A 1,153,433-nucleotide genomic window follows, 5' to 3' on the forward strand; every position below is an offset into this window, starting at 1 on the left:
TCCTCCCACACACAGGCTGAGATCAGCTGGCAGCTTGCTTCATTTCTCTCCCAAGGAAGCGGATCCTACTTAATTAATTTACTTAATGTTTAAAATTCCGATTAAATGCAAAGGGTAATGTATAGTTTATGTTGCACCCTCCCCCCCCCAGAAGAGGGGCCAGGCCATGCACTTTGCAGGGTGAATCGTGCATCTGCCTTGGGACAACCCCCCCCCCTCCAGCTCCATGCCTTTCCTTGCTCCCTGGTTTCCTCTCTCTGCGTTCCTCCTGACGTTCAATGCAGCTCCGCGGGAGCTTGCACATTCACCGACAAAGCCAGCCCTCGCAGACCGAGGAAGGCTCCCAGCGAGCCGGGACTGTGTGCGCAGGAGAGGGCTGCTTCCCTGGTGCCGGGCTGAACGCAGCCCCGTCCCCTGCTGCCGTGAGAGAGAGCCTGGGAGTGGGGTGGGAGCCCCATCTCAAAGCCCGGCGTTGGAACTATGTAGCTCTCTTCGGGGGTCTCCCGCTGTGGCACGGAAGGGAGCGAAAAGTACTTGGGAGCCCAGCCGATGGAGACGCCTCTCCCAGCAAGGATTGGAGCGAGCCAGCGCCTGCATCTTTGTGCGGTGGCAAAGTTTCCTGGCTTCTTCCTTGGAGCGAGAGGGCTGCGTCTAGCCTGAGAGCAAGGAGACCCTCCGCCTCTTTAAATAGTGTGGGGGGGAGGGGGGACAGCCTGCCTTATCTGTACACCCCCTCTCCACCTCCCCAAGCAAAGGCACAGCCTCAACCCGCCCGCTGAGCTTTGCGAGGAGGCGACTGGTCATCGCGGGCTGTCCGTTGTCGTCTCCCATCGCCTGGCTTTGCCTCCCCACCCCTCCGACTCCGGCCTCTCTGGGTTGCTGCTCGTGGGGGTGCTGAAGGGACAATCAGCTGAGACAGGGAGGCGAAGTTGAAGGGAAGGGGCAGTTCTGGGCTGGCGCGTTTCACTCCAGGCTCTGGTCAGTGTCAGTCCCAGAGGCGAGCTGGGCAGTGGCAGGGCTGGAGGAAGCTGCCGCTGCTGCTCCCTTGTTGATTCTGCTGCTGCTGCTGCTGCTTTCCACCGCCGGGCATATCAGAGTGCAGCTCCTTCTCTCCACCCTCCCCCAGAAGGCACAGAGAGACACGCAGACATCCCCAGTTTGCAGGAATTTCCATCAGCAAACTGGGCGAGCCAAGGGGGGAAAGGCACGAGTCGTGAGCGCCCCACATTCCCCGCTGTCTAAAGGATCCCGCCGGATTGTGTCTACTCAGATCACGCTGTGGATATTCGTCTAATTTCCTCCCCATTTCCACCTCCTCTCGGTTAAACCTTTCGCCCCCGAAAGATGCTTGGGAGGAATAGAACCAGAATTGTTCGTCACTGGAAGAGCTAAAGAGAGAGAGAGGCTAGCTGGCTGGCTGCAGAGCTGGGGTGTATATTTTGGGGGGTGAGGGCTGAAAGAAACCATTTTTTTAAAGTTCATCAGAGAAATCTCAGGATTTCTTTTTGCCTGGATTTGGGAGAGAGATATAAATATATTTACACGTGGGGAACTATTGGATTTACTAACATGATTTTAGCAAACGTTTTCTGCATCCTCCTCTTTTTAGGTGAGTAATCCTGTTTAGGATGCAAATCATTACTCTCTGGTTTGTTTGGTGGTTGTGAGTCCTTTGTCAAACCCCAGAAGCTCTGGTGCTTGGACAGCGTTTAAGAGCGGACATGTTTTATGTTAAAAGACAAACCCCAAACACAACGACAAAGCTTGGCACAGACCCTCACTTTAAAGTGGGCTACAGTCCGGAATGAAATACAAGGATTGAGAGACGCTTATAGGTTTCAGTTCAACCAAATGTCTCAGCAACGATTCCTACTGGGAAGGAATTGGGGTCCAGGGAAGGGGAGGGAGATGAGCAGAAATCAGGCTCTTATCTAGGGGGCAACTTTTTAAACTATCAAACTTACGATGACCGCCCCCCAAAAGCCTCTCCTTCCCGCACAGCCTTACCTCTCCAAGTTGTGGAGGTATTGAGTCAGATATCCTGAACGAACCCTCTCCTTCCATCTGAACAGGAGTAGCGCTGCCGAATTGGTACGCAGCATGTTGCAGATAGCTGCCGGGCTGCGTGTTAGTTCCCCTCAATACCAGCCCTTATGGTAGAGGCTTTTTAGGATTGTTATTTTTAAAAGAACCCCCCCCCCCGATTCAATCACTTTTCAAGACCCTTTGATTCCAGGCTGGTGTGAGGCAAGTCTCAGGGGTTTTTGCTGGCTGGTTTTAAAGTGTGCATGGAGGACTGATTTAGAAAGTTAATTGTGTGTCGTTGTGTGTTGGGGGGGAAGGAATTGCCATCTCTGTTGCAATCCAAGTGTCTGTTGTTTTAGATTATGTGTGATTTATTTAGCAGGCTATTTTGCCAAGAGGAAAGCATTTATTTCTGAAGCAGCCTCATCCAGAGGTGGGGAAGGTGCAGCCCTGGCAAGGGAGGAGTTGCAATGTATTTGAGGTGAAATAAAAGCAAAAATCTCCCTTTCCCCCAAAGCACGTTATCACCTTGGCAAATTATCCTCTCGGTTCTTCCCAGTATTCTCATCTGGCAGGTAATGTCCCTTGTGCTACAATTCCAGTCGCACATGGAGACACAGTTACAGACAGTACCTGCAGCTCTGTCTCTGGGTCTCACATACAACACTGCAGCACAGAACTCCTGGGGAACTCTGCTGAAATCCCCTTGGCTTTATGAATTTAACCCTGCATGGAGTGAATTAGGGTTGGAGGACGAGAGAGACAAGGGGCAGAAGGATGTTTAGAGTCATGGGGGCAAAGGGGGTGAGGGAGACTTGAAGGCTGGCCATGGCATGAGTGAGAATTCACTGCTTCAGGATTCTTCCCCTGGACTTTTGTTTTGGGAGGGGGGCACAGCATGGGAAGCCCTCAGCAAGAGATCTATATGTAGGTTTAATATTTCCACATTAGGTCCCTGTGTCCTTGGCTAGTAGGAGAATAAATGGCCCACTCTTGGTCTCTATTGCTGCTGGGCACAATTTTGCAAACACTTCAGTGACAAGAGCATGGCTTTTGGAAGGCTATTTTCGTTGATGGCCAGGGAAGGGTGTGGGGGAAGGATGTCATTTCGGACCGAGGGGGATGGAAGGATATTTTCTCCTCTGCCTTAGCAGGGTCTGAATGGTTGCCTTGGGCAGTGGGTGACGGTCTCCTTTGCAATCAATGTGTTACACATCAGTGTGTCTCTGTAGCAGGGTCTGTCGGATAAGCCTGGGTATGAGGTGAGATAGCTTGCTGCCTGGTTCTCTTTTGACAGCAAGTGAGAGTGCCTGACTCCATAGAGGGGGTGTATGTGGGAATGACATGGCTCTGGGCTGGGGATGATGGAAGATGGAGTAGCCACTTGTAGGGCATGTTGTCATTCCCAGTAGCTTGGGGGCTTTGCGGGCAGCAAGAATGGGAGAGTGGGAGGTAGGAAGGGGTCAGAAAGTGAATGCACAGATCCACCTGCCGCACTGGCTCCATGCTGAAAGCAGCGGGTGCGGTGGGGACTCAGGCTCTGCTCACAGAAGAGGTTGGGGTGGGGCAAACATCAACCACCAAATTATTGTAGCTGCTAGGAGTTAACCCCCGGTTTATTTGCATGCACATTTGGCTGGTTGGGATGCCCCCTATGAGCTAAACACGAGAGTCTGGGGATGGAGGGAACAGTCATAGAATCCTCCTCCCAGTCCTGCCAACCCAGGACACTCCAGCTAAGCAGCAGGCTGGGATACTGAGCAGCCACAAACCCACTTCATTTCACCCCCATGAGGAGGCTGTTTAGAAACAGGACCTTCCTCCTTTGGGTCCTTGTTTCTTTGTGATGGTCCCAATCTTCTGCGGCTCAGACTGGGCCAGGAGAATGGTGTGGAGAGGAGTCAGGGAGAGGTGCAAATTGAAGGATTAAGAAGCTCATCGCAGGCAACGCTTACGCATGGGTTCTAGACAGTGGGGCCCAGAATTGCCAGGCTGCACACATGTTGGGTGCTGAGCAGAGCCTTAGTTAGCTTCATAAATGGGAGCTGATCTTTTCTGAAAGCCTGGCCCCAGCAGTAGGTGCTGAGCCCTTGAAAATCTGTCCCCTTGTTCCAATGAGCAGAGAAAGCTATTGCTGTTGGGGCTAAACAAATGCCACCACAACGATGGCACAGAGGGGTTGCATGTGCAGCAAGAGGAGAGTGCAATACTACTGAGTTAAGCTAGGGCAGTGAATATTTGCTTATAAAGTACCCCATGTCCAATGGGCTCTGCCAAGACCATAGACCCATATTGCAGATGATGTAACCGAGTAACGATCCAGGGAAGCTGTGGGGAGAGAGGGGTATTCTGACAAAGGAATGTTTGCTGGCTCTGTGACTGAGGTTTGTGCATCCAGCTACAAATCCTCATCATGCTCTGATGCCCTAGAGACTGCTGGGGATTAGATGTAAATTCTCTGCAGATGTTTTATTAATATGAGTTCATTGTGTGCGTATGCGCCGGGCGTAGGAAAACACTCACCCTGCCCCTCCATGCAAACTCCCTCCTGGAGGCTCTGAGGATGCTATATATGTGAGAGGTGAGCAAGGTACATAGATAACTTTAGGCTTCCTATACAACAGCTGGATCTGGGCTGGGGATGGTGGATGTCAGGTCCCAATGTATAACTGGAGTCAATGGAGTGAACTTGGCCTCGTGTGTTTGGTCTGTGATTGTCCCAGACCTCCTCCTCTCTGGTAGGATGGGCTGAGCAGGGAGGGTTTATTCTTTGCTGGGGGCATAGAGCAGAGAAACAGGCACCATTGATGCTTGTGATGCAGATTCAGGTTGGCACTGGGATTACAAGGGGGACGTTTTAAAGAAGGAGCTCATAATCTGGGGTGGAAGCAAGGAGGGCATGCAGGGATACCCAACTTCCAGTCATCTTTGAAAGCAGAGGGGGGCTCCTCCTCGTCTAGCTGGCTTGGGGAACAGTGCACCCCCATAACACCCCCTTCTGTTTCCAACCCCTGCTTGTAATGAGCTAAATGCACAAGCTCCGTGGGATTTAAGAAGCAGGAGTTGGGGCATTATCTGTGTAGGGGCCGTTTCAGAGGTGCATGCAATGGGAACCTAGGGTGCTTGCTGCTTTGCTGGATTGGGCCCCAATGTGGTGCCCCACTGGCTACCAGACCAGGATAGTCCCAGCGAATATGCCAGCCAAGAAGCCATGCTGGGCTGGTGTCTGGTTTGGGATGACTGTGCCAGAGAGAAAAATTCTGGTCCTAGCACTAGAGAATGGGCAGGCCAGGTAGCAGAGATAGGGCCACTGGAACATGTCCATATCGCGCTCTCCATGTCACAGCTGGTAGATTTGCTGTTGCATTTCTCATCATTGCCACTGGTGGGCGTCTCTGCCCATGCAAGGGTCAGTGCAGGAGCAATGCCTTTCCATATGCACACTGGACCTCCCTCCCCATGGACTCTTTGTACAACCCCAAGCTCTTTTCATTACATCAGAACAAGGCCTTTTGTCTTTCTCATCTGCCTTGGCAGCATTTTCTGGGGCAGCATGGCTCTAGACCTGGCTCCCTCTTTGCCACGCCTGCCTGTCAGCCCCCAATGTAAACCAATCTCATGCATTCACGCTTCTGTGTGCAGCTTGGGAGTCATGCGTAGTCAGGCTGGAGGCTGGGCTGTGCTCTGCAGGGGGATCTGGGTTGTGAGGAGCATGGCTGGAGGGAATCCAATGAGGATGGCAGGATGGAGAAGGCACTTCAGATCTAACTGTGAAACCTTGTTGGGAAGGACTGGAGCATGGATTTCCCTTTGTCTCCTGAGACCTGGGTCTGGATCTAGGCCTACTGGGGCTTAACTCAGCAGCGAGTCCTTGAAAAACTGAGGGTCAATGTCATCCCTGATGTAAATCTGAGTGTGTGCAGAGATGGAGGGCTGGGAGAAAGAGTCAGCTTTGGGATGATGGGCAGATTTGGTGGATCTAAGTCCCCGGGGGCAAGCACCTTTGCCAGTTCTGGTGGGTTCTCTTGGATGGGGTGCAGTTGTCCTGCTCTGGACCTCACACCTCTCCAGTGCAAATCTTCATTCTTCTTGCAATGATGAGCCCCTGTTTGGTCCCTAGAAGGATGGGAATCTGGAGATGCTGGCTCCTATTCCTCCCTCCACCAGCCCTTTCTGGAGTTCTTGGTTGCCTAGGCAAAGCATTATGGGAGGGGCTGGCTCAGAGTGGCTGAGGTTGTGGAATGGGTAGAACAAGCCCGCTCAGCGCAGAAATCGTGCATGGAACCGGAGGTCTGACAGCAATATTCCAGTGCCGTTCTGCCTGATGGATCCCTCTTCCAGCCCACGTGAAGTATAGTATTGGAAGGACGTGAAGAACTTCCAGCACGGCAAGGGTACATTTGCTCCCCATCTCTTGGCTGGATGAGGTTTTAAGCTATGGTTTCTTGCACCGACAGTGCCAGTTACTGGGACACCTTTCATGTCTGTCCAAATGGAACAAGATTCAGTGATGACCCAAAAGGTCAGATATCTGCTGAAATCAGAAGTAAATATACTCTCTGCTCTTTGGCCTGAGGGCAAGTGGTGGACACATTTCCAGTAAACAGCTCTGGAAAGGCATCTCGATCCAGACCTGTAATGCCTCCTGCTATTTCAGTCCCAGGCTCCCTCCCCCAGCTTTGCCAATGCCCCTCAGTCCTGACCTCCAACACCCCCTGCCATTCCAGTCCTCTCCCCACGCACAGCTCTGCCAAGGCACCTCGCTTCTGACCTGCAGCACCCCCTGCTATTCTAGTTCTGGCCACCACCTCACCCTCTAGCTCTGCCAATGCCCCTCAGACTTGACCTGCAATCCCTCCTGCTATTTCAGCCCTGGACTGTACAACTCGCCTTCAGTGCTGGTTATCCAGTCCTTAGCTTTTCTTTTTCTCTGCCAGTGCACTGAATGGTGTACTAATATTCTCAAAGGACTCGCAGGATAAATCACTAACTTGCAACGTAAGTGAAGGTTTGATCTCAGGTCCACGTATGAAAAGCTTGTGTTTGGTGCCTAACCTAAGGCACCACTCAGCTCCCAGGGCGGCATGTGTCTTTATACTGGCAGAGAAGAAGAGCAAACAATGGACATAATAGCGAATGAAAAGCTCATTCTCAACTGCTGTGCGGGGTGGTAGGAAAGCAGTGAGCACTGTTATGTGCTCAGTCTGAACGAGGACATCAGATCCAAGAGGTGAAGTGAGGAGGTAAGAGGTTGCTGTGAACATGATGTAAAGAAACTCAAAACAAAGCCAAGTGACCCTTGCTTTCCTTGCCCTGCTGCTTGTTGCGGGTGGAATCTGCTCTCAGAATGAAGCTAGCATGGGCCTCTCAGCTGCCTCTAGGTGTCACTGTCTCACTTCCATACCTGGCCAGAGTGACTCGCGGCTGGGGATAAGGTGGAATTGGTACACTGAGGCTAGAGCCAGCCTGACATTTTCTGTTTATATCTTGTGTTTTTCATTACCGGAGAACACAGCGGGAAATAATCACTTCCGTGGCACAGAAGGCAGGGCTGTAAAATCATCAGTTTGCCTTTGAAGGCTGGGTGGGAGCAGGCCCATGGGCATTAGGAAGGACTGAAGTGGGGGATACAATCCGTTACACCCCAGACACAGAGCGAGAAGAAGGGAGCCTTCCTGGCTAGGCATTTAAAGAGGCATTTTTCTTCCACTCTGACCTGCATGTTAGACTTTAGCGCCCTGTTGACAGGGCTGCTCAGGTTTCATTTCCAACCTATTGGTGAAAGGCCTGGTTTTAAATTCAATGGAATGTTGTTTAATATAAAGAAACACCCCCTAGAATAAATCTAATGAGGCCCCTTCTTAGAAATGGAGACTATTATGTCTGATCCAATTATACTGTTTGGAGAAGGAGGAAAAGTGAGAGAGAGAGATGTGGGAGGCAGGGAGTCCGGGCATGACTCTGCTCAGGGGCAGGAGCTAAGTGGAAGGGAAAGATACACCGTTTTTATTAGCTCTCCTGCCAGCTCATGTGATGGTCAGCAATAGCTGTGTGTAAACTGAGTAGCTAGTATACCCTGCATGGCTGTATCCAATGTACAGCATCACCCACTCCCAAGTGTTCAAGAATCCTGAGTCCGATGTCCTGAGAACTCATGAGGTTAAAAAAACCCATCCCATTTGGGGTTTGTTTCTTTGCCTTTGGTTTTTGAGCCTTTCCAGGTCACATCTTGAAGCTTTTTCTCCCAATCAGCAGGGCTAGAACCACGCTCTCTTTTTTTTTCATTGGAACTGAAATTCTCCTGTTTTCACCTGACTCCAGGAACTGGGGCTTTAAGAAAATAAAGCAATTATTGTAAAATCACAGGAGTTGGCCACATTGGCTAGGGATTACATTCCCTTCCCCATAAATTTGTTTTCTCACTTCAATAACATTTTCCAGGGGAGGCCTATGGAAAGCCAATAAAGCCTCAGGGCTGCTCTAACATATGTTCTCCTTCCCATGAAAGCAGAGAATATCTGCAGTGCAATATGCAAGCCATGCCCCTCCCCTGCCCCGTCCACACCTTCCTGGGGAGCTGAGCTAGTGTAAAGATTTTATGCAGCTCTGCAGCACTACACCAACCAGGGGCTCCTTTAGGGGGCTGTGTCCTGGCCCTTTATGTGGCTTCAACAGCGTAACTAAGAATCAGGCCTTATACTTCCTTTGATGGCTCAACATAGACCTCCAGCATACTCCACTGATCAGCCTTGAGCCCTCAACACAGCTCTGCTGTGGCTTACAACACCCCTGATATTCCAACACTGCTGGTGCCCATCACTGCCAACCCATAGCCTCCCTCCTTGCTGCTGTTCCAGCTCTAGGCTTTCTGACCGACAGCTGTGCTGATGCCCCTCATTCCTGGCCTGCAGTCCTCTCTGCTGTTCCAGAACTGGCAGCTGACATTTCCAGTGGCGTGTTTATGGCACAAGGTGGACAAATTTTCACTGGGGCTAAGAATGAAACCTGCCAGACTCAATGCATTGGGGACATGAACTAGAACTGGCCCCTAACTCTGCAGGGGTGAAAAGCTGGTGCTCTGCAGCTGCTGAATTTCTGGAATGACTCAATGGAAGATGTACTATTTCCCATCTTTGGATCTGTGCTTAGAAAGACTGCAGAGATGCTGATCCAAGGAGTTATGTCCCTGTGCACCAGAGGGAAGGATCCACGTTCTGTGCCATCTTCCCTAACAGAGCAAAGCCTGCAGCCAAACTGGCCAGCATGACCTTGCCGTACAGTTAGCAACAGATGCAATACAGCTGTCAGACCCATTTAAAAACCTGCCGGAGAAGTGAGGTATTTAATGCCTGCACAGTCTGAAAGGAGGACTGGTCAGGGATGAAGGATTTGTGTGAATGTTTCAGTGGGGTCTGCTGGAATTGCACAGGGGAGAACCACTTTGGGAGAGAGCTGTGGCCCGATATTGTGGTGGGGAACACCAGATGGTTCAGCTGGCTGATGGCCAGTCTTGGATCCACTTTGCACAACAAACCAGAGCTTGGGCTGCTGGGGAATATATTTGGGAGCTGGCTAGCTGAAGGGGAGGTTGGGGCAAGGAAAGGAGGTAGCACTGAGCCCTGGGCAGTGTTAAATCATGGGGAAAGGGATGGAGGAATTGTCCCTAGTTATTCCCTTTTGTGCAAATATTTCCTTTGGTTTCCATTCATGCTGTCTGCTTGAGTTTTGCAAAGTCTTTACTGGTTTTTATTACAGCCCCAAATAAGTTGCATCAGACCAGTAGTCTTATTGGATAATTACATATCTCCTTACCTTCCAAGTTCCTGCGAATGTAATCACTGTATAAAAGCAGCTGGGTGCTTCAGGATTGCTCGTTGAAACAGGCGAGTTTTATTCACTTTTTTTTTGGAAACCAGAGGGGAATTTCATGTGATTTTGATGTGAAACAGTTGCACATTCACTTGGCTATGTCTACACTGCAGCTGAGAGGTGTAATTCCCAGGTTAAGTAGACATATTTATGCTAGCTACAGCTAGTCCACAAAAATAGTGGTGTGAATGTGGCAGCCCAGGCGACAGCTTGGGTAAGTTGCCTGCTTATAACCCCATCTGAAATCCTAGGTGCATCCTCTGACAACTAGCTCGAGCCACTGCCTGAGCTGCCATGGTCCTACTGTTATTTTTAGCATGCTAGCTCAAGCATAGGTGAAGTAGGTGAAACTCACTAGCTGGCAGCAGGAGAAGACTCTTATCCTCTATGTGCACCAGCATCTAGAGGGTGACTGGACACACGCTTAGCCAGTGGGTTACCCAACCCTTTGCCTAGCTCTGGTTTAAGCAGAGTCAGGGCTGAGCTTCAGGATTTGGAAGCAGAGCCAGGTTCCAAACCCCTTGAAAGTAAGAGGGTGTTGAATGCTTTCACCCACTAGTGACGTGCGACTGAGAAAGCTCAGGGCATTACTCAGCCAGGCAAGAAGAGAAGCCAGGACTGATGTCCATCAGAGCCTCTTGGGTGGCCTGCATTTAAAGCAGGCCAAAGTGACTAGAGGTCAAAGGGGTTTGAGGGAGGGATAGCTCAGTGGTTTGAGTATTGGCCTGCTAAAACCAGGGTTGTGAGCTCAATCCTTGAGGGGGCCATTTAGGGATCTGGGGAAAAAATCTGTCTGAAGATTGGTTCTGCTTTGAGCAGGGGTTGGACTAGATGACCTCCTGGGGTCCCTTCCAACCCTGATATTCGATGATTCTATGTGAGATATGCTGTGCTCAGTGCTCCAGAAGGTGAGAAGAGCCCCTCTGTGTTCTGGGCATGAGGAGAAGAGCTGCTCCTTACTCCCAGATCAACTCATCAGTTACAACCAGTGAGCTTGAGCAAGAATGGTTCTATATTCAGTTCCATTGATAATCTGAGCTGCCCACCACAGCTGATTCCTACTGGGAAATCCAGCAGCTCCTGATTCCCTCGGGGGTGAATGGGAGGAGAACCAGGACCTGCATATTAACTGTCCATCTTGCCCCAGCACCCTGGGGAAGGTGGAATCTGCCCAGCAGCTCCTGTGGCAGAGAGCTCCAGACATCAGCCACCCTCTAGAAACAGAGTTTGGGTTTGCAGGAAGGAAAATGGTGGGCGCTGCCTTCTGGCCTGTGGTCCAGTTCTTAGCAGTGGGGGACTGCTCAGCATCCCTCTGCTGTTTGCACAAAAACTGCCAGGTCAGGACCTCCCATGAGCACAGAATCCTCCAGCTTTACTTATTTCTTTTGGAATTTGCTGCTTTTTGATGCATTTCTTTTGGTGAGCTGGACTCTCCCCTCTTCCACCTGCCCCTGTCTGGTGCAACCAGGCCACCGACTGCTCAAGGATACAGTACTGCAAATCCAGAGTCACTTCAGCAGACTCATTCCAGATTCACAGGACAGGGTGTTGGGCTCTCCCTGTGCTAGAGCTGGTTTACAAACAGCCAGTCAGGGCCCCCTGTTGACTTTGGAATTAAACAGTAAGATACAGGAAGTCCTGAGCCACTATGCTGCATTGAAGTCACTGGGGACTGCAGCAAGGAAGGAATACAGGATCAGAGCTTATGGGGAAAAGAGTGTGATCTAGTTGGTTGAACTCAGAATGGGAGTCAGGAATCCTGGGTTCTGTCTGACATTGACTCACTGTAGGGGTTGGAACGTGTCATTTCACTTTGCTGAACCTCAGTTTCCTCTTCTGTCATGGTGGGCCTATCCCATGTGCCTGTCTATCTCCTGGACAAGTTCACGAGCTATGTAAAGGCCAAGGATGGGCTTGGGGAGTTATTGTACCTCTAGAGATCTGACCACGAGAAAGAACAGCCTGGTGGTTTCAACCTAGAAGATTAGAAGTAAACTCCCATTGTATTTGTGGGGTTTGTTTATCTTGCCTTCTCAGTATGCCTGAACTCAGCCTTAGTTGCAGGCTGTTCCACACTGGGGGATGTAGTAATAAGCAGCAACAGGATCAATTATTTATTACTATTATTTGCATTATAGCAGCACCTAGAAGTCTCAGTCAAGATTTGGACCTCATTGTGCTAGGTGCTGTATATACAAACAGTAAGAGACAGTCCCTGCCCCTAACAGCTTGCAATTTAAATAGAGAAGACAGACAAAAAGCAGGAGGGGACACCGAGGCATGGGGCAGTGATGTACCTTGCCCATGGTCCCACAGCAGCACACTGGTAGAGCTGGGAACAGAGCAAAGCTTTCCTGAGTTCCAGTCTGGCACACTATCCACTAGTCCATAACCCGACGCTGGTGGGAAAGGGAGGTCATCCCAATAAAGTGATTGCAGTCACCAGTGGGGGACTAAACCCCAACAAACCTATTGAGTTGGGGACCAGCCGATGCATGATGGACACTGCGCTCTGTTGAAAATCTGGCCCTTAATGTGAATAGAGGTTACACATAAACAGGTGACAACATGGGCCTTCCTTGACATATCAGTGCAGCCTGTGACAGGAGGGGCAGAGAGACCTTGAAGTGGAGTGTAACCAGATTTACAAAGATCTCTGTCCCGCCCTTATTTCAATGGGTGGCTGCAAGCTGAGAAAAAGACCCTTTTAGGTGGAACATCCTGGGTTCTGTGAGCATGACGTTGGGACGCACCTGGAGTAACACTATGGAGTCAGTGGGCTTTGTTTTATCCTATGGATTGACAGCTCATGATCCACTGAGACGGCCTTCATTTTTTGAGCTGTGTTGCGATTGGTTGCGTTGGTCACATGATATTTTTCTGTCTCTAAGTGGATGAGTAAAGCTCTTATAACCAGGAGAAGAGAGTTGAAGAGTCCAATAGGAAGTTGATTCTTGGCAGTCCTGCTCTAGTGTCTGCTGAGAGATGATTTGTGAGCTGGTCTTTTCTTTCAGCAGAAGGGACTAGGCCTGCTCCAACTTCTCTGCAAGCTCTAATAAGGCTAGTCAGTGACAAACATTGCAGCCCTGGAAACAAGCTCTCTGTAGCTGATCAGTGATCCTGAGGACCTGCTAATGTTTCCCAACGTCCCATGCTAGCACAATGTATCTTACATTCTCCTGTAGTGGCTGCTCCCCTAGAGGATAACAGTTTACTATTGCTGCTAGCTACTGGACTTACTTATCTAGCTCAAATGGCAGAGGCTGGTGTTGAAGGCAGGGAGTTCAAACCCTGCTGATGGCTTCTGTAGTTTTTCACCCCAGATGGGACTTGAACCCACAGTCTCTGGCTTAGGAAGCCAATGCCTTATCCATTAGGCCACTGGGGCCCTAAAGTGTGTGCTTGAGGGAGACCTGCAGCTGGGCAGTGGCAAAAGCCTACAGCAGCCAGTATTCCCATCCAAGTACTAACCTGACCTGATCCTGTTTAACTTCCAAGATCAGATGAGAGTGGGTGTGTTCAGGAAGTCTGTTGCCTAGCTCTTCAGAGAGTGGAAACATTAACCCTCCTGTGAATGTCACCATAAGAGCTAAGCCAGATTTATTGCATGGTACATTTCATTACCTCTCATATTTTTAATATGCAGGATTTTCATTATATTGTAAGGATACTTCAGACTGAAGTGATGAAACTCATTTTGTTGTGATCATTGACTACAAATATACTGCTTTATATGTGCAGAGCAATGTTATCGAGTGACTAGAGCAGCTGACTGGGAGCAAGGATTTCAGGCTTCTATTCCCCTCTCTGCTCCTAATTTGCTATGTGACGTTGCTTGAGTTGCTTCATGATATGGTGACTCAGTTTCCCCACCTGGCTAACGGAGGGTTGTAAGGACCAATCTACTAGCGCTATGAGAGGTAGTGAACTCTGGGAACCTGGCCACAGGAGAAATGAGGCTGTGACACCAACTTAGTCTCTTGTGAGCTAGGCATGACAGACAGTTTCTGCTCAAGAGAATCCCAGGCCTGAAATAGCAGGTGAGCTGCCCAGCTGAACTGGGGTCATAGACTCATAGAAGATTAGGGTTGGAAGGGACCTCAGGAGGTCATCTAGTCCAATCCCCTGCTCAAAGCAGGACCAATCCCCAACTAAATCATCCCAGCCAGGGCTTTGTCAAGCCAGGCCTTAAAAGCCTCTAAGGATGGAGATTCTACCACCTCCCTAGGTAGCCCATTCCAGTGCTTCACCACCCTGCTAGTGAAATAGTGTTTCCTAACATCCAACCGAGACCTCTCCTACTGCAGCTTGAGACCATTGCTCCTTGTTCTGTCTTCTGCCACCACTGAGAACAGCCGAGCTCCATCCTCTTTGGAACTCCCCTTCAGGTAGTTGAAGGCTGCTATCAAATCCCCCCTCACTCTTCTCTTCTGAAGACTAAATAACTCCAGTTCCCTCAGCCTCTCCTCTTAAGTCATGTGCCCCAACCCCCTAATCATTTTTGTTGCCCTCCACTGGACTTTCTCTTATTTGTCCACATCCATTCTGTAGCGGGGGGCCCAAAACTGGATGCAATACTCCAGATGTGGCCTCACCAGTGCTGAATAGAGAGGAATAATCACTTCCCTCAATCTGCTGGCAGTGCTCCTACTAATACAGCCCAATATGCTGCTAGCCTTCTTGGCAACCAGGGCACACTGCTGACTCATATCCAGCTTCTCATCCTTTGTAATCCCCAGGTCCTTTTCTGCAGAACTGCTGCTTAGCTAGTCGGTCCCCAGCCTGTAGTAGTGCATGGAATTCTTCCATCCTAAGTGCAGGATTCTGCACTTGTCCTTGTTGAACCTCATCAGATTTCTTTTGGCCCAGTTCTCCAATTTGTCTAGGTCACCCTCGACCCTATCCCTACCCTCCAGTGTCTCTACCTCTCCCTCTAGCTAAGTGTCATCCGCAAACTTGCTGAGGGTGCAATCCATCCAATCATCCATTAATGAAGATGTTGAACAAAACGGGCCCCAGGGACCGTCCCCAGTGGCACTCTGCTTGATACCGGCTGCCAACTAGACATTGAGCAGTTGATCACTACCCATTGAGCCCGACGATATAGTCAGCTTTCTATCCACCTTATAGTCCATTCATCCAATCCATACTTTTTTAACTTGCTGGGAAGAATACTGTGGGAGACCATATCAAAAGCTTTGCTAAAGTCAAGAAATAACACGTCCACTGCTTTCCCCATATCCACAGAGCCAGTTATCTCAGCATAGAAGGCAATCAGGTTGGTCAGGCATAATTTCCCCTTGGTGAATCCATGTTGACTGTTCCTGATCACCTTCCTTTCCTCCAAATGCTTCAACATGGATTCCTTGGCCCAGTACTGGTACAGCTGAGGGTGTAGGAGAGTAGCACTGAGGGAAGTGGGGAACCCAGGGCTGATGTATGAGGAGTTGGGGAGGGATTGCAGGTTAGGATCCCACTGAATTGCCAGAGCTGTGTGGGTTGTTTGTGCGGACGTGGCTGGTGGAGTAGTAGGAACTATGGGTCAGGATCATGTTGCATCATCAGGACTGGGAGAAGGGACCTAGGTGTAGCAGGATACTGGCTGGGTGGAGGGCTATTTGTCAGTATCAGGGGCTGTCAAAGGGTAGTGCATTGCTTCTCATCCCTGCCACATGGCTATCATCACTCACCACGCTCTGGCCTTTCTTTCCTTCCCCTCCCCTTCCCCTTGTCTAGACAAGATCCTCCATTCCCTGGCATCCGGCCAAGATCCTCATGGTTGGCGTACCCCAGTGGACTGTGTCCGGGCCAATGAGCTGTGTGCTGCCGAGTCGAGCTGCAGCTCCCGTTACCGCACGCTGCGCCAGTGCCTGGCTGGCCGGGACAGGAATACCATGCTGGCCAACAAGGAGTGCCAGGCGGCTCTCGAGGTGCTGCAGGAGAGCCCGCTTTACGACTGCCGCTGCAAGCGAGGAATGAAGAAGGAGCTGCAGTGCCTTCAGATCTATTGGAGTATACACCTCGGGCTGACGGAGGGTAAGTGTCCTGCGTGTGGCGGATTTGGTCCGTCAGGAGGGGGGTGCCCCATATGCAGCTGTTCTGATGTATTAGCCCCGTCGGGGCAGTGTGAGGGTGGGTCTGATCCCATGGGCAAGTGGTAAAGGGGCCCTTCTGCACCATTATGTGATGTTCCAGTCTGTTTGGTCAGGAGTAGCTGGGGGCTGTTCTGGTTCCTTGGGAGAAGTGGTTCTGATCCACTCGGTATGGCTGGAGGGGTGGTTCCAGCCCATTGGATTGTTGGTAGGTGGGTGGGTTCTGATTTGCTAGCTCAGCAGTAGTGTGTGTGGCTGGGTGTGGGTGGAGAGGGAACAGTTCTGATCCTCTAGCTGCTCGGATCCACTCTGGTTGGGCCAGGAACCCCATGTGGCTAGTCCTGGGAGCTGGTGAAGCAGGTGTGAGTTAGGAGATGTGTTCGGAGCCTGACTCTCTCTCGTTGCCATTTACACCTGTGCAAAGTGGAAGTAAAACATTCCCGCTGGTGTCTTAATTTGGAGCAATTCACACCTGTTCTGCACATGTGGGATAATGACTGACACAAGAGCCAGGCAGCGAAGAATCAGATTTTTCATTAGTGTAGCTGGGAGGAGGGTTTACTACGGGAATGGCAGAGGGGACTAGCTTGTCTTGAGTGAAGAGCGTTAATGGAGCAGTGTGTGTGTGGGGAGTCCAGGACTGGAACAGCGGAGGGTGTTGCAGGAAAGGACTGACGGGCACTTGCAGAGCTGGGGCGGGGTCCAGGACTGGAATAGCAGAGGGTGTTCCGCAGGAAAGGACTGAGGGGCATTAGTGGAATTATGTGGGGAACGTTCAAGTTCATTCTGTGCCTTATTCTGTAGCACGGGCTGGTGTGAGCCTGGGTAGAGCTGGAGGGCTATCAGCAGGGCTGTCTTGGACTGACATGTCTCAGCTTTTAACTCCCAAGGTTTCAGTGTTTAGATCCCAGGTAGATTTCTCCCCTCGTTCATTATCAAACAGAAGCCAAATTGATGGGTGGGGATGGGGAAGAAAGAACCAAACTCTCCCCTTCCCCTCCAGACTCTTCCTCCTTTTCTCCACTGTCCTCCTCTAGATTCTTTCTCACCATCCCCCTTTCCCAGACTCTCTTCCTCTAGACTCAGGCACATCCCACCCCTGCCTTGGGAATTTGCCAGACTTGGAGAGCCCATGAGGCTTCCTAGTCCCTGCAGACTCCCCCACCACCATCGCCAATGACAGGGGCTGAGAGCTCAGAGAGCTGCACCAATGCAGTGGGCAGTCCTGAGCCTTGCAGCTCTCTTAGCTCTGTCACTGCTTCCCTCTCCATGTTAAACAGCTGATTAGTATTCTGGAAGGAGCATCCTCACAAGAACCAGACTGGGCTGGAACAGGGGTTGATGGGGGTGAGATGAATGTGGGGTTGGGCTCTTCTCTAGTGCGGCTGTATTTTCATAGCCAAGCTGCGAATGCCTGGCTGATCCCAGGCAGCCTCACCCCGGAAGGGGCTGCGTACACTGGAGCAGATTGGGCTGTAATGAGAAGACACGTCGGGGCATCGAGACAGGTCACAAAGAGGGGAGCCCATCGCGCAGGCAGCGGGGAGTTAATTTCCAGTTTGCGTTAGTGGGGTCAGAGGGCCAGGTCTCCAGCTGGTGCCTGTGCGTGGGCTGTTTGCCTGCTCCCCTCTCAGAGCAGGCTCCGGGCTGTCAATCTAGTCTTGGTGTATCTATATGAGTGTCCCCCAGACCTTGCTTGCAGAGCATTTCCCTCCCCTGCACTGTATTGGCTCCTGCCTGTCTGTGTCCAGTGGATGCCTGGCTTGCCAGGTGGGAACGGCACCTCATCCCCTTCTCGCTGTCTCTGGGAATTCGCATCTTCCAGGCAGGGTGAGCTCGTGGCTGGCGAAGCAGACTCCCTGTTGTCTTCTGCTCTGTTCTAGCCTGGATTATGGCAACTGCACTGGAGTTAGTGGAGTTGCTTCATACTTACGTTGGCATCAGTGAAGGCAAACTGTGGCCCTGGCTCCTGTTCTTGGCTCTGCCACTGATTCACTCAGTGACCTTGGGCAAGTTCCTTCCCCTTCTCTATAAAGTGTCTTGAGATCCTCGGGTGCAAGAGGCTATATAAGTGCAGAAAGGATTGTTCTAACAGTGATATGTGCCACTGCTGCTGGGTGGTGTTGGACCTGCCCAGCTGTGTGCCACAGATTCTCCTTTAGCTCAAGCAGCTGGGGCCTGTGCTCAGGGAGCAAGACAGCTGGGGTTGGATCCCTGTTCTAGACAAGAAGCTTTCAGTGGTCCTGTATCTGTTACAATATGATTCCAGCCTCAGCCCCTGTGAGTGCAGAACCCCTGCTAGAGTTCAGGATGGGACTGATTGTCTGCTCTCCATGCCTCAGTTTCCCCAAAAAGAAGAGTGAGGAAGAGGACTAGAACTCAGGAGTTCCTGGTGCCCAAGCTATTTCTTTGGCCATTAGGCTTAGCTGACTCTTTACGGACCTTTGATGCTGTGTGCATGCCATAGAGGGGCATGTGCCAAGAACAGACTGTAGGCTGTACTAAAGCCCCACATGCAGTGTCTCAGCTGCCCTAAGTCCAGGAGAAAACCAGACACCTCCTTAATACAGCTCATTCTCTGGCATGGGTGGGGGTTCAGTGAGAGCAGTGGGAAGGACATGAGGGGATCTCGGAGCTGGCTGTTTTCATAAATGAACTGCCTCAAGATACACCAGAGGCAGCTGTGATTGCAGGCCAGTGAGGGTGTAAATCAGACAGGGGAGCAATGCAGGTAATTGAAATTAGATTTTGCCAGCGCTGGGCTGGTTTGTTTATTGGAGTGAGGATTATCTACTCTCTCCTCCTCATCAAAGGGAAGGAGGAGGAAGCTGCCTCTTCCCATCCCTCCTCTCTCCACATCAGCAAGTCGGGGCCCTCCCCTCACCTTGCTATCACATCGCAATCAGTGGCTCAGCTGACTGGCTGTGCTAGGATGTGGAATTGGGAACCCTCCCGTACCTGAGGGGCTGGGAGAGCTGGCTGGAATTTGGTGTATGGTGGGCAGGTGCTGACAAGCTTTCTTGACGCAGCTTTGCCCATGCCCCTCAATCCTGAGTCTGTAGCCACCCTGGTCATTTCCGTCCTGAGTCTGCATACAGCAGGGGCTGCCAGTCATTTCTGAGTATCCCTCAGTTGGTTGCTCTGTGATATGTGAAAAAGTGTCACTGGTGACTAGAATGAGCCTGAGTCTGCCTCAATCTCAGCTGCCACGAGGCTGCTCTTTGTAGCAAGCAAATTTCCTCCCTTTCATTTCCCTTGCACCTGGGCTGCCTCCTGGATGATCTTTTCCAGACAGAGGTACATCATCCATCCTTGCTGTCCAGCAACAACGAGCCAGCCAAGACATGTCCAGCCCTATCTGTAGCGAGCTCTGTAGCTTTTCCTTAATATGTTTGCCCATGATACTGATCCCATTTTAAAGATGGGTGGGGAAATGGAATCAGAGAACATTAAGTGACTTCCCCAGGGTTACACAGCAAGTCAGTGGCACAGCTAGGACTATCCCACAGGTCTCTTGACTCCTAGTCAGATGCATCAGCCACTGGACCAGGCTGCCTCATTAAAGATTCAGAGCCAGATTTTTCAAAAAGCTCTGTACCCGAAGGCTCCTGCTTGGGCACCTGAAAGGAGTGACCAGCAGATTCAACATACAGAAGGTCCCATAAAAAACCCAGCCCTTATTTAGGTACCTTAGTGGGAACTGAGCTCAGCTGAAAGCCTGGGCCTGATTGTGGAGTGGAAGGAGGAAAAATTGGGGGAAGCAAGGGTAAAGCAGAGAGAGCTGAACAGGAGAGAGAGGATGAAAGGAGGTCAGGGGGGAGAGAGGGTCATAGGAGTGCATCCTGCAAGTGAAAAAAATTAATTTCTTTTCCTCATGTAATTAAGAGCCAAGGGAGTGTGGCAGGGAGTGAAAGGGGAATAGTTCCTCTTTCTAACCATGCAGCGCAACCAAAAGCATAACGTTCCTCTTCCTTACACGGGTATATCCTCCTGAGGTGGCTCCCTGGCGGCTCCAGGCTGGAGGTAGAATAGAATGCGGCCTACCCACAAAGTGGCATCTGTTCAACTATCACTGCGATTTTTAAACTAGTTTAGTTCAATCAGTGAAACTCTGTGTGTGGACACTCTTCAATTAGGTTAAACTGGGCTTGTGTTGTTTTAGTGTGTTGGTAAAGGTACAGGGGTAAGCTCAACCAATAGAACCAGCTTTTAAACTGGAATAAGTGTGTCCACCCAGAGGTTTGCAGTTATTTAAAGTGTTGTAAGTCTGTGACATTGGGACCAGATTTCCAAAAGCACTCAGCATCCAAACATGCTGAAAATCTGGCCCTGATTATGGGTGCTGAGCACGTCTGAAAACTTTGGCCCCTGGTGACTCCCTTAGACCTTCACCCATGCTTGGTTAAAACACACTTTTTTCTGATGTTAAATTGCAAGTGAAGATGAGGCAAGTTGTAGTTTTAACATGTGTCAGTTGGTGGAGGTAAACCCTAGCCTCTAGGTCAGCTCTGCTGCTGGATGGCAAAAAAGCCAGGCTGGAAGCGGGAATCTCTGCTTAATGGTGATTTGCCCCACAGCACTGTGCATTCAGCAATTTCAAAGGGCTTTGCACTCATGAATGAATTTAGCCTACCACCACCTTCAGGAGGGAGGGAAGAATATTAGACCCATTTCACAGAGCAGAAAACTGAGGCACCAAAAGAAACTAAGGCACAGAAGGGGTGTGTTCTTACCATTTGTTGGAAGGCAGGCTGTAGCTTTCACATAGGTTAGCAGGGTGAGATGGTGACTCTGGCCAGGATGCTAGGTTTACCTCAACCTGTTAACTCATGTGAGAACTGCATGACTTTGCCTTCACTCAGATTTTACCTTCTGTTACCACATATTAGCTAAAGGGGTAAGAACACACCTTTTCCTCTTGTGATGACAAGGCCAAAGGGCCCAAATTCATGCACAGAGTCAGTGGGAAAGCCAGGAATAGAACCCAGAATGACTCCTGACTCCACTTCTGTGGTCTAACCAGTAGGTAACAGACCATCTGTACAAGGTTGTGCTGTTGCCCAGCATGGAGGGGTATTGGCAGAGCTGTGTGGGGAACCCAGGACCAGAATAGCAGGGAGCTGCTGCAGGACCATCCAAAGCCATCATACAAAATCCCATCTTGTTTCAGAGACCTCACTTTGCAGGTAGACTCACTGTAGTGCAGCAGACCTCTGGGCAACATGGTCCAGTATCCCATCTCCTTCCATAACTAGATCTCTCAATGAAGTAATCCCCCACCTGTCACACTGGATCAGAGTGGTCTATCTAGCCAGTATCCTGTCTCTGGCACTGCCAATATGTGATGCTTTAGAGAGGTTCGATTCTCTCACAATGCATCTCGCCAATAGACTGCTCTCCGCTCACCTTTCCAAGTGAGCAAGTTTTGCATTGTCCTGGTGCATGGCAGCTTAGTCCCCAGCATTAAGGCTGGTTGGTTTCACCCCAGTGCCTTTCCCAGAGGTTAATTGCTTCTCAGCCAGCTTAGGGGAAGTTTGATGCCCTTTTAATACTGGGTAATTTTCCTAGCGAGCAGCAAGGTTCAGCCAGTGTTTAATTATTTATTACATTGGCAGAGCAATATAGAGAGAGGTTAGTGTTTCCTAAACACACTTTAATAAAGGTGCCATTTGTCATCAGAACATTAGCAAACCCAGCACGGTGAACGTGTTGGCACGATTTAAACGAGGGACTCTTACAGGATAAGTGTAAGTGTTTCCTTTTCTTTTAAAGGCCTTTCAGTTTCACCAGCCTGTGGTAACAGGCCAAAATAACACATGAGGAGGGTGAGGTTGTTGTTGTTGTTCTCAATATTCATTTGTAGCACTGTAGCAGAGGCATCAACCAAGATAGTCAGAGACAGCCTCTGCTCTAAAACTCTCACAGTCTAGCTAGGGCTAGGGTGACCAGATGTCCCGATTTTATAGGGACAGTCCCGATTTTTGGGTCTTTTTCTTATATAGTCTCATATTACCCCCCATCCCCTATCCTGATTTTTGACATTTGCTGTCTGGTCACGCTAGCTAGGGCAGACATGGGAAGAGAAGGCACAGAGAGAAGCAGCTCCCCCATGGACACAAAGCAGGGTCTGGGGCAGAGCCAGGAATAGCATTTAGGTCTCCTGAGTCCCCAGTCCAGTGCTCTATGCACTAGACGACGTTGCCGCCTTGTAGCTTGCCTTTTCTCTGTGTTCTTCCTGCTCTTCTTCTTTCCAGCCTGGAGGCTGGAATTCCGTTCTCTCACATCACTGAGGCTCCTCTCAGTGTGCTTTGGTCACCTCCAGGAGGTCAGTCCGTGGTCTCTAATTCCAGCAGGCGCCTTCTGGTTTCTCTTGTGGGCCTGCAGCGCTGCTGCCCCCTCCCAAAAGGCAATTGGTACCTTCTTCCTGCTGCTAGATACCCAATCATGGGACTCCTCACAAGGCACATTTAGTGGACAGGGCAGGTGTCCATTGCCGAAAGGAGCTGGTCACCATGGGAACAGCTTGGAACTGGGGCCGGCGGGTCTGTGCTGTGTAATGTGTACTCCAGGTGGCTTCAGCCAGGTTGGTCCCTGGGCAGTGGAGATGAGGTAGGTGGACAGAGAGTGAGGCCATGGGACAGCTTGTGGAAGACTGACTGTACCATATCTGAGCTGAGGTGACTTAGGCTCAGTTGAGATGGGAGGTCTGGAGTGGCCAGTGCGACCATAACACAATCTGTGGGCTTATGTTTCAGCTCACAGCGCAATAGCTGTGCTGTTGTTGCTCGTGCTGTCTCAGCACGAGTTACTTCTCTAGCCCCTTCATGCCATGAAGACACCTGGCCGGGGGAAGTGGACTGAGACCCACCAATTCATTTCTCAGAGGCCACCAAATGGCAGTGAAAGCTATTGGAGCCTATCTCTCTCTTCTTGCTGATCTCCCCCAGGGCCAGTGCAAGGATATTTTGCGCCCTAGGCGAAACTTCCATCTTGCGCCCCCACCCCCCAAAAAAATCACATACATTATACACAATACACGGTCACGAAATTGTGCCCCAGTCCTTTTTTTTTTAATTTGCCATGAGGCTGCATCAACTGTAAATGAAAAAAAATGAAATTTTATTCCTATCAGTCCTTTTTCTTGTTCACTACTAAAAGTAAAGGATAGAGAATGCATGTCACTTACTATAATTAACTATTTGAATTTCATCAACTGTTTGACGTAAATATCGATTAAGAGATCAAGATGACTTTCAAGCTTAAGCCTGAGTATTCAAGCCTTGTTAGGTTTATGTTGCAACCATTACACTAAACAAAAGCACAGATGTAGGCAGATCTTATCCTACTGGTGTAACAGCAACTGCTCTGGATAGGAGCAAAAAGTTGTTCCATATTAGGGGTTGTCAAGTTTCTCAGAGGCATTGCGGTCCAGGCTTGTTTTAAAGAAATAGACCCCTATCCTGCAATCACTTATGCAGGAGGTATCTGTTAAGATGTTTTGCCTTGTTCTACTTTACCTCACTTGAGATAGGTGCAATTCAAGCATCTGACAAAATAATAGGAGAGCAACCTTCCAAGTTAGTAAGGAAAACATCTGGCTAATACAACCTAGGATCCCACTATTGTGCTGCTCTGCTAGAAAGAATGATAAAAGATTAAAGTTCACAGAAGGTACAACTCCAAGGTGCTCCGAGCTGTCCAGCTAATCCTTGAATGTTACATTGTAAGAATTCACATGCGAATCCCATTTGCTTGATTCGAAAGAGGAGGCTATCAATGGGAGAGACCTGGGAGCTCTAGAGATATTAATAGTTCATGTCTGTTCCAGTATTTAGTATCAAATCAGGGCTTTACCTGTCAGCAAACAACCACCACACCTACTTATTTCTCAGCATCGTGCATGTTGTGGCTAGATGGTGATCCTGAGTCACTTGTTACCTTACACAAGAGAAACCTACATTTTAAAGAATTATTTCAAATGGGACAATAAAACAGGAGTAACAAACTTTCTGCTTTTCTGAGGTAATAGCCCCAGAAGTTCTTTATTATTTAACAGAGAGCCTGAGCTGATTGCTGGAACAGGAGGCAATATGATGTTGAAGGGCTTCTGTGAAGGAAGAGGAAGAAGTGGCTCTTGGAGCCTCTGGGCCTGATCTAAAACCCATTGAAATCAGTGGGAATTTTTCCACTGACTTCAAGGTCTGGGGATTGGTCCTGCTTTGAGTGGGAGTTGGACTAGATGACTTCCTGAGGTCCCTTCCAACCCTGATATTCTGTGATTCTATGAAGGTGGATCAAGGCCTCTGGTAACAAGAGTAACTTTTGTAAACTTCTCATTTCTGGGCAATGAAAATACTTACTTACTGAAATAAGGACATGATTGCTGGGGATGGAAGAGATGTGGAGATATCAGAGAATGAGAGGCTTACAGTCACCTGGGTTGGGGATCTGGGCTAAGGGTGGTTGGTGGTGAAGTAAGATAGGAAATATGTGTAAACGAGCTCTTAAGCTAAGAAGTGGGGGCTTAGTAGGTTTTAACACATGCAATAGTTATGGTTTGTTTGTAAGGGGTCTGTTTAGTAATGAAACAGAAAATCACTTCAAGTTTAGAAAATGCGGGAACAGTTTAGATACAAACAGGAAAGGGAATATAAAAAGCTGTACAGATTTTGCAGAACATGATGTGAACCTAACAACTATGTCACCTGATTTTTGTATCCTCCTCTTCCCATTTCCTTATTTTGCTCCCATTGTTTGTCACTATCACTTGGTGTCATTTTTAATTTAGATCACAGGCTCTTTGGGCTAGTGAGTCTCTTTTATATGTCTGCAGAGATCCTAGAACATTTTTGGACACAGAATACATAAGTAATAATATTCATAACAATAATTGCCAAGTGATATACAAACTTAAATGGGATAGAGCCCAGGGGATCCCCTGGGTCAGCGCGCCACCGCGGCAGCCGGCAGCCCAGGGGATCCCCTGGCCCAGGGAAACCCTGGGCTGCCGTCTGCCGCGGCGGCGCCCTGACCCAGGGGACACCCTGGGCTGCCGGCTGCCGCCGGCAGCTCAGACACCCTCTCGATCCCAGCAGCAGCGGCCGGTCAAAAAATTTGGGGGCGCTTTTTGGCACCCCCAAATCTCGGTGCCCTAGGCAACCGCCTAGTTTGCCTAAATGGTTGCACCGGCCCTGATCTCCCCACTATCTGGGTCCCATCCCAGTCTTGCTTCTGCTCTGCAGCAGGAAAGGAGAGTGGCTCAGTCCCAGCTTCCTGACAACCAATTTTGCCTCACGATCCTTTTGAAGGATTTCCTGTAGTGAAATGCATTTATAACGGTCCATAAAGGAGCTGCTGGAAGGGGAGCCGGCCCTGCCTGATTGCTTCCTCCCCATTAATCGGCCTCTTTTCCAGCAGAAGGTTTTGAGTGGCTTCTTAGTTATGGGGGACAAAAACAGCCTGCTCAGGCTAATAATATCCTGAATGATCCAGAAGAGCCTAGAAAAGTGGGCATTGGCCACAGTCTGTTAGGAGGCTTGTACATCTTTTTAAAAACAGAAGCCTCCTGTCTCCTCCTGCTCTGGCTGAGCATCCTCCCTGTCAAGCGAACTAATTGATGGGTCACTGTGTGAGATCTCTGTTCATCCACAGAACAGGTGCATCACCTATGGGCTAGAGCAAGCTCCCACCATGTTCCCCTTCACTTGAGAGAGAGAAAGAGAGACTTCTCTACCCCCAGGAGTGAGAGGGCAACCGAGTCTAATATAGGACAATTAGCATGATGAGTGTTCTTGTGGAGGTAAGGCCTGGCTGTTGGAGAGATGGTCTCATGGTTAAGGCTCTGGACTAGGACTCTGGAAGTTTGGGTTCTGTTTCTGGTTCTGTCGCCGACTCCCTGTGTGACTTGGGCAAGTCACTTTGTTTCCCTGTGTCTTATCCCCACCCTACAGATGGGAACAGATTCTGTTTTGTCTTACCTAGTGACACTGTAAGCTCTCTGGGGCAGGAGGTATCTTTTACTTTCTATTTGTACAGCACCCGGGGCAATGGAGCCCTGAGATTGATGTGAAATTGTAAATACTATCATACCAATAATTTAAAACACTAGGACTGAAATTGAATCCCACTCAAGTTACATAAATCTCATGGGAGAAATTGTTTTTGATCACTATAGACCTTGGCTGGATTTGAATCCATGACCTGGTGGTAAAGGTCTGTAACCCAGCACTTGTCTTATGAGGAGAAGGCCCCCTTTTTTGTGCATGTAGCCTTACTCCAGATCAGCCTTGCAAATTTGAATTTGAAGAGAGAGAGAAAGAAAAAGAAAAAGCAGATCCGAGAGTGTGGATGTTGGTGTGTGTTGATGTTGGGGAGCAAGCAGGGAACCCCATATTGGGACTCCTGTGTTCTGATTTTGGCTCTGCCTTTGAAAACAGTGGGCAAATCACTTGAACTATCTGGGCAAAATCAGCTCTGGCACAAGAGGATGGAACTTCCATTGATTTCAAAGAGTTGCAGCTGCTCAGATCAGGGCTGATTTGAATCCTCCATGCCTTACTTCACCATCTGTATGGTCTACCAAAACTGACAGATTGTGAGGTTTGTTTTGTTAAAAAAAAAATGTGAAAAATCTCTATGTTTGTGTTTTGCTTTGAAGTGACTGTTTCAAAATTCTTTATTTTAGTATCAAAGCAGTTTAAGGATGGTAAAGGCAAAACTCAAATGTTTCAAAATTAATCTGTGTTTTGATTTGCTCAAAGTTTTGGTTCAGCTCAAAACAAACATTTTGGAATCCCTAGTGAACTGAAAAGAGTCAGTTCTTTTCACATCTGTACACCTGAAACCAGGCAGAAGGTGGAATTTGGAGGTCCCCTGTCACTCCTGACACCCACTTGTCATCCCAACCCCATGGCTTGGTTTGCTGTAAAGTCACCCATCCATACCCATCCCTTCATGCTTCACTTCCCCCTCTGTATGCTCTGCCAAATCATGTTGTGTTCTCATGCCAGTGGCTGGCCCACCTCGAGGATAAGAGCCTGTTATTGCTGCTAGTTAATAGTGACTCCTTTAGCTCAAGTGGTTGAGGCTTGTGCTTTGCCACTGGAGGTGGTGGAGTCAGTCCCTGTTGACTGCATGTGGTGTGGGTAATGTAGAATAGAGATGAATAATACATACTTTCCTGGTGAGGAGTGGGGAGGATGAATTCAGCAGTGATCGCCAAGCGCTTGGAGAGCCTCATGATTATTTCTTGGGTCTGTTGTGATGGGTGCAAGCCGATGACCACAGTGAAAAGTAGCTAGCTGTAATTTGTGTTACAGCAGTGCCCACAGGACCCAGCTGAGATCAGGGCCGCATTGTGGGAGGGGCTGCGCATACATAGGGTGACCAGATGTCCCATTTTCATAGGGACAGTCCTGTTTTTTGGGACTTTTTCTTATATAGGTGGCTGTTACCCCCTATCCCCTGTCCTGTTTTTTTCACAGTTGCTCTCTGGTCACCCTACACAACACATGCACATAGCAAGAGACAGTCCCCGCCTCAGGAGCTTACAGTCCAAACAGTCCAAGGAAAGATGATCATCCCTGCTTTGTCGACATGGAGAGATTAAGGCCCATATTCTTAAAGGTATTTAGGCACCTAACTCTCCTTGATTGCAATGGGAGTTAGGCAGCTAAACACATTTTAAGAATCAGATCTTCAGTGTCTTGCTCCAGGTCACACAAGGAGTCTGTGGCCAAGCCAGGGATTGAACCCAGCTCCCCAGAGTTCTGGTACTGTGCCTTATCTGCAAGGCACCCTCCCAGTTTAGCACCACAGCTCCTAGTACCGGTTTGGGCAGACAGGACCAGATTCTCCTCTCAGCTACGCCGGTGTCACTGCCCCCCAAAGACAATGGTCTATACTGATGTAACCCAGAGCAGGCTCTGGGCCTGCCTGCTGGGTTTGGAAATAGGCTGCTCTGTTTAATCATCTGTCCCTTTCCTGGAGAATCCCCTTTGCTGATCAGCAGAGAGCTAGCTTGGAAGGGAGCCATCCCCAGCCCAGCCTCCATCTTCAGGGAGCCAGTGCGGGCAGTGTGGTTAGACCCAGTGTCCTCCTTGGTTTACGGGACCATGTGTGGCGTGGCAGTTCATCTGCTCCTAATCCCTCCACTGCAACCTCAGCTCACTTATCAGGAGGGTGGGCACTTCAGCATCTGCCAGCCCTTCCTTCAGGCAGGAAATGTCTTCAGAAAGGCCCTCTCCAAGAGGCCTGACTCTCTCCCAATCCACAGAGATGTGCCGGGAGCTCACTGAAAGCATGGCTAAGTACAATGGAAACCAATGCACGAGGCTGTTGGTCAGTCTTCTGCTGGGAGCTCGGAGTGGCCTTCCATTGATTTTTTTTCTCTCTCTCTAGCAAGAGCCCCGGCACAATGGGAGTGTTCAGGGTCCAGGACTGATATTAACGGTCCTTTCATGAATCTCTCCTTAAGAAGGACAAATGCTTTCATGACCCATACGGCTTGTTGTCCTATTCTTGACTTTGCTGATGGCTGCTCTTTGGGGGTGCAGTTTGGTTTAGGAATTTGTGTGCACAGGTGTGTGTGCGTGCAAGAGAGGTCGTCACCTGGAGCTAATTTTTGTATCTCTCCTGGAGATGCTTGAAGACAACTTAGTAATGGGCTCATTGCCCTGGAGAGCAATTCTCCAAAATCTTACCCTGTTAAAGTCAATGGGAGTGCTCCCAAGCTTTGGCCCCTAGTGTGGTGTTTTATGTATACTGGTCATACTGGCAGCTTCACTCAGTTCCATGGAGATGTGAAGCCACCCTGGAGAAAAGCCACAAGCTCTTGAGCTCGCTGCATACCAGTGCTCCAAGGGTTAATATGCCATGGTCTTTGGCAGAGTTATGGTCCCTGGGTGGGGTTGTTAGCAAGGGGCTGTTGCATTCTGCTGAGCCTGTTTGGGGTCTGTAGATTTGGGTTATTAAACCCCAATGAAGGTCTTGGAAGCAAAACATTTGAAATTGTAATGAAAATATTCACCCAAATTCTTCCCCCTTCCCTGCAAATATACACCTTTCTGCCACATGGGAAAGTGTTTGTGAGAAGATGGACTTGGAGTCAAGAGACTTGGGTTCTGTTCTGAGCTCTGCTACAAGATGACTTTGCTGCGTTCACACACACACACAGAGACACCCTCTTGGTGCCTCAATTTCCCCATCTGTACAATGAGGATGACAACAGATTTATAGCGGGGCTCTGTAGGTAAATTCATTAATGTTTGGGAGGAGCTGTGATATGACGGTGCTGAACACTGTATTATTATCTAGATAGGGATCCAATGATACTAAGAACTGTAGGAAACTGCTTATCAATACGATTCAAGGTTGGAAATGCCTTTTCTTTCCCCCTCAAAATCAGCCATAATTCTAACAAAGGCTAAGCCCTGAACTAGAGCTGTTCAGCGGTGAGGGGAGAATTTTGACATGTTGAAATAACTTTCTGTTCTGAATCAGAAGATACTGTCAAAATACTGACAGTTTTTGCAAAGCAGGGGTAAAAAATCCCCCAAAGTTTTGAATCTGGGAAAAGTCAACATTTTTGATCGACATGCCAAAATGAGATGTTTTGAACTGAAAAAAAAATTCATTTAGTTTTGAAGTGTCCATTTGCAACCAACGTTTGTTTCAATTCTCCTGGAACAGGAAATCAAAAAGCTTTGGTGAAATTGACATTTTCCTGTGGGGAAAGTGTCAATTTTGACAATTACATTTTCCTATGGGCAAATTTTTATGGTCACATTTTTTTGACCAGCTCTGCAGAAATGAATGGTCAGAACATTCCAGGATGAATAGGATTTGTAGGGGAGTCAAAGGAATTTCCGTGGCTGGATCCAGCTGAAATTCAGTGAGATTTAGTACCTAATCCCCTTAGTGCCTTATGACCGGCTTCCCCCACCGTGGCTTGCGGGGGCAGCTCAGTAATAGCACGGATGGTTGTTGGGTTTATTCAGTGCGGGGTTTCAATCTCTTTTATTTTATTTTTTTCCCCTACTCCAGGAGAAGAATTTTATGAAGCTTCCCCTTACGAGCCGGTCACCTCTCGTCTCTCTGATATATTCAGACTCGCTTCAATTTTCTCAGGTAATAAAAGCAAAACAAAACATGCTTTCACTGTTTTATATTCTCTTCCTCTCGCCTGTGAATAGACCTTCTGCCAGCCTCCAGGGGAATGATAAAACATTAGCTCCCTTTCCCATTCCTCAATCCCTTTCTCTCCAGCCTATCTCCCACCCCATAATATCTCATATTGCGCCCCCCTTCCCCGGGTGCCTTGCAATCATAATTCTGTGACTAAGATGTTGCAGGCTGGAGTTATGAATAACGGTGACATCTCTAGCGATGCTACTGAGAATGGTCTGGGCCTGATTCTCAATTGCCCTGCACCTCATGCTATTATTTCCCCCCGTGCAAAGTGGGCATGAAACACTACAGGGCAGATGCTCTTCACATAAAGCAGCAAGCGAGTAAAAGTGCAAATCGAGAGTAGCTCCAGTCAGGGAGATTTGGATTGCGCTGGTGTGACTGAGAGCAGAATTGAGACTTATTGTTCTCATTCGTTAGCGGTTCACACACACCGTGCGCTGATGATGCTACGAAATACAGGGCAACAGAAGCAGATTCTTGGGGTTCACATGTATAGATCTATAATTAATGTGTTGCACCAGAGTCTAATCTCAGTGACTTGGTGCCAATCTGGTGGCACTGCACTGATTTCTGTGGAGTTACTTGGAATTTAAAGCAGTGTAACTGAGAGCAGAGTGCTGGACCAACATGAATGAACTAATAACGCTCTGCCGCAGAGTCCAGTGGGAGGCAAATGTAGAGAGAAGTGCAGAGGTGACCCTACATTGGTCCCTGGTGGGGACAGACCAGACTGAATCTCCTGGGTCTTCCCCCTGCTAATTTTTCTGAGCTGGGAGGAGTCCGCTTTGCAACCACACAGTGACCTTGGTAACCAACCATTGTGGTAAGTGGGATTAGAAAAGGCGAATGGCTTTGTGCAGTTGTTGGAGCCGGTTACATAGAGCCACCACCTGAGATCCCAGGGCTGGGTCAGACCTTGAGACTCTGTAACTGGATCTTCTGGGGAGTGCTCTACTCCTGGGAGACCTTGCAGAGATGGAGTCTGGGAGCAGCATGGGACCTCTGGGCGCTATTATCTGCCTTTGGGTATTCAGGGTAGTTCTAATTCTGCAGCCCAACATTGCCTTCTTTCCTTCCCTCAAGGGCTCCCTCTATCTCTGTGTCTCCTTCTATTCTACGTCTCCTTTCTTCTTCCCTCTCTCTGCTCCTCTGTATTGTCTCCAGGCCTGTGGGACCCTTTCCCAAGCCAGATGACCCATGTGCACATGTGCGTTCTATGCGGCACTGGTTCTTCCTCTCTATTTGAAATGAATTCTTTGATTTATGCACCTCCAAGGGTCTCCCTGCTGCAGCTGTGTAACTGTTGAAGCATCGCTTGCAGGTCCTCCCCTTTCTTATCTACCTCGATTCCATTCAGACATTCAAGATTCCCATTGGTGTCAGTGGGAGCAGGGGTATAGCTGTGTCTGGTGCCTCCCATTTCCTGACATTGGAATCCATCTGCCAGATGCGTCCAGCAAAGCAACATATTCCTGCTCCCACTAAAGTCAATGGATGAGTAATGGATACTGCAGAACCCTGGGGTCATGCCCCTGGGAGAGGACAGCTTGGGAAAATAGCCAGAAAGGTGCAATGAATCCAGGGCCAAATTCCCTGCTGGTGAAAATCGGCAGGGCTCCATTAACTTCAGTGCAAATGTGCCAGTTTACAGCAGCACAGAATTTTCCTGGTCTGTCTCTGTTAGTTACTACCTAGGGTCTTGTCTACGCTATGGGTGCTGGGAACACAGGTACTGTGCTGCTGCTGTGCCTCTGTAGCGTGGATTCTACTTACACCAATGGAAGGGGTTTGTCCACTGATGGAGGTAATCCATCTCCCTGAGTGGTGGTAGCCACATCGGCACTGGCGGTTAGGTCAGCTTAACTATGGCACTAGGGTGTGAAAAATTTTACACCCCTGAGTGATGTAACTAGGTCAATCTAAAGCATAGTAGGGCTCGGAGGGGCATTTGGGGGTGCAGATGAGGAGAAATTGGCAAGACAGAACTAAGCTGGAACGTGCTACTTTCTCATCTTCCGTGGCATGACCGTCAGCGCGAAGAGTACAGGCTCTTCCTTGGAGTGGATTTCTTTTTTTCACAGAGGTGTTGTGGTTTGGTGTTTTACTTTTTTTTTTCCTTTGGACCCAGCTGCCTCCAAGCATTGGATAATAAGGAATTGATAAAGTGGGCTGGAGAGCTCGTAATTTGCTCATTTGTCTCGTAGACACACAAAACGTGTTCTCTCGCCCAGCAGAGTGTCAAGTCCATTAAACAAAGATTTTCACAGATGGAGACACTTAGACACAGCTCCCCTCTCCCTCTGAGGGGCTGAGACCCTGCTGCCATTCCCATGCTTTGGGCAGGGGAGTCAGTGGTGAGGAGAACAGGAATGGGAATAAGTGACTGGGTAATGGGGCATCTGTGCTGGAGTTCCAGGAGGCTGTTTGACCAGGTGCCAGCCCTGGGTGGAGAGGGCAGATGGCCATTTCTGTCAATCTGGACATGCTGTGATTTATGAGAAAGTCCAGTGGTGGGGGCAGGTCTGGCTGGCAGGTTCAAAGCAAGAGCTCTGGAGAAAAAGCAGAGTTGATTTTTGGTTGGTTTGGGTTTTTATCTTTTTTTTTTAATTTTACCTGAGGGATCTTGATTTCCAGATGCCCAAAATGGACATGAAAGGACCTTGTAGTGATAGGGTTTGAAGAAGGGTACCAGTATGAAGAAGCAGAAAGGCTTAAATGTTCTACTGGGAGAAAGGACTTTTCTCAGGACCAGCTTGTGCAGCCTTGTGTCCCATTGGTGAGCACTTGCCTATGGAAGGCCATAAGACTCCTTGTGGAGTTAGTGCTCACCTGACTAAGGATTGTACAATTGCAGAGTAAGAATGAGGAACATCCAGCCACATGTTAGTCCCATGGCAAAATAATGAAAGAACAGGTTAAAGAACACTGGGGGGGATGAATCTAGTGGGGTCCCACAGGGGTCAGCCCTAGGTTCGGTACTAGCCAATATTTTCATGAATGATGTGGATCATGGAGTGGAGAATATGTGTATAAAATCTGCAGATGACACCAATCTGGGAGGGTCTGCAAGCACTTTGGAGCACACAATTAAAATTCAACAATGCCTTGACAAACTGGAGAATTGGTCTGAAATCACCAAGATGAAATTCAGTAAAGACAAGTGCAAAGTACTTCACTTAGGAAGGCAAAATCAAATGCACAACTACAAAATGAGAAATAATTGGCTAGCTGGTAGTCCTGCTGAACAGGGTGTAGAGGTTATAGTGGATCACAGATTGCATATGAGTCAACAATGTGTTGCAGTTATGGAAAAGGCTAATATCATTCTGGGACAGGACTAGGCAACCTATGGCACGGGTGCCAAAGGCGGCACGCGAGCTGATTTTCAGTGGCACTAACACTGCCTGGGTCCTGGCCACTGGTCTGGGGGGCTCTGCATTTTAATTTAATTTTAAATGAAGCTTCTTAAACATATTAAAAACTTTATTTACTTTACATACAACAATAGTTTAGTTATATATTATAGACTTATAAAAAGAGACCTTCTACAAATGTTACAATGTATTACTGGCACGTGAAACTTTACAGTAGAGTGAATAAATGAAGACTTGGACACCACTGCTGAAAGGTTGCTGACCCCTGTTCTGGGGTATATTAACAGAAATGTTATATGTGAGACAGGGGAGGTAATTGTCCCTCTCTAGTCTGCACTGGTGAGGCCCTAGCTGGAGTCCAGTGTCCAGTTCTGGGTGCCACACTTTAAGAAAGATGTGGATAAACTGGAGAGAGAGTCCGGAGGAGAGCAACAAAAATGATGAAAGGTCTAGAAAACCTGACCAGTAAGGAAAGGTTAGAAAAACTGGGCATATTTAGTCTTGAGAAAAGAAGGCTGAGGGGGGGACCTGATAACAATTTTAGATATGTTAAAGGCTGTTATAAAGAGGACTGTGATCAATTGTTCTCCATGTCACTGAAGGTAGGACAAGAAGTAATGGGCTTAATCTGCAGCAAGGGAGATTTAGGTTAGATATTAGGAAAAACTTTGTAACTGTAATGGTAGTTAAACTCTGGAATAGACTTTGAAGGGAGACTGTGTAATCACCATCACGGGAGGATTTTGAGAACAGATTGATACGTACCTGCCAGGTCCTGGTTTACTTGGTCCTGCCACAGCACAGGGAGCTGGACTTGATGACTTCTCGAGGTCCCTTTCAAGCCCAACATTTCTCTGGTTCTATGAAAAAAATATGAATGATGGAGCTGGTTGGGAATCTTCTGTTGAATGATTTTCCCAATGGAAAATGAAGTTTCTGCAAAATCAAAATTTTCTGCTGGAAATATTTCTTTTCAGTTTCCCATTGGGGAAAATTGAAATGAAGTATTTGTTGTGGGTTAGTTTGACCCAGATCTGAATACTTTATTGAATTGACCCAAAATGTTTCATTTCGAATCAATTAAAAAATAACATAAAGCTGCATTTTTCTAGCTCATTGCCTTATGGGTGTTGTCATTTGGATACCTGTTGTCTCCTATGAGCAGCATTCCCTGGAGGACTATATCTCACACAATGCAATGTGGCTCCCTCAGGAATGTCAAAATGTCTTTCAAAAATGTCTAAATGAAAAGTTTCTACATTTTTTTTTTTGGAATTTCCATTCCATAATTATTATTTTTTAAAATTTCAGCTTTTCATCCTGTTCCAGAATGAAAGCAAATGTTGATATGTCAGAAATTCCAACTTTTGATCAGCTCCAATCAATGGGTTTAAAAGCAAGGCAGATCAGCTGTACACTCAGGATATAAACAACTGTATACACCTGGGTCTACCTTACTGCTTAGCAAGAGCTCTCTGCCCTGACAGTGAGGGGAAAATGGACCAGATGGACCAGGCACACAATTTTGTCTTGATTCCCACGAGAAGAACCCATGCTGTATTTGGATCAGACTCTGCGTACAGCTGCTAAAAAGAGGGAAGAACCTTACTGGGGTCAAGTCTGTCAGGACTCCTGGGTCTAGGTGTGCCAAAGAGACCAGTTGTAACTAGAGCTGTGTCAGTAACTAATTTTTCAGTCTGTGGCTGTCCTGTAAAATCGGGGTGGAAAATAATTCTGGTCAACCTGAAACAAAATTTTAGAAAATGTTGTTGTTTTTTTAACCAAAAAGTTGAAGAAAGAATGTATTTTTGGTTGAATAAAATGCTTCATTTTTGAGCTTTTTTAATGCATTTTAAATATAAGATTGAAATAAATTTTGAAATGAAAAATTGTTCCAAATCAAAGCATTTCAATTTTGGGGATGTCTTTTTTTCAGGGTTTCAGTTTTTTAACTGAAACAAGTCAGTGAATTTGACATGAATTTGTGAAGCATTTTGGTGTCTCCTAATCTGCATTTTTTTCTTAGTGAAAAAAGTTTTGGATGGAAAATTTCTCCCAGCTCTAGTTGTAATTCATGCTAACACCATGGGCCTCTCTGTCAGTCACTGTGGGCCTGGAGTTAAGGTTGTCTGGGTGCTCTAACTCTGCATTTCCAATCCTTAATAACCTTAACACTGAATTTCCTGAATATTTAATAGTTGGGTTTGGGATCACAACATCTTGTTGCGTCTGATGAAGTGAGTATTCACCCATGAAAGCTTATGCTCCAATACGTCTGTTAGTCTATAAGGTACCACAGGACTCTTTGTCGCTTTTTACAGATCCAGACTAACACAGCTACCCCTCTGATACTTAACGTCCTGGTAAGGATTTTTACTCTTAAGCTACTGGTAGGAACTGTCATCTTACATCCATTGTAATGTAGGTTTCTGTCTTGAAAAATAGGTTTGAATTTGCTACTTGTTTCTGGCTTAGAGGTTTGATCCTCTGGGTCAGGCAAGAGCAGCTCATGGTTTTAGATACAGAGTTCCCAGGTTCAATGTCTACCGATAATCCAAACAAGGCTGTTACATCTTTATTTTTGTTGGGGTTTCCAGCTTAAGACAATTTAAAGGGGTCTGACTTTTCTGACAAGGTTGAGTGCCCTCCCTTGGAAAATCTTTAAACCCTTTGCAGGAGTCTCAAGTTGGGACCAAGAAGTCACTCATTAGCCCTGGCAACTGAAATCAAGTAAGAGCAGACTGGCTGGACAGAATTCAGTGGTCTGTCTGTCAAGGAGGAATCTGAGAACCTCAGATTTCTCTCTGCGTCTTTCCTTCAGTGCCACCCACTGAGCATCCTTTGGAATGTCATCCCAGTCCATTTGTAACTTTTGGCCATCAGTTTCCATGACCACCCCTTGCTGCTACCTTTCCATTGGCTTCTCCCTCTTCTCCAGTCCCCCACATCTCCAGCCAGCTAAAATCAGGACTTGCAATGCCTTGACTTCTTTTCACCCATTCTCCTTTTAACCCTGGAGATGAAAGCCAAGCCCTTACCATTTGCCTTGTGCATGACACGAACCCTGCTCTCCATCAGCCGTGTCACTATGGCTACAGAGTTCGGTTGTGGTAATATACGAGGCAGGAGAGGAGTGGAAGGGCTGGAATATTATTACTCTTCAGAGGTACATTACATGGCTCATTGCACCGTCTGGAAGGTTAGGGCTTCTTTAAGTGCACGTTCCTGGAATGGGGTAGGCTAATAGAAAAATGTCCCTTCAGACGCTTCAAAATAAAACCAGTTAAGGGCACAAACGGCTGCTTTTGTCAGCAGTGAAGTGACATATGGCTCTGCTCCGGTGAGAGGTTAATGCTCTTAACTGCAGTGAGGTAGCTCATGTGCCTATAATGGTGACACACTGTGCTGGCCAGCTGAATGCTCCTGTCTTAGAGGGCTCACGTTCCACAGCCAGGGCCGCAGCTCAGGGCACGGGTGAAGGAGAGGGGAGGCGTGAGCACAGCCTGCCACCATTGGACTTTTGACCCTGCTGAATGGTGGGCAGATACTAACAAGTGACTGGTTACTCTGGGGCGTTGGTAATGGACTACAGAGCCTTATGCTTAGGGTCCTTCCAAATTCACGGCCATGAAAAATGCGTCATGGACTGTGAAATCTTGTCTTTTGTCTGCTTTTACCCCATACTATACAGATTTCACAGGGGAGACCAGCGTTTCTCAAATTGGGGGCCCTGACCCAAAAGGGAGTTGTAGGGGATTGACAGGTTATTTTAGGAGCGTCACAATATTGCCACCCTTACTTCTGCGCTGCTGCCTTCACAGCTGGGTGGCCAGAGAGTGGCGGCTGCTGACTGAGGGCCAAGCTCTGCAGGCAGCCGCACAGAAGTAATGGTGGCAATACCATACCATGCCATCCTTACTTCCGGGCTGCTGCTGGCAGCTCTGTATTCAGAGCTGGGCTCCCAGCCAGCAGCCGCCGCTCTCCAGCTGCCCATCTCTGTAGGTAGCGTCGCTGTCAGCAGCAGGGCAGAAGTAAGAGTAGTGGTACTGCACCCCCCCTACAATAACTTTTTGACTCTCACCCTCCACAACTCCTTTTCGAGTCAGGACCCTTACAATTACAACACCTTGAAATTTTAGATTTAAATAGCTGAAATCATGAAATTTATGATTTTTAAAATCCTATGACTGTGAATTTGGAAGGGTCCTATTTATGCTCCTTGGTCACAGGCTCAGAGAAATAAAGCTGTTATTGTCTGTCAGCTCAGTGGCCTGCGTGAAATGAGTTTACTGGTTCTCAGTTTTGTCCACTTCACAAAACATCTAGCATCACAATGGGGCGGGGGGAAGAGCTCAGCAGACAGGTCACAGATGGAGATGATCATAGATCTCCTATCAGTGCCCTTCTCTGTTCAGCACTAAAAGGGTTAATTGAAGGCAGCGGCTAGATTGTTTTCCCTGATTAATGCCCAGGCAGGATCAGGACCCCCTATTGTGCTAGGTGCTGTACAAATGCCTTGCCTGACCTAATTGCTGCCCTGAAGACTTCTCAATCTAGTTGAGAGGTGGCTCAAAGGGAGGATTTAAAAATGGACAGTAAAATCATATTGTTGCTGAGTCGAACTCCTGGTTTTAACTTCTGAGGCAAAGGTGCTCCAGGGAGCTCAGCCTTTGGGTTCCAGACAGCACGGCCATTTCTCCCCCCGCATTTTGGATTAAATTATCATCAAGGAAACATTTAGCTGGTGGAAAAATATGAAAAGTGAAGTGTCTGGCGTCAGAGATTATTAATTTGTGGGCTGATCTATTCCAAAAATCAACCCGTGATTAACAGGAAATGTTTCTGGCAATTGGGGCGGGGGGAGGAGGGGGCAGAACTGCCAGCCAGAGTGGGAGGCTGGGATATGGGATAGAGAAATGCTCAGCAAAGGAGAGTGTTGCTTTCACGGCTGCATGGGGCATAACGTGATTATCCTCAGGTTGTCTCCTAGGCCAAATGCGGAAAACATGTTATTTAAATTTCAGAAAGATCCGATTCCTCTCCAAATGGCTGTCAGAGCTGCTAAGTGTCACCGCAAAGCAGGTTAGAGCTGCTGCTCAGGCGTCTCTCCAAACTCCTGGAGGAATCACCACTAGCTCCAGGGGACGTGAGCAGGAGGTGCCGGTTTGGGAACACGGGGAGTGGATAGACATTTCTATGCTGATCTGTTGCACCTCTCTTGTGCATAGTGTGGGATTCAGCCCCGGACGGAGGAGCCCACGCTAGGCCTGCATCCCACTTTAGCCCTCTCTTGATGGATTAAGTGGTGCATATGTGACTGCCACCATCTTGGCCAACCCAGTGGGGACTGAAGCAGGGACTGAAAAGCCTGAATCTCTAAAGCCTGAATGTCCTACACCCATCTGCCTGCACACATGGGTGCACTGCCTCTTGCCTGCAGTTTCCCTTTCCCACCCCTTGTTCAGCTCTATCCCTTGCTCTCCTGCTGCTCTTCTCTTGTTATTGCAGAGGATCCAACCACTCCTGCCCTGACTAGACCCCACCTTCCTGTCCTGCCTCAGATGCCACTCCATCCCCATTCCTGCCCTCGTCCACCACCCTGTGTGCCCATTTGCTGAGGGCTTTTCTCCTGTCCTGGCCTCCTGCTAAGGATGTTTCCTCTATCCTGCGCTCCTACAAGTTTCTTCTCCAATGTCTTTTAAGAGCAGCCGAGGATGTGGCTTAGTGCAGCTGCCTCTCCCAGCCCCTCCCTTCATTCCTTCTGCCCTCCACCCTTGGTGCTGTGTCCATGCATGGTAGTAATGAGGCTGCGAAGGGAGCGGGAGCTTTCCCCCTGACCTGAAGCCGAAGCAACTGAAGTAAACGAGCTGTTACTGTTGTTTTCCGATAACATGGCTGGGCCAGCCTGGCATTAATTGCCTGTGGGGATAGCCGTGGGATTACCGTAACTTTTCAAAAAGGGGCTGGGGAAGCGAAGAGGGAGATATTGCATACGCCAGGCTTGCTGGCTGCAAAGCAGCTGACTTGATTGGGAACACCTGAAATGCCATCACCAATGGCTTTGGTGGTGGGTCTCCCCCTAACCCCTTGTGTGTGTTTGTTTCCTGCATCAATAGACCCAATGCCCAAGTTGGCACAATTAGCAGTCTGTGCTCTGGAGAGGCAGGGGGGCTGTAGGGCAGGACTCATATGCATCAGTAGAGCTGTTTGTGGAGAGCCAAGGCATGGAAAAGCAGGTTGCTTGCAGAGCAGTGAGAGGGCGTTGGCACAGCTATGTGGGGGAATCTGCTAAATGCATTTCCATCATAGGGCCAATTTCAGCTCTGTTCTCCTCCATTTGTGCACACAGCTTCCCTTCTGGAGACCAGCTGCCTCCAGAGCTTTCTGTGCCTCTGTCTCTGGTATCCTTACTGTAATGCCTAATGGTCCCAACTTGGCTCAGAAGCCGCTTGCACTAAGCCCTGTATGCACACATAGTGAGAGATGGTTCCTGTCCTGAAGTGCTCACAATCTGAACAGATGAGGCAGACACAGGTTGGGACAAGGGAGGATTATTCTCCCAATTTTACAGATTGGGGTGTGGGAACTGAGACCCAGAAAGATGAACTGACTTGCCTGAGGTCACACAGGGGATTCTGTGGCAGAGCCAGGAATTGCACCCAAATCTTTTGAGTGCCCAACCAGTTCTTTAAGCACAAGACCAGCTTTCCTCTGCCTCTATCTCTATCCCAGATTCCTTCTCTCCTCCCCTTTCATTAAAAGCTTGCCATACTTTGCCTGAAGATCTTCCTTGCAGTAGACACCATTACATTTTATTGTTACCCCTTTTGGCCTGAGCAGCTGGTTAAAATTTGGGACCCTGGCAGTTTTTCTAGTTGGGAGGAGAAATTGTTTCCCCAAACACAGGAGGAACAAAACAAACAAACCCACACACAGTTCCTTCGTTGGTTGTCCCAAGTCTGCCTTCCAGACTGCAGTCTGTATCCAAAGAGCTTTGTCTCTTAGCTTTATCTCAGGACCACATTATTGTGCTTCCAGGTTATGTTTATTGGCTTTTTCTCTCTGCTTCTGTCTTTTGTCTCCTTGTCTTATGCCTCTTGTGCGCACCCACAGACTAGAGAAACTGTTCCCCCAGTCAAAGCCCCGTCCATACACCTGAAACCCTTTGAGCCACATAATTGAGCTTCTGGTTGGCTTTTCCATGTGCCTATGTTTTAGGTGCTGCTGCTGTTGCTTCAGTCACGTGATCACAATGGATTCTTTACATTTATTCTGAATGAAAGCAGTGGCCATGTATGACCCATAACAAGGTTTAGCTCAAGCCAGAACAGTGTTCTACAGCCTGGTACTGTCTCTGCCCAATGTTTACAGTAAGGGGAACCCACGCCGGACAAGGGAGTGCGCTGAGCTCAGGCTGCAAGTTGGTGGCGAATGTTCATTCATTTCCTGTGCTAGCAGCGCCTGGCTGTTGGCAAAAGGGTGAATAATGACACATCTGTCCCAAGAGCCAAAGGCAGCCCTAGCGAGAGCAGACGTGGCTTCTGACAGCATTAGCGGATGTTAGCAGCAACTCATGTGAGACTCAGACTTTATATCCATTATTTTGCCTCAAAATTCTTCTGGACCCACCCGTATTGGAGATTCTGTGAAGCCTCTTTGTACGGGGACTAATGGGGAGGGAGATGGATCTGGGGTGCTGATAAGCACCTAACTTCTGTGCTGGAGACCTTGATGCAGTCTCGAGCTCTTGTATGCTTGATCTGTACACAGTAGGCAGCATACACAGGGTTGCAGGTAACCTTCCCTTTCCTGCCCTGGAAGTCTCTGCACCATCTCCTGCCCCTGGAGGGCCCTGGGCCTTGTCCTGCCTATTGTGAGGGTTGGGATAAGCTCAGGAGCTAAGGGGAATGAAGTAGCCACTCTCCCAGAGCTCCCTCAGAAGCCCCAGCTTCATAGACCCCGTTGCCTTTCTGCCTCATGAAATGTTAATACTTGTGCCTTATTAATGAGCTCCCCAGAAACTGCGCTTTTCCAAGTGCAGGCTCTATTAAAATGCATCCAGGTCCCTGCAGGTCTCAGGCAGGACAGACGCAGATGCTCACAAGGATTATACAATAAGCCAGCACTGTGCATTGATCGCACAGGTATGCCAGTGCTTCAGAATGCCGTGCGCTCCGCTCTATTAAGTGTTCTGAGGGCTTTGAGGACGATTGGCCAGAGTGAGCATGATCCAGCTGCACCAGTGCCTGATTCCTTCTGGTCTAAACCAGATCCCAGAACAAATGCTTAATGAGTGTGGGACAAGGTGAAAAAAGGCCCTGGGAGCTGGAGAGAGACAACTGCCATGTGTCTACCACCATATGTGCTGCCCCCAGGCATGTGTGCCTGCTTATCATCTGCCTATTGCTCCTCACTGTGGTATCTAGGGAAGGGGAAGTTGCAGGGTAGAACATACGTATCTTGGGAAGACAGGAATCTGGACAAACTCTGCGTTCTGTATTGTATTTTGCAGGGTAGGTTTTTAACATATATGCTGTGTTAGTACTTAGCGCTTGTCTAGAAGTTGGCAAGCAACTGTCCCAACAGAGAACACTCCCCAAGCCACTGCTGGGGAAGGATGTGGGATAAATAGCTGGCTGTGTATGTGTCGGGGGTGGGGGGATTGTAGCTACTTCCGTCCCTGCCTTTTGAAGTAGAGTGTGCGACATGGCACATCAGAGCCAGCTGCGGGTGTGAGCACGGCTCCAGCAGTTCTAGCCTCTCCCAGCAGGAGGCGCTGTAGGGAATGGTGCAGGTGCACTGGCTGTAGGGCCATTCCAATTTTGGCTTCTCCCAGCAGGGAATGCTGCAGGGAGAGGTGCTGAAAAGCTGAATTCCAAACGAGGCTTGAAATGTCTCAGTTGCAGAGATGGCTTTAGAAGCTGTCTGATTCTCTTAACAGCTGCTTCGGTAGGCAACAGCTTAGGAGGGCTGGCTGTGGGGGAGCTGTTGGTGGGGCCTGTGAGCACTGATGGAACAAAGCAGGGAGTGGAAAAAACAAAGCCAAGGTTTCCCACCTGGGTAGCTGCTTGCCATTTGCTAATTACCAAGGCTCTGCAAATATTTCTGTTAGGAAACCCACCTTGATGCTGCCATCTGTCTCTGCCAGTGGAAACTGGGGAACAGCGGACGAGTCCAGGATCCTGGTTGGTTTATGGGGAAGGGGAAATTAGGGAAGAAATTACTGATGAAGTCAGGTGACTTCAAAATAGCATCTGGCTCTCCTTAGGCAATTCATCATTTTGACAAAAATTTCAGCCCTTGTTCCTTCTCCGGAGTGTGTGTGTGTTTGTAAATATGCGTGTGTGTGTTTGGTTTTTGTTTTTGCTGATTGCTGGGATTCCGGGAACAGATGCTGCAAATCCAGCTGTGCGCTTGGCAGGCCAGCATTTCCGTTTCTCCAGCAGCTCTCTTCACTTAACTGCTCCCCTTCTCCCTGGTCCTGCCTGGCTGCAAGCGGTCCTGTTGGGTCTCTAGCTCAGTGCTCTTGGCTTGCCTAGACTGTATGTGAGGGGCAGGTGGTTTGCTACGGTGCTTGACCAATAAAATGGACCATGCTCTAGTCTTCCCAAAGCTCTATTTGTTCAACTGGGCCACATGCCGGTGGAGGAAAGGTAAAATCTGTGTCTCTTGAAGAAGTGGGTTCCAACCATCTATTCACCCTTGGAAATCAATTCTCTGTGCGAGACACCCTGAGCCCGATGCTTTGCTGAGCTTGCCTTTGCACTCTTATTGACACTGCTTTGGCAGTACAAAGGAGCCTGAGGCCATTAGTGTAAATAGGAACCAGGCTCCTCTTGTGATCAGTCACCAGTGTACTGTCTGTGCAAAATGCTACCAGTGTGGTAGCGCTTTACACCCACACTTTACTGGTGGGAATGACTGCGCCCAGTTCAGAGTGGCAGGTTGTCATCCCCTGTCCTTTGTATGAACAGCACAGTTCACACCTAGACAGATAACACATGTGAGACCCTTGCAGCTCACTTCTGGCTGAAGGGGAGAATTTCATCCTGTTACTTGAGGTGACCCCCTACTAGTAGCAGTTGGCCCAGCCCCTCTGTGTCAGGTTGCAGTGGCTTACACAGAGACCGTAAAGCAACACCAACTGTGCCACACGTCATTCACCACATGCCTCTAGCTATGCAGCGATGCCAGCGTCACACATGCCCCCCTGGGGTTTATTTACCCAGTAGCCATACAGTTAACCATTGCCGCTGCTGCATTTTCACATGGTGCATTGTAGGAGTTGTACCAATTGTTGCCTATGCTCATATGTCCATATACAGACACTTCTTTTTAAAAGCAAATATCTTCTGTGTTCGGGCTCTGATTGGGAATGAGCCAAGCTGTAATTACAGCCGCATTAGTGAAAAAATATGCCAGGAGAGGGGGGAGCAAAGCACCCAGGAAACCTAAAAGTGGCATTAAATGCCTAGTTGGACCCTTGTTTTCCCCAGCCCTCCTTCACCTTGCTCCATGTGGCACCCCAGCAGCTGCCCTCTTTTTGTCCTTGCCACAGGGACCTGCAGTGTAGAGGTGTCTCTTCAAGGCACAGATTTTCAATGGAATAAAGTGTTGCCAAATAACCAGTTCAGTGCCTCCCCCCGTGTGGTTGCCATGCTGCTGTGCGGCATCCAAGCTGGCAGGAACGTGGCTGATGACTGCTGCGTTGAATGAGTGGCTCGCCTGGGTTCTGGTAATGCCTATCCCAGTCGTAGCATAATAGGCATAGTGCAGTATGTGCCTGGACACTGCAGCTATGTCTCGGTGCCAGGGCATGCCAGAATGCTGTAGCCACCTGTGGTGGTGTTGCCCTGTTCTGGCTCCCCTAGTCACATACATCCTCTCTTCTTCCCTAGTTTCGGGGCATGCCAGCAGCATCAGCCACTCTGCCATCAGCTCTGAGTAACGCCCATCCCCTCTCCCTCTCTTTGCTTGGACAGGAATGGATCCTGCCACCAACTCCAAAAGTAACCACTGCCTAGATGCAGCCAAAGCCTGCAACCTGAATGACAACTGCAAGAGGCTGCGCTCAATCTACATCTCTACCTGCAGCAAAGAGATCTCGGCCACCGAGCACTGCAACCGCCGCAAGTGCCACAAGACCCTGCGCCAGTTCTTTGACCGAGTGCCCAGCGAATACACCTACCGGCTGCTTTTCTGCTCCTGCAAGGACCAGGCCTGCGCTGAGCGCCGCCGGCAGACCATAGTCCCCAGCTGTTCCTATGAGGACAAGGAGAAGCCCAACTGCCTGGATCTGCGGAACATGTGCCGGACGGACCATCTCTGCCGGTAAGAACTGTCCTCTCTCTCTCCTGGGCCATGCAGAAGTGCACGATTTGGCCTTGGCTCTCCACCTGCATGGCATGATGTGGAGACTAGAATAGGGATGTCCCACAGGCCCTCATGGGGAATTCACTGCAAATCTGGTGGGGTCCGAAGGCCTGATGGCAAATCCTTTTCCATCTGTCTGGTCTCTCAACAAGCCTCGATCCTTCCCAATCCCTCCAAGCAGTCAGGACATTGGAGGTGGGAGAAAAGAAGCCTCCTCTTCCATTCCCAACTCTTCTCACCCTGCACCTGCCTGAGCCAGGCTGAGGAGTGGGCAGATGGGATGTTGTGCTGGAGCGGAGGGAGGCACAGAACAGTCACAGCACCACATCAATACAATGATGCAGTGATTGTGTGGCCTCCTTTGGCTCCCTGGCAGTGCTGGGGTGTGCGGCTGGTCTGTATACATGTTTGTAGTGGTCTCTTCTGCACTATGCTCTGGCCGAGCTGGTTAGCCACTGGCGACTGTGCTTTTCCTGGTACTGGTTGTTAGGCTGGTCTCTGGCCCATGGTTCCAGGGACTCAGTGACTCCAGGGACCTGGTGTACCCATAGACCAGGGCAGTGCAACTCCAGGATGTCAATGGAGCTGCACCGCTTCCTACCTGCAGAGGATGGGCCAGTTTTCTCTGACATGCTTGTCGTGACATGGTGCTTCCATGTTCCACAGTAGGCACCTTGCTATGTAATCCATCTGCTGTGCTCCCTTTTCTGGTTTTAACTCACTCAGGAGGAGCCTGTGATTTAAGAGATTAACTCAGATCCTTCTCGGTCACCCCCTTGTTACTGGATGAGTGTATGATGTTGTAAACAATCCCCAATGGCTGCAGCATTTCCACTGATTGGTGTCTGGGGGATCCTGTACCGAGGCATAGCCACTTGGGTAAGCTGGCTGCCTGCCCATACGGCCTGCAGACCGAGGGTTCCGTTATTCCCTGGTGGGATACCAGAAGAACTCAGGCTGGATTGTGTAGTCCAGGCTCCGTCTGCTTCTGGGGAGGAGCTTTATTCTTTATGCATAGACTTGGATGTCTAGCGGTGTCCCCTCTGCTGGTTCAAGCATTGCCTTGGCAGTGATGTTCTGTCGCAGCTGTTCAGATTCCTTCATCTGTCTGTTGGCATATGTAATCCATCTGTCTGCCTAGTCTATCCCAGCCTAACCTTTCTAGGTATTTACACCGCTCTCATCATCACGTCATCCAACCTTCCGTGGGGAAGGGCTACAGCTGTACTTAGGAATTTGTCTTAAGTCTTTGTCTAGTGTCATTGGCTTGCTGGAAGCGCCGGGGAATTTAGCACCCAGATCTAACAAGGGTTTTACTGAATCTGCTCTATGGGAGGAGCTGGTTGGAGTATTTGTGTGTGTGACAGCCTTCCTCGTTACATTTTGAATTTTGAATAACAAGGGAGAGATAGTTTTCCCTCTTGCTTTTTATTTCACCAGCACTGGTAACAAGCCCAGTCTTAAGGGGAAGTACAATCTAGACTCTAGCTGTTAAGGCCAAGGAGTGGGAGTCCAAAGACCTGGGTTCTATTCACCAGCTCAGCTACTGACCTGCTGTGAGACCTTGGACCAATCACTTCCCCATTCTGGACCTCCTGTTCCCCTCACACCCTTTCTCTGTCTTGTCTATATACACTCTGAGCATTTTGGGCCTGGGGCTGTCTCTGACTGTGTGTTTGTAAAGTGCTTAGCGTGCTGGGGTCCAGATCTCTGTTCAGGCTCCTAGTTACTGCAGTAATAGAAACAGTAAGTAAGTAAGAAGGAGTCCTCATTCGATGTGTTGTGTCTGGAGGATTGGGGTGTAGGGGAGCTGCCTTTCAGTGGCAGGTGGGTGTAGGGAGAAGGAAGACGGCCCGATGGTTAGGGTGTTAGCTTGGGACCCTGGGGTCCTGTGGTCAGTTCTCTGCCCTGCCACAGACTGACCATAGACTTAGCCTCCTGGGTGTGTCTACGCTGCATTTTAAAACCAGCGGCAGTGAGTCTTAGAGCCCAGGACTACAGACTTGGGCTCATGCTACGACGCTAAATACAGCTGTGTAGCTTGGGCTCTGAAGTCCACCCCAGGCTTCAATTTTAGTGTTGTAACGTGAGCCAAAGTCTGTAAACCCAGGCTGAGACGCTCTGTGGCGGGTTTTAAAACTCAGTGTAGACGTATCCCCACGGCCTCAGTCTCCCAATAGTACAATGGGGATAAAGCACTGCGTTATCATACAGGGGTGCTGTGACGATAAGTCCATGGAAGATTGTGAGGTGCTCACTGCTCAAATACTACAGCAATGGGTGCCATTTCAATACTACTCAGAGACAGGCTCTTGCTTTAAAAACCCATGCCTGTATCTCCACTCTTAGTGAAGTCTGTTGGTTTTCCTGTGTACAAACTAAGTCGAGAGTGCTCCGGACTTTTCTCTGAGCATTATTATTCCTACAGCAAAAACTCCTCTTACTTTCCCCAGTGGCAGATTGGCTGCATAAAGGATTTGTTTAATATCAGAGGAGAGTCCATTTCCTGTCAAATGGCTGCAGGGTGTCAGGGGTTAGTGCCAAAATAGAATCAATCATAGGACTGGAAGGGACCTTCAGAGGTCATCTAGTCCAGTCCCCTGCACTCATAAAGCTGTATCTATTTTTCCTCTCCTTGGAAATGAGTATGTCTGAAACTTCTGAATGTGACTTTTCAGTAATACAATAATCAATACAATACAATTACAATCAGTAATACAATAAACCAGTGTCTATGAATAAATGATATGGGGCAGGCTCTGTGCAGCGTCAAATTAATGGCAGTTCTTTGTCAGCAGGTCTGCAAGCCCGACGCTTGCTCAGAAGTTAAATGCTGTGGATGTGTCCGACTTGCAGAGGGAAATAACCTGCATTAGGAAAGAGTTGAGAGTGCCTGAGAGAATGTAGCTCTGCAGAGCACAAATTATAGACCCCTTCCAACATGAAACGAAGTTTAGACTGAAAGGGGAGGGAGAGCAGCAGGAGTGCGGGAAAGTGTGCGACATTTGCCTTGTGTATTTTCACTTTGAAATATGTTCCTGGCAAAGAAGAGAATTTACAATGGTGTGTCAGAGGCTAGGGCTGGGGAAGCAGGACTTCTGGGTTCTATTCTTAGCTCATGGAGGGCAGCACAGGTCCAGTGCTTAGAGCAGAAGATGGGGAGTCAGGGCTGCAGGACGCTATTTCTGCCTCAGATAGTGCAGTGGGGGCTAGTGGTTAGAGTAAGGGGGTGTGGAAACCAGGAGCCTGAGGTTCTATTCCTGGCTCTGCCATGGGCTAAGTGGGTGGCTCTTAAGGCCAAACATGGGCACTTAAATTTTTATTTAGGTACCTATCTTTTGCCACTGAATATGAAAAGTTTGGGCTTATCCTCTCTGCCTGTTTGTTCTCTTGGCAAAATGTAGATTGTGATAGTGGTCTATCCACCCGATAGCTGTGATGAATTAAACAAACACTTAGAGAACATTTCATGAACATGCTAAGAAAGTACAGAGTAGATGTTGAAGTCAGCCTATGTAGAACCCGGGAATTCTGGTTTCTAGTGCCCCTGTGCTACCTGCTAGACCTACACCGCCTTCCAGATCCCAGCATAGCACCTGGAGTTGTAACTCCAAGTCCCTTGCTCTCTCCCTGAGGACATGTCATGCTTGTCTGCTTAGGCTCCTTATTGTCTGGTGGCTTTAGGAAGGGATAAAGCTGGTCTTGCACAGCAGTGTCTTGCCTTGTAAAGAGTTAATCTATCCAAGGCATCCCGAGCTACCAGTGTGGAGTAGGTGGGAGCCCTGTTCACATGCGATGGGATTCTGACATGCTTGGGCAGCTCACTTGACCTGCTTTTGTTTGCAGCTGTAAAGCTGTTTAGAAGAAGAGACCTGTCTGCGGACAAGTGCGGCCCAACACCTGAGCTGGTTTCCCTGAGGGATGCAGGTGGAAAAAAACAAAGAAGAATTTTCTTTTTAACTGTCTGGCTAAGAGCTAGAGAGGAGATCTGGTTCCTGACGTTTGAAATGGAAATGGCTCTAGCAGATCCTCTGGCTGAGTTTTAGCTGGGGTGCGTGCGTGGGTGGGTGTTTGTGTGCACCACTCTGTAACCATGACGTAACCTTTAATTAAAAATGAATCTCTAATTTCTGGAGACTCCAGGACCATTCTGGAGGGTTGGCAGCCCTAGAAAAGAACTTTGTTTTGTGAGAAAAGTTGAGGTTTTGGCATTTGGTTTGATTCCACATTGGGACAAAACTGAGACCTTTAGAAAAACCAGAGAGAGAGAGAAACACGTCTACACAGACAAAAAGTACCCACAGCAGCAAATTTCAGAGCCTGGGTCAACTGACTTGGACTCATGGGGTCTATGCACAGGGCTTAAGCTAGCAATGTCAGCATTCCCACTTGGACTGAAGCCTGGGCTCCAGGGACCTCCTCTCTTGCCAGGTTTCCAGCCCAAACCTGAATGTCTGCACTGCTATTTTGATCCCAGCAGTGCAAGTCTGAGTCAGATGAACAGGACTCTGAGGCTTTCAGGTGTGTAGACATAGCCAGAATGCCACCCCAGAAAAGCCAGGTGGCCAGACACTCACTTGGGATGTGAGAGATCCAGGTTCAAGTCCCTGTTTTCCCTTTTTTGGTGCCCTTACCACTGGGCTGAAGAGTCAGTCTTTCTGGCCCTGGCTCAGTGCAATGTACAACAGCTCCAGCAGGAGTGACCCCAACCACAGAATACCCTGGGGGTTCAGGGTAGTCACTTGAGATGGTGGAGACCCAGGATTATGTCCCTGCTCCAAATCAGGAAGACCAAGGTCCTGAACCTGGGTTCCCACATCCTTACTGCGTGCCCTGATCACTGGAGTTCTCTCATTTTGGCCAGGAATTCTATCCTGGGCCCAAGAAACCTTCTGGGGAAAAGTTTTGTTGAACCTGCACCATTTCAGTGAACAGTTTCGGTTTCGACAAATTGGCCTCTTCTAATGACAATAAGTGTTATTGAAAAATTCCTGATCCGCTTGACTGCCCAGGTGCCTTAATCCCCTTTGGCAGCACCCCCAGTTATTCTGGGACCCTCCACAGCTCTGCCAGTGACCTTCAATCTGGCCCTGCTCCTCCCCCATCCCCGCCCAACCTCATACCTTGCTCTCCTATCCCTGGAACAAGGCTGGCGTTTGTGCCAAGCTGTGGATTTGGTGATACTTGCTCTGGGGGCCTTTCTCGGCCCAGTCTGGGCCTGAGCACTAATGGTGCTGAGAGACTTTCTGTGGGTTCTGTGATGCCAGCCATCATTGTGGGATCTGAGCACGTTCCACTTAAAATCAATAGCAATAGTGAAGTCCCTGGTGGGTTTCCTGGAGTCTCTGGCACTTCTTCCCTTTTGGGGTAAAATCCTAACAACCTCTGCCTGGGGTTAGGGTGGTTGTTTCAAACCATTATTAATGTACTGGGGGGAGCATAGGTTGATTAGTTTCAGTGTTGTTTGTTTTGGGGGTGTTTTGGGGCTTGGTGCTAGAAGCGAGCGTCAGTGTTGTGAGAAAATTGAAGTGAGATGAAGGCGGCAGCCCAGCCAGTCCCACTGGGGACAAACAGCAGAGTGGAGCTGTTGGCAGTGTAATAAAAATCTGCTGATGGAGGCAAAGAGGCTTCTGGGTGTCAGACGACATGAGTGCACAGGGCCAACTGTGACGTGGGCATCAGGCTACCAAAAAGAGGGCAAACCCTGCATTTCCTATCTCTTCAAGGGGTGTGTGTGTTGGGGTGCATGTGTCTTAAGATAAATCTAGGTGTGTATGTGTGGGTTGGGTGGTCTGTATTGGAGATATCTGGATGCTGGGGGGCCTTTGTGCATTTGGGGTGATTTGTGGGGGTCAGAGGATTTGGCAGGAATGTCATAAGGGGCACTTTGGGGTGAGCAATTCGGGGGTTGGGCCAATGTGAGGGTTGTGTGCCAGAGGCAGTTTGGGGAGGGGGTGTTTGGGGATGTGACCATTGGAGTTGGCACTTGGGGAGCTGAGTTGCTTTGGTCTGTGCTCTCTTGCTGTGTTGGGGGTGGGTGGAGAGTGTCATCTGAGATCAGAGAGAGGAAAATCTTGACTGATGTTACAAGAATGCACGGAAAAGCCGGCCAAGGAAAAACATCATTAGCGATAGTCTTGTCTCAGTGTATCTGAGTCTCCCGCTGCCCCTGTCTATATGACTTTGTCTGTTTGTCTATCTAGCTGCTAAGACTCTGTCTTTGGCATCTAACTACAGCACTGTCCCTGCAGAAGGGTTGGGAACCTGCTGTTCCCATTGGAACCTGCACCCAGCCCTCTGTCTCCCTCACAGCTGTTGGGAAGGCTGAAGTGAGCACTTGCCTGCAGATCTGTTGCCATAACTATTAGCCTTTTGGCTGTGGTGGGCATTGGCTTATCCATTGCCGGCTAAGTCTTGAGCATCCCGGAATCTACTCGAGCTGTTCAGATGAGGTTTTTGCTCACCTAGGGATGTCATGTGCATTTCCCACGATGGAGCTGGGGAAAGCAGATTTTGGCATTCCTGGGGACACCACTTTTACTTCCCTATGCAATGCATTGAAGCTGGACAGAATCAATCTCTGCTCCTAAAGAGCACGTCTACACTGCAATTAAACACCTGCAGCTGGCCCGTGTCAGCTGCCTTGAGCTGCAGGGCCTTGTAAAATTGCAGTGTTGACATCTGGGCTTTGGGATTCTCCCTCCTTGCGGGGTCCCCCAGAGGCTGGTCTGCAGTCCAAGCCCAAGTCAGCTGATATGGGCTAGCCATGGATGTCTTATTGCAGTGTAGACATACCCATAAACTGGAGCTGGGGGAGTCCAAACTTCTTCAGGGACAGTCAGTTGTGCAGATATTTAGTCCACATTTCCCTGGGTTTGCATTGAATTAAGAAGGTCCTGTGTGAGGGTTATGAACAGACTATATGATGGCTTTGAGTGTGCAGCTCTGGTGTAGCTTTGGCTGCCATAGATTCCTACGCACACAAGACGTAGCCAGCAATGGATGAGTCAATGCCCACCACAGTTGTACCTCGCTAGCCTAGCTTTGCCAGCCTGTGAGGTATCACTAACCACTGTGAAACTGTTCTGAGCCCTCACTGTAGGTGAAGCCCTTTGGTAAACATCAGCACGAACTTGTAAGGTCAGTTCAGGCTTCCCTGACCATTTCAGCAAGGCCATGTCCAATCTTTACAATAGTAACGAGTTGGCATCCAACCCAAATAAGGCTCTTGTTAGCGATGGGCGGATGGGGTTCAGACACAAAATCCGTCCCGACCCTTTGCCCTAGAAAGTTGGACCCGCCCTGATTTTGAGATCTGAGAACATCTGCTTCATGTGGCTCCTACTAGTGTGAGATGGACTTGGCAGTGGGAACACAGAGAGAGAGAAACTGCTTTTCCAGTGCGTGCTGGAGCCTGGGTATCTCACAAGGGAACCTAATGGGGTTGGCTAAGCAGCCATGCTCTTATCTGAACGGAATCTACCCAGTCACTAGCAGCCATTGCCCAGCAACCCCTGGATGATTAGAGCCTTATCAAGCTCTGGTGGATTTGGTAGGGTAGTGAGGTGCCATGCATGATGACCTTCCCCCGGTATCAGATACATCCTCTTTGGGTCCAGGCAAGATGTGCTGGCAAACGGGCTCCATGCTCACTCAGGAACACCAGAAAGAGCCTGATGTTTGTTTGTAGTTTTGTCTATTGCTGGAAAGGTGTCTCCACTCCCTTGTTTGTCTCCAAGGCGCTGTACATTTATAAATAACAAGGCATTGGCCGTGAGCCAGTGCCAAGGCTGTAATTCAACCTTAGCATGCTGAGAATGTGTATAAATAGAGCATGCCGGCTTTGCCCTCGCTCACTTTGCATCTGTCTCAATTGGGCTGCAGCCTCAGGCAGCCTTTATCTGCTCCTGCGTTACCCTTCCAAGCGCAGTTATGGTGGTGTAGAATAGTCCTGGCTCCAGAACCTCTGCCACAATAACAAAATCTGCTGACTTCCTTTGGAGGATGTCAACCTCATCGTTCCTCAGGACCAGCTGACGTGGCTTCCTCTTAGATCCTCTGTGGATAGCACAGAGGTGTCACTGTGGTGGCCAGATATTTGTGCTAGTTCTGGATACTCTAACAAACTGGGAGCCACCTGAGACTTGACACAGATTCTCCTGCTTTGGAGGAAGCACAGAGCCCACCCATCTGAGCTCTGAAAGAATCTCCACCAGCTGTTAGCAGTACAGGGCTTGGGACACACAGTTGAGCAATTCAGATTCCATCCAATAGCGGGCAGTCGTGCACTTACACACTAGCCAGGACAGTATAAAGTAGCACAAGTTAGTTTAGTGGAGCGTCTTCTCTATGGGCTATCTATTCCAAAACATACTTTAAAGAGGTAATGAGATTGGAGGATGTGGGAAGAGGTTAAGAGGCACATACATGGGACCAGAGTGAAGAAAGGTAGAGAGTAGTCAGAGAGGGTTCAGGGAGATGGATGGCAGGAAGGGTCTCAAACCCATAGCCAGGAGGTGTCAGGGAAGTAGTCTTGGCCTAGTGATGTCTGGGTAAGTGCCTCTGTCCCTCCCGCCAGCCCCCTCTTGGAGGCAGTGCAAGCTTTGGGTTATACCAAATAAAGTTACACTGTCTTTTGGGACCAGAGCTCAGGGTCAGATTTCCAAGTGCTTAGCACCCACAACTGAGGCCAGATTTTCACAAGACCTCAGCATGTTGGGTGCTGGGTTTGGTAGAAAATCTGGCCATGAATGTGACAATGGTAGCTGCTGGGTGCTGGACCCTTTGGAGAACGTGACCTTTATTTAGATGCCCAACTGGCACTACTGAGCTCTCACCCCGTGTGAAAATTCCATGATGACCCAGCTAGGGTAGTGTGCACCGCTACCTTCTGTATAGGATGGAGTTAGAATCACGCAACTGCCACTGAAAGTGGAGGGTAACTGGGCCACATACAGGTGTAAGTTCGTTGACTGGACCACCAAGAGCCTGATATGTGCCTGTACTTATCAGTCCTGAGTCGTTGCATGATGCTCACCTTGTTAACCTTAACATGGGACCAAGAGTGTTGATTGCACTCTGAAGCAAATCAACAAGCAGCAGTGCTACCTAATAGTGACACAAGGAAGAGATAAAGCTTCTCTGCCAGGATGGGAGGTAATTAAGCCTCCAACTTCCACTGCTAATGCAAGGCAACATGGACTGTAATCAGAGAACCTTTAAGCAGAGATTTCTGCTGTTCTCTCACAGCAGTTGGTATAAGAGGAAAAAGCCCAACAAACCAAAAAAAGCAGAGACATGCTTTTCATGGAAGACTTTGGTGAATATCATGCTGGGGAAGCCCCTCACCTTCTTGGAGACAGATGACGTCCCAAAGTGAGCAGGGGTTTTGGACACCTTGGCTCTGTTTTTTAAGATGACCCCCTGGTTTTTTCAGCTCATGCTGAGCACCAGCCCTTGGAAAACCAGGCCCCTTTAAGCTGATTCCAATTAGGCTCCCCAAATCAGATTTGAAAATCTTGGCCAGGAGGTCTGATCTAAAGCCTGCTAGAAGTCAGGGGAAAATCTCCCACTGGCTTCAATGGGCTTTAGATCAGGCTCCAATGTCACATTTTTACAGATCAAATCTAACATGGACAACAGCAGGTCAAGATTCATCCTGGGCTTGGAGAAACTTTCTTTTAGGGTAAGAGCCAAGTGGGGAGGTCTCGTTCCAAGATCCATTCAGTCTCTGGCCTCTGCTGAGACTGCCCACAAAGGCATCCATTAAAATTTTTGGTTTTGTGATTTGTCCAATTGGAACTGGCCTGAATGAGACCCCCCAACTCATCGCACAGGCAATTCAACTGCTGTGAAGCAGTAATTACATCTGGCCTGGGCTAAATTCCAGCTGGCAGCTCAGTTTCGAAGGTCAGTCAGAATTTACAGCTCTGAGGCGTTAGAATCAGAGTTTGGAGATAAGAGATTCAAAATGGCAAGTGAGAGAGTCCCAAGTTCAGGCTGGCCCAGTTCAAAACATCCTCAAGCCAGGAGAGTGGGATGTGCAGTTAAACACCCTCAGAGCCGCCGAGAGCGGGTTCCAACCCTGGTGAAAAATTTTTTTCAGGCCCCCAGCAAGGGGGGACCGGGCCGACGAAGCCAGGGAAGCCGGGTCCAGGGCCCCCTTCTGGACCGCCAGACCCTTGTAATTTGTACTGGCTTCCCCCCACTCTTGTCAGCCCTGAACACTCTCCGGTGTTTGGAGCACTGATGCAACAGTTGGTGAAAGCACTGCAGCTCAGCTGATGAGAGAGGATTAGTGGGCATTTGAAGAAATAGGCACACACGAGTTGAACAGCTGGGAACCGAGTGCCATTATTCGGTGCCTCCTGGGAAGCACTGGTGCTTCTCTATTCAGAATTCTAGTTTCATCTTCCGCTGCCACTCAGGTCTCTGCAGACAGCAGATCTCTGTTCCCATCTTGTCCCATCTTGCACCACAGGTCAGGTTGCCAAAAGTCAGCTCTGAGGTTTGCCACAGGGATTCAGATACTCCCTCCCATGAAAATGAATGGAAGTTATGCATGTGAATTCCTTAGTCAGCTTTGAAAATCTCACTGTGGTCCCCAGTCACTTGGGGACAGGCTGGGTTTTAGTGCAGTGCGTGGCCTCAGTCCCTGAAAGGAGGGGCATTTACAGACTGAACGGGGTTGTGATGGCAAAAGGCAGATGGGGCTGTTTGCTGTGGTGCTGGATGCCGTAGCCTGTGTTAAGTGATGAAGCATGTGTAAATTCTGTGCTAGTAGAAGGAGCGTACAAGATTAGATTACAGACACAAGCTGTGACAGCGAGCTGACTGTGGACACCGCTGTAGCTACAAAAAGGTTTCTGCGTATTCTCGGAGGGTTTGGTGCAGAGCCACCAGCAAGAAAGCAGCTGCATGGAATCGCAGTGGAAGCTGTTCAAAGCCAATTGCTACAAAATAGCGAAGTCATGCCTGCAGCCTGGGTGGCCAGGAGTTCCTCATCCCAGAAATACCAAGCAGTCTGGCATGAGAGGCTGCCTCTGCTCAGGAAGGACCCAGGACTGTGGTTGCTGGGCAAGCTGGAAGGACATTGGCAGAATTGTGTGCAGACCCCAGGAAGAACTGTACTTCAGAATTGTGGGCAGAGTTTGGAAGAGTCACATTGGGATGATGGAGGGTTCTGAGGGTCAGGACTGAGATCTCTAGATGTGATAAGTCTAGTGCACTGACTGGCTTCTCCCAGCAGAAACTTGTCTTCCTTTATCACATACTGGGTTACCCTAGAACTTCTTCATTGTACCCTGATCACAGACTAGAGCCTCCAAGACAAGCAGAACCCAGAGATTGTGGGGGAGAAAACAGGGCCAAGCTCTGACAAGAAAACCTTACAAAACAACCAGAAGCAGAAGCAAATTCAAAACAAGGATTGGAGACTTCACTGGGTAATGAGAACATCCCCAGCTACATCAGAGAGGATAGAAAGCTAGAAGACATTTAAACCCTCTTACTTCAGGGCAGGAGCCAACCAATAACTGATGGGGTCAGTAAGAAACTTCCCTGATGGGCAGATTATCCCATAATTGCCCACTTCAGGGTCCTTGCAACTTCCTCTGAAGTCTTGGCCACCATTGGAGACAAGATGCTCAAAACCATCATGATTTTTAAGCCAATCTCATGATTTGTTGAGGTCTGACCCATGATGTTTGAATGCTTGGGGCTGGTGCTATCACCAGCCCCAAGCATTCAAACATCATGGGTCAGGCCTCAACAAATGATGAGATTGGCTTAAAAATCATGATGGTTTTATTTCCTTAAAGATACATTTTAGCTAAAGCTGTTTGGAGAAACTCCAACGGAGCCATATTTGGTCAGAATACGCAATTCAGTTGACATCTAAATACTTCCCAAAGCTGGGTCAATTTTGCTGGAATTTTCTTTTGGGGGGAAGAAGGGGGGAGAGGGAGCATTCCAGCAATGTTGAAATGGCCTTTTTCCACATTTTCAGGAAAAAAATGTTTCATTTTTTCATTTTGAAATGTCTCTTTAATTTGCTGAGTTCCTTAAATTTTGTGTTACATACTATTTGTGTCTAGCAATTATATATTGTAATTCAAATTAGAAAATGTCAAAATCAAAACATTTTGATTGACCAGAAACAAAAAGTTGTTTTGGAATTTTCTTTCCTTTGAAATTTTTGCTCCAATTTGGAATGTAGCTAAACGTCAAAATCTCACAACCCTCTAGAAAAATGAACTTCAGTCCTATGCACAGCAATGATTTTGGATTCATTTTCTTTGCCTTCTGATTTCTTACCCCATAGGGTTACACTCAGATCACATTTTCCAGATTTTCTTCCCAACTGCTAGGGCTTGATACTTGGTTTTTTAACCATAAAGTGAGATTTTCATTTAATGACATGAATCCAGGAGCTGGAGCTTTAAGAAAAAACATCAAACGCTGCAAGACTCATCATAAAACTGCAAGAGAAATCAACTCTGAAGACTGGGTGAGCCACTGGTCTGATTCAGTACAGCAATTCCAATGTTCTTAAATTCCTGTCCTCCCCATATGAAGCTTGGGCAGGCAAGATGTCTAACACCACGGGACTGAGACTGACCTTGGAGAAGTAACGCTTGCAGAAGTCAATACTGGAATATTTTTTTTCTGATTCCCCTCCCCTGCCCCCAGATGGAAAGTTTTTCTTTTCTTTCTCTTTTTAGTTCCTTTGTTTACTGGATGTTGGTGGCGTATTCTCAGCCAGACAATCATTCTGGAGATTTCACTGCTTTTCGCTGCTGGTCTCTGACTGCACAGGGCTGGCTTTTAAATGGTCGTCAGACACTGGCCTTTGTACCATCAATAGTCATAAAGTTGGGGAGATAAAAGCTATCAGTTTTCCATTATGGCTGAAAGCAATACTGTAGACAGCTATTTTCTGAATGCTGGAGATAGAGGTATTTTAACTAGCAGACAGTATACCAGCCTGGAGGGCTGCAGCTCATATAAACAGCCTTGCGGTGAGAGGAGGCGGTGAAGTGAACAACGCGCTGCTTGCGCTTTACCTCCAGTCTCTGCTAACGTGGCTCCATTGTGGGCTGGATTGCTGTTTCCCAGAGACACCCACTGTGTTCTGCAGATGCCCCAGGCTGCCCCGAATGGGCCAGGATAAGATTAGAAAATCCAAACTGTAGCGGGGCAAACACTGTGGCCAAGAGGGCAGGGACCCTAAACCAGTAACGGCTTCTCCCCTGCACTGGTGAAGCCCAATGTTGCCAGAGCAATAGGGATGCTGCTCACTCCCACCATGGCATGATCAGCTATCCCCCTACCTAAGACCATCAGAGTCCGTGCCAGCTGACGCAAACCTTGCTCAGGCAGTTGGCTCCCCCTTCATGGCTTTGCCTTTCACAGCTGCACTTCGCCCCAGAGAGCTGCGGTAAGCTGCGCTCTCTACCCCTCTGCTAGCCAGCCGGCTGGATGTAAGTCTGTGCTGGCAGTGAGCTTGCATACGCTGCCATTGGTGTCTTTCCACAGTCACACACTCTACGAGAGCCACACACTCCTACACTGTCACCCTTGGATTTACTTGTGACCGACACAAATGAAACATTGCAGCCCTCAGGCTGAGCATGCATTTCCTACAGGTAGAAAGGATTCATGCACCTGGAATAAAGAGAATAGAAACATGGACTGGATTTCTGTGCCCGTCTGGGATTGGCTCTGGGTACAGTTCCCTGGTGAGAGGAGAAGATTTGGAACTGGACTTAGTTTGCTGGCTGGAATGGGTCTGGAAATGCAGCAGCCTCATTTTATAGTTGTGCTGCCCAGGGAGGTTGAAGTGGTGCATGGTCTTTTTGCTGGGGTGAATCGCAACCTTGTGGCCTGATCTTAAAAGGTGCTGAGCTGCATCTGCAGCCCCCACTGATGTCACTGAGCACTGCCTGGGGCTTAATGCTTCTGAAAGTTAGGTCCTGCTGAATGTCCTACTTGTGACGGGTTTAGAAAGGGCACCGAGGCTGCAGAGCCTGACCTGGCTTTCCAAGCCCACTCCATTCTGGAAAGTTCTGATACGGGACTTGGCTTTAGATATAGGGCATGCTGGGCCGTGTGCTTTAGCACCCCAGAGAACAGCTCACCTGGAAAATGAGTTTGGATTGAGCTAAAGCTCCCTGGGGCTGTATCTAAGAAAGAAGCTGCTCTGGGCCTGACTCTGCTCCCACACACGTGCCACCTGCACCCTGATGTGACTCTGTGGATTTTGGTGGCGTTTACACTGGGGTGACCAACAAGGAGAATTGGTCTCTCTCCTGCTACCGCTGGACACTGAACATCTGTAGACTGACCTGAATGCAGCAATCCTGCACCATGCCCCAAGGTACCAACACTGTTTCTGCATGTACAGCATGATTTTTGGAGGTGCTAAGTGCCTCAAACTCCCATTGACTTTACTGGGAGCTGCAGGTCCTGAGCCCTTTAAAAAAAATCCAGCCCCTTCATGTTCAGTCCAAAGGCCACAGAACTTTGGGGTTGGATTAGATGCCCTCCCGAAGTCCCTTCCAACCCTGATATTCAGGGCTGTCCTTAGCCATAGGCAGAATAGGCAGCCGCCTAGGGCACCAAAAGGTCTGGGGGCACCTCTCTGCAGGGAGCCTAGACAGAGGGGAAGCAGTGGAGAATGTAAGAGCAGGGCTGCTGGGTCCTAGAGGGAGCCGAATGCAGCACAGTCTGAGGGAGGAGATTGGCTGCTGGGAAGTCTCTGGGAAGGGGTAGGGGAAGGAACTCACCTGCAGGGGTGGCAGCTTATAGGGGCTCAAGGTGCTCAAGCACCAGGAATATTCAAGGCTGGGGGCTGTGCTCCACCAATATTTGGAGCTGGGTTTCTCCTCTGCCCCCACCTCGGAACTTCCCTGGCTGAAAGAAAACAGCCAGTGCCTCTCTCCTTTGTTTGGGCTGCTTTTGCCTAAGGCTATAGAGATCATTGGGAGGCAGCCTCTTGGAGCACTGGGGGAGGGGAAGAGGAAGAGAGGAGGGGGAAGGAGGCACACACATGCTTGGGAGCTCTCTCCCCCGCCCCCCCGGCACTCAGTGGCAGCAGCAGGGATGGGGAGGCCACACATGATGGCAACCCCCCCGCCCTGGTACCCATCACAGGGGAGGCGAGTGGGCTTTCTGGACCTGAGAGAGTCACTAGGAGCATGTGCAGTGACTGTGGTGCAGAGTGAGTGTGCTGCGGGTGGGGGGCAGGAGAGAGAGGAGGGGTCCCTTCCCTGGAGCTTGCTTCTGCCAGTAAGGAGGGGGGAGAGTCCTCTCTGGCCCCAGCCCTGGGCAGCCTGTCTGCATCCCAAGTTCCTTATCCCGAGCCCTGCCCCACCCTAGAGCCTGCGCCCTCAGCACCCCAACCCTGAGCACTCTGCTGCAGTGTGAACCCCTCATCCCTAGCCCCATCCCAGAGCCCTCACTTGAGGGGAAAAACATGCAACTTAAATTTGGTGGTCAGTTTGGAGTATCATTGTGTTTAGCACAATACTTGATTATTTTACACCCTTTAAAGTATACAGGTGTTACAAAGTGGGAATGTTCTTAATGTTTTCTCTGAATACTGTGTGGGTGCCTCAGTTTCCCCTATGCATTTCTCAAGGATCTAGATGGTGGGATAAGGATGTGTGATTGTTGTAGAGCCCTAGAGTGCCAGTGTGATGCTGTTTGCACAGAGAATGGCTGAAACCCTGTCTCCGGGGAACTGATAGCCTGTGTCGCTCTCCTGCAAGGTGCCAGCTGAAGGTGTTGGAGAACAAAGAGATCAGGTGGCCTCCTAATGCCTGGAAAAGAGACAAAGGCCAGAGGAGAGAGTGTCAGTGCCTGTTTGGACTTCCGGGAAGTGCATGGTGTGGAAGAGGATGCTGGGATGCTTTGGAACTACTCCATACAAAGCCAGTCAGGACTCTGGGGAAGCCTCCTCTCTCTGAGCATACTGTCTCCAGAGCAAGACGCTTACACCTTCCTGGGTCTGACCTCAGAGCATTCAGCATGCCCTTCCACACTGTGCGCTTTCCGCAGCAAGTCCAGGCAGGTCCTGGGGCAACCAGAGGTCCCTGCATCCCAACTCTGCAGTCAGACGTGACTGTCAGCCAGCCAGTAAAACAGAAGGTTTATTAGATGACAGGATCACAATCTAAAACAAAGCTTGTAGGTACAGAAAACAGGACCCCTCAGTCAGGTCCATCTTGGAGGGTGGGGAGCCTAGACCCAAGTTCTGGGCCTCTCCCCATTTCCCCAGCCAGCTCCAAACTGACACTCCCTCCTCTAGCCTTTGTGTCTCTTCTGGATCTCTTCTGATCTCTTTGTCCCCAGCACCTTCAATTGGCATCTTGCAGGGGAAGCTGAGGCACCCATACAGTATTCAGAGAAAACATTTAGAACATTCCCACTTTTTCACAAGTGCAACAAAATATAATACTGTATATTGAAGCAGGCAAGTGCTGTTTCTGAGTTTACACTTTTAATTGACCCTTGTAATCTTGTGGTGCCAACGCATTGTAGCTTCATTTTATATCGGCTTACAGGGCGACAGCGGGGGGGAGAGGGGCGGGCACCACCATTTTGGGCACCACCAAAAATTATACAAACTTGCTGCCTATGCTCACCTGTGAGTGTGACTCTTTCCCCTGGCGTGAGGGCTGTCAGGGCTGTGTTGGGTGAGGTGCTGGGGGGGAGGTGAGGCTGGCTGCCTACCTGCTGAGGAATGACAGTGAAAGTAACTCACTTCCTCGCAGGCAGCCAGGATTGGAATGGTCACACACGGCTGGGCTGGGGATAGCCAGATAGCATGTGCGAAAAATCAGGACAGGGGGTTGCGGTAGGGTGAGCAGTTGTCCCACTTTTATAGAGACAGTCCCATATGTTGGGTCTTTTTCTTATATAGGCTCCTATTGCACCCCACCTCCCATCCTGATTTTTCATACTTGCGGTCTGGTCACCCTAGGTGGGGGTAATTGGTGCCTATATAAGACAAAGCCCCAAATATCGAGACTGGCCCTATAAAATCAGGACATCTGGATCTGGTCACCCTAGCTGGGGAGTGCATCTCTCCCCCGGACTGGCAGTGATCCATCTCATCCGGGGAGAGCTGCACAGGGCAGGATGAGCTGCTGTGGCTCCATGGGTGCCCCGTCCCTGAGATCAGATGCTGTGCTAACTTCACCATGGTCCGTTGAGCTGGCGGTGGTGCCCATTGGTGTGTGATCAGACCTGAGGATTTGCTGCTGCTGTTGCCGCTCTGCACCCCAAGATGTGGATTTTGGGGTCCTGCAGTTTTCCACCTCTCCTCTTCTACTGCAGCTGTTGAACCAGCAGGCTGGGGGGGTGAGCCAAGCATGAAAGTAGTACTGTGTTGCCATTTTGATTGTCATTGAGCAAATTTGTTTGCTAAAAATGCTTGCTAAGAATCCTGAATTCAATTTCAATATATATTTTTTTTAAAAAATCAATATCTTAGCCAAAAACAGACAATTAAGTTGTTGACAATTATTTGTGACAATTTTGGAATGGGGAAGAGAGTGGGCCAGTTTTCATCAGAGAAACAAAAAATGTTGACTGACTTTCCTATAGCCCTGTTACTGCTAAATAGAGCCCTCCAACAACTGTAATATGCCCATCTCCTTACTAGTGTGTAGAGCAGGGGTCGGCAACCTACGGCACATGTGCCAAAGGTGGCACGTGAGCTGATTTTTGATGACACGCAGTGGTGGGCTGAATGGCTCAGCGCACCACTGCTCTGGGATTCCGGCTGCTGCCCCATTGCCACTCAGGGTCCCAGCTGCCAGCCCCACTCAGCACCCGCTGCTGGCCTGGAGACCTCCAAGGAACCCCAGGCTGGCAGCAGGCTGAGCAGGCCGGCGGCTGAGACCCTAGCTGAGCCACTCAACCCACTGTCGGCCTGGGGTTCTATTCACTCAGCTGGCAATGGGCTGAGTGGGACTAAATTCAACGAAATAGGAAAACAAGAGCAACTAATGACAAAGTGCAAGAACCTAGAGCAGTGGTCACCAATCTTTTTCGTCTGGCGTGCGCCAGACGAAGGACCGTGGTGGTGGACGAGCATCCGCCAAAATGCTGCCTAAATTCAACAGCAAGCAGTGTCATCCAGAGGCATTGGCGCCAAAATGCCACCGAATTTCGGCGACATTTCTGCAGATGCTCGTCCTCCGGCCAGTGTGTGGGTGCACTGAGAAGCCCCAGTGGGTGCCATGGCACCCACAGGCACCACATTGTGGATCCCTGACCTAGAGAGCCTCCTGAAGCATGGTGATCATTTTGATTTAAATGGACTTGAACTGTACGAAGAACTGAGTTGTTGCCACATGCAAAATCAGTGATGGACATTGTACAGTTTATTCATACCAGCAAACTTGCCACTCATATTCTACTGACAATTCCTGTAACAGTAGCATCAGGAGAATAGAGTTTCTCAAAACTAAAGCTCATTAAAAACTATCTGCACTCTACAATGAGTCAGGAACCTTGACTGGTCTTGCTATTCTTACAGTCGAACAAGACATCACTTTGTCTTTGTCATACGATGACATTATTACTGATTTTGCAGCCAAAAAAGCCAGAAAGACTGCTTTTAATTAAAAACTAATCCTTGTTTCAATACCTCTTCATATAAATTTCCAATAAAATGTTGACAAATTTAAAAAAATATATTATTTGCATCATTCTGTCAAATCAGAATTTTTTCTATAGTGCGACTTTTTAGCGTTAGTTCATCAGTATTACAGTGTGCTTAATTAAGTTAAACTGGTTTTAGTAACATGCCTGTGGCAAGTTTTCCAATACTGTAAGCTTATGTTTGTGTTGCTAAGAGCAAGACAGGCACAGGGGCACCAGTTTAATAATCCCGCCTAGGGCACCATAAATCCTAAGGACGGCCCTGCTGATATTCTGTGATTCAATGGAAAGGTTTCCAGGGACTCCACTGGGCTTTGGTGGGGGCCAGACCTCTCCACCAACTCAGGTACTTGGGCTTCTAGCTGTGTATCAACCCATTGCGTGAATGTGGACAGGGAAGTTTGCAGAAAGCTCCCAAGGCCCCTGGATACAAGCCTAGGCTTTGGAACTGGCTGAAGCATGTTTATTTGCTTGCACTGTAACACTAGCAATACAAATAGGTCAGCTGTCCTGTGGTGGCTGGGTGGGTACTACTTCTCCTGGAGTGCAATGTCTGTGCCCTTGCCATCAGCATTTCTGGTTAGACTCTGTTCCAGGCAGGTTTGTGTGCCTCTGTGCTACTTTTTTAAAGTTTACAGGCTGCATCTGTCTATTGAAATGCAAAATGCCCTCGGCATCATTATTAGCATTAATCCTGCTTATTACGGTAGTGCCTAAGGACCAGCCAAGAATGGGGCTCTACTGTGCCAGGAGCTGCATGACACAGAGGAGCAGACAGTCCCTGCTCTGAAGAGCTTGCAAACTAACTATGCAGGGCAGACTCAGGGTGGGGGATGGGCTGTAACACACAAGCAGAGGCAGCAATGGGATGCCATGATTTCTGGGCACTCCCTTGGTTCTGACGCAAGGACTTGGTGCCAACATCTCTCGGATTGGTTATTCCTGAGGGTTGTGAATGGTTTGGGCAAGGGACTCTCCTGCCTGCTGTAGGGTAAAAGAAATCCTAAAGTCCCAGGATCTTTTTGGGAGAAGGAGGCAAACATGCCTCCCTAAGCCAGGTGCTAGAACTGTTTCAACCTGCAGCTTCCAATGAAAGACCCTGAACAGCAGTGACCAATCCTAGCCAAACCCTATAGGAGCAGGACTTTCTGCTAGCTGGGTCTCCGAGTTTCTGTAATTCACACACCACCTCTTCTTTAGTATGGAGCTCACAAACATAAAGGACTGGAGGAAGGGCCAATGTGGATAAGTGCTGAGCAAGCTTCCTGCCCAAGTCCTCCACCGATCACCCTTCGCTCTGGACTTGTAGCACCATCCTAGGTCTGGGCTCCTCACTCCTCATCCAGCTCTGCCAGAGCCTTGATTTGCAGCCTTGTCCTGCTATTCCAGTCCTGGGCTGTTGCACACGTTGCTCTGCTGACGCCGCACAATCCTGACCTGCCTCCAATGTGCTATTTGAGGCCCAACTGTGACGAACTGGGAAAGTTCTTAATGTTTTCTCTGAATACTGTGTTGGTGCCTCAGTGTCCCCATGGCAGTTCTTAAGTATCTGGCAGAGCAAAGGGCCAGTGCACCTAAATGCCTGGCACTCTGTCTCCTAGCAACTGATGGCCTGGGCCCCTCCTCTGCAAAGGTGCCAGCTGAAGGTGTTGGAGACAAAGGGATCAGGTGACCTCCTGGCCCGGGAAAGGGGCTGAGCAGAGAAGAGGGGCTGGGAGGGGTTGTTAGTCTGGAGCTGGCTGGGGTCAAGGGTGGAGGGCAGACCTGGGGGTCTGGCACACTGCCCCCCAGAATGGACCCAGCCGAGGGGTCCGGTTCGCTGTATCTACAAGCTCTGTTTTAGACCCTGTTCCTGTCATCGAATAAACCTCTGTTTTACTGGCTGGCTGAGAGTCACGTCTGACTGCAAAGTGGGGATGCAGAACCCGGTGGCTTCCCCAGGACCCCGCTGGGGTGGACTCTCTGTGGGAAGCGCACGGAGGGGCAGAGGATGCTAAATGCTCCAAGGAGAGACCCAGGAGGTGAAGCTGTGTGAGCTTCTTGCCCTGAACAAGTCTGCTCCAAGGGAGAGGAGGCTCCCCAAAGTCCTGACTGGCTTGGTGGGGAGCAGTTCCAGAGTATCGCCCGGTGACTCCGTGACAACTGGTGGCAGCGGCGGGACGTACTGCACCCCGTGAATGGCGCTGCTTGCAGTAAGTGACTGGGGAGCAGTAAAACAAAGGAGGGATAATGAGGACCAGGCATGCTGAAGGCTCAGAGTGGGACGGTTTCAGGGGGCGGTTAACCTCTGGGAGTGTGTGACCAATGAGAAGGACTGTTGGAGTAACAGGGTCCCCCTGAGGACTGCAGCCAGCAGTCTCAGGGGCGGAAGAGCTTGCCGCTCGACCCTGGGAGAGAGAAGGATTTTTGCAGTAGCAGGGTTCCCCGGGGGATTGCAGGAGCAGTCCCAGGGGCGGAGGAGTCTGCAGCTCGACCCTGGCAAAGAGGTGGTGATCACGAGAAGGGCTGGCACACCAGGGGTTCTTCCTGGAAACCATGGGGGAGCCAAGAGCACACAGGCCTGTGAGTCCAGAGCCACTTGGGAATGGTGAAGTGATGGCCTATCACCATCTCCTTGAGAAGGACATTGTGATCCTGTGCACAAAGAGAGGGTTACACATGGGGAAATTCACCAAGGCACAGTTAATCGTGCAGTTGGAGGAGAAGGACCGCTCTGAGGAGCAGATTCCTGGCCCAGATGGGGCTACAAGAGGATCTGAGAGCAGCTGGAGCATCAGCCAGGCATCCCCGGGAGTCTGGTCCCCAATCAGACGAGGGTCTTCACGATTGGGTTCCCCATCAGGAGATTGGAGACGGATGGGATGGGAGCAGAGCCCGAGAGAGCGAGAGGACCGTGAGAGAGAGCAAGAGCCCGAGGAAAAGCTGCAGGAGAAGCAGCAGCAGCGTGGACTGGTGATGGTGGATCAGAGAGACATAGGGGGCTGCCCAGGGGTTAGTGGGGAAACACGCCTGCGGGGGCGAGACCCTGGGACAGAGAGAACTGTGGTGGTGCAGCCCCAGATGCTGAGGGACTGTGGGACCTGGGTGAAGTTCCCTGGGGTGAAGCCCCTCGCCCTGCCTATGGCCCAGATCCCTGTGCAGACACAGGAGGGGTTGGGCTGGCTGGTCGTTGGGGTTCTCCAGGATATCGGCTGGGAGGCCCTGTTGGGGGGTGACTGTCTCCCCATGGGACAGGATCCAGGCCCCGCTCCTGTAACGGCTGAGGGTTTGAATTCAAATCCAGGGAACCAATTGGCTAGGATGGAAATGATCAGTGAAAATGCAAATGACCTGGCTGGCAGGGGGGAGGGGCTGCAGGGCTCAGGATACCTGCCTACCTGTAACCAGCCCCCTGGGGCTGAGTGGGAGGGAGAGAGGCTCCCCGCCCCCCTGCACATTGGAGAGGGGGCTCACGCTGGCTCTGATGCTGTGACCAGAGCAGAGAGCTCGCAGCCTGCCCCCACTGGGACAGCAAGGGCAGCGCTGAGCACGGGGGGAGCTGAGATCCCAGCTGAATGGGGGGACACCCGGGCAGGGCAGGTCAGCTGCCAAACAGGTTTGCCTGGTCCAGACCTGCTACTGGGAAGTGATTACACAGCAGGGAGGGAGCTACCAGGGACAGGGCTCAGGGCGGCTGTGACCCCAGGCCCAGCCAGCGAGAGGGAGCAGGTCCCACTCCCTGCCCCAGCAGCTGGATCCCAGACGGAGCTGCAGAAGGATCCCTCCTTGGAGAAGCTGAGAGAACTTGCTGGCCACAGCACTGCAAACCCCCTTGCGGAAGTCCTGCTGGAGAAGGGATTCCTGTACCGGAAATGGGCTCCCCAAGGGGAAGTAGAACTGGGGGTAATCGGGAGGCAGCTGGTGGTGCCCCAGGAATCCACAGGGTTCTTCCCTTTCGAGCTGCTGGATGGGAGGAGAGTGAGGGGACCCCTGAACCTGAAGAGGGAGGATTGGATGAAGAAGGGGGAAGACCCCCGGGGGGATCTCTTCCCTGAGGTGGGAGCAAATCTCCCCATGAGGTGTTCCCCATTCAAAGTCACTGGGAAAGCAGCCCAGAACCTGGAGAGAGAGGTCAGGGACATGCTGGCTTTAGATGGGATCCAGCCATTTTACAGCCCATGGGCCTCACCTGTGGGGCTGATCCCCAAGCGAGACAGGATGATCTGGTTTTATGGGGGCTATCAGAAGCTTAAAGCCATCACAGTGTCCGATGCCGACCCCATGCCTAGGCCTGGGGAGATTCTAGACAAGCTGAGGGCGATGGAGAACTTGGCCTTGGCAGACACTGATAACATGTGCATCTTTAGCCAGACCTGGGAGGAACAGGTGTCCCAGGTGAAGAGGGGGCTGGGCTGCCTCAAGGAGGTGGGACTGACGGTAAAAGCTGCAAAGTGCAAGGGGGGATGGCAGAGGTGTTGTGTCTGGGCCACAAAGTGGGAAGCGGCTGCCCAAGCCCAGAGCTGGCCAAGGCCAAGATGGGGGCTCTTAACCAAGGGAGTCCGAATCACAGACCAGAGTGCTGGGAAAAGACCCAATCCCAGCTTGAAGCCCAGGGGTACTGGGGTGGCAAAGGGTGTGGGCTGCATAAACCTTCCCACATGCGGCCTGCAAGTGCCATCAAGCACACCCGACCTAAGGGAGGGCGTGAGACTGGACTGTCCTGGTGTAACTCACACCAAGGGATGGGAGAGATGCTGGGGCATCCATGGGAACCTTGGTGGGTTCGAACTTCCCCAGGTCACTGGCTGAAGTGACCTCGCTCAGCTCGGTCTCGAAGGGGGGAGAGATGTGACGAACTGGGAAAGTTCTTAATGTTTTCTCTGAATACTGTGTTGGTGCCTCAGTGTCCCCATGGCAGTTCTTAAGTATCTGGCAGAGCAAAGGGCCAGTGCACCTAAATGCCTGGCACTCTGTCTCCTAGCAACTGATGGCCTGGGCCCCTCCTCTGCAAAGGTGCCAGCTGAAGGTGTTGGAGACAAAGGGATCAGGTGACCTCCTGGCCCGGGAAAGGGGCTGAGCAGAGAAGAGGGGCTGGGAGGGGTTGTTAGTCTGGAGCTGGCTGGGGTCAAGGGTGGAGGGCAGACCTGGGGGTCTGGCACACTGCCCCCCAGAATGGACCCAGCCGAGGGGTCCGGTTCGCTGTATCTACAAGCTCTGTTTTAGACCCTGTTCCTGTCATCGAATAAACCTCTGTTTTACTGGCTGGCTGAGAGTCACGTCTGACTGCAAAGTGGGGATGCAGAACCCGGTGGCTTCCCCAGGACCCCGCTGGGGTGGACTCTCTGTGGGAAGCGCACGGAGGGGCAGAGGATGCTAAATGCTCCAAGGAGAGACCCAGGAGGTGAAGCTGTGTGAGCTTCTTGCCCTGAACAAGTCTGCTCCAAGGGAGAGGAGGCTCCCCAAAGTCCTGACTGGCTTGGTGGGGAGCAGTTCCAGAGTATCGCCCGGTGACTCCGTGACACCAACACTCTCAAATTCCTGTTCTGAGCAAACAAGCTATTGCACCGATTCTCAGCTGCCACACCCCCTGGTACTCTAGTCCTGGGCTCTTCCACAGCTCTGCTAACGTACTTTAACTCTGATCTGCAGCCATGCTGATATTCCAGATCTGAGACTGCCACCTCTACCTGTCCAACTTTTCCAATGCACTGTAATTGTGATCTGCAGCCCCCTTGGCTGTTCCACCCCTGGTGCAACTAACCCCATCTCGCAATGTGCCTTACTCTCGTTTTCTAACATCTATTGATTTCTCCAGCCCTGAACCAGTAGCTCAGCCAATGCACCTCTTTCAACCTGAGGTACCCCCCTGCTCCTCCAGCGTTGACCTTCTCTCTCACTTCTAATGAGGCAGGTCAGTCCTAGACTGCAGTATTCCTTACTAGTCTAGTCCTGGTTCTCTCACTGCAGCGGAGCTTCCAGTTCCAGCAGTGCAAAGCTAGAATGCCTGGGCATTCACAAGGGTTAATACACTAAATGTTGCTACGAGACACTTGGCTTGCAATGCTGGCCAGGATACAGGTGAAGTGAGCTGCACAGTCTCAGCCTATTCTGTAAACAGACTCTGTTCAATGAAGCGTGCCATTGCCTCTTCATTGCTCAGTCTTATTGAAACTCTGTTCTTCATCACCAGATGGTTGGATTCTGAGAGATCTGGGATGTGGAGAGGGGAGGTTGGAGAGGTCAGATCTCTAGGTGCCTTATCATGAAATCCTACTTCTCCTCCTCATTTATATTATGGTGCCTTTTGAAAGGCCCATGAGAAACCCTCCAGTTCCCAAGCCCTGGCTCTCTCTTGTTCTCTGAGTGCTGAAGAGTGAGAGGAGGGAGCGTTGTGATTTGCGAGGCTTTTTGTGCCAAGAAGCCTTCCCCTCTGCCACTGAGAATTCTGACAAACTCCCTGTGCTGTGTGTCTGATTGCAATGGACAGGTTTTTATCTCCCAGAATATAAAAGCCTTTTGCAAAACACTAACCTCAGCTAAGGGGAAAGGAAAGGGGGGGAAAAAAGCTGATTTCAGCAGCTGCAGTTTGCTATATTTTTCATCTTGCATCAGCAAGTCAAGACCACAAATAATCTGGTCTTATATGCTTCACTGATGCTGGTGCTTAAGAATTTCCCATCCTCTAAAGGCTGAATTTCCACAGCATCCAAAGGCAGGGCAGCTTTTAATTCTTCTTTGGTTTCTTTCCCCTTTCCCAATCCTCTCCTCTAAAACAATTGACTTATGGGATGGGGAGAGGGTGATTATTCGATTTTGTCACTATATATATATATATATATATATATATATATATATATATAATGTATGTATATGTATATATTTAACTTGTGTCCCCAGCTTCATATCCTTTGCTAGTACAAGCAAAATGTCATTTATAATGAATGTTTCCTTGATAAACAGCATCAGAGCAGCTCAACTTTTTCATTACAACATGTAATGAGAGTGACTCAGTGCTACTGTTTAGCTGTCAAGATATTCCTCCAGAAAGAAGAAGAAGGGGAAAAATATGTACATGAACTTACCGACTGTTTTGAAAACCAAATAAAGAAATGAATAGAATAGATAGATTTATATAGTGAGATGGGAAGCAGGCATTCCTGCTGGCCGCCTGTTGGGGACTTTCTGGGCTATGACATTGTTTAACGTTATCATCTCGACTAGATCTTATTAGGTCGCTTTCCCCACTATGTAGGCTTGCATTTGGCGGAGTGTCTTTGGATGCCCTTATCCGCATGGTGAAGCAGGAGGGAACTCCCCATTGCTCATTGTCAGGCCACCAGGTCAGCACTCAGTTGTAGCTAGTTGCCCTGTTGATTCTAGTTGCCAAATGTTAACCATTTCCTGTTGGCAACTAGAGTTCAGAATACTTGGGTCAGACTACTGGTCCCTCGGCTTACTGCGCCATCAATAGAGACTAGTAGAAACCAGTGGAGACCAGCTGAAAGCAAGCCCACTTGAATTGTCACTACTGATGTGATCTTCTGGTTGGATGAGCCTTTCGATCAAGGTCTCAAAGGGTGACTGTGAAGAGGAATCCAAAGGGATTCAGGCTGTTATCCAACCTGCCCTGTTTTATGCCTGCCCTGATTTAGATGAAGGATGCTCCAACTGTCGTGTAAAATTTGTGTGTGATAAAGGAATCCTCCCTTTCCCGTTAAAGCCCCAGACTGAGGTTTAGATACCCCTGGGGATGAGGTGGGGCCTAGACGGTGGCTTCCTTCAGCGTCGCTCCCTGATTAGTCAGCCTGGTTTGGTACCAAGGGATGCTTGCTATTCTTGAAAACTCCAGCCTTCCTTTGGGCCTCACTCAATCCATCTGCAAGAATTGTCCCTTCCCTGCTACAGATGGGTATATGGAAAACATGGAGGGCCAGATTCTCCGTTGCCTTCCTTCTTGCCTTGCTGTTCACGCTGTGCCAAAGTAATTGGTCCCAACTGGGACAGTGTGACCTTATTGATATAATCTGGGACCATATAGAACGTGGTTGCAACCAAAGTCCTGTAGTGGCACCAAATCTTGTATGAAGGGGGTCAGATGAGGTGTCTAAGACCAGGTTATAGGTTGATGGTTATGATTTTGCTGTCTGTATGCATGGATCATTTTGTAGTTGAAGTATGAATAGTGGCTCTGTACTGTCTGTACTTCAAACTTATGCTATGCTTCTGGATGACATCCCAGACAAGTTGGCGTTAGCTCTGCCTTGCCTGCTTGATGGCCCATTAAGGACCATCAGCTACACAACTGACCCATTGAGAGAAGACAGATACGCCTAATAACTCAGCAAAGTATGCAGGAACTTGCCCATGTGACTCCAGACTCCATTTTGCTATAATTTTCCACAGTAAGAACAAAGAGGTGTTCTTACACCTGGAAAAGTCTATAAAAGGCTGATGCCTCATCTCCATCCTGTCTTCAGTCCTGCTTCTTACCTCTGGAGGGACTTTGCTACAAACTGAAGCTTTGAACAAAGGACTGAATGACCCATCCCAGTGGGGGATGTACTCCAGAGACTTGATTTAAACCTGCAGTTTATTTCATCACTGCTAGAAGCCTAAACCAAGAACTTTGCCATTACTGTATGTAATTGATTCCATTTAACCAATTCTAGCTCTCATCTATATCTTTTTCCTTTTATGAATAAACCTTTAGATTTTAGATTTTAAAGGATTGGCAACAGCGTGATTTGTGGGTAAGATCTGATTTGTATATTGACCTGGGTCCGGGGCTTGGTTCTTTGGGATCGAGAGGACCTGTTTTTTTTTTATTGGGTTTTTTCATAACCATTCATTCCCATGGCGAGTGACACTGGTGGTGATACTGGGAAACTGGAGTGTCTAAGGGAATTGCTTGTGTGACTTGTGGTTAGCTAGTGGGGTGAGACCAAAGTCCTCTTTGTCTGGCTGGTTCGGTTTGCCTTATAGGTGGAAAAACCCCAGCCTTGGGCTGTAACTGCCCTGTTTTAAGCAATTTGTCTTGAATTGGTACTCTGATTTGGGTCCTGCCAGAACCGCATCGTTACAGACAGGCTGGGGGTTATTTATCCAGTCACCAGTTAAAATTATGCTAAATTTATATTTTCAGTTTACAGTCTTGTAGGATGAATCTGGCACTGGTTTGACAGCTCTTGAGAGGGGAAAAAAAAACATTGCTCATCCACACAACAGATGTAGTGTGATATGTTTCCTCCATGCTATGCCCCTACAAATGACTTCAATCTCATTGGAGGATTCTCTTCCATGGGGGCACAGAGGGTTTGCCTGCCAAGGTGCACTGAGTCCTTGGTGTGTCGGCAGAGATTTCTAATGATTGCAGAGATTTTTGCAATGCAAATGCCTGTCTGTTGGGAGCAGGGCAGCATCCTGCTACATGAACACTTCTGTACAACTGTCAGATGGCAGCAGTGTTGCACCAGTAATGACCTAGGATGGATTTGAATTCATGAGGTAGACGTGAATGGTTCTACGCTCCCCATAGCCAGCCAGTCACACCTAAATGCAAATCTCTGATAGGAACCTAGGAACCTCCAGAGCAGAGCAGAGCAGGGCTCCATCTAGCCCAATATCCTGTCTCTGATGGTGGTCAGCTCCAGCTGCTTCAGAGGAAGGTGCAAGGAAACCTGCCGTGATGGAATGACCTGCCCCCATGGAAAATTCTCCTCCAAACTCCCAATAACTGATAATTTATCTAAATGTGCTTTAGAAAAATGCAAAGTCCCTTCTTCACTTGACTTCTGCATAGAGGTTGTTGGATCTATCCTCCTGTGCAATGCTGTAGGGGAATAAAGAAAACCAAAGGAAGAGGCGAAAGAGAGGAATAACAGAAACCTCTGTATTCCCCTCCCTCCTAATTCATTTCTTTGCACAAGAGAGGTGGCTGCACTACTCAGAAAGATAATGATAAAAGACCTCAAATCTTCAGCAGAAACCAGATCAACATTCAAAGAAAGTTTAAAGAAATCTTTCAGCTCAGTGGCTACCTTGCTCAAGGCTAACCACACTCTTAACACAATAATAAGTCAATTCTCACTGAATAATTAAATAGGGAACCTTCATAAGTATTGACTTAATGTGACAGCCAGTCTATACTGACTCAGGGTTTGCTTATGTAAACACAATCTCTTGTTCAGCTTAGTTAGCAGTTCAATGAAATAGAACATTCCTTCAATTAAAATCAAATGATGTGTGCATTTAATTCTTTCCTTCTCTTACTGGGTAATAATAGGTTTTGAACATAGGCGAGTGGATAAAAAAATCTTTCAAGTGCCCTTATCCGTGATGAATCTAAATGTAATGTTCTAAAAAATATGGGTGACTTTATTTCCTAATTCAAAGACAAAGTGGACTTATCTTTGCAGCCGACCTATTGTTTATCTGACCTAATTTATTTCCCCCCTCCTCTCTCTCTCTCATCTAAATAATAACTTACCTTAAGTTTATTATAAAAGACACAGCTATTCACTGCCCCTAGGTTTTTACTGGGTTTAGTTTTTTTGGTCTCCTTTTCTTTCCCCTCCCCTCATTTCCTTTTATTCATCATCAACTTCCATTATGACAGGAAGGTTTTTATGAAGTGGCAGGTGTGTTTACATTTGTAACAAGATATTCCCTGGCACAGATTCCAGAGCTAAGGTTCAGTTGAGATTTGCGCTCAAAGCATGACTAAGATTCCTCTGTGTCACACTGTAAAGATTGACTTTAGTCTCCAAATCTGGCCAATAGCTCTTCACGGGCCAAGTGAAATTTCCATATTTTACTTTTTTCAGTGACATATTGATGAGGAAACGTATAAATGCTCCTCTTGTGGATTTTTCCCCTGCTTCCTTCTCTTTTCCTTTGGACTCCTTTAGCTAACCAACCACAGTCCTCACAAATGTCAAACTCTGTGTTGCACACATGTTTTCCTGAGCATGCATTCTTAACAACATCTCAGACATAAACCACTTCTGAACTTGAACAATTAAATGCATAAAGAGTCATTCTCCTTATTGGTCATACGTTTTGCCAGGGTTATCTGATGGAACTACATCATCCATCTAGTGGCTTCTGTTTTCAATGGAAAACACATTTTTTGCCCTACAAATTCCATTTTTGTGTAAGTTATCTACCCAGCTCTGTTCCTATCTATCTAGGGACTTATACTCACCCAGTTACAGTGATATCTGAGGACCTCACACTCTTTATCCTCAACACACCTCTGTGAGGCAGGGCAGTGCTGTTCTCCCTGTTTTACAGAGGGGGAACTGAGGCATAGAGGGGCTAGGTGACTCATCCATGGTTACACCGGCAGGCTGTGGCAGAGCAGGGAACTGAAGCCAGTCTTCTAAGTCCCAGGCTTTGGCCCTACCCAATCTGTTGTCCTTCCTTTCACTCCCTACTTGTGCTCTGCGCACACACCCTGGTGATCCCAGGGTGCAAAATGAGCATCGTAGGCACATGTCCTGGAGGACCTTGGCGAGGGTGAGCAGGGTTGATCGAGGAGTGGCAGAGTGAACATAAGGGAACAGGGGTTGAGTGCTGATTTGGGCAGGCTACGCTGAAGGAACAGGTTAGCATAGGTGGCAGGTTATATATGTTTGCTCGTGCTCCAGGAATATTCAGGGCTGTGGACCCTGCTCCAGCAATATTTGGAGCTGGGTCTCTCCTCCAGCCCTGCCTGGAACAGGCCCCGGCCCCCGCGGGGCTCCCCGAACCGCCCCGCCCCGCCGCATCCCTGCCTGGAGCGGGTCCCAGCCTCCGCCTTCCACCCCTCCCCCTGCATCTCCCCTCCGCCGCGTCCCTGCCTGCTCTTGCTGCCAGAGAACGGCTCCCGTCAGAACTGCTGTCTGCTGCCCCAGGGTCCTAGCCACAGGCGGCAGGTTATATGGGCTCGAGGTGCCCGAGCACCAGGAATATTCAGGGCTGGGGGCCCTGCTCCAGCAATATTTGGAGCTGGGTCTCTCCCCCGGCCCTGCCTGGATCGAGCCCCGGCCCCCACGGGTCTCCCCTGCTCCAATTCCCTGCCTGAAAGAAAGCGGTGCGTGGCTCTCCCATACCTGCTTGTGCTGCCAGTGTAGCATATTCCTATGTGGAGCGGCTTCCGGCAGAACTGGGGTCCTAGCCCCCCCCCATCGCCTAATGGCAAGGCAGGCTGCCCTTACCCTGCCCTTCCGCCCTAGCCTCTCCAATGCCCCAAACCCCTCAGCCCCAGTCAGAGCCCTCATCCCCCTGCACCCTAATCCTCTGCTCCAGCCTGGAGCCCCCTCCTGCATCAGGAACCCCTCATCCTCAGCCCCAACCCTCATCCCCCCCACCCCCTAATCCTCTGCCCCAGCCCTGAGCTCCCCCTACATCATGAACCCCTCATCCCCCCGCACTCTAATCCTCTGCTCCTGAGCCCCCTCCTGCATCATGAATCCCTCATCCTCAGCCCCACAGCCCTCACCTCTGCACTCCCTCCTATCCCACACTCTCCCAGAGCATGCACCCCCTCCCCCTTCCCACACACCCCTTCCCACCCCCAACCTCCCTCCCAGAGCTTGCACCTCTCACCCCCTCCGACGCCCCCACCCCCAGCCCAGAGCCTGCACCCAAACTCCGTCCCAAAGCCTGCATTCTTCACCCCCTCCTGCACACCCACCTCCTACCCCAGCCTGGAGCCAAACTCCATCTCAAAGCCTGCACCCCTCCTGCACCCTAATCCCCAGCCCAGGACCTGCACCCCAGACCTCCCCCCCAACCTCCCTCCCAGAGCCTTAGGCAGGTGGGGGCGGAGTTTGGGGGGGGCAGGTTCTGGGCACCACCAAAATTTCTATGAACTTGCCACCCATGGTCCTAGCGCCTGCCATCCGCTAATGGCAAGGCAGGCTGCCCTTACCCTGCCCTTCTGCCCTAGCCCTGAGCCTCTCCAATGCCCCAAACCCCTCATCCCCAGCCAGAGCCCTCATTCCCCTGCACCCTAATCCTCATCCCCAGCCAGAGCCCTCATCCCCCTGCACCCTAATCCTCTGCCCCAGCCCTGAACGCCCCGGAGCATGAACCCCTCATCCTCAGCCCCAACCCTCATTCCCTTGCAGCCTGATCCTCTGCCCCAGCGTGCACCACCTCCCCCTTCCTACACCCCCACCCCCAGCCGAGCCTGCACCCAAACTCCGTCGCAAAGCCTGCACTCCTCACCCCCTCCTGCACACCCACCTCCTGCCTCAGCCCAGAGCCTGCACCCAGCACCCAAACTCCTTCCCAAAGCCTGCACCCCTCCTGCACCCTAATCCCCAGCCCAGGACCTGCACCCCAGATCTCCCCTCTGAAACCCCGCCCAGAGCCTGAGGCAGGTGGAGGCAGAGTTTGAGGGGGTGGAGTTGGGGAGGCGAGTTCTGGGCACCACTAAAATTTCTACAGTCTTGCCTCCCATGCAGGTTAGTGAATGAGAGGGGCCACTGCTGAGCAGAGGAAGGCAACTGTCTGCATAGATACTTCCTGTGAAGTTTTCCCCTGGCATGGCTTATTGGGCCCCAGAGCTCAGAGAGGGCAGAGTCTGAGGAGCCCACTAAGTGCTGCTGCAGAAGCACAGGGCTCCCTACCCTCTCGGCCTCCCGTGCAGTCCTGCTCCTCTCTCTACAGATCCTTCCTGAAATCTCAGCCCGGCCTACCAGCTGCAAGTTTAGTGTGTGCCCTGTTGGGGTTGTAGAGCTCTTGGTGAGCAGGGGCTTGTCTGTGTGAGGTGCACACTCCTGGGATGCTCTGACACAGACAACCCTCCCCATAACCAAACAAAGGCAAGGGGATGCAGCGCCGGAGGCTGAGCCAAGCGCAGAAGCTCTCAGGCAGCAGTGGGGGTATTGCTCTTTCTAGCGCTTTGGTCCTGCCTACCCAGTGGGTGGCTGAAAATCTTCTGCCTCTGGTTGCGCCCATGAGAGTTCCATGGCACATCGCAGTGACTCAGACAGGCGCTGAACTGCTGAGGGAGGGCACGTCAGAGTGGGTGTGCAGACGCCTCTGTCCATTAAAGCCATTTTGCCTCGGTTCTTGTAAAGGGCCCTTGAAAACGCATCTTGAGTAATTTCCACATTGTGGATGTTTTCTGTGTGAAATACTCAAATGCATGATACGGTTCCTGGGGCAGCGAATTCCTCAAACTGCTCCTGGTGCTGTGCCGAGACCCTGCCAGGTGCTCAGGAAGGAGCACAATTAGGGCCACTTAGGCACCTTGGCGTCAGTTCTCATGGAATCATGGCGTTTAAGGCCCGAAGGGACAACCAGCTTATCCGATCTGACCACCTGTCTATCATAGACCACCCACCGCACCTCCACGCTAAACCCAACCACAGAAATGAGACCAAAGTGTTACAGCCCTCAGGAGTCCTTGCTGGCTAAAAAATGCTCTGGAAGAGACTTTTAATGCTGGAATGTGGGTGTCTTGGTGGCACTGACAAATGGCATACAAAATGCTTACATGATATTAGGGAGCATTGTACAATGGTAACTAGGCAATCATATGCATTAGCAGTATGACCCAATAGTTATGGTCATTGCCTAGTGTTCAAGAGATGTGGGTTCTATTTCTGGCTATACCATTGACTGGCTGTGTGACTTCTGGCAAGCTGATTCCCTTCCCTATGCCTCTGTTTCCCCTCCTACCATTTGTCTATCTTGTCTGTTTAGCTCTTTAGAGCAAGGACTGTCTCTCACTCTGGGTCTGTACAGCAATGTGCACAATGGGGCTGTGATCTAAGTTGTGGCGAAGAATGTTGATTCATATAAAAACCAGAATTGCCTCCAAACTTGACCTGGTGGCGGGTGGGGGCATTGTGTGACTTAGGGCAAGTCTCTGAGGCCCAGATTCTCATAAGTATGTAAGTGGAATCAATGGGATTTAGGTGCCTAAATACTGTTGAAGCTCTGGGCTTAATCTCTTGGGTCTCAGTTCCCCATCTGTACAATGGGGATAATAGCACTGCCCTGCTTCATGGGGTGCTGTGAGGATAAATATGTTACAAGATTGTGAAGGGCCTTAGTTTTTAATAGGAGTAATTAGGAGCTTGGAGGTGTGGCAGGGTGGCCAATGGGAACAAGGATATGAAGTAGAAATTACATATCCAAGGTGGAAGCCAAATTCAAACAATGTAATGGGACCAAACGGGGCAGGGAGATAATCTTCATCCAAGAATGTTAAAGGAACTGTCTCATGTAATTGCAAGCCCAAGAGCAAGGATTTTTAATGAATCTGTAAACTCAGGGGTCGTACCCTACGACTTGAGAATTGCAAACAAAGTACCTATATTTAAGAAAGGGAATAAGAGTGAAAACTACAGACCTGTTAATTTGACCTCAACTGTATGCAAGGCCTTAGAACAAATTTGAAGAAGAATAATTATAGACCTAGAGATGAATGGTAATTGGGATAAAGTACAACATGGTTTTGCTAAAGGTAGTCATGCCAGACCAACCTGATCTCTTTTTTTGAGAAGGTAATTGATTTTCTAGACAAAGGAAATGCAGTAGATAGAATCTACCTGGATTTCAGTCAAGTATTTGATACAGTTCCACATTATGGTCAGCGATGAATTACCAAAACATGAGGGTTAGAAACCTTCCCCTAATTTCAAGCCTAAACTTGTTGATGCCAGATTATATCCATTGTTCTTGTGCCAGAATTGGCCCTTAACTTAAATAACTCTGCCTCCTCCCTGATGTTTATCCCTCTGATGTATTTATGGAGAACAATCATATCTCACCGAAGCCTTTGTTTCATTAGGTTGAACAAGCCAAGCTCCTTAAGTCTCTTCTCCTAAGGTAGGTTCCCCATTCCTTGGATCATCCTGGTAGATACCTCAGGTGTCTGGCTGATGGGTCTTGCTCATATGCTCAGGTTCTAATTGATCACCATATTTGCGGTTGGGAGGGAATGTTTTCCCAGGTCAGATTGGCAGTGGTTTGCTGTTACCACCTTGTCTCTGATATCAGTGACTGCAGCACAAGTTTTCCAAAGTTGCCAATGATTTTGGGTGCCCGGTTCAGATGTCTTAAAGGGACCCAAGTGCTCCATACTTTTGGACAGTCAAGCCCCTTCAAGCTGTCCCACATTGGGCATAGAAAAATGGAGGCACTCCAAATGACTAGTTACTTGGAAAATCCTGGCACTGCACCCTTCCCACCTCTCATGACTGGAACAGCTGCAGGTGACTTGAGCTAACTTAATGTGGTCAAATTCAACAGCAGTCTGCCTGTTTTCCTTTAAAGGGTACAAGGAAACCTTAGCCAGGGAATCCCAGCCAAATTGAATTGTCCTGGCCTTTTTGTCCTGAAGGAAAACACATTTCTGAGATGAATTCATCAAAGAGGAAACAAGCCGGAGAATTTTAACTTTGAAATTCAGCATTCGAGTTGGGCTCATTTGTTCTTTTCTTTTAATCCTTTTTTTGTTCCTTTTTTCTTGGATGGATTTCAGGAAAATAACTTAACAGCCAAGATTTTTGGTGCGCGCGTTCTCTCTCTCTCTTCTTCTCCTCCCTCTTTCATGGGATTTGACCTCAGCTGCCAGGGAAGCTGACTCCAAAGCAGGTCTCAGATTTCTAGGCAAAGACTGGCCGGGCCCACCTGCTGCCTGGAGTTGTGAGCAGCAATTTGGCATGAGTTCCCCTCATTGCTGCTAAAACGGACTTGGCTCTGTCTCTCTTCACCGAGGCACTTAAAGGCAGAAATCTGAGAAGCCATGGGACTGTTCCAATAAAGTTTATTCCTGGCAGTTAGAATCTCATCCAATGACTGTGAACTCATTGTATATAACGGAAAGAGTGACATCTGGCTTGGATATTATGGAAAGATTACCAGCTGGCTTGTCATGTATTATGAAAAGAATAACATTTGCCTTAGAGGATGCTACAAGCCAGGAGCACGGCCCCGGGGAGTAGGCTGACAAATTTCCATCACACTCGGTGATGAACTTGCCACAGTTCTTTAAGGGAATTGACATAACTTTGTCTCTAATTCTGGGAGAGGGAGATGCTGTCATGAACTTTATTTATCTCCTGAGGAGGGGTGGGGGAAGGAAAGAAGGAAGGAGCTCAAGTACCTTCTTAGCACAAGTATGTTTAAAAAGCATCAGAGTTTTTCTGCAGTGGGGCAGGTCCCCCCTTGCCTGCAGATTGGCAAGAGGTTATGGGGGCTTTTAAGGCCAGATCTAACCTCACTGGTATCAGTGGAAAGGGTCCCATTAACTTCAGTGGGAGCTGGATCAAGTCCTTGGCCCAGGGCTCCAGACTCCTTAGGGTAGACTGGTCTCTACATTCTTAGCCTCCCTCCTTTCTCTCTGCCTTGTGCACAGGGAGGCATTGCTTCAGCCCCTAGAGACATACAACCTGCAGGGGTTATGAATGCCCTAGCGGGAGCACGCTCAAAAGTGGCCTCCTGTCCGTGGGAACCGCATGCTTTCCAAGACATAACTAAGCTGTGCCAGCTGCTATGAAAAAGTAGTGGGGGGGACCCACTTTGGAGTGTCTCACATCCCTGGCGGTACTAACGCTCTCCCTGCTGCTTGCACTCATGTAGCCTGATTCTAAGCTTGCTTGCACTGGGTCCACACCAATGCAGCACCACTTCAGCAGAGTCACTCCTGACTTACACCAGAAACATCTGCAGGAGGATCAGGCCTCCAGGGAGCTCAGGTACAGGGACTATTCCCTGCAGAGATGTACAATGGGGTTAGAGCTTCATATACCACCCCTTTGCCCATCCACTAGAGTCAGCACTCTGCAGCCTTCTGTCCCCTGCAGTCTAGCTGCAGCTTTGGATATCTCCTGCAGGGTGGTTTATTCCTTTGCAGTAGGGCAGGAGTGTTTAAGATGGGCACTGAGGACAGGAGTCAGGCACAAGTAGAAGAGGCACAGGCTGGACATCCATGGAGGTCAGTCTGGAAGTGGAAATAGCAACACCAAGGGCAATGGGTGCTGGAAGAGAGGTAGCAGATGTGGGAGCCGGGTCTCCCCTGTTCTGGATTCAGCTGGTCTGCATCTCATGTTGCATCATCAAAGATAGGCTCAGGTTGCCTGGATGCTGAATGGCCCAGAGCTGGGTGGCAATTGGGATTCAGGGATTTGGTCTGGCGCATTATGAAGATAGGGGCCATTTGGGAAATCCAGATCTGGGTGCAGATTTTGTACAACCCCATCTCTAATAATAATTCTTTGCCCTTCTCTAGTCCCTGTCCTCCCTGGATCTCCAGGCACCTTGCACTTTGCATTGATGCCCATCACCATAGTATCCAAGCTCCACATTAATGAATTAACCCTCACAAATGCCTCCCGTCCCACCCCAGGAGGCAGTAGTATCCCCATTTTGCAAATGGGCAGATTGGGGTGCAGAGAGGTGAAATGAGTCACCCATGGTCACCCAGCAGATCAGTGGCATAGGGCAGGGAATAGAGCACAAGTCCTCTGAATCACAGTCCCCCCAATTAGCATCCCCTTGAGCAGAGCACACACTCCAGCTGTGAAATGTAAGTCCCAGATGTAAGCAGTGAGTGGCACCCAGCCTCTCAGGTGTCAGCAGCAGTGGCTTCCCAAGCAGCAATGTATTCTTTTCTCACCCTTGCTGATGCTCTTTCTCCTGGGAAGGCAGGCAGGGCTTTTCACACCCTGAGCTGACAAAGCTCACAGCTGGTTGCATTCAATGTCTTCAACTCGGGGTGCGGGGTGTGTTGACCAGATGCTCAGTAAGGTGGCTCAGCCTGGTGTTCTGATTTCCTCCTGGGGTGCTGTATCCACAGTTTTCCATTCCATTGGTACTGGTAACCATTCCATTGGTACTGGTAACTTTCCCTTCCACATCTATCCTGGTATCCCTTCTCCTTTCAGCTGCCACTGCTCAGCAGGACCTGTTTCTGTTTGCAAGCTGCCTGCTGTTGTATATCCGGTTGTACCACTAGCAAGAACAAACCTTTCCTCTTTTCTCCACAGATGCTGCCTTTTGAGATTGATTTGTACCAAAATATGTATTCAGTTTGGGATAGAAACCTCCATGCTTCATGGCATTCACCAACCTCTAATTAATGGGGGTCAGGAAGAAACTTCTTGTTGGGGAAGACTATCCCATAATTACCTACTGCAAGTCTTCTTGCCCTTGCCTCAAAAGCAGCTGGTCTTGGCCACTGAGAGAAATGGGGTACTGGGCTAGATGCACTCCAATTTTGATCCAGTCTGGCAATCCCTGTGATCTTTCTTGTGAGTTTCCCTCTTATTTTTTGTGTGTATTTGTGAACAGACCCTCGTTCAAATGTATTTGCAGGACAATTATTGGTCTATGGGTTCTTAATGAGCAGATCTTCATGACCATTCACTATTCAAACTCTGAGGGTATGTCCACCCTGCAGCTGTAACTTCCACCTGGGGTAGATGTATACATGGTAGCTTTGATCAAGCTCGCATGCTAAAAATAGCAGTGTGGCTGGAGTGGTGCAGGCAACAGAAGCAGCAGCTGGCCGCTTGAGTACAATCCTATCCTAGACCCTAGGTGTGTATCTGGGAGGTTAGTCCATGCCTCTGTCCACACCATTAGTAGACGTGTATCTACCCAACCTGGAAATTACACCTGCAGCCGCAGTGTAGACATAGCCTGAGATAGTGTCGTGCGCCCCTAGGTCTCATGGTGTTGACTCCATTCCCTGACGGGAAGAATGTAACTCTTACAATCAGATTTCCAGCATGAATGGCTGTGTTTGCAAATTCAGTTTGCTTTATCCTCATCTGGGATGAACTGGGATAATCCATGGAGCTACACTGGTTTACATCAGGGGAGGATCTGGCCCTCCAAATTTGCTTCCTATGAATATTCTCCTAAATTTGGCTGTTTCCTTGAAAGTACCTTTCTGCTAGAAAATTTGCAGAAAGGGTGAAATCTTTGTAGAAGGGTGGCACAACTTTCCTTCTCCTTTTAGGTTGTGTCTTCACTGCAGAGTTAGTCCAGTTGATCTGCATGACCATCTGAACACATGTGTTAGCCTCATTCGGGTGTGAGCACCCACGCTGCAAAGCCATATCCGAGTTACTGTGACCTCCCTGTTTCTGCACCCACCAATGGTTCTTTGAGCAGAGATACTCTGATTCTTTCCCAGCCAGTTGTCAATTATGGGAGAACTTGTCTGTCTTACCAGGAGAATTATGAGAAGACATTACAGGGCTATCAGCATTTGAGTGATTTAGCCTGTGTCCTCCTTGCAAAGCAGATGGGTTCTAGCCCAAGTGAAAGTGTAGCCTGGGTTCTACCCTGCACCCCCAGCTGGGCCAGGTAGCCCAGGCTTGAAGCACCTCCAGACCTGAGTAAATGGTTTTTGGGTGTGGACTGTAGGGAGAGTTAGTGTAAAACACTGGTAAGAGCCCGGATTAACTCCTCAGTGAAGACGCACCCTGGCAGGGCTCAATCCTGCAAGGTTCTGAGCACTCCAAAGCCAACCCAGTAAAGCACTTAAACACATGCCTGACTTTAAACACAGGAGTTGACTTCATTGAGACTCTACATGTGCGTAGGTGCTTTCCTAGGTATGGGATGGAATGCTCAGAGCCTTGTAGGCTGGAGCCCAGGGCACCTGTCACTGCGTTGATTCTGCCACAGGTTGTGGAAAAGTGCCTTTCCCTTTGGGAGAATAATATCACAGACCAGGGAAATAAACAAGCAGGTTTACTGAAGCCTAATCTGCTGCACTGTGAGGAGGAGTGGAGTGCTATCAGGTTAGCTTTGCGTTGGATTTACGAGTGGCACTAAAACAAAAGAGCTGAGCATGACAGAAAGGAGAGGTTTGTTTCCAGCAAGGAGAGGGAGCTGGCTCTGAACTGCGGATGAGGAGAGGGTGGGCTGATGTATGCATAGACATCCTTCCCTCCTGAGGGCTGACAACGTGTACAGTTCGCTCAGAGGAAGGTGGGGGAATTGGATCAGGGGCCAGGCCGTTCTGATTTGCTTTTGTTCTCACATTTTCCACAAGAGAAGAGGGAATTAAAACCCACATCGGTGGCTTCTGAATGGAACACTCCTGACAGGCAAGCAGCACGCTCTCCTCTCTCTCAGGGTCTGTCCACACTGCAATATGAAGTGTGATTGCGCTAGCTTTACGCACGCTATCATGACTTAAAACAGCAAGGTAGGTGCAGGCTGCAGCATGGGCTGCACAAGCCCACCTGGAACGCTGGGTACTTATTCACATTGGAAAACCCATGCTGCCACATCTCCACTGCTAATTTTAGTTATGCTACTGTGGGTATGTCCACCCCATCCGCAATCCCACCTCCAGCTGCAGTGTAGACGTACTCTCGGTTGGTGTGTCTGCTTACAGCATGTTGGGAGGTGTTAGCCAGGAGATGAAAGCCAGGGAATTGGTGGCTAAGGTGCAATAAGAACAGGAGTACTTGTGGCACCTTAGAGGCTGACAAATTTATTTGAGCATAAGCTTTCGTGGGCTACAGCCCACTTCTTCAGATGCATAGAAAGGAACATGTAGTAAGGAGATATATATATATATATACATACAGAACATGAAAAGGTGGAAGTTGCCATACCAACTGTAAGAGGCTAATTAATTAAGATGAGCTATAATCAGCAGGAGGAAAAAAAAACTTTTGTAGTGATAATCAAGATGGGCCATTGCAGACAAGAGGTGTGAGGATACTTAAGATGGGGAAATAGATTAAATTCCTTTAGCTGTTTCTCTTTCTCCCCTGCTGTCCTCTGTCATGCCCTTTCCCACTTGGTCATGAAAGACAAGTTTGTTATGCTGCTGGTTAGCCAGAATGCTTCTCTTGGGCATTCCTTTTAAACTGGAGAGAGGCACTCAGGTCCTATGGTGGCAAAGGCCATATAGACACCTAGCTAGACAGAGAGCCTAGAACAATTAAGTCTCATAATAAGGCAAAGGCTGAAATTTTGCATCCTGCGCTCTTTACCATGCTTGTTGGCCCCCATTAGGCCATGGGAAGCAGAGAACAGCTGTAATACACTGCTGTTTGGGGACACCTCCCTACCCAAGTGGGCTGGAAGCAGGCTCCACATATGGACCTCATACCAGCTATTCATCAGCCGGGGAAGACACTCTGCACAGAGGTTATTCTCATGGGACCAGTTATTCCCATGCTAAGTCCTCTTTCCACTCCCGAGCAGCATAGAACGGGCCTTAGCGTCACTGAGAATCAGGCCTGATGCATTTTTAAGTTCCTGCCTGAGCACTTGTATCCGTTAGCATCGCCTCGCCAGCTTAAGAGAATTGAAAACGCCAGGGGTCGTGAGATATGCAGGAGGAGGTGATATCTGAGCTCATTAATTCTGGCGAGCTGTATCATACCTCGCTGTTTGTTTCTGGGCTAGTAATGAATCGAGGCAAACGATTGTTTTTACACTGCCTAACTCCAGGGAGAGAATGTTGTATCCAGAGGAAGAGAAAGATCTCTTCATTGTCCTTTACCAGGGCTGCTCTGCAAATCCAGGAATCCCCTGGGACCTTTTAGCTTTAGCAGCTCCATAATTCATGATCCAGCTGAATAGCAGTGCATATCATTAACCCTAATGCTGAAGTCAGGGCTTCTCTACTCTCAGTACAGAATGTCTGTGCCAGGCATATTGGAAGCCAAGAGAGTAGGGGTTCAGGATGCCCCATCTTGTAGTCTTATGTGTTCTGCAGGTAGAGATGTTCATGAGTTTATGGGAGATCTGGCAGATTGGGTCCACATTCCATAATTACAGTAGCAAGCCCAGAGTTAGGCACTGTACAGATACAATGAGAGACAATCCCTGCCCTGGAGATCTGACAGTCTAAATAGATGAGCAGTGGGAAGGAGGAAGATGAGTATCCCCATGTAACAATGGGAAACAGAGGCACAGAGAGATTAAGAGTACATCTACCCTGCAGCTGGCAGCGTGCCTCCCAGCCCGGCTAGCCAGAACTGTGGCACACTCCCAGTTGCAGCAGAGACATTCCCTAAGTGACTTACCCAGGGTCACACAGGGAGTCTGTGGCAGAGCCAGCAGTTGAACCCCCTACTCTCAAGTCCCAGTGTCTTAACCACAAGACCAGCTTTCCTCTCTGTCTAACGTAGATGCAGCTCCACTGGAGATCTCTGGACCAGATTTATCAGTGGACTAAATGGTGGTTCATTTGCATTATTATTACTATTGCTATTATTTTATTATTTATTACTGTTAATTATTTATATTACCCTAGTGTCTAAAGGCCCCAATCCCATTAAGATTGGCACATCCCATTAATATAGCCCTGGAAAATGTAGTCTGTAGATAGGGAGTAAGTAGGGCAGCAAACTGGTGTAAGTGCTAATTCAGAGCAAAAATGAGAGTAACTTACACGCTAAGGGCTTAATAAGCAGCAGGAGAAGGTATAAGATACAACACATGGGATGACTGTTTATCTTCCAGTTTCCTGGTGGCTGTTGCATGTTTCACTTCTAATCCTTTGGCATGTACAGCAGAGCCAACCACACTCAGTTTTGAACACACAGAATGCCAGACTGGTACAAGTTGCACCACTTTCCCTCTTACCCTCATTTTCCAACCGCTTGCATCCTGTCCTCAATTGTTATTGCTGAGTGCTAGTAAGCAACTGCTGAGTTCCACCCCATGGGTGGTTGCATTTCAGCAGGATCTGTCACTCATTCTGTAGAGCACTTTGATATCCGTTGTGACAGAAAGCAATGTATAAATGGAGGATATTACTGCAGATCCTTCCACTTCATTCAATCAGGGCTTCGTTTGTTCCTCCATTTAATGTGATCAAAAACTTCTGGATCCAAATAATTCGTGTTTAAACCCCCCCCCACACACAATTTCCGCTCTTTATATTGATCAATTTGAATGGCTCTAGGCAGGTAGTATTGGATAATTCAATCACTGGTTGTAGAGAACTGACATTTAATTAACAAGGAAGCAAAAAGAAAAAAATTGGAAAGAGGCAAGAAAAAATTGCTCAGGGGAGACTCCCCTGTGAAAGCCAAGGTCTTTTCTACATTGAGCAATATGATGGCAGGGGACCTGGCTACATTGACCCAGTTTGGCTGAGTCACAATTCAGTCCTCAATATGTTGCAAACCCTGATGAGGGAGATTCTGTTATTGTTACTGAGTTCCACAATGTGGTGTTTTTTACAGTGCATGTGGGGCACCAGGTATTATGATAAGGCAGTATAATCTAGGTATTAGGGCACTGGACTGGGCGTCAGGAGATTTAGGTTCTATTCCATGTTGTGACTGTGTGTCACGTAGACTACTTCCTTCGCTGGTCTTGTCTATTCAGACTGTAATCTCTTTGGGGCAGGAGCTGTCCCTCACTAGGTATATGCACAGTGGCGTATGCAGGTCTACTGCAACATTAATAATAATAAGGCACCACGTGTTAGATGACTGGAACTGAATTGAGAAGAGTATTTGTTTAGAGATCCACAGAGTTCAGCTCTGGCTTTGCCAAAGCTGTTCTAGGTTTGGAGCTGGTTTTCTTTTTCTGTTGACTCATCTCTTGTTCAATTATTACTTTTGTTCCTGGGAGGAAACCCCATTTTTTTTCTTGGCCAGCTTTCCCAACTGTAGAAAGTTCCCTACTCAGCGCTGCCAGTTCCATTTTAGATTTGCAAGGCAGCTTTGATGTAACTGAGAAGAAAATCCCTATATGGCAGTAAGCCATACAGCTGTAAGGCTGTAATGTAAGCAAACTCCTTAACTCTATATGGAACTCCTTGTTATTGGCCTTGCTGGAAATCTATCTATCCATCTATCTAGCTATCTATTCTCCATGTTTCTCTGACCTCCCTCTCTTCAGAGTCCCCTCTTCCTTTTTTTTTCTCCCTGTTTAGCCAACCCCAAGAAAACCCCATCCTCCAAAGGAATTAAAACAAAACACATGAAGGAAGACACCAATCAAAATGGTGGCACTAACATAGTGTTTGCAGACCATCACTGTGTTCACTCTGCTTGTATGTGCCATCCTTTCCCCTAGCCCTTGGTTCTGTCTTTGTAAGTTCTACAGGGCAGGGACTGTCTCATTTTGTGTTTTTACAGCACCTCATGCAATGATCTCAGCTGGGGTCTCTAGGTGCTACCATAACACACATAATAATAATGGCCATGCTCCCATATGGCCCTCATCACCTTGGTATCCGAGAGCCTCCCATTAAGCAACAAATATTATGGTTGTTGTCTCTCTCTCCCCTGCCACCAAGAAGCAAGAGAAGACAACAAGGGGTATGAAGGAAAACAGAGGCAAAGTGACTTATCCAGCAGTCTGAGGTAGAGCCAGGAATAGAACTGAAGTTGCCTGGCTTTCAGTCTGCTGAGGCCTTGGCTACACTCACACTTTACAGCGCTGCAACTGGGGTGTGAAAAAACACCCCCCTGAGCGCTGCAAGATACAGCGCTGTAAAGCGTCAGTGTAATCAGGGCAGCAGCGCTGGGAGCGCGGCTCCCAGCGCTGCACGCTACACCCGTAAGGGATGTGGTTTACATGCAGCGCTGGGAGAGCTCTCTCCCAGCGCTGCCGCTCTGATTACACTCACGCTTTAAAGCGCTGCCGCGGCAGCACTCCCGCAGCGCTGCTGGGGCGGCGCTTTGAAATTCCAAATGTAGCTATACCCTCAGCCGCTAGCCTAAACAAAGATGGGCTTGGAAGAAAGGGAAGAGGCTTTATTTGCATCTTTATGTGATGCTCAGAAGCAGGATGTTCTGGTCTGTTCCCCCACCGCCCCTAATCCCTGACACCACTGTCATCCTTTCCCTTTCTTCTGGCCTGTTTGTCACCTTCATTCTGCCCACTCTGTAGCTTAGAGCTACTGCCAGTGGTGCACTGGGGTGAGCATGAGAGCCTAGAGGGGAGCTAGTATGGGCAAGCAGAGTCTCTGGTTTCTTATTCCCTTTGTAAACTTGCGACTTTGTATTTCAGTGTCACTGGCAAATCACAAAAACAACCCAACCCCGGGTGCTTCAACCACACGCCAGCCTCTAACATTCCAGGGGGCCGATAAGATCCAGCAGTGATATTATACAATCCTGGAACGATGCTGGCAGCAGTGTGGCCAAACAAGGATATGAAATTTACAGAGCACTCGGAATGTAGACAGTACTTAAAGAGCGAGCAATGTCCCAGCATACCAGCCACTGCTGGTAACTAGCTAAGCATATTAGGGCAGTGTCTTGTATGCCATCCTTATAGTATTTACAGGGTAACTAGGAATCTGTGTGCAGTACTTGGATACTAACATAAGTGATGGCCCCAGCTCACCGCTCCTTCCTCAGTGGAAGAGCCCTGAGTAAGCAAGGACCAATGAGTATAGGGTTACTCACAGTACATGCAAGGTAAATAATAGTGCAACATGCATGGATACCCATGTAACTGTATAATGGTGTAGCTACGGCTTTGCTACTCCTAGTATTTCCAGTCTAGTTACTATGGCCCAGGGTAACATGCACAGCTAGCTATGTAACTGACTGACTGTAGCAGTGCTGTGTAAACCAGCAAGGGGTTTCATTTAATCCAAAGTCTCAGACACAAGAAAGGGTAGCCTTGTGATTTGGGCATTGGCCTGGGATGCAGGAGAGATGAGTTCAGTGCTTGGAGCATCTGAAAACTTCCTTGGTTGGCCCTTAGTCTCTCTACAGCATTGTGAAACAGGGGGACAGTACTGCCTTCATTTGTGTAATCTGCTTCAGTTTGTAAGCTTTCTATGGCAGGGGTCAGCAACCTTTCAGAAGTGGTGTGCTGAGTCTTCATTTATTCACTCTAATTTAAGGTTTCTCGTTCCAGTAATACATTTTAACATTTTTAGAAGGTCTCTTTCTATGTCTATAATATATAACTAAACTATTGTTGTATGTAAAGTAAATAAGGTTTTTAAAATATTTAAGAAGCTTCATTTAAAATTAAATTAAAATGCAGAGCCTCCCAGACTGGTGGCCAGAACCCAGGCAGTGTGAGTACCATTGAAAATCAGCTTGTGTGCTGCCTTTGGCACACATGCCATAGGTTGCCTACCCCTGCTCTACGGTGTCACAGCACCTGGCATGATGGGCACCCTGTTTTGGCTGCAGCTACTAGATGCGAGTGCTGGGGTGGGAGTGTTCCTAGAAGGAGCTATTGCTTTGGCCTATCTGTAATGCTAACACCTTGCAACCTGTACGTGGACCCAGACACTAATGACATGAACTTGTGGCAATGTGACAGCACAGTGATTGCTCTTGCAACAGGGAGAGTCGGCCCCATGCCCTGCAACAGAGCCACTCTCACGTCCCCCCGGCTCTCTGCACACCATCCCCTGAGTGCGTCAGAGAGGAGCTTGCAGGTCAGGCTGTTGAGAGAGGTTTGAAGCGAAGATAGGGAGTTTTTCCTGCTGTTTTTGCTGGTGAGGCTCTAAAGGCTTCTGTTTCTGTCACCCTGAGGGCTGAGAGATGGCAGGACCCAGCCACTCGGAACGAGTTGGACAGGCACGTCAGCTTCGGCTGTGCTCAGAAGCCACATCTGTCTAAAGTCAAGCAATATGAGCCACTCAGGCGGGGAGTGTTTGCGCTGAGAGGATTGGGAGGGGGCTCTGAAGTGCCTTTCACCCAACCCCCTCAATGGTTGTCCAGCCCGTCAGGCTTTGAAAGCATTAAGGCTTGATCCTGCAAAGTGCTGGGCACTCTCTGCTCCCACTGGAGCTGGGGGCTGGGATGTGCTGACTGAACTCAGCACCTCTCAGAATTAGGTGCTTAGTGTCTGTTCCCATCCTGGCTTAGGAACAAACTGTAAACAACTCAGAAATCCTTACCCCGTCAACTGCCGGGAAAAGCGTGCCAGGCTCTCGCTGACTTCAGTGGGTCTTAGGGTGGTATGTCATCCATCCCTAGCAGCAGCAGGGAAGGGAGACCCCAAGGACAGCTGCCAAATGGGCTGCAGAAAAAGTAGGCCGTGAAGGAGAGCTTTGATCTGTCTCTCTCTTTGTGAGCACGGCTGCAAGAGGCCTGATGTGAATTCTCCTGGTTTTTGCTGTGTGAGCAGTGCATAGTGCAGTGGCTGGATGCCAGGCAGGAAAGAATGGGTCACTGATGCTTCATAGAATCTTTTCTCCAGACCTTCCTGCTCCAAACCAGCATTTCTTACTGCCAGGGGTAGTGGTGGCCTTCGTGCCTGGGTCTCCCTGTGTTTGTGAGAACCTGTTTAAAACAACGATGGAGAAACGAGGTGAAATATTTCCCCTTTTGTTTCCCAATGTGTGTATTTATAAAAGGAAGGGCTTTATCTCACTCTGCCCCCAGTGAGCTGCTGAATAGCTGAGGAATATAAATCCTCCTGCTTCAGGGCACAAACCAGCCACTAACTAATGAGGGTCAGGAAGAATCTTCTCCTGCGAGCAGGTTATTCCTTAATTGTCCACTGGGGTTTCTCCCCTCTTCCTCTGAAACAGCTGGTGCTGGCCACTGTCAGAGCCAGGTCTGATCTGTTATGGCAATTGTTATGTTCCCATGAGAAGCCATATGACATTTGCATGGGTCTGCTTGGGTTAGGCACTCTGATATTCTCTCTATATGCGTATAGCCATATCATTTCCTCGCTGTAAATCCAGCCTTACAAAAGCCCCGTGAATGTACTAGCCCAGGCTTTGAATCTACTCACCCAACCTTTGGCATGTTCCTGAAAAACAAGACCCCCATCCCCCAAACAACCCAACCCCTATAAATAGCTCATTCGCCCATCAGGAAATCTTCCTCCCGATGAGGAGTGAAATTTTGCAAGGTTGTGGTGATCAGCATGGTCGTAATCAGCAAAGAGATCCGGGAACCCACTTATTCTTGAGGGGCTAGCCTGATACCTCAGCCCACCCTGTCCCTTTCATGCTTTCTCTGCATTCTGATTCTTGCTTCTGAGGGTTTGTGTTTTTAGTGCAAAGTTAACTCGAGTTCTACTCAAGTGTTGCCCCTAACCAGAGTCCCATCCATGCACAGAAACCTATCACTTGAGTCTGCTGGTCCTTTTCACTCTAGCTGGCCAGACTAATGGGGGAGGGCAATTGATCATCAGAGCATCCTCATGTTTTGACTGTGAGCTATGTTCAAAACCTACCCGGATCTACGCTACAAAGAGGTTGATGTAAGTCACCGTTTGTCAACTTTTTGTGCGTGTGTTTGCACTCCAATCTGTCTCCCAATAACATAAATGCCCTGTTACGGTGATGCAGTAACGCCATCTCCCTGAACGGTGTCGAGCCATGGTTGACATACAGTGGTAGACGCTGCATGAGTGTGATCGATGACAGAATGAGATCATATACATTAAAATATTGCTGCAAATCCTAGCTGTTATTCTCCTTTATCTCTCCTCTCTAATATGTTCTCTTATCTTCTTTTTCTCTCTGCTTTAAAACCACTGAATTTACTAGTTCTTAGGGAGGAAAAAGCAGACAAACCAACCAAACTCTGTTCTCTCTCTTGTGTTTTGTAACCAGGTCAAGACTGGCAGATTTTCACACAAATTGTCAAGTCTCTTTCCAGTCACTTACCAGCTGCCCCGGGGATAATTACCAGGCGTGTCTGGGCTCCTACGCAGGGATAATAGGTGAGTCTATCTTGTTCATCATACAGACCACAGCAGGGTTGCTTTTCTCAATCAGTGTCTGGGTTTGGGGGGGACTGGTTTATGGATTGTGGCTTGGGGGACTTGACACTTTAGAGACAGAATAACTTAGTGCTGGGGCGTATTGGAAGAGTGGTAGTGGATGCAGATGTTGGAAGTTTAGCAAAGCTGCTGCAGCCAGCAAGAACAACCACTTGTATCTGCAGGAACCTTTCTCTTAGCTCACAAGAGCAAAAGCACCAAACCTCCTTTGTGCATCTGCTGCAGGGTGGGGTTATAAGGAGATGCTGTGGCCCAGTGGATAGGGGGAGCTGGGTTGTATTCCTACCTTTACCTGCTGTGTAACTTTGGATAAGTCTCAGGTTTCCCTCTGTTAAAGGGGCATAGAGATGCTGGCCTTGCTATGTACAGCACGCTCTGTTGCTAAAGGAGGATGTATTATTACTGGAGACAACTCTGGTTCTAGAGGTGCACCTGGGAGAAAACAACTGAAGGTGGCAGAGGTGTCTGGCAAGCTCAGCCGATGCCGATTGGCCTTTCCCCAGAGGGGTGCTCCCGAGGTCTTCGGCAGTAGGTTAGATCCTAGGGTGCAGGTTGCAGGGGAGAGAGCTGTGAGTTTCAGAGATAGAAAATCCAGCCGCTTTGTCACTCCGACTCAGTTTCACTCTTCAGTCCAGAGTTTTGCTTCTCTAGCTTTGCTCAGACCCAGAGCTCCTTCTCCCCTGCCCCCCCAATTACTGCACAGCATTGCAGGGGCCACAGTGGGCAACCGGGGAATGTTGTTATGATCCTGACACCAGGACTCAAAGGCATCCTGAAACCAGGAACGCAGAGGGGATGATGGGTGGGCCAGGGCCCCATGTGAAGCTGTCAGGGCAGCTCTGCTCATCACATCTGAAGAGAGACGCAGGGGCAGGTTCAGCAGGACAGCAGCATGTCTGAGTCAGACAAGATTCCCACAGAGAGAAGGAAGGAGCAGGGGACCAGGCCAGCTAAGAGGGACCAAGAGCCATGTGTCTGCTTAGACAGGACAATACCAGGGGCTAGTTATGGGACATGGAGCCTTTCGCCCACCACCAAATTGTTACCCTCCCTCCATCTCCCACTGAGTTACCTGCTTCCCCTTCTGTGCTGTGGATCCCACCCTGAGCTGGTTCCTGAGTGAGCAGCTGGAGGGAGAGTCCCTGATAGCGGGAGTCTCTCAGAGCCACTTGGGTTGGGGAGTGGGGGCTGGAACGAGCCATCTGCAGTTCCCTTTAGCTCTGCCTGGATCATGGGGAATCCACTGGGCATGGAAGACGAGAGCCAAGCTAGTGCACAGCCCACCCTGCTGTGCGGGGAGGCTGTCGGGGCAGAAGGGAGCACAGAACTGTTTCTCTCCGTCAGACTTTGCTCTTCTGGCCCCTGATTCCCTTTCCTTCCTCCTGAGCAGGGTTTGATATGACACCCAACTACATTGACTCGAGCCTCGCCAGCATCACGGTGTCTCCTTGGTGCTCCTGCAGAGGAAGCGGCAACATGGAGGAGGAGTGTGAGAAGTTCCTGAGAGACTTCACAGAAAATCCATGTCTCCGTAAGGCACCTCTCTTCACTCGTTGTCTGTCTGAAGGGGCTTTGGCCTGTCCCAGGGAGCAGGGCAGGAGCTCTGGCTGTGCGGGAGCTCCCTCCTATTCTAGTCACATTCTCTCCCATCAAGGAGTGCTGTAGGGAGCCAGGCAGGAGGGCTGGCTATGGGGGAGCTCCCAGATATTCCAGTCCCAGCCTCTCCCAGCAGAAGCTATGGGAAGCAGTCTGATGCAAGGGACTCCATGGAGTGCTATATGCTGTGCTGCAGGAGCACTTTGTGTCAGTGGGAGCTCACAACTGCTGCATTGCAAGCTTCTCTCAGCAGTGGTGCTGCAGGTGTCTGTAACCTCCTAGATATTCTGGCATCTCCACAAGACCCTGTCAGAGCTCCTGCTCCAGGTGTCTGGACAGGAAGGAGATCTAGGAAATTCCTCCTGGCTTGGGCTTGCTTTCTGTGGAGTTTTGGGAAACCGTACAACCTTGCAGATAGCTATTGACAAGGTTGCTTTGATGAAGGAGGCTCTGGGGTGCTGAGCTCCGGGAGTTTCATTCTCTCCATTACGTATTATAATTGTATTTATTTAATTAGTTGTTATTCAATTTAATCATCCGAAAATGTTACTGTCAAGCTCTCAACCTAGTGCTAACAATGTCCCCATCCCTGCCTCATCGTCAAGCTAATTTAATCTGTTTTGGGGATAACAACTGAGTGCAAGCAGTCCTAGATTATTCTGCCATTGCAATTTAGTCCTGCCTTGCAGGATTAGCCTAGCGCACTCATGAAACAGAAGGCATTGTCGATTTCACATCAGGAGGCATTGTAGAGAAGGAAGTAGGAGCCCTGTCTCACTTGATACTATGTAAATAGTAAATAAAGAAATAATACAATAATTATTATTAATAATGCACCTCAATCCTGACCAGCAGCACCCCTGTTTTTCCAGTTCTAGATTCCCCATATGCCGGTCTGCCAATTCCCCTGACTCCTGACCTGTAGCACCGCCCGCTATTCCAGTCATGGCCCTCATTCCCTACCCCACCCTAATGTTTCCAGTGCGCTCCGCCCACTATTCCTGCCTGCTCACCCTCTACAGCTGTACCAGTGCGCTTCAGTTCAGACTTGCACAGCTGCCAAATTCTGTACAGCACCATGTAGGACATACTATGCAAATAAGCTATTTTGCATATTTGCAGATAGTTTGCATTTACTCTTAAACTTCCCCTTAAAAGTATCATGAGGATTTCATGCTGGTGAAAGGCATTGGGCAGAGCTAAGATTACCTATACAGCCCCCTTATGTGTGTTCATTAGGACACACTGTTTGATTATACCACTACATACTGCTTTTCCCCAACATGAGTTATCAGTGTTTGAACTTAGGGCCTTTTGTGCCACAGCATACACCTCAGCCATCTGAGCTATAGTACAAGAAGAGCTGTTGCTCTAAGCAGGCTGTTATCCTCTATGTGGACTAGTCCATAGAGTGGGGAACACATCACCAGTGGGTTATACTACTTTTTGTGAGGCAGCACCGGACTGCTGGGTGTCAGGATTCCTAACTCTGGGAGGAGAGTATGACCTAGTGGTCGGTGACAGCACAGCCAAGCACGGTTCAGCCCACAAAGTGGATGACACTTGCTATGTCATGTTGGAGAGTGGCACGGCATTTTACAACTTACAGAGGCAGGCACAACAGAGCTGCCAAATGCATGAATGTTGTGTGAGATGCGTGATATGGGACTTTTGGACCAGCTTCATCCTCCACTATTCGAGACTGAGCTTCTCCAGAGAGCTTATCAGTCCCATCAAAAGCATGTGCCCATTTTGTTGTACGGCTCAATGGCTTCCAGGGTTTAGACTGAGATCTGCCCGAACTCATCTCACTTGTGAGTGCTAGAGATGTTGGAGTCCAGAGTTAGGTTACAAATGTGTTATTGCCTTGTCTCACCAACACCTGTTCCCCACCTCATTATGTAGCTCAGTTATGCCACTGCAGTTGCAACATGCCATTGGTACGCTAGACAGACTCAGGTCTATTTCCACCTACATACAATCATAGAAGATTAGGTTTGGAAGAGACCTCAGGAGGTCATCTAGTCCAACCCCCTGCTCAAAGCAGGACCAACCCCAACTAAATCATCCCAGCCAGGGATTTGTCAAGCCGGGCCTTGAAAACCTCTAAGGATGGAGATTCCACCATCTCCCTAGGGAACCCATTCCAGTGCTTCACCACCCTCCTAATGAAATCGTGTTTCCTAATATCCAACCTAAACCTCCCCCACTGCAACTTGACACCAGAGAAGGGCTGCTAGGATGATCCGAGGAATAGAAAACCTGTCTTATGAAAGGAGACTCAAAGAGCTTGGCTTGTTTAGCCTAACCAAAAGAAGGCTGAGGGGAGATATGATTGCCCTCTATAAATATATCAGAGGAATACATACCAGAGAGGGAGAGGAATTATTTATACTCAGTACCAATGTGGACACAAGAACAAATGGATATAAACTGACCATCAGGAAATTTAGACTTGAAATTAGATGAAGATTTCTAACCATCAGACTAGTGAAGTTCCAAGGGGAGTAGTGGTTGCAAAAGACATATCTGGCTTCAAGACTAAGCTTGAAACGTTTATGGAGGGGATGGTATAATGTGATAGCCTAATTTTGGCAATTAATTGGTCTTTAGTGGTAAATATGCCCAATGGCTGGTGATGGGATGTTAGATGGGTTGGGATCTGAGTTATTATAGAGAATTCTTTCCTGGGTGTCTGGCTGGTGAGTCTTGCCCACATGGTCAGGGTTTAGCTGATCGCCATATTTAGGGTCAGGAAGGAATATTCCTCCAGGGCAGATTGGCAGAGGCCCTGGGTTTTGTTTTCCCTTCATCTGCAGTGTGGGGCATGGGTCGTTTGCTGGAAGATTCTCTGCATCTTGAAGTCTTTAAACCATGATTTGAGTACTTCAATGGCTCAGACACAGGTTTTATACAGGAGTGGGTGGGTGAGATTCTGCAGCCTGCATTGTGCAGGAGGTCAGACTAGATGATCATAATGGTCCCTTCTGACCTTAAAATCTATGATTCTGTGATTGACTCTTGTTCTGTCATCTGCCACTACTGAGAACGGCTGAGCTCCATCCTCTTTGGAACCCCGCTTCAGGTAGCTGAAGGCTGGTATCAAATCTTCCCTCATGCTTCTCTTCTGCAGACTAAATAAGACCACTTCCCTCAGCCTTTTCTCATAAGTCATGTGCTCCAGCCCCCTGATCATTTTAGTTGTCCTCCACTGGACTCGTTCCAATTTGTCCACATCCTTTCTACAGTGAGGGGCCCAAAGCTAGATGCAATACTCCAGATGTGGCATCACTAGTGTCAAATAGAGGAGAATAATCACTTCCCTCGATCTGCTGGCAATGCTCCTACTAATACAGTCCAATATGCCGTGAGCCTTTCTTGGCTACAAGGGCACGTTGCTGACTCATATCCAGCTTCCCATCCACTGTAATCCCCAGGTCCTTTTCTGCAGAACTGCTGCTTAGCTAGTCAGTCCTCCGCCTGTAGCAGTGCATGGGATTCTACCATCCTCAGTTCAGGACTCTTCACTTGTCCTTGTTGAGCCTCATCAGATTTCTTTTGGCCCAATCCTCCAATTTATCTAGGTCATTCTGGATCCCATCCCTACCCTCCAGCGTCTCTGCCTCTCCCCGCGAACTTGCTGAGGATGCAATCCAACCCATCATCCAGATCATTAATGAAGATGTTGAACAAAATGGACCCCAGGACTGCCCCCTAGGGCACTCCACTTGATACCGGCTGCCAGCTAAACATCAAGCCATTGAACATTACCCACTGAGCCCGATGATCTAGACAGCTTTCGATCCACCTTATAGTCGATTCATCCAATGCACACTTCTTTAACTTGCTAGCCTTCCTGTACCCTGTGTCCTTATGCCACAACCCCTGTCTCCACTCCAAGTATAATTCTTTCCAGGTCTGTGAACTCCGAGTACCACAGCTCTCCTCAGTTTCTTCTATTACCAATAGTGCCAACCCCAACCCCCGAGTCTAGGCTTCAAAAATCATGAAATAAGCTTAATACTCATGAGATTAACCCCCAGACTCACACAATTTAGGGGCTTTTTTTCTTTGCCTTCTAGTTTCTGAGCCTTTAAGGAACACTTGGGTCACGTTTTCAGGCTTTTCTCTGTAACCAGATGTGACAGATGCTATAGATACATAGACTATTCAAAGATTACTACACTGACTTTATAAATGTTATATGTATCCTGATTGGCTGACTAGTGATTGTCACACCAGGAGGGCTGGAATCATGGCTTTTGTTTCCAAAGAACTGAGATTCTCATGCACTTACTTACATTAGATACTGGGTTCTAAGTAAAACACCGAATATCATGAAACTCACAATCAAACCCTACATGCTGGCAATGCTATCTAACTCTTCTACCCTCCTGCTCATTTGTCATTTCTTTTTCCTTTGCAATGAGCAATAGGGGTGTCATAGTGGGGAAGGTGGTGAGAGGAAAGATTAAGGTGTGTCGGAGGGAAGGGCAGCACCTTGAACTCAGTGGCTTTGAACCATGTGGCTAGCAGCTAATCTCTTCCAAGTTTCTGGCTCCTGTGCATTGTCCCTGTCTGGGGGAGCTGGAAACCTCTGCCTCTGGTGTGCTTTGCCCATGGTGCATCTAGGGCTGATGAGAATGCCTATGGGCCGGAAGAGATGCCCAGTGAAGGGAGCGGGGATGCTGAATTTGGGGGATGAGGGTGGGTGTAGCAAGGGGAAGGGAGAGATGAAGGATGAGAAGGAGGTAAAGGAGGATGGGAGGTGATGGGGAAGGAAAATAGGGAGAGGATGGAGGTGAGAAGGTGAGGAAGTGGAGGTGGAAGATCCTCTACCAGATGGTATTTTTAGTTCTGCTTTCCAGTAATTCCCATCCCATCACTCTCTTCTTTTCTCTGCCTTCCCTAAACACTGCCGCCACACCCCTGAGATACCTCTCCTGCACGCAGAGCTGGAGAGGAATCCAGGGTTCAGTGGAGATGGTGTAATTTGTGCTGTTTCCATCAGCAACTGCCATATTCTCTATGATGGCACCGCAGTGGGGAGTGGGGCTGGAGACAATGCACCCGGGCATCTATCTCTGTGCTGGGCACAGAGCCCATGCAGCCAGAGCAGCGGGTCAGCACACGATGCCTAGTTTCCCCTTCCCCCCACCCTCTTTGGAAACTTTTCTTGTGCCATTGTGTAGAATTGCCGCTGGCTGCCACCTTGAAACAGACTAGGGCCTCGTGTGCATATGTGTGTGTGAGACAGAGAGATGGGGAAGGAGGAGTTACTATTGGAGCAGCAGAACTGCTGCCAGCCCCAATCTTCTGCATGGGAAAGCCATTGACAACCTCTGCAGAGCAATGGGCTGGAGTGAGGAGGACTCCAGGACCGTCCCAGAGGATCCATGAGACACAGAGTCCTCTCCATCAGGGGTGGGGGTGCTCATGATGGAAACCATGCATGTGGTGTTTGTTATTAATACTTCAAGCCAAGGGGTGTGGCTCACCCCTAGTTCCAGCACTGCTGCCCTCAGTCCCCTTCCCTGGGTTCAGGGAGGAGGTGGGGTCCCCACTAGAGATGAGAGTTCATAATATGTATCCCCTCTGTGGTGGGATTTTGTGATATTTGAGAAACGGGCTTGGGGCAGGGGGAGGGAGGGTTAAGGAGAGGAAAACACTTTGATCTGCAGGGGCTGTGTCAGAGTTAATGAAGCAGAACCTCAGCGCGGCAGGCTGGGTCCCAAAGCAATGAGGTCTGGGCAGGAAGGAGGGCTGGAATGAGGAGCAGGGAATGGGAAGGAGGATAGGTGGGTAGAGAGTGTGTGAGAGAGAGAAGATGTGAGGCCAGGAAGGAAGAAGAGTATGAATGAGAGATGACAGCCTGACAGGAAGAGAAATAACTTGCCCACATTGTTTGATGCCTGCTCACTCCCACCCCTGGCCTCAGTACCCCACTGACAGCTAGTAACTCCTGGCTCTCTCTGCCATGGCATGAGTCTCAAAGTGGGACATGTGCAAATAAAGCTTGAGGGCTTTTGCTTCGGCAGCTGCTTGGAAGCAAGCAGACTCCCTCCCAAGGAGGAGGCTGTCTGGCTGGCCCAACAGAGCCCCAGCAACTATCTCCTCTCATGGGCTGCTGGTGTGAGAGTCTGGGTGTGGGATGGCAGTGACTGTCTCTCAGTCGTTATCTAAGTCAGCCCCTAGCCACGATCCCTGATGACCATGAAGCTTGATACAACCAGCTGGGAGCCACCCTAAAACACAGCAAGCAACATTTCTAGTGGTTAGAGGAGGGAATGGGCTGTCAGGGATCCTGGGTTCTACTCCTTTCCCTGGGAAGGGATTGTGCTCTAGTGATTAGCACAGTGGTCCAGGAGTCAGGACTCCTGGGTTCCATTCCCAGTCTAAGGAAGTAATGTTGTGTAATGGTTGGAGCAAGGGTGTCATGTCTGCCATGGCCTTTGATCTGGCGTCTACTGCCAACTTGCTGTGCGGCCTTGGGCAAGTTGCATCCTGGTTGTGTGCCTCAGTTTCCCCATCTATAAAATGGGGATTATGCTGACCTGTCTCATGAGGAGGGCAAGTTCGTGAGCTTTAATCCATTCCTAATATTTGTAAAGTGTTTTCAGATCCATGGGGAAGCACAGCATGTTTAGTATTTATTTTTGTATGCCCTGTGAGTTGTGTGCATAGAAGTTGATAGTGAAACCACATCCCCAAAGCCCTGTCTCTCTTTCCATTCACAGGAAACGCCATTCAGGCCTTCGGCAATGGTACGGATGTCAATCTGTCCCCCAAAAACCCCTCGCAGCCTGTCACCCTGCCCCCTAAAACAGAAAAGAGCCCCGCTTTTCCAGATGACATCAATGACAGCAACACCATCTACGACACCAGTGTGATCACAACTTGCACCTCTGTTCAGGTAGGACCTCGGCTCCGGCTCCTGCTCCCTCTTCACAGAAGACACGTGTTAATTGGATGCATGGACCTAGCTTGGCCAAAGCTTCCCACATATTGATGTGCCTGCCGGGACTTAGCCTAAGGTCTTGGAAAGTGAGGGTTGTCTATTGAAGGCTGCTGTTTGCAAGTGTACCTCTTGAGTTATTACAGCGCCAAATTCTCTGTTACCCCAAATCCCCTTGGCCCATGCCCAGCACTGTATTCTCTGTTACTCAGAATCTTCCTGGGCTCTGCCTAGCCCCTGCTACATCTCCATTACCCAGAATCCTCCAGGGCTCCTGAACAGCCCCAGCCCCAGTGTGTTCAGTGTTATGTGTATTAGATGGTTTGATTTCTTTTCGCCTTCTCTTATTTGGGATGGATCTCTCCCAGGCTCATGCTTTCCCATGCAGTGAACCACGGGCTACCAGTTTTTGCCCAGGTTGGCTAGCCTTCCTGCTTTGGGCGAGCACTGGAAGCTGAAAGTGCCCATCAGTGTCCAGACACAGCCTGTGGATTTATGGCCCGCACGTATGCCCCTATGCACGCACACCGCTGTGTAATTCTGCTGGCGATGGGCTGGGGAGGAGGTGGTGGGATCTGGATCAAGATTAAGATTATGTCTGAGGCTGAATCGGGGGCCCATACTCAGGTTCCAGGGCAATGAAACCTTGGCAAGTGATTCTGTTAAGACAATGACCCCAAATAGATAATCTCTTAGGACTATAGTTGCTTTTGTGGGATTTTCCCCACCTTGGATTGCAATCTTCTGAGCTGCCCTCCTGAGATTTTAACCATAACTAAACAGGAACCAGAACTGGAAAATAAGGTCCCTTCTGCTTTTGAATTGAATCCAGAAACAAAAACAAACCCACATGGGCTGGCAAGGTGTGACGGAGCAGGGAGCAGGGCGGATTAGACCTGGGAATGTTGCCGGGGAGTTACATTGGGGATGAGAAGGAAGCTACCTGAGCTGTAACCTGAGCCAGGAGGGGGATGGGAAGAAGTGACACCTTCTGCCCCGGAGACTGAACAAAGGAGAGGAGGAGCAGAGGGGAAGGGGAAGAGAGCTGCTGAAGGGATTTTTAGAGTCAGTTTGGGCTGGGTGGTGCAACGCAGGGAACCCCAAGCTGAGTCTAAGCTCCCTGAACTCCCCAGAAGGACTTGATTGAGGGGTTCTGGTTGTACCTACAAGCTCTGCTTGGGACTGTGTTCCTGTTGTCTAATAAACTTTCTGTTTTACTGCGGGCTGAGAGTCACAGTGAGTCTCAGGAAGAGGGATGCAGGGCCCTGATTCCCCCACACTCCGTGACTCAAAGATCTTAGAATTTAACCCTTAAACCACAATTCACAGCTCCATCCTTGGCCTCCTCAAATTCCTCTGGCCCTGCAGACTTCCAGTTGCTTGAGAGTTATTCTCATTCTGCAGCAAGAGCTGGCCATGCCCGTTTGGCATTCTCCTTCACAGCTTTGCCTAGAAGAGTGATATGTCTATGCGGTGGTCACAGGGTGTGATTGCAGGTTGTGGAGACATACCTGGGCTAGCTGTAATCTAGCTGGATGGGGTACTGATAGCAGTGAAGTTGTGGCAGCATGTGCTTCAGCAGGGGCTACCCATCCAAGTAATTACTCAGGATTCCAGGTGGGCTTGTCCAACTTGTGCGCTACTCTGGTTATCGAGCTCGCTAGACTAAAGCCAGCTCAGGTACATCTACTCTCCCAATGATTACAGTATTGCTCTGCCCTAGGACTGAAAGATGTGTTGTTAGCTAGTTCGATCCATTGCTTTCTAAAACTCTAGTGAAGACAAGGCAAGCTGCACTATAGCAAGGCTTTAACTCAACCCGTTTAGCACATGCTGTAGTACAATTTACCTCGTCTGGTCTAGAGTTTTAGAAGGTGTTGGGACTGAGATAGGTAACCTCATCCAATAACCTTCAGTCTTAGTCTAGATGAAGCCTCAGACCCACCCAGAAATTATTACTCATCCCATCACTGCACCTGAAGCCGCGTTGCTGAAGGCAGGAGAAGCATCAAGTTACCACACTGATCGGAGTGGTGTACAGACAGCTATTGGAATCACTCAGCTGGCCCCCATCTTTTAATGTTTATCAGATGGTAATGCCCAGAGGCCCTGATCTTCTCTAGGGACTGTACAAACGCACAGAAAGACACGGTCCCTACCCCAAAGAGCTAGATAGATAGATGGGCATCTCCTACTCACAATCTCAACCGGAGGATGATTCTCTGTCCACCTCTGCAGAAACAAAGTAAGTCTCTTCTTCTCCTTCAGGCTGGCGAGCACACGTGAAGGCAGCAATGTCACCCTTGGGCAGCCTCTAATTAGATCCGGCATACTTGAGTAATTACATCTTATGTTTTCTAGTTACCACTCCGTGAGACAATCAGCAGCTCAATTTCATGCTAGAATTGCGACACATCAGGGCCCCGCCGTCGCCTTGGTGGGCACTTGGCTCACTGTTCATTGTGAGACACGCTTGGCAGAATTGTTCTTCTAAGTGGGAAGAAAGGGAAAAACAATGGTGTTATCAGCGTTACTGCATCTTCTGCTCCATTTGCCACCTGATGATGGAAGTGCTGGTGGTGGTGGTGGTGTGGCGGTATATTGCTGGAGTCAATTACTAGTGGACTAGTTTTGCTCGTAGTAAACCCAGTGAACTCCACTAGATCAGACCCTGAGCTCAGTTGCTACTCAGGGAGAACTGAGTGGGAAGAGAGCTGTGTAAAATGTTTTTGCTGTAACTCTTGTTCAGTGAAGAATGCAGATTTGGTTGGGAATTGGAGTTGGCGCCAACCAAGTTTTGGTTGAAAAACACCTTAAAAAAATTGGAAAAAATCAAAACGTTTCATTTTGACATTTTATGAAACAAAATATTTCGATTTTTTTTTTTTTTGGTTCAGAACAACCTATGTGCTTCAAAATGTCCTTCTAATTTTACTGGAAAAATCCTCCAGATATTTAAAAATGGTCCAGAACCCAAAACATTGTGATTTTGTCAAAACAAAACATTTCATTCAACCTGACATTTCTTTCTTTCTTTTTTTGTTTTGGACTTGTCGACATTTTTTGAAAAATTCGTTTTCGGTTTGCCCTGGAACAATTTTTTCTTGATTTTTTTTTCAGAATTGCCAGAGAACCAAAATACCCATTATTAGCACAACTCTAATAGGAGTGATACCTGAGTGAAAACTGAGTTACACACAGGGCCCTATTCTGATCCTCTATACTGTGAGGAGGGTCATGTTCTCTGCTTGTAAAAACAGGCACAGCTCCATTGGCTTCGGTCAAGCTGCCCCAAATATACCGACAGATGGCTTGGCCTGTGTTACTCCACTGACTTCAGGGATGTGACAATGGATTTACTCCAAAATCAGGCTCAGTCGCTCCTTTATAAATCAGGAATAGCTCCATGAAGTCAGTGGAGTAGTTCCTGATATATACCTGTGTAAGATCAGAATCTGACCCCGAGTGAGCCAGGCTGGATTTGACCCACTGGGTAAATCAAGGGTATCTCCATTAAAGTCATTAGGCCTAATTCTCCTATCATGTACACTGGTGTGACTCTATTGACTTCACCAGAGTCACTCCAGATTTACACTAATGCAAGTGAGAGTAGAATTAAACCCAGTGCAGTTACACCAACATTGACCTTAGTGGGGTTACTCACATTTACACCAGTGTAGCTGAGAAGAGAACTATGCACTTAGATTTTCAGTTCATACCACTTTGTCAAGAATTAAGGTGTGCTTTGTCGGTGAGAGCCAGGGGACTAGAAAGCACTCCTGGGATTCACGTCTAGATCTGCAACTGACTCGCTATCTGACATCGGGCAAGAAAATGAGAAGAAAAAGTTAGCTTGTAATTTTTGAACTTCCGTAAAAGTTTTTCTTGGAAGAGCAGTGCCATGTGTGTGTCCTCGTGTGTATTTGTGGGTGTGCGTGTGCTTTACCGTTTTGCAGTGGTAGCCTCCCCGGGAGCACTGTGGGCTCTGAAATATGAATGAAAATCCCATCCCCCAGCAACTCACTCAGATAGTACAAATCTCACTTTCCGGAGTCTGTCCACTTTTCCTTTAACTCTGAACCGCAAAAGGATGAAAGGAAGAGATGAGTCTAATGGCCTCCATCTCACTTCACATTGAGAGATTTCAGTGCTTTTATGGCCATCTCCGGCACTAAACGGCCTATTGTAGTGAGATTGGGAGAGCTTCTTGTTAGTGCTTTTGTTCTTGAACTGTACCTGCTCCTTTCAGAGGCTTATTCCCTAGCCTCACCTTACCCTTCTCAGCTCTCTCTTGCAAGAGTGTCATGGGAGAGCCTGTCTTATGTATGATTGGCCGGTCTGCAGGCTTAGAACCAGTGGCTGGAACTGGACAAAACCCACAGCCCCTTTCAGACTGACACAAAATGGAAGAATAATTGTCTCGTGTACACTCTGGAGTAGCCCTGATGGTCTGCAGTCAGAGCAGCTGCACTGCTACCAAACCCAGGTGCAGCACAAGCAGCGGCAGTGGGCTCTAGGTATTTATGCTCCAGTTTTTAGCTGAGCCCTCCGAAGCCATGGAAACTTGTAACTGGAATCACCACCAGTTAGCTCCATTCGTGCAAACCCCAGCCTGTCCTTGTCTGTGCTTGTGCTGGCCCATAATGGCTGAGTCGGGGCTGTTACTGGTGGGAGTCCAGGCATAAAATAGTCTGTAGGGGCAACCCACCTGATACAGAATCTGAACTCTTCTCAGGGCTATTTCCCCATCCCCACAGCCCCTCCCCTGCAGCATGCAACAAGCACCATTCGCTCCTAAGCTACATTGAACTGCTTCTGCTCCCTGGCTGAATTCCGGTGTGGGGCTTGTCTTCACTAGAAAGGTAGGTGATGTTAGAACACAGCCATCAGGAGTCACAGAATCACAGAATCATACATCTTGCAGTCAGGGTCCACAAGGGCCTCCGAGTTTAATACCATGCCAGGGATTGAGCCTATATATAATTCCAAGAGGGTTCACCCACAACACAATGCTGAATGCAACAGTCCCAGCAAAGTCATGTTTGACAGCATGTCAGTTAACATGACTCGTCAAGGATGTGTTCTAACACAACCTGTAAAAGCAGCAAAGAGTCCTGTGGCACCTTATAGACTCACAGATGTATTGAGGCATGAGCTTTTGTGGGTGAATACCCACTTTGTCGGATGCTTGACGGAAACTTAACACCACCTGGCATTCCAGAGAAGACAAGGTCTCCTCTCCAGGTTTGTCTTCACTGCAGGGTTAACTTGCTCTATCGACACCTGAGTTAATGCCTCTCGAGTGCGAGTGGCCACACAGCAAAAAACGCTTGAGTTGCACTAGCTCCAGCATCTGCAGTGCTCGAACTCCATCCCCCATCCAACAAGCCAGCTAGCCTCAGTTGAAAGCAACACTTATCTTAAGCTAGAGATGCGTGTGTGTGGATGGAAATTGGCTCAGGGGCAACACTTGAGTTATACCTCAATATAACACTGCTGGGAAGACAGGCCCTTAGATAACTAGCCCATCTGATGCAGATTCAGAATTTCCTCTCAAAGGGTATGTCTACACTGCAATTAGACACTGCTGGCCTATGCCAAGTGACTCGGGTTTGCAGGGCTCGGTCTGTGGGTCTGTTTATTTGAGGTGTAGATGATTCGGCATGGGCTGCAGCTGAGCTCTGTGACTCTCCCACCTTGCGGGGTCCTAGAGCCTGGGCTCCAGTCCGAACCTGAACATCTACACTACAATTAAACGGGCCTGCAGCCCGAGCCCTGCAAACCTGTCAGCCGGCATAGGCCAGCTGCGGGTTCTTAATTGCAGTGTGGACGTACCCTGTGTGGGAAATTTTACATCGTTAGTGTTTGTGCCATGAGTTCCTCAGAGCAGGGACTGTCTCTTGCTAGATGTTTGTATGTCACCTAACATAGTGGGGCCCCCAACCCAGGTGGGGCCTGGTAGCTGTATTGCCATACAAAAAATAATAATGATATCTGGATTCATCTGCTTGAAGATTTTCAGGCAAGGAACACGTATTCAATCGAGTTTGCAGAAGTTGAATGAATATTTGCAGATTTATTTTGTTTGCACTATCTGCCCAGCTCTAGGCAGGAGTCCAGCAGAGAGGCTAAGCAGCCCAGGGAGCGAGGGATGAGAATTTTCTTTCTTCTCTCCTTCTCAAAGCTTTTCTGGCAGCCCCAGCATATGCAGAGCACACAGAGAGACTTAATGTTTCAACACCAGACACACACTCTGAACTGCCTTCAAATGCCCCATGCAAATGTGGAAGCCTGGTAATTGTAGGCCTGTGATCAGAATAAAAACAATTCGGGATGCCCTTGTAGGCCAGCTCTGCAAGGACAGTGGAAAACGACAAAAGTTCAGCTCCATTGAAATTGGGCTTAGTGTGCTCCGGAGGGACAGCTTGTTTGAGTGGGGCTGGTGGAATGAGTCAGGCCTTTAGAACTGAGGGTACGGAACAGGCCAGCACATTCTTTTCTTACCAGCTAAAGGGAATGATTTGTCTCATCCACAATGTAACATCAGAGGTAGATCTTACTGCTTTTTTTGGAGATTAAAGAGAAATGACAGGAAGGAGTAAGCTTGCTCTGGAATTGCCTGACAAAGATGCTTCCTCACACCCCCTTTATTCTGTCACAGACTGTGAGGAGTGACCAGTGATGTTCCGTGGCAGTTACAGGTGTTAGTCTCTGATCAAGCACAGTCTGTCCATGATGCAGCATGGATGGCCTATTATTTAAAGCACATGCCTGGGAGTCAGGACTCCTGGGTTCTATTTCCAGTTCTGTGAAGGAATGTAATATAGTGGCTCCTGTGCTCTGTTCCACTCTGCCACAAACTTAATGTGTCATCCTGGGTAAGTCACGTTAGCTCTTTCGCCTCTGTTTCCCCATCTATAAAATGGGAGTAATGATAGTTGGCTACCAGGTCTGATTTCAGGTTGCTTGAAACCCTAAGACCTTTGGCAAGACCTCCTGGCTTGTTCTCTCTCCTCCACAGGAACATGGACCGAAGCTAAACAAATCCAAAGAGCACAGTCTCTGCTTCTCGGAGGTATGTATCATGGCATCTCCTGGGAAGAGAGAAAAGGGCAGGCTGGAGAGCATGGAAGTGTGAGCATGGGGATGCTTTGTGCCATGCCTACATGCCAATAGAGGCAAGAGATGGAGTCAGATTCTGTTACAAATGAGGCTCAGCATATCTATTGGGACTATAAGGTTTCTCTAAGCTGAGCTGGTTTTCAAGGACTATATCTACAGGGCGACACTTTAAGAAATTAAAGAAAACAGCCAAGCTTTTGAAACCCTATGAGCCTGTTCCTACTCTGTTTCCACATCTTAGTGGCACTGTATGTGTGTATCCCTACTCACCCCTGTTGTGTTTTGCTGGTTCTAGAATATGTGCTAACTCTTAATTACAGCCCAATTCTGCAGTGTTCTGTATGTTCAATCTTAGGTGTTCCTATAGGGCTCCAGCCTGAGCCTGAGCGTCTACGCTGCAATTTTACAGCCCAAGTCAGCTGACCTGGGTCAGCTGCTGGTGTTTAATTGCTGTGCAGACCTGCCCATAGCCCCTGTCACCTTGGAATCTAAGTATTGTCCAGGCAATGAAGCAATGGGAAGTTGAAGGGGCCAAGCATCTTGCCAGAGAGTGCTTAGTATCTTAGGCCTTATCTATACTAGAGAACTGAACCATTTCTATTCAGCTGGATTAAGCACAAATGGTTTAGCGTGTCCACATTAGCCAGGCTGAATCGGTTTAAGGACCCTTTGCAGGTTTGCTTCTCATCCACACTAAAGCAAAAAGTTGCAATGCCCTCTGGGTACCTCTTCCACAGCTCAGCTTCTATATGCAGTGCATTCTGGGAGATTTCACAAGGCCAGTGGTGCGCCGTAGGATAGCAGTGGGAGGCATAGCATTACTGTTCAGCTAGACCGCGTCCATACTGGCATCATAACGATTGAGCTCAAAATGTGTTCTGTTTAGATCCGCTGAAGAAGAGTTAGCTCGGAACAGCTGTGACCCAGCAGATTTGTGAAGAGCTGGTTGACATGATTTTTTTTTCTTCAGATCTTGAAATGTTGATGACATTTTTAAATACCAAAAAAGAGGAAATTTTGGATGAAATTTTCACAAAAAAATTTACCTGTTTTTTCCCAACAAATTATAGAGCAGGGTTGATATTTTCAAAAATTTTGGGGGGAAACCCCTAAAAAATTTGGGGAAAAAACCAACATTTTGAAATGAAAAATTCAATTTTGAAGAAATAAAAAATATGAGGAAAAAATCCAATTTTAGAGACAAAATGAAAGCTCTTTGATTTCTTTGAACCCCCTCCCAAATTCAGAAGAAAATTAAAAGCTATTTCCCAAAAATCCCCACCCAGCCCCTGTAGCCAACCAGATCTGGCTACAGTTGGTAGCATGATTTTCCAGCGATGAGGGGAAAAGTCATTGGAACAAGCTACCAAGGGAAGTGGTAGATTATCCATCTCTTGATATCTTCAAGACAATATTGGATCCCTTACTGGAAGATATGCTGTAGACAGACACAAATTATTGGGCTCCATACAGAGATAACTGGCTGTTATTCTCTGGCCTGAGTTATGCAGGAGTCAAACTAGAAGATGTATTGGTCCCTCCTGGTCTTAAAATCTATGAGCAGTTAGAAACAGTGTTTATTACAGCAGATACATTATTCCAAGATAAGATCAGATGCTTGTCCCTTATGCAAACACAGAGCTCTGCCACTGAACTAAACTTCTGTTTTCCATTTCTGTGCCCACAGACACAGCTGACCACAGACATTATGCCAGACCAGAAGACTTTTGTGGACCAGAAGTCATCTGGCAGCCGACATTCAGCCAGGGGTATCCTCTCTGCTCTCCCATTCCTTCTCATGAAACTGGCATTATAAAGGAGAGAGGAGCAGCATTGTGAAGGAAATGCCAACAAAACCCACACTCGCGTGTGCGCACACCTAAAAACTCTTGCAAGAATTCTCTCTCTCAAGTTGTTTTCTCCCAGGGTTTCTGCTTTTGAGAAATTAAATAAAAGAGAATCCTTGTGTCAGACACTTAATGTGCAAGAATAGAGTTAATGCTGGCCCTGGAATCACTGACCTCTGGGTGGACATGCATCCCAGTGGATGAACTTTGATCATTTTCTTTTATAGGTACTTATGGTTTTTTCCTTTCTGAAGCAAGAACCTGAGACTCACAACAAACAGACTCACCCACACACGTATACACGCGTGCACACACAAACAATGGATCCAAAGCTGTGAACAGAACTATGGAGGAACAGGCGGTGACCTACTGAAGCTTTGGTGAAGGCCAAGGGACAGAGAATGACCTGCCACTTCCTGGATGGACTCTGACAGTGTCAGGATCACTATAGCTGTTTGCAGGAGGATGGAGCAAAGGATAGAGACCTTTTTTCCCTCCCCATGTTCAGTTTCTCTTTGCGGCTTGAGAATTCTATATGTTTAATTCCCACCCCAGATGAAGTCTGGTATTCTGTATCCTGGGAGGTCCCCATGCTAGTGTTTTACATCCTCCACTCAAACCACGGTGAGGCAGGTGTGTCTGTGGGGGGACAATTAATGTTTCACATGCGGACCCCAATCTCCCTTTTGAGGCTGCATCCCTGACTGGATGGGCAAACACTGGATCAGAATGCAGGCAACTCGGAACCCAGGGGATCTTTTGCCAGTTCCAAGGGGAGAGGAGTGTCTCTTTAAATCTTTTCCTTTCCTGGGGTTGGTGACAATTTTAAAATCAAACACAAAAACCTCCACCGTTAAAAGGTTGTCATGACATTTCCAAATTGCTCTTTCAATGGGGATCTTTTCCTTTATCCTGTTGGGTTTGGGTTGGATGGGAGAGGCCATCCATGAATGGGGGCCTCTGTATGTTACTCTTTTTTTGTTTTCTTTTGTTTTATATATACATATATAGTTATGTATATAGAGACCACCTATATCTACATATATGTATGTATATACATAACCATATACATATACTGTGTGGCTTTTTTTTGTAATTCTTTCTTTCCTTTTTTTAAAATGATCAAACAACAAAAATGTATTGTAAAATTTATTTTTTTTAATAATGTCTATAATGGAAAAAAAATAAACCAAGAACAAAAACGAAACCTTAATTCTCCCAGCCTCCAATGGGGCTTCGGGAACAGGAGAGCAACCAATAAGTTTAACCAATGGCTAAATAAACATCATAGGAAGCAAATGGTGTCCTGTTTAGTTCAAAGTGCCTGGCTCCTGCTGCTCTGTGGATGTCCTTGTGCTGGCTGCCGCCAGTGCCCCCACCAAGTGCAGCAGCAGTCAAGGAGGGTGGCTTCTAAACGGCCATTTATGGCACAGTTCATGGAAATTGGAAGCATAGGGCTGACTGGGCTGGCAGAAAGAAGGCATTTGTCCAGACTTGGTAGTCGGGTATCTTATGTTCCATGTGAGATCAGGTAATCTCTCTATTTTAGGTACTTATATGGCCCCATTACCACAGTGTCTGTTCACCTCATAGTCTCTCTGCATTTATTTTCACCACACCCCTATAAAGCTGGGCACTGCTGTTATCCCCAGAAACTGAGGCCCAGAGAGGCTAAAGGGAAGATTTTCAAAAGCATCTCAGTGACTTAGGAGCTTATGTCTCATTTTCAAACCTGACTGAGGTACTGAGAGCCTCATTTCTATTGGCTTTCAAAGGCTCCAAAGTGCCCGAGTCCCTTCTGCAAGTGAGACATAGGCTCCTAAGTCTGCTAGGCACTTAGGGCCAGTTTTTTAAAGCTATCTAGGCCCTGAAAGAAGCAGCTAGGCTTCTCACAGGATTTTAAAAAGTGCCCAGCTCCCACTGACTAGGTGCTAGCTGCATCCTTGGGCACCTAAACACCTTTAAAAAATCTGACCTCTAGTGACTTACTCAGGGAGACTGTGACAGAGCAGGGAAGTGAATCCAGCTCTCCTGAGTCCTGTCACCTAAATGCTGCCCCATCCTTTCCCATAACCCCACCTTTAGCTGTACTGGCCCATCCACCCTGGAATCCCACCCCCACCACTCCAGGTTCCCCATCAGGATTCATTGCTTGGAGGGGTCTGGGTTTTCCCTGTGGCCCTCCTCTGTAGAACGATTCCTGCACAGTTGGTTCATATATCCATCCAGCTCCTCTCCCCACATCTCTCGTTTACTCTTTAGAGATGCTTCTCAACGCCTGTGTGAGTGGCTTCAGGTGTTTCCCACTGTCAATGACTGGGGATGAAGAGCTACTCGCGCACCTGCCTACTTCTATGCTGTATGTGAAGGATCCCTAGCACACTCTGGAAACAATACCTGTTACTGATGGCATTAACATTACCCTCAGCAGTGCCCATCTTAGGAAGAGAGCTCGGTGCCTGCTCTCTTCAGCTCCTGGGCTTGATGAGTGGAGCTGTGTGATACAGATTCGGCAGGACGAAGCATGGTTTAGGGCTTGCACAACACAGCTGATCAGATATGAGGGTTTTTTTTGCAAAGCCTGGTCTGTATCCTGGTTATTGGATTCCCTTGCAGGGCAAGACGAGACTGAACCTCATTCTGCTTTGGGCCTTCCCCTGCTACCTTATGGCTGTGAGAGGGACGGCTCACTGCAAAACGAGAGAGTTGCATTATAGGCAGAAGAGCCACTGCTATGGCCATGTGTGTTCTTTATTCTGCAGAAATGGGCCCCCTTCACTGGAGGGGAAACAGCTTCTTCCTTATGAAACACAGAACTGTGTGATTCAATGGAGTGGGGCAGAAAATCACAGAAATCCTTCCCAAATCCTCCCACACACATACAAGCCCCCATCCTCAGCATGAACACATTCGACAAAGGCCTCCAAAGAGGAGAATCATGTTGTCCCAAAGGCTACTTGAAATTTGCTAGGGGAGGGGTTTTGTGAAGAGTAGTGAGATAAGCCCTCTCAGAGCCTGCACTGAACACCAGATGCCCTGTTGTTTAGCCACAAGTCCCCAGCCTCCTGCAGGAATGGAATCCTGCACAATCACAATTCCATGGTCTTTTTTTTATCACCATGTGGTGCATCCCCTGAGAACAATTTGGGCTGCACTCCTGCTTTTCATAACTTCTTATGGACCTAGGGGGGCTCAACTGATCAAGCTTTTTCATAAGCAAAGTTCCTGTTAAGACAGGGTATCTCTTGTACATATAGATGGGCCTGGACACTGGATGGATGGGGTGGACTGGTGCTCTGAGGTGGTACTGAGATTCTCTTTCTCAGGTGCTTTGCTGGCTGATTCTAGCTCACAGGCTCAGAGTCTAACTGATCATCAGATTCAGGGTCAGGAAGGAATTTTCCCCCAGGTCAGTTTGTTGATGTCCTTGGAGTTTTTCTCCTTGCTCTGCAGCGTGGGCTGTAGTTTGCCTGCTGGGATCATCTGGATATAGCTCACCATTACAGAGGTGTCAGACATTGGTGCACCTTGGTCCCTCCAGTTCTCTGTCGGTGGCACATAACAGTTTATTCTCTTGAGGTCTGTAATACTTTGTCTAATTCTCGCTGTTGAGCTTGATGTAGCGATGTTGTTGCGTGGCCTGACAGAAGGTCAGAGTAGGTGATCTGGTGGTCCACACTGCCTTTCACTATTTGAGCCATATGTGTCACATATGCTTCATTTACTGACCAAACTAGTAGCTACCATTCTCATCCCAGCAGAGCAAGCAGGATTCAATTGCATTAACCCAGTTACCTGCTAAATTCTGATTCTCTTCCTCCCACCCTTACCTTCATGGTCAGGGATGATGCAGAGAGCAGAGCAAGAAGAGCACAGCTCAGTTTTCCAGGAGTGAGTTGGAGCCAGAAAATTTAGTGGGGAGAAATAAATGTCCTCTTTGAAATTTGTAAAACTAAACAAATTTGATGTGGAGGTTGCCAAGGGGAAGATAAATATGTCACGTCTCTTGCAGAAGTCACTTTGCAAACCCAAACTGCTCCTTAATATATTCACCCCTATAACAGCTAAGGGAATGACAGGCAGTGTAAACAGAAAGCCAGATGTGCTAAGCAGTTTGGTGCTGAAAAATATCAGCAGCTATCCAGGACTCCAGGGGACGGGGGAGAGGGAGTAATTGAATGCCTGGCATGTGGGGTGTTTAGGGCCAAAGTTTGTGTGCCTTTTGCTGGCTAAATGCCAATTAAATCAGCAGGACTTGGGCCTCAGAAAGAACTGAAGGATTTTGCCCTGAAAGCTGATTTTCAAAAGGAAAAACAACTTGGATTGGATCTTTTTTTGTGGAAATCTGAATTTTTTTCCCTGCTTGTTTTTTTTTTAACCCTAGAAATATCAGGAATGTCAAGCCTTGTTCAAAATAATATCCAAGTTTTGGAAGGGAATATTAATCCTGCTGCTTCCAGGCATGAATTTGTTAGTCTGTAAGGTGCCACAAGAATTCCTTGTTGTTTTTGCTGATACAGGCTAACTCAGCTACCACCCTGAAACCTGTCATCCCTAACAGAGGGGGGTAAGAAAGAAAGTTCTTTTAGAGGCAGGTTATTCCATATCTGCCTACTGCAGAGCTGCTTGCACCTTCTTAGGCTGAGCCTGTATAGTAATCTCGATATGTGGTGGGGTGTATTCCCTAAACAAGCGATGAAAGGGTTAAAGTGAGTCGGAGAGGCCAACTAACACACAGATGCTTAATTGAAGATGAAGCCGGGTTGGGAAGGGGCTGAGAAAGGACTATACACAGGGAAAGAGCAGCACAGAAATGGGGCTAGAGGGAAAGTGAGAGGAACCTTGCAAGGACTGTTGGGGATAAGAGTGGGTCAAGGAGAAAGTCTGGGGGACAGACAAACAGATGGAGAGCTAGCTAGTCATGGGATCCTTGCCGGAGTAGAGAAGGCTGATAAGCAGCCAGGGTGTAGTGGTGTCATTTACTATGGAACAAGAGGGGCAATTGCCCCACCCAGACTTTTCATAGGCCTATCTATTCCATTATGTCCATATTTTGGGTGCCCCCGCAGCTGAGCTTGCAGGATGTAATATAATCGCATATAATATTCTCTATGGTAATACAACTTTGAGCTGTGCCCTGCCCCTCTGCCCGCCTCTCCCCCCGCCAAATTTTTCTGAAATGATCTAGGGTGGAGCAGACTCTGGTGATTTGCCCTGAAAAGAGAGCAGAGGCTGAACTAGGGAGAAACCTGGGAGGCGTTTAACTGGGGAATAGAGGAGGGGAAGCTGGAGAGGGATGCAAGGTTAAGCCCAGGGAAGGTAGCAGTAGATTTAAATACACTTGTTGGTTTGTGATTTTATTGGGAGATTCCAGGGGAGGGCTCTGTGAGTCCCAACACTGACAGTTGGGCGAACCTAGAGTGGTTGTAGGGGAGAGAAAGGCCCAGTAGGAAGAAGTCTGGTGGCATGAACCTTGGGTGCCTGTCCTGGAGTCCTTGATTGGAGCCCAGTGGAAGGGGTTAGTGGGCTGGTTTCCCCTGTTAGCTGGTTGTGTGGGGCCTTGAGAGGGGGACAAAGATAATGGAGAGCCCTGAGAGAAGGGTGTGATGACCATGGGGCCCAGAATCTGGGCTGAAACCCCTTTTAAAAAGAACATTTGGACTTTTAGTTGTGAGACTAGGGGTAGGACTGAATCATGGCTCTTCCAGAGGGCTGAGTTATGGGAAGAGAGACCATTGCAAGGCAAGAGCAGCTGTCAGCAGAGGGAGCCAGATGGAGAAATGTCTACTACTCTCTTGTGCTATCTTTTGCAGGAGGTCTTGGCTGGAAATATAGACTGAGAGCTCTCTCAATCACTAAGCGCATCTTTAACAAGGATATCTTTCCCTTAAGAGTCTCTCAGGCATTAGCGTTAAAGAGATAATCACTAGGAAACATAAGAATCACTCCCTCTCTTGGTTAAGTGAATTTCACATGCTTGGCTTCTCTGATGTCATAACCCTATCAAATTTGGCCCTCCATAGAGTCTTGTTTTCTAATAGAAAAAATTCAAACCCATCCCTGACTTTTTCTGGCCTTCTCCATCCAACATGAAGAAGCACAAAAGGCACAAACCATGACTTCTCCAGACCCCACTCCCTCTGCTCAGCTGTCACGTTCCAACCACCCCAGAACCTCTCGCCTCTGTTCCATCTGGTTCTTCCAGGGCCCAGTGATGATTGAGCCTAGTCCTAATTTAAACAAAAAAAAGCTCCCAACTGTGCTTCATGCTGATTCAACAGCTAGTCTAGGCTTCAGAGAGACAATCCTGGAATCTTCTTGCATAGGCTCCCCAGTCATGAACCAGGTGCTGTACAACCTCAGAGCAAAGGGGTGGTCCCTGCCCCAAGAGATTGCAATCACTTGGGCTGAGCAGCATTCTTGGGAACTTTGACCTCCCACTTCCAATAGGCGATGAACGCCCTTGATTTTCAGTGAGTTCAATGGACACTGCAGTACTCGGCCCTTCTCTTTTCTCATGCGCCCAGGGATAAAGTGATCTTGGGTTTGTTTGCTCCTGAGATAGCATTGCTGCAGAGAGAGGCTTGTTCCTGCAGGGCTGTATTACTCAATTCAAAGCAGTTCAGGAGGTTGCAAACTCACGGAGTTTTTTTTTTTTCCTAAACAGAGAGCACGGCCTTGGGTTGCTGAACAAAGATATCAAGCCAGGGTGCTAATTGTCTGTGTGCTGCTCTCCCTGTGTTAGAGCTCGGCTCAGCATGCAGCCCCTGAGATCTGGCAAACACATCTCCCATATTTGGCAGGTTCCTCCTCAGCATAGTGACTCCCATAGCCCCCGTTAGCAACTCTCTGAGCTGTGCTATTTCAATTACTCTGGCAGCATGGCAGTGGCTTCCCAGTGGGGGCTGGTAGGTGCCGTGCTGGAACGTGCTTGTAACTCAATGGCACAACGTGATGGGGGTTTTGTGTAGCACATCAAAGGCAGCTTGCAGCTAGTGTGCAAAGGAAGCCGGGGAAGTGAACTGATGTTGACGTTATGGACCATCCATCCAGCTGTTCAAAGCAAGCTCCTCTCACAAGAGGAGGCCTGACTGAACCATGATGAGGCTTTCCCCTTCCCTTTCATCCTGCCAGATGATGTCATTGGTTTTATGCAGCTTTCCCAACAAAAAGGAAGTGCCTCCTTCAGATATCCCTGCAACTCCCATAACATGAGATACCACCCCGTCCTTTCAAAGTGCCGGCAAGATACTGACATCTTCATCGTTCCAAAAGGAAGCCTAGGCCAAGGAAGCCAATGTCCCTGGGTTTTTAGTCTTGACTGACTTGCTGCTGAGAAACATTCCATGTGCCCAAGTGCAGGTGAAATATGAAATTAAAGAACTGGTTGGCTTAAATTTGGTGCTATGTGTTGTAAATAAAGACCCTGATTAGCAAGTGAAAGAAAGCCTTGAAAATAATGAATGATCAAGCCAGAAGGGATGGAGTAGGGAGGATGTCTGGCTCACATAATTGAGATAAGGAGAAGTTTTGAAAAAGAGTCTCTGTGATGACTTCAGGCCTTTTAAAATAAGACCTTCCCATCCCACCTACCAATGTTCTCTTAAAAGTAAAGCCTATGTGACTCCAGACACAATGAAAAAACTGTTGGACAGCAACAAGGAGGGGAGGAAAGGCCTTGGGAAAGAAGGAGGCTGTGATTTTTATCTGGATTAAGATGGAAACTAGGGGTGAATTGTCTCAAATTGGTTTGTAGCTGAAGTCAGTAATTAGCAATGACATCGTTTTTTAGTTAAAGGCTCTAAAAAGAGTTATGATTTTGAGGGTGCTTAGTCAAACCCTATCTGATCATACTGGCGCACACCAGGATAACAGGGTTTTCTCCAGGTCTGGCCTATTTTTAAGTGTACTAATCACGTGCTTATGAATACTTTATTACTGTATTGGATGTAATGGTTGCTTATTTTTAAGTTGTTAGGCATGTTTAGAGCTATTGTATGGTGTGCCATTTGGCCTTTGGACTGAAAGGAATTTATTGTTAAATTAGTGTCTAGCCTCCCATATTAATAATATCTAATATTAATAGTTCCAACATCAAGTGGCTTATACCCACTGTGCTGTCTGAATGCTCCAGTTGGGAGACACCTCTGTGAAGTCAAACCTTCTAGGTAAGTGCTTCTCAAAGTTGGGCCTCCGCTTGTTCAGGGAAAGCCCCTGGCGGGTCCGAACCTGTTTGTTTACCTGCCACATCCACAGGTTCAGCTGATCACGGTTCCCACTGGCCTCTGTTCACCGCTCCAGGCCAATGGGGGCTGCGGGAAGCGGCACAGGCTGAGGGATATGCTGGCTGCCCTTCCCACAGCCCCCATTGGCCTGGAGTGGCGAACTGCGGCCAGTAGGAGTCGTAATTAGCCAACCCTGTGGATGCAGCGGGTAAACAAACCGTCCCAGGCCTGTCAGGGACTCTCCCTGAACAAGTGGCAGACTGGCTTTGAGAAGCACTGTTCTAGGGTATCTAAGTCATGCACCCCCTCTGTGCTGCTGGCTATTCTGGGTACCACTAGGTACTACCCACCAGCAGTTCTGCCAAGCATTCCCCATTCAGCCAGGTGGAATGTATCTGTTGTGCAGCTGAATGCCCCCAATGTATGTAGGTGTAATTATACCTTCTCTGACACAGTTCCAGCCACACAGGTTGTACCGGCGCTGCTAAATATTTATATCCAAGATAAGACTATATCTGCTGTACTGATGAATGTGCCAGTTCCACTCAGGTAGCTCATACCTACTGTGCTGCTGAATGCATTGTAGCTTCTAGGCGGAACAAATTTGTTGTGGGGCTGACGGCAGCAGGTTTAGGATGAAAAATTCTGGCCATATCCCCCAAAGCCTTGCTAAACCTCTTTTCTTAAACAAACTGCTTTTTGTCAAAGCAGGGAGTCGGCATGAGGAACAAAGTGCTGACTGCCTGATGCAGCTGTGTCATAACATTTTTTCCCAGATCTGGATCTTAGTGTCCAAAATATGGGTGTTAGCATGAAAACCTCCAAGCTTAGTTACCAGCTTGGACCTGGTAAAGCTGCCACCAGCCAGGAATTATACAGTGCCTAGCTCACTGTGGTCTCCCCAAAACCTTCCCTGGGGGACCCCCAGACTCAGATTCCTTGAGTCTCACAACAAAGGGAAAAAACCCCTCCCCTTGTTTCCTTGTTACTTCCTCCCAGTCTCCCCTCCCTGGACGACCCTAGGAAATTCCCTGCTTCCAGGCCTGGAAACTCAAGTACTGAGAGAGCTAATCTCTCTTTCCCCCCCTCACCCAGAGGGTATGCAAAGTCAGGCTTAGTAAATCTAACACAAAGAGATTTTCCCCTTGACTTCTTCCTCCCACCAATTCCCTGGTGAGCTGCAGACTCAATTCCCTGGAGTCCCCACTAAAGAAAAACTCCAACAGGTCTTAAAAAGAAAGCTTTATATAAAAAAAGAAAGAAAAAGACATTAAAAATAGTCTCTGTAATAAGATGACAATATACAGGGTCAATTGCTTAAAGGAAAAAAATGAATAAACAGCCTTATCCAAAAAGAATACAGTTTAACACATTCCAGCAACTACACACATGTAAATACAAAAGAAAACAATATAAACCTATTGTCTTACTATCCTTGTACTTACAGCTTGGAAACAGAAGATTAGAAAGGCAGGAGATAGAAGAATCACTCTAAGAGCCGAGAGGGCACAGACACAAGACAAAGAACAAAGAACTCACACCCAAAACTTCCCTCCACTCTGATTTGAAAAAGTCTTGTTTCCTGATTGATCCTCTGGTTAGGTGTTTCAGATTACTTCTTTCCAGGTGTAAGAGACATTAACCCTTAGCTATCTGTTTATGACACACACCCCTAATTGCAGACAGTGGGGAACCTCACTGGTGGCGATTTCCTCCTAGAACTTTAAAATAAACAGATTAATACAGCACATGCACCTTTACATATACCACTAAGTATATAACTAACAGACTTTTACATTTTAAGAACACTTTTTAACTACTGGATTCTGGGAAACTCTCACGGGAGAGAGCATCAGCTACTTTGTTAGAAGCTCCTGAAATGTGCTGAATTTCAAAATCAAAATCTTGGAGAGCTGAACTCCAACGAAGAAGTTTCTTGTTGTTCCCCTTGGCAGTATGAAGCCACTTTAGCGCAGCATGGTCAGTTTGTAGCTGGAACCGCGGTCCCCAAACATATGGGCGTAGCTTTTCCAGGGCGTACACAATGGCATAGCATTCCTTTTCACTGACTGACCAGTGACTTTCCCTCTCAGACAGTTTCTTGCTGAGAGACACGACAGGATGGAAGTTGTGATCCGTTGCTTCCTGCATGAGAACTGCTCCTATACCACGCTCAGATGCATCCGTGGTTACAAGGAATGGCTTGTCAAAGTCCGGGACCCTGAGCACAGGGTCAGACATGAGCGTCGCCGTAAGTTGGGTAAAGGCCTTTTGACACTCATCAGTCCACTTAACTGCATTTGGCTGGGTCTTTTTGGTCAGGTCGGTCAGTGGGGCAGCGATTTGGCTGTAGTGTGGTACAAATCGCCTGTAGTACCCGGCCAAGCCTAAGAAGGATTGAACCTGTTTCTTTGACTTTGGGACAGGCCACTTTTGGATAGCATCCACCTTGGCCTGTAGGGGGTTTATGGTTCCTCGACCCACCTGGTGTCCCAGGTAAGTTACCCTGTTTTGGCCTATTTGACACTTTTTGGCCCTAACAGTTAGTCCGGCCTGCCTGATGTGTTCAAAGACCTTTTCCAGGTGTAGTAGGTGTTCGGGCCAGGAGTCTGAAAAAATGGCCACATCATCGAGGTAGGCAACTGCATAATCTCCCAGTCCTGCTAGTAGACCATCTACCAGCCTCTGGAAGGTGGCGGGTGCATTTCGAAGCCCGAAAGGAAGGACATTAAATTCATACACCCCCGCATGGGTGACGAATGCTGACCTTTCCTTGGCAGGTTCATCTAGCGGTACTTGCCAGTACCCGTTGGTTAAGTCTATTGTAGAGATGAACTGGGCACGTCCCAACTTCTCCAATAGCTCATCGGTGCATGGCATTGGATAGTTGTCCGGACGAGTTACCGCATTTAGCTTACGGTAGTCCACGCAAAAGCGTATTTCCCCATCTGGTTTGGGTACCAGAACCACTGGAGATGCCCATGCACTGGTAGATGAGCGGATTATACCCATCTGTAGCATGTTCTGGATCTCCCGTTCTATAGCAGCTTGGCCGTGAGGAGACACCCGGTAGGGTGGGGTTCTAATGGGGTGAGCATTACCTGTGTCAATGGAGTGGTATGCCCATTCAGTCCGTCCTGGGGTGGCTGAGAACAATGGGGCGAAGCTAGTGCACAGCTCTTTGATTTGTCGCCGCTGCAGACGTTCCAGGGTGGTTGAGAGGTTCACCTCTTCCACGCCACCGTCTTTTTTCCCATCGTAGTAGACACCTTCAGGCCACTCAGCATCATCTTCCTGGACTGTAAACTGACAAACCTGTAAGTCTCTGGAATAGAAAGGCTTGAGAGAATTAACATGGTACACTCTGGGCTTTAGTGAGGAATTGGGAAATGCTATGAGGTAGTTAACAGCTCCCACGCGCTCTTGGACCATGAATGGCCCTTCCCATGATGCTTCCATCTTATGGGCCTGTTGCGCCTTCAAGACCATAACCTGGTCTCCTACCTTGAAGAAACGTTCTCTGGTATGTTTGTCATACCAGGCCTTTTGCTCTTCCTGAGCATCGTTTAGGTTTTCTTTAGCAAGGGCTAAAGAGTGTCGGAGGGTGCTTTGTAGGTTGCTTACAAAGTCCAGAATGTTAGTTCCTGGAGAAGGTGTAAACCCCTCCCATTGCTGCTTCACCAACTGTAATGGCCCCTTAACCTCGTGGCCATACACAAGTTCAAATGCTGAAAACCCTAAACTGGGATGTGATACAGCCCTGTAGGCAAAAAGCAACTGCTGCCACACTAGGTCCCAATTATTGGAGTGTTCGTTGACGAATTTACGTATCATAGCTCCCAAAGTTCCATTAAACCTTTCCACCAGGCCATTGGTTTAATGGTGGTACAGGGTGGCAACCAAGTGGTTCACCCCATGAGTTTCCCACAGTTTTTGCATGGTCCCTGCCAGGAAATTAGATCCTGAATCTGTAAGGAAGTCGGAGAGCCAACCTACCCTGGCAAAAATGTCTGTTAGGGCCTGACACACAGCGTTAGCCCTGGTGTTGCCTAGAGCTACTGCTTCTGGCCATCGGGTAGCAAAGTCCAAGGAAGTCAATACGTACTGCTTTCCTCTGGGCGTCTTTTTTGGGAAAGGACCCAGAATATCCACAGCTACTCGCTGAAATGGGTCCTCAATTATGGGGAGTGGCTGGAGAGGGGCCTTTTCCCACTCTTTGGCATACCTCACAAGACTGGACATACTTGGCAACGTCCTTGCCCATCCCCTCTCAGTGGAAGGACTTCCCCAATCTGTCTTTGGTTCTGTTCACCCCATCATGGCCACTGGGATGATCATGGGCTAAGCGTAAGAGCTTCCCCTGGTACTTAGTTGGAACCACCAACTGTTTTTGCGGCTGCCATTCTTCCCGGTGTCCATCAAAAAGAATCTCCTTGTATAAAAGTCCTTGGTCTGTAACAAACCGGGATCGGTGAGAAGACCTGAGAGGCGGTGGGGTGCTCCATGCCGCTGCCCAAGCCTTCTGAAGGCTGTCATCTGCTTCCTGCTCAGTCTGGAACTGTTCCCTTGAGGCTGGGGACATCAGTTCTTCCTCAGACTGGAGACTTGGACTTGGTCCCTCTGGAAGCGATGTAGGTGATGGGGTTGTTTCCGTTGCTGGTGAACCGCTCTCCACTGGTGCACCTGAGGGTATTTCAGGCTCTGGCTGAGCCTTTTGGGTATGGCTGTCTGTTGCTTCTGCCAGTTCTGGCTCACTGGCGCCCTCTGGCATTGAGTTTGAAGTTGTGGTTGCAATTGCTGGTGCTGGTTGCCGTTCCAGTTCCGGGCCTGGGACTGGAGGTGCTGTGGCTGTTTCAGTGGTTGGCATGGAATCCGGGTCCACTACCCCTGTCTGGGTCTCTGGTAACACAGACGGGGCGTCTGTGGACAGCTCAGGAACAGGAATGGGTCTGGTAGCTTGCCTGGTTTGGCTGCGTGTAACCATTCCCACTCTCTTGGCCCGCTTCACCTGGTTGGCCAAGTCTTCCCCCAGTAGCATGGGGATGGAATAATTGTCATAGACTGCAAAAGTCCACATTCCTGACCAGCCTTTGTACTGGACAGGCAGTTTAGCTGTAGGCAAGTCTACAGCTTGTGACATGAAGGGGTAAATTGTCACTTGGGCCTTTGGGTTGATGAATTTGGGGTCGACGAAGGATTGGTGGATAGCTGACACTTGTGCCCCCGTGTCTCTCCACGCAGTAACCTTCTTTCCGCCCACTCTCAAATTTTCCCTTCGCTCCAAGGGTATTTGAGAGGCATCTGAGCCTGGGGATCTTTGGTGTGATGGTGGTGTAACGACTTGCACTCGGTTTGGGTTCTTTGGGCAGTTGGCCTTTATATGTCCCAGTTCATTACACTTAAAGCATCTTCCAGCTGACTGGTCACTGGGTCGAGGTGAGTTACTGGTGACTGGTGAGGTGGAAGAATAGGGTGTCTGTGGCTTTCCTTGGGTTGTAGGTGGGGTCTTTGGCTGACCTCGGTTGTAGGGTTTATTGACAGTGTGCCCTCTGGGGTATTCATTCACCTTGACAGTAGCTTTCTTGCTTTCTGCCACTTCCATCCATCTGGCTCCAATCTCCCCCGCCTCGGTGAGATTTTTGGGTTTTCCATCTTGTATGTACCGTGTTATGTCCTCAGGAACACCATCCAAGAACTGCTCCATTTGTATGAGGAGGTGCAGTTCTTCCAAGGATTTAACATTGTTTCCTGATATCCAGGCCTCATAATTTTTTCCAACGTAGTAGGCGTGTCTGGGAAATGACACATCTGGTTTCCACTTTTGGGTTCTGAAACGCCGACGGGCATGATCCGGGGTTATCCCCATTCTTAATCTGGCCTTGTTTTGAAACAGTTTATAATCGTTCATTCGGTCCTTTGGCATTTCAGCCGCCACCTCTGCTAAAGGTCCACTGAGCTGTGGCCTTAATTCTGCCATGTACTGGTCTTCAGGGATGCTGTACGCAAGACAGGCTCTTTCAAAATTTTTTAAGAAGGCCTCGGTGTCATCACCTGCCTTGTAGGTGGGAAATTTCCTGTGCTGTGGAACAATCATTGGCGCAGGGTTGTTAGGATTGGCTGTGTTTTGTTGCTTAGCCTTTTCTAATTCCATGGCCTGTCGGTGGGTCTCCCTCTGGAGTTCTATCTGTCTTTTGTAGGCTGCCTCTTCTTCTTGTTTCCTTCTGTGGGCCACCTCTTCTTCTTCTAGTTTTCTTTTGTGTGCTGCCTCGTTGGCTACTTGTTCTCTTTTGTAGGCTGCCAGTTTGATGTTTTCTTCCTTTTCTTTCAGCTCCACCTCTTTTTGTCTTTTTTCCAGTTGTCGCCTGTGTTCACCTTCTTTGATTTGTTCTTCTGCCTCACTTTTTTCCTTGGAAGTCATGGTTCCTGTTTTCTTGTGTTGGGGTGCCCTTTGGTGTTTATTGTCTGAACTGCAGGCTCTCTGTTGCCTCCTGGGGTCTGCCTAGCAACAGTGCCTTTTTCCCTTTCTTCCTCTAGCTAATCTTTTAAATGTAAAGTAAACCAGAAAAACCACTTTATTTGCATGTGTATTGTGCTGGGTACTTGACTCTCAATCGGAGTGCTATTGTCTCACAAAAGACCCTTAATGTTCCTTAATGGTTCCTTGCTTAATATGCAAGCTACTGCCAGGAGAGAACAGAAAAAAAATTTCTCTCTGGTTCATTTTAAAACCAAACCCTCTCTGCTTAAAAGCCCCTAGCAGAGAAAAGAAAAATATAATATTCCTACTGGCTTCTGGATTCTATCTATCCCACAACGCTGCACACCTTGTCATAACATTTTTTCCCAGATCTGGACCTTAGCGTCCAAAATATGGGTGTTAGCATGAAAACCTCCAAGCTTAGTTACCAGCTTGGACCTGGTAAAGCTGCCACCAGCCAGGAATTATACAGTGCCTAGCTCACTGTGGTCTCCCCAAAACCTTCCCTGGGGGACCCCCAGACTCAGATTCCTTGAGTCTCACAACAAAGGGAAATAACCCCCTCCCCTTGTTTCCTTGTTACTTCCTCCCAGGCTCCCCTCCCTGGATGACCCTAGGAGATTCCCTGCTTCCAGTCCTGGAAACACAAGTACTGAGAGAGCTAATCTCTCTCCCCCCCTCACCCAGAGGGTATGCAAAGTCAGGCTTAGTAAATCTAACACAAAGAGATTTTCCCCCTGACTTCTTCCTCCCACCAATTCCCTTGTGAGCTGCAGACTCAATTCCCTGGAGTCCCCACTAAAGAAAAACTCCAACAGGTCTTAAAAAGAAAGCTTTATATAGAGATAGAAAAATCACTCTCAGAGCCGAGAGGGCACAGACACAAGACAAAGAACAAAGAACTCACACCCAAAACTTCCCTCCACCCAGATTTGAAAAAGTCTTGTTTCCTGATTGATCCTCTGGTCAGGTGTTTCAGGTTACTCCTTTCCAGGTGAAAGAGACATTAACCCTTAGCTATCTGTTTATGACAAGCTGAGATAAACTGAAGGGAGTGCCCCTCTGATGTCACAAAGAGCAGTGTTGGAAGGCACCCATTCTAGCTGCTAGGGAAGCATTGGAACATAGGGTATGACCCCCTGGCCATCTAGTCCAGTGTCCTGTCTCTGACAGTGGCCACATACAAGAAACAAAGCAGATGTGGGGTAATCTGGCCTCCACAGATGTCTCATGGTGATCTCTCAGCGTTAAAAGTTGGCTTCAGCCCTAAACATGAGTTTTAAGATCCCTGCTGATATTTTTGTTATCAGTCATGAAAACCATGGATATTCTTTTCCATAGAAATGTCCAATTCCTCTTTGACTCTTAAGTTCTTGGCTTCTGTGACTTCCTGTGGCAATGAGTTCCACAGTTTAATGTGCTGTGTGGAAAAAGTGTTTGTTTTTATTTGTTTTGGGTGTGCCACCTTTTAATTTCATTCAATGACCCTGTCGCTGGGTCATCACCCTGCTCTGGCCCAGAAGGGATTAAAAACAGCTCTGGGAAAGGGCTGTCCCAGGAAGCCAATAGGAAAAGGCTGGGATGCAGCTAATCAGGGCCAGGATGGGCCCTATAAAAGAGCTGCAGGGCCAGAGGGCAGGGGAGTCTTACTCTAGTCCTTGAGTGGGAAGGGCTAGCTGCCTGGGAGCAAGGTACCCGAAGTGGAGCAGTGCTGGGGAAGGGCAAAGGGAGCTGGGGAGCTCTAGCCTGGTAAACAGACATTAGATCATATACAGGCAGTAAAGTGGAGTTTGGGCAAGGGATGTATGCTTATCAGTCTCTTTAGAAGAACACTTTAGTGGCTGTATTTCAGCCATTCATGGAACTCTGTGAAGCCATCCTGGCAAAGATGGTGAGTCTTAAACCAAACTCTTGCAATAAATTCCTGATGTATATTTTGGTGATTGGCAGGTGCAACCACAGCCTCTTCCTTTGGTGATGTGAGGGTTAAAAGGTTTTATAGAGCATGGATCTTATCACAGTTAGGTTATTTTCTTTTAATTGACAGCATTGATTTCATTAGACTGATTGGACAAAGAGCATGTGAGGGGAAGGGATGTCTGCTCCCATGTCACAGGAAAGGCAATAATATCAGACAGCATATCAAAAAGAAGGGAAGTGACGTTACAAGAAAGAATGAGGCTGGACTGTATGTCACATGAAGGGACGGGAAGTTGACGTGTCACAGGAAGGAAAAAGGAGGTGGGAAATTTTTCTGAATAACTGACACTGCTGTAAATCACAGGGACTCCAGCTACACTGAAGGCACATTATCTGATAGAGAAAAGGATTTTATTTGCATAAAATTTTCTGGAACAGTCGTTTCTGAGGAGAGGCATGAATGGAAGGAACTCAAGCTGTGTGGAGCAGCTCTCCCTTCCACTGAAGCCCTGGCCAAGTCTCATCTCCTAGGGAGCTGGAAGAAGGCTAAAAGGGGGTGAGACTAGATAACCCTTGGTGGGTTCCTTCTGACCCTATGATTCTATGATAAGACTCCCACATCTTGGGCTAATGTTTAGGCAGCTTTTCAAATCTCTTCCTCTGGTGATGGAAGCTTTTATAGTGTGTGGTCCACTGAGAATCTCCCTCGTAATTTCTCTCTCTCTCTGTCACGGAGTTTGGGGAAGAGAAAGCCCTGCACCCCCGGTTTCCTGCGATTCACCATGACTCTCAGCCAGCCAGTAAAACAGAAGGTTTATTAAGATGACAGGAACACAGTCCAAGATGGGTCTTGCAGGTACAGACAACAGGACCCCCTCAGTTAGGTCCATCTAAGGGGGGGCCCAGAGAGGCGAGAGCCCTGTCTGGGCTCCCCTCCATTTCCCAGCCAGCTCCAAACTGAAACTCCCTCCAGCTGTCTCATCCAGCCTGCCCCCGGCTCCTCCCCCAGCCTTTGTCCATTTCCCAGCAAAGGTGTCACTGGCTTCAACCCCCCTCCTGGTTCTCATGTTACATGCTCAGGTATCTGGCCTCAAGGAAAGTCTCCCATCCCCAGTGCAGCTAGTCTCAGGAAAACTCCTCTGCAACCTTCCCAGGTCAATACTCCTCTCTCCCTGCTGCATCACAGGCACCCACACAGAATTCAAAGAAAACTTTAAGAACATTCCCAGTTTGTCACACACTCTCATTCAAATTTTCATGGCTTGAGCCAGGCCCTGCAGTTCAGAGAAATCCTCCGAAGGAAGGGAAAATGCTCTGGCTTTTTTCACCCAGTTTCGGTTTCAGCTCGGCTAGAAGAACAGAAACCTTCCTTCGCCATTCTTGTTTGGACACAGCTCTTAAAAGGCAGGGAAATGAGAGAGAGAGAACAGAAGTCTTCTCTTCCAGTCTTCTTTATGAGCACAGCATGCATTTCCACTCCAATGCTTATTGTTATGCATTTGTATTCCAGTAGCACCTATAGACCACAACTGAGATCCGGGGCCCATTGTGCTGGGTGCTGCACAGACACATTAGAAGACATAGTCCCTCCTCTGAACAGTTTACAATTGAAATAGACAAGACAAAGGGTGGGAAGAAGCATTATTAGCCCCATTTCACAGCTGGAGAACTGAGGACACAGGGAGAGATCACATCTCATTTTTGCACATGAAAAGGGTGGCCAGCCCTTCCAGAAGGTTTGATATGTGTACCCATCAGGTGCTGGGCTTTATAGAAAATCTGGCCATAAAAGTCACCCTGGGAGCTGCCAGGTGCTGAATGTTTCTAAAAATCTGGCCCTTATTTAGGTACCTAAATGGGAACTGTGCTCCTCTGAAAACACAGCTCCAAATGTGGGTTCTGAGCCTTTGAAATTTGGATTCTGAGTTCTTCAAAATCTGATGTATGTGACTTGCCTGGGCCCAGGTTTCTTGAGTGCCCATGAAAAGCCTGACACACAGAACAGCCTCTCTCTTTTGGTGGCCATATCACACCCATCACTGTAGTACCAATGGCCAACACTCCTTCTTTTCTATAGTCTCTGCTATCCCTTTGTTATGGCTGCCCTGGATGCAGCTGCTCTTGCAGGTAAGAAGGAGGAATATCAATTCCTTTTCCTGCAAACGAAGGCAGCTCCTTCAATCAAATAAACAAAATTCAACCAGTGATTATTTCATCTGCCACGGAGAGCACTTAGCCTTGGCCTGACTCAAATAGTGAGGGCAACGCCGATGACAGCCGACGACCTTTGCAACATGCAGAGGTACTTAAAATAGATGGAATGGCACCTTTGCCCCCTTCTAATTAACTTGATGTTATCATTTAGACTTTAATAAGCACCCCAGAGCCAGCATGCTGAGGCAGGTGCCCTCTTTCCCCCCTGTTCTTAATTCTCTATTAAATAAGTTATCACCTTGGGACTCTCTTGACACTTCTAGCTTTCCTGTGAGCAGATACTTTTGCCTCATTAACAATTCCAAGCTGCTTCACTTCACAGGAACTGTTTTCCATTGTGCTGTGTTTAATTTTAAAGACACAATAATAGCCTTTTGCATGGGCATGGTGTTTTTCCAGCCCCAGGCCTCAAACTGCTTTGCAAAAAGATAAATACCACTAACGTTCTGGAAGGGGAGAAATTGAGGCCTAGAGAAGGGGAAGTAACTGGCCCAGAGCTGTACAGCAAGCCAATAACAGAGCTGAGGTCTAACCCATGAATCCTAACTCACAGGTCTCAGCAGGGTGGCACTGGCTAGTGGCATGTACAGCAGCAATGAGGGCTTGATTCTGCAAAGTGCTGGATAGACTCCCAGGAATAAGAACACCCCCTAAGAGCCTGACTTCCAGTCGTTCAGCACACTGGGAGCTGAGCAAAGCTGGTCAGGAGAAGGGTTTTTTCCCCACAGAAAATTTCAAGTTCTCAACAGCAGTTTCTAACATTTCATCACCCATTTCCCCCCACCAAAATAAATAAATCCAATAGTTTTTGACTGAAAACACCACCCCGCACATTCTTGTCCTGTTTTGGTTTTTACAGTGAATAATCAAAAACTTTCAGGCAAACAGGCACTTTCCATGGAACTGGTCATTCTGTCAACAACAACAAAAAAATCCATTGAAGAATTTTTGAGGGAGGTGTTTCCACCAGCCCTACAGCTGAGCTCTTTAGGGGGGAAAAAAACATGGCTCCATTTGACCTGACCACAGTAGTTCAGCTTGCAGCTTACTTTATGATCCCTGTGTAAGTCCAGCAGCAGCAGGGTTAAAGAGAGCAAATGGAAGAAGTAGATTATTTTGTTTAAGAGTGGAAAAAAAAAATCAGCGCTCACTTCTTTAGGTAGGTAATTGCAAAAGCCTTCACAGGCCAGGCTGTGGTGCTTGTTAGAAATCACCATGCCCATTACGCGTGAGCTCAACAGCTGCCTCTCCAAATGAGGAAGGAAATAGATCCAATCTCGGGAGGACGATGAAACTGAAAGATTCTAATGTGCGCAGAGAACAAACAGAACTTCATAAAATAGCTTATTGTGTCAAACTGCTTCCCTTATGGTAATTGTCTCTCAGCCTCCACCATCTGTGGGCAGGAGGGGAACCTGTGGGAAAGGAAGGGAGAGACTGCAAACCTTGAAGAGATTTAAAGAAAAAGCAAGACTCATGGCCACTTGTAAACAGCAGCTCCACACAGATGCCATGATGATGGGTATGGCATATAGAATAAGCAGAACTTGCGTAGGGCAAATTCTGTCATTCTTACTTGTGCTGTATTTGTTACAGTAGCATCCAGAGACCTCAGCCAGCAACAGGGTCCCATTGTGTTTGGTGCTGTATGGACACACAGTAAAAGGCAGGGCCTGCCCCAAAGATCTTTATAATTTAAATAGATGAGACAAAGGCTGAGAGAAGGGAAGTATTGTTACCCTCATTTTACAGAGGGGGGAGAGGGAGAGATTAAATGACTTGCCCAAGGTGTTTCAGGGAAGTTGTGGCAGAGCTGGGACCTGGACTCAGATCTCCTGAGTTCCAGCTGTGTACCTTAACTCCCAGGCCAACCTCTTGCCAGTATAGCCCACATTTCAGTGATCTGCAGGGCTTCCCTGAGATCTTTCAGTTACAAGGTGGAAGAGCAGCTCCATCTCCTGGGGCTGATATGGGCAATATTTCACATCCCAGCTGCACTTGGACAACTGATGTACATAGCAAGCCCATTCCCTTTTCTCCTGGATCTCTCGCACACATGTCTCCAGCTGTGGCTAGCTCAGATATTAACTAATAACTTCTTCTCCAGGATCCTCCAGCATTTGGTAGCCAGCCCTGCTTGGCACTGGCCAACTTGTGTTCCCACAAAGAGACAGCTGTGCTGCAGCTGCTAAGTTCCCAATAGCCTTGTTTTGGTTTGTACTCCTTGGGCCTGTGCCAACCAACGTCACACCCCATAGGGAGGTTATACAGGCTGTGCCCTCCTGGCATGGGAACACACCTTCCCCAATGAGGCAGTGAAAGGTGTGAAGGCACTGTGCAGAGATACCAGCTGGGCTCCAAGCACCCCTTCCGTGATCGGCTGCAGCACATTGGTTGGGGGCAGAATTGGGGTCAGCGAACTCCCAGGGATGTGTGGAGTTAGTGCCACCTGCGGGACTTGGTTGACTGTGTGGTATGGAATGTCTGGGTATTCACGCCACAGGGGGAACAGCCGCAGTGTGGACTACTGCTTAGTACAGACCAGCTCTAATGGAGAACCTGGACCCTATTCACCACTGATCTGTGGCTCCTGGGTGCTGTGCCAGCAGCCTGCAAGTTGGTGGAACAGTCACTAAGGAATGACCCCAGCACGGAGAGGGCTCCTTTGAATCATAGCACCTATGCGGTGTTCCTCACAGTCCCCGATGTAAGAGGCACGGCTGGAAGACAGACACAGGGCAGCAGCTCCTTTGTGCTCTGGTTATCTTTTTCTGCCGGAAATCCTGGAATGGTGCCTTAGCACTGTGGTCAGTTGAATGTAAATTACAGCTGCTGTGAGGATGCTCTAACTTAAGTCAGGCGGTGAGACACTGCCCTCCCCCAGCCACTTCCAGGATGTGGGAAAGCACAAACATGTCACTTTTGTGTGCCCCATTTCCTGTACTGGAATGGAGCTTGGCTAGGACTGAGAATTAGCCCCTGGGTGGCATGGGCTGCATGAGTCAGGCTGGGAGCTGGAAAGCCAGGTGGAACCATATGGTGCATCTGTATCCAATAGTATCCTTTCTCTAGTCATCACAGAGTCCTGCCTCTTCTCTACATGTTTGATTTTTATTTTTTTTTTTCAGGCCCTGGGGGAGCAAAGTAACCCAGCCAAGATTTCACCAGGACAAAGTCTGTCTGTAGATGTATGAGGCAGGAGCCACTGAATGGGATGAGAGGCTAATGCGAAAGTAAAACTCTGGGAGAGGAGTCTTATTATGGGAAAGGCCCCCTCCTCCTGTCCCTCAATGGCTTTGTACCCATAAGCCAGCTGTAATCAGAGGAAAGAATAGGACACATACAGCTCCATGGACATACTGGCCACTGCTTAATGTAATTGAGGGGAGCTGGGTGGATTTAGTCAGTGCCACAAAGGTAACAGGGCCTTTATGCAGCAAACAGGTCACGAAAGGCAAGAGCAGCAGCTTATAGCTCAGAGCCGGGCCTGTGGATTTAAGCATGATGGCACATAGCAGGCACTTTATTAGGGGGAAGGAATCTCTCTAATGCCAGGTTAACTGGAGTCTATTCTGGATAATCCCAGGGGATAATGCCTGGGTGAAGCCATCATTTGTTTGATGAGGTCCTGGGGGAGGCGGAATCGATTTCTTTGCTTATCTTTAATATTATGAATGGAGCTCAGAGGACTAGTACAGGTCCTAAGGACTCCGGAGGCCCAGGGATTTAAAGGATTTGGGGAGAGCTGAGTGTGCAGTTCTGGTGTTATTAGCTGGAGTTTTGAAAGATAGGTAGAATTAGTTTTTTATTGGGATGGTAGCACAGGCTGGAGCAAAGCGCAGGGTTAGGTGAACCATCCCTGCCGCAGCTCTGGCAGTGAATAAGCCATATATGCAAGACGCTAGCAAAGGACTTGTCCTCACCATGCCCAGCTTCAGGCAGTGTTGTTAGCTCGCCCACTTTAGCAGGTGCACCTGAGAGTAAGGGTGGCCCAATGGATGATGCACTGGGCTTGGAATTGGAACAAGTGGGGCCTATTCCTGGGCTCCAGTGTGTGACCTTGGTCAAGCCACTTCTCTCCCTGTGTTTGTTTCCCTTCCTACCCTTTGTGTATTTAGACTCTAAGCTCACGGGGCAGGACCTGTCTCTCTGTGGATATGTGCACCCTGGAATCGTGGTGTGTGACTGCCGGAGGTGCAGACTTCCCAGAACTAGCTTTAATCGAGCTAGTGCGAGAACCAATAGCGGTGAAGCCACGGCAGCACAGGCTGTGTAAGCCTGAGTAATTACTGAGGGGCTTAGCCCATGATGCTGAAGTCCATGCTAGTGTAGCATCAGTGCACAAGCTAGCTAGATTAACGCTAACTCAGGTATTTCTAAATGTGCTGCATTTATACCCCCTGCTTGTAGCATGGACACACCCCATATGAGGCTCGTAGCGCACTTGTATTCAGGCTCTTAGATTCCCTAGCACAATGAGACCCTCATCTCAGCTGACACCGTGGTAATACAAGTCACAGATATTACCCAACCAAGTATATAAAGCCTAGTATAGGAGCCATCCTATCTGCACCCTCAGGCCCAGCTGGACATAATACTTAGTCCTGCCTTGAGTGCAGGGGACGGGACTAGATAACCTCTCGAGGTCCCTTCCAGTTCTGTGATTCTAACTGTGCCCTTTGGTGCAATAATCATTGTGTCTTCAGTACGGCCGACCTTAAATGTTCGAAAACCATGAGTCAGCCTTCCTTCCACCTCCCCCCATCCCCAAATAATGAGACTTACAAATATACATTTCAATGTGACTTCTTGTTTGTAAGCCTTTAGGGGTCACTTTTCCAGTTTTTCTATGCTACTCTGGCTACAAACCAGAGCTGGCTGGACATCAGAATTTCAGTTTCCTAGGAAATTGACTAGCTGCTGTTATTTTTTTTGCTCTGAATTGGAACAAGCCGAATTTTTCATATTCTTCCGCAAAACAAAAATTCCAAACATTTTGGTTCAGGACCACATCAAGATGCTTTGTTTTGATAACGTAGAATAGTTTTATTTGACGATGTCAAAACATTTCATTTCTAAAAGTCAAAATGTTTCGACTAGCATTTCAATTAGTTTCACTTTGACTTATCATATTTCATATATATTAAAATATAAATGGCAATATGACCTCATTTTGCTTATTGACTCCTTTTCTCATTTAGATGGGGTCAGAGGTGCCATAGCGTGTGTTTGTACATTTTGGAGCTCCACACCTTTGCTCTTCACGCTTCTCATGACAGTCTTCCCATCGCATCGCTATATTAAAGGTGTACATTTCTATCTGAAATGTAATATAAGTATTTTAGTATAAAAGTCAAAATGACATATTTTGAAACAATCAAGTCAAAATGAAACATCTTTATCTTCTTGACACAAAATGTTTTAACATTCTCAGCATGAAAGAAGAAAAGTGAAATGATTTTTTTCAGCTTTTTCCCCTTGAAAACTTCATGGAAATCAATGTTCCCCTGAACCACTTTAAATTCTGATGGAACTACAGTATTTAATGGCAGACTGTTGTCAAATTTTCTTTGCCCAGCTCTATGAGAAACATTCTTGGTGTTTCAAAGAGACCTGAGATTGTCCTGTAATGACATGACTGCAGGAACTGGGGAATTAAAAGAAACTCCAGAAATTGAGATTGGGCAACGCTGCACCTTTGTAATTGTGACTATTTGCCTAATCTTAACTAACCCCCAAATCCAGGATTTACTCAGTGAATCCAAACTGTACCCCTAAATCTCTGCATCCAGTTGGGGAAGTACCTAATGACTTCTGGGCTGGAGCTGGCACAGAGCAGGTTGTTGTGTAGGTAATTGCAGAAACTTTCCTCAGTTCAGTCTTTTCCGCAGAAGGCCCCTCTTTCTCCTCTGGTCTGTAGAAGCTGCTGCATTTCTCTCAATTAACTCCTTGGCTGGCGTTGTTCCAGTAACAGCTAGTGGCATTCACAGGGCTCCCGTGTCCTGCGTTACAGCTTCCTAATATAATTACCACAGCCAATTAACAATGAATTAAATCAAGGGGAAGGGGGATGGGGGAGATAAAATTGTGTACAACCACAAAAGGTCAGGACCATGAGTGTCTGATGGGAGGTTTTTTTTTCACAGCTGGTTCAGGGCTCCTATCCTTCCTGTTCAAATATGGGAAAGGGACGATCCCAAGGGGTAAGGCTGTGAAATTAATTTGGAATAAGAGACTGAGGGGAAAGGCCAAAATGCGTTGTGAGACAACCCAAGAATCTTGGCAGAGTTCCTATGGGGCGACATTATGAATTTAGCGCTGGCATGGCAGTCTGCTCACTGCAAGAGAAGATAAGGCGGTAAAGGATCAGAACTGGGCTCTGGTGCTCACCGAAGCAGCCTGAGTGCATGGAAAGGAGAACTAGAACTGTATTTCTGTGTCCGATGCCCCTGGGTACGAGTCCTGGGAAGGGGAGAACCTAGAAAAGATGGTCTAATATAATTTGGTAGTCCTAAATAGAGCCCTGTGCAAACCTGTTTTTAATCCTGCTTCCACAGCTCTCCAGCTAGTATGGGGGTAGCATGACCCATGGGATCCCAGTCCCGCTGCAGGGCTCTACACTAGTCCCATGCAGGGGTCTGTTCCTAAGTTCTCCTAATGAACAGATACCATTGTGATGGGGGGCACACAGCCACCCAGATTGGTAGAGAATATTCTACCATTGTGGTTTGAAAAATCTTTATGCTGTCAAGAAACACAGGAGGACCCTATGGTGCCAGAGAACACTTTAAAGTGCTGTAGCTGCCTGTATGTCCAATCGTGTGTACACACACCCAGTATATCACACAGTGCATTAAAGCTTTCCAGTGCTTATTACTGCACATAATTAAATCCATATGGGGGGGGGGATTTTGTATATGCACAGTCTGCCCTTTATGGCATCACTGGCTTTATGTATTATGGTAATTTTTAGAAAGCTAAGTTTTAGCTTTCGAGGAGAAAAGCCATATGCTTTTTTTAAGGTTATACACTGAGTGTAATGCAGGGCTTGGTATTGAACGCAGCTCTTCTGAGCCCCAGTTTTTCTTACCATTTACTCTTCTTCATAGGCTATTCCTGCCTTGGGGCTCACACAATGCTTTCCTTTTCTGCCGCAATGGACTGCCTTTTGCCTTGATTCCCTCATGCCACCAGCAGAGAAAAAACTCCCCTTTCTCATCAGCTCAGAGCCCGGTTTTAATCATCATGCCCAAACCTCACAATGGGAAGGGGATTCATGAGATCTGACTGTAAGACCCAAGTTGTTGTGCTTTTCACACTGACAAGTTTTTGGAGGACCCTTCAAAATAATAAAATCACTTTGAATTCTAAGAGGCATGCAAATGCCTCTCCTCCTTGGCATTTATTAGCAACCTTGCTTGTTTGACTCTTGCTCCTAATTTGAGCAGAGGCTCTTCAGTTTTTGAGGCCCTGAAAGCCCAGCAAATAGGAAGACAGATGTTCTTTTTTTCCCCACTGAGGTGTCCCCAGAGTATCAGGGGGGAGGACTGGGCTGGTACAGAGGGTGCCAGTTTTAAGGTTGGGATTTCAAAGGAGATGAAGGGAGTTAGGTGCCTAACTCCCGCTGAATTTAAATAGATGTTGGATGCCTAAGGCCTGGCCTATGCACAAGTTTTGCACCTATTTAACTAAAGCAGTTTATTGAAATGGGACCTTGTGTAGACAGGTATAAATCAGTTTCTGAGAGATTTATCTTGATTTAGCTTGTGCACTTCCAGGCACAAGCTAAACTGCTATAACAAGTTAAACTGCAGTGTCTATAATGAGGGGTGGCATCCATTTTACTAAACTGGTCTCTAAACTGGTTTAATTAAATTGGTGCAATTTTTGGGTGTTGATAAGGCCCAGCCCATTTAAGTGCTGCTGAAAATCCCAGCTTATCTGGGTGTCAGGAGCTAATAGGTGATGGGGAAAACCTCAGGAGTTTTGGACCTGAAACTTCAGACACCTCCCAGAATCTTTCTAAGACATCCTTAGGCTGTAGATCCCATGAGAAGAGACTCTTCTACTCTAACTGGGTTAGAAATACACTCAGCACAACATTCTTGGCAATTATTTAACACTTCTGCATTCAGAGGCTGTGGGTGAGCATAGGTATGTATCCACATGCTGTCTGTCTGAGGTGCTCATGAGGCACCCACCACCATGGTATCTAGGCTGCGGTGGGAATGAGTGTGACTACACGTCTATCAGAAGGTGTGTATGTGACAGCCTGCAAGTACTGTATGAGACTGTTGGTGCTCAGAGGTCGTGACAACTGGGGCATGCAGGCCTGATCCAAAGTCCACTGAACTTCATTGGCTGTCTCTCCATTCAGTTCAGTGAAGTCAGACCTAAGGGCGTGTATCCTTGCTAAGAAGAGTGGAATTGCAACTGCTCACACTGGGTCTGATTCCGGTTCTTTGTGTACTTGTGTGTGTGTGCGTGCACATAACCCCGGTGTCTGTCTTTTGGGATCCTGTGGGGTGTATCTGGTGAGGTGTGCGCACATGTGAACTAACTGTAGAATATTTTATATTTTCCTCTAGCTTTGTAGGCAAATTTAATGAGGGGGAAGGGACTTGCCTGCCCTGAATTTCATGCATATCTTAGTGTAAGGGGAATTATTTGTCAGATATACAGTGTCTGGGAGAAGGCCTCTCTTGAGTCAGTGTTCAAATATGTGAGTCAACTCAATAAACAGAGAGGTTTGCAATGAATTAAAGAAAGAAAGCAAGGGTCTTGGCACAGCTTGCACTCAGCCGCAGGTTTCTATTAGCAGCATTAACTTCCCACCCCCACCCCAAAGTAGTGTGTAATTCCCTGGGAATGGCTCTGTAGTTAACTCAGAAGGGGAAGGTAATTGGATTGCAGTTGTTAAGTAGTTAGATGTATACAGTGGGGTCAATAACAGGGCACGTGCAGACAGTACAGGGTCCAGGGCTCCCAGCTGAGAGGCAATGTTGCACTGCTGGTGCCCTTTGTGTCAAGCAGGGGGTACGGCCCCTGGTAGCAGGAGTAGGGGATACAATGCACGGCTCACGCTGTGAATAGAGCAAGGCTTTGGCTTCAGCTTACTCAATCAGCTTTTCTAATATACCAGCAAATTTAGCAACAGGTAATTACTGTGAGGGGAAAGCAGCAAAGAATCCTGTGGCACCTTATAGACTAACAGACATTTTGGAACATGAGCTTTCATGGGTGAATACACACTTTGTCAGATGCTTTTACATATCCAGATCTTCTTTTCAGATCCAGACTAACACGGCTACCCCTCTGATTCTGTGAGGGGAGAGTGGCTTCTTATTACATGCATTACAGTAGCACGCACACTGTGCTAGGACGACACAGGCACTCGGTTCTCTGTCTCAGGTGCTTGCTCTCGTGCATAGGGTAAGTATGATGATAAGCCTCCTTGTGTTCTGAGGCCTTCTGGGGTCCTGCCTGGCCCCCCATGTAAAGGTAGAGCAGTCTCAAGGCTGCTCTGCTTCCCAGGATCCCCTATGGACCCTGGAAAGTAGAGAAAAGCCATGTGCAGTGCACTCTGGCCATGCCCCTAATCTGCATCCTACCCTGGGGGCTTAGAGCACAATCAGTGGCAAGATCCAGCTGTGTCCCAGGGGAAATGAATTTTGGGGATGCATCAGGATTGTCAGACTACTGAGCTGCAGGCAAAGGGCCACAAAGTGTAGTAGAGTAGGTCTAGCCTGAACTACTCACAAACTGCTCTGTGTTTCAAAGAGAGATCGGCACTGGGCACCATATAATTCTTGACCAAGCATGCAGTGTCCTCCACTGCCATCCCAGTCTATCTTGGGCCAGTCTGTGCCTGTCCTATCTGAATAGTATTCAGTGGAGGGATTCTTCTTGTCATCCCCTTCTGTATGTTGTCTCAGGCCACCCAATGGTATGCCTGCTATGGCAGATACTCTGGTTTCATTCTCAACATCCCTTCCAGGTATTTCCATCATCTCTTCTGGATCACTTTGGAGACAAGGAGTCGTTCGATTTGAACTTGGATTTGAACGGCATGAAGAAAGGAAAAGGGGGACTTGGGGCAAGGGGAATACAAAAGGCAAACATACAAAGTTTTATTCGGAAGTTTTTATCAGGGCCGGCTTTAGGAAGTGCGAGGCCCAATTCAAACATTTTTGGCGGGGCCCCGTCAGGGATGACTTCAAAAAAAAAATTAAGTGAAAAAAAAAAGCCTTTCATTTCTTAGCAACTGGTTCCCTATAAAAAGTTTGATTTAAGGGATCTGCCACAGTATGTATTTTTTGTACCAGTAGGGTTACCATACATCCATATTTTCCCAGGAGGAATTTTTAAAATTTTAAAAATCCCAGATGGCGATTTAAGAACCAAAAAGCCTGACATGTCCGGGAAAATACAGATGTATGTTAACCCTACCTAAAGTTCTTTTTAAAAAAAAATGGGCCCGAACTAGAAATGGACTCGGTTTCACATGTGTGGGTCCCCTCCACTCCCTGAGGGTGTGTGCACACTTGTAGGTCTCAGCTGCTCCCTGCCCCCCTCATTGAAGCAAGTGTGGAGGGTTACTGCCCTGGGAACTGCAGGGTACCAGTGGACATGGGGCTAGCTGGAGGTAGGATCTGGCTGCAGGCAGTGCAAGGGGTACGGAGCTGACTGGAGACAGGGATGTGTGGGATGGGCTGGCTGGCTTCAGGCAGGGCTTCAAGGGTGTGTGGCAGGGGTTGGCAGGGCTGGAAACAGGAGTGCGGGACTGGCTGGCTTCAGGCAGGGGGTGCAGCAGGGGTTGGCTGGAGACAGGGCAGGGGATGCGGGGCTGGTGCGGGCAGGGCAGGGGGTGTGGCAGGGTCTGGCAGGCTGCGGGCAGGGGGTGTGGGGCTGGCTGGAGACAGGGCAGGGGGTGGCTGCAGGCAGGGCACGGGGTGCAGGGCTGGTGCAGGCAGAGGGTGCAGCAGGGGCTGGCTGTGGGCAGGGGGTGCAGATACAGCCCACCCTGTATGGTAAGTGCCCCCTCCTCCTCCCTCTCCCACTGGGGTAGCAGCAGCAGCAGCAGCAGCAGCCCAGGGCTCGGGAGTTATTTAAAGGGCCCAGGGCTCCCCTGCTTCCATCGCCCCAGCCCTGTAAATAGCTGCAGGAGCCCTGGGGAAGCGGTGAGGCTCCTGCAGCTATTTAAAGGACCGGGGTGGCAGAGGCAGCTGGAGTCCTGGCCCTTTAAATAGCCCCCAGAGTCTCCTGCTACCACAGAAATAGCCCCTGCTGGTAGCCCCAGGCCCTTTAAATTGCTCCCTGGGGAAGACAGGCCACCCTGGTACAGCACACCAGCTCTTGACGGTACGCCGTACTGGGGCTTGGGAGCAGGACCCTCTTAGGGGTGGGGCCCAATTCAGGGGAATTGGTTGAATTGGCCTAACGCCGCCCCTCGTTCTAATCATTCCATGGTGTTGCAACTATCCAGGGTAATGCCCTTTAGATAAAAAGAAACTAATAGGATTCCAACAGAGTGCTTCAGGGGTGATATCAAGCGGAAATCTCCAGCTAATGCCGACAAAAAATAAAGGAGAACAACTTCATTGTTCCCAGCAGTTTATTTCTTTCTTATCTTTAATTTGAGAATTTTGTTTGTGTGTGTGAGCCCCTAACTCTGAGGGATGCTGCTTCTTTTCCAAAGCAATTTGACATTCAGAGCTAGCACCACGCATCTCTGCGCCCCTATCAGCTACCATCTTGCTGCTCCTCGGACTATAGTTCTGCTGTCCCTACCAAACGGTTTTGTGGATTGTGTGTCAAAGTCACGGTAAATTGTCTAATTATAACAGATTAATCCATTAGGATTTACATTCTTCTGTTTACTGGATGGAACTATCCATTTCACAGCTGTGCCTCTCAGCCCTCGTCCAGACTAACCCGCGGCATCGGCGGGTTAAAATCGATTGCTCGGGGATCGATATATCGCGTCTAGTCTGGACGCGGTGTATCGATCCCCGAGCGCGCTTACATCGATTCCGGAACTCCATCAATCCGAACGGAGTTCCGGAATCGACACGGAGAGCCGCGGACATCGATGCCGCGCCGTCCAGACTGGTGAGTACCTCGATTTTAGAAATTCGACTTCAGCTACGTTATTCACGTAGCTGAAGTTGCGTATCTAAAATCGATTTTAATTCCTAGTCTGGACGTGGCCTCAGATCTAACCAGCTAGAAGGCAATTTAAATATAGAAAGCAATTTAACCTAGTTGGAGACCAAGGTATCTCACTTAATGTTGTGCATAAATTTCCAAGCTCTTTGCTCCCAGCCATCAAGGGAGCGGCCAACAGTTTGATGCCCTAAGAAGAAACCTGAAAAGCAAGGAGGCAGCATTGGAATGGGATAGGAAGAGGGTATGGCTACACTTGAAATTTCAAAGCGATGCCGCGACAGCGCTTTGAAGTGTGATTGTGGTCGGAGCGCCAGAGCTGGGAGAGAGCTCTCCCAGCGCTGCATGTAAACCACATCCTATACAGATGTAGCTTGCAGCGCTGGGAGCCGCACTCCCAGCGCTGCGGCACTGATTACACTGAGGCTTTACAGCGCTGTATCTTGCAGCGCTCAGGGGGGTGTTTTTTCACACTCCTGAGCGCGAAAGTTGCAGCCCTGTGAAGTGCCAGTGTAGCCATGGCCAGAGGTAGGAAAGGAGCTTGTTCTTATGAGCAAAGATTTTCAAAGTCAAACAATCATTTATTCTTTTTCTATTCCCTTGTGAGGAGAAATGTTGTGCTGTTTTTAGGGCAATCAAGTTAAGATTAGTTGTACTCAGCGCCAACACTGAGAAGAGGCCTATTTATTTGGGACTGTTTACTCCAGCAAGATTATTAGACCTGGTTGAAAAATGCCACTTATTATCCATGGGAAATGTTAAGTATGTTTTTTTTAATTTCATAGAAACTTATACAATTTTTATAAGTATATTTTTGAGGAACCTTTTTTTAAAAAAAATTTGGTTTTCAGAAAACATTTTTAGAAATAAAAACTGGTTTTCAAAAATGGTCATTTTTACTTGCTTTTTGCTCAAAAAAAGCTGTCTTTTTGGTTTAAAAAATCCAGGAAATGCAATTGAAATGAAGATTTTCAAAGAAAGAAATTAGTTTTTGACCAAGATATTTTTCATCAAAATTACTTTTCAGGATTTTTTTTGGACTAGCTCTACAGATGATTGTTAATTATTTTCTGATAGAACAATTCAAACTTTTAATTTGTTTTGGATAAAAGAAGGGGGCAATATTTTTATACAAATGTTCACAAACTATTTTCCTGTGTTTTAGATCAGCTCTAATGATCTCTATTACAGCAGCATCCTAGACACTTTAATCAGGTCAGAGCTCTATTGTGCTAAATGCTGTACAAACACAAAGACATGGTCCTTGACTCAAAGAGTAAGTAGGTAAGACAGACAAAGGGTGTGAGGGCAAACAGAGGGGAAGTGACTTGCCCAAGGTCTCCCACCAGGCCTGTGGCAAAACTGGGAATAGAACCTAGGTTCTGACTTCCAGTCCCAGAATTATGAGATCAAGAAGCTATTCAATGAAAATGACAAGCTGACAGTTTAAACACGAGGAAAGGAAATAATTTTCTCATTCACCTATAGTTAGCCAGTGGAACTCATTGCCACAAGATATTATTAAGTGCAAGTGAGGAGTAGGATCCATAAAAGGATTGCATGTTTCTACGGATAACAAGAACATCCTGTTACAATAGCAAAGATTTAAAAAAACAAGCCAAGAATTATGTCTGGGATATAAACCCTCATGCTTCAGGACATAAGCCAAACCCTAACTAATGTGGTTTAGGAGGAAAGTTTCCCTAGGGGCAGATGATCTCGCAATGCCTACTGCAAGGTTTCTTCCACTTTCTTCTCAAGCAGCTGGTGCTGGCTACTAGCAGGGAATGACTGGACTTTATGAGTCATGGGGTTTCAAGATATTCTTCTTGCTCATGTAACCCATATAGGATATAAAGTATCCCAGCTCACTGCAGGCAGAAGCATCACCAGCTCTTATCTCTTCTCAGCTGTACTGTTAGGCAAAGACCTCCTGTCCATCCAGCCATTCCCAGCGGGCTGAAGATGTGTATATCTTTCCGGTGCTGTTCCTACTCATCCATGCATTCTGTCTACGGCCATGGACCAGTTAACAGGGATGTCGTCTTATCTCTGACCTCTGTCATTCTGTTGAAGAGGTGGCATGTGAAAGCTCCATGCAAAATAAATGCCTATGTGTCTGATCGGCCCAGGGACTATAAAGAAACACAGCAATGCACCTACCTTCTTATTAACAGCTATCTGTGAGTTCTCCAGCTGTGGCCGAAGAGACACTAGCCAAACCTTCAGCCTTGGCAAATAGCAAGGGACAGAGAATGACATTTCCGACAGGTAAGTGGTGCATGAGGTGAGCCATTGGTACTCAGCTTGGCCTGACTCTTAATTTATGCCTACCAAGATGTGATGAGAGGGCAGTCTAATGCCAGCAGTGATATTAGCTGGATGCAGTAAACCAAAAGACACATAGCAGGCCTTCTAGGTGCAAGGGAAGTCGGAGGCCCGTGGCACTGCCTAATAGCCATTTACGTGGGTAACCACAATCCACTCATTCCATTAATGCCACCGTTCAGCCTCGCAGGATAGTCGCTCAGTAAGCTGCATTGCTGCATTTGAGGAGGTGGTGGAGGGATTATTGAGTTCAGTTCTGGGCATCTCTGTGCCAGGAGGAAATGGAAACAAACTGGGAGGAATTGAGAGAAGGGCAACTAAAAGGGGGAATGGCCTGGAGAGGATCAACGTATGAAGGAAAATTTAGAAACCCGAGCCATCAATAGCTTGGCTAAATGGCGAGTAATAGGCAGCCAGCAAGCAGTCTACAAATCATGTGGGCACGGCTTTGAAGCATGCCCAAAGCAAGGAAGAAGAATGTTGTGTAATACAGTGGAGTATTACTGGGAGTAGGGGGCTAGATATGGAATAGATTTCAGTGGAAACCTGAACCATTTAAACCAAGGCTAGAGAATAGACTTCAGGAAGGAAAGGAGGCCTGGTGGGTATGGCATTGCGCTGGGATTCAGGAGATGAGAGGGATGATAGTCGTGTGATTAAAAACCAGGGTTCAAGAACTCTGGGTTCAGTTCCCAGCTCCACTACAGGCTCCCTGTGTGGCCTCAATATGTCCCTTCATCTCTCTGTTCCTTAGACGCCTAACCGGTAAAATGGGGGAAACATCCCCTCTTTGTCTGCCTTATCAATTTAGATTGTAATCTCTTCAGGGCAAGGTCTGTCTCTCCCTGGGCTAGCACAAGAAGGCTGCCATCTCAGTAGGAGCTGCATGTGCTACCAGAACACAAGTAATAATGGTAAAATAGGGATCAATTCTACACTGGCCCCAAGGGGAGAGGGACCAGCTGGGAAATAAAAGATCTTTTCCAGATGCTGATAGGAACATAAGGAATGATGCAGGCAGCAGGCTGCTCATCTACCTCTGAGATCTTCCAGTGTGTTCTAGTCAGCAATGGTACCCTGCACGTCCTCTTTCTCCCCAAGTACTTGCCTGCCTCCTTTATGTTTAAGCTATTTGCATTACTTGCTCCTTCCTCTTACCCCCCGCCTTCTATTTCATAAAGTGACTTCTGTCATAAAGATATTGCTTTAAAATTCCTGCAAGGACTTCCCTTTCCAGAGCTGGAGTTCATGCCCCCACTTGCTCAAGAATTCTTATATAAGCTCTGCTAGCCAGTCCCCGCAGGGTTCTGTCTGCTTCAACTAGGTCACCTCAAACCTGGCTCATCTCTAGAGCTAAGCTCCCAGGCTCCTCCTAGCTGCTTCTCCTCTCACCGTCTCTACAACAGGCCTTTTTAGTCTTTTAAAGAAAGTGACCAGCTCTCAGCAGAATTTATTGTATGTGAAGTTTAAGTGTTTCAGCTTAATTTCATTCTGTGCAGTTCTTGTTCATTCCTTCTCCCCACGCTATCTTGTATTCAAAGGCTCTCAAGGTAACTTGGGGCCTGACCAAAGTTATGAAAAGTGGCAATTGTGTTTCATGGAATTTTAAAAACAATTGTTTAATTCAAAGTGTGTGTGTGGGGGGAAGGAGTGTTACAGGGCAGAGGATGTTAGAAAAAAAATCATTTTTTTTGAAAAACTGAACATTTTCAACAGAAAACATTGAAGAAGTGAGTGAAACAAAAATATGTGTTTCGGATGAAAAGCCATTTTGTATAGGAAATTACACCAGCATTGGACCCATCCCTTACAAGGTGCTGGTAATGCTTAACTCTCACCAGTTGACCAGCCAACACCAGCAGGTGCTGTTCAGCTCCTCTCTGGATTGAAACCTTAGGGTGTGTCCACACTGCACACTAAACCTGGCTCTGTGGGACCTGATGTGAGTGTTTCCAAGCCCGCACTTGAGCGTCCACATTGCATTGTAAATGCGTCCATGTGACACTATGCAGGCATTCTGTGGTTTGAGCTGTGTCCACACTGCACAATGACAGGGAGTGGACCTGTGTCACAGCAGGACTCGGACTGTGACCCACTCCCCTAGTTGGGTCCTAGGACTTTGCTGACCTGTCAGACTGATTTCTGTGTGGATGGAAGCAGGGTTCGACTCTAGCCTGAGTCAAAGCCCAGGCTTGCATGCAGTGTAGATATCGCCATAGTGTACACCTAGCAAGCTAATCAGTGGAGGACGTCATGACTGCAGGGGTTCAGAAAGCACTTTGAACCAGTCTCCTTCCCATACCAAAAAGCCTCTGTAAGATGTGGTAGGTAATACTCAAAGACCTTTAGGCCTAACCCTGCCCTTTCCTATTTTAAGTGCTTATAGAGTGTCCATCACCATAATCTTGGAGCATATCAGAGACTTCAGTGTAACTGTATTTATTCTCTCTACAGCCTTACGAGCCGGGGCAGTGTTATTACACTGTTGTTCAGATGGGGAAGTGAGGCACAGCGAAAGTAAGTGACTTGCCCAAGATCACACAGGAAGCTCTTGATGGAGAAGGGAAGCGACCCCAGTCTCTCCAATCCCAGAGTAGCACTCTAAGCATGGCGCCATGTTTCCAGGCCTCTAGCTTAAGCCCACTGCTATGGAAGATGAATTTATGAATGCTGGGAGGATAAAGCCGATTTGAAAGAGGAGGGGGAGCTCCCCGAGGCACCAGCTCAGGAGGAACAGCAGCTGTGAGTGAGCCCTGCTCCCCCACACCAGTGAGAAGAGAGTGAAACGAGTTCCCCCTCACATTAACCAGAGGAAGCTCACCTCACCCGCCAGCTGTGGAACTCAGCTCTGTGCAGGGCTCTCCCTGCACATCCCTGAACAGCAGGTAAAGAGGGACAGAGGGCAGATCCCCATGGCATCCTCCCCTGCTGAATCCTTTGGAGTGTGTCTAATAATTAATTAATGTGACCAGCCCTCCTCTTGCCTTCACCTGTTGACAATGCTAATGTGGGTCTGGCCTTCGTCCCACTTTTGTTGTTCTCCCTCCTGATTGCCACAGACTATAGGGCTGTCAGTGCCCATCACATCGCCCCTCGCGTAGGGGTGAAGCTGAGGTCTTTGTCGCTGGAATTTGGGCTTGTAGGACAGATGAGGTCTTTTCTAAGATGAGCCTCCCAATTCCTTCCTGAGATGTGGCTAGGGCTGCTCCTCACAAGCAGCCACAAGCAAGCTGGAACACGAATGCTTCCTGGGTGTCTCTGAAGGGACACTGCTTGGCACGAGGAGAGAATCCATCTTTCATGGGCCTGTTAGTTTGGGTTCCTTTCACTTTCCTGTTAGATGAGAAGTGATAAATCACACCAATTAGTCAAACTCTATTGCAGTCTATATTTTGTTCCTTGAGAGGTTAAAATTGACTGCATCCAAAAATGACTGGCTGGCCCACTGGGGAGCTCCCATCATTAGTCTACAGCTGCAAGAGCTCCCATTCCAGAGAGCTCTGAATGCCACTTTGCAACGGACATGTTGGAGTCAGCCCTATGTTTCTACATTTCATGCTCTGTGCCCATTACTCCATTAAAGCCAGATGGAAACTGGAGAGCTACGTGGAGTGCAGGGAGCAGACACATCCCTGTTGGTCAGATGGTTTGATGTTGTTACAGCAGGGCCTGCCCAATAGAGATGAAAGCTCTATTGTGCTAAGTGCTGCACATACACATTGTACGAGACATCCCCTGTCAAGAGAGTTTGCAATCAAAGTAGATGAAACAGAAAGAAAAGATGACCCTCGTTGTACAGATGAGGAACTGAGGCACAGTCAGTAAGAGACTTGCTCAAGGTCACACAAGAAGTCTGCGGCAGAGCAGAGACACAATTTACAGTCCCAGTGCAGCGTCTTAACCACAAGACCATCCCTTCATGTCATGAGGGAGTGGGTTTCTGGACTCCCACACTGGTCCTGATCCCATTCCCATTGTTATCAGTGGAAAGAACATTGATGTCAATGGGTGCAGGAACAGGTCCTATGGGCCAAGCTCCCATTCACTTCACTTCAGGATCAGGCTGAGCTTGGAAATGGGGGCAAAGGGATGGGATGGTTTGCAGCCTATGTGTAGGAGAGTTAAAATGGGTATATGTCCAGCTGGTCCCGTGAGAGGACAAGCAATCCAGGTTGAGGACCTGGCAAACACTCCTTCATGAAGTGCATAAGTCCTCAAGGGGTTACAGACCTGATTTCCAGAAGTTCCAAGAAACTGGCAAGTCAAGGGGAGCTGGATGTCAGGAACATCTCTGCAAACACTGCACATGCTAAGTAGGTGGGTGAGACACTAGCCGTAATGTTCAACTACAGTGAGAGACAGAGATCCATCCAGTTAATCAAGCTTAATACCCAGAGTTCCTTAGATTTTCACTTCATTTACAGGTAACACAGATTTAAAATGTCATTAGTTTGTAATAGGTGGGATAAGTGGCAAGAGCCTGCCACTCGCAGGAGACAGATAATTCCGAGGTGGCCACAGGAGCCAGGGGAAGGTTTTGCTCCTGCTCAAAATACTCGCTAGCAGTGCTAACATGTGAGGAGTGGGATTTAATCCTTCCTGGTGCCCAGGAGGAAGCCACAGCTGTTCTCTCGCAGGTTACACTAGACAGATTTCCTCAAGGGGCAGTGCATACTGTCCCTTTAGAGAAGCCGTAAGGGACAGTGGACAGAGAGGTGGCACCTGGTCCTAAATCAAGACCAGTACATTGTCAGCTCCTTTATGGCATTGCACACCCCTGCTGTGTTTATTCCATGAGAGCTTTTCTGTTGTATCAATTTACATGGAACATGTGGGCTAAGCATGTTAACATAACTCACTCACTGCCAAGCAGTAACCAGTATTAAAGAAGATTCAGGGTTAGGCAAACAGAAACCTCAGCCTGCTTCATACCTTGGCAAACCCATCATTCAAAATCCTTGTAGCCTTTTATTTTTTTTTTTAAAAAGGGCTGGGTGAAGTTAGTGTTAGAAATGTGAAGTCTTAGGGCTTTCATTTTAACAAGTCCCTTTGTTCCCTCTCCTTGTAGAGGAGATGGTTTTTAGAAGGAAAAAATGTGTCTGAAGGTGTCAAAGAGGGCAATAACTCTGCTTGGGGAAAAAAGAAGTTAGTTGAGATGGGCTGAAGCCGCTGTGGCTGTTTGTTAAAGTCTGATCCTGTTTCACCGCAGGTGCTATTTGGGATTCACCTGGAGCCAGTAGAGGTGGCGATCTCCTCTGCGTATCTCTTCCTGCCCTGGCCAGGTCAGAACATCACTAAGAATCAGGATGAGGAAGGATCAAGATCCCAGGAGAGGGGGGTGGCAGCCAGGATGATGAATCTCACGCCAGTAGCCAATTTTTCCAGTCAAAGTCTCTTTCTGTAAGGACCACAAAAGGCCGTAATGGGCAGAATAACCTGTGCCCTCATTATTTTGTCCATCAGTTTAAGCTTATTTTCCAGTTTTGGTTCACTGATTTCTGATTCCACCATTCTGTCTATTACCGGACATGATCTACACACAGTTCTTGAGTTGTATCAGTAGGTCTTTTGGTTTGGACTAATTCAGCGTTTGTCTCTCTTTGGCGCCTTTTCCCATCAGCATTTGTTGTTCTAGCTCATTTGGGACATCTTAGGAACTTACTCCCTTTTTACAGTTGAAGTTACAATTCAGGTAAATGTGTTATCACACCACTTCCTGAGTGAGCTATTCCATGGGATCCCCCAACCACCGGCTTCTCAACACACAGAGGAAAGGGGAGCGGCATAGAGAGACTGCCAAACAACTGATCCCTAATAGCTGTTATGAGAGATAAGATTGGATCACCAGCCTTCTCCCAATAACTGATGTCCCTCTGATCTCTGCAGAGCATTAACCTATCCTCCACCAATTGCAGCAAATGACGTGCTGACCTTCCACCATTGCTGCAAAGGGCTCACAGCTAGACTTGCAATTGCTGCCAAATGCCATATCAGCATTGTAAGTACCTTCCAGCCCCCCCCCCCCCCCCCAGAAAAAGAAGCAATGGTATCTTTTTCTGCAGTAGCATTAGGTGCAGATGAGAGCAGCAGCAGATGTGGCATTGAGCAGAATCTCAGTGGAGTAAAGGTGGAGCGTTTGGGCTGAGGTCCAGTTTGCTGCTCTGGGAAATTCCAGGGTCTGTTCCAGATTACAGAGCAGGAGCCAGATTAGTCTGTATCAGCAAAAACAACAAGAAGCTCTTGTGGCACCTTAGAGACTAATACATTTATTTGGGAATAAACTTTCGTGGGCTAAAACCCACTTCATCAGCCCATGAAAGCTTATGCCCAAATAAATGTGTTAGTCTCTAAGGTACCACAAGGGCTCCTTGTTTTTGTTCCAGATTACAGATTCTGGCTCTTTAGTTCAAGCAGGAGAGACTCATTGTTAGCTCTGGAGGTCCCTGGTTTGTCACCCAATAGTGTACCCCTGCTACCAGTGAAGAATTTTGAGTTTGTTGCATTTAATATTCAATTTCCACAGTCGTAAAGGTATAAAGCAGCATTTGTTTATATTTACATGGTCCCACATCAGCACAGTATCTGAGCGCCTCATAATCGTTAATGTATTTTTCCTCGCAACTGCCCTGGGAGGCAGGGACGTGCCATTATTCCCATTGTACACATGGGAACTGAGGCACAGGCATTAAATGACTTGCCCCAAACACAGGGCTCCTGTGCGAGAGACAGGAATTGAACCCAAATCTCAGGTGAGGGTCCTGGCCTATGGAGGAGCAGCCTTCCTCAGGAAAGTGTCAAGTCCCAGTCGAGTCTGAGCTCTGCACCACACAGATTCCTTGCCCACAGCTCTTCTGCATATGCTGCTCCTTGCCCAGACTATCTCCTGTCAATGAGAGGAGAGTGTAGCCCTCCAGGTTTCCTTTCAGATGGCAGATGCTCTGTGCTCCACAGTAACAAGGGTTGCTTTATGCTCTGCTAGGCAGCTTAGCCCTTGGTCATTCCTCAGAGTTTTCTGGCCTGCTTTCATTAAGGTCCCGAGTGCTGGAAAGTTGCTTTGTGCAGACGCAATCCAGGCCTCCTCTCAGGATTTTCTGAAATTCTCCCACTGTTGGTCCAGCACTGGGGCAGCATTGTCTGTGCTTGCAAGGGTGGGAGAGCTAGTGTAGAGCAACTGCTCGTATTTTGGCTTGTGTGTCATCTTAACACACTCAGACCAGCTTTTGCTGACCCAGTAGTAAAACTGGTCTATGCCAGCACTCCTCCTCTTGCTAGCTCAAACAAGCAGCCCTGGGGCTAGGCCCAGTGTGGGTGAATTTCAGAAAGCTTTCAATGTAGGAAAGTCCTTAAAGTCTAAAGAAGGCAGACAGTCACTCAAAGTGGAACCACCCAGAAAGACACTGTCTGTCTCAGACCCAAATCCTCTGATGGGCATTTCAACTCCTCCCACCCCCAGTCCCATCAGAAATCAGCTGTGCCATACAATGCCACCTGAGGCGCTGGCTCTCTAATCTGCCCCAGCCAGCACGGCATTTGGGGCTCCAATTCCCTGTAGGTATCTTGCTGTAATCCAGTCCTGACTCATGCTCTGGCCCCAATAATCCAATCTCCTCTCCAGCAGACCAGTTCCTATAGGTTGCACCAGGAGTTTTAAGGGGACTCTGTATTTAAAGGGACAGGCGTGCCTGCTATATCTCCATCATTCAGTTCATCACTTGGTGTCTTTAAGCCTGGATGGGTTTCAAAAAAATACACTCCAATTCAGCTACAGGTTATTGGGCTTGATAGCATTCTCCTAGTCTGCAAGAATAACTCCATCCCTGGCTGGAATTCTCCAGCATGTGCTATATCAGAGGTCAGAATAGATGGCTACAATGGTCTTGTCTGGTCTTAAAAAGCTTGGAATGGAGAACAGCTGTGAATATTAATCTATTGCACTATTTGGTGATTGTATTGGAAATGTATAAATCTGATCCCAAGCGCCAGTGCCAGAGAGTTGCTTGTCAAACAGGTAGGGGTGTGTGTGTGTGTGTGTGTGTGTGTGTGTGTGTGTGTGTGTGTGTGTGTGTGTGTGTGTGTGTGTGTGTGTGTGTGTGTGTGTGTGTGTGTGTGAGAGAGAGAGAGAGAGAGAATGAATATTTGCATTTCATACCATAACAACAACCTGTAACTTTTCCACCTCTCTGTTTAATCCTCCTTGACGTCCTAGTTGCTGCTGCTTCTGTAATGAATACGCAGACAGGGAATTAAAAGAGTCTTCACTCTGTTTTATTTTACCCACTGAGTCTAATTAAAGTATGCAAAATGTGGCACTTGCGCAGGCACTGAAGAATAATTCACAAGGACACAGCCACTTGTTCAGCTGGCTCATACAGCTGTGAGTATTGGGAAAGGGGGATGGGGCATGAAGCTTATCTGTGCAGCCCAGGCTAGGCAGCTTCTCTTCAGCTCTTGAGGTGGCCGTCGCTCACCGCAAGGTTACATTGGTGATGTCAATGCTTCCTTTTTTATCTTTGGGGCAAGATGAAGGTTCCCATGTTCCCCTCTCCCAACCTCTCCAGTGCTCGGAGCTGCTGCTGTGTGCAAGTCATGCTGGCAGCTCGAGAATCTGCACTGCAATTCTGTGTGATTAACTAGGGCTGGTGCTGAATGCCGGGAATTGGCCTGGGGCTGTTGTTCTTGAGTTTGCTGCTAGTGGGTGCTAGAGTGGGAGAGGATGCTGCCAATGTGGGGTCAGATTCAGCACTATCATCTCTTGCAGCAACCCCTGGACTTTAAAAAGTTGCACGGTGGTGTAAATCAGTGCTGGTCTGGCCAGCGAATATGGAGATGAAGAACTATTATGTTCTCACCAATCCCTCTCTCTTGGCTTTTACCATTATTTATATTACTGTAGCACCTAGAGGCCCTAACCAAAACCAGGGCCTTTTTGTGCTAGGTACTGTACAGCTTAAGGATTTGTCCATGGCCCTGCAGTGTGGTGTGAGTGGCAGTGTGCACTAGCATGCTGTGCTGTATCTGCCTCATGTGGACACTGCTGACAGGAACTAACAGGGATGTGCTTTGTGTGAACATAGTCCTCTTCAGACAGGAGTTTGTGAATGCCAGCTAGGTATCTAGTCAGAGCTAGTCCCTGCGCCAGAGAGATTATGATTTAATGAGACAAGGCAGACAAAGGGTGGGAGGAGAAACCATAGCACGGAGAACAGAGGAAGTGACTTGGCCAAGGCTGTACAGTAGGCCAGTGGCAGAGACAAGAATAGAGCCCAGGACTCCTCCATCAGTCTTCTCTGCTAAAAAAAAAAATGGGGGCATGGTGCACGTGGCATTGAAAATTTTATTATAATTGAAAGCAAAGAACATCCTACTCCCCACATGCTCTTACCCTTCAAAAGCTCAGTGAACTTCTTGAAAAGTGCATGCAATGCCAACAGACCCACGGTTATTGACAGGCGGGATTGAACTGGGGACCTCTGGAGCTTAGTGCATGACCTACAAGCCAATGGGCTGTTAGCTAAGGCTGTAGAGCAAAATCATTTTTTTTCTCTCTCTCTAAGTGGTCTTGATGCCACTAGATGGGACAGAACACCGCACCCAGGAGGTGTGTGGGTTACACAAACAAAACTAGCTGGCTCCACAGCTCTGTGAGGTCAGCCCTGGGTTGTCAGCAGAAGGGCTTGACCCTGTGGCCTCTGGCTTTTAGTGCATGAGCTGCTACTGCCTGAATTAAAGACACAGCTCTTCTAGTGATGGCTGTACAGGGCTCATCAATCTTTCTGTGACCACCACCAGTAGGTGCTAGAGCATCAAGCTAAGTGCAGACGTTAAGTCTTAGGCTACCCAGTGGTAGGTACGTGTCATCCTTCCCATTCTGCTGCTGGGGAAAACTGTGACACAGAGCGGGGAGTGCTTTGCCCCATTCACATCAGTGTAACGGACAGAGCAACACATTCCAGATGCATCCAGCCAATCCCTCTGGCCAACATTATTAGACATGGTGCAGTTCTTGCTACTGTACTAGGAAGGCTTTCCTGCCACTCCCTGGGTTTGGTGTGGCTGGTGCCATGCAAACTTCTGTGCAGCCATAAAGGGGTTAAAGTTTCCATGGATGGTCTCCACTCCAGCCCTTGTTTTGCTTGGCGTATGGTGGGATGGGATTCCTATGGCCCAGGACAGCTTAGTTCCCAGGGCTCCTCTTATAAAGAGGGCATTTTGCAAGGAAGCTGACCCCAGCCTGTTCCACAACACAATAGGGCCAATTCTTCCCTCCCTCCCTGGAGAGGCCAGGGCCCTCTTTTTACAGTGTTGGGAAGGAACAAGGGGCTTAATGTTCCATTTCTGTCTCATGGCCTTGGGCTTATTTCCCTGACCTTGCACAATCATCTTTTGATGACACAAAGCTAATGTATATGAGAATAAAGCAGGCAAAGGGAAAAGGCTGGGAGCCATCCCTGGCTCCACAGTCCATCCTTCCGCAGTGCATGCCAAATGGCGGAGACTGTGCCAGTGGCCTCTTTGAGCACTGACAGGAGGAGGTTCCTGATGCATCTCCTGCCATCCTTCCCAGGGACCACACACATGGTGTGCCTGTCCTCTGCCTCTCACAAATACACACAGGATGCAAATTCACGGTCACCCTGGCTGCTTCCTGGCCCTGTATCCAGACCCCATTCCACGTGGGCACAAAAACCCAGTTCTAGATCTTCTCCTCCAAGGTGGCTCCATTCAGAGCCCATTCTAGATCAGCACAGGAATCCATTCCTGGTTCTCTTCCTCCCAGAGTCTGCATGCAGAACTCCCAGACCGTCCCACAGACAAGCAGTCCAAGTTATTTACTTCCCTCTGCCTTCCAAGGGCTGCACCCAGACTCCCTTCCAGGTGAACATAGAAATCCAGTTGCAGGTCTTCTTGTCCTAAATTGACGTGTGTCCAATATGCTGTCAGTCATGATTTTCCATTCCTTGCAGACCAGGGCTGTGACACTGGTGCTACGTTCCCATTCTGTGGTCAGGCAACACTGCTCCATCTGTGAGCCCCTGCATTGGGGCAGATAAGCCCCACACTGGCAATGAGAGGGTTAATGAGAGACTGTGGACCTAATTGGCAATGCCCTGCTATAGCTGCAGGAGAGATCAGGTGTGGAATGGGAAGTTACAAGGAGACCTAGCCCAGTCCAGGGCTGCCTAGGTAGGGGAGCAGAGCTCTGTGTCTCCTCATGTGACAAAAATCTGGTTGCCACTCAGCAGCAGGCTCAGCCCCTTGCTGAAAAGGGACAACCACAGCTTGGTGGACTGGCTGATGCATGGACTGTTTGAAGAAGAGCCTTGAATAGAAGGCTGAGGTCCAAGTGAAGATTCCTTGGATGGCTCTCTGTGAGTTGTAGGAGTTTGGTTCCTGATTTCTTCTGGATCTGAACATCCTAGCAGGTGTAGGACTGCTGTGTGTCTTGGGCCAGAGAGCTAAAACACTGCTACTTTGGACTTCACAGAAGAAAGCAGCCTACCAGCAGAGACCTTCAGCTGGGTGAGTAGTGCCTGACTGGCTGCATGGGGGTGCTTCAGAGTGTAGCCTGGTTCTTTAAAAAGTATTGTGTGTGTGGGGGAGGGGTTGTTTTGGTAGGGCTTTTTGTTATAAATGTCCATGTGGCTCGGTGTTATTTTACAGAAGCTCAGGTCAGGAAAGGGTGTGCCATCCACCTGGAGCAGAAGGTGGTGAGGTCTGTGATAGCTGGGAATTGTTTGTGCATGTACAAGCAATGATTTGTCTGGAGTAACCTTTGGATGTGGCAAAGAAACACTTGGTAACAAATGGCCATTAATTCATGTTGGGTTCCAGTGGTGCTCCTGTGGAATGATGGGAACCAAACAATTCCCTTGTGGTTAATGTTCTAAAGAGACTCGCGGTGGATATGTCAGATCCTGTCATGGGCTGGGAATGCCTGCGAGGTGGCAGAGCGACGGGGGCATGTTCTTTCTGAGATGTGGTACTTGTTTTCATAAAAGGAGAGTAGCTGAAGTTGACTGGGGGAAGGTAGCTGTTTATCAGCCCAATGGGAAGCCTGAAATATGTTTCAAAGATCTCACCGGGTCTGTCTGTGGGAATGGGAATGCAGTTGGCACATGTCTCTTATCTCGTGTAGTTAGTGATGATTTGCAGTATTTTGCCATGACAGGCAATGCTAAGCAAGGGGTGGGACTCGGGACTCCTCGGTTTTGTTCCCAGGTGGATCCTGGTCTATGGGTAGGGTGCCTGGGTATTACAGTCATACAAACAAGAAGGAATAAAGAGCAGGGCACAGGGACTCAGGATTCCTGGCTTCACATGGTGAGCGTGGCTTACTGGCTTGAGCAAAGGCCTAAGAGTCAGCACTCCTGGGTTCAACTCCCAACTGCTCCATATATGTGATGGATCCAGTACCGGAGTGAAATGCTTTGGGATATTATGGTGAAAGGTGTTAGAAATGAACAAAGAATTGGGTAACAGTCTGCTAGGCTCACTCTGCTCTATGCCCCAAGGAAGCGTGGGGAGTGGTTAAGTGAATGGTAGCTGGATCCTTCTCAATAGGGTGACTGAATCTTTTTTTGGTTTGGTTAGAACTGGGCAGGATATTCTGGGTTCGAGGATTTCTCCTTCCCTGTCCTGCATCTCCACCCAGTGCCTTGGTAATTCCCAAAGGGTAGGAAGCTAGATCATTTAAAACCAATGCGGGCAGAGCCCTGAATGTTCTTCCTCCACTTTCCTCCTTTCTGTTCTGATTTTTGCTCTTCTTGGCACCTAAAACCAGCAAAGCAGCCTGTTCCCATCAGTTTCCCAGGCTTGTTTCCTAGACGCAATGTCTGGAGAAGCATCTGTTCTGTTTGGGGCACTTCATCAGAATGGAATTGAGCCTCGATTCTCGCATTGCTGAGAATTACTTCCAAAAGGTAAAAGCAGGTGATCTGACATCATCTTTTCATGGGAGAGCCAGGACCCATTTCAGGTGTGCACAGAAATCCAGCTCAAATTCTGCACCCTATGGTCTGTCCCAAGCAGGCATTGGACCATTCCTGTCCAACCTTGAATTGATTATTTGGTATGCCTACAATAGATGCTCCTATCTCAAATCCCCATGCCTTCCAGAATAACCATCCTCATTCATATTTTCCTGGCCTCCATCTGATATAGCCGTATCATTTACACACACTGTAGGTTTTTCCAGCTAGGGTTGTGAGCTCCAGTTTATGGAGCTCACATTTTATTGCTTTATGCCTAGTTCCTTTCACATGTCCCCATTGCCCTCTGCAGCATGCACCTAAACCATCTCTCTTTAATTTAAAGAGAAGGGAACAATCAAAGAAACTTGGCTTACTGCATTCTTTTCAGCTTAACCTTTAAACATACATATATATATGAATTTATTTCCCTGGAGAAAAGTTAGCTCCAATGTAGCTAGCATTTTGTTTTGTGTGTGGTGTTGTGTAGTTTATTTCCCCAGGGAAGTGTGGCTAACATGCCTCATCCAATTTCCATTGAAATTCCTTGCTTTAGTTTTGTTTACCTGGTTGCATTCACAGAGGCACCAGAAGGTTGGGTAACTTGCCTGTGGTGAGGCAGTGAGTCAAGGGTGGAGTTGGGCATAGCAAATCTAAACGCTATCCACGATAGATGCAGTCCCTTGAACAAACTTCATGCTCCTGGGGAGCTGGGACTAGAACTGCCTGCTGCCACCTTCCAATACCGACCTCTGCCATGGGCACGGAAGGAAACCCCCCATTTGCTGACTGTACAGCTCCTTGCACAATGGAACCCTCATTGGGGATCCTAGATGCTGGCGTAATGCAACAAGTATATATCAGCAATAATTTGAATAGCATTTATTTGGATTTAAATACACACGCCAGCCTACACATCCCAGGTTGTGTTATAAAAATAATAATCCCTATTTATTGTACCAAGAGCTCTGAGCTGAGATCAGGGCCCCATTGCGCTAGGTGCGGTATGGGCGCAGAGTGAGAAATAGTCCCTGCGCCAAAGAGCTTGCAGTCCAGGTAGATGGCAGATAAAGGGTGAAGGAAAGGCATCCTGATTCTTCATCTTCTTCTTTGTCTGTCTTTGGGCCAAGCTTTGCCAAGGAGTGTAGCGATTTTGGCTGCCCAACTTGACATCTGAAAGGGGAAGGGAGTGGGTTTTCACAAAGGGCTGAGCACCTACCTTCTGAAAACTAGGTTCCTTTCAAGAGACACTGATTATTTTTGGGTGCTTTAAAATCCCGGCTGCTATTGTTCCCCAGCACCTCTGAAAACCCGGCCTTTAGGCAGAAGAACTGCCCTCCACCCCACTAGTACAAACATAATAGTAAGAACTAATTAGACTAGAGGAAACCCAGTTCTCTCCCTTTTTACTTTTCATGGGACTGGGGAACAGAATTTGCACCTTAATCACCCCGCTCCCGCAAGAGCAGATCAGTGGAGGAGTCCTGCCCAAACCCGAGCTATCCTGCTGAAGAGACAAGCACTAGCTGGAGGACTACATGGATTTGCAAGGCAATATTTAATTAGCTGCTGAACAAGGCGAGTGCTTTAATTCTGTATGTTCAGGAGACATGCATTGCTGCCCACACACACCAGTTGCCATAACAACTTTAATTTGTTTTGTAGCCTGCGCTGATGGATTTGTGGATTTTTTTTTGTTAATCTCGCTCCTCCTTTTCTCCCTCTCTTCCATTCCCCAGTCCACTTGCCTTCCCTCTCCCCTACCTCACTTCTGCAATGTTTAGCAACCTTGTAACATCTGCACCCAGAAGGCCTGCCCTCTCCCAGTCTCCGAGATCCCTTCCCCATGGGGAATAAGCCGCTTGCAGCCATGCCATCCCCTGCCCAGCTCCCTGATTTACTACCCAGCCAAGGATCTGAAAGTGAATCTTCCCCCAACAGACCTTTAAGCTTAATTGAACTGCTGAAAACACCCTGATCCTGGGTGCTGAGCACCAGCGTCCAGGCACCTTGGAGAAGGGCATCTGAGGCCATTCAGGCTGGACTGTAGACGGGGTATTGTTCCCTTAAAGTCACAGGTAGTCGAATGCAAATAGACCTGTATCTTTGTCTCTAGTCACTGCAGACCCAAGGGGTGCTGGAAACTCTTGGGAGTCCACAGCAATGACAAATTCAGTACCATGGATGCTGTGTCTGGGAGCCCATTAGCACTGTGTGTGTTGGGGGGGGGGTGAGGGGGTGGGGAGGCACCATAGACACTGGCAGCTCTGCTGCTGCATGATGGGACAGGTGTGCCAGGTAAAACGCACCCCCAGCCCAGCCTGCACCACCATGTCCCACTTGAATTTCAGTGGAGTAACAGGGCAGCAGCAGCCTTTACCTATAGGGGGGATGGAGAGGCAATAGAAGAGCGGAGTGCCAGGGACTAAAGCTGCGCTGCTGCCAGAAAGGATTAGGGTTCACTGGCATTTGTGGAGAGGGCAAGACATTAATAAGAGGCTGCCAATGGGGACTGAAGGGCACTAGCAGAGCTGTGTGTGGGGAGCAAGCCCCTGTTCACATTGGTTCTCATTTGTTCACTGCACTTAACACCAGTATGGCAACTTCACCAGAACTGGCAATGCGGTACTGACCCCTTCCTGATGGCAGCACAGGGTCTCTGGTGCGTGAGAATCTCAGACAGGTGCCCTGCAGCGAGCTGACCTATCATACCTGCTTCTCTGTCTAATGTACCAAAGCCAGGGGCAGCGGCACTCCTCCATGCTGCCTTTTGTACACTAACGAGCAGGCGCAGTGGCAGAATGATTTAGGCCAGGCAATTTGTATGCAGTGGTCCTCGTTGCCAAAGGCAAAGTCATTGTCTTTCAGAATTACTATCTTGCTAATTCTGCTGACAAAATATTGAAAAATGTTAAAAATGTCTCTCCCCACCACTTTCCCCCCTGACCTTACCCCATCCCTGTAATTACTGGGACTGAAAATTGTGAATTTCAACAGCAAGACCATTACAGACTGTGAGATCAGGGCCAAAATGCAAATCCTGTCATCAAAACTACAGCTCTTAAAGGCAAAGGAACCTGCTCTCATCTGCAAATGAATGATGGGCAAAGTTATCTCCTAACTCCCTCGCTGCAAAGAACCCTGCAGTAGGGCTAGGCACTGTTGGAGAGGGGCACTGGGCTAGATGGATCCCTGATCTGATTCAATCTGGCAGTTTCTATGAAAATCCACTTTCCGTATAAGAAGACTCGGTGCAAACACCTGTTACAGGTGCCAGCCTCTTGAAAGGAAAGAGAATGGTGTCAGGGACCCCGAGGTGGTGTTTGGTTTGTTTGAAAGAGGTTCGCCATCTGCTGAATTATTAAATAAATAAATATTAATGCACCAGAGGAAGAGGCGTGTGTGTGCATAAGCAGGGAAAGGTCACACAATCATTCCGAAGCTGCATTGTCTTCCACTAGCATCCCTCAGGGATGGGGGCAGGGAGACAGAAAACTTGCTTGAGCGAGAAGCAGAATGGCTGTCTGGTTGCAGAGCAGTGCTTGTTGCTGCATGATCTATCCCTGAGTTCCTTCTCTGCACCGCAAAGACTGAAGCTGCGTAGGAAGGCTGAAACTGAGGTGCCTAGTAGAACTGTGGATTGGAATAGCAGGAGGAATGGTTGGTCAAAGATTTGGAGTGCATTAGTAACATGGTATGGGAGCACTCTGGACTGGGTTAGCAGTGGGTGTTGCAACAAAATCCTCTGCTGTTCAAGTCTGGGGCTTACTCGTGGTTGCATGTGACTATCCTAGTTCTGGAATAGCTGGGGATGAGGTAGGTCAAGACCAACATGCATCACCAGAGCTGCTGGTGGGGACACCCGCGCTAGCATAGGGACACAGCAGAGCTGTGGGGGGGGCGAAGGGGCGGCGAGCCCAGCACTGCAATAGCAGGAAGTGCATTCAGTCAGGATTGGGGTGCATTGGTGGGGAGCCCAGTGCTGGAATAGTAAGAGTGTGTGAGGTGAGGACTGAGGCACATTGGCGGAGGTATTGGTGGGAAGCCCCGCACTGGAATACCAGGGGTTCTGCAGAGCAGGGCTGGAGTGAAATTAGCAGAGCTCTGCAGAATAATCTTTCAAAGCAGCAGCCCATACACTGCACAGCTCCAGCCAACACCGTGTCCTTTTTTTCTTTCCATGACCCCTAAGAGTTCCTTGCATTTAGCTTATAGTCACGGGGTGGTAAAATTACTCCTGACTAGGTAGGCAGGGCCGGCTCCCCTCTCCAAAGCAATACAGCGTGAAGCACTGTGAAATAATATAAAAATCAATCGTCTTGTTTAACTTCATTGTTCATTCATTGTTTGGCTGCACCAAGGAAAAGTTAAGTTATTGGAGGCCCTCTGGTGTGCTTCTAATATTCTGTGCATGTTCAAAGCTCCAGCATAATAAGGGGCAGGCAGCTGATGGGGAAAGCATGGATCTGCTATTGATCCCCCAGCTAGTCTGCTGGACACAGCTGGGCAAATGACTGTTGTAGTGCAGGCTTTGGCTGAAGCCAGAGAGTGAATGAATATGAAAGGTAGAGTGACCAGATGAGAGGAAGAAAATATCGGGACACATTGTGGGGGGAGAGCAAAAAAAACAAAACAAAACCAAACACACCTAAATATTGGGACGGTCCCAATTTTGTTGGGATGTCTGGATACCCTAATGAAAGGGCCAAGTACAAGTAGGAACGTGGGATGCACTATATTGGGCCAAGGCTCTTGCTCCTGCTTGCCGAGGCCTCAGTCCTGGAATGAGATACATGTAGATGGACCCCTGTGCCCACAGAGATCCTACTGCAGGATCAGGGCCATTGTCTGTGATTGCAGCAGAAACAGGCTCTCTTGCAAATGGAAGTAACTGGATGCTCTTTCTCAGTTCAGGCTTGCCTTGGCAGTAATGTCTAGTGGTTAGAGCAGGGTACCTGGTGTTGCTGATTCTGTTCCCTACTCTCCCACTGCCTTGTTGTCTGTGGTTTTAAATGAATCACTCCTTGCCCTGTGGCTCAGTTTCCCCACCTGTAAAATAGTGAGGATGATGCTTCCTCAACCCCTTTCCCCCCCGGGGGAGGCTGTGAAGACTTGATCCTGTAGCCTTCACTCACGTGAGCAGGCCCATTCCAGTCCAGGGGGAAGAGTGATTGATTTATTCATAGATTCCAAGGCCAGAAGGGACCAATGTGATCATCTCGTCTGACCTCCTGTAGCACACAGGCCATAGAACTTCCCTGAAATAATTCCCAGATCAGACCTTCTAGAAAAAACATTCAATCTAGATTTAAAAACTCAGTGATGGAGAATCCACCATGACACTCATTAATTTGCTTCAATGGTTAATTACCCTCACTGTCAAAAACATGGCCTTATTTCTAGTCTGAATTTGTGTAGTGTCAACTTCCAGCTAGTTCATCGTGCTAGACCTTTCTATGCTAGATCGAAGAGCCCATTATTAAATATTTGTTCCCCATGTAGTTACTTACTAATCAAATCACCCCTTGACCTTCTCTTTGTTAAGCAACCCCTCACATCCTGAAGGATCTCAAAGCACTTTAGAAATTCCAGCACAGTGATTGGGCTCATACTAACTAGATGGAATTCTCTGGCTGCAGGAGATCAGACTAGGTGATCTAATAGATTGATAGATTTAATCATTTTTAAGGCCAGAAGGGTCCTAATCTAGCATCCTGTGGCCAGAGAATTTCATCTTGTTACTCCTGTAATGTGAACCCAATAAGCTGTATTTGAATTTCTACAGTGCTTTGAGATCCTTCAGGATGGGGTAGCTATAGGAGGGCCACACTTTATTATTATGCATTGGAACAAAACAATGGAAAGAATAAGATTGGCCAAGAATGTGCCCCATCATGCAGCGAGACAGAGGCTGGACTCTGGGATAGGGGCATGCACCACAGTGTAGGGACTTCGAGTTTTCCACCCACAAACAGAAAAATAAATGCATCTCTATTGACTTCAACTGATGCTAAAACAGAATGGAAATGGGAAGGGTTGTGTTGGCTCTGTAGAGACTAGAGGGGGAGGGGAAGAAGAGAGGCAGTGAGAAAGGAGCAGGAAATGGAGGAAAGACGGGAGAACGGTAGCACAGAATGTTGTGGAAAATAGTACCAGATCCTCAGCTGTTGTGAATCAGCACAGGTCCACTGACTCCAGGGCAGCCACACTGGTTTACACCAGATCTAGCCTGTGGTGTTTTAAGCGCTCACCCCATCTGTTGCTTTCCCAGACAAGGGACCTCATTCCCCATCGCCTTGCAGCCCGTGCAATCATTTGCACCAGGGCAAAAGGCTGCTGATTTGCACTGGCAGCCCTTGGAATAGTGCTCTGCTCAGGTGCAAATGATTGCACTAATGTGCTGGGGCATCAAGAGAATCAGGCCCATGAAATCTCTCTTAGACATGTCCAAACAACTTCCATTGCTCTGGCGGCCTGTCACTCTCCCAGTCCAGGATTCTTCTCCAGTTCTCTGACTGGATACCTACACGCTCAGCCATTCTGTAGGTATTGCAGTGCCACAAAGAGCGTGAGCTGAGAATGAAAGGCAGCTCTGATTGCGAATACTGGGCCTTTTGCATATGTGTGTCTCACACTCAGACGTCCACAGCATGGGCGGCTTCCTCTCCCCAAAGGATTAATTTGCACAGGAATAGCTTTCCAGCGGAACTGACATTAATAACAGGCTGAATTAGAGCCTGGTGAAGGAGCTGGGTGTTAATGATTCTGTGCAAGGATGGAAGGGGATTGTTACTGAAAGTGATCTGTGGGCTGTTGACTTTGCTGAACCCTGGAATCATAGTGAACTATCTAAGAGGTGGGTGCCTTCCACCCAAGATCCCAAGCTTTGGGTGGGTGGAGGCGGTTCCAGAACTTGAATATGGATCTGGCTCTAAATGTTGAGCCTGGAAAGTTATCTGACTTGAATCAAAGCCCTGGGATTAAATACCTCTGGAAAGGTCCAAGAGCTGGATTCAGATCCAAATCCTGGAGCTAAGGACTTTCTCTAGATCTCTGGCTGTATTGTATTCCTCCCTAAAAGCCCCAATTCCATATCCTGCTTGGTTAGTCTTGTCCCAGGAGTCACCTGGCCTTTCTACAAAGTTGCTGTTTTTGGCAAATCAGAACCCAGGAGTCCTGATTCCTCATTCACCTGCTCTAACCATCAGGCCTGCTCATGCCTTACAGATTCATAGACTCTAGGACTGGAAGGGACCTCGAGAGGTCATCGAGTCCAGTCCCCTGCCCTCATGGCAGGACCAAATACTGTCTAGACCATCCCTGACAGACATTTATCTAACCTACTCTTAAATATCTCCAGAGATGGAGATTCCACAACCTCCCTAGGCAATTTATTCCAGTGTTTAACTACCCTGACAGTTAGGAACTTTTTCCTAATGTCCAACCTAAATCTCCCTTGCTGCAGTTTAAGCCCATTGCTTCTTGTTCTATCATTGGAGGCTAAGGTGAACAAGTTTTCTCTCTCCTCCTGATGACACCCTTTTAGATACCTGAAAACTGCTATCATGTCCCCTCTCAGTCTTCTCTTTTCCAAACTAAATAAACCCAATTCTTTCAGCCTTCCTTCATAGGTCATGTTCTCAAGACCTTTAATCATTCTTGTTGCTCTTCTCTGGACCCTCTCCAATTTCTCCACATCTTTCTTGAAATGCGGTGCCCAGAACTGGACACAATACTCTAGTTGAGGCCTAACCAGTGCAGAGTAGAGTGGAAGAATGACTTCTCGTTTCTTGTTTACAACACACCTGTTAATGCATCCCAGAATCACGTTTGCTTTTTTTGCAACAGTATCACACTGTTGACTCATATTTAGCTTGTGGTCCACTATGACCCCTAGATCTCTTTCTGCCATACTCCTTCCTAGACAGTCTCTTCCCATTCTGTATGTGTGAAACCGATTGTTCCTTCCTAAGTGGAGCACTTTGCATTTGTCTTTATTGAACTTTATCCGGTTTACCTCAGACCATTTCTCCAATTTGTCCAGATCGTTTTGAATTTTGACCCTGTCCTCCAAAGCAGTTGCAATCCTTCCCAGTTTGGTATCGTCTGCCTTAAGCGTACTTTCAATGCCAACATCTAAGTCATTGATGAAGATATTGAACAGAGCCGGTCCCAAAAAAGACCTCTGCGGAACCCCACTTGTTATACCTTTCCAGCAGGATTGGGAGCCATTAATAACTACTCTCTGAGTATAGTTATCCAGCCAGTTATGCACCCACCTTATAGTAGCCCCATATAAATTGTATTTGCCTAGTTTATCGATAAGGATATCATGCAAGACCGTATCAAATGCCTTACTAAAGTCTAGGTATACCACATCCACTGCTTCTTCCTTATCCACAAGGCTCATTATCCTATCAAAGAAAGCTATCAGATTGGTTTGACACGATTTGTTCTTTACAAATCCATGCTGGCTATTCCCTGTCACCTTACCACCTTCCAAGTGTTTGCAGATGATTTCTTTAATTACTTGCTCCATTATCTTCCCTGGCACAGAAGTTAAACTAACTGGTCTGTAGTTTCCTGGGTTGTTTTTATTTCCCTTTTTATAGATGGGCACTATATTTGCCCTTTTCCAGTCTTCTGGAATCTCTCCCGTCTCCCATGACTTTCCAAAGATAATAGCTAGAGGCTCAGATACCTCCTCTATTAACTCCTTGAGTATTCTAGGATGCATTTCATCAGGCCCTGGTGACTTGCAGGCATCTAACTTTTCTAAGTGATTTTTAACTTGCTTTTTTTTTATTTTATCTTCTAAACCTACCCCCTTCCCATAAGCATTCACTATGTTAGACATTCCTTCAGACTTCTCAGTGAAGACCGAAACAAAGAAGTCATTAAGCATCTCTACCATTTCCAAGTTTCCTGTTACTGTTTCTCCCTCCTCACTGAGCAGTGGTCCTACCCAGTCCTTGGTCTTACTCTTGCTTCTAATGTACTGATAAAAAGTCGTCTTGTTTCCCTTTATTCCCATAGCTAGTTTGAGCTCATTTTGTGCCTTTGCCTTTCTAACCTTGCCCCTGCATTCCTGTGTTATTTGCCTATATTCATCCTTTGTAATCTGACCTACATCTGTCTTGTTCTTAGGACACCCCTGGATGGAGTGGATAGGGACTGAACTTAACTCTAAACACATGAGCCCTTTCTCCTTTCTTCTAAAGCCTGTGGTCAATTCATAAACCTCTTGCCTGCTCCAGTCACTTGGGGAGGAGAGGGGGGCTTTTTCAAAGATGTGCTTGGCCATTGTATTTTACACACACGTGCACACACACACCTCTACCTTGTTCTGAGTGTCAGAAATCCACATCAGTCCACATTCTCTCATGGGGCCGCTGTTTGTGACAACAGCCCTAGCTGTCCATGGGGACTGAACCCTGGATCTCAAAGCAGGAGCATGTACTGAGCTAACGTACTAGGCTCGTTAACTTGCAGGGTGGTAGAAACTTATAAACCTTCAAGTAGCCCATTCACTAGAGCTGAGTAAAGACTAACTCTAGGGGGGTTCTACATATTGTGGGCCTTATCTCTAGGTTTGCTGAAGTTCCCACCCGGAGGCAATAGGCCTTAGCTTCTAGTCTGTCCTGGAAATTAGGGTTGCCAACCCTCCAAGACTGTCCTGAAGTCTCCAGTAATTAAAAATAAATCTTTAATTAAAGATCATGTCATGTGATGAAAATTCTAGGAATTCATCCAATCAAAGTTGGCAGCCCTACTGGCAATGAATCCTGCCAGCAGTGGTCTCCCAGCCATGGTCCTGCTGCTCTGTGAGGCCATCTTCCAGCTGTCTCGACTTGCCCCATTATTCCACTGCCTTGAAGCAAGCTCTCGGGACGTGGGTGCCTCTGTTTTCTTGTCTGCCATTGTCTAAACAAAGTCATAATTAGACTGACATGTTTATAGTTGGGTTTCCTTTAATCATGCCAGACACACACAAAAGGAACCAGGATGATGAAGCCAACTGGGGACAGCCTGTTCCCAACCTGTCAGGCACTGATCTCAAACAGCCATGATCTGCAGCCAGGCCGTTCAGTTCAACCCCCCGCCCCTCCTCCTGAGCTCTGAGGTGTCCCAGAGCTTCATAAAGCCACCATACATCATGCTATTCTGCTGTTTCCTCTGCGTCACATGTCAGCCTCTCAACAGCAGCAGCAGCACCGGGCGCCTAGTTGCCACAGTTTTATGGTTTCCCATAAACAGTCCTTTCCATCACCCTCTCTTTTTTAATTACCTAGAAGATAACCTCCATTCGATTTACAGCTCATTTGAAACTGTGAGCCAGGGGCAATAAATATTGAATGCTTGTGGAAGTTGCACCAACTGTCCAGGTTTGTTCATTTTCTAGGAGTTGCCTTCATTTTCCCCTACTCATTCTCCCAGATCCAAACCTGCCTCTCCTCCTCCAGTTTGTACGGAGATAAAGGGAATGTGACCAAGGCAGAGTGGTGCAAAGAACACTTACTGGGCCTCATCCTTAGGGCTTAATTCTTCTCTCACTACTATGATTATATTCCAGCATAACTCAATTGACTTCTGTGGAACTGCTCCAGACTTTCACAAGTGTAATTAAACCAGAATCAGGGCCTTAAACTCTATTTTATAATGCTTATGTAGATATATATTTTTCCTATGGGAGGAGCAGGGGATTTGGAGTAAGGACTCCTGGGTTTTAATCACAGCTCTTGGTTTAATAGGTAGCAGGTTTAAAACAAGTAAAAGGAAGTATTTCTTCACACAACACACAGTCAACCTGTGGAACTCTTTGCCAGAGGATGTTGTGAAAAACAAGACTATAACAGGTTTCAAAAAGAACTAGATAACTTCATGGAGGATCGGTCCATCAATGGCTATTAGCTGGGATGGGAAGGGATGGTGGCCCTAGCCTCTGTTTGCCAGAAGCTGGTAATGGGTGAAAGGGGATGGATCACTTGATGATGACCTGTTCTGTTCATTCCCTTTGGGGCATCTGGCATTAGCCACTGTCAGAGGACAGGATACTGGGCTTTTCGTCTGGCCTAGTATGGCCGTTCTCATGTTGGTAATCATATGAGCTAGTGGTTAAAACAAGATTAAATTTGAAAATCTGACTAGCACTACCTGTCAGGTTAAGAAACTCCCCTAGAACAGGGGTTCTAAGACTTCTGTACTGGGCACCCCTTTCACACAGCAAACCTCTGAGTGCGACCCTCCCCTTATACATTAAAAACACTTTTTTATATATTAAACACCATTATAAATGCTGGAGGCAAAGCGGGGTTTGGGGTGGAGCCTGACTGCTCGCAACCCCCTCATGTAATAACCTTGCAACCACTTGAGGGGTCCCAATCCTCAGTTTGAGAACCCTTGCTCTAGATTGGTTAAAATAAGAGCATTTCTCTTTTGTTTGTTTAATCATTAAGACTTATCCTAAGGTATTAAAACTAATCCAGATGCAGTAACAATAGTCCATTGCAAACAAACTTTTATTCAGGGTTAACGTACTAGAAGTACAAAGTATATCATATTCTGTGGATGTACAGCTCCTAGCACTGTCCAGTGTGGGGCCCTTGGTGCTATTGTAATACAAATAGCTAAATAGATATATTTAATATACACTAGGATTTTTAAATACATAAATATAAATGTTTCCCAGCCACCTCTTAGCTGAGACTTCAGCCATTGGTTGGTTTTTTGGAGGCATCACAGCAGAAATGGCATTTGAAGAAGGAAGTGTTTTAAGGGGTGAGATTCAAGGAAATTGTTCCAAGCATAAAGGCAACACAGAAGGGAGTACAAACAGGCAGTTGAGACCACTTTGCAGAGCAAATAGAGAGGTGGTGTGATGAGAAACAGAGTGAGTAATGGAGCTGGCTGAAAGTTTTTCATCATTTTTTAAAAAAAGTGTCTCTCACATTTTTTTAAATGTTTCCATTTTGGTTTGGGTTTTTTGACAAAAATCAAAACGTTTCATGTTCATTTTTTTCTCTCCTGTTTTCACTGGCATAAATGGAGGGAAAATCAAAAACCTCTTTTTTTATTTTTATTTTTTTCCTTCCCCCCCCCAAATAAAAATGTCTCCATTTTTTTTCCAACCAGCTGTTGTAGATAGGGAAGGAAAGGCAGTAGTGAAGAGCCTTGCAGGTTAGGAGAATGAGCTTCAACTTGATAGGGTGGACAGGAAGGAGCCATTCAAAGAGCGGGGTAATATGTTCAGAACAATGTGCCAGGAAGACGACCTTATTTGTTGTATTTTATATGGATCAGAAGGGGTGAAGTGTATGCTATTAATTTTGCATTGATTGCACTCAGAACAGTATTGCATAGGGAGAACCCACATGCCTTCAGAATAGCCAAGTTCACCATGGCTGCCTTTGAAGTAGGATTTTGCTTTTATTTCCAGCATGCTCCATGCTCAGTGTAAAACCATTTAAAATACCTGTAAAAATACCATCCTTTTCAAGAAAGAAGTTGTCCAAAATCTTGCCAACTGCATTGCTTTCTGGGAATTATGCAAATCAACTTGTGCTCCTCGATTTTGTGTGAATGTACCCGGAACATATTTTGGTTGCATGTATTAATTACTACAACACATATTTTATTGTAACATAATAGATATATTTACTGTGCAAGGAATGGCTGTTAATTATACACAAGTGGGCCTAGAAAATGGATTTGTTTACTTTGATGTCTAATGCAGCAGACTTTTGTCAGCTTGTTAAACTTAATCAAAAACAATCAAAATATGCTTCCATAAATTATGGTAAATTAATTTTAAACAAAGAGGAAAATAGTAGGTAGCACAAATAGAAACAATAATAAAAAAACAAACGGGAACATTTTGAGCTGGATTTGAATATTGCATTCAGTTTGTGTCTGAAGAGAGAGCTCAGATCAGAAATAGTCAAAGTTCAGAGAAGGGCACCCAAACTTCTTAGAGGCATTGAGGGTTTCCATTTCCACATGAGGAGACTAGCTTGGATAGGAGACAGAAACCCAGCAGATATGTTAGAATGATAATTAGAAGACTCAAAGCCACAGCTGTACAACTGTATTGCATTTTAGTGCTGGTGAAAGTTAGCAGCCCTGGAGACAAGTTGTTAACAAAACAGGTACAGCATAGGTAGGGGCAGTGCTGGCCTAGCAACATGCTGCCCCAACAGCAAGCCTCATGCAGGAGTAACAGAGATGCCTTTTTGGGGGGAGCCAGTATTGTCCCGTGGGTATGGCACTTAGGCTGTAAGCTTTTTGTTGTGGGTCTGTGCAGCACAATGGAGCCCTGGTCCACATCTGGGGCTCCTTAGTGCTATCACACTACAAATGATAAATAATATGGCACTGCACTGGGACTCTGTGTTCTAGTTGTGTGACCTCAGAAATGTCATTTCACCTTGGCTCCTTTCCCTGCTCCTTGCAATCTAAATAGACCAGTTCTATGGGGTCGGGACTGTCTCTCTGTGTATTTGCTCAATATATTCCAACCTTAGTTCAGGCTTCTAGGACTTCTTATAATGTTATCACCCACCCTGCCTGAGACAGTCTATGGTATTCTTGTGGCCTCCATCACCGTAGTATCAGAGCACCTCACAATGTTATTAACATACATAGCCCCACAGCACCCCTTTGTGGTAGCGCAGTGCTGCTAGCCCCATTTTACAGATGGGGATCTGAGGCACAGAAAGGCTGGGTGACTTTGTCACCCAGGAAAACTAGAAATTGAACCTGTATCTTTTGAGTCCCAGGCTAGAGTCAGAGCTGCTGCTAGAAGAAGTATGCCAGTTGCTATAACTGTCTTTGTGAAGTGCACATAAGTTCACCATGGCTGAGACTCACCCCTGTGCAGAGGACTTTTGAATTAGGAAAGAAAGTTGACATTAGTCTGTATTGACTTGACTGCAGCCTACAGTGCTACGTGGCACGTTTGGTTGGCCGCCAAGCTGTTGGAAGTTATTCCTCGTAGGCTGATGGTGCAGTTCATCTAAGAAAATGGTTGATAACCAAAGCTTCATCCTGAAAGTTTGGGGAGGAAATCAATCACCTTTAACATCTCTGCAATGGTTTTCCAGCAGGGTTCAGTTTGGTTCGGCTCGGCTCGGCTCCCCTTTTGTTCAATATATTCACATCAGACCTTCCTGAAACGCAAGCTGAAAAGTATGCATGTGCTGATGGCATCTCTATTGCTGGCACTAGACATGGTTTCTATAGGAATGAAGGGAATTTCAGTCAAGACATGGATACTTTGACCACTTACTTCCAGCATTGGAGACTAATTCTTAGTGAAACAAGACAATGGCAATTACTTTCCATCTAAACTATTGTCTTTGCCAATTGACCCATCTCAATCTATGTACTAAGATGGTCACTACCATTCCATCCTGCCAGATACTTGGGAGTAAAACTCAACTGTAGCCTGACATACTGGCCTCAGCACCTGAAAACAAAGGGCTCTTCCCATACTGCTCTGGAACAAAAACTGTTGGGAACCTCCTGGGGATCAGACCCTTGGGTCCTCGGTACATCCGTACTGCCCCTGATATTTGCTCCTGCTGAATACTGTTCTGCTTTTAGGGGGTACAGTCACCACATTCAGCTTTTGGACATGTGGCTCTTATTAGTGGCCGCCTGAATTATACAAGAGCCTCCAGTTTGTATGTGCTAGTGTAACCCACACACCTCCTGGGTGTGGTGTTCTGCCCCATCTAGTGGTACTGAGACCACTTAGGGAGCAATTGAGTTTGCTTCAGGGCCGCCCAGAGGATTCAGGGGGCCTAGGGTCTCCGGTGGCAGGGGGCCCCCGCTTTGGCGATAATTTGGCCATGGAGGGCCCCCGCTGCGAGTCTTTGGGGCACTTCGGCGGTGGGTCCTGGAGTGGAAGGACCCCCCGCCGCCGAAGTGTCCCAAAGACCAACGGCGGGGGCCCCCCGCTGCCGAATTACCACCGAAGCAGGACCTGGTATTTTGGCAGAGGGTCCCGCTTCGGCAGTAATTCGGCAGCGGGGAGGCCTTCTGCCCTGGGGCGGAAGAACCCCCTGCCGCCGAAGACCCAGAGCGGAAGAAGCTCCGGGGGCCGGGGCCCTGCGAGAGTTTTCCAGGGCCCCCGGAGCGAGTGAAGGACTCCACTCCAGGGGCCTTGAAAAACTCTCGTGGGGGGCCTATGCGTTGCCTGGGGCAAATTGCCCCACTTGGCCCCGCCTCTGGGTGGCCCTGGTCTGCTCTGTAGCCTTTGCTAGCAGTCAGTTGGCCTTTAGCTCGCACAGTAGATGCTCATGCACTAAGCTTCAGAGGTCCTAGGTTCGATCTCGCCTGCTGACAGTCACTGGAGTTAGACTAGCTCACGGAGCTCAGTCAGCCATTACTGTTAAATCGGCCTGGTTTCATCTATCACAGCTCTACAGTCTATTACATATCCGGTGAACTGATGCTCCATTTTTAGACAGGAAACAACAGTGCCAACCAAAAGGTCTGCTCCTATTCGGAGAGGCACTATAGCTGATCTCTCAACACACCTTTGCTAACAGCAGCTCAGGCTCTCCTGGACAAGAATGCTACCAGCCCTTCAACAGGCACAGATGATCAGCACCACCAGGGAGCTGACAACTGCGCTTTTATAGAGTGGATGAGTGGGAAAGGCCGTGTAGCAGTCAGTCATTTCAGGAAACCCTTGTGGCACCTGTCTCCTGGTCCACTTGATTGTGGCTACTAACTGGCTCATCCAGAGTTGCCACAACTGTGCAACTGGATTAGCCTGGTTTCCTCTCCATTGTGTGACTGTGCAGCAGAGTTGCACGCAGTAATTCATATGGTGGAAGAGGGTCCAAACTGAGACCTGGAGGGTGGTTAACAATGCCTAGCCTCCCTTGATACAGAAGCTATCCTCTGGTTATGGAATCTGGACATTGAGCTGTGATGGCTACATATGAGAAGAAGATGCAGAGAATGTATGCACCACCCAACCCTTATTTTGAGACCATTACCTATGCACAAGCTCTAGGTTTGCTTTCTGCACATGGGTGCATTTCTCTTCTATTTGCACAGCTCTGATGCACCCCTGGGACCCATTGCAACCATCAAATCTCTGAGCACATGCTCCATGAGTTCCCTTGTTTACTCTCTGCCCAGCTGCTACAAACAGAATAATTCCTGTCTCCCTTTTTTTTTTGGTCTGTAGAATGCTTTGAATGTTTAATAAATTGTTAATTAAAAGCCAAGCATCTAATCTATTTGTCAGATGGCTCTGGGTGTTAAGAGTAGGTGCCCCCACATGGGGAACTTGAAATCAATACTCATACGTGTTTCAAGTGTGAGCATGTGCGTGCACACAGCATTAGTATGCTGTGCTGTATTTACATAATTCTATTGACATTTTGAGGCTAAAATTATGTATGCTGCTTTAATTCACTGTTAAATTAAATTATGAATGTTCAGAATGTAGTAATTTCTTTTGTTCTATGAACAGATTGTTTTATATATCTGCTTATATTACTAAGTTATTAATGTAATGATTTCATAATAGCAGCTCATTCCTTTGGGTAATATACAGAGAAAAGTGTGTTCCACACACTGCTCAGGCTGGCTTGCTGTCCCTACATGGATTATGGGTTTTAGGAATAAAGATATTATTTTTGGCAGCGCATTTAAGCAGTTAGACAGAAAGTGGGATAATATGCTACACTGTTTTCTGTTTCCTCTTATGTGTATTATGGTAGCACCTGAAGGCCTCCTTGTACAGCACATACATATAGCAAGCGACAGTCCCTGCCCTAAAGAGGATGCAATCTAAAAAGGTAAGACAGACGTAAGGGGGAGAAGTTAAGTATTATCCCCATATGTTTGCCCTGAAACCATCATTCCTTTTTCTCCAGAAAAACAAAACTAAAGAAATCAAGTTTTTAGGTGGATTTCAGCTTGAATGCCTTGCCAATTCTTTCCAAAATGTCCCATTACTCTCTTGTTGTTTGGAAATGACTCTTAACGTCAATGCTTTCTTCCTATTTTCCTTCTAAAAGATGTCCAGAGAGCATGATTGCTGTCTGGCTCCAGACATGTGCCAGTACTAGTACTGCATACAGAGGACAGGCCAATAATGGACTCCAAGGACAAAAGGCTAGGTCATAGCTGCTTCTCTCCAAATGCTTGCATGTCTCATTGAATCCAAGATGAATATGTAAGAGACTCCACTGTGAACCCAGAAGAAACAGGAGATGAATGATTGAAGGCAGTTTTGCTAATTGGTTAACATTAATGGGACCCATGAGCTACAATCAGCGCTGAATGGATGTCCTACACCAACCTCCCTAGCCTAGTATAGCTTTGCTTGTATTCCAAAGGCTGTGTTTGTACTAGCAGATGGTTGGTCTTTCAGCTTCAGCTGTTTGGTGTAGCGGCTAGTACTTAAAACGAGGGCTTCAGCAACACATGCTTCCCTTGTTTTAGTGCACCAGAGCAGTGAGGAGGAAAAGGAAAAGGAGAGAGAATGGAAAAGTGAAAGACTTTACCTTGAAAGGTCATCAAAATGCAAGGCAGAATCAGGTAGTGAAAGCCAAAGACTGACTTCAGGCTGCTTTTGGACCAGTCCTCTATCATTCACAGCAGTCTTGCTCCAGAACTGTCTCCTGTGCTCAGGCAATGCATTAACCAATGTGCCACACTTCTTCATTGCTCTGTTAGTAACGAATCCCAGCCCATCCAATACCCTTTCATCCCATCCTATCCAATAACACAGATCAGTCCCTCCTTATACTGTATTCTACACTTGCATCCTGTCCCATCCAATCTCAGGTCTACCAATGCATCCCGGCTATGCCGTTACATCTTACTCCATGCCACTGAATCCATCGTTATCCAACACCTCATATCGCCATCTCCAATACCTGTCAGTACCAGCTCACCCAATACCATCCAATGGACCTCTCAAGCCAATGAGTGGAGCTGATCAGGAAACTACATTTCCTCCTCCCCCACAGCAGGAACAGAATTAGGCACAAAAATGCTTTTCAATCAAAAATTCAGGTTTTCATATGAAATCCCCCCAAACCTGTTTTCATTCAAAAACTCAGCTTTTGTTGACAATTTTCAGTGGCAAATTTGCAAACCCCACAGTCAACTCCCACCCCCTTCCTAAAAATCAGTACAAATGGTCAGTGTCTTCAAAAATTTGTTTTGTCAAAAAAGATTTTGGTCTCAACAACAAAAACCTTGTGGCAGAGAGTTTGGCCGGCTTTACCGATCAGTATCTGACGTAACAGTTCTCATCGCATGGCGGGACTCACTGGTCAGTTTAGAAGGTGCGTTGTCATAGCTGGTTGAGAGGAGGACACTTTATGTTCTCACATAAGCCACAACGTAATTGTTCAGTGAGACTTGGGTAACTGCTGCAATTCCTTAAAAGTTAAGGGCCACTTACCTGAGAATAGAATTGGGCCTTTAAAAGAAATAAGATGTTCGCATATCTTGTGCCTTCTTAATGACTTTCTGTGGCATCTTAGGAAATAACTAAAGTCTGCAGAATAAATTTATAGATTGTCAGTGATGGAGCTTGCAAGTGCTTTAGTAAAAGGGCAATAATCATTGCACACTTACATCAACTCTTGGCTTAATAGCTCAGATATGAGTAACCTGCTTGTATAACAAAGATGACCCCCCATAATGTTTTCAGAAGGATCCTGGGGCAGGTCTTGGAAAAATGCTCAGCACCCAGCACTTCCAATGTGATGCCAAACAGCTTAGCATCCAATGGGCTCCCACTCTGTCACCACTACTCAGAAAAATCTCAAGTTCTCCTTGGCTTTTCCTTTTTGTCCCTCCAGCTGCAATCATTGAGCTTTGGCCCATAGTGACCAAGAAAGCACAGGTTCCAGCTAACATGCAGCATAACCGAGTTCCTGTGCAACATTAATCAGCATAGCTTCTCTTACTTCATGAAAGCAAGAGAGCTCACTAATCAGCTCCAAAGAGCTGTCAGACCCCTGGGAATAAGAATGTGTGACATCTAGGAGACTAGATAATCCAGGGATGTTCCTTTCCCAGGGAGATCCCAGAAACAGACTTACTTGGAGGAGCATATACATTAACCATTTCACTGCTGGCTTCCATACTGCCTATGCTGACAGATACTGTCAGATGTTGTCTGTTCCATTTTTAAAATCAATGGAATACGTGAGGAGATCCCTGGGACCTCCAGCCTCACTCAAGTGGTTAACGTCTGGCAAGTATTCCCTGGGGGAACTGCATGGGTTTGTTTCCTGTCTCAAGGCAATGCAGTGGCTGTTTCAGTTAATCATAAACATCCCTGTGAGTATAACCAATTTAAAGCCCAGTGAGCACTTACATGAATCACAACTCCATATTCTCTCTTGATATCACAGGACCTTATGTTCTGTTTAATAGGTGCCTCAAAAAGTTAAGGCCAGGTAAGAAAAGGGGCTCTCACTGCGTTTGAGCATACCTGTTTTCTGAGTTCAGCTGCACTGTTGAGATCACTGACTGTCATTCTGAAACTTGAATGACTCTGATTAGCAACAAAGGTTTCACAGGAACTGGTTGGGTTAAAAACTTCTAGTCAGCTTTGAACATCTCAATCCATGTTCCTCGTTTCCTGTGGAAATGAAAGCTGAGTCCTGTAAGGGCCATGTTGCCAGTTCTTGCAATTTTACTGGGAGGCTCTCAATATTAGGTGTCTTTTTTTCTCCTCCTGCCCCCCCGCCCCCGTAAAGCCTCAGCTCTGGGGTCATGTGATTGTGAAAGAGACTGAAACATCAGGGTTGAAGAGAAAAGCTAGAAAATGTGATCTCTAAAAGTTCACTAACTAGAAAGCCAATAACAAGAACCCCAGATTTATTATTTTTAATGTCCCATGATTTTTTAAACCAATCTCATGAAATTGTGTGTTGTCCCTTTTAAGGAGAGTCCTCAGTCCAGCTCTGACTTAGGCAGGGAAGCATGCTAGGACAGGGCACCTACATCCCATTATAAGTCAACATTCCAAAATCTGGATCTCCGTCTAGATACAGATGCAAATTTCCCAAAATTGAGGAGTGCTCAAATCTGGGATTTTGGTTCAGGACCATCATTAATGGAGTTAGTCCTTCTGAATAAGCAGATCCTAGGTCTTCACTCCTATTGAATGTGTGTGCATGCTGGTGATGTCCAGGGGACATTTCCCTATGAGGATATCAAGGTTGGATTCCTGTATAGAAGCTGGTACTTGGCTGACTATCTAGGAGACGCATGGAACATGTTCTCCACTGGGCATAGAACATACAATCCCTTTCTTATTTGGGCCTCACCTTCAGTCATCGTTATTATTTTCCCACCCTCTGACTTCTGATTACTCTCTTTAACACGTTTTATTTTATTTCTCATACTGATGAGGTTTTCCCCTCTGGGTGCCAAATTTCCTGCTAGACCCTACCCAGCTGAGCCAAAATGCCACTTTCCCCTAGAATATCTTGGGATTTCCTTCACTACTCTCAACAACAACCTCAGCACTCACAGCAGTACTTTTTTCTTTTTTAGCTCAGCATGGTGTATATATGGCAAAAAAGCAAGTAAATCAATGACCCAGTGATAAACCCAAGTGAATCGCTGAGCTTTGAACAATCTCTGACCGACTTGATGATGATTCCAAATAATTTCCATTCTAAACTATGTTGCTTGGCTTCTAAGAAGGTAATAGCTCCTTTGGTGGCATGGTGTCCTTTAGATGAACACTTTATAGCTTCGCTTCAGCTTTCTGCTCTCCTGGAAAGTGTGGGAGGGAAAAAAGCCCTTGAGTTACTGCTCAACAATTGTTTTTTTGTGTGTCAAGGAGCAACAGGCAGTAAGGCCCAGGGCATGGAGTCTGGTCCCTAGGAGCCAAATCCAGCTTTTATTCTGTCCCTGCTAGCTGCTTACTCGGGTAAATCTCTTAGAAGTCAATGGGACCAAGTCCTGAAATCCTTGCTTTTGGGGTGTATTTTTGGCTTTGTTGCATGCAAAATAAAGTTCTGCTTTTTCAGAAAGAGAAAACGGAGGCCACTCAATTTAGAGAGGGATTGCCGGCTAACAGGAGCTGGGGGTCAGAACTTCTGAGTTCTTGTCCTGCTTCTGGAAAGGAGGACTGAAATGATGCATAGGCCTGGTTCTGTCACTTCACACAACTGAATTCATTTTTCCCCCCCCATAAAGGGCCCAATCCACAGCTCATTAAAGTCCATTTCTGTTAGTGTTAATGCATATTAGATCAGGTTTAAGCATTAGAGCCAGTTGGAAACTTTTCCAACAAAACATTTTTTCCATCAGAAAATGTTTGGTCACAATCATAATTTGCTGCAGGGACATGTCAATTTCAACAATTTAAAAAAAATGAAAAGCTGTTTTTATAAGGTCAAAAGAGATTTTCAAATTTTATGTAACTTTTATTTTGAAATATATTTTATTTTTGATTACAGTATAAAAAACTTAAAGTAAAAATCTGAATAGAACATTTTGATTGACTTGAAGCTATATTAAAATTAATAAATAGTACTTTATTATTTGAAAAAAAAATCTTTCTGTGGGAAACATTGAGGGTTTTTTCCTCTTTGATTCAGAACAGAAACATATTTTGAAATGTCAAGTTTCTCGTGGAATAGAAGTTCTGACTTTCACCCAGCTGTGCTAACAATGAATGATTTTTCTGGGAAAGTTTGTTGACACTGGAAACAAAAATAAAGCAGGGGGAAAAACAAACAGGCCCCCCCAACCCCAGTTACTTTGCGGGGAAATGTTATTGTGTCAGACTCAGTCACATCCAACTGACTGTGTTGTCTATGAAGGCCCATTACAAATATTACAGCAGTGAGTGGAGTGAGATGAACGTATTAAGCTTTTATACATGGATTTATGCACTATATCAGCTAGACTATGACTCTGTATTACTTATATTTGCAAGAAATAAATTAACATTCATGATATGACTGCATGTGGTTGGGCAAATTGCTATGCATTTCTGTGTTTTTCTCCATACACACAGCAGCACGGCCTCTCTCATGCCTGGGGTCCACTTGCCGCTTAGTTCATTTGGCAGATCTGCACAAATGCACCTGTTGTATGTGGCCGGACTGAGAATTAGAAGATCTGACTTCTAGTTCTGACTTTGCCACTGACCTGCTTTTTGACTTTGAACAATCCACTTGATTTCTCTGTTTCCTCTCCCACCCTGTGTCTGTTTAGATTTAGCTCTTTGGGCCGGGGGTTGTCTCTTACATGGGTATGGTACAGTGAGGTCCTCCAGGATGTACTGTAATACAGCTGATGACAGGGAGATGCACGAGGAGTTTTTCCAAAGCCTCGACGATACGGGCTGGGTTTCAGGAGCCCACAATAGCAGCGAAAGTCAATGAGAGCTAAAGGAGCTCAGCACCTCTGAAAATCAGACCCTGGAAGTTTTCAGTACCTGTCTCCCACAGGGAAGGTGAGCTCTCTCCTGCACCCTTATAGACTCATAGACTCTAGGACTGGAAGGGACCTCGAGAGGTCATCGAGTCCAGTCCCCTGCCCTCATGGCAGGACTAAATACTGTCTAGACCATCCCTAATAGACATTTATCTAACCTACTCTTAAATATCTCCAGAGATGGAGATTCCACAACTTCCCTAGGCAATCTATTCCAGTGTTTAACTACCCTGACAGTTAGGAAATTTTTCCTAATGTCCTTACTCGTATGAGCTATCAACGAAGCTACACGTCTTGAGTTATAAGACCAGGGTCCCAATGCAAGGTCCCCACTGCACACACCTACCTCAAGTTGCAAATAAACCCTGCCATGCAGTGCAACAGAACCCTCTGCTGCTCCAGGAATCGATCACCCACCCAGCAGGAATTGCTCTCCAAACCAATCAGTCTTGGAAAATACCAAGCTGTGTATGCATGAGTGTCAGGACAGAGTTCGGAGCTGAATGCTGGAATTGGGCCCTCAAAGGGAGCGGGGCTGCTTGCCAGTGATGTGCTGCTTTCACTGAAAACTTTGTCATCAGGTCTACTCCATTGTCTCTTCATTTCTTCCTGTTGTCCATATCATATGATACCAATGAGACAAGAGGAACAGTGCTTGTCTGCAGGGTTTTTGCACTTCTTGGAGGCCTTAAAGTCACTTGGCTACAGCTCTTCTAAGTTGTGACATCCTGCTGCAGAGCTGCTCTGCCTTGAGCATCTTTAGACTTAATTATTGATGATTAATATAAATCTGAGATGTGCTGAAAGCGCAGTCCCAAGGAGAGTGAGTTTGATTGCTGCCATAAACAGGTAGGTAAGAGTTAATAGAACAGAAGTACTTCATATCTCTTTTGCCTGTAAAGGGTTAACAAAATCAGTGAGCCTGGCTGTCACCTGACCAGAGGACCAATCAGGGGACAGGATACTTTCAAATCTTGAGGGAGGGAAGTTTTTGTGTGTGCTGTTAGATTTTGATGGTTGTTCACTCTGGGGGCTCAAAGGGACCAGACTTGCAACCAGGTTTCTCTCCAATCTCTTTTATACAGTCTCTTATATGTCCAGAATAGTGAGTACTAGGTAGATGAGGTGAGTTAGGCTTATGTTTGTTTTCTTTATTTGCAAATGTGTATTTGGCTGGAAGAAGTTCAAATTTGTATTTTGCTGAAAGGATTTTAATTTGTACTTGTATACTTAGGCTGGGAGGGTATTCCCAGTGTCTATAGCTGAAAGACCCTGTAACATATTCCATCTTAAATTTACAAAGAAAATTTTTACTGTTTTTCTTTTTTTAATTAAAAGCTTTTCTTGTTTAAAAGCCTGATTGTTTCTTTATTCTGGTAAGACCCCAGGGGGCTGGGTCTGGATCCACCAAGGAATTGGTGGGGAGAAAGGAGGGAAGGGGGAGAGAGAGGCTAAATTCTCTCTGTGTCAGGATTACTTTCTCTCTCAGGAAGAGTCTGGGAGGGGGAGAGAGAAGGAGGGGAGGAAGGTGCATTTTCCTCTCTGTTTTAAGATTCAAGGAGTTTGAATCACAGTGATCTTCCAGGGTAACCCAGGGAGGGGAAGCCTGGGAGAGGCAACGGTGGGGGAAAGGATTTACTTTCCTTGTGTAAAGATCCAGAGGGACTGGGTCTTGGGGGTCCCCAGGCAAGGTTTTGAGGGGACCAGAGTGTACCAGGCACTGAAATTCCTGGTTGGTGGCAGCGCTACATGTACTAAGCTGGTAATTGAGCTTAGAGGAATTCATGCTGGTACCCCATCTTTTGGATGCTAAGGTTCAGAGTGGGGAATTATACCATGACAATTGCCTTGTCTCGATTCCTGATACTAGAAAGACAAGGTGAATGATTTTGCACAGAGCTCAAAACCTTCTCTTTCATCAACAGAACTTGATCCAACAAAAGATGTTGCCTCATCTACCTTGTCTCTCTAATAACTTTGGGACCAATATTGTTATGACAACACTGCAAACATCTATTCCTGATGGACAGTTTCACCTATCACTAAACAGTCAATCAGTCTTTATTTGCCCATTGATGTATATAGTGGAAGGAAGAGCTGGTCAGGATTGAGATGCATCAGCAGAGATGTGTAGGAAACACAGGACTGGAACAGCATGGGGTTGGCGCAGGTCAGAATTAAGGTTCATCAAGAGAACTATTCAGGATTGAAATAGCAGGAGATCATGAAAGTTAGGAGTTAGGGTTTTTCCTGCAGTATTTTCAGCCATGTGAAAGTCTGAAATACCAAGAATTTCTCTCAAAAACCCCTTTTCATGAAATCTCCATCCCAGATTTGCTGACCTGATTGATTTAGACCAGCGACATCAAACCTATTGGGCACATCTCCAAATTGAACTGCCATTTGGAAGTTCGACCTCAGTATTGATAAGGGGTGGTTGTTGTCATTATTACATTATATTATAGTAATACCCAGGGCCCAATCAGAATGAGAGCCTTTTCATGTTGTACACATGAATGGCAAGGAAAAGTCCCTGCCCCAAACAGCTTACTCACTGATATTTTTTACTGCTGCTCACACTCAGCCAAGTACTGTAGAGACACAGATAAACTAAGGCAGTTCGACCATTAGAATATTTGCAAAGTTGGTGCTGTCAAACCAACAGACACTCAAAATAATCTGTTTAGACACTGGGTGAATTCATTCCAACCAAAAGGCCGTCACTGGTGTCAAAGGCAGTTAGTGTCTTGCAGCCGGAGTATCTCTTTCTCGTTAGTTTCCCAATGCTGAACAGTAAACACATTTCACTATTTTGCCATTTTAAGAAAAAAAAATTTTGACAGCTTGGTTAACCTTTCTCTACCTCCTTCTCACTTTTAAGTTCTGGAGATCTCAGCCCAGGGCCGCTGCGAACAGCAGCATGGGAGGAAGAAAGAACATTTCCATCAGATACTTTCTGTGTCTAAAAACACTGTTGGTTCCAAGCATTCTGTTGTCTCTCCTGTAATTAAAGAAGCTTCTCTCGTCCTATTGTAAAGGGTAATCCTGATTAGAACATGCAGGAGGAATGGATGGCTCTGAGAACTAGAGCTCACATTCAGTACTAAGCTGGTCAAAAATCTTCAGTTTTCTCAGTGCAAAAATGACTTGTTGATTTAAAAAAAAATCAACATTCACAGAAAAAAACTGATTTTTACTCATTTTTTTTGGCTTTTAACAAAACCCTGAAAATTTAAGAAGAATTTTCCACACTTTTGTTGGAAAAAATCCAAGCTCTTTTTTCAAAGACTTTAGGAAACAGAAGTGATTTGAAGAAATTATTGGTTTTGTTAGGGGAAAAGAATAATTCCCTAATGGCTCTGTTTAGCACTTTTCACCACTCAGTTGGTGGCCTGGGGCTTACCTGGACTGATGGTGGGTGAGGTCTTGTGTTCAATACATTCACAACAGACCATTAGGCGACTGAGTTACAACACTGCCACAGGGATCAGACCTGCATTATGATCCCAGTCTTTGGAATTTCCATAGCGCTGCACAGTCTGTGAATAAAGTTAAGGTCCTGCAAGGAACAGGGCTGCAACCAGTTCAGGAGAAGATGATGATGTTGACCTGAATTGTACACTCTTTGCGGCAGGTACCGTCTTTTTGTTCTGTGTTTATACAAGGACTTAGCCTAATGGGGGAAAGGGGCTGGTCTATGATTGGAGCTTCAATCAAGGTGCTACTGAGATACAAATAATATATTGGCACCTAAAGGCCTCAACTGAGATCAGGGTGCTGTCCAGACACTTAGGGCTCTGCTGCACGCAGGTTTTGTATGATTTAACAACCAGGGTAACCCCCAGTGGGAATGCAGTCAGATAGACAGTAACACCTTTGGAGCAGTATAGCTTGTTTTGCTGAATTTCATTTCTGCGCTAGGACGGTTACTGATTTAGCTATATTGGTTATTAAACTAGTGTCATTAAATAGGTACAAAAACTGTGGGGACTAAGTGAGAGACAGTTCCTATCCTGAAGAGTTTGCAAACTAATAGATGAGAAAGAAGGGGTAGAAGGAAAGAATCACTTTTTTTTCCTCTGTATTTTACAGCTGGGGAAGATGAGATGAGGTGATGTGACTTGCCTGAGGTCATACAGTGAATCTGTAGGGGAGATGGGAATTGAACCCAGATCTGTATACTCTTCCAGTTCCTTAACCACTAGGCCATCTTTCCCCACCTGACACAGTTATAACTGCAGTGCAGTCATAACCTGAAAGTTGTTTTGGTTGAGAAGCCAGTGTGAAATCCACCCCCGTCGGCACTGGTGCTAGCAAGCTCCATATGTGGCAATCTCAGCAGTGAGGCCAAGTAAACTGACTTCCTCACACCTTGCCTAGAGCAGGATTAAGGCTATACTGGCAGGTGCTGTGTGTGTGTGTGTGAGGAGCTTGCTCTGCCACTGCCCTACTTGTACAGCTTCCGTCAGTCTTTGCCTGATCATGGATCACTGATGTTCACCTGTGTGGTCAGTTGTTGGCTGCATATGTGTTCTCTCTGTGTACTGCATTGGCTCTGGCCAGGTAGCCAATACAGACCTCAGTCAAACTGCCCAAGAAAACAATTGACTCAGTTTGGTGGCGAGGGTGCTTGGCAGGTTTATTGTTAATGAAGCACGGTCTTCATGCCTGGTAGGCTCTGTGGGGGACACGCACACATGTAGGCCCATTACAATGGAGTTGGCTCAGTGAGGGGCAGGACCTTCCACTCCCCCCTAGACTGGATAAAGGCATGCCTTCTGTGACCCCTCTTTTTTATAAACTGATACAAACAAGTTATGTAGATCTCTTCCGACACGCTAAGTGACCACCTTGTACCCGCTGATTCAATTGAAACTTCTCCATTCATCATCCTGACCATATTTCTACAAGGGATCAGTGTGTCCCTGTACCATCTTCGGGGAGTGCGTTTATATCATAACTTGTATCGGGGTGATCTGATACTGCCCCTCTGGAATGTGTTTACATGAATGCCTAGTGCCTGCTGCTTCCTGGGAACGTCTGTATTTTAGCAATGCCAGACAAATTCTTGCCAAGTTCATGTATCAGATAGTGAACTGTCAGCAAGCATTTGCTTTGTACCAGGGCCTGACTCTTGCTGATCTTAGTTCAGGCCTCACTTCTTGTTTCAGGCCCATGCTTCAGGCTGTTTTTCTACTAAAACTTACAACACAAAACTCCCTCCAACTACATGGCACAGTTCCCACCTTCCCTGCCTGTAAGGAGCCTTGTTGACATCCGATGGCAGAGGTCAGACCCTTAGTCAGTAGGACAAGTCCTTTCTTTCTGTTGATGTGGGGTGAGTTAATGTGTGTGTTTGCGCCTTTCATTCCTGCCAGGGATGGAGCAGTCATGACGCAATTACTTCATTATGTGGCATTAGCAAGAAAAGAAGGAAAAAAACCTAGAGGTTTATCAGCTAATTGTAATTTTAAAGAAAATAATTGAGTCAAAATGATTTACTAAATTAAGTCATTCTGCGGGACTGGGCTTCTTTACAAGATTTCAATTATGCCTTTTTACTTGTGCTACATGCAAAAAAAGAAGGCAGCATTGTGTAATAAGTAGGGATATAGGGTTCCCGGAATGGGCACTTCTAGAGGCAGTTGGGGGTGTATTTCCAGCGGGTCTTAGCACCCAGCAGCTCCCATGGGCAGATGCCAAGGCTTTGGTAAGATATGGAACCATAATGTAACAGAGGAGTGGAGTCCCAACAAGGAGTTCTAAGGGCACAGGAGCACCCGGGAACCCAGTTTCCACAGGGAGTTTGGAGCATAGATAATGAATGAACCACCAGCTCACAGAGGCTAGCCCCCAGCAGGTTCCATCCCTCCTGCCCACTTCTCCTGCCAGAGCCCAGAGCATCACCCTTCCCATGGCCACCAGGTAGGGTGACCAGATGTCCTGATTTTATAGGGACAGTCCCAAAATTTGGAGCTTTTTCTTATATATGTGCTTATTACCCCCCATCCCCTGTCTCGATTTTTCACACTTGCTATCTGGTTACTCTGCCTCCAGCCCCGGAGCACCCAGTGGGCAGCACCCCCCGCCCCCAATCTGCAGGCGGGTGGCTCCCAGCCTCAGCGTGCTCTCCCCAAGCATAGGGCAGGCATCAGCGCCAGCACCTCCAGCACCTCCCCCCTCCACCCCGCAGTGCTGGGCAGCCCCAGCCTCCCCAAGTCAGGGGCTGCCCTAGCCCCAGCATGCTTCCCTGAAGACGAGCAGCCTGCCTGGGCTGGGGCCAAGAGGGAAGGGCAAGCAGGAAGGGGCCTCTTTGGAAGGAGTGTGGGCAGGGCACGCCGGACTATTTGGGGAGGCACAGCCTATTGTAGCCTACCATCTGTGCCGCCCATGGTTTGGAGGGAGGCAGGCAAGAGCTTCCCAGGCTCAGAGGGGAAAGGAGCTATGAAGAACTGGTCTCAGCATGGGAGGGAGTAGTGCAGAGGACAAGAGTGGAGGAGTCCTTTCATGGTGCTACAGGAGGGCAGTCCTGTGGGTCTCTGAGGTAAGAGGTGCTGCTGGGAACCGAATGGCTGTATGGAAGCATGCCCATGTTCTTGGCATCTAATCCACAGAGGGAGCCTGATGAGAAAAACACACGCACACAGGATTATGGCTGCCCTGAGGCAGCGAGTTTTGTAGATACTAAATTGACAAAACACATAAACCTTGGGTGTGCTTCATTGCACGCTAATGGCAATCGTAAGCTTCCTGTTCACTCACTCTTATCACGTAATAAATGTTACCAAGATCTATGCCAGTCCTTCAGTCCCACAGAGAGTTTAGGTAAGCAGAATCCTGTGGAGCTCAAGCAAAGAACGGGGCTCCCGGATACCAAGCCCACTAGCTTTCTGCAGGGCCGTGCATGGTCTTCCAAGAAGCAGGCAAGCAGGAGTTCAGTGCTAAGGGCATCAGTGAAGCAGAGGAGTGGTCTTAGGGGTAGCTCAGATAGTGGTATACCCACCTGGAGCCCACTGATAGGCAGAAAGTCACAGGTTATTAGTACTTCAACAGCACCTAGGCCCTGATCCAAAGCCCACTGCAGTCAATGTGAGTCTATGAACCCCTGGCATCCCCCAGGGGTGGGAAGTGGGAATGTGAGAAAAGTCACGCGATAAAGTTCATGATGAAGGAGCTGTGAAGAGCCCATTCAAAGGGCTCTTGTCTGGAGGGATTTGAACACTGCTGGCCTCTGACTGAGACTGTCACCAAGCAGAAAAGCAGCTTTCGTGGCGGTTAGATAAGCCCAGAGGCCAGCAACTAAAGGGTTCATAGGTTAAAGCAATGGAAAGGCGGAAGGGGTCACGGAGCTCCATTAATTGATATTAATGGCTGGAAAATGCCAGGCTTAATGGCATCCGCTGCTGACTCAAAAGGCCATTTCAAATGTGCCTTCTAAATAGACCGACTGTACTTGGGACAGGCTGAGGGAGAGGGAGCCAGCCGGGAAAATGAGGGAGGAGAGAAAAGGAGTGTCACATATTGCCAGCAAGGGGGGCAATTAGGAGGAATCAAAGAAATACTGGAAGGGCTGTCATCAGGCTGGAATTTTGTCCAGAGGTTGTAGGACTCATTCTCATGAAGGATCCTTTCCTTGCCCCATTCAGAGAATCCCTCGGGCCACTTGGCAAGTTGTGGGCCGCCTAGCTAACGGCATGGCAGTTTTGAGGCACTTCCTTGTTAGGCAGGAATTGCTGGACTGGATCAAACCAGTGAACCACCTACCCCAGTATATTTTCTTTCTTTTTGCGGGGGGAGGGTCAGAAAATGCAGATTTGTGAAAAGAGAAACTGTTCCTGGGAAAGGATCCGTTTTCATGATTTTGGAAAAAAAAAATTGTAGGAAGGGGAGAAGTTTAGAAAATTGTCAAAATGTCCTGTTTTGCCATTTCCTATATGAACAATTTCCATTTTGGGGGTCAAATGACTTTCATTTAGAAAATAAAGCAAATTTATAGTAGGGAGGGAATTAAGAAGGAATAAAAATGGTTGAAACTGAAACAAAACATGTTGAAATTAGCTAAATAAAAGGTTTGAATTGACCCCATCCAAGAAACCTTTACAGTTCATAAAAAGTTTTGAGATTTTGACTTTTTGTGCTGATTTTTTGGGACAGGAGAAATTTTAGAAATCTTGAAAATTCTTGTGAGACGACAAAACCATTTTTCCTACCCAATTCTCTCATGAAATAGGGAGTTATGGAATAACCTGACCACAAAGGAAGTTTACTCTTAACCTCTATTAGAACATCAGAAAGACACCTCATAGCTGTAGAGGGTGAATGGGGCAGGAAAGACAGACAAACTAAAAGCTCTTTCTCTTCCCTTGCTTGGAAGACTATAGCCTCTGACTTCACTGTACTTTTAAAATATTCTCTCAGAGACCGTTTTAAGGACCTAACTAGAGATTGATCTGGGTGGTGTGCGATTTCCAAGGAGGCTACAGCCCTTTGGGATTTGCCATGATAATGAAACAAAACCCTTACCAGTGACATTTTGGAGACCTCAGACCACTAACTGGGTTTGGCATCCATTAGCTCTTCAAATGGGTCAGAACCATGGCAGGATTCTGCTGGCAGCTCCCAGGATCTGGAATCAGATGGGCAAATTTGTTGTGGAGTAGCATTTTTTAATGGTGCTGGACTGCTTTGGCTGCAATTGCTCAGCTGGGCCTTAAAACTCATTTTCTTTGGGGTCACCAGGCAAAGAACTCCTCACATTTATTCAGATGCAGGGCTTGCTCATGGAACCATCTCCATTCCACTCCAGCTTGCCTGAAAGGTTCAAACGTGGGGCCTCGGAATTACACGCATTATTCTATGCCCGTGAAAGTCAATTAAAAGACTCTTTCATTGACTTTGAAGAGGTTTGGATCAGGCCCAGAAAGCATAAGCCACTACTACCTGAGCTAAAGTTATAACTCCTCTGAGCTAGCAGCAGTAGCAGGTTGTTATCTAGAATGGCTTGAAATTTTTCCATCAAAACTTTTTTTTGACAAAAAAAATTTGGGTTTTTGACACAATGATTTTTTTGGTCAGAAAAATGAAAACTGAAAAATTTCAGCAAAAAAACGGGAAAAAATCTGGTTTTGAGAGAGACACAACTTTCAGCTGAAAATTTCAGCAAAAACTCTCCCTTCCCCTCATTTTGTTTAAAATTTTCAGTAGAATCCCTTCTCACCTGATTTTCCAGCCAGCTCTCCTGCTAACCTCCATGGCACATAACATGTTTAGCCAGCATGTTCCATTTACTAAAAAGGAATGGAGCAAAAATTTGGCTTGGGTAACAGTAGCTAGGCCCATCCAGACCCACCCAGGGAAATTCCTTTATCCCAGCTGCTAAGAAATTTGTGCACCTGCCCCTTCCAAAGCCTGCCTGTAGCCCTGCCCTCGTGGGAGCTCAGGGACGGACCACAACTTCTAGAAGCTAAAAATGTCTGAATAAGAGACTCATTAAAGTTACTTTGAAGAGGGCTGTTGCATGTGGAATAGATTAAAATCCACACCAATTAATAAATACAAGGTCACAGAGGATTTAGAAAACAAAGACTCTTGCAGATACTTAGCCACAAACCTGCAGCTGTGTGATACTTATGGAGTCTCTCAAAGAGACATTTTTTGGAAAAGCAATCCACTGATATTTTACTTAGTGTATCAAAACAGCTTCGCTGAGTCGACGCGTCATTCAGTACGCAGTTGGGAAGAGGGAGCTGGAGATTGAGATGTATGAGTCAGTGGTGTGTGAATTAAAAGCAGCAGCTCCCAATCAAAGACCATTACGTGGGTCTTTAGAAATGAAGAGAAGCCGAGAAGCAGTCACCAGGCTGGTGAAATACAGGAGCTGAGGGAGAAAGGCATTGCCCTAGGTGGGGCTAAGGCACCCTTCTATTCCCAAACCCTTACCAATGCCTCCCCCACAGAAACTTACTCAAACTGGAATGGTGGTGACCCTGAAAAAGGAGATGTGTCAGAGATTCCAGGAAGAACAGTAGGGACTTTGCTATTGATTTTATGTAGCAGGGGCTAGGACACCAAAGTAATGGGCAGCAGTATAAATCCCTAAAATAGAGAGCAAACCGAGTGAGATTAGAAGGCTTCCTATCACAGATATGGGGTGGATTTTTTCTGCGTGGCTTTGCTTCATGTCCCCTGTGGTTTGGGTTCATACAAAGGCAGACGCTCAGAGTGAAAGTGCATTGGAGCCAGAGGAAACTTAATTTCACAGGACTGACTCCAAAGAGCTGAGCCCGAGGGGCAGAAGCTCCTGGGAACACAGACCCAGGGAGCTCACAGGAGTAGGAGCTCCCAGAGGGAGCAGAGTCCCAGCACACAGTTCACAGGGGGAAGATGCTCCCAGGAAACAAGTCCCAGCGTGGGGCTCACAGGGAGGAAGAGATCCGAGCAGCTAAGCTCCAGCCCAGCACTCAGTAAGCAGGACCTCATGGGAGCCAAATCCTCGTACAAGACTCAGAAAAAGGCAAGAGAGTGCTGTAGGAGTATCAGGGCATGTCTACGCTACGTAGGGCCCATGTCAGCTGACTCAGGCTTGGGCTGCAGGACTATAAAATTGAAGTGTAGATGTCCAGGTTTGAGCTGGAGCCTGGGCTCTGGGACCCTGCGAGAAGGTAAGAAACCAGAACCGAGGCTCCAGCCAGAACATCTTCACTGCAGTTTTATAGTACACAGCCTGAGCACCACGAACGTGAGTCAGCTGACCCGGGCCATGTGTGGATGTTCAATTGCTGTGTAGACATATTCTTATAGTGCAGTGGGTTGGACGCTGGCCTAGCTGCCAGGATATTGGGTTCTATTCTTCACTCTGCCACTGTTCTTCTGAGTGATCTTGGGCAAGTCACTTCCCCTCTTTCTCCTCCTTGCCTGAATTAATGCTGGACCTGGCCCATGTTCAGTCAGGAAGGGACCCAGGTGTGCAGACTCCTTCAGTGAAACTGGCTGAGTCTGGAGTTTGTAACCAACCAGAGAGCTCTGCACTGAGTTTGCAAATGCCTCATAGAGCTCTGGGGATGAGCAGCTGTGCCCTGGCTCCCATGCAAATGTGCCTATTAAGAGATAGGGAGAGGATGGTGATAGGGGAAATGCTCGAAATGGAGGCAGCAATATTTCAAAATAAAATGCCTGAAAGGTCCCATGCAGAGTTGTAGGGCTCTTGAAGGAGGGATGGGGGTGGCTCTGTGTATGTCTGAATCATATGCTCCTGGAAGCACGATCTGGTAATGCTACTGTCATTCCTTGTGCTATTATGTGCAAGCAGAGAGTGGGACCAATGCTGCAGGATCCCCCCCTCCACCTCTATCCCCCTCCCATGCCTGTCAGCCTTGGAAAACTTGCAGAGAGTTTTCCCATCAGGGAGCACAGAGCCAGGCAGGTGCACACACCAGCATGCCCTGCATGCATGATTTCTCTCTCTGCTGACATGGAGCTGGCCTGCTGGGATTTGGAGCTGACGTCTATACCCACTTTGATGAAGAAGCTGCCTGTTGCAATTGGCAGCCTCTCAGGGAGTTATGCAAATACTCTTCAGATGGAAGCCGCTTGCTTTCCGGGTTGATGCTTGGGTGTGAATAAACCACCTCCCTGAGCGATGTAAATGACACCAACATAAGCGCTCGTGGGCACAGCGCTATGTTAGTGGGAGAGCTTTTCCCGCCGACGTAGCTTCTGCCGCTCAGAGGGGTGGTTTTATAATGTCGATGGGAGAGCTCTCTGCTGTTCGCATTGAGTGTCTTCACCGCACACACTGCAGTGGCAAAGTTGTAACAGGACAGCAGTTTATTCTCTAACATTGTGCTCTGCTCACTTCGCTTGGGGGTAATGAGCCAACCATCTAACACATCTCACCATTAGGAAACAGTGCCTGCCCCTCAGCAGACATGTCCGTGGTCTCAGTTTCATCCCATCACGCCTATTGTCTGTCACCTCACTCCTCCCTGGTTCTTTCCCCCCTTCAGAAAGTCAGAGGAAGTTGTTCTGTGCACCCTTCTGGATATATTCCGTCCATTCTATAGGTCTCATCTTCACTGCAAAGTTCACTCCAGTTATAACTTGAGCATTGCCCCTAATTCAAGTCCCATTTGCACTGAACAAACCTTAACGTGGGAACGGCGGTGCTTTTAATTTGAGTTGGCTGGCCTGTCTGGAGGTGCAGGCTGAAGTCCAAGTTAGCACAGCTTGTCAGTTGCTAATATGGCCACTCTGTTGTGTGGAAAAAGGATAGCCCAACTCAAGTGTTATGAGTCTGCTAATGTCTTCCCTCCATGTGCCCGGAAACAAAAGCCAAATTCTCCTGCAATTCACTTTGAAAAAACATTTAGAGTTGCTTAGATTGGTGAAGCACTAAGAACCAGGGGCGGCTCTAGGTATTTTGCCGCCCCAAGCACAGCAGGCAGGCTGCCTTCGGTGGCTTACCTGCAGGAGGTCCCCGGTCCTGCGGATTCAGCGGCAGGCCTGTGGGAGGTCCCCCTAAGCCAGGGGACCCGAGACCTTCTGCAGGCATGCTGCCCAAGGCAAGCTGCCTGCTGCCATCATGGCGAACGGCAAAGTGTCCCCCATGGCTTGCCGCCACAGGCACGCGCTTGGTGTGCTGGTGCCTGGAGCCTTCCCTGCTAAGAATGCTGGGATGTGCCCTGGTAGTGATAGTGCTACACCAGAGTCAGGGCAGCATCAGTGTGGACACAGCTCCTCGAATGTGTTTTCACACTGTGGCTGCTCTCACTCGAGCTGGGCTAACTCAACAGGAGTAACTGGAGCTAACTCTGCAGTGAGGACGTACCCAGAGACATTCACATCTTTGCTGGTGGACCAGTCTTCTTCAGTTCCCAGAACTCTGGAGAGCAATTCAAGGTGATGACCTTGGATCTGTTCAGCTCACTACCTTTCTCCTCAGGCGCTATTGAGGTCAGCTGGGCACTTTATCGAACAGTCCCTCTATTTTGGATATTAAAGAGAGCTGGAAAATAAGCATCCTCGGTGGCGGGAGCCTGAGTTTGCTTTAGGACACAGTGCAAGGCTTAGTTCTTTTCTCAGGCATTTAAACAGAAGTGTGTCTACACAGCAGGTGGCGGGGTGATGGCTGCATGCATAGGCATAGCCGAGCTAGCTTGGATCTAACTGGCGTGGGAATCAATAGCAGTGAAGCCGTGGCAGCACAGGGTAGCAGCCCAAGGGAGCATGGATATGTACTTAAGTGACCAGCCCATGCTACTGTGGCATCACGGCTTTGGGTGCTCGAGCTAGTTACATCAAAGCTTGGCTGAATAATGGCCTTATGCCCGGGCCGTACATTCCTGTACAAGTTACAGTCTTCCACTCCCTAGGCCAGGTGTACTTGATGTTTTGCTCGGCAAAGCATGGCATAGTTGGTAGTTTTAATTATGCATATCAGTAAAAAAAAATCGGAGGATATTTACGGGAGTGAAGCTTTGGTTTCAGGAGGAAGGCAGTTAATTGCCCAGGACAACTCCTTGATTAGACTCCAGGAGCGGTGCAGGTTCTGGTATCTCCACTTTGCTGCCACAGCAACCAGTGTGTCTATGTGTTAATTAAAAGCAATGAAATGACTGTTCGATGGGTTTTGAGCACTGGAATTGGAGAGTGGAAGCGCTGCGAAAGTTTCACAGGGAGAGCATGGGGCTGCAGGGTTGTTGTGTGCTACACAGATCTCCACCCCTGTGGGCTTGGTGCTTGGAAATAAAACCTCTTTTCCTCAGATTAAATAGCCTTTCTCCCTCTGCCAGGCAAGCGAAGCAATGGTGATGCAATTAATTGTATTATCCAAAAAGTGGGCACTGATGATGCGGGACCCTTAGCTATGGGGGGAGCTGCCAGTCTCTTCCCAGCAGGGGGCACTGCAGGAGCTCTGGCTATGAGGGTGTGAAACATGATTGAGATGGGAAACATGTCCAAAGTTATTGGGATTTCATCTGTAAGTGATGGAAAGGGTGGTACTTCCTCTGAGAGGGGTTGATGTTTGGAATTCACTTGTCTGGGGTGCACGGATAGGATGCAAAAGAGCGATCTTGATGATGACCTGTTCCGTTCATTCCCTCTGGGGCCCCTGGCATTGACCACTGTCGGAAGACAGGATACTGGGCTAGACGGACCTTTGGTCTGACCCAGTATGGCTGCTCTTATGTTTTTATAGTCTGCAAAGCTGTAGGCATTTAGTTAGAGAGGGAGGTGCACCAACCACATGCTGAAGGCTGGACCATCATAGCTAGTCCTGGCCCAGTCTCTCCCCACAGGAAATGCTCAAAGAATGATGCTGCAACACAGCCTATTGGAAACTCCTAACCCGGAGCCCCAGGTTTTTTGTAAATGTGAAATAACATGAAATAAAGCAAAGCGCAGCCTATAAAACAAAAAACTTACCTCACCGCAGCAACTCCTGTCTTGCAGGGCAGAGTCTGGTGCTCTACTCTGGATACTGTGACTGGTGCACAGGGATGCAGAATCACTCACTCGGATATGGTTGCCACTGACAGCCAGGCCAAACCTGAGCGATTCTGCTACCCCATGGGCCAGCAGCTCATAATGCCCGGAGCAGGGCCCAGCCCCCAGAGGACAGAAGCCGCTGCTAGAAGGCAAGTGGAGGATAGGCTCACTTTGCAAACCCCCATCCCCCAGGGTCTCCCGCCCTTCTGGAGGCAGGATCTGATCCCCTCCACCCACACCCCAGGTCCTCCCAGTAAAATAAAATTCCTCCCCAAAAACCCAATACAATTCTAAAAAAATATAAAGGAATTTCCTGGGGCTCTCTTCATAACTACTGTACTTCTCTCCCAGCAGGCAGTGCCTCAGAGAATGGTGTGGAGGAGCTCACAGCTACTCCAGTTCTAGTCCTTCTCAGAAGAAGGTGCTGCACCTAATGGTGTGAGAGCAAGGGCTATGGAGGAGCTCTCAACTACTACAGTTCAAATCTCTACCCTAAATCCCTACAATGAGTCGAGGCAGCCCTGCCCAGCAATGGGGCACAAACAGTGATAGCCCTGCCTTGCAGGTCCCTATTGTCCCTCCCTCCTTTCTTGATGCAGAAACAACTGGAAAATGTTGTTCTGTGTTTTTATTTCACTGAAGAAGGGCTGATTCCAGGCACCTCTCTCCTCTCCTCCCTTTCCAGCTCAGACCTCTAATGTCTTAGGCTTGCTCTGTGCATTATGTACAACAATCCCTCCAGCAAAGCTTTGCAAAATGGTTGGGATTAAGGCTTTGTGTGTGTGTGTGTGTGTTTTCTCTATGTCTGGTAGAAAACAACTGCAGAACACAGAAGTCCCTCAGAAAGCCCCATCTGTGGACACTGCAGGAACTGAGGAAGTGGCTTATGAATCAGCCAGCTAGAGACTCCAGATGGGTATGACCCAGGACATTTGCATACCGATTCATATTTCAAACAGCCATGCGTTTGTCTCTGGTTTTTTGGCATAGGCCCTCTCTCCAAGGGTTGGAGGAGCTGCTTAGGAATAAAGCTTCTTGGAAAACAGCAATTATTTTTCCATGGGGATTTTAAAAAAATGGTTTTCAACTAGCATGTCCCCCCCATTTCTGTTTGCAAAAACATGTTTTTGGTTTAAAAAACGTTTTTTTTCAATTTTGGATGGAACAATTCATGTCGTACGGGGTAAAATGCCTCAGGACAAAGGGCCAGCACAATGCCCCCCAAGCCTTTTCCATGAACCATTGCAGAGGGAATGCACTGCTGAGAGTGGGTGTTAGAGGCCACCTCTGTGCTGCTCTGCAGAGGCTGTTTCTCTAAAGCCCCTACCTGGGGAGCTTTCTAGCTCTGAAGCTCCCTGGTTCAATCCCAGGAGCATCAGACAAGATAGCCGGTGTGTCTTTCACACAGTTACCATAGAATGTAAAGTATCAGAGGGGTAGCCGTGTTAGTCTGGATCTGTAAAAGCAGCAAAGAGTCCTGTGGCACCTTGTAGACTAACAGACATTTTGGAGCCTAAGGCCTGGTCTACACTACTCTGTTAAACCGATTTTAACAGCGTTAAATCGATTTAACGCTGCACCCGTCCACACTACACTGCTCTTTATATCGATTTAAAGGGCTCTTTAAATCGATTTCTGTACTCCTACAAAACGAGGAGTAATGCTAAAATCGATATTACTATATCGGATTAGGGTTAGTGTGGACGCAAATCAAAGTTATTGGCCTCATTATTTTACAGTAGCTACCCACAGTGCACCGCTCCAGAAATCGACGCTAGCCTCGGACCATGGACGTACACCACCGAATTAATGTGCCTAGTGTGGACACGCACAATCGACTTTATAATATCTGTTTTATAAAATTGGTTTAAGCTAATTCGAATTTATCCTATAGACATAGCCTGAGCTTTCGTTGGTGAATACCCACTTCGTTGGATGCATAGAAAGTAAGTGGTGCAGGGGTGAGTCAGCAAAGGGGTGATTTCTACCTGTAAGTAGAGTCAGGATGAGTTCTACCCTGACATCTGGTGGTGAATTATGGGAAGTGTGGAAAGAATTTCAGAAAGTGTGGGATCTCTGGTATTTGCATGGGCATGCCCAGCATAGCCCAAGGCAGCCTGGGATGGTTATTTTGACAGCTCTGGGATCCCCAATTTCTTTGTTATTGGGGCAGGATAAATAAAGTGTTGCCACCCGATTATGTGAATGAGGAACTATGAGACTGCTTTATGACAGAGATGTCTCAATATAAATTAAGTGACACTTGCTAGACAAGGGACATGGGTTCCAAAACCCAGTGAAGGGAGAGAGGTTGGGGACTGGTGTGTGTACCTGATGGTATGGGCCCCTTTTGAAGGCCTAGAACACCAATTGCACATCCTCCTTTCTCCACTGTTAAAGAGTAGAGCTAATTTTGATTCCATTAGGAGTCCATCTAAAGACTGCTGAGCTGAATTCAAGTTGGACCAATGGTGCACCAGCACCAGGGCTCCCCTACTATAAACTGAAATCACTAAAGAGCTGGAATTACTGAGCTGAGAGCACTAAGTGCTGTGCTAACTAGTACGGGAGCCTGAAGATCTATCGCTAAGCGGCTGGCAGAGCGGAGCAGTTTGCAGCGTGTTGAAGCAGCCCATGGAACAGTGAGCAGAGTGGAGTGGTTTGCGGGGACAGCTGGAGTGGCTCACGGGTCGCTGGAGGAGCGGCACAGTTGGTGAGGTGGAGCTGGTCGTGGTGAAGGCTGCAGCAGAACTCCACAGAGAGGCCGATCAGTTGGCCTTGGCCCATGTAAGGTGCCCCTTACCACTCTATGTGGGCCCTACCACCCATTTCCACCCAGGCTGAGGGGGGGGGTAAAACTGTGCAGATAAACTTTTGAACTCTGGGGTGGCACTGACCAGAGACTTTTGGGTTGTTGGACTTTGGGGTGATTGGACTTAAGACCCTAAGGGGGAAAGGACATTGCCAAATGTACTTGGAGGTGGGTTTTTGCTTATGGTTTGTGGTGTTTCTCCAATGTGATGCCACATTGTTTCCCTCCTTTATTAAAAGGATTTTGCTACACTCAGACTCCGTGCTTGTGAGAGGGGAAGTATTGCCTCCTAGAGGTGCCCGTGGGGGGTGGTGGTGGTATGTAAGTGTCCCAGGTCACTGGGTGGGGGCTCAAGCTGGTTATGCATTGTGTTATTGAAACGAAACCCCTGGATACTGAACCTGGCCCTTGTTGCTGCCAACTCAGAGGGGCAGAAGGGTTACATACTTAAGGAATATGCTTGCTGGGGTGGGTCAGGCCTGCAGGGGAACCCAATAGGTACTAAAGTCGGGGCGACCTGAGGGCGACAGTTCTGCTGCCTGGCAACTTTTGAATGTTTCATTCCCCGTGGGAACAAAACTCAAACCTTTTGAATGCTTCTATGAAAGAGAAGCTATGTGGATTCAGACGGGTGTGGGCTAGGGTCTTTCAAGCAGAGTTTTCATCCCCGATCAATCAGATTCAAGCAGAGCAGACACTTGAAGCTGGATTTCTCCCATCTCAGGCTACTGCTGTAACCCTGAAGCTATAGAGTTTCTGTCGCTCAACCATGTCATAAATATTCCAATCGGCTCTATTGATAAGGTTGAGTAACAGGACAGTTAGCCCTTTCCCTGCTGCCTCTCCAGAGCATGGAGTGAGGTCTCTGGGCAGACTCGCAAGAGCTGCACCGTTGGGGAAAGAGCACTGCAGTATTTAATACCAGCTTTAGGAGGCTTTGATTGCCCGGCAGTATATGAAAGCCATATTTCTAGTGAGTTACTGAGGTTACAGCTTACACTATTAAAGCCCCTTGCCTGTGCCCTCTTGCCCCCCATACTCCTTTCCAACTCTTTGGTTTATCTCCTCTCATTTGTCATCTTTATTAGTTCTTAGTCTCCCATCGGCATGACACGGTGAAGTTAAGAGTGAGATTACGGGGAAATTTAATTGGATGGTACTCTGTGGCCCTCGCACCATCAGATTCAATAAAAGTTTATGAAAAGATAAAAATCGCAAAGGGTTTTATAGCTCTGGACTGAACAAAGGGACCGGTGAGGAGAACAAGGTAACTCTTTTTCAACCTCATATAATCCGTGTTTTGACTTGATTAAACAGGAAGCGGGGATTTGTGTGTGCGCGTGGTAACATTATCCCTTTGCCTTATGTAGGCAATAAGCAGCCTTCTGCTTCTCTGTCATTCTCCCTGACAGGAAGATGAATTGGGCTTAGGCCTGTGAGAAAATAACATTTATTTCACACTGAAAATATGCTGAATTGCTATAGAAGTTGACCCGGGAGGTCAGAGCTTGGGGAGTAGGAACACAGAGGGACTAGGGGGGGATGGGACTAGCTGCATTAGATTCCCTCCCCTTGTTCACTTCCCACTGGGTACCCAGCCCTCTTCCTCCCCCTTTTTAAAAATTGAATTTGATAGTGGTGAAAGCTGCTGCTCTGTTTGATCAGTGTCAGTGCAGGACAGTGCTAGCCATTCTGAAGAGAGGCAAAGGGAAGCTGTGTGAATGGACAAGGGCACAGTGAAAGAGAGACGTGCTGGCCTGATCGCCCCGCAGACCACTATTGATCCGCTCTAGAGGCACAGTGTGGACAGTGTCAGATAACTTATCCCCTCCCACATACACACACTGCCCTGCTCCTAACTGGAATGACACTCGCCCCCTCTCCCCTTCTAGGAGTGACAGTGGCGATCAGTGTCTATGCCCTGACAATAGGTGAATGACTCTGTCCAGTTTCCATTGGGCAGGTATCTACAGTGGTGTGTTAATTCACTCCCTTGTTGGCAGTCTCAGTGGAGATGCTGGACACTGAATGGGCGGAGAAGGCTGAACTGCATCCCTCCTCCCGAGCTAGCACTCAGCCACCTGCATCATCTATCTTAGCACCATCTGTCTTACTTTGCAAGACCCTGATCATTGTAATGAACTGGCTGGCGTGAGTGTACTCCTAGCCCCTACTGGACAGAATCAAGATTCAGGCCAGATCAGGGTCCTGTGGAGTTGTGTGTCACATCAGCCTTCCACTTCCCCTGGCTGCAGAGGGCAACAGCCCCCAAATTGGTACCGCTGACTGCAGGAGTTCTTTGGAAGATATTAAACTATTTCATCCCGCCCTTGGGTTAAAACAGAGCTGCTCCCAGCCTCCTCGTATGAATCTCCACAGAGGCAGGCACAGGGATTGACACCATTCTTTAAGCAGAAGCTTTTTCATCCTGAAGATAAAAGAAATGATTAGAGGCTTTTGGAGGAACAACAGCGCATGGCAGGAAGGATGAATGGGGGGCTGATTGAAACTCTGTTAATTCCCAATGAGGTGTGTATATGTGTATATCCCATCTCCCAATGCTTTGCATTTGCCTGTCTCCTGAGACAGAAATCTCTTTCAATCTCAGAGACTCTTGGCTGGTTAAATTTAGTGTTCCAGCCAAAGCAAATCCATGCTATTTATTCTGGGACTATGCATCTAAATGTCACCCTTGCTGCACAATTACTTACAAATCTCGCTGACTGGAGTTGTTCAAATGCTGCGTTGGGAGGAAAAGAAAGTGGGGGGGGGGGAGGGGAGGAAACAGGAGCTTCAAATAAATGTGGGGAGGGCAAAGAAAAAGAAATAAAAGAACAAGGCTGGAGGGAACTCTGGTGATGAATAGGTTTCACATTGAGGGGAAAAAACCTAACAACCTCAGTTGCAAATTGTGAGCAGCACAGTAGAACCAGAAGGAATTTGGTATCCTTCTGGTGTCTTGATAACTCATACAAGGAAGTAGGAGAAAAGTCTGGAGGTCATAGGGAAAGTTGAAGTCAGCAAAGTTTATACATCACTGGCTGAAAAATATTTTACCAATTTTTTTTGGAAATATCATTTAAAGTTTTCACCTTTTTTTTTTTTTAATGTTCTGGTTTTTTTTTTGAACAAACAGCTTTTTTTTTTTTTTTGGTTACCCCCTGTTTGCAGTAACAAAATGGAAACACAAAAAAAGGTGAAAGAGAGAGAAAGAAAATAGGAAGGGGGAGTGCTGGGGGTTTGGATTTTTGCATGGAAAATATTTGGGGAAAACAACAAATTTAATTTCTCCAAAAAGAGCCGTTTTTCCTTTTACTTTTGAGTGAAATAAAACTCGTATTGTTAACAGTTGAATAATTAGCTAGGGATGTTAGAAGTTTGCCATCACTTGGAGTCTTCAAATCAAGACTGGATGCCTTTCTAAAAGAGATGCTACAGTTTAACAAGTTGTGCTAAATGCAAGATTACTGGCTATGTTGACACTGCAGTATAAGCCTAGGATTTAAATTGAGGATTAAACCTAAGAACCCTTCTGTCCATACACAAATCGAGCTAATCCAGGGGTCAGATACAGGGTCCCAGGACCCTATAGAGGTGGATGATCTGAGCCTGATTCAAGCTGGGAGCCACCCCTATTGCTTTGCTGTATAGATACAGCCCCACTGGACTCATGTTCTGGGAGCCCACCAGAAGTATCCCACAATGACTTTTTGTCCATTGGAGGTCAAGTTTGGTTGACAGTCAAGTTTTCCCACCCTGCACCGTGAACAATGGGTTAGAGTGGCCACATTTTGGCAGGACCCTGGGAAGTCTGGGATATGGGGCTCAGGCCTGTTTAATGCAATAGAGACACTGGAGATCCAGGCTTCTACAATTCCTAACCTGGGGTTTACAAATGAATGTAAATGGTTAAGCCCTAGGTTAACAAACCCAGGGTTCTGCTACGTAGACATGCCCATGGGGTGTGATTCTCTGGCTTGTTCTACAGGAGGTCAGACTAGATGATCATAATGGTCCTTTCAGGCCCTAAAAATCCTGGCCCTGTGAAGTGAATGGCAAAAATCCCTTTGACTTCAATAGGTCCCAGAGCTGATGCAATGAATAGAAGGCTAGGTTCCCACCAGGTATCTCAGAAGAATAAGGAGGCTCCCTCTGGATCTGAATTGTAACCAGTGATGGCAAATGCCCCACAGGTCCCAAGTGGAGCTGGCTATAAGCAGTGACAATTTGATTTTTTCCTCATGACATATTTTCAACATTTTGAAAAATGGTTTCTGACCAGCTGTGGTTACAACGTTCATGTCAGATAGCCCTATTCAGCATATACAGACTTTCATATTCCCCTGCCTTGAATTTTCTGTGCCATTCACACCCATGCAGATAGGTTTAAAATGCTACTAAAACCGCTCTTCGCACATGAGGAAATGACCATCTGTGATGCTACTGAGGCACCAGGGACTGAACTGAGGACCTGCAGAGCCAAAAGCATAAACTGGTCCAGCTTAAGTTAAAGCCAAACCTCGGTAGCTGGGGTCTGTTATGGACTCATAGCCTCTGCAGATTGAGCACAGAGGGGGACCTGTAACACACACACTGACCAGCGGTTTACAATGCCACAGAAGTCCATAATCCACACAGCATCCCAACAGGGTGGATCATTTCACAAGTGTGGGAAACTGAGGCACAGGGATCTTTCAGTTTGCCCGAGGCTTTTGTGGCAGGGGTGGGATTAGAACTCAGCAATTCCTGGCTCCCACCCATGTGCACAGAGCACAACATGGATTTCTTTACAGGAAAAATACTTGATAAAGTATTTTAAAAGCCACCAAAGACTCAAGACCAGATCCTGTGCTGGTGTAAATTGGCCTCACTCCAAAGTCAATGGTGCAATGTTTTGTGCCAGCTGAGGATCTTGCCTTCAAATGTTTCTGGCTTTGAAACAAAGCAGTAGTAAGCCTCATTCCGCTTGCTCCATGGGGATTCTTTCCTAACCTGCTTCTCAGCCTCTGTACTTCCTGCTAAGCCTCCCTTTGCCAGCCTTACATCATGGCACTGTTAAATATGGAACACAAGCTCTGAAAGCAATAATCGGCAAACTGAAGACAATTACAGAGAGAGAGAGAAAAATCCCTTCGCTGAATCAAAGCCGACATATATTCAGTACTAAATTCACTGGGGGAAAGTACAGTGAGTAAAGACATTATCAAGTTGTTTTAGGCCCAAAATTTGGCTTTGGTAAGAAGAGTTTTACAAAACCTAATGGGACAGTTATTACACCACATACTTCTCACATAGGCAGAATTCCTCGTGGCATGGAACAGGGGCTATCCCTGAGTGAGGGCTGCAGAACGGGGCCTGGCGAGAGGATGAATCTTTAAATGAGTCAGGCTTTTAAAATGTACATTTAAATCTTCTCTGCAGGTAGAAAGGATGGTCTTGTGATTAGGGCAGTGAGCCGTGAACCCGTGTTTAATTCCCAGATCTGCCACGGGCTTCCTCTTGGACACTGGGCAAATTGCTCTGTAATAAGCCGTATCCCCCTCTGTAATGAGGGGATAATTGGCCTTCCTCTCTCACCACCCTTTGTGTGTTTAGATTGTAAACTGTTTGGGATGGAAGTCTCTCTTAATAGGTATATGTACTCCACCAAGCACAATGGGGCACCTTTTTCAGTTGAGCCTCTGGGTGCTACTCTAATATAAATAGGAACTGTAAATTCTGAAAGTTGAAGTTAGACATTTAAATGGGAAATAAGGTATATATTTTTAATGGTGAGTTTTAATTAACCATTGGAACAGTTTACCAAGGGTTGTGGTAGATTCTCCATCACTAATCATTTTAAATTCATGATTGGATGGTTTGTTTGTTTTTGTTTTTTCCTAAAATGGTCTGCTCTAGGAATTATTTGTGGGGAGGAGTTCTATGGCTGGTGTAATATAGGAGGTCAGACTAGATGATCGCAGTGGTCCTTCCTGGCCTTGGAATCTATGAAGAAAATCCTAGCTACAACCGTGCTAGGGTTAGTGCACAAGAAGGAGGACATGAAAATGATTGGAAAACGAAGCAGAGCAGTCTAATCCTATAATCCAATTGGATGAAGTGCAAAAAAGTAAACAAGTTGCATTGATGGTGAGAACAGAATCAGATCTTTCTCCCTAAAGATATTTGCCTTGCTAAGAATGGTTCCAGCTGCTTGTTACAAACTTTGCATCCATACACAAAAGTGCTCCACATAGTTTACATAGGCCCTACCAGCTGGACTATAAAGCTGATTCTCCGCTGCATGCATGGGGCCTTGAAGGGAGTGGAAGCAGGTTCCTGGGGCAAACACGACCTACATAGAGAGGAACCCTCGCTTACTGATGGCTGCTCTAGCAGTCTAACACTGGCCAAACTCCCCGCAAAGGGGGGCAAGGAATGGGGCCAGAGTGTGTTCATTGCATTCTGGGTATTTTCCCACTTCCCCTGCTGCCCCATGCTGTGGATCATTTGTGCATAGCCTGGTTCTATAACAGCCAGTTCAGTAGTGCAGAGAAGGCTTCAGACTCGCACAAAAGTTGTTTGACTTCAGTGGAAGTTGAGGATGTGCATCACTTCTCAGGATTGGGCCCTTCATAAGACAAGGTGTAGCTAACAATACAGGCAAGAGTGAAATCCTGACTCCATTGCAATCAACGGCAGAACTCCCATTACCTTCAACAGGGCTGGGATTTTCACCTCACAAGTTCCTCCCTTTGTATATATGTAAGTCTTATCCCCCGTTGCAGCCACTTCCATCACTTTATCTGCCCGCCAGATGGAAGTGGGCAGCTTTCCTGCACAATGTCTGCAGGAGCTTATTAAACTCACTTTAAGGCAGAGTCTTTCTTAGATTAAGAGTCCAGTTTAAAAGAAAGGGGAGGGGTCTGGGAAAATGAGGAGATGTTTATCAGCTTTTTGTGCAGCTGTAGCCTCTGCTCTCAGAGCTCGGCTGCTCAGTAATGGCCTATTTCTAAATAGAATGAAATAGTTTCCCCTTCTCTGACCCTGAAAACTCCTCGTGAGCCATCTTAGTAGTAACTCAAAAGGAAAATTCCAACTTCTTATTTTTCATAGTCTTTCGCACAGCTATCACAGGCATTGTCAGACTGGATCTGACTGTGGCCCTTCTAGTCCAGTGTCCTGTCTCTCACAGTAGCTAGAGCCTGCTGCTCTAGAGGAAGATGCAAGAAACCAGAAAGAGATCCTCTGAAGACACTAGAACAGGTGAAGATTTTTTTTTTGACTGAACAATTTTCTGTCAGAAAATGCAGTTTTGTTGAGATCTAAATGTTCCATGGGAACAGGTTGATTTCCATAACACTTTCTATGTGAAAAAGGCATTTTAACTTTGTTTCATTGTGAAAAGGTAAATTCAGTTTATTTAGACTATCATTTTGTTCTGACTTTTAAATTCTATTTAATTTTAATACAATCATACTATATACTTTGTTATACTGTTTTCACATTGAGACAAAACGCTGTTGTTGCTGAATCTAAAAAAACAAACAAGCAAAAAAAATAACCCAGAATTCTTGTTTTGTGGAAAATTTTTCAAATTTTCATTTCAATTCTAATTGACTTCCCCCTCACCTCCTGAAATGTCAGCATTCCCCATGGGATAGAAATCCCACTTTCCAAGGTACTCTAGTAGAGACAGTTTATTTCAGTGGATTGAGCAGTAGACTGGAGCCTTGGCTACAGTGGCGCTTTACAGCACAGCAAATTTCTCGCTCAGTGGTGTGAAAAAACACCCCCCTGAGCACAGCAAGTTACAGCGCTGTAAAGCGCCAGTGTAAACAGTGCCCCAGCGCCGGGAGCGCGGCTCCCAGCGCTGTAAGCTAATCCCCTCGGGGAGGTGGAGTCAGGACCGGCCCCAGGGTTTCTCGCACCCTAGGTGCACGACCATTTCGCACCCTAGGCGCCGGTGGAGCTGCCGCAGGCATTCCTGCAGAGGGTCCGTTGGTCCGTGGCTCTGGTAGAGCTGCCGCAGGCATGCCTGTGGGGGGTCCACCGGAGCCGCTGGAGCAGGTGACCATCCGCAGGCATGACTGCAGCAGCTCCACCGGAGCCGCAGACCAACAGACCCTCCGCAGGCATGCCTGCGGCAGGTCAACTGGAGCCGCCTGCAACCCCCCCCCCCGGCAAAATGCCGCCCCCTCAATAATCTTGGCACCCTAGGCAATTGCCTAGGCTGCCTAAATGGTAGCGCCGGCCCTGGGTGGAGTACATGCAGCGCTGGGAGAGCTCTCCCAACTCTCTCCCAGCGGTGGCCCCGCGACCACACTCGCACTTCAAAGCACTGCTGCGGGAGTGTAACCATGACACTCAGGAATCCTGCAGTTCTACTCCCAGCCTTGACCTGCTGCGTGGCCTTGGTGAAGCCTTTTCACCTGTTTGTGTCTCCTTTCTCTGTTAAGATCAGAAGCTTCACTTAAGTGGAGTGGTCTCTTACTGCTTGTGTACACAGTAGCTCTTTGTGAGTAGGCCCCAATCTTAGCTGGGTCCTCTAGACACTACCGTAATAATAAACTTCCCATAAGGGGTATCTTCTTTCTGTGGCCACTGCCATCTGGTGCCCAGACACTAATGTGGACTAAACCAGATAGTGGAAACATCTTTCTTCCAGTTCCTGAATCAATGAGTGCAAATGTTTTGTGCTTTAATGCAGACTTTCCAGGGAACCTGTGCTGAGCCACTCCCATCTCCGCACTATCTTTTGCAGATCTTTCAGGGATATGGGGATATTTTAAAAGATGGCAGTGATTCTGGGGAATTGATGGTGCCTTTGCGATAGCCTATTGGTCACCTGAGACTTTTAAGGGAGATTTTGTAAGTGAGGATTGTTATGTGCCCCCCTGCAGCTGTGCTCATGTAAGGGCTCACAAGGTACGCAGAGCTGGGTCTGGTTAATACAGTACTTAAATTGGAGACCTCCAAGGGGCACAGTGGTGTGCGCTGTGATTCTGCAGCTGTGCTGCTTTGTGTCTTGTTCATTTAGACAAGAGAAGAACAGACGTGGCATCACCTACTAATCGAAACAGCTCTGCCTTTTTCTGAGCTGCTTTTACATGCATCCGAGGTTTTTTTTGCATGGAAGATCCTGAGTCTCTGCAGAAGGAGGTGGAGCCACAGCCAGCAATATCTAATCTGCCACCTCTCTGCATACCACCAGTGGTCCAAGCAGAGTTGAGAACCTCTGTGCAGAGGTTACCGATTCTCCTCCTAAATGTCTGTGAATCAGGATTAACTCCAGTCAAGTCAGTGGGGCTACACATGCATAACATTAGCATGACTGAGATCAGACAATCAGGTTCCCTGTGTACAAAAGTGACTGGACGTTGCCATGAGATCAATTAATTGCAGGTGAATCACTAATGAAGTGACGCAAGTCAGCAGCGCTGCTGATAGGCAGTTTGATCTCCGGGAGACTGGCAGGGAGCTGTTTGAAATCCCTTCAATGGGTTTGTTTTGAAGTTGTTTCAGTCACTGCCACCTCAGGCTGATAGGGAGGGGAAGCTCTTGCAAATTAAGCTCCTATAGGAGACCAGGGCTTTTGGGCTGCTTGGTGGGTTCTGAAAGCTGTGGCAGTGAAAGGGGCTGCTTCCCCCTCCCCGCCATATTCCAGATGATGTATTTGCTTTCAGGGACTATCAAAGTGCTTTAGAAAATGATACCTGGAGTTCCATGCTCTGCCCAGCATCACTGCAGTAATGGGGGACCAAGAAATAGAACACTCGTACAAGCGATGAGATGGAAAGAGGATGGATTATGTGATATAGCTTGAGTCTGTTTATCTAGGGGGCCAGATTACAAAGGTATTAGGTGTCTAAAGATGTAGATGGGTGCCTAGTGGGATTTACAAATGGGCCTAAGGAGGTTAAGCTCCTAAATCCCTTTGTAAATCTCACTCTAGGTGACTTAGGAGCCTAAGTCTCATTTCAAGTGACAAGCACTAAAGACCAGATTCAAGACTCAGATTCTCAAAGGTATTTAGGTCTCTAACTCCCACTGATTTCAATTGGAGTTTGGTGCCCAAATACCTTTGAGAATCTGGGCCTAAGGAGCCTAATTCCCATGTATTCCTCAGTGCCTAAGTCACTTAGGTGCTTTTTAAAATCCCACGTTATGTGCTTATCTGGCCTGCTTTGTGGAAGTAACTGAGCATGAAGTGACCAGGGTATTCTGCTGCTGCTATTATCATTATCTTTGTTGGTTGCATTGTGGTAGCACCTAGGAATCAGACCCATCACTGCACTAGACACCGAACGAGGAGTTATGAAGGATGTCCGCTTACCAAAATCTTGGCTCCAAATTTAGGGCAAGATCTGGATTTGAACTTTGCAGCTTGGGTGAGTCTGTTACCCAGGATTTGGTGTAACACCCCTCCCCACCTCTTGGAATATCTAGTATAATCCTTCATTTCCCAGGAAGTTTGAACCTCTGATGTCATCTCTCCTTCCCAGGGGAGATGGGTATCTGGCCAGCCAGAGCCCTACTTTTCCTTGAAGGCTAAAAAAAATAATGATCAAGCTCCGTACTTACATAGCACTTGACAAATTGTACTGAATCCCCGCAGCCCTTGTCTTCCTGTGAGGTAGGTCCCTCAAAAGCGAAAATAGAACCCAGGCATCCTGGTTGCCAGTTCCCCTACTATAATCAGTAGACAGCATTCCTCTCCCAAAGCTGGGAACAAACCCCTTCAATCCTGGCTCCCTCTTCCCTGCTCTAACCAACAGACCACACTGCACTTCACACCAGATTCTGTCAAATCTCACCTAATCAACCCATCTGTTCCATCTACTGTATCATACCCCCGGAAGAGAGATTCAGAATCCTACCCCATATGGGAGGCCCAGCTCTCCCTGCAGCTTTAGCTCAATTGCTGGAGGCCAGTGTTATCTCCAGAACCTCACCATGCTAATGGAACAACCTGTAGGATGGAGGATTAAGTGTGTTGGAGCTCCAGGGTTAGAAAGCTGCATCTAGAAGGAGGGGCAGTTTCCCAGATTGCCCTGCCCAGAGCCACCTTCCTCTGTGATCATTTGGACATGAGACTCAAACTGTTGCCCTTTTAAAAATGCCTTCAAATCACCAGCTCCCATTATAGCTAGAGAGAGAGAGGTGAAAATGGAGAAACACCCCCCACCCACCAGAAAGAGGATAGAAAGAAGGTACTTTTCATCTGTGTAATAGCCTGTTTCTGACAAGGAGCCTCTGTTCTCTTCCGCTGGAAAGCTTTTAAGAGCCCTGGAAAGGACAAGCAATTACAAGAAGGTTAGGCGCACCTGATTGGATGTTGTTTCAAATCACTCATTGTCATACCAGGCATTTGGGAAAGAGGCCATCCACAGCTGATTGCCATTTAGGATAAGTGATTTTTGTTTAGACTGGATAAGCAGATGCAGATTTGGGGGGAAGATCAGAGCCCTGGCCCTACAGAGGCTGCTGAGCTGTTTGTTTTTAAATCAGCAAGGCTTGGGTGGCAGATGGGTGCTGCCTCCTGGCCGGCTTTCCCTTCTGCCTAATCCCACCCTCTGGCGAGCAAAGCACGTGGACGGCACACGCCCATCCGGGAACTAATGGCGCATTAGACGCTCTTGAAGAGGTTTTAGAGGGAAGGCTCTGCAGTTAACAGTGTGACAGCAAGATCAATAGTCAGATATATTCCCAGCATTGTTGGAGGTGAAGTTTATGCAAAAATCTTTGAGAGTTCTACAGGGAAAGCCCAGGAGAGAAGGGAATGCAGTAATGAATCTGGTTTTAGTTAAAAGAGCAATCACCTGCCAGCTTCTGAGCTTCCCAGTAATGGCCTAAGGTGTAGGCTAAGTGCAGGTGCCTGCCTAGGGCACTACTGAGAAGGAAGGGATGCCATAAGAGTGCTAGGTCCAGAGTGGTTTCTCATCAGCAGGCCAATCCCGCAGGGCTCCACTCCACTTGCTATGTTTCTGCCCATGTGGTCCACTTTCTTTGGCTCTCAGGCTAAGCGCCCTCCAAAATCTGATAGGCTGTCACGTCAACACCCTCAAAACACCACAGCACCTGGTGCAATGGATTCTGGGTCAACTTTGGGAGCAAGCATTGCTGGCTACAGCCCGCCAAAGGATGTCAGTTCAGCAGATGAGCACTATGGTAATAGGGCCCTATGGCCCAAGCTCCAAAACCCAGAGCTCCAAATGTTACCTAACAGTTTCCTGGTGAGTCAGGATGAGAAAGAAAGGGGCACACAGAAGGAAACCAGAGAGAATGTAGTAATACTTATAAAAGGGTGTGTCCGTATTTCGTCTATTATGTACATCCAGAGTCTTCGGTCTCATTTCCGCATAAGTTCTCTTACCTCTCAGACAAGTCCAAAGTTTCCTAGGGAGGCAGCTCCCACTGCCCCATGCCCAAATCACCACAAATTCTGTACTTTTTCCCACAAGACAATTGCCTCTCCCCTTTATGGGACTGTTTTTGCCGCAGCACTCCTTCAGCATTGCAGTCTTCTTTGATGTTACCTCTCTGCGCAACGCACTGGGTCTGGTTTATGTACATCTCCTGGACCCCTTCCACTCTCAGCAGCTCTGAGAGGAATGATTAAGTTCATTCAACTGCTTGGATTGTCCCCTTTTCCCATGGACTGTTTACAAAGTCTGTCTGCTTTTGCAAGTCCACCATGGGCTGGCCCTGAATCTTCCCCATATTCATCGGACTTGGGAGTGGGGAGTTGGAGAAAGCAGCTCTTGACGTTTACAAGGGACCAGAATGTTGGAGGCTGATAAAGCTACTAACAGCCTGACAGCCACAAAACAAACACATTTAGAAAACATCTTAATGTCGAATAAATTGGAGGGTTAGATTAAACAGAAAAGTTAAAGCAATTTGCTGTGCACTTGCTCAAAAGAGGAAACAACCACATTAATTTTCAATTAAACTCATTTTGATGGCAACAATTGCTATCAATTTCTAGTAATAGCTGGTTGCAAGAAAAGTTAAAGCAAGCTCTAGGGTGAGGAGGAAAGGGTAGGTTTCTGTCTGCTTTCCTTGATTAGGGCTGGGTGGGAAACCATTTTCCCATCCTGCAAAAATTTTCCAGATTTCAACCTTTTCCTCTCCTCCCGAAGCAGGATGAAAAGCCAAAATCTTGAAAATTTTGTGAACCAAAAATTCCCCTAAAAATGTCGACTTAGGCTAATCAAAATATTTTCTTTCAATAATTTCTAAACATTTTGTTTGAGATTTGACCTTTTAACTTTTTTTTACTAATCTTAGCTTATATTTTGAAACAAAAAGTTGTTTTGAGCTGCAAAACCAGAATTTTTCATTTTGACAATTTCAGACCATTTCTCCCCACAATTTTTTCAAGTCACAAAGCATGTGGAAACCCAACCCTTGCCCATGAAAACATTCAGTTTTGACAAATTGATATTTTCTGATGAAAATCTGCTTTGTCGGGAAATTCTTGACCAGCTGTACCCAGGACTTTACCAAGGCTGCATTTTCCTCTGGGCTGGGTGATGCTCTGGTTCCGCGTTGGTCTCTATGGTCTTGCATAAGCTCTCTAGAGCCTGGTTCTTTATCCTAATGCCATACATAAGATTCAGTGAATGTAGCAGGAGTGATTGAATGAAATACTCACGGGGGGTCTTGAACGTTTCAGAGGATGGACCTCCTCTTAATACAGAGATTGTGGCATGGATAAACCTCCTCTTCCGTTCACATCACCCAACCCCACATAACTTCCCCTTTTCCATTCACTGAACCCCACACCTCTTCCCCCATCCTGTTTCATTATCAATCACCCCGTCCCACTCACTTCCTATTGGCTGTTGCTCAAGCCCTGCCTCACCTCCACTTCCATTCACAGTCCCACGATATCAATGATAGCGATAGCCAGAAATCAGGAGTAAAATCCAGCCCCTCTCTCTGTCTCTCTCTCTCCCTCCCCACCCCCCGCCAGAACACTAAAGAACCTTACAAAAGTGTTCCTTCAAGTTTAATTCAACCAACGGGTGACTTTGCAGGTGAAGATGTATATATTTTCTAGCATTAGTCTTTGTGCTACAGTAGCATCTAGAAGTGTGAATGAGGGATCCTGTCCTTGCTGTACAAGGAGCTGCACTGACCTATAGTGAAAAACATTGGATGCAGTGGTATTGTAGCCATGTTGGTCCCAGGATATGCAATTAGAGAGACGAGAGAGGTGAGGTTAATATTTTTTATTGTACCAAATTCTGTTGGCGACAAAGACAAGCTTTCGAGCTAAAACACAGCTCTTCTGCAGGTCTGGACCTGAGCTCAAGCATGTCTCTCTCTCTCTCAGCACTAGAAGCTTGTCCAATAAAAGATGTTATCTCACTCACCTCTCTAAACTAGTGAATAAGACAGTCCTTCCCCCACAAACAGCTGACAAGCATTTGGGTTCCGATCCTCCCAGCACTAAATCACATGCTTAACTTCTGTAAAGTGAAGCATGTGCTTGTAGAATCAGGGCTTTGGTGGTGGACAAAGCCCAACAGTTGGATGAACCAAACTAGCAGCTAAGGAAGAAGAGGTAGCACTAATACAAGCCTGATGTTGCATAGACCATCCCACAATTAATTGCAATGGAAATTGTTTGTTATTAGTTTGGGGGTTAGGATGCTGACAGGGGGATTGGTTCTTTAAATTCAACTTCATGGTTAATGAAACCGACAGGCTAAACAATGACATGCCTCAAAGTATTCCTCTGAGAGGGGAACTGGAGGTGGAATGGACCCTGTCTCTCTGATATGGTTATTTTCCACTCATCTTAATGTGCTTTGAAAGCCCTAGCAATATTGCAGAAAGTCTCAGCCATAGGATAACTTAATTAAACTTTACTTATGAGAGTTAAATATTCATTATTTGGCTTCAATTACTGCCTTTGCTGTTTTCCCCACTTCTTTTCACTGGGGCTAATTTATCTAATGGCTGGTACTTCCAATGACCTGGCTTCTGTTTAAAAAAAAATATGCAGCACTTTATTATTTGTGGGGATCGGACCTGCATCATTCTAGGCAATGTACAAATTATTAGCAGTCAAAAAGGCCCAGGGTGGGAAAGGAAATGGGTACAGAGTGATATGCCCCATGTCTTACAGCAGGTCACATGATGCACGTTATGCCCATAGGTGTACAGCAGCAAACTGTGGCAGACTTGGGAATAGATTTCTGGTCTCTAACACCTAGGGCACTGTCCTAACCACCAGAAAATGCTGCATCTAGATGCTGCTGTAGCACACACAAGAATAATCATCTAAAATTCATTGTTTTGTTCCCCTTAAACTCCTTCGTGTGTGGCAGCTCTGCTCCAGAGCCATCTGAATTCCAGCTTTTCTTTCAGACTCTCTCTCTCTCTCTCAAGATCCAAGCACACTTGTACCGTGTCGGAGAATTAATGGTGTGTATTTGAAAACCGTTTGGCAGCCAAATTGCAACAAATAAAGGGAAGAAATAACTGTGCAGCTCCCAGCAATGACACAACATAACAGTTCTAGCTTAACTGGCAGCATGAGGCTTTTTGACAGACTCTTTGAGAAGTGTCTGCAGGAGGCTCTTTGAGAGAGGCACTCAGCTACCATGGGATAAACACTTTAGAAGAAAAACAAATGCCCTGGAAGGCTCATTTAAATGTTCTGCATTTCCTTCCTTCTCTTGAAGTCCCAGCTGCCATTTTGAATTGTTCTGGTGAGGACAAGAGCCTAGATATCTTGAGATTCAGGACTGCCATTTTCCAAGGAGCCTAAGGGGGCTAGGTGCTTAAATTCAACAGGAAGTAGAAGCCTAACTCCTTTGACAATCCAGCCCTAGTCACACAGTTTAGAGTAGTGGTATTGTCCAGGGCATGGATCATCAAGTAGGCTGGAGAAGAGGCAGGATGGTATAGTAGTTAGCATGCTAGCCTAGGATTTGGGAGATGTGGGTTTAAATCCTTGTTCTGCTATAGACTTTCTGTGTGACATTGGCCAACTCACTTGGGTTCAGATCCTTAAAGTATGCAGATGCCTAAATTAATGGGAATTAAGAGCTAAAATACTTTAGAGAATCTGGGCCTATCTCACAGGTGTGGTGTAATGTTGCCAACCATACTGGAATCTCCAGGAATTAAAGATGGTCATGTGATGAAACCTCCAGGAATATATCCAACAAAAATTGGCAACCCTAATGTGGTGTGAAGATAAATACATGAATGTCTGTGAGATCCTCAGATACTATGGTAACTGGAGCCATAAAAGTACCTTAACTAAAGTAAGGACCCTTGCAATTTCTTCCCTCCTGTACCACTAGCTTGCTGTGCAACCTTGAAGAAAGCTAATGTTTGTACCAATATTTAAAAAGGGTAAATGAGATGACCCAAGTAATTATAGGTCTGTCAGTCTGACATCGATCCCCGACAAGATAATGGAGCTGTTAATACAGGACTCAATCAATAAAGAATTAATGAAGGGTAATATAATTAATGCCAATCAATGTGAGTTTTATGGCAAATCGTCAAATTATCTTGATTTTTTTTATGAGATTACAAATTTGGTTTGATGTAGTGTTGATGTAAGGCATTTGACTTGGTACCACATGACATTTTGATTAAAAAACCAGAATGATATAACATTAATATGGCACACACTAAGTGGATTAAAAGCTGGCTAATCAGTGTGTCTCAAAATGTAATTGTAATCAAGGAATCATCATCAAATGGGCATGTTTCTAGCAGGGTCCTTGTCATAAACACATAGCTAAGGGTTAATGTCTCTTACACCTGGAAAGAAGTAACCTGAAACACCTGACCAGAAGACCAATCAGGAAACAAGACTTTTTCAAATCTGGGTGGAGGGAAGTTTGTGTGTGAGTCCTTTGTTCTTGGTCTTGTGCCTATCTCTCTCTCTGCTATGAGAGGATCTCTGTTTCCTGCCTTTCTAATCTCCTGTTTCCCAGTTGTAAGTACAAAAGATCAGATAGGGATTTATATGTTTTTTTGTATTTACATGTGTGTAGTTGCTGGAGTGTTTTGAATTGTATTCTTTTTGAATAAGGCTGTTTATTCATATTTCTTTTAAGCAATTGACCCTGTATTGGTCACCTTAATACAGAGAGACCATTTTTATGTATTTTTCTTTCTTTTTATATAAAGCTTTCTTTTAAGACCTGTTGGAGTTTTTCTTTGGGGGGGGGGAACTCCAGGGAATTGAGTCTGTACTCACCAGGGAATTGGTGGGAGGAAGGAGTCAGGGGGGAAAATCTCTGTGTGTTAGATTTACTAGCCTGACTTTGCATACCCTCTGGGTGAAGAGGGAAGTACTTCTTTTTCCAGGACTGGAAATAGAGAGGGTGGAATCCCTCTGTTTAGATTCACGGAGCTTGCTTCTGTGTATCTCTCCAGGAACACCTGGAGGGGGGAAGGGAAAAGGTTTATTTCCCTTTGTTGTGAGACTCAAGGGATTTGGGTCTTGGGGTCCCCAGGGAAGGTTTTTGGGGGGACCAGAGTGCCCCAAAACACTCTAATTTTTTGGGTGGTGGCAGCTTTACCAGGTCCAAGCTGGTAACTAAGCTTGGAGGTTTTCATGCTAACCCCCATATTTTGGATGCTAAGGTCCAAATCTGGGACTAGGTTATGACAGTCCTGCAGGGGGTTCTGCAGGGATTGGTCCTTGGACATGTGCTGTTTAGCTTTTTTTGTTAATGACCTGGAAGAAAACTTAAAGTCATCACAGATAAAGTTTGCAGATGATAAAAAAAAAAATTGGATGAGTGGTGAACAGTGAAGAGGCAGGTTATTGATAGAGTAATCTGGATGGTTTGGTAAACTAGGTGCAGGCAAACAATATGCATTTAATATGGTTTACTGCAAGTGTATACAGAGCTAGTCAAAAAAATTTGCAAAACTTTGTGGGGGGTGAGAAAAGGCTTTGGACCAAATGAATTTTGGGGTGGTGAAGATTCAATTTTTCTTTTAAATATTCAGGCTTTTGTTGGGAATAAACCCAAATCTAATTTTTGGACAAATTTGAAAATATTTGCTCTATGTCAAAATGTTGTTTTTTTGAGGCAAGGTGGGAGGGAAATATTTTCCTGACCTGCTCTAACGTGGGGTTACTACTAGATATCTCCCTGCCAGGGTTGCTGTGAAATGTTGGTACAGCAATTTAAGATGTAGAGAAGAGCAAGGTATCATTTAATCATCAACATCCATTGAAACCTAAAATCCCAGGTAAAGAACCTCAGATTCTGACTGAGAGATGGAGATTCATTTCTCCTCCTCCCCACTTCCTATGTCAGTCCTTCTCTTTATATCTGTTCCTTCCCCTTAGATGTGTGAATCTTTAGCTTCCTTACTTTTCCTTCTTTGCTTGTGCCAATGAGCCAGAGGGAATCAGAGGAAGAGCCAGGTCAGTGGTTTTCAACCTTTTTTTCATTTGTGGACATAGGTTCTGGAACTGGGGATGCTGCCACACCCCCTGGCTTGAAGTAGTAATAACCCAAATACATGGTTTTGGCCGTCAGCACCCCCACTAGAAAAATTGTTCCAGCACCACTGTTTGCAGACCCCTAAAAATTTTCAAATGGAGGTGCGGACCCCTTTGGAAATCTTAGTCTGTGGATCCTTAGAGGGTTGATCACAGGTTGAAAATCGCTGTTCAATGGTAACGACAACCTTTCACGAACACATTAGATGTATTCTCCAGACCTCAGGTTGAAAACCTCTGATTTAACTTGCTCCCCATCTCCAATGTCCCCTTCTTAGTCCTCCAGCACCTATGTCCTCCAAACACAACAAACTGTCTGGGTGCTTTAAAAAGGAACTCAATAAATCTGCACCAGGGGCAGAATGATGAATTGCAGCCTATGGGAAGTCCTCTTATCATTGCAGCGCACATGTGCCTCGGCCATGGAGGAGTGTAAGCATGTGTTTGTGCACTGCATGCTGGAGATGGGGCGTCAGCAAGCCACTTTCTTTTCCTTCCATTTCTCTCACGTTTCCCCCAACGCAGTTTTGGGTGCTGCACTGCACCTCTTTGCAACGCAGAGGGAGGCAATTGAAAAAGTTGGGTTGCTGTCATGTAATACGTTACAAGCAGGTCTGGTATCAATGCCTGTTGTTAAGCTTGCCCGACGCTTCCTGTTATAACCTGTATTCAGTTGCTTATAATTTGGCCAAAATTTGTGCGTGTGGGCTGAAAGTTTCCATGCTGACTGTCTGCCCCAGGCTGTACAAATGTTTAGAGTGAAATTCTGAAGTCAATGGGGCTTCAGTAGGGCCAGGATTTTACTCATATCTGTGCTGCTGCAGTGTCTGGTGGTGAAAGGCCAAAGTTTTAGCCCACTGCTGCCAAGCAGCTTCTTCTAGGCTCAGAGCTCAGGCAAAAAACCTGCCTGAGCTACTGAACCAGCTTCCTAGCTGGGTGCACCACAGCTCTGGGAGCAAAGCTGGTAAATATGGCTCACCAACTAATGAAGAGGGACATGGTAAAGAGCAGGAGTGCCCAGGCAGACAGGGAGTGAAGCAGTCCTGGTAGTTTGCCAGCCACCTGGGGACGACCCCTGGGAACTCCTGACACCCCTCTAATGAACTGCTTTTCTCCACTTGTTCTCGCTTGACTTGAACTGAACAGGCAGCCCAGAGGATTTGTATCAATAAGAAGCAAACAGGGCCAGCCATAATGCTACCAATCAATATATAATTATATCTGGGTCGGTCTATTACCGCAGGCCTCTTCTCACTGATTGCCGTGGAGGTACTTTGATTTGAACAATTGTTTTCTCGGGCGGCTGGGATCCAGGATAAAACATCCACTATATTGCAACAGGCGGGGCCTGCACTGTAATAGGCATCTGATGCATCTGGGATCCATGTAGAGGAGGTTAGGGGATGAGATGTGTGTGTGTGTGTGTGTGTGTGTGTGTGTGTGCACACGCACACATGCAGGGAAGAGACCTTACCTTTGCATGGGGATGCTAGGCAGGTTTTAGTAAATGCTACACCGTGTTTGCCTGTAGAGTGATCAGAGACTGGTTGTATCTCCAGGTCCCTATACATCTCCCTGGTGTCATGGAGAGGCCAGAATTGTGGTAAAAGGGGCTAGGGGCAGAATTCCCCTGCTGCAGGCACAGCAGAGGGATGTCCCATCACAGGGGACATGCCAGGTGTGGGTCCGGGATGGTGTGTTGGAAGCTGAAGGTGGAGTCTCTGTAGTGCTCACTGCTAGGCTGTTTCAGACTGCAGAGCAGCCCTTGATCCTAAGCCATCTTTGGCCCACCTCCTCCTGGGTTGCATCTCCTGGAGGTCAGGATAAGGTGTGAGATAGTAAAATGGAATGGAGACAAAATGGGAATGTGTTCCTCTCTCTTGGGGTCTCCTAAGTGTGTGCCTCAAAAATCCCAGCTGGGATCCTTGATGTGGGGCTCAAGGGTCCAAGCCACTCTACCATAAAGCCAGTAGAAAGACTCCCATTAAGCTCAGTGGGAGTTGGATCAGGCTGAAAGTTATGACTTTGGACAGAACTCCCTCAAAGCCTGAACTTGTTCAGACTCAGCATTGTGGTTCAGCTCACTGGGGCTGTCAGCACCGAATTGGGGTCTGAGCCTAAATGTCTCAAAACTGAGGGTAGAGTTTTAGTCCTCGTGCTCCCGACTGGTTTGGTTCTCCCCTCACTGGTGCAAATCAGGAGGGACCCCAGTGAAGCCAATGCAGTGACAGGCCCTTAGTGAGGGGAGAATCAGGCTGTGCAGCTCTAATGAGACTGGTGTCGGTCTAGGGCCAAGGTTGTTAAGCAGCCTAGCTCTGCAATGTATTACCCTGCTCTGCGATAGCTTTCATAATAAATTGGCACCTACCACCGAATAGCTGCCTTGTCAAATCTAGATGAGAGAGGCATTCAGGAAGCTGCACCAGGAGCATCCCCAGATAGCAGCTGTGTCTGGAGATACCATCCGTGGCCCTGGGCTCATGGGAGGAAGTGGTGATTGGAGAAAATATCACTGGATATTCATCCACCCATCAAGGCTGGGATCATTCCATCTTGCTTTCCTATAAATATTCCATCAGGGAGTGAACAAGGGGGAGAGGTGAAAATGGCATCCCACTACACAAGCGACTGGAGAAAATCAGCAGCCCCTCCAAAACCTGTTTTAATAGGTGCAATATATTCTGGAACCAGATTCTTCGAGAAGGGCAGGGGATTCAGGAGAAGCAGAGGGAAATACAGTGCTGAGGATGTGTGGTTTCCAGATGTTCTGCTAAAGCTGCAGTTAAAGCACAGTCATGTGTTCTCTGGACAGCCATTTGGTGGCCTGTATTGATGGCCCTGGACTCCTTTCTGCATTTGTCTTAGCAGAGAGGCCATGAAGGCTGCAGACCTCTCTCACTCATGGATGTGAATGTCACAATAGGATGCACAGGTGCTATGCTTGCATTGCAGCTGTACTCGCTCTGTGGATGCACAGAGAACTCCGGTCTTCCCTCGTGGAAAAGAGGCGTAATGCGATGGACAACAGGAGAGCATGTGGGGCAGTGTGGGGAGCAACTTGTATTATAAAATAAACCAATAATGAAGGGAGAAAAAATCTCTTTGCTTTCATGGTTTGTGATAACTCCAGAGGCCCTGGAGACAATAATAGCCCCATGTTCAGAGGCTTTACTCTGATCTCCCTCTGACATCAATGTCAATCACAAGTCAATGGAGTGACACTGAGGGGAAAAAAGAAGCCCATTGAATTTATACATGGGGAAAGACCGATCAAGTACAGAAGCCCATGTTGTAGATCCCTCCATCTGTTACTCTGTTCTGCTTCAGTCTGTGCAGCGACATGTGGCACAGAGAGGCTGAGTTAAGAGAGTGTGGGGTTCAGGTGTGCACTGCTTGTTTAGAATGCAGAGACCCATGACAATCCAGCGGTGAGATGTTTTCCTCCCACAAGTGGGTCAGAGGAGCTCTGCAGAATGGGGATCTGAGCATCAATGTGAATTGCCCAGCATGCACTGAAGTGTGCAGTCTATTTCAGCAGCTTCGAGCTGCAGCTCTGATTTATGTAAGGTTTCTAAGCTCACTGCCGCTACTCCAGATCTTCCCAAAGAGCAAAGCAGACATGACTGCAGTTTGGTTACATCAGATACTGTACCTACCAAGGAAGGAAATTCCAACAAGTGGCTGAAATGAAATCAAGTTCCTAGCAGTCCCAGAAGCGCTGTGCAACTGCCCCCATCACCTTCAGGAAGACAAACTCTTCATTAAGAAAGCCTGTCTGATTGTGGACTTTATCCCGTTCCCATCACTGTAGTGTTTGGCTTGGCATTCAGCCCTCCAGATCCCCTCATATAAGGTGCTTAGAAACCCTAGACCAGCTTCTCACATCTCCCTATAGCCCTTTTAAGTCACTCTAACTGAGTAAAGGGGCCACAACATGGATATGAATGGCCCCTGAAAATACCCCCTGGCCAGTGGAAAGGTTTTGTGTCAGTCAGGATCTCAGCCCCTTGAATGGAGGGTGGATCAGTGGCATGGCTGCATTGCTCTGTACTATGCTATGGCTATTCTCAGCTTCTCTGGCCACGCAGAAGGCCCTGGGAAGCTGAGTGTACTCTAGAGAAGCAGTTGGGGCTGGACAGTCCTCTGCACAGGCCCAAAATATAGGAACCTCCAAGGGGGTTTAGAGCATCTTAACCCCTTTCAACCCTGTCCTAAGTACAAGGACAGTGTAACCGAATCTCTAATGTCGAAATGTCCAGATCTAAAATGTTCTTTGCTTTATGGTTGGACCTGAACTACAATCCTAGATCTGAACAACCCCAGACTTTGGAGACGTTCAGACGCAGCTTCGGAGCTGAGTTTTCCTGATGATTGGGGTCCAGGACTACCCTGGATAAACATCCTGAACTGGGAACATCTGAGCTTCTAGGAGGCGAGATCCATGCAACCCCTGATGAGCTGATAGGGCAAGATCCTGCTGGATCCAGGTCTAGTTGAAATGTTTTGACCAAAAAAAAAGTTCCTGATGAAATATGGGGTTTGTTGGTCAGAATCATCAATTTTTTGCATTACATTTTCAGACTTATCCAATGGGAAAATTTGCTTTGTTTTGAATCGACTTTTTGAAATGTGGAAAATGTTGGCATTTTCAAGTGGAAGGCTTCTGTTTGAACCCTGAAACTTTTTGTTCCAACTCTTCCAAATTGAAATCTTTCATAACTTTTCATTTGTAAAAATGTTCGGTATTCTGACTTTTCAGCTTGTTTCAGCACGAAAACACATGTCAAAATATCAGAATTCCCCGCGGAATAGAAATTTCCATTCTCCGTATACCCCTAGGTCTGGTATGGAGTCAGTTCACCACTGCCTCTGGACCCTTTTACAGTGTGCATCACTTGTTGGCACCATCACTTATTCCCACACCAACCATCCAAAGGAAAGTATCAGCAGGGGGCACTCTCTTCCCAGCTGCCAGTGGCTATGTGATTTAAACCTGACTCTTCCCAACCCCCAGCCAACTGGGTGTAGGCATCCTAGCTCTGCTAGAAAACATGATTACTTACCAAGTCAGCTGTGTTCATCAGCCTGCCAGGGACCATAAAAACCTTGATGTATGAAATTAGCTTGATTCTGTAAAATAGTTACATCAGGACGGTTGTCAGGAAATCAATAGCGCGCTGTAATTATGCCCATAAACATGCTGAAAAAGCAGGATGGGTCAAAGGGAAATGAGGCGGGGGGCAGAGGAGGGCGAGGGAGTGCGGCAGGCGCTGGGCCCCAGCGAAGATGACTCATTTTGTTCTATAATACAGCACACTGCAAGAAAAGAGAAGAAAAATCCATACAGCCACACCACAGCACTGGGGGAAGGAGTCAGATCTTTGTCCTGGTGGTGAAGGGTCCTGGTTTGAGTGTGATGATTTTTTTTTTTTACCTAAATTATTTCCATGATCCCAAGAGGACACTCCCTATAAAGGGGAAACAGGACCTGTAGCACCCCATCCACAGCTCACAAGAGTGAGATGTAAGATGTGAACTGGGGACCTTTAGCATGCTAGCATTGACTTCTTCTGTTAAGAGCTCCACAGAGGAGTCTGTTTGGAGCCCACAACAAGCTTTATTAGTCATATGAACCCCACATTCTTAAGCACCATCTACAGGCACCTCCTCTGTTAAATACCTATATACCTATCGACGGCTATAGAGCACTTTCGTATCATCAGCCCAGAACAATGGAACAACTCGAGCCCAGTGGAAGAGTCATGTCTATGAATCCCCTAGGGACTAAAGAATAAGAATAATGCACCATTGCTGACTCAGGGGAATCTCACTCTGATGGAGCCCTGTCCCGCTCTGATATTGCTGTGGATGCCAGTAGTGTGTGCTGCTCCCTAGGACAGTCACAGGGGCATCTGACACCTGAGTGTTACTATCTTGAAATTGATCCTGAGAACTGGCTCAGAAAACCACCCCCGAGCCCCAGCAGAGCATGCGGTGCTGCAGCCAAACTGCGGGATGTGCATTTGACAGCAGAAGGAGCCAGGCCAGTGAAGTGAAGAAGGTTGATCTGAATCACTCAAGCTCTGTTGACCAAATAAAATCCCCCGGTCTTCAGAGACCCAGTACAAGCTTTCTCAGCTTTCCATATGGAAACCATTTGTATGAATGCACCAATGGTTTTGTATGTGCATCTTCCACTGCCTTCATCACATCCCATGAAATCATGCAAAGCAAGCTGGCCGCTTTCCCTATGGAGGAAGAGAGAGAGGAATTTGGGTGGATCTTGGCCGGGCTTTGCAGTTGGAGTTAATGAAAGCGTATCTATTAAGATGATCTTGGCAATTAGATCAGTGATGCTGAAATCCTTTGGTGTGTAATAACCAGGGATGGGAATCTCTATTTTATCATGGGGCCATTAGCTCACACCCAAATGCCCCAGTGCAGAAATCCAGATCCAGAGCTGCCTTACTCTATTCCTGACCCGTCACCCCATTCCCTATTTTCCCTTGGGACTCAGAAGAGTGGTGAGATGAGGCAGGGGGAGTGAGTGCGGAAAACATCTGCATGGGAGGAGGTGCTGCAGCTCAGTGGTAGTAAATCTAACTGGTGGCTGAGCTCACCGCAGGCCAGAGGGATGGCGCGACGTGGGGCTGATGCTGTTGCAGCAGCATCCCAACTGGTGGGTATGAAAGTTCTCTCTCTCCTTTGCATGCCTCTCAGCACAGAAGACTGGTGGGCTCTAAAGGGTCATTGGATGGAAAGGGTGGGTGGAGGAATCCCCTAGGCTGTGAAATATGAGGCATGAGCCAAGTGGGGAGATGCACGTAATGTTATTGGGGCAGGCATCAGAGCACCACTTGCTGCCCCACAGGGCAGTCCAGGGAAGAGTATTATGGAACATCTTAAAGGAACCCCAGCTGGCTTGGCATTCTCTGTCACACCCCAGCAGGAGACAACTGTATCCTCATGGGGCTTCATCTGTTTCCTTTGTCAATGCCATGTGGAGGGAGAGGGTGTCAGAGAGTGAAGGAAAGCAGTGAACAGCTGCTCATCTTTGTCATGGCAGGTGGGCCGTGACCATTATACCTACTAGTGCCTGAGACCTTTCAAAGGTGTGAAACGCCTGCCAAACCCAAGGGATTTACTCAAAGAAGAGAAATCAGAGAAAGGTGCCATGTAGACAACCAGCTTAATTCTGATCTATGAGCATCCCATCAAGGCTGTATGAAGCCCAGTGGCTTGACCTGTATCTGCCTGTTGGGTCTACGTGCTGAGATCACTTGGGCTGATTGCTTCTTGGAATAACTGGGATCATTTTCAAGTGGACACAGAAATCCAGTTGAGATCTCTGGCTGCAGCCAGAGCCCATTGCAGGGGGCACAGAATCCCCTTCCTGGTTCTTGTTTTCCATTATTCCAGGTGAATAGAGCCAAAGGAGGCCTCTGTTGACATTAAAGCTTGTTCTTTGCTAACCAATGTTCTTTACCTTGCACATTCCTGAGCCGGATGCTTTCTCCTTTATCCACCTAACGTGGCTCATGCTTCTCATTGCGTCTTTTGCCCTTCACAAAAATAATATGAAGACCACACAGGGGGCACAACGGAGTTCCAGATAATCATGTTTACTAGTGCACAGCAGCAGGGTCTGCACAGGCAGTTAGTGCAAGGCACAATAGTGCTTTGGAGTGTCACACTCCAGCTTGTTGCGCACTAGTTCTTCTTATAAACATGGCCTTGATAAGCACAAACATGCCAGGCCTTGGTATATATGCTCTGCTCCAAACATAGAACACAGTGAGCACCACTGAAAGGCTCACAAACTACTTAAAGGGCCACTACTCCATTCCATTCATTTTCTTTCCCCATTCAGTTAAAATGACATTACAAAAAAAATTACAAATGCATTACTAGCAAAACTACTATCACTAAATATACAACATGCTACAAATTAAGTCTGTGAGGTGGTTTATTACTTCATTGTTGCCAACTCTTGTGATTTTCTTACAAGTCTTGTGATATTTGGTGTTTTCCATCAAATCTCAGCACTAGGAGTCCTGTGATTTCATGAATACCTCAGTTTAAAATTGTAAGTTCCTAGACCTCACAGTGGCAGAGAGAGGCTTAAAAACATGAGCAGAGTATGCCCTACAGCAGTGATTTTCAAACTTTTGTATTGGTGACCCCTTTCACACAGTGAGCCTCTGAGTGTGACTCCCCCTTTAAAAATTAAAAAGGAGGAGGGTTAATTTAATTTAATGGAGACTCCTATGTAACTGCCTTGCAACCCCCAGTTTGAGAAGCCCTGCCCTACAGGTACAAAAGCCAGAAAGCAAATAAACAGAACTCAACATTAAAAAATAGATCATGATTTAAGCCAGTCACATTACGTTTTTGCCACTGGCCTGTGATTTTTGGACACTTGATGAGTGGTGCAACCTGTCTGGATAACATCTCGTTAGTATTGTTAACACCTCTGGTCAGTGCTTTAGGAGCAGCTGGTTCGAAGGATGAGAAGCTGGAGAGAGTTCTAAAGATGGAAGAAGGTTTTAAAAGGTGAGAGGTAGAAACGGTGCGTGCGCTGATCCGGGAAGTGGCTCAGCATTCTCTACTTATCTATCATGTTAAGTAGAAACAATTCTATTCTGCACAGAAATCGCCCGCCTGTCATTGCCCACTAGGAGAGTTTATAAGATGCCTGGAAATATTGAGTCTGATGTTTGTTGGCATTAATATCGCCATTAATATTAATATCTCCTGTAACACCAGAGTCATGTTAATAATATTTCCTGCAGGCTCCACCGTCTGCTTCCCAACTGCATGTTTCCAGACCTTCCTCCATAAGCTTGTTTTTTAAGGATTTCTTTTTTTTAGCAGTTGATTGATCATGCAGTAAAAAGAGGCCTGGTGTGAGCTCCAGTCATTATTCACCCAATATACAGTACCGCCACAAGCATTGTTAACCCCATGAAGTTCAGATCATTTTTCTTTCACTCTTACTTTGAGATGTATTCAGATGATATGGTGACAACAAGCCCTAATATTTACTATTATTATTTATTAGTTGTACTGCAATAGTGGCTAAGAGGTGCAGTCCTAGACCAGGACCCCATTGTGTTAAGAGCTGTACGACCACAGCACAGAAAGACTGCTCCTTCCCCAAAGAGCTGGCAGCCTGGAATCTAAGAATCTTGATGAGTTGATAGATGGTTTCTTATACCCATAAGGACAAATTCTACCTTTGTTTACACCATTACAGCGTTATGAAGGCTGAGGTTAGTTTATGGCATGGCTGTGGGGAGCTCATGGCTGGGCTAGCAGTAGGGATCGTAGGTCTGGACTGAGATGCCTTGGCAGAGCGGTGTGTGGGAAGGTGAGGACTGGATTAGCAGGGAGGCTGTGGGTCACAGTGGCAGAGCTGCGTGGGGAGCCCCAGGCTGCAGCTCAGGATGGAGATTGCACCACTGCAACTGAAAGGAGAACTTAGTTCATAGTTGACAAATACATGTCATGGTGTGTTTCTGTTGAAGCTCAGCCTTAATTAAGATCCCATTAACAAGCATGGCCATCTGAAAACCTTGCCCAGCTCCACAGCCTTTCCAGCACACATGCATATGGTTTGCTTTCTCATGGAGACTCCAGAGCTATCATTCTTAGATGTATCCAAGTGTTTGTGATTATTGTTTATTAAATAATTATCACTTCAGTTGTGCTTTTCATCTTCAAAGCACTTTATAATGCTAGCTAATCCTTGGATTAGTGTGTTCGCACTCTTGGAAATGAGAGACTGGGAACTTTGAAGATACCCAGGCCTAATATTAAAAGATGCTGAGCAATTGTACCTTCCCATCAGCTCTGCAGAAGCGCCTTGATCCTGACAGGTAGCACCCCCCTGCTATTTAAATTCTGGGCTTTTCTACACAGTTCTGCTAAAGCACTTTGATCTGTGTTCTCAGTATCCTTGGCTGTACCTGTCCTGGGCTTCCCACACACAGCTGTCCAGGAGCCCCTGAATCCTGACTTGGAGTTCCCCTTCTCCCTGCTATTCCAGTCCTTCCTATATCACTCTGGCATCTGAGCACACAATACTGGTACTGCCTTGTGCCAGGGCTTGCCAACTGCTCAGAAAAGGACGTTTGAGCGGGAGGCCAGATACTTTCTTGGAGCCCTCTCTCTTTCTCCAGTTCTGTAACTTTTCCAGCTAGTATACAAATGTGCTTTGCTCTCCCCAGGTCTTGTTGACCTGACCTCTTTGCCAGGGATTGTGCTTTTCTGTTGATGCAATCAATGGAAACGGCCAAGCGGTGATTATGAGTTTGATTTGCTGCTGTCTGTGATTGAAGCAGCCCTTTCTAAGGGCTGTGTTATCACCATTCGAGCTGAGACACATCTCCCACACTCTATGGGGACTCTTACAGTTTCGACGGGGCCCCGGCAGGGAGGACAAAAAAGAAAAAACAAGTGGGGCTTGTACTCACTGAGCAGTGCTCCGAGTCTTCAGGGGCACTTTGGCAGCGAGTCCTTCACTAGCTCAAGACCTTCGGCAGCACTGAAGGAACAGCCGCCGAAGTGCCGCCGAAGACCCAGAACAAGCAAAGGACCCACCGCCGAAGTGCTGCCAAAAACCCGGAGCACCACCAGATGAGTAAAAATTAAAAAGGCGCCCCTAGATAGGGAAGAGATTCTCACTGGGCACGGGGACATCTTAGGCGCGGGGCCTGATTTGGGGGAATTGGTGGAATTGGCGTAAAGCTGGCCCTGCTTAGGAACACTAACCCTAGGGCGGGGTACCCTACCCATAGGAACCCTAACCCTAGCTCCATGTGCTCTACCCTTACAAACCTTAACCCTAGAGCAGGAAGCCCTACCTATAGGAACCCTAACACTAGGGCGGGGCACCCTCTCCATAGGAACCCTAACCTTACCTCGAAGCACCCTACCCATAGGAACCCTAACCCTAGGTCCAAGTGCCCTACCCTTAGGAACCCTAACCCTAGGTCCAAGTGCCCTAACATTAGGAACCCTAACCCTAGGGAGGGAAGCTCTACCCATCGGAACCCTAACCCTAGGTCAAAGTGCCCTACCCATAGGAACCCTAACTCTAAGAGGGGAAACCCTACCCATCGGAACCCTAACCCTAGGTCCAAGTGCCTTACACATAGGAACCCTAACCCTAGCTCCAAGTGCCCTTCCCTTAGGAACCCTAACCGAGAGATTGGTGCCCTGTCCATAGGAACCCTAACCCTAGCTCCAAGTGCTCTACCCTTACAAACCTTAACCCTAGAGTGGGAAGCCCTACCTATAGGCACCCTTACCCTGGCTGCAAGCCCCTACCCATAGGAACCCTAACACTAGGGCGGGGCACCCTCTCCATAGGAACCCTAACCTTACCTCGAAGCTCCCTACCTATAGGAACCCTAACCTTAGGGAGGAAAACCCTACCCATAGGAACCCTAACCCTAGGTCCAAGTGCCCTACCCTTAGGAACCCTAACCCTAGGTCCAAGTGCCCTACCCTTTTGAACCCTCACCATAGGGTGGGAAGCCCTAACCATAGCAACCCTAACACTAGATCCAAGTTCCCTACCCATAGGAACCGTAACCCTAAGGCAGGAAGTCCAACCCATAGGAACCCTAAACCTAGGTTGGGAAACCCTATCCATAGGAATCCTAACCCTATCTCCAAGTGCCTAACCATAGGAAACCTAACCCTAGCACCAAGTGCCCTACCCTTAGGAAACCTAAACCTAGGGCGAGTATTCCTACCCATAGGAACCCTAACCCTAGTTCCAAGTGCCCTACCCTTAGGAACTCTAACCCTAGGGTCAGACGCCCTACCCATAGGAACCCTAACTCTAATGCTGGAAGCCCTACTCATAGGAACCCTTACCCTAGCTCCATATGTCCTACCCATAGGAAACCTAACCCTAGGTTCGGAGGCTCTACCTATAGGAACTCTAACCCTATTTCCAAGTGCCTTACACCTAGGAACCTTACACATAGCTCCAAGTCCCCTACCCTTAGGAACCTTAACTCTAGGACTGGAAGCCCTACCCATAGGAACTCTAACCCTAGCTACAAGTGCCATAATCTTAGGAGCCCTAACTCTAGTGTGGGATGCCCTACCTATAGGAATCTTAACACTAGTTACAAGTTCCCTACCCATAGAAACCCTAATCCTAGCTCCAATTGCCCTGCCCATAGGAACACTAACCCTAGGGTGGGAAGCCCTACCCATAGGAACCCTAACCCTATCTCCAAATGCTCTACCCATAGGAACCCTAACCCTAACGTGGGGTGCCCTACCCATAGGAACCCTAACCCCAGATCCAAGTGCCCTACTCTTAGGGACCTTAACCCTAGGGCGGTAAGCCCTACCTATAGGAACCTTGACCCTAGATCCAAGTGCCCTACCCATAGGACCACTAATCCTAGGGCGGGGCACACTACCCACAGGAACCCTAATCCTAGCTCCAAGTCCCCTACCCATAGGAACAATAACCCTAGCTCTAAGTGCCTTAACTTTGAGAACCCTAACCCTAGGGAGGAAAGCCATATCTAAAGGAACCCTCACCTTAGGGTGGGGTGCCCTACCCATTGGAACCCCAACCCTAGCTCCAAGCGGCCTACCCTTAGGAACACTTACCCTGGGATGAGAAGCCCTACCCATAGGAACCCTAACTCTATCCACAAGTGCTCTACCCGATAGGAACCTTTAACCCTAGCTCCAAGTGCCCTACCCTTAGGAATCTTAACTCTATGACCAGAAATCCTACCTATAGGAACCCTAACCCTAGCTCCAAATGCCCTACCCTTAGGAACTCTAACCTTAGCTCCAAGTGCCCTGCCCATAGGAATGCTAACTCTAGGGAGGGAAGCCCTACCTATAGGAACCCTAACCCTAGCTACAAATACTCTACCCATAGGAACCCTAACTGTAGGGTGGGGCGCCCTACCCATAGAAACCCTAACCCCAGATCCAGGTGTCCTGCCCTTAGAAACCCTAACCCTAGGGCGGGAAGTCCTACACATGAACCCTAACCCTAGCTCCAAGTGCCCTATGCTTAGAAACCCTAACCCTAGGACGGGGAGCCCTACACATATGTACCCTAACCCTAGCTCCATGTGCCCAACCCATAGGAACCCTAACTCTATGGCGGGGTGCCCTACCAATAGGAACCCTAACCCTTACTCCAATTGCCCTGCCCATAAAAACCCTAACCCCAGCTCCAAATGCCCTAACCTTAGGAACCCTAACCCTAGGGCTGGAATCAATACCCATAGGAACCCTAACCCTAGCTCCAAGTGCCCTATCAATAGGAAACCTAACCTAAGCTTCAAGTGCTCTACCATCAGGAACCCAACCCTAGCTCCAAGTGCCCTTCCCATAGGAACCCTAACCCTAGCTCCAAGTGCCCTAACCTTAGGAACCCAACCCTAGGTCCAAGTGCCCCACCTTTAGGAACTTTAACCGTACGGCGGGGTTTCCTACCCTTAGGAACCCTAAACGTACGGCGGGATGCCATACCCATAGCAACCCTAACCCTAGCTCCATGTGTCCTACCCTTAGGAACCCTAACCGTAGGTTGGGAAGCCCTACCCCTAGGAACCCTAACCCTATCTCCAAGTGCCCTATCTATAGTAATCCATACCCTAACTGCAAGTCCCCTAACCTTAGGAACACTCACCCAGGGCAGAAAGCCATACCCATAGGAACCCTAACCCTAGCTACAAGTGCCGTACCAATAGGAACCCGAACCCGAGCTCCAAGTGTCCTACCCTTAGGAACCCTAACCCTACTGTGTGGTGTCCTACCCATAAGAACCCTAAGCCTAGCTCCAAGTTCCCTTCCCATAGGAAACCTAACCTTAGGTTGGGAAGCCCTACCCATAGGAACCTTAACCCTATCTCCAAATGTCCTATCAATAGGAACCCTAACCTGAGCTCCAAGAGCCCTACCCTTAGGAACCCTGACCCTACCGCGTGGTGTCCTACCCATAGGAACTGTAACCCTAGCTCCAAGTCTCTACCCTTAGGAACCCTAACCCTGACTGGAAGTCCCCTACACTTAGGAACCCTAAGCCTAGGGTGGGAAGCCCTACAAATAGGAACCCTAACCCTAGCTCCAAATGGCCAACCAATAGGATCCCTAACCTTAGCTCAAAGTGCTGTGCCCATATGAACTCTAATCCTAGGGCAGGAAGCCCTACCCATAGAAAACCTTAACCTAGCTCCAAGTACCCTACCCTTAGGAACCTGAACCCTAGAGCGGGGTGTCCTACCCATAGGAACCCTAAGCCTAGCTCCAAGTGCCCTACCCATAAGAACCCCAACCCTAGCTCCAAGTGCCCTACCCTCAGGAACCCTAACCCTAAGGCAGGAAGCCCTACCCATAGGAACCCCAACCCTTGTTTCAAGTGCCCTACCCTTAGGAACCCTAACCCTGAGGTGGGGTGTCCTACTCATAGGAACCCTAACCCTCTCTCCAAGTGCCCAACCGATAGAAACTCTAACCCTAGGGCGTGGCGTCCTACCCATAGGAATCCTAACCCTAGCTCCAAGTGTTCTACCCTTAGGAACCCTAACACGAGGGCGGGAACCCCTCCCAATAGGAACCGTAACCCTAGCTCCTAGTACCCTACCCTTAGTCTGCAGCTACCACGCCTCCTGCTTCCATCCCACAATGGCTTCCCAGCAGTCCCTAGTCCCGGCATCAGTGCTGGGCATGATGGGCTTGGTGCTTCGAAAGTCCTCAGCAGGGGATGAAGAGATGGTGATTTTCATCCGAAGATCTCAAAGCAGTTTACAAAGTCAGATAAATATCACAGTCCCCATTTTACAGATGGAGTAAACTCCTAGGAAGTGACTTTGCCCAAGGTCATAGAATGTCAGTGACAGGCTGACATTGGAACACGGGGCCAATATGATTGTAAAAGTTGATAGTATGTATGCACCAAAACAGTGTTGCACTGCAAAACGGTCAACCATTTCACACAGTTGCCATCTTTTCAATGGTTTTCTTCTTGTTCATGCTCCTACAACTGGCAATAGTTCAGGAGTACAGACTCGCTTGCCTCACGTTTTCATTTGAATTCTAGGCCATATATATCGCCTTTGGTGCCAGTCTAGCGTTACACGCTCATGATTAAACTGTGGAACCCCTTGCCACAGGAAGTTACTGGGCCAAGAACTTAAGAAAATTAGAATGGATTGGATAATTCTTTGACTGCCAAGAATATCCACAGCTGTTAATAATTAATGATGACAGAACATTTTGAAAGGGATATTAAATCTTGTGCTTCATGGCTTAAGCCAGTCTGTAAATATTAGAGACCAGGATGAGACCTGTGGTGGGGCCTGTTATCTCACGTCTGCTAGTGCAGGGTTCTTACATCATTCTCTGACTCATCTGGCGCTGACTATTGTCAGAGACAGGATACTGGGCTAGATGGACCCCGGGTCTGATCCAGATCTGACTGCAAACTATCGCAATTCTTATGCTTCTATGCAGCACTTGTTGGTTTATTCCCTTGCTTTAGGATTTCCCTGTACCAGGCTAAAGAAGAAATCTTTAGTATTTGGTTTTGGAATGAAATAGTAGATGGGAGCAGCTGGTAAATAAAATGACACATCTCACAGCAGAGTGGTGCTGTCAGGGGCGGCTCTAGACATTTCGCTTCCCCAAGCATGGCGACATGCCACGGGGGGCGCTCTGCTGGTCCACCGAAGCCACAGGACCAGCAGCCTCTCCGCGGGCACGCCTGCGGGAGGTCCACCAGAGCCGCCTGCTGCCCTCCCAGTGACCGGCAGAGTGCCCCCCGTGGCATGCCGCCCCAAGCATGCGCTTGGTGTGCTGGGGCCTGGAACTGCCCCTGGGTGCTAGAGACCTTGGGTATCAGGAACAGAGGAGCAACCCCAACCCTGCTCCTCCTGAAAAAGAGGAGGAGCAATCGTATATTTATTTTTAATAGCATGTTCAATTAGTTCTGAGTTTAAAACTTGACTCATGACACCAGTAAATGAAATTTGCTGCAACCTGCAGTGGGTTGCCAATGAGAAAATGTTCCCTCAACTGGCTCTCTGGGAGGGAAGGAAAGAAATAATCACAGCAGCTGGGACTTTTAGCAGCTGCTTTCAGCTGCTGGTGAAAGGCTGGCCATGTGTTACCTCCCTGTTTCAGCACACATGAATGGTGCTCCTTACTGGCTACTGGAAGGATAAGGTAGCTTGGTGATGGTGCCTCATAGTGACTTCTCCTGTGTGGCGCAGCCATGCACTATCCTCTCTGACTCTCAGCTTTTATAGAATCGCTTAGTTTCTCTCGGCTTTCTTCAACTGTCATGGCATCCAGTGCAAAGATAGAGAGGGTGAGAAAAAAGATGTTACGTTCAAACTGTAATGTTCAGAAGAAAAACAAATTCAGAGTTGCAGGGGGAGTGTCAGCCTAGAACACTCAAGTGAGATTTACTATTCTACTATTCTTGCAGTTTTACAAAGACGTTCAGCAGACAATGCACTAGTGAGATGCATGCTCTAGCGTGCTGTGTAAGATGGCTGGGGGGACTGGACGGCTTTGGGGTGGGCGGTGAGGTAGTAGGGGATGGCCTACAAAGCCTGTTAGCCCAAGGGGTCAGATTTAAAAAGAGCCCAGTATGCAATTGTAACCCCCATACCTCCTGAGTGTGGTGCTCTGTCCCATCTAGTGGCACCGAAACCACTTAGAGAGAGAGTAATGAGTATCTGCTACAGCCTTGGCTAAGAGACATGTGGCTTTTAGTTTATGCAGTAGAGGCTCATGCATTAGCTCCAGAGGTCCCAGGTTGAATGCCGTCCGCTGACGACTGAGGTCTATCAGTGTTATACAATGTGCATGCCGCCTGAAAGTGGGCTCTTCTGAAAATGCAGCCTCTTATTCAGGCACATAAATGGGAGCTGAGCTCTTGGGAAAAATCCACCCTTAAGAGCTACAGAGAGTTGCTGGGTGCTGAACAGTTCTGAGAATCAGGTTCTTATTTAGGTGGCTAAATGGGTTTCTGGTTTGTATGTAGCTCAGTTCAATAGAGGCTAAATAAATGTTGCTTCTATTACATTCTCTACAGCTCCTTACACTGTTCTGATTCCCATAGTGTCTGAGTGCCTTCCAGTCATGCATTAAGTGGGGATTGGTCCTGCTTTGAGCCAGGGGGTTGGACTAGAAGACCTTCTGAGGTCCCTTCCAACCCTAATCTTCTATGATTCTATGATTCTATAAGTGACGGACTAACATCTGTCAGGTGTGGTTTGTTCTCTTGCTCATCCTTTCCCCAGGAGAATTGTGTGTGCAGAGGAGGAGTTGATCAGCAAAAATTTCATTTTGGTTAACATTTTCCATTTTTGTAATTTAAACTAAAAACACACCAAAAACTGAAACATTTGCTTTTGGTTTAAAAAAAAAAAAAAAGGTAAAGGCTTTCTTTTTTTTTTTTTTTTTTTTTCATTTTTGGAAACCAATCATTTTTATTGAAAACAGCTTTCAAAAATCCCAATTTTTTTCAGTTTTTGATTCTTCATTTTAAACAATTTGCAGGAAATTTCAAGGTAAAAACGATTTGCTTTCAATATGTCTCACAAAAATATAATTATAATTTCCCAACGAGCTCTAGCAATATTTGGATCTAGGCTTGGTAACCTGGATAGTCTGGTTCTGGGGTTTTGAGTCAGTTCAGTCAAGGGCCAGCTGTCAGTTCCAATCCAAACACCTTCCCACGTCCGCGGTGTGTAAGTCTGGGGTTTTGGCCCTTTAGCTGGGACAGGTATCCACTGTCTCCTCATTGCTGCCTTGCTGGCAGGCTCAGCTGAAAGGCCAAGGACTGATTGCCCATGAAGCCAGAATTCCTCTCCCCTATAGAAGTGGAGTCCTTCCAGGTCAGTTGATGATCAGTAAAGAGAGATCTCCCTGTCCTGCTCGCCCTGCTCTGTAGACAGACAGAGGTCTCACCTCACTGGAGCTGTCAATCTGGGCACCTTTCTCTAGCACAAAATTCACTGTGGACAAAACCATGGACATACCTATTTATTCCCAGCAAGTTAAAGCCTTGTTCCATCTGGCTTCTGGCCTTTCTTCCAGCAGGTTGTCATTCCCATCCGAGCTGGCAGCTGTGGTATACTAACTACAGGGTGTTGGAATCACTATCACAAGGAATAGATCTGTTAATTCCTGTTAAGGAATAGACTTGCGCTGGGCAGCTCAATAGGTCAAACCTGGGGGGCACGCTCAGTGTGACGTAGGCTGACTGACTAGTAGCAGCTGACCTGACAGCCCCTAAATGACAGTAGTGGTGGTGGTGTAGCCGTGCCAGTCCCAGGATATTAGAAAAACAAGGTGGGCAAGGTCATAACTTTGATTGGACCAGCTTCAGCTGGTGAAAGAGTCAAGCTTACACAGACAACTTGAGGAAGATCTCTGGGTAAACAGGAAAACTTTTCTCCCTCACCAACAGATGGTGGCCCAATAACAAATATTACCTCACTCACCTTGTATCTCTCTAGTCCAGGGTTCGGCAACCTTTCAGAAGTGGCATGTGGAGTCTTCATTTATTCACTGTAATTTAAGATTTCATGTGCCAGTCATACATTTTAACGTTTTTAGAAGGTCTCTTTCCATAAGTCAATAATATATAACTCAGCTATTGTTGTATGTAAAATAAATAAGGTTTTTAAAATGTTTAAGAAGCTTCATTCAAAATGCAGAGCCCCCCGGACCGGTGGCCAGGACCCAGGCAGCGTGAGTGCCACTGAAAATCAGCTCCTGTGCCGCCTTTGGCACGCATGCCATAGGTTGCCTACCCTTGCTCTAGTCCAATGTAGTGATACTTGAAAATTGCCCTCTTGCCAAGCAATTTTATTACTTAAAGATCTGTGTTAATGGGGCCACTTGTCTCTGACCTTACAGGGGGAGAAATACATGATATGACATCCAAAGCTGCTATCACAACAAACTCCTCTTCCCCCATGTACATTTCTTTCTGTCCCAAGTGAGCCAACTCCTTGCACTTGACCATTGCACAAGAGGTGTGTCTTCTTATAGTGGGGTACAGCTCCTGAAGTGGGAGGTGCCACAGAGTAGATGCAGTGTGTAAATCGGGGGGTTTGGCCCTCTAGCTGGGACAGGTATCCACTCTCTCCTCATTGCTGCCTTTGCTGCAGGCTCACCTGAAAGGCTAAGGGCTGATTGCCCATGGAGCTAGAGGTGGAGTCCTTCCAGGTCAATGTGTGATGTCTATGGATGTTTGTGTGTGTGTGAATGCACATGTACAGGAAGTGACTATGTGAGGTTGTGGGTGTGAGAACATATATGTGGCTGCATGTATGTGTTTGTGGGAAAGCATGAGACTCTGTGTGTGTGTGTGCGCGCACACAGATGTGCAACTATGTCTGATTGTGTGTGCATCTGTCATTGTGAGTGGGAGCGTGTGTGTGTGTGAGAGGAGAGAGAGAGAGAGAGAGAGAGAGAGAGAGAGAACTTGTGTTTCAAGCAGTCTCTCCCTTGTGTGCTAAGGGTGTACCACCATCTTTAGTAGCCTCCTTTGCCTGATGCTCCCTTAACAGAGCTGGATCTGTTTCATTTTCCTCCCTCTCTCCAGAAGTTATTCCCCTTTGTCGGAGAGCACAGCGGGAGCCAGTGATAAATTGCTGACTCCACCACATGAATATTGTTCAATTATTCACAGATGTGTTTTGGCCCTGCTTGACAAAAGCCTATGCTTCAGCACATTTTGTCTGCTTACCAAAGGCAGTCATGCTAATATGGAATCAGCCATCATTAGCAGACTTTTAGCAGCTTTCAACCACTCCATACTTTTTCTTTTATCCACTCCATCATTTTCTCTTACGATTTCATCAACGCAAGCCAAGCATATCCTCCACTTGTACTTCTCCGGGAAGTCTAACAAGTCCAGTTAAGACACCTGCTGAATTTCCTGGGCTGGGCCTTGCCTTCAGTTATTCATCCCTGCAGTTCTGCACCCTAAATCTCTTTCCCCTGACGTCTCAGGGAGACTGTCCCTTTCGATGCAGAACTGAGCATTACGAAGCTATCTGAATATCCTGGAAGTTGGTGTGGGTACCCAACTCCTTAAACCCCAAGGCTGCTGTTAATAGATCTGTCAGGTTGGGATCTTCTATTCAGTATAAACTCGTGCTAAGCAGCCTGCTAGCAGCATTTGTTGTCACTGGCATCAGTGTGTTTCACAGCCAGTGCACCACCCCCACCTATTTGTCCACTACCAGGAAGGAGCAATAAATAAATGGGATTATTATGGTAGCCCCAAAGGCATGAGTTAGGATCAGGGCCCTGTGGTGCTGGGTGCTGTCCATAGATAACAGGCAGTCCTTGCCCTGGAGGTTTACAAGCTAACAGACTCAAAACTGATGAAGGCTAAGGGACTGGGGGATAACATATATGCAGAAAAGGAGGAAGAAGCAACCCCTTGGACCAGCACCCAGATCACTGAGAGTCAGGGGCAGAGAGCGGGGGTGACCTCCTCCCTGAGCTTCTCCTGCTGCAGAGATGCTCATTCCCATGCATCCCCCTCCTTGCTCTTGCAATCCTCCTGTATCGTCCCCACCTCCCGAAATGAGCCTCCTGGCATTGCCACACATCCGTCTGAAGATCTGTAATCCTGGCACTAATCCGTGGTAATCAAGTGACAACGAGAAGGAGCTGCTCTCCCTGTATCAAATGGCCCCAAGAGGAAAGCGTGTCCCGGTTATGCAGCTTGATGTTTCCTAGAGTCGAAGATAGCGGAGTGGAGAGCCCTTCACACCGCACAACATGGAGCTGACACTCTTCTTGTTTACACTGCACTGGGTTTGCTGGAGTCACTCTTGAGTTCATCATCATCCCTGAGGCACATCCTGAACAGACATAGCCGCCAGGCAGAGCAAGTGCCACCCAGCTCAATCTCTAGCGAGGTCCTTAAGGTGGTCTGATTGGATAGTCCATTAAACTCAGCATGGGCGATCTGATTGCGCTCCTGAAGCTTTTGGTGACCACATGATTGCCAGCTGTGTCGCAGCATTCCTTGTCGAACCTGCTTTGTAATTTGCTGTTCTTCCATCCTAATATGTCCCTAATATGTACCAACACAGTTGCCGAAACCAAACCAGCACTGACAGAGGTGGTTCTGGGCTCAGCTACCGCTATCCTCATTGATTTTTGTCCTGCCTCTCCTGAATTGCACCAGTATAACTGAGAGCAAATCAGGCCCTGACAGACAGTGAACCCAGCATAACCCCTGTGAAGTTATTAGAGGGATTCACAAGCACAAGAGGACTGATTTTTCAGCAGAGCTCGGCATTGGGTGCTTATCTCTGTTGAAGATCCAGTACCAAATGTTGCAGTGGGAGCTGCAGGGTACTGAGCACATTGGAAAAATCTGTCTATTATTTAAATGCCTAAATTAGGCGGTGGGCCCTGGAAAATCTGTCCCGGAGCTCTGTTCAAAATCTGGCCTACACTGATAGATGTGCACAACCCACACTCTTCATTAGTGCATGGTTCTGTATTGCATGAACAAAGAAAATTAAAGTGAGACCAGATTCTTGTCTCATTGACACCAGTGTAAATCTGGAGTAACACCACTGAGCTACTGGAGTTATTCCCTATTTACACCAGCAACCCTGATATCAGACTGTAGACCCCAGGCCCTGAATCACAGCAATGCAACTCTGTTCATCTCAGTGGAGTCCTGTCTGATTTAGACTGGAGTCAGTCTGACTAGCTGATGTCCCTCTCTTCCTCTCAGGGTGTCCATTTGATCAAATCAACCAGGGACCCTCCATGTTTTAAACCTGGCAGCAGCCCCCCTCCACCCCCCTCCTGTATACACACTGGGAATCAGCAATAGATCTCCAAGCTTTATTGAGACGTGTCCAGCCAGCAGAAAGCAATTTTAAAAGCTAATGTGATCTTTGAGATTTACAGCTCTACTTCGTGAAAAATATAAAAGTGGTTCCTTTTCACCCACCCCCCTTCCCGTATCCCCCTGGTGCTCTGTACTGATTTAGGGGCACCAGGTTTGTGGGCACATTAATCAGAGGGCGAATGAGAAAGCTGAGAGCTTTCACTGCATGCAAAAGCTCTGTGTTGCAATGGCGGTTGTGATAGCCCAGTTCCATTTTCTTTAGGGGTATGGGGTGGAGCTTCTTGAATCCTATTCATCCAGCTGATCTGTTTGATTAATTTAATTATGTTTTCTAACCACTCTGTGGAGGTGTTTATGTAACCCACTTGCTTCCTGGGTGTGGTGTTCTGTCCTCTCTAGTGAGACCACTTAGAGATTGAGTCTGCTACAGCCTTAGCTAAGGGGCATGTGGCTTTTAGCTCATGCAGTAGCGATTCATGCATTTAGCTCTAGAGGTTCCCAGGTTCGATCCTGCCTGCTGACAGACCAGGGTCTGTCGCAGGGCAAGCTCTGGCGTTTTTTTGCCGCCCCCAGGGGGGACGGCCAGAGCAACAAAGCGGGGATGGAGGGGACCAAACAAAAACACAGCAAGGCAGGAGCGGCAAAGCGGGGGTGTGGGGTGGGGGGAGACAACAGCGCAGCTGGCAAAGCAGAGGAAAAAAACAAAACAAAAAATGCTTCAGGGTGGCTGGAGCCAGGGTTCGGGGGGACTCCCTGTGCTGCAGAGTGCCTGGTCTAGTAGAGGTGAGTGGGGAGGGAGCGGGGGGGGGAAGAAAGAAGGGGGGCAGCCAGGGCTTCAGCGGGGCACTCACTTTGCCGCCCCGACCGCCGCGCCGCCTGCCAGGAGGTCTCCGTGCCGCTCCGGTCAGCTGGGAGGGAAGGACACGGGCTGCCCTGAGTTTGCTGCAGGGCGCTCCTCTCCTCTGCTCAGCCATCCCCTACAGGGTGGCCGGAGCAGCGAACAAAAAAAAAAAAAAGGCCGTGCCACCCTAGGGTTGGGCAGAATGCCGCCCTGTAGAATCTGCTGCCCCAAGCACGAGCTTGCTCAGCTGGTGTATGGAGCTGGCCCTGGTCTGTCGGTGTTACGTTTAGTCAAGTTGATTGAGAATTTTTTTGACTACATACTTTTTTTTCCCTCCAAAAGTGCTCATTTGTCAAAACGGAAATTTTTTGAGGAAACACATTAGGGCTGACACAACTTTCACCAGGAAGTTTTCTTAGGTCCAGGATGGATTTCCAGTCAGAGTGAGAGAGAGAAAGGTTCCAGAATATTTACCAGGGGTTAGGACATTTGTCTCCGGGGTGGGAGATCCAGCATCCAGTTCCTGCTCTAAATAAGGCAGTGCGGGCACCTGACCCCAGTCTCCCAAGTCCCAGGTGACTGGCTTAGCCAGAGTATTCTTGGATACGTTTCTCTCGCTCTTACATTATTATTATTATTATTTATTTTACAAAAAATTTAAGGTCTCTGTTTCATTCTATTGGGAAACAAAACCAAATGTAACCTCAACATTTTTCTTAAAATGGAATTCTTGTTTTCTGGCCAGCCTTAGTTTTTATACAGAGTTACTCACTCAGATGTGATTGTTACAGCTGATCAGGAAAAGACTTGTCGTCCCTCCCGCCCCCCCCCCATGAAAAGTTTTGTTGATAATGCAACAACAACAAATATCTGTTGAAAATGTTCACCTCCCCTCAAGATTTCATCATCATGATAATGAAAAAACAAACAAACCAGCCACCTAGGGTTGCCAGTTTTGGTTGTGAGGTTTCCTCGCGTGACATAATCTTTAATCTTAAATGCCTGGAGATTCCAGGACAATCCTGGAGGGTTGGAAACCCTATAACCACCCCAAGTATGCAAATACTTCATTTTGGGTTGCATTTCTTTTTCTATGGAAACCCACCCATTTTAATGGAAAATGAAATGCCTTTCATGGAAATAAAAACAACCTTTTCATTGAAAAATAAATGGGGATCGCATCTGTTCAGGTTCTGGGCATTATGGGTTAAATGTCATCAGACAGCCTGGTGTGCCTGGGCCTCATTTGAAGAAGGGGTTTTCAGGGGAACTGGTAATGGACCTTGTGTCTCTAGATCACTAGCTCAGAGCTGGCCCTAGGTCAGTAATGGCTGCAAGTTGGGGCTTATTCCCATCTAACAACTGTCCAGTGGCCTTCATTAAATGCAGGGTCTGAGCAGGGCCACCCGGGTGAGGGGGGCAAGAGGGGCAATTTGCCCCAGGCCCCGGGCTCTGCAGAGCCCCCACGAGAGTTTTTTGGGGCCCCTGGAGCGGGGTCCTTCACTTGCTCCAGGGGCTCTGGAAAACTCTCATGGGTCCGGGGCCCCAGGAGCTTCTTCTGCTCCGGGTCTTCTGCGGTAATTCGGTGGCAGGGGGGCCCCGCCGCGGTCCTTTGGGGCACTTTGGCTGCTGGTCCCAGAGCGGAAGGAACCCCCACTGCCGAATTACCACCGAAGCGGGGGCCCCCACCGCCAAAGATCCCAGGCCCCCTGAATCCTCTGGGCAGCCCTGGATCTGAGTCCATTTCCCAGTGCACAGGTGAGCACTTTGCTGAACTCACCACCAAAGCTGGCCCTTACTGACCCTCCCAGTGATGGAGGACTGAACAGGCCCATAGAGACTGTCTCCTCTTCCTCCTAGAAGAAGGGGCAGGGTCAAATTATGCCAGCAGGGCCACGTAGGAATGCGTTGCACTGCTGTTGTCTGCACTGCGCCGGTTCTGGGGATAACCAGCAGCGGCCTTTCCATTTATAGAGGCCTTTCATTCCAGTCAATTCATGCCATGCAGGACTCATTTGCCCCACAACTGAAATGCATCTGCCTCTGGGCAGCTGTAATGGTTCACAACAACACTGCCTAAGAGTTTAGGATGGGAAGTGAAGAAAAACACGGTGTGCAATTGAAACTACAGGGGAAATCTAATTGGGTACAGCACTTACTCCAGAGTGCCCCTTATTAAATCATTAACATCACTTCCTGAAACACCTTCAGCTTACCCTGGAAGTCTCCTATCCAAGCATGGACCAGATTCAACACGTCTTAGCTGGTGACAGCAATGAAACTGGTACCTAAGGTGATATGGCTCTGGATGTCTAAATAGTTCCAGCAACAGGATGGAGTGTGATGGTGTTTTCATACCTGCAGTAGATAGACAGCATCAATGGACATTCCAGATAGGAGGCTGGGCAGCTTTGAGTGTGTGTGTGTGTGTGTGTGTGTGTGTTTGTGCGTGTGTGCATTTGGGTGTGCATGTGAGCACATCTCTGCATATGGATGTATGTGGATGCATCTGTGTGTGTGTGTGTGTGCGTGCACGCGCATAGGTGATTGTAGGTGTGTTCGTGTGTGTGTGTGTGTACATAGGTGTCTGTAGATGAGCATTTGTGTGTGCTCATACCTGTACCAGTGGATACAGGTGCTAAGTTACGCTGTGTCCATTTGTTTTGTAGAAAGCCAAACCATTTTTCAACATGGCATCAGAGCTGAAAAGACAATCAAAGCCTCTCTCCTCTGCCCTCTCCTCCCCCTCCCCGCTTCATGGTCTTTCCCTCACACCCTCTCCTGTTGCTCCCACAAGACTCTAAGAGGCTCTGCACCATGTGCTTTGACTCCCAGCCATTTTCATCACCAGGCTGGGGCTGACAGCCTGACGGATGACACCCTAACAGTGCTAGATTGGAGAAATACTAGATTTATCCAGCCCTGCCATGCCCAGCAGAGCTGCTTCGATAGATTTGCCACAGTTACGAAGCAACAGCATCGCAGGCATCTGTGTTAAGCGGCGACACAGTGTAGCTGCAGCCTCCCAATTGGTTACAGGCGATGGTTGGTCTTCAGAAACTTTTAACTTGTCAGAACAGTTTAAAGGATAGAGACGAAAAAGGAACTAATATGACACTGCGAACGTGCTCCCCTGCTGCACAGGCATGCTCTGCTGTCCTACAAGCAGCTGCCGGATCACTGTTCCTTGAATCTCCTTGTGAAGGCTTCTGTCTCTGCTGCAGCCAAAGCTTCAGTGTGTGGTGGATGGCAGCTGCCTGGGAAAGCAGTGCCTTGGTGTGCACAGCCACTGCAACACTCCCCCTCCTCCAGCAGGCTTCCTTGTCCTGCTACCCCCAGGGTTGGATTCTAAGGGCAGTTAGTGATTCCCTTAGGGTTCCCACCCTGACCTTTCATGTAATCCATTCTGCTCCTGCTGGAGGAGTGCAATCCCTTCTCTGCCTGGAATACAGCACATAGGGCCTATTGCGTGGGGGGGGGGGGCAGGAGGGTTGGTTGATCCTAGATCAGCAGTTCTCAAACTGTTGGTCAGGACCCAATGTGGCTGGCATTAGACTTGCTGGGACCCAGGGCCAAAGTCCTAGGGCTTCGGACCTGGACAGCGAGGTTCAGGTTACAGGCCTTCTGCCCGGACATGTAGTGCTTTTGTTGTTCGAAGGGGTCGCGGCTCAATGAGGTTTGAGAAATGCTGCCCTCGATCCTTCAGCACTGGCTTACACTGCCTGCATTAACCAGCTGAGTCCAGCACCTATTCCCCTTGGCTCAGCCACAGATGGAGGGAAGGCATGCGCTGAACGGTGGGTTATGGCAGGACTAAATATTTTTGCCCCTATATTTCCCACCATGGCCACTACAGCTGCAGCTCCACTCCTGGGAGGCCTAGTGAAGACAAGGTGCCAGCACCTCACTTCATTTTAAGCAGCATATTGTGCAGACTTGCTGAGCAGGGTTAGACGACATAGGGGCTAGGGTGTTGGTGGGTGCGTAGAACCCTGTAGGTATTAGGGCTCCCATCTTTGCTACCGTTGATGGGGTTGTATCACTCCTAGGGTTACCTGGGGTTCTTTCAACCCAAAGCTCTTAGTGACTTTTACTCTGTGCAAGGAGGTGTCAGGAAATAAATCAAGGGAGACACAGCCGTCCAACCAATAGATGGCTGGCACAAACAGGACAAGACAAGAGTGCTTTCACTTAAAGCTAACCTTTACTTAGTCTCAAGCACTTACACACGTCCGCACAGGTTAGTAAAACACCTCCAACCCTCGATAACTACCGAAGCTGAGTGTGGCTCTCGAGTGGCACAGCGGCAGCCCGTCTGCCGGTGGGGAACACAAGATGCATCCAGAGGGAAGAGATCAGTCCTGAAGAGTCCCCCAAAGGAGTCCCACCTATCTCAAGCTTTTCCCCCTTATTTATACATTAGTAATACAATGACATGTCCCTTAAAGAAAACTTGTCAAGTAAGCAGTTTCAAGCAAGAGGCTCCTTCTGATTATTGATTAACCAGGTGTGGGTTTTTCCAGAACTTGCAGACTTGAGACCTCAATAGACATTCCTGAGGGTACATCCTGCTCTTTTCAAATGCATGTATCAGCAACTTTAACACAATTTTTATCAGGAAGGATGCAGGGTCAAACTGCCCTTTCTGTGGCACTCAAAACCCCCCTTTCCTGCTGCCTTGGTCAAGCTGCATGGCCACTTTACAGCCTGCTGACTAGGTTGCTTTTTAACAATAAGCCATAGTGGTTTTAGGCACTTTACTGGTTTGCCAAAGTCTCCCTGTACACTAGGAATGGTGGGAGAGACCCTCTCTCTCTCTGTCAGGGCTCCTATAAGATGCCCATCACTGTGTCATCACATCATCTCCCTCCTGCTTCCTCTCTCTTTCGAGAGTGCTCCTTTAGCCCTTTAAAACTCCCCACAGATTAAAAGTAGAAAGAAAACCAACCTGCCTTGGGCTTTGAAAAGCCACTTAAGTCTTTCCAAAGTGTTTCAGATTCAGTGCTTTGAGTGCACACTCCCAAGCTCTAGGGCTTTTTTGCAGTGGTCAGAAGAAGGTAATTGATCACTGACTTCTCCAGGGCTGGAGCACATACATCAGCATGTGGGTTGGGTTATGGATGGCTGCAAACCGTGTGAGTAGACGCTTTTAATTAAATTTCAGCTGAATAGCCTGTTACTACTGAAGAGGGATACAAAGAGGGGAAGGAAGGGAGATGTAGGGAGAGGTTTTTTGCAATGCTCAACTTTCCAAGTGTAGGCTGAGAAAGTGCTGACTAGCCACACAGAAATCTTCCACCTCGAGTCTCAGTATTCAGGCAGGGCGCCAGGCAGAGTGAAAGCTGCATCCTGCTCTTTGGGAGCTGAAAGGAAGTTGGAAGGTGCGGAGTTGGTGGCAGGTGGGAGTTATGGTTTTGTAATTGCCCATCCTCATCACAAAACCACTGTGTTATCTAGCACGATAGATGGTCAGTGATCTGGAGGGTAAGGCAATTGGAGTAACGGGAGGCCTATGGTTGAGCAACGAGGGGCATGATTGTCCTGTGGCTTGGGCATAAGCCTAGGACTTGGGAGACCAGCGTTCAAGGTCCTGCTCTGCCACAGACTTCTTATGTGACCTTGGGTGAGCTCTGTGCCTTCATTCCCCATCAGTACAATGGGGCTAAGAGCAATTCCCTGTCTCTCAGTGGGGTGGGGAGGATACCTACATTACAGATTGTGTTGTGCTCTGACACCACAGCGATGGGTAAGTTCCGCAAGCAGATAGTGATGTGTTCCTGGGAAGGGGTGTGGTAAGAAGAACTTAAACAGCAAAGGGGAGTGCTGCTGCTGTGGACCGAGAGGCAGCGGCAAAGCTGTGTCTGCAGGAGCCCAGGGTAGGAATAGCAGGGGATGCGGCAGGTCAGGATTGAGGGTGGTGGCTGGAATAAAGGGGATGTGTGGCAGGGTTGGCAGAGCCGTATGGGGAACTCAGGGCTGGAGCATCCCTCTAAATATACAGTGGGCTCAGGAACTCAGAGTATGTGTTGGGATTAAGGTAGAGGGGAATGGACAGACTGTGGGAGCTTCTCATTCTCGGGTACCTCAGGGAAACCTACAGCCTTTTCCTCCAACTGGTCAGTGGGTCCCAACCTCTCCAGTGATTGTTCTCTGGACTCCTCTCAAGCAAGAACTTTGAGGAGGTCAGATAGGGACGCAGACTTGGCTGTGTCCTGGCATTGGTCTTGACTCTTGAAATGAAGAGACATAATCACAAAAGGGACCAAACTGAGTCTTAGGAGCTCAGCAGATAAAACTGAATTAAACGGCCAGTTGGTTTGTACTAAACAAAACAAAGTAAGGGACCAGCATAAATAGCTCCATTACATCGATCTGCCACTGTATTTCTAGGATTCAGAGCTGTATGCTCCTTCACACCATCTCAGATCACTTCTTTCATCCTTACCTCTCCTACACAGGTGAGTTCAGGACAGTCAGTCACCCCATGTTCTTCAGTAGCACAGTGTGTTGTCATATGGGGTTCAGGGCTTGAATTCCAGAGGGCCAGGGAAGCGTTGTACTCAGTCATGGTATCAGAGGAGTAGGTGGTATCACTCTGCAGTGCCCTCTACAATAATAGGCAAGTGACAGAGTAAAAAAAAAAAAAAAAAAAAAAAAAAAAAAAAATCTCAGGTAGCTGGCTCCAATTAATCAATCCTCTCTGAAGCTGCTGGAAGTGAGAGGGGTCTGGAGTCTTTACAAGCCAAACACCTGCTCATTCCACAAAGAGAAAGGAGAGGCAACACCCAAGAAGCCTGTGTACTGAAGGACTAGTGTGAAGGAGGAGACAGTTTCAGGAGGGGGCAGGAGGAGAGAGAATCACCTTGGGGAAAAGGTACTGATGAGTTTGGGGAGAGGTGGGCATGGGCTGGGGGCTGCCTTTCTAGGCAACTTTGGACTTGCCTGAGAGGTAACTTATGGGGAAATGGGACTAAGGACTTTGGGTGTAGATGATGATAAACTGAATACTGAACCACTTTCTTTTTTTGAACCATGATAGCTAGATAGAGCTAGAGTGGGTATGCTTACTCAAGCTGCAACTGTGCCTCTAATTGCCATGTAGACATAATCCTGTTGGTGTAAATCTAGCTTTTGTATACTTCCATAGCCTCGTTACTGCAGTATGTGAGCACATTGCAGTCTGTAATGTATTTATCCCTCACAACACTCCTGGCTGGCAGGGCAGTGCTTTTATCCACCTTTCACAAGAGAGGACTGCTGCATGCAGACTTAGGCCCAGACTTGTAAAGGTATTTAGGGGCTGCTGTGCTCAGCATTGCCCTGCCTAACTGATTTAGGTGCCTAAATGCAATCAACAATCAATGGGTCTGGGTATAGGTGACTTGCCCAAGGTCACACGGGAGCCAGTGGCAGAGTAGGGAAGTGAACCCAGATCTACTGAGCCCCCATACAGTGCCTTAGCCACATGATCATCTGTTCTTTCCATGATATGCTGCTATTCTTATCTATGTAGCAACACTGTTGACCCCAAACTGATTACAACAGAGCCTCAGACTGGGTAATTGGAGCATAAGCAGAGCCTACAGTTGTATCCTATTGTGCTGTGTATTGCGCTGCCACTTTGCCAATAGACTGTCCTCTGTTGTCTTCATTTCTTGCTGGTCAAGTGTTCTCAACATTCTCATCGCAGCAGCTGAGCTGGTTTTAGGGCCTTGAGAATTAAGCTTTGCATCACTGAGGTTATTTCCAAGTCTTTGCATTATCTGCAAATCACCATCTTCCCCCTCCTCCGATTACCTCTCTAACAATCCTACCTTTAATTAAACTGTCTGGACTTGCTCCTCCATCAGTTCCTTTTGTTGATAACTTTGCGGGCACACTAGGACTGACACTGTCATCTGAACTTCTGTGGTTCATGTGAGAAAAAACACCTTTCCCCTGGCTGGCCATTCTGTTTTCCTGCAGCAAAGGCAAGGTGAGGGGTTGCAGCATTGTGGTACCAATCTAATCACCCATTGCCGCCTCTTCTGGTTAGAGAAGGAACAGGGATGTGATATTGGGTGTGTTTCTCAAAACCCCAGCTCCTGGAATCCTGTAAATCTGGGATAATCTCAGCTTCCATTTTTGAAGAGCAGAGTATGTTTCTAGTCCTTATGGTTGCAGGGAGAAGCTTGAAAAAGTGACCTCACGGGTTTAAAAGCCAAAAGATAAAACATTCTGGATTCTTTTTATTTGTTTTGCTTTTTTAAAGGCAGCCCTGCAAGCCTGATGTCGCTGTTCCTACCTGCACATGATGTTCACTCTGGGCCAAATCAATCCCTGGCATAGCTAGATTGACTTCAGTAGTTACGCGAGGAGTGAGTCATGCCCTCTGACAAAGGCTTTTTTTCCCCCTCCTTTCAGTTCCTGAGCTATGGTGCTAGCACAAAACACATTCTCTGAGCAGCTGCAGTTCCAAACACCCCATATTGGTCCAACTGAGATCTCGTCAAGAGACTTATGTTCAAGAATAAATAGCTCAGCGTAGGAGCCTTAGGCAGTGAAGGGGTCTTGAAAGGAAATAGGGCTGAACTAAAGGGAAAACTCAACAGAGTTTGTTTATAACTTGTAACCGGGGGCGGGGGGGAATCTTTGTGCAGAATAGACTGGAGGAAGCAAAGAGCTGGAAATAAAGCATTTTCCCTACCCCTTTATCCTTAAATAAAAAGCTTCAGAACAAAGCCTCTGTACAGACCAGAATTAGCCCTTTTGCAGTTAAACAGAAAGCAACCAGCTAGTGCTGGCCTCATGCCAATGGCCCTCTGGCGCTGTGCTTTCAAAGCATCCAAACGCAGTGTATGAGTGACCACCTTACCAAAGCATCAGTTCACCATTGGAGGGCAGAAGGGTGCCTTTCCTAGCTATCTGTGGTACTTACATGGGCCCTATTATGGTAAACTGAAGTCCCAGTCTAGTGGTCTAACCCCAGATCTTTACTTTCCTTTTTCTTTTCCACAATGCTTAGTGGCTGGAGAGTTGGATACCTTCTTAACGTGGGGTGAGGGTGGAGAAGTCTGGCAAATTTTATACCGAGGGTATTTTAAAAAACAAATAGGCTATTGATAAAGAGGAGAGAAGGGCTGGGATTGTTGCCAACTCTCTCAATTTTTATTGAGTCTTGCAATAGTTGAGTTTTTTCCCTTAAATCCCCAGTTCCTGGAGTCACGTGACTGTGAGAATTGTAGCTTTCCCTTAAAAAAGAAAAGCAAGGGGCAGATCCTTGGTGTAAATCCTATGACAATTTATACCAGCTGAGGATTTTCTCCCAAGTGTCTACTCTTCCTGGCTTTGAAGAAAAGTGTGAAAATGTAAACTCTCAAGGCTTTTTAAAAAACAAACAAACAAAACCAAAAAAGCCATACTCCAAAATACTAGTTTTAAAATCTCATGATTTGGGGGCATAACACACAATGTTTGATTGCTTGGGATTGGTGGTGCTTGGAATTGTTATCTCTCTTCTAAAGTGCATGGGAATTATGTGACTACAGCACAGATTTCCCCCGCCCCTTGGGTAGCCTGTCCTGTAGCTTGTCCTGGATTCACAAGTATTGGCCTTGGTTCTCAGCTCCTTTGTTTCTTTAGCTCTCATACTTGGATGCCAAGTGAGCACATGCACCAACTGAGTGTAGGGGTCTTCTCTGTCACACCAATAACCAATTATCATGGACAGGAATAGGTTTAAGATTTTAACTCCTTTTCAGGAGTCAGTTAAGTACACAGGTGCCTGGGCCTGGGCCTTACTTCTGAACAATCTGAATTCTTTCTCCTAAACCCTTCACATCCAAAATAAAGCAATAACTAACTGCAGCTCAACTTCTGTGCTGGCAAGAAGAAACTGAAATTCCTTTTGTACCCAAGGGCAGTCCAGCTGCTTGCCGTTCCCTGTATTTATGGAACTTTATATCATTTTCTCATAGCTGTCAGTTTCAAGGGATTTTTAAGTTTTATCAGTGATTGGCTCTTAGGGTATGTCTACACTGCAATAAAACACCTGCAGCTGGTCCATGTCAGCTGACTGGGGCTTGGGCTGCAGACTATAAAACTGTAGTGTAGATGTGCAGGCTCAAGCCTGGGTTCTGGGACCCCATGAGTGGCTCCCTGCCTGAACTTGCCTACTCCAGGAAGGCAGGTGTGGGTCAGTACCCAGAACTGGGAATCAGGACACCTGGATTCTATTTCTCTTACACAGTCAGTAGATGAAGGGTGGGGTAGGGCTAGATGGTTCGCATTGGACTTGGATTAAATTCCTTGCTCTCACATCCAGTTGTGTGACCTTACACATGTCACTTAGCCTCTCAGAGCCTTGGCTCCTTAGCTGTAAAATGGGGATAATAGTGCTTTCCTGTCTCCCAGGGGTACAGCTTGTGAGGCTCAGATACCATGCTAACAGGGGGCCAGAGAAGCTCCTTGGGCCAGTCAGTGGGCTGCTCTGAGGATCAGTTTCCCCATCTCTAAAATAAGGATGAAAATAATACCCATTTTTCAAAGTGTTTGGAAATCTGCAATCATTATATAAGTACCAAGCATTTAATTCTTTCTAGGGGTGGATCTCAGCACTGCAGCCAGGAATGGCTCTAGTTTTTTTGCTGCCCCAAGCACAGCAGGCAGGCTGCCTTTGGTGGCGCACCTGTGGGAGGTCCGCCCGTCCTACGGCTTCAACGTACCTGCAGCCAAATCTGTGGGACCGATGGACCTCCCGCAGGCAAGCCGCCGAAGGCTGCCTGACTGCCACCCTCACAGGGACCAGCAGGGCGCCCCCCGCAGCTTGCCTCCCCAGGCACATGCTTGAAGTGCTGGTGCCTGGAGCCGCCACCGACTTCAGCCACTGAGATTGTGGCCCCATTATGCTAGATGTTGTGTGTCCACAGAGTAGGACAGTCCCTGCCCTGAGGAGTTTGCAATTTAGTAGTCAAGACTGATGAAGGCAATGCTGTATTATGACCCCCGCATTACAAAGCGGAAACTGAGGCAGAAAGGAAGCAACTTGGCTGATGTCACATGAAGTCTGTTGCTGAGCTGGGACTTGCACCAAGATCACCTGTTTACTAGACAAGTGCATTAAATACAAGCCCATCCCTCTTCTTGAAGCCAGAAGCTTCTACAAGCTGATCAGACTTTTGGAAACTTATTTAGTTCCCTTGACTACAGTTCTATAAAATCCTTGAGGTTATCAGGAGCATTTGAACAAGGTGTCTTTTAAGAAGGCCAGGGTGGACTAAATAGATGCTAATTTAGTTACACTTATGAATAACTAACTCCCAGCTCCTATAAGCCAGGATACCTTGTGGGTCCCGAGTTAACCCTGAAAAACAGAAGAAGAACTTTAATTGAAAAAGAGAGCACAGCTGCTAGCAGAACAGAGGATTTGTTTCTTTTATGGTTCTATTAAGATAATGCTAGAAATGGTGCCTTAGCTGTTATAACAGATTCTTATTTAAATCTCTCCCTCCTTTAAATAAAGGGACTATGACTCTCCTTTGCAATGCTTTTCAATGAGCATAGGAATGTTTTGTGTATTGTAATTGATTTATTCTGTAATGCAATATTGTCTAACATTCACAGACTCATTTGGCTAAATTATTCATCAGCATTTTTTTAAAAAATAATGCAGCAATGTTCTCTTGCAAATTCCACTTTCATTTCTTGCTGCTTGGGCTGGGGATGGAAAATACCATCTGTCCTGGTGAGTTATCCCAATCCCCTGGGATAAAACAAGGGAAACCAACAAAAAAAAAATCAATCAGGTTCTCTAAAAAGAAATCTTTTAATAAAAGAAAGGAAAAAGTAAAGAATTATCTCTGTAACTTCAAGATGTAACTATTACAGGGTCCTATAGCTTACAGACACCAGAAAGAGACCTTCCCCCTAGTACCAATACAAATCAATATATTCCCAGCAACTAAACATATAAAAGTTAACCAGCCAGATCCACAAATGCAAATAGAGTAAAACAATTAAAAAACCTAAACCGCCTGTTTTACTTACTATATGAAAAGGAACTTAGAGAGCCTGTAGTAGTGTCTGGTCTCTCTCAGACCCTCAGAGAAGAACGAAGAGCTCACACCCAAACTTCCCTCCACCCGAATTTAAAAGTATCTTGTCTTCTGATTGGTCTTCTGGTCAGGTGTCCAGTTTCCTGCTTGTAACCCTTTACAGGTATAAGAGACATTAACCCTTAACACTTTGTTTTTGACAGTTCCACTGAAAGGTATTCCCTCACCCACCGTGTCTTGCTCCAAGTTCAGAATGACTTACTGGCTGTGGGATTTAAGATTAGTTAATTTGGCAATTACTAGGATCCATATTTAGGGTCTGGTCCAATACCCATTGAAGTCAATGGCACCACTCCCGCTATCCTTGCTGTGTGGTGGAGTGTTTGGGGGGCTCCTTTTCCCAACAAACTCAGGGCAAATCCTGGCCCCTTTGAGGTTAGTGGCAAATCTTCCACTGACTTCAGTGGAGCAGGATTTGGCCCCATGGAGTTTGTGTTCTCTTGCTTATGCCATTATGACTCCACTGGCTTCAGCAGAGTTACTCCTCTGGCTGAGAGCCTTGAAAGCAGCAGGAGAATCTGGCGACGGGAGCCTTTTGTCTGAAGAGAAATGTAAAACCACAGCCCTGCTATTGCTGACCGCTGGAAGAGCTGAGACTGCATGAGGTAGGCAAGAGTGAGGAAACTAAAATCCAGGCAATGACTTTCCACCCCTACCTATTGTTAATACTGGCTGAGATTTTCAAAGGTGCCTATGGGAGTTATGTGCCTGATTCTTTGAAAGTCGATGGGATTTTAGAGTGGAAGGGTCAAAAGCACCTATGTGACCATTGGGGATTAGGAACTTTTGAAAATCCTCCCCACTGGGTGTCTAACTCTCTTGGGATCATCTGAAATTCTGTCCTGTTAATTCTAAGACTCAGCTAGCGATCAGGGTTCTGAAACACTGCAGCTGAAGCTTCAGCTACTTCTTGCAAAACTCTAGCGAAAATGATTGGATTCTATTCATTCCCTCTGGGGCACCTGGCATTGGCTGCTGTCAGAAGACAGGATACTGGAGTGGATGGATCTTTGGTCTGACCCAGTGTGGCCGCTCGTATTCTAGGCAGGTACTTTTCCTGCCCTTATCACATCATACGTGAGCATCTCCCAGTTGTGCATTAAGCAATCTGACTAACATCTGTCGTGTTTTTCATTCCATCTCCTCCTTTCATAGGGGGAGAAGTGTGTGTGCAGTTAAGTGTTTTATTTTTGTGGACTTTTTTTTAGTGTGCACACTACTCTGTGTGTTCATTAGAGAAGGCCAAGTCAGAACTATGCCATGCATTTGGAGCTGAAGGTAGTGAGTGAGATCTGTAATGATCCTTAGTTCCTGAGGGAGTTTGTTCCATGGTATTGAAGCAGCACTAGACAAAGCTGTCTCCTGCACAATTCTCCCTGTTCTGTGGAGCCCCTTCAATAAACAGTGGGAGGAGAGTTTGAGAAGAGGCATAGAGATGGATTTTTCAAGGCAGAGTTATGAGAAATCCTTTCTTTCTGGCTCTTTTTTGAACTTGCATAGTGTTAGAAATCCCAGTGGCAAATTAAAGGAAGGGAACAAGGTATTTTGCCTTTGATTCAAAGAACTACGTTTGTTTTTATTCAATTTTATTTGAAGTAAATAGAGAGCAAAATTTGATTCTGAATTTTAGTTTAAAGGAGGGTGAAAATCTTGCTCCGACTGAAAGATGGGACATTGTATCTTCCGCTTTCCAGTTAGGGACTGCATGTGACTTGAGCATCTAATGTTAAAGGGAGGGATGGACAGGGCCTCATGCGCTTAGAAAATGGGCAAAACACACTAGTCTTTTATTAAAGATGTGTTCTTTCTCTCTGCATGCGCTACAAAGAAAGCGTGAAGAGCTCTCACTTAATTTGCATTCCTGTGTAGCAGTTACTGTTTTCAAGTCCCAGGATGTGATGCTGATGAAAGACAGTTAATTCAATTTTTACAGAGAAATTGATTAATGGACTGGATTAAAATAAATCCCTGGTGTCCTAGGTCCCTGCAAAGCATACCAATTCCACTTTATCTCCCAGGTCCCTCCTTCTCGCCTAACACTTTGACAATGTGTTTGGGAGAAAGAAAAGAAAAGGGATCGAAAGGAAGTTTTTAAAGAAGAGGAAGAGAGATGAACACTGGCAGATTAATTATAAAATACATCTCCTCTATATTTAGTTAGCTTGATTTAATATTTTTAAAAGAATTTCCTGTTGCCTATATACTAATCTTGGATTTGTTCTAGCTACTTCCAATGGATTTTCAGAAAGGGTATTTAATATGCATTTGCAAGAGACCGAACTCAGGGACTTGGGAACAGAGGACAGAGACTCTTTGCTGCCACTCTGGGTACATCTCCGCTGCATGGCTAGTAATAGTAACATACATGTGGCAGTATGGACTTCAGCATGAGCTATACAAGCATGCCACAGACTCTGCATAACTACTCTCATTGCTAAAGGTAGTGGCACCATAGCCACACTGCTAATTTGAGATGTGCTACTACACTCAAAGCTAGCCTGGGCACATCTATGCAAGTTGCAGTCACACCTTGGATTTCGGTCTAGAGATACTCGACATGTGCGGTTTAAATCCAGCTCCAGTTGGCTAATAGTGACAGACCATCCCTTCTGGAGGTCCATATAATTGATGGTTTCAATCCAATACCTTGAACAGCTGTCCACATCACACAAGCTCCTCCCCCCGCCCCCCGTAACAATTATCTATCTTTGTGGGAAGTTTCTGCAGGGATGCCAAGAAATGAATGGGCCAGTGAAAATGACCCGCTTGGTGGCAGTATGTTGGCATAGCAACACATGGCAGAAACTTGCCCTACTGCTACTATTTCAGCTAAGCCACATGCTTAGGTCTTAGCACTCCTAAACAGGACAACCCACCTGCGTGGATACAGCTATACCAGTATGAAGGTTCTTAGATGGGAATCAATTTAGACCAGTATAAGGAGGGGAATAAGTGATACAACTATACTGGTATAGCTGCATCCACTTTAGTGTTTGTACTGGTATAACTACTGCCATTTAAAAAACCAAGCCCCTAAATAGAATAGCAAAGGGTGTAATAGGGCAGAAAGGCTGGTCCAGTGGCTAAGATGCTAGCCTGGAATATGAGATACCTGCCTTTAACTCTCTTCTGTCACTGACTGTTCTGTGTGCCCTTAGTCAAGTCATTTAGTCTCTCTCTGCCTCAGTTCCCCATCTGTACAATAGGGATAATAGCACCCCCATGCCTCACAGAGGTCTTGTGAGGACGCATTTGTAGGCATAGTTTGATGTCTATATTTGGGGGGTGGGGCAACTCCAGTCAGGCCAGCTGGCTGTCTGTGTATGTAAGGGGGTAAATTCCATGCCTGCCTGATGCTTGCAGTTTTGGGGGCAATGCCCCTCCCTGCCTCTTCTCCTCCCCCGCCCCCAACTACACCAATGGATATATATGATGGTAGATATAATAGGGCCATACCTAGCTAAATATGTATCAGTAGATCTGGGGGAAGGTGGCGGGCTGGACTAGCGGGGCAGGGGGGAGGGCTGCAGGACCCTAGCGAGGTGCCCCAGTAGAACTGGCTGGGGCTTCTGCCAACTGGGATTGTAGTACATTGGCAGAGATGAGTGGGGAGTTTGGCATCAGAATGGCAAGTAGGGTTTGATTGCTGAGACGGAGGTGCCTGACATCACCTCTCTCCACCCTACTTTGACAAGCCTTAAAATTCACCCGTGACTTCTAAGTACTGGAATCTAAGAGGTGAGCCAGGATGGGAGCAATGACAAGCTGACCTGGCTGAGTTTCTCCAGACCTTGTTGGGATCTGTCCCTTTACCAGCATAGCATCATGGTGGTCAGGTCAGCTCTCCCCAAAATTTGAAGAAGTCATCAAGAAAAGCCCTCAACCAGTATCCTGAAGATGTAAAAGTACTAGGGACTTCACCTCTTCCAGAGACCAAAAGGGTTAAATCATTCAGGCTGAGGGGTGGGGTGAATTGCTTTCAATTAAATGCTTCTTATACACTTTTCAGCTACACAAGCCAAAGTGCTACAGGTTCTTTTTAACCTGTCTCTTGGACGGATCTGCTCTCTTTGCTCCTCTTAGCTTTTGGGCCATGCAACCCTAAAGGAAAGGCCTCTGCTCCCGATCTCTTCCTTGCTTCCTGCATGAGCACATCCTTGTGGGCTTGCTCTGATTTGCTCACAGCGCCACTTTGCAAACAGAAAATCACTGGGCATGAGCAATTTGTCAGCTGAAAGGGGCTTGAAATAGAACATATGTGGTACATCATGCATTCAAATTCAGCAGGCTTCTTGCATAGTCCATTGTGCCTTCTCTAACAAATGCCACAGAGTTGTTTGTGCGTGACCTAGATTTTCAATCACCTCTTTGATTCCTTAGCAGAAGAATTGTGTGTTTGCTGTGTTTCATCTACAGCAGGGTACCAGGTACCCAGGTGTGCTGCTGCTTTCTTCTAATGCACGGCACTTCGAGGCAGCTATTATACACTCGAACAGATGGCAAGGGCTTTTACTGCTAAACCGGTACTGCAATTTTAGCCTTTTAGGGTGCTCTCCAAACCACAGAATTGTAGCCAATGAGGAAGATGCCAAGGATCTGGTTTCAGTAATGTTCTGCTGTTGAGGCTGCAGGGCATCATTCTTTGAATCTGTCTTGAAGAAAAAATTCACCATTTATGGGCGACTATTTGATAATAAACTCTTACTTTCCAAGTGCTAGCATAGTAGTGGCTTCTCACATGATCGCTGTTGAAGATACCTGTGCCTCATCAAGATTTTGTAGTGACCAAAGAAGAGAGACATACCTCTGAGCATCCATCCCAGGTGTCCCAGTGAGCCCAGGTTATGCTGGGACAGGACTTTGGGGTCTTGCTCAAGGGCTGGGTGGAAATCCATGCAGCGCAGGTATAAGCCGCACACCTCTTGAGTGTGGGGTTCTGTCCACTTGTAACACCGACAGACCCCACTTGTTAGAGGGTAGGATTGAACCTGGGACCTCGGGAGCTAAATGTGTGAATCTCTACTGCATGAGCTAAAAGCTGTATGACTGTTAGCTAAGGCTGTAGAGCAGACTTGTTAAACTCTCCTTAGGTGGTCTCTGTGCCCAGGAAGTGTGAGGGTTACATAGGCATGATCAATAAGCAGTTTGATAAGGCTGGATGGAAACAAAGTGTTCTTTTTTGGGGGGGAGGAGGAAGGGGCTGAGGTTTTGAATGTCATTGTTCTACATTGGAACATACACAGGTGAGTGCTCTAATCACCAGGCTATTTGCTGGACTTTGGTTTTGACCAGAAATTGCACTCTGGACCTGAGAAACCTTCACAACAAACCAGCATTTGTGGGTTGGGGCAAGGGAATGTAGGGGTGGGTGGAAGTAAACAGAACTTCCGACTAGCTCTAGAGTTTGCACGTGTGCCTGGTTTGTCCCATCACCTCAGGGGGTGTTAGACTGGAGTAAGAGCCAACCGCAGGGAGCTCAGGGTTTGGCCTGGTGAGGTGAACTCAATGGGAGTTTTGTTGAGTAATGAGAGAATGGACGGCAGGGTTTCTGGCTGTTGTTATAACTTGACTGAAATGGGATTCTGAAGCTTCTGCTGGGCCAAAACCTAGACATCCTCTCTGCAGTCCTTAACTGGGCAAATTGCCAAAGAATTGAGTGAGTAAGGCTGTGTAAGATTTGGCATAAAACATTAAATAAGGACCTGAAATACCACAGTGAGTGGAATGGGGTAAGAACCTAGGTGAGGGTTAGCCCACTGAGGATTCTTTATGCGTAAGGACTCCAAATGACATGAAATATAAATGAATCCCATGATAGTGGTTTATTGAGTTTTGGATGGCAGTCATGCATGCAATACTGCCCTGAGAGTCCCAGGGCCACTTTGTGCTGTCATTCCTATCCATACCAAGTGGATATGAATTGTCACCATTCTAGCTTGGTAGCATGTTACATCTGCTTTGCATTTCCATTGCACTGGCAAATGACTGCATACTGTGCAGGAAAGTCAGGCCCACTGAGTACTGCTGGGTGCCTAGTGTGGTGATCTGTGATCACTCAGCGCTTATGGTGCTTGCAAGAGCTCTGCTTTATCGGTGTCCAGCTCTAGCTAGCGGAGTATAGCAAGATCTTCCCAGTGTACTGTCTGGACTTGGTCAACCCTTTAAAGGTTCAGTCCCCAATCCAGCATTCAGGATGCGTCTACGCTGCAATCTGCGGTGTGACTGCAACTTCGAGAGACCTTTGCTAAAAATAACCGTGTAGGTGCAGTGGCACAAGCTGCATTGCAGGTTGTACAGACCCTCTGGGGACTCTACTCTAGGTACGTACTTGCATTGTTTGCCTGTGCCACGGTGTCTTCAGTGCTGTCTTTATCTGTGCTATGCTAGCAGGAGTGTGTCTGCCTAACAATCCCCCCCACCCCCAAGGTGCTGTGTAGACAGACCTTCCAATGTCTTGAGCCAGGTCTTGATATTTGCACTCCAAAGGATGAAGCAGCTTATTTTGGCAACATGAAGCTCCTACGGATGCACTATGAGCTGACCTGTCTCTGCAGCTCCTCGCTGGCTTTCTCTCACGGCAGTGTTAGATTGCTCTCTGCATTCAGCCCACCTCACCATAGTGAAGTTCTCAACAGGGATGGACTTTTACTGGAAAATTTGAGGCAATTTTTTTTCCTCTCTGACTGCATGTTTTACCCTCACTAAATGCACTTGAGGGACAAAGTGGTGCCAGAGCCCCTGTTTAGGGTCAAACATTCCACACAAAAGCTGAGGGGAAGGGACAGCTCAGGGGTTTGAGCATTGGCCTACTAAACCCAGGGTTGTGAGTTCAATCCCTGAGGGGGCCATTAAGGGAACTGGGTTAAAAATCTGGGGATTGGTCCTGCTTGGAGCAGGGGGTTGGACTAGATGACCTCCTGAGGTCCCTTCCAACCCTAATAGTCTATGATTCTATGGCCTTTCAGGGTCCCTTCCAGTTCTAGGAGATAGGTATATCTCCCTTATTTCAAAGAAAAAAAAAAAAGCTGTCAGCTTCTGAAAAATATATACCCCCCTCTTTTTTCCCTCCCCCCCCTATTTCTGGTTGAACTAAACAATCTATTCAAAATATCTAGTCTTGACCTAAACTGCAGGTGGTGGAGTGGCTGGCTTCCCAGTGAGTGAGAGTGTCTGTCGCACAGATGAGAGGAGCGGATCCTTCAGTTCTTTCTAGCTAAATGGTTCCACTTGCCTTGGTCACCAATCCCTGTTCCATGTCTCCCTCTCACATTCTAAAGAGAGCTTCCTCCTTTCCCCTATTTTTAAATGCTCAGCATTATTTTAACATGTGAAACAGGCGACTGGCAGCCCCCAGGCATGAGGCAAAATGACGTCCACTGTCCTGATGCTGTTAAGGAATAATTCTGAAACAAGTGGGAGTTGGCTTTCAAAAGCAGAAAGCTCCTAACAGTAGCTCTTGTTTCCTGGAAGCTAATTGAATTTAAAGGCACTGTGGAAAGCGGGGAGGAAAATGAGCATGAGGGAGAGTGAACAGAAGCAATTTTCCCTTAGAGTGAGGGGTTGCAAGCTGATCCAAAGGAACCCATTACGGAAGGCTTGCTTTTGTGAGCTATACCCAGGTGATCCTAGCCAGTGGCCCTCCGAGGAAGGCAACCCCCCTTATTTATCCCCCTCCCCCCAAAAAAAACCCACAAGGGTCCTTACCTTCCCACCTGGGGGAAATTCCCTTCTGATCTTGAATCTTTCTATTACAGTAGCACCCAGAGGCTTTGTGCTAGGCGGCATTGTGCTGGGTAACGTTCACACACCTAGCAAGAGACAGTCCCTGGCCCGGAGAGCTTGCTATCAAAATAAAGACCAAGAAAGGTTGGTAAATATTGTCATCTCCATTTTACAGTTAAGAAGCTGAACCCCACATTAAATATTTGCCCAAGGTTTCACACTGTTTGTGCAGAGCTGGGAAACGAATCCAGACTGTTCCACACCTGTGCCTTAATCCTGAAGCCAATGCTATAGCCAGCCATCAAAGGCTGTGATTCATGTGCTCATGTACACATACTTGTGCTAGCATGAGTAGAAATCATGTAACTACAGTAGCACGGCAGAGCCACACAGAGTAAAACACTTACTGTTTTCAGCTAGGTACTGTCACAGCTACGCTGCTATATTAGGCTCACTCTAGGTCTCATGCTGGTATGCGTACACAGATGGGAATTGCACCCCTCACTCATACTGCAGGCATAGGTCATAATATCTGTCTTTATGCCATGCCTGGACCATTGCTACCAATGCTGGACTGCTAACAGTCTGATTGTTTTTCAGCCACTTTATTCCTTTCAAACCATTTAGCACCCTTTTGTCCTTGGATTCCAAAACAAAGGTACCACCCAGCACGGCCATGTGTCTGACAGGCTGTCAGAGCCAGCCAGGCCTTCATTTTGATCTGAGGGTTGTCTTTATCTATTTTTTTATGTTTGACTGGAAATTAGATTGAAATGATTTCAACTAAAGTGGCTTTTATTGAAGCTTTCAGGAAACATAAATGTCATCAGCCCTGTCAAAAAGAGACGCAGGAGAAAATAACAGGGCTAAACACAACCAGAGACTTGCACAGGGGCTGCACGAACTTGGTAATAGCTTTGCTTTTATGGGTGCTTTACATGGGTTTGTGTACATGTGAAGCCTGGGTTCTCTTCAGCTCTGCCAGAGACTTGCTGTGTGAACCTTGGTCAAGTGACTTGGGCTTTTAAAAGATATTAGACACTCATTGCCTCCCATGGTTCTCACTGAAAGTGGCTGCATGAGCATCTGATGCTTCATCTCTCTGCCACAGCTGACCCTCTGTAAACTGGGGATGATACTGTGTTTCTTCTCAGCGTTTGTCTCGTAGACTCTTCAGGACTGGGCCTCTTACTCTGGGTTTGTATAGCACCTAGCACAACGGGGCTGTTCTCAGTGGGGCACGTAGGTGTTACTGTAATACAAATAATGACATAGTGACAGATAACAGGCCAGATCCAGGGAGCTACAGAGATGCACGCTAGTGGATGATCTGTACCACAGACGAGACAGCAGATGTGAAATTCAAGGGTAGAATTTTTTTTCACTTTTCTTCATCCCACCTGTGACCCAACAACTCAAATTTCCTTCCAGGTGACTTTGGTCGTGGAGGTCAAAAGCAACCAAGCCTGGTCAGCTGCTTTGCTTTCAATTCTGTCCACTGGAAACATACACAAGCAAAGACATGACATTCAGAGAACACAATTATTATTTTTTTTAAAAACATCATGAGGATGTTTGTCCACTCAGCTGCACCTGAGCAGCTTAAATTTCTACATGGATTCATGGATGGATTTGTTTTAAAGGAATTGTAAAGTGCACAGAATTATTGTACAAACCAGGTCTAATAAGCATGTAATTAACTTCCTGGAGTTAAATGTAATTGCTCTCTAAACATGTCACCATTTTTACACATCTCTGTAGGTCATCTGGAAACTAGATTTGAAGCTGTCAATTGGTTTAAAGATTAGTCACCATGTAAGTTGAGGTTTCTAACTTTCCCATAAGGCTCCAATTTAGGAGACAGAAATAGCACAAGAATTGCCCTCTGATTTACCCTGAGCAACAGACTAAAGGTACAATGTAATTACAAAGTTAGACTTTCAAACAAATGAAATGCCAGATCTGCATTGGCATGGAATGTTTGGTTTACCTTTTTTAGTACATTTCTTTCTCTTCCTTTCTGAAATAAATGGTACTTAAGTGCCTAGTGGAATTCTCAAAAGTACCTATCTGAATCTCTAAGTGCCTCTGAAAATCTGTCCCTATGTGCCCAAGTCATTTGTGAGAATGGGATTTAGGCTCTTAATGCACTCTTGGGATTTTTACCCCATGACTTCTTGCTTATATTGGCAAGTACCCATCACAATCTTGAAACAGAAATAAGACTGCCATTGTGAATCAATATGGGTCTGTGATGACCACATGGTACCTGTCTGGTGGCCTATGTGTAAAGAGCATGATAGAGTCTGTTCTTTAGGGGACAGGTGACCATATCTCAAACCCATCCATTATCATTGGTGCTGTTGAGGAGTCTGGCCATGTTCATGAAGTTCTTCCCTACCCACTACGTGTGGCCTTCCTGGAGCAGAGTTTAGCTCCCAAATTGCAGAGCTTGCTGTACCATTGCTGTGGTTAAACTTGCTCTCTGCAGAGGACTAGTCTCCAGAGCATGCAGTGCGGCCCATCTCACCAGCATGACATGCACAAAGGAGAAAGAAAGTTTCCTTACAACTCAAAGTGGCAAACAAGTGAGATTGCCAGTCGATGCTGAGAGGAAACCCCTGGTAGGGACACTTTTTACCCCTGCGTACGCTTTCTCCTCTATGCTGTACATATGTCTTCTTAGCCATCTTTATTGCAGGTTAGCAGCATTTCACAAATGGCATCAGATGGGCACAGGCTGATGTTTCCTTTGCCCCCATACACTCTGGCTCTCCATGGACTTTGGGGAGCTCTTGCATTCAATCTCTCCATGCACATTTTTGCCTACGTGCTAGTAGCCAGAATCAATGTCCAAGCAGTTCTTCCTGCTGTGGCAGCAAGCCAAGGATTGGGAAGCTCGGGAGTTCCCCTCTGAATTCTGTCCCATTAGCTAAGTCTCCAGCCTAGTTTCTGGAACTGCCTTGTGGTGGTGTGTTGTTGTTTCAGCAATGCTGCAATTTGATGGCAGAGAGACACATCCAGCAAGTAACACTTATATCTTTATTATAAGAGGGATACTGTCTAACAAACTCATCCCTTTTTAATGTCAGTGGGGATTTCAACCAGGAACGAGTGGGGCTCATGTTAAAGCTGAGGAAGAACCCATAATGGGCAGCTTTCTTTGTCTTGGCTACGACTCTATTGCTCAGACTTGGTGGCAATTCTGTTCTGTTAATGTAGCATGCTGTTTAATGCAGATTAACTGAAGCTACTTACATATAATTGGGCAACACCTCTAAATACCTTACTAGGACTTCAGAATAACCCCAGAAAAGACTGGCCTGGAGAGTCTATTCCAGGTTTTACACAGAGCCCAGTGCTTGCTGGGACAGGACTTTGGGAGTTTAGGGTGAAATTCTCCCACGATTGAACGAATCCTCAAGTTTGCATGAATGCCAGTGCATGCAATGGACACATGATTAATCAAGCTCATACTTATTATATAAACCATTACTGAGTCTTGGTGTGTCAATTTTAAGGAGGTTCCTGAAACCCAGCACATAGCACCTGTTATCTGCAATAGAGGGGTGATGAAGGGGTATGTGTGGAGGGGGTTAAAGAGGTGGGCACTTCTAACACTGTATCCTAGGGTGACCAGATGTCCCGATTTTATAGGGACAGTCCAGATATTTGGGGCTCTTTTTTATATGGGCTTCTATTACCCCCCCCCCCACTCCCTGTCCTGATTTTTTACACTTGCTATCTGGTCACCCTACTTCATCCATTGTAGCAGGTTAATTCAATCCAGGGAGCAAGGTGGCAAGGGATCCTTAATTGATAAAAGGAACAGTACTCACTGCCCCTGGAAAAAGAAAGTCCTGGGGCTGTCATAGGAGTGAGGCCAGGCTGGAATGTGAATTCACTGGGCGGGGCACCATTGCCAAGCAGGGAGGTTTTACCCCTTGCCTTTACTTAAAAGGGTTTGCCAGTATAGCTGTACCAGAACACCACTTTCCCCTCCTTCCAGTGGAGAGGTGACTTACACCAGCAAATCAGGCCTATACCAGTTCGCAGAATAAGCTATGCCTGTCATAAACAGATAGTTAAGGGTTAATGTCTCTTTTACCTGTAAAGGGTTAACAAACAGTGACCTGCAACACCTGACCAGAGGACCAATCAGGAAACAAGATACTTTCAAATCTCTGTGGAGGGAAGCCTTTGTTTGGTTTTTTTTGGGTTTTGCTTTGTTCTCTCTGGGCTCTGAGAGTGACCACACATACCTACAGGCTCTCTAATCTTCTATTCCAATGTTGTAAGTATAAAGGTAGAAAGGCGGTATAGTCTTATTTGTTTTCCTTTATTTGCAAATGTATATTTGGCTGGAAGTATTTTAAATTGTATTTCTATTGGAGGAGGCTGTTTCTCCAATTTCTTAAGCTGATAGACCCTGTAACTTTTTACCATCTAAATTGCAGAGATAGACCTTTTACTTTTTTCTTTCTTTTTATTAAAAGTTTTGCTTTTAAGACCTGTCTGATTTTTTTCCCCCTTGTTGAGGCTCAAGGGAATTGAGTCTGTACTTAACAGGGAAGGAGAAGGGAGGGGAAGGGTGGAATCCTTTTGTTTTAGATTCACGAGCGTGAATCTTTCTTTCTCTCCAGGAGACCTAATTTCTCTGTGTTGTGATTCAAGGGGTTTGAATCACAGTAATCTTCCAGGGTAACCCAGGGAGGGGAAGGCTGACAAACGCAACGGTGAGGAAAGGGGTTTACTTTCCTTGTGTTAAGATCCAGGGGGCCTGGGTCTTGGGGGTCCCCAGGGAAGGTTTTGGAGGGACCAGAGTGTATCAGGCACTCGAATTCCTGATTGGTGGCAGCTTATCAGATCTAAGCAGGTAATTAAGCTTAGGGGAATTCATGCTAGTACCCCAACTTCTGGACTCTAAGGTTCAGATTGGGGAAAGATACTATGACAATGCCAGTAAAAGGTCTTTGCTGGCATAGCTGAGTTAGGCCTGTGTTCTGTGTTCTCTCCCCGCCCTCCTAACAGACACAGCTAAGCTGCTAAGCTTTTTAGTGCAGACCAGGGCTTGTTTAGTGTATTTGCTACAGAGAGTCTTGTGTGGATTTTCTAGTATGCGCACATGTGGTCGTGCCAATGAGAGAGTGTTCAGATGTGTGAGCCGTGCGCATCTGAGTGCAAATGGATAAGGGCAAGTGTGAGACTCCCAGTGCAGACCAGTCTGATGATGTGGGTATTGCACGTGTGTGCACACACACTGCCCAATGGTGTCTGTTTCTTTCACCACTTTGTTCTTGCTGTAGCTGGGATTGATCTGTTATTTCCTCAGCAGTCGTGTGAGCAGTTATGTTGAAGCTTAGGGAGGATTACTACAAACTGAGGAGAAATATTGATGTGGTCTCAGATGCAGCAGTCAGCTAATTTGTGGCTAAAAGTGCTGATGCGGTGGATACCAGGACTCAGCGTGGCTGTTTGAAGGGAGGGGGGATGGCTTTTGGAAGAATACGCAGCCCTGATCTTTCACTGCTAATGGAACAGGTCAGAGAGTGCAGAGTGTGAGTTCCCTTCTAACATATGGGATGTTGTCCTTTAAATCCTGACAGCCACAGACTCCTGAGTATTTAGAACGAAGGATAGAACTGGAGAGCCTGACAAATAAGGTCCAGTTACAGCAGTAGTCCTCTCATGGTCTCATCTGGAGCTCATTGAAGTAATGGAAGACTTTCTTTCTTTTTTTTTTTTTTTAAAGACAGGCTTTGGATCAGGCCCTTAATGGATAAATGCCAATGCCTGCACACAATGGAGGTGGATGGAGACTGAGGGTTGGTGGCTGTAGGGTGGGATGAGTTTGGGCCATCTCTCCTTACTGGGAACACTAGCCAGGGCCTGTAAAATCTTAGATAAGTCCCCTTCCCCTTCTTGACAAGACCTCTGGAACCACCTAAGAGACAATCTCCCCTGAGAGAATCCATGCAGGGTTTCACACGGTCACTACAGTGTTGGGCTCTACAGAGGCACAATAAAGATGGTCCCTGTGTGGAACCGCTTCCAATCTAAGCAAAAGTGTTTGTGTATTAAGGATGAGACTGTTATCTCCTTCCAGCCTCAAACAAACCTTTCTGTGATAGTGGCTAATGTGAGAGGCAGGTATTATTATTATTATTTTATTATTCAGGTTCTTATTCTGCCTTCATTATCATAGCCCTAGCTGGGATGATCCAGCTCGTGTTGGTTCTGCTTTGAGCAGGGGTTGGACTAGATGACCACCTGAGGTCTCTTCCAACCCTAATCTTCTATGATCACATCTGAGCATCTTCCAGCATTGCGTTAAGCACTGTGACTAACATCTAGCTCAGTTTCCTTTGCTCACCTGGATCATACACAGGCATAGCAGAGGTTGAAGTTCAACTACAATATATTTTTTTGGGGGTGGTGCGCAACCTGGGGGTGGAGGAGGCTGAACTGGGTTTCAGTCCTGATGTGCAGTGGACCTGGTGTGCTGCTATTGTAAATCACAGCCACAGAAACGCTTGGGCTCCTTACACTAGTGGCTTACATACACTGCAGCTATACCATTGCTGAACTATGGGTACTGATTTTGCTAGAGTTGTTGCACTCTAGGAGAAGAGACCAGAGCCTTTGTGCCCCTAGTCTCAAGCCAGAGATCTTGTCTTTTACATGTGAAACCATCTGTACATCCATGGCACTCTGGCTATGATAACAATAATAATAATAATAATAATAATGGGCTTTGGGTACGTCCCCCTGGAAAGCAGGCACTTGTACAATCATAGGTAATTCATGTGGAGTGCAGTCCCTGATGTCAATAGATACAATTTCACATTTGCCGAGAAGTATTTATTACAGGAAAGAGTTGAGGTACATGAGGAGCTTATGAGCACTTCAGCTGCATTCTGCCTCCTCTTTTGCCACTCACTCCTTTCCCAGAATGAAATTAAATCTATTTGATTAGTCCATTTTTGTACACAACTCTTTGCACAATTAGTGAATAATGTTTTGAGAGTACAAGCTAATTGCCTGCTCCATCCTTGTCCTGTAAAGCTTTTTGCTTTCATTTGTTTCACTAATTTGTATTACAACCCCAGGGGGAAAAACAATCCTGTGAAGACTGAACACATGCTGCTATCTTCCTTAGCGCAGGAAATTTCATCCTTGGTCATTTTCTTATCTCCTCATATGTGGTTGGGTTCATGGCATCAAACCTTTAACTGTTGGGGTCTGGTCAACTTACAGGCAGTGGAATGGATTCAGAAAGTCAGCAGGGAATTAGCCTGATGGCCTGATCCTGCAAGGTGCTGGATTCCTCCAGGGATGAAATCACTCTCATCTCCTATTAAATTCACTGGGGTTCTGATTTTCCACTGCCTTGCTCTTCGTCGTCATTCACAAATGTGTAAAATAGATGTAAAATTATTATTTGTATTGATGTATCCTTTATAGGCCCTAACTGGCATCCAGAACCTATGGTGGCAGGGATTGTACAAACTCGTTAGAGACAGTTCCTGCTCCAAATACCAAAGAAAAATAAAAGAGGAAACAGTCACAAAGCAGGTTAAGAGTAGGACCCTGTTCTCCAAAGATCAAGGTTTCATGCTCTGTCTCTGGATCCAGTGTGTCTCAGGAAAGCATGACAACGGCACATTACACCCCCTCTGAACTCCTTTTGCATTGATGTAAATGTTCACATGAGGTTCAGACCAGACAATGGAGAACTAGATCCTGGAACAGTAGTACATACAAATAGATGTCGCTCTCTGTTTCTGCTTTGTAGTGACCTGAGTGACATGTTGCTGTCAGAGAATGCCAATGATTCTGCCCTATCTATTGGAATGTATACACTGCCTTGCATTGCCGGAAATCCAAGTACAAGAACATTGCTTGAGTGCCTGAGAACCAGACAGTGAAAGGGGCTAGAAACATGGCAATGAAGCTGGGCAGGCCGAGTTCTGTTGTTTGCAGTCCAATGACATGCAAAAAAGCAGGCAGGCCACACACAGGGCGAGAAGTAAAACAGTTTTATTAGCCAGAGGTTAGTTGGCTCAGGGATGTTTAAACAAAAATGATCCAGGCGGAGAAGTCCAAAGGGCAGTTAGGCACCCAATTTCCATTGAAAGTAAAGGGAACTGGGCACCCAACTGGCACTGACTTTCAGTGGCAGCTCTACACTTAACTCCCCTTTGTGTCATTGAAATTCTCCCTGCCACAAACCCCTGGCTTTTATCTTGAGAATGTCCCTGTAAAAGTCACTCTGCACAGAGCAGCCTGACTAAATCGTATCCCTGGCAGTGCCATTTGTCCGAGACGTCACTGGGACTAGGGCACAGCTAGTGTGTCAGATGACATTTCAGCTCACTCTGTCCATGACAGCAACTTCCCTGTCCCTTGTGCTGCTGGCATTTGCAGTGTTAGCCTGACCTTCAGGGACCCAGTTTCCACATGAGCCTGGCAAAAGCAATTTGTCCCCCTGGCCTAACTCCCTTCTGTGACCAGTGGTTCAGCCTCAAAAGAAGAGTTTCTCAGAACAGCATTCCTTTTGCACAGCAAGGCCCATAAGCCACTCTGCCCTGTCCCAGCATTTCCTCTGGTTATATTTACAGCAAAGCTATTTGCTTATTAAACATAGCACAAGTCAGTTATTCCAGCAAGGGGTTCAAAGCAATCAATACTGTCTGTTTTCCCTGTGATAGATTCCTGCAACACTGGGGTCCTGATCAATGGGAGGTGACATATATCATGCTAATTAAACGATCTTTAAAATATATTCTCCAAGTGTCCATGCCAGCAGTGGTGCGTGACTGCCCCCCTTGGTAATCCTGCTGCTTGACTACAGCCTCCCCGAGAGCTCTCCTTGCAGAGTTTAGGATAATTGATTTCATGGCACTTTTTCTTGGTGGATGTCAGAGCTGCACATAGCCCTTGAGAACAGCCTTGGCAAGGTTAGCAGCAGCAGCGGGAACAGCTGCCCCATCCTGAACATGCTACACTCAGTGCTTTCTGGGTGGCTTTCACTGTTCTCTCTCACCTTGCATTTCCCCTGCTACCCATAAAGGGCAGATGTTTGTGTAGAACTAAGGGTCCTGGGTTCTCTGCCTGACTATTGCTGCCCACCTCAGCTGAGTCGCACTTCCTGAATTTTGTTTGCACCAGTGTGAACCTGGATCTGCTCCCCTGAAGCCAGCAGAGTTGCTCTGGGCTTACAAGGCAACCGGCCTCTTAATTCCTTCTAATAGGATCCAGAAGGCCAGACAGCCAGTCACAATAGTAACCGCAACACCCTGCCCACTGGAGCTGCTGCAGGAATGGGTCTGAGTTGTATTTGGCAGGTCATAGAGCAGAGTAGTCTCTCCCTTCCTATTCACTCAGTACATCTTTGCATCCTCTATGGATGAACCTCAACTGATATTGCTTTGTTGGGTCTTTGCCTCTCTGCACCTCAACCTCTGGGAGTAACAAGGCTAATAAGGAGATCAGGCAGCACTAAGGGGAAGATGGGGAACAAAAACACAATGACTGTACAATACTATTTCCTCACAATCCTTGGGAGGAGACAGCTCTTTGGTTCCTGCTAAGGCTGCAATCAGAGATGTGCCTCTGGCTTCCCTTTGGAAGTAGTAACATTGCTGGGTCCCCAGCTCCTGAATATTCATATGGCCACCGCTATGCTATGCCCCATGCTATGCGATTATCATTTTAAAGGCTCACAAATGCTTAGCAGAGTGTAGCATGATTTAAAGCAGCATTGAGCTGGATGCCTGCGGGGACGTTGGCTGATCGTGGGGGCGGGGGGGGGGCGCATCTCTGTGCAGGGAAGAGTTGGTGGGCAGGCTTTCCTCCTACTCATAAATGCTCTTTCCTGGGATGTGATATCAGCAGGGAGTGGAGGGGAGTGGGAACCTTCAGTTGCTCCTCTGGATAACGGGAGGTAATCTTGCTCATGTCACCAACCAACACACTGCCAGCATTCACTACTTCACATGTGCAAAGTGTTGTGAAATCCTTAAACAAAGGTTTGGGACAAGGACCAGGCTAGCCAGGCTGCCCACTTGGAACTTTAGGGCAGGGGTCGATCTCAGGTTTGCCTCCTTCAAACCCAAATACTCCTCTCAGTTGAGCTAAACTATACTATAATGAGATTCAAAAGGGAACTGGATAGATTTATGGAGGATCGGTCCATCAATGGCTATTAGCCAGGATGGGCAAGGATCGTGTCCCTAGCCTCTGTTTGCCAGAAGCTGGGATTGGGTGACAGGGGATGGATCACTTGATGATAACCTGTTCTGTTCATTCCCTCTGGGGCACCTGCCATTGGCCACTGTCAGAGGACAGGATACTGGGCTTGATGGACCTTTGGTCTGACCCAGTATGGCTGTTCTTATGTTCTTAAAGGAGAATCTTTGCTAGTACTACTGTATAGGGCTTGTGACCCACAGATGGGCAGTTGTGATTCCATCCATGAGAAGGCGGCTGTCATGCATGCACACTAGTCTGTCCACTGTGGCATTCTCATGTTATGATCAGTATGTCATGCTGGTCTGTGCATTGGGGAGTGGCAGATAAGCCCCTTTGGGTGCAACACATGTACATTTTATTAAAGAATATGGTGACAACACACAGGCAAGAGTGCCTGTAAATGACAAAACTGTCAGACACCGAGTATACTAGGGGCTATCATAAAATAAATGATCTCCATGAAACGTCTAAGTGCACTATACAATCTGAATGCAGAAAACACTAGGCTAAATCTGGGAACTAGTGCAGTGGGGTCCTGGTTGCTGATTGAGATACCTAGCGACTACTGCAATATAAATAACAATGAAGCAGGGTTTATTTAATTGTTGTATAGCTCCCATGTGTACACTACATATCTGTTATCCAACTACTCAAAAATAGCTTTGACCATTTATACTTGTAAGTTCTTTGTGACAGAGACTGTCTTTGTGTTAGGTACTGTACAAACACCAAACAAAATGGGATCCTGGTCTGTGACTAAAGCTCCTAGTTATGGTCATCCGAATAACAGTTCTCACACATGTGCTGCATCCCACCTTGAGCCAGGCTGGTTGGTTGGTTTTTGTAAGTGCTGAGCACGTATCACTAAAGCCTGTAAAGAAATGGCAAGTGATTTTAAAAACAATATTGACACTTCAAAATTGTTTCTATTTCACAGAGGTTGAAATGGTCTGTTTTTGGAATTGTTGGGGAACTTTTTTTCTCCATGAAAAACTTAAATGATTTTTTTTTCATTTTTTGCATACAATATTTCCCCCAGAATAATGAGTGGCTTTCATTGAAAAGCCGAAAGCCTGGAAAAAATTTTTTTGTCTTATAGTTGCCAAAAAATGCAATTATTTTGGGGTTTTTCCCCCGGAACTGAAATCTGAACATTTTCAGCTGACCAGAAAAAAAAATGGGTCAAAACCTTCAATTAAAACCGAATCAGCTGAATTTTTTTCAGTAGTAAAAACAAACAAAAAAAATTGAACATTTTTTAGTTTTGCTAACTCAATTTTGTTTTCAATTTTCAGTGAAAATGAACATTTCCCATGGAAATAATCACTGTGACAAATGAGCCATTTTCCACTTAAAAAAATATTTTTAATGGAAAATTTTTCAACCAGCCTTACCACATTTATTTATTTAATTTATTTGGCATGACATTGTCCACTATTTTTATCAGCATTTTTACTGGGTGTGTTAAAAATCTTTCATTGACCAAAAACCAGGCTATGGTCAAGAAACAAATTTTTCAGTAAGTGAAAACATGTCTAAAGTGGCAATGACTCACACTTACTTTAACAGAAATATTTGCGTGTGTGTGTGTGTGTGTATATACATACATTTTTTTCACAAACTAATTTTTTATTTATATAATTTGGGGGGGGGAGGCCATTTTTTCTATTTCTTATGCAAAAAAGTCACAATTTCAAATGACACTAATGGGATTGGCAGCTACTTCTAAAAATCAGGTCCTACTCAATACTGCCTGATCTCAGATCCCAAGATCTGGGGCCCTAAGCCTGCCCAGTAATTAACATGGCCACATCTATGGGTGGGATTTCTGCTATAAATTGCCTGCCAGTTTTTATTCCCTTCCCAGGAGTTTCCTGTAAAACAGCCCCAACACCCTGGGTTATCTCCAGTTAGGGTGACCACATGTCCCAATTTTATAGGGACTGTCCCGATTTTTTTGGCTCTCTTATATAGGCTCCTATTACTCCCCACCCAGATTTTTCACACTTGCTGTCTGGTCACCCTATCTCCAGTCATAGAATATCAGGTTGGAAGGGACCTCAGGAGGTCATCTAGTCTAACCCCCTCCTCAAAGCAGGACCAATCCCCAACTAAATCATTCCAGCCAGGACTTTGTCAAGCCTGATCTTAAAAACCTCTAAGGAAGGAGATTCCACCACCTCCCTAGGTAACCCATTCCAGTGCTTCACCATCCTCCTAGTGAAAAAGTTTTTCCCTAATATCCAACCTAAACCTTCCCCACTGCAACTTGAGACCATTACTCCTTGTTCTGTCTTCTGCTACCTCTGAGATCAGTCTTCTCTTCTGCAGACATAACTCGAGAGGGGTAGTTTCTGCCAAAAGCTTTGTATGTTACAAGCATCCTTTGGATGTGCGACTGGAGCCGGCTCCCTCCTCTGTCAACTGGCTTGGGATCTTGCTGATGATTAAGCTCAATGTCTCAAACTGTTTCACTAAATTGCTGCATTAATAAGGGGCCCTGTGTTCTTGGAGGATCATTAATTATAGATACATTTTTATTTCCCCTGCAAACTAGCCTGTGTTCCCGCTCAGCGATTATGCAATCATGTAAGGCGCTGAACAATGGGAAAGGGAAGGGAAACCTTCTGGTCCACAAGCCTCCTCGGATGAGTGGAGCATGCCAGCCTGAAACAAGGGAACAAGGGCTTTGTATGCAAGAGCTTAAATATTTGAAGGCTGTTATTTGTGCAACAGGAATGATGAGAGGGTAAAGAGGAAGGAAAAGAGCTGGCTTTCTCCTTTTGGCATTTCTAACATGGACATTTAATGGGTGCAGTAGGTGCCAGCTGTTTCACTGACCTCCACCAATTCCTTATGCCACAACTATATGATGCCGTCAGTCGTGAGCTTGATGCAAGGCACTGCGTTGAGTGGCTTGAGTTAAAGGGGCAGTAATCAGGACTCCTGGGTTCTATTTCCAGACCCTGTAAGCAAGTGGCGGGCATGCTATTGAGCAAGCCAGATCTCATGGGTGCTGCAGAGCACCTGCGGCTTGACTAAATAACATTGGAAATGGGGGCGCTAAAGCCCTCCATCCCCCAGCTTGCTGAGTACCCAACATGGAATAGCTAAGCACCACAGAGACAGAGCAGCGCCATTCTCAAGGTGCTTACACTCATTTGTATAATTGTGTGCAAATCATTTCATCGCTCTGGGCCTCAGTTTCCTCATGTCTCCTTATAAAACACAGGTAAGACCTTGCCTTTCTCTATCATGGTTCATCCGTTATAAACATCAGTCACTACCATTCACTGCACCCCTTGATCCCCCAAGCGAGATCCTAGCTGTTTTAGAGAGAGGCAACTTGAGGAAGAAAAAGGTGAAATGTGTTGTCACCTGGTGAGTCTGTTCCAGAGCCAGCAGTAGAAGCCATGAGACCTGACTCTGAAGTCATCCTGCCTGTGCCTCAGAGTGGGGTGGGGCTTGGGGGTTGAGAACCTTCCTTAGCTAAAGTTTGCAGAGCTCTTTGCACTTCAAAGCACCCTTGGGTCTCAGCATGTCAGAGCAGCATTGTTAGGTGTCTATAATCAGATTACTCTGATAGCAAAACTGCCCTGTGCAATTGTTATCACTATTGATTTGTTATTAACAATCATTTAGGTAGAGCTGGAGGTTTACATGGTTCTCTACATGTTTGGGATCCAATCCAAAGACAACGAGAGTCATTCCATTGACTTTGGTGAGTTATGGGTCAGGCTCAACGGAGGAGACACACATTCCCCTGCTCCAAAAAACGTGTTAATAAACCCAGGACAGCAGGTCAGAGGAGGATTTGCAGATTATTCCTGCTGAGGAGTGATGTTTAGGAAAGCCTGGTAGGATTGCAATGGCGTGTATAGGAAAGCTATATCAAACTAGGGCTAGTGAACTATCTAATCCTGTATCCAGCCCCCACTGTACACCTGCAGGTGGAGATTGTCATGGGTGCTTTAAGACACCCGCAGTTAGATCAGTGCCTGTCACTCAACAGCAACTCTTCTGACCTCAGGAACACAAAGACCACACTTGCCCAATCTGACTGGCTTTGCCATTGCACTGTCACAAATGGAGCACAAAAGATGAAAGCCATCAGGGATAGAGGGCTGCGTGCAGGCCAAGCGTCCCCAGTGCTTCCTCTCTGCTGCCGGTATCAGCCCATCCAGGAGCAGGTTCTGCCCTCAGATACCATGATAATGAGCTTGTAAAGACCAACAGACCCCCCCATCCTGCTCTCCACGGGCTCTGGTATCACACTGCTCGCTTCAACAAGAATGTATTCCGGGTGACCCTATACAGGAATCTGGAGTAAGCTCTCTTTGCTAGCCTTGTTCAGGCATGGGGTGAAATGACTCTTCTAGGCAGCTCCCCAGGTGGAGTGGCCAGCTCTCAGGGATAAGGACGGGGAGGATGAAATGGAGCTGGAGTGAGGGATTTATGCTTGGCCTCCCAGGCTTTTCAGGAGCCAATGGGGAAGTGGCACATTTACAGAGAGAAGATATATTCCTTTTGGCAGATTTATTAGAAGAACTTGAAGGGGCGTAAAACTGGATCATAGATTTTTTTTTCTGTTAAAGTCTTTAAATTTTTATGTCACGCCATAATGGTAAATGAAGTCCGCCTTGCAGTTTAAATAGTCCTTGATTAAATAATCTCCCCCCCCACCCTCGCTGCCTGCTGAGAGCGGATAAGAATGTCCTTCCTTCAGTATGTGCAGTTGGATGGTAGGAGCACAGCTGAACACACAGCCCTAGGAGCAGTGGCTCCAGGGGGCCTGCCTGCAGACCTGGATTTGAATCCTGGCCTTAGGTCACCAGTGGAATGAGTGGGTTGAGTCTCATTTGGGTGGATCCTGGTGGGGGTTCCAGTTGCATCAAACAAAATAATAGTCAACATTCCCGTACAATTAGCAGCCTGGGGCCTGGACTGAGACAGCAGTTGGGGGGGCTGCAAGTCAGCATAAAGGTATGTTGGCAAAGCTGTCGGGTTGGGTGCCTGGAATGAAAGAATAGGACAGGGGGTGCTTCATGTAGGCATAAAGGTACAGCAGCAGAGCTATGTGTGGGGAGCCCAGGTCTGGAAGCACAGGGTGCGGAAGGCCATTGACTGAGCTGTGTGGGATCCCAGGACTGCAGCAGTGGGAAGAGCTGCAGGTCAGGAATGAGGTGCATTGGGTCAGCTGGATGTGGATCCAGGACTGACATAATGGATGGGTTTCAGATTCTGATTGAGGTGCACAATGTAGTGCCTGGGAATTATGGGGAATGCCCGTGTAGTATTGCATGTGAGGAAAACTTTGCTTCATTTCCCAGGATTGCAGGAGGTGAGCAGTGGGGGTTGAAAGGAACACCATGTGCCCATGTGTATTTTCCAGACTATTACTGCAAGCTGTCTTGCATTGATTGCTCAGTCTCTCTCCAAGACTGAATATCTTCACACTGACATCAGTTTCACACCACATCACTTACATCAGCTGAATGGAATTACTCCTGATTTACAATGGTGTGTGTGAAAGCAGAATCCGTCTCTAGAGGGGATATCTGAAAGCTTTGTGTTTGAAGGATTTGTGTTTCCCAATCCCACAGGAGCTCTTGAAAATTTCCCCCTGTATGGGGAAATCATGCATGCATTTTCTTCCAGCAGAAACCCAGCAGCTATCCAACCATTTTCTGCTGCACGAATGCACGTGTGCACCCATACATACAAACACACACTTACTCTCTCCCCACTTCTCATCAAAGATTTAACAGGGGAGAGACACTGATGTTTGCAGCAATGTCTTTGAGACTTCATCATCTTCGTGGAATATACTACAGTACATTTACTAGTACATTAGGAAGCATTATAAATATTTAAAGCTAAACTACCACTGCCAAAATAAATGAGCAGAGTACATTTTGGGATGCATTAGCCTGGCTCTTTATTTGTTCAGTCCTCATTCGCAAAATCGCTCAGCAGCCCCGTCAGTGAGAATCAATGAAGCTTCACTGTATGGCTCCTTTTATGGCTGCTCTTGGCACAGGGGCTGTGCCGTACAGTGATCATCTCTCCCTCTGGGCTTGATGCAAAGCCAGCGGAAAGACTCCCACTATACAGCCCATTGAAAGACTTTCAATGGGCTGTATAGTAGGCTGCGGTGTGTGTACTCTCATTGCTTTCTGTGGATTGCCCCTCCTGTGCTCCTTTCTGTGGTTAGGTGTCTGGGAGGGGACTCAGTCACTCAGGATCCTGTCAGTGCAGGGGTTGCCACCCCACCAGAATAGGCAGCAGCACCCACCTCCTCAAACATCATGGTTTCCCAAGGATCTGCATGCTACCTGGCAGTTCAGTGGGAGATATGCAGAGGCCCTAGCTCCTATGGCCCTGGCCATTCTCCAGCAGCATGGCTTGATTGGATCTACTTTCCCTGGGTTGCCAGTGGTGGCTGCTGCCTCAGGGAACCCTGTGCTGAGAGGACTCAGTGGAGCAGGTAATAAAGCTCTTTTGCTGGGTCGAGAGGGAAGCGCCTGACCAGCCATCCCTCCAGACAGCTCACTCCTCTCCCTTGTTGATCTGCTGACCTGCAGACAGCCTGTCATGGCACCTGGAGAGAGGGATGGTGGTGTCATATATCCCCCTTTGTTTGCAGGAAGGGGGAGCTCAGTTTGCAGAGTGTCTGTCTGTAGATCTGGAGAGCGTGCCACACCACACCCTACAAAGTGAATAACTTTAAGGAGGCAATGTGATCTAGTGGGCATAGCGGAGGGAGCCAGCAACCCTGGGTTCTGCTCCTGGATCTGAATGGGGTCTAGCGCCTAGAGAAGTGAGGGATGAGAGCCAGGACTCCTGGGCTCTGTACCTAGCTCTGGACAGCAGTGTTTTCTAAGGGTTAGAACCAGGAACTGGCAGTCAGGACTCCTCCTAGGTTCTATTCCTACCTCTAGTAGGCAGTGTGGTCTAGTAGGTTAAAGCAGGGGGATTAGGAGTAAGGGGATTCGTGGGTCATATTTTTCCCAACTCTTCCATTGACCTGTTCTGTGGCCCTGGGAAGTCATTTGACTTCCCCTTCATTCCATTTCCCCTTTGAAAATACCCACCCTTAGAAAGTGCTAACCAATATTAAATAAAATCCAATGTTATAGGTGTTAAAGGTAATACTTTTTCCAGTGTGATCATGTTTAAATGACTCCAGTTACCCCTGGCTGATTGACTGCAGAAATTTTGCTTTCACATACAGCCAACAAGAACTTCCATCATATACTTATGGGCATTTGAGAGGACTAAAATGCTTTTTGTTTCTTAAAAAATGATTTTCTGTTCTGAGGTGGAGCCAAATATCTATATGGGGAAAATCGATAGATCTTGATAGATTGTCCAGGCATAATAAACTTCATGCACGACTCAGCTATATATCAGAAGGAAAATAAATATATTGATAGGTCTCCTTAGAAGAGCATCTATAGATTACAGTTGCTTGATGTTCCTAATAAGGTTACGGGTGATGTAATCGGCACATTAAAAGCTTCGCTCCAGAGATTGTGACTTTCACAAGCCTAGAGGAATTGACAATAGAATCCAAGAGGAAATGTCTAGTCATTAAGACAAGGGATTGGGGAGTCAGAACTCCTGGGTTCTATTCTGAACTCTGAGTGTGCGTTTGGCCTAATGGTAGGAGCAGGGGAAAGAGGGTGCATTCATAACGAAGTCTGATCAGCTTTATGACTTAGATGCACACAGGATACCAACATCACACAGCTGATAGTTTCATTTGTCGTGTACACATTCTGTGCAATGTCAGAAACCCCCTTACGCTTGTCCTTGGAAAGTCTGATTAAAGTGGAACTCACACTAAACAGCCATCCAACAATGGATGGTACAAGGCATGTGGGCAGGGTGCAGAGAAGTGTTTGGCTGAGATTTTCAGTTTTAAAATGAATGGGAGCCATGTGACTAAGTCCCCTAATCAGCTTTGAATATTTCAGCCTGTCTCTTTTGGAGATCAGTAGGTCAAAGAAGCCACTTGGAACCTTCTCTAGCGTCCTAGACAGGCTCATAACATGCATCACTGCCGGAAGCCTGGCAGATGGATCTACAGAGCAGCAGGAACCCCTCCACAGAACGCAAGCTGAGACTATCTCTGATATATTGCAACCAGCTGGTGATTTTCAGCTGCCCTTCTTTGTTTCCACAGGACCATTTGTGTCCCTGTGAGCTAAAAGGCAAGTCCTCACCCACATAACCCTGCATGGTGCTGAGCCTCCATCTAGGCACTTGGTCCCAGATCCTCAAAGGTATGTAGGAGTCTAATTTCCCTTGGGAATTAGGTGCCTAAACACCTTTCAGGATCTCAGCATCAGATACTATGGTGATGGAGAGAGGGCTGGAGGGCTTTGGAGTGGGAATCAGGAGACCTAGGTTCCATTCTTGGCTCTGCCAGTCACCTACTATGTGTCCTTGGGCAAGTCTCTTCCCTCTTTGTGCTTCAGTTTCCCCTCTCACTCTTTGTCTGCCTCACCTATTTAGATGGTAGGCTCCTTGGGCAGGGACTGTCTCTTACTCTGTATATGTACAGCACCTAGCACAGTGCGGCGCTGATCTTGGTTGGGGGTTTCAAGGTACTTCTGGAAGATAAATAATATAACCGGAGTAATCAATGGGCTGATTTATTGGGGGAGACATGGAGCTGGATTAATGGAGTCTCTCCAGCACCCCAAGCCAAAGGAGAGAATATGGGGATGGGAGAGAACTTTTCCCTCTTCCCTTTAAGAAAGAGCTTATATAATGGATTTTTATTCTTCTTAGCTGGCTTTTTTGTGCTGTTTGGAACAACACCTCAACTCTGTGAATCTCTTCCTGGTTATCAGGACAGTCTGAGTCCATTCACGATACACAGTGGAGCGTGATTAGTATCAACAGATTCAGTGGAAAATCCTGCTTACTGGAAACTTTACTTTCTATGCTCCAAGAGCCCTATTCAGATTCCATTCAAGCCAATGGAGTGATTTCCATTAGTTTCAATGGTCTTTGGATCAGGCACCAAGCCATTTAGGACTGATATGTTACTGTTGTGCCTGTTTAACATCAAGTGATTTCCTGCTCCAAATAACACTTAATGTCAATTATTGCATGCAGCGCAGGCACTTTTTCAATTAACTGCCCTATATAATTTTATGTTTCCAGTCTAGTTGCATGTAGTTTGTGTATAAACTTTGTGAAATGATGGCTCAGGTAGACAGGAGCCATGAATTCACTTGTAAGAGGACATGGCTGAGAGCCACAAAATCTGGTTCTTGTTTCTTGCCATCCCGCTCTTCAGTGCTTGGGATCTGGGATTCTGGGTGAGACCATGGTGCCAGCTCAGACTGGATCCTGAGTCTCTCCACCCAGGGACGGATCCTGCTCCTCTCTATGTCCATGCACATGGTGGATGGGGAACCTCCAGGACTAAGAATTTCTGCTTCTGTGAGGAAGAAAAGACTCAACTTCATCCATGACTCTAGAGCTTAGAGAGGCCTCTCTGTGACTTGTGTAGTCTGTGATGGGGGACTGTTTGGAAACTAGTTATGGATGGGATAGGGATGGGACTAGTGTGTGATGGCAGTGGCAATGCACATAGTCTCTTCTTTAGCCTTGCAGGAATTAGTGTGTGTGTGGGGAAACTAACACAGACCCTGGAAGCAATGTCTCCCTTTGGTATTGCATAATTGAGTGGAAACCTCTGCAACCTCCAGCACAGGCTGCTCTTGGGAACAGAATATCAGACAAGATGGACCAGTTCAGGTATAGCGCTTACTCTTTGGCCCAGTTATTTAACTAGATGCTGTGATGCTGGATGGCCGGACGCACAGACAGACTTACTAGGATCTGCAGGGTGAGGTGGGAGAATGTCCTGGAACCATGAAGCATTGTTAACCATTTAACTGCATCCATGACATCTCAATGATCGGTTCAAAGCCAACTACTCTGAGTCAGTCTATTCAACTGGTTGCCAGAGTTGCCTTTAATTTGGATAAAGAACAGCACTGACTCTCTATATATTTGCTCTAATAAAAAGTTCACATTTTTCTTAAAAAATCCCCTGTGAAGGAGGAAATAAGTTCCATGCTCTGCCTGTCGAATTGATGAATGTGCTGTGGTCCGAGCCAGACCACTTAGTCTCTCCTTGTGCTTAAACTAATCCCTGTGTCCATCAATCATCAGGGGGCAAAGCCTGGACCCTCATTTATTATTGCTCTGATAAATATGCAAAGACAACTTTTCCTTAAGCGGATGGGGGTGGAAGGAAAACCTTTCTCTTTTCCCTGGTTCTGTTTGTTTTAATCACTTTCTCCCTCCTAGTTTAGCTCTTCCTCATTACTCTGGTAACAAACCAGGCCAGGGGATATTACAAAGCGCCTGCCATTGTGAAAGAGAACAGGAGGAGGAGGAGGGAAGGATGGGCTTCTCCAGGTGATGGGCTAGGTACCAGTCAATCAGCTAATCAGCCACTGAGTGGCACTGTTGCTTTGCACCTTTGGAGATGAATTTGTATCTCTCTGCCAGAAGAACCCACAGCTGCTAAATCAAATGGAGCCATTAGGGACCTGATCCAGAGCAACAGAAGTCAGTGGAATGACTCCCATTGATTTCAATGGACTTTGGATTATAGCCTTGGAAAGAATCATTCCAGAGTGATAGCGGGACACTGCAGCACATACTTGGCTGCAGAAGGATGTAAGCTCTTTGGAGCAAGAATTGTCTCTTTGATCTGTGTTTGTACAGTACCTAGCACGATAGGGTCCTAGCTCATGACTGGGGCTCTGACCACAATTCTCTTTTGCACTATGTGCTCCGCTATGGAAAGAAATGTAGGGTGTGCATCAGGGAGTGCTTTAACTCCATAATTTGTATGCCTCAGAACGCATACAAACATATTGCCTGAGGTCCCCTCCTTCCCCCACCATAGGCACTAATTCCATAACTGCCCCCAGAAATGACCAAAGTGCCTCTGTAATTAACAGTTAGGATTTGTTTTATGCAAATCATCATTTGAGAAGTTTGTTCAGATTCAGCGAGGCAATTATTATATGCTAAGTAAATAACTGATTACTGAGAAACACATGTACAATACAAAGGTGTGTGTCTGCGACCTACTGTAGTTAAGGCTCAGTAAATACACTTTTAATAATCAACTGGTATTTATTTAACGTACAATAACTCTGATACTAAGCTCCAGTGAAAGGCACAGTTAATTAAAACCATGTTTTGAAATCAGTCCTCTGGGGAAAATCTTTTGCATTAGCTGACGTTCTCCTCTTTTCCTCATGTGTCCCTGCTGTTAATTTCATGTGTTACATTTTTCTTCCATCTTTTGGGGTTATCAGTTCCATACCGATCCTCATAATAATGCAGCTTGGCAGAGGATGCTTTTGTTCTAGCAGGCACAGGAGGTGAGGTTTGCCATTGATTTCAAGGGGGCCAGGGTTTCACCCCAGGATGTTTTTATAAGTAATTTAATTGAGAGGAGTATTGTTTTATTCATATTGCAGTAGAGGCTCTACAAGCTACAGCCAAGATGACGGCCCTATTGAAGTTGGCACTGATAAAACACAGAGTGAAAGAATACATGCCCCCAAGAGCTTACAGTCAGACAGGGCAGACAGTGGCTTGGATGGAAAATGACATGTTCTCAGTCACACAGCAGAAAACGGAATAGACACCAGAACTCTTAGTTTGGGGGCACAGAACCCTAACCAATTTAGGAGCCTAAGTCGCATTTTCAAAAGGGATTTTTGACTCCTAAGTACCTAAATCCCTTTTAAAAATGAGTTGGAGGCTCCTAAATCTATTAGGTGTTGCAATGCTGAGTGCAGCAATGCCTAAATACCTTAAAACACCTAAGCCCTAGACACTAGCCCACACTGCCTCCCAATTACAGAGCTCACCCAGTTAATTGCTCTTTCTTCTAGATGTAGCACAGAGATATGTAAATACAATATTTGCGCCTGGGTGTGATTTGTGCTGCTGCTAAATATAGCATTTGTATGAGAAAATTAGGTCCTGTATATGTGCCTATATCAGTGCAAGGAATTTTCTCTAGTGGTTAGTGCTGAGGCCTGGGCACCAGGATTCTTGGTTTCTGGTTCTGATACTGCCCCTGGCTTACTTTGTGATCACTGATATTATTATTATTCCTCTCTGCCTTACTTGCCCTTTCTATGACATGGGGATAATAAATACCTGCCTACAGGGGATCCTGAAGTCTAGCTAATATATGTAAAGCATGGAACGCATGATAGAAATTCAGAATATGCACAAGAAACTCCAATTCGCCCCCTGTTCAGAGGGACAGCCCAAGGGGTATACATCATTTCAATCCCATTTAAACCCTAGGGTTTAATTTGGATTTAGGTGATGTGTGGACTTCACCCTGCCCCTCTGCCCAGGGATGAATTTCAGCAACCAGTGCATGTAATGAGAAGTGCAGAATATGAAACTGGACACAGGAGAACAGCCCCCTCCATCACCAGTGTGTGGGTTTCTTGAAAGCTGGGCGAAAAGGTTTCTTGCTACATAGTGTCCCAGAGCTGGTCTGGTTCCAGTGACTCATTCTTCAGTGGTCTTTGTCTCAATTGCTGTATAAACATGTAATATGGTATTGGTCCCAAATAGCATACAGTGGTGATGCTAAAATGTCAAAGGCTGTTACTGTAGCATGATATAGCATTTCACTGCTGCTATTATTATTCTTAAGAATGGGGCAGGTCATTCAAGGTGAGTCCTTCCACATTCTACCTGTGGATGGAGTGTCTGATAACACTGCTCTACAGCCAAAATGCTTCTGAAATAAATGTAGTCCAACTTTACTAATTCTGGGTCACTGAGAATGAAAATGATGCTTAAAATTGTTGATTGGCTCTAGTTTTCAAGATATGCTATTGGGTCAGTATATACGACCCTTGACTTGGGAATGGCGGAGGATAAGTGAGTTATAAAGGGAAGAGATCTCAAATTAAACCAGAAATGACTAAAATACATCTTTGACTGGATCTATGAATAAATCTATGACTGGGTTTGGACAGTACTTGCTTTTTAGGCAAAACAATGAATGATGCAATCTGAAGCTGGTATTGCGTCATACATGATATGAATTGCATCATGTTTTTCCTAGAAGTCATGGATGATGCAATCATAACGAAGCTTACATCATTCTGCTGAACATATTGCCCTATATCAGCTCTAGAAATCATACAGTGTCGTGCTCTCTTATTTGTCAGTGTTTGATTTTGCAAAGGGACACATTTCTGTTTAGCCAAAGTGAGCAGAGATGCCTCGTACTTGTGTGAACAGTGCAGATAACTTCTGCTATGTTTGTGGTGAAGTGACTTTTGCATCACAAAAGCGCAGTATAACCACTATGGTTAAGAAAGCCTATCACCTTTATTTTGGGTGCAAAATTGGAGATCAGGACAAGAGGTGGGCCCCACACATATGCTGCAACACTTGTGCAACAAATCTTCACCAGTGGTTGAACAGGAAAAGGAAATCTATGCCTTTTGCAGTGCCAATGATTTGGAGAGAGCCAACAGATCATACCAGCAATTGTTACTTCTGCATGGTGCCTCCAGTTGGGAAAGGTGTGTCAAAGAAGAAAAAGTGGACTGTGCATTATCCAAACATTCCATCAGCTATACGCCAGGTACCCCACAGAGAAGGACTGCCAGTTCCTGATGCACCAGAATCATTCTGACTTGAGTCAGACGAGGAAGAGGATGAAACTTCTGGTCCTGAACCATCAATGTCACAGGACCCACATTTTCTCCCATCCTCCTCCTCTGAACCACACCTCATAGCACAAGGTGAACTGAATGACCTTGTCAGGGGTTTGGAACTACCCAAGAGGAAGGCAGAGCTGTTGGGCTCCAGACTACAGCAGTGGAATCTCCTGGCAGGCTATCAGGGCAAATGGAGCCCATCAATGCTTGCAGACTATTGCTGGACAGTGGCAAGAGATGCTCCATTTAATGAATACAAGAGACAAGCCAAGAAGCGCCAAGTAGAAACTGAACAGGACTAAACTATGTACATAATAGTTTTTTGCCTTTTGTTTCATAATAAATTTTATTGATATAACCCTTTTGCTGATTTTTAAAGTGTTACATAAACAGGACAGGTGAAATATTATCATGTAAAGCAACCATAAACACATGAAAAGACCTAGGTTTACAATTTATGATTAAAACTCTACTATCTACACAATATACATAGACATAAAATGTAAAAACTTAAATATCTTAGAAACAGTAGCCAATCAGTTGTTTTAACTGTCATATTTGAATTCAGCACATCAAAATACATAATAAATATCACATTTTATCTCTGAAGCAGACGACTTCTCAAAAATTGTAGACTAGTGTAATGCCTGTGGCAGGTACCTGTTACAGATTGTCATGGAGAAAGTTCTTCTCCTTGCTCTCTACTGGCAGTGGGTGGGATCTGAACAGCCTGGAGGAAAAAAAGATAAACATATGGGGGAAATCTATCTATCTATCTATCTAGCTATCTATCCATGATCACCATGTACTCACTTTGTTGAACCTAGGCGCTAATGCTGGATGCTCTGGAAAATGAAAGCGTAACCCTGCCCAGCCTCCAAGAGTGAAAAGAATCCAAAGCCTATTAACGTGCAGGAGAAGCAAAAAGCTGACAGATTTATGGTACTTGGACAAGGCCCCAGTTTCCCAGGAGCCTTGGTAGTCCTTCCCCAGAACAAAGGCGAGGTGATTAAAAGTTAATATCAGATCACGGCTGGAAGCAGTAAGCCGGCTGTAATTACTCGGATGTGGGGATATTAAGGGCCAGTGTAATTATAATTCTGAGGTAATTGAGAGAATGCGCTTGGCCAGGTTTTTTGCTAATGTTGTGTTTTACATATCACATTGTGGCATTAATCAGAATGCTCCTCACCGCCTTGTCTCCATTTCCCTTCCTACACCACTTGGAGGGCATTTATTTTCTCTCTAACAAATGAAGAGCAGAATTGTTAGTGTGTCTGCAGCCTTTACCAAGGTAGTGGGGCTACACCAAGACATCTGCTGCCTCTACTGGGGTACAGGGGACAAGTTAAGATGTATGTGACTTGTATTAAAAGAGAGGTGATAGGCCAAGATGTTTTATACCTGTACTGGGATAGAGGGACCACGCTAAGAAACAACTGACTCTAGTGCATTTTCAGCCTCTGTCGAGGAAGCCAGAGTTGGAGAAGAGTGCTACCCATTCCAGAGGGGACAGCCCCAGACTTCACAGCAACAGCCAGGATAAGCTTGCAAATAAAAACCTCCTGATTTTTTTTATATATATATATAATATAAAATAAAATAAAAATATCAAACTAATTGAAGAAGAGTGCTACTAAGTGAGACATATTTGTGGCTAGTGTCTCATCTCCGCAGTGTGGGTTTGTGTAAATAAGCTTCTTATAGGATGACTTGAGCTGCACAGTGACTGGGGTTGGATTAAGCTTCCTGGGGTCTACGTCTCTGTAATGACATTGATCATTGCTGCTCTTCTTGGCAAGGCCAGGGATCCCACTCATAAGGAGAGAGAGAGAGGCAACTGCCCGGTGGCAGAGAAAACATGCCATTGCTAATTGTCTTGTGGTGTTTTCTCTTAAAGTTCTTGGTCTGGGAGTCATGTGATCACATGAGAACATCAACTCTAATGTTTTTGTTTTCTTTAAAGAAAACAAAGTGCAAGTCCCCACTTGGTAAGGCAACTCCCATCTTTTCATGTGCTGTGTATTTATACCTCCCTAGTGTATTTTCCCTTTCATGCATCTGATGAAGTGGATTTTAGCCCACGAAGTCTTATGCCAAAATAAATGTTAGTCTCTAAGGTGCCACAAGGGCTCCTCGTTGTTTTTGCTGATGCAGACTAACTCGGCTATCTCTCTGAAACCTGTTTAGTCTTTGTGACTGCAGAGAAAAGATGGAAAATGTGAGCCATAAAGGATCAGATAAAAGAAGGCAAATTTAAAGAAAAAAATCCCAAATGTATTATGTTTTCAAAATCTCATGCTTTAACATAGTCTCATGATTTTTGTGGATGGACTCATGATTCTGGGTTGCTTGTCAATAGCAATGCAGATAGCCTGCATTCCTTTGTAGGGAGTAAAGCAGAGTGAATTTCCCTCCTTGGATTGTTCTTTTGTCAGCTTGTACAAGGTAAACTGCTGGGGCAGGTTGGTCAGCAGACCACCTGGAAAAATCCAGATGCTGTAGGAAGTGACTCAAGGTGTAAGCCTCCTTCCCGTGGCTCTGAGTCAGCATAGAACCCAATGACCTTATGTGGCATCAGGGTGTGCTGAACTAAGGAGATGCTGCTCTTCAGAGGAGACGTAAAGCCAAAGTGGTTGGGAAGATCTTGTGGCAGTGCAGCTGATCCTGGCTAAATCTCCCACTCCCCACCCATTATAATTCTCCCTCTGTGATTTCAAAGAGAGATTTATACCGTCCCCCGTAGCAGAGAAAAATCATGATTCAGCTCTTGTGAAGGCAAAGGGAGTCTTGATTCAGGTTGCAGGACACAGGTTAACCCTGTAGTTTGCTCTAGCTCTGTAGCTGGCTAAGAAACATAGATTATGCTGGACAACTTCAGTGCAGAGCTTCTGTCCACATCCTGACCTAGATGATGCAGTGGTGGAATAGACTACTGAATACACTGCAGGATTCTAACTGGGCTTCTCTCCTGAACTACAATGCAGTGTTTTTGTGTACTGTTGAACAGTGGTTACATTCCACCCCAGAGGCTGCTGCATTTCACTGATGACTGAAAAGCTCTCTCTAGGACAGCTTATATGTTGCTTTGGGATGATTTGTGAACTGTGTGGTGATACGATTTTTTTCCTCTTCGGTGGGAGGAAATGCGGGGGACGTTTGCCCTGCTGTGGCCCATGCGGTGCCTGCTCTGTGGATATACAGAGGATTTCCGTCTCCACAGGTCTCTGGCCAACACCTTTCAGCAGCACTTCGCCCACTTTAAAAATAACCCCAATAATTGCTTTATGTGAGAGCTGGACCTGAGAGGAAGGGGAGAAATTGCTAAATCAGGCATGTGCCATGTCGTTGGCTACCTTGCAGCTAATTTTGCCCCCTTTGTTACTCAAGTGACTTAGAAATAACACCTATTAAATGTCATGATGTGGTCAAAATGTCACCAACCCAATGGCATGAACCCACTGGCTCATTGGGATAGCAGTGCCACTTGGCACTTCAACACTGTGAATCCTGGGCAGATATGAGGGGATCAGACATCTCCCAAGCCCTTTGATTGTTCAATGGGTGCACCATGGATGCAGTCTGGGATTTACCATTCAGCAAGTGCTGCGGGGATTGGGCAGAAAGGGAAGTCGTCTATGCCTTAAAGGAAAAGGGAGGCAAATCAGGACTGGATTTCTCACCCCTGGAATGGACTCCCCAGGCATCAAAGCATTCCAGCTCAGCTACTCTGCCCTGAAGTTGTCAATCAGTTCCCCACTGCCCCAGCTACTTGCCACAGGCTCCCTGTGGCTTTCAGCCTCCTCTCCTCAGTGTGAATTCAAAGGCTTTGATGGGGGTGTAGGAAGGAGGCCTGAGAATGAAATCTGCTGCTTCCATCCTTCCAGCACGACTCGTTTCAGGGACCCTATATGAGATGAGATTAGAGGCACCACACGCTTCACAGCCAAAGCAGCTAGCCTGAGTCTGAAGATAAGGAAGGAGGGGAAGAGAAAATCTCTCTTGGCTGCCAGAAATGCACAAGACGGGCCAAGCCATTGCCCAGAAACCCTTAGTAGTGCTTTGCTGTTTCTTTTTTCCTAATGATTTGTTTTGCATGTGTTTGTTCCTTTCCGTGTCACAGCTGTAAGAGCGATAGATCCTGCAGGGCAGGGAGAGGGAGAGATGATTATAAGCCATTTTAAGAGTAATTAGGTTTGATCCAGGAGCCTTCTGGAATCCTGTCTGCTCGGTTTGCTCCCAGGGCATTTTGTTTCTATTTTCAAATGTTGCACAGCCCTGTTAGCAAAACTCTGATGTTAGTATCTGTATCTGGGGTGGAGCAGCCAGGGCTGATGAGCAGCAGGTGCTGTAGGCTAGGACTGAGGGGCGCTGGCAGAGCTGAGTGTGGGGCAGGGCGCGAATGGAATAGCAGGGCTGCTGCAGACCAAGACTGAGGTGCATTGCCAGAGTGGCATGGGGCCCAGGACTGGAATGGTAGGGCTGGTGTAAGTCTGGACTGATGTGCACTAGCAGGACTGTGAAGAGGCAAAGCAGGAACTTTGATACCTTGGAGTGTGAGTCCACACACAGCACTTGCAAACACAACATACCATCTCCACCCCACCCTCCAACCTGGCTGTTTTCCACTGCACACATAGCAGAAGGATCGGTGTGCGTGGTCATGAGCCCTGTTATGTCAATATTAACAGAAGTGCCCCATCCCCTCTTCTGCCCAACAGTTTTTGAGGGGCATTGCCATGGGCTCTTGTCACTTCCTTGACTTGATGTCATGGGGTGCAAAAGGGCTTGGGAGAAAATGCAGAGGTCTGATTAAATCCAGAGAACCTCCACTGAAGCTACTCCAGATTTACACTGGTACAAATGAGAGCTTAGCTTGGTCCAAGGTGTTTTATTTCAGCCCTCTGGCTTCATTTCTAAAAACATGTTCCAATGTCATACAGCCCACCAGTTCTGTCTGACTGGATTGGCATTTTCTAGCCCACTCCACTAAATTCCTCTCTGAGGAAACTGGTGATTAGGGAAAGCTGGTCCTTGCACCTGTGGTCTAAGATGGACACTTGATTGGAACCCACTATATATATTAATGGGGGCTAAGCAGAATATGCTTCTTGGTCATATTGCTCCCATCCTTTCTAGGAGAGTCTCTTTCACTCATCTCTCTGACAAACTCCTATGGAAGATAAACAGCACAGTCATCACTAGGCCTTGTAGTAACGTTTAGCTTAGCACAGTTAAACACAGCCTGGTTGGAAGGTACTCATTGACCACCCTGGTGAAAGAAGCCTCCTATTTATCCCCAGCAGCAGGGCCAACTTCCCTCCCCACTATCCTGTTGCCCCTTTTGGCCTGAGCGGCTAGCCAATCTTTAGAGCCTGGAGGGTTGTTTCCATTAGAAGAAGAAATTGATGATAGAGCCAGGCATTTCCAGGGTGCTGTCCCGGTTATGTACAGAGAATGTATACAACGTCCTCTGTCCCTGAATACAGCAGGAGGTTCAGTAATCCAGACTTGCTTCCAACCAGCACTCTGCCACAAAGACACTCTATCTCTTGGCTTCCTCAAGGGCCATATTATCAGTGTTTATCTGGCTTTTTCTAGTCATGTCTGCTTCTGACACACACAAACGCACAGCCCTTGCATTTGCAATCAGTCTCCAGAGAAACATCTCTGCTCACATAGCCCTTGCAAAAACAACAAGGAGTTCGGTGGCACCTTAAAGACTAACAGAGTTATTTGGGCATAAGCGTTTGTGGGTAAAAAACCTGATGCATCTGAAGAAGTGAGGTTTTTTACCCATGAAAGCTTATCCCCAAATAACTGTTAGTCTTTAAGGTGCCACTGGACTCCTTGTTGTTTTTGTGGATACAGACTAACATGGCTACTCCCTGATATAGCCCTTGCTTGTGACCTAGTCCTTTGGGCAGTGTTTTCTATTGTTTCCACTTATCTTACTCCATAAAGGAGCTTAATTTCTTATGTTTATCCTGAATGATTTATGTTATGTTCATCAAAATGAAAAATTTTAATTAAATGTTTCCATTATCTCAAAATGTTTTGGATAATTTCCCATAAAAAAAATTGTCAGAAAATTTTCAAGTTGCTCTAATATTTATATCGTCCTCCATACAAAAGTGCTTTCCACACTACATATGCAGCAATACTAAGATGAAGGCTGGCAACTAGCCCACTGTGCTGCAGTGGCAGATGTCATTATGATGTATGGAATAAGTCTTTCTTAAGAAGGAGGCTTTTAGTAAAGAAAACAAGTGCAGCTTCAGGTAAACAGGTTTCCTCCGAGCATGAGTTCCACGTTCGTTTCTCTTGTTTACCAGGGACTATTTTAGAACTCCATACCATGTGGAAACATCTAGTGGCTGAATAATATTCTGAAAGTACATATATTATGATAGGGTAAAAGGATGTTTTGGTTGGCAAAACTTGGGCTGAACCACTTGCTCTTTTGAAAAGTGCCACAGGATATGAAGGGGATGGTATTGTTCGCTCTGACATGAAAGGCAATAACGAGCAAAGTGCTGAACGTACCTACCACAGGGCTGAACCTGCTGAGAAGTGAACTTTTTCCCTCCAGGGAAACTAGGTACTGCATTTCAAAATCATGTCTCAGATCACTAAGCCATCCCCTCAGGCAGCTAACTCAGGTATGCTTAGTTCAGTCTCTTCTTCTTGCGCTGAGCAGAATTCTTCATGATAGCCTGCAACATCTTGTATGCTGGTTGGGTTTTGTTTTGTTTTTCCTTTTTATTTCTCTATCTCCTCTTGTTTATATCAGGCATCATCTGTTGCATCTGCGTGTTTCTCCCCCAGGTGTTTCAATTATGTATGAATGCTGTGTATTTGATAGGTGCTTCAGGTTTCCATTTGCCATCTGAGCTTTGTACATAAACACAGTCACCTCAGTCTAAACTCGAGATGTGCTTGAATAGAGCTGTCGTAGCGCTGTTTGTTGCTTCTGCCTTTTGGTGGCTGCGCTTCCAGAAACTAGTTGTGTTTTATGGCTTGTTAAAGCTAACCCCACTGCTTTCCTGATCTGTTTCTACCTGGGCCTCTTCTGTTAAGTAGACCTTTGGAGCTTCTGATGGATGCAGAAGATAGAGCTAATGGCTCCTCCTCTGCTTGAGCATTAGCTTGTGCTTCTGCTAGAGGTTTTCAGGCATTGTAAGTAGTTGACACCTAGTGTCACATCAGCACAGCTCCCTAATGCTGAACTAGGAACATCAAATTGTTACTTGACAGGTTGTGACACGTGGTAATATTTTTTTGAGATTTCCCCCCTCCCCCAGCTGTCAGCTCGGAAAGAGCTACTTTAAACTTCTTTATGGCACCTGCCTGCTGCTCCACCCTCTTGTATGATAGAAGCCATTGCCAGATGCTAAGGCCTGGACTATGCTCAAAGTTAGGTTGACCCAGTTACATCACTTAAGGGTGTGAAAAATCCACACCCTTGAGTGTCATAGTCAAACTGGCCTAACTCCTGGCATAGACAGTGCTAAGTTGACAGAATAATTCTTCCGTTCACCTACCTACTGTATCTCAGGGAGGTGGATTAACTACACCAACAGGAAAACACAGCCGTCACTGTAGGGAGGTAAGTGTGGTTTCCCATATATAGTTGTCTGTAGGGCTCTGTTGTTGAAGCAAATGGTAGTGTCCAGGAAGTTGATGCTGGTGTGAAGCCTTTTTGAGAGAGAGTTAGATGGATAGGTTGAAGTTGTGGTGGAAATTTTGTGAGGGGGTTTAGGTCGTCTGTCCAGAGGATGAAAATATCTTCAATGTATCTCAGGTATATCTTTGGTTTTGTGGATGTGTCATAAACAAATAGTTAAAGGTTAATGTCTCTCTTACCTGTAAAGGGTTAACAAGCTCAGTGAACCTGGCTGACACCTGACCAGAGGACCAGTCGGGAGACAAGATACTTTCAAATCTTGGTGGAGGGAAGTCTTTGTTTTGTCCTGTTTGTTCTGTTCTTTGTTCTTTGTTCTCTCTTGGGATTAAGAGAAGCCAGACATGCAACCAGATTTCTCCAATCTTACTGAAACAGTCTCTCAGGTTCAAGATAGTAAGTAATATATAGAAAGCAGATTAGATTTGTTTGTTTCCTTTATTTTCAAATGTGTATTTTGCTGGAAGGATATTTCACCTCTGTTTGCTGTAACTTATACTTAGGCTGGGAGAGGGAGTCCCTCTGGTCTAGGTAAAGCTGAGACTCTGTAAACATTTTTCCATTTTGATTTTACAGAGATAATTTTTACTTTTTTCTTTCCTTAATTAAAAGCTTTTCTTTTTAAGAACCTGATTGATTTTGTCCTTGTGTAAGACCCAAGGGGACTGGGTCTGAACTCACCAGGGATTGGTGGGGGGAAAGGAGTGGGGGGGGGAAGGTGAATTTCCTCTCTGTTTTAAGATTCAAGGAGTCTGAATCGCAGTATCTCTCCGGGTAACCCAGGGAGGGGAAAATCTTGGAGGGAAAAGGAAAGGGGAAGGGGGATGGTTTATTTACCCTTGTTTTAAGACCCAGGGGGTTTGGGTCTTGGTCTCCCCAGGGCAGGTTTTAGGGGGACAAGGAGTGTACCAAACACTATATTTTGGTTGGTGGCAGCACTACAAGGTCTAAGCTAGGAATTAAGCTTAGAAGGGATATGCAGGTCCCCACTTTCTGGACCCTAAAGTTCAAAGTGGGAAAGGGACCCTGACAGGGTGAAATTCTCACTTGGGCAGAAGGCCCCCACATGGACTGCACCTCACTTAATTCTATTCCATTCAGGTTCTCATACCGAGTCCATGACTGTGATACCTCAATGCCTTCCAATAGTGCTTTAAGTGGTGATCAATGACCCATGATATCAGTTTGAACCTGAGCATGTGAGTTAAGCATAGAAAGAATTCTCTGTACCACATCAGAGCACCAGTCTACCCCATCCAGGGGCCCTCTTTGTTTCATGATTTATGCTGTGTGACTGGACTCCTAAGTCTCATGTTATTGCTTCATGCTCCTTGATTGCATGACAGAAATTTTTAGAACAGGAAAACAGAAAATAGCAACTGGAGAAGGATGAGCAGTGAATGATGTGTGCTCCAGGGTGAATTTTCAGACCAGTAATCCTTTGTCTTTGAATTTGTGAATACTTCAGCATTTGTGACTCTGTTCCATAATCAGCTGGCATGCATCTGAGTCCTCAGTCATGAATAATGTAGCCCCAACTCACAGCAGCAGAGCTTAAGTTGGCCTCTTTATTTGCAAACATATTTGTGGGGCTGTCTAGTCATTACAAGTCCAGCCCTGTTCTCTAATTAGGTACTTGTATGTCCCCTCTTATTGATTACTCCTAATCTTTAAAGTATTTATCCTCACAGCAGTCCTGTGAGGTAGGGCAGTGCTACTATCCCCATTGTACAGATGGGAAAACGAGGCACAGACTCGATTACTTGCCCAAGGTCACACAGGGAGCAAGGAATTGAACAAAGGTGCCCTGAGTCCCCCAAGCTAACACCCTAACAGCGAGACATTCCTTCCTACTAGCAGCACACAGATTTGTAAATCAATTATATTTATCTTACTATTGTCTGTTTAATTCTAACGCTCTCCATCTTAATGTTTTCATCCTGCGCGCTACCAGCATTGACATCCCCAGTGGGAGCGGCTGAGTTGGTCTTAACTGGCACCTGCCACATTTGACTAGGACTTCCAACAGCTGATTAGCTGATGTTTCATCCTTAATTAGGAAAGCACTCAAAGTGTCACCCAGAGAGGCATGTCCCAAAGCTCTGGCTGCTTGCTAATGGAGAGCTCACCCAGGCTGAGAGAGAGAGAGACAGGGAGACTTGTTCTGAAATTCTGTTTGTTTGCTCTGTCTTGTCCCCCCTGTCTGTGTCGACACCACATGTGTGAGGCAAGTCTCCATTGTTCTCCCAGTTAATCAGATTTATGGTCACGACTGCGTGCCTCCAAGTGCTGGGGCAGTGGTCTACAACCGAGCAGCAAAGCTGGGGATTTTGAGGTCTGCTTAGTGCCTGCCACCCTATGAGACAATGCTGTATTGGTCCAAGGAGTGGTACTGAGTCAGAGGACGGATGGCCTTGTGGTTAAGATGTGAGTCTGGGACTTCAAAGATCTGGTATCAGTTCCTGCCTCTGCTTAAGGTTACCTGACTTGTGTAACCTTAAACAAATCACTTCTCTTAGTGCCTCAGTTTGGGATAATAACCCTTTCCTACCTCCCAGGCTGTTGTGAGGGCCAATAAAACACAGTGTCGTAATTATTAATAAAGTATTTTTAATAGAAAAGAGAGGAGCAAGGGGGCCCATTTCCGTTCCCATATGCCTGAGAATGAGAAGCAAAAAGAGGGGCAAGGAAGAAAGACACATAGAAATCCTCGTTTAAGAAACAACTACCACCCAACCATCCAGAAATCCAGTACATAGGAAGTTTGGCTCAAGCCCCAGCATGAAGCTGCAATTTAGCATACTCAATTAGGAAATGATTCCTTAGGGTATTTGTTTGCCTCCTGGGCTAAAGACACCTTAGGAAAATTTCTGAATCTGTTTTATTTCTCCTTCCCTGCATTTAAGGGGGTGCAGGGAGGAGCAAAACTATTCATGCTTTCTTTCATTCGTTTGTTCATTCTATTTTTTAATCTGTCCTTCCACACCAAACACTTTCAAAGTTAATTTAAAAAAGCTGGGAACACTGATAGTTTTTAATTAATCCGATGCCTAGGGAAATACGATTTGTGTAGCCAAAGACAATCTCTTGCCTTCTTCTGGATAGCTATCTTGCGCGGGTTAATTTTGATGTTTCCAACTTGGCAGTGATTGTAGCTGTGACTCTTGTAGCTTTATTTTATTTGATCATAAAGGTAACATATGTCAAGTATTTTTTGTTTCTTCTCGCTGCACTGACCAGCTGGGGTCTCACTTTGATATAACTACAACTGATTTTCCATAATAAACCTCTTCTCTCTGAGGATTTGTAAAACATGAGTCTTGGCTGAAATTTGAGGCGTGAAGTCAGTTTCAAACGAACACAGAGCGATTGGTAGCCAGGGTTAGAGCAGTGGAATATACAACGAGTCAAAAGTCTATCCCCAGATCACCTACTAATCTATTGTATGACCTTGGGCAAATCACTTTGACTCTCTGTCTCCTCCAGCCATTTCTCTATTAAGATCATTGTGGTAGGCTTTTTCTCTCGCTATGTGCCTGTTGTGCATTGCTTAGCACAATGGAGTCCTGACCTCACCCGAGGTTTTTAGATGCTACTATAACATCAATTAATGAATCGAAGGCCTTGATTCTCCAGTCCTTTACACTCTGGTAACCCTGTTGACTTCAATAGTTTATTCCTGATTTACACCAGTGTAATGATCTGATCCAGATGCCGTTGAAGACTGTGTGAAGCACCCGTTGATTTTAATGGGTTTTGGGTCAGGCTCTAAGGGAGAAAAGAACCAGGCAAGGTTCTGGGGTTCTGTTCCCAACCTCTGACAAATTCACAGTACACTCTGGGGAAGTCAGTCAGAGCCCCATGCAGTCAATGGAGGCCCTTTCACTGCACTTTGAATCAGACTCTCAGTTTGCTGATCTGTAAATAATAACTTGTATGTATACAGCAACTTTCATTCAAGAATCTCAAAGCCATTTATAAAGATTAAACAGCTGAGCCTTGTGACACCCCACCCACACGCATGCATGGCCCTCTGGGGCAGGCCAATGCTGGGAAGGATCAAAAAATTTGTTCTATCCTTGATTTGAATTTTGAGACTAATTTAAAATAAACAATCTGATTTTTATTTCAGATTATTTGTCCAGCTATAGAGCTGAGCTCATAATTTAACAAGTATAGTCCGGAGCATGTACTGGAGAAATTTTGGTGATATTTTTAGACTATTTGATTTGATTTAAAATTAATTAAAAAAACCCAAAAACTAGGGGACCACTGTGATCATCTAATGTGACCCCCTGCATCAGACAGTCCAGAGGATTCCATCCGGTGAGTTTTGCATCAGGCCCATCACTTCTAGTCAAGCATATTTTTGAAGGACTCCTCAGCCAATCAAGTCCGTCACTGCCTTAGACTAGTGGAAATGATTTTTGTATCCAGGCTGAGATCCAAAATATTCTCAAGTTCAACTCCAGCAGGCAGAGTCCTAAGGGCCAGAACCCTCTGTGCCACCAAAGATTGCTGTAGCAGTAGCGATAAGTGTCAGCATTGCAAACCCTATCTATTATTACAGAGCTGAAGTGGCTTGGAAAGGGCCCATCTGCCTTGTGACTTTGCCGTGAACTCTGGCCCTCCTTATCCACACTTGATCTCCCATACGGAACCTCATTAGCATATTGATTGAATGGTTGCTAATGTGCCATATGTGAGTGCAAATGAAACAAAACAAATCACATGCACACTTCTGTCGGGCGCAGACGTAGTTCTCTGAGTGGAAAGTAGACCCCTGGGAGAAGTATTTGAGAGTGCTCTGGTTAGAGGTTAGCCTACGAAAGCTTATGCCCAAATAAATGTGTTAGTCTCTAAGGTGCCACAAGGGCTCCTCTTTGTTTTTGCTGGTTAGAGGAGACATAAGCCATCAAGACAATTGATCTGTATTGCTGTAATAACCTCCCTCCCCCAGCTTCCTAGCTGTCTACTGGCACAAGACCCTTTGCCCTTCTGCAGCGTCCTGTGTCCTTCCTTTCACTCCCCATAGGAAGGTGAGTGGTTCAGGCCTCATCTCTCCCAATAATCTAGCGTAAACGCTGTGCTTTGTAGCCAGTTAGCTAAGGCTGGCATTTTGAAATGACATTTAAAGGTCACTGCCAATCTTCTCGCTTGGAGAATATGGAAAGAAGGCGGCAGTGGAGGATTTGGGGACCCGTGTAGTCATCTAATGAGCATTTGTGTGAGGCTATTAGCTGTACATGGCTGGGGGTAAGGAGGGGGAGTGAGGCGAAGATGAGGTGCAGCATTCAGAATGAGAATGAGATAATAGGGAAGAGTTGAGGGAGATCCTTGCAACCCACTGCCTGAGCCACAGAGAATATTAGCAGTTACAGCTCTAGCTAGGAAGATGCATCTCTTGCTCAAGCTCTATCAGCTCATACTTTTATCTCAGCAGTTCAGTCTCTGGTGTGTTGGCCAAGCCAGCGGCCATTACATGAGCAGGGTTTGCTGAAAACAAGGTCATCAAACACTGATTCTTGATGGTGAGCTTCCTGAGCCCTAGCAAATCAAGGGATGTCTGTGTAAAGTGTGAGATTCTCCCCAGCGCGGAGAGCCAACATGAGGTTTATGCACCACTCTCAAGGCCTCAAAAGAAGATTAGGTCTTGTTCTGGCCTCTCAGAGCAGCGGAGAATTTCAGAAACACAGCTGCAGATGAGAACCAGTTAGTTCAGGGGAATCATTTGGGTATGGCCACCGATGTTGAGCCAGTACTCTAGCCAATATGCCTGCTTAGAGCAGAAGAAAGGCCATGTGGTAAAAGCCCTGGACTTCGACGCGGGACACGTGCACTTAATCTCCAGCTCTGCCCCAGAGTCCCTGTCAGACCCTGGACAAGTCACTTTGGGCCAGATTTCTAAAGGTTGGTTTTTGAAATTGGTGGGAATTAAGCTCCCATATACCTTTTTATTAAAATTTGGCTCTAAGTCTCTCTGGGCCTCAATTCCCCATCTGTAAAAGAAGGATAATAAACCTCCCTTAGTCGATCTTGTTGCTTTAGATTGTAATCCCTTTGAGGGCAGGGACAGTCTTCCAATGTGTACAAGGGGCCCTGATCTTGGTTGGGGCCTCACGTTGCGACTGTAACACAAATAGTGAGAAAATACGACAATCTCTCTCAGCCTCTCTGTGGCACTGCAGCAGCAAAGCTGAAGGCTGGCTTTTATAAATCTGAAACCTCTCACTCTGGATCCCAGTGTAGGAGGTAAGGAGCTTCGGGCTTTGTCAAGGATCTTCTGTATGGGCCATAGATAACCCAGAGTGTTAACCCGTGCATCACCATTTACACCCATGATCCAAATTAAACATATCTCCCCCCAACAGAAAATGAGTTTTGTATTCCCTTTGCATTTAGGCTGTGCACACAGCTGGGGCAGGCATTGATTAATGGATACGGCAGTGTGGTGCTGTCTGTGATTCTAGCACCCACCCACTGGAGTTTTATGGTCTGAGGCAGCAGAGATGGCACGATTTCATCCTCTCTCTCATGCACGCACGCTTTTTGCAATCACCTCTCATGTGCATGTGCCAGGCTGTCATGCCCTAGGGAGATGAGATGTCTCAGCCCATGTCAGGATGAAGCAATGTCTGGGAAATTTTTCTTAAGATCCGTGGAGTGATGTAGCTTCTGCTCATGCACAGATCTCCGTATGCTTGAGCCCTCGCTCGGGAGTGCAGAGCAACCAAATCATAGACAGGCCTGTTTGCCTTTCCTCCTTGCTATGGGAATGCTGGTAGCATAGTCATTTCTAACTGGTCTGCAAATGGGGCTCCCTCCCAGAAGGCAGGAATTATTGTAATCATAGTGTAAGAAATCAGTGGTCACAGAGGTACTTCTCTGACCTCTCTGTTCCTGGACCGCTAACACCTTTCTCACAATTATTCACAGGCTGATTTCATTGGTATTTCCTGTCTCATTTCCCCACCTCCCTTATTCCTGCCCAAATCCTCTGTCCAGCCACAGCAAGCCAACCTGTGAGCAGAGCAGAGTAGTGGAATAAAGCCTGTGAACTACAGACTCGGATTGGAGAACTGGGAACTTCATCCTGTGAGTCCTTAAAAGCCCTGCCGCTTGCCTGCTCCAGAGGCCAGAGTGGGTTAGAAGGAAATGCCCAGGCCTTTCGCTTCGGGTGGGCAAAAGCTCTGTAAGATCCTCAGCCTAGAGAAGAACACCCCCACTCCCCTGCAGCAGCACAAACAACCGTCCCCCTGACAATTCAGCTCAAGCATGGGAAAGGAATTGTTCCTAAGCCCAACCTCTCCTCCTCTTTCCCTCTCCCTCCTTCTTTTTGTTGTCTTCCCTCTGTCTCATCTTCCTTTTCTCACATTTGTTCTTTTTTTTTTTCCTCTGCCCTCATATTTTCCTCTTCTCTTTCTCACATTTCCTTTTCCTCCCTCTCTCCCTTCCCCCTCCATTCGGAGAGCCCTAACTGGTTCATTCATTTCAGTTGTATTGCTTATCTGCGAAAGGATAAATTCTCCTGCCCTTTGCTGGGATGGGACTGACTAGACAAGGTTGGCCCTGGGGGAAGGAGGTGTGGTTGGTATGTTCCACAGGAAGTAGGTAAAGCAGATAGCAAAGAAGCAGTGGGGTCACTATGCAGCAGGCACTGCAGCCCCCAGGGTGGTGGTGTGCTTCCCATTCTATGGAGCAGGGCAGTTGCTGGTAGATCCACACACACTGGCAGGTCCACCCCGATCCACCTGCAGACCTCTCTGCTCTGGGACATGGTGTGGCTGGAGGGGCACACCCTGTATTGGCTCCTGCCCACCCAAGCTGCCTTGGTCCTGCTACGGGCAGGGTCCTCCGCAGCCATGATAGCTCTTGTCATACGGCTCTTGTTAAAGACGCTAGCAGATTCTAGCCCCCACAACCAAATATACATGAGGGTCCAATATGGCCTCTGGATTGCTTGTTGTGAGTCTGTGGCTGCAGTTTAGCTCCAGCTTCAATGGAGACTAGAAACGTTTGAAAGTTTTCCATGGAAATGTTCTCCCATCCCCACCTAGAAAATAGCATTTTGGATAAGATGGAAATGTTTGTTAAAAATGTCCCTTTTGCTGAATTATTTTGCATTTTCATACCCCCATCAATAGACCCCCACAAATACTTGAAAGAAAATTGTTGATGAAGATTGGGGGTAGGGGTGATTTTTCTTTTCATTAAATTTTTTTACAAGGGGAAAGAAAACTTGCCTCTAATGGATCTCAACATCACCTGTCATGTACCAGAGAAGCATTTAACCCTTCCTCTCCTGGTCCGCTAAACAGAATAATCGACCACTAATTCCTTTCCACCCATTTCCAAAGCCTGCTTTGTAGGAAGTTTCTCCTTAAGCACTTCCCAGGCAGTTCTTATGTTCAGTTAATTTAATTCTTTTTCTTTAAATGTTGCACACAGGTGAAGGTCTGATGTGGTCAGTCTAACTTCATGTCTGAATGCTTCCAGATGCCAGCAATCACTCAAGGTCAGCAAGAGGATTCATAAGACCGATGCTGTAGCTACTCAGCCTACCGGAGAATGAAGGAGATGCCAGTTCTGAGATTATGAGAATCAGGAGGAAGGTGAGACACCCATCACTGAACACTTGCTTGAAGCTTGGAAGTAGAACTAAAATATTAACCATGCAATAATACCCCTACAATAATACCACTAATCAAAGATATGAAAGAAGAAATAGGGTAATTCATGGATGCTAATCATAGAATATCAGGGTTGGAAGAGACCTCAGGAGATCATCTAGTCCAACCCCCTGCTCAAAGCAGGACCAATCCCCAACTAAATCATCCCAGCCAGGGCTTTGACAAGCCTGACCTTAAAAACCTCTAAGGAAGAAGATTCCACCACCTCCCTAGGTAACCCATTCCAGTACTTCACCACCCTCCTAGTGAAAAAGTTTTTCCTAACATCCAACCTAAACCTCCCCCACTGCAACTTGAGACCATTACTCCTTGTTTTGTCATCTGCTACCACTGAGAACAGTCTAGATCCATCCTCTTTGGAACCACCTTTCAGGTAGTTGAAAGCAGCAATCAAATCCCCCCTCACTCTTCTCTTCTGCAGACTAAACAATCCCAGTTCCTTCAGCCTCTCCTCATAAATCATGTGCTCCGGCCCCCTAATCATTTTTGTTGCCCTCCGCTGGACCCTTTCCAATTTTTCCACATCGTTCTTGTAGTGTGGGGCCCAAAACTGGACACAGTACTCCAGATGAGGCCTCATTAATGCCAAATAGAGGGGAATGATCACATCCCTTGATCTCCTGGCAATGCTCCTACTTATACAGCCCAAAATGCTGTTAGCCTTCTTAGCAACAAGGGCACACTGTTAACTCATATCCAGCTTCTGGTCCACTGTAACCCCTAGGTCTTTTTCTGCAGAACTGCTGCCTAGTTACTCGTCCTTAGTCTATAGCAGTGCATGAGATTCTTCTGTCTTAAGTACAGGACTCTGCACTTGTCGGGGGCAATCAGCTGACACATAAGGAGATTAGAGAGCTTTAATTTGCATTAAATAATAATAAATGTATTTATTATTAGTGATATAAGGTGCTGGGTGGGTGTGTTCATGCACAGGTGCAATATTGCCACCTATTGGATAGAATTAGAACTGTTTGATTCTATGACATAAGCCCTATATTTGAAGCAGCTAATGGCGATTCTCCTGTAGCTCAAGTGCTTTTTGAAACAACAGAGTCTGACCTGTATCCTTACAGTTGCTATGAAGTCCCTAGCAGTCATGGTGTACTGCACAATGACAGCCGTGACATTATTATTTATTTATTTATTTAATTATTATTTACTTCTATTGCTGCCTTCTGTGCAGCGCATTTTGTCTGGTCTAACCTACTTCACAGCATCCCTGTAAGTGGGGGTGTAAATACAGATTTCAAAGCATTAAAAATTACACTATGTATTTCCAGCCAAATAATAATAAAGCAATGCAAATTAAAATGTCAAAAAAGAGACTATTTCCATTCTCTAAACCAGGTTGAAGGGCAATTATTTTCATATCTCCTACATAAAATTAATAAGTATTCTGCTTCAACATTCCATAGAACATGGGTTTGCATAGCATCTTTAAGGCAAAAGAGGCACAGAATGCTTAATTAGTTTCCTACAGCCTCTCCTGCTATAGTATGTGGATGGTATTGCACGTAGGTAGCTAAACATCCACAAATATGGGCTGGGCTCTTGTAGTGGGAGACAGAGATGCATATCATAGAGTTTCAGAGAAGCTGAAGGTAACAAGGAATGAGGCTTGATTGCTTAATTAATGAGGAAGGGTCAGAAGATCAGAAAGGAGAGCGAAGAAATTGGGCTGGAGACAGCATTAGAAGAGTAATCGATGCTAAGTCATTGATTCAGTATTAGTGACTCTGAAAGGAAAGTGCTCCATTATTGAAAGGCATTAGGGTAAGCTGTATACCTACAAGCTGTGTGTGTACATACACATAATGGAAGTAACATATGATTATGGATATGGATCAACTCTGTTAAGTAGCTTCACACACATCTAATGACAATAGACTAGAAAGGGGGAGGAGATGAAATATATGCAAATGAAAATAAATCCCTGAGGTTACAATCTATACAGTTCAGTTGACATTACACCATAGGGGAGATGAGTGTTTAAAACAAAGGTGGTTTAAGTAGCAGTTGACTGGGAGCTGAGCATCATAAGCATTTATATCGACAACTTGCTTTGGATAAGTACTGGACTGTCAGAAGGTTATTTTACAGAGCAGTTTAGTTAAAAGCAGTTTGCCAGCAGCTAACTCTGAACTTGTCCAGTGCTTTTATGGAGGATCGGTCCATCAATGGCTATTAGCTGGGACAGGAAGGGATGGTGTTCCTAGCCTCTGTTTGCCAGAAGCCGGGAATGGATGACAAGGGATGGATCACTTGATGATGACCTGTTCTGTTCATTCCATCTGGGGCACCTGGCATTGGCCACTGTCGGAAGACAGGACACTTAGATGGACCTTTGGTCTGACCCAGTATGGCCATTCTTATGTTTTTATGTTCTGTAGTGATCATTTATAACACATGGGAATGAAATCAGTTGGTCCATTTTCATTGTAGACCACGTAGGATTTACTTTTTTATGATTAATGTTATCTATTGGGTTTACAGGCAGACCCAGAAGCCCCATCATTCTGAGCACTGTCCAGACAGGCAGTAATGGATGGATGCACAAAGTGAGTTGGGTGTCAAAGTCCATGATTTAGGTGCCATGGTTTGAGGACCACTGTGATGTACAAAACTGCCGTCAAGTGACTGTTCCTATGTGGATAAATAATGAAATGGTCCTTGGGCCAAAGAAGGAGAGTGTGACAGAATCACTCTGTAGTTCAGTGGATAGGGCACCCCCTCTGGGAGGAGGGAGACTCCAAGTTCCCTTGCCCCCTACCCCAATTATTTTAATTCCAGGAGAAGGCTCACAGCTGAAAGCCCCAAGCAGCAATAGGTGCCTCCTGTGGCTTTGACTTAGGTGCCATCTCAATGAAAGGGGTGAGGAATAGGACACGCTTCTCTTTGCATCTCCCATCGGCTAGCTTAGGAGGCAGCTCCTTGCCTAGCATGCAGGCTTTTGCGGGTCACAGCCTGAGGTGCCTCTCTCTCCCCATTTGTTGTGCAGGGAGCCTAGGCTCAGACTTTGTAGATTGCAATGATTTTCTAGGGGCCTAAGAGTTAGCTGCTGTGACACTCAACACCACAGTGCCTCACTCCGTCTGTGCATCCCGCCCTACGAGACACCCTTAAAATTTAAATAGAAGAATTGTCCACCCCATTTTACCAACTGACAGATCCACAGCACAGACAGATCCATGTGACTTGCCCAAGGTCACACCATGAGCCTGTGGCAGAGAGAAGAATGGAATCCGTGTCTTCAAATGCCAGGCAAGTATCTGAACCGCCATCCCCTCTTGTGATATAGGATATACTGGTATATAGAGAGCTTCATCTTGCAGTTTGTTGAGTGTCAAAAGTCCCCTTGACTTAACTGGGAGTTTTGCCTGAGTAAGGACTGAGTGCTTTGGTTCAGGCTTAGTGATCCATAAACTACTAAGAGAGACAAAAGGGTCTTGCAGCCCCGAGAGCAAATCATTTGTGTTTAACAACGTGGACTGTGAATGGCCTTGATGCTGCAAAGGCATTAAAAGGACAGAAGTATTGCTGTATTTGGTGGTGGGGGTCGGGGGAATCTAGTAATGCTCTGGGAAACAGAGCAACTCGCAAGTGATGGGTGGGATACTCAGCATAGAATAATGGCCTGAAGAAAAGGAAGGCGTTACCATAAAAGCTCTGTCTGACAGCTCAGAGAAAGTTAAAATTCCTCTGTCTTGAAGGAGAAAAAGTGTATTTTATTCAGGAATTCAATGGAATTCACCTTGTAGGGCAGGACACTTTCTGTAGGGTGGACAGGTGGAAATGTATGACTCTCTATCCAATACCCATTCAAGTTAATGCCGATGCTTCCAGTGATTTAGTGCACATTGGTTCAAGCCCTGTCTCTCAAATTGAGAGCTCAGTCAGTGATCTTTTCACTTTCTTCCTAGGGCACGGTGAACACCTCACCACAGAGTCCCTTGGTGAAAGGCAGATCACACTGAAGGCTCCAAATTTAACAAGCTAAGGTACTTGCATGGCCCCCACTTATCAGACCATCAGAGCACCTCACTGTCTTTAGTGTATTTCTTTACAGTACTTCTAGGAGGAGATGCTATTTTCCTCCTTTTACAGGAGGACGACTGAGGTATAGAGGGATTAAGTCACAGAACTTGTCTCTGGCAAAGCAGGGAATTAGATCTAGTTCTCCCAAGTCCCAGGCGAGTGCCCTGGCCACTGGACTATTCATCCTCTGTTCCCTTTTCCCTAGAGACATGCTTTTCTCTTCTCCCCTCCACCCTGCAGCCCCGTCCTCCCTATTAGCTTGTTCAGACTTTTTCCTATCAAGAGGCATCTTTCAACAGCCCACTCTCCCTACCTTCTTGCCTGCTACACTCCCTCTTCCATAAACGCCAGCACTCAGATTGCATGGAGATGTGTGTCATGGAAATCTGAGATTGATGGATGGATGGATGTGTACATGGGGAGGGAGATTCAAGAAAGAACACTCTCCCTGTCTCAAATCCAATTAAGAAATCTCTCACATATGAATCTGAGTGATGACAAACTCTTCATTCCATCCAAATCTCAATTGTACAGAGTGCACTTCCCTCCTCAGCATCATCAATAAAACATAGTTAGCAAAAGGACATTACTATTATGCTAATAAAATCATAGACCATAAACAAATAATGAAAGATGCCACTGATAGTAAGGTGGGCAGGGGATCATATCCATTGTTAACCTCTTACTATTGTATATAGAGACACCTCCTGGGATGGCTTTATATGGTGGGCCAGATCCTTAGCTGGTGTAAATCAACATAGCTTCTTTGACATCCCTGGAACTATGGCAGTTTACACCAGTTAAATATCTAGAGTCACTCTCTTAGCCTTGGTAAATCAGCACAGGTCTTTGGAAGTCAATATATAGGTGTGTGTGTATTTATAGTTAGATGTATTTATAGACACGTATCCATATGATATTTCCTTCCTAACATATTAAAATAAATTACATTTTTTTTCAAAATACAGACATTAATTCTGTTTCCAGGAGATTTGTCAAATCAGTGGCCTGTGTTTGCATAACAAGCTCTTTGGTTATGCGGCACAGAATATAAATTACCACGCTGTCAGGCTCCAGATCAGAATCACTGGGTTTTAAGCAGAATCTCTCATATTGATGAAGATGTGCTTTGTGTTGTGTGCATCTGTAATATCTGGCTGTGGGGAAATATGCCTGAAAATGGCTTTTTATCAAATGAAACGGCATGGACGAATGGCTCGGGGTGGGCAAATGGGTTGTGGAAAAAAATAAGAAGCCTCTAGAACCTTTAAGAGATCCCAAAATATTTGTTTACTTACTTGCTCTTCTCAGCCCCTCCCCCAACCTCCAACTTCTGGTTTGCAGAGAGGAGTCAACATGCAGAAAGTCCTTAGGGAAGGTTATTCCAGCAGTATTTCTGGCCCACCTCATATTGGATACAAGGGAAATCTCATGAGAGCCAGCACTTAGATCTGTATGGTGATTAACCTAGCCAGCCAGCCAGCCAGCCAGCCAGCCACTATGATGCCCATCACTGTGTCTAAAGATAGATGGGGTTTGCAGAGCAGTATGTAGGGGGATAAACAGACAGATGAGTGACTCCTGAAAACTTACATTTTGCCCCTGTCTCAGGGGTTAACCAGGACATTTCATTCCTGTAGAAACAGGCCCTCCTCTCTATAATAGAATAGGTGAATATGTAAGACTCCAGAATGATATATGGGGTAGGTTGGAAGGATGAAGTTATAATACAAAAAAGGTTAGCAGAAAAGCATCTATCTTCTCTGTCCTGTCTGACATATAGATCGTAAGCTATCAATGGCACAGACTGCTGTCTTTGTTACCTGGCTGTAAACAGTGCCCTATGCTGGGTGGGGCATAACTGCCTCGGACAGATACATGAGGGGCCTGGCTTTTTCTTTGGCAACACTTCTGTAGTTCGTCATGCCAGTAAAGCCTCTGTGAATGTAATTGGATTGGATGGTACCTACCACCCATGGGGCTCTGATCCTTGATCTGAGTTCCTGGGCAGTAGGAGCGTTTCCAGGTGGTGTGCTCAAGCAGACAGGGCCCAAGCAGGAAAGTCAGGACACCTAGATTCAACTCCCAGCTCTACCATGAATCTGCTGTGTGATCTCAGGTAAGTCATTTCCCCTCCCACCAGTTCTGTTGTCTATTTGGATAGTGAGCTCTTTGGAGCAGAGACCCTTTTCATTTTGTTTGAGCAGTGCCTAGCATCATGGGACCTTGATCGCAGCTGAGGAGCTGCATACGAATAATAATTATAATAATGACAGATAGATAACCTCCATCCCAGCACTGCAGACCTCAGAGGGTTGGACAGTTCAGAGTAACTTGGCATGGGAGCCTGTCTGCTCAATTAAGGTGCCTTGGCATGACAGCATAGAGCCTTGTGGGTAATGGTACAGGCACCCTTTAAATACCAATTTGCTCTGCTGTGATGCTGCAGAGTTTTTTGAAGGAATGAGAGAAAAATGGTGGCCATATGCCCTCCTGTGCCTCATTGACACAAACTTTCTGATCCCACCGGTAGCTCAGACACCCTTAAAATCATAAAACCATAGTGTTAGAAGGGACCACAAGGATGCCAAGATGCAGGATTTGTTGTTTCTAAGCCATCCAAGACACACGGCTATCCAGCCTCCTTTTGAAAACCTCCAGTGAAGGAGCTTCCACAACCTCCCTAGGTAGAACATTTTTCCTGAGATTTAATCTAAATCTGCTGTGCTGTGGTTTGAACCCATTGCCCCTTGTCCTGCCCTCTGGGGCAAGAGAGAACAACTTTTCTCCATCTTTTTTATGGCAACTTTTCAAGTATCTGAAGACCACCATCATATCCTCCTCTTTCCCAAACTAAACAGACCCAGTTCCTTCAGCCTTTTCTCAGATAGCTTGCATTCCATCCCTTTGATCATCTCTGTCACTTGCCTCTGGATCCTTTCCAGTTTCTCTACATCCTTTCTATACATTAGTGACCAAAATTGGACACCATACTCCACATTAGTGACCAAAATTGGACACCATACTCCAGCTGAGGTCTAAGTGTCGAGTAGAACGGTACTATCAACTCCCATGACTTGCACGCTATGCCTCTGTTAATGCAATCTAAAATAGCATATGCCCTTTTTTTTTTTTTTTTTTTGCAGCATCATCATAGTGCTGACTCCTGTTGAGGTTGTGGTTCACCACAACTCCCAGATGTGCTGCTGCCAAGTCAGTTTCCCCCATTCTGTATTTGTGCATTTGGTTTTTCTTCCCTAAGTGGTAGCATCTTACATTTGTCTTTGTTGAATTATATTTTGTCGGCTATAGCCCAGTCCTCCAACTTATCAAGATCTTGCTGAATTTTAGCTCTATCCTACAAAGTATTGGCAACTCCCCTAACTTTCTGTCATCTGCATGAGAGAAGATCATGTTCCCACCGCCTTCAGGAAAATGCTGGGCAGGAGCAAAATCCCCACATGACCCTGAGTAACCAGCACAAGCTATGCCCAAACCCCTCCCCTACCCCAACTAGACCCCTCTGCCTTGTAGCTTCTGAGAGCCCAGGCTTGTTACAATCAGGGTTGTGGGCAGAGTGTGAGTTCCCTCTTTTCAACTACTCAGAGACTGCAGTTGAATGCAGAGTTTGGTTTGGTCTGGTCTCCGAATCAATTTTTCAGTGAGATGTGTTATCGCACGCACACCAAAAAAAGTCCATTAAATGTATAAACCCCAGACTGTATCTCTTTCTCTTAAAGGCTAAACTTATCTGTTGAGGCAGTAAACAGCTTGGGGTTTATAAAGTGTAATCATGAATTGCAGTTCCCCTGTCGACGGAGGCAACAGGCATCTGTTCATTTGTTTTAATGAGATAAACCCTCTCCAGAAGTCAGGGATATGTTCTCCAAAGCTCTTTGCCTTCCTCTAACTTTCTCATTCCTGTTTGCCCGTGTAGCTAGGGACGGTGGAGGCCGCCTGCTCTAACTGCACTTTGATTTATTTGGTGACTGCCGAGGGAGCCCTGGCAAGCCAAGATGTATGACTCTCTTCCCCTTTCTCTGCTGCATGTGCATAGATATAATATACCAGAAGGTCTCTCCGAGGACATTGCTCTTTCTCCCTTTTGCTCGTGGATGTCACTTTCAAAAGTTTCTGACAAAGAAAAATAAGAATCGAGGCCAGTGATTAAAGAAAAGTTTAGAGAGGGCCACGCAGGGACTCTCAAATGAAATCAAGAGAAAACTAGGCCCTTAGTCTTGTGGTTACAGCCAGCACCTGGGAGTCGGGACTCTTGGGTTCCCACCCTGGCTCTTCAGTTGTCCTGCTGCGTGATTTTGATTGATCCGCCATGCCTCAGTTTCCCCCTCTGTTAAACAGGGATAATGATGCTTGCACAGGTTGTGATGCTTCTTCTCTTTGTACTTCTCTTTTCTTGCATCTTTCACTCCTAGAGGAAATCAAACAAAGTATTATTACTCCTGCTTTTGCAAGTGTGCATGATCCTGCTCTTCAATCACTTTCCTTTTACCTGGAAGTGAATATACAACAGCTTTTTTACAAAGTTAGGGAAAAGCAGCTGCTGAATTCATTCCTAATGCGCCACCTTGCAGAGAACCTAAGAATGAAATGATTCTTTTGGCAGTTCCCTTTGCTTAGTTCTAGAGGGCTGCAGCCTGATCTCACTTACATCTCTAAGTTTTTTGACGTCCATGGGGTTGCTCCTGATTTACACCAGCGTGCAGACTTTGTCAATTGCTTGGGGGTGAGGATTGTCCTTTGCTTCCTATTTGTACATCCCTTTGTACAATGGAGCTTGGTTGTATGTGGTGATAACAGCCACCATATTGTCTTGTGGTCAGTCAGAAACCGTTGATACTAACCACTGACGTCAGGCTGTGGTGCCTTCCCTTCTCCCCTCCCCTTTCTTGATAACATCTCTTTTCATTGCTGGCATTCTGGCCTTGCAGTTCTGATTCTTTACTGGACACTGTTGAATTGGTGGTTGGAATGAAAGAAACTGTCAATCTTTATGTCACATGGTGACCTCCTAGAGGGGTTCTTAAGCAGGGATCAGACACAAGGCCTCTGGGTCTTGTACCATGGACCTCTACAGCTTGAACTCAAGGACCAGCCTCAGCAGTGGGCTCACAAACATCTTTATATGGTACAGCCACTAGAGGGGGACAAAGACATAATTGGCCCGCAAGTTACAGTAGAAAGTGAGATTTTGCTTAATCAGCAATAAAACCATGTGGACAACCAATTCTTGACAGCTGTAATGATTGGCAGAGCATCTCTTTGCTTATTTTTCCTTGGCCAGACTACATTTCCCATGATACAATGCAGTATCTCATCTGAGCATTTGGTGTCATACATCGTGGGAGTCAAATCAAATCACAGACTTTAAGGTCAGAAGGGACCATTACGATTATCTAATCTGACCTCCTGCACAATGCAGGCTACAGAATCTCATCAAACCTGTGTCTGAGCATTGAAGTCCTCAAATCATGGTTTAAAGACTTCAAGATGCAGAGAATCTTCCAGCAAGTGACCTGTGCCCCATGCTGCAGAAGAAGCCAATCCCCCCTCCCCCCTCGGGGCCTCTGCCAATCTTCCCTGGAGGAAAATTCCTTCCCAATCCCAAATATGGCAATCAGCTAAACCCTGAGCCTGTGGGCAAGACTCACCTGCCAGACAAGCAGGAAAGAATTCTCTGTAGTGACTCAGATCCCACCGCATCTAACATCCCATCGGGCATATTTACCGCTAATCATCAAAGACCAATCTCATTATACCATCCCCTCCATAAGTTTATCAAGCTTAGTCTTGAAGCCAGATATGTCTTTTGCCACTACTACTCCCCTTGAAAGGCTGTTTCAGAACTTCACTCCTCTAATGGTTAGAAACCTTCGTCCAATTTCAAGTCTAAACTCCCTCCTGTCCAGTGTATATCCATTTGTTCTTGTGTCCACAGTGGTACTGAGATTAAATAATTCCTCTTCCTCCCTGGTATTTATTCCTCTGACATATTTGTAGAGAGCAATCATATCTCCTCTCAGCCTTTTTTTTTGGTTAGGCTAAACAAGCCAAGCTCTTTCAGTCTCCTTTCATAAGACAGGTTTTTCATTCCTCGGATCATCCTAGTAGCCCTTCTCTGTACCTGTTCCAGTTTGAATTCATCCTTCTTAAACATGGGAGACAAGAACTGCACACACTATTCCAGATGAAGTCTCACCAGTGCCTTGTATAACGGTACTAACACCTCGTTATCTCTACTGGAAATACCTCACCTGATGCATCCCAAGACTGCATTAGCTTTTTTCATGGCTATATCTCATTGGCGGCTCATAGTCCTCCTGAGATCAATTGATACTGCGAGGTCCTTCTCCTCCTCCGTTACTTCCAACTGGTGCATCCCTAGCTTATAACAATAATTCTTATTAATCCCTAAATGCATGACCTTTTCCACTTCTCACTATTAAATTTCATCCTATTACTATTACTCCAGTTTACAAGGTCATCCAGATCTTCCCATATGATATTTTGGTCCTTCTCTATATTGGCAATACCTCCCAGCTTTGTGTCATCCGCAAACTTTATTAGCACATTCCCATTTTTTGTTGCAAGGTCAGTAATAAAAAGATTGGTCCCAAAACCGATCCCTGAGGAACTCCACTAATAACTTCTCTCCAGCCTGACCGTTCACTTTTCAGTATGATCCGTTGTAGTCTCCCCTTTAACCAGTTCCTTATCCACCTTTCAGTTTTCATATTGATCCTCATCTTTTCCAATTTAGCTAATAATTCCCCATGTGGAATGGTATCAAATGCCTTACTGAAATCGAGGTAAATTAGATCCACTGCATTTCCTTTGTCTAAAAAAATCTGTTACCTTCTCAAAGAAGGAGATCAGGCTGGTTTGGCACGATCGACCTTTTGTAAAACCATGTTGTATTTTGTCCCAATTACCATTGACCTCAATGTCCTTAACTACTTTCTCTTTCAAAATTTTTTCCAAAACCTTGCATAATACAGCTGTCAAACTAACAAGCCTGTAATTGCCCGGATCACGTTTTTCCCCTTTCTTAAGATAGGAACTATGTTAGCAATTCTCCAGTCATACAGTACATTAAATTCATTAATAGAGGATCTTAACCCTGGGACATAAATCATATTTTTCTAATTATGCCTTAAAATCAGCATAGCTCAATAAAATGCACACAGTTGAAAAAATACATCAAATAAAAATACAAGATTACCCTGTCTCCAAAAATCAGTTGCACCTATGATGTAAATCCCACGATGCAAATAATGTATTTTCAACCCTTGTCATTTTATTTTTGTATATTGTGGTGTTCGGGTGGGGATTGATTTAAAAGGTGTATTATAGGAGATGGAGACCGGTCCATGGAGGAGAATAGGAGTATCAGAAATCCAAACTACAATCCCCATGAGGCAATGCAACACCTCAGGGAAATGCTATTTAATGTTGAACTGATGTGGAAACAAAACCTTTAGATTTGGGAATACAGAAATACTTCATTTTGATTAGAAGTGACAAAATGTTTGTTTTTCAAATATTTTTTTAACTTCTTATTCAGCATAAAATGTTGATATTTCAATTTTTGGAGATGAAAGCAAATGTTGAAATAATCAGAATTTTCCATCAGATGGAAATTTTCAGTTTTCCTTAGCTCAAGTCTGACCCACTTGACACAGGCCAGAGAATTCTATCTGGTCATTCCTGCATTTAGCCCATAAGTTCTGGCTGCGTTACAGTATTTCTTTTAGAAAGGTGCACACAATCTTGATGTAAAGACTTTGAGAGGTGGAGAATCTGACACCTTTCTAGGTAAGTTGTTCCAATGATTAATTACCATCACCATATTCCTATCCTGCATTTGTCTAGCATCGGCCTCCACTGAAGCTGACAACAAAATGGTCATTTGTGATGATTTTAGGATGCTGCTTCTGTTTAGTAGGAATTGAGCTGAGACCCACCAGCTCATTTCATGCAGGGCTATAGAGTAGCAGCAGATGGGAATGACTTTTGGTCACAGAACAGAATGTGGAAGGAAATTTAAATTAAAAAGCTAAGTGGGAATGGGCCCAACTGCTTCAAGTATCAAGCTAGTCATGTGGACTGGTAACGTTCTTCCCTTATGTCGCGCAGGGGCACCTGGGAACCAGCTATGGTTTAATTGTATTGCTTTAATTTTACCAGTGAGATGCCTTGAAGCAGATGCACATGAAAGAAGATTGATTCAGGAGAGTTCCTCTTCTTGTTTACCTATTGAAAGAGTTTCCTTGGTACCTTTGCTTTCAGGGTAAAGTGCAAGAGATGAGGAAAAGGAGTCTGTGCTAGCACAGAGGCAGGAATGTGTGTATCCTCATGAGCTGTAATGCATTGGTTCTTAGTAATCCCCTGCCAGCAAGATTATTACTATCCCCATTTGACAGGTGGGAAAACCGAGGAACGGAACAATGACATGACATAACATGACTTGGCCAAGGTTACATGGGGAGTTTGTGACCGGAGCAGGAACCGAACTAGATCTCCATGGATGTGGTGATCTTCACACTAGTGCAAGGTAACCTTGTGTTAAATAAATTAATTCTTGAGTTCTTAACTTTACATCCCTCTAATAGCACACCAACCACAGCCAGATCCTGTCTGCAGCAGGCAGCTCTCTGTTCTCCTGAACTTCTGGAGACTTGTCGTGCTATGTCACGAGGGACCATTTGAACTCTTCAGCCACACCCCATGGCCTCCGATAACAGCTGCTGCTCCATTCAGAAGGTAGGTCTGAAATCCATACACCATTCCTTTAAAGAATCCAAGGCCATGAAACTGTTAGCGAGAGAGAGAGACACACACACACACTGGGGCTGATGCTTCTTCAAAGGAAATTTCCAAGTCCATAAATATATCCACTGAAATGCAGGACAAAACATAATGTATAAAAGATGGAACAGAAGATATATTATGCTATTGCATAGCAATCCTGTCTGCTGGAATTTATAGCTGTGCTCCATTCCCTGTTAAAAGAGGTTCTGCTAGCTGATGGAGGAGTTCAGCGTATCATGTATCTGTTGCAAACCATCAATATTATGGCTTACCTATTTAAACTGGAAATGGGACCAAATGTTTTGACTATTAGGTTGGGGGCCTAGAAGTTGAGGGAGTGAAGAACTAAAAAGTAAATTGAACATGAGTCTTTATTTGTTCCAATGGATAATGTGTGTTCAGGAGGCTGTAGGTCAGGAGTGAAGTGCATTGGCAGAGTTGTCTTGGTCCAGGACTGGAATAGCTGTGGCACTTCTGGTTGTGGGAGGGAGGTCCCAAGACTGAAATATTAAGGGGTGTTACCGATCAGGATTGAGGAGCATCAGGAGGACCTATGGGATGGAATTGCAGGGAGGGCTGCAGGGCAGGAGCTGGGTCTAGTTATTTAATAAAGCTACAGTATTGGGTCAGGCCTAATATCTTCATGAGCATTAAAGCATACATGAGCAATTCACATGCTCAATGAAAACCAAACAAAAATAATTACAAATGCTTATCAATTGAGAAGAATATTTTAATCAATATGCCAAAAGTGGGCTGTCTTCTTCCCTCTCCTCCTTCTGCCCAAGTAGGTGGCCGAGAAAATAGATCAGCTGTAGGCCCAAGAAGGTTCAATTCCAGGCTTGAGATTCCATGGGGTACACAGCTGGCATCTTATTGCCTGGTGTTGGAGGTTATGACTCTTGGGTTCTGGTCTCAGCTCAGCTACGGATTTGGGCAAGTCACTTTGTTCCTCACTTTTTGTGTCTGTAAACTAGGGATAACAGTGTTTCTTCCCCGCCCACACACACACCCCAAGGTGTTCTGAGCCTTAAGTAATTAATGGTTATGAAGTGCTTTGAGATCCTCTGGTGGAAGGTGCTACAGCAAGGCAAAGTTTGATTTTTATTTATTCTGTTGGCATCAGGCAGCAAACACAGGCAGCCCTGCTGTTTTTTTTCTTTAGAGAAGTTAAATGGAACACACACAAACAAGGGACACAGAAATGCAGATGTGAACACACACACACAGACAGGTATGATGTGCGCACACTTACACAAATCCAAATTTGGACACTCACGCATCCAGCTATGAACATGTGCATGTACACTCACTCACATACACACTTAGTCACAGATTAACCTACTAGCCCACGCCCATTTTGGGGAACTAAGGGGTAACCTCTCAGCTAGACAAAATTTGCCAGCCTAACACGTGATAGCAATGGTCATCAGCAGGGTGGGTGTACATGTTGGAAGTGGTATTTTTTTTTAATATTACGTAATGTTAAAATATTGTTGAGCATCCAAACTGAAAAAATCAGAAAATCACAAGAAAGGCCATAACTCATAGAAACAGTTTATTTGTGACCAAAATTGGCAGAAAACTTCTAAATACAATTGAGTGCATAGCTGCATTATCAAAATAGTGTTTTGGAAAATTTGGGAAATATTTAGCCCCAGATGACATTTTATGCATTTTCCTGTATATTTTTGCTTTCGGTTAAAGCGAGTCTATAGTCACGTGACAGAATAAGTTTGTTTGTACCACATAATACATCAAAATATTTGTCATTTGTAGAATAGGCTAATTTGGAAAACATTTTTCTGTCTGTCATTTGTATGATGTTAATATCAAAAATAGAGGTTTTATCATCTTATCGGCTCGGCCACAGCCGTAAGTCTAAAGCATACTCGGTACAAGTGTAATTCCCTTCTTCCCATCGCTGAATATAACAACAGTACCTGGAAACTACTTATATAACAGTAATGACACTTACAAGACATTCTACAGTCCTATGTTCATACATACAATTATGAGCTATTGAATGTCTAATGCTTAGAGCTATATTTACTCACAAAAATGGTCAGTTATAACGCTGCCTGCATCGACTCAATAGTACCATCCTCAGGGCAAAGAGTTAAGAAACGGGGCACAAACCCCACGTTGGTTGTGAGTTCTACATTAAGTGGTTGGTGAAATCTAATCAGGTGTAAACGCCCCTCAGCTACCCATTACAGCCTTAATGTGGAGTCACGGACGGTCCCCGACGGGACTCTGACCTACCTCACCACCACGGTGATACATGATAGATGGCCACTTACCCCAAGAATCACAGCACTATTCAGATTACTCCCAGTCCCAAAGGACCAGTCACTTACCTCAGATCTATTTTGCTTGAGGTCTCACACCAAAGACATGCTTGGAGCTACATACTCTAAAGTTCATAGACAGAGTCAGACTGGCTTGGAAATGTGTGTGCTAGGAGAAGGCCTTGGGGCTACCATTTGTCATGCAAATTTGGGGTCTAGGGCCTGCCTGGCAAAGGACCTATGCTTACTTTTAAAGTGCTCTAAAATGCAAATGCAGAGCCAGACTGGCTTCAGAACCGGTATGCCAGGTCGGAGACCCAGAATTGAATCTGGGGTACAGTTTTGGGCTCACGGTGGTGAGTGTGCTCCATTGAGAACATGAAAACCTTGGTTCAATGCCTCACTCTACTTGCCCAGGTGAAGGGCTTTGAAGACGGAGCATCCTCCGCCTTGCCTCTTGAAGCAGTTCCACTTTAACTAACTATTAATTGGGCCAAAGCGCAACACAAGGATGGCAAGCTCTTGCTAGGGTGGAGGTTACAGCACTCACCTGGAGTGTTGGGAAACTTGATTCCATTCCCCTCTCTGCCAGCAAAGGGGAGCTTTGGGAACAGGGACTGCTAACAGGGTGTTCTCCAGGTGATGGAGGAGCAAATACAGCACCCTTGGGGTAAGTGACTGGCTGTAGTGTGTTTGTGTTTGGGGGTTACTTGGTGCGTGCTTGTGTTTGTCAGTCTGTTTGGTTGGCTGAAGGACTGTGTGCTGTAGCTGGCAGGTGGAAGCAAGGAGCTTCAACAGGGAGGCATGAAAACTAGAAGCCTCTGTTGATTAGCTGAGCCTTCATCAGCAGGCAGGGCTACCTAGCAGGCCAGGGCTACATGCAGCAGTGTGCAAACGACCAGGGGCTGCTAACAGGGAGTTTCGCAAGGGGGGCTTGATGTACAACCTGCAAACTCAACTACATGCAAAAAGGTGCAAGTCAAACAAAACCCTTCTAGTAACTAGGAGACCATGCGGCAGAAGTCCTGCTGCAGAATGGAGGTTGCCCTGTGGCAAGAGCTAAGGGAGGCAGAGAGGTATGTTGATGAGGCTTTCTGGGATGCTGTAGAATTGTCCTACCTCTAGTCAGACAGCCCCTACACCGCTGAGGAGGATGAAAGGCCCAGAGAAGCAGAGCAGTCAACAGGTGCACAGGGAAACCTTCCCACAGGTGGGAACCTCTTTCAAGATGGTGTTAGGATATCCTCTCTCACTGAGGTTACCTCTCCAGGTTTGTGATGACCGGGAGAACTGTATGGTGACTTGCCTGCCTGGTCCGAAGGTTGCAGATCTCTCGAGGCATCTGCATAGACCTCTGTGTAGTGCTGTGGAGAAGCCAGTGGTCGTGGTACATGTAGGTATCGATAACATAGGGAAGGGTAGAAGAGACATCCTGGAGGCCAAAGATAGGCTGCTAGGGAAGAGACTGCAATCCAGGACCTCTATGGTGGCGTTCTCAGAAATGCTCCCAGTTCCACGCACGGGGCCAGGTAGGCAGGCAGCGCTTCAGCGTCTCAATGTGTGGATGAGACAATGGCATAGAGAGGAGGGATTTAGATTCATTAGGAATTGGGGAAACTTTGGTTTAGGGGGAGTCTGTCCTTCCCGTATAGGCTCCCCTCATCCTAAAAGTGGAACCAGACTGCTGGCACTTAACATTAAAAAGGTTGCCAAGCAGTTTTTAAACTAGGAGATGGGGGAAAGCTGACTGCTGCAGAGGAGCATGTGGCTAGGACAGAGACTTCTCTTAGAGGAGAGTCTATTGATAGAGATTCTCTAGATTATAGTCCAGACCCGAGGATGGAAAAGGATAATGTAAGGGCCAGCTCGGACAAGAAACATTCCCATAAAGAATCGGCCGCATCAGAAAAGGGCAGACAAATAAATAGTGACAAGTTTTTAAAGTGTTTGTATGCAACTGCCAGAAGTCTAAATAATAAGATGGGTGAACTACAGTGCCTCATGATAAAGGAGGATATTGATATAATAGGCATCTCAGAAACCTGGTGGACTAAGGACAATGATTCCGGGGCACAAAATATGTTGGAAGGACAGAACAGGTTGTGCAGGGCAGAGTGGCACTATATGTGAAAGAAAATGTAGAATTAAATGAAGTAAAAAGCTTAAGTGAATCCACGTGTTTCGCAGAATCTTTATGGACAGTAATTTCACACTCTAATAAGAATATAACATTAGGGATCTATTATCGACCACCTGACTGGGACAGTGATAGTGATGATGAAATGCTAAGGGAAATTAGAGAGGCTATCAAAATTAAGAACTAGATAATAGTGGGGGATTTCAATTATCACCGTAGTGACTGGGAACATGTCACTTTGGGACAAAATGCAGACACACAATTTCTCAACATTTTAAAGGACTGCTTATTGGAATGGCTGGTACAGGAACCCACAAGGGGAGAGGCAACTCTAGATTTATTTCTGAGTGGAGCACAGGAGCTGGTCTGAGAGGTAACTATAACAGGGCTGCTTGGAAATAGTCATATAACAACATTCAATATTCCTGTGGTGGGAAGAACATCTCAACTGCCCGACACTGTGGCATTTAATTTCAAAAGGGGGAACTATGCAAAAATGAGGGTGTTAGTTAAACAGAAATTAAAAGGTACAGTGACTAAAGTGAAATCCCTGCAAGCTGCATAGGCGCTTTTTAAAGACGTCATAATAGAGGACCGACTTAAATGTGTACCCCAAATTAAGAAACTCAGTAAAAGAACTAAAAAAAGAGCCACTGTGGCTTAACTACCATGTAAAAGAAGCAGTGAGAGATCAAAAGACTTGCTTTAAAAAGTGGAAGTCAAATCCTAGTGAGGCAAATAGAAAGGAGCATAAACACTGCCAAATTAAGTGTAAAAATGTAATAAGGAAAGCCAAAAAGGAGTTTGAAAAACAGCTATCCAAAAACTCCAAAGGAAATAAAATGTTTAAGTACATCAGAAGCAGGAAGCCTGCTAAACAACCAGTGGGGCCCCTTGATGATTGAGATACAAAAGGAGCGCTTAAAGACAATAAAGTCATTGTGGAGAAAGTAAATGGATTCTTTGCTTCAGTCTTCACGGCTGAGTATGTTAGGGAGATTCCCAAACCCAAGCCAGCTTTTTTAGGTGACACATCTGAGGAACTGTCACAGATTGAAGTGTCACTAGAGGAGGTTTTGGAATTAATTGATAAGCTTAACATAAACAAGTCACCGGGACCGGATGGCATTCACCCAAGAGTTCTGAAAGAACTCAAATGTGAAAGTTGCAGAGCTATTAAGTATGGTTTGTAACCTGTCCTTTAAATCGGCTTCTGTACCCAACGACTGGAAGATAGCTAATGTAACGCCAATATTTAAAAAGGGATCTAGAGGTGATCCCGGCAATTACAGACCAGTAAGTCTAACACCGACACCAGGCAAACTAGTCGAAACAATAGTAAAGAATAAAATTGTCAGGCACGTAGAAGAACATAAATTGTTGAGCAATAGTCAACATGGTTTCTGTAAAGGGAAATTGTCTCTTGCTAATCTATATTAGAGTTCTTTGAAGGGGTCAACAAACATGTTGATGAGGGGGATCTGGTGGACATAGTGTACTTAAATTTTCAGAAAGCCTTTGATGAGGTTCCTCACCAAAAGCTCTTCTGTAAATTAAGTTGTCATGGGATAAAAGGGAAGGTCCTTTCATAGATTGAGAACTAGTTAAAAGACAGGGAACAAAGGGTAGGAATTAATGGCAAATTCTCAGATGGAGAGGGGTAACTAGTGGTGTTCCACAAGGGTCAGTCCTAGGACCAATCCTATTCAACTTATTCATAAGTGATCTGGAGAAAGGGGTAAACAGTGACATGGCAAAGTTTGCAGATGATACTAAACTGCTCAAGATAGTTAAGACCAAAGCAGACTGAAGAACTTCAAAAAGATCTCACGAAAATAAGTGATTGGGCAAAAAAAGGCAAATGTAATTTAATGTGGATAAATGTAAAGTAATGCACCTTGGAAGAAATAACCCCAACTATATGTACAATATGATGGGGGCTAATTTAGCTACAATGAGTCAGGAAAAATCTTGGAGTCGTCATGGATAGTTCTCTGAAGATGTCCACACAGTGTGTGGAGGCAGTCAAAAAAGCAAATGGGATGTTAGGAATCATTAAAAATGGGATAGATGATAAGATGGAGAATATATTATTGCCCTTATATAAATCAATGGTATGCCCGTATCTCAAATACTGCGTACAGATGTGGTCTCCTCATCTCAAAAAAGATATACTGGCATTAGAAAAGGTTCAGAGAAGGGCAACTAAAATGATTAGGGGTTTGGAACGGGTCCCATATGAGGAGAGGTGAAAGAGGTTAGGACTTTTCAGCTTGGAAAAGAGGAGATTAAGGGGGGTATGATAGAGGTCCATACAAGCATGAGTGATGTGGGGAAAGTGGATAAGGAAAAGTTCTTTACTTGTTCTCATAATACAAGAACTAGGAGTCACCAAATGAAATTAATGAGCAGCAGGTTTAAAACAAATAAAAGGAAGTTCTTCTTCACGCAGCGCACGGTCAACTTGTGGAACTCCTTGCCTGAGGAGGTGGTGAAGGCTAGGACTATAACAGTGTTTAAAAGAGAACTGGATAAATTCATGGAGGTTAAGTCCGTTAATGGCTATTAGCCAGGATGGATAAGGAATGGTGTCCCTAGACTCTGTTTGTCAGAGGGTGGAGATGGATGGCAGGAGAGAGATCGCTCAATTGTTGACTGTTAGGTTCACTCCCTCTGGGGCACCTGGCATTGGCCACTGTCGGGAGACAGGATGTTGGGCTAGACGGACCTTTGGTCTGACCTGGTACTGCCATTCTTACATTCTTAAAGCGTCCTCGGTCTTTCCTGTTGGAGCTGTTAAGCTTTTTAATTGGTGTGTGCTGTGCCAGTTAATAATCACTCTATAGTCCAGCGGTTTGGATGCTTGCTGGAAAGACAGAAATAAAGGCAAAGGTGGTGGAGTAGCTTTGTATATCAATGATGAGGTAAACTGTAAAGATATAAGAAGTGATGGAATGGATAAGAGTCTGGGCAAAAATCACATTGGGAAAGAAAGCTACTGGAGCCTCCCCTGAGATAGTGCTTGAAGTGTGCTACAGACTGCCGGGATCTGATTTGGATATGGATAGACACCTCTTTAATGTTTTTAATGAAGCAAACACTAATGGGAACTGTGTGATCCTGGGAGACTAACTTCCCAGATACAGACTGAAGAACAAGTGCTAGTAATAATAATAGGGCTCAGATTTTTCTGGATGCGATAGCTGATGGATTCCTTCACTAAGTAGTTGAAGAACTAACAAGAGGGGATGCCATTTTAGATTTGGTTTTGGTGTGTAGTGAGGACTTCATAGAAGAAATGGTTGTAGGCGACAACCTTGGTTTGAGTGACCATGAGCTAATTCAGTTCAAACTAGATAGAAGGATAAACAAATATAGATCTGGGACTAGGGTTTTTATTTCAAAAGGGCTAACTTTAAAGAATTAAGGAAATTAGTTAGGGAGGTGGATTGGACTGAAGAACTTGTGGATCTAAAGGTGGAGGAGGCCTGGAATTACTTCAAGTCAAGGTTGCAGAAATTATCAGAAGCCTGCATCCCAAGAAAGGGGAAAAAAATCATAGGCAGGAGTTGTAAACCAAGTGGGATGAGCAAGCTTCTCAGAGAGGTGATTAAAAAAAATCAGAAAGCCTACAAGGAGTGGAAGATGGGAGGGATTAGCAAGGAAAGCTACCTTATTGAGGTCAGAACATGTTGGGATAAAGTGAGAAAGGCCAAAAGCCATGTAGAGTTGGACCTTGCAAAGGGAATTAAAACCAATAGTAGAAGTTTCTATAACGATATAAATAAGAAGAAAACAAAGAAAGAAGTGGGACCACTAAACACTGAGGATGGAGTGGAGGTTAAAGATAATCTAGGCATGGCCCAATATCTAAACAAATACTTTGTCTCAGTCTTTAATGAGGAGCTTAGGGATAATGGTGGGATGACAAATGGGAATGAGGATATGGAGGTAGATATTACCACATCCAAGGTAGAAGCCAAACTCAAACAGCTTAATGGGACTAAATCAGGGGGCCCAGATAATCTTCATCCAAGAATATTAAAGGAACTGGCACATGAAATTGCAAGACCATTAGCAAGAATTTTTAATGAATGAGTAAACACAGGGGTTGTACCGTACAACTGGAGAATTGCTAACAGTTCCTATTTTTAAGAAAAGGGAAAAAAGTGATCCGAGTAACTACAGGACTGTTAGTTTGACATCTGTAGTATGCAAGGTCTTGGAACAAATTTGAAGCAGAAAGTAGTTAAGGACATTGAAGTCAATGGTAATTGGGACAAAATACAACAAGGTTTTACAAAAGGTAGATTGTGCCATATCAACCTGATCTCCTTCTTTGAGAAGGTAACAGATTTTTCAAAGGAAACGCAGTAGATCTAATTTACCTTGATTTCAGTAAGGCATTCGATATGGTTCCACATGGGGAATTATTAGCTAAATTGGAAAAGATGAGGATCAATAAGAAAATTGAAAGGTGGATAAGGAACTGGTTAAAGGGGAGACTACAACAAATCATACTGAAAGGTGAACTGTCAGGCTAGAGAGAAGTTACTAGTGGAGTTCCTCGGGAATCGGTTTTGGGACCAATCTTATTTAATCTTTTTATTACTGACCTTGGCACAAAAAGTGGGAATGTGCTAATAAAGTTTGCGGATGACACAAAGCTGAGAGGTATTGCTAACACAGAGATGGACCGGGATATCATACGGGAAGATCTGGATGACCTTGTAAACTGGAGTAATAGTAAAAGGATGAAATTTAATAGTGAAAAGTGCAAGGTCATGCATTTAGGGATTAACAACAAGAATTTTTGTTATAAATTGGAGGCGCATCAGTTGGAAGTAACAGAGGAGGAGAAGGACCTTGGAGTATTGGTTGATCACAGGATGACTATGAGCTGCCAATGTGATGTGGCTGTTAAAAAAGCTAATGTGGTTTTCGGATGCATCAGGTGAGATATTTCCAGTAAAGATAAGGAGGTGTTAGTACCGTTATACAAGGCGCTGGTGAGACCTCATCCGGAATAGTGTGTGCAGTTCAGGTCTCCCATGTTTAAGAAGGATGAATTCAAACTGGAACAGGTACAGAGAAGGGCTACTAGGATGATTCGAGGAATGGAAAACCTGTCTTATGAAAAGAGACTGAAAGAGCTTGGTTGTTTAGCCTAACCAAAAGAAGACTGAGGGGAGATATGATTGCTCTTTATAAATATATCAGAGAGATAAATATCAAGGAGAGAGAAGAATTATTTACGCTCAGTACCAATGTGGACACAAGAACAAATGGATATAAACTGGACACGAGGAAGTTTAGACTTGAAATTGGACGAAGGTTTCTAACCATTTGAGGAGTGAAGTTTTAGAACAGCCTTCCAAGGGGAGTAGTAGTGGCAAAAGACATATCTGGCTTCAAGACTAAGCTTGATAAGTTTATGGAGGGGATGGTATGATGGGATAGCCTAATTTTGGCAATTAATTGATCTTTGATTATTAGCAGGTAAATATGTCCAATGGTCTGTGATGGGATGTTAGATGGAGAGGGATCTGAGTTACTACAGAGAATTCTTTCCTGGGTGCTGGCTGGTGAGTCTTGCCCACGTGCTCAGGATTTAACTGATCGCCATATTTGGGGTGGGAAAGGAATTTTCCTCCAGGGAAGATTGGCAGAGGCCCTGAAGGTTTTTTCGGCTTCCTCTGCAGTGTGGGGCACAGGACACTTGCTGGAGGATTCTCTGCACCTTGAGGACTTCAATAACTCAGACATAGGTTAGGGGTTTGTTATAGGAGTGGGTGGGTGAGATTCTGTGGCCTGCATTGTGCAGAAGGTCAGACTAGATGATCATAATGGTCCCTTCTGACCTTAAGTCTATGAATCCTTGGAGTTCCTGGTTCAAATCCTGCCTTAATCTGTTAAGAAGGAGTTGGAATAAGGATGTTCTACCTCCCAGGTGACCAGAGAGGCAGCAGATTCCTGTTTGAGTCCTCTCTCTGTCGCAGGATGATGCTGAGAGAAATATGTGGGTGACTGAACTGCATGTTGGGGTTTGTGCTCAGACTGGAAACAAACATGAATATCTCTCAGGCCATTGCTGCACCTTTGTTCCCTGAATCTCATTCCTACGCCCCCTTCTTTTCCTTTCTAATGCTCCCATTTTGCTTCTCGGGCCCATTCCTAGATGCTGCAGTCATGCTCCCAGAATCTGCTCCCTAATGAAAATTGCTATTGTATATCATCTCCTATAAGCCCGTAATTGGCCTCCCTCCAGTGCGCTAACTACAGCTACTGCTTTATTTTCCATTGGCTACAAACTGGCCCGGGGCAGATTTGGTCATTGCTTACAAGTGTACTTAGACACGGTGGGGATGGTGGCTATTGAACACCATAGTTGGCTGGGTGGTTTCACGCACGTGGCTTAGAGATTAAATGAAAGGCGCTGTAGCTTATTGTTACCATTCTGAGCTATGTTACTTTACCATCCCCAACCCTCTGCTACTAGAGCATCTCAAATTAGGATGGCTCAAGACTTTCCCAAGGGGGCTATGATGGTATGGAGGGGATCTAGCTTCCAGGCTCCACATTACCCCAGATTGACCTCACCTGAATCCCACAGCATCAGGACCAGAGCCCAAGAAACTTTCCAGAGAAGCAAGCAGCTTATCTTGTATGGAGCGTGGGTCAGCTGCAATCACAGTCATTTGAATATTGTCCTGAGCCAGTTTACTCTTGCCACAGCTTGCCTGCAAGTGTGAATAAATCCTTGTTGAATCTCTCTCTCATACACGCCTCTTGTGCAGGGTCTGCTTTTTCTCTCCCATGGCTCCTCTCTTATTTCACTCACTCTTATGCTCCAGTGTAAGGAGTAAAATGCTCTATAAAACCTGGCCCATGTTCACCCTTGTCAAGCTGCAGAACTCAGGATGTAAAAGTTAGGAAATGAAAATCAATCAATCAATCATGATTGGATTTATAGAGCTCCCTGTGTGCGAAAGCCTAACAAGCGCTCTACATTTTAATCTGTGCAGAACCATATCAAAACTCCTACAAAATATAGAAAAAAGACTAACCCAAACCACAGACACTGCAGCTCCTGGCTCTATATGCCTGTTCTATCCATTTTAAGGTACTTAACCTGGCCCAGGTCACCGTAGTATCTGAGCACCTGACACTTTTGTTGCCCCTTTTTTACCTGAGCAGCTGGTCAAATTTCAGGGCCTTAGGGATGTTTCGGTCTGGAGTAGTCTGGTATTTTCTTTGTACATTCCCTGTAAATAAAAAGTGTACCAAAATCCTGCTCCTCCGAACACAGGAGGAGCCAAAAATAAAAGGAGCAGTTTTACAGGGACTTGAACTCAGGTTTTCTCAAGGAAATCACTAGGAAATCCTTCCTCTCTATCATGTAGCGGAGTAAGTGGGCCCTTGGCTTACCATTTAGGAGACTGAAGTTCTGCTCCTCTCTTAGACTGCAAGTTCTTTGGGGCAGGAACTGTCAGGCTCTGGGTTCTAGGCAGTCGGGCCTGGTGGTTGGAGCAGTGGTCAAGAACAGGTACCACCATTTGACTCTGAACACAGAGTCAGCACCAGGCTGAGAGCAGCACTGAAACTAGGATCCAGGGACAGGCCGTGAGTCAGAACCTGGATCAGTGTCTGTAGACAAGCCAAATCAGGATCATAGTCAGAGTCTGGACACAGGCCGAAGGTTGAAGCCAGGCTGGAGTCATTCTAAGGGTCTGGGCATCAGGAGATGGGAGCAGGATTGGAGCAGTCTGGGACAAGGTTCAGACAGGGACAGGATCGAGGGTAGGCTGGAAAACTAGGGCGTCTGCAACACTGCGAGGTAGTTGGAGGTTTCCCAGCTGAGGCTGAGCAGTGCCACTGCACAGACTAACCTGCGACTCTGGTGGTGAGAATGAAATACCTGTGCCTGGGGGCATCTGGCCTAGCCCCTGCCCATGGATAGTGCCTGAGAGGTGGAACACTGTAGGCTTTGCTTGAGCAAAGAATTAGTGCAGCCGAGTTGCTGCAGGCCCTGCTGGAGGGCTGAGGGTTATAGCAAGTGAGCAGCCCTGGTCCAGCAGCGGCTTTGCCTCTCAGGGACTCTCTTTTCATTAAAAGATTTTCAGAAGTACAAATGGGAGTTAGGTGCCCACCTGCCATTGACTTTCATTGTGATTTGAGGTCCAAACTGCCCTTTAAAGTCTATCTCTGTATGTGGGAATAGCACCTACCCCAATGGGGCCCTTGTCCTTGATTAGAGCCTCTCTGTGCTACCACAATAAATAGTAACACAGGTAAGAAATGTAGAGCACTCAGTTTCACTTATCCTAAAAGGAGATGGAGCTGTGACTTGATTATGGTGATCAGTACCGTTATGGGTACTAAAGGGCTCTCTAATATAGTGGAGAAAGAGACAATAAGAACCAATGGCTGGAAGCTGAAGCCAGACACATTCCAACTGGAGAGAAAAAAGATGTTTTAACAGAGAGGGTGATTGCCAATAGAATGGTGGAGTCTCCATCTCATGACCTCTTCAGATTCAGACTGGATGCGTTTCTGCGAGACAGGCTTTAGTCAAACAGAGGGGTAACAGGTTGAAATGTAATACAGGGGTCAAACTAGATGATCTAATGGTGCTTTCTGGCCTTAAACACTATGAATCTAGGTCGTCTTATATTACTTATTTTCTCCCTCTCTCTCTTCATCCCCACCTCTCCCACTCTGCACATAACCCTACAATAACTGATCTCGTTCTGTCCATACCAGATTCTCCATTCCATGAGCTATATCAGGAACAGCAGATTTTTGCACAGGTTGTTCCATAGCTCCCCAACCGGCTATGCTCTAGGATGTGGATTCAGTTGGCTTCCAAACCCAGTCCTTTGGCTGCCTCTGCTTCACTCTCTCTCATCAATCATTGATTTCTCTGTGCACTCTGTTTAAAAAAGAAAGAAATCAATATTACACTAGATAAGGCTGAAGGCAACAGCACAAGGCAGGACCAAGGGGCCAACAAAATGCAAAGCACAAGAAGCCAAGCTCCAAATTGAGCAGAGACATCACAGGAATGATGGAGCAGAAGAGAGTGGTTGACAGAGGCAGATGGATAGAATAACAAAGGAGAGAGAGCGAGTGTGTGTGTACTATACACACACAGATTACAAACAGATACGAAGAGGGGGCAAGAAGCTATACAACTGAAAGTCTCTCCTCACTCAGTGGCCTGTGAGATAGAGTCACTGTCATGGTCCCAGTGACCTCATCAGAGAAACCAGCATCAGAACTGGTACTAATTGTCCCTCCTCTTGGCTGAGAGTGAATGGGTCGTGGAAACTGGACTCCTCCTCAATGACTCTAGAAACTGGGTTTTAGCCACAGCTGGCATTCCAGTCCGAGTCACTTTATACAGTGTAGTTCCACTTTGCACTTCTCTACAGCCTCCCAGCTGTGAAGCTCAAAGCATTCTACAGACATGAATGAATTCAACAGGACAGCGCCCTTTGGAAGAAGGGAGGTGTGATGGTCCCCATTTTACTAGTGGGACACTGAGGTACATAAGGATTAAGGGCCAGATTTTCGAGACAGCTCAGCATTGTGGGGACTGAGATCTTTTGAAAATCTGTCGTTAAGTGTCACCAAGGGGCCTGCTGGGTGAACTCTTCTGAAAGTCCAGCCCCCTGTGACTTGCTCATGGTCGCATAGCCAGTTGCTAATGTAACCCATGAGTCAGTGTGTGTTACCCGTCCCTCTTTATGCCTAATCTACAGAGGCTCTCGGGGTAGAGTGCCAGGGCTCCTATGTTATCACAAGTCATGCTTTGAGCTTTGGCAGTCCCTGGTTCAATCCCCAGTATGTCGGAGAAGATAGCAGCCATCACACACTAACAGAGCCAGGAATGGAGTCCAGGATCCCAGAACAAGCTCCCCCTGGGGCACTGCCCTTGCCCGTAGCCATTCTATAGCACTGCAGATAGAAGACTCTGATCTCCAGGGGTATCAAACGCAGCTCTGGACAGCGCTTCATTCCCCAGTGCATAGAAGGGGCTTCCTTTATCTCTAGGCTTTTCACAATACCTAATCCTGTATAAATATTTTGCCCAGTTTCAGCCTCATTAGTAATAACAGTCATGGTGTAATGACCAGTTATCAATTTCTGCTCAGGGGAAACATTCACAAAAAGATCTTTACTTTCCACTTAATTAGTCCAACATATTTCATTTTTTTCTAATGCTGCCACATGGAAATCCATGGTGTTGACCTGGCAGGGACCTGCTTCGGAAGAGGGTTCTGCTGGCTTCCATTTCGCCCTGGGGGAGCCATGGTCCCCATAACAGATACCTCTGAACAATAACCATCTGCCGAGGTGGGGCAGGAGTAGTGAAATAGCCATGGGAGCTGGACTGCATTTCACAGCCTTGTTTGACAAGCCTCTTGAAGGAGCCAGAGATAAAAAGGAAACCATAGCAGTGGAGTGATAGGATTGCTAATTACGTACATCTCCTTCTCACCTCTATCCCATCTGAATCCAGTCAACTCCTTGGTCATGAGAGTTTCCATGGGCATGCCTAGATAAAGCATGCTGCTGACATTTACAAAGCTCAGTGCGCCTCTCTGCTTGCATCGCCTGCAGGCAGCTTTGAGACAGAAGACTACATGGAAGAAGCAAACCAACACAGCGAACAAGTGACGGGAGCTCAGAGCAACCTGGGACATGGAAACTTCGAGGCATTTTGTTACCAGTACACACATATAATCAGATCTATGTTTTCCATGTGCTGCTGGACTGGATGCAAGTCCCTCTAGTTGAGCTCTGACGCTGCCAAATTAACTTTGCACATTTGTAGCTAGACTTTGCTCAATGTTGGCACAGGAGCCCTGTACAGACACTTCTCTCAGAAGCTGTATTCAGAGTTAGTAATTCATATCGTGGTAGGACTAGATCAGAGCTGAGCTGTGCAAGGTGCTGTACTGTAAAATAGTCCCTGCGGCACTGCTGACAGAACAGACAAAAGGAATATCATCATCTCAATTCCACAGAGGGGAACTGAGGCACGGAGAGATTAAGTGACCTGCAAAAGGCCATGCTGGCAGTCAATGGCAGAGCCAAGAATTGCATCCCAGTTTTCTGAGGCCTAGCCCAGGGCCTACTTCCTCTTAAATTTCTGGTCTCTGTGTTAACTTAATGGCAATGCAGAGTCACTGTCTCTCTCAAAATAGCACAGAACCAGGGGCAGCTCCAGGCCCCAGCACGTCAAGCGCGTGCTTGGGGCAGCAAGCTATGCGGGGGCGCTCTGCCGGCACCGCGAGGGCGGCAGGCAGCCTGCCTGCCGTGCTTGGGGCGGCAAAATGCCCAGAGCCGCCCCTGCACAGAACCAGGAGAGAGCATTGTCTAGCAGCTGATACAAGATCCTGGGAGTCTTTGCTTTGCCTCTGACTTAACCTGTATGACCTTAGGCAAGTACTTCGACTTCTTCGTGGCTCAGTCTGCCCATCTGTACCATAGATATAAACAAATACCTGCATTTCTAAAGTGTTTTGAAATTCCTGGGTGAAATATAGGAACTAAGTGTTATCTAGTGGGGGTGGGGGAGGGTGTTCATGGCCATGAAGAGCCTGAATCATGCTGCTTGCTACCCTCACTCTGTTGCCAACAGTTTCTCCTTGAGCCAAGGAAGGACACACACGCACACTTCCAGACAGAGAGGGGATTTGGGAGGAAGCAGGTTATAAAACACTCTGCAAGCAGGAAAGGTTCCATTCAATGCTTCAGGACTAGAATTAATAGGTGCAACCCATAATCCTCTTTTGGAAAGGGAGAGGCTGGAGGAGGAGAAGGGAGGGAGAGAAAGAAAAATAATGGTCAAATCCTCATGTCTTGTTGTCAGAGAGGCTTCCACGTTTGTGAAGTTCAATGCATAGGAAATCAGGTGGAGAGCCCTGCTAGACTCAGCATGTTTTTGGACAGTAAGGGGCAAAACTGACCTTCACATAATCAGCCCTGGGAGGAAAACACAAGTGTTTGTTTCCAGGAACAGGCAGGCAGCAGAGCAACAGGGACAGTTATTATAAAGCTAATCTCAGCTACCCCCATCCTGTCACAGCTAACCCCCTGGGTTTTTTTATCTATATGATTTCTGCTATGGCAATCTCTCCCTTTTGAATTCGGTGCTGGTGGGAGGGGTAAGCCTGAGAGACTGTGAAGTCCTCTGATTATTACTGAGCAGGTACAACAGAGGCAGGGTAGGGTAAGCTTCCCTCAGATGTTGACTCCAACAGAACTGCTCCAACCCTGACCCCATGGGACTACTTCTGGCTGAGTGGGGGGGTTCCGTCTCCACGATCCATTCAGTTGCTGGGCTCTGCTGAGCTTGACAAAGGGGTAGTTAGTTCCCATCAGTAATAATTTCTGTGTCAGGGAGGGTAGAGCTGTAAACCGCATCAAAATCACTTTGGCTGAGTTACACAGTCTAGCTTCAGGGACAGGAAAGAGACACCTAGAATCGGAACTTGTGGGGTCAGGGTCCCCATTGCCCTGGGTGGCCATTTATGACACTGTGGGCTAGGTGTGAAGTCACCTCTGACTCAGAATGGTGGTCGTTTGCACCCACCTTTCACTGGCTCATCCTGCAAGGCATGGGGCAATTGAGAAACTGCTGTGTTTCAGGTGGATTCGTGAAGTAACTGGACAGCCCAACTGAGCCAAGGGCAGGGAACTCATCTCCTTGCCAAAGAAATGAAGCCTCTTCCCACAAGGAGTCAGCTGTTTCACCTGAATTAGGGCCCAGGATCCTGTGTGCCTTTGATCCCCTTTTTGCAGCCTTATTTAACATGGGGTGTGTGTGTAAGTGAGAGAGAGAGAGAGAGAAAAAATTAGGGTCTCGCAATTTCCCTCTGAGATCTAGAGCAGAATTTTTGCACTACAAAGATATTCTAACAATTCAGGTGCTTCAACTCTGAGGCAGGGATCGTCTTTCTGTTCTGGCTGTACAGCACCTAGCAAAACAAAGTCCAGGCCCACGTCTGGGGCTCCTGGGCAGTCGCACAGTACAAATAATAAATTCCCATAATGGCCGACCACTTGTTCTGCCTATTGGGACATCTTATCTAGGTTACACCATCAGGTCCAAGCTCCAGGTGTTGTATAAGCATAACCAACTGTTCAGCATATGTTCCAAGCCCTCCACATCACCTAATCCACAAAGAATACGGGTATGTCAACTTTTGAGCTGGGAGGTGTGATTCCTAGTTTGTGTCGACCTATTCAGACTAGCTCCAAATATTCGCTAGCGCCTAAAAATAGCAGTCTCTCCATGGCGGCATGGCTGCCAAGGATGTACCCAGGGCAAGGGTGCTGGAACTGGGTGCGGGGGGGGGGCGAGGCAGGAGGCCATGGCCCCATCAGTTTTACCATCCATAAGGGCAAGCACTGGGATGTGTGTGTGTGAAAGGAATAGGGGGGCAGAGGCTTGGGGAGAAGCGATGATGTAAGGAGAGGGCTTGGGGGGAAAGGGTGGTGTGAGGGCAGGGCCTTGGGGAAGGGGTGGCACAGGGGCCTGGGCACGGTTTGTGTGCCAGTGGCCCCCTCACATTTAGGGACCTTCTGCCACTTCTGACCCAGGGGGTTGGGCAGGAGTGTACGCAGGGCAGCTAGCCCAACCCCCACATCCGTGCTGCCGCAGATGCACTGATATTTTTAGGCGCAAACTCGAGCATGTTGGGAATCGCACCTACCAGCTCAAATGCAGATCTACCCTGTGGGCCCATCAGAGCTACCAGGTTGAGAATATAGGGATTCAGATGCATCCAGCACAGAGGCTGCTCAGTTTAATTCCTGGTGTTGGCTCAGATGGTAGCCATCCCATATGGGGCTCAGAGCAGTTCAAATCCTACTTGTGTGGCAGCTGTCCTCTCAGCCAATGCTGGGGACTGATCCAGAGTGCACAGTAAGAGTCAATACAGCTTGAGACCCCCCATCTCTTCTGTGGACTGGGCACAGAGCAGGTGGTGTAACCCAGACTCAGCAGTGCAGGAGCCGAGCAAATGAAAAACAGTGGCATTTTACTCTCCAGCTCTGTACTCTGGTGTAAATAATGACACAATGGCATTGCACAGTTGGTATGTAAGCCAGAGGAAAATCAGACTCGGTCTCACCAGATCAGTGGAGATGAGTCAGGAGACAATACCTCCTCCCGAACATCCCTCTGTATTAGAGCAATCCAACCCCCAGAAAAGCAGTCATGGATAGTGGGATCAAAGCTCTCCCCCACTGCTTTTTCTCCCTCCCTCCCTTTATTCAGATCACTTGTTTTTCTCTTCAAAGATTCCTCTCTGGAAGAGGGATCGTGCATTCACACACACGCTCACTTTGTCTCCAACATGATGTATTTTTTGTTAACAGCTGCAGTGCACCAAAAAAAAGATCAAAAAAGGGGCAGAGGGGAAGGGGATTTTGTAAAAAACAAGAACAACTGAAATCGTAAAACAGGCGAAAGGAAATAAAAAGCCAACCTCTAAACCTACTTGTGACTTTTCCAGCAATCCTGAACGTATTTGATTCATGGCAATACACAGGGATCGCATAGCCTGATCCTTTCTATTTCTTTCCCCTTTGCCATTTATTATTTCTTTCCCCACCGCTGGCTGGGTGCTACTGAGCACTGACCTATTTTGTATGCAGGTGGGGGGGATAAAACAACTCACTTCACTCAGTCCATCCACCTGTACCGATTTTTTTTCTCATTTTCTGAGCCAATAAAAATTGCATTTCATTTTTTTAACTAACCTGTCAGCTCACATTACACTTCTAGCCAAATGCCCCCTTCCACCTCTCCCCCCTGCATTTCTAACTCTCTTCACTAGGAGATGGGAACACGCCTGGTCTGAGATGTTTAAGGGGGGGGGAGCTGTTTGGCTTCAGAGTGTTTTCTCTTTCCCAGCAACAGTCAGAAATAAATGGAACCAGGCTCTGAATTTTAGCACCTGGGCAGGCATGAATGAAAACCGGGTATGAGGTGCCGGAGAGCTGGGGGTGGGTGTTGCTTGCTTTTGCAGGTGATTTTTTCCCCCTCCCTCTTCTCTCACCTTCAGCTGCCCTTTCTCATTTTCAGTTTATGGCAGGAAACACAGTGCAAGTTCAGGAGACAGAATAAAATGCAGGGCCCAAGTCCTCCACCCTGACACTGGAAATCTGCAGTTAATCCACCTGTGCTCCTGATGCTGGCAGCAGTGGGGTCACTTAGAACCATTTGCAGATGTGGTTTTTTTGGGACAGACCCTGCTGCAGTGCAACTAAACATCTGTGGCTGGCCTGCATCCGCTGACTTGGGCTCAGCGCTGTTTAATTGCAGTTTTAATGGGTCCCCGGACATCTACACTGCAATTAAACAGCCTCATTGCCCGAGCCTCAGGAGTCCAGTCAGCTGACATGGGCCAGCCATAGTTGTTTAATTGCCGTGCAGACATACCTGGGGGCTCCCCAGAACTCGTTCTACCATGCAGCCATGTCACAGGGTGGGGTTCCCTGGTTTCCTGGCTGCAAACAAACAGTCTTCATGCACACCAGTGGCAAGCTAAGCACCAAGTGTTTTATTTACAGTGTGCTGTAAAGCCCTTGTTCCCCTACAACATAAGGCTTTTTACCTTTTCCCTAGGAAGATCACATTTCCCTGTGAGTCTACACTTCTGTGGCCCTTCTTTCTAGCCTTCCCCTCTCCTCCCTCCTTCCTGTCTCTCTTAACTGTTCTCAGTGGGTGAGCTGACTCACCTTTTTAACTGATGTATCTCCTGGTACTTAACCAATTATCTCCTTAGTTTGGCTCATGTAGGGATACTTGCAAAGTGCAGTGAGGAGCCAGCCTAAGACTACTCACACTCCTTCACAAACTGGCTGAGGGAATGCTGAAAAGTTAAGTCAACTCAACTTTGTCATGCAGGGGTGGGAGAAGTCCATACCCATGAGTGACGTCTCCCCAGTTTAGACAGCACTAGGTCGACGGATGATTAGGGTCTCTCAGGGAGGTGGATTACCTATGCTGATGAGAGAACTCTTCCCACCAGTGGAGGCATCTACACTGAAATTATAGTGGCACAGCTGTAGACAATCCCAGAGTCACTCACCATATTGGGCCAGAGTCACACTCACGGTCTAAAAGGTCAAAGCTCTAAAGCCTGGAGCAGTGCCCTGAGTCACAGTGGATAAGGCAAGGGAGGAACAGAGACCGAATCCTCCCGCTTGGTATTACAGATGGTACCTCCAGCTCAGAAATCAAGGCCCAACGGCATAGAGCACAGTGGCAGCATGGTGCTGCTGCTCTTTAGGCTACATCAATTCTGCAAACAGAAGTCCCCGGCGCTATCTAGACCACAGTCCCTGCAATGTGAACATTACTGTGTTGGGTGTTTTAATCACTCCCTGACAACACAGAATAAACAACAAGGGCAATAACTGAGCAGAGAGAGAAGAGCAACACGATAATCAGAGGCCAGTCTGGCATGGGGCCCAGCATCCTTATGGCCAGAGAAATCTATGAGGATTGAGGACACACAGCGCATTGGGCTCTGAACCTGTGCCCACCAAAATCAATGGCCCCATTGAACTTGGTGAGAGTTTTGCCATAGATGTCAATGGTGTGGTTTTTGTTTGTTTTTCAGAATTCCTCCCTATGTGAATTTTGCCATTGAATTCAGGAGCAGCAGGATCGGGTCCTCCTTTAGCAAAGCAGCACAATGGCGACAAGAGAGCTAGGGAGAGGACAGAGGAATTTGCATCAAATGTACACAGACAACAGTTCCTATGGCCTTATTCAACGCCAACTGGAGTCAATGGAAAGTCTCCTGGCTATTTACACGAATGCTCTGAGAATGGACTATGGATCAGGCCCGTTGCTCTGGAGATGCATTGCAGAAGTTAAGGAAGAAGACTGGGTGGCTGGATATTTCACAGCCAAGCTGCATCCTAACAAGGAGAAAAGGCTCAATCATGATTTTTTTTTCCCTTTCCCAAACACACCTGCCACATGTGATAAATGACCCATTGGGAAAGATGAATGACTCTAAACTACCCAGGGCTCCTGTGCTCATTGATTATGAGAGCTGTTAAACTTTGTGATGGGAGCAGCTCGGGATTGGAAGCCAGAGAAGTTTAAAAGAGCAGCTGGTGCAGTGTTGATTTTTTATTTTGATTTTTTTTAAAGCAACTTATTTAGATGCAATTACACCACAATACCTGCATTTCACTTCCTCAATCTTTATTGCTAAGGTCATTTGCATGAAAATAGGATTTTTTTTAATTAAAAAAAGATTCCCACCTGCTCCCACAAATAACAAGAACAATGAAGCCGTGGCAGCAAAGTCTGTACAACCCCACCTGGGACCCTGGACAGCACTCGAGCATCTAGCCCATGCGACTGCCGCAGTTTCACTGCTAGCTCTATCAAAGCTAACTCAGCTGGGTCTCCATATGCTGCAGGCTCACCTCTGCTTGCAGAGTAGACATGCCTTCAGAGGATTACTGGTGTATATGGGCTATTTGTCTAAAATGGTAGGATGCCGGCATAGGCAGGGAGACAGGATGCCAGCATAGACCAGTAGGTTGCTCTGGTTTGACAGGAGGTGAGATATTAGATGAGATTTACTTATTTTCTTATTTTAATTTGATTAAAAGCACCTTTCTGGAACTCAGGATGCCGATCACTTGAGATATTTATTATTGATGAACTATCATTATTGTTTTGTTGTTAATAATTCATGTTGTTTATTTACAAATCCACACAAAAGATCCTGATGGAGTCTCACCCACAAGGCGGCTTCCCAAGCACATCACCTCCCTCCCTCCCTATCTCCTCAGGGGACACCTAAGCAAACAGAGAGACCTTGCAGAGAGTCCTGAAGGCCAAGAAACCCAAAGAGAAGAGTCAGCTCGTAAATCAAGGGTCTTTTACTGGACAAGCTCTGCTTCTTGCCCTCTCCTAGGGAAACCAGGGGGGCTATTAACTCCGGCTCCTCAGCTGGCTGCAAATGTTTGACCATTGGTTTGGGTAGGTCAGTGTCTTTGGGTGGCCTTCTGGGATAGATTCACAAAATGTAAGGCCAGAAGGGACCCCTATGATTATTTAGCCCAGTGGTTCTCAACCTATTTACCACTGTGGGCTGCATATGCAGCTCTTGGTGTTATGTAGGCCACATCTCCACAAGATGTATACTACCTGTATGGCCCTACGGATGTCACATGGGCGACAGCTGTGTGCAGATTGGGCTGAAAGTGGACTGCGGGCTGAGAACCACGGATCTAGCCTGACCTCCTATGTAACCAGGGCTTAAATTCTCACTGAGTATTTCCTGGGGATCAGGGCTTCTGCCTCACAAGTCAGGCTGAGGCTCGGGGTTTCAGCCCCATGGGAGGTGCTGGGACTCCTGTGGGTTTGAAAATATTTACCTGAGCAGAGCTCTGGGCAGTTCTGGCTGAATTTAAGCCCTCTGTCTAGCACAGACCAGAGAACCTCACCCAATAATTTCTGCATCAAACCCCCAGCTTCTGGTTGAGCTAGAGCAGATCTTTTAAAAAGACACCCAGTCCTGTCTTGAAGCCTGCAGGTGATGGAGGAGCCACCAGATCCTTAGGTATGTGGTACATGTAGTCTGTGCCTCTATGGCAGTAGATAGTATATTGGATCAGATGGACCAGTGGCCTGTTCTTTATAATTTTACTGCCGTAGCACCTATAGGCCCCTTCTGAGATGAGGGCTTCCCTGTGCTAGGTATCGTACACAGACATAGTTCCTATCCTAAAGAACTGGCTATTAATAGACAAGACAGATTATTATCCCCATTCTACACACGGGAAACCGAGGAATAGAAAGAGTACGTGCTTTACCCAAGGTCACACAGCCAATCTGTGGCAGAGTCTTAAATTGAACTCTAACCTCCTGAATCCTGCTCGAGTGCCTGAACCACAGGACTATTCTTCCTCCACTTGAGGGGTGGCAAATGCTATCTCCATGGCTTGCAGGAACTGAACTCCAGTCCAATTCCTTCCAGGCTCTCTTATTTCTCTGCTTCTCCTCTAACCAAGTACTGGTGCCAACATGCTTTGTGAAACCAGCCAGTCCTTTTCTATTTATTTGGTAATCATATTTGATTTAATTTCATGTTTCCCCTTATTCTTTTTGCTGTGCTTTCCACAGAGGAATAATGATGGCAATGTGTTGTTATTACTCCTGTCTGTGTAGTTGATTCCTTTCCTCCCCTTGTCATTTCCAACCCTGATATATTTTTTTTTTTGCCTACATAAAATGACTTCTGCATTTCTGCTTGCTCACCTGGAAACTGCTACATTTCCTGTTTCTTTCTGATTAGATTGTGTCTTACAGACGCATACTGCTGAGCCATTTTTAAATAAGATGTTCGCTTAGCACAATCACCTAATTATTTGGAGTTTAGTGCCATTGTATTTTTACATACACTTTTACAATTGATTTTTTGGGCAGGAAAGAAATTCAGTTGTTCCCCTGGATGCCAGCGTATTTTATACATGTTGGGTTTTGTGCGCATATTACATTTTTAGAAAAATCAATTTCTGGCTGTGTACATATTTATTAAACTCGAGGCAGAACATGAGCCTTGGAGCTGGGGCCGGAAGGACTTAGTGGGGGACTTTGCAAGAAGTTGACGCAGAGTTGACATTTATTCCTGTAACATAGCTAAGCAGCAGGCAAGCTGTCCTTCAATACAGAACTTCTCCCACGCAGACCCGGAGCCCCCTTGCCCGTACGTTATTTGCAAAAGAGACAGAGTGACTCATGATGCTGAGAATTAGAGAAGTGGTGCTACTATTCTTTTTTTGGGGGGGAGGGAGTGGGAGGAGCATGCACATATTGCTATTTTTTATGGGCTGGATTCTGATGCCTTCACTCCTATTGACCAGAACAGAACTCCATGAGTAGTCCCATTGGGATCTGCTTCCCGCTCCAGCCCAAAACAGTCCACAAGGGACTAGAGAAGAATTCACTGGGCACAGGGCACTCCTGCAAACCAGGCAGGAGGCATGGCTACACACATTCTAGGGTGTGCTGTAAGCTATAGGTAGTCCTGGGGAGGCTGGCATAACTTAGTGCAGCCCCCTTCCCCCTCGTGATACCCTGCATTACACTAGGGCCCCACATCAGCCCAGATTTAGAAGGATTCCAAGGCAGCGTTGTATCTTTTGCTCTCTGCACAATGATGATAATATGAAGAAACCGCACAGGGCACAGTTGGGTTCCGATAACCACGCTTACTAAACAAACACAAACATATAAGGTGAAACTACACAGGCACGCTGCTGCTCCGGTTGGTTGGTGGTGGTTTCTAAAACACAGAACACGATAAGCACCACTAGAGGGTTCACAAGCTATTTAAAAAGGAGACAACACTTCTCATACAGGTGCCTTAAAACCTATCCTCCAGGCTGCATGAGAATCTCAGTCACTGGCTTTAATTGTTTGGATACAGATTGTTTTTTCTAAAAGATCTGGTCTAGTTCAACAGGAATTATTCAGGGAAGTTCCATGGTCTGTTTTCACAGGAGGTCAGGCTAGATTATCACCATTATCTCTCTGGCTTTATAATCTAGGAACCTATGAGTCAGTGGGACCACTGGTGGTGTAAGATATAGTTCACCAGCAGTAGGGCTGAGTGGGAAACATTTCCCCCATCCTGGGAGAATCTGATATTTTAGAAAAATTTCTTGTACCAAATTGAGATGAAAAGTCAAAAAAATCAATTTTCCTGAACCGAATACCTCGCCCTCCTCCCAAAAATAAAATATTGGTTTGGTCAATCAAAATTCTTCATTTTTATTTTGACCTTTAAAAAAAATACTTTTGTATAAATTTACCAATGAAGAGTTGTTTCAACTCAAACATTCAAACTTTCTGGTCTGGCAATGTCAAAATGAGACTTTTGGAAAAATCTGGAAACGCTGATCAAAAATGTTTTGAGACAGATATTGTGTTGAACCTGATACTGTTTTGGGAGCAGTTTGGGTTTCAACAAATCAGCATTTTTTTTTAATCAAAAAAATCCTGATTGTGAGCAAGGGGATCACAATCAAGCCCTGTATGAGTTTATTCTCCAGTCCGAGATCCAGCATTAAAATGAAACCCCACGAGAAGAGGAAATAAACATCCCACTGAAGGCAGGGATTGCACCTCAGGGCTGTGTTAACAGTTTGCACGTGTTTTTCTCACTTTTGCCTTGATAGCACTTCCTGTGAGTGGAGCTCTGAAGCATAGTATGTATGCGGAGGCATAGAGAGGAGAAGGGCAGGAGTGTCAAACGAACTAATGAGTCATCTGTAGATGTACATATAGAGATATTAACCAGAAAAGCTGCTCTGAATGCCTTTGTAATGCCTCTGCCTCCATCTGTCTCTCCCGGGGGACGGTTCAGTTTTCCATGCTAAAGGATTTGTAAATTCATTACAAACAAGTGAAACGAGGAAAGCAGATACACGCGCGCGCGCGCGCGCACACACAAGCAGGGGGTTTGATGCACCATCTGCACCATACCTGCACCAATGCTAGCAAAGTACGTCCCTACTGCCAATAAACGGGGAGCAAATGCACCAATAAAACCCATTAGCAAACTGATAATTAATTACACATGCAGACAGCTGCAATGGAACAGCGACCACCACCAGGAGCGGCTTGGGTCAGACCGCAGCCACTGTGGTTTCTAGAAGGTCATGTAGGACAATTCAAAACCCATAGAACTCCCCATAGGTGTCGTTCCATTGGCTTCACTGAGACCTGAACAAGACTGGCTGTCTTCCCACATCTCTTGGCTTCTTTTCCTGGCTCTGCCACAGACTCACTATGTAACCTTGAGCAAGTCACTGCCCCACTCTGTCTCTCAGTTTCCCCATCTATGAAATGGGCGTAATTATTACTAGTATTACAGTGGACCCTATTTGCCTCAAGCTAGATCAGGCTTCTGTTATGCTAGGCACTATGCAAACATGCAGTGAGAGACAGTCCCTGCCCTGAAGAGTTTATAATCTAAATAGACAAACAGCAAGAAAACTGAAACATCATTATCCCCATATTAAAAGTGGGAACTGAAGCTCAGAGAAGTTAAGCAACTTGCCCAAGAGTACAGAGGGTGTCTATAGCAAAGGCAGGAGTTAAACCCAGATCACTTGAGTCTCAGTTCTGTATCTTAACCAGAACACCACCCTCTGTACAAGCTCTAAACAGTAGCTCATCTGGCCATCAGGTAGCAGTAGATGGAGGAAAGGCACCAGCCATGTGCTCACAGTGGCATATCCAGAGAACAGAGGTTTCATTCTGCACCAGACTTGGCTCTAAGGGCAAGAGAGGGTGAGCAGAAAGCTAGAGGGGGCTTTAGGTATCTGTTTTTCTGAGAGCGACAAGGACACAGGCTAGTCCAGAGAAGGCTTTTTTTTTAAAATCAAGGTAGCTTAAAGGTAATCTAAGGGCCTGATATTATTCTCTACTACACTGGTATAAATCACTATTGACACAGACATCAGTGACATTACACTGGTGTAAATCAGATCACTAGTCAAAATCAGGAATAACTCTATTGATTTCCATGGCGTTACACCAGTGTAACTAAGTTCACTAGTGCAAATCAGGAGATACATATATTTTTTCTTTGTGAGCAACTGACCATAACCAATGTTTTATTTCATTCAACTCATTTAACTCATCCCTCAATCACAGTCTCTTTGAATTCCTTAGCTCTGTCTTAATGCTTCAGTGGGCCATCAAAGGCTTATTCATGCCTTTTGGACAGCCCTAGCTATCATTTTGCTGATTGGGTCCATAGCATCTCTTCAGACAGGTGATTTACTGACTGCAAGGCTATGACTGACATGGAGATGTTCCACGCTCATCTCATTGCTGGTCTGCCCTGGACTTTCAAGAGACTCAAATGAGTTGAAGGGCAGGGAAACGAAAATTGGAATCTGCAGCTGACCCATGAGAAGTGGGAATAATGGCTGGCCGTGTTTTTTGAGCCCAATAAGATGCTTTGAATGTACATGTTGTTCAGTGCTCTGCCTCCCCGCCCCAACGGCTTGCTGGGTAGGTGAAAGCTGTATTGATTTGGCTCTGTTAAGATTTCAAAGTAATTCTGGGCAGCAAAGGCAGCTGAGGACGACAGCTTTGTTAAAAGTCAGGAGGCAAATAATGCTCTGAACTAGCTAAACTAGGGACGGCAGCCAAAAGACTGGAGCTGTCTGCGCGCACCAGATCAGAAAATGATCAGGATACTATTCACACCTCTTCAGTTTCCAGTCCTGGTACCAAACACATGTGTGTGTATAATTAGTCTGTACTGAGGACTCCGCTCAGAGTTAGGCAAGGAAGTAGACTCCCGAGAGAATATTTTCATATAGGTCTCCTGTTTTATGCTTATATTGTCAACTCTTCAGGGCAGAGACTATTTTTGTGTTATCTGCGTGAGCAGCACCTAGCACAGTGTGGCCCTGATCCTTGATTGGCACCTCTAGGAATAATAAATAACAACAAAATACCCTGAACACTGTTCAGATGATATGGTGATTAGTGACACAATTAGATACATTAAATAGAAAAAAAACCTAAGGCAACTAATTACTTTGACTTCTCTGTAATATCAATATTGCTTGAAAACTTTTAGGGTTATGAACTCTCCTGATGCTGTTTAAATACATCTCTAAACAAAGACACCATGATTCCTGCTAAATATGTTGGATTATTTATCAAGATAAAGTCAAGGATGCAGGGAAACAACATCTGTTCTAACACTGACTTCTAATAAAGATGGGAGAGATTGCTGAACATGGTCTGAGCTTAGAAATATACATAAATAAATACAAGTGTCAGGTCGCTACTCAGCACTGTGGTTACAGATTTTTATTTATTTATTTTTTTACCTTGGTTGCTTGATAATGAGACAGGCTGTGAGATGATGTACAAGCCTTTGCACAGCTGGGTTAATGTCCTATGCAGGATGCAAGTACAGTGCATGTGGGTGGTTAATTTGCCTTTCATACACAGCAAGCATTTGTCTACATGGCCAAAATATTGTGTGACAACCAGGTGTCTGACCATTTATCTACCCATCCAGCTGCAGGATCCATCCATCCATCCATCCAGCTGCATGTGCTTGCTCTGAGATGTGTTTTCTGGATCTCTGTGTTTCTCATCATTTAGGTTGCACATTAATTCACTATAATATTTGTTTTCCTATTTATTCACCACCCACCAAGGTTATTTTTTTCCAGCCTCTCCAATTCAGTGGAGAAACCACATTGTTTTCTACTAAGAACCCAGTCCCGCATCTGACGAAGTGGGTATTCACCCACGAAAGCTCATGCTCCAAAACGTCTGTTAGTCTATAAGGTGCCACAGGATTCTTTGCTGCTTTTACACATCCAGACTAACACGGCTACCCCTCTGATACAGTCCCGCAGGGTACTCAGCCACCCTTGACCTTTCACAGAACCAGTCCCTAAGTGGAGATGTGCTTTATTTATAGCAGGAGACGGTACAGGAAGTGGTTTGCCTAAGGTCACAGAGCAGGTAAGTGGTAGAGCCATTGACAGAACGCAGGTGGGCTGAGTCCTACCCCCTCAGGCACACGCTCAGTTCTTCACTGTGGGATGAAGCACAGTTGCATACGTTTTGGGGTAAGGGTAGGCTGATATTGTGATTGTGAGAATGCTGCTTGGCATACCCCTCCCATGTGGACTTTGGGAAGGATGTCAGGGCTGTGCTGGGATTACCTCTGTCCCCAGACGCCTCACAGGGAAGTTTGTTGGAGTTATTAAAGTACCTGGCTCTAGATTAATCTTCTCCCCTCATTCTCCACTGAGGAAGTTGCTGAGTTAAACCATTCAAAATGATAATTTGGGCAGTGGCAGTAATTCAGCCCCTGCGAGCGCATCATTCACTCCGCGTGGCTCGGGCAGCTTAGCAAAGCAGATACCCATTCACAGGTGCTCAGTGCAACACAATTTATTTCTACGGAAGCATCCGTCAGCCACAGCTTCCCCAAAGGCTCCATCCTCAAGCTGCCAGGCAAGGGCCGATTTGGAGATGAGATTTAAAGACCCTGGGCCTGGTTCACCAGGCCTTTGCTCCAGCCACGAGCTGTTGTAACAGCAGTGAAATCAATGGTGCTATGCTCACAGAAAGCAGGAGTAACACAGTGGTGAATGGGAAGCACTGACTTCAGTGTGAGTTGCATCTACATACAACAGGGCTGAATCCAGTTCTCAGTGTCCGGGGAAAGAAAGGAGAAAGATTTCCAGAGAGATGGTGCAGCACAGTTGTCACCAGTGGGGAGCATATGCAGCAAAGGGAAACCACATGGATCTAGTGGCCTAGAAAGCAGGGGAACCTGTTCTTTTCCAGGCTGAGTGGCTTTAAACAAGTCACTTCCCTACTTTGTTTCTCCTTGTTTATTTTTTTTCCCTAGCACAGCATTAAGCTTACTCGGGGCCTGTAGAGGCTACTGTAGTACTCAGCTGAGGGTGGTGAAGACCAAGGTACACAAGTCCGTTTTTTGACAGTCCTTTACCAGGGTTTGGTGAATCAGTTTTTTGCAGATGGTGTTTTTCCATTATCTGACCAGATTTGGGTGCACGGATGCTAATTAGTGCACATTAGAAAGTGCTTTGTATTTGGCAAGCCCTTGCCCAACCTGAAGACATTTCTGGGAGATGTTCTACTGAGTGAGGCTCTGTGGGCTGTGAACGTCCCCTATGACCCTCGTGGGGTGACTTGTTATGTGTTGTGGGCGAGAGCATCTGCAGGGAGTGTTTTCAAAACAAGCACCTTGAGGCAGTTTCCCATGCTGCCCCTGATGCATGGAAGGAGCTCCCTGAAAACCTCCACAAAGCCACCTCAGTGTCCTCTGTCGAGTACCTCATAAAAACTTGCTTTTGCCAGGATGTCTACAAAAAACTTGACTCCAGTTAGGCAGCTGGTGTGCTGAGATCCCGGCCTATCATACTACCAAATATCATACCATTGTGTCCTTTTGGTGTCAGTCTGTCTCTACCTGCTGCCTTTTGTCTGTCTTAGATGGTAAATTCTTTGGGGGCACAGACAGTCTTTTTGCTTTATGTTCGTACAACACCCAACACAATAGGGTTCTGCTCCAGGACTAGGGCTCCTTGGTGCTACTGCAATACAAACAAACAATAACTAATAGAATTATGAATGTGTTAAGGGAGAGGAAGGAATAAAACTGGTTGGGAGAAGTCCCTAAGATCCTGTTCATTGGGTTACTTGGCTTCAGGGGTCTAACACAACATCCCACTTAAAATCTGCATGCACAGACCGAGTAGCTAGTTTTGAAAGGGTGTTGGAATATGGGGGAAGCTAGCGCAAGCCCCTGTGAAGTATGTGTTCCATCTGCCCCCTCCTCTCCTCGCTGTGGCTAAGCCCTGATACAGAAAGGTTGCCTACTTCTGCTACCAAACAATGGAGTTAGTCATTTTAGCTCGAGTGAGAGAGGTTGTGGGTCCAGGGCTTGTGGTAGAGGCTGAAGAATTAGCAATGGCAGCAGCTGCATCCATGGGACTGTGCCGGTATAGAAATCAGTTTTACAACCTCTTAAATAAAAAAAGAAAAAAGCAGGCTGCACCTTTCAAATCCATTTCCTATTAGTCTGCTATTAAAATACCAGCCATAGAGGGCTCCGTTCTTCATTCGCATAGCAAGGCCCCTAAACTGCTCCAATGTTTCAGCTGAAACAAGGTTTTTGTCTAATTCTGGCAGCTGACCTCTGATCCTTCCTTAGTCCCTTCAAAAGGAACTTTGAGGTGAAGCTTGGAAGGAATACCTCCTTCACCTTGCAGGGTCCTTGATATTAATGGACAAGTGCCCAAGTTGTTCTGCGTCCTCACTCTGCAAATACATACAATACAAGGAGATGGGAAGAAGGGAAGGGGCAAAATATGCTTCGGAGCCATCTGAATTGTTGATTTTTTTGTTCTGCTCATTCATTGTTCTCAATTGATCCTGATTTCAGCAAATGCATTGGGTATTTGCAAGTGGGGAAGGATGGTGGTGTGATTAAAACACTGCATTCGCATTGGGCAAGTCATTTAATCGCTCTTGGCCTCAGCTCTACATGTATAAAATGTAGATAATTTTTCTCTCTCAGGTGAGAAGTGTGCTCTGATAGAATATGACAGTGATGGGTGCCATATATGGACTGAGTTAGACAATATTTCGATTCTCCTATCCCTTACAATGATTTTGTGCCAAGGCATCTCCATTGAAGTCTCTGGAGTTACTTCTTAGTCACATCAATGTGAGCGAGATCAGAATCTAATGCACAGAGAAACGAAGTGGCCGGCCCAAAGTGCCCTGTGTGCTGCAATTCATTGTCCAAACTGGGATTAGAGATCACGAACTGCTGGCTTCTAGCACTCTAGAGGACACGTTATCTAAATGTCTTGTCATTATACCATTTTCCAACACTGAAAGGCATCCACCTCTGGGGTGAAATGTAGCAGCTGTTTAACATATACCATTTAGGTGGGAAAGTGAAGAAGAATCTCATATCCAACTAAACCTGGAGGGTAGGACATAATTATCTTTAACTCTCATCCCAAATGACAGCATCTCCAGGGCACCCTAGCCCCACATGATTCTATCCTGACTCAGAAGGAGTGACATCCATTGAAACTCCCCCACCAATCTCTGCTCAAAAAGTCTTTCTTGAAGCTCCCTGACCCATCTTACCCTTGCAAAACTTGTGAGGGCTGGTAGGTCACATCTCAATGTGGTATGGACGAGGTAGGGGAGCACGGGGGCAGGTTTTCTGGCACACCCAGCAGCTGGAAAGAATCCTTGGGCATTTTGTCAAGTGGCAAAGAATGCCACCTCAGCCTGAACAGGGCTGCAAATCAACCTTTCCCTTGCAGTATATACATATGGAATGAAGTTTATTTACGAGAGGGAAGGAACCTATAAAGAAGAGTTATGATGTCCAAGAGGAACTGATTTATGGAATAGCAAACTTCACACTATCCTTCAGCTGGGGGCATGACAGGTGGCCATGAATAAATCCAAAAGTTTTCCTGCCTCCGGTTGCCAGTGGCCAAATTCTTTGGCAGGTTAGAAAAATCTCCACCTTACCATGATCTTTAATCACTGAGAGAGAAAAGACAATGTGGTAGACAAAAATTGCTATCCACTAGTAAAAAGCACTGTTTTTTTTAACACCATCTCTTAGCAGATCATGTATCCCACATACTTCTAAGTAGAAGCAGCCCTAATCTGGCCAGTAGAGTCCAATGAAGAGGAGAAAGGCAGACATGGCCACAAACATATTGGTAGCACTGGAACAATGCTGTGGGCAATTTATTTTTCGTTAGAACTGTACAATTGCTGAATTAGGTACTAACATCAGTGCTCCTGCTGCTGCCTGGACAGCCACTGTCTTAGCATAATGCTTTTCTGGTGGAGAAAGTAGCACCTGATGGTGTCAACCTGCTGTGCTTTGTGGTCTTGGACGACTAGGTTCCAATTCCAGACTTTATCTGTATGGCATAATGTCTTGTACTGTCCACTGCGGCTTGAGTATCTGCATTTATAATTGCCCAGAGAAGTGCCAGCCAACCTGTGCTCAGTGTATTCCCAGCAATGATGCACACAAAATGCCAAATCATAGTGACCAACAAATGAACCCACACTCCATACACATAAACCACAGCAGTTCTTAGAGACGGGCCATAACCAGAACCAACATATAGCATGTGTGTGGTAGCAAAAGGCCTAATTCACCGCCCTGTAAGAGTCTTTCCATTGCCTTTGGATCAGACTCATACCACCCTGGCTCTAGCTATCTCCCTCTTATTCCCAATTGTCTTGGTTTCTACATCTCTTGCATAAGGTCTGCATTTCTGAGCCTGCTTCTGGCTCCACCTGTTGGTTCTAGCTACCCAGCCCAGAGCTTCCTCCCATGAGCCGTGCCATGGACGTTAATGGGAATACTGACAATGTTTATCAATAAGTCTTTCTGTGATACCCAGATATCACGATGAGGAGTACCTAACAAACAGTGGATGACACACTTGAGTGGTAGGGCACTCATCACAGATGGGGAACTGACACACAGGATGATGACAAGACTGATGACAAGACCTTTACTCCCATTGACTACCACTTACTCCCAAGAGTAGTCCTAGTGATTTGAATAGGACTAGCTTGGAGGGGGTGTGTGTGTGTGTTTTAAGACTCAGGCCTTAAACAACTTGCACAAGGCCACACAGGAATTTTGGAATAGCGACTGAACCCAGGTTTCCTGAATCCCAGTCAAGTGCCTTCATCACAGGCTAGCATTCTTTTCTAAGCACGGCAGCAAGGTTTTTTTAATATCATTCCTTAGATAATAAAGTCCTGAAGGCAGGAACCAGGAGTAAATTCCTGAACCCTTCCAAGTCTCTGGCAAAACTTCCATTGATTTCAATGAGCCAGGACTTCATCCGATATCTATTATTTATCAAAGCAGCTCCAAGCACATACCACTTAAACTAAAAATACGTAACCACTGAATTTTGGGACCTGGATCCAAATCAAACTATTGTCACAGGGATCGGGGGAGGGGGAAGGATACTGTCTCGACACAGCTTTTGACCATCTTCACTGAATCACCATGCCAATGATAAGCATCACCACACCCTCCACTTCCTTGTCTAGTTAAGGACTGTGGACTAGATCCTGATCTCCGACAAAGCGGTTTCCATTGCTCCATTGGTGAAAAGCATCCTTAAAGATGCCCTAATGGGATAGCTGGGGATTCCCGCGGCAGAGCATCCCCAGCTCTATGCTAGTTCCCTGCATAACGGGTGTCAGGAACAGGAGGGTACATGGTCAACACATGCTGTATACTTTCAGTCTCTAGCTGTGTACTGGCCCTTTGTGGACTACTGCAGCCAGGTGTAATTTACAGCAGCTTTTACTCTTCTCTCCTCAACTTCATTGAGCAGAACTCTGGCCTGGCTGAAGATCTATACCCATGAAGTTAAAATGTTGACAGTTTGTAAGGTTTCCAATATGTAGAGTAGGCTACAAGAAACCCACATTCCACTTGGCTATGAGATCAGAGAGTTAGGTCACAGGAAACTGCCATAAAACGACAGAAAAACACATTTTTTGTGCTGAGATCGTTTGTGTTTGTAACTCTTACGGTCAAGTGGGGAGAAGGCTTTGTTCTGTATGCAGCACCCCCACCTCCCTGCAGCTGTATGGGTGTTGTCAGCAACACAGCCTCGTGTACTACAATAAACGCACATATAGGCTGTACTACCCCCCACCCATGGGAGGCAGAGTGACCCCTTTCCCTGCAGTGTGTCCTGCAGCTCCACTGGCTCACCTCTATGCTCAATAGCATATATCTTTACTGGAGTGCTGATTTCTCTAATAAATGTGACTGCCCTCTATCTCCATATGTATTTTTAAGAAAGTCTGTTACACTGCAAGCTAGCACAGTAAAAGCCTTCCTGCTCAGACACTGCCTAGCAGGAACCCCTGCTGCTCCAGTGCTGGAATGTACACACACAGCTCCTTCCACGCACAGCATTCCTAAACCCCAGCACACTCCTGCTCGTGCAGCTTGGAGATCTCACCACCACAGCCTCTGCTCTGCCAGCGTGCCACAGCCACAACCCGCTGCATGCTGTACCATTCCAGTGCCAGGCTGCACACACAGCTCTCCTGATGCACCACAATCCTAGACCTGGCTTACTCTGCTATTCCGGCACTGGGCTGCACTCACAGTTTGGTCTGTTGATGCACCACATTCCTAACCCACTATTGTGTCCTGCTGGTCCAGTCTAGTGTCTCCTCTCTGGAGCACCGGCTGCATGTTGTGCATCCAGGAACACCAGAGAACCCTGGCATTTCCAGTGCAGGTTCAGATGCTGGGAATGCCTTTACACACTTCAGCTGTGTGAAAAACATCCCCAGTGGTGCTATCAGCTGGTCCCAGTGGCAGCCCCAGGGTAGTGCAGACAAGCAGGTTTAATAGACATAAGATCGACGCATCCCTGCTGGTGCCGTGGCAGAAGATCAATGCCCTCAACACTTTCCTGATCCCCCGCATCACCTTTGTCTTAAGAGGTTCTGCCGTGGCAAAGGTGCCCCTCAACAAGGCAGACAACACCATCCAGCAGCTGGTTAAGCAGTGGCTGTCCCTGCCCCAGAGCCAGCAACGAGCTCATATACATTGCCTACAGGCACGGTGGTGCCAACGTCCCCCGCATGGGTGACCTCTGCGACATTGCGGTCGTCACGCACGCCTTCCGCCTCCTGGCGTGCCCGGACGCCATGGTAAAGAACGTCGCAGCGGCCACCCTACGCACCATCATCGAGAAGCAAATTGGCAGGCCTCTCTCCGGCCCGGATGTAGTCACTTTCCTGAGCGGCTCCCTGGACGGCGAATTCGCCAGGGACGGGGGCGACATTACTTCGCGGTGGTCCCGTGCCCGCAACGCCACGCGCCGGCTGGGAAAACGACTGGGCTGCCGCTGGATACGGAGCGAGGAATGACAGGAGCTGGCAGTCTTGGTACCACGGATCGAGACAGAGGGCAACACCATCGTCAGCCCCGGAGCCAGAGGCTTGCTGGAGAAGTCACTGAAGGCTGCTGTCCACGCGCTCTACGTGGACACCCTGAGGAAAAAACCCGACCAGGGCAAGGCCTTTGAGGTGACCAGCAAGTGGGACTCCAGCAACCACTTTCTCCTCGTGGGCAGTTTCACCCGTTTCGCCGACTGGCGGTTCATACACCGCGCCCGCCTGAACTGTGTCCCGCTCAATGGAGCCATCCGCCACGGGAACCGAGACAAGCGCTGCATGAAGTGTGGGTACGCCCTGGAGACCTTGCCCCATGTCCTGTGCAGCTGCAAGCCCCACGCCAGAGCCTGGCAGCTGTGCCACAACACCATCCAGAACCGGCTGGTGAAGGCCATTGCCCCACACCTGGGTGAGATTGCAGTCAACCACACCATCCCCGACACCGACAGCCTGCTGCGCCCGGACATCGTCATCACGGACGAGGAGCGGAAAAATATCATCCTCGTCGACGTGACGATCTCGTTTGAGAACAGGACCCCAGCCTTCCGTGAAGACCGAGCCCGTAAACTCGAAAAATATGCCCCCTTGGCGGACACCCTGCGGGCAAAGGGCTACGAGGTTTACACCAATGCCCTGATTGTCGGGGCCCTGGGTGCCTGGGATCCCTGTAATGAACGTTTACTTAGGGCCTGTGGGGTGGGCCGTCACTATGCACAGCTCATGAGACGTTTGATGGTCTCGGACACTATCCGGTGGTCTAGGGACATTTACATAGAGCACATCACCGGCCACCGCCAATACCAAGAGTGAGCCGGCATGGCTCTGTGCACCCACGGGGGGAGGAGGCCTATAAACCCCCCCTACTGAACCATATCCCCTAAGCCCTAAAGCCACCGAACTAGATTCCACCATGCGAGGGTCATCCTGTCCCCATTACCCGGCCCGCTTACTTATACCCATTACTGCGTGTAACCCACTGTATGAGTGATGTACCCTCACTGCTTCCTTACTGCTTCTTGATCCCACCCACCATACACCCCGCATTGGAAGACCTTGCAGACTGTATATGTTATGTGCTAACCAATTCCCACATACCAGCGTCCCCCTATACTCTGTATGTTGCCCCCAATGACCAACAACTGACGCTTTGAACTCTTTGTATCATTTTTATTTAAACATTCTCTAATAAACTTTTAAATCTGTTAAAAAAAAATGGGTCCAGGCACTTGTCCCTTCTTTGCACTAGGGCTTCCCACTGGTGAAAATGTTATTTCATTGGATGGCACCCAGGGGAATTTGCTTATAAAACTTCCAGGTGTAGACAGGGGGTTCGTGTGTGTGCAGAAAAGCGCCGCTAAGGTCCCACAGGGGCCCTATGTGCCTGGGCAGTCGTATCAGTTCTGCCCAAGTTAGTTCAGTTCAAACACTTTCAGTGTGGATGGGGCCCAGAATAGGTTGCAGCAGCCTGCACTCAGCCGGTCCCTCCAGTGTAATTCCACAGCCCTCCTGCCATTTCCATGGGTGTCCAGCACAAACAGCTGCAAGATGGAGCTCTTATGTCTTTGCAAAACTGATGTGACTGAGAGAGGAACTAGGCCCCACAGAGGGGATTCATCTCTGCTCTGCAGTCACCTTATGCCAGCTCCACTGGCTGCAAATCTGCCTGAAGTCTCCTACAGGGAATAAATCCTCTTGTAGCGAGTCCTGGACATATGCAGAGCAGCTGTTGCCAACTCAACATCACTCCCACCAGGAGCCCACAGACATGGCGGGGTGAAAAGGGTTATGGCTGGGTGCCTTCCTGTGACCCACCTACCAGAACAGCCCATATAGGAGCCATCACCATGAGCAAAAATTAGGGCAGTCCCATAGGCTGCTCAGACCTGTGCCAGGAACTGAACTAGCACCCGGTAGAATTGAGGGTAGAATCATCTCCTCTGGTTTATTTCAGAGCTGGAAGCCCAGTGCATTAACCCACCCTGCCGATGGGTGGAAAAAAGTGACGGTTGCAGTTTGTGCCACTACACCGGCAAGCCCTTTTGACTTCTAACTCCAAGTGACTTGAGCTGGTGCTCTGCAGGTTCTCTCTACGGCAAAGGCAATTGACTAATTAACTCCTGTACATTCCCATAATTGCACAGCTTGCCAGCCTCTTCACTAGATCACTTTGGATGTGATTAATTTTTTGCTTATGAAAGGTGAAGCCAGTAACAAACCTGTTCGCTTCATGTCTCTCTCCCCTTCTCTATTCCCGATCACTCAATAACCCAGCAGCACAGCAATTTCTCCACTTCACTGACGAGTCGGAACTGCATTTTTTAGAGGTGAGAGTACAGTTTAATTTCTAAAATCACCCAGCCGTGGCCACAGCCTATGAATTAGGCTGATAATGAAATATCCATGCTGCATATTTGATGATGTGGAGAGCTGCTGATCGGCCAGTCTCATTTATAACAAGTGCACATTGACACCAATTTGATCTAACCATTCTGAATATCGGAGCAGCCCTTTCGCAAAGTTTGCAGAGGGGAAGCTCCTGATTCTCTGCAAACAAAGCAGTGCTTAGTCTCTCGATTAACGTTATGATCCCTCCTGCTGAAAGAGCCCATTCATTACGCTGAGCAAACAACAGAATGGCGCAGAAGGGACTTTGGGCAGATAGCCTGCAAATGATGTCTTCTGTTTGCTGGGTCTTCCCAGTTTACAATGGCATTAAAAAAAAAAAGGGCGAGAGGGAGAAGCATTTTTCAAAAAGAGCTTTGTTTCTCCATTTATAGCATGGCATCCGGCAGCGCACAGCAAAATGAAATAGCTCCTTGTTATCTCTCCCCAAAAAAAGAGAGACAGGTTGTACAGGAGAAATAGATAATTTCTTTCCGTTTTTTTATGCACTTCATAAAGTGCATTGTGCAGACATGTAAAATATATGTGGCCACATATAAATATGTTTAAAGGCAGAATTTTAGAAACAACCTGTTGGTCTCATTTCAAAAAGACAGTATTTGGCATAAAATTGCTGTAGCGATGTTGCTTAGCATTTATGCAACCCCTTTTGCTAGGTAAGTTCATGGAGGATAGGTCCATCAATGGCTATTAGCCGGAATGGTGTCCCTAACCTCTGTTTGCCAGAAGCTGGGAATGGGCGACAAGATGGATCACTTGATAATTCCCTGTTCTGTTCATTCCCTCTGGGGCACCTGGCATTGGCCGCTGTCAGAAGACAGAATACTGGGCTAGATGGACCTTTGGTCTGACCTAGTGTGGCCGTTCTTATCCTCATATGTAAGCTTGGTTCTGCAGTGCCATGCTGGACTGGGACACAGGACATGTGAGCTCTGTCACTGACTCTGCTACAGACCCACTGTGAGAACTTAAGCAAGGCTCCCCCACCTCTTTAGAGTGCTTTAAGATCTTTAGGTGACAAGGGTTGTATGTGTCTCTGAGGATTAGTATTATCAGCAACATATGTTCCAACAAGGTCAAGGGTCAGGCAGTTAGCACCAAAATTCTGTCATTTCTGCATGAGTGTCAGTCAAATTTGTACAACAGTCAGAGAGGCAAGAGCATTTTTGCAAAGGATACTGGTGAAAATTCCCACTCATACTAAACAGCTCATGGGATCAGGGATTCCACCCACAGCAGACAGCATCATGAGTCTAACGATCTTGTCCAAATGACTTTCACAGAGTATACGGCATAGAATACCTGAGGAATGTTATCTAGTAGTTAGATCAAGGGATTGGGATCCTATTCATGACTTTGTCAGTGATTTTGCACAGCAGCCTTGGTTAAGTTAATTAGGGTAAAAATTTCAAGACCTTAAGCCAACACATCACGCTTGACTAGCTATGCACAGGTAAACTGCAGGCTCAATGTGTGTGGTTGCACATACAAATGGGCATTTGCACATGACATTACTTACTCTGCACCCCCACAGGCATATTTTGCACATGTAATTTAGATCCTATTTTTTTAAAAAAATGCTCCTTTACTTTTTGTGCCTCAGTTTTGCTATCTATAGAATGGGATATATTTATCAAATTTTTTATAAAATACTTTGGGTCATAGGTGTCTTTAAGCACTTCTGGAAGGTACACAGACAGCATGGTGATGGATGTAGTAGAACCACCGGAACAGAATAAAAGCTACATAATACCAAATATTGTTTCATCATTATTTATTTGCAAAGAGCTGCTTTGCTGGGATCTGAATCTTTGCTTCCAAGGATTTTAGATATTCCAAACTTGATACTCTCCCTAGGCAAAGATTTTCAAAACCACAGATAAGAGTTAGGTGCTTAAATCCCATGGACTTTCAATGGGAATTGGTTGCTTAGTTGTTGCTTGTGTATTATGAGGACATAAACATATAGAGGACTAGGAATGCACCTTGTGTCTTTGCAAATCAACCCCCACCTCCACATGACTAACCCGTCTCCTATGCAGAAAGAACACAGTAGACCAGACATTATATGCTATAAGCAGGGACTTGTCTCTAAATGAAATGTGTTTTCCACAAAGTGTCAGTGGCTCGTTAAGGGATTAATCCTCAGAGAACAAGAAAGCAGCTCTCTCTAGATCTGTTGCTGGGGATATTGTAAGCTCCAGCTGTCAATCATGTTGCAAGTGTTTACTTATAAACCAGTTGATCTTTTACAAGTCCTCCAGGTCAGCGGGATTTTCCTTGTCTCTTTCTCTGCCCTGTAATCAATGATCCATACCCTGAACATGGCAGCCCAGCCTTCAACTTTGCATGCAGCACTAGTCATGTTAGTTCTCCTCCTATTCCCCCTCGGCATGCTCTGCAAAATGTGAAGGCCGCTCATTCATTTCCACAAACTCAGGGCGCTGCACCAACATGGACAGCTGGGCAAATGAGCCAGTAAAAGCTGTTTTGTCTATTGATCCGTCTACAGTGCTACTCAACCTTTAACAGCCAAATCGCTACTTCATCACCTAGTGGAGTCTCCAAAGCCTGCATGCTTGGGGGTTTTGTTTACTTTTTGGAGTGAATTTAGTGTTGGTGGTAAAAGCCCTGAAGACAAAGCCAGACAGGATAAATATTAGTACTAACTTTCCCCTGTTAACAATAGGACTTTTGGCTTAATGGTTAAGTGAACCAAACCCCTTGCAAGCTTAAGAATAACCATCAATAATAATATTAAGTAGAGTAAAGGGTGGGAGTCAGGGATGGTCTATATAATACTTAGTCCAGCCACGAGTACAGGGGACTGGACTAGATGACCTCTCGTGTAAAGTAGTTTAGTAAGAGTGGAAAGGTTAGTTGTTTAAGGTCTAGGATAATATCCAGTTGATCAGAACAAGTGTTTTTAACTTCAAAATGTACTAATTGCATTAGTGCGGCCATTCGGGATATTGCAATATGTGCTTGGACATCGGCAGCATGGACCACGTGTAACTGTCATGTGTGTAAAAAAGGAAAGTATGGCTTGCCAGTGACTGCAAAGCTGAGTTATTGGTCGGACCAACCAGGATGGAACCAGTCTGTCATCAGCTACAAGGACTGAGTACTGTATACCTGTTCTTAAATAATAAAGGCAACTTTATTAATAAAGGCAATGAGTACTTGCCCCATTATTTTATTGTTACCCGCTAAAAAGAAGTCACTAATAATCAAAATTTAATTGTATACATAAAGGGACCACCCCACACTGCCTACTTACTCAAGTGTCTAGCTAGCTCTGGATAGGACAGACGGTCCAATTGTCAGGGTGCTTGCTGGGGTTTTGGGATAGTTGGGTTATATACCTTGCTTTGCTAAAGGCTTTCTGGGTCTCCTTGGAGAAGTCATTTAGGCTCAGATTTTTAAAGGTATTTAGGCATTGCTGTGTCGAGTTGCAGCACCAAATTGATTTAGGAGCCCAAATCTAATTTTCAAAAGGGAAAATGAGACTTAGGTCCTGCAATGCTGAACACAGCAATGCCCAAATAGCATTAAAAATCTGGACCTTTGCCTCTTTGGGCCTTAGTTCTCCATCTGTAAAATGGGGATAATAGCACTGCCCTACTGCATAGGGAAGTTGTGCGGTTCAGTGCATTAAAGATTGTGAGGTGTTCACATACTACGGGAATGGAGACCACGTCTGTGCCAGAAGTAGAGACAGAGCAGCCCAGAGGGGAGTCAAATGGGGCAATTTGCCCCAGGCACCGCAGGGGCCCCCACAAGAATATTCTATAGTTTAAACTTTTTTTATGGAAGGGCCCCCGAAATTGTTTTGCCCCAGGCCCCCTAAATCCTCTGGGAGGCCCTGAGTAGAGATCACCTACAGAACTACAGTAGCAAAAAATTACCCATTGCTGAATGAGATTGTCAGCAGTGGATGCCGTCAGCTGGTGCTGGCAATGTTTTGTTGGCATAGACGGGACAGAATGGCATTCAGCACTGCTGTGGAGAGTGAGAAAATGCCTTGTCTAATCTGATTCCCTTGATTTCAGTGCGAGTTAGATGCCTGGGGTTGCCTCGTGGGATTTTCAGATGGCCATCTGCAGCTTTAGGCACCTAAATCCCATTGAAAAGCTAGCCCTTAGGATCCTAAGTCACTTAGGTTCTTTGAAAATCTTAGACACTCTGACTAGTGTTAGGAGGCAAAATGTTTAAAATACCAGTCAGCCCCATGTTCCAAATACATTGTTCACAGTTTTCAGGGACAAGGGGATTGGATTGGGGCTATTGTTTGGGGCTGTCTCAGTGGCACCAATCATTGCTTATTTTTATGGTGAGGTTTTGGGGGTTGTTTTAAATTAGAATATGTGAATGGCAGAGCAAAAGAAAAAGTATTTTTTGAGCCAAAGTCAACCGAGAAAATATTGCACTATGTGAAATAGATAAGCAGAAGAGCTGTTTATTCCCTTGGTGGCGTGAGGCTGCCTTTGAAGCTGATAAATCTTAGCTGGTAATACAGTACTTAAACCAGAACTGACACCTTTTTATATCAACTGCAAAGAATTGCCTTTGTGAGACTCTGATATAAAAGCTGCCTCAGCTGTATGTCGCATACCAATTTCTTTCCAACCCGTTGTTAACCCGTCCACCCTGTCAGTGCACAAGTGGGGGTGAAGTCCTACCGAATCCAAAGGGTTGCATTCTGCTTGGCCCTGGTGTAAATGATTGCACAAGGTGCAGCAGGATAGGGCATTGGGCTTGGGAACTACTCGAGCAGAGACCAACCTCAAAGAATCCACCGAGCTCGGTGCATGCTGGTGCAGGCCGTGGGAATTGTAACCAGCGCTGTGTGAATAGGCCAGCAGTGCATATGCCAGAGAGAAGGTTGGTGCTAGTTTCATAGGGCTTTGATTCACAGACCAATCCTAGGGCACTTCGTCACAACACCCACCTCCTGAAAACCATTGCTCCCTCTATCAGCACAGTTCATTATCCATGCACAAAGGCAAGGGAGAACCAGGTACTAATGAAACAAGCACTTATACATGTTGGATCAGATAGTATAAACCAGCATCACTCTGTTGACTTCAATGGAGCTGCTTGAATTTACACCACTGAGGAGCTCTCCCCTTAATATACAGTCTATCAACCCATCCTCTCTGAGTTTGTAGTTGAAGGTACAGAACTTAAGCTATCAAGCTGGCAACCCAGGAGAAAGGTGTCTTATAAAGGAATGAAGGCAGTGGAGAATTTGAAGGCCTGGCTAGACTCACTTGAAGATATACAGGGCTTGGCACTGAGCCATTCTGGTGTGGAGCTGATATATATGATGCCAGTGCCTTTCCAGCCCCCCCACCCCCCAAAAAAAATTTAAATAGCTGCCACCTATAGAGCAACCACTGCTAAGAATCCACCGGAATTGATCTGAAGTAAAGTAAGCCAATGGGCCCGATTCCTTTTTCATTTACTATGGGTTTACCCCAGCTTAGCCCCAGTGCAGTCACTGGAGTTACACCAGCACAAGTGAGAGCAGAATCAGGTCCTGTGAATTTTCTCAGCCACACAGCCAATCTGCAACTTTCTCTCTTACGCGTATGCCACCGCACAATAGAATTAACATAAAACATCATACGGCCGAGACATTTAATTTGAGGATTATACTAAAATTTGATTGAAGACTAGTTAAGTACTGCAAGCTCTGGCGAGGGCGGGGAAATATCCTCCAAAATTATATAATGACTCAGGAATCCTGGTAAACTCCAATACAGATCATCATAAATAGTGGAGGTAAAAGTATTTAATACCACTAGATACCTTATTACACTCCGATCAGGGGCATAGTTTATTTCAAGCAGAAGAGAGAGACAATTTAAAGCTTTGCAAGGCTATTTGCTAGTGCAGATTATTACAGAGCAGTTGAGGGTTCTTTTTCTCTATGTAGATAAATATGAATTTACCATGAGAGAAAGATCAGGGAGATAATTTGTTGGGTTACTTTTTTTTTCTGAGGCAAAGATAACTAGAATGGACAGAGCTGACCCCAGATGTGGAACCAGTTTGAAAGCTTCAGATGATTCAGAGCAATGCCACAAGGTGTTTTTCCCTTATGGAGGGCGGAAAATATTCTTTTCCAGCCGTCATCTTGCAACAGGTGGCCATAACGCACCATGTGACAGAAATTAGACATCAGTCTGGCCAATGCACTGCTGCTACTGCTGGCTGCAAACTGAAAGGAATTTGCTTTTGGAGGTATTAAAGGAGTCATAGTTGTCAAGAGATAGTGGCGTGAAAGGGAAGAATCTTGAACTGCATGCCTTACTGAAGAGTGTTGTATTCATCCCACCAATACATTCATCTATTTCCCCTGGCTCCCTACAAATGATGAAGCTGTTTCAGTGATTCAGTCCCTCCACCTCCATCCAGAAATGTAAAAAATACTCTGCAGGTCTGGAATGTGCTATGACCAGACAGTTCTCCCACATGTGCCAGGAGCCACTCAGCTGTTTTTGCAGCCCTCCCAACTCTGTGATTGCCGTCACATCTGGAACAACTGGCAGGGCCGCACAATGTTTAGAAAGTTTGCAATCTGGGTAAAAGCCATGGTAATGCTGCTAATACTGGTCTGTTACAGCACGTGATCTTTCCCTGCTTCCTTGTTCACTCCCTGTGTGTTTCTTTATCTGAGCTGCTGTCTCTTACCCTATGTTTAGATTGTATGTTCTTTGGGGCACATACAAAGAACTGGCTTTTCTACAGAGCCAAGCCCTGTGAACCTCGACTGGGATTTCTGAGTGCTATGATGATAATGCTAATGTAATATTTTATTTTTTTTTCTTTCCTTTTAGAATATTTGTTACACTTGAAATAATTATTTCCTTTCTAAATATTTAGAAATATTACATAGCACATTTCAAAGGATCTCAAGAATAATCAACTGAGACTTGCAATAGCTACAGAAAGCAGCTATTCTTAGCTCTATTTTACAGAGGAGGGAGAACTGAAGCACAGAGAGGTTTGTGATGTAAAGAAACCACTTGCCACGCACAACATGTTCTATTGATCCTATAAAACCCATGAACCAAGCTCCATATTTTTGAGGGCAATCTACTGGCATCTTTTGTTAACTGGCTACATATAACTATGCACAGAGCACTCCTGTGGTACATGACCTGAGCAAGGAGAGGCAGTGACAGAATCCAGGAGCACGTGGAATGGGACTCTGAACCCTACTCTAAAACTGTACAATGCTGCTTTTCTTAAAGAGGGGTTTTCATACTGGAGCAAACTTGACAATGGTGGGAGGAGTGGGCGGGAGGGGGGAACAATGTGTTTGCAGAGGGAAAAATCTTGCTGGTAACTCTGAATTTTCCTTTCTTACTTTGGAAGATGCTTGTGTTTTCATTAAGGTTTCTGCTTCCCTACCAAGTCCAGCCAATGCTTCCTTTTGCTCACCCCTGGCAGTTGCATCACAATTGCATTGTCCCTTCTGGCAGAGACGGGAAAGGACTTGGCTGTGATGACTACAAAGAAGAATCTCTGTGGCAGCTGCTGGACCCAGACACAGTCTGTGGTCTCTCTGGCTATTGTAGTCCGCAGGGGCCCTGGCTGGCTGCCGTGACCCTAAGACCCGAGCTGGAGTAGGCAACCCTAGACCAGATTGATTATGCTATAGTAATTACACTTATCTCTGCTTCACGTACAGAGTTGACAGCAGTGAAACACCTGGATTCAGACTGCGTCTCTAACATTTAAGACTGCTGCCCATCATTGCAATATCTGATCACTTTCCATAAAAGATCAGGAGTGCTAGCAAAGTGCCTACTGGATTTCACAGCAAAGAACCACAGCTCTCTCCCTGAGCACTGATGCACCACAGCTTGGCGCCGAGTTCCAATCCATGCAGGCAATCTGACAGCAGCGCTCAGCTGGAGTGAATTTCTGTATCCCAGAGAGGACTATGAATACAGTGTGTTCTGGACACTCAGCTTTAGGCTGCTCTGGGACTCAGAGTCCATATTTTTCTTAATATTTATAAAGGACACGGATGCCTGGGCATCCCAACTACAATTGGGACCCCATTGTGAGAGGTGCTGCCCACACACACAATACGTGACAGTCCCTGCTCCAAAGAGCATAGAGTCTAAACAGATAAGACAAAGTGAGGAAGAAAGTAAGGAGCCTGTAATATTGGTGTGCCTGAAAAAGACAAGTTTTATGTCTTGCTCGGAAGGTCAGCAAACTCAGGCACTGTCAGACCAACAGGGGAAAGGAATTCCACAGCTGGCTTCCACGGAGCCCTTCCTTTGGTTACACAGAGTTCCAGTTTAGGGACTATTAACAGATATATCCCAGATGATCACAGCTAGGATACTAAACAAAGTTACTAATATCCCTGTGCAAAATGAGCTTCAGACGGGTGCCTGTGGATACTCAGGGAAAGGAGGAAAGACTGAATAGGTAGTAAATTTTCAGAATTGCCCCAAAAAGCATATCCACTAAGTAAATCCAATAGAGTGGGCTGTCTGTCTACATATAATGTAGTCCTTATTAATAATGTAGCCATGATGGAGGTTTTTATTGATCTTCAATATATAAATCTAACCTCCCTATGAATAAAAAATGTAATAAGATTTTTGAGATAGGCTAAATAATAGCACGAGCCCTAAATGACAGGGATAAATTGCAGCACTATTGAAATTGCTAATGGATGGCAGTTCATGCCATTTGCTCATGATCTTCCTTATGACAGTCAATAATAGGAGAAAAATGCCAGATTGCTACTTCTCAGCTACTCCCTTTCAGTGCATGATGATGGAAATGAAGGATAGATATTTGAAGTGGTCTCTGCTGTGCTTCCACTTAGCCCCAAAAGAATCCCAAACAGGGTATGGTTGAAAGTTTCTGGTAATGCCTTAAATAAGAAAATTGTAAAGAATGAGACAGTGTATTCTATTTTCGTTTTCATACAGCAGCTGTCACACTGGTAACTGAGCACCTTTAAGTTTTTATTAGAAATGCACAAAACTCAGTTTGGTTTGTAGACATTTCATATGAATATTTTCTTTGTTTTCATTCTTCTGAGTCCTGCACTCCAATGAATTTGAACTCCAGAAAGAAAAAACTCAGCCCAGAACATTACATTTTGACTAGAGTTAGGAGATTGAAACCACTGAATTTTGCATGATTGAAACTAGAAATTAAAATGTATTTGGTCCAAATTTGGCCCAGGCTGGATAAAATATTCATAAACTGTCTTTCTAGAGCCATACCTATTTATTAACATACATACCCATCACCCATCCATCATTGTATTGCCATACATACCTATCTATCGATCAATCAATCATGAATACCCATCATCCCTCTATTTATATATGTTCTTATATGGTGCTCAACATGGTAGTATCTTAAACTCCTTGAGCTTATACCATGTTTCTGCTCTGATCTGTACTTGCAACCTGGAGAGTTTAACCCAGTTTAGTTTCCCTGTCGGTAAAATGAGGATAAATGATGCTTATCTTCCTTTGTAAAGTGCACTGAGATCCTTAATGAAAAGGGTATGAGATGCATGAAGAAACTTTTCCATAGCACTAACTTTTACTTAAAAGGATGAAGATATTCCTATCTCATAGAACTGGAAGGGACCTTGAAAGGTCATCAAGTCCAGTTTCCTGCCTTCACTAGCAGGACCAAGTACTGCCCCTGACAGATATTCCACCCCATCCCTAAATGGTCCCCTCAAGGATTGAGCTCACATCCCTGGGTTTAGCAGCCCAATCTCAAACCACTGAGCTATCCCTCCCCCCTCCATTGAATAACTTTGCTTCAAAAGAAATAGACCCACAGAAACATCTCTTCCTTTTGTAGCTTGCATACTGAGGATAATCCCTAGCTCTCCCATAGCACTTTACATCAGTAGATCTCAAAGCTCTTTACAAAGGAGATCAGTATCATTATCCTTATTTTATAGAGGGGAAAACTGAGGAACAGAGATGGGAAATGACTTGCCCAATGTCATTCAGCGGGCCAGGGCAGGAATAGAAGCCAGGTCTCCTGATTCTTAGTGCAGCTCAGTGCTCAATCTGCTGGCTCACACTGCTTCCCCGAGACCAGCGACAAATTGTGCCTTTCTTCCAATCCTCCCTTTTGTTTTGCTCACTAAAATTCACTCCAAATCTTTAAGAATAAAACCAAACATCAAATGATCTCTCCATGTCAATCACAGAGGCAATATATAGCCCAGGTGCCGTTCTATGCCCTTGATAGGGGGAGGGGAGTAACTCCATTTGCTGCTGGGTTCATTGCTCTCAGTCAGATGCCTTACTACAATCCTTGGCACAGGATCCATCAGGCAAAGCATAATAGTCATCGAGGGTCTGAAAGTTAAAGGGATCTCTCTACGAGTATATACTGCCCCCAATCAGGCACAGCTAAGTGTGCACTGCTCCCAAGCCTGCATACACTGGATCCGCATGTTAAATACACTGCTCCCAAAGGTGTCCCACAACTCACTGCTCCCGCTTTGTGGCATCAGCTGCCTTTGCCGTGGCTTCTTCTCACGTGGTTTACTACTCACGGCTGGGGCGCCCCTGTGTGACAGCATCTGGGGATTAGCTCTGCCCAGTTTGTTGCCCGCTTCCTTTGGTCACTTACCCCACAGCCCCTCTTGTTTTCTAGGAGTCACAGTGCTCGCTCTTCTTGACTCAACCCTCCAGCCACATCACTATGTAGTTTTTTCTCCTTCTAGGGTATCAAAGTCCCTCCCGGCCAACTGTCCATACACTATCCCAGGCTGTCCTCTGTGTCAATTCCCAGTCTGTGCCACTTGCCTGCCTGCTTGCTATTCTGGGTTCCAGCACAGGGACCATATCAGCAGCCAAGATCTACATAGTCTCACCCCTCGCTGCTATTTCTCTGGGCTTCTTCCAACTCTGCCTCCCATGGGCTCTCCTCCCTGGAACTCCTCTGGGTAAACCCCTTCCACCAGGTGCAGGATCCTAAGGCTTTTGCTCCCCCGTGTTTTTCCTCCTACCTTCTTCTCTGTGTCCAGAAAGTGACTGCTGACTCTTTCCCTGCAGCCCTTTTCTTTTCTTGTCATTCTATGGCACAGCAGCCTCAGCATGAGGGGTTATGATTGCCACATGCTGCAGTTTTCACATAAGCACAAAAATAGATATCCTCTCACCCAGTCCTAGATCCTCAAAAAAGCAACATAATGCTTCTAAATGCTACCCCACTTTCCCAATAGTCTCACCAATCCTGTCAGACTATATTCTTTCATCAGTTCTTCATAAAGAATCTTTTTTTCTATATAATTCTCCCTGCATTGCCTCAGCAGATTCTCAGCTGTTTCTTGGACTTTGCACATGTCGCACAACCAGTCTGTGTGGTTGTCTAGTAAATATAAATTATCATGCAGATCAGAGTGACCTGTTAGCACTCTAAATATAGTTCCTTCACTTCTTCTCTCATAGCTATTAAGTATACCATTATCCTCAAGTTTCGGATATATTTCTAGAATCTTTGTCCTTCCCCATCCGGCCTTTGGTCCATAGTTCTTGCTATTTCTTCTTATGTTCTCTCTCAACCAAACTTTTGAAATCATGTTTATTCAGAGGGTCTTTATATCAGCCTTCTCATTTTTAAGGCATTTTTTGCTGATTTATTTGCATTTTACTGCCTGGTGTGCCAACATGCACTGGAATCTACATTTTTACTATGTGTACCCATTTCTATTATCTCTATAGTTAAGAACAATATTTCATTGATTAAGTCATTCCAGCTTTGAGGCTCCCTTTCTAATTGCTATTATACCGATAAAGAGATATATAGGACAGCACTCCTAAGTCGGGCGTACGTCCCTTATTCAGATCAGTGCCAACAGTACATCTATCAATTCAGCTGTTACAATGGCCACAAAATTAGATAGTCTCATTGATATCTTAATTCCAAATTCAAGGCTACAAAAGGCCTTTCCCACTCTACCCACATTGTCATCTCTAGAGGTACCAGTATAGATTTGGTAATGCTGACCTCATTTGTCATGTATAAACTCAGAAATCCTAGTCATCCCATTTGATGGTCCTGCTTTTCCCTTTATCATATAATTCCAAATCCACAACTGGAAACAACCATCCAGCTGTAGTTTGATTTTCCCATGAATAAAAGATTTTAATTTCTTGCAGACATTCCTTTTCACCCAAATCTTTGGCCCACCTTTTGACCCTGTGAGCATATGGGAGTCTGTGGTGCCCAGTTACTTCTTGTCTACTTAATTCCCAGCAGTCCTCCTGTAACTGTTTAATACTTTTACCTTCACTATTTCCATTAACCTTAGCCCAAAAGATTAAAGCAAACAATTTCATCCTTAAATGTATAGGCCTTTCTCCTACCTGCCCTCCCCTCGCCACACACAGAGTCAAAATACTCACACGTGATTTGCAGAGTTTGGGCTTGGAACAGTTTTAATTTCTTAGTGTTGATTTAGAAGCTGAATTAAAGGCCCAGCATCCATAATCTGTAACAGGTATTCTGAATGCCCTGTACAGCATCAACTTGTTCTTATCTGCACCACAACTGTTCCCAGCAATACTTTTAAGCAGATTCATACTCGCTTTACATTTAATCTTGATATTATCTATATGACCCTTCCACATTAGTTTGTTATTGAATGCAACTCCTAAGAATGTAAAAATCTGAACTACTTGTATTTTCTCCGTACAGAGATAAGCTTCCATTCTTCCTCAATCTTCCTTTTGGTGAAGCTCATTTCCTTTGTTTTAGCAAGTGAGAACTTAAATCCCCAAATATCTCCCTATTTTGAAATCTCCCTGAGCGCCTCATTGGTTCTCTCCACAGCTATCTTATATCTTCCATGTTTGGCCCATATAACATAGTCATCCACAAATAGAATAATACCTATTCCTGTCTGTATACTTGCAGCAAGATCATCAATCATAATGTTAAACAGGGTTGGGCTGATAACACTCCCTGGTGGATGCTATTAGTAAGTTTATAAATATTCGAGAAAGCTGCCACAACTCTGACTTGTAGAGTTCTATCACTTAACAAGTCTCTTATCCACCAGAACATTCTCTCTCTCATTCCAGTTGTGGCTAGTTTATTCAGCAAGCCTTCCCTGCACAGCATGTCAGATGCTTTTTCAGTGTCCAAAAAGATAGCGATCATAAAACTCCCAGGTCCTTGTGTGTGTTTGTTTTTTTATTTCTGTTTCTAAGCTTATAACATGATCAACTGTGCATCTTCCTTTCCTGAAATCACTTTGTGCACCGTTTATAATTTCATTTTTTCCACATATACTACTAATCTCTCATTTATTAATCTTTCCAGGATTTTGTCCACACATGATGTGAGGGCAAAATGAGTCTATATGCATCAGGTCTTGTGAGTAATTTGCCAGGTTTTCTTATCAGTAGAACCACGGCTTGCTTCCATTCTGCCGGTAGTATTCCTTCTCCCCATGTATTATTATACAATTCCAATAAAATTCATAAACTCCTTTCTGGTAGGTGCTTAAGCATTGCATTACATACATTATCTTTACCTAGGGCTGTATTTTTACTTCTGTCTATGGCTTTTTTGAGATTCTGTATCCTGAAATTTGCAGTTGGTACGTCCTCTTTATATTCTACCTGGCCATGGAAGAGCTTCAGCAAACACTTCGCTTTGTTCATAAAACTCTCTACTTTGATTTGTATCACTACCAACTTTTTGAAACTCTTTTGCTAAAATGTCTATTTTTCCTCAGAACTTTCAACTTTATAACTTACTATAAGATCCGGTATAAATTTGATTTTACTCCATATCCATTCTTTTAACTCGTTTATTGCTCTCTCTGAAACCTCAGAGTCTTTGTTCCTGTTCCCACAATACTTTTTCCAGCCTTGTGTCTCTTTAAAAATTCTATGTGCCAATGCTTTACATCTTTTATAGTTCACAAAGTCCTACTCACTGTACTTTTTGCTTGTTTGTATGCCTTATTTCTTTCTTTAATTGCTGCTTTACAATCTTCATTCCACCAGGGAAATGGATTTTTGAGTTTGTGGAAATTCAGTGCCTCACATACAGCTAGGTTGGCTGCTCCTACAACTCCCTTTGCTACATTATCATGAAATTTCTCTAGATTATCACTTGTACAATTGGTACTTAGATACCCAGCACACTTACTCTTAAAGAGTCCCCAGTTTGTTTTTCTAAGGCTCAAGGTAGTAATTCCTTCAATACTTTCAACATTATCTTGGCCTGGATATGTAATTAGCATAGGGAAGTGATCACTTCCCATTCCATCTTCTTTATAGATTTCCCAGCTGCATTTGCTTGCTGCAATTCCCTGATCTAAACATGAAAAGGTTCTGTCCACCAAATTAAACGTAGTAGGTGCTCCATAACTGAGCAATACCAAGTTGTGCAGGTCACTGAACCGTTCCAGGCATTTGTCATTATAATCCATTTTTTCCGCTTCCCAGTAATTCATTATGGCTATTGAAGTATCCACAAATAATATATGAGCCTTTGACACCCTTAACTAACTCTTCCAAATCTAAATTCTCTCTTTTTTTTACATAGGTTGTAAACATTATAGATTTGTATAAAGGTACTATTACTCTGCAGAGGAATCTCAACACTAGTGTACTCAGAACTTAAGTTCTATATGGCAACATAACAAAGACCTTCCTTTATAAATATACAGGCACTCCCCCTCCTCCTGTTATTTCTCTGTCACTTCTGACATCATCATCTCCTGGAAGTCTAAACATAAGTTTTCTCAGTAACCCTGTTTCTTGTACACATATCACATCAGGTTTGTTTTCTATTTCAAAAACAGTTCTCTTTAAATTCCTGACCATGGTGTTATTCAACTACTGTATGTATGTGCCAGGAAAAAAACATTAGAACCATGTTGATTAAACTGCATTATTACATTCATTTAAAATTGCATAAGCTCGATCTGTCAAAAGATTGCCTATAAGCAAATACTTTTCTGTCACTTTTGTTACAGTTTTTGTTCCTTCAGTTTTCTTCCTTATCTGTAAAGTACAATTAATCACTTATATCAGAAATGATATACATTTATCTTTGCCTACAAGCAGTATGTCTTCATCTAGTCCCCTTATATGATCTTTCCTGCTCTGAACTGCGTGTTGTTGTACCAGCGGCTGTTTTCCTCCTCCACATTCTGCTGTGAATATTTTCTGCACAGGATATTTTATGGATAGTTTTAATTTTCTACAACTCTCGAGTGCACTCCGCTGCCACACACTCTTTGTATGCTGTGCTGTGCTTCTCCGCACAATTGCTGCATCTCTGTTCTGTTCCTTCCATGCAGTTCTCAGACGAGTGTCCTCCACATTTACCGAACCTCGTTTTCCCTCTGGCAGACAGCGGCCATATGCCCAAACCTTTGACATTTTTAACATCTACAAGGGGCTGGGATATAGGTTTTAACTCAGAAGAGTTGATATCCTATATTAACACCATTAGGTAGCATTGCACATATAAATGTTACTTGAACAGCCTCCTTCTTCTGCTAATTAACTGTTTAACAACCAGCACTTGGTCCTTGCCCAATTCCTCATTTTCCAACTTCCAGCCTTTCCCCCAACCTCTACTTCCAGCTCTCTTCTGCCAGCAAGCTGCCAGCTCAAGCCAGAGTTCCAAGCGCCAGCTCTCAGTCTCTCCCAGCCTACACAGCCAGCCTGCAGCCTGGCCCACCCCTTTTCTGCTCTCAACTTCTTTGTTTTATACAAACTCAGCCTGCCCCGTCCAGCTGGGCTTCATCATCAGTTTGCCTTATCAGTCAAGCCTGACTCCCCTCCAGGGCCGTCCTTAGGATTTATGGTGCCCTAGGCAGGATTATTAAACTGGTGCCCCTGTGCCTGACTTGATCTGAGCAACACAAACATAAGCTTACACTACTGGAAAACTTGCCACATGCATGTTATTAAAACCAGTTTAATGTAGTGAAGCCACTGTAATGCTGATCGACTAGCACTAAAGAAGTAGCACTATAGAAAAAATTCTGATTTGACAGAATGATGCAAATAATATATATTTTTTTAAATTGTCAACATATTATTGGAAATTTCTATGAAGAGGTATTGAAACAAAGATTTGTTTTTAATTAAAAGCAATCTTTCTGGCTTTTTGGGCTGCAAAATCAGTAATAATGTCACCGTATGACAAAGACAAAGTGATGTCTTGTTTGATTGCAAGAATAGCAAGACCAGTCAAGTGTTCCTAACTCATTGTAGAGCGGAGATAGTTTTTAACAAGCATTAGTTTTGAGAAACTCTGTTCTCCTGATGCTCCTGCTACAGGAATTGTCAGTAGAATACGAGTGGCAATGTACACATTAGGATATATCAACAAGTTTGCTGGTATGAATAAACTGTACAATGTCCATCACTGATTTTGCATGTGGCAACATCGATAACAGTGTACTCAATTCTTCGTACAGTTCAAGTCCATTTAAATCAAAACTATCACCGTGCTTCAGGAGGCTCTCTAGGTTCTTGCACTTTGTCATTAGTTGCTCTTGTTTTCTTATTTCATTGAATTTAGTCCCGCTCAGCCTGCTGCCAGATGAGTGAATGGAACCCCAGGCCAACAGTGGGTTGAGTGGCTCAGCCGGGGTCTCAGCTGCCGGCCTGCTTAGCCTGCTGCCAGCCTGGGGTTCCTTGGGGGTCCCCAGGCCAGCAGCGGGTGCTGAGTGGGGCCGGTGGCCGGGACCCCGGCTGGCAATGGGGCAGCAGCCGGAACCCCAAAGCATCAAAAATCAGCTGGCATGCCACCTTTGGCACGTGTGCCATAGGTTGCCAACCCCTGCTCTATTCCAGTGGTTCCCAAACTGGGGTTCGCAAACCCCTGGGGGTTTGCAGAATGTTACAGGGCATTTGCCCGAAAAATTTCACTAATGGCGGCCAGAGGACCCCGGGCATTGGAGACAGCAGGTGGGACCCGGTTGCAGGGCAGACACCCTGAGCCCCAGGGAGAGCGGGGCTGGGCAGTTTGGGCTGGCAGCCCGAGTCCCGGCGGTCAGCAAAGGAGCCGGCAGCCTGAACCCCAGTGCTCTGTGTGGGGCTGGCAGCCCGAGTAACAGGAAGAGTGGGGCTGGGCAGTTGGGGCTGACAGACTGAGCCCTGCCCCCATCAGTGGGGGAGCCGGCAGCCTGAACCCCAGCCTGAGCCCCAGGAAGAGTGGGGCGGGCAGTTGGGGCATCCATCATACTGAGGAAATTTAAACTTAAATCCCTGAAAATATTCATTTCTAGGAGGGGGTTCATGACACTTCACAATTTAGTGAAAGGGGTTCATGAGCTGTTAAAGTTTGGGAACCCCTGATCTATACACTAGTAAGGAGATGAGCATCTTACAGTTGTTGGAGGGCTCTATTTAGCAGTAACAGGGCTATAGGAAAGTCAGTCAACATTTTTTGTTTTTCTGATGAAACTGGCCCACTCCCTTCCCCATACCAAACTTGTCACAAATAATTGTCAACAACTTAATTTTCTGTTTTTTGGCTAAGATATTGATTTTTTTTAAATTGAAATTGAATTCAGGATTGTTAGCAAGCATTTTTGGCAAACAAATTTGTTAAATGACAATCTAAATGGCAACACAGCACTGCTTTCATGCTTGGCTCACCCACCAGCCTGCTGGTCCAACAGCTGAAGTAGAGAAGGAGATAGGTGGAAAACTGCAGGACCCCAAAATCCACCTCTTAGGGTGCGGAGTGGCAACAGCAGCAGCAAACCCTCAGGTCCAATCACACATCAATAGACACCTCCACCAGCCTAATGGACCATGGTGAAGTTAGCACAGCATCTGATCTCGGGGCGGGGGGCACCCACGGAGCCACAGCAGCTCATCCTGCCCTGTGTAGCTTCGCCCAGGGGACAGATGCGCTCCCCAGCTAGGGTGACCGGATCTAGATGTCCTGATTTTATAGGGCAAGTCCCAATATTTGGGGCTTTGTCTTATATAGGCACCAGAGCCTATATAAGAAAAAGACCCCAAAATTGGGACTGTCCCTATAAAAGTGGGACATCTGCTCACCCTACCCCAACCCCCTGTCCTGATTTTTTGCACATGCTATCTGGCTATCCCCAGCCCAGTCCTGTGCGACCATTCCAATCCTGGCTGCCTGCCAAGGAAGTGAGTTACTTTCACTTTCATTCTTCAGCAGGCAGCCAGAGAGGGCAGGGGGGAGAGAGGAGTGCTCCATAGGGGGAGAGAGAAAGGTGGGGTGCTCCATGGGGTAGAGGGGAGAAGAATGGATGTTATGGGGGACAACAAAGGATACTGCTAGAGCCGCCGAGCCTGCCTCACTTCACACCGGGGGAAAGAGTCACACTGACAGGTGAGTTCCTTCCCCCACCCCTTCCCAGAGACCCCAGCAGCCAATCCCCTCCCTCAGACTGTGCTACATTCGGCTCTCTCTAGGACCCAGCAGCCCTGCTCTCACATGCTCCACTGCTTCCCGTCTGTCTGGCAGAGCGGTGCCCCCAAACCTAGTGGTACCCTAGGCGGCTGCCTATTCTGCCTATGGCTAAGGACGGCCCTGCTCCCCTCCTTACCCCATATGCATATTATGAAAGTTAAATTGGCCCCTTATAGTCACCTTAACCCCTTCAGAGATGGTCTGGGGTAAACAACCAATAACACTGCCCTGTGAGCCTTTAATAGGATGTCCAGCACAAGCCAGAGTACTTCAGAATCTAAGCCAGGGAACACAAAAGGCAAGGAAAAGTGTCTTGACCACAGCGTGCAGAGGAGGAAACTATTAATGCTAACAGATGGTCAAATTAATATTGAGACAATTAAATCAGAGAATGCTAGTGTGAGGCTCATTAGCTGTCTAGCTGAATTGCAGCACTCACTGGGGATGTGAATGTGTTAATGGTAATACTGCCAGCTTGGTATTGTATAATCTGTCTAATCATATTAAGCATTGATCAATCCGGGCTGCCAGTGGCCTACCGAGATTTGAACTGAGTCTTTGATGACAAGAGACATGACACAGTCTAGGGCCTTCACTCACCAGGGAGATGTTAGCAGACATGTTTGGATAAACTGGAGGTTGTGGAGTGGGATGGGTGGGGATGAGAATGAGATATTAAATGTTCACTACTGCATTTTGGACATAGCTAATGGATGAGCAATGAACACACAAAGGAAGTGATGGCATATCCTAAGCTCTTCATCATGAGCAGGTGTGGAGGGAAGAGATTAAATGGCTTGATGGGGAGAATGCATCTTTCTGCACTATTTCTCAAAGCACTTTTAGGGGGCAAGGATGGTGAAAGATAGAAGATATTTACCATATATTAGCAACGTAAGTTAAAATCACCTGTACACTGCGTATTATTAGTTACAAAGCAAATCACCTGGCTGTTTCTGGATCCGTTAATTAATGTGGCCTTCAAGCCACTCCATCTTGGGTTGTGATCTCTTCAGATCTCATGGGCCATTCAGGGATGCACCTAGCTTGTACTTGGAAGACCCAGGGACACCTTGCAATGAAAACCCAGGTGCTGCAGAAAACGTGCTGGTGAAGCTGACACTTATTGCTCTGAACTGGTGGTGCCACAACTCGTTACTGGGGAACGTCATTGCGCTCATTAAAGATCTTGTATCAATGTTGGCAAGGATTACGAGTAATAATACGAACACATTTGTATTAGTCTAGCACCTAGAGATCCCAAGATAAGGGTCCTATTGAACTGTGTGTTGTACTTAGAGAGATTAAGACACAATCTTTGTCCCAAAGAGTTCACAGTCTAACCAGATGAAGGGAGGAACATGTGATAATCCACACTTTCCAGATGGGGAACTTACACACAGAGACACTAAGTGTCAGATTTTCCCCAGGGGACTTTCCCAAGATCACCTAGAAAGTCTGTGGGCAGAACCAAGAACTGAACCGGATCTTCTGAGTCAGGGCCGGCTTTAGGAAGTGTGGGGCCCAATTCGAACATTTTCGGCGGGGCCCTGGCAGGGATGACTTAAAAAAAAAAGTGGGAAAAAAAAGCCTTTCATTTCTTTCATGTATTATTTACTTTCCATAACTATATGAATAATAAAATTATATATTATATACATTGCATCATATATGCTGTTGATTGGCTATTAATGACCGCCATTTCACATGTGTGGGGCCCCGCCACTCCCTGGGGGTGTGCACATGTGTTGGTCCCAGCTGCTCCCTGCCCCCCTCATTGAAGCAGGTGTGCAGGGTTACTGCCCTGGAAACTGCAGGGCAGCGGTGGACATGGGGCTGGCTGGAGGCAGGGCAGGGGCTGACTGGAGGTAGGGTCTGGCTGCAGGCAGGGCAAGTAGTGTGGGGCTGGTTGGAGACAGGGGGTGTGGGACGGGCTGGCTTCAGGCAGGGCCGCAGGGGGGTGCAGCAGGGGTTTGCAGGTCTGGAGACAGCGGAGTGTGGAACTGGCTGGTTTCAGGCCGGGGGGTGCAGCAGGGGTTGACTGGAGACAGGGCAGAGGGTGCAGGCTGAGCAGGGTGTGCAGGGCTGGTGCGGGCAGCAGTGTGTGTGGAGCTGGCTGGCTTTGGGCAGGGCTGCAGGGGTGTGTGGCAGGGGTTGGCTGGAGACAGGACAGGGGGTTTGGCAGGGGCTGGCTGTTGGCACGGGGTGCAGAGCTGGCTGCAGGCAGGGGGGGCCGGACTGGTGTGGGCAGGTTAGGGGGTGCAGCAGAGGCAGCTGGAACCCCAGCCCTTTAAGTAGCCCTCAAACCCCCTTCTACTCCGCCCTGGACCTTTTAAATAGCCGCGGGAGCGCTGGGGAATGCATGGGGGAGGCGGGGCTCCGGCGGCTATTTAAAGGACCGGGGTGGCAAAGGCAGCTGGAGCCCCGGGCCCTTTAAATAGCTCGCGGAGCCCCTCACTGCCCCAGGGCTCTGGGGACTACTTAAAGGACCCAGAGCTTCAACCGGGGTCGCGGGGCTTGCCACGCTCTGGCCGGAGCTCCAGCCGGGGTCGCGGGGCTTGCCACGCTCTGGCCGGAGCCGCCAGGATTGCCGCACTCCGGCTGGAGCGCGGCAAGCCCCGCGGCCTTGCTCTCCTGGCTGGAGCGCGGCAAAGCGCCGCCGCCCCGGCTGGAGCTCTAGCTGGGAGATCGGGGCCGCGCCGCACTCCCGCCGGCGCTTCGCTCAAAGGAGCGGGACCATGGAAGACCCTGGAGCAGACCGCAGCCAGGGACCGGGGTAAGTTTAAAAAAAAAATTAAAAAGATGCCTAAGGCGCGGGGCCCTCTTAGGCGCGGGGCCCGATTCCCCGGAATCGGTCGAATCGGCCTAAAGCCGGCCCTGTTCTGAGTTGTGTCCAAATTCTAACGTGGAATATTTTCTCCCTTCCTCCATTTCCTCTGCTGCTTTGGATCTGGACACAGGATTCACTTCCTGTCCTAACCAGCAGTGTAGCATTGGCAGGAGCTCACATTAAACAGCTGCTGTGTTCCATTCCAGCAGTAGCTGGCTGCGTTTCAGTGGTGGGTGAAGTGAACCCTGTATATACAGCCAGTAAAAGACTTTAGGGTCCTTCGAGAGGAAAGGCAGTACATAAACGTGAAGGATTATTATGGTCAATACATTTGGGTCTACTAAGTGCCAGTCTATTGTGTGTGTAATTGCCAAGCAATCTGCAGAAACATGTTCTCTGTAGCTACAGGGTGTTTTATTTGCTGAATAACCCTCTGGGTAGTGATACTGTTCCAGAGGTACGGTGGCTGCTTCTTGAACTCACAGCTCTACTGACTTTAGATGCAAAATGCTAACAATGTGTCCTAAAAAAACCCTGAGTAGACGTGGTTACTCCACAGACCTAGCCCATCAGCACCCTGCTTACTGTTTCTATAGCAATGCAAGTGAAAGACAGATGCCTAGGGTGTGGAAAACAAAGGCAGAGGGAAGGAGAATCTTTGCAAAACTTTGAGCTGCCAGATTAAATAATTGGTTTAGGCTTGTGTTTGCGCAGAAGGCTAACACAGTGTGAGGTGGCGAGTGAAGCAAGCAGCAACAAATAGGAGTGCAGCAAAAAATGACACACACACCTTTTTGTGCCTCAGGAGACTGCTTGCTACTTGACAACCTCCCCTCTCTCTGATCAACATGGATTTGATTCTCTGATGAATAATAAAAGGTTTGTCGCTGGCTTATGTCTGCCGCTCCCTCGACGGGGAACTGCCTGGCACTCAGCTGCTGTAACGGGTAAGGGACTATCCTCTGATGGACTCCTTCTCCCTCCACCCCTCCCGCAAAACAAATCAGACCTCAAACAGACCTAGATGGAGAAGTTAAGTTATGTTAGAAGCACAGCACTGCGGGCAGCTTTGCTGCCTGCAGTCCAAAGACCTTTCCCAAGGCTGTCAATTGTCACAAACTAAGCCTTGTTGTTGGGACCCCATCACGACCCTTTCAGGACTCGGCTGAGCTCATATCACCACATGCATAAGAGCCTACCGTGAGCTGCGGTAAAGGGCGTGCTTCCCAGGGCCGGGCTGTCCCTGGCTGAAAATGTATAGCTTCCATTAAGGTGTAAGCATTTCCTCTGTGTCGCAGCCATTAAGAGGAGACTATGGAAATTACAAGAAGGGAGGAGAATGAGATCCTTGAGGCGGAAGGAAAGACAAATGCTGCAACTTAAAGTGATCAATTTCCTCAACTGCACCCTTCAGACATGACTTATGTGGCCCCAATCCTTTGCTGAGGGGAAGGGAGGGGGGAGAATCTGAGAGAAAGCTGGAGGAAGCTGTTGATCATCACTTAGAAAAGGCTCCTCTCTCTGTCCCCCGCCAAACACAGCACAGTTCTCACTCTGTCCTTCTGCACCCACTGTATCTGTCCACAGAGCCAGCACAGCTCTTTCCTATGCTTGTTCATTCACATGCTGCTGCATCCCACAGTTATCCTGGGACAAGCTCTCAGCAGTCTGTGTGTATGTGACTGAATCTTGATTCCATCCCCACCCTATGCAAGACACTCAAGGGATTTCACCCAGAGCGAGATGAGAGGTACAGCTGCAAATGCAGGGTCTAGTTTGTAGATTACACTAAACTGGGAGGAGAAGTAGATACGCTGGAGGGTAGGATTAGGATACAGAGAGACCTAGACAAATTAGAGGATTGGGTCAAAAGAAACCTGATGAGGTTCAACAAGGACAAGTGCAGAGTCCTGCACTTAGGACGGAAGAATCCCATGCACTGCTACATACTAGGGACCAACTGGCTAAGCTGCAGTTCTGCAGTTCTGGCTAAACCTGGGGATTACAATGGATGAGAAGCTGGATATGAGTCAGCAGCGTGGCCTTGTAGCCAAGAAGGCTAACAGCATATAGGACTGTATTAGTAGGAGCACTGCCAGCAGATCGAGGGATGTGATCATTCCCCTCTATTCAACATTGGTGAGACCTCATCTGGAGTATCGTGTCGAGTTTTGGCCCCCCCCATTACAGAACGGATGTGGACAAATTGGAAAGAGTCCAGCGGAGGGCAACAAAAATGATTAGGAGGCTGAAGCATATGACTTATGAGGAGAGGCTGAGGGAACTGGAATTGTTTAGTCTGCAGAAGAGAAGAATGAGGGGGGATTTGATAGTTGCTTTCAACTACCTGAAAGGGGATTCCAAAGAGGATGGAGCTCAGCTGTTCTCAGTGGTGGCAAATGACAGAACACGGAGTAATGGTCTCAAGTTGCAATGGGGGAGGTTTAGGCTGCATAGTAGGAAAAACTTTTTTCACTAGGAGGGTGATGAAGCACTGAAATGGGTTACGTAGGGAGGTGGTGGAATCTTCTTCCTTAGAGGTTTTTGAGGTCAGGCTTGACAAAGCCCTGACTGGGATGATTTAGTTGGGGTTGGTCCTGCTTTGAGCAGAGGGTTGGACTAGATGACCTCCTGAGGTCCCTTCCAACCCTGATATTCTATGATTGATAAAGTTTTACCCATCACTGCAGTATCTGAACATCTCCCACGGTTTGCCATAAGGTCCTTCTGTGGTCTTCACTAGTGACAGTGCTTTGGCATTACTCTCCTGAAGGATCATTGGAAAGGTAAAGGAATGAATGCCCTTGAGTCACCAGGACATTCCTGCCATACAAGCCGTCAAAGGTTCACATGCTGCAACTCCCTAGCCCAACTCATGTATTCTCAAAAAAAAAATTTCCCTTAACCACCCTGATGGATGAATTTTGGAGAACTGATCAGTAGAGAGAATGGGTGGATGGTTCATTTCAATAGTTGTTGAGCTATGCTTCACCACAGCCACGAAGACCAAAAATTGACCCTCTGTGCCCATAGGCAACAAAATCCAAACCTTGTAACCGGAAGAGGAATCCAGCCCAGAGTAAAATTCCATTCCAGGGGCAGGGGCAGGGCCAGGGGGCTTGCTCTCAATCTTGAATCAAGGGACAGATCAGCCATATATACAACAGGCCCCTTGCACATGCACTGTCACTCCTTCCTGCACCCTAGCTCAGAAATTCAGGCCAAGCATACTGGCCTTTGGATGCTGCCAAATATTCCAAATGCCACTCATTCATTTTCCACCCCAGCAATTTCAACAAAGCACTGATGTAATGACAGTTCTGGGGTGACCAACATTGGGAGAACCAATAGTCCAGCACCAGGGACTCATGGCAAAAATAACCTCTCTCTTAATTAGAGAGATTGCTATAGTTTGTCTGGGGTTACACTCCACAGCATCTGGCCTTCCAGGGTGCAGGATAGCAGAGACGTGATTCTTCCATGTCTGCCCTCGCTAACTTTAGTGGGCCGAGTCCCTGGAGTTCCCTAGGTGAAATTCACCAGAATGCAGAAGGCCAGCAAGAGGCCAAAGCACCAATTAAGTCCTACTTAAACCCTCAGAGACTTTAGCTTTAGGCTGGCTCCTCAATATCGGGGTGAATTTCAGCCAATGAATAAGGACGGCTGAATGGGCTCTTATCTGTTTAACACAGGATTCAGCTAGCTCCATATCCCTCCTTGACTCAGCCATCTGCCCCCCTTTCTCCCACCCCCACTGGCTTTCCACTGCCTGCTAATGTTTTCGCCTGAAGACTTAACAAAATGAAGCATTTATTTCCTGCTGAATGACTCTTGCCAGTGAGAGGTTCCAGCAACCAGCACTATGTGTTGTTTGTTCTCCCCCCACATGTTAAAATCAATGGTGTTTGTTCATTGTGTGGAATGACAGCTCATTTCTCCGGACAGGTTGGCTTCACAATTGCCTGGTCAAGAGGAAATCTGATAAGAAACAATAGGCTGTTTTTTGGGAGCATTAAACCGCTATATTCTAATTCCAGCTTCTGTCTCACTCAATGTAGCTTTATTTTTTTCCCCTTTTCATATTGATTTCCATTTTCCAAGTGCACCCCCCCCCCACACACACAAACAAAACATTAGAAATCAGTCTCCACCTCAGAGATAATCAGGCAAGAAATGCAAGCCAAATCTTAGCATATAATGGGAAGGAAAGAGAGCTAAGGCCTGGTATATACTTAAAAATTAGATGTTACTCAGGGCTGTGAAATTTTTTTTTTTTGCCCTAAGCGCTATACTTAGATTGACCTAACTCCCAAACTAGATGCAGCTAGGTCACTGGAAGAATTCTTCTGTTGATCCAACTTCTGCCTCTCAGAGAGATGGATTAACTACATTGATGGAAAATCTCCTTCCATCAATGCAGAAAGCATCTACACCAGTGGTTCTCAACCTGCAGCCCAATCAGCACACAACTGCGGCCCATGTGACATCTTCAGGGCCATACAGGTAGTCTATATATTGTATCAATGTGGCCCAGTTAACCCAGAGAGCTGCATATGTGGCCCACAATGGTAAACAGGTTGAGAACCACTGATCTACACTATGACAGCACCATAGCTGTGCTGCTGTAGCATGGATATACCCAAAGACAAACAGTGAAGTTATCCTCCATGTAACCCTCCTACAGTGCGTACAGCCTAGAGACACGGATTCCTCATGTTCTTGTCCTGGCTCTAACTCTGACTTCCTTGTGCGGTCTTGAGCAAGGTCCTTTGCCAATTTGCTTCCAACATATACAACGGGATCAGTAATAACTACCTGCCTCACACCATGGATGTGAAGACTGAAGGTCGGTACAATGCTTCAGAAGCTTACATTTTCAGTGTTTTGTAGCAGTTATCTATAAAGTTCTTAAGTATCAGAGGGGTAGCTGTGTTAGTTTGGATCTGTAAAAGCAGCAAAGAGTCCTGTGGCACCTTATAAACTATGTCTGTTAGTCTATAAGGTGCCACAGGACTCTTTGCTGCTTATAAAATTCTTGTACCTGTCTGAAAAACTGCTATTTTTTACTATTGTTATGGCAAGAATGGGGTAGTTGGGGCACTTGCTCTGCTACTGACTAGTTGAAAGACATATCTACCTATCTGTCATATTCATCACTGTAGCATCTGAGCCCCTGAGCATGACAGAATCTGGCTGCCTCGGTTCTCTCATCTTTAAAGTAGGGAGAATTATAATACACATCACACAAGGGAATGTGGGGAAAAATCAGTTTGTAAAGACTGGATGAAAGATGTTTGAGAAGTAAAAGTTATGTTATCACTGATCGGATCCACAGAGATTGGTTCTTGGCCCTACACTATTGAACATTTTTATTGATCACCTGGAAGAAAACAAAATCGTCACTGATAAAGTTTGCAAATGATGATAAACACTGGAGGAATGGTAAATAATGACAAGCACAGGTCACCGATACAGAGTGACCTGGATCCTTGGTTAATTAGGTTCAAGCTAACACTGCGTTTTAACACAGATAAATGGAAACATTTACATCTAGGAACAAAGAATATAGGTCATACTTACAGGATGAGGGCTCTATCATGGGAATCAGTGACTACGAAACAGATTTGAGGGTGGGAGTGCATAATCAGCTGAACATGAGCTCCCAGCACAACGCTGTGGCCAAAATAGCTAATGGTATTATTGGATGCATAAACAGAGAATCTCAAGTGGGAGGAGAGAGCTTATTTCACCTCGGATTTTGGCACTAATGTGACCACTGCTGGAATAACACGTCCAGTTCTAGTGTCCACAATTCCAGAATCGTAGAATTGGAAGGGACCTTGAGAGGTCATCTTGTCCAGTCCCCTGCACTTGTGGCAGGACTAAGTTGGATGGATGATCAAGAAGGATGTTGATAAATTAGAGAGAGTTCAGAGAAGAGCCACGAGAATGATTAAAAGATTAGAAAACTTGCCTTATAGCGAGACTCAAGAAGATTACTCTATTTAGTTTAACAAAGAGAAAGTTAAGGGGTGACTTGATTAGTGTCTATAAGCACCTAATTGGGGAATAAATATTTGATAATGGGCTCTTCAATCTAGACAAAGGTCTAACAAGATCCAAGGCCTGGAAGCTGAGGCTAGACAAATTCAGACAGGAAATAAAGCATACATTTTTAACCAACAGTAATTAAACCATTGGAACAATTTCCCAAGGGTCCTGGTGGATTCTCCATCACTGGCCATTTTAAAATCAGGATTGGATGTTTTTTCTAAAAGATCTTCCCCAAATAATTCTTAAGGCAGTTCTGTGGACTGTGTTACACAGGTCAGTCTAGATCAGGGGTGGTGTGCCGAGTCTTCATTTATTCACTCTAATTTAAGGTTTGTGTGCCGGTAATATATTTTAATGTTTTTTAGAAGGTCTCTCTCTACAAGTCTATATATTATATAACTAAACTAGTGTTGTATTGTAAAATAAACAAGGTTTTCAAAATGTTTAAGAAGCTTCATTTAAAATTAAATTAAAATGTTGATCTTATGCCACCGGCCCGCTCAGCCCACTGCTGGTCTCGGGTTCTGTTCACCTAGCCCAGCAGTGGGCTGAGTGGGTCCTGTGGCCAGGACCCCAGCTGGGAAGGGTCTGGCAGCCAGAACCCCAGACCGGCAGCGGGCTGTGCAGGCCAGCAGCTGGGAACCCAGACTGGCAGTGGGCTGAGCCGCTCAGCCCACTGCCACTCAGGGATTTCATCCACCGGCTCCTGCCAGCTAGGATCCTGGCTACCAGACCCGCTAAGCCTGCTGCCGGTCTGGGGTTCCGGCCCTGCCCACATACAGTGGGTACCTACCTTCTCCCTGGTTCTGGCCCATTCTCTTCCTCTCTCTGCACTGAGCTGAGGGTGGGAGTGGACCGAGCACAGGGCTGGGGGTGAAGGGTCTGGCGAGGAGCTAGAATGAGGAAGGGGGCTCAGGGTTGAGGCAAGACGTTTGGGTGTGGGGGCACTTACCTGGGCAGCTCCTATTTGGTGTAAGGGGTGCAGGTGGGAATGTGAGTGGGGGTGCAGGAGCTCCCGTTTGGTGCTCAGGGTGGGGGTGGGGATGTGCAGGGGACGTGGAGGGTGCAAGAGTCAGAGTAGATGGGCTGGGGGCATGTGAAGGGGGTGCAGGTGTCAGAGTAGGGGGGCTGGGTATGTGTGGGGGTGCCAGAGTCAGGGTCATGGGGGGGGTGAAGGAGTCAGGGGGCTGGGTGGTACAGGGCTCAGGGCAGGGGCCTGGGACTGTGTGTGGGGGGCAGGGCTCAGGGCAGAGGGCTAGGTGACTGCCCCCCAGAATCCCCCCCCCCGCTACTTGTCCCTACTACCCCCTCCTGGGACTCCACTCCCTCTCTAAGCCTCCCTGCCCCTTGTCCCCTGACTGTCCCCCTAGGACCCTATCCCCTACCTGTCCCCTGACTGCCCCGACCCTTATCCACACCCCCGCACCCAGACAGACCCCCTGGACTCCCATGCCTATCCAACCACTCCCCGCCTCCTGACAGAACCCCCAGAACTCTGGACCCATAGAACACCCCCCTGCTCCCTGCCTGCCCCAACCCCTCTCCACACCCCTGCCTCCTGACAGCCCCCCCAAACTCCCAACTCATCCAACCCCCCAAGCTCCTTGTCCCCTGACCATCCTCTCCAGAGACCCCCACCCTAACTGCCCCCCCAGGCCCTCCTTGCTCCCTGACTTCCCTGACCCCTATCCACCCCGTAACAGACCCCGGGACTCCCATGCCCCATCCAACCCCCCTTGCTCCCTGACTTCCCCCTCCAGAGACCCCTGCCCCTCACCACCACCCCGGGATCCCACCCACCCTGGTCCCTGTCCCTTGACTGCCCCCACCCCGGCCCTGGACCCATTACCACGAGGCTCCCCGCTCATCTGGAACCTTGCCGCCGCCACCCACATGCACAGCCCCGCCCCGCCCCTCAGAGCGCTGTGCGCGTGAGGCAGCAGGGCTCCGGATGAGTGGGGAGTGTCTTTCCCTCCCCACGGAGCCAAACACTGCCCCACGGGACCGCCTAGCTCCAGCCCCTAGAGCGCTGCGCGCGCACGTGCAGCAGCAACACAGCTCCAGGGGAAGGTGGTGGAGGGGCCGGCGGCTTGCTGCACTCAGCCGGATGCTCTGGCCCGGGCGCGTGGACCCTGCAGCTTGCCACATTGGCAGGATTTTTAATGGCATGCGGAGTCCCAGCAGGCAGCCACGTGCCATTAAAAATCGGCTCCCATGCCATCTTTGGCATGCGTGCCATAGGTTGCCAACCCTTGGTCTAGATGATCACAATGGTCCCTTCTGACCTTGGAATCTATAAATCAATGAATTCAGCAAACTACTGTTCCCTTGACCCCTTTTAATAAATTACATTCCATCAAGGAACCTCTCTCAGTCACAGGGAAAAACAAATACAACAATGAAACTTTTGTAACAACCCCACCATGAATCAACAGCAGAAGCTGAACCTGGACTTCAGAGTGGGCCTCTCCCACTTGAGCTAAAGGAATAGTTCTAATGTCTGCTGGAAGTAGTAGGCTCTTATCCTCTGATGTGGACAAACCCTTAGAAGGGAATATGTCACACTCATTGAAACAGTGGGTAATATTTGTCTATATTATTACCATGGCTCATAGTTTCCTTAACAGTGAATTTCATCAACATCCAGTCTTGCCCTTTAAGCCATCTGTCCCTGTTCCATAGTCACACATTCACTATGACCTCTTGCACACTGATAGTGATTTGCCAGTGATCTGGCACATCTGACTCTTCCTAGAGTCAAGCCGCCGTGAGCGGAGACCGCAGTTGTGAGGAAGGACTGCAGTGGTGAAGAGAGCAGCTGCGCTTACGAGACAGATGGCAACAAATATCTACGTTAAACACATGGAAAGAAGAGCAAACAGTGGGGACGAGATGGTAAATATTGAACAGGGTCCAATGCTGAAACTAAACACACATTGGGAAATGAGAAACTTGTTGAATTGAGATGAGCGCCGGGAATATGAGAAATGCGGGGAATTAAACCAACAAGTGAATCAAAGCAACACGGCACAGAGCATGCAGCAGAAACCATGACTCTAACACTAGAGCCCAGGAGCACGGAGTGGGAAGTGTCGGGAATACTGGAGGCAAAGGACACCCCAAAGAGCATGCAGCGCTCTCTGCAGCTGAAGTGGGCACAAAGGATTGTGCTAGGCGCTCTTCAAATAAAGTGAGCATAAGGGACTAGGCCTCAAAGATCAAATGCACAAGAGACCATGCCAGGTGTGCCAGGGATAAAGTGTGTACTAGAGACCACCCCAGGGACAAAGCATGCATTCCGAATTGTAGACTGCAGCTGGAAAGAGAGTATGTGTAAATAGTTATAGTGCAAAACCCCTGTGCAGCTCCTTTCTATTATTCTTGTCTCTCTCCTGCCACCCACTTTGCCTTCCTCTATTTACCTCACCACCTGGGCATTGCCCCTTAACACAGTTGCCTGTAAATTGCTGCTACAAATCTTGGTAAGAGTGAAATCATAGAGAACACAATGAGAAACTCTTGTTCTAGGGGGCTCTGCTGCACCTGGACAGAGGGACAGGCTGCTGAACTTGGGGAGTACCCCACATGGCAGCAAGATGTCCCTGGAATCTCCCCTGGGCTTTTTGACATGGCTGCTGCTAACATGAGCTGCAGCACTTAATGAGGTGCTCCTGGTATTCTACACACCTTCCTTTCCTTTCATCTGTCAGTGGCTAAAGCCACCTTTGTAGTGATGCAACATGCCATAAACTTTATTAGCATCACTAATTGGGTCTTCTACTGCAGCCCCCACGTTGCCAGATGAAGACAATGTGTTAATTACGCGAGAGGAGCCAGGGACAGCATGGTGGGACTTATAACTCATTTGCGATAAATGGAACGTAATTGACTTCATAAACACCTTCATTATAAAGCAATCATTTTGTGCTGCTCTGGCTTGATGGACACGTGGAGCTGAGTCCTTTCCCTGCCAGCAGGGATACATATAGACTAGCCTGAAAAAATTAACTGAGATAAAATAAAAAGATGCTAACAATTAGAAATGGGCTGATATTTGGATCTAGGATTTTCTCTCTCTCTTCCAGATATATTCTCACTCTCTCTAGACTCTTGGCTGTCATCACCACACTACCTGAATGCCTTTGGCTCTAGGTTTTGGTTTGGTCCATGATAAGGAGAGAGACCATTTGCAAAATACAGGCTCTGACTTTTCCACTGCCATTGCTCATGCTGTGCCTTTCATGTGTTGAAAGAGAGCCTTTTATTCACCAGACCTGTCAATCCAGGCCTTTTCACCAGCACAAACACAAAAGAAAGATACAAATTCAGGAACTAAAAATCACCTGACCCAGATCTGGATGCATAAAGATTTCTGTAACCATCTCCATACGTTGCAGCAGCTAACTACTGCAATGCAAATAATCACTTCACATGTGTCGTGGCATCCAGTGATGCCATTAACTTGGAGGATCGATTGGATCCCTCTTTGAGGGTTTAATACAAATGAGGACCCTAATCTTGCACACACTTACGCAGCAAGGACATCTGGTGCAGGCTTCAGCATGAGCTGCACAGTTCTGCCTCCCCCACCGTGGGTACGTACTTGCTTGTGCAGCCTGTACTGAAGCCTGTGCCCCTGTGTACTCAGAGCTATTTTTAGCAAGCTGGCTTGGCTGGGTTAAAGCTACATGAGTTGCAAATCACACCCCCAGCTGCAGAGCCGACATACCTTAGCCTAAAGCCAGTTGAAAAATTTGGAATTTTAAAACTGACTAAATCTTGTGTTGAGATGTCACTGAAAAAAACTGAGATTAAATACTGAAGAACATGTTCATGATCATTTCATTCATTTCTCAACGAGGTCAGTCCTAACTTAGCATTCTCTCCCTTTCCCAGTTACCGCTTGGAAGCTTAAGAGTAAAAAACAACCGTGAATAACAAAAGTAGATGGATTTATTTACAAGCCTAGCAAAACTGTGAGCTAAATATTTGCAGACAAAACAAAAGGGGAAAAGATAAGGAGTCAGCCTTTCAAAAGTAATTACTAAACCGTAACAAAGAGAAAACATTTTAACAATGACTGAATTACAAGAAAAGTAAAACAATTATCTTATCACTCACAAAAGAATATTGATTTCCTTAGCAAGGTTACAATGCTCTGAGCTATTCTTACCAAAGTTTTATTCTTTAGGAGCAAGTAGTCAGTCAGACCTGCAAGCTTTACCGGAATCAAGACATGGCTTCGGACAACTGCATCTTCCCTCCTCAGATCCTGCTATTACTTTCATGATGGACACCAGTATAAGAGCTTAGAGACTGAGGATAGTCCACAGAGTCTCTGAGTGACCTTTGGCTAGTCACTGATTCAGTTTGTCATTTTACAAATGTCAGAAATAGGACTGGAATAGCAGGGAGTGCTGCAGGTCAGGAACAAGATGCACTGTGATAATTATGCTCAAATACCCAAAGCAGTATGATAATTATGCCCAGGTGCATTGTGCCCAGATAAATGCGTTAGTCTCCAAGGTGCCACAAGGATGTCTCGTTGTTTTTGCTGATACAGACTAACACGGCTACCCCTCTGAAACCTATGGTAATTCTGTTCTCCCAGGCTTTCTCTGTCTTGTTTATTTACCCTGCAAGCTCTGTGGAGCAGAGGCTCTCTTTTATTACATGTTTTGTACAGTTCCTAGCACAACAGGGCCCTGATCTCAGTTTCGGGGGTTAAGTGCTACTGTATTATATAAATAAATAATGGTACAAATAACCTAGTTAGCTAGAACCCAAAAGCCTGGGGAATCCATTTCCATCCAAGGTAAATTCCAGGCACAGATTTGCTTTATCATTTGAACATCCCAACCAAACAATGCATTCTCTGCCTGCATCACTGGTTAGCATGAAGTGTGGCAACAATTCATGACTACTGACGGAATTAACCTCAGGACATGCACATACACTGTCCTGGCTCTGGAAAATCCATTCACCTATGCATACAGAACACTCGCCCAAATATCCTAGGTGCAGAATGTCCATTCACAAATGCACGCACAACACGCGGCCAAGTGCCCTTTGGATGCACACTGCGCCTGCTGCTCCCAGGTCATACTGGCATTCCAATAACTCAGCAGAAATCGCTGGAGGAGTGAGATTTCTAAAGAGCTATTTTGTAGCCTTAATTGTGCTCTTCTCCTTTAATAATTCATAAGCATGATCAGCTTTTTTCTCTTGGTGTGTCTTACACTTGTCTACAGCAATAGACTACATAGGAGACGTTTTAACAAGCTATTTAAGGTGAGCAAGGTAAGTTTGTATTGGAAATGCGACCACCTACCATTTGTGATTAGAACAGAGCACTTGCTCCCTGTGGGTAGCGTGAACGTGGAAATGTAGCTATGACTGCAGGTAGCAAATCAAGAGCGAACGTCTGAGACAGGGAAGAGAGAGTGGGAATAAAATGGAGAAAAGGTCAGGGTTGCAGTGTAGGGACTAGGACTGGAATAGCCCGCGGTACTGGAGGTCAAGATTGAGAGGCGCAGTACTGCAGTTTGAACAGGAAGCACTAGACTGGAAAAGCAGAAGATGTTGCAGGTCAGAATTTAGGTGCATCAGTAGAACTGGGTGGGGAGAGGTCTTGGGATGGAATAGCGCGGGGGGGGGTGCCAGTCAGGGGTATGGCACTGCTGTTGCTCAGGGAAGCACAAGACTGCACGAGCAGAAGATGCTGCAGGTCAGGATAGACGAGCATTAACCAAGTTGCATTAGGGAACCAGGACGGGCAGAGCAGATGACTGAGATAGATCAGCAGAGCTGAGAATGGAAGGCTTTGGAAATATTGTGCAGACTACACAGCATGCTATGCAGGTCAGTAGTGACCTCTCAATTTCAGAAGCACTAATTCAAGCCCACCTGAAAAGAGAAAAAGAAAAGAAGCTAGTAATGGAGTGGAGCCGAGTTCAGAGTAGCTCACAGCATTGAAGCCCTGTCATTCAGAAATGCTGGCAAAGCCAAAACCTAGCCCTATCTTGTGACTACAAAGAGCCTGAAGACTCCGGTCTCTTGCCGCTCATTAACAGTTAAATACATCCCCTGAAAACTGAAACATACACAAATAAAATCCATCTGAGTGATTCAAACGGTCAGATCCTGCATCCATAGATGCCCTTTCAAATTTTATTTCAGATGCAGTGGATACAAAGCATAGGGTTTGGTCAGCTTTTTAGACTAAAGGAAATTTTACAGTAGAGGACAGTGAGAAAGAAAGGGGGGTGGGAGAAGCTGAAATAGAAAAATTGCTGAAAAACCTCTTGCAGCCTGTCAGGAGTATTAACTTAGGATGATGTAGGGGAAACAACTAAGTGGTTTTTGTGTCAGCTACATTGAATCAAACTTGTTCAGAAATATGTGTGCGTGTGCATGGTGGAGAACATAACCCACCTCTGGAATGGAAAGCAGCTACTTTGTTTTAAAGGGTTTTTTTATGTTTTGCAAATATGAGGAAAGCTATGCATAAATTAGATTAGGAATGAAGGCGAAAAAACCAACCTGACGCTCCTGAGCAGTCCCCAGGGTCCAACAATCGGAGGATGGAGGGAGTCGGGGAGGAAATAGAAGCCTAGACACTACGGTGATTGGTATAAGTTAGACAGAGAGAGGGAAAGACTGAGAAAAGTATGTGTGAGGTAGGTAGGTAGAAGCTCTTGACTGCAGTCTTTATGACATCTGATAAAGCAAACTTGTACCTACTGCATGGTATTGGGCATCAGGAATCCTGGGTCCTACTTCTGGCTTTGTCACTGACATTGTGAGATCTGAGGCAAGTCACTTCCCTTCTCTGTGCCTCACTTGATTCATCTTTGAAATGAGTATAACAATACCATTTCACTGGGATATTGTGAGAATTAATTTATTAAAGACAGAGTTCTTTGTCTTGGGGGTGTTAAAGTAGAAGGTATTGATTGCCATTCCTATATTTATTATGATATTAATGTTGTGGAGCCTCCTTTGAAAATCCAGCATCCTCCCCTCCTCAGCTGGGCATGCTCATAACCCTGCCTGCAACAGGTGGGTATTTCTCTCCTATCTACATGGCACAGTTCACGGATAGCTGGACCTCTCTCTCATTCTCTCCTTTGCAGTGACAAGCCCAACATCTGCACTTCTCTCAGGGTGGAATCCTGTGATTTGCCCCACTTTTAAGCTAGGTCTCCAGGCAACAGCATCCTGCATCCTTAGCAGGCCCAATTGGTTTTATAGCCTGCAAAGGACTTCCCTTCAGGAGCTGTGATCAGTAAGAAACCGCAGTGACTCAGTACAGCTTCCTCAAAACATTTATTTATTTATCCATAGGAGCATAGCAGTGAGAGAAGAGGGCTACGCATACTAGTATAGGTAGGCCTAGCTTATACCAGCCAACCCACCATCAGGGAATGACTTGAGAATCTGCTTCTGACTAGACACTGCCTCTGCCCACTCTTTGTCCTCAGCTCCAGGAAGTATGCCTCTTTAAAACCAGGCAGGACCCTTTGTTCTCTGTGTCCACAAGTTGGGGCCCTCCTCCCCTTGCCAAACTTGCCTGTTTAACACATCGGGTGGTAGGAGGAGGCCATCAAAGAGTGCAGTAATTATCTCTTTAGTGGTAGTAAGTGGCTGGCTATCTGAAACCACTGCAGTACTTTCCTGGGTGGTGTGTGAAGGTAAGTGAGGTGAGCTCCCACGAACATTAACCCTAACAAATAGCATAACCACCAGCAAACAGAGGTACACATAATATTCATAGCTGTATCATCTGCCATGTTCTCCACTCGGCCAAGGTACCACTGTCTTCTGGTTGCATAATTCCATCATGCACCAGAATGGGCATCCTAGCAATGCTGCTTCCCTGCTGTGGCAGACGACATTCTCAGTGGTGCCTTCCTCTAAAGGCAGATTTCCTGGTGGGTGGGTGGCACCTGGCTTTGGAGATGGGTTTATGCCTGATAACAAAGGCCCTCTTTTAGAGCTAAGTCCAAAGCCATACACTTGAATGGGAGTCATAGGGCCCTCTATTTGCCATCTCTGTCCAGGCACAGCACATATGTATGCAAGTGGGGGGCTGTGCACATGTGCACACAGAGCATGTGGGGTGGGTGTATGTGTGAGACATATGGGTGCGTGGGCATGTGCACATGCATAGGTATGTATGTAAATATGCACGTGTGTAAGAGAAAAACCACCACCCCCCACATCTGGGGGCTTGGTCTTTCCTCTACAGCTGCCAAACTGTATGGAACAGCCCCTCTAGCTAATCTGTCAGCTGTGGAACAAAGCCAATGGGAGAGCTTAAAAAGAAACCAGGTTTGACACTTTTACAAAGAGGTGAGGGGGAGGGGGCAGCTCCAGTTCCAGCAGCTTCATGTTTAGTCCAGAAGATCAACAGCATAGTGCCAAGAGCTCGCCGCTGCTCTTGGTAAGATAGTGGTGCAACAGAGCTTCCTTTCTTTCTGCATGATTAGAGTTTAGTGGTTCCCCCTAGGGCACAGCTTTAAAGCAAGTAGCAATGAAAGAGCATCCCTTTGTCCTACTGGAGTCCTGAAGCTGTCACTTCAACTGTTCTGCTTGCCGCCTGGCGCTTTCAATTTCTGGATAACTGTATCCCCATCTTCGCTGTGTGTGTGTGTGTGTGTGCGTGCGTGCGTGCGTGCGTGCGTGTGTGTCAGTCAAACAAGAAATGATGACAGTGGAGAATTCAGAACAAAAACATGGCCACAAGCACTTTCTGCTGGATGATAGACAAAATCCAGGCCCATTTTGGCTAACAATCATTTCAAGAAAAAGTTTGATATAACTTATGTATCAGAGGCTTCTCTTCTCTGCCCTACCACAAAAAATTCATAGCTGAAATCCTTAAATTTCTGAACCAAAACTTGATAGGTTAGTGATACCACTAATCTGAAACCTCACATCCAAACATGTCTGGACTATGGGAAAGGTTGGTTGTGGCTCCAAATGTCCTTGCCTCTGGATTTCCCAGTCTTCCTCTGTTATTTATTACCTCATTTTGAAAGAGACAGGAAGCAAAGAGAAGGGCTTAACAGTCAATTTTCAACGTGGTCAAAGGTTAACGGTCCCAAGATTCCAAGGTAAGGCAGACAGCGATTAAACTATCAGTGATCTGGAAAAGGGGACAAACATTGAAGGGGAAAAGTGGGCAGCTGACACTACATTTGGGTGGATCAAGATGAGAGAAGACTGAGGAACTTCAAAGAGATTTAGCCGAATTAGGTGAATGGGTAGCATCATGGCAGATAAAATTCAATGTTGACAAATGCTAAACAATGTAGACTGGAGGGAGTAATTTGAACTCATACACTTGCCAGTGCTGCATTAGAATCCTCAGATAGACACTGAAACAAGGAAAATGAGCATTTCTGCACCCAAGTATTGATTTGGCTATACTGGGCCAGATCCCTAGCTGGTGTAAGTTGATGCAGGGTCATTGAAGTCAGTGGATTTACACCAGCTGAGGATATGGCCTAATACATCTCCTTCCAGACAGATGGATCTGACCACATGTTTTTAAACACTCCTTACTTGGGTAGTTGATATTGGCAAAGTGGGAGGCCCAAAATCTCAGGAAGGCATAATTTTTTCCACTGGATCTGAGACAAAGTGAATGAGAGGCAAGAGATGTCCTTGACCACTGAAGCCACCTGACTGCCTTGTTCTCTGAAGCCAACTGAAGAAGGGGAGTGGGGGAAGATCCAGGTGTTAGGCCTGAATAAAGATATAGCAGACAAAACCAGGTATGCCAACCTGACCGAAGTCAGGCTTACAGAGGGTTTGGGTAATCGCTGAGTGAAAAATGCAGAAAAAGCAGCATGTCTCACAAAGCACTGGGAAAAAGTGAGATAAGAGAGAAGCTGCATTCCTGGCATAGTACCAGATGTGCTGTGTTAGGGCAGCTCCTTCGAAGGACTGATAAGGGCCCTAGCTTCCCAGCCTCCTTGTTTTCACTCCCTGGTTTTGTTCTTTGTTTGTTTTTAACTCCCCTACATTTCTAACTTTAGGCATGCATGTATACTGAAGGTGTCTAGTTTCTAGTTGTTAGAAGAAGGGGGTGGGTTGCTCCAGTGAATAATTTATGACGCGATGGAATTGTCTATATAGGCTTATACTAAGATGTAAAGAGGAGGCTAGTTCTCTCTGGAGACGAGCTGCTCTCTATTGATGCGTGCACTTGTCAATAAAGAGCTTTTGATCGGACCTTGCTGGTGTTGCCTGTCTCTCTCGCAGTCAGACAACGAACTTTGCCATCTGGGTTAGAGTCCCTGACACAGGGTTCGATTCCCAATGCCTTCTGCTTATTAGGTTCTGTCCAGAACGCTTAGCGCAATGACGTGCAGACCGTACAGCCATTCTTGATAGCGACAAGCCAAGGTCAGTCTGAAAATTGTATTAAGGCCCAACAAGCTGAAGTCCAATTAGAATTTCATTAGTTCAGTGTGAGGTTCTAGTTAACTGATAATCTCCATGCTATTACTCCTGTTTGTCCCTTGTATCGTGGGGGAAAGGAATCATCCAAGCTATTCGTCAGCTGCTTAGTTATACTGAGTGCCGCATGATAGTGATTCAAAATCATTTTAGTTCTAAAAAAAAAAAATAGGAGTCAACTGCATCTTCCTTGATGAGTGTTACTGGACCATCGCTGCAAGGGAAATAGGCATTTGCTTAGAGGGATTGCTCATGCACTTATCTCTAAGCACATGCTTAGGTGTTACCTGAATCAGGGACCAAAAACATTTTCTGCATCTCCTAACAAAGGGTCACAATGGACTGAGAATAAAGTGGTGAAATGAAATTTGTGAATAGAAAACTAGTCAAGGTTGTTAGTAAAGCTGTGTTAACTGATTTTTTGGTTTAATGGCCATTCTAAAAAAATAATTTCAGGTCATCCTGAAAGGCATGGTTTGTTTAACTAGTTTTGGTGAACCGAAAAGTTTTTAAAACATCAACTTGCACGGAACAAAATATTTTGTTTAGCTATTTCATTTTTAAACTTTTAAAAGCTCAAAGTAAATTTTCAAATAAAGTCATTCCAAATCAAAATAGAAAAAAAATTAGAAAATGTCAAAATCAAGACCGGCTCCAGGGGTTTTGCCACCCCAAGCAGCCCAAAAAAAAAAAGCCGCGATTGGGATCCTGATCCCGATCTGCGGCAATTCAGCGAGAGGTCCTTTGCTCCAAGCGAGAGCAAGGGACCCTCCGTCGAATTGCCACCGAATACCTGGATGTGCCGCCCCTCTCCAGAGTGGCCGCCCCAAGCACCTGCTTGCTAAGCTGATGCCTGGAGCTGGCTTTGGTCAAAATGTGTAGATTTTTTCAGAATTTTAGTTTGTTGGGGTTTTTGACAAATTGATCACTAAATTTCTTGCAGATTCAGGGTGTCTGAATTTTTTCATTTTCCAGCTATAAAGCTTTGTCCACCTCTAGTGTTTAAACTAATTTATAGAGTCAGATTCATTTAAGGCCAGAAAAGAACATTGTTATCTTCTTGTATGACCTAGTGCATAACACAGGCCATATTATTTCATCTATTCATATGCTGGAATAATGCTTAGTTCTATTAATAAACCTACTTCATACAAAATACAGGATAAATGAGAAGCAGCTCTGAATGGCTATGCTCATACAAAAAAGCCAGTGAGGGACACAACCTCAAGGGTTTGCTCAAGAAATAGTTGGCTTAATGCTTAGTCAAAAAAGGGGCTGTTTTGAGTAAAGAAATACCAGACGTAACATTAGCACTTCAATAGCACTTTCCAAAGGAGGATCTCAAAACACTTTACAAACAAGTGAAAGTTAAGCCTATGACTCCCCTGAGACAAAAATGGAGTGACAATAATGATCCCCATTTTAAAGCCTGGGAAATGGAGGCCAGGCCACAGCGCTGGCTCAGTGTTAGTGAAGGACAGCATGAAAGTTTGAGAATAATAAAAATGCTACACAGCTATACCGAAAGGGTGGTCTTGTGGTTAAGGTGAAGTGAACTAGAACAATTTACAAGTTTTCTTTCCTCTTCTGTAAAATGTGGATAATTCCCACTTTCTCCCACTTTGTCTCAGCTGTATCCATGTAAGTAACATTGTGAAATTAACAATCTCTCTACTGAAATCCATTCCTTTCTTGCAACAAATGTTTTGCTGAGACTTGCTTTCCTCTTAGGGAATAACCTTATTAAGAGATGGGCTGTTTGCTGGAAGAATATCTGTATGGCACAATTGCAATCTGAAGCGTTCATGACATGATAGGGAAGAAAAAGCTCAGACTTTAATAACTCCTCACCATCTTACATGCCACCTTTTGTAACAATTACATTTCTAACCCAGCAGCTTAATTGGATTTTGTTTAGTAACTTGTAAGATGTAGCCTTTCAGTTTGACAACACTGCCGATGGCAAAAAAGGGAAAGATTCAACATGGTCCTAGGTGGTAAAAAGCAAGATACCATGCTGGGAGGTTTCCGACTGTGTGTGAGTTGTTTGCGGGTTTGGTTTTTTTAAAACCACTTCTCTTTGAAGAACATGATCAGTAAGTAACTTAGTAGCCGAAAGGGAATGAAGATCTACAGTTACATTAAGCAGGAAAAGGTGGAACTCTCAGCCTTGGGGAGCAGATTTATGCACTGCCACAATTTCCTTTTAAGGCTTTCCCCACTCAACTGCAGAGTACTTGAGATCTTTGCTTGCTTTTCATTAAAATGTAGGACATGCAAACATGTCACGGAAACAGTCAGGCCAGGATATTACTAATGGGCTATGGAGTCTTTAGCCTCAGTTTGATATTCTCACTGATTAGAAGGGTTCGCCATTTCCCCCAGCTGTTTGATAGCCATGCAAAACACTTTCATGTAGTTAATTCTCCTTGGGCTCACTTTCAAAGATGTGCAAGATGCACAGATACTATGGGGATGGGCATAATCAAAGACTCCAGAAAGGAATTGCCATATTGGATCAGACTGGTGGTCCATTAAATTCAGTAGCTACCTATGACAGTGACCATTGACAATGACTTAAGAGGAAGGTGTAGGAAACTATGCAGCAGGCAGCTATGGGGTAATCTCTGTCCAGGGAAAATTTCCTCTTAACCCCTATTAGATGTTGGCTTGTCTCTGAAGCTTAGACAAATGCATAAGTCCTATTCCTGGGGGACAAATATCTACCTTAGAAAAGGTGTTGTACTAATTGATCCAACTTCCATCTGTTTCCATAGAGAGGGAAAAGAATAAATGGGACACAGAGCCTAAGATACTTCCTCTTATTAGCCATAGAACAACAGTGCTAGGAATCCCCAACCAAAATCAGGGCCCTTTTCTGTCAGGTGATGAAACAGAGTATCTGCCCCAAAGAGCATACAAACCAATTGGAGACAAGATAGACCAAGGGTGGACGAGGAAAGCGAGGCCCTGAGAAGCTGTGACTTGGCCAAGATCACATGTCGGGTCAACAGATGCTGGGTTCTGAGTCTCAGTACAAAGGCCTATCTGCTAGATCAGTACCTCTCTCACGGGCACCTTCTTGAGGTTGGTCTTTCTGTCTCACACCCATGTTCTGAACCTATGCCTGTTCTCTGGAGACATGGAGAATGCCACGGGGCTACCATGGTAACCCTGTTGTCCAGCATAAAAGTGTTGTGGGGGAAAGTGGTGCATTGTGGGGTTTTCCTTCCTTTTTCTTAGTGAGGTAGAAATGGCAGTCAGATTTAAGGCAGGGATCGCAATACACTTTCCCTCAGGTGTTCTTAAGCTCTGAAAGGTTCATAAGAGGACTCCTTTAACAGAGATAACTGACACCACGCCAAATACATTCAGACTATAAGAAGAGCTGCTGACACTTACACAACTTTGAAAAACCTTCTACTTAGAAACAATTCTGCTATGTCATATATTGTCTGCATTCTTCTCTGTGCTTTACTGCTGCAAAGAAAGAAAAGGGCAGTCACTTAAAGTAATGGTTTAGTTAAGCAGATATGTGCCTTCCACGGCTATAACCCCTGAAACATCTCATTTTTCGTATCAGTCAAGATGTTTGGTGTTTGTTTTATAACTGCAAAACATATTGCCATGGGTTGGGTTAAACCTCATTGAAACTGATAGATGGAACAGATACCCTAAATTTGAGATCATGTAAGAAACAGGTAAGCTCCTTCTAGAACCAGGTAGCTGAAACAATAGCAGCCTCCACCCAAAACAAAAAGCACATTGAAGGGACATGTGAGTAGAGAGTTTTTGCTGAGTATTGTTTTGTGAATGTTTGTGTGCCTATGAAACACAATTGGAAAGACCAGAGAAAAGGCAGCAAGGAAGTACCAGATACGGACACAAACACTAGTAGCATGGCCCTGAGAAAAAGCTGAGAGAGAGCGTGCGAGCACTTGCTTTGGGCTAAGTGCTGTCTAGAAAGAGACTTGGTGATGTAAGCAAAGAAACTGTCTCCTGCTGTTTGATTTCTTCAGTGTTCAGGGAAATGGGACTTAGTAAAAATTCTTTGTCTTCCCTATGAATGTTTTGAGAACCCTTAAAACTATAGCCATAAAAAGAACCCCAGTTTTAAAAATTTGAAAATATGAGTTGCCTTGGTCAAGGAGGACATGATACATCACAGGGTTTGGTTCAAAGTTTGGTTCCTGTAAATCCATCAGGGAAGATCTTCTAATGATCAGAGGTGGACCTGGACATCTGCCTGAATTTGGGTTCAAATGCCAGAATCTTAAATCCAACTAACATTTTGACTCCAAATTGGAACCTCAAAACAGAAAGAGCCTCTTTGCATCATTGGATTTAGATTTTTTTTCCTCCTTGTACTACATCCCAGTTCCATGAGATTTACACTATCTCCATTCAATCCCAACTCTAACCAAAGCTCTGCTCCAGCTTTGAATCCAAATTCCTGCCCCTACCCTAAACCTAATCCAGCTAGCTATGGAACTATGGTACCCCACCACTACACTCAGACCATCTCTTGAATTTCCATGTACATGACTCACTAGTAAGGGAAGAGGGTGGGAAACAGAGCATATGAGACTTGGGCTGCAGGGCTAAAAATAGCATTTTATACATTCCCACTTGGGCTGGAGCCTGGGCTCTGAAACACAGCCAGAGAGATATTTGCAGCGTGAGTGGGAAAGTCTACATGGCTATTTTTCACTCTGCAAGCCAGAGCTCAGTTGACCCAGACTCGGCACCACAGGTTTTTCTTTGTAGCGTAGATGTATCAAAGACTTGAGAGAGAGAGAGGAGAAAAAAAACCAAATGAGTCCTTTCTGCTCTACATAAGACTTGACTTTAATTACCAGGAGCGGCTATGTAGCAGTTGATGCCATAATACAAACTTTTATTCTGCAGTTACACAGTATTATCGGCAGCACAGGCACCATGGAATTATACACCAGGCCCAAATGTTTCAAGACCCAACAGGAACAAATATGCAATTATATAGTTCAGTGATGCAGCACCATATTGGCAGCTGGGGAAGAGATGGAGTCACTGCTTCAGGCTCATGTGAAAGTTCCTCTGAACAACAACTCAGGCCATTGGCTTGACTTCTTTCAACTAGGGAGTCATTCTAACATACTGCAGGGTCTGCACAATATTAAGCACAAGACCATGCCAGTTGTTGCACAAGCTCGTCACGGAACATAATGCAATGCAGTTGTTGGAAAGTTAATTAAGTGTCATGTAGCATTAAGCACAACAGGCCCACTGCATCTCGGCACTCATTTGGAATGACGACCGGCACTCATTTGGTTTTGTTTATGGTTTTTTTGAGGATGGGGCAATTTAACTCGGACTTTATTTATTTAGTCACAGGGTCTGATTCTGTTTACAGCAGTTTTACACTGGTGCCACCCAACTGACATCAACTCCTGATTTAGGATTGTCCTGGGGAGATGGGAATCAGGCCTTGACCTGGGCTTTCAAAAGCCCATCAACTTGATCTTGGTTTTTGCAGAACAAGGTGGGCTTGGATTGGGTGACTTTTATCCTGAGCCTCTAAATAATGGAAAGTGGAGTTTCAGAAAAAAAGTGGTTCTTGGTTTAGCTACTATTAAAACTAGAACAAAGCTGAATCTTCCAACTGTGTGTTTGAAAATGCGGGTATAATAGAGCTATGAATCATCTGGTCATCTGGGGGTTTAAACCTGGAATCTAAAAGCATGCATCCATGTTGAAGGATCAAGTCACCTAGTACACTGTAAGTGGTAGATGCATAACAAATCTATGCCCTGTCTAGGCACTAGAAAGAAGACAGAGTCACACTTAGTGAGAGCTGCATCTGGTTATGGGATTTTCATTTTCTTGCTTCTGCACTTCTGGGTTCCAGAGGGAAGATGTGCCACAATATTGCAAGAAAAAAACTGTTCTCATGGCATTTCCAACTCTCATGGAAAGAGAAAGTAGTACTGGTATTTTCAATGTATTGCCACTGACTAATTGACTCTGAGACAGCATCTCTGACCTCGAATTTCAGTGCCAGACAAATTACAGCAAATAAAGAACACAGAACCACAAAATATTAGTGTGTGCACTAGCACTCAATCCCTTAAATAACTAGCCACCAACCAGTGCTTTTAGGGACATTTAGAAACAAGAATTTATTTTTCTTTAATGTTGTCCCCACAACTTCACTCAGTGCTCCAGGCAAATGGAAATCACTGATTCATGTGTGTCCTGGTGCATCCCAATCTTTTGTCAGATTAAATATCATATCAGTTCAATATCAGGTATTGCCTAGCTGAGGAGTCCATTCTGAACCTGCAGGTGGTTAGACTCAATGAATCAACATCTCTACGGTGATCTTTAAATATCTTTGCCATTACAAAGATGCAATGGTGTCTTCACTGAAGACAGACACACACACAAAAAGAGAAAGGAACACACTAAGGATAAAGCATCTTTGCTTCAAAACACATATGCATATTGTGGTGGGAGAAAGAGCATGAAAAACTGAAAGGGAGGTGCACAAAGGGCATTTGTGATTTAGGGAAAGTGAAATCAATGCTGATGAAAAGTGCCCTAGAAATGGATACTCCCCATTTATCCACAGATTAGGTACAAAGCAGGCAGAGAAAGTACAAACTTTTCCTGCATCAGCCCATCACAAAGTGCCTCATGACTGGCTTACAGCGACCTCATTTCAAGCTGGAGGGACATGATGTTAAACACAGTCATGCCCTCATGTTTCAGAAAGCATGTTAGCTGAGGACCCTCCCCTTAATCATGACCAGCTAACACTTTTCAGCATAGTACATCCCTTTCTACACTAGGGGCTGTCATGTTTAGCACTATGTTAGAAAGAGTTAGCAAACACATTTTAACTGACACAGTGCCTTTGGCCACTGAAGACATGGCCTAGGATTGTTCAGTGTTGTCATAAACAGTTAAGGGTTAACGTCTCTTTTACCTGTAAAGGGTTAAGAAGCTCAGTGAACCTGACTGACACCTGACCAGAGGACCAATAGGGGGACAAGATACTTTCAAATCTTGGTGGAGGAAAGTCTTTGTTTCTGCTGGTTTTTTTGTTGGTTGTTCGCTCTTGGGGCTAAGAGGGACCAGACGTGCACCCAGACTTTCCCAATCTTTCTGAATCAGTCTTTCATGTTTCAAAATAGTAAGTAATAGGCAAAGCGGATTAGTCTTATGTTTGTTTTCTTAACTTGTAAATATGTCTTTTTGCTGGAAGGATTTTTACCTCTGTTTGCTGTAACTTTGAATGTCAGGCTGGAGGGTGGGGAGTTCCTCTAGTCTATATGAATCTGAGTACCCTGTAAAGCATTTTCCATCCTGATTTTACAGAGATAATTTTTACCTTTTCTTTCTTTAATTAAAAGCTTTCTTTTTAAGAATCTGATGATTTTCCTTGTTTCAGAATCCAAGGGATTGAGTGTAAACTCACCAGGGATTGGTGGGGGGAAAAAGGAGAAGGGGATGGTTAATTTCTCCTTGTTTTAAGATCCAAGGGGTTTGGGTCTTGGGTTCCCCAAGGAAGGTTTTGGGGGAACAGAAGTGTGCCAGACACAGACTTCTGGCTGGTGGCAGCGTACCAGATCTAAGCTAGGAATTAAGCTTAGAAGGGTCCATGCAGGTCCCCCACATTTTTACTCTAAAGTTCAAAGTGGGGGGGGGGCAAATCTTGACAAGTGTCCATGGGCCATTCAATTCCCTTCGCTGAAAACTTCCAACATGGGAGAGAGAATGGTGACTTTGATATTTCATTAGAAGGGGTCTGACCCCATGAGGGGCTGGATTAATTCAACCCATCACGAACCTGGAGCGTGTACAAGCCCACCTGAGAGCCTGGGTATATACTCAGCCCATTAGCCTGTGCTGCTGTAGCTTCACTGCTATTACTCAAGCAAGCTAGATCTGTTAGCGCACGTATGTCTACACATGCTAGTCACACCTCTGGGTGTAGGTCTTCACAGCACCTAGCACAATAGGCTTGACCTCAGTTAGGCCCCTGCAGTAGTGCAAATCAATATGAATAAGTGGTTACAGTTTCTATGTTGAACTGGTGATCTAGAGGGTGAGAGGCTCTGTATTTAACAGCCCTGATGATCATCCCGCAACTTCTCTCTACTGTATCTTTTGTGGGACAGTGTTTTCCTCCAAGGTGGAATTTCTCTTGGTTTTTTTCCCTAGACCTTGACATCATCACCATGCAAATTTTTAGTGAAGTAACTTCCATAAATCTTGATCCATATCCATCAGGCCCCATTGCAACTATTTATGCCCAATTTATATCTGCTTCTCCCCGGAATAAGAACATACAGCTCCTTCCTCTCCTTATGCTGCTTATTTACTATTGCCGGGTTAGTGGCAATCGGCCCATTTATTCATTAACTTTAATGTGTCCCTTTCAGTGTGCTGTTACCATTCTGAATTTTATCACCACTCACTGAGGCTCCTTCTACATGTCAAAACTTTATTAAATATGTTTCTAACGGGGGGAGAATACATAAAAGACATTGAATGCTTTTAAATTGTGGTGTTTTTGCATTTTGTTGATCTCCTACCCAAGCAATAAGATACGACAGGCAGGCAGCCTGTTCCGAGGCAATTATGTCACACTTCATGAAGCAGTGTAGGGAACCATACTGCAGAACAGAAAGACGATAAAGGAAAACTTGCGTCTCTCTCTCTCATTCTCTCACATGCACCCCTAGACCTACACTGTCTCATCAGGACTAAGTGACAATGGAGAGAAGACATGAGAATGGTCTGCAAGTTCTGGAAGCTGCAAACACCAAGGAGAGAGAAGAATCATTTGGTGAGGTATAAGGGGGAATAAATACAACAGAAGTGATGGGATGAGACTGAGCAAAGGACAGGTTAGGGTGATTAACAGCAAAATAATGAACCAGATACTCAGATACCTTCAATAGCTGTTATACAATACCTAAAATTGAGGGCTATTCAGCTTTAGGGTGACTATTGATCTAAGTGAGACAATTTTCTTCAATTGGCTATCTAGCCAATAGGTGTGTGTCTCCATTTCTTCTCAGTGCAAGGGATCTGCCTACCAGAGAGCCATCATGGCAGCTCAATCAGGAAAGAAATATGCAAGACAAATTCCCTGGGGCCAGGAGGGGAAGGAAGTGCCAATTAGGTAGGACAGCGCAGCCCTTTCACTGGGTTGTGTTGACTCCATTTCCAGCATTGTCCCATTCCCTAAGAACAGAGGGGATGTTCTCCCTTTATGCTCATGCTGAGGCCTCCTTGTCTGTCACCATTGCTGCGTTAAATGCCACATCCATTCTGGCATTCTGAACATTACATAATGCTTTGTCTGTATGGAGGTCTTATCAAGGAGTGTGTACATAACTGACTTGGAGAGGAGGAGACGACCTTGGAGTTTGAAGGTCAGCTGGGCTATGGGGCAGAAGAGGACAAAGTAAATGCATGTACACACACTGAGGAAAGGGAGGGGAAGTGTGTATGTGTGTAGGGATTTACAAATATGCTTGTAACTTCCTAAGGGTGCATTGTGTGCGTGCCAGGGAAGGGAGTGGGTCTGAGGGGGATATTGGGTGAGGCAGGGCATGTGTTGGAGTTTATGTGGGGAGTAGGACAGGTAAGTGATTGCTACACCTCTATCATTTGCCACCCTCCTGTGACAATGCCTCCAGCTCACACAAGAGGGTTTCACACTTCATTTTGTTCAGCTTCAATTGTTAATGGTGGGAGTAGGGGAAGGTTTATATATTTTAAGGCCAAGCAGAAGGGACCACTGATCATCTACAGCCTGACCTCCTGGATGACAAGTCATCAAATGTCCCCACAGTAACTCCTAGAACAGCTCTTTTAGAAAAAAATATCCCATCTGGATTTAAAAATTCAGTGATGGAGAATCCACCATGACCCTCAGTCAAGGCCGGCTCCAGGCACCAGCAAAGGAAGCAGGTGCTTGGATCAGCCAATGGAAAGGGGCAGCGTGTCTCGGTCTTCAGCGGTGGGTCCCTCATTCCCTCTCTTCCTTTTTGAGCTGCCACCAAAGTGTCGCCGAAGAGGAAGAGAGGGGGCGAAGGACTTGCCGCCGAATTGTCACTGAAGCAGCACGATTGAGCTACTGCTGAAGTGCTGCCGATCGGCTTTATTCTCCTCTCTTGGCCGCTTGTGTCATAAACAGATAGCTAAGGGTTAATGTTCTTTTATCTGTAAAGGGTTAACAAAGGGAGCCAAACACCTGACCAGAGGACCAATCAGGAAACAAGACTTTTTCAAATCTGGGTGGAGGGAAGTTTTGGGTGTGAGTTCTTTGTCTTGGTTCAGTGACCCTCTCGGCTCTGAGAGTGATTTTTCTATCTCTAGGCTTTCTAATCTTCTGTTTCCAAGTTGTAAGTACAAGGATAGTAAGATAATAGGTTTATATTGTTTTTTTGTATTTACATGTGTGTAGTTGCTGGAATGTGTTAAATTGTATTCTGTTTGGATAAGGCTGTTTATTCATTTTTCTTTTAAGCAAATTGACCCTGTATATTGTCACCTTGATACAGAGACCAATTTTATGTCTTTTTCTTTCTTTTTATATAAAGCTTTCTTTTTAAGACCTGTTTGAGTGTTTTTCACTGGTTAAGGCTAAGAAACGAAGGGAGGGGGGGAAATCTCTTTGTGTTAGATTTACTAAGCCTGATTTTGCATACCCTCTGGGTGAGGGGGGAAGAGAGATTAGATCTCTCGGTACTTGTGTTCCAAGGACTTGAAGCAGGGAATCTCCCTGAGTACCCAGGGTGGGGAAATCTGGGAGGAGGTAAAGAGGGTGGAATCCCTTTGTTTAGATTCACAGAGCTTGAATCTGTATCTCTCTCCAGGAACCCAGGGAGGGAACACCTGGAGGGGAGGAGGGGGAAGGGAAATGGTTTATTCCCCTTTGTTGTGAGACTCAAGGAATCTGAGTCTTGGGGTCCCCCAGGGAAGGTTTTGGGGAGACCAGAGAGAGCCAGACACTGGAATCTTCTGGCTGGTGGCAGTGATATCAGATCCAAGCTGGTAATTAAGTTTGGAGGTTTCATGCTAGCTTCTCATGTTCTGAACTCTAAGGTCCAGATCTGAGTAGGACAGTTATGACAGCTTGGGGCAGCATAAAAGCTGGAAAGTAACTTGTAAGTTGTTCCAGTGATTAAGTACTCTCAACATTAAAAATGTATACCTTATTTCCAGCTTGAATAGGTCTAGCTTCAATTTCCACTCATTGGCTTATGGTATACCTTTCTCTGCTAGACTGAATAACCCATTATTAAATATTTGTTGCCCATGTAGATACTTACAGACTAATCAAGTCACCCCTTAATCTTCTCTTTGTTAAGCTACATAAATTAAATTCTTTGAATCTATCACTATAAGGCAGGTTTTCTAATCCTTTAATCATTCTCAAGGCTCCTGTCTGTACCCTCTCCAATTTATCAGCATCCTTCTTGAATTGTGGGCACTAAAACTGGATACAGCATTCCACCACCAGTCACACCCAGTAAAATAACCTCCCTACTCCCACTCAAGATTCCCCTGTTTACACAGCTCAGGATCACATTAGCTCTTTTGGCCACAGTGTCAGATTGGAAGGTCACATTCAGCTGATTATTCACCATGATGCTCAATCTTTCTCGGAGTCACTGCTTCCCAGGATAGAGTCCCCATGTTAATGCTTCCAACTGTGATGGCAGGAGCCCCTGCCTCTCAGGAGCTATCCTTAGCTGGCCTGGGAATAACAGCAGCCTAGATGTGTACAGGGTTACTTTAGGACTGGAAAGGGAGTTAAGCTGCCTAAGGAACTCCCCACATGAACACCTTAAAGGGACCACATATCTACACCAGCGACACCATCACAGGACCTAACCAGATCAGCCACACCATCACTGGTTCATTCACCTGCACATCCACCAATGTAATATACGCCATCATATGCCAGCAATGCCCCTCTGCTATGTACATCGGCCAAACTGGACAGTCTCTACGGAAAAGGATAAATGGACACAAATCAGACATTAGGAATGGCAATATACAAAAACCTGTAGGAGAGCACTTCAACCTCCCTGGCCACACTATAGCAGACCTTAAGGTGGCCATCCTGCAGCAAAAAAACTTCAGGACCAGACTTCAAAGAGAAACTGCTGAGCTTCAGTTCATCTGCAAATTTGACACCATCAGCTCAGGATTGAACAAAGACTGTGAATGGCTTGCCAATTACAGAACCAGTTTCTCCTCTCTTGGTTTTCACACCTCAACTGCTAGAACAGGGCCTCATCCTCCCTGATTGAACTGACCTCGTTATCTCTAGCTTGCTTGCTAGCACACATATATATACCTGCCCCTGGATATTTCCATAACATGCATCTGAGGAAGTGGGTATTCACCCACGAAAGCTCATGCTCCAAAACGTCTGTTAGTCTATAAGGTGCCACAGGATTCTTTGCTGCTTTTACAGATCCAGACTAACACGGCTACCCTCTGATACTTAAAGGGACTGTTACAAGGTTTGTCTCTAGCTAAGCTGATGCAGTACACAGGGTAATAGCTGTGGTCACCAGAGCCCATTAAGCAGCCTTTCGGGTTTAATAACTATTTGTACAGTACATTTGAGTTCCTCTGGCAAAAGGGGTGGGGGTAGGGGTGGGGGTGGGGAATATGGTGGCAAGTCAAATAAAATAGTTGCATGGTTCCCTTTTTGCTTAAAGAATTTAAAGTGCTGCACAAACATTAAGCCTCACAACCCAACCTGCCCCTCTCCTTGAGGTAGATGTAGTAAGAGGAGGCCCTAAGATATAAACCTTGGTATCAGAGGCCCAGTATGAGGCCTGAGGTCTCAACTAAAGTAATGGTCAAGACTTTGCTAACATAAAGCAAAGTTAAGCTGTGAGCCAGAGGCAGGCCCTGCTCACAGAAGCTGGCAAGGAAAGGGCTGATGCTGCAAGAAGATATGTACCTAAAAGGTACTGAACACTAGAGATCAGAACATTCACATACTTGAACATTCCACACAGATAACAAGGAACAGGCTGACCCATCCCAATGACAGGGCCAAAAGGGTAATATGATGGATAGAGTTGTTTTGTTTGAACCAACATATACAAGGTGAGAGGCAGCACCTTACTACGTAGAGGAGTTGTACCCTGCTACGTAGAAGGGTTGCACCTCAATACGTCAGGAGTGATGTGTAACTTGTTTGTACCTGTGTATAAGAATACATAAGAATACATCCCTGGGGCAGTGTCTTTGTCCAGCCGAGGGGGCAGTGGAAAGTCCTGCCACTGACTGAGCTGAGTCCATTGCCAGGGGGCACATATTCATAGTATGCCCTGAAATAGACTAAGAAATCTACAGGGAACTATCATTGTGCTTCATTTGACAATAAACGTGGCCGACGTGCCCTCGTACGTTATTAGACTCTGAGGGTTCTCTTCAGGTCTGCTGTGTCAGCTATCTTTGAAGAGCTGGGACAGCACACAGATGGAACACACGCATGCAGCCGAGGGATATCAACATTGAACAGAGCAAAGCACCACACTGCTAGCATCTGACAACACTAGTGACCCCGACCGCATGTTAGACTGCGATTCTTACAGCGGACAGCTCGCTTACTCACCAGATTAGCAGTTGGGGTCACCAGTGTTGTCAGATGCTACCGGTGTGGTGCTCTGCTCTGTTCAATTCAGCGGCCGGTCCTTCCCTCCAAGAGGGACTGAGAGGCTCGCCACTGAAGACCCGGATGTGCCGCCCCTTTCCAAGAGCCACCCCAAGCACCAGCTTGCTGCGCTGGTGCCTGAAGCCAGCCCTGGGTCTGAGTCTTTAGCATTCAGGCTTCTCTCTACAATCATGAAGGTTATAAATACGGATATCCTCCACTAATCACACGATTCTGAGAGCTGGGGCTTTAAAGGAAAACAGTTGAAGGGACTTGCCCATGGTCACCCAGCAGTTCAGTAATGGAGTAGAGGAGAGGAGAGAGATCAAGTCTCTTGATTACTAGTGTAGTGCCTTATCCACTGGACCAGCATGTCCCATTCCTATGTATATCAGAGGTGTACTGTTAATGCATCACTTGGGCTGCATTGCTTGGCCTGATGCATTTTTCCAGATCAGGAGGATATTCTCCCTCCCCCCCATTTTGGGCAGGCTCAGGGTTGATTCCATTAACCTCAGCGGCATCCATTCCTCTCCCTCCTTTTAATGAGCCAGTACGCATGCCTGGGTGTTGCATCTTGTTCACCTGCTGTCCCACTCTGAGCGACAGCAGCCTGGGTGATGCACTGAGCAAATCTGTGCTTAAGACAGTGGAAAGTAATAACTCTCCTGTGGTTACCCACTCAAGCAGCATTTCTCCCATCTAGTGTCTCAGAGCTGCACTGAACAGTGTCTAGCTCAGAGCTGCTCAGCTCCATCCCCGAACCTTTCAGCCCAGAAGTTGGCATTTCCTTTTAGCTCCCATCCCAAATCTCAGCTGGGACTGTGCAGGAAGCCTGGCTCCTTGATGGGAAGGGGGATGAGAAATCAGCCAGTTGGTTAAGATTACTATATGGGCCAGATCCATAGCTAGTGTAAATAGTGGCAGTGCCACGGCCTGAATGGTTCTATGGCACTTTACACCTGTTGGGAATCTGGTCGTACACATCTGCTTCCCCATCAGACAGCATCCAAGAAGAGACCAATATTAGAGGTTGCAGAGTGCCCTCAGATCCAGCCAAAGGGAGGTGAAAGGGAGCAGCTTGTCTCAAGCTGTGAGGTGAATAACCTGGCTTGCCTTTGAAGGCCTCTGCTGAAAGGGGTATGTGAGGTGCCAGCATCCCTTCCGAGCATCACACAAACACCGCTTATTATTAGCTTAATTAAAGCCATAAAAGCACATTCTGATTTGCACAGAACATTTGGGAGCAGATGGCAACAAGTACTGAGCACCATAAAAGAGAATTGAAAGATATAAAGAGACTTTGGCTCATCTGTGCCCAAGTGCTGGGGGAAAGCATTTGGGGAATGCAAGCAGCACCTCATAGAAGAAAGAAACAAGGGGCTGGGGTGAGGCAGGAGTAGCAAAACCAGGCTTCCCCATATTTGAAATTCCTTGGTCCATTGGCTTGTGACCGATATAGCACCTAGGCTGACATTGTCAATAAGTCCTAATCATCTTGTAAAGGATCTTTACAGCTAGATGGCCACTGCTGAGGGAACTTTTGACTAGGGATTTGGTGCCTATTAGGTGTTGTGGGGCGAGCCCTTCGCTGCACTGACAAAAGCAGAGAATTAGCTTCACTGAAGGGGAGTGGTAGAGTGGAGCTTTTGGTCACTACTAAAAGAACTGGAGCTGCAGACAAGGGGCCCAATTTTCAGATAAGTCCAGTGTGCACTCCATCCAAGAGTAAATGCATCAGGTGGACATTATTGCAACTGCATGTGCAAATGTGAGAACTGGATAATAGTGCACAAGGATGCTAGCAATGGTCATGTGCTGTGAACAGCACTGCATCTGCAGTTGTTGTAATTGTGCCGAGTTTGCATGCACATTACTATGTTCATAGATTTCAAAGCCAGTATAGTCAAGTCTGACCTCCTGCGTAGTACAAGCCAAAGAACGTACCCAGAAATTTCTGCAGCAAGCCCTTAGCTGCTATTTGAGTGATCGCATATCGCTGAAAAAGTCTTCACCTTAAGACTACAAGGTAGAGAATCTACCATGTTCCTAGGTAACTTGAATTAGGCACTGGAATTGTTTCCCAATCAAGCCTCCAAATATCAGCAATGGCTGCCAGTGAGAGCAAGGGGAAGGGGTGATTAGAAGAGGAAACGGGATGAAGACAATGGCAGATTAATGATTTTGCTGCCCCTAGGCCCTGAAATAATCAGGGCCGCCCGGAGGATTCAGGGGGCCCGGGGCAAAAAGGGGGAGCTGCGGTGCTTGTACGCACCCAACAGTGGTCCGGGTCTTCGGTAGCGCTGAAGGGCCCCCTCACGACCAAAATGCCGCCGAAGATCTGGACCACAGCCTGGCCAGGGCTCGCAGGGCCCCTGTGGGGCCTGGGGCAAATTGACCCACTTGCCCCCCAGGCAGCCCTGGAAATAATTGCCATCCCGGCCCCATATGAAATTAAACATCAACATCAACACCAATATTTTCACTTTTTACTTTACTACTTACAACTTTTTTTCTGTCTCACTGTCGGCACTAACTGATACAAAGGAATCTATTTTGTGCATTTTTACTATCATTTCATTTTCCCTTTCTTTCTTACAGCTTTTTTTTTTAAAAAAAGAGAACTGCTTAATTTCTTCCTTCTGGTCATACTATTGATGTTTAGGATTCTCGTGAGTATATTTACTAAATAGCATCACACCATCATTGGTGGTTTCAATACGCACTAGGATTGGTAGAATCATGGCATCACTGATACCACGATTACAAAAATGCTGCTATTATAGATTTGCCACCCTAGGCCTAGTTGGTCTAGGCCAGGGGTCCCCAACGCGGGTGCCGGCGCCATGGCGCCTGCAGGGGCATCTAAATGCGCCCATGTCCTGGCCGGTGGTGGAGCATCTGCCGAAATGCCGCTGAATTTCTGCAGCATTTCAGCGGCGACGCCTCTCGATGAATGAATCTTGAACAGTTGGGTTGGTAATGCTGTCAGTCTTGTCTATTCAGACTGTAAGCTCTTTGGGGCAGACTCTTACTAGATAGTAATTTTTTTTTTTAAAAACAGTTCCTAGTACAATCTATCCCAGGGTACGCCAAAATACCCAGTGCAAGCTGATATTTGGTGGGTACTGTTAAGAGCAGATGTAAAGAGCTCTTGGAATAAGCCATCTGCAGTGCAAAAAACTAAACAAGATCGTGGGTCCTACAAATCCCAAATAGGGTACATATTCTTGAATACTATCTACTAGTATCCAGTAATTTACTATATACGGGTATCTCATCTCATCTCTAGATCACTTCTGTAACAGACAGGTAAGTTCTGAAAGTATCCATGAAAAACTGGGACTGTGTGAATGGGAGTAGAGCGAGTTCACCTATGATTCCTCCGGTGGTCCATCCAATATATAGTGAACACACACAAATCTAGTGACCACTGAGAAAATGACTTACAAGGCAATCACATTGAATGAAATAAAGACAGCAGGAGAAAGGACAAAACAAAACAGTTTGAGCTCCCTTTGTTCATATTGCACATTCAAGAACAGAATCAACGAGACTGTTAAAAGAACTCAAGAAAAGCCATTATAATCCAGTCGGAAAGGCAGGGTTCCTCTCAACACCCTGCTGCCCACAGCATATACATCCCTGAGGATAAAGGGCTGTTCATCATGCAGAGCTTCAGGGCCCGTGTGGGCTTAAACTGTCTTGGCATTAACAGGTTCTACAGCTTTCTGGTTCAGTGCACAAGCACCTGAAAGCCTCAGTGCTGATACAAGCCACCTTGGTGGGGGAACTGCAAACAGTGGGATGTGGCCATAAATCTCTATCATAAACTTAAACAACAAGATAGCTACAGCATTTAGATTAGTGAATGGGGTGGGAGTCTATTGTAGTGAAGGTGCTAGATGGGGACTCAGGAAAGGCAGGTTCAACTCCCTGCTGTGACAGATGCCCTACGTGCCCTTGGGCAAGTCAGTTCCATGTATTTAAAACAGGGATGATACATCTAAGACTGACGGGGGGAAAATGTAAGTGATTTGGTGCAGGAGCTTACCACATGCATGTGCAACACTCAGCTTGCTCCCAATTGCAGCCTCTCAGTGGTTGTGTAGTGTTAAAGAAAACAGAAGGATTTGTTTTGAATGGGTTTAAGCATATGCAGCATACCCACATTCTCTGGTTTTGCTCTGCATCCATACTAATGTGCTGAACTCTTTCACTTGCAGTGCCATTTGGGTATCCAGCCCAGAACTCCTAGCTGAGCTCTTTGGAGCAGTGTGTTCTGGGATAGTTTGCAAGGCCATTGGTGCATCACAGGAGAGCACTGAAGGGGGGCTAGGTGCACCATTTCATGTCCACACAGGCATTGAAGTAATTCAGGTGCAGAGGCCATATCTCCCTGATGATTCAGCACTTGGCCTGGCTGCACGGTGCTGTACATGTCACTGCAAGGTGGGATGAAGTGACTGAGGGGGCATGAATGAAATTGAACATGGCAAACCAATCAGTAGTGTAGATGAAGTGTGTATGTTTAAGAGGGAGGATTCAGATGAAATCAGACCTAGACCCCAGGTGTGGGTGAGGGGCTTACTAGTGGGAACTACTCTGTACCAGCAAATCCTCCCTCTCTGAACAGCACAACAGAAGGAATGGTTCCCATCCAAATAGGAATGCATTTTGTTGTTTAATTTGCTAACTCATATTTCTGGAGGCCTAGAAACGCTGATGAGTTCTCAGGATGCCGCGCACAGCGAGTCTGTGCTGCTGTGATTAGATGGCTAAGACCCAACCTCAGCAGCTGTTAATCCTGACTATTAATTAGAAGATTTGGGGTAAGAATTCCAGCATGGAAGCTAAGTTAAGCTTGAGCAGTTGCTGCATTCTTGCCTCCTCCTCCCATCCCTCCAAGCACTTGCATCATAATCCTTCATAAAACCTACTCTGCAAATAGGGTCAGATCCTCTAGCAAAGCAAGGAAGGCTGGAGACGGTGCTAGATCCCCATCCCTGATCATTAATGACATAATGCTATGGCTATACTATTAGGAAACCGATCACATCTTCCATGGAGGCCTGTATTGTTACTGAGGCCACTATCAAGAGGAGTACCCCACTGTGTTAGGTGCTATATATGCATGTAGTGAACAATGGTCTGTACACTGAAGCGCTTACAATCTAGCCAGACATGGCAAAAAGGGCCGGGGGAGGGGAGAGAACAGGCACAGAGGTCACACAGACCAGTGGCAGAGGCAGGACTAGAAACCTGGTTTCCTATCTACTAGACCTTACTTCCTCCTGTAATAAGCCATCATGAATGCACATGATGCCCCAGTCCTTACCACTAGGCCTGTTTGAATTGTTCTGTCTTGCTCCCATACCAGCAGAAAAACCAGTACAATGCAATCAATTTATAGTCCCCTCTGCCAAGATTACCATGGCTAAGCTACCCTTTTAAAGCACCAGTAGCTGCATGAAAGTGTAGAAGACTCAGGTCTGGGGCATCAACCAGGTCTCTTAATTTGCAGGAAAGTGGGGATCTTCACTGGGAAAATACAGCAAGTGTGATTTTTTTTGTCCCCTAATTTGCTGTCATTATATGCGGACCCCATTTTCTGCAAGTGTTTTTGAGAATGGGCCAGATTAAGTCTGGGTGGCTCTTTGGGCCTCAGTGGGGCTACACTGACTTATACCAGTTGAGGATCTGGCCCAGGTAAGTTTATAGGCAGGAGCATTTGCCAGTTTAAGCCACTTACAGAGTAATTAATTGGTACTCAAAGTACCAGTTTTAAGAGTTGTGCTCGGCCAATCAAGAAATGAAAATAATGCCATGTGACCTGTGTGTCCAGCTGAAGCAGCTCATTGGAGACTTACATCAAAGTGCTTTCAAACAAGCAGCAGAAAAGAAAGCATTCAGGGAGGTTCTCTCGTGCATGATTTTGGGGGACAAGCATCCTTGAGGCAACTGCCATTCTGTTCTTGGACAATTTGCAGACAGGAAAAGGCAAAATCCAAAGAAATTCTCTTTGAACAGTTCTGCCAACTCTGGACCAGTTTCTTGGCTGCACCAAGTTTCCTCTGGATGCAGCTGAGGGAGTGGGGGCATCAGGGAATCTCTGATTCTCTGCCTGGGTAGGTCAGAGCAGGCTGGGTGCTGCTTCAACCTGAACTAGCAGGCAACTATCCCCAAGGGGCCATCTGACCCCTGGGAGGACAGCCAAACCCCAGGGGATTATAGCCATATCTCTTAGCACCCTACAGTGTTACAGACCAGGACCTCTTGATCCCAGCACAGGGGACTACAGGGAAGGTGGCAGGGAGGGAGCCAACATATACCTTTAAGGGAATCTCCAGCTAAGCAGGTGCAACCATTCTGCCACCTGAGCAGTGCAAGGGTAGTGGAACAGGTCAGAGAATCTGACCCTCTAGTATTAAGTATTTCTCTCCATTACAGGGCCTCATTCTCTTTCCTCTAGGAAGCAAATCCTTCCCAAGAAATCTCAGGCCTGGTTTACACCTAAAACTTGGGTCAACTTAGCTACACTTAGAGTTGTGAAAAAAAAGTCTCTGTGATTGCACTTAGGTCAAACTCCCACCATTGACACAGCTAGGCAAAAGAAATTTTCTGGTCAGCCTAGTTACCTCCTCTTGATTTACTAATGATGGGGGGAGGGGAACCCTTCTGTCACTATAGTGTCTACTCTTCACCACTATGGTGATGTAGTTGCAGTGCTTGTAATGTAGACACCAAGTCTAGCTGTGATGGAATGTGCAGGTACATAGTAGGCTTAGGAAGCATCATCCCCTGCTACTCTGTCCCTCTCATACAGATGAGCACAAAATAGAAGAATGTGAAGGAGGCAGGATAACCTGTCCCAGAAATGGGTGCAAAGCCACTAGCATCTGAAAGAATGAAATACTGATAGCCAGAAATCTGTTAACATGAATGAGAGGACTGGCAACCCTGACGTGTGGTATCATGCCCCTTCTGCTTGAAATACAAATAAAGGGAAAACAAGGATAATGCTGGCAAGATAAAGAAGCCAAAAGAGAAGCTGAAGTAAGGGGCACATAGATCCAGCTGTGCCTTTTTCTTTTGCATGATATAAACTAAATTGCTTTACAAAAGAAAACAAATCCATTCAAACTAATGCTCAAAAAAGCCAGCGGCTTTAACTGAATTTCTAAGGGTTCTCTTTTGATTTTTTCCTTCCCTTCAGTAAATCTGCATCTGTTCTCTGACTGGAGAAATGGAAGAGTATTTAAGGCAATGCTTGGAATTACTGTTGGTTACACTTCCAGGAGTTCTAGAAACCCTGGCATGACTAAGCACAGCCCCACTTGGAAGGGGCAATTTAGGAAGCCAGCAGACTTATGGAGAAATCCATTTTCAGGCTGTACACTAGACTGGGACTCAGGAGGCCAGGGTTCTATTCCCTACTCTGCCTTTGGTCTCATGGGAAACTGTGGAAGGTGACTGTGCTTTCCATGGGTAACATAGGGACAAGGATGAAACACTTATGTAAGCCACTTTGAGATCTAAAAGCCAAGAGTGCTATAAGCTGGATATTATCTATCTATACTCAGACACATCAATTTACTTGCTATGGATGGCATTTTTTAGACTCTATCTATGCCACTGATTGATCACCTACCAATGATCACGGTATCTAGCTGCTGCCTATCTTACAGAATGGGTGCATTGTCATTAGCCCCAGACCACCTTGTATTGTTAAGTCAGATCCTTTGGGCAGCAAGATATCACATACTGGACTCAAGTACTCAGCCACAATTAAAGCACCAACATGCCGACATCAATGCAGTTGTATCAGTTCCACCAGCTGAGGATCTGGTCCCAAGTCACTAAGGGAAGGTCAAGCAGTAGCAGTGAGGGTTGGTTGATGTGGTCCCTTCAAGTGCCCATATACAGATATCTTGGGGCCATGTTAGATATTCTAAAGAGTAAATTGAGGAAGTAAGATCTTATCAAGGCTGAACATGAACGAAGTTTTCCTTGTGGCTAGGTTATTCCATAACTGCCTACTGCAAGGTGTCTGGTGCCTTCCTCTGAAGCAGCTGAGACTGGCCTCTTTTAAAGGCCGTATATTCGATGCCCTTCTGATCTGATCTAGTTCTGCATTTCTTATGGGCTAGCAGATCTGCAGAGCCGGCTTTAGCAAGTGCAAGGCCCAATTCACGGGGCTTGCTGTGCTCTGCCGGCCGGGGGATTAGAGCAGTCTGCCGGGCCGTGGCCAGGGGAGCAGGGCTGTGGCCTTACCAGGCTCCAGCCTGGGGAGTGGGGACATGTGCTTAGAGCTGTTGCTTGCTCTCCGGTACTGAGAGCAGGGCCACGGGGCTTGCCGTGCTCCAATATGAGGAGTGGGGGGCTGCGGGGCTTAGAGTAGTCTGCCCATGCTCTGGCTTGGATAGCAGAGATTGCCACTTTCTGGCAGGGGAGAGGGGGGCTGCAGGCTTAGAGCTGTCTGCCTGCGGTAGTGGGGCTTGCTGCGCTCCAGTACCAGGAGCAGGGCCGCAGGGCTTAAGGCTGTCTTCCTGGGCTCTGGTACCAGGCAGAGCAGGGCTTGCCACACTACAGTACTGGGAGCAAGGAGCCGTGGGGCTGAGTTCCCGGGCTCTGGTACTGGGGGGAGTGGGGCCACAGGACTTGCTGCGCTCTGGTACCAGGGCCATGGGGATTGCTGTGCTCCGGCCACCGCTCCGGTGGTGGGAGTGGGGCCATGGGCTTAGAGCTGTCTGCCTGCTTTTCGGCTGGGGTAGCTGGACTTGCCATGCTCCGGTACAGGGAGCGAGGCCACAGCCTTAGAGCTGTCGGCCCAGGCTCCGGCCAGGGGGGAGCGGGGCCACGAGGCTTGCCGCACTGACCTCTTAGGCATGGTGCCGATTCCGGGGAATTGAACTAAAGCTGGCTCTGCAGATCTGTAGTCTGTTCTAGTTCTGCCGCAGGCTTGCTGTATGACCTTGCCCTGCTCACTTAATCTTTGTAACAGAGGGATAATTTCCCAGTTCCCAGGCTGCTGAGAGGATAAATTCAAAGACCCTAATTCAGCTAAACATGCTTAAAGCCTCACTGATGCCAATGAGGCTTATGCATGCGCTTAAGTGCAACTGCTGAATCTGAGGCATATTTGAGCTCTGTCGGCAGAAGCGAGCAACAGGCAGCGCTATAACCATCCCTAATAGTGACACCACAGTTAGGGTTGAGTTGTAAATTGGTCTCCAGACAGCCAGGAATTTATGGCCTCTCTCTAAACATAAGTGGCGTGTGGGCATGAAATTTCATGCAAGGTTAGTTTTTAAATGCTCTTTGAATTCTATGCAGTTTGCTTGATTTCTCTTCATACATTTTTAATAGGACATCTTTAAAACTGGGCTTTTGCTGATATTTGTCCTTGACATGGCCTTGCATTGTTGATGATAGGCAGCTCTTTTAAGCTACCTACACAAAATGTGGTAGATCTGGGGCAATGTGCAGAGGTGTTTTGTTGTGTTTTTTTAACCCTGTTGCACATGCAAACTTGATCCTGGCATACCCTGGTTTTTCAATGCTTGACTTTGCAATCTTAACATTCTTTTGATGGAGTATTGTGTGTGAAGTTACAGTGTAAACAAGTCTCCTCCTGGTCAGCTCTGCAGAGCTCTAAGCAGCTCAGCATGGCCCCTACCTCCTCTGCTCGTGGCATCTGGTTCTAGACTCAGCTGGGAGAACAGAGCAAATCTGGCTGCTGAATGAGACACTACGCTTGGTTGGCTATGACAGCTCTAGCATATGGCTGCTAGCTGGTGGAGTCAAGAGCATAGAAGGTGGCTCTGCAGGTTTATGTGTAATGGAGAAAAGGCTCGAGAAGAAATTCCCCAAGCCACCCTGGCAGCGTGTACAGAATCCTCCTTCCCTGTCTGCCATCTGTTCCACACACCCTTCTATTCTCATTTAAGGCACTCTGATTACTGAAAAGACTTCTCTTTGAGAAGGCACATCAGAGGGCATACAGTAGGGGGTTGGCACTCAGATGGAAGAACTCTTAAAAGAAAAAAGACTTGCTCCCAGCAAGTGAGACATATCCTCACAATTACTCAACAATTAGACAGTGCAGGCAATTAAGCTACTGTGCTTCAAGTGGAAAATTGCTAGGCACAAGCCTGAAATGCTCATCTGAGGGAGGCCTGCCTGAGATGGAGTGATCGTTTTCCCCATCCATGTGTGTGATGGACAGGCAGCCATCTGTGCCAGCAGTTATAATTAAGCCAGTACCACCATTGGATTGTTAGTGCACTGGCTGGTAACAGAGCAGAGCAGATGCTTCTCTGCCCCCATGGACTGTTTTACAAGCCAGTGTTACCCTGCAGCAGACCAGGAGTGTGGATGGCAGGCGTGAAGGAGCATCCATTCCTGTATCACTTAATGGTAAGTTCTTATCTGATGAATCAGCAAAGTGGACCACAACCCATCCCTTCCCTCATCCTCCTTTGTCTCTTACAATGGCACAGTATGATTTAGTGCAGTGCTCTCAACCTTTCCAGACTACTGTACCCCTTTCAAGAGTATGGTTTGTCTTATGTGCCCCCAAGTTTCACCTCACTTAAAACTACTTGCTTAAAAAAAATCAGATGAATACAAAATTGTCATAGCTCACTGTTGCTGAAATATTGCTTACTGTCTCATTTTTACCATATTATAAATAAAACAGGAATATTGTATTTACATTTCAGTGTATAGTACACAGAGCAGTATAAAGTTGTCTGATGAAAACTTAGTTAGTACTGAGTTTGCTAGTGCTTTCTATGTAGCTTGTTGCAAAACCAGGCCTGAAAAAAAAAAAAATCTAGATGAGTTGATCTACCCCCTGGAAAATCCCTGGTTGAGAACCACTGATTTACTGCATTTCCTTATAGGAGCTTGGGGAGAAAAACTGGAAACATTGTTGTGACACTGTACCTTGGGGAAAGTGTCCTGGAACCCCCCGTATTCCTCATTTTATATAATCATGATGTTCCTATAAAGTGTGTCTTGTAAGGTATCAGGGCTAAAAGTTATGATCTGCTGAAAGTCATTTCTCTATCCAGATATAGATCTCAACTTCATATGCATTAATGATAACTGTGTAGTATGGTAGCCACTAAAACATGCTACAAGTTGGGGAAATCAGCCAGATATTAACTCCCCACAGGCAACAGCAAGGAAAGTAACCAATGCCTGGGCAGGGTGTAAATCAACCCATCAGCCACCATTGTCCAGCAAGGGAGCTACAATGCAATGACATCTGCATGAGGTTGTCATAACTGTCCGACTCAGATCTGAACCTTAGAGTTCAGAACATGAGAAGCTAGCATGAAACCTCCAAACTTAATTACCAGCTTGGATCTGATATCGCTGCCACCAGCCAGAAAATTCCAGTGTCTGGCTCACTCTGGTCTCCCCAAAACCTTCCCTGGGGAACCCCCAGACTCAGATGCCCTGAGCCTCACCACAAAGGGAAATAACCCACTTCCCTTCCCCCACTTTACCTCCTCCCAGATTTCTCCACCCTGGGGACCCTAGGATACGCCCTGCTTCAAGTCCTTGAAACACAAGTACCGAGAGATCAATCTCTCTCTCCCCTCACCCAGAGGGTATGCAAATTCAGGTTTAGTAAATCTAACACAAAGAGATTTTCCCTTTCCCCCTGTCTTCTTCCTCCCACCAATCCCCTGGTGAGCTGCAGACTCAATCCTCTTGAGCCCCCACTAAAAAAAAAAAAATCCAACAGGTCTTAAAAAGAAAGCTTTATATAAAAAGAAAGAAAAAGACATAAAAATTGTCTCTGTATCAAGGTGACAATATACAGGGCCAATTGCTTAAAAGAAAAAATGAATAAACAGCCTTATCCAAAAAGAATACAATTTAACACCTTCCAGCTACTACACACATGTAAATACAAAAAAAAATATAAACCTATTGTCTTACTATCCTTGTACTTACAACTTGGAAACAGAAGATTAGAAAGCCTGGAGATTCCTGTGGTCACTCTCAGAGCCCAGAAAAACAGATCAAGAACAAAGGACTCACACCCAAAACTTCCCTCCACCCAGATTTGAAAAAGTCTTGTTTCCTGATTGGTCCTCTGGTCAGGTGTTGTTTGTTACCCCTTTCCAGGTAAAAGAGACATTTACCCTTAGCTATCTGTTTATGACAGAGGTGATACCAGGGGAATTGCTCAACCTTGCCTGGACACTCAGCAATGCCTGTCCAGACATGCCTGGACTTGTGTTCCCCAAGCACATGGACTGAGGGTATAAAACAGATAGTGACCATATGCTGGGCTTTTTTCTCCTGCCCTTGCCTATGCTGCAAGCAACATAGACACTGAGAAGACTGAGGACGTCAGAGGAGACTGACCCAGATTTAAAGGAAAAATCTGTATATTAAGGACTGAAATATCTTAGACTTTAAGGCAGTGGTCCCTAATGCGGTGCCCGCAGGCACCATGGCGCCCATGGGGGCATCTTAACGTGCCTGCGCCCTGGCCCCCGGTAGAGCACCCACCAAAATGCCGCCAAATTTCAGCAGCATTTTTGCAGCGACGCCTCTTGATGATGCCACTTGCCGCCAACAAGTGACATCGAGAGGCATCGCTGCCAAAATGCCGCTGAAATTCAGCAGCATTTTGGCAGGTGCTCCACCACCATACTGGTTCTTCACCTGGTGCCCGCCAGACAAAAGGGTTGGGGACCACTGCTTTAAGGTCAGAAGGGACCATTATGATCTAGTCTGACCTCCTGCACAATGCAGGCCACACAATCTCACCCAAACCCCTAACCTACGTCTGAGTTATTGAATTGTGGTTTGAAGACTTCAAGCTGCAGAGAATCCTCCAGCAAGTGACCTGTGCCCTATGCTGCAGAGGAAGTTGAAAAACCTCCAGGGCCTCTGCCAATCTGCCCTGGAGGAAAATTCCTTTCCAACCCCAAATATGGCGATTAGTTAAACCCTGAGCATGTGGACAAGACGCACCAGCCAGCACCCAGGAAAGAATTCTCTGTAGTAACTCAGATCCCACCCCATCTAACATCCTATCACAGACCACTGGGCATATTTACCTGCTGATAATCAAAGATCAGTTGCCAAAATTAGGCTATCCCATCATACCATCCCCTCCATAAACTTATCAAGATTAGTCTTGAAGCCAGGTATGCCCCCACTACTCCCCTTGGAAGGCTGTTCCAGAACTTCACTTCTCTAATGGTTAGAAACCTTCATCTAATTTCAAGTCTAAACTTCCTAGTGTCCAGTTTATGTCCATTTGTTCTTGTGTCCACATTGGTACTAAGCTTAAATAATTCCTCTCCCTCTCTAATATTTATCCCTCTGATATATTTATAAAGAGCAATTATATCCCCCCTCAACCTTCTTTTGGTTAGGCTAAAGGGCTTGGCTTGTTTCAGTTTCCTTTCATAAGACAGGTTTTCCATTCCTCGGATCATCCTAGTAGGCAGTGTCTGAACCTGATATCCAGTGAGGAGAGAAAAACTGCTTAATTAGTTGTTACCCAATCTAATAGGATTGAGAGTTTAGACTGCATGCTTATATTTTATTTCTTTTGGTAACTGACTTTTTGCATCAAACTTTTGTTTTCAAACTTTTTACTGTTTATCTTTACCAGTGAGTGTGTGAGAAGTATGTGGCAAATCTGCTCAGGTTTTGCAAGGCTGGGGTATATCCACTTTCCATTGTGGAAGTGGTGAACCAATTAATGAATATACACTGCTTGAGATGAGCACTGCAAGATGGTATATTCCTGAGGTACAGTGCTGGGAGGATTTGGCTCTATGCCTCTCTGTATGAAAGATGAGTGGCTCAGGGAGCACTGGGCAGAGTGATCACAGCTCCTGGAGGGGTTTGCTGCTGGTCACTAGCAAGGCATTGAGAGACAGCCCAGGCTGGAGAGCATTTGGGGGTACAGTGGTGCCAGGGGGTCTCATCACAACTACCTATTGCTGAGGCCTGGTCTACACTAAAGTTAAGTTAACCTAGCTACATTGCTCAGAGGGAGAAAAAAAAATCCACACTCCTGAGTGACAACTAAGCTGCCCTAACCCCTGGTGCAGACAGCACTAGGTCAATAAAATTCTGTCCACCTCTCCAAGAAGCAGTAGCTAGCTTAGTTACCTATGTAGATAGGAGAAGCCCTCTTGTCTAGATAGGTAGTTTCTATACTGAAGCATCACAGCCATGCAGCTTCCTCTGTAGCATTTGAAGTGTAGACATTGCCTCAGACTGTTTGCCACATGTAGTGGTGCTGCATACATGATTGCCCTAGTTTTCCCAGGACTAACCTAGCACCTTCACAGTTCCTGGGATGCAGTAGATTCTGTCTTCACAGCACCAGTGCGACCATACCTGTATTACTGCATTGAGGTTTGGGAAACCAGAAAGTGACAGGCTTGGGAAGAGTAAACAATTCCACTGTGCACACACAAAATATTTCCATGGATAGTAATCAAAATGTACAAATAGATAAAGAAAGAAAAGTGCTGCTAGAGAATTTAGAGTTTGATGTAAGGCTATTTACTTTGTGTACTTTGGCAGGTGATGTTAAAAATCCAGATCTACTGTAATTGTCTGACCTGCATAATTTCCCCACAACAGTAAAAGTTTAAAGGATAAAGTAAAAAGGTGCTTAACTGATCTGTCAAAATTATAAAATATCAAGGTCAAGTTCCACCAAGCCTACATACTGGAGGCAGACTGGAAAAAGCTGGGTAGGTTTGAAGGAGGACATAAGAGAAAGAAGGGTAAAAGAGCATAATGTCTCTAGCTTGGCTGAAGGTTGACTAACCAAAGTGGTAGACAGCTATAATCTGCAAATATAACCACCTCTAATCATCACCAGGTTTTGAACCTATGACCTTCAGCATCACCTCAAACATTTACTACCTGCACTGAAATAGCAATCCCATTAAGTGTCAGCAGTAGCAGACTTATTTTGCAGGGACCCAGCAACTAGACAGGAACATGGCATTTTACCAGTTTCCCCCCTCACATTAGATCTAGTTGGAAGACACTGCTGAAATGTATGAGAACTAAAGGAGCAAGGCCATTAACAGTAGTGTGTTGTCCTCCAGTGGACCAGCCACCAGAGGCTACAAGTCTGCCACTGAACTGCAGCCACTAGAGCTAGTTAGAAAACACACAGAAGGGGGTAAAATGCTGTTTATCAGGGAGAGACACTGGATGACCTAATTAGCTCTTTATCTCTGACTTCCATGATCCTTTGAAGTGTACAAACTGAGCAAAGAGGATCCATGGCTAAACTATTTCCTGAGCCAGATTATCAGCTGGTGAGAGTCAACACCACTCCATAGATCTGAATGGTACCTTCTCAATGTATAAAAGCTCAGAATCTGGCCCAAGCTTTGGGTATGTCCTGACTACCTGTCATATTGGTGGGTAGCGATTGATCCCTGAACATGCTCCCCGTCGACTCTGGAACTCCACCGGAGCGAGCGGCAGTAGCAGCGTCGGCAGGGGAGATGCGGATGTTGATCCCGTGCTGCAAGGACGGGAGATAAGTTGGAATAAGACACGTAAACTTCAGCTACGGTATTCCCGTAGCTGAAGTTGCGCATCTTACATCGACACCTCCCACCCTTTAAGGCTTAGATTTTAACGGTAACACCCCCACCTCTTAACTACTGGGAGGCTGCATGCTAATAGTGCTGAGAGATCTCAGCATCAGAACAGTGATTAAAAGGAATCAAATGAAGCCAATAAAATTTTGGCTATTAAACACCTAGGGAACTGTCACCGGGTACACTCACCACTGTGGTGACATCTGGGGGATTAGCTCTCTCCTGGTCTGGTACCCCCTCCTTTGGTTGCTTGCTCAAGCTCCAACCTTGTTTGTGTCCCTGGACTCTCTCCTATCTGCTGGTGCCTCCCACCCTTGATTTAGCAGCCCATGCTTCCTCCACTTCCAGCTTCTTGCCAGGTTGTAGCTAGGCAAATCCCAGCATTTACTCTCTCCCTAGTGCTTCTCCTTGGCTAGGTAGAACTCCTCTTCTCTCCAGGGAGGGACGGCAGAGCTCCTCCTTGCAGATCCTTCCTACTTGTGCTTTCTTCTTCATAAGGCTGTCCCAGCTCCTTCTCCTGCTGGGCTTCATCAGCCATTAGGCCTCAATCTGACTTTCCTGCAGGTGCAGCCTGCAAGGTTGATTGGCCTATTTTACTTGTCCAAGCCTTGTGTGGGGTAGGCACTATCATAGGGAAACCAAAGGACAGGTCTCTCCACACCACAACATCAGTGAGTTTGCAGACACCTGAGCACACACACATAGCTTTAATGTGTTTGTGCTATTTGCATAATATTATTGAAGTACTGGGGCTGCAGTCACGTACATCCCTTTTTTATTCAGCAGAAAAATTAAATTGCACACTAAAAAAGTTTTCACCACATTGTAATTTATGTTCTGGACAGGAGCAGATTGTTTTTGTATTCCAGCAAATATTACAGCCTCTTGGTCTTAATGAATTCATGAGCATTGATTCCTAAGAGTAATAGTCTGAATATTATACTGGAAAATAGTGTTTCTGACCAATGTGCTTGGCACTTTAAGCTTTGTACAATCATATTTTTCACCATTTATCTGTCTTGAGATGGAGCATATGGAATTCAAGACCAGCTGGAAGGTGCCTCAAAGGGCTGAAATTAAATGATACAAAAAAGAGGTTTCTCTCAGAATTAGTAAAGATGTTTCTTTCTGAAATGGCTAAGAATTCTTATTGATCTCAAATTTAAGTGGAATATTTTCTGATTAAAGGGCTTCAGACTGCTGGGCAGCCCTTCACCCACCACTGAAATGCAGCCATTTCTGGAGTGGAGCGCAGTTGCTGCTCAGCGATGCTAAGCAACCACATGTATATCAGCTCAGGAGAGGAAAGCAAATCTCACCTCTAATTGCAAGGAGAAGCTGAGTTAGTTAGACATATACTTAAGTCACTGCAGGATGACTTAAGCATATGCCTATGCTTAACTTTGCACATGGTAAGTATTCCCATTAACTAGCCTTTGCATTATCAGGGCCTCTTTGGTAACCAGTTACCAAAGCTACAACTTAGGTAGGACTTTATTATAGTATCTAAAGGCTCAGTTGTGCTAGGCATTCTACAGACATGGTTAAGAGCCTCTGCCCTAAAGAGCTTATCTAAGCTGACAGAGGGAAAGTGACACAGTAGATCAGTGACAACTGAGTCTAGAACTCAAGCTATCCAACTCCAAAGCCAGCGTCCTATCTGCTAGATTACTCTGCCTCTCCTGAGTTCTGCAGTCTAGTGGCCACTGCTATAAAGATAACTGTGGTTAACACTCCTACCCTGCGATCTTTTAAAAAGTGGAAGTCAAATCCTAGTGAGGTAAATAGAAAGGAGCATAAACACTGCCAAATTAAATGTAAAAATGTAATAAGAAAAGCCAAAAAAGAGTTTGAAGAACAGCTAGCCAAAAACTTAAAAAGGTAATAAAATGTTTAAGTACATCAGAAGCAGAAAGCCTGCTTAACAACCCCTGGGGTCCTAGGATGATTGAGATAAGGAGCACTTAAAGATGATAAAGTCATTGTGGAGAAACTAAAATTCTTTGCTTCAGTCATCACAGCTGAGGATGTTAGGGAGATTCCCAAACCTGAGCCATCCTTGACAGTTGCTCAGATTTGTCACCTGCCACAGACTGAAGTGTCACAAGGAGGTTTTAGAATTAATTGATAAATTTAACACTAACAAGTCACCAGGACCAGATGGTATTCACCCAGGAATTCTGAAAGCTCAAATGTGAAGTTGCAGAACTATTAAGTATGGTTTGTAACCTGTCCTTTAAATCAGCTTCTGCACCCAGTGACTGGAAGATAGCTAATGTAACACCAATATTTAAAAAGGGCTCTAGAGGTGATCCCAGTAATTACAGACCGGTAAGTCTAACGTCAGTACCAGGCAAATTAGTTGAAACAATAGTTAGAATAAAATTGTCAAATGCATAGAAAAAATTGTTGGGCAAAAGTCAACATGGTTTATGTAAAGGGAAATTGTGTCTTACTAATCTATTAGAGTTCTTTGAAAAGGTCAAACAAACATGTGGACAAGGGGAATCCAGTGGATATAGTATACTTAGATTTCCAAAAAGCCTTTGACAAGGTCCCTCACCAAAGGCTCTTGCGCAAATTAAGTTGTCATGGGATAAGAAGGAAGATCCTTTCATGGATTGAGAACTGGTTAAAAGACAGGGAACAAAGGGTAGGAATTAATGGTAAATTCTCAGAATGGAGAGGGGTAACTAGTGGTGTTCCACAAGGATCAGTGCTAGGACCAGTCCTGTTCAACTTATGAATAAGTGATCTGGAGAAAGGGGTAAACAGTGAGGTGGCAAAGTTTGCAGACGATATTAAACTGCTCAAGATAGTTAAGACCAATGCAGACTGAAGAACTTCAAAAAGATCTCACAAAACTAAGTGACTGGGCAACAAAATGGCAAATGAAATTTAATGTGGATAAGCGTAAAGTAATGCTCATTGGAAAAAAACAACCTCAACTGTATGTACAATATGATGGGGGCTAGTTTAGCTACAACTAATCAGGAAAGATATCTTGGAGTCATCATGGATAGTTCTCTGAAGATGTCCCTGCAGTGTGCAGCGGCTGTTAAAAAAGGCAAACAGGATGTTAGAGAATCATTAAAAAAGGGATGGAGAATATCTTATTGCCCTTATATAAATCCATGGTACACCCACATCTTGAATACTGTGTACAGATGTGGTGGTCTCATCTCAAAAAAGATACTGGCAGTAGGAAAGTTTCAGGGAAGGGCAACTAAAATAATTAGGGGGTTGGAATGGGTCCCAAACCAGGAGAGGTTAGGACTTCTCAGCCTGGAAAAGAGGAGACTAAGGGAGGATATGATAGAGGTGTATATAAAATCATGAGTGGCGTGGAGAAAGTGAATAAGGAAAAGTTATTTACTTGTTCCCATAATATAAGAACTAGGGGCCACCAAATGAAATTAATGGGCAGGTTTAAAACAAATAAAAGGAAGCTCTTCACACCGTGCAGAGTCAACATGTGGAACTCCTTACCTGAGGAGGTTGTGAAGGCTAGGATGATAACAGGGTTTAAAAAAGAACTAGATAAATTCATGGAGGTCAAGTCTATTAATGGCTTTTAGCCAGGATGGACAAGAAACAATGTCCCTAGCCTCTGTTTTTTCAGAGGGTGGAGATGGATGGCAGGAGAGAGATCGCTTGATCGTTACCTGTTAGGTTCTCTCCCTCTGGGGCACCTGACATTGGTCACTATTGGCAGACAGGATACTGGGCTGAATGAACCTTTAGTCTGACCCAGTATGGACATTTTTATGTTCTTCGAGATAGGCAATTGAGAGGGTAACCATTTGCAAGGACAGTCTTATAGAAGAAACCTCACCCCCGATATAGGAGTTAGCACTTGTAGAATTAGGATCTGTAATTGCTCTTTCCTTCACTTTACTATTGGTTTCCCTCTGCTCTAAGAAATCCTCCTTTGCAGCCTCAATTTTTGCCTGACATTTGAAGGATGAGCTATTTAACGATACTAAATGAATAACTGTTAGAGTATATTTGAGAAGATCATAAAAATCTGTAATGTCATGATGTCAAGCAAAGTTTGATGTGTTTTTTTAAATTATGCATGTCTTCTATTTTTCCCCCCTTCCAACATTGATCTGAAGCTTTCAGAAGGACATTAATCTACCTGCCCACATCAGAATCCTTAATTATTCACATTCAGCCATATATCTAATTACTTAGGAGCTCCCAGAGGATCTGCAATTGTTTGAATTCTATTTCTGAAACTCAGGCTCACTGTTTTCCTCTCCTTCTTGCCTTTATATTGGTACAGGTAGGATGTTTGTAATGCAAGTCAGCTTTGTGGTTCCTCCTTCTCCCTGCTTTTCTTCAAGTCAAGGGTTCTGGCCACTCACCACAAGGAGTTTTTCCCCTAGGAAGAAAAAGGCATGGGATCATTTTGGATCTCAGCTATGTGATGCTCAAGGTGCTAAAGGTTAAGGATTCAGCTGTGTAACCTTTACTCAGGTAGTTCCCTTTACTTCATATTCCTGACTCTGGAAACACAATAGTTCCTCACTTAACATCAGCCCAGTTAACGTGGTCACATTGCTGATCTATTAGAGAACATGCTCATTTAAAGTTGCACAATGCTCCTTTACAATGTCACTTGGCCACCTGCTTTGTCCACTGCTTGCAGGATTCTCTATAAGAGCAGCCTGTCCTCATGGAGGCTTGGAACCACGGTGGACTGGCAGCCCCCCTAAGTTCCCTGTAAGTAGGTATGCAGCTGGGTAGGCACCCAGCAGGCTATTACCAGACAGTTCAAGTGTCCCTCCCCCAACTGCCATGCTTCCCCTGCCCTCTGCCTTGGAGCTACTCCCAAGACCCTTCTGCTTGCTGTGCAGAGGTGGGAGAGGGGTGCTGATGTCAGGAGGTCGTCCCCCCCCCCCCCCGCCCATCTCCACACAGCATGTTGGGGACACACAACAGGGCTCAGAACAGAGGGAACTTGCTGCAAGCTGCTGCTGTGTCTGAAGTAACTTGTGGATCTACTTAAAAGGGCAGCGTACTTAAAAGGGCAATGCGCAGCGTTGGACACACAGGGTGTCTGTTGCACATGCATGGCCTGGAAAGTGCCATGCATGTGCCATTCAGAGGAGGGAGTGGTGTGCTCCAGCAAGATAATGTGGGTTCATCAATGTTTGCAATCACTGCCCTGCATTATTGTGTTTCCTCCCTCCTGCCTCAATCCATTCTGCCTTGTAGAGTGAGGCTATATTAATGTGTTAACCCTTGAGGACTCAGCCAAGTGCTAGTTCAGGGGTAGGCAACCTATGGCACGGGTGCCGAAGGCGGCACCCGAGCTGATTTTCAGTGGCACTCACACTGCCCAGGTACTGGCCACCAGTCCGGGAGGCTCTGCATTTTAATTTAATTTAAATGAAGCTTCTTAAACATTCTGAAGCCTTATTTACTTTACATAGAACAATAGTTATATATTATAGACTTATAGAAAGAGATCCTCTAAAAAGGTTTAGAATGTATTATTGGCACACGAAACCTTAAAGTGAATAAATGAAGACTTGGCACATCACTTCTGAAAGGTTGTGACCCCTATGCTAGTTCATTTAGCAGCCAGGCATTCCCTGGGAAATATTTTACCCTCTTACTCCACCATTCTTCAAAATAATTGCTGTATATAGTACTAAATTGTGTTAAAAAAAACAACAACAACATATACTGTGACAGACCCAGGCCAGTGGGGTACAGGAGTCTGGTAGAAGGCAAATATACTGGTCACTGGGTGAGTAGTTTTCTGTTCCCTGAGTGACTAGAGCAGGGTCTGCACTAGAGTAATCAGGAGCCTGCTAGAACCAATTAAGGCAGACAGGCTGATTAGAACACCTGCAGCCAATCAAGGCAGGCTAATCAGGGCACCTGGGTTTAAAAAGGAGCTCACTCCAATTGGGGGAGCAGGGACCCAGAGGAGAGGAAGTGTGTGAGAGGAGCTGGGAGTGAGAGGGTGTGCTGCTGGAGGGCTAAGGAGTACAAGCGTTATCAGACACCAGGAGGAAGGTCCTGTGGTGAGGATAAAGAAGGTGTTTGGAGGAGGCCATAGTGAAGTAGCCCAGGGAGCTGTCATTCAGTTGTTACAAGAGGCACTATAGACAGCTGCAATCCACAGGGCCCTGGGCTGGAACCCGGAGTAGAGGGCAGGCCGGGGTTCCTCCCAAACCTCCCAACTCCTGATCAGACACAGGAGAAGTTGACCCAGACTGTGGGGAAGATCACTGAGGTGAGCAAATCTGCCAAATAAGCGCAGGACCCACCAAGGTAGAGGAGGAATTTTGTCACAATACATATACAGTATAATATTTCTAGTCTCACGAAAAGTTTCTCTAGAACCTAAGCCCTCTATTTACATCTATTCTTATGGAGATATTGGATTTAATTAACAGCATTTTGCTTAAATTAGCACTTTTCAGGAACATAACTGCAATGTTATGTGAGGTGTTACTGTACTGTTCTTGCTTGGGACATCTGTTTTAGAGACAGATTCTCCACAGACCGATTCCTGTGAGCACCTGTCCCAATATCAAGGTTGCATGCTCTAGCTCTGATTTTGAGAGATTCTGCAACAGCCACTTGTGTGGGGATACTAATGCAGCAAAACAAGAAATAAAGGGGTATTTTCATAAGTATTCCTATATTATTTCTGCAACTAAATTTGCTAGTGTCTGCCAGTGAAACTAATTTATGGTGCAATTGGCAGAATTCTGCTCCACTGGGCTAAACTGAAATGTTGGGAATGCAAAGCCTGGCTGTGCATGTGATCAAGGAACAAACTTGTTAAGGAATATCTAATGACCCCATGTCATAAACAGATGGTTAAGGGTTAATGTCTTTTACCTGTAAAGGCTTAACTAGCTCAGTAAACCTGGAACACCTGACCAGAAGAACAATCAGGAGACAAGATACTTTCAAATCCCGGTGGAGGGAAGCCTTTGTTTGTGCTTTTTCTTTGTTCTCGCTGGGGTCTGGGAGGGACCAGACGTATACAGACTCTCCCATCTTCTCAGAAAGTCTTCTATTCAAATAGTAAGTAAATAGGTAGAAAGTGGATTAGATTTGTTTGTTTCCTTTATTTGCAAATGTGTATTTGCTGGAAGGATTGTATCTTTGTTTGCTGCAACTTGTATTTGTGCTGGGGGGAAGCTTCGCTTTAGTGTTTAAGCTGAAAGACCCTGTAACATTTTCCATTATGATTTTACAGAGAACTTTTACTTTTTTTTTAATTAAAAGCTTCTTCTTTTTAAGAACATGATTGTTTGTTTGTTTTTTATTCTTGTGTGAGACCCCAGGGGACAGGGTCTGGTCTCACCGGGGAATTGGTGAAAGAAAGGAGAGAAGGGGGGAGGAAAAGCCTGATTTCTCTCTGTGTTAGGATCACTGTCTCTCTCTCTCTCTCTCAGGGAGAGTCTGGGAGGGGGAGAAGGTGAATTTCCTCTCTGTTTTAAGATTCAAGGAGTTTGAATCAGTGATCTCCCAGTGTAACCCAGGGAGGAGAGAATCTGGAAGGAAGAAAGGAGGAGAATGGTTTATTTCCCTTTGTTTTGAGATCCAAGGGGTTTGGGTCTTAGGGTCCCCAGGGAAGGGTTTGGGGGCCAGAAAGTGTCCCAAAAGACTATTTTGGGTGGTAGCAGCTCTATCATTTCTAAGCTAGTAATTAATCTTAGAGGGGTTCATGCAGGTACCCTATCTTTTGGACGCTAAGGTTCAGAGTGGGGGAATCATACCTTGACATGGTGGCAGTGGTGGGATAGATAGAATCCAAAAACCAGTGAGTTTAAAAGCAAAAGCCAGTAGAATTATTTTTTCTTTTCTCTCTGCTAGCTGTTTGTAAGCAGGCAAGAGACCCCCAGAGGAAAGCAGTACATACTGACCTTCGTGAACTTTGCTAGCCCATGGCTGGAAGCAGTAGCTCTAGGCAACACTAGGGCCTGGCACACAGTTTTAGCCCTAACAGACATTTTTGCCAGGGTAAGTTGGCCCTCCGACATCCTTACAGATTCAGTATCTAATTTCCTGGCAGGAACCATGAAAGATCTGTGGGAAACATGAGATGAATCACTTGGTTGCCACCCCTCACCACCACCAAACCAATGGCCTGGTGGAGAGGTTTAATGGAACTTTGGGGGCCATAATATGTAAATTCATAAATGAACACTCCAATGACTGGGACCTAGTGTTGCAGCAGTTATTTTTTGCTTACAGGGCTGTACCACATCCCAGTTTAGGGTTTTCACTGTTTGAACTTGTGTATGGCCATGAGGTTAAAGGGCCATTACAGTTGGTGAAGCAGCAATGGGAGGGGTTTACACCTTCTCCAGGAACTAACATTCTAGACTTTGTAAGCAACCTACAAAGCACCCTTCAACACTTTTTTGCTCTCTGAGCATTCTTTAGGTTTTCTTTAGCAAGGGCTAAAGGCCTGGTATGATAGACATATCAGAGAGTGTTCCTTCAAGGTAGGAAACCAGGTTATGGTCTTGAAGGCGCAACAGGCCCATAAGATGGAAGCATCATGGAAAGGGCCCTTCACAGTCCAAGAGTGCCTGGGAGCTGTTAACTACCTCATAGCATTTCCCAATTCCTCCCTAAAGCCCAGAGTGTACCATGTTAATTCTCTCAAGCCCTTTTATTCCAGAAACATACAGGTTTGTCAGTTTACAGCCCAGGCAGGAGATGACACAGAGTGGCCTGAAGGTGTCTACTACAAAGGAAAAAGTGACGGTGGCGTGGAAGAGGTGAACCTCTCCACAACCCTGGAATGTCTGCAGTGGCAACAGATCAAGGAGCTGTGCACTAGCTTTGCCCCATTGTTCTCAGCCACCCCAGGATGGACTGAATGGTCATACCACTCCATTGACACAAGTAATGCTCACCCAATTAGAACCTCACCCTACCGGATGTCTCCTCATGCCCAAGCTGCTATAGAACAGGAGATCCAAAACATGCTCCAGATGGGCATAATCTGCTCATCTACCAGTGCATGGGCATCTCCAGTGGTTCTGGTACCCAAACCAGATGGGGAAATATGCTTTTGCATGGACTACCGTAAGCTAAATGTGGTAACTCATCCAGACAACTATCCAGTGCCATGCACCAATGAGCTATTGGAAAAGTTGAGACGTGCCCAGTTCATATCTACAATAGACTTAACTAAGGGGTACTGGCAAGTACCGCTAGATAAGCCTGCCAAAGAGAGGTCAGCATTCCTCACCCATGAGGGGGTGTATGAATTTAATGTGCTTCCTTTCGGGCTGCAAAATGCATCTGCCACCTTCCAAAGGCTGTTAGATGGTCTATTAGCAGAATTGGGAAAATATGCAGTTGCCTACCTCGATGATGTGGCCATTTTTTCCTGATTCATGGCCCAAACACCTGGAAAAAGTCTTTAAATACATCAAGCAGGCAGGACTAACGGTTAAGGCCAAAAAGTGTCAAATAGGCCAAAACAGAGCGACTTATCTGGGACACCAGGTGGGTCAAGGAACCATAAACCCCCTACAGGACAAATTGGATGCTATCCAAAAGTGGCCTGTCCCAAAGTCAAAGAAACAGGTCCAATCCTTCTTAGGCTTGGCCGGGTATTACAGGCAATTTGTACCACACTACAGCCAAATCGCTGCCCCACTGACTGACCTAACCAAAAAGACCCAGCCAAATGCAGTTAAGTGAATTGTGTCAAAAGGCCTTTACCCAGCTTAAGGTGACGCTCATGTCTGACCTTGTGCTAAGGGCCCCGGACTTTGACAAACCATTCCTAGTAACCACAGAAGCATCTGAGCGTGGTGTAGGAGCAGTTCTAATGCAGGAAGGATCAGATCACAGCTTCCAGCCTGTCGTGTTTCTCAGCAAGAAACTGTCTGAGAGGGAAAACCACTGGTCCGTCAGTGAATAGGAATGCTACGCCATTGTGTACGCCCTGGAAAAGCTATGCCCATATGTTTGGGGACAGCGGTTCCAGCTACAAACCGACCATGCTGCGCTAAAATGGCTTCATACTGCCAAGGGAAACAAAAAACTGCTTCGATGAAGTTTAGCTCTAAGACTTTGATTTTAAAATTCAATACATTTCAGGAGCTTCTAACAAAGTAGCTTAATGCACTCTCCCGTAAAAGTTTCCCAGAATCAACTGGTTAAAAATTGTCCTTCAAATGTAGAAAGTCTTGTAGTTTACATACTTAGTAGTATATATAAAGGTACATGTGTTGTCTTAATCTGTTCATTCTAAAGTTCTAGGAAGAAATCACTGCCAGTGAGGTTCCCTACTGTCTGCAATTTGGGGGACATGTCATAAACAGATAGTTAAGGGTTAATGTATTTTACCTGTAAAGGGTTAACTAGCTCAGTAAACCTGGAACACCTGACCAGAGGACCAATCAGGAGACAAGATACTTTCAAATCTCAGTGGAGGGAAGCCTTTGTGCTTTTTCTTTGTTCTCGCTGGGGTCTGGGAGGGACCAGACATGTATACAGACTCTCCCATCTTCTCAGAAAGTCTTCTATTCAAATAGTAAGTAATAGGTAGAAAGTGGATTAGATTTGTTTGTTTCCTTTATTTGCAAATGTGTATTTGCTGGAAGGATTGTATCTGTTTACTGCAACTTGTATTTGTGCTGAGGGGATGCTTCTCTTTAGTGTTTAAGCTGAAAGACCCTGTAACTTTCCATTGTGATTTTACAGAGATATTTACTTTTTTTTAATTAAAAGCTTTAAGAACATGATTGATATTTTATTCTTGTGAGAGACCCCAGGTGACAGGGTCTGGTCTCACCAGGGAATTGGTGAAAGAAAGGAGAGAAGAGGGGAGGAAAAGCCTGATTTCTCTCTGTGTTAGGATCACTGTCTCTCTCTCTCTCAGGGACAGTCTGGGAGGGGGAGAGAAGGGGGGGAAGGTGAATTTCCTCTGTTTTAAGATTCAAGGAGTTTGAATCAGTGATCTCCCAGTGTAACCCAGGGAGGGGAGAATCTGGAAGGAAAAAAGGAGGGGAATGGTTTATTTCCCTTTGTTCTGAGATCCAAGGGGTTTGGGTCTTGGGGTCCCCAGGGAAGGGTTTGGGGGCCAGAAAGTGTCCCAAAACACTTTTTGGGTGGTAGCAGCTCTATCATTTCTAAGTTAGCTAATTAAGCTTAGAGGGGTTCATGCAGGTACCCCATCTTTTGGATGCTAAGGTTCAGAGTGGGGGAATTATACCTTGGCACCCCACAAAAAAGTATGATGCAAAAGGGAACAGCCTGCAGAAGGAGCAAGCCAGCTAAGTAAATCTCTTGGCAGTTGCTGTGTGTCAAGCAAGCAATATTCCACACAGCAAAATGACTAGGAGCCGAGAGCAGGTAAAAGATGCTATTACTGCTTGGGCTCAGAGCAGGTGAGATGGCTTCTGGTTCCCTTGAGGTACTTTTAATGATCAGGGGAAGTTGAAGGTCCACTTAGTCCAGGGAAAAAGCTTGTTGAACTCCGAGCTAGGGTGAGAAAATCAGAAGCTTCTGAAACAGCAGGTCTGCACTGTATCTACACAAGCCTTCCCAGCTGCCAATTAGAGCTGTACCCTTCCTGACCTCTGGTAAATGCTCTCTCCCCTCATGTGGGGGCAGAGGGAGTAATTCCTCCTTTGCATTCACCAGACTTGGTTCTTTGTGTCTTGGTGTTAAGTCCTGTTTACTTGCTTTGCAGTCCCCAGTATGATCACACCTGCTGCCTGCCTGCCATTGATGTAGCACCTAGGAGCCCCAGTCATGGACCAGGACCCTGTTGTGCTAGATGTTATGCAAAGCATGTACCACTGATTTCCTGGGACATTTCTCTAGGATTATTCTTCACATTAGAGTTGCATCAAGAGGCCAGGCTATTCTAGGCACTGTACATTCCTGCTCCAAAGAATTTACCATCTAAACCACACCAACAGGAATGCTATTCTCTTTACAGATAGGGACTTGAGGCAGAGATTAAGTGACTTGTGTGACCTTTGTCAAGAAGTCTGTGGCTGAATGGAGACCAGAACCCAGCTTTGTGAGGTTTTCATCTACTGCCTTAACCACAAGACTGTTCTTCCTTTCTGCAAATTTGACAGTTATCATTCAAGTCAGTGCTATGTAGAGTAGCAAGTGTGGAGTTTCTCTATGGGGGTTGCAGACACAACCCGCTCAAGCTGACCCTTGGTTCCATGTTCATGGCATCATCTTTACTCACAGGAGTTTGGTTTCCTTTCTAATAAGCGCCTCATTCCATTAAAGCACTGTTCTATGCCTTCCCCATGCTGGGGTGTTACCCATAATCCTGGGCATATACCTTAGCACACCTGACAGTCCCTGGAGATGCTCTATTCCTGCTTAACCTACCCCATGGCCACATCTTTAGAACCCTCAACAGGAGGCTACTTAGCACAGGTGAGGATAAGGGGGCAAATCCCTCCATCTCAGGTGTAATTCTATTGACCTCAAGAGTAAACTTGGCACCATGTTTTTAAACATTCTACCTGGAGCACTGTATGAAACCTGTGCAAATGCACTTGGCAGAGAAGGCATCTCACCAGCCAACCTTTGTATCTTTCTGCAACTTGCTATAGAGCAGAACAGATCAGCAAGTTAGAAAACTCAAGATTTACAGTCCCTAGAGAGTAAATTAGCAAAAAAACAAAGTACAGACTAAACTTTGAATGTTTTGATTTGTCCCTTTCCATGCACATGGTGTCACACAGACAGAAGGGCAGCACTGGGATTGCTGCAGGGAAACAAATCCTTGGGCTTTGCCAGGATGCTAGGGGAGGGAGGGTAGAATCCTGGATTTCTGACATACCTGTAGCCTGGGCAAGAAATTAGACATAACGAGATCCAAGGCCAGTTACTTTGCAGGTGCAAGTTGCATCACTCCACTGATTTCATGCCATAGCAATGGGGCATCTATGGAGCTATTCTGATTAAACCCCAGCTAAGGACCTGGCCCTCACTGTCCCATTAGAGTGGGGGGCCATCTAAGATGGCTCTGGAGCATGGACATCTTGCAGGGGTTCAGAGCATGAACAGGTACAAGATCCCTCTGCACAGATACCCAGGACCTCCTGGGCTCCATGCAGACTGAGCGAGCCATCAGGCTGGGAGCAGGAGTGGACAACCCCACAGCCTTTACCAGGAGAGTCAAATTCCTCATGACTCCGGGGTAGCCTCTATGATGGGCTCCTCTCAGATTTCCTTACTAATGGGACCTTCCTGTGGCTTTAAGCAAGGGAGTGTTATCTGGCCTGTTAAACTGAACATTTCTATATAAACACCAATAACAAAAATATGGCCTTGTTTCTCCACAGCCTTACACCACCACATCTAGCTTTAACTAGGTTCCCTGGTCTGCAGCCTCAGCGGAGAGGCCAAGGACTGACTGCTCTGCATTGCCCTCAGACCTAGGGGTGGTCCTTCCATTGCAGGGATTAAGCCTATTGGGGCAGCAGCAAGAGGGGAGCTTGTTGGTGTTGTGGCCTGCACTGAACTATTATGGGGATGTAAAACCAAAAGACTCACCCATCATGGTGTACAAGTCCTAGAGCTTACAGGATAATCAATGTATTTCCTTAACAGAAGAGCTCAGTGCTAAACTGGGTTCTCCATTTCACTTGGTTGGCCTCATGCAGAGTATTAAGGAGCTGGTCAAGACATTGACTTGACAATTTGAAAATTTTGACAGACATTCTGGGATTTCTTGACCTGCTCTAATATAGTAGGTTAGCAGCTACAGGCCATCACTGTGCTAATTGCTGTATAAAAAGTTAGATTGCAACAAGTTGCTTATATGCCAAACTGAAAAGAAAAGCACTCTTGCCTGTTTTGCTGGTGGGGAAACAAGCACAGAGCAATGTGAGGCCTGGTTTTCAGAAGAGTGCAGCACACTGGGTCCCAAACACTTGAAAATCTGGCCTCTAATTCTAGTGTTTGAGATCCTTTGGAAATCAGGCTGCAATTGCTCAGCCCTTGCAAGTCTCGCCCCACATGTGTTGTTGAAACTCTGACAAAGCCAGTTCTACCAAATTCCACTCCAGCGTCTTTATCTTACGATCCAGAGCAGGGGCAAAGAGCACTGCACACCCCTAGTCAATGCCTGACCAAAAAAATCCCTTCCCCATTGCATCTTCCCTCCTTGCTCTTAGTCCCCTTTTCTTCTGTATGCCTCTTGCCTTTCATTCCATTCTGAGTCCATCTCACAATGCTGCCACTTTCCTTCTTTCAAGAGTTCTGCTGTGTGTGCAGTGGATAGGCAGTGCAGTGTAAAAACCTCCCATTAATGGTCTGGCATTTGATACATTATCAGTTGAAGATACAGAGTGAAGAAATATACTGTGCAAATTATTTGATAATGCATAGCACCCAGACACCATGACCTTCAAAAATGCCTGTAATAGAAAAAAAAACAAAAAAACAACCCAGCCTTACTTTGCTAGAACACTTGATAGTCTAGATGGAAAATGGATTTTTTTTTACTATTCTAACCTGCTTTAACTCTGCTCTCAAGGTCAATAGTCTCAGTAACAACATTTTCCTCCAAGAAAATGTTGGCACTCTCATGGGACCCTGTGGGAATTTCAGTTCACGCACCTCCAGAAAGGAGCTCAGTCCATACCACCTGATGGGTAAGGACCTAGTGAACATGCCTTGTGTTCGTGATGGGCTAGTGAGCCAAACCCAGCTACACCTCCCCACAGGTCGGGTCTGGGAAACAGGACAAGCATCCAAGAGGGAGCACAGAATGCTCAGAGGGAGCGAGCGAGCTTATGGGCAACAATGACTAAAGTAAGAACAGCAGCTAAGTCTCAGTGATTGTCTACATGTTTGACCAGTTTAGTTTAAGGTGTGAATTTAAGCCTGTGCAAACCCTGGGGGTTCTTATTTCAGCTTACAAGTGACTTACTGTAGTTTAGCTAAAATTGATCCTGATCCCCACACACGGCTGTAGGGTCAAACTGATTTTAAACCAAGTTAGGCCTACTCTCCAGTACAAAGTTAAGCTGGCGTACCTATGAGTGCATGTGTTGCGGTTGGGGGTGTAAAATCACTCCCTAGGCACACAGCTATGCTGCCAAAACCCTCAGTGTAAACAACTATGTTGGCAGCAGAACTCCTCCTGTTGGCATATATTATGTCTATATGAGGAGGCTAGGCCAGTGTAGGCTCTATTGCAGGGGTAGGCAACCTATGGCATGCATGCTGTAGGTGGCACAGGAGCTGATTCAGTGGCACTCACACTATCCAGGTCCTGGCCACCGGTCCAGGGGGCTCTGCATTTTAGTTTACTTTTAAATTAAGCTTCTTAAACATTTTAAAAACTTTACATACAAGAACTGAGTGACATATTATACAGTTATAGAAAGAGACCTTCTAAAAACATTAAACTGTATTACTGGCAGATGAAACCTTAAATTTGAGTGAATAAAATAAGACTCGGGACACCACTCCTGAAAGGTTGCTGACCCCTGCTCTATTGCTTAGACATGGCCTTGGTTAATGGGTGCTGCTCTGTGCATCAACCCTCAAAATGGTTTGATCCTGGCTTATCAGGTTTGATTGAGTCTATAAATTTAGTTTAGCTTGCCCATCTAATAGCACCAGACCAAAACTAAGAACAGTGTCTGCACTGCTTGAGAAAGCTTGAAACTAAACAAATGTCCACACAGAGGTTTGGACCAGTTTAACATCAATTTAAAGAGTGATTTAAGTTTAAACCAGTGCAATTTTCCTGTGTAGACAAGTCTGAAGAAGAAAGATGGAGTAAACCTTAATGAAGGGAGCAGATAGTTAAGGTAACTGGATAAGGGACAGCTGAAGGAAAGAGGATAGCATGGCAAAGGTGGTGAGGATGGCATGGAATATTCTGCTGCAAATTGTTATCAGGGCACTGGCAAGAGATTGAGCTGAGCTTTGATTATCTCTAGACACCACTGCACTGACCTGAGCCCTGACTGCAACATCAGGAATTCCAGGGCCAATTTCAGCCCTGGAGTAAAATTAATACAGCTTGACTCCAGTGCCCCCTTATGCCCATCAGGAATCTAATCCAGTCTGGAGAGGGAGGTAGGATGAACCAGCATTTAATGCTGCTGATTGGATGGTGCATGGAAAACACAGAAAGTGGGTTTTCCTGGGGGAGATCTAGTCCAGAGGAGTAAAAGCAAAGGGAAGTGGTAAGAATCCAGGGCACAGACCTGTCCCTGCACTTATTTGCACTGTGGTAGCACTGATGAGCCCCAGCCATGGGACAGATGTTATACAATCACAGCACATATAAATGGTCCTTGCCCAAGACTTTACAATGCATGGTGGCTCATTGATAGCACCTCCCTGTTACAGAGAAGATTGCAACATACTCATCTGTCATTCTTTCCAAGTAGAGAAAAATGTCACGTTCATCAATACAAAGGCCCCAATCCAGAAGAGTACTTAAGCATCTGGATGGTCCCTACAGGTGAAGCACATGCTGAAGTGCCTTGCTCGATCTAGGTCAGTGACCTAATTTTGGGACATCAGGGCATGATCATTTTGTTGCTGGTTGCTCAGTGGGGACTAGGAATGCAGTGGTATCTCAATGAAGCAAACCCTACCTTGCTGCTTTGCAGCGCTGAACACAGTGCAGCTGGCAGGCTAAAGTCAGGTCAGCAGCCAGCAGACGGGGTGGGATTGCTCTATGGTCCTGTTGTTTAGCCTCCTGCATCCCTTTCTGGGCTGCTCATTGTAGCAAATATCCCTCTGTAAAAACTTCAGAAACTCCAGCTGTCTGTAAGTAACAAGCATTCTCCAGTGACAAAAATAATGGTCTGGTTTCCATGGCAATATTCCTTCCCAGGTGGGGTTACAGTCAACTGTTCTCACCCTGCTTGCAGTCTCTCCCAAGACAAATTCTATGGAAAATAGCCTCTTCTCTTATTGACATGGCAACATAACTATCAGCCAGGCAGGGGTAACAAAGGTCCCCAGCTAAGAGGTGATGCTACATGCTGCTGACATATTTGACTCCAATCCCTTTTAGTGCTTTGCACAGTTTGCTCACATCTGCAGCAAGGGGGTTATTTATTCTGTTTTGTTTTTTTTTTTGTTTTTTTGCAGCTAACAGCTGAGTATGGCCCTGAAGTACCAGTTTTTATAGTCCTTGTGTCCAAATCTCTCAGCTGCAAAGACTTTGGACCCAATTCCACCACTGCTCTTTCTGGAAGGCAACACCCCTAATGACACAAATGCCTTTCATGCATCAGTTGCATGCATGGAATTCTGCAGATACCCTTTTCCTGATATGAAGTTGTGGACATGGGGACAATCCATCCTATCAGATGAGCCAGGTCAATTGCAAAGAATCAGAGGAAGCAGAAACATGGTTAGTGATTGGACAGAATTCAGTTAAAATCCCTTGTTCCACCATCTGTGTGCAGCCTCCAGTTCTTCCCACCTGAATACAGACCCGGCCCTTTAAAGAGAGTTTCCTCTCCCATAACAAAGTAGTATCTTATTTTTGGCAGAAACTCAATTGTTCAACAGCATTCAAGTTGCAGGATCTGAGAAGTTTTAAAGGGCCAGGACTTTATGAAGGTGGTAAGTTCATTGCGCAAACTTACATCTCTATCTTGCTATATCTGTTTATTAATTGGTAAAAATCACATCTAACTGAAAGGGTCATTGTGAAAATTAATAGGACATGTAAGTCATTTTGGAAGATGGGCAAGACATGCCAAGTATTAATAGGAAGCCCCACCATATCCTGGAGTATGGGGGTGAGCATGAAAGTCGAGGGGGAGTTGAATGGTTATTAGTGGGTTTTACAGTAACACTGAACCAAGACCAAAGCCTGGTTGTGCAAGGTGCTGTACAAACACCTAGCAAGAGAGAGCTGACAGTCCACACAGACAGAGCAAGGGTAGGAGGGAAGCAGCAACTTCCCTAAGGTCACATAGCAAGTCAGCAAATGCAACCCACAGCCCAGTGGCCAGTCAACTATACAGAATAGCTGAGTAACACCATCAGCTACTTTTTCCTCTTCTGGTCTCATTGACTTGCTCAGGCACTTCCACTCCCACCATGAGTAGTGTCATTGTTGCAACAGCATTTTGATTTATTTTTAGCAGTACAATCACGCATCCATTTTTAAAGCTCATAAACAGGCCCTGCCACCCTCATCTTATATCATGAATGCAGGCAAGGAAAGCATCCCACCAAGGTGGAGTCCAAATATCATTGCCAGATGCCTGGGCCCCCATCCATCTCAACTGTCGGAAGAGACAGGCCCTCTGCTAAAAGGGAAAACATGTTTATAGCAAAGCATTTGGAGTGTGTGATTATGTCAGATCCTGCATTCAAATGTCAGCTATCCAGGGAGAGATCTAAGTGACACACTGAAGCAACAGCACATCCTTAGCAGCATCCGTGACTGACAGCTACAAGTGCTGACTAATGACACTATGGGTGTCTGGAAACTGTTGAGGTGAAGGATGTTCCTGCTCAAAGCTTTATCTTCAGACCAACTAAGTCATCTGTGTTATCTTACAGCACTTTGCATCCCTGGCACACACCATGCCAGAGACTGACAGTGACTTTGAAAGTCAGATTTTCCTCTTTGCTCAAGTCATTGGTAATACACAAGGCACTGAGCCCCATGCTGTATTAACAGCCTGGGTTTCAGGATTGATATTGGGTGGGATTCTCAAAAGGAGCTAAGGCCAGGATCCCCAGAAGTATCTAGGCATCTAACTTGTATTGGCACCTAAATATCTTTAGGGCTATGGGCCTAAGTGACATAGGTGCTCAGACCCGTTTAATATGTCACCAACAGTAATACTTTCAGAAGCCCCTAAGTCACTTAATACCTTTAAAAACCTGGGCCTAAATCTTGCTGAGCTCAGCCTCACAACAACCAGATTTAGGAGCCTAAGCCATTTTCAGAAGGGATCCAGGCACTTAGGAGTCTATATCCCATTAGCTGTCCCATGCATATTGCATGAGTGTCTAGATGCCCAAGCCGTGATCAGGCTCCCACTCTGCCAGGCACCATATAAACACAATGAGGGACAGTCCCTGTGCCAAAGAGTTTACAAACTAAGTAGACAAGACAGGCAACGAACAGGAAGGGAAACAGAGCCACAGGGAGGGGAAGGTCACACAGCAAGCCAACAGTATAGCTTGGACTAGAACCCAGATTACCTGACTTCCTGTTCAGCTCCCTACCCATAGGGCACACTGCCTGCTTGATAGCCAATGTGTTGGCTAATGGAGGAGACATGAGTAAGCGCTAGACATCAGGGCAATAATCACAAAGGAGTAAATTACCTTTCACCCCTTGTGCCTCTATGACCACGAAGCATCTCTGGGAATCACAATTTACCCTATGGAGGAAGCAGAGAAGTAGTAATTTTCTTCCAGTCTCTACCAGCTCAGTGCATATTCAGCCAGCCAGCTCTGCCCATTAATCCACCTACTTCCCACGCACCTCCTCCAGGGTGGCCAAAAGGCCTGCGGTGATGGGGGTTCAAGGTGTGGATGGTCTAGTTACTGCATCTGATCGTCAACCTCATGTGTCAGGGGTCAGTAGCAGTGCTTAGTCCCTATCTTCGCCCTCACCCGCCCCCCACACCTTGAGCCTTTGCCCTTAGTTGGGCATGGGAGGGGGGGATCCAGGCCCTCCCTCTCCACTTGGTCCCAGCCCAGGGGGAAGTAACACAGGCAGGTTCCTCCCCATAGAAAGTCTAAATCTGCCACCCTGGGCTACTTCCTATCTATGTCTCCCTTCAGTTTGGGGCATGGCTCTTATAGTCCAAAGAGGCAATAACTTCACAAAGTCCCAAATATGGAGGCCCCACAAGACCTGCTGCCTCTTGAAGTGGGGGTGGGTGGTTGGGGAAGGTACTACTGGGGACCTTACCATCTACATTGTCCCCCTACTCGGGCTCTACCCTCTGCCTGGCTTCCTTGGAAAAAGATTGTCCACTCCTTACCTAGGGTTCTGAATGCCTTTTAACCTGCTCCTCCAGCTGCAGCATGCCTAGTGGGCCTGTAAAGATGGGACTAGCATTGCCTTTAACCCCTATGGGCTCTGTATGAGTTTTGGATATCCCACCACACCTTGTCTATGTGGAAACATTGTGGTGATTTTAACAAAATTAATTTTTAAACTCCATTTCATTAAACCTGCATATGTATGCACATGTCTGCATTACCACAGCCCTGTGAGCTAGGGTGCTCTACTCACCACAGGTATGGCAACTCCTCACGACAACTCTGCAGATTAGCACTGCAAGGTCAATGTCTCTCCCCACAATTGCACACTCACTTTGTCTCTAGTCTGCAGCCCCTTTCTCACTCCAGGAATTGCAGTATCCTCTTTGGGACCCTCCAGCCAGGTCACTCCTTGTTTTCCCCTTCCAGGATACAGTCCATCAAATCCTCTGTCACTCCCATAGTGACTCAGGCAGTCTTCCCATTCATTGTCCCACTAGGGCCACTTCCACAGTGTGGGTAGGGGGATGCAGGCCCACCATGTACTCCAGATTTCAGCCCAGGGACCCTACAACAGGCAGCCAACCATTCCTCAACCTTGCTGCTGACTTCCTGGGCTGCTTCCTACCCCCACTCTGTGAGGCTTGCCAGCCTCTCTACTCCTTCCTCACAGGGAGCAAGTGCAGGCTATTTCTTGCTATAGCCCCCAAACACACCTCCCTTCTCCCACAAAGTACATGTAGAGCCCCTTCCTGTAACCCTTTACCTGTGCTCAGCTCCCTGGCTTTATAGAAGCCCCACCTGTTCCCATACAGCTGAGCTTCCCTAATTAGAGCTTTCCTCTCAGCATTCAACCTAATAGGTTAATTGGCCCAGATGGCATCTCTTAACCCTTTCAGGGTGAGTATGAGATGGACATCCTATCACATAGGGATGTGCTAGTCTCCCCACTTTACAGATTGGGACCTGAGGCATAGAGAGACCGAGTGCTCAAGGACACACAGAGAGTTTGTGGCATAGCAAAGAATTGAGCCTACTTCTCCCAAACCCCAGACCTGCACTCTAACCACTGGACTAGCCTGCCTCTCATCTTACCTACCACCATAAGGGACCAGCTGCAGTTGCTATTTTTCCTTCATATTGCATTGCACAGGCTTTGCTGATGAAACCATTGGACTCCTTGTCAGGTCTCTCCACCCCTCCTGACCCTGGGGGCAGCTACAGGGATATTTTAGTACCAGGATAAGAATATAAAGATGATTGCCTTGATGTTTACATTATATGATGGCTGCTCTTCCAGTTGCACATCACTGCACTTCTTTGTCCTGAAAAAGAAAAGTAGAGAATGCAAAGTCACCATATCACAGCCTTTTAGAGTGATTTGTGCTGGCAAACGTTTGCAGGGTTGGCAGCCCTGGGACATAGTTTATCCACAGAACAGGTGCAGTAAAGGCAGGATAAGCTTCCTCCACATACTGCCCTGCCAATGTGCTTCCATCCTGGCTTAGTCTCTGGTCAAACAGGGCAATTGCTTCACCATGAGTTGGTGACGTTTATCATCTTCTTTATTTATATTACAGGGAAACCAGCTGAGATCAGGGCTCTTTTGTGCAGGGTGCTGTACATACACACTATATGAGAGACAGTCTCTGACCTGTAGCACATACAATCTCAATAAATAAGGCAGAACTATGGCCCCTATTTTACAAACACGGGGATCTGAGGCACAGAGATTAAGCAACTTGATTAAAGTCATCCAGAAAGTCTGTAGCAGAGCCTGGAATTGAATGCAGGACTCATGAGCCACAGTTCAGTGACTTAATCTGGGGTGAAGTAACCATTGCTTACCTTGCTGACCGCTAGCAGCTCATTGTTACCTTGTGTCTCCTACACCCACTATGGAATCATAGACGATTAGGGTTGGAAGAGACCTCAGGAGATCATCTAGTCCAACCCCCTGCTTAAAGCAGGATCAACCCCAACTAAATCATCCCAGCCAGGGCTTTGTCAAGCCTGACCTTAAAAACCTTTAAGGATGGAGATTCCACCACCTCCCTAGGTAACCCATTTCAGTGCTTCTCCACCCTCCTAGTGAAATAGTGTTTCCTAATATCCAACCCAGACCTCCCTCACTGCAACTTGAGACCATTAGTCCTTGTTTTGTTGTCTGCCACCACTGAGAACAGCCGAGCTCCATCCTCTTTGGAACTCCCCTTCAGCTAGTTGAAGGCTGCTGTCAAATCCCCCTTCACTCTTCTCTTCTGCAGACTAAATAAGCCCAGTTCCTTCAGCTTCTCCTCATAAGTCATGTGCCCCAGCCCCCTAATCATTTTTGTTGCCCTCCACGACTCTCTCCAATTTGTCCACATCTCTTCTTTAGTGAGGGGGCCCAAAACTGGATTCAATAGTACAGATGTGGCCTCACCTGTGCCGAATGGCCTTCTTGAACCTCATCAGATTTCTTTTGGCCCAATCCTCCAATTTGTCTAGGTCACTCTGGACTCTATCCCTACCCTCCAGCATATCTACCTCTCCTGCCAGCTTAGTATCATCTGCGCACTTGCTGAGGGTGCAATCCTCCAGATCATTAATAAAGATGTTGAACAAAACCAGCCCCAGGACCGACCTCTGGGGCACTCCGGTTGATACCAGCTGCCAACTAGACATCGAGCCATTGATCAATACCCCTTGAGTCAGACAATCTAGTCAGCTTTCAATCCACCTTATAGTCCATTCATCCAATCCATACTTTTTTAGCACGCTGGCAAGAATACCATGGGAGACCGTATCAAAAGCTTTGCTAAAGTCAAGCTATATCATGTCCACTGCTTTCCCCACATCCACAGAGCCAGTTATGTCATCACAGAAGGCAATCAGAAAAGCTTACACTTTGAGTGTAACCTCTTTGGGGCAGGGACTGTCTTTTTGTTCTGTGTTTGTACAGCACCTAGCACACTGGGGTCCTGGTTCAGGACTGGGCAAAGACAAGTCTTCTCCTTCACCTCCATGGATGGCTGCAGAGATTTGCAATAAAAACAAAACAATCCCATTATGTGTCTCCTCCCTCTAGAGGTAATTCCAAGCCACAGTGACTGTAATTGAGAATTTAGTGCAGTGCTCATCCTTGGGGGTTTGGCAATATGATGGCTTCCTGGATAATGCCCATTGCCAATTTGAATTTCACCCTGTCATTTGCATTGTGCAGCTCACCCTTAGGCCCATCCACTGCATCAGTATTCAGAGGGAGTCAGCGTAACACATCTTGACATTTGTGAACAGACCTGGAACATGAAAAATCTCTCCGGTGAGCTGCAGCTCCCTCACTATCTCCCTATTTCCCTTTATTTATGTATTTATTTATTTCAATTTATTTTACATTTCAGAGCTGTAGGAAAGGGCACTTTGTTTCAGACCTTTGAAATCCTATGGAAGAGGAACAACTATTCAGAGAGTTGGCAATATAAATCCAGTATCTTTGCCCTGACCAGTGAAATAAGCTCCACCCACACACAGTGGGTGCGTGCATTGAAGAGGTAGCTTAGAAAGTGTCTTAGATACTTGTGGAGTGTTATGTTCAAAACTGGATTAGGTCACAAGTGAAATGAGTTTGCAAGTTCCATTCTAGATACCAGAGAACATAGATTCACAGTATAAAGTCATTGCAACTAGTCAATGTGCTTGCTTAGCAGAGGCCCAAGACCACAATAGGGTGACCAGAGAGCAAGTGTGAAAAATCAGGACAGGAGGTGGGAGGTAATAGGCACCCATAGAAGACAAAGCCTCAAAATATCAGGACTGTCTCTATAAAATCAGGATATCTGGTCACCCTAGACCACAATAATTAATGAAGTTGCAAATTAAGACTGGGATGCATTGGCAGAGCTCTCTGGAACTCAGCATTGGAATAGCAGGGTGTGGAACCATTCAAGATTTAAGGGCTGTAGCTGAGCTGCAATAAGGAACAAGGCTGGAATATCCCATAGTGCTGTAGGTCAGAGATGAAGTGTCTGGAAGTGAGACCAATGACTGGAGTGGCACAAGGCGCTGAAGGTCAGAATTAAGGTACAATGGAGATCCTAGGATTAAAGCATCAAAGATCAGAGTAGAGGTGCATCCTCAGAGCTGCCTGAACAGCCAAGAGTTGGCAGTTCAAATTCAATTTAATTTCGTATCCAGTTTGCCCTTTTTTCTTAGTATAAAATACTCTTTGCCATTCCAAACTGCAGCAAGCCACCCTGGGCTCAGCTTGGTCCAAAGATCCTGTCTCATGTCCCTGTCCTCAATGGACATTCCAGATGGGTAGGCTGATGAAGCCATGTTGCAGGTTAACATGTGGTTACTGGGGTCTGCCTTCCATGAGCAAGGAGCCCACATGGATCCCTATTGCTGAGATACCAACTCATGCTACATGAAACCAGGATGGTTCCTGAGAGAACTCTAGCCAATCGGTACTCAAAGACTTCCAACCTCCTTAAGCCGGACATCTTCTAAACTGGGGACCAAGACAGCAGCTGTGCCTGAACTACAACACAGTTTGCAATCTGATCTATGGAAGGAGAGGACTTCTCCACAATCCTTTGAACATATAGTGCTCATCCCCAGTGAAGGTGGGAGGTATCTTAAATGAGAGAGGTAATATGAAGAGTGACATGGGACTGGAACAAGCAGCTGGATTTGTACCACAGGATATACAACAGTGAACCCACTGCAATGTCATGGATCCTTTGCCATGTACCCCTGTCCCACAAATATCTGCCGGTAAAAATATCATTGAGCCACCAGCACCAGCTGTAGTAAAAACTGAATCCAAGTTGGTGACTTTGCTTCAGGCTTCCCCAGGTCCTGTGTTTTATTTTCTTCTTTGCTGATACAGCTGCCCCTGAAAAGCTTTTGCTTTCCTCCACCTAAAGCAGAGAGAGGAAGGGTAGTTAAGTGGGTCAGGTACTGGCTGACAACACAAGAGATTTGTGTTCATTTCCTTGTTCTGTCACAGGCTCCTCATGTGACCTTAGGTAAGTAGAAAAATCCACCTCCTGTGCCTCATTTCTCCATCTAGAGAGATTACCACCTCCTTCATCTGTCTTGCTTATTTAGATTGTAAACTCTTAAGGGCTGAGAGCACAGCACCCAACACAATGGGGCCTGGGCCTCAATTGGTGATACAAATAATAATTAAAAATCATTTATGAATGATCTCCATTTGGTGAACTATACTGTTATTTTACTTTTTTTAAATAAGCAGGAGAAAATTGCTTTTGCCCACACTCTTCCTCAGCAATTTCTTTATCTATATTTAGAGTGAAATGCACCCCATAGAACAAGGCTGATTCATTGCTTAAGTCCTACTAAAACCCCATTTCAGTGGCAATGAAATGGCACATAGACCTTGTCCTGGCCCTCTGCACAAGGAGAAATTTGATCCAGAGTTAACAGCATCGTTGTTGACAGGCTGAGCAGAAAGATCAAGGTCTGCATGGAACGTGGAGATTTAACTTCTCTGTTACTCCTAAAAACAGGTGCTCACCAGTCAGTGGTGAAGCCCATCAGCAAGAGGTTGCGAGAGAGTGGTTTGCCGCTTTATGCCGCACCTGCATTTCACTCATCAGGGCTGTCAGTCCAGCTCCTTTCATCAGTGCTAAGAGAATATTGAAATAAACAAATGCTCCAGAGAAAGGGATAAACACAGATGGCAGCTTGTCTTGTGTTTGTGTGCGAACAAACAAAGTCCCGGCAAAGAAAAGTTTGCTTTCTATTAGCATTCGCCTTTCCCAGGTGGCTCTGCAGCAGCGAGAGAAATGAGCACATGCACACACACAAAGGGAGATCTGGCACTCAACCAGCACAAGACTAAACAGCTTTCTTAATAGCTTTGATCAAGACCCAACAGATACAATTAACCTTCAGCTTCCTCCCGTGTAGCTGCCTATCCCTATATAACAGAAGCCTGATCTGCTCCATAGCGAGATTGGCAGTGACAAGTTGCCTCTTGCATGCAGAGGGGTGGCGGATAGAGGGAGGATGGAGCTGGCTTTGAGCTCAGACCAAGAGGGGAATGGAAAGGAGTCAATAGGGTCACCCTAGCTTTTTTGACAACAGAATTCAGGGCAATTACAGCTGAGATCTTCTAAACTGCCTCAGGGATTTTAATGCCTGCTGTATAAATCCACTGTGGATTGCGTTTGCTTCCATTTTTTTATACGGCTGCCCTTTTATAGATCCAGGCACTTCCACCAGCCACACCGAGAGCTGAAGGTGATAAAAGTGAAGTCACATCCTCATGCATTATTTCGTCTCAGCCTGGAAGATGACTGGCACTGAAACCTCTCTCTGCATGTACGATGGACTCATTATGGTCACAAGGAGAGATTCAAATGTAAGACATAAATATTAATAGTCCTTATTAGTACACACACACACCCGTGATCCTTCCTCAGCCCAAATTTATACAGTACATGGCACAGTTAGTTCATTTGATCAAGGAAGCTTTCTTCAAAGAAGCTTGCAAGGCCCTACACTATTTTTCATGTATGCCATTTGTGCTCTATTAATGCCTCCCCACATCAAATACCACTCACTTAGCTTAAGCTAGTCCCTGCTCAGTGAATCTTCAATGAGAAATCCATCAACCTGTGCCGTGCAAAAAAGCCCGCCTGTGCCAGAGCCCCTCTTGTGGACACGGCATATATCTCAGCTGCAGAGGTGGGAGGAAATAGGCTAGAGCAGGGGTGGCCAACCTGTGGCTCCAGAGCCACATGTGGCTCTTCAGAAGTTAATATGTGGCTCCTTGTATAGGCACCAACTCCGGGGCTGGAGCTACATGCACCAATTTTCCAATGTGCTGGGGGGTGCTCACTGCTCAACGCCTGGCTCTGCCACAGGCCCTGCCCCCACTCCACCCCTTTGTGTCCCCTCCCCTGAGCCTGCCATGTCCTCCCTCCTCCCCTTCCCTTCCCAGATCCTCCTGCATGCCACAAAACAGCTAATAGGGAGGTGCAGGGAGAGAGGGGGAGGAGCTGATGGGCGAGGCTGCCAGTGAGTGGGAGGCACTGGGAGCAGGTTGAGGGAGCTGATAGCGGGGCTGCTGACATATTACAGTGGCTCTTTGGCAATGTACATTGGTAAATTCTGGCTCCTTCCAGGCTCAGGTTGACCCTCGGACTAGAGAGATTTGGAAACCAGAGTCAGTTAGGAATTTTTCAACAAAAAACTCTTCTTTTTTTGGTCAAAAATGCCTATTTGTCAAAAACAGAACTACTCACAAAAGAGGGTTGATTTTGATGAATCTCCCAACTTGAAAATTGTTTGGAAAAAAATGTTTATAAATCATCAAAATGTCTAGTTCTGACATTTTGGAAACTAAAACTTCTGAAGTTCTGGTTCAAAATGACTTTTCATTTTAAAATTTAAGCTAATTTGAGTGTGGGGGGGAAGTCAATGCTAAGATGAAAAATCTTTTCTGGGTCATAAAATTTGTTGAGATTTTCATCCAGATTTGGGACAACAAAAGATTTCACACTCTTTAAAATATTCACGAGATGGGACGATTGAATCCCATACAGCTCTAATGGAGACATCAGGGGTATGTTTACATGCCAGTCAGGAGGTGTTATTGCAGCATGTGTAGACAACCGAACTGGTTTTGACTGAGCTGGCTTGCAATGAAGCTGCAGCAGCACAGGCTAGGCACTGGCATATGCACCCAGGGTCCCAGGTGCACTTGTACTTGGGTGACTAGCCGGTGCTGTTGCAGCTTCGTTGCTATTTGTAGTGAGCTTCCTAAATCTAAGATTGCAGTATGTAAACATACCTAAACAATCACATTTCCTGATTTTTGTGTAGACACAGCCTGCGGTTCTGTTTTTTCTCCTGGCCTCCACGTTGCACTGTCATTTATACCAGCACAAGGCAAGTGCAAGATGTCTGTAAAATGCTATATTTCTGATCTGGCAGCATTTTGTATTCCTTTTGCACTGATGCGTATGACTTTGCAAGGCGCAGGACAATGGGGAATCAGATCCTGAGATGGTCTGGCACTTGAAGAGCATGCCACATTTGAGTGGTCAGGAGTGCCCCGAAGTGATTAAACAGGAATCTTGCTGAGATGGAAATGGAAAGCAAATAGAAGAGGATTAAGGCCATTCAGCCTCCCAGCGCCTGACAGACTCACAATTACAATACTTATCTGCCCGTGCATTTTTAATCCAGGTTGAAAAGATGGTCTGATTAATTGCTGCACATTTTGGTCCTGTAGCTTCTGTATATTCCTCCCTAGTTAGAGAATAAGAGAGGTTTTAATTGCTCATAGCCCTGATTTGTTTCGGCTCAGATGCTAACATAGTATCACATATTCCTCCTCCCCATAAATCAGGCATGAATGGGATGGCAGAGAAAGGTCTACAGGGCAGGAGGGTAATTGTTATTGTCTTTGGGACACTGGAAAAAATGTTCACTTTCTACGCCCAGTCATGTTGGCACTAGACTACTTTTTATACAATATATTCCCCCCACCTCTCCTCATTCACCTGGTTCTCAGGAATTTTGAACTGTTTTTTTTTTGCTCAAACTTTGTAATACATGCATGCATTCGACGAAGTGGGTATTCACCCACGAAAGCTCATGCTCCAAAACGTCTGTTAGTCTATAAGGTGCCACAAGACTCTTTGCTGCTTTTACAGATCCAGACTAACGCGGCTACCCCTCTGATACTTTGTAAAACAAATAAACAAACAAACAAACAAAAGACCTTTGCAGAGAGACCAAGAAGTCCGGCAAAGTTCAGCTCAGAAAGTGAAGTTCTCAGAATAACATGCCTGAAAACAGGATTTAGAATGGGAACTCTTGTGTAGCCTTAACTATAACAGTGACTGTTGCTCCTGCTAGATTGTCCTGCATTTACAAACTGGCTATGCAGCTGTTGAGGGGAAATGCCTACAGTCATATCACTGCTCTGAACTCAAGCTGGTCAGGAAACAATTTTCTTTTTGATAATAACTTCCACACGAGGTGGACAGTGACTGGATGAACATGATCCAAACAGCCTCAAATTTCAGAAGGGTTTTAGAATCCAAGCCTGAATCTCAGTTGGAATGTCAGGTCTGGCTTTATCTCTGTAATAGGGCAAACCAAGCCCACAAATTTATGCTTACCCAAAATTTGGTGCTGATGGAGAGATTAAAAACCAGATCCACATTTTGGGCTCAGGCCCAGCAAACATACAGGTGAAAGTCTGCCCAAGATTTTCAAAAGTGACAAGGGTGTTGGAGGCCTAACTCCAAATAACTTAATGGGGCCTGATTTTCAGGGGTTAGATGCTCAGCACTTCCTGAAAATCAAGTGTCTCGGGCTGGACGCCCCAAAATCACTAGTCACTTTTGAAACTCTTGACCAGTCTGCATTCCCATTCCCAATCCCCTAAGCTATCCAGTCTCCAGGTGGTTTACAAGTTTCTGCACATGGATGTTGGCAGGAAGCTGCAAAGTCATTAAAAAGTGACATTGGTTTTGTTTTAACTTTTCTTAATCTACATCTGTTTGCTCAGGTCTTTGGTGGCCTCTGCCATGCTTGTATATTTCAGGAATGCTGACAGAGACCTTGCTGGGCGTCCTTGTTCTGAAGAGACATGATGGATCTGGCTTTAAGAAGGAACGAGGAGGCCCTGATCTGACATCAACTAGATGAATAATATTTTTACCCCACAAATGATTACTTGTAAAACTTTGCGGTCCATATTTACTCTGATAACCACCCCCTCCAGAAGCACACAGGCATTCATTTTAATGAAATTTTTTTTAATTAAGAGTAACTCCGCTGACTGCTGTCATGGATAGAATTATGCTCTACAACCTAGAACTGTCCCAGAGTGGGTTCTTTCAAACCCACTTGCTGGCTTGCCAAGAACAGTCAGTCCCAGAATGAAGACCTGAACTTCTGGGGTACAAATGTGGTCCTGAAATAAACATAGGTTTCCTTACTCTGAGCTGCTCATCCTTATTCTCCACTTGTAATCAAGGCAGACCCATACTGCTTCCTTGGTTTCTCTATCCTCTTGACTAGTATAAGCAGCTGGGAAGGTGAGATAATAGAAACCTAGAGACTTGGCATGTCCGAAGCAAAAATTCTGGAGTCTCAACCCATTATGTCTGGTGATGGATGGACCCCACAGTTCTACAGGTTTGGTTTGGATCTATATCCACTTCTCTGATTTTCTTTGGCATCCCCATGGATTCCTAGTTTCTACTAGGGGATCTTTATTTCTACATGCTGGTTTTTCAAGATCGGATAGGCTTTTCTCATGGCATTTCCATAAGGTTGGTGAAGCTGCTCCATACAGTGAAGACTCTCATCCCTAAAGATATGCTTTGTCTGGAACTGAATCTAAACCAAACCAAGCCATTTTTAATGATAATTTTTGCACTTCTCAGCCATAGATCTCAAAGTGCTTGGGAAAGGTAAGTAAGCATAAATACTTCCCTTTTCCGGAAGGAATTTTTCAGGCACACACAAATCTGTTCATTACAGTACTTAGTATTTTCTTTTCCCAAGCGTATCACCAGCATTCACTTATTTAAACAGATGGTCAAAAAGAAGCGCTCAAATTGACAAAAACTTTCCTTGATTTTTTTTTGATGGGGGTTGTCTATGAAAATTGTAATTTTTTTGGTGGAGAAATTTTATCAGTTCTACTTATTAATCCCCACAACTCCCACTGAGAGTTAAATAATAATACATGGAGATATACCTATCTCATGGAGCAAGAAGTGACCTTGAAAGGTCATTGAGTCCAGCCTCCTACCTTCACTAGCAAGACCATGTATTGATTTTGCTTCAGATCTCTAGGTGGTCCTGTCAAAGATTGAACTCACTACCTTAGGCTTAGCAAGCTAATGCTCAAACCACTAAGCTATCCCTCCTCCCCTTATAGCTGTACCAGTAATATTATCTCCATTTTTACATATCCTGGGACCAACGTGACTCCAACAACACTGCAAAAGAGTCTCCCAGTTGTAAAATGGGGAATAACTATCCTTTATTTCTCTATTCACAATGCAAGCTCTTTAGAGTAGGAACAGAGATGTTCCTATGAATATATACAGTACCTAGCACCATGGGCCCCTGGGTTCAGTTGGGGGCGTCTAGATGCTATTGTAATATAAATAATAAAACAAAACAAATAAAACTTTTAGAACTTGATGAATGTTTTACGGATCAATTTGAATGTTGGGAAGAAGGTTTAGCAGGTCACTTCTTATTTTTGCCTCCAAACCATCTGCCTCTGACTATAGTGGGAACACACTGGACCCAATTCTCTTCTCACGTTGGGATAATGCAAGGATAACTCCACAGTGGAATTACGTGGCTGTAACAGAGGTGCGAGAGGAGAATCAGATCCATTGTTTTGGCTGCAATGAATCAGCGGCAAAGGCGGCTGAGGTTAATTCAGCTGGAAGTCAGCCAACAAAAGACGAAAATGTCTTATCTACAGTTTAGAAAAAAAAGGAAAAAACAAATGGAGATATACACTGGGAAAGGCGAATTTATAAACAGGCACTTATCAGAAAGCAAAGCAGATAATAAACTGCTCTTCAGATCTAGGTCTCCAGCTAACAGAGGCCAGAAAAGAGAATGGAATTCCTCAGAAAATGGAAAGAGCTGATAAGAATCCGCAGCGACAAAACAAATATTTAAAATTAAAAAAATAAATGTCTTCTGTCTTCATGAGAAAATTACCAACAGCTGCTGAAGAGATTCATTGGGCCCCAAATTGTCATAAAAATGCCGCTGATCCCTCATGGAAAACTTTACCATAAAGGCCCTCACTGCAAATGGATCTACTGAAACTCTTCCACAGTGGGCAAGGTGTGGGTTATGGGCCCAAGCCGACCTTGTGAGTTCTGCTGGGTGGACTATGACTGAGTTCCCATTTCTCCTAGAGAGCAAGGCTCCAGCACAGAATGTTCCACCTTGGCCGCTGTGGCCTCTCACACTTTGGTGGCTGTGATGAACATGGCAGGCCTGGAACCTTAACCTCCATTACAGATGAGGACAGCACTAATTAAAGAAGGATGGTGTTGTGGTTAAGGCTGGGACTCAGGCCATCAGTATTCAGTTCCTGCCTCTGCCACTGACTCTGTGGGACCTTGGTCAAGTCACATTGGATAAAATTTTCAGGTGACCTTGGAGCTTAAGACCCTCTGAAAGAACTTGGATTCCTAAGGCATTTAGATGTTTTTGAACATTTTATCCATAATCTTTCTGTGTCTCATCTATAAAATGGGGATGATTATATTTCATTTCTCCCACCTTTCTTTGTCTTGTCTGTTTATCTGTAAACTCTTCAAGGCAGAGACTGACTCTTACGCAATGTATGTGCAGCACCTGACACAATGATCCCAGTCTCAGCTGGGCTCTCTAAATTCTTTCTTTCTTTCTTTCTTTCTTTCTTTCTTTCTTAAATAAATAAATAAATAAATAAATAAATTCTTCTTGATAATTCTGCAGAATGCAGAATCCTCATGAAATAATTGGATATCTTCTTTCTCATTTCATCAGTTTAGCAAAATCAAGCCTGTCTGAACCAAAGTGTTTCCCCAGCAGCTGCAGCATGCTCATCTGTCAGGGAAGTAGCTTTCTTTCAATCCTTTTTTTCCTTTTCTTAATCAGTACAGGTGTCAGGTGCCAGCCATGTGAAATGTCTCTCTTGTTTCTTGTTGGCACCTCAGAGGAAGCTCTGCAGGAATTTTTTTGGTGGCAAGCACCTTTCTGGGATGAAAAGAGAGATCTGCAGCTTTAAATTCCCTCCAGGGTACAGCCCGTTGCAAAACAGGAAAGGATTGCTCTGTTAGCCGCAGCAGTACTGTGCGGACAGGTTAATAAGCCACACCTTGTGGAAATACAGGCATAGAGCGTCAGCTCACACCAAGGCGCTTGCACTCTGCCATTGATGAATTGGTTGTTTGAGAAAGTCGAGAGGGAAGGAAATTGAACATCAGGTATTGAATTTCATATTTAAATGAAAAAAAGAAAAATTTATTTATGCCACTTAGCCATTGTGTACACATCAAATCCTCTATAATCAAGACTCACAAGGGATAAAAGATAGGTGGGAAACAAGCAATAAGACACAAATCACACTCTTGGAGCCACAGTCTCAGCTCCTGGCTCAGCCCTTATTTGATGTCATTGCTTGAGTACAGACTTCAGTATGAAGCCTTTAGGGTGAAAGACACCCCTGTGCAGAGAGGCCATCATGAGCAATATGCACCATCTAAGTCCCACTTGTCCCTGTAGGGCCTGATTCTTCATTACCTGGCAGCCAATTTTTGCCACAGAGTCTGGTCCAAATTAGGTCACGCAAGTCTCTCCTAGAGAATAGCCTCAGCCCTGGGGTCCTGAATTCCAGCCTCCCTCAACCTCTGTAGCACTTCCCTAGAGGTCTCCACAGGTGCCGCAGGCAGAGAGTACAATAGGGGCAGAGTGAGGGTGGAGCGAAGGAAGCAGAGAGGAGGTGTCAGGATAGGAAGAGCTGTGGCGGGGATAGCCCTGTATCCTGGTAATTCTGCATGCCTGCCACTGAAGTTTTATAAGGGCCACAGATAAGCAGCAACACAAATTATGGCTGCCCTGAGGGATTCCCAAGCCTGCTTTGTTTAGGGGAGGAGTGGTGGTGGGAAACACTAACTCCCAGCAACTCCTGAATAGGGGAGATTCAGTCAGCCTGTGCCCTGTTCCTGGGCTGATGCCTGTGCCCACGCAGGGCTGAATCTTGCCCTTCGGCATTAGTGGGACTTGTGTGGCGCATATGCCCTGTGGCTGTCTCTCTGCAAAGGGGACATTTTACCTTTACAGCCTGATCTTTTAGATGTGCTGAATGCCCACTGGCCCCACTGATGTCAATGGGAGCTGCAGACTGCCTTCCCCCGAGCACCCAGGGGACGACTATTAAGCCTCCTTCAGACCTGCTCTGTCTCGACTATTAAGCCCCCTCTGAGGTCCTCAGGATCACTACCGCGCTGCCCTTGTAGTGGGGTGACACCCGGGCCTGAAAAGAAACTGGCCATCAGGTTAACCCATTGAATCCAATGGGTTGACCTGATGGCCAGAAAGTAAACCCTTCAGGCCATTAGTGTACACAAGAATGGAGCAAAACCTTCCTAGTTCTTGATTCTCCTCTGGCTTTGATTTATATCCTGAGCTTGAAACTCCGTTGTGGTTTATTGATGTCCACAGACCTTTAGCTAGATGTGGGCTCAACTTTGCAGGGAAACCTTCGAAAAATATTCAGTGAATCTGGGCTGATTTACAGAACCATTTTCAGTGACAAACAATTTTGGCTGAATTTCACATCGAGTCAGAGCTTGTTCAAACCTGAAACGGAAAGCAAATCTCAGCTGAGTTCTTTGATCTTTGATAGACAGCACAGCTACAAAAGCATCTTAATAAAATTTAAATGGGCTAACTTTGGGGGGGGGGAACAAATAAAAATGTGTTATGAGATGACAAAAGGTCCATGATTAGCCCAACTCACACTAGTTTTGCAAATTTTGGATCTCCCTGTGGCGCATCCACATGTAGGTTAATAAGAAGATGAGCCCTAGACACAAATCTAGAATTTGAAGCCTCCCAAAATGCGATGGCATCCAGATCTGAGGATTTGATTCTATTTAGGTTCCTATGCTGTGCCCATCACCGTGGTATCTGGGAGCCAGCCTCTTATAGAAGCTATGGGGCACCCGTGGAATGCAGAGCCAGACCAGAGTTCAGTTTCTAAATCATCATGAATCTTATAGGTTCTGGACAAAAATCAATCTTTACTTTATGCCTGATCCTGTAAAATATTCCTGAGTCCAAAAGCTTATCAGAATTCAGAAAAGGATTAGACATGCATCTGCATAATGAGTACATCCACAATTAAACTAAATGGGATAATTCAAGTGTATGTACGTGGGGGGCGAGGGAGGACATCATATAAACCTCCATGGTTCAGGGCATAAGACAAGCACTAATTGATGGGAGACAGGAAGGAATTTCCCAGAAGTGCTTTTTAGTCTGTAATTGTTCACCTTTGTCTTTCCTCTTAAGTATCTGGTCAGAGACAAGGGGTTATTGTTCTAGATGCAGTAGTCTTAAAACCAAGATCAGATGTTATTCTAAATGTTACGCTGTAGTTCAACCACAAACTATTAGGCTCATTAACATTCACTTGGGTAGTAAGAAGAGTAATTCCATCCACTGGGCTAAAATCTATAGTCTGGTTTTGCCAGAGGACAGACTGGATGATCTCCGTGGTCCCTGGCCTTAAAATGGATGAATATATGAAGTGATCTGATCCAGTATGGCACTCTCTTTGTTCCTGCAATAGCTGTACATGGTCATGGATTAGTATTTTTTTTCTAAACCTGCTTGTGATGGCGTTTGCTACTTAGTTCAAAGCCCCGAATGACACGTGGAGAGATTGCCTCAGAAGTTAACGACAGATGGATGCTGTCCAATCGGACAATTTTGTTGTTGTTATTGCTAGTCTTGTTACCTGCCTATTTATTTGCAGTTGTTCCATATCTACATTCCATTTATGTACCATCTTGTTAGTTAAGTGCTTCACATAAAAGTAATTGTGCTGCTGCGAAAAACCTCAATGCTTTAAAAGGAAAAACAGCAGCAAAAAAAAAAAAAAAATCACTTCAAGCTGTATGAATAATGGCCTGAGTGGAGACCCTGGAATTATTAACTCATTGTTTGGTGCTGTCAGGAAGGTCTTCCGAAGGTAGCTCTTCCCACTGTGCTGGGGGAAGAAAGCCTTTCTTAGCAAAGTGGTTTTATCGCTATTGTACACAATGCACTGACACGTATCCCCATCCCCCCTACCCTCCCAACCCCCCTTTCAAATTATCAGCCCTGTATCAATTCACATTTCACAGCATGCAAAGTAGACAGAAGCTGATACCCTGCTGTGGCACCATCCAGATAATTCTAGCTCTCATGCCACAGCAAACAGTAAAACATCTTTTCATCTTGGAAACAGAAGACCTCCAATGGCTGCATCAGAGCCTCTAACAGAGCTGTCTACCTTCCCCACCTCTGCCACTAATTTCTACCCATTACCCCTTGCATCTGTTGTTGTTTTTTCCCCCCCTCAACAGGCTTCAAAGCAATGGCTTTTTCTCCACATATATTTAAAGGAAAATAATTTAAGACCACATACAATGAAGGAGAGGGACCCTGGAACGCGTGGGGGGCAATAAAGGCATCTTGCTGGCTTGATTGGTTTCTAAGAATGTTTCCTGAGTCCCTTTTTTTCTCAGGTGTCTTTCTTATGAACAATGACGGATGGACCTTCCCCGGTCCTTGTTCCCTTTTCATGAGGAGGCATGAGGTGCATCCATCAAAAGCATTAGCTTTGTGCTAGAGGCCAACCACTTTATTTCAGTGGCAGAGGCAAGGATGGAGGTGGACTTAACAAGACAGGCAAGAGGGTGGGGTGAGGGCACTAGAATCTGCTTTCACTTGGTTCCTCAGGGAGTGAGGAGCAGAGGGAGGGCAGAGCCAATGGGACAGATTCTTCCCCTCACTCACCTTGCATCATTTCTAAGAAAGAAGGACGGGTTTTGTTTTTAATCTGTACTCTGGTAAACCCCATCCATCTCTGTGTCTGGCTGGTAGTGTGGAGGGGCACGCTCTTCCCAGACGGGGAGAATTGCTCTGTCTCTTTCACAAATGGAGCAGCCAAAAAAAGAAACAGAGCCATGGATCAAGTGTCAGCCTGAGCTTTCTTTTAAAGGGAAACAAATAGGGAGATAGTAGACTCCATACTGTGACTCTTGAGACTTAACTTTACAACCTGCTACAGTCCTTGACTACCAGCCTACTCCTAAAACTAATCTTGACTCCAAATCTACTGCTAGCTACAGTAGGTAACTATTACTATGTATACCACACACTTGCCTAGAAGCAGCAGACCCCGTTGTATTCTGTGCTGTACCTGTACACAGTAATACACAGTCCCAGTCCTGAAGAACTTACAATCTAAACAGACAGGTCAGACAAAAGATGCAATATTATCCCCCTTTTACGGATCTGGATCAGAAGCATGAAGTAACTTGCTCAAGGTCCAACATCAGACTGGGGAAGAAGGGGTAGCTGAATCCAGATGTCCTGAGGTGAAGGGAAGTACCTCAACCACAAACCCTGCTTATTTCTACACAGCTTTGAGCCCACCTCCAAAGCTACACCTGACCAAATTACAACTAACCCACCTCTGATTGTAAGTGTATCCCGGACTCATGACTCTAACTGTTATCCTGATCTTACCACTAACCTTATCCTTTCATTTGCATTCTCAACCCCTACTCCTTTCCCAAACCATTGACTACCAACTCTAATCCAGCCCTGCTCTGACAATTCTGCTCCATAACCTATCACTAACCTTAGCTTTAAAAATAACAACGACATCAAAATGCCTCAGAAGTACTAAACAATGTGACATGTTTCTCCAAGTGGCAAAGCCAAGCCTCTGGCAACTGCTTCATTGTCTGTCTGGGTTCTGTGGGGAGAGATATGAAGGGGATTGTTCTTCCTGGAGGTTTTATCCAGTCTCCAGAGGGAAGCTGTGGTTTCTATTTGGGTTATTCATTTCTATGCAGTACCCTCTGAGCACAATGTGGAAGCTACAGATTCTGGGTTCGATAGGGAAGAAATCAGTCAAAATGGTAATTTCTAAGTTCAGTCTTCCTGCTGTCCTTTCAAATGTGTTGGTCTCACTAAGGATGAAGTTCACTCCTGTGCAAAATTTGAAGGTGGAGTGGTTATAGGGTTCCTGATCCTCCCTAGTTACCAGAGAGGACCAGGATATGTTGCAGCACCTTGGGGAGCATAATCAGCATAGGAACTTCCTGGTTCTGGAATTTTTTTGGTTGTGGCTTAAAGCCTCTTTTCATTTAGGTCCTCACGCTTCAGATAGCACCAAGTTTATGCACTACTTAATTCTCCGTATAACTCTGAACTTAAATAGTGCCAGGGCCCTGTGCTGGCCCTCTGCAAAGGGGTAAAATCCATCCCTAGGCAAACTGAGCTATGCAGCAGGTCAGTACAGTAGCATTTCAGTTTTAAAACCTGCATTTAATTCCAGACTGTATCACAAGTGCAATATATACACATTTGGTTGTTTCTCAGACTCATAGACTTTAAGGTCAGAAGGGTTGATTGGTCAGGATGGCAATCCATTGGCATAGCTAGATGGGAAAAGCTTGCATGGTGCTGGGCGACCCTCTGTTTAGCTCTAGCCAATTATATCAGCCCCAGAAAAATCACAAAATTCACCCAAAGATCAACTTAAGCTCCATCTATCTCCCACATATGCTGAGGATGGTCATTCACCTTCTCCACTTCAGCTATTCACCGCTGGGATGCCATGCAAGGATCCCTAACAATTTGGCAAAGCTGTCAGAGCTGAAGGTGGCTAGAGAATCCTAGCTTTCTCTTCTGCCCGTCTTTTTAATCGCCGTTCTTTACGTGGATGGGTAGTGTCTCCATGTTTCCCGCCCTCTGCTTTATGAAATAGGGCACGCTTGTTTACTGATGTGCAGCAGCAAGGGTGGAGTCCGTAAAACTTAGGGATGTGCAGTCCTTCTGGGGCTAGAGTCCCTCCTGTTAGAATAAACTGCACCATTTCATCGGGTGTTGTCTTCTTCCTTCCATCAAGTCTTCCCAAATGTAGGCCACGGGCACCCAAAGTAGATTCATTCTCCCAGGGTAACATTCAGCCCTCAGTACAGAACCAGCAGCACAAGACCTATGCACCATTCATGTGCCTAGGGTTAACTGAGATGTAGATGATGCAGCTCCATGAGGAATTTCATCTGCACTTGTGCAATATGCGAGCCTATCACTATTATTACTGATGTTTGCATCACACTAGAACCTAGAGGCCCCAGCTGAGATCCGAGTCTTTACAGCACCTAGCACAATAAAACATGTAATACGAGACAGTTCCTGCCCAAAGAAGCTTGCAGTCTAAGATGAGGAGAGGGCAACAGAGACGTGGAGTGACTTACCCAAAGTCACACAGCAAAGTTATGAGCAATTCAGGGTGACAACACCTGCATTTTCCCTCAATGGTTGACCAAAGACATTCTCCCTTGGCTTCCTGCTCCCTGGCTGTTACCTCTCTGGGTAGAGACCCACGTCTCTCTCCCTTCTTTCTGGGGTATTCCCAGGCTGCGCCAGTCTCTGCCTTCTCTGTGTTATTCCCAGCACAGACAGGTTGCCCAAGGACACCTGCTTTCTTTCTCTTTAGAGATCATTAGCAGGTATAATTGCTGCAGTTATAAGTACCACACAGCACTTCCAAGGCAAGCCAGCTTTATTTTTAAGGCAAAAAGTCTTCCAGAGAAAACACATTCAGAACAATAAAAGGGCCTACACGCATACTAAAAAGATTACCAGAATTAACGTCAATTGTAACATAGTTTCTGGCAGGCTCAGTCCTTCCAACCCTGTCCATTTGCTGGATCAGGAAGAAGGCCATAAGCCCATTTAAACCCAGGCTATTTACCCTAAAAATCTTTCTTTGTTGGTGGCTCCCTAGAAAATCCAGTCTGAACTAGGATATGCATCAGGACAGAGCCCTACTTTCCAAGCTCCCAGTCCAATGTCATAAGCATTGACCCATGCTGTTATGCAGCAGATCACCTCTAGGTCACTTGCTTAAATCCACTTCCAGTTAGTAGTAAGTGAAATGAATTACCATCTGACAACTGCTGGTCTCAGTCTAATAACCACCCGTCAACACAGCCGAAGCATTTTATACTCTAACCCTAGTCTTTCCAGATTATGATTTCCAAATTAGGAAACAAACAATCTTAATTAAATTTATCATTACAACAAAACCAAGCAGGCATTTAACTTTCTCTCATCAGGATGATGAGACCTGTCTGTCTTGGCTGTTATTCAAGGGTTAAACAGAAGAGGTCCAGGGGCCTGTGACTTTGCCATTATACAAAGCAGACTTTCATGCACATCACCTTCCAATTAGGAACTCCTGTCTCCACTGAGATGTTAGCGATTGCCTGGGGATGAACTTGATGCACTCATAAGCAACTGTGGAGTGTGACCTTTTGGTACCTTGTCAGGAAGAGAGGCCGAGTGTTTTAGAGGTTTCAAGTCTCTCTCACTCTCTCTCGGTAGTGAACCACTCACCCTGGTATTTCTGATAAATCTCACGGGAAACTTTACACTGTTGCTTTTAACTTCAAAAAGTATCAACATGGACTGAAAAAAGAAAGAACCCAGCAGTCCGCTCCTCCCTTCCCAGGCTGCTGCATGTGATATAACTGTAGAATTCAAAGCACATTTCTTTCTTTAATTTTTGTTTTCTGTCAGTGTTTGGAGGGTGTGGGAGGCTGGGAGTGGGGCATGAGGAGGATGATGGAGACATTGAATTAAGAGAGTGAATGCTACGTCAGCACTTGCGGGCTTCACTTCATTGCATGAGTCTAATAACTGAGTTACAGTTTTTCATTTTGATGAATTCATTTACTCCCGTTCGGTTTTTTATTTTTTTGGCCTTATCAAGGGGTGATTCTCTATAAGCAGTTACAATCAAATCTGCACTTGCAGGCCTGTATATGAAGCCTGCCTGGCAGAACCTCAGGCCCCTAGAAGGGTCTGCAGGGAGTGACTTTGCTATGAGGAGTTGATGGAGGGACAGATGGAATGAGGGTCTACAGAAGAAGGCCCATGGCATCAGTGACTCCAATGGGATCAGATAACCAACGCCCAGGGCTTAGGACTTGTGATTGTTTTTTACTGGTACTTTCACACAAAGGTTTTGGGAAGGGGTGGATCTCACCTCTGCCCTCCCATCTGTAAAAGGAAAGTAAAGATGCCTATCCATCTCATGGCATAGAGTAGTGAGGCTCAGGGGTAGGCGGTGACCCACCTTGCAGAGAGACAGGAGGAAAAAGGTGCAGGAATCTTCCCCCTTCGCTGAGATTATTCATTATCTTGGCCCTTGCACCTATAAGTGTTCAGACTGCTTGAAGGTAGCAAAGACAATGGTGTTATGCTCCCCCAAAAGAGGATGGCTTAGAATAGGGAATGGCAACATGCCCTCTCTGCAAAATCAGTGATGGGGGGCAGGGTTGGCCTTGACATCCATATGCCAGCCAGAGCACTGGGACAGCCCTGGAAGGTGCAGACATTGTACTGTTTCAATGGGTATCACCCTCTTCGATGCACTCCCAGTAGCACTGGGTCTGCCTCACTGGTTAGACATGTTGTGCACTGGCTCCCAGGGGGACTATGCAACTCCACAGTCCTCCCATGGGCTGGAAAGCAACAACTGAGTCCTGAAGTCAGGAATGCGTATCAAGTGCTTTGAGCTCCTTGCGTGACATGTTCTTCGAGTGTGGGTATTATTGTGGGCATCAATGAGCATTCCATGCATAGCTCATCTTGGCTCAGAATATGCTGCCAAGATCTGCAGAGTTGCTCTGAGCAGAGAACAGAAACTAGAGAGTGAGCATTTTACTATTTGAGAAGAAGGTTGGTCTTGTGGCTAAGGCACAAGAATGGGTCTAGATAGGGCAGCCAAGGTCCATTTCTGGCTCTGCCACAGACTCACTGGGTGCAGATCACTTAATCTCTCTGTGTCTTAGAGCTCCAGTTTAGATTCCCATCTGGGATAATGTGTGTTTTCCCCTACTCTTTCTCTGTCTTGTCTAATCAGTCTGAAAGCTCCTTAAAGCAGGGACTGCCTCTTTAATACGTGTAGGCACAGTGCCTAGCATAATGAGACTCCAATCTTGGTTCCTCAAGGTACTGATGTAATACCAGTAATAATAGCACTGCTCCAGAATTCAATGCTGGGCCTCCCATTTTCCTTTCCTTCTCACATGCCCTCACCTAAAAGTGCTGGGGCTGCTATTGCATGTGAGCTGTCGCATTATTTTATTTTATTTTATTTTACGGACAATAATTCATCTAATTACTCAGATGCAGTCAAAAGAGAAAGCAAAATTCTACCAAAACATCATTAAAATTTATACTCACCAGCCTCCAAAGTGAGCTCATAAATCTCTCAGCGTTGGATATAATAGGTTGGTGGTATCTGGACGGTATATTTAGACACATGGATTTTGGGTTTTGTATTTGTTAATCTGGAGCACTTGCAGGGCTACAGTAATGCACACTTTGATTGGTTTTTTTTAACATTTCAGATATTTTACAGTAAATTACCTCAGTTTATGGCACTTTTTCTTCCTCCCATAATTGTTATAAATAACCTTCAAATGACACGAAAGCCATATATATTGCAAAGGAGGGAAGAGTAAGTCACAGAGAGTGCAAAGCATACAAAGGAAAACTCATGCATTGATAATGCAGGGGAGGCTGCCTGGCTGCTTTATTTGTTCCTTTTCCTTCCCCCAAATCCTCTCTAGCCTATTTCTTCAATAAATATTCTACTGCAAATAAAGACTTCCCTGTATGGACGAGGGGAAATTAGGAAGCTGCATATCAAACCATGCTGATAGGTACTCTCGTTAGATGACAAACCCTAAGCAAGGCTGAGTCTGGACCAGATTTGGAGAGGAGGATTTCAGAGTGCTGCAGGACCTGGTGGGGTGGGGGGTCACTGATTCAATACTGAACCAATGCCCTGGCCTGAGGCTAGGGGTTGCTATGCCTCTGGAGGCGCATATTTCAGAAGAGAAGTCAATCCAGCCGGCTAATGTTAAACTGGCCTTTGATCCCACCTGAAAGAGAGCAGAACACCCCAGAGCATCAGGCTGGGGCACTAATTTGGTAGTAAATGAGTGGAACTCATGTTTGGTGCTGTTGTTGCAAACTTAGGGCCTGATCCAATGCCTCAGGAAATCAGTATTAAAACTTGCACTGAGTTCAGTGGATGTTGGATCAAATCCTCACTTGGCAAAGATTTTGTTTTCATTTTCCTGTGTCAGTGTTTTGATACCACGGTGATGGGAGATAGTCGAAGAACCTAAATAGATAAATAGACAGACTTCTGGACTTCTCATTAGTTTATCGATTGGTGGTCAGGTGTTCTATCAATGCCAAACATTAAAACTTGCATTAGCAGGTGTCCTGGCCCCATCCTCACACATTTAGTGGAGATTAATGAGCTATGGACTGCATAGTAATAATAATAATCCCCTCCTTTCAAAAAGTGAAGCTCAAAATAGCTTGGCCCAACAATAAGCAAATGAAGAGAGGCATGACATCCATCTACAAGGGGTTGTAAACAGCAAAAAGGGAAAAGTTTCTTTTTTGGGTGGTTCAGTGAACTATATGGAGCTATATAGAACTATATGAGCTTCCATTATAGGCTGAATATCAAGGGAAAGTTCCTGACAGGGAGCTATTTCAGGGAGTGAAAAGCCAATGGCATGAATAATTTAAAGTCAGGCTTGACAAATCATTGCATCCAAGACACCATGTTGAATTCACTCCTCCATGGAGCAATCCCGGCAGTCAGCTTTGAAGGATTAAAAGCTTTGTTTTCTTCCTGGAGAAAACCTATTTGAGTCCAGGTGACATACAGTGTCATCCCTCTGAGATGCTTGGTCAAGCAGAGATGAAGTTTTTAAAGTTTCTAAGGGCATGTCTTCACTAGCTGCCGGATCGGTGAGCAGCGATCAGTCCAGCAGGGATCGATTCATTATGTCTAGTCTAGACGGATAAATCGACTCTCAAACACTCTCCCGTTGACTCCTGTACTCCAGCGCCGCAAGAGATGCAAGCAGAGTCAATGGGGGAGAGGCAGCAGTCGACTCACCGTGGTGAAGACACCATGATAAGTTGATCTAAGTACGTCGACTTCAGCTATGTTATTCATGTAGCTGAAGTTGCATAACTTAGATTGATCCCCTCCCCCAGTGTAGACCAGGGCTAAGTTAAGAACATAAGAATACCCATACTGTGTCAGAACAATGGTCCGTCTAGCTCAGTATCCTGTCTCTGACAGTGGCAAATGCCACAGCTTCTGGGATGGGTACAGAACAGGACAGTTGGAGTGTTCCATGCCTGTCTTTGGCTTCTGGAAGTCAGAGTTGCATCCCTGACTTCTTGGCTAATAGCCACTGATGCACCTATCCTCCATGAGCTAATCTAGTTCTTTGCTGGACTCAGTTATGCTTTTGGCCTTCACGACATCCCATGGCAATGAGTTCCAGAGGTTAGTTGTGCATAGTGTGAAAAAGTAATTCCTCTTGTTTATACTAAGCCTCCAACTATTAATTTCATTGGGTGATTCCTGGTTTATATATTGTGGGAAAGGGTAAATAATACTTCTTTATTCACTTTCTCCACAACATTCATGATTTTAAAGACCTCTAGCATATCCCTCCTTAGTTGTCTCTTTTCTAAGGTGAACAGCCCTAACCTTTTTAGTTTCTCCTCCTATGGAAGTTATTCCATACCCTTAATCATTTTTGTTGCCCTTCTCTGTACCTTGTCCAATTCTAATATATCTTTTTTGAGATGGGTGACCAGAACTGGACACAATATTCAAGATGTGGGTGCACCTCGGGTTTATATAGTGGCATTACGATATGTTGTCTTATTGTCTATCCCTTTCCTTACATTCTGTCTGCCTTTTTTCACCTCTGCTGCACAATGAGCAGAAATGTTCAGAGAACTGTTCATGGTGACTCCAAGTTCTCTTTCTTGAGTGGTAACAGCTAATTTCAAACCTATTATTATATATGCGTAGTTGGGACTACATTTTCCAATGTGCATTACTTTGAATTTATCAGTGTTAAATTTTATCTGCCACAGGGATTGGCCACAGGGCTTTGCTCCTTGAAAAGTCACTTCCCAAGAAGAGGAAGGATTTACTGGCTGCTGGAATACAATGTCCTGCAGGGCCCAGGGCACCTCTTTGGAAAGCAGCATTGTCTACTGTACATGTACTGACCCTCCAGAGGGATAATGGCTCCTTCCAGACCAAAGCACAGCCCAATAACCAATTGAGCTAAGGGAGAAATAACTCTCTTAGCTCCTAGCTGTTGTAGGCTTTTATCCTCTTATGAGGACCAGCTACTACAGGAGGACATGATGTGCTAACGTTGGATACATATAGAGCGTTAGACAGGGAATCAAAAGAGCTGGGACCTCTTCCAGTCCCTGCCATTGACTTGTTTTATGATATTGGGAAACTTATTTATCCTCTGTATGCCTCAGTTTCCCCCATACTATGCAGATAATGAGAATTATTTTCAATAGGCAAGCACTTGGAGATCAGCTGCAATGTCAAATATTATATACTGTAGCAGGATGCCACAGTCTCTGAGGGGAAGTTTTAATAAAAGAGTTGGCACAGACCTAGAATTTGACCCAAAAAACCTTTTTCATTTGAAAAAAAGTCCATTCAAATAAATATTTGTAAATTTCCAGGAGAATTTGTTTCTTTTGCTGTTTTCTGTTTTGTTTATTTATTTTATGGGAAAAAAATCTCAAATGTATAGCTGACACTTTTTGGTTGTTTTTTTTATTCCCTCCCAACCTTTCTCTCCTTTTTTAGTGAAACGGGTGGAGGGTGAGAATTTCTAGAAAATATAAATATGTTTTTTCTTTTAATTTTTTTTCATGGAAAATATGTACAATTTTTGTAGTCAGGAGTTAACTCCACTGAAGACAATGGAATTGCACCCATATCACACTAGTGTGAGAGAACAATTAGACTCAAGAGCTCTTCACAGGTCTTATAAGCTTTGTTGAACTCCCTGAATTTTGGGGTATTCGTCCACACGGCATCTCTGGTAATAACAGACACAGACATTGGGCGAATGTGTCAATCCAGCTGTGAGACCAAAGTTCTGAAGTGCAGAAATGGTGGTTGCAGTTCCCCTCTGAAGCATGGCTAATCAGCACAGTCGCACAAGGTATGCTCTGGGTGACTCTGGCTTACTTTTCCCTTCCCAAACGGAATGAAAATTAGAAACAAACAACATCAGAAGAGACAGTGCTACCAAGATTTGACAGGGACCCAGCGCTGTAGCTAATCATATGGTTGTTTATATTATGTGCTGGCTGGAACGACTAGGTTCCTTTTCCCATTACGGGATATCAAAAGCTTGCATTGTGCAGTATTTCAAACTTATGAGGTTTAATGAGGACCCTCTAGAGGGAATTGAGTAGCCATCAGGGAAGCGAGGCACTTGCCGTTTTCAAACAGCATGTCACTTTGCTGATTTATGTCAAGATGTGCATAGATAATTCACTGCCAAGGCATCCTACTAATCCTTTAGATTATGCATTTGTGGAGTCATCAGAACAGCCTCCTCCTTTGCTGCGCAAAGGGGCACAATAATTTGTTTATGCACATTCCAATCAAGGGGAAGATTCATAAGCTACGTCTAAGAGGAATGGATCAACGTGCTTTTGACTTTTATGCAGAGAGGTTGACTCCTGGGATTTTGAAATAAATATTTGATCTTTAAAGATCATTTTGTTGCTTGTAGCAGTCCACACAGCCAGGTTTTTAGTGTTTGTTTATGGTTTACACCATATGATTCAATAAACTCTGGCTGAGAAACGTGCATAATTAAGTTTAAAAGCCAGTCTCAATTTTATTCCAGTACTTGTTTTTCAAATCGTGGTTTATGCAACGAATTATGTTTATTGCTAATGGGAATTTCACCCCTCTCCCATTAATTCATTGAATCAAGGGTTGCTGAAATTTTAAAAATAATTTTAGTAAAGCATTCTCTGATTAGCAGTGTCTATAGTTGTTCAGGGCACTGAAGAAAGGGACATACTCTTTCTATAGATTTACAGGGCCCTTGATACTATGGATTAACTAACTCCTATAACCTCCATGTCATGGAGGGAAGCATTATTATCTCCATTTTCCAGATAACAAACTGAGGAAATGAGAAACTAAAGCCCAGATTCTCAAAGTTGTTTGCAATGAATGGGAGTTAGAAGCATAAATACTTTTGAGGATCCAGGCCTAAGTGACTTGCCCAAGGTCACACAGGGAGTCTGTGGCAGAGCCAGGCATTGAATTCAGATCTCCTGAGTCCCTGTCTAGTTCCAGAACCTCAAGCTCACCCTTCCTCTCTTTCTGAAACTACTCAGCCCTGAGGTTTTCATTTTGGATGGATTTCTTCTAATACATTGTGTATTTTCCTATGCACATTTTTAATTGTTATTCTAGACACTTCTAAGGCACCCCACATTTTATTTATCTGGATGCTCTCACATGCATCTAACAAGAGCTATCTCTCTCTAGATATTTCTATGTTCCCCCCTCCTCCTCACTGCAGTATCTGAGCCATACAGACATTAGTGCCTTTGGCCTCACCACTAGAGCTGGTCAGCAATTGGCCCCACATCACACAAGGAATTTATAGAAAAGCCAAAAGTTGAATCTAGCTCTCCCAAGTCCTACTCTAGTGCTTTAACCCCAAGAGCAGCCTTCCTCTCTCTTAGCTATTCCTCCTTCCTAGTGGTGCGCATTGGCCCAGTGAATCACCCCTTTTTAATATGTAAGCTGGTCCTCTGCCACCAGTCTGTCTTTCCCTGGCCATTGAAAACAGTTGTGAGGGAAATAAGTGCTCGTATTCACTAGTGCATCTTGCCCAAACACACGGGTGCTGGATTGAATGCCAGAACAGCTGGAATTTGAGAAACCCCATTAGGAACAAACACGGGCCAGGGAAAGATCTGATAAGGAGGGATGTGGTTTGGCAGTGCTATGGGATCCATCCCTGGAGGACTCAGGAGGATTGTAACCCCAATATCCAGAGTAGTGCAGGTAAGAGGTCACCTGGTAAAACAAACGGGCAAAAATTAAAAAGAATTTGTGTGGCGGGGGTGGGGGATTACCATTGTTTTAGCTGAGCTTCCAGTGCTCACATGGGAGAGAGTTTGGCTAAGCGGTTCTGCTTTTGGTTCATCTTTGCTGCGTGACCCTTTCTCCACTCTCTCTCCTTACCATTGCTCTGCCAAAGCCTGGTGCCACAGGTCTGAAAAATGTGAAGCTACAGAAACCTCCGGAACAAATTCTCAGGCTGCAAAGGAAAGCATACAGCAACAGTGACACCCACAGCAGCTAGCAGCGAAGTGTCACAGCGTGTGATGTTTTGCAAACTCAGAGCCAAGCATGTACATGCCAGCTGCCCTTTCCATCCTGAACCTGCCCACTACGCTCAGACAGAAGTGTAGCCCTATTCAATCAAATTCAGCCAGGCATGGCTGATGTTTCATTCTGCAAGGGGATTCTCTTGGTTGTCCTGGAAATCAGGAAGCTACAGTTCTGGCTGAATGAGCTGCTCCCCCTGCTTATCCAGCATGAGCTCAGAATGCAGGGCCATGTCCTCAGCTGGGGCGAACTGGCAAAACTCCATAGAAGCCAAATCTCTTTTTGAAAAGAAAAAAAGGGAGGGGGATTCTTCAAGAGACAGATATCAATGTTGTTCCTCACACTGAACAGCACCTTACTCTATACGTAACTCCCTTGGGTCTGTCTACATGGCAGGAAAAGGTGCTCTTTAAAATTGGATGAGCTGAGCTCCATCAATTTTAGCTGAACACAACAGGAAACCTTAGCCCCTCAAATCCTTCTCAACACACTTGTTTAGTCACATTAGCTAGTTATGTTGCAGCCTATGCCTCCCACCTAGGCTACAGCATTACCTGCTAAACATAATTGATGTTTAAAGGTGTTGGGTTATATCTGTGCCAGTGTAAGTGGGCTTTCCAGCTGTGTTAAGATCACTTGATAGAACTTACTTTATTTTTTAAAACTGCGTAAGTAAAAATTTTAAAAGTTTTGCCCACAGAGAACTGCGGGACTGCTTTCACCATGCCCATATAGTTAAACAGGGGCGGCTCTAGGAATTTTGCCGCCCCAAGCACAGCAGGCAGGCTGCCTCCGGCTGTTTGCTTGCGGAGGGTGCACTGGTCCCGGGGCTTCGGTGGACCTCCCGCAGGCTTGCCTGCGGGAGGTCCTCCAAAGCCGCGGGACCAGTGGACCCTCTGCAGGCACGCCTGCGGGAGGTCCACTGAAGTAGTGGAACCAGAGGACACTTCGCAGGCAAGCCGCCAAGGGCAGCCTGCCTGCTGCCCTTGTGGCACCGGCAGAGCGCCTCCCCTGCGGCTTGTCGCCCCAAGCACGTGCTTGGTGTGCTGGTGCCTGGAGCCGCCCCTGTAGTTAAAGCAGTACAACCCGGATAGTGTGGATGCAGTTATGTGGGTCTAATAATAATAATACCCCACTGTTATGTACAGACTGTCATTAATAGCTCTCAAGTGCTTTATAAACAAAGTTAATATCAGTACCCCCATTTCACAGATGGGGAATCTGAGGCCTGGAGATTTGCTCAAAAATCACCCAGCAGGCAAGTGGCAGAGCTGTGACTAGAAACCCAGTCTTCTGGGTCCCAGTTCAGAGTTCTGTCCAATATGCATCATGGCTTCCTACAGGAAGGGTAATAAGATATACCACTATAGAGCCCTTTTATACCAGTATCACCATGCCCACACTAGGGATCATACAAGTATAACTAAGTCAAAGGAGGGGAAATCACACCCCTAAACCAAAATAGTTATGCTGGTAGGGAAACTGTGTAGATCAGATCTTATTCATTGTGAAGAGTGACTCAGAAGGGCTATTTGTGGAGAAACTTTTCATGTACCTCACCAGGATTAACAGTATTAGAATCTGGCACCCCAAAATATATTAGATACAAATCGTTTGCCCAGCTCTAGCTGTGGCCATCTGAAGAACTGTGCTAACAGCTTGTCTACACTTAGGGCGCTGCCATGGCACAGCTGTAGTGCTTTGTGAAGACGCCACCTAAACCAATGGACAAGCTTCTCTCATCAGCAAAGGAACTCCACCGCCCCAAGAAGTGGCACCTAGTGTTGATTGGAGAAGCCCGCCCGTCGACATAGCGCTGTCTACCCAAGGGAAAATCCACACCTATGAGAGAAGCAGTTGTACTGACATACGTTTGTAGTGCAGACCAGGATTGAAAAACCAATGGTGAGGATTGGAGGTAAAATTCTAATGGGCATTTCGATAGCTCTGACCCAGCTGCAAGGCTTTGAACACTTGATCTATTGTGTCTGACCAGCCCCAGCTGAGGGTATGTCTAAGCTGCATCTGGGATGTGCAATCCCAAACTCGAGTAGAAGTACAAGCGCTAGCTCTGATTGAGTTAGTGCACTAAAAATAGCAGTGTGGCCATGGCAGCACAGGCTAACTGCCTGAGTCCAACCTCATCCAAGATCCTAGGGACACACTTGGATAGTTAGCCTGAGCCACGGGTGAAAGTAACTTAAAGGACTTACCAATACTCCGGAGTCCTTGGGAGGGGGAGGGGGCCTCTACCAGAAGAGGCGGGGCCTTTAAATTCCTGGGCACTTTAAATCACCATGGGATGGGGCCCTGGCCTCTGGCGGAGCTTTAAAGGACCCAGAGCTCTGCTGCAGTAGCAGTAGCCAGGGGCCCCTTGCCCTTTAAATCACCGCCAGCCCCCCGCTGCTGCTACCCCAGGGCTCCTGCAGCAGGGCTCGGGTGGTGATTTAAAGGGCCCTGGAAGGTAGCGGCAGTGGGAGCCCCGAGCCCTTTAAATCGCTACCCGAGCCGCACTGCCAGAACCCCGGGGTAGCAGCGGCAGCCGGGGGCTCGGGCAGTGATTTAAAGGGCCCTGGGCTCCAGCTGCCGCTATCACCCCGGGCCCTTTAAATCGTCCCCGGAGCCCTGGGGTAGCGGCGGCGGTGCTCCGGCGGCAAGTTAAAGGGCCTGGGGCGGTAGCAGTGGCTGAGCCCCTGGACCTTTATATCGCTGCCTGAACCCCGCCACCGCTACCCCAGGGCTCCAGCAGCAGGGCTCTGGCGGCAATTGAAAGGGCCCAGGACTCCAGTCACTTCTGGGAGCCCCAGGCCCTTTAAACTGCTGCCAGGGGAAGCTGATCTGCCCCGGTAGGGCGCACTGGCTCTTGCCAATACTCCGTACTGAAGTGTGCCAGCTAACTTTCACCTCTGGCCTGAGCCGCCACCTGCTACTAACTCACTCAAATCTGTGGTTGTGCATCTACCTGAGCTGGGAGTGACATATCCCAGCTGCAGTATAGATTTACCTGCGAGAGTAAGTGGAGCAATCTCTGAACAGAGCCAAGCCTCTTAAAAAAACACACACACACACACACAAAAAAAGTGACTCCAGTATTTCCAGTTCAATAGTGAAGTGAAGAGGAATAATCCAGGTGCCGTAACTGCTATCTAGGCTGTTACTTCCTAGTCAATTACCACCTTGCGTCTGATAGCTTTTGTCTGGAAAGGCTGTAGAACAGTGTTTATGGAGAGAATGACTAATTTCATACACAGTTTAACTAGGGTGGCTCAATCAAACTGTTCGCTCCCATGAAATTTGATGGTGGGAAATGATTACCATATAAAAAAGATTTCACTCTGTTTGATTCAATGATTCCTACAGAATGCCTATAGCATCGTTTCATGGCTGTGAGCGTTAATTTCGCGACAGCCGCCTGTAATTGGGTGCCAAGGAAAATGAAAGGAGCGTGGTAACTCCCCCTCCCCCATTTCTCCCCATAGTTTTGGCTTCTCCAGGGGTTTGGATGATGATTGAATCTCACTGGGGCGTGAATGCTTGGCTGAAAAGTTTAACTTTCTGCTCTGAAAACTCACATAATAGGAAATAATAAATTACATTTCCCATTTGCTCCTAGATGTAACAAGGAGTTCTTCTAAGCTCAGCCTTTTTTTTTTTTTTTTTTTTTAAGTGCTTCCAGACTCACCGGGTGAATCCAAAAAAATTTATGAGCAGAATGAAAAGTGCTGCTTCCTCTTTTTTTCTCTCCAGTTCATCTGCCTCCATGGCTGAGCATGTTTTTGGCTCTGAGTGCATCTTGCACAGTAAGTCGATCATTTAAGTTAATAATAATAAGATGTAGTACTTATCTAGCACTTTATATCTTCAAAGTGCTGTACAAACATTAATTTATTAATAGAGTTACACTGAAGTGGCTTTAAAAAAAAAGGTGTGGAGGAAAGGGGGAATTTGCCTGATTTCCTCCCTTTTTGTTCCTTATTATTCCACACTTCTGAAGCTAACATACAAGCTCACCCATCCCACCAGCTTAACAGTACTAAATAATAGTGAAGCACTCTACAGTAACTATCCAGAACACTGCACCTTTTAGAGTTTGTTCAGAGGCCCCATCAGCTATTAGTGCCATTATTTATTACTAGTGTTGTGCTAGCAGTGGGCTAGGTATTTTATACACTGCAATCATGAGATGTGCTAGAAAAGCCAAGGTCAACCAGAAGGACTAAGTAGATGTGGAGAATAGAAGATGTGCATTCAATTCCTGTGACTTGGCACAAGCAACAAATCTCTCTGTGCCTCAATCCTCCATCTGTACAATGGGGCTAGCATTACTTCCTTTGTCTGTCCCAGCTGTTTAGCATGTACATTTTTGGGGGGCAGAGACTGTCTCTCCTCATGTATATGCACAGCATCCAATTCCAGTCACAGCTGGGGTATCCAGGAGCTATCAAACCATTATTACTGGTGAGAAATATTAGGCTATGAAACAGCCTCCTGAGGGAAGGGATAGGATCCCCACCCCTTTGGTTTCTTCAACTGCATTGGACAAAGCAATAGAAAGCAGATTTGTATGGGCTAGCATGCTCTTGCCAAGGGAGGACAGAGGAGATGGAATAGAACAGAACTTTATCCTCTCTATCCCTACTTAATGATCTTCCTCTCATTTAGCGAGGCAGCTTAGGGTACTAGCCTAGGCCTTAAGAGACCTAGGTTTAGTTCCCTGCTCTGTCCTAGACTTCTTGTGTTTCCTTGGGCAAGTCAGTTGGCCTCTGTGTGTCTCCGTTCACCATCTGTACAGTCAGGATAATGGCATTTCCTCACCTCACAAGGGGCTCTGAGGATAAATGCATTAAAGAGGGTGAGGTGCATCACTGTGATGATGCCATATAAGTACCTTGGATAGATAATGGATTCTAGCCTCACAACACCCCAGCGAGGTAGGGAACTATTAGCCCTAGTTTAACAATGGGGGAAATGAAGCACAGGCTACATTAAACAATTTGTCCAGGGTCAGGAAGGACGTCAGTGGGTAAACCAGACATAGAAGGCAAGTCCTTTGGAGTCTCAATCCAGCATCTCTCCACTGGATGAGTCTTCTTGTAGATAGTATCACCTGTCTGAGACTATGATCTGTATAGGGATGAGAAACAGTCCCCTTCACTTCCTGGCTCCTATCATTCTGCTTAGAATGATCCTAGTAAACAAACATTCATTATTTTTTTTTAAAACAGCATCTACAGTAGCCTTAATTGAACAGCCTTGCTGCATCATTACAGTGAGTCGAGGGCCATTTCTTATCAGTTATTGAGCTATTTAGCAATTATTTCTTATCATTAGTTTGCAAATTTGACAGCATTTGGGCCCTGTTTGCCAAGCGGCAGAGACAGGTCTTGCGGGTTGGTCTCTGAATAGGAAGAGAGGAGTTTAACAAGGTATTAAGGTCCTTCCTGCTGCCTGCCTCTCTGGAGGTTGGGGGACACGACTCCCCAAGAAGGAGAAATGTTTGGTTACTCCACAAAAAATCTGTTGCCCAGCACAGATTCTGCTTAATGGAGTGTTTGCACTGTTGTTAGCTAATGAAAAGCACCATTTCCAGCCCTGCTGGGGAAAAGCCTTATTAACATGAGCAGTCATTATCCAACAAAGCAGGGCACAGGGCATTGGGCATAGTATCATAATTTTCAAAAAGTACAGATGGCACTGGATAATTAAGCAATGATCTCAGAGCCACTAGCTCTGACTAGCCCTTGTTAATTGCTTTTATTTTATTTTTATAGCAAAAAGTTCTTCTTCTGGTCTGGAGGGGAAAACAAGAGGTATCACTACTGCCCTTCCACCTGTGAGAGAACCACGTGCCTTCCACACAAGGGCCCTTTCTTATGCTACATTCTGGAAGAGGGCATCAGACTGTGGGATGGAGTGCCACCTGGGGACCTGCACATCTGCCATAATGCCACACTTCAGAGAAGAGTTGCTGCTCTGTATTTCAGATGGGACTTTGGCAGAATGTCCCCATCTCAGGGAGAAGTTAACAATCCTTTGGCCCAGTGGGAATTACCTTGAGTGTCCTGGCATGCTCAGTGGAGCCATTTCAACTCTCCAGAGTTGTGTGTGAGCTGCTATCGCAGAACAGCACGGCTACTGTGTAAATGTGAAATGTAAGCACCTGATCTCAAGCTCTTTGAAGTCAATGGGAATCTTTGGAATGGGCCTTAACAAAATTGCAGCTTTCTCCCTCATTGCTTTGTAAAGTACTTTGGAATACAGCACCTTGGGTATGAAAGAGGCTATATAAAACTAAATGCTGTTCCATTGTATGGTTTTGCATTGCCCAACCTTGCATTATGCTGTGCTGTTGGCTTAAAAATGCTTTGAACAAAGCCCCTCCATCAAGGGAGCTCTAAAGTGTGGGTGAATGGCATAATACAATGTGGGCATTTCTGCATCTGGTGTTGTGGGCTAAAAGTTGTATCCCATCCAAGCACCACAAAAGCCGAAATCCACTGAAGACTGTGTTTCTTTTCCCAGCCTCAAAATAAATGTTCAAACTTGTTGAGAGAGATTAAATACAATTTGCAAAGGGGGGGGGGGAAAGGCCATCAAAGTAGATGAATTATTTAACTCCCGCGCTGCAGAGTGAGCATTATCAGGTAACGATCTATAATTATTAATAAATAATTCAGGCTTTAATAGCTAGGAAAGAAATGCTTAATTGCATCATAACATAATTAATGGAATTAGCTTCTATGGATAAAATGAGGAATTTCTCTCTCGCTCGCAATCTCTTTCCTCCCAAGTAAAACAATCCTATTTTCTCTAAAACTCTGTTGGTTAATTATATTCCGCTCAGGTGTAAATATGATGAGCTGTTCAGATAGGTCAGGGTTTGTTTCCAGCTCTATGGGCTTGTGGTTAATGAACTAGACTAGAGCTCAGGGGATTGACACTGGGGGCCAGAGAATCTATTTCCTAGTTCTACCACAGATTCAGGGTCAGCTTGGGCAAGGCACTTCAGTGGGAGTTAGGCACCTAAAAACCTGGTTCTTAGGCCAAGCTTTTCTAAAGAGACTAGTAATTTTAGGTACCCGACTTGAGACGCCATAAAGGGAGCCAGTGTTCAGAGGGCAGGTGCTTAGGCCCTTCTGAAAACCAAGCTCTTTTAAGGTGCCTCAGTTTGTGCAACCAAAATCCAGCCAAGTGACACACAAGTCTAAACCCATTGCTAGGTAGCACCAACAAACCCAAATAAAAGTCCAAACAAACCAGTCTTCAAACAAGTAGCTCCTCTGTCCCTCTCAGGCTCCTGTTTGCCTTACCTCAGAGCTTCCTCAGCAGGAACCAAACCTGATCCACTAGTGTTTTTCCTCTGTCTTTCCCAGGTATTCTCTCTGCCAGAGAAACCCATTCCTCAGCATTCTTCTCCACAACTGAGCTTCCACAGCCTACTTATAAGGCCAGGCTTTGCCTTGTGGCCAGAAGGCAATTAGCGAATCACGCCCCAAGTACTGAGCATGACTAATTGGGGTTCTTTCCCTTGCCTAATAGGTGATGGGGGTTAAGCCCCATCACACTATTATACATTTATTTGCTATGGTAGTCTCTGTAGGCCTCAGTTAGGTCAGGGGTCATTGTGCTTGGAGCTGTACAAGTCGATGGTAAATAATAGTCCATCACTAAAGAGTTCATAGTCTAAAATGACAAGACATTACAAGTGGATGAGACAAGCACACAGGTTGGGGTGAGGGCATGGAGGCAGGATAACAAAAATAATAGGGTATGCACCATGTGTGGTCAGTTGGGAGCAGGAATCACAATTCGCCACCTGCATACTGGTTAGTAGTTGTAATTGCTCTGTGCCTCAGTTCCCCATTTGTAAAATGGAGATAATTACATTCCTTTTCCCCCACCTTTTGTCTGTCTTATCCATTTGCACTGCAAGTTCTTTGCAGCAGGGACTGTCTTTCACTACGTGTTTGTACAGAGCTCAACACAATGGGCCACTGATCTCAACTGGGGCCTCTAAACACAGCTATCACAAGCTAATAATAACTAAGGAGCAAATCTTAAACTCTGCACGTAGCAATGAATTTCATCCCTATTCAAAGAAACAGCCCAATGTCTATGTACCAATCAAGTCTCATTTTGAGGGCTGAGTGGGACACGACCAGTGTCTTAAACAGCACTTAGGTTGTAAGTTAATTCAGGCAGGGACTGGCTTTTTGTTCTGTATCTGTACAGCACCTAGCAAAATGGGGCCCTGGTCCAGGATGGCGTTTTCTGGGTGCCATTGCAAGAAGAAGAAGAAAAAGAAGAATTTCAAATGTTGACCAGTTCCAGCATGTAGGATTTGTGTCACCCTGCCTATAGGGGTGGGTTTTACCCAGCCTGAGCAACCAGGCTGTATGCAGAGTGATGCAGGTGAGCTGGGGGAAGAAATCCCCCTCCTCAATTCAGCAGATATGCAGAAAAGCCACTATTGCCCCAGGAGTTCCTGTAACTGCTGTTCCCCTCTAAAGAAAGAAATGACTGGGGGGATCCATAGCCCTGCTACCACCCCCCAAAGAATCCTGAGCACTAAGGTACAGCAAGATCACAGTCTAGTCCTAAGTCAGTGCTGAACCTTGTCCCCAATTCAAGAAAGCACATAAGCCATTTCTTTAGAGCCCTTTCTGAACAGGGGTTCTCTTCTGAAGCCCGCTGAAATCAATGGAAGGACTACTTTTGACTTCAATTGGCTTTGGATTAGGCTCTTAGATTGTAGGCCTTTTTCGGCAGGGACAGCGTTTTCATTATGCATGTATAAAATGACGAACACGGTGGGGTCTCCATCCTGGATTAGGACTGCTAGGTGCCGTTGTGATACAAATAAGCAAAGAAAGAAAGAAGCAGCAGCAAACCTACACCAGATCATTAGAACACTAGAAACAGAAAACAAAAGTTGGTCCAATAAATATTATCTCACTCCCCTTGTTCCATTGATAATAGAGTAAGCCTACTAGAATATGACTACATCTGTTGTATCTATGGTTGCAGAAACAATAGTATATTATTATGTATTATTTAAGGAGTAGTGCATGATCATTTATTTGGGACTGTCCTGTAGTGAAGCACATGCCCAAGGGAGCAGAGTTAAAAAGGCACAAGCAGCTTAACCATGCACTCCTAACGATCTTTTAATGTATGGGTGGGGATAGCATGGGATTATATTATTCCTCTCCCTCTGTGGTTATTGCCCAATATTACTCCATGGCTGAGGAGATTAAGTGGCAACACTCCATAGCTGTTGTCGGCACAGCAGAAATGACTTGGGCCACCTGCCTATCCAACATCTGCCCAACAGCATGGAGCCGATTCAGGCTTTGCAGCCCTGTGGTGGGCAGGCTGACATTCCCAGATAGTGCAGCAATGCTAACAAAAGCGGGTCCTCATGCATGGCCCATTCTCGGGGCTTTTTATTAGGCAATCATATATTTTCATTAGTTATGGTGATGAAGCACTTACACTTTATGGGATGTTTTAGTGCTTAATTTCACTGTGCTTCCTGATTACTTTGCTGGCATTTCTGGGTGACGTGGACCATTTTTGCCTTTTGCAAAAAGGGAACATTGTCAGCAATAGCACAGCCATAAATGAAGCCAGCACCTATCTGCTAGCGATGGGAAGTAGCCCATTAAAAGCTGTGAACTCGATTGTGAAGCATTTTCATAATTAATATACTTTACAACATGCACCCCCGCCCCGCTCCAATAATACCACAAGCTAATTGTTTGAGCAAGGCATAGACAAGAAAAATGCCTTGTTAGGCATTTGCCACCTATCATATGTCTGGAATGTAGCAGAGCTGCTGAGATGATTGAAACAGGAAGCAATAATTAATCTCCAAGGGCCAGGTCCTCAGTTGATGTAAATCCTCAGGCTTAGCTCCATTGGACTCAATGATTCTAGGCTGAGGATTTGCTCCTGAATATATATAGTTCTCACCTGCAGTGACCTAAACCTTTCACCACTGGAGAACTAACCACTGCACAAATCATTTATGATTAGCAATCTCCACCAGGAGAGATTCAGGGCTGGAATAGCAGAGGGTGGTTCAGGTCAGGATTAAGGTGCACAAACAAAGTTGTGCTTAGGACCGGACTGGGAGGGTGGGGGAGCTGCAGGTAAGGACTGAGGCCCCTCAGCAGACCTTGCGCATGGGCATCACAGGATTGGAATAGCAGGGAATGACAAAGGCAGGGAGTGAAGAGACCTGGTGGAGCTGTGCGTGGACTGGACCCCCACAACGAGCCGGTACTGAGAGCGTGCAGAATTGGTCAACGCTACACCCGGCTCATGAGACAGCTCATGGTGTCCGACACCATCAGGTGGTCCAGAAACATTTATACGGAACACATCACAGGACACCATCAATACCACATTGACTAATTGAGACCACCTACCAGGGAAATAACCCACTTACTTCCCTGATAAATCAAAGGACACACCCCACCCATGTACTTATTCGCTACACCGATACAGACTTGCACTCTTAATACATTCCATGTGGCGTACCTGAGCCCACTTAACCGCTGACGCTCTATAAACTCCCACACCCCAATCTGGGTCTATGCTGGTTATGTGATACGTATGTATCTCTTCATCCTTGTAACCGATACCTGTAATCCTTCATAATTCAAGCTGGACCCCAGATGTACAGTACCTTCCCTCTTAAATTGTGTATATTTAATTTTAAACATTAACTTTAATAAAAATTTTGTTCCTGGCTCTGTCTAGTCGATGTGTCACTTGCAAAAACCACAAGCCCACCTCTTCCCTGTCAATATCTCTGAATGTAATCACAGTTTGGTCTTGCTTCTGGAACTGACATTCCCTTCCTGTCAGCTTGTGCCCACAGCTGTTTCACCTACCTTGTGACTTTTTTTTAAGGAAACTTCCTGGCAAGATTTCTCTCTCTGTCTTTGTTCTCTTTCCTCTTTGGAGTTGACCCTGAGTAAGGCTCCTCCTGTTTTATCTTCTCTTGTTTCAATTTGATCAAGAACATCCGCGAATGTGGTGCCTTTATCGCTGTGCCTTTGCCATGAATTGGGGGAGAAAATTATTTTTGGTGGGTCTCTTTACTGGAGTCTTCAAATATACAAGGAGGAATGATAAATTATCCTATGTTTAGACAACGATTTTCACAAACTGAGAGAGAGATCCACTCTCACATCATACCAGAGGGGTGGAATGTGGCAGCTATTAACCAGCTGCAAATGCAGTATCATTACCTAGCACTTTAGAATGGGAACTGAAGAATTATTCCTTCTTGGACTAAAGCCTCCAGGGGAAATTTAGGGTTGTAACAGGCCATTTGGATAATACCTCCATGCTCTTGCAAACTATCCCGGAGTGAGCACGGGTGCTCAGAAGCTCATCTAAAAGTGGGCTTCTCCATCAGCATTGCTGTGGCACACTACATTTGGGCTAGACCAGTTGCCATTCCTCTCTCTACAGGGCCATCCAAGCCTGCTATTGCGTATCTTATGAGATCTGAAAAGAATATAACCTCTGGTTGAACAGATGCAAGCTGTCAATGATGTTATTAAATATCCACCATGAAACTCATAGCCAAGGAAAGTTCAACTGGCTTTGGGACCCATTAGAAACACACAACTAATCTCCGGCTGATTATTTGGGTTGCGGGAGGGTGTAGAAGCCTCAGTCAAAATGAAGGCTCTGTTGTCCTGGGTGTTGTATGCACATGTAGCAAAAAAACAGACCCTGCCCCCAAAAGCTTACAATCTAAATAGACAAGACAGGTGAAAGATGGGAGAATGGAATTATTGTTATACTCGCGGGACTGAGATGGAGCAATTGAGTCTGAAGTCACTGGGAGCTTCAGGTGGTCAGTACCCTTCCAGACTCAGCCCCTGTGATTATGTCTAGACTTCAGCTGGATGTGAGCCTTCCGGCCCAGGCAGACAGATTCCAGCAGACTCAGGTGAGCAGTGCATGAGTGAGAGCACAAAAAACAGCAGTGCGGACATTGTGGCTTGAGCACAAGTAGCTAGCCTGAGTCACAACAGTCACACCGCTATTTTTAGCATTCTAGCTCCCACACCGCTACACAAATCTCTCTACCTGGGTGAGGACACATACCCATGGTAACTTACCCCCAAACACCCAGGGATTGGTAGTAAAGCTAAGAATTGAACCTAGATCTCCAGAATTCCAGTTCAGCCGTTTAAGCATCCTTCCTCAGGAGGTCACATGAGCTCTAGCCGGCGACTTTTGTCACCTATCCGCCTCTTGAAATTAAAGCTGAGTCATTTATTTGACCTTTGGCCTGTTTTTTGTATATATATCTTGCAAACCACTGAACCAGGGGGAACAAATGCAACCTCCTCCCACCCAACGGTGACAGTCTGCAAAGCGTTGCCAAGCTTAATTGCCCCCATTAAGCAATTATTGCAAATGAAAGCAGGGACTGTCAGCAAACTCAGCCTGTCTCAAATGAAAAGCAAAAGGGTTAGACAGCACTGGCTGCTCTCCGCTTTCTAGTTTGGGGATCAAACAACATTCCTATCATAAAAGGTTTCCAGGCTCATGAATAATAAAAAGACTGACAATTGCAGAGTTAACTCTATCTCAGATTTATACATTAATATCTCACTTGCTTCCCATCCTCTCTTTGCCTCCCTATCCATGACTCATAATTTATTTACAAAGCTTTTCCGTGTTTATCTGAATGAAATACTGAGACAACAGGTCACCTAGCAGGCACCTGTAGCCTGCAACAGCCTTGATAAAGCTACCACCTTGAGGCCTTTTTCAAGGGGGAAAGGGTGTGTTTATTTGCCGGGCTATATTTATTCACTTATGGGCATTTTCTGCTACTCTCGAGGGGAAGGGGAAAAATGATCCATGACTTATGAATAAACAGATGAGATTCAGTCCAGGGCTTTTTTTTTTTTTTTTCCCACAGTAAATTTCCAGCAACAAGCCAGCCAATGGCAGTAAAGTAGAAGGATTGAAAATGATTTCAAAGGAGTCTTATCATGCTGGGGACATATGCACATTGAGCCTTGTAGATAGGATGAATGTAGATTCCTTTTTGTGGGAGGAAGACAAATATATATACAGGGTTTTTTTTTTATTTGCTTTCTGCTTTTCCTTTTGGTTGCTTTTTGATTGTCCAACCTGTCAGCGTTTCCTCATATGGGCTTGGTGCCTTCAAGAACTAAATAAATATCTCCCTTAAAGGAACACCGTCAGTGTAAAAATCAGGCAAACACAGTACGTATTTCTTAAAATAAAATAAAAATCCTCACTGGCATTTCTAATAATATTGTAGATTATTAAAATGGAAAGAATTTTAATACTCAGATTTACATCTCACTATTTGTGCAACATTCATGTACAGAATCAACAATGGGTGTCTGAGATAGATAGATAGATAGATAGATAGATAGATAGATAGATAGATAGATAGATAAGGTGTATGGGGATAGATAGATGAAAAAAATCTTTCTTTCTTCTTTCCAAAAGAGAGACAGCACTGTGCTCTGAAGTTTGCATCAGAGCTGAATTCTCCCAGCTGTTTGGGCCTCGGGTGTTTCTTTGGGCCATTGTAAACAATGGCGGACAGTCGTAAAGGCCAAATTCTGTCGACCCCCTGCATGGGTGTGTTAGTGAAAGGTGCAATAACAACTTTCTCTTTCCCATAAGTAATAAGTGATGCAACAGGAAGGCAAAGCTGTAGGAATTAGGTGTTTACTGAGTATATGCCAATGCTCTAGTCTAGAGTTTGTGTGCAAGCAATCTGACCCCAGTTTTCATTGCAGAACTCCCTGGTGCCACGCCAAATTCGGACCTGATCCTCCTTCTCCAAGTCCACTCACCCTACTCACCCCCTTCCTAGTCACCCTGCTCAGGGGCCATCCAGACTGTCAACAAAAAGCCCCGTTCCTACTCCCAGCCAGTGCCCCCGAATAGGGTGCAGGGCAGGTCAATGGCTTGGCATTGCAGATACATTGGGAGGGGTGGAATGTTGTGCACTCTTCATGAGTGGTGGAGTACAGTGGGCAAGCCAATATGAATGGCCCAGGAGCCCTCAGGAGGATCTCTGTCTGTGATACAGCCCCATCTAATTTCCCTGAATGAACACGGGTCATAAACTAGGAGAAAATCTGGATCCAGCCCCAGTCCTGCATGACCAGAGTACCTGAGCACCTCATATTATTTATCCTCGCAACCCCGCTTTGAGATGGGGTAGTGCTGTCATCCCTATTTTATACATGGGCAACCGAAACACAGAGAGGTGAAGTGACTTGCCCTAGGGCACCCAGGACTGTGGTGGCAGGACAGGGAATTGAATGCAGGTCTCCCACGTCTAATGCCCCAAACACTAGACCATCCTCGTTCTGCATTAGATCCCACCTAGCTGTGATGGTGTCCATCAAAGCTTTCGGTTGGCTCCTTCACTATATAGACTCTTTCCCTCCCACTCTTTTATTTTCAAAAGTTTAGGCCAATGCCTAGCACAACAGTACTGAGATTTCTGCAATACAATAAATAGTAATAATACCAAGATGCATAAAAGGAACTGAAAAAGGCCTTGTGATGGGTTGGACCCCTTGGGATGCCACCTGACGTGCTAAGATATCACTGAGTCTGCCTGTTCTGCCAGCATGCGGCCCATTTAACTGGTCTTGCTGAGCCAGGCTATTAAAGCCTCCTCTAACACATCCACAGGCAGGGCCACACCCATCTGCAGATCAGCTCTGCGAAGACTCAGCTTAAGGGACTTGCTCCAACACTTTGGTGCTCATTCCTTTTAAGGGGTACAAACCCACAGGTTTTATGAAATTCGCCCCCTCCCTCAATGTGGAGAGAGGTGTGCACACTTCTTGCCCCCTCCCCCAGTTAGAAATTATGGAAACTGGGTTTAATAATAAACAAAACAAAAAAAGGCAGATTTGCAGTGGTAAAAGGGGTAAGAAACAGAACAAAGCAGATTACTAAGCAAATGAAATCAAACACCTAAACTAACCTAGTTTCACTAAAGAAATTGGTTACAAATAGTATTTCTCACCTGCAGGCAGGTTGCAAAGTTTCTGTAATTCAGAGTTCCAGTGTTATTCCTTTTCAGACTGGACCCTTGTCCCAGTCTGGACTCTCCCTTTGCTTTCCCTTCAGGTGGTTTTTGCAATCTTTCTTCTTGGGCAGACAGGCCATGGAGAGGAGGGGTCCCGTTTGCCTTCCTCCCCACCCTTAAATAGGATTTACATAAGGCAGGGATCCTTTGCTTCCCAAACTTGACTCCCCTTCCCTTACAGTGGAAAGTTACAAGAAGTCTCAGGTAATGTTTAGTATCAGGTGACACGACCAACTGATTCTGTAGCATCACGGTGTCCATGAGTCAGTGGCAGTATGGAGTGTCCACAGGAAGGCCAAGCTTTTCACAGTTCATTGTCCTCACTGATGGGTCATCAGCCCTGTCTGGCTTTTCCATTGTCGTATCTGAAGTGCATCACCCAAAGTAGCATAGTTGAGATACAGATACATACTCAATATTCCTGACTTCAGATACAGAAATGATACAGGCATACAAATTGGATAATCACATTCGGTAAATCATAACCTTTCTAATGATATCTCACATGAGCCATCTGGCATTAGGTATGTCTCAGTTATGATATATTCATATCATAAGCATATTTTCATAAAGAATATGGAATGACACATCACAGGCCTAGCCTAGATCTCAAGGCTAGGTGGGCAAAACACTGGAAGCTAAAAGAGCAGGGAGAGGTGCCTCCTGTGAGACACATAATGAGCATTCATTCCGTTTGTCACAGAGTTCACTGTACTTTTGTGTATACTAATCTTCCCCCCGGTGGGCTTTTTATTTACTTATTTATTGAGAAGAGCTTTCTGCTGCCTGTTGCGGCTCTTGGACAAAGCTGATTTTCCTTAACAAAGTGAAGAGTGTATTACACAGAGCGCACTTGAAAAGTACAACAGATTTAATGAGCTGCATAATGTTCTGTTTTGACACACACAAGAGAAAGGGGCATGGGCCAGATCTTAAACAATGTAAGCTGGCATTGCTCTCTTGATTCAATGGAGCGACACCAATTTACACCAGCTGGGGAATCTGGCCCTGGTTCGTTTAAATTCACAGATACCCTGCAACCTCAATGAGAGACGATTTGTATTTATACAACATCCTTCACGTGTGGCATCACAAAGAGCAAGAGTGCTGCAAGCTAAAGGGGAAAGGAAGGATTTGAGGGAGAATCTAAGGAATGGAAGTGACTAAGCATCTCCAAATGAGGCTTGAAGGCGAGAGATTTCAAATGCATGGGGCAAGGTGAATGGCCGAGCAGGCTGTACCTTCCTGCTGTGAAGGGAGGGGACAGAGAGGAAGGGCACATGTTCCTGGAGAATTATGCAAGCCAAGAGGACAATTTCTACTAGGATTCACAGATACATAAGAATCCAGTGAAGGTGATAAAATGAGGTCAATGCAATCTTTCATCTTGGAATGAGGGAAAGATCCTGCTGCATGCTCTTAGCTCTACGTGGAGCTCTTCTGCAAGAAGCGTTTTAACAACTGAAGTGTGGAACTCATCAGTGCTTTGCTCTATCTAGAGGAAAGAAGCCCAGAGTTGGTGGATCCTGTCATTATTTATATTACAGTAGTTCTCGTGTGTGGTGCTGCAAGTGCACACAATAAGAGCAGTCTCTGTCCCAAAGAGCTAACGATCTAAATGTTCAAGATGGATAAACTATAGGAAGGGGGGAAAGAAAGGCATAATCATCCATTCAAGGTAGTTGGCAAAAGCAGGAATAGAACCCAGGCTCCTGAGTACCACGCCACAGCCCTGCCTACTTGGACACACAGTCATGAAATAGGAAGATTAGCCTTAAAAAGCTGAGACTACTGTCTCCTGCTAATGATCAAACCCCTGCCAGAGCTTCAAACTATACACTAAGTGTCTGATTCAAAGCTAATGAAGTCAATAGAAAAACTCCCTGTGACTTCAGCGGGCTTTGGTCCTTTAGCACATTATGAAGAATCACTTTGTACTGCTTTACATCCCATCACAGTTATTATATTTCACCCACCTTTGGTGCCTCACCTTAAATTCAGACTGCAAGCTAGTTGAGGGAGATTTCTGTCTTTTTCCATGTGCTTGTACGATGCCTGGCATGATGGGACTCAGATCTGGGTTGGGGTTTCTAGGAACTCCTCCGGCCCAGTCTACAACTTAAAAATTAGATCGACCTAGCTATGCTGCTCAGAACTGTGAAAAGATCTGTCCCCTGAGCACCATAGTTAGGCTGACTTAACCCCCAGTATAGCTATGGGCTAGGTCACCAGAAGAATTCTTCCGTCGACCTAGCTACGGCTTCTTGGAGGGGGCAGATTAACCACATCGATGGAGGAACCCCTTCAGTAGCTGTGCCACAGTAGCAGCTGTAATGTAGATATGAGCTCTGATAGAAATAATAAGCCTCAGTGGTAATATTACAGTTACCCAGATGCTTTTGACAGTGTTTCTGCAGGCTGCAGCATCCTAGGTAATTTTAAAGTGCACTAATTCAGGATAATACAATGTTTCTGTTTGGGTTGCCTTCCTCCCTGTCTGCAAGTCTCCACGGGGGCAGCCTGGGGATAAATAAGCCTATAGAAACCCTCTGAAAGCTACGGGAATGTGTTGTGTCCATGTGCCACGGTTTCGCTCATTAGCACATTGTTGAGATTCATTAATGAAGTGTAAAACTGTAATTAAAAATAATCTCCTTTTCTTGAAGCAGCAGAAGAAGAAAAAGAAGAAGACGAATAAGGGGAAATAAAACTAATGTATGAATGTGCTGATTACAGCTGTGGGAACATGATGGCAAAACAATTTGCTGTTTTGTTTTCTTTCTATAGTAACGCGTGAGAGGCGCTTTGGCACAGGCAGGGGAGTAGATTAACCAGTAACGTGCCAAGGAGTTGGCTCCATGCAGAGCCATGTGCTGGTGCAGGCATTGTTACGGGAGGCAGTGTGGCCTGATGGCTAGGCGTGGACCTCGGACAGAGAAGATCTGTGTCATTTTCCTGGCTCTGCCATTCCCCTGCTGGGTCAGCTTATGTTAGTCAGTGACACTTCCCCGCCCTGCCTCTCAGTTCCCCTGCCCCTAAAATGGTGGCGGTGATAGGCGGCACTCAAAAAGTGTTTTAGTAGTTAGGGAACTAGGAGCTCTGGATGCCTGTGTTCAGTCCCCAGCTCAGCCATAGGTTCTCTGTGTCACTTTGGGTAAATCAATTAATCTGCCCTGTACCTCAGTTGCTTTTCTATAAAATAGGGGTAATAGAGGCATGCTATAAGAGTAAAATCCACTAATGGCAGCGAAGGGCTCAGATGCAATGGAGAGGAGGGTCATATAAGTGCCTAGCGAGGTGTTCACCTTTACTGTAAGCTGTTTGGAGATGTACAGGTGAAAAGCACTATGTAAGAGCCGGCTATTATTAGTTAGTGGACCCAAATCTTCTCTGTCCTAGATCTGTGCCTATCCATTGGGCCACACTGCCTCCATAATAGTGTTTGTACCAGCACATGGCTCTGCATGGAGCCAACTCCCATGGAACGCTGTTGCTTAATCTGCTCTTCTCAACTGCTGAAAGTCAATGTTGCCACAATAAAATCAGTGGCTCTAATCCAATTTGCATCAGATGAGGCTTCCCTTCTCTCCAGCCGACTCTCATCACTTACTCCAACATCTCCTTCCCTGATTGCCTGGGACTCCTATATGTGGACAGTAGGCAGCACAGGCTGGAGAGTAAGAAAGCCAGAAATAACCACAGGATCTGTTTATGCACAGCAGCCTCAGTTAAGAATTCCCTTTATATTCATTACAACAAAGATCTGAGATTTCCATCAGGAGCCACATGGCATATCTCTGTGTCTGTCTAGGCATCAGTGTCTCTATCTCTAGCACTGTGTCTTGTTCTCTCTCCTCTCCTTTGTTCCCTGTCAATCAGTGTCATCCTATGCATAGCTGCACAGCTGCTAGTTCATCACCCATTTGCCTGATGTTCTCCATCTTGGATGTGCTGGCGGGCTTAGAAAGCCTAGCAGAATATAGCATATTGAATCTGGTACCCAATTGCCACTGCAGGGAATCTCTCCTCTTCAGATCCCTCCCAGCTCCAGAAAATTGGCACCTTAACAACCCAAACAACTAAATAAGACACAAAGGGAAAGCTAGTTAACACCAAGAGTGCCAGCCACACATCAGCCCCCACAGCTGCTCCAGCACTTAATGGAGCTGCTGAGTTTCCCCCTCCTCCTTGATATATGGTTATTGCAGATGGTATTAATTGGAATAGCTAAATAATAAATGTTTGTTTATGGGGATTTGGGGGGAAGTAAACACTTTATGAGAGCAGTACGGACCACAGCTGTATTTCTTATTGGGATTTTTTTTTTCTTCCTGCACCAATAGGGCTAAGCCTTCCCCACTCGTTTGGGAGCCGTGCTGGAGTGGCATTGCATTTTATGCCAGGTGATTTATCACTTCGGTGAAGCTTTCATTTCAACTTGGAGGATGTTCAAAGTAAAGCTAGCCATGTAACAGACTTAATTGGACCATATTTCAGTCCTAGTGCATCTGTTCAGTGTGGATTCCTTATTCTAGGTCCATAAACTTTTATTAAGTTATATATCAAGGAATATACATATATGGTATATAGATATAGCCCACTAATGTGTTTTTGAAATGAGAGAAGTTGAGGATAGTCTGTCTACCTATTACCATTCAAGTCTATCTATTAATCTATCTATCTAGGTTTAGTGTGTGGGTGCTGGATGGTGTTGGTAGCCTGTGATATACAGAAAGTCAGACTAGGCAATGTGGTTTCAGGCTTTAATCTCTATGACACCATCCATGTTCCTCTAGCTAGCTGGAAATTCCTTGGATTTAGGGACATTCTCATTGTGGAGCCAGTGCAGACAGCATTACACCAGTCCCTCCCCTGCACTTCCACATAGGGGACATTCTCTCTAAGGCCATGTCTACATCTAAAGTTTTGCAGCGCTGGTTGTTACAGCTGTATTAGTACAGCTGTATAGGGCCAGCGCTGCAGAGTGGCCACACTTACAGCAACCAGCGCTGCAAGTGGTGTTAGATGTGGCCACACTGCAGCGCTGTTGGGCGGCTTCAAGGGGGGTTCCGGGAACGCGAGAGCAAACCGGGAAAGGAGACCCGCTTCGCCGCGGTTTGCTCTCGCGTTCCCGGAGCCACCCAGCAAACCGCAGGGAAGGAGACCTGCTTGCTCTGGGCTCCGGGAACGAGAGAGCAAACCGGGAAAGGAGACCCGCTTCGCCGCGGTTTGCTCTCGCGTTCCCGGAGCCACCCAGCAAACCGCAGGGAAGGAGACCTGCTTGCTCTGGGCTCCGGGAACGAGAGAGCAAACCGGGAAAGGAGACCCGCTTCGCCGCGGTTTGCTCTCGCGTTCCCGGAGCCACCCAGCAAACCGCAGGGAAGGAGACCTGCTTGCTCTGGGCTCCGGGAACGAGAGAGCAAACCGGGAAAGGAGACCCGCTTCGCCGCGGTTTGCTCTCGCGTTCCCGGAGCCACCCAGCAAACCGCAGGGAAGGAGACCTGCTTGCTCTGGGCTCCGGGAACGAGAGAGCAAACCGGGAAAGGAGACCAGCTTGATTACCAGAGGCTTCCTCCTTCCACGGAGGTCAAGAAAAGCGCTGGTAAGTGTCTACATTGGATTACCAGCGCTGGATCACCAGCGCTGGATCCTCTACACCCGAGACAAAACGGGAGTACGGCCAGCGCTGCAAACAGGGAGTTGCAGCGCTGGTGGTGCCCTGCAGATGTGTACACCTTCAAAGTTGCAGCGCTGTAACTCCCTCACCAGCGCTGCAACTTTCTGATGTAGACAAGCCCTGAGTCAGGGTGTGACTGAGGCAGGATTGGAGAGCACTGGGTTCTAGCAATCCTGAGCTAACAGAATAGTCCTTGCCAGCCAGTGTAAATTAAAGCAGCTCTGGGGTTGCTCTAATTTATGTCATGTGCAGATTTGGTGCTTGGTTGGCTCCAGATTAGGGGGAAGTGGAAAGGTGTCCAAGTGTCAGCTTTGCCTCTCCTCCAGCTGTCCTGACACCAAGCATGTGCTTGCTACACTGAAGAATTATGCCCCATCTCTAGCATCGTGGACCAAGTCCACTCTAGACATAGTGGAGATGTTGGGCAATTGAAATCAGTAGAATTACACCAGTGTGAAGCTAGAGCAGCAGAGTGTTGTATCCATCCCAGCTTTTCTCTTTCCCTCCGCAGACATGTTCTCTCTGTCTTCCGCTCAGTCACCTGATTTCAGCTGGCTTTCATTCGCCTCTCTCCCTCTTATTGAGCTGAGGTTACATTCAAAAGACAAGCAATTACTCGCTTGTTATCCACACTCAGCCCCATGTTGTAACAGCACCCGCTGATGTATAGGGGCTCGATAAAGGCACATATTTAAGATGATTGCCCCTGGAGAGATATGATCTCGCTGAGTGGATGCACTTCTGTTAAATGTGTGGAGACAGAAGGAAAACATGGTTTGGAGGGGTTTTTTGGGAAGGGGGGAGAGTTTTTTCAAGGCATCTTTTGAAAAGGAAATGCCTCCCAAGAGATTCTCATTTCCGATTAGGGTATCAGGTGTACGGGGAGAGATCTCTGATTTCAAGATTGTCAGAGCTGCTGTTTGATATTCAAACCTTTCATCTGATCGTTCCTGAATGTGTGTCATGATGTCCTTGAGGACAGCTCTACTAAATGCCAAACCTGCTTCCTTTCCCTCTGTATCCAGGCTGAGCTGGAACGACTCACATGCAGTATATTAGTGCATCTCAATTGTGCCTTTTTTTAAGCACAGCAGAGAGAGAGGGAGAGGGAGGTGGGAAGAGGAGGGAAAAGAATGAAGCAATAAAGCCCACTTGAGATGGAGTGTCTGGCTATACTGAAACACAGAATAGAGAGGCTCAGAGGTCAGAAAACAACAATATCAATGAGAAGGAAAAAATGAAGCCAGTGTAAAAGCAGATTGGGGAATTTAATAGCAACTCTTTAGGTCATTCAAATAAACACTTATCCATGGATGTTGCGTTAAAAAAGTAATTAGTCAGTTATACAGAGCTTCCCAGAAGTCAATGCAACTTGAGCAGCGAGGTCGCTGAGAGAAGGCAAACCACCAGTCAGTCATGAAAAGGGGTCATTCACTATGAGGTGGTCCATGGCGCTTGGGTACATGGAGGAGTAGCACGTGGATTTACTAGTTATTAAGTAATGAGCAGAAAGCAGGCTCTCTATAAACACATCGCGTCATTGTCGATACAATTAAATCTGATATAAGACAGGTTGCTGGAATACCACTTAATTGGAGACCCAATGCTGTTGTCTTCACAGTCCAACTAGAGACATGTTCTCAAGAATTAAAATGTGCAATTTAATTATGTTTCTATTCAAAGGTGCCCCTATTGCCAAAGTCACTTTGAGTTAATTACATAGTTAATTATGCAGCCAATAACTCTGTTGTTAATAGCCATAACAGATTTTGGGGAGGCTAGATAGGAAGGTCCTGAGGGCAGACCCCTTGTTAGAAACACACAGATACTAAAGGCGAACGATTCCAATCTTTTTTCTTTCCTTGATGAACAGAAAATTATTCTAATAATGTCCACTATCGCAGTCACCCATTATCTGAGGGTAATTAGAAGTGAATAGCAGCTAGAAGGTGGTCTTGGTTGTAGATATGAGACTGTTACACTTGCGCCACCTTCATATTTGATGATAATTGACTGTGCATGCAGCCGCCTCGCCCCAACCCCCTTCAGACACCACATCCTTCCCTTACACTCCGTCTTCCTCTCTAATTTTCCCTGTCTCTCTCTCTTTCACACGCACATGCCTTTCCCATATAAACAAGCAGTGGGATTCTACGGGATTGTTCCCTGTATACTGCTTGGTGGCAATACGATGTAGCACTGGCACAAGCCCCATCACAAGGGGACATGCTGAGAGTGAAGCCCATACAGCTACCACCATTCTGGACTGAACCGCAAGCCATGGGCAGCTCAAAAGAGGCTGCCCTAACTCAGAGCAGGCTGTCCAGATTGGGGGTGGGGGCGGGATTTCAGTTCCCACAGCAACCCAGAAACAGGAAGGTGCAGTGGTGCCTTAAAGTCCTTCAGGGCTACACACCTTCTGTGTTGCTCCTCCTGGAGGTGCAGTGCAGTCTGGCCCTAGAAGCTTTGATGATAGATTCATTAAAATTAGAGAGAGAGAGAGAGAGTATGGGGATAGATAGATAGATATCTTTTTAATGTTAAAACTAAAGTGCATATAAAAGCTGTAATTTCCCTGTCTGGGCATGGGATTCACAGCAGCAAGCCATGTATAGAATCATTATAAAGATTCCTTTCCTGCTAGATAGTTAGGGAGATTTTCTCCCAGCTGGGACACAGCTCCATCATGGTGCCTATCAGCTGTACTAAGCCAGCAGGGTCAAGTTTGTCATTCAAGCTCCCTGCAGCGCCAGGTTTACAATGGAGCCGGGCCCATGCTCGGAAGGGGCTGTGGCCTGCTTCGCTTGCACTGCGCCTTGAGACCCCGCTGGCTCCCCTCACCAACACTTGCTCCTCTCAGCCTGCCTGCCAGCTGGCCAAGGACTCCTCTCTGTCCCCATCCCCCTGCTTCTCTCTGCCTTCTGGCTGCATAGGCAGAATAGGCAGCCGCCTAGGGCACCACTAGGTCTGGGGGCACCGCTCTGCCAGACAGACGGGAAGCAGTGGAGCATGTGAGAGCAGGGCTGCTGGGTCCTAGAGAGAGCCGAATGTAGCACAGTCTGAGGGAGGGGATTGGCTGCTGGGGTCTCTGGGAAGGGGTGGGGGAAGGAACTCACCTGTCAGTGTGACTCTTTCCCCCGGTGTGAAGTGAGGCAGGCTCGGCGGCTCTGGCAGTATCCTTTGTTGTCCCCCATAACATCCATTCTTCTCCCCCCTACCCCATGGAGCACCCCACCTTTCTCTCTCCCCCCATGGAGCACTCCTCTCTCCCCCCTGCCCTCTCTGGCTGCCTGCTGAAGAATGAAAGTGAAAGTAACTCACTTCCTTGGCAGGCAGCCAGGATTGGAATGGTCGCACAGGACTGGGCTGGGGATAGCACGTGCAAAAAATCAGGACAGGAGGTTGGGGTAGGGTGAGCAGATGTCCCACTTTTATAGGGACAGTCCCAATTTTGAGGTCTTTTTCTTATATAGGCTCTGGTGCCTATATTAGACAAAGCCCCAAATATTGGGACTTGCCCTATAAAATCAGGACATCTAGATCCGGTCACCCTAACTGGGGAGTGCATCTCTCCCCTGGGCGAAGCTGCACAAGCCAGGATGAGCTGCTGTGGCTCCGTGGGTGCCCCGCCCCCCCCCCCCCGAGATCAGATGCTGTGCTAACTTCACCATGGTCCATTAGGCTGGTGGAGGTGCCTATTGATGTGTGATCGGACCTGAGGGTTTGCTGCTGCTGTTGCCACTCTGCACCCTAAGAGGTGGATTTTGGGGTCCTGCAGTTTTCCACCTATCTCCTCCTCTACTGCAGCTGTTGGACCAGCAGGCTGGTGGATGAGCCAAGCATGGAAGCAGTGCTGTGTTGCCATTTAGATTGTCATTTAACAAATTTGTTTGCCAAAAATGCTTGCTAACAATCCTGAATTCAATTTCAATTTAAAAAAAATCAATATCTTAGCCAAAAAACAGAAAATTAAGTTGTTGACAATTATTTGTGACAAGTTTGGTATGGGGAAGGGAGTGGGCCAGTTTCATCAGAAAAACAAAAAATGTTGACTGATTTTCCTATAGCCCTGTTACTGCTAAATAGAGCCCTCCAACAACTGTAAAATGCTCATCTCCTTACTAGTGTATAGATCAGGGGTTCCCAAACTTTAACAGCCAACGAACCCCTTTCACTAAACTGTGAAGTGTCATGAACTCCCTCCTAAAAATGAATATTTTCAGGGATTTAAGTTTAAATTTCCTCAGTATGATGGATGCCCCAACTGCCCGCCCCACTCTTCCTGGGGCTCAGGCTGGGGTTCGGGCTGCCGGCTCCCCCACTGATGGGGGCAGGGCTCAGTCTGTCAGCCCCAACTGCCCAGACCCACTCTTCCTGTTACTCGGGCTGCCAGCCCCGCACAGAGCACTGGGGTTCAGGCTGCCGGCTCCCTTGCTGACTGCCAGGACTCGGGCTGCCAGCCCAAACTGCCCGGCCCCGCTCTCCGTGGGGCTCATGGTGTCTGCCCTGCAACCGGGTCCCACCTGCTGTCTCCAGTGCCCGGGGTCCTCTGGCCGCCATTAGTGAAATATTTCTGGCAAATCCCTTGAAACATTCTGCAAACCCCCAGGGGTTTGCGAACCCCAGTTTGGGAACCACTGGTATAAAGCAGGGGTTGGCAACCTATGGCACATGTGCCAAAGGTGGCATGCCAGCTGATTTTTGATGCTCTGGGGTTCCGGCTGCTGCCCCATTGCCAGCCGGGGTCCCAGCCACCGGCCCCACTCAGCACCCGCTGCTGGCCTGGGGACCCCCAAGGAACCCCAGGCTGGCAGCAGGATAAGCAGGTCGGCAGCTGAGACCCCGGCTGAGCCACTCAACCCACTGTTGGCCTGGGGTTCCATTCACTCAGCTGGCAGCAGGCTGAGCGGGACTAAATTCAACGAAATAAGAAAACAAGAGCAACTAATGACAAAGTGCAAGAACCTAGAGAGCCTCCTGAAGCATGGTGATAATTTTGATTTAAATGGACTTGAACTGTACGAAGAATTGAGTACACTGTTATCAATGTTGCCACATGCAAAATCAGTGATGGACATTATACAGTTTATTCATACCAGCAAACTTGTTGATATATCCTAATGTGTACATTGCCACTCGTATTCTACTGACAATTCCTGTAGCAGGAGAATCAGGAGAACAGAGTTTCTCAAAACTAAAGCTTGTTAAAAACTATCTCCGCTCTGCAATGAGTTAGGAACACTTGACTGGTCTTGCTATTCTTGCAATCAAACAAGACATCACTTTGTCTTTGTCATACGATGACATTATTACTGATTTTGCAGCCCAAAAAGCCAGAAAGATTGCTTTTAATTAAAAACAAATCCTTGTTTCAATACCTCTTCATAGAAATTTCCAATAATATGTTGACAAATTAAAAAAAAATTATATTATTTGCATCATTCTGTCAAATCAGAATTTTTTCTATAGTGCTACTTCTTTAGTGCTAGTTGATCAGCATTACAGTAGCTTCACTACGTTAAACTGGTTTTAATAACATGCATGTGGCAAGTTTTCCAGTAGTGTAAGCTTATGTTTGTGTTGCTCAGATCAAGTCAGGCACAGGGGCACCAGTTTAATAATCCTGCCTAGGGCACCATAAATCCTAAGGATGGCCCTGCCTGGCTGGACCCCAGTGCACCTCCAGCTCTGAGCAGTCTCTGCTTCCCACCACCTGTGGGGCCTCACCTGTCTCCCCAGAGCTGAGCCACCTGGTACTGGTGCAGAAGCCTGGCCAGTGTCAGGTCTCAGCTGGTGGTGGTGGTGAGGTGACAGTGGGGGGAAGTGGAGCTTGGCTGGGCCACTCCAGGCAAGTTGGTCCTCAGGGAACACAGCTGGGGCAGGCCCTGGCCTGGCTGATCACACCACTCACAAGGGGCCGGAGCGATTCCCTGCCCCGGGACCAGCCCTGGCTGCGCTGCCAGCTCAGCCTGGCAGACAGTCGCCTCCCAGCAGGGCTGGTGAGGATGGCTGGAAAGCAGGGCATGGGGGAGTGGATCTCTTAGGAGTCTGGTGAATGATGGGCTGTGAAGGGGTGGGGAAGATGTGTGTGTTGGGGCACTAGGGAGTGGGGGTTCTGTGGCAGTTGTGGTGGGGCCGTGGGCAGGGGTGGTGTTGTGCAGGGTGCTATGCATTTGTGGAAGGGGTCTAGGGTGGGTGACAGGCATAGTGGGTTTGGGAGGGGCTCTGGCCATAGGGAGCTGGGGGATGATGGGCAGAGGAGGCTGTGGGGTGCAACATGGGCCTGCCCCCCAAGGAGAAGGGGCATGCTGGCAGCACAGGGCCAGGTGGGCCACTGGGCATGTGACAACTGCCGGTTTGTAAATAGTGTCTTCAAATTGGGCTGGGTGGAGTGGGGCTCCCTACACGTAGACCCATCAGGTGAATGGAAGGCTGGGCTCCTCAAGCAGCTGTTCTTGATCTGGATGGAAATAAGCAGGTAGCAGTTGTAGTTGGGGGAAGGAGAACCTTGGAGACCAGCAGAGATTATTAGAAAACAAATGAACAGAACAGTGTGTTGTCCCTCAGCTAGGCATATGCACTAAAGTGTAAGCAGAGGGTTGCCGATGAATTTTAATGCCACAGGGAGGTGAGGCACAATCTGCAGTGTGTCTTCCATTTAGCTACAGTCTTAGCAGGGACAAAACTACCCCCACAACAAAGTGTTGCAGCTACTCTGAACTCTGCAAAGCCCTTTGCCTCGCTCAGGTCTCCTCTGCTGGTGGGGCGAACCATGCCAGGTTAGCAAATACACTAGGAATCCAGGTGCAGCCTCAGGCTTTTCAAAACCAGAGACAGAAGTGAACTTGACTGGAGTGTGCATGCGGGGAAATGTTGCAGAGATCACTGCACCTCTCAGCACAATGACTTTAAAATCCTTGCGACTTCTGGACCATGAAATAAACACGACAGAAACATCCCCGAGCAAACCTTTATCTCCTCCAGACAGCAGATTGATGATAGATTCCCAGAACCTAGAGCCAGGCTCCTGCATTCCAGCAGACAGTCTTCCTCTAACTAACTCCCCTTATGCTGAGCAGAAGATAAATCTGACAACTCCTTTGGCACGCTGGGGGAAACGGACAGGAAGTTTAACCATGGAAACATAGGATGATATCAAGACGAGCCAGCTTTAGAAAACCATTGTAGAGGTATCTGGGAAGGTTGGTCCTGTGGTTAAAGCATGGCTGTTTCAATTAATGGCTTTGTCATGGACTTCCTGTGTGGGCCTCGTGCAAGTCACTTTAATCGCTCTATGCCTCAGTTTCCCATCTGTAAAATGAGAAGAACAATAATTCCTTTGTTGGTTGCCAGGGTATGCTGGGACCACACATCTTAATAGCTCACTGTGACTTTGTGCTTCCCCTATCTGTTTACTGTATTCATTTGTTGCCATGTATTCCCAGTGTCAGAGCTCTGAGATGGGGATTGCCTTTTGGGTTATATGTGTAAATACAGTGCCTATCACAATGAGGTCTCTAGGTGCTACCCCAATACAAATATGTAATCAAGGGTTTTCAATTATGGATGCACAGCACCTAGCACAACAAGGCCCAGATCTCAGTATGGTCCTCTTGGCACTACTGGAATACAAATACTATTAATAGCTGTTTGCCCAGTGCCAGGGTACACCAGAATCAATCCAGACTACTGGCTATAGGCTGAGTTACTCTGGATTTTCACCATTGTGGGATTGCAATTCTGCCCATGTGGGCTAAAGTTGATAGGGACAAGGGTAGATAGCTGGGCTGTGCATGGCTGCAGCTGGGTTGTTTTCTCCCAAACCTGCTTTTCTGGGTTACCAGAGGCTTTCTTCAGTCCCAACCCTCATCAGCTGGGGTTGGGCTGTCCGTTGTGTTAATGCAAAAGCATTTTCCCCTGGAAATCTCGGCCAAATTGAGTTTTCTACATATCGCAATCACACAGTTGAGCAAATTGGAGAGGCCTGGAATAGAAGAGCATGGAGGAGCTGCAGGTCAGGGCTGAGGTGCACCGGCAGAACTGTAGGTGCCTATGGATGATAGCACTGGAATACGGTCTCGCATGATATCCTTATCGATAAACTAGGCAAATACAATTTAGATGGGGCTACTATAAGGTGGGTGCATAACTGGCTGGATAACCATACTCAGAGAGTAGATATTAATGGCTCCCAATCCTGCTGGAAAGGTATAACAAGTGGGGTTCCACAGGGGTCTGTTTTGGGACCAGCTCTGTTCAATATCTTCATCAACAACTTAGATGTTGGTATAGAAAGTACGCTTATTAAGTTTGCAGATGATACCAAACTGGGAGGGACTGCAACTGCTTTGGAGGACAGGGTCAAAATTCAAAATGATCTGGACAAATTGGAGAAATGGTCTGAGGTAAACCGGATGAAGTTCAATAAAGACAAATGCAAAGTGCTCTACTTAGGAAGGAACAATCAGTTTCACACATACAGAATGGGAAGAGACTGTCTAGGAAGGAATATGACAGAAAGAGATCTAGGGGTCATAGTGGACCACAAGCTAAATATGAGTCAACAGTGTGATACTGTTGCAAAAAAAGCAAACGTGATTCTGGGATGCATTAACAGGTGTGTTGTAAACAAGACATGAGAAGTCATTCTTCCACTCTTCTCTGCGCTGGTTAGGCCTCAGCTGGAGTATTGTGTCTAGTTCTGGGCACCACATTTCAAGAAAGATGTGGAGAAATTGGAGAGGGTCCAGAGAAGAGCAACAAGAATGATCAAAGGTCTTGAGAACATGACCTATGAAGGAAGGCTGAAAGAATTGGGTTTATTTAGTTTGGAAAAGAGAAGACTGAGAGGGGACATGATAGCAGTTTTCAGGTATCTAAAAGGGTGTCATCAGGAGGAGGGAGAAAACTTGTTCACCTTAGCCTCTAATGATAGAACAAGAAGCAATGGGCTTAAACTGCAGCAAGGGAGATTTAGGATGGACATTAGGAAAAAGTTCCTAACTATCAGGGTAGTTAAACACTGGAATAAATTGCCTAGGGAGGTTGTGGAATCTCCATCTCTGGAGATATTTAAGAGTAGGTTAGATAAATGTCTATCAGGTATGGTCTAGACAGTATTTGGTCCTGCCATGAGGGCAGGGGACTGGACTCGATGACCTCTCGAGGTCCCTTCCAGTCCTAGAGTCTATGAATCTATAAACCATGGGGGACCTGCACATTAGGAGTCAGGTGGCAGTGACAGCAAGAGACCTGAAGATTAGGAGTGAGGGGTAGCTGCAAACAGGGCTGGCTTTAGCAAGTGCGGGCCCGATTCTGGGGGCTTCTACTCAACGTGTGGCGCTCCGAGTCTTCTGTGGCACTTTGGATTGCTGCGCTCTGGCCGGGGAAGCGGGGCCGCGGGGCTTGCCACGCTCTGGCTGGGGGAGCAGGGCCGCAGAACTGGCCCTGCTCCAGCTGGGGTAGTGGGGCCACGGAACTTGCTGTGGTTGCAGGGCCGCGGGGTTGCTGGGCTCTAGCTGGGTGCAGGGCCCTCTTAGAAAAATGTTTACTTTGTTTTGATTATCTATAACTGAGCTGCATTAGCAGGACTCTGTAGGAGCCCAGAGCTGGAGAGCAAAAGATTGACAGTGCTCTGTGTTTTGGAATCCTGCCCTCACCTGCCCACACTACTGTTGGGGGAATATGTACAGCTCCTGCCTTCGCTATCAGTCTGTCACTTTCACCAGCACTAAAAATGCACCATCATTCCCAAAATTGTTTTTTTCCTTTAGTTGGAAAAAGATATTTTGGGGGATAACTCATGGCTGAACTGCCTCACTTTCTTACCCACTGAGAGGCATTATAGTTACTTTAAAATGCAACCCATTCAAAGAAGCAAGATTTGCCACATTGATGCTAACTTTTGAATTCAGCTAAGTTAGGTCATCTTGTGTCATTTAGAAGTAGCCACACCCCTGCACGTCATGTTGATTTTAGCTCTCAGTGTTTTAGGAGACACATTACACCCCAAAGGACCATATGCCAAGCCACTGCAGACACAGGGTCAGGTTGGGAGATGCTGGGTAGGCACGCAAGAAAGCTGGCCATTTGAAGCTCTGCATGCGGACTGTGATTTAGAAGGGACATTCACTTCTCTTAGATCATACCCATCCATCATATCACAGTGGGATCAAATTGCCAGGCCCTTTATTTACGACTCGCAGCAGGGGTTGTGTCAGAAGCCATTTGGGAAATTAGGCACTATGGTGATAGCACGAGAGAGAAAATATAGATAGAGAAAGAGAGCTAGACAAATGGGCATGTGCAGAGATAGATAGATAGATAGATATGTAACCCTTCTGCCAGGACGAATTGATAGTAGCAAGGGCCAGGTTCAATACATAGGTGTCTATCTCTATAACGTAATGCAAACCAGCTCGAGCCCCCATCCAGTGACCTGGGAAAATCTTACACACACCCCTAGGCGACTCAAAGAGGCAATATTTCCCCTGTCGCAAGCACAGAGTCTCGGTGTAGCAGAAAATATTTAATAACATGAGATAAACAACATTGCATTAAGTTGGGAAAACGCCTCAACTAGGCCTTGTCCTTTTCCCTGGGCTCTTGAGTCCAGCAACCCAAAAATCACAGTCCCAAAAGTCCCACAACCCAAAAGTCTCTTTCCTGGGTCAGTGCAGCCCCAGAGTTCAAGAGTCTATCTGCAGGGGTTTTCCCCCTGCCAGCCTGGGTAGAAAGGGTACCTTGCGTGGTCCAGGGCCAACTGCCCTGCCTCTCCATAGGATTCTGCTTCCACCTTCCCCACAAACTGTTCAGCTCTGCTCTGCTCCACCAGCTGCTCTGCTCCACCATCCATCCTGTGATCTGCTCCAGCCATCCCGCAAACTGCTTGGCTCCGCTCGCTCTGTGGGCTGCTCCAACTGTCCCACAAACTGCTCGGCTCCACCAGCTGCTCTACTCTGCAATATAGCTTCAGATTCCCCCACTAGTTAGCACAGCTCTTTAGTGATTTCAGCTCTTAGTGAGTTTAGCTCAGGAACCTGTAACTTAGATTCTTAAAGGAATCAAAAATCAGCTCTGGTATTCAACAGTGGAGAGAGGAAGAGGTGCAATTAATGTTTCTGGCTCACGCAAGAGGCCCACTCCCTTGTCGAGCGAGTGTCACTCAATTGATGGCGAGACTCCCTGTCACAAAGTAGTTTCACAGTTCCTTGTCCTCACAGTCAGGTTGACAACACTCCACGCCTCCCACCCTAACAACAAAGAAACTGGGGATCCCACAGCTGCCAAAGCAACCATCCAGGCTGCCGTGGGCTATGCCAGGTGGGGTGGGTGTGCCTATGCAAACACGATCAGCCCCTGAAATTCTTTTCCACATTCACCATAATTCACCACCTGATGTCAGAGTAGAGCTCATCCTGTCTGCTTACAGATAGATAGATAGATAGATAGATAGATAGATAGATGTCTCTAAGTAAGATTCAAAAATAAATGGAAAAAAAAAAACCAGAACTGACCCACCAACAGCAACCCAGCAGAGGAGTCTGTTGATGGCAGGAGGGGAAAAGTGCAGGAGGCCTGTTCCACGCACCTTATCAGATACACCACAGCTGCTGGAGTAAATAGTGAGACCCTATTTCTGCCTCTCTAGGATGAGGGAAGAGACATCTTCTGGACCTGGGGGGAAAGATATGGAAGCCCCATGTTGCTGTCCCAGCGTCTCTGGGAAAGGGGTGGAGCCATGAGGCCCCATTTGGTGGTGCACCAATGGTCCCTTCCTTAGCTCTGCAGGCAGCAGCAGGACAGGTCTTGCCCACTCTCCCGCACTTCTTAATGTTGCCTGAGGGGCCTCCTCCAGGAGTGAAAGGGCCCATCAGTCTCTATGGCTCACCTGACCTTGGCCTTCCTGCTGAGGCTGGCAATGATGCTTGTGGCTTTTATTACTAGGAACCAGGCTGAGACCCATCAAATAACCTCATGAACATGGCAAGGCTCGTTCCAGACCTTCACTGCTATAAGAGAAACAGAGTGGCAGATTTTTACCTTTTGGCAGTGGAGACTTGTGGTCCGCTTGAGGTTCCAAGGATTCCCCTTTTCAGCGCCCTTTGTCTGCCATTCTTCTCCGCAGAGACTTATGCCATGGAGGCTTCATTGGGTGAGGAGAACTGGGTGACCCATTCTTCAGAGGCTGTTAATGCTGCTCCAAGACTGGCCACGAGGCAGTTCTGTATAGCAACCTGGAGATGCTTCCCCTGCTCCATGCTGGGTGTGAGTGTCATGCTGGCAGCTGCAGAGAAGTAACGGGATTGGAAATGCCGGGAGGCAGGGGGAATGTGCCTATGCAGCATGGGAAAGAGCCTCCTAGTCTGGCTCCTGTATTCCACTCACAGTGGTATGCAGGGGTGGCAAAGAAGCCTCAAATGGCTAGGGAAAAATCTCTCCAGCACAAAGACTGTGTAAGGCTGATTTAGGTAGCCCCATGATACCCCCATTACTGACCCTGTTATAGGCAATGTGCTGGATTAGGGCCTGATGACCGAAGGGGGCAGAATGGGGAGTCTCCCTAGTACTTGATGCCATGAAGAGTCTCTCCCTAGGTTTCGGTGTGCTTTTATTTTCATGCCAGGCTCCTTCTGGTGGCAAAGCAGGGGATAAACCCAGCACCAATTAGCTTTGGAGAACTGTCAAGACTTGGTAACAGACACTGCTCCCACACTGATTTATCAATGCGGGGCATGTGCCAGCATATCCAAGGCGGGGTGAAGGGTGGGGGGACGCTGGGCTTGGGAGACAAGGACCAAGCGTTGGAACTTGCCGTCACTGGAAGCTTGGGAACCTGCCCTTGAGCATGGTGCTGAGGTGCCAGGTTCCTTTACTAGTAACATTCTATTCTTTCCCTACTGAGTCTATCACTGTCATATCATATCATAGAATATCAGGGTTGGAAGGGACCTCACTGCTCCCCGCGCAGTTATTTTATTTTCTTGATTGTAGAAGGCAGACAACATAAGACCTCTTATGAGACCAGCTATACCCAGCATTGCTAAAGTTACTTTGGAAAAGGCATCTGTTCCAAGCTGGCTGGGGCATGAAGCCAAATCCATGCCAGATGGCTTCAGGGATGAAGGTAGACCAGAGATTTTTTTCCATTGAGTGGTTGGCAGTAGAAATCCATTACAGGTCATTGATGAGCAAAAGCTGTCCCCATCTGACAGCTGTTCAGTGCCTCATGTATGAAATGCATTATCAGGTCTCAGTCCAGTTCCCAGGGGGTGATCAATTACAAAAACACCACCAATAGACCCCCACATTTGGCAGTGTCATCATTTGGATCTGGCATTTACAGATTCATTAATTAATATTATTATTTATTATTATCGGTACTACTGGAGCACCTAGGAGCCCCTATCATGGAACAGGACCCCACTGTGTCAGGTGCTGTACCAACACAGAACAAAAGACAGTCTTTGCCCTGTCTTCCAATCTAAGTAGACTGATAGATTCTAAGGTCAGAGAGGACCACTGTGACCATCTAGCCCAGGGGTAGGCAACCTATGGCACGTGTGCCAAAGGTGGCACGAGAGCTGATTTTCAGTGGCACTCACACCGCTCGGGTCCTGGCCACCGGTCCGAGGGGCTCTGCATTTTAATTTAATTTTAAATGAAGCTTCTTAAATATTTAAAAAACCTTATTTACTTTGCAAGCAATAGTTGAGTTATATATTAAAGACTTATAGAAAGAGACCTTCTAAAAATATTAAAATGTATTACCGGCACGCAAAACCTTAAATTAGAGTGAATAAATGAAGACTCGGCACTCCACTTCTGAAAGGTTGCTGACCCCTGATCTAGTCTGCCCTCCTACATAACATAGACAGTAAAATTCCATCCAGTATTCCTTCACCAGCTCAGTAACTTGTGCTGGTATTGAATGGGCCATGTTAATTGAACTCTGGAGGCTGGTTGGCTGTGGTTCATTGGCAGCACTGTATGGGGCAATCTCTCACTGCTGCTTGGTTTAGTGGATAAGCACAGGACTTCAGTCTCCAGAGCGGTCAAGTTACATGCTGGGTGCTTGTCACCCATTCCTAACAGCCTTGGGGAAGGTCTGAGACAAGAACCAATCAGTGTCCTTGTAGGGCATCACCTGAGACAAGTGTCCGAGTTTCCAGCCAGGCTGGGCCCTGAGTTGAGGGAGTAGGCAGAAGAGGTGAGCAGGGGGTCTCCTCCTTGGGCAGATGGCAATTCCCTGGCCCAGTGATTGGGACAGACCCAAGCCAGAAGCTCTTGAGTTCTATGGGCTGAGGTGAGGCCAGTGCCCCAAACAGACCTCAGAACCCAGTTCAGATATCTGTCTTGCTAGCTCTTTCACCAGTGCGAAATAAACAGATGAGATTACTTGATCCAATCTGTGATGTAGGGCATATTGCTCTTCCACTGTGCATTAGTGTTGGTTGGCGCTTACCTTCCAAAGACAGAAAGGTCCCGTCCACCAAGTCTGACTTCCTTTCGTGAGCCTCCTCCTGGCTGAGCTGCCAGGCCTGAGGTCTGACATGTAGTGCTGCTTGTGTGCCTGGCATATAGCGAGTCTTTGGTCAAAGATAGTACCAAGATTCACCTGGTCGTAACATTATCACTCACAGACTAGGGGGGCATAGAGAGTAGGACTGATGAGACTTTTAGAAGGAAGGATGAAAAACTCTATTAAATCACTTTTAGTCTATTGCCCTCCTCCATCAAAACAGGCTTCATTCCCCACATCTTATTCCTCAGGGTCTCGTTCAAGCCAGTATGGTTTCAGGCAATAGATCTTCCAATACCTCCCTTAGGAAACTACTCTGAAGTGTAATAGATCTCATCATTAGGAAGCTTTTTCCTCTTTTTAAGTCTCTATTTTCCCTTGTTCAATTCATCCCATTAGAAGGAGTCATTTCAAATGTATCAGGACTGAGGTGCATAGACAAAGGTGTGTAAGGAGCCCATGACTGGAACAGTACGGAGGGAGCTGTGGGTAAGGATTGATGTGCAATAGCAGGACTGTGTGTGGAACTGCCCATCTCAGAAATATCAGGGGAATGTGTAGGATAGGATTGTGGTGCATCAGCAGAGGACTGGAATAGCAGTGAGACTGTGAGTCAGGATTAAGAACTGAGATTAGGGCTGGTCATAATTTTTCAAATACTGCCCCCCCCCAAAATACAACATTTCAACTATACCATGTTTCAAAAAAAAACAACATTTTAATCTAAATGTTTCATTTTTTGGACAAATTTTCAAAACAAAACTTTTTCACACAAAACATTTTCAAATTTTTTAAAATGATTCATTTCAAAATTGGGAGGAGGGAATCTACTTTCTCCCACTGTTATTTTTTCCCTTCTTTAAAAAGGGAAAACTTAAAAAAAGAGAGAGAGAGAAAAAAAAGTGAGATTTTTCCCACCAAAACAAAATGAAAACATTAAAAAAGAAATCTAACTAATTTTTCCTCCAGCAAAACAAATAATTTGTGCAAAACAAAATACATATCTTGTCCTCGTATTTTGTTTTCTAAAAGATGTTTACCTTGCTTTGATGATCTCTAACTGAGCTGCATTGGCAGGACTCTGTAGGAGCCCAGAGCTGCAGAGCAAAGAATTGACAGTGCTCTGTGTGTTGGAATCCTGCCCTCACCTGCCCACACTCCTGCTTTCTCTGTAGCTCTGTGACTCCCTGACACTGAAGGGAATTGCAATTTACTCCCAAAAGTGGAACAATCAGTAGACATTAATAACTACTAAATTACAAATAAATTCCTAGGGCAGCTCCTATCACAGCTACATGAAGGGCTAACAACGTGCTCAGGATTAATATGATTACAATGAATAGCAGGGGAAAGAAGGATGGCTTGTAAATGTCACTTATAACACAGTGCTGCCATGGCACTGCCTGGTGCACGTCTCGGAAGTACTGAGTTATTCTTGGTCCCAAGTGCAGTTTCCACCAACCTGAGCACAGTTCTTTGCTTCTTCTGCTCTTTTTTCTGGTGCATTTTCAACAGCATATAATGTCTTCATACAAGCCCTGCGCAACACTGCACAAAATGACTGTGGATGGGTGGGAGTGTTGTGTTGCAAGTGGTGCATATATGGAGTGAATGAGACGCAAGTGAGTCCCTTAAGCCTGTGCATGGGACATGTGTGCGGTGGGTGTAAGGGTACAAGGCTGCAATTGTGTGTGTGTGTGTGTGAGAGAGAGAGAGAGAGGAGGTGTTTGTGGGGTATCTGTGGCTGAGTTGTGCGTGTATAACTATGTGAAGTATGAGTGTATTCTCACATGCATGCATGTGCGTTTGGTATGGCCATGAGAGTTTTGCATGAGTAAGTATACGATGGTGGTGTGAGTGTGGCTGTGACAAGTGGTACCTGTATGAGGCATGCGTGTGTGTCTACCCATGTACTCCTGATGCATGTTGCATGAGGGGGGTGTCGGGCTGTGTGTGTGTGTGTGTTTATATTCTGTACTGTCGGATTTTAACACTCGCCTTCTCAAGGATTCAATATGTAATGATTTCCGAGTGCCGCAGTACAAACAATCAACTCTCCCTATTCCCTGATGCCCTTTTAATCCATGAGTCGCTGCCAGTTGTAGGAAAGACACTTTACTTGTTTGATTGCTTCCTCTGTTGGACTGTGTAAGGGATGCTGGGGATGGGGGTGGGGCTTAAATTCATGCAGACAATGAGGGGAAGGAACTTCATCACTGGTTCCTGGGCTGGAAGTATTCTAAACCATCCCCTTCTGTTACATTCAGAATTAGCACCTCCAGGAAGCACAGACCTTGGAGTCCTGCTCAGCTGCAGCCGTGTCTTTGCTGAAGGCATTCTCTTCCCCTTAGTGACACGGATAGCCAAATTGAAGTGAATGGGAATGTACAGGTAAATCAGGCAAGCTGGATTTGAGACTGAATCCATTTCCGTTTATAGCCATCTCAGAAAAGCCCTGTCCACAGGGAGGCACCGCACCTATCAGCAAACACTGAGATCAAATGCAGCTGTGGCTAGCAGGCTTCCAAGCACAGTTTCTCTGGCCAGTATGGATGGGGACTGAGTCTAAGAATTTAAAGGGAGTGGCATTTGTGGCATAGTTGGTTGCAGGGTTCTCAGACCAAAACCCCGACCGGCTGACATATGAAGAGTCAGATAAACCTGGCATAGGGCTGAATCCTCACACATGGCACAGGTGAGCAGCAGGGGGTGGAGGCAAAAGTGGTTCTATGTCATCTTATTGGGCTTGAACCAGACTGTGATGCAAGTTAGAGCAGTCACAAGGCTGCTCTAATTTGTATCTGCTTGTAAAAGCCTTCCTCTTGCAAAGATTGTCTGGAGCATACTGCATTCTGGCCCTGCCCTATCATGCTCCTTCCTGCCCTGTATGCCAAGAGAAGAGAAGGAGCAGGTTACATCGGCTTTAACTCACCCAGGAATTTCCCCAAGCTATGGAAATCCCAGGCTTCTCTTTTAAGGCAGCTTTCTGGCTGCTGCATGTTGTCTAATCTATGCCACTGGAGCTGGAAGTGGGTCTGAGGATCTGGCCCATAGTATTGCTCTTTGTCTCTCATGGTGCCCAGACTGAGCCAGGCCAGTTATGTTTCTTCCCTTTTGTGTCTCACCCTGAAGTATGTGCAGACAACAGGCCAAGACCCTCTCACCCTGCCAGCTCCGGACCACCCTCTTCCGACAATCCCACCTTGCACTGAAGCCCTGCTAGCAACAGGGGGGTAGCAAACATGGCTATGATGCCTTTCTGAAGAAGGTGTTAGTGATTCTCTAGCTGGGATGCCCAGATCAGCCACTGGTGCTCTGCCTGGCACTTTCTGGGTGGTCTGCTGAACTGCTTTCATCGGTAATCCTGCCATCCTAGTGGGTATTCATTATGATCGCCTCAGGCTTCAGTCAGAACTCCCCTCCTACTGCCTGCCTCTGCCTGTTTGGGCTGGCCCACAGGCACAGAGGTGGGTTAACAAGACCATTTCTTTGTCTGGTGTTTCTTTCATACGCCTCCAACAGAGATCAGATTTGCTGACAGCTCCAGGCAGGGCAGCCAAAATACACAGCAGGACAGGACTGGCCTCCCCAGTGACCTGAGGAGATGGGCAGGGGAGCTGCTGGTCACCAAATGAGCATCCCCTGGCTCCCACTGGAATACAACCCAGTGCTTTGGCTGCTGCTGGGAAGGGTTTGGAGCCTGGGATGGGATTTGCCCCCGGTCCCAGCACCCTGTACGGCTGTGCAACAGAAGTTGCTGCACTCTAGTGTATAGGCACAAGCTGTCAAGCCTCCTATGTTCTCTTACTCACAGGTGTAGCAGGGGCAGAGTTGGCTCAGGAGGCTTGAGCTTAAACACAATTCTCTGCATGTGAGTGAGGCTCTTCCCTTCCCACTCACCTATCGGGCCTCATTCCAGCCTCTAGCTGCAGGGACTTGACAGGTCTGCAGCAGCGCTTCCATTAACACAGGCCCCTGGGCTCGATCATGGAAAGTGCTGACCACCATCCTCTTCTACTCACTTTTGTGAGAGTGGCAGGTGCTCAGCGCTTTGCAGGATTCCCCACTCCTGCTCCTTTCATGTTATCTTGTGTTTGTACATGAGGCACTTCACAGCTGGGCCATGGACCATCAAGCCCCTGGCCTGACCTAAAGCCCATTGAAGTTAATGGAAAAATTCCCATTGACTGCAATGAGCCTTGTGTCCAGCCTGCCTATGTCTATGTACAGTGCCTAGCACAGTAGGGCCCTGATCTAGGTGAGGCTTCTAGATGCTATTGCAATATAAATATTAAATAAGAATAATAAATATTAATTGCTCGGTACAAAGCTATTATTATATCCCAGAAATATGAGGGGAGGAAGGTATTCTAAAGACCACTTTTTCAAGGGTTGAGCACCCAAAATACACCCAAAGTGATGAGCTCTTATGAAAATGTGGATCTCATTGTGGGCGCTGGTCCCTCGGGAAAATTCTGGCCTCTGGGGTTAACAGCATGTCTCAGCTCCATGCTGGACAGACTCGACTGCAATCACCCCATAATGAACGATGCACAGCACCCAGAATGCAATGAAGGAAGATGGAACTCTGGAGCTCCTAGCAGGTAACAGCATTTGAATGTCATTTAAAGTTCGATTTCATTATTTTAATTGTCATTATACAAAATTCCCATTCAGGCCTGATTATGTTCTAAGATAAATCAGACCTTAAATTCCAATCAATCATAATTTAAAGCGTTTCTGTGAAATGTAAAGCTGTGCATGAGATGTGATTAAGAAGAGTATTAGTTACTTCTAAAAGCTACCAGGAGATTTAGGAGGGTGCAGGATTAATTCTGAATAATTTACATGGCCAAAGTGGTCATGCTGGCAACTAAAAAGTGTTTTATGGTCCTCTCAGTGCAGGAAAGAATCTTTCATCATGTGATAATTTTTTCTTGAATTGTTGCATGCATGGGCTGCATTCATGACATGTGTGCTTTGGCTTGTGTCAGACAGATTGTTGCCAAGTGCTCTGAGTGACAGAGGCTGATGGCTGGGAGTTGGGACTGTGTGCTCCTATCTCCAACTTAGTCTCTCACAGGGACTGGGACCAGAACCTTTGACAATGCACTTCCTTCCTCAGTTTCCCCACCTGCAACATGGAGGCAAATAGTTCTTGTCACCTTCCTTGCAGAGTGTTAATGGTTGCAAAGTGCTTCGCTCATAGGCAGATTTTCAGCCTGTGTCAGCATCTGCAAGATGCAGAAAGATTTGGCCATATGGACAATGGCACATATGGAACCTTGTGAAGTGCACAACTTTTACTGGTCCTGCCAGACTGAAGTCTGAACAATGCTGCATGTTCTTGAGTGCCATCTACTGGCACATTTTCTATTAACTAAGTAACTGTATATATACAGGCACCTTTCTTTCATAGAGTACTCTTCTAACAGTGAGTGTGCTCTGCCTTCTGATTATCATACCAAACAAGCTGTGTCAGTGTTACCTTGCCACCTACCCCCCCAGCCTCCCACTGGCAATCTGTTTGTTGTGTCCACCTGTTTTCTGGCCTCATCCAGGGCCTTGGGACAGGACTGTGGTTTCATTGCATGCATGTAAAGCAGTGTTTGCAATGAGGTCCCAATCCCTGATCTGGGCTTCTAGGTACTACCAAAATACAACTAGCTAAGACGAAGAGCAAACTGATGGCTTCATTTTGAGTGGCCTTAGAAAGAGTAACCTTTTCCCAAACAAACCAATTTGCAAAATGACAGAAGCAGGCGGATCAGGCACTACTAACCTAATAAACCTCTTTCCGAAAACAATGCATTTAAGAACACAGTTTATTTTTTTCTAATAGAGAAACATCAGATCTGTGGGGAAATAAATGTAATAAACCCAATTCAATTCCCCACAAACATTTGTTTGCTTATCTACCTAAACTCAATATACGTGTTGCAATTATTTCCTTCAATGAATCCCCAAAATTGTGATCCTCTCCTAAGATTTCCTGCTACATTCAGGTTCAAGACATCTCTCTTTTTCCATCTAGATAAATTTGTTTCTTGCATTTTTGAGCTAGTCATTCTTTTTTCTTGAGTGGTTTCATTTCTCCTCTGCTTCCTTTGCAAGGAAAACATTGCTTTCCTTGGCTTTAATCTCATCAAAAGTAATGTAATTTAATTGCTGCATAACTTTTATCTGCTGTGGAATCCCAGTGACAAATAAATTAGAATAAAATAAAGGCAAATGCTTTGCTTACAATGGACCCTTTTCACTCTTCACCTGAGATAACAAATATCCCACAGTCTGGATTTCCAGCAGGTTAGCTGAGCTATTAATCTGATTTTTCTTGGTTGTTGTGAGACTCAAGTATTTGTTAGGCACTTTAACAGCAAATGGATGGCACAGCTGCCATGAGCTTTTAAAATATAAGCCTCTGTTTTTTAAATATATATTTTATTAAGTTGGCTCCGTTAAAGCAGCTTTGTCAGACTCCAGACTATAATTGTTGTTATTTAATGTGTCTCTCTCCCTTTCGTCTCTCTCTCTTTCTCTGTGTCTTTTTATTTCTCAGTCGCTTCCTCCTCTTCTTCCATAATATTTCCCCTTGCCTCCAAGAGGAAGGGTATCTTGTCCTGCTTCAGCATTTACTCATAGACTCATAGACTTTAAGTCTGACCTCCTGCACAATGCAGGCCACAGAATCTCATCCATCCACTTCTATAACAAACCCCTAACCAGGGCCGTCCTTAGGCATAGGCAACATAGGCAGCTGCGTAGGGCACCTGAAAATTTGGGGCACCACTGGGTCTTAGTGTCCACCCTCTTGTTTTCCTATCCCTGTTTTGACCCTTCCTGCAGGCTCCCACAGATGGCTGCTCTAGCCTGGTGAGTCTTCCTTGGGAGGGAATCTAGTAGTTAAAAGTGAAAAAACCTCCAGCCTGCCAGACCTATTAGCACAACATTGAAACTGTTAAAGAGACATTCAAGGGGTAATAAAGCCATTTAACAGGCAATTGCCAACCCCAAGGTATATACTGACAGGTTTCAGAGTGGTAGTCCTGTTAGTCTGTATCAGCAAAAACAAGGACGAGTCCTTGTGTCACCTCAAAGACTAACAAATTATTTGGGCATAAGCTTTCGTGGACTAGAACCCATTTCATCAGATGTCCACGAAAGCTTATGCCCAAATAAATTTTTATACTGTCAGTTTCTGCCTTACTGACAAAAACAGTTGTGCATTAATGTAATATTTACACAGAACATGTCAGTCTACAGGACCTTAGTTTAAAATTTGCTTTAAAAATATTTCATTAGTGAGCTGGTGAAGATTATAAAATCACATTTCTAAAAAATGCTTGCATAGAGTTTTAGATGCACAATCATCTTTAGCCTTAAATGTGTGGATCTTCACACATAGTTTTTTAATTAAATCCTTCAAAAGACCTCCCTTATCTAAAATACACATTTTAATTACTATAGTTAAAAAAAAAGTGCTTCCAAGTCTTCCTGTCCTTTCTGTCCATCCCTTCACCACCTCTCCCTCCACTCTCCACTGAAGAGAGCCCTTAAAGGGACAACAGTCCTTCCCTTCCAGATAGCTGAACAAAGAGTTCCCTTTCTTTACTTCTGACTATCCGACAAACTAGTTTTAAAAGAACACTCCAGCAAAATCAGTACCTTAGTAAGACAAAATCCTTGTTATACCTAAAATCTTTGGAAACATTTTTTTAAAGTTGGTGAAATTTCATAACCATGTCTCTTGTTATGGAGATCACACAAAGTAAATTACTGTTCCCTTTTTCTAAAAGCAATGAACATTGTTATGAACACAGTAAATCTCTCTGATTAATTTAAAAGAATGTCTTTGTTTCAGTGAGTTAAATATGTAGTAATCTGGAATGCTGGCTTAAGATTTGAGTACATTTAAAATATAAATTCAACTTAGAAATACTGATGGAGAAAATGTAAAACAGAGAAGAGCTGCATCATGTATTCCATTATATGTAATGTTGTATTCAGCAGGACAGCTGACTCACCCTTACTATGAAGTTTTTGCAAATAAATCTCTGACAAACTTCAGGGCATATCAAAAACCTGTGACTGACATTTTTTACTCCCAAATTTTAGTGCTTTTAATTAGGTACTTTCTTCATGTCCATTCTGTATGAGGGAGAGTGCATGCAAGTCTCTGCGGGGATCTCCGCCACCATGAGGCAGGCTGGGCATCTCATTATCCTTTGCTGTCAAGTCCCTCCTCCCCCTCCCCCACCAGGCTGTGAGCTTGGGCTGCCATCCGGCATAGGGGCACCAGTTTAATAATACTGCCTAGGGCACCATAAATCCTAAGGACGGCCCTGCCCCTAACCTATGTCTGAGTTATTGAAGTCCTCAAATTGTGGTTTGAAGACCTCAAGCTGCAGAGAACCCTCCAGTAAGTGACCCATGCCCCACGCTGCAGGGGAAGGTGAAAAACCTCCAGGGCCTCTGCCAATCTGCCCTGGAGGAAAATTCCTTCCCGACCCCAAATATGGTGATCAGTTAAACCCTGAGCATGTGGGCAAGGCTCACCAGCCAGCACCCAGGAAAGAATTCTCTGCAGTAACTCAGATCCCACTCCATCTAACATCCCATCACAGACCACTGAGCATACTTACCCACTGATAATCAAAGACCAATTGCCAAAATTAGGCTATCCCATCATACCATCCCCTCCATAAAGTTATCAAGCTTAGTCTTGAAGCCAGATATGTCTTTTGCCCCCACTACTCCCCTTGGAAGGCTGTTCCAGAACTTCATTCCTCTAATAGTTAGAAACCTTCGTCTAATTTCAAGTCTAAACTTCCTAGTGTCCAGTTTATATCCATTTGTTCTTGTGTCCACATTGGTACTAAGCTTAAATAATTCCTTTCTGTCATGGTATAATTCCCCACTCTGAACCTTAGCGTCCAAAAGATGGGGTACCAGCATGAATTCCTCTAAGCTCAATTACCAGCCTTGCTTGGGGACCCCTAAGACCCAGACCCTCTGGATCTTAACACAAGGAAAGTAAACCCTTTCCCTCACCATTGCCTCTCCCAGGCTCCCCCTCTCTGGGTGACCCTGGAAGATCACTGTGATTCAAACTCCTTGAATCTTAAAACAGAGAGGAAAATTCACCTTCCCCCCTCCTTCTTTCTCCCCCTCCCAGACTCTCCCTGAGAGAGAAAGTAATCCTAACACAGAGAGAAAATTAACCTTTCTCTCCCCCTTCCCTCCTTTCTCCCCACCAATTCCCTGGTGAATCCAGACCCAGTCCCCTGGGGTCTCACCAGAATAAAAAAAAACAATCAGGTTCTTAAACAAGAAAAGCTTTTAATTAAAGAAAGAAAAAAACAGTAAAAATTATCTTTGTAAATTTAAGATGGAATATGTTACAGGGTTTTTCAGCTATAGACACTGGGAATACCCTCCCAGCCTAAGTATACAAGTACAAATTAAAATCCTTTCAGCAAAATACAAATTTGAACTCCTTCCAGCCAAATACACATTTGCAAATAAAGAAAACAAACATAAGCCTAACTCGCCTCATCTACCTAGTACTTACTATTCTGAGCACATAAGAGACTGTATCAGAGAGATTGGAGAGAAACCTGGTTGCACATCTGGTCACTCTCAGAACCCCGAGAGAACAACAACCAAAAACTAACAGCACACACAAAAATTTCCCTCCCTGAAGATTTGAAAGTATCCTGTCCCCTGATTGGTCCTCTGGTCAGGTGACAGCCAGGCTCACTGAACTTGTTAACCCTTTACAGGCAAAAGAGACATGAAGTACTCCTGTTCTATTAACCCTTAACTATCTGTTTATGACACTCTCCCTCCTTGATATTTATCTCTCTGATATATTTATAAAGAGCAATCATATCCCCCCCAATCTTCTTTTGGTTAGGCTAAACAAGCCAAGCTCTTTCAGTTTCCTTTCATAAGACAGGTTTTCCATTCCTCGGATCATCCTAGTAGCCCGTCTCTGAACCTGTTCCAGTTTGAATTCATCCTTCTTAAACATGGGAGACCAGAACTGCACACACTATTCCAGATGAGGTCTCACCAGTGCCTTATATAACGCTACTAACACCTCCTTATCTTTGCTGGAAATACCTTGCCTGATGCATCCTAAAAACGCATTAGCTTTTTTAACAGCCATATCACATTGGCGGCTCATAGTCATCCTGTGATCAACCAGTACTCTGAGGTCCTTCTCCTCCTCCGTTACTTCCAACTGATGCGTCCCCAATTTATAACTAAAATTCTTGTTATTAATCCCTAAATGCATGACCTTGCACTTTTCACTATTAAATTTCATCTTATTACTATTACTCCAGTTTACAAGGTCATCCAGATCTTCCTGTATGATATCCTGGTCCGTCTCTGTGTTAGCAATACCTCCCAGCTTTGTGTCATCCGCAAACTTTATTAGCACATTCCCGCTTTTTGTGCCAAGGTCAGTAATAAAAAGATTAAATAAGATTGGTCCCAAAACTGATCCCTGAGGACTCCACTAGTAACCTCCTTCCAGCCTGACAGTTCACCTTTCAGTATGACCTGTTGTAGTCTCCCCTTTAACCAGTTCCTTATCCACCTTTCAGTTTTCATATTGATCCCCATTTCTTGCACCTTCTCTGAAGCAACTAGGGGTTGGTCTATCGTCACATATTGAGTTCAATGGGAAGACTTCAACTGACTTCAGTGAGTGATTAGACTCAACCTCTGGAGCTGGCCACTAGTGGGACAGGACTGGATGATTCACTGCTCTGATGCTATATGTCTGTTCCTGTGTTTCCAAGGGAAACCATTCTGTTGCAAACCCAATCACTCCAAACCTCAGGCCAAATCCAACACCCTCATATCCTTTGCTTGGCAATTGACTGCTTGTTCCACTGGCTTTGCTGGGGTGTTCGTGAAGAATTAGGTCTAAAACATGCTAGTTTTGCTGTGACCTGATGAGGAATGGACTGTCCAGGCTGTATCATCACTGCGCTATTTAAGTGCTCTGACCTTCTAAAACAATGATATCAGAGGGGCTCTGACACAAGGGTTGGATGGGGGGCACTGCCTCTTATTTCCAACCCTGTGCACCCTAATTCTGCAAGGAGCTGGAACAGACAGCTATTTTCTGTTCCATTGTGTAGTGGAAGACTGGCAATTCCCTTACATATTGAAGTATGAAACACAGCTAAATAACTTATCGTTTTGCTGATAATTTGGAGGCACTGATGGAGATAATATCTGCGCCATTCAATATTCATAAAGTGCTGGTTTTCTATAAATATAGGAATTTTGGTAATTAGCACCAGAGATTATTTATTATTTATCTTCCTTCTATTTTTAATGAAGGGGAAAATGTCATTTGTTCATGAAAATTTCAGAGAAACAGAAAGTATCTCCCACTGATAAATCTTGCCGTGTCCAGACAGATCTAGTCAAACGTGTGCATCTCAAACACTGGTCAGAATGTGGTAAAGGCCTTTGCAGGTGCTTCAGAATCAGGCTTAGAGTGTGACTCTCCAATGGCTCCCTCTAGTCCCAGGCACCCTCAAATAATATCACCCAATCTTACTTATTAAGGGTCGGAAAGTTTGATTAGATATCACCCAGTGCAATCTCTTCTGGCCTGTGAAAGATCATTCCCTACAACATATTTGCTAGGTCTTTGTCCAGCCTAGTTTTAAATATCCCCAATGATGGAGTCTTTTCTACCTCCCTTGGGAGAGTATCCCCCAGAGCCCAGTGGTATACAGCATGCTAAGGGAGGCAGTATGGTCTAGGGGATAGAATCCTACACTGGGAATGAGAACGCTGGATTCTACCTCTAGTTTGGCTGCTGCATGACTTCAGTCAAGTCACTTCACCTTCACATCCCCTTCTGTCTTTTGTTTCTTTAGACTGTAAAGTCTTTGGGGCAGATATTGTGTCTTGCTGTGTGCTTAGCACAACTGAGTGCTGATCTTGTCTGAGATCTCAAGGTGCTACCCTAATATAAATATGAATGATAGAATTCACCACCAAGAGATACTTTTAATTGATTAACTCATCTTTTGCTCTGTTCAGTTTCATCGTGTTACCACCAGTCATTCCCTCTTGCAGCATCCTGTACAATTCCTCTTCCTTTCTAGTGCTGTTCTGTAAAAGAACGAAAATCACAGGGCTTGGCTTTGTTACCATTTACACCAGTTTTACACTCCATTTGGATCTGATTCTCCTTTCACACACAAGTGCAGATCTTTTGGCCTCAGTGGAATAATTTCTGATTTACGCCTGTTGTGGAAAATCGACCACACCGTTGATTTTAGATCAGACAGCCCAAGGCTCTTTTAATTCATACAAGCATATATGCAGGGAGAAACAGCATAGACCCCACGCAAGAGGCTGGCTGCTCTACATATTATAAATTTTACCAAGCTTATAAAGGTTAAAACCGGAAAACGTAGCATGCTGGTTATACATGTTATTTGCCTTATTTGGAATATAATGTTGATGATAAGCAAGCTGACCAATTAATTTTCCATTTATGGCTTTTCCTGTTATTGTCTTTGCCAGTCAAGTCTGCGGTTTGACCATTCTAGCACCTTTTCTATAGTCCTGACAGCAGGCTCAGCTGTTGTAACTTAACAGATCTTCTGGCTCCCTTTTGTTCAATTCAATTCTAGTTCCCCTTTTTGGGGCCCTGACCACATCTTTCTTCCTCAGCATGCCCTTTGTACAGAAAAACAAGTTTAGCAAAAGTTAAAACTCTTGCTCTTAGCTAAAGGCTTTTGGGCCTACTTTTACTCTATTCTCAGCAAAAAACCTGGGGCCTTGGGTAAGGTAGGGTCAAGGGGGGGTTTCCCTATCACGCCCATGTGAGACCAGAATCAGACTATTAATATCACTTGGATATCATTATACTTGTGATACTCAGTGAGTCACTGGAAATATACTGTGGAGCTGTTCATCTCTAGGTCACTGGTACAACTGTAGTTAAGGGCTCAGACCTAGCAGAAGTCAGTGGAGCTGCAGAGAGTTAGAACAGTTGAGGGTCTGGTCCAAGGCTGCCTGGTGGCTTGTCAGTTATCTGAGTTAGAGATGGTCACACCCTTTTTTGTTGAAACTGTTATTTGACAATAAAATGACAAAATTAAATTAAAAATTTCAAAAGAAAATCTTGTCTGTGTTTAATTGGGAGGGCGGGTGGGATGGATTGTCAAACACCAGACATTTTTCAGTTTGGGATTTTTTTTGTTCTCCAACAAAAACCTGAAAAATTTTGCAAAGAAAATTTAGAAAAGAAAAACAAAAACTTTTCATTTTCCCAAAGTAAAACACATTTCTTAACCAGCTCTAGTTTCTGTGTAATAACCTGGTGAGTCTTTGTTCAATTCCTAGTGAGCAGGGATCTGAAACACAAAATAACGTCACCACAATTGGTATGAAATACTCATCCCCATCATTGGGAGTATAATCAAAGAGGTCAATAGTGGACTAGATTCCTGGAATCATGTCCTTCCAGGTGAGAATTGAGGGTCAGTTTTGAGCTATTGATAGATTCCATCACTATAACATATAAATGCATGGGAAAGGTTAGTTTTTTTTGGTTGTTTTTTAAGGAAAGCTTATATTGTTGCTGTCTATGATGTACTGGTCATGATATATGGAATCAATCTTACTCTTTCTTAACAGGTACAAGTGGCTGACTTGCAAGCAATCTTCTACCCAGTTTCAGTTCCAGCTTTCTCTTGTATGGTTTCCAGGCACCAGATCCTGTCCTAAACTCTATATAACACATATAGACATCTGGTGACTAAATAATAATCTGTAAATATACATATTTCATTATTTGATCTGTAGATAAACCTAAGCTTTTACTCTAAGGTATTTCTCTCATCACTAAAATTATGAGATGGGGGGAATCCCTTAAGGAGCAACCTTGGACCAAATGTTTTTAAATTGTGCTCACAGGCACCTGCTTGGAGGAACCTGGCCCACAGCAGAAGATTGAGTACAACTGTAATTACTTATGCTGCTCTCCTGGGTTTGAGTCCTATTTCCTTTTTGCCTTGCAATAAATTACCCATACATTTTCTCTCCCTGCAATAATGACCCCAGTTTCACACTCCTGCACGCAGACAATGTTGCAAGACAGATTCGATCTGTCAAGGGTGCCAAAATGTTAGGAGCACAGCGCACACTTGTGAGCCAAGACGCCCCTCTGATATGTAGTGGGTGTTTAAATATCCTCCGGGATGCTTGCTGGGTGCAGAGCTAGCTGAACAGCAATTTTATTTTTAGACAGTGAAATCTTCCATTTTTATGCTGACTTTTGTTTGGGTATTTTGGGAGGTTAAGTCTCTCAAGTGTTCATTTCACCCACAGAACATCAATGAAATACTCCTCCTAAATCCTTCACTGTGACTTAACTGTGACATCCAGGAAATGTGCCTCTTCAGCACTGTCTGATGCGCCACACCCCCCTGGGAGCAGGGCGTCTCCATCTCTTTGATGCTCAGAGAGAATCTGGATGCTCATTTAGGACCCCAAATCAATGGGAGTCTCTCCATAGATTTTAATGGGAATTTGCTTGACTCATCAAGGTGGTACATGCTTAGAGGTATTACTATTGCTGGGGCTGGAAGAGTTTGGAATATGGTGGCATGCTTGTCTTCAGAGGTTGACAAAAGGCACAGTTTGACTGACACTGACTTCACAGTTAGCTTTTGCCTATAGACTAGTGAAATATGCCTCTCTGAATTTCAGCATCTTTCTTTCTTTCTTCTCAGTAGAGGCAGCTGAAATAACCAATGTTTATACAGCAACATAAAATCACAGAGCCTGACAGCACAACAGTGTGTGGTTATTAGTGCATTCAGGGGAGAAAAGGGGATAAGACAAATTGAATTAAAATAAAAAAGCCTGTGGGGTATGTGGACAACAATGAATATCTTATTTAACGTGAGATCCCGCAGGCTCATGGAACCCAATGTTCCGTACAGCCAACTAATGGTTCATTTGTAAGATTCAATTGGTTCAGAGAGTTCATAATGTCCCAGTGTCATGGCAGCTTAGTTTAAGAATATGGATCTTCTACTTAAGGAGACACAACCATACATCAAAGTGTTTAACAGCCTTAGGTCAGCATCCTTCTGTTTGGGTGGATCTGGGAAGAGTGCCAAAGGAAACCACCCCTTTCATTATAGGACTTCTTGCAGAACTATTAAGGAAACCTTTCAAATAATACATGAGAAAAGGGGTTTGGCTGAGGACAGCATATTTCTCACCTGCAGGGTGTCAGGCAGTGGGTAGTAGAGAGATGTGGAAGAGCTCTAAGCTCTGGGCTTCTCTCATCAGTATCTGTAAGATCCCCAGAGTAAGAGATTCAATGTTAACACCCACTGGACAAGCCATGGCTCTGAACATTTATGAAGAAAGACAAAGCAATCAGAGAAAGTATAAACCAGGATTAATAGCGTGAGCCTGAATGAGGGGGAATGTAAGCTAAGTCTCAGGGAACATTTCATAGCAGTGAGAGCTGTTAGGCTGCGTGATAGTCTCCTAAGGGAAATGGAGGGAGAGAGCCCCATAATCTGGGACATTTAAAGGAGACTTAGGAAGGCACTGGGGGGCTCAGTCCTGCTAGAGCAGCCAGGAGATGAATTAGGTGAAGGCTGTTAGGACTCCTTTATTTCACACATCTATGAGTAGATGAAATTCTTTCCTCAATTCTTTCCTCAATTTGTGTGGGAAATTTTTGTTTCTTTTAAAATTTTCCAGACTAAAAAAAAAACACCCCCAAAAACTGAAAACAAGAAGCCCTTTCAGTTTTCAAAATCTGACCAACCATCTTTACTTTCCTGACAACTGAAAACAACCAAAAAACCAAAACCCCTTCTCTTCATTTTTTCATTGGTAAACCAAAACATTTCTGCCAAAACCCCTGGAATAAATGAAAACATGTTGTTCATTTCTAAATTTGGTGGGTTAATTACTTTTTATTTTCTGATCAGCTCTGACATGACTCTCTGTCATGGGCATGTAGCACGGCTACAGGCTGAGTGCATGTAAGGGGAACTTCTTCAGCAGACTGCTTGCAAGGGTGGGCGTACATTTACTGAATGCATGATGGGATACAACAGCCTGACCTGAAATGGGGTGACTTCAGCCCATCTTTGCTTTAATGTAAATTCTTGCCTTGCTGTTAATTATTGATTTGTTTTGCCTTTGAATCCATGCTGCGGCAGTAGCCATTGCCTTCCCAACTTTTCCTGATTCCCATCCCGGGGGTTGCTATTCAACACGCTCATCAGCAGAGCGAAATATGATTGATTAATGGCACTCACTTGAGTTTACTCTTGGAGGAGAAGACTCAGCAGCAGGCATCATTAGGGAGTTTCCACCTCCTTCCCTGCATCTCAACTACAACTTTATTTTGCTATGAAGGGAACCCACGGAGCTTCCACTGCTGCAGTGAGTAGGAAATGCCCTGACCTCATTGATTAGTTGCGGGAGAGCGAGCAAACGGAGTGGCGCATTATCAGATTCATTCCTAAACCAAGAGGCAGCTTTGAGACCCTATGTGTCCCAGATTCCTCCTAGTAAATCTGCCCCTTCATATTTGGCCTTTCATGTAAGGTCCTAGGCTCACCTCACTGATAAAGAAATAATGAGACACGTAACTGAGGCCAGCAAAGAAGTCAGTCAGCTCCCATGGAGATGTGTGCAGAAATTAAAATTGTCGCTAGAGGGTTACATATTCTTTATAGGGGATAGCACATTGGACTTGGCCTCAAATGACCTGGGTTCTGATCCCACCTCTGCCACTGACAAACTGTGTGATATTGGGCAAGTCCCTTCCCCTTTTGCTCTTTGTTTAGACTACAAACTCTTTTGGGTAGGGAGCATCTCTTACTATGTGTCTACACGGTGCTTAGCGCAACAGGACTCTGATCTCAGCGGGGGCCTTCAGGTACTACCATAATACAAATATTCTGGTATCATAAGAGTAGATATTTTCATGGTCCCCATTCCCACAATATTTGAGCCTCTCACAAACTTTAGTGGATTTATCCTCGCAGCACCTCTGTGAAACAGATCAGTATTATTAACCCTGGTCAGCTGACTGAGAACTGAGGCACAGAGAGATTAGGTGATTTGGCTGAGGTTACAGAGTAGAACTCGCCCCTGTGCAGATAGCCAGCATGAGGGACCCTCTACTTCCCACATAAACCCTCATAATAGGATTTATCTGACCCATAAGTGCTGTCCAGATCTTGGGCTGTCTCCTCTGCACAGGGGAGAATTCCACCCACAGAGAATCTGTGGCAGAGCGAGGAATTGAATAGACATCGCCAATGTCTGAAGCATGAGACCAAGATAAATGGAAGAGAATAGATCCACAGAAGGGGACCGTTTTGTACCTTGCTGGAGGCCATACCAAACAGATGAGGAACTCTCACAAAGGTTGTCGAGTGACCAGGAAAAAAGAAATCAAAGAAAAATTTGAAAAGCAGAAAATGTTCCAGACCATATTGTAGGTTTTATGAGTCTCTCTCTCCCTCTCCTCCAGGGACTGCTGTATTTTTTCCTGTAATTAGCAGCAAGCTGCAATTGCCTTACTTTAACGATCTGGAAGTCCCTTTAGATTCCTCCTTGGGGGTCTTTCCCCCCCTTCCATTCTTTAAATTTTATTTCCCACTATATAATTAAATCAGAATTGGCAGCTTGCAAAGCTCTTTTAGAGACCGTGCTACTGGAATCTAAACAGTGGTTCCCGGCAGGGCGATGAGAAGTTATTCATTTGGGGCTTACATTGGGTCATTATTTACCCTGCCCTGGGGGGCTTGACGAGACAGAACTCAGCTGGAGAAACTCCAAGGGGCCACTGCAGCCCACTCACTCAGACAAAGTAAATCAAGTATATTACAGAGAGGGTGAAACAGCAAATCCTGCTGCAACCAGGGGGAGCATTTCAGATGGTCCCAAAACTCAGCAATCCAGAAATACTGCTGAACTGTGATTACAACTGGAATTTATGGCATGGAGATTAAGTGAGTTCTGTAAATTGCAGGGGCTCAAATATCCTGCAGATACTTCTCACAAGATCTGGTTGAAATTTTTCATATAGGAAGTTTTTTTACATCCCAAAATGACCTTTTCCCCCTAAACTAACTCATTTCATGACAAATCCTCATGTTTTGTTTCTCATGAAAATAATCATGAAATTTTAATAGTTTTTAAAAAATCATAATATATCAACTATGCTATTTAAATGGTCATTGAAATGCCCCAGTAACTAGGTTCTCAATAATTGATTTAAAAATATATATTTTGGTTAAAAAAAATTCAGTGAACATTTTCAAAAAAGGGGTCCATTTAATACCCATAGATACAAAAGAAGCATTGATTTTTTTTTTTTTTACATTTTGCACAAAACCAGTTTTTCTTTTCTTTTTTTCAACCAGGTCTGCTTCTCATTTATACACCATGAGAAGTATTTCTCTTTCCTTCTCCTTCTCTGATCCATATTTTATATATATATATAAATAAATCCTTAACACTATGGTCTAAGTGCTAGGGATTTAAAGTGTTTGCATTCGTGTGCCAACTTCAAGTCAGCAGCTCTCAAATGGCTTTGCAAACATTCAGGAGGAAATCCTGTTTGTATTGAAGTCCATGGACATTTTGCCATTGACTTCAATGGGGCCAAGATTTTACCCTAGAACTCCCAATATCTCGGTGAGTGGGTATCTATCATGATCCCCAGTTTTGAACCAGGAAGAATGTAGCACTTACTCAGGAAAGCACCTTAACTAGCAAAATCTGGGCTGAGGAAAAGGAGAAATGGAATTGAGTGTCATCTGTGTGTTGTAGCCTATTATTCCTCCCAATCTCACCCAAAGCCTTATGCACACATTGAACAGAGTTCTGTGTTAGACTGCTGCTAGAGAGGAAGAGAAATTACTCAGTGTCACCCTCTGAACACTCTGAGTCACTCAAAAAGCTCATATGGGAACCTACATGACCTGACTCTTAGCCATGTGATCTTAGCCACATGAATTGATTTCCCTTCATTACACATTTATCTGAACTGTTCAAAGCCTCTTGAGCCAAATTCATTCTTGCTCCAGAAATATCATTGTATTTTTTTCAGGGGGTGAATTCTCATGGGAAAATTAAGTTTTGGTTGACATTTTCCAGTTTTTCTATGAATAAACATAAGCTAGAAACTTTTTTTTTCAAAACAGAAAAATATTTCTGGGTATTTTTCCCTGGGGGGATAAAGGAGAAAGTGGAGAAAACTGAAATCTTGTGGGTTTTTCAAAAATATATTGAATTTTCATAAGAAATGTCAGGAGTCTTTATAAGTCCTGTAGGGCTTCTTTGCAGGCTGTTGGATAGCACCCCAAAAAGTTGGTGTTGATTCATGTGAGCAGAATTCTGTACCCAAGCAGAGTGACACTGAAATTTAGGTGTAGGAGTCTTCCCACATGCATCTGATTACAGAATAAAGTGGGGTTCCGCAGGGGTCTGTTTTCGGACCAGTTCTGTTCAATATCTTCATCAACGATTTAGATGTTGGCATAGAAAGTACGCTTATTAAGTTTGAGGACGATATCAAACTGGGAGGGATTGCAACTGCTTTGGAGGACAGGGTCAAAATTCAAAATGACCTGGACAAATTGGAGAAATGGTCTGAGGTAAACAGGATGAAGTTCAATAAAGATAAATGCAAAGTGCTTCACTTAGGAAGGAACAATCAGTTTCACACATACAGAATGGGAAGAGACTGTCTAGGAAGGAGTATGGCAGAAAGAGATCTAGGGGTCATAGTAGACCACAAGCTTAATATGAGTCAACAGTGTGATACTGTTGCAAAAAAAGCAAACGTGATTCTGGGATGCATTAAGAGGTGTGTTGTAAACAAGACATGAGAAGTCATTCTTCCGCTTTACTCTGCGCTGGTTAGGCCTCAACTGGAGTATTGTGTCCAGTTCTGGGCACCGCATTTCAAGAAAGATGTGGAGAAATTGGAGAGGGTCCAGAGAAGAGCAACAAGAATGATTAAAGGTCTTGAGAACATGACCTATGAAGGAAGGCTGAAGGAATTGGGTTTGTTTAGTTTGGAAAAGAGAAGACTGAGAGAGGACATGATAGCAGTTTTCAGGTATCTAAAAGGGTGTCATCAGGAGGAGGGAGAAAACTTGTTCACCTTAGCCTCCAATGATAGAACAAGAAGCAATGGGCTCAAACTGCAGCAAGGGAGATTTAGGTTGGACATCAGGAAAAAGTTCCTAACTGTCAGGGTAGTTAAACACTGGAATAGATTGCCTAGGGAAGTTGTGGAATCTCCGTCTCTGGAGATATTTAAGAATAGGTTAGATAAATGTCTATTAGGGATGGTCTAGACAGTATTTGGTCCTGCCATGAGGGCAGGGGACTGGACTCGATGACCTCTCGAGGTCCCTTCCAGTCTATGAGTCTATGAGCCTATAAAGGCCCTGAGAGCTGCTAACCGTATTGTTGTCTATCAAAGCAGCCCTGGTCCTCTGACCCACACAACCCATCCCCTCTTTTTGTAAAGCAACTGTAATTGTGACACAGAGACACAATGCTAAACAGGGAGATGCTGAATAAAACATGAATCAGAAAGTAAATCCTTTCTGGCACCTGGTTACCTCTCTTCCAAGTGTAATACGCGAGGCTGCTAATTGCTTGATTTACTGTAGCAGTCACTCTGCCAACAGCAATAAATAAAGTTAATTAATATAAGGTAACCCACTGACAGGAAGGCTAGTAATTACCAGGAAACCAGAGAGATGGGCCTTTTGTGGCTCTGTTAGGAAAGAAAAAGCACAATTTCCTCCCCCTATTTTTTATCATCTATCATCCTTTATTTGTTTGCCTTGAGCACTATGTGAAAAGATCTTGGGTCCAATTTCTGTTTACTTTTCTTTTCTTTTCCCCTTCCCCGAAGATGATTGTTTGTTAACTGGAGGAGAGTTTTGAAAAGAAAATAACTGTTTTCCCTCCCACCTATCATAGAATCATAGAGGATTAGGGTTGGAAGAGACCTCAGGAGGTCATTTAATCCAACCCCCTGCTCAAAGCAGAACCATCCCCAACTAAATCATCCCAATCAAGGCTTTGTCAAGCCAGGCCTTAAAAACCTGTTAGGATGGAGCTTTTACCACCTCCCTAGGTAGCCCATTTGAGTACTTCACCACCCTCCTAGTGAAATAGTGTTTCCTAATATCCAACCTAGACCTCCCCCACTGCAACCTGAGACTATTGCTCCTTGTTCTGTCTTCTGCCGCCACTGAGAACAGCTGAGCTCCATCCTCTTTGGAATTCCCCTTCAGGTAGTTGAAGGCTGCTATCAAATCCCCCCTCACTCTTCTCTTCTGCAAACTAAACAATCCCAGTTCCCTCAGCCTCTCCTCGTAAGTCATGTGCCCCAGCCTCCTGATCATTTTCATTGTCCTCTGCTGGACTCTCCAATTTGTCCACATTCCTTCTGTAGTGTGGGGACCAAAGCTGAATGCAATACTCCAGATGTGGCATCACCAGTGCCGAATAGAGGGGAATAATCACTTCCCTCAATCTGCTGGCAATGCTCCTACTAATGCAGCCCAATATGCCGCTAGCCTTCTTTGCAACAAGGGCACACTGCTGACTCATATCCAGCTTCTCATCCACTATAATCCCCAGGTCCTTTTCTGAAGAACTACTGCTTAGCCAGCTGGTCTCCAGCCTGTAGCAGTGCATGGGATTCTTATTTCTAAGTGCAAGACTCTGCACTTATCCTTGTTGAACCTCATCAGATTTCTCTTGGCCCAATCCTCCAATTTGTCTAGGTCACTGTTGACCCTATCCCTACCCTCCAGCATATCTACCTCTCCCCCTCGTTTAGTGTCATCCACGAACTTGCTGAGGGTGCAATTCATCCCATCATCCAGATCATTAATGAAGATGTTGAACAAAACCGGCCCCAGGACCAACCGCTGGAACACTCCACTTGATACCGGCAGCCAGCTGGACATCGAGCCATTGATCACTGTCCGTTGAGCCCGACGATCTAGCCAGCTTTCTATCCACCTTGTAGTCCTTTTCATCCAATCCATACTTTTTTAACTTGCTGGCAAGAATACTGTGGGAGACCATATCAAAAGCTTTGCTAAAGTCAAGATATATCACATCCACTGCTTTCACCATATCCAAAGAACCAGTTATCTCCTCATAGAAGGCAATCAGGTTGGTCAGGCAAGACCTGCCCTTGGTGAATCCATGCTGACTGTTCCTGATCACCTATGATCACCTAAGTCTATGTCTACACCACACAGCTTTTAGCAACGAAAAACTTTCATCCCCAATGAGCAGTGTTAGCATAAAGTGCTGTGCACACCGGTGCTTGTTGTCCACAAAACTTTTGTCTTTCGGAGGGGTGTGTGTGTGTTTTAAACAACTCTGAATGACAAAAGTTTTGTCTTTCACTTGCCAGTGTAGACAAAGCCTAACTCCAAATGTTGAGCAGTAGGAACTTGGGCTATGATCTTGTCAGGTCTTCCAAGCTAAGGGGCTGATTTAACAAGCCAGTTATGCACACACTTAAGTCCTTCCCTGTTCAGCGAAGCACTTATGTATGTGCTTAACTTTTACACTGATGGCTCTTCAGCATATGCTTAAAGTTAAGCACTTGCTTACATACTTTTGCTGAATCAGGATAAGAGACTTCCAAGTAATTTAGGGGACAAAGGAGTTCTGCCTTCTGGGTCAGCACCGAACAAACATCTTGGCATGGTACTGTGCTGATAATGATGCTGTGTGTCAGATGAGACATAAAACAGGTTCTCAGTGTCCAAGTTCAGGGCAACTGCACCTCTATTCCCCCTCCACAGTCCAGCAAGGACACCCAACCTTGGGGTACCAACTCTCCAGCCATCACCTCTCTTGGGTGGAGGTGCATGTGTTCCTTCCCTCCTGACCAGGGTATTTCCAGGTTGCACAGTTCCCTGCCTACACTGTGAATTCCCCAGCAAGACAGACTGCCCTTGCAGATTTGACAACGAGCTGCAGTGCTGTATCTCCTGCAACATCTGCTAATTTCTGACCACGCTGCCTCCCTTTGAAAGATGCAAAACAAAATGGACAGTCCTAACTGTCTTACTCTGTGGCAGGAAGAGAACACTCTGGTCTGTTCAACATGCAGGATGGCAGAGTTCCAAGACCTGTCCCATGCAGGCTGTCTTCCATCTCAGGACCCTTCTCACCCTGGTCAAGACAACATAAGAACATAAGAACATAACAAGCCAATTCAGAGGCTGTCTACAAGATAAAAGATAAGGGTGAAATAGTACAATAAATGAAATAAAATAACAAATTGACTAAACCATGCCTAAATATACCTGGCCATTTCAATAGAAGCCCTAGGGGAATGTGGGGAAGATTATAACAAGTAGATAAATGAAATCCTTTAAAAATTAACTGCAGCATCGTAAATTCTGGCAGAACAGATGCATCTCAATCGGGGAGGGGACACTTGTCAGGAGTGGATTTTTTCCAGCTTGATGTAGGAATTGGTTTTTGGGTTTTTGTGATGCGCAGGTAATTCTGTCAGAGAAAGATTTCCTTGTCCAGCAAAAACTGATATAGACAAATTACTCTGGCAAAACTCTATGACAGCTCCTAATGATCCTCATTCCAGGCCACTGTGGAAGTGACACCTAATCACTGCTGCTGATGTGTGCTAGAAAGCTTTGATGAGCGATACATGTGATATGGGAGCCACACTGAATGTTCCCAGGCATCAGAGCTCAGGATCTCACAAGAATATTTGCTCTGAATTGCCTGGGGTATGGAGTGAGGGGTGCTGGTGGAGGGAGTGGAGAGAATGATGCTGGGATAAGTGTAATAATTTCATGTTGTGCTATAGTGGTAATGGGCCAAATTCAGCATTGTGGCCAGCGGACAAATTCATTGGGAGCTGATCCTCAGGGGCCAGATCCTCGGCTAGTATAAATCAGCATAGTTTCACGTAAGTCAACGAACTTATACTGATTTGCAGTAGTTGAGGCCCCAGGGTTGAAATTAAGCCTACATGTGTAAGTTTCACCCCCACCCACTCTTGGAGGGAAAGTCAGACCTGTTCTACATGTGAGATTGTTACAACTGGTCAAAATTGTCAAATTTCTGTTTTTTGGGTTGAAAATTTGAATTTTGCCAACAACTAAAGAACCCAAAATGTTTTAACAAAAATGGTCATAAAAAATGGATAGGTTTTCCAACCTGCTATATGGCCAGTTGAGAATGATGTTTCACTTTTCAAAAGATGAAGTTTTAAAAATGTTGATGTATAAAAAGTGGTCAAAAATTTTGATTTATTTTTTAACTAGATTTAAGATGAAAACCTGGCCCCATTGACGTCAATGGAAGCTTTACCACTGACTTCTAGAAGGCCAGGCTACCCCCAGTGGCTACACTCAGTGGTTATGTCTGTCTCTGCAGCTGAAATGGTGTGTGCTCTGCATTTGGTCCTGAGTCCTAGCTGTATCAATGACCATGTGAAGTTCTTGTGCCATGGAACTGTTACATGCCATTCCATTCTGTGATATTTATTTTGGACGTGACCTTTCAATCCCATTATTTTGTGTCTGGTTTGGAGTTTAGGGCCCTGATTTTGCTCTGTCTAGCACTTTGCATCATCACTTACACCTGTGAAAACGAGCAGATGTTACCACCAGTATAAGCAAGTGGATAATTGAATTTACAATCACTTTGCATATGTACATGGGAGGTCTTCTTCTGCTTCACACACTGCTACCACAGAAAGACCGGTCAGTGAACTGAGGTTCATCCCAAATGATTGGAGAGAGGTAGTCTGGAAGGCTGATTCTTTCCCTACTTACACTAGTGTAAATCAAGAGCAACTCCAGCGGTGTCACACTAGTGTAAATCTGGTGGCAGTGAGAGGAAAATCAGAACATTTAGATGGCCCTGTTTTCTTAGCATATTGGAGGGAGGGTGTTCATATTTATAAGACAAAGATCACAATTGAACGCTCAGTTCCATCAGCTAGATACCAGTTCAGATTTCCCCTGCTGATAAAGTCAATGAAGCTTAGCCAGTTTTCACCAGATGAGGATCTGGTCTGTGGGAGCTGTGTTGAATTGGTAGCAGTTTATTCCCACTTTGCACAGATGTAAAGGACAACATAAAGTTAAAGTGCCCACACTCCCCAGTTGACGGTTCTGATTTTTTATATGCTGTTCCAGTTTCCCAAAATCTTCTTTCAGGGCACCTGAAATGACCTCTTTTTTTCTTTTTATTTATTTTGTCAATAAAATATTTGATCTCCTCCCTCCCCCAACTGTAAATTGTTTGTAAGGGACATATGCTGCACCGAGTAGCTTTTGCTCAGTGTTTACCAGGAACAAACAGGCCAGCAGAATGAGAGTTCAGTGTGAGGAGCAGTATCTGGGGAGAAAGGAAAAAGTGATTGAGTGTAGATTCTATCAAAGCTGTTCGTTTTGTTCCAAGTGAATGTTAATGACATTTGTTCTGAGTTTCGTGATGAACTGGTTCGGAACACTGAGTTACTGGAAGAAACACTCCTCTGTGAGTAATATGCCCAGGTCGCTTGTGAGTCAGAAGCTGGCAACAGCAAGACTGGCTCACATTTTATTTAAAAGTGCACTTTTGTCCTTGTATGACTATTTCTTAACTTTAATATATGTTGACACAAAAGTGTCCTGGTTTCTTATCTGAAAATATGGATGTTGGGGGAAAATCAGGAGCGTAATAGCCACATTGGATTTGTCCAAGAAAATAGGTTTAACTATCCCATTCTTACAACAACAACAACAAAAACCCAACAAACAAAACTCAGCTACCTGTCATGGGATCCCTAACGGAGCAGTCAGGATTCAGGTTTCATGTTTTACCTGAAAGACAATGCTTAGACAGAGCTTCACATAATGTGAAATGTCTTACATTGGAAATCCCAGGCCAGATTCTACTCCATTGACTAAGGATAATGAAGGGTTTCTGGAGTTAAAAATACTGATTCACAGATTCTAAAGCCAGAAGGGACCATCATATCATCTAGCCTGACCTCCTGTATAACACAGGCCATAGAATTGTCTTCACCCACTTACCCCTATTTTGAACCCAGAAATGATGCAGGTACTTGAGCAGATTGAGCTGGAGTTTTGAAGTGATGTCACACCTCAATCCACCCCCATCTCTATAACTGGAAATGTTACCTTGTAAATGATAGGCCAGAACCACAGTGTGGCTCCATTTCATAACAGGGATAATAAATGCTGGGAGGAGGAGTTATAACTACCAATGGGCAAATCTTTCTTTGCCAGAAGCTGGGAATGAGCAACAGGGGATGGATCACTTGATGATTACCTGCTCTGTTCATTCCCTCTGGGGCACCTGGGACCGGCCATTGTCGGAAAACAGGATACTGGGCTAGATGGACCTTTGGTCTGATCCAGTAGGGCCTTTTTTATGTTCTTAACCTCAGCATGTTGAGCTGGAGCTGACATCAATAGAGCTCCGCAGATGTACACCAGTTGAGCATCTGACCTGTGCACATTTGCAATAACTTTTTCATTGTGTATTTTAAGAGCATTTCCTCTGAGGCAGGTGACCTGTCAATTCTCCCCAAGGTCTCTCATCATGCTGGAAATACATTTCAATATATGTCATTGCAATTAGAGTCTAGGTTTTAAAACTGGGGTACATGTATCACTAGGTGTACACAAGCACTCATCAGCGGATATGTGAGAAAAATCCTGTAAAGGCGGACAATGTATTTTATTTAGTAAGGCTTGACAATCTGATCATAGGTATATTATGACCCTATCTCAGATGGGGTACATGATAGACTACATTATTTGGAAAGGGGTTCACAGCCTGAAAAGTTTGACAACCCTTGAACTAGACAACAACAGCTTCGGGCAACTCCTGGGCATTTGTTAGTAAAATAGGCGCTGCTTCCTGGATTACTGGAACATTGCACGCAGCTTGTGTCAAAGAGTTTCTGGAGCTTCTGCATTAACCCCGCTCCATGGCAATAACTGCCTTGGTTTGCAGCAGATTTGTTTTATAAAACCATTATCAGCGCTTTGAGCTCCCACTTTGAGAGCTGTTTGTCAAGAGGCTTCGGAATTGGAATTGCCAGGAATATTTTAGTTTTCAATGCAGTGGGTAACGTGAATGCTCCTTCTGAGAGTCACACTTGTTTGCTCCTCTAAGAGTTGCCACATTGCACCAGCAGCTGGAAGTCAATGCTTCAGCTTGCTTGACCCTGACTGCATAAGGAATCCATTTGCTGAGCACTAAACTCAAGTAGTGCGTTGGATTTTGGACACTGTGAATGCTCAGAATGATGTTGCTGAAATTGGAGAGAGTTCTGAGAAGGACCATAAAATTAAAGAGCCGGATCCTCAGCTGTGGTAAATCAGCACACTTCCATGCACATCTATAGTGCTAGGCCTCTTTACATCTTCTGTGGATCTAGGGCCACAGTACATGCTTAAAATACATAGGAGCGTAGTGGGATTTTCAAACCCCCCTAAGCAGGTTAGGTGCCTAACTCTCATTGAAAATCAATGGGAGTTAGGCCCCTACCTCACTTAGGCACATTTGTGAACCTCATTAAGTGCCTTGAATAGAATAGAATTTACATCTTTAGGTACCTTTATAAATCTGACCCTGAGCCAATAACATGAAGGGACTGGTAAAAACTGATATATGAGGCAAGAATAAAAGTATTTAGGGCCTGATATTCTTGCAGCACGAGACAGCTTAGAATCAGTCATCATTTAGCCAGGTCATATGCGGTCAGGGCTCAGGGTGAGATAGTGACCATCTACAAGTGTATGAAAGGTGGGGACCCCAAGGTGGGAGAAGAATTGTTTATTGTGAGAATAAGATGAATGCTCAGGAAAGGAAGATTTAGACTGAAAAGGTTCTGTCAGTGGAGCCTCTTAGGGCATATCTACATGGCGAGTAATGCACTCTATGGGGGTATGATTTCTAAAGTGGACTAAAGAGCTGAGCATTAATTGGGTGATGTGGACCCTGCTGTTGTGCTTTAACACAGCGCTGCTTGAAACATACTTTGTTAAAGTGCGCTTGGGAACCTTTAGTCCTGATTTCGGATGAGGAAAAAATTCAAAATCTTAAAAATGTTCAGGGAAAGGGAAATCCATTTCCCAAGCAGCTGTAAGTTAAATCGCTTTCCAAACCTGTTCCTGACCCCTATTGTAAATTTCCTACTGTAGCCAAGGCTTAAATCTTTTCAGTCTTTGCAGATCCAGTGCCTGCACCCAGGCTCCTGTCTTTGTAACAGGATATCAGTGTCTCCTCCACTTTTATGACTCAACTTGTGTTTTTTTTCCCCTTGTGACATGAGGTGATCAAGTGGCTAAAACATTGGAGTGAGACTTACAAGACTTGAGTTTGATTCCTGACCCTGCCAATGACTTGCTGTGTGACCTTGGGAAAGTCACTTGACTTCTGTGCACCTTTCGCTATGTAGCGCATAAGCTCTTTAGGACAGGGGCTGTATCTTGCTATGTGGTTGCACAGTGCTTAACACATTGTTTAATGCAAACAATAATAACCTTCCTCCTCCATGACTCTGGGCTGATACCCATGCTCTCTCCCTGTGCTAGCAGCATATGCCCATTTGGTGCTCCCAAGTCCTTTGGGGAACAGCTCAGCTCTTTTAAACGTTAAAGGCTCATGAAAGACATCATTATTTTGAATGCTGCGACATTTGTCTCCAGCATTTTCTGCTTTTCATTGTTCATTAATAACAGGCAAGGGCTTGTCCCATGACTATCATGTCTGCTGTTCTTGCCTCTCATTTTGTGCAACTCAAAGGCTTGTGCCGCTCAGACTTCCAAGTCATCATTATGCTATATTTATCCTCCTTGTACTGCCTTTGTAACTCTCTGTAAGTCTTTTAACGTTTCAAGTCCTTTGGTGCCTGGCTACAATTCCTCCTTATATTCACTGCTCTTCTAGCCCAGTTTCTGACATGCATTCCTAAAGTTAGTTACCAGAGGGGTCTGCTATTCACATGAAATGAAAAAATCACAGCCTGGCTTGTTACTCGTGGCATTTCCTTCCCCTTTATTGATCATATTAAAAGATTCAGACAGTTGGCTTTATGATTATGCTATGTTTAATTCTGCATATTAAATGACTGATGCATTCACATCTGCCTGAGAGCCTCCTTTTTAAATACATTGCATTGTTTAATGTGCCTTCATAGCGAAGCATAAATTTTGAAGCATTTTGAGATGTGCTGACGAAAAGCACTATATTAAGAAGTGGTGTTTTAATTAATTATTCATTATCATTATTAATCACAGTTAGATATGTGAAAGGCCTCTTAGCTTGTTTCACCTATTTCTCCTGCTAGTGAAGGATTGATCCCTCCAGTATATTACTCTTTTTCTTTTATAAAAAAACCAATAACACATTATTTCCCCAGGCCTCTAGCCATGGTTCTCAGGTTATTATCATTTATTATTTGCACTCTGGTAGCACTTAGAGGTCCCACTCAAGATCAGGGCAAAAAACAATTGATATTTTTCGACCAGCCCTAATGCTTATCATTCAAACCCAGGATTTATGGATTCCTTTTCTGCCTTTCCTACTTGCATTGACTAGCTTGCTATTCCTTCCCTTTTTCATTATTTTTCTTGTTAAAGATCAATGTTGAAAAGTAAATGCAAGTCAGTACCAGTTATTTTGGTTCCATTATTAATTTTTTCACCCTCTACCCTACTTATGAATGATCCTATTTTTTAATTATTTTCCCACTAAACTATTTTTACATCTCTTAACTTTCTTTCAAAGTTCTCTACTTTTCTCCCTTTCTGATCAGTCTGTTGTTATCCTCAGATTCCTCTGATATCTTTTCTAGTTCTTGCAAATGGTAAATTGAGTTAGGATTTGAACCTAAAGACCTGAATGAAAATTAAAGGGCCAGAATAAAGTTCATTGGAGTTACTCTCGGATTCATAAATTTTGAAGGCCAAAAGGTACCATTATTATCACCAAATCTGACCTATTATGTAACACAAGCCCTAGAATTTCACTCAGAGGTTCCCACCTCCAGCCCAATAGCTTGTGGTTAACCTAGACTATACTTTCTATACTGCTCTTTGGTAATCACTACTTATGGTTAATTACACTTATTGTTAAAAATGTGCATCTTAATTCCAGTTACAATTTAGCTAACTTCAACTTCCAGTCACTGGATCTGTGTTATGTCTTGTCTCTTCAGTTTAAGAATCCCACAGTAACAGCTATCTTCTTCCTTTGGAAGTAATTATAGACCATGATCAAGTCACCTCTTAACCTTTGCTTCAGGTTTGCACCAGTGCATCAGCATCTGGCCCTAAGTCTAGAGGTGAAAAGCTGATTCAATAAGGGTCCAAAGCCCAGTAAAGTCAAGGGAAATAATCCCATATTGAGGGCTTTGAACCAGGACACAATCAGCTGTATAAATTAGACAGCCTTCCACCAACTCAGTTGACATCTACAGCCTTTGTTCTTTGGTACACGCATCTGGAATATCAACAGGCTTGATTCTTTTTCTGCAAAGGGATGATGCTATTCCCCTCTCCCCCTCCCATTAATGAAAAATACACTTTAATTTTATGGGACTGGGACTCTGATGTGCTAGCCACAACCAGCTACAGAAGAATGAACCTCCAAAGGCAGAGCCAGGGGACATCTGAGAACCTAAAAGAGCCTCAGAGAGTGGTTGGAACAACCAATGTCAAGGGAATTAGAGTTCAGTGTAATCCAGAGCTTCAGAGCATTCTTTCCAGGCATGAACGAGGCAGAAGCAAAAATGAGCAGCCGCACTGGAAAATCCAATGTCTTGGCTGTTAATGTCAGATTTTCCATCAATCGAGCCCTAAGGATACACTCTTCAAAGTTTCCTAATATGCAGAGTTCCCATTTGAAGGCTGTCACAGTTTGCCAATCAATGTACATACTCCCTCTTATTCAGGGGCGGCTCTAGCCATTTCGCCGCCCCAAGCACGGTGGCACGCTGCGGGATGCGCTCTGCCGGTCACCAGTCCCGCGGCTGCGGTGGACCTCCCGCAGACGTGCCTGCGGAGGGTCCACCGGAGCCACCTGCCGCCCTCCCGGTGACCAGCAGAGTGCCCCCAGTGGCATGCCCCCCCAAGCACGCGCTTGGCATGCTGGGGCCTGGAGCCACTCCTGCTCTTATTAAGGGATTCCCCATGGCCACTTTCTGGAGGAAAGGAAAGTACTTTTGGGATTAGAACAAAGACTGATTCAACAGAGTTGGCTGGCCCCTAGCCCATTATTCCAAGGCCTTGGTAGGAACACCATTTTTATATTAAGGTGATAAAGAAAATCAGCAACCTGGAAAGGGTTAAGGGATTTCTGCTTAATGCTTGTCTGGGCAAGACACATAATGAAGGGAAGCTTGATTCAGGGGTCACATCACACTGGAAGAGCAAGTGCCCCTTTCCCCTGGTTGGTGAGCATGTGATGTCAAATGGGATGCTGTGGGAATTTCCCTCTCTTGATCTTTGTGCCACTCATTCTTTTCATTTCTGCCTTTGTAATATTTTCCTACAACTACTTTTCTTCTTCATTCAAACATACAAAATATCCAGGCATGGAGCCAGCACTGCAAAAGCCAGAGCTGTGCTCAAGGGAACCAGCTCTCTCCTTTGGGATCTTACATCACCACATTTCACTCCTGATCGTTCCCTACAGTCACAGCACCTATTTCCTGAGCACTTGCTTTTCAGAGGTGTCAAACACCCACAGCTCCCATTAGTTTCTATGATCTGACTCACTGACTGGCCCAGAATCCCTAGCAAATTAGCCTGACAACCCTAACTGAAACAGAGATACGCTCCAAAATTCAGCAGCCACTTGTCAGAAATGCCAGGCAGCTGGCTAAGGCAGGAGCTGCTATCAATAGGGATGGGCTGGCTAGTGTGGAAACAGGCATAGGCTAGAGTAGAAGAACAGTCTGTTGCAACAACCAACAGTCATACTAGCCCCACTCACATAGCAATATTCAGCAAATTACAGAGGCTGCTCCTTCTTGGGAGCCTATATACCTGCCTTGGGATCACCTGGGTGAGTCCTTGCCTATAGATTGGCTGAACCCTTTTGGAGTGGAGTAGGGCCTATCAAAAACCCTGCAGTTCATTGCCTCTGATGATTCATCACATTTGCTGACTCAGCAATGACTCATCACATCATTTCATCCTCACTCCCATGATTCAAACTTCACAAGAACCTGCCTCAGGTTTGGCCCTTCAAAATCAAGGTGACACGTTTCCCTGGGTATTTGCAATGCAAATCACAGCCACCTGGGAGCTGGAAGCTACCACTCTGATTTCAATGGCAGTGGAAACCATATTTAATTACACTCCTCTACAGCCAAAATGCTTCTGAAATAAATGTAGTCCAACTTTACTAATTCTGGTTAACTGAGAATGAAAATGATGCTTAAAATTGTTGATTGGCTCTAGTTTTCAAGATATGCTATTGGGTCTGTATATACGACCCTTGACTTGGGAATGGTGAAGGATAAGTGAGTTATAAAGGGAAGGGATCTCAATTTAAATCAGAAATGACTAAAATACATCTTTTACTGGATCTATGAATAAATCTATGACTGGGTTTGGACAGTACTTGCTTTTTAGGCAAAACAATGAATGATGCAATCTGAAGCTGGTATTGCATCATATATGATATGAATTGCATCATGTTATTCCTAGAAGTCATGGATGACGCAATCATAATGAAGCTTACATCACTCTGCTGAACAAATTGCCCTATATCAGCTCTAGAAATCATACAGTGTCGTGCTCTCTTATTTGTCAGTGTTTGATTTTGCAAAGGGACACATTTCTGTTTAGCCAAAGTGAGCAGAGATGCCTCATACTTGCGTGAACAGTGCAGATAACTTCTGCTATATTTGTGGTGAAGTGACTTTTGCATCACAAAAGCACAGTATAACCACTATGGTTAAGAAAGCCTATCACCTTTATTTTGGCTGCCAAATTGGAGATCAGGACAAGAGGTGGGCCCCACATATATGCTGCAACACTTGTGCAACAAATCTTCGCCAGTGGTTGAACGGGAAAAGGAAATCTATGCCTTTTGCAGTGCCAATGATTTGGAGAGAGCCAACAGATCATACCAGCAATTGTTACTTCTGCATGGTGCCTCCAGTTGGGAAAGGTGTGTCAAAGAAGAAAAAGTGGACTGTGCATTATCTAAACATTCCATCAGCTATACTCCCAGTACCCCATGGAGAAGGACTGCTGGCTCCTGATGCACCAGAATCATTCTCACTTGAATCAGATGAGGAAGAGAAAGAGGATGAAACTTATGGTCCTGAACCATCAATGTCACAGGATCCACATTTTCTCCCATCCTCCTCCTCTGAACCACACCTCATAACACAAGGTGAACTAAATGACCTTGTCAGGCATTTGGAACTACCCAAGAGGAAGGCAGAGCTGTTGGGCTCCAGACTACAGCAGTGGAATCTTCTGGCAGGCTATCAGGGCAAATGGAGCCCATCAATGCTTGCAGACTATTGCTGGACAGTGGCAAGAGATGCTCCATTTAATGAATACAAGAGACAAGTCAAGAAGCGCCGAGTAGACACTGAATAGGACTAAACTATGTACATAATAGTTTTTTGCCTTTTGTTTCATAATAAATTTTATTGATATAACCCTTTTGTTGATTTTTAAAGTGTTACATAAACAGGACAGGTGAAATATTATCATGTAAAGCAACCATAAACACATGAAAAGACCTAGGTTTACAATTTATGATTAAAACTATACTATCTACACAATATACATAGACATAAAATGTAAAAACTTAAATATCTTAGAAACAGTAGCCAATCAGTTGTTTTAATTGTCATATTTGAATTCAGCACATCAAAATACATAATAAATATCACATTTTATCTCTGAAGCAGACGACTTCTCAAAAATTGTAGACCAGTGTTATTACCCAACTACACTGGGAGTGAATCTACATGATGAGGAAGGACAGGGAATACTTGTGGGATCCCACTACAATTGTGTCCCTTTGAAGTTCTTTGGAAATGTGCATCTTCTTTCTCAGTGCTGGAAACAGTCTCAGGAGCCTTTCACTTTTTTGATTCCAGAACCTTTTTTGACAGAACAAGGAGCAATGGTCTCAAGTTGCGGTGGGGGGGAGGTCTAGGTTGGATATTAGGAAAAGCTTTTTCACTAGGAGGGTGGTGAAGCACTGGAATGGGTTACCTAGGGAGGTGGTGGAATCTCCTTCCTTAGAGGTTTTTAAAGTCAGGCTTGACAAAGCCCTGGCTGGGATGATTTAGTTGGGGATTGGTCCTGCTTTGAGCAAGGGGTTGGACTAGATACCTCCTGAGGTCTCTTTCAACCCTGATATTCTATGATTCTATTCAAGCTCTGGATCCACCCTGAGACAGAGATCCTGACGAACCATTGATCAGTGGAATGAGTTGGTGGTTCTAAGAGCAGTTAAGAGGTTTTGCCTGCCACCTACATAACACTTGGTACTAACTGTTGACCTTCTCAGCAGAGAGGCTATGGACTGAATGGGCAATAAATATCTAAAACACTCATCTGACCTTCATTCCTTTTTAATATCACGGTAAGTTCTCTTATCCCCATTTTACAAATTGGGGAACCAAGGTCCAGAGAGAGACTAAGTGTCTTACCCAAGTCAGCAGAACAGGGACTTGAACCTGGGTTTCCTAAGTCTAATGCTAACATCAGAATCCCTCAACCCTCCAAAAGGGTATGTCTGGACAGCAGCTAGACACCTGTGGCTGGCCTATGCTAACTAACTGAGGATCACAGGGTTCAAACTGTGGGGCTGTCTTGTTGCTGTGCAGATTTCCAGGCTTGGGGAAGGGGTCTAAGACCCTGCAGAGTGGTAGGGTCCCAGAGCCCAAGCCTGGAAGTCTGCACAGCAGTGAAACAGCCCCGCAAGCCAGAGTCAGCTGGCATAGGCCAGCCATGGGTTTTTCTTTACTGGGTAGACATACCCTTAGAGAACAACTTCATTACACTCCCCTTGAGTTTATGTCTGCAGCACATTAATAAAGGCTAGTGTAAGAGAAGTTTGCATCTCTGCTGTCTTTGCTGTGTTCTCTCCTTCAGTCTTCTGGGGCTGCCAGCCCCCACCAAAAAATCTGGTGCGGTATTAAAAAGGAAAGGGAACATTTAATTTTAAAAAGCCAGACTTTCCAGAGATCTCTGCTTCAATCTGCTGGCAGTGATAGGTTACATTCCAATTGGATACAAGATTTTGTGTTCTCCATGTAAATGCTTTTTAATGGATGTTTAGCAAAAAGCTGACAGTGATATGACAGATAGGATCCACTTGGGGCTTTTCCAATCACACTATTAGTTTAGTTCTTTGGATGACAGAGATCTTGATCTTTCAAGTGTTCATTTTTTCTTTTTTTTTTTCTGAAATAGCTGCATCCTTGGTTGATGTACAAGGAAAACAGCACAGAGAAAGGGACAAAAAAAACATTTGAGAAGGTAGGAAGAACAAAAAAGACAATACATCAGATCAGCTAAAAACTAAACATCATAGAGCCTGGACAAGATATCTAATCACTAGCTCTGCAGGGCATCAGCTACCAAGTGGAGGAGGGGCTTATCAATACATCTGCCCTTCTTAAAATCTTCCTCTTGCAGAAGGCATGAGGGTTTTTTGGAGAACCTGTAGGTCAAAGTTTCTGGCCACAAAGTTTCAATGCAACTCATTTTTAAAGGTGTAGGTTGGGATTGTCAGATGCTTTTATAAGAGTTAAGAACCCAACTCCCACTGGAATGCTATGAAAGATGGAAACCTCTGGGGACTTTTGAGCCTTAGATAACACATACAATATGAAGGAACCAGACAGGAGTACTGGTGCCCAAATAACCATGTTTAGTATATTATAGTAGCACTGTGACTTATTTTTTTGTCCTTTAGTAGTGTTAGATGGAATCCTGCGGGTGAACGTCAAGCATCAGGGGGTAGCCGTGTTAGTCTGTAGCCACAGAAACAAAGGAACACCTTAAATTTGAAGAAGTGAGGTTTTTTACCCATGAAAGCTTATGCCCAAATAAATCTGTTAGTCTTTAAGGTGCCACTGGACTAACACGACCTCTCTATAGTGTGGACACAGGCTAGTGCCATTAGGCAACCATCCAGGCCCTCTGTTCCAGCAATATGCAAGAGCCCAGTTCTCCCTTCACAAGGAAGAAGCCTCTCTTATTGGCTTCAGTAGGAGTTACATCTTCTGTGTTCAGCAGGGGGTTGGATAAATTAAAATCCAGGGACAATTCCTCAAGTTCCCTCTACCACTGCTGATCTTAAATATTTCATTAACACAGTATAGCGTGGTGCCAAAGCAGAGTGGATTGTTTAAAAAAAGACATCAGACCGTATTGCTCCCCAGATCCACTAAACGCATTAGCTGTGACAATTCAATTTCTTACTAAACTCTAAAGGGAAATAGAAAGAGGTCCGGGAAGTGGGGCTGTTCACCCAAACAGAAATTAATTAATTAAATTCAATCAAATCCAACAAAGCAAAAGGCCAGATATCATCAAGGAATAGAAATATATGAAACTACTGATCAGAGATAACACGAGGGAAGGACCTCCTCTTCATATTTTCCATCAGGCTGAGACTTAGGAGAAGCTATTAAGAATTTGACATTCCAAAGTGTAGTTAAGCCTTGTTTAAATTAAAACGTTCTGTCCTAGCTCTCTCTCTTGCACCCCCTCCACACTCCACACTTTCTCTAATATTCCTCCTATGTTAGTGGATTTATTTCTGCCACACCATTAGGCAGATTATATATACCTATATATATTTTTCCCCTTCCTTCCTCCCCCACCCCCCATTTGTATCATGAAGTTGTTGACGAATAAATTAGGAACAAAAGAATATATTTCTTCCATAAATAATTGATGGGCATCTTGGCGACATGCAAATCCCTCATAGATTTTGTGAAATACACAGTGCCCAGAGAATGAGATGGGAAGGAATTTCTGCTTTCAATCACGGAAACTGGTTGCTGATCGCAGGAGTGCGGAGAGTAATATTGGACTGTCCCATTCCTCATTCGGTGACAAAATTAATTGTTGTTTCCTCAGCACAGAGATGCTGATCTGCAAGAAGGAGAAAATGGAGAGGTGCAGGCGCAAACAAAGCCCCCTTCCCACCTTCCCGGGTAGGTTGTGCCAAAGGCTCATTCCCTGGCGGCTGTGTTGTGAGCATATGGGGAGAGATTGTCACCTCTCAAGAAGGTTCACAGGAATTTAATCCCCATGAGACATTTGCCTACATGAGAAATCAAATCTGCAGTGTAGCACAACTGGCAATCTATCCTGGAAAAGCCCAGGCCTGGAACAGAAAGTGGGGACGGAGTGAGATTTCAGGTGAGGATTCAGGGGCATTGGGAGCTGTGGGTGTGGGATCCCAGCACTGGAAAAGGAGAGGTGGCCAAGGGTCAGGATTTAGGGGCATTGTCAGAGCTGTGTACAGGATCCCAGGAACACAATAGCAGGGTGGGCTTCAGCTAAACATGCAATGCTTATATAAATGTAAGATACTCTGAATAATCATTTATTTATTATTCATTAAGTTTCTCTTGTAAGACAATTGGATTTTTCTTTTCTTTCTTCCTTCATTTCTCCTTTTAAATGATATGGCTTTCTTCTCCAGCTTTTCCCCTCCAGCCTCAAATGGCCTGCAGTCCCTGGTCGCTGGAGCTGAACGAGTCTATCTGAGCTTTCTTCTGGCTGTCATCATAAATCCTCACACTGCAAAATCACTGAGCTCGGGTGTTGAAAGAGGGCTGCCGGGAACACTCATGTCCAGTTCAGGTGTTGTGGTCCCCAGGTCTGTCTCTCTCCCCCTTGCACAGCATAGGGTGGGGAAGGCCAGTCATAATTCAGTAGAAAATCTGAAGATAATTAAACTTTGCAGTTAAGAGATAATGTGAGAGATGGAGCTTTTTGCACTGAAGCTGGAGGCATTAGATAAGGTGCAAACTGGCCTATTTTCCAGCCAAACACTGCTTAGCTGAGAGAACATGAGGAAATCTGCATTTTTCCTGCTTTGAGACAAAATCAGTCACAAATTTTTGCAGGGGAAATTTTTTTTTTAAAAGACCAAAAATTCAGGAATGCAAAATCTCCTGAAACCAAAAGGAAGGGATTTTCTTTTGGCTGGAACAATAAAACATCCCACCCTTGAAGTACAATAAAAATGCTGGTCTTGTCCCTGTGTGTAGAAGACTCATTGTAGTCAGTGAGACGTCTGCATAAAGAGAGCATGTGGGATAAGGCCCCATTAATTAACCTTCAAAACCAACAGCTGTCACCATGTTGCAATGAGGAAAATGAGGCACACAGAGACTCACCAGTATAATCAAATAATAAATCAGTGGCAGAGACAAGAGAAGCACCCTAGGGCCCCTGTCTCTCTGTCTTTTGCTCAGAGCACTAGAACATACACCGAGTCTCCACAGGGTATGTCTCTCCATGCTGCGATCACACACCCTGATTGCAGACTAGACATACCCTGAGTGTCTGTACAATGGGATCCTATGTGGGTTGGTGGTTCTTTATGCTACCATAATACATATAATAATAATTTGACCCAGTCTGATATTCCCACTGATGAGGGATGATGTGCCTCCTCTGATAAAATAATCACAGGTGCTTGATTCTCCTCTCATTTACACTAGTGGATCTTCAGGCTTTGCACCAATGTGAGAAGAGAAACAACCCCAAATGGAGCATAATATTATAATGAATAAATACCCAGGGCTGTCACTTGCCCCAGCTTGGCCTTTGTGGCAACACTATGCATGGCCTGACTGGCAGTGCAAGAAACAATGTGACAGTGCACTATGCCCAGGGCAGTCCAGTCACAGGGGATTAATGTTAGACACTGCGTCTATTTGTTTTGGTGCCAGGGCTTGGTGGAAATGCTTTTCACCAGACATACGATCCACAGCAAAGACAAGCCAGCAGATGTGATTGTCCTGTGGCTGGCTCACCTTGGCCCCGATGAGTTGTTAGAGGATTTCAATTACCATTTCTGACCAGCAGAAAAAAAGATGTTTTTGTTAAATATCTACCTTGTTTGTTGTTGTCACCTTTGGCTCTTACTGTGCACTGTGCTCTCCTATCTCCAAATGTTTCCTCCTGAAAATGATGGTGTGAAATGTGCAATTAGCCTGTAGAACTCATTGCCACAAGATATCAAGGGCAAGAGATTAGTGGGAGCCAAAAAATGATTCGACATTTATATAGAGAATTAGAGTATCCAGAGGATTTAAAAAATCATCAAGCTTCTCAGGAGAGACAGAAATGCTGCAGCTTCACAGATAATCCTACCTCTAATGGGAGTTAGGAGGAAACTTCATGTGGCCAAGTTATTCCATAATTATCCACTGCTTGCACATTCCTCTCAAGCAGCTGGTACTGGCCACTCTTAAAGACTAGATACTGGAGTAGACGGATCACTGGATCCCTGTCATTTGGAGATTGCCTTTGCCCAGAAGAAAAAAGGATGACATCCCTTACAAATTGCTTGGTTTTTTTAACCCTTACTCCTCTAACTTTGGATGTTCTTGTTATCCACGTAAATGTCCAATTTGTTCTTATAATCTTGCTAAACTCTTTGCCTCAATATTATCTTGTGGCAATGAGTCCTACACGCTAACGATGCATTGAGTGAAAAACATTTGCTTCCATCACTTTTAAATTTGCTACAAATCTATCCACCTTCTCCCCCAAGCGCAGCAACCACAATCTTCCCCAAAGGGTGCTGCTTCCTCATGTAAATAGCTGCTCTCAGGTCACTGTCTGCTAGGAAAGAGGCATTCTCTGGGAGAGAGCAGGGAAATAATTGACCTCAATCCAGGATATTGCTTCCTTCCTCTTGACATTTATGAACTATGTTTTTCACATCTCTGGTGCCGTGTTTCATAAAATAACATCTGTCATAGCCAGCAGCCCTTGGAAAGTGCTCTTGCTGGAGTTTACTTTGCAGATTTAGCGCTCCTGAAAAGAGAGATCACAGGAGCTAGCTTGGGTTTGGCAGCAGAATCCACTGCAAGGAGATGGGAGCCAAAGGACATTGGGAAGGGGGAGGTGAGGCTCTCTGTAGTCAGTACCTAAGCACAAGTGAGTCTGAAGGGGAGTAGCCGTTCAGGCAGTGAACCAGAACAATGGGTGCTTGTCCAGATGTGACGGAGCAGGACATGAGGAAAAAGAACATGACCTGCCACTATCCTGAGAAGGCAACAACTGTATCTCTCCTGGTCCCCGGCAGAGATAACTCAGTGTCACCTTAGCTGACAAATTCTAAGACCGCCACACACATGCTCAAATCCGTCAGTGCCTGAATGCAACCACTCCCCTCCTGGGCACATGACCACTGATCTCACTAAACTTCTTGAACATCAGCAGTGGGTTCAGATGAAGACAAGATTTAGGAGTCCTGTTTTAACCTCATTGGACCAGCCATAGTCTAGTGAAGGTAGCTAATGAGCTGAGCATGTCCTGTTCTGTCCTTCATCCACAGGCAGGTGCTGACAGAGAACGTTTCCACTTTCTTAGTCATATAGCCAGTGCATGCAACTAGAGATCAGAGCCGAGATAGACATGGGTAATACGCAGCAATTACAATAAATAAGGATCAAACTGAGCACTGACTGCACACTCACTTTGTCCATCATGGGCCAAAGTGGAGCTGCTGACCAATCAGCGCACTCAGTTTGATCCTTGATTATTGCAGCCACTGTATGTTCTGTGTCCCTATCTCCACACTGATCTTTAAAGCTACAGATGTATACACAAAAGGAAATCAGTGGTAAATCTCCTTACTTTCTATTGCAGCTGTCTTGTGCTCTCATTCTCTCTCCCTACTACTTTTTTTCTACATCCCTTTCCCTCTCCGTTTCTTCCTCTCTCAGTTCATTCCTCTCACTGTCTCCTCTGCTTTCTCCCCATCTCTCTCTCTCTGTTCCTGCCCTGCCATCACTTTCTGTCTTTCCCATCTCTCCATCTCTCTTTTTCTCCATAACTCTTTGTCTCATGCCCTTGCTTTCTCTGCTTCCCAGAGCAGCAGGCTCCATGGAATAGTCTCTTGATACCTTGAGTCACCATGACAACCACCTCCACAATGATTACAATACAGATAGTAAAATCTCTTTGCCACTGGGAGCACCCATTCTCATCTGACATAAATCTCCCTGCTCCTTCATCCAGTCACCAGCCATTGTCAAAACCTCAGAGAACCAAGAGTCGGGATCACCTATAAACAAATATGAAACATTCCATGAATGAGAAAGGGCCATAAGAAATGATAAATATGGCTAGACATTGGGAGTTTCGATCAGCAGATGTGAATGCCAACCTGGTCCAGCAGAATATTTGACTGGGTGTCAGGAGACCTGGATTCTGTTTGAGGCTTTACCTTCATGATACCTCTGTCTCTCCAGAGATGCTTTGTTTGTCTTGTCCATTCAGATTCTAATGCACTTATGTGGCCCTCTGCCACAGTATTAAAGCACCTCCTTATCAGCAATGGATTTTTATCCTTAGAACACCCCTATGAGGAAGAGATGTATTATCCCCATTATTACAGTTGAGGAACAGAGGTGCACCAGGGATTGAGTGACTTGCCAATATCATGCAGAAAGTCTGTGGCTGGAACTGGACTTGAATCCTGGGCTCCTGCATCCCAGTCAATTGCTTATTCCATTGAACTAGCCTTTCTCCCTTGCTAGACTGCAAGATCCTTGGAGCAGAGACCATCACTATGTGTCTGTATAACACCTAGCACAGTGGAGCTCTGATCCTCACTGGAGCCTCTACATGCTAATTTGATAGCATCACAGAGTTTAAAGCCAGAAGGGACCACCAAATCATATAGTCTGCATTACTGCAACAATAATGGCCCCAGAAGTAATTACATCCCTAGACAGGAAAAGGATGCAATGAGCAGACAAAGATGTTCTGGGGAGAGTTAGTTTATAAACGGAGAGCAGGTTGGAATTCTGAGACATCTTTGTTCTGATGTTAACAGACTCAGTTTGGGTCTGAAAGATAGATAGATAGAGAGAGAGAGAGAGAGAGAGAGAGAGAGAGCACAAACAAAGGACCAAACCAGTGGCAGGTGAACGACAAAGGAATCAGCTAAATTTGAAAAACACCCATAAGACCTGACTCCCCTCTTATTGGTCACTGCAGTTACTTCCTGAGTTAGTGAGAGGAAACTCTAGCCCAGTGACTTGGAAACTCATAGCCAGATTGCTACCAGCAGCCAGACTTCCTCCCTGGGGTTGAGATGTGGCTTGCAAGATTTCAGGAAGATAATGGGGGGGCCAGGGAAGTGGTGTGGGGTTGGCAGAGGGATTGAAAATCAGACCTACAATGAGGTGCACATTTCAACCTTAACTATGGACATCATAATAATTTCTCTGTGTGTGTGTGTGTTCTGAATTGGACTCCATATCTTTCTGTGAGTGTGTGTGATAGAGAAATCACTTTGCACCAAACTTGTGTTTATCCAGACAGTACAAATGAGTATCTCCTTCATGGAAATGCACGAGCCCTATCTCTCTGATTGACACCCATTCAGTAGCTCCTGTAAGATGCAGTGGGGAGGAGAGAGGAGATGTAGGCTTTTAAAAACAACACAAGAAACCTTTTAGCTACAGAAAAGGTTTTGATGATAGTTCTTAAGGGCAACAAGAAAACATGTCATCGTAGCCAAGTGCATTAATAACCCAGGGAGCGACACACTCAGGGAAGTTGGAGGCTCACCTCTCTCTGTTGACTTTTTCTGAAGTGAGCACAAGCAACTTCAATTATTGGTTGGAAACTAAGGTGTAACAGTTTGGAGAGGATTTCAGCAGTAGTAGGCTGAGTAAAGAGCGAATGTATCCAGTTATGATCAATGCAGAGATCTTAATCACAACAGGAGGGAAAAAGAAAAGAAAGAAAGATAGATCCTTCTTCCATTTAAATGAAAAAATAACAGAACGAAAGAATGAAAATACCCTTCTCCTAATTGAAATTCTGGAAGTTCTCAGTGAGCCAGGGCTCTTTAGAGTCTGTTTTTGGGTTAAAAATCCAGCAAGATTTGGTGATTTCAACTGATTTTCATGTTGATTTCAGAATTCAAAGTTCAAGGTCCATCTTTCAAATACCCTAGAGTTCAAGGATGATCAGATCTGCGACGTGGACCTAGGAGCAGATTCAGAAATCAGACAATCCCAGCATTCAAGGGTGCTCGTATCCAGAGTTTGGCACCAGGCCTTCTTGTATTTGAAAAGTCACTCTATTTCAGATCCATTTTTGCATTAATCCCCACAGCAGAATGAGGCAGGTTACTGTACCACTGGGTGTGGGGGGAAGTCAAAGCCAAGCACATTATGATGTATGCTACACAGATGGTCCTGGGTAGACCTGTGCCAACACACTGGGCATGTATTTGACTCACTCTTTAAATGGTGGCACCCACCATCAACATTGTTACAACTAGCTTTCCTGTGGCAGGAGTTGTCTCTTTATGTTTTGCATAAAGAGCTTTGCACACTTATGCTGCTCTCGTTGCACTTTATTCTTAAATTCCCTTTATACATAATTTATAAATAAAGGGTGAATACATGTTATAAGCGTGTAACAGACACAAGTAGTATGTGTTTTAGGCCATAGAATCATAGACATGTCGTGCTAGAAGGGATATTGAGAAATCTTGTAGCCCAGCCCCTTGTACTGAGGCTGGATCAGGTAAACCTAAACCATCCCTGACAGGTGTTTGTCCTGCCTGTTCTTAAAAACCCACAATGCCTGAGATTCCACAACCTCCCTTGGTAACTTCTGTAGCTGGTTATTAGCACATCCAAAGGCAATGTTATAAGGAACCCATTGACCTATTATGATGAACTCGATAGATTTTTAATAAATGTTGATCATTTATTAAACAGGTATACACTATTTATATGGGGAACCTTAATATTATAAATTATTAAATAATAAATAGTAACTCACTACTTCATTATTAAATAATGTCAATTATTATTTGTTATCTGTGACGTTCAGTAACTGCCTTCTTACCCCTGACAATTCAGTTCTTGCCGGTTCCTCTGAGTCTGTCAACATGGGGCAAGTTGGGGCAAAGAGCAGCGGTGCTTTCTGATCCCTGGTCATGTGAGCCAGTGGATGGAACACTAGACGGAAGCTCAGAAGACCTGTGTGCTATTCCTAGCTCTGCCACTGGTCTGTTGGGTGGCCTTGGGTGAGTCACCTTATCACCCCGTGCCTCGGTTTCCTCGTTTGTAAATGGGGATGAAAATCCTTGCCTCCTTTGTTAAGTGCTCTGACATCTAGTGATTAAAAGGGTGGTGTAAGTACTAGGTACTATTTATTGTCCAAGCTCCCTATCCAGTGGTAACCTTGAGATGAGGGTCTCCATATCTCCCTGAGACATTGGAAACCGCATGCTTTAACTCAAGCCACTGCTATATTGTGAAAACCAGAAAGTGCGCCTCGAGGGAAAGACAGCACATTCCAAATCAATAAACAAAAAAACACATGTAATCCCAGCGCCCCTGGATGTGGCAGTGGTGAAAGCAGGATTAGATCCGGGACCTCTCAATTTAAATGTTTGAACTTCTACTGCCTGCGCTAAAAGACCGACCTCTGTCAGCCAAGCCTATAGCTGGCTTATCAACTTCAATGTGTCCCAGCCACCGTGAGAGGGTGACAGATTGCCACATCCAGTGGGCGTGGCTTAACCACAAATGCATGAACCTATGGGACTTGCTGTCACAAGATATAATTGAAGCCAAGAGCCTACAAGGATTTTTTTGAACAGACTAGAGATTTATATGGGTCATGAAAACATCCAGCGGAACATTAGACAGGATAAGAAATCATGAGGGATATAAACCTTTCTGCCTCCTGTAATAAACCAAGCACTAACTGTCTGAGGTTAGGCAAAAACTTCTCCTAAAGGCAGGTTACAGCACTGGGGAGTTTCTGTGACCTTCCTCTGAAGCAGTTGGTGCTGCCACAGACAGGAAACCCAACTAAATACAGAGCTGTTCTGGTTCCATGTGGTGTAGCTCCTGAGTCCCAGCCCTTTACCATAAGATCATCCTTCCTCCTGAACCAATATCAAGAGGAGCGAGCAAAATGGGAGCTTTCTGGTAGTGGGGCAAGAACAGGACACGAAAGCAGAGCTGTGGTAGCTGGAACAGGCCAGGTGTCTCATCCATGCTGTGCCAAGAAACAGCTTGTACCTCATTTCTCTCCTAGCTTCTGTAGGGGCACATAAAACCAGCTTTTTTTTTTTGTCCTTCCATTTGGGAATTGCCAGCATTCGGGGTGAGGGAGGCAAACAGGTTGGCTGTCCATCAGCACGTGAGTCTTTCATCTGGAATCCACAGCAGAGCTCTCTAGACAGTGCTGTTTCTTTTTGTTTCCCCCTCCCCCCTCCATTTTTGTTTGGAAGCATTTGAAGGGCTTTCCTGCTGTCTTGGAAATGGGCTTACACAAGGAGAACAACTGAGACAATTGAAACTGGCATCCATCCCAGAGCCAGCATGACTGCACAAAGCTCCAGCTCTGGCCTCAGGGCCACTCTGGCCTTATCTGATGTGCAAGGCTCTTCTTCTCCAGTGCAGCAAGCCTCTGAAATAGCCAGGGGTTAGGAGCATGCGTAGCTACAGCGAGCAGATTCAGAGATGAGGAGAGACACCTCCAAGACAAGGAATAGGAAGCAGGCAGGAATTAAATAAATACACTAAAACCAGAAGTTAAGGTTTGCTGGGAATATATGGGTATTTGTGATGTCAGCTGCGCTCAGAGGTCTATGGTTTGGAGAAGGTAATGGAAGTTTGGATCAGCCAAAGTTTGTATGCAAATCTCTATGGTAGAGGTTTCCCAGTGCAATCCTGATTTACCCCTTCCCTCTCCAGGAAGATTTATGGAAGCCCTGCGAGGGGCCATGAGTAGGGTTTCGACCTCAAAGCTTCCACAATAACATTGGAGCTAAAGGACTGGCTTTGGTTGGGAAGACCAGCTATCTGCTATGAACCAGCTGCTAAAGGGGAACACAAAGCACACTATGCAAGCATGTTATTCAGATGAATGGAAGGTGCTTGGCTTTTAGAAGGTGAGGTCTAATTTAAATAGCAGGCAAAGTCTGATTTACATAATTTACAGGCTACTTATGTTGTATGTGGCATGAATAGCATCTGCCGCTTTATGCTTTCCCATAGCAGGAATTCCTTTTCTGATGGCCAGTAGAGATCAGCTTGGTGAGCAGAACAAACAAGGGATATCTCTACACTGCAATTAAACTCCCATGGCTGGCCCGAGTCAACTGACTTGGGCTACGGGGCTGTAAAATCACAATGTAGACATTCGGGCTCAGCTCTGTAGTGGGACCTTACTAGCAGGAAGGGTCCCAGAGCTCAGGTTCCAGCCTGAGCCTGAACACCTACACAGCAATTTTACAGGTCCACAGCCCGAGCCCCGCAAGTCTGAGTCAGCTGACAAGGGTCAGCCTGGGTGTTTCATTGCAGAGCAGACATACCTCAAGTGACCTGTACCCTTGGTATGGGGGACCTTGGTATGGGGAACCTGTATGCTTGGGGAGGTGGGGTTAGCTCTAGATTTACATTCCTGTGCAGATCCCCACTGAAACACACAATGACCAAATACCAGCACTGGCAGTGATCTATTTACCTATGAACAAATCTGCTGCCATTACGGACTGAACAGATGTCACTGTGCTTCATGCCATGGCCATTCATAGCTTAATGGCAACACCACACACAAACACCAAACACAAGGTCCCAACTACTTGAGTTGAAGGAGAATCTCTGCTGGCTATTAGGAGCATAGCAGCTATGACACACAGTTGATATGCTCCAATTTTGTACACTAGAGGGCAGTGGTGCACCAATGATAGTTCATGTGAATTTCATATATTAGATGCCCTGTAAAGGGGGTACATCTGACACCAACACCTACATAAAAATTTCATATACCACTCTCACAAGATAAGATGAGCTGGGTAGCTTAAAAGACAATTACATATTCTTCTTACTTCCTATTGTCCTAGCAGTTAAAGCACAGAACACAGAGAAGGGGCACCTGAGTTCTATTCGTGGCTCTGACATTGACTCACCATGTAGTTTTGGGCACATCTTGTCCCTACCCTGCAGCTGTAAAATGGGTATAATACCTACCTCAAGGACTTAATTAATTGATGTTTGCAAAGCACTTTTGAATTGTGGGGTGAAAGATGCTGTAGCATCATTGCAAAGCATCTTTATCTCACTCTCATTCACATTAGCTGCTGCATGCGTTAAACTCTCACAGCATTTTGAAGGCAATGAGAGCAGATTCTGTGTGGCAAATCACTCAGTACTGCTCATTTCCAGCTCGAGTCAAGCGGCTTAAAGGGCTTCTGATGCCTCCTGGGAAAAAAAACTTGAGAGAAACATTCCATGCCAAGATAATCCTGCTTATACAACACAGCCTTGGCCTTTCTTTTCCTCTGAATTTTATGACTAAGAGCTATTTGCAATGAAAACAGGATTTTTGTTGCTTAGGAAAGTCAGCTGCTCCTTCTCCTGCTTATTAGCCCCATTCTGTAGTGACTGAGCAACAGCTATTGTGCTGTGCTCCAAGCTACAGCTATTTATTCACCCTGGAAGTGAGTACTCCTTTTCTCTGCCCTAGTGTCCTGATTCTTCAAGAAAAATAGTCCCATCTTTAAAGAAAAAAAATTGAAATGAAATAAATGGCATTTCATTATCTTCCTTATACTCTGGGCATTGCAAGCAGGGAGCAAACTACAACTCTTAAGCCATGTCTACACTACAAAGTTAAGTTGACTTTATGTAAGTCAACATTGAGCCTCTGGTGTAAACAAGATGATCTTGTGTGTCCACACCACAGTCTTGTGTTGGCTGAGTGCGGCCTCACCAGCAGCGCTTGCATCGATGCACAGATGCACAGGGCTAAATAACTGTTTCAGTTCAAAGGAAGGCTCAGCCTGTTTATGTATGGGATTTGGGGAGGGGGTTCCTATGAGAGAGAGGAACCAGGATGCCCTCTGAACTGCCTGGTCTGCAGAGCATGAGTGAGCTGCTTTCTAGGGTGAGGAGGATCTGATGTTGTTGAGCCTGATTCCAAAGCCTGAATTCAGTGGGGACTTTCCTGTGGACCTCACTTGGCTTGGGAGAGGCTTTGTGTGAGAACATCTGGAGCTGAGGAGAGATGCTCTTCCCAGGTTTGACTGTGTCATCTAAAATTAAGGTGAGCTGTACTTTACAGGGGGGAGGGGAAGAGGGTTTCCAACACCATTAGGGGGATGGTGGATGCTCTGAGTTAGGGAACCCCCTTCCCCAGTCATCTTGATGTCTGTAAGCGACAGGCAAGAACCAATTATCGTCAACCTCTCAACAAAATCTCTACCACAGAAAAGCCTTGAGCCAACCCCACCTGTTACACAGCTGATTCCTCACTTGGTGCCATAATGTCACAATAATGACCAGTAATGCAGGGTAGCACTCATCCCAGGTCACAGGAACTTGACCCATTGAACCAGCAGGCTGGTTGGAAATATTCTGTCAAAATTGGGCATTTGACTAAAATGTCTGTTTTTTGGAATTGTCGGGAGCAGGTGTCAAATATCTACCATCCATGCAACTGTAACCAAGAACTCACCTGAGAGAGGGAGAGAAAATGAATGAGAGAGAATGGATACAGGAGATAAAGGAGAAAAGGAGGGAAAATGAGAGAGAGGCAAAGTTAATGGGACAGTGACTGTGAAAGACAGAGAGAATGAATGGGTGAGGAAGAAGGGGAAAGGGAGGAATGATGAAAGAAGATGAGCGAGAGAAAATGGATGTGGGAAACATAGGAGAAAGGGAGGAATAACATGTGATTGTGATGAGAAACAAAAGAAAACCCAGCCTCACCACTCAGTACACCAAGGAGTAGTGAAATTTCAAGCCCATTGATGATTCTGCACCTCGGCGGTTACCTCCAAGTGTTCAACAGCTGGCTATAGGTGTATAAATCATACAGGTCAGTTAAGGGGGTTCTTTCAGTTGGAAGCATTTCAGCGGAGATGAAAGAACACTGCAAACCCAGAGACATCTGTAACGCCTCCTTTGATTAAAAATTTACCAGTATGCAGAGGCATTTCTGTCAAGTGTCTCTAACCTGACACAAACATGGCCAGTCATTAGCCTGTCTCCCAGAAGCCGGGCAGTGGGCCTGTGTTGCATTTACTTTGAGTAGCCAGGTAGCAAGCAAACGGGCTACTGTTGCTGCATTCTCTAGGGCATGTTAGTCACTTGACTCTGCAACTGGAAATACAATCTATTAAAAAAAATCACTAATGATACTTTGGGATAAGGAGAAACTATATATATATATATATATATATATATATATATATATATATATATATATATATATATATATACACATACACACACACACAAACAAACACACACACATATTTTTGGCAATCTTACTCCCTAGTCTCATTTGCATAATGGGATCAGGGATGTAAATGACACGTGCAGGCTTGAATTTTATTATTCTTATTGTTGTTGTGATGGCAGCTCCAGCTGAAATCAGAGCCCCATTGTGGTAGCTGCTTTTCAGACACAGTCCCTGCTCTGAAGAGTTTGCCATATTAAAAGACAAGACAAAGAAGAAGCATTGCTACCCTCACTATAAAAAGGGGAAACTGAGGCACAGAGAGATGTGGTTTGCTGTAGGCTGCACAGGGAGCCCAAGTTAGAGCTAGGGATTTTTTTCAGTTTTTTGACAAAACAAAAACCCAGACATTTTCCAGTTTTTGACGTTCATTTCCCCTATCCCCAACTTTTTTTTTCTCATCGGTAAAAGCCCAAAAAACCTGAAATCCAAAAATGTTTCTCTTTTTTGGACCAAAAACTGAAGGAAAAAAAATCATTTAAGCTGAAAATATATTTTACATTAAAAAAATGGGGGGGAGAAAAAATTTCATTCAGCTCAAGCGACCACTTCCACTGTACCAAATCCCTCCACCCTTCTGTCATCCCACTAGGCATTGCGGCCATGGCACTAACAATTATTGTTAGTATTTGTATCACTGTAGCATGGAGGAGCTCCCATCACGGAACAGGGCCCCATTGTGCTAGGTGCTTTACAAACAGAACAAATAGACAGTTCCTTTCCCAAAGAGCTTACAATCTAAGTAAAAGTTTTTTGCCAAGGTACCATAGTTTCTTTCCTTCGATTTAATGGCATGATGAAAGCCAGCTTTTTTTTTCTCTTTGCAGATTGAGCAAGAAGGAGAAACCTCATCAAGTAAAGCAGCTTCTGTGTGTGCTGATATAAAGTCAAAGCAGTTAGCAAATCAGTGTTTACCTGCTGAGGTCCCACTTTGACTATTCTGCAAATGTAAAAAAAAAGTATTTAGTTTCTTTAGTGGCTTAGAACTATTAATAAAAAAAAAGGGGATCTGTACAGACATTTGTGCAGGTTTTGGAAGTTTAATTGCTTTTTATTCATTAAGCTCTGAGGCTGCTCTGACATGCTCCATTGTAATACAATGGCCGTGCTTGTACAAAACTGATTACTGGATTACAAAAATGATAAATTAACAGGACAAAGGTTATTTATTTCCTGAACTGCTGTTTGAAAAGTCCGGGCATAGATTTATCTATTGGAGGGACTGATGGGGTGAAGATATCAAGTCTCCCATTGAACAGTAGCTTAAGTGGGGAAAGCAACATACTCTGAGCTGAAGAAACGCCCACCAGACCCGACTCAGCTACCCTTCCTTAACTACTTCCTAATTAGACGTCTATATGAGTTTTTATTTGATTCTAACAGGAATAGGTACCTTAATTCAATGGCTCTTTCTTTGTAGAGTATAGTAAAAAAGGAGCTGCCATGGTAGAACAAACAGACCATTTAGTCTGCTCTGCTACCTCCTGCTGTATCTGCTCGGAATAATAATGATGACACTTTGTTCTTTTCATCCATAGCTCTTCAAGCACTTGACCAAGGAGGATGAGGAGCATCATCTAAATTTGGGGGAAACTGAGGCTTGGGAAGGTTAGGTGATTTTCCCAAGGTCACACTGCAGGTTGGGACTACGACCCAAGTCTTCTGGCCATAAGCCCTATTGACTAGATCGCATTGGCTCCCCTCAGTCCCTCTTGTTTGGAATCCTGACACCCCACAAGATGATCCCTCCAATCCAATATCTTTTCTCCAGCAGCGGCCAGCTCGAGATGGTTTAGACTATCTCTGCACTAGAGATGGTGTTATACTTTCTGTTGGCAGGGGTCCAGCTCTCTCTTCCCTCTCAGTTCCCAGACACAGTTCGCCAGAAAATAACAGTCCAGAGTCCAGTCTGCGGACAGCTTGGTGGGTTTATTGGGGCTAAACAAGCAACCATATTCTGAAGCCCTTCACACTTCGGGTTAGCTCTATATGCCAATAGAGTTTTCCTCTTCTCCTCCCCCAACTACTGTTCTAGATGCTGATAGAACCTCCTTCCTTTCTTAACCCCTAGCTTTGCATGACACTGGAGTGCCCTCTCCCCCTTATTCTTGGGAAACTTAATTATTCTTGTAGTGCCCCTCCCCAGGTACCACCCCTTCCAATACATTGTCCTTGTCCATTCTGGGGGGTCCTGACTCTGGGGTCGATAAGACTGCTTCTTTTGTACCTGATGGGAGGGGTAAGAAGCTGGGTTTCTTTTGGTCATGGTCACTCTCTTACAGACTCTGCATCTCCCCCTTACACCTTCCCCTCCCTTCCAGCTACTAGGTAACCACTGCAACCCCTTGCTCCATTAGTCCCTTATCTTCAAGGCTACCAGCTGAGGGATGGGAGGGAGGAGAAGGGGTGCAGCCTTGTGCTTTCACTTTTATGCTTTTACTTGCTTATTCAGCCTATTTAAACTACAAGCAAGACCGGAAGCAAGATTATGATTGTTTAATCTCTACCCTATTTATTTCACAATCTCCTCACACTTTTCAGCTCAGGAAGACTTCTGCATGTTAACTTTGTACAAGCTAGAGCACTAAAAATAGAGGTGTGGCCTTGTTGGCATGAGCTGTGAGACAGGCTAGTCATCCTAAATACAATCTCACCCAGGACCCTAGGTACTTATTCAGGCAGCTAGTCTGTCCCCCATTGTTGGGGCTACATTGCTATTTTTAGCATGTTAGCTTGATCAAAGCTATCACACATATGTCTACCCAAGCTGGAAATTACATTTGCCAAACTCAAGTGTAGACATACCCTTAGAGGAAGTTGTAAAACCCTGATGTGCACACCATGTGGGTAGATATTTCCCCCCCTCCAGATAAGGATAATTTATTTTTTACCCTGAAGTGCAAGGATCTGTACTATGTATTGTCACTGCTGATGCTGCTCCAGTTCATAAATGTTGTTGCTGGTTTTTTTTATAACCTTATTAGGGTTGTTTCACAAGTTTGCCCCTCTGGGCTGGGATGAGTCTCACTCACATTTTCTATTTGTTAACTGTTCTCTAATGTTTCTTATGCCTGAGACATAGGGTTTATCATTAGTTCTGAAAAGTTTCTCTTTCTACCACTCCTCAGACCCTGGGATCAGAAGAGAAGCATCATTAGAGCAACTCTGGGATAAAAATACGGAGAGTGGAAATCCATGGGAGATTCATAGGATCATAGAAATGTAGGGCTGGAAAGGACGTTGAGAGGTCATTAAGTCCAGCCCCCTGCACTGATTAGCTTCCCGCATGTAATAGCCATCTGAAAACATGATATAGAAATGACCCCATCATACACGTGTCACGGAGTCACCGGGCGATGCTCTGGAACTGCTCCCCACCAAGCCAGTCAGGACTTTGGGGAGCCTCCTCTCCCTTGGAGCAGACTTGTTCAGGGCAAGAAGCTCACACGGCTTCACCTCCTGGGTCTCTCCTTGGAGCATTCAGCATCCTCTGCCCCTCCGTGCGCTTCCCACAGCGAGTCCACCCAGGCGGGGTCCTGGGGAAGCCACAGGGTCCTGTGCCCCCACTTTGCAGTCAGACGGGACTCTCAGCCAGCCAGTAAAACAGAGGTTTATTTGATGACAGGTACAGGGTCTAAAACAGAGCTTGTAGATACAGCGAACCGGACCCCTCAGCTGGGTCCATTCTGAGGGGCAGTGAGCCAGACCCCCACGTCTGCCCTCAGCCAGCTCCAGACTAACCACCCCTCCCAGCCCCTCCTCTCTGCTCAGCTCCTTTCCCAAGCCAGGAGGTCACCTGATCCCTTTGTCTCCAACACCTTCAGCTGGCACCTTTGCAGGGAGGGGGCCCAGACCATCAGTTGCTAGGAGACAGAGTGTCAGGCATTTAGGTGCACTGGCCCTTTGCTCTGCCAGATACTTAATAACTGCCTAGGGTACAGTGAGGCACCAACACAGTATTCAGAGAAAACATTAAGAACATTCCCAGTTCGTCACAACACGTCTCCTAAAAAAACATAGACCTGTCCGTAGCGCTCACCCACTTATATCCCAGCTTTAGACTCCACCTTGTGTTCACTGAAACTTACATATATTATTTATTTATTTAAATGTAGTCAAAGAAATCCATTTTCCCCAACACACCAAAGCCATCTTCGCAAGAGGTGGCGATAAAGCTCCTGGAAGGCAATTTCAGCAGAGGAAGGATGGCCTAGTGTTCAAGGGATGGGTTTCTGGAGATCAGAGTTCTATTCCTGGCTCGACTACAAGCTTTTTGTGGGGTGCATTTTTTATAATTATTTGTATTATGGCAGCACCTAGGAATGCCAGTCAAAGATCAGAGCCCTATTGTGTTAGGTGCTGTACAAGCAAGAGAGAGGTAAGACAGTTCTTGTCCCCAAGAGCGTACAGGCTGCATGTCAGACAGGGATATAGCTGGCAATTCAGGGAGGGATGGTCTGAATGGACAAAGAAACACTAGAATGAATTGGGTTTGGCAGAAAAGCAGATGTCACAGCTCACCACTTGCTTGAGCTTGGGAAGGTCACTTATCCCTCTGAGCTGTAGTTCCACCATCTGGAACTGAGCTGTGTCATGGAGGGACTGGGAGGATACATTCATTGCTGTTTGTGAGGTGCTCAGATATTGCGATGAGAGGCACATGTTACATCCAAGATGGATGGACCCACCAGTCCTTATGCAGGTGTGATGGTGTGTGACAACACGTGTGTGTTGAAACTTCCCATTGGTTTCATGTATTCACTCTGTTAACCTCATTTCTCTGAACTTTACCATAATGCTAATTGCTGGGAGTTTTGTCTGATGGTTTGAGTCATTTCATCTTGGTTCCACTTGGTGCGTCCCAAACCAGAGTACCAATGGAGCAGGGCTGAGGAATGGGGATCTGAGGGAAAGCTTTCCCTGGGAGAGCTTCCTTAGGCGAAGCTCTTCATATCTCCTTCTCAATCATCATGGTCAGTGAAGTCTTCAGACTGACTAGCCCATTCCTGCTCAGCTGCCAAGGATTCTCTGGATTGATTTCGTCAGATTGGCCTTTAATAGCTTGTACCACAATTAATCTATTGCCACCCTGACACACTCTATCTGTCTCTTTTATAGCCTTTCTTATATTCCCTAGTCAGCCATCTGTTACCTTTACAGGGAGCAAAGCCTCCATCTATCTAGTAGTAAGTCCACATACAGAAGACATCCTTCAAGGGAATTCCTTCCCTCCAATGCAGGAGCAGCAGCCACTTAGACTCTGGAGAGCCAGTTATTTTCCCATAGCCATCTGGCTGTTATCTCTTCCCCTGCTCCCTCCACCCTGGTTCTCACGGTTGTCTTTCTAATGGGATTGCATTTGGCCTTTAGTTTGTGTCGCTTCAAATATCTCATGTAATGCCTTTCACCTTAAATACAGCCCCAGTCTAAACAGAACCCCACTCACAACCTAGAAGCAACTCCATCCCCTACACTGAGCGCATGGTTGTTTAAAAAAGAACTGCTTCCTGCAATGCTGTCTGCTTGCCACATCACTTCCTACTAATCAAACAGTGGCCATGCTGCCCTTCCCCTATTGCTAAGGGGGCAGGTGGTCCTGGACAGATCCTCGTTAAATGAGAAGGTGCTCCCAGGATGGAAAAGGCTGAAAAGCATTGCTCTAAAAAAAAGAGACACACTCAGTGTTGCCAAAGCGAAGTGTTCAAAACCCATGAATCAAAGCTCCCAAAATCATGAGTTTGGCTTAAAAATCATAAGATATTTAACAATAAATTGTGTCTGCTTTTAATTTGCCTTCTGAGCCTGGGGTCACATTTCACAGCTTTTAATGGGAACCATGTGGGCTAGAAACATACTTCTTTTTTAAATGAAAGCTCAGATTCTCGTGTAAGATCATGACTTCAGGCCCCTGGGATTTAAGGAAAACACCAAATGTTGTGAAAGTTGTGATAAAATTGCCCCACAATGGATGTTCCAGTTAGAATTCCAGGGCTGGTATCTCTAAAGCTGCCCATGTGCCTCTGCTTACTTTAAAGCTCTTCGTTACTTCAGGAAGGAGCAACTTCTTGCCCTGGATCTGTGCCTGAAACCTGAGCAAATGTACCCCAGAGGTGTATAGTTCGTAACGCTTCACTCTGGCACACACGTCCATCTTTTTTATGGCTTCCGGGATGTTACACTAATTGTGATGGATACGCTCTTTGTGCTTACACAGAGAAGCAGATGATGAAGCCCTAATGTGAGGTAATATGTCTATTAAAGATTTAAAATAACCCAGACTGCTGGTGATTCCTCACTTTAATGGCAGCTTAGCTTATCGTGAGTCCACAGTGCGGGAAAAGAATGAGGTCTCTGGGAAAAGTTTTCTGCTCCAAGGTGTTTGCAAGAAGTGGTTTGTGCATCATTAGCCAGCTGTACAGTTTGTCCATGTCTGTCTGTATTATACAGTGCATCCAATTGCAGATAAACCAAAGGAAAAGTTTCCAAGTGTCTAGATGATTTATGAGCACAAGCCCCATTGACTGTCACTGAGATTTGTGCTCCTAAATCCCCTGCATGCTTTTGAAAGTTTCTAACTGCATCCAGAGAATGAGATAGGGATAGTTGAAGCTCTATATCAGTCTGTTGATCAATAGCCGTGTACACACATAGACCGGAAGGAGGGAATGCTCCCAATACACTCCCTTCCCTTTCATGAAAGAGTGAAGTGGTTAAAGCAGCAGAGAATTTCCCTAACAGAGGGGAAATTCTCTGGCATCTTCCAACTGTAGCCTTAGCAGACCAGAGCATACTGCCCTGGGATTCTAAACTCTTGGGTTCTAGTCCCAGCTCTGCCATTGATTTGGACCCTTCCTGTGCCTCAGTTTCCCCTTCTGTACTATGAGTGTATGATCCTTCCTTTGTAAAATGATTTCAGGTCCATTGATGTGAAGCACTACATAAGAATTAAGCATTCTAGGGAGTAAGATCCCCTGTTCTCCAACTCACAGGCTACAGGCAGCCAGCTTCCAGTTCCAGAACCTTTACAGTGCAGAAGAGAAATGCAGTTTGATTTTCAGGGACAAGGTGGTGCTGTACAGCATCAGGCAAGTTGGGAGTGAATAGAAGGCAGAGGGTGGAATTAATCCTGTTTGACTTATAAAGTGAGTGAATCTGATCTGGAAATTATTGAGGGCATTTAATATGGCAGCATGAAATATTATTTATACAGCCACTTCTCCAGCTGCAGCTTTGAGGCTTTAATGCATCTTAGGAAGTTTATTCAGGATATGATACCTTTTAAAGACTTTTACTTAGAAACTAAAAAGGAGAGTTAAAATTTCACTTATTTTTTTTTCCTCCAAGAGCTTTTATGGCAATAATTTTGAATTTAAAAAAAATCCCTCTAGTCTTCTAATTGTGAGAGGGAATCTCATAGAAATATACGTCATTTCTAAATGCTATTACACTCAAAAGCTAATATTCCAGCCAGCAGAGTAGACAACTTATCCAGTACTTTGGGAGTAGTGAGCTGTCCATTTGTGTTAGCGTGGTCAATAACCATGAACATTTTCATTTAAGGGCTTTACCTTTAACAAAGGAGACAATTAAGGCACTGTGCTTGCTTTGGGATGCCCAGATATGGCTGCACAGCAGTGGGGACATTTGGAAGCTATTATAATTTTTTTTCCTTTCCCCCCCAAAACTGGATTCACTATATTTTAGTCTCCTCCAAGCTGACCTACCAACAAAAGAATTGCCAGACTGCATCAGCCCAGTGGCCTGGCTATATCAGGTACTTACATGTCTCTAGTATCTGAGTGCCTACTTCTCATTAGTGTATCTACATCCTCACAGCACTCAGTGTGGGAAATATTATCATCACCATTTTAGAGATGGGGAGCTGAGGCACTGAGGGCCAGTGTAGGTGCTTTTGAAAATATCACGTCAGGCCTATCTGCATGCTCAATTCCCAGTACCTTTTAAAATCTGGCACTAAGAGATTCAGCAATACACCCAAAGTCGAACAACGAGTCTGTAGCAGAGACAGGAGTGGAACTAAGCTCATCTGAGTCTGAGTCCAGTGCCTTGGCCATAAAACCAGTCTTTTCCCCTCATTCAGAAATCTGTCTCTAACCGTGGCCAGTAACAGACGCTTTAGAAGAAAGTGCAAGAAAGCACTTAGTGGACAATTATGAAATAACCTGCTCATACAAGAACTTTCTCCCTGACCTCTCTCAGCCCCTGGTTAGCTTATGCCCTAAAGCAGGACGGTTCATAGCCTTTCTCCATGTGTATCTTAGCTAATAGACTGTAGATGTTCTCATTATCTGTATGTGTCAAGGTTCCTCCCCAACTCTGAACTTTAGGGAACAGATGTGGGGACCTGCATGGACACCTCTAAGCTTAATTACTATCTTAGATCTAGTAACACTGCCATCATCCAGAAATTTCAGTGTCTGGAACACTTTCTGTCCCCCCAAAACCTTCCCCTCCCTGGGCAGCCTTGAGTACACCGATGTACACCGATCCAACCCCTTGGATCTTAACACAAGGAGAATTTAACCATCCCCCCCTCCTTTCCCCCACCAATGCCCGGTGAGTCCAGATCCAATCCCCTTGGATCTTAAAACAAGGGAAAATCAATCAGGTTCTTAAAAAGAAAGCTTTTAATTAAAGAAAGAAAAGTAAAAATCATCTCTGTAAAATCAAGATGGAAAATACCTTACAGGGTAATCAGATTCATATTGCCCAGAGGAACCCCCTCTAGCCTTAGGTTCAAAGTTACAGCAAACAGAGGTAAAATCCTCTCAGCAAAAAGGAACATTTACAAGTTGAGAAAACAAAAATAAGACTAGCACGCCTTGCCTGGCTGTTACTTACAAGTTTGAAACATGAGAGACTGATTCAGAAAGATTTGGAGAGCCTGGATCGACGTATGGTCCCTCTTAGTCCCAAGAGTGAACAACCCCCAAAACAAAGAACACAAACAAAAGACTTCCCCCCACCAAGATTTGAAAGTATCTTGTCCCCTTATTGGTCCTCTGGTCAGGTCTCAGCCAGGTTTACTGAGCTTCTTAACCCTTTACAGGTAAAAGAGGCATTAACCCTTAACTATCTGTTTATGACAGTATGTGTCTCATCTTTTTAGAATCCAGCTAGCTCCTGACCTCAGGGATACCCTCAGGTAATTAATTTCACAACAAAACGGTGCAAATAAACAAATATTTCTTTGCATCAGTTTTATATTTGCTAGCTTTCCATTTAACTGAATCTTCTGTTGGTCTTTTACTAGAGGTGGCTTGGGATAGCAGGGGACTGGTCCCTTCCAGTTCTATGTTCCTACGAGAGAGGGTAAGGACAAGTGCCTCATCTACTATCTCTATTGCTTCCATTATTTTATCTTGTCCATCTCGCTACACCAAACCATCCTGGACTATCCCTCTGCACAGGGATGGCCTTCAATGGCTGTAATAATTGTCATCACTCATCTTCTTTTTCTGCTTTATTTTGAGGATGAGATTGCCAGAACTGAACATGGTGTGCCAGCTGAGGAAGTCCATATCCACATAATATTTTCCATTATCTTCTCCATTCCATTCCTTATGCTTCCAAACAATTGTCTGTCCAGGTCTTTGTCCTGAGCCATTACAGTTAATTTAGAGCCAAGCAATGTGTTCAACTTGTTCAAATTATTCCTTTCAGTGCACACACCCTCTTGAGTTTCCCAGCACTGAATTGATCAGGACCGTCTTTCAAAACATTTGTGATGGATGGTGTCATAAACAGATAGCTAAGGGTTAATGTCTCTTTCACCTGAAGCACCTGACCAGAGGACCAATCAGGAAACCGGATTTTTTCAACTTTGGGTGGAGGGAATTTAGTCTCTGAGTCTTTGTTTTCGGCCTGCCTGCTTTCTCTGAGCTTTGGAGAAGTAGTTCTACTTTCTAATCTTCTGTTTCTAAGTGTAAGGACAAAGAGATCAGATAGTAAGTTCTATGGTTTCTTTTCTTTGGTATTTGCATGAATATAAGTGCTGGAGTGCTTTGATTTGTATTCTTTTTGAATAAGGCTGTTTATTCAATATTCTTTTAAGCAATTAACCCTGTGTTGTATCATCTTAATACAGAGAGCACATTTGTATGTATTTTTCTTTCTTTTTATATAAAGCTTTCTTTTAAGACCTGTTGAAGTTTTCTTTACTTCAGGGAAATTGAGTCTGTACTCACCAGGGAATTGGTGGGAGGAAGAAATCGGGGAGATCTGTGTGTTGGATTGCTAGCCTAATTTTGCATTCCCTCTGGGGGAATAGGAAAGTACTTTTTGTTTCCAGGATTGGGAACAGAGAGGGGGGAGTCTCTGTGTAGTTTCACAGAGCTTGTGTCTGTGTATCTCTCCAGGAGCACCTGGAGGGGGGAAGGGGAAAAGGATTATTTCCCTTTGTTGTGAGACTCAAGGGATTTGGGTCTTGGGGTCCCCAGGGAAGGTTTTTCAGGGGGACCAGAGTGCCCCAAAACACTCTAATTTTTTTGGGTGGTGGCAGCAGGTACCAGGTCCAAGCTGGTAACTAAGCTTGGAGGTTTTCATGCTAACCCCCATATTTTGGACGCTAAGGTCCAAATCTGGGACTAAGGTTATGACATGAGTGGCAGCTGGTGGGATATAGACAGAATCCAGAAGCCAGTAGGAATATTATATTTTTCTTTTCTCTGCTAAGGGCTTTTTAGCAGAGAGAAACAGTTGGTTTTAAAAGGGAACCAGAGAGAATTTTTTTTTCTGCTCTCTCTGGCAGTTTGTGGCTTGCATGTTAAGCGAGAAGCCATTAAGAGACTGTTGAGGGTCTTTTGTCATGCAATAGCCCTCCCATTAGGAGGCAAGTACCAGCACTTATAGGCATGCAAATAAAGTGGTTTTTCTGGTTTCCCTTCATTGAACATTAGCTAGAGAGAGAAAAGGAAAATTAGCTAAAGGCACTGTTGCTAGGCAGACTTCAGGAGGCAACAGAGAACCTGCAGTTCAGAAGATAAACACCGGAGGGCACCCCAACACAAGAAAACAGGAATCATGACTTCTAAGGCAAAAATTGAGGCCGAAGAACAAATCAAAAAAGCTGAACACAGGCGACAACTGGAAATAAAACAAAAAGAGATGGAGATGAAAGAAAGAGAAGAACAGACCAAAGAGAACAGGCAGCCTACCAAAGAGAACAAGCAGCCCAAGAGGCAGCACACAAAAGAAAACTAGAGGAAGAAGAGTTCGCCCACCGAAGGAAACAAGAAGAAGAAGAGTTGGCCCACCGCCGAGAAATGGAAAAGCACCAAAAAGAAATGGAAAAAACAACAAAAAGAGAATGAAGAGAAGGAAAAACAGAGAAAACATGAACTGGAGTTGGCAAAAGCTGGGCTGCATGTGCCAGCCAACCCTAACAACCCGGCGCCAAATATTGCTCCACAGCACAGGAAATTTCCCACCTACAAGGCAGGTGATGACACCGAGGCCTTCTTGGAAAATTTTGAAAGAGCCTGTCTTGGGTACAGCATTCCCGAAGACCAGTACATGGTAGAATTGAGGTCACAGCTCAGTGGACCTTTAGCAGAGGTGGCAGCTGAAATGCCTAAGCTGCAAATGAATGACTATAAACTTTTTCAAACCAAGGCCAGATACCGAATGGGGATAACTCCAGATCATGCCCGTCGGCGCTTCAGAACCCAAAAGTGGAAACCCGAGGTGTCATTTCCCAAACACGCCTACTGCATTGCAAAAAACTATGAGGCCTGGATAACAGGAAACAACATTCAAACCTTGGAAGAACTGAACCTCCTCATACAAATGGAGCAGTTCTTGGATGGTGTTCCTGAAGACATCACACGGTACATACAAGATGGAAATCCCAAAGATATCGCTGAGGCGGGGGAGATTGGAGCCAAATGGATGGAACTGGCAGAAAGCAAGAAAGCTACTGTCAAGGGGAACGATTACCCCAGGGGGCACACAGACCATAAACCCTACAACCGAGGACAGCCAAAGACCCCACATACCACCCAAGTAAAGCCACAGATACCCTACCCTTCAACCTCACCAGTCTCCAGTAACTCACCTCGGCCCAGTGACCCATCAGATGGAAGATGCTTTAAGTGTAATGAACTGGGACATATCAAGGCCAAGTGTCCCAAGAACACCATGCGAGTGCAATTCATTACACCACCATCACACCAAAGATCCCCAGGCCCGGATGCCTCTCAAATACCCTTGGAGCGAAGGGAAAATTTGAGAGTGGGCGGAAAGAAGGTTACTGCGTGGAGAGACACGGGGGCACAAGTGTCAGCTATCCACCAATCCTTCGTTGACCCCAAATTCATCAACCCAAAGGCCAAAGTTACAATTTACCCCTTCATGTCACAAGCGGTAGACTTGCCTACAGCTCAACTGCCTGTCCAGTACAAAGGCTGGTCAGGAATGTGGACTTTTGCAGTCTATGACAATTATCCTATCCCCATGCTACTGGGGGAAGACTTGGCCAACCAGGTGAGGCGGGCCAAGAGAGTGGGAATGGTTACACGTAGCCAAACCAGGCAAGCTTCCAGACCCATTCCTGTTCCTGAGCCGTCCACAGAGGCCCCGTCTGTGTTACCAGAGACCCAGGCAGAGGTAGTGGACCCGGATTCCATGCCTACCACTGAAACAGACCCAGCATCTCCAGTCCCAGGCCCGGAACTGGAACAGCAACCAGCACCAGCAAGTGCAACCCCATCTTCAAACTCAATGCCAGAGGGCGCCAGCGAGCCAAAACTGGCAGAAGCAACAGACAGCCATACCCAAAAGGCTCAGCCAGAGCCTGAAATACCCTCAGGTGCACCAGCGGAGAGCGGTTCACCAGCAACGGAAACAACCCCATCACCTACATCGCTTCCAGAGGGACCAAGCCCAAGTCCACAGTCTGAGGAAGAACTGGTGACCCCAGCCTCAAGGGAACAGTTCCAGGCTGAGCAGGAAGCGGATGACAGCCTTCAGAAAGCTTGGGCGGTGGCACGGAGCACCCCACCGCCTCTCAGCTCTTCTAATCGATCCCGGTTTGTTATAGACCAAGGACTTTTATACAAGGAAATTCTTTCTGGTGGACACCGGGAAGAATGGCAGCCGCAAAAAACAGTTGGTGGTTCCAACTAAGTACCGGGGGAAGCTCTTAAGCTTAGCCCATGATCATCCCAGTGGCCATGCTGGGGTGAACAGAACCAAGGACCGGTTGGGGAAGTCCTTCCACTGGGAGGGGATGGGCAAGGACGTTGCCAAGTATGTCCGGTCTTGTGAGGTATGCCAAAGAGTGGGAAAGCCCCAAGACCAGGTCAAGGCCCCTCTCCAGCCACTCCCCATAATTGAGGTCCCATTTCAGCGAGTAGCTGTGGATATTCTGGGCCCTTTCCCAAAAAAGACGCTCAGAGGAAAGCAGTACGTACTGACTTTAGTGGACTTTGCTACCCGATGGCCGGAAGCAGTAGCTCTAGGCAACACCAGGGCTAACACTGTGTGCCTGGCCTTAACAGACATCTTTGCCAGGGTAGGTTGGCCCTCCGACATCCTTACAGATTCAGGGTCTAATTTCCTGGCAGGGACCATGGAAAAACTGTGGGAAATTCATGGGGTGAATCACTTGGTTGCCACCCCGTACCACCATCAAACCAATGGCCTGGTGGAAAGGTTCAATGGAACTTTGGGGGCCATGATACGAAAATTCATCAACGAATTCTCCAATAATTGGGACCTAGTGTTGCAGCAGTTGCTGTTTGCCTACAGGGCTGTACCACATCCCAGTTTAGGGTTTTCACCATTTGAACTTTTGTATGGTCACGAGGTTAAGGGGCCATTACAGTTGGTGAAGCAGCAATGGGAGGGGTTTACGCCTTCTCCAGGAACTAACATTCTGGACTTTGTAAGCAACCTACAAAGCACCCTCCGACACTCTTTAGCCCTTGCTAGAGAGAACCTAAAGGATGCTCAAGAAGAGCAAAAGGCCTGGTATGACAGACATGCCAGAGATCGGTCCTTCAAGGTAGGAGACCAGGTTATGGTCTTGAAGGCGCAACAGGCCCATAAGATGGAAGCATCATGGGAAGGGCCCTTCACGGTCCAAGAGCGCCTGGGAGCTGTAAACTACCTCATAGCATTTCCCAATTCCTCACTAAAGCCTAAAGTGTACCATGTTAATTCTCTCAAGCCTTTCTATTCCAGAGACTTACAGGTTTGTCAGTTTACAGTCCAGGGAGATGATGCTGAGTGGCCTGACGGTGTCTACTACGACGGGAAAAAAGACGGTGGCGTGGAAGAGGTGAACCTCTCAACCACCCTGGAACGTCTGCAACGGCAACAAATCAAGGAGCTGTGCACTAGCTTCGCCCCATTGTTCTCAGCCACCCCAGGACGGACTGAACGGGCATACCACTCCATTGATACAGGTAATGCTCACCCAATCAGAACCCCACCCTACCGAGTGTCTCCTCATGCCCAAGCTGCTATAGAACGGGAGATCCAGAACATGCTACAGATGGGTATAATCCGCTCATCTACCAGTGCATGGGCATCTCCAGTGGTTCTGGTACCCAAACCAGATGGGGAAATACGCTTTTGCGTGGACTACCGTAAGCTAAATGCTGTAACTCGTCCGGACAACTATCCAATGCCACGTACCGATGAGCTATTGGAAAAGTTGGGACGTGCCCAGTTCATCTCTACAATAGACTTAACCAAGGGGTACTGGCAAGTACCGCTAGATGAACCTGCCAAGGAGAGGTCAGCATTCGTCACCCATGCGGGGGTGTATGAATTCAATGTTCTTCCTTTCGGCCTTCGAAATGCACCCGCCACCTTCCAGAGGCTGGTAGATGGTCTACTAGCTGGACTGGGAGAATTTGCAGTTGCCTACCTCGATGATGTGGCCATTTTTTCAGACTCCTGGCCCGAACACCTACTACACCTGGAAAAGGTCTTTGAGCGCATCAGGCAGGCAGGACTAACTGTTAAGGCCAAAAAGTGTCAAATAGGCCAAAACAGAGTGACTTACCTGGGGCACCAGGTGGGTCGAGGAACCATAAACCCCCTACAGGCCAAGGTGGATGCTATCCAAAAGTGGCCTGTCCCACGGTCCAAGAAGCAGGTCCAATCCTTCTTAGGCTTGGCCGGATACTCCAGGCGATTTGTACCACACTACAGCCAAATCGCTGCCCCACTGACCGACCTGACCAAAAAGACCCAGCCAAATGCCGTTAAGTGGACTGTTGAGTGTCAAAAGGCCTTTACCCAGCTTAAGGCGATGCTCATGTCTGACCCTGTGCTCAGGGCCCCGGACTTATGGACACTCCTATCTAGATGCTGTAAGACTCTTTACCTCTAGTGCCTGCCTCTCTCAAAAGCAGCTAGGAGAATGTGTGCAGTATACTGATTAATGTATTATAAATACCTAAGGCAGGTAGTTAAGGGTTAATACCTCTTTTACCTGTAAAGGGTTAAGAAGCTCAGTAAACCTGGCTGACACCTGACCAGAGGACCAATAAGGTGACAAGATATTTTCAGATCTTGGTGGAGGGAAGTCTTTGTTTGTGCTCTTTGTTTTGGGGGTTGTTCAATCTTGGGACTAAGGGGGATCAGACGTCAATCCAGGCTCTCCAAATCTTTCTGAATCAATCTCTCATGTTTCAAAATTGTAAGTAACAGCCAGGCAAGGCGGATTAGTTTCATTTTTGTTTTCTCAACTTGTGAATGTCCCTTATTTGCTGAGAGGATTTTACCTCTGCTTGCTGTAACTTTGAACCTAAGGCTAGAGGGGGTTCCTCTGGGCTATATGAATCTGAGTACCCTGTAAAGTATTTTTCCATCCTGATTTTACAGAGATGATTTTTTTTTACTTTTCTTTCTTTAAATAAAAGCTCTTTTTAAGAACTTGATTGATTTTTCCTTGTTTTAAGATCCAAGGGGATTGGATCTGGACTCACCAGGGATTGGTGGGGGAAAGGAAGGGGGATGGTTAATTTCTAAGTGTTTTAAGATCCAAGAGGTTTGGATCTGTGTTCACCAGGGAATTGGAGAAGCCTCTCAAGGCTGCTCAGGGAGGGGAAGGTTTTGGAGGGGGGACAAGAAGTGATCCAGACACAGAAATTTCTGGATGGTGGCAGTGTTACCAGATCTAAGCTAGTAATTAAGCTTAGAAGTGTCCATGCAGGTCCCCACATTTGTACCCTAAAGTTCAGAGTGGGGAAGGAACTTTGACAGATGGACACTCCTATCTAGATGCTATAAGGCTCTTTACCTCTAGTGCCTGCCTCTCCCAAAAGCAGCTAGGAGAATGTGTGCAGTATACTGATTAATGTATTATAAATACCTAAGGCAGGTAGGTACATAGATAGATTATGCTGTGCTGGAATATATTCTTAACATGGAATCAAGGAAGTGTCATGATTGCATGCCATTGCCCTGGGTTTCCACAAGCAGCAGCCTCCAGCATCTATTAGTTGAAATGGTCCCATAAAAAGAAAAGTCAGACCTAGTCACCCACCAACTTTGGAGGCTGTCCAAAATCCAAATCTAGATCCAGACTCTGATCCACATTTTACTTCTTGAGTCCATCTGTAGTAAGTATGGGACAGATTTTCAAAAGAGTGCAACATATTGGATGTCAATCTCAGGCTGTCCATGTCATGATGGGATCTGCTGGGAGCTGAGTTCCTTTGAAAATCTGACTCTCTAAAAATAACTATATCCCTCCTTGGAAACAGAGCTCTTCCCATGCTCTCAGGCAGTAATCTGTCTCCCTGCTGTGCCATAGTTACACTAATCTCCTCCTCTCTGGATAGAACATGGAGAAAAATCCCTCCAACCTGCACCAGGCAGAGTCCAAGGTACTCCCTGCATCTCTGGAAGATGAAGGCTGAATGGAAGACACACAGGGTATGTCTATACTTGGAGCTGGAGATATAAGTTTCAGAAGGAGGAGACACAACCAAGCTAGCTCCCATCAACATGCTAAAAATAGTGTAACCGAAGTGGCATGAGCGGTGGGAGGGGCTCACCATACTAGGCATGTACTTGGGGTAGCTAGCCCCTCCCACCATTCATGTCACCATGGCCACATTGCTATGAGCCAGATTCCAATATCCATGCCTGACATACAGTACCCAGGAAACATAGGCCTGGAAGGGACTCCTTTGTCATCAAGTCCAGTCCTCTGCTATCACACCCAACACCATCATTTAATCCTGTTCATAAACTTATCAAGCGCCACCTGAAAACGAGTTAGGTAGTTGTCCCCCGCACTCCTCCTATTGAATGGCTGGTCAGAACCTCACACCTCTGATGATTAGAAACCTTCGTTTCACTTCCAGCCTAAATGTATTCCTGACCAGTGCATTCATGCTCAAAGAGTCCCACTGAGCTGAGTCACTGGTGCAACTCTTGCAGTAAATTACTACCCAACAAAGAATGTCCATCGTTTGGCTTTGCGTGTCTATTCTCCTACCAGTTCATGCCTTCTTCTCTGTCTCCTGTAGAGAGTCTCTCACTCACTAAAGCTCGAATAATCAGAGCATCTCTCAGGCTTGGTAGATGCAGGGAATCACATTTAACTGTTCGAATGAGTGCAAGAGGGCAATGGTTGAGTCTCCAAGCCTCATTCAATCGTTGGTCTCTGTGCTGAGATTACCAACCAGGGGATCGCATCAGTGCTATTTGAAATGGTGGGTTTTTTGAGGAGGGCATCCAGTGGCAATGGCAAAGTTATAAATGTAAAATGCCTCTTTCCATCTTGCCTGAAGTGGTTTGCAATAAAACCCACTAAGCAGAGCTCTTGTACACGTTACACTAGTAGGGAATCCAGACACCCAGGAGTTAATTTAAGCATGTAAAATAAGATAATAGAAGTAATAAAAAATAACCCTTTAGCTTTTACTTTCCATTAGCATGTGCCAGGTAGGGGGAGGAATGCTGGTATGTGTGTGTGTTTCTCAAGCATAAAATTCCAAAATTAAAACAGCTTCACATTGCAGATGTAATTTGAGGAGACAGTTTGGTTTGCAAAGAACCCCAGGTTCCAGGGGAAGCAGCTCTGAAGCTCTGGCTTGGGTTCCAACTTTCAGTCCTAATGTTAAAAAGCACCATCTTCTCCAGTACTTAAATGTTTTGACATGGAAACAGATGGTCAGGAAGGAGAACCAGGTGGATTTAACTTCACTGTCAGCTCCCCTTAGAGCAACCCAGAGGGGAGACAAAAAACCAGAGTGAAATTATAAAAGGAAAAACAAAAAAAAGGAACAGATTTATATTAAAGCTACAGAGGAGAAATTCCAGTGGATGGGGAAGAACTTGTCACCAGAATGTCGTCTCACACCTCAGCAGGTATAAAACAGTTTAGCACCACTAAAGTCAATGGAGCTATGCCACTTTACACCCACTAAGGATCTGGCCCTTGGGCGATAGTAAAACTTCTTGCAGGTATGTTGGATTTTTTTTACAGCTAAGCTCTGCCCTTAGGATTTCAGAACAATGATCCAGAGCAACCCTGCAATAACAATAACTGGCTGTGGCCAGTTCTACAATAACAAAGCAGCACACCCACAAAAAGCCACATTTGCATATAAATCTCAATAAATAAATTAGCTCTATGATAGGAAAGCGGTATCAAGAGAAACTCTACAGTAACAAACCAGTGTCTACAAGAAACTGCACAATAACAAACCAGTGCTAGCTTCCAAAAAAGAATTAGAAGCAGTAGTGGGGGGAAAAATTTTGACAATAATAAGAATGTCCCACTTAACTATTAGAATGATGCTAGAAAATCAGTACCTCATGGTGTCTTCCTGAACTTCTTTGGCTTAGTTTCAGAAGTGCTGAGCATCCTCAAACTCCAGTGAAGTCCTTGGCAGCTGCAGGTGGCCAGCATCTTTGAGAGTCAGGCCCACTGGTCTCTAGCTGCACATGAGTTCTGTCCCCAGCTTTGCCACTGGCCTGCTGTGTGACCTTAGGCATCTCACTTCCCTTCTCTGTGCCTCAGGGTCTCCATGTGTAAAATGGGGGTAATGACTTCCCTGTTTACCCAGTAGGGGTGTTGGGTACATAAATTGATTTGTTAGAGTTGGTACAGTGTTGTCAGAATGCTGGGTGCTACCGCAGCACTGACCTGCCATTGGTTTTGAACAGCTCATAAAAATGAAAAACAAGTATTATTTTTCTCTGGGGTTTTCCAAAAAGCCAAAAGCAGCTGGATGCCCTCTTCCAAAAGCATTTCAATGGGATTTTGGCTGCATAGATCCCTTAAGCAGTGCTGGAAATCTCAGCCTAATATTTATTATTATTGCTTTAGGCAGCTGTAAGTGATTTAGGTATTTGGTATTCTAAGGGACTTGGTCATCTAGGTGGCTTTTGAAAATGCGTGTGGACATACTGTCAATGACTGTGTATTAGGAAGCCATGTGAGTCAAGGGGCTGTGGGAGCAGAGAGGTGTGTGTCTGTCTGTCAGGGACCATACGTCCAGGGACTCTGTGTGTGTGTGTGGGGGGGGCTATTTATTCTATTTCAGCTTCCCGGGCTGTCAGCCAGTGCTACCTTTAAGAGCACTCTCTTTTTCTCCAGCTTGCATAGCACTCCAGGCAATGTCTCCTGAGTGCTGGCCATGGTTTGTCAGCCAAAAGCGTGAACTCCACCAGAGTGTGATCTGCCTACTCCTCAGTGGAGCTGGGAGAGTTCAGCTGTCAGGCTGCGCTGCTCAGATCAGTAGTCTGCTCCGAAACCACCAGGGAGAATTTCTAGGAGCTGAGGATATGTGGATTTTATATTTTCCCCCTTTACAAAGAATTATTCAGGCAGAAGTGCTACAGTGAAGCTGAGCCTCCAATCCCATCAAGGACCCTCCTCCAGCCCCACATGCAAACTGTAATCCTCCTAACCCCAAACTCCCCTGCTCAGACAGAGCTTGGAATCCCTTCTACACATAAGCTTCCCTGCACCCACACATTTCTGTGTATCTATCCAGGCACTGCCACCATCTGGTAATTGCTCTCTATGTCCTGGTGCTTTAAAGACTTGGTTTTCCCCATGCTACTCACAAGGCACAAAACCCTGAGGGGCAAAACTAATGTAATCTCAAGGCTACCTGAAAACCAGGGTGTCTCATGGACCTTGAAACTCTTTGCCAAGGAAGGCGGAAGAGTGGGGGAAGAAGGGGTTGCACTGCACACCCAGCAGCACTGAGCCTGGTGTGGATCTGACTACATCTGCACACACAGAGACACAACTCAACAGATAATATCAAAGCATAAAGAAGAAATATGCAACAGATTAGTCCTGTATATTCAGGAAGGAGCAAAGGACACTTGAAGCAAAGTCCAGCTGGGGAGCCCAGCCTGCAGAAGAAAATGGGAGCACAAGGCACCTAAATTACAGCTCCCTTGAGACACTACAGTGGCAGTTCAGAATTGAAATATTTTGGTTTTCAGGCTTCGTTTTTCAATGAAAAAATTGGAGAATAACAGATACTCTTCACCAAATTAAAAAAAATAGTAGAAAAAACAATTTTTCATTGAAAACCTGTTTTGATGGAAAATTTTCAACAAGACATCATCATAATTTGTTCTAACCAAAACCTCCTCCTAGTTATTCCAAGGAGAGCTGAATGCACTGGTCCCACAGAGGAAATTCAGCATAGAATAATAACACCACAGCATAGAATAACAACACTTATCATGTCTAACTATGCCATTCACCCAGGTATCTCAAACCACTCCAGAAACACTCCTCGATTGTTGTGACTTTCCTGAGGGGGAGGTCAGTATTATTAATGCCTATATTGCAGATGGGAAAAAATGCAACACAAACAGGTGAAGTGACTCACTCAAGGCAAGACAGTCCACGTACTTATACATTGCTGATTGTAGTATCTGAGCTCCTCACAATTGTTCATGGCTTTAATCTACCAACACCCCAGTGAGGTAGGAAAGTATTATCTCTATTTTCATGGAATCATAGAAACGTAGGTTTGGAAGGGACCTTGAGAACTCATCAAGTCCAGCCCCCTGAGCTGATGCAGGACCAAGGTAACTTAGACCATTCCTGACAGGTGTTTGTCCAACCTTCTTAAAAACTTCCAGTAACAGGGATTCCACCACCTCCTGTGGAATCCTGCTCCAGTGCTTAACTCCCCTTATGGTTAGAAAGTTTTTCCTAATATCTAACCTCACTCTTCCCTGCTGCAGATTAAGCCCATTACTTCTTGTCCTATCTTCAGTGACATGGAGAACACTTGATTACAGTCCCCTTCATAGCAGCCTTTAACACATTCAAGACTGCTATCAGGTGACTTCCTCAGTCTTCTTTTCTCAGGACTAAATATGCCGGTTTTTTTAACCTTTCCTCGTTAATCAGGTTTTCTAAACCTTTGATCACTTTAGTTGCCCTCCTCTGGACTCTCTCCAATTTGTTCACACCTTTCCTAATGTGTGGCATCTAGAATTGGATACAAGAACTTCAGGTGAGGCCTCACCAGAGCAGGACAGTTACCACCCTTATCTTACATACAACACTCCTGTTAATAAACCCCAGAATATATACGCTTTTTTTGCAACTTAATTGCATTGCTGCTCATATTCAATTTGTGATCTGCTATAACCTCCAGATCCTTTCCAGCAGTACTACCACCAAGCTGGTTTTGAATTCTAATCCTGTCCTTCAAAGTGCTTGCAATCCCTCCCAGTTTGGTGTCATCTGCACATTTTATAAGCACACTCTCCAATCCATTATCCAAGTAATTGATGAAATTAATTAATAGTACAGAACCCAGAACCGAGCCCTATGGTACCCCACTAGATAAACCCTCCCAGTTTGACAGCAAACTATTGATAACTATTCTTTGGGCACCTTAGTGTGTCTAATTTCATTTAAACCTTATTTCCCTAGTTTGCTTATGAGAATGTCAAGTGAGATGTATCAAAATCCTTACTAAAATCAACATAACATGCGCACTGCTTCCCTCTTATCCAGTAGGCCAATCACTATGTCAAAGGAGAAAATTAGGTTGGTTTGGCATGATTTATTTTTGACAAATCCATGCTGGCTACTGCTTATAACCCTATGAGCCTCTAGGTACTTACAAATTGATTGTTTAATAAACATTATTGCTTTGTAGATGAGGAGCTGAGGGACAGAGTACATCCTATGGCTTCCTTTAATGGCAGAGCGGGGAATAGAGACCCAGAGTCCCAGCTCCCATTCCTGTGCTCTGACTACTAAATACCATTCCTTCTGTTCTCAAGCAGCAGCAAGTCTCTGCTTTCATTCAAACCCAGCCCCCCTCAATACCTTATCCATCGCCAGAAGCAGAGCTAAGATATTCCCCAAGCCAACTGAAAAATGTTTCATCTGAATCCAGACCACCCACCCCAGCACCCTGATGCTATTTTTAACTCTTCAAAAGCACTCAAGGTCATGAGCAACAGCAGGAGTTTCATTCTCAAGCTGCGCTTGCTGGCTGCTCCTATGATCTGAGTGAGGTTATTTTTAGCTCCCTTGAATCTTGTCTTTAATAAAGCCATTAGCTTAGCAGAGGCAATGCAAGTCCCATGCCCTGGGGTGTGGAGAACGGAGGTTGGTGCATGTGTCAAGGCCTCTCTGGTGGGATGCACTTTGCAATGAAAGGGGACTTCAAGAAGGGAAAGGCAAACACAATTTTGCTGTCCTGGGAAAGTAGACAGCTGGTGTTTAGGCACAAAGGAGCAGAAATTGTCAGAAACCGGCAAGGGGAGACTATTGCCAAATTTAAAATTAGGCTGGACAAAGCACTGCAGGAAGCTGACCTCTGTCCTGGCTGGATAGGCATGATTAGATGGGACCACACAAGAAAGGGGTGGCTCTATGTTTTTTGCCACCCCAAGCACGGCTGTCAGGTGACTTTTGGAGGCGTGCCTGCAGGCTGTCCGCTGGTCACGCTGATTTGGCAGTATGCCTGCGGGAGGTCCATGGTTCCCGTGCCTTCAGTGTCCCCGTTGCCGAATTGCCACCAAGGCCATGGGACCAGTGGACCTCCCGCAGGCAGGCCCATAAAGGGAGCCTGACTGCCGCCCTCATGGCGACCGGCAGGCCACCCCCCGCGGCTTTCCGCACCAGGCAAGCTCTTGCTGCGCTGGTGCCTGGAGCCACCCCTGACACTAGAGCTTCTGTGTCTCTGATTTCCATGGTTCTGATATTGACCATAAATGCAGGCCAGAAACTGCCTAAACCTGGATGTACTAAATAAAGTACATTTAGGTTCCACAATTTATTCTGCTCTGCCTTCCAATGAAATTAATCAGAGAGGTGCAAACCATATAACTGCCTAGTTAAACTACCATTACCATTGTTTTTAAAGCCTCTCTTGGCAGTAGAGAGGCTGAGAACTAAGTATTTTATCAATCTTTTTATTTTTTGTAATCTAGTTGCATCTCAAGGTACCAGTTGGTGAACTTGACACTCCCCAGACATATGGCAATAGACAATCCCTGCCCAAAGAGCTTACATAGACAAAGGGTGGAAGAGGACAAAGAAAGGTGAAATGACTTGCCAAAGGTCACACAAGTCAGTGTCAGAGCAAGGAAGAGGAGCCAGGTTTCCAGACTTTGCAGCCAGCACCATATCCACTGCACCAAATTGCCTCCTGTTTGACTGTCTATGTCCTCTCTCCTTCTCTTTGATTGTATCTGTTTATCTACCCATATTGAAATATACTCTCCATCAATGGGGACAGAATTCCCCAGACAGCCTAGAGATGGTCCAATAAGGGCAGATTCCAGGCTCTGGGAAAGACATTTATATGGTCATTGTTGATGCTCTCCTGCTCTTAGAATTAAACAGAGAGCTCCAGGCTCTAGGTTCCTCCCAGACACAAACATTTAGTATTTCATATACACATATAGATAGGAAGGTATCGTAACATACTGGAATGCTAATATTTTTATAAAAATTATAGAGGGGAGGAGATATGATGTGGCACATATAACTGAAACTCTGTTATTCTTCGCACCTTTATCATCTGAATAATGAGATATTTTGACATTTCAAGGAATCTGCAGTATTGTGTGGGGAGTTTTTAACCTACCTATTTTATTTTTTATCTGTGTGATATTAGATGAGTTCCACTCCACTTTCTGATTTCATTAACCAGCACAGAGCATAATAATCCCTTTATTTCCCCCTGAAACCACCCACTCAACTTATATTTTTTACTCTGCTGAAGTTTGCCAGCAATTCATGTTTTGAGTGTGATTGCTCAATGAAAAGCCATGGGGAAGACAAATGTGCATGGAGTCTGAACAGCATGAATGGAGCTACAGGAGAGAGAAACTGAGGTGAAACCCGAATTCATGAAAGAGGACATTGGACCAGACCCTGCACTTGAATGGCAGCCGAACTTCTTTTTGGATAGCTTGAAGATCTGTTTGTGAAATGCTCCGGAGTCCTTACAAATGAACTGTATTACATACACTAAGATCATTATCACTGTGGGTCATTTTCACTTCTCCTTGGTCTGAGTTCAGCAGCCCACCCTGTTTGGTAAAGCACTTAAGCACATGCTTAATTTCATGCATGTGCCTCAGTCTTGCTGAAGGAAGAGTTATGCAGGAAGTGAGATGAGGTGATCACAATGCTCGTTCCCAGCCTTACAATCTATGGGTGAAAGTCTGACTCTATTAAAGTCAATGGCAAAAACTCCTAGGAACTTTCGAGAGGCTGGGGTTTTACCCTATGAAGCACATGCTCTGCTGAAATGGGGTTTGTGGGTTAGATGACTTGCCCAAGGGCACACAGGATGCTTGTGGCAGAGGCAAGACTGTCCTGAGTGGTCGCTCTCTGCATTAATTACAAAACCACTCTCCCTTGCTGTTCTTTGACATTAATGGAGTTTTAATGTATCCACCACAGTCTGAGAGCAGAATGTGGTTCTAAGGGAATAGGATTAGGAAGCAAAACTGAGAGGGTAAATGTTCCATCTGACTGGTCAGTCCAAGGCGTATCTGTGTCGTGCATACTCCTCTGCAGCCTTCTCAGTAATCAATCTGCTGACACATTTTTAGTTCTGATTTCTAATGACTTTTCTTCCTCTGGATATCTTATCTCACTCTTCAGGGGATCAGGGACACCTTTTTCAAATGGCTTTTTGAAAAGTGTCTGCTATTTACTGAAATAATACACTGAGGCTTATAGGTACAAAGCAGGACATTGGGCTTGTAAACTGGAGTTTCAAGGGATCATTGACCTTCCTCCTGCAGCTCTTCTCCAATAATAGTAAGGGGGGCGGGGGAGGGAGGAAATCTGTTCTCTTAAAACAATTCCAAGTTGGAAAAGCCTCGCACTGGCCCCAGTTTGATCTAAGCCATATGGGACCCAAACAGCAGCAATTTCCTTCTGCATCATTCTGTACCTCAAAATAGCACCATGGAACCCTCACTGTGATATGACTGTGATTTGTTTTGTACAAAGTATGCCTTGTGAGGTATCATTTGAGAAGTCATGATCTGCTGAACATTACTACCCTGTTGAATTGGCTGTGTTCCCATTGCATCTGAAGCTGTGAGGTACTGCTATGTGCATGTTACTGAAACATGTTGTGAGGGTGGGAGACACTTACAGCCAGCCTTTGAGTGGCAACAAAGGAGCACCTTGTGAGATGGATTTACCTCAGGACCAGCCAAACATATACTGATGGCCTATTAAGGGGAATCCACTCTCCCAATGGCCACCCAGAGACTCCTCAGAGGGCACATACAGGATGGAGGAGACCTAACTCATGTGATACAGCAAAGATATTTCTGGCAGCTGGAGGAAAGCATAAAAGAGGGACAGTGACATCACCACATGGCCTCTCTCTTCCCTCATCTCAACACCTAGAAGATCATGCGGCCGACAAAGACTTTGAACTGGAGAGATTGGTCCCAGGCTGAAAGGGAATACAGCCTGTGTATTAAGAATTGTGAGCTGCCTGTAACATCTATTAGGGTAAGAAAAGATGTTTGATTCAAATCTTGCTTAGCTTGTTAAAGTTAAAATTTAGACTGGGTTTCTATTTTTATTTCTTATGTAACCAACTTTGATCTCTCTGCCTGCTACTTATTATCACTTAAAATTGATCTTTCTGTAGTTAATAAACCTGCTTTATATTTTACCTAAAACAGTGTGTCTTTGGTTGAAGTGCTTGGAGAAACTCAGCTCAGATTAACAAGGGCTGTGGCACACCCACTACCCTTTGTCAGAGTGGTGAACTAATTCATGAGTTTGCACTGTTCCAGGAGTCTTGAGCAGTGTAAATGGTATATTTCTGGGGTGCAAGGCTGAGGGTTGGAGTGACTGGCTGGTGCCTCTCTCTGTATAATTAATGACTGGCTTAGAGAGCATTAATGCAATTTAGCTGGGAGTGGGGCTCCACATACTGATGGTTGAGTGATCACAGCACCTGGAGGGTTTGCCATTTGTCACTGGCACAGCTTTGTGAGAGACAGCCCAGGCTGGAGTGTTAAGGGGACACAGCTGTCCCACAATTCCAGGTTGTACGCCAGGGAACCCTTCCCACCCATTCTACTTGTAGCAGACACAGAAAGTTAAAGCCTGACAGAATACAAGGGATTAGAAGCTTTCAACATTTGTCTGTTTTTAGTAGGTTCTTGGAGGGTCAATTGAGATAGATAGAAGAAGACCCACACAATCACCAGTCAATCACTGCTATCATGGGCCACATAAAGTGGCAAAGGAGCAAACTCTTCCCAAGTCTTTAGAGTTGAACTGGCTGATCAGCTATTCAGCACCATAGACAGAGCACAAGGGACGAAAGCAAAAATCCCACAAAAACCTAAAGGACTCGATATGATATGGTGATGTAATAAAAGAAATAAAGACTAAAAATAAATAGCAAGCATACTGTTCTATTTTGGGAGCTCATAATGTAACAAGCTGGTGCCTTGCCATCTAAATCAAGGCTCCCAGTCAGCTATCAAAAGCAGGTCTCTATCTATCTGTCTTTCTTTCTTTCCCTTCCCTGGAACATGTGAAAGGCTTGTCACCTGCAGAAAATTATGAACTATATGAAAACTGGTCAGGCAGTCCTTCTGATTCACCCTCTGACATGAAAGGGCAGTACATCAAAAACCAACCAAAGGAAGTATTTCTGTATGCACAGCCTAGCGTTCACCTGTGGAACTCACAGCCGCAGAACACTGATACATCTGTGGATGGATTTGGAAAAAGAAAAGGGAAGCAATGAGGTCATTGGTTAAGATATGCAGACTATAAGAAACATTATAAGGTCAATCAGACATCATACATTTATTTTTACAGTGTGAATATTTATAATAAAAAATAAATATAAAGTGAGCACTGTACACTTTGTATTCTGTTTTGTAATTGAAATCAATATATTTGAAAATGTGGAAAACATCCAAAACTATTTATATAAATAGCTTTCTATTATTGTTTAACATCGTGATTAATTTTTTTTAATCACTTGACAGCCCTAAATATAGTATAAACACCAAGAATCAAAGTGATAAAGTTGAAACATGGCGTTTTTACCTTGCCTTTGCAACTGGCCCCAGGTTCGATGCATATGAATGTTGCTGGCTGGCTGATCATCTCTCTTTTCCTTCGACTTGAGCTGGGCAGTCAGCTCACTCAGTCTCCAGAAGGTTGATTTACTTGTTGAATATCACAAGCGAGCACCTCTGAGAGCTTATGAGGCTGAGTGTTTCATGTTCCAAGTCCTGGCGATGGGCATTCCTTCCACAATGAGAAATGAGATAATCCACTAAACTGGGAAATAGCACTATACCCTGGGATTCTGATTGATTTCTTCTCTGTTTTCTGAAGCTACACATGGCCATGCCAGCATGTGGATTGCAATCAATAAAACAAGACTCTTCTATTAAAGCAAACATAAAAAAACATGCATTTTTGAGGTGTGGGGGCTGGCTTTTGATGTTCGGGAAAGTAAGGGAATGACAGCATTGGTAACAACCAGGCATAGAGCAGGCAGGGACTCTCTAGAAGTCTCCTCACACAGCTCTGGCAATGCATCTGAATCCTGGCCCACAGCTTTCCCTTCTATTGGAGCCCTGGGACCCCTTGGCAGCTTTGCCAATGCCTCACACCTCTGTTTTGCAGCAGTCTCTTGTATTCCAGTCCTGGAAACCACAGCTCTGCCAATGCACCTTGGACCGGACCTTCAGCCCTTCCTCTGCTCCCTCAACAGCCTGTTCTGCTTTAGTCCTCCTATGCCTGTACATGGATCTATCAATGCATATTAGTCTTGGCTTGCAACGCCTCTCCTGTCGCAATCAGGAGAAACCACAGCTCTGCCAATGCACCTTAATAGCAACCTCCCTCTGCACCCTAGCCTAGCTCTGAGCCCCAAACACGTCTGGCAATGTGCCTCAAATACGGCCTTTAATAACCTTTGTTATGCTAAGCCTGCTGTGCACAGCTCTGTCAGTGCACCTCAACCCTCACCTGCAATATTAACTCCCACTTTGGTCTTGATCTCTCACACAGCTGTGCCAAGGCTCTTCCATCCTGATCTTGGGACCCTCCTTCCCCCAGCTCCTGGAGCTGTTCTAGTCCTGGGCGCTGAAAAGTAACTGTTGAGTTGGCTGAGTGGAATTGTGTTTTTATGATATGAACACACACCTGCCGCAGTCTCATCTGACACTCCGGGAGTACACGGTTTGCTACATCCAATCAGATCACTGATCTATTCAGACCAGTACTCTGTCTAAGGTTATAGCAAATACACACTATTTTATAGGAATGGAATATATGACAGAACCACTACAACCTCATTTTCCTTAATTACCTGAACCAGATTTTTACTGAGGTATTCGGATACGAAAGCCTGGTGGAATAGCCCAATGTTTGTCTTGACTAATCAAAGATAGATGTAACCCTTCTGCCCCTCTGAGTTGGCAGCAACACGGGCCGGGTTCAGTATCCAGGAGTTCCGTTTCAATAACACAATGCCAAACCAGCTCGAGCCCCCACCCAGTGACCTGGGAAAATCTTACACACACCCCTAGGCACCTCAAAGAGGCAATACTTCCCCTCTTGCAAGCACAGAGTCTCGGTGTAGCAGAAAAGGTTTAATTACATGAGATAAACAACAAGCATTAAATTGGGAAAACACCTCAACTATAGTTCCTAGACCAAACTGTGAGCAAAGACCCACCCCAGGAAATTTGGCCATGTCCTTTTGCCTGGGCTCTTGAGTCCAGCAACCCCCAAATCACCCACAGTCCCAAAAGTCCCACAATCCAAAAGTCCCTGTCCTGGATCAGTGCAGCCCCAAAGTTTGAGAGTCTATCTGCAGAGGTCCCTTCCCCCAGCCTGGGTAGAAAGGGGCACCTTACGTGGTCCGGGGCCAATTGCCCTGCCTCTCCGTGGGGTTCTGCTTCCGCCTTCTCCACGAACTGCTCCACTTTATCAACCACTCCACTGTGCTCCTCCAGCCGTCCTCACAAACTGCTCCGCTCTGCTCCACCAGCCGCTCTGCTCCACCAGCTGTCCCGTGAGTTGCTCCAGCTGTCCCAGCAAACTGCTCGGCTCCGCTCGCTCCATTGGTTGCTCCACCCATCCCACAGTTACTCCACTCTGCCAGCTGCTGTGCTCCACCAGCTGTCCTGTGATCCGCTCCAGCCGTCCCCACAGACTGCTCCACTCCACTCTGCCAGCTGCTCTGTTCCACCATATAGCTTCAGGCTCCCCCACTAGTTAGCACAGTACCCAGTTCTCTCAGCTCAGTAATTCCAGCTCTTTAGTGATTTCAACTCTTAGTGATCGCAGCTCATAGTAGGGGAGCCCCAGTGCTAATGCACCATTAGCCCAAAGTGAGTTCAGCTCAGTAACCTGTATCTAGATTTTTACAGGAATAAAAAAATCAACTCTGACATTCCACAGTGGAGAAAGGAGTGGGTGTAACTGGTACTTCTGGCTCTACAAGGCACCTACACCACCAGGCACAAATACCTGTCCCCAGCCTTTCTCAATTTACCGGGTTTTGGAACCCATGTCCCTTGTCTAGCAAGTACCACACAACTGAGGTTGAGTCAATTCTGTCACAAAGCAGTCCCATAGCTCCCCATTCACACAATCAGGGTGACAAACTCCACTCCTCCTGACCCAACAGCAAAGAAACTGGGGATCCCAGAGCTGTCAAAACAACCATCCCAGGCTGCCGTTGGGGTAGGTGTGCCTATGCAAATACACTCTCTGAAATTCTTTCCACCAGATGTCAGGGTAGAGCTCATCCTGACTCTGCTTACATAGAGATTCATAAATTAACAGATTACAAATCCAGAAGGAACCATTATGACCATCTAGTCAGACCTCCTGTATAATGCAAACCCTGGAATTTCCTCCTGTGTTTCCTACATTATGGTCATACTTTCTGGCTGAGCGACCACATATCTCTAGAGAAGAAAGAAAAGTTTAAAAAATAAAAGTCAAATAATGGATTGTAGATACAGAAAAAATAAAGGCACATCCAGAGCAGATAAACTAATGGTTAAGTGGTGTGTTTCTGAAGTCATTAAACAGAAAAAGGTGAATGACAAAAAGCTGGGCTGTTTAACAAAAATGATTTGAAAGATTATTTTTTCCATATAAAAGATTCATCTTCCTGAAAGAGTTTTTCCTTCCTGTTACCAAACAAATTGCTGGAGGAGGCATTTTGAAAAGTGACAGCTGAGGGAGAACAATTTGTCAGGATGAAACTGATAATAAAATAATTATTTTAAAAACTAAAATTTTAGAGGAGAGGAAATTTTGTGGGAAAGGAAAAACAAAACATATCAGGACTCCTGAGGTCTAGTCTTGTCTTTGACCCACTTTGTACAAGTCATTTTATTTCCCTCTGGCTCAGTTTCCTCATGAGAGTATGTGGCTCAGGCAAAAGAGACTATAGGAAAGTCAGGATTTGAATACAGATGATCAGCACTCCACTCCAATGCATCAGCCACAAGGCTACCTTAACTGCACTTTAGTAGTTACCTTACAAGCTGTTTTTCAAACCCTGCTGGAAGCCTATTTTCTCCATGCAGAGGGATTGAGAAAGTGGCCTCTCCTAAGTCCTTACACAACAAAATAACTATCTTCCCATTTGCAAAGCTTAAACTGGTTCTTCCTGCTGGTGCTTGTCGGAAGGCACCATAGTCTAAGAGGGACAAGGGCTGGACTGACCGCAGTGAGTTATGTCTATTAAAGTCTGTAACTAGTTGATGTATTGCCAGTATTTATGTTGCTCTGGAAGAGAGGGTTAATAGAGCCACCCATCCTTGCCAGAGACATTAATTACAGAGCTGATGTGATTCTTTCCTTCTAACCCTTAAAGTCTATTGGTCCGATGGAAAATGCACAAGAGGTTTTCTGTAAATCTGAGTGAAGACCCTTTTATGTCAGTTACCATCCCTTCCAACAGAACATGAGGACTCATTCAAAGATTCCACTTCTGGGATTCTGTCTGCTGGATACAGAGCACTATGTATGCTCAGAGATATGACAGATACCTGAGCATTTATACAGAGAGAACCAAGGAGGCTGCTAAGGGAAAGTCCACTAGTTCATCAACATTTTTTTGCCACTTGAGACCTGGACTAAATTTTGATCTTTAGGTCACTGTGAAAATTAGGTTTAGTGTTTCTCTTTTTATACTGCAGAAACCAGCTCACCATTTCACCCCATTGGCAGACTCTATTCAGGATACAGTACGGGTGCTGCAGGGCAGGAGAGCTGGGTGTCAGAAAGACTGGAATATAAGTGTGTGCTGGGGGTGCATCAGTGGAACTAGGAGGGAAAAGGCTAGAATAGCAGGGGTACTTCAGGCCAGGACTGGGGTACAGCAGAAGAGCTGAGGTGAAGTGACTTGCTCAAGGTGACACATCAAAGCAGTAGCAGAGTTGGGAATGAAATTCAGGAGTCCAGGTTCTCAGTCCTGTGCTCAGTCCCAGAACACCATTTAGAGTTAACTTATTCTCAGCAGTCATTCTCTATTAAGAATCAAGGAGCTCTGAAAGCGAGGGTGCCAGCCCCTTCCCCTATCATGCTGTTACTCCCACACCTGTGGTCTCTATTTTGCAAAAAGTTACATGGCTATTGAAAACACCATCTTTGGGTATGAGTATTTCTGAGCACCTGAAAAAGATCAGATGATTTTCTGCTACAATGTCTTTTCCAAGCCGCTATGGGCTTCAGAGCACAGCAGGCAGGGGTAAGTCAGAGTAACTGGACTCATTTTATTGGTACGTCAAGCTTCTGCCTTCCCGCCCCTTGTAACTTCACCAATGTGGAGATACAACAGAGCAGCCTCATACTTTGCAACAGCCTCTGATAGGGATCTTAATAATGCTATTTCTGCTAATCCTCACGAATTAGTAAACACAGCTTCATCCTATTTGGAGATATTCCACTACCCTGGGGCTTCTAATAAACTGTTAGAAAGGCGAGGCAAAGGAGCTTGACTAACAATAGCTTTTGAATAGCAGCATCAGGTACTGTGTCTAATAAGCCCTCTCTGGTCTAGAGGGAGCCCCTGATCAATCCATATTAGGCGATTCCCCATGTAACTTCCCATTTACCTCCCCGGTAATCCCCTCCAGCAGTTAATCAGTGTTTCGCATTTAAAGTCACTTAAGTTCCGATGGATTTTCCTAATGTTCTCAACACATTAATATTTAATATCAGTTGCACTGCACCTTCCTGGAGTTTATGGAGCTGCAATTTTGCTCAGAGGATCTTTGGGTTCAAAGGAAGCTGATGAGTCCAGGGGGGTATCCTGGGGAAACTGAAATGTAAACTCAAGTGGTAGTCATCAGCATTCTGGGGCCTCATAAGAATTTTTTATTGGCCTCCTGGAGGGGAAAAGGGGGTTGCTTTAAATGGGCAGATCTTGGACCCCAGCACAGCCTGAGCAACTGTTCAACATGGATTTTTGCAGCAACTTCACTGCACCCTCTCCTCTTCCTCATCACGTAGCCTCCCTCTGTTCCACGTTAGGGATGGGGAAAACCAATACCAAAAAAAGCTAGAACTCCAATGGACCTAGAGAGCATAGAAGGCACAAGACTTCCTCTGGAGTTTGTGAATGGTTGTCTGTCTGTTTGTCTATCCAACAACTATCTAAGATTTCTCCATACTGCCCACCAACACAGTTTCTAAGCACTGGAAGTGTCATATAAACTAAGTCCCTGATCTCCTCCCAAACTTTCACACCCAAGGACCGGCCCACAAAGAGCTGAAAGACAGTGCTTATTACAGTAAATCCATTATCCGGAAGTAATGATGACTGGCATTAAATATGAATTGTGAGATAATTAAAATTTTAATTTTTATGTCTCCCTCTCTTCTTCTCTTCCTCCCACTTTTGTTTTTAAATAAATATTTAAGAATTACCTTGTAAAGTGTGTTAGAACTGCTAAAATCTGGAGGTTGGTTCACTCTCTGATCCTACCCACTGCAATACAGGAAAACTCTCATCTGCATCTTTTGCAAACCTTTGCCAGTGGAACAGTTTTGCAAACCTTTGCTAGAGCATCAGTTACCTCCTTTTCCACATTGCTTCTAAAATCCTTAAAGGAACACGGCAAAGGCATGAGTCATCAGTTTGAATATTATGGGTATTTCATATCTTTTTCCCCTCACAGTCTTGTTTATATTAACCCTTTAGGATCCAGACTGAAAATCTGTTGCTTTACCAAAATCTATCCATCTGTCTTTCTCCATATATACACACACATATCTACCTATCTGTGTTTTTACCAAAGTGCTGAAATTCCATGGTCACTAAGCATCAGGGCATGCATACAGTAATCTATTATTGCAAGTATCTTCTAGTGTCCTGTGCTCTTCATATTAGTTTGTTCCTGCAGGGTTTCTCACAAGTGAGAGGGTTTCTGACACTGATTTCTATGCGTGTAAAAAAGGAGCATCAAAACTTTCTCTTTGGAATAAAGAAATGCACACAATCACACGGACATTGTAAGCAAGATGATAAAATAGATGGAAAAGTTACAGCATGCAGGTCATAATATGGTCATCCGCAGGGCTGCCTCTTTCAATTCCTGATGGAGTTCTTTGAACAAACTGCCTAACCTCATTTGGTCTTCCTTGGAAAACAGAACATTGGTATTTCCCAGATGTTTCTTTGGGCGTCTATAAAACAGATTCAATAAGTCATAAAAAAGAGGGTTAGACCTCCCATAAAAATCTACAAGTTATTAACAAGCAGAACTCTAATGTGTGAGTGTGCTGACCTCAGCCAGCTCTTAAAGCTCTCAGAGGGAAAATCACACGCACAGGGACCATACAGTACAGTACCCACACATGCATGCTCAATCTTCTCTGACACACCACACATCATTCACTCACACCAAAGAGCATTCACAACTGTGCACCCCCTCTTGATACAGATAGATAGCACTCATTCACAGACATAATCTATCCATCTGTCTTGGGGTTTTATACAACAGCCCCTCGCTGCTTATGTCCATACGACTATATACACCCACACGCATACATCTATGGATATACTCTCTACGCATACTTACACTCCCACTCACTGGCATTATAAAACCAGGAGAAACAGTACTAAACGACCCTCTGATTACTCCCATTCCCTTTGACCCACAGTTCTTCCAATAGTTCCTTGCTGTTCACTTAACTCAATCTGCCTGTTTTGTATTTCAGTACCTCCTACAGTCTCTATTGAGCGGTGAATAGTTCTGTATATTCCCCTCCTCCTGTCCCTGAGCTCCTGCTTTGACAGTGCAGACACCCACTGTCCCTTTCATGAGTGCTTGATGTCACACCAATCAGAGGGACAGGGTCAACATGAGCAGGTGTTTTTATCCTTTCAAATAGCTCATGAGAGGATTTTCTCACAGACGAGACTGCAAGCAGCAAACTCTCCCTTCCTCCTCCTCCCAGGCCAATTCCCCTTGGATTACTGATCCCTTGCCTTCTGCTAATCCTCTTTCTATCCTTCCAACTGCTAACTGCGGTGTCTTTAGAGAAAACTGCTCCCAGGGGACAACGAGGAGGATGGCACAATGGGGGAGGGAGCATACTGCTCCTCCACGGCTAACACGGGTCAGGTTCACTCCAGACCTGGCTGAAGCCCATTGATATGTGAGGAAATTGAATATCTCACATAATTTTGGTGACAAGGGATCTTAAAGCACTTTGCAGTCAGCATCCAGAGTCTGGTCTCAGCTACACCCATTAGGGTGACCAGACAGCAAGTGTGAAAAATCGGGATAAGGGGTTTGGGGGGTAATAGGCGCCTATATAAGTAAAAACCCCAAATATCAGGGCTGTCCCTATGAAATCGAGACATCTGGTCACCCTAACACCAGTGCAAACCTGGAGTAACTTCTCTGGATGGATGGATGTTATTCTGGCATCTGGGAGGCTGAAGGAAAGCAGGCTATGTAATAGTCTGAGCTGCCATCTCCTAAGACTCTCATTTGACAGATATAAATGAGAAACCATTTTGTGGCATGTGACATCTGCATTTTGGTGCCCTGCTCTCTAGCCACGCTGTATTGTTGGGAAAGGATGGAGTAGTGAGTAGGAAGAGACTGGGGCCATTAGCATTGCCTGTTGAGGTCATTTGAGTGAACTAGCCCCAGGGAGCTAATACTCAGTGCTTAGGATAATGGCTGAGGAGCACAGTTTCAAGGAAGGGATATGTCACAGGGACATGCCTAATGGTCCTCACATTTTTTGGGGGAGGAGGGGTGCTAGGCAGCAATACTGACCTTCAAGCATAAAGTGTTTTGAGATCTGCCCGCAGGATGGGGAGGGGAAGAGCATTAGAAGATCTAAATCATAACTACCTCACTTCAAATAATCTCAGTAAGGCTTCGATTCAGCAAAGCATGTAAGCACTTGAGAGTTCCATTGAAGTCAATGATGCTTTGCATTCATGGGGTCAAAGTTGAACATACTCTTTAGTGTTCTACTGAATACGGGCCTAAACGCTGCCTATACCTAGGTGTAACAGTGCGGGTTAAGGATGGAAGTGCAACTTTCTTTGCTATCTCCTTTGGTTGAGGAGGCTTTCTAGGGAACCATTAACAGTTCTTTTCTTTTTTAAAAAATTTATTTTACATCCTGTCCGGAAGCTTATTACACAAGCCAAGAAGGTGAGCAGAGCACAGGAGTAGAAGAATAATATATCCTGGTGGGATTTAGAGATTTCCATTCCCCTCTCCCTCCAATGCAAACACTTATTATTTTGACCTACCAAATTCTGCCCATAACGGAGGTATCACAGCTACTCAGAGCCCAGCCTTGGTAATTGATATCATAAACTATCCCTGGCAGCACATACTGTAATATATTGTTCTCCAGCTGCCAGCGCAACTCACACTAATTCTGAAATGGAAAAAGGCCATCCTTTTCCTAAATGGAAAGCTCCACATATGAGTCTCTCTCTGAGGGGCACATCTGAGATACACTGAAATCAGGATTTGGTTCAATGTTTAATCCGAAAAGTACAGTCGCCATTTCATTGAACAAACTGCATAGGGGTGAAATCTGCTCCTGTACACAGGGACAGCCCAAAGTTTTAGGCATGCACCACGTAAATCTTCAACACAGGGATTAAGCAGGATTGAAATGGTGCATAGGCCCCTCTGCAGTCAGGTTACCGAGAGGGGGAAGAAATGTTGTCATTGCTGCTGTGGTTTTCTGGAGACATTTACATTCTGAGGGGGTCATGTTTTATTTTTGCTTTAAAAAAAATCGCTATTATTTTTAATGTATGTTATTTCTTTCTTATGCTGATGAGTTTCCATTAATTTCCACTGGGTTTTTTTTTTCATCAACGTGAAAATGATGATATCAAACTAAAAATCAGCTGATGTGGTATAATCGACTGTCCTGGAACAGCAAAGAAAACTTACTAAGAGTGAATAATCAGCCAGACAAAACCTTTCAGTTCTATCTGCCCATCCACCTAACTACCCCTTAGATGGGAGAATCTCCAATAGCTGTTTCAAGTGTAGATACTATTTTATTTGCATCACAATAGCTCTTACAGATCCCAGTTAAGATCAGGGCCCCCTTGTGCCAGACACATGGTGAGAGACAGATCCTGCCCCAAAGAGCTTACAGTCTAAATAGACAAAAGGTGGGAGGAAAAGCAGATGCGCAGAGAGAAGAATTGATCTGCCCAAGGTTACATAGCACATTGGAGGCAAAGCTGGCACTAGAACCTTCGGCTCCTGATTAGAAAGCCACTGTCCTGCCCACTAGACCACGCTGCCTCGCCTATTACAGAGCGCCTATGATATATGGTTGGGCAGTTCTGATTCCATGCAGGAAAGGACAATGCTAAACACATAGCGAGTGTATGTGCATGCTGCAGTGGCTTAGTACTCTGGAAATCGATGGCAATGGACAGTTTGCACCATGTTAACAATGTAGAGTGGGCTTGCATTGTCTCAAGAAAGCCAAGCTTTGCTGCACTGACACTGAGCACCAGGACTCTACTTCCTTTCCTTGTGAAAGGCAGCTGGGTTTTCACATTTCACATTTCTGGGAGAAGGCTCCATAAACTCTGGGAAATCAGCCAATGCTGTTGGAAAAATCAGCTCCTGTCCCTTTGGTTCTAGTCAGAAAATGGCGAAGCTGTATGCTGGGAGGAAAGAAGTAAAAAATGTGCTACAGCTAGTGGCAATGGGCCATTTCTAGTGACATCTCCCTTCTCATGAGGTTTTCCTCTCCCCTGGTAGCCCAAGGAAATGTCATTTTAGATCATTCCACCACACACTAAAAAACTGCCCCACCAAGAATGGTAGGGGGTTGGGATTAATGCAAATGATACACTGGTATGATTACATAGTTTACAAGTAAACATAAAACATGTTGGCTTTGCCTTCTCTGCTTCAGTCTGTATTTTTAGGATTTCCAAGAATACCTCTGGCAGCCTTCCTCATATAAGCATTGCATCAAATCAAAAAAGAAGCGTCCTCACATTATTAGCCTGTAGTTTTTCTGGTATAGACGTAGACTCCAGTAAAGGGTTGGGAAAGTGCTGTAGGAATTTAAACCCCTTTGACCTCGAGTCACTTTGGTTGGCATTGGGTATTCTATAGGCATTGAACATTTTAAGGGAAATCTCATGGTTACTGGATGGTAAGATGTTCATGGAACACAAAGGTGTCCCAAACACAACTACAAAAATACAGTATGTGTTTGCACATTCAGACCCCTATTAATGGAATAAATTTGCTGAATTTGATCCGCTCTACTGCAAACATGTTAAGGAAAGGTGTTCAGATGCTGTGGTGATAGAATCATAGAAGATTAGGGTTGGATGAGACTTCAGGAGGTCATCTAGTCCAACCCCCAGCTCAAAGCAGAATACAACAGTATAAACCCTAAGGTAGATACAATTGATCTACCAGGCTGGGTCTACCAGCTGAAACCCAAATTAGTGATCAAAAGTCACTAGAAACTCAATGCAAAATTGCCAAGTCAACACCAGCAGCCAAAATGCAAAGAACCAATCCAACTAAACTTAGTCATGTAGAGCACAATGACATACCACCTACAGCAAAGGTGAGGACCTCTTGGAATTTCAGTTGATACTATACTGCGCACCCTTGGAACATCACAGCAAGAGCAGGGAAAGAACTCAGATACTCTGGCTCCAAACACGCAGGCTTCTACCACTTGAGCTGAAACTGAAGTTCCATTTTGCTGTTAACTGCATAGATCTACCCATCAGAAGTTCTGGTTCCAGCCAGTAGAAGGCAATGAAGTGCCCTCCTGCGCACACATACACACTGCAATTCATTACACACCTTTCCTCCCAGAAGACCAGAAAACACATCTCATCCAACCCACCAAATTAAAACTACAGCTGCCAAACAAAACACACGTCAAGCCTACAGCAATGGAGCAAAGCAACGGCTGGCTCTGCTAATTCCCAATGAAGAATGAATCCCAGGCGACAAATGCCCCAATGATTCAGAGGAGGAGCGATCAAGCTGAAATGCGACTGTGTTCTTATTTTGAGCATTTCCACTTATCAAAGGGGAATGAAAAAGGAAGCTCCCAAGTTGCCCATTAACTCCAGGGTATCTAATTATCCTCTGGGCACTGGAATGGGCTGATCTCCTTGTGCCAGCTCTCAGCATTCAGCACGATCAAGGGCCCCAGTTAGCTGTAATTAGAAAGGATTATAAAGCATCCGTCATATGCATTTTTACATGTACATATTAAAATTCCATTTCTTTATGTGCAGATCAAATATATATATTAACAATAATATTTCTATACAAAGAAAGAAGAAAGAAAAAAAGGAAAAGGTTCCATTTATTATTATTCATGTCTAGGTTTTACATCAGGGGTTCTGTCTGCAGCTGATTATAGATGTCAAATTGAATTCTAACTGGAGAAAGAGAAATTAAAAAGGAAAATAAATAAATAAATAAAACTGCAGAGGTTGTAATCCCCTCTGAACAGCCTTGCTGGGATCTCTTGTGTAATGAATCCATCTTGCGCTGCCATTACTGGGCTTTGTTTACCTAACAGTTTGACAATGCATATTTATGCAAATTGGAGCCTGGCTGCTTTTGCCGTTCATTAATTAGCATCTCATTCTGTACGTGTAAGCCAGGCTTCGAGAATTCGTCTAATTTGATCAGCAGTTTGATTTTCTCTTTCCCTTCCCTCCAGGTCTTTAACAAGGTTCCTAGATTGAATGTAAACTGCCTTGTGCTACAAGGGATCTCCGGAGAGTTGCAGTTTTGGAAATAAGAAGACAGTGAGTGGAAAGAAAGGAAAACAAGTTTAGGAATGAGTTAGCAGAACCATGGTGCTTGCATGAGAGCATGGACAGATGGGAACAAGCAATGAATCACCATTGAGAGCACTAACTAGCAGTGGTATATACTCAGCACCTGATCTGGGGGTGAATACTGGATTTTTCAGTTTGATGGCAATTCCTTAAAAAAAAAATGCATTGAGAAGAGAAAATGATTTTTAAAAAATTTTAGGTAAATAAAAAAGTAAAAAAAATAATTTCATTCAACCCAAAAGAAAATATTTCATTTTGATTTTGAGCTTTTAAAAACACTTATTAAAAAGAAAGCAAATTAAAGGAAATATGAAAGAAAAAATAGTTTCAAATTGAAATGTTTCATCTTGAAAATGTCAGAATGAAACATTTTGGGGTTTTGGAGGGTATTTTTTGTTTTGTTTTGTTTTCCCAAACAAATGGTGAAATTGACATGAATTTACAACATGCTTTGGTGTCATTATGTCTGTACTTTTTGCTGACAAAATTTTCACTTACAATATTTCACCCAGCTCTATTCAACACACCAGTCAGAATGGCTCATAGATGAGTGACTCTAAACCCCGATAAACATCCAGGGCTGCCCAGAAGGGGGAGGGGCAAGTGGGGCAATTTGCCCCAGGCCCCCATGAGAGTTTTCAGGGACCCCCATGAGAGTTTTCGGCAGGTCTTTGGCCACTGAACACACTTAGATTGAGTGAAGGACCCGCTGCCGAAGACCTGGAGCTTCTTCCGCTCTGGGTCTTCAGCGGCAATTCAGCAGTGGGGGCTCCTTCCGCTCCAGGTCTTCAGCGGCAGTTCGGCGGCAGGTCCTTCACTCGCTCCAGGACCTGCCAGTGAAGTGCCCCCGCTGCCGAAGACCCCAGGGCCCCTGAATCCTCTGGGTGGCCCTGTAAACCTCAACCAGAAGTGACCCATGCCTGCCAATAGTTGGGGGGGAGCAGAGTGAGGGCAGCTCACTTCAGCAGTGTCACTGAGCATGCTCAGTACAAAACAAGCAGCAAATTTTGTGGGGGGGTGGGGCACGTGACCCAGCTGTTGTACAGGTGAGAAAACTAAAGCTGAGACTGATTCCCTACTCCAGGTTTAGATTGGTGTAATTTCACTAAAATTAATTCCGATTTCTGCCACCCACCTCCTGTGGGACCTTGTGCAAGTCACCTGGGTCCAGATTTTCAAAAGAGCTCAGCGGGCTGGGTGCTGAGCTGAAATGCTGGCCAGTAACATTGCAATAGGAGTTGCTGGGCGCTGAGCTTTTTGGAAAATCTGGCTCCATGCTTATCTGTGCCTTTGTCTCTTTAGACTGCAAGCTCTCTGGGGCTGGAATTATCCCTCGCTACGTGGGTGCGCAGGGCCTATCACAATGGGGCCCCAATCTCAGTAGATGTTACGGTAATAATAGCATCACATTAACAGGAGAGATAATACAGAGGCCACTGGACAAGGAAATTAAGTCTGTTTGACACGTGTTTGTTTTTAGAAGAGAAAGGTGCAATGCAATGCAGCTCCGGCTCTGCCATCCAGTTGTGTCCATCTTTGCCTAGGCCAGTAGAACTGAGTTCCTTCCTTTAATCTCCTTTGCATGGGAAGTGGGGAAAGAGAAGCAACAGTGACCCCTAGGTAGCAGTTTACCTTATTAAAAAGCAAGCTTTTGTCCCCATCTATTCCCAGCAGCCTTTTCATCTTCCCGCAGGCTCGTCATTATAGCCTCACACAGGACAATTCGCACAGCCGTTATGCTCATGAACGAGACACAGCAAATCAGCTTGTGGGCAGGATGGAGAGCCCATGAGCTGCTGCCAGTTGCCAGACTGTCATTAATGCCTAAGCCCCATGGATGTTTGTTACTGCTGTCACTGCAAAGAGAATGCAATGGAAGAGTCAGTTGGATTCATAGAGTCATGAGTTTCAAGGCCAGAAGGGACCACTTAGATCTAGTCTGAGCTCCTGGCTCACACAGGCCATAGAAATTCCCCCAAATAATTCCAAAAGCCTCATTTTTAGAAAAACATCCAATCTTGTTTTTAAAATTATCAGTAATACAGAATCCACCACAGCCCTTGGTAGATTGTTCCAGTGGTTAATTACTCTCTGCATTAAAAATGTATGCCTTATTTCCAGTCTGAATTGGTCTAGCTTCAACTTCCAGCCACTGGATCCCGTTAGACCTGTCTCTGCTAGATCAAAGAGCCTGTTATTAAATATTTGTTCCTCGCGTGGAAATGTACAGACTGTGATCATGTTACCCTTTAACCTTCTCTTTGTTAAATTAAATAGGTTGAGCTCCTTGAGTCTCCCACAATAAGACAAGTTTTCTAATCCTTTAATCATTCTCATGGCTCTTCTCTGAACCCTCTCAGATGTATCCTCCTTGAATGATGGGCACCAGAACAGGACACATTATTCCACCAATGGTCGCACCAGTGCCAAATACAAAGGTAAAATAACCTCTCTGCTCCTACATGAGATTACCCTATTTATGCATCCCAGGATCGCATTAGCTCTTTTGGTCACAGTATCACACTGTGAGCCTGTCATAACTTTCCTACTCAGATCTGAACCTTAGAGTTCAGAACATGGGAAGCTAGCATGAAACCTCCAAACTTAATTACCAGCTTGGATCTGATATCACTGCCACCAGCCAGAAAATTCCAGTGTCTGGCTCACTCTGGTCTCCCCAAAACCTTCCCTGGGGGACCCCAAGACTCAGATGCCCTGAGTCTCACCACAAAGGGAAATAACCCACTTCCCTTCCCCCTCTTTACCTCCTCCCAGATTTCCCCGCCTTGGGTACTCTAAGAGATTTCCTGCTTCAAGTCCTTGAAACACAAGCACCAAGAAATCAAATCTCTCTCTCCCCTCACCCAGAGGTTATGCAAATTCAGGCTTAGTAAATTCAACACAAAGAGATTCTCTCTTCCCCCCTGTCTTCTTCCTCCCACCAATTCCCTGGTGAGCTGCAGACTCAATCCCCTTGAGCCCCCACTAGAAAAAAAAATCCAACAGGTCCTAAAAAGAAAGAGAAAAAGACATAAAATTGGTCTCTGTATCAAGGTGACAATATACAGGGTCAATTGCTTAAAAGAGAAAATGAATAAACAGCCTTATCCAAAAAGATTACAATTTAAAACATTCCAGCAACTACACACATGTAAATACAAAAAAACAATATAAACCTATTGTCTTACTATCCTTGTACTTACAACTTGGAAACAGAAGATTAGAAAGTCTGGAGATAGAGAGATCACTCTCAGAGCTGAGAGGGCCACCGAACCAAGACAAAGAACACCCACCCAAAAACTTCCCTCCCTTGACATTTGAAAAATCTTGTTTTCTGATTGGTCCTCTGGTCAGGTGTTTGGTTCCCTTTGTTAACCCTTTACAGGTAAAAGAACATTAACCCTTAGCTATCTGTTTGTGACAGAGCTCATGTTCTATTGATTGCAGAAGTTAGGGTCTCCCCTCCCCCAAACCTGTTCCATCATGGTTTGGTCCACTCCCCATGGGGTTAAACCCACAGAAGCAAGAATGCTGAGGCATCGAGTACTTGGCATTACTCAAGTCATTTTTCCTTACAAGTGTAGTTTTATTGCTATCTGTTTTTTGCTGGTGTCAGATCTCGTTAAAGCTCAGGCCAAAGCACAGCCAGCCAGAGCACCTCAGTCCAGCATCCCCTCTATTTCAGTCCTGAGCCTCCACATATGCATAATTCTGCCAATATCCCTTGAGCCTGACCTGCAGCCCTTCCTCCAATTCTATTCCCTAGTTCCCTGCACGCTACTTTGCTGATGCCCCTCAGTCATGCTCTAAAGTCTTCACCCTGTTACTCCAGTTCTACCCAACACACAGCTCTGTCAGCGTTCTTCCATCCTGACCTGCAATAACCTCTGATATTCCATTTGTGGGATCCCCACTCTCAGCTCTGCCAGTTCATCTCAGTCTTGACTGAAATAATCCTAAATATATTTCAGATGCACTGAAGTACTCCAGATGGATGTACTTTAAGAGTGAAGCACTCCTGAAAGGACTTCAGCAACTGAAGTGCTCCACAAGGGACTTCAGATGCTGGAAGTACTTCAGAAGGGATTCCCAGTAGCACAACAGATTCCAGGAGGTGCACTCAAGTATTCCAGCATGAAGTACTCTGAAATGGACTGCTCCAGCCAAACCCCAGTGGGCAATGTTCCATTTCAAACAGTCCCTTCCAAAGCTGCCATCCACCTTCACAAGGTGAATGGCCCATTCCCTTCTGTATCTCGCCATCTCCACACCCCCCAATCCCTTTGGTAAGGTTTAAGACAGCAGTGTGATAGGTTCTGAGCAACCACTGCATGCCCTAAGTGCAAGGCCTGCTGCCGTGTCTGGTTCCTGGGCCCCAATTAATTAAGCTTCAAACAGCCTTGTGGAGAAGGTAGGTATTAGAATCCTAGAATCAGAACCATGGGGTTAGAAGGGACCGCAAGGGTCATCTAGTCTAACAACCTGCCAAGAGGCAGGATTACTTTATCTGTGGATCATCTGTGAACTTAACTGAGTTGCCCAAGGTCATGCAGTGAGCCTGTAGTAGATCTGGGAATGGCATCTAGAAGTCCTGACAGCTGGGTCCTGCCATAACCATTAGACTGCACTCCTTCTGCATGAAAGCAGCTCCCATTTTGTCTCTCTCACTTTTATAAGATTTTCCCTATCAAGGTTTGTTGCGCTCTTGCAAAATATACACACTCAGCTGAAATCGAGGGGTTATTTTGTTCTGATAGGGTGCCAAAGGTGTGCAGCTGCCGTTCCCTCTTGGGTTACCCTTGTGCTGCTTCATCTCTGAACCTTCAAGAAGTTGAGAAAAGCTACATCACATAACTCAGCCATTTGTCTGCGCTTGTCCTCCAGCTCCTTGTAACGACTGCCATCAAGAGCAAATGGGTTTTACAGCCTAGACATTGATGAATCAGGTCTGACGTGGTCACATTCCTGGGAATACATTGCTTCTCTCAGTGGATCTGACAAGTGCCAAACACAGTTCTGTTTGAAATCCAAGCAGAGAGGCTGCTAGCTGGCATGGGGACGGAGGGGTTGCAAAAGCCTCTAACAGCTGCTTCCCTCTCTTCCCAGTGAAAGTTTGTCTATGTTGTCACAGCAGGAAGAAATAAATCTGTCAAGGCCAGAAAGAAAAGCCACTCTGTTTCAAGAGGCTTTTACAGATCAATAGACATTACTGGTAGCTGGTTTACTGCATCATTGTGCTCTTTGCTCCTGTGTCCACGAAGAGTGATCAATGGCGCCAGGGTAACACAAGCCCATTATTTATAAGGAAAAATCCTATTGTTCGTAACGGCCCCTGATGGGTGTCTCACTTAAACTTACAAAATAAAGACTTCCCATTCACCTGTAACTGCCCTTGCACATAAATAACTTCACAGTTAGTAGGAAATTTTATGGAGTAAATGAAGAGAAGAAGGTATAAGTTATTATGGTGGCGTAAATTTTAAATAGTGACTAGTGATTTAGGGTGTGTCCATTTTTTGGGAGGGTCATCCTGAGATACCTTGAAAGGCCCCAATTTTCAGGCAGTAAATGCTCAGCGCTTTCTGAAAACCAGGTGGCTGTGAAGTGTCTCCTACTGAAAATCACTAGCAGGGCTCATCAAGAGCAGGGCTCCATTCCATAGGAAATTCCCCAATTCGGGGGGAAAACCCATTCCAAGTGAGAAAAAAAGCTAATACTTCTAAATTTCCCATGAAATAAAAATTCCAAAATGTTGTGATTTGGGACCATTGAAATGTTTCATTTTGACTTTATTGTTTGGATTCACTTTGTTTCCACTTTTGTATTATATTAAAATATTAAATATATGCAAATATAAACATAAAAACCTAAACTAAATGAATTGATAAAGTCAAAATGTCATGTTTCATCTCTTTTTGACACATTCCTAATAGCTGTTCTGATTTTGACAAAACTGCATTTTATCTAGGACAATTGTTCCATCAAAATTTTTTCAACAATCTCTAATCACTCTTGAAAATTTTGTCCCTCCTCTTAAATTCCCCTAGGCTCCATCACCACTCAAATTCCAACTTAGCTGGGACCCAGTGACAACATAGCTGCCACCTGACTTGATTACAACATACACAGGAGATACGGTTTAGATGCAAAACTTAAAGTGGAACCCTGGACAGTTCAAGGCCTTATTCTCCAATGCCCTACGGCTAGTGCAGTCATTTACACCAGTGCAAAGTGGGTGTGAAACACCATCGTTCTGATCTGATAGAGGTTCAGAACAATGGAAAAATCAGACCCCAAGACTTTAGCCCAGTAGCTGAGACATGGGTAGAGTTCGTCTGCATGCGCCTTTTTTAATTTTGGTGTAGCCAGAAGAAGAGGATGCACCTAGCTCAGTAATTCGGCCAGAGACTCCCCTCTCAATGTAGCTTCATGGGATATACATGCCAGGAACATGCTGATGCAGCTTTTTGTTAAGCTCCTTGGTATCAATCCACTCACAGTTTGAATGCCATCCAACCCCAGGAGCTGAACCCAGGAACCTTCACAACCAAACAAGCATGGGCTTCTACTGCTTGAGCTAAAAGGCCACACTAGGTTAACTCAGGACCTCTGTGGCTCAGACACAGAAGGAGACACTTAACGTGCACTAACTAATGGGTTACACATGCTTTAACTGAGCCATGATCTTTCCCTAGGGTGAAATTCACCCTGTGTAGAGAGCCAGCCCAAAATCTGTGCACTGCTTAAACCCTATCTTAATCCCCTCTGCACTAGGACAAATTTTACCCTCAGAGACAGGAAAAGCAGAGACAGTCCTGTCCTGCATTCTCAGTTTCATTTCCCTTCACTCTGATATTTTTAGCCTTTCCCTGATTCCTTAAAAGGCCATTTCTTTTGCTCGATTTACACATTTGTTTACAAATACATAAGGACTGCAAGGGGAAAAATAACAACAGATTTCCACCACTGGCCTCTTCCTGTGCTTCCTCTCCAATTTCTGCACATACGCACACAAAATGGGTCTAAAACACTGCAATTTTCCAAGCATTTTCATCCAAATTGTCAGCAATTTCCCAGTGGCCCTGGCACCAAATTGCAAGTGAATGCTCCATAATACTCTGCTACAGCACAGGCATTGTGGTCACAATAAAGGCAGGTCGGGGGAAAAGAGAGCCGAGATGTTAAAACAAGACTTGGGCAAAGCTTTTATGTACTCCCTTTGGAAGCTGACAGTTTGGTAACTCTTGTCCTCATCTCCAAGTCCCTGGACATGCATGATGAGAAGGTGGGTGAGATTTTGCGACACACTTCTAAGAGCATGGGCAGATTAGGGGTTTGTGGGGCCTTGGACCAGAGCAAGTGGGGGCCCCTACCCACCCCTTCCACCTGCAGTCTCCTGCCCCACCCTCCACCCTCTCCAGTGCTCCTGCCAGGGAGCGGGGTCAGGGCATGGGGCGTTTCCAAGGGGAGTAGGGGGGCAAAAAAAAAATCTAACTTGTTTCAGTACTTAGCTTGGTAAGTTTCTGGAGGGGATGGTATGATGAGGTTGCCTGCAATAGCATCAAGTATCAAGGGGTAGCCATGTTAGTCTGTATCCACAAAAACAATGAGGAGTCTGGTGGCACCTTAAAGACTAACATTTATTTGGGCATAAGCTTTCGTGGGTAAAACACCTCACTTCTTCAGGTGCAGTTTTTTACCCATGAAAGCTTATGCCCAAATAAATCTGTTAGTCTTTAAGATGCCACTGAACTCCTCATTGTTTTTTTGCAATGACACATGACCCATCCATGACGGCTATTAGCAAATATCTCCGACAGCTGGAGATGAGACACTACATGGAGAGGGCTCTGAATTACTACAGAGAATTCTTTCCCAAGTGTCTGGCTGGTGGGTCTTGCCCACATGCACAGGGTCTAACTGATCACCAGATTTGGTGACGGGAAGGAATTTTCCCCAGGCCCGATTGGCAGAGATCCTGGGTTTTGTTTTGTTTTGCCTTCTTCTGAAGTAAATGGTGGATTCTCTGTAACCTGAAGTCTTTAAATCAGGATTTGAGGACTTCAGTAATTCAGCCACAGGTTATAAGCTTATTGCAGGAGTGAGTGGGCAAGGTACTGTGCCCTGCAACGTGCAGGAGGTCAGACTGGATGATCATGATGGTCCCTTCTGGATGTAAGTCTATGAGTCTATGATACTGATATAGCTACTTCTAGCTTTCAACAGGAAGAATTTTTCCCAACAGTAATATTGTCCAGAGTGCCAGAGTGGTTTAGTGTCAATGGAACTTATGCTTCTAACTCACTTGGGCTCTTTGAAAATGCATAGTGTCTGAGTGAGATTATTGGGAAGCACTGAATATGTGCACTTTCCATTCACTGAGTGAAAGAACAGCTGGGATAAGGGGTTGGCACTCATTTCACTTTTTACTGTAATCACACTCAACTCAGGCTCTCTGCACAGACATTTGGTATTAGAGATTGCAAAGGTTTAGGGGTGGGGAGCATCTTTGATTTTATTCTTCGTTGGCTCACACCTCAGTAATATTGAGATGTTATAACCCCTAGACTAGGATGAAGCAGATCTGGGCTCAATTCCTCGCTCTGCCACAGAATCACTGTGTGACTTTAAGTAAGTCACTTGATTTCTCTGTAAAATGTGATGATGCTACTTCCTTGTTGCCCATCCTTTATCTCTCTTGTCTATTGAGATGGTAAACTCTTTGGGCCAGGCAGTGTCTCTCAGGATATACAATGCCTAGCATGATGGGGTCCCAGGCATAACTTGAATATGCTATTTCCTCTGTTCTCCTTATCTTGTATCCACCTGTTGTCTCTCATCTTTAACTTACATTATAAGCAATTTGGGGCAGGATCCATCCTTTCAGTATCTGTACAAGTGCCTAACAGAATAGGGCCATGGCTTCTAGGTGCTACTATAATGCAAATGCAATAAAAATAAATAAATATAGTTATTAATAACCATCATCTTCAGTATGGAGGAATGGTTCTGATTAGCCAATTAATTCACCAGCAAATAGAAAAGTCAATGAGTGCCAAATATGGTGGCTAGCTCTTGAGCCAATAAAGTTCATTACAATTCATAATGAATCGGATAATTAAACACATAAATATAAGTTACCCCAGGTGTTAAATCTAATTATCAGGCCTATGAAAATCAATTTTTGTGCTTATGCATAACAATTTATGGGTGCAGTTAATTAGAAATGTCCAGATCAATATTTGAATAATTCTCAGCTAGTGGCAACCTCAGCTGAGGAACAGGCCTAGCCACTGTGAATCAGTTACGTTTTAGAAATTAATGCCTCCTAACAGAGTTTATCCTGGTAAATTAAGAATGCTCCAATAAATCTGCCCAATAAATGGCAGACTTGTGTGCCTGCATATTCCCTTTAAGGAGATCAATAATACCATGTGACAACTGGGTTATAGGTCAAATCTCAAACCTTATTTCAATTCTGAAGAAAACTACCTATTGGATCCCAAATACTCAGGGGGAATTCAAAGCAGACACTCTAATGCTTGAATTATAGATAAAAAAGGAGACAGATGGGGAACTATCCAAAAGTATTAGTATTACTAGGGGGTAGCTAGGACTGGATGACAGGGGGTGGCCCACTCAGTAAATGACTCTGTTCTGTTCATTCTCTCTGAGGCACCTGGCATTGGCCACTGTCAGCAGACAGGATACTGAGCTAGATGGACCATTGGTCTGACCCAGTGTGGTCGTTCTTATGTTCTTCATAGCTTATGTCATCTGAACATATTGCACACACAAGGGGCTCCCACAAGCTACCCATGTGCCACCGTCACCTTCCCCTCTATTTCAGGGAATCTCTGCAATTCTCCTCAATCCGCCCCCCTTGCCCCGATTCTCCACTCATCAGGTACAAGGGTCCCTCTTTCTCTCCCCCACTACCAGTGGCTCTGTGTGCAGCCCCACATGCCCTCCATTCCCCTCCATGGCAGGCAGTCTGTGCGCCACCCAATCTCCTACTGGGGTGCTGTGTATAAATTAAATTATTAATATGATAGCAGCACTTAGATGCTTCAGCTAGGTCATAGTCCCATTGCATTTGGTGTTCTAAAGATACGCGGGGCCAGATTTTCATAAGCGCTCACCTCTTTTGGGTGCACTCTGAGCACTGGGGCCTTTTTAAATTCTAGCCCCCTAGTGTCGCAAGGGGACCAGCTGGGCGCTGAGCAGTTTGGAAAACTGAGTCCATATTTAGGTGCCTGAATGGGAGCTAAACGCTCTTGAAAAATCTGATCTCAATTGAGGGTCATATTCTTGGCTGGTGTAATTCCATTGCTGCAGTAGAGCTATGCTAATTTACTCCAGCTGAGCATCAGGCCTAATGCTAATAAAGAAGTCAATGGCATTGACTTCAACAGAGCTACTTTGCTGCCAGCAAGGATCTGAGCCAGATTTAAAAGACAGTCCCTGCTCCATAAAATACCCTGTACTCTCTTAGTTTAAGACAAGATATAATGAGTGATTGAAGCAAACAAATGGAGTCTGGGCAAGGAGGTTAGGGAGAGAGGACAGGGTAAGAACTGCTAACACTGTGCACTCACTGTATCCACGCACCATGTGCATCTAGGTCCTTTTGTCAGTATGAAATTCTTTTTAAGAGGCAGTTAAAGGAGATAATAAAGGGGAAAAAATGAAGGTTTCTTTTTGCATGGCAACTACACAGCATGTCTCACTTTAAAGTGATATTAACAAAGTCGCCACCTTTTCACTCACCGTCACCCTTGAAAACTCTCTTCTTTATTATTTGCCTGGGTTGAAGGGAGATAAAACAGATGTAATATTGCATGGAACTAAAACATATATCCTAAATCATCTCCTCTCAATAGAGTTTCTTGGCATGCAGCGTCTGAGAGAGAGAGAGATGCTTGCACAGGAAAGCTGGTTGAAATCTTTCAGTGCACGACTGACTTGATTGCTGGATTTCTCCAGTGTATCTCTGGCATAGAGAGATGCTGCAAAGAGGAAATTATTCAGTCTTGGGTGAAATCATTATGGGTAAACTTCTACCGTCAGTTGCACCCGAGTATATCCAAAGTGACTCCATTACAGTCAATGGTCCAAATTTTGCTTTCACTTATTCCAGCTTAAAGCAGTTTTAATTTTATTGAAGTAAAAGGAGCTGCTCTGGATTTGCACCACTGAGAACAGAGTTTGGCCCACAGTATTTCCCTATGTTTTCAGTTTACTGCAAGGGGAGATATAATTTGTATAATCCGTCTGATTCAGGTCAGCAAGAACTCAGGACTAGGTCCTAGGATGCTGATGGTGGGTGGGTCAGAGACCCAGTCCCACTGTGACTCAGGTCCAAGCCCTATCATTCTGCAGGGCAGAGACAGCTCAAGTCACAGATCCTCAACTCCAGCTTAGTCTGAATGTCTACACTCCAGTTGTATAGCCCTGCAGCCTGAGTCAACTGACATGGGCCAGCCATGGGTGTTTCATTGCAGTGTAGGCATGTCCACAAGCCTGGGTCTTACAGCCCTGGGTTTACAATGTAGTGTAGACATACCCTGTTAGTAATGACCCTTGGTTACTTTGAGAAGTACCTTACACCAAGCAGACGTATGCAGAATCACAACCTTAACAAATTGATAGAAACAAATCTTTCCTGAACCCCCACTTCTGGCTTTCAAAGAACCCCCCAATATCTCCAGGCTCGTCATCAGAAGCAAGCTCCCCACAGACCAGGACACACCAACTCAAAGCGGCACAAGACCCCGCCAGAACAGATGTAAAACCGGCAGACATATCTTCACTGTTATAATGATCAACACCCCCCACGATACACCCTTCCAGATCCATGGGTCTACAAATGCCTATCACATGTGGTGTACCTCATCCAGTGTAGTAATTGCTCCAAAAATAATTATGTGGGTGAAACCAGACAATAGCTACACTCTCAAATTAACTCATACAGGAAAACGATCAAAGATAAGAAAAAATCCTATCACCTGTGGATGAACACTTTTCACAAAGCAATCACTCTATAGCTGACCTATCAGTCCCCATCCTCCAAGGAAACCTGCACAACAATTTCAAAAGACAAGCCTGGGAGCTGAAATTCATTACTCTGCTAGACACTAAAACTCATGGACTGAACAGAGACACTGGATTTATGGCTTATTACAAGAATCTGTAACCTGATAACCCTCTTTTTTTGTCCTATGACCGCAGAAGTGTTAACAGGCTACTCTCCCTTGAACGGTCTCCTACAATATGTGCTAACTACTTATGATAAATAATCTGTTCCACCTTGGATTTTGCGGTTTTGTTGGGAGCACCTTTCCCAGACCTGAAGAAGAGCTCTGGGGCTCGAAAGCTTGTGTCTCTCACCAGCAGAAGCTGGTCCAATAAAACATATTTCCTCAACCACCTTGTCAATCTATTTAGGGATCATTCCAGATGCAGCTGAAGTCCAGCCACATCTGGGTTGTAACACACACTCTTTAACAGCACACAATAATACTTCACAACATATTGGGACAGGGATTGAAGGATATCATATTCAATGAAATTACAGGGGGGAATTTAGAGATGCCAAATAACTCCTGGCCAAACACATGACTAGTATATTTTGGATAACATTTTCATCAATGCAAGAAGTGTCATGGTATCTGGAAAGATCACATACGGTTAGAATTCTCACTTTTCTTTTCACCTGAAAGACAGCATGATGGAACCTCTGAACTACTTGTCCAAAGATGGGAAATTATGACTTTTTGGGGGGAGTGACAGGAAAAACAGTTCTAGGATTATGGTGAAAGAATGTGCAGTTTTATGTATGGACCAAATTCAACCTTGGTACAATTCCACTGACTTCAGTGAATGCAGATGAATTTGATGCAATGTGTCTGTGTCTCAGGTCACCCTTTATCTTAAAGGTATATTTATAAATTGTTTATTAAGGGCTAATCCATGTTTAATAGATGTTCTAAGCATGTTGCAGTGGTGAGTAGTATACTTTATGGATGGTTATGAACACATCCATAAGTGTTATAGAGGTTACAAGCAATCTATTGACCTACTGGATTCTCTAATAATCAATTCACTATTTATTACAATTTCTATTAGTCTATTAACCCCTTATAAGCTATTTATAATTATACCCTTAATAAAGTGACACTGTATCTTAATAGAAAAATCACTTATTTATGGAGCAGACCCAAAGCCTACTGAAGCCAATGAGACTTTCTACATACTTCAGTGGTCATGGGATCACATCCTACACATCTTTTCAGTTTTTCTGTATGGCAGCTTTTCCCCATTGCTATCTATTGCTGTCTATCCCTCCCCTTCCCAATATAACACCACCTCTCAATCTAGTCTGACATATCTATTTTCTAGGGACAATTTAAACTGTGAATGATTCCCTGATGACTTACTTTCTTCCTCCTCTTCTTATTCTGCAGGGGTTGTTTGATGGATCATAAATAGCACGTTTGGAAATAATTGCATGTTAGGGGATGTTTTCTTGCCAAGTGAGCATTGCTCATTTCCTCTCTGGCAAATTTGCTCTCTGCACATCATCTACAAAGGTTCCCAGGATGGGAATAAAGGGCCATCCAGGACACTGGCATGGAGTGGATAATGAGGCTCATTGGGCAATGTAGTTCAATTTATATGTAGCCATCAAGTGGCCATCAAGGAGCAAAGTGGCTGCCGCTCAGTATCAGGCAGGAAAGATCAAACAGTCTCATTTGAACACAACGGACCCACCTCTGTTCTCAGTCACATCCGTATAAACCAAGTGTCAATGAAGTTACTCTGGATGTACAGTGCGGGAACTGAGATCAGAATTTGATACAAGAGTAGTTACAGTGCAATCAGGCTCCCTCTTCTGGGTGGAAAACTCTGCTGCCAGTCTGGGAAATGATGATTCAAGCTGGTTCTTCTTTCATCTAATCTGATTTGCTAGTTTGTGTGGGATGTTTAATTAGGCAACTGCTGAAGCTAGAAGAAGTCAAGTGACTCATTCAAGGTTATATATGAGTCAGGAGCAGCAGGGCCGTCCTTAGCCATAGGCAGAATAAGCAGCCGCCTAGGGCACCACTAGGTCTGGGGCCAGACAGACGGGAAGCAGTGGAGCATGTGAGAGCAGGGCTGCTGGGTCCTAGAGAGAGCCAAATGTAGCACAGCCTGAGGGAGGGGATTGGCTGCTGGGGTCTCTGGGAAGGGGTGGGGGAAGGAACTCACCTGTCAGTGTGACTCTTTCCCCCGGTGTGAAGTGAGGCAGGCTCGGCGGCTCTGGCAGTATCCTTTGTTGTCCCCCATAACATCCATTCTTCTCCCCCCTACCCCATGGAGCACCCCACCTTTCTCTCTCCCCCCATGGAGCACTCCTCTCTCCCCCCTGCCCTCTCTGGCTGCCTGCTGAAGAATGAAAGTGAAAGTAACTCACTTCCTTGGCAGGCAGCCAGGACTGGAATGGTCGCACAGGACTGGGCTGGGGATAGCCAGATAGCATGTGCAAAAAATCAGGACAGGGGGTTGGGGTAGGGTGAGCAGATGTCCCACTTTTATAGGGACAGTCCCAATTTTGGGGTCTTTTTCTTATATAGGCTCTGGTGCCTATATAAGACAAAGCCCCAAATATCGGGACTTGCCCTATAAAATCAGGACATCTAGATCCGGTCACCCTAGCTGGGGAGTGCATCTGTCCCCTGGGCGAAGCTCCACAGGGCAGGATGAGCTGCTGTGGCTCCGTGGGTGCCCCCCCCACCCCCCCCACCCCCCGAGATCAGATGCTGTGCTAACTTCACCATGGTCCATTAGGTTGGTGGAGGTGCCTATTGACGTGTGATCGGACCTGAGGGTTTGCTGCTGCTGTTGCCACTCCGCACCCTAAGAGGTGGATTTTGGGGTCCTGCAGTTTTCCACCTATCTCCTCCTCTACTTCAGCTGTTGGACCAGCAGGCTGGTGGGTGAGCCAAGCATGAAAGCAGTGCTGTGTTGCCATTTAGATTGTCATTTAACAAATTTGTTTGCCAAAAATGCTTGCTATCAATCCTGAATTCAATTTCAATTTAAAAAAAAATCAATATCTTAGCCAAAAAACAGAAAATTAAGTTGTTGACAATTATTTGTGACAAGTTTGGTATGGGGAAGGGAGTGGGCCAGTTTCATCAGAAAAACAAAAAATGTTGACTGACTTTCCTATAGCCCTGTTACTGCTAAATAGAGCCCTCCAACAACTGTAAGATGCTCATCTCCTTACTAGTGTATAGATCAGGGGTTCCCAAACTTTAACAGCCCACGAAACCCTTTCACTAAATTGTGAAGTGTCATGAACCCCCTCCTAAAAATGAATATTTTCAGGGATTTAAGTTTAAATTTCCTCAGTGTGATGGATGCCCCAACTGCCCGTCCCACTCTTCCTGGGGCTCAGGCTGGGGTTCAGGCTGCCCGCTCCCCCACTGATGGGGGCAGGGCTCAGTCTGTCAGCCCCAACTGCCCAGCCCCACTCTTCCTGTTACTCAGGCTGCCAGCCCCACACAGAGCACTGGGGTTCAGGCTGCCGGCTCCCTTGCTGACCGCCGGGATTCGGGCTGCCAGCCCAAACTGCCCAGCCCCGCTCTCCCTGGGGCTCAGGGTGTCTGCCCTGCAACCGGGTCCCACCTGCTGTCTCCAATGCCCGGGGTCCTCTGGCCGCCATTAGTAAAATTTTTCTGGCAAATGCCCTGTAACATTCTGCAAACCCCCAGGGGTTTGTGAACCCCAGTTTGGGAACCACTGGAATAGAGCAGGGGTTGGCAACCTATGGCACACATGCCAAAGGTGGCATGCCAGCTGATTTTTGATGCTCTGGGGTTCCGGCTGCTGCCCCATTGCCAGCCGGGGTCCCAGCCACCGGCCCCACTCAGCACCCGCTGCTGGCCTGGGGACCCCCAAGGAACCCCAGGCTGGCAGCAGGCTAAGCAGGCCGACAGCTGAGACCCTGGCTGAGCCACTCAACCCACTGTTGGCCTGGGGTTCCATTCACTCATCTGGCAGCAGGCTGAGCGGGACTAAATTCAAAGAAATAAGAAAACAAGAGCAACTAATGACAAAGTGCAAGAACCTAGAGAGCCTCCTGAAGCACGGTGATAGTTTTGATTTAAATGGACTTGAGCTGTACGAAGAATTGAGTACACTGTTATCAATGTTGCCACATGCAAAATCAGTGATGGACATTGTACAGTTTATTCATACCAGCAAACTTGTTGATATATCCTAATGTGTACATTGCCACTCATATTCTACTGATAATTCCTGTAGCAGGAGCATCAGGAGAACAGAGTTTCTCAAAACTAAAGCTTGTTAAAAACTATCTCCGCTCTACAATGAGTTAGGAACACTTGACTGGTCTTGCTATTCTTGCAATCAAACAAGACACCACTTTGTCTTTGTCATACGGTGACATTATTACTGATTTTGCAGCCCAAAAAGCCAGAAAGATTGCTTTTAATTAAAAACAAATCCTTGTTTCAATACCTCTTCATAGAAATTTCCAATAATATGTTGACAAATTAAAAAAAATTATATTATTTGCATCATTCTGTCAAATCAGAATTTTTTCTATAGTGCTACTTCTTTAGTGCTAGTCGATCAGCATTACAGTGGCTTCACTACATTAAACTGGTTTTAATAACATGCATGTGGCAAGTTTTCCAGTAGTGTAAGCTTATGTTTGTGTTGCTCAGATCAAGTCAGGCACAGGGGCACCAGTTTAATAATCCTGCCTAGGGCACCATAAATCCTAAGGACGGCCCTGAGGAGCAGAACCAGGAATAGACCTCCAGATGCCTGACTCCCAGTCCCCACTGCTCTAAACATTAGACCATACTCTTCTCCCACAGCTGGGAGTAGAACCATAGAGTTGTAACTCCCAGTTCCTCGCTCTAATCACTGGACTAGACTCGCTCCTAAAGATGGGATAGGAACTCAGGAGTCCAAATGGCCAGGCCTTTGCTCTACACACTAAACTATCCCTCCTTCTTTTATTGTTCAGACAAGCCAATTACATTCACCAATTAAACATAGCGCGTGAGTCCAGATGTGACTGGGAAATCTGCTTCTGCCATGCTTGCGAACATATCTAACACTTTCTGCTGGTTTCAATGGAACATCAATTCCACTCAACAGCCTAGGAGTGTTTCTATTCAGCTGTAAATTTATACCTATTAGATTATATATTGCAAGTGCAAATAAATTCTATTACCCAATATCCATGTGATTTAGTTCTTTAACAATGAACACATATGTTTTAAAGTGATACCTGCTGTGCAAGGCAAGAATTATGAACAGGTCTGTGGCTTCTCTCTCCCTCTTTTCCTTTCTATTTTTTTTTTTTAAACAGGCCATCCAGCTAATATTAGAAATAAATAATAAATAGCCCCTCTGACACAGCCATCATGTAACTCATTACAGCCTCTGCAGTGCGTGAATGATGTGGCTAAGATTCATATAACTATGAGGATATTTATGGCAGTCCATACTGTTTCAAAGGAAAATATAGATTTGTTAACAACGGAGTGACTATACAGCCATTAAATCAGACTGCTCTATCGTAAATTCTCGTCATTAAAGAAAGAATAGGTTTGCGTTTTTAAAAAATTGTAAATGTGTGTGTGTGGAGGAGAGAGAATGAGAATGTACACTCTGGAAAACAGTGATTCTGTGCCTGATTTTTAATCTACAAAATCTGAAGAGAGATCTCCGTGGTAGCTAAGCAGTCATGTGGGGCCTGATTATTTTTATTTATTTATTTATTTACAGTGGGGCAAATCAGGAGTGACTCCACTAGGGTTAGTGGAGTTACATGAGAGTAAGTGAAACCAGAATTTCAATCATTAGCTTATTACCTCCAGAGTTGATCTTTGGATCATTTGAAAAGATACTGGGTCATATTCTCCTCTCCGTTATGTGAGTGTAAATGCAGCCCAAAATCATTGAAGCCAGTGGTGTTACTCTGGATTTATGCTGTCCTAACAGAGGGAAGAATCTGCCCCTCTGCTTTTGTGGTGGAAGAGGGCATTGGGGGGTTGTCTAACAGCATATCTCGACTGCTAAAATAAGGTTTTCAGCTCAATATTCTGGTGTTAAGGCCTCAGAAAAAAGTGTAGGTAGCAAAGTATTTTCTGAAGATGTATGCCTTTCTTCTTTTATTGATTACTTTCTTTTCATTTTATATCCTTTCTCCCTTACTTGAAATGAGAAAAATGAGTCCTCACCACAGGCACTAAACTTTACACTCCAACACTATCATCCCCCTTATCTAATGCCAAGTGAGCACACGCAATGGAGAGCACCCTGGGTAATGCTACGACAGATTATGTCATAAAACTTGGGAGATAAGCCAAGGGACCAATCGAGAGGTTGCTATGAAATTTACCTGCCTTCTCTCACCCTTTTTAAGAGTGAGACCTTCAATCACTTTGTGCTTTAAACTTTTTCTTAAAAATTTGATAACAAGTGCTATATTTTCCTTTGAAGATTGGGTTCTAATAAGACTGGGTGGGGGGAATAGTGGGGGAACTCTAACCAGGCTTTAGAAGAGTAATAAAATGTCATGATTGATCCCAAGCCACAGGACTGCTTTGTATTACTATATTTCTTGGCTGGCCCACATAATCCAGCTAAGAGATCATAAATTTTCTCCAGCAGACAGCACAGTCTCCTTATTGATCTCTATTTGTTGTTCTTCTCAAATATAATTGTTCCTCTTGATTAAAGCTTTTTGTTCCTAAGTATGCCAGGAGAGGATAGTAATTGGAATGCAAACCACTGCACAGTCTCCTGCACGACATGGTGATTTTTTGTCCATCGTCCAAAGTCACTAACACAATCAGGTTTTCTGGTCCCCGAGGAAACATATTTGGGGGGGGGCAGTGTGGGGAGGGGGAGGAGAGAGAAAGTTCTTAGTGGGAGGACAGCTAAAGGACATGGAGTTGGATGCAGAACTCTGGTATTTACATCTCTCAAATTCTGTATCAGAAATAACCACACCGCAGTGAAAGGAGGGAGTCACAGAGCTCTTGTGTTAGGCTTCAACGAGAGTGGAAGATTTTGATGCCCTCTGAGGCAAACATGGGCTCAAGCCTGCAAAACCTCTCTGATACAGGTAGTTCCATTCATTTCAATGGGAACGTAAGATGCCCCCGCATGATGAACGCTTGCAGAATTGGGCTCTGTATGTGTAATTCATATGATTATCATCATTCATTGTTTGCATTGCAGTAACACCTATAGCCCTCTGTCAGGATCAGGACCGTCCTGTGCTAGGTGCTACACAAACATGTAATAACATGGATTTGTACAAGGGGAGGCATGGATTCTCTTCCTGGCTCTGCACTCGTCAGCTGGGTGACTTTGGACAAGTCACTTCCTCAGTTTCCCCATCTGTAAAATGGGAATAATGATACGAACATCCTCTGTAAAGCACATATGGGAACTAGGTATTATTAAAGACACAGTCCCTGATTCCATCATGTGTGTTAATAATAGTTAAAGATGTGAACAACTCTGCTATGTATAAAAACTACTAGAGCACTGGTCTAATATCCTTCCAGAACACTACGTGGAGCCATCTAGTACATAGGGGTAGCAGCACGGTCTAATAGAGCAAGCACTGTCCTCACAGTCAGGAGACTTAGGATTTAATCCTGGCTCTGTTTCAGAGCCTTGGGTAAGTCATTATTAACCCTTCCCCCTCACACCCACACACACACACACCTGTTTTTCTCTGTCTTTATTTAGATTGTAAGCTCAGCATCTCTCACTACATGTATGTGCAGCACCTGGAACACCCCCAGGCATTACCGTCAGACCAATAAAAACACTTATCCTGTACAAGTGTAAGGTGGCTGTGGATAATTATTGCAAAATGCTATAGTATTATTTGATGAGGGAAATACTGTTGTGAGTGGAATATCCAGCAATATATTTTGGGTTAGAAGGCCATTGGAAACAAGCATTAACAACCGCAGTATAGAGTATTTTAGGGCATTGACCAGATGAGAAGAGAGCAGGAGTTGCCCTGTGCCAGGGCTATTTTATGCTGTAAATGGGTGTGGGGGGAAGGGGGCTGCATGGGTTTGGTTTCACATGGTGAAGAAGTGTCAGCTGGGCTCTCCTGGGCCTTTGTAAGAAATGCATGCTGTGCACACTAACCAAGCCGGCTGCTCAGTTCAGCTCTTCACGTCCTGGTGAACTGATCGCATGGTTTCTATTTCACAAATGAGGAGACTGAGATGCTAAGAGGAAAGTCACTTGTCCAACATCACACAGGGAACTAGTAGGAGAGCCAGGAATGGAACTCAGTGCCCAGATTTCTAGTCCCTTGCTCAAGCCACTAGACTAGAGACCTTCCCAAAGCTAGAAATACATCCCTGGAGACCCAACTCCCAGACCCCTGTTCTAGCCACTAGATCACACTACTACTTCTGCTTGAATGCAAGAATTTCTGGGCTTTGTTCAAGTGCCCTGCTCTAACTACCTACAGGCACATACCAGAGCTATTCTAGAATCCAGGAGTCCTGACTTCCATTCTACCCAGCTTTAACCCATTAGACCCCATTCACCTCCCAGAGCAGATATTAGAATCCAGGAGTCCTGTCCCCTAGCACCCTATTCTAACCCACTGAACCAAAGGGAAACAGGGAGGGAGTAGGGAAATTAGGGTTTTTTTTAGCTTTCTCTTTCTATGAACATTATTAATTTGACTACTCTTTTCTGGTGCAATGACATGTGGGTCCTAGAGATAGTGGTCATTGATGAGAAGCCTATTCCCAATAGCCATACCTGTCCAGATGTGTGCCTATCTCTATTCCTGATCAAGCTGCCTCTGGCAGAGATCTGGTGTGAGAAGCTGACACTATTATACTGGGACAGCTGCCCACAGCTACACTCTAACAATCTCAACCAATCAAGCACTTAAGGCTCTCTGTTCTTCAGAAACGTTGCACCTCCATGCTGCACATGGACCTTTTGAGTTTTATCACCTTACATCTCATAAATCATCTGTTAAATACCTTCCAGCTCATGTAAATGTCTGTTGTTCTCTATTGGGCTGCTCAGGGCACAAATCAGTTCTGCAGTGCATGAGTCTTGCCCTGTCTGTGTAGCCGGTGTCAAGCCCACACACTTATCATATGTACCTATTAGCAATTAATTAATGATAATTGAGATTTATAAAGCACCTTCCCTCTTTTTGCAAACAGCTATGCAACCTGCTTCCAGGCAGTCATTGCACTTACTACTGCAAAGCAGCCGTCTCTGGGGCAGCATACAGCAACCATGAATAAGTGACCTAAGGCAGTCAGTGGCAGAGCCAGGAATGAAACCCAGATCTCCTGAAGCCCTGTCCTGTGCCTTAAACACAAGGCTATCTTTCCCCAGGGAATCATTGTGAAGACCATCTTTCATCTCATACGCAAATGCTGAGGTCCTGAACCTTGTAGTCAGTCATTAAAGATTCTGTGGCACTTTCTGGAACAGGGGTGTCAATAATCCTAGTGTCACGACTCATTTCTAACTCACATTCCAAATTCCTTCTGCTGGTCCAAATGGATAAAACATTCCTCTTTGCTCCCTGTACTTGTTAAAAAGCCCTTATTAAGGAGGCAGGCACAACCTATGATCCTAGGAAACGCCACCCTGGATCAGACCAGTGGTCCATGTAATCCAATCTCCTGGCAGTGGCCAGTGCCAGCTGCTTCACAGGGAAGTGTAAGATGATGCAGAGTCCCTGCACTTGGCTATGCAGTTGCTGGAGGAAATTGTGTTGGTGATCCAGCAGCTGACACTCTCACCTTACTATTCATTTGTATTACCCTAATACCCAGAGGACCCAACCGATATCAGGATATCTTTGTGCCTGGTGCTGGACTCACCTGGTAAGAGGCAGTCCTTTTCCGAAGATCTTACAGTCTATATAGACCAAGCATGGGAGAAAAGAAGTATTATCCCATTTTGCAGACAGAGATCCAAGGTATGGAGTGCAGCAACTGGAGTCCCTTCTGTTCTATTTAGGGTCTGACCACTTTCCCAACACTGTGGTATCTGAGCAGGTTTCCCATCTAAGTAATGACTAGGGCCCTACCAAATTCATGGTCCATTTTGGTCAATACCACAATCATAGGATTTTAAAAATCATAAATTTCATGATTTCAGCTATTTAAATGTGAAATTTCACAGTGTTGTAATTCTAGGGGTCCTGACCCAAAAAGGAGTTGGAGGGGTGTCACGGAGTGTGGGGGAGTCCGGTCCTGCACCCCTCTTCCTGGGACCCACAGTGACTCTTAGCCAGCCAGTAAAACAGAAGGTTTATTGGACAACAGGAACACAGGTTACAGCAGAGCTTGCAGGCACAGTCAGGACCCCTCCACCGAGTCCTTCTGGGCTTTCAGGGTGCTTGGATCCTAGCTAGGATACCCTGAATTCCGCCCATCCAGCCCCAAGCCCAAACTCAAACTGCTTCCCTCCTGCCACTCCCTTCCTTTGTCCCCTTCCCGGGCAAAGGTGTTGACCTTTCCTCTCCCTTACCTAGCTCAGGTTACAGGCCCTGGCATCGTCCATCCCCTAAAGTCCTCCCCTGCTCTCCCACTCCCCACACAGACAGTCCCTACTGCACCACATCTCTCCCCACTTCGACACTGAACTGAGCAGGGTCACTCTGCCCAGTGACCTGGGGAAGTTCAGGGCCCCCTCTCCGGGACAACGCATCCGCTGTCAAGCTGGCACTTCCCTTCACATGGACCACGTCCATGTCATAGTCCTGCAGGAGCAGGCTCCACCTCAGGAGCTTGGCGTTGGCTCCTTTCATCTGGTGCAGCCAGGTCAGGGGAGAGTGGTCGGTGTACACGGTGAAGTGTCGCCCAAAGAGATATGGCTCTAGCTTCTTAAGGGCCCACACCATGGCCAGGCATTCCTTCTCGATGGCCGCGTAGCTTTGTTCCCGGGGTAGCAGCTTCTTAGTCAGGTACACGATGGGGTGTCTCTCCCCCTTTTCATCCTCCTGCATTAACACCGCCCCCAGTCCCGTGTCTGAGGCATCGGTGAACACCATAAAGTGTTTGTCAAAATCTGAGTTTGCCAGAACTGGGCCACTAACCAGAGCCTCCTTCAGCGCCCGGAAAGCCTCCTGGCACTGCTCAGTCCAGATCACCTTGTCTGGCTTCCCCTTTTTGCACAGTTCAGTGATGGGACCGGCTATGGCACTAAAGTGGGGCACGAACCTTCCAATAGTACCCCGCCATCCCAATAAAGGCCTGGACCTGCTTTTTGGTTTGGGGAGCAGGCCAGTCTCTGATCACCTCCACCTTGGCTGGTTCCGGCTTCAGGCAGCCGCTCCCCACCCGATGGCCCAGGTAAGATACTTCAGCCATCCCCACCTTGCACTTCTCAGCCTTTACTGTTAACCCAGCCTTTCGGAGTCGGTCCAGGACTTGTTTAACCTGGGACATGTGGTCCTCCCAGGTCTGGCTGAAGACGCAGATGTCGTCAATATACGCCACGGCAAAACTCTCCATCCCCCGCAGTAGCTGATCCACCAGACGCTGGAAGGTGGCCGGCGCTCCCTTGAGGCCGAAGGGCAGGGTCAGAAACTCATAGAGCCCCAGAGGGGTGATAAAGGCCGATTTCAGCCTGGCATCTGCGTCCAGCGGCACTTGCCAGTAGCCTTTGGTAAGATCCATAGTGGTGAGGTACCGAGCACCTCCCAGCTTGTCTAGGAGCTCGTCAGGCCTGGGCATAGGGTAGGCATCAGATACGGTGATGGCATTGAGCTTTCGATAGTCCACACAGAACCGGATTGACCCATCCTTCTTGGGGCCAGCACCACTGGCGAGGCCCAAGGGCTGGAAGACGGCTGGATCACCCCCAAAGCCAGCATGTCCCTGACCTCTCTTTCAAGATCCTGGGCAGTTTTACCAGTGACCTGAAAAGGGGAGCATCTTATAGGGGGATGTGACCCGGTCTCCACCCGGTGGACAGTCAAATTAGTGCATCCAGGCTGGTTGGAAAACAGCTGTCGGTATAGATGCAGCACCCCCCTGATCTCAGCGTGCTGGCCCGGGGTCAGTTGATCAGAGAGGGGAATCGCCTCCAGGGGGGAACCAGCTTTTGTCCCAGGGAATAGATCTACTAAGGGGTCATCTCCCTGCCCCTCCCAATGTCCACACACGGCCAACACCACATTCCCCCTGTCATAGTATGGTTTCATCATGTTCACATGGTACACCCGACGGTGATGTGCCCGGTTTGACAGCTCCACCACATAGTTTACCTCATTCAGTTGCTTGATAACCTTGAAGGGCCCTTCCCAGGCGGCCTGGAGTTTGTTTCTCCTCACGGGGATGAGAACCATCACCTGATCCCCGGTGGCGAAGGCACGGGCTCGTGCCGTGTGGTCATACCAGACCTTCTGCCTCCTCTGGGCTCGGGCCAGATTCTCCCTGGCCAGGCCCATGAGCTCGGCCAGTCTTTCCGGGAAGGTCAGGACATACTCCACCAGTGACTCTCCCTCGGGAGCGGCCTTCCCCTCCCATTTGTCCCTCATCAGGTCTAGGGGCCCCCTTACCCGCCTTCCATACAACAGTTCGAAAGGTGAAAACCCGGTAGATTCCTGGTGTACCTCCCTGTACGCAAACAGCAGGTGAGGTAAGTACTTGTCCCAATCCTGCGGGTGCTGGTTCATAAATGTTTTTAGCATCATCTTCAGCGTCCCGTTGAACCTTTCTACCAGCCCGTTGGACTGGGGGTGATACGTTGAGGCCCAGTTGTGCTGGACCCCACATTTCTGCCATAAGGACCGGAGCAGGGCCGACATGAAGTTGGACCCCTGGTCCGTTAAGACCTCCTTGGGGAACCCCACCCGGCTGAAAATTGTCAGCAGCGCATCTGCCACTGTATCTGCTTCAATAGAGGACAAGGCCACCGCCTCGGGGTAGCGAGTGGCAAAATCCACCACCACCAGGATGTATTTCTTCCCTGACCGGGTCGTCTTGCTGAGGGGTCCCCTTATGTCCATGGCCACCTTCTGGAAAGGTTCTTCTATGGTGGGTAAAGGCCTCAAAGCCGCTTTCCCCTTGTCCCGGGCCTTCCCCACCCTCTGGCAGGGGTCACAGGATTGGCAGTACTGTCGGACATGGGTAAAGACCCCAGGCCAGTAAAAGTTCTGTAGCAGCCTCTGTCTGGTGCGCCGGATTCCCTGGTGCCCTGCGAGAGGGATGTCATGGGCCAGGTACAGCAGCTTGTGACAAAACTTCTGGGGAACCACCAGCTGCCTTCTGATCCCCCATGACTCTACTTCCCCTGGAGGAGCCCATTCTCGGTACAGGAACCCCTTCTCCCACAGGAACCTCTCCTTGCAACCTCTCCTCGCAACCTCTCCTCATGGTCTGTACCGCACTAAGGTCAGCCCAGTCCCTGTGCTTCCACAAGGAGGGATCTTTCTGCAACTCGGCCTGGAACTCAGCAGCTGGGACAGGGATGGGGACCGGCTCTCTCTTGCTGGCTGGGTCTGAGGCCGCAGCCTCTCTGAACCGTGCCCCTGGGCGTTCCCCGCTCCCTGGGTTAGGGTCCTGCACCTCGGGTCGAGTACCTTCCCCGTTGTCGGGGTGCAGTGCCCTTTGCCGACTCTGACTACGAGTCACGACCAGGGCACTCTGGGTGTTATTAGGCCAGTCCTCGAGGTCCCCTCCCATTAACACGTCAGTGGGCAAATATCGGTGTACTCCCACATCCTTGGGGCCCTCCTAGGCCCCCCATTTCAGGTGTACCCTTGCCACGGGTACCTTGAATGGGGTCCCGCCCACGCCCATCAGGGTCAGGTAGGTGTCGGGCACCATCCGATCTGAGGCCACCACCTAGGGACGGGCCAGCATCACCTCTGCACCCGTGTCCCAGTACCCAGTGACCTTCCTCCCATCTACCTCCAGGGAAACAATGCCCTTTTTCCAGAGGGGCAGCCCCGCGCCCACCCGGTAAACCAAAAACCCGGAGCCTGGAGCATCCACAGGTGGTATGTTGCCAGCCCCCCTTTCCTGGGAATGTAGCCCCTCCTCCGATTGGGTTTTTACCCAGTCCACCCTCTGCGGGTTGGGTCTGCTTGGTCTGTCCCTGAGCTTGGGGCACTGGGCCCGTATGTGACCTCGTTGGCCACAGCGATAGCAGCCCATGTCTCGTGGGTCCCCTTGAGTGGGTCGGAGGGACCTGACGCTGGATGTTCCCCTTTTGGGGGGGTTCTCCATAGGCCCCCTTTGGGAGGTCCCATGATGACTCTCTCTCTGCGTTGAGGCAGGCCTGCTCCTTCGAGACTCCTCCCTGCCATCCCCTGCCCGACTGTCCACAAATTGGTCGGCCAGCTGGCCTGCATGCTGCGGGTTCTCCGGCTTCTGGTCATCAACCACAGCCTCAGGTCGGACGGGCACTGCTCGTACAGGTGCTCCATTATGAATAGGTCAAGCAGGTCCTCTTTAGTTTGGGCCCCAGCTGTCCACTTGCGGGCATACCCCTGCACCCGGTTGACCAGTTGTAGGTATGTGACCTCACGGGTTTTACGCTGGCTCCGGAACTTTTTCCGGTACATCTGAGGAGTCAGCCCAAACTCGCAGAGCAGGGCCTGTTTGAACAGTTTGTAGTCCCCTGCCTCCGCCCCTTTCAGTCGGTTGTACACCTCCACGGCTGTGGAGTCCAGTAAGGGGGTGAGAACTGCGATCCTGTCTGCAGGGTCAACCCTGTGCAGCTCGCAGGCATTCTCAAAGGCCGTCAGGAAGGTATCTATGTCCTCCCCCTCCTTATGCCGGGGCAGCAAAGCTCTTTGTAGGCTTGGGTCCACCCTCACTCACCGCAGCCGGGGCCTCACTTCTCCTCAGCTGGGACAGGTCCAGCTCATGTTTACGCTGTTTGTCCTTCTCCTCCCGCTCATGTTTACGCTGGCTCTCCTTCTCCTCCCGCTCACGCTGGCGTTGGTTCTCCTTCTCCTCCCACTCACGCTGGCGCTGGTTATCCTCATGTTTATGCTGGTTCTTCTCATGTTTACGCTGGTTTTCCTCATGTTTACGCTGGTTCGCCTTCTCCTCCAGCTCTTGCCTCTTTAACTCGAGCTCCTCCCATTTCAACTCCCTTTCATATTCCAGCCGCATCCGCTCCACGGATGCCGAGCGTTGCCGGGAGGATCCCCTGCTGGGGGGTGAGCTTCGCCGGGAGGATCCCCTGCTGGCCGGGGGTGTCACGGTGCCCTCGGTATACATTGAGCTCCTCCCCGCCCTTCCCCTAGGCCTAGGAAGGGGGGGTCTCGGGAAGCCCTCGTCCGCCGGCTGACCACTCCCAGCGGGGACAGACCCTGGTGCCTGCGCTGCATCTCCCCGGCTGCTTCCCTCAGAGACAGGGCTCCGTTCATTCATGCGGTTTCCCTGCTCCAGCTGGGCAATCAGCTGGTCCTTGGTGCGTCTCCCCAGGTGCAGCCCCCTCTGCTTGCATAGCTCCAGCAGGTCGCACTTGCACCGCTTGGCATACATCTTCCTGCTGGCCACTCACAGGCCGGGGTGCTCGCTGCTCCCCACGGTTTCCAGGGGGACCCCTAGTGCACCAGCCCTTCGTGAGGTCACCACCTCTCTGCCAGGGTCGAGCTGCAGACGCCTCCGCCCCGGGACCACTCGCTGCAATCCCCCGGGGGACCCTGTTACTGCAAAGTCCTTCTCACTGGGCACACACTCCCCAGGGGTTAACCACCCCTTCGTTTTACTGCTCCCCAGTCACTTACTGCAGGAAGCGCCGTCCACAGGGTGCAGTATATCCCACCGCTACCACCAGTTGTCACGGAGTGTGGGGGAGTCCGGTCCTGCACTCCTCTTCCTGGGACCCACAGTGACTCTTAGCCAGCCAGTAAAACAGAAGGTTTATTGGACAACGGGAACACAGGTTACAGCAGAGCTTGCAGGCACAGTCAGGACCCCTCCACCGAGTCCTTCTGGGCTTTCAGGGTGCTTGGATCCTAGCTAGGATACCCTGAATTCCGCCCATCCAGCCCCAAGCCCAAACTCAAACTGCTTCCCTCCTGCCACTTCCTTCCTTTGTCCCCTTCCCGGGCAAAGGTGTTGACCTTTCCTCTCCCTTACCTAGCTCAGGTTACAGGCCCTGGCATCGTCCATCCCCTAAAGTCCTCCCCTGGTCTCCCACTCCCCACACAGACAGTCCCTACTGCATCACATGGGGTCACAAGGTTATTGTAGGGGGGGTGTGGTACTGCTACTCTTACTTCTGCACTGCTGCGGACAGCGACGCTGCCTTCAGAGCTGGGCAGCTGGAGAGCGGCAACTGCTGGCTGGGAGCCCAGCTCTGAAGACAGAGCCACTGCCAGCAGCAGCGTGGAAGTAAGGCTGGCCTGGTATGGTATTGCCACCATTACTTCTGTGCGGCTGCCTGCTGAGCTGGGCCCTTGGTCAGCAGCTGCCACTATCTGGCCACCTAACTCTGAAGGCAGCAGCACAGAAGTAAGGATGACATGGTATGGTATTGCCACTCTTACTTATGTGCTGCAGCTAGCAGGGTGCTTCCTTCAGAGCTGGGTACCCAACCAACAGCAGCCACTCTCAGCCACCCAGCTCAGAAGGCAGTGCAGAAGTAAGGGTGGAAATACGATGCCCCCACCTAAAATAACCTTATGACTCCCCTGCAACTCCCTTTTGGCTCAGGACCCCCAATTTGAGAAACACTGGTCTCCCCCATGAAATCTGTATAGTATAGGGTATGAGCAAAGAAAAGACCAGATTTCCAGGGTGGGGGAGACCAGATTTCATGGTCCGTGACGTGTTTTTCATGGCCATGAACTTGGTAGGGACCTAGCAATGACCCAGCCAAACCCTGCTAAGACTGTGGACCTTGCCAAAACTGCAGCACAAGGTGGTCTGGCTGCAGGCCCAGAGAAATACACCCACATCCTCGCTGACTTTTAGGCTATCAAGCTTCGCAATGTAATTATAATCCTTCATCTCAGCATGGAGGCTACTTAAGCAGTCACAGAAGGCAGATGCGCCCTCATAGATAGGAAGAAGGCTGGAAGGGAAATGCAGTCTGGCTAAATAGCAAGGTACAAATAGCAAAGGTATATGCAGGAATCATAGTCATAGAAACGTAGGGCTGGAAGTGACCGGCAGAGATTATCTAGTCCAACCCTCCATCCCCAGTGAAGCCAATAGCAAGGAGCATAAACTAGGGCAGGTAAAAATAGAAGGACTAAGGGGATTCCTTAACAAATAGCCAAAGACATAAAAATAACAAGAAACAAGACTGGAAGAGGATCAGTGGGTCTGCTGTGCTGCCAGAGAGTAAAGGGAGAGATTAAGAGACTTCCCTATGAAGAGAGAGAGGAAAATATTGGGACTGCTTCATTTTGAGAGGAGATGAATAAGAGGGGCATGACAGATGCCCATGGAAGAGTGAATGATATGGAGAATGCAGATTGGGTGCTGCCGCTTGCCCTGCTTCATAGAGCAGGAACAAAGCTGCATGAAATTAAATGGAAATTTAAAGCTGCTAAAAAAAAATGCTTTAAAAAAAAAACAAACAGCCCGTAATTAGCCTGCAGATAAGGATTTATCGAGGTCTGACATTTATATAACCACATATAACTGTACTAGATAGGATCCATTTCTTTTATAAAGGATATAAACACTATGCTATGGGGTATAAAACAACTAACTACGTGTGGTGAAAAAGAAACTGACCCTATGGACAGTACATGCATATCTGCCCATTAAGGGGGTCTGAAGCAGCTGGTACTGGCCAACATCAGGCTACTGATTTACCTGGATCACTGGTCTGATCCACAATGGCATTTCCTATGCTCATAGGTTGTGTCTCTCTCACCAAGCACAGAAAGCCTTTCTTAACAAGTTAAACCACATCATAAAAGCCCCAAAAACAGAGGAACATGCATATTCCAAAAAGAACATGCTCAGACGTTTAAGGATGATCACAGAGATAACAGATCCTTGATAGGTCAGCATGTTTCTCCTTAGTTGTTTAGCAATGCCACCTAGCGGCTGTTCTTCTAATCAACAACCTAACCGTGGAGCATGCATGCACCAATACCTCATGTTTGGCTGCTCCCTGAATCACTTATTGATCAATACAAGTGCCACTGGTTGTTTTTATTTACAGTATCATCCCTAGAATCCCAAGCATGATATTGAAGTGTCCTCCTGGAGCAGTTGAGGTTTGAAATGAGATGCATCGGGCCCCAAGTCTAATCACCTAAGCTGCCTTAGGTCAATCCAGACTTGGATAAACTTTGAGAACTAAAACCACACCATTAGCACATTCTGATAAACTTTCTGTAGCTGGGGGATACTGGACCAGGGGCCTCTGGGATTTCATCATTCCTCATTGGGAAACATGACCTAGTCCAACCCTAGCTGTTTTACCTGCCTTCATTAAAGAGCTGCAAGTCGACATGATCAGTGCTAGATGTCCTTCTGGAAAGATACCGCCCGTGTAATTCAGTGTGACTCCACTGGAAGTAGGATTTGCTCTAGCTGAGGCAGCCTGGCTGAATGGAGAGGGTATAGGACTGGGAATGAGGAAAAAGAGTCAGTGAGCGGCCCTGGGAAAAATTACTTAAGGTGACATTTTCATGCCTGGGGGCCTAAAATTAATCACCCAAATCTAGTTAGGCACCTAAATCAATGGCCTCATTTTCTGAGTTGCTGATCTCCTGCAGCTCCTGTTGGTGTTGATGAGCTGGATCCAAACCTCATCGGAACCAAAGAGTATTTTTCCATTGGCTTTGGTGGCCTTTGCATCATGGCTGATGGTCCCATGAGAGCTTGAGCAATGCTACTGAAAAATCAGGCCATTTGCTTATTGCTCCAGATGCCAGTGACAGCATGGCAAGGAACTAGCTACGCAGCCAGCATTAGAAAGGAGATAGGCATTTGTGCATGGGCCAATGGAAGTCCCAGTGTTTGATCTTAAATCCGCAAAGTCTATCCAGTTTTTCCCGTTGGACTTCATGTGATTTGCATACTCTGGTCCCCGCCACTTCCATAGCATTGCGCTCCCAGCCCAGCCCAGCCCAGAGTAGGACGGATTTACAAGAGAAGCAAATTCTGCCCCCTCAGTTACAACTTCAAACCCAAACGAAGTCAATGGGGTGTAATGGAATGATTGGCCCCAGGAATTCTGCAGGTAAGTTTGCCCCTCTTGTGTATGGATGAGGAATGCGATCTCTCATTATACACATGGACTAGAAGCTCTTTGCGAACAGGAACTAGATTTCCCATGCCTGCGTGTACAGGGCCTAGTACAATGAGGACCTGATCCTTGATCTCAGCCTCTCGGTGATACTATTCATAACAACAGAATCCTTTATAAAAAATAAAGTGAAAAGCAATCTCTGCATCACTCCAACCTGTGTGAGTTTTCTTTTCTCCACTCCTCTCAACAGACTTCCCCACAATCACACCTCTCTCTCTCTCTCTCACACACACACCCCTCTGTAATTTTCATTAATTGTTCGCTATATAGGTATCTCCCTGCTGTATTAATAGGCAGCAGGTTTAAAACAAATATAAGGAAGTATTTCTTCACACAATGCACAGTCAACCTGTGGAACTCCTTGCTAGAGGATGTTGTGAAGGCCAAGACCATAACAGGGTTCAAGAGAGAACTAGATAAATTCATGGAGGATAGGTCTAACAATGGATATTAGCCAGGATAGGCAGGAATGGTGTCCCTAGTCTCTGTTTGCCAGAAGTTAGGAATAAGAGACAGGGGATGGATCACTTGATGATGACCTGTTCTGTTCATTCTCTCGGGGGCACCTGACACTGGCCACTGTCGGAAGACAGGATACTGGGCTAGATGGACTTTTGGTCTGACCCAGAAGGGCCATTCTCATGTTCTTATGTGCTGCCTTCCAGTTAAGGAACTGACTTTAAATGCAACCCTTTGGCTGTATGTTCTTGGATGGTTGGCCTAGAAAGATCTGGTTACAGACTTCTCCAAAGGGGAGAAATTAAAGACAGCAATAAATATTTAAAAATCTGCATGCCAGAATTAACACCCAGGAACTCCCCCGCCATGATATGGAAATGCCTTTCTGATGCCGAGTTTCTGAGAAGAGTCAGAGAGCCTTTCGATAAATCCATTCAGCTCATTAAGAAGCTGGATACATACCGGAGAGCATGAAAAAAAGAAGTTTCAGGGAAAATAATCAGTAGATCACTTTACAGATGGGGAACTGAAGCACAGAGAAAATAAGTTATTTGCCCCAGGTCACACAGGGCATCTACCAGCTCTAGGAATTGAAGCAAGGTCTCCTGAGACCATCCTTCCATCCCACTTACGAGGTATTTTGTTTCATTACTGACCCAGGGCTGCTTTCACTTATAGCAGCCACCCAACAGCTATAAAGAGGCTGCTCTGCAGTTCAAGATACCCATAGTGCAAAATGCTCTGGCCACTCCCCATCTTGCACCAGCACACCCCCTCGGATCTGCAGCAGACTCCTATGGCTGAGGCCATGAGGGCAGGGGAGGGGACAGTGGCCAGAAGTGTATGCCAGCATTGCTCATGTGCTGGAGGAATTCTCTCTGAGGCTATTCTGGTTCCGTTACAGTCCAATACACTGCCAGAGTGGGGACCAGAATCTGGCCCAAAGTCTGCACATCAAGACTGGATGTTTCTCTAAAAGATATATTCGAATTCACCCACAGGATACTGAGCTTGGTGCAGGAACCCCTGGGTGAAATGCAATGTTCTATGTTATGCAGGAAGCTAATCAAAACGATCTCTTCTGAACAGAAAATCTATGGGCCATATCCTCAGCTGATATCAATCAAAAGGTGCATTGACTTTAGCGGAACAATGGGTGATTTACACCAGCTGATGATCTGACTCCATTGATTCCAGTGGAGCTACATGGATTTACACCAGCTGGTGTCCTGGCCCTGAAGCTCTGACTCTGCAACCTTTTCCTTTTCCGTCCACATTTCTGGGGTGTTTTTTACACTTTACATTTCCCAGCCTCCATCCACTAGAAACCTTTTCATTGCTCACAGCTGTGATCCTTGGGGTTAAAAGAAATTACTCATGAAAGGGCAGCCTCAGGTAGAAACCAGCACCATCAGAACAAAGCCAGGCTTCTGTGGGAGACAGAACCTCAAGGATTTATTGATGAGCAGCAGATCACAGCTCTGGCTCCGGGCCCACGCTTGCCGACATCAGCAAGAGATTTATTTATGGCAGCCTGGCTAAGAATAGGAGTGGGGTTTTTCTGTTTCCAAGAGCAGAGATGTTCAGGCAGAAAGATCTGATCTCCTCATAGCTCCCTGCGCAGATTAAAGAGCTTGCATAGACTTGAAAATTAACTCAGATTAAGATGAGTTGTGCATTTCAAGTGCAATAGCTATTCTGGAATAACTCCAGATATGGATGCTCTTATTCTGGAATAAAAGTAACTTGTTTCAGTTTAGCTGCTTCTTCTAGCATATGGCTTCTGTTGGCACGAACAATGAATTAGATGTTAGGTAAGTGATGTAGCCACTCTGTCATGGCAGCAGCATCCAGAGATGTCAAGCACATCCATCCACCATCAAGATGACAAGGAGGGCAGGGTGTAGCTAAATGGGACCTGCTGTTTGTTTTTGAGTTCCTCAGGGGCAGGCTGAGGAGCTCAAAAATCCCCAATGATAAAGATGTAAATTTACCCACCCATGATTCATAGACTCATAGACTCTAGGACTGGAAGGGACCTCGAGAGGTCATCGAGTCCAGTCCCCTGCCCTCATGGCAGGACCAAATACTGTCTAGACCATCCCTGATAGGCATTTATCTAACCTACTCTTAAATATCTCCAGAGATGGAGATTCCACAACTTCCCTTGGCAATCTATTCCAGTGTTTAACTACCCTGACAGTTAGGAACTTTTTCCTGATGTCCAACCTAGATCTCCCTTGCTGCAGTTTAAGCCCATTGCTTCTTGTTCTATCATTGGAGGCTAAAGTGAACAAGTTTTCTCCCTCCTCCTGATGACACCCTTTTAGATACCAGAAAACTGCTATCATGTCCCCTCTCAGTCTTCTCTTTTCCAAACTAAACAAACCCAATTCCTTCAGCCTTCCTTCATAGGTCATGTTCTCAAGACCTTTAATCATTCTTGTTGCTCTTCTCTGGACCCTCTCCAATTTCTCCACATCTTTCTTGAAATGCGGTGCCCAGAACTGGACACAATACTCCAGTTGAGGCCTAACCAGTGCAGAGTAAAGCGGAAGAATGACTTCTCGTGTCTTGTTTACAACACACCTGTTAATGCATCCCAGAATCACGTTTGCTTTTTTTGCAACAGTATCACACTGTTGACTCATATTAAGCTTGTGGTCCACTATGACCCCTAGATCTCTTTCTGCCATACTCCTTCCTAGACAGTCTCTTCCCATTCTGTATGTGTGAAACTGATTGTTCCTTCCTAAGTGGAGCACTTTGCATTTATCTTTATTGAACTTCATCCTGTTTACCTCAGACCATTTCTCCAACTTGTCCAGATCATTTTGAATTTTGACCCTGTCCTCCAAAGCAGTTGCAATCCCTCCCAGTTTGGTATCGTCCGCAAACTTAATAAGCGTACTTTCTATGCCAACATCTAAATCGTTGATGAAGATATTGAACAGAACCGGTCCCAAAACAGAACCCTGTGGAACCCCACTTGTTATACCTTTCCAGCAGGATTGGGAGCCATTAACAACTACTCTCTGAGTACGGTTATCCAGCCAGTTATGCACCCACCTTATAGTAGCCCCATCTAAATTGTACTTTCCTAGCTTATCTATAAGAATATCATGCGAGACTGTATCAAATGCCTTACTAAAGTCTAGGTATATCACATCCACTGCTTCTCCCTTATCCACAAGGCTCGTTATCCTATCAAAGAACGCTATCAGATTAGTTTGACACGATTTGTTCTTTACAAATCCATCACATGATCACAATGTATCCTGTTATACCAAAGAAGGATCTTTAGGTTCAGATGGTTGTCGAGAGGGATATGGAAGAGCTGATTTGGAGAGACTAGGGGACACAGATCTGAGTTGTCAATCTGCCAGTAAGTGGGCCATTGACCCAAAATATAGCTCTGCACCATCTGTTGCTGCTGTTCCTGAGAAAGCTCATGTCTGAAGTACTATCTCAGAGGGCTACTATTTCAGAAAAGGGGCATCTTGACTATAGCCAGCATTCAATTTAATCCACTTAATCCAGAATAAGAGTGTCCACACATGGATGCAGCGACACCAATGGCTACAGTTCCCACTAAGTCTCTGAGAAAGCCATTGGCAATAATCCATAATGCATTGGTGCTTGGATCGGTGCTGGGAATTCTGGGATACAAACCCAAATGACATTAGCACTGCATTCAGCTGAGTTGGCAGCAATGTAGAGGCAAGGCAAAACCACAAATCCTCCAACTTGAATGCTCAGTAGACCTGGTTAGAATTTTTTTTTAAGTCCCTGAAAAAAACTTGATGAAACTAAACGTTGAAATTTTTTTTGACTAAAATGGAAATTTTGTCTAGGAAAATTTGCAGTTATTTGAAGAGCCATTTCCTGTTGAAACAAAAATTACACTGGAAAATTTTCTATTTGTTCTAGTGCAGAGGGCAGATATGCTGTCTCAGGTTAACTACATCAAATTAACTATAGCTGATGCAACTCTCTTGTAAAGATCAGACCAGCCTGAAGTATTGGACTTGGTCTGTCTGGATCAAGATTTCTTCAAGCAATTGTTCAGTGCAGCCAAAAAGAGATGGAAAGAAATGTAAGGATTCAGGATTAGCACCTGTGAAAGTGAGGGGCAAAGACAAGAAACTTAGAACCCAGGATAGATTGGGTATGCAATGTGCAAATCTCCCCATGCAGCTCAACCAATGCACTTTAATCATGATCTTTACCACTGATACTCCAGTCCCCACCCCACCACCTCGCTTTCTCTCTTTCTCACCCACATAAGCACTCACCCCTCTCTGTCTCTCTCTCTCCCAGACACACACACACCCATCTTGGTCAATACACCACCATTAACTTCAACATTCCAATCCTTGGTGCCCCCTACCAATGTGCCTCAGTTCTGACCTGGAATGTCCCTGCTGTTCTCCTCTCTCCTTAGAGCTCTCCTCAAGGTTGACCTCATGAGGCAAATGTCCTGATTAACATGCACACCCCTCACTCTTCTGCAAGGAAGGAGCAGGAACACAATTCAATGAACGGTTAGCAGCCACGAAACAATGATGCTCCAGATAATCAGGTGAGAGACAGACCTTTCCCTTTAAGGATTTCCAGAATGGAACTGGCAGAGGAGACTGCGGAGCTAGCTGGCCTTGGCAGGGACTGGGTAGAGGAGCTAGCAAAGAGCCTGGCTGAGGGTACTGACCTGCCTGTTCTTGGCAGGGTGATTACTGGAAAGAATTGTACAACTATCCCAGCACCTTCTGCTCTTTCTACACATCTGAAAAGAGAATCTTCATGCTGTGCACCCTCCTTTCTGATATCTTGTTGGCACTCGTGCATTTGCAAAACAACCAGCTAATACAAGGCGAAGATAACCTGGGACATTAGACCAGAAAATACTGCTGCCTGCATGACTCACTGTGCACCTAAGCTCTTTCAGATGAACAAACAAAACCTCATCTCCTTTGGAGTGTGCCTGAAGAAACCATTTGTGGTAGAGAATAAATGTTTTAACAGACCAGGAGATCAAGAGGGAAGAAAACACACAATGCAAGAGGGTTTTTTTCTATCTGTTCCCCCGTTCAGCTTTCTCTAAATGATTCACGTCTTCCTTTGTTTATTCCAGGAAGACCCAATTACTAACATTTAGTTCCAACCATTGGAACATTTGAAACCTATTGTTCTGGGATCATTCACAGGAAGCAGGCAGAGCAGCTGAAAGGACCTTCTCCTGTTCCATCTAGGGAGGACAGACTACCAATCTTATTACCAAGGTTTGCTTAGCATGAGAAGGTTGCATTTCTCCCTTGCTCTGTGGCTGCAAGACATGTGAGTGAGAGCAGTTGCACTAAAGCATTAGAATCTGGCACACGTTCTGACCACGTGGCAAGGTGAAAGAGGAGAGGAATCGTTGCTTTCCATGCAGCATTCGGTGCCCGGTGCAGTGGTCCTTTGGATGATAATTAACCCTCAGAGCATTCATTACCAACACAAATGTTTCCAAGGCACATACTGAGCACGTAATAGTGAGATGCGGCATGAAGCTGAATGCAGTGAGGCTGAGAGGATAGAAAAAGAGAGTGTGATTGCCAGAGAGACAGGTTTACCCTGATTTGCCCTGGCAATGAGGCTCAAAATAACACATAGCAGCAGACAAGCCTCTGCATTCAAACCACAAGGGATTGGAGTTCTGGTGCAAAGCGTCATGGCTTTTAGAAAGGTCAAGGAAAACATTGAGCAGGGGCAGGTTGGTTGATATTAGGGGACTCACAATGGAGCTACAACCAGCTTTTCATGTCTCAATCCATCCCAGTTTGGTAATGATTGAGAGCTGATTCTCATCTGGAGTGAAATTCACCCCTCAGCAGAGAAGCTAGCACAAGAGCTAAGTCCCATTTAAACCTTATCTGGAGAGTTTAGGTGGTCATAGGCCTTGGGCCAGCTCCTTAACCAGCATAAATTAGCTTAACTCCATTGACTTCCAGTTGAAAATCTAGCCCACCCTGGTGGCCTTCTGCACTAGAAGGAATTGTACCCCTCATGCCTAGTCAGTAGTCTTTGCTGGTAGGTCTCAGTCTAGTTCCTACTAGATAGAAGTCCATAATCTCAGAAATGCTGATTGCTTCCTTCAGCATAGAAGTAATAGACAAAGTTTCCACTCTAATTGTACGACACAATTCGTAAGAACGGCAATACTGGTCAGACCAATGGTCCATCTATCCAGTATTCCGTCTTCTGACTGTGGCCAGTGCCAGAAGTTTCAGAGGGAATGAACAAAAACGGGCAATTATCAAGTGGTCCATCCCCCTGTTGTCCACTCCCAGCTTCTGCCTGTCAGAGGCTAGGGACACCCAGAGCATGGGGTTGCATCCCTGACCATCTTGGCTAATAGCCATTGATGGACCTATCCTCCAGGAACGTATCTAATTATTTTTAACCCAATTACAACATCCTTCACAACATCCCCTGGCAATGAGTTCCAGAGATAGACTGTACTTTGTGTGAAGAAGCACTTCTTTTTGTTTGTTTCAAAATTCAAATCCCAGAGAAGTCCATGGGAATGTTTCCATTGGCTCCAATTTGGATCAGGCACTTGCCAGGGTCAGGATGGAGGGACACGTAGGCAAAGGGGGGCTGTTCTGGTAAGAGGATATCAGCCATCTGTCTCCAGCACTTTCTTTTAGCCTGGTCTCTTTCAAAGCCAGTGAAGAGATAATTCGATAGAGATGTCACTGATGTTCTGAATTAAAGTTTTCCAAACATGCATTTAATTTGGAATTAATGGGACAATTTTTCCTATGTTAATTGAAAGAAAAAATTATTATTAAACACAGATTCACTGGGCTCTGACAACTAAGTAGTAAATATCCATCTAGCACATGGCTGCTAATTCCCAATAAATATGTTTCTTTCAATAACCAGCTGGTTTTAATTTAACAAACAAATAGCTGTCTGGTGAAATCTGAATTAACTGGGTGTTTGGAAACTTTAATGGAACATAGCAATCTCACTCCAGCCCCCACTCCCACACCCCCTTCCCGACAGCCTGAGGATCCTTCGGACGCAGCATGGGGATGGGAAAGGCCAACATGGCTCTGCAATCTTCCCTTCTGGCCAATATATAAGCAGGGCTGAATGGCTCTTCAGGACCCATTCCAAGCCAAAAACTCCGTCCCTCCCTTAATTACTTAGTACTGTGGTCTGCACAGCACTTGCTGGTGGTGTGCAGAAAGCTGGCTGGCCACATAGTGCTGGTTCCCCCTCCTTTCCAGTGGGTAAATTACATTAAAGGAAGCAAATACATCCCTAATACGATTTTTGCACTTTCAATTGCAGTAATTGTCACAGAGACATTATTTGATTGCTCTGGGCAAAGGAATAGGGGCAGAGCAATGGTGAATAGGAGGGGCCAGGCGATGGGTGAATGTCTCCTGGATACTTTCCCAGTGTATCAAGATTCGATGCCCAGTATGAAAAGTCTGACCAACGTTAAGCATCACACCCCTGGCCATGGAAGCGCAGAGCAAGGAAGCACTGTTGCTGGGGATGGAAACTGTGCTTTACTCCTTAGTCTTTGTTTTCCAATAATAATCATAAGGATCGTTACACTTTTCCCTTCTCTAACCCCTCCCTTGTGAGCCTCTCAAAGTGCTTTACAAACAATCAATTCCACCTCACGGCCATCCCCTTCCCCCTATAAAGTCAGTCAGTATCATAATCTTCCTTATACAAATGGGGGAAACCGAGGAACAATAAGGGGGCCAAGTCTGTGGCCGATCTAGGGATTAAACTGAGGATTCTTGACCAGGACCGGCGCTAGGGGTTTGAGCGCCCTAGGCGGACTGCAATTTCGCCGCCCTGCGCGCTGGTCCCGCGGCTCCGCTGGAGCTGCCGCAGTGGTGCCTGCGGACGATCCGGTGCTCCGTGGCTCCGGTGGAGCTACCGCAGTCAAGCCACCACCATTTATTCTGGCGCCCTAGGCGATTGCCTAGGCTGCCTAAATGGTAGCGCCGGCCCTGTTCTTGACTCCCTGGGCCCTTCCTCCCCTCTCCTTTTGTTTTTGGGGAGGAGAAAAAAAATCAGACTAGTCCCTTTCACGGAAGCAGCAGTAACTCCATAGACTGCCTTGGTGCTGTAGTCCCATTGTTTGTGGCTGTTCATTTATTTTTCTTTTCACTTAGCTCCCGGCTTTGCAGCTCAGGCCTTATCACAGTGCGAGAGGCCGAAGAAATTTACTTCTAGTCATGAGGAGAGTGCAGCAATAAAGGCAATAAAGTCTCTCCATCAGCTGAACAGCTCTCTGCAGGGAAGGGGGAAAGTGGTCCAAATTATGCCTGATAGGAAACTTAGCACTCCACAGTCTCCATCTAGAGTGCAATCACATTACTACTGAATCAAGGCCTTTATTTCCCATTAATGACCTTGTTGCATACAGTAGGTATTCTTGGCTAGTGCCGTTATGCCTCCAGGTTATTGTTTTAAATTTGAGTCATTACAATAAATTACTGTACTTAGCGCCTTTCACGACGTTCTATGGACGTGAGTTGTCACTCAGGCATCTCCATTAGAGTTTATATTTGGAGCTGGTGAAAAAACACAGGCTACACCCCCATATACATGTACACTCCACAGCACAGACACATGCAATGCAGTCATGGTACATTCGTCATAGTTTGCAAGAGTATTCTGGAGACATGATATTCCACCCATCCAAAACACAAGCAAACAACAGCTCCTGCCCTTGTGCCGTGTCCGTCTGACCTCGTTTGTCAGGTTGTGGCAAGGGCCGGAGCCAGCAGAAAGGAATGGGTAAATCATTAGTAATTTGCATTTCATTCAAGGATCTCAAAGCACTTTCCAAATTATACTTTATCCCTTCTTAGGATCTACCTGCCCACTTCTGTAACAGGAATATCAGGCTTTCATATTACAATTTTCATCCTTGCTATTTGTACAGCAGCAGCATGTAGGAGCCACAAGAGCCTATTATGCTAGGTGCTGTACAAACACAGAACATTAGCCTCTCAAGGTGCTTCACAAAGGAGATCAGTATCCTTATCCCCATTTAACAGATGGGGACACTGAGGCAGAGCAACTTGCCGGACCTGCCACAGCAGGGTCAGGAATAGAAACTATATCTCCTGAGTCTCAGTGCAGTGCTCTATGCATGAGGCAGTGCTGCCTTGGAGATAATGGGGTGTCTGAGCATTAAAACATTAAACATTAAAAGCATTAAAATATTAAACATTAAAAGACTTCACAGCACCCCCTTGCCAAAGGGCAGTGTTAATCCCTGTTTTAGAAAGGGGAATTTAGGCACAGAGAGATTAAATGACTTACCCAAGATCCAGGGAGAGTCAGTGGCAGAGCTTGGGAGAGAGCCCAGGTATCTTGACTCCCTGTCCCATGCTGAGTCTTCTAGACCAAAATTGCCAAAGCCAATTTCCATGTCCAATTCACTAGTTGATGGCCTGCTTGATCCTTTGAAGCTTAAGCAAAATAAACATGAATAAGGTTAGACCTAGAAGATACAGTTGCTGTCAAAGTGGGCACAATCAGGCTTCTGTAGCCTTCACCCTCTCTCTCTGCCTCCCCAGTCCACTTCTGCTCAGAGAATGTCAGCAGATTAAATGAATACACAAGACCTTGCCAAACATCATGCAAACCTGTTTAATCAGAAAATTGCCTCTTGACCAGTCTGGTCCTTCCCAGCTGTCAGGAGCATCCCTGCCTTTGTGAAAGGGTCACAGCAGCACATTGTTAAATATTTCTTTACTAAATCCGAGTGTCACAGATACAGTCTCAGCCTGTTTGCTTGTTGCAGAGAACAAGCCGTGACCTGCAAGGTCCTGGAGCTGTGACACCTAAGTGAGAATGAATTGCAGGCACTGCAAAAAGAAGTGATGATCAGATGCAAAGTTACACATCCTCCCGCAGACCCTCCTCCTCCCCCGGCTGGATTAAACTCTCCACGCTTTCCTGGCTCTCCCTAGGCTTCTGCTGCTCTGTGGGCAGGATTCCCTTGCATGCAAATGAACCAAGTCAAAATCAAGCAACCTCGCCACGGCTAAGCTGCCCAAATAACAGCACAGTCATGTGCATTTAGTAACCATTGTGAATATTGTGTTGTATATCCCCATTAATGAAAATATATATGTTACCTAATAAGAGCAATGGGAGCTGCCCCGTTGAGAACAGGGTGGGAGCCCAGTGCATGAGAGCTACTATTGGGGCTAGAGTTTGCTGAGTAAGTTATGCTGGCCTCTAGCTAGGCACTGAGGAGATCTCTGCCTGCAAGTAGCTCCTAAAGAAGAGGGTTAGACTTTCCAGAATAAACAAAGTTCTCTTTGGAAAACCGAGTCTTGTGATTAAGGGTGTAATACTAGCAACTAGAAACTGCACCAGGGCAGGGTGGCAGAATGGCCCAACTGGGGCCTTTACAGCTCTAGATTCTAACAGCCTCACTGGGACCTGATATTTGGCTGGTTTGTTCCTGGACACACACACCTTCCGCATTGGTGGAAAACCAAGTCCCCCTTCTCCTGGCTCTACAGGAGGCCAGAGTTCCCTTCCTGCTCCTCCACTAGGTAGAATCTGCCTGACACATTCTGCCAACTCTAGGCAACCTTGCTGGGGAGCCTGGGGAGCAAGGAGAACAGCCTACATAATGCTGGGAGCCTGAGACTTCCAGAGTGATGGTGGGTGACACGGGCAGTGGCAGGAGGCTGTTTGGTGTGGATAACGTGCCTGGGGATGCCATGTGAACTGAGGGCAGAGGGTGGCTGGATTTTGAGCAGAAGCTCAGAGCAGAGGGGCAGTTTGTAATATCTACAGTAAGATTAATGGAAACACAATGTGAATTGTGAGAGATCCTTCAAACAGACAAGAGCCCTGGTGTAGGGACCCGCGGAAGATTGTGTAACGGCCTAGCTAGGGTACTTTCCGCTTTCTCGGTGGCCTGTGGAAAGCCCCTGCTTGCTAAGCAGCCGGTCACTGTAGGACACGGTAAGCTATCTAGCACTGCTTGTAACCAGTTAGGACCAGTTCGCATGGCCTTTGGTGGAAACTCCCTGGCCTCTAACCAGGGGGCGGACGGAGCCATGGAAAGCCTCGTTTTGCATATGTATGAGTTGCTATTGTGTTTGGTATATATAGCTGTATGCCTTTTATCCCACCTTTGGACTCCGTACCAGGCTGAACTTCGGTGCGCTGGGTTCCCCACCTCCATGACAGCAACGCCAGGAGTCCCCGTTGTGGGTGTGTCACATTTCCTTCATTAAAGCCAATAACTCACAGTGTGTGCGGGCCTCGTTCTTGCAGAGCACCCTGGGTAGGCCCGAAGCCTCCCCAAGAACCGTACACCTGGCAAACAAAGGATGTAGCAGCCCACCCTTAGAGTCAGCCTAATATGTTGTGCACATAGAGAAGCCCTCATTATCATCATCTCTGGGTACATGTGACTCAGGCTTGGTTTCTGTATGTAACCCATGCTAATACAATGTAGTGCTTTGTCCCCCTCCAGCCTACTTATAAAGATAGACAGGTCTGCTGCTGCCTGGGAGAGAGGCTTTTCAGATGGTGGAAGCTTCTGCTTTTAGACCCTGAGATCCCAGGTTCAGTCCCATCCAACAGCTGCCATGGCCCCTGTCACCCAAGGGGCATTGCTAGACGTGGGCAGCAGGATGCCTTTAGAACCCCTCAAGGGATGTTACACATTACTGTTCACATTTGCTTACAGCAGCTTAGTCTAGCATCCAGCACATGGCACTCTGGACTCTTGGGTTCTTCTCTTCCTAGCTCTGGCACCGATTCACTGTGTGACCCCACCCCCATGACTGGCCCCTCTGTGCACTTCATTTTACTCCTCTGGAAAAAACATGTAGAGTAAAAACTCTTTTACAACTCCTCAGACATTGAAGGAGACACATTATTGGCCAGATCCGCAGCTGGCGCAAATAAGAGTTGCTCCAATGCCTGTCCCTACCTAAGTGTAAACCAAAGTATACATCCCAGTGATATGTGCACACCAACACTCTACATAAAACACACCATTGGAAATGTTCCCAATTGACAGATTGTGCTGCCTGACTACAATAATTCATGTATGTACAGCATAGCAAATTTTCAAAACCTGGTATCTGGTGGAGGGCCCCAGACTTTAATTATATCTTATTTCACAGCTGCAGTCAATTCCTGCTACAGTTTAATAACCAGGTTGCATGAGCCGTGAACATTTTTTTTGTTAATTTTCCTCAGGAAAATTGACTTACTACCACCATTTTGGCAGAAATGCTTATCATAACAATTATGACAAAGCGGTGAGAAATTGAAAACATCTGCAACAACAAACTTGGGGACAGAGTGATCATCTGTCAGTCTAGGAGAGGCTTGAAATGTGCTTTTCAGGGCAGGTAGGTGCCTTTGGATTTTCTTTTCTCATTGAACAATGGAAAATGTATTTCAAATGATGTTTCATCTGAAATGAGTTTGACCTGCAGATAAATGAGGGCATTCTCTGCTCAATGCTTTTGCATAAATCTGACTTATGTTTATTGAAAGTCATGCAACACTGTGAGATAGTTTAGGACAGAAAGAGAAGCCAACCATAGGTAGGGAAGGTGGATTTGTGGTTAAGGTGTTTGACTGAGACTCAGGAGATTTGAATTCAGGTTCCTGGATCGCTTCGGGCAATTTTTTCCAAAAGGGCTCAAGTGACATAGGGCTCTAAGATACATTACTTTCCAAAGTGACTTAGAAACTTAGGAGCCAAAATCTCATTGGAAATTAATAGGACTTAAGCACCTAAATCAATTAGGCACTTCTGAAAGTTTTACCCTTCATCTCTGTGCTTCTGTTCCCTCACACTTTGGCTGTCATGTCTATTTAGATTGCAAAGTCTTTGGGGACAGGGGCTCTCTTATTATAGGTATATCCAGTACGGAACAATGAGGAGACAATTTTGGTTGGGGCTTCTAGGCCCCTTATTTATAGCAATACAGCATGGAGGCATTGGAACACAGTAATGGCTTTATTGTAAAACAATAAATAAATAAGAAGCCATCTGAACCATGCTGGAGCATTGATTCTGCACCAAGTCAGAGGCAGAGTCCTACTGAATCTGACATTTTTTCAACTTCTTTCATCAAAATTCTAATGGGCCAAAAATTTCAACCAACTCTATTGGGCTGAAAAAAATAGGTAGGGAAGGTAAAATTCACAGTAATGTTGTCAACATAAAAATATTTTCTGTTTTCTTTTCATCCAAATTTGGAGCTTCAATGAATATTTGTAAAAATTTGAAGAATTTTCACCACCTCTAGATTCAACCACCTGTTGAGGTTAGCCATTAACCCTAAAGTTAAAGTGTTGGGGGTGGAACTGGCTTTTATTGTTGTTGTTTCCTATGTGTTTGCACAGTTCCTAGCACAATCAGGTTTTGATCCCTGTCTGGGCACTACTTTAAGGCATTCTTCAGAATATTTGACAATGGCATATCACATTTCCAAAGGCTAGCTTAAAACATCTGTTCCACAAGCACAAGTTGACTGGCTACAGTTTGGTAAGGAAGATAACGAGGTATCATTGATGTATCATTTCTGCTACTACTTTCAGTATAAACTTCTCAGTTAGATACTTATTTAATGACTTCAGCACTCCAGTGCTCCCTTTCAGCTTTCTGAGCCAGACCTAGCAGGACTAACTTGCAGGAAAATCTTAAATCACAATAACTGCATCCTCACGAACTGCACATATATAAACCTGTCTGGGTCTCTTATCACTGCTGGTCTCTCAATGCGAGTCGGAGTGCTGTGAGGTGCAGGGTTGAACTGCACCTTTGTACCACCATCTGAGTTCTGCAAGGTGCCAACAGTTGTAAAACTCATTAACAGATTGTTATTTTAATGAATTCACTGCAAATGGGATTCAAATGAACTTAAATAGCAAAAGTTCCGAGTGATCAAAACAAATCACCCAAGACAAAAAAGAAAACAGGATGAGGCAGAGGTGTGGTAGTGAAGGCGTGATTTTCATAATTTATTTCCCCCACTATCCTTGTGAGATGATTCAGTGAAAAGTCACATTTTGATTTTGTTGGTTAAGAGACCTGAGGTGTTTAACCACCATGAGATGTTCTGCATCTAGCATCCTTAATAAGTTGCAGGCATCATGATATGAAGCCGCTTCACACACACCCTCCCAGAAACAGCTACTAAATGCTTGTCAAACAAAAGAGGAGTGTGCTTTTGTCAGTTTCAAGATCAGATGTGAGAGAGACAAGGAGGGGGAAGTGATACTTTTTATTGGACCAACTTCTGTTGGTGAGAGACAAGCTTTCAAGCTAAAACATAGCTCATCTTCAGATCAGATGTGAGGCAGCTCACTGGGCGGAGATGGAGGGCTGAGAGTAAGGCCTTGTCTGCTTAGGAAAGTGAATTTAAACCCATATACTTATACCAGTATAACCACCCCCACCCCTTGTAGATATTCTTGTTCTGGTTTAAGTGTAAACCCCTCCCCAGACAGGCATGCTCAGTCCAAGCGCGCGCGTGCACACACACACACACAGAGGATATACAGCTGTATCTACACATGTGTAACCAGATCAGTAAAGCTACTGTGGAAGAACAGGTAAAATATTCCCATGTAGAAAAGGCCTAAGATTGTCTACTCTTCAGGACAGTGACCATCTCATATTCTATGTACAATAGGCCGCAGACCTCAGGATCATTAGGCATTACCATAATACAAATAGAAATGAATAGATAAATACACAGAACCCAGGTGTCCTGACTCATCTATTCTCACCTCTGTCACTGGCTCACTATGTAACCTTGGGAAAGTCACTGTACTTCTCTCTCTCTCCACTACACTTGTAAAATGGAGTTAACAAGGATTTGATTATTATGCTTGGTCAATGGATACTTTGAGATCCTTGGGTAAAAGATAACAGGTAAATTCAGAGCATTTTTAAAAGACCAAGTCAAGAAATTTTCAGTAACTAGCTTCCCACTCCCGCCACCAAAAAAGCTTATGAAAAATGCTTATTTTGTTTGATTTTCTTCTATTAATTTTGTTAGCTTTCCTTTTGCATGAAAACTTCCAGTTTTCTGGGAAAAGAATCTTTTTTAAAAAAAATCATTAAAAAATACTATTTCTTGACTGTCTATAATAACTAACACTCCCTTCCTTATGGGGAAGGGAGGTTGACTTCCTACTGAAGCCCCTACATATATCTTGCCTTTGATGTAGCATGTTTAGTGGGGGTAGGGGTTAAACCACTATTAAATTGGGACCTCTGGTCATTGGGCCTGTGCTTTAGTTACACTATGCCACACCTTGCGGTCTTTGTTCATGTAAACTTCCACGGACCTCAGAGGGGATAGATCTACTTCCCATATGGAGATGGGAGCAAGATGAGCCTCTAGCACCATTCTTCAGACCTATGGATCTTCTATGAACATAAGGGATCAAATTCTGACCTCTGCTCAGCCCCATGCCAGCAGTGGATCCAGCCCTCTGTGGGAATCCTTGGGTGGTGTGATGCTACCATAGAGGCTTCTGTGCCACCCCATTGGTGCCAACAATGTAGGAACATGTTGGGAGAACAGGTGTGGAAGGCAGGATGTCCCATCGATTAAGTGATTACCCAGCCAGCAGAACCCTTGGGACTGGCAGAAGCTGACAAAGTTGAGTATCCCAGAGGCTAGTCTACTTTATGCCAGGGCACAGCCCCAGAATCAAGAGGGCATAATGCCACCTCTCCCACCCCATTCCCAAGCTATGCCAAGTGCAAGTGGACAGAGCCCAGGATTGAGACCAGAAAGAGGAGTGACAGTGCAAGGGGATGCACATTTTCTTTTCATTCTGCCAAATATCTGTCCAGCCTCACCAAGAGGACACAGTGGTCTTTGAATAAGGACTTGTGGACTCGGTGCATCATAACTAAGTAAACTGGTGGGTGTGACCAGTTCATGGGCTCTCTATTATAATGTTTTAAAGCTGCTTCTGAGGAAAAATTCAAAGCCAGAATTCCTGGGCAGAGAGGCAGAAATGAAGAAAAGCAAAACTGAAGGAGAGAGAGATTCTTTCTACGCTTTGCACTCAGTGGCCTAACAAGAGCTAGTCAAAGATGGGAACTCTCCAGGGTGCTGAAACACAGCAAATTCTTTAGTCTGAAGTATTTATTAGTCTCAGAAAAGAGCAATTCTGTAACTTGGCCCAGGAACAGTGAAGCTGGTGATCACAGAGGGATTTCAAAGGGATTCACTGAGAACAGAAGGGCCTGTGTCCCCTCTGCTCCACTGACATTCTTATTAAAACTCAATGCCTAAAGTAATCTGCATTTCATTATTATGGGGATTTATTTTGACAAGAGCTGAACACACACTGATTTCCCGCTGTGATCAGTACTCACAGCCTCCTGGCATTAGCTGATAATTATTTATTCATTTTATTACTACCTTAAATGTAAACAAAGCCTTTTTCATCCCAAGATCCCCTAAGAACAACAGGCCGGATCCAAAGCCCATTACAGTTAATGGGAGTCTTTCCACTCATTCCAGTGGGGTGTGGTTCAAGTGACCATCAGCTGGTGTAAATTGACATCATTCCATTGAAGTCAATAGTGCTATGGCAATTTACACTAGTTGATCATCTGGACCCATATGCATATAAGAATCATATCGCCACTGCTATGGAAGACCATTGCTCAGCACGTAGTACTAGAGTGTAGGAGTTGTAGGAGGGGATATTTTGTCCCAGCCCCTATCCTTTGAAAAAAAAATTCCATTGGGTCTATTCTATGAAAGTTGCTGTACTGAACCACCATCAGTCATCATCATCATCATGAGATGACTAGCACTCACAATCCCTGGCCTAGGAGAGCAATGCCTGAGCCATCCAACCACTACCTACTTTTCTATTCATAGCAGACAGGCCTTACTTGAAAGACCAACATGGAACTTCATACACCAGCCTCTAACTAATATGGGGCAAGCAAGAATTTTTTCTTGCAGACAGATTATTTCAGAATTGCGTTTGGCAGATTTTCCTATACCTTTTTTCTGAAGTGGTTGGTACTGGCCAAAGTCAGATAGGATACTGCACTAGATGGATCTCTGCTCCAATCTAATGTGGCAATTCCTATTTAGCGACCTTGGGGAAATGGAGGCAGAATTGACTTTGCTTGGATTTGAATTCATGATTGCAAAGAAGTCTAAGTATTTCATAACTTTTGCTTTGGACACTCAAGCCATATCCCCCAGCATCGTATAATTTCCAGACAGCCTTGAGGAAGAGGATAAAATTCACAAATCACATCCAGAACAACTACACAATGCAAGGGAGCCCTGACAAAAATAGCCAACAAAAGGCACAGCTAGGGTGGAAGATGCTTGACTACGTCACCTGTTTTTACCATACTTCCAGTCTGAGACCTAGGCATAGATTTTTGAAGATATTTAGCTGCCTTATTTTCATTTACTTCGGAGGGAGTTAGGCACCTAAATACTTTAAAAATCTGGGCCCTAGTCTCCACTAGAAAAGGATTGGCTGTATAACTATACTAATAGAGCTGTACTGGCAAATGCTCCTAGTGTAGATGCAGCTTTATACTACAAAAAGTGTTCTTGTCATTATAGCTCATACCAGTGCCAGGAAAGAAAAAGAGCAAGAGCATTTTTTTTTTGCTGCTATAACTGTGACTTCCCTAGGACATTTGCCTATATAAAAATAATCACACACCTGACAAACACTGTTATACCAGCAAAAGTTTTAAGTATAAAACTGGCTGGATGTTCCTTAGGTCTTCTAGGAACCTGAGCAGAAGACACTGATATATCTTCTCCTCATAGTTCAGAGGCTGAAAGGATCCCACTCAGCGGGTGCTACATGTAGCAGCAGCAAGGATGAACTTTATAGCCCCATCATCTTCAAATGTAATTCAGTTTATTGCCACAATTGTCTCCACTGCTTTGTTCAAACTAATATTTTGCTACTTAACACGGCAGGAGTCAAATGAGTGTTTGAAATCTATGTCGGATCCAAGCTACTGCCTTGAAGTAGGCAGGAAGGCCATTGAAACTACGTACCTAGCACCTGTAATTTAACATAATTGGCCAATGGACTTCATTGTTCCACAACGCAAATGAAAGATCATTAATGTGGCAGTAAAAGAAAGTAGAGGAAGGGGGGAAAGACTTAGCAGAAGATGGCTTAATGCTTTCAGGGGAGATTGGCATTTCAGCTTGTGCTTCAACATGCACTTGGCTCACTTCACTGAGATATTGAGAGAATGAAGAATGGTGGTAGTTATGAGCACCATGACAGCAATAATGAATATTATACTTGCCAGTGTAAGACCTGTTCTCCTGCCTCCCATTCAGAGAACTCTCCTTGCCTGCCTTGTTCTTCTAATGACACTTCTCATGCTAACACGAGAGCCAGCACCAATGCAGAATCACGATACCCTTCTGTTCCATCCCAGTTTTGTTGCACCTTTTGGCAGTAGTCTTTGGTTTGGGAAGTGCAGGGCTAGGAAATCAATATTTAAAGCCTGGTTCCTATGCCTTTTGAAATGCCTCAAAGCTATTGACCTGCCACAAGGCAACAGTGTTTCATCAGAACAGAACAGAACTTCATCACATCTGGCTGGACAGCTGTTTGTGTTATTTAACTGATTGTCACCATTGGAGCACGTCCATGCTGGAAGTCAGCCAGCACTGATGCTCACCTTGCCAGGATGTTGAACTCTAAAGCTTGGGATGGATGGCGAGGTGAGTGGTGCCATGCTAGGGGGCTATCAGAGAGACAAGCAGCAGCCTGCATGGGGCTTAAGTTGTAAGAGGGCAGACTTGTAAAAACTGAGGCTAGCATCATGTGGTTATGCTGGAATAGCAGGGGCACTGCAGGGCAGCCCGAATAGCAGGAGATGCTGCATTTGAGGGCATTGGCAGAGCAGTGTAAGGGCCCAGAACTGAAATGGGAGAGGATGTGTAAAAGTTCACATTTGAGAGGCATCAGCAGATGGCAGCATGTAGTGCCAGGGCAGCCCAGGGAACCTAGAACTGGAGAAGCTGGGGAAGGTTTTGTTCAGGACAGGGGCCCAGGCCTAGGTATGAAGGAGCAGATGACAGGACTGGGGGGCATTGGCAGAGCAGTGAGAGGAAGATAAAGCTGTAATAGCGGCGAAAGATGCCGTTGCAAATTTAAAGGTATTGGCAGAATAGCACAGGAGAAGTTTGCTCAGTGCCTGTTTTCCTTACGCTTGACTCTTTGGCAGTTCCGTACATCTTTCAAACGTGATTCAGGCTGTCCCTGATCAGGAATAAAAAACCTGAATGTCAAGTCACTTTAGACAAAAAACAACAATAATGCATCTCAACTTTGTTACCTTGGCTCTTGTTCACTTTCTGTGCCTTTTGAAGAAGACTATGACTTCATCTTTCAGTCCAATCTGACATTAAAAATAAACTGTTATTCTGCTACAGATTTCTCAGGTACAAAATCAGCGAGGAAGTGCTTTGTAATTTAGTTGAAAGAAAAGTTATTTTATTTTTAATCCTCTAAGAAACACATTTCCCCCCTCTGCATCGTGCCAATATCTCTGGGATTTTATTTAATTTAAAAAAAATTAATGCACAGAACAGAACATTGTCATAGAACAAAGTATAGGATTTGTTTTTCTCCCAGTGAACAAAGTAAGCTGACAGACAGACAGACAGACAGACATTCTTCCACCTGAGGTATGTACCAGATATTTTTTCCTCATTCCCTCTTTGAGGCTTTACTTAAAAAAGTGTTGTGAGGGTGCCACTAAAAAACCAAGACCCTGCATATGTTTTTGCATACCTCTGATGCCTCAGCCAGCCTGAGCTCTGTTTGGAGATTAACCCTTCAAACACTGGAGTTTTTCAGGCCAAGTTAGCAATTCATGTTGGGGAGTACTCAGCCTTAGCAGAAGTGTTGGCAGAAACCGCAGTACTGGGATTCAGAGGGAAGGGGGGAGAATATGGAGAAGCATTGTATCCAAGCCAGTGTAGTTGCATTGACATCAATAGAGCTATGCCAATTGCCCAAGGCCTTCGCACCTTAAAATCTCAAAACAGAGTTTAAGTGGAGTTAAGGGCCTATTTTGAGGGTGCACTAGCCTTCCAAACAGGGGAGAATTTCACTCTTAGACTGACAGTATCTTGGGTTAGAAATAGGGTTAGGTATTTAGCTACAGTCATTCTTATCCACAGGTGGAACTGAACACCAACCGTTGGGTCAACATGCCTGAAGTTTCCCCTCGAGGAAAGCACATTGGCCATATCCTAGATGTGGGGATACCATTCAATATAATGCAAGAGAACAGTCCCTGAGGAGTCTGTGGCCGGTTTTGTTCAACATCTTCATTAATGATCTGGATGATGGGATGAATTGCACCCTCAGCAAGTTTGCGGTTGACACTAAACTGGGGGGAGAGGTAGATATGCTGGAGGGTAGGAATAGGGTCCAGAGTGACTTAGACAAATTGGAGGATTGAGCCCTAAGAAAGCGGATGAGGTTCAAAAAAGACAAGTGCAGAGTCCTGCACTTAGGACAGAAGAATCCTAAGCACCACTGCAGGGTGGGGACCGCCTGGCTAAGTAGCAGTTCTGTAGAAAAGGACCTGGGAATTACAGTGGATGAGAAGCTGGATATGAGTCAACAGTGTGCCCTTGTTGCCAAGAAGGCTAGCAGCATATTGGGCTGCATTAGTAGGAGCATTGCCAGCAGATCGAGGGAAATTATTATTCCCCTCTATTCAGCACTGGTGAGGCCACAACTGGAGTATTCCATTCAGTTTTGGGGCTCCCAATACAGAAGGGATGTGGACAAGTTGGAAAGAGTCCACTGGAGGGCAACAAAAATGATTAGGGGCTGGAACACATGACTTATGAGGAGAGGCTGAGGGAACTGGGTTTGTTTAGTCTGCAGAAGAGAAGAGTGAGGAGCGATTTGACAGCTGCTTTCAACTACCTGAAAGGGGGGTTCCAAAGAGGATGGAGCTCAGCTGTTCTTAGTGGTGGAAGATGACAGAACAAGGAGCAATGGTCTCAAGCTGCAGTGGGGGAGATTTAGGTTGGATATTAGGAAAAACTATTTCACTAGGAGGATGGTGAAGCACTGAAATGGGTTACCTAGTGAGGTGGTGGAATCTCCATCCTTAGAGGTTTTTAAGGCCTGGCTTGACAAAGCCCTGGCTGGGATGATTTAGTTGGTGTTGGTACTGTTTTAAGCAGGGGGTTGGACTAGATGACCTCCTGAGGTCTCTTCCAACCCTAATCTTCTATGATTCTATGTCCACAGTGTTTGATTTCCATGTGATTGGAAAGGTAGACCAGGCAACCTTCATTAAACATTTCTGAGCGATATTTAATACTATGACACGATGCACATTTCAGACACTAACTGGTTGCTGAAGGTAAAGACTGCAAGCATCACATTGATTCAAAAATATTGTATCCCAGAAGCACAGAGAGGTCCTAGCTGAGACTGTATTAGGTTCTGTACAGAGACACAGAGAAAAGAATCCCGGTGAAGAGCTTACAATCTTAGTGGATAATGCGGAGACACAGGGAAGGGGGAAGTGATTTGCCCAACATTACCTGGCAGTATAAGAAATAGAAACCAGGAGCTATGTTTTCAGCTAAAGTAAGTTGTTACAGCTCTGATGACTTCCCATTTTTGAGCAAACAGGATTAGTCCTTCTCCATCTAACATATTTATATGGCCTTCATTACTAGAATATCTGAGCATCTCACAAGACCCCTGCGAGGTAGGGCAATGCTGCTACCTGCATTTTACAGCTGGGGAACTAAAGCACTGAGAGACTAAGCAGCTTCCCTCAGCTCACAGAGGAAGTCTGTGGAAAAATAAGACTTGAACCAAGGTCTCCCGAAGCTTAGGGTAGCACTCTAACCATTGGACCATCTTTCCTCTCTCAGTCATGCCTGACTTGCTTGTGAGTGCTAGGCCATGCATAGAAGCCCTCTCATTTACCCAACAGTACATTTCCTATTCTCCTCATTTATTCAGTCCACAGATATTTTACCCTTCCCTCTGCCAGGGGAGGCACAGGTCCTGGGAATGTGAGGCATTTCAGGGTTCTACTTGTGGCTCTGAAATGACTGGAGCAACCCTGAGAAAACCCCTTCCTTTTATATATGAGGAAAATTCTGTTCTCATGTGTGCTGCTGCAAATGCAAGCTCTGTCAGCCTGGCTGCACTGACTCCAGGTTTATGCTGTTATAAAGGAGTGGAGAATGTGGCCCCCTTCCTCAGTTTCACCACTCGGTAAAGTGTGACATATATTGTTTTGAAACACTGAAGGTCATTGTGTGACTACAGGATGTTAATATTAGTGTAGTTACCATAATGGCAACAATGATTAGGTGCTATTTGTGCCAGAGAACTAATGTGTGAAGAAATGATATGGTTACCATAATGAAGGGAAAGAGGGGACATTATCAGCAATATATTTGTAGAGAAGGATGGCGAAGTGCCCTCCCAAACTACCTCTTGCTTTACCCTTTTTTTAATCCATTACAGTAGCACTTAGAGGTCCCAGTTGAGAACAGAACCCCCTGGTGCTTGGTGCTGTCCATATATACACACAGTCCTTGCTACAGAGAGCTTACTGCCTAAATAGACAAGGAAGAGGAAACAGGCAAGGAGAGGGGAAGTGACTTGCTTGAAGTCATGTGGAAGGTCAGCAGCAGAGCAGAGACTAGGATGCAGCTTTCCTGATTCTCTCTACAACTAGTTCAAGCTGCCTCCCGTGTGTGTGTCCCCTGATTCTGAAGGCAGGAAATGTATTTTCCCCCATCCTATATCTCCCTCACCCCCAAACAGATGTTTCAACACCATTCATTGCAAAATACACTCAGACAATTTACCTAGATCTGCAGCACGGACATGGCTGCAATCCTTTCCACTCCACCCATTCCCAGACACGGAAGTTTCACCAACTGCCCATCACCACCACCAAACAAACAAACAGAAATACTGAGCCCAACTCCCCCCTGTGTTTTATAATAGTTTATATCATTAACTGTAGTGGAGTTCCACTGGTGTAATGGGGTGGAACACAAGGCCCTCTGCTGTGAGCCTGAGACCTCTTGTGCTGGGTTAGAGCTCAGCATGCATTTGTGTGGGTTACAGCATCAGAAACCTTCAAAAAAGGCTTCTACAAACAGCAAGACTCTAATTAAGATACCTCCCAGCACACAGCTCATGAGAGCTTTTGGAAAAGCTTACTCCTCGCAAAAGAATCAACCTTGCTTGGAAAAGTAGTCTGCTCTGAGATCACAAAACCCTAACAGTTTGTTGAAATCACAGGCCATCCTGGTTGAATTCGCTGTGGAGGGCTTGCCCATCAATAACAGATAGCAAAAGAAAATTAACCCAGCAGAGCCATCTCCTGTTAGCCAGATGCTTCAACCCCTGGCCTGGGGAATGTATAGCAACGAGAGGGAGGAAACACAAACACAAATCACATCACAGGGGAGCAGCGTGCCATTACTTATCCAAGAGGAGTGAACAAACACATTTGCATCCGTGAATAGCTCAATGATCAATTACTGATAAGAATGAACTGCTCCATCCTTCTTGATCAACAAATGCACAGGGCTAATTTGGTGTATGGCATATTTCAGCTAAGGAAGCCAAGTGAATATGAATCAGTCCACCAAGGGAAATAACAAAGCCTTCACCCCTAAACCTAAACAGGAAAAGAAATAACCCTCCTCTCTGGCTATGTTAAAACTGATGATCTGTCAGATTTGAGAAAGCTTGCTGGAGGTAAGGGGACATGACAGCATCTTCTGGTACCTAATGGTAGCACAGAAACCACCTCTTTTTTAATTATCTCCTGTGGGAAGGCAGGAGAAAACAGTGCTGCAGTAAACACTTAAAAACTACACACATTAATTTATGCCTGCTGCTGCCTTTGTATTTTGGAACAAGTTGGGCTCTTTTTTTCTAATTGCTTGATGAAATGTTCCCATCAATCCTGTCAACACAAATAATGCCACTAAATAATGGATGCCCACCTGCCACCCAAATGAAAAGCCTGGCAATTAGTGCTTGCAAACAGATGCAAAAGTGCATGGGGGGGTGGGGAAGCAGAAAAGGACAGAGAATGATTTCACCTCTCCACCCACTGCCTCCTCCTCAGCTCCGGCTCCTGCGCTGGTTTGTCAGGAGAAGACAGGCTTGGCAGGCAGTGAGAAGTCATGCCAAGCTACATTGGTCATTGAAGCACCCCATGCCAGACAAAAGCTGGCTGGGTGTTTTCAACCCCCTGCTCTCCATCCCCATTTTAGGCTAAATATGGGGCTGAGTAGCCTGCCAACTGGGATGTCCTGGTAATGCTTTCTTCCCCTTTAAATATCAGAAGGAAGAATAGGCTTTCACTTTGAGTATGTCTACACTATGGGATTATTTTGATTTTACATAAACCGGTTTTGTAAAACAGATTGTATAAAGTTGAGTGCACGTGGCCACACTAAGCACATTAATTCAGTGGTGTGTGTCCATGTACCAAGGCTAGCGTCGATTCCCGGAGCGATGCACTGTGGGTAGCTATCCCGTAGCTATCCCATAGTTCCTGCAGTCTCCCCCGCCCATTGGAATTCTGGGTTGAGATCCCAATGCAAAAACAGTGTTGTGGGTGATTCTGGGTAAATGTCATCACTCAATCCTTCCTCCGTGAAAGCAACAGCAGAAATCATTTAGCACCTTTTTCCCCTGGATTGCCCTGGCAGACACCCTAGCATGGCAACCATGGAGCCCGTTTTGCCTTTTGTCACTGTATGTGTACTGGATGCTACTGACAGAGGCGGTACTGCAGTGCTACACAGCAGCATTCATTTGCCTTTGCAAGGTAGCAGAGATGGTTACCATCCCAATTGCACCGTCTACCATGCCATTGTAAATTGGCAATGAGATGACGGTTATAAGTCGTTCTGTACCGTCTGCTGCTGTCATGGGTGCTCCTGGCTGGCCTTGCTGAGACTGGCTGGGGGCGCATGGACAAAAATGGGAATGACTCCCTGGGTCATTCCCTTCTTTATGTTTTGTCTAAAAATATAGTCAGTCCTGTCTAGAATATGGGGCAAGTGTACTAGAGAACCAGAGAGCACAGCTGCTCCGTGTCAGAGCCCCAGAGATCCCGCAGAAATGATGAGCTGCATGCCATTCTAGGGTGTGCCCCTGCAACAACCCCAGCAGTTGCTTCCCTCCTCCCCCAACCCTCCTGGGCTGCCATGGCAGTGTCCCTCCATTTCTGTGACAAAATAATAAAGAATGCAGGAATAAGAAACACTGAGTTTTTAGTGAGATAAAATGAGGGGAAGGAAGCCTCCAGCTGCTATGATAGTCCAGGGAGTACAGAATCTTTTCTTTAGACACGAAAGGGAGAGGGGGGGCTGATGGAGCTCAGCCTCCAGTTGCTATGATGAAGACGGTTACCAGCCGTTCTGTACTATCTGCTGGGAATCATTGCCATTTTTTACACAGGTGCTCCCAACTGACCTCACCGAGGCCAGCCAGGAGCACTCACGGGCTGATGGCGACGATAGATAGCAGTCATATTGTACCATCTGCCACCAGGAAGGAGATGCTGGTGTTCAGCGCTGCAGCACCCCGTCTACCAGCAGCATCCAGTAGACATAGAGTGACATTGAAAAAAAGGAGAGAAACATTTTTTCCCTTTTCTTTCGGGATGGGAGGAAGGGTGTAAATTGATGACATACATCCTGAAACACCCGGGAAAATATTTTTGACCCTTAAGGCATTGGGAGCTCAGCCAAGAATGCAAATGCTTTTCGGAAACTGCACGGACTGTGGGATAGCTGGAGTCCTCAGTACACCCTCCCTCCCTCCATGAGCGTCCATTTGATTCTTTGGCTTTCCGTTACGCTTGTCACACAGCACTGTGCTGTGGCCTCTATCTATCATAGCCTGGAAATTTTTTCAAATGCTTTGGCATTTCGTCTTCTGTAACGGAGCGCTGATAGAACAGATTTGTCTCTCCATACAGCAATCAGATCCAGTATCTCCCGTACGGTCCATGCTGGAGCTCTTTTTGGATTTGGGACTGCATTGCCACCCGTGCTGATCAGAGCTCCATGCTGGGCAAACAGGAAATGAAATTCAAAAGTTCGTGGGGCTTTTCCTGTCTACCTGGCCAGTGCATCCGAGTTCAGATTGCTTTCCAGAGCGGTCACAATGGTGCACTGTGCGATACCGCCCGAAGGCCAATACCGTCAAATTGCGGCCACTCTAACCCTAATCCGACATGGTGATACCGATTTCAGCGCTACTCCCCTCGTCAGGGAGGAGTACAGAAATCGGTTTAAAGAGCCCTTTATATCAATATAAAGGGCCTCGTTGTGTGGACGGGTGCAAGGTTAAATTGGTTTAATGCTGCTAAATTCGGTTTAAACGCATACTGCACACCAGGCCTTTCTCTTGCCCATTGTGATGGCAGCCTCATGTGGGAGGAGCCATGGTTGCTTAGATGCTAATATGCATACCACAAATCACATCTACATGGTAATATATGGAAAACTGGCCTGATTTCAGTCCGGGCAAGAAAGTCAGCATTTCAACAGCTCTGTGGTGGGAATCGTGGACAAGCCTTCTAAAAAACAAACGTCTTCTAAAGAAGACATCCCATTGGCCACTAATATAACACTGCTGACTTCCTCTGCTCACAGTTTATTCATTCTGTGCACCAGAGTTCACCAGGGAGGCATAGTCAGGCATTTGTGTGTGTGTGTGTGGGGGGGGGGGGAGTGCAAACAGGATTGCTAAATAGGTGAGGGAATGGTCCACCAGCTATACCCCAGCTAGCTATGAGGAGCTCCTAAGAGTACTGACACAGGAAAGGTCAAGAACCATTGCTTTTTATCATACAGTCCACCTCTCCTACATAGGCGTCGGGTAAAGAGAGCATTGACTTCCTCGAACAGTTCAAGGCTCCTGGAGCATCTGAATGCCAGAAGAAAGAAGCTTGAGGTAGGAGACGGTCTCATTGCTTTATGTTCATCACAACCTGGTCTAGTCTTGCTCTCTGAACAAAGACCAGTCTGCTGTGATAATGGTGCCTACACGTCCCAGTCATGGACCAGGACCCCACTGTGCCAGGTGCTGTACAAACACAGAACAAAGAAAATCCCAGCCCCAGTCAATATGATGGGTTCCAAATATTGAATCCCACATGTTTCTGTTCTCCTTGGGTTTGATCACTACTTCTAGCTCTGAGTCATTCAGGCGCACTCCCTAGGTACAAACCCTGTATCTGACCCTACTCTTGGCAGTGTGTGATGAACTAGGAATGTTCTTAATGTTCCATCTGAATATTGTAGGGGGGCCTCAGTTCCTGGCCGACACTCTGTCACCTAGCAACTAATGGCCAGGCCCTTTCCCCCTGCAAGGGGATGCTAAAGGTATGGGAGAACAAAGAGGTCAGGTGACCTCCTGGCCCGGGGAAAGGAGGTGGGGCTGGAGGGGTTTTGGGAGTCTGGAGCTGGCTGGGGATGAGGAGTGAAGTGCAGACGTGGGGGTCTGGCTCACTGTCCCCCAGAATTGACCCATCCAAGGGGTCCTGTTCGCTGTACCTACAAGCTCTGTTTTAGACCGTGTTCCTGTCATTGAATAAACCTCTGTTTTACTGGCTGGCTGAGAGTCACGTCTGACTGCAAAGTGGGGGTGCAGGACCCAGTGGCTTCCCCAGGACCCTGCTGGGGCGGGCTTGCTGTGGGAAGCGCGCGGAGGGGCACATGCTGAATGCTCCAAGGAGCGACCCAGGAGGTGAAGCCGTGTGAGCTTCTTGCCCTGCAGACAGTCTGCTCCGAGGGAGAGGAGGCTCCCCAAAGTCCCGACTGGCTTTGTGGGGAGCAGTTCCAGAGCATTGCCCAGGGACTCCATGACATAGGTGTACTCCACAATAAGGCCACCTAGACCTTGGAACCAGTCCTGAGCCCCTCAGTTGCTTACACATTCCTCCCAGAGGCCTCCTGGCTAGGGGACTTGTGTTTCCTACTTACACCCTTCAAAGGGGCAACATGTCTATGCAAAGGAGCATAAACTAGCCAGGGAATTTTAGACACTTTACTCTTAAAAAGCACAAGACAGTTGCAGACCTATGGAAAACTCTCTCCCTCCCCACCGCCACACACACACCATTTGAGTCTTTGGGTTTGGTCCCAAAGGAGGACCCTCCTGCCTCCACATCTCCTTCTGGGCCATCCATTTATTACTGTAGTTTGGAGAAGTATGACTTTTAAAACAGGCCCTGTCCCCCTTTGGTCAACTGAAGAAAACTGCAGCGGTCCCCTGCCATGTGCACCCACCAGGGGGAATTCCAGTCTCTCTTCTGATCCCCAAGCTATGGAAGCAAAGGTCATACAGGTATCAGCCCTGTTGTTTCACCCAGCAAGGGATATTATATGCTGATGGTCTGATTTCCTCAGCAGTTTTCCAAACATAGCTTCCCACTCCTGGTCAGATTCCTACCCAAAATGAATGATCTAATTCACAACTGTTCCAGGTACATCTGGTGTTGATAAAACCAAATGGAACTCATAACTGGACACAGACATTCCCTCACTGTGTCAATATCCCTCAGAAGGAAGCTTGGGCCAGTGCAAGCCCTACACTTTGCAGGTCTAGAATCCCCAAACCCTGGACACAGGAGAGAGGAGAGAACGGAACTGAGCTGTTTGAAGTTATGGGCATCTGCCAGGGCCAACTGCCTGAACTCAGCTCATAGACACAGCCCATGTGGAAAAGAGATGCTTCCTGTCTGCAGGCTGATGGTATGGGGAAGGCCATCAAGTGCTGAAGACAGCTGAGACAGCAAGAGTGGGGAACATAATCTCCCTCCCTGCTTCTTCACAGGTTTTGGCTTCTCTATCAGAGGGCTTTTTGAACCTCAGCCTGGATAGCCTGTCCTGCCCCTAACCCCACCAATAATCTTTTCCCAGAATATTATTATTAATCCTTTCCAGCACTGCCTCTTCACAGAGTGGCAGTCTCAAGGACAGCTGCAGGAGGAACAAACTGTACTCACAAGCACCCCAGCAAGCTCACCCTGGTGATGAAGTCTGGTGTTAGCTGCTCTGTCGATTGCCTCCTACGGAAGGATTTTGTTCCATTCTCTCAGGTACTATCCCATAGAGGAACCTTGTTTTAGAATTGTACAAACACTGACTCTTTTCCTGATGAAATCAAACAGAAATACTAGGGTGAGTGGCAATCGGCGATTGCATGAGGAGACACACATCTGGCAAAAAGGAAGAGGGAATGAATGACAAGTAACGCATAGTGAGCTATGGCGCATTTTCCATTTCAAAGTGCTTTATAAACATTAGCTAAGCCAGCCTCATAAACCCCACTGGGCAGGAGATATTATAATAACCCTTTCTGCAAAGAGGAGGAACAAGTCTCAAAGAGACTAAGACTTCAGTTGCAACAGCTCCCACATGTGAAAGGGTTTTCAAGATAAAGCCCTAAGCGATTTGTTCAAGACCATGGAAAAGAACTAGTTTCAGATCAGTATTCAAACTAGTGGCTCTTGCCTCCAAGGAGGCCATGAAAACTTTGCTGTGCAGCAAGACCTCAGTGTACTATTCTCAAGACTCCCCCTCCAAGCTATCTTAGTCTAAGCTTCAAAGCAGCTCCTACCTATTTCACTAGCTCATCCCTGCCTTTAGTACAGTAAGGAACAATGCTGGGAATCAGGAAACCTGGGTTCCATTCCCAGCTCTGCAGCTGTTATGTGATCTTGAGCAAGCCACTTCTGTTCTGTGCCTCAATTTCCCCATCTGTGAAATGGAGCAAATATGTATCCTCATTTGTAAAGCACTTTGAGATCTAGAATGAAAAGTGCCATATAAGAGCTAAGTATTATTAACTCAGGGCAAATATTGTTACCCTCAATTGTTTCACAGGAACCTTTTTTTGGTAGGGTGGGGGAGAGACAAAAGAAGTAAAGGGAAGAGGACTAACTTTTTGTAATCCACTAAGATCTCTGTGGCCATTACATTTCTGCCCCAATTTCAAAAACCCAGTTACCCCCATAGAGAATAATTCTTTAACCTGCTAGTCATGTGGCTAGACTGATTATTATTCTTTTGGCTTCATACCAGCAGCTAATTCTTATTCTTGGTAGCAGTAAAAGGATGCAGGTTTACTGTTTGTTTTAAAAGATAAACCACAGTATTCTCCTTGAAAGCAGCACTGGTAATTGATTTGTAGTTAAGGAGATAATTTACTTAAATTCAATAGCAGGCCCCTGCTGAGCACAGAACAAGCTAATTCCATTCGTCAGATTAACGAAACCTGATTAACAAGAAGGCTTTGTGAGTCCAAACTCATATGAGGTGAAAGGGCTGATTCTGATTCCAGATGTTCACTGGGAAGCTTGCTATAACTTCCATGGAATAAGGAACCAGCCTCAAACTAGAGATGGGGAAGGAGAATTGTCAATACTATGCTAAAATACAGACTTTCCCTTAAATATAAAGAAAACCGGACTATAGAACATGGCTGTTCATTTAGTCATGAGTAGGGCTTTGTGGGAACTGGAATTTGTTTTGTGGGAAATCCTCACTTTCAAAATTTCCCATGAAATATTTTCAAAGCAAAAGTTTCAGGTCAAACAGCTCTTCATTTCAATTTCATACTTGTTAAAAAGTATAATATACTATAAAATAAGATTTCTAAGTGAAAAGTAGCAAAACAAAATAAAAAAAATCAAAACATTCTGATGCTTGCAAACATTTTAAAGTGGATTTGGTTGAAATAGGAACATTCCTGCAGAATGTTTGTTTTGATAAAGCAGCATTTCCCCAACAGAAAAACACGCTCGGAAAATTGTTGGCCAGCTCTGGCTACAAGACCCTACTGAATCCACCTCCTCTCCTCTGGGAGAGATCCAGTATGTCTTAAGACTGTAACAAGCAATGACTGGGTTCCAGACTCAGCTCTGTGAGAGCATGGTCCAGGGTAGAACAAGGGACTGGGCATTAGGACACCTGGGCTCTATTTCCAGATTTGGAAAAGGCTGCAGTGAGGTGGATAGAGCAGAAGCTAGGACTCCTGGGTGCCATTCCCAGCTTTGCTTCTGAGTCTCTGTGATGAAGTCACTTCTCCTTCCTGTACCTCATTTTCCCCTTTGTAAAGTAGGAGGTGGGGGAGAGCCATTAACCTGCTCCCCAGAATGAGTAAGCTTTAGTCACCGTCAATGCTGCTTTGAGATCCTCAATGAAAAGCACTAGAGACAAGCAAAGCAAACAACCTAGAAGCATTTTACATCTTGTCATTGCTGTTGAATATCACTCCAGGCAGAGAGAAGTATTTCTGATGAATGAATTGATCTTAGCATCTAAGGCCAGAGTTACTGCAGTACTGGTGTTTGACCCAAAATGGCTTCATACCCACATGGCCCTGAAGCACATATGCAAACTGTATGAGTTTATATTATATCTTCTCTGGAGTCCTTCTGAGATTTTGCATGCTTCTGGCTAGCACTCAATCAACTCAAAATCTCTCCCACCTAAATGCATCAGGGGCTGCCTGAGCTTCCTAAGCAGTTGTAATTATGAGCAAGGGACAGAGCAGTCATTGCACTGCCCACACTTTTACCATCATCATTCTTTCACCTCTCAAGGAAGAGCTGCATATTAGACAGCACATCCTACTGATCAGATTAAGAATTCCCTTCTGCCATGGGCTTCCTTTACAGCCTTCTAAAACATATCTGTGGGTATAAACAGAGTCAGCCTCCTCCCAGTCACACCCCCCCATGGCAAGGCAGGATTCTGGAATTTACTTCTGTTTGTCCTCTTCAGGACTCTTTAAATAAAGACCACATTCCCCTCTGGGTCAAATTCATTTATATATCACTCACAACAGCTCTCAGCCCCAGGCCTTCACCTCTTTGCCTGGAAAAAATCCAAGCCTGCCAGCTTCATTCTGGCCTGCTCTGTTTTTGGCAGGCTAGTCCCAGCCCTAACTTAGCTAGAGTCTTCTGGTACCTGAAACCTCAGACTCACCTTCAGCCTTCTACTCACAGCAACTTCCTCTTCCCATTGTCCCTCTGGCTATTTGTACAGACCAGCTGCTCTCAGTCAGCCCTCCCTCATCAAAAGGCTGTTAATGAGGCATAGGTGGATTGGACATGTTCCCTCTTAAAGGGCCCAGTGCATCCTGTGACATACATAAACACACACACACACACACATATATATTTTATATATATGTGAAAAACTGGCCCCATTGAAATCAATGGCAAAAATGGGGCCAGGATTTCACCTTCTGTTGTTTGTCAGTCCTTCTTAGAAGCTTACAGATCACCTTTCCCCAAGTGACTCTTGTGCTTTTCTGTTTGATAAATCAGCCCACAGCATAATGACTGGGATTGATTTGCAGACCCTAGTTTTGAAGCTCTGATCCCTAATTGGGACTCCAAGGTGCTTCAGCAATGCAATTATTATTCATTGTTTACATGAGATCTGCCATAGTGGATCAGACCAATGGTCCATCTGGCCTAGTATCCTGTCATCCAACTGTAGTCAATGTCAAGGGCTTCAGAGGGAATGAACAGAACAGGGCAGTTATCGAGTGATCTGTCCATTGTCATTAGCTTCTGGCAATCAGAGGCTAAGGACACCCAGAGCATGGGGGTGCATCCCTGACCACTTTGGCTAATAGCCATTGATGGACCTATCCTCCATATGTTACAGTAGCACCTACACCCACACAAACATTGGTCCTATTGCCTTAGGTAGTGTGAACAGAGTAAGAAACAGGTCCCTGCCCTCTAGTTCCCGGAAGCTGAACAAACAAGACAGGGAAGTTATTACCCTGATTTTACAGATGGGGCACTATAATATAGAGAGATCAAGGGCCAGATTTATAAAGGTACTTAGACATCCAGCAGCATTTTTAGGTGCCTAAGTGGGATTTTCAAAAGCACCTAGGTAGGTAGGTTCCTAGGTGTTTTTGAACATGCCATTAGGCATCTAGCTGCATCATTAGGTGCCTAAAATAACTTTAAAAATCTGACCCTAAGTGACTTGCCTAAGGTCAAAAAGGAAGTCTATATCAGGAATTGACTGCAGGTCTTCTGAGTCCCATTCCAGGGCCTGAAACATAAGACAACTCTTCCTTAGCCACAAGGCCACTTAATTATTATTATTATTCTACATAGGCCCTGATCTTGTAACTGAATCTCCTAATCTTGCACTCCCACACACTAGCAGACACAGCTGTAAGACTAAGGCTATAGACTGGAATTTGAAACTAACATGGTTGTGTTTTGTTTACTTCTTCATTTGTAGCAGCTGCATTAATGTGGACACTGGCAAATGTGGGGACAGTGTTTGACATTTGGTAGATCACCATTAAGACAAAGCAAAGCTTAGTCATGAACGGTTTGCAGACTTAGCAGTAGAAGAAGGTGTCATCTGAGATTTGTTTCTCCAAGTGCTCTTCTGCTCTCTTGATACTGCCCCCTAGAAGGTGCTTTTGTGCAGGTAAGGTTTGCCAACTTGCCATGATTTGTGTTTTTCTTTGGCACAATGCACTAGCATGATTGGACAGGAGATGCATTTATGAATTATTGGAATGCTAAGGATTTGTCTAACTGCTTGGCAAATCCATGATTCTAGAAAGAAAAAAAATTAGACTTGATTAAAACTAAAACCCAGAATCTGAATGCTGCTGAAATTTAAGAAACGCATGTTGTAACCCTAACCCAGATCTGGTTCTGAATGGTGTTTCTGGCTATCATGTGTATAATTCACTAAATCAAATTCAAATCTTCAGGGAGGTTTGCAAACTGGATTCAGGTGCAAGTTTTGCAGCCCAAGAGCATATATATAGATACGTCTGTTCTATGCGCCACTTGCAGCAGTATGTAGCATTCACGTAGCCACACACTACATATGTCAGTGAAAGCCTCTGACAGAGGTCCAGATTTTCTCCACTGCCTTTCTCCCCTACCTCAGCCTTTACCCACTGCCTCCCCGGCCAAAGATTTTCCCTGCTGCTACAGACTTTTCTTGGAAAGACTCCAGCACTGGGGAGCCAGCAGAACACTACACTGCTACAAATAACATGTATACAAAGAGGCATGTATGCACGCACACATATTCAGAGTCTTTTTAGACAGTAAGATCTTCAGGGCATAGACTGACATTTACTACAGATTGTGTTGTACACTGCAACAAACAGGGCCCCAACCTACCATAAGCATTTAAGGGAGTTGTGGCACTAGAACTCAGTGGAATTACACCTGCCTACTCTTGGGATGACTTTGGCCCCTGTGATCTCCCTGGTATTGTGAGAGGTCCATAGGCCATTGAAGTCAGAGTGAAGATTTAAATGGGCTTTGGATCAGGCTTTTTTAAGGAATTAATCCAGGGTTTGCTGGTGGCTAGGGGTAAACTGGGCTTGTTAGGAATGGTGGGAATGTCTGCATGCCTTTCCTCTGCATCATATCGTCTCCCTGACACAAGCCCACAGACTCACTCTCTCTCACTCACTCACACACACACACACACACACACACACACACACACACACACACACACACACACACACGAGCATAGGCGACAAAGATGTTGTCTAGCAGCTTGTCAGCACCTGTAAATTGGACGAGAAGCAGCACTGTTTGCATTCGCAGCCTGGCCTTAAGCTAAAAATTAAAAGATCAAGGTTGTTGCTACTGCATCCTGGAGCAAATCAATTCCCACCCTCAGCCCTTCTCCAGCTCAAGTCCCTCCACCATTCATCACCAGATCAGTTACAATCAGGACCGGTGCTAGGGTTTCTCGTGCCCTAGGCTCACGGCCATTTCTCTGCTCCCCTCGCTGATCCCGCGGCTCCGGTGGAGCTGCTGCAGTCATGCCTGCGGGCTGTCCACCGGAGCCGCACGAGCAGCCTTCTGTCCGCAGGCATAACTGCGATAGCTCCACCAGAGCCGAGGACCAGCAGACCCTCCACAGGCACCACTGCAGCAGGTCAACCGGAGCCGCCTGCCACCCCCATGGCAAAATGCCTCCCCCCAAATAATCCTGGCGCCCTAGGCGATTGCCTAGGCTGCCTAAATGATAGCGCCGGCCCTGGTTACAATGTTAGCCAGACAACATCCTATAAACCCAGCAGGAGCAAGGGAGCAAGCTGCCAGGACAATTAACCTTGAAGAGGCTCCAGAGATGGGAAAAAATTAGGGAGGTGGAGGGGAATTCAGGATCTGTGCCATTCATCTCTTTGTGGTCAGCTTTAATTGATCTAGGAGACTGTGCAGCAAGGAGAGACTTTTGCTCAACTAATCTGAAATAATCTCAAAGACAGCAAACCACAGGGCAAAGGGGCAGCTCTGGCTCCTCCAGCACCTTGGCTTCTCAGAGCTAGAGGGATAGGGCTGCAAAAGATTAATGATAATTCAATCCAATGAGATGAGTGTAGGGGAAGGGGATGGAGGGAAGGAAGATATGGGGTAGGCAGACCAGGGTTGCAGGATGTCCCACTCTATCGGAGCCAGATGGCCTGCTTTTGGGCCATTTGGGCCAGATTTAAAAATGTATTTAAGCAGCTAAAAATGCAAATAGGTGCCAAGTGGGATTTCACAAGCACCTAAGCAAGTTAAGTGCTAACTCCCACCTCTCCCTTGTTAGGGTAGGAATTATAGCTTCTCATGGCCTGGGATCTCCCATGGCATAGTCTCTATCATCCTGCCTGCCCTCTAGGGTCATGCCCCTGCAGCTTGTGGGGTAGGGGGAGTGTTTTCTGGCTAGCTTGCTTTCTCTTGCCATGGGATCTGTTCCAAAATGGAGACACCTGTTGAAATGTGGTGCCTTCGATCTCTGCCTCCAGCTGCCTGAGTCCTCATTAGAGCACGCTCTGCTCTTGGACTGATGAGCAGTGCTCCCCACCCTCCTAGTGTCTCTCTTTTGCATGTGCCAGCGTAAGGGGGAGTCAGACTCCATGCAGCCTCTTGTATAGGGGAGCTCTCCCACCATGCTGCCACCACCAGCACTGACAGCTATTTCCCAGGTCGAAACATAATTAGAAGGAACTCTTTTTTTAAAGCAGGGCCATCAATAATCCACCTTAAAACAGTGACATGTGTGAACCAGGCAGTCCATCAGATGCCAGTGATTGATCACATGGCCAGCAGACCACAGCAGCAAGGAATCCTGGGGCACATTTATCATCTCCAATCCTGGGATAACCCCTCAGACCTTACAGAGCATTAGCAACACTTTCCTTCATCTCTGCTAGTGCTTCTTCTCTTCCTCATCCTTCCCCCACCATTTCCCCCCTTTTCTTTATTCACTTCTTCCACCCATCAGAATCATCGTCTTCTCCTCTCTCTAGGTCTCCCTTTCTCTCTCCAGCCCCTTTACTTTCTCTTTGGTGGTCAAGAAGAATAGAGGATAGAAATGGCTTGACCTGCAGCCCTTGTCCTTGCTGTCCCAGTTCTGTGCTCATCACTCCCAGCTCTACCAGAGCTGATCTGAAGGCCCCCACCCCAGGCTATTCCAGTCTTGAGCTGGTGGCCCACAGCTCTGCCAATGCATCTCGATCCTGACCTGCAGCCTGTCCCTCACAATTGACCTCTCACAATACCAGGGAGATCACAGAACCTTCAAAACCATTGCACATGTGAACAACAGCGGCTTTGAATGTCTTTTGCTGAGCGACACGTGTTGTACAAGACCAGATGAAAAGAGGAATTAAGCTGAAAGTTTCTTGATTTTAAAAACCAAAAACTTACAGTGTCCTTTCGAAACCCCTCTGGCTTTCTGGCCTCTCCTCTGAAAGCAGCTCTCTGATGTTCCAGCCAGCTGCAGGGAGGTGTTTTGTCCTTGTGAATGGCACACTGAGAAAGCATGCAGATAAAATGAAGAGCCCTTATGCACACAGAGACTCTCTGTCAATGCCCAGCCTGAGTGATTAACCCCAGACTTTGACTCCCCCATTCAATCCAAGAAGCACTGCAGAGGCAGCTGCTTCTCTTTGCTTCAGGGAATGGAGAGAGAGAGAGGGAGATGCATCCCCTCCCATTCCATTCTTCTCTTTAAAGAAAGGTCAGCTCCAGCATTGCAAGGCTGAGACGGTTGAACCCAGCTTCTCTCCTCCAAGAAGAGATGGGGTTGGAGACATGAGCTAATAGGAGTCTTTTATAGAAGCAGGTCACACTCATGCCACCTACTTCTGTCTCATTATGCCAGAAAAAAATAAATCTAGACAATTATCTGCAAATTATGTCTCTGAAGGATTGCACATTCCCACTGCAGTCTATTCCTGTGTGACCCTGGGCGAGTCACTTCGGGCTTGTCTACATTGTCTGAAAGTGAACTGCGAGCTGTGGTGTACTTCCACAGCACCCTCGCCTGCCAGGCATTAACGGGCCCCATGGACCCTGCTACTAGGTGGTTTGAAACATCCACATCCCAGCTTTCCAGGCATTAACAGGCTAAGTAGATAAGCCCTTAGCTTCTCTGTGTCTCTGCTCTTTGTCTGTACAATGGGGATAATGACACTTCCCTGCTTCAAACAGGTGTTGTGAGGGTAAATACATTAAAGACTGAGGTGCTCAGATACTATGGGAATGGATGCCATAAAAATACCATAGAGTGGTAGATACCACTTCAGCTGTTCCTGTCTAGTTAAATCAGTACAACATAGGTGCATAGACAAGGCCTGAGTACATTCACTGCTAGCAAGAGGCATGAGCTAGGGCTGGTCAAATGACTGCAAAAGATGCAAGGCAGTGGAGAATCAGGCCCAGATGTCTGTGGCACAGAGCAGGGTCTTCCCAGGAAATTTGATGCAACTGAGCTGCACATCAGGGCTTCATATGCCATTCGTCAAAATGTTGAATATATTTTGTTCCATAAGCAGTTGGGCTCAATAGAGGAATTACTAGGTGCAATTTTCTGACCTATGTTATGCAGGAGGTCAGGCTAGATGATCATAATGGTCCCTTCTGGCCTTAGAATCTATGAATCTTTGAATACTGAGGGCCTGATGTAGTCATTATTTTTAATAGGGGAGCTCTCTCTCTTGTATAGAAATCATTGTTTTTACCAGAACAATAAGCAGAGCCCTTGACCCAGTGGGAAGTCGGGTTAAGGATCAAGAGATTGCGTTTGGACTAATTTCTTCTAGGAGGAAATTTGAGCCTTAGTAAAAATAAATATCCCCATCAGCACCAGATATAGGAGCATAGGGAAACTTGACTCACTGGTGCGGCACCTCCTGCTAGTCGTCCTGGGAATTAGCTCTTCACCAGCTTCAGAGCATCCCTACTGGCCAGTGTCTCACCTGCAGCTGGCCCATGTCCCTCCTGGACCCTGGTGCCCTTTACCTTGGGGTTCTGCCCCAGCAGTAACCCACCATCTGGGCTGACAGTGTGTAATTCTGCAATGGGATAATAACCCATTGAGGTCAGTGCAGCTGGGGCACAAGTTCGGGCTTCTCTAACCAATCCGCTAGCAGGTCCAGGATAGGGGAGGTGCAAATTGCTTTTCCTCTTACACCAGGCTCTGTACTGCTGCAGGGATGAATGTGTAAGACAGACAATTCATGCAAGAAATTTGGCTTCTTTGTTGATACTATAACATTTGATGTCACTCATTTCCCCTTCAAGTGTTCCATCAATGATTGACTTAGCATCTTCTCTCTTTCTATCTCTCGGGTTTCTTGTCTGATAATATCACAGCACAAACTACATGGAGGCTACAGCAGCCCTGACTCGTTATGAAAAGGAAACACCGCTAGTGAGTGGGATGTGAGATAGCTGCCACCTTCCGCAAGCCAGCGAGAGCATCCTCAAAAGCAAAACCTGGGGAGATAAAAGTGATAACAAGCCTGGGGAAAATATTGCTGACTTCTGAGTGCCTCTCACTGAAACAGTTTTCATTTCACTGAGCCAAATCTGCAATTATTGGCTACCAGCCCCATCTCCCAGAGTGACACACTGGCAGGAACTAAATGAGAGAGGTGAAAATGTTCTTAAACACAGCATGGGGCCCTCTCTTTTTTACTGCCCCATCCCTGCCTTGAAAACCACATGGCTGAGCAGGACCAGGGAGGTGGCATGCTCAGGAAGAAGACTGGAGCCCTGCCACCATAGGTCCTTATGGGTATGTCTACACTGCAGCTGGGAGCAAGTTTCTCAGCCCAGGGAGACAGACTCACACTGGTGGGGCTCGAGCTAGCAAGGTGGATGTTGCAGGTTGGGCTCCAAGCCCATCTGAACCCTTAGACTTGAGACCCGAGCCGCAGTGTCCATCCTGCTAGCCCAAGCCCCACTAACACAAGTCTGTGTAGATGATCACTCTACTTCCAGCTGCAGTATGGCCCCCATCGCTGTAGTACCGTGCAATCTTTAATGTATTTATCCCCACAACACCCCTGTTACATAGGGCAGGGCTAGGATCCCCATTGCACAGATGGGAATTTAGGCACAGAGAGACTGAGGCTATGTCTACATTGTGGGAAAAAACTGAAAGTCTGCATCAACGAGTCTCAGAGTTGGGCTTGCAGGCCTTGTGCTATGGAGCTAAAAATAGCCATGCAGACAGACTGGCTGGCCTGGAGTTCAGGCTCTGAAACCTGGCAAGGGAGGCCAGCAGTTCCCTCGGCCCGCACCACTTCCCGCAGCCCCCATTGGCCTGGAGCGGCAAACCGCGACCAGTGGGAGCTGCGATCAGCCAAACCTGTGGATGCTGCAGGTAAACAAACTGTCCCGACCCACCAGTGGATTTCCTGATGGGTCACATGCCAAAGGTTGCCAATTCCTGGCCTACACTGCTATATTCAACCATGTAGCATGAGTCCTATGACCTAGGCTTTGAGACATGCTGTTACAGGGGGTATATGGGGTTTTTGCCATGTAGACATACCCTAAGCCTAAGTGACTTACCCAATGTATTATGCAGTAGAGCAGAAAATTGAAGCCAGGGTCTCACAAGTCCCAGGTTAGCACCCTAATTCCTTTCTATTCTTATGGCCAGAATGAGACGAAAATGTCATCCTTTAAATCAGGATTGGACTCCATGGATGGTAAAGCACAGAGGCTTTCAATGGCTCCATAGCCAAATCCCTCCATTTCTCCCTGGCTGAAGGTGCTAAAGAACTGACCAGATCCAAGTCATCCCAGCACCAAAGTAGCAGGTGATCTTGAAACACCACTCAGTGAATGTCCCCTTTCGAGACAACACTCAACTGAAGCCGCAGATCCAAACACCCCAGACTTTGAAGGTGTTCAAAATATAAGCCTGGATTCATTTTACAAATGGTCCCCATCTTTATAATGAGCTGAACCAAAACCTCCAGATCCACACACTCCTGACATATTGGGGGAGTCCAAACCTGGGGGCAGATCTGAATTTTGTGACTTGATCTCATCTCTAGTCACACCATGCCTTGAGCAAATTGGCGAAATTCCATCTCACCAGCTTTTGCATGACTGACTCCTACCATCTAGTGGCCTCTTGAAAGTATATCAACTTCCCAGTCAATCCTGAAAACTGTGTTCTGTTTAGCATAAATTGTTCTTACTCTATAAAAGGGGCACTCAGAGAGATTCTAATGTCATTTAGGGTATAGGCCAGGCATGAAATCTCCCTGGAGATCTTGGAGAAGATGATCTTCCTAGTAATATGTGACATGTCCCTTGATTCCTAAAAATGTCTGAGAATGCCCCTAATGCAGTCAGAGGGTGTGACTACTGCTTGAGTAGCTAGCTTTAATCTAACTAGCTCGGTACTGGAGCAGTGAAGCCGGGGCAATGCATACTTCAGCACAAGCTAATTACTTGAGTAATTATCCAGGTTTCCAGGCAGTCTTGCACAGCCTGCATTGAAGCACATTCTGCTGCAGCTTCACTTTTCTGAGGCTTGGTCTACACTACGCATTTAAACTGATTTTAGCAGTGTTAAACCAATTTAACGCTGTACCCGTCCACACTACGAGGCCCTTTATATCGATATGAAGGGCTCTTTAAATCGGTTTCTGACTCCTCCCCGACAAGAGGAGTAGCGCTAAAATTGGTATTACCATATCGAATTAGGGTTAGTGTGGCCGCAAATCGACAGTATTGGCCTCAGGGCAGTATCACACAGTGCGCCACTGTGACCGCTCTGGACAGCAAGCTGAACTCGGATGCAGTGGCCAGGTAAACAAGAAAAGCCCCGCGAAATTTTGATTTTCATTTCCTGTTTGCCCAGCATGGAGCTCTGATCAGCACGAGTGGCAATGCAGTCCCAAATCCAAAAATAGCTCCAGCATGGACCATACTGACCCTGCCAGCAGGTAGGGGATCTTGGGGGACAACAACTGCACTGGTGGGGTGCAAAATAACCTTTATTAAGAAAATGAAAACACAGGGAAAATTCAATAGTGAGGGGTATGGGGTTTGTTAAGGTAGACAATTGGGGAAGGGTTTCTTTTAGTAAATAGTATAGGGGGTTTCAGTAGTGGGGTACAATACAGTGGGGTACAATACAGTTGGTAACCAATTAACACTGAAGTATAAATGTAACAGGTAGCTAACAATTTCTATTTAAAGGGTGTGTCACAGCAGCATATAACCAACTAACAGTTATGGGTAAAATGTGTTAAATAACCAACAACTCTAGGTAAAAATATGTCACAATGGTGTAAATGTAAAATGTGAGGTGTGTCAGAGAGAAAAAGGGTAACCAATGGGGTTTTATGCTAGACTTCAGTAATACAATTGAGGTTTGGCAGCAGTAGGAGCGGGGTGAACACGTGGGGGAAGGGATTAAAAGAGAGAGAGAGAGAGAAAGGCAGTGGTAGAGGAATGAGGTTGGGGGATGGGGGAAGAGGAGCCCGTGGTGGAGCAGAGACCAAAGGCAGAGGCGATGCAGAGGGAGATTTAAACTCAGGAAGACACAGAGAGCAGACAGGCTGCAAGTTTAAACAGCAGAGAGACTGCAACGAGTGACTGGGGAGCTCGGGGGGAGACACGGGCAAGCTTGGGGGCGGGGGTTAGGGCAGCAGGAAGACAGACTTAACCACAATTATACAGAACACAGCAAAATCTTATTTATGATCTAACTTAACCAAGACTACACAAATTAGCAAGTAACAGAACAAAATGCAACAATTCTTTTTTAAACCTAACTTACAGAGCACAATACAAACAATTCTTTAAACCTAACTTAACCACAGCTATGCAAAATGAAATTACAATTTATCTAGACTAAGAACCTGATTCTAATAGGTGCACCTTACACTATGCCGATTCTTTGATCGGGAGAGGGAGCAGTTCCAGACGGCAGAGTGGTGTGTGCCCAGGGTACAGCCCCTGGGGGGGGTGCGGATGGCTGCAGCAGTGGGGTGGCTGCAAGACGGCGGCCCAGGATACAGTCCAGGAAGGCACAGCTTAGCAGCGGCACAGGCTTATTTTTAGCAGCAAAGGCGCTGCGGAGCAAGAAACAGATTACAGATACAGACCAAGGAGTTAGCTTGGGTCTGTCTGCTGGGGAAACAAGGCTAGCAGCTAGGACAGGGGGAGTCTGCAAGAGGGAGCTCTTACCAATCCCCAGGACAGCAGCAAGCACAGAGGCAGGAACAGCAGTAGCATCGGAGGATGAAGAGAGGATTCAATTCACTTACAATAATCAGGAGATTTCCAGGCACAAATTCGTTGTTCATGGGAGGGGAGTTTAAAAACAGCGGTACGCTCAAAAACAAACGAGAGCGGGTAGAGGGCCCCCCAAAGACCCCTAGCTGATCAGATCAGGTGGCAAAGCAAGGACCTTCTCAGAGGTCTGATCAGAAAATGTCCGGTTTTAAAGGCAAACTCAGGCAGTTTCCCACCAGTACTTTTGATTGGCTCCTCTTGATACAGGGGAGGAGAGAAGGCAGGGAAAGGCTGCAGGTAAGCATAGGCATGCCTGGGCATGTTTTGAGCCACAGGTATGACTCATATGCTTAATTAGTTGGCCACTTCAGGTCTTGCATTTCTGGGCAGCGCCCCCCACACCGAGCCCAGTCTGAACAAAGGAGACAAACAAAGAAGCAAGAAGCCCCCTCCCTAGGCAGAGCAATGGCTCCAGTTAGTCTGTACAAGCCATTCCTATGAATAGGGCTGTGACTTTAGTTAGCACAATGGCCAGGAGGGGCGGCCACACAGGACAAACAGAAAGGAGAGGGGAAAAAGGAATGCAGCAGGGGGACAGCTGTAACAGACACATACGGGAGATACTGGATCTGATCGCTGTATGGGGAAACAAATCTGTTCTATCAAAGTTCCGTTACAGAAGATGAAATGCCAAAGCGTTTGGAAAAAAAATCTACAGGCTACACAGTGCTGCGTGACAAGCGTAACGGGAAGCCAGAGACTCAAATGGACGCTCATGGAGGGAGGGAGGGGGTACTGAGGACTCCAGCTATCCCACAGTCCACAGCAGTCTCTGAAAAGTATTTGCAATCTTGGCTGAGCTCCCAATGCCTGTAGGTTCAGACACATTGTCCGGCGTGGTTCAGGGAATAGCTTGTCAATTTACCTCCTCACACACACACGTGAAAGAAAAGGAAAAGAAATCGTTTCTTGACTTCTTTCAGTGTCACCCTGTGTCTACTGAATGCTGCTGGTAGACGCGATGCTGCAGCAGTGAAGAGCAGTATCCACTCCTCTCCCCTGCCTGGTGGCAGATAGTGCAGTAGGACTGGTAGCCGTCCTTGTTATCAACCCGTGAGTGCACCTGGCTGGCTTCAGGTGAGGCTGGCTGGGGGTGCCTGGGTGAAAATAGGAATGATTCTCGGTCATTCCCAGTAGATGGTACAGAATGGCTGGTAACCATCCTCATCATAGCAACTGGGGGCTGAGCTCCATCAGCCCCCTCCCTTTCCTGTGTAAAGAAAAGATTCTGTCCTGCCTGGACTGTCATAGCAGCGGCATGCTGGGTTCCTCTCCCCCACACAGCTTAATGTCCTGCCTGGATTGTCATAGCTGTGGGAGGCTGCCTCCCCCTCATTTTATCTCACTAACAAGTCACTGTTTCTTATTCCTGCATTCTTTATTACTTCATGGCACAAATAGGGGGGACACTGCCATGGTAGCCCAGGAAGGTTGGGGGAGGAGGGAAGCAACAGGTGGGGTTGTTGCAGGGGCACCCCTTGTGAATGGCATGCAGCTCATCCTTTCTGCAAGATCTGGCATGGAGCAGCTGTGCTCTCTGATACACTGGTTCTCTAGCACACTTGCCCCATATTCTAGGCAGGACTGACTCTATTTTTAGAAACCATAAAGGCGGGATTGACTTGGGGAGTCATTCCCATTTTTGCCTTTGCACCCCCAGCCGACCTCAGCCAGGGGCACCCATGATAGTAGCAGACAGTACAGAACGACAGACAACCGTCATCTCATTGCCAATTTACACCAGCAGCAGATGGTACAGAACAACTGATAACCGTCTCTGCTATCATGCAAAAGCAAATGAATGCTGCTGTGTAGCGCTGGAGTATCGCCTCTGTCAGTGGCATCCAGTACACATACGGTGACTGTAAAAAAAAAGGCTGAATGGGCTCCATGGTTGCTGTGCTATGGCGTCTGCCAGGGCAATCCAGGGAAAAAGGGCGCGAAATGATTGTCTGCCGTTGCTTTCCCGGAGGAAGGAATGACTGACGACATTTACCCAGAACCACCTGCGACAATGATTTTTGCCCCATCAGCTACCGGGCTCTCAACCCAGAATTCAAAGGGGCACACACTCATGCCACTCAAACATTCACAAGTACACACCGCTGCTCATTTGCACACACTCACATGCCTTTCACCCTCACACATACTCATGCTCACACACACGGGCACTCAAATAATACACACACACATGCTCACACACACTCCCACAGCTCAAACACATGCACACGCTCATGCATCTCTCTCTCCCATGTACACTCACACAGGTACATGCACATCTCACATGCCCCTGTGCACCTTGCACTATGTTTTGCCCCCACATACAGGGCCGGCTCTAGCCATTTCTCTGCCCCAAGCATGGCGGCACGCTGCGGGGGGTGCTCTGCTGCTCGCTGGTCCCACGGCTCCAGTGGACCTCTCACAGGTGTCCCTTCGGAGGATCCGCTGGTCCCGCGGCTCTGGTGGAGCTTCCGCAGGCACGCCTGAGAGAGGTCCACCGGAGCCGCGGGACCAGCGGACCCTACGCAGGGATGCCTGCAGGAGGTCCACCGTAGCTGCAGGACCAGCGGACCCTGCGCAGGCACGCCTGTGGGAGGTCCACCGGAGCCGCCTGCCGCTCTCTCGGCAACCGGCAGAGCGCCCCCCGCAGCATGCCGCTCCAAGCATGCGCTTGGCGCGCTGTGGCCTGGAGCCGGCCCTGCCCACATACATGTGACCCTCAAACACCTGCAGATTTCACACTTTCCTACACTTACCTGGCGCACTCTGATGTGTCTGCACACCAACAGATTTCCACACACATGCTCGTAAAGCCACTAATTCACATTCACAGACAGAGATATGCATGTCTACATATCCTTCCATGCAAGCACCAGCTCAGTTCTACATGGGACCAGGGGTGTCAGGCTCTGGTTCTGGGCCATCAGGCCTGGTGGGGTGAGTGGTGGTCTAAGCCAGATGTAGATCTGGGACTGTGCCAAGGGCAGTGCTGAAAGCAGCATCTGGGGACAGGCCATGGGTCTCCACAGGCAAGCCAAATCCGGATCAGTGTTGGAGTCCAGATGCAGGCCAAGGGAAGAAGCTGGGTTGGAGTCAGTTCAAGGGTCTGGGGGTCAGGAGGTGGATGCAGGGCTGGAGCAGGTCAGTAACTAAGCTGGAGCAAGGTCAGAGTAGGTCATGGACAAGGCTGGAACAAACCTGGGGCAGGAACCAGAACCAGATCAAGGGCAGGCTGGAGCCTTAGGGAGTCTTCTTATGTTGCAAGGCAGCAGGAACATTCCTGGCTTCATGGTGTGTTACACGAACTAACATGCAGCTCTGGTGGGCTCAGTGAAATACCTGTGCCTGGGAGTGCCCAGGGATAGGCTATGGCAGCATGCCTGAGGGCTGAGTCACTGCAGACTCTGTTGAAAAGGTGAGTCATGGCACCTGAGTGAGCAGCCCTGCTCTGGCTGCTGGTTTGCCACACACAGAGCTCCCTTTAAGCTGGCCGTGCTTTCTGCAGGCCTCAGGGGTGCTGTGCATTCCCTCCTTGGCTCGCCACCCACCCACCAACCTGCAGATGAGTCCTTCAACTGAGTGCTTTTCCTGTGATAAGCAGGGCTATTAGGCAAATTCATTATTGACTGTTGCATATTAGATTCTATTTTTTTTTCTTTGATGCCAACACAACTAATAAAAATGCACTTTCTCTTTCTGGATTTATGAGTTCATAAAGCCACTTTCATGTACCTTGGGGAATCAGGGGATTAGAGGAGTACTAAACATCTCCAGTGAAAATGCCACTCAGGTGAAAAGGAGCAGGAGGGCAAGGGGAGTGATTCAAGGGCAAGGAACAAGCTGAAGCAAATCTGGCAAAAATATAGCTTTAATTTATTGTCAAAGAACAAAAATCTCGTAAAAAGTTATCACCAGATATGAGGAGTTTGTAACGAAGCTGATTGTGAATTCTGCCCAGGAACTTTTCCGGTAGCTGAGAGCCATTAAGTAAAACTTGGGCTTATCCAGATGCCAAGGTGTATCCTAACTGGGAGGAAAGGGGAGGATGTGGAGGGAGAATAATTTTATCAACACCTATGATGCCTCTTGCTGCAAACTGCTTTCCAATGTGGTGGTGCTTCTTCCGCACATTGCAATAAGAACACTCAGCTTATAAAATAATGTGCTCTAAAAGGCATAAATCCTCAAGGAAATGGGAGAAGTGGAAAAGGGGCAGGGTGCAAAGGAGAAGAGGGTATGAGAGAGGGAGGGGGAGTGCAACAGAGGGAGGCAAGGAGTGGGGAAGAGAAGGATATAGGAGGATTCCCAGATTCAGCCAACTGGATGTCCCATTAAAACTCTCTTTTAAAAAGTCCACTTCTAATGATGTCTCTCTTCTCTTCAGGCTGCGATCCTGCTCCCTCTGGGATTTTTACCTGAGCCTTCAATGGGAGCAGGATGGGGCCCCCTGCTTTCTAGCCTAGCCAACAATAGAGCATTTCCTCTCTTCTCTCTGATCTCCTCTTTCGTAACCAAGGCAGTAAACGATGGGTGGGGGGAGGGTGCTCAGCTTCCAGTGCACAGAGAGCTTGTGAGAAGCGTCTGAGAATTGCCATGAGGAACCCCCTGGGAAATGCAGGTGTGCTGTGCATAACTGTTGTGAAGAAGGAGGCAGAAATTTGAAAGGCAAAATCACTGTGGCTGTTGCTCAGAAGCTATTGGGATTGATGTCTCTGATTTCTTTTTATGTCTATATGGTTTCATATATTGGATGCTGTCTGTCCATTCCATCTATCCATCCATCCACCTAGGGCCAGAATCTAGTAGTACCTTACTCTGCAAGCAGTTTAATTTATTTCAGTGGAATTACTTGAAGGGTAAGGTATTACTCGGTATAAGTACAGGCCCAGAAATAGCAGCCAAAAAGTTCTCCAAAGAGCTGTACTTTCTTTTTCTTACCATGCCAAGCAACAGGGTTGGCTCTGGGCTTGGACAGAAGATCTTAGTATCATAGAATCATAGAATATCAGGGTTGGAAGGGATCTCAGGAGGTCATCTAGTCCAACCCCCTGCTCAAAGCAGGACCAATCCCCAACCAAATCATCCCAGCCAGGGCTTTGTCAAGCCTGACCTTCATTCAGTACATAGAAGCTCCAAGTGGTGCTAGTAAATCAGAAAGCGTCTTTCCTTTTGAGTCAAAACTGGGTCCTATGCCCCAGTGGGGCACTGATAAAGATGATCAGTTACTATAGTAATGGCAGCAGCATTGACGCATAGACAAGATCAAATAAGCATTTTGCTACTGGCAGCAATGTCTTTTGGATGAGTCACAAAACTGAGATCTTGACCACACATGGCCATTAACGAACTTGTGCCTCAAGGGCTTTGTGAGCCTCAGCCCCTGCTCGTCCACAGATGATTCAGTGTGTGGACTCAGGAAGATGGGCTGGTGAGTGGTGGATAATAATTCTCTTGAATATTTCCTTCCCTTTGGCAAAGGGCCTTGCCAACCTGAAGGAAATTCCCTGCAATAAGCACATGCTTGATTTATGAGTTTACAGCTCTTTAAGGGATCTGAATGCTGGGGTATATATCTTGGCAATTAATCCTCTGAGCTCTGCAATGACAAAGGCAGCTCTGTTGGGCATAAGTCAGTTAATACCGAACAGCTTGTGTTATCTGACTAATGAACACTTTATACATCCAACAATAGAAATCACCTTTTATAAGTGCCACTAAACAAATTGTAAATATCGTTCCCCACGCCATGCACAAGTGTGTATACACAGATACAAACACATGTCACTGCTGTAACACTCCTACTTGCTTTGCAGGTCATACAACATCATCTAGCACTTATCTGCATGAATACTACCATTGTGGTTACTAGACCTGGAAGTTAAGGCAGCAGGCTAGGATTCAGGAAGCCTGGATTCTTTTCCCATTAGGACTGTGCAGGAACCAGAATTTCTATTCTGGGGGAAATCTTACAGGTTTGACATTTGTTTTTGTTCTGAATCAGAATGGAAACAAAGAATTTCAAAATTTCCCATAAAATGAAGTTTTAGAAAAATTGTTTCAGGGCAGTCAAAATGTTTCATTTTGCTAAAATCAAAACATTTTGTTTCCATTTCTATTTTTAAAAAATATTTTATTTTGTTACTATATAAATTTTGAAACAAAAAGTCATTTCTCAATGAAAAACTGACACGTTCCATCCCAGAATATGTTGAAACATACATCTCCACCTTAGCAAAACATCTTTTTTCAATATTTTTTCAAAACAAAATGTCATTGAAATCAACATGTTCCCAAGAAAATTTTCAGAAAAATTGTCCGTTGAAAAAGTTTCAGTCAGCTCTAGATCCTTTGCTACAGACTTACCCTGTAACTTTAGACAAGTCTCTCAGTTCCCTGTTTATAAAACAGGGATAATAATTCTACCATATCTATTTATACTGTAAAACATTTTGAGGCAAGAGCCTCAATATATATTTTACAAAAACCAGCACAATGGGGCCACGAGCTTGTTAGCCAGGGTTTTCAGAACCCCAAACAGGAGTAACTTAATTATTTCTCTTCAGGCGGTGTCAGGAATAAATCAATAGGAACAGAGCAATTCTGCTTGATCAAGGATTAAATGCAAGTCAGCGTGCTCTTGTCTAACACTGCAGTTTATTAGATTTAAGCACACACAGATATAAGCAATAGGTTTAGAACATCCCAGATATTTACCTAACATCAGGAATGGTATTGAGAAATTGACAGCAGGTTCGCAGTGACCAGTTGTTCACGCACCAGGGACAAAAGGTGTCAGGAAAAATGTTCCTTAAGATAGTTTCAGATGACTGCCCCAGAGTACACTCTATTAGCTAATCTTTTATAACTAACTTCTACAAAACACATAGGTCATAGAATATCAGGGTTGGAAGGGACCTCAGATCATCTAGTCCAACCCCCTGCTCAAAGCAGAACCAACCCCCAACTAAATCATCCCAGCCAGGGCTTTGTCAAGCCTGACGTTAAAAACATCTAAGGAAAAAGATTCCACCACCTCCCTAGGTAACCCATTCCATAATGACCCCTACTGGATCATCACTTTTCCTACTTTCAATAAACTTTCTAATATCTGAGGCATCTACATTCAAGGTTTTCCAACCACTAAGGTTTTCAGTCTCAGTTGTTTAGTTGTCTGTCCCCTCTTCCTATTCTAGCAAAAACTGCCGGCTAGACATGAACCTGCTTCTAAAAGCCCGTTTCCAAATTAACCCTTAACTATGTGGTGTTCTATTTCATTAATTCAAAGTGGCTGAGTGCACATAATATGGTTGCAGTTAGCTTGATTACATTCTGGGGTATATACACCCCTCAAATCCAGGGCAACAAGCTCAGTTAGGACCTCCAGTTACTGCAGCAAAACCAATAATTAACATTCATAATGTGGCTCCTCTGTCAATGGTGAGATTTTCCTACAGCTGCAGCAGTCTTGTTTGCCATGTGCAGCATATTTGCTCCCTGAATCTGTGATATCTCTGTACTGGCACTAACAAAAACAAGCATCCCTTCCTTTCAGCATCTTCTGATCAGGACCCCTGAGGCTACAATTGCTGCTACTTTGTTGCTGGGATATTTTCACTACCAGTAAATGCCTTGATGGTGATTTGAAGGCAGATTCCAATTGAGCATCTCTCAGCAACACTATTTTGAAATGCCTGCCTGCACAGATGGTTTTACACAGAGTGACTTCCAGCTGAGGCGAGCTCAGCAGGACACCATCAGTCTCAACCAGAGAGATCCTTATCTGGCTTTACCTGATAGAATTCCTGCCCATGGACCATGAGACTTCATTGTCTCCACTAATGTATAGGATGTACCAGGGTTGCCAGCTCTTGTGATATTAGTTGCTAAAGCCCCAGCTCCTGGAGTCATGTGATTATATGAGAATTTCAGCTTTAATTTAAAAAGTTTTTTGCCCTCATTGTTGCAGAGGAAGCTTGGAAACTTGACTCCCTAAGGACTCAAAAAACAGACATCAGAGAAAAAAGTGCATATTTTAGAAAGTTTCATGATGTGGGAGAGTCTGACTGATGATTTTTGAACAGCAATGTGAATATAGACCAAGCCCAACATTTTCTCCCAGCCTAGTTAATATTTATTATTAATATTGCGGACCAAGGCCCTGTGTGTTAGGTGCTGTACAAACACAGAACAAAAACACTGTCCCTGCCCCAAAGAGTTTACAAAGAAAATCACTAAGAATTTAATCCCAGGAGTATGAACGCACTCAACTCCACCTGCTCTTGTATTTCGCAGACAGTTGCACTCAGTAAGATTGTAATGGATTCTTTATTCAAGCTAACTCAGCCAATTCATAAATTATAAGGTCACACCTCTCGGCACTTTTCTTCCTTCCTTTCACCCTATAGTGTCCCCAGCTGTGTATTGCATCTACTCACTCCTTCGCTATTTGATTAGCATTAGCTAATGTTTGAAAAAAATGCATATATATGCTTTGAGCCAATTAATCCTCACGACTTCTCCATGATGAGATAGGTAAATATCATCCCCATTTTACAGATGGGGAAAAATGAGGTTTAGTGGCTTGTCACAGGTGGAAGACAATGTCCGAGACAGGATAAGAGCTCAGGAGTTTCTAGATCCCACTTGTGTGCTCAGATCAGTGGCATGTTGGAAAGAAAAGACAGGGTTAGGGTCAAAGCTCTGCATAAGACACAAGAAATGTGGGCTCTAGTCTTGCTCTGTAATGCATTTCTTGTGTGACCTTTGGCAAGTCAATTCGTTTCTCTGTGCATCAGTTCCCTACCTGTACAATGGGAATTGAATGACTCCATCCTTTGTCTGTCTGGTCTATTAGGCTGTAAGCTTTTTCTTACTATGTGTACTTGCATTTGTGCCTCACTGGGTTAGTATGAGGATACATTCAAAACAAGTGTGATGATCTTAGATACCAAGGTTATGATAAACACCGAAAGTACCCATATGGATAATGCCAGTTTCTGATGAGACAAATCACTGTGTGTGTTTCAAACATGCACGTGAAATGTATGGGATCAGGAATAATGCATATGAACTGATGGCTTTTACATTAAGGCGCAGACCCTCAACTGGTTTAAATTGGAATTACTCTATTGACTTCAATGGAGCTATGGTGATTTATACCAGCTGAAGATCTGTCCAAAATCTATATAAGCTGCATTAAAAATCACAAGGGCTATTGATTTTCATGATTCAGGTCACCATCTGGGATGGGGAATAATTTCTCCCCTTGCTATAGTATTGCAGTCAGGTGTGTTATGATGCTGAGAGTACGGGTGAGGCATACACCACCCTTGGATGCCCCCCATCACTGGTTAGTGCTGGAGACACAATACTAGACATTAGGGATGACTGTTCCAAACGTGGCAGAGTGATTCCAACATCTTCAAGTTAATTTGCAAAGTTCTCGGCACATTTCAAGCCCATTTGCATGGGGTGATTTTGAGGTCGTCAAGGTTTATTCATTCTCTCTTTGCCTTGGTAGAGGACTGGGGCATTATTTTTTGGTCTGCCAGTCTCCCTCAGAGAGGAATAGCCTCATTATTGATGGGGATATTTTTTATCTTCTGCAGAAAGGAAGGCGTAACAAACTAGCTTTGCTTCCAGAATAACAACGAAGGCATTTTCTAGCGCTAGGTTCAGGAAGGGGAGGGATTCATCTTGTAATTGACGCTTCAAAGAATTGCAAGGACAGCCTAAGCCATCAATGGTGTAAATTAGCTTCATCTTCAAGTTTATATATATTACCAGAGTTAGTCTGCCCCTTCCTTCCAAAGAAACTCAGGAGCCAGCCTGGCCTTTGAGAGAGGAAAACTTGTCCAGTGATAAGGGTGCTAGCCTGATGCACAGCTGGGTTCAGTTCTCTGCCTCAGCTAGAGACCACTGTGTGACCCTGGGCAAGTCCCTTACCCTCTCTGCGCCTTGGTTCCCACCTGTCCAATAGGGGTAACAGCACTGTCCTACCTCCCAGGGGCATTGTGAGGTGCTCAGATATTACACTAATAGGGGGTAACTACCTGACATAGCTTGGCTTGTGGTTGGGGAATTTCTATATCTATGTAAATAGATTGCATGAGCTGGGAGGAGAAAGGTCCCAGCAATCCCTGCCTGCCAATCACAGCAACTTAACTGCATATGTAGGGCAGTGGCCATCCTTCCATGGAAAGGGTTCATAGGGCCTGACACTTAACTCATGGGAAGGACTTATGCAGTTGCCATCTGGGTGAGGCATTTCACAGGAAGATGCTCAAATGCCTTTCACAAGTAGGGCTCAAATGCCTTAGACTTAAACAATACAAAGAGCACTTGGTAAGGGCCTGGCAGTCTCAGCTGAGCTTAGCTCATGGGCTTGTTCAATTACCCCTTCAGCTCCCTCTTCCAGAGTAGGAGGAGACTCCGAACCCCATTGCTCCAGATCCCTTTTCTCCAGAAATGTAGTGTGATGGGAGAGCAATTGCTGGGACCTGATATTCCCCCTGCAGGAAGCAAGGAACTCCTTTTGACTTCAACACATGATGGAGAAAGGTGAGAACTTGACCTCTTCCCTGTCAGCCACATAAATCAGCCAGGCAGCCAATGTCCTGATGGTGCTCTTGGAAAACACACTGACATAGATTTTCTGCAGCCTCTTAGTTGCTGACGGGGAAGCTGCTTCCCTGGCAGCTCTTTGAGTGCAGGGCAACATGCATTTGAACAGTTGTGGTGCAGGGCTGCCAGCCTCATTAGAACTTGGGAACCACCTGCCAGGAGCTGAACATATGAAGGGGCAGTATTATGATTTCTATTGCAGTAGCCCCTCAAGGCCACACCTGGGACCAGGGCCCCATTGTGCTAAGTGCTGTACATGCACATAATGGGAGCCAGTCCTTTCCCCAAAGAGGTCACAGTCTAAATAGACCGAGAGTGGGAGAGGAAACAAACACAGAGAGAGGGGGTGACTTACCCAGGATCACATAGCAGGTCAGTGTCAGAACTGGGGGATAGGTTGCTTGACTCCTAGTCCAATGCTCTACTCCTGGACCATACTGACTCTAGGAGAAGATATTACTTTTCTAGGAGGTTCCTCTGGAATCTGCACCCTCTTACCAGGGGTGGCTCCAGGCACCAGCGCAGCAAGCAGGGGGCGGTGTGCTGGTCACCACCAGGGTGGCAGTCAGACAGCCTTTAGTGGCATGCCTGCGGGAGGTCCGCCGGTCCCGTGGCTTTGGCAGCAATTCTGCGTTGGGTGCGCCAAAGGCGCAGGACCGGCAGATCACTCACAGAGCTGCTGCCGAATTCGCATGACCAGCGGACCGCTTACAGGCATGCTACCAAAGGCCACCTGACTGCTGTGCTTGGGGTGGCAAAAAACATAGAGTTGCCCTTGCCTCTTACACCCCCTCGTACTTTCTCCCTATGATACACCCCACGTTGCAGCCTGTCTCCCTCCCTCCCTCCAGCTATGGAGGACTGAATGTGGTTCCCCATGCAATCCACCCATGTTGCTACAGTGCTGACAAGTAAGAATCTCTCTTTCTCTCTCCCAGGCCCTGGTAGAAAACATGCTGCCTTCACAAGAGCAGCAAAGAGTCCTATGGCACTTTATAGACTAACAGACATTTTGGATCATGAGCTTTCATGGGTGAATATCCACTTCGTTGGATGTAACAGACGAAGTGGGTATTCACCCACGAAAGCTCATGCTCCAAAACGTCTGTTAGTCTATAAGGTGCCACAGGATTCTTTGCTGCTTTTACAGATCCAGACTAACACAGCTACCCCTCTGATACTTGCTGCCTTCACAGCTTTCTCAGCCCCTGTTCACCTCAGGAACTTGGGATCTAGATAGTTCCTTTTATCCAACCTATAAGGTTGTAGGGTGAGTGGTTCACCTAATTGGTCTCTCCAGGCAGGGACAGTAGCCCTGACCAGCGACATGAGAATTGTTTAACACTGCCTGAGGCCATAAACTGTTGTTGATGATGTTCGAAAAGCTGACTCAACCCTAACCATAGATTCTGTGGGCACTGCTGCCACTAGAGAAGTGCATTTGTGAACAACTCAGACACAGAAGAAACACCCGAGTGAAAATATTTATGGCCACTTAGGTCTGATGCAGTATCCTTTTCCCTCTCCTCTCCTTCTCCCCATGTTCATTTCTTCTCTCTCTCTCTCTCTCTCTTCCCAGAGCACATGGGACGTCCTCAACTTGTGAATGAGACACTGTTTATTTTTCTAAACTGGCCCTGAATAGTGGCATGGAACAAGACCACCATGTGCTGGGACTGGTTCAGGCTGTTGTTTTTCAGATGGGACACTTACATTCTGCCAGCCTAAATTTCCCCTGCAGCATCAGCTGGACACAGCATTCTTTTTCACTTCCTGTCCTTACCTATTGAATTGTATTGCGCTATGTCCAACAGCTGTTCCAATACAACATCTATAGTCTTTTAGCCAATGGTATTGTAACATACAGTAATTTAAGACAACCTTCTGCAAGTGGCTGTGTTTCATCTGATGTCATACTCCTGCCTTGCTTCCAAAATTGTCTTCTTTAATCTTTCATATATTTCTCCTGTTTATGCTTTCCTTCTAGCAATCAAGTTCTTAGAAAGAATTCCTCTTCCAGAGGGCTCAGGCCCAGGGCACAGCTATGCTTTATGCAGGATAGGAATGGAAACCCCCCCACACACACACACACACAATTTTCATATTAAAATATTGTGACACCTTTGTATACAACAGAGTAAATTGTGGATGCAGCAATACAGACATTCCAGGATTATGGGGAATCAAATTTTGGTCTCCAGTTTACCAGAGTATGGTCAGAAAGAATTCCTTTAATGTTTGCACAACTTTACAGCCAAATTACCTGTGTAATATTTTGTCTCTGGACATGTACATGTAACTGTTTCATATGCCTTAAAATTGTATACAGTTGCAGAAGAATGATCAGATAGACAGATAATTAGCCATTACTATAATTCTGCTTAGGGATTCTGCCGGCAAGATGCATTCTGAACACAGTTTTAAGTGTTCTCACCCCATGGGATTTCCTTGTGTTCTGGTTTCATGTGTGTTATTTTAACAAACATCAACTTTGAACATTTCTATTTGAAACACTGGGTTGGATCCTCAGCTGCTGTAAATCGGCATAGCTCCATTAATCCCCGACATCATCATCATTTGCTTCAGTGCAGCTCTGCTGATATCCCCTAGATGGGAATCTGATCAACTGTCTGTTTACACGAAATCCCTTATAATCCTAACAGGCCTATTAGCATTGATGTGGTGTGGGGATAATATGATGGTGAGACAGCCACACCGGCAACTTGCAACCCAAAGCTAGCGACCCTGGGTCAGATCCTTAGCTGGATACAAACTAGCAGAGATCCATTGGAAGACCCAGCTTCCCTCCTTCCTTAGCAACCCAACCAAGGCATTTCCACGTTCGACAGTTAAACACAAGATGTAATTATTGGACATGGAAGTCCTTATTCTACTTGTCAAGTCTCTGTGTGTGCTTGTCATAAACAGATAGCTAAGGGTTAACGTCTCTTTCACCTGGAAATAAGTATCTGAAGCACCTGACCAGAGGACCAATCAGGAATCAGGATTTTTTCAACTCTGGGTGGAGGGAAGTTTGTGTGTGAGTCCTTTGTTCTGGTCTTCTGTCTGTCTCTCTCTCAGCTATGAGAAGTGATTTCTATTTCCTGCTTTCTAATCTTCTGTTTCCCAGTTGTAAGTACAAAAGATCAGATAGTGATTTATATGTATTTTTTGTATTTACATGTCTATAGTTGCTGGAGTGCTTTGAACTGTATTCTTTTTGAATAAGGCTGTTTATTCATATTTCTTTTAAGCAATTGACCCTGTATTTGTCACCTTAATACAGAGACCATTTTTATGTACTTTTTCTTTCTTTTTATATAAAACTTTCTTTTTAAGACCTGTTGGAGTTTTTCTTTATTGGGGGACTCCAGGGAATTGAGTCTGTGCTCACCAGGGAATTGGTGGGAGGAAGAAGTCAGGGGGAAATCTGTGTGTGTTAGATTTACTAGCCTGACTTTGCATTCCCTCTGGGTGAAGAGGGAAGTGCTTGTGTTTCCAGGACTGGAAATAGAGAGGGTGGACTCCCTTTGTTTAGATTCACGGAGTTTGCTTCTGTGTATATCTCCAGGAACACCTGGAGGGGGGAAGGGAAAAGGTTTATTTCCCTTTGTTGTAAGACTCAAGGGATTTGGGTCTTGGAGTCCCCCAGGGAAGGTTTTAGCGGGGACCAGAGTGCCCAAAACACTCTAATTTTTTGGGTGGTGGCAGCTTTACCAGATCCAAGCTGGTAACTAAGCTTGGAGGTTTTCATGCTAACCCCCATATTTTGGAAGCTAAGGTCCAAATCTGGGACTAGGTTATGATAGTGCTGATAAAACCATGGAGGGCAAGGAAGGAACAAAGGACAAAGCACTGAAGAGAAGATAAAGAAACTGAAAACTTTGAAATATTTTTCAGAGAACTTGGCCACTGTCCTCTGAAGGGAAGGGAGACAGAGCTCCTTGTCTCCAGGGTTTCCTTTAGCAAACCCAAAGTCAAAAGTAGGAGCTCTGTTGAGTTCTTCAGTATTAAAGAGGCTCTTAGAAACAGTTGTGCTTCTGTATCACATGGTTTTGGTATTTCTCTTGCACTAAAAAAAAAATTGCTAATGATGCTTGCACTGACACAGGAATATTTCTCTTCTTTCAGAGTCTGACTGCCCCTGCTGCTCGCTCCCCAACAGATGCCACAACGAATAGTTCTGGCCTTCAGTCACACTTAATGAATTCTGGCAGGTATCGATGTTTGTTTCCAAACATGCTTGTATGTTTCTTAGAAGGATAATGCTTCTGCGCTTCTATGATAACTCCCGCCCTGAGATCTCAATGTGCTTTACAAATGTTAGATGAATGCCACCCCTGTGCAGAGGGCAGCGCAAGGGTTATACACCATTTGCAGCCACTAGGAGTGTTTCTCAAAGTGTAGCTGGAATTAGAATAATGCCCACTATAGATCAGGGCTCCATTGTGTATAAATGGCACTATATAGATACACAGTGAAAGACAGTTCCTGTACCACAGAACTTGCAGTCTAAACAGACAAGGGTAGGAGGGAAAAGAAAATCAGAGAGGTGATGTGACTTGCCAAAGGTTACACACCAGGTTAGGGGCTGTAATGGGATTATCACTCCCATCTTCTGACTCTTAGTCCAACGTCCTTGCCTCTTGACTATCCCATGAACAAGTAATTAGTCCAATACAGATCTGTTCCTTTGGATCCCACATACTTTGATCAAATGTAACCCTAGTTTAAGGTTTTTGCAACACCAAAACTGCAAAACCATGCTTTCATCAGACACTAACATTTACTGCCTTTCATTGAGAGAACTTGGGGCTACTCAACAAAATCAAAAGGCAGGGGTGAAATCTTGGCCCTGTTTTGTCAGTGGGAGTTTTGCCATTGGTTTCATCCAATAAATATCAATGGCAGTCAAAAAGGACTAGAAGAAGCTCATGGTTCAGGGTTTCTGTGTTACAAAATTTAGACCACAGATGGTTGGGATCTGGGTTTCACTGAAGTAAAGCATGTCAGATCCATATAAATGGTTCTGGTTTTGAGTAATTCCTGGTGAACTATGAAGGAATACACTCAACTTTCAGTCAACTCTGGAATTCACTGCTGCAGGGAGACTGCTAAGATAAATAAATAACGTAGGGGGACTTTTTAAAGGACCAGATGATATTATGACCATTAAATATTTGGAGTTAAACAGCCTAAGTGGTGTTACAGTACTAACAAACCCACATGCATTGAGGAGTAAACTGATTGCCTGTGGGAGAGTGGGTGGGGAATAGGAAAGAAATGGTCAGCCACTAAAGTTGGAGGGCCAGATCTTCAGCTGGTGTAAATTGACATAGCAGATTCAAGTCGCTGGAGCTGTGCTGAGTTACAGCTGCTGAGGATCTGGTCCTATACTAGGGTGACCAGATGTCTCTATTTTACAGGGACAGTCCCTATATTTGGGGCTTTTTCTTATATACGCTCCTATTACTGCCTCCCGCCCCCATTTTTCACACTTGCTGTCTGGTCAGCCTGTCATAACATTTTTCCCAGATCTGGACCTTAGCGTCCAAAATATGGGTGTTAGCATGAAAACCTCCAAGCTTAGTTACCAGCTTGGACCTGGTAATTGCTGCCACCAGCCAGGAATTATACAGTGCCTAGCTCACTTTGATCTTCCCAAAACCTTTCCTGGGGGACCCCCAGACTCAGATGCCTTGAGTCCTACAACAAAGGGAAATAACCCCTTCCCCTTGTTTCCTTGTTACTTCCTCCCAGGCTCCCCTCCCTGGACGACCCTAGGAAATTCCCTGCTTCCAGTCCTGGAAACACAAGTACAGAGAGAGCTAATCTCTCTCCCCGCCTCACCCAGAGGGTATGCAAAGTCAGGCTTAGTAAATCTAACACAAAGAGATTTTCCCCCTGACTTTTCCTCCCACCAATTCCCTGGTGAGCTGCAGACTCAATTCCCTGGAGTCCCCACTAAAGAAAAACTCCAACAGGTCTTAAAAAGAAAGTTTTATATAAAAAAGAAAGAAAAAGACATTAAATATAGTCTCTGTATCCAGGTGACAATATACAGGGTCAATTGCTTAAAAGAAAAATGAATAAACAGCCTTATCCATAAAGAATACACTCCAGCAACTACACACATGTAAATACAAAAAAACCAATATAAAACTATTGTCTTACTATCCTTGTACTTACAACTTGGAAACAGAAGATTAGAAAGGCAGGAGATAGAAAAATCACTCTCAGAACCGAGAGGGTCAGACCCAAGACAAAGAACAAAGAACTCACACCCAAAACTTCCCTCCATCCAGATTTGAAAAAGTCTTGTTTCCTGACTGGTCCTCTGGTCAGGTGTTTGGTTCCCTGTGTTAACCCTTTACAGGTAAAAGAACATTAACCCTTAGCTATCTGTTTATGACACAGCCTATCCTATTTAATGATGCGCTCTGGGCATTGAGAGGGATTTTCACTTTGTTCTGGACCATCTGGCATTAAACTGCTACCCAAGATGGGGTTTCCAGACTCCCTCTAGCAGCTCATTTGATATGGTGTGACAAATTATGGTGTGAATTAGAGGACTCTGTATCCAGTGAAAATAGCAAGGGGATGGAGTGTGACTAGGACACATGAGCTAACAATATCCTCCACTCTTGCAAAGATGTGCCATGGGAATTTTCATTACTAAAGGTAGTCAGAAGGACTTTGCTTTTAGATAGAGAAAGACAGAGCAGGTGATGTTCAGATTCAAATCCAGATCAGGAATGAATTTGAGGTTCAAGGCCAGGGTTTGAGAACCACAGAAATACTATCATTGTAATGAACTGGCCTGTGTGTTTATCCACCACTGCCTTCTCTTGGATGAAATCAGTACTGCTTAGCTATGTCATAGACCCTATAGTGCTACTGGGAGATTCTCCTTTAGTTCTAGTGGGGGTGGCCTGTGCTTTTAGCTGAATTCTATCCCTGCTATTGCCATGAAGTTGTGTATGTCCAGCATAGTGACTACATGACCCAATGTCCACAACATTGTGTTGTGCTATTTAATTATGCACCATACCCATGTGTTTATAGCATATCAGAGCTGAGAGGGCTAGGAGCTCCTGGCTTGCAACATTTAGATATTAATATGAAAAGGTCTTACTGATAACTTTTTCTCATTATTTCTGTGTTAATGTAATTTCATGCAAACTTCCCCTTTCCGACACCGCTCTTGACTGCCTCTACACTTGTTCTATGCTGGATCAGCCCCTCAGCAATGCTAATAACAGCTTCTGGATCATTTTCATTCATTTTGTGCATTTCACTCACAGTACTTCATGTGACTTATGTATCCCCTGAAGCTCATATTTCTATTTGAATTGCAGGGCAAGTAGTGGGTTTTAACATTCCGACTGCACACACATTCTTCTTTCTTTCGAAATGAAAGATCATTTGAACTTTGAATTGCATTAGCATGACATTTTTCTACTAAATTACCTTGGCTGCACTCAATAGCCTGAAAAGAAACAAACCACTTTTAACTCTGTGTAGGTTAGGTAAATTTATAAATATCAGGAGTAATGCATGAGGGATGGAAATGGAAGGGGAAGGTCTGGAGAAGTATTTGGCGTTCACCACAGTGGAGGCAAAGCCCTTCTGTGATCCTTCCAGATCTGAGTTAGGATGTACACCGTCCTTTTCCAGGACACATTTGAACCATTGAGGTCTGAGCGTTAGTCACTAACTAACCAGGAGTCAGTTAAGCCAGCAGAGCTTGCAGCTAGGATGGCTTCAAGTTCATTGTCTATTTAGACACAAGGCAACAGTACTGATGTCCCTCTAACTTTCACAATCTATCTGCCTACCTACCTATTCAGATCACTATAGTGTACAAGAGCAGGGGGGGGAGAATTAAGGTTGTCAAGGACCGTACAATTTACTTTTTGGTTTAAGTGCTGCTTTCTTTGCTCTCTCTTCCACTCTAAATAGGTAAAACAGGCATGAATAACTACCTTCATTTCAGAGATGTGTAACTGAGATATTAAGTAACTTTCCCAAATCCACACAGAAAGTCTGGGTAGAGCCAGGAATCAAACCCATCTCTCCAGCAAGCCCCTTAGTCACAAATGACATCCCTCCCCTCTAAACCATAAGCCGCCTTCTTCCCATCACCATCCTTAGGCACTGCCAATTTAACTGTTTCAAAACCCTGTCTCAGAAAAACCTTGAACTTCAGGGGATTCAGAATCCTGATCTATATCTGAATTTTGTATCTTGAGCTCTAACTCTAGCAGAGACATTTTTAAGAGTAACAGCTTTCATTCGCAGTGATGCTATCTAGGATAAGAGTTCAAGGAGTATTGATCCTCATGCTCCAGGAGATGAACAGCTCTGTGCGCTGAGGTCAGAAAGGAACTTTCCCCCATGGGGAAATATTGCACAGTTTAAAGCATTATGGGTGTTTTGTGCCATTCTCTAAAGCAGCTAGGCTACTGGATTGGATGACCAATTGTTCTGTTCTAGTCTGCCCAGCAGTTCCTGGGTGAGGTCTGTGCATTGCTATTGCACTGTTTTGAGAAATGACAGGCATCTTGTTTAAAATGGAGAGGAAGGATGCTCTCAGGGTTAAAGCACTGGACTCCACTCAGGACTATGGTTAGTTCCAAGCTCTGCGGTAGCCTCACAATGTGACCTTGGCAAAGTTATTTAATCTCTCGTGCCTCAGTCCCCTATCTGTAAAATGGGGGGATAATAATACTCCCTTGTCTGTCTAGATTGCAAGCTCTCTGGGACAGATACTGCCCCTTATATGTCTGTGCAGCACCCCGCCCAGCGGGGCCTCAATCTCCATTGGTGTTTCTAAGTGCAGATGTATCATAGAATATCAGGGATGGAAGGGCCCTCAGGAGGTCATCTAGTCCAACCTCCTGCTCAAAGCAGGACCAATCCCCAACTAAATCATCCCAGCCAGGGCTTTGTCAAGCCTGACCTTAAAAACCTCTAAGGATGGAGATTCCACCACCTTCCTAGGTAACCCATTCCAGTGCTTCACCACGCTTCCAGTGAAAAAGCTTTTCCTAATATCCAACCTAAACCTCCCACACTGCAACTTGAGACCATTACTCCTTGTACTGTCATCTGCTACCACTGAGAACAGTCTACATCCATCCTCTTTGGAACCCCTTTTCAGGTAGTTGAAAGCAGCTATCAAATCCTCCCCCCCGCTTTCTTCTCTTCTATGGACTAAACTATCCCAGTTCCCTCAGCCTCTCCTCATAAGTCATGTGCTCCAGCCCCCTAATCATTTTTGTTGCCCTATGCTGGACTGTTTCCAATTCTTCCACATCCTTCTTCTAGTGTGGGGCCCAAAACTGGACACAGTACTCCAGATGAGGCCTCATCAATGCAGAATAGAGGGTAATGATTATGTCCCTCGACCTGCTGGCAATGCCCCTACTTATACAGTCCAAAATGCCATTAGCCTTCTTAGCAACAAGGGCATACTGTTGACTCATATCCAGCTTCTTATCCACTGTAACCCCTAGGTCCTTTCCTGCAGAACTGCTGCCTAGCCATTCGGTCCCTAGTCTGTAGCAGTGCATGGGATTCTTCCGTCCTAAGTGCAGGACTCTGCACTTGTCCTTGTTGAACCTCATCAGATTTCTTTTGGCCCAATCTTCTAATTTGTCTAGGTCCCTCTGTATCCTATCTACCACTCCTCTCAGTTTAGTGTCATCTGCAAACTTGCTGAGGGTGCAGTCCGCGCCATCCTCCAGATCACTAATGAAGATATTGAACAAAACGAGCCTCAAGACCAACTCTTGGGGCATTTCGCTTGATACCGGCTGCCAACTAGACATGGAGCCATTGATTACTAGCCATGGAGCCTGATGATTTAGCCAGCTTTCTATCCACTGTGACAGACCCAGACCAGTGAGGTGCAGGAGTCTGGTAGAGGGCAAATATACTAGTCACTGGGTGAGTAATTTTCTGTTCCCTGAGTGACCAGAGCAGGGTCTGCACTAGAGTAGTCAGGAACTTGCTAGAACCAATTAAGGCAGACAGGCTGATTAGAACACCTGCTGCCAATCAAGGCAGGCTAATCAGGGCACCTGGGTTTTAAAAAGAGCTCTTTCCAGTCAGATAGGGGAGGAGCCAGAGTGTGTGTGAAGAGCTGGGAGCAAGAGGCAAGGAGCTGAGAGTGAACTGCTGGAGGATTGAGGAGGACAAGCATTATCAGACACCAGGAGGAAGGTCCTGTGGTGAGGATAAAGAAGGTGTTTGGAGGAGGCCATGGGGAAGTAGCCCAGGGAGTTGTAGCTGTCATGCAGCTGTTACAGGAGGCACTATAGATGGCTGTGATCCACAGGGCCCTGGGCTGGAACCCGGAGTAGAGGGTGGGCCCGAGTTTCCCCCCAAACCTCCCAACTCCTGATCAGACACAGGAGGAGTTGACCCAGACTGTGGGTTCCACAAGAGGGGAAGATCACTGAGGTGAGCAAAGCCGCCAATAAGCGCAGGACCCACCAAGATAGAGGAGGAACTTTGTCACACCACCCATACTTCTTTAACTAGCTGGCAAGAATAACAACATTTCTTTCTCTCCCCAGTCACTCAGAAAATGATCACACTTCAACAGAACATCTCCATTCCTCCATGTCTCTCCACTCCTGAGAGCATGGCAGTGCCCAACTATCTCCAAAGCAGTCATCATGTGATGCTAATGGGTGGCAAGGACTGGAAAAACCTGGCTGTGCCACTGTCTGCACTTTAACCTTGAGAGCAGATCCACAACAATTCATAAAAACCAGAATTGTTTTCTTTCTCCCCCCATCTGAGCAGTGGTTTGTTCTAACTAGCTCCCACCCTTTTCTATGCCCAGGCTGGCATCTTCCAGGATGAATCTACAGGTTTTTAAGACCTCTGCCTTCTGCATTTACAGACAATGCATTTCCATCTGAAAAGGGAACTTAAAAGCTATTAGTCAGGGAACACAGCAGATAGTAACTATAGCAATGCATCAATCACTGTGCAGTAATTACACACTGCTGGGCTGCCTGTAAAGGCCAGTCTACCTGGCAGAAAATGGCAGTAATCAGCCTATTGGCAGCAGACAATAAGGCATCATTTGTAATTCTTATGGCTGCATGTTCCTCGTTTCACAGGGGCTGGATGCTAATCAATGAGTTGCCATAGTTACCTGGCATTGCACAGCTATCAATACATGATGAGATGCAAGAAAATTAGAGGTGCTTTCAGCTGTGACTGCTGGGAGGAGCTCAGAGGAGGCGGGTGGGTAGGTGGGGGGGGGAAATCTGCCAGTATTGCCCCCCCATATACCCCAACAGGCAGAAGCTCTTCGAGCTTGTACTCAACTCTCACTCTGTGATCTCAGTGCTGAATTCAAAGAACTCTGCTCAACACAGCAGGTCCCTTGCCCTTCCCAAGCACCATGTAAATGGAAAAGTCCTATCAAGTTCAATAGGAATTACATTATGAGAAGAATTACAGCATCACTGAGAGGACTCAACCAAAATCAGGGGCCCCAATCATGCCAAGCCCTGTATAAACACATAACAAGAGACAGTCTCTACCCTAAACACCTTGCAATCTAAAGAGACAAGATTGGCAAACACTGGGAGGAGAAACAGAAGGTAAAGTGACTTGACCAAGGTCACACAAGAAGAATGTGGGGGATTGGGGAACTGAACCCACATCCAGAGGGACTTAGCTCAGGATCATCCCTTCTCTGAATGCAATAGAGTTTTGGAGGAATAGAACAGACTAGAATACCCTTGTGGTTTTAATGAGGAAGTTTAGCCCTACAAACTCAGTCAGCCACATCAAAAACAGAAGAACTTCAAAATCTGCCCCCAAAGTTAAGGACTTTCCTCTTAATCTTAGTCAAATGTGCTAAGGGGAGCAGGAAGATTTCTGGTAATGACCTAATTACTTTAATATGCAGCAGTATTAAAAAAGAAAGTGACACTTGATGTTCAAGAAATTTAAGCCTAGTTACAAATCAATTAACTTCCTAAATTGTTCTTATTAAAGTAATTAAATTACCTACCTCAAGCTAGAATTTGCAGAGAAACCTTGAGTCTTTTTTTATTTTTCCTCCACTGCTGCATGAAAACACTATTCTGTTTGGGCGGATGTGGTTCTCTTGTGAGACTGAGTTGTGCTGATATATTAAACATCACACTAGGGAGGCAGTTTTGTCTGTGGGAAGAGCAGGGAAACTGGTAGTCAGGACTCCTGGGTTCTAAACCCAGCACAAAGAAGGAGTATGGTCAAGTGGTTAAAACAAGTTGTAGAGACTCCTAGGTTGTAGACCCAACACTAGAAGGATGTATGGTCTGGTGTTTAGAGCAGGGGAGTTGGCGTGAGGATATCAGGTATTGTTCCTCCAATAGGCACTCAACGACCCTGGTTCCCAGTAGTTTTTCTAATATCAGACTCATTACACCCATTTTCAGCTTGTCTTGTCAGTTACATCAGCTGATACCAGGCTCTTTCCGCTTGTTCTCAGTCCCACTTTGGTGTGCAGCCACTGTCCTGCAAGCTCCATGCAGATGGACCCCTGAATGGGTGCAGGGATCTGCCAGCATGTATGAGCTTACAAGATCTTGGTGTCAGCTCAGGATGGCTTTTCTATCCATCACAACCACTTGCCGGTAGACTGTTCCCTTAATGCTCTTTCGATGTATCTAGGTACGGTTGATAAATGAGATCAGGTCTATCTGTGGGGCTGCCTTTTATGAAGATGATGATTGTCTGAGCTCACTGGCTTCTGCAACTACGTATGCCGAATGTTCAGATTCTACCAAGATGAATGAGATCTTGGGTCTTTTGATAGGTCACTAAACCCTGCCAATTTTCAACTAGTCTGCAGCTGCTGTCCCCATAAAAACAGGCTTTATTTCCACAGATGTTCCCAGCCACCACTGCTGGGCATTTAGTGACACGACACTTTGACCCCTGATTCCCCACTGCCTGGTGCACTGTGTCCTCATATTTACCTGTGCAAAGGGAATGCAAAACTCTATCACTAGATTCTGATATGGGATAGGGTTTGCACTCGCTTGGCCGAAGGTAAATGCCTACACAAGATGCAGGGCAGTGGAGAATCAAGCCTTTTGTGTGTGTTTGTCTGGAGGTTTAGGGAGGACAATTCATTTTTTAAACACTGAAGATAAAAAAGGGAATGCTGGATCTGATACTGGCTAAGCTGTTAAATAGTCATAGCAGCCTCTTGTGGCCATGGAGAGTGGTACAGGTATGAGCTGTTTGAATCTTAGGCCATGGCTACAGTGGCGCTTTACAGCGCTGCAACTTTCTCGCTCCGGGGTGTGAAAAAAACACCCCCCTGAGCGCTGCAAGATACAGTGCTGTAAAACGTCAGTGTAAACAGTGTTGCAGCGCTGGGAGCGCGGCTCCCAGCGCTGCAAGGTAAACCCCATGAGGATGTGGAGTACGTGCAGCGCTGGGAGAGCTCTCTCCCAGTGCTGGCGCAGCGACTACAATCACACTTCAAAGCGCTGCCGCGGCAGCGGTCCCACAGCAGCGCTTTGAAGTTTGGAGTGTAGCCATACCCTTAGGGCCTGACCCATAGGAGTGAGGACCACTGCGGTGAGTAAGGGCTGGCAAGGTCAGGCCATCAGTCTGCATATTTTACTAGGAGAAGGAAAAACTTTCAGAATCAAAGTGAAAGTAACAAGAAATCATTGGCCAGATCCTGAAGTCCTGCCTGAGTAAAGATGTCAGGATTTAGACCCATCACAACATGATTCAATGATGTCTCCACTCGGTGAGCAGATTCGAAAATGAAACTGACCAGGAACTCAAACTAAGATACTCTTTGTTCTGGAGATGGCTCTACTGAATAAAACAGCCTTGCAGCTTAGGCCACGTCCAGACTAGGGTATTAAAATCGATTTTAGATAGCAACTTCAGCTACGTGAATAACGTAGCTGAAGTCGAATTTCTAAAATCGAGGTACTCACCCGTCCAGATGGTGCGGCATCGATGTCCGCGGCTCTCCGTGTTGATTCCGGAACTCTGTTCGGGTTGATGGAGTTCCGGAATCGATGTAAGCGCGCTCGGGGATCGATACATCGCGTCCAGACTAGACGCGATATATCGATCCCCGAGCAATCGATTTTAACCCGCCGATGCCGCGGGTTAGTCTGGACGTGGGCTCTGTGACTAGCTACTTTAAATCAGCTTCTATTCCTAGTGGTTCAGCTAGGCCAGAGGTTCTCAACCTCTCTCTTTGAGCTCCTCCCCACCCCCAACTTGCTATAAAACCCCTATAGACCGGCTGGGCCACAATAATTGTTTTTCTCCATATAAAAGCCATGGTCAGCATTAAGGGGTAACAAGCATGGCAACTGCCCCGGGGTCCTACAATGCTAAGTTGCTCAGGCTTCGATTTCATTCCCTGGTGTTGGGGCTTGAGGTTCCAGGCTGCAGTCCTGAGCAGCAGGGCTCTGACTTTGTGCCCTGGGCCCTAAGAGTCTAACACCGGCCATACTTGGCAGACTCCTTGAAACCTGCATGCAGCCACCCTTGGGGCCCAGAACCCCTTGTTGAGATCCACTGGACTAGGCTATCTCAGAGGAGTGAATGTAGCTTTAAGCCATACTCTGCTGGAGTAACTCCCTCTCTCACCTGACACCCTCTTTTCTCTCCATGTTTTCTGGAGTTCTGCCACTAGGTTGCAGTCATGACCAGTGCTGTGAGAATAACTGGATTTGTTGGTTTGCTGGTAGTTCCAAAAAAGTTAGGGGGAAAAATTGCTTCAAGCTGACCCAGGAGGAAAATTATCCAAAATGTTCAGCAAACTGAAAAGTTGAAAAAAAAATTAAACAAAAAGTCATTTCAAATAAAAACATTGCAACATTTCATTTCAAAAATGTCAAAACAAAATATTTAGGGTATTTAAGAATTTGGGTTTTGAGGGGGAGGGGTGTTTGACCAAAACAATTTGAAAAAAATGAAACACATTCGCAAAATGTTTCAATCAACCCAAATCTGCATTTTTCTCCTCCCCAAAAAAGTTTGAGTCAAACAATTGCCCCCAGCTGTAGTGATGACTACCTTACACCACAAGTCAAGGACAATTTAAACCTCATGTAGTTATGACGCATGTTCCTCCATGCAAAATTATTTTCTATTCCAGAATCAACTAGAAGCCCCTGCTGAGATCAGGGCCCCATTGTGTTAGATGCTGTATGGCCACATAGTGAGAGACAGTCCCGGGCCCAAGAGTTTACTCTCTGAGTAGACAAGATAGAGAGGTGGAGCAAAGACACAGAGAGGGGAAGTGATTTGCCTGAGGTCACATAGCAGAAGTAGGAACAGAACCCAAATCTCCTGCCTCTTCCCAGCCCAGTACCCCAATCCGCTAGACTCACTTGACTTTCTCACTCTTCAGAACAATTCTCTACATCTGTCCCCCAAAGGGAAGGCATTCTGTTGTTATATGTCCCCTTCTCTGAGAGAGGTCGACACCAGGCTGCACACATGCTTCTGCCATGCAAAGTGCCTTGGCTTTTTTCCAGCGTGCCTGTTTAGCAAGGATGTGGCCAGCAGAGAGCAGCACAAGCTAAGGACAAAGGCCCTTCAGCCAGATGGCTGAACCCATTGTAGTAAACCAGATGCCATGCCTTGGGTAGTCCCGTAATCAGGGCTGGCTTTAGGTTGATTCCCCCGAATTGGGCCCACCGCCTAAGAGGGCCCCGCTCCCCCGGTCAGAGCACGGCAAGCCCCGTGGCCCTGGCCCAGAGCACGGGTGGTAATAGTCTGATCTTTGCAGTTCCAGATGAATGGGAGAGCTCCCTGCATCCATATCACCCTCCCCACATGGCCTCAGCCCCGAGAGCTATAGCCAATGTCTCTCAGGAATTAGCGATTCCTTACGCGTTCTCTCTTTCCTGATTTCATCTGCTCCCTTCTAGCATTTCCCTCTTAACACCGTTAACCTCAGGGACCCTTCTATTCACTTTTCCCCCAGGCATTAGTTGGCCAGTGACCTTGGGTGCAAGATGTTCCCATTTCAGACAACATCTGAGGATCTGGCCCCAGCAGAAGAAGTGCATCGGAATATCCTCCTTACTTTCAAACTCTTAGGGATGGAATCTCCACTCAGAGGGGAAAAAATTACTCTTGTGGCATCCGTCTCCCCAGCTGCCTTGTTCTGCAGATGTGATGTCCGTGTTCCTTGTTTTCTGTTCACCTCGTTTGGTCACTATTAGTGGCTGAACTCCCTGAGTGCACTGCTGGCTGAAATTTCCAGGATTTTTACTTGATTCCTTGCACTGTGGTCGAGTGACACTGATTGACAGCCCCCCAGTGACTGGTCTGTCACTGAACCCTTCCCCACAGTGACAGCCCTCCCGTTTCAGGGAGAGGCCTGGTGCCCTGGGCAAGCACCAGCTGTCAGTTTAGCATCTGCTCTGATTGCTCTGCCCTTTCACAGCTCCAAAGTGGCAGCTGACCAGTTCCCTGCTTCTGCTCCTCACTCGAGAGAGGCTGGGGGAACACAGCAGAGAGATATTAGCCAGTCAAAGTTCGTCTGCTGTATGAGCCACCTGTGATGTTGCCAGGAGTGGGCCATCCATCCCCTGCCCATTGTGTTTGTCAGATGCTTTAAAAAAAAGCCAGGGAGAGCGTTTGCATCTATCTAATTTTTTATCTGGGTTGTGTATTCCCAAATTGCAGAACAACTTCAGGTCTGTGTTTATATCACCCCTTTGCTCACTGGCACCTTGTTTATTGCACCTCTCTATGTGCATAATCATTTCTGCCTGAGCTACACAACGTGCCTGCATTGCACCCACAAAAATATTCATGGATAGGCAAACAGGTAACCACACCTATAACACAGGTCACTGCATGTACTACTACCTCTTATATACCCATGGCATCTTTCATCCCAATGGATCCCAAGGCACTCTGCCAGCTGTTTACTTGCAAGGCTGATGAAATGCAGCTGCCCCTGGGGTGAAAGGAGGGTGATAGCCACTCACACAGCACATTGCACAAAAGTCATTCTCTCTTGTGATTATGTTTCAAATACAAACCTTCCAGTTGCCTATCCTAAAATATAAAATAAACCACAATCTACTGGACACAAAGAAATTGCATCTTGGGGGATCCCGGTGGCTCAGGGTTTATGGTGTCCCTAGCACCCCTGGATTTACATTTCAGCATTCCAAGACTGCTGAAACTTACTGCAGACATAGAGACTACAGTGGACATATATCCCCAGGCTCCAAACCTATTAACTGCAAGGCAGTTAAAGAATCTTTTTTTCTGAGTGTTTGATGGGTTTATTTATCCTCACCGAGTAATTGCACACCATGCGGTTAGGCAGCACGCTAATGACACGCAAGGAGATGCCAACTTGGAGCTGGAAGCTGGGAGGTTGGGTGTGTTCTGAATATGCACACGCCATCCCCATGGGATTCCAGGTACATGCCAAGATCAAGCAACAGATCTGCCTTTTCATTTTAAATAGTACCTGAGTTTGGCACCCTGAGGTCACATGTGCTCTTTCCTCTCCAGGGTGTGCACATCCAGGATGCTGACATAGGATCCCCCTGATGCCAGCTGGGCACTGTTTACTCTCTGTCAAGGACATTTCCAGCTTCTTGTGCCAGCTCAGCTCTTCCTACTCTCCTGGCCAAAAGGGGAAGTAGGCTCAACTGAAGGGAACAGAATGCTGGAGAGACATGGGAGGCTCAATGGGCTAATGCAAAAACCTGTCCCTGTTGCGGTGAGAAGTTGTTACTGGGAGGAGGGAGAGGGCTAAACATAAGGGAGTGTGAGAAAGACAGAAAGAAAACGGAGGGAGGAAGAGGAGAGAGAGGAATGAAAGCCTCTCAGGTGACTTTGGCCCAGGCCCAGGCGTGTGGGTGTTTTAAGACAGGAAGAAGGAAAAGATACTGGAGACAGGAAGAAGGAGAAATGGAGTGAGAGGAGGTGTCTCTTAACCAAATCACCACAATGAAATCTCTCTCTCTGCCCAGGAAACCAGCTGAAGCAAAACAAAATTCCATTTTCCTAGAAACCTAGTGGGTTCGACCTTACTTTGGGCTGTTGCAAAAACAAAGGGAGCTCTTGATGCAAGCAAAACCATCCTTACTCTGAAAACAAAGCCCCTCCAGCTCCCTACCTGAGCCAACTCCTGCCTCAGCCCCAGCCATGATTCTTCCCCCTGGATTCTTCCCCCTTTAAATATAGGACAGGCTGGGTCAGCACTTCCGGGGATTCAGAAAAGAGCCAACTAATTAATCACTTGGCTATTTGCCACAAAAGCAACCTATCCTAGCATTAATGCGCAGAGGGGTTTATGATATGGAGCAAACAAGGTATTACCTGTGCAAGGTAGAACATTAAAGAATCCAGCAGACATGGCATCTGTATAACTGAACCATGAACGCTCTATCTGGGCTGCAAATGGTGCTAGCCCGTGAGTCAGCTGGCGTTTGGATCATTTCCCATGTTTCTCAGTCCTCCTGCCTCCAGACTGCACTCTAACTCATAGACTAGGCTCCCACTACAAAACAAAAAGCCAGAGGCTTGCCGGGTTAAAGACAACACTATGTAGCTGCCATGACTCCATCGAGTGGCTCTGATGTGAGGGAACCCAGTCATTGATTGAGCTTTTCCCTTTAGAAAAATTACCACAAAAATGGTTCTAGGCAGTAGAGCGACATGCACCCTAGTGCAGAGCCCATGTAACCCACTGGTCAGGGTGTGTGTTACAGGTCCCTCTCTGTGCCCGACCCACAGATAATATGCGTCTGTTACAATCCCACATGAGGAAGTTCGGCTCTTTAGCTCAAGCTGCATCAGCATATGCATTTAATTCTCCAGATCCCTGGTTTAATCACCTGTAGGATGGCAGCACAAGTTCTATGCACCACTTAGGCTCCATTTCTGAGGCTGAAGTTCTTTTAGGGCTATTAGAGTCAATGAGAGTCTTTAGACTGACTTCAAAGGGCTTTGGATCAAGCTGTTAGGGTTTAAATCAAAATTAGGTGATGCATAAACCCTATTCACTTCCAAAGTGGATTAAGAGAAATCAGAAAAAATGACACTTACTCCAGAATAAGTGTGTCCACACAGGGGAGCTATTCCGGACTTTCTATTCTGGTCAGTTTCCCCATGTAGATATGCCCTAAGTGAAACAGGGAGGATTCCTTTCTTTGTTTCATTAACTGAGCTAAGCTGTACTTAGTCCCCGGAGCCATTCCAGCAGGGCCTTTTAACCCAGTTTAAACACCATGTATTTGTGTTGGGATAAAAGCTTGTTATATAAGCTGATCCTGAGTGGTTCTGAAAGGTGCAGCTCAGAAGTGAGTGAGTTTGCATTTTACTTGGGTTGCCTTTTTTTTTTTTTTTTGGTGCATGCACGTGTGGTGGTTTAGCTGAACGAACAATGAATGTTCCATTTTGCACCAGGGATTTTGGGAGGCTTTTTAATTGATGTCTGCAAAGTGCTTGGAAATCCTCACAGGAGCAGTTCTGGAGAAGTGCAAAATATTAGACCATGTCTATGTTACAGCAGCTGCAGCGGCAGAGCTATGGGGAGGGAGCAGTACCACTGCTGCACTGTGGGGTAGACATTTCTTACATCCAGGAAGAGATTTTTCTATCGATGTAATTAATCCACCTCTCCGAGATGCAGTAGAGAGGTGGATGGAAAACCTAACCACATCCATACCAGTGTTACGTCAGCCTAACTCCAGTGCTCAGGGCACACATTTTTTCACAGCCCTGAAGGATGTAGCTAGATGGATCTAACTTTTAAGTATAGACCAGGCCTTAGGGCTTGTCTACACTACCGCACAGGGTCGATCCAAGGTATGCAACTTCAGCTACCTGCCAATCCGGTGGGTAATGTAGACTAATCCTCAGTGTTACTAAGCCTTGTCCTCCTGGGGAGGAGCCCCGATTGCTGAATCTGGTGTAGCTGTGTTGTTGATGACTCCTGAGCGCAAACGAGGGTAAGCCAGATTGTGCATTTACCTCCTTTATTACCACAGTTAGTGCAGATCCCAATTTACCCGTGTTCGTACTAAAGGTCCAGCGAGGCAGCTGCACTGAATGCTGAATTCCTGTGTGTAGACAAGGCTTTCACTGTCAATTCTGCCTTTAAAATGCTTCCTGGAGAACCCTCCTTTCTCTCCCCCAACCAAAGACCCACTAGTATTCTTCACAGCATGGGCAAATGAGATGAAATAACCACATGCCCCAGACCTTCCCTCAGCACTCAACACAGGGGTCTCCTTTTGCTGTAAGGGGGAGAGGCTCCATGAGCAGGTTTGACAGACATACATCTGCTCAGGATTAGAAACAAAAACGGGAATTTCCACGGGGTGGAAAGGAGTTAGGTGCCCAACTTCTATGGAATTTTGATGACATTTGGAGGTGTAAGGCCCAGATTTGGACTTAACTCTCTTAGACTCTTGAAATCCCAGGCAGCCGTTTATTTTTAAAACGTATATACTGATTAACAAAACAAAGCACAGTATGGCATTGATGGCCCAAGCTTTTCCCTGCCAATGGGTTGTGGAACATTTCTCTATAGAGAGAAAGACCTTATCATCAGGGCTCGAAGCAGACATATCGAAATATGTAATGTGAGATATTCTGGTTGGGTACTTTGCACAGGGGCCTTGTGTTTTTAATTTGCTCTCAGTGACTAGCATGCTTTCAATTGCTGTGTGAATAAATAAGGAGGAAAAAAGTGAGAAACAGAGGCAGGGATGGAGCTGTCCTGAATCTCATTCCTCTACTGTATGCCCAGTTGTCAATTTTATTTTTAAGAATAGAAAATAGGCTTGAGATGGTGACATAACCTTAGTCCCAGATTTGGACCTTAGCGTCCAAAATATGGGGGTTAGCATGAAAACCTCCAAGCTTAGTTACCAGCTTGGACCTGGTACTTGCTGCCACCACCCAAAAAATTAGAGTGTTTTGGGGCACTCTGGTCCCTCTGAAAAACCTTCCCTGGGGACCCCAAGACCCAAATCCCTTGAGTCTCACAACAAAGGGAAATAATCCTTTTTCCCTTCCCCCCCTCCAGGTGCTCCTGGAGAGATACACAGACACAAGCTCTGTGAAACTACACAGAGAGACTCCCCCTCTCTGTTCCCAATCCTGGAAACAAAAAGTACTTTCCTATTCCCCCAGAGGGAATGCAAAATCAGGCTAGCAATCCAACACACAGATCTCCCCGATTTCTTCCTCCCACCAATTCCCTGGTGAGTACAGACTCAATTTCCCTGAAGTAAAGAAAAACTCCAACAGGTCTTAAAAGAAAGCTTTATATAAAAAGAAAGAAAAATACAAATGGGCTCTCTGTATTAAGATGATACAATACAGGGTCGATTGCTTAAAAGAATATTGAATAAACAGCCTTATTCAAAAAGAATACAAATCAAAGCACTCCAGCACTTATATTCATGCAAATACCAAAGAAAAGAAACCATAGAACTTACTATCTGATCTCTTTGTCCTTACACTTAGAAACAGAAGACTAGAAAGTAGAACTACTTCTCCAAAGCTCAGAGAAAGCAGGCAGACAGACACAAAGACTTAGACACAAACTTCCCTCCACCCAAAGTTGAAAAAATCCGGTTTCCTGATTGGTCCTCTGGTCAGGTGCTTCAGGTGAAAGAGACATTAACCCTTAGCTATCTGTTTATGACACGCCCCCCAAATTGCAGACAGTGGGGAAGCTCACTGGCGGCGATTTCCTTCTAGAACTTGAAAATAAACAGATTAATACAACACATACACCTTTACATATACCACTAAGTATATAACTAACAGACTTCTACATTTTAAGAACACTTTTTAACTACTGAATTCTGGGAAACTCTCACGGGAGAGTGCATCAGCTACTTTGTTAGAAGCTCCTGTGATGTGTTGAATTTCAAAATCAAAATCTTGGAGAGCTAAACTCCAACGAAGAAGTTTCTTGTTGTTCCCCTTGGCAGTATGAAGCCACTTTAGTGCAGCATGGTCAGTTTGTAGTTGGAACCGCCGTCCCCAAACATATGGGCGTAGCTTTTCCAGGGCGTACACAATGGCATAGCATTCCTTTTCACTGACTGACCAGTGACTTTCCCTCTCAGACAGTTTCTTGCTGAGAAACACGACAGGATGGAAGTTGTGATCTGTTGCTTCCTGCATGAGCACCGCTCCTATACCACGCTCAGATGCATCTGTGGTTACTAGGAATGGCTTGTCAAAATCCGGGGCCCTGAGCACAGGGTCAGACATGAGCATCGCCTTAAGCTGGGTAAAGGCCTTTTGACACTCATCAGTCCACTTAACGGCATTTGGCTGGGTCTTTTTGGTCAGGTCGGTCAATGGGGCAGCGATTTGGCTGTAGTGTGGTACAAATCGCCTGTAGTATCCGGCCAAGCCTAAGAAGGATTGGACCTGCTTCTTAGACTTTGGGACAGGCCACTTTTGGATAGCATCCACCTTGGCCTGTAGGGGGTTTATGGTTCCTCGACCCACCTGGTGCCCCAGGTAAGTCACTCTGTTTTGGCCTATTTGACACTTTTTGGCCTTAACAGTTAGTCCGGCCTGCCTGATGCGCTCAAAGACCTTTTCCAGGTGTAGTAGGTGTTCGGGCCAGGAGTCTGAAAAAATGGCCACATCATCGAGGTAGGCAACTGCAAATTCTCCCAGTCCAGCTAGTAGACCATCTACCAGCCTCTGGAAGGTGGCGGGTGCATTTCGAAGGCCGAAAGGAAGGACATTGAATTCATACACCCCCGCATGGGTGACGAATGCTGACCTCTCCTTGGCGGGTTCATCTAGCGGTACTTGCCAGTACCCCTTGGTTAAGTCTATTGTAGAGATGAACTGGGCACGTCCCAACTTTTCCAATAGCTCATCGGTACGTGGCATTGGATAGTTGTCCGGACGAGTTACAGCATTTAGCTTACGGTAGTCCACGCAAAAGCGTATTTCCCCATCGGGTTTGGGTACCAGAACCACTGGAGATGCCCATGCACTGGTAGATGAGCGGATTATACCCATCTATAGCATGTTCTGGATCTCCCGTTCTATAGCAGCTTGGGCATGAGGAGACACTCGGTAGGGTGGGGTTCTGATTGGGTGAGCATTACCTGTATCAATGGAGTGGTATGCCCGTTCAGTCCGTCCTGGGGTGGCTGAGAACAATGGGGCGAAGCTAGTGCACAGCTCCTTGATTTGTTGCCGCTGCAGACGTTCTAGGGTGGTTGAGAGGTTCACCTCTTCCACGCCACCATCTTTTTTCCCGTCGTAGTAGACACCCTCAGGCCACTCAGCATCATCTCCCTGGACTGTAAACTGACAAACCTGTAAGTCTCTGGAATAGAAAGGCTTGAGAGAATTAACATGGTACACTTTAGGCTTTAGTGAGGAATTGGGAAATGCTATGAGGTAGTTTACAGCTCCCAGGCGCTCTTGGATCGTGAATGGCCCTTCCCATGATGCTTCCATCTTATGGGCCTGTTCCGCCTTCAAGACCATAACCTGGTCTCCTACCTTGAAGGACCGATCTCTGGCATGTCTGTCATACCAGGCCTTTTGCTCTTCTTGAGCATCCTTTAGGTTCTCTCTAGCAAGGGCTAAAGAGTGTCGGAGGGTGCTTTGTACGTTGCTTACAAAGTCCAGAATGTTAGTTCCTGGAGAAGGCGTAAACCCCTCCCATTGCTGCTTCACCAACTGTAATGGCCCCTTAACCTCGTGACCATACACAAGTTCAAACGGTGAAAACCCTAAACTGGGATGTGGTACAGCCCTGTAGGCAAACAGCAACTGCTGCAACACTAGGTCCCAATTATTGGAGAATTCGTTGATGAATTTTCGTATCATGGCCCCCAAAGTTCCATTGAACCTTTCCACCAGGCCATTGGTTTGATGGTGGTACGGGGTGGCAACCAAGTGATTCACCCCATGAGTTTCCCACAGTTTTTCCATGGTCCCTGCCAGGAAATTAGACCCTGAATCTGTAAGGATGTCAGAGGGCCAACCTACCCTGGCAAAGATGTCTGTTAGGGCCAGGCACACAGTGTTAGCCCTGGTGTTGCCTAGAGCGACTGCTTCTGGCCATCGGGTAGCAAAGTCCACTAAAGTCAGTACGTACTGCTTTCCTCTGGGCGTCTTTTTTGGGAAAGGGCCCAGAATATCCACAGCTACTCGCTGAAATGGGACCTCAATTATGGGGAGTGGCTGGAGAGGGGCCTTGACCTGGTCTTGAGGCTTTCCCACTCTTTGGCATACCTCACAAGACCGGACATACTTGGCAACGTCCTTGCCCATCCCCTCCCAGTGGAAGGACTTCCCCAACCGGTCCTTGGTTCTGTTCACCCCAGCATGGCCACTGGGATGATCATGGGCTAAGCTTAAGAGCTTCTCCCAGTACTTAGTTGGAACCACCAACTGTTTTTGCGGCTGCCATTCTTCCTGGTGTCCACCAGAAAGAATTTCCTTGTATAAAAGTCCTTGGTCTATAACAAACCGGGATCGATTAGAAGAGCTGAGAGGCGGTGGGGTGCTCCGTGCCGCCGCCCAAGCTTTCTGAAGGCTGTCATCTGCTTCCTGCTCAGTCTGGAACTGTTCCCTTGAGGCTGGGGTCACCAGTTCTTCCTCAGACTGTGGACTTGGGCTTGGTACCTCTGGAAGCGATGTAGGTGATGGGGTTGTTTCCGTTGCTGGTGAACCGCTCTCCGCTGGTGCACCTGAGGGTATTTCAGGCTCTGGCTGAGCCTTTTGGGTATGGCTGTCTGTTGCTTCTGCCAGTTTTGGCTCGCTGGCGCCCTCTGGCGTTGAGTTTGAAGATGGGGTTGCAATGGCTGGTGCTGGTTGCTGTTCCAGTTCCGGGCCTGGGACTGGAGGTGCTGTGGCTGTTTCAGTGGTTGGCATGGAATCCGGGTCCACTACCTCTGTCTGGGTCTCTGGTAACACAGACGGGGCCTCTGTGGACGGCTCAGGAACAGGAATGGGTCTGGAAGCTTGCCTGGTTTGGCTACGTGTAACCATTCCCACTCTCTTGGCCTGCTTCACCTGGTTGGCCAAGTCTTCCCCCAGTAGCATGGGGATAGGATAATTGTCATAGACTGCAAAAGTCCACATTCCTGACCAGCCTTTGTACTGGACAGGCAGTTGAGCTGTAGGCAAGTCTACAGCTTGTGACATGAAGGGGTAAATTGTCACTTTGGCCTTTGGGTTGATGAATTTGGGGTCAACGAAGGATTGGTGGATAGCTGACACTTGTGCCCCCGTGTCTCTCCACGCAGTAACCTTCTTTCCGCCCACTCTCAAATTTTCCCTTCGCTCCAAGGGTATTTGAGAGGCATCCGGGCCTGGGGATCTTTGGTGTGATGGTGGTGTAATGAATTGCACTCGCATGGTGTTCTTTGGACAGTTGGCCTTGATATGTCCCAGTTCATTACACTTAAAGCATCTTCCATCTGATGGGTCACTGGGCCGAGGTGAGTTACTGGAGACTGGTGAGGTTGAAGGGTAGGGTATCTGTGGCTTTACTTGGGTGGTATGTGGGGTCTTTGGCTGTCCTCGGTTGTAGGGTTTATGGTCTGTGTGCCCCCTGGGGTAATCGTTCCCCTTGACAGTAGCTTTCTTGCTTTCTGCCAGTTCCATCCATTTGGCTCCAATCTCCCCCGCCTCAGCGATATCTTTGGGATTTCCATCTTGTATGTACCGTGTGATGTCTTCAGGAACATCATCCAAGAACTGCTCCATTTGTATGAGGAGGTTTAGTTCTTCCAAGGTTTGAATGTTGTTTCCTGTTATCCAGGCCTCATAGTTTTTTGCAATGTAGTAGGCGTGTTTGGGAAATGACACCTCGGGTTTCCACTTTTGGGTTCTGAAGCGCCGATGGGCATGATCTGGGGTTATCCCCATTCGGTATCTGGCCTTGGTTTGAAAAAGTTTATAGTCATTCATTTGCAGCTTAGGCATTTCAGCTGCCACCTCTGCTAAAGGTCCACTGAGCTGTGACCTCAATTCTACCATGTACTGGTCTTCGGGGATGTTGTACCCAAGACAGGCTCTTTCAAAATTTTCCAAGAAGGCCTCGGTGTCATCACCTGCCTTGTAGGTGGGAAATTTCCTGTGCTGTGGAGCAATAATGGGCGCCGGGTTGTTAGGGTTGGCTGGCACATGCAGCCCAGCTTTTGCCAACTCCAGTTCATGTTTTCTCTGTTTTTCCTTCTCTTCATTCTCTTTTTGTTGCTTTTCCATTTCTCGGCGGTGGGCCAACTCTTCTTCTGCTTGTTTCCTTCGGTAGGCCACCTCTTCTTCTTCTAGTTTTCTTTTGTGTGCTGCCTCTTGGGCTGCCTGTTCTCTTTGGAAGGCTGCCTGTTCTCTTTGGTAGGCTGCCTCTTTGATCTGTTCTTCTCTTTCTTTCATCTCCATCTCTTTTTGTTTTCTTTCCAGTTGTCGCCTGTGTTCAGCTTCTTTGATTTGTTCTTCAGCCTCAATTTTTGCCTTAGAAGTCATGATTCCTGTTTTCTTGTGTTGGGGTGCCCTCCGGTGTTTATCTTCTGAACTGCAGGTTCTCTGTTGCCTCCTGAAGTCTGCCTAGCAACAGTGCTTTTTTCCTTTTCTCTCTCTAGCTAATGTTCAATGAAGGGAAACCAGAAAAACCACTTTATTTGCATGCATATAAGTGCTGGTACTTGCCTCCTAATGGGAGGGCTATTGCATGACAAAAGACCCTCAACAGTTTGGTAATGGCTTCTCGCTTAACATGCAAGCCACAAACTGCCAGAGAGAGCAGAAAAAAAAATTCTCTCTGGTTCCCTTTTAAAACCAACTGTTTCTCTCTGCTAAAAAGCCCTTAGCAGAGAAGAGAAAAATATAATATTCCTACTGGCTTCTGGATTCTGTCTAGATCCCACCCACTGCCACTCATGACATAACCTTAGTCCCAGATTTGGACCTTAGCGTCCAAAATATGGGGGTTAGCATGAAAACCTCCAAGCTTAGTTACCAGCTTAGACCTGGTACTTGCTGCCACCACCCAAAAAATTAGAGTGTTTTGGGGCACTCTGGTCCCTCTGAAAAACCTTCCCTGGGGACCCCAAGACCCAAATCCCTTGAGTCTCACAACAAAGGGAAATAATCCTTTTTCCCTTCCCCCCCTCCAGGTGCTCCTGGAGAGATACACAGACACAAGCTCTGTGAAACTACACAGAGAGACTCCCCCTCTCTGTTCCCAATCCTGGAAACAAAAAGTACTTTCCTATTCCCCCAGAGGGAATGCAAAATCAGGCTAGCAATCCAACACACAGATCTCCCCGATTTCTTCCTCCCACCAATTCCCTGGTGAGTACAGACTCAATTTCCCTGAAGTAAAGAAAAACTCCAACAGGTCTTAAAAGAAAGCTTTATATAAAAAGAAAGAAAAATACAAATGGGCTCTCTGTATTAAGATGATACAATACAGGGTCGATTGCTTAAAAGAATATTGAATAAACAGCCTTATTCAAAAAGAATACAAATCAAAGCACTCCAGCACTTATATTCATGCAAATACCAAAGAAAAGAAACCATAGAACTTACTATCTGATCTCTTTGTCCTTACACTTAGAAACAGAAGACTAGAAAGTAGAACTACTTCTCCAAAGCTCAGAGAAAGCAGGCAGACAGACACAAAGACTTAGACACAAACTTCCCTCCACCCAAAGTTGAAAAAATCCGGTTTCCTGATTGGTCCTCTGGTCAGGTGCTTCAGGTGAAAGAGACATTAACCCTTAGCTATCTGTTTATGACAGATGGATTGAAATTTTCCTGGTGTGACCCACTGTTCAGTGTGTGCTCCATGTCTCATTCAAATGGCTGAGCCACAAAGGTTTCTTGAGTCAGCTGTCAGGTTTTTCCAGTGCTCAGCTCCCAGAATGGGGGCCACAATTTCAAAAGTGCTGAGTACCTGACATGTTGAGCACTTTTGAAAATCTGGTCACTGATTTTGGTGCCCAACGGACAGATTTTCACAGGACCTCAGCACACACATTTGGGGCCAGGTTCTCAAAACTACACAGCTCCCTTTTACTGCTGACCGGTCCCATGGCTGCCCAGAGTGGGCTCAACTGCACTTACTTTTGGGCTGGAGATGCAGCACGTACTGACATCTCACTGGCTGGCCATTCCATTCAGCCGAAGGTGATCAGGCCTCAGCAGAATGCTCCTGTGGTTCTAATTGCATATCAGTGAGGTGGAACATTCCTGTAACCACAGACCTGGAATGCTGTAAAAGTGCATAAAGAGATGTATGCATTCAATTATGCAAAAAACTCATCCTTTATGGGCTTTGGCTTCTAGTTTATAATACATTAAGCTAAACTGCACAGCACATTCAGTTTTCATGGATGTCCATAAATGAGAATGGCAGCACGTTTGGGAAAGGGTTTGCCGAGCAGGCTGCCTAGTTGGAATGGATCATTTACCTTTCCCATTGCACTAGCTGTACACTAGCAGCATTCCCCAGGAGTAGGGGTGTGGGTAGGGTGACCAGATGTCCCTATTTCATAGTCCCGATTTGGGGGATTTGTCTTATATAGGTGCCTATTACCCCCCATCCTCTGTCTAGATATTTCACCCTAAGTGTGGGAGAAAAGCAAATCAGGTGTGTGAGCCCAAAAATGGGCCAAAAAGGAATTGTGGGCTGGGAAGAAACGGATTTTGCAGAATGAGCCAGAAGTAATGTGATAGGGGTATAAGGATGAGCTACTAAGCAAGATATGAATCCTTAGAGTCTGGAGTTACAAAGGGCTCAGCTCTGTAATGGGTAAGCCAGTCTCAAACAGTCATGGAGACACTCGCCTCCTGAAAAGCTCCAGTTTCAGTAAATGCACCAAACTCAGAGCGAGTTTCTGCCCACTCTTGCTTGTGGGGAACAGTACCTTAGTCTGTGAGTACCCCCATTGAAACCAATGGAGCTAGCTGTGGAACAAGGCACTTGTCAATGTAAGGGAGGCCAAATCAGACCCCAAGCATTGCAGGTAAATCTAATATGATCATTATTCTATGCCTAATATAGACCAGCTACATATTTAATGAGGGTTAACTACCATGCAATAGAAATACAACTAGAGCAGCCAGAGTGTATCTCTGTGGGCGAAGTAGATACCTAGATAGCATTGCAAATGGTCAGTCTATGTATCTAATGCACACATTTATTATGTGCACAATAGATTAGGTGTTACCTAACTGTACAATGTTTAGCTAGCTCTAGGGAGATACATCTTTCTGCAATTAAATGTGTTAATTAATTGATTCATATTACTGAGAGCAGAGATATGTAAAACAATGCATTCATGCAAAAATATGGTAAAAAAATGGCAATTGCGACTGAGGTGTTGATGATGTTTGGATGCCTGTCCCTCTGCGCCCTGGACTCAGGGGGTTCTTTTCACCCCTCCTATGCTAGCATCCCTGGACGCTGATTTCCTTCCAGCCCCATGTTCATTTCTTTCAATTGGCCCTGGTAGCTAGAGTCTTCCGTCCTTACCCTTATTCCTCAATTTGTTTTGTTCTTTTCTTTGCTTTCTAATTTTGAGAACAAAGGAGAAGCGAGGGGGAGGTGGAATTGAAGTGTCTTCCTTTTTAATTGGAAACACTTTCTTTTCCCCGCCCCACTGCAGCCCCCTCCCCACTTTCCCAAGAGGGGCACCACTTATCATTGATGTAATGCATGAGTTATAAAATAGGTCGACTGTGGTGTCAGTCCAGCAGCCCCCTACTCTCAGTTTGGGCAACGGGAGCGGCTGCAAATCTCCTTTTTTATTACAGTAATTACCGATGCCTCTATCACCATAAAAATCAAATTAGTCTGCGGCAAGATAAGGCTCCAGCCCAAGGCTGCAGTGGGAGAACAGATGTGGGGGCTTGTTATCGCAGAGACACAGCTCAGGTGGAAATGAAGAACAAAAGGAGACCAATCAGGAATTTGGCTCCTCTCAGTTGAGGATGGCTGCATGGGGGACTGGAGATGAGGAGAATGAAGGGGAATGAGTAAAGGGACCTGGGTCTTAGTGTTTTCCCTGCCTCTGCCTGGTGCTGTTTTTTCGAACTGCTCTCCAGGAGAGGTCAGTTGCTTCAGCTTGGGGCAGAGCTCCCGGCTGGATATCAAGCAGTGTTTCCTACCAGGGAGGTCTGGCAGATAGGTCTTGAAAGCAAAGAGTTGACTGATGTGGATTGGTTCAAGGGGAATGTGCAATCTTCCCATGAAAACAGCTGTACTAGCGCACCTCAGCCCTGACCAGTCCTCAGGCCCTTTCGTTCTTCCTGCTCTGCTGATGCAGCCAGGACTGCAGCCTCCTGGCTATTCCATCCTGTTCGCCACACTGTGACCTACCAACGCTCCTCAATCCTACTCTGGAGCCCCACTGCAGTCCCAGTCCCAGACTCCAGGCATGGCCAGCTCTTAGGGTGACCAGGCAGCAAGTGTGAAAAATAGGGATGGGGGTGGGGGGTAACTGGCACCTATATAAGAAAAAACCCCAAATATCAGGACTGTCCCTATAAAATCAGGACATCGGGTCACCCTAACAGCTCTACCACTGCCCTTCATTTCCATTCTCAAGCCCACCCTGCTGTTCCACTCCCTAGCCTCACATAAAGGAGACAAGGTTGCAGATCCCACGGCAGACAAATTCCATGAGGTGAAATTACAAGAATGAACTTAATGAACATTAACTGCAGCTGGGTCCCCCTGCCATCTTAATGGACTGGTATAATGAACACATCACACAGGATTTATTAGCACTGGATGCCAGGCATTGCAGTAACACGACAAATTCACTTTGACTGACTGACATCGACAAGATCATACTGCCTGGCTCCCCTTGAAGTCACTGGCTCCCTTCAGTCTCTCGTCTTTACATTTGCCTGCAAAGTGCTATGCTACTCTGTAGCTAACACCAGTAACCCTGGAAGTTCATTACATGGCATCGCAGTTCAGTAGATACCCTGCCAAGGCCTTGGCTATGAGCATCCTGGCCATGTCGAGCAATAAGTATATCAACCTACCGGTTATTGCATTACCAGTCTGAGTCACTGTGACTGTTAGTGCAGCAAGAAGAGAGGGAAAGGGGGTGGCGTCTAGGGGAGGTTCTGCACACACAAGGCAAAACAAGTGGGAACCTTGTCCTTTGTTGGGGGGGAAAGTCCTTTCTTGGTGGGTATCATACATGTAATTATTTATATTGCAGTAGCACCTCCGTGCTCCCCATTGTGCTAGGTGCTGTACACACACATAGTGAGGGACAGTCCCTGCCCCAAAGAGCTCATTGTCTGAACAGACAAGAGAGAGAGTGGGAGAAAGGAAAGATTACTATTCCCGTATTAGAGATAAGAACCCTGAGGCCCAGACAGTTCCAGAGACTCGCCCAAGATCATCTGTGAAGTAAGGAGAGATGCTCTGACATTACAGTGCAAAGAGGCATAAGAAGCACCGGGATAGACAGTCACACAGGGAGTCTGTAGCAGAACTGGGAAATGAACATAGTTCTCCTGGCTCTTTCTCCAGACCCTTAACCACAAAACCATCCTTCCTTCATGTAACCCAGTATTGTCTAATAATGTCATCCCAAACAGGGGAGGAGAGGTATGCGGGAGTGGAACGGTTTGGTTAGGATGGCAGTGGATTCACTTTATAGGAGGCACCAGCTCTATGGTTTTTGCTGTCCTGAGCTAACAGGAAATCTGTGTCTGCCCCTCTGCTAATGCCATGTCTACACTAGAAGCACTTTACGGGTATAGGAATACTGATATACTGGCAAGACACTCCTGGCATGGACACAGATATACCATCAAAGCTGTGCTTTGTACTAGTATCATAAAACCAACCCTCAGACAGAAACTAGCTACACCAATAAAGCAAAGCATAGCTGCATCTACACCAGGGCCTTCCACTGACACAGCTCTGTTGGTCGGGGAGCACACCTCTTCACACTCCGACACACACAGTATGCTGGCTGAAGGCTGTAGTGTAGACCAGGTCAGAGAAGGACTGGGTATTCCCCTGGTCTGGGAAGCAAAAATGAGCCTGCGCTGTCTTTAAAGTGATGATTTCTCTCTCTCTTTTCGTTTTTAAACAGCCCTGCCAGCACTCACACATTGAGCAGTTGCTAAGCATTTTGCTGCCCTTGGAGATGTTCTGCCTGGATGGTGGAACTGAGACACAGCCCTCAGATCACCTTTTTTAAAGGGAATATGACATGCAAAATTAGTTCAGCCCAATTGTGGAAATTAGTGATCCCCTTGGAACTTTTCACAAGGATGGGGAGGGTTAGCCTATGTCCTGCCCCACTATACTTCCCGCCCCCACCTGCCCCACCCCTACAGTTCTAGGTGGATAGAGGACTCGCCTTGCCTTTTGGCACTAATTTATTTTATGATATCATTTTGCAGTTAAACACCTGCCACATTCCTCCCCAGAGCTGACTGCATTTCAGTGATGGGGTGAAGGATTTCTGATATACTTTATAAATACCTTGTGATATACATTGGGGTCTTTCAGGATGGAAGGCACTATGTAAATGCAAGATACTCTGTTTTATTAGTTATAGAGAACTGAAATATGTGTATAAAGAGAGAGAGACCATATATATGGGCCCTGTTCTTAGGGTGACCATATGTCCCGATTTTATAGGGACAATCCTGATTTGGGGGCTTTTTCTTATATAGGCACCTATTACCTCCCACCCCCAGTCCCAATTTTTTACACTTGCTGTCTGGTCACCCTACCTATTCTGCAGTTAGTCTGTCACTAGAACAAGTTAATGATCCATTATTTCACCTCTGGAAGGTCAAATCAGATTTAGCTCAAGGGGAGAAGAGTCCCCTCTAGTGCAGGGCCTCAACTCAGGCCTGGCTTAGCAGAAGGTGCTACAGGTCAGGATCAGGGACTGTTGGCAGAGCTGTTAGGTGCGAGTTTCAGGGGGTGCTACAGATTAGTGCCACTGTCCATTGACAGAGCTGGGGATAAGAGTGAGCTAGGGTCTGAAATAGTGGGCATGGGAAGCTGCTAGTCAGTCTTAGCGGTGCATGGGCAAAGGTGAGGGTAGAGGGTCCCAGACTGGTATAACAGAGTGTGCTGCACATTAGGAATGAGGTGCACCAGCAGAGCTGCAGTGGGGTCCAGGACTGGAGTAGCTTGGGGGCGGGGGCAGGGCTGCTGAGAGCAGATTCAGGCACCGTTGAAAAAAAATTTTCGGGCCCCCCAGCAAGGGCAGACCGGCTAAACAGGCCGACAAAGCTGGGGAAGCCGGGCCCTGGGCCCCCTTCCAGACTGCCAGTCCTCAGTAATTTGTATCAACTTCCCCCCCCTTCTCTTGTCAGCCCTGGGCAGGGCGCTGCAGGTAAGAAGTGAAGTGGACTACCAGTAGGGTGGCCAGACAGCAAGTATGAAAAATCAGGACAGCGGGTGGGGGTGTAATAGGCACCTATACAAGACAAAGCCCCAAATATCGGGACTGTCCCTATAAAATCAGGATATCTGGTCACCCTAACTACCAGAGTGGTATGGGGGTCCCCACTGGAAGAATGGGTGAGGCTGCAGGTCAAGATTGAGGTGAATTGACAGAGCTGTTTGCGAGGAGCCTACGGCTGGAATAGCAGGGGTGGCTAATGAACAGAAAAAGAGACATCTGCAGAGCTGTCTCCAGAAACCTCCCTAACAGCCCCTCTCCACAGTATTGCTAGCCTTTATCCAGTCCTGCCAGAACCCTGTTTTTCAGTCCAGCAACACAGTATAATTTTTTAATTAAACAGCCCCTTGGAAAGGAAGGCACATATGTCTTTTAATCTTGAAAGCAGCCGGCTGCTGGCACAAGCCACTGAGCGATTCCCCGTGGGAGAGTCATCTCCGGCAAGGGATTTAGAAATGGGTTTCTCACATGCAGCAGAAGCAGGCGGCTTCCTCCGCTTCACAGCTACAATCTCACCACTGCTGTGTTCTGTTTTCCATTTGGAGGGAGAGGGGGGTAACATTTCCCTTTCTTTCCTCCCCCTCCTAAACAGAATCAGAAAGGATTTTCTCCAGCAGACCCCTGTAGGATTCTGTATTGAAAACAGCATCTAATTACGCCTTTGGTAAAGGAACAGCCGCAGCTTGAATGAGCCGAGGAGCTCTCTGCACAGCCCACTGCTCCGATCTGGCTTTCCCCATCATCCCCCTGGAGTCCTGGGCCTGCCCAGTGTATGTCGGAAACACCATATGATCTATAAGGGGCTTTACATCTGGAGCTCTCTCACTGTTCTCCGAATCCAGGATTTATTAGCATCACATACATGAAGGATGTGAATATCGAGGAGGTTTCTAACAATTCCCTCTACTGACAGATCCCCAGCCATCTGTGTTCCCTCGGCGAATTCTTGTCTCCCCCTACCCCCACACACTTTTAATACCCTGTGTTGTGTGCGTTGTTTTTAACACTTGAGCCAAGCAGAAATAATAACCCTGTTGGTTAAAGCGGGGAGTGATTGTTCTCAGCTCAAGATCCTGCTAACAGCTGCTTTTACAGGAGCGGATAGTGCAGCCTTTGTTCAGAATAAAATGGCACAAAGAGCCAGGCAGCAGCTCTGCAGCTGTTAACAGCTGGAAGGGGACACAGGGCTGTTTGGGACTGGGGCTCGCTGATGATTCCATTGATCAATGATTTCTTCTTCTTTTGCTCTTGAAAGGAAAACGCCGGGAGCTGTGGTATTTGTTCACCACCTTGTTACCTACCCTACTGCGTAATGAAAAGCACTTATGGGCTGATTGCTGAAGACTCCTGTAGTGCTTTTTCTTTAGCCATTGCTGAAACGCAGCCACCTCTGGGGTGGAATGTGACAGCCTTTATCAGGCACACAGCAACTGTGTGCTGTAACTTTAAGATAGTAAGTGAAACAAAATACTGGAAGAAACATCCGTTACTTTATAAGGTGCCACAGGACTCTTTGTCGCTAAAATACTGGAAGAGATTCTATACTGCCGCTCATATAAGGAGCAACCCCGAAAGTGCAGCCCAAGCACAAGGGTAAATTTGGCCTTAAGCCCAAATTCTAGGTCAGGTGCTGGTGGTGGTGTCAATGCAGAGCCTAGAGTAAATGAGAGCAGTCTCAGGATTTATTGCAGCCTTACTTTGGGTGCCCATGGGCTGTTCCACAACCCAGAGTCCCTGTAGCCCCATGTGCCATAGGGTCACCCTGTCCCTACTCTGATACATCCCCTCCCATTCCTAGTAGACAATGGGTCCTACTGTGTTGCTTTGGATTTATACAGCACCAAGCATAATGAGATCCTGCTCCTAGATGCTCTCACATTCCAAATAATAATAGCCAGAGGCAACTACAGGATGGTTCTGCTCATGAGCAGCCCATCAAAAGGGAAGTCCCAGTTGTGGGGTTGTAGTTAAAGGCCATCCTCAAGTCCCCCTAACTACACCACCCGTTAGTGCTAACGGCACCCCTGCTGGAGAGAACTTGGAGGAACGGAACTTGCACTTAGCCCTCCCTACCCAGCTACTTCAGGAAGGAGGGTGTCCATTGTGTAGCCTCTTCTCCCTCTGGCTCCAGCCTGTGTTACATGCACATTACCATGAAAGGTTTGCATCTGGCAAAATCTAGGGTTGAGACAAATCCTTGGTGGCTGCTGAACAGCCACTTCTCCTCATTGCTCCCTTCCGTACGGAGGAACAGCCTTCTCTGGTGCATCAGCCACGTCTTTTCCTTTCCTCCTAAATTACCTATTCCCATTACCTATCCCGTTGAGTGACGCTGCATTTCGCAGCTGCCATGCAACGTCAGCTGCAATCACAGGCTCTCAGAATCAAACAACAAACTCATTTAAGCCTCCGAGGTTTCATTTCAGAGCTCTGAGCCTCTGCTAGGAGGGTTGACTTATCCTCGGGGGGAAGGGACATCAGCTAGCAATTTCAGGTGGGCTGCAAATGTCGCCCTGACTATTGGGCAAGGTAGAGAGCGTGCACTTCTCTGACTGCGCAGTAGGAGGATAGGAAAGCCCAGTGGAGTTTGGGAGCTTTGCATTTCCTCCACCTGTTAAGGACAGAAGTTCCACCCAGGAGCTCATCTGGCACAAGTGGATGCACTACATACTGGGCTGAATTCTCTCTTGGTGTCAATTAGCACAGCTCCATTGGCCCCAAATGTGCCGATCTCTCAGTTTATACGAGCACAGAATAGGCCCTCTGTCAATATTTTATCTGATTTTCCTCTCTTCCTTTTCCTCACTCTGTTTCCTATTCAGTCCATGCTCTGCTCCACATCTCACCATTTTCTTTTCATTGGATTTTTATTTCCTGCTCCTCACTTTCACTCTGGTTAACAAAATATGTCAACAGTACTGGCCTCCATCCAGATAGAACTTCTGAACCTGCAGCGTTTGACTGGGCTTGAAATTAGGCCAAAGGAGTGAACCCGTTCCTAGTTTCAAAGCTGTTCTGGGTGCAGACGTGAAGATGGGCCATATTTTTTTCCCTTCTTTAACAGATCTCTTTTGCAAGAAGCGTTGCAGTGCATTAATTTGCTGGCCTGTCACCTCTGTGCAGCAAAAATTTAGATCACAAGTGACTCTCAGCAATGCCTTAGTGGAGGTTTATATCCCCTGGAGAGAATGTTCTTTGTGGCCATCAGAGCGAGATCAGAAAAAAAAAATTGAAGCTGTTTTTGTGCCCTGGGTTCCCAAAAGTAATGAGTTTAAGTTTTGCTCAAAAATTTTCAAACATTTCTATTGATTTTTTTTTTAAATGGTCCCTCTTTTTTCAAGGAAGGTTCTTCCCACCATCTTTTTATTATGATATCATTATTATTTTCCTTTTTGTCACCGGAAAGAGGCAGATAGAGGATAAAATAAAGCCTATAAAACTGAAAGAAACAATTGTCTCCCCCCAAAAAGGGGGGGGGGGCGCGCTTGATTTTTCATATACTCATTGCTTTAAAAAACTGGAAATTTGGGGAAGGGATGAATTTAAAAAAAAAAGATTTTTTTTTTTCGAAAAAGCTTGACCATGTGACAGAATTTATACAGACACTATGAGGTATGGGACACCCAAGGCTTCAGCTTTCTAAGGGGATCTCAGGACCTGATCCAGCTCCTGATGAGTCAATAGGAAGTTTACCATTGACTTCAGTGGATCAGGCCCTCGCTGCACAGCTTCCATTAATTTCAGTGGGGATTGTGAATCCGAAACCTCCTGGGCATCTTGTAAGAATTTCAGCCAGAGTATCTGCTCAGAAGTGATTCGGGACCAGAGTAGCTAGGTGCCCTGGCAAAGTAGGGGAAGGACAGGACTGGGATGTGCAGGCAGAACAGCGTGTGGGCTAAGGACTCAGCTAGCAGGTGGGGCTGGAGTCATGACTGCGATGCATTGGCGGAGTTGGTGTGTGGGGCTGATTCAGCAGGGGCTGCTGCAGCAGCTCAGGATTGAGGTGCACAAGCAGACCTGCGTGAGGAGACCCAGGACTAGAGTAGCAGGAAGGGCAGGAGAGCTGAGTGGAGATCACAGTTAAGGTGCATTAGCAAAATAGTGTGGCGGGAGCTCTGGCCTGCAACAGTAGGGGTACTGGAGGTCAGGAATGAGGGGCATTGGCAGAGCTGTAAGGGGGGTCAGGTCTAGAATAGCAGTGGGAACCGCATGTCAAGACTGAGGTGTGCTTATCACATTTGTGTGTGGGAAGCTTACAAGTCCCCTGCTAGAACAATCCTAGGATCAAGCTGCTGCAGTGATTCACATTCAGGAAAAGCAAGATCATATATTTAAAGAATGAAGGGGGGAAAGAGATGCAGGCAGAAGAAGCTCTTTCCTTTGCTTCCCCGTTCAGTTTTGTGCATCTCTTTAAATTCCCCCCAAATTATCATAATCCCAAAGTAGAATGGGTATTATTTACTAATAATCTACGGCCCCAGAGATCAGCCTTTTGTGCTGATCATAGTGTTTGCAGCTGGTTGGGGCTGTATGATGCCTTTCCTCTGTGGCTAAGGGACTGACACTAAGTCACTAACCAGCCCAGCTGCTCCAAGTCTGTGGTTTCGCTGTTCCCAGCAGGGGTACTGCAACTTCCTTCATGCAGGCTGGTCAAAGGAAGATTCCTTGCACTGCCCATTTCAGCTGGCTGTCGCTGGGGACCTACCAACAGAGGTCAAGCCTTGCTGAGTCCCTGGCGTACAAAGATTACCGACTACCTTGCTGTTTTTTCTGGCCTTCTTATTTTTTATTCATTAAAAGAATTGATCCTCTGCTGCTTCATCATCCTCAGGCCTCAGTTTCCCCAATCAAGCCAGCCAGCTCTCTGCCTGCTGCCCTCCCAGTATCTCAGAGGAGATTAGGATAACTAGATGTCCCTATTTTATAGGGACAGTCCTGATTTTTGGATCTTTTTCTTATATAGGCTCCTATTACCCCACCCCCTGTCCCTATTTTTCACATTTGCTGTCTGGTCACCCTAGAGGGGATTAGGGAAGAGAGTTCTGGTTAGCGCTGCGTGATGGAGTGGTTCTTAACAGACTTCTCTCCAGTGACAGACTAGGCCTACTCTGAATGGATGCCCAGTTGCAGTGTCTTGAGACTTCCGACCAGACCACCCTGCACTTCACCCAACACCTTCCAGGAAGAGGTAAATCAGGAGGTGAGGCACTCTGATACCACAGATAGGAGGTCATGTCTGAGGCTGCTTCCACTCCCAGCAAAGGGAGAGACTGGTGGATACCTTGTATCAAGTAATCAGCTCTGTCCATGTCATCCATGAAAAAGGAAATGAAATGTGGCCCGTTTGGAGAGGGGTCCCAGGATTGTAATGGGAGGGGTGGCTCCAAGCCAGAACTAAGGTGCATTGGCAGAGCTAGGCTGGAAGCAGGGGATGCTGCATATTTGAGTTGGGTGTACTGGTCAAGCTTGGTGAGGGGAGCCCCGGGGAAGTGTGGGGGAGACAGGAATGAGGTGCATCAGCAGAGCTATGAAGCAGGGGGTGTGGACTGGAACAGTAATCCAGGGAAGGAACTTGCCCAGAATTGCAGTGCTGGGAGTACAACTCAAAGTCTCCTGACCTTCAGTCACCTCATTGCACAACCACTAATAAAATACTGTGGGAGTGCTTTTGAGGTGAGCGAAAAACACTTGTTGACTCACCCCAGGTGCCAGCAACGTGCCTTTCCTTCTGGTATGTTCCAATGGCATTGCTGAAGGAAGAGGATCACAGCAGACTTCATCCATGCATCATCCAAGATTGAGCAGACAGATGACACCAGAGATTCCACTTGCCCAATTCCCAGGGTCACTGTTGCTGAGGCTGTTCTGAGAGTCTCCTGGAAGACTGTGTTCCCTTAATGAGCAGCTGGGTTTCCCCTGGCACATGCTGGATTTGAGAGCAGAGTCAGCTGCTCTTTCCAGATGGGACAGTTTCATGGCTTTAGCTGGAAGGACTTTGCCTTGGCAATGAAAGGACTGGTTGGAAGAGGAAGGAGTCATCAGATTAATCTGGGGTGTTTGGAGGAGTGTATGGTGTCTTTCAGGATCTTGTTCATAGGAGGATTAGGGGGATATTTTAGTAGAGCATTTGGGAAAGGGCCAGAGATGAGAATTTGAGAATGCCTAGCCCCAGAGTGCCCAGTGTACAATCGTCTGTGGTGTTCCTATTGAGCAAGGCTTTGCAAGTCATTTACTTATGAGGTTTCTGTGTAGGGTAAGGCAGCTGAACCCCCCTGCCCCCCACCCCACACACACAGGTCGTGACCAGCAAAGGGCTCCATCTGAGGTCTTCTCTACACACAAATTTGCATTAGTTTATAATTAACAGTGTTTTTAAACCAATTAGTTGCAAACCACTCTGGGGACATACTTAAATTGGTTTTAAGATGGCTTATATCGATTTAGGCTAATTCAGTAAGGACTTTAACTGAATTAACATAAAATCGATTTAAACCTATGTAACTTTGTGTAAACAGGGATTAGTTAAACCAGTGCAAGTCTGTGTGTAGACAAGGCCTGGTACCATACAAGCAGCCATGACCATAAAGCAGGGCAGGTCCCATTTGGAATCATGACATGAGCAGAGAGATGTTGCTGTTTGCATTGTTTCTTTCTAGCCCAGCACAGCCTCCTTTGTTCCTCAGGGGCATCTCCCTCCCCTGATCAGAAGGAAACTCCACCCTGAACTGGAGTTTAGGAGTCTGTCAACTAGGGAAAAGCCTGGCTCTGAGAGGTGATGCAACTGCTTCTCCCTCCACACCTTCCAAAGAGCAAGGATGAATTATTTAGACAAATAGTGCAGCGCCTCCACTGAATTATTCAGAGGGGTTCTGGTTTGTTGACCAATGAAGCAGAAGGAAACAGAGCCAAGCTGTAAGTTGAATAGTCCCTGGAGAAAGCCAAGGCAATTTTTCCCCTAAGTGGTGGAAAAGCAGCCTGTACAATAGTCATTGTGAGCTGTGGGATGAAGGCAGGCCGGCAGAGTGATACAAACTGCCCTCACACCCATCTTTAGCATCACATTTTTGCTGCCCAGCTGGTTATTCACATGCATGTGAGTGTGCGTGAGAGAGAGAGAGAGAGAGAGAGAGATATTCCCAGATCAGTTATTACATAACTCAGTGAATAATGCAGAAGAATTGTGGGGAGAAGGGTGAAAGCTAGAGCCCTGCAAATCCACAGATATCTGTTTTAAATCTACATCCGCAGATGCGACTATCCATAGACCATTTTTGCAGATCAGATGTGGATACAAATTTTGTATTTGCTCAGGGCTCTACTGAAAGAAGAAGACCCTCTGGTACTGACTACATAGAGAAACCTCACCCAAGACCCTAGATCTGAACCAATTTGGGGTTTTAAATTGTACAGCTGGCCCCTGGTTCTATAACAAACCAGATTTTGAGTCCTAGGTTCTAGTTCCTGCCTAGAGCTTGGAGCTCTTCACCCACTATCACTAACTTCAACCATCCAAACATCATGAGATTGGCTTAAAGACCAGGAGATTTTAACAGATAATGACTTTGGGGGCTTTGTACTGGCCTCCTGGTTTAAGAGCCTTTTGGTTTCACCTTTTCAAGCTTTGCTTTGCAACTGTGAGCCCTAGAAACTTTCATTTAAAAAAACAACAAAAAGTAAGCTGAGATCCTCCTGTAATATCATGACTCCAGGAGCTGGGCCTTTAAGAAAAGTTCCAAATATTGTGAGATTTGCAATGAAATCATATGACTTGGCAACACTAACTTCATTATGCAGTTGCCTGCCTCATTAACTACCACCCAAATTAGCATCACAGACCAGTACAGAGAACCACAGAGGAACCCACCACTGCTTAGCAACTCTGCTGGGACTACAGAAAGCCACACACCAGATATAGACATTGCCCCCATTTGAGGCTGCTTGGTTCTGGGGTGTTGTTAGGGCCTTTTGGTGCTTTAACATTAGACAAAGGAGGAGTGTGAAGGAGGAGTTCACTCACCACAGAAGCACCTCCTCATTTCCAGGCATGGCATGGGTCTCCCTGTACCATGCCCCCCGCAGACAGTCACTGCAGCGGTCTCTTCTCCTGAAGCTTGGCCCTCCAGTCAGGTCACACTTTAGTGCATCCTTTCCAGGGTAATCGAGAGTCCAACGCAGCTGTAGCCAAACGACCTTACATCAGGTCTACCATCTTTTCTCTGGGCTCCATAGTCCTTACACCCCTTACCACTGGGGGTTTCACCCCAGCTTTCTCAGTGACTGGTAAAGGAACCCAGGCCCTCCGTCTACTTGAGGTTCCATCCCTGGTCTGCTTCCTCCCCAAACCACTTGCTACCTCTTCTATCCCACACAGAGGAATAGACCTTCCTGGCTTTATAATCACTTCCCCAGCTGGGCTTCATCATCTGTCAAGCCTGGGTCTCCTGCTCTCTCTGGCAGGTGCTGCCAGGTAGGTTAACTTGCAGGTCCACATTAACCCCTTCAGGGCCTGTGTGGGATACACGCCCCATCACAAGGAGTTTGAAGAGCCACCAACTGACTGGCAACATAAAGAGTCATAGATGGCTGAGATTTTCAAAGCCATCTCGAGGGTGGGGGATTTGGATGGGCAGCCACATCCCATCAGTGAGATAGAAAAATTCAGCCTGTATTCAGAAACACATCTTTCTAAGAGGATATATTCTGTTTCCATGACCCCAAGTCTTTTATGCTATAAGACAGGCCTGGACTGATATCCTGGATCCAAAATCTCTTCAGCTCTATGGGTGTTCAGGTCTGAAGCTAAACGAATAGCTTGAAACAACCACTAGAGTGAAGCAACACATTCCTCCATCCTTGCCTTTGAGAGGCAAACCTTAGAAGAGTCAAAAGCATTCAAAAGTCTGACTGCTTCTTCTCCTGGGTCTGCAGAACCACACTGGAGTCTTGGGCTCTTCCTGGTCCTGTTCAGGCTTTTGCAGTGGTATTTCCACCTCCTCTTTCAGCAGGAACCCTGAAGTGCTGAGGCTGATGTGAAAATGGGAACGAATAAGGTAGTGGCAGCCGAGACCGAGCGGGGGGTAAGGTGCTTAAATTTCCTCTAACTCCAAAGTCACATGGGGCTTGGTTCAAGTATTCAGTGAGGCTTTGGGCTGGTTCTGTTTGGACTGAAATGTTTTGCCCATCCATGATACTTAAACAGCTGTGCTTTGGTTGGTATCCCTGTGTCATCAGGGACACGCCTAGGCAAACAGAGTCCAATAGGCAGAGAAATTTCTGTAGCATTCCCTCCTTTCCCAACCCCAAAACCCATTCAGATTCATCCTTGAGACCATCCTGAATCAACACCTCTGGCAACTGCAGAGCTGGAATGGGCTTTTTATTCTGCAGGAAAATCTGCAATTTTCAATTTTTTTCTATTCTGAAACAGCATAAAACCAGTATCATTTGAAACTTCCCACAAAACAAAACAAAAAACACAAATTGTTTTGGATCAGTCAGAACATTCTGCTTTGATGAAATCAAAACACTTCCTTCTGATGTACACTTTTTTAAAAAAATTAACTTTGTAAAATTTTATATCATTTAACAAGAAACCTTAAAAAAATGAACTGAAAAGTTAGTTTGAAACAGCAAATAGAAACATTTATTTTTTTTAACAAGACACTTTTTTCAGGGTTTCATTTTCTTTTAGTTTGGGGTGTTTTATTTTTTCCTGAATGAAATTTTCTCAAAACCCACATGTCTCTATGAAACATTTCACTTGAGATGAAGCAGCCTTTTCCATCCAGTTCTACCTCTGACAGTGGGATGGGACAATCTCAGCTCTGGGCCTTGTCCAGATCTCCTTGGGCATATGGCAAGATAGATGCCTCGCAGAGAGGTCAAGCTGAGCTGGTTTAGGAGCAGTAACAGCCTCCTATCTCAGAGCAGCACTCAGGCTGAAGTTCCTTTAGAAGGGGCTAGGAGAGAGGAGGCTACTTCAGTACGAGGATAGGGGGAGAAACTTGGCTTTATTCAGTAGTGACTCATCTCTCCAGCTGTGACTCCAAGCGCTGCTGCAACAGTCAAACATAGCTGTTGGGTTTGTAACGTTTTTGGTGGGGTGCAGGGGTCGGAGTGAAGCCCCCAGTGGGGCTTAAGAGGCAAAGCCCCCTATACATAGGACTCTGGAAGGGGGTGTGAAGCCTTCTAGGTAGGCATGGCATGATGCTGGGGCAGCCAGGCCAAATTTGAGAGGCACTTCAATCCTGCATGCCAAGTTGCAACATTATTCAGATTTGGCCTGGCCTCCCCTCCCTCTGGAGTTGTGACCCCATGCCCCAGGTCACAATGCCACTCATATTTGCTGCAGCTGGCTAGGTAATCTGGGCTCCCTCCTTAACGAAATTCTGTGTGTGCCCCTGGCTCAAACATTAGTGAAGCTTTCCAGAACAGTGGTGAGGCCTGATCCCCATGGATGAATATAACCCAGTGCCTATGCAGCCAAACAAACCAGAGTCAGGAACGTCCCAAACCCCTGTCACTTCCTTTCTTTTCCTAGGGTAGCTGCTCCTCCAGGAACCTGCCTGCAAAGACCCCATGCATGACATCTCTAAGTGGGTCAGGGCTCTGAATCTAGCCAAGTCCCAGATCCTGTGTACATCCCTCACATGTCAGGGTAAGCCATGCACGTGATTGAGGCCCTTCTGGCTGACTGCTCATTTTGGGAGTGCTGGGCCGCTGGGCCGAGGTTAACAGCTCACACTTAATTTTTCTGCAGGATCCTTGGAATTAAACCTGACAGCTTTTATCTAACACAAGTTATTTTGTTCCCTAAAGCATGGACGGGGTAACAGAGGCTGCACTGAAATACCTTCCTCCCTTCTTCCAGTCTCCTGTTCTTTCCTTCCCATTCTCTCTCTCTCCTCGCATCTTTCCCCAGCCTCTCCTTCCTTCAGCATCCACTCTCTTCCTTTCACTATCTCCCTCTCTCTCTGTCCTCTAGGAGTGGTCATCTCCTCCATCTTTTCCCATCCTTTTTACCCCTTCCTATACAAGCCTTGTGTCTCAGGGGTGAAGAAAGAAGGAAATTCCTTGTGACAGAGTGCTGGGAATCAGCAACTGAACCAGCACTCTGGTCACTGTTTAACCAGTTAGATTCCTGGGGAGGCAGAGGCTGATTAAGGAGAGGAGTTCCTGTTTACCAGATCAGTTTGGGGCTGGGTAGCTAATGAACTAATGAGACCATTAACAAGGAAACTGGCTAAAAGAGCACAGTCAGGAAGGGGATAGGGTTAGCATAAGACAGAGAAAAGCTAGTAGGGCCTGAGAAAAGGGAGATCTCTAGGAAGAGACATCTTTTCTTTCCCCACTTGGAAAAGTGGTAGTAAAACTGAATGACATTGTAAATACTGGGACTACACTACAACCGTTAAATAAACTGCACAGTGGTATCTACATGAGAGAAGGACACTTTGTGTGAAACAAAGGGGATGGATGGGGCCAGTGGGCAGGACCCCGTCACATCCTGCCCTGCCCCTTGGGAGGGGAAGCAGTTGAAATGATATCAGCAAGGTGCAATGAAGGACAGAGAGTGTTGATCACTCCCCTCTTTTTCATTTCATGTATCAGGTTTATCACTGTGGTGCCTCTAGGTCAACCGAGAATGGGGCCCCTTTGTGCTAGGTGCTGTACAAACATAAAATAAGCATGTGCCTACACAACCAGAGCTACCTGATCCAGCTTGAATCCAGTTAGCATGGGCAACAATAGCAGTGAAGATAGAGCAGCATGGGCTTCAGTGCAGGTAGGACAAGCCTAGCGCTGATCTTGGATCCATACTTGGCTGGCTAGCCTGCACTGTGCTGTCTTTTTTGCTACTATTACCCAAGCTAACTGGGTACAAGCTAGGTCGAGTAATTGTTTAGCCTGTGCACAGATTTTGCTGTGTAGACAGACGCTGAGACAGAGTCCCTGCCCCAAAGAGCTTACAGTCTAGGCCAGACAAAGAGTGGGGAAAAGGGGTAGAACACACAAGCTGAGTGAACGATGCGAGGGTGGCAAAAGTCATGCGAGTGCCGCATTGTTTTGTTTTGTTTTGCTTTGTTATGTCAACCCTATCTTGCAGGTCATGCCGTGGTGTACTCTGGTTTGCCAAGGCGGTAGCTGAGCAGGCTTTTTGACAGTAAGTGCATGGGAGTGCACACACGTTCCAGCAGAGTGCCAGGTAATCATGCTGAGCAGGTTTGCAGGCTAATTGCCATGTGTAATCTACCTGCCCAACCGGAAGAATCAGATATTAGCCCATTATTTCCCCCACTGTGTTTCTCCTGCAAATCCCCAGACACTGCCTTGCACTCTGCTGCCCATATAGTGAAGGGTATGTATTTATTTCAGTGTATGGAGACTACAGTAGAGTCCACAGATTTCCTAGAGACGCCAGAGCTGGATTTCCAAGGGCTCAGCATCTTCTGTCAGGAACCCGTTTTCAGTGCAGCTCAGCCCCTATTTACACATAGCCAGATTTTAAGCAGTGCTCAGCACCCAGCAGCTCCCACTGCAAAATTTACCCCTAAGTGAGGGGAAAAGACTTGCACTGTATGGGTGACTGGAGGGCCAGTCATCAACACGGAGAAGACTGGGATGAACCATCTTTTTCCCCCTTAACTGCTTTGTCAGGCTATCTGAGAAGCTACCATGCACTCCTCCATGCACTATAGAAGATTTAATGCCCTGCCCCACTGTCACAACCAGCATGAGCTGGAGGGAACATCTATCAACTCTGCTCCTCAGTTGGCCAGGAGAGGTCACAATGGTGACCTCTCTCTCCCACTGTCCTGGGTTTCTTTTTGCAGACGGCCCTCCCAGAGACAAAAGACTCAAAGCAGGGCATTCACATGGGCTGGCATAGTACAGCCACTCGGATGCTGAGCTGTGGCCTTCTTTATCTGTTGCCTCTTCTTTAGCTGGAATAGAATAGGCTAAGTTATGCAAGCAGAGTGTGTGTGAGCAAAGGATCCCCCGCCTGCCACAGCTGACAAACGCCCACCCACGCCATTATCGGAGGGAAGAAATCAGTCCGTCTTTGACAGCATCCCTCCTTCTCCTGCCAGTACAGAGCGTGAGGGCCAGGGCTCCTCTGGGCTGTCTGGGCCCAGGCAGGAGCTAGAGCTCTTCATTAGAAGCACCGAGCACTGCAGGCGGCAATGACAGCACTCAGAGTGCCAGTTCCCTATTTAGATGCCTCTTGCAGGCAGGCAGGGATGTGTGTGGGCGGCAGTAATTAGGAGCTTTGATGAGCCCCTTTCACCAAAGAGCTTCACAAAGCAGACAAAATAATTCCAGGGTTTGCAGGGGAAAAAATGCAATTAAATAAAATTAGGAGATGGAGTCTCTTGCCTCTAAGACACGTTGGATTCTGGTCTGGGCCAGTTGGTACCCAAATCCATATCCATCCGATGGCCGTTGTGGTGTGCTTTGTGAAACAGGGACATAGGAACTGCCAGGCTGCATCAGAGCAGGGGTCCGTCTAGCAGCCCTGTTCCTGTCTCAGACAGTGGGCAGCACGGCTGCTTCAGAGAAAAGTGCAAGAATCCCTAGAGGGCATTTATGGAATAACCTGCCCACAGTGGAACTTTCTTCCTGAGCCCATCAATTACAGGTCAGCTTATGCCCTGAAAACTGGGGGTTTATATCCTTTCTGCTTTTCCTGTTCGATGGAACTGTGGGTATTCTCATTATCCATATACATACCTAAGGATGTGTCTACATCTGGAGCTTGAGGTGTGATTCCCAGCTTGAGGAGATGTACTCACACTAGCTTTCATTGAGCTAGCAGGCTAAAAATAGGCTGTCGCTGTGGCGTGCGAGCAGCGGAAGAGACTAGTCGCCCCAAGTACATGCCCATCAGAGACCATAGGCATGGACTCGGAGCAGCTAGCCCGTTCCACAGCTCATGCTGCCATGGCTATATTCTGTTTTTTCATGTGCCAGCTCAATGAGAACTACTGTGGGTATGTCGCCACAAGCTGGGAATCACATCCCCAGCTCCAAGGTAGACATCCCCTAAGCCAAGATTTTCACAGTGACTAGAAATTTTGGGAGCCCAACTTGAGACACATAAAAGGGGCCTGATTTCCAGAAGCTGGGTTCTCAGCACTGCCTAAAAATCTTGATGATGTCTCTGTTGGGGGCACCCAAAATCACTAGTGGCTCTTGAAAGCCTTGGTCATAATCGGTAGTTGAATCTTGCTCAGCAGAGTCTGAGTTTGGTGTCACCTTGCTGCCTGCTGGAGAAGTATCAACACCACAAAAAGTGCTCCTGCCACTGGCACCATTTCTGTTTGGCCTTCCTGTTGGCCATCTCAGCAGACAGCCCCACAAAGAATGGGCAGACATTGGACACAATGGCGTTTCCTATCTGCTTTATCCTTGCTCAGTCATTAACCTAATGGACTGCAAGTCATTCACTTATTCCTTGTCCACTTTATTTCTGTACATGGCATTTGGTTTTCGGTCAAAGGGATTGAATAGACTTGTTAGTGAATTATCAAGGGACAGGGTGAAATCCTGGCTCCCTTGAAGTCAATGCAAAGTTCCCTTTGACTTCAGTGAGGCCAGGATTTTATCCCAGGAATCTGAACAGACATCTATCTATTTCTGTTTACATTCCTCAAAAGAATACAAGGACATTTAGGCCATCCATACAAATCCAATTGCGGGATCAGCACCTTATATTTTACTCTTGGTTTATTCTGATTCCATATTAATCATGAGATAAGTTTATCAATTCATTGTTTTTTGGTAGCTGGTAGTGGAAGCAGTGCCATAAAATATTATTTTAGAAGGACGTTTAAAAGGATGGGCTTGTGGACTGCAACTCAAAGGATTGATTGGGATTAATTCATGATTTTGTCACAGACGCCTCCTGTGATCTTGGCCAAGTCACTTAGACCCAGCTCCACAAAAATGTTTGGGCTCCTAGCTTTCCACTGAAAGCAAGGATGTCTTTGTGATCTGGGCCTTAGTCTCTGTGTCACCATTCCCCATCTGTAAAATACGTCATCATCTGTCTAGTCTATTTAGGCTGTAATCTCACTGGGGTAGGTGCTATCTGTCACTATATGTTTGCACAGCACCTAGTACCGTGGCGCCTTGATTTCAGTTGGGTTTTCCAGGCACTAGTGTAATACAAATAACAGGAATTTTAAAACCTCATATTTTGGAGGGAGCCCGTAACAAATTGCCCTTCCTTCCTCTCCCCTTCAGCGTTGCTGTTCTTTTTAAATGAGTTTGCATTTGCAAGATTGAATTTGCACACACTGCCTCTCAGTGCAGTGTTCTTCCCCTGGTGATGGGAAGGTCTCATTTTAATTTCCTTTATCCTCTGGGCTCTATCTAAGGTATTTAGGTGCCCCCTGCTGTAGTATCTGAATGCCTCACAATCTTGTAATATATTCATTTTCTCAAACTCCCTAGGACATAGGGAAGTGCTACTATCTTCTTTTCACCAGTGAGAAACTGAGGCACAGTAAAGCTAAATGAGTTGCCCCAGGGCACACAGGAAGACTGTATCAGAGTAGTGAATTGAACCACTACTAGGAATTAGTCCTAGCTACTGGTCTACGCTAACGGAGCCAAGCAGGGGTCAGAGATTGAATGGCTTTAGCTGACTAATAGCATTTTTTTTCCTGTGCTGTGTCTATATGTGTGTGAGACCTTGCTGCAGCCAGCCACTGTTGACTCAGACTGGGATCCTCTTCTCAGTTGTGCCCACCTTACAGCAAGGCATAGGGTGGCCATATTTTCCCAAAGAGAAAACGGGACACTGCACAGGGCCAGTCCGAGGCCTGCCCCACCCCATCTGTGATCCCTCACCACCCGACCTCCCCGCTCACAGGGCTGGCTCCCTGTCTCTTCCATGCCTGAGGCCAGCCAGAGGACCCCTGCTACCCCCTGCATGTAGGGCCCAAGACCCTGCTGCCTCCAGCCCACTCGAGGCTGGTCAGCCTGAGCTGCTCTCCTGAGCCCTCCTTCCTGCGCAGGGCTGGCGTTTTTGCCCATTGATGATCAGTTGACAAAAGCAAATAGGACAAATGCCCAGATTTGCCAAAAAGGTCGGGAGGGCCAGGACAGAGCTTGAAAAAGGGGGCTGTCTCAGCCAAAACAGGACGTATGGTCACGGTAAAGCAAGGAGTTCTGGTTTAGAGCCAGGAATTGCAAACCTGCAGTGAAAGTCTATGTTGACATAGGGTGCATGTCTCTTTTAGAACCTGACTTCTTTGTTACCTTTGCAGAAGCCCTGGCCCAGGAGGGGACATTCCAGTGTGGGTGTGAGACACAGGAGGGAGGAGCCTTGGCTGGGGAAGATCTCTGCTCTGGCTATTTCCTTCTGCCTCCGGCCACAGAGGGACTGGCAGTGGGATGCACAAGTTAAGGCAGCTCCCTGGTATACACCTTGGCCTTCTCGTAGCAGCAGAATAGGAGAAGCATAAACAGCCTCTCCTCTGGCCCTAGCACTGGTGCAGGGAGTTAGGTGATCCTCTGATATTACAGCTAAGTGATTTCTTTGACTTGGGAGTGGGAGTTAAATTCCTTTATTTCCCCTTATAAGAAGGTGCTTTTGCTGATGGGAATTCCACCCTCACTCAGTCCACACGGCTCCAGATTTAGTGATCTGTTTGTGCACAAATGCTTTGGGAGCAAAAGCAAATACTCGATGACACTGCCTGACTCTGCTTGGCCAGAGGAGTCTCCTCAGGGATGTAGCCTCTCTCCTACAGGTCAATTCATTTGCCAAAATGAGGGGAATAAATGAGTGTTTACACTGAACTCTTTAAGCAAATTCCTTTGTGTTCCCCATTGCCAGAATTCTCCAAGGCTACCTTGGCCTGGGAAACCTGCCAGGTGATTTTAAGAGATGAGGTAATATGAGATAGTCAGACTGGCTTGAGGGGGCGAGGACGGCAGACTGGGCGAGCTCTGACTTGTGCGTGATGCATGAGTCGGTGGCTTTGAGTTTTATCTTGGAATGGGATTCATTTCAAGGAAAGGGGTGTGACAAGAGGCAGAAGGAAAGGCAGCAATGGAAGCGTTCGGGTCATATAACAATACAAAGCAGGAGGCCAGTTGTTCTTGCTCCGTGGCCCCTTTACCTTTCTGCAGTGGAGTAAAGGGAATTGAAATTGTCTCCAGGAAATAACCCCTTTGTACAGCTGGGGTAGAACTGTCAGAATGGCTATGGATCCGCTCCTCAGTCTAGCCCCCTGCACAAGGGACAGAGCGGGGGTGTTCAGGGATGAAGGACAGGTGCCGCCAAAGAGCCCATGAGCTTCTGTTGTTCTTATCTGGTTGATGGCCTATAGGGGGCTGTTGCAGCCGGAGGATAAATTAGATTAGTCCTGACACTGCGCTAACTTATGCCAAGAGCTAGGTCTCAAATAGGGGAGGGACAAAGATGACTCAAAGCCAATTTTGCCCCCTCCCTCCATGTCTGCAGCAAGCACAGGAATGGCACAACAGAGAAGTGGGGCCAACTATGACTATTTCCTTCAGAACTTTGCCCATCACTATCTTCTGAGCAGCTCCAGCTGCGACCACAAGGATGGATGGATTTAGATCAGTGCAAGCCTGCCAAACTCAGGACAATAGCCGATGGGCTAGTGACTTGACCACTAGCCCATCTGACACACACAATTTATTGGCTTTGGGTTCTAGTTTCCTTTTCCTAACTATGGAAATATTAAGTTTCAGTCAACTGAAAACTAATCCTAGCATTTGTCCTCCATGTAAAATCCTGTTAAATTGCCCCTTTGTGTTCACATTAATAATTTTTTTCTTCAGTTTTAGGTCCTAAAATAGCAAATTCCAGCTGACTGCTTTCAAGGCAACCAGGCAGCACATGGTGTTGTGGGAGCATTGCACAAATCAGCAGAGAAGCTAGCTGAGCTGCCAGCAAGCAATAAAAAAAGGAAAAGAAAGAAAGGGGTGTGTGTCTTGCCTGGTTTGTAGAAGCTCCTTAAATCAAGGCACTGAGGCTCGACAGTGAGGGACATGAACTATGTTTGATTCATTCCTGCCTCAGTGTGTACTGCTGTTTGTATCAGTGTAAAGCTGATGTGAAATGCAGCCACTGATGTGAGTGGAGGGGTCTGATTTGGAGTGGAGTGGAGGGGTCTGATTTGGTGGCATTTTCACCCACTTTGCATTAATATAAGAATGGGGAGAATCTAGCTTTACTGCTTAAGTTTGCACAGTCTGTATATTGACACAGCAAGCCATACTCTCAAAGTCAGCTTCCAGGGTGCAGTGAGCTCAGTGTGAAACCTGGGATGGATTCTATGGAGCCTACCAGTCTATTCCTTGTATGTGGTGTTGTTGTAGTCATGTTGGTCCCAGGATATTAGAGAGACAAGGTGGGTGAGATAATACCTTTTATTGGACCAACTTCTGCTGGTGAGAGAAACAAACTTTCAAGCTTACATAGAGCTCTTTCTTCTTCGTCTTCAGAGTTTGGTGTAAGATTGAAAAATTATCTTTCTCTCCAACAGAAATTGGTCCAATAAAAGATATTACCTACCTAGGGTGACCAGATGTCCCGATTTTATAGGGACAGTCCCGATTTTGGGGTCTTTTTCTTACATAGGCTTCTATTGCCCCCCACCCCCATCTCAATTTTTCACAGTTGCTGTCTGGTCACCCTATACCTACCCCACCTTGTCAGTCTATTCCTTCGTTGTTCCAAAGTTCTGGTTAGGAAGGTAGAGTGGCTGGGACATAGGGCATTACACAGTTGGCTCTATGGGGACCAGAAACGAGGACAGACCATGGAGTGGATAGAACATTTTCTGTCTCTGGTTTCCCATGCATAGCTCTGTGTGACTCTGGTTAATTTCTGGCACTGATGAACTGCCTTTCCTGCCTTTCCAGAACAGGTAGTGTGATGCAGCCCCACCTCTGCATTCCCACACTCCGGTGCCATGTGTGTGCATTTGCATTGTCTGAGAAAGGGCCTCACTTTGTGGGGATCGCAAGGGCCAACCCCTTCTCAGAGTAAGATTCCCACTGCCATGCAAAGGCTTTGCACAGTATTAGGCCCATGATGCTGGTTCCTTCTGCTGCTGCCACTCCTCTGGTTTCCCTTCTGTGGCCTAGGTGCTGTGAGATGTGAGGCATGTGCTCCGCTTGACAGTGGCATGCGCAAATCTCAGGTTGACACAAGACAGCTTTTAAAACATCTGCAGATGCCCAGATTTTGGACTGGCACCAAAATGCACTGAAGTTGGTGGGGCGGTGGAGGGGGGAGTGACTTTGGGCCATTCTCCCTGCTCAGGAGCAAGTGTAGGCTCAAGACACGGAGAGAGAGAGAGAGTTCCCACCTCCCACTCACTGTCTTGCAGAACGTGGTGCAAGCCCAGATGTGCTGCGGGCTACCCAGCCAGCCAGTGCATTCCAAAGGGCTAAGTCAGCTTATCAATTGCAAACAGGTCTGCTCAACATGGGAGGGAGGGAGACCTCATCTTACTGTCAGAAGAAGGAATTAGAAAATGGGTGAGAAAGAGGGAGGCAGAAATGCCTTCCGTGATGGAAAAGCCCTCATGCAGACCAATACAAAATGTCCACCCATTCTGCAGAATGTAACAGGCAATTCTTTTCCTTCTATAGCAGGGGTAGGCAACCTGTGGCACGTGTGCCAAAGGCAACACGCAAACTGATTTTCAGTGAAACTCACATGGCCCATGTCCTGGCAACCGGTCCGGGGGGCTCTGCATTTTAATTTAATTTTAAATGAAGCTTCTTAAACATTTTTTAAATCTTATTTACTTTATATACAATAATAGTTTAGATATATGTTATAGACTTATAGAAAGAGACCTTCTAAAAAGGTTAAAATGTATTACTGGCACGCAAAACCTTAGAGCAGAGTGAATAAATAAAGACTCGGCACACCACTTCTGAAAGGTTGCCGACCCCTGGTCTATAGGATGGTTCAAAAACATATAGGGAAGCTCTCATTCTCTGTTAAAAACTATAGGTTTCTAGTGTCAGTTCTGCAGGACTCTGTTTAGTTTCTAGACAGTCTTATTAGTTTCCTCCATGTTACATTACAAAGGATGTAAGCTTCCAGGAAGGGAGAAGTCCATGCGATAGAATGAGCAGAGGGAGTGGGTTGTAGAGAACACTTCCCATCACCCCCCAGAAAGCAGCTATTTGCAAGGTCTCTAAGTCACTCTAAGGAGGTGATACAGCAAAGCTGGCTAGGGTGTTGCTTCCCAGCACATCTAACCCTCTGCAATTATGTGCCATTCAGTAAAGAGGGAGAGGGCAGGAGGGGTCAGGAAGATGAGCTTCCTTAGACAAACGGAAAGGGGAGCTGTACTAGCTAAGCCCACAGATGATCTGTTGAACACACCTACCCATTACACAGCAGCATTTCATCCCCCTCATTACTTTTTGGTGCACTCACAGCTCTGGAAAGCAGATTCCAGAGGTGCTCATATCTACCTACACAGGCTATGTCCACACTGTAACAAAGGTGTGTCCTTAACTCAGGTTGAAATAGCAGTGAAGACACAGCAACTCAGCTTTTAACTTGGCTTAGCAACTCATGCAAAATCCTAAAGGGCATCCTGTGGTTGAACTCAAGCTGGTAACCCAAGTTAAAAGCCAAGTTGCCACACCTTCACTGCTGTTTGAACCCAGGTTAGCTAACCCAGTTAAGAGCACACCTTTTTTTCTGCAGTGTTGACACAGTCACATAGATACATGTCCATGTGCAACGTGCATGGATAAATACACGTTACAGACACCCACAATTAGTGATGCTTGATACAGTACTTTGGGTGCATCTATTCCTGTTTTCTGACTTGACTGTAAGCCCTACAGGGCAGTGATTTGCTATTTGATTGTACAGTACTTAGCACAACGGGGTTTGGTCTTTGTTGAGACCTCTAAGTGTTCTTGTAATAGAAATAAATAACTGTGATAATCCTCACAACATCCCTATAAGGTGGGTAAGTATTTTTCAGATGGAGAAACTGAGGCACATAAGTTGGGTGACTTACTCAATGTAAGGTTGTCTCAGAGCCCGTTGAGCCACTGGGCCACTCTGTCTCCCATACCTACACACACTCCAACATCACTCACATGTCCATGCCAACTTTGGCTGAACATGCACATGTACATCCCAGCAGATGCACACATACTGATAAAGATGTTATCATGCCTCGCTGTAGACAGATGGGCATTGCGCCTGTCTGAGAAAACACACATTATCACTACCCAGTTTGAACAGGATCAGCTAGAATAAGGATTTCAGCCTCAGTTGGAACCAGATCTTTCTTGAGGTTTGCAAAAATCGAGATCATTCTTTTTAAATTAATTTTGTTTCTGTTTTCATAGTTCCACCTGATGGATGCTAGTTAAGAGCAGAAGCATCAAAATGCCATGAGAAAACCTAGTCTTATGCCACTTCCATCATCCTTGCTCAGTCCCAGAAGGTGCACAGAAGTATATTAATATTCCCTTAAGGAAAAGTCCTATAGAAGCAAATAGGGATGAAATCAATAGGGTTCTGTAGAACTTCCCAAGTAGATTACAAGCTCCTCAGGGCATGGGCTGCCTTTTATCATCTGTTTGTACATTTCTTAGCATAGTGACATCCTGACGATGACTGGACAGTACTGTAGCAATAATTGTAACAAGTGGTAACAAATAGACTGACTCTAAAATCCTATGACAGGTTTCAGAGTAGCAGCCGTGTTAGTCTGTATCCGCAAAAAGAACAGGAGTACTTGTGGCACCTTAGAGACTAACAAATTTATTTCAGCATGAGCATCCGAAGAAGTGAGCTGTAGCTCACGAAAGCTCATGTTGAAATAAATCTGTTAGTCTCTAAGGTGCGACAAGAACTTCTGTTCTAAAATCCTATATAATTTAACAGAGAATAAGATCTTTCCTAAAGATCGGGGTGGGGGGGGATGAAATTTGTCACCTAGATTACTGCAAACCATTTGCCCAGTTCTCTCTTATGGAAAAGGCCTACAGAATTTCACAGGCCATATTGCCTTTCTAAAGGTTTTTTGATGTGTCCTTTAGGATTGAATAAAGCGTTCTTTAGGATGCTGTAGAGTTCTTTAGGATGCTCCAACGATTCTGTAGGCAGGATCTCTGTCGGCTGGCTCAGACAGCTACTACCAAGCCGTTATTGCCTTCATCCCTCTTAAGTGCTGTTGAGTTTTCCACAATGGATTAGGAGATGGAAGATAGTAATGGGCGATTGGTATCGGTGCTTACATGCCACCTTCACATATGAGAGAGATACAGAGAGAGTGACTATCTTGACATTTTTTAAATCCTTATGAAACATTGTGTAGGACTCAACAGGATGGGACCTGATTCTCCCCCTGCTTTGCCCCTTGTGTTGTCATTTACACCTGGGCTCGTGATCACTCGTAGGAGTGGGGTCTTCTGAGCGGGCACATGGTGCAGCCGTTCTGCCCAGGGGAAGATGGAGACGCGTGGCCCTGCAGCCTCAGCAGGCTCTCTCTCATCTCTAAATCCCACCCGGCTTTCCCCATAAATGCTGGAATCACAGAATCATGGAATCTCAGGGTTGGAAGGGACCTCAGGAGGTCATCTAGTTCAACCCCTGCTCAAAGCAGGACCAAACTAGGGGGGCTGCTGCACAGGGTGGCTTGAAGAGGTTCCCATCATACACCAGGTGAACAATTTGGTTCAATGGCTCTCAGCACCCACATTATTCCCGCTCCCCTGGCTTTACACCCAGCATTTCAGCTGCCCCCCACCCCATCATAAAGGGGGCAGCAAACCAGGGAAATCAGGCAGAGGCCGGCTCTGCTTGCAATGGGAAGCAGCGGTGGGGGCGGTTTGGCCGGGTGTGTGTGTGTGTCGGTGCATGTTTTAGCTGGCGGGGGGGGGAGTCCCTGACAAATGCCCAGCTGTCATCCAGGACACAAAGCCTGGTGGCTGGGCTCCCGGCTTGCAGCCGGCCCGCCAATGAGCGCGGGGCGTGCCTAGCGCAGCTCCGCCTCCCCCCGCGCCCAGACCCGGCTGCCTCTGCCGGGGATGGAGCGGGGAGCAGCGGCGGGGCGAGGGGCCAATTTGCTTGCAGGAGCTCGGCGGCGCTGAGCGCTTCCATGGAGCGGGCGAGGGCGCAGGAGACCCGCGCGACACCAGGTAGCGCAAGTTTCTCCCCCTCCTTCCCTAGCGGGGGTCGGGCACAGCGGGGGGCCCCAGGCCAGCGCTGGGTACAGGGGGAGGGGGCCGGGCTGCATGTTCAGGCAGGTACCTGGCCGCACTTTGTCTCTGGGTGCCGCGGGGCAGGCGCTGGAGAGGCGCAGCAGGCTGGCGGAGATGCACGGGGGGGGATAAGCCCTTTTGGACAGGGCGCTCCCAGCCCCAGAGGAGAGAGAACCAGGGGGACAGAAAGCAGAACTCAGCTGCTGGCTGGGGACATTTCAGGGGTACCGTCTGCCGGAGTTTTGATCCAGTCACTGCAGCACAATGAGAGGGTTTCAGAGAGGTGTTAGTCTGTATCAGCAAAAAGAACGAGGAGTCCTTGTTGCACCTTAGAGACCAACACATTGATTTGGGCATAAGCTTTGGTGGGCTAGAACCCACTTCATCAGATGAGAGGGTTGTTAAGAGGTAAGGACTTGTCTCAGGAGAGACTGTAACTGGACTTGCATCAGTAGAGGCAGGGGCACTGGGACAGTTTGTATAGTGGGGGGTGCCACTGAACCTAACTGGAAACCCTGATGGGAACCATTTGAGCCAGAGGGTGCAGCAGCTCCCCTTGTTCCAGCACCTATGACTAGAGGGCGGGGAAGAGCTTCTGGGGGGGAAGGAGAACAGACGGGAGGATGGAGAACCAAAGAGGGTAGGGATAAGATCCAGGCGCTTTAGGTTAGTCAGCTCATCGACTGGGGTTATCTCACTCAATCCTATAGGCAACACACATGGTGCATGCAGTATGCTGTGTGCATAGGCAGTACACAACATGCATAGTGCAGGCAAAACATGCAGTGCTCGGTGCTAAGTGCCCACAGGTCATACGCAACATACAATGCAAATTACACACATAACATGCCCAGGGCACACACATCATGCAACACAGTGGACGGACCATGCACAATGTATGCACAATATACAATGCGTACTGGCTGTACACCCAGCACACAGGACACACCACTTAACCCATGTATTGCTCTGTGTGTGTTTTCTGTACAGCCCTGTGTCGAATCATAGTGCGCACACAGCCTAGCTCACAGCGCCTACAGATTACAACACACAGGGCTCAGACAGAGAGACAGAGATCACAAAAAAGCCAGGTATCGATCGCTCTTGCCCAATATGAAACCAGTAACTCTATGCTGCTCAGCACAGGAACTTCAAGAAATGTGCATTGCTTAAGACCAGTTACTCAGTGAGTTCTGTCAGAGCAGCACAGCCGGTTACCTTGGGCTCAGCTCCTTCCTTGCACTTGCTCTTAGGTCTTGAAAAGTTCCTTATGGAAGAAAGTGGAGAACATTTTGCTTGTACGAGAGCCTCAAGGTCTAATTTAGTTCAGTTAGAGTGCAGGGGAGTTATACATCCGGCTCTGCTACGATTGGAATCCACGTACTGTCTGGGAAGATAAGAGCTAGAATGGCAATAACTGTTCCCAGCTCTGTACAACACTCAAGAAAAGGGCTGATCTCTTGCATAAGAAATAAGTTGCTGTGGGAAAGCAGTGAGTGGATGGGTCATGTTATTGGAGAGGGAGAAGCAAACAGTGTGAGAGTGAAAGGGCTTGTTGTTTGTGTAGGTGTATGTCTCTGTAGATATGAGCGTCTTTATCTGTATGTGTGTGCATGTGCATGTGTGTGTGTGTATGTGTGTGCGCGTGTATGCGTGTTGGGGTATCCATGGCGGTGTGTTTAGAATATGGATACTTGTGTGAGTGTACATGTGAGAAACTCTGATTGGTCTGTGAGGGTGTTATCTTTGAGTCTATTGGGGTTTCATATGCCAACGATGGGAAGATCAGGGCTCCATTTCTGCAGCCAAAAGCAGCACTTGAGGGTTCAGCGATGCCATAGCAGACGAACGCTCTGTGCTGTCACCCTCCACAGGCACTCTCGCCTTCTAGTGGCGTCCAGACATCTGGGCATCATGGAACACAGCAGCCCAGCCTCTCACTGCCCCCAGCAGATTAGAAGTTTGGATGATGCCTGCGGATGCTGGCAGGTTTTGTGTGTTGGGGTTTGCTCCCTTTTTAAGCTGGCTCACTAGTTTGCAGCTCCGGTGGATTTTCTGTGCTCATTTAGAATTTGGAGTTTGGGATCTATGGAGTGTGTGTTTCTTTTCTAAATGTGTCAGTAAATTTGGCAAATGCTTAAAGTTTGTAATGTTTGAGAGGCAGGTACAGTGCAGGCAAGTTCTGTACAAGCTTCCTGTGTGCATAGCTTTGTCAATGCAACTTCCTCCTGACCTACAGGGTCTATATCATTAAATCAATGGAGACTAACCCCTGTCATGTGACGAGGGTGTTTGCCTTGAGATCCTTGTTTCCCAACTAGATACAATACTGTATTATTTTAGTCCTGAACCTCCTCACAGCTCTGCCAGTGCCCCTTAATTCTGCCCTGTGGTTCCCTCCTCCTGGCTAGTCCTGGATCCCTTTCAACAAGAGAGTGCCAACTGAGACTAATTATATTTTTCTTTTCTGTGTGGAAAAATAAATAAATAAGTACTAAACTGAGACCAGCAAACTCATTGCCTTTGTGACCTAAGGCCTATTGGAGTCTAGCTCGTTTGAGGTGAAAAAGCAGTGCCTAATCCCATTTCTCTGAGCAAGCATGTGTTTATTCCTATACTTAATGCTCATTGTTCAAATACAGCCAGCGAGGTTGTTTTTCTTGCTGAGTGATGTGGTGAGTAGGAGTGTGAGCAGATGTGATCTCAGTGGAGTGCACCACCTGGAACAAAAGTCCTAATGAGGCTGAACTATCTGAATTCCTGATTCTGTCACTCCAGACTCTGATTAAATACCTCAGCAGAGGAAAGCCTGCCAGGTTCATTTTAACACATCCACAGCCTCATGCACCCCCTTGTAATCACATGCACTCTCAGTAGCACACCTAAATCCATACAGGCACACTTGGATGCACTTGGCGTTGCACGAAGCTTCAGAGTCTCATATCCACATTCAGGACCTAATGTTAAAAGGAGCTATTTTGACAGCATGCAAACCCTGCCATTTGGATGTCTATCTGTGGATGCAAAATCACTGGTGCAATGAATTCTGAGTGCAAAAAAATCACTGGTGCAATGCACTGTGGCTGCCAAAAATGTTGGTGCCGTTAATTGCACATGCAAAAGTGCACTCGCAAAACATGGGGCTGCCACACAAAATCTAGCCTTTTGTCTTAAACATACATTTGCACACGTACGTTCTCTGTCACAATCACAACCACAGTCGCAGTCTCTCACATCTCAGCTACACACACACACACTGTATTGTACCCTTCACCCCTGTCAGTTCACTAGTGTTGGAGATACCCGGCTGTGTCTGTAACAGACCCAGTTCCCGACATGACACCCTCGCTCGGCACTGTGGGCTACTAAATTGCTCTTAATTCACTCTATTTCCACCCACCACCTTAGTCATTCTTCGCTGGCAGGCAGGGCTGGAAGAGTGGTGGGAGGCAAACGAACATTAGATTCTCGCAGGAAAGAGAGAACTCAAAAGCTACTTCCCTTAAAAACCCAACTGAGTGGGTTTGGGGTGCATGAGGCTGGGCTTTCTTTTCTGGGAGTGCAGGAAACAAGGGTTCCCCGAGCCAGGTCTCCAGGAGAATGGGGACAAAGAGGTGTCCCAGTGCCAGACTCACTGGAGGGGAGAAAAGCAAAGGTACTCCAGGCTGGCACTCTGCTCTCGTGCTGGGGAGAATGGGCATATGCCTCAGTTGGTACCCTCGCTAATGACTGTATTAATAAAAGACCCAAAGTCCTCCTCTGAGGGCTGAGCCTTTTCTCTGTGCACTTGCCCTTGCAAGCTGGGATTGGCTGGATAAGCAAGCTGGATGTGAGGGAAGGGGGCCTTCCACTGAGCCCTCCCCAAAAGTGGCTGGCTGATAGTTCCTACCAATGGGGCTGTGGAGAAGGAGCACAGGGAACACCTCAGGCACTTGTCAGGAGAGTGTGAGGGGGCAGCTGCTGGAGGGTTGACATTCACAGGGTGGAAATGGACAGAACAGACTGACCTTGAACAGAGGCCATCTGACGTCAGGGATGAGACATGTTTGGTCTCTTTAGAGGCAGTGAGAGGGGAGGGAGCAGGGAGTCTGATACAGGGTGACCCAGGCAAGGAGAGAGGTTTCATATTTGGTTAACAAGGCTGGAGTCAGGGGTGCTGAGAACAGAAGTGACCTAGTGTGAGTTATCCCTCAAGGGCCTGTCAGTGTGTCTTGGTTACTACTCCTGAGCCCTCGCTGAAGCATTATTGTATTAGTTAGAGACATGGGTCTGAACCACAGCCCTCTGACAAGCCCACACTTCAGTGTGGTTGCAGTCCAGACCAGGATCGACCTCCAAAGACCATGGCTTGCCCCTAGCAACACACACGGCGCTCAGCAAGGTCCAGGCCCTGCTTAAACCGAAATGATCCGCTCAAAGATAGAGCGATGAAGAGACATTGGGAAGTGAGTGGATGTGCCAAGGAAACGGGGTAGCCTGAGGGAATGAGAGCAGAGGTGGAGCCAGGACAAGGTGAGGAGAAAAGAGGAGAAAGAGCTTGGAGTGAGTCAAAGGGAAAGAGAGGTGCAGGACGGAGGCGGGTGATGGTGAGGTGACCAGGACAGCAGGAAAGAGGGATGGTCCCAACAAAAGGGCTTTAGATGGACTGGAGGGATGGGAGAGGTGATGAGACGCCTGAGGGTCAGAGATCAAGAGTTTGTAGTCAAGAGGAGTGGTGACTGATGTCTACAATGGAACTGGAGGTGTAATGACATGGGTAGACACACCCCTGCTAGCTCTGATTGAGTTAGCACATTGATCATAGCAAGGTAGCCACAGCAGACGAGGACTAGCACCCCACTCCACGTATGTGCTCAGACAGTTAGCCCCTCCAACAACTCTTTCGCTGCACTGCAAGTCTCAGCACGCTCGCTGAATGAGCAGGAGCACGGGTAAGTCTCCTCAGGCTGGAAATTGCCCCTTCCCACTCCAGAGCAGCCGCACTCTGAGACTTAGCCTGCGGTTCGAGCTATAGGGACTGAGGAGGCCAACTATAAAACAGACATCAAAGTGATGGAACTTCTCAAGAGCCTGCTAGATAGCAAACCTTGAGGAGCAACAGCGGCATGGCTAGGGGCACTGGCTGCCATGCAGAAGAGCTTGAAGCCACAGCATGGGCAGAGCAGCAGGGTTACTCAGACTGTGGAGTAGGAGGGCCAAAGGCTATGGCGGGGATGCAAAACAGCAGAACCATTGGACAGCGAGATACCCTCCTGCTCATTAACCTACCACAGGGTTGCAGGATGAAGGTTGCAGGGTGTCCGTGCATTCAGATACTCTGGTGACCCGTGTGGGAGAGATTGATAGGGAAGGGCATATGGGTGGGTGGGTGGATGGATAGAGAAGGGCCCCAGGACAGAGAGAACTGGGGGAGGCAATGGACTGGCCCTCTGAAAGAGGGGGAAAGCTTTGGGATGCCACCTAAGTGATAATTAGCCTGTGGCTGTAAAATGATTAAATCCTGCTGGGAGCATTCCTCTGCCCCATGCAAGACACCACCGGGAGCTCTATGCTGTGTCAGTAACCCTGCAGGTGCAGACTAGAGATTGTGCAAAGGGCTGGCTGAGTCTCAGGCAGTCCTCAGCCTGCGGGTGTAACACTAGCAGCCGGGATGCTTGCTGCTCTATTGTCCCAGACCTCCATTGGACACTGGACTCAAGCAGATTGAGCTAATTAATCCCAGATTGTTAGCTTCCCTCCTTCCCTTCGGGAGCCTTTTCTTGTCCTAGAAGTGAGTGATATGGTTTGACACTGGGTTTTGCTCTCAAAGCAGGCATTCAGGACATGCAGAGAGGTACCGTTCCCCAGGCACTAACCCCATGAGAACTCTATGCACCCCGTGTACATCTGTAGCTGTCAATGCAACAGAGGATAAGCCAAGTTGAATGCTGGTGTGGATGCCACTCAAATAGACCTACTTATGGAAGACCAGATCCCCAGCAGCCTAGCTGGCAAGAAAACATGCAGTTTTTCCATGGAAACCTGCCTGGCAGGCTTTGAGTCACCAAAAATTAATCAAACCAGAGACAAATTGGCACATTGGCACAAAACACGTTTCCAATCAACTCTAGCTGGGGCTAAACAGAGGCCCTGCGGACTTCAGGGTCGCTGAGGATCTAGCACTGGTGGGAAACTTGAGCATTTCTTCTTACTGCCTGATTGTTTACTTTCCTGCATGTCTCAGTATTCCTTTCTCGTCTGTCATGTGCTTCCCCCAGCTGGTTGGCCAGGAGGCCTTAAAAGCACCAGCTGCCTAATGTATTTGATGTTGCGTGTTTACCTTGCTGTTCTTGAATTTGTCTTTGTGGTTTTCCGTGAGAGACTTTTTGTAGGTGCACAAACAGAAAGAAAAAAACCCCCTCTAAAAGTGCACAAGCCACGCCCAGTGAGGACATTCAAAGCAAAGAGCCAGTAGCACCATTGCTGTGTTGACCTTTGAGGCTCTCTTTTCAAGAGATACCGATTACAGAGAAAAAGTGAACATGATCTAAAATTAGGGGTGATGCTGGGGACTGGTTAATAAATGGCTGGGACCTCAGAAGTTTTGCAGAGTCTGTCTAGATGCTTTTCCTAACCAGTTCTGAACCTTTGCTATTATTACATTATTTGTATCACTATGACACCTAGGGACCCTGTCATGGTCCAGGACTGCAAGAGAGGACCACTGTGTTGTCACCATGCTGCTCACCACAGCCACACGGGCTGGAAACAACAGGGATAGAACTAGGATCCTCCTGCTTTAAAAGCACACCCATCTACCACTTGAGCTAAAAGAGAATCTCCCTTAGCTTTGTTTGCAACATAAAGCCTGTGACAAACAGCCTGATTGCAAGCAGCAGAGGGCAGCAGTGCATGTACACACAAGCTAGTTCCTTACAATAATTTTATTCCCAATTATTTATTACAAAGATTCATCTCCTGAGCCTATTGCTTTGGGGAGATGAGCATTTTTCTAGCTTAGGACACTGGCTCTCGACAGGTGTGTGAGAGAGCCCACAGCTGGACTCTTGCCTACATCCTGCTTTAAGAGAAAAGGCATCTGACAAGCTCATTTTATTTGCCGTGTAATAATGCAAGACCTTTTGCCATCAATGGAATTTTCTAAGGGGAGTTTATTGAGGTTTCACAGATGCAAGAGGGATGAATTTGGCGAGCTGCCATATTGCATAAGCAAAGAAAACTATGTCATAGGTTCTAATTCAGCATGCAAATTGCAAGGAACATTTACATCTTTAATTGACATTTAACAAGACATCAGTGGCAGCAGCAGCATAGACAGCTACTCTACCAGCAGACATGCCTCTGTGAAATGTAAGTGCCTGTATATTTTTTAAAAATAACAATTAAATGATATCTCTGCAAACGGGTTACCGACAATCTTGTTTAAAAGTTAATTGAATATTCTTTGCAAGTTTGATGTTCATTTCTCTTTTGATATAACTGCCTCCTTTGGCAGCCAGGAATTAAAGGGGCGGACTTCACAATGGGCTAAGCTTCAAAAAAGAGAAGGAGGAAAATACAAGAAAGGAATTGGATTTTCCAGACATTTCCTGCAACTGCTGCTGCATCTAAGGCTAGCCGAATAGAGCAGGAGTGAGGGAATGCAATACACACTTGAGAACACTAGGAGAAGGGGGAGAGAAAGAGGAGATCTTCAAAATGGTGGAAGCCTTTATGTGTTAGCCTGAATCCAGCTCTGCTCTGCAGACTGCTCCCTTACTTCGCTCAAAATGCAGCCGTTGTCTTTGCTGTTATTTCAACTACTGTAGAGTCATGTTTGTCCAATAACGTGGAACTTGAAAACCACCATGGATTTGGCTGAAGAGCAGGTATAATTGACAGCGCAAGCAAGAGAGGAATAGAAAGTATGGTCATTTCAAATAAGTTGCTTTTCTTAATTCTGCTTATGGTGCTTAGATGCTGAGGGCATGCTGGAATTTCCATAGGCAGACAGAGAAACCCTTTGTATGCACTAAATACAAGACTGCTAGTGAGCTATTGGTACTGTGAGACTACAGGGCGCAAGTCTTTAGGCAGAGAAGTCTGATATTAGCACATAAAGGCTTACACAGTGAGGTCTGTAGCTGCAGATATTAAATTGCACAGTGCATAGATTAAAATGAATACACTCAGGGGACATGTCTGTGTTTCAGATAATGAAGTATGGGGTGCTGCTTGGATAAGCAAGCTTTGCCTACTAGTTTTGAATGAATCTAAACTCTAAGTAGAGGGGAGTTCAAACCCTTAGGAATTGGAACCGCCAGCTTGGCTGCACCCCACTTAGAAAACGGATCCTTTAGTGCCTGTATCATTAGAGTTAACAGCCTACTATTGTTGTCGGCTAATGGAGTTATTTCTTTAGCTCAGGTGGTGGTGGTCTTGTGATGCAGTACTGTAGGTCTTTGATTCAATCCCAGATGATGACCTGCACTGGGGGAGTTATGTGATGGCTGACAAACTGGGGATTGAACTGCTGACCTCTAGAACTAAAAGCATGAGCTGCTTGACTAAAGAGCTGTAGCTACATACTTGGAGGCAGAAATAATTTATTTCCTTTTGAATTGGCACAGAGGCAGGCCTTTAGCACCCATCAGTGGCTTGCAATTACATGTGTTTAGCCAGTGAGACTCTTGCAGCTCCAGTAGGTTACCACGAATGGGAATAAAACCTGATTCCCTTCAGTCGGGGCATAAAACGTTGTTGAAAGGAACGGATGAAGGTTTGAGGTTCTATCTGGGGTGAGGGGCCTGGTCATGCTGTAGCTATATGACTATGAGGGCAGGAAGGAAATGCACCAGAGGAAGATATTTGTGAGTCCCAGCTCTTCTTGCACAGGGGCGCTTGTGCAATGGAAATTGGTGGTGATCCTGATGCAAACAGCTCAGCAGAGCCAGGAAGACGCATTGCTTGGCCCAAGTTGACCCGGAGATGAGGGGCTTAAGGAGTCAACCAGGAGGGCTTGCCTGCTTATTCTGCCAGGAAAGGTCACTTGCGGGAAGAATGTTGTGATAGCAAAAATAGGGGGGCAGGGAGAAAAACCTGTCGGGGTGGATGTGGGTGAAGAGAAGCAGAATGCGAGTGCCTCATGGAATGCTAATGTAGCAATTGAGCTAAGTGGGCTGTGCAGGAGAATGGAACAGCAGCAGTGAAGGGAGGTGAAAGTTCAAGGAGATGGGAAGTCAGAGCGTAGAGTAGAAACCAGCTCCCATTTATGCTGCCAGCAGGAGAGATGCCTGAGCAGTGACACTGAAATGTTCAGCTTGGTGATGGCGGCAGCTCTCAGAGCGATTCTCCTTGTTACACTTTCTCGGAGAGGAAACACGGGGATTTCAGCTGGACTGTCAGGGTCAGAAACTTCCACTAACCCCATATCCTTTCTCTCCTGGGAGCTAGTTTCTTAGTCAGGCCGTCAATTTCCAAGCTAAGATTTGGGATACTCTCTCCTTTCTTCCTCCTTTCTCTTTCTGTCACCAGTCATGATGGTATCTAATCTCAGAATTGCCTTAAACTTACTGAGGCAAATTCTTCCCTGGGGAGACGTGTTCCAGAACACATGTGGGGAGTGCCCATACTAGCTCATGCATAATATTTGCTGCCTTGAGTCAAATGGCAATCAGTTAACTCGAGGTGAAAAAGCGCTCCTGCAGGCCATTGATGCCTGTGCTGCTCTGGTGTGTACAAGGTAGGGGGAGTGGGAAGTGGCAGGCTGTTGCAGGTATCCTGTGCCCTGAAAGGCGGTCAAGTGCCCATGGCTGTATATGTGTCAGAGGCTCCAATCCAAACAAGACTGATGGAGCCCTGCTTCTCCATTGGTTACCAGCTGCCCTTTATTAGGTCGGAAGAGGAAGAAAAGAGAAGATAAGGTTGCAAACAGAACCCTATCTCCATGGCAACCTGCAGCTCAACTTTTAACTTTTCACTGTTCATGAAAAGATCAGTTCCCCTCTGTATATTTCCAGAGTTTGTTCACAGCAGTAACAACCGAGGCAAGCAGTTCCTGGCACTTGGGGAGTGACTGGCTTGAGGGGCCTGAGGTTGAAGCCTTTCACTATGCCAGCTGGTTATTAACTGCCAGGAAGTGGGTTTCCTATCCATCGTTGCAGCTTTAATCATAAATAGCAGGGCTAGGGAGGACTGCTTTCTTTTCCTAGACCAAACTGTGTAGTGGTTAGGTTGGAAATTTGGGAGCCAAGACACCTGGGTTTTGTTTCTAGCTCTGCTGCTGGCTGACTGTAGGCAAATCCCCTCCCCTCCCTACCTTGCCCACACTGTGGTTGTCTCCTAAAATTTCCCACTGATAGCAGCAATAGCAGGAGCCCTAGTATAGAGAAGGCTCGGGCATTTTAACACCTGCAGTATTAAATCATCACAACAGTGATGTGACACCATCACCCGCTGACATGAAGCCATCTTTACATTGCCCAATACATTCAGACAGTTTTGATTGTTGTCTTACAAGCTGCTAGAGCTTATGCAGGAAATAGAGACAGTGTGGGAAAATCAAATCCATGCTTCTGGCATTAGGTGATAGCACTTCAGAGGTCATGGAGGTATTCACAACCTCTCCTCCATAGGCAGCAGTTGTCCAGGTGGTGTACAGGGATGGGGTCACCCCTTTTTTGAATGTATTAGGGCTTGGTCACTCTCAAAGACCGGTCTTGGAAGGGCCACAAGGAAGGGAGATTTTGTGGCATCTGTGGTGGGATCAGGAAGTGGAAAGTGCCTAGAGTCCCATCTGGGAACCCTTTTCCGTGTGACTTCCAGCTTTAGAGAGGTCTGGATAGTTCAGCTAAGAAACCAGGCCCCTGGCCATGCAGCTGAACTCCAGCTCTTAGCCCTTCACTTTTTTCTCTGATTGTTATTAAGCACAAGACAAAGAGATAATCCTTTTCCTGCTTCCTAAGCGTGGCTCAGCGCGGAGGTAGCACAGCAGAACACCCTGCAGTGATGTTCTGGGGGCTGATTAGCGCCTGACCCAAGGCAGACCCTTACAACCATCTTTTTGGGGGTAGTTTTTTTTCCGTCTTGACAGATCATGTTTTATTGATTCAGAAATAGATGAGTGAAAAGGGCCTTTCGGATCTGAAGCGAAAGCCGCGCTCGGCATTCAGCTGTCACCCACCTCGGCATCAGCTGTCAGCTTCGCACTGTTCCAGGACCCAAAAATAACCAGCGCTGGGTATGCGGGGTCCTGTTCACCCTCCTCCAGGAGTGAGAACAATCGCTTTGCATCTGTCAGCTAGGAGGGTGCACACCCAAGCTATGTCTACAACATTCTGGGTGCTGCGGCAGCAGAGCTGCAGTGCCAGAATTATGCTGTTAGAGTGCTGTTGTGCAAATGCTTCCTGCATCACCGGAAAGGTTTTTTTCCATCCATGTAGGTAATCCACCAAACTGGGTGGTGATAGCTAGATTGAGAATTCTTCCATCAACCTAGCTGCTTCTGCACCAGGGGTTAGGTGGGCATAGCTACAGTGCTCAGGAGTGGGTGTATTTTTAACACCTCTGAACATGGTGGCTAGGTAAATCTAAATTGTAAGTGTAGACCAGGCTCCAGGAAAGGTTGTGGGTTTGACTGTCAGTCAACAGGCCATGTTCTCTCTCATTAACCCTGAACTGTTGCCTACCACCAACACCCCTAAGAGCTATTCATTGCTAGGGATTCTTTGTCACCATGTGGCTAGAAAACCTATTGGGGACTATGCAGAAATCTCTCCCAGGAACTTGTAATGGGAAGAGAGGGGACCTGGTACAGCTCACAACCAGGGGAGATAGTTATTCAAAGGTTAGAGTCCTGTGAATTTGGCGCTTGAAGGATCAGGGTCCTAGTCCCAGCTCCCTGTGTTTGTCTGTAGCTTATCTAAGAAATTGTGTCTGATATCAGCAGAGCATGAATTTCTTACAGACAGAGAGCCTGTGAACATCGTCTGACTTCAATAGAGATTGGGGGTACTCAGTGCCTTGCAGGTTTGAACCCTGAATCTCTAAAGATTCAACAAACTTGTAAGAGAAAAGAGGAGATTCAAAGCTAAGTTTCCAATTAGCGACACTTTAATTGCAGTATTAGTCACTCATTAGTGGGAAAAGCCAGATGCTCTTAGGAATTAAATAAACTAAAATGATCTCCCCACCATCACCACCCTGGGAATATTTAATTATGGCTCATACACGTTTGCTTTGTGCTGGGAGCATGACTGATATGACACATGCGTGCACTGTGCTCTGGCGTTAAATCACTGATGAGGTTCGGAAATGCATGTGACAAAAGGAGGCTGAAAGTAGATTGGATTCTTTGGGCCATTTGGTTTTCCAGGTCTGTCTCTCTTTTTGCTTTATTCTGATATTATTTCTTCGAGGATGCACAGTTTTTCGTTATATGTCTGAACAGAGCCTAGTACAGCATGCTCCAGTCCCTGACTGGGGCCTCTGGGTGTGACTGCAATACAGATACTCAAAAGAGTAAATAAATAATGTAGGAGAGAAATAATCAATGGACAGTATTTGGGCAGAATGTAGTAGTGTTGGCAGCATTGCCCTGCATAGGCTGCAGCTGCTGATTTTGGTTTCATGAGGCACAAAGGAACTGCCAGGCTGGATCAGACCCAAGGCCCAGCTAGTTCAGCCTCCTGACTCTTGACACACCAGCTGCTTCAGAGGAAGGTGTAAGAACTCTACGATAGTAGCTGTCTGCCCCCTGCATGGGTCTCGTCCTGATCTCTAATAGAGAATGGCTTAAACCCCAAAGCCCAAGATTTAATATCCTTTCATGATTCACGGGGATCTTTGAAAAGCACCTTGATGCATTTAGTGCAGCATCATGGGCTGCCTCAGTCTAGGTGATGTCATTTTGTCTGGTGAGGATCCCAGAACTGGGTTGTGACAAGGCTGTGAGTCGGGACCAAGGGGCACTGATAGAGTTGTATGGGGTCCCAGGATTGGAGATGCTGTGAGATAGGATGGCGGGACATTGGCAGAGCTATATAGGTGGCACAAGCGTGCTATGGGTCAGAACTGAGATGCACTGGGGCTGGCTCCGAGGACTAGAATAGCAGGTGATGCTGAGGCTGAGGACTGAAATGCAGAGCGACGTAGGGGAAGTGTGCACAATGGCTGTCCATTAAACCTGCATCCACGAGTAGTCAGCCCATTCTTCAGAGCGCTGACTATAAGTTTATTTCCCTATGGAATGCAACATGACCCTGCAGTCACCCATATTATTTGACACTGAAGGCAAGGTATATTTCTAGTAGGAGGGAAGACTGGAACTTTTCAAGCACAGCTCCCAGTAACAATAACATCTTGATCCTTTGTGTGAAGCTATTTAACAATACTGCAGCTGTGTTGGGGGAGAGAGAGAGAGTCAGGAGCCTGTGCCTGCGATGGAAATCATTTTATTTATTTTATTTTATTTTTGCAAATGAAGGCTGGCTTGGCTATGAAAACAGTGTGTTTTCTGGTCAATTGAGAGAAAGTCAAAGGGACCCTAAGTGCAGTTCAGAGCAGGCATAGCACACTGGAAATATTTGCTTTTCTGGTGCACCCTCATGCAGGAAACGGCCTAACTTTACTTACCCCATTTCTAACCACTGGCTGTGGAGTGATCAGACCTAGAGCTGAGCAAATTAGGCAACTGCTGTTTTGCCACCTATTCCCTGCATTGTTCAGCACCTCCTGCAGGGCAATCAAATCCTTCCTAGAGTTTCTGAGTTCAGCTAAAAGCAAGCCTCTGGAATCCTGCTTGTTGCATGTGGATTTGTAGCAATTATAAGGCTCAGAGATGGTCTTAGCTGTGAGGAACTCAAACAGCTCTTGGGGCAAGGTTTATCCACTCTCTCACATTTATTCAGCAGTTCATGGCAGTATGTGATTCCCCAGCAGATGGGAAAGGTGGCAGGAAAGGTTCACTTTGTCCACTTTTAAGCAGAGGGAAGGAAACACATAGTCTAGTCCCCATCTCTGGCAGTTTATCTGGGGCTGTGCTAATCCTAAGGCTTGGTTGGTGCAAGCCCAGCTGCTGCAGGGCAAAGATAAGGGTTCTGATGGGCAGTCTTTGAGGAACGGCAGCGATTGGGACTCGTAAAACAGTGAGGCTTGATGGAAATGAAGATGAACCTGAGCAAGTGTCCCCGTACACACAGAGCCTGCTTCTCATCTCATGTACGCTGATGTAATTCGAGAGTGACTCCGTTAAAGTCAATGGATTTACACAGGGGGCTGGAACAATTTTTATAGTGGAGGGTCTGAGAGCCATTGAACCAAGCTGTAAACCCTGTATATAATGAAAACCACTTCAAGCCAGGGGGTGCTGCAGCACCAGCACCCATGGATTGACACCTGTATGACTGAGATCAAAGGTGCAGGATACCAGGTGACTAGAGGTGGGGCTGAGTTGATGGACATTGGAGAGCAGGCTGGATTTCAGTAGAGCGCCTCACCCTCCCCCCCGCCCCCTAGAGTCTCTGAGTGAGAGAACAAACCCTTTTATCTCCCCCACGAAGCCAGGGAGAATGCAAAGCATCAGCTACAGCAGCCGGCACAGGGACAATCTGTTTAACCCAGGGGGGCTGCAGCCGAGCTCATTGATCTTATCAGGAGCAGCTCAGCCACAGATTCCTCAAGAGGATCCCTCCTTGTCCATCCCTATCCAACTAGGTCATTTTGTCCATCTCGTGACTTTCCTGGGGGCTTTACTGGCCCGGAGCCTGCCTGTGCTAAGCTCAGCTCTTTCTGGGGACAGTGCCCTTTAGCTGCAGCTGGGGCATTTTAGCCACCAGTTCTAACTGTTCCTTGTTTATTTCCCTTCTAGGTCCCTCCTGACTGGGGAGGGAAAAGAATAATAAATTGCATTTCAAAAACATATTTGCTCACGTTACTGATTGGTGACCCTGATAGGAAAGTCCTGTACAATGTCACAGGGATTAAAGCATGAGGAGTCTATAGAAATGCAGTGGGGTTCTTTAGAAATTACTCTGAGCACCCATCGGGCTGATCCTCCACTGGCGTAGGCTGGCGTTACTCTACTGACATCAGCCAGACCACACTGATTTATAGCAGCTGAGGATCTGACCCACAGGTTTTACAGTGAATGAGAGCCTTGCTGTAGATTTGTTAGCTGTTCCATAGCAAGGACAGAATCCGCTATTACATTCTGTAGGGTTCTCCCATCATGGGAATGTTCATGCTTTTTTTTAAAAGGGGTGGTGGGGGGGGCGGAAGAGACAGCGTAAAACCAGGCACAGCAGAGGCAGGTGCTGAGTCGGTTTCCTCTCCAAGTGGCTCTGCTAGTGTGTCTCATTGCTGACTTGCAGCCATCCCTGTATTCTAGTCCGGGGCTCCCCAGACAGAGCTCTACCAGTGCACCTCAGTCCCTGACCCGTAGCATTCTCTGTTTTCCTCAGTCCTGGACTCCCCATGTGCAGCGCTGCAATCCCTCATTAGCAGTGTCCTAGCTATTCCCATTCTGGGATCCCCACACCGCTGTCCTACTGAAATCACCTATTCCAGTTATGTGCCCCTTCTGGGTGGATATTTCCTATCCATGTCCAATGCAGAAATCCGCACCATCACCCAAAATATCCCCATCCCTTTATTTCTGAGGTTAGACAGCACTGGCTCTCACATCTCCAAGGTAAAGGACTAGTGAGTTAATTCATGACGCCTCCGCCAGAACCAGAATAAATTGAATATGAGAGCGAGGGTTTATTCCAAAACTAACCAAACAAGGCCCCAAGCCCAGAATTGGCTCCGCACAAGTGAACCCTTATGCCCACATGGAGTATAGATTCAAGGGCCCATCTGCCTGGATCCAATTGCAGGATCAGGACCCAAGCCAGGATCTGCATCCTGAGCACCTTGGCATAATGACTTAGGTGTCCGGCTCCCGTAAGGAATCTGATTCGGAATTCAGTACTGCCTGCTATCCCTTTCAATCAGAGGACTCTAGCTTGGGCAGGAGCTTCTTCATGCTAGCATGGCCTGATCTCTGACTGGCACAACGAGACAGTGCCCAAGGTCAGATTTTATAAAGATTCCTTGTCATCTTTCTCTTCTGTCCCATTTTTCCTATTTGAGCAAATACATCTTTAGCTACTGGGCAGGTGGAAGGATCTCCTGAGCAAGTGTTTGGCCTCAGCTGCCAGCGGTTGCTGCATGTACGAGACATGGTACAACAGACTCGTGTTGCACTGGCATCAAGCCCACTGAACTCAGTGCCAAGCCTACTGCCAGCTTCGATAATAAGCAGCAGCCAGTGGGTGTGAATTCTCCCAGTGTTCATTGAAACAACATTAAGTGTGATGGACTCCCAGGCTATTAGAGTGGATGTAACATGTAATTCAGGCTGGTTATTCTTCATCTGAAGTGTCCCCCTTCACTAATGGCAAATCAGGACGGAACACATGTGCCTGCTTTGTGACTCCCCGACTCCATTCACTTACGGCCTGCTATCCGAATTATCCCAATGAATGTCAATGAATGAATTAGAGTGAATGAATGCCTTGTAATGAGGCCCTTCACCAGCGCGGAACGACTATTGAACGCCAAAAGGATGGCGCCTGCAAGGGCAGTGTTTGAATTCATTCCCATTAGCACAATTAGGGTGAAGATTACAGGGGGCGGACCAGGGTCGGCGCTGCTGATGGGGCACTCAAAGTGCTATCGCTGCCACTTCTGTGGAGGGCTGAAATTAGCAGGCTTCTAAGAACCTGCCTCCATCTGGGGAAGAGGAAGACGACCTGTGCTCTCCCTGAACCTTCTCTGGAAACCAGCGGAGAAATTACAGGAGATTAATAGAAAACCCCCTCGCACACAGGAGGCCAAGGCTAGGTCCTCAGCTGGTATCAATCGGCCTAGCTCTGTGGGGGGTCAATTCACGGTTTAGAGGTTTGCAGTTTGACCTGTGCCAAGTATGAAATTTCGATCCCACTCCTAGAAGAAACGTGTGGGGTTGGTTGGTTTCAGGGTTTCGGTTCAGTCCATTTCTTAATGGAAATGTAAGTCAGATGCCCCAGATAGAATATTTGTCCTTTTCACTCTGACAATTGGCAACATTTGGCCGGGGGGGGGGGGGGGGGGGTTAGATTCTTCAAGCAGCACTCAAAGCTCCACCTTTGTGCCGTTTGTGATTGCCAGCTGGAACATGGGGAGCATCACCTGGTGAGGGAGAGCGTGCGAGATCCTAGCCTGTGAGCTGCTGGGGCCAGGGACTCTCTGTCTTGTGTGCGCACAGCCCTGACCCTTACCTGCTTCTGCAATAGGAATGATGGCTAATAATAAAGAAGAGAAAGTAGAGGGGAGCAGGAGAGACACACCGAGGTGATGAGTGGTATAAACACAGAGAGGGAAGGCTGGAAAGAGGCTCTTGACTTGGATCAGCTTGTAAACAGAGGGAGAAGGAGTGTGTGAAAATTAGCAAGGAAGAGGTGACGAGCTGTATGGGCAAATGGCTTCAAAGCAAGTACACTTCAAGGGCCAGTGATGAGATAAGACTGAATTCCTTCAATCCACCCAGAAAGATGCCTGGAGTGGAGAGATTTGTCTCTCCCAGGGAAAGCCCTAGGAGGGAGGCAGGTTTGACATGACTCGGTTTTGGAAAAGGAATGTGGGATGTGATTTATTTTTCTTTCTTTTCCTGCAAAGGCAGGAGTTGGTCTGTTCATGCCCCTCCTTCCTTCAGGTCCTATCGCACTCTTTCATTAACAAGGAGACTACAGCACTCTCCCTGCCTATGAAGAAACCTGTTCCATTCATGTTACTTAGTATAAAAATATATTTGTGCTTCCCTAGCACTTCGGATGTCAAAGCACTTTGCAAACATTAACTGAAGTCTCCTAAGGACCTTCCTCATTGTCATTATCCCCATTTTATCCAGGGAAAATAGAAGTGCAGAAAGATGGCCCCAAGACCACACAGTTAGTCAGTGTCAAAACTGGCGATAGGACCCAGCAGCCCGGTGTGAAATGCAGCAGTGTTTTGTCCCAGGTGATCATGCTGCAGTCCTCTTGTGATTTAGATCTATGCAGAGGTTGCACTTCTTGGTGCTTTGCTTTGAATTTTGCAGAGCTTATGGCCAAGCAATGGAGTTCCTCTTGCTTTGGAATGAGACCATCAGTCACCTCCAGATTCGCTCGAATCTCAGCAGATTTGGCCTGAGTTTTAAGCTTGTGGTGATACACAAAACCAGAAGGTGTTTTTTCCCTGGTTTTGAGTGTCACAAGAGGCTCTCGAGGGCCTAGTCCTGACTCCCGGACCTGTGCTCTGACCACTTTACCTTACTCCATTCCTCCTTTCCAACTCCCAGAGGGAATTAGAGATTCTCTCTCAGTCTCTGGAGAGTCATCTAGTCTGACTGCAATGGATGGCATTTTCTTTCCTACAAGCCCTGGCTATTGTCACCACCCACTCTGAAATTTTATCGAGCATGATAAATGGGGAGTCACGGTCTGATGGCCCTGTGGATTCCTCTCACTAGAAATTAGTTAGCATTCCACAAGCTGCGAATAAATGGGGCTGATCCTGGAAATATCCTCCCCATCAAAATAGCAGTGTCATTAATGCTACCAGTAGGAAGGAAGCGTGGCCTGAGACCCAGGGGATCTGGATTCACTTCCTGGCTCTGCCACAAACTCCCTAGACCAAGGGTTCTCAGACTTTTGTATTGGTGACCCCTTTCACACAGCAAGCCTCTGAGTGCAACCCCCTCTTATACACTAAAAACACTTTTTAATACATTTAACACCATTATAAATGCTGGAGGCAAAGTGGGATTTGGGGTGGAGGGTGACAGCCTGTGACGCCCCCATGTAATAACCTCGTGACCCCCTGAGGTGAGGGGTCCCAGCCCCCAGTTTGAGAACCCCTGCCCTAGACTCTGTGTGATCTGGGGCAAGTTTTTGACCCAGATTTTAAGTTGATTTTGACTTAAATACCTTTAAAAATCTGGGCCTTAGTCTCTTTGTACCTCAATTTCCTATCTGTAAAATGGAGATAATAATCCTTCCTTCCTCCCACCTTCAGTTTGGCTTGTCCATATTGTAATTGCTTCAGGACAGGTAGAGTCTCTGAACCCTGGTGTGCTCCCCTGGACAGCTAACAGTATCTGGTAAGGCTGAACTGTGCAGAAAACAAAGCAGGCCACCTGGAATGAAGGGTTCCACACTAGCCAAGTGTATGTAAACAATGGGTAGCTTCTAGTGCATTGGAGGCGAGTGGGAAGTGAGTTCTGTGGAATTGTGGGATGACATTGGAGGACTATGTAAACATGAGCTCAGCTACGCATGCTTTAGCTGCATCCTCACAGCAAAATGGGCGGGTCGGCGCCTGCCTTAAAGGAAAGCACAGGCTGTAACTCGTAACCCAGCGAGCGTGGGCTCAAAGCACATGTAACCAGGTGCTTAAGGGCTTTGTATGTAGATGGTGGGGGTGATCAGTGGGCTGAAACATGGGGTAAGTGTGGACATACCCTGTGTGTTAGTACACCATTTAAAGCAATGGGACCCTGACCTCAAGTGAAGTCTATACATGCTACCTTCATATAGGGTGACCAGAGGGCAAGTGTGAAAAATCGGAAAGGCGGTGGTTGGGGGTTAATAGGTGCCTATATAAGAAAAAGTCCCCAAAATCGGGACTGTCCCTATAAAATTGGGATATCTGGTCACCCTACCTTCATACATTAATAATAGCACATGCTACCTTCTATACATGCTACTTTCATAGATTGATAATGGGCCATATGTGGGAGTTTGTTATAAGGTCCCTGACATGCTCCCTGCTCATGTCCCTGTGTTACTGAACTGTAACACTAACCCTAACCCTAAAGAGAGATGTAGTATTATTAATCTGCCTCGATTTAGTTAAACAGGCCTTTGAAATCCCATGAAGGGTCATCTAGCCAGACACAACCAGAGCGACGTGCCTCTAAGCTCTGCCATTGAATCACCAGTTTACCCTACTGTTCAGACACACGTGCAGACAAAACCCTGGGGCCAGATGCATCCCTGGCATAAGCAGGGCTGTCTCTAATGAAGTCAGTGGGGTTGCACCCCAGTTATGCCTGCGCAGAATCTGCCCCCACCCTGATCTCCATACCCTACGGCAAAGATATAATCTCTTTGTTCAGCCCAGCCCTGTTGTCTAGGCCCCCTTGCACACTGTGCCAGCCAGGCCCCTATTTGCATCACAATGTTCTGGCTCTCCTGATGGGTCCCTGCATTCTGTCCCCCAGAGCTGCTTTGACATGTAATGCGTTGGTAATGAAGTCTGACCAACGCTGGGCCCGTGCGCTGTGTACTTACCCCCTCCCCACAGGGCACTCACAACCGAACCAGCAAATACAAAAGAGCAAGCAGGAACTGTGGGGCTAATTTACCAGGAGGTGGCAGGGCCAGGGGGAAGGCTCCCGTCTTTTCTTTTCTTTTTGTCTCTGTCAATTGGCAAGTGACTGGGTGAATTGCATTTTAATGTCATGGTGTTTAACCCCTTTAATCAGGCGAGGTCAGGGGCTTAGAATGGAGATGATTGAAATCTGCAGCACTCATAAAGTTAATGACGCAAAGGGAGTTTAACACAATAGTGGGGCTGTGATGTTGGCTCCCATCCTGGCCTCTCCGCCCTTCCCATGTCTCCTTGGCTCTTGACAGACAGACATGAGCAGATACATCACACATGCACAGACACCGCAAACTGACGCAAACACACACAGATGCCACACACATCAGAAACTGCTGCAGACACATGCACACACACCCCTCACTCTTGCCTAGAAGCAACACACAAATACACACACACACTCAAAAAGAAAAACATATGCCAAATGACACACCATGCACTCATATCACACACTTCTCCTCACCTGCTAATAGAGAACACACACAAAGATACAATAGACACCCAGGCAGCACATGGACATGCTCACATTGACAGCTAGAGACATCCCCCCTTCCACACTACATGTTCTAGACAACACACACCACACTCTCAGCATCACAGAATCATCGCTCACCCTCACAGAACACACACCAAGACACAACAGAAACTCACAGTGACAGTGCTACACACACTCAAAAACACTCACCGCACATACGCACATGGTTTCCATCACATACACATGTATAGACACACAGATTCATCACACACTCACACATAGACACGTACACACTCATGCATGCACACACAATTGCCAACACACATACAGACACCACACTTTCAGCATCTCTTTCACACACACACACACACACACTCACTCACACTCTCTCTCTTTTTTCCAAGCCCTAGCCACAATAGGATTAGTTTAGGAGACTGGCTTTCTTTTCCTGCTCAGAATTCTCTGCAGCCTGTCAGTTTGCAGGCCCTTCATTTTATGTTAATGAAGCACAGGGAGTGCATACTCCTCTGCATATTCCAAATGTTAGTTTTTAAATGAAAAGGGAAAAAAAAAACACGTTCAGAGGTGCGTAGGAGGGATGCGAATTATTTAAATGCTTGTTGCCGAGCTGTCGGAAAGTCCCAGCAGCTCCCACACGCTCCTAACCATCTCCCAGAGATGCACCAGAAATTGAGCAAGGAAATGTGTTCTTCAGCTTAAATGCACAGCCCTGGAATTGGGACCTGCTGGTTCTTTTCTTAGCTCTGCCGCTGACTTCTGTGGGTTGGCACAAGCCCCTTAAGGCAAAAGTAGCCTCGTATTGTGGGTGTTTCCATTTACAGGTTCTCTGCTTGAAAGGTCTTTGGTCTGTTTTTCAAGTGGCCAGAGCTCGCCTGGCACTACAGGGGATTTAAAAATCAGGCCCATGGCGCTTCCAGCTGAGCATTCAAAATCAGAGGCCATTTTTTGGAAAATGTTGGCCTAAACATCTGCCTCAGTCTGCCTATCTGTAAAATAGGAATATGGCGTGCCTTCTTTTACTGATCTGCATAAAGCTCCTTGAGAAACTTGGCTCAAGGGTACCACAGAAATTTTAGCGAGTAGCCAGTCCTTTTAAAGGGGTGTGTGTTAAAGGGATGTCTGTGTGTTTCAGCCAAAGCTTTCTCTCTTTCAAAGCCTGCACTCCATGGGTTGGATAGGTTCCTAGGAGATTTTAAGGCATCAAAATCTGTTAGGCACCTTTGAAAAATCTCAGCCTATGTCTGTAAGTATGATGGCTGCTTTTCTTCATTCCTTTGCTTGTGTTGCCTGAAGTCTTGCCCTGCCAAGGTGATAGCTGTGTTGGGAGGTTTTCACTTTGTGATTGCTACTTGCCATGTACACACACACACACACACACGCATAGGCCAGATATGTGCGCGCACACACACACACACTGAATTTCTGCACCAATTCTCCTGTGCCCTGTGGCAAATTATCCTCCTCCACACATATTACCTCTCTTAATCAGTAAACTCTGAATGGGTCCATAAAATTGATTGCCTTGATGTATCACAGCCAGGGGAAAAAACCGCAGTGTTTAGGCCTTGGCTCTTACTTATTTCCGTTAATCTCCCCAAATAGATATAGGCATTCGAGTGGATATTCTGAGTTCTTGGGGGTTTTCTTCCTCTCTTGGGTTTATAAGGACCAAGAGTTTGAAACTGGAGTTTGAAACTTAGAAAAACCCAGGGCTGGATGTAGAATCCACTTCTCCTGGCTCATGACAATCCGTGTGTGTGTGTGTGATATTTAATAGTTAATTGGATTTTTCTCAATCTTTATATAATAATCCCTCTCCATAGCTATGGTACAAGTTAACTATACCTGGAAAACAGTGTCTAATTCTCAGCACTTGAGATTTGCTAGACAGTCTGGAAATCGCTCAGAGAAGAACAATAGGAGTGATTAAGGACTTGGGGAAAATGACAGACCAGGAAAGATTTAAAAGAGCTATATGTCTCGCTTGGGTAAACAGGGGCATGAAAATGGCCTGCAGTGAACATCTAGGCTGGAGAGGAGTTGTTTAGGGTGGTGCATGGAGGTCTACCTAGGAGTGAAAGGATGCAACTGAGTACAGGAAAATTTAGGAGAAACAAACAGACTGTGGAACAATCTCCCCAAGGCCGTGATGGACCTCGGAACATTTAAAAGCAGACTGGACAAAGCTCTTGAGAAGAGGCTGATAGATTAGGTGAACAGCCAAGACTCACAGCAGCCTACGGTTAACAGCCCTATGTGGCGATCTAAAAAGGGAGCCCCCTTCCTACGTCAAAGAATCTAACCAGGGCTATTGTGCTCCATACACAGCAGCCTGCGGGATGATCCAGAAGAGCACCTTCCCCAGCTCAGTGGGTAGCGACTGGGCTGAGGTTGCCTCTGCTAGAGCTGCACTTATGAAATGGACCCTAGGTACCACCGTGCTCTTCATTGCTCTCCTCACTGTGTGTCAGGAAAGCCATGTGCTCTATGTTATCCCAGGCAGAGAGGCCATGGTGTCTTTCATCCTTTTCAGGACAAGGATGTCCCAGGCAGTCCCTCACTGTGCTGTCACACTTGCCATGCAATCCTCCACCCTATCCTTGCATTTCCATGAGGGATATGCGTGCATCTGCTTTGCACACAAACTCTTATTTTTTTCTTTGTGGGGAGCAACATATACTTTCATTCCTGTGTAAAGACGAGTCCATCCTGCAACGCCCTGGAAGACGTTCAGTGATGGGACTCTGGCACTTACGCACAGCCAGAGGGGTAAAGACAGGTGACCTTAACATCAGGGCATGGAGCATAAAAGCTTTTAGCAAGCAGTAGGAAGCAGAATGGCTCCCGATTGTTCACCCTGCTACAATGACTCAGCCACCAAACAATTTCCCTTTCAGTCATTTCTTCCCATGGAATCTGAATTTAGTTCGTTTTGATTATGGACTAATTTCTGTCCACCAGCAACCTGTACCCTGCCCCCTTTCCCTCCACCCAACCCTTGAATTATCTAGAGGATACATCTTCATTATACCCCTGCTGTGGGGAACCAAGTGCTACGGTGGCTTTGAAGAGCTGTTTTTCTAGCAAAGGGAATTAGTATACAGCTCTGCATACCTCCAAACCATAATAATAATACTTAGCACATATATAATTCCTCTCATCTCAGATTTGGACCTTAGCGTCCAAAATATGGGGGTTAGCATGAAAACCTCCAAGCTTAGTTACCAGCTTGGACCTGGTACCTGCTGCCACCACCCAAAAAATTAGAGTGTTTTGGGGCACTCTGGTCCCTCTGAAAAACCTTCCCTGGGGACCCCAAGACCCAAATCCCTTGAGTCTCACAACCAAGGGAAATAATCCTTTTTCCCTTCCCCCCTCCAGGTGCTCCTGGAGAGATACACAGACACAAGCTCTGTGAAACTACACAGAGTGAATCTCCCTCTCTGTTCCCAATCCTGGAAACAAAAAGTACTTTCCTATTCCCCCAGAGGGAATGCAAAATCAGGCTAGCGATCCAACACACAAATCTCCCCTTGATTTCTTCCTCCCACCAATTCCCTGGTGAGTACAGACTCAATTTCCCTGAAGTAAAGAAAAACTCCAACAGGTCTTAAAAGAAAGCTTTATATAAAAAGAAAGAAAAATAAGTACAAATGTTCTCTCTGTATTAAGATGACACAATACAGGGCAATTTCTTAAAAGAATATTGAATAAACAGCCTTATTCAAAAAGAATACAAATCAAAGCACTCCAGCACTTATATTCATGCAAATACCAAAGAAAAGAAACCATATAACTTACTATCTGATCTCTTTGTCCTTACACTTGGAAACAGAAGACTAGAAAATAGAAACTACTTCTCCAAAGCTCAGAGAAAGCAGGCAGCCAGAAAACAAAGACCTTAGACACTCAATTCCCTCCACCCAAAGTTGAAAAAATCCGGTTTCCTGATTGGTCCTCTGGTCAGGTGCTTCAGGTGAAAGAGACATTAACCCTTAGCTATCTGTTTATGACACGCCCCCCAAATTGCAGACAGTGGGGAAGCTCACTGGCGGCGATTTCCTTCTAGAACTTGAAAATAAACAGATTAATACAACACATACACCTTTACATATACTCCTAAGTATATAACTAACAGACTTCTACAGTTTAAGAACACTTTTTAACTACTGAATTCTGGGAAACTCTCACGGGAGAGTGCATCAGCAACTTTATTAGAAGCTTCTGTGATGTGTTGAATTTCAAAATCAAAATCTTGGAGAGCTAAACTCCAACGAAGAAGTTTCTTCTTGTTTCCCTTGGCAGTATGAAGCCACTTTAGTGCAGCATGGTCAGTTTGTAGTTGGAACCGCCGTCCCCAAACATATGGGCGTAGCTTTTCCAGGGCGTACACAATGGCATAGCATTCCTTTTCACTGACTGACCAGTGACTTTCCCTCTCAGACAGTTTCTTGCTGAGAAACACGACAGGATGGAAGTTGTGATCTGTTGCTTCCTGCATGAGCACTGCTCCTATACCACGCTCAGATGCATCTGTGGTTACTAGGAATGGCTTGTCAAAATCCGGGGCCCTGAGCACAGGGTCAGACATGAGCGTTGCCTTAAGTTGGGTAAAGGCCTTTTGACACTCATCAGTCCACTTAACTGCATTTGGCTGGGTCTTTTTGGTCAGGTCGGTCAGTGGGGCAGCGATTTGGCTGTAGTGGGGTACAAATCGCCTGTAGTATCCGGCCAAGCCTAAGAAGGATTGGACCTGCTTCTTGGACCGTGGGACAGGCCACTTTTGGATAGCATCCACCTTGGCCTGTAGGGGGTTTATGGTTCCTCGACCCACCTGGTGCCCCAGGTAAGTCACTCTGTTTTGGCCTATTTGACACTTTTTGGCCTTAACAGTTAGTCCTGCCTGCCTGATGCGCTCAAAGACCTTTTCCAGGTGTAGTAGGTGTTCGGGCCAGGAGTCTGAAAAAATGGCCACATCATCGAGGTAGGCAACTGCAAATTCTCCCAGTCCAGCTAGTAGACCATCTACCAGCCTCTGGAAGGTTGCGGGTGCATTTCGAAGGCCGAAAGGAAGGACATTGAATTCATACACCCCCGCATGGGTGACGAATGCTGACCTCTCCTTGGCAGGTTCATCTAGCGGTACTTGCCAGTACCCCTTGGTTAAGTCTATTGTAGAGATGAACTGGGCACGTCCCAACTTTTCCAGTAGCTCATCGGTACGTGGCATTGGATAGTTGTCCGGACGAGTTACAGCATTTAGCTTACGGTAGTCCACGCAAAAGCGTATTTCCCCATCGGGTTTGGGTACCAGAACCACTGGAGATGCCCATGCACTGGTAGATGAGCGGATTATACCCATCTGTAGCATGTTCTGGATCTCCCGTTCTATAGCAGCTTGGGCATGAGGAGACACTCGGTAGGGTGGGGTTCTGATTGGGTGAGCATTACCTGTATCAATGGAGTGGTATGCCCGTTCAGTCCGTCCTGGGGTGGCTGAGAACAATGGGGCGAAGCTAGTGCACAGCTCCTTGATTTGTTGCCGCTGCAGACGTTTCAGAGTGGTTGAGAGGTTCACCTCTTCCACGCCACCGTCTTTTTTCCCGTCGTAGTAGACACCGTCAGGCCACTCAGCATCCTCTCCCTGGACTGTAAACTGACAAACCTGTAAGTCTCTGGAATAGAAAGGCTTGAGAGAATTAACATGGTACACTTTAGGCTTTAGTGAGGAATTGGGAAATGCTATGAGGTAGTTTACAGCTCCCAGGCGCTCTTGGACCGTGAAGGGCCCTTCCCATGATGCTTCCATCTTATGGGCCTGTTGCGCCTTCAAGACCATAACCTGGTCTCCTACCTTGAAGGACCGATCTCTGGCATGTCTGTCATACCAGGCCTTTTGCTCTTCTTGAGCATCCTTTAGGTTCTCTCTAGCAAGGGCTAAAGAGTGTCGGAGGGTGCTTTGTAGGTTGCTTACAAAGTCCAGAATGTTAGTTCCTGGAGAAGGCGTAAACCCCTCCCATTGCTGCTTCACCAACTGTAATGGCCCCTTAACCTCGTGACCATACACAAGTTCAAATGGTGAAAACCCTAAACTGGGATGTGGTACAGCCCTGTAGGCAAACAGCAACTGCTGCAACACTAGGTCCCAATTATTGGAGAATTCGTTGATGAATTTTCGTATCATGGCCCCCAAAGTTCCATTGAACCTTTCCACCAGGCCATTGGTTTGATGGTGGTACGGGGTGGCAACCAAGTGATTCACCCCATGAGTTTCCCACAGTTTTTCCATGGTCCCTGCCAGGAAATTAGACCCTGAATCTGTAAGGATGTCAGAGGGCCAACCTACCCTGGCAAAGATGTCTGTTAGGGCCAGGCACACAGTGTTAGCCCTGGTGTTGCCTAGAGCTACTGCTTCTGGCCATCGGGTAGCAAAGTCCACTAAAGTCAGTACGTACTGCTTTCCTCTGGGCGTCTTTTTTGGGAAAGGGCCCAGAATATCCACAGCTACTCGCTGAAATGGGACCTCAATTATGGGGAGTGGCTGGAGAGGGGCCTTGACCTGGTCTTGAGGCTTACCCACTCTTTGGCATACCTCACAAGACCGGACATACTTGGCAACGTCCTTGCCCATCCCCTCCCAGTGGAAGGACTTCCCCAACCGGTCCTTGGTTCGGTTCACCCCCAGCATGGCCACTGGGATGATCATGGGCTAAGCTTAAGAGCTTCCCCCGGTACTTAGTTGGAACCACCAACTGTTTTTGCGGCTGCCATTCTTCCCGGTGTCCACCAGAAAGAATTTCCTTGTATAAAAGTCCTTGGTCTATAACAAACCGGGATCGATTAGAAGAGCTGAGAGGCGGTGGGGTGCTCCGTGCCGCTGCCCAAGCTTTCTGAAGGCTGTCATCCGCTTCCTGCTCAGTCTGGAACTGTTCCCTTGAGGCTGGGGTCACCAGTTCTTCCTCAGACTGTGGACTTGGGCTTGGTCCCTCTGGAAGCGATGTAGGTGATGGGGTTGTTTCCGTTGCTGGTGAACCGCTCTCCGCTGGTGCACCTGAGGGTATTTTAGGCTCTGGCTGAGCCTTTTGGGTATGGTTGTCTTTTGCTTCTGCCAGTTCTGGCTCGCTGGCGCCCTCTGGCGTTGAGTTTGAAGATGGGGTTGCACTTGCTGGTGCTGGTTGCTGTTCCAGTTCCGGGCCTGGGACTGGAGATGCTGTGGCTGTTTCAGTGGTAGGCATGGAATCTGGGTCCACTACCTCTGTCTGGGTCTCTGGTAACACAGACGGGGCCTCTGTGGACGGTTCAGGAACAGGAATGGGTCTGGAAGCTTGCCTGGTTTGGCTACGTGTAACCATTCCCACTCTCTTGGCCCGCCTCACCTGGTTGGCCAAGTCTTCCCCCAGTAGCATGGGGATAGGATAATTGTCATAGACTGCAAAAGTCCACATTCCTGACCAGCCTTTGTACTGGACAGGCAGTTGAGCTGTAGGCAAGTCTACAGCTTGTGACATGAAGGGGTAAATTGTAACTTTGGCCTTTGGGTTGATGAATTTGGGGTCAACGAAGGATTGGTGGATAGCTGACACTTGTGCCCCCGTGTCTCTCCACGCAGTAACCTTCTTTCCGCCCACTCTCAAATTTTCCCTTCGCTCCAAGGGTATTTGAGAGGCATCCGGGCCTGGGGATCTTTGGGGTGATGGTGGTGTAATGAATTGCACTCGCATGGTGTTCTTGGGACACTTGGCCTTGATATGTCCCAGTTCATTACACTTAAAGCATCTTCCATCTGATGGGTCACTGGGCCGAGGTGAGTTACTGGAGACTGGTGAGGTTGAAGGGTAGGGTATCTGTGGCTTTACTTGGGTGGTATGTGGGGTCTTTGGCTGTCCTCGGTTGTAGGGTTTATGGTCTGTGTGCCCCCTGGGGTAATCGTTCCCCTTGACAGTAGCTTTCTTGCTTTCTGCCAGTTCCATCCATTTGGCTCCAATCTCCCCCGCCTCAGCGATATTCTTGGGGTTTCCATCTTGTATGTACCGTGTGATGTCTTCAGGAACACCATCCAAGAACTGCTCCATTTGTATGAGGAGGTTCAGTTCTTCCAAGGTTTGAATGTTGTTTCCTGTTAGCCAGGCCTCATAGTTTTTTGCAATGTAGTAGGCGTGTTTGGGAAATGACACCTCTGGTTTCCACTTTTGGGTTCTGAAGCGCCGACGGGCATGATCTGGGGTTATCCCCATCCTGTATCTGGCCTTGGTTAGAAAAAGTTTATAGTCATTCATTTGGTGCTTAGGCATTTCAGCTGCCACCTCTGCTAAAGGTCCACTGAGCTGTGACCTCAATTCTACCATGTACTGGTCTTCGGGGATCTTGTACCCAAGACAGGCTCTTTCAAAATTTTCCAAGAAGGCCTCGGTGTCATCACCTGCCTTGTAGGTGGGAAATTTCCTGGGCTGTGGAGCAATATTTGGCGCCGGGTTGTTAGGGTTGGCTGGCACAGGCAACCCAGCTTTTGCCATTTCCAGTTCATGTTTTCTCTGTTTTTCCTTCTCTTCATTCTCTTTTTGTTGCTTTTCCATTTCTCGGCGGTGGGCCAACTCTTCTTCTTCTTGTTTCCTTCGGTGTGCTGCCTCTTGGGCTGCTTGTTCTCTTTGGTAGGCTGCCTCTTTGATCTGTTCTTCTCTTTCTTTCATCTCCATCTCTTTTTGTTTTATTTCCAGTTGTCGCCTGTGTTCAGCTTCTTTGATTTGCTCTTCGGCGTCAATTTTTGCCTTAGAAGTCATGATTCCTGTTTTCTTGTGTTGGGGTGCCCTCCGGTGTTTATCTTCTGCACTGCAGGTTCTCTGTTGCCTCCTGAAGTCTGCCTAGCAACAGTGCCTTTAGCTAATTTTCCTTTTCTCTCTCTAGCTAATGTTCAATGAAGGGAAACCAGAAAAACCACTTTATTTGCATGCCTATAAGTGCTGGTACTTGACTCCTAATGGGAGGGCTATTGCATGACAAAAGACCCTTAACATGCAAGCCACAAACTGCGAGAGAGAGCAGAAAAAAAAATTCTCTCTGGTTCCCTTTTAAAACCAACTGCTTCTCTCTGCTAAAAAGCCCTTAGCAGAGAAAAGAAAAATATAATATTTCTACTGGCTTCTGGATTCTGTCTCCCACCAGCTGCCACTCATGTAATAACCTTAGTCCCAGATTTGGACCTTAGCGTCCAAAATATGGGGGTTAGCATGAAAACCTCCAAGCTTAGTTACCAGCTTGGACCTGGTACCTGCTGCCACCACCCAAAAAATTAGAGTGTTTTGGGGCACTCTGGTCCCTCTGAAAAACCTTCCCTGGGGACCCCAAGACCCAAATCCCTTGAGTCTCACAACCAAGGGAAATAATCCTTTTTCCCTTCCCCCCTCCAGGTGCTCCTGGAGAGATACACAGACACAAGCTCTGTGAAACTACACAGAGTGAATCTCCCTCTCTGTTCCCAATCCTGGAAACAAAAAGTACTTTCCTATTCCCCCAGAGGGAATGCAAAATCAGGCTAGCGATCCAACACACAAATCTCCCCTTGATTTCTTCCTCCCACCAATTCCCTGGTGAGTACAGACTCAATTTCCCTGAAGTAAAGAAAAACTCCAACAGGTCTTAAAAGAAAGCTTTATATAAAAAGAAAGAAAAATAAGTACAAATGTTCTCTCTGTATTAAGATGACACAATACAGGGCAATTTCTTAAAAGAATATTGAATAAACAGCCTTATTCAAAAAGAATACAAATCAAAGCACTCCAGCACTTATATTCATGCAAATACCAAAGAAAAGAAACCATATAACTTACTATCTGATCTCTTTGTCCTTACACTTGGAAACAGAAGACTAGAAAATAGAAACTACTTCTCCAAAGCTCAGAGAAAGCAGGCAGCCAGAAAACAAAGACCTTAGACACTCAATTCCCTCCACCCAAAGTTGAAAAAATCCGGTTTCCTGATTGGTCCTCTGGTCAGGTGCTTCAGGTGAAAGAGACATTAACCCTTAGCTATCTGTTTATGACACGAGTCCATCCTGCAACGCCCTGGAAGACGTTCAGTGATGGGACTCTGGCACTTACGCACAGCCAGAGGGGTAAAGACAGGTGACCTTAACATCAGGGCATGGAGCATAAAAGCTTTTAGCAAGCAGTAGGAAGCAGAATGGCTCCCGATTGTTCACCCTGCTACAATGACTCAGCCACCAAACAATTTCCCTTTCAGTCATTTCTTCCCATGGAATCTGAATTTAGTTCGTTTTGATTATGGACTAATTTCTGTCCACCAGCAACCTGTACCCCGCCCCCTTTCCCTCCACCCAACCCTTGAATTATCTAGAGGATACATCTTCATTATACCCCTGCTGTGGGGAACCAAGTGCTACGGTGGCTTTGAAGAGCTGTTTTTCTAGCAAAGGGAATTAGTATACAGCTCTGCATACCTCCAAACCATAATAATAATACTTAGCACATATATAATTCCTCTCATCTTCCTAAGTGGTGCACAGACATTAAATGTAATTAAGCCTCACAACAGCCCTTTAGGTAGGTTAAAAGAAACATTGAAAACTGGAGAGAGCTCAGGGAGCAAGGGGCTGACTTAGGAGGAGAGATTTAAAGAGCTGAATGTGTCTAGCTTGGCTAAACATGACTGTAAAGAAGGCACAATAACCATTAAGGCTGATCAGATACTGTACTTTCAGGGTTTATGGATACGCCAGTTCCAAAGGAGCTCAGTTTAACCATGTTCTTCCCTCTTCTTAAGCTTTGTCATCATGGGGAAGCTTCCCCATTTATATTGCTATGATCTCTGTATGCTCCCCTACTCCTGGTTTCTCTCACTAATTACTAATACCTCCCTTTTGTAGGTACCTGCCTGAAGTTTATTTACAGTGCTCTGCTCCACCCCACCCCCTGTACAGTCCTAGTCCATCAATAGCATCATGCAGCTTCACAACACCTTCATCCAAAGGAGGAAAGGGAGCTCTCCACCTGCAGATCTCCCTTACTCTAGCCCACCCTGTCTGCTCACTCCCACACTCTCCCTCTTCCCCTAGCACTGCCTTCCTGTGTTTTTTTTTTTCCTGCCCTCCCAGTTAATGGCTTAATTAGCTCGTTAGCTCTCCTCAGCCTGGGCTGAGCTGGTCATTAGCACTCCTTTCCTCTTATCAGTAACCCGAGTGCTGGTTCAGCTGCTGGTTCTCAGGACTGTGTCACAGTCCCCAATGAACACTCTTATTCCAAAGACGTGTGGCTGGGTGGTTGTTTTTTTTTTTTGGTTCAGCTTAAATCCCTTCTCAAAGGGCAGAGCTTTGTCTGCTTCCTCCTAGTGTAGGTGCAGCTATGCCATTGGCAGCAGTGCTTATTCCAGTTCAGTGAGCAAAACCAATGAGTGGCAAAACAGCTCTTATTGTTGTTTGTATTACCGGGGCTCCTACGAGTCCAAGTCATGGACCCACAGCTCATTGTGCTAGGCACTGGACAAACCCAGAGCAAAGAGACAGTCCCTACCCCTGCATCTATAGTAGGGCTTGACTTGCACAGCTGTGTCATAATAAAATCACACCCCTAACCATCATAACTATGCCAGCAAAACTTTTAAGTGTAGACCTGGCCATAAACCATTAAAAGCCACCCTTGTCTGGAAAACATGTCCACACAGGGGACTAGCTTGGCATAATTAGATGGGCTCAAAGTCACACCATAGGTTATACAATTTTTTCCTGCTTAGAGAAAGGCTTAGTTGCTGTTTGTGAAAAAGCCCAAAGGATAGGCGAAAGGAACAGTTCATGAGGGTCCTGTGTCATGTGCTGGGTAATAACATGAGAAGGTAATGAGTTGAAAATCGTTCACCCGAATTCCCTGGCAAACAACAACATGGACCTTTCCATGAACAGAAGAAAGGGACAAATGTGTATAGTGATTGATTTGCAGCTTCTTCCAACTCTAAGCAGCTACAAGTATTCAAAGGCCCCAGGAGGGCAGAAGAATTATTTAGGTGCATGATGGGACTCCTGCAAACAATCTTCCTCCCAGTCCCCTCTCTTGATTACTTGATCTTCACATCCCAACCTCCTGTAAACAGTCCTTGCGGCCCAGTTCCCTGCCCCCAGGTGTCCTGTGATCTGCCCACTCCTGTGTCCTTTCTCTGGGCCCCAATAGACTTAGAGATGCTGGGCACATGGAGAATCCCTCTGGCTCCTTTTACTCAATCAAGCACAGATCCCTTCTAGAATTCTGCCTTAATCTGCCCCTCCAGTAGGAGCTTTTTCCTGCCTGGAGCATGGTGGGGAAGCCATTTACTCTGGGGGAGGAAATCACCATAGGGATTCAATGGTTCTTAATTCCACTACAGCTCAGTGGCTCTTGAGAAGACAAACTTCTGCCGTGCTGGCTTCAGGGTATCAATCACAGGGTTATTGCTGGGCTATTTTTGCTCCAGGCCCTTTCTTTTCATAAAGAGTTGGACACACGCTGAGTTCCCGCCACATCCTCCCTCTTTCCCCTTCCCTCCTACATAGAGGCAGGGAGGGTTAAGTGCAGGGGGCTCCGATGGGGCACTTGCCTTGTAAGCAGTGGCTATGGGGCAGAGATTGAGGGCTGGGGGAGCAGCTTTTGTTTTTAAACGCATTTATTACAGTGAGGGTTGAAGATGTGAGCTTGATAAGTTTCTGGAGGAGATGGTATGAGGAAACTGCCTACAATGGCATGTAGCTGATGTGCAGTGGCTAGCAGCAAATATCTCCAGTGGCTGTTGAGGAGACACTACATGGGCAGGGCTCTGAATTGCTACAGAGAATTATTTCCCAGAGGTCTGGCTGGTGGGTCATGCCCACATGCTCAGGGTCTAACTGATTGCCAGATTTGGGGTTGGGAAGGAATTTCCCCCCTGAGTTGGATTGGAAGAGACCCAGGGGAGGAGGTTGCCTTCCTCTGCAGAATGGGGCATGGGTCACTTGCAGGTTTAAACTAGTGTAAATGGTGAATTCTCTGTAAGTCAGTGTCTTTAAATCATGAGTTGAGGACAGGGGTCTATTACAGGAGTGGGTGGGCGAGGTTCTGTGGCCTGCAACGTGCAGGAGGTCAGACTAGGTCATTGCAGTGGTCCCTTCTGATCTTAAAGTCTATGAGAAATGGCATTTCACTGGCCTTGTTGCTGCAGAGGGGTATCCCATAGTGCATTGCATTCAAGAAGTTGTTGTAGAGGAATCGGCCTCACGTGAAAACAGTTTGATTTGGGTGTCTAACGGGAGAGCTGAGAACTCTCTGCAAATACCCAAAGGGGCCAGTTGGTCTCCATAGAGTCTGTCTTCTATGCAGAGTGAACTCATGTTCTCTACGTTCACGTCGTTCCTCCAGAGCTTGGCTAACTCGAGCGAGCGCAACCAGACTGCCACATAACACCGAGCTGCCGTGTCTGCACGGGCGCTGCACTCGCTTCTGTGTGGTGCTGCTAAGACTTCTGGGGACGCAGCCCACCGTTCTTATCGCTACGCTAAGCTGGGCTGCTCTGTGAATGCTTTCCCCGGGAATTGTGGGAGAATCTTTCTGTCCTCTCTGGATACATGGGTGGAATTATGGGGCGGCGCTGGAGGACTCCTGGCACCAGCCTGCATCCATGCAACACAGTGGTTGTATTGAGAGCTGACTTGCTGTGCCTATAGCTCTGACCTCTTCTTAACACCAGATTTGAATGAAGGCTCTTTAGATATGGACAAGACTCGCACTCGGGGCTACTACGCACGTTATAACTTGACTTAACTTTGCAGAGCAGCCAAGCCCTCAGGCAGTAGGAACAGGAGAAGTCAGTGAGCTTAAGCTGCATCAGGGGAAGCGAAGGCTAAATGATCAGGTGAGCATGCAAGCTGTGAGCACAGTTTGGCAAGGGAAAAGGATGCCCAAGGAGAGGATGGAATATACCTTTTTTGGAGATATTCCAGCCTGAGGCTTATAGCATCCAGTTCTCTGGGAACCATGCCACAAAGTGAGGGAGCTTGGGATTGCATCGTTCCAGCTCCGCGGAATTCAGACAGCTTGTAGGAGGTTAGCAGAGCCTTCCTCACCACCAGGGAAGAGCCCTTCTATGGTATGTCTACACTGCAGTAAAACAGCCATGGCTGGCCTCTGGCAGCTCAGGCTGCAGGGCTATTGAATTGCAGTCTAGATGTTCAGGCTCAGGCTGGAGCCCAGGCTCTCAACCCTCAAAGGAGCCCAAACACCTACACTGCAATTGTATTGCCCCACGGCCCAGGCCCAAGCCCAAGCCCAAGCCAGCTGACGCAGGTCAGCCACGAGTGTTTTATTGCGGTGTGCACATACCCTGTATGTCTCTTCCTCAGCTACTGTCCTTTCAGTCACAGCCTGTTCTTTGTGACGGGGATGGCAGGAATGCCAGCAGGCTACAAGCTAACAATGCCCTGGCTACTAGGTAGCTTCTTCACCCTGCAAACTTATATAAACTTGCTTTCCTGCACAGGCAGGCATTGACACACACACCTTTGCACTCAATCTCTCACGTGCACACTCCTGAACACACTGGTCATGCCCACGCACCCCATGCATTCTCACACACAGTTACACACTCATGCACATACATCCCTTCACACGGACGAATCTGCATACACAGATGCCCGCACTCAAATTATCTCAGACCATAATGGAAAACCGGCAAAGGACTATAAGGCAGCATGACTTCAGTCCGGCTGCAGTAAGCGCCCTCAAGTGAACAAGATGAAAGGGCAGGTCTGCTGGGCTGTAAAGTTAATAGAGTGGCCCAGCAGGACTATGGCTGCTAAACAGTGGGTGATTCTGCCGACTCTAGAAGTGTCCTATTTGTTCTCATCAATTCAGTGTTTGAGATCCTCCATGGAGGAAGAGGTGTGCATGTGCGTGTGTGGAAGAAAAGGACAAGCGAGCAGAGTGATTTGAGAGCCTTGACTAAAAGATGCTAGATGAGTGCAGAGTGTTATTTTCACTAACCCTTTTGAGGCAGGGGATGAGTGTATGTAATGGCATAATGAATATGTAAGAGACAGAGGCAGATGTTGTGCTAACTACAGGAAGGGAACTTCCTTGAATCAGAGAAGAATCTGATGATTGGAAGGTTGTTCATTGCCGGTTCCAAGAGAAGAAAACCCGCATTTGAGCCAGCAGCCTGTATTTTAATTTACACTGATTCTTGCTGCAGCATCCCTTCAGCCAGTTACCCAGAGTCACACACCCAGGAGAGGGCGTAGCTCCACTGGGGCTCACACGCAGAGCTGTGCAAAAATCTGATTGTTCAGTTTGCTGGCAATGCTGAAGTTCTTGGGGGGCGGGGGGATTTGTATTTTTTTTAAGTGGTCCCAGGGCAAACAAAAGATGTTTTCAATTTTGAGCTTTATAAAGGTTTTATTATTGTTGGTTTTAAAAAATAAAATGTAAAGAAATGTTGAAACAACAAGTTTGGCTAAACAAAAACATTTTCATTTGAAATAATGTCAGAACAGAACCTTTAGCCTCTCTGAATTATTTTGTGTAGGGTTTTTTTTTCCCTTGACAAAAACAATTTGGCAAATTGGATGTGAATTTACAAAATGATTTGAGCTAACTCAAAACTGTGTTTGTCACATACTAAATGTTTAGGTCAAACATTTTGCTCAGCTCTGCTCACTCATACTGGTCTCCAAACAGATGTGCGGGAGCCCCAGGTGCAGCCAAACCATTTCATTTATGTCCTACCATACTTAGAGACAAAGCCCCAGCAGTCTTCTTGGAATCTGGTAATAACAGCCCTCCAGCACAGACCAATGAACGCGCCAGGAGGTTGTCAGGATGACTAACAAAAAGCTGCCCAATGCCCCACCACAGGAAATCACATACTACTTTCTGTTACCTCCAACATACGATGGATGTGTTTTCTGCATTAAAGCAGTTTGTTTTTGCAGAGGGCTGGACTTTAGGAACATGATTTTGACTATGTACAGCACCTGGCACAACAGAGTCTTATTCTGTGACTGGGGCTCTTAGGTACTACCGCAGTACAATAACAATGCGAGTCAGGAGCTAAGAGCCACAGAGCTGGCTAGCACCTATTGTAGGTGACATCTTGTTTTCAGAATGCCCCAGTGCTGGATTAGAGACTCCTTCCTTTGTCCATTCTGGCACACAGAGGCTGCAAGTCATTAAGGAAAAGCTTTGTCCACATGTGGGAATAGCCCCGAATCAGCAACCGGTGGTGGGCAATCAGTGCAGCTGCAGAAGTTCTTGCCACTGGCGACCCCTGGAGCAAGCCAAGGTTTTCCCCTGCTAAGTTAATTGGGTTGGCCCTAGCCATCAGCACTGGTGCAGCTGAATCAGGACAGCATTAGGCCTTAGACAGCATTCTGAACACTCCAGAAGGGAACTTGGCTACTTCTTCTTTCCCCAGTTTGTTTGTATACACACCCACCCACTGCCCCTCCCTGTTCACTGTATTGGGTGCCTGTTGTGCTGTCTGTTTGCTCCATGGGACACTGGGAGCACGTCCCCTCTGTGCTTCTGAGCCTGGACCTAGGGACGTGGAGAGAGGGACCTGCAGTCTCTGGCCCAAACAATACTTAGCCCCTCTGCCGAGCCTGGCAATGGGGTGGCGGTGGGGGCAGTTTTTGTGGTGTGGACACTTGTCCAGCCCGAACTGGCATTGGATCCAGCTGCTTAGATTCAGCGACTTTAAGGCCAGAAGGAACCGTTATGATCATCTAGCCTGACCTCCTGCACAGCATAGACCAGAGAACTCCACGTCTGCCTCCCCCCTGTGATCCCTGCAGCCCCCAGCAGAGAGATCTGAAAGGGATCCATGCACTTGAATTGCCCTGCTCTATCCTCTTCCATTCACTTCTTGTCTCCCACAGGTTTGCAACTCCTGGGTACAGCGAGATTTTTGCTATGACTGCAGCACAACCTGTCTCCACCCTTAGCCAGGACGCCACTGTAGAAGACACTCCTGGGGTCTCCTCTCTCCTCTACATGCCATCAGCCCAGGAGCATCATGGGGAGTGTCAGTAGCCTCATCTCTGGCCACAGCTTCCACAGCAAGCACTGCCGGGCCTCCCAGTACAAGCTCCGCAAGTCATCCCACCTGAAAAAGCTGAACAGGTATTCAGATGGGCTGCTGAGGTTTGGCTTCTCTCAAGACTCCAGCCACAACAAGTCCAGCTCCAAAGGCAACAAGAATGAGGACTTCTTTTACATCAAGGTCAGCCAGAAAGCCCATGGCTCCCACCGGACGGATTACACATCACTTTCCAGCGGGGACCTGGGCAGCCAGGCAGGGGCGACTGGCATGGACTTTGGCACACCCACTCCCCAGAAACTGATGCCATTTTCCAATCAGCTGGAACTGGTTAGTAACGTAGAGACCAGTCACACTGTGTCTAAGGCCTTGTCTGCGCTGGGGGCTCGCCCCAATTTCAGCCTATGGAGTAGCTAGTGGCATTAATGCAGCCTTTAGGGCAGACAGGCTGTCCTTCTATTTGTGCCAGTGGAGCTGCAGCTGTGCAAATACAGTAGCAGCATATAACCATTTGCCTTGTCTACATTAGGTGCAGCTACACCGACGGCTGAAATCAGGGCAAATCTCTACAGCAGAGAAGACCTAGGGATGGGTAGGATATGACCAGTTGCAGATTAACTAAGGGAGGGCCGTTGATTATAGCAGCACAAGGGGTTAGGACCGTCAGCGTGACCCAGTGGTTAGAACAGACTCAGAGTCAGGACTTAGGGCAACCAGACAGCAAGTGTGAAAAATTGGGACGGGGATGGGGGATAATAGGAGCCTATATAAGAAAAAACCCCAAAAATCAGGACTGTCCCTATAAAATTGGGACGTCTGGTCACCCTATTAGGACTCCTGGGTTCTATTTCCAACTCTGCAACTGGTTGACTTTGGGAGAGTCACTTCGCTGAAACAAAATTCCCAATTCCACCAGCCGATTGAAGACCACTAGAGAGGTGCAGAATTCTTAAACTAAACCATTCTTGGGGTTTGACATTGAGATTTCATTACAAACTCCAAACCCAGACCACTTTCCCAAGAAGCTTCGCTCAGGTTAGCCTGAGACTGGTTTATAGCTCCCAGATAGTCACTGTGCAGCCTCGGGTTTCAGGTGGAAACCCTGGTGGCATTCAGCTGGCTGGTCTGAGTTTTGCACTGAGTTGCTGGCTTCATTCAGATTCAGACTGAAGCTCAGGAGGCAGGCAGGGAAACCTGTGTGGACTTAAAACCAAATAAAAGATTTGCCAGACCTCACTGTGAACTGAAACTGCCAGGATTCCCCCAGCCCTAATAGCTCCATGGCTGCTCAGTGTTCATGTGACTGAGGCCTGTGACATGACATAGCAAGCCAGCCCTGGTAACAATGAAAGTGAGGGAAAAGAGAAATAAAAACACTGTGTAGATCTAAGACACAAAAGAGGAAGGATGGTTGTGAGGTCACGGTGCTAGCCTAGCACTTCTGAGATCTGGGTTCAGTTCTTTGCTCTGCCACAGAATTTCTGTGTGGCCTTGGGCACATCCCTTAGTCTTTCTCTGCCTCAGTTCCCCATCTGTACAGTGTAGATAATAGCAGCGTCCTACCTCACCATGCATTGTGAGGATAAATGCATTAAAAGATTGTGAGATGCTCATATACTATGGTAACAGGGTATGTATGTACAACAAAGGCGAAACACAAGAGTCTATAAAGAGGAGGCTTGAGGAAGATTTTCACAAGGCAGCTGCTACTCTTTAAACAAGAATTTGGTTACAAAGGAGCTGAGTGCTCCAGTCAAACTCTGATGGCCAGAGTCAGGAATTAGATTGATAGCAGGTCCCTGTCTGTGCCGCTGGAGAAGCTGCAGTTTACAAACAGCTTCCCTCTGCTCCTGCACTGAAACATTTCCATGACCAAGTGTGGCTTTAAGAACCCTCACAGCAGAGCTCTTCCAGTGACAGGAATGAGACAAACAATCCCTTCTAGGGACCCAGGCCAGCAAGGGAGCAAGGCTGTATGTAAACAGTAGTACACATTTGCCTCAGGAATCAGAGCTCGTGATCCCCAGATGGTCAAAATAATTAAAAGACTGGCCCAGTGCTACAGGACACAGGCTATCTGCCCACTGGTAGTCAGCCCAAGAACATGGCTTGTCCACGATTGCCAGACAATCTCTGGACCACGATCCCATGTTACAAGGCAAATAGTTTTGGGACTCCCCTCCCACCTAGCCCTAAAGATAGGAAGAGTAGTCACAACACCCCAGTTATGAAGCCAGGATCTAGTGATTACATCAGGGCCCTGTGAATCAGGGCCCCTGGGCTCTGAACCCTGCCCCTTGGCTTGCCATTTGCACCAGTGCCAACTGAGTGTAACATGCCAGGAAATCAGAGGGATGGAGTTTTCTCCCCACTTTGCCCTGGTGCAAATGACTGCACCAGGCACAGGGTACTGGGGAACTGGGCACCAGGGCTCCATTCCCTGCTTTGGGAGAGGAGTGTTCTCTGTTGGGGAAAGCGGGAGCCTGGGTTCTGTTCCCAGCTCTGCCTTTGAGTCACTGCGTGGTCCTGAGTAAGTTCCTGAACCTCTGGACCTTAGTTCCCCATATTGTTTAAAATGGAGGGAACGTCCCTTCCCTCTTTTGGAAGATACTTGAGATCCCTGAAAATATGACAATTATTTATTAACCAGCCAGCCACATTCTCCTTTTCAGTGACTGGGTTTGTGCGTGCCCGCTGCATGTTCCCATCCCACAGCTCCAACCCTCATTGGGGTAGGCAGCAGCTCGAGGGGTGAGCCAAGAGAGAGTGCAATCCCTTGGCTGAGCTGCCAGGAGCCGTGTCTGTCCCAGGGCACCGTCCAAGGAAGCAACGGGAGGAGAAGCCTGAGGTACCGCAAACATCCCTTCCCCTGCCGGCTGCACTGTTTGGACCCAGCAGATGCAGGGTATTTCAGTGCATCTAGGAACAAACAGCAGCTATGTCCTTGAGAGAGGAGAAGCAAAGGAAGCTTCCAAGGGAGGAGAGTGGCTAGAGGCTAAGCTGATTCTGGAACACTGAACATCATCCATCTGCCCCCCCAGTGGTCAGCTACTTACCTGCAGTGTTGCCAATTTAGTCCTTTTCGAACACCTCCCTCTAATTTCAGTTCCTGGGGATGCACTGGAACGCAGGCCAGCACAATTCCACAGGTGGGGATCTCCCTGCCCACCTCCTCAGTCCCTCCGCCCTCCTCCTAAATGGGGCAGCCCTACAGTGAGTCAGCCAGCAGGGTTCTGCTATGCTCTGGGACCCCCTTGCAGCCTCAGCTGCCAGGGACCCTGCCCTCGTGAGGGTGGCATTAGAAAACCTACAGGGGATTAAGCAGAAAGGAGTAAGATCTGAGGCCTTGGGTACGCACTAATCAGAATCTCTCTTTTCTCTAGGGCCCAGAGAAGGGCGTTATAAGGCCAACCGCCTTCAAGCCAGTGATCCCCCGCTCAGGTGCGATCCTCCACTCCTCTCCGGAAAATGGCAGCCACATCTCCCAGCAGCTGCACCCTCCAGACAAAGCTAAGGATCAAGAAATCAAGCCCATGTTGTGCTCTGGAGGTTTGTCGGACTCCGGCAGGAACTCTATGTCCAGTCTCCCAACCCACAGCACCACCAGCAGCTACCAGCTGGATCCCCTGGTCACCCCTATGGGGCCCATCAGCCGCTTCGGGGGCTCAGCCCACAACATCACCCAGTGCACTATCATACAAGACAGCAACATGATGAGCCTCAAGGCGCTGTCCTTCTCCGACAGCGGCAACAAGATCCTCAATCCTGGAAAAGCTGCCCATCACCACCACCAAGAGAAAGCCTCCTGCATCCGGTCTCCCATCTCCACAGATGAGTCCACCATCCAGGAGCTGGAGCAGAAACTGCTGGAGAGGGAAGGGGAGCTGCAGGAACTGCAGTGCAGCTTTGAGGAGAAGGAGGCCACCTCCTGCCAGGCCTATGAAGAAAAGCAGAGGCGCTGCAAGGAAGAGCTGGAGGGGCTGAAGCAGAAGTGCAACAATAAGTTCAAGCAAACCTCTCAGAAGATGCAGCGGACCCAGCAGGTGCTGCACCTCCAAGTGTTCCAGTTGCAAAAGGAGAAGAAGCAGCTTCATGAGGAGCTGGAGAAGCTCATGAAGGAGCAAGACCTGCTGCAGACCAAGTTGAGGTCCTATGAGAAAGAGAAGACCAGCTTTGCCCCAGCGCTGGAAGAAACTCAGTGGGAGGTGAGGCAGTGCTCTGTTTTGAGCACACCAAACCCACACAAGTGGGGGTTCCAAATTGCTGTGACTGCAAAAATTAAAAAAAAATGGGTATGAGATTGCACTCACAGATAGGCATGGAGAGACAGTAACTGTGCAAACAGGTGATTGCACAGTTACCCTTTTTGGTGTCTACAAATGCTTCGTGGCTGAGCTCTTTCACACACTGTCGCATTTATGAATCCTCCAGCATTCTAGTATTTAGGCACCTAAGGCCCAAACTAGCGCTTACTGAAATAAAATGTCAGTTGCCTTTGGATTAAGGGGGCTCTCTGGCTGCCAGCCTGTTTTTCTGTGCTCACATATACTGCACTGAACATTGTCATGTTGGAGCAATTTGTGAATGTAGTTATCTTCTGTGTGCGTGGATGCATTATTTGTGGGCACAGAATACAGAGACTATGTCCTTTAAGACGTTTTTCTTGCTTGCCGGCCATGTGGAGGCTTTGTAACGTATTGATTTTGATTGATCCTGTGCCCCTTGTGACATCTTGGCATCTCACATCGTTTAAAGACACAACAATGACATTTTAAAAAACCCCTTATTAAAATAATTCAGTTAATGAAACAGCCAATCACACAGTTCTTCCAGCTATAGACTGTTTCCCCCTCATCCCCCAAGGAACTATAAAGCTGCTCTACTTACATGCTAAGTAACTACCTGGGCTTGACTTGGTCAATTTATCAGAGTATTAAAACCTTCCCACTGCATGCCTGTGTTTTATATAATCTCCTTATTGATCTGATAGCGTTTAAAAAAAAAAACAGGTAAGCTGCTGAAAACTCAAGCAGCATTCCCCTCCCTGCAGCATGAATGAAATATGTTAACATGTCCATTACAAATGGATGTACAGAACCATTGCTATTGATGGACTAATCTGTACATTAGAGGATGACAGCTAATCAAAATTGATTTTAGCCCTTCCCAGCCCCATGTACTGATTTGTTTTCATATTTCTACTGATTTGCTCCTAAACTGAAAACCCCCAAAATGAAAATCTCGGGGTGTGCCTACACTGAGCTGGGAGCAAGGCTCTGGATCCAAGCTCACACCGTTCCCCGGAGCCTTTACCTGTGTTGTAACATCCACATAGCTGTTTGGGGCATGCTGGCGCAAGTCCCAGCAACACAAGCTTGTGTAGATATACTGTTAAGGGCCAGGTTTTCAAATTAGCCCTGTGCTTTTTAGTGAACGGTGGATGCTGAGCCCTTGGAAATCTGGCTGAGGGAGATAGGAGCTCAATGCCTACTGAATTTCAGTAGTATTTGAGTGCCTAGCCCCCATAGGCTCCTTTGACAATCCCAGCCTTGATCCTGACATACACTGCAGAGACCCAGCACAAAGTTTAGGCACTACATAAGCCCCATTCTGGGGACTGAATTTCACCTCAGTGAAGCTATTTTTGGGTGTCACTGATCTATTTGCAATATTCAGGGATGGTGCCTGGGTCTAAAAGTCCAACGAATAGTGTAGAACTGTGCTAAGAGAAAGTTTCCCAGCCAGGACTCCAGGTTTTATTCCCAGCTCTGCCATGGACTGGAATCGGATGGAGCATGGGTGAGCGACGTGGTGGTTTTTGTACCACTTTGATTTGTGGTTTTTAAGCAGTGGCCCTAATGCTGGCTGGTTGGTGTCCACCCACAGGTGTGTCAGAAGTCTGGCGAAATCTCCCTCCTGAAGCAGCAGCTGAAGGACTCCCAGATGGAGCTCAATGCCAAGACAAGTGAGATCCTCAGCCTGAAAGCCCAGCTGAAGGACGTGAGGGGGAAGATGGAGGGACTGGAGATGAAAACCCAGGACCTGGAAGACTCCCTTCGCACCAAGGCCATGGAGCTGGAGGTATGCGAGAATGAGCTCCAGCGCAAGAGAAATGAGTCAGAGCTGCTGAGGGAGAAGGTGAACCTGCTGGAGCAGGAGATTATGGAGCTCCGGACGGAGCTGACCATCCTCAAGGAGCAGCGGAGCGATGGGAGGGATGGGATGGCCTCTGCCAGCCCAGCTGTGGGGATGATGGAGGATGTCCAAGCCCTGCAGGGGGAAGTGGATAAGCTGAAGACGGAGCTGAAGGAGGAGAGAGACAAGAATGAGCAGATGACTTCCGGCTTCCAGCATGAGCGACAGATCTGGAAGGAGGAGAAGGAGAAGGTGATCCACTACCAGAAGCAGCTGCAGCAGAGCTACCTGCACATGTACAAAAGGAACCAGAACATGGAGAAGATGCTCCAGCAACTGGCTGCGGGGGGAGACGGCAGAGAGCCCATCGACCTGGATATCCATGGCACTGACGTCCCCTACGAGGACATCATAGCCACGGAGATCTAACGAGACTTGCTGTCTCTCCCCCGCCCCAGCTCACAGCAGCGGGGAGGAGTGTCTCTTTCAGGCAAGGACTGAGCGGCACAGCCGCATGGGTCTGTTCATGCCGGACAGCCCATATACAGTTCGGATAAGCCGTGTATGTGTTAGCCAAGCTGGTTGCCCAGCCAGCTCAAGAGCCCCTGGTGTGGCACCATGATGGTGCCCCAAGCTGCCTGTCATGTTGTGGAGGTGAAAAAAGCAACTCCTGCTAATGGTGACGTGCTGGCATCTGCCCTTCATGTCTGATGCTTCCTCATCAGGATGCTGGTCACCCACTTGTAGGACTGAGAAACAGGAGGTGAGGTGGAGTGGGATGGAGGGGAGAGTTGGGGATTGGAACAGGAGTTTAGCAAATGATTCTGCAATCAGGGAATAAAGTGACACACTGGCCAAAATCTCCCAGGGGTGCAGAAGGGACCACTGGGTCACAGTGACTGAGGAAACCGGCCCCCTCCAGTGTGTAACAAACACATTGGTCCAGCCCCTGGAATAAAGTGGCCAGGGATACACTCCTCCTCCTGAGCACCACGGGAAATAATGCCTCATTTCAACCACTGAGCCTGGGCCCAAGGGCTAAGCAACACACTGAGCCAATCAAAAAATCTATTTATCTTCCTCCAGGGGATTCTAGTGTCTAGGATTTGCAGGTTTTTAATCCCTCTGCAGCTTGAGTCCAGTGGAACCCATCCAGACTCCAGTCCCTACAGGCCAAGGTGGTATTTTTGCCATGCCAGAGACTTGGATTAGCATCTCAGATCTGCTTCTTTGCTCCTTAGGTTAACATGACCTCAAGAATGACCACCCCAACTAGCTAGTTCAGGACCAGGGACCAAAGGAAGCCCCATCCATTTCTCCTTGGCTAGCAGGATGATGGTGGATATGTTGGAGGAAGGTCTGGAAATTAGAAGATGCCTCCCCGTCTCTGACAGGGACGAGGATGAGGATGGATCCCATGCCCTCAGGCAAAAAAGAAACAAGTTCTTAGAACTGCCAGTAGAACCAATCTCCAGGGAGCCCTAGCTGACAGTGCTTATCAGTTCAGCTTTGTGCTGCCCCAAACTGCTTCATGCCAATGAGGCCCATGACTTCAACAAGCCTGACTGTCTCGCCTCCAGAGCTGGTCAGAAAATGCTGAAAAAGAGCCTTCACAAAAAAAGGTTGAATATTTCATCATCATTTTCATCCAGCAGGTTTCCAAAAGGAACCTTTTCTCACCTATTCTAAAGCTTTTGCAAAACATTTTTATTGCAAATGTTCAGTTTTGAAAATTATGAGTTTAGAAAATTTTCAGCGTTTCAGTTTTAGAACCCAGCCCCTGCCCTCTCCCTTCTTTTGTCATTAAAAGGAGAAAGGGAGAAAAAGGAAAAAAAACAAAAACTGCAAACACCAAATCCAGAAATGTTTGGTTTACAGGTTTCATTTAAAAAAAAAACAAACTACAGGTTTTTTTTTTACAGAATGATTTTTTTTTTTTGCAAAGATTTCCATTTTAGGAAAAATAGCCACTTTCCAACTAAAATATTTTTTGTTTAACCAGATTTTAACCAGTCCAGCTCAGCTCCTTGCTGCTTTTTGTGTCTGGTTGCCTGAGGAGGATGGGGGTAGTCTGTGCTTTTGGGAATTACAGACTTCCCACTTTTTACTGGGTGCATAAAATTCAAAGCCATGTAGCCAAAAGCACTCCTTAAAAAGCCTGCCCTGTGTTCTTCCCATCGTCTCTCTCATCTCAGAGCTGGGAGCTACCAAAATATTGGTCCATCTCATTTTTTTCATCATTTTGGTCATTTTTTTGTTTATTTTGTTCCCTCCTCCCATTCCATGATCAGAGTTCAGACTAGAAAGAAAGAAAGAAGCTTGGCCCTCAACAGCTGCTAAATATACTCTCATTACAGTTCAGATCCCCATATTTTATATGCCAGCCAAGCACAGGTGGAGTTAAGGCCAACTTGGCTACTGTCAAGATCCACCAAGTGGCAGCTGTTGGAGTTTGGCCATCACCTGTTTTAGATTCACTGGCCCAAGGGTCATTTGTTCCTAAAAAACACCTTCTAAATCACTACAAATATTTACAGCTTTCTTTGGTTTCTTGGATTTTAGTGCTCATGTGGAAAAGAGAGAAAATCCCCACACATGGCTGAGCCAATACACCTCGATCCTGACCTCCATCTCTCCATGCTGTTCTAGCCATAAGGAAACCCACACCAAGGTGGGACTGCAGGTCTTGACCCAGAATAACCCCTGATATTGCAGTGCTGAACAGTCCCACTCTTCACTGCCATTGGGTCATATCCCTGACCCAGAAGAGCCTTTGGTACTGTGGTTCCCTCTTTGTCCTGCAGGTGCACCTCCATCCTGACCTGCATCACTCCATTATTCCAATCCTGGGCCTCAGCAGAGGATGAATTACATTAAGTCTCACGTAGGGAGGAGGGTGGCTATGTGAACCAATGCTAGTGAATGATTAAATTGAGCCCTGGGAAACTCCTCTCACATGACCTGATGAAGATTTGGAGCTCAGGGAGCTGATTCTCCATTGTCCTGTACTGTCACATTCACCAGGACAAATGGGTGTGAAATGCTGCCATACCAGAATGGTAGTTCTCTACACCCACTTTGCACCAGCATAAATAACTGCAAAAGATGCAAGGCAATGGGGGATCAGGCCCCAGGTCTCCAAGGGGAAAAGGCTACTGCATTAGCATTGTCCCATCTTCTCCACATGCCAGCCAGGAAGCTGGGTTTAAGGATCTACCCTCCAGAGTAAAAACATGCATAAATTACCATTTCCGAACCACGCTCATCTCTGGAGAATCCCCTCTGAAGCCAGTGTTGCTACCCCAGGGAGAAACCTGGCTCAGCAGGTATCGTATGTCAAGCTAAGAGGCAGCTTCCCTGCTCTCTCTGATTCCCCCACATCTTCCTGCCTATTAAATGCTGATTGCCTTATTATTCTCCTGCATGCCATTAGGTCAGTGGGTTCTAGGCACAGCTGGTGACAGGAGCTTGGAGGAGAAAAGGATTTCATTTTATTTTGTAGCCCAGGGCTTAAATCTTCGTCCAGCCTTTCATGGGAGGATTACAAAACTCCAGCATGTAAACCAGCTCTGTCGAACTCAGCACCTGCCGAAAGCTGCTGCAAGCAAACTGGGCTTCATTGTCTTCACATTGGTGCCAATTTGATCCCATTGTGAGGGCAGGTCCTGCAGTGGCCAGAAGGCATGAAACGGAATTCTCAGCCACAAGCCTCTGAACGCCTTTTCAGTGCATGGGGATTTTTAGTGCCCAGGAAAGCTGGCTCAGCAGAAGCTAGAAGCCTCTATCCATGGAACAGGTACGGGACTGACAGCAGCAGTGCAGGAGTCCCTGACACACTGCCTTCCCACCATGCCCCCTGCTCCTCTAGGAATGAGAGGAAAGTTCAGTCTCCATGGTTCGCTGGTTTCTCTCCTAGCCAAGCCTGCCAATCAGGAGACCAGTCTGTGCCAATTACAGTGGGGTTTGTAGTACAGTGGGAACATTAGTCCCCAATGGAACTGGACCGAGATCCATCAAACTTCCTTCACGTGGGCTGGTGCACAGCCTCCAGCATTCAGCCACGACCCTCTGGGCATGAATTCAAACTGATGAGGTAGAGGCAGTCACCCCTGAGCCATCCAATTCCTAAGCCAAAGCTGGAGTTCAGCCAGTGGTCTGGAGGTGAATGGACTTTACATTCTATTTCCAGCACCTCAGCCTACCAGCTTCTAAACTCTGAAACCAATCTGTGCCTTGTGTTTTTCCCCAAACAAAGCAAAACCAGGTGTCATTCTGGAAACTATTTACATTTGGATCAAATGCAACAGGTAGGCAGCACAAGCTAGTCTTTTCCTCTGATGGGTTAGAGAAAAGGCTTTGGCCACCACCACCGTCCCATCTACTGTGCAGTCCCCAAAATCAGAAACCAACACTCAAGGGTAGGAAAAGGCCCGGCCCAGCCCATCCACCATGCGTTGATTCTCCGTGACCCCTGCATGTTGTGTCATCATTTCCACCAATGCAAAGCCATGGGGCTGGATTTGTATTCTGCAAGCCAGCCCGAGTAAGGGGCAGCACTGATTAGGAAGAATTCCACATTTTAATGTGGTGCTGATTCCTTTTTTTTTATCAAAGGAAACAAGCAGTAAGAAAGTGGCACCAAGTGTCTGTGTTCAGCTTGCTCTTCAATACCAAACCCTGGGCTGGAATTTCAGAGGTGTTGAGCATCCATGAATTGCACCCAAGTTAATGGAAGCAGCAGGTGCTCAGCACCTCTGAAAGATTGGGCCATGATTGTGATGTGAGAGATCTTCATGATGATAGGTAGGTAGGTAGTGCAATCCACAGATAAGGCATAATATTACACAGAGCTTACCTCCCATTGGTGCACAGATAAGTTCAGGCATATTAAGGCTCTGAGCCTGCAACTGCACACATATGCTTTGTATCCAGTAACCCACACAGAGCCCCATTGAAGTCTCCAGGGTACCACACAGGTGCAGATACAGGATTGGGAAGTAAATGATACATCTCTTCAGAGAGAGCCTCAAACTACAACATCTGCATCTGGATTCTGCACACCTAGAAGTTCAGGGTGGTTTTTGATAGACCCATTAGAAACATAACATTTATAAAATTTGGATCCAGTTTCAGATTTCAAACCCTAGGCTCTAGATGTTACCCATATCTTCTGAAAAGACAGGTTAGTATATAATTTGAACAAAAGAAAAACTATAATGAAGCAAGACTACTCCGAACCTAAAGGCCAAGTCTTGTGATTTATCCTGGTCCCTTCTGGTACTACAATCTAGAATAATCCAGATTTCAGTCTGACCTCCTGCAGAACACAGGCCAGAGAATTTCCCACCCAGCAATTCCTGCCTCTTGTGGCAGAGCTACAGCACACCTACTGGAGGCCAGTGGGTAAGCGCCAGATGCAAATAGATCAAAAAATGCAAACGATACATCATGCAAGAAGAGCAGAATTGTTCCTGACCCAAGATCCCTTGACTAGTTTTCCACAAGGCACCAGCTCATGTCTCATTAAGGCCCTGCTCCTTCCCCATTTAAGTCAACGGGCACAGTCCCATTGACTTCAGTGGCACCCCATGGGAATTTCTTGTATCACCAGCCCTGTATCTTCCACAAGCGCTGTACAATGTGATTGACTGGAGACGCTGCCTTTGCACAATGCCGTGTTTGACTTTGACCGTACGCATTGCCAATGTGTCACTCTTACGCTCTCCCACCCACCCAAGGGGAGAGGCCAGGTTTTAGTCTGTATAGATTAGATATTACCTTTTTTCTGCAGGTTTTTAGATGTTATTTCTGGTGACTGATGTAAACTATGGTAATTTTATGTTTTTATTTATATTATAAATAAATTTTGTAAAACTTATCCCCATTCTCTCTAAGTGATATTTTTAATAGATGTTACACCCAGAAGGGACCACTATGATCATCTAGTTTGATCTCCTGCATCTAGCCCAGCAGCCTGTGGTTGAAAAACCAGTCATGAAATTATAATCTAAATAGACAAGACAGACAAAGGAAACATTATTATCCCCATTTTACAGATGGGGACCCGAGGCCCAGACAGATTACGGGACAGATTTGCAAAGGTATTTAAGTGCCTAAGGATGCAGATAGGTGCTTTGGAATATCCCAAGGCACCGAAGTGCTTTTGAAAATCCAGCTAGGTGCATATTTGCCTCTTTAGGCACCTAAATACCTTTGCAAGTATGGCCATAAGTGACTTGCCCAAGATCAGACAGGGATTCTGTGGCAGAGATGAGAATTGAAACCAGATCGCCTGAGCCAGTACCGTAACAGTTCTTCCTCAACTTTAAACGAGTGCTACTTCAGCAGCCTCAAATTGTCCAGTCTGATTTACATCACAGCAGCCGAGGTTGCTAGAGGAAAAAGCTAGGAAAAGATCATGCAGTGATGCATGGATGCAGAGAGGGATTTAAAACAATATGTGCAGTGACATTTTAAGTGGCATGCACATTGGCAGAATCAATCTATGAACCAAACATCCTCCTAAATATTAAACCTAATCCCCAGAGTCTCTTGCCTGTAGCCAGCATTCCATCCTCTCTAGCAGACAGTGGCTTGTTTTGAAATGCCACAAGGTCCCACTGGAATCCAGGCTCTGGTTGTGATGGACAAGAGCCTAGATCCTCAAAAGTATTTAGGCTCCTAACTTTCAGGATCTGGGACAAAGTGCCTGGAGAAACACCACCTCTAGGCAACAAGAGAGTTCAGTCTCCATTTAGTTTTTAGGCCACTTTTTATTTTTCCCTCTGCTGTGTTGTAAGGTTGCTCCCTAGTGCTGGAGCAGCATGCAAATTCTGATGAGTCTGGGGGCTGCCGCTATCATGGATTGGTTTGGGGGGATGAGGAGGAAAGAGCAGAGATTAGCACCCCTTCTACCATTTCCCCCACAAAAATAAACACAAATTTCATTGACTTTGCAGACAGATGTGGGAGGGGAGGGAGTTGACAGCTCAGATGTTGTCCCACAACAATCCAATACCCCACTCACAGATTCATAAATTTTAAGGACAGAAGGAACCATCATGATCATCTAGTCTGGCCTCCTGCACATCACAGGCCACAGAACCTCACCCACCCCTGCAGTAGGCCCATAACCTCTGGTTGCATTACTGAAGTCCTCAAATTTTGATTTAAAGACTTCAAGTTACAGAGAATCCACTATTTACTCTCGTTCAAACCAGCAAGTGACCCCTGCCCCACACTGCAAAGGAAGGTGAAAAACCCCAGGGTCTCTGCCAATCTATTGTAGGGGGAAATTCCTTCCCGACCCCCTAATCTGGCAGTCAGTTAGACCCTGAGCTTGAGGGCAAGACCCACCAGCCAAACACCTGGGAAAGAATTCTCTGTAGTAACTCGGAGCCCTCCCTATCCAGTGTCCCATTTCCAGCTGTTGGAGACATTTGCTATTAGACGTTGTCATGGATGGGCCATGTACCACTGTAGGACACTTCATTATACCATGCTCTCCATAGCTCACAAATTAGGGTTTTGGCCCCACTACTCCCCTTGGGATGCTTTTCCAGAACTTCACTCTGATGGTTGGAAACCTTTGTCTAATTTGAAGCCTAAACTTATTGATGGCCAGTTTACGTCCATTTGTTTGTGTGCCAGCATTGGTCCTTAACTTAAATAATTCCTCTCTCATTCTGGTATTTATCCCTTTGATTTATTTATAGAGAGCAATCATATCTCCCCAAAGCCTTAATTTTTGTTAGGCTAAACAAGCCAAGCTCCTTAAATTTCCTCTCCTAAGGTAGGTTTTCCCTTCCTCTGATCATTCTAGTAACCATTCTTTGCACCTTTTCCTGTTTGAATTCATTCTTATTAAACATGGAAGACCAGAATTGCACAGAATTCTATATGAGGTCTCACCAGTGGTTTGTATAATGGTAATAACACTGCCATATCTCTATTGGAAATACCTCACCTGATGCCAGGGCCGCCCAGAGGATTCAGGGGGCCTGGGGTCTTCGGCGGCCGGGGGCCCCCCACCGAATTGCCACCGAAGACCCAGCACTTCGGCGGCAGGTCCCAGGACAGAAGGACCCCCCGCTGCGGGTCTTCAGAGCACTTTGGCAGCAGGTCCCAGAGCGGAAGGACCCCCTGCTGCCGAATTGCCGCCGAAGACCTGGAGCGGAAGAAGCTCCGGGAGCCCGGGCCCCGCGAGAGTTTTCTAGGGGGCCCGGAACGAGTGAAGGACCCTGCTCCAGGGGCCACTGTGAGGCCTGGGGCAAATTGTCCCCCCCCCCCAGGTGGCCCTGCCCAATGCATCCTAAGATTGCATTAGACTTTTTTCACAGCCTCATCACATCGCCATCACCCTGTAATTGACCAATGCACCAGGGGTGAAAGTAACTTAAAGGACTTACCAGTACGCCAGAGTCCTGAGCAGGGGCGTGACCTCAACTGAAAGAGGCGTGGCCTGAACCAGAAGAAGCGGGACTCTGGCTGTGCCTGGGAGCCCTGGGGCCTTTAAATCACCCCCAGAGCTACCAGCTGCAGATGTAGCTGGGAGACCCAGGGCTCAGGGGCAATTTAAAGGGCCCGGGGCTCCAGCCGCCACTATTGCAGCAGAGCTCCGGGCCCTTTAAATCGCCAATGGAGCCCTGCCGCCACTACCCCAGGGCTCTGGCAGCAGGGCTTGGGTGGTGATTTAAAGGGCCCAGGGCTTCGGCCACTGCAGGGAGCCCCGGGCCCTTTAAATTGCCAGCCTGGGGAAGCGGGTCTGGTTTGGCATGGCGTACCGGCTCTTGCCAGTATGCCATACTGGACAGTACCAGCTTACTTTCACCTCTGCAATGCGCTCAGGTCTTCCTCCTCCTCTGCCACTTCCAACTGATAGCAGACATTCTTGTCATTAGTCCCTAAAGGCACGACCTTGAACTTTGCACCATTACATTTCATCCCAGACATTTGGGATGTTCCCTCAGTCCAGCATCACATTAAGCCAGATAAACTCACACACACACCCCCACCTTCCCTCAGTGTCAGGGTATACACACTCCCCTCTCATTTGCATGGCAGGCTGCTGGGGTTAATGAAGCAATGTGCTGTTCAACCAGCTGCCTTCATTTTTCCCTTTCCTGTTTTGCTAGCAGGAGCCAGCAGCAGCTCCAGAGGAGAGGCGCTAACAGACCAGCATGACCTCCCTAAGAGGGCAGTGTGCAAGTTGACACTACAGGCTTTGACTCATGAAACGATGAGGCTGTGATTCTAGCTTATAATGAGATGGGAAATGCCAAGCCCAAGGGAGAGCCAATCTATTGATTTTCTTTTAGATTCTTGGCATCGGAAACCAAACTGGAATCAGTGTTATTGGCAGATGCTGCTCCTAACACACACGCACATCCCTCCTTATTCACATCCCTTCTGCCTTTGCGGAAGCTACCAGCAAGGGCCGTGATTCAGTTATTAGGCACATCCACTTCCCCATCTGCTACCTACAAATCCGAGTGAGATAAACACAGGGGGGCTGGCTTCCTATTGCCCTCATGCAGTTATTTACCACAGCGCACAGTGAGTGTGAATGCTTTGCGATCAGGATAGAGCTGATTGGAGTATATGACCACACGCAGCGCAGGGCAGTGGAGAATCAGGCCCAGTCTATTCTATTCTCCTTGCAGTCACAACAGCTCACACTGGAAGACCCCAAGTGCATTTCAGCATATGCCCCCGATCTTGCAAATGCACACATTCGTCATTGCACTGAGTTCCAGGGTACTAATCACACATCAAGTTACGCCTGCGATAAGTCAGTGTTTGCAGAATCTAGGCATCACGGCTGTCACTTCAACCACAACAGAAAGGCAGCCAACTCGGGGGCAAAAGACACCACCCAGCCAGACAACAGGCATACAACTGGGGGTGGAACGCTTTAAGGAGGGCCTCAGTCTTTTAAGATCTTGTCTAGAGGAGCGACACAAAGTTAATTGCTAGGAGTCTCTTCAGTGGCATTCTCAGGGTCAGCGCATGGCCCTATATATAGACAGGCAGACTGCCATCTTCTGGGAATGCTGCTTTGGGAAACCCTGGTTTGCTACAGGGTCGCTCAGGACAATATATGTCCCCTGGCGTTTTCATCCAGAGACCTCAAAGCTCTTTACAAGGGAGGGAAGTATCATCATCCCTGTTTTACAGATTGGGAAAGCAAGGCACAGAGAAGGGAGGCAACTTGCCCTAGATCAGAGTCAGCCCAGAAGAGAACCCAGCTCTCCTGAGTCCTAATGCAGTGCTTGCTCCACTAGTCTACCCAGCCTCTCGTGCACCTTATAGCCACAAGGGATGCTCCTTTAGTATAAATAGCGAAGCATTTGCTTGCACGTATGTGAGAGGCTGATAGCTCTGGTTAGAGCCAGGCATAGTCTAGATGGGAGCTGCATAAACTCCCCCCCCTGCAGCACCCACACCCTGCTGCTCCAGTCCTAGGCTTCTTCACCCAGTTCTTCTGATGCAGCTCAGGGCTTGTCTACACCTGAAAAGCTACAGCGGCACAACCAACCACAACGCTGCAGCGCTTCAGGGTAGACGCTACCAACGCTGACAGGAGGGCCTCTCCTGACATCAGTGTAGGCAATCCACCTCCCCAAGGGGCAGTAGCTAGGGCGACAGAAGAATTCTTCCATCGACCAAGTGCCGTCAACACCAGGGGCTAGGTCAGCTTAACTATGGTGCTCAGGAGCGTGGATTTTTCACACCCCTGTGCAATGTAGCTGGTTTGACCTAACTTTTTAGTGTAGACTAAGCCTAGGTCTTGAACTGCAGCTTGCCTTCCTATTCCAATGCTAGAGCTCTCCAGGACAGGCAGATTTTCCTCTACAATAGAATGAAAGAAAACAAAACAAACACAAACACACACACAAAGCTGAGGATGTATTTCAACTGTTCTAATAGGCTATTCTCCCTTAAACCGATTTTCTCGCTTTTCTGTGTGGATCGGACATCTTAACAGTTTGTGTGTCAGCTGCATCTCGGTGACACTAATAATGAAAAAAACAGCTCCCCAGTGGGGATACAATGGCTGACAGGATCCACAAAGCATCCTAACTGTGCAACCGCAGCAGCCCTACGTAGTATAGCCCGGCCCCAGCCCCACATCCTACCCCCCTCACCTCCTCAATTATGGGTAATTGTGCCTTAAGCAGCTTTCATAATGTGTGACAGGTGAGGCAAGTCATAGTCCCAGCACTAAAAATAACAGGACAATTTTCTTGCCATGCTCCATCCCCCAGTTATCACGCAGCACTTGGAGTGATGGCTCCTGAGCCATGCCCTATTAAAGGCAGGAGATGGCAACTGGGGAAGAGGATGAAGGGAATATGCAAATGAGGTAAATTGCATATCATGAGCAACTTGGTCACTCACTCCACTGATGCCTTTCCTGGAAGGGGCACGCAGGATCTGAAGGGGTCTCATCACTGCTTCCCACTGAGAGCTGTGCACTAGATTAATTCAGTGTGGTGGTGCCAGTCTCTATCCCAAGAGGCATCATTTACAGGCATCCTCCAGGGGGAAGGTGGCAGAAGGAAAAGGAGGCAGGTATTTATGTTGGACACTTGCCTGCTGTTGCTGATGCCTTCTAGGGAAACCTTGGCTTTGCTCACAGGGTCTGGGGAGTTTTTAGAATCTTTGAAAATAGCCAGGGTGGGAGGAGATGCCCTCCCCACCCCCCATTCTTTCTCTGCTGTTACTGTGTCTTCAAATGACCTCTCCCTGCAGCTGCCAACCCTGAAAGGAATCAGGCCCTGTTGGGTAGGTGCTAAGAAGATGGGCTTTATCCTGATCTGGATCCAAGCTTTTCCTAAGTCGGAGGTATTTGGGTCAGAAGGGCCATTACAGATCTCACTCTATTTGTATTATGGCAGCTCACAGAGACCAAGACCGGATCCTGCTGGGTGTGGTACAGACATATAGTAAGAGGCAATCCCTGCCCCCAAAGAGGCTACAGTCTAATTAGATAGAGGGTGGTTAGGAAAACAGAAGCAAAGTAACTTACCCAAGGTCACAGCTGGGAATAGAACCCAGCTCCGTGTCCCAAGTCCTGGTCTAACACCCAGTCTGCAAGGCACTGCCTCTCCAGAGAGCTCCAGGCTATACTGTAAATTGCTCCTCTGAAATTTCATGGTTGCTTAGGGCCAACTCATTTCTAGCTGCTTAAGGAACTTTAACCTATTAAACTCTTCTGTTCTCTAGTGGCTGTGGCCCTTTCCCAGCTCACAGATCCAGTGAAGTGGGGGCAGGTGGGGAGCATCACATCCCAGGGCAGAATTCGGCTGTCAGAACTGGTTCCATCCTGGGAGGTATACAGGATCCTTAGAACTCTGGGCTGTTTCTCTCACATATACATATGTAAAACTCCTTGCAGCCACCTTTGCACCTGTCATAAACAGATAGCTAAGGGTTAATGTCTCTTTCATCTGGGAAGGAGTAACCTGAAACACCTGACCAGAAGACCAATCAGGAAACAAGACTTTTTCAAATCTGGGTGGAGGGAAGTTTTGGGTGTGAGTTCCTTGTCTTTTGTCTGTACCCTCTCGGCTATGAGAGTGATTTTTCTATCTCCAGCTTTCTAATCTTCTGTTTCCAAGTTGTAAGTACAAAGATAGTAAGACAATAAGGTTTATATTGTTTTCTTTTGTATTTACATGTGTGTAGTTGCTGGAATGTGTTAAATTGTATTCTTTTTGGATAAGGCTGTTTATTCATTTTTTTCTTTTAAGCAAATGAGCCTGTATTTGTCACCTTAAAACAGAGAGACCATTTTATGTCCTTTTCTTTCTTTTTATGTAAAGCTTTCTTTTTAAGACTTGTTGGAGTTTTTCTTTAGTGGGGACTCCAGGGAATTGAGTCTGCAGCTCACCAGGGAACTGGTGGGAGGAAGAAGTCAGGGGGAAAATCTCTTTGTGTTAGATTTACTAGCCTGACTTTGCATGCCCTCTGGGTGAGGGAGGAAGAGGAGAGATTAGCTCTCTCTCGATACTTGTGTTTTCCAGGACTGGAAATAGGGAGGGTGGAGTCCCTCTGTTTAGATTCATGGAGCTTGCTTCTGTATATCTCTCCAGGAACCCAGGGAGGGAACACCTGGAGGGGAGGAGGGGGAAGGGAGATGGTTTATTCCCCTTTGTTGTGAGACTCAAGGAATCTGAGTCTTGGGGTCCCCCAGGGAAGGTTTTGGGGAGACCACAATGAGCTAGGCACTGTATAATTCCTGGCTGGTGGCAGCTTTACCAGGTCCAAGCTGGTAACTAAGCTTGGAGGTTTTCATGCTAACACCCATATTTTGGACGCTAAGGTCCAGATCTGGGAAAAATGTTATGACAGCACCAAAAATACAGGCCACTTAAAAAAATAGCCTTTTCACAGCCTGTTCTCTTTTCACCAGGGCAAATGTTCCATTTTCCCAGCAGATTAGCCACACATAGGCGCCCAGAGGGACAAGACAACAGAGCTAGGCTGGAGAGGAGCCCACCAAGGAGAACTCAAGAGCCCTTGGGAATTTCACTCTAATGAGCTAACTAGGTCATTAGTGAAGGTGTGTAACAACAGCATAAGCAGCAAGAGGCAGGGCCATGTTGGAAGGGTGGGCTAGAGAAAGAGAGGCAGGGAGGAGACTGGATGTGGGACAGATTCATGATAATAAGAGTGAGTTAGCCTGGTTCCCCCTCCCCCCTTTCAAAAAGGGGATTTGAAAAACAAAGTCAGATGCCTCTTTCCACACACCTGGAGTTTGCATCATTCTGTCCTGGGCAGTGAGAGGAATTGAAACACTATTATAGAGGCAGCTGGCAGGATCATTGCCGGTTACAGGTAAAACAGCTACTGAACCTGCAGAGAAGTGAGATTACTTAGACTGTGAACTCTTCATGGCAGCGGCTCTATTTCTGGTCTATGTTTGTACCATGCCTAGTACCATGGGCTCCTAGAGGCTACAGTTATACAAATAATGTCAGCTCTGCTGTAGCCAGAGTGAGGAAACCTGAGGCCATGTCTTGTGACAGAAAGAGCTGGACTGTGGCTCAGTGATAACAAAAACGATTGCCTGTTTCTCACGTTAATTGAATTTGATGTGCTGTTACCAGGAGTGGCGCCAGGGTTTTTGGCGCCCTAGGTGGGAGTCCTTCCATGCTCCCAGTCTTCGGAGCAGTTCGGTGGTGGGTCCAAGAGCGAGCGAAGGACCCACCACAGAATTGACGACAACGACCCAGAGGGCGGAAGGACCCCCCACCGCCGAATTGCCGCTGAGGTTGGCAAAACGTCGCCCTCCCAAATCCTGGCACCCTAGGTGACTGCCTAGGTCTCCTAAATGGAAGTGCCAGCCCTGGCTGTTACACTCCACATCCACATAAGCCTTGCCCTCAGTCATGTTAACCGCAATGCATTCTGGGCAGGCATCCCAGAGTTCCCAGTGCTGCTTCAAACTGTGGGCTATTATAACTGCCCACCCTTTGTGAGGACGGGGGGAGAGGGCAAAGGCTAACAGAGGTCCTCTGCTTTAACAGCACTATGTGGCTTCATTGCTAGTGAATCTCACTGCCAGCTACCTTGTATGAGTGAGCCACCCCTGGGGCTGGTCCTCCATTTGGATTCAGCACCAGCTGGAGAGCTGGTATTGGGAGGGTGGCTTTTCATGGCCTTGATGATTTGATGCTAGACTCTCCCCAGGCAGCACACTTAGCAGGAAGAGATGGTACAGGTGTGCTAATTCACAGGCTGGGCCCATGGTTTCTTGACCACTGCCACACTCAGTGGTATACAGCCAATATGGTCCAGCACTGCAAGCACAGAATGATGGAACTACATATCACAGGAGCAGCAGTAGCCACAGACCTTAGGCACCAGGAAAGGCATGTTTCTTCCCTTATCCATGCTTGGGATTAGCCCTGAATCAGCCAGCATGGCAGCAAGCAGTAGTACTAACCCTGAAGGTACAGAAGGAAAGCCACAATTTGCACCACTTGAGCTAACCCAGGTTTCAAGCTGGGGTAAATTTAACTAGAGCAAGCTGGTGCTTTTTATTGTTATTGAACTAGAGAGGTTTTTGCACTGGTGCAGCTACACCTATTGCTGCCCACTGAGGGCTGAATCATGGCTAATCCAAACGTAGAGAAGGTCAGAATCATTTTTGAAAGTATGACTAATTAAGCAGAGCCACCTTGATCACACAGGGCAAGAGAGGTAGGAGGCAAAGCCTCTTTTGATTTGAAAATCACCTGCAATCACTTTCCTAAGTATATCAACTCCCTGCCATACATCTGCCAGCACAAACCAAGAGCCCTAGGGAGAATGTTTGTTCTTGCCCCTTCCCTAAATGAGGCGACAGCTGTTCCAAGGGACAGACTGGCTGAAATCAGGTGGTTGAGGGGATAAGACCCACAGGCAGCCTTCATTAATCATTATTTAAAAAAAAAAATTAAGTGTGTAAATGTACTCGGGCAGCAGCTGTGGGATCAGCACGTCCCGTTTAGCACAGTACCTGCTGTCTCCTCGCAATGAAATATGGGGCTGTTTGTTTAGCATCCTGCTAAGTACCCTCCCTGTAATGCACTTGTTCTCTGAGGCAATAGAAATACTATTAAAGAGGTTCAGGCTTCTGTGCTGAGCTGGGCAAAGAGGAGGAACAGCATTCCCCCAGCTCCAGCACGCACAGGCTGAAATATTGTTTTTTCACAGCGTAGCACGGAGCTGTCTCACCTGGAGAAACAGCCTCACATTGAATGTTCTCTCGAGGGGATTTCTAAGACGCCTATATATTGATCTGACTTCCACTTCCCCTTCTTTCTACCAAAGGCAAAGTGCAGCATTTGTCTAGCAGCCAATGTGGATTTTCCATATACAGCCCAGCTCCTACCATCTCATACAGGGGCAGAGTTTTCTCATCTTATCCACTGATAACACAGTTGAAGTGTAAGCAGTCAGAGATCCAATTAGTCCACATGACCCTAAATGACAGAGCTGGCAGAGCTAGCATTAATCAACTCAGCAAGAACTACAGGGGAAGGAGAATTCTACTGCCTTTGGGCTCATTTGCACTGGAAAGTTACATTAACTAATGCTCTGTATAAATGTTTTTAACCAAGGGTTAGTTGTCTGGGGATAACCCTCAGGTCAGGTCAGCCATGGGCAGCTGGCAAAGCTAAACCCAACCATCCCTCTCTACATAAACACAGTTTAGCACTCTATCAGGTTAGTTAATGTGGTTTCTAACATGATTAAATTTTCTAGTGTAGACAAGCCCTGACTGGCTGGGCCAGCTCCACCTCAAACCACCTCAGAGTTGTTCTTTGCCTCCCCTGTCCCATTGGCACTACATGTTAGGCCTCATCCACATTCTAGAATCGCTCTCCCATCAGCAATCACTGCCTGCACCTAGGGATCAGTACAGCCTTGTAAAGGCCACTCAGGGTTTGCACTGGGGTAAAATTTTAAACAGCTTGGTTAGTGTTATCCCCAGTTTGTCCTTGCCAGCAACTGTGCAGCTATACCTAATGCTATCGTAGGGCTACTCCCCACTATACAACAAGGACAGTGTACTAGACTCTGAGAAGAGACCTCTTATCTCAGTGGCAAGGCAGGAGCATTCAGGACAGCATTTGTTGCAGTGCCAGTTTTAAATATCAAACATTCAGGCTCCAATTAGCACAGACTGCACTCTGGCCCGGTGTTCCAGGATCTCTGCCTCCTTTGTTGCATTTCAGTCCATTACTCCTCCTTCATGTTTATATTCCTTTCACTGTTTCTGTGCAGTTTGTAACATTGCTAATGCCCTGTTGCAAGAGAAGACTGAGTTTCATTTTAACCCACTGAACCTTGGTATTTGATTGGTACCCAGCACCTTGTGCACACTAGGGTGTGCCCAGATAGACAAATTGAATGGAATCATCATCTCTGTTCCCCTGGCTACAACTGAACACAGGACAGTAGGATCCTAATGAGGCAATAACTTGGTCTTCAAGTAGAAGTTAAGTTGGCATAGCTATATCTGTTGGGGGTGTTAACAGCCCATCCCTCTGGCCAAGGACACCAGACAAGGGGCAGTTTGCAGCAGTACATTTTACTTTTGTTTAAAAAAAAAAAGGTCACACTATTCTCATTCAGTGTTGGCTGTGCTGGTGTACTTTGAGCAGCAGCCCCATTCAGGCTAAGTGGCTGGGCTACTTATCCATTAGCAGTTCAAGGGCTGCTTCATTCAAAGCATCACCCTCTCACAAATGTTTTTATACCCACACTTTGCTTTTTGGGTGCCCTGTTAAGCTTTATTTCCTGCTCATGTTTCTAACCTTCTTGAGCAGTAGCTGCTCACATGGCTGTGTCTAGTAAGCTCAAAAGTTGGTTCAATAAGATACCTCTCCGACCTTGCCTATCTAAGCGTAGAGTCAGTCCATTGATCCAGCATTTGCTGTTGAGCATGGGCCCTTGTTCAGCAAACTCTGCAGGAATCCCCTCACCAAAGAAATATCTGTCAGGCTGGAAGCCCCTGAGGGATGTAATGAAAGTATGGGGGGAGGGAGTGAAGAGCGGAGAAGCTGGGAATGGGCAACAGGGGATGGATCACTTGATTACCTTCTCTGTTCACTCCCTCTAGGGCACCTGGCATTAGCCACAGTCAGAAGACAGGATACTAGGCTAGATGGAACTTCGGTCTGACCTAATGTGTCTGTTGCTATGTAAACAGGAATCTGCTAGGGTTAGTGCATCAAGTCTAGGAAATAGGGGAGTAGAGAGGTGCACAGGGCTGATTTGAAGACACAGGACTAGCCTTCCTGTCCGTAGTAGACAAGGATTAGTCTCACTTCAGCACTCCTAACTAGTCTCTACAGCAGGCAGGATGATCAGCTGTCAACCTGCAAGAGTAGAGCTTGATTTACTCAAGTTAACTCCCAGCTTGGTTATGCTGAAGTAATAGCCTGATGGGGAAGAAGTAGATTGATCAGATAGCGAGCATGAGAAATCAGGATGGAGTGGTGGGGGATAATAGGGGCCTATGTAAGAGAGAACCCCAACTATCCCCCACCACTCCATCCTGATTTCTCATGCTCGCTATCTGATCAATCTACCTCTTCCCCAAGTTTTGGGCAAGGCTGTATGGGTCACTGGAGCAGATTAGTGTCTGAGCTGATCCAAAAACCCTGAACAGCTTGAGGCCATATAGAAGGTCACTTCCCTCATGTGAGCTTCTGCTTCCCCTCCTCTTATGGCCTTTACAAGCTGTCTATACAACACCTTGCACAACCAGGCTCCCTCCAGAAATGTAAGGCCTCCAGCTACTACACATTAAGTTTTTCTGTGTATACAGGTGACTGCATTTTATCTGTCCACCCCAGCCTCCATCAGCACTTGACTGCTAAGCCAGTCCTCAGATGCCAAGAACTGAATGGCCCAGAGAGAATAAGCTACTTCCAGGTCTATCTGGGCTACCTCCAGCTCAAAAGCAGTGTTGTAGGGAAGATTTGAGTCTGTTTGGGGAAGCACCCTCTTTCCTTGAGCACCAGTAGTCTTGAATTAATTCAAGTTAATATTTGCATTCTGCTTGCTGCAGCTTTTTGGAGCAGATTCACTTGCAGCCCACAAGCTCAGCCTTACGTAGAAATTCCCAAGGCTATTACATAGCACCAGAGATTTAGAGCTATCCAGAATTTCAGAGATGAGAGCACCATCCTGTGGTCATTACTGGGATAGCACCATAACCAACCGAGTAACGGCCAGCCCCAGGGGACAGAGACATACAAAGTTTAAGTAAAACAGATTTTATTTTGGAGTATGAGAAAGGTTTGCCCAGTGCACTGAACAGAGTGTGCTTAGGGCACAGACATTTGTTATTTCATAAAAAACTAGAAAGTTTTTTTAAAATTTGGTAAGAAAGACAGTCCACTGGCCCCCCCCAACTTCATTCACCCGAGGCAAGGCCTGAGGAACCTTCAAAAGCTGCAGTAAGCAGCCTTTGGCCACTTAGCGTGTATCCCATCAACTGAGGCACTAGGGGTTTAGACCAGCACCAGTGAACCTCTTCTTCTCCCAAACACAGTACACACTAGGCCCATTCATTTATATCCACCCATATATGTCCAGCAAGCAGGCAAAGGGCTCCTCCCCTATTGCATTCATTTCTGATCATGTCCTTGTTAGATTTAGATTTTAACAAACTTCAAAAAAAAAAAAAAAAACCCAAAACCTAAGTCTAAATATTTGGTAGGAAAAGCCAAGTAAATACTACAGAGAACAAGACAGTCAGTCATGTCCTTATCAAGTTGTGTACCACTTCTTGCTTGGTGTTTGTACTAGACAGTTAAACACCCTGCCCCTACACAACCTAGGAGGTCTCAGAACCAAAGTGAGCTGCTGCTTGTTGGAGCTGCTCTTGGTGCACTTTTACGGCAGTCATACAAAGAGGGTCCAAGAGCACAGGGTTGGTCTCCTTGGAGTCAGGAGACTGCGGGGCCAGCCTCCATGAACAGATCTGGCAGAGCTGTTGAATGCACCTCCTCAAACCCAGCAGGCACTTGAGCCTCTATTGCTCCAGCTGCCCTCCCACTGCCAGGAGCAATAGTTGGGCTATCCTTTAGGGGGCTGCTTTGGTCCCTGGCCAAATTGGCCCCAACTCCTCCCTCCAGCTTCATCTCTGCCCCCTCAGGCAAGCTCCTCAAAGGCTTAATGGAACTAGCTGGAGGTATCTTCTCTCCTTCACCAAGGTCTCCACCCTCTAGAACCAGCTGTGTTTCTACCTCCATGCCAACAGGGCACAGAGGTGGCTGCTTCTCTGTGGCTCTTGGAAAACCCAGGTCTTTAGTAGTTAGCTCAACAGACAGGGCTTGGCTAGTGTTTTATTTCAAAACGATGGCATCATCCATGCAGGAGGAAGCTAGGGCGTTTATGTTCTGACCTGTGTCCCTGACAAGCAGATCTTCCACAGAAGGGCTGGTTTCTGATGGGCAAGAGGCATCAAGGGGTGATGGAGACAGATGTTTGCAGCTGGCAAGGTCAGTCTTAAGAGCACCACACTGAGTAGTGATTTGTCTCCCCCAGAATCCTGGTCACCAAGGCCAAGAGGCTGGGCCACCTCACTTGCTGGGCCTGCACTCAGCTCCCCCCTCACACATCTCACCTGCTGCTACAGTTTCTGCCTCCTCTTCATCCTTGGTGTTCTCCTTCCCTACAGCCAGCGGGTTCTTGCTACTTGGAGACCCGCTGCAGTCAGTTACTTCAGAGTCCTGTGAGATTTGAGCAGTAGCACTCAACTCCAGGCTAGTTAGAGAGCCACAAGCCATCTCCTCAAGGTTGTCCCCTTCCTCTAACAGGGCAATTGCTGGAAGGAGACTAGTAGTGCTCCTTGTATCATCTTCAGAGCTTCTGCTGGGATCTTCCTGTTCCCTTGGAGTTCCACATAGGGCTCATATCAGTTCTGCAATATGCCAGTTTGAAACGGGAGGAAGTGGTTCTATTGTGTCAAGTGGGAGCACTGACTCAGATGAGAGCTCCCAATGTTGAGATTTTAGCTGACAGTGCTGTAGGCATTCCAGCCCCTGTTGGGCTCTGCTAGGTGTGGCATTTTAGTCTGCTGCTCCCAGACAGCTTTGGGGATTGATAGGGAACTTCACAAAGCATGCAAGACAGAAATGGGTCACTAGGGAGAGAGATTTAGAGACACATAGGGCAGTTCAGGTGCCCAGCTCCCACATGGGCCTTGGAAAGTCTCCCTCTAAGCAGTTGGAGACAAGCAAACCAGCTGAATTCATTTTTGGAGCTGAAGGGTAGGCTATAGTTAAGGCACCCAGACTAGAGATTTGGATTGATTCCCAATTCTGCCACAAACTCCTTGTAGCCTCCCAACCTCCATTCATGCAATGGAGATCCATTGAAAGAAAGGTGAGAAGGGAAGCACTATTTACGTTGCCAGCTTTTTGAGGCAGGGACCATCTCTTCCTGTATGTCTGTACAGTGCCCAGTAACCTAGGGCCCTGGTCTGAGGTCAGGAGCTCTAAATATATTTAGAGGCCATGAGCCCTTCCACTCCTAACACCTTCAAAAGACATTCTGTACCCCCAGAGAAGGTTCTCAGAGCTGGCCAAGAGAATTCTGGAATGGATCAAGACTGGAAGAAAGTGCTACAGCTTAAACATTATGGAAAGATTTCCTGCAAAATAAGGTTGTCTGCTTTTTAGTCAGCTCCAGTCTTCTAGCCCTCATTCATCCTGTGGCCCTTTGCTTGCTGATACCATGGTTGCTTTTAATTTTGTGGGAGGAGAAACCTACAGCAGGAACATGCTACACTGCAGAATTGTATGCTAGTTCTAGTCTTTTAGAAGAGCGCTAACCTATAGATAGCCAAGTTGCTAGAGATATTCAGCCACTAGAGCTAGCCAGGAGAGGGTCCAAGCTCACCCTTTGGAGGAACTGGAAAAGGACAGTGGGTGCAGGACTCACATGTATCAGAGGGGTAGCTGTGTTAGTCTGGATCTGTAAAAGCAGCAAAGAATCCTAACAGTCTATAAGATGCCACAGGATTCTTTGCTGCTTTTACATGTATGCTTGCTGTTCTAGATCTGTGCATTACAGGAGGCCACCTTCATCTTCCTGCAAGCAACTCACCTCCTGCCAGATACACCTAGCTCAGAATTCTAGAAGCTGGATATGGTTGCAAGCAAAGCCTCCAGCAAGTTAAATTCCATCCACATTAGCAGCTAGATAAAATGAGCACTTCAAGGCCATGCAAGCTGTTGGTTTAACCTTTGCTTCCCAGGCTTACAGAGAGGAGGATAGCTGCTCACAGACACATCACTAGAAGTCCCACTGCTAGGGAATATGATGAGGCTCCCAAGGGGCTGAAGAGTCTAGCCTGAAGTGGGTATGTTGCCTGAGGATTCCAGAGGGCCATCTGCAAGCAGAAACAGAAAAGTTCTTAATACCTTCTTCAGACATGGACAGTGTGAAGGCTTAGCCATTGTTCATGTGTTCTCCACTGGGATCGGTGCCTCAGACTTGCTTTGGCCATTCACATCCTATTATTCATATCTGTTTCAGAGCAGCTTTTGCTCCCTTCTTGGTCACAGGCTCCTGCTCGTATTCCAAAGATGCAGTCTCTTCCACTCAGGACATCCTGCCCTTTGGAAGAGGAGGAAAACAGATCGGGGAGACTTCAGTGCCAGACAAACAATCACTGCCAGTTACTGTAGCTAGCAGGGAGATTTCCTTACTGCCCTTCATCCAGTGACAAGCCAAGGAGGAAGACTGTACTTGATCTCCTTCCCTTAACATCCTCCATTCTTACTGCTTTGTCCTCATTTAGCCAATCAAGTCAGCCATTTCCCTGGTATGTTCTGTCTAGAACACAGCAGTTTAGCACCCTAGGGTGCTACAACTAAGGTAGCGCCAGCCCTTCCTTCTCTGAACATGCACACTGGTCTCAGGGAGAACTCACAGCAGATTGTACTCAGCACTTACTCCATCCATGCTGCTCTGCTTGGCCAAGACACATTCATCTGCAGGATGAAAAGGGGCTGTTAGACATGAGCCTTGGAGAGCTCTCAGAAGATGATTCAGGGAAAGTAGCCTCCAGTTCAGGGAGGCAAGGACCACTACAGGGGACAGAGCTGCTTCCCACAGCACCTCCAACTCTGTTTTGGTGAAGCCCTTTCATCCCATCCTCCCAGGAGGGAGACAGGATGGGCTCATTCTGCTGGGCCAGGTCTCATGTGCCCAATTCAGATTCAGGATAGTTACATGTAGCACTGACAGCGTCTCCTCTCCCCAGCCCCAATGCCCTAGCTGGCGAGAGCTAGCCCACGCTGGTGCTACACATACCACAGGGAGCACTTCGCTGCTTTAGTGGAGTCTGCGCTGCTGGCTTCACTGCTGACTTCTTGGGCATTTTAGAGAGAAGGAGTCGGGGGGGTGGGGGAAGGAAGAAAAGGGAAAAAAAGAAGGAAAAAACCATCTGTTGTGTCTGAACCCCTCATCCTTTGCACAGTTCCCCTCCCACTGTCATCCCATATGGGTCCAGCAGCAATGCAGCATGGGAGCAGTGCTACAGCCCAGTCATCGCAGATGGTGGAGGCAGTGGTGGCAAGGGGAAAAGCTATTTCTAGATCCCTCTGTGCTGGATCAGAGCTCAGGTCTCTGCCAGGGTATTCTAGTGATGCAGAGTCCTTAGCACCACATTTGGCCAGGGCCAACTGCTGAGTAGCTGCTGCTACCAGGAAAAAAAGATTAACTCAGATCTTTGGTGAATGAAAGGTAAAGGCCAGACCCAGAAAGAGGGGAGATGGAACCTGTGCAGCAGGTATACATTATACAGCAGTATCTGATCTCCCAGCTTCACAGTCCTGTTGCTTTTAAAGCCATCCACCCCACAAACAACTCTGGTACCACAACCATCAGGGCACTACCGCTACACATCTAGCTAGTGCCACTGCATCCAAAAGAGGATGGATCTAGACTGTTCTCTGTGGTAGCAGATGACAGAACAAGGAGCAATGGTCTCAAGTTGCAGTGGGGGAGGTCTAGGTTGGATATTAGGAAAAACTATTTCACTAGGAGGGTGGTGAAGCACTGGAATGAGTTACCTAGGGAGGTGGTGGAATCTCCTTCCTTCCAGGTTTAAGGTCAGGCTTGATGAAGCCCTGGCTGGGATAATTTAGTTGGGGATTGGTCCTGCTTTGAGCAGGAGGTTGGACTAGATGACCTCCTGAGGTCCCTTCCAACTCTGATATTCTATGATCACAGTCAAGTGCTCACAGGAATGTCCAGGTGTTTCCTACAGCCAAGTGTCCTTGTCATAGTATAATTCCCAGATCTGAACCTTAGCGTCCAAAATATGGGTACTAGCATGAATTTCCCTAAGCTTAATTACCAGCTTAGATCTGATATGCTGCCACCAATCAGGACTTAGGTAGAGCGCCTGATAGACTCTGGTCTCCTCCAAAACCTTCCCTGGGGACCCCAAGACCCAGATTCCCTGAGTCTCACAACAAAGGGGAATAAACCATTTCCCTTCCCCCTCCTTTCTTCCTCCCAGCTCTTCCCAGCCTGGGCACACTAGGAGAAAGACAGATTCAAGCTCTGTGAGTCTAAACAAAGGGATTCTCCCTTCACCCTTCCTCCTTCCCCTCCCCCCAGGGGCAATACAGATTCAAGCTCCGTGAATATAACAGAGGAAACTTAACCTTCCCTTCTCCCCACCAATTCCCTGGTGAGTACAGACTCAATTCCCTCAAGCCTCATCTGGGGAAAAAAAAACAACAGGTCTTAAAAAGCAAAACTTTTAATAAAAAGAAAAAAAGTACAAGTCATCTTTGTAATTTAGATGGTAAATATTACAGGGTCTTTCAGCTTATAGAAAATAGAAAACTTTCTCCAGCAGAAATACAATTTAAAATACTTTCACCCAAATACACATTAAAACTCTACCAGCCAGATACACAGTTGCAAATACAGAAAAACAATTAAAAAGACTAAACTGTCTTTCTACTTTTGTACTTAGAAAATTGGAACAGAAGATTAGAGAGCCTGTAGGTATGTGTCTTCACTCTCAGAGCCTAAAGAGAGGAAAGCAAAACCCAAAACTACAAACAAAGGTTTCCCTCCACTGAGATTTGAAAGTATCTGTTTCCTGATTGGTCCTCTAGTCAGGTGTTTTTTGGTTCCCTGTTTGTTAACTCTTTACAGGTTAAAGAGACATTAAGCCTTAACTATCTGTTTATGACAGTCCTAAATCCAGAAAGGGAGATCTAAGGGTTAATCTTCACTGCAAAGGTAACTTGAGTGTTACTCCTAACTTGACAGACACTCTAGACAAGAGCGATGGTGTTTCTAACTGGAGTTAGCTGGTCCAGTTGGGTGAGCAGCACTTACCAGTTGTGATTGGGACCACATGTGGGGTCATGGACTAGCACCTCTCAAGTGCTACCAGTGGCAAGGCATTGCAGGACAAATTCCCCCACCCCTGGGCACCCAGAAGGACAGATTTTTCTCCCCCACAACTGTTCAAGAATTCATGGAATAGCTCAGCCTACTGCAGCACTAGAACCATGAGATGTTTCCCTAGAAGTCTTAAGGCCATGAGTGAGTGGCATTGCCAGTGTGGCCATTATAGTCAGCCAGAATTCCTCCAGGCTGTACTCCCGCAGTAGACCTAGAAGTTCTTGAAGGCATGATGGAAGCTATTTTCCCCTCACCATAGCAAGGTCTGAGAGTGGTACATCATGAAAAAGCCTGTTCTGCTTCTGAAGTCATGAGCATTAGTTAAGGAACATCTCCTAATGCTGATAGAACCCAGATGGCACAATATCCTTCCTCAAGAGGGCTTAGGAACCCTGGACTGTGGGTTGTGACTACATCAGCATCCCCAAGGCAGTGATCCAGCCAGAATGGGAACTTCAAGTCTCAACATTACCAGCTACACAAGGGACCTGAATAAAATTTGTCAAGTGGAAAAAACTCAGATTTTGCAACATTGAGAATTTAGAAAAAAAAATTAAGCAAAACCACCACAAAGTTCTGAAAAAAGATAGTTCAGAAACATCACTCAAAACTGAAAAACACTTAATTCTTATCAGGGGAGTTTAAAGATGGGAGAAGTCAAAACTCAAATATTGCAGAACAAAGTTCAGGGTTTTAAATTAGCTCAAACTTCTGGTTCGACTCAAAGCCAACTCTTCAGTTCACTGGCAAATCCAAAAAGTCAGTTCTTTGCAGAGTTGTAGGTCTGAAGCCCCGGTAGAAAGTGCAATTTGGAGTTTGTCCCCAGTACTCCTGACACCTGTTTAGTCATCCCAGCCCCACAGCCTGGTTTATCTCTAGAGTTTGAGTGTGTTGCAGAGTCGCCCATCTATACCCATCCCTTCATAGGGATGGGAGAGTTGCCACAGGTCTTACCTAATGGAAGAAAGTTGCAGGGGAGGTGAAGATGACAGTGGAAGAGACTGAGGAGCAGTAGCCAATAGAGCTATGGTGGTTGGAGAGAGACCCTCAGCCTGCAGGAACTTCTGCAGAACAGCAACTACAGAGTGGGAGAGGGAGAGAGACATTATTCCATTTAGTGTCAATGTTGGCATCAGCAAATGACAGCTCTGGATAGTGGTTACACCAAGGGTATGACAGTTAAGTACCCTGGATACAAGTCACTTGTATTCACCCATCTCTGAAATGCTTTGAGCTTCCATATATAGGTGTTTGGTATGGTAAGTGCTGTCTCCCTACTTCCATCCCCAGATGGAGAGTAAGTTTGGAGCATTTTTTGTTCCTAGCCACACTCCAGCCTCCTTTCCCACAAGGGAGTATTGCTCTGAGCCTGGAATCAGCCATATATGTGGTGCAAAGAATTGCACACGTCTCCACACTTCCAGTGCATCACACATAAGGTTCTTACTCTCACGCCTGAGGTCCTGTATGCTCTCCTCAGCCCCCAGAGCTCTGCACTCCAGCTCCTGCTTCTCTAGTAGCGAAGACTCCAGGTGCAGCTGCAGCTTCTCACCCAGGCTAGGCTGGACAGAGTTATGCCACTCCACCTGCATAGTGCTAGGGTGTCAGGGAGAAAGATTAGTCTCCAGAATCCAGACCTCCTCAATGCTCCCATAAGAGCCTGAGTTTGTGCCTACCCCTGGGCACATGAGGTACTCCAGCTCATTCACATGGTAGGACAGTTGTCTGGTCCGTGACTGAGAACATTTCAGTTTCTCCTCGAGCTCTGAATTGAAAGATACCAAGTCACTGAAGACACTATCCACATTTCCCCAGCATTCCCCATTAATGTGCTTACTTTTGATTGTATATTCCAGGATACAATGAAATGCAGCCACCTCTAGAACAGAGCATGGCAGCTGTTTAGATCACAGCAGCAGTATTAGTCAAGAAGTGAAGACTACTACCTCTCACACTGGGGGGGGATGGAGGGAGGGGTTAGGAAGAGTTGGCCAGTGTCCTGGCCCAACTAGATAAGCGGTCAGAGCCTTGTCTTCACCATATGGAAAGATGCTACCTTGGATAGTGCCCCATTGTGAAGCCATGGGGCATTCATGCCAGTACTAGCACTAGTCACTGCTGCAGACTGGAATGCTTGCACACAGGAATGGTTTCCTGCAGCACATGCTCCATGCTCATGCTTCACCCCCCACAGAACTGAGTTTACCATGAATGCACTGTAGATAAAGTAGTTCAGCATTTTGATTTGGTGTTTCTCTGGTCTGAGGCTCTGCATGGGCAGGAGGAAGGGGACAGTCATGCTGGGGACTCGCACTGGTCTGGAGTGGAGCCTGGCAAAGTTTCTTTGTAGTAGCTCCCGAAAGCACCCCAACCCAAGTCCCATTGTGCAAACTGCTTTAGAGAGGCCTGACCTACAGAGTTGTTCCATTGTAACTAGTGTTATTGTATACAGATTTAGTCTGATTGATGCCTTTGTCTTGTTCTATGCTTAGATCAGTATATTTGCTGATACAAGCTAAACCAACAGAATGAGTTTGAAACAAGTGAGATCAGGCACCAGTCTAATGAAAATCTGAGTTAAACCCAGGTAGCAGTGTTTAGACAAGATCAGCTACATAACAAGAGAAGTCCCAGCCCTGAAGAACCTACAATCTAAGTAAAAAAGCTAGACACAGGGTGGGAGGGAAATAGGGTGACCAAATGTCTTGATTTCATAGAGCCAGTCCTGATATTTGGGGCTGTCTTATATAGGTGCCTATTACCCTCCAGCCCATCCTGATTTTTCACACTTGCTGTCTGGTCACTCTAGAGAAGAGAGAGTTACCCAAGGTCACAAAGCAGGACAGTGCCAGGGATGGGAGCACAATCTAGGTCTTCTGACCCCCAGACCAGCACATTATCATCCAACTTAAAGCTTCCCTGGGCTTTTTCCCTGGTGCCTAAAGTAGGGCTTGGCAGTGAAAGCTAGTTGTATTTGCGCAATGGGAATAATGCAATACCCATCTGATATAGTGCCCACCACCACATCTCAAAGTGAGGCATTTATCATAATCCCCATTTTACAGATGATGAAACAGAGGGGTGGGAAGTGACCTGCTCAAAGTCACAAGCTGGTCAATGGCAGAGCCAGGACCAAGTCTCTTGACTGAGTCCAGCACTCAGTCCTCCAGGCTATACTACAGTCTCCCATGCACTAGATTCAGTCCCAACTACCCTGCAAGGCGGACTTAACCATATTGGGAAGGTACCACTGCTAGAAAGCAGGATACTTTGTAGCATAGCCTGGATTAGAGAACATCTACACCAGTGAATAGCAGTCTAGGAAAGAGACTCCTTGCATAGTCATGGCTAAATACAGCCAGTACCCATCAGATCAGAGTATGAAAATGGGCTTAACTGGAAAAAAATTCAAGAATGCAGAGGACAGAGAAGAGACCCTTCTCTTTTCCCCAGCCAAGGTCATTTTGTATCTCTAGAAAATCCAAGAATAGAGACCCCATCACTGCAGTATAGATCCAGAGGATGATTAACCAAAGAGCCTAGCCTGGAACAAAAGCTGGAGGGGAGCTCAGGGACTGCAGAGTGTGTGTTTTAAGCAACATCAGCCTGATGAGTTTTGCTTTTAAAAGGATTCTGGTAAGGCTCTGTTGATACCATCAGGGTATTCTGATTAATAATATTTTGTAATCAGACCTGCTGATGTTCCACAGATCTGGTATTACACATGTTTTACAATGGGCCAGAATGACATATGGAGCTACAGTCCTGGGAGCCCCTTAAGATCATGTCAAAGATGAGAAAAGCTGTTTCTGCAGTGCACTGTTGTCCAAAGGATTCTCCTCTAGTCTGGTCCTTTCCTCAGCGAGCTGACAGTCTTGAATTGTCTTTTTCAACAATGGGAACTGCATAGGCCTGAGCTGCATATATTCCAGTGCAGGTCCCAAACACAAGTCCTAGGACTGCAGAAGATCAGAGTTTGGCTACAGTGCCTGCCAGAAACCCTTTGAGAAATGGAGATGCCAGCAAAGAATCATCCTGGCCCACTCTAGCCTGCACCTCGCCTTCCACTCACTGCTGTAAGTTTTCCAACTGAGAGTTCAAAAAAAGCAAGATCCTTCAGCTTTGTCCGTGAGTCCTTATCATCCACCATGACAATTTTCTGTAGGGCAACCGAAAGTTCTCTGAAATAACATTGGAATTAGTTTTAATTCCCCAGCCCCAGGCACTTGTTTCCCAGGACACAGAGTTAACCTAGTATTGTTTTACTACTTCAGTGATACCACCCTGTAGTGTTGACAATTTTGGTATAAAGGTGCTTATATTAGTATCACTTATTCCTATTAGGGAAAGGGAATATGCTACACTGGTAACAGTACATTTATACCACTGTAACTGCATCCACACTAGGGGCTGTACTTATATAGCTATTTCAGTAAAGTCACCTCCCTGCAAAAAAAAAAAAAAAAAAAAAAAAAAAGAATAGTTAAATCAATATAGAAGTGTGGAGACCAAGTCTTCTACCTAGTCCCACTGCTGAAAACAGGACTGCCTGTGAAGGGAGAAGCAGTTAGAGAAGATTTAAAGAAGATGAAACTAAGGACCTTAGTTGCTGTGACATGAGTGCAAGACACCTGGTACCAAATCAAACTAGGATCAAGGCCTTATGTACAGAGGAAAGTTGCATTGGTTTATCTTAATCTGTTTTAAAAACCAGTTTAAATTCAGCCAATGTAGGCTTCTGGGTAGACTTATTTCAGTTTAAGAGCAACTCATTTTGGTTTTAGCCTAAGTCTATTTTTAATTGGCCTCAGCTAAAGCAAAATAAAAGTATAGTTTAAACCCAAAATAACATCCACACAGCCTTTTGCATCCATTTAATTCTACTTAAAAGCCAACACATATACTGACACTAAGCCAGTACAACTTTCTCAGTTAGACAAGCCTTAACTAACTATTCAAGGTACCTGGGTGTGTCAGGCCAAACCATGGACTAACACTGCCACTTAGTGGCTGTATTGGTTTGTCACTGTGTTTAGGATTTGCTTTGCAATTTGTGTAGATCATGTGATTCAAACCTGACCCAGCATCTCCAGGTGAGCATTGTGTTGGCTGATTATGCTAAGGGGATTGCCTAGGCTCTAGACCTAATGGCTATTTCACATTTTATTACTAGCTACAGCACTTAGTATTGTCAAGTAAGATCTCTAATATGAAGGGTGCTCACCACCTCCCACCTTTTGGTATTACAACAGATCTTAAGACTCCCATCCTCCTTTGGGCATCAATTCATCTGGTGATGCTTCTGAGGTAGCTGGCTTACTACCTAGTTAGTTCTATTATCTTTTGGCAAAACAGCTTGTCATGCCAGTGGACTAATTGAATTAATGCTATCTTCAGAACACTCATCTGATGCAGAAATTAAAAAAAGTTTCCCCCTCTTCTGTTTTACAGAACGGAGATTAAGTGAGTTGTCCAAGGTCAAACAGGGGATCTGTGGCATAGCTAGAAAGAGGGTCCAAGTCTCAGAGGTTCCAATCAGGCTTAATCACAGAGATCAATCAATATTTGTCTCCCAACATGGGTACTTAAGTTCCCCTTGTTTTCCTCCCTCTCCCACATCTCACCTCAGAACATTTCAGCCAGAACAAAGCAATCTGGCAACAAATTGGAGATAAGGAAACTGTCCACTTTGAGGGCTAGATGACAATCAAGGCATAGCCCTTGACCAAACATGCAATGAGTATGAATCTCATTGTTTAGAGTGAGCAATCTTTAATTGAACGTGAATTGCCATAATTCACTACCCAGTTTGTTTTCATATCAGGTGAAAACGCTAGTATCTGCTGCAGAAAAGTTAGTTTTGGGAGGCCCTGCAGTACTCTAGATTCTTCTGCACTCACTAACTCAAGAGGAGGCATTCTATCCAACAGAGAACAGGTTTTCAAAGCTATCTTAGGAATTTGGGTACCTAGTACAGTAGCTAATAGGCACTGGGGAATCCATGTGCCTAAGGCAGGCTTGAGCATCTCAGATGTATGTGTTAAATTACAGGACTTCACAAGAGTCCTTCCAGTCATTACACAGGCTGCTTCAGTGTAATGTGACTATTCTAAGCAAATGCACATTCAGACTAGAATAGTTCACCACTGCTCCAAGAATGGTCATTACACATGGCTAGAATGGGTTATTTTGAGTCTTACCACCCCATCCTCTGGACACATAGGGCTGTCATAAACAGATAGCTAAGGGTTAATGTCTCTTTCACCTGAAGCACCTGACCAGAGGACCAATCAGGAAACTGGATTTTTTTCAACTCTGGGTGGAGGGAAGTTTGTGTCTGAGTCTTTTGTCTGTCTGCCTGCTTTCTCTGAGCTCTGGAGAAGTAGTTTCTGCTTTCTACTCTTCTGTTTCTAAGTGTAAGGACAAAGAGATCAGATAGTAAGTTATATGGTTTCTTTTCTTTGGTGTTTGCATGAATATAAGTGCTGGAGTGCTTTGATTTGTATTCTTTTTGAATAAGGCTGTTTATTCAATATTCTTTTAAGCAATTGACCCTGTATTTTGTCACCTTAATACAGAGAGACCATTTGTATGTATTTTTTCTCTCTTTTTTATATAACGCTCTCTTTTAAGACCTGTTGGAGTTTTCTTTTCTGGGAAATTTCAGGGAAATTGAGTCTGTACTCACCAGGGAATTGGTGGGAGGAAGAAATCAGGGGGAGATGTGTGTGTGTTGGATTTGCTAGCCTGATTTTGCATTCCCTCTGGGTGAAGAGGAAAGTGCTTTTGTTTCCAGGACTGGGAACGGAGAGGGGGAGTCACTCTGTTTGGATTCACAGAGCTTGTGTCTGTGTATCTCTCCAGGAGCACCTGGAGTGGGGGGAAGGGAAAAAGGATTATTTCCCTTTGTTGTGAGACTCAAGGGATTTGGGTCTTGGGGTCCCCAGGGAAGGTTTTTCAGGGGGACCAGAGTGCCCCAAAACACTAATTTTTTGGGTGGTGGCAGCAAGTACCAGGTCTAAGCTGCTAACTAAGCTTGGAGGTTTTCAATGCTAACCCCCATATTTTGGACGCTAAGGTCCAAATCTGGGACTAAGGTTTGACATGGTGGCAGCGGTGGGAGGATAGACAAAATCCAGAAGCCAGTAGGAATATTATAATGTTCTTTTCTCTGCTAAGGGCTTTTTAGCAGAGAAAAACAGTTTGGTTTTAAAAGGGAGCCAGAGAGAATTTTTTTTTCTGCTCTCTCTGGCAGTTTGTGGCTTGCATAATAAGCAAGAAACCATTAAGGTGCTATTAAGAGTCTTTTGTCACACAATAGCTCTCCCATTGATAGTCATTACCAGCACTATATACATGCAAATAAAGTGGTTTTTCAGGTTTACTTAACATTGAAGATTAGCTAAAGGCACTGTTGCTAGGCAGACTCTAGGAGGCAACAGAGCCTGCAGTGCAGAAGATAAACACCAGAGGGCACCCCAACCCAAGAAAACAGGAACCATGACTTCTAAGGCAAAAATTGAGGCCAAAGAACAAATCAAAGAAGCTGAACACAGGCGACAACTGGAAATAAAACAAAAAGAGATGGAGATGAAAGAAAGAAGAACAAATCAAACAGGCAGCACACAAAAGAAAACTAGAAGAAGAATAGTTGGCCCACCGAAGGAAACAAGCAGAAGATGAGTTGGCCCACAGAAGGAAGCAAGAAGAAGAAGAGGCGGCCCACCACCGAGAAATGGAAAAACAACAAAAAGAGAATGAAGAGAAGGAAAAACAGAGAAAACATGAACTGGACTTGGCAAAAGCTGGGCTGCATGTGCCAGCCAACCCTAACAACCCGGCGCCAATTATTGCTCCACAGCACAGGAAATTTCCCACCTACAAGGCAGGTGATGACACCGAGGCCTTCTTGGAAAATTTTGAAAGAGCCTGTCTTGGGTACAGCATCCCTGAAGACCAGTACATGGTAGAATTGAGGTCACAGCTCAGTGGACCTTTAGCAGAGGTGGCAGCTGAAATGCCTAAGCAGCAAATGAATGACTATAAACTTTTTCAAACCAAGGCCAGATACAGAATGGGGATAACCCCAGATCATGCCCGTCGGCGCTTCAGAACCCAAAAGTGGAAACCAGATGTGTCATTTCCCAAACACGCCTACTACGTTGCAAAAAGTTGAGGCCTGGATATCAGGACACAATGTTAAAACCTTGGAAGAACTGCACCTCCTCATACAAATGGAGCAGTTCTTGGATGGTGTTCCTGAAGACATCACACGGTATATACAAGATGGAAAACCCAAAGATCTCGCTGAGGCGGGGGAGATTGGAGCCAAATGGATGGAACTGGCAGAAAGCAAGAAAGCTACTGTCAAGGGGAACGATTACCCCAGGGGGCACACAGACCATAAACCCTACAACCAAGGACAGCCAAAGACCCCACATACCACCCAAGTAAAGCCACAGACACCTTACTCTTCCACCTCACCAGTCTCCAGTAACTCACCTCGGCCCAGTGACCCATCAGATGGAAGATGCTTTAAGTGTAATGAACTGGGACATATCAAGGCCAACTGTCCCAAGAACACCATGCGAGTGCAATTCATTACCCCACCATCACACCAAAGATCCCCAGGCCCGGATGCCTCTCAAATACCCTTGGAGCGAAGGGAAAATTTGAGAGTGGGCGGAAAGAAGGTTACTGCGTGGAGAGACACGGGGGCACAAGTGTCAGCTATCCACCAATCCTTCGTTGACCCCAAATTCATCAACCCAAAGGCCAAAGTTACAATTTACCCCTTCATGTCACAAGCTGTAGACTTGCCTACAGCTCAACTGCCTGTCCAGTACAAAGGCTGGTCAGGAATGTGGACTTTTGCAGTCTATGACAATTATCCTATCCCCATGCTACTGGGGGAAGACTTGGCCAACCAGGTGAGGCGGGCCAAGAGAGTGGGAATGGTTACACGTAGGCAAACCAGGCAAGCTTCCAGACCCATTCCTGTTCCTGAGCCGTCCACAGAGGCCCCGTCTGTGTTACCAGAGACCCAGACAGAGGTAGTGGATCCAGATTCCATGCCAACCACTGAAACAGCCACAGCACCTCCAGTCCCAGGCCCGGAACTGGAACAGCAACCAGCACCAGCAAGTGCAACCACATCTTCAAACTCAAAGCCGGAGGGCGCCAGCGAGCCAAGACTGGCAGAAGCAACAGACAGCCATACCCAAAAGGCTCAGCCAGAGCCTGAAATAACCTCAGGTGCACCAGTGGAGAGCGGTTCACCAGCAACGGAAACAACCCCATCACCTACATTGCTTCCAGAGGGACCAAGCCCAAGTCCACAGTCTGAGGAAGAACTGGTGACCCCAGCCTCAAGAGAACAGTTCCCGACTGAGCAGGAAGCAGATGACAGCCTTCAGAAAGCTTGGGCGGTGGCACGGAGCACCCCACCGCCTCTCAGCTCTTCTAATCGATCCCGGTTTGTTAGAGACTATGGACTTTTATACAAGGAAATTCTTTCTGGTGGACACCGGGAAGAATGGCAGCCGCAAAAACAGTTGGTGGTTCCAACTAAGTACCGGGGGAAGCTCTTAAGCTTAGCCCATGATCATCCCAGTGGCCATGCTGGGGTGAACAGAACCAAAGACAGGTTGGGGAAGTCTTTCCACTGGGAGGGGATGGGCAAGGATGTTGCCAAGTATGTCCGGTCTTGTGAGGTATGCCAAAGAGTGGGTAAGCCTCAAGACCAGGTCAAGGCCCCTCTCCAGCCACTCCCCATAATTGAGGTCCCATTTCAGCGAGTAGCTGTGGATATTCTGGGTCCTTTCCCAAAAAAGACACCCAGAGGAAAGCAGTACGTACTGACTTTAGTGGACTTTGCTACCCGATGGCCGGAAGCAGTAGCTCTAGGCAACACCAGGGCTAACACTGTGTGCCTGGCCCTAACAGACATCTTTGCCAGGGTAGGTTGGCCCTCTGACATCCTTACAGATTCAGGGTCTAATTTCCTGGCAGGGACCATGGAAAAACTGTGGGAAACTCATGGGGTGAATCACTTGGTTGCCACCCCGTACCACCATCAAACCAATGGCCTGGTGGAAAGGTTCAATGGAACTTTGGGGGCCATGATACAAAAATTCATCAACGAATTCTCCAATAATTGGGACCTAGTGTTGCAGCAGTTGCTGTTTGCCTACAGGGCTGTATCACATCCCAGTTTAGGGTTTTCACCATTTGAACTTGTGTATGGTCACGAGGTTAAGGGACCATTACAGTTGGTGAAGCAGCAATGGGAGGGGTTTATGCCTTCTCCAGGAACTAACATTCTGGACTTTGTAAGCAACCTACAAAGCACCCTCCAACACTCTTTAGCCCTTGCTAGAGAGAACCTAAAGGATGCTCAAGAAGAGCAAAAGGCCTGGTATGACAGACATGCCAGAGAACGTTCCTTCAAGGTAGGAGACCAGGTTATGGTCTTGAAGGCGCAACAGGCCCATAAGATGGAAGCATCATGGGAAGGGCCATTCACGGTCCAAGAGCGCCTGGGAAGTGTAAACTACCTCATAGCATTTCCCAATTCCTCACTAAAGCCTAAAGTGTACCATGTTAATTCTCTCAAGCCTTTCTATTCCAGAGACTTACAGGTTTGTCAGTTTACAGTCCAGGGAGATGAGGCTGAGTGGCCTGACGGTGTCTACTACGACGGGAAAAAAGACGGTGGCGTGGAAGAGGTGAACCTCTCAACCACCCTGGAACGTCTGCAGTGGCGACAAATCAAGGAGCTGTGCACTAGCTTCGCCCCATTGTTCTCAGCCACCCCAGGACGGACTGAACGGGCATACCACTCCATTGATACAGGTAATGCTCACCCAATCAGAACCCCACCCTACCGGGTGTCTTCTCATGCCCAAGCTGCTATAGAACGGGAGATCCAGAACATGCTACAGATGGGTATAATCCGCTCATCTACCAGTGCATGGGCATCTCCAGTGGTTCTGGTACCCAAACCAGATGGGGAAATACGCTTTTGCGTGGACTACCGTAAGCTAAATGCTGTAACTCGTCCGGACAACTATCCAATGCCACGCACCGATGAGCTATTGGAGAAGTTGGGACGTGCCCAGTTCATCTCTACAATAGACTTAACCAAGGGCTACTGGCAAGTACCGCTAGATGAACCTGCCAAGGAGAGGTCAGCATTCGTCACCCATGCGGGGGTGTATGAATTCAATGTCCTTCCTTTCGGCCTTCGAAATGCACGCGCCACCTTCCAGAGGCTGGTAGATGGTCTACTAGTTGGACTGGGAGAATTTGCAATTGCCTACCTCGATGATGTGGCCATTTTTTCAGACTCCTGGCCCAAACACCTACTACACCTGGAAAAGGTCTTTGAGCGCATCAGGCAGGCCGGACTAACTGTTAAGGCCAAAAAGTGTCAAATAGGCCAAAACAGAGTGACTTACCTGGGGCACCAGGTGGGTCGAGGAACCATAAACCCCCTACGCCTGGAAAAGCTACGCCCATATGTTTGGGGACGGCGGTTCCAACTACAAACTGACCATGCTGCACTAAAGTGGCTTCATACTGCCAAGGGGAACAAGAAGAAACTTGTTCGTTGGAGTTTAGCTCTCCAAGATTTTGATTTTGAAATTCAATACATCACAGAAGCTTCTAACAAAGTTGCTGATGCTCTCTCCCGTGAGAGTTTCCCAGAATTCAGTAGTTAAAAAGTGTTCTTAAAATGTAGAAGTCTGTTAGTTGTATACTTAGTAGTATATGTAAAGGTGCATGTGTTGTAGTAATCTGTTTATTTTAAAGTTCTAGAAGGAAATCGCCGCCAGTGAGCTTCCCCACTGTCTGCAATTTGGGAGGCGTGTCATAAACAGATAGCTAAGGGTTAATGTCTCTTTCACCTGAAGCACCTGACCAGAGGACCAATCAGGAAACCGGATTTTTTTTAACTCTGGGTGGAAGGAAGTTTGTGTCTGAGTCTTTTGTCTGTCTGCCTGCTTTCTCTGAGCTCTGGAGAAGTAGTTTCTGCTTTCTACTCTTCTGCTTCTAAGTGTAAGGACAAAGAGATCAGATAGTAAGTTATATGGTTTCTTTTCTTTGGTATTTGCATGAATATAAGTGCTGGAGTGCTTTGATTTGTATTCTTTTTGAATAAGGCTGTTTATTCAATATTCTTTTAAGCAATTGACCCTGTATTTTGTCACCTTAATACAGAGAGACCATTTGTATGTATTTTTTCTCTCTTTTTTATATAAAGCTCTCTTTTAAGACCTGTTGGAGTTTTCTTTTCTGGGAAATTTCAGGGAAATTTCAGGGAAATTGAGTCTGTACTCACCAGGGAATTGGTGGGAGGAAGAAATCAGGGGGAGATGTGTGTGTGTTGGATTTGCTAGCCTGATTTTGCATTCCCTCTGGGTGAAGAGGAAAGTGCTTTTGTTTCCAGGACTGGGAACGGAGAGGGGGAGTCACTCTGTTTGGATTCACAGAGCTTGTGTCTGTGTATCTCTCCAGGAACACCTGGAGGGGGGGAAGGGAAAAAGGATTATTTCCCTTTGTTGTGAGACTCAAGGGATTTGGGTCTTGGGGTCCCCAGGGAAGGTTTTTCAGGGGGACCAGAGTGCCCCAAAACACTAATTTTTTGGGTGGTGGCAGCAAGTACCAGGTCCAAGCTGCTAACTAAGCTTGGAGGTTTTCAATGCTAACCCCCATATTTTGGACGCTAAGGTCCAAATCTGGGACTAAGGTTTGACAAGGGCCATCAGACATAGGCCTCTTCTTAGGCTCTAATGCATTATCTAAAGAGGAGAGATAGTAACAGTTTCCCTACACACTTCCACAAATATGAATACAGACAGATCTCTTTTTAAGAAGAGCCCAGTACTAGAGTTAATGGGAATCAGATTTCACATGCCTAATGGAAGACAGCATGCAGGAAAGACAAAACCACTGTAGCAGGAGGATACAAGAAGTTATCTTTATGCCTTATACCTGAAGGTAGCAAGTTAAAGAATCATGATCATTAAATCTCATTTAAGTTACAGTCCAGTTTTTCAGAAGCTACTAGCTACTTTAGGTACCCAGTCAAATATCTTAAAACACTTGATTTGAGAAATTGCTGATCATGCACCAAAAAATAGATCCACACACAACACCACACACTTTAAAGGTGTCCTCAGTCAGATAGCTAGAGTCACTACCTACTTCCAAAAACATTAGCCTATAGCTTTATCTAGCAAGAAAAAAGTTATAACAATGCAAGAGAGGCTGGAGGAAAGAAGAGGGGGAAAAAAAGCTTCAAGGTGGGTGTTTTTGCCAAATTCAGAGTTCTGACAGTAATTAAAAAAAAAAAAATTCAAGTTTTAGGAAGTTTTCATCCACCTCTAGGGTCACTAATCTTGGAGCCCATTCTCATGTTAAAGTCCTAGAGAACTATGACTGAGCAGATCAAGAGACTCTACCAGTAAACACTCATCTTATCAATCAAAAAAACTAACCTTTTGTAGCCTGGCAGCAAAGTACATGCTTTACACTGGTCCTCAAGTGTCTGCCAGGAGCCATTGCTAAACTAAACACACTTCTGGATCACTTATATTAAGTCTGTGCCCCTTGGCCAGATCAGCAGGGCTCTCTCATTGGTGAAGCCACACAAATAGGTTAGCACCTCCAAGACTATCAGCAGCCAGCAATTAGCTTTAAAGGCATTGATACTGCTGCTCCTTCTTCACCCCTATAAGGAAGGTAGAGATGAAAGGAAACTCCTTTCATCAAGAGGCAGCAGGCTTGTCAAATGAGAAACTATTGCAGCACATTGACAAATAGATCTGTTGCAGCTGTCGCCAGGCAAGTGAAAGTGACTGATTGACAGGGATCTGAGTTATAGCTAATACACTGGCTTCTCAGTCATGCTTAATTCCAGCTCAATCATGTTCACAGGGATTCTTCTATTTGTTTTTTTAATGAAACTCACAATTCTGCAGAGACTTAAGGGCAAGTGCCTGGCTCCTAGACACTCCTACTCCGTGGATGTTTGCATGGCCTTTGTCCCAGCTGCTGCAGGGCTTTAGGAATCCCTTCTCCCAGCCTGAGTGGTGTTTTAAATCCCTTTTGCCTGAGGTTACTTCTGAACTTTGGACCCCCTCCTGTAATGGATGTTTCCAAACCAAGAACAAGCCCCAGGGCGCAGGCAGGTCCAGTCTCCCTCAGCTGGACAGAGGGTTAGCTCTGCTGCCATAATTTAAAGCAGTTATTAATCAGTCTTAATCAGAAGACATTCCTTTAAGGGGGATTGTGGCCCTGCACTAGAACTTGGGAGGCTCCTGGTTCTGCTGTAATTTCCTGTAAACATCCTCAGTTCTGCTTTGGAACAATCTCCATCTCACGATTTTTTGGACCCTGCCTTATGCTTGCTGCCTGTGTGCCCTTGGGCAAGGCCCTGATTCCAAAGGTATTTAGACTCCTTTCGCTGAACTCTATGGAAGTTAGGAGCGTAAATACCATTGAGGGTCTAGGCCCTAATCTCTCTGTGCTTCAACTCCCTCTCTGTAAAATAATGCTTCCTCCCTGCCCACCCTTTGTCTGCCCTGTCTATTTAGAGTCTTTGGTGCACACACAGTGATTGTCTCTTACTAGGTGTATATACGGCGCCTGGCTCTATGGGGCTCAATATGAGGGTACAGGAAATATGTGGCAGAGCTGGGATTGACTCCAGACTTTCTTAGATGCAACCCAGTGCCTCAACTACAAGACCATCCTCTACCCCATCAAAGGCCCACAAGATGCTTTTCAAAAGAGAGTATCATTTTCATTTTACGGATGGGGAAACTGAGGCATATAGGCATGACATTAACCAAAGTCACCCACTGAGTCAGAAATGCCTTTCTGCTGGCTCTTGGCTCCCTTCTCTGCTATGCATATTGTCTTCCATTTTTCTACTCCTTCTCCCCCCTTTTTTGAGAACAGCAGGGAATGAATGAATTTACTCTCTTAAAGGTGTGCCTGGAAAAGTCAAGATATATATCCAAGACTGGCAATGCAATTATAAATGCCATTTTCCTAGAGATAATGGCTTGTGAAGTGTCTCGCCCAGGGAAAACACACATTTTCCAAGAACTAGTTTGAACATTTAAGTGACTTTAAAAATATCAACTAACGCCTTCATCTGCTGCAAGGCCTTGTTGAACTCCTGCACCTCAGTGAATTTCAAAATGGAATGGCTGTTTGATGTGGAGGAGGAGACCTCAGAGAGTCCTGGGATTTATCACACAAGCAAAAGGAAACGTTGTTTACAGGAGATGACTGTCACAGCAGCACTCCAGAAGTTGTGGAAACTCCAGGCATGGCCCTTAAAAAGTGAACTGAAATGCAAGAGGGCACAGCCCTTAAAAAGGGAACAAAGGCTTATGTTTCAGGCTCTTTTCCTACTACATTCCCCTACTTTTTTCTGTTTAAGGGGAGGATGTTTATCCATGTTTACAGAGGTACCATTTTAACTATGAAGTGATATAACCCTCTACACACACACACACACACACTTGTGTGGAAGCAATTTATTACCTCATCCATCTTGTCTCTCCTCTCCTGGGACAACATGGCTATAACATTACAAACTTATGGCAGTATAACATATTCCCAACTAGGGAGGGAAAAGCTAAACCTGTATAACTGGATCCACCTTAGCGGTTGTACCAGGATAACCATGTATTAAACCCCACCCCCCAACGGTTATGACACAAAAATTGTGTCACTGCGGGTTTGGTTGCAGTAGCTTGGGGATCTGGCGTAGGGCCCATGGAAAATCCCTTATTCTGAAGCTTTACCCTCAGTTTGTGACCCTTTCCATTAGCGTATGTCTAATATATGCTTTCCCAGCCTTTTCTGGTGCAAACTAACCATTGTGATGCACAGAGTTGCTGGTACCATGCTATCTCACCCTTCCTGAAGAGTGGCTTCAGCACAGACAGCAACTCACTCTTCCCATCCATTTTGCCTAGCTGAAGCATTAAGCCCCTGAGTTTATGGCTATTCAAATGCTAATATTTTGCAGACTACATCACCCTAGCCAGGAAGCAGGATGAGTTACTCTTTCTGCAATCACCTACCTGACTTTAAGCAGAAAGCATCAACACTAGTGACCCTGACACATTGTGAACTCACTCCACAGATGAGTATGGTAAAGACTTGTACTATGTTCATTTGACTTTGGGATACTGTACTCCTGTAATGGGGTAAAGTCAATGAATTGGGTATGTGGTGGTCTAATCATGTTGGTCATACTATTAGAGAGACAAGGTGGGTAAAGTATTTTATTGGACCAACTTTTGTTAGTCAGAGACAAGCTTTCAAGATAAATGGAGCTGGAGACTGCCTCATCCACCTTGTCTCATTGTCGTGCCAAGACGGTTTTGGTAAAGTGCCAAAGTGTGGGGTTTTTTCCTCTTCCAGATGCAGATTTGTATCAATTATGGGGCACATAACACTAGCTCAATTCCACTCTATGGCCTTCTCTATATTTTCCCCACCAGTAGCAGCAACAATGGGGATACTATGGCAGACAGTGCATGCAGCTCCTGCTGTTTCACCCACTCTGCCATCTAGACCCACTCCGAGCCAAAACAGTGCTTCCAGCAGTGGAAGTGTTGAGGGGAGGCTAGAGACTAGGTTATTTGCTAGCACAACCCTCCACCTTTTGTTAATGCAGCAGCAGAGACCTGTAGACATGTAACAGAAGGCACCTGCCATAAAAATTTGAGTAGAGACTTCAGAAAACGCTCACCGAATGAAATCTGAAGGAAAGGCTTTTCCTGAACTTTGGTATCAGTCCTACCTTTATTCTGAGAAGCAACTGTCGTGAGACAAATTATTTGCATTAGTGGAGAGCTATGAAGAAAGGATAGTCATTGACCAGTGCTTGGCTCTGTGCACAGACCAAAGACAATCCAGGCAATCTTCAGAGCAGGTTTGGTTGTGATCCTGCCATTGGAAGAAAGTTAAGTGGTTGCTACCCCCTACTCCTTGCCATCCCCTCTCCTCCTCCCCAGTTAGATGTTATACAGAACTCCTGCTAAGCATATATTATGGTGCTGGGGTCCTGACATCTAATATTTTCCATTTTCATAAAACAATTGTCAGTCCAAAAGCCACTATGAATGCTGGTAACTGAAGCTGATTCATTGACCGTATAATACTATTCCCCTTTGAAGAAATGGCGGCAGCAGATTTGGCCATGGTCGTATAGGAAGATCCAGGAATGAACCATGGTCTGCCTTGTCCCATTACTCTCTCCCTTACCATAAAGCCAACCTCGTATTCTAAGCTTCCAGTGTATTTCAGAAACTGGAAGATGGGCTCATGGCTATATGAGAGCACTGAGCCACTACAGCTAATACTGGCAAGCCTGGGGAGATGGCAACAGTTAGGCTTAAGTCTACACCTTAGGCATGGTAATTGTCTAAGTTTCAATGTCAACTGTTACATGTTTGTAGAATTAAAGTTTTAATCAGGGATCAATATCCTCTAGGTGCAGAGCTAATTTTTGCCAATGCCTATTTATGCACCAGTACCACCACAACTGTAGTTGGAAAACAAAGCAGATGTGTGCAGGATCATGTCTCGTAAAATCTGCCTGCAAGTGTGAGGAAGATTTGCTACAATTAACCAGTAGGTCTCAAGTTTTGTAGCTTAGCGTAGCAGATGCGTGTGCAAAATTGTTTCACTGGAATTGGGAAATACTCCTGATGTCTATTCCAAATGACTTCACATGCCTCAGGAAAGCCCAAGCAAAACATTTTTTCACCATAAAGCCACTGAGACTTGATTTCTTGAACATTTATTTTTCATATTTAACTTATTTAGATATCACATTTTCTACATTAAAATATTCTCATGCTAACACCTTCCCATTCCCCCCTCCCCAAGAAAAATAGAATTGATACAGCTTTAAGATGGAATGCACTACAGAATCTGCTATTGCACCCGAGTTACAGAGCCCAAACAATAGAAAGTGAGATCTGCACAGGACAGAGCTGCAGGGCAACATGAGGGACAAGCTGAAGCCAGAGTATTCGGCACAGTTTAAACCATGTTGCACCTCTGAGTTTAACACTTGTCTAGGAAGGTACTAACATGGTTTGCAACTCATGCATGGACAGGAAAATAACTTGAACTGACCAGATTAGCCTGGAAATGGAAAGTAGACAAATAAGGAACTCTAAAACCCTCTCTGCAGTGGGCTTTGAACCCAATTTAAACTAATTCCAAGCATGCAGATACTGGCTGGGTTAGGAGTGTTTTGGAAACAGATCTAAACTGGCTAGCCAAATCCATGTTTGGAAGGGTGATTTAAACCAAAGTTAAAACATGGTTTAAGGCCCAATGTCATGCAGAGAATGATTTAACACAGAATTCAAAATATCCTTTCATACGTGCCAACAAGAGCTGCCTTTTGCCCGTGTGCATCATTTAGTACAAGACTTCTAAATTACAAAATTAACTGGGCCCCCCTCCAACACTACCAATACAAGCGTATCTGGAGGACCTGGTATAATAGGGTTGTCTCCTAAAATGGGGTAACAGTTCAGTTTTGTACTGAGGAGAGTTTGAAGCTCTGGACAGTCTACAGTGTTGTACTATCAGGTGTTTGCATGATTTGGGACAGCGCTGGGCTTTAGACCCTTTTCCTATTTGTGACTTCTATATTTCAGGGAGTGGAATGGTTGGAGTAAGTTTCCTGCGTCTCGACCTTTTCCAAAGGGGCAGTTCAACAGGTTGATTGACTCCCTAGTTCAAGATAAGGACAAAACCTTTGATCCTCATAGAGACTTACTGCTCTGGATCTCCAAAGAGGTAGGAATCTTGCTGTGCTACTTGGAAAGCATTATTTGTGCAAATGCTGCAACTTCATATATGCATAACTCTGGGGACAGCAGCAAAATGATCAAGGATCCCGCCGTTCTAATTAAAGCAAACAGTGAATTGTGTTCTGGTATCAGATGTACACTGCCATGTAGCCAACTTTCCTCTTGCTAGTCTGTCCATCCATCACAATAGCAGGTCAGCACAGAGTGCCATCTGTTCTAAGCAACAGCACAGCAGTGGCACATGATCAGGCTGAAAGCAGATGCTCTGGGCTAGAGGGGGGCTACCACTTGCTCCTTGGCTCCCCCTAAATAACTAGTTATATTGTTCCTGGTTTGGAGACCAAGTGCAGCTTCTGGTAATCCCTCTCCTGAGATGATTTAAGGGAAGACAATTATAGTAACTGAAGTTACATATATCTACAAAGATAGGTGACTTTGAAGCTTCTTCCTCTCAGGAAATTTTACCAAAACCACTGAAGATCCAGGATTTGGAAAGAGATATTTTAAACTCTTATCAGCATAACACATCAGGAACACTGGCACAACATGTCACTTCATCTTGGTTTTAATTACAGGAGTGACCAGTAAACACCAACACATGAAAAAGGAAAACAAACAGCCTTTCACAGAATACAGAGCTACAGATGAAGCTGTGGCTAGTGCTTCGCAGTGGAGTCTCGAGGATAGAACTCTGCCAGGGTGCTCTGAGGAATTCTCTTTAGCATCTCTTTGGGGAAGATTCGCAGAAGCTGCCAGCCAATGTCCAGGGTCTCGTAAACAGTGCGGTTTTCATAAGGACCTGAAGAGGTAAGAGACTAAATTATGGGAACAGCCCAGAGGATCAGTGTCAAAGACAAGACCTGGTCACTCCATGGTTTGAGTGCCTTGCACAGTATGTCCCATATACTTAAGACATACTTACCCTGAGCTATGAAATTTCTTTCAAACTTCTGCAGAAACTCCAGATAAAGAAGATCATCTGAGCTAAGCGCTTCCTCACCAACTACAGCCTTCATAGCTTGCACATCCTTTCCAATAGCATAGCAGGCATACTAGAAGGGTGGGGAAACAGAGGGGAGAAAGCAAGATCATGAGGCGTTTGACCTATGTTACAAGGAGTGATGTACAGTACCAACAGTGTACTGGGTGGACAGGAGGACAGAATTTGGAGCTTTTATTCCAGAGTCTATGATTTAAACAGAGCTGAGGGATGGGAGAGCAAGAAACAGCACGACATCGCTCAGACACGACAGTGTTGGGTGCAGTGTCAGAACCTGGTATTAGAGTAAGTTACTTAAGGAACAAAAACTTAAAGTTGACTAACTATATATACACAGCATCTGCTGGATAATGACACACTGCACAGAATACAGTCAGAGTGGTTGGTGTGGAAAGATAAAGCAGCATTTGGCAGAATGAGCCTGGAAAGAACTCCACAGACGATTTACTGGTACATTGGGAGCCTACATATGATTTGTGCATAAAGCCCAGTAACTGAAAAGGGCTTGTAGCAGCAGACCAAATGGGAGGAGTGAGTTGCTTATAGAACAGATTTGTACAAAAGCTCTTTTCAGCATACTACAGCAGAATCTCAGCTTTAAGGTATCAGAGTGGAGTGGCTTCAGATTTGAAAGTGCTAGCCATGTCTGATCCTTTTCAGGGTGCTTGACGGACGCAGCGAAGGTATATGTACAGGTCAATACAGATTCCACATAAGAAAGATAACGCATACCAGCTGGTTGGACACATCTGAATGGTCCTTCCTGGTCATACCCTCTCCAATAGCAGACTTCATCAGTCGAGACAAGGAGGGTAACACGTTAATAGGTGGGTAAATCTTTGGGAGGAGAAAAGAAAGTTAATGGATAGCACTGAAAAAAGCATGTGGAAGCTCAACAATTATTGGTTGTTAGATGAAAGTTTTCTTCCTACACGTACCCTACAATCTGTTCATCGTAGAGAGACTTGAGAAATTTGGCGGCATTCACACCACTATTCAAAAAACAATAGCCTGGTATCTGCTACTTCTAGCACTTCCATGTTTTCAGTGTTAGTTTGCATGTACCAGCACCACAAATTCATAAATACAGTTTCTGCAACTTCGTATTAATTCAGATACAAACAGCTTCATAAGAGCTAGCTCATGAAGATAAAAGTTCTCCTGAGAATGGAAAGAAATAGCACAACCTGGGAAGTCTGAGAAGTGGTCATTTTGGACTGGCCCTCAAGTTCAGGAGTGGATTTGCAAGGAAGGGATTTGTAAACCTACAAAGAGGATCTTTGTAATCTGTTATCTTGCTAAGTTTACTCTGCAACCAAGTCAGAGTGAACAGCTTACACATGGCAAGTAATTCAGACATCCAGTTTGATTAATCCGCCAATTGGTTTTAGACCTCCAGTCTTCAATCTATGGCATCTTCTCCCCCTGGGCTGCCTAATTCTAGAGATGTGCAGGACCTGCAACCTCAACCAGACCAGTATTATAAAAGTCCTTCCCCTAACATCTTTTGTCAGAAGAACCAGCCAATAGAAGAACGCAGACTAAAACTAACTTTAAGAACTTTGCATGTAAGATTGCTCAGAGGTGTGGTACCTACCTGTCTGTTGTGCAGCTGCCTATCCACGTAGATCTGCCCCTCGGTAATATATCCAGTCAAGTCAGGGATGGGATGAGTAATATCTGCAAGAGGAAGTGAGTTTGTGTTAAGTTTTCAGACCCTGCTTTTTATATTAATTCCAGACAAAGCCACTCTGATGTGTCAGCTTTATAAAAGCTGTCTGAACAGCATATTTTACTTTAAATACCATAATAATCTAATGTAATTAGTATGCAGTCTAAAATGCCTTGAAGCTAATTCAAATACTGCACATAAGAAAGCAGAGACAAAACAGAGCAGTGCAGTCTCAACTAGGTAGAAATACATCCACTAAGAAAACGGACCGAAGGACTTGATAAAAGCCACCAATAGGCTTGTTAAACCAATGTAAGGGGCATTCTAAAATCCTAGGCAGCACTGCCATTACTAGAAACAATGCAGTGCATTATTACAGAGACAGTCTGTTCTGCGCGTCATCTTGAAATTGCTAGTTTCCCAATTGCCTGAACACATGCAGTTGCTTTTACTATGCAAAAGATTGAAAGGGAAAGTCATCTCACCTTTGTGCCTCACTGCCCGTTTGATAGGTGGTATGATACTTCATACATGTCAAGAGTGAGGAGAGCTAAAGTATTTTGTATGCAAGATGCTACACTGTGCTTTTTTTTCTTCCAAAACTCTGAGGTGATCCAATGCTCTTAATACATTCTCTCTCCAACTGGTTCTCGAGGATGCTGAAATTAGAATACTTCTAACTCTTTGAAATACAGCTCTTGAGCCAGATGGGATTTGGATGGACCATATAACAGCACTAGAAACAAAGTGGATGACATAATACCTTGTACTGAATCAACTTCTGTTGGTGAAAGACAAGCTTTTGAGCTTACACAGAGCTCTTCAGGTCTTCAGAGTGGTGCATAAATTCAAAAGTTTGTCTTTCAAGAACAGAAGCGGATTCAATAAAAGATATTGCCTCACACCTTGTCTAATATCCTGGGACCAACACAGCTACAATACTGCACACACAGATGAGCACCTCAGCTGTATGACAGATCTGATTCCTTTGAGATGTTATATGTTGCACAATAGAATGGACATGTTTTTACTGTTAAGGTACAACTTCTCTTCTTGGCCAACACTGAGATTGCAGATCTTTATCCCAAGTCTAAAGGAGCTCCAGTACCTAATAAGGGGAAGGAACTTAATGATTGTGGAATCTCAGGCATTGGAGATTAAGAGCAGGTTGTCAGGGATGGTCCAGATAATGCTTGGTCCTGCCTTGAGTGCAGTACGACTGGACTAGAAGACCTCTTGAGGTCCCTTCCAGTTTTATGATTAAAACTAGCAAATCCAGCCTCCTGACTGGTATGAATCAGGCATCATGTGATTATCCTCAATCAATACCCTCCCATGGAATGCACACAGCAACAGCGCTAAAACATCCAAGAACTACATGACACAAGTAAGTGATGTTACATGCCCATATGTGAAAAGCAGATCTATTCCCAGGGAAAAGCAGTGGCCAGGACTCACCATCATTGGGCATAGTAAGAATAGGAATCTGAGTAATGGAGCCATTCCTGCCTTCCACGCGCCCAGCTCGCTCATATATAGTGGCCAAGTCGGTGTACATGTAACCAGGGAAGCCACGTCGGCCAGGCACTTCCTCTCTAGCTGCTGAAACCTGCAGGAAATTCAGGCAAAGTTACTCAAAGCTCATCACTATGAGTTCAGGCACAGCCACCACAAAGTCCGCCACCGCATCCAATAAAGTTATATTAATAATTAACAGGATCTGCCACATGGTGGTGCCAACATACAGCTATTCAAATCCTCTACAAGCACCCACAAGCCAGGCATGAAGACCGTTCCCTGTGTAAAACAGATCCTGTAAAGCTGATCAGAAACTGACTGCAAGGTTAACAAGGAACTACTGAATCAGTCTCTACTACAAATGAATTCTATATCCAGGCAGACAAGCCAATTTTGCAATGCTTTATGACACAGTTCTGGCTAGTTTCAGAAGCCTGAGAAATGCAGAAGTAGCTTAACCTTGCATGCAAACATCAGTAATTTTTATACATTTTCCCACTAGAGCTATAAGCAACTGGATAAATTAGTTTTGAAACGGGAGATTCCTGTGCACTGTTATTTCTGACAGAGCCCAAGTTACAGGTGTCTGGTTTAGCATGGAATGTGGAAAGTCGGCGGTATGCACTGTTCATCCCCGCATCTAGACTAACTTGTTAGGAATAACTTAAAACCTGACAGACTTTTTTTTAAATGAATTATGTATCCTTCTCAAAAAGGACTGAACAGCTAGATGTTTGCTGAATAAATTACTCATTTTATGCTCCCATTAGATCTCAGCCCTTTTTGGAGGACGCCTAACAGGCAGACATTTATCTGCTAAACAGGAACAAGTACCTCTCGTAGAGCTTCAGCATAGGAGCTCATATCCGTCAGAATGACCAGAACATGCTTCTCACACTGATAGGCCAAGAACTCAGCAGTGGTTAGAGCAAGTCGAGGGGTGATAATACGCTCAATGCTGAAAGGACAGAATGGCATGTTCAACGCTGCCCAATACTTTGAAGTTACAACTACATACACTGAACAGCACAACTCAAAAGTGAGAGAGGGAACAGGTTAGGAGCCCTATGAAACCTCAATATACTAACTGGAATGCACATAATTAGTGTCCAGGTCTATAGTATCTCAGAGTCTACCGTCACTAACGTAAGATATTTGACAAGCCAGTAACATGACTTTTTAAGGACAGATGTCTCAGAGGGTTCTGGAAGCTCCTTCACCGGAGGCTTTCGAAAGAAGGCCTGATAGGCATCTGTCTTGGATAGTTTAAACAACAATCCTGCATCTTGGCAGGAAGTTAGACTAGATGACAGTTATGTTCCCTTCTAACTCTATGATACTAAGGTTCTCAAAACCAATTTCCAGCAGCTTTTGGACACCATAGTGACATGTTTTCCAGTGCACCAGTTCTCCACATTTCTGATTGGGAAAAACAGCCATTTTACCTACTTACGTTGGGTCATTGGCCAAGTTCAAGAACAGACACACGTTGTCCATAGAGCCATTTTCCTCAAAGTCGGTTTTGAAGAATCGAGCTGTTTCCATGTTCACCTAAACCACAATATCAAGTTGTCATTTGCAAACAGGGAGACTGTTTTAAATAACTTACTTTATTTAATTGGAATTTAAAGATTGGTTCAGAGCTGGTGCAAGCCTTTAGTATCTATACTACAAACCCATCCTTTCAGTCAACCTGTGACTAAGAATAATGTTGGACAGCCTATCCATAGTGCAATATATTGTCATAAAGGAATCAGCACTCAGGACCAAATGTGGCAGGAGGGGTAGAGATGAAATCTCTTGCCTTACTCTCATGAACAAGCCTAGTCAAATGAAGACAATTGTCAACCTAGGGGGAGGAACATGCAACAATCCTCTGACAGTCAGATGCCCTGCAGAACTCCAGAGAGATCTAGCTTGGATGCATGTGCACTGTCATCCTACCATTCAAGTAATTGTGATATTGCTCTTTAGTAAGCACTGTCCCAAGAAGAATTTGGAGTGAGACCAAAATGACAATTCTGCTTCCACCTAATCTGAGAATGTGACAATGCAATGACACTACAAAACAGATGCATAATATGTTAAGAAACAGTGTTTAGATTTCTCAGTGGGATGGCTTGCTACAGACACCAACAGAATATCTTGATACATTAAAGTTTCCCCTTCAATTGTGGTAGGGTTGCAATCTGAGCAATTTACACAGTTAACTAAGTTTTTTAAAAGGCAGTGCTTAGGATCATTTAGAATGTTCTCCTCTTGTGTTCCAATTACAATGGAATCACCTATTCTTAGGGATACCATTCTACCCCATGAATCATTCTCCCATCAGACTTTGACAGGTAGACTTTTATCAGCCTGGATAAAACTATTGCTTGTACAACAGCATAGTATAGACTGACCTAAAATGTGACAAGTACCTCTAAAAAAATTATGGTTCTCATAATTCCAGTGAAATAGCAAACTGGATTGATTGATAATCTTATTCAGTTCTGAAAGTATTTGAAAGAAACCACTTTTATGATGTACCTAAGCATAGTGGTACTTACACCCATAGCAGCAAACACAATGGCGAAGTTCTCTTCACTGTAGTCCATCACATCTTTGGATTTCTTCACTAAACCAGCCTGGCGACATATCTGAGCCGCAATCTGAGACGAATGCAGAAGGAGCTGCATAAGTCTACTGTAGTAAGTTGCACATATCTACTGTACAGACTAACTCAAGGAATAAATCACTTTTTGACATGGATAAATACAAATGGTCTCCCAGAACTTTGCCCTGAAGCCAAAAGCAAGAGAAAACAGATGGCAGAAAACTGGTGCTAGAGTAGGAGGATTATGTAGTATCTGGCCAATCATTCTTTGATAAGAAGCATCTTGAGAGAGCAGGACTTACTCTGTTTTAAAGCTGTGTTAATTTATGTATATTTTACACAGTTTCCCCACTTGTATCACCACATAGCTCATTTATTTTAAGTTCTTTGCACTGCAGAACTGAATGTTTCCAGCAGCTAGTTTTTCCCAAGACTGTCAGAGCTCCATTAAAGCACCCACCTCATTATGGGGCAAACCAGCAGCAGAGAATATGGGAATTTTCTGTCCTCTGGCAATGCTGTTCATGCCATCTATTGCAGAAATGCCAGTTTGAATCATCTCTTCTGGGTAGATTCGACACTGAGGATTGATTGGTTGACCTATTGTATTTTCACAGAGAAGCCGCCACATTATTTATCTAACTTTAAGAATGCATAGATTAATAAAGGTTTCAAGGCAAGGTTTCAAAATAAGGCTACAAAAATGCACTGCATTTAGAACCACAAACATTTTAGCTCACCAGACACTTCTGGTTCTAGTTTGACATTAGTCTATTGACCTTTTTTTATTGGTCATGAGATCATTTATCAGTATGGCATTTCATATGCATGCAAACAGAAGGGATAGGATACTGTCGTCCTACTCCTTGGAGGGAAATTAACACCCTCTTATCTTTGGGGGAACATTAGCACAAACCTATTATAGTTAGCACTATTAAACCACTTTAACCAAAGCACTCTCCCTAATTAAGAACTGCCATGCATTACTGTAGGGAAAAAAAACAGACCACTTGCCTTGTGGGCCCATCTTAACAGTTTATGAACAACTTCCTGATGAGTTAATGGGCACTCAGTACTTTCTATGCCTTCTGCATGATTTTAGGGCTATTGTTTCATTTGCACAGGCCTCTGAAAAGTGGCTTGTTACTGCATTTTGTGTAGAGTATAACAGAATTCGAGTCAAAAGTCAGCCTTTTGCTTCCTATCAGAAATGGGTACCATGAATAGTTTTTGAACCAGAAGTTCAAACTGAAAGGAAGCCTACTCATTTTATATCTGTGCAGCTCCAGAGCACCCCTGATCTTCCCTCTGCTTCAGCCAATTGACCGATTAACTGAACTGTCTTAAACCTTTTGGTTTGGGAAAGGATGCATAGAGGCCATCTCTGTCATCCCACTTTCTTCTGTTTCTCTGGTATCACTAGTGATTTACTCAGTAAAGTTCTAAATACTCTTCAGCAAGCCACTATTTTCATTTATGCTGCCAATTAGCATTCATGTTCAGTTACAAGACTGTCACTAAGATTACTCAAAAGCAGAAAGCAAGATTCATGCTACCAGAAACCAAAGCAGACTAAAAAAACATACCCATAATATCCAGGTAATCTTCAGCCAAGACAATGGGACCTCTGTCAATAGGTTTTCCTGATCCATTAAATACACGACCTGCAAAAACAGTAACAAGATTATGATTATATGAACAGGACAGTAGTTACCTAGTTTTCCCATCTACAGTAATATTACATGAAAATAAATCTGTTCAATCCAAAGAGCAAGATCGAGCGCATACCAAGCATATCCTCAGATACTGGGGTTCGGAGAATATCCCCTGTAAATTCACAAGATGTTTTCTTAGCGTCAATACCCGAAGTTCCCTCAAATACCTGCAATATATCAGAAGAGACACTAGGTGAAATGGATAAACATCCCTTTAGCATAGGTAAAGACATTGTGCAGAGTTATAACAGATGGGATGGAGATATACAGGTCAGTGATTCTCTAACACAACAAGCAATGGATTAACCAACAAGCAGCTAAAGCAAGGTAGACCTGTGTAATAAAGGAATTTCCAAGACCATTTAGAAACTGTTCATTTGTACAGATATGTACAGAAACCAGCACTGTATAAAAATATATTTTACACATGACCTGTAAAAAGTTGTTAACCAAGAATGCCAGTGGCTTTCAGGGATCACTTCTTTAAAATTTAAGATCATTTTCTTCTGCCTACACAGTAAAGCTCTTCAGCTACGTAGGATTACAGTGGTAACTATTAACAGCTGCTTTGAGAACTACACAGAGCTGTGACTCAAATACACTGAAGCTTCACAATGCATCTACGTTGTAGTGGTACATGTTGCATGAAGAAGATGGAGTATGACTCCTGCCTTATGTCTACAAGACCCTATTCTGATTAGACGTTTCCTTAATTTTTAAACAAAAGCAAAAACTGAATGTTACTCAGATCCACCCACCAATTATTTCCAAGTGTTTTTTAAATTTATAGTAAGTTTTGACTCAAGAAAGCTATATTGAGTTACAAAGACTTTAGATTTGCCATAGCCCAGACTGATGCCCACTAAGGAAAAGTCTTTACAGGACAATTCTGTCCCTAGTTTACCTGAACTACAGCTTTAGAGCCGCTGACTTCTAAAACCTGCCCACTTCTCTTTGTGCCATCAGGAAGTGTCAAGTGGACAATCTCTGCATACCTAGGAAACTAATGCAGAAAAAACTCTGTTAGACAGTGGGGGAAAAAAGTTAAAATCCACCAACTAGAGTTACCACATTATCCATAACAGACTTAACAGAGCTTGAGACAAAAAGCTACCATATCTGTTAAGGATTTCACAGTCAAAGGGAAACACCAAGGGAGTTAAGGTTTACTGACAAAAATGTAGCTTTTTTATGATGATCTCCTTAGTATGAGTGGTAGATTTAGCAAGCTGGTGAGGAAAAAATAAAACTTGTTTAAAGACAGCCTGAAACTGTTCTCTTGAGAAGAGTCATAGTAGTCTCGAGCTTTTTTGAAGCCATATACCACTAGTCAAGTACAACAGAGATCCATGTTAAAGAGAAGCCAAGAACTCTAGCTAGTCTACCACAAGCAACACCAATAACCTCTGCAACCCTCCTATGAAACAGAAATACCCCTTCCCTTCTAACGCCCCCTAAATATTTGATAAGCATATGCTAAAATTGTTTCCTTTTGTTCATGTATTCAATGCCATGCACCAAGTACTTTACAAGATTTGAATCATTAACATTAAATTTGAGTTTGATAAAAATAAATATGCATTAGAGGTTAGACTGTTCAGCTGTAGCATCCGTTTCCCCACTTCTCTTCAAACGTAGAAGTATGAACAGCACTGTTGCAGACTTATACTCCTTTCCATTTCACCCACAGGACATTCTTTCCAACCAGGGTGCCTGACAGCCTGTCCCGATGTCCTGAAGCAGTCTCTGTGGCAAGTTTTGGCATTTAGCTCTGAGTGTTGGGAATATAAACAAGATATTGTATTTAAACTAAATCACAGGACCCATGGAATGCAGAGCTAAAGACTCTTCAAATGTGTATCTAGACCACAAGCCAGCTTTCCTGCACCATCTCCCTCAAAAGAAGATTTCATTAGAATAATTTTTACCTTAACTTGATCCAAGATTACCAGTGGACCATTAACTCCTGATACAGTTTTATATGCTGAAATATAAAAGGTGCAAGTCAGACAATATATTAAAATCAGCATAAGCATTCTACAATGAATAAGTAGAACAGCCCCTTTGCAACGTCTGGGGATCTAATCTCCTCTGAATCTGTGCGACCTTCCATATTTAGTGGAAGCTATGTGAACAGAACAGCAAGTGCCATTACCTGGTGCTGGTGATTCTGTAGCCAGCATTCTTTTATTGGAGTCCCTACTCGGCCAATATCCTCAAGTGGTGTTACAGGACACTGTAGCATTGGAGAGGTAACTTATGACCAGAGAAAAGCCATGAGTTCAGTGATGTAAACCAACATAATATGGTCAAATTTACTCAAAGAACTATCTAGGTTCCCTGTTCTTTCCATCAGATACAGTTCAATTCCCTATCTATCCTAAACTATTGTCTAACGGTACTGCATGCAGTGAAATAACTGCCATTTTAATTCATCAGAAAGGTAATCAATATGATGCATCCAAACATTTTATCAACTGGGAAAAGTCTGTAACAGATAAATACTACACAATTAATTGCAAAACCTTAAAAAGTTACTGATAGCAACCTTTGAGGTATAGGATAAGTAAAGGGGATGGTATGATGGGATAGCCTAAATTTTGGCAATTAATTGATCTTTGATTATTAGCAGTAAATATACCCAATGGCCTGTGATGGGATGTTAGATGGGGTGGGATCCGAGTTACTACAGAGAATTCTTTCCTGGGTGCCGGCTGGTGAGTCTTGCCCACATGCTCAGGGTTTAGCTGATGGCCATATTTGGGGTAGGAAAGGAATTTTCCTCCAGGGCAGATTGGCAGAGGCCCTGCAGGTTTTTTACCTTCCTCTGCAGCATGGGACACAGGTCACTTGCTAGAATATTCTTTGCATCTTGAGGTCTTTAAACCATCATTTGAGGACTTCAATGATTCAGACATAGGTTAGGGGTTTGTTACAGAAGTGGGTGGGTGAGATTCTGTGGCCTGCATTGTGCAGGAGGTCAGACTAGATGATCATAATGGTCCCTTCTGACCTTAGTCTATGAGTCTATAAGGGCAGCAGTAACTCACTGCATGTTAGTCTTTTAACAGAGATCAAAGCAATAAGCAAACACTATATGCCATTATCTCAAGACTCAAATAGTCATCTTAAACAAGAGCAGTAAAGTATCCTGATTAGTGATGTCAAAATACACCCAAAAAATTCTGCATTACATTTAGTTTAATTTACACTCAGATGTGACCAGATGAGGAATCTCACTTGCTCAAAAGCTGCTGATCCTCAGAGCATCTACAAATGCATTTGAGAAACATTTTCCAGCATACCATGCAAACTGCTGCTGGACGGGAACCTTTCAACACCATCTCATGAGAAGCTATGGGACTGCACCATGAAAGATAGTGTTTTACTTTAGTCAGTAATCCAGAAATTATAGTATTTACCACAGCTCACTTAAGGTGCACTGTCTCAAGTCTGAGCAGAAAAATGCACAGATGTCTGAAGTCAATGTTTTAGACAAACACAGTAGGTCTACACTAAAAACACGGTATCAGAGCAGCTGTAGTGCTTAAGTGATGAAACACAGATGGGGTAGTTAATCCACTTTCCCAAGAGGCCACAGCTATGTCAACAAAAAAACTGAAGCTCTTCTGTTGACATAGCACAGCCAACAAGGGTTTAAGGTCAATTTAACTAAGTTGCTGGGGGGGGGGGGGCGGTAGGGGGTGGAAACTTCACAGCTACTTCTGAACATTCCTCCACACCAGTGGGCACTAAACATTGATTCATGAGACTGTGGCATGAGATGAACCCAACACTTTACAGGATGGGTTTTATTATTCACCTTGTAACTGGCACATCTTTTTGGTAGTAAGACATTACTATTAATGTGTAGAACATAACTCTGCAGACGCTGACAACAGGAAATGACTTTCCAAGCATGATTACTGTTATTCCACTAGAGCCCTTATTACTCCCAAACAGGGCACCAGTGTCTTTGTTTAAGCTTTGCCTTACTTGATCTGTGAATACAGGAAGCTTTTGAGAGTCACAAGGGAAGACTAAGCAAGGGAGTAATCATTAATCACAGGGGGAAGGATGAGCAAATTGAGCTATTTCTAGATTGGGAAAACAGACTAATATGACCAAGAAAAGAATGTTACCAGGAGCCTTTAGTCTTAGGGCAAGATCATAAATCCCATGTGGACAAAAACAGGCTATGAAGACCTGGAAATACAGTGTAGGACAGACAATGTGAGAGTTTAGTACACACTGAAAGATGTGTACCTAAATCATGTTTTCTGTATTATGTCAATAGTGTGATATTTACAGTGTTAACAAAGGTAACAAGAGTTTGCTGATGAACAAGCATAATAGTATAATCTTGAAAGCTTTTAACCTGGAGATGAAACAAATCAGATACTATATTATGTAAGAATCTTATAGGAGCCATTCTATTACATTTGGTTGGTTATAACTGAATTTAGATAAATATTAAAGCTAAAGATGATGAGAAGTCTAGCTCTGTATCTTTTTTATTTAGAAGGAAATGTTTTGTTTGTCCCAAGTTAGACACTTTGGGTTTCTCTGAACTGAACACTTCTCATTCTTGTTATGCCAATTAGAACTATTCAGTGTTTGTATCCAATGTGAATGGCACTTTAAAAAAAAATCAGGGTGAGGGTGGAGCCAGATATTTACTAAAACAGGAGAGAACTATATTGAGCAACATTACATTTTAACTTGTGACAGTCTTGTCAGCACTTCCTCACTGATCCAGGGTGAAAAGCTCACTTCCTAACATTGTCCATCAGTGAGATACCAGAGTCACTACATTCAACAGCATCAAATCTATTGGCTCACACAAGCAGCTTGGCATGCTAACGCCAAATCCCCGTTTTCAATAACATTTTAGCCATTCCAATTATGAGGTGGGTCACAATCAAATTTCAATGTACAATTTTACATATATAAAGACCCTTCTATCTCAAAGGATATATATATATATATATATATATACACACACACACACCCCACAAAAAATGCAGCCGCCTATGAGGTGGAAAGCAGACAGCAAGTGCCCAGCAACAGAGGAAGGTTCTCTCTGGGGGGAAAATGCTGAAAAATCCATGCTGATTGATAGTTGACCACGGGATCTTTATTGTCCATGCTGAGCAGACATACACTTAATTTTTAAAATGCTTGTCCAAGAAAGAAATTAAACTGCATGCAACTCTACCTTAGAAAGACAGAGCTAAGTTGAATAAATTCAGTCCCCAGGAAATAGAACAGGTGTTCCAAACCTCCATGCTCAAATCACTAAACCACCCCATCTGGCTGTATCTTGGGCTTCCGTGTCCTGTTCCCTTCTACTTTTGGATGAAGATGATTTTGTATGACTTTTTGGGTCCACAGTTACTGATCTGGACTTCAGACTCCATTGAAATACTCAAAACAGCAAAGGCAAAGAGGTTACTTATCTACATAGTCAGAAAATTCAGGTTACTTAAGTATATAGGCTCTTTCACAGAGTTACTTAATTACACAACTTCAACTGATCTAAATCAAGAGTTCTAGCAAGAACACTGCTCCAATCAGTTTTGGCCTTCCTCATACCCACACTGCAGTAAAGGATTTAGAACTGTGAAATAACTGCCTAGTAGAATCACTATTTCCCCTTTTCCTCAACTTTCACAATTACAACAGTTTTAATGCACAAAATCACATCCCTCCCCCCAATTTCACCTCACACTATTTACAGTAATATGTTCAGTTTCTGCCAGAAAACTGATCTGTGTCATGCAGGGAAATACAAAATAGTGGATAACTAGCAACTAGATGTATCCAAAATTTGACTATTAGCACAAAATTAAGTCAGTAGTCATACCAATTACACTGAAGAAACTCCAGCTTCTGTATCCAGTAAAACATATAAGCTCATAGCAGTTGAGTCAGTTCTATTTATGAAGAGCTTGTCAGAGCCAAAGAAAAATATTGAAGTGTCCTTACTGATTTTGAATTAAGAATGAGTCTCTAACTTAGGGCATGTCTGCACTACAAATTTAAGTCAACCTATGTTAGATCAACTTACAGCCACCGCAGTGATTACTACATGGCTGAGGTCCATACTACCCTCCTTCTGTCAGTGGCGTGTCTCCTCACTAGGAGCACTTGCTCCAACTGAAGAGGGGCAGCACTGGGGGCTGACAGCCAGGATTCTCAGCTCTGTTCAACTCCCCATTGGGAGCTCAGCTGCCCCCCAGGCTTCTTGTTTCCCTGAGGCAGGGGCAGCTGTCCAGGCTTCTCATCTCCTTGATCAGAGGTGCCAAGGTGGGAGCAGACAGGCTCTAGTTGGAGCCCACCACCAGCCTATGCTTTCCTGTCAATTTCATGGCTCCAACGTGGAGTTATGAAATTGACAAGAAATATAGGCAACAGCCAATGTAAGTAATGCAGTGTGTACAGGAACACTGTGTCCCCCAACTTCACCAGGATAAGCCCTATGCCTCTCACAGAGGTGGAGTTATGTTGGTGAATCAGGGCATTTACACTGGAAAGAGCAAGGCTGCATTGTGTACACTGACATAATTAGGAATACCTCTTCACTACCCGCCGTATCGGCGGGTAGCAATCGATTGCTCAGGGATCAATATATCGCGTCTCATCTAGACGCAATATATCAATCCCCAAACATGCTTATATCGATTCCGTAACTCCACCAACCCAAACGGAGTTGCGGAATCGACAGGCGGCGCCGCGGACATCGATCCCGCGCTGTGAGGACGGTGAGTAATTCGATCTTAGATACTTCGACTTCAGCTACGTTATTCATGTAGCTGAAGTTGCGTATCTAAGATCAATTTCCCCCCGTAGTGTAAACCAGCCCTTGGTCTATGTAAGCTGCCTTACATTGACTTAACTGTAGTGTAGACCGTGCCTAAGCTTTTTATTTTGACTGATGCCCAGCAGCAGAAACCTCACCTTCAGCATGTTATTATGAGGATTTCATCTACAGAAACCCTAGCAGCACAAGTTTCATGAAACAGACTATGTATTGAATATCTTGAGAGAGTCACGTTGCTCTATTTCTGTATTCCATGCAGCAGAACCTTAGAAGTTAGTTATAACTAATACAGCTATACATCTACTTCTATCCCCTGCTCCCTTCTCTCTCTCACACACAATACAGCAAATGATTACCCCTTACAATCTAGTGCACTCAGATTCAGGGAAGAGTTTTCAGTTTGTCCCCTCCTTCTGGAAGCACATGCATTTCCAAATGAGAGCAAGGAGGCCCCTTTGGAATGTGTCTGTAATAGTCAGATGTGCCCACCTCCACCTAAATAGCCTTGCCTAAATTTAAACAATATAGGATTTTACTGTAAAGCTTGGATAAATCAGTCCCTTTGAAATATAAAGAAATCTGTAGTCATGAGTAGCTATATAACACCTGCTCCAAATCACATTTAGTACTTGTATCAGACAATAACAGACTTTTAACACATGTACATCTTGCATATCTATGTAGTCAGTTTCACACTCTCATTAAGCTGCAGTGCAATCACATGACCTTGAAAGGGATCAGGAACAGATCAGTGAATCCATAGGAAGAGCGATGTTTCACAATCCCTTATTGTCCTCTACTCAAGTAAAAATCAGGACAATTAATACTCCATAAGAATAGCTTCCGTCACACCACTTTAAGGATATTAACTAAAAGCAATATCCAACATCTGCCTGTCATAGAACTATTCCTGTTGAAATGGAAACTGAAATTTGTCAGCAGCCATATTCTGCACACAGAAGGCTCTTGGTGTGAGTAACACCGCACAACCCTTATTGATGCTACTTCAAGGGGTGTGCCCAAAAGTGTAGCGAACACCACAATCTTTTCCAAAAGCCTCTATATCTCATAATTTTTACTTATGGCTCATCCATGTCAAGAGTCCCATGTGGTAATATTACAAGGAAAAGCCAATACCTGTATAAAGAAGGCAGCTTAAAGCCCTCAGACTTTCCTAATTGCCTATGTGGAGTAAGTGCTCTGTCCCCAATAAGAATCTGTACAGCTTTATCACAGACAGGGGAAGTTAACTCTACTACACTGATAAACACCCAAAAGGTGATAATCTCAGGGGGCTGCTACTCAAATCCAGTCCCATCAACAAGGCACACCCAACTTCTGACTCTTATTCCTACACCATGCAGACCCAGACCCTGGAACTAACAGAGCAAGCGTACTCTGCTTGACACAGACCTACACTCCTACACTGGAGCCAAGCTGGTCTATTTCCACCCAGTGGACACTCAAGCCCAAGACACTGGTCTAGGGAGAAGGGATGTGTCAGATGACAGGACAAGAGATGGCTTGGAAGTACTGGGACCAGTGAGAATGGTCTGGGTACAGGGCCAGAGAAACAGATAAGGGCACCCCAGCCAAGGGGAACAGGACAGCACCAACAGGCATCTAGGGGGCAGTCTAATGGCTAAGAAAAATGGGGGGCGCTCTCTGCTCTGAAATGCAGGAAGAGGGGCTCAGGCCTAACCCACCTGCCTGGAACGGAGGAGGCGTTAGCAATCAGAGCCTGGATTTAGGGATGCAGAGGTCACGAGGAACCAGGCCCAGCCGCTTATCATCCCCCCCACACATGGGGTGTGGCGGGGTCCCCCCCAGGCCAGCCTCTTGCTCCCCCTCAACGCCCCCCCCACACACACACCCCAGCCCAGCCTCTTCTCCTCCCCACCTGGCGTACGATGGGGGCCACTCCCCCCCCACCACACACACACGTCGGCCCAGCCTCTTACCCCCCGCCCGCCTGGTGCGCCGATGGGGACCCCCGGCCCAGCCTCCTGCGCCCCCTCCCCACACGCCCCCCGGCCCAGCCTCTTCTTTCCCCCCCGCCTGGGATACGATGAGGGCCCCTCCCCCCGGCCAGCCTCTGCCCCCCGGGTGCCTCTGAACGGGGAGCCGGGGCCCGGGTAGGGTCTCAGCCGCGGCCCGGGACTCACTCAGTCGGGGCTGGGAGATGAAGTCCCGGTTGGCCGCCGCCGCCTGCTCCCGCGCGGCGGCCGCGCCGCTGTTGCCCCCGGACAGCTCGGACACGGCCCCGTTCACCATCCCCCGGATCGCGCGCAACGCCGCCATCTTGTCTCCGTCTGAGTCCCGCAGCGCCACTGCGCAGGCGCTGATATACCCTCTGCCCCTCCCGCCGCCGTGCGCGCCGCCGAGACCCGGAACTGACTGGAGGGGGGCGGGCTGGAGGCGCGCGACCGCCAATGGCTGGGGAGCTAGCCAGGGTGCTGGAAGCGTGGGGCCAGTGGGAGAGTGGAGAGGACGAGAAAGGGAAGCAGGAAGAAGGGAAATTGGGGGCGAGGGGGAGAGAAAGAAAGAAGTTTTCAGTGGAGCTGGTTGGGGAGAAAGGGAACAAATTTATTGCATTTTTTTCTTTTAAATGTCTAGAATGCTTCCCCCCATTCTTTTTCATAGAGTCGTAGACTCTAGGACTGGAAGGGACCTCAAGAGGTCATCGAGTCCAGTGGCCTGCCCTCATGGCAAGGTTTTGAACTCTGTCCATCGCCTGTTGCAAGCATCCTCAGAGGTGCAGCTGACACCACTGCCTGGCAGAGGCCCCCCGCCCCCCCCCCCCCCCAATAGCATCTCAGCATCTTTAGGGAATGTTCCGTGAGCGGGAAGGCTATACTGCACCTTGGTTAATTCCACCATTGCTCCTAATCACACACCCCTTGACCCAGCCTTGAGCAACTCTTGCATCTGCTCAGTATTTTCTGGAAACACATGTAGAAAATATCAGAGGAGTAGCCGTGTTAGTCTGGATCTGTAAAAGCAGCAAAGAGTTCTCTGGCACCTTATGGACTAACAAATGTATTGGAGCATGAGCTTTTGTGCATGCATCCAATGAAGTCGGTATTCACCCACGGAAGCTCATGCTCCAATACGTTTGTTAGTCTATCAGGTGCCACAGAACTCTTTGCCACTTCTGTAGAAAATAGACTATGGTGTACCAGCAGAGTGCCATGAGTCTTCTTCAGGCCTTTCAAAATGCTGCATGACTCTGATTGTGGCGCTCCAAAGCACAGCTATACCAAGAGAACAGTCATAGCTGAGAGTGTAGCATTCAGAAGTTATGTGTACATTTGTGTGAATGTAGCTAATTTTTTTTATGTCAGAGCTGAATAGAATGCCAGGGTTATATTTTCCAGCATCCTGTCTCTGTTGTAACTCTGCAGGAGAGGACACAGAGACTCCACTTTGGTCATCAGGGGATGGATTTAGCAGAATATGGTGCTCCTGGAAGATATTCCAACAAGCTCTCTGTGTGTGTGTTTGCATTCTGACAAAAGTTTTAATAACATGCTCCAGCTTAAAACAACAGCCAAGTCTAAGAGTGCAACAAGAGTGTCTGTAGGGTAGATAGCAAACATGAAATGAAACATGGCTTCATGTGCAAAGATGCTCCTGCAAGAAACCTGGTTGCAAGTCTAGTCCCTTCCAGGACCCAGAGAGAACAAAGCCAAACCCAAAAACACAAACAAAGGCTTCCCTCCACCGAGATTTGAAAGTATCTTGTCTCCTGATTGGTCCCCTGGTCAGGTGTTTGGTTCCCTGTTTGTTAACCCTTTACAGGTAAAAGAGATATTAACCCTTAACTATCTGTTTATGACACGCCTCCCAAATCGCAGACAGTGGGGAATGTCACTAGCGGTGATTTCTTCCTAGAACTTTAGAATAAACAGATTACTACAACACATGCACCTTTACATATACATGTAAGCATGTAAACTACAAGACTTTCTACAGTTGAAGGACCAATTTTAACCAGTGGATTCTGGGAAACTTTCACGGGAGAGTGCATCAGCTACTTTGTTAGAAGCTCCTGAAATGTGTTGAATTTCAAAATCAAAATCTTGGAGAGCTAAACTCCATCAAAGCAGTTTTTTGTTGTTTCCCTTGGCAGTATGAAGCCACTTTAGCGCAGCATGGTTGGTTTGTAGCTGGAACCGCCGTCCCCAAACGTATGGGTGTAGCTTTTCCAGGGCGTACACAATGGCGTAGCATTCCTTTTCACTGACTGACCAGTGACTTTCCCTCTCAGACAGTTTCTTGCTGAGAAATACGACAGGATAGAAGTTGTGATCCGGTCCTTCCTGCATGAGAACTGCTCCTATACCACGATCAGATGCATCTGTGGTTACTAGGAATGGTTCGTCAAAGTCCGGGGCCCTTAGCACAGGGTCAGACATGAGCGTCACCTTAAGCTGGGTAAAGGCCTTTTGACACTCATTAGTCCACTTGACTACATTTGGCTGGGTCTTTTTGGTCAGGTCGGTCAGTGGGGCAGCGATTTGGCTGTAGTGTGGTACAAATCACCTGTAATACCCGGCCAAGCCTAAGAAGGATTGGACCTGTTTCTTTGACTTTGGGACAGGCCACTTTTGGATAGCATCCACCTTGGCCTGTAGGGGGTTTATGGTTCCTCGACCCACCTGGTGTCCCAGGTAAGTCACTCTGTTTTGGCCTATTTGACACTGTTTGGCTTTAACAGTTAGTCCTGCCTGCCTGATGTGCTCAAAGATTTTTTACAGGTGTTCTAGGTGTTTTGGCCAGGAGTCAGAAAAAATGGCCACATCATCGAGGTAGGCAACTGCATATTCTCCCAATCCTGCTAGAAGACCATCTTCCAGCCTTTGGAAGGTGGCGGATGCATTTCGCAGTCCGAAAGTAAGCACATTAAATTCATACACCCCCACATGGGTGATGAATGCTGACCTTTCCTTGGCAGGTTCGTCTAGTGGTACTTGCCAGTACCCCTTGGTTAAGTCTATTGTAGATATGAACTGGGCACGTCCCAACTTTTCCAATAGGTCATCGGTGCATGGCTTTGGATAGTTGTCTGGACGAGTTACCACACTTAGCTTACGGTAATCCATGCAAAATCGTATTTCCCCATCTGGTTTGGGTACCAGAACCACTGGAGATGCCCATGCACTGGTAGATGAGCGTATTATACACATCTGTAGCATGTTCTGGATCTCCCGTTCTATCGCAGCTTGGGCGTGAGGAGACACTCGGTAGGGTGGGGTTCTAATTGGGTGAGCATTACGTGTGTCAATGGAGTGGTATGCCCGTTCAGTCCGTCCTGGGGTGGCTGAGAACAATGGGGTGAAGCTAGTGCATAGCTCCTTGATTTGTTGCCACTGCAGACGTTCTAGGGTGGTGGAGAGGTTTACCTCTTCCACGCCACCATCACTTTTTCCTTCGTAGTTGACTCCTTCAGGCCACTCAGCGTCATCTTCTCCCTGGGCTGTAAACTGGCAAACCTGTAAGTCTCTAGAATAAAAGGGCTTGAGAGAATTAACATGGTACACTCTGGGCTTTAGGGAGGAATTGGGAAATGCTATGAGGTAGTTAACAGCTCCCAGGTGCTCTTGGACCATGAATGGCCCTTCCCATGATGCTTCCATCTTGTGCCTTCGAGATCATAACCTGGTCTCCTACCTTGAAGGAACGCTCCCTGGTATGTTTATCATACCAGGCCTTTTGCTGTTCCTGAGCATCCATTAGGTTTTCTTTAGCAAGGGCTAAAGAGTGTCAGAGGGTGTTTTGTGGGTTGCTTACAAAGTCTAGAATGTTAGTTCCTGGAGAAGGCGTAAACTCCTCCCATTGCTGTTTCACCAACTGTAATGGCCCTTTAACTTCGTGGCCATACACAAGCTCAAACGGTGAAAACCCTAAACTGGGATGTGGTACAGCCCTGTAGGCAAAAAGCAACTGCTGCAACACTAGGTCCCAGTCATTGGAGTGTTCATTGACGAATTTACGTATCATGGCCCCCAAAGTTCCATTAAACCTTTCCACCAGACCATTGGTTTGATGGTGGTAAGGGGTGGCAACCAAGTGATTCACCCCATGAGTTTCCCACAGTTCTTTCATGGTTCCTGCCAGGAAATTAGATCCTGAATCTGTAAGGATGTTGGAGGGCCAACCTACCCTGGCAAAAATGTCTGTTAGGGCCTGGCACACAGCTTTAGCCCTAGTGTTGCCGAGGGCTACTGCTTCCGGCCATCGGGTAGCAAAGTCCACGAAAGTCAGTATGTACTGCTTTCCTCTGGGGGTCTTTTTTGGGAAAGGATCCAGAACATCCACAGCTACTTGCTGAAATGGGACCTCAATTATGGGGAGTGGCTGGAGAGGGGCCTTGACCTGGTCTTGGGGTTTTCCCACTCTTTGGCACACCTCACAAGACCGGACATACTTGGCAACGTCCTTGCCCATCCTCTCCCAGTGGAAGGACTTCCTCAACTGGTCTTTGGTTCTGTTCACCCCAGCATGGCCACTGGGATGATCATGGGCTAAGCTTAAGAGCTTTTCCCGGTACTTAGTTGGAACCACCAACTGTTTTTGTGGATGCCAGTCTTCCTGGTGTCCACCAGAAAGAGTCTCCTTGTATAAAAGTCCTTGTTCTACAACAAACCGGGATTGATTAGAAGAGCTGAGAGGCGGTAGGGTGCTCCGTGCCGCCACCCAAGCTTTATGAAGGCTGTCATCTGCTTCCTGCTCAGTCTGGAACTGTTCCCTTGAAACTGGAGACACCAGTTCTTCCTTAGACTGTGGACTTGGGCTTGGTCCCTCTGAAAGCGATGTAGGTGATGGGGTTGTTTTTGTTGCTGGTGAACTGCTCTCCGCTGGTGCACCAGGTGGTATTTCAGGCTCTGGCTGAGCTTTTTGGGTGTGGTTGTCTGCTGCTTCTGCCAGTTCAGGCTCGCTGGCGCCCTCCAGCATTGGGGTTGAAGATGGGTTTGCAAGCGCTGGCGTCAGTGCTGGCAATGGTTCTGGTGCTGGCTGCTTTTCCAGTTCCTGGTCTGGGACTGGAGGCACTGTGTCTGTTTCAGTTGTTGGCATGGAATCCGGGTCCACTACCTCTGTCTGGGTCTCTGGTAACACAGACAGGGCCCCTGTGGACGGCTCAGGAACAGAGATGGGTCGGGAAGCTCGCCTGGTTTGGCTGCGTGTAACCATTCCCACCCTCTTGGCCCACTTTACCTGGTTGGCCAAATCTTCCCCCAGTAGCATGGGGATGGAATAATTGTCATAGACTGCAAAAGTCCACATTCCTGACCAGTCTTTGTACTGGACAGGAAGTTTAGCTGTAGGCAAGTCTACAGCTTTTGACATGAAGGGGTAAATTGTCACTTGGGCCTTTGGGTTGATGAATTTGGGGTCCACCAAGGATTGGTGGATAGCTGACACTTGTGCCCTCGTGTCTCTCCACGTGGTAACCTTCTTTCCGCCCACTCTCAAAATTTCCCTTCGCTCCTAGGGTATTTGAGAGGCATCTGGGCCTGGGGATCTTTGGTGTGATGGTGGTGTAATGAACTGCACTCGGTTGGGGTTCTTTAGGCAGTTGGCCTTTATATGTCCCAGTTCATTACATTTAAAGCATTGTCCAGCTGACTGGTCACTGGGCCGAGGTGGGTTACTGGAGACTGGTGGGGTGGGGTAATAGGTAGTCTGGGGCTTTCCTTGGGTTGTAGGTGGGGTCTTGGGCTGCCCTCGGTTATAGAGTTTATTGTTGGTGTGCCCTCTGGGGTATTCGCTCCCCTTGACAGTAGCTTTTTTCTTTTCTGCCACTTCCATCCATTTGGCTCCAATCTCCCGCGCCTCGGTTACCATTTTGGGTTTCCCATCTAGGATGTACCTCTCTATTTCCTCAGGAATACCATCTAAGAACTGCTCCATTTCTATCAGGAGGTGCAGCTTGTCCATTTTGTTAACCTTTGTTCGTGATATCCAGGCCTCATAATACTTTGCAATGTGGTAGGCGTGTCGGGTAAATGACACATCTCGTTTCCATTTTAGGGCTCTGAACCGCCGACGGGCATGCTCAGGTGTTATCCCCATTCTGTATCTGGCCTTGGTTTGAAAAAGTTTATAATCGTTCATGTTCTCCTTAGGCATTTCAGCCGCCACCTCTGCTAAGGGTCCACTGAGCAGTGGCCTGAGCTCTATCATGTACTGGTCTTCAGAGATGCTGTACCCAAGGCAGGTCCTTTCAAAATTTTCTAAGAAGGCTTCAGTGTCATCACCTGCCTTGCAGGTGGGAAATTTTTTGGGATGTGGAACAACAACTGGTGAAGTGTTGTTAGGATTGGCTGTGTTCTGTTGCTTAGCCTGTTCTAATTCCATGGCCTGCTGGTGGGCTTCCCTCTGGAGCTCCATCTCTTTTTCTTTTAGTTCCAGCTGTTTTTGCTGCTTTTCCATCTCTTTTTGTTGCTTCTCCATGTCTTTCCTGTGGGCAGCCTCTTCCCTGGCCATTTCTGCCTGAATTAGTTCCATTTGTCTTTTATGTTCATTGTGTTTGTTTATTGCTTTTAATTTAGCTATTTTTAGTTTGCTTGTTGCTTGGTGCTCATTGTTCCTGCTTTCTTGTGCTGGTGCGCCCTCTTCTGTTTACTGCCTGAAATGCTGTTCCTCTGCTGCCTGCTTGGGGTTACCTAGCAACAGTGCCTTTTTAAACTTCTTCTACCTAATCTTTCACGTTTAAATTAAAACAAAAGAAAACCCTTTGATATGCAAATGTGTTCTGCTGGTGTAGCTGACTCACAGCTGGAGTCCTATTGTTTAACAAAAGACCCTTGTTAAACTTAATGGCCTTGCCTTAGGCAATCTCTCTGCGCAACCAGAAAGGAGAAAAGAAAAAAAAATTCTCTGGCTGTAGTTTTAAACCCTCTCCCCTGCTTACAAACAGCTAACAGAGGGAAAGAAGAAAAATAATAATCCTATTGGCTTTTTGGGTCCTATACTTTATCCCACCACTGCCTACCATGTCATAGTATCTTTTCCCAATCTGAACCTTACAGTCCAAAAGTTGGGGTACCAGCATGAATTCCTCTAAGCTTAATTACCTGCTTAGATCTGATAAGCTGCCACCAATCAGGAATTCCAGTTCCTGATTCACTCTGGTCCCCCCAAAACCTTCCCTGGGGACCCCCAAGACCCAGACCCCCTGGACCTTAACACAAGGAAAGTAGACCCCTTTCCTCACCGTTACCTCTCCCTTCTCTTCCCCTCCAGGTGTTCCCTCCCTGGGCTCCTGGAGAGATAGACAGATTCACGCTCCATGAATCTAAAACAAAGGGATTCCACCCTTCTCCCCTCCCTTCCCCTTCCCTGTTAAGTACAGACTCAATTCCCTTAAGCCTCAACAAGGGGAAAAATCAGACAGGTCTTAAAAGCAAAACTTTAATAAAAAGAAAGAAAAAAAGTAAAAGTTATCTCTGCAATTTAGATGGTAAAAGTTACAGGGTCTGTCAGCTTATAGAAACTGGAGAAAAAGCCTCCTCCTGCAGAAATACAATTTAAAATACTTCCAGCCAAATACACATTTGCAAATACAGAAAACAATCAAAAGACTATAACCGCCTTTCTTACTAAAATACTCACTATTCTGAATATATAAGAGACTGTAGCAGGGAGATTGGCAAGAAACCTGGTTGCCCGTCTAGTCCCTTCCAGGACCCAGAGAGAACAAAGCCAAACCCAAAAACACAAACAAAGGCTTCCCTCCACCGAGATTTGAAAGTATCTTGTCTCCTGATTGGTCCCCTGGTCAGGTGTTTGGTTCCCCGTTTGTTAACCCTTTACAGGTAAAAGAGACATTAGCCCTTAAGTATCTGTTTATGACAGCTCCATACACTGATTCAGCCATATCTGGAACATCAAATGCAGTTTCTTAGATTCATAGTTTTAAGGGCAGGGTCAGAGTTGCCTTTCTCAACCAAACTTTTCATCTAATAAAAAATGATACCAAGTTTGTTTGACAAGACTCCCCCACCACCGGACCCCACCCCCACCCCACATTAAACTATGTTGATTGGCATTAATTATTCCAGTATCCTTTAAATTTTTATCCAGGATCAACATCAGGTAGGTAACTTAGGCAGGCTGTTACCCTTTTTCAATAGTCACACAATATTAGCTTTTCCCCCTCAGTCCTCAGAGCTTCCTCAGAATGCCAAGACTTGTTAAAAATCAACATCAATGATTTAGAGAGCTCTTCATCCAGTTCTTTGAATATACTTCAGTGCAAGTTATCAATTCCCACCTGTTTAACTATAATATTTGCTGTTTAACATTCTCCTCAATTACTGATGGGATAGAAGGCATTAACACTTTACAATATGAATATATCATCTCACTTCTTTCCATATATAGTAGAGAAATATTTATTGACCACTTCTTCCTTTGGGCACCACATTTCCAGAAAGATATTGGCAAATTTTAGCAGGTTTTGAAGACTAACAAAGTATCAGGGGCTGGAGGGACTAATGTGAGGGAAAAATTTAATAATCTAACTATGCATAGTCTAGCTAAGTAATGACTAAGTGAGGATACAATCATCAAGAGGTAAAGCACTGACTGAGAAGCAGTGTAGTCTAGTAGATTAAACATAGGGCTAGAATCCCAGTAATATGGGTTCTGGTCCTAGCTCTACTATTGATGTACTGTGTGACCTTTAGCAAATCACTTACCTGCTCTATTTAGTTCATTAGTATCTGTGAAACACTGGACAGACTATTGATATTAAATAGAAAGAAATCAGGAGATCATACATAGCAATCACTTTGAGGATGAGGTTCTACTTTTCTTTCTTCCAGTAGCTGTTTTCAGTCATCTGCAAAGCCTTTCTAAAAAGTGTTTCAGGGAGATGTGATGGGTTCGGTCACAGAGACCCCCTTGGGACTGTCACCTAATGTGCTGAATTTGCCTCTGAGCCCATTTTCCCTGTCAGCTTGGGATTCCAGAACCCTGCCTTGTTGAGCCAGACATGCTAGCCAGCTGCAAACACAGACTCAGGTCTGGTCCATGCCCCCAAAGCTGCAGCCTTTAACCAAAAACTGCTCATCAAGTACTCCTGTCTCCAACACCCAGACATCCAGCTCAACAATGGGATCCAAACCCCAAATAAATCCGTTTTACTCTGTATAAAGTTTATAGAGGGTAAACTCATAAATTGTCTACCTCTATAATACTGAAAGAGAGATATGCACAGCTGTTTGCTCCCCCCAGGTATTAATCACTTATTCTGGTTAATTAATAAACAAAAGTGATTTTATTAAATATAAAAAGTCAGATTTAAGTGGTTCTAAGTAATAACAGACAGAACAAAGTAAGTTACCAAGCAAAATAAAACAAAACATGCAAGTCTAAGCCTAATACATTAAGAAACAGAATAAAGGTAAATCTCACCCTTAGAGATGTTCCAATAAGCTTCTTTCACAGACTAGACTTCTTCCTAGTCTGAGCCCAATCCTTTCCCCAGTACAGTTCTTGTTAGTTCCAGTTCAGATGGTAACTAGGGGATTTCTCATGACAGGCAGCCCCCTTTGTTCTGTTCCACCTCCTTTTTATAGCTTTGGCACAAGGCAGGAATCTTTTGTCTCTCTCTGGGCTCCCACCCCTCCTTCTAAATGGAAAAGCTCCAGATTAAAGATGGATTCCAGTTCAGGTGATGTGATTACATGTCACTGTAAGATCTCCTTCTTCATTACCTGCTGGAAGATACGTACATAGGAAGGCTTGCAGATAAACAAACTCATTCACAGTTCATTAATTCTGAAGCATCCTTAAAGGCTTTCGCTTAACATGTTTACATTAGTAATACAAGTTTATATTTTATTCTCCTAACTCCAGACATAGAAATAATACATGCAAATAAATAGGATGAACACACTCAGTAGGTCATAAGCTTTGTAATGATACCTTACAAGAGGCCTTTTGCATGAAGCATATTCCAGTTACATCATATTTACACTTGCACTCCATAATGTTATATTTCCATATAACATTATGGAGTGCAACGTCACAGGAGATATAGTCCAATTAGTCTAGACAGAAGGATTCTTTCATATTCTAAATAATTTAATGTATTGTTGACTACAGTGGCTGAGAATATGAGTTTCAACATCCTACAATAACACAACGTTTGACATCCCAAAAAGCATTACAGACTGTATACATTCAGCACAACAGAAATTTAGTTACTTTGATAATGGAGCAGCAATCAACTTACAGTAAAAAAACACAAAGCTATTAATTTATGTGTCAAGCAACATAAAGCTTCCTCTATTACACAACAAAATAGATACAACCAGAAAGTTTCACTGTGAATGGAGCACTTTTGGGAGTTGTCAATGCTGATCTCTGTTTAGACAGCAGTTTTCACCTGGCACAGAGCTGGCAACATTATATCTGTGAGCCTTTTGTCAAACATAATTTTATCACATGCTGCTTTGACACACTAGTATACTGGAGAGTTCCAGCCCTCTTATGGGTCAGTTAGAGGATGCTCTGTAACTAATATATTTTACTGCATTTTAGAATGAGGAGTCAACAACAGAGGGCAACCTATTCAGAATCTATTGACAAAGTGAATTCACAATAATTGCAACTAGCCTGTAGGTTATGCATCAGGTGCTGCTTACAATGAGTTGCTCAGTCCCATACAGCATGGATTTGAGACACGCTAGAAAGTCTATAATAATTTAAGTAACATATTAGGAATGTGCATTAAATGTCATTATTTCATAGAACCATAGACAATTAGGGTTGGAAGAGACCTCAAGAGGTCATCTGGTCCAATCCCCTGCTCAAAGCAGGACCAACCTCAACTAAATCATCCCAGCCAAGGCTTGTCAAGCCGGGCCTTAAAAACCTCTAAGGATGGAGATTCCACCACCTCCCTAGGGAACCCATTTCAGTGCTTCACCACCCTCCTAGTGAAATAGTGTTTCCTAATATCCAACATAGACCTCCCTCACTGCAACTTAGGCCATCGTTCCTTGTTCTGTCATCTGTCATCACTGAGAACAGTCGAGCTCCATCCTCTTTGGAACCATCCTTCAGGTAGTTGAAGGCTGCTATCAAATCCCACCTCACTCTTGTCTTCTGCAGACTGAACAATCCCAGTTCCCTCAGCCTCTCCTCATAAGTCATGTGCCCCAGCCCCCTTATCATTTTCGTTGCCCTCCTCTGGACTATCTCCAATTTGTCCACATCCTTTTTGTAGTGGGGGGACTCAAAAATGGATGCAATATTCCAGATGGGTCTCATCACTGCCGAATAGAGTGCAATAATCACTTCCCTTGATCTGCTGAAAATGCTCCTATTAATGCAGCCCAATATGCTGCTAGCCTGCTTGGCAACAAGGGCACACTGCTGACTCATATCCAGCTTCTCATCTACTGTGATCCCCAGGTCCTTTTCTGCAGAACTGCTGCTTAGCCAATCGGTCCCCAGCCTGTAGTAGTGCATGGGATTCTTTCATCATACGTGCAGGACTCTGCACTTGTCCTGGTTGAACCTCATCAGCTTTCTTTTGGCCCAATCCTCCAATTTGTATAGATCACTATGGACCCTAACCCTACCCTCCAGCGTATCTACCTCTCCCCCCAGCTTAGTGTCATTTGTGAACTTGCTGAGAGTGAAATCCATCTCATCATCATGAAGATGTTGAACAAAACTGGCCACAGGACCTACCCCGGGGGCTCTCCGCTTGATATTGGCTGCCAACTAGACGTCGAGCCATTGATCACTATATGTTGAGCCCGACAATCTAGCCAGCTTTCTATCCACCTTATAGTCCATTAATCCAATCCATACTTTTTAAATTTGCTGGCAAGAATATTGTGGGAGACTGTATCAAAAGCTATGCTTAAGTCAAGATATATCACGTCCACTGCTTTCCCCATATCCACAGAGCCAGTTATCTCACTGTAGAAGGCAATCAGGTTGGTCAGGCATGACCTTCCCTTGGTGAATCCATGTTGACCATTACTGATCACCTTCCTCTCCTCCAAGTGCTTCAAAATGGTTTCCTTGAGGACCTGCTCCATTATTTTTCCAGGGACTGAGGTGAGTCCAGTCAAGAGTAAAAGTTTAGTCATTTCTTTGCATGTAATGTATAAAGAAATCTCCCTGAAAATATTCCATTGTCATAAGTGTATTGCATTTATATAGCATTTGGAAACTTTAAATTACAGATACCCATCTGAGTAGAGTAGATATTATACTCATTTTATAGACAGAGAAATGCAGGCACCAAGTCATTAAGCTACCTGCCAAAATCCACACAGCAAGCCACTTCCAGAACTAGAAACTGAATTTAGGACCGAGGGTCCCATATACTGGATGCAACAATACTGGCTAGAAAGCCTGAAAAGTCAGCCAGTCAGGCACACTGGGAAAAATATGAGAGAAAAAACTTTTCCAAGCCAGCCTTTCTCACAAATCTTTATTGTCAGGATTTAGAAGCAGGGAAAACAGCAGACAAAAAAAATAAATAAAAATCCACCATCTCAGAGCTCTCCTTGGTCTAACCCTCTGTCTCTGATTGGGTCCTTGGCCACATAATGCAACCTTTTACACCTGTTTGAGCATGCAATGCAAATATCTTTAACTGGAGGTTAACTTCTTTGTCATAACTATAAAGGGAAGGGAATAGCCCTCCTGTGTACAATATTATAAAATCCCTCATGGCCAGAGACACCAAATCCTTTTACCTGTTAAGGGTTAAGAAGATCAGGTAACCTGGCTGATACCTGACCCAAAGGACCAATAGGGGGACAAGATACTTTCAAATCTTGGTGTGGGGGAAGGCTTTTTTTTTGTGTGCTCTTTGTTTGGGGTTGTTCGTTCTTGGGACTAAGAGGGACAGGACATCAATCCATGTTCTCCAAATCTTTCTGAACCAATCTCTCATATTTCAAACTTGTAAGTAACAGCCAGGCAAGTGTACTTTTTTATCTCTGTTTTCTCAACTTGTAAATCTTCTTTTTTGCTTAGAGGATTTACCTCTGTTTGCTGTAACTTTGAACCTAAGGCTAGAGGGGGTTCCTTTGGGCTCTATGAATCCGATTACCCTGTAAAGCTTTTTTTCCATCCTGATTTTACAGAGATGCTTTTTACCTTTCTTTCTTTAATTAAAAGCCTTCTTTTTAAGAACCTGATTGATTTTTCCTTGTTTTAAGATCCAAGGGGGTTGGATCTGCACTCACCAGGAACTGGTGGGGAGAAAGGAGGGGAAATGGTTAATTTCTCCTTGTTTTAAGATCCAAGGGTTTAGATCTGTGTTCACCAGGAACTTGGTGGAGAAGTCTCTCAAGGCTACTGGGAGGGAGATGGTCGGGGTGGCGGGGTGGGGGGAGGTGGGCAAAGTTTCCCAAATAACTCTTAAAGGATTTGGGTGGTGGCAGTAAAACCAGATCTAAGCTGGTAATTAAGCTTAGAGGTTCTCATGCAGGTCCCTACATCTGTACCCTAGAGTTCAGAGAGGGGAAGGAACCTTTACATTCTTGCTTGCTAGAGCCTGGCTAGAGCCTCTGCGTGTCCCATGCCTCTGTCTGTCTATAAAATAGAGAAGTAAGAATGCCAGTGGGAATGGAGCCATCACACTCACTGGGTCATCATCACAATCAGCTGTCTTCTGGATGATGACTTAGGTGGAATACAAGCCACAGGAATTAGTGGGAGTACTGAGAAGCCAAGATCATGTTTTCATTTGAAATACCATTAGTAGTAATAACAATTTTTTTAAAAGTCCAGGGGAAGAGACTGGAAAACGTCTAATGAATACATGGAAATGTTTCCAAGGGGAATATTTGAATAAGTTTTGCCATCATATCTGTGAAAGAAGATACACAATAAAGTAACAAATGTGTGGTCACCTTAGCCTATGGCTGCTCAGAACTTCATGGTGACAGCATACATAGAACTAAAATCCTCCAGCTCTGGATCCCTAACACTCAAGCTAAAGAAGAATCACTATTAGGTGGTTACCATGACATAACAGAGCAGTTATGATTCTATCCAGTAGATGGTAGTGCTACACTGCTCGTGCTGTATCTGTATTGTAGATATTTGGAAGACAGTTTCCAGATCTAAACTCACAACCCAAACACATGTAAAGGCTTCCACCTCTGCTCTCCTACACAACTAGGAGTTATTGACAATAGTTGTTGACTGTACAAAAGCCAGGTAAATGGTCTCAATGTCCAGTATAACTGTCAAGAGAAGGAAGGCGAAAATGACCAAGATTTGTTTTCTTTCACAGTGGAAACTTCTATCATAAAAGGATGGAGGTAACATTTTGGATCTAAAAATTAGAGACTGCAGAGCGTTATGTTGAAAGAGCAAAATAAATAATGGAATAAAGTATAAAATAAATCATATTTCAAGTGACGTGTACAATGTATCACACACTGCCGTTATTTTCCAGCCAGCAGTCTGAGGAGCTTCTCAGTTGAAACACTGGACTTCTTGCTTCCCTAATGACATGGCAAATGGCTGCTTATCCCTAAGGACAAAGCAACAGAGAACAGAAAAACAAGGGGTAAGGATTTGTTAGGAAAATCCCACTTTTCAAACAGAGGGAGCAACTATGCTGCTGCCACTATCTCGGCATGCTGCAATGGCACAAATATGTCCAGGTGTGGAAGGGGGAAAGGAGCAAGACAGTGGTCATGAGGTGGAATGTTTTATCACAGCATTGTGATGGAGGCCTGAAAGGAGCTTTACCCAGATCCATGTGCAGCATTGCATAGTCAGGTGGTGTGGCCTTCACCTTCTCTGAAACACCCAGTATCAGTCACTGCTGGAGGCAAGCTACTGGTCTATAGTGAGATTTTTAAGTTTCACATGGCAAAGAGGGTCTTATTCTGAGCTGCTTTCTTTTCCCCTGGATTTGGGAAATAGGCTGCTCAGTTTCTTTTTCATGGGGAGGTTTGTTGTTGTTGTTGTTTTTAATGACTCCCTCCAACAAAGCAGTGAGATAAACCAAACAGTCCACTGGAAAAATGTTATATCAGGTTTGAGGGCTGTGAGATTACCAGGCAGACCCAACTGTATGTCTGTGCAGGGAAGAGAATAGGAACTTTTTCCATGTTAAACATGGAAAGAGAAAGGCCTGGCTGGGGAAGTATCCTTTTGAGGGAGACCCTTGCAGTCCATCCCAGGAGAGAAGGAGCATCATCACGTCTTTATTTTCTGCTTGCAGCGAGGATTTAAGTTAAACTTTCCCCTTCCTCCATTTGTAGCCCATAAGCTAATGCAATTCGCCCATTTACACACATGTACTCTGCCCCCTTCACACACCCACATAGATGCTGCCCCCTGCATATACGCCTTGATGCAGACCTCTCTCCCACACACGACACACTGATGCAACTCCATACGCAGGTACTCACAGTGCAGCTCTCCACATGTGCACTGACAGGGCCTGCTCCAGGCCCCAGCACGCCAAGCGCGTGCTTGGGGCGGCATGCTGCGGGGGGTGCTCTGCCGGTTGCCGGGAGGGCAGCAGGCGGCTCTGGTGGACCTCCCGCAGGCGTGCCTGTGGAGGGTCCACTGGTCCCGCGGCTCCGGTGGAGCATCCATAGGCACACCTGCGGGAGGTCCACTGGAGCCGCGGGACCGGCGAGCGGCAGAGCGCCCCCTGCGGCGCGTCGCCCTGCTTGGGGCGGCGAAATGGCTAGAGCCGGCCCTGTGCACTGATGCAGCTGCCCTCCCTACATTGACACAGGGCTCACCACATACACAATGACGTAGCATCTACACACAAACAGACTCAGCCCACATGTTGGCACAAGCTCCCATACAGTCACATACGCACTGACACACATCCCTACATAGTGCCTCAATTCCTGTTACACACACACACACACACACACACACACACACAGTCCTCAACATCCCTCTTTTTTTCATTTTGGTCCCAGAATGATGGATAAGATTTAACCCTCAGATTCCTGCTCCACCAGAGGCCTTACCAGTGAAATCTGCCTGTTTATACATAGGAGCGCTGTAACTTTGATTCAATATTTGAACAATGAAGTAGGAGACAAAAACTACAGCTACAGTTCCCATTTTAGCCTGCACAAATGATTCTTCCGAGTCCAGGAGATCTTGTTTTTGTCATTTTAACGTGGTGGAAGTTGCACAGGAGATTTTGAACTTGGCTGTTTGTTACCTACTTCATTTATCTGAGAAGTCTTCTTTGTCCCTGCAGTCGGCATTTGGGTACTCAGAAAATAATCATTAATTTCCCAGACTCTACTACTCCTCCAAGCAGGTTCACCTTAATTCAGCAGGGGCATTCTGACCACCTGTGCAGGTATTTGGGATCCCTGGAAGGATCAGAGGCAGAGCAGGGCCAGTTTGTTCTTAGAACCTCAGGACAATTGTGGAGAAACAACAGAAGGATTTTATTATTTTTAAATTTAATTTTAAGTGAATTTAAGGCTGACAAAAGATACCAGATTGACAGCCAGGGAGATGAATGCCTTCTGTTTATCCACAGAACAGATATGAAGCAGGCTGCATCAGAACATCCTGTCCCAGCACCAATTTGCATCACTCCTAACTTAAAAGATCCCACCTATATGGGTCAGAGTGGAGTTTAGATTCCATGGCCCATTCTTTCCTTGGCCTGTCTGCTGAAACTGCCAACTAATTCGTGGCAGTTGTGTAGGTAGGAATTTTCTGATGTGGACATTGGACTACAAACCTTCAAACTCATTTCATTCAAAGATCATGGAACAATCATCAGATGTGAGTGACCACCAGTATCTGGAATCAGTAATTGGTGCTTGTGGCCTAGTGGTCTATTTCCCATGACCAGTTGCCTGAGCTAGCCAGTCCTCCAAATGTTTTATTATTATATTTATTGTTATTTTTATTATTACAGCCTGTAGGGTGTAAAAGGTCATTTGTGGCATATAAGTGCCTTCCACACCATGGAGAAGGAGAGCTGTAAAGCCCCGGAACAGCCTCCACTCACTGTGCTGAGACCCAGGCAACAGTTAAGGTGTGTGATGAAAGATAAGCATTGATGAAAAGCAGTGGAGTGCTGGTGCTTCATTGCTGCAGATAATCTGTCCATCCTCTCTCCACCCTCCCATATATCATTCTTTCCTTCCTCTGACGCAGAGGGAGCTGCAGGGTTGAATAGAACCTGTTTGAGGTTCCAATTAAATCTTCATGGAAGCGGGCTATTCATATCCTTCCCAGATAAAAGGATAAATTCACTGGGAACAGCAGTTTCAGACCACAGTGCCGCCACGGCTATGTCTAGCAGCCAGCTGCAGAGACCAAGATGTGTTCTCTGGTAAGAGTCCTTTCTTCTCTGCTCAGTGCAACGGATTTGTAATCTGTTGTTCTGGGAGCAGATTTTAAGATCTAGATTTAAAGGATGAGTTTAATTATGTTTATTTTAAATTTTCTATATTCTTCCTTCTTTTCTTTTGAGTCTCTAAACTGTTCTTTCTTTCTTTCTTTCTTTCTTTCTTTCTTTCTTTCTTTCTTTCTTTCTTATGTAGATTCGTGCTTTTGTATTTGTTAGATTGCATACTTTACATTTGTTTGCTTCTTCTCATTTACCTTGAGGAAATAACCAAATGAAATAACCCAAGGTTCTGAGCCAACAACTGATGGGTGGGACTCAGGCATTAGATTAAAGAAAAACAATGTTTTTCATAAAGAATTATGTGTAAGGGTAGATGGCATTGTCCATGATTTCACAAATCAACAGGTGGATGAGGATGAACGGTAGTTCTGATCCAATCTCCAGACCCTTTCTTCTTATCACTCTAGTCTATGAGGAGACAGCTCTTCATATCAGCCATTTAGTATATTAATGATTTTGGTTGGTTTGGTGCCAATTAATTGCAGATTTGTAATTTATATATTCATTGTGGTGGAACAAGTAAACTTTTCTCAACGCATCTTAAGCCCTGATCTTAATTATATTTGTTCGGTTTTTAAGTCTTATGTTTGGCTGTGATGTTTCAATTAGGTGAAATGAAAAAAAGAAGTGTAAGGGAAATGAAAAGCCTTCAAGAAACTTTTAATTTAATCTCCAAAGACCAAACGTGAAATGAAAGATGTGGAGATCACTACAAATAAGCTATCAGCTCAATATTTGCTTAGAGTCTTCTAAAGCCTTTCAGAAAAGAAGAATTAAATGATGCCCTAAAGCCACAGTGGCTGATTCAGGAGACTGGTAATGAGTAATAGGGAATTTCACATGTAGAGGTTACAGTTTCAAATGTAGCACAGATCCACAGCTGATGGAAATTACCGTCACTTGGTAGCTGAGCTGGTGGTCCCAGTTCAGCTCCTAATGAGTAGTGCCCACTTCTCAAAAGCAGTTGATACTGCTGACCCCTTCCTGGCAATCTCAGCAGATAAGCCAAGGGCACTGTGAGGGCATGACCCAGAGGAGATGCCTTAAGAGCAGGGGTGGAAAGGGATTTGGGGACACTTGCTTGCACTGTTGCTGCCTATGCTGCTCTGCTATGTGCATAAACCAGAGAACTTCGGCCTGACTCCTGAGCAAAGAACCATTGAAATGAGGCACCTGCTTGTCTTTCATTCATTATGGGCAGGCTTGGCATAATCCAGCTGTTACTTTTTGTAATTTCAACAGATAATATCAATGTTTATTTTCAAGCATGTTTAAAAGATTTTTATGTGTTCAATTGTTCCAAATTGCACAAAATTATCTTCTAAGCATTTTTTTTTCAATTTGTATCTACTTACATGTTCAAAGTTTCAGGAAATTATAGGGAGAGGTCAGATAATAATTATTTATTGATAACAGACACTGAGATTCAAAAAATTAAAGCTTTATAACCATTAACACACAAACTGTCAACATCACATCAAAATATACAAAATAAATAACCATACATCAAATTTTATAAGTGCTCAAGCAACATTTTTCTTACTTTGCCTAACTCTAAATTTTGATTATTATCGATGGAAATATTTTTTCCCCTCAGTTTGTTTGCGTGTATAGGGTGAAACTGATGTTTAATGACATTTACTGATACAAATCTAATCTTTCCAAGCCTAATTAGGGTATGGTCAAAAGCTCATTGAAGTCAATGGAAAGATTCCAGTTGATTTCTGGTCCTTGGATCGGGCTCTATGTATTTTCCTGGGTATTTTGCAGAGTGTATTTCTTAAAGATTACAGGACATCCTCAGCCCTAAGAAGTCATACAGGAGTCAAAGACTGAAGCAGCCCTGCTGGGTTTTCAACAATGCCTCAAGCGGTGGAGTGCACCCCCTGGAGGTGGCTGAAGGAGGGAAGGGAGTCGCGGAAACTGGTTCTGGTGGTCGTGTTTGTCGCTCTGCTGCTGGACAATATGCTGCTCACTGTTGTGGGTACGTTAAGTGTGGGTGTGGGTGCAGGTGTAGGTGTCAAGGTGTCCTCAATGCTGCACTGAAGGAATTAAGACTCTGTAAATCTCAGTTGCAACTGCAGAAACCAATCATAAGAGAAATGAATTTAACTGGTCTCCATCCCAGGCAGTGCTGCAGGTCTGGAGCACGGTGCACTGGGAGAGTTGGATGTGGGCAGTTTACCTGAAACCTGTCTCTAGCTCGAACGATTAACCTTTCATTAATTTCCCACACACACACCAGAAGTGCTGAATAAAATACTAACTAATCTCCTCCTTTAATTTTCTTCCAGTGCCAATCGTCCCCACCTTCCTCTATGCAACAGAATATGAAGGTGCTAACAGCTCTGCTTCCCAGAACTGGATCATGGCAGCTCCTGCAGCCTTTGCAGCTCCTCCCTTCTCCTCCATGTTCTCTTACTTTGACAACACCACAGTGACTGTCTCAGACGACATGGCTGTCAACACCACAGTGGGGGTGAACAGGACAGAAAACAGCAGCCTGCCTCAGCTCACTGGGGCCAGCCTGCCACCAAAAAACAGCTGTGTAGATGGTGAGGCATTCCTCATGGAGGAGAACGTGCGCGTTGGACTGCTGTTTGCCTCGAAGGCTCTTATGCAGCTCATAATCAATCCATTTGTGGGTCCCCTGACTAACAGGTATGTCAACTAGGCTATAAAAGAGTTTATGAGCGTGTAGTGCAATGAACAAATTTGAGTCACATTCCCCCTCTAGTGGCTAGTCTGTTCAAGGATAGCAACCTATTGCTGCTGCTAGCAAATAAAATTACTCCTTCTTAAATAGTAGAGGTCTGTGTTGCAGTGCTGAAGGGCATGCATTTAAGCCTTGCCAGTGACCCATGTTTGGGATCATTATGATAACACAGTATGGGAGCTCACCAAAGCCATTTGTGAGCTAGAATAGCACAGTGGAAATATCAACATCCAATCTTCCAATCATCCAGGAATTCCACATCTTTAAGAAAGCCAGCAAATTGCTTTGAACGTGTGCATTACTAAGGAAATATTATTAGTGCTCCCTGACCAAGAACTCATTTGTCCCAGGCCCTGCTCAGTCCAAGGTACATGACTGAGTTAGGAACTGTGTACCAAGTTGAGCTGAGGGCATCAATAGCTTGCATGATGCTCCAATGAGACTGAAAGAACAGAAATGTTGTCACACATTCTGCATCAGTAGCTAGTAATCACAACATTTTGTACATGAAGAAGGAACAGCAATTATTTTTTTACCCATTCTTGTCAAGTAAATAAATACTAGTGAGCAGGTGGCATTCTCACAGAGTCCACAAACTAGATATTGGGCCAGGTTTACTCCCTCCCTACTCCCTTAAATTTGTCTTTGCCTTTATTTTTAACTTAAATAACAACATCCTCGCATAATCCTCAGCCTAAAATTCCCCCAGAGCTTGAGGATCCCAGGTATTTTCCCTGTAGGATCTCTCTGTCCCTGCACTTCACTTCCTCTGCTTCAGAGAGGCGCCTGAGTTAGAGCTAATAGGACCCTCTGATCTGACTGGCAGGATGGGTCCGCAAAATAGATCTGCATCTCTGTGCAGGGTCCTAGAACTTGTTACAATAATTTCACACACTTATACACACACATTTATACTTATGCACACATCTGTAGAGACTAACACACACATTTGCACCCATATACTTTGATATAAATCCTCACACTTCCATATAAAAACATTCACTGACACATTCTCATATACAACAGTGCACACATTCACACTTCCCTATACAAACACACATAGATGCACTGATGCACACTCACCACACCCTTAGAGAAACATCTACACAGCCACACACACACAGCCTTGAATACATAATCACACATTTATACACCTACACATACATATATTGTACATACCCCTATTCCCCCATTCTCCTGCAGTCTCATACATACATACAGCAGTTACTCATACATGTACACAGACATACATTCATTCGCATACATGCAATAATGCATTGGTGCTAAGATAAAGTCCTTGGCTTTAAACTCTCCTTGAGTTCTTGACTGTCTCCTCCCTTTTTAGGATAGGATACCACATTCCCATGTTTGCTGGATTCATCATCATGTTTCTCTCTACAGTCAGTGAGTATTCTCTTTCACTACTTTTCACCGGGTAACGTCAGGTCTGTTCCAGTGAACCAGTCACTAATCTGCAATGAGGCCAGTATAGAGCCTTGGGATCCTTTGTCTGTGAATGTCCCTGTCATAGTATAATTCCCAAATCTGGACCTTAGTGTCCAAAATATGGGTACTAGCATGAATTCCCCTAAGCTTAATTACCAGCTTAGATCTGATAGGCTGCCACCAATCAGGACTTAGGTAGAGCGCCTGATAGACTCTGGTCTCCCCAAACCCTTCCCTGGGGACCCCCAAGACTCAGATTCCCTGAGTCTCACAACAAAGGGGAATAAACCATTTCCCTTCCCCCCTCCTTTTCTTCCTCCCAGCTCTTTCTCACCCTGGGTACACTAAGAGACCACCGTGATTCAACTCCTTGAATCACCCCTTCCCCCTCCCTTCTTCCCCGGACAGAGATACAGATATAAACGCAGAGAGCAGGTTTTTCTTCCCTCCTCCCTTTCCTTTCTCTCACCAATTCCCTGGTGAGTGCAGACTCCCTTCCCTGGAGTCTTACAAAAGATAACCAAAAAATCAATTAGATTCTAAAAAAAGAGGAAAACTTTAATAAAGAAGGAAAAACATAAAAATTATCTCTGTAATCAAGATGGTAAATATACAGGGTTTTTTAGCTTATAGACAATAGAAAGAAGCTTTCTCCAGCAGAAACACAATTTAAGCTACTTCCAGCAAGTACACATCTGCAAATAAGAAAAACAAGTTAAAAGACTATAACCGCCTTTTTTACTTACTAACTATTCTGAATAGATAAGAGACTGTAGCAGGGAGATTGGCAGAAACCTGGTTGCACCTCTAGTCCCGTCCAGGACCCAGAGAGAACAAAGCCAAACCCAAAAACACACACAAAGGCTTCCCTCCACACAAGATTTGAAAGTATCTTGTTTCCTGACTGGTCCTCTGGTCAGGTGTTTGGGTCCCTGTTTGTTAACCCTTTGCAGGTAAAAGAGACATTAACCATTAACTATCTGTTTATGACAGTCCCAATGTCTGAGATATGGGAGGACAGCAGATCGGCCTACTCCCATTCTAGAAACAGAGAGTGAAATTCAACAGGTGGTTTCCAGTGCTTGACAGCATTTGAGTTGGATGTTTGTTGCAGCAGCATTCCACTCTTCTTGGAACATCTCTGGGTGAACCCATCAGCATGGTTACCATTTAAAGGCTCCAAAAAGGAGATCTTTGAAGAAGGTGTGTGGTGACCTCCCTTCCTCTGGACCAGAGGATAGTGAAACACACTGAAGTGGCTTTCAGAGACTGTAGGCCTGTGAGTGCCTAGCTAATAAGATTTGTGCAAGCTGCTTTTAATTAGTGATGGGTTTGAAAAATAGCCCCAAATGCTGACTCTGCCTTTCTACTTTCTCCCCAGTGTTTGCTTTCTCAGGTACCTACACCTTGCTGCTTATGGCTCGAGCGCTCCAGGGCATTGGATCATCCTTTTCATCTGTCGCAGGTAAATGTACTGGCTTATGGGAGCAGCTGGCAGAAAGGCAGATCTTAGCCAGCTAGAAGGACTGATGTCCCAAAGTAGCTTCTGGGCTTTGTCTGCTTTGTCTGAGCTTAAATGGTGCCTCTCAAGCAACCTGGGCCATAGAGAGTGAAAATTCACAGAGTGTGAAATGTGATGGTTCAGTTTGCAGAGCAGAGAATCAGAAAGATCCTTCCTCCAGCCTAGGAAGCTCTCACTAGCATACCCAAGCAAGCACTAGATAGAAAGGTTACTAAAGAGAGGCTCCAGATACTACAACGCACAGACCAGGAATCAGATTTCAGACTGTTCAGGGAGTCAGTTTTAAACTCTGTGGGATTAGAATTCATAGATTCCTTGGCCAGAAGGGAACATTGTGATCATCTAGTCTGACCTCTTGCATAACTTCCCCAGAATAATTCCTAGAGCAGAGCTTTCAGGAAAAACATCCCCATCTTGATTTAAAAATGATCAGTGACAGAGACTCCAGCGCAAACCTCGGTAAATCGTTCCAATGGTTAATTATTCTCATCATGAAAAATTTGCTCCTTATTTCCAGTCTGAATTTTTTAGCTTCCACTTCCAGTCACTGGATCATGTTGTACCTTTCTCTGCCATGTTGAAGGGCCCACTGTTAAATATTTGTTCTTCATGTGGATACATATAGATTGTAATCAAGTTACCCCTTAACCTTCTCTTTGTTAAATAGATTGAGCACCTCAAGTCTATCATTATAAGGCATGTTTTCTAGTCTTTTATCATCCTTGTGGCTCTTCTCTGAACTGATTCCAATTCCTCCTCCCCTTTGCCACAATTCGGCACATCGCTCGTGCAGGCATTAAGGCATGGGCTACTCCTAAAAATTAGATCAACCTAGCAACATTGCTCAGGACTGTGAAAAATGTCATGCCCTGTGCCATGTAGTTGGGTCAATCTATCCCTCCATGTAGGTGCAGCTAGGTCAAAAGAAGAATTCTTCCACTGACCTAGCTACCATCTCTCTAGGGAATGGATTTACTACACCCATGGAAAAAAAAACCTTCCAGTGTTTACACTTCAGTGGTGTAGCTGCAGCGCTGCAGGTGTGCCACTGTAGTGCTTGGAGTGTAGACATACTCCAGTACAGAGCATGGTAATACATAACACTGACTACAAACAGGATGAAATTAGGGGCCCAGGTGTGACATAGACTACTGAGCTCAGGTAGGCTGGAGACTGAAGTATCCAGATGCCATTCAGACATAGGTCCTGATGAGATACTAGAAGCCTAACTCAACTTAACTCTGCTTCCTTTCTATTTCCAGGCCTGGGAATGCTGGCAAGTGTGTACACAGATGACTATGAGAGAGGAAATGCTATGGGGATAGCATTAGGAGGTCTGGCATTGGGGGTGCTTGGTGAGTAAACTTTGTTCCCAAAATATTTAGATTAGTGAGAACTCAAATGCTTCTTCAGCCCTTAGATGCTGGTTTCCCCAAGTCCTTGCTCTGCATCATTGTCGCACCTGTCCCCTAACATGCCACGCTGGCTCGTTCCAAAAGGCATGGCTGGTCTTTCCTCCTGCCATTTCCATGATTTAGCTCCATTTTTTCTCCTGTGCTCATTCTCTGGCACTGTTTTCTGCTCGTGCTGGAAATTTTTCTCAGCAGATACCTAATCCCATGAAAACTGAATATAACTGAATATAAAATGCTCCTTCCTCTTTCTCCCCATCTCTTCAGTTCAATACGTAATGAGAGGTGGGCAAAGTGCTGACATAATGCCATGGTTCTAATGCCGGCTTTCCCACGGGAGTCAACAGGAGTCTTTCCATTGGGTCTGGGGTCAGGCATCAGGAATAACAGACTGTTGCTTTGCTACTGCCGAAACTCCAGTGCACCCATGTACCCTTCACACTCATCAGACTGACCCAGCCCTTTCCCTTGCAGTTGGGGCTCCTTTTGGAAGTGTGATGTACGAGTTCGTTGGAAAATCAGCGCCCTTTCTGATCCTGGCATTCTTAGCCCTTTTGGACGGAGGTGAGTAACCAAGTGCGCTGGCCAGTTTTGTCTTCACAGCTCTGAGTATCCACCCCCAAACTAAAACATTCAAGAATGAGTATCTGAGGCCACGTCCAGACTAGGGTATTAAAATCGATTTTAGATATGCAACTTCAGCTATGTGAATAACGTAGCTGAAGTCGAATTTCTAAAATCGAGGTACTCACCCGTCTGGACGGCGTGGCATCGATGTCCGCGGCTCTCCGTGTCGATTCCGGAACTCCGTTCGGGTTGATGGAGTTCCGGAATCGATGTAAGCGCGCTCGGGGATCGATACATCGCGTCCAGACTAGACGCGATATATCGATCCCCGAGCAATCGATTTTAACCCGCCGATGCCACGGGTTAGTCTGGACGTGGGCTGAGAGGAAACATCCGAGGAGGAATTGACAGGCTCTATAGTGCTATTAGCAACAGCAGTTACTAGTGCTGTTTTTTGTTGTGCACTCACCACTTTACACATTCAGACACTGGCTCTGTGCTCACTGCCTGACATCTGACTTACAGATACCGTCAGACCCAGCTTCTCATTCCCCATATAACCCACTTGATTGCATCACTGGAGAGGGTAACAGATTCAGGAAAAATGTGTGTTAAGAGCTCCATATGCTGGCTAAAATGGCTACTCTGCTTAACAGACACTCCCGGTCAAGCAGAAAACAACTGAAAACAGGGTCTTATAGTAGCAAGTGATAGGCAACCTTAACAAGAGGCATTGATATCAACTCTGCCTATAGTAAGTAATCATCATCGTTAACTATAGCCATCAATTCTGCTCTGCTTATAATACTCTGTCACTTCATTCTGAGTTAAAATCATTAGCATGGTGGAACAGACATCATGACCTAATTTTGTTGTTATTATAATTTATTATTTGTACTTGTATTTGTATTGTACTTGTAGTGCATAGAGGATCCAGGTCCCATTACTTTACACTCCTACAATGAAAACATGGGCCCTACCCCCAAAGAACTTACAATCCAAGTAATAGGGGTAACATTTTCAAAAGCACCCGAATCATTGAGAAGCCTACGTCCCATTTTCAAAAGAAATTAAGGGCATGTCTAAAAGGCAAATTACTGCCCAGCAAGACAGGCTGTGAATCTCCAACACATCAGCTTGCCACGCAGTGGTGTCCTGTGTGGACACGTGTACAGTGCAGTGAAAATCCCGGAGCACGACCAAGCTCCAGGAATTTCATTGTGCTGCAGCAGTGTCCACATGGGACGTGACTTTGTGGCAAGCTAGTGCACTGTAGAGTCACACCCTGGTTTGCTGCACTTGCCGCAGAGATGAGACAAGCTCTTAGGCACGTGGGAGACTTTTGACAATGGGATTTAGGCTTCTAAATCTCCAGGGGCGTAATCTGGCCTTAAAACTCTCACTGATTTCAATGCAAGTTAAGTACCTAAATACCTTTGCAAAGCTGGCCCTTAGGCCCCTTTGAAAATCTTACCCTAGGTCTTTCCATCTCTAACTTCAACTGTGCTCTCATTGTGACTGCCCAACAAATGGCTCTCACCTTAACGTAGGTTGTTTGTATGTTTTGCTGCTTTGTGTTTCGATAAAGCACTCACACTATAATGGCCAAATCCTGCTCTCACTGAAGTCGACGAGAGTTTTGTCGGAACAGAATTGGGGTCTAAAATTTCTCCCATCTCAGCAGATGCCCCCTGAGTATGTTGGAATTGAGACCTCTGGCCCATTTCTGGGATCACTGGGCTTTGAGATACTGAAGGGAGGTCTACAGTAAATATGAGACAAGAGGTAATAATGGATGAAGGTGCTGTGCCAAGGGATAAGCAAATAATGGTATTTTTCTCTTAGCTTTACAGCTGTGCATCCTGCAGCCGTCTAAGATTTCCCCCGAAGTAAGTACAAACATATGAGTGTATGACCTTGTGCTAGACAGTGTGAACAATGCGGGCATGGATTCCCTGTAGGGGAAGACTGTGGTGATGCACCCAGCCATAGAGCATGGCGGCACCAGGACATGAATGCATGGGAAAGGGACAGAGATGGCAGTTGGGAATGGTTACCTAGCCGAGTGGTTAGTGCATTGTAATGTGTATTTAATAGATTCCCGGGCGATATTCTGATCTCAGTGACATTCGTGTAACTCTGGAATAACTCCATTTGCTTCAGTAGAGTTGTTACTCTCAGTGTCACGGAGAGCACAGTTTGGCCCTATTATCTGCCTTTTGAAACAGCTAGGAATTTAGCCTTCCCTGTGAAAGGTGCTCAATTCTTATGGATGTCCATAGGATGCCCTGTGAGAAACAACTGCTGTGCTTCCTGCTGCTGGCCAGACACTTGTGTGGATTTACCCAGTCCATGGTATCATAACCTTAGTCCCACATTTGGACCTTAGCGTCCAAAATATGGGGGTTAGCATGAAAACCTCCAAGCTTAGTTACCAGCTTGGACCTGGTACCTGCTGCCACCACCCAAAAAATTAGAGTGTTTTGGGGCACTCTGGTCCCCCTGAAAAACCTTCCCTGGGACCCCAAGACCCAAATCCCTTGAGTCTCACAACAAAGGGAAATAATCCTTTTTCCCTTCCCCCCTCCAGGTGCTCCTGGAGAGATACACAGACACAAGCTCTGTGAAACTACACAGAGAGACTCCCCCTCTCTGTTCCCAATCCTGGAAACAAAAAGTACTTTCCTATTCCCCCAGAGGGAATGCAAAATCAGGCTAGCAATCCAACACACAGATCTCCCCTTGATTTCTTCCTCCCACCAATTCCCTGGTGAGTACAGACTCAATTTCCCTGAAGTAAAGAAAAACTCCAACAGGTCTTAAAAGAAAGCTTTATATAAAAAGAAAGAAAAATACATACAAATGGGCTCTCTGTATTAAGATGATACAACACAGGGTCAATTGCTTAAAAGAATATTGAATAAACAGCCTTATTCAAAAAGAATACAAATCAAAGCACTCCAGCACTTATATTCATGCAAATACCAAAGAAAAGAAACCATATAACTTACTATCTGATCTCTTTGTCCTTACACTTAGAAACAGAAGACTAGAAAGTAGAAACTGCTTCTCCAAAGCTCAGAGAAAGCAGGCAGGCAGACAAAAGACTGAGACACACAATTCCCTCCACCCAAAGTTGAAAAAATCCGGTTTCCTGATTGGTCCTCTGGTCAGGTGCTTCAGGTGAAAGAGACATTAACCCTTAGCTATCTGTTTATGACACGCCCCCCAAATTGCAGACAGTGGGGAAGCTCACTGGCGGCGATTTCCTTCTAGAACTTGAAAATAAACAGATTAATACAACACATGCACCTTTACATATACTCCTAAGTATATAACTAACAGACTTCTACATTTTAAGACCACTTTTTAACTACTGAATTCTGGGAAACTCTCATGGGAGAGTGCATCAGCAACTTTGTTAGAAGCTCCTGTGATGTGTTGAATTTCAAAATCAAAATCTTGGAGAGCTAAACTCCAACGAAGAAGTTTCTTGTTGTTCCCCTTGGCAGTATGAAGCCACTTTAGTGCAGCATGGTCAGTTTGTAGTTGGAACCGCCGTCCCCAAACATATGGGCGTAGCTTTTCCAGGGCGTACACAATGGCATAGCATTCCTTTTCACTGACTGACCAGTGACTTTCCCTCTCAGACAGTTTCTTGCTGAGAAACACGACAGGATGGAAGTTGTGATCTGTTGCTTCCTGCATGAGAACTGCTCCTATACCACGCTCAGATGCATCCGTGGTTACTAGGAATGGCTTGTCAAAGTCCGGGGCCCTGAGCACAGGGTCAGACATGAGCGTTGCCTTAAGTTGGGTAAAGGCCTTTTGACACCCAACAGTCCACTTAACTGCATTTGGCTGGGTCTTTTTGGTCAGGTCGGTCAGTGGGGCAGCGATTTGGCTGTAGTGTGGTACAAATCGCCTGTAGTATCCGGCCAAGCCTAAGAAGGATTGGACCTGCTTCTTTGACTTTGGGACAGGCCACTTTTGGATAGCATCCACCTTGGCCTGTAGGGGGTTTATGGTTCCTCGACCCACCTGGTGCCCCAGGTAAGTCACTCTGTTTTGGCCTATTTGACACTTTTTGGCCTTAACAGTTAGTCCTGCCTGCCTGATGCGCTCAAAGACCTTTTCCAGGTGTAGTAGGTGTTCGGGCCAGGAGTCTGAAAAAATGGCCACATCATCGAGGTAGGCAACTGCAAATTCTCCCAGTCCAGCTAGTAGACCATCTACCAGCCTCTGGAAGGTGGCGGGTGCATTTCGAAGGCCGAAAGGAAGGACATTGAATTCATACACCCCCGCATGGGTGACGAATGCTGACCTCTCCTTGGCAGGTTCATCTAGCGGTACTTGCCAGTACCCCTTGGTTAAGTCTATTGTAGAGATGAACTGGGCACGTCCCAACTTCTCCAATAGCTCATCGGTGCGTGGCATTGGATAGTTGTCCGGACGAGTTACAGCATTTAGCTTACGGTAGTCCACGCAAAAGCGTATTTCCCCATCTGGTTTGGGTACCAGAACCACTGGAGATGCCCATGCACTGGTAGATGGGCGGATTATACCCATCTGTAGCATGTTCTGGATCTCCCGTTCTATAGCAGCTTGGGCATGAGGAGACACTCGGTAGGGTGGGGTTCTGATTGGGTGAGCATTACCTGTATCAATGGAGTGGTATGCCCGTTCAGTCCGTCCTGGGGTGGCTGAGAACAATGGGGCGAAGCTAGTGCACAGCTCCTTGATTTGTTGCCGCTGCAGACGTTCCAGGGTGGTTGAGAGGTTCACCTCTTCCACGCCACCGTCTTTTTTCCCGTCGTAGTAGACACCGTCAGGCCACTCAGCATCATCTCCCTGGACTGTAAACTGACAAACCTGTAAGTCTCTGGAATAGAAAGGCTTGAGAGAATTAACATGGTACACTTTAGGCTTTAGTGAGGAATTGGGAAATGCTATGAGGTAGTTTACAGCTCCCAGGCGCTCTTGGACCGTGAATGGCCCTTCCCATGATGCCTCCATCTTATGGGCCTGTTGCGCCTTCAAGACCATAACCTGGTCTCCTACCTTGAAGGAACGTTCTCTGGCATGTCTGTCATACCAGGCCTTTTGCTCTTCTTGAGCATCCTTTAGGTTCTCTCTAGCAAGGGCTAAAGAGTGTCGGAGGGTGCTTTGTAGGTTGCTTACAAAGTCCAGAATGTTAGTTCCTGGAGAAGGCGTAAACCCCTCCCATTGCTGCTTCACCAACTGTAATGGCCCCTTAACCTCGTGACCATACACAAGTTCAAATGGTGAAAACCCTAAACTGGGATGTGGTACAGCCCTGTAGGCAAACAGCAACTGCTGCAACACTAGGTCCCAATTATTGGAGAATTCGTTGATGAATTTTCGTATCATGGCCCCCAAAGTTCCATTGAACCTTTCCACCAGGCCATTGGTTTGATGGTGGTACGGGGTGGCAACCAAGTGATTCACCCCATGAGTTTCCAACAGTTTTTCCATGGTCCCTGCCAGGAAATTAGACCCTGAATCTGTAAGGATGTCGCAGGGCCAACCTACCCTGGCAAAGATGTCTGTTAAGGCCAGGCACACAGTGTTAGCCCTGGTGTTGCCTAGAGTGACTGCTTCTGGCCATCGGGTAGCAAAGTCCACTAAAGTCAGTACGTACTGCTTTCCTCTGGGCGTCTTTTTTGGGAAAGGGCCCAGAATATCCACAGCTACTCGCTGAAATGGGACCTCAATTATGGGGAGTGGCTGGAGAGGGGCCTTGACCTGGTCTTGAGGCTTTCCCACTCTTTGGCATACCTCACAAGACCGGACATACTTGGCAACGTCCTTGCCCATCCCCTCCCAGTGGAAGGACTTCCCCAACCGGTCCTTGGTTCTGTTCACCCCAGCATGGCCACTGGGATGATCATGGGCTAAGCTTAAGAGCTTCCCCCGGTACTTAGTTGGAACCACCAACTGTTTTTGCGGCTGCCATTCTTCCCGGTGTCCACCAGAAAGAATTTCCTTGTATAAAAGTCCTTGGTCTATAACAAACCGGGATCGATTAGAAGAGCTGAGAGGCGGTGGGGTGCTCCGTGCCGCCGCCCAAGCTTTCTGAAGGCTGTCATCCGCTTCCTGCTCAGTCTGGAACTGTTCCCTTGAGGCTGGGGTCACCAGTTCTTCCTCAGACTGTGGACTTGGGCTTGGTCCCTCTGGAAGCGATGTAGGTGATGGGGTTGTTTCCGTTGCTGGTGAACCGCTCTCCGCTGGTGCACCTGAGGGTATTTCAGGCTCTGGCTGAGCCTTTTGGGTATGGCTGTCTTTTGCTTCTGCCAGTTCTGGCTCGCTGGCGCCCTCTGGCGTTGAGTTTGAAGATGTGGTTGCACTTGCTGGTGCTGGTTGCTGTTCCAGTTCCGGGCCTGGGACTGGAGATGCTGTGGCTGTTTCAGTGGTAGGCATGGAATCCGGGTCCACTACCTCTGTCTGGGTCTCTGGTAACACAGACGGGGCCTCTGTGGACAGCTCAGGATCAGGAATGGGTCTGGAAGCTTGCCTGGTTTGGCTACGTGTAACCATTCCCACTCTCTTGGCCCGCCTCACCTGGTTGGCCAAGTCTTCCCCCAGTAGCATGGGGATAGGATAATTGTCATAGACTGCAAAAGTCCACATTCCTGACCAGCCTTTGTACTGGACAGGCAGTTGAGCTGTAGGCAAGTCTACAGCTTGTGACATGAAGGGGTAATTTGTAACTTTGGCCTTTGGGTTGATGAATTTGGGGTCAACGAAGGATTGGTGGATAGCTGACACTTGTGCCCCCGTGTCTCTCCACGCAGTAACCTTCTTTCCACCCACTCTCAAATTTTCCCTTCGCTCCAAGGGTATTTGAGAGGCATCCGGGCCTGGGGATCTTTGGGGTGATGGTGGGGTAATGAATTGCACTCGCATGGTGTTCTTGGGACAGTTGGCCTTGATATGTCCCAGTTCATTACACTTAAAGCATCTTCCATCTGATGGGTCACTGGGCCGAAGTGAGTTACTGGAGACTGGTGAGGTTGAAGGGTAGGGTATCTGTGGCTTTACTTGGGTGGTATGTGGCGTCTTTGGCTGTCCTCAGTTGTAGGGTTTATGGTCTGTGTGCCCCCTGGGGTAATCGTTCCCCTTGACAGTAGCTTTCTTGCTTTCTGCCAGTTCCATCCATTTGGCTCCAATCTCCCCCGCCTCAGCGATATCTTTGGGATTTCCATCTTGTATGTACCGTGTGATGTCTTCAGGAACACCATCCAAGAACTGCTCCATTTGTATGAGGAGGTGCAGTTCTTCCAAGGTTTGAATGTTGTTTCCTGTTATCCAGGCCTCATAGTTTTTTGCAATGTAGTAGGCGTGTTTGGGAAATGACACCTCTGGTTTCCACTTTTGGGTTCTGAAGCGCCGATGGGCATGATCTGGGGTTATCCCCATTCTGTATCTGGCCTTGGTTTGAAAAAGTTTATAGTCATTCATTTGCTGCTTAGGCATTTCAGCTGCCACCTCTGCTAAAGGTCCACTGAGCTGTGACCTCAATTCTACCATGTACTGGTCTTCGGGAATGCTGTACCCAAGACAGGCTCTTTCAAAATTTTCCAAGAAGGCCTCGGTGTCATCACCTGCCTTGTAGGTGGGAAATTTCCTGTGCTGTGGAGCAATAATTGGCGCCGGGTTGTTAGGGTTGGCTGGCACAGGCAGCCCAGCTTTTGCCAACTCCAGTTCATGTTTTCTCTGTTTTTCCTTCTCTTCATTCTCTTTTTGTTGTTTTTCCATTTCTTTTTGTTGTTTTTCCATTTCTTTTTGGTGCTTTTCCATTTCTCGGCTGTGGGCCACCTCTTCTTCTTCTTGCTTCCTTCTGTGGGCCAACTCTTCTTCTGCTTGTTTCCTTCGGTAGGCCACCTCTTCTTCTTCTAGTTTTCTTTTGTGTGCTGCCTCTTGGGCTGCCTGTTCTCTTTGGAAGGCTGCCAGTTTCATGCTTTCTTCCTTTTCTTTCATCTCCATCTGTCGCCTGTGTTCAGCTTCTTTGATTTGTTCTTCGGCCTCAATTTTTGCCTTAGAAGTCATGGTTCCTGTTTTCTTGTGTTGGGGTGCCCTCCGGTGTTTATCTTCTGAACTGCAGGTTCTGTTGCCTCCTGAAGTCTGCCTAGCAACAGTGCCTTTAGCTAATCTTCAATGTTAAGTAAACCTGAAAAACCACTTTATTTGCATTTATATAGTGCTGGAACTTGCCTCATAATGGGAGGGCTATTGCATGACAAAAGACCCTTAACAGTCTGGTAATGGCTTCTTGCTTAACATGCAAGCCACAACTGCCAGAGAGAGCAGAAAAAAAAATTCTCTCTGGTTCCCTTTTAAAACCAACTGTTTCTCTCTCTGCTAAAAAGCCCTTAGCAGAGAAAAGAAAATATAATATTCCTACTGGCTTCTGGATTCTGTCTATATCCTACCCGCTGCTACACCATATCATAACCTTAGTCCCACATTTGGACCTTAGCGTCCAAAATATGGGGGTTAGCATGAAAACCTCCAAGCTTAGTTACCAGCTTGGACCTGGTACCTGCTGCCACCACCCAAAAAATTAGAGTGTTTTGGGGCACTCTGGTCCCCCTGAAAAACCTTCCCTGGGACCCCAAGACCCAAATCCCTTGAGTCTCACAACAAAGGGAAATAATCCTTTTTCCCTTCCCCCCTCCAGGTGCTCCTGGAGAGATACACAGACACAAGCTCTGTGAAACTACACAGAGAGACTCCCCCTCTCTGTTCCCAATCCTGGAAACAAAAAGTACTTTCCTATTCCCCCAGAGGGAATGCAAAATCAGGCTAGCAATCCAACACACAGATCTCCCCTTGATTTCTTCCTCCCACCAATTCCCTGGTGAGTACAGACTCAATTTCCCTGAAGTAAAGAAAAACTCCAACAGGTCTTAAAAGAAAGCTTTATATAAAAAGAAAGAAAAATACATACAAATGGGCTCTCTGTATTAAGATGATACAACACAGGGTCAATTGCTTAAAAGAATATTGAATAAACAGCCTTATTCAAAAAGAATACAAATCAAAGCACTCCAGCACTTATATTCATGCAAATACCAAAGAAAAGAAACCATATAACTTACTATCTGATCTCTTTGTCCTTACACTTAGAAACAGAAGACTAGAAAGTAGAAACTGCTTCTCCAAAGCTCAGAGAAAGCAGGCAGGCAGACAAAAGACTGAGACACACAATTCCCTCCACCCAAAGTTGAAAAAATCCGGTTTCCTGATTGGTCCTCTGGTCAGGTGCTTCAGGTGAAAGAGACATTAACCCTTAGCTATCTGTTTATGACACATGGCAACAGGGATCTCTGCATGCAGCTGCAGTTTGACCGGCGCTGTGCTCCATAGGCAGCCATTATACCAGAGATGCTCTCCCTGGATAGCTGAGGGATGTTCTGACAGGGCTGCCCAGAGGATTCAGGGGGCCTGTGGCAAAGCGAGGGAGCTGTGGTGCTTTCACTCACCCGGCGGCGGTCTGGGTCTTCGGCGGCTTTTCAACAGCGGGGAGCCCTTCAGTCATTCCGCGTCTTCGGCAGCACTGAAGGTCCCCCCACCACCGAAATGCCACTGAAGACCCAGACCATCGCCAGGCCAGGGCTTGTGGGGCCCTGCAGGGTCCAGGGCCTGGGGCAAATTGCCCCACTTGCCCCCCACTCTGGGCAGCCCTGTGTTCTGAGCTCAACCTTGCTAGGAGTGACTCAATGCTGATTTCACTATAAGAATAGTCCATGAAAGTAAGATGCCAGGTTGACAGATCTGGGCTCAGGTATAAGAAGCTGACATGTTGGTTCTTTGAACCATGGCTAGGTGAAAATGCTGAGAAGAGATGCACACACAGACACTGGATGCTGACCTGGAAAGGGAAGCTCAGAAACAATCCCATGGTGGAACAAGCTGTTTTAGCACCTTCCCCATCTTGGCGCTCACAGGACAATGCCAATGTGCCTTTACACAGAAGGGCTGGCTGGCCACATGGGCCATGCATCTGTACACACACAGGCTGCCTCACAACCTGGACTGTGCACTTCTACAGCATCTGGTTTGGTTTACATGCTTTCCCTAGAGCACTACTTGTAACCCCCTCCCCCTTCCTTTCTGTATTGTGCAGAGCACCAAAGGCACCCCCGTATTCACTTTGCTGCGAGATCCCTACATCCTGGTTGCTGCAGGTAAGGCAGGATGGCTGCACCCCTCACTGCCCCACAGTGCATCTTTACTTTGTTTTTAAGAATATTCACTGGGGGCTTGTGATGGAGTAGTACTCATAAAGCATTAGAAGGATCAAAATGTGGGCTGTTAAAATTGAGTGTTTCCTGTTGTTTTCTGTCTCCCAGGTGCCCTGTGCTTTGCTAACATGGGAGTGGCAATGCTGGAGCCCACGTTACCCATCTGGATGATGCAAACCATGTGCTCCCCAAAGTGGCAGCTGGGTAGGTGCCTCGTTTCTCAGCCTTCTTAGTTACTGAACAACAATAATAGCCCGCACGTGTTTAAACCACATCAGCTTGTAGAGGGTGGGGAAGGTGCTGGTTACTGGTGCTGCCTGTTGCATGAAATGAAATGTATGCATCCACCTGCAAAGGATGAGTGCTCTCAGACCATTACAATGTAGTGTGATCAGAGGGACACTCATGGTCTCTGAATGGGGGTCACCCTGCTGTCTATAAATAAAAGTTAGAGAAGATTCCTGACTGAAGAGGGAGAAACACCAGGGACTTGATTTTCCCTGCACATACACTGATGTAAATCAGGAATAACTGCACTGAAGTCAGTAGGGTGACACCAGGATGAGAGGAGAATCAGGACTCAGGTTGAAAAAAGAGAAAGGAGTCAAAGAAAGTGCTATGCAGATGGGCCCACAATAATGCAACTCCCACACAGGAGAGGGGGCCTCTGGGAGCTGTCTCAGTCAGGCCTGACACATTCTGTGAGCCAGAGAGCTCAGGTACACCAAGCAATATCATCCTGTGAGGTAGAATCTAGGTGATTTAGGATCAAATCTATCCTTACGGTAAGGGGTGCCACTCCATTGAAATCAGTGGAGATGTGCCTGTTTACCTTGCTGCTGAATTTTGCCCTTTTCATGGCCAGACACTAGAACAAGGCTTAGCCAATTAGCAGGTTTCCCTGCTCAGTACCTGGTCTGTGTGCTCAGCATACTGTTGCTGTTGAGACCTGAACCAGAGCCCAGCCTCTCTATGGGCATGTCTTCATTGCAGAATTATCGGCACCCGGGTCAGTCTACACTGCAGCTGGGGGCGAGCTTCCCAGCCCAGGTACATAGACTTAGAATCATAGAATATCAGGGCTGGAAGGGACCTCAGGAGGTCATCTAGTCCAAACCCCTGCTCAAAGCAGGACCAATCCCCACACAGATTTTTACCCCACTTCCCTAAGTGGTCCCCTCAAGGATTTAAATCACAAATCTGGGTTTAGCAGGCCAATGGCTCATGCTAGTGTGCAGGGCCGGCTTTAGGCCAATTCGCCCGATTCCCTGGAATTGGGCCCTACACCTTAGGGGCTTCAGTGGCATTTCGGTGGCAGGGGGTCAATTTGAATTGCCAATTACTGCACCTCTATTCAGGGCCAGCTTTATTAACTGCAGGGCTCGATTTGAATCCCCGGCGGCGGTCAGGGACTTTGGCGGCACTTCGGCTGCGGGGTGTCCGCTCTGGGGGTCTTCGGCAGCATTTCGGAGGCAGGGGGTCCTTCAGTGCGACAAAGACCCAGAGTGAACCCCCAACCGCCAAAGTGCCGCCGAAGCCCTGGACCGCCACCGGGTATTTGAATTGTGCCCTGAAGTTAATAAAGCCAGCCCTACTAGTGTGCTAAAAATGCTGCAGCAGTGGTGGAGGTTCGGGCTAGCCACTCGAGCTCAGACCCCAGGGTTGGCTGGGTCCAAGCTCAAGGGGTTAACCCAAGCCTCTGCCAGTTCCACAATCTCAACACACAATTTTAAGAAACAAGGCTATTTGCAGAGCCACAGAGAGGGACGCATGGTGCATACTAATTACTCACTGTCTAAGAAATGTGATAAGGAGGTAACACTGCCTACCTTCGGTACAAAAAAATTATAAAAGCCAACTGGCAGTGGAATGACCTTTGGGGATGCTCCAAGCTACACTTACAACCCAAATTGAATTACAACCTGGCAGCAGCAGAGCTAATGAGAGCTGCTAATTGAGTTACTAACTACAGTCAGGATCCTTCATCCAGATAAGGGGCCATGATGCCTTGGCTGGAATGAGTGACTGAGCAGGAGTAGATGAGGTTAGCAAACTCATCTCTCAGGGGCTATGGATATTGGAGGGAAGGGATAGTGCTTGGTGGTGGAAATGGAAGTCACTGAGCAATTCACTGGGGAATTATCCAGTGTCCACTGAAGATGAGTGGAATCTTTCCACTGATGTTAGTGGACATCTAATAAGGCCCTTGCAGAGGAAGAGGCAGAGATGGTGGAAATGGAGCCCAGAGGGGATGCTAACCTGGGAACGTAAGAGAAAAACCCAAACCAAAACCTCAGCTGTAACCATCCCCAGAAAAGTTTGGATCCAAGCACAAACTCCTTGGGCTAAACCAAACTCTCAGTACAAACACCTCTTGAATCTGGGTCCCAGCTTTGCAGCCAGGGCACAGCTTCACATTTATAAAGCACATGGCAAAGCAGTGTCCCAGCTGAGCTGCCCCTCTAGACTGGATTAATACATAACATGCATTATTTGGAAGGATTCCTTCTCCTCACCCCCAGGTTCCATTTTGGACCCCTTCCCTCCAGATTCCATGGCCTGTAATCATTATTAATGATTTGTATTACTTAGTGCCTAGGAGCTATAGTCATGGACCAGGACCCCATTGTGCTAGGCACTGCACAAACACAGATCTGCAGCCATTTAGCTCCTGTCCGTGCCACTGACATGTCACTCCTATGAAGAAACTGCAGAACAGCACATAATCTCTCTCCCCTCATCACCCAGGGCTGAGTTTGCTGCAGAGGCCTAAAAGCCAGGAAAGAAAGCAACCAGGGCCAGGTCTCTCATGTACCAGTGCTGAACACTAGACAAAGGGGGCCTGATTCTCCACTCTACATAGGGTACCAGTAACTCCCACTGATTTCAAAGGGAACAGCTGGTATCCTGCAGTAGGAGAATAGGTCCCAGGGCTGCTGAACAGCATCCATCTTAAAAGCAACTGTAGAATCATAGAACTATAACTATAAACTTGAAACCCAAGTGTTATTCTTTGTTTGTTTCAATTTGCCTACCCTTGAGTTCGTTGGGGAAATGGGAAAAGCTCAGACTTCCCCAGCAAACCTGCAGGGATTAATAATGCTTTATAACCTTTAAAAAAGAGGAAAGGAAATTAAGCACAAATCAGTGTGCTTTAATAAGGAAGTTGCCTTAATATGCAGGTAAATAGAGGCAATCATGATTTAGTTATAGTCTGTACAGGAGAGTATATTAAAAATAAACAACTGGTAAACCAGCCAATGGTCAAATATTTGATTTTAACTTAATTATAATCCCTGAGGCTTTTCAATAGGCAGTTTTTCTATGCTATGAGATGGAAGGGGGAGAATGAGAAAGAGAGAAAGCAATACAGAGTAGCAGGATGGCTTTATGGTTAAAGCAACAGTCACGCAATCTAGGTTCAGTTCCTGGTTTTATCACAGATGCCTTGTGTGACCTTGGGCAAACCACTTGATGGCTCAGCTTCTCATCTATAAAAAGGGGGTAAAATCCTTCTTTTCTACCACCCTGTGTGTGTCTTGGCTATTTAGACTGCAAACTTTTTGGGGGCAGAGGTTGTCTCTCACTATGTGCACAATGCAGCCCTGATCTTGGCTGAAGTTTGCAAGCACTGCTGTAATACAGCCTGTCACGGAGTGTGGAGGAGTCCGGCCCTGCACCCCTCTTCCTGGGACCCACAGTGACTCTTAGCCAGCCAGTAAAACAGAAGGTTTATTGGACAACAGGAACACAGGTTACAGCAGAGCTTGCAGGCACAGTCAGGACCCCTCCATTGAGTCCTTCTGGGCTTTCAGGGTGCTTGGATCCTAGCTAGGATACCCTGAATTCCGCCCACACAGCCCCAAGCCCAAACTCAAAACTGCTTCCCTCCTGCCACTCCCTTCCTTTTGTTCCCCCTTCCCGGGCAAAGGTGTTGACCTTTCCCCTCCCTTACCTAGCTCAGGTTACAGCTCCGGTGTGGTCCATCCCCTAAAATTCTCCCCTGCTCTCCCATTCCCCACACAGACAGCCCCTACTCCATCACACAGCCATATAATAATAATAACCAAGAAGAATAGAGAAGCCATTGCCTTGTAAGGGCTAATATACATTATGCCTGGGGATTCTGCATTGGATATTTATTTGCCCTGTCTAATCTCTCCTGGCTCACATGGCCAATAACATGTATTATTTGACTGATCGCAAGACTGTTCATGATTCATCACTGGAGCAGATTTAGACTCTATGGAGGCTGGATCAAATTGGACCTTGAGCTCTTCCACACATTTACAAAGTGGTTGTTACTATGAGCATCTGACTATGAGCCATCTAGCACCTAAAGGGCTTGAGCTCTGAACTTCTTTGGGAGGTGAGAGAAAAGTCTGATGTCCTTAGGCAAATCTTCTCTGATGATCATGTGTATGTATTTGAGGCTGGGGCTCTTCTTTTGCAGGGATGGCATTCCTGCCTGCCAGCATATCTTACCTTATTGGCACCAACCTCTTTGGGGTGCTGGCCCACAAAATGGGGCGGTAAGTTGAACTCAATGGCTTTCAAACCTTGGTGTTCTTCCCAGCTGTCTTCAGACCACCCAGCTGCTTATTTGTAATGAGGAGGTGACGCTACTCAGGGGAATGCCTGCCTCACACTGCAGTGTGGTGGAGAGGAAGGTAGCTCAATGAAATTAAAGGGCAGCAAATTTAGAAGCAAAGCGAAGACTCTCTATTTCATGCGGCATGAAATTGGCCTATGGGACTCAATGCTGCAGGAGGATATTGAGCCAAATACTGTCTAGATTTCTCAGAGAGGTAGAATAATTTTATGATCAATAATAATATTTATGGCTATGTAAGATAAGATAAGATGATGAAATCTCATGCCTCAGGGTGTAAACTTCCTAAGTCAGGAAGTAAACATCCCCCCTCAGTGAGTAGTATTGCATAGTTGGTGCTGAATTAGATTGGAATGACCAATGATCTGATCCGGTCTGACAGGTCATGTGCCCTTGGGGGTTACAGTGCATCATGCTTTTCCTATCTTCTTCCTCATTGCAGGTGGCTGTGCTCCCTGATTGGAATGGTTGTGGTGGGGATTAGTCTCCTTTGTGTAAGTATTGCAAGTTATTATCAGACCTCTCTGCAGAAAACTCATTGGAGATTAGGCAGGAAAAGCAAGAGCTTTATTGCCCCAGCCTTTCACTTGTGCAAAACTGGGTTACGTTGAGGCCCACATCATGCCTGAGCTGACCTTGGGCATATCAGCCCAGCCCCTACTGAAGTTATTCCATATCAGGAAGCCAAGATAAGTTGTCTCTGCTCAAGGGATACCCAGCACAGGGTTAGCGGAGGATACTGTGTTGGCAAAGCGGTGGGTGAACAACAGAGTTGCTGTTAGTCACAATTAAGGGCACTGCTAGTGCTTTATGAGGATCGAAGACTGGAATGAAAGAGTGCCTCAGATCAGGGTTAAGGTGCCCTGACAAAGCTGTGTGAAATCACACTGGTGCCCCATCTTTCCCTCTGTGGAATTTGTAAATGGGGAACCATCCTTTTCTTCAAAAGCCAACAGGACTCTTCTGGGGCACGAGGCACTGGATGGATTTTGGTGCTTTGCAGTATCCCAGGCTTAAGGCCAGATGTGTAATGGTATTTAGGCATCTAACATTGCAGATAGGCATCTAGTGGGATTTCGCAAAGTGCCCAAGTGAGTTAGGTGCCTAATGCCCATTTATTTTCATGGGAAATAGGTGCCTAAATACCTTTGACATTCTGGCTTTTAGTGACTTTTCTGTCTCATCTTCCTGCAGGTCCACTGGGCCCTGGAGGCGTGAAAAGTGTGCTCACACACCTGGCAGTTAGTTGGAACCCAGTGGTTGCATTAGTGCGTCTATTTCACTAGTCATGTGCCCCACAAAGAAAGGCCTCTGGCCAAAGCTCCTCAGCCTCCCTCATATCTTCTTTCTTTCCTCTCCAAGGTGCCTCTTGCGCAAAATATTTATGGACTGATCGGCCCAAACGGTGGGCTTGGCTTTGCCATAGGTAAGATGACAATGCAACTAATCACTCTGTCCAAGGCAGTCCCATATACCATAATCCTTACTCCGTCCCTTTGGAAGGCAGATGTCGCTACAACATACCCAATGGCTGGTTGCTGAGAGCCTCTAGTCCATGCTTGAACTCCCAGGAACCCTTATAACCTATAATATGCCCTATACCTTGCTCTCAACTACTTCCCTTATCACTCATCCTCTCCCAGCCTTGGTGGGAATGAGTCTGTCCAAGAAACAAGCTTGTGCTGTTAAATGACCATAGAGACACTAACGCAGGGACAGCTATGGTGCACTAGGCCTTTCAGAGGCGGCCTTTCAGAGGCCACTGGATGGAGCTCAGTAGCTTGTCTCACCCTCGAGCGCTGCTTTGATTAGAATTGTGTGTGTTCTGTGGAGAGACACAGAAAGCCCTAGATCCTGGAAAGATCATGGTCAGGACATCCGGGTCCCAGTCCCGGCTCTGCTGCCAACATGCTCTGTGGCCTAGGGCAAATTGCTTTCCTTGGCCTCGTTCCCTCCCATTCTGTAAAATGGGGATAACAATATTTATCTGTCTCGCAAAGAGAGGTTGTGAAGACTAATGAAAGTGTAGTGCCCAGAGCGCCTTGGCTGAAAAGTGCGGGAGAAGTATTGCATGCCCTTCTGTTTGCCTTTGAAGAGATTCACTTGGAGAGGGCAATGGCTGACCATATTATTTTTGCTTTGGGGGCAGGCATGGTGGATTCCTCGATGATGCCTATTATGGGATACCTGGTGGACCTTCGTCACACCTCTGTCTATGGTAGCGTCTATGCCATTGCTGATGTTGCCTTCTGCATGGGCTTTGCTATCGGTATGGATTAACATTTGCCTGAAAGGACAGCATATATGATGATTTACCAGTGTATGGCTTCATAGCATTAATTCACAGCGCCCCACCTCAGTGTTGGCTGGAAGCAATTGGTATTAGGCATGGAAATCAGCCATGATACAATAATTTTACAGTCCATCTGTACTGACCTCTCCAACTTGGCAAAGGAGGTTTATGTAATCTTGTTCTTTGTTTAACCCTTCCTTATATCCAGGTCCATCTACAGGAGGTGTGATTGTACGGGCTATTGGGTTTCCCTGGCTGATGGTCATCATTGGAGTGACCAACATTGCTTACGCCCCTCTCTGCTGGTACCTGCGAAGTCCTCCAGCTAAAGAGGAGAAGATTGTGAGTTGAATCCTACAGCATGTCGTCTTGATAATCCAGGGGATTTGCATGTGACTGGTGCAAATGTGTAGAATATTATATTCAGATCTGGGCACTGCAGCACCAGAAAGATATTAACAAATTGTCTGGGTGCTGGAGGGACTGACATACTAAGGCCAGGCTAAGAGTTAAATCTGTGGTACAGTGATCTTGTAGGCAGGGAATTGGCCTAGGACTTGAGATACCTGGGGTCTGCCAATGGCTTGTTGTGTGACCTTGGGCAAGTTACTTCCTCTCTCTGCGCCTATTTCTCTTTCTACCTTGTGTCTAGCTTGATTGTAAGCAAATCTGAGGCAGGGAGTGTCCTGCATTGTATATTTTGTGTATGTCTTGCTTTGTGTTCCTAGCACAGCAGGGCCCTAATTTTGATTGGGCCCCTTACTGTAACAGTAATATAATATTTCAGCTTTTTCTAACCCTGCCATGTTCAACTAGCAAAATATTCACCCATTTGCTCACAAGAGTGAATCTCAACCTCTGCCACTTCTATCCGCTCAACAGAACAAACTCTTCTCTTGGGTTTTGGATAAGAAGCCGGAAGCCACTGGAGATTAAACAATTTCTATGGTTAAAAAAACAAACAAAAATACTGCCTAAAATTTCCCTTGGCCCATTTGTCATCATTGTGCAAAGTCTGTGTAGGGCTTTGGGTTATGGTAGATATTTGTAGATATGGTAGATAGTTGTATTAATAATTATTATTATTTTAAAATATTATATTATTCAGTCTTATTTTTCCCCCATTCCCAGGCAATTTTAAACCAGGAATGCCCCATGCAAACCAAATGCTACGCCACCCAGAAACCTCTGCGGGAATTCCCCCTGTCAGATGGTAGTGAAGAGGAGGCAGAGAGTGAGGAATAGCAGGAGCAAAGATAAGCTCTTGCTCTGAAGCTGTGTCAAGTTTACAAAACCCTGGACATCTTATCAAAGAAGACTAACCCAGAGACCTCCCTCCTGACAGCCAACAAGATCCAGGAATCCTGGCTTCATTAATCTGCCATTCTCATAGCACTGGGTGGTCAGGCTGTTTACAGGAAGCAATTGAGAGCCAGGGCTCCTGGTTTCGGATTCCTGGCTATTCTCATCTGCTGTGTGCACTTGTGCAACTCACTTAACCTCATTATGTCTCATCTATGATAAGGGATTAAAAGGAGGTGGGGTCAGCCCATACTATCCTAGAGAAAAGCAGTCATGTAGTGCAATCTACCCAGCTGTGATATGTGCATAGTACCAACCTACCTCACAGGGGTGTTGTGAGGCTGTTAATTAATGCCTGTGAAGTGCTTATGCTTCTTGGATGAAAAGCACTAAAGGGCAAAATACTATCTCCAGGGGATTTTCGTCTCTGGGGATCCTATTATAATCTCCAGCTTGGATTTTCTCTGTAACACCATGGAACCATCACTCTGCACCACTTTTGATCTGCCAATAAAGATACCACTACATTAACGTGCTCCCGGCTTGTGTCAAGGTGACAAAACAAACAACAACAAATCCTGCCTACCACTGTCTTAGCTTATGTGTCATGCGCGCTGACTTCTCTAGGTGCCTCTTCTACTACCTAGTCATTCATTTCCTTTGGGAATTGATAAAGAAATTCAGGTGGAAATGGGGTGGAACCCACACATAGAATCCTTATTATTATTTATATTATCATATTGCCTAAACACAGCAATTTCTATAGGGGCTGAGATCACTGGTCCGTGTAGCCTTGTATCCCATCTGTGGCAGTGGCGATCACCATGTGCTTCAGAAGAAAGGACAGGAGCCCTGCAGCAGGCAAGTTTGGAATGAGCTGTCCAGAGAGGAAGCTCCTTCCTAATCCCCATCAGCTAGTGATCAGCTTATGCCTTGAAGCAGGAGGGTTAATGTCCTTTCCATGAATTTGTTTTTCCTCCGCATCTTTGCTGTGAAATTTCCATGTCAAAATCGTAGCCTTACTCGTAACTCAGGGTCTGTGTGTGCTTTGAGTGCCCATCTCACTCAGTCCATATTCGCCAGTTTTTTTCCCCTCTCTTGCAAATAGAAAATGGTATCATTTTCTTAGGCTACCTGGAACTGACTAGCTCAAAACCTACATACAGGACCCAGATATTTTTATTTTACGACTTTCTCCCTAGCCCTCCTGAACATCAGCACCTGCTTCCTTGTGCTGCCAGGATTTCCAACGAGAAGTGTGTTTACTTTCTCCAGCGAGGAGGCAGAGGGAGGGACCTTCCTATGCTGAGATCTATTCACACCTCTACAATGGGTCTCCCAGTTAAATATTAACTTTAACCTCATGTGCGCATACTCTGTGGCTGGATGCTATGGAAACTCACTTAAGGTGGCTGACAAGGGATGCAGAGGAAACTGAGAGACAATGGTGCTTACACAATGGGTTTCTCATCAGTTACTCAGCCACTGGGCACCTTAGCTGGCAATACTCCATTAGGTTCAGATGGGGAATGCACATCAGACCCCTTACTCATTTCTGTGTGTGTTTATAAATCAAGAGCAGAGACGTTGCTCCCCAGAAACCGCGGCACTTGTGCATGCTGAGTTTATAATGCTTTGACTGCCTGGGGATGGTGGCTTTCAGGATTTTTGATTAGTATCTTATGCCAACAATTTGGAGAGAATTGTACATGTAGCCAAGTAATAATGTGCACATACGTGATATGTTATTATTCCTGTCAAGTCAAGTTTATTAATAGTGATTTAGCCAACATGCCCAAAACACAGCATATTACAATAAACTTTAAAACTAAAGCCACAATCGTAAAATATTCAAATACATATCAATACACATTAAAAAGAACATAAGCCAATTAAACCATATAATCACCCTGCCACTTGCCTCTTCCTTATTTCGGCAGCTGGCCATGCAAATAGGGCAACCACTTGGATCACAGATACATTGTCAATTACTAATAAACAGTCTGTTTTCTGAAAGGTTGTAGAAAAAGGCATTGGGGACAAAAAACACAGAAAGCCATTTTGACCTCAAGTGCATTACACATTACTATATAACAAATGATCAGTCTTCCACCTGCCCAGAGCCACATGGGCAGAGGCAGTTACATTTCTCAATGCCAGTATATTGGCTTTCTAAGTAAACTATTACTATTCATATATTTTATTTGTATGGCAGTAATGTTAGGGGCCCGAGTCAGGATCAGGGCCCCATTGTGCTAGGCACTGTACATACTCATAATATTCTGCTCTGAACATTGGAGTCTTTGCAGGTTCTTGCAGGTGTCAGTCAGTGGGCATGATTCCAATCTCAAATTGGTGTAAATTAGTAGTAGCTCCGCTGAAGTCAATGGAGCTGCACCGGTGTGGGAGGAGAATCAGACCCATAGACTTCAAACTGAGCAAAATTGAAAATCCCGATGATATTATTCCCTGCCAGAGGACAGCCTCTTTAAAACAGATGCAGATTCTAACCCTAATGAGTTTGTCACTTTAATAAATGTACTATGCATTGTACATGAATAGGACATAAATGCCCATGTAAGGGCACAAGCACACATGCAAACATTATGGAGGCACCAGACACAGTTCATAGTTAAGACTGAGTTGACGAAATATGTGTACTGTACTGTGTAAACCTAGCACAGAATAAAAGAAACCTATTCCAGATGGGCACTGACGCCCTTGAGTGACACGCGGTGGGGACAGAGAGAAGCTTAGGGCATGTCTACACTACTGGCACTACAGCGGCACAGCTGTAGTGCCATAGCGTAAATGCTTTCTACATCTATAGAAGGGGGTTTTCTGTCAACGTAGGTAATTTTTCCATCGACTTAGTCGGGTGCACACTGGTGCTTAGGACAGCTTAACTACAGCGCTCAGGGCTGTGAATTTTTCACACCTCTGAGGGACGTAGCTAGGTCTATCTAATTTTCAAGCATAGACCAGGGCAGCATCTACCTTTTGTTGGGCTAGCAATGTTGGTTAGGAGCATGAAAAAAATCAACGGCCTGACAAAGCTATGCCAGCAAAAGCACTAGTGGGAGTGCACTTATACTGGCAAAAAAGTTGTTCTATGTGCAGTGTATTCCGTTCGGGGAAAAATAGCTCTTTGATGCTATAAACTGCATCTAGCCCAGAGGGTTTGCTGGGATAGCTATACAGGATTAGAAAATTTTCTAAAAGATATGCTTTAGTTCAAACAGGAATTAATTCCAGGAAGGGCAACGGGGTCAAACTAGATGATTGCTGTGGTCCCTTCTGGTTTTAGAATCTGTGTCTCTAGAATAGGTGTGGCCAGAGAGAAACTGCATGGTATTTGCTGTTTCTCAATGAAGATTGAGATCTTTGCCCTGCAGCCATTCACACATCCATTTCACATCAGAGCAGAGAAGCGTCTATGTTCTGTCTGTGGCAGCCTTTCACTTTATAAACTATATTACATTTCCCGTTTTTTTTTTTCCATGCTTCAGTGACTGCTGCCTTTTGTGGGCTAGATTAGGGAACAGAAGCCTTTCCTTGCTTGCAAATTTAACCAGTCACTTGCTTAGCAGTTTATCCTCTAGAGATAGGACCAAATTTGCAGCCAGCCTGAGAACTTGCATACCCAATTGTTTACCCACACAGCTGATTGTGCCCACCAAGCTGGCTGTACATCCATCTTGCACACAATATTTCTGTGTTTGAACAAATTGAGTCTGTTGCTGAGATCCAGACAGATAGAGAACATAATTTACTAGCATGTGAGAGGGTACACGCTAAGCAGAGAAAGTAAGTATACTATATAAGAGTAGGTTAGACAAACACCTTTCAGGGATAGTCTAGATAATACAGGGGACTGGACTAGATGACCTCTCGTGGTCTCTTCCAGTCCTATGATTCTATTATTTGTCATACAACTGATTCTAGTCCTACTCATTCAGTAGAATATCTATCTGTCCTTGGGGAGACAAGGGAGTTGGTGGTAAACAGGACTGGAATAGCTCCCCCTGGGACTGGACCTCTGCAGATATACACACCCCTCACAGCTTCAGTGGCATATCTGCTCAATGTGGAATTAAAAAGAATCCATCTATGTCAGGAGCTGATTGTATCAGTCGGTCTCTGTCACTGCAGCAGCTGCAATTTCCTTTTGCCAAAAACAGAGTGTGTGAAAGGAAAGAACAGACATGCCCTGTGGCCAGAACACCCTCTGCTGTGATTCTTTTATATCTGTGACACGTGGCCAGAAAGGGTTAAACATCCTGCAAAATAAATGACTCAAATTCAACCTTTAAAGACATGTGGGGAGATAATGTTAGTGTTTTTGTGTATTTACATACATATGGGTAGTGGTCAACAATGTAATCAACAGTCCCTGTCTATGCTGTATCCTGATCATTCAGAGATCAAAAGAACATCCTAGCATTTAAATGATCTGTAAACACAGATACCTCTGTATTCATCTTTCTTTGAAATGTATAGCAAATAATCTGATGAAGTGAGTTCTAGCCCAGGAAAGCTTATGCCCAAATGAATTTGTTAGTCTCTAAACTGTCACAAGGACTCCTCTTTCTTTTAGCAAACCATCAGTGAATGGTGGAGGAATAGGCAAATGTCTTGTGTTAATTCGTATAGCTAGGTACTGGTGATGGACCCACTCCAAAGATGCCCTGATTACTTATTGTACCCAGAGGGATTCCGACTTGTCAAAGGCGGCCTGAAATTGTAAAAAAAGATCCTTGGGTCCCAATCCTGTTTATCTCAGATCTGCTTAAGCTTCATCAGGGGAAGTTTGAGTCATCAGACTGAGATTCCAGTTAAGCTGGAAACACCCTGGATATGATATTGGACATTGGACTATAACCTATGAACTAAATTCTAAAAGAACTCTTTGCAACTATAAAGCTATGTATCTGAACCTCAAGAACTGAACTCCCATCTGTATGTATATTGATCTTTTAACCATACTCCCTCTCTTTTCGGATAAATTTTAGTTAATAAGAATTGACTGTACCGTGTTTTTGGGCAAGATATGGAATATTCATTAACCTGGGAGGTAATGTGTCTGATCTGTTGGGATTGGTAGAACCTTTCTATTTATATGGTGAAATAAGATTTTCAGAAATCTTCATCATATTTGACTTGGGTACTGGATAGAGGCCTGAGGCTGAGTTACTTTAAGGGACTGTGTTGTTGGCTTCTGGGCAACCAGTAAGGTAATAAAGAAGCTGTTTTGTGCTGGCTGGGTAAATATAAGTATTAGAATATGCACCAGCTTTGGGGATTATCTGCCCCATTCTTTGCAGTTTACCCTAACTGAGTGACCTCAACTGGCCCCCACTGGGACCCTGGTCACAACATCTCATAAGCTAAGGGTTGGATCTGTCCAGTTCCTGGATGAGACAACTCCCTAGAAAACCAAATTGCTGCAAAGAGCAGTACTGGTGGCTCAGAAGGGAGTGCTCGTCCTTCTGAACACAATGCTGGCACATTGGGAGAGGCAGGGGCAGCGACAGGCATATACTACTGGAGCTGTAACTGTTCCAATGAAATGCAGAACTGACCTCCTGAGGTCATTAAAATCCTGAGACCACGTGCAAGTGCCTTATTATTGGTGTCTGACCTAGATTCAGTGCACTTCCATTCTGCCTCCCTAAAGGTTTCAGAGGAATTCAATATTTTCCTTCTGTTCTGGTACTGACTGTTTCTTACTGTTGCCATTGTGCTGTGCACTGTTAAACAGCTGCTGCACTCCAACTCAGAGTTGCATCTCCTGATGGGGATGATGATCCCTCGGTATAGTTTGCAGAGTGAACTAGAACAAAAAGTGCTCTCGGAAACTGCATTGCCCTGTAGGGGAATCAAGTTGGGATACGTGTCTGGGGAAGCATAAACTGCACAGACTCTGAAGAATCAAGGTGCTTCTTGGAAATTTCACTGCTGCAAAAAGGTTAACTCTGCATTAACCCTTTGGAGACTGGGGATGTGCACATACTTTTCCCTAAGCACCTGACAATCTGGAAAATGCCTGCAAGTCTGTAGGTGGAAAAACATTCTTGGAAACAGGATGGGACTGTGAACAAGTGGGCACTGAGGTAGAATGGTTGCTCACAGGCACAATGTCACTACAGATTTGTCCCTGCCACTACCCATGGGCACCGAACAGGGCAGAGTCTGAGCCCTCTAACTTGGACACATCATTGGGTGCATTGTCTCCACCTACTACTCCCTTGAAGAGAAGAGGAGATTCTACGGGCAGCTTTTCTGTAAAGTGAAATCCCTGTTAGTGGGATAATAGATCCATGATCTAATTATAACTTTGGCCCAAAGTTTGCTGGAGACTCCATAATGACCTGGATATGAATCCAAAGATCTTAATTCTCCTTAGCTTTGGGATAGTGACACGCAAGAGAGCTGAGGATCAAGGAGGCGTTTCACTGATTTAGAGAATTGAAGGCTGTAAAAGACCTGCTAGGCCCTGTCTAGTTCAACCTCACCTGAGCCCAGTACAGGATTGTTTCTTACAATTTATTTGTCAGGGCTCTGTCTCATCTGGTTTTAACAGTCCCAAGTGAGGAGGCTCCTACTGGTTCTCTTAGGGGGATGATTTCATGGTCTCTTAGAAACTTTGCCATTTAACATTCATGCTAAATGTTCCATTGCGCATTTAACATTCATTTCAGTGCATTATAGCAGCCAGTTTAAATAACAAGCTCCTAGCTGATAAGACATTACAATCCCTTTATTTGGCCTTCTCTAATTGACTCCATGAATCATCCAGAGCCACTGAATACAATCAGCTGAGACCTTGGCTTTAATCTGGCCCACAACCTATAGACATTAAAGACCAGACTTCCTCCTGCTTTTCACTGAGCTCCCTGCAGCAGGCACAGAGTGGCTGCTTTCATCTGATAAGGTGGGTTATTATTATTATTAGCCAGCAGAGAGGGACATGGACTCCGTTGGAGCAAGAGAACAATGACAGAGAGGTAGCTGGACCTGGAGCCTACTGGAACATGGCTCCTCTGGGAGGCTAGCTCAGAGGTGCACGTACATCTTCCCCCGATGTCAGAACTGTAGTTATTAAAGAGCGTGACAGCCTCTGGCCTCCTTGAGAAGGAAAAGAAGGCATTGGCACGAATCAGTGTCACATTCGTGTCCCTATTCCATGCCCAGATTGAACTCAGCAGTGAACTGTTCCTGCCAGCCTGGAACTTTAGAGGGTTTTAAATCACTGGTGTATGAGGGATTCAGAGACAGACAGAAAGGCAGGCACCTGAGAGATCGTTTCAAAGAGGACAAGATCAAAGCGTGTCCATCAGCAGGGTGGAGACAGACACACCGTGGCAGGCTAGAGTGGGGTAGATTCACACCCCAGCTTGCCACAAACTCAATGTTTGTGTAGAAAAGCCCTAAGGGCTGGTCGACCCACAGCAGCCATGCAGACTACGGGAGTGTGATTTCTAAAGCACACTTACATGCTATGTATTAACCGGTCCATGCAGACCCTGCTGGTGTGCACTAACAGTTCCCCAGTGCGCTTTAATACAGCGCTTCTGGAAACAGTACTGGGTTAAAGTGCACCAGGGAACAAACACACTAAATGCTAAACCAGGGTCTCTGCCACCAGGGTACAAAGCTTAAACTAACCTGTAAGGAAGTTTTATAGGCAAAACAGAAATGAAAGTAGATCCTATTTAGACAAGACTTTTGGGAAATATCTGGAAAAAAACCTACCCTTCTCATTACAGTATCAAAGAGAGAGCCCCCAAACTCCACTTTGGACACAGAATGCATGCACTGCTAAAAATACCCCCACCCCCCAAGCGAAATTAATAAACCCCGAAAAAGCCCTAGTAACGCAGTCAGAGTCAATGAACCGCTGTTAGGTTTCTTGCTGCCATCAGCTGGCGGTAGGTGCGCACTACACCCCACGTTTTGCTAGTCAGGATTCTCTTTCGTCTTATTACTCAGAGCGATCCCTGGTGTTTTTCACTCGCCCAAAGCTCCTAGGCAGGAGCAGAGGGAAGAAGATGGTCTTGGAAACCGTAGGTATTGGGGTGTCCACACATAGCCCATCCCCGTCACCCCGAATCCCCCTTCTCTGCATCACTCCCCCTCCTCTCCGCAGCATCCCGACTCCTCCGTCCCTTGCCCCTCCAGCTCCCATTCCCCCTTCCCTCCCATCATCCCCTTCTCCCCATTACCTCCCCCTCAGATCCTACTCCCCAATTCCTCCTTCCTGCCCACTCTCCTCCTCCCCCCTCCCCCGATCTCGCGAGAGCCAGGCACTGGCTCTGCCCTGTGCCCTCCCACTGTCATGGCGACTCCCTGAAGCCGAGCAGCCCCAGCCCGGCGTGGAGTTCTCTGCGAAGCCCGGAGCAGGCGAGCGGCGGAGCCGAGATGCATTCAGACGATGTGAGTCCGAGGTGGGGTTGGTTCGGCTGCGTCCGCCGGCTCCAGGCAGCTGCGTCCTAGCTAATCAGCGCCCCCAAGGCAGGGTTCGTTCGGTTGCGTCCGGCCGCCGCTTCCCTTCCCCTTGCCCACGTGGAAATCAGAAGGGTGCAGAGCATGTGTAACCTACAGACCCACCGGCTCCCATGGGGCGCTGGCCATGCTGCAGCAGGGGAATGTGCCTCCCTCCCCGGCAGTACATGGGGCTGTTTGCCCTAGACGGGGAATGGAGACCCAGATCTCCCATGTGGTAGCTCAGCACATGGAGTGGGGCAGCACCTGGGTGCCTCTTTACTCCCACCCCCTGCTTCCTTGCCTCTAGGGGTGGGAGATGGCTGTGGTGATGTGCAACCAGGTCTCCTGAATGAATGTACAGAATCCCTAGTTATAGGGTCTCCCCTCCGAGGCTTGGAAACTGTATTTCCTGCATGGCAGGTAACCATAGGGTCACCCCCAGGACTGTCTTGGGAGTTAAAGAACATGGTCAGGACAGGAGCTCGACAAGTGCCTGTGCTTTGGTTTGCAGGTTTGTCCAAGCAGCTGTGGCTTCATCTGTGATGCTCATGTGCTAGCAGCTGGCTGCTGCTTTGGCATATAATGCAGCCAGTTACATTGCTGGTGTGCGTGTATGTTTGTTTAAATACTGCGTGTGATTATCACTGTGCCCAACACTATTATAACCATAGAGCTTGGAATGCCTCAAGGCTTTACAGACTGCATAGAAGACATGGTCTCTATTCTAAAGAGCTTTGGGTTAAAATGAAAATATGAGAGACCCACAGGGGATTGGGTAGTAGATTACAGGAAGTTCATATGCTGGTTTAGAGAACCATGCATCCATTTTAGTGGGTTTTAATATTTTGTTTGAGTTTTTGTAGTTTTACATTATGAAAACGTATAACTTTGTGTCAGCAACAGTGCATCTTCCCTTGCTGGTGAACCCACCCCACAAAACAAACAAACAAACAAAAATAAAGAGGAAGTATGGATACATACACTGCGCAAAGCACTAGACTCCAAGCTTGGTTTCCTTGCCTGCAATGTGCTGTAGTAGAACCATGTGAGTCTCGGCTCCTGGGTTTTATTCCAGGATCTTCTGCTGACTTGTCTGACTTTGACCCAGACAGTTTACTGCTCTGTGCCTCAATGTTACCATCTGCAAAATGGAAATAATAATCCAGATCTTCCCTCTGTTGTTAATGAATGTTTGTAAAGTGCTGAGAGAGCCCTGGATGACTGGCTCCTCTAGAAATGCAGGTGCTACACTATGAAATGTACTAACTGACCTCTTGTTTATTCAGATTGTCTGGGACAGTCTTGGAAACAAACAGTTCTGCTCATACAAAATAAAGTGAGTATTTCAGGATCCAGCTCTGCGTCTTGCTCTTCAGATTCTGATTTGAGATCCAAGTTGCTACTGGGAGGATGACTTCCTGGCTGCCGGGGTCATGTGCTATCTGTTTCAAATAGAGTGTCCCTTAGCACTTTAATTTAACTGCTTCAGGAATGCTGCACATTCCAAAGGGTGGGGTGGAACCAATAGTTTGGAATTAAAAGGTTAGGAAACTCAGGGTATATCTGGAATAAAAGACCCACAGCATGGCCGTGGCTGGTTCAGATCAGCTAACAGGCTGCAGGGCTAAAAATTGCTGTGTAGTTGTTTGGGTTCATGCTGGAACCTGGACTCTGGGACCCTCCCCGCTTGTGTGGTCCCAAAGCTTGGGCCCCTGCCTGATCCCAAACATCTACAGAGCAAATGTATAGCCCTGTGAGCCCACATCAGCTGACAGGATGTTTTACTGCAATGTAGACATATCCTGAGTGTCTCTGTGACTCAGTTCCATCTATAAAATGGAGATAATAATCCTCTACCTGACAGTAGCAGTTGTGAAGCTTAATGCATGAATACTTGTACAGTGTGAGATTCTCGGATGGAATCCTCAGTGTTACTGTTAGCAGCTCATCTAAAGTCTCTTCTTTCCAGGACAAAGACACACAACTTTTGCCGCAATGAGTATAACCTGACAGGTCTGTGCAACCGATCATCCTGTCCCCTGGCAAACAGCCAATATGCGACTATCAAAGAGGAGAAAGGTGAGACTTCTGCAGTGCCCCAGCAAGGGCCTCGCAACCTTGCACGGCACTTCTCCTTCTCTCTCTCTCACTGGAATCATGGGCAGCCATTGCTCTTCCCTCCAGCTGACAGCATCCCTTTAAGGCTTCTTTGTGTCTCAAATGCACATTGGTAAAATATCCAGCCAGACATATGCCATGCATTAAGGCTGGTGTCAGAGTAGCAGCCGTGTTAGTCTGTATCCGCAAAAAGAACAAGAGTACTTGTGGCACCTTAGAGACTAACAAATTTAATTCAGCACGAGCTTTCGTGAGCTACAGCTCACTTCTTCAGATGCACAGAATGGAACACACAGACAGGAGATATCTATACATACAGAGAACATGACAAGGTGGAAGTATGCATACCAACAGGAAGAGTCTAATCAATTGAGATGAGCTATCGTCAGCAGGGGAAAAAAAACTTTTGAAGTGATAATTAACATGACCCATAGAAGGCCAGGATGGTATTTTCTGGAAGATCACCGATGGATTGTAGTTTCCTCAGGAAGTCAGTGGTGTCTCGAAGATAGCTGGGAGTGCTGGTAGCATAGGGCCTGAGGAGAGAGTCCACATAGCCAGACAATCCTGCTGTTAAGGTACCAATGCTTGAGATGATGGGGCGTCCAGGATTTCCAGGTTTATGGATGTTGGGTAGCAAATAGAATACACCTGGTCAGGGTTCTAGGCATGTGTCTGCACAGATCTGTTCCTGTGGTTTCTCAGGGAGTTTTTTGAGCAGATGGTGTAGCTTCTTTTGGTAATCCTCAGGGGATCAGAGGGTAATGGCTTGTAGAATGTGGAGTTAGAGAGCTGCCTAGCAGCTTCTCGTTCATATTCCGACCTATTCATGATGACGACAGCACCTCCTTTGTCAGCCTGTTTGATTACAATGTCAGAGTTGTTCCTGAGGCTGTTGATGGCATCCTGGCCACTATGGCTGTGGAAGCCCTCTACACCAATATTCCACACAAAGATGGATTACAAGCCATCAAGAATAGTATCCCCGATAACATCACAGCTAACCTGGTGGCTGAACTTTGTGACTTTGTCTTCACCCACAACTATTTCAAATTTGGGGACAATATATACCTTCAAGTCAGTGGCATTGCTATGGGTACCCGCATGGCCCCACAGTATGCCGACATCTTTATGGCTGACTTAGAACAATGCTTCCTCAGTTCTCGTTCCCTAATGCCCCTACTCTACTTGCGCTACGTTGATGACATCTTCATCATCTGGACTCATGGAAAAGAGGCCCTCGAGGAATTCCACCATGATTTTAACAATTTCCATCCCACCATCAACCTCAGCCTAGATCAATCCACACAAGCAGTCCATTTCCTAGACACTACTGTGCTAATAAGCGATGGTCACATAAACACCACCCTATACCGGAAACCCACTGACCGCTATACTTACCTATATGCCTCCAGCTTCCATCCAGGACACACCACATGATCCATTGTCTACAGCCAAGCTCTAAGATACAACCGTATTTGCTCCAATCCCTCAGACAGAGATAAACACCTACAAGATGTCTATCAAGCATTCTTAAAACTACAATACCCACCTGCTGAAGTAAAAAAAAACAGATTGACAGAGCCAGAAGAGTACCCAGAAGCCACCTACTACAGGACAGGCCCAACAAAGAAAATAACAGAACGCCACTAGCCATCACCTACAGCCCCCAACTAAAACCTCTCCAGCGCATCATCAAAGATCTACAACCTATCCTTAAAGATGATCCCTCACTCTCACAGATCCTGGGAGACAGGCCAGTCCTCGTTTATAGACAGCCTCCGAACCTGAAACAAATACTCACCAGCAGCCGCACACCATACAACATAAACACTAACCCAGGAACCTATCCTTGCAACAAAGCCCAATGCCAGCTCTGTCCACATATCGATTCAAGTGACACCATCATAGGACCTAATCACATCAGCCACGCCATCAGGGGTTCGTTCACCTGCACATCTACCAACATGATATATGCCATCATGTGCCAGCAATGCCCCTCTGCCATGTACATTGGCCAAACCAGACAGTCTCTTTGCAAAAGAATAAATGGACACAAATCTGACATCAGGAATCATAACATTCAAAAACCAGTGGGAGAACACTTCAACCTCTCTAATCACTCGGTGACAGACTTGAAGGTAGCAGTTTTGCAACAAAAAACTTCAAAAACAGACTCCAAAGAGAGACTGCTGAACTCGAATTAATATGCAAATTAGACACAATTAACTCAGGCCTTAACAGAGACTGGGAATGGCTGGGTCATTACACTAATTGAATCTATTTCTCTATGTTACGTTCTCCTCGCACCTTCTATGGGTCATCTTAATTATCACTTCAAAAGTTTTTTTCCCACTGCTGACGATAGCTCATCTCAATTGATTAGACTCTTCCTGTTGGTATGCATACTTCCACCTTTTTATGTTCTCTGTATGTATAGATATCTCCTGTCTGTGTGTTCCATTCTGTGCATCTGAAGAAGTGAGCTGTAGCTCACGAAAGCTCGTGCTGAATTAAATTTGTTAGTCTCTAAGGTGCCACAAGTACTCCTGTTCTTTTTAAGGCTGGTGTGTGTATCTCTCTCTCCAGTGGGTTGAATTGCTCAGCTGTGTGCTTTCAGGAATTTTCTTTATGTTCTTTTCTTTTCACCTCCCCAGTAAGCCAACTGTAAGCCAACTATAAGACAGAGGGAATGGCTCAGGGTTCTAAGCCTCAAGTTTGAAGCCCCTAGACTCTCTGAGTATGTCTACACTGCAGTGTAAGCCCTGGGTTAGTAGAACTCAAGTTAGCAGGCCCTGGGTCTGTTAACCTAGGGGTTGAGCATCTACCCTCATTTGTAATCCCAGGTTACAAATTGTTGAAACCTGAGTCCCAACCTGGGGTTCCTGCATCTACACTGCATTATACAGGCTCAAGTCCAACTGCCCATATCCCAGACTTCCTTGTGCCCTCCCAAAATGTGGCCACTCTAGCCCTTTGTTTGTGGTGCAAGGTGGGAAAACCCACCAAGCTGGACTGTGCAGAGGACAAAGAAAGTCAGCTCATTGGATTGTGGGATACTCCCATAGCACAAGTCCAGTGGGGCTGCATCCAAACTGCAACGCATTAGGACTTGAACCCTGCGTGTCAGCTTGACTCAGGCTTGGACTCACCACCCTCAGGAAACCCTAAGTTAGCGTGGTTTGTGTGTAGACAGAAGGAGGGTTAGGTTTGAGCCTGAGTTCGACCCTGGGTTTATACTACAATGTAGACATACCCTCTGGAGCCACAGAGTGGGCTCAGCCTGTTGCCCCACTGTGCAGTTCAGTTGTATGAGACCTCTGCCTTGTGTGGATGTGAAAGCTCCCTGGGGACTTTCCTGTAAGAGTTGGTCAGCCTTGAGGTCTGTGGCCTCCTGCTCCCCCTCGCTTGTACAGCTGTTGTGCAACAGATTGCTGCTGCTCTTCACATTGAAGGTGGCTGCATCTCCGTAGGGCTGTCTGTGATGCTCTTTGTGGGGAAAGATGCTCTGTGTCTGTCAGTGGTAGCCTTCACTGAGACTTAGTACAGCAGATTGGAGATCTGAGCAAGTGTCCCAGTGCTGGAGTGTTTTGCAGTGACTGGGATGAGCTAAGCCTGTCTCCTGGGTGCCTAATGGTGGTTTGGGTGAGTTCATGTTATTCCTCTTTCCCTTAGGTCAGTGTTATCTGTACATGAAGACAATAGAGCGGGCGGCTTTCCCCAGTCGACTCTGGGAGCGGGTGAGTTAAATCCCATACCGAGCCTGAAACTTAATCCAGCAAGCTGACAGATGACTCTGGTGTTTTGAAAAAAAGTTCCACTATTTACCACATATCCAAAGCGTTCCTGTTTAAACCCACCTAAATCAACCCTAGTGTTTTTGTCCCTAGGTGTGGGCGGTGTGATGCAGTAGGGGCTGTCTGTGTGGGGGATGGGAGAGCCGGGGAGGACTTTTAGGTGAGGGACAGGATCTTTAAGCCTGTAACCTGAGCCAGGTGGGGGAGAGGGGGTTAGCACCTTGGCCTGGGAAGCTGGACAAAGGAATCGGCCGGCTGGAGGAGGGGCAGTTCAGTTTCGGTGTTGGGCTGGGTGAGGGGAATTCAGGGGATCCTATGCTGGATCCAAGCGCCCTGAACTCCGAGAAGGATTCAATTGGGGGGTCCTGGTTGGGCCTCCAGGCTCTGCTGAAACCTGCGTTCCTGTTGTCCAATAAACCTTCTGTTTTACTGGCTGGCTGAGAGTCACTGTGAGCCCCAGGAAGAGGGGTGCAGGGCCGGACTCCCCCACACTCCGTGACAACTGGTGGCAGCGGCGGGAGATACTGCACCCCGTGGACAACGCTTCCTGCAGTAAGTGACTGAGGAGCAGTAAAGCGAAGGGATGATGTTAGGGGTGATTAACCCCTGGGGAGTGTGTGCCCAGTGAGAAGGACTTTGCAGTAACGGTCCCCCGGGGGATTGCAGCGAGCGGTCCCAGGGGCGGAGGAGTCTGCAGCTCGACCCTGGCAGAGAGGTGGTGACCTCAAGAAGGACTAGTGCACTAGGAGGTCTCCCTGGAAACCGTAGGGAGCGGCGAGCACCCCGGCCTGTGAGTGGCCAGCAGGAAGATGTATGCCAAGCGGCGCAAGTGCAACCTGGTGGAGCTGTGCAAGCAGAGGGAGCTGTGCAGAGGGAGGCTCACCAAAGACCAGCTGATTGCCCAGCTGGAGGAGGGAGACCGCTTGAATGAACGGAGCCCTGTCTCTGAGGGAAGCAGCCTGGCAGATGCAGCACAGGCACCAGTATCTGTCCCCACTGGGAATGGTCAGCCGGCGGCTGAGGGCTTCCCGAGACCCCCCATTCCTATGCCTAGGGGAAGGGCGGGGAGGAGTCCAGTGGCTACCAAGGGCACCGTGACCCCCCTGGCCAGCAGGGGATCCTCCCGGCGAAGCTCACCCCCCAGCAGGGGATCGTTCCGGCGACGCTCGGCATCCGTGGAGCGCAAGCAGCTGGAATGGGAGAGAGAGCTAAAACTGAGAGAGCTGGAGGATCGTGAGAAACAGAGAGAACATGACCGGGAGGAGAAAGATAGACAGCGTCATCATGAGCTGGAACTGGCGAGGCAGAGGGGCAGTGGGCCCCTGGCTGCAGTGAGTGAGGGGGAGCCCAGGACTGCGCGGAGCTTTGAGAAGTGCATCCTGGCCCAGCGTAAGGAGTGGGAGGACATGGATGACTTCCTGGATGCCTTTGAGACGGCCTGCGAGCTGCACCAGGTAGCTCCGGCAGACAGGCTCCGGGTTCTCACTCCCTTACTGGACCCCAAGGCCATGGCATTGTACTGCCAACTGGGAGAGGAGGAAAAAGGGAACTACGATCTATTCAAGCAGGCCCTGCTGTGCGAGTTTGGGCTAACTCCTGAGATGTACCAGGAGAGGTTCCAGAGTCAGTATAAAACCGCTGAGGTCTCATATCTGCAGCTAGCCGTCCGCATGGAGGGATACGCCAGCAAGTGGGCAGATGGGGCCCAGACGAAGGGGGACGTGGTTAAACTGCTGGTACTGGAGCACCTGTATGAGCAGTGCCCATCCGACCTGAGGCTGTGGTTGAGGGACCAAAAGCCAGAGAACCTGGATATGCCGGGCGGCTGGCTGATGAGTTTGTGAAGAGCTGGTTGGGGGGTGGCAGGGAGGAGTCTCAAAGGAACAGGCCCGCCGCGATGCAGGGAGAGTGTCATCCTGGGACCTCCCAAAGGGGGAATAGGGAGAACCCCCTCCCAAGGGGAACGCCCAGCATCAGGGACAACCGATCGGTTCGAGGGGACCAACGGGACATGAGCTGCTATCAGTGTGGCCAGAGGGGCCACATACGGTCCCAGTGCCCCAGACTCAAGGACAGACTGAGCAGACCAACCCCACACTGGGTTAACTTGGTAGAGTCCCAGCCGGATGAGAGGCAGCATTCGCAGAAAAGGGGGGCTGACCGTGTATCACTTGCGAAGGAGGGAGGAGGGCCCCAGGTCAGCTCCTCTGGGGGGCTGGATGCTCTAGGCTCCGAGTTTTTGGTTTACAGGGTGGGCACAGGGCTGCCCTTCCGGAGAGAGTGCCTGGTTTCCCTGGAGATAGATGGAAGGAAGGTCACTGGGTACTGAGACACGGGCGCAGAGGTGACGCTGGCCCGGCCTGAGGTGGTAGCCTCAGATCGGATGGTGCCCGACACCTACCTGACCCTGATGAGCATGGGCGGGACCCCATTCAAAGTGCCAGTGGCAAGGATACACCTGAAGTGGGGGGCCAAGGAGGGCCCAAGGACGTGGGGGTACACCTGCATTTGCCCACAGAGGTGTTAATGGGGGCGGGACCTTGAGGACTGGCCAAGCAACGCCCGGGGTGCCCTGGTCGTGACCCGTAGTCAGAGGCAGCGCAGGGTACTGCGCCCTGACAACGGGGAAGATACTCTGCCCGAGGCGCAGGACCCTAACCTGGTGGGGAGGGAACGCCCAGGGACACGGCTTAGAGAGGCTGCGGCCTCAGACCCAGCCGATGAGAGAGAGCAGGTCCCCATCCCTGTCCCAGCTGCTGAGTTCCAGGCCGAGTTGCAGAAAGATCCCTCCTTGCGGAGGCCAAGGGACCTGGCTAACCTCAGTGTGGTACAGATCATGAGGAGAGGTTGCGAGGAGAGGTTCCTGTGGGAGAAGGGGTTCCTGTACCGAGAATGGGCTCCCCCAGGGGAAGTGGAGTCATGGGGGATCAGGAGGCAGCTGGTGGTTCCCCAGAAGTTTCGCCACAAGCTACTGTACCTGGCCCATGACATTCCTCTCGCAGGGCACCAGGGAATCCGGCGCACCAGGCAGAGGCTGCTACAGAACTTTTACTGGCCTGGGGTCTTTACCCAAGTCCGACAGTACTGCCAATCCTGTGACCCCTGCCAGAGGGTGGGGAAGGCCCAGGACAAGCGGAAAGCGGCTTTAAGGCCTTTACCCATCATAGAAGAACCTTTCCAGAAGGTGGCCATGGACATAGTGGGACCTCTCAGCAGGGCGACCCGGTCGGGGAAGAAATACATCCTGGTGGTGGTAGATTTTGCCACTCGCTACCCCGAGGCGGTGGCCTTGTCCTCTATCGAAGCAGACACTGTGGCAGATGTGCTGCTGACCATTTTCAGCCGGGTGGGGTTCCCCAAGGAAGTCTTAACGGACCAGGGGTCCAACTTCATGTCGACTCTGCTCCGGTGTTTGTGGGAGAAATGTGGGGTCCAGCACAACTGGGCCTCAGCGTATCATTCCCAGTCCAACGGGCTAGTGGAAAGATTCAACGGGACACTAAAGATGATGCTAAAAACATTTATGAACCAGCACCCGCAGGACTGGGACAAGTACTTACCTCACCTGCTGTTCACGTACAGGGAGGTACCCCAGGAGTCTACTGGGTTTTCGCTTTTCGAATTGTTATATGGAAGGCGGGTAAGGGGGCCCCTGGACCTGATGAGAGACGAATGGGAGGGGAAGGCTACTCCCGATGGAGAGTCGGTGGTGGAGTATGTCCTGATCTTCTGGGAAAGACTTGCTGAGCTCATGAGCCTGGCCAGGGAGAATCTGGCCCAAGCCCAGAGGAAGCAGAAGGTCTGGTATGACCGCACGGCGCGGGCCTGTGCCTTCGCCACCGGGGATCAGGTGATGGTTCTCATCCCCATGAGGAAAAACAAACTCCAGGCTGCCTGGGAAGGGCCCTTCAAGGTTGTCAAGCAACTAAATAAGGTAAACTATGTGGTGGAGCTGTCAAACCGGGCTCATCACCACCGGGTGTACCATGTGAATATGATGAAGCCATACTATGACAGGGGGAATGTAGTATTGGCTGTGTGTGGACATTGGGAGGAGCAAGGAGATGACCCTTTAGTGGACCTATTGCCTGGGAAAAAAGCTGGTTCCCCCCTGGAGACAATTCCCCTCTCTGATCAGCTGACCCTGGTCCAGCACGCTGAGATCAGAAGGGTGCTGCATCTGTACCGACAGCTGTTTTCCAACCAGCCTGGACGCACTAATTTGACCGTCCACTGGGTGGAGACCGGATCACATCCCCCTATAAGATGCTCCCCTTTTCGGGTCACTGGGAAAACTGCCCAGGACCTAGAAAGAGAGGTCAGGGACATGCTGGCTCTGGGGGTGATCCAGCCGTCTTCCAGCCCTTGGGCCTCGCCTGTGGTGCTGGTCCCAAAAAAGGATGGGTCAGTCCGGTTCTGTGTGGACTATCGAAAGCTCAATGCTTCACCGTGTCTGGTACCCCATGCCCAGGCCTGACAAGCTCCTAGACAAGCTGGGAGGTGCTCGGTACCTCACCACCATGGATCTTACAAAGGGCTACTGGCAAGTGCCGCTGGACGCAGATGCCAGGCTGAAATCGGCCTTTATCACCCCTCTGGGGCTCTACGAGTTTCTGACCCTGCCCTTCGGCCTCAAGGGAGCGCCGGCCACCTTCCAGTGCCTGGTAGATCAGCTACTGAGGGGGATGGAGAGTTTTGCCGTGGCGTATATTGACAACATCTGCGTCTTCAGCCAGATCTGGGAGGACCACGTGTCCCAGGTTAAACAAGTGCTGAACCGACTCCGGGAGGCTGGGTTAACAGTAAAGGCTGAGAAGTGCAAGGTGGGGATGGCTGAAGTATCTTACCTGGGCCATCGGGTGGGGAGCGGCTGCCTAAAGCCGGAACCAGCCAAGGTGGACGTGATCAGAGACTGGCCCGCTCCCCAAACCAAAAAGCAGGTCCTTTATTGGGATGGCGGGGTACTATCGAAGGTTCGTGCCCCACTTTAGCTCCATAGCTGCCCCCATCACTGAGCTGTGCAAGAAGGGGAAGCCAGATAATGTGGTCTGGACCGAGCAGTGCCAGCAGGCTCTCCTGGCGCTGAAGGAGGCTCTGGTTAGTGACCCAGTTCTGGCAAACACAGATTTTTGACAAGCCCTTTATGGTGTTCACTGACGCCTCAGACACGGGACTGGGGGCGGTGTTAATGCAGGAGGATGAAAAGGGGGAGAGACACCCCATCGTGTACCTGAGCAAGAAATTGCTACCCTGGGAGCAGAACTACGCGGCCATCGAGAAGGAATGCCTGGCCATGGTGTGGACCCTTAAGAAACTGGAGCCATATCTCTTTGGGCGACACTTCACCATGTACACCGACCACTCTCCCCTGACCTGGCTGCACCAGATGAAAGGAGCCAACGCCAAGCTCCTGAGGTGGAGCCTGCTCCTGCAGGACTATGACATGGACGTGGTCCATGTGAAGGGAAGTGCCAACCTGATAGTGGATGCGTTGTCCCAGAAAGGGGGCCCTGAACTTCCCCAGGTCACTGGGCAGAGTGACCCCGCTCAGTTCAGTCTAGAAGGGGGAGAGATGTGATGGAGTAGGGGCTGTCTGTGTGGGGGATGGGAGAGCCGGGGAGGACTTTAGGTGAGGGACAGGATCTTTAAGCCTGTAACCTGAACCAGGTAGGGGGGAGGAGGTTAGCACCTTGGCCTGGGAAGCTGGACAAAGGAATCAGCTGGCTGGAGGAGGGGCAGTTCAGTTTCGGTTTTGGGCTCGGTGAGGGGAATTCAGGGGATTCCATGCTGGATCCAAGCGCCCTGAACCCCGAGAAGGACTCAATTGAGGGGTCCTGGTTGGGCCTCCAGGCTCTGCTGTAACCTGCGTTCCTGTTGTCCAATAAACCTTCTGTTTTACTGGCTGGCTGAGAGTCACTGTGAGTCCCAGGAAGAGGGGAGCAGGGCCGAATTCCTCCACACTCCGTGACAGGCAGTATAACGAGCAGGTTCTGACATGGGGAAACAGCTCAGGACTGGCAATGGGATACAGACACTTCCACCTTGGCATTGTTCTAGTCCACACTATTTTAATTTTTCTTCAACTTATGTTTGAAAATAAAAGCATCAGCTGTTCTGAAGAGAACATATCCTCTATTGCTGAGCATGAATGCAGTATATTATTTGTATACTGGACCTGCAGAACCCTTGTGTCACTGCAGTTAATGGCACTTAACCTCCTAATGAAATGTCTTATGCCAAGAAAATATCCAACAGCAGCGTAGTCCCTGCTTTTCACAGACTATTAGCTCTGTCATTTTACACTGACTCTTTCTTTAGAAAGCCAGGGCATGCTGTGTTAGAGCTCAAGACTGGGTCTTGGGAGATTTGAGTTCAGTTCTCAGTTCTGCCACAGACAGTCTGTTAATCTCTCAGTGCCTCAGCTGTATAACTGGGATAGGACTTGGGGAGATGTGAAGATACCATGGAGATGGATGCTGTATAAGACACTAGGTAGAACACAGAATGGATGAATCACTGACCAAATTGCCAGGCTTTCATTTGTAATCTAACCTATGATCAATAGAATCCGAAACTAGGAACTTTTTAAGTGTTCCTTTGAAGTAATGGCCAAGGAATTTTTTTCTTTGAATGTGTCTGGTCTGGTTGGCTCTGGGGATTGTTAATACATAGACTTGAACCTCTTTTTTTCTAATCTGATCTGAGTTGGTCTGATCCTCAGTTCTCATCTGATAGGCCAATGAACAGCTGTCAATCTGTAAATTGAGATGCTGGGACATAATTCCTTTCGCAAGTGTCCGTGCCTCAAAAGCCATCACCACAGCTGGCTCCTTTGTATGTAGCATCAGCAGAGAGACCAAGGATTGGATAGATGGGCTACAGACTGAATTCCTTTTGTGTTAGAACACACTCATAATAAGAGACTGTTCCTGCCCCAAAGAGCTTACAGTCTAAATAGGCAAGGCAGACAAAAGGGTAGAAAGGGAATTTTCCCATTTTATAGAAGACGATATAAGGGCTAGAGAGATTAAATGACTTCCCAAGGTCACACAGGGAGTCTGTAGCAGAGCTGGGATTAGAAGCCAGATCTTCTGAGTCCCAGTCCAGTGTCTTAACTGCAAGAACATCCTTCCTCTTGACAGCTGGGTTTTAGGGGGAAAAAAAAACAGGAGCGTAAGTGGTGTAGCACCACAACCACCTTAAACTCCACTCCCCTTTGTGAGGATGTCCCAAAATTGCTTCTGCTCCAAAGCTTTTTACCCTCCCTCTCGCCATCAGGTCCGACTGAGCAAGAACTATGAGAAAGCTTTGGAGGAGATAGATGAGAACCTCATCTACTGGCCACGCTTCATCCGTCACAAATGCAAGCAGCGCTTCACCAAGATCACACAATATCTGATCCGCATTCGGAAGCTGACGCTCAAGCGACAGTAAGTGATGGTGGTTCACTTCCTTCTTCCTTCCTTCTGCTCCATTCCATCAGCCTGCCTGTCTCTCTCAGGGCCGGTCTATAGTTTAAAATAAATAAATAAATCCTTGTGCCCATCTAACTGAATCAGTTTGAAATTTATTTAGTTACAACCCTAATGTAGATGCACTTAAACTGATTAAAACTGCACTTTTACAAGCTTAGCTAAGTTTCCTTTGACAGGCCAGTTTGTGCCAGGTGGGGAGCAGGGAGCATCCTGTATCGGGGGTTGGGGAGAGACTTGAATAAACATTCACTCACTTGATGGGCATCAGTGGCTGGTAGACTGAAATCTTCACTAACTGCCCTTCTCTCTTCCCCTATCACAGGAGGAAGATTGTTCCTTTAAGCAAAAAGGTTGAAAGGCGAGAGAAAAGGAGAGAGGTAGTGTGACTCTGGTGCAGTCCTGATTCCACTGCTCCTGTTTTTGGTTTTTTTTTCATCTTGGAAATGAATTGATGCCAACTCCTCTTTCCTCTGGTACTAGGAAAAAGCCCTGATTGCTGCTCAGCTGGACAATGCCATTGAGAAGGAGTTACTGGAGAGACTAAAGCAGGAAACGGTAAGGGTTACCACTAACATCTCCTAGCACAAAAGTGTGTCCCTCTGCTAAGGTAGGGAGTGTTTACCACACTCATTCGAACAGCGATGCATGAGGCAGAATAGAATCCAGCCTGCTCTCCCATTGCTGTGTTGGCACCATGTTTGCTAACAGGAGTTCACACTTGCTTGTGATCATTAGCTCGGCTGAGATGGGAGAGGCTAAGAGGGGGTTCTTCTTACACAGCCACTCTTCTGACATTGGGGAATGCTGTTGGGAAGATGAGCTCTCTAATATTACAAGGACAGAATTATTGGTCACTGGCTCTGTACTTGTTCAGGCTCTGAGTCCTGAAGTGCTGTATAATGTGACTGGCATAAAACGCATAATAAACCAATGCTATAAACCAGTGAATAACTGAGTAGTCTCGTCCGCCTGCTAGAGTCAAACCCTTTACTTCCTCAGCATCTCCATCTGGGCAAGGCCTCTGGCCACCTGCAGCAGTGTCAGCAGAGAGAGGCTCTCTTGGCCAGGGTAGCAGTGCAGCCTTTAGCAAGGGCCAATGAGGAGAGCTGATTTAAAAGAAAGGCACATGGGAGAAGGGGCAATCACTGAAATTTGTCCTTTTTTTATCATCTTAAAATATTGAGAAGTTCAGTCTTTTCTACCAGTCCTAACAATCCACTTTCTCTGTGCCCAATGGGCGAGACAGCTTGGTAGCTTCACATAGCAAATCCAGCAAACTGTACCTATGCGCTGAGATTTACCCCCACCTGCCAAACCAGAAACAGGATATATTGTGCGTAGGCTCTGGATTTCACATAGCTGGGTCACTTTGCACCTGCTGCACTTCACTTCTGGAGGGCGCACATAAGGTTTGGCTGCAGTGTATCACTGAAGTCCTTTCAATGACTTGATGATCAACAGATCTGTGCAGGCTGAAATACGGGGGTGAGTATGGACGAGCTGACTCATGCTTCAGGGCTTTACGTGACCAATGCAGAGATCAAGAAAGTAAGTTGTATCTCTCCCTTCCTGGTGTACACTGCTAGTCAGGGCAGATTCCTTAAGGGCCAGTATAAAATGTGGGATGGATTTTGTGGCCCGTTAGTCTAATCTAGTTTGGTATAACTCGTGTTCTTAGCCCCCAGCATGGTGTGAACCATAGCCAAGAGGAGTCAGTTCCTAGCTGATCTATCTTCCTGGTATGATTTAAAGCAGGTGCTTGTTTTCCTTTCAGTATGGAGATATCTATAACTTCCCCATACATGCCTTTGACAAGGCTCTGGAACAGCAGGATGCAGAGAGCATAGCAGAGTCTGACACGGAGGAGGAGGAGGAAGACGAGGTAACGTTTTTTTAAAATTCTTTCATCAGACTGGGGCAGTTGGAAAGATCATAGAATATCAGGGTTGGAAGGGACCTCAGGAGGTCATCTAGCCCAACCCCCTGCTCAAAGCAGGAACAATCTCCAGACAGATTTTTGCCCTAGATCCCTAAATGGCCCCCTCAAGGATTGAATTCACAACCCTGGGTTTAGCAGGCCAATGCTCAAACCACTGAGCTATCCCTCCCCCCCAAAATATATATGGAGATATACCTATCTCATAGAACTGGAAGGGACCCTGACAGGTCATCGAGTCCAGCCCCCCACTTTCACTAGCAGGACCAAGTACTGATTAACTTAAGTTAAACCATGACTGCAGTAGTGCTGGACCCATTATATATATGCACATGGGGTTGTATGAATTTTGCAGAAGAGGGGTGTATATGTAGACAACTGCATATTAATATTCACTCACATCTCCATTCTCCTCTCTCCTATTGTTTGCCAAGTACAAGAGGAGTCTGGCTTGTAGCTCTGTTCCTAGTCACTTCCTCCAACCCCAAAGTCCTTTACAGATAACTCCACTGTCTGTAACTTGCCACGAGTGTTAAAATCCCTTACTTGAGAATCAGTGCCAATAATTAGGGGATTTAGTCCAGAAAACAGTCAAATTGTAGAGATACCACTATAGCTTGCAGAAGGCAGCCTGCTGTGTGCCACTGCTGCAGTTAGTAGTGTTCCCTGCTCAGCAGAGACACCAGGCAAATGCATCACTTGCTTCTGAAATTTGTTCTTTGTGAATGCTGTGTGGTGGGGAGAGTGTGTTGCTATAAGTTCATCATTTACAGTTTTGAGTCTTCTACTTAGGAAATGGGGGACAGGGCTACAGGCTCCCCTGTAAATCCTGTTCTGTAAAGGATGGTCCAGGACCCTGACTCCCAGTATCTGAGTGGGTTGTGCACACCCCTCCGACAGTGACACTCCCCCCTACCCTCATGCGGTGTATCCCGTCTAGATGCTCAACTTCTGACCTGATTTCTTACAGAATGCTGACAAGCGGGAGTTTGTAGAAGAAGATGAGAGCGACCTCAGTGACTTTGAGGTATGTGAAACATCCAGATAGCCTGCTCCTTCTGCGCATCAAATGGCAAGGGGTATAATGCGTGTGCAGTGATACAGACACCAAGAGTTCTGGCCCTGATCTTGCTTGACGATTACACTAAACTGGCTGAAGGGTTATAGCTAAACTTAGAGCATGAGCTCGCCAATATTACGAGGACAGAATTATTGGTCACTGGCTCTGTACTTGTTCATAGTTGTATTTGGCTCTGAGCCTCAGTCCTGAAGTGCCATATAATATGACTGGCATAAAATGCCAGAATATTAAATCAATGGAATGCAGCCCTGATCATCCTGCCATTTTCAGTCCTCCTACAACTGCCCAGTTTAACTCCTTTTAATCCCAAACATCCTCCCCTCTGGCTGTGGTCAGAGCTGTGTTCATGGGATTAGTGCCTGAACAATTGGATTCACATGTTGTTATATCAGACTGCAGCGTATCTGTTCTATTCCCTTCAAAGGCAGCATGGAATAGACAACAGGGAGCCAGGACCTACATGCTAGGAGTAATGCATTTGCAGAGGAGCGGAGGCTTACTTAAAATACAGCACTTTCAAGTCAGTATCTGTATTAACCCTCCTGCCTTCCCTCCTGTCCAGGACATGGAAAAGCTGGCAACAAGCAGTGAAGAGGAGCAGGACGACAAATCCTCCAGCGAGGAAGAGGAGAAAGAGATGGCGGAGAGGACCTGTCACTCCAAATCCAAGGGCAAAACTCCTGTGAAAGGACCAGCAAGGATAAAACGAGCCTACATTGAAATAGAGTATGAACAGGAAACAGAACCTACATCCAAACAGAAAGCAACCTGACTCCTTTGAAGGAGGGTATAAACTTGAGCTGTGTGCTGGACAGTGGGACTGTATAGCTGGAGGAGTACCTGACAGTGTGACTTTAGCAGGGGGCATTTTGACAGGTGCAGAATCACAAATTTAAATATTTTAATGTAATAAAAAAACAAAAGCAGGTTCTGGCTATTAGTAGCTGTGTCTCAGGTGTTCTCTTGCACTTGTCGGATGCAGGCCCGAAGGCTACAGTTGTCACAGCTGTGGTAGATTCCTTCAAGCAGGATCTGCAAGGGGAAAAGCACAAACACCTCACTTTCAGTACTGTTTGACCTCAGATGTTACTACTCTCCTGTTACCCACCTTAATTACATTGTAGCAACTGGAGAAGGGTACTGCAAACACTGAGGCACTATGGGGGGGGAGTGTCCTTGTACTTAAATGGGTCATTTTTATATCTCCACAATTTCCGTGTGTATCTGAGTTACCTCTGGAGCCACCTTTTGCATCACCTAGAGAAGAGGACACCTGACTGTATCTGTCTATATGCCTTTATGGCTACATGCTAGCCCAGAGAGCCTTACAATTCCATAAGAGTGATGTGTTTAGCTGTCTCCCTTAACTTCAGATGGTGCTGTGGACTCCAGGACTTTGCTAAGCGAAAGACAAAAAAAGCCCCACATGCCCAGAGCCCTTCTATGTGATATTCTGTCCTAAAAAGTCACCAGTACGTTTTGTTTTGTTTTCCCCTTTAAAGAAACAGATTTACAGAATGGGATTTGGAGTCCCTGGCTCACCTTCACTTGCCCCTGAGAGCAGTGATCCAGCAGGATCAGGCACTCTGTGGCCCTATGGAGCAGGGCTGTTTTCACTGGCTGTGGTGTCAGGCCTCCATCAGTAGATACACCCCAAATCATCTTCAGCAGGGCCTTGAGGAGCACAGCGAGCCTGCATGCCATTCTGTGATGGAAAACAGACACTTTGAAGAACCTCTTCCTGAGCCTGTCTCTAGGATGGTGCAGAATAGGGGAAAGCATGTCCTAACCGCTGCAGGACCCACTTACTAGAGAGTGCCTGTGTGCTATTCAACTGTGCATTGCTCTAGACTGCCATTGGTCTCAGTCGTGATCAGGACAGCAGCCTAAACTACATGCTAGGTTAGAAAACTTCAGGGGCAAGAGGCTCATTTTTAAAGCAGCAACAGTAGTTTAGCATTTGCCTTAAAGCCCAAAGGCTAGGAAATACTGCCTGACAGCACAGGGCTTATACAGTGTTTTCCCCCTCCCACTTCTATTAAGTCTCCCCCAATTAATCACTTATTCAAGCCTGGGCTTGAATCTCTAGTACGGTAGCCTGCTGTGTGGTAACATCCCCTACGGACATTGCTACAGCGCAGTGAAAGCCCCAGAGTACGGCTTGGCTTACTCAAGTGGGCCAAGCTGCACTCTGGGACTTGGATGGTGCTGCAGCAGTGTCCACGTGGGATGTTACCACACAACAAGCTGGTGGGCTGTCAATTCACAGCTTGGCTCATTGCACAGTAACCTGCTGTCTGGGGCCACCCTTCTGATTTGAACTCTCCTAAAATGCAGGCAAATACTGTGGCCATGAGGCTGAATGACCACCAGGGGGTGTCCATATTCCCTGAATGCAAAGGAAACTGAGTATTAAAGATTGCATATATAGGACTAAAGTCTATATAAAGTGCTGCTTAATTTATCCTAAGATCTACATGCAGGAAAAACAGCTTTCGTTCCTGTGTGTGGTAATTCTTCCACAGTTGCCAAATGATGCCAAAATGAGGATTGGTCTAGCTGTGGGACTTTCAACTAACATCGCTGTAGAGGGGATTTCAGTGCTGTGATAGGACTGACTCCTGTTGACACAGAACTCAAGATTAGAGATCCATTTCTCACTCAGTCCAAGGTGTCTTCCTCAAATCCACAGACAAGTGTAGCTCAGTAAGGGTGAGAGCATTCAGGTTTTGCTTCCTGTTGTAGCCATTTCTCCTAAAGGTACCTTGGCCAGACATGCTGTATGGTGCACTTCAGTGTCTCTAATATTCCCAATCTTGCTGCTTCATCTGGACCATCACAGATCTCCAGGTATCCCACAATCACCCGCTCCAGCCTCTTCAGGTGCTGTGCTATCAGGATGCCAAGTCTGCCAAGACAAGAAGAGTCATGGAGGGAAGTTACCGTGGCCAGTAAGTAATCACCGAAAGGCTAATGCACAGTTCTTACCTCTTCACAAAGGCAGGCAAGTTCCTGGCATACACTCTCCGGAGTGGGAGCCGGTGTTCTGCTTCCATGTGAGTCAGAACTAGCTGCAGGACCTCATGACAGGGAGTTGCTGCTCTGAGTTCCTGAGACAGCCGCTGTGGGGATTTCTCCAGAACCAGCAGCAGGTCCAACAAGCATAGCAGCACCACCTGGCAGTAAAGGAGTCACTATACAGCTTCTTCGGTAGTCTGAGGGCAGTGCTCTCAACCTTTCCAGCCTACTGTGCCCCTTCCAGGAGTCTGATTTGTCTTGCGTACCCCCAACTTTCACTTCTCTTAAAAACTACTTGCTTTCAAAATCAGACAAAAATACAAAAGTGTCACAGCCACAATATTACTGAAAAATTGCTTTCTCATTTTTACCATATAATTATAAAATAAAACTGATTGGAATATAAATACTGTACTTATATGTCAGTGCATAGTATATAGAGTACTATACACAAGTCATATGAAATTTTAGTTTGCACTGACTCAGTGCTCTTTATGTAGCTTGTAAAACTAGGCAGATATCTAGATGAGCTGATGTACCTCCTAGAAAACCTGTGTGTACTCCCACAGGTATACATACCCTTAGTTGAGAACCACTGTCTTAAGGTACAGGAATGTGTGTCATTCTTTCATGGCCTTTCACATCTCTGGCCTCTCTACATAGACTGCAAATAGGGGGGGCAGGAGGTGGGGTCCTTTTCCCTGTTCATTAAGACCTAACTGAGATCCAAATTCATTTCATATGGGGGCCACTAATCCATGGTCAGATAGTAATAACTTAAGGCTAGATTAGAAATGGTGACCTAGAAAATGGAGGTTCTATAGCCCAATCCTCTCAGCTATCCATTATATTAATTAAAATCCCAGTAGGATTGATCAAGGTTTAGAGTAAACCACAGTGGCTTACCTGAATGAGCTGTGCCTCCCGTACATAGAGGTGATGGTACAGTGCATGGTAGACAACCTGTGCCCTGTTAAACTGGTTCAAATCAGCAGCTGGCTGCAACAACATAGAAACATCTGTGTGTAATTCAATGTGATGGAAGATTCAGCAGTTCTGTACAAAGCTGATCACCTCAGCTCTGCTAGAACAGCTCTGCTACACTTCACAGTACAGGGAGAATGTAACAGCACATCTGTGCTTTACAAACCAGGGCTATTAAAATACTCCTCCAAACGACAAACAGCAAGCAAGGAGTGCTTTTTGTTTAATGCTTAGGGGGAACTGGGAAACAGGACACTTGAGTTCTATTTCCATTACTCACCATGTGGCCATAAGTGTGTACCTTTTTTTACCATCTTTTATAGATAGGTGAATATTCACCAACCTTGCGGGAGGGGGAGATGGTAAATGTATTTGTGTCTATAAAGAGATATTAGGTGAAAGGTCTAGAGAAAAGCAAAAGTGTTGTTATTATTAAACTGAGTTCCTACTCCTGCTTAAAGTACACAGCAGCACTGCCAGAAAACCCCCACAAAACTAACTTTAAAGTAATTGAGAACATATGTGGAAATACTTCAAGATTTGCCCAGCATTTTATAAATAGCCCCGATTAGCATCCACCTTTTTATGAGTCACACACAGATGGACATGGATATTTTCCAGCTGCCACTATTACTGCAGTCTGAACACTGTAGAAAAATGAAGCTGAGAAGTAGTGTGCCATGTCCAGTGTCAGCTTGGGATTTAACAGCAGAGCCAGGAATCCTGACTCGAGTCCTTTGCTCTAACCATTAGACCACAGTTCCTTCGTATGTTCACCTATGGCAACATGGTCCCTCCTCCTCCCAGCAGTGATCTTTCCTTACCACATTGAGAATGATATGATGCAGGCAGCACACACCCAGGATTTTATTCTCCTCCTGGTAGTCATCCGAGAAGAGCAGTGATGGTGGAAGGACACTCTCCAGGTGAGGGCTAAGCCATGGCCAGGTGACTTGACGCAGCGTCCAGGAGAACACATGCTTTGTGGCAGGGTTGCGCTTCCAAGTTTCTCTGGAAAAATGCACAAAGCAAACATGACCCTAGTGGTTTCACTGCAGCATCACACCACAAGATTCAGGTCACAGACCAGGACTAGCCCGTGATTAGGGCAGACTTCTGTTCTTTTTTTATATGCAAACCTTTTCCCTCTTTAAATCAAATAGTTTCTTGCTCTGTAAAAAGTCTTTGACACTTTAACCAGCAAAAAGGTGACAAGGCAACTAGCAGCAGAAAGTAGATTCCAAGTAAATAAAACATTAACAGTAACGTTTTCACAAGTAACCACAAATTATTGTTATTATTTTAGCTATTTACAAGTTTACAAATCCTTGCCGTGTAAATATCAGAGACATAACAATAATCAATCATTGCAACGGTGACTTTTGTTTAGACTAGAGAAACATTATACAGTAATATACTCATCCGTTCTCTCTATTTAACTGTGTTACCACATTACAAAGTCAGCATCTTTATACTACCTATGACCCATTGTTTCTGTAGCCACTGGTTTTGGGTGCCTTAGTTTTGAGGGCACACCTCTGAAATCCCTTGGGCCTGATTTTCTACAGAGCTGCCATTAACTTCAAGGAGAACAACTGCAAGAACAGGCCCCAAAGAGGCACATTGTTTATTTCAGTAAGGTGCTGAACAATGACCAGGCCACAGGGGCAGTCAACCAATTGCATACAACCTTTTTGGGGGATCCCATGTTTGGCTAATTGATTCTCCCCAACCCAGGCACCCGCACTGATCCCAGCTACCTGCTCTATCTTCTCAGTAAAGTTTGTTCAGTGAACTATTTATTCCTGAAAACACAAGTGTTCCAACAGATTCAGAACTTGACCACAGTCCGCCTCTTACCTCACTGCAATCCTCAGCAGTATCTCCAGTCCTTTGACCTACTAGTGCCAAGCCTCACCAAGCAAACCCCTCCAAGCAAGTGATCTTACTTACTTAGTCAGCTCTGGCTTCAGGAGTTCCATCACAGCAGCAAACCTCCCTTCTTCATCTTTGCTTCCTCCCTGGAGGAATTCAGCCACTGACCCACAGCCTGCAACCTGAACCAGCAAGGTCAGCAGTTCCTGTGCTATTGACTGAGACCTCAAGCTGGTCCACGGCTTCTCTGCATGGTGTGTTGCAGCAAAGATGTACATCAGTCCTAGGCAACGTGGCAGGACCTGCCTCACCATCACGTCACCAAGGGACCTGGATCCCTTGATAGCTTCCACTTTAGCAAGGAGGCTAAGAAACACCAAGCCAATGTCTGCTGTTCTATCGGCCACTGTGGTGTAAAAGTCATCATTACTGGGTGGGCCCCCGGTGTCTGAATCCTGCTTTGGCAATGCTGCATAGTGGCACAGCACAGACACCAAGTCCCCCAGCAACTTGGGGGTGACATTGGGGTGGCAGCCCCCAAACAGCCACTGGCAGTCTGCAGCCTCGAAGAGCACACGCAGCTCTCTGACCATCCCTGCCTTGGCACTGCCGCTGACTCCCTCCGCTGAGAAAAGCAACAAGACTTGGGAGAGAACCTGCTCTGCTGGGGGGGCAGCGGCAGCTGGGCATTCGGGGTCTCTCCTGTCTGATGGGCTCTCCAACTGCAGGGATTTCAGCAGGCTGCTGAGCTCCATGGTGCTGATTGCAGAGACACTCCCACCCGGCCCACCGCCCTTCCTACACTGATCCTAAGTCCTGACTACAACCACCTCCCACACTCTCTCTCTCACGGATAGACCCGACACCTTGACCCCCCTGCTCCACCCACTATATTTACACTGCCCCCAACTGTAATCCGCACCCTTAAACCCTGACGCCACTCCCTCTCCTACATTGACCCTAATCCTGCACCCCCACTCGCCCAGGTCAGCCTGGAAGCCCCCAGGAAATGTCTTTAACAGCGGGGAGGGGGGAGACACCCCCACGCCCAATGCCCCTCCGGGCCCTCGTGCCCAGCCCTGCCCCTGGGTATAGAAAAGCTACGGGGAGGGGTTATAATCACCAATCCTGGCCCCCGTCTTTGTGTGGGGGGTGCTAGAACCCCCCCCCTCCCCGCCCAGGGCACTGACTCTCCTCCTGAGAAGGGGGAGGTGCAAGCTCCCTTCAGCAGGGTGGGGGTCCCAGGGCCACCCCTTTCTTCATGGCAAGGGGTCCCCTCCCCTGTGCAGCCCCCCCAGGGCTGTGAGCGGGAGACCCAGCTCCCGCCGGGGGTGCAAAGCGCCCAGACTCCCCGATCCCTCCAGCCCGCAGATGGATCCGCCCTCCCCAAGAAACCCCTTCCCCCAACTGCCGGAAACCAAGCCGCGCTCCCTGCCTTTCCCAGCACTGTCGCAACCCCCCTGCTCCCTTCCACGTGGGCATCGCGCTGCCGTAAAGGCGGAGAGTGAGCGGCGCTCGCCAGAGTAGGGGGAGGCGGGGTCTAGATTTGCATAAATTAGCATGCGTAAAGAGACGGCGGCTCAGGCTCCGATCCTGCCCCTCCACGGGGGCCCAGATGGGAAATAAGGGCCAGCTGGAGCGGGGTATGGCTACAAGTCGCGTCTCGTTGGGGGCGGAGGGGAATCCAGGGGCAGCTCGGACTGGGGCCGGGCGCTGTCCGCTCGCCCTGACTTTGAAGTCATTGGCGTGGCTTGGCCCCCCCGAGCGCAGCTATCGTTCGCTGATCCTTCCGGTTCTAAAGCATGATGAATGGGGTTTGCACACGGCTGTGTGATATGTGCCGTCCTTCTCTGTTACGACGGGGCACAGTACCCATCTGACCAGAACCTAGGGACCGCGAGTACTGCGGGGTGGGGGTGTTTTGGGAAAAATAAGAAAGCTATGTTGTGAGTTATGGGGGATGAGATTGGGTATACGCGTCTGCTGTGTTTTGTTAGTTTCGTTTTAGGGTGGTTTGCAGACTGTAAATTGATCTCCTGAATACAGTTGTGTTTGCAATGGTTAAATGTTATACAAAGGCAAGGTTTTGATACGATTTTGTTTCTGTGTGTGTGTGTGGCCCGGGTGCTAGTGGGTGCTCTAGAAATATTCTTTGCTGGTAATGCTGTTTGTATGTATATTGTGTTCTTTGCACAGTATTTTCAAGTGTGATTCCTAATTTTGGGTACCTAGCTTGACATACTTTAAAGGGGCTGATTTTCAGAGGGTGAGTGCTTATCACTTTTGGGGAAATCAAGTGTATTTAGGATGCCTACATTTGGGCACAAAATGACTAGTCGTTTTTAAAAATCATGCCCTGGATTTGCAGAATTCATTTTAGGGCTGACAATAACTCTATGCCTTGAGGTAACAAGTTGTATTTTATCAGGACACTCTTCATCTTTTTATTTAATTTACAGAATTCACCCTTGTTTCCCGTGAAGTGAGAGCAGAAAATAATATATTAGCACAGTCTCTGCTTATTCACTTCAAAACTTTATGTAGGTGGCTATGTACTCTTCTTTGCTAATTATGAAACTATTATAGACAGGAGACATGACCTGGCCGAAGTCTCAAAAGCCAGCTGCAGAGTTGGGACTAGAACTCAGAAATCCTGCCTCCACTCTACCAGACCAAGTGTAAAACTTCAAAATGCCTAAATTCCATTTTCAAAGGTGACTTATTTTAGCAAATTGGGATTTAGGCACTTTGAAAATTTTACCCTGACTCTGTATTGGTAGCTTCTGTTGCTGGCTCTCACAATGACCTGCCTTGTGACTGGGCAAGTCACTTTCCCTCTCTGTAGCCAAGTTTCCCTTATGTAAAGTGAAAATAACAATACTTACTTTCCTCAATAGAGATGCTTTGATATCAATGGATGATGTAAGGGGGAATACTATAGTATCTAATTACTGGATAGGTTTTTGGGACCGTGCAAGGCAACTGAGAAATCCCAAGGAAATGGCATAGTTTCCGAGCTGACCGGATTTCCTTCCATGTGTCTGATGTTGAGTGACTTTCCTGTTGCAACCGACAGATGGCAGTAGGTAATGTATGAAGCAAATGTTCTTAAAATTGCCAGATATCTCACAACAATAAATTTATAGAGTTGTATTTGGAATGCTTTGAACATCAAGGACTAAATGATTTCTGCCCCATGACTCCCTTGTTCTCTCCTGTCACACAGGCCCGCAGAGAACAAAGATGGAATACAGAGCTGCTACAGGAAGAGCTGGGATAGCGGCACAGATGTTATGTCCCTGCAATTTATCCATCAGCCACTAAACTCTGATTATACTAGCCTGAGAGAAAGGGCCCAAAAAACACTTAAGGACTCAAAGCTAGAGAAGCATGTGTCAGGCTTTAATTGCATGGCTCAAGGAAACAGTTCTTCCTGAGAAATAATACAATTTTGTTTGATCAAAACATAACACTCACTGGGTGGCTGGCAGATGAGATGTCCCTTTACACTTCCATTCTTCTCATGCTATGGCTATATTTGTGTATGTCTGTATGAGCAGATGACCTACGCAAGCTCATGAATTGCAAGACTTAAACATCCTTTGGTGGGGCTGGAAATAAGTAGTTGTGCTTAAACACTGTTTTCTTCCTGATCCTTAGTGGTATTCACCTTGTGGTCTGAAGAATGAGGATTAATAACCCATGCATTTTTGTCCATCCCACTGTCACTGCAGCTTAAGAACATAAGAGCGGCCAGACCAAAGGTCTATCTAGCCTAGTGTCTTGTCTTCTGACAGTGGCCAATGCCAGGTGCCCCAGAAGGAATGAACAGAATAGGTAATCATCAAGTAATCCATCCCCTGTTGCCCATTCCCAGCTTTTGGCAAACAGAGGCTAGGGACATCATCCCTGCCCATCTTGGCTAGTAGCCATTGATGGACCTATCCTCCATGAACTTATCTAGTTCTTTTTTGAACCCTGTTATATAGTCTTGGCCTTCACAACATCCTCTGGCAAAGAGTTCCACAGGTTGACTGTGTGTTGTGTGAAGAAAGACTTCTTTTGTTTGTTTAAAACCCGCTACCTATTCATTTCATTTGTTGACTCCAAATTCTTGTGTTATGAGAAGGAATAAATAACATCTCCTCCTTATTTACCTTTTCCAAACCAGTCATGATTTTATAGACCTCTATCTTATCCAATGAACTTTTATTCATATAAATGTCCAATTAATGTCTAGATCATCCTAAGATATTAAATATCCTGCAGCAGTAAGTTTTACCTGTGACGGAGATGTTAATAGGGCTGGGCAGGAAACCGTTTTCCTGTTCCATGAAAATCTAATATTTTGAAAAATTTTCTTCTGCTGAACTGGGACAAAAAGTCGATCTCAAATTTCTGCAAACTGAAAACCCAAAATCTTTTTTAGATCTGGTCAATTAAAATATTTCAATAATTGACAGATTTAATTTCAATTTTTGACTTTTATTGTAAACTTACTAAAATTTCTAAATGGAAAGTAATTGACTCAAAATGAAAATTTCAGTTTGTCTAAATGTCCCATTTTAGATCTTATTAATCTCAATTTAAAAAAAAACAATTTTTTTGAGTCAAGTGCCTTGTCAAATCCAACAGTTTTGCAAACCATTTTCGTTTTGACAAATTGGGATTTTTTTGTGAAAACATTAAAAAGTTCCTGACCAGCTCTAGATGTTAACTTATTTTCAACATCTGAACTACTACGGTAACCATGTTCGGTGCCACCAGCCATGATGCAGACCCACCAGTTGCTCACTAGTGTGGGGCTGCTCCTGAAGACAACTGGTTATGGGTGTGTTGATCACTGTCATTTAATGCTGCTTAGAGCAGATCTGTATGACACGATGGTAAATACATCAAGAGCCCTACAGCAGTGTGCCTTATTGTTACTTACCCCTGTTGCTACAACCACCAAAACCAATAAAATACAGGGGGATAATACTTGGCTTTCCTAAAGCACCTCCCATCTGCAAACTCAGTGCAATTAACAAATTGTACTTCATGTGCCCCTGTGAGATAAGTATTATGGCCAGTTTACAGAAGAAGAAAGGGACATAAAAAGGTTGTGGATTGCCCAAGATCTAGTAGTAGAGGTAGAGCTAGAAACAGAACCCCTGAACCCTGATTCCCGGTTTCTTGTGCTGATCACTCTCTGCTCCATTCCAACTTCTTAATTTGATTCCCTCAACACTCTGAAATATTCCTAGGCTTAGTTCCAGTTCCAACGTGAATGTTTTGGGAGCACCCTCCAATCACACATCTTTGTGTGTGTCCCCTAAGAAAATACATTTCTTTGTGCTTTGAGAATTTACTGGTAGATACCCCTTGCTAGAAACAAATATTCACAATTTAGACTAAGATGCCTTCAGTTTAATTATTGTTTTACATAAAACTGTACATCCCCCATCCTCAGGGGTGTGTAGGAAGCCTGAGACAGTCAGGAAAGTAATACATACAAAAATATTATTTACAGGGCAACATAGTGAGGAGGAGGTGGGGGAATCCAGACTGGATTTTCCACCCATCAGCCCCTCCCTCTCCCCAAACTTTCTGCCTTATGCAGACAGTGACAGTTCACTTTCAAGGTACAAAACAGAATATCTCAGAGTGGTTTTACTAATTTGCACAGTCTCTGAGCTGGAAGGAAATTCTGAGAGGTGACTTTTTAAAAACAAAATAAAAAAAAACAGCCTCCAAGTTTAAATTAAAAATAATTCAAAAGAAAAACCTGCTTTGTATTTGAAACATCTCCAAACTATCTCCATCAGCTGCTAAAAGGTCTTGCTAGCCTGATACAAGAAAGGAATATTAATGTCCAACATGGGGCATTCCCCTGCCCCTCCGCTGTGGTTCCCTAAACACCGCTCCCACTCTTGCAACAGTCCAGCTCTGCCAGCAGGATCTAATCAGTTATGACATGCCCTCTGCAGCTTCTGTTTTTGTTCAGGCCCTATGTAAACACTGACTATTCTTTTTTAAGACAAAGAGATCCCATCAATGGGCCCTAGATAAGAATCAGCGCTATGGTTCCAGCAGTCAGGGGACAATACCTGGCTGGCTGTAGCAGAGCTAAAGCTTTGGCCTTTACAAGGGACCTATGGAAGAGTTAAGGCCCTAAACGTAAGTTCGGGTTTTGAAAGAGGGTTATAGTAAACCTATTAAGAACAGCAGTGGTAGATGGGTTTGAACCACAGTCCCCGTGGGGTTGGGGGTGAGGCTCCTGTCTTGCTTCCCACCCTGAACTGGGTGGTCTCTGCAAGGAATATCCAGTTTCAGATGCCTGGTGCCAAGAAATCAGACGTCCCTGCAAGATTAGCTAGGAAGGGGCACAATTAAGTCTCCCAGGCCCTTCATGCATCAGCAGTTTGACGCTCAGGTCCCAATGACCCCGGAGTTGGGCCAAGACCTCCTCCTCTGTGTGCTTCACGGGGGACGCAGCTTGTTTTCCTCCTGCACTCATGGCAGTGGATCTGTCCCATGTGTTATGAGGGGGCCATATGCCCATGGCAGGAGGTATCACAGGCTGCTTAGCAATCCCCAGGGGAGGTGAGTGGAGGGGTTAAGTGCAGAGATCACCAGGAAATGGTCTGTCTGGATGGCTGTTTGGCTTCATGGGAGAGAAAAGAGGCCCTCACACCAACTCATCCAGGAGTGTCCCAATGCCTTGGTGGGGCTCCGTGGGGCCTGTGATGGGCTTGTTGCACATGGGACAGACGCAGCGAACCTCCAGCCATTTCACTAGACACCTGCAGCCAAGAAACAGAGAGATGGAGGGGGTGAATTTAGGACAGACATGTCCTTCCCCAGCTCCCTGAGCCCATTACCCTCCTCACTCCTGCCCTCCCAAGTGTGATGTCATGGGCCCACACAACCCAGCAGGTTCCTGCACCTGGCACACACCCACCCACCCAGATGGGAAGAGAGTCATTTCTCCTCTCTATGCCCAGCTGTCCACACGCCTCCCATTCTCTCCCTTGCTTATCAACATGCTTCTGTATGTTACTCTGATGCCCTGCCCCCTCATCCAGGGATCCCAAAGCATGTGAGCATGAGAAGGCTCCAGCGGAAGGAGAGAGCTTTACCTCTGTCCCTCCCTGGCGCTCAGGAGTGGGACAATCCCAAGCAGATCTCCCACCTCACCCTTCCCTAGACAGTGCTTCTCTCTGAACACAGCCTTTGCATAGAGACGGGGATGCTATGGATGCAGCAGTGAATCTATGTTCCAACGGGGAATCTGTCCCTTCCTGGAGTCTGGATTCCCTACTCCCGCTCACAGGGCTGCCCGGGGGGGTGGGGAAAGTGGGGCAATTTGCCCCAGGCCCCGCAGGGGCCCCCACGATAATATAGTATTCTATAGTATTGCAACTTTTTTTTATGGAAGGGGTCCCTGAAATTGCTTTGCCCCAGACCCCCTGAATCCTCTGGGCAGCCCTGCCCGCTCATGCAGCGGAGGGGGCTGCAGAAATCAAGTGCTGATTTAGGAACTCAGTCCTAAGGCCTGGACGGGACCCCCCCATGTCTTCAAAGTCCAGTCCTTTGCTATCGCAGGCAACCCTACCATGTAATCCCATTCAAATTTACCAACATCTTAAAACAAGCCCCCCAGTGTTTATCCCCACTGCTCCTAGTAGGAGGGTGGTCCAGAGCCTTGCTCCTCTGGTGGCTAGAAACCATCTTCTCATGTCCAGACTAAATTTATTCCTGGCCAGTTTACACCCAACAAAGATGTGAATCCCCAAAGCTGAGGCTTATTGATGGGAGGAAGCCTGTCCTAGCTCCCCAGATGGCTTAGCATATGGCTAGAAGGCAAATGGGTGTAGCCAGGTGACTTGTGCACATTATTATCCAGCTTGTTTAGAGCTGCTCTGGGCATCTTTGCCATCCTGAGAGGGGAAAGGACCAGACATGGGGCCTCTTACCACCCAGGAGCTGTATGAGGCATAGGCCGGGCCTCTCTCCAATCAAGGGCATGAGAGGCATAACTGAACGCTGGGCCTCGTGCCAAGCTGGGGGCCTGGAGCAGGCTCTGGGCTGTCCTTGGCAGCTACTCACTTTCTGTGGAAGGCATGTTGGCATGGCAACACTCCCAGCTCATCTTTCACTTTAAAGTCTTCCAGGCAGACGGCACAGGTCTGCTGTGGGGAGACAGAGAGGAGGGGAGGAATGAGCCTGGAGAACAAAGCATCACACCCACAGGCACCAGAGATCCCAGACAGAACCAGCCTCACACTATCACGAGCACCGCTTGTCTTTTGCTCCCTCGGGAGCTCATTTCACACAGCCAATAAACTGCCCTCGGAAAGGGAGTTGTTCACTGATACAGGCTGCATCTGCACAGGTAGGGGCCTACCTAGCATCTCTGTTTCCCAGAGCCACCCAAGTTACCCTCAGAAAGCATCCTCATCGTGACACAGGCCTTATGCAGGGTCACACACTGAGTCAGTGGTAGTTCCAGGTGGGTAAGCTGAGTGCTCTGGGCTTGTGAATGTTCATCTGACTTCAAAACCCCATCTTGTTACAAGATCCGAGTTTTGTTAAAAGGCATCTGCTCCTAGGCAGCGAAAGCAGCATGAGGACTCAGGTCCTGCTGGACCCCTCTCTTAACCTTCAGGTAACAAAAGCAGAAGGAAAAGAGGCGGGGGGGGGGGGGCAGCAATCCCATGAGGCCTGCTCTCAAAGTTCAGGGTAAAAATCAGAGTGGAGGCTGTCCTTACCCCATGCAAATTTAACTTCCTGGCATCACCTTTCAAGACCACCTGTGGGAGAAAAAGGAAAAGAAGCAAGCAGATGAGGATCAGAAGCAGTTATCAGAATGACCGGGGTTATTTTTAACTAAGCAAATGTTGTGCTTGTGAAAGTTGTCAGCCTGACAGTGCTGGAGACAGAAGGCCTCTGTTTATCCAGACAGCAGGCAGCGCACAAGCAGTAGCAGTGCTAACTAATAACTGGCACACAATTACGCCAGTCTGAGCTTCGACTCTGGATAACCCCAGGACTGGGAGAGCATGGCAAGCAGCAGGTCAGGACTGAAGTGCATCGACAGAGCGGTGTGTGGGAAGCCCCGGCGTGGAACAGAAAGGCAAGGACTTAGGAGCACTAAGGCTCCGGACTGGAATGTCAGAGAGCTGCAAATCAGGATTGAGGGGCATTGGCAGAGCTCTGTGGAGAGGCCTGCCCTGTATGTGACCACGCCATTCCTGACTTCAGCCAGCACTGATAGTCCTTCCCTCTCCTCCCCACAAATAAAATCCTTTGGGACATTTGACCTTGGACAAAGAGCCTCTGCAGTGGTTGGTCTTTCCCCTGCAGAGGGCAGCCGCTGACTGCCCGGGACCTATTCCCCTATTGTATATGATTCCCATTGTAATCCCGACTGGCTTTTCCCCAGCACTGGCTTTGCTTTGGCTCTTTATTCAGTTCAGTGGCATTCTCAAAGCTGACAGCCCAGCACTAAACCACCCTGGGCATTCCCCTTCAGACCCAATACACAGCCATGCCTCAGCACTGTTCTCTGTAGGTTCTCAGGTCCTATGCACCACTTGTGTCTCTACTCTGAAGGCCTGGGAGGTAAACTCACAGGTCCTACACTGGTCTACTGCGCAGGGGTAAATTTCACCCTCTTGTGAACAATAGAGCGGCATTGAGACCCTGCCTCTAGAAACCAACGTCGAGCTATCCATTCAAATCCAGCTCTGGGTCAGCACTGACCTCAAGTTAGTTCCATCGATGGCTTTTTTAGGTGTCAGTCCAGTTCCTCATAGAAAAGTGAATGGCTCACAACTCCCTCCCCTCACTGGCACTAATCTACATGCTTGTAAATATCACAGGCCTGCTGTGAAACCGTACAGAAATATTTAGAAATTAGCCACACTTTACCTCTTTGTATCCAAATCTTTCACTCTGTGCCTGATGCCGAAGTTTGCTGGTGAAGGAAAAATAATATATTCTGTCATAAAACACGCTTTATGAAAGCCAGTTGAGGCTGATAAGGGACTCAAATGCAAAACTCAAGCTCATAAAACTAAGGAAATGCACTGTAAAGCCTACATACATCTTCTCACACAGAAATCTCTACAGACACACACCATCCATCCCCCCTCAGACACAAATCCTCAGAGATATTTAGGTGCTTGACTCCCATTGATTTTGGGAGTCAGATGCTTAAATACCTTTGAGGAGTGGGCCCAAGATCACACTCAAACCACCTTTACTCTGCCCTTCATTTGATTCCAGTGATCCTGTGGGATATGGGAATTTTCAGTTGGAGAGGACCAGGAAAGGTCATCAAAGCCTGAGCAGAACAATGAGAAGGGCGGAGACAAGTCTGCTTTCTCTGCTGAGCTATACTGTCGATGCAAATCTGACTTAACTGCATGAGGGGAGCTTGGCTTGAGGGTCTATAATTGGATAGGATTAGAGACAATCATGACCATTAGCAACTGAAAGTCATCACGTCCTGAAGGCTCTTTGGGATCCTCTAAGAGGTGATCTTTGTCCAGTTTATATCTGAGAGGTGCCTTTATCAAAAAGAAACACTGCCTGTTTCTCACTAAATGGCCCCCTTGCTTCTGGTTTCAGCAGAGAAGCCAAGGACTGAATAAGCCAAGGAGAATGAGCTCCCTTCTTCCAGCTCCTCCTGGAAGGGCGACCAAGGAAATAAAGGGCAATTATATGAAAACTATAGGACAAAGCTTATTATTAAAGGACACCAACCCACAGAGATTTATTCATAGTGCAAAATACATTGCAGTCAGAGTGAATGGGCCTTTTCATAAGGGACTCTAGGGCAGTCAGTCCAGAACTTTTCACTGACACTATATTTTAAAATGTCTACATTTCTTTAAATCAGTTTAAAAAATCACATCAGATTTTCAGCATTCATATTTAACAATTAAGTAGCATTTCTGAAGTGTTTCAGGCATTCACCCTGGTACTTAATAACCCCTCTAAGGGAAGAAGCATCAGGTAGGAACAGTGAGACATATGGGTGTCGTAGAGTGTGGAGCACTCATAATGGGAACCCAGCTCTTTTGATAAAGCTGGACACAGATTTTCAAAAGGTTCCTCTGATTTGTGGAGTTCCCATGTTGGGGATCCCAGTCTGAGATGTCGTGTGCCTTTCTGACACGCTGAGCACCTGCATCTTCCATTGACTTCAGCTAGAGCTGTTAGAGCTGGTAACAGGCTGCTGAAGACAATGGTTGTTTTGGAGAATTTTGATCGTAGTGTCTTGTCCAAGGCCACAGACAAGAAGCCGTTTCTGAAGTGGGACTAGAATTCATGCATACCCAGCTCCCAGATTTGTGCTTGGACCATTATGCCAGGCCTGTCCATGATCCAAATGAAACTGAGACAACCTCCCTCCCTTCACTCCTCTGCAAGTGAAAGCAGCTGGCACACACTGCTGCAGGGAGGGTATTTATTCAGGACACTAGTCTGCTGTTGTCCAAAGGCAGCAAGTTCATTGCTAAACAGAGCACAGCGTCTCCCGAAATACCAGCAGGAATCAGAGGATGGGGCCCGATAAGATCATGCAGCCTGCGGCTGCAATTGTTTCACTTAGGAAGTCGTGAGTGTTCCAGGAAGCACTGTATTTCCAGAGTTCCACTGACCCATCAACAGCAGCTCGGCCTGGTCCAACCTCGGTCTGATGAGGGAGCAGGGAAGGGGGAGACAGCACTTTCCCAAAACTCCAGTGGGACATTATACAGGGTGGTGACAAAAGAGATTCCTGACCCAGTGCAGGCAACAGATGGCTTTGTTCGTTTCTCCTGCACCCCAGGCTTAGGAAACATCACTCCCGGTCCCACCGCTATGAAGCGCTCATGGAAAAGCCTCTTGGCTGAGGGATACCCTTCTGCTATCTATGCTGAGCATCGCAGGAGCCTGGGAAATCTGTTACCCCAGCAACTGAGCTGTGTCTATAATCTGTGCTTCTCTTCCCTGAGCACTGCCAGCATCTTGCAAGCTGTTTGCCTGCTGTGCCCAGCCATGGATGGGGAGGACCTGGTTTATAGACACCCTGAAAGAAGGGATGGAGGATGGGTGGGTGAGAATGTGTGACAGGGCTAGATAAGACACGTGCCCCAGCCCCATAAGGACAAAGAGCTCCTCCTAGCTTACACAGAAACTTTTATTTTTATTTTAGTTTTATTTTCCCATGTGTTCCTCTCTTGCTTTGATTTATGGAGAGGGATTTTACTCCCCAGGAGACAGGACCGGATGCAGCACCTGGTCCTCCACAAGATTCTGTTTCGCACCTGTTTGTATTACAACTGGACTGGGTTACCTCACAGTTGGCCACCCAGAGCTTTCTCATTGCTCTTCAGCCATAGTGCATTGCCCACATCTGCAGTCCTCCTTTGAACCCAGGAAGTCAGTGAAGCTGCTTTCCTCAAGCTGTTCAGGAAGCCAGAGTGACAGGATCACCCATCCACTGCTCTAACTGGAAACAGAAGCCAGGACTATGTGGCTTGTCCTGGCCTCCACGTGCTGAATAATCACCGCTGACAAAATGAAAATAAACCCCCACGTCCCTACATGTGCAACAGCCACCCCTCCCCATGGTCAACAGCAGGGCTTGAACCCAATGCCATCCAGCACAGGCTAAAGGAGTAATTTAGTGGGTAGCAGTTGTAGGCTGTTATCCTCTAGTGGCTCAGACATGGGATGGAGGGATGGAACACAGCACATATTTTGCCAGTGCGTTACACATGGGTGTGGAAAAGCAAAATGCTGCGGGGTTCTTACTGAGCCATCTCCTGTGTGTATGACTGGTAAGCTCGGGGCTGGGGCTCACATGAGGATGTACATTTATCTCTGTGGTGCCTCACTGTAGTCATCTCTCTCTCTCAGAATCTCAGTTCACTCCCAGCCTCTGAGTGAATGTTAGACAGCAGAGGCCTGAGAAGGGCCCCTCACACACACAGAGCATCCTTTATGTGCTGTAAACAGGAGTGGAGTAACAGCTGCAGGAATGGCTTACTATCAACCAGAACAATTTCCTGGGCAGCCTGCCTCCTCACTGCCCCCACGCACGCAAGCCGAAGAGACAACCAGTCTCATTATTCCAAGCTGTAAAAAACCCAGGTCACTGAGTGCCTCCTCCAGACCCAACAGCTTTTTTTTTTTTATTAATAATATTAACTAAATCACTGGAGCAAGGGAGCAGCGGAGGGTGGGGGAGAAGTTGTTTCCAGAGCAGGGCAGTGAACGGCCGCTTGGCATGAGCTAGAACCAGGCCAGGGTACTGTATCCACAGCAGTCTCTCTGGTAGCGTGGGGCATCAGATCTGAGCCTGTGAGAGGCAGCTGGAGAAGATCCCACTGCAGAATCCACAAGCTATGGGACATGGCAAAAAGGCAGATATTCCTCTGCCAAAGGCTGCAGAGTTAGGTCACAGGGTACTGGGAGGGGACTGACTCCCCCTCTCCTATCAGGGACCTTTGGGTTTCCTGAAGGTTTGATAGTTCCCTTGCAAAGGACAGACTCTTTCAGATCCATCCCATGCAGCGAATTACAATTGCACGGCTGAGGGGCACTAGCAGAGCTGGGGAAGCTGAGGGGGGATCCCAGGATGGCAACAGCATGATGGAAGGGCTGCAGATCAGGATAAAGGTGCAAAGGCAAGCTGGACAAGGTCTCAGGACTGGAACATCAGGGGCTGCTGCTGGGCAGAAGTGAAGTGCATTAGCAGAGCTGGGTAGGCCCTGCAGTGGGGTAATGAATTCAATTTTTCCCAATCCACTGGAACTTTTCTAGACATCCCAGTTGCTGCTAAACTTGGGAGTTTAAAAATAGCCTTCTTCAACAGGGAAGGGTAATGAAAAGACACATCCTCCCCCCTTCCCCTGTAAACAATGCATCAGTCTAGCTCGGTCACCTGAATAATACCCCCTGCCTTCCTGCCACTTCCTGCTCTGCTCAGTCCCAGTCCCTTACTTAGATGGAGACCTGTGGAGACCAGGATCCTGGCTTGGCTTGGAGCCCTTGCAGGGAGTCAATTGTTTGCTCCTTAGGGAAACGGGCGAGTGCTCTTGGCAATAGTTCCCAGCAGGCTACGGAAATAAACAGCAGAGGCAGCGGCAAGCAGTTTGCTCAGAGCAAGGCTAGACAACATGGTGCTGAAAATGCCCAAGGCCGCCTACATTCCAGCTTCTGCTGTTGTTACCCTGGGTGTAGGTACGACAGCAGGCGAAGAAGGGGGCAAGTTCCTTGTCCCATTTTTGCCAGCACAGAGCGGCTTAATAGGCTGCCAAAATGGGGGCACCTAAAATCAGAGGCTGCTTTTTTGGGGGGGAATGGCCTAAATAACTTACCCAAGGTCTAACAGTGGCAAAGTCCAGAAAAGAACCCAGATGTCTTTGATTCCCAGGCCTGGACTGAGACCACGAACCCAGCCTTTGTCCATGCTGTTCTGTCCGTGAGTTTGCCTGGTTGTCTCTAACACTGGAAAACACCCCTTCCCTTCTGCTGTCTCCCCAACGTATTACTCGGGGGGAGGGGAGGGCTTTATTTCAAGCAGGAGAAGCTGCTAATTTATAGCCCTATGCATGGTACATACAGAGTATACTGTACTGGGCCAATTAACAGCTGCTGTTCCAAAAGGTGACACATGGAGGGACCAGGTGTCAGATGACAGCTGAAGCCTCCAAATGCGGAAGGGAAATGGCTGCTCAGAAGCTGCTTTTGATACTTGATTTGCTGGGGCAAAAAACCCCTCAATCCTGCCAGATTATTTTCACTCTGTCCTCTCCCAGCCCTCATCCCAAACTCCATCCCTCTCCAGTGGAGAGTTTTCCCAACAGTGCCCGGCCTGGGTAAACATGGGGTTAATGCTCATGGATTTGTGACCATGACCAGCTGTGAAGCTCAAGGCAGATGGATGAGCTCTAGCGACACAGAAGAGATGAAATTATTCTAATAGGTTTAATAAAAATAATAAATCTCAGACTAGGAATGGAGGCGACAGGCAGCTTTTGGGAGGCTAGTCAAAGCTTCTAAAAATAGTCCCAGATCCTCTGATGATGCCATCTGCAGAATTCCCCTGGTGCGTGTCAACACAGGGGTCAGGTTTGCAGCAGATCTCTTCCTCCTTCCCTGGCTCTGTAATCCCAAACACAAATCAGCTCTGCGCCTGGCAAGCAGTTAATTGTTTGCTCCTTGATGGGGAGAGACTGCGCTTGGCAAATGGTTCCCAGCAGATTACAGGGCGTATGGGGGGAAGGAGGGATGGTTATCTTTTTAAGGTGTCACTACTAAAAAGGACTGTGGTAGAATGACTGTATGATTACAGTATGAATGAGGTATATGACAGCCTCCAGTTATAATTTGCAATGGGAAGCTTGTTCATTCTGTTTCCTTAAAGGGACTTGGAGGTCAGCAGAACCAATGGTGTACTTCCCCTATCACAAAGATCTGCAAAGCCCATGAAGCTCTTCACTTGTCTTATTCAAACCACACATTTGAGGGCTCTTTAAAGAAAAAAAAAAAAACAGTTGCAACAGCTCAGCCCTCATAAGCAACCCTACGACAACAAACTCCTGTATGTGTGTGTGTGCTGGAGGAAAAATTTGCTAAGGCAACATTTAAGGCATTTGTTGTAGTCAAGCAGAAAGAGAAAGGAACATATAGATCTTTGTGTTATACGTATAAAATATAGTGGGGCTGTTCAGTGGGTTTGTCTGGGATTCACCCCAGTGGGATCCCACTAGGCTCAGCGATCAGTGAGAGTCTGAGGTTGCTAGGATTCTTTATGTGAGTTCTTAAAAAGCTTATGCTCAAATAAATTTGTTAGTCACTAAGATGCCACAAGTACTCCTGTTCTTAAAACAAGGGTAAGTTAGTCTGAGTCAGGGTTGCCAACTATCATGGATTTTATCACAAGTCTCAGGATTTTCTTCAAGATCCAGCTCCTGGAGTCATGTGATTATATGAGACTCTCAGCTTTCACCTAAAAAAATTCCAATTGGTCCCCTGGACACTAGTGTCCTTAGACCTCTCAAAAAGCAGCTGGGATGAAACTTTCCCAGGCTGGAGCCCTGAGGTCAGCTGATAGGCTCCCCTGTATCCTCTATGCCACATGCATGCAGAGCCCATTGGGTCCCTAGCTCACCTGATGAAGTAGCAGCAGAAGATGAGGCTGAGCACAAAGACAAAGATGCCGGTGCCGAAAATGACCATGTAGATATTCAGCGGTAGATCCTGGAAGGTGATGGGAGGCATTGTGCACGATTTATTGGTATAAATCAGCCCCAAACCACAGAAGCATCCTTTGGGGAGAGAGAAACAGCCTTTAGAATGAAGAATGGAAGAGAGAAAATGGAAGATGATCAAATTTACCCTTCTTAGAGAAATGCAACTTTCCCTTCCCAAATTCTCTGCTTGAGGCAGACAGCACAATTGTAACCCACTGCAGCATTTGTTGTAGTCTTCTCTTGTTATATCCCCTAGCTAGATAGCCTGGCTCTTTAACTGAAGATGTAAAGACTGGTGCTTCTAGCTTTGGAGATCCTCTTTCGGTTCCTGGGGTGTTGGCCATCACACTATAGTTATGGCTTTAATCCTTAGTGGGAAGGAAGGGAACCTGACTAATCCAGGCTCCAGGCACTGAACAGATACCCCCTTGGATTCTCCTCAGGCACATCATGCACCATAATGGGTAGCTATGCAGAAGAAAGTGACTAAGAGGAGGGGTATACTGCAAAAGGAGGGGTGTTCTTAATTTGGGATAGTGAATAGTAGTGAAGACACAGCAAAGCAGATTACCATAAGAACATAAGAATAGCCATACCGGGTCAGACCAAGGGGTCCATCCAGCCCAGTATCCTGTCTATCAACAGTGACCAACGCCAGGTGTCCCAGAGGGAGTGAACCTAACAGGTAATGATCAAGTGATCTCTCTCCTGCCATCCATCTCCACCCTCTGACAAACAGAGGCTAGGGACACCATTCCTTACCCATCCTGGCTAATAGCCATTATTGGACTTATCTCTATGAGTTTATCTAGTTCTCTTTTAAACCCTGTTATAGTCCTAGTGTAAGTGAGTGGACTCACCCCTGTGGCACCTCCTGCTGGTCTCTGTTGGGAATTAGCTCTCCAGCCATTGGAGCACCCTCTGCAGGCCAGTGATCCGCCTCACCACTGGCCCCATGTCCCTCCCAGGACCCCGGTGCCCCTTTCTCTAGGGTGCTGCCCCTCTGGCAGTAACCCCCAATCTCAGGGTCTCCCCTCCCAGGGGAACTCCCACCCCCTATCCTCACCTTGCCTCAGTCTTGGCTACTGCCAGTCACCACTTAGCTCCCGTTCACTGGGGCAGACTGTAGTGTATCAGCCACTCATCATAGGCAAGGAGGGTTGGACCTGCTGCCTTTGCCTGCTCGTGCGCTGCCCCTTTGCAACCCCAGTACCTAATAGGACTCACCAGGCCTGCCCCCAGCCCTGTTCCCCTCCAGGTACCTAGTAAAGCTCTGAACACAGAGACAGAGTGTGTGTCTGCCCCTGGCTTCCCTGCCTTTATAGGGCCAGCTGAATCTGGGGCATGGCCATAGCTGAGTCTGCCTCCCAATCAGCCCAGCTTAAGGCTCCCAGCCCCAGCACTCTCCAAGGGCTAGCTTTTAAGCCCTTAGGGAAGGAGTGGGTGACCATCCCGCTATACCTAGCCTTCACAATCTCCTCAGGCAAGGAGCTCCACAGGTTGACTCTGTGCTGTGTGAAGAACTTCCTTTTATTTGTTTTAAACCTGCTGCCCATTCATTTCATTTGGTGACTCCTAGTTCTTATATTATGGGAACAAGTAAATAACTTTTCTTTATTCACTTTCTCCACACCACTCTCGATTTGTACCTCTATCATATCCCCCCTTAGTCTCCTTTTTTCCAAGTTGAAAAGTCCTAGCCTCTTTAATCGCTCCTCATATGGGACCTGTTCCAAACCCCTAATTATTTTAGTTGTCCGTCTCTGAACCTTTTCTAATGCCAGTATATCTTTTCTGAGATGAGGAGACCGCATCTGTATGCAGTATTCAAATTTACCAGTATATCTGTATGCAGTATTCAAGTTTACCAGTATACCAGTTCAAGTTAAGCCTATAGGGCAACCTGGAGTTGATCCTGAGTTGCTAATCTGAGTTGTCATGTCTCCACTGCTATTTTAACCTGAATTAGCTAACCCGAGTTAAGAACACACTTTTTTTTGTGGTGTGCACAGATTTGGAAGGATTAGATTTGTTTAAAAATCGGTAAAAACTGATTTCATTGGTCACATGCAAACCAAAGAAAAATTATTTCCATCAATAATAATACAAATTCAGATAAACAGGATTTTCTTACTTTGTTAAAATCCAGTGACCTAGACTTTTGAATTAGGCTGTTTACCAATGGACTAGTGAATGAATAGTAAAAATGGGTTGGAGTTGACTTAAAGAGATTTACTTTGTATATTTTGGCATGTGGGGTTGACAATTTATGTTTTAACAGTTTATAAAGTTTTAACGTTTTGAATCTTAACATCTACAGTCATTAAATAATGGTCTGGCACCCCCCCCCACCATAATTCCCCCAACTGTGAACATTTAAAATGGGTAAAAAAAGGCTTAAAAATCAGCCATTGATTATTATCTGTCAAAATTATAAACAAATAAACATCAAATTCTGCCAAGCCTAAGTGCAGACATAGTCTGTGTACGAATGGCCTCTGCTCCCACAGCATCTCTCTGTTCCCTGTTAGTCTGAGTCCACACTGCTGACTTCACTGCCTCAAAGCATGCTTCCATTCCCATTAGTCCTATGGGCCCAACACAGTCACAGGAGAGCAAACTGGAGTCTTGTTCTGACCCATGCATCCACTAGAGAGGATCCAGTCCAACTGCCGAAACTTTATTGTGGCTTGTAGAGTGAAGGACCCTGCTCTGGAGCTGTGAGTGAGAGAGAGAGAGAGAGAGAGAAGAAATAGCCTTGCTATGTCCTCTTTACAAAGTCTCTTTTATGACCATTGCCACATCTTCAATGCAATGCCTTTATCTCCCGGAGATCTTCCCTTGGGAGACTTGAGACTTGTTAGGGCTCCTTGGGGATTGCCTTAGCTGAAGGCCACCTTTGTTCTACTTCAATGGGATTCTTACTGTGACATCGTTCTTAGCACGTTTCTCCTGACCCCCAGGGCCAGAGATTTCAGTTCCGCAAGTCAATCTTTGGGTTTGTCTGCACTGGAGACTTGCCCTGATTTCAGGAGCTGGTGAAACCCCCCAGCTTAGATGGGATAAACTGCTAAAAGCCAGTTTGCACTGATGCAACTCACTTTAGTTCCAAGTAGAGATTAGCTGCATCATGCAAATATTATTGTTAATTGTTATCTGTATTGCAGCAACACCTAGTGAGCCCAGTCATAGACCTGGGCTGCACCATGCTAGGTGCTGTACAAACAGAACAAAAAAGAGACAGCCCATGTCCCAAAGAGTTTACAAGCTAAACAGCAGCTTTGCTTGTCTATATGAATGGTTCGCCCTAGTGCAGCTACACAAATGTCTAGAATCAATGCAAACCTCTTGTGTAGAGAAGGCCTTAGTTTTGCATCAACAGTGGAGACGCTACAATGCAGTTCTGCAGCATGGTGAGTACATCTCTGTTATAGGTGCTGTCAAAAGAGGATCAAAGGGGACATGGTCTGTTTGCTTTTGATCTATGCTTTTCTCAGTCCCAAGGGGAACTGATTTTAATCAAAATGATCATCCTCCTCCAGCATCTTGGACTAAAAACACCACAGCCAGGAAGCCAGGCATTTGGAAGAAAGACAAGCGCATACTCTCTATCTCCATAGAAATACACAAACTCCCTTCCTAGTCCAATGTAAGGGCACAGTAGAAAAATGCTTGAAAAACAGGGACAGTTGGCATGCGTCATTCCAGCCATGTGCTAGCGCACAAGAGCCAGAAACTGAAATGGACTAGATCAGAGGTCAGCAACCTTTCAGAAGTGGTGTGCCGAGTCTTCATTTATTCACTCTGATTTAAGGTTTCACATCCCAGTAATATATTTTAACATTTTTAGAAGGTCTCTTTCTATAAGTCTACAATATATAACTAAACTACTGTTGTATGTAAAGTAAACAAGGTTTTTAAAATGTTTTAAAAGCTTCATTTAAAATTAAATTAAAATGCAGAGGCCCCCGGACCAGTGGCCAGTGTGAGTGCCACTGAAAATCAGCTTCCATGCCGCCTTCAGCACACGTGCCATAGATTGCCTACCCCCGGACTAGATCCTTCACTAGATTCCTGCTTCCAAGTCTGAAGTGGTGACACACTCAATGGGCCTTCTCCAAAACCAACTGAAATCAAGGAGATTTTTTTGTCAATTGTCTTCAGTGCGCTTTGAATTAGGCCCGATATGCCCATGTGTACCCAGACGCACTCACCAATGCACTCCTCCTGCAGGTCATCTAGGTGCTAGAGGGTAGGGTGGGATTTTACTTCTCTACATTCATAAACTTGTTTCCTTAGGTTTTGGAAACTCACAGGACCCACCAGGGATGCATCTTAATTTGGGACTAGAGCCAATGGCAAAATCACAGCTACTATTCCAGAGGCATCAGCCCTGGAGTCCTAAATGGGCACAGCAGACTCTGGTAGGAGGGTAATGGTAAAGCAGGGGATTATAAACCCAACCATCTCAAGGAGTGAGGAGAGAGATGCAGTTCAAACAAAGAGAAGAATGCAGGGGAAAAAAAAACCAACGCCAGTGCAGACTGACTCCCCAGGAAGCTGTTGCAAAGCAAGACTCTGCCATGAAAAGGCACCGTCTTTGTACATCAAAATAATGCTGACTTAATGAAAAGGGGAGCTTTGATTTCACTTTAGATCATGCTCAAATAGGAATTTAAAAGGACAGCAGTCTCTGAACTGAGGCCCCATCTGTGTTCTCAAGTGCCTTTTCCTCTCCCCTTTCCGCTCCAGCACCCCGTGTCTCTGGTCTGCTGAATCTTATTAAAATCCTCCTAGAGAAACACTTAAGGCTTTAATTACAGCCAATTAAATCCCCCTTCCCTCCCCGGAGCTTCTGGTAACAAGGTGAAATTTCCCCTTTGCCATTAGGAACACAGAGGGGCAGGGCAATTGGTGGAGTTGTGGACAGTGGTGCATGAGCAAGGAAGTCACAGGAGAGATGCTTTGCATACTCCTTAAGCAGGACCATCTCCCTCCTAACCAGACTCCCATAGGAGCAAAGCAGGAGGTCCAGTGAATAGGGAGGGGCCTGGGAGCTGGGTCTCCTGAGTTCTAATCCTATCTCTTGGAGGGAATGTGAGTACAGATGGGGATTGGAAGCCAGAGCTGCTGAAGTGAAATCCTGGCCCCCTTGAATTCAATGGCAAAATGGCAGCTGACTTCAGTGAAACCAGGCTGTCACCCTTGGAATCTACTCCCGTTTTTCTACGCATTCACTGTATGAACCTGGGCATGGCTCCTCACCTCTTGTTTTATCCATCCATTAAATAGGGATGATGCCGCTTTCCTACCTGTGGAGGAGGATTGTGGGGTTATGTAATCAACAGTTATAAAGCGTTGGACAATCCTGGGATGAAAAGTGCTATGGAAGTATTATTAATTAATAAATAGTAGTTATTCAACAACATTCAGCTCTTCTCATTTGAAGTCCCAGACATGGCCCAATAGGAGGTATTTATTAGTTCTGTAGCACAGTAAGCGTGCACCATGCTTGTAAACACATGAACACAAGGTTCCTATCCTAAAGATCTTACCTTCAAAGGCCAGATTCTGCAACCCCTACTCACATTACTGCTTCAGGGAGGGTCAGAGCCAAATACTATAGCTGGATGGATAATTATATGTCTGGTACTGAAATTTGTAATTATACAAATCAAGACAAGGGCTGTCAAAGTTCATGCTTCAGGGTGTAAACTGATCCTTCCAGGAGTCAGGAATGAAACTCCACATACCATCACCTCTGTGTACTGCTAGCTAGGAGCTTTATAGGGCATCTTTTTTGCACTGTTTTGAAGCATTGGGTATTCACTGAACCTGATGGAGCAGTGAACAAATCTGGTATGACAGGAGGCAGAGTACTTGACTGTATGGACCAGTGGTCTGTTCCTGTATGGGAGGGGACAGGATACTGTATAGATTAATGATCTGGTCCACTACAATAGGCAACAGCATTTATGATATGGGGACAGGCCCATCTAACTCAATATCCTGCCTCTTTTTGTATCAGAAGAAAATACATGATCTATCTAGTCTCCTATGCCACTTCCTGTTGGACTGAAAAAGATCATAGGCCCACAAAGTCCTGTATTCCTTCTCTTGCCATACTGGAATAGAGCAATACTCCACATTTGCCAGCATCCTAATCTCCAGATCATCAGGGACAGGAAAAGAGATTGGAGAGAAGTGGTCTCTTCTCACTGTTCTGAACAAAACTACTCAGAAATGATCAAAACATCATTAAATCACCTTAAAAATAATGACACAATGGTGGTATCCATTGCTGCTATATTTAACTTAGAGTCCTCATTTGGGATGCAGGCAGTGGAACAGCTGTTACTGGATACAAAAAAGTGATGACTAATGATGGTAATAATGGGCCAGGCATACATAAGAAACAGGATAAAAAAAAATAAAAGTACACAACCCAGGAGAAGTCTACTTTGAAGCAGTGCGCTATTTTTAGCACCTACTGCAAAGTGCTAACCACTAAACTCTGGCTGTGTCTCTGCACAAAGATTTTCAGACACAATTTGCTACCCAGTTATATGAAGTCTTTCTCTCTGGCAATCTGAGATCTATTAGCGACTCAGAGAAAGGATATGGTTTCATCACTAGACTAGAAAGCAGGTGATCTGGGTTCAAGTCTCTGATCTGTCATGGACTCACTGTGTGGTCTCCGGCAAGTGACATCAGGCCATGTGTTCAGCTCCTGTTGTCATGCTTCCAGACAGACTTCAAAGAGTTTGGACTCCCCTCTGGCTCGAGGGGGGAATTAAATTCCCAGCTCGTGGCTTCTCTTGCCTTGAACCCTGAAAGCGGTGACTTTAAAGAGATTTTTTTGCATCTGGACAATGAAAAACAAACACCTGGGGCAGTTGCAAGCAGCCTCGTTGTATGGCAGGTTATCACTAGTCATCTAAAGATGATCTGGACTTATAAGCAAGCCTCTTGAGTAGTTAATTGATCACCCATTTATAATGGGTGGAAAATCCCCATCATAAATAAGTGGGCCTAGAGCAGGACTCAAAACATGAGAGAAAAGAGAAAGGAAAGCCAACTACAGGGAATCTTGATTATGTGCATAGAAAGACAGGGTGAGCTATGCAAGGACAGTCCATATAATAATAGTAGTACCTGGCTTCTTATTTATGAAGCTCAGTGGGACCTCAGAGAGTTCTTAAGCATTAATGGTGTCAGAGTGAGCTTCCCAGCAGGCCTTCTCCAACACTAGTTCTAACTGAGTCAGGGGACCTGATATGAACATTGTTCCAATGTGTAGTCTAAATGGGACCTTGCCTTTCTTCTGTTTGGACATGCCCGTAAACACACACCCTTGCACAGAATCTCTGCTTCTGGGAGTACATTTCTCTGGCTCCAGTCTGGCCCCATGCTCGGGGACAAGCATAGGAGAATCGTGCTCTGGCTACTGACTATTTTCCTAAACATTTCCCACTGGTGGCAGCAGCAGTAGGAATACTAGTTTGCAAAAGGCACCACTAGCAGCTGGCACTTAACCACCTTGCCATCAAGACCTGCTCCAAGCAGGATTAGTGACACAATAGTTGGAACACATGATTCTAAACTAAAATTCTCACTGGAACTAGCAGTGGGAGTCGAATCTACAATAGCAACAGTGGGAAATTTTAGGAGAAAGAGAAGAAAGGAGAAAGAATAAAACCTTAGTGATTATCCCCCACTCTTCTTCTGAAGGAAGAATGGGACCTTGCTCTCCAGCGTGCTCTCCAGCCACAACACAGCTAATTTTAAATGCACCCACTTTGCAGGTAGCATTAAAAACAGGCATGTAGAACCCAAGAGATCCAGTTAGAAAAGCCAGAAAGGGAGCCAGCCAGACTTGGAGGTAGTGTCCCTTTCCAACAGCAAACTAGGCTTCATCTAGACTCTGATTTTAAAGGTGTGTTGTTGGAGCATGTTAGGTAAAGTTCTAAAAGTGTAGCCTAGATGAGGCAGCATAAATTTTAACACATGCTAAACTAGTTGAATAATCACTGAGGCTCCTCCTAATTCAAACAACATGCCTTTAAATTCTAGCCTAGATAAAGACCTTGTCCACATGGACAACTGCGTCGGTTCACATAAATCCAATTTAAAAGCAATTTAGATGAATTGGTGCAAACCCGTGTAGACTCCTATTTCAGTTTAAGAGTGATTTATTTAGGTTTATTTTAAATCAATTGGGATCAGGTTTAGGTTTAAGATTAAATTAACAAAACTTTTCTTAACTTGAAATAAGAGTATCCACGTAGGGGTTTGTATCGGTTTAAGCAAAATGGTGCATGTTTGTGTATACACAAGATCTGAAGTTTTTTAACCAATTATCCTCTGATGAGGAAAGCTCCCCTCATGATGTAGAAACCACTGCTCCATTTTGCTGAGGAAAAGCTTACATTTGTATGGGACCACAACAAAAACAATGAGCAGACAGCAACAATCTAATCTATTTCCCAGAGCTGTGTGGACAGATCCTGGGCTCACAAACCAGAATGCAATGAGACAAGCCATGTTAATTATCAAAGTTTAAAAGCAACACAAGGTCTTCTTGAAAAATAAAAAATTGTTTGCTGAGGTAGAGGCGACCAAACTTGTTAGCACAGGTGAGAAGTTTTCTTTTTTTCCCAAGAGGTTCTTAGAGGGAAACAATGGAGAAAAACAGTACTTGACCCTGTCCCTTCAAAGTTACTTGTCAAGGACAAGATTTGCATTTGCTAGCACGGATTTAGACATGAGATCATACAGAGTCTAAGTGCCAGATTCACTCCTGAGCAATCCCAGTGAGAATGATTTTAGCCCCAAACATGTACAGGCCTACAGATGAGAAATGGACAGCAGAACCATTGCAGGATTGGGGGCCTATGTTTGTAGTTATAGTGGTATGGCCGGGTTTCCATTGACTTTGCTGGGTGCAAGAGTCTGCATTCACGGCCCATCCGGATCAGTACAGATGCCAGGGTCCAGTCACACTGATCAGAATCAGGGCTTTGAGCAAGTGCAGGCCTTTGAGCTAGCCTCACCCCACTTACTGTTTAATAAGATGAATCAGAAACTCAGCAGGTCATTAAATAAACATCACTCCCACCCCCCACTGAAAAAGGTACATGCTTCACATCTGTAAATGGAATGCAACATCCATTGCAGTTCTTGCTCTGATGCTAGAAGACTTCTAAACACATGCATTCCCCCAAACCAGAAGTCCACAACGGGGGTCATGGCATGCTCCATATAAAGCGACAGGTAGGTGGCTCGTTTGACTTGCATTTACCCACTGGTATCTCTCTATGTGACAGAAATATAATTCAGTATTCTGCAAATAGTTCAACAAGAAGCAGAATATTTGATATACTTATAAATAAATAATGGAAGTTGGAACTCAAAACTTAACTGTAGCATGCACTACCTGCTACAAAATATTCAACAAACCTTATTTATGTGAAAGGTCAGTTTGTCTATCGGGTTTAGGCTTAACACACTAAGGCCCCAATCCTGCCAACACTTATGCTCATGGTTAACTTTAAGCATGTGAGTAGTCCCAAAATTCACAAAGCAAGGTGCCTAAGGTTAGTCTCCTAAATCCGGAATAAGAGTGGTCTAGTTTTCAGTGTTTCCAAGCATCCTCACAGCCTTTGAAGCCAATGGAGCTGGGGGTGCACAGAACCTCTATTACTCAATCTCTATTATTTAGGAGCCTAGATACGGATTTAGGAGGCTAACTTTATGCACCCAGGTTTGAACATTTTTCTCTGATGTCTTTATATGTATCTTATTTGAAAGAGAATGCATGCATTCAGAACAAGTTAGCACTCAACATATGGCAAGATCATTGGCTTCCTGTCCCCAAAGCTGCATGAAAACAGGCAGTATATGAAGAGGTATTATGGAAGAGGAAGCCACTGGTTGCATTATATTTCACTTCAAAGCCTACAGCTCTTTCAGAAATTAAAATAAACTGACCTTTGTTACTCAACTATGGGTTAATGATAGAATCCCCAGTACAATTTTGAACTACTTAGTCATAAAAAAAGGTTTTATTATTTTTACAAAAAACTCACAAATATACTTGATTTTGTCTTTGTGTCCTTTTTGTATGTTTAGCACAATACAATGGAGATACAAGGCCCTGTCTTGAGTCCTTTTTGAACAGGTTTATTCCCATTCTGTGGCCCCTGGAAAGAGGGATTTTCATTATAAGCAGCATCAGAAATGAATACATGGCAAATTAATGTAGTAATTGCCTTCTATTCACTGGAGCTAAGCAGGATTCACAGTGCTTGAAATAAACTGATTCCCTTCCCCACTCCCCTTCCTTTTCCCTTCCATTGTCTTTAAGCACATGGCCAATCGACTGTGTATGTGACATGTGTTAGTTAAATTTCATGAAACTATATACAATTAAGGGAGGGGGAAATGCAATGCAAACTAGGTTTAGAACAAAAGCCTCTTGAAATAATTGATCCAAGCTCAGCCTGAGTAGGTCCAAGAAAGGATTCTTCTTATAATTAACCACATTACATACAAAGAGCATTTACCATCTGCTAGCTATTAAAACCACAACATCTCTTGCAAGAAAAAGAAAAAGGAAAAAAAAGAGAGAGATGCGGGGGGCGGGAATCAGACTAGGAGAACAGTAGAAAAGAAATAAAAACTACACTGAAAAGATTTCTATAAAATTGTTTAGAATTGTATTAAAGGTACTTTGATATTTAAAGACAACTAAGATCCCCTCCCCCATACTTTTTTTTTTTTTTTTGGTAAAGGAAAATAAAAAGCAGCAGTATAAGCAAATGTAATTTGGCGGTTGAGGGGAACTGGATCCCAAAGGTTTGCTGATCTCTATTAGCCACAACAGAAGCGAAATGCTTCAAGAGCAATAATAAGTTCAGCTTTGTTTTTAATGGAAGCTGTGTGAATGAATTGGCTCATTCACACAGCTAGCATTGAACAAAGCCTAGTAATTGTTTAACAATATTAAAATTCACCAGATTCAAATTCTTACTATCGACTCCAGTCACAAATGGATGAAGGGGGAAAAAAAATCTCAGATCGACATGAATAATTAAATGTAACACTGTGTGGGGGGAAATATATACATATAAACTTAATAAAGCTGGAAAAATGAATCCCTTTTGGATAGTGGTTCACCTTGCTTTGACTTCATCAAGGATCACCAGCAAGGCCAGCTTTAAACACACACACAAAGAGGAAAGTGGGAACAAAGCCTGAGCTTGCATCTCACATACTTCAGCAGATCTCTCCCACTCCAGATCTCTAAGGAAATGACATACTTTTTTATCTCTTTAAAATATCTTTGGATTTTGGTTATAGAGTCAGTCTGCCTTTATAAATAGGAACAGCTTCCCGCCCCACCAATGTAACACAATGAACTTGGGCAAAGCTGGTATCCATGTGGGGAGGGGAACCACTTTCTCTCAATACAAGGAGATTTTGCGTGCACACACACACAACCAGCACACACACACAGCTACTCACCGTTACACCACTGAAATGGGTGCATCAATGAGTCCCAAAGTCCTGCAAGGAAAAGAGAAATAGAGAAGAGGATCCTTTCACTTGCAGGGATGGGGAGTTTAGCAGCACTCGAAAAAGAGCTCTCTTCTCACTACCAGCAGTCCAGAAAACAGTCTTGAGGGGTTTGTAAGTGACAAAAGAAAAATCCCAGAGCAAATAGTGGTAGAACTGCTGAGCAAGAAAGTTGATGGTTTGGGTAACAGGGCCTGTTAGTTTGCTAGATCCTACAATTGAAATTTACAAGCAGCTCCTGCTCAGGGATTGTCTCCTACTCTCTGATACATTTCTATAAGGCTCAGAGTGACAAGAAGCAGCCTCTCCCCTCTAGCTTGGTAGCCACACACATAACCAATCACAGCCTGAGCTGCTTGCCTTATTAACATACTTTCCTTTTAAAGGTTGAGTGTGATAGGCTGGCTTTGAAGTGTCTTTCCAGCCTATGGCTTTCAGACAACAGGCAAGGTGTGCTTTTCTGCATATGTACTTAGCTAATACAATGTAACTTTAAATTTATTTTTGAAAGCCTTTTCGTGAACTCAGGCACAGATGGGTTTGTCTTTCATAGGTGTGAGGGTCATCAAAGAGTCCTCTAAGAGTTAATGATTAAAGATGCATTCTTCTACAAGGGAGCTAGTCATATACATCCTAAAAAATAGGATAGTTCCTCTTATTCCCTTTGAAGATCACAAATTACAATAACAACAAAGAATCTGGTGAAACCTTAAAGACTAAAAGAATTATTTGGGCATAAGCTTTCGCGGGTAAAAAACCTCACTTCTTCAGATGCATGGAGAAGAAGTGAGGTTTTTTACCCACGAAAGCTTATGGCCAAATAAATCCGTCAGTCTTTAAGGTGCCACCGGACTCCTTGTTGTTTTTGTGGATACAGACTAACAGGGCTACCCCCGCTACTTGACAAATTACAATACTTCTTAGCATTTAAACCGGGCTTTATATTGTCACAACATTGTGCTAACATGACACTAATTAGACCTCAGTGTACCCTAATATATAGCGATTGGGAGATCAAGGCTTGGGGTATCATGGAAGTTACTTGTCCAGGTCCATGCTCAAGAAATCAGAGGTAGAGCTTGAATTAGAATTCAGGAATCCCAGTCTCCCTATCCTGGGATGAGGCCGTTTGCCCACACTCAAAGTAACTTCACTGGGGTGGAAAGCTCTCCTATAAATAATAAATATATTCTCTCTCTCGAGCCCCAGAAATCTTTATGTAGCTCACAGATTTGTGTTTCACATCCATTGCCAGGCCTCCTTCAGGATTTGAATCCAGGCCAATCACACCCACAGGCCATTTAATGTGCATAGCCATAGCTACAGGCAGAGGAAGAAAAAGTTTGAAAGGACGTGAACTGTGAACGTCATGCTTCAGGGAGTATTCTAACCTCTAACTGATGGTGGATAGCAAAAGACTCATATGTTACAATAATCCACTATGGGGTTTCTTGTCCATCACGCTGAATCAATTGGTACCAGCCATTACTGGAGACAGGATAATGGGCTCGGTGGACAACAGGTCTGATCCATTCTGCAAGTTCTTATGTTCATCTCTCTCTATTTCCTTATGGTTTTATGGTATGGTTTTACAGTAGTGGTGGATAAATACCTAAAAAAAAAAAATCTGCCCATCTCCACTTATAAATGAATTGGCTGTGGTGGCACTCACATCCATTAGTGTTTGCTTTCGCTGATATTCCAGCAAACATGCTTATTGGCCAGAATGGTCCTGGAAATAAGTGGTTTTAAGAGAGTCTCAGAGAATACATGATAAATTCATGGAGGTTAAGTCCATTAATGGCTGTTAGCTAGGATGGGCAAGGAACGGTGTCCCTAGCCTCTGTTTGTCAGAGGGTGGAGATGGATGGCAGGAGAGAGATCACTTGATTGTTACCTGTTAGGTTCACTCCCTCTGGAGCACCTGGCATTGGCCATTGTTGGTAGACAGGCTACTGGGCTGGATGGACCTTTAGTCTGACCCAGTATGGCTGTTCTTATGTTTAATAATCTGTGCAAACCAAATTTGACATATTTGTCAACATGAATCTCAGCAACAGAAACCTGATTTTAATAGTTCACTCATCCAATCAGGGAAAGAAACAATGCCATGTGATCTATGTGTCTAATCCATACTAACCAGAACAGCTCAGTTTGTGGCTCTCTGAACCTCATCAGTTTGCTCATGGTGGGCCCATTTGAAAAATTGTTCAGGGAATAATTTCAATAATTAATAAATCTGAGGCAATTGTAAACTGTTCCTGGATAATTTTCAAACAGAAAAATAGGCAGAAGTCAGTATATAAATTAGTCTTTCCGCCGTGAGCGGTATCCATCCACTGAGGCCCCAGCCTTTCTACACACAAACTTGTATCAGTTTAATTTAACCAGTTTAGCTAAACCAATGCAAACCCACAGTGTGGATACTCCAATGTCAGTTTAAGAGAGGCTTATTTAGATTTAGCTTAAACCTGTTTGTAATTGACTTAAATTAAACTGAAATAAATCCAATTTAAACTGAAATAAGAATGTCACATAGCCTTTTCCACTAGTTTAACAACATACTAAAAGTTAAACTGGTTCAACTCTGCCTGTAGACAAGCCCTGAGACCTGCCAAATACATTTAATATGGGCTACCAAAATGGCAATACTAACATCACTTGCTTGCTACTAGTCAGCTGAATTTGTACTCATTCCCTACACTTGAAAGGTTTTGTAGCCCATGTCCACTCTACCAAGCATGTGTGTGTGTGTGAGAAAGAGAGAGAGAGAGAAGGAGCGCTTACTCAAAGCAATGAATCATCTTTCTCAACTGTCCATTTCAGACCCAAATTTTCCTCCCCATCTCACACTTGCCTGGTATTATCTCAGCTTCTCTGCTCTAAATTAGCAACCCCAGAAATGCTGGCTCATGGAACTAAGATGACATCAAGTGTTTTTATAATGCAAAAGAGAACAGTTACTTAGACTGGAAGTTCTTTGGGTCAGGGCTGAACGTTCAGAATATGTGTACAGTGCTCAGCACAACGGTGATCCCTGAGTGGGACCTCTAGGTGCTACAACAATAACACCAGAGTTTCCCATTTCTACCCCTCCTGACTTTCCTTGTGTCATTATGTTTGGGCTTCTGTCTTTTCTATTGTACACTCTTGGCTCTCAGATCAGTCACCCTCACCCCCAGGCAGCGATTCTAAGAAGTCAGTTGCTCTGGGTACCACTAGCGGTTTAGAGGAACCACATCTGCTCATAGCTTTATACGTTCCATACCTTAGAAAGTCTGGTAGTCACCCAACAGAGCCAGCACCTCCTCTCCTGGAGTGGCAAAGGCTCCCCTTGCTGTAGACAGATTTGAAGGCAAGGCGCAGCAATGGGGACTTCTTGCTGCACCATCCCTCAAAGCTATTCCTCTGGATGGCATGTGGGCAACACACCTAGGGCCTGTCGGAAGCTACAGAGGCTCAACATCAAAATAACTCTCAATCTGCTTCCTCCATTGACCCAGGGCCACCTCAGGCTTGTAGAGCTAAGGTCAAAGGGGCTGTGAAGCCACTCTACAGTTCCCCCTGGGGAGTTCCCCCAATTATATCAGAATTGCCCTTGGCAGTTAGTGTAACTGGATCTATGCCATCTCCTGTAGGCAGGGGCGGCTCTAGGTATTTTGCCGCCTCAAGCACTGCAAGCAGGCTGCCTTCGGTGGCTTGCCTGTGGGAGGTCCCCAGTCCCGTGGATTTGGCGGCATGCCTGCGGGAGGTCCATTGAATCCATGGGACCAGCAGACCCTCTGCAGGCATGCTGCCAAAGGCAACCTGCCTACCACCCTCGCGGCGACCGGCAGAGCGCCCCTCGTGGCTTGCCACCCCAGGCACGCGCTTGGCTTGCTGGTGCCTGCAGCCGCCCCTGCCTGCAGAAGTCCCAGGTGCCAGGGGCATTCCCGGGGGAGGGAGGGAGGCAGCTATCCCCTGCTGCAAGTTAGGGCTGCTCTAATTTACACCAGGGACAAACTATCCCCTAGCTCCTAACACAGGAGAGCAGAATGGATGAAGTAAAGTTGCTGTTGTTCCCCCATGGGCCCTGCCCTTTGTTGTGCTTAGCAGGAATGAATTTGAGCCTCTCTGTCTTTCCACCAGCTGAAAATCCCAGCATCCCCTTTGTCCTGAGGCCTGTCTCCTGTCACTGCACCTTCCACCATCACAGCTGCATCTGTGATTTCACCCACTGGATTCATTTGCTGATCCCCCATCCTACAAATTTCCCCTTGTGTCCCTCACCTCCCTTACCCCAGCTTTATTGAACAATGGCCATGCCCACTGTTAAAGGCTTAATTAGCAGCAGGACCCACAACGGGAGCCACACATCAGCAGGGCCCACAACACGTGCAGTGAAGTTACAAAATCAGGCAAGGACTTTTCAGAACATCGCCAGAGTCCTGTTCAACTACATAGTCTCAGTTACCCAGGAGCCTATGGAGCCCCTGCCCAGACCCAGCACAACATTCTCTGTTACCCAGAAATCCCTTGATTTGCTTCCTGGAGCCACCTCTATTGTTCATACTCTTGGTGTCTTTTCTGGGCAGTTTGTATGTGTTGTCCTACCATGCCTTGAGCAACCTAGAGTCTACAATACAAGCCTTTGAAGTGGGATACAATACTCCCTTTCCAAACTCCTTTTTAAGGAGGCTTTGCCACAATTCCTAGTTCTCCTCTCCTCCCCCACCTCTCATAAACATCTCTTTCATTGACAAAGGGGGAGCGAAGCATTTCTCAATGTTTCCCTGGGAGCCTGATGGGCACCCTGCCAGCCCACTGCTTGCCTGGGCCCTCAGTCTTGCCAGGACACTGGGCCAGGTGTGTTATGGAGTCCCAGATGACATGGCTACCATCCAAACAGAGCCAATCGCTCTTGCATGGCTATCAGAGCCCTCAATGACACATGTTTACAAGATTCAAGTTCTAAATACACAGAGCTGCCTAGCCAGCCAGCTAGTGTGTCAGGAAGTGGAAGAAGAATGGAGCTATGTTAGGAGCAGATGGACAACAACCCCCGGAAACATAATAGGGCCAGTTCAATGCAGCTAAATATGGTCTGAACTGTGATGTGTTTGTGGGTCATAATATAGCCACCGCTAATTAGCCCTGCTATAGTGCTTTTCAGCCATAGAGCTCAGAGCCCATTACAGAGGCGAGTAAGTATGATCATGTCCATTTTAAATAATGGGAAAACTGAGGCACAAAGGGTTTTCAAAACCCTTCACTGATTTCAGGATCCTCCATTTTTGGACACAACCTACAATACCTTGGGCCCGATTCTCATGTAACACATTGGCCAAGTGTGTCTTTGTCCCCTGTAAGTAACTGACTCATAAATAGCTTGGAGCTGTTACTCTCTGGAGCTGACATTTTAGCTCAGGCACTATAGGCATGTGGTTTTAGAAGCACATGTCCGAGGATGAATACTTAGCTGGGGTGCAGTTATATTTATAAGTGCAGAATGCCCGCTGCAGTTATAAGGTGGGGTCGCACCTCTCAGGTCTCTGCGTCATAGCCCTTCATGCAAGTTTCCCCACTCCTACACTGCAGGCTTGTGCAGCACCCTAGCTCCCACTTGTATGTGTGTAGGTAGCAAGGTTGACCCAGCCCCCAGACAGCTTTGACTGGGAGCTATGCAAACTGACTGGTTCCCAGCACATGACTTGTCTGATCTATGGGGGCTGTTTTGAGTTTCAGCTTTGATCAACCTGCGAAAACGTGGTTAGAATGGTCACGTTACCTGGCTTGGGGGCTTGAATGGGGCTGTGAATCTGGACCCAAACCTTGCAGCTTGACCTCATTTCTAGTTATAGGTTGAAACCACCACCCCTCCCTTTGGCAGCCATGGAGAGAAGGGACCTCACCCCAGACATGAAGAAACAGGGCCCTGCACCCCAATAAAGCTTCTGGCAACCATGGCCACTTCCACAATTCCAGATCAAGTGTACTTGGGTAAGAACAACTTGACTCTGAATCCTGTCTGGCTCATTGGAAATTTGTTCTTGTGTGCCCTCCTGCGACTGTTGGGAGCAAAGTGGAACATAACTGCAGATGGGACCAGCCTGAGTTGCTTAGATGAACCCCAGAAGGGCCGCTTTCCAAGGAGCTAGGACAGAGGTCCATCGTTCTAAAGGTTTCAGCATAAGCATAGTTCAAAGGCTGAGCCAGGGAGGTCAGCAAGTGTGAACTAGAGACCTATAGGGATCAGAGATGAGGGGTAAGAAGGGACTGCTTTTCACTTAGTCTCTTTCCAGTCCCCAAGTCACGTGTACATCTAAACGGCATTTTGGAGTGAGTCTCCCAGGCCGGGTTGACAGAAATAGCTGTACAAACAGTGCGTTGAAGTTGCAACCTGGGCTCTGAAGCCTAGGGAGGTGGGTGCTCTTCAGAGCATGAGCTCCAGCCGCAGCACAATGTCAAAGCTCTGTCTACACAGCTATTTTAGAGTGCTTGTGTGAGTCCCCTTAGCCCGAGTCTGCCAATTCAAGATCTGACTGTGCCAACCTCTGAGTCTGTCAACCCAGCCTGGAGGCTTGTCCCCAAAATGCTGTGTAGACATGCCCTGAGCTATGAAGGGTGAGGACTCGGCGAGTCCTTTATGTACCAGTAATAGTCTGTCTTGGTTGCTGGGCTCAGATCAAACCAAGCAGGAGATTCCTTAGTGGATATATGAGCTGCCCTCGCATAGTACCAGCAGCCAGACAGGATGACTGCCGCAGAACCAGCACTGACATCCTTGCTTGGGATGTGCCAGGCATACCCAATTTAGGTGCTTTGAAGAGCAGCCCAGAAACACCTCCCCTTGACCTTCCCAGACTCCTGATGCTCTCAGAGCTGCTGTTGCTGCCGCGTGGGCCTTCAGCGTGTTTAGGGGTACAGCCTGCTCCTAGAGGTTAAAAGGAGACTTTTGTCTCTGCATAGTTGTCAGGGAAGCTAACTTTTGCTAGTCCTGGTTTCCGTGGCCTGGCTTCTTTTGGCAGAGAACAACATCTCCATCTGGTGGTTGATACAATTCATGACAGTGGGTTAAGCATTTCTTCGTATTGTGTTCTAATCCATTGTATTGTATTATATCCTGGGGCTGATTCTCCCCAGCAGCTCCACTGTAGATTGTGGGCCTCAGGCCTTTTATCTCATGGGTTTTTTACCTGCTTTCTTCCTTCAGTTGGAAAAGACTTTCTCTTTTGCTTTCTGCCTCCATGGGACTGGTCCATCCATTACATGACCCCTTTTTGGGTGATTATTGAGACCCAGATGTTATCCTTGTAATATTTTGTAACACTGAAACAAACATGCCAAATTAGGGACCCACCCATCCCCCTAATGCATTACATAGTTTATGGACAGCCTCCTACTTGGCCACCCATCCATTCACACTGAGCTAGGATTTGGCAAGGCAGATTAGGCCGTCGGTCCCCTCCAGCCCAGAACTGGACAATACCTGGTGCCTCTGCAAAAGGAGAACCCCCATGATAATGCACCTGGCCAGTGGTGCTGTGCGGTAAGGTAACCTCATGCAGGTACTCCTATGCCAAGGCACCAGCTTTGCTGGCACCATTGAAACCCAGCCCACTGGCACAGGGAGGAGAATACCTCTGGGTGAAGCATAGAATCTGGAGGGGGAATTGGAGCTCCTCAAGAGAGGACTTTACACCCACCTTTGCTTGGGACCACTCCCAGTCCCCATCCCAAAATCCTAAAAGTGGGAGGGGTGGGAAGCGGTTCCTTTGCAACATGGGGGTCTGGAGCTTCAAGTTAGTAATATGGGGAGATAGCTGGGCCCAAATATGGAGCCTAGTTATCTTGAGAGTTGAATCTCAAATGTGTTCCTGCAGGGATGGAAAACTGTGTCACAGTGAAGCCACTTGAAATGCTGGTGAGGGAGGATGACTCTTTGATCTTGTGCTGCTCCCTTGTGGTCATTGGTAGTATGGCTCCCTGAGTTTTTTTTATGCAGGGAAACTTTTTAGCAGGGTAGCAATGAATGCAGCTGGCAGCAATCCTGGGAATATAGAGTCATAGAATCATAAACTTTAAGGTCAGAAGGGACCATTATGATCATCTAGTTTGACCTCCTGCACAATGCAGACCACAGAATCTCACCCACCCACTCCCTCAACAAACCCCTGACCTATGTCTGAGACCCTGAAGCCCTCAGATCATGGTTTAAAGACTTCAAGGTGCAGAGAATCCTCCAGCAAGTGACCCATGCCCCATGCTGCAGAGTATATGGCATATATGGAATATGGCAGAGGCTGGGCTGGTTTGATGTGCCAGTGGCGGAGGGGCGCTCAGGCTCTGTGCCCACTTAGTCTTTGCTCAGAGTCTGCTGCTCTGGAAGTTAGCTAGTGACTGCCCTGATGTCAGTAGACTTTTTAAGATATGGCCACCTGCCCCTCACCAAAAACGGGACAGACGCTCCTCAAAGGTCATCACACTCAACCCCCCTCCCTCCAAAGCCCATGTATAAACACTGTTCTAGAAATGAACCCAAGCTTCAAAGATGGAGCCTGTCCCTCAGACGTACAGGGTACTCTGGCTGTTGCCATTGGATCAGGATCCCACCTCTCCCAAGCATTTTGTTCCAGGCCCATCCCTAGGGTCTCGGTTTAAGTCTTAGTCCTTTGCTGGCTCATTCCCTCCAGTAGCTCTGTGGGGGGGTCCGCATGTCCCAGTGAGGAAAAGGGCTGGAGGGGCCTCTTAGCACAATTCTTATATCCCTCACTGCAGAGATAAGGAGGGAGACAACACTCCCTCCCCCAGCCCACCCCATCCTGTCAGGTACATGCCTTTAGGCAGATGGGATTTGCTTCCTTCTCACAAACCTGACCTCAGCCTAGGGGCTGGGAGAGGATCATGAAGAGTTGATTGCAGGCTTAAAGTGGGAAGGGTCACAAGAGACGTAGCAGACCCTCCCCCCCCAAAAAAACCCACCCTAATCTGAGTAGGGTTGCTGAGGGCTGCACTATAAGCACTGTCTTACACACACACACACACACACATACACTTTTTTCAGATCTCTAAGCACTGGCTGATTGGACCTTTGACTGCCCCAGCAGCATTTCAGCTTTTTGGTGGGATGTGATCCCTGAATACACACAGTCTAGAACCTATCTCTCAACCTCCTTTGGGGTCTGGGCAAAGATGATCCAAAACACAGAAGGGTTGGGGGGACATATGTTTTTCCTCTGCAGTAACTTTATTCTGACAGGTAAATGTTTTACATTGAGGGCACCCCTAGACTACGACTCCATGGGCCATGCCTAATTCTCATTGCCACCAAGAAATGCACGCAGCACCAACAGGCAGGCCTGGCTTGCTACCTGGGTGTGCCCTCTGGCAGAACCAACCCGTGTGGGCTTCCCAGAGCCAGGGTACACCTCTAAGTCTTGCAGCCTGGAAGGAGGTTGCATGTTAGGCCTCCATAGACCACAGGACCTCAGGTTGGGAGCCCCTCTGAATAGCTTCCACTCCTTGAAGACCTCCCTGGATAGGGTGGACATGAGCCAAGGGAGTCCCGCTGCACCTGCCAAGTGCCTGGTCCATGATGAAAGCCCTGTGTCTGCAGCTCAGTTGGCAGTAGGGTTGGGCTGAGCACCAGACGCTGCACATTGCCCTCTCCCCTCCCCGTTCATGCTCGCCGCTTCAGCCTCAGGGAGTTGTCCAGGGAGACCAGCTGGTGCAGGAAACCCCGGTTGGGGATGATGCCGCGGTGGTCCTTGACCGTCTTTATGGCTTCCACCAGGGTCATACGGTGGCGGATCATGAGGTAGGCAAGGACCAAGGTGGCTGAGCGGCTCACCCCAACAGCACAGTGTACGAGGATCCTTCCTGCGGGGAGAAGGGGAGCTGTGTCACAGAGGAGCTACAGCCCCAAGGCCCCACTTCCTGGGGTTAGGGAAATCCAGGAAACAGTCCTATAATAGTGTGGGTGAGATGGTCACTCCAGTGCAGGAGTTAGGATACAGGGCTAGATGGGACAAATGGTCACACAATGGCAGGGGAGGAGGGTTCCCTTGGAAAAAGTTGACTTTTCATTGAAAAATCAAAATCTGAATTATCTTGATTCAGACATACTGCTGTGGTGCCTTGTGAGAGTGGTCGTTTGAATGGTTCATGCCCTCATTTTCCTCTCTAAGCTGGGTGGACAGGTCAGATAACATCTGCCAGGATGCACTGTAGTGCTTCTTATAAGCATAACAGCACCACAGTCTCTCATTTTGGGCAGGGGAGGTGATGCATCATAAAAGTCCCACAGCCATAGTGAATCATGGGAGATGATGTCTGGCTAGGTAGCCCAGCTCCAACAAGGAGAATGGGAACATAAGGCCACTGAACTACAACTCCCATGAGGCTCTGCTGCAGCACTTCCAATCAATGTATTCCAGTGTATGGCTAAATAGTTCTGTTTTTGGTAGAAAATCAAAAACTTCTGGGTTTGTTTTTTTTCAGTGAAAAAACGAAGCATTGCATGGAAAGCAGATACTTTAGTTTTAGTGAAAAATGTTGTTTAGTCAAAAATACAATCTTCCTTGAATCTTTCAATGAACAATCTTTCAATGAACAATCTTTCATGAACAACAGTTTTGACAGCAACATTTTCAACCTGCCATACTCCACGGTCCCTATGAGCCAGACTCTGAGGTGCATCTCCTGAGTGTGGGAGGCCAAAGATGCTTGTACCCCACTAGGCACCTCCTGAATCCTGGTCTCATCTGAGGACTCCAGATCCATCCCATCCTGCTCTAGATCCACCCCGCAGCCCTGGTTTACCCTTATGCTAGGGGTTGCTTATACCCTCTAGCACCACAGGAATTCCCAGTGTTGTGAGAGGAAGGGATCCACCTCAGATCTGGCCTATATGTTGCAGCAGGATGGCATGAAAGGGTCAGGCCATGGCCCATAATTGGGGCCTGGCTCCCTTCCACAATGGTGGCTGCTGGGATACTGGGCTAGCTGGACCCTTGCTCTAGTCTAGCTGATCCCAGCGTAGATGGCGGTGGCTCTGTTCTGGTGCAGCAGGAGGTCTGATACTGAGCTAGAAGGACCATTGTGCTGGTCCAACATGGTGACCCTGGTGTTATGGTGGCAGTTTCGTAGACTCCAGAAGTGGATGGATTTGGGAGGTTTCTCTGAGCCAATCACATGGAGGTGAGAGTGAAGATCCCCATGTCTTGCTAATGGTATCTCCACTGCTTCCAGCACAGAACCCTGGGTGGCGTGCTTATAAGGAAAGAAGGCTACTAGAGATGAGAGTGTTGGACCCGGACTCTCCTCTTGCCCAGCCAAGCTCCTCATCCCAACCCCTGCTCCCTTTCCTCCAACCCCTCCTCTGCCCCTCACCTCCTCTCTCGCTCAGCGCCTGATGGATGAAGTCAGCTGAGGGGTGGAAGTAGGGACTCATGTCAAAGCTGGGCGAGTCGTGGGCCTCGATGCCTAGGTAGCGGATGCCAGTGCCCTCATAGTACTCAGCACCTCCTCTCCACTTGCTGTGTGAGGCATTGAGTATGTGGGTGATGCGCAGGCGGGCCAGTTCACGCCGATTGGCTGCTATATCTCTGCAGAGAAGGGAGCAAGGGTTAAAATGGGGGATCTTATGTGGTGGCAGCTGAGCAGGGGGGGTTTCTTGCCAGTGGACTGTGCAAGTATTGGCTGCTAGAACTGGTTCTAGGGAGGGGAGAGCTACTTGGCCCAGGTGAGCATGGATTTTTGGCTTGCAGGGAACAGGCCAGGGGGGAGGAGGAGTCCTCTGGTGGGTACACTAAAAAAAATAAAAAATAAGAAAATCTGTCATTCCCCAGCTAGCAACCCATATTTCTCTGGACTGGGAGTGGTTGGGTCATTATAAAACCTAAACCTAAACCTAATTTTCCCCTACTGTAACTCACACCTTCTTGTCAACTGTTTGAAATGGGCCACTCTCATTACCACTACAAAAGTGATTTTTCCTCCCTTGGTATCCTGCTGTTAATTGAATTGTCTCATTAGACTGACCTCCCACTTAGTAAGGCAAGTCCCATCTTTTCATGTGTTGTGTATTGGTACCTGCTACTTTATTTTCTACTCCATGCATCTGATGAAGTGGGTTTTAGCCCATGAAAGCCCTAATAAATGTGTTAGTTTCTAAGGTGCCACAAGGACTCCTCGTTGTTTTTGCTGATACAGGCTAACATGGCTACCACTCTGAAACACATTTCTCTCACTTTCTCACTCCCAAGTGATTCTAGCCTGGGGCTCCCCACGCAGCTCCTGCCAATGGGCCTCAGTCCTGACCCACAGCCCCCCTGCTACACCAGTCTGGGTTCCCCTTACCCCTTTACAGGTCCGCTAGTGTCCCTTAATCGTGTACCCTTGGTTTCCCAGACCTCTTGAACATAGAATCATAGAAATGTCAGGCTGGGTGGGACCTCAAGAAATCATCGGGCAGGTAATGATTGGATTGGCAGGTAATGATCGATTTATTAGGGGTCAATGTATTGTGTCTAGTCTAGATGCGATAAATCAATCCCTGAGTGCTCTCCCATCGACTTTGGTACTCCATCGCCATGAGAGGCGCAGGTGGAGTCGATGGGGGAGCAGCAGCAGTCGACTCAGCGCCATGAAGACACTGCGGTAAGTCAACCTAAATACATATTCTCATAGCTGAAGTTGCGTATCTTAGGCCGAGCTCCACCCAGTTTAGACCAGCGCATCTAGTCCAGCCCCCCGTGCTGAGGCAGGACCAAGTAAACCTAGACTAATGGTTCCCAACCTTTTTTGTCTGGCGGGCGTCAGACGATGAGCCATGGAGGACTGTGGTGGCGGACGAGCATCCTCTGAAATGCCACCGACTAGCGATGTCATCCAGGGGCGTAGCCGCCGAAATGCCGCTGAATTTCAGCAGCATTTCAGTGAATGCTCGTCCGCCGGCCAGTACGCGGGCACACTTAGGGCTTGTCTACATCAGAAAGTTGCAGCGCTGGTGAGGGAGTTACAGCGCTGCAACTTAGGAGGTGTACACATCTGCAGGGCACCACCAGCGCTGCAACTCCCTGTTTGCAGCGCTGGCCGTACTCCCGTTTTGTCTCGGGTGTAGAGGATCCAGCGCTGGTGATCCAGCGCTGGTAATCAAGTATAGACACTTACCAGCGCTTTTCTTGACCTCCGTGGAATAAGCAGGTATCCCAGCATACCTGAGGAAGCCTCTGGTAATCAAGCTGGTCTCCTTTCCCGGTTTGCTCTCTCGTTCCCCGAACCCCCGAGCAAGCAGGTCTCCTTCCCTGCGGTTTGCAGGGTGGTTCGGGGAACGCGAGAGCAAACCGCGGCGAAGCTGGTCTCCTTTCCCGGTTTGCTCTCGCGTTCCCCGAACCCCCGAGCAAGCAGGTCTCCTTCCCTGCGGTTTGCAGGGTGGTTCGGGGAACGCGAGAGCAAACCGCGGCGAAGCTGGTCTCCTTTTCCGGTTTGCTCTCGCGTTCCCCGAACCCCCCTTGAAGCCGCCCAACAGCGCTGCAGTGTGGCCACATCTAACACCACTTGCAGCGCTGGTTGCTGTAAGTGTGGCCACTCTGCAGCGCTCGCCCTATACAGCTGTACTAATACAGCTGTAACAACCAGCGCTGCAAAATTTTAGATGTAGACATGGCCTTAGATGCCCCAGTGGGCGCCATTGTGCCTGCAGGCACCGCGTTGGGGACCCCTGACCTAGACCATTGTTGACAGGTGTTTGTCTAACCTGTTCTTAAAAACCTCCAGTGATGGGGATTCCACAATCTCCCTAGATAATCTGTTCCAATGCTTAACTGTCCTTAGAGCAGTGATACTCAGACCTCAGTGATTCAGGAGCCAAATTAGCAATCAACATTACTCAAAAGAGCCACAGTCGTGTGAATTCATTGTTTCATTTACTATTTTTTTTTTCTTGGCTATTCTGACCAAGTATTATTATTTTATCAATGACAACTGGTTAATAACATAGTAAAACCATCCTGATGAGTTAATAATTTAAACTGGTTAATAATTAAATCACCCAGTGTTTTACCTTAGAGAAAGTTTTTCCTAATATACCACCTAAATCTTCCTTGCTGCAAACTAGGGTGCCTGCTGTGTCCAGTTTGTGTGTGGTGGGTCTTTTAACACGGATACCTTTACTCTCAGGAGCCATTTTTGAGTGCCACTATCCCAAATGGAAAGCATGGGGACACCCACACATTGTTTTTCTTGTAACCCCTGCTCCTGGAATCAGTTTATTACTGGGGAATCCCTGCTTTCATTAAAACAAAAAGTAAGTTTTTAGCCCTTGTGGCTGCAGAGAAAGGCTTGAAAACGTGACCTGAATGTGCTACACAGGCTCGGAAACCAGAAGGCTAATAAAAAGAGACCCAAATGTATTATTTTAAATGGCTCAGGATTTGGGGGTTGGGGGGAAGGGGGCTGCCTGAATGCTTGGCATTGGGAATACTGCACGCGTGTGCGCACACACACACACATAGACACACACACTGGCGCTGCAGTCTCCTCCTCCCCAGTCCGTGCCCCTTTCCACAACTATGCTACTGAGTCCCTTTCCCTCTTCCTTCCCACTCCCACCAATTCCCACTTCCCCTCATGACCTGGGGGCCTGTGCCTCCATCCCCTGGACCCTTACTTACTGGTCTCCCAAGTAGAGCCCTGGCCAGACCTCATCTGCATGGTTACAGGCCGTCTTCCCTGTGTACAGCAGCCTCTCCAGCTCAAAGACACTGAGGATGGGGTGGTTGCTGGTGTCTTCCTGAGACCCCCGGCTGGGTGACCTGGAGCTGCTTCTGGAGAACCTGGACATAAAAGCCATTGGAGCTCCTGAGACCCACGATGCATCCCAGTGGTCAATAACACTGCTGCTGCTGTCACCCACGGTCCCGTCCTGTAAATAGTGGATATGCTATTAGGTGACCCTGGCATGGGAGTATTGCCAAGCCCTTCCCCAAGTGATAAGCGATCAGCTCAGAGACTCCCTGCCTCCCTGACACACACACAAATCTATCTGCTTCTTCCTGAGTGGGAGACCCAGGTCAAGCAGCTTTGGGCTGAGACTCCTGGGTCCACTGGAACTGGGGTGAGTTGGTCGTGCATCAGAATACCTCAAAGCAGCCCTGCAGATCCTCCCAACAACCTGACTATGTGAACAACTAGCTGCAGATGTAGAGCCCTCTCTGCCCATGGGATCCCAATGTAGGAGGGGCCACTACATCATCGGCTTCCCTCCTGGAAGGTGGCGCATTTGGGGAGATTTTAATGGGGCCAGAGCACTGTGAACCAAGCAAAGGAAGAAGTGGAGTCACCAAAGCCTTCAGCCCACTTGTGCACCCCCTTTCATGGCAAAGGGGCAACGTTCCAGCTCTGCTCTGCTGGATCAGTGCCACACTGGCAGGACCAGAGTACCCAGGGCTTTCTATTTATGGGATGATGGAGTAGCTCAGCTGCTGCCTTCCCTCTGAACTGGCTAGAGGCCATTGGCTGCCAGAGTCACGATGCCAACTCAAGAGCGGGCTGTGCCAATCTAGGATTGGAGGAGCTGGCAGGCAGTGAAGACACTGGGCCTGGTGCCAGGCTCTGGGGCTGGGAGGAGAAGCAGGCGGAGGATTTCATATGGTGTCACATGGGGTCTCACTGGGCATCATCCTGTCATGTACCAATAAAAACAGTCTAATGGGAGGGAGAGACTGTCTTAACCTCTCTTGGTCCAGCAATCCCCCGCTGAATTTGAAAAGCTTGGAGGCTGCTCTGGGTTTGGGGTGGGAGGCGTTAATCATAGGGCACAAGACTTTTATTGCTAAGCAATAGAACTCAAGAGACCTGACTCCCAGTCCTGCGGTCTAGCTGCAAGACCATGCTGCCTCTTTTCTCACACCTACAACAAGCCTCCCGGGACAGTCTCACCCATATGGGGGATGTACCCGGCCTCAATAACAAAGCCTCAGCCCTGGGAACATTTTTCTTCTTTGCTGCCTTCCTCCTCAATGCAGCCAGCTGAATGCTGCTGCTGCTGTTGATGCGTTGCCTCAGCTGTTGCCTGGAGCTGCCTCCAAGCATTTGGAACCTGTCCAAAGTGTCACATCTCAACTTCATTCCCATCAGTGGCTCTGCACTGGCCAATTGTTTTCAGAGGCTAAAAGGGGAAATGGAGTGACCTCAGATTTGCCTTGCTGGCTTAGACCATCAGTTCGGTCGGTCTGGCATCCTGCCCTCAGCAAGGGGCAGCAGCCGGTGTTGCCAAAGGAAGAAACTCCTAGACCAGGCCTGCACAACATACAGCAGCCTGTGGATCCTCACTGTGCAGCCTGCAGGAGGATTCTAAATCCCCCGCACATGGCTGCAGGCAGGGATTTAAAGGGCTCAGAGCTCCCCGCGGCTTCGGGCACCCCAGAGCCCTTTGAATCCCAGCCGCCGCTCTGGCGGCGGAGCCGCGGCTGGGATTTAAAGGGCTCAGGGCTTCCCGCAGCGACCGGCAGCCCAGAGCCCTTTGAATCCCTGCCTGCGGCCACTGATTGCCCCCTCCCCAGACCCCTGCCCCAACTGCCCCACAGGACCCCCACCCCCTATCTAAGCACTGCTGGTCCTTGTCCCCTGATACCTCTCTCCTGAGACCCCTGCCCCAACTGCCCCCCAGGACCCCATCCCCTATCTAAATGCCGCTGCTCCTTGTCCCCGATTGCCCCCTCCCGAGACCCCTGCCCCTAACTGCCCCATGAGATCTCAGCCCTTATCTAAGCTTCCCTTGTCCTTGTCCCCAACTGCCCCCTCCTGAGACCCCCACCAAGTCCACCCCAGGACCTCACCCCCTACCTGTCCTCTGATAAACCCCTGGAACTCCCATGCCTATCCAACTGCTGCCTGTACTCTGACTGCCCCCCCAAACCTCCGCCCCATTCAACCCCCTCTGCTCACTGTCCCTTGACTGCCCCCTGGAACCCCCTACCCCTTCTCCAACTCCCAGCCCCCTTACCGTGCCACTCAGACCAGCGTGTCTGGCTCTGTGCAGCTCCAGACACGTTGCTGCCATGCTCCCTCACGGAGCCCACTGCCCACCCGCCCCTCAGCATCTGCCTTCCAGATTTGAACACCTCAAAATTCAGGAGTGCTCAAGCTCAGTTTGGGCAGCTGTTACTTCATTTCTCTCAAATCAAATATACTGATCCACTGTAACTTGCTACAGAAAAAGTAGGATACAATTGAGCAAGAAATGTTTCCCAGTGGTTATTAGGACTGTAATTGCTATTTTCAAGAGCCATTGCCTTTTTTGTTTGTTTAAAAGGAAGACAGTGATATTGCATTGGCAAATACCCCATAGAAAGAAAGAGTGGAACAAAAGAATAATAAAGGCACCTCAACTTTTCCTCATTTATGGAGGACAGCCTTATAATATGCATCCAGATATCCTCCAATTACACAAGCTGAAAATTGTTCCACTTTACTGCAGCTGTGTAACCATATGGGAACCAGTCCTCTCTGTGTTTTGTGCACATCCAAAATTCCTGCTGAATGACCCATCCTGGGAGCGAGTGACCCAGCGCTGGGGCGGCAGGGGGTGTGTGTGGGTGGGTTGGGGGAGAGCCCAGGACTGGGGCAGCAGGAGGGTACAGGGGGGAGCCCAGGGCTGGGACGGGGGGCAGCCAATTTTTTTTTTGCTTGGGGCAGCAAAAAACCTAGAGCCGGCCTTGCCGGGTTCCCCCAGCCGCCAGAGCCCTGAGCCCTCTAATTTGACCCTGAGGACTCCCAGCCACCTCTTCAGCTGGGAGCCCCTGGTTGATTTAAAACAAAGTATCACCTCCCCACCCCCAACCTTCCTTTTTGGCCCAGAGCTGTTTTGGTGGGGTGGCACTGGGGAAGGAGAGTTTGTTCCTGCAGGGCTGGATAGCCCTGGGGTGGGATGTTTCTGCGGGGCCGGGAGGTTTCGGCCCTCAGCTGTTTTCTTTGGAGTAATGTGGCCCTCGCCGCTTTACAAGTTGTGCAGGCCTGCCCTAGACACTTACCTGATTGTGCACACAGGTTGCAAACATCATAAAGGCACTGCAGAATTTGGAAGGGATCTAGAGAGACCTGCTAAATACTTCCCTCCCTACTGACCTCTCCCAACAGTTTATTCCCTGCAGGGTATTTTGGAAGCTGCCTTGAACATGGGTGTGCAGGGCATGGAATAGAGCATTCTGGAGCCAGAGTTCCCCCTCAGCCCTGGTATGACTGGGTGCAGCTGCCACAGATAGTAACAGGAGCTGCAGCAGCGTATACCATGGTCCAGAGTTGGCCCTATGTCTCCTGCACTGCTGAATGTTTGACCTGCTGGCTCCTGGAATAAATACGTAGTAAGCTTGTGGGCAGCACACTACAGCTGGGATAATCATCAGCACAATGTGTTGGGGTGTCTGCCCACTCATGTTGCAGCAGGCCCTTCAGCCTGGGCCCATCCAAGCTTGGCCCATACCGTGGCCCCTAATATAAGGCTACAAGCAGATCCATGGTTGGCTAAGGGTACGCCTACTGTAATTGGAGGTGTGATTGCAGTTCAGGTAGACATATCTGCACTAGCTTTAATCTACTAGCATGGCTAAAAATAGCAGCGAAGACTTGTCAACACAGACCCTGGTGCAGGTTGCACATGCAAGTAGATATCCAGAGTTCCGGGTGGGTTTGTATACCTGCAGACATGCCAACTCTCGCAAATCACTTGGGAGAGTGGCGATTTCTGAGTAGAGTAAAGCCTCATGAGTCACTCATGATCTGGCGATAGAACTCTCAAATGTAGATTTTTTTTTTCCCCCAGCCCCACCACATTCTTAAAATGTGTTTCCAGTCCAACAGGAGTTACCCCAACCTTAAACAAAGGAATGTGGTTTCTCCACTGGGCAGTTACTTCCAAAGGACTTTGAAAGACAATGAGAATTCATTTACATATCAGATAAACAAAGCCATCAAGCTATCAAGTAGGGAGAAGAGACAGCACAGTTACACCCAGCAGGGAAGAGAAACTTCATCTGAGACATAAAGAAGGGGGGCAGGGCCAAATCTCAAATAAGCAATTGAATCACTGGAAAAAAAAATCCCGACGTTTGACGGTTCTAAAAGTTATTTAGGGCGCAACCAGGACTCCAGCTGTCAGCCCCAGGCAGCTGCTCCCTTGCTGGCTTGGTAAATGGGAGAGGGGACCCCACTGCAGCCCCCCAGGCCTAGGGAGGGTGAAGAACCCTAAGGAGCAGAGGTGAGGCTGGGGGCTGCAGGGGGGCTGAAGTGAGGAGGGTGGGTGGGCTGATGGGTTGGGGAGCCTGTATTGATGGTGGGTTCTGAGTAGATGGGGTGGTGCTGGGAGGGTGAACTGAAGGCAGTGGGGGTTGATAGGGCAGGGGGGCTGAAATGATGGGGTGGAGATCATGGGGGCTTGGGGCTGAATTGAGTGGGTTGGGCGGGAACAGAACTGATGGGGGACAGGATTCATTGCTGGGCAGGAGATCAGCAGATGTAGGGGTAAGAGCTCCTGCAGCAGGGGTCAAAATCACCTTAACCAGTACACATGGGAGAGTGGGTGACACTATTAGTCACATGCACACACCTTATGATGGGCAGGGGGAATTCAAACATCAAGAGACCAATTGAAAAAAAAATCTTTTTAAAAAAAGTCATGATTTTTGGGCCAATCTCACGATTTTGGTGGCCCCGACTCCTGATTTTTGATCTCTGGAAGTTGACAATACCTCTAGTTTTAGCTGCATTAGCTAGATTAAAGCTAGCAGGGGTATGCCTGCCTGAGCTGCAACCCTACCTTTGATTGCAGTGGAGACAAGTCTGAGAATCTGTGGGACAGATCCACTCTGGCATGTAACTCGATAGGCCTCACCGATGTATCTCACCCTCATCTTCTGCCCCCAACACCCACTGGGTGCTGATGTGCAGTGGGCTCTTGCTGGTAAATATCACCAATTGCTACCTGATATACAAGACCCAGAGCAAGTTCCCAAAGCACCATTGCTACTTGGGAGATGTGGCCCATTCCTGTATTAAAACACAGGGTGAGCTACTGCATGCTGTGACTCTTGCTAACAGGTACATGGCTGCCTCTGCCACTCCTGCCATTCTCACGCTGCGCTCGGAGGGAGGAGAGAGGCAGATAAACAGACAGACCCTGCCTACACACACGGCTGCTCTGCATAGATGTTATCGCACCCGGGCAGGCTGCCCAACTCCACACACGCAGCAAAGAGACAGAAAGACAGACAAACGGGATGGAGACACCCACCCCTGTTACTCTACCTTTGTGCAGGCTGTGATTTCTCAGCTCAGGGTGAGTTTTCTAGTCAGATCCAGTCGGCCATGTCTTCCTACTGCTGCAGCTCTTGCTGCTGCCGCCGCTGCTGCTGTAGGAAGGCTGATATATGAACATCTATTTTAAGCCATGACATGTCCAGAGGCAGGTTTGTTTATATCATCGTGTGTGTGTGTGTGTGTGTGTGGGTGGAGGTGGGGGGAGAGAGAGAAAGCAGAGGGAGATTGACACAAACACAGAACATCCCATGCAAACACACACATGTAGGTGCATGCACACACATAGAGCCATACATATAAACACACACACACACACACACACATATTTCTATGCATGGAAATACACATGCACAGCCACAAGAATATGCAAATGCATCCAAACACACACAAATTCTTCTCCATATTTCTATGCTCACCCTCTCCTATCCTCCCACACAATACAAGCTAAGTACAGGAAATAAAAAAGGAAAGAAAGACTATTCTACTGATGAAAAGCGCCATCTAAGAGCTAGTTATTATTATGAATAGTAATAATAATTGGGAATAGAGTCATAGGGTTTAAGGCCAGAAGGGACCACCAGATCATCCAGTATGACCTATATATCACTGACCACCAGTGCCACCCAGCACCCGCACACTAAACCCAACAACTGAAATGAGACCGAAGTATGACAGCCCACAGGAGACAAGACTATGATGTGCTGTAGGCAGAGAATAGGAGGGACCAAGGTGCAGCAGTGCCCGAGTCACCTGCAATGTCAGGAAATGGTTAAGTGAGATATACTCAGATAAATCAGCATGGATTCACCAAGGGCAAGTCATGCCTGACTAACCTAATTGCCTTCTATGAGGAGATAACTGGGTCTGTGGATGAGGGGAAAGCAGTGGATGCGTTATTCCTTGACTTTAGCAAAGTTTTTGATATGATCTCTCACAGTATTCTTGCCAGCAAGTTAAAGTATGGGCTGGATGAATGGACTATAAGGTGGATAGAAAGCTGGCTAGATCGTTGGGCTCAACAGGTAGTGATCAATGGCTCCATGTCTAGTTGGCAGCCGGTATCAAGTGGAGTGCTTCAAGGGTCGGTCCTGTGGCTGGTTTTGTCCAATATCTTCATTAATGACCTGGAGGATGGCGTGGACTCTCAGTAAGTTTGCAGATGACTCTAAACTGGGAGCAGTGTTAGATACGCTGGAGAGTAGGGATAGGATACAGAGGGACCTAGACAAATTGGAGGATTGAGCCAAAAGAAATCTGATGAGGTTCAACAAGGACAATTTCATAGTCCTGCACTTAGGATGGAAGAATCCCATGCACTGCTACAGACTAGGGACCGAATGGTTAGGAAGCAGTTCTGCAGAAAAGGACCTAGTCTATAGATGAGAAGCTGGATATGAGTTAACAGTGTGCCCTTGTTGCCAAGAAGGCTAACAGCATTTTGGGCTGTATAAGTAGGGGCATTGCCTTCAGGTCGAGGGACGTGATCATTCCCCTCTATTCAACACTGGTGAGGCCTCATCTGGAGTACTGTGTCCAGTTTTGGGCCTCACACTACAAAAAGGATGTGGAAAAATTGGAGAGTCCAGCGTAGGGCAACAAAAATGATTAGGGGGCTGGAGCACATGACTTATGAGGAGAGGCTGAGGGAACTGGGATAGGTTAGTCCGTAGAAGAGAAGAAAGGGGTGGGGGGATTTGATAGCTGCTTTCAACTACCTGAAACGGGGTTCCAAAGAGGATGGATCTAGACTGTTCTCAGTGGTAGCAGATGACAGTACAAGGAGTAATGGTCTCAAGTTGTAGTGTGGGAGGTTTAGGTTGGATATTAGGAAAAACTTTTTCACTGGGAGGGTGGTGAAGCACTGGAATGGGTTACCTAGGAAGGTGGTGGAATCTCCTTCCTTAGAGGTTTTTAAGGTCAGGCTTGACAAAGCCCTGGCTGGGATGATTTAGTTGGGGATTGGTCCTGTTTTGAGCAGGGGGTTGGACTAGATGTCCTCCTGAGGTCCCTTCCAACCCAATTATTCTATGAACCCTGGCTCCCCCAGGCTGCAGAGGAAGGCAAAAACCCACTAAGTCACTCCCAACTTGATGTGGGGAAAAATTCCTTCCCAACATCACCTATGGCAATCAGTTAGACCCTGAGCTTGTGAGCAAGAACCAGCCAGCCAAACACCTGAGAGAATGCTCAGTGCCTCCTCAGAGCCCTGTCCCTCCATGTCCTATGTCCCATCTCTAGCTGTGGTTATCCCTGCTGCTTCAGAGCAAGGAGATTAAAAAAAAAGCCCTCCAGAATACACAAGGGGGTAACAAATCCCTTCCTGACCCCTGCAGGTGGCCAGTTTAAACCCTGAAGCATGAGCTTTTAGGAATGGTGCCTGAGAAATGATTGCCCAAAGAAAGAAGTCAGCACAGCTCCAACCATCTCATCCCAGGTGGTGCATCATCCTTTCAGTTCATCTAAGAGAGCAGCTGCTGATAGCTCACAGAGACCTGGTGTGTCTTCGCTGTAGTAGCATGCAAGGTACATGCTGAATGTGGTCACAGTGTGAGGGACTCATCTGCACGTGGGGCCAGATTTCCCAACGAGCTCTTCACCCAGCAGCTCCTATTGTACCCTTCTGGGCAGATTTCCAATAGAGCTCAACACCCAATGTGTACCCAGTATGCTGGGCTCTCCTGAAAGTCTTCCCCCTAGCTGGCTGATACAGCCCACCCCGCTCTTCCTGGGTGACAGCAGGAGGTATTGGGCTGATACCCATCATGGGAGGGCTATGGGAAGGTAAGCAGAGGCTGTGGGTACTCAAGGGCAAGTGAAGCCAAAAGTCGCTGAATGAACATGAATGAAGGCAGCTTGGGCCACCATCTCCATCTTTTATTTTTTTTCTTTCCCTACCCATCTTTCAATGGCACCCCAGGAAGTTGGTCTTTGCCTTTCACAGGAAGGTCTGATACACGAGCATAAAACTAGAGAAACACAGTGGGGAACCAGACCCACTTTCCAGTTGAGTGGTCAGGAGCTCAAGTTTGATGGTAAAAAAGGTCCAAGATGAGGCTTGGCATTTCTGGTGCAAAGTCAGGGTTCCCTGACAGGGGTGCCAGTGCTGTTTTAACATCTCATTTTAAAACACAGCGACCACAGTGAGGACAGAAGGCTGCAAGGCGGGAGGAAGTTTGGCTGCATGTCTGGAAAGATACCTTGGATACCCTCATGTAGTTCCACTGATTTCTATGGGAGACCACATGCACAAGGGCAAGAGTTTGGATCCATGATGATCCCAGGGAGCTGTGGGTTCTTGGGGAAAACCACCAGACCCTTTTTGCTGGTTGGGACTTACCAAATTCTTTCAGAGAGGATTCAGCCACATCTCTTACTAATGTTTGTTTCCTGGCTTTGCCAAATCAATCTACTGTATAATTATCCCCAGGGTTCCTCTGAAATGGTAGCTACAGCAGCGTGCTGAGGAGGGTTTGACAGGATCCTGTGCTAACTAGCTGGTTACACACACGGTGCTGACTGCTGGGAGGGAGAACGTGTATAATACCTTTAATGACTGTGTTGCTGCATCCCCAGTTCCAGAGATGGGGAAGAAAGGTATAGCCTGCCACCGCCATCCGCTAGAGCAGGGATCGGCAACCTTTCAGAAGTGGTGTGCCGAGTCTTCATTTATTCACTCTAATTTAAGGTTTCGCGTGCCGGTCATACATTTTAATGTTTTTTAGAAGGTCTCTCTCTACAAGTCTATATATTATATAACTAAACTAGTGTTGTATTGTAAAATAAACTAAGTTTTCAAAATGTTTAAGAAGCTTCGTTTAAAATTAAATTAAACTGTTGATCTTACGCCACCGACCCACTCAGCCCGCTGCCGGTCTGGGGTTCTGTTCACCTAGGCCGGCAGTGGGCTGAGTGGGGCCTGTGGCCGGGACCCCACCTGGGAAGGGTCTGGCAGCCAGAACCCCAGACCGGCAGCGGGCTCAGCCCACTGTCACTCAGGAGTTCCATCCTCCGGCTCCTGCCAGTCGGGATCCCGGCTGCCGGACCCACTCAGCCCAGTGCTGGTCTGGGGTCCCAGCTCTGCCCACATACAGTGGGTATCTACCTTTTCCCTGGTTCTGGCCCATTCTCTTCCTCTTTCTGCACTGAGCTGAGAGTTGGAGTGGACCAAGCACAGGGCTGGGGGCGAACGGTCTGGCCAGGAGCTAAAATAAAGGAGGGAGCTTAGGGTTGGGACAGGAGGTTTGAGTGTGGGGGCACTTACCTGGGCAGCTCCCATGTGGTGTGAGGGGTGCAGGTGGGAATGTGAGTGAGGGTGCAGGGGCTCCCGTTTGGTGCTCAGGGTGGGGGTGGGGATATGCAGGGTGCATGGGATGTGGGTGGGGCTGGGGATGTGCGGGGTGCAAGAGTCAGGGCAGAGGGCTGGGGGCATGTGAGGTGGGTGCAGGTGTCAGGGTAGGGGGGCTGGGTATGTGTGGGGGTGCCAGTCAGGGCTGGGGTCATAGAGGGGTCAAGGAGTCAACAGAGGGCTGGGTGGTACAGGGCTCAGGCCGGGGCTGGGGGTGTATGGGGGTGCAGGGCTTAGGGCAGAGGCCTGGATGTGTGTCGGGGGGGCTCAGGGCTCAGGGCAGAGGGCTGGGTGACTGCACCCTCCAGAACCCCCAACCCCCCCCCCCCCCGCTTGTAGAACTGATAAATGAAATTGTTTTTAATTGTTCACTTTATTAATGTAACTTCTGTTCACCATTCACTACACTTGCCTACACTGTAACTTCTGTAACATCAACTTCTGTTCCATATTGTAATTCAAACCTCATTTTAAAACACTCACTCCATTTTGTAAAAGCTTCCTCCAACCTTCATTTTTGCAAACCCTGCTGTAGTCTTATTAGTTTAGTTTAGATGTGTGAATGAGGTATGTATGAATGACGGAATCAACCTCCAGCCCCAGCCTGTCCTGATGAGATAAAGTTCAAATACCAACAGCTGAAGACCTAGACAACAGCCCTAAACAAAGTAAGAAGCATCCACCCTAAAAAGAAAAGGACAACAGAACAACAGAAGGAAGATCAAAGCCAGGTTCAAGGCTGAAAGTCACGCCTGCAATTGATGGGTGATCAATCTAAACCCAGAGGCAGCGTGACACAGTAAGACCTATAGACTTTGAATCCAAACTAAAAGCCTATAAAAAAGAAAGGTGAGATGAGAGACTCTGGGTGACATTCTGCTGCCAACATGGAAGAACATCGGTGCCTGCCCAACAGAGATCCAGCTCGGCCTTGTGCCCGGCTTTCCTGGCCAGTTAGCTGCCACAAGCTACGAACCCAAGCTGCAAAATCAAGCCATGAACTTAAGCTATCTTCAGGACTGGTAACTATGCAGCAGCTGCAGAACACCTGATGGATGTGGGTGTGTGTGTGAATATGTGTATGTGTCTGTGTGTGTATAGGTGTTAGGTATAATGTGTGTGTGTGTGTATAAGAATTAAGATATTAGTTATTAGTCATAAATCAAATTGTTATCATAATAAATGTGGCATCTTTGTCTTGTCCCCTTTAATAAGATCCTGCTGGTTTTTACTGGTCTAATATAATTGGTATTACACGCTCCTTGTCCCAACTACCCCCTCCTGGGACCCCACCCCCTATCTAAGCCTCCCTGCCCCTTATCTCCTGATTGCCCTCCCTAGGACCCTACCCCCTACCGGTCCCCTGACTGCCCCAACCCTTATGCACACCCCCACACCCAGGCAGACCCCCTGGACTCCCATGCCTATCTAATTGCTCCCCACCCCTTGACAGGATCCCCAGAACTCTGGACCCATACAACCCCGCCACCCGCTCCCTGCCTGCCCCAACCCCTCTCCACACCCCTACCTCCTGACAGCCCCTCCAGAACTCCTGACTTATCCAACCCCCCCAGCTCCTTGTCCCCTGACCACCTCCTCTAGAGATCCCCCCCACCCTAACTGCTCTCCCAGGACCCTCTTTGATCCCTGTCCCCTGACTGCCCTGACCCCTCTCCACCCTCCAAACAAACCCCAGGACTCATATGCCCCATCCAACCCCCCTTGCTCCCGGACTGCCCCCTCCAGAGACCCCCACCCCTAACCACCCACCAGTATACCACCCCCCCATCCTGCTCCCTGTCCCTTGACTGCCCCCACCCAGCCCTGGAGCCGGCCCCCTTACCATGAGGCTTCTCGCTGATCCGGAGCCCTGCTGCAGCTGCCACCCCCCTGCACGCAGCCCGGCTCCTCCCCGCCCCTCAGAGTGCTGTGCGCGCGGCAGCAGGGCTCTGGGTGAGCGGGGAGCGTCTTTCCCTTCCCATGGATCCAAACACTGCCCCGTGGGAGCGCGCAGCCCCAACCCCCCAGAGCTCTGTGCGGGCAGTGGCAGGGCTCTGGAGGAAGGCAGGGGAGGGGCTGGAGGCTTGCTGCTCTAAGCCAGCACTCCGGCGCGGGACCTCGGACCCCGCGGCTTGCCGTGTCGGCAGGATTTTTAATGACATGTGGAGTCCCAGCAGGCAGCCGCATGCCATTAAAAATTGGCTCGTGTGCCATCTTTGGCACGCGTGCCATAGGTTGCCGACCCCTGCACTAGAGGCATCAGAAGCCATTCTGCCCCTCCAAGAGCAGCCTCACTGCCTCTTGGGATGGGGTATCCAGGCCCTCTGCCTGTAAGGAAACCAGCCAGCTGCTAGCAGCTCCAGGCAACAGAAAGAAAGAGATGGGTTGCTGATCCTTCCCTTTGGCCCCCACTGCAGCCCCACACATATGTAGCTCTCTGTATGTTATGTGGGCTGCATCCACACAATACACATACTACTTGCATGGCCCTGAGGATGTCACATGGGCCACAGCTATGCTGTGCTGATTGTGCTGCAAGTGGCCTGAAATCCATGGATTGCGAACACTGCACTATAGCCATTGTTCTCCCTCCCTCTTTTGTCCTCACTGCTTGTTATCATCACTTAAATACGAGACAGATTTTTGCAGCAAGGACCTGGCAGGGTGGTAAAGTATCCTGCATGCCTATGGTCCTGCAACAATGATCCATGACTGCAGGGAATGCTGATGGGCTATAGGGGTCTTCGCATGTAAGTCACTGGTCTGGGGCAGCAGTAATCAAAAGCTTATGCCATCTGGATGTTGTTTGGTGACTTATGTGAAATGAACTGATGGAAGGGGATACATAATTTTGTGGCTATGGCAGCAGACTGGAGAGCTATGGTTGGTCCCTGGCTCTGCCACTGGCTCCCTGTGTGACCTTGGGCAAGTCATGTAGGACCAAATTTTAAAGATCTTTAGGTGCCTCACTCACACTGAAATCAGTTGAAATCAACAGGAGTTAGGCACCTAGATACCTTTAAATATCTGGCCCTTAGTCTCTGTGCCTCAATCTACCATCTGTATAACGTGGATAGTATTACCACATACTGGAAGATGGATTTGTTGATATTTGGAAGGCTCTTAGATACTATGGTGATTGGGACTGTATAATTACATAGAAGGGTGTACCTAGTGGACAGGAGTCCATAATACATCTGCACCCCTTGCTGGTAGTCTCAGCAGAGAAGCGAATAATATTATGGACCTGGAGACAGTAATATATTTACTTGCAATATTTAATCCTATCTCTACATGCTGCATGACCCTCCAGAGAAAATATGATTCCTGGAAAAGAAGGAAGACAAGACTGGAACTCAAGCTTTGTGGAAGCATGCATGTTTGTGTGTAGTTGTTTTGTTGAAAAAATGCCCCCTCAAGAATAAGGATTATGACTATACATAACATGATAGAGACTGAACTCCCCACTTATTCCTGGAAGTGTCATGGCAGAGGAACATTGGCCAGGCAGTTTAAGGGGAAGACCACACTTCCACTGCCCTGTGCAATACCTTTAATATGGATAAACAGAGGCCTTTACTTCCCTGGGCCACCAGTCAAGGACCGTTCACACAATTCACATTGAAAAAGAAATGCTTCTAATGCCGATCAGTCATGTGTAAATCTGAATAAAAAAAATCTCTGAGAAATAAAATTAGGTGGATAAATGTTTTGGCTTAGTGCTGCCTGTAGGGCACTTACTGGTCATTTAACGGGGAGGATTTTCATTCTGTATGTTTCTACTCCAATAATAATTATGGAGATGCTTTGAAAAGTAGCCAAACTCTGTAGCAGAGCCAATGACTGCCTTTCACATAATGAAATTTCAGGCACTTTGAAATGCCTGGGCAGCCACATAGAGTAAAAATGTCAACAAGCCAACTCCTGATTAAGTTAAGGGAAGTTTCTCAGATATGAAAAATGGAGCTATGGGCATAATCTACCCCCCGCCTACTTCTCCCTAAACATTGGTCCTGGAGCAGAAAGTGATTTGCTTCCTCCTTCCCAGCTGGAGTTTTTACTTGCTGAGTGGCTCAGTGCATTTCTTATGAAGTGTGTCTCTTTCAAAGATAAGAGGCAGCTCGAAATATGTCTGCAGTCTCAGTGGAAACATGGACACTCTTTGGGTGTTGTGGTGACTCCTGCATGCAAGACCGGGCGGTTGATTTACCCCAACTGAGGATCTGGCCCTTACCAGCCACTTTTGCATGCCTCTTGAAATAGGAGTTACTTCCGCAACTTAACCCCCACCCCTCACCCCCGCCCCATCTTGATACAAGGTGGGGAGATGGCAGGTGTACGGATCCCACAGAATCCAGGTGCCACAAAAGTCAATCTCACCTACCAGTTTGCAGCCTTGCTGAGACAACGTTCAGCCACAAACAGACTAAATTAATTCTCGGCTGATTTAATTCCATCAACGTCGACACGAGCTGCGCCAGGGATGAGTCGGTATATGACACCTCTAGTCCTATGCTCTCCCAGAGAGGAGAACTGGGAGAGGAACCCTGGCCTGATCAATGCTGTGTCAAGAATCCATCGTGGACTCATAGGATAGCATGAGTCATTCTGGACAATGTAAAAGAGAGAGAGGGAAGAATTCATCACTGCCTGTGGTCCCTTTGCATGAGAAACAGCAGCCAAAAGGGGTGGCAAAGTAGCCGTATGATGCTCCATGGAGAATATCACTGGGGAGGGATCTGGCATAATGACTCTATAGTCTTCTTCCTGACAAGAGCCCCTGGTGCAGAGCACATGCCAGCAGCATGCTGGGGGTGGTTTGCAGGATTTAAAAGGGGTGGCAGTCCTTAGCTATTTGCAGGTACCCCCACGCGCAGAAGGACTATTGCAATCAGGGCACAAGAGCTGCTTTAATCTGCTCTGGAGGGCAAATTAGCCCCCAGCATTCCCTCAATAGGCAAGGTGCAAGCCGCCCCCAGAACACCCTCTCTGTGCTGGGCTCAATGCCAGGGCTAGGGAGACAGAGCCGCACAGAGCTTGCAAGAGAGACAAAGCAACAGGCACCTCCATGAAGGAGTTCATGGATGCGGCCACTGGGGGATGCTCTGGTTATACATAAATCACATCATGTGCATTGTCTTGACTGCAGTAAAACACAGAAAACGGAACACAAGGGAATAAATTGCAGTGTCTGAGGAGTTTTAGAGCTGACGCTTCCCAGCTTCAGACTCCAGATGCATGCAGATTTGCTGTGGTCCTCACAGCCCTGTTTTAAAGATCAGAGATCAATCACCGGGTATTTATGCACTAAACACAGCGCATCCAACGGCCACCTGGAAAGCGCAGTAGCCAGAGTTTATTATATTCGCTCATAAACAAGAGAGGATTTACATGTTTCATTGAACATCTGCCATCCAATAGACCGATCACAGAAGGAGTCTGGCAGAAAAAAAGGTTGTAATAGAGAGGGTATAAATGGCTGCAGTGCAGCAGGGTAAGGTTAAAGCCATTGCATAAGAACATAAGAAAAAGAATGGCCACAATGGGTCAGATCAATGATCCATCTAGCCCAGTATCCTCTCTTCCAACAGTGGCCAGTGTCAGATGCTTCAGGAAGAATGAACAGAATAGGGAAATTTTTGAGTGATCCATCCCCTGTCATCCAGTCCTAGCTTTTAGCAGTCGGAGGCTTAGGGACACCCTGAGCATGGGGTTGCATCCCTGACATTTTTGGCTAAATTCCATTGATGGACGTATCCTCCATGAACTTAGTTAATTCTTTTTGAACCCAGTTATATTTTTGGTCTTCACAACATCCCCTGGCAATGAGTTCCTCGGATTGACTCTGCGTTGGGTGAAGAAGTACTTCCTTCTGTGTGTTTTAAACCTGCTGCCTATTAATTTCATTGGGTGGCTCCTGATTCTTGTGTTATTTGATGGGGTAAATAACATTTCCTTATTCAATTTCTCCATGTCATTCATGATTTTATAGACCTCTATCATATCCCTGTTAGTCATCTCTTTTCTAAGCTGAACAGTCTCAGTCTTTTAAATCTCTCCTTATGTGGAAATTCTTCCATACCCCTAATCGTTTTTGTTGCCCTTTTCTGTACCTTTTCCAGTTCTCATATATCTTATTTAAGATGGGGTGACCAGAACTGCATGCAGTATTCAATGTGTGGGTGTTCAATAGCTGTATATCATAGCATTATGATATTAACTGTCTTATTATTTATCCCTTTCCTAATGATTCCTAACATTCTGTTCACTTTTTGACTGCCACGGCGCATTGAGCAGTTGTTTTCAGAAAACTACTCACAATGATGCCAAGATCTTTCTTGAATGTTAACAGCTAATTTAGACCCCATCATTTTGTATGTATAGTTGGGATTATGTTTTCCAAGATGCATTACTTTACATTTATCAATAGTGAATTTCATCTGCCATGCTGTTGCCCAGTCACCAAGTTTTGTGAGATCCCTTTGTAACTTTTTGCAGTCTGCTTTGGACTTAACTATCTTGAGTAATTTTGTATCATCTGCAAATTTTGCCACCTCACTATGACAGAACTTAGGATCCTTTCTATTTTCCTCGCTAGGATTTGACTTACTATTTTTAAAGGATGCTTTTTTACTTCCAGCCACTTCTTTTAGTCTGTTGTTTAGCCATGGTGACATTTTTTGGTCCTTTTGCTGGTTTTTGTTGTTGTTATACATTTAATTTAAGCCTCTATTATGGTGTTTTAAAAACGTTTCCATGCTGCTTGCAGGCATCACACTCTTGTGACCGCAGGTGGGTGGCTTAACTGAGAAGCAGGCACACAAAAGGAGGGAGCTCAGAGGGCTTGGGAAGGGAGGATGGTACGGGGTAGGAAACCAGCACGAATGTAGGACACTGATAGAAGCTTTCAACTGGGTCTCTCTTACAGGGTGCACCAGAAGGGCAGATAGAAAATACAAGAGGCTCTGTAGGATGGGACCCCTGCCTAGCAGGTATCTGAGGGAGTGAGCAGGATGGCCCCGTGACGGATAGTTGTTGGAACCCTGATGCACCTGCTATCAGCATGTGACAGTTAAAGGCATCATGGCAGCCTCCTGTCCCATGGCAATTCCCTACCATCAGGGCAGCTCCCCTCCCTGAGCAAAGGCAGATGTGGGAAGCAGTCTTGCTGTACATAGTCCCAAGGAGTCAGGCAATGCCACAGCTGGGTAAGTCCAGTGAATAGTCTGCCACATGAGTTTATCTACTGCATTCATAACAAGTGAGAGGTGACCACTGCCCAAACTCTGTGTGAGTTTGGACCTAGGTCTGGACTTCCCTGCTTAGGGCCATGAGGTCTGTTCCCATCTTTCTCATCCAGCTTCTCTATAGGACACGGAGGGGGAGGAACGTTGCATTTGAGCCTCCCCCTTTTCACATCAAATTGGTTAGTAACAGTGGACAATGTTTATTCAGGCAAAAGATTCTGATGAATGAGGCCAGTGCTCAAACAAGCAGGTCCCCATAGTTACTTAAAGAGCGGGGATGTCACCCATAAGGTACATTTTATTGTCACTATTTTGCAGATTTAGGTCAACAAAACTTTGTTTTTCCTGGGCCTGTGTGTGTGTGTGTGTGCGTGTGTGTAAATGGAAGAGAAATGACTGCCATTGAGCAGAGCAGGTGCATTGAGCGACAGCTTAATACCCTGTTTGCAGACCCTTGAGCCTATGGATTCCCTCACAAAGACTCTTGTAAGCATCAGATACATCTTAGCAGCAAATCAGACCCTGCAAGTGAGCCAGCAGCACCAGGGCAGCTGCCTACCTCTGTTGATCCATTGGGACCTTATAGTATAGGAAGGTGGCAGAGGGTTATCTGGGGGGCAAGTGACATACTCTGAAGCTTGAGCGTTGTTTGCAGTGCCTCTGGGGTGTAATGATGGGGACCCAGAGGGATGTAGCATTCTATCACTTTTTAGCTGGTTTCAGAATTCCCAGGGCCGAGAGGCAAATGCATAAGTAGATGCAGGAGGCGTCATCGGGCAGAAGGAGTGCAGAGGCCTGAGAGGGGACAAGTGCACATGTGACTAAGCATAAGCAGTCAAACCAGGAGCTTCCAGTTCATTTGATGGAAAAGAAGAGCAGCTTAGTAGGGAGAGGCAGCTGGGAGATCTGGGTTATATTTCTGAGCTCTGCCATGGATTCACTATGTGACCTGTAACAAGTCACTTTGCCTCTCTCTGCCTCAGTTCCCCATATGTGAAATAGGGATGATAATACAGCTTTTATCTCTCTTGTCTATTGAGACGTAAGCTCTTTGGGGTGGGGAATTATCACTTCTCCAGCACAATGGGGACCCAGTCTTGGACGGGGTCTCTTGTAATACAAATAATGTCTTTTAATACAAATCAGAATTATGACCTGGCAAATCACGTTCATTTCCCATTTGTCAAATGAAGAAGAGAACACAGCATACAGATAAAGCTTCCGTCACCACAGCAGCTCAGCACCTCACAACCCTTAACATTTTTATCCTCACAACACCTCTGTTGGGTAGGGAAGTGCAGATATCCTTACTGTACAGAGAGGCTAAGTGATTGGCCCAAGATCACACTGGAAATCTGTAGCCAAGCAGGGCTATGCCTCCCCATTCTCCTAAGCCCTAGGCTAACACCCTAACCAGTCAACCATTCTTCCTCTCCTGACCTGCCTTACTTCATGAAGGAATGTTTGCAAAGCACACAGTGAGCCTGAGCTGGAAAGTGCTGGAGGAAGGAAAAGGTTTATATATTTATTACTATTATCAGAGGAGCCCTAGTTGTGGAGCAGGACCCCATTGTGCTAAGCGTTGTGTTCTAAGGCAGGGGTCGGCAACCTCTGGCATGCGGCTCACCAGGGTAAGCACCCTGCTGGGCCAGGCCAGTTTGTTCACCTGCCACATCGGCAGGTTCGACAGACCATGGCTGCCACTGGCCGTGGTTCGCTGTCCCAGGTCAATGTGTGTGGGGGGGCACACAGGCTGAGGGATGTGCTGGTCACGGCTTTCCGCCACCCCCATTGGCCTGAGATGGCGAACCGCGTCCAGTGGGAGCCATGATCTGCCGAACCTGCCAACGCGGCAGGTACACAAACTGGCCTGGCCTGCCAGGGTGCTTACCTTGGCAAGCTGTGTGCCAGAGGTTGCCGACCCCTGTTCCAAGGATTTGAATTTATCTGTGTGTTTCTCTTTTAGCAGCAGTCTGCTAGCCAGCAGGCCAGAGTGAGATGAACACTCTCTGCATACTCATATCCATCTCTTCATGATCACCTCATGGCGTCATTGGAGTTGGAAAGGGTAGGACGGGGAAACACTTTCTAATGTGACAAAATGTCTCTCCACCCATTTTGTGTTTTCCTCTGCAATGGTGTGGCAGAGAACATGAGTGGCAAGATGTCAGGCTGACTGGCCCTTTGAGGCAAGCTGGGCTCAGTCTGGCCCATGACTTAGCCGCTGATCTTCAGCCTCCCTGATGATCTGGCAACATAGGGGCTAATCAGTGATCCCAGCTGGGTGTAATGGGGTTTAATTAGAAGGACTGACCACCCCCATCTGTGGGGCTGAAACAGGCAGCACACAGCTTAAACACAGCCTGGCCCTCAACAGTGACAGGAATACTGGGGGAATAGCTCCTGGAAGAGCCCTTGCTGGGAGCATGATAGGCTCTTGTGGGTGAGGCCTGAATTAGAGCCTAGAGGGAATTGAAGTCAAGCCTAGGAGAGGCAAAGGCCCTGCTGTATGTGAAGTTGAGCTCAGGAGAGTGATGGACCTGCTGTTTAGAAGTGAATATTGGAAGGAGACTGAGCTATTGTGTGACTTGGCTGGAGGGCTGAAGCCCTCATGAGGAAGTCTGGGAAAGGGATTAGCTAGGTGTGATTGCTGTGGCCACCATTGTGGGTGAGGCAAAGGACCCTGTAATGCCATGTCCAGATGTGAAGAGGTGACCTAGAGGTAAGGATGTGTGTTTACAGAGGGGTCTTCTGGGTGGGACACTAGCACAGACAAACAAATCTGAAATGACAAAGAGGTGCTGTCTGATGGCATGGCCCTGTTTTTTCCTGCAACAGATGGAATGGACTAGAGACTTGTATGAGGAGACTCCCTGTCCCTGGCTATGCTGATGGAGAGGTGTAGAAGCAGGATGCCATGTTAGGGCTGGCTTTGCTGAGTTCCCCAGTGCTATGAGTCACTGCTAAATAGAAGACATCATCTCTGAGCAATAACTAAGTGAACTTTCTAGGGAATCCAGAGGCTCAGGGGATCATGAAGCCCTTTGTAAGAGAGACTGTGTGTGTTTGCTCCTAGAATGACTTTAGTATGCACAGGATTACATCCTGCTAGTATGAAAAATAATGTGGTCCCTGTGTATGATTTTGGGTTGAAAATGTTCCAGGACCCCTCTGCCTTTCCAGGAAGACTTTGAAAATAGACAGGTTTGCCCTCTAAATATTCTTCTATGTAAATGTGGGTGTATGTCCCATGTGAGGTGTGCTCTGTGTATGCTACTTGTGCATGGTGCACATCATGAAGGTTTGTGAGGTGTGAGCAAGTCACAGATGTGTGGTGCATGGATCACATGTACAGCATGCAGGGCTGGCTCCAGGCCCCAGCACGCCAAGTGCGTGCTTGGGGCGGCATGCCGCGGGGGGCGCTCTGCTGGTTGCCGGGAGGGTGGCAGGCAGCTCCGGCAGACCCTCCGCAGGGATGCCTGCGAGAGGTCCACCGGAGCCGCGGGACCAGCGGACCCTCCGCAGCCACATTTGCGGGAGATCCCCACGGCATGCCGCCATGCTTGGGGTGGCGAAATGGCTAGAGCCGGCCCTGACAGCATGCAAGTGTCATGTATGGGTGTGTGAGCTTTGGCCATGCACTTGTGTGGTGCACAGCCCATGTATGAGTGTGAAGTGTATGTGTAATACGCATGGCCTTGGTATGTCTGTCATGCCTGTGTGTGACTATGGGGATCACACATGTGATATCAGTAGGTGAAGCATTTCTGATTAAGGACTGCTGTCCAGGATTTTAGGAATCTGAGTTCCCTAGTCTCTGAGACACTTATTTGCCTTGTTGAGGGGAAGTGAATCTTTAGCCAGTGTGCACAGCACTGCATACAACATTCAAGACTGATTTAATGGTATACTAGCCTGTCTGGAACTATTTTTCTGCTGGAGAAGCAGGAAGGCTCTGCAGAAGAAAATTAACACACTACTGGAGGTTGCAATACTATTGCTATTATCCACATTAGGGTACTGCCACAGTGCCAGCTGAGATCCAGGCTTTATTGTGCAAGGTGCTGTGCATGGGTAGTATAAGACAGTCTCTGCCCAAAGGCAGTCAATCTAAATAGACAAGTGATGGGAAGGGAAAGAAAGTGACATACCCAAGGCCACAGAGCAGGTCAGTGGCAGAACTGGACCCAGAGCTAAGGTCTCCTGAGTCCCAGTGACTTTCCATCTAGATCATGGTGCTTTCCCAAATGAAACACTAATGTGTTTCTCTAAGTTTTATGAAGATTGTGCTCTCTCCCTCCCAACGTGTGGGCCAGGGGGTGAAAATTTCAGTCAGGGATATAGTCTCTTAAAGGAAACCGCAAAGCTGTAAGTGATCCTCCTCCTGCAAGCTCCCCACAGTTAAGTGCTCTACCAAACTCCCCCACCGTGCTGCATGCTGGGCACCAGGGAGGAGACAGAAGCTGTCTGGCCATAACTGCAGTCCAGGATGACAAAATCACCTCAGAATAAATATATGCTTCCCTATAAGAAACATGATAGACCAAAGGAAGGAAGGACAGGTAACTCAGTCTCTCTGGTGCTGATTACAGCAGCATCAGCCACAAGGGAAGTTAAAACCTTCTGGAACTTTTTGATTGGTTGCCAGAGGAGCCAATTTCAGCTCTTGTGATGAGATCCCCTTTTTAAAAAGAATGGGGGAAAAACAAGTACCAAAGGTCCCCAACAAGTCATTGTCCTGCAGCTCTGAAACCTGATAAGCCTTAATAGGTTAGAGGAGACAGTCATCTTAAACCCTGTCTAGAAGCCGCTTGCTTTGTAGAGAACTTGCAACATTTATGATGACTGAGCTGGCAATCTCTTGTTTGCTTGTGGATGCTTTCTGCTTGTCATATGCTGCCTTGTTAGTGTCAGGCCATGTCTACATCTAAAATTTTGCAGCGCTGGTTGTTACAGCTGTATTAGTACAGCTGTATAGGGCCAGCGCTGCAGAGTGGCCACACTTACAGCAACCAGCGCTGCAAGTGGTGTTAGATGTGGCCACACTGCAGCGCTGTTGGGCGGCTTCAAGGGAGGTTCGGGGAACGCGAGAGCAAACCGCGGCGAAGCTGGTCTCCTTTCCCGGTTTGCTCTCGCGTTCCCGAACCACCCTGCAAACTGCAGGGAAGGAGACCTGCTTGCTCGGGGTTCGGGGAACGCGAGAGCAAACCGAGAAAGGAGACCAGCTTCGCCGCGGTTTGCTCTCGCGTTCCCGGAACCACCCAGCAAACCGCGGGGAAGGAGACCTGCTTGCTCGGGGGTTCGGGGAACGAGAGAGCAAACCGGGAAAGGAGACCAGCTTCGCCGCGGTTTGCTCTCGCGTTCCCCGAACCCCCGAGCAAGCAGGTCTTCTTCCCTGCGGTTTGCAGGGTGGTTCGGAGAACGCGAGAGCAAACCGCGGCGAAGCTGGTCTCCTTTCCCGGTTTGCTCTCGCGTTTCCCGGAACCACCCTGCAAACCGCAGGGAAGGAGACCTGCTTGTTCGGGGAACGCGAGAGCAAACCGCGGCGAAGCTGGTCTCCTTTCCCGGTTTGCTCTCGCGTTCCCGGAACCACCCAGCAAACCGCAGGGAAGGAGACCTGCTTGCTCAGGGTTTGGGGAACGCGAGAGCAAACCGGGGAAGGAGACCAGCTTGATTACCAGAGGCTTCCTCAGGTATGCTGGGATACCTGCTTATTCCACGGAGGTCAAGAAAAGCGCTGGTAAGTGTCTATATTTGATTACCAGCGCTGGATCACCAGCGCTGGATCCTCTACACCCGAGACAAAACGGGAGTACGGCCAGCGCTGCAAACAGGGAGTTGCAGCGCTGGTGGTGCCCTGCAGATGTGTACACCTCCTAAGTTGCAGCGCTGTAACTCCCTCACCAGCGCTGCAACTTTCTGATGTAGACAAGCCCTCAGTTGAAGTCTGGGATGGATTTGAGTTGCTGGTGTGCAGGAAAGGGAGAGGGGGAACCTAAAAGACAGAAAAAAAATAAGTTGCTGCCAAAATGTGTTAAATCAAGATGCTTCCTTTCTGACTTCACTAAAGCTAGGGGCTTGTCAGCAGAGGAGGCCAGGACCTGATTCAAAGCTCTGAGCTTTTTTTGGTTGGGGGCTTCCATTGATTTCAGTGGATTTCAGATTAGCCTCTTGAATACAAGATTTTACGTGGTAGAGAGAACAGTACACAGTTCATGCCACTTGACCCTGCATTTTGACTATCTATAAGGTAGGAAATGTCCTCATTACCATAGCATCTGAGACCCTCACACCTGGTAAAGATTAATCTTTTAAGACTTCAGGCTTGTCTTCACTACTGTGCTAAATCAGTGCTGCAGCACTAATGAAAGTGGAATTTGCTGGGGTGGGGGGAATGCGCTACGGTGGCTCAGCCACTTGAGGGTTAGGGTCCATGCCTTCGTCCTATTAAGGTCAATAGCAAAACTCCTACTGACCCCAGTGGAGCCAGGATCTGGCCATCTATGAGCAGGTAAAGCACATATCCTCCTCTGTCCCTATTTATAAATTGATTGATTGAATGCTTTTCAGGGCAGGGTTTGTCAGGGATCTGTCCATCAGAGCACACACCCCCTTGGATGCTACCTAGCAAGTGCACGCTCACAAGGTCAGATCTTCCAGCAAGAGTATTCAATGACAGGTGCTCAGCCTTCTGGCCAAGGCCTCCTGACTTCTTCTCCTTTTCCAAGTGGGAAAACAAATTCAAGGTCAGCAAACAAGACTAAAGGCAAAGTTGGGGAACTCTGCCCATGGGAAGTTCTAGTCATGATAGTTGGACTCTTCAGAAGGGCCCCAGTCCATCCAGAGTCTGCCAAGGCCACCTGGGGGGGGGGGCAAGTGGGGCAATTTGCCGGAGGCCCCACAAGAATGTCAGAGGCTCCCCCGCCCTCCCCTGGCACCTAAGCACATGACATCCAGGAGCAGCCGCACACTTCTGAAACCCCAAACCATATTCAGGTTTTGGCAGACTAATTTCAGCTTTTCAATTAAAAAAAAACACAACAAATTTTGAAGGAAAGCAGACATTGTCTGTGATTTTCTTTTCTGCTTTTTAAAAAACCCTAGTTTTCAATCCAAAAAAAGTTGACGGAAAATATTTGTCCAACCCTTTTAATGAGCTTTAGTGCCTTTTAGCACTAGCTGATGCTGAGAACCAGTGATACCTTGTAAAGGTGACTTGAAAAGAAGTTCTTTCAAAACTGGCTTTGTGCCTAGATGTGGAAGGTTTTTAAATGTTTATTTTTCCCAAGGCTGCCCAGGGGGAGGAGGGAGCACAAGTGGGACAATTTGCCCGGGGCCCCACAGGGGCCCCGATAAGAATATAGTAATCTATAGTACTGCAACTTTTTTTTTAATGAAAAAAGGCCCCCAAAATTGCTGTGCCCCAGGCCCCCTGAATCCTCTGAGCAGCCCTGGAGTCTGCTGGACCTCCAAGAACAAGGTATAAATATTCTCTTCCCCTCCTTTAGCATAGGGAACCTGTGTTCCCTTTCTATGAGGGCAAAGGCTCTGCTAGCTACCAGGCTTCAAGCTGGGACGTTCAACAACCTACTCCCTCTCCAGGGCTGCCTACTACTGCTTCCTCCTCTTAAACTCTTCCAGACCTGGAGTGACTTGTGACAAGGCAGGGCTATTCCAAACCAAAGCAGCTCCTTAACCTCTTCCATGCTGGTGGAATTTATATGTCCTGTAAGTCTCCTTTCATTTTATATACACATACAGCCCCTAGCCCAATGGGATGCTGTTAGATATACAAATCACCATACATTTCTTGTTCTATTTCCTACCATAATATCTAGCCTAAAGTACCTGGGATTTTCAAAGCTGCCAAAATGATTGAGGAGCTCAGTACTGGCCCTTGAAAGAAAAGGAAGTGGCTGAGAAGAGTCCAGGCGACCCCATTCCAAGAAGTATCTTCTGAGCAAAGATCCTGGGGATCTCAGGGTCAGATGTGGGAAGAGAGGAAGAGTCTTACCTTTTCTTTAAGGGCCTAGGGCTGGGACTGTTGTGGTGTTGAGTGAGGCAAGGCTCCCTTCTCACTCCTATGCAATCACCCAACCTCGTACAAGCCCAAATCTAAATTCACTGGGAGTTGGGTGCCTAGCTCCCATAATCACCTTTGACAATCTCAGCACTGGGGCTTTAGGGCCCCAGGCCACCTTGTACTTATTTTCTTTGAAAGAAAGAACTGTTGCATGAAGGGCTCTGATGCCTGTAGGTTCCCATTTATGCTGTGATGAACCCAGGCCCTCACTAAGGCTGAGCGTGTTGCTAAGACATATCTTTTTGTCAATGTCATTGTCTTAAACACACTCTTGCTGTAATAACATTTGCAGTAATGAAATTGCCCAGCTGTGCAGGCTGCTTTTAACAGCAGAAATATCTGAGTCTGCTACAAAGGGAGATCTAAATGTCACAGAGAATGTGCTGCATGCACCCATCAGAAGATAAGGTTTCTATTTGTTGGAATGGAGCCACTATGGCAGCTGCTGGGGATTTGGAGAATAAAGGCTTGCTGCAGTTCCATTAAAGGAGAACCAGGGAGGCTTTGTGTGTATGAGGATGACTGAAAGATGTCCAAGATCACAGATCTGTAATAAGATGCATGCAAATGTAACAGTGACAAATGATTCAATTTGCAAGCCAAGTCAGTCAAAAATCAGCTCCCCTTTTGCTGTTGCTGAGTTGAGGCTCTTTTTGTTTTGTTTCCCCCTTGAAGTAGCTGATGAGACCAGGCAGAGCAGTGAGATGTCCACCGATTGGGTCAGGCACATCTCAAATGATAAAGGGGTATATCTGGAGTAACTGCATTGTGACAGCAGGGAAGAAATTCAAACTCCAGGTCTGACCTTTCTCTCATTTATACTCATGTAATTTGGGAGTGACTCCACTGAATATAGTGGGATTACAATGTGAAACAAGCATAAGTGAGATCAAAATCAGACCCCCACATGTGTACTTCTGTGTATGAAACACCTGGAGGCTCAAGTCCTTAAGAGGAAAAGTTGAAGTGATAATGCTTACACATCACTCTGCAAACATGTACTAATTACTCCTCAAAAGGAACTCTGCATTATTATCCTCACAAGACCAATAAAGGAACAGGCACAGATTGTTGTGGTGCATCATAGAAGACATGTGACCATGGTGTATCATGAGACATGTAGTCCATCCAGCTAGCCTGAGCCATAGAGAAGAATGGAGGCATGAGGCACCCAAACTAAAACTCCCATGAGACATGTGGTAGCTCAGGTGGACTGTTTGTGGGTCAAGTCAATATTAATGACATGTCAACTGTTTTTCAAGCTGAAGTACTTCAACATTTCTAATTGTTTTTAAACTTTCCATTTCATGCAAAATTTCTAATATCTCGACTTTTCCTCCCAGTTTGGGCCAAAAACAAATATTGGAACTTCCCCTGCGATGGAAACTCCAGTTTTCGGTCAGCTCTCCCTGAGATGCTTTTGGCCTGATCTGCAAATCTCATGGGCTTCTGTTGGAGCCGTGGGTTTTCAGCACTTCAGGTAACTTGAGACACTTTTAAAGGTTTGGTTAAGTAGCAAAAAATCACTGTCCGCTCTTGAAGACTTGGCTGCGTGAGTTGAAGGCTATGCCTACACTGCAGTTGAGAGGTGTGATTGTAGGATGTGCAGACATACCTAAACTAGCTAGATCAGAGCTAGCTTGAGCAATGCCAGCAGTGAAACCATGGAAGCATGGCTGGTAGCTGCTTGCATATGTACCCAGGGTCCTGGGGGGTGAACAGGTGAGCCTAGTCCCTGTAGTTAACCATGCTGCTGGAGCTTCATTGCTATTGTTGCCTGAGCTAGCTTTGATCTTCAATCACACCTCCCAATTGCCTACTTTCAGTGTAGGTTCTGTGTGGTAAGCATGAAAGCTGGGGTAAATAAAAGAAGGGCTAGGAATTCAATGGGGACAGGGTTTTAGCCTTAGACCTTGGCTACACTTGAGAGTTACAGAGCAATAAAGCCACCCATAGTGCTGTAACTCACTCCCCATCCACACTGGCAAGGCATGTACAGCACTGTATCTCTGTGGCTACAGCACTGCAGGTACTCCACCTCCTTGAGAGGATTAACAGCTGCTGCAGAGTGGCTGAGATGCTGGTGCTCCAGTGTAAATGGGGAGTAACCTTGTTACGCAGTGATAGACCTCTGGAAACTCCCCATAATCCTTTTAAGTGAAGCTTCCTCTCTTGTTTCTCTCTTTGTTTTGTTGTGAACTCTGGAAGCTGCTTATCAAAAAAACAAACACAGCTACTGTTTGTTTTGAATGAGTAGAGGCAGGCAGGGGGGATCCCTTTGGAACACCCACAGATAATGTTTGTTTGAAGAGAGAGGCAGCAGGGGGGGGCGGTGTCAGCTATGTGAGCAGCTGCTTATTTGCTTTCAGTGAGTGAGAGAGGGGTGGAGGAGGGAGGGGGGTTGGAACTTGCAAGGCAGGGTGCTGACAGTGTGTCGGCACTCCAGAAATCCACTCCACCTCCCCCATGCTCCCTGTCACACTACACCCCACCCCCCCTTTTGAAAAGCACATTGCAGCCACTTGACTACTGGGATAGCCGCCCATAATGTGCTGCTGCAAATGTGGCCATGACAGTGCATTGGCAGCTGCCAGTGTGGACAGACTGCAGCGCTTTCCCTACTCAGCTGTACGAAGACAGGTTTAACTCACAGCGCTGTACAGCTGCAATTGTAGGCAAGACTCATTTACTTCAACAGAGCCAGGGCTTTACTTCTCCACTTTCCCTCAAGTCTTCTGAGTAACAACAGTTCAAGTCACTGGAACAGCTGCAACCCTTCACTAAATTTCTCTTCTGGCTTCTTAATGGTAACAAGATCTGGGCCTCAAGGTGCCCTCCACCCAAATCCCCTGCCTGGGAGAAAGTGATGTTTCAGTAGAGGTAGAAAAAGCTTCTTGTTGCATGGGGAGGGAAATAAAAAGAGGGAAAATGTTGAAGCTGATGACTTAGGCCTTGGCTACAGTTGGAGGGCTGCAGTGCTGGGAGTTACAGCTGTCTTTGTACAGCTGTGTAGGGAAAGCGCTGCAGTGTGGCCACACTGACAGCTACCAGCGCTGCAGTGTGGCCACATTTGCAGCGCTGTTGGGAGTGGTGCATTATGGGCAGCTATCCCACAGAGCACCTCGTCCCATTTTGGCGCTGTCGGTTGTGGGAAGGGGACGGAAGGGTGCATTATGGGCAGCTATCCCACCGTAGGTTGTGGGAAGGGGACGGAAGGGTGCAGGTCATTCTGCTTCCTGTCCCAACGCCCCATGATGCATCGCTTTGCATCCCAGCAGTCCCTGTTTTCTGTCCACATTTGGCGCCATTGTGACTCTCCCAACGGTTCTGTGCAACGCGATTTCTGTGGGAAATGGAGTCCGAACTGCTGAGGACTTTGCTGACGAGTGTCACCAGCATATCACGTTTGGCAGTTGAGCTATTCCTTAAGCTCCAAAGTGATGAGGAGTCTAACGATGATTGTGAATCGCCTGACGCGTACGACATGACATTGCTTGTGACTTTGACGGAAATGATCAGCACCGTAGAACGCCACTTTTGGGCTCGGGAAACAAGCACTGAGTGGTGGGATCACATCGTCATGGAAGTCTGGGATGACGAGCAGTGGCTGCACAACTTTTGGATGAGAAAAGCCACTTTCATGGGACTGTGTGCTGAGCTTGCCCCCACCCTGCAGCGCAAGGACACGCAACTGAGAGCTGCCCTGACGGTGGAGAAACAGGTGGCTATTGCAGTCTGGAAGCTGGCAACTCCAGACAGCTACTGATCGGTCGGGAACCAGTTTGGAGTGGGAAAGTCGACCGTTGGAGTAATTTTGATGCAAGTTTGCAGGGCCATTAATCGCATCCTGCTAAGAAAAAACGTGACTCTGGGGAACGTGCAGGACATTGTGGATGGCTTTGCACAAATGGGTTTCCCTAACTGTGGAGGGACGATAGATGGGACGCATATTCCTATTCTGGCACCACCCCACTTAGCATCTGAGTACGTTAATCAGAAGGGGCATTTCTCTATGGTTCTCCAGGCGCTTGTGGATCACCGTGGGCGTTTCATTGACATTAACATAGGCTGGCTTGGAAAGATGCATGATGCACGCATCTTTCGGAACACTGGCCTGTTCAGGAAGCTGCAGGCAGAGACTTTTTTCCCAGACCAGAAGATCACAGTAGGGTCTTTGAAATGCCCGTTGTGATCCTTGGAGACCCCGCTTACCTGTTAATGCCTTGGCTCATGTAACCGTATACAGGGAAGCTTGACAGGAGCAAGGAACGGTGCAACTACAGGCTGAGCTGGTGCCAAATGACTGTGGAGTGTGCTTTTGGCCGTTTAAAAGGGTGCTGGAGATCTCTGTATGGGAAGCTAGACTTGAGGGAAAGCAGCATCCCTGCGGTTATATCCGTGTGCTGTAGCCTCCATAATATTTGTGAAGGGAAGGGTGAAACATTCAGTCAGGCATGGACCTCCGAGGTTCAATGCCTGGAGGCTGAATTTGCACAGCCAGAGAGTAGAGCTACTAGAGAGGCCCAGCACAGGGCTTCAAGGATTAGGGATGCCTTGAGGGAGGAATTTGAGGCTGAAAGCCAACAGTAATATTTGGTGCCTTGCACAGGAGTGAAGTGCAGTGGTTACAATGTTAATAGGAATCTGTTTTTCCTAAGCTGATTTGCAGTGCCTGTTTCTTTCCTGGGCTAAGGTATCTTTGACTTTCTGCAATAACAAAGACTGTTTTCAAAGCCAAGAATTCATTTATTGAAAAGAAAATAACTTTATTGACAGACACACAACATTTTGGGAACCTAAAAGGGCAGGGGGGTGTGGTGGGGAACTCTACAGTCACAGGTTTGACTATGTCCTGTCTGGAGTGCTGTGCAATGACTGCTGCACTTCAGGATGAAAATACTCTATGGTGATGGGGGTTGAGTGCAGAGGGTAAGGGTCGTACTTCTCAGGGCTGGTTGGTGAACGTACAGGTGTTGGAGGCAGCTGGTGGAGGTAAGAACCTGGATGCTGGGGAAGGGGGTTTTGAGCTGACATTGGGGCACAAGGGAAAGAGCTTTGGGATGAGGGGATGGTGGTGCGGTAGTGCTCTGCCTGCATGGCTACGAGCACCTGGATCGAGTCCGCTTGGCGCGCCAGGATGCTTATCAGCTGCTTTGTGTTTTTCTTCCTGGCTGCTGTGTTTCTCTGGGGGATCCTGCTTTCCCTTTACCTCCAGTCCTGCACTTTTTGATTCTCTGTGGCAGAGTGATCCATAACTGTTTGCAGCAGGTCGTCTTTGCTTTTTTGCGGCTTCTTCCGCAGGTTTTGGAGTCTTTGAGCTGCTGTTAACACGGGGAGCTGAGAACTCAAGCTCGCTTGTGGAAAGGAAAAAAGGCTACAGTTAATAGAAGCAGCATTGTTTATATCTCAGACAGTTATTCCCAGACAGTGAAGGAGTTTACAGTCTTCACCTTAGCATAATTTTCCCATACCAAAGAGAGCACACATAACCCACAGGAGCCCCGAAATGGTGAGTAAGTGGGACTGATTGCTTCAGGGCTGTGCAGGGGTTTCTGTGCATTGGGGAAAGCAAACTGCTGCAGGGGACACCTACGGTGAACACTCTCCCAACATTTTCCACAGGAGTTAATCCTGGAAGATATCTTGCTGCTGCGGGTCACCTGGGAAGAGCGGGAGGGTCTTCCACAGCAATGCAGATTCCTCCCTGGCCCCTATGCAACTTGCCTGTGTGCAGCAATGGTCCCCCCACCCCTCGCGGCACAGTGGCGTGGATGCCTTAGCCTGACTGGAACAAGGACCACAGTGGCTCTCCCTATAAACTTGTGGAAGCGCATAGCCCATGCTCTGGCTGAAACTTTAGAAGAGATTACCGAGGCCGATTACTGTGACGTGATAGACCACATCAATGGGCTATTCCACATCTAGGCATGCATGCATGCAGCCCTAACCCTCCCTCCTCTCCTGAAACATTTCCATCCTGAAAATAAAAACCTGCTCCTCTGCTTGTCCTTCACCAAGTACCGGCTGCTGTGACTGGCTGCCTTCCTCCTGGCTTGAGAAGAGGTCCTGGCTGCATGCCTCCTGGGACTCCAGGGTGTCTCCCCTCATCCTAATACCCTCACTCTCGGTTTCCTCCTCCTCCCCCCACTCTGAAGTGTCCATCGTGGTCCTCAGATTGGTGGTGGGGTCACCCCCAAGTATCGCGTCCAGCTCTTTGTAAAAAGGCAGGTCGTGGGGGCAGCACCAGATCGGCGGTTTCCCTCACGGGCTTTGCAATAGGCACTCCGCAGCTCCTTCACTTTAACCCTGCACTGTACCGCGTCCCTGTCATGGTCCCTTTCCAGCATGGCCCTTGATATCTTCCCATAGGTATCATAATTCCTATGGCTGGAGATCAGCTGTGACAGCACAGCTTCCTCCCCCTCAACACTGATGAGGTCCAGCAACTCGCCATTGCTCCATGCTGGGGCTCGTTTGGCACGTGGAGGCATGGTCACCTGGAAGGATTCACTGATTGCACTCCAGACCTGGCTGAGCAAACAGGAAGGGGATTTTTAAAATTCCCAGGGCATTTAAAGGGTGGGTCATCTGAGGTCAGGGCAGTAGAGTTCGAACTGATGAGCAGAGTGGCTGAGCAGGCATTCTGGGATACCTCCGAATACCTCTGGAGGCCAATTACAGTGCTTTTGGTGGCCACACTGGCGGAGCAGCGCTGCATTACCAGTGCTGCAGTTGTTATTCCCCAGGTAGAGGTGGAGTACAGCCAGCACTGTATCGAGGGAGATACAGCGCTGTATGTGCCTTGCAAGTGTGGATGGTGAGTAAGTTGCAGCGCTGTAAAGCCACCACCAGCGCTGCAACACTCCAGTGTAGCCAAGGCCTACGCCTGAGAAAGAGCAGCTCGTGTTAGTTAATATGACACATTGTCTGGCTATGAAAGGCATGACCTTTCCATTGTGGGAATCTGTGGTGCAATGGGAAGGGAGATGCCTGCTTTTCCATCTATGGCTTTTTAAAACAATGGCTTTTTGCATGAGATGGAAAGGTCACACAGGACAAAACTAGAAGGGATAAAATCCAGCCTCCACAAAACTGACCAGCTCTGCTGCTGTGCTGGACTTAAGGGAAACAGATGGTGAGGAAGAGTTTGTGATCTTAATCATCTCTTAGCATTGTGGGGACACTAAGGGCCCCAAACAAGATCAGAGACCCATTGTGCTAGGAGCTGTATAGGCATACAGTGAGGTAGTCCCTACCCCAAAGAACTAACAAGACAGACACATGAGGGGAAGAAAGGAACCATTATACTCATCTTACTGATTTGGGTGGGGGAGGGGAATTGATGCACAAGGATAATGAATGAATTGTCCAAGGTCATCCAGGGATTCTGTGGCTGAGACCGGAACTGAACCCAGATTTCCTAAGTCCTGATCCAATTCCTTGCCACAAGGACATCCTTCCCTTCTTTCGAAAAGGTCTCATTAGACTGCCCAAGATGTTTGCCTGTCCCCACCCTGTCCCTTTACCTTGAGGGATCTGGAGTTGATTCCTTGAGTCACATGGTAATTCCTATAACTGTCAATCCTACAGAGACTGAGCACTCCTAGGAACTAGGATGTGCTGCATGATCTGATTGTTTATGGATTATTGGATGGCTTGAAGACCCAGCACAAGTGGAAGCATGAACTGGTGATTCTTCCAGGTGTAGGAATCACTGAGGACTCTGTGGAGGGGTTCCCCCACTTGTAGGTTTTTGGTTTCAAGTTTGGGTCAGGAACTGAACTCTCTCTCCTATGTACAGTAGGATAGAAAGAAATACTTAAATTGTTTCAAGGCATCATAATTGTAGGTTGAAATCCTGGCAATAGTGAAGGCTCCCCTTAAGTAAGGGTCTGAAACAAGGCTTCTAAGAGCCTTAAGAGCAGTACATGGTGCAGGAAGACAGACAGACAATGGATCTACAGCCTTGTCTGAATCCCAGGCACCAAAACAACCCCTTTTGAGGAAGAGGTAGCCGCTCATTCTGTCCCTCCAGGATCCTGAAGTACAACATACTAAATGACATTGCTACTGGATGTTTTCCTTCCATCATCTCTCTTAGGAAGGAAATCTTGAAAGAAATTTGAAGGGCTGGAGCCAGCTCTGCAAGAGCCACTGGGCCTAATGAGATGTGACAGCAGGTAAACAGAAGTGTTCAGTGGGGGAAGCCTGATCAGATCTAGGTGCACTTGGCCTGCATCTCTCTGGCCCGCTGATATTGCTCAGAGGAAGGTGAAATGAAGCTTTCTTCAACTCCATCTATCTGGGGTATTCCCCACTGATAACCAAGCATATTCCGTAGCTCTGGTCTCAGGATCCTGTTTGCTCCATGCACTGCAATGGGAGGCACAGCAGAACTGACGTTGTCTCAGCAATGTTATTCCTTTCTGAAGTGGTGATGGGTGGGAAACTAGTTACACATTTGGCCATGATCACACAACTCAGCCAAGGCCCTGCTCTCCTCACCTGCAATAACTCCCCTACCAAACCAGTCAAGGGCTTAACTAAGGAACTTGCATGATCCCCATCTCTGTAGCACCACAGTCTTTGCATTTGTACTCACAGCATTGCCCTTTCTCACAGGGGTGTTACCTTTATTTTATGCAGGGAACTGACTCACAAAGACCAAGTGACTTTCAGACACAAAATCTAGGGCACAGTAGGGAATTGAAGACGGGTCTCTTGAGTTCTAGGATAGAGCCCTAGCCATTGGACCATCCTCCCCCTCACAAAGACTGATACCAGTTTTTGTTGATGGAGCATAATCCTGATCTGCTGCACCTCCTGATATCCCAGTCCTGAGTCCTGCACCCATTATACTGACTTCAGGTTTCCCTGTTTATCCTTGCACAATTCCAGCACCTTGACCTGTAGCACCCTTGCTATTCAACTCAATTTGTAATTAGTGCCAAGCTGTTTTTCTTAAAAAAATTGTACCCAAATGAGAACTGCACTGTTACCACCCAAAATTCTCATTTGCAATGGCATTGCATTGAGCTTTTAAAATGCAAGTTCCTTATGTAGTGTGACAAAGTGCCTCCTCTACCTTGGTGGGTCTTGCGCTTATTGGCAGATTCACCCTGTGGCTCAGGAAACAGCCCAGAGACTCTCCCCTCTGGTAGGGGCCACAGTCCAGGTCAATTCCTCCTGTGTTTGATCAGGAGTTGGGAGGTTAGGGGGGAACCCAGGCCTGCCCTTTACTCTGGGTTCCAGCCCACGGCCCTGTGGACTGCAGCTGTCTATAGTGCCTCCTGGTACAGTTGCACAACAGCTACAACTCCCTGGGCTACTTCCCCATGGCCTCCTCCCAACACCTTCTTTATCCTCACCACTGGACCTTCCTCCTGACATCTGATAACACTTGTACCTCTCAGTGCTCCAGCAGTGTACCTACTCACACTCCCAGTTCCTCTCACACACTTTCTCTCCTCAGGCTCCCTTTGGCCTGACTGGAGGGAGCCCTTTTATAGCATCAGAGGGGCCTTAATTTGAGTCAAGTACTTAACAGCCTCACCTGACTCTTAGCAGGTTAATTGGAGTCAGGTGTTCTCATTAGCCTGGAGCAGTCCCTGCTCTGGTCACTCAGGGAACAGAAAACTGCTTATCCAGTGACTAGTATATCTCCCTTTCTCTACTCGGTGTCCCCATTAGGTTCCCTATGTTTAGCCCTTTGACCACACTCCTGTCCCTATTATTTCATTTGTTGTCCCCCAGAATTACTTGGTTATCCAGGTCCTGTGGATCCTCCTCTTAGGCTGGGAGAAGGTCCTTTGGCAGTGGGCGGGCTTCACCTGCCCACTTCCTGGCTATCAATAAGACTACTCTGCTGTTCCCAACTGGCTTGGCTCTATCACAGTAGATAATAGATGATGCAGGAAAAATAAGCTGCTCAAACTTTTCCATGAGCCCTATTTCCCACTGACTCACCACATGTGACCCAAAGTTATTACTGTCTGGCATCTGGTCTGTACCTTGTGTGAAATTAATCACAGGAAACCAGAGCTGGAAAAGACTAGATGGTCTAGTAGGTCTCTTGGCCAGTGCAGGATTGTTCCTGGCAGTATATTTCCTAGTGATCTGTCCAGTTTAGATATAAATGATCCAAATCATGGGTCTTCCTCCATATCCCTTTAAGATGGAGTCTTGACCCAGTTATCAGAACAAATGATCACAAATTGGTCCTCTGACTGGCAGCCTGAGCAGAAATGAGTGAGTAGGCCATGGAGACTTAACTGTCCTCTGATTCCTATAGTGCCTCAAGGCCTGCACTATAGTGTGATAGCTAGAGTGTGTGCACATGGGAAGATTGTACTACCTTTGCTTGTGCTATACTTGTCGCGTGGATAAACAGAAGACTTGTGGGCCTGACTCTCATACACACTAGGGCCCCTTTACAATGCTCTTGCAGTGACAATATATGCTGACCATATAATGGATGCCAGAACAGTATAAAGGGCCTCCATGGTAAATGAGAACTGGTTCCTTGACTTCAAAGGATCATCAGTCCAGTTCCTCTTACCATGGCTAAAATCCTAATCTTTTCTGCCTTGATCATGTAAATACTTAGGATTTAGCTAACATTTGTCCTTATTAATTGTCTTCGCAGCTCCAACCAAGATCAGGGCCCCATTATGCGAGGTGCTGCACATACACATAGTAAGACAGTCCCTTCCCTAAAGAACTCAAATCTAAATAGTCATGACAATGACAGGTTTCTCCATTATACCAATGGGGATGAGGCAGGGGAGGAAACCAAGGCACTAAAAGATTGACTTGCCCAAAAAGTTGCAGAGGGAGTTTGTGGCAGAGTCAGGAATTGATCCCAGCTCTCTTGAGTCCAGTGTTTTAATCACAAGGACTTCCTTGCACCTAGAAACCAACTAATTACCTGTCTACAAGGGTCTCGCGCTATGATGCAATGCCATGCCAGTGTCTCCATGATCCCAGCTCTCTGTAGCATGCTGTTTTAAGATCTGTGGCTTTGCAGCATGCAGCCCCACTCCAGGCTTTATTGCCGTCACAGTCTGACAGTCATTTTATGAGCCCAGGGACCTGTCTGTGCCACTCTTGTTCATTTCAGAAAACACTTTGCAGAACAAACGAAGGCGAGGGGCAAGTGGAGCAGGAGCACTTCTGAGGCTGAATCTTTTGTTCTTTTTTCCTCGTTACATTCACTGGCTTTCGTGATCTTTCTTCATACATTTACTGAAGGACAAGGGCAATTTATTACATGCGCATGAGGCCTTGGGAATCTCCTGGAGATGTATCATTCCTGCTATTATCTTCCTCACACAAGGAGCAGTTGTTCTTGTCAGCCTTGCTCACTCCTCCTTTTGCAGGGAGGAGAGAGGATTCTGGGGAATTTTTCATTAATCACTTTTATATCAAGAGCTGAGGGTCCTGTCTGCATTCCAATCACTTCTGATCTGTTACCATTTTTCATAGAAGCATTTATGGAGGTTGTCTTATGCTGCCGATTCAAGGCACTTTAATGACCAGCCATTCAAGCATCCAGAGTGAAGGCTTAAACGTAATGTACACTCCAGTGGGGAAAATCTATTATGGCTATCCCTTTTTCTCTCACTATTTCTCTTTTCTGGGAAAGGTGCTGTGGGCAGGGGCTGGGCAGTGGCTAGATTAGGGTAATAGAAATATAGGAATTAGTTCAGATTTCTGATCTTTAACTGGCATGGTGTGTGTGTGTGTGTGTGTGTGTGTTGAGAACTCAAGATCCAGCTTAGGAATCAACTGGAGGAAAAATACTCTAGTAGTTTCACATAATGACTTCCAGCTCGGGGGACATCAGGACAGCACCTTTTTTGGCTTGCAGGATTGAACAGCTCCCTATGAAGCATGAGACTCTGAGTGTGAATCTAGCACTTCAGGCCAGGACTAGTTTCTTACTAAGTTTGCTTGTACAGCACCTACCACAATGACCCTCTATCTTCATTGGTGCCTTTTGGTGCTACTGGCATCAATATATATAATCACTCTTTTCCATAAGGGCACACAAGGAGTTGCGGGATCTAAGGCTAACTCCCTCCTAGTTTCTCCTGCCCTGAATACTAGTCTGAGTTTCTCACCACTGTCTAATAGGCTGGCAAGGCAGCTTTATTTCATTTCCACTCTAGGAAGTGGTACAGATGTCCCTCATCCAAAGACAAGGATGAAAGGTGACAGTGGGCAAATCACTTTCTCTCTGTGTCTGGTTCCCCTCTCAATCTTTGTCCTGTGCATTTAGATCGTAAGCTTTTCTGGGGGTGTTTATATTCAGGGCTGACAAGGTGGTGGGGGAGCTAGTACAAATTATCGGGGCCTGGCCGTCCAGAATGGAGCCCGACTTCATTGGCCCTGTTTAGCCCGTCCGCCCTTGCTGAGGGGCCCAAAACATTTTTTTCACTGGGGCCCGAACCCGCTCTTGGCAGCCCTGTTTATATTGGGGCCTCTGTGCTACTTTTAATCCAATAATAAAAGCTGAGGATCAGCTGCTAGGCCCCAAAATATTGCCAGCCCAAGCTATTTCTATGATAACATCTCCTATTAAACAGGCACATCCAAGTCAGAGGGTCTAGGCATGCTGGGAATGTGAAGCTGACTGGCAAGAGGTGAGGCAGACTTTCGGAAAAGCTTCTCAATGCTGGTATGGTTAGATGGAGCTAGATGTAATGTGGAAAGAGAGCTTTGTTCCTCTAGTGTGGAACAATCTGCAAACAGCTGCTGGGTCCTATAGGGACCCACAGGATGAGAACGACTGTTTGGCTTTCACGCTGGACCTACATCAAACTCATTAATGTCAATAGGAGGGAAATTGATTTGAGCTTTGTAACCCTAATGAATCCTTTGCTGGTTACAGTAAATTTATTCTTTTGATTTCCTTTTTTCTTGTTTCATGGCTTTATTTTTTTACTTACTTTAATGTCCCATTTCTGACAGCAGCTTCTTTTTATTCCTCTCCTGTTTAAAAAGCTGTGGTTGATTCCAATTAAATACCCCCTTTGGGATTATTAAAAACAGACACAACCCCTTTTCCATTTCCATGGTAACGTAGCCTCCATGGATTCTGAAAGAAGAGCTGAAGTATTTTGAGGAACTCTTCCTCCCCACTCCTCTCTTCCTCAAATTATTTGTGCTACAGAGAGCAGCTGTTGGGAGAAGAGATACGGACGTCCCACTTTTAGCCTTGGCTAAAACATACAGTAAATGTATCGCAGACTTCCTCGAGCACACCCCAAAGTGAAGATAGCATCTCTTTCTCCTTTAAAAGAAGGAAACGTTCAAGAAGGGAATACAGTCTAGAGCAGGCCTGCACAACTCGTAAAGCGGCAAGGGCCATGTTACTCCAAAGAAAACAGCTGAGGGCTGAACCCCCTCGGCCCCACTGACCCCCCCACCCCAGTTCCAGCAAGCCCCCTCGACACACAATACCCCCCCAGCACTGCCCGCCCCACGGAAACAAACCCTCCTTCCCCAGCACTGCCCCACCGCAACAGCGGTATTGAACCTTGGTAATATGTTATAGGGGGCCCCTAAGGTAGTATAATTAAGGTAAAAGAAAAATGTCTTTTTGCTAGAGGTAGAATAAGGTCTTCCCCAACTTTATAATCAATTGTCCTGTTGAATGAATGAGGTGTGAATGAGGAAGGCATGGAAGGCAGGCACCTCCAGACAGCTGCAACCCTTGGAGAGGGGATGGGAGCCAGACCAGATCAGTAGAACAGGTCAGCCACTGACTCCTCGCTCACCTCCTCAGCCCCCTACCCCCCCCCCCCGCTCGCCTCCTCACCCCCCTGCCACTGCCCGCCTACTCTCCTCCTTAGCCGCCCACCCTCCTGGCTTGCCTCCTCAGCCCCCGCCTCTTTAGCCCCCTTCCCTCACCCGCTGCTTGCCTACTCACCCCCTGCGGGCCACACAGTGAGCCCACACAGGCCACATATTGTGCAGGCCTGGTCTAGAGGTTAAAGTAGGGGAATAAGGCCTGATTTCCTGGGTTCCAGTTCTGCTGCTGGCTAAACTGTACCTTTCTGTATTTGTTTCCTGATCTGTAAAATGAGGCTAATGCTGACATGCCTCTTGGTATGTTTCCCGTCCTAAACATCTCAGCTCATCCATAGCTTAGAATCAGAACTGAAGTGTTCAAACTGTGCAAAAACCTTCACTTATGACTGAATCATCTGTTAGTTTCTTCTCTTACATCCTGGAAAGGAAACTTAGCTCTCAGGAGCTCATGTCAGATGCTCTGGAATGTTCAGCAGTTCAATAAAGTTTCCACTGTCTTTAAAATTTGAGCAAGATCAAACTTGTATTGGGTGTAACAGTAGCTACATACTGGCCTCAGTGAATTCATACATGGAGAGTGTGGATCTGGGTAGTTATGTGAGTGGCTTATGCAAATGTTTTTGTGTGCTTACGGATCACATGTATGCATGTGGTGGTGTTTATGGGGGGGCGTGTCTGCCGTGTGCACATGTACAGGACCTGTGCAAGCCTGTCTAAACTCAGAAGGGAGCTGTGAGGTAAGGAAATTGAAATACCTGCTGTGTCCTTGACATTTTCTCCCTTTCTCCTGTAGTTAAGAAGATGGGTCCTGTGTGAAATGACAGCTTTGCAGCTGTTAATTATTGACCCTGCATTTTTATAAAGGCTTTATTTTACCATCAAGTGCTCCATCTCCAAGGGGAGAAAGGAAAGCACACCAGTCAAACAATTACCTAAGTAGCAAGAGAATGTCTCCTACAAAGCACTTGTTTTTATCAGCTGTTCTCTTCCTCTCTGCCACTCGGTGACTGCTCACTTCCTGACTGCAAGTAGCAGAGCTTCTGGCTGAGGCTTCCGTGCCCACCAACAGGCTAGATTTAAGGGATGAAAAAACACTCAATGCAGAAACATTGTTTGCAGGTGGCCTAAGGTATCCTAGTGTGGCTTTTGAGGGTCACACAAGTCAGAGGATTCTGTCTCTTGTAAGCCATTTCTGGGGAGCAAGCAGCTGCTGTATTTCCTCTATGGGGGTGGGGAATTGGGCCTTTCTAAGCATATGCATGTGGGGATCGGCCTTTTTTGGAAGGCCGGTGTCCCCTTTGTTTATGCATGTACTGGAATATTCTTCCCCTTATCTCATTAATTGTGGGTCTACTTATCACCAAGCATCCACCCCTTTTGTCTGTCCAAGGCAGTACAAAGGCCCACTGAATTTGTTGGCTTTCCTTGGGATGAGGGGGGGGTCTCTTTCCTACCACCATCTCCTGCCACGCAATCAGGTCCCCCTCATTCATCCCTGCAAGCATCCAAACAAGCAGAGTTGTGCTTTCTGGGTTTTGTCTACACTGCACTCTGATTTCCATCCTAATAGTTCCATGCTTTTGCAGGGTGCACCATTGTACCGCCGACAGATCCTGTCATCAGTGGGCAGGATCGAACCGGAGACCTCTGGAGCTTAGTGCATGAGCTAAAAGCCAACTGGCATTAGCTAAGGCTGTAGAATGGACTCATTTTCTCTCTTTCCAAGTGGTCTCAGTGCCACTAGATGGGACAGAACACCGCATCCAGGAGGTGTGTGGGTTACACTATACAGTGAGGTTTTCTGCTGAGCGGCAAATGCTTGTGAATCACTCATCCTGAGATGATGTTCCACACTCTTTCAGCTCTCTCTGCTCTGGATAGTGTATCACATTCAAGCTCCTCTTCTGTGACCATGATACTTGCAATACATGTAGGGTGATCAGACGTCCCAATAGTTAGGTGTTTGTCCCGCGTCCTGACTGATCTTTGACGCAATCTTTGTCCTATCTGTCACACAAGAGGCAGCTTTTGGCTTTGCCGCTGAAGTGTAGCCATTCTGACTAGACTATCTTTAGCTTGTCTATGCCAGTGTAAATCTGATGTCATAATCACTTCTACAATGGCTTAATTGAGAGTCTTATCCAAAAGAGACTTAAGTCAGTGAAAAGACTCCCATTGATTTTAGAGGGCATTGGATCTGTCTGAAAGTGTTTGCAGAGCTAGAAAAAAGAGGGGAGGGTCTTTGCATCACCAATGGCCCCTCCTTGTCTGCACTCAATTATACTTAAGCAAACAGCTCTTTTCCCTGACTCCTGGGCTGAAATGCCTACTCAAATATCAAAAGAGAGCAATAAACTGTTTTACTGTTTTCAAACTCTCAGCTGGGTCAAGGGAAGGAGCCAGGAATTGCTGGATGATTTTATGATCTAATTTAATTCTTCTAGTTCATCTGCCTGAAGTTCCTGTATTTGTTCAAGTCCCTGACTGACATACCAGGCCAAGACCTGTAAAACAGGAGTGAGTGAATGGGTCCCAGTATAACTGTGAAGGAAGAGAAACCCACCAGAGGAAGGGAAATACTTGCTTATTGGCTTGAATGTTCTACATACGCAGGGCCAGATCCTGGCTGATGTAAAGTGGAGCTATGCTGATTTACACCACCAGGATCTGGCCTGCAGCATCTATTTTTAGTGAAGAAACTCATTCAAAATCTACATTAATCCTATAGAGGGAAAGGGGGTTTAAATATGCATGCACACAGTTACACCTGCTAACCCCCATTGCCTTCACTGGAGTTAGCCCCAATATTACTGAGGGCAGAGTTTTGCAGATGGTGCTCATCTTGCTTACAAAAACACCCAGATGAAAAGCCTTGAACTCTCTGAATTGTTGTTGCTGAAATATTCAAGTGACTCAAGGTCCAAGTTCAAACAGTCTGCAGCAAAGCTAGGAAACAAAATCAGATCTTGAGTCCCAGTCCAGTGACAGCCACTCTTCCTCCCTCTGGAATCTTATTTTCTTAGCCTGGTAATTATACATCAGATCTTGTTTGGTGTTCTCGTCACCCTCCACACTCTTCCATTCCTAGTACTGTCCTGAAACAGAACCCCCTCCCTAAAAAATTCCCATGTGAGGCTGCCAGAGGAATTATGCATAACAATGGCTGGGGGGTTATGTCACTCCATGAAAGCTGTAATTTCCCTGGTATTGATTTCCTAAAGATAAACTTGTGGTTTGCGTGTGGTGAAAGCTAATTTAAACAAGAAAAATGTGTCTCTTCAGAACACCTTGATTGGCAATTGTGATAAATTCCTATAATTACTATCGACTCCAAGTGGGATTTTCATTTGTTAAAGATGTTGCTGAAATGACAGCCCAGAAACGGAATGAGACAGGGAAAGCAGCGTGCAGCTCCTGCCTTTGCCAAGTTACCTGAGTATTTAGCATTATGCAGATGTGCAAAGGGTCACCAGAGTCAAACTACTTTGGCAAGCCCAGTATTGCCAACTCCAATCGCTAGAATATTTATGAGTCAGGCCACTCAGTCGTGAGCTTGGCTTAAATATAAGGTTTTTCTTTTAAAAGGTTTTGGTTCTTTTTAATTGGCCTTCTGGTTTGAGCATTTAGGATAAGCTTGAAAAGGTGATTCAAGTGTTTCTGTGCAACTATGAGGACTAGAAGCTTATTTTAAAAAGTGAAAGCTGACATTCTAAGATTCAGATGTTGAATGCAACACACACACACTCCTGGGACCTTATATAAGCAGCTAGCCTGCCCTGAAACCACTGTAACTTAACTGCTATTGATACTTCTGCTAGCTAGATCAAAAGTAGCTCAGATACATCTACACAAGCTGCAATCACACCGTGACATCCCCCCTTTCCCCCGAGTCCAGTGCAGACATACCATGAGTTCAGATGAGCACCCATATGGCACACAACACCAGTGCCGATCCATTTGGATCTGCAAACTCAGGCTGGAAACAGCACAGGAGCAGCCTCTTGGATGTATTTCTATTTAGAACATAGTTGCAAAAAAACTAAACAGTGAATGGGGTAGGGGGAGCTAGCCAATTTTGTGAAGCTTCCGTGAAAGTTCCATTGGAAGATCAGCTAGAGATTGAGGGGCATACAAGTATTGTATTGCATTGCGATTATGGGTGACTAGGTGGGAGGGAGAAAATATTGAGACACATGGAGGGGGGCGGTCTGCCGTCGGAGCAAAAAAGAAACGCTGCTGGTGGAGCAAAATATTGGGACAAATTGTGTCCTGACCAAAGATCGGTTGGGATTTTGGTATATAAAACTTGTCAGCCAGGGGTGTGGAAACACCCCCCCGCCCTCCACACATACACACTGACACGAGTTTCATTGACAAAATGCTGGTGTGGACAGCACTACACCAGTCTGGGAGACTGGCATAGACCAGCTGCACAGGACACTTTACAGCAGTGGTACAGCTGTGCTACTGTAAGGTCTGTAATGTAGACAAGCCTTAATTGCTTGTCTATGCTAGGAAAAGTGGTATGAAGTTAGCTAATGCCTTGTAACTAACCTCTACCTTTCCTTAAGCAAATGCAAGTTAACACATTCTACCCCAGTCTAGCTGGTGGATGATTGACCAGCTAAAGAGTATTTAACCTGCCTCCACACTAGACAAGGTCAAGTCTAGCTACACTGACCACTTGTCTAGCATAGACAAAACCTGAGTGCCGGCACCAACACTTCCACCTTCCAGTTTCCTCTTTATTGCTGCCACCACCACTTCCTCTTGGCACCAACCCTGCTGTCTTTTAGTGATCCCTGACTCTCAGCATGGCAGGGGAGTGATGAACTATTTAATGGGGCTCATTTCACTAGCTGATGTCCCTGTGTCTTGTGTTTTCTGGGTGCACTTTAACCATCTATGGCGCTTCTCCTTAAGTGGCAGCTCAGAGGGGAGCCTATGCTGCTGCCTGTTGTGTTAACAAATTAAATGCATTTAACAAATAATTTACCTTTCCCCTACAAAACACTGAGCCTTTCATTATGGGGATAGAGGGGTCAGAATCGGGGCTTTGTAACACAATTGTTGTGGGAAAAATAATCTGCCACAGATGGGAGTTACCGAGGAACAGAAGCAGAGGTAATGGATCTAAGAAGTTGTAAGGTGAGAAAGAGAACCATTTATGGAATAACTGCACTTACCCATTTCTTGCGTTTCAGGGGATGAGCCATATCCGCTCTCAGAAACTGTCACGATTGATGGATTGATTTAAAATCACAGCAGGGAAGCACAGAAGAATGTGAAGAGAGGTGAGTAATTACTGCTGTGGGCGGCTGCACACTGTGCAAGCAGGGACTCTTAGGGCTTGGCTACACTGGAGAGTTGCAGCGCTGGAGGTGGCTTTACAGAGCTGCAACTCACTCACCGTCCACACTTCCAGGGCACATCCAGCACTGTATCCCCCTGGCTATAGCGCTGGCTGTACTCCACCTCGGCCTGGGGAATAAGGACTGCAGCGCTGGTGATGCTGCTCTGCTCTGCCAGTGTGGCCACCTAAAGCGCTGTTATTGGCCTCCAGAGGTATTCGGAGGTATCCCAGAATGCCTGCTCAGCCACTCTGCTCATCAGTTCGAACTCTACTGCCCTGGCCTCAGGTAACCCGCCCTTTAAATGCCCCGGGAATTTAAAAAATCCCCTTCCTGTTTGCTCAGCCATGTGTGGAGTGCAATCAGTGAATCTTTCCAGGTGACTATGCCTCCACACGCCAAACGAGCCCCAGCATGGAGCAATGGCGAGTTGCTGGACCTCATCAGTGTTTGGGGTGAGGAAGCTGTGCAGTCCCAGCTGCGCTCCAGCCGTAGGAATTACGATACCTATGGGCAGATATCAAGGGCCATGCTGGAAAGGAGCCATGACCGGGACACGCTGCAGTGCAGGGTTAAAGTGAAGGAACTGCAGAGTGCCTATTGCAAAGCCCAAGAGGTTGACCACTGCTCCGGCGCTGCTCCCACGAACAGCCGTTTTTACAAAGAACAGGATGCGATACTTGGGGGTGACCCCACCGCCAATCCGAGGACCACGATGGACACTTCAGAGCGGGGGAAGGTGGCGGAGGAGGAGGGCGGGGAGGAGGAAACTGAGAGTGAGGGTACTGGGGTGGAGGGAGACACTCCGGAGTCCCAGGAGGCATGCAGCCAGGACCTTTTCTCAAGCTAGGAGGAAGGTAGCCAGTCGCAGCGGCCGGTACTTGGTGAAGGACAAGCAGAGGAGCGGGTTCCCGGTAAGCGGCTTTTATTTTCAGGATGGAAATGTTTCAGAAGAAGAGGGAGGGTTAGGGCTGCATGCATGCATGCCTAGATGTGGAATAGCCCATTGATGTGGTCTATCACATCGCCGTAATCGGCCTCGGTAATCTCTTCAAAAGTTTCAGCCAGAGCGTGGGCTATGCGCTTGCGCAAGTTTATAGGGAGAGCCACTGTGGTCCTTGTCCCAGTCAGGCTAACGCGTCCGCGCCACTGTGCCACGAGGGGTGGGGGGAACATTGCTGCACACAGGCAAGCTGCATAGGGGCCAAGGCGGAATCCGCATTGCTGTAGAAGACCCTCTCGCTCTTCCCAGGTGACCCACAGCAGCGAGATAACTTCCAGGATCAACTCCTGTGGAAAATGTTGGGAGAGTGTCCAGTGTAGGTGCCCCCTGCAGCTGTTTGCTTTTCCCAATGCATAGAAACCCCAGTACAGCCCTGAAGCAATCAGTCCCCCTTACTCACCATTTCGGGGCTCCTATGGGTTATGTGTGCTCTCTTTGGTATGGGAAAATTATGCTATTGTGAAGACTCTAAACTCCTTCACTGTGTGGGAATAACTGTCTGAGATATAAATAATGCTGCCTCTGTTAACTGTTGCCTTTTTTGCCTTTCCACAAGCAACCTTGAGTTCTTGGCTGCCCGTGTTATCAACAGCTCAAAGACTCCAAAACCTCCAGAAGAAGCCGCGAAAAAGCAAAGATGACCTGCTGCAAGTAGTTATGGATCACTCTGCCAGAGAGAATCAAAAAGTGCAACACTGGAGGGAAAGGGAAAGCAGGATCCGCCAGAAAAACGCAGCGGCCAGGAATAAAAGCACAAAGCAGCTGATAAGCATCCTGGCATGCCCAGCGGACTCTATCCAAGCGCTGGTAGCCATACAGGCAGAGCACTACTGTGCCGGCCCCGTCCCAAAGCTCTTTTCCTTGTGCCCCAATGTCAGCTCAAAACCCCCTTCCCCAGCATCCAGGTTCTTACCACCACCAGCAGCCTCCAACACCTGTACGTTCACCAAGCAGCCCTGAGAACTACGACTCTTACCCTCTGCACTCAATTCCCATCACCGTGCAGTATAGGCATCCTGAAGTGCAGCAGTCATTGCACAGCACTCCAGACAGGACATATTCAAACCTCTGACTGTACAGTTCCCCACCACAGCCCCTTGCCCTTTTAGGTTCCCAAAATGTTGTGTGTCTGTCAATAAAGTTATTTTCTTTTCAATAAATGAATTCTTGGCTTTGAAAACAGTCTTTGTTATTGCAGAAAGTCAAAGATACCTTAGCCCAGGAAAGAAACAGGCACTGCGAATCAGCTTAGGAAAAACAGATTCCTACTAACATTGTAATCACTGAACTTCACTCCCATGCAAGGCACCAAATATTACTGTTGGTTTTCAGACTCAAATTCCTCCCTCAAGGCATCCCTGATCCTTGAAGCCCTGTGCTGGACCTATCTAGTAGCCCTGCTCTCTCACTGTGCAATTCAGCCTCCAGGCGTTGAACCTCGGAGGTCCATGCCTGACCAAATGTTTCACCCTTCCCTTCACAAATTTTATGGAGGGTACAGCACACGGATATAACCTCAGGGATGCTGCTTTCCCCCAAGTCTAGCTTCCCATACAGAGATCTCCAGCGCCCCTTTAGACGGCCAAAAGCACACTCCACAGTCATTCGGCACCGGCTCAGCCTGTAATTGAACCGTGTCTTGCTCCTGTCAAGCTTCCCTGTATACGGTTTCATGAGCCAAGGCATTAACAGGTAAGCGAGTCTCCAAGGATCACAATGGGCATTTCAACGTCCCGTACTGTGATCTTCCGGTCTGGGAAAAAAGTCCCTGCCTGCAGCTTCCTGAACAGGCCAGTGTTCCGAAAGATGCGTGCATCATGCACCTTTCCAGGCCAGCCTGTGTTAATGTCAATGAAACGCCCACGGTGATCCACAAGTGCCTGGAGAACCATAGAGAAATACCCCCTTCTGATTAATGTACTTGGATGCTAGGTGGGGCGGTGCCAGAATAGGAATATGCGTCCCATCTATCACCCCTCCACAGTTAGGGAAACTCATTTGTGCAAAGCCATGCACAATGTCCTGCATGTTCCCCAGAGTCATGGTTCTTCTTAGCAGAACGCGATTAATGGCCCTGAAAACTTGCATCAAAACGATTCCAACAGTCAACTTTCCCACTCCAAACTTTTCCTGACCGATCGGTAGCTGTTTGGAGTTGCCAGCTTCCAGATTGCAATAGCCACCCGCTTCTCTACCGTCAGGGCAGCTCTCAATCATGTGTCCTTGCGCTGCAGGGTGGAGTCGAGCTCAGCACACAGTCCCGGGAAAGTGGCTTTTCTCATCCGAAAGTTCTGCAGCCACTGCTCGTCATCCCAGTCTTCCATGACGACGTGATCCCACCACTCAGTGCTTGTTTCCTGAGTCCAAAAGTGGAGTTCCACGGTACTGAGCATTTCCGTGAATGCCAGAAGCAATTTAGTGTCATACACGTCAGGCGACTCGCTATCATCGTCAGACTCCTCATCACTTTGTATCCTAAGGAATAACTCAACTGTCAAATGTGATGTGCTGGCGAGACTCGTTAGCATACTCCTCAGCAGTTTGGGTTCCATTTCCCATAGAAATCGCTCTGCACAGAAACCGTTGAGAGAGTCAAGATGGCGCCAAACGTGGACGGAAAAACAGGGATTGCTGGGATGTGAAGTGATGCATCATGGGGCATTGGGACAGGAAGCAGAATGACCCACACCCTCCGCCCCCTTCCCACAACCCACAACGCCAAAATGGGACGAGGTGCTCTGTGGGATAGCTGCCCATAATGCACCACTCCCAACAGCGCTGCAAATGTGGCCACACTGCAGCGCTGGTAGCTGTCAGTGTGGCCACACTCCAGTGCTTTCTCTACACAGTTGTACGAAGACAGCTTTAACTCCCATTGCTGCACACCTGCAAATGTAGCCAAGGCCTCAGATGAGAGGGGTTCAGCATAGCTGCTAACAGAGCAGCTGTGGATGAAGCTTCTGCTTTGCCCACCTGGAAAGGCTGCTATAGACCAACATCATGGATCAGATCTTCCCTGTGACTAACATGCAGGGAAGGCCTGATCTTCCTCTTGCTTGTGCTGGTGCAAATCAGGAGTAACTCCATTGAGACAACAGTTACACCTGCATCAAGCTGGTATGTGTCCTTTACAGGAAAAGGGAGACCCTGTGGTTAAAGGCTGAGACTCTAAAGATCTTGCTGAAACTCCTAGCTCCACCAAAGACTGACCTTGGGCAAATCACTTGATCTCTCTATGCTACTGTCCCAGAGCTATAGAAGAGGGATCAAAAAGGTTGTCTGCCATATTTTATCTGTCTGTTAAGATTCTAAGCTTTTTTGTGTCAGACTGCTTGGGTCTCTCTGTTTAGCACCCAACAGAAAGGGGGGCCCTGATGTTGGTTGGGGAATCTAGATGCTACCACAACAGCCTTTCTACCAACACTCTCAATGCTGACTTCCTCTTTTATCCCAAAACAAACCTACCCCAAGCAGCGGTTTTGACCCCACAAGGGAGAAGCACCAGAGAGTTCATGAAATCCACTAGAGAGTTGGCTATTGATATTTTTGTGGCAGGCAGTCTGATAACATAGGGACGGGCAGCAGCCTGAAACCTTAACAAAGTGCAAGTTATAGAGGTTTTTTAATACTCAGGTCTGCCTCTCAGCATGGCTAACATGCTGAACAGTCTCTTTCAGGGCTGGGCTGACAGTTCAGGCCACTGCTGATGCAGTGTTGTGCTGTGCCAGCCCCTTGCCTGCTCTGGGCTTGTTTTCCCCACCTGAATAAAACTCATTCCCCTTTGTAGCATGCCAAGGTATCCTTGAATGGCAGGGGCCACGGCCAGCAAGGACCAGATGCCACAGGTTTTTGGCATGTTCATTCATAATACAATGACAAGCCAGCCTGGGGGCCTGCAGCAAGGTGCCTATCCCAGCATCTCTCCTGTGACAGCACACAAAGGGCTAATGGAGTCTGGATGCTTAATGAGGTGTGAAAAGCTATTGTCTGTTCCATGAAACTTCAGTTTCTGGTGGCTTGGCTGGTGGCTTCTGGTCTGACTAATATCTCTGGCTGATAGCCTAAGGGCATGCATCTGAAGCTAGTGTCCTACTGAGGGCCTAGTCTTTGTTCTCCACCACTGACCTGCTGTGTGACCTTACCTAGGCATTCTCTCCCACCATTCGCCAGCCTTGTAAACTTTCTAGGGCAGGGGCTGTCTGTGGCAGTAGATCACTCAGTACAATGGGCTCCCATCTCAGCTGGGACATCCATATATACGGTCATAATATATCAATGTATTTAAGGCCCCAACATATTTATGTAAATATAAAACATCCCAAGGCCAAGAGTACAGAATTATTGACTCCATTAGCTGAAAGCAAAATCACCCAATGAAGTGTAAAGCAAACAAAAGCATTGAGACATCTGGGTGTGAACAGAGGTCCAGCCCCACCCTGGTGGGAGACAATCAGAGGTCAGTGTCCCACTAGACTATCCCCAACATTTAGTTGAGCTCATTTTGGTTCTCAAACTTTCCCACCTCCCACAGAGCCCACACTCTGGCTGCAACCCTCAGGCTGCTATCTTCTTCTAATTAAAGTCAGCAGAGCTGTAACATTCCTTAAGGAAACAATTTCCAGTTCAGTGGTATGAGGGTGGGGACAGATGGATAACATATCACAGAGTAAAGGGCCAGTCTAAGGGATGTGAAATTAAAAAGTCAGAACAGGAAAGACCATCATTTAAAATCACCAGGTTCAATTTCATGAGATGCTTCTGAGCTGCTGCTAAATATGCCAGGAGTAGTCGAGAAAGAAATGGATAAAAGTTAGCCTTTGTCAGCACTCTTGCATCTCTCAATCTCTAGGGCTCTTCCATTGCTTAATTGTTTACTGGGTTTCCAGACAAAAGAAGCCTTTCCTGCATAAGAAATATCTCTCCAACTCCCCCCTGCATAGGTGCGGACTGTGTGGATACTCTGGCCCTAGAGCACCCAGGGGGCAGGGTGGGGAAAAGGAGAAGTTGGATGGTAGATGCTGAGCACCCACAGGCAGCCCCTCTTCCCTCCTCCAGGCTTCCTGCCTGCTCATGGGGCACTGCCAATCAGTGCCTCCCCATGCTTCCTGCCCACCACAATCAGCTGTCTTGTGGCATGCAGGAGGCTATGGGGGGAGAGGAGTGAGGACATGGCATACTCAGGGGATGGGGTGGATGGGGCCTGAGAAAGCCTCAGGGTTCAAGCCCCTCCCCAGCACCTTGGAAAGTCGGCAACTGTGCCCCCCTGACATTCTCTTCCTCTGTTTAACATCCCCTGGAGGAGGCTCTTCCCTGTTTGATTAAATTTTCCTTCTCATACCCTCCCTTTGAAAACAGAATGCTAAGGATGGACAGCCCTCTCCCACCACCCTACATATGAGGAGCTGGACTCGAACAAGTAGAACAAAGGCCTCTCCTGTAGTTTCTCCATCTGTCAAATGGGGATCGTGATACTCACTTCCTTTGTAAAGTGCATTGAGATCTACTGATAAAAAGCACTACCTCAGGACTAGATATTGATACATATCCTTTGTGATTGCAGGCACTGAGTTAGTGGTAGAATTGGGAATAGAACCCCTGATTGCCACGCCACTTAATCACAAGAAAATCTCAACTTCCGGTGAGGGGGAGACTGCTTGAGTTGCAACAGATGTTTTCCCAGTAAAACAAGCTCTGCTGACAGGCCATGTATGGAAGCCATCCGACTGCAGCTCTGCTGCTGTATTTGTATCCAGGGTCTGTGCATGGGGTTACTAAAAGTTACTTTGACAAAATCGTCAGCTGCGTATTGCTGATCACTGAGTCTGAAAAGGCAGTGGTTACATATCACTGCCCGCTGTCTTCCACTAGATTGCTGATGACTCTGAGATGACAGTGACATTGTGGCCATACTGGGTACCATGACAACCATTCCTCCTGTGGGAGGGAGTGGCATTGCTGTTTTGCTGCCTGAAAAGTCCTCTCTTTGCTTTTGTGGGATGCACTTTAAAAAATCAAAACTGATGTCATTGTAATATAGAGCAATCAGTCACCTGTATAACAGTTAGAAAAGTGGTATCAAAAACCCCCAGTACAAGCTTTGTAAAAATAGTTCAAAGAGACAATTGGGGAGGGGGGGACATAAAGCAGAGAAAAGAACACAACAGGCTTGTACAGGAAGTAAGACACCATGGTCAAACTCCTGGCCTCATTGGAGTCAATGGGGAATTTTTCCAGTAGGACCAGGATTTCATCCTAAATCTACAGCATAACTGAACTAGCAGACCACAAATAAATAAATATCTAAAGAGGCAGTTGAACTTGGCTAAGAAACCTAGGCTGAACAATGCCCCTATACTTGCCAATAGCTTCAGGAATTCTTTAATGATGCCAGACAGGATAATTGGTTTTCTGGGTTGTCCAGAGGCCATGCCCGCCAGATTCTCAGCCATGCCAGGCTTTCCCAGGGTGCTTCCATGGGATCCTGGGGCTTCAAGGGAACCAGTTCTACACTGATCTAGGCGTAGATTAAAACTACCTTGGGCCTGCTCTAATCTGTGTCAACACACTTTACTCTCTAAGATGTCATCTGCCAAGCAGGGATTTATGGCATGCGCAGCAATGCATGCCTCTCTCAGAGGAGTGCAGTGGTGAGGGGGTGGAGAAGCAGGCTTGGTCAACTCTACAGCCATTGGTGTCTGCTCAATAGTGGGCTAATCTAGCTGCTTTCCACCCCCCTTTGCTTCATATGAATAGCGCAGAGGGGCTTGGCTGGATTCTCTGCTACACTCTAGCATCACAATATCATTGTTGGGCCTTGAGCCCCATCGGGGACAGGAGGGTAGAATGCAACTTAGTCAACATGGCCACATTCTGCAGCAATTCTGTGTTCGCTGTAGGTCTTGCATCCAACTGTTGAGCAGTCCCAATGCTGCTTAGTATGGGAAATACATGAAGATCACAGCCCAAGATAATGACTGTATAGAGGGACCAGCTCACCTTGGTGGCATCTGACTCAATGCTTTGAGACACCTTGGGTATTATTCCCATCTACATTACACCAGTGTAATTTTGCTGTGCTTTCAGTGCAGTTATGCCAGCATCAGAGTGGTGCAATCTAAGGGAAATACAGTTTGAAGGTGCCATGGAAAAAAATTCAGTTTTCTTCAGCTCTATTGCCCAACTAGGGGCAGTTCTAGGTTTCAAGTATTAAAGAGACATCTACTTCTAGAAGTAGCATTTTTCAGGTGCAAATCAAAATTGCTCCAGTTCCCCAGCATCTGCCCCACATGCTGGATTTTTCTGCTTGCTTTACAGGCCAAGAGTCTGCCCTTGAATTACGTGATTAGAGCATCCGTTGACAATGAGAAAATTAAAATTCCATGCTGCCTTTCAGACAACACTTTATTACTTTATGAAAGGGAGCCTGAATGCAATTTAGCAATGTTGTGCTGCGCAACCGGAATTGTTCCTTGCTGCCTCCTCCCCTCCCACTCTTTCCCTCAGAGACAACAGTATTTGCAAAGGCATAATACCACAGAAAAGAGAGCAGGTGTGAAAGGAAACATCAATTACCATTAGCCTTGACAATCCTGGGTGATCCCAGCCGGTAAGATGGAGCTATGGCAGTCAACATGGTATCTTTCTCTGTAGATAATTCACTGGGTGCTTTTCTTTTCTTATAAAGGCAAAGTTGGTTAGGATTTTGGGCTGGGAGATTTGGATAATATTTGTGCTACAGGGGCAACTCTAGGAGATGAGATCAGAGCCCATTTGTACCAGACACATAGCAAGAGACAGGCCTGGTCTTGAAGAGCTTACAGTCAAAATAAACAAAAGTGTTATCACTCCCAATATAAATGAGGAACTGAGGCAAAGAGAGATTAAGGCCAAACCTACAGTCCAAGAACTAGAGGTGCAGCTTCAGTGCTGTAGCTATGTTGCTGTAGCACCATAGTGCAGATGTTTGGGGGGAAAAACCCCTTCCAATGTGGCTATTCCACTTTTCCACGCAGCAGGAGCTAGGTTGACGGCAGAAACCTTCTGTTAACTCAGCTGTCTATATGTGGGTTTAGATCAACTAAACTCTGTTGCTCAGTGGCGTGAGGCAATGTAGTTAGATCAAAACTCTGGCCCTTAGGCCTGTTTAGAGCAAAGGTGCTCGAGGATAGACTTTGAAGAGCTCAACACAGACAACTTTTGAAAGAGCCAAGTTCCTATTTGGGCAGCCAGTTAAGGACCAGATTTTCAAAAGATTTCAGGACCCACCAAGCTGAGTTCTTTTGCAAACCTGACCATTTATTTTGGGGCAATATATGTGAGCTGGGCTCTTCTGAAAATCTGGAAGTGATTTTTAGATTCTGAATGCTTTTGAAAATCTGCTCCGAAGTGACTTGCCCATAGTCGGAGGCACAGAGTATTTGGTACGACTCTTTCCTCAGAACTCTTCTACTAGCACGCCTCTGGAATTTCCTAGAAGTTAAAATATCAGATCCCTAAAAAGCTAGTAGGTGGTATTTATTCAATTCCTTTGGTGCATCTGTTAAACTGAATTATTGCCATAGTTATCTCACTTTTGGGGAATGAGAGATTACCCTTAATTTTGGCTCATTTTTGTTTTTTTTTTTCCTCTTTTCACTCTGAGCATTAATAGCCAACCCTCATTATGTTGGTTAATTTTTCAAATCCCCATATTCTTCATGCCTCGTGCTATAAAGCCAAAAGCTGAGACTAATGCAGGCAAATTAGATGGCTAGAGTTATTATTATTTTTTTTAATTTGGCAACCCAGAGAGTATTGAAAATCTCATTTTATATGGCTAGAGCGTCTTTTCATCCTGAAGGATCCCTATGAGCTGTTCTATAGACAAAGGGATCACTGCCACATCAATATAACGAAGTACAGGCCTGAGTGAATACCATGCATTTCAGTTTGGGTGAATGTCTGTGAACTTTCCCAGATGGGTCTTGAGGTTTCAGGACCTCTAGGTTTCCCCTTCAGTGTAGGGAGGTCACGTAAACCACCCCCATACAACAATCAATGAGTGATGGGCATTTCCCATCCGGGTACCAATGCATCCCAAGCCCGAGTACTTATCCCTAGGGCCAAGTGCTTTCACAGCAGCCTGCAGAGGGGAAGGCAGAGAAGTGGAGCACTGTGTGCATGGTAATTCAGCCACCCCAGGTAATGTTGGGCACTGAAGGCTGAGGATTAACGCTCACTTGAAGTGGCAGGGACTGAAGCAGTCCAGGCTTCCCTATTTCATCTGAGGAGATTAGCTGTAATGGACAATGCAGAACATTAAATAGCAAAGTGGATTTGTCCCAGGCTGGAGGGGAAGAGGGGCAAAGGTCAGAAAGTTGACAGGCACCCCCCCTCCTTCCCTCCCGTGTGAGAAGGTTGAGGGGCAGGAGGAGGGCTGTGGGTCCCATAGGCATGTGGGCAGGGGAGCAGTGCTTGATCCACAGATGGGGAAGAATGGCATGGAGGTGAAACCAGAAAAACAGGCCTGCTCATGTGGGATCCCATGTGGTGCAATGTGTGCTTCCTAAGGAGCTGCATGAGGAATCCTGGTGCCCTGTCTATCTAACCACTTATTGTTGTAATGAATTCAGATACCACAACTAAGGTAAGTTCCATAGGGCAGTGAATGTCAAGGTCTAGGCACCCTATCAACCACTATATTCTTTGTTCCCTTATTTTTTAGATAATGCCCTTTAAGTTCACGAACCCCTAACCTGGTACATTGGAGAAAGCTCCCTCCCACAGTATATGGAGGAGGGCAGAGGGAAAGCCTTCACCAGACTCATGAGTGCCCTCTCGCAGTGTATGGGAGAGAACTCACTCGACTTTCAGTCCTGTCTGTATGAGCACCAGAAGCAGTGTGTGCTCAGCTGGGATGGAAGGGCCAGATGGCCGTGCAGGGGAGCGAAAGAGTTGCAATATTTAGCGCCTTTCATTTTGGCTCCTTTATAATGCCTCTTGTATAAGAAGTCAGGTCAGACCTGCCAAGCAATCCCCAAGGGGATCTTTATTCCCTATTCTGGCCAGGTTCCTTCCTGGGATTCAGTTTTAAATCTCCGTTTCAAAGAGATAATTAAAAAATCATAGTGATGACATTACAAATGGAGCTGCGGGGAAAATAAAATAAAATAAAATAAAATAAAATAAAATAAAATAAAAATTGCTACTCAAGGGAATTTATCAAAGCAGCTCCTGGAGAGACTTGGCCTTCTTTAGTGATTTGCAGAGGTATGAAGTCACTCCAGCAGTTTACAGAAATCCAGCAAGCCAGCTTCTATGCAAATTGCTGTACTGTGGAGATCTCACAGTTACAGCTTGTCTTGGCTCACTAGTGATACTCTTTGGGAGGGTTATTAGTGCTTAGCATCAAAGGTGGATTTATGCCTGCAAAGCAGGTGTTACCACCCTACAGTGGCTCATTCACAGATGGGTTAAAAGCCTACTACTGCTACTAGTTAATGGGGTTCCTCCAAGTGGTGGAAGTCTTTACAGCTGAGAGTTGTGGCTTTAAATCGTGCTGGAGACCATTCAGTTTACAGCTCAGATCATAGTAATGTGTTTGGGCTTTGCCACAAGATTCGTAGATTTTTAAGACCAGTTGAGACTATTATCATCTAGTCAAATCTTAATTCTAGTCTGATTTCCTGCAGTGATTCCTACATCTAGCCTGTATTTTATGTTTGAGCTAGAGAATTTTTTAAAAAAGACACCTAATCTTGAATGAAAGACTCCAACTACTAGAGAAGCCATCATATTGCCAAGCAAATTGTTCCAAAGGTTAATTATGCATCAATTTTAAAAAATGCCTGTTTCTAACCTGATATAGTCAAAAGCAAAAGAGATGAGGCTTTGAAAAATGTGGCAAGTTCTGAAGCCATCAGTCGGCACATGCAATTTCCTGGTGGGATCACTGTGATACAGGCCCACATTAGCTGCTGGTGTAAATTGGCACAGCTCTATTGACTTAATGGAGCTACTCCGATTTATACCTGCAAAATAATTTCGCCCATTTCTTTCTGGTTTCCTGACCATTCAAAACATTTGCTCATGGGAAGAAAAGGTTCCCCAGTTTCCACCAGTCCTGAGTTCTGTGCTCAGTGCTGCTTCCTTAACAAAACAAAACAAAATTTAAGCAAACCAAAGGCCTGCAGGAAAAGGAAATTTTAACATGAACACGATTTCCCCACCCCTTCCCCACATACACAGCTTTAATGAAAGGATTCACATAGGGCAAAGTGACTCTATTATTGTACATACATGACTAGTGATGTGAAGACAGATTTTTAGATGTATATAATCTTAGGAGTCAAAGTTGAGTCTGTAGCATAACAGCATTAAACAAAAAACAACCACCCTTAGTGTATAAGCTGTGTGGACTGGAACTGCAACCTCGGAGGGTTCAGGAGCTGTCTTGGAGAATTAATGGACAGCATTTTCTGGCCCACTCAAATTATCCAGCTCTTTTCATTTAAGATAAATTACAGGACCTTGTCACCCTTACTGCCTAAAGGGAGAGCTTTTATGATTCATGGTGTGCTTACTAGGCAGTGAGGAGTCCACAGATGCCCTGAGGCACGCATACCTCCTCTTGAGGCTGAAGCATCAAATTCACCCAACAGCAGGTGGAGCAAATAGGTGAGTCCAAAGTAGAAAAGGATTACAATGAGCGCCACTGACGTAGCCAGCTATGATAATACTCTTAGGGCTTGGCTACACTGGAGAGTTGCAGCACTGGTGATGGGGTTACAGCGCTGCAACTCACTCTGTGTCCACACTTGCAAAGCACAGCCAGCGCTGCAACTCCCTGGCTGCAGCGCTGGCTGTACACCTGGTCTGCTTGGGATGTAGCGATTCCAGCGCTGGTGATGCAGCGCTGGTCATCAATGTGGCCACCAAAAGCGCTTTTATTGGCCTCCAGGGTATTAGGAGGTATCCCAGCATATCTTTTCAGCCACTCTGCTCATCGTTTCGCACTCCACTGCCCTGGGCTCATGTGATCCGCCGTTTAAATGCCCTGGGAATTTTAAAAATCCCCTTCTTGTTTGCTCAGCCAGGTGTGGAGTGCAATCAATCAATCACTGCCCATGCCTCCACGCCCCAAACGAGCCCCAGCATGGAACACTTGCGAGCTGCAGGACCTCATCAGTGTTTGGGGTGAGGAAGCTGTGCAGTCACAGCTGCGCTCCAGCCGTAGAAATTATGATACCTATGGGCAGATATCAAAGTCCTTGCTGCAAAGGGGCCATGAACGGGACGTGTTGCAGTGCAGGGTTAAAGTAAAGGAGCTGCGGAGTGCCTATTGCAAAGCCCATGAGGGAAACCGCCGCTCAGGAGCTGCCCCCAAGACCTGCCGTTTTTACAAGGAGCTGGATGCCATACTTGGGTGTGACCCCACTGCCAATCCGAGGACCACAATGGAGAGTCCAGAGCAGGGGGAAGTGGGGGAGGGTGTAGAGGAAGCCGAGAGTGAGGCTACTGGGGTGGAGGGAGACACCCCGGAGTCCCAGGAGGCATGCAGCCAGGAGCTCTTCTCAAGCCAGGAGGAAGCTAGCCAGTCGCAGCAGCTGGAACTTGTTGGTGAAGAAGAAGCAGAGGAGCGGGTTTCTGGTAAGCAGCTTTTATTTTAAGGATGGAAATGTTTTGGAAGAGGAGGAGGAGGTGGGGGGGTTACGGCTGCATGCATGCATGCCTAGATGTGGAATAGCCCATTGATTTGGTCTATCACGTCTCTGTAATCGGCCTCGGTAATCTCTTGAAAAGTTGCAGCCAGAGCGTGGGCAATGTGCTTGCGCAAGTTTATAGGGAGAGCCACCGTGGTCCTTGTCCCAGTCAGGCTAACGTGTCCGCGCCACTGTGCCGCGAGGGGTGGGGGGACCATTGCTGCACACAGGCAAGCTGCATAGGGACCAGGACGGAATCCACATTGCTGTAGAAGACCCTCCCTCTCTTCCCAGATAACACGCAGCAGTGATATATCTGGCAGTAGAAAATCCTGTTGAAAATGTAGGGATAGTGTTCAGTGCAGGTCCCCCACAGCTGCTCTCTGCTTTCCCCAATGTACAGAAACCCCAGTGAGCCCTGACTCAAGCAGCTCCCCTTCCCAGAGGAGTAACTGCTGTGGCAATTGTGGGGGTGGTGTTCAGTACACTTTCCTCCCAGCTGCTCTCTGCTTTCCCCAATGTACAGAAACCCCTGTGAGCCCTGACTCAAGCAGCTCCCCTTCCCAGAGGAGTCACGGCAGAAACACTCACCCCATTACTCACCATGTCTTCGCTGCTGTGGCCTCTCTGTGCTATGTTTGCTATGTGTAAATGATGCTACAAATAGTCTACAAACTCCTTCACTGTGATAATAAACAATGCAGTCTCTGTATTAAATGTTTCTATTTCTGTTATTTTCAGTGTCCTTGAATCCTCTGGCCCTATCACAGCCTGCTGAAAAATTACAGAACTTGAGGCGTAAACCAAGGAAAAGCAAAGAAGATTTGGTGAAAGCAGTTATGAATCAGTATGCCAGAGAGAGTAAGAGGCTGCAGGACTGGAGAGAGAAAATGCATCAGTGGAGGGAAACACAAAGCAGGAGAAAGGAATTGGCTACCAAGAAAAGCACAAAGCAGCTGATAAGCCTCCTGGCGCGCCAAAGGACTGTATGCAGTCTCTCGTAGCCATGCAGGCAGATCAGTACCGAGCTAACCCCCCCCCCAAAGCTCTCTCCCTTGTGCCCCAGTGTTTGCTCAAAACACCTTTCTCCAGCAGCCTGGTTCTTACCACCACCAGTTGCCCCCAACACCTGTACGTTCACCTACCAGCCCTGAGAACTACGACCCTTACCCTATGCACTCAACTCCCATCACCATGCAGCATATTAATCCTGAAGTGCAGCAGGCATTGCACAGCAATCCAGGCAGGACATATTCAAACCTCTGAATGTACAGTTCACCACCCTACCCCCCTGCCCTTTTATGTACTGTTTTTTGAATAAATGATTTCTTGGCTTTTAAAACAGTTTTTATTATTGCAGAAAGTGAAAAATACTGTACCCCAAGGGAAAAACAGGCACTGCAAATCATTGTAACCACTGCACTTCACACCCATGCAAGGCACCAAACATTACTGTTGGCTTTCAGCCTTAAATTGCTCCCTTAAGGCATCCCTAATCCTTGAAGCCCTGTGCTGGGCCTCTCTAGTAGCCCTGCTCTCTGGCTGTGCAAATTCAGCCTCTAGGCGTTGAACCTCGGAGGTCCATTCCTCACTGAATGTTTCACCCTTCCCTTCACAAATATTATGGAGGGTACAGCACGCGGATATAACAGCGGGGATGCTGCTTTCCCCCAAGTCTAGCTTCCCATATAGACACCTCCAGCGTCCCTTTAAACGGCCGAAAGCACACTCCACAGTCATTCTGCACCAGCTCAGCCTGTAGTTTAACCGGTCCTTACTCCTGTCAAGCTTCCCTGTTTACGGTTTCATGAGCCATGGCATTAAGGGGTAAGCGAGGTCTCCAAGAATCACAATGGGCATTTCGACGTCCCCTACTGTGATCTTGTGGTCTGGGAAAAAAGTTCTGGCCTGCAGCTTCCTGAACAGGGCACTGTTCCGAAAGATGCGTGCATCATGCACCTTTCCAGGCCATCCTGAGTAAATGTCAGTGAAATGCCCACGGTGATCCACAAGCGCTTGGAGAACCACAGAGAAATACCTCTTCCGATTAATGTACTCGGATGCCAGGTGGGGTGGTGCCAGAATAGGAATATGCATCCCATCTATCGCCCCCCCCACAGTTAGGGAAAGCCATTTGTGCAAAACCATCCACATTGTCCTGCACGTTCCCCAGAGTCACGGTTCTTCTTAGCAGGATGCGATTAATGGCCCTGCAAACTTGCATCAACACTATTCCAACTGTCGACTTTCCCACTCCAAACTGGTTCGTGACCAATCGGTAGCTGTCTGGAGTTGCCAGCTTCCAGATTGCAATAGCCACCCTGTCAGGGTACAATTCCCCACTCTGAACCTTAGCGTCCAAAAGATGGGGTACCAGCATGAATTCCTCTAAGCTCAATTACCATCTTAGAACCTGTAGTGCTGCCACCAACCAGGAATTCCAGTGCCTGGTACACTCTGGTACCCCCAAAACCTTTCCCGGGGACCCCCAAGACCCAGACCCTCTGGATCTCAACACAAGGAAAGTAAACCCTTTCCCTCACTGTTGCCTCCCTGGGTTACCCTGGAAGATCACTGTGATTCAAACTCCTTGAATCACAAAACAGAGAGGACAATTCACCTTCCTCCCTCCTTCTCTTTCCCCCTCCCAGACTCTTCCTGAGAGAAAGTAATCCTGGCACAGAGAGAAATCAGCCTCTCTCTCCTTCTTCCCTCCTTTCTCCCCACCAATTCCCTGGTGGATCCAGACCCAGTCCCCTGGGGTCTCACCAGAATAAAAAAACAATCAGGTTCTTAAACAAGAAAAGCTTTTAATTAAAGAAAGAAAAACAGTAAAAATTATCTTTGTAAATTTAAAAAAAATGGAATAGGTACAGGGTCTTTCAGCTATAGACACTGGGAATACCCTCCCAGCCTAAGTATACAAGTACAAATTAAAATCTTTTCAGCAAAATATCAATTTGAACTCCTTTCAGCCAAATACACATTTGAACTTCTTCCAACCAAATACACATTTGCAAATAAAGAAAACAACCATAAGCCTAACTCGCTTTGTCTACCTAGTACTCACTAGTCTGAACTTATAAGAGCCTGTATCGGAGAGATTGGAGAGAAACCTGGTTGCACGTCTGGTTCCTCTGAGCCCCCAGAGTGAACAACAACCAAAACTAACAGCACACACACAAACTTCCCTCCCTCAAGATTTGAAAGTATCCTGTCCTCTGATTGGTCCTCTGATCAGGTGACAGCCAGGCTTACTGAACTTGTTAACCCTTTACAGTCAAAGAGATATAAAGTACTTCTGTGCTATTAACTTTTCTTATTTTTTATGACACACCCGCTTCTCTACCGTCAGGGCAGCTCTCAATCATGTGTCCTTGCGCTGCAGGGTGGAGTCGAGCTCAGCACACAGTCCCGGGAAAGTGGCTTTTCTCATCCGAAAGTTCTGCAGCCACTGCTCGTCATCCCAGACTTGCAGGACGATGTGATCCCACCACTCAGTGCTTGTCTCCCGAGCCCAAAGGCAGCGTTCCACTGTGCTGAGCACGTCTGTTACTGCCACAAGCAATTTAGTGTCTTGCGCGTCAGGCGAATCAATATCATCGTCTGACTCCTCACTGTCACTTTGGAGCTGAAGGAATAGCTCCACTGCCAAACGTGATGTGCTGGCAACATTCATCAGCAAAGTCCTCAGCAGCTCGGGCTCCATTTCTAACAGAAATCGCGCAGCAGACTCACAATGGTGCCAAACTGCTGGAATCTGTAGCGATGCACCACGGGGCGTTGGGACAGGAAGCGGAATGACCCGCACCCTTCCGTCCCCTTCCCACAACCCACAGCGCCAAAATGGGACGAGGTGCTCTGTGGGATAGCTGCCCACAATGCACCACTCCCAACTGCGCTGCAAATGCTGCAAATGTGGCCACACTGCAGTGCTGGTAGCTGTCAGTGTGGCCACACTGCAGTGCTGTCCCTACACAGCTGTACGAACACAACTGTAACTCCCAGCGCTGCGCAAATGTAAGTGTAGCCATACCCTCAGTGGGAAGATGCAGTTTAACCATTCATGCCTTGATCCAGTAAAGCATTTTAGCATGAGTAACTCGAAACATGTGAGTAGACTCAGGGACTTCAGTGGAACCCCTCACATGTTGAAAATTATGCAAGTGCTTTGCTGGAACAGAGCTTTGCAACCAAAGGATACAAAATGAACTCCATATTGTTCTCAGTGGCACCACTACAATTCCATTGATTTCAATGGGACCACATGGATGGAACTAAGGGCAGAATTTGACAACTATATACTTTTATAAATGTATAATTATTATATATATTTATAACAAATCTGATTCTCCATGGCCTCACAACTTGTTGTCATTTAAAATCTATGTAAAATATTATCATTTCTATTTGGTAGCATTTCATACCACTTTACACTCAATTCTCTCTCTATTGTTTTCTTTCTGTAGATAGGGGAAAATGAGGCAAAGAGAAAGGAAGTAAATTGCCCAAGTTCACGCAGTAGGTCAGTGCTGTGGCCTAGAATAGGATAGAATGCAACTGTTCAGACTCCCAGACCTGTGCCTTTTCAACTAGAGCTCAAAGCTCTTTGGCTGTGTACTCAAATCAGGTCACATTCTCCTCATGCCTTGTTTTATGATGATGGCTGGAGAAAATGTGGCTTGGGAAACTGGCTTGCTCTGAATCCTTCAGTAGGAATAACAACAGATTCAGCCTTGCAAAGATTGGAAACCTAGATGCCATATCGCTGGGATTTTTTCTCTCAATTTTTAATGGTGTTAAAATTGGCTCAGTTAACTTGAACAGCCAGTTATTAGTGCTAATAACACTACATACCCTCTCCTCATTTCAAGAGGTTTGAGCAGCAATGACAAGCATCCAATAGGCTTTACCCCTAGCCATAACCCCCCATTAACATCACCTCTGTCAGTCTGAAATGTGTTTTTGTCGCCTTTCTGGGCCATTTAATTGTGTTCTTTTTTTTTTAGGAAGAAAGCTGGCATGTAATTATTTTTATGATTAACAGTCTTATGCAGCTAATTGTAATTATACCTTATAATCACAGTTATGATCGTCAATTACTCATCCTTGCCTCATTTGAATGTTTTTCTTTATCTGAGTTTCAGAAAGTTGTCTTGAGCTAACATACACAAACTGTAGCAAACTTTCCAAACTTGTGTATCTTTTTTTTTTTTAGGAATTAATTTTGGGGTGGGGGATAAGTGGGGGAGAGAAATTGTCAGTTTGCGTAGATCAGCGTAGCTTTATTGATGTCAATTTAGCAATGCTGATTTATGCTGGCTGAGAAGTTGGATGTTTTGTTGTGTTGCGTTAGGGAACTGTAGTCACCTAAGAATCTATTTCTATTTTAATCATTTGTTATAGTTTCCATGCGTTGAGCAGTTCATATTTTTCCTTTTAAATCTCTATGCTCTTATATATTTATGGGAATTAAAAATCCTCATTTACTTGCTACTCATATTATCCAACATTCTGTATGCATTTTATACTACATTTTTCAAATATACAGGTGCCTGATTCTCCTTCTACTCGGACCATTTTAAAATGGTGTAATTCCATCAATTTCCATGACTAGTCCTGATTTACACCTTGGTATAGGAAAGCAGCATCAGGCCCAGAATGAATGTCAGTTACAGGGAAGATGCTAGGACATAGTCTGCTCTCAACTACACTCAGTCCAATAGTTGAGGCTGCATAGATAATATAACAGATTGCAACATACAACTCCCTGGGTGAAATGCTGATCTGATTGAAGTCAGTGGGAGTTTTGCCATGGACTTCGTTGAGGCTAGGATTCCATGTGCTGGACCTAACTTTGGTATCATTCAGTTTTTACATTGATGAAACGCTGTGACTTCAATAGGATTATTCCTAAGGGTGAATGAGTGACAGGTGTTGTTTGTTTGTTTTTGTATTTGTGGTAGCACCTATGAATCCCTCTAGTGGAACAGGGCCCCATTGTGCTAGGTTCAGTAAGTGAGATGCGAATTTGGCTCAATAAATTTATCTCCGTAGCTGATCTTTAGTTCCCGGTGAAACTGATTGTTTATATGTTATGTAGGTTTACATGGGGAATATGGATGATTTTGTGGTAAAGGCATTGGACTGGGACTCTAGAGATCCACATTCAGTTTCTGGCTTTGAAAAAGACTTCCTGTGTGAAGTTGGCCAAGCCACTGAATCTCTCTGTACCTCAGTTCCCTATTTATGGAGACTTGTAAGCCTCTTGGGGCTGGGACTGTCTCTTAGGATGTGTGTATACAGTTCCTAATAAAGCAGGACTCTGATCCTGGTTATGAGTCTGGGTGCTTTTATAATATAAATAATAAATATATGTGCTGAGTTTCACTCTTTTTCCCTAAGGAAAATGTATTGATTTTTAGGTAAGCGTGAAATGTCACTATTTTTGCTAGAAGACTTGATTTGCTTTGTACTGGAAAAACTAGGCTTCCAGGAGGAGGAAGGGAAAAGGTGAACTTGTGTTCATGTGCCTCTAAAAGAAAACATTTGCCATTTACACAACAAAGTAATTGCTTTTGAATGTTTCTGCTGTTATCACAGTACATGTAGGATACTGCAATGATATATTTGATGTATTGTGTAAACTGCCCATCTGTATTCATAGGTACCTTCCTGCACCCATGTATTTACTGTAGTGGTCAACACTTTTTGATTATTGCAAAATTTTGCTGAACTTTCAAAATTTCAGAAACAAGTGCAAAATTTTGAAATTTGAATAAACAGTAAAAATAAAATTACCCAAATTGCAAAATTGTAACTTTTTTTTAAGCCACTAGTACCATCTTGCAATATATACTTCACTTCTGTGTTTTCCTTTCAGTCCCAGGGGATCAGTGCTATGGCTTTCAGGCACTCTCATTTTTAATACAGACATGCAATCTGTAGAGAAGAGAGGTCTCAGGCTGAGATTTTCACTGGTCTAGTTGATTTTGGGTTCTAGTTGGAGACACCTTAAAAGGGCCAGTCTCAGATAATGCTGAAAATCAGGCAGCTTTTAAGGCATCTCAGTTTGGGCAACCAAAATCACTTAGGCACCTTTGTAAATTTTGCAGTGTTCCATCCTCATCTGAGCAGAGGTCTTACTATGTGCTTGTCCATGTCATTTCTAAAGAGCAACAGGGCTACCATCTTTTCCCCTTTCATAATTGGCCACTGTCAATTCAAACTGTATCATGGTATACATGTATGAGGTCAAATCAGGTGCGTGATGAAAAATTGACACCTCCTCCTTCATATGACTTGAGGACACTCAGGGTTAGAGCAGGTGTGATTCTTGTAGCAAACTGCCAGTGTGACCCCTTCTTTGGGTAAAGATGGGGCAACCCTGCTTTAGTTTTGTGCACTGTGTTGGGGAGCTCTCCCATCTAACTGGAGCATGCTCAGAATGCCAGCAATTTCAGGAAACTCATTCCCCATTCTCAAAGAGTCAGATGTATAAATAAGGAGGCGAACTCCCAATCCAGAGATTACTGCTGCTTTAATAAACAACTGTAAAGGAATCATCTCAGCTGTCTGTGCTGACCAGAGGTATTCAACAAGGTCCCTGATTTACTTAGAATGCTTTGATCTTATGCTAACAAATGACTGCTGCGTTCAGCTGGAACGGGTAACTGGAGCATAGGGAATGGTCACTGCTAATGTCAACTATTACAACAGTTTATTTACCATCAGTAAATCACATGTTAAGGGGGAGCTAGATGCCTCAGGTGCTAGTGGATGGAATAAGGTGCCAGGCATCTCTGAGACACTGCTTTGAATGCTGCTATGATCAGCAGTGAGTAAAGTTGTTGCCGACTGTTCAGTGGTCTGAATGCAATGGGCTAGGAGACAGATGTCTACATTAAAAATAAAACACAGCAACCCCATCCTCATTGTCAGTCTTGTTCAGTCTAAACAGAGAAGCCAAGGATTGAATGGGCCCTGGTGACTGAACTCCCCTCTGGGTCCTAGAGATGGTCCTTCTATGACAGTAGAGAGAGAGACTGATGTGTTAGGGGAAGCTGGTACCCCTGGTCTAGATAAATGGAGGCCTGCAGCCAGGACTGGCACTATAACCCACCTCACCAGTGCTAAATTCAGTTATATGCAACTCAGTTGACTAGTAGAGGACAGTATTTAATGCACTGAACTCTTCTTGCAGTGCTGACAGACTAAGCACCATTCAGCCTTTACCAGGTTGAGTTGGATTTGAACTGATAACCTAGCGGTAAAAGGCACCACTGCCCAATACCAAACCTGTGAACTAACCAGCTCTGTTCTAAAAGAGGAAAAGGTCTGTCTGGATCTACTCCATTGTCCTTGCTATTTCCAGACCACAAAGACTCAATATCAGAGTAGCTTTCTTCTGGCATGGGAGAGTTTGCCACATGTGCTCCTGCAACCTACCAAACCTATGCTTCAGCGATGTGTTGGAAATTGGTTCCTTCTGCTGTCTCTGTTACCTTACCTGGTAGCTGAGATTGGATCCCGCTGCTTGGTAGCATGCGAAGAGACCGCCAGGTTGAGACCAGAACCCAAATCCTTTTTAATAATGGAAAGCAGAATAAAAATGCCCCAGGCAAATTAAGTTCTACAAAAGAAAAGTTAAATGATTCTTTTGTTATCTAAGTGGTTTCCAAATGGACCCATCAAAATAGAATTTTGAGAATTATTTTAATTGATAGCTACAGATTGACAATAAGATAAACAGAGATTAGAAAACACCCGTCATGCTCAACTGAGGCTGGAGGAAATTTTCAGCTTCAGCTAATTGTTCCATTTTGCAGTTTTAATTAAGCGCAGTCTCCTGAAGCAAACCACTCCAGATAGTGTCAGAGTCTGTGCAAACTGGATGCACACAACTTTTCCTAGATAAGTTTTTAACTCCTTAGAACAAGACCAGAAAGCTGGGAGACTGAATTTGAGATGGAAGATAGTAATACTGGGTGAAATTCAGCCTTAATCAGAGGGCTATCATAAGACCTGTGTGGAACTTTTGCATAGTTCATAGACCTTGACCTGGCTCACTACACAGGATTAAATGTTGCCTACTGTGCACTTCTGTAGTGTTTTCCATAGTCAAGTCGCAAAGCATTCTGTGTCCTGGCTTACAAGCTGTGTGTGTGTTTGGCTATTATTATTTGGACCCAATTTAAGCCACATAATGTACACCCAGATACTACAATGATAGTCTTGTAAACTGTGAATGGTGTCTTTGCATTTAGATTGTAAGGTCTTCAGGGCAGGGACTGTCTTTTTGGTTGAGTGTTTTGTACAGCACCTAACATCATGGGGTCTTAGTACATGGCTGGGCATCTTAAGCACTACCCTAATGCAAATAATAAATGAATGAGTAAAAATAAAAGCACTTTATAAACATTAACTGATAAAGCCTTCCAATATGACTGCACAGCTAGGAAATATAAAGATACCCCTTTTACAGCTAAGGTAATGGAAGCACAGAAAGGCAAAATGATTTGCCCAAGGGCCCATTGCAAATCAGTGGCCAAGCTCCGTAATAATACACAGAACCTCAGAGTTTCTGAAACAGAAGTTTATTAAAGAGAACAGCTTTAAATAAAGGCGGTCACAGTTTTTGAATTTTGGAAACTGTGATGCAATGTCAGGTTTTAAAATGTCTTAAAAAAAGGGGGGGAATATTAAATTTTCATAAACTCTCTCATTTTTTGCCCACCTCATTATTGGTCAAAATGTTTCAAATTTCAAGATTTGGATGAAGTTTGAGATTTCAAAATAAAAAAAAAATCACAATCCTCCTCCCATGTCTTTAAACTAGCTGTAGGTCTGAACTACAAACTACACGTTTCCATCTGCCTTGAGTCCCTGCTTTGTCATCTTTTTTTTTTTTTTTTTTTTGAGTGAGAGACTGCACCCTGTCTGGAATTTGATACAATACATAGACAACTAGTTGTTGCATAACATACTTCAAGTAAACTTGTTCAGCATGTTACTTCCAATGTAATGGCATTCTAATTCACAGGCACTTGCTTAAACTACTAAGCCACACTCCTTCCCTGTCAATGATGCTACTAAAAGACAGTCTTATCTCTTACAAATGGTAAAGCAGAGTTCTCCACTATCATTCAGGGGCTTAGTGTTTAGGGTCGGGAATATGGGCTGCAGTTCATACAAGAAAAGCTAGTGTAATGGAAGATTGGTCATGCTGCAACCCGGGGGCCTCATGCAGAATGCACTGTTCTACTGTGTGGCTTGTGAATGCTCTGTTTAACACACCCAGTCCTAGTATGCCATGCTCCATCACAGCCTTACTGTCTGCTGGTGCTGCAATCAAGATAGTACATTGTACTACGGGCATGTAGTCTTGCAGGTTGCACCTCCAGGGTGGCTGCAATTTGCTCCATTTAAAAACAAGTTAGGCACTGTCCTTGGGCTCCTACTTGCCAATGAGCCTCTTGTCTAGACATCCCTAGTTTTGGTCCTGTGTGACAGGGACTACTCTCTTTCTCATTGAGCTGTATTATAATAACCAGGAGAATATCTCTGCAGCACAGCAAGCTTATTTTGCAAACTGACTCCAATATCTGCACACAAAATAGCCTGTTCAGTGAGGCCAAGGATTCCATTTATCACTGAAATGTTACTTGGAAGATAAAATGATACATTTAATTAGACAGCAGGATATGCCAGGCATGAAGAAATTACATGGCAGGGAGACGTTCATGAGCCAAGATATATGGGCATCATATAAGAGCTTTAGAAGGGCTAGATCAGATTCTAGCTACAGCCTTCCTGGTAGTTTTCTGTGGTTTCAACTTCCTCCTCTGAGAGGTGCTGAGGTGAATAGAGCAGAAATAATGGTATGAGTATTGATAGTTCTTTGCTTTTAGGGCTCAAGTCCCTGTTTATGAAAAAATCAGAGTAAAGTTCAGAGTATCAACATCTTCAAGACTCTGCAGTGAACATAAAGAAACAGCCACTAGACTTGTCCAAAAATCTCCAGCAATCCCTGGCAGAATGAAAAAATAGATCCAGACACAGTACCCCTTCTGCTTTAACATTCATTCATCTGCTCTCAGAACCAAACTTAAAAGGAATCTTTGCAAAGGTTCTGAAACTTATTCACATAGCCAGCATGGTCCAGTGGCTAAGGCACTGGGTTGGCAATCAGATGAACCGGTTTCTTTTCCCAGAATGCCACTGACCTTGTGTGTGACCTTGAGCAAGTCCTAGCTGCATCTTTAGGCACCCAAATACCTTTAAAATTCTGAGATTTTGTGGTCCAAAATGCTGACATTAATCAGCGAGATCTGTTCCTCCTTTCTGCTCCGCTTTTGTTTCCCATAGCCACTTCTTGTTCTTGTGTGTTTTCCTATTTCATGCACTGTCCATGGTGCTGATGGCAGTAGGACACCGTCATAGGCACAAGAGGGATAGAATGTGTTAAATAATGGGCAGAGTTTTAAAAGTGCCTAAGTATGAGACTTGTGCTCCTTTGTCACTTATGTCCCAGTCCTGCATCTAATGAAGTTAGTGGCAAAAGCCTGAAGGCATCAAAAGAGTTAGGAGCCTGAGTTTCAGTTTCAGGGCCAGTGTGATCCGTACAACTGGTGCTGAACCTGGTAGGTGCCTAAACTCATTCTGTGTCTGTTTTCAGGGTACAAGTTCCCTTGGCACTTTCACTCTGGCCCAATGACAATTAAAGTATTTATCCACAGCAGCACAGCCACTGGGCCAGAGAGAGTGTGAGAATGACTCTGTAGTTTAGTGGTTAGGGCTTCTCCGTGGGAAATGCCTGATTCAGTTCCCCTGTTCTAATCACTCTAATTATTTAGCCACAGTGGAACACCTTCAACAGGAGAGATGGAGGGAACTTCCTATTCCAATATCCCATGGTTCTTCTTTGAGAGATGTCCCTGTGGGTGCTCCACTCTAGGTATCGGTGCGCCCCGTGCCTTTGATCGGAGATTTCTGTAGCAGTACTCGTACTGGCCACGCATGCTCAGAGCCTGCCCCCCTGCTCTGAGTATACCTCTAGCGAGCATGCGCGGCCGGTTCCCTCAGTTCTTTGTCTACCATCCCCGACTTGAGACGGAGCTCAGCAGACTTGTTAAAGAATTTCTTTCCTCATCTTAAAATTACTTGTAGTTAGCTAATTTCTTGTTAGTTAGTTGGTTGTTAGTGTTACTTACCCTTTTTTCTACCATTTAAAAAAAATTTCTCTCAGCCGCAGCCGCTTCAGACATGCTTTTAGCGCTGCTCCTCCTGTAAGGAAGCTATCCCTCTTTTGGATGGACATTTGCAGTGCATAAAATGTTTGGGGGAGACCCACATTCCCCAAAAATGTGCTCACTGCACTAAACTAAGCTCCAGAGCACGAAAAGCCAGGGAGCTAAAACTTAAACTTATTCTACTTCAAAAATCCTTAGGGTCCGCCTCAGACCCTGGCACGGACTTTGCCTCCGCTCACCGCCACAGCTCTCCCGCTTCTAAAAAGCAAAAGAAAACAGCAAAAAGAAGGCACCTTCTGTCAAACTCAAAATAAGCCCTCAGACACAAACCTTCTCTGGTCAGATCCACGGTCTCCTTACCTGTGCTCCCCCGCCTGAGCACTTTCGAAGAGCCGGGCTCCTCCGGCACTGCACTAAACCCACCTGTGCTTGCGGCGGCAGCGCAAAGCTCTGGTGCCGAGGTGACAGGCTATCAGTTGCCTGCCTTGATTATGGCACCCATCGGCACTGCGACGAACGTGGTGCCGACATACCAGGACACCCCTGAGGCACCACAGCCTGCTATTAATAATGCGGCACCAGCTCTGGCACCAGCATTAACAGCACTACTTGGCACTGAGCTAAGACTTAGAACTCCGGTGCAAGCCTGGATTCCTTCACAGCAATTCTATCAGCCTTCACCTTCAGCTGCCTCAGCGCTTCCATTTACCCAGTCAAGTGACCTCTTAGTGTCACCTATGCTGCAGTCACCCTTACTTAGAGACTGCTTCTCCCTTACGAATGATTCAGGGTCCAAACAGCCTTCCTCCAGTGAAGAGGAGTCTGAACTACAGGGTGATGTTTCAATGCAATCAGAATTCCGTCCTCGGACTCCTGTTACCCGTGGGCACAGGAAAATTGTCTCAGACTATCCTAGAGACCCTGCCTCTTGGTGTGTTAACCCCTGGATGGCACCGCCTATGTCTTTTCCACCACCATGGCAGTATTGGGCCCCATGGACATCTTTCCCTCGGCAGCACACCTGCTATTCCAATTCAACAAAACGCGAACGTCCAAATGATATGACACACTTGGCGGCATCCTCCCATTCTCAGGATCAATTAACTCCTGCTCCTGACCTAGTACCAACTGAAGTAATGCCTGAAGAAGCCTTACATCCCTCCCCTCTAACGTCCTCAGATGATTTTTTGAAATTCCAGGATCTCTTTAAAAGGGTTGCCAGCGAGCTTAGAATCCATCTAGAGGAAGTACCGGACCAACAACATGAGTTAACGGACATCCTGCAACCCTCTTCTTCATCCAGACTGGCATTACCAATCAATGCAGCCCTTCTGGAACCCGCTAAGTCCATCTGGCAGGCTCCAGCCACAAGCCAGCCTACCTGCAAACAAGTGGACTGTAAATACTTGATTCCCGCTAAGGGCTCTGAATTCCTTTTCTCACATCCTGCGCCAAACTCACTGGTAGTGGACGCAGCCAGCCAAAGGAATAAACAACAATATTTCCGCCATACCCCAACCAACAAGGAAAGCAAATGCTTAGACCTGCTGGGTAGCAAATTGTATGCCTCTTCAATCTTACAATTTCGAATTGCCAATTATACTGCAGTTCTGGCAAAGTACGACAATAGAAACTATAACAAGTTCATGGACTTTATAGAACACATTCCAGACCAGAAGAAACAACAGTTTACAGCTTTAGTTTCCGAGGGCCAAATCATATCACGCACGGCTCTTCAAGCAGCTCTGGATGCAGCCAATACTGCAGCAAGCTCCACTGCTACGGCGGTGGTCATGCGCCAAGGTTCATGGCTCTCCCCTTTTTCCTTGTAAGGTTCAGAGTACCATAGAGAATCTCTCTTTCGATGGTGATAAACTCTTTGCTTCCACCACGAATGAGGTGCTTCACTCAATGAAGGAGTCAAGGGCAACTCTTCGGTCCTTAGGAATCCAAACCCCTATGACCAGAAGGCGACAGTACAGATATCAACCTTACCACCATCCACGCTACCTCCCATATACTCAGTATTTCACAAGATCTCAGGATCAACAACAGCAACACCAGTGCCAGAGATCCAGATATCAGCGGGCGTCGCCCCAGTTCTTCCAGGGCTCCCCAACTTCCTCCAACTAATAAGCAGATTTGAACTTTTGTTCGAGGGTCTCGTAAACATCATCTCAACTTCAGCCTGCAACTATCTTTGGACACTGCCTACAACCATTTTTGCACCAATGGCAGAATGTTACCACCAACAAGTGGGTTCTACAGGTCATCACAACTGGGTATTCTATCCCCTTCCTCTCCTTACCTCCCACCCTCCCCATCCCTCTTCAGGAACCCCTCTCATGAGCTACACCTCCAGCAAGAAGTACAACATCTCCTTCATCTGGGGGCTATCGAACTCGTGCCCAAATGCCACAAGGGGAAAGGGTTCTACTCCCTTTGTTTTTTAACAGAAAAGAAAACTGGAGGATGGTGACCGATCCTCGACCTCAGGCGACTCAACAAATTTATCAAAAAGCAAAAGTTCAAGATGGTTACTCTCACTACCATAATTACAGCCCTGGAGCAGGGCGATTGGTTTTTCAGCCCTCGACTTACAAGATGTCTATTTTCACATCACTATCCACTTGGCCCACAGATGTTTCCTTCGTTTTACCCTTGGCTCAATGCATTTCCAATACAGAGTTCTACCCTTCAGCCTTTCCACTGTCCCCCGAGTTTTCTCCAAGCTCCTAGCAGTAGTCACTGCCTACCTCAGGAAGAAAGGGGTCATAATATTCCCTTACCTCGACGATTGCCTTCTCAAGGCCTCCACGTTTGACGACGCCCTCCGCTTCACACAACTTACCATCGATTGCTTCCAATTTCTGGGCCTGCAAATAAACAGAAGCAAATTCATATTAAGTCCTTCCCAGCACCTGGAGTTTATAGGTGCGAGCCTCGACTCCACAACAGGGCTGGCATCTCTCCAACCCGACTGATTCAATACCATAAAACTGCTGGCTACAAGACTTTGTGATAGCCCCCGGGTCACCACCTGAGACTGCCTCCAACTACTAGGGCACATGGCCTCGTGCACCTTCATGGTCCAGAATGCACGTTTCTACATGAGGTGCTTCCAAGCTTGGCTGGCCACGGTTTACAAATCAAATGTGCACTCACTAAACAAACCCCTGGCCATACCCTACCGAGTCAAAGACTCTCTCCTATGGTGGACAGACCCCTCTGGAGTCCCCTTCCTCCAGACCTCCCCAACTCTTATAATGGCTACGGATGCATCTCTCACTGGCTGGGGGGCCCACATCTCTCACCAAACAGTCCACGGGCTATGGTCTCCCTCTGAGGCCTCCCTGCACATAAATGTTCTAGAACTTCGAGTTATACGAAATGCCTGCCACCACTTCCTGCCAAAATCAAGAATCAGCATGTACACATAATGACAGACAACATTGCCTGCATGTTCTACGTAAACAAGCAAGGAGGGGCTCGCTCCCACTTTCTTTGCTCAGAGGCCATAAAACTCTGGAATTGGTGCCTTGCAAACCACATCCGTAAATCAGCTGCTTATCTCCCCGGAGTGATGAATACCACTGCTGACAAGTTAAGCAGACGTTTCCCTTTGGAACACGAATGGGAGATAGATGACAGAATCATTTACAACATATTTCGCACTTGGGATCACCCAACCATAGATCTCTTTGAAACTGAGAAAAACAGGAAATGCCTCAATTTTTGCTCCAGGGCGGGACTGGGCAAACACTCCCTCGGAGACGCATTCATGATCCCATGGCACCGGGACTTACTCTATGCATTTCCTCCAATACCACTTCTCAACAGAGTCCTCATAAAGATACGAATGGACCTTGCCACAGTGATCTTGATTGCACCTTCATGGCCGAGACAACCGTGGTTCCCTTTCCTCACCAGAATGTCAATTTGACCCCCCATCTCACTGCCTCTCATCCCGAACCTTTTATCACAGCAATATGGCAGGCTTCTTCATCCCAATCTCTCCATGCTTCATCTCAAACCCTGGTACCTGCATAGTTCTCCCAAGGAGAACTAGACTGTTCCGACCAAGTTCAGAGGGTGCTTCTACACAGCAGAACACAGTCCACCTGTACCACCTGTCTCCGAAAGTGGAAGCAATTCACAGAATGGTGTTCAACTAAACAACTGTCTCCTACCTCTGCACCCCTCCCCCGCATACTCGACTACCTATTGGACATTAAGCAATCCGGCCTTTCCTTCAGCTCCATCAGAGTCCACTTAGCTGCCATCACAACCTTTCATGATACAGTTGACAATACCCCGGTCTTCGCTCATCCCATCACCAAGCGTTTCCTTAAGGGACTCCAAACCTTATATCCAGACATTAAGCCACCTACCCCTCCATGGGATCTTCACCTAGTATTGTCCTGTCTAACTCATCAACCCTTTGAGCCCTTAGCCACCTATTACAGGTCTCGATGAAAACAGCCTTTTTGGTGGCATTTACCTCTGCCAGACGGGCAGGAGAGATAGCAACCCTTACGGCAGATCCACCATATACTCTCTTCTTCAAGGACAAGGTTACCCTACGCCTACACCCGAAATTCCTTCCAAAAGTTCACGCTTTATTTCACATCAATGAACCAATACATCTACCAACTTTCTTCCTGAAACCACATGCAAACTCCTTAGAAGCCACAATGCACACGCTTGATGTGCGCAGGGCCTTGTCCTTCTATTTGGACAGAACCAAACCCTTCAGAAACTCTCCTAGACTCTTTGTCTCCATCACAGAGCGCTCCAAAGGCATGCCTATCTCTACCCAGAGACTTTCAAACTGGATCTCCGATTGCATACGACTCTGCTATCAGATAAAAAACATTGCATCTCCAGCATCGATCAGAACACATTCCATATCTGTATCTACCTCTGTTAGCCTTCTTACGTAAAGTACCATTGACTGACATTTGTAGAGCAGCCACTTGGTCCTCCGAGCACATATTTGTCAAACACTATGCCCTTACTCAGGGCCCTCTCTCTGACACTCGATTAGGCAGGGCAGTATTATCTACTGCATTCCTACCAGATCCGAAGTCTCTACCTCCTTGAGATACACAGCTTCGAAGTCACCTAGAGTGGAGCACCCACAGGGACATCTCTCGAAGAAGAAGAGGAGGTTACTCACCTTGTGCAGTAACTGACGTTCTTCGAGATGAGTGTCCCTGTGGGTGCTCCACTACCCACCCTCTTCCCCTCTACTTCAGAGTTGGGGTAGCCTCCATTGTAGAGAAGGAACTGAGGGAACTGGCCGTGCATGCTCACTAGAGGTATACTCAGAGCGGGGGCGGGCAGGCTCTGAGCATGCGTGGCCGGTACGAGTACTGCTGCAGACATCTCTGATCAAAGGCACAGGGGCGCACCAACACCTAGAGTGGAGCACCCACAGGGACACTCATCTCAAAGAACGTCAGTTACTGCACAAGGTGAGTAACCTCCTCCTCAGTGGTTAGAGCAGTCTCCTGAGAAGTAGGTGACCCCCTGTTCAAATACTTTCTCCCCATCTAATCTGGAGAGAGGGGAGACAAATGGACCCAGGAGTGTGCTTTAACTACTGAGCTAAAAGCTATAAGGTGGACACCACCTCCTTCTCCTCCTGTGAAAACAGCATAGGCCTCTAACTCCAATAGAGAGTTCATAGCTGAGAATCTCAAGCACTGATAGGTGCCTATCTATAAGAGAGGGGTGGTGCTTAGCACACACCCCTTTTGTTGGCATCTCCCATGGGCTAGCTTAGGGGTCTTCTTCCCTAGCATGCTGGCTTTTATGAATTGCTTTCTAAGGTGCCTATCTCTCCCTATTCATTATATAGGGAGCCTAGGAGCCTAACTCAGGCTTTATGAATCACAGTGACTTTCTAGGTGCCTAAATATTAGGCACAGTGATGCTCAGCATCACAATGCCTAACTCCCTAGGCATTGTGTCTGACAACGTGGGTATTCACCCACGAAAGCTTATGCTTCAATACATCTGTTAGTCTATAAGGTGCCACAGGACTCTTTGTCACTTTTAACTCCCTTCGCGCATCTAGTCCTAAGATCCCATTGAATTTATGAATCTATGAATTTGACTGAATTCTTTGTTGCAGGTTCAAATGCACTTCTAAAAATCCCAAGCTATGTCTAGAGAATATACAGTAGTACCTAACCATGCACCAACAGGAAGATACAATCAATGATCAAAAGGGCCATTGCATCTTTCATTTCTATGACTACATGACCTAGTCCATTCCCAGTACAGGACTGAATCCTACAGCTCATTCTCCAGTGTCTTGTCCAATCCAGTTCTAAAGACGGATGGTCAAAAATCTTCATCTGAAAATGTTTTTCAATTATATTTGGCTGTTTTACAGAACCAGAAATGTTCACAAAAACATTTCTCTAGAAAGTTTCTGGTTTTCAAAAAACAGAAACTTCTTGGTTTTTTTTCATTTTGTGTTGTCACTTGGTTTTTGTTTGTTCGTTCAAGATTAATTATTTGGCTGTTTTTAGTTTAGTTTGTTTCATTGCCAATTTTGATTGTTCATGTACGGATTTCTCATAGTAATTTTTTTGTTTTTAATTTTTCTAATTCAAAGTGGAAGCATTTCATTTTGTACAATTTAATTTTCAAAAATGGAAAAAACTCATTTTTTAAATATTGTCACGATTTTTTTCCAAGTAAAAATGTCAAAGGTATCTCAATGACATACTAGCCTAAGTTTCTTTTTCAAAAGTGACTCAGGCACTTAGGAGCCCAAGTCTAATTGAAAGTCAAAAGGACTTAGGCCCATATTTTAAAAGATATTTATGTGTTGTTTTGCTCAGTGTTGCAAAGCCCGTGTGACATAGACTGCTAAGTCCCATTTTCAAAAGTAACTTTAAAAGAGACAGACTCCTAAATCATTTAGGCCTTGTAATGCTTAAATACTCTAAAAATCTAGGCTGTAGATTCTTCAGCCTAGGTCATTTTTGAAAATAACTTCTAATTCACAGGGATGCTTGGCTGAATTGGGACCTAAATGCATATCCAAGCGCTTATTGGGATTTTCACCCCTCATCCCCCTTCTAAGTAGAGAAATGTGAATTCTTACAATAATTTGAATCTCCTGTCACACTAACAAATGAAGAACGGCAGATATAATATCCCAATAACCCAATTTTAAGTGACCCTGGGGAAGGGGATTCCACTACTTTCTTTGGCTTAACTAGGTAGTTAGTCTTGTTTACAATCACTGTGCCTACTGGACACCTTCTTCCTTACTTTTTTCAAATGTTAGGTAGGCCGGTTGTCGCTGGCTGCCCTGGCATAGTGATTCAGAACCTTTCCCATACTGTGACAGCATGTTATAAAAGAAAACAGTTTCAGGACTCATTTCCTATCATTTCTGGGACCACTCCTCCCATATAACCATAAAGGGCTAAACTTTGCCTTTGCCATGAGGCTTGTATAAAGGCCAGGGCATAGCTGAGTTGCCCTGGGATCAGCCCAGGAAGCAGACAATGGCCCAGACAGTCACAAGTTGCTTTCCAGTTTCCTTCCAGCCCTATGCCTGGTGCATAGCATCTCCCTCATCAGGCTGCTCAGTGCACTGGGGATAAGGCTGCCATCCCTGCCCACTCTCTGCCCACTTGCCTGGGAGAGGGAATAGCAGTCCTGCGGAAGCTGTTTCCTCTCTTGTGTTGCGGTAGACACTATAGGGGAATAAGGAGATACTTTACACCTTCTTACAATCCTGCGTGAACATGCAGCACATGATGTGTCTCAAAACAAATGAATTTGCTCCTGACCCACTGGTCTGAGGCCTGTGCCCTGGAGCATGTCCTAGGGGGTATTCCCACCTATCCAGCCAATTTTCCCAAGGACAATGTTCAGAGAGAGGGGAAGTAAAAAATGAAGTAAAAGTAATTAGGAACAAGAAAAGCTCACAGAGGGTTGGGGGGAAGAGGTTGAGCTATATGTTACAGCTGACATAATAAAGAGAAAAATGCAGCTTGGAGCTGACAGACAGGGAATGAACAGAAAGTACTTCTACAACAGGAAAGAATTGCAGATTTGATTATTACAGACATTTTGCTCATTTAATCCCATGAAAGAGGCAAAGCTCTGCCTTTCACTTCTGACAAAGATGGGCACTGGATATCTGCTGCAAGGCAGTCACACTCAGAAGAATGTTCCAGCAGGCTAATGCACTCTGAGGAGTCCTGAGTTTATGCTTAATCAGTGGAAAAATACACCAGCCAACACCCTGTTGTTTACTTCGGGTCACCCTGACAAAGCGAGCAGCTGGTGTTTTGGGATTGGGTTGATGGGACATTATATCTGCCGTTCTTCATTTGTTAGCATGACAGGAGATTCAAATTATTGTAAGAATTCATGTTTCTGTACTTAGAAGGGGGAAGAGGAGTGAAAATCCCAATAAGTGCTTGGATATGCATTTAGGTCCCAATTCAGCCAAGAATCCCTGTTCAGCAAATTGCTTCAACGTGCACTTCACTTTAATCAACCAGTAAAAATATAATAATGGAATTCCTGCAATTCATGGAGTATTTTGTTTGGGAGTTAGGTAATATATATTATGGTTTATTTTCTGGGGTATTATGTTAAGCAATGTGGTATAATCAAAAGACCCCCCCAGAGACCTACCCAAGCAAGAAACAGTGATGCATTTTAATTTCCTATATACATGTGCTGCTGTTTTTGTGGGTGTTCTTTGCACAGACTGTATATTTTTTGTGTGTGAGCTAGAGAGCTGTGCAGATGTGACTGTTTATCTATACCACTACCTTGCAAACTAAAATTCTTGTTCCTATCGTAAATGAACCCTCTCCCTATGTCCTTTATCTCTGCACTGGCGGTATTTCCTGATCACAATAAAATCAGGAGCATCTTCCAAAAATCCAGTTTGTATTAAGAGCCTTATCCCTAATCCCACTGACTTTGGTGTATTGATAAGAAAATACCAATTAAGATTCATATTCCCATGCTGGACTGGTAGTCAGAGGCTAATGAGATTATGTGATCAGTCTAATTTCACTTCCAGGCATGTTAAGTGGTTATAACTTTATCTCTTTCAAACAGCAACAACCCTTGAGCCGTTGGATTCTTCTGGGCTGTTTGTAGCCATCATTGCAGGTGTCCCTTGACCTTCAGCCAAAAAATGGTTGACCTTCCTGTAGCTTCCAAAGAAAGATTGCTGTCAGGAAAACAGCAGCAACACAAGTTACTTACTATTGTGGCAAGACCATTGCTAAAGAATTTTGCCTAAGTACTGATGGCAATAATGACTAACAGCTGCCACTGTCAGAAACATGATTTATGTGACATCACTTTGTGAGAAAGACAAATGTACTGTATCACTTAACAGACCCAGCAGGGAAAGAAGAAGGCATTTCCTAGAACTAAAAGTACCTAGCAGTCTAGTTTTGACTGTAACAGTTTGAAATATTTGCAAGAGAATCCCAAACTGAGCAAAATGTTCCTGGGTTTTGTTGAGTGTCATCTCTCAGTTTAATTGCTTTTGTAATGGGATGTGTATGAGTGAGTTGTTGGCAATGGGGATTGAACACCAGAACCCTGGATCTAAAAGCCTAAACTCTACTACCTGAGTTAAGACTTCTTTTTGGTAGCAAGAGCTGAAGCAGACTCAGCAACCTCTATGGGGGCCAGTCACCACAGGCTGTTGGAGAACCACACTCAGTTAGTGTGGGATACTCCTGGAATTCATACATTGGTGGTCAAAAGCTTTCTGAACAGCCACAGAACTTTTAATTGAACCTTGGACCATTTTCAAGAAAACCTGGAGTCAATTTATGGTTTTGCAAAGAAATTGTACAAAATGCAAAGTTTTGCTTCGTTCTTGAAACCAGGGGAAATTCAGTGGAGATTCTGGGTTCTTCTGAAATTCAAACAGACCAGCATAGGCAGAAACCCAAGATCCAGCTCATCTGGTGATTAGCTGTGATTGCAGCTGCCAATCTGCTCCTTACACCTATGAATGCATGCAGGTAGTTTATTCAATAACACGCTTCTGTCACTGCTGTTCCACCCTTTTCTGCCCCTCCTCACACTGGCCTGTTGCATCTGATCCTAAACTAAGGCCTTCCTCCTACATTAACCTCTGTGTGGGCAGATCCCCACCGCAGTCATTATGTTTCTGTAACAGTACAGGGCTCAGCCTGTGTGGAGAACATTGCAGAACTAGGGCTCAGATTGTGAACTCTAGAGGGCAAGGATTGTCTTTTACTATTTGTGTGCATATTGCCCAGCACAGAGGACACCAACATTTAGTTGGCACTATCAAAATAACAATAACTCTGACCTACACAAATATGGAGAAAGTGAACCCGGCTAGAGTTATTATGACATATTATTTATATAGGAGCAAATGAGTGATGGGTCCTTTACAGACAAGTAAGACAAGTTCACTGCCCCCAAAAGCTTGCAGTTGACATAATTCATATCCAAATTTTCATTCTGCGCTGAAAGGGAATGAACCAAGTTTTTCCATATAATCTCTGAACACTCCAAGCTAATTATCTTTCTGGTTTTCCCTCCCCTCCGTTCATCGCCAGGGGAAAGAAATCAGGACAAGACTCCTGGGTCTCCTAGAACTTGCAATATTTATCACCCGATGCCTTGGCCCAGCAGGAACAGTCAATGCCAAACTTCTCCTGCTTAGATGAAACCTGCCAAAGAGAGTGGGACAGATGCTGAGAATGTCACTCTGCAGAAGGCATCAAAGGGAGCACGAAGGTTCCATTTCCACAAACAAATTACACAACATCAGATGCATTTTTGGATAAGAATCTAGAAAATGGATGTGGCAACAAAGGAGAGAGGGAGGGAGGGGAAGGAAGCATGAGGGAGATGAAGAGAGAGTAGTGGAGGTTTGCATTGAGAAGTTGTGCAAGGGGAGGATTTGTTGAGCCAGTATTGTTGTCTGCAGCCTTTGAAACAATATTATATATCTAAGAAGGAAAGAAACAGACAGCACATCTGAGTGAAAATTGCAGGTGGCTGAATTAATTAGCTCCAAATCCCAACACCCCCCGACATCAGGTGGTGGGATTAGAGACTCAGAGCTAGTTTGCCACGGAATCCCAAACCTCAACTATTATTTGGATTCAAACTGGAAGTGTTGCAGATGAGCTCATTCAAGGAAGGGGAAAGAACTGCCTTCCTCACTCAACTGAGACAGAAAGACACCTCTCTCATTTACAGTCCATCATGTGGCATAAAGATCACTGCAGCCATCCCCATCATTAATTTCACTCTGTCCTAGCTTATCTGAATGAGCTCCCAGTCCCCTTTAAATAGAACAGGGCTGGGGGCCAGATAGATAGATAGATAGATTCCTTTTCTTGTTCCTTTGTCCTCCTTCCTTCCTCTCTGGCTGTTCTGTGCAACATCCAGGGGACATTATCTGCAAGGGATTCTGCCTATTGAATGCTGGAAATATCCTACTCGGTAGTGAGTCTGGGGGAACGAGGAGGCAATGTGATCCCAAAGGCTCTCTTTAAGGCTATCATATATGGAGACAGTGGGTCTCTTAATCTAATGTAGTATCCTGACATTCTGGATAGCTCTAACATAGTGGGTTTCAACATTTTTTTAATTTGCAGACCCCTTAAAATTTCAAATTGAGCAGCAGACCCCTTTGGAAATCTTAGACAGAGTGTGTGGTCCCCCAGGGGTCCATGGATGACAGGTTGAAAACCACTGCTGTAACACATGCATCCACTCTCACCCTCAGCCCTCTGCTGTTTCAGTATTGGGATCCTTCCAGCTGCAGTACAGGCATCCACTCTGGTAGTGGGCATCATGTAAGAACACGGATAGACTAAAAGACTGAGGAAGCCTTCCTTGAATTCAGGCTGAGTCTACTGCAGAACCATGTAAGTTTCACATGGCTTGCTGTGACCATCTTGCAGGGCCATAATCATCTGCCTTCCTGTGATGTTACTGGCAAATGAAGTGCTGGAGAGTAACAGGCAGTGCAGTTGCTTAGTCAGGTGGATGCCAAGCATGCTGGTAAGTTGATCACTGGTATCCAGTAGTACTGCACGGGGAACCAATTAGTGTTCATGTGCCATCTGCACTAGATGCGATCAGAGGGCTGGAAGATATTTGTGTTTATTATAGTATTGGGCCCGGTCAGGACTGAAACCACAGCCACTGTTCTGTTGCTCACTTGAAAGGAGATTTGATGGATAGAGATCTCAAAAGGGCGTGAAAAAAAATTCCTCAGTAAAACACTGTAGATAGCAATTAAGTATTCATGGATCTCTCTCCCTTTTTTCTCCTCCAAGTTTCTTAGGGCTCTGAGAATCTGCTTAATGCCAGGCCAGGGTAAAGCAGTTATCTGCTTCTGCCTGGGAACCAGCTGTCTCCTTCCAATCAACCTAATACAACACGGTGTGCAGCAGCTACTCATCTGGCCTCGTTTCACATTTAATCAGGCACACTTTGCAGCCCACAGGTGACTCAGTGATTGGTTACGGCGTAAGTGTTTTACCTTGTGCCTAGAACTACCTCCCTCCTATGTAATGGAAGCCATTAATGCCACTGGTCAGAGTTTGCTTGGACATGTAGCATTAATACAATAGATTCCAGCTGAGTTGGTATATATCACCACAGTGATACCAATTGTCTTCCATCCAGGATGCTCTCCTGAACACCTGGGCATCCATGACAAATCGGGGACCTTCTCTGAAGATGCCCCCAGGTATCACAAGGAGGTCATGTCTTTGGAGATTCACCTTGGACATAGCTGACACGAAATACCCTTAGGGTAACCAGGATAAAAGCACAAACAGAGCAACCAAACTCAACCCTCACAGGTTCCTTGAGGTTCTTGAAAGCCTCAGCCAGCGCACACAGAGGCCTGGTCTGCCAGGCAGCCATCTCTAAGCCCTTTCTACTACTCATAGCCCTTCCTGATTCCTTCCCAGTCAGAAGGAAGAGTGCCACCTCTTCAGGAGCATGGTGATCTTCTGATGGGACCTCAAACAGCATTCAAAGTGGGCTCCCCTTCTACTCCTAATGACTCCCCCCTCCCCCATACATTTTCACTCCCAAGTCACCAAGCTCTATAAGGTCTGCTGGAGCAAGATTTGCACCTACTGACTCATCAGCAAAAATTCCTACAGTGAGATCACTCATCCAAATACTGACCCAACCAACCATGCTTAGTTTGTCAGACTGGAGGAGACCACAGGAATTTCCAGGCTGGATCAAACAAGGAATCCATCTAATCCTGTATTGCATCTCCAGTAGTGGCCAGTACCAGCTACTTCTGAAGATGCTAAATGAAAATCCCTAGTGTACAATTATGAAATAAACTATATAGTGATGGTTTCTTCCTACCTCCCACCAGTTAATAATGTCATAGGGTGATTTTAAACTCAGGTGGAAAGATAAATCTGAATTTACTATTGTGATTAAGGAGGAGTCAGGAGTTCTCTGAATTCTAGTTCTCTGAGGCTGTTCCTCCTTTCTCTGCTTGACTCACATTTTAGATTTATTCCATCCTTCAGTTGTCCTCCTGATTCTGTGGAGAGGTTTCTTTTCTGGGAGCTTGTGAAAATCTGCAGCAGAGTTGGTCAAGAATTTTTGTTTTCCTGCCCTCCTCCCCAAAAAAAAAAGTTTTAGTTTTTGTGAAAAATATAAATAAGTAGAGTTAAGCCGCTTTTTTTTCTTCAACCAAATATTTTCAGTTTAAAACTGAAAACTGTCCCTTTGAAACCATGTGTTACTGATATGAAAAAAAACCCAATTTTTTCATTGATGACATATTTTCATTTTCCACACCCCCCCGCCATATCTTTGCACGAAAGATATTTTACCAGCTCTCTGCTGGGCAGATTTTCTTAGTAATCTTGTTATATTTTGATAGGGTGGTCTTCGAATCCCATTTGACCTCCATTCACTGTCCTATTACGTGCCTGCCAGGCAGTGATACAACAGCTCCTTATGTAACTTTTATTCCAGCTGCCCTGTAAAAGAGACTGTGGGAAAGGAGTATGTATTATTTCTCTCTCTTTCTCTCCCTCTCTCATGCACTCACACAAACACACAGCAACCTAACCTGAGGATCCATGCCTTCGCAGCCATCCCCATCCCTTGGGATGTGACAGGTGAACTTATAGACATAGTTTATTGCCTTCATGAGCTCCCGGACAATGCTTACAGCAGAATAATATTTTCTGTCGAGTTAAATGAGGGGGGAAATTCTCCAGTCTGTCAGTATGTATTAACACTGATAAGGGCAGCAGTAGTCTTCAGTGGGGAGCTCTCCGAGAAAGCTGACCTGAAATTACTCCACGAGAGAAGAAAAGGCCAGACTCTACAGGGTTGTGGACAGGATAGGTTTCCTAGCATTGCTTTTTGCTAGGGTATAACATCTGAGTGCCCCTACTGCCCCAGGGTCTTGTGCCCCTACTTGTTTGGTTTGGCACACAGTGTCAATGTTCTGTTGAGTTCACCCCTCCTACATGATAATGAATTTCTGCTTTCCCCAATAAAAGCAAAGGGCACATCTCTGCAAGTCATTCCACTTGGAAGGCTCTGCTGATATTGTTATGGCAGGGGTCACCAGATGGCGCTTGTACACATCATCTGATAAGCTCTCTTGGTGTGTAAGCACGTTAGTCTTGGAAGAAATGCTGTGCTATGGGTTTTTTGATGGAGTTTCTTTGGGGGACCTGTGGCAAGCAGCAAGGGAGTATGCTCTCTGCCTTAATTTCTCTAACTAGCGTCAATGTGTGAGGCTGAGTTACCCCCTGGGAACTGGACATTGGTGTTGGACTGAGATCCTGAGGCATTGCTTGAGTGCCAGGACTGGTGTAGACAGTGTAAAAATAAACACATGCACTAAGAATATACTCAGTCTTCTGTCCCTGATTTCTCCTCCAACTGAAAACTAACCTGCCAGGGCCTGAGATCTGCTATCTCTCAGCAGAGGGGTGACAAGATTTACTCTTTCTTTGATCACAAAGCCTCTACCACATGGACAGATGTATAATGTATATAAAGCCCTAAGTGGTTTGTGAATCTGGCTCCATGAGAGACCTCCTCTCTGTGTGTGTGATATCACTGCAGTTGCAACCACAGAGGGGCTTGAGCCAGGTCTCCCTCTTGATTTAAATGGCAGGGTGCTGGTGGCAGAAAATTTTAAGCTCCTTGGGGTAGGGGCCATGTTTTTGTTGTGTTTGTACAGTGCCTCTCACCTCGTACAGCCCTAGTCTACAACTAGGGCTCCTAGATTATGCAGTAATACAAATAAATAATAATAATAATAATAATAAATTAAAATTTTAAAGAGTCTTTCACTCCGGAATTTGCTTCCTCTCTTTAGTCTGCGAAAGCACATATATAAGAAATTTCCACATATGCTGGAAAGCTTATCTTGTTTTCCTGGGCAATTGGGGTCAGGAGGTGGGTGGTGATATATGGAGTATTGTGGTTTGTTCTTTAACGATAAAAAAAACAAGGTAACCAAACACAACAGTACTGAGATAGATAAATAGATACCGTGTTGTGTAGGGAGTCCATTATATTATGTATTTCCTTGACTTTATTTTTGTATTGTATATTATAATTATGTAGCTTTCCCTAGTGCATGCAGTAGGTATACATTGAAATAAGCAAATAATAAATGTGCATCTTGCCCATTCCTTATGGCTTCAGGGTTTTTGTGCTAATGGCATAATCACTTCTGCCTGCACCTTGAATTCACAATGACATGCCAGCAATGACACGCCAACTTGAATGTTGTTACTCCATTGTCATCAGAGTGACATCCATAAATCATTGTCAGAGTTTCCAGAAATCTTCTGGGGCTGTTAGAAACAGGACAAGGAGCTTTTGAGTGGATGAAGCATAACTTCTCGTGCTAAGTAGGACAATTTCCAGGGCCCAGCTGTTGGGGGAATGGCAAGAATATTCCTCAGTGACCTTTGAAAGGATGGTCTGGAAGTTAAAATACCAATATATTACAATAGGCATGTCCCTTAAAGTAACTGTACCTCTATTTCCTCATCTGCAAACTGAGGCTGATAATGAGCTGGTTGAACATTTTCATTCAAAGCTTTTTTTCACCATGGAAAATTGAGTTTTCAACTAAATGCAAATGTTTGTGGGAAGTATCAGCTTTCCTCTACATTTTCTATTTCTTCATCAGAAAACTAAAAACAAAATGTCAGGTTTGGGCAGTTTTCAGCCACAACTTTTCAGTGTTCAGCTTCCCCCCATCCCAATCAGTTTTCATTTAAAAAAAAATCAACATTTTCAGTGTAAAACTCCTTCCAATATTTTTCAATCAGCTCTAAGAAGTACCTGCCTTTGTAAAGTGCTTTGAGATCTGCAGCACTGAGTACTAGTATAAAAGTACGGAGCAGCATTATTGTTATAATTGACTGTTATATAATAATAGAGACATATCTATCTCATAGAGCTGGAAGAGACCTTTTTGAAAGGTCATCTTATCTAGCCCTCTGCCTTCACTAGCAGGACCCTGTACTGATTTTGCCCCAACTCCTAGGTGGCCCCCTCAAGGGAGGAACTCACAACCCTGGGTTTAGCAGGCTAATACTCAAACCACTGAGCTATCCCTCCTTTGAATTTTGGGCTGATCCAGGGTCCACTGTAATCTTTCTATTGATTTCAATGGTCTTTGAATCAGGTCCCCTATAAGTACTTGTGTTAGTAGTATTATATCGCTGCAAAGTCTTCTTATCTGTCCAGCATCCTTTTACAACCCTGTGTCATGGGCTTTTCACTGTTTTATCCTCTGTGCACCATACTGAACCAGTTAAATCTCTCTCAGGCCTTTGATTTCTGGTCCCTACTGTGTTGAGATCCTGCACAAGCCCAGGTCTGTCTGCATAGGTGCTGCTCTTGCATTGACCATGTTATCTGCAGTGGCACACAGACCCCACAGAGACCAAAATAAACACATAACTAGACTAAAATGTGTAGCAGTTGCATATAGAGGGAAATTATTTCAGTTAGGTTCAGAGGTCCATTAATTATGACATTGAGAGCCTGCTGGACTCAGTAGTCCATCCATCAGTCTTTTGTCCATTTGTTTGTCTAACCCTCTCATCTGTCTGCATTTCTTTCATTAAAGGGACAGCAGGTGGCACAGTGGGTGATGAATGGGTAGTGGATTTACTAGGATAGGGTCCGCTCATCATCCACTCACACACAAAAGCAAGGTGGATGGTTCTGAAGAGCTTTTGATTTATCCAAGGGTTGATTCAAAGCCTTTTCCACTACCCTTGGAAGGGCTCATCTCAGAGAGGCATGAAATCTAACTTAAATTCAGTGATAGACAACCCTCCAACCTGGAAGCATCCCTTACTCATGTGTGTAACCTCATTCAGCCCAATTTGTCTGCTAGTGCAAGTAAGGGTTGTAAAATTGGACCTAAGGTTCAGAGTCTTGGGTTTGGGTATCCATCCAAACTTCAGGGTGGACCTTGAAACCCTTTCTCAGTTGTTGCTTAGTAGTGTAGAAGCCTTCCTGAGTGCCCTGGCTGTGTCATCATATGGTTTTGCTGTCCAGGGACAGTAAGTATCCTGCAGACGGGAACCATATAGAGAATGTTATGAATGATTATTAGTTTTATTACAGTAGCAGCTGCCGGCCTGAATGAAGATCCGGGCCCCATTTTGTTAGGTGCTGTACATATGCAGAGTCAGAGACAATCCTTGCCTCCAAAGACTTGCAGTTTAAAAAGACAAGTCAGAATCAATATCCCCATCTGTAAGATGAGGAACTGAGGCACAGAGACATTAAGTGCCTTGCCTGAGGTCATGCAAGGGAACTGAACCCAGCTCTTCCTGCAGTTAGTCTAGTAGTGCCTTATCTGCAAGGCTTCCATGGTGCAAATACTCAGAGGAAGTGCTCCAGGTGGCATAACTGGGGCAGCAAATGGCACCAGTGCTGAGAAAAGTACATGTAATTTTATTTTCAGCTCACTCCTGGTTATTTAAAAATCTGTCTCTGTTTTTACAGCTTCCCCAAACTTTCCGCTGTGATCCAGGTCTTCATCCTATGCCAGGGGTAGGCAACCTATGGCACGTGTGCCGAAGGCGGCACACAAGCTGATTTTCAGTGGCACTCATACTGCTCAGGTCATGGCCACCGGTCTGGGGGCTCTGCATTTTAATTTAATTTTAAATGAAGCTTCTTAAATATTTTAAAAACCTTATTTACTTTACATACAAAAATAGTTTGTTTATATATTATAGACTTATAGAAAGAGACCTTCTAAAAATGTTAGAAGGCACACAAAACCTTAAATCAGAGTGAATAAATGAAGACTTGGCACACCACTTCTGAAAGAGCAGCAAAGAATTCTGTGGCACCTTATAGACTAACAGACATTTTGGAGCATGAGCTTTTGTGGGTGAATACCCACTTCGTCAGATGCATGTAGTGGAAATTTGCAGGGGCAGGTATACATATGCAAGCAAGCTAGAGATAATGAGGTTAGTTCAGTCAGGGAGGATGAGGCCCTGTTCTAGCAGTTGAGGTGTGAAAACCAAGGGAGGAGAAACTGGTTTTGTAGTTGGCAAGCCATTCACAGTCTTTGTTTAATCCTGAGCTGATGGTGTCAAATTTGCAGATGAACTGAAGCTCAGCAGTTTCTCTTTGAAGTCTGGTCCTGAAGTTTTTTTGTTGCAGGACGGCCACCTTAAGGTCTGCTATAGTGTGGCCAGGGAGGTTGAAGTGTTCTCCTACAGGTTTTTGTATATTGCCATTCCTAATATCTGATTTGTGTCCATTTATCCTTTTCCGTAGAGACTGTCCAGTTTGGCCGATGTACATAGCAGAGGGGCATTGCTGGCATATGATGGCGTATATTACATTGGTGGACGTGCAGGTGAATGAACCAGTGATGGTGTAGCTGATCTGGTTAGGTCCTGTGATGGTGTCGCTGGTGTAGATATGTGGGCAGAGTTGGCATCGAGGTTTGTTGCATGGATTGGTTCCTGAGCTAGAGTTATTATGGTGCGGTGTGCAGTTACTGGTGAGGATATGTTTCAAGTTGGCAGGTTGTCTGTGGGAGAGGACTGGCCTGCCACCCAAGGCCTGTGAAAGTGTGGGGTCATTGTCCAGGATGGGTTGTAGATCCCTGATGAGGGGTTGGAGGGGTTTTAGCTGGGGACTGTATGTGATAGCCAGTGGAGTCCTGTTGGTTTCTCTCTTGGGTTTGTCTTGCAGTAGGAGGCTTCTGGGTACACGTCTGGCTCTGTTGATTTGTTTCCTTATTTCCTCATGTGGGTATTGTAGTTTTGAGAATGCTTGGTGGAGATTTTGTAGGTGTTGGTCTCTGTCTGAGGGGTTAGAGCAGATGCGGTTGTACCTCAGTGCTTGGCTGTAGACAATGGATCGTTTGATGTGCCCGGGATGGAAGCTGGAGGCATGAAGGTAGGCATAGCGGTCGGTAGGTTTTCGGTATAGGGTGTGTTAATTGACTACCACTTAATTGCACCGTGGTGTCTAGGAAGTGGACCTCCCATGTAGATTGGTCCAGGCTGAGGTTGATGGTGGGGTGGAAGCTGTTGAAATCGTGGTGGAATTTTTCCAGAGTCTCCTTCCCATGGGTCCAGATGATGAAGATGTCATCAATGTAGCGTAGGTAGAGAAGGGCGTGAGTGGACGAGAGCTGAGGAAGCGTTGTTCCAAGTCGGCCATAAAAATATTGGCATATTGTGGGGCCATGTGGGTGCCCATAGCGGTGCCACTGGCAGCCTCCTTTTGGTAGTCAGACCTGTTCATGACAGACAACTATCCAATACCAAATTCTACAGGCCACTTCCCTCAGATCCCACTGAGGAATACACTAAGAAACTGCACCATCTACTCAGGACACTCCCTACACTAACACTGAAACAAATCAACATACCCTCAGAGCCCCGACCAGGGTTATTCTATCTACTACCCAAGATCCACAAACCCAGAAATCCTGGACACCCCATCATCTCAGGCATTGGCATTCTCACTGAAGGACTGTCTGGATATGTGAACTCTCTACTCAGACCCTATGCCACCAGCACTCTCAGCTATCTCCGTGACACCACTGATTTCCTGAGGAAACTACAATGCATTGGTGACCTTCCAGAAAACACCATCCTAGCCACCATGGATATAGAGGCTCTTTACACAAACATCCCACACACAGATGGAATACAAGCGGTCAGGAACAGTATCCCTGATGATGCCACAGCACAACTGGCTGCTGAGCTCTGTGCCTTTACCCTCATACACAACTATTTCAAATTTGATGACAATATATATCTCCAGAACAGTGGCACCGCTATGGGCACCCACGAAAGCTCATGCTCCAAAACGTCTGTTAGTCTATAAGGTGCCACAGGATTCTTTGCTGCTTTTACAGATCCAGACTAACACGGCTACCCCTCTGATACTTGACACTTCTGAGAGGTTGCCGACCCCTGTCCTATGCTAACACGTTTCTTTTTATTATTATTCTGGTACATGGAGGGGGAATTCACTCTGTGCGCTTTTGTCATCCTCTCTCTCTCTCTCTATCTCCTTTTTGAATTGTTGCAATGTACCTAAGATAATGATAAAAAAACATCCTGTTTACTGGTGGAGGGAAAAAGCTACCTCAGCACTTTTTCCAATAGCAAAAAAAGTACATTTTAAAGCCCTTCAGATTGTGACTTCTGCAAATGAGAAAACTCACACTTTTCCCCCCAGATGGAATATAGGCAATTACATTGGTAAAGCAAGTGCTATTTCTGCCCTCCTTTGCCTCACAGTCTCACTAATGCTTTCAAGGTACATAAAGAAATGGTTGTTTGTAGCGAGAAAGATGGCCAACTTCAGCAGTTTGTCCACAAAATCTAGGAAATAGCTTTGCTTTCTATTTCTCTCTCCTCCGCCCCCCCCTTAAGTGAATTTTGTATTAGTGAAAGGAGACCCTTTGAAAAGCCCTGGAGACTAGAGGCCTCTGTTTATCCACAGACATCATCTAAGCTTCCCTCTCCAATGTGCCTCAGCCCTGAGTTAGCAACAATTATCCATTTGTTTTTATTTGTATTATATTAGTACCTAGAGACCTTAGCTGAGATAGAAGCCCTATTGTTCTGTGCACTGTAGAAACATATAGTGAGAGATAGCCTCTGCTCTATAGAGCTTGCAGTCTAAATAGACAAGACAGACAAAGGAAGGATAATTATTCATGTTTTACAGATGAAAACTGAAGCCTAAAAAAAGTTACGTGACTTGCCCAAGGTCATCTGTGGCAGAAGCGTGATTTGAACCCAAGTCTGCTGGTGGCCAGTGCCTTTGCCAAAAGAGCATCCTTCTTCAAGCTCCCTCAACCATGATTTTCACTCGTTTGTTTCTCTGCTCAGCTTCTCAGAGGTATTTGTAATTGACAGCTGTCTCATCTGTGGGAAATGAGATTCTTGTTTGCTCTCAGGTGGCAGTGTGATTTTTTTTTTCATAGAGTTGTTGCTCTCAGTACTGGGGTCCTCGGTGGTCCAAGGGGCCTAGTGGTTAGCACTCACTTGGTCATGGGGCAGTAGTAGGGGAGCCTGGGCCCACCCACTCCACCTGGCTCTGACCCAAAACCCTAGAAAGGTCAGCAGCATTTGGCCTCCGGAAGGGGCCCTCTGAGCTGCCTTCCCTGGGTTGCTTCCTGCCATTGCTTCCTTCTTGCAGTTTCTGATCCCAGAGAAGGAAAAATGAAACCAAACTGCCAACCCAAGCTGGGCTCCGCATAAAGTACTGTTCCTTCAGGGAGGCTTCTCCAGCCCCTTTTAGCAGAAACCTTCAGGATAGATGAGCACTCCTCCCTAATCTCTCCCTTCTGAGCTAGGTAGCTTGCCCTTTTCAACCCAGTTGGCGCATGCTCTGTAAAGCTGGAGTGGGGAGGCTAGCTGGGCCCAGGATAGTCCTTTAATCCTTTCCATCCCAGTGGGTTGGTATACCCCATCACATACTCAGTATCTTTGGTTTATAGCCTACAGCTCTTAGAGCAGAGTGAAATGTTCACAGTGCAATGGAGAACTGGGTGAATGTAGCTGTTCCGGATTTCAGTACAACCCAGACCAGGTGAGCTAGAAGGCTCAGTGAGGTTCATAAACTGAAATTGGCAAATTCACCCTCTCATCTTTGATGCTTCTGAGGAATTGGTGCCTGGATCTGAACCAGAGGGAGAGTTCACTGAACCAGAACTCTTCCAATTGGGGTTTGCAAATGTACCTCACAAATTCCTGGTCCCACTCCTACTCCAGGTGTGAAAACAAATGAAATTGGATATGCTCAGATACTATATATACCAATATAAGAACCTAGATATATAGCAATATAGAGGTGTACGTATGGCAATGATAGATAGATTAGATTTGGCTACATGTCTCTTTGAGTTTGGGATTTATTTAGACTCAAAATTTAAAAAACGTGGGAAGCCCTTGCAAACTGAGCCCAAGCAAAATGCTTGTACAGACGTCCTTTGAACCCAAAGCACTTGCATTCCATTCTAGTTCCATTAATTATACGGGTGAGGATGCTTGTCCTGAATAGAAGATACGTGAGAAATTTTAGCCCACTTCTTTCTCATAAAGATCCTCTTTAGGCTTCTGATCTACAGCTCTATCTTTGTCTGAGAAGTCACTTGCATAAATAAAGCTCCTTTCCCCTCTGCTACAGGCTCAGCATTTTGCTGCATTAGCACTGTATGATGTTATATTTTGTCCTCCTTTGGCTAGCCCTTTATCACTCCATATGTGATTGGAGGAGCTATCTAATGGCAGCATATGTGTTTAATCAACTTTAATACTCCCACAGTCCATAAGTAAGTGAAATGCTCTGGACTGGGAATAATTATCATTTTAATTACACTAAAGTGCCAGAGGATAAGAGAGGCTCTGTGGCTTAGTGCAGTAGCACGTTGGATAGCAGCTGACGGGAAGTGGACTTGGTCTGTCCATGAGGCAGATGGAACCATAGACAGAGGAAATCCTTCTCTAAGAACGGCATGCACATTACATTCAGCCATCAAGCAGCATGATGCATGGTGGGAAACTGCACTATTGGATCCTCTTCCAAAAATAGCTCATGAGAAAACACTGAGGAGAACTCTCTTGTTACTTTCCTAAGCAAGGGTGCTCTCTGTTTGGATAGGCAGAGAACTTTAACACCCCTGATTTACAGGACTAGATGGGGGTGCCCTATGTTGATGGGAGCCAGCAGAGCCAGGGGGACTGAAACTCTACTGGCCAAACAGTCAGACAGGCTCAGCTTGTTCATCCCACACAGTGCATCACATACCTTATCGGGATGGTCATTGCTCCTAGGTGCAGATGATTTGGGCCTTCATGCTGGTTCAGTCCTTGGCCTCTCTGGGCAGGGTCCTGATGAGGCCCCCATTGTTATCAATTATAATAGTGTGGTTTTGGAGGTAACCATACCCCAGTGTCTGTAAGGTCAGTGGGCACCCTCCATACCATTTATGACAGCATGTGGCCAAGGGTGGCTCCAAGCACCAGCGCACCAAGCGTGTGCCTGGGGCGGCAAGCCGTGGGGGGGCAGCCTGCCGGTCGCCGTGAGGGCAGAAGTCAGGCAGCCTTCGGCGGCATGCCTACGAGAAGTCCGCCAGTCCCGCGGTTTCGGCAGCAATTCGGTGACGGGGACACTAAAGGCGCGGGACCAGTGGACCTCCCGCAGGCATGCCACCGAATCCAAGTTACCAGCGAACCTCCTGCAGGTGCGCTGCTGAAAGCTGCCTGCCTGCAATGCTTGGGGCGACAAAATACATAGAGCTGCCCCTGGATGTGGCCCTCCCGAAGTATGTTTTGTGACCATGACATTGCTAATAGATGTTTGCAGTTCTGTTCCCATGAAATTACAGCCTTCCTCCTGTTCAGTAGGTACTGGACAAATTTATTTCATACAGGCTGCCAAGTAGTCATCAGACAGTAACAGCTTTTTGTCTTGAGTATAATTTGAACTGGGAAAGGCTCAGTGCCTCATTGCTAATCCCTTCATCCAACACACTTGAAAACAGTATTCTCATTGAATGAAACAAAATGTTCATGGACATCTGGGCCAAGGGAAATCTCCGAGTAGACCAGGCCAATCACTGTACCTATGGGCTCAGAGAAGGTACTGACCGGCCTCTGTTGCATTGGACACGTAAATACCAATGGTTCTGGGTTAATTAGTCCCAAGTGCTAATTAAACTCACTGTCTGTGGTTGAAAAAGAAGGAAAAGTAGTCACCAATTTAGCCAGTAAGAAGGATGAGCTCGGAGGTATAGCACTGGACCAGAAATCAGAAGATCTGGCTTCAAATCTTGTGGGGTGACTGATAAATCTCTCCATGCCTCATTTTCCCTGTCTGTAAAATGATAGGGGCACTCCTCTCCCTTCCTGGTGCATTGTGAGGATAAATACAGACCAGATCCCCAGCTTCCTGTGGCGGTCATGGGGATGTCTTCGTTAATGATTGTTGGGGATCAGAAGGGTAGTGTGTAAACAGCAGCTAGAACAGGTCAGTTAGCATCTCCTGTACTGTGATCTGTTGTGTAATTCTAGCAAATTCATCAGGAACCATTTTCTATCTAGTTAAATGCCCTTGAAGCTGAGGCTGGGGATGGCTGTAGGGACATGCACTGCCAGAGTCAGCACAGTCAGATTGGGGAGAATTCAATCTCATGCTTTTCAGAAGATTTCAATCTAAATCTCTTATTTATTTATTTTAACTCCCTTATCGCCTGCTAGCTGTAAATTTCCCACACACAAAACCCTTCCAGCCTGAGCTGGTGAGATCTCTACTCCACCCAAACCCTCCGAGCCAGAAGACATAGGCAGATGGGGGCGAGAGCAACAACATGCCAGTTTCTCCCCTTCCCCTTAGAAAGGCAGAATGCACAGCCAGCTTCCTTGATAGATAAGATCCTCATTTTGTTAAAACCTTCATCTTTTCTGCCCAGTCACTTATCATTGTACAGCAGAGCCATTGAAGATTACACTTGAGATGCCACCTAAGATTAATCCTCTTTATGGGCACAGCTCTGACTCATTGATGTGATTCTCAGAGAACCTTTCCCACACCCTTTTTTATGGCTTTCAGTTTTCAAGCACATTTCTGGTGTGAGCCAGCAGACATGGAGGCTGCCTCCAGGATGGGGCTCTGACACATTTAGTGATCCAGAAGGATGATATTCTCAGACTAAAGTTCTCACTCTAGTTCAAAGGACCATTTCATCTTCTACCACTGTCCAGGGCTAGTGGTGTTGGGCTATACATCTGCTGAAGGGAGTAAGAACCTCCCTTTATATCCTCACCTAGATCTCCAGGCCTGTAGGAGTAAGTGAAGTTACTGTCTCCTTGGTGCAGGTGGATGGGAAGGGTTGTGAAGAGTGGGGAATGTGCAGGAACTTGGAGCTACCAATCCTCTGACCCTCAGCCTGTGCCAGGAAGGGGTAATAATATGCTGCTGATACATGCCAACAATAAATTATTATCCCATGGAAGCAAGGTGGGAGCAGAGGAGGAATTGTGTGTTTAGGCACCATAGGCCAGATTTTTAGGTATTTAGGCACTTGACTCCCATTGAAACCAATGGGAGTTTGCCTGTAAGAGGGTGGTTTGTCACTTTAAGAGCTAGAGGCCTTGGACCAGCCACCCCCAGTTACTAAGGAGGCACACCTGAGCAGGGACCAGCTGATTCCATTATAAAGAGCAACAGAACGGAGTGGCTTCCCCAAAAAGATGTAAGTGGGGTGAAGAAAATTGCTGGGAGTGATTAGGCTATAGTGGTAAAAGCAGGAACTTGGGAGTGACCTGATAAGTAGGGAGATGGAAGGACTTGAGATCTTTATTTTGAAGGTTGGATAACTCAGAACCTGAGAGAGGGTGTGAATAGACCAGGGGTAGGCAACCTATAGCACACATGCTGAAGGCAGCACGTGAGCTGGTTTTCAGTGATGTTCACACTGCCCGGGTCCTGGCCACTGGTCCAAGGGGCTCTGCATTTTAATTTAATTTTCAATGAAGCTTCTTAAACATTTTAAAAACCTTATTTACTTTACATATATGACAATAGTTTAGTTATATATTATAGACTTATGGAAAGAGACCTAAAAACGTTAAAATGTATGACTGGCAGGCGAAACCTTAAATTAGAGTGAATAAATGAAGACTCGGCACACCACTTCTGAAAGGTTGCTGACCTCTGGAATAGACAAAAGGGGTTTGTGAATTATTGAAGAAAGCCCTTGAAGGGGGAAATTGAGGCAGGGACTGCCTGCAGGTGTGCCCAATGGCTGTGAGTGGCACACAGGTCATTGCCATCCTCTGACAGCATCTACCTACCTTTAAAAATCTGTCCCAGTGCCTTCCAGGGCTGCTTTGGGCTTGTATACATTATTCACTAGCACTTGCTCAAGGCTGTGCCTAAACTTGCAATTTAGCTCTTAATTTGGGTTGATTCTACAAACTCTTTGTCTGTGCTGCATTCAACATGTAAGCTCATGCAGCACAGAATCTGCCACAGGGCCCTGGTCTATCAGGTCTGGTACCATGTGAGAGGCCAGTGGCCAATACCTGTTGCTTCTGAGCAATGTAAGAAATCCATAATGGGCCAATTTTGCAATAATATGCTGTCAAAGGGTAGCTGGCCCTCAGAAGGAGTCAGGAGCCCAGCCTACCTCTGACTGGTTCTACACAGGGGACTCGGTTTCACCTTGGTGTAGTTAACTCACGGAGTAACCGAGAGGCAGTTAATTAGGCAGGAAAGTATCTGGGCATGACAAAAGGTTAAGAACCTTAATTAGAGGAAAAATTCCTGCAGAAAAAGAAAACTGCCAGAGGGATTGCAGAGAGTAGATCTCCCCCACCCCCTGTGCCTAAGCACACTGGCACTCTAAAAAGGGAAAGACAGAGCAGAAGGCTGGGGAAAACTGAAGAGGCAGGAAGTAGCTCAGAGAACAGCTGAGACCCAGAGAGACTGGTTCTAGCTATTCCAAACAAGGGCCCTGAGCTGGAACCCAGTGTAGTGGGAGAGCCTGGGTTTCCCTGCCTACCCCAGCCAGGGACTTTTAGAAAAGAAACTTCTAAACCCAGGAGACCTAGGGCTGATTATCCGCTACTCAAGCCACACTCAGCTGCAAGGGGATGCCTGGGAGTTTACAATGCCCTTTCTACATCCACTGACCCCTACAGTGACCCATTATAAGCCCTGAAGCATGAGATTTAGTTGTCCTTGTCCTGGTATGCATGACTGTGAATACTATCCCCATAAAGTTATCCAGCCCTGTCTAAAAACCATCTAGAATTCTTCACTCTGAAGGAGATATGACTGTGGTTTCTATCAGGAAACTGAAAATGAGAGGAAGGACACCTTGAGCACAGATTAAAGGAATTCTGCTCAAATAATATTTGATTTGGGCAATCTGAGCATAGTTTGATTTACAGAAAACCTCGCTAGTTTCGCCTCTAGGTCCCCGATTCAAATCCAACTCCAGGTTTGGTCTGCAATAACCAAAAATCATTATTGTGTGATGCCTGTAGCACAAACTCCAACAAGAGAATCTGAATCTTTAATTCCTTCTTCAGATATTGCTAAGTGCAGAGGCTGAGCCAAATCCTCAGCTGGTGGAAATTGGCATAGCTGTGTTGACTTTATGGGAGAGTCACCAGTTTACATCTGCTGAGGATCTGGCTCAGTAATTAGATTTCCTGTAGGGTCTATCTAATAACATTAACTATGGGAATGTAGAATCAAGACCATACCAGAGATTGTATACATTCCATCTCTTGCTGCTGACTGAGTGCCCCATTGGCTCACATTATAAGTAGAATCAAGCTAATATGAGCTTGTGAAAAATAAAATATTAAAATTCCCCCTCTGGTACATAGCTCTGTCTGGTGTATGTCGCTGCACAGTGTGCAGGTGATTAGAGTGTGCAGGTGCTAAATCAAAGAAGCTGCACTAAGTCTTCCTGTAAAAAGTATCCCACTTTACAACAGGTATAAGCCCTTCAAGGTTTTCAGCACTCACATTTTATGATAGTCTGTTAATTGCCTGTATTTGCCATAGGTTTGTGAAGGTCTTTTGTTGCTGCTGCCTGCTCTTTCCAAAGACAATCACAAGCTTTGGTTGTGCAAAAACATGCAGCTGTGCCCTTTGTTATGGGCAGACCCATCACCGTCCAGTTCCTTGATGCTGTGCTCTTTTACATACAATTAATTTGCAACAATATGCTTTGAACAAGCTGATGTAGTATTCGTTCTGTGAGCCAATAAGAGCAGAGAATAATACTCATTGCTAATTTAGTCCCTTTTTGATTTTTGCTGTTTGTACATCGTTCACAAACCAATCCTGATTTCAGTCAATATATACATTATTGGTAATCGTTACTATTTAGCATATGAATCTCAGTAAAATTCAGAGGCCCTAAACAGGGCCATTGAGGTAGTAGCTATACAAACACTCATGAAGATGTAGCCCACTGGTCACTGCATTATGCCTCCCATTCTGCGCCTGAATTTTTGTGCCTAAAGTATCAAGCAGTGTCCCTTTAAAGGGTTAAGAAAGGCCTCCTGCCATCTCTTTAGGATTACCTCAGTTCTCCATCACTGAATCCTTCTGTGGTTTAGCCTAATCGTGAAGGTGAGGAGGTTAATGAATACTGAATTATGAATTATGTTCTTGACACTGCTTTCATTGCAGTCATACATTTTGACACATGTACACAGGCCCCTTAGATTTTTAAACATGTGATTATGTTTGGCACTTAACATTCAGTATGAAATATACTAGCTTTGTCTCCATGGTCCCCATGCTATTTAAAACAGTGCTGCCTGGCTAAGAATGCGCCAACTGCCTGAACCACTCTGCAAGGTTTTTTCCCTAGAGCTCTGGTGTTGTACCTTAAAACTGACCTAGAGCAATCCCAGTTCTGTACCCCTTATGTCTATGCCAAGGTACCCGAATCCTGTGCTGCACCAGTCCCTTTATTATTCTGATCCTGATCCCCTTCTAAGCAAGAATTGCCAGATGTAGTTAAAGTACACCCAATCCATTACAGTTGTAGACTATAGTTGATTGGAACCTATGCCTTCCAGCAGATCAGCGCTTCATCTTGTTCACCTTCCCTTTGTAAGTCCCTAAGGCAGGTACACTTCTGAGCTGTTAAAGAGCTGGTTAATGAAGACTAGACTGAAATAAAGTTAGTATGCCTCATTATAGTCTTTTACAGGTATTTCCTTTGACTGGCATACATTGTAATGACTTAGAATGAACCAACGCCCACATATTGTTGGAAAAGAGACACTGAATTGCTCTTCCAGCTCTTAAATTCTTTTCTTCATAAATTACTAAATTGATTGTATTACAAAATTTCCACTCTGAACAATGCGTCTTATTGGATGAGTTTAAACACTGCAGGTGCCTGCAACTGCCGGAGTCAACACAAAGCTCTCATGCTAGAATACGGGGCAGAAGGAATCCAAGTTCCGTCTTGACTTCATACAGTCAGCGAGCAGCAGCAGAGCCTTCAGAGGCTGTTGGTGTGTTTGTTTCTCTCTGAGTCTTACCAAAGCTAATTTACTGTAACTAATATTGCCCTGTCAGTCACTGTAATTTTCTAGTGCGCTAAAGCCACAGTCGCTTACTAGACAGTGCCCTGGAAAATAGCTTGAAAAGATTAGACCATATTCCGAGATGGGTGACTATAGAAATGCTGCTTTGGCTGATCAGTACCACTGATGGAATTGTAGGATCATAAGTTTGTTGCTAATGCAGCCACCAGAGAGAGTGACCCCTACAAATAGCACCTGATGGGTTCACAGCACCAAATGGCTTGTGAAATCATGCTGGAAGACAGCCCCTTGCAGAAGTGACCCCACTGGGAATGATGTCAAACTTATATGGCAGTGGTCCTGTCAAAAGGGATCAAAAGTGAGAGAAGGGCAAAATGGCTTGGATAGAATTATGCATTTTGAAGGAAGGGCCTATGGCTATATATCCAGCCTAAATGGAAGGAAGAATGGTTTTAGGCTTTAAGCATTGGCCTAAAACTCAGGCAATTGGGGTTCAGTTCCCTCCTCTGCCACAGAAGTTCCTACAGGACTAAGGTCCTACCAAATTCACTGTCCATTTTGGTATTTTCATGGTCATTGGATTTAAAAAATCTTAAATATCATGGTTTCAGGTATTTAAATCTGAAATGTCATGGTGTTGTAACTGTGAGGGTCCCTACCCAAAAAGAGGCTGAGGGAGGGGGGGTCACAAGGCTATTGTGGGAGGCTCACAAGGCTATTGTAAGGGTCTCACAATATTGTCAGGCTCACCTCGGCTCTGCTGCTGGCAGTGGCACTGCCTTCAGAGACAGGTGGCTGGAAAGTGGCGGTTGCTGGCCAGAAGCCCAGCTCTGAAGGCAGCACCAGGCCACCAGCAGCAGCAGTGTAGAAGTGAGATGGCATGGTCTGGTATTGCCACCCTTACTTCTGCACTGCCACCAGAGGTGGGTCTGAACTGGCCCCGGGAATGACGTGCAGGGAAAGAGGAAGTTCCGTTCCTCCGCAGCACGGCCAGGACTACGAACTGGAGCCCGGCTCATGGTAGGAGCCACCTGCCAGGGCACTCCCAGCCCTGCTCCTCCCCATTGCTGAGGGTTAAAGAAGACTTGGGCTAGCTGTGTGTGTATGGTGTGTGTGTGTGTGAGACTGCAGCACCTCCTGCAATGACAGTGCCCTGGGTGGTCGTCCACATCACACACCCGTAAGACCCTCCTGTCTCCCTCCCAAAAAGTGCTGACACCCCACCATACCATAATCCAAATGAGACACCCTTCTCTTTAATGGCCTTTGAGTGTATGTCATCCCCCTGCATTGTCCCTTGGCTACAAGCTGATTGCAAATGCCTTTGGATCAGAGCTTCAGCTTTGCTTTTGGAGTCACATAAAATAATCATTCCTGAAAACAATCCCCCCATGATTAAAGATCCGCTGCAGCTAAAAATATTTAAAGCAGGAATCATCCCAAATAATAAACTTGGCAAAATGCACCAGAGATGACAGAAATTGCTGGCACGGTGCAGAAAACAAACATCAAAAGACAAAATAGCATCAGACACTGTGAAGCACTGGAATTTTTTTTCACCCCATGCCAGTTTTCCAGGGTTGTTTATGCATCTCTGTGTAATTCCAACTAATCATACAAATTCTTCATTTCTGTTTGAAATCTCTCCAGAATGACACCTACGCTCTTGCCTGGCTCAGTTTACTTCCTCTCCATATTAAATGAAGAAATACATTGCCCACAAAAATCAAAGGGTGGTTTTATTTTGTAGCTTTTATTCTGCTTTATTTGTTTTCTTGTGTACCCACCCTTAGAAATAGAGGAGGTAGAAAATAGCAGCCTCTCCTTCCCTCAGTAGCATGGATCAAGATATAGCTGTCTTGTGGTAACCGATTGCTGTCGTGTTGCTGCTTATCAGTAATTCAGCCAATCAATGGTTCTAATGGGGATGTTCCCAATGTAACTTTAACTAAGGTCCTGATGCATCAAAGTGTACTGGATGCCGGTACTGAGTGCCTCCTGGAGGGTGCTACGTGACCTCAAGCCTCCCGAAAGCGGATGAGCACTGACAGCATTCCACACCAAGTGGGAGTCTGGGCATAAGGCTGGATTGGACTGTGTCATGGCTCAGGACTGCTATCAGTTATTGATCATTATGATTGAAAATCATTCAGACAGTGCCATAAAGGTGCATGGTGCTTTGCACTCTGTAAGCGGGGGTGTTGCCGGGGGCTCAACCCTCCAGGATGAGGAAGGGAGCCACACTGGCCTCGACCTGTCATCTGAGGATCTAGGTCCTTGGACCTGTAGCCCACCGTCCGGGTGGCTCAGTCCCTGGGGATAGAACCGGGTGGCGGCACAGTCAAAGGGGGCCTAGGCCTTGGTTCAGGCGGGCACCAATACAGTTATCTCAGCTCCGGCCCTCTTGGTTCAGGGACTGGCTGGCAAGGGTACGGGTCGCTCGAGCCCTTTGGGACAGGGCCGAGCAGTGGCACAGTCAAAGGGGGCCCAGCCCTTGGTTCGGGCGGGGCACCACTATACAGTTATCTCAGTTTAGCTGGCCTCTTCAGGCCGAGGGGGAGGGGGATTCTGCCACCCGTGGATGGATGGCAGGGGGGACGCAGGCCCACCCACTTCACTGCGTTCCAGCCCGGGGCCCTAGAAGCGGTGATCACCACTGCAGGTGGTCAGTGGGGATCCTGACCGCAACACACTGCCATGGGTACTGGGAAATCTGCAGCCTGACTCGGGTCGGCTGCCCCCAGGCTACTTCCAGTATCCCCCTCCGAGCCTACCTGGTTCGTGAGATCAGCTTCGGGGCTGATCACCACGTAGGCTCCTCACGGCCAGGGTTGGGTGGCAGATCCAGCAGCTCCTCCGGGAAGTCCGGCCAGGCCTGTTCCGGGGTGTCCTCGGGGCCGCAGCAGGAGTGGGAGGTTCTGGCGGCTCCTCGTTATAGCGGGCGCAGGGAAGCTCTGGCAGTTCCTCGTTATAGTGAGTGTCGGGAGGCCCCGGCCAGTCCGGATGCCGGCCTGCGGCCTCAGCAGCTTCCCAGTCAGGAGCTCCCGCGGACAGGTCTGCTCCTGATGGTGGCTGGGCCTCAACTGAGGGCTGAGGGCCGGCTTTTATCCTTCCGGGTCGCCACTTGACCCTTTGAGGGGCGGGACTTCTGCTTAGTGGCCCCGCCCCTCTGGGTGAATGATGGGGCTCGAACCTCCCGGATGAGGAGGGGAGCCACACCGCCTCGTTACAACTTGTATAGCCAGGCGTGGCTTGCTGTGCCCTAGATCTCACATCCCCGAGAGGGTACCTTCCACACCACTTAAAAGCAAGGGATGGATTCAGAGATGCTGGGCATTTGCCACTCCTGCTAGAGTTGCAAGTCATTAGCAGGATAGGTCCCTAAGATAGGCAAAGTCAAACTAAGACTCAAAGAAGGGTGGATTTATCTACACTGGGTATTTGCCCCCAGCTGCCTATGTAGCTGCACCATTTTGATCACAAGCAAAGCTGCTGCTTGCACTGGAGGTGCTAACCCTGGCTTGACACAAGGGTAAGCTACTCAGTGCAAATCAGGGCTTTACCCCATTTCACTGGGGACCTTTACTACGTCCACGGCTGTAAATGGGGTGAGTATGCATTGGTAGGTGTGTGAGCATGATAGGAATGAGAAGGGAAAGGCCAATTCCCAGTTCATCTATTTCATCCTGCTGAGCATTATCTGCATGAAAACTATTAGAACCAGAAAAGAGGTACTTCAGATTTGACAGGCACACAGCGTTACATCTTGGGAGCCTCTCTAATTAAAGAGTAGTAATGAGAGCCTGGCTGAAAACTGCTAAGAGGTGCTGGGGTGCAGTTAGCCTTGCAGGATCTGAGACAAGTCCAAAGGGGACCTAAGAAACATCTGTGGAAGCAAAGCTGGTGCAGGAGGGAGGAATAATGGAACAGAGGACATTGGAAGGAGGAAATGAATGGCTCTGTGGAAGGCAGAGACGGTGGGGGTCACACATTCCCACAGGCCTGTACTCCAGGGGGTAGCAGGAGGAGATTCCTGAACACAAGAATGAAAGTGGCTTGGTTCCTATGGCTGGAAACTAAAATGAAACCTGAGGAGCTGGTTCCTCATTTGCATCTCTGCAGAGCCAAATGGCACTACTGCAGAGCCGCAGGTGTAGTGAGGTCCGGGCTGTGTTCGCACTCCCAAAGCAATGACTGGACATGTGGAAGATACATATACGGCCTGGTTGACGTCAGTGTGCTTTGAATTATTCCCATGGTGCTCTCTGAATCCCACACAATCAGAAGAGGGTCTATTGTTCCTGTGGAGAGGCAGCAGCCACCTAGGGGAGACAGCTGAGGACCACAATGGCCTTATACCGGTCCTCTGTTGAGGCAAGTCAGATACTCCTTTGCAGCTGTTTGCCTAATTAGATCTGAGGCCTGTGCACCCACTGGATGGATTTTTTTTAAGTGTCTGAGATAACGACCCCTAAAGTTTAAAAGGCCTTCAACGCCATAATCCCACAAAGCCTGTTGTCAGTTTGAAGGCTTGTTAGCAACACTCCTCAGGTTTATCTTCTCTGATTAGTGAATTTCCCATCTTCTGGAGCATGGGGAGGCATGAGGCCTAACAAGGTTCAAATTATATTCCCCTCATATAAAAGGGACGGTGTTTTTACTTCATTTGCTCTGGGTTTTTTACTAGTGTTCCATTTCCTGCATGTCTCTAGTATAGTAACAAAACCTTCACTTTCTTTTGCAAGTTTGCTGTGGTATTTTCTCAACATTAGTGGCGTGCATACCCACACACAACCTCAAGTAGAGGGCCCCATTATCATGAGGGCTCACTCTTACATAACTCTAGACAGACAAAATCCAGGGACACAAATCCATTCCCACACATATGAACACTCTTACACACGGAGGCACACAAAAGCAAGCAGGTGAAGCACACACCTGCAAGCACAGAGGCACCAGTGAAAGCAGCAGCCTGACATAATGCGCCCAGGCACTAAAGTAGCCTGAACACATAGACAAGCATGCACCCATGTACCTATCTGCATACACAGACAGAGGTTCAAGAAGAGCTCTGTGTTACTCAAACGCTTGTTGCGGTTGGTCCAACAAAAGATATGACCTCACTCACCTTGCCTCTGAAGCACACATAGGCACATAAAAGCACTCAGCACATGTGCATACACACACAAACATGCTGTAAGCCAAGAGCAAGATGTTCACAATTGTCTTTCTGGAAGAATAAAATATCCGACTAGCTACTTGCAGAGCTAATCTCTCTGACTAGAATGCCTCCAGGCTAAGAGCATAATATTAGCATGAATTATCTCCAAATACAAAGAGACAGACTAGGGAGTGCAAACCCAGAAAAGCTTGATTTTGGGTCTATCCACCCCAAATTTGCATTTTGTCTGTGCATTCCGGCCATGTGTTCCTGCACGCGCATCATGCCATCATGTTGTTTGATGACAGTGAAACCACCTTGCAACTCCAGGCTTTGATGATAGCAAGGGGGCTACTTCCCCATGGCGGGTGCCCCCAGAGTCATCCTCATTCACAGGGCCGGCGCTTCCATTTAGACAACCTAGGCGGTCGCCTAGGGCACCAGGATTTGGGAGGGCAGCATTTTGCTGCCCGCGGCGGCAATTCGGCGGCGGGGGGTCCTTCCGTGCTCCATGTCTTCTGCGGCAATTTGGCGGTGAGGGGTCCTTCCGTGCTCCATGTCTTCAGCGGCAATTCGGCGGCGGGAGGTCCTTCCGTGCTTCGGGTCTTCGGCGGCAATTCTGAGGCGAGTCCTTCACTCGCTCCAGGACCTGCTGCTGAAGTGCCCCGAAGACCAGGAGGGCGGAAGGACCCCCCCCCGCCACAGAATTGCCGCCGACCGGGTGCGCAGAAGGACCCCTGCCTAGGGCGCCAAAAACCCTGGCGCCGCTTCTGCTCATTCATGTGAGATCTTCCTCAGTGAAGGAGATGGGGTAGCTAGAAGTAAGATGGAAAAATCAGTTCTGGCTGAAGGAGCATTCTGTCCCAGGGCCCATAGGTGGCACTGTTGCATTGACTGTTGGAAAGAATGGCCTGCTATTTTGACATATATGCACATTATTATTAAGGGAGAGGGGGCCGAATACCTAAATCAAGTTGCCTGTTGATTAAAATTGTGCATTGTTTAATCTCACAGGCCTTATTCAAGCTGGCACCTGCATGCATGCCTTTGCCATTAACGTGTCCAGCACATGCTGCTTCATATTGTTGATGAGCAGCTTTTTAGACAGAATTGTTGAACGTCGTGACAAGTAGTTTCACTTTCTTGATGATACTGCTGATGTTTTAACAGAAATTTCATTGGAAGAGGAGAGGCGTCTGGCTCTTTCCTCATACCCTACATACACCAGCCCCTTCCCCAGGCACATTATGGTGTTGATTTCTGGAAGGAAATAGCCTTCCAGTGCTATGCTGCAGAAAGGCCTGAATACAACAGAACTGGAATATGAGAGATAGCCAGACCGACAACTGGACAAAGCACAGCCTCAGTCTCTGTTTTCCCTTCCTATTCGTTCCTTCTGGCAAGGTTGACAATTAGGATTAAAATCCCTGCAGTTGAGAAAGGAAATTTGCTTCCTCTGCCTTTCTGTGATCGAAATCCCAGAAACCTAAGATGCAGGTTTTCATAAGTGCTCCACTCATACTTAGGTACATCAGTAGAGGCCAGATTTTTCAAGAGCTGAGCACCCAGCACCTTGAGCTCTTCTGACAACCTGGGCTATGGCTGGCTATAACATGGACTCATGTTTTAATAGTATCCAGTGAAGTCATCTTGCAGTGGCAGCTCCTGTCCTGTGAGGCTGAGCTGAGCCAGACCCAACTCCCTACTCTCGGCTGAGTGACCAGGCCCACAGGGTTGCTGCACCACTTAAATCAAGGGTAGGCTTGGTGGGGTCAAATTGGAGTGAGTAGCTTTGCAACCTGGTGTGCAGGGTTGTGGCGACGTTCAGGCCTGGCAGCTAGGCAAAACCTGAGTGGCATTGCAAACCCATGCATCAGTTTGCAATGGCATGAGCAGGGACCCATGCCCAGCCCCACTAGACAGGAGCCACCGCTGCTGGATGAGTGTGGGGAGGCTTGATCTCCAGCCCCGCTCCTCCCTTCCAGCACTTCTCCTCCACACTGGGCTGAGATTCGGGTTGTGGTGCTGGGGCAGAGGGTACTGCTGTGGGTGGTTGGTGCCCCCACCGCAGATTATTAGGGTGCATCCGTTGAATGGGGAAGCTGGCCCTATATTGCATTTCTGGTGCTTTGGAGTGATCAGATAGAAACATTCTAGAGGAAGGAACAATGTGGTGTCCATTTTAGAACATCTCCCAAGGGAAGGGATACTATACAATGCATCAGGGTACAGCAATGTCATGCCATTTTTGGAAACTGATCATGTTTTTCATTCACCTGATCCTAATGGATAAGCTCTGTTCAGTGCTGTAAAAGAAAGTGAAATAATATGAAGATTCTTGCCAGTACACCCTTGGGGAAATATCTTCCCTGTCCCCAAATGGGGTGATAGACAAGCCTGATGCATGACTGGAATAATCATGAAACTAAAACATCTACATTCATTCATACCCTTTGAGGCTGTTGGTGGGGTGAGTGTCTGGGCCTGAGGAGGAATATCCACTGTATTTTCAAAAGTTTAATAGCATCTAACAGTAAGAGGAGAGAAGAGAAAATCTTCCTAGATTTCTCCCATCCCCGCACCCCCGCCAATGCTGCAGTTATTTTTTTAAATCACTTACTTCTTCTGTAACTCCTGCAAGAATCTAGCTCACTAAACCATCTTTACTCATTGGTTTCATTTATCTATCTTCATGAGTGAGCTTCTTGTTTCCAAGGAGGGAAGGAACTCAAGGACACCAGATCGAATGCTGGGAGCTGGAGCAGAGGGAAAGATAAAAGGCGTGAATCATGGAAGGGGAAAGGGAATTTAGTGAGTTCAATGTAAAGAATAGAAAAATAAACATCAACAAACGAAAGTGAAACTTAATGAGGCAGGTATCTGCATTCACTCTGATCACTTTGGGCCTGATTGAAGTCAGTTGATATTTACTGAATTTCAAGTTTTCAATTAAAATTTTAAGGTTTTTTGATGGTCAAAATTTTCCAAATTTTGAATTTTTGATCAAAACTTGAGCCAATACTAAAAGGTGATCTGTGTCCCAGTGTGTTTAAAGTCTAAACGCTCAAACAGATGAAGGGTAGGGTATGGGGATACATTTTACTTGGTTAAATTTTCTGGACGGTGTTATGCAAGTAGTTAGACTAGATCAGTGGTGGGCAACCTGCGGCCCGCCGCTTCCCACAGCTCCCATTGGCTGGGAACGGCAAACCACAGCCACTGGGAGCTGCAGGGGGCAGTGTCTGCAGACAGTCAATGTCAGCAAAATGTCTCATGGCCAGCAATCAGATTACCCTGATGGTCTGCATGCTGCCCGGGGCGTGCAGGTTTCCCACCACTGGACTAGATGATCATGCTAGTCCCCTCTCTCATTAAAACCTATGAATCTTGAAAAACATACAATCAAATGAGTGCGGTGATGAGCTGGAGCTGCTTTCTATGTCACATTTATTGTGGCATAAGTTTGTTTTAATTGTAGAAGTAGATAGTAAGGAAGAAGGAAAAGGAAAGAAGGGGAAGAGGTATCTAGCTATTTACTGTCCCTGTCATATTTATTTCTGTGTTTATTACTTATTACACATAAATATTTTATTATTCACCCTTTGCCATTGCATCCTTTGGCTGAGGTAAAAGCTGATCATCAGTACAGCATCCCTTAATAGCTTCATAAGCCTTCATGAGCATCTGGAAACAGTTTTCTATTCTCAGCATTCTCCTTAATGAATTTGAGACTTTCTCTCTCTCTCTCTCCCTCCTCTCAGTTGTAAGTGTGTGAGATTGATAAAGATTCTATTTACTTTTTCCCCCTTATAAGAACTTAATGAGACAAAATTGGTAGCTTGTAATCAGGCATTGGCCTTTTCATCTCTTTGGGCTTTATTTACAAAAGCTTATTGGAGCAAAGCACACGGAGTGATAGGCAGTGATAACTAGAGTATTGCTTAATGATCCCTAGCAGGCAGCACAAAAAACAGAGAGTGAAATGGAAAAGGTGATTATAAGAAATGTTACCAACTGTAAACTGAAAACTCTCAACAATCAAAGGTTCTGATTCTGCAATCGGATCCATTGGGCAGACCCTTGGATCCACCCTCACTGGTTTCTGCAGTAGTGCAGGGGTCTGTATGTGTGGATCCAATTGCGGGATTGGGGCTTGAAAGGTTGCTTCTGGTCTGGAGCCAACCTTTCAATGCATGCTGCATATCTGAGCTGCTAGTGGTCCAAGCAGAGTCAATTTTGCTGCCCAGTGTTCCCAGTTCCTCCCCTTCCCCTACCCCCAATGTCCCCTGTGATTTCAGTGTTGGTGAAAAACACCAGACTCCATTCAGGAATGTGATGGTTTGATCTCAGTGGGAAATCCATGCCATTGGCAGAGGGCCATCAGAAGGAATGTTAGGGAGTGGGATTATATGGACCTAAGTGACATTTCCAGACTGTGCAGTGTGGTCTATATGTCTGAATCCAAGATAACAGGCCAAGGACTCTTGAGTTCTAATTTTCCTTAACGCTGAATCTTTTCTGTGACCGTGGTCAAGTCATTTGGGTTTCTCTGTGCCTTCACCTCCCCCTCCCTGCCACCATCCCGCACATCCCTGTGGGGATAATAAGGTCTACTTCACAAGGATGTGGTGAGAACTGTCAGTATTTTAAAGTTAATTGTGAATGGAAAGTGCATAGAAGTGCTAAGTACGTTGAAATTTGGGATGGACACCAATATTAATGCCCTTACTCTTAAGAGGTCATAGAGGTCCTTCAGAAAGGGCTTGTGCCCTTTTGCCAGCCCTGTCAGAGTCTTTGCTGGCAAATGGAGTGATCTATGTGCTCTCTTTGTGTCTGTGTGTAATTTACTGCTTCAATCTCATCCTGATAAATAGAAACACTGAGCTTGCACAAGGCAAAGAGCAGCTTCTGTATCACAGGAAGCAATCATACCGCACACAAAGCAAGCATTCTCAGTAATTAAACCTCGCCCAGCCCCTTTTCTCTGTTCCTTTTCAGCATTGCGCTGATGGGCTGTTTATCTTTGGCACGGCAGAAGCAACGGAAGCAACAAAATGTTCCTGTAGGAGCTCACATGGAGAGACAGAGACTGAGAGAGATTGAAGACAAACACTTTCATTCTTGGCTGCCAACACATTTTGTTTCTGAAAAATAAATAATTGAATGAGGATCAAATCTCCCTTTCTTGTCCATGTGGCTAAACGGAGAGGAACTCATGGGACCTCTTGCTTCTTGTAACTCTATCTTTTGTTTCACCCAGATGTTTCCCTGGTACATTAACTGTGCTCCAGCTGCGCAGGAACTTGAATCCCGCCCTGGCATTTCCATCTAAAATGAAGATTCTTCACCAGTAGAGCAAGCATGGGTGCTCGCTAAATAGCTCAATCAGATTGATAACTAATATGAGAGAGCAGAGAGGGCAGTTTTAGGGAGTGATTTGAGAAGGAGGAACTGAGGGATAACAAACTGATTTCCTCTTGCTAAAAAACAACGATGGGAAAGTATGGTCTTGTACTAAATGCCCTGCTCCACCCCTGCTGCAAACCCTCCTGCTGTGGTACTAGATAACCGTTATGCTCTTCTTGATACAGGAGAGAAGGAATCACCCCCAACAGTTAAGGAGGCGAAGCCTCGTAACCCTAAGGCTGGGAGGTCTGCTGCCACCACTGATAATAAGAAACGTAGGGTAGTGGTGGTTGGAGACTATCTGCTGAGGGGGACGGAGACACCCATCTGTCGCCCTGACTGTTCATCCCGGGAGGTATGCTGCCTGCCAGGGGCCCGTATCCGAGATGTTACAGAGGCATTGTTGAGGATTATCCGGCCTTCTGACTACTACCCCATGCTACTCATCCATGTGGGCACAAATGATACTGTGAGGTGTGACACTGAGCAGATTAAGAGTGACTACAGGGCTCTGGGCGTACGGGTTAAGGAGTTTGGAGTGCAGGTGGTATTCTCTTTGATTCTTCCTGTCGAAGGTAGGGGCCCGGGCAGAGACAGATGCATTGTGGAGGTGAATGCCTGGCTGCGAAGATGGTGTCGCCAGGAGGGCTTTGGCTTCCTCGACCATGGGATGTTATTTGAGGAAGGATTGCTAGGCACAGATGGCGTTCACCTTTCGAGGAGGGGAAAGGCCTTATTTGCGCACAGACTGGCTAACATAGTAATGAGGGCTTTAAACGAGGTTCGGCGGGGACAGGTGAGCAAAGCCCACAGGTAAGTGGGGAACAAGACCTGGGAGATGGGTTGGAAACAGGAGGGAGCACGGGCTATAATGCCAGAGAGAAAGGAGGGTCAGGGCAAAGCTGGGAGGCAAGATCAAACCAGTATCTTAGATGCCTATATACAAATGCAAGAAGTATGGGTAATAAGCAGGAAGAACTGGAAGTGCTAATAAATAAATACAACTATGACATTGTTGGCATTACTGAAACTTGGTGGGATAATACACATGACTGGAATGTTGGTGTGGATGGGTATAGTTTGCTCAGGAAGGATAGACAGGGGAAAAAGGGAGGAGGTGTTGCCTTATATATTAAAAATGTACACACTTGGACTGAGGTGGAGATGGACATAGGAGATGGAAGTGTTGAGAGTCTCTGGGTTAGGCTAAAAGGGGTAAAAAACACGAGTGATGTCGTGCTGGGAATCTACTACAGGCCACCTAATCAGATGGAAGAGGTGGATGAGGCTTTTTTCAAACAACTAACAAAATCATCCAAAGCCCAAGATTTGGTGGTGATGGGGGACTTCAACTATCCAGATATATGTTGGGAAAATAATACTGTGGAACACAGACTATCCAATAAGTTCCTGGACTGCATTGCAGACAACTTTTTATTTCAGAAAGTTGAAAAAGCTACTAGGGGGGAAGCTGTTCTAGACTTGATTTTAACAAATAGGGAGGAACTCGTTGAGAATTTGAAAGTAGAAGGAAGCTTGGGTGAAAGTGATCATGAAATCATAGAGTTTGCAATTCTAAGGAAGGGTAGAAGGGAGTACAGCAAAACAGAGACAATGGATTTCAGGAAGGTGGATTTTGGTAAGCTCAGAGAGCTGATAGGTAAGGTCCCATGGGAATCAAGACTGAGGGAAAAACTACTGAGGAGAGTTGGCAGTTTTTCAAAAGGACGCTATTAAGGGCCCAAAGGCAAGCTATTCTGATGGTTAGGAAAGATAGAAAATGTGGCAAAAGACCTTCTTGGCTTAACCACGAGATCTTGCGTGACCTACAAAATAAAAAGGCGTCATATAAAAAATGGAAACTAGGTCAGATTACAAAGGACGAATATAGGCAAATAACACAGGAATGCAGAGGCAAGATTAGAAAGGCAAAGGCACAAAATGAGCTCAAACTAGCTATGGGAATAAAGGGAAACAAGAAGACTTTTTATCAATACATTAGAAGCAAGAGGAAGACCAAGGACAGGGTAGGCCCACTGCTCAGTGAGGAGGGGGAAACAGTAACGGAAGACTTGGAAATGGCAGAGATGCTTAATGACTTCTTTGTTTCGGTCTTCACTGAGAAGTCTGAAGGAATGTCTAGTATAGTGAATGCTTACGGGAAGAGGGTAGGTTTAGAAGATAAAATAAAAAAAGAGCAAGTAAAAAATCACTTAGAAAAGTTAGATGCCTGCAAGTCACCAGGGCCTGATGAAATGCATCCTAGAATACTCAAGGAGTTAATAGAGGAGGTATCTGAGCCTCTAGCTATTATCTTTGGGAAATCATGGGAGATGGGGGAGATTCCAGAAGACTGGAAGGGGGCAAATATAGTGCCCATCTATAAAAAGGGAAATAAAAAAAACCCAGGAAACTACAGACCAGTTAGTTTAACTTCTGTGCCAGGGAAGATAATGGAGCAAGTAATTAAAGAAATCATCTGCAAACACTTGAAAGGTGGTAAGGTGATAGGGAATAGCCAGCATGGATTTGTAAAGAACAAATCGTGTCAAACTAATCTGATAGCATTCTTTGATAGGATAACAAGCCTTGTGGATAAGGGAGAAGCGGTGGATGTGATATACCTAGACTTTAGTAAGGCATTTGATACGGTCTCGCATGATATTCTTATAGATAAACTAGGAAAGTACAATTTAGATGGGGCTACTATAAGGTGGGTGCATAACTGGCTGGATAACCGTACTCAGAGAGTAGTTATTAATGGCTCCCAATCCTGCTGGAAAGGTATAACAAGTGGGGTTCCGCAGGGGTCTGTTTTGGGACCGGCTCTGTTCAATATCTTCATCAACGATTTAGATGTTGGCATAGAAAGTACGCTTATTAAGTTTGCGGATGATACCAAACTGGGAGGGATTGCAACTGCTTTGGAGGACAGGGTCAAAATTCAAAATGATCTGGACAAATTGGAGAAATGGTCTGAGGTAAACAGGATGAAGTTCAATAAAGATAAATGCAAAGTGCTCCACTTAGGAAGGAACAATCAGTTTCACACATACAGAATGGGAAGAGACTGTCTAGGAAGGAGTATGGCAGAAAGAAATCTAGGGGTCATAGTGGACCACAAGCTTAATATGAGTCAACAGTGTGATACTGTTGCAAAAAAAGCAAACGTGATTCTGGGATGCATTAACAGGTGTGTTGTAAACAAGACACGAGAAGTCATTCTTCCGCTTTACTCTGTGCGGATTAGGCCTCAACCGGAGTATTGTGTCCAGTTCTGGGCACCGCATTTCAAGAAAGATGTGGAGAAATTGGAGAGGGTCCAGAGAAGAGCAACAAGAATGATTAAAGGTCTTGAGAACATGACCTATGAAGGAAGGCTGAAAGAATTGGGTTTGTTTAGTTTGGAAAAGAGAAGACTGAGAGGGGACATGATAGCAGTTTTCAGGTATCTAAAAGGGTGTCATCAGGAGGAGGGAGAAAACTTGTTCACCTTAGCCTCCAATGATAGAACAAGAAGCAATGGGCTTAAACTGCAGCAAGGGAGATTTAGGTTGGACATTAGGAAAAAGTTCCTAACTGTCAGGGTAGTTAAACACTGGAATAGATTGCCTAGGGAAGTTGTGGAATCTCCATCTCTGGAGATATTTAAGAGTAGGTTAGATAAATGTCTATTAGGGATGGTCTAGACAGTATTTGGTCCTGCCATGAGGGCAGGGGACTGGACTCGATGACCTCTCGAGGTCCCTTCCAGTCCTAGAGTCTATGAGTCTGAGACATAGGTACAGCAGATCTGGATGCAAATCTCAGCTTTGCCATAGACTCCCTGCGTGACCTTGGGTGAGTCACTTAACCTCGGTGCCTGTGCCTTAACCTGTGCCTCAGTTATCGGTCTGTAAAATGGGGATAATGAAACTGCCTTTGCCGACCTAAAGAAGAACTCTTTGTAAGCTTGAAAGCTTATCTCTCTCATGAACAGAAATTTGTTCAGTGAAAGATATTACCTTACCCACCTTGTTTGTCTATTTGGATGATAAGCCCTGCAGGATAGGGACCATCTTGTATTATGTGCTTATACAACGGAGCCCTGATCTGAGTTTGGGTGTCTAGGACCCCCAGCAAGTAATTAATAATTAGCAGTAAGAAGATCCAGAGACATGAAGTCTGGAGCAGAATCCAAATTCAGAGATGTTGGGATCTGGGGTTCTGCATGGGTCCCATCTCTGCCAATAAATAAACGACGGCAATAAATCTGGATACCAAACAGAAGGAAAAGTGCTTCCAGCATTTCCCTAGTGAGATTAATCTACCGTCTAATAGACACTGCATTGAAGCTTGGCTCTTTCTCTCCCTCCACAGCCTCTGGTTGCTGAAAATCTGGGTCCTTGGCACAATGCCAATGCCCCATTGACAGACACACACCGTTCAAGTGCTCTCAATTTGCATCCGTCATTATCTTTTGTGCGCGCTGAGGTTTAATGTGCAATAAATGTAAATGGGTGATGTATATTCTGCATTTTATTAGCTCTCATTTATGTTTGGCATCGTGTGTGCCTGTGACGCTTTGCAGGGCACTGCAGCTTTTCTCTGATCTGACAGCCAATCCCTATGTCCTTTGTCACAATGGACAAGGCTCTTCTGGAAGATGGCACGTTGGACTGTTCAGGGGCTGGCCCTGTCCATTCTTGAAGTGTGTGACCACATGGTGAATATGGGTGAAACTGATCCCTGTGCAGAGGGGTCAACACAAAGAATATGTTCCACCAGAAGCCTATTTTGAAGGATTAAGTGTAGGGTGACTAGATGTCCCAATTTTATAGGGACAGTCCTGATTTTGGGGTCTTTTTCTTATATAGGCTCCTATTAGCCCCACCCCCATCCTGATTTTTCACATTTGCTGTCTGGTCACCCTAATTAAGTGGGACTTACTTACTTATGTGTTTTGTACTGGCCCTCTGCCAGCTCATGGCATAGAGACTCATGGAAGGCAATCCTGTCAGAGTCAGAGATATTAATTTTGAACTTGCAAATGAATGTTACACTAAACCCTGCTTATGTATTGCAACTCCACAGACTGTTTAAGTGGTCTCAGCATGGATTTCCTTTATGGTGACAACAAACCCTCTGAAATAATTTACGGGATGTCGGTAAACTCAGTCAGAAGAACTCCTGACTGAGCTGCAAAAGGAAAAAAAAGAAAAGAATTTAAGCCTGATTCCCCATAGCCCCACCTCTTGTGTGGCCATTTATACCACTGCAAACCAAGTGCACAATGGGTATAAAATGCAACCAGACCAGAATAGTGAATGTTTTACACTCTCTTTGTGCTCACTTTGCAGAAGTGTAAATGACAACACAAGGTGCAACCAACAGAGAATCCAGAAAAGAGAAGGACAAGAACTGCCGGCTTCTCTCATTTCTCTTTATTATAGATTCAAACCTGGCTGTCTCACACATGAATCAGGAAGTGACATGGAAACTTGTAGGCAATGGATCCGTCACCATGTTTCACACCTCCAAGGAGCCTGTGTACCTGTAAGAAATGGAACCATTTGAAGATTTTCTTATAAAAATGACAAAATGGAGATTTTTGTGACACCCTTTTAATTTTCATTTAAAAAATAGGGGTTTTGTTGACAATCAAAAACATTTTGTTTTGGTTTTTGACCAAAAAAAAATTTTTGAAGAAAAAATTAGATAAAAACAAAAATGTTTTAATTGTTGACAAAAAAATTAATGGGGGAAAAAAACATTTGCCAACCAACTGTAATAAGGAAACTCAACCCCAACTCTGACACCCCTTGAGCATGTGGATTGAAAGCCCCATCTGCTCTATTAATTTGTTTCCTACCTGCTAGAAGCAAAAGTGATCAGGGAATCATGGTGCTATTGATCCCCCTTCAGCACCTGTGCTCTGCCGTTCCTCCATCAGGGCTCCCAGAGCACTGAGTAGAATTAGTGCTGAATTAATCAGTATGAATTGCATGGTATTGACCAGTTTACAATCCAGCAGCTTTTGACAGGAGCAGCTGCCCCTTGGTTCAACATTCTCCACAAAGCCCCATCACCTCCAGACACATTATTTTCTTGTGAAGAGTTTTGCATGAGCTCAGGGAATGAGATTGGCCTAGAGGACAAGCAGGGTTGGCTCCGTTCCCTCACCTACTGTGTGTGCACCAGATGGATTATTTGTGGGTTTGTTTCCCTCTGCGCTGTCCAGAAGTGGGGAGCATTTGATCCATGGTGTTCTGGAGCTGGCAAGCCATCCAGACCCCAATGAATAGTCATGTGTTTTTCACTGAGGCAGTGAATCTCTTCACTGGTGGAGCTTCCACACATAGACTTCAGGAGATGACTCCATATTTTTGGTCACAGAACTAATTGGTTTTTTTTTATGGAACTCTAATATCTCTGGGATATCTCCAAAGAGTGGCTCACTAGGTTGGGGATCAAGGATCTCTCATGATTTTTATTCCACCATTGCTTGTGCAAGTTGGCAAGGCAGTTCATTGCTGGAGGGGCAAGGCTGATAACAACCTATTAAACTAAGTTCATCAAAAGGACTGTGAGTATTTATGTCAGACACTTACTAGCGAAGGAAGTTTGTCGTAAGGAACACAGGAGAATAAAAGGCAGCAGTTAGCAGCCATGCAAAATTTGTAATGATTTCCTCCAATAAATGTTACATTGTTTTAATTTAAATATTGATTCCTAAGGCTCCATTTATGCTGGGGATAAAACTTGCCTGACCATGGTGGATCGGATAAACAGCTTTTAACATGGGGTTTCTTTGTGACTCTGTGACTTTGAAACATTGGGCGAAATTCTCTGCTTACATACATCCAAGGACTGCAATGCAATAACTTCAGTAGAGTTACATTAATAGAGAATTTTGCCAATAGATTTTAAATGATCACCCGCATCTAAACAATGTGAGCCTAAACTACATTAAAACCATGTTTAAAAACAGTTGCATTAACATGGTTTTATCCTCAATATAGACAGGTCTTTAGGTGAAATTTTATTTGGAAAGTTGCAATGAGTGAATGTTCAATGGAAGCTCATATAATTTAGCTAAGTGGCAGCATAGTCCAGTGGCTAGACTAATGGACATTGGTTCTATTCCTGGCTCACTTGCTGTATGATCGTAGGCAAATCACTCTCTCAGTGTCTCTATTTCGACATTACAAAGGAGGGGTGATGGTACTGACTTTTCTTTGAAAAGTGCCTTGAGAGCTGTACAAGGCAGCTATCTGTTCTCATCATAAACACTAAACATCAGACCCCCTAGCAGTTCTTAAGAGAAAATAATAACCTACCTGAATCTTTGCTCAAAATTCAAACCAGACTACCACATGTTGAAGTGGTGGGGAGGGGTGTATGTGTGTGTGAAGCTCAAACTACTTGAGGTTTGGATTTGACTGCAGAAATGCCCAGCAGCTCAAAACCCCTGAGCGCGAAAGTTGCAGCGCTGTAAAGTGTGAGTGTAGCCATGTTTCACCAAACCTCTCAAGGCTAGGAAACTGGGCTGAAACTTTTAAGAGAACAGGCTTTCTGGCATGTCCTGCTTCTGGCCAGAATAGTGTTTGAACAGACATGACTGAATGCTGTCATCAGCAAACTGTTAGAAATAAGTCACTTTGCATAGACAGTATCTAACTCACAGTTTTTATCTAAGTAAGAGAGATACCTTATGTCAATACAACAGGAAGTGCAAAATATTCTGCTCCTACTTACATTCCCCATGGGTGTTTGAAATCATCCCTTTCATCTTCTAAGTCCTAAAGGAAGACGGGATAATATATATAAAAACTAGCTTTCTTTGAAGCTATTCAGTCTAAGCATTAGTAATTCAGATAATGGTCATGGTCACATCATAGCTGTTCAGCAGATAATTTATTCTAATATGCCTGTACCTGCTTGAACCAGGTTTGCTTCCTTCCCCCCTCTCCCATTTTGTTTTCCTGCATGCAAAGAGCATTACATGTTTATTCCAGTGCAGATGGCATTTATTTCAGATTAAGGGGAACGGCAAACAAAGAAGGATTTTTGGAAGAGGTAGTGTGCAGTGGCTTCCTCTGAATCGAAAACATTCTGCCTCCGAACTAGAACCTCACTCAAAAAGGCAGACAGAGTCCTCTGTGATTAAAGCTGAAGCAGATGCAAACACTGTTTCATTAGCAATAGCTGCTGGGGAAGGCAGATAGAGTGGTCAGAAAGAGATCTGCATTAAACATGTTGAGAGGCTAGTGTTAAAAGCAAGGGCTCTAAAATTTGTCTTCTAGCAGACTCGCACCTTTTTGCATTCCAAAGAGTATGTTTACACTGCAGTCTGAGGTGGGATTACATCTAGGGCAGACATACCTCGGCTAGCATGGCTAAAAATAGCAGTGTAGACACAGTGACATAGGCTTCAACAAGGGCTAGCAACATGAGTACATTCCTAGGGCCCATGGTGGGCTTGTACAGCCTGCAATGAAGCCTGAGCAGCACGATTGCTATTTTTAGCTGGGCGAGCACAAGTAAAAACTAGTGGGGGCATGTTGATCTGTGCTGTAATCACACCTTGGATTGCAGTGTAAATGTACCCTTTGTGATGCTCCAGACTATGACCCTCTTGGAAACTGACCAACTTTCTTCAGTTCCACTCATCCTCCTACAAACAACAACAACACAGAACAGCTTGCAGTTGCACAGTCACACATAGCACACACCCCTTCCAAAATGTGGCTTTAGGTTGCAGATGGGGATGCAATTTATCTAATATGAAGGATGGTTTTGTTATTAAGGCACTTGCCTCTGAGTAGGAGAGGTCTAGATGCAAGTCTGTCTCTGACACAGACATTTTGTGTGACCTTGGGCAAATCATTTATTCTCATGGCTCCCCAGTTTCCCCATCTGTAAAACAGGGACAGCAGCAGTCCTTCCTTTCTCCTACCCTTTGTCCATTTAGGACATGGAATGTCTCTTGCTCTTGTAAGCACAGCACTTAGAATCATGAGGCATCTATCTCAGGCCACGTCCAGACTAGGGTATTAAAATCGATTTTAGATACGCAACTTCAGCTACGTGAATAACGTAGCTGAAGTCGAATTTCTAAAATCGAGGTACTCACCCATCCAGACGGCGCGGCATCGATGTCCGCGGCTCTCCGTGTCGATTCCGGAACTCCGTTTGGGTTGATGGAGTTCCGGAATCGATGTAAGCGCGTTCGGGGATCGATACATTGCGTCCAGACTAGACGTGATATATCTATCCCCGAGCAATCGATTTTAACCCTCCGATGCCACGGGTTAGTCTGGACGTGGGCTTAGTTCAGGGAATAAGCATAGACATCGCTGAATTAAATAATGATACTGTTATGCCTGTGGCATTTGACATTGGATGAAGGGAGTGGCTGCTGCTACAGAGGAAACATCGCCTTTTCACAAAAATGTTGCCCCTGAAATGTCATTTCACACCTTTCCCTCTCAGTCATATTAGCAGCAGGAAGTAGCTAAGCCTGGTGCTAAATAGGCTTCCAGTTGTTGATGAAACCCCAGAAGAGTGTGTTTCATTTATTAGCCAGGCCTTTGAGGTGTGCGACTTGCAGGGTACTCACTCAGGTTCTTTGCTTTTGCCTGCTGTGTACAAGAGCCTCCAAAAACAGACAACAGCAGAGGGGGGGAGGGGGAAGGTGTTCTCATCCCCCAGCTTAGCTCACACACAGTCTGCAGCTAGTTAATCATCAAAAACAAATAAGGCCAGATGGACGTACAATCACTTTTACTGGTTCCCTATTATAACCATCCAGAGGGCTGGTAACCAGTGAAGCTACCTCTAAAGTAGACAGTCCTCTCCTCCTCATCTAGTTGACCACCTCCTGTGTGTGGCAGCAGAAGAGCCATCTGCCAGAAGAAACAGGGTTATATACATATTCCCATTTCATTTTCATGAGATTTGTGCATGGAAGTTACCCTCCACACATGACTGTCCCCTTTCTGTGCATGGCATTATCCCCTGCTAGATGCATCCCGAGTCCACATAGTAGGGCGGGCGCAGTGACTGGTTAGGGATGGGTGGTCTGGGTACACGGCTGGCACATTTTTCCTCAGCTAACATCCCACAAGCCTTACTTAGAAACAGTTAATAAACTTCAGGACTGTGTTAGCTTTTCCTTGCAGTCTCTGTTCTATGCACAATAGCTGGAAGAAGGGTGCAGTGGTTGGAGTGTTAGCTGGTGACCTGGGTTCAATTCCTTGCCCCTCCACAGACTCTCCATGTGACATTAGAAAAGTCACTTAGTCTCTCTGTGCCTCAGTTCCCCATCAGCAAAGTGAGGATAATGAACCTGCTCTACCCCACAGGGATACTGGAAGAATACATATATTAAAGATTGTGCAGTGCAGAATACTATGACAATGGAGGCCATATAGCTACCCTACCTTCAGTAGCAAGGTAGTGGTTTTAGGGTGAGCTGTGGCCAGGAGGGTCCCTGGCTGTGTGCTGCCAAGAGCAGGGAGTGGTTGTTGCTGGAAAGGAGGCCTGGGACCTCCACACAGATGGATGGGCATTTGTGGGTAGAGAAACTGTAGAACCTGTGCCGTGGTGCAAAATAGGTGACACTGGTTAGGCAGCTGGTCTGCTGTGGTTGCTGTTTATCGCGCGTCTGTCTGCTGTGTTCACCTGTCGTTTCTTCTCTTATACTCCTACTGTCAGCTGTTTGGAGCAGGGACCATCTTTTCATTATATATGTGTGTACAACACCTAGCACAATGGGACCCTGTCCTTGATCAGCGCCTCTAGGAATAATCACAATAATTAATTATAGGATTTTTTTCAGTCTCTCTCTATTTTACCACAAGAAAGCTTGTCTGTATATTCCTATCCAATAACTTCCAGGCTACTGACTGTCCTGAGCTAAGGAAAGCTGCCACTTGCTATTGCTAGATATAATTGCTGTAAATTAATTTTTGCCTACTGTGTTTCAAATCCCTGAATATAGCAAAAATTAATTTGCAAAGAACGTTTCCAATCCCGGGGTACCAGAGATGCATCTATGTGTGGGGCTGGTGCTTTCTGAGCAGAGAGTTCAGAAATGGAATCATAGTCCCTTTTGAGAGAAACTGAGGGGTTAGGAGGCAAAATTACCAGAGGCCTGGAGGGATTTTCATATGAAAAGAGACTGAAAAGACACAGGGTGAAATATTGGCCCCAATGAAATCAAGAAGAGTTTTGCTATTGACTTCTATAAGGTCAACATTTCACCGTGGGACTGGGTTAGTTTAGAGAGGAGACAGCTAACAAGGGACTTGGTAAAGGTATGCAAAATAATGGATAACAAGAGAAGGTTAAGAGGTGACTTGATTACAGTCAGTATGTATCTATAGGGGGAACAAATATTTAGTGGTCTCTTCAGTTGAAGCTAGGAAAATTCAGACTGGAAATAAGGTATACATTTTTAACCGTAGAGTAATTGGAGCAATTTACCAAAGGCTGTGGTGGATTCTCCATGACTGATGATTTTTAAATCAAGACTGGATGTTTTTCTAAAAGATCTGTTCTAGGAACTATTTTGGAGAATCTTTCTGGCTTGTGTCCTCCAGGAGGTCAGATGAGATGATCACAACAGTCCCTTCTGGCCTTGGAATCAATGGATGGGAAACATAGGGTAAATTGGGTGCTCAGTTGGATTTCCCCTCACTTGTAATATACGATCAGTAAGATCTGTTGTTTGTCATTTGTGTTACAGTAACACCTAGATGCCCCAGCTCTGATAAGGATCCCACTGTGCTAGGCTGTGTAAACATATAACGTGATGCAACCCTTTCCTGGAGAGCTTACCGAAGAGACAAGAGACATAAAAGGTGGGAGGGGAAACAGAGTCACTGAGAAGGGAAGTGACTTGCGCAAGGTTACTCAGCAATTCAGTGGCAGAGCTGTGAACCAAACCCAGGTCTCTTAGGTCCCAGTCCATTGATAGTGCATAAAAACATACATAATATTATAGCATTGCTTATACTAAGCAAAACATTTATATATAAAGTGAAGCACTTTCCCTAGATTCAAGACCTAGCCCTCTGCATTGTTCTGAGCATAAAACAAACACTCACAAATCCTTGTTAAGTATGGGATGTCTGGAAATGTTATTAATCTGATCTTCCTCATTGCTTCCCTAATCACCTACATATTAAACAATGAGAATTCTCAGTCAGCGTCACTTGCTATTAAGGAGCCCAATGCAGTTTGCTGAGTATCCCATGCAAGGCAGCCAGCTCCCCAACATTTCTCTTGGAAACTGATGGCAATAAAAACTGAAAGGAAGAGTGAGTGTTGTTACTTTGCTCTCTAGTCTGGGTTCCAGGAGCTGTGTGCTAGTCAGCTGTGGCTGAAAATTCTTACTGCCCCATTTTTGTTTGTTCACTTAGACAACGATCCCGTGAGGGGCTCTGCACCGTGCTGGAGTTCAGCTGCACTGTACTGCTTGCCGGATTGGAAGGGGAAACAGAGTCACTGAGAGGGGAAGTGGGAGAACAAATTCTGCCTCCCTGTGCTCCATGGAGAGTAGGGAGCATGCCTGCTTACACCTTCATTTAGTGGCTGCACCATTCACCCTTCCTTCCGTATGTATCTGTACAGCTCTGCTAGTCATTGTTTAGTAGGAGTGGACCTCTGGTCCCACTTCCTTTGCACCAGTTCTGGACCTCTTTGTCTGAAGTGGAGTAACTCCAGATTTACAATAGTGTAAAAGACAGCAGAACCACGCTCCATGTCAGCATGCTGGAGCACGTTCTCTCTTACCCACTGACCACAGAACAGAGAAAGTTTGCGGGCCTTTTCCTGTCTACCTGGCCAGTGCATCTGAGTTGAGAGCTCTGTCCAGAGCGGTCACAAAGGAGCTCTCTGGGATAGCTCTGGAGGCCAATACTGTTGAATTGCATCCACACTACTCCAAATTCAACCCAGCAAGGCTGATTTCAGTGCTAATCCCCCCATTGGAGGTGGAGTAAAGAAATCGATTTAAAGAGCTCTTTAAGTCGGAAAAAAGGGCTTCGTCGTGTGAATGGGTCCAGGGTTAAAATGAGGTAAAGCTGCTAAATTTGACCTAAAATCGTAGCGTAGACCAGGCCTAGGTGAAATTTGCCCTAGGACAGAGGAGCAGCACTAGGCTCATGTACCACTTAAATCCTGTGTAAACCCTATTTTGAGGTCTTAAATGGGATTTAAGTGGTGCATTGTCTCTCTGCACAAGGGTGAATGTCACCCACTCACTGCTTTCGGCCCTGATTCAGCAACGCAGTTAAGCAAGTGCTAGACTTTAAGCACGTGCTTAAGTGTTTTGCTATATTATTTGCTGAGAGGATATCTGGCTGTGGATCCCATCTCATCTCTCCATTCTGCCTTCAGAGGGGGAACGGCTCACAGCTATTGACAGTGAAGGGGGCACTGTTGTCATTTGGCTAAAAAAGTATGCCAGAGCCATAACAGTATAGAAACTGTTGTTATTGAAATAAAACTGATTGGATTGCAAGTTCCATTAAGTAAGTAATTTACAAAGAAACTAAAAACTACCAAACAGTTTAATCATATACTAAAAAGACCAGAACAAGCTAATAAAAATGAAACATAATGAGGGGGGAAAGCATCCCGAACCAGCTGCACTTGTTTTGGAAACTATAAAATAGATTGGGCATCATGTTTTGGGTCACATCCTCAGCCACTTTAAAATGAAGTAGAGCCCCAGTTCTTCCCTTATATACTCAAGCCCAGCTGCCATTTACTTCAATGGGAGATTAATTAATGTAGCTAGGAGTAGATTTTAACCCAGGACCTGTATGAAAAATTCATATTTTGATTTTCACACACTTTCCACACCTTGCCAAAGTTCAGAGGTAACAGATATTGGGAGGCTATGGGGAAAGGGTTGCTTCAGGCCCATGTGTAACTAATTGGAGACTCACCACCTGTGAGTATTTAAGGTGAAAGTGCCTCAATGACCTGCTCATCTGTGGTTCAGGTCACACTCAGTGGTTCAGTTTTGATAAGCTGGGAATGAGTGACAGAGGATGGATCACTTGATGATGACCTGTCTCTTCATTCCCTCTGGGGCACCTGGCATTGACCACTGTCGACAGACAGGATACTGGGCTAGATGGACCCTTGGTCTGACCCAGTCTGGCCACTCTTTTGTTCTTATGAGAGTGGAAGTACAAATCTTTACTAGCTGCTTCTAGAAACAATACAGAAGGTGACACTCAGCAATGTGTAGAGAATCCAAAAGAAGTTTGATGCAACACTTCTGTCCCATGAGTAGGACTTAAGAGCTGCAGAGGCCTAGTGCTGGCACCTCTGCTTAGGGATGAATTTCATCTGAAGGCTTCTCTACCACTGCCCATTAGTTTATACCTCACATTATCTCTTTAGTTTACCTGTCATGTGCCAATGGCATCCTTCTTATCATCATTCCTATAACAACTGTGCTTTGAACTCAGCTCCCCCTCCTGCCCTCCAGAAGTTGTGAGATTATGAACACAGTGCAAAGTGGGTGCACTTTATTGCCACTGTGATTTGCAAGCATTTTATATTCACTTTGTACTGGTGTAAGTGACTCCACAAGGTGCAGGGACATGGAGAATCAGTCCTATTGTGTCAATTTCAGCCAAGTCTGTCCTTAGGGACAAATAATTGACCTATCTCTGCCTCCCACCAGGCCCCCGCAGTTCTCTAAAATGAAATGAAAATCTGCAATCAATATTATGTTGATAATTTGCAGTTACAGGAGAAAAAATGAACGGCTTGCAAATATTAGGCCCAAGTGAATTCACTTAGTGTTTTCTGCATTTCATCTTAGACTGTGGCCTTTCCACTATCAGGGCATTCAGATTAAATCAAAGCGCAGGAGATGAAAGTCAGCTGACTCTAGGTTAAACCCACCATCCAGGGAAAAAGTATGTATTACTTTACATTACTGCTTTGGGGTGTTTTGATCAGGAAGGAAAAGAGAATATTGATGTTGGTAGAAGGATCTTCAAGTCTATATGGGTTATATTCACTCCAGTGCAGGGACCCAGTAGAGTACCTATGCACCATTAAGTTCTACTGTGTGAGTGCTCAGAATTATGCTATTGGCATGGGATTGGTAAATTAAAGAGATAATTCACCTATGTTTAAGTGGGACATAAGTGATGCATTGGTCCTCTGCACAGGGATAAATTTAATCCAATATGTATAATAAGAAACAACCTGTATTTTGAGATCTGACCAATCTGATGCTAATGGCTCCTCCACAACCCAGGAAAATTTAATTTAAGAGTTTAATTTGGTGTCTTCAGGATTATGAGTGGGTTCTGAAAGAGAAGAGGCATATATATAGATATCAAGCCATGTCCTCAGCTAGTATAAATTTGCATAGCTTCATGGAAATATCAGACCTGGGTCTTTCAGACACTATTACTGAGCCAGGTATTTTCATTTAAAGCAAAACACCAACTGCTTCATAACCCACTGGCAATTCCAGGGGTACATGCAGTGCAAGGAGTCACACCATCATATTAGGATGAGTTGGTTCATAGGTACATAAGTGCAGTTGTTCTACACTGGATGTAATCAGAGCTACTAAATGGTGTGCCATGTGTCGGAGGGCCTTTACTGATAGCACCAAATAGATATTGTCCTCAATGATATCATGTTGTGGTTTTGCATCCAAGAAAAAGGAAGGTTCCACAAATGCCATATTCGAAGTGTCACTTAGCAAAAGATTGAGAGTCAGGACACTTGAATTCTAATCTCAGCTATATCAGAGTTTTATGATACAGCTTTTGATAGCCTTCACCTCCCTGTGTCTTCTTTTACCCATCTGTAAAATTATAAGTTTCATGTACCTATCTCGTAAGGTGTTCATGAAGATTACATAGATAAAGCACCCAGGAAACTGTTGGTGCTATATAATAATAATAAAATAAACATACTTTTAACATATATATGTATTTCCACTGAAAACCTGACTCTAAGTGTTATACTCATCATATCAGGAAACAGAGTCAGTGCCATGTGGGTGATATACCAAATCAAAACCAAATAATACAGCTTGAATTTTTAATTCTGAATATCAAACTTTTGTCAGTGAACAGCTTGCAAATGAACTACAGGTCAGGAATTGTGTGCTGTCATTTTTCTGTCAATAATTTAAGATAACAAATAAGTCTGAGAAAAATCACAAACTGTTTGCGAACAATTCATGAACCAAAAAAGAAATGAAATAAATGAAAAAGTAGTAGATAAATTATCCTTTGCAAATTAATCCCTTCTCCCATGATAGATAGATCAAACTGAAAAAAATATATATACAAATACCGGCAACTAAAACCTTCTGACTTTTGAATAGCGGGGGCATTTATTGCTATTGTTTCATACATATTTATTTCAAATGAATAAAATAGTTTGAACAAGAAAAAAATACAACGTTAAATATGATCACATTGCTAGGAAGGATTCTAAAAGTTTTTCTTTTTTTTCTTTTTTTGACAAAATAAATAACTTACTCTCCTTTTGACAGCCTCACCGCATATGGTCAAGGAAAAGGCCACTTTATTAACAGTTCTTTCCCTACCCTACTGGCTATTGAGAGAGGTGATAAGTACAGGCTCTTCACAGCTGGTACTAAAAGGACGCAGAAGCAGGCAAAAAAAATTACATAGTCAGTCTTGCTAAATTAGTTTACCTAAAATTGTATGTGTGAGTGATTTTAATCAAAATCTAATTTCCCCTCTTTTTAGAGTAACTGAAATGAGATTTTTCTAATTTACTTTTTGCGGTTCAAGTTTCTCATAATTCTTCTGTGGTCGTGACAGCACCGTGAAAAGCGTCTGCTGCTACAAAGCATTAAAAAAAATTAGATTTTCAAATTGATGTGCTAAATTAAAAATGTTTAATGTTTCTCATCAAAGGCACAGGAATATGCATTGGGGCCTTCAGTACAGTTGGAGGCACAAGACTTTTTTTTTTTTTTTTTCATCTGTTTCTTCAATTCATATCCCAGGGCAACTCTGCTGTGAAAATTAACAAGCTACAAGCAAAGAAAGTGTTGTAAAACAGTGTCTTCAGAGAAGATACCTTTTAATTTCCTTCCCCCAACCCCCACCAATGTGACCTTAAAGATGTCATAATAAAAATAGATGCTATGCCCTGTTTCTTTCTTACTTTAGATGGAGTTTTGCTGGTTACTTTCAGGGCATCTAAGCCTCTGAGTGATTTTAATTCTCTGGGCCTGGCTTGCTAATTCCCATGTTTTAGGAAATCACATTATTTCTGTAAATTGACTAAAGTTATTATTACATTCAAATCTAGGCTTCTGACCTTGCTGGCTGCCTGCTAAGTGGCTCTGAGCTGGGATGGGAATACTTGATCAGCTGCTGACGTGTGTATGTGTGTTTTGGGAAGTTTCTAGCAGAAAGCAGAAGGCTTGCACATTAGAATAAACTTTCTAGCCAACCAGATTGTTCAAACAGTCAGACTGGCTACGACTATCACATGATAATATAAGAAAAATGGCCACATTGCAGGTATTATAATACTAACTCTTAACACTTATTCAGTTTATTATCATTATTTTTGTGATTGTTGTTATTAATGGCAGTAGCACTCAAATGCACCAGTCAGGATCAGGGCATCATTGTGCTGGCTGATGTATACATAAGTTTTAAAGTTCCTGCCCCAATGAACTTACTGTGTAAGACTCTAGTTCTACAAAGACTTAACAATGTGTATAACTTTATCCAGTGGAACTCATCACCTGAGTAAAATTATGCCAGGGGGTAAGTGTTTGCAAGATTGGGATCTGATTTAGGACAGGGGCTAATCAAACTCCCACTGACATCAGTGGAAAGACTCCTATTGAATCAATGTAGTGAATTCTATCATGAGTCTCATGATATTTAGTATTTTCCCTAAAGCTCCAGCTCCTGGAGTCATGTGATTATGTGAGGCTCTTAGCTTTCATTAAAAAGATGTACATTTATAGCACTCACAATTGCAGAGAAAAGCTTGAAGTTGTGACACCTAAGGGCTCAAAAGCTAGAAGAAGCCCCAAAATATTATTTTTTAAAAAAAAGCTTATGATTTTTAAGTCAGTCTCATGATTTTGTTGAACTGACTCATGGTTGGCAGTGTTGTTGACCTCCGTGCATTTAGAAGGATGGGTGAAGATAACTGTAAAGAATCTTCATAAACGATCCTAACTTGGCTCCAAATTATTTTAAAGTATATTTTTTTAAAAAAGATAAACAAATAAGGAAGCAAATACCAGCAATCCCCACTGGCCCTCTCCCCAGCCACATATTTTGTTCAGTCATTGCATTAATTCCAGACAGAAAGTGAGAAACACATTTACTGTATTTGCATAAACATAATTGCTTTGACAATTTAAACACAATTTCTGGCTGCCTATTCTTTGCTGCTTTTACAGATGAAATGCTATGTATTCCTGAAACCCAAGCAGTACAAGGAAGATGTAAGGAGTGACCCACTGCTTCATCATATGCCCAAATGCACCACTAGTATGCTATGGAACCAGGCATCATAGAAGTCACTGGATACTGCAGAGCTGAGACCAGTGAGTCATCCAGAGATGGACTGGAGGGCAGCTTTGGACCTGGTTCTAATGCTCTGATTCAAGACAGAACTTAGGCACACGACACCCTTAACTGAAAGCACTGGTGCAATCTCATCCTGTTCAGCAAAGTGTTTACTTAAACATCTGCATAAGTTCCATGGGCACTTGAAGCCAATGGGAATTTAATATGTGCTTAAGTGCTTTGCTGAACTGGGGCCCCACTGAAGAATTAGGGCCTGTTCCAAAGTCTGTCAAACTCAGTGAGAGTCTTTTCCTTGAGTTCAATGGGCTTTGGACCACTTCATACTGGATTGTCCCTGTGTTGGAAACATGATTCTGCCAGCCTTTGTCCATTAGCCTTCTCCTGCCATTTGCTTTCTCTTTGTTCTGAATTCCAACAGTCTCCTTTACTCACCAGGTTAATCCTTTCTGTAAAGGATCCTGATGCATGAGCACTTTCCCAGCCTGAATTTTAAGTGAGTCCCCTGTCACCAACCAGAACCTTCCTGTACGTATTGTGTGTCTTTGTTCTTCTGAAGAGCCTTAAAGCGCATGGACAGCCTGTGTAGTGTCCACCTTGTAATTGTCTTATTTTGAAGCCAGTAATTGTTTCTTCCTCATATAAATTTTACTTACCAGAATCCATTTGATTAAACAATGGCTGGAGTAACAGAGTCATTAATATTTCCTGTGTAGTTAACCATAATAATGATAAAAAATAATGCCAGTGAATCTATTAAGATTCTCAGTTTTCCCAGGCAAAACTGAGATAAATCTACTTACACTGTTCTGTATCCAAGGAGAAAATAAACAATAAACCCTCTCAACAAAGCTGAAAGTTTGATGCCATCACTCCCCAGAAGTGACAAAAGGAGACCAGAGCTGCTGTGTTTATACTGAGGATCTGGGGTAAATGGCTTTTCCTTCTCTTATCATTTGCTACAACCAACCATCAATTGCTGACACTTTCTGTGTGGTTTGGAACAGTTGGCTTGGCTTCAAGGTAGCCATGTACCCCTACACCCCCACCTGGGATTGTATGGATGGGCCAAGCAAGACAGCAATGAAATGGCCACAAGGTTCTACCCCTCTACTATAGTGGGTGACTGGCATATGCAGAATGTTTGAAAAGGCAGATAAAGTATCTAGCCCATTGCTGAGCTTCTCTTGTTTGTAAGATTCTAGGCTGGGATTTACAAAAGAATTCTAAGGGAGGTAGGGGCCAGATTTTCATAGTATTTAGGAGCCTAAAGATGCAGATAGATATCTAGTAGGATTTGCAAAAGTGCTGAGGTTTCTAACTAAGGTGCTTTTGTAAGTCCTACTAGGCACCCATCTGCATCTTGCATCTTTAGGCTCCTAGTATTTGCAATTCTGACCCTAGCTGCCCATTTCCCATTGAATTGCATTGGGATTTGAGTGCCTAACTCCCTCAGGCTGCTTTGAAAATCTGACCCCTAATTTCTTTGGTGTTTACTTAGTACCTTTGCCTCCTAAGGTGCTTTTGGTGTTTGATCCTTGGCCCATTGAAGTCAATGGAAAAGATCATATTAACTTCAGAAAGCTTTGAGTCAGACCTTTGGAGGCCAAAGATCTGATTCTTAGGTGCACGGCAAGAGCTTTGTATAACTCCAGCAGTGCAATGCAACTCTAAAGCCACCTGACCCTGCAATGATTTCCCTTGCATAGCGGAATCCACTGGTACTGTAGAGCTACTCTGATAACATCTATGACAAGCCTCTCCTGGCTGCCAACTCAGGAGGATGTGGGTAGGCAAGAGAGGGTGTGTCTGAGGCTTGCTTGTGCCTAATCATTCCCAGCTCCTGGAATAGCCCTTTGGGAATACTGGTCATTTGCATAGATTAGAGCAGCCTTCAGATTGCTGTAATTCGCACTCTGGACCAGACTGCCTTTCATATGACTCCAGGGTCAGGGAATGGAAAGGTGCTTCCATCTGATGCTATATTCACTGACTGCAGCTCAGAATCTGTGTGTGTGTGTGTGTACAAGGCTCATCAGTTCAACGTGCATTAAAATGTAGCCATTTCTGCACCTCTCCTCTGTGCTAAACTAGTGCAGAACTATCAAAATAGTTTAATTTACTTGGGGATGGTGTTTGCCTGAACCATGTTTTTAGCCATAGCTGTCAAGAGGATATTAGCTTCATTGTGTCAATGGTATATTGTGTTGCAGTAATTCCTACACAACAAAGAGATGTGAATTCAGACTCACCCTTTAAACTTTTTATTCCTAACACTCTGCAAGCACAGCACAGCCTAGCACAGCTTATCTGATGCACAAAGAGAGTGAGGCCACGTCCAGACTAGAAATTAAAATCGATTTTAGATACGCAACTTCAGCTACGTGAATAACGTAGCTGAAGTCGAATTTCTAAAATCGAGGTACTCACCAGTCTGGACGGCGCTGCATCGATGTCCGCGGCTCTCCGTGTTGATTCCGGAACTCCGTTCGTATTGATGGAGTTCCGGAATCGATGTAAGCGCGCTCGGGGATCGATACACCGCGTCCAGACTAGACGCGATATATCGATCCCCGAGCAATCGATTTTAACCCGCCGATGCCGCGGGTTAGTCTGGACGAGGGCTGAGAGTAGGAGATACATACACACAAGCTCTCTTTATGCCATTCACAATCTGCATACAGTACATCCTCCTGCTAGTAATAATTCTAATCTACTCATGTAAAACCTCTAGAAATAGTGTTATCCTTCAGCGGAGTGAGATAAAAATAAAAATGCCAGACATGCGCTTCAGAAAAAGCAGCAGAATGGATCCGGTCTGATTTATCTGATAGTCCAAAAGTTTGGGTGATGTGGAAAAAGTAGGATACTGCCACGGCCCAAGAAGGAGAGGTTGGTATCTCCTTATTTCAGAACCATGGATCATTGACATTATTTGGTGGTGGGAGGGGGAGCATCTTTAATACTAGTGGATCTCGAATGAGCATCTATGATTAAATTCTGAATAGCACCTGAAGATAATTTGAAAGGTGTAGTAGCAGAAAATTAAACCGTGTAAAATGCTGTCTAGCAAATTGAAAGACATAATTGATTATATTAGCTCATTTTCAAAATTAAGTGCTTCTAATTGCCAGAGATAGCATTTATTTGGTGCAGTTACTGTATCTAGCCAGCTGAGCTCAGTTTACAGTATTGACAGGCAACTGAGCCAAAATTGCCCAATGTTTATTCCTTCTTTGCAAAGGGCGGGAATTGGTTGGAAGATGACCTTTATGTTATCCACTTCCATTTGCTACAGGTGAAATGCACAGAGGAGGCAGCAAAAGGCCTACACATCAGTGAAATATCATGTAAACACTCAAAGGGGCCTTAAATGGTGTGTTGGCCTCTACATAGGGGTGCTTTCACCTTTTAAGAATCTGGGACAGTTTTCCTAAAAAGCAGAGGCCCATTTCCATGTGCAAACATTTGTGTCTGAATGGCAATTTGCACACACAGTCACCTGCCTGGCACACACAACTGTGGTAATTCCACATGCAAATAGAGCTACATATGCAAATACACATCTGACATTAAATCATGCCCCAGTAAATAGCATCATGTGAAACTTTCATTGTGAAACCAGAAATCAGTTCTTTATACATACCTGTGGTGTCTTTTCTGCAGGTTTACTTATGACAAGCCTGATGCTTTGGTCTGGTTTGTGTAGGCCTGGCTTGACATTAATAACTTGCCTTATTTCTTAGTGGCCCATGATTGGAGAGGTGAATGGATGGTTCAGTTGTCATAGCAAGCAGTATGCTGGAGTCAGAATGTTTAGCTATGATCAGCAAGAACATCCTGGTATTAGTAAACAAGCCTAAATGTAAGATAAGGTAGAAGTCAGGTATGCATGGACAGAGCCTACTGTACAGGCATTGGCTTCTACAGAGTAACCAAGCCAATCCCCAGATGAGTAATGCAATGTATAGTAAATGCAATGTGATGGATAAAGGTATAGAAAGGAAAAGTTTTTTTATGTAACTTTGGATGTATGGTACGCCCTATACCCACTCCCTATGCTTGAGTCTGATCAACTCATTGTGGCTTTCCTGTATACCAAATATAGATACTCATGTGACAGAATCTGCAGTTGAACTGAATTCTTGGGAAGCCGAATGGAAAGGGATCTTGGAATCCCAACATACTGTGCCAGGACTCGGATCCATTCACCTGGAGCAGGTAACACATGGTTTATTATATGCGTAGCTTTGCTGTCAATAATCACAAGAAAGCAAGCAGCTTAGCAATGGTATTGGAAGGGTTCAAATTTGAGGAGGTTTCCAGGGTACCAGAGGAGTGAGTTAGATCTAAAGGAAGTCCCTGTGGACTCCCTGGGAATGATAGGGGGAGACTGGGACCAGACGGAAAAGAACTCCAACAAATAGTATTAGACAAGAAATGGTGGATGGGGAGAGAAGCACATGGTTAAACTGTACTATAGAATTATTTCCTAAAGAGAAATTCAGTAACATAAAGGGAATAGAGGAAGGTACTTTGGATCTCTATGTAAAAGAATGCTTGGCAAAGCACAACAAAGGTCTGTTAAATGAACTAAAACTTTAAAGAATAAGACCCCTGGGCACCCATGCAAAGAACAGCAATTGTAACTAAAGAATGAGTGCAAAAATCCCCCGCAACCCACAAAGATAAGCTCAGTTGCCAAGAGAAATCGGCTGAGAAATGTGTCACTTTGGGAGATAAGTAAGCGATTTAAGGAAAGAGAGTGAGAAGTTCAAGGGAGCATTTGTGAAGACATTAAAAACTTTACAGAACACTGAAAGGATTAAGCAGGCTGATGTAGTAAAGGTATTGGTGATAACATTAAATATGAAGGAGGAAAAGAATGCTTGGTTTGCTAACAAAACCTGGTTTATGGCAGTATAACTCAGAGTAGTCTCACCTGGTGAAACCCTGGTAGTCAAACACATTTTGCAAGGAGAGGTCAGACGGTGATGATCTACCAGCACTATGCTTTTGTCCCCAGAATCCTTTACAGCCATTCCGAAGGAAAATGGGCCCCCTTCCCAAAGGAATGGTCTGTAAATAATCAGTTGTAAACGACAGCTGTAGGCAGAGAGACAATCTGATTTGAACCATTTGACTATGGACAATTTAGTCAAAATCACTAAAAGGAAATAAGGGATTACCATTTGAACTTGGATGCCTCTGAATTTACAAGTAATGAATGTAGTCTAGGTTTAGTTATGTAAAATGTAGCTAAAGCAACACCATGGGTACTGAGCAAAATATTTAAAAGAAACGCAAAATACATTTGTGTAATTATGCAAGGTTTTAAGGCGATAAACAAACACTCCTGGCTCATAAAACCCCATTTTTTGTGTTTAAAATTAATTGGCTTTTAAAAGATTCCAGCAAAAATCCATTTGAATTTTTCAGTCAAAGTTGCAAAAACTGACAGAGACACTTCTTGAGCAGCTGCCAATGTTTCCCCTGCAGTCTCTGCTAAATTCTCTTTTTTTTTTTCTTCTCCTTCTCGAGCCAAACACAAGTAGCTGGTGTTATCTGGCTTTGTTACTCAGCATTTAACCATTTGGGTACCTTAATATTTTTGTGAAGTTCAACATCTTTCAAATAAGGGCCAAAGGACATGGCTGTGGTGGGGAAGGGGGAACGTGTCACAAGAGTAGCAATAAAAAAAATGAGGAGTACTTGTGGCACTTTAGAAACTAACAAATTTATTTGGGCATAAGCTTTCGTGGGCTAGAACCCACTTCATCAGATGCATGAAGTGAAAAATACAGGAGTGGGTATAAATACATGAAAGGATGGGGGTTGCTTTACCAAGTGTGCAGTCAGTCTAATGAGATAAATCAATTAACAGCAGGATACCAAGGGAGGAAAAACAACTTTTGAAGTGGTAAGAGAGTGGCCCATTACAGACAGTTGACAGGATGGTGTGAGCTTCAGTTCATCTGCAAATTTGACACCATCAGCTCAGGATTAAACAAAAACTGTGAATGGCTTGCCAACTACAAAACCAGTTTCTCCTCCCTTGGTTTTCACACCTCAACTGCTAGAACAGGGCCTCATCCTCCCTGATTGAACTAACCTTGTTATCTCTAGCTTGCTTGCATATGCATACCTGCCCCTGGAAAATTCCACTACATGCATCTGATGAAGTGGATATTCACCCACGAAAGCTCATGCTTCAAAACATCTGTTAGTCTATAAGGTGCCACAGGACTCTTTGCTGCTTTTAAAGATGGTGTGAGTAACTGTAGGGAGAAATTAGTATTGGGGAAATTAAGTTTAGGTTTTGTAATGACCTAACTACTCCCAGTCTTTATTCAGGCCTAATCTGATGGTGTCCAGTTTACAAATTAATTCCAGTTCTGCAGCTTCATGTTAGAGTCTGTTTTTGAAGTTTTTTTTGTTGAAGAATTGCCACTTTTAGGTCCATTATTGAGTGACCAGAAAGATCTCCTCGTTTTTTTTGCTGATACAGACTAACACGGCTACCACGCTGAAAAGAATAGCAACGTTAGTTACACTGAGCCTTATGGAAGCTCTGAGTAATTAAACGTTCACTTTGATAGGGGTATATGGAAGCTCTTTAAGCACAAAACAAACAAACTTCATGTGAAAATGAATATGGCTAACACGATTTCATGGCAAATAAAGGGTAAAGGTTGCACTATGGAAGGAAGTGCCATGAAAACAGGTAGTGTATATTGTAAAAAGGGTAAAACAAATATAAATAAGACATGCTATTTAATTAAATATTATAGAGGCTCCAGAGAGGAGCCACAATAGGTTGTGTTTCCTTTTTCACATGGCTGTCAGTTTGGAAGCAGAAACCAACACAGCACCAAGAGGGATCAGTGAATATTAGAAACGGAGCTTAACCATTAACAATCCTATTCAAAAGTCATGTTTAACTGTGATGTAAAATAAATGTTATTGAGAAGTAAAAACGTAGATGGTAGCATTTTGTAAATGGAAAAGAATAATTGCATTAAAATTATACAATTGTAAAAAAGATTGAAATGCCCTAGATTGGAAACAAATCAACTAGTCGCTTAAGGTTAAATCTATTACAGAAATATTGTTTAATAATATTAATGAGCAAATGTTGCAGCCAGAATTAGCATCTAGAGTGTTGTACTTTGAAAATCAACAAGGCAAAGAATTCACTGATAAAGAGCTTTTAACTGTTTTATGTGTGAGGTTGTAAATGTTTTTTTAAATGTACAAGATCAAGTTAATATCCTATCATGAAAGGTACAAGGCAAAAAAATGACATTTGCAGTATATGGGAAATATATGTTATATAAAGTCAAGGAGGCCTTAAATGACATAAAACAAGGAAAAGTGCCCTCTTTTATCTCCACAAAAAAGTTAAAAATTTGGTATAAGGGAAGTAATGTTAATTAGTACAGAGTATGAAAATTAACAAGGATCCAACACCATGAAGTTCATGGGGAAAACCCCCAAACGCGACCTTGGTCAGTGAGTTACCAGTGAAAGCACTAGAAAGCACTACAAGTTGTGGTATGGAAAAAGTTTGTTTTCTCTCCTCAAATATTGTTGCAAGAGAATGCAAGGTCTGGAAAGCTCCAGACTTGTACTGCTGTTTGCACCTGGGGACATTTACATGGACAGTTGCAATGTCTTGCAGACAGAGTTGCCAACATATGCATTCACTCTGGGGGAACAGTCTCCAAATTGCACACTATGAGATGTTGGTAAAGTAAAAACTAACAGATATTGTGTGATGGATGAAAAGGATCATTTCTTGTGTGGACTCAGGGAATGTTATTTTAATTGACTTATATTCTGTTCCACGCCTAAATTGGTAATAAATTGAAAGAATTTTATATTTTGTGCCAGTTTTTCATAATATAATTAAAATAAAAGCAGAGTTAAAATGACAGAAGATTGCTTTAAAGCTTATAATGTGGTATTACACTCTGGTGAACTATGCCAGAGGAAAACAACAAGGAGTCCGATGGCACTTTAAAGACTAACAGATTTATTTGGGCACAAGCTTTCATGGGTAAAAAACCCATTTCTTCAGATGTGTCTGAAGTGATACTAAATTCCTTAGCTCCTTGCAAAATTCCAACTCAAGAGACTTAGGAGTGGCAGAAGTTGTTTGGGCCTCATCCCATGCAGAGTTTTTCACTTGATTGTAGAAATAAAATCCGTTAAAAATCTCTTGGCATCCGCTGTGCATTTGTTCTGACACAGATGGGTTTCTGTCTCCTGAACCTGCAAAGTACAGTAATTAATAACACCTGGAACAGGCCTTGTTGAAGATTTAGGGAGGATTAAGTCTCCTGTGGAAATGAATAAGAAAGAGAGAAAAGAGAATCCCCATGGGGAAATAAGCAGCCAGTGGGATGTCTGCCTCTTCCTGGCAAATGAGCATCATTTGCTTTTCATGTCCAAACCAGAAGCTTCCAAAGAATGATGGAAATCAATTGTTGACATGCAAGAAGAAATATGGATTAAGTTTATAACTGTGTTTAGAGCATCAGGGGATGAATTAGCTTAATTGGTGTATTAGTCTCAGTTACACAGAGTAATCACCACAGGCTGCCTCTGTTTTCATTAGAAATTTAATTAATTTTATCAATATTTGGCTTCTCCACCCCCATTTGCCAGCATCTACACAAGCATTCTTTTGTTTAATCAATATTTTTTTAGAGGAGTGGGGAGGAAGCTCTTTTGACTATGTTCCATTTTTAATTGTTTTTCTTGACGTGGTTCTGTACTTCAGTCTCTGCTTATCTAAAATCTGTTGCAAAGTTGCTGCTCCAAACTCCAAAGTAAGCGGCAGTGCTGCCTGTTGTCCAGGGCCGGTGCAAGGATATTTTGCGCCCTAGGCGAAAATTCCATCTTGCCCCCCCGCCCCCAAATCACATACATTATACACAATACACGGTCACAGAGTAACATGTTATAATTTAGAATTTATGTTTCCGCGCTTTAAGTTTTGCAAATTTAGAAACAAGTTCCTCCAAGTCAATGTTGTGAGCAATGTCATGTTCTATGGACAAGGTAGATAGCCCAACAAGTCTTTGTTGCAACATTGATGTTCGCATATATGTTTTTATCAACTTGAGCTTTGAGAAGCTTTGCTCACCATTGGCCACAGAAACTGGGGGAGTCAAGAGGATGTGAAGAGCAATAACTGTGTTAGGGACACTATCTGTCAGCTTATTTTCCCATATGAAGTTCAATACATCTTGGGGTGATGAACTCCTTTGGACTCGTCTTGCAATAGCTTGCAATTCACTGCACAAGTCAAAGGCATCAATATCCTTGGATTCACCATGTTGCAAAGCTTTCTCCAGATTCAAGCAATGTTCCATAATTTGCTTTGGTGTTTTATTTTGCAAACTGTAAACATCATATATGAAGCCAAATACTGAACTAATTTGCTGCATCAATGTGAATCTTTCTTCAACCGAATGTATTGCTGTGTCAATGACTGCAAAGTAAAAGTTCACTTTGAATTTTTCTTTCGGATCATAAATAGGTGTGTCATCTGCTTCATATGTGAACTGCTTCCTCTTCTTTCTAATACGGATTGGATCTGGTTCAAAAAGTGCCGGTACATCCAACTCCTCCGCAAGTTCACCTGCATCTACCAATGTTTTCTCAAAGGCTGCATCACTTCTGCGGCCCACAAGAAACTTCTTGGTTTCTCCAAGTTGATTAATGGCATCACATATATCAAATTCTTTTGCCTGAAGTTGTTTGCTAGTTATGTTGATCTCAAACAATATGTCATACCATAAAACAAGAGAAACAAGAAACTTGAAACTAGAAATGGCTTTTGTAAGAGCCTTTGCATCAACTCGTGATGTATTGCCAGATGATCCTGTCAGAGTATTGTCTTCATAGATGTATACCAGAGCATCACAGATGTCACCAATGAAAGCAGGATGGAGAAGCTCCCCCCGCAGAAGACCTAAGACATGATGGCTGGATACATAAACAGACACCTGTCCCTCACAGGCAACTACCTCATAACATGCCAATTTTGCTCAGGACAGAATATCATAGAGGAATACTATGCATTCAGTGGTCTCTACACTGGCCAAACAACAGCATGACAACTAACCTAACCAGTCCATCCAACTTTTTTGACTTGTTCTTGGGCACTGGTGAGGGGTAGCGGTGCCAGACTGAGCCCGGTGATGGGTGCACTACAAATCTACAAACTGAGGCAAGGTGCTGGGCCTAGAGTCCTGCTGAGACTGCTGTCCTGCACCAAGTGGAGCACAGCCTCCATGAGGAGAGAACTCAAACAAATATCACGCTCCTTCTGCATGATTCCCCCAAGCACTTCTTCAGGCAGCTGCTATGGGGGTCACTCACAGGCTTAGGCCTGCCTGTTGCAGGCAAAACACAGCAGCAGGGCTTAAAACTCAGACAGGGCCGCCCAGAGGACTCAGGGGGCCTTGGGCAAAGCAAAATCGGGGGCCCCTTCCATAAAACATTTGCAATACTATAGTAACATGTATTAGGAAATGTAAAAAATAACTAGTGAAATACATTCAAAAATTAATTTGTAATAATTTGAAAATAAACTAAATACATTATTTAAGAACATTAAAAGCTGTAATGGTCTGTATATATTTGCAATTACATAATGAGCAGTTGCTGGGTGATTGTGATAGTTGGTACCAATGGGCTGTCGTTGCCTGGGGGTGGTGCTGTTGTTGCCCACAGCTGGGTGGGGAGCTGGGCTCTGGGTTCAGGGGTGCCCAGCTCACAGGGGCTGGGCTCAGGGATGTGGGGAGATAGGGTCAGGGGGTTGTCCAGCTCAGAGGGGCTGGGCTCAGAGCTGGGGGTCAGGGCTGTTGGGGGGATGGGGTCAGGGGGTTTCCAGCTCAGAGGGACTGGGCTCGGAGCTAGGGGTAAGGGCTGTGGGGGGATGAGGTCGAGGGGGTTTCCAGCTCAGAAGGACTAGGCTCGGAGCTGGGGGTCAGGGTTGTGGGGGGGATGGGGTCAGGGGGGTGCCTGGGGGCACTGGGGCAGCTCAGCTCTGCAGGCTGCTGTTCTCTCCAGCTGTCCAGGCACAAGGGGAGCAGAAGCAGGAGCAGGAGCAGGGACCAGCTAAGGACCAAGGGGGCAGGAGCACAGGCACCTGAAGCTGACCCATGGGGAGGCACTTGCTTACCTTGCCCAATGCATGAGCGCTGGGGTCCTCTTTCTTCCTCCGCTCCACCAGACCACTGCTGAGGCTCTTTTCTTCTCCATGCCCCTCGCTGGGGCTGACGTGGAGGCTGAGCCAGGGGGCAGCCCCCGCTTTCCTCCAGAAGCGAAGCCCTGGTGTTGCGCCGCTGTCGCAGAGCCCCTGCCACGTGCCCTAAGCAGAACTGTGCAGCTCTGCCCAGCCGCCGGTGCCCCCGCTGGGCAATGAGAAAAATTGCATAGGCTGGAGCCCCTGCTCTGGGAGGGAGAGGGATTCTGAGCCTCTGCCTGCAGCTCAGGGATTCCCCTGGGTCAGCGCAGCCACCGTCAGCTCAAACCTCTGTGCTGCCATGCCGGCGCCCTGACCCCGGGGGGCGTCCTGGGCTGCCGGGCTGCCAGTGGCTCCCTGACCCCGGGGGCGCCCTGGGCTGCCGGGCTGCCGCAGCGGCTCCCTGACCCGGGGGGCGCCCTGGGCTGCCAGGCTGCCACCCTGACCCTGGGGGAGCCCTGGGCTGCTGGGCTGCCGCGCAGCGGCGCGCTGACCCGGGGGGCGCCCTGGGCTGCCGCGCCGGCGCCCTGACCCCGGAGGGCGCCCTGGGCTGCCGGGCTGCCACTCTGACCCTGGGGCACCCTGGGCTGCCGCGGCGGCGCACTGATCCCGGGGGCGCCCTGCACTGCCGGGCTGCCGCGGCGGCTCCCTGACGGGGGCACCCTGGGCTGCTGGGCTGCAGCGGCTGCGCGCTGACCCCGGGGCGCCCTGGGCTGCTGGCTGCAGGCAGCTCAGACTGCCTCTCCAGCAGCAGCGGCTGCAACCATTTAAAATTTTTTTTGAGGGCGCCGCTTTTTGGCGCCCTCAAATCTTGGCGCCCTAGGCAACTGCCTAGTTCGCCTAAATGGTTGCACCGGCCCTGCTGTTGTCCCAGTCTGCACTTCTTGCTGGAGAAGAAATTGATGGTTTATGGAATGGAGAACAGAGCAGGTTGGGGTATGTCAATACAGTCATCATCTGACTCGGGCTCATGGGGCTTGGGTTGCTGGTCATAAAATTGTGGTGTAGATGTTCAGGCTGAAGCCCGGGCCCTGGGACCTTCTCCCCATGGTTTTCCCATCGTATCCATTTAGCTGGAAAAGTCTATGAGCTAGGGGCTGTCTCTCACTACGTGTAGATATATCATCTAGCACAATGGGGCCTCGGTCTCGGTGCAACCATAATACAAATATTAAACTTAAATGGCCTCTTCCAATTGACCCATAGGAATGTGTGTCAAACTGAAGCCAAAATGGGATACTTTTGCCAGAAATATGTCTCACAGCTCTGGCAGTGCCAGGTGTCCTCGAAGTGAGCATGTATTACATTTATTCTTACTTTAAGGGCCCTTTACACTGCCCTAGGGTGCAAAGAGGCCCTGGTGTGAATAAGCATCAGAACCATTGTGTGCATGCCCCTAGTTCTGGAATAGTCCAGCATATGCTTAGCACAGACCTGCAGGAGTGCATGGGATCAGACCATCAGCTGGTTTAAATCCAAATCTCTGGAGCTACACTGATTTACAGCAGTTAAGGAACTGGCTTATTTCCTCTCTCTTTTTGGGTGTTTATAGTGGAGTTACATTGGCAGTGATGAATCAGGCTGTCTCCATTTTCATCCATTTTCATCCAGAAACTGGAAAGTCTCCATTGCTTAGAAGAGTTATTCCTGGCTAATGGAAGGGTGCGCTCCATAAATGTTACTTCCAAGTGTCACCAATGATATTTGTCTTTGCGCAGAGTCTGCAACATGATGCAATTAAAAATAAACATCCCCCTGTTTAGGAATCAGAGCACATGACGGATGGGCCCATGGCTCAGTGTTGCTCTGTAGAGGACTGGTAGGAGAATTAAGCTGAGTGATAGTGAGCTCTTGTCAGCTGGAGTATGCCACACAACACTTAAAGTTACATATTTCCATTCTCTGGAAGCCACTTTGCCACATACTGATGTTCAAAGATGGACCTTCCTCCACACAATCAGTGAGGACATTGGCATCCCTGATATTTGTCTTGTCATCTCACCACTCTGCAATTCTCATTTTACTTTATCAGCACAACTAAAAAAGAACACAAATATTTAGCATTGCTTAGTATTTGTCACTAGTGCAAGAGGCTACAACGGTGCCTCCGTGCCCTGCTGCATTGTCTAAATTAATCCACTGGGGGACATAGAATCACTTAATCATGGCGGAAACGTACCGCTTTGGAAAGGCACGCTCTCCCTTCATTAGATTTAATATATTTCTCATTATACAAATCTGCCACTGCGACAATAAGTCTTGTTCATAAATCAGTTTGCCCTTTTGCTTCGCAGTCGCGGAGAACTTTCATCAAAGAAGACATAAATGGAACCTGTAAGACAGGAGGTCAGAGCAGTGCTAACCAGATATTAATATCTATTCATTAAGCTTATTTTAATAGCATATTTTAATAGCCTCTGTAAAACAATTATGGTCCCCTTCTTTTCTTCCCCCTTCTTCATGTTGGCATTTTCACACTGTAAAAAGAGAGAGAGAATTATTACATGGTTATTATTTATTGTTTATTTTATGGTAGTGTCTAGAAGCCCCAATGTGCTAGGTGCTGTACATTAGAGATAGTCCATTTTTTTATTTTTCAGAATTTCATTAATGTTTCTTTATTAAACATTTGTGGAAACATTGAGGAAACATTGAGGGTCAATAGGCTTAGGCTATGAATCCATGCACAATAAAATCAAAGCTGAAGCACCATGTTAGTGTATGCAGTATTTATCTCCAAGATTATTCTGCCCTGGATAATGCAAGCCTTTTAAAATTTTTAAGAGGCTGAGAAATTAATTTCTGACAAACACTGCAAAATACTTTGGGCAAAATAAGGGGATAAGCTCTGTCCTAAGTTATACCCATTCTACCGCCACCTCCTCTTTCTTTCTTTCTTTCTTTCTTTCTTTCTTTCTTCATTAAATTAGCATCCAGGAGCTCCTGCAAAAAATCAGGGCACTATTGTACTAGGTCCTGTACACACACTGTATATCTAGATGGCCACCACATCCAGAGAGGCTATCCTGTCTTGCATTTCTCATGAAGAAAATATATCTCCTTATTTATCTCAACCTATCTCTGTTATGCATGAGCAAAAATCTGGGTTGCCTCCTTCTTTTGTGACTCATTTATCTCTGGATTTACTACACAACTTCATCCATTCTCTCTCTCTCCCACACTCAGTACAGAGCAGGTTTCCTTTTCAAGAGGGCTACACACTAAACCTGTATGGTGTTTGTATGTCTGACGAATAGCTCTGTTCCCCTGATGCAATCTCCTGTGTTATATCATTAGCCAATTAAGATGTAAGGGTTCAGAAAAGCTCACTTCAGTGGGTGAATAGTCTCTGATTTTAATTATTCGGAGGGGCTTTGGTGGAGCTACACCTATCTTCCCCTTATTTTTCCCTTTTCTCCATAGGTTCCTGCATTAGGAACATAGGGACTGCCAAAATGCATCAGACCAGGGATCCATTTAGTTCAGTACACTGCCTTTGACAGCCGCCAGCACTCCCTTAGTTAGAGCAAGGAATGCTGTCAGAAACATGGGATTCTCCTCCTGTTTCTGCCACTGGCTCGCAGTATGACTTTAAGGATTCATAGATTTTTAAAGGCCAGAAAGGACCATTGTGATGGCCAAGCTGGTCTATTGCAGCACACAGGCCAGAAAACTTCCTTTCATTAATTCCTGTTTCATGTTCAATAGTTGTGCTTGAACTAGAGCAGATCTTTTAGAAAAACATTCAATATTGATTTAAAAATTGCCAGTGATGGAGAGGCCAACACAACACTTGGTAAGTTGTTTAGCTGATTAATTACCCTCTCTGTTAAAAATGTATGCCTTCCTTCTAGTCTAAATCTGTGTAGCTTCAATGATCCAGTGACTGATTCTTGTTATACCTTTTCCTGCTGGACTGAAGAGCACGCTTGTCATAAACAGATGGTTAAGGGTTAATGTCTCTTTTCCTGTAAAGGGTTAAGAAGCTCAGTGAACCTGGCTGACACCTGACCAGAGGACCAATAGAGGGACAAGATACTTTCAAATCTTGGTGGAGGGAAGTCTTTGTTTGTGCTTTTTGTTTGGTTCGTTGTTCGCTCTCGGGACTGAAAGGAACGGGACATCATTCCAGGTTCTCCAATCTTTCTGAATCAGTCTCTCATGTTTCAAAATAGTAAGTAATAGCCAGGCAAAGTGGATTAGTCTTATTTTTGTTTTCTTAACTTGTAAATGTGTCTTTTGCTGGAAGGATTTTTACCTCTGTTTGCTGTAACTTTGAATCTCAAGCTGGGAGCGGGGGGAGTCCCTCTAGTCTATATGAATCTGAGTTCCCTGTAAAGCATTTTCCATCCTGATTTTACAGAGATAATTTTTACCTTTTCTTTCTTTAATTAAAAGCTTTCTTTTTGAGAACCTGATTGATTTTTCCTTGTTTTAGAATCCAAGGGATTGATTCTAAACTCACCAGGGATTGGTGGGGGAAAAAGGAGGGGGGATAGTTAATTCCTCTTTGTTTTAAGATCCAAGGAGTTTGGATCTGTGTAAGCCTCTCAAGGCAACCCAGGGAGGGGAGACTCTGGGGGGGAAAGGAGGGGGATGGTTAAATTCTCCTTGTTTTAAGACCCAAGGGGTTTGGTTCTTGGGTTCCCCAGGGAAGGTTTTGGGGGAACAGAAGTGTGCCAGACCCAGACTTCTGGCTGGTGGCAGTGCACCAAATTTAAGCTAGTAATTAAGCTTAAAAATGATCATGCAGGTCCCCACTTCTTGAACCCTAAAGTTCAAAGTGGGGAAAAAACCTTGACAACTCTATTATCAAATTCTTATTCCATATGTAGGTACTTATAGACTGTGATGAAGTTGCATCTTAATCTTCTCTTTGATGAGCTGAAAAGATTAAGCTCCTTGAAATTACTCTTCCCTGTGCCTTAGTTTCCAAGGGTAAGTGCCTAAGTGACTTAAGAGCCTAAATCCTACTTTTTAATGGGACTTAAGATCTTAAATGTCTTAGGTGCTTTCAGAGATGTTACCTCCAATCTATACAATAGGAATAATAATACTCATGCCCCTCCCAAGGTGGGTTATCAAGTGTAATTTATTGTGAGCCACTCTGCAGTCCTTGGATGAAAACTGCTTAGTAAATGCCCCAAAGTCATATAATTGCAATGACTTATTTCCAGAAGACATCCCAAACCAGATGTCCATTGCAAGTCAATGCAATAAATTTATGACCATGTCTCTACAGAGTCTTTGCACTGAGGGTATTTCTTAGGTGCCAGTGGACAAACATGAAATGATGACTCCTGGGAACAACTCAGAGGTCTAGCTATCTTATGTTTTTATGCTGACACCCAACTCCAAGGTATAGAAAATACCAAATTATTTCTCCCAAGAGTGCTGGACAAGAGTGCATAATTGTGTTTGTGGCTGCGTTTTGATGTCCTACTATTATAGCTATTTTTGTCCTTTACAAATGTGGCAGCAATTTAGCAATCTATTGACTTGACTTTTTTTTCTCATAAATATGCTGTCTGTTGGATGCATAATTCAAATTCACATATAAACCATGAGCTGTTTGCTTTAGTAAGATCTATAATTTAAGCGTAACCTCAGTAGAAAGCCATTCAGTGCCATATCCCTGTAAAGTGTAATTTAGTCTGGCTATGCAATTTTCCTCAGCACCATTCTAATATGGGAGCTTGTTTGCTAAATAATTCTTACAGAGTTTTGCTCTGAGCACTGGTTTTATGCAGAGTCGTCATCTTCCTCACTCCCCGCTTCTCCCCGAAACACATAAACGTTGTCAAGGTAAATGAGCACTCTTTGGAAAGCTATTACTGCCATGTAGTTTTCATTTGAAAATGTCACAATAAAGGAATGTTCTTTGATGCTGAGAAGTGTGCCAAGTTAGAGCATGATAAAAACAGCAAATAAAATAAAATAATACGTCAGAAGAACTTGAAGGAGAAAAAAAATGACAATTTTTTTAAGTCCGAGCTTCTTTCTTCTGTGCACCAGTCTGTCATTTGAAATCAGCCAGTTTTCTTCATTTCTACAACACGAGATGGGTCCAAGTGGTGAAATTAGGACTCTCAGTCAGATGCAACATCCCTAGAGTTTGAGGCAGTCCATTACAAAGATAACCCCTGAGCTGTGAAGCTCATCTTTTAATCTAGATTCAAGGGCATTTGGGCCTGGTGGTCTGGAGCAGTTCACTAGAGAAGGAGATCCCAGTTGTGAAACTCACATCCGAACCCACTTCCTAATACGAACTTCTGCATAATTTTGGAGAAGGGGGCTTAATCTGGTGTTCCAGTTCCAACCATCTCTATAATTATAATCCCTACATTCCTAAAGTGGAGGACAGGAGCCAGGATGTTTTCTGGGGAGCATCCTTGATTCCCTAACCTGCTCAGAATAGAAGAGAGATAAACCCCGCACTTAAAGGTTGGATTATGCTCCTCAGTATGAGAGTTTAAGACACTTTCCCTATCGGCTGATTATTCCATAATTGCCCACTAGGGAGCTCCTTGAGTAGCTGATGTGGGCCACTGTTGGAGACAGGATACAAGTCTAGAATGGACCCTTGGTCTGATCCAATATGTGTTTCTGTGGTTCCCTGTCCATCCAGAAACTAATCATGCTGACTTTCAGAGCATGGTGGGTGGCTCATCTAGTGACCCAAACTTTAAATAACTACTACTAATAATAATAATAAATATAATTAATAATTAATAGCCCATAAATAAAGTTTAAGATGTAGCAAGCAGGAGAACACAGGTGTGTCTGTCACAAAAAGTTTATTTGTGCAAAGTAAAAGAGTAGTGATTTTGTATTTTTACTTAGTGGCAGTTATGATTTCTGGCTGAAGAGCAGGAAAACATTCAAAACTAATGAGATTGGGAATGTAGTTTGCTACAAACCATTGCCAAGAGAGGGATTACAAAATTCTTTGCAGACAGAATCTTCTTTTTAGCATATGCACAATGTGTCTCAGGTGGCATGTGACCAGGATTCATCACCAAATTTGGTCCACATCATTAGCTGCCCTGGCCTGGGATGGGTTTTGATGGGGAGCACAATGTGAATGCTGATCAGGATGAATAAAAAACATCTACCACATGTGAGAAGAGATGTTAGTAATGTCGATTTATGCACCAATGGAAGACTAGATATTGTAGTGAGGAGGGTGGTATAAGAACCTGTTTAGAATAGAATAGAATAGAATAGAATAGAGTAGGAAGTCTTAAAGGTGGAATTTAGAGCTAGATCATCAGCTGATGTAAATCTATGTAACCTGGAGGAAATCAATGTAGCTACATTAAGTTACACTAGCTGGGGATATGGCCTTTAGAAAGGGGAAACGGCTCAGTAACTTGGATAAAACTGTGGAGCGAAGGGATGGGTCGATAAAGCAAGAGAGCTTCCAACTCTAGAGTCAGTGAAAGGGATTGAAAGGAGGCCAGGCTGGAGATGTGGACTGAGCCCCAGCAGAGTAATTGCAGCTGGCTCACCTTACTGAGATATTTTTAATTAATTAATTGGCTTCATATAGGAAATCTGTTGTCTTCGTGCAAGTGTCCCAGGCATGTATCATGTAGGTATCATCAGTGAATTATTACTGGCTCAGGGAGTGTTCAGGGAAATGATTTAATGAATCCTCACTGGCTCAGGGATTTAAGGAAAATGCAAGATACACCAGGTACCAAGAGAAAAGTCAGTCTTCACACGCTGTTACAAGGAAGGTCTCCAATCACTTGGTTCTGGAGCAGCAGTACTCCGGTGCCTTAGGGCTAAAGCTGTTTAGTCTTGGAGTGTCTCTACTCTTCTCTACTCTACACATGTGTCTGACAAAGTGGGTATTCACCCACGAAAACTTATGCTCCAATACATCTGTTAGTCTATAAGATGCCACAGGACTCTTTGTTGCTTTCTACTCTTCTGGTCATATTAAGCACCTTGAGATTGACGAAGAGCATTATATAAGAACTAGTTATTAGTTATTATTATTATTATTTTATTATTACTGCTGCTGAAAGCTGAAGCTGAGGTGGCTGTTTGTAAGAGATGACCCTTATGTTCAGAAAAAGTCCTGATCTATTCTTTTCTTGTGTAAGAGGGAAATTAATCAAAAGAAGGAGAACTCTTTTTTTTTCTTTAATACTAAGGAAGCAACAAGGACTGCTCTATTCTCCCAGTTTCTGTAGACTGCACACTGTTACTTACAGTCTTTTAGCAGTAGGTATAAGTCTGCAAAAAAGACCAGAGGGAACAACCTTGAAAATCTACTGCCAGTAGAAAGGGGAATGCAACTTAATGAAAGTACAGCTGGGATTTAGAGCTGCTCACATATCTAGGCTGCCTGTTGAAAAGCATGTTATACCAAAGATTGCAGTAGCATGTTATCTTTTTCCCCTGTGCCCTGGGAAGTCTTAGGATCATAAGAGCCCATTTTTACACCTGATGGCTCATGACTCTCAAAGATCTTTGCTCTCTACTGTACACGGACACCAAAGATCCACAAAAGATATGAAAGATTCTGCAGGACAGATAGGGTAGTTTGCTGCATCTGAATCAAGCACTGTATGTGTTTCATCTGATGCTACAAAATGGCTCAAAGCCTAACTTTGTGTCTCAGTTTTGCCTACCTACTTTTAGGTATCACTAGCCTCCACCAGCCGAGACTCCATTATGGACATTGAAAATAGAAATAGGCATATTTGATCACTGTCCCTTCTTACCTTCCCAGCCAACGCACAAGTCATTAAAGCAGCACAATCTGCTCATCTCCAGTAGAGTTGCCTGGGATATGCTTTTTTCTCCCATGAAAATGAAAATGTTCATTAAAATTTTCAGCAAAAAGTTGCTTTCCACTAAAATATTTGGGTTTTCATCAAAAAGAACTGGAAACTTTGGTTGTGAACAGAATTATTGGTGTTGTTTGATATATCCTCATGGAGAACAAATTTCCTTAATGAAACATTTCTTTTTTGACAAAACTCCACTTGCAATGATAAAATTAGAGGAGCGTTGAGGATGGACCTTCCATTTCATGAAGGATTTCATGGATTTGAGATAAAATGGAATTATTGTCTATTCATCCTGTGCTTGGGAGATGGATCTAATGGATCAAATTGCAGACAAGGTATTAAAGACTCCATCCTCACCTCTTTCCTATGCACGTGAGGATGTGCGTGTTTGGTGGTGGGAGGTGTCTCATGAGGTCTGCACCTAGGAATGAAGGTTATAATATGTGGATTCTGATTTTGATGTTGCTCAGTTTGCCTAACAGTAAAAATGGGTGTCAATATGACTTTGTGGTGATAGCGGTGGCACGTTGTGTGGCTTCGTTAATGTTTTAAGCCCTTTGAAATCCTTGAATTGACAGAAATATACAAGTGCTAACTATCATTATGAGGTAGGAGGAAACATTAATAATATAAATTCCATTGGAAATTATTCTTCAGTCTACTGAATTGATGCAAAAAATGTTTGCCTATTTTCTATGAGCCTGTACTATCTTTCCAGTCTCCTGCCCACATTAAGTGACACTCATTTATATAACTCTCTGTCTCCATTCTGCTATGACAATGGACAGGTGATTTTTGGATTACACATTCTTTAATGCCAAAGTGCGTAAATTATCTCATAGAGTGAGAGCAAAAATGCAGGGTTCTTTTGTTGGCCTGTTAATAGAAATATTAGACTTGATTGCCATTTTTAAGCAGCTCATTGTGTTGAGATGAGCTTCTCTGTGTTCTTTTTCTTTGAGCCCATATAGAAATTGCTCTCTTTTTCTCTGTGATTGGTTCGTGATTTGTCCTAGTGTTACAACTGGCTTGTTCCTTTAGCATTATGGTAGGTTTCCAGCTGTGCAGTTGAAGCAAGCCATGGGATTTATCATTGTTAGAGACAGTTTTATATTGCTTCAATGCAGTTAGCTGTTCAGATGCTAGTGGTGCCATTTGTCTTATTTAATAGGGTTTTAGTCATGTGCATGAAATGTATATTTACCTCTAGGACAACACGTATTGGTGTTTCATGCTCCTCGCCATAGGTGTTATGGCTGACTAGTTAGGATTTAATGCCAACCAATGCTAATAATCTTAAAACTAAACTAAGGAATGATGCTGAGACAACTGTTCTGTCTCCGGATGGCATGATGGCTAGTAATGGCATCCATTATCATCACAGACATTAGGATAATGGTAGCACATAAATATTTTACCTTGGCATTATTAGTAGTGAGTGATAATAAACTGTAGGAGGCAGAATATTTGGGTCCTGCTGATAAACTCATCTATCTTTTGATTACATTTTGTGTTGGTCCCAGGGTATTAAGGAGACAAGGTGAGTGAGGTAATATCTTTTCTTGGACCAGCTTCTGTTGGTGAAAGAGACAAGCTTTTGAGCTTACACAGAGTTCTTCTTGTTGTTGTTGTATGAAACCCAGACTTTCCTGATCAACAGCATCTATTAAAAATCTCTAGGGTCATTAGAAGACCATGTGTTAAGTGAGAATGCAAACAATCAGTATCTTGCTGAGGCACTAAGGAGTTTTCCCAGCAGTGACAAGGGATTCATTTGTGTGAAGCCTCACCAGTTCTAACTCCAGAAAGGAATAATTCAGCTGCTGAAATGTACTGAAGATGCAACATAGGTGGCTGGAGAATGGTCTTCATTTGTCACATTTATTTGTTAAAAGAAGGGGACATACTGACAGCAGCCTCATTAAAACAGCTCTTCTTATTTATTAGCCCTGCCAGCATCTTTGACTGAAAGCTTTGAGGCCTTTTTTAAAAGAACTTGTCTTTCCAAAGAAGACTAACAACAACAACAAACTGGTTTTGTTTGTTATTTGGCATATGAAAATTGGTTCTTTTGTTATAACTTGTCCAGCTTCATTGCTTGCTCGCAGACTGTTGTCTTGATTACCATTATTAATTTGAATGAATGCAAAATCTAGAGGCCCCAACTGGGATTGATGCTGCATTGTGCCAGGTGCTGTGTGTACGTGCAGTAAGAGACAGTGACTGTCCAGAAGAGATGACAACTTACACAGACTATAGGTGGCGATGAGGGAGTACCATTATCCCGCTCCTCCGGCTGGGGTTGCGGGGCTGCGGGACTCTCCGCTCTCCTGCCAGAGCAGCGGGGCCGCAGGACTCGCCCCACTCCGAGCAGGGGATTGAGGCAGCGTGGCAGCGGGACTCGCCACTCTCTGAGCGGGGGATTGGGCAGCGGGACTCTCCACGCTCCGGCCGGGGGATCGGGGCAGCCGGGCCGCGGGACTTGCAGCGCTCCAGCTGGGGGATCGGGGCAGCGGGGCCGCTGGAAGTCTCAATAGCTGGTTATTGATCTTAAATTTCTTCTTGGTAAAAATAGGAATCAGAGCATAATTGATAAAACAAACATACCCTGGGCAGCAAACAGCTTATTGATGATCTGCCTCAGATAAAGTCATTGAGACGACCTCATCACCCTATTACCCTAACTTGGGGGATTTCTCTGCTGCCTCCCTAGCTATCTGAGAGCAGCAATACATTCATTTTGTGCTGGTGGGAGAATGCTCGAGTTATGGGAGTTACCTGTTCAGCTCCATATATCTCTGTCATGTTACCTCTGCTAATTGCCACAAGAGCCTTCTTGACAGCTATTATTGTTATTATTAGCTATTATTACAGGCAATTTTATCCATACTGACATGGGAGACTGAAGCCTTGTAAGCATTTAGGAGGAATTTTAGAAAATAGGTCAGTTTGTGCTGTGCTTTAACTGGGTTTCCTGTTATGGTGGGTACTTGATCAGAGAGCAATTAGTGCTTTTAGAAAAATTAGCCTGAGAACTTTCACCTATCCAGGTACCTGGAAGGAAAATTCAATAGGAAAAGAAGACTTCAATGAGCAATTGACCTAAGCCATGTTCTCATTCTCTTCTATAAATGGCAAAGTCTTATCCCATCCCTTTGTTTTATACAGGGCTTTGAACAACCAAATCCCATTAAAAGGAATGGGAATTGAATGTCTAGATCTGCTTAGCCCTGTGTTCTGAAGGATCAGTGATCACGATACTTTCTTGGTAGACCTGTTTTACATAGCATCATACGGGAGACGTATGCAAATACCCGCATGTTATTATTGAGCGTATGAGTGTGCTCAGCAAGATAATTGGCAGGAAAAAATGTGTAATATCCGGTGAGAGAGACATGAGATATTTCCATAGGGAATGTGATGCCTCCATGGTTTCTTTAGTCAGGTCCATTGTCAGTCCCCAAAGACAGGAAGTTGTAGAATCCATTGCAAGATATCTAGGAGTACTGAAAACCAAGGCGGTTTGTTCTAATGAATGCAACCCTGCTGTAAAAGCAGCAAAGAATCCTGTGGCACCTTATAGACTAACAGACATTTTGGAGCATGAGCTTTCGTGGGTGAATACCCACTTCCTCAGATGCATGTAATGGAAATATCCAGGGGCAGGTATATATATGTGTGCTAGCAAGCAAGCTAGAGATAACGAGGTCAGTTCAATCAGGGAGGATGAGGCCCTGTTCTAGCAGTTGAGGTGTGAAAACCAAGAGAGGAGAAACTGGTTCTGTAATTGGCAAGCCATTCACAGTCTTTGCAAATTTGACACCATCAGCTCAGGATTGAACAAAGACTGTGAATGGCTTGCCAATTACAGAACCAGTTTCTCCTCTCTTGGTTTTCACACCTCAACTGCTAGAACAGGGCCTCATCCTCCCTGATTGAACTGACCTCGTTATCTCTAGCTTGCTTGCTAGCACACATATATATACCTGCCCCTGGATGTTTCCATTACATGCATCTGAGGAAGTGGGTATTCACCCACGAAAGCTCATGCTCCAAAACGTCTGTTAGTCTATAAGGTGCCACAGGATTCTTTGCTGCTTTTACAGATCCAGACTAACACGGCTACCCTCTGATACTTGAAACCCTGCTGTAGAGTCCCAGAAAGGGATTCTCTCAAACCAAGAGCTACCAGCCACATCTCCACAAACCTTTTCAGGTCTGGTCCATTCAAGGAAATCTGCAATGAAATGTTCTCCCTGCCTCTTCTTTGGTTGTTGTATCCAGCTGTTGTCTATAGGCTTAGGACTAGAGTACACTGGAAGCTCTACAGTGGTGCAGCTGTGCTGCTGTACCGTGTGTGATGAAGACGCTTTATGCCAATGGGAGAGAGCTCTCCCGTCAGCTTAATAAAACCACTTCTGCGAGAGGCTCTAGCTATGTTGGTGGGAGAAGCTCTCCTGCCAATGTAGTGCTGTCCACACTGGAATGTAGGTTGGTGCAACTTATGTCACTCAGGGGGTGGCTTATGGTACGTCCACACTACAGCTTAAAATCGATATTAGTAAAATCGATTTTATAAAACAGGGTTTATAAAATCGATTTTACACGTCCACACTAGGGCACATTACGTCGGTGGTGAGCGTCCATGGTCCCAGGCGTCCATCGATGTCCTGAGCGTTGCACTGTGGGTACCTATCCCATAGTTCCTGCAGTGTTCCCTGACCCTTGGAACTATGGGTTACTACCCCAGTGCCTGATGGGGCAAAAATCACTGTTGTGGGTGGTTCTGGGTACAGCCTCAACCCCTCCCTTCCTGAAAGCAGCAGACAGCCATTTCGCGCGTTTTTTACTGGGTGAAGTGAGCAAACGCCATTTTACAGCAAGCATGGACTCTGGTCTGATCAGTACCTTGATCATGGATGTTGTAAACAGTTCACGCATTCTGGTGCTGTCTATGCTGAACCATTAACAGCAAACGCAGGAGAGGAGGCTGCAGCTACGGCAGCGCGGCGACGAGAGTGATGAGGACCTGGAGACTGATTTCTCCGAAACCGCGGGCCCCCGCGCTTTGGAGCTCCTGATGGTAATGGGGGAGGGTCTACCCATTGCTCGCCAATTTTGGGCCTGGGAAACAAGCTCAGACTGGTGGGACCGCATAGTTTTGCAGGTGTGGGATGATTCACAGTGGCTGCGGAACTTTCGCATGCGTAAGAGCACTTTCTTTGAACTTTGTGACTTGCTTTCCCCTGTCCTGAAACACCATAATACCAGGATGAGAGCAGCCTCACAGTGGAGAAGCGAGTGGCAATAGCCCTCTGGAAGCTTGCAACGCCAGACAGCTACAGGTCAGTCGGGAATCAATTTGGAGTGGGCAAATCTACTGTGGGGGCTGCTGTGCTGCAAGTAGCCAAAGCAATCACTAAGCTGCTGCTACGAAAGGTTGTGACTCTGGGAAATGTGCAGGTCATAGTGGATGGCTTTGCTGCAATGGGATTCCCTAACTGTGGGGGGGCCATAGATGGAATCCATATCCCTATCTTGGCAGCGGAGCACCAGGGAACCCAGTACATAAACCGCAAGGGGTACTTTTCAATGGTGCTGCAAGCACTGGTGGATCACAAGGGACGTTTCACCAACATCCACGTGGGATGGCCAGGAAGGGTTCATGACGCTCGTGTCTTCAGAAGCACTACTCTGTTTAAACGGCTGCAGCAACAGACTTACTTCTCAGACCAGAAAATTACAGTTGGGGATGTTGAAATGCCTGTAGTTATCCTGGGGGACCCAGCCTACCCCTTGATGCCATGGCTCATGAAGCCATACACAAGCAGCCTGGACAGTGGTCAGGAGTTGTTTAACTACAGGCTGAGCAAGTGCAGAATGGTGGTAGAATGTGCATTTGGGCGTCTCAAAGCTCGCTGGAGAAGTTTACTTACTCGCTCAGACCTCAGTCAAACCAATGTCCCCTTTGTTATTGCTGCTTGCTGTGTGCTCCACAATCTCTGTGAGAGTAAGGGGGAGACCTTTATGGTGGGGTGGGAGGCTGAGGCAAATCACCTGGCCGCTGATTACGCGCAGCCAGACACCAGGGCAATTAGAAGATCACACCAGGAAGTGGTGCGCATCAGAGAAGCCTTGAAAATGAGTTTCATCATGGGCCAGGGTATGGTGTGACTGCTATGTTTCTTTCCCCTTCATGAACCTCCCCCCCCCCCCCACCATGTATTGACTCCTGCTGCAAGCAAGCTACCCTCCACCCTTCCCTAACAGCTTGCTTATGGAAATAAAGTTACTATCTTTTAAAAACCTTGTATTCTTTATTAAAACTCAGTTCCTGTAAGCAACCCACCCTCCCTCTTGCTTTAAAAAGCATGTAATTAAAAATACACCAGTAGGGGTTTTGGAGGAGGATGGAAGGGAAGAAAAAGGCAATTAAGGAAGCCTTGAAAACGAGTTTCATCATGGGCCAGGGTACGGTGTGACTGCTGTGTTTCTTTCCCCTTCATGAACCTCCTCCCCCCCATGTATTGACTCCTGCTGCAAGCAAGCTACCCTCCACCCTTCCATAACAGCTTGCTTATGGAAATAAAGTAATTCCCTGTAACCAACCCACCCTCCCACTTGCTTTGAATAGCATGTCATTATAAGAAGAGTAAGAGAAATAAAAAGGTACCCCGGGAGTGGTTTGGGAGGAGTATAGGAGGGAAGAAAAAGGCCATTAAGGACATTTCAATGTCATGACAGCCTTTTGGTTGGACTGTCCATGGGGGTGGAGTGGGCAGGTGCAGAAAGCCTTCCCCCACGCGTTCTTACACATCTGGGTGTGGAAGATATGGGACATGGTGAGTACTGAGAGAGGTTAAACATGGGCTGGAGTGGCACTCTGTGACCCCGCAGCTCTTCCACCAGACTTCGGAGGATGTCAGTTTGGTCGCGCAGCAGCTCCAGCGTTCCATTCCGCCACCGCTGATCTTCCTGCTGCCACATCTCATCTCGAGCGTCCCTCCTGTCCTCACGTTCACTGGCAGCTTTCCTGTACTTTGCTACCACGTCTTTCCACGCCCCTAGATGAGCTCTTTCACTGCGGGTTACTGCCATTATTTCTGTGAACATCTCCTCCAGTGTTCTCTTCTTCCTTATTCTCCTTATCTGACCTATCCTTCGGACTGGGGTAGGGAGGCTTGAAAAATGTGCAGCTGCATGAGTGGGGGAAAAGAGTGATAGAAGGATCATAAGAGATACATTTCACAGAACAATGGTTAGACTCTTTCACAGTGAACTACAATATTCACCGTACGTAGCACATGTCACTTCACTACAAGGTCGCCTTTGGATTCTTTTAGTATTTAGTGCTTGCAGCTGTGGTGTCAGAGATCAACACAGACGCAGGTCCGGGGATTACAAATCAGCTTGCAGGCGGACATGGTAAGGCATACATCTAATGGCAGTTAACCGTACAACCTCCTCCTTTCCCCCCTACCCGTGGCTATTAGCAGGTACAATTCATGCTGGGCAGCCAAACTGCTAAAAAGCACATCTTTTGCTTCTTTTCTTATGCCATCGGAAAGGTTAAGCACTAGAGGAAAATTGTGAATGGTTTCCCCCCCCACTCTGCATGTCTGCTGTAATGGCAGGTCACTGAAACCTTACCACCTCCCCCTTCCCCCCTCTCCCTTGGCAATTAGCAGCGAAAATTCCTGCTGCCCAAATGCTAAAAAGGTCAGCGCCATTAGAGACACCTCCCCATAGGAATGGGCTGCTTTTTACCTTCCCCCCCTCCCCCCATGGCTAACTGCAAGGGAAGGATTTTTTTAAAGGCGCAGGAAAGCAGCAACGAAGGAATGGTCATCTCTGTCCCCTTAATAAAATACATTACTTTTTACCAGGTGACCATGAACGATATCACTCTCCTGAGGATTACAGACAGAGAAAAAGAAATTATGCTTCTTGAATGCCAGCAATCCCCGGGACCATACGCAGCTAGGTTTTGTCATGCAATGATACCCGATTACGTGCTCCAGGCATGGCGTGGTAAAGTTTCGTACCATGGTGGATGGAATAAGGCTGCCCTGCCCAGAAACCTTCTGAAAAGGCTTTTGGGGTACCTACAGGAGTGCTTCACAGAGATGTCCCTGGAGGATTTCTGCTCCATCCCCAGACATGTTAACAGACTTTTCCAGTAACTTTAATGCCAGCTAATGCATGCAAGCCCTCATGGCAAATCAATCATTAAAAAATGCTTGCTTTTAAACTATGTTTTTTATTTAAAAAAGTACACTCACCAGAGGTCGCTTCCATGGCTTCATTGTCTGGGCTAGTGGCTTAGGAGGGCTAGGAGGGTAATTCTGTCTGGGTGAGAAAAAGCTCCTGGCTGTTGGGGAGAAAGGAGTGTTGTGTGGTCTCTGCCATCTCGTCCTCCTCTTCCTCCTCCACATCTTCACCCTCCGCAGAATCATCAGCAATGGCTGAGATTACTACCCCCACCTCTGAATCCACAGACAAGGGGGGGCTTGTCGTGGCGCAGCCCCCTAAAATTGCATGCAGCTCCGCGTAGAAGCGGCATGTTTTTGGCTCAGAGCCGGATCTGCCATTTGCTGCTTTGGCTTTCTGGTACGCTTGTCTGAGCTCCTTCACTTTAACTCTGCACTGCACCGAGTCCCTGCTATGGCCTCTCTGCCTCATGGCATTAGAAATTTTTTCAAAAGTTTTTTCATTTCGTCTACTGGAACGCAGTTCTGATAGCAGAGAATCTTCTCCCCATACAGCGATCAGATCCAATAACTCCTGTGTGTTCCACGCTGGAGCTCTTTTCCTATTCTCAGGAGACTGCATTGTTACCTGTGCTGCTGAGAGCTCCACGCTGGCCAAACAGGAAATGCAATTCAAAAGTTCCCGGGGCTTTTCCTGTGTACCTGGCCAGTGCAGTAGAGTTCCTTTACCTGTCCAGAGCGGCCACTGGTGCACTGTGGGATACCTCCCAGAGGCCATTAACTTCAATTTCCATCCACATTAGCCCTAAATCGATTTTGTAAAATCAATTTTAGGGTTACTCCTTTTGTTTAGCTGGAGTACAGAAATCGATTTTAAGACCCCTTAAAATCGATTTTAAGTGCCTTGTAGTGTGGACGGGTACAGCGTTAAATCGATTTAACGCTGTTTAAATCGATTTAACGCTGTAGTGTGGACCTGGCCTTAGTCACATCCCTGAGTGACATAAATTATACTGACATAATCTGTAGTATAGACAAGCCCACATTCTTAGATTATTAGCTCTTCAAGGCCAGGACGTTGTTTCTGTCTGTTAGCAGTTTCTACTGCATCTAGAACAGGGGTAGGCAACCTATGGCCCACGTGCCGAAGGCAGCACGCAAGCTGATTTTCAGTGGCATTCACACTGCCCAGGCCTTGGCCACTGGCCTGGGGGGCTCTGCATTTTAATTTAATTTTAAATGAAGTTTCTTAAACATTTTAAAAACCTTATTTACTTTACATACAACAATAGTTTAGTTATATATTATAGAAAGAGACCTTCTAAAAATGTTAAAATGTATTACTGGCACGCAAAACCTCAAATTAGAGTGAATAAATGAAGACTTGGCACAGCACTTCTGAAAGGTTGTCGACCCCTGACCTAGAACAAAGGCACTACTGTAACACTACTAATACTAATACTAATACTTCAATATTTCACTTCAATGAAACTTTGTTTGCACCATAAGCTATGCAAATGTTGTCAAAGTGTAAAAATGAACTAGACCCCCTCAGGTGTCTGTCAGAGGATGCTAAGATCCACCCAGGGCAGGGCTACTTGCTGCATTTGGAGTCTGATCCCCTCTCTCCATTTCTTAGCAGTGTGCTTTCCTGACATAGAGGCTGGTTGCTACATAGCTCGATGCCATCTCAGCCATCGCTCTCCTTAGCCTCAGTGTTAGAAACAGCATATGGAAGGGGCATTTCGGCCTCTGGCTCTTTGTAGTCAAAACAAACAATGGATTTATTGCTTCCACTCTACCCTCTCTTATTCCGGCAGCAGGTTTTATGTCAGGTCACATTTAATTTCTGATAATGTGGTAGGTTTGTGTCTCATATCAGGGAGAGAGCAAAACAAACAACCCCCTCTCCCCACAAAACACACAACCTTTTTAAGATCTGTTGCCATCCTGATGGAAAATGACAAGCCCTAGAAAATATTTTCCAAGTGCCAATTACTCAAAGGACATGTATATGCCACTACCATTAAGGTTAATAGCACGTGCGATGCTCCCGGACATTGTGGAACAATGCACTACATGCTCTTCAATAAAACAATTAGTACCACCAAGCCAAGGTTGTATCCTCTGCTAAACGATTAGATCATTAACCTTCACAGTGTCAATGTGTTCTCACTTTCAGATTCAACTTAATTAGTGTCCAAGGTAATATTTAAGAGCACACTTCACATCTCATTCTTCGTATGAATGTATTAGCTGATCATAAACAGAGCACCCCTTAGGGTCTAAGGAGTAAGAAAGCAGGGAGATGAAATATGCAGAAGAAGAGAGAGATACACAACAGTCTGAGCTAGGGCAAGACACAGACACTAAAGATGTCCCTACAGATGAACAAGGGGAAGAGAGAAAACGGTGTATCAAAATCTATTCCCACTTGCAGTGGTACAAAATGAAAGTGAACTACTGACATCTATAGAGTTACACTATTAAAAAAGTCAGTGTAAGTAAGATCAAAATCAGGCCCAGAGAGTTATCACTTTAATATTAATAACACTTTGTTCAACTGTAATATTGTCCACTCAAAGTTCTGTGAGCTCTCCATAAAACAGAGAGGAAGGAAGATCTTGTTCTGAAAGGGCTGGCTAGACACTAAGGTCATCTGAGGTCAATTCCTGGTTTAGCCATAGACTGCCTGGATGACCTTGAGCAAATCACTGAATAACTCTGAGCCTCAGTTTCCCACCAGTATAATGGAGATGATAATCCTTTGCTTTACCCACCTTTTGTGTGTTGAGACTGTAAACTCTTTGGGGCAGACCAGATGTACTTTGTGTTTCTACAGTGTCTAGCACAAAGTGGCCCTCACCTCAGTTTGGGCCTCTAGACACTTGTGCTATAATAATAATAGCTATTGATTAACCATCCCAAGACCCAGGCAGAGTAAATGAACAATATCCACACTGTGGATATGCTTAAGATGCCTGGTACTATAAATAATGTCAGGTATTTAGGTATTATTCCCCGCACCACAGCATGTTCATAAATCTATCTGATAGCCCTTTAAACCACTGGTGATATGAAACCCCATAGTGAAGCACCATCCCGTATATGTCAGATGTGTTGGACTATGGGACATCACTCCAGTTTTACATTGCTGTAACTCTTGGTTTCATTGTGGTGATTCAGGTGTGCAGCTGGTGATGATCCCCAAGCAGACTCTAAAAGCCTGATTTTCATTTACACGAAGATTGGTTTACACTGCCCTGGCACATTAAAATGGCCTTTACATGCATAAAAATTACATTTACACTCACTTTAAGACCCTTTTACACTGCCACAGAGGTGTAAAGGGGCATTAATGTTAATGAGAATCAGGCCCTATATATCCAGAAATCAAACACTGGCACATCTCTGTGTACGAGTCCCCACCTGGATAGAATTATGGAGCACATTCATGTTCAGAGCACTGTGCCAATATTATGTAACTAATCCTCACAGGGGGATGTTATCCACATTTTACAGAGAGGGAAACTTACGAAGAGACTCTAGGCCAGATCTTTGGCTGGTGTAAATCAGCATAGCTCCATTACATAAATGGATTTAGGGTGATTCAAACCAGGTAGGGAGCTGGCCCAGTGTGGTAAAAGCCAAAGGACCTGATTATCAGAGATGCTAAGCAGCCAGAAGTGCAGTTGACTTCTATGGAAGGTAAGGGGAGTTCAATGCTTCTGATAATCAGGCCACATTTCTTTAGATGCCTAAGCTAACATACGTCTAAAAATTGTTAACCTAAAAACTTGTCCAAGGCTACACAGGAGGCCTGATTCTCTGCTGCTTTGTACCTGGTGTCATCATTTATGCCTGTGCAAAGTGAGTTTAAAATGCCCCCACATAAGATTTTGAACCCACTTTGCTCATGTGAAAATGACTACAGAAAGTTCTAGGCAATATAGAAGGAAGTCGAGGGAGACAGTTTCTGGTCTGGGATCAGCAGTCAACTGTTCTGACACCCAGTCCTTTGCTGAAGCTACTAGATCATGCCTCTCAAATTCTCTTACTTGAACTACCAAGTGAAAGACTCTTTTCAAAATTCTAGTATAATCCTAATTTATTTTTTCCCTTAAGGGTAGACCTGAATAAAAAAATTGGATATTATCTCAAAATTGTGACAGAGGAGTCTAAGTCCTGGGCGATGCAACTCATTGGAGCCCATGATGCTGGCAGTCAGCAGACTTCACATCACACATCCACATCCAATGTCCCATCCCTTTCCCCTTAATTGCCAGTCTTTCATTGTATGTGTCAAAATCACACGTCTTCTCTTCAGCAGACAAGTACAATGCAGGCTGTGGTTTTATTTGTGTGTATGTGTTTCCATAATACCCTCAGCAAAAGTCGTTTCATCAATCACAGCTGACAGAAACAAAGAAGAAAAATTGTCTATAATTTAGCATGGCAGAAAGATTAGAGATGATTTCACCAGGGTTTTCATTTTGTAATATCTCAGATAGATAGATTTCCATCTTTTCATTTTCAGCATTGATTATTAATAGGTATGCCTCCATGTTCTAATTTTGTATTTGTGGGTGTATTTAGGTTTATGTTTCTCATGGCTTTTTAAAATGTCTCTAGCAACCATTGATGGGCTTGAGATAGTGGGTGGGTTATTAATTATTATTATTATTATTTTCTTTTTTTACTATGACTACTACTGTTACTAGAGTAGCACCTTGAGGTCCCAACTAGGTGTTGTAGAAACACCCTAGCAAGAGAGATACCCTGATCCAGAGAGTCACAATCTAATAAATATACACAATTAGAAAGGAATTATTACCTACCCAGTCTTCTCACTGAATTTGATTTCCTGGATGACAGAAATACTATGAAGGGGGCAGATCATGACAATGCTTATTAAGCTAGAATGTGAGTATTTCCCTGTCCACGTCCCACCTCGCTGTTCCACAAATACACTAAAAGCCATTAAAATATAAACACAAATGTAAATGCCAAGATATTCAGGTCCCTTTGGTAGCAGTAGGAGTCTCATTGGAAAAGATCTATTAAATCGCATCAGGACCAGAGAAGGATTGTTTCCCACAATCTATCCTCCTCCATTCCCATTTTACATGTCCTGTTTACAGTGGGCATCTGGAGAGACTATTCCTCAGGTTAATAGAAACCCTCACTGGCAGGAAAAATTCCCTGACATTCATTCTAAATCTTCCTTAGCTCAGTTACCCTCCTATAATGCCATTCCTCCTCCTACCCTCAGAGTTCCTTATCTCATGTTACCATATCAAAGTCACAGCTTCATTGCAGGGTGAAATATTGTGAAGCAGCTTTATGATAAACACTGGCCAAGCCAAGCTTCTAACTGGTAAATTGGAACACATCCAATCCCAGGGTTTATGGGTATTTAGGCTGCTGGTGTGCTGAGTCCACCGTCTATCACATTGGCCTATATTATCTCATTGTTTCCTTGCATTCTCATCTGTCTCCATTTGTTGTCGCTTGTTTAATACTTAGACTGTAAATTCTTTGGGACAGGACTGTTTGTACAATGCTTATCGAGTTTGTATAGGTTCAAAGAGATGCTTCAAATCTTGCAGGCCCCGCAGCTCACAATTCTTGGTTGGCTAATTCACACTTTCCTTATTGCAATAGGCCACTGTGGTGGGTGTATAAACCTCACACTGGTTAACTAGCAGCCAGAGAGAAACCTGAGCTAGAGGATGCTGAGTCTGTACTGTGAAATAAGAGCAAGAAAGAACTTTATAGGCATGAGGCTGATCCCTGGCAAGAAGCCTTGAGGAAGGAGGGTATGGAACCTAATCAGGGAGCCTAGGAAGCTGAGGGTGTCAGGGAAGGCTCCCAGAGGCAGGGAAAACCTTGGGTACAGTTAGTGAAAGGGTGAAAGCTACAGGAAACTGTGATTCTCACTGCAGTGGAACTGAAAGGGGTTCAATCTGCAGCAGAGATGAGGGAAAACATGGGGTTTTCACCAGGGTAAGCCTGAGACAGAATTGGGGAAGTACTAGGAGCTGAGCAAGGGTTTCTTTGAATGGTCTATATTGTAGGGTGATGACTGCTGGTCTTAACTCTCAGGAGGAGGGGTTGAACAGGCTGGAGCTTTAGGTCTTGTTTTATGTCACACTGAGACTGGAGTACCCTGAAAGGGGTGTAGAATTAAATCGTGACCTGGACAAGTTGCAAGAAGACCTAGGCCACCCGAGGGCTGGAGTGACTATCAGCAGGAGGTGCTACAGAAAGAGAGCTGCCATACCTAGCCATGAGGGGGACACACCTGTGGTGAATCTACTACTCTACACCCACATTCTCTCCTGACTTAGCGCCCATGAATGAAGCAGTCAGTAGGGTTCTATAGGCTATGCCAGTAAGTCAAAGAAAAACTTAACTTTGAGGCCTATGCACTCTAAAGCCTCTGCTAATTTTGATTGCCTCCACTGTTGGATGTCCAGCTTGATCTGTGTATCTACTCTGCTCAAATGCAGCAAAATGCCTGTAGCTGTGACATCTGGTGGCCTCACCTTTCCCTGTGTTTGGAGACCCAAATTGTACTTATGCAGCCTGATGCCCTTAGAAAGTCCTTCCCTCTACTCTGATTTTTCTTTTCTTTAAAGCTTCAAGCTGCTTGATCTCTCGTTGGGAGCAGTGTTCTCGGTGATTAGTGTAGCAGGGTGCTCTGGCCTTTTTAATTGCCAGGGAGCAACCTGGTCCTCTTCTAGAAAGAAGTCCAGTGGGCAAGTACTGGGAATCATCTGGGCCAGCTAAACCGCAGCTATTGATAGGGTCTGATTCTCTGCTGGTGGATATAGAGGGAGGGCCCTACTTGGTGGCTAGAACTGAAAGTACTTCTCCTGTGGCTGCACGGGACTGTTAGACAAAGGGCCCCACAATCTCAGTGAAGAACAGGGCATTTGCAATTGTTCTACATTTCCTTTTGGCTTCTGTTTGAGAATTAAGCCCTGAAGAAAGGGACTATAAATGGAATGTGGCTTGGCTGACTGCTTGTTCGAGGCTGGTGGTCAAATCCACCAGCCTACAATTACCTTGCAAGGTATATATGTTTGATTTATTGTGTCTCCTGGGTCATGATATTCTTATGATGCAATATGTCACTCAAGATTTCATCCTGAATACAAGAGAACAGAAAGTCTCTTAAGGAGAAAAAAATTGGGGCAAATCATCCCTGAATTTCTTGTGCGATGCTTTAACAATATCCCCAAACTCCTGTTTGCCAGCCACGTGACAGAATCAGACTTGCGCATCTGCCCTATACTGTTTCTCCTGGGGTAATTCACCATTTTCCCACCAGCCCACTGAAATAGGCAGACCACTCACTGGTCTGCTGCTGGCCCAAGTCCCTGTTAAGGAGCAGGGGGTCAACGTTATAATGTTGGAATGGAATTACTATGTCATTATATTGGTTTTGCTTTGAGTGGTAATAATTATCTTTTGAATTCGTATAATTGGAAGCTTGTGTATGTGGTGTATTGTGAAACTAGCTGAAAGTGTGAGGGATTTCTTGGCCCTGCTTGCAAACCAGGGTACTCTGAGGGAAGCCCTGTGACGTAGGTCATCTACACTGTTCTTAAACCTGCAGAAGTGAGTCTTAGAGCCCAGGTCTACAGAAATGGGCTTGCACTATGGTACTAAACAGATGTGTGAACCCTCAGGCTTGGGCTCAGGAGCTTGGCAAGGGGGTTGGGTTTCAAAGCGGAAGCTCTGGTCTGAGCCCAAACATCTATACATCTGTTTTCAGTGTCATAGAGTGAGCCTGAGTCTGGAGACCTGTGATTTGAGACTTGCTGCTGTGGGGTTTAAAACACAATGTGGACCTACACTGAGTCAGCAGACAGCCAGTCTGAAAAGAGCCAGCTTCAAGCAAGGTGTGAGTTCTGCCTTAAGGAGAAGCTAAGTTTTTCAATTAGAGGGTTATCATTCTGAATTCTAAGAAATAAATTAGTGTGATACTGTGACTTTCCAACAAGAGTATTCATGATTTTATTTAACATCTGTGTGTATTCTGTGAACCTAACAAAGTACATGACTGATTTACTTACTACCCTCTTGGTGTTTGTAATTCACTGCTGGAGTCCAAGTATAGTAATGACTGTGCATTGAACTAATAATGATATAACAAGGAATCCCGTGGCACCTTAAAAACTAACAGATTTATTTGAGCATAAGCTTTCGTGGGTAAAAAACCACTTCTTATGCCCAAATGAATCCTTTAGTCTTTAAGGTGCCACCAGACTCCTTGTTGTTTTTGTGAATACAGACTAACCCGGCTATCCTCTAATAATGATATAGTAAACTTTCTGCTTATGATTATTAAAAAAGATATTAAAGCATGGCTGCAGTTACAATTGCATTTTAACTTCAATGTAATCACAGTATCCTTGTTAAAGAAGGTCATATTAATCACTTGAATAACTCCTTTCTTAAATGGTGGTGTGCCATAGATATCTGGCCTTGGGAGGTTCTTCTACAATGATTGGTAGCTCTGGAGATTCCTGGGTGTTGAGGGATGCTCAGTTCTCTACCCTGTGAGGCATGCTGCCAGTACATTTTGTCTTGTTTTTTTCTTCTTTTGGTGATGCTTTAGGTCACAGTTGATTTGTTCTCACCTTGCTTATATGGTCTGTGCATGTCAGCTGGCTCCTGCCTGCTGTTCATCTCCACAGCAATCAGCAGAGTGCCTGCATTCACTGACAACATGCAAGCAAACCTCTATTATGCTGCTTCTTCTACTGTTTCTAGGAACAATTCCTTGCAGCACAGAGGACAGGGATTTATCTTCTGCTTTTTCCATTTCGGGTATAATGCATGGATCTTTTCATTGTGTTTTATAGCTGAAGATCCATATCAATAGAAGGATAGGCGGAGAGAACATGCAGAAAAGTGACTTGAACAGATTAAAAACCACAGGGCTCCTAATGTGTTACACCAGTTCCAGTTACGCTGACTTTGCTCTTATGCCCCCAAGTTAACAGCCTCATTATTACCTGAAACAAGATTTCAATGGCTAGTCAATAGTCCCAGGGGGCAGCAGCAACAGTTACAACTTTACCGGGGGGGAAATGGAGCCAGATTCTCTGCTCATACATCAGTTTAGCTTCATTGAAGCCAATAGAACTACGCTGACTTATATCAGCTGAGGATCTGGTTAGTAATATATAGATAAATACATTTAGAGTTATTTGAGTGCAAGAAGAAAACAGCATGAACTGAGTGAGTCTAGGAGGGCATGAGTAAATTCAACAAAGCTGACCAATCGGTTTCTATTGGCAGAAATTGTAGAGAACCACCACCACAATAACAAAACTCTCTGCTATAAATCTGCTCCTTATTGCTTAAAGCTTTAGGCTGACTTAAAATCAACTTTTATTAGCTCCATATTAGGGGATTGTTTCCTTTATAATTTGATTATTAGAATGGATCTTTGAAATCTGCATTTCCATATAGATAGAATTGCTTCTTATAACCCTGCCGCATGCCTAAAGAGGCAGAAGAATTCATGGGGGCTGATTGCTTCTGAAGGGGGACTGGCAGCAGCAGGGGATGGGTTGGAAGTAGAGGTGCTTCTACCCTGGTATCAGGGCTACGCAACAGACTGCATAATAAAATCATGGTAGAATTCATGAGGACATCACTCATTCAGTTTACTACTCTTTGCATTACGCTAGTGTCTAGGTGTCCAAACTGAAATCAGCCGCCTTCCGCTAGGTGCTGTCTCCACACAGGTTGTAAGCTCTTTGGAGCAGAGACTTCCTAACAGACAAGTCAGGAATAGCATGAGGAGAAAGCAAGTGGTGTCACCCCCAACAGAGAGACACAGATGAAATGATTTGCCCAAGCTCATAATGGAATCTAGCATTTCTCGTTCAGTGCTTCAAGCATAAGATCAACTGTTTCTTTCGAATGTGCTGCCGATGCTAATTAGAAACAATTGTGATGCAAGTTTTGTCATATAGGCACTTTACCCCGTGGGTCCTGGAGAAGGACCATTCATTCGTTTTGAGTATAGAATAGCCATAGAACTACGTTCTAGTCATTGCTGACATGAGCAGCTCAAACCAATGCCCCAGCAGGAAAATATTCCGTAGCCCTTAGAGTACTATGCAACAGCACAGATTAAAGGATTCATGGTTCTGAAACACAGGCATGTTAGGATTTCACATGAAAGGTTCTATGTGCTGAGCAAGTGACAATTAACACTTGGTATTAAACAACTGTGCTGGAAACTGGGGTGTCATAAACAGATAGCTAAGGGTTAATGTCTCTTTCACCTGGAAAGGAGTAACCTGAAACACCTGACCAGAGGACCAATCAGGAAACAAGACTTTTTCAAATCTGAGTGGAGGGAAGTTTTGAGTGTGAGTTCTTTGTTCTTTGTCTTGTGTCTGTACCCTCTCGGCTCTGAGAGTGATCTTTCTACCTCCAGGTTTTCTAATCTTCTGTTTCCAAGCTGTAAGTACAATGATAGTAAGACAATAGGTTTATATTGTTTTTCTTTTGTATTTACACGTGTGTAGTTGCTGGAATGTTTAAACTGTATTCTTTTTGGATAAGGCTGGTTATTCATTTTTTTCTTTTAAGCAAATGACCCTGTATTTGTCACCTTAATACAGAGAGACCATTTTTATGTCCTTTTCTTTCTTTTTATATAAAGCTTTCTTTTTAAGACCTGTTGGAGTTTTTCTTTAGTGGGGACTCCAGGGAATTGAGTCTGCAGCTCACCAGAGAATTGGTGGGAGGAAGAAGTCAGGGGGAAAATCTCTTTGTGTTAGATTTACTAAGCCTGACTTTACATAGCCTCTGGGTGAGGGGGGAAGAGAGATTAGCTCTCTCGGTACTTCTGTTTTCCAGGACTGGAAACAGGGAGGGTGGAATCCCTCTGTTTAGATTCATGGAGCTTGCTTCTGTATATCTCTCCAGGAACCCAGGGAGGGAACACCTGGAGGGGAGGAGAGGAAAGGGAAATAGTTTATTCCCCTTTGTTGTGAGACTCAAGGAATCTGAGTCTTGGGATCCCCCAGGGAAGGTTTTGGGGAGACCACAGTGAGCTAGGCACTGTATAAATCCCTGGCTGGTGGCAGCGTTATCAGGTCCAAGCTGGTAACTAAGCTTGGAGGTTTTCATGCTAACACCCATATTTTGGATGCTAAGGTCCAGATCTGGGAAAAAATGTTATGACATGGGGCTTCACTTGGTCAATGGGAACCTCAAGTTTGATCAATCTGTGTTGAGATTCTTGGGATGAAGGTTTGTCTGTAGGAGGCCTATGGCTATAGGGTAAGCAGAATATCAGTGTCTAGAAATGCCTTATGGATTCAAAAAGGTTGGAAATTTGCCCTTATTTGTGTTGTCAGAGGTGTTGTTGTTAGAAGCACTACCGGTGTGGTGCTCTGCTCTCTCTCTGTTGGTATCACTCGGCTGCGTGCGTGTGTTCCCTCTGTGTGCTGCCCCAGCTCTGCGCAGATAGCTGACACAGCAGACCCAAAGAGAACCCCCAATGACCACAGAGTCTAGTAAGGTACAAAGGCACGTCGGCCAGGTTTATTGCGATCTCGGACACAGTTGCAGTTCCTCTGAGATTGTTACTCTACAGGGCATACTACGAGAAAGTGCCTCTTGGCAATGGACCCAGCTCAGTCAGTGGCGGGACTTTCCACTGCCCCCTAGGCTGGACAAAGACATCGCCCCAGGGATACATTTTTATACACAGGTACAAACAAGTTACACATCACTCCTGACGTATTGAGGTACAACCCTTCTACGTAGCAAGGTACAACCCCTCTATGTAGTAAGGTGCCGCCTCTCACCTTGTACATGTTGGTTCGATCAAAACAACTCTATCCATCATATTACCCTTTTGCCCCTGTCATTGGGATGGTTCAGCCTGTTCCTTGTTATCTGTGTGGAATGTGCAAGTATGTGAATGTTCTGATCTCTAGTGTTCAGTACCTTTTAGGTACATATCTTCTTGCAGCATCAGCCCTTTCCTTGCCAGCTTCTGTGAGCAGGGCCTGCCTCTGGCTCACAGCTTCACTTTGCTTTATGTTAGCAAAGTCTTGACCATTACTTTAGTTCAGGCCTCAGGCCTCATACTGGGCCTTTATCAGGGCCTTCACTTACTACAATTTGCACCAGTCTGGAAATCCAGTGACTTGTCTGTGAGAATGTGATGTGATTTGTGCAAAGAGTACTACACTGGGACTTATGAGACACGGGTTCTTTTCTTAGTTCTGCCACAGGCCCTTGGGATGACCTTGCCTCAGTTTCTTTATCTGTACAATGATAATAATGATACTGATTCACCTATTGTAAAATGCTGTGAGATGTGTTGCTGAAAAGTGCCATGTAAGAGTTTGGCATTGTGTTCTGGCTTTGGGGAGGACCACTTTCTTCCCCTGGAGTCATAGCTACAAACATCTACCTTGAGAGCTTCAGAGTAACAAGTGGAAAATTGCTCCATTAGCAGAATAAAGGGGAATTAATCCCTTCCAGCACGTTTTTTGTTTGTTTTGTTTTGTTTTGTTTTTTTAAATGGCCATGAAAACTTTGAAATGAATATGCAATAAAAAGTAGAAAAAAATTAGTAAATATAATCACATAAGAGCAGAATTACTCCAAATTGATTTTCCCCCACCCCCTTCTTGCACCAATTTTGTATCTATTTGATGTTAGTGTGAATAGGTTTCAGGACTGAAGTTAATCCCAGGAAAATAAATCCAGACAGTCAAAAATTGAAATTCAACTGAAAAAGGAAGTACATCTAGAACAGGAGTTGAGGCCCTGTATCTTTTCTCTTTAGGGATAAAATTTATCCCCTGTGCAGAGAGTCTAGGCAATGCTAACACTTCTTATAACTCTTGCTGAAGCCTTCAAAACATTTTGGAATGTGTAGGGGGTTGAAGACTGTAGGACATCTGTCCAGGGGTGAATTTAACCTGGTGAATATTTAATGTACACCACTACCTCGATATAAGACCACCTGATATAACATGAATTTGGATATAACTCCGGTGGATCAAAGCAAGATCAATATAACACGGTTTCACCTATAACGAGGTAAAAAATGTTTGCTCCCAAGGGCAGTGTTATATCGAGATAGAGGTGTACTAAGCACACATCTGCCTACTGTGTATGTTGACTCTAGTGTAGACCCCCAAAGAGGGCAGGTCCTGCTCTGGAAAGTGCACAATATACAGGTCACACAGATAGATGAACTGCTGTACTCTGTGCTGGTTAGGCCTCAGCTGGAGTATGTTGTCCAGTTTTGGTCACTGCTATCTGGTAAGGAGGTAGAGAAACTGGAAAGGATCCAGAGGTGAGTGACAAAAATGATCAAAGGGCTGGCATGCAAGTCATAGGAGAAAAGGCTGAAGAAACTGAGTATGGTGAATTTGCAAAATAAGGAAATTAAGGGGGGGACAAGATAGTGGTCTTCAAATACTTGAAAGGTTGCCATAATAAAGGAGGATAAAAGTTGTTCTCTCTGCCAACAGAGGACAGGACAAGGGGCAATGGAATTGAACTACAGCACAGCAGATTTAGATTAAATCTCACAAAAAAGTCCCAACAGTAGGACAATGGAACAGACTGCCTAAGGAGATTGTAGACACTTCTTCACTGGAGGCTTTCTAAAGGAGGCTGGATAGCCATGTGTCTTGGATGGTTTAGACACAACAAATCCTGCAACTTGTCTTCTGGCCTAACCTCTTGCCCTTTGCAATCTCTTCTAACCCTTTGAGACTATGAAACAGACAAAAAGATATGAGATAGTAAAGAAAGCAGCAGACCCATGGCATAGGAGTGCTGTGGAAGCTGGATCACTATATCATCTGTGCACACACACCATGCATTTGTCATACTGTCACTGATACCCACTAATTACATACATGTCCCACCCTGGCATGTGAGGAAGCCGGGCTGTTGTGTATGTTGCAGACTCAGGGATTTTCATAGCTGTTATTGATACAAATCCAGTTTGAGACATTAGGCTCCAAGAGGTAAACACAAGATGATGGGCTGTGCTAACAGCACAGGGACACCAAGGCTGCACCCCCGGCTTTGCTGGGTCAGATGTAGCTGAGAGTGCTACAGAATCACAGGCTTGACTCTAGAAGGTTTCCGGGCATCTTGGTATCCTCATGCTTGCAGCTCATCTCCTCTTCACAAGCTCCCCTCCCCCCACATTACATTGTGGATGTCTGGCAAAATACCCTGCATTATATACTCCCAGTGGAGTATTTGTAGTTGAAACATGCCTCACATTGACTTTTCATGTGCAATGGGAGCCTTGCGGTGCTGACACTTCATTGCATTGTAGCATCTAATATTCATTCCAGGTCTGCCATTTGATCAAGATAGTGTGATTCAACGAGACACTATGTTGCTGCAAGCCATTGCAACCACAGGGCCATCTGAGAGGAGACCACAGCTAAATGGAACAGTGGTCAGAAGAAACTGTTTGCAGGCTAGACTGGAATAAATGGAGGTGTTAGACTAGACCAGGGGTAGGCAACCTATGGTATATGTGCCAAAGGTGGCACGCAAGCTGATTTTCAGTGGCACTCACACTGCCTGAGTCCTGGCCACTGGTTTGAGGGGCTCTGTATTTTAATTTAATTTGAAATGAAGCTTCTTAAACATTTTAAAAACCTTATTTACTTTACATACAACAATAGTTTAGTTATATAATATAGACTTATAGAAAGAGACCTTATAAAAACATTAAAATGTATGACTGGCACGCAAAACCTTAAATCAGAGTGAATAAATGAAGACTCGGCACACCGCTTCTGAAAGGTTGCCGACCCCTGGAATAGACTAAGAGGGGACGAATTCATGTGAAAAATACAGAATTAGGCTCTCGGATGTAAAATCTCAGCACCCTTATCTGCAAGAAAAGACAGCTGAATCTGCAATAAAAACAGACTGCATAATACACAGACCTGTAAACCCATACACAAACTGTTGGCTGCACAGCAGACTGCATGATAAAATGGTATAGGTATGTTATCCTGGGTTATTGCATATGTAGCAGACTGTAATGTACAAGTATATTACATTCTCCCATTACTTGGTCCTGGTAGTTTGGTCTCATAGTGGGTTAATGTGAAATGGATTTGATGCTTTGCTCTAATACTAGGTAGTGAAAGAATATTCAACTTCATGCCATCCCCAGCAGAAAGCTCTTAGCTAAACTAAGGGTCTGTTTCTAGCAAAGGCACTTTTTCTCTTCAAAACATCCCCATTTCCCCATCTTTGTGGCAGACAAGTTTTATGTAGGTTCTTTCTGTGCACTTGAGGGATAGCTCAGTGGTTTGAGCATTGGCCCCCTACATTCAGAGTTGTGAGTTCAATCCTTGGGAGGACCATTTAGGAATCTGGGGCAAAAAACTGTCTGGGAATTGGTCCTGCTTTGAGCATCTGGTTAGACTAGATGACCTCCTGAAGTCCCTTCCAACCCTGGTATTCTATGAAATATCAGGGGGAAGTAACTCTCTTTCCTTTTTTTAGCACAAAATGGTGCATTGTGTGTTTGCAGACCCCTGACCATACACAATGAGAAGCAAGGAAACCTTAGTAGCCAATGATGGCAGATATTGTCCTATAAAAGGAATCTGTGTTGTCAAGCGGATGTGCTCTAATAGATGTCAGAGCAGGAAACTGGGAGTCAGGCCTCCTGGGCTCTGTTCCCAGCTTTGGAAGGCCAGTGGTTGGACCAGGGGACTCGGAGTCAGACTTCTGGGTTAGAGTCCTGGCTTTGGGAGTGAGTATTGTAGAGTTTAAAACAGGGGATTGAGAGTGAGGGCTCCTATTCTTGTATTCCTAGTTCTGGGAGTGAGTAGAGTTGTCAAGCCTCCAGGATTGTTCTGGAGTCTCCAGGAATTAGAGATTAATCTTTAATTAAAAATTGTCATGTGATATCTCAATGAATTCATCCAACCAAAGTTGGCAACCCTAGGAGCGAGTAAAGTCCAGTGCTTATAGCAGCAGGCAGGGGCGGCTCCAGGCTCCAGCACGCCAAGCGCGTGCTTGGGACGTCATGCCGTGGGGGACGCTCTGCCGCGGAACCAGCGGACCCTCCACAGGCATGCCTGAAGGAGGTCCACCGGAGCCATGGGAGCAGCAGACCCTCCACACGCACGCCTGCAGAGGTCCACCGGAGCCGCGGGACAGGCAACCGGCAGAGCGCCCCCTGTGGCATGCCGTCGTGCTTGGGGCAGCGAAATGTTTAGAGTCTCCCCTGACAGCAGGTTTCAGGACTGAGCATCCAGGATTATATATTTTATACTGAATCTGCACTCTGTTCTGCACTTTATCACTGATTTGCTATGTGACCAAGTCACTTTCTCCCTGTGTGCCTCACTTTCTACATTTGTGAAATGGGTCTGATAATACTCCTCACCTTTCTTATCATGTTATGAGACTTGTCCATTAATGATTGTAAAGCTACAGAAGTTGTCTCATTTTCAGAGGTGCTGTGCAACCACCAATGAAGTCAGCGGGAGTTTCAGGTATTCATCTCCTTAAAAAATCGGGCCAGCAATGTATTATTATGGTTGCAGCCTACCATATAGGGCAGGGGTTCTCAAACTGGGGGTTGGGGCCCCTCAGGGGGTCATGAGGTTATTACATGGGGTGGATCATGAGCTGTTAATCTCCACCCCAAACCCTGCTTTGCCTCCAGCATTTATAATGGTGTTAAATATATCTTTAAAGTGTTTTAATTTATAAGGGGGGTTGCACTCAGAGGCTTGCTGTGTAAAAGGGACCATCAGTAAAAAAGTTTGAGACCCACTGATATAGGGCATATCTATAGCAATGATGGTGAATACGGGTCCAATCCTACCCTGCTGATGTCAATGGGGAGCAGAGTTGAGCCTTGACAGGCTGGAGTGACCCAATTTGAGCAGGGCTGACTGAAAATAGAGAGGAAACTAGCCTTTATCTCCTTCTTTGCTTAAGAACAGAGGCCTGATGGCCTAATGAGGCAATGAAATAGCTTACCCTGTAACCCTAAACACCTAGGTTCAATTCTTAATTTGGACCTTTGTTTCAGATCCTAAATACTACACTGATCTATTCTTGTTTATATATAGAATAGGTTTCAAGTGAGAAGCTTTTCTCCGGCTGGGAGCTAAACTGAAGCAGGAAAAATATTCTTTCAGATACTCAGCTGGTAACAATCCCCTGCAGAAACCGGATTTCTGCTTGTGCTAGATCCAAAGGATTTCCTATCAGGAGAACACAGGAGAAAACAGAACAGCAATGACAGGGATAAACCACAAGACTTTTGTTCGTTTGCAGCAAGGTTAGTGGCCCTAAGGCGAACATTTATAAAAAAACAAAGCACAAAGACAACACCAAGTGTTTTAGTCTCCTGTGTATTCCTGACAGGTTTGGCTAAACTTGAAGGGGGAACAATCCATACAAATGGTAAAGCGGACGAGCTCAAAGAGAACAGGGCCCATTTCTGTTCTCGCATTCCCTTTTCCCCTAATAAATCAGGACTAGCTCCACTGAATTTAGTGGATTTATACCACTAAGTGAAATGAGTCTGGCTGATGTATTGTCAGTTTGAAGGAGTACATATGTTTAGCTGTGTATTTTTTATTTATTTATTTGTTTTACTCATGCCTGTAGCTGAAGGTACTGAGGCATAGGACATAACGAGTTCTGATGTGTTCATACAACTAGTGGTCCTCATTCAGTTTAGGCACATGATTTTGGAACCCAGTTGCTGTGCACAATATTTACCTACCCAGTAAAAACAAAGATGAGATTCTGGCTGGAGTTCCTAACCTGAAAGGAGTGGTAGTGTGTTGAGTCTTAAAATGCCAACACTCAGCCTGAGGGAGATAAAACAATCTAAACAGTCATAAAAGGCTATAGTGTTTAAATTAGAGCGTGTCATTCTCTCCTCCCACTGCTCCCCCACAAGCCCGTCATCTCCATGTGCTGCCTGAATAGAATCTTATTTCCTTTGGGGCTCTGGCTGCAAAGAAAGCAAAACACTTAAGTGTGATATACTTGGAAACTTAAAATATACAAGTACCACCATCAGGCATTTTCAAAGCCCTGTAATTCTTATTACAGTGGCAATGGGGATTAGGTGGCCTTAACATTCATAAAACAGGAGAACAGTGCTGCTAGGCATTGTTGATAAATTATATAGCCAATTGCTTGACCACACTTTTGTTTGTTTCATTATGAAATGTACTCGAGAGCAAATAAACACTGTCAGTCACATTTATTAATATGATACAGGAGAGAGATTCTTCATGATACCAGTCTCCAAAGAACAGTCCCATGCAGCAATGTTACACTCACCTTTTGAAGGTGTGCTTCCCAAATTACACACTTCAGCTGGTATTTATCATTTTACAAGTTACACATTTACATGTCATTAAAAATCCAACCTATCAGTTTGTTCAGGTTCGGTAACTTGTCTTGTTCCTTATCTTGGTTTTGGATACTAGCATTCCAGGTACTAATCCATGAAGGTACTTCCCGAGATTGTCCTAAAACATAGGAAACTTGTCAAAAACCAAGATTCATTCTATTTGCTTGTGCCAAATGCTTGCTTCAGCAAATGCAGTGCTACTTTGCATAAGTGAACAGGGTTGTGGTATAGGCCAGTTTAGACTGTATCACTGTTACAATACTTGTTCTTAATGCACACTAACAACATTAAACATCAATATGTATATGGTACAGATATATCATGTGATATATTTATATGCTAGCCAGCATATATTCGTCAACAGCAGAATCATTGATCCAGGGACAGGCTGACTTTTAAACTTAATCTTTACTAGTATCAAAAGCTTCTGGTCTGCCCACCTGTCAGTGGGAAAGACAAATGGCTTAGATAAACCACCTGGAATAGGGAGCAGAGCTCCTATTGCTCGGAGGCTTTGGCTAGTAGTCCAATACTGTGTGTTGTGTTGTGGTGGTGGTTTTGTCTTTGTTAAACTATTAAGTGCTTAAAATTTCCCAAGAGGCATAGTCATTTTCCTCTGGAAGGGATTTGGGCAGGAACAGAGGGTGAGATGTTGCACTTGTGTCTGCTGGTATTTAATGATCATGACTTACACTTGTCCTTGAAGGGATTCCAAAGTGACAGAAGTGGTATCGGCTGTAACATTGCTGGCACTTTCTAAGTCACTATCAACCCAGCTTCCTAGCATGATCTTATACTGTGCTACAACAGAAGCTAGTTGCTGGGTAGAATATAAAGCCATGGGCCAGAGCACTTCTGCATGATGTATCTGATTCCCTGTTCATTATAATCCTGATCTCAGTGACTTAGTTATAATTTAGAATGAAGGTTTTCAAACTGCAGCCTGCAGAGCACTTGCTGGTGGTGTGCAGAGCGGGCTGCTGACATGCTGCTGACTCCTCCTTTTTTCCTCGGGCTGCTAAATAACAGAGAATAAAAGAGAAACTGCTGAGCTTCAATTCATCTGCAAATTTGACACCATCAGCTCAGGATTAAACAAAGACTGTGAATGGCTTGCCAACTACAAAACCAGTTTCTCCTCCCTTGGTTTTCAGACCTCAACTGCTAGAACAGGACCTCATCCTCCCTGATTGAACTAACCGCATTATCTCTAGCTTGCCTGCATATGTATACCTGCCCCTGGAAATTTCCAGTACATGCATCTGACGAAGTGAGTATTTACCCATGAAAGCTCATGCTCCAAAATGTCTGTTAGTCTATAAGGTGCTACAGGATTCTTTGCTGCTTTTACAGATCCAGACAAACACGGCTACCCCTCTGATACTTGACATATTAGAACAGATACTGTTATCTTTTGGAACCACCGACTGTCTCATTTATGTGTCTACATGCATTAATCTTAAAATAACTCATATCTTTTCTTAGGTCATGTCTACGCTATCACTTATGTCAGCGAAATTGATACCATTCAGGGTTGTGTGGGGGGAAAAGACCCCCCCCCCCCCGAGCAATATAAGTTTTGCCAGTGTAAATGGTAGTGTGCACAGTGCTATGTCAGCAGGAGAACTTCTCTCACTGCTCACGAAGGTGGTTTTATGTCGACAGAAGAGCTCTCTCCTGTTGGCATAGAGCAGCTACATGAGTGATCTTACAGCAGAGCAGCCACATTGGTTTGCTCACTAGTGTAGACATGACCTTAGTTAATCTTTAGTTACAAGCATTCTTTGAAAGAGCTAGGGTGCAGCTGACCTGGAGTAAGTGACTGACTGGTCCTTTTGGGACTGGAGTAACCTGAATATTATTGGAGAGGGGGTTGGGTTAGTATTAGGGACCATCTATCAAAAAAGGCAAGCTTGCCTGGGTGGCAAGATGAACCGCTGTGCCCCTGGGGACTGTCTGATTGCATGTTAAGGTTGTTAAAGTGCTTGAGGAGTTCATATTTGGTTGGTGAAATGTAAGTATAGAACAGGCAATCAGTTTGGGGTTTGTGCCCTGTTTCTTGATAGTGTGCACTGAGGATGATATTCAGTTGTGTTGTGAGCTGCTCCAGACAGCTTGACAGTTCCATTTAGTTTGTTGTCTAGGTTTAAAGAACTCCCATTCAAGGGTGGGACGGTTCCAGCCCAGGTTCTGGTTCCAGCCCAGGTCAGCATAGAAGCTGTTTCCTTCTGACAGCTGTTTGATGGCCAATGTGAACTCAAAAATAATGAGGAGTTCTTGTGGCACCTTAGAGACTAACAAACTTATTTGGGCATAAGCTTTCATGGGCTAGAACCCACTTCATCAGATGCATCTACCCCATGAAAGCTTATGCCCAAATAAATTTGTTAGCCTCTAAGGTGCCACAAGGACTCCTTGTTGTTTTTGCTGATACAGACTAACATGGCTGCCCCTCTGAAACGTGAACTAAGTTTGTCAGGTCTGCGTACTTCTGATGGGATAGGTGGTGCCAAAACCACCACTCCCACTGGCACTAACCCTTATCCACCACACCAGCAGCGAGGTTGAGTGACTCAATTGGGGTGGATTCTAAATGCCACTCCTAGCTGCAGAGTTGACCCTCCTGCATGGCAGGGTTGAGGCTGTGTGTTGCGGAAAGTTTGTCTCTGATACTGGTGCTGTCCCAGCTCTGGGAATAAATGAAACCCCAGTCTCAAGGGCTGTCAAGCTGGTGCCTTTCACTAGCACTAAATTCACAGAAGAAGCAAAAAGACAACCACTTAGGATGACTCTGCTTGTCACAATCTTTTGTGCTTTTTTTTTCTAATGCAGCATTTTCTGGAGCAGCACAGGGACATGTCACTCATGCTGAACTCAATTGACACCTCTTGTATTTACTACAGCTATTGGCGTTCACTCCCTTTGTTTTATTGGAGAAACCTCATCAGAACCTAATCAAATAGTTACTCTAGAGGCAAGATGGGAGGGAGAGAGGGAAGGGAAGTCCAGTGATCAGAGTCGCTGTCAAATGAAATATCCAAGCTGATTCCCTTGATGATTACCTGACTTGTTAGCTCATCTTAAAGTATCAAAATATAAAAAGGCACTTGCCCTGACAGTTTTACAAGCCACTTAAGCTTGTAAGGACATCCCTGTCAGAATCATGTGTTTGGCCTTTATCACAAGTAATTACTCTGGACAAGTGCGGAATATTTATTAGGGCACCTGCTGAGACTGACTGGGGTGGAATCCTCACACAGGCAGCTAACTTCAACTTTTAGCGCCTTCTGGGAGGGCTGGTGTGGTCACCCCTAGCTATGGAAAGCTTAAGCCATGTCATCACACTTGCCTTGTTTGCGGGGGAGCAGGGAAAGCTGCTGTCCTCTTACCTCTGGTGGCTTGATGACAATAGCTGTAGGTCTACACTACAATAAAACCTTGCTGTAGAGTCTCAGAAGCTGGGTCAGCTGAGGCAGGCTGCCTGGCTGAAAATAGCAGTGTAGACATGGGCTGGGGTCTGAGCCCTTCCGTCCCACATGGTCTTGGATCCTGGGCTCAAGCCCATGCCAGAATCTCTATACTGCAATTTTATAGCCCAGCAACCTAAGGCCCAGTTGGCTGACCCTGGCCAGCCATATCTCAGGTTTTATTGCTGTGTAGACATACCCCAGGAGTCTTTCAAATCAGAGTTAACATCACATCCATTCAGCAATCTAAATAAATATAAGGGAAGATGGTCTTGTGACTAGGGCACTGGTTGGGATGTGAGAGATGTGGTTTCGTTTCTTGGCTCTGTGGCCTTAGGCAAAGCATTTACCCTCTGCTCCCCCAGCTGGGAAAACCAAGGTATTAATTTTGACTTGTCTATATAGCATAGGTCTAAGTGCCTGGCTGGACTAGAGTTGCAAACAGCAACAAAGATTGTCATTGTACAGCACCAGACACAATGGTCCTTGGTTGGGGACTGTAGTTTCCACTGTAACATTGATAGCATGGCTTGACTAACTGGTGGAAAGAATTTTTTTTTTTTAAATATCAGAACATCTGCAGTAAGGATAGCTGAGCAACACTGTTTCAGGCAACTGATTGATATGACAACAACATAAGGATAAAAATGAAGTGGTGGCACTCAGCAGCAGTGGCTGAGTGTTGCCCAGGCTGTTCTCATTCACAAGCAATAAAAGGGGACATGGATTAACAACCGATCACAATGAGGAATGGATGTCCCGTATCTTGGGTTGACCAAACTTACTGAGCCACAAACAGCAATCTTCAGAAATTTGAGCTGGGGCACACCTGCTGGGGGTCAGGGCTTTAGTCCCTTAGGTGGTGCCTGTTGCCGCTCAGGGTTTCAATCCTGCTGCTGCTGAAGCCCAAGCCATGGCAAGCAGGCCCCACTGGCCTGAAGCCCCAATACCCCACTCTCTGCTGGGCAGAAGCCCCTACCCCACCACCCTGCTGCAAGGCAGAGGTCCCAAGCTTACCACCCCCCGTTTGATAGGTGGAGAATGGGGAGTGGGGGTGGCAGGCTCCATGTGCCACACTTTAACTATAAAAATCACAGCTTGGCCACCTCTGCCCTATCTGGAGATAAAATTATTGGCTAGTTTGTATTTTCCGATCCCAAATGGACTCAGATGAAGTTTACCACAAGCTATGCACCATAGGCCTAGAGTGAGACACTCCCTTAGAATAGAAGGGCAACAACCTGCATCTTTACAGGATTTAGGGATATTGATCTTCATCTAAATGATGTCATCTCCACTGAAGAGTGACCGCAGGGAGTCTGATGGGAGTCTGAACTTGTTAAAAGATATTCACAGCATCATCAAAGAGAAAAGGACCCGCAAATACACTAATTTCCCCCTGCTTCTCACTCTTCTCTCCAGCTCTGGATGGCTGACCTCATGGTTAAGAAACCGGACAGGTATGCAGGAGATCGGGATTCAATTCCCAGGAGGTACAGTGGCTAAGTGGTTAAGGAGCTTGACACTCTCTATCGTGAAGACTGTGAACTCAAGTCTGTCAATCTCACACTGAAAGGCCATCTCCAGTTCACCCAGCTGCAAAATAGGTCCATGGAGTTAGGGTAGTCCAAGGCAGACTTGATGCTAGCCACATCGCTCCCTTGTACCATTGGCTAGGACACTGAAGTGACTTAACCATGTCACCTGCATGAGCCTTTGGTGAGGAGAACTTTGACTCTGACCGCAGACTCCCTGTCCCTCTGTGGCCTTGGGCAAATTGCATAAAGACTGCCTCAGTTCCCAATCTGTAAAATGAGCATAATCCTTCCTTTGTTTTATCTATTCAGAGTGTAAGCTCTGTGGGGCATGGACTGCCCCTTCCTATTTGTGCATATAACATCTGGCACAAGGTGGCCCTGATCTCAGATGGGGTTTCTACATGCTAATCTAATGCTGCTGCTACTAAAATTATTTTTAAAACTGAATTTAATGTTGGGAGGGATTAGCAGGTCTGGTGACCTGAATTCCTCTTTTTCTTTCCTATAGAAAAGGTACAGCATGGGCAGTGAGATGTTGGAGTTCCCCTGCATGCTAACGCTGATCTGAAAGGGCAGGAAGTGGAGTTAGGTCTCTAAGACCCATTCAATCCCTGGGTATACTACTGCTGCAGCCAATGAGAGAGGCTGTTAGTGCCAGTTTTGATTTGGATGACTATCTAAGTGAAATAGGATTAAAATCAGTTTGCTGATTTGGCTGATGCTGCGAGTTCACCAATCTGTTTTGCAATGGATACCAGATCTGGACCAGTAGCAAGGAGGTGAAAGTCTCTCCATAACATTCCCTGAGACCAGCAGTCACCACAGCCCCTTTAAAACATTTAATAAACTACTTGATTTGAAAGCAACTTTTTCCTCATAAAGACTGAAAGTCAGACCCTGCTCTTTGCAACAATTACCATGTCACATCAGGAAAAAAACTATGTAAATTATATATCATGTCTCAGTATGAAGCCTCTTTACATCTGAGCTCAAAACTATTTGAGGCTAATAAATGGGGAGGGGGGTGAATTTACTTATAAAGTCTGAGGGATGTAGCTATCCCTGGGGTGTGCGTGGGGGGGGGAGGGAATGTTTGTTTAATGCTGTAAATCTGATCCCATCTGCACTGTGTTTGACAAAGACTGTACTATGCTGAAGTCAGGATTTTCCATATTATTCTCTCTCTGTCAGATAAGGCAGAAAAAGAAATCTGTTTTGACATAGACCTAGCTGATAAATTGTAACCTAATAGCTTGCTTGCTTTCTTCTCCATTGGGCCCACTCATCACTCACTGGCCTCTTTTGTCCCATCTCTGAGAACATATGAGCAGCCAGACTGGGTCAGACCAAAGGTCCATCTAGCACAGTACCTTATCTTCTGGTAGTGACCAATGCCAGGTGCCCCAAAGGGAATGAATAGAACAGGTAATCACCAAGTGATCCATCCCCTGTCACCCATTCCCAGCTTCTGGCAAACAGAGGCTAGGGACACCATCCCTGCCCATCCCAGCTAGTAGCCATTGATGGACCTGTCCTCCATGAACTTATCTAGTTATTTTTTGAACCCTGGTATAGTCTTGGCCTTCATAACATCCTCTGGCAGGGAGTTCCACAGGTTGACTCTGAATTATGTGAAAAAACACTTCCTTTTGTTTGTTTTAAACCTGCTGCCTATTGATTTCATTTGGTGACCCCTAGTTCTTGTGTTATGAGGAATAAATAATACCTTCTCCACACTAGTCATAATTTTATAGAACTCAATCATATCCCCCCTTAGTTGTCTCTTTTCCAAGCTGAAAAGTCCCAGTCTTATTAATCTATTCTCATACAGGAGCTGTTCTATACCCCTAATCATTTTGGTTGCCCTTTTCTAAGCCTTTTCCAGTACCAATATATCTTTTTTTGAGATGGGGCACCCACATCTTCACATAGTGTTCAGCGTGTAGGTACCATGGATTTAATATAGAGGCAATATGATATTTTCTCTCTTCTCTATCCCTTTCTGAATGATTCCCAATGTTCTGTTCACTTTTTTGACTGCTGTGGCACATTGAGTAGATGTTTTCAGAGAACTATCCACAATGACACCAAGATCTTTCATGAGTGGTAACAGCCAATTTAGACCCTACAATTTTATATGTAAAGTTGAGATTGTTTTCCAATGTGCATTGCTGAGCCTTCTTCTGTGCAGCATATGCTATCCTAAATGGCCTTCTTCTCCCTCTTGCTATCCCATCCTTGCAGGTAAAGGATGGTCTTCTATTGAAAACCTAGAACTAGGACTCACAAGAATTGAGTGCAGATTTTCTAATGTGGAGTAAAAGGAACTTGGAGCTTCTGGAGAACCACCCCATCCTCTAGTCACTTGAGGCCAGATCCCCAGCTGGTGTAAATAGGAATACTCCCTTTTACTTCAATGGAGCTCGGACAAGCTCAGAGGCCAGCAGAGGGTATGTTCCTCTCTGCCTAGTAGAACAACTTCAGTCCAGGGCTGTGGCTTTTATTAGAAAATGCACAGTCACCTTTGGACATGAAATAGATTCTTCTTGCTAATTAAACAGACCTTTAAAAGTTATGATTCACTAAAGCAGACAAACTATTGTAAATACAGCATATGGTCCAGCTGACGCTTCTGAAGGATGAGCATGACCCCTCCTCCAATCCTTTTCTCCCCCTCAAATTTTTTCAGAAACCTCCTTTGAGCTGTGCGAATACTACAACCAAGAGAAGCATCCCATGTAGGTCCCTGGGTTTCCGTGATTGGCAATTAACAATGGTCCATAAATACCCAGTAGGTATTTGAATTAGTTCAGATATGCTTTTCACACATACCAATTAAATGTGCAATATTGAACACCTTGGGGACAGAACGGGGCTTGGGATATGGAACTATTCAGCTCTAGATGAATGATTCTGGACTACAGCATTAGTGATTAAAAGTTATTACCATCTGATGGGCTTTCTGGAGGCCTGCAGGGAAGGAAGTGCTGCAGGGAGAGAGATCGCCCTTTAGTACCTAGTAGAACAAAAGTCCACAACATACAAATCACCCCTGCAACCACCTGGCACTTTTGATGACAGTCTTAACAGACACATCAAAGGTTGAATAGTGCCGTCCAGAATGAATGCATAATATCCAGCACTGTGAGGGTTAAGGAGTTGTATGGCTGCCATTCATGATGGAGAAGGTGGAAACATTCTGCTTTGTTTTAATTGTTGGATATTTGGGTTAAGAAGCCATCTCCTCCTGCTGGAGATGAGGAGAACTCTTTCCGACAGCTGAAATGACTGCCTCCATCGTGCAGTCCTGATACTAGCAACATTATGTCCACTCTGCTCAGTGTATCCAGTTCAACCTCCCATGGTGTAAGGCTGAAGAGGGGTATCGAGTAGGATTGAACATTTTATCACATCTGGTGTCCGTGAAGAGATGTCAGGGAGGAATATGTCAGCAGCACCTTCTAGCCAGCCCCATACTTCTGAGGCATATTGTTTTCCATCTTTATATGACCCTCATTAGAGTAGTATCTGAGTGCCCCCTACTGTTTATCCCCCCCCCCCACAAATCCTCTGTATGGGTAGGGAAGTACTACTGTATTCATTGTACAGATGGGGAATTGATGCTAAGTGACTTGCTCAAGGTCACACAGAGAGTCTGTGGCAGAGCAGGGAATTGACCGGTAAGTCTACAGCTGGCACCCTAATGAGCAGGCCATTCTTCTTTGCAGACATCTAGGTTCCGTGTTGCTCTGCACCTTTCACAGCCGTTCACACTAGGGCCAAGTGAGTGGAGTCTGCTACCAAGTCAGAATGGTTGTAGCGGGAGGGAGAATTGGCTCCAGACTCTTTCCCCGCCCCACCTCCCCTTGCCTCATGTATTAACAGCATCATGGATTTGACCACAAAACAAAGAGAATACTGATCTAGTTGTCAGGGCACCTGGCAAGGTAGAAGACAACCATATTCAATTCCCGGTTCCCTGTGTGACCTAAGGCAGGTCAGAGTTTCTCTGGGTACATCTACATGACGCAAAAAGAAGCCCTGTGGCAGAGAGTCCCAGAGGCTAAAGGTTGGGTTCTGAAACCCTCTCACTCTCCCTAGACTTCAGCCTGAGCCGGAATATATTCATGCTGCAGCATGAGCTCAAGTCTGTAAACCAGCTTCTGGGAATTGCTGCTGTGGATTTTATGGTTTTTGCCATGTACACATCCTTCTGTGCCTTTATTCTCTATCTGTAAAATGGGGATAATAGCACTGCCCTCGCAGGGTGGTGTGACATATTCCGATGGGGCCAATGAGAACCATACAAGTACCTGAGCTACAAAACACACAGAGACTACTCACACCCAGGCTAGAGGAAGATGGGATTTATGAAGATAGGGCTTGATCCAAAGTCTGTGGGAGTCTCTCCATTGACTGGGCCTGATCTAAAGCCTCTTATAGACTCATAGACTCTAGGACTGGAAGGGACCTCGAGAGGTCATCGAGTCCAGTCCCCTGCCCTCATGGCAGGACCAAATACTGTCTAGACCATCCCTAATAGACATTTATCTAACCTACTCTTAAATATCTCCAGAGATGGAGATTCCACAACTTCCCTAGGCAATCTATTCCAGTGTTTAACTACCCTGACAGTTAGGAACTTTTTCCTAATGTCCAACCTAAATCTCCCTTGCTGCAGTTTAAGCCCATTGCTTCTTGTTCTATCATTGAAGGCTAAGGTGGACAAGTTTTCTCCCTCCTCCTGATGACACCCTTTTAGATATCTGAAAACTGCTATCATGTTCCCTCTCAGTCTTCTCTTTTCCAAACTAAACAAACCCAATTCCTTCAGCCTTCCTTCATAGGTCATGTTCTCAAGACCTTTAATCATTCTTGTTGCTCTTCTCTGGACCCTCTCCAATTTCTCCACATCTTTCTTGAAATGCGGTGCCCAGAACTGGACACAATACTCCAGTTGAGGCCTAACCAGCGCAGAGTAAAGCGGAAGAATGACTTCTCGTGTCTTGTTTACAACACACCTGTTAATGCATCCCAGAATCATGTTTGCTTTTTTTGCAACAGTATCACACTGTTGACTCATATTAAGTTGTGATCTACTATGACCCCTAGATCTCTTTCTGACATACTCCTTCCTAGACAGTCTCTTCCCATTCTGTATGTGTGAAACTGATTGTTCCTTCCTAGGTGGAGCACTTTGCATTTATCTTTATTGAACTTCATCCTGTTTACCTCAGACCATTTCTCCAATTTGTCCAGATCATTTTGAATTTTGACCCTGTCCTCCAAAGCAGTTGCAATCCCTCCCAGTTTGGTATCGTCCGCAAACTTAATAAGCGTACTTTCTATGCCAACATCTAAATCGTTGATGAAGATATTGAACAGAACCGGTCCAAAACAGACCCCTGCGGAACCCCACTTGTTATACCTTTCCAGCAGGATTGGGAGCCATTAACAACTACTCTCTGAGTACGGTTATCCAGCCAGTTATGCACCCATCTAAATTGTACTTTCCTAGTTTATCTATAAGAATATCATGCGAGACTGTATCAAATGCCTTACTAAAGTCTAGGTATATCACATCCACCGCTTCTCCCTTATCCACAAGGCTCGTTATCCTATCAAAGAACGCTATCAGATTAGTTTGACACGATTTGTTCTTTACAAATCCATGCTGGCTATTCCCTATCACCTTACCACCTTCCAAGTGTTTGCAGATGATTTCTTTGATTACCTGCTCCATTATCTTCCCTGGCACAGAAGTTAAACTAACTGGTCTGTAGTTTCCTGGGTTGTTTTTATTTCCCTTTTTATAGATGGGCACTATATTTGCCCCCTTCCAGTCTTCTGGAATCTCCCCCGTCTCCCATGATTTCCCAAAGATAATAGCTAGAGGCTCAGATACCTCTTCTATTAACTCCTTGAGTATTCTAGGATGCATTTCATCAGGCCCTGGTGACTTGCAGGCATCTAACTTTTCTAAGTGATTTTTTACTTGCTCTTTTCTTATTTTCTCTTCTAAACCTACCCTCTTCCCGTAAGCATTCACTATACTAGACATTCCTTCAGACTTCTCAGTGAAGACTGAAACAAAGAAGTCATTAAGCATCTCTGCCATTTCCAAGTCTCCCGTTACTGTTTCCCCCTCCTCATTGAGCAGTGGGCCTACCCTGTCCTTAGTCTTCCTCTTGCTTCTAATGTATTGATAAAAAGTCGTCTTGTTTCCCTTTATTCCCATAGCTAGTTTGAGTTCATTTTGTGCCTTTGTTTTTCTAATCTTGCCTCTGCATTCCTGTGTTATTTGCCTATATTCATCCTTCGTGATCTGATCTAGTTTCCATTTTTTATATGACGCCTTTTTATTTTGTAGGTCACGCAAGATCTCAAGGGTAAGCCAAGGTGGTCTTTTGCCACATTTTCTATTTTTCCTAACCATCGGAATAACTTGCTTTTGGGCCCTTAATAGTGTCCCTTTGAAAAACTGCCAACTTTCCTCAGTTATTTTTCCCCTCAGTCTTAATTCCCATGGGACCTTACCTATCAGCTCTCTGAGCTTACCAAAATCCGCCTTCCTGAAATCCATTGTCTCTATTCTGCTGTACTCCCTTCTACCCTTCCTTAGAATTGCAAATTCTAGGATTTCATGATCACTTTCACCCAAGCTTCCTTCTACTTTCAAATTCTCAACAAGTTCCTCCCTATTTGTTAAAATCAAGTCTAGAACAGCTTCCCCCCTAGTAGCTTTTTCAACTTTCTGAAATAAAAAGTTGTCTGCAATGCAGTCCAGGAACTTATTGGATAGTCTGTGCCCCGCGGTGTTATTTTCCCAACATATATCTGGATAGTTGAAGTCCCCCATCACCACCAAATCTTGGGCTTTGGATGATTTTGTTAGTTGTTTGAAAAAAGCCTCATCCACCTCTTCCACCTGATTAGGTGGCCTGTAGTAGACTCCCAGCACGACATCACCTGTGTTTTTTACCGCTTTCAGCCTAACCCAGAGGCTCTCCACACTTCCGTCTCCTATGTCCATCTCCACCTCAGTCCAAGTGTGTACATTTTTAATATATAAGGCAACACCTCCTCCCTTTTCCCCCTGTCTATCCTTCCTGAGCAAACTATACCCATCCACACCAACATTCCAGTTGTGTGTATTATCCCACCAAGTTTCAGTAATGCCAATAATGTCATAGTTGTATTTATTTATTAGCACTTCCAGTTCTTCCTGCTTATTACCCATACTTCTTGCATTTGTATATAGGCATCTAAGATACTGGTTTGATCTTGCCTCCCAGCTTTGCCCTGACCCTCCTTCCTCTCTGCCATTATAGCCCATGCTCCCTCCTGTTTCCAACTCATCTCCCAGGTCTTGTTCCCCACTTACCTGTGGGCTTTGCTCACCTGTCCCCGTCTAACCTAGTTTAAAGCCCTCCTTACTAGGTTAGCCAGTCTGTGCGCAAATAAGGCCTTTCTCCTCTTCGAAAGGTGAACGCCATCTGTTCCTAGCAGTCCTTCCTCGAATAGCATCCCGTGGTCGAGGAAGCCAAAGCCCTCCTGGCGACACCATCTTCGCAGCCAGGCATTCACCTCCACGATGCATCTGTCTCTGCCCGGACCCCTACCTTCAACAGGAAGAATCGAAGAGAATACCACCTGCGCTCCAAACTCCTTAACCCGTACTCCCAGAGCCCTGTAGTCACTCTTGATCTGCTCAGTGTCACACCTCGCAGTATCATTTGTGCCCATGGTGAGCTTTATATACCAAACGTCTAATGGCTCTGATTGCATTGTACATTGCAGTGGAGAAGCACAGCATGAGTGACTTTTTTGTGTGAGCCACACTCCACTTTTGAATGCAATTTTTAATTCTATTTTAAATATTTCTAGTTTTATATCCCCCTCCCCCACAAAATTTTTGGATTTGGTTTTGATTTTTTTTCCTTCAGTTTTCTGCCTTTCTCCTTCTCCATTTTCAGGGTAAAATGGGGAAGGAAAGGTGGAAAAACACTAAAATTAAAAATGTTCAATGACAACTTGAAAACCAAAAAACTTGTTCATGTTGAAAACTTGTAGAATGGAAACTTTTTTCCCCCTGGAAAAAATCTTTAGGTTTTTGACCTGTTCTAGTCTAGGGGTTAGAATAACAAGATTTTTTGAGAGCAGTATCTAATTGTGTTCAAATATTAATTAAATCACGCTGAGTGAAATGCAAAAGTCTCTCCCAAGATAAATCCTTTTTATTAATCATCAAACCTCCAAAAAATGTGGTATTAATAATACTCCATTAGTAAAAGGTTTAAAGCACAAAATAACTATCCTATTAAGTTGAAATGAAACAAGGTTAAGTGTATTTAGGGCATTTTATTTAAAGTGATTTCCAGTCATGAAACAGTGATGTACATAAAAAATAATAATCCAGACTCTGTCAGCCAGTACACTTCTCTCTCCTCTAATTGGGGAGCTAATTGCAGTGAGAGTCCTCATGGTCTGAAGTCCAAGGGAAAAAGCTGAGATAATTACAAGAATTAATTTCAAATGAAGGAGACAATAGTGGCTGAGGAATAGTTTATGCAGACTTTTCAATGGTGACAGCCAGAACCATTGAAATCTCTGAAGGGCATTAATGGTGCAGCTTCTGGATTAAAATTAGCTAGCATTAAGCAGTGGAACTGACATTCTAAGAATCAAAGGATCTGTTTATCCTCTCATTGAGACCATCTCTACACACAACATGCCCCAGGTTAGGTATGTGCACTGGTTTATGTGAACAGGTGGGACTGATCTAAACACATTTCTGTCCATCCCTCCCCTCCGTCTCCCCAAACCAGAATATCTATCAGGAGTGTGATGTTTCTAGCAGAATAGTTATACCAGAGTAACCTTGCTGTGGATGCAGTTATACCAGAATAAAAGTTCCTTATAACATATAGCATGTTTCCCTTTCCATATAAGTCTAAACTGTACCAATATATCTGCATCTACAGTAGGAGGGGTCAATATCACTTTAATGGTATAGTTAAAGTGGTATAATTTTCAGTTTACCTTAAACTTGTTCCTAATCAGTTTTTTAAAAAGCCTGTCTTAAGCTGAAATGGGTGGCCACATGGTCTTTTGAATTGGTTTGAGTAAATTAATTTCAAATCAAACCTTAAAGGTTTGTCTACACATGCAAATTGTACCAGTATAGTTGAAGTGGTACAGCACCTCCTAGTGTGGATGCAAAGTTATATCAGTATAGCAATTCCTGTACAGGAAGGAGAATGAGTTGTTCCAGTACCAGGGATCTGTATACCCATATAACTGTGTCCACACTTAGAGATTGTACCGATTTAACTATTTCATAGAAAATCACACCCCTAACCACCATAGTTAAATTGATACAAAACCTGTGTGCCTTAAATCAGTGCAACTCTGCAAGCAACAAGTCTTTGCATTGAAGAAAAACAGGAGAAAATTCTACTAAAATCAATGCAGTTACAAGAGTGGAATGCTCTGTCTACATTAAACAATGTTGTCAGCGTAGCTATGTCAGCTATGCATGTGTGTGTGTGGCGGGGGGAACACACTCCTAGTCAACATAGCTATGCCATCAGAACTCCTAATGAAGACATAGAGATGCTGACATAAGAGCACTTCTGTTGACATAGCTAGTCTCATTTGGAGAGGTCCAGTGAGTTCTTCAGCCAGCGCTTTTAAAACTCTTGCAAGTTATGTGGACCTGCTGATTTTTAAAAATGTCTAACTTTACTAGCTTCAGTTTAACATCCTCCCAAGACACTAGTGGAATGTTATCATGTAATGAGAATGTTATTCCCCCTCCAGAACAGAAATATTTATTGAACACTTCTGCCTTTTCTGCATTATTGATAATTCTATCATTTTCATCTAGTTATGGACTAATGCCATTATCAGTATTTTTTGTTCCTATATATTAATACCCCTCCTCCTTTTTATTGTCCTTAACTCTACTAGCCATAGATTTCTCCTTATGTCCCTTGGCTTCCCTTATCTGTTTTCCATAGTTCCTAACTTCTGACTTATGTTAATATATAGTAACAATTTCCCCTTTCATTTGTTATATATATATATATATATGTAGATATAGATATAGATATAGATAGATATATAGATATATATAGATATAGATACAGATGCCTTCACTTACCCTCTAAACCAGAGTGGTGTTTCTTTTAAACCAAAACAACAGTTTTCATCAGTTGTGAGCTATGTTAAATAGTGAACTTGTCCTGATCCCTTTAAGCAGCCAGAAGTAGGGCAAGACGGGGAGAGACGATTGCTAGTGGAGAGCAAAGGGAAAAGTAGTTTTTGGAGAGACAAGTTCCTGATTCTCACTCCGTCCTGTGCACAGGACAACCATGCCCATCCTTCTGTGGTGGAAGTGCCAAAATCAGATAATCAGCTCAGCGCTAGTTGCACAGAATTGGAGGGAAAGGTGATATTTTTGAAGGAGGATCCTGGGGTACACATTAGACCAGAAATACCATGGCATCTTGAATGCTCACACAAAATAGAAAGGCTAGGACCTCCATTCTTAGGGACTTGTCTGCAACGTCAGTCTCTCTGTGTTTTTACTATGTATGGATTTCTCAGAGGATGAAGGGCTGAGTTGCTCTTTTAGCATTTCATCGGTGATTCCCATGGAGTCCAGAGACTTGAAATTTTGATTTTTTGCAGGTTTGAGTAAATGTGACTAAGCATCCAAACACTTGAAGGCCTATTGAAACTTATTCTAATTGATACTGTTCCACTGTTTCTTAATGCTCACTGGTGTTGGGCCTCTGTGTAAGTAAAATGTGTCCCAGACTGCTACAATCAGATCTGAGCCTGGTTTTGCACTCCTCAAAGTTAACAGCATTTGAAACCAGGGTTTTGATTCTGGCCTGACACTAGCTATAATCTTATAGGCTAGAAGTGAAGGGAAAGGCAAGGAAGGTAAACTGTCTCTAAGTCCAGCCTTAAAGGGAATTTGCCCTCATAGAAGTCCAGTGTCCGGTGTTCAGCACTAGTTGAATATAGTGAATTGAATTGTAATCTGATTTACACTAGTTTTACATCAATGTAACTGACTTTACATCAATGTTAGAGATTTACCCCAGTGTAACTGAGGGTGCAGTTTTGTTCACACACTATCCGTTGTACAATTAGTTCAGGCATCTCAGGAATGCTTTCTTCCCACCCCCTGTTCTCACTGTGAGAAACATTAATTTAAATTCATGCTCATACGTCTTATAAACTATGAGTCAGAAGAATAAAAACATTTAATGAAATTATTGTCTCCCCAAGCGTGGAAAGGGAAAAAAGGAAAAGCATAAAATGTTTTATGGGAAATCCTTTGAAAACGAGTCTCACTGATGTAGCCACTTCTTTAGTAGAATGCGTAACTCAATATGTTCCTTTCTTGTTCACTCTTTCATAAAGAAGATGATTGCTAATGCTATTGATATTTCTCAGTTGAGCTATTCTGCAGCAATATACCGCCTCAGGCTATGATCTCACAAGCTGAGCAGCGTTGTCACTTACTTAGTACTTGGATGGGAGATCTCGAAAACAATCCCACCAGTTCAAGTAAAATCTTCACAAGTACCTGGGTGATTTAGGAGTCCAAGCCCCATTGACTTTCCATAAGAACTGGGCTCCTAGGTGCCCAAGACTGTTGAAAATGGAACATAGCTTCCTTATACAATTCCTTAAAGATTTTTGCCCATAGAGATTTAGTAGGTAGCCCTCTTTCTTCTGAAACAACACTGTTGTGATGACTGGAGCTATGCTGTGAGGCTGGAGATGCCAGTTTATGATTAAGATTAAGATAAGGACAAGTAGGCACCTACCTGTAAACTCCCCGATATGCCTTTGAAAATGACTCCTCAAAATTCACTGACTTGAAAGAAATGTTAAGATTATCCAGTTGGACTTCCTGAATAACAAAGACCACAGATGTTCGCCTGTTAATTCCTGCAGCAGAAAGGCAATAAACGGCAAAGCTATGTTTCTAACCACATTCTGCAAGTGTAGGGGTGATAGCCTTTTCGTTTTGGGTGATTATCTTCCACACCCCTGAATCTTTGTCTGCTGGGAAATATCTTTTATTTCCTGCCCCAGTGTTCTCTAGTGAACTGCTGGGCATGTTCAGTAGAACCCACATTCCATTCCAGCTGGCTGCATTTGAACCCCGAATGAATTGATACTTGACTTTATAGAGACTGCAAAGAGTTTGGGGAGGCTTCAGGATAAAAGGCACTATGGAAACATAAGGCATTTATTACTTATCCATAATGCCGCCATCATCATTATTACACAGTTTTTAAATTGCCTCTTGAAAATCATTTCTATCTTCATTGTGCTGGCATCTCTGTAAAGATGCAAAGCACATAAATACAATAGATATTAGAGAAAACAAGCATCGAGAGAGACTCCCTTCCCGCCCCCCCCCACTAAGCAACTGGATTTAGTTTGAACTAAATTAGTCTCAAGAGACCAAAAGAAAGAAGCAAACCAATACCAAATAAGGAATTAAGAATAATTTCTTTGATTTAATTTTAATCTGTAAAAAAACCTGAACTGCAGATCCCAGTTCCCAAAGAAATCCAGAGGGGCTCTCAATATGAATAAGAATGCAGCATTTTCAGCTCCATGTTCTCAACACATGAGGTGTGTGTGCGGGGAGGGGTTCAGTTAACTGCATTTGTACTTTGGCAATGCACATCATATATCTTTACAGAGTGCCAACATTTCTGGTGCCAAGGAAGCCCTCTAGCGCCTGTGAATATTTCATCCTGGAAATAAACTGCTTCTCCTGGACCCATTCTCCCCCTAGATGGTGCATTCTATTTTGAGTAATACATCATCAGAGCAACTGATTCTGGTGATGAATTACTCGTACATGTTATCAGATGGGCCCGTTCTGATACTCGTGCATCATCTGGAGTATTGGACTAATATATCAACAGAGTGAACTGTTGCTCTGATTATGCACCTTACACTCATATATCATCACATGCACACGTTCTGCTAGAAGAGTGCAGTGCAATATGCTACACCGATGAAGTCCCACTCAAAAGATTAGAGCCTCTAGCAGAAGAAAGCCAAGCTAGGATCTAACTCAACACAGTTACAGACTGATATCCCATGTGAAACACTGGGAGCAGCAAACTTGGCTTATGAGGCACCAAGGAGGAATCTTGGGTCACAGTTTCAAAGGGCCTACGCACCTAGCAGCTCTCATTGTTCTTCAGGATGCTGAGCACTCTTTAAAATCTGGCTGCTTCATTTCAATGACTACAGGAGAGCTGAGCTCTTTTGAAAATGTGACCTCTTGTGGCCAGATTTTCAAAAGTGTGCTGCATCCAGCAACTGCGATCTGGGAGCAAAGGGACCTGTATTGTGCTGAGCACCTTTGAAAAATCTGCCCACTTGTGTTAAATCTTTGGCATGCTAGAAATACCTGGGGCTTGGTAAAGCTTAACAGTAGAGTTTGGCCTGAAATACTTATTTAATACCCACATCTGAGCTTTTGCAGAATTTGAGAGTGCACAGAGCCAGGTTTTTGGTTTGTCCCATTATGATAATAGCTTGAATTTCATTCAGAACCTTCACTAATCTGACAACTCTTCAGATCTGGAGTTTACCTTAAGGTCCATCTCTATTTGAATGGTTCAGTTTTGTCATCAAACTGTTACAGCCGTGAAGGCCCATGTTCTGCTTCTGGTCTTGCTTAATGATGTAACTGTGTAGTTGGGTTTGGTTCAGATAAGTATCTAAAATTTCAGTTGCTTCTGCAAAGCACATCTGAACTACGCACACCTTTTGAGTCTGCAAAATTGGTCTACAAATCTGCAAGGACAGGCTTTTGCATGAGACTCTTGGCACTTCTGGGATCCAGTCCAAGACCTGTTGAAATCAGTGGAGATATTTCCAAAGGGCATAAAGTCAGGCGCCTAGTCCTGGACAAAAATGGTGCAAGAATAGCTTATCTTGTCAATATTGCAGCACATCAAGATTTCTTCCTGGCCAAAACCAACCGCCTATCTCTTGTGTCCCCCAGAGAGAGAGGACGCACAATGATTAGCCAAACATTTCAGAATCTCAAGACTGGTTCAATTTGAATTTGCTTCTGCAACTGGGGCCAGCAAGGGGATTTGAGTAGTTTGTCCATTCTAACTGTAACAGCTTTGTGGATAACTTTAGGGACAATCACTGTGCATTCAGTGCAACCTTTCACAACTCCTGAAAGTGAATTTCAAAATACGAAAATAGAGTAATATTTAAGGAAAAGAAAATCTGGACTGGAGTTATGTGTAGAAAACTTAAAAGTAAATAACAAGGATTAGCCTGAGGCACTACACTATAATGCTGTAGATGATGAAATACAAAAGGACTGTAAAGATAAGATTATGATTGGAGAAGAGTTTCAGTGTATTTTTAATATTAATGTGGAAACATTTGGACAAAGGCAGAGAAGATGGATGAGTTTAGACACGGCTTCCTGTAGATGTCTCATAGGTCAAACTGAGGAGCAATCTGATGACCCAAGCAGAGGAGGTGCATTAAAAAGGCCTTTCATGTAAAGTTATGAAGGAATTTTGAATAGATTTCTAATCTACTGCACACCAGTCCATTTTCAGGCAGGGGGAGCAGAGAGGGAAGCTACTGTAATTATAGACTGAAGGCATAGATGTTGGATATATAAAATACACTCAGGTGCTTCAGAGTGTATACATGTAAGCTAATGCAATGATCTCTGCTGGGAGAGGATTCTCCTTTGAGGGATGTCTAACAACAGTGCTGTGTGCTGCTTTTAGCATGAGTGCCTGGGGTTCAAATCCAACAAACAGGTATAGCTGATGTGGAAGCATGAGGGATCTTTTGGTCTCAGCAAAAGGCTGGCAATCCAGAATGATTTAGGAGTTCCAGTCCCAATGGAAGATCATGTCCATGTAACCCAGAGCAGGTCACTTGATGTTCTTATGCCTCATCCAAATCAGTTTGAAAATTAGGCTAGATGGCTGAAATCTCAGTGAACCAGATGCTTTCCACGTCGTGCTTCGCCTGGGAAATAAATCACTTACAAATTATAGGCTTACAGTTTAGCATGATTATACTTACACTCATGGCTGCATGATCTGTCTGGTCTTTTGCAGGCCATGGCCCCAGCGGACTTTCTGCTCAGCAGAAGTGATAGAACTCGGGAATTTGGTCCCAAAATAACAAACTCCATAGTGCCGCTTGAACTAAAAACAAACCTTCAGCGTCTGTCCACTTACAGGGTCACGGGATCATATCCACCTGAGTAGTTCTGACCGTCCATCCAGGAGAGGGCAGCAGGTACACATGCACACTAATGCAGTACAGTGCTTGTGTGTATATTCTCACTGCTTTACAGATAGCATTTACATAGCGAAAGCAGCACTAGTTGCTTTTGGAAATACTTGCACTTTCTAAAAGGAGATTGCTGTGTGTGGTGTGACTGCCTGTGTGTGAGGGGTGGGGTGGGGTGAAGTTGCAAGTCTGTGTGACTGTGTTGCGATGACTGACTGTGTGTGGGGAGTGAGATTGTGTGTGTGTGTGCGAGACTGCGCGGAGTGTGAACAAGAATGTGATTTGTAGAGATGTCTATAATTAGGTGTGAGATGTGACTGTGTATATATGTTTTCTCCTACAAAGGCAGAAATGAATCACGAGTGATTAATTTGAACCAAAATGTTGATTCTGACAATATAGAACCTCCAGTCTCTTGAAAATATGGCACCTGATTATTGCCAACTTTGCTGATGACATGTTTAATGCATCTTTTTACTCATAAATCAGTGTCGTGGAAGGTGCGAGAACCTAATACGTTGCATAGAAAGTTCGACTTCGGTAATTACCAGCCCACTTCTGCTCAAAGTGGTTAGAAAAGGAATGTGGCACTCCAAGAGGTTGTCAGTTTTGACTAAACACTGTTAAAATTTAACCCCAATGCAGTTCAGCTTTCACCAATTATTCTGCCCCCATAACACCATGCTGCTCTCTTCTCTATCTGGTAATTCTGTTATAACTGTCCAAGAAGCCACATCTGACAGTGGACTATACCCCAGAACACCATGAAAAGCCAGAGAACTCTCACATTAAAAGTACAGTGTGTGTGATATATTTCTCTGGTAAAACTCAGTACCAGCTCAGCCACTCTGATTCCTACTTTTTTGCCCACTTGGGCTGATCTAAGATAATGTAAAAGCAGTAGTGACTTATCCAGAACTATGCAGCTAAAATTATCTTTTGGCTGAATTAAGGCTAGAACTCCCAAATCAGTCGGATTTTCCTAGCCCTTTACTGAGATTTTTAGTTCAATCAGGCCTCATGCTATCCCAGAAGTTAGAGACAGAACTAAAAGTGATGTAATCTGTTCTACCAACTGGTGCAGGATTGTTCCCTACCATCTATTCTCAAGTGATTTGTCCAGGCAAGTTTTAAATTACTCACTTCCTCTGGGAGATTGTTCCATACTTACAAAATTTAACAATCTACAATTTTAATTTTAAAATATTATTGGACCTACCATTAATTTTCTATCTTTTTAATTTATTTTGGGTTTTGAAAATTATATTAAATAAATTTCCCAATTTTAGAAATACAAATATTACTTTTTTGAAAAATTTCAAACTTAAAAAATCCCAAATCTCACCATGAGACTAAGCTGGCCACCCAAAATCAGCAGTTGGAAGAGGGGAAAACAAAAGCTGTCTGTAAACAGAGAGAACAACAACAAAACTTAATTGGAAAGAGAAATATTTCAGGAAAATCTAAATGTTTTTGTGAAATTTCATTCATAAAAAATGGCCAAATATTACCCAACTATTCAATGAAAAAGAGGCAAGCTTAATTTAGCTATCAACAGCGATTAGAAATGAGAGACTAATTTTTCCTTAGTTCAGTTTTACTCTATTAACTGCTTGTTCAAAACCTCTGGTATCAATAAGTGCTAGACAATCTGACTCATGTCATAGACTGCAGTGGTACTGTCTGAAAACCAAGACAGAAACACATCCTAGTCCTTGACGCCATTTTTCACATGTATTATACAAGCCATATAAAGTTCCCAGAATATTTAATAGAGAACATTAAAAAAAAACCAGAGAGCATTGCAAGGAGAATTAACTTATCTAAATGCAGAAACCATTTCCAGAGGCTTTTGAAACAGTGGTTTTATTCTGTACTATACTAATACTTAATACACATACAAAGGTCTTCATCTAAGTGCTTTGCAAACATTATTTGCTAATTAAGCATAAACATACCACCTGGAGGTTAGATAAGTAGTATTATCTCCAGTTCACAGATGGGGAAACTGAGGCACTGAGAAGAAGTGACTTGGACAAGGTTGTGGTGGGAGCTGACATTAGGAACCATGAACTCCTGAATTCTAAAGCTATTCTCAGACCATCTCTCACATACTTTACCCCCTCTGCAGAAGTGAAGTGGATGTATATTTTGCAGGGTGATGTTGGGTGTGAAATGAAAGGGAAGAAGAGAGGAAACAGCCCCAAATCTCTTGGGTTCACCACCTCATGCTTGGTTTTTCAATCCTTCTCAGTCAGAAGAAGGGTGTCCCTGCTGGGAAAGAACTCTGCTGAAATGAAAAATAAACACTTTGGCAGATTTTGTAAGCTTCCCTAAACCTCCCCAAGAGGTCTGTAGTTCTGCTTCAGTTGCAGGCAAAGGTTCATGTCGGATCTTTATTTCTCTCAACCCTTCCGTAGTCATTACAGCACCCCTGGGAGAGCATAACTCCCCATCCAGGTCTACTTCGATCTTCATGCACAAAAAGGAAGCTGGTAAAATTGCTCTAATTGCCAGTAGTGTGGAACAAAGGGCCCAAGGGCCTGGAAATTCTTCCTTCCCCTATCTCCTCAACTATAATCAACCTGCAGTCTCCTAGCAGCACACTTCTCATTAACGCCCAACCTGCTGATTCCCTGGGAACAAGTACACTGGAAACAGCTCAGCATATCACATGAGCCAAACGTCCCAGGCATGCATATGTCAGAGTGTCCTTCCACTTTCACTGCTGTTCAGACAGGTGCGAGAGAGTGAGTTAGGTTCTCCCCTGCCTTGCACTCCAGTAACAGAGCTGTATTCTGAATGATGAATCATGATTGCCTCTGAAAATATCGGAGGCAAAAAGAGCACAGGATTCTCAGATCCCAGAAGGTGTTTAAAGCCGAGATTCCTCAAAGCTGACTAGGAGATGTCAATAAATCCTTGATTTGGC

The 1,153,433-nt window shown here is 46.0% G+C and overlaps 8 protein-coding genes, 1 long non-coding RNA gene and 2 other non-coding genes across 16 annotated transcripts; 6 read left to right on the forward strand and 5 right to left on the reverse strand.

Moving 5' to 3' along the window:
• Positions 1 to 225: 225 nt before the first annotated feature.
• GFRA2 (GDNF family receptor alpha 2) lies at positions 226 to 112,037 on the forward strand. 3 transcript variants are annotated; one of them, XM_050940088.1, is made up of 9 exons: positions 226 to 1,609; positions 15,631 to 15,930; positions 30,030 to 30,113; positions 44,533 to 44,881; positions 93,063 to 93,172; positions 94,623 to 94,763; positions 101,566 to 101,741; positions 108,805 to 108,858; positions 110,593 to 112,037. In XM_050940088.1, the coding sequence occupies exons 1-9, from the start codon at positions 1,570 to 1,572 to the stop codon at positions 110,719 to 110,721; spliced, it is 1,383 nt and encodes a 460-aa protein (XP_050796045.1). In that variant the 5' UTR covers positions 226 to 1,569; the 3' UTR covers positions 110,722 to 112,037. The 3 variants fall into 3 exon arrangements, with proteins under 3 accessions (XP_050796045.1, XP_050796046.1, XP_050796048.1); XM_050940089.1 differs by lacking the exon at positions 108,805 to 108,858; XM_050940091.1 differs by lacking the exon at positions 30,030 to 30,113.
• On the reverse strand, positions 13,210 to 13,282 carry TRNAR-CCU (transfer RNA arginine (anticodon CCU)). Its single transcript has one exon. It is a non-coding gene; the product is annotated as a tRNA-Arg (tRNA).
• Positions 112,038 to 164,086: 52,049 nt separating the features above from the next.
• TTI2 (TELO2 interacting protein 2) lies at positions 164,087 to 912,671 on the reverse strand. 3 transcript variants are annotated; one of them, XM_050940073.1, is made up of 7 exons: positions 911,878 to 912,671; positions 910,749 to 910,935; positions 909,847 to 909,939; positions 908,911 to 909,098; positions 908,687 to 908,830; positions 907,465 to 907,627; positions 906,807 to 906,954 (listed from the first exon to the last, which is right to left on the reverse strand). In XM_050940073.1, the coding sequence occupies exons 1-7, from the start codon at positions 912,552 to 912,554 to the stop codon at positions 906,874 to 906,876; spliced, it is 1,533 nt and encodes a 510-aa protein (XP_050796030.1). In that variant the 5' UTR covers positions 912,555 to 912,671; the 3' UTR covers positions 906,807 to 906,873. The 3 variants fall into 3 exon arrangements, 1 of the variants encoding a protein (XP_050796030.1); XR_007772552.1 differs by lacking the exons at positions 906,807 to 906,954; positions 907,465 to 907,627 and adding an exon at positions 164,087 to 164,101 and having other exon boundaries at positions 908,498 to 908,830; XR_007772553.1 differs by lacking the exon at positions 906,807 to 906,954 and having other exon boundaries at positions 907,540 to 907,627; positions 908,584 to 908,830.
• On the forward strand, positions 732,054 to 782,219 carry LZTS1 (leucine zipper tumor suppressor 1). Of its 2 annotated transcripts, none has more exons than XM_050940011.1 (4): positions 732,054 to 732,180; positions 770,046 to 770,536; positions 773,590 to 774,411; positions 776,093 to 782,219. In XM_050940011.1, the coding sequence occupies exons 2-4, from the start codon at positions 770,183 to 770,185 to the stop codon at positions 776,768 to 776,770; spliced, it is 1,854 nt and encodes a 617-aa protein (XP_050795968.1). In that variant the 5' UTR covers positions 732,054 to 732,180; positions 770,046 to 770,182; the 3' UTR covers positions 776,771 to 782,219. The 2 variants fall into 2 exon arrangements, with proteins under 2 accessions (XP_050795968.1, XP_050795969.1); XM_050940012.1 differs by lacking the exon at positions 732,054 to 732,180 and adding an exon at positions 739,530 to 739,593.
• ATP6V1B2 (ATPase H+ transporting V1 subunit B2) lies at positions 820,702 to 837,810 on the reverse strand. The gene is made up of 14 exons (XM_050940072.1): positions 837,642 to 837,810; positions 830,582 to 830,637; positions 829,558 to 829,656; positions 828,727 to 828,820; positions 828,525 to 828,602; positions 827,399 to 827,538; positions 826,892 to 826,993; positions 825,796 to 825,893; positions 825,177 to 825,300; positions 824,283 to 824,433; positions 822,750 to 822,832; positions 821,885 to 821,989; positions 821,075 to 821,204; positions 820,702 to 820,951 (listed from the first exon to the last, which is right to left on the reverse strand). Exons 1-14 carry the CDS (start codon positions 837,775 to 837,777, stop codon positions 820,809 to 820,811), a joined length of 1,539 nt encoding a protein of 512 aa, XP_050796029.1. The 5' UTR covers positions 837,778 to 837,810; the 3' UTR covers positions 820,702 to 820,808.
• SLC18A1 (solute carrier family 18 member A1) lies at positions 854,767 to 881,486 on the forward strand. Its single transcript, XM_050940066.1, has 16 exons — positions 854,767 to 854,812; positions 856,677 to 856,874; positions 857,185 to 857,551; positions 858,952 to 859,010; positions 860,434 to 860,517; positions 861,837 to 861,929; positions 862,461 to 862,550; positions 864,399 to 864,442; positions 872,704 to 872,764; positions 872,930 to 873,025; positions 877,275 to 877,353; positions 877,876 to 877,927; positions 878,796 to 878,859; positions 879,583 to 879,702; positions 879,935 to 880,068; positions 880,858 to 881,486. Exons 2-16 carry the CDS (start codon positions 856,751 to 856,753, stop codon positions 880,969 to 880,971), a joined length of 1,581 nt encoding a protein of 526 aa, XP_050796023.1. The 5' UTR covers positions 854,767 to 854,812; positions 856,677 to 856,750; the 3' UTR covers positions 880,972 to 881,486.
• MAK16 (MAK16 homolog) lies at positions 889,338 to 906,862 on the forward strand. Its single transcript, XM_050940251.1, has 10 exons — positions 889,338 to 889,464; positions 890,802 to 890,851; positions 891,485 to 891,594; positions 895,309 to 895,373; positions 902,709 to 902,860; positions 903,228 to 903,282; positions 903,386 to 903,460; positions 904,680 to 904,787; positions 905,812 to 905,868; positions 906,485 to 906,862. Exons 1-10 carry the CDS (start codon positions 889,450 to 889,452, stop codon positions 906,692 to 906,694), a joined length of 897 nt encoding a protein of 298 aa, XP_050796208.1. The 5' UTR covers positions 889,338 to 889,449; the 3' UTR covers positions 906,695 to 906,862.
• Positions 912,672 to 912,931: 260 nt separating the features above from the next.
• Positions 912,932 to 915,890, forward strand: LOC127045020 (uncharacterized). Its single transcript, XR_007772586.1, has 2 exons — positions 912,932 to 913,442; positions 915,026 to 915,890. It is a non-coding gene; the product is annotated as an uncharacterized LOC127045020 (long non-coding RNA).
• On the forward strand, positions 913,583 to 913,681 carry LOC127046083 (small nucleolar RNA U13). The gene has a single exon (XR_007772945.1). It is a non-coding gene; the product is annotated as a small nucleolar RNA U13 (small nucleolar RNA).
• Positions 915,891 to 916,620: 730 nt separating the features above from the next.
• On the reverse strand, positions 916,621 to 939,882 carry RNF122 (ring finger protein 122). The gene is made up of 6 exons (XM_050940347.1): positions 939,561 to 939,882; positions 927,953 to 928,109; positions 921,715 to 921,760; positions 920,553 to 920,594; positions 919,891 to 919,973; positions 916,621 to 918,584 (listed from the first exon to the last, which is right to left on the reverse strand). Exons 1-6 carry the CDS (start codon positions 939,583 to 939,585, stop codon positions 918,470 to 918,472), a joined length of 468 nt encoding a protein of 155 aa, XP_050796304.1. The 5' UTR covers positions 939,586 to 939,882; the 3' UTR covers positions 916,621 to 918,469.
• An 8,921-nt stretch (positions 939,883 to 948,803) lies between these two features.
• Positions 948,804 to 960,138, reverse strand: DUSP26 (dual specificity phosphatase 26). The gene is made up of 4 exons (XM_050940325.1): positions 959,895 to 960,138; positions 954,266 to 954,516; positions 950,982 to 951,196; positions 948,804 to 949,469 (listed from the first exon to the last, which is right to left on the reverse strand). Exons 2-4 carry the CDS (start codon positions 954,442 to 954,444, stop codon positions 949,270 to 949,272), a joined length of 594 nt encoding a protein of 197 aa, XP_050796282.1. The 5' UTR covers positions 954,445 to 954,516; positions 959,895 to 960,138; the 3' UTR covers positions 948,804 to 949,269.
• Positions 960,139 to 1,153,433: the final 193,295 nt, after the last annotated feature.

This window comes from Gopherus flavomarginatus, chromosome 2, assembly GCF_025201925.1.
Source record: "Gopherus flavomarginatus isolate rGopFla2 chromosome 2, rGopFla2.mat.asm, whole genome shotgun sequence".
NCBI lineage: Eukaryota > Metazoa > Chordata > Testudines > Testudinidae > Gopherus > Gopherus flavomarginatus.

Bases quoted from the DNA above. Each gene is read 5' to 3' on its own strand.
- DUSP26 (XM_050940325.1), bottom strand. From the start codon at position 954,444: ATGGCTTTTATGTCCAGGTTCTCCAGAAGCAGCTCCAGGTCACCCAGC. The intron at 951,197-954,265 runs GTAAGTAAGGGT...CCTTCTCTGCAG, and splicing joins GGGCTCTACTTGGGAGACCA to AGATATAGCAGCCAATCGGC. The intron at 949,470-950,981 runs GTGAGGGGCAGA...TTCTCCCCGCAG, and splicing joins GGCGCTGAGCGAGAGAGGAG to GAAGGATCCTCGTACACTGT.
- ATP6V1B2 (XM_050940072.1), bottom strand. From the start codon at position 837,777: ATGGCGGCGTTGCGCGCGATCCGGGGGATGGTGAACGGGGCCGTGTCC. The intron at 829,657-830,581 runs GTAAAAATTATT...TTTCTGCATTAG, and splicing joins TAATCTTGGATCAAGTTAAG to TTTCCTAGGTATGCAGAGAT. The intron at 821,990-822,749 runs GTAGGTACCACA...CTCCTCCCAAAG, and splicing joins GGCAGCTGCACAACAGACAG to ATTTACCCACCTATTAACGT.
- MAK16 (XM_050940251.1), top strand. The intron at 890,852-891,484 runs GTGAGTATTTCA...TCTTCTTTCCAG, and splicing joins TTCTGCTCATACAAAATAAA to GACAAAGACACACAACTTTT. The intron at 904,788-905,811 runs GTAACGTTTTTT...GATTTCTTACAG, and splicing joins AGGAGGAGGAGGAAGACGAG to AATGCTGACAAGCGGGAGTT.
- SLC18A1 (XM_050940066.1), top strand. From the start codon at position 856,751: ATGCCTCAAGCGGTGGAGTGCACCCCCTGGAGGTGGCTGAAGGAGGGA. The intron at 859,011-860,433 runs GTGAGTATTCTC...CTTTCTCCCCAG, and splicing joins CATGTTTCTCTCTACAGTCA to TGTTTGCTTTCTCAGGTACC. The intron at 879,703-879,934 runs GTATGGATTAAC...CCTTATATCCAG, and splicing joins CTGCATGGGCTTTGCTATCG to GTCCATCTACAGGAGGTGTG.
- RNF122 (XM_050940347.1), bottom strand. From the start codon at position 939,585: ATGCACCCATTTCAGTGGTGTAACG. The intron at 921,761-927,952 runs GTGAGCTAGGGA...TTCCTTCACCAG, and splicing joins TTCTGCTGCTACTTCATCAG to CAAACTTCGGCATCAGGCAC. The intron at 919,974-920,552 runs GTAAGGACAGCC...GTCTCCCCACAG, and splicing joins GGAAGTTAAATTTGCATGGG to CAGACCTGTGCCGTCTGCCT.
- TTI2 (XM_050940073.1), bottom strand. From the start codon at position 912,554: ATGGAGCTCAGCAGCCTGCTGAAATCCCTGCAGTTGGAGAGCCCATCA. The intron at 908,831-908,910 runs GTAAGAACTGTG...TTGTCTTGGCAG, and splicing joins TTGCCTGCCTTTGTGAAGAG to ACTTGGCATCCTGATAGCAC. The intron at 907,628-908,686 runs GTACCTTTAGGA...TTTCCATCACAG, and splicing joins ATACAGCATGTCTGGCCAAG to AATGGCATGCAGGCTCGCTG.
- LZTS1 (XM_050940011.1), top strand. From the start codon at position 770,183: ATGGGGAGTGTCAGTAGCCTCATCTCTGGCCACAGCTTCCACAGCAAG. The intron at 770,537-773,589 runs GTTAGTAACGTA...TCTTTTCTCTAG, and splicing joins TTTCCAATCAGCTGGAACTG to GGCCCAGAGAAGGGCGTTAT. The intron at 774,412-776,092 runs GTGAGGCAGTGC...GTCCACCCACAG, and splicing joins TGGAAGAAACTCAGTGGGAG to GTGTGTCAGAAGTCTGGCGA.
- GFRA2 (XM_050940088.1), top strand. From the start codon at position 1,570: ATGATTTTAGCAAACGTTTTCTGCATCCTCCTCTTTTTAG. The intron at 30,114-44,532 runs GTAATAAAAGCA...TTGCTTGGACAG, and splicing joins ACTCGCTTCAATTTTCTCAG to GAATGGATCCTGCCACCAAC. The intron at 93,173-94,622 runs GTGAGTCTATCT...CCTCCTGAGCAG, and splicing joins CTCCTACGCAGGGATAATAG to GGTTTGATATGACACCCAAC.